Source organism: Stegodyphus dumicola, chromosome 10, assembly GCF_044657685.1.
Source record: "Stegodyphus dumicola isolate Sdum_Otavi_A_Nest chromosome 10, ASM4465768v1".
Taxonomy (NCBI): Eukaryota; Metazoa; Arthropoda; class Arachnida; order Araneae; family Eresidae; genus Stegodyphus; species Stegodyphus dumicola.
The window spans coordinates 182,978,995-183,968,400 of NC_140777.1; the positions used below are offsets into that span (position 1 = coordinate 182,978,995).

Consider the following 989,406-nt stretch of genomic DNA (forward strand, 5'->3'; position numbering starts at 1 on the left):
TAATGTATTTTTGCCTTGCCGCGAAGTGAAAACTGAATTAATTGAATGAGAAATACTCAATCGTCTGCGAAAAACTTTTCTTTTATTTGTTTTGTTTGTTTAATTTCTTTTATACATCGTTTTAGATTTATTATAGTATTTGAAAAGAACGTGTGGCAACGATTAGATATTTCTTGAGGTGATATAAATTTTGTGCATTCTGAGTTATAAAATGAATGAAATGTAAAGCTGCTAAGTGAAGCTCGCGCCCAGAGTGTCGCTTTGGTAAACAAATATAGTGAATTTTAAAGGGTGCATTTATTCTTATGTGGTTTATGCGCTATCGACGTAGATTGAATTCAATCCAAAAAGTTTAAATAAAATGCAAGAAAAAATGCATATAATATAATATTCCTTTCAAGGAAGTCATGCGGTGACACATCATATTTTTTTATTTATATTCTAAGAAGCATCGGTCGCTTTAAGAGGTTGTTGTCTTAGGAATGTAATACCTTTAAAAATGTTCTTTGCATTTCACAAATATAATCTACATTTTTAGCGTTATTTCCTTCTAATGAAACATAACATAAAATTTATTGAAAAGCTAGTTTGTAATAGATTGAATGAACAAGTCCGATAAAAAATTAATAAAATTTATTCTTATCAAAAGAAACATAACAAAACGCTGGTGTTTTTCTCAGAGGTATTCGTACAAATGTTCACAATATGAGGCACTAATAATCAGTAGAAGGCAAATGCGTTAAATAGAAAGTAATACAACTAGTAGCTATACTTTAAACTACTAAAAACACTTTAAAATGCAACGCTGTACAAAGAGAAAGCTAAAATTGCATTAACAGTAACTAAGCAGCTGTTTCTCTCCGGCTTTTTAAAGCTTTCAATCGGTCGCGAGAGCGTTCTGGTAATTTCTTTGCTTCTCGAGATTTCTAGGAACCAACAAGAGGATGGAATTACGGTTGCAGCTAACACAGTAGCCAATTACATTTATTCGATTTCAGTACAAATAAAAGAGATATCCATTTGTTTCAACGTTAAATGCACGTGCTCTTGTATTTTTCCTTTTTCGACGTAGCTTTCTCTTAAAATTTATCATGCCCTGCATTACACGGGAAAATAAAACAGTTTTAATTATAATTCTATTAACAATATATAACTAAATACAAAATTCGGACAAGCTTCAATACAACTCACCTTCAAAATTTGGGGAATTTTTTGGGCGCCAAATACCATGTTTTGAAAAATGGTTATCAAGTTTTCCGACGAAACTGCGTTTTTCACCAGAAATTATGGGTACTAGAAATAAATTTACGACTATTATACACGATTTTAAAAGGGGAAAAAATCTGAAAGATTTCAGATTTTAAATTACGTCCGAAGGAGAGTTTTTTTAACATTGTCTGTGTTAAATTTATTTATTAAATGTCACGTTCTTCACACTGAAACCATAAAATTCAGTTCAACAGCAGTATCGCAAAATAGTTTTAAAATGAGCCTATCTTTAGAATTTCCGATACACAGTCTCGTGCGCTGGAGATAAAAAGGTTTTTTTCTATACAACGATGCCGTGGCTCGCTTTCAAATCCTGCAGTTTGTTCATCAAAAATTCGTCAAAGTTTTACAAAACGTGAAATCGACCGTAAAACAAATTCCAAATTTCAAATTTGGGTTTCCACATGCACATATTCGTAAGAGGTTTACGTCATTCAAAATTCGATGGCTCTACGTACCGTTGTCTTATCTCAATGCGAGAAACATACGTGCATTTACGCAGATTTTTCCTTATTTAGTTTCTTCAAATATAATGCAGGTCTCTAGCATTGGGTGGCAACAGTTTGAAAAGTGAAAGGGACATTTATAGTGAACCAACGCAAAATCGTAAAACGAAAACAATAGTCCTTCAGAGACAAAGCCCCTTTGGACTAATAATTAAAATTGTTGTATTACCTCGTGCAATGCAAGGCGAGACAAATTTTAAGAGAAGGCTGTGCCGGAAAAGTAAGAATACAGCGTCACGTGCATTTACCTTTGAGCAAATGAATATCTCGATAATTTGTATTGAAATTGAATAAATGTAATTGACCAGTATTAACTGGAAATCTTAGCTGTAACCGTAATTCCAGAAATTTACTATTGTTTACATTGCGTTTGCCGAATAACATGGGTTACCACATCCTATCATTTATCGCTATGCTTGGCGATGTTTTTTGGTGAAAAATCTGGGTGGGCTGTACTAAAGGATAATCCCAAATTCGTAACATTATACAAACAGTAAGTAAATTTATGAGTGCTGCTGCATTTTAATATTAATTCCGTTTATATTTTTCTTCCCTTAGAGTGGTCATGGACTTGGTTTCAGTATTGCTGGCGGAGTGGACAATCCTCACATTGGTGATGATCCCAGCATCTACATCACCAAACTTATAGCAGGGGGCGCTGCGGCAGCGGACGGAAGACTACAGTAAGTTATCGCTTGCATCTTCTTTTTCTTGCATGATTCAATGCTCTGTAAATTAAATAATTTTCCATCTAACACCAAAACATCTGAAAAGAAATTGTCTAAGATTTGGACAAATTTGTTTGGAAACTGTATTTTGATTTAAGGAGTTGTTTATGTTTATATTTTGAAGGTAATTTTTCTCTAAGATTTTCTTCTCAATTCTGTTGACAGTTATGGAATCTAAAAAGCTCTTTTAGAGGAAAAGTTTAAAAATTCAGAAATCCTCCCCCATCGAACAGAAAAGATATTACTTACTATTTTGTTTAAGTAAACTACTTTATTTTTAGTTTAAAATATTTTTATTCTATTTTCTATTAATTTAAAAACAAAACGTTACGTAACATTTTATTTTCGAACACCGTAATAAACACTCTTAAGTTTACCTGGAAAGGCAATTCGCTAGTTGTAAAGCACAAAAAATTAGCAAGCAGAAGTTGATATTCAAATCATCATGGCGGTTGGTTTTAAAAAAAATGTGCTGCTAACATTCTTGGTACCATGGACAGACTTACTTTATTTATTAAAGTAAAGTAAAGTAAAACGTTAGTCTGTAAGTCTGTCCAAGGTGCCAAGCCTTCGCTACGCGGCCAGCCTTCGACTAGCTTTTAAATGTACAGCAAAAATTTCTAAAGGGAACACCAAACATTAAATTTAAGAACTGCACAGAATTTTACTTTGCAGAACAAGTTTATAAAAAAATAGAAATTTTTTAGCAACTTGGGTTTATTTAAAAAAAAAAAAAAAAAGAATTAAAATTACAATAAAAAATCTGAAAAGTTTCAGATTTTAAATTTTTAAATTACGTCCAAAGACGCCTTTATTAACGTTTTGTGTGTTACCTTTATTTATTAAATATTGTTACGAAATGTACAGGCGTGGTAAGATAGCTTCCCCGCAAAGCAATTTAGGGTTGCCATAAAATGGCAAGGAAGGCAGGGTTGCCACATTTGGCGAGAAATCGCCCATTGTGACATTTGGCGACAAAATTGGCAATATGCCATGGACGGATGGAGAACCTTCTGGAACGAATTCTTACCGGTTTAGCGCAGAATGTTCTCGAACAAAAACCGAAAGCTATATAAACCCTGCTGGTCCGCAGTCAGTTAGTGTGCGCCTCATCTGAGAACTGATAGTCAGTCATTGAGCGAGTGTCTCGAAGTCTAGCGCCGAGTTGGTCGTCGAGTGCATCGTCGTGTTTTGTCGTAGACTGTGCTGAGTCGAGAGCTATACTATTGTGTATCGTCGAGTGCATCGCGTGTAGAGTCTCGAGAGTACGTGGAGTTCTGAGAACGAACAAGCAGAATCGGGAGCTGTACTCGGGTGCTTTGCAGTGAAGCTGTCTCCACCGTTATTGCCTGACAGCGTGAAAGCTGTGTCGCTGAATGTGTCAGCGTGTTTATAACAGTTCGACGACCGTAAAAGTGATTTTGGAGCTATCTGATTAATATTGGTAAATAAAGTGTGTTTCGATACTTCATCAAGTGTCGTCGTCATTCACTCAAAATCTACGAATCCGTACGAAAGTGAAGGAATTAAAAAACGCAACAACTGGTGTCAGAAGAAAAGAAAATAACGTAACAATATCATGTTCTTCGCACTTGTAGAGTTCCTCACTGGGTAATTCTAAGTTACTGTTGGAAGTGAAGAATCTTAAGAACTGAGAAGCGAATAATCGCTTGAATTCGTGTGACAGGAAACAACAAGATAGAAGGGTAAAATAACCCTTTATTATTCCAACTAAAGTTGAACAAAACTCCGTCTTGGAGTGTACAATAAAGCCGACACTTGGGCTTGAACTTAAAAGACTAGGAATAATACTAACCTAATCTTAACTAAAGAGATAGAGCCGAAGCTAGCAAGATTCTAACCGAGTTGGCCCTTTAACGTTAATAGACTGCGAAGCTATGAAGGACCTAATGTACGGCCGAGCGTGACAATAGCTTACGAGAGAGTAGCCTAAAAAGGCGGACGCGTGCAGCCAGAATACCTGGTATCTCTCTCTAAGACCGAAAAACTTCGCGGTTAAATACCGCTCTTTCTCATTATGTATTCAGATGTGATTCTGGCCGGAAGTGGTAAGTTGAAGTTAAGAATCGATAGGAAAGGAAATGTAACTGTTAATAAAATTAACATAATCCTTACACACATAAACCATCAAATTCAGTTCAACAGCAATATCGCAAAATAATTTTTAAATGAGCGTATCTTTAGAATTGCCAATACGCAGTCTCGCACGTTGGAGATAAAAATGTTTTTTCTGTACAACATCGTCATGGCTCGCTTTGAAGTTCTTGAGTTTGTTAATCAACAATTCGTTTTACAAAATATGAAATCAATAATAAAACAAATTCCAAATTCCAAATTTGGGCTTCCAGATGCCCATATTCGCAGAAGGATTACGATCATCAAAATTGGATGGCTTTATCCCAATGCGAGAAGCATACATACATTGATGCAGATTCTTCATTATTTAATTTCTTTAAATATAATATAGGGCGATAATATTTGGTGCCAACAATTTAAAAAGCGAAACAACGCTTGTAGTGAATCCACGCAAAATGCCAAAACGAAATGAATGGTCCTTCTTCACAAATTGTCCTTATGGACTAAAAAAAACATAAATTTCAATAAAAATGTATTTTATATAAAAACAAAATTACAATGAAATAAGTAATAGCCCATATTATAAATCAATTATCCTAATAAATAAATTAAACAAAAACTGTTGTCTTCTCTGGATAAACGTATATTATCCAAGAGAAAATTTAAATTTAAAAACTGCACAGAGTTATCTCCCTCATTTTTCCCAGTGGCAACGGTGCCAATATCAGCAACTATGGCCGCCTGCCATAGTTGCTGACATAACAAGAGAGAATGATCGATTTGATGCAATTTCATCAAAAAACATAAAGAAACAATCTGATTCGAATTTTGAAAAAACGCTTTGAAGTGCAGTGGCTCTTGTTTAGATGCACCTATGCACCAAATTTCGTTGCCCTGGGTCTGTTAGCTTACGCGCAGCACGAGCAAAAGACACACACATAGACAGACACTTCCTTTTATATACATATAAATTTCAAACTTTATTTATTGTTCATGTCGCTTTCGAAGTAAACAATAAATAAATTGCGTGCTTCAATAAATCCGTCGCAGAAAAAAAAAGATCGATATCCAATCTTAAAATTTTTGTGAAAATTTTCTTCCATGTAGAATTCAGACGTGTGTTTTTAAAAGTTAATTCTCTTACGCCTGAAAAGACATACATATCTGTTTTTCGTTTTGATGCGCGTATCACTAATAATGTAACTATTATTGCTCTTTTTTTCTCTAAAAATGCTCGTATTACATTGTTCTCTTGAGAATGATTATAATTTGCATTTAATGGTGGAAGGATACAGGCAAGAATTTTTGTGAATTTCCTCACAATCTTAAATACTTATCGTTTTTCTATCAAAACAGACAAATGTTAAAGACGATTTCCACCTCAGTGTACCTGTTATGTATCTGTAAAAAGTAAGCATTCCTTATTAAATATACTCTAAATTTATTTACTGTAAATTAAAGTAATATATTTTATTTGAAAAATTCAGAAGTTATTGAGGTTAATACACTCTACATTGCATTATCATATTAGCAGTATTTTTTATTTTAAATCATTTTATTTCTTTTCTGGTTATATACAATTGAAGATAATTAAATACTAAGTACAACAGAATTTGTTATTCATTCAGTATTAGCATACACTCGATATATGCAGAGTTCCAATGGCGAATTGTACTTTCTTCACAGTTTAGATTTCAGACAGAAATCTAAAATTATGATAGATGCGCCGAAACTCGAACCTGGACCCCTCAATACGCGCCTTTAACACTGCTGATGGGCCATAGTTTTCTTTTAACAAAATCAAATTTTTTATTAACAAAATTTTTAAAAAATGAAATAAATTTTAAATTGCTCTTGCTAAATATTTATCGAAGCATACATAAGCAATAATAATATCGCGCAAGAAGAAATTCAATGTACATTCGAAATTCAATTAAATAATGTACACTCGAAATTCAAGAATTCAAAATACTTAAATAATGTATATTCGAAATTCAAGAACTCGAAATACTTAATTTATACTCGAAATACTTAAATAATCTGGTCTCGAAATACTTAAATAATGTACACTCGAAATTCAAGAACGCGAAATACTTAAATAATGTACACTCGAAATTCAAGAACTTGAAATACTTAAATTATTTATACTCGAAATACTTAAATAATGAATACTCGAAATACTTAAATAAATATATGCTAGAAATACTAAAATAATATATAATCGAAATTTAAATAAATGATAATCTTTGAAGCAAATTCGTACTTCAAATGTCTTCGTGGGCATAAAATTGCTCCGAGGGCAGCATGCAACCTGCGGATCGCTTGAGACCACTGCTTTGTAGAATACAATAAATTAAAATACTTATAACAATCTTCATACTCTTCTAAAGCTAATGTTATTATAAGGATAACGAAACTTTTCATTCACGAGATCTAAAAAAAAAATTTTTTTTTTTTAAATGAGTTCCTAAATAAACATCGGTACCGAGCTTCCCCTCTCTTAGACCACCACCTCCACTAAAAACCAAAATCATTTGGAACTGTGGTTTTATAGAAGGTCCACTTCATTGTGCTGCATTACAGAGGGAAATTCCTGCTTGTAAAGAGAGAGACAGCGGGAAAAAAACACCTTAATTGCTGGGGCTGGTATCTCTTTTAAATTGCTTTCCGATAATTTAAACTAGTTCTGAAACAAATAAATTCGTTTTTTCGTCTCTAAATTATCTTCGTGAAGAACTCGAATTAAACTCAACTCAGAAAGAAGTCACCTAATAGAGAAAACAATGTAACGAGTTTTCTCGTGCGTTAAAGTGATTTAGACAGACAGACAGACCATTTTATCCAAAGAGGGAGAAATAATCCCAAAAATAGATGTCGAAAGCCGGAAACTTTTCTAATGCTTTCATCATCATCCATTCTCCTGCCCGACATATAATCATTAAGCATTTAAGTGGCCTTCTTCTTTTTCCCTCGAACGATCGAACAAAAACAGGACTCATCCATGAACAAAAGCATCGCCAAAGTCTTTTGAAAAGCGTTAGGAAAGAAACGGGGTCATTCTTCCCTACTCTGCTGATTTCAATCGCCTGCAGTGGAAAAGATTTATGGAACGGTTAGAGCTATGGTCGATGAAGTCATTGGAAAAATCAGAGGGAAAAAAACACAAAAAGAATTCCAAGTAGCTACTCTTTCTCGACGACACGCTGATCGATATAATTTATTTTTCCATTCCAAAAATGCCCTTTTGGAAAATTCGATTACTTCAAAAAATTGTTGAGATCAGCATGAGCTGCTGCTTCTTCCTAACTTCAACCGTCAAGGTTAAAGAGTTTATCGTTTCAAGGTTAAAGAGTTACCGTTTCAAGGTTAAAGAGTTTATCGAAACGCTGGAGGAGCTTTTATCCTCTTTTTCCTCCCATATTCTACACGAAAATTTTATTTGTTGTTTTTAAAGAATTGTTTTCACTTTAATTTTATTTCTATTGAAATTGAGTTTCGGGACAAATTTTTATATTAGTTCAAAAGGCGTTAGCCTAGAAGATATATTAATTTCGTTTTGGCATTTTGCGTGGAAAACTTTAAATGTCCGTTTCACTTTCAAACTGTTGCCACCAATATTAGAGCCCTCTGCTATATTTAAAGAAATTAAATAATGAAGAATCTGCATAAATGTATGTATGTTTCTCGCACTGTGATAAAACAACGGTCCCTAGAGCCATCAAAATTTAACTAACGTAATCTTCCGTAGAATATGGGCATGTGGAAGCCCTAATTTCATTTTGAAATTTGTTTTATTATCGATTTCAGATTTTGTAACACTTCAAGGAATTTTTGATTGAAAAACTAAACGATTTCAAAGCGAGCTATGGCAACACTGTACAAAAAAAAAATTATCTCCAGCGCGCGAGATTCTGTATCGGAAATTCTAAAGCTATGTTCATTTTCAAATTAATTTGCAATATTGCTGTTGAACTGAATTTTATAGTTTAAGTTCGTATACCATGATGTTTTATAAATAAAGGTAACACACAAAATGTTAAAAAAACGCCCCTTTGGAGGTAATTTAAAATCTGAAACCTTTCTGATTTTGTTCTTATTTTTAATTTAATTTATTTATTTATTATTCTTTTACTTTAGAGCTGCAGTAAGTGAACTTTGTTACACTGTGTCGGAAAAGTCCTTAGCATTTGTTTTCTCAACTGTTGGCGGTAGACATAAATTTCCGTTTGCAAAATTTATGTGGTGCAAAGATTCATGTTTCCGTGTTTTTAAATTTAAAGTATTAGTTTGGTACAAAATACAAAATCTGAGTTCCTGCACGTTTTCTAGTCCTTATAATAGGATATATTTTGTACCCGTCATAGAAAATAAGCCCAAAAGGTTTGGCCCCAAGTTACGAATATTGACCGAGATATTTGATTTAACAATTTGCAAAAGTTGACGCAATTTTCAGTTTTAATAGAGGGTTTGATTAATAAATAAATCAGAATCTTTCGACGTTGATATTTTTTAGATTCAATAATTCTAAGTTTTCAAAGTGTAAAAAATAGGTCATTTATATATTCTCAGGGAGCTTTATTACTTAAGAACCGTAGTCTGATAGTCGTTAAAATTCATTAAAGTGCAAATGATTTTCATTTTAATGTATGCAAATAATATTCTGAGTTGGCTACGCACCATTAAACATCAGAAACCTTTTTTCTGAACGATATTTTATTTTTAGTTACGGGCATATTCCGACATTTTTGTCCTCAATTTGTGTACAGCCCCCGATTATTATTCCCGATTTTAATATGAACTATTTATCTTATACAATTTTTAGCTTTATTTTATATAGCGAATACACAATTTTCTTAAAAATAAGTATAGGAACTTCAGGAACGAGTAAAAAATTTGGTTTCACACATTATACATTTTTTTAATTTAAAAATCCGAAAACATAAATGTTAAGGCTGCATAAAATATTTTTATGTATGGAAGTGTAGGTTTACGACCGAAATAAAAAAAAAAAGTTTCGATGAGAACTATTTTGGACACGGATATAAACAAATTTTGTGAATACACAAAAAAGAATTTAAATAAATAAATAAATAAGTAAAATTCTGACGCAATTAGTGAATAAATATGTTATTTTTTTATTAATATAATGAACTAGTTTTTAAACCCAAGATCAATATTTGTGTTATTAAAAAATTACAATTCGAAGTGTTCTGAACGATTAATAGAGAAAACACGTTATCGATAGCTGTTGGCATTTATGATAAAACTCCCACAAAGACACCTCCCGATATTTTAATGATGCTTTAAAGAAATAGTTCTAAAATACATAGCCAACTCCAGGTAAGGAATTAAAGTTTAAAAAATTTCGTTATATTTATAAGCTATTTTCTCCTTTCTTTTAACATTCCTTCGTGGTATAAAGGCAGGCGCGTATTGGAGAAGTCTAGGTTCGACTCCCGGCGAGGACATTGCACATTTTTCACGTCTTCTGCTTCAAAATAACCTAATGACGCTACACATTTACTGTTAAAATTAACTCTTAAGTACATGGTTATTTATTATAAACTTTTCTTAAAGAAATTTAATTTTGAAATTCTGTATGTATTCTTAAATTTAATTGTTACATATTGTTGACTATTAACAGTTATATATTTTCTCTCGGAAAATTAAATTGATTGCTATGCACGTGTTTAGAATTAATTACCGTGTTTCTTCTTAATTTCCTCCGCCACCCATAGTTAAGGAGGGAGGCTGAAGGGTAACATATGGCATTAATAAGGTAAATTATAAACATTTTAGTTATGATACATCTTGAATTAAAATGTAGAATATTGAAGTATTACATGCGATAATTTGTAATTATAAAATTACTTTATATATGCGCAATATATAATAAAATATAATGACTACGCTAAGAAATAATTGGCAACCTTAAAATTGGCTATTCTAAATTTGGTGTTCTTCCCCTAAATTCATCTGTTCTCCCAAATTCGAGATCTTTCTACGTTACATAACGCTGCTTGAAAAGAAGAACAAAACCTAAAGTTAACCAATCACAGCTGAGCTGTACTTACGCACCTACTTAGCATAAATACTGCTTCGCAAACAATTACGTTATTCCTTTTCCTAACTTCTGCCATGAAAATATTTCTACTCCTTTGCTATATCCTCCTTTGTTCTTTATCTAAGATGACGTAACGTGTATATAAAAACTATTGTAATTGCTTACGATCAAAAAGGGTATATTCTTATAAAGAAATTATTTTGATAGGCCTAAAAATAAAGATGGTGATACGCAGAAATTAGTTTTGTCAACGTCGTTTTTCCTACCTTTTCTTCTCAGCCATCACGACTGCACCTTAAAATATCACACACACATACATATATATGATACGTTATTAACTTAAAGGAACTATCATCTTAATTCATCTCTTTAATCTCAGTATTTGAATTAAAACTCAACTACAATTTTGGCCTTAACTAAAATTGCCAGTTTGATATCATTATTACTTGAGTAAAAGATGAAACACCTTCGCAATTCATAATTATTGTTAATTGAACGGGTTCTTTTTGTTCCCCTTGAAAAGTCAATTTCCGATCAATGATGATAATTACTTGGCTTATTGATTTTCATATTAAAAATTTTAATTTCTATTTTCATAATTCAAATTCAACTTCCTTTAAAAATGTTTTCGGGACTAAATTTTCATACATGTGGGGTACTTCATTTCGATACATTCTACTAAATTTATATTAGAAGGTAATATAATCAATTTTTCTTTAGTAAATAAATTATTATTATCTCACTTTGCAGCTATTGCGCAAGTATTAGGAAATTGATTTCGATTTCAATGAATTTCAGTTCATCAATTCAATATTTGATATATATACATATGCAAGCCTTATGTTTATGTATGTATGTATTTCGAACAATTTCGTGCCTGAAACTTCGTTACAAAAGCAAAATTTAATGCATGTTCTTTGTTCAGTTACACACGCCGTTTTGAGATATTACCGAAACAAAATTTATGTATTTGGTAAAAATGAATTTATTTGTAAATGATAAAAGTAATGTGGATTATTGACAAAAATTAAGGAAAGCAGTAACAACTCGCAAAGTCTCTTTGGAACATGCGAATTAGAGTTTTAAAAGGACTCTTGAAGAATTATCTTGTAGCCTTGTGAAACAAAACAGAAATCGGAAGAATGGTGCATTTTATTCAAACCCAAAATTAACAAATGACCCAACTTGGGTTACAATGAGCTAAGCACTTTTGGCTTAACAGATATACGTAACGAACAACGATTTGCCTAACGGCTCCTAGAATACTTTAACGCGCAGAATGGGCTCTGGTCTGTAATAAACCGGCGAGACAAAGCCGAATGGCTAGAACACTCAGCGCCGCTAACGCAAGGTCGCTGACAATCGCAGCACAACGTGCGCTGAAATAGGCAAACACTCTCTAAAACTATCTTCAGAACCTCTTACCTAAATAGCACTTCATTCTACCTGAATCTGATTAAATTCTGAGTATCTCATTTACATTTTGGCATGAAAAGAGGATAATAGGAAACTTCTAGCTTAAAATGTACTATTAATTAAATAAATAAACCTCACAAAAACTTTGCAAGCTTTTTCTTGCACACATGTGTATGTTTCAAATCAATTATTCCCACTGCATTTCGATCGCAGCTGTAAACGGGTATTTGATGCAGGCATTGAGGTATCGCTTAAAACAGCAAACGTTTTTATCAGTTAATCAATCGCGACAAAAAACAGGGAAGTTTAAAAAAAATTGTATTGCTCATTGCTAATAATGCGTGAATAACTAAATAATCTGCCTGAATTGCATTATTTACAGCTGCAATTTATAAAGATTTTTTTTTAATTTATTAAAGTAGTTGTAGTTATAATAGCCTTAAAAATGATAATGAATTGAAAATCACATCTCTGAGCAATATATTTCCTGTTACTTTAATTTAATGTAATTTGTTTTATTATATTGTTTTATTCTATATGCTTCAATGTAATGTAATTTGCACCTAATTGATAAGAAAGTTATGGTAAGTTTGTAGAAACATTAGGTTATTTTGAAGCAGGAGATGTGACAAATGTGCAATGCCCTCGCCAGAACTCGAACCGGGACATCTCGAATACGCGCCGAGTGTGCTACCGTTACACCACGAAGACATGCAGAAGGGAGGAAAAAATACTTTATGTACTCCCCCCTTTTAAAGAGCAATTGAGGATTAGGGGGTCCAGTCGCGAAGAAAGAGAAGGAAGAAAGGGAAATTCTTCTTTGAAGGGAGAAAATACTGTTGCGTTATTTTTCTTTACTGACTACTATACACGCTAACACTATCAGCAACACAGCCTCTAGGTTATCAGGCTATCACGGTGGAGACAGCTTCCTTCAAAGCACCCGAGCTCTCGACTCTACTTGGTCGTTCTCGGAACTCCACGTACTCTCGAGACTCTCCACGCTACAACTCGCGATGCACTTTACGACACACGAGCACAGCTCCCGACTCTTCGATTCAGTCGTTTCCGGAGCTCAACACGCTCTCTCAACGATGCACTAACCGCGATACACTAGCATACCCCTTCGGTGCACTCGACGACCCATTCGGCACTCGCCGGTCGGCTGTCAACTCGATCATCGTCTCCGCACAGACTAACTAGATGAGACACTCTACGAGGCACACACACTCAATGATTGACTATCAGCTCGCTAGACGAGGCACACTCTCTGAGACACACTCGCTCAATGACTCACTATCAGCTCGCTAGAGGAGGCACACACACTGACTGCGGACCAGCAGGTTGATATAGCTTTCGGCTTGTGTTCGAGAACATTCTGGGATAAACCGGTAAGAATTCGTTCCAGAAGGTTTTCCATCCGTCCGTGGTATATCACCAATTTCGTCGCCAAATGGGCGATTTCTCGCCAAATGTGACAATTCCGCCTTCCCTAGCCATTTTATGGCAACCCTAAAACTGCTTTGCGAGGAAGCCATCTTACCGCGCCTTGACATTTCATAACAATACCTTGTATGCTTTCCCTTTTATAGGGCGACTAGGGATTGGGGATCCAAATCCTGGTAGTGAAGAATCATCATCCACCACCTTTTAGTTCGGGAGCCACTGTAGAGACATGAAGTTATTTTGAAGCAGGGTTTGTGAAAAATGAGCAATGCTATCACCAGGACTCTAAGCTAGATCTCTCTATTACGCGCCAAGTGTGCTACCGTTACACCACGAAGGAATGCGGAAAGAAGGGAGAAAATACATTAAAAGTTTCGGTTTTTACAAGGCACTTTTCCAGATATTTCTGAATGTAAAGGAAGCTTTTAAAATGTCACGATATTTTTAATTAAAATAATTAGTCCGAAGGGGCTTTGTCCATGAAGGACTATTGTTTTCGTTTTGTGATTTTGCGTCGAATTACTTTTCAAACTGTTGCCACCTAAGATTAGTGTCCTGCATTATATTTGAAGAAATTAAATAATGAAAAATCTGCATAAATGTATGTATAATTCTCGCATTGTGATAAAACAGCGGTACCTAGAGCCATGGAATTTTGAATGAAGTAATCATCCTGCGAATATGGTCATCTGAAAGTCCCAATTTGAAATTTGGAATTTGTTTTATGATCGATTTCATATTTTGTAAAACTTCAGCGAATATTTGATTAACAAACGAAGCGATTTAAAAGCGAGCAATGGTAACAATTCTACGGGGAGAGGGAAACTTTTTTATCTCCAGCGTGCAAGACTGTGTATCGGAAATTCTAAAGATACGCTCAATTTAAAATTATTTTGAGATATTGCTATTCAACTGAATTTTATGGTTTAAGTGCAAAGAACATAAAATTCAATAAATAAAGGAAACCCACAAAATGCTAAAAAAAAAATCGCTCCTTTGGACGTAATTTAAAATCTGAAAGCTTTTAGATTTTTTTTTTTTTTTTTTTTTTCAATTTTCTATTAATTTTTATTTTATATGTTTTTATTATTATAGAGACATTATTTAATGTGTGTTAACTTTGTGGTAATTTTTCTTTTTTTCCAGAGTCAATGATATCATCGTCAAAGTGAATGACACAAATGTGGTGGATGTTCCTCATTGCGTCGCGGTGGATGCCTTAAAAAGAGCTGGGAACAACGTTAGACTGGTAAATATTATATTGAACTTCCCAGTAATTTATTTTAAACCCGAAAATGAAGAGATGATATGTTTTATGTACATTAAACAAATAAACGTCTTTGCTCTTCAATATGGTGTCCAACTTTAAAATTAAATAATATTGGTCAAATTTTCTTCTACGAGACACATATTATTTAATATTTTATTTTTACCTTTTTGTACGAAGTAAAGGAAGCATTGTTATCACGAAAAATTCCGGGTATCATATTTCAACGGAAATATCCATTTTTACCGCTATCGAATTCAATTAAACGATGTTTTTGCGTGACTTCTGTACTAAGGACAGAATAAAGGACTTTTTTCCACCAAACAAATTATGAAATTGCCTTATAATGTACTCAGAAAAGATTATTTCGTGGCGTCTGTACGTACATGCGTATGTATCTCGCATAACTGAAAAAGGAATAGCCTTAGAACGTTGAAAATTTATATATATGACTGCTTAACATGTAGTTGTGCACTTCCCTTTTAGGTTGCCATTGACCGCACCAAAAGTACACATATATATATATATGTAAAGAAACTGTGGTTGGATGACATGACATGAAAGATTTGATTATGAATGCGGCACAAACTTGCATTAAAATTTTCGGTGAAACAGGACTTTTCTCACAATTCACTGTGAACACAGAATAACAAACCCATGTAGATTTCTTCATAATTAGAACTGGTCGAAGAATGTAATGACACACAGTTTCGTAGATACTTGAAGCTCAGAGCGTCCATCCATTCTGAAGAATAAGTAATCGAGCCGGATTAAATTCAGTTTATTTATTTTAATTCACTTGTGGCTGGAATTCACTTGGCACTCTACTCGTGTGCCTATTAAAGAACATTTTCAATTTTGATATTATTCCCATAAAAACGAAAGTAGCAGCACACACATAATTGCAAAAAGACGTCTGGCCAAGAGGAAAGCACAAGCAAAAGCGACGCATTATTTCATAGAAAGAAGGGAGGGAGTCAGATTTTAGTTTTGGTTTCCAATTTGGTGATTGGTCAAGAGGCCTCTGCATTAAGGGCTGCGTAAGATTGCATGATTAATTTGAATGACGCAGTTTAGACAACGCTATTTTTAGGACAGATAGATGAAGTCCCCCCCCCTCAAAAAAATATATAGAAAATAAAAGAGGTTATAGTGAATTAAATTTAGAAGTTTGCTTTGATATTTTTTATCTTACACATATATGTACAAAACAATGTTTTTAAGATGAAATATGATGCCTGAAACTTTTCGCGATTACAGTACTTCCTTTTTACTTCGTATAAGGAAGCAAAAAAGGAAAGGAAAATAGGTTGCTATAAATTAAGAAATTCGCCAAGTGAATTATTTCTTGGTGCAGACTGAAAAAAAAATTCTCTAAGATATAAATTTGATCTGTGAGATCGCATAAATTAACGAGTATTAGAGAAAAAACTTAAACGGCATTCTGGGGTATTTTAATTTTTGAATTTAATAGTTGAAATTACTTTGTTTTCTGCGTACCTCTATATTTCTCTTGTGTGCCACCAGTGGTACGGTTAAGAATCGCTGACCTAATGTATTGCAATAAACTTAAATGATTCTTCGTTTTGTCTGCCGCAGCTCGTGAAGAGGATTCGTGTCCCACAGCCGCAGCGGATTCTGGAAATAGAGCTTCTGAAGGGGAACAAAGGACTTGGCTTCAGCATCGCAGGAGGAGTGGGTAATCAACACGTACCTGGAGATGATGGCATCTACATTACGAAAGTGATGGAAGGTGGCGCAGCCTACGTCGACGGCAGGTTGCAAGTGGGCGACAAACTCCTGGCAGTAAGTTGTACGATACTGACATTCCTTGCTGTTCCTATCTCTCGGTTTGCATATTTTACAGACGCTTCCTCGAAGATTCCGGCAACAAAGATGACTCAGAGTACATGGTAATATATTTCTTGTCACAGAATGGATTAAGAAGTCAGGTAATGTATTGTGGTATTGTCAACACAACAACTATTGTCTTTAAGCCGTAACATAGAAAGTACACTGCGCCAAAAAAAAAAAAAAAAAAAAAAAAAAAAAAAAAAAAAAAAAAGTGACAGTTCTACAGCGAGCAATGGCAACGGTTATGTGACAGCGAACAATGGCAACGGTTATGTGACAGCGAACAGTGGCAACGTTGTACAGAAAAAGCATTTTTATGTCCAGCGCGCGAGACTGTGTATCAGAAATTCTAAAAATACGCTCGTTTTAAAATTAATTTGCGATTTTGCTCTTGAACGGAATTTTATGGTTTTAGTGCGAAGAACATGATATTTAATAAATAAAGGAAACACACAAAATGTTAAAAAAATGCTCCTTTGGATGTAATTTAAAATCTGAAAACTTTCAGAATTTTTTTTCTTTTTAATTCTTTCTTGATTAGTAGATGTTGCTACGCTCGTTTTACTCTTGACCCTGTCCATTTATATATATCAAAATAGACCATTTGGCCTATTTTGTTTACTCAGAACACGTTGTTTCGCTATGAATACACTTTTTCCTTCTGAAAAACGATTTATGTCAACCGGTTCAGAAATTCATAGGCGTTTTGTATGAAATCTATGCCAATTTATTTTACCTTCTAAGAATTGATGTGCTTTATGTAATTCTGCAGAGATTTTTATCACTACTAGGTGTGACGCTGTTTATGTTTAATAAAAGCAAAATAAAAAACGACACATTAGTAAACATACTATTTCTTTCTACATTCGTTTTGAAATTTAATGAAGAAACCAGTTAAATTTAAATGTTTATTTGTGCTATTGATGTTTATTTTTCCAATAGTGGGCTCTAGTCTAAGACGGCATTGGCTACTCCTAAGGCCAGAAGTGGTGGCCATTTTACTGTGGAGGCACCTAAATAGGCAGCCACCGTTACCTCCTATGAAGGAATAGACAATTTAACATCCATGCCTTCTCCAGAATTCAAATCCGGAGCCCTCGTATCGCAGTCAGGTTCTTCTATTCCCCATTCTATTGTGCCGATTGACGAAATTCAACTTGCTTGTTTCATGTCTCGAAAGCGCGACTTAAGATGTGTATAAGATGTGTACATGTAGCATTGTTCTAATATAGGTATTTTGACACAAAATCCGACTTTTTCTAAAATGACAAGCCAATGTTTATCCATATTCTATTTTGTATTGTGTTTCATACTTACTTCTGTAAGCCCCATGTGATACTACGTGGTACATGGGGAACTTATTGTGTTTCTTTAATTGAAAAAAAAAATGTTTATCCATATTTCGATTCTACGACTCAAATTATGCCAGACTGCCAAGTTTTTTAAAAACGAGTAGTTTTTAAAAAAATTAGCTGTGAAACTTTTAGCTCCTCGGTGTTAATAGAATTTTATATACGTATATTTATTAATCTCTCTTTTTTTATTAAACTTACTCGATTCCTTCTTCCAGAATTCGAAATTTAGGCTTAATCCAAATATAATTCGCGCATTTTTTATGATTTATTTTTAAAATTTGTAATTTTAAATATTTTTATGAATTTTTCGAAAATATTTTTGTATTATAAGCTGTAAAGTCTTAAACATCATATTAAAGTAGATGTATTTCTAGGAATACCTGCAAACAATTAGAGCATTTTGTTCAACATTTCTTACGATACATGTGAATTTACATATTGGCACAATCTAAAATTTAGCATATTTTATATAAGCGATAAAAACGCCAAATATAGTTTGCGCACTGTAATAAAATTATTTGAAATGATATACGATGACGTGTTTTCCACTCGTTTACAATGAAAAAAAAAAAAGAAAAGAAAATAGTTCGCTATAAATTAAGAAGTTCGCCAAGTGAATTGCTCTTGAAGCAAACTGAAAAAAAAAATTGCGCCAAGATAAATATATGAATTTCTCCGTAAATCTCACACCAAATTTTACCAAATTTAATATTTAGGCATAATTTGAGTCGTAGAATCGAAATATGGAAAAACTCGCCATATCATTTCAGAAGAAGTCGACTTTGTGTCAAAATATCTATGTTATAACAATGCTATATATAAATCTAATATATATATACTAAGTCGCGCTTTCGAGACATGAAAACCGCAAGTTGAATTTCGTCAATGGGCCCAGTAGAAAGGGAGATTAAAAAAAAAAAAAAAATGTTCTTTCCCCCCCCCCCCGCTGTGTACATTTCTTTCTCTGTGATAAATGTATATTTATACCAGATTGACGTGTTATACATTTTTGCCACAAATACATAAGTATATATTAAGGGGTCTAGGACTTTTCGCCGTCGCCTTTTACAGTGGCCGTTTTGGCGTCAAGACAAATCTTTCTTTACATGACTGTATTTTAGCTTGCCGTATTATACTCGTATTAAATTTATTTAGTTTAATAATTCTGTTTACCTTGGTAAGGTTGCTTTTAATATGTATAGTTATTGACAAGTATGATGTATAAAGAAATTACATATAGTTATTTGAAAATTTTGTCAGTATCAAAGAGAACTAAGGCTAAACTTCTGATATAACAGAACTTATATTATCGATTTCAAAATTATGCGGGTACAATATTTACATGATTCGTCAAAATTTCTTGGAATTTTAATCGAGTCGTTCAAAGAAATCACTCATCCAAGCAGGAAATTCACATTTTTATCAAATCTGAATGCAAAACGGAATTACTTTGGAATCTTGTCAGCACTTTACTCTTTTAAAATTAATATGTCCTGTGTAACGATGTATTTGTATAAAACTGTACACAAAAACATTTCATATATTATTTTGTATAAAATGTTCATTAAATTAAATTAAATTGTTAAACTAAACAGAGTTATTAATTTAAATCAACTGGATATAATACGGCAAGATATAATACAGTCGTGTAAAGAAAAATATGTCTTGACGGCGAAGGGACCCGAGGGCGAAATGGCCACGTAGAATAGTTCCATTACCTATATTGAGGGCCGTGCTGCCTGGGTGTACATATTTTGACAACTTACTTCGCAATGGCTCCCAGAAGTTTCATTATGCGATGCATCTTTATATCAAAAATCCGTCATAATTAGGATATATACCTCATATATAAAGGAGAAAAGAAGCGCATGCATTCTTTATGCATTCAACGCTTTTAAAACTTCAGCGCGCAATACTTGTGACAAATAATTCACTTCAGTCGGAGTTTTGTCTTCGATGTGGTTGCTCTTTAAACATTACAACGTAGTTACTTGAAGCGCCCTGAACAGAAAATGCAATAATATATTATTCCTTCCTCAGTACTTAATTTGTTCTCCCTGCTACAGTTACTCTCACGTACGTTACTTAATCGTTTTGTCTTCTCCACCCTCGAATCTTGACAGCAATTTCTGACAAATGCAAGTTTTAATATATCAGTTATGTGTTCCCAGGAATCCTCGCGGCCCCCAACTTTAGGCATGTTAATTGAACAGGGAAGACCCGCCGTAAGCTAGATGCGATACATTAGCGAAGAATATGATATTGAATGTAGATGAGGATCCATTTATTATAACTCTGTTCCTGCCATTGAAATATTTGTTATGGTTCATTCGCGTTCATAAGCCTCCGGATGATGTTACATAAGTAATTAAAAGTGGAAACTGTGCGTTTGAAATTAGAGTTTCTGGATTTACATTAGCTTTGCAAAATGCAAAATATTTAAATGACATTAATATATTTCTAAATCTCTCTCTCTCTCTCTCTCTATATATATATATATATAAAGAATAATGTCTGTTTGGGTGTTTGTTTGTTCGCTATTAACTCTGTCACTACTAAAGCTATCGTCACCAAACTTACTATTATTCTTTTGTGGGCCTTGGAAAAGATCGACGTAAACTATTTTTTTGAAAAAAAGTAGCTAAAATATCGGAGATATGAGTTAAGAACCCTGAAAACGCTAATTTTCGCCCTCATTTTCCCGAGTGGCAACAGTTTCGCACGCTGGAGATAAAAATCTTTCTTTCTTTCGAGAAGTGTTGCCACTGCTCGCTTTCAAATCCTAGAGTTTGTTGATAAGTAATTTATAAATTTCATAATGAAATAAAAATAGCATTGCCAAATATTAAATACATTATTCAGATTCCAGAATTTCGTGGGAAGCCATTTAGACTATTCCCATCTTCGTACGACTTTAATTAGCCGAAATACTATTTAAAAACTCGGAAAGCGCTAATTTTCGCTCTCATGTTTTCGAGCGGCAACAGTCTGGCTCGTTGGAAATAAAAATTCTGCTTTATTTAGAGAAGTGTTGCCACTGCTCCCTTTCAAATCGTAGAGTTTTTTAATCAAAATTTTTTAATTTTACAAAACCTATATATGTAAAGAAGAATTTCTGTTTGTGTGTTTGTTCGCGTTATTGATTTCTGATGACTTTTTTGCCACATTTAATCGACAAAAATTGAATTTAGGTAAAATGTTAGATGGAACTTTTACGACCATTTGATTAGAAAGACGAAAACTATTCAAAACTGTGTGCCATTGTTGCTGATATAATGAGAGAAAATGAGTTTATTTCTCTCTATCAAAATTTTTATGTCTCTTCCATATCACATTACACTGAAAAATGTATGACTATGAATCGTATTTTCTGCATCATTATTAGAGAAGGCTTATGGAGTCATTTTTCAGATTTATTCTATTTTAAGATTGATTAGCTTTAGATTTCTTCTATTTCACATATGTTCTATCTTACTTGTTCTAATTCTATTTATCTTTCTTCTATTTTAGTTATATTTTTATGTAACTTCGAAAATTTATTTTAATCTGTGCTCATTAAATTGAAGTATTTTTTAATCCATTTTTTAATAGGTAGGTGATGTCAATTTGGAGCACGTGACCCACGAGGAGGCTGTGGCGACGCTGAAAGCCACTTCAGATCGCGTGGTACTGACTGTCGCCAAGTCGCGGTGTCCGCCAGAATTTTTCGCCAATCACTCCGCCTCGTCGCCCTTATCTTACATAGAGGATGCTTCTTCACCCAGTAATTTACCATAATTTTCTTTCTATAACCACAACTGTATTTAGCATCCATTTCTGTGTAGTTTTTTAAGCCCACGTCGACCTATTAAAGTTTTCTATGCTAGTCTATAACTTTTTAAAGGAGAATATACTCGTGGATTTCGTCTAGCAAAAGCTGGATTCGAGAATTAGCTACGACAGCAGCACAATCTAGCACTCTACATGAAGCTACATGCTAACAGACAAATATATATATGTATATATATGAAAATTTTGGACTATTGATAAACTTGTGCTGCTAAAATTTAGTATTTGCGGATTTTGCGAAATTTTTGCGATTTCCATCATTTCCTTGTGCTACTCCTTGCGACTTCAAAGATTTGTTTTAATGTGTCGTAAAATGCTTACATATTAAGATAATATATCAATTAAAAATAATTTACATAAAAAACCTGTTTATTTAGGCTTAAAAACGAGATGCGGGTAGGGGAAAGAGGGAAAAAGTCGGAAAGAAAGAAAAAAAACTGATTCGAGATCTCTCTCACCTCCCCCCCCTTCATCATGCGGGTTTTTTGTTTTTAAGTCAGTTCACCTTTCCAGTTCTATGATGGAAACGAATCGAACAAAAGAACTTGCAGATTGGGCACCCATACAGAAAAAGAAATGAAAGTCATTCTCCTGATTATAATATTGCTAAGAACTAAGCAATGGAAATGACTTAAAAAGGCTTTCCTAATCATAATCTGAAATAAGCCCACCAGGCTGAAGGGAAAACTCGCTGAAAAACATTCCTCAATTAAAATTTTCCCAATTAAGCAAAATAACAATGAGTTAAACAAATTAACTCCCAACTCAAAAAAATTAGTACAAAAGCGCTAACAATCTAAACGCGAGGAATCTCTTAAGAACGGATATGCACAAATTAATTTAAAAGTAGAACCTAAATTCAGTGAGAATTAATAAAAAAAGAAATGGATATATAAGCAATTGAAAATGAGCAATATAGTTTTAAATTTTTTCCATTTATATCATCAAGCTACATCATTATCAAGTTAAGATACGTAATTAAAACGAATAAGAATCGAATACAGTCTGTAGCTTACAGTAAATGTGTGATGACGTCAGAAGTCATGTGAGCATGCATAACTATGACGTCACAGAAATCACGTGATTTCTGACGTCATTTTCGATGTTTTGCTATTTTAGTTGAAAATTTTCTGGCAGCATTGGCCAGGACTCCTATTCCGAATCATACTGTTCAACAGTATTGCCAGAAAATTTTCAACTAAAGTAGCAAAAGAAGACTAACAAATTGGCAAATGACGTCAGAGATCACGTGATTTTTTGTGACTTCATAGTTACGCTTGCTCATATGACCTCTGACGTCATCACAAATTTCGGTAAGATAAAATACAGACTGCATTCGATCCTTAATCGTTTTAATTATGTATCTTAGCTTTAACGAAAATTATATTGCCGATTTTCAATTGTTTAAATATCCATTCCTTTTGTAATTAATTCTCATTTAATTTAGATTTCGGTTTTTAAATTAATTTGTAAGATACTTCTCACGTTTAGATAGTTAGTGCTTTTGCACTAAATTTTTTGAGATGGCAGTTACTTTTTTTAATCCAGTGAGTTTTCCATTCTGAGTAGTGGACTAATTTCAGATTCTGATTACTTAAGACAGCCTCGTTTCTTCTTTCACTGCTGAATTTATTTGTGTTGTTATTTGGGTAAATTCAGTTGCTTTGATTTATAAGTCATTTCTATTCCTTAGTTCTTAGCTATAATAATCAGGAGGTTGAACTTTATTCCTTTCTCTGTTTGGGTACCCAATATATGGCGCGCAAGTTCTTTTGTTCGATTTGTTATCACCATAGAACTGAGAGAAGGGACTGTCTTAAAAACAAAATTGGTAGAGCAATAAAATCATGATAATATTAAGGTACACTGCACACAAAAAATATGGGACAGTTCTATATCTCCCGTTCTACTGGGCCGATTGACAAAATACAGCTTGCGTTTTTATGTCTCGAAAGCGCGACTTAGGATATGTATTAGATTTATGTATAGCACTGTTCGTATATAGGTATTTTGACATAAAATCAGACATTTCCTGAAACTGCATGCCAATTTTTTTTCCATATTTCGGTTCAACGAGTCAAATTACGTCAAACTGTCAAGTTTTGTAAAAATCGCACGAGTAGTTATTAAAAAATTCGCTCTCAAAATTTTAGCTCCTCAATGTTAATGCAATTTCGTATGTATTCATTAATATCTCTTTTCTTATTAAACGTATTTGATTCCTTCTTGCACAGTTCGAGATTTAGGTTCGTTCCAAATAAAATTCACCCATTTTTTAAGATTTATTTTTAAAATTTGTACTTTAAAATAATTTTTCTAAATTTTTCGAAAAATATTTTGAATTATAACCTATAAAATTTTTACAATCATCTTAAAGTAGATGTATTTTTAAGTTATACCTGCAAAAAATTAGAGCTTCTTATTCAAAATTTCCGAAGATATACGTGAATTTATATACTGACGCATTTGGAAATTTGGCATGAAAGCGATAAAACCTCAAATGTGGTTTAGACACTTTGCTAAAATTATTTGAAAGTAAGAACGATGTGACTTTTTTCTCGCTCATCTGCAATGTAAAAAGATAGGAAAGAGGTGGTTTTTTTTTTCCGTCTCGGCATAATGGAAGGGTAAGAAAAATAGGTTGCCATATATTTAAAAGCTCGCCAAGGGAAGTATTCTTGGCGCAAACTAAAAAAATTGCGCAAAAATATTTTTTAAATTTGTCCGTAAATTTTACACCCAAATTTGGCAAAATTTAACATCTAGGCATAATTTGAGTCGTAGAATTGAAATGTGGGAAAAAATGGTATGTTATATCAGAAAAAGTCCGATTTTGTGTCGAAATACCTGTGTTAGAACAATGCTATATATAAATCTAATATATATCCTAAGTCGCGCTTTCCAGACATGAAAAATGTAATCTGAATTTTATCAATCGGCCCAGTAGAAGGGAAAGATGGAACTGACCTTCCCCCCTCCCCGCAGTGTACATAATTCTGTGTTTTACAAAGCATTTTACGATATATTAAAAAAATCTTTGAAGTCGCAAAAAGTAGCATAAGGAAATGGTGGAGATCGCAAAAATTTCGCAACGTCGCAAATACTAAAATTTTAGTAGCACAAGTTTATCAAATGTCGCAAATTTGCGAAAAATCGCAGGATCTGGCAACACTGCTGTTCACTTCCACTCCTGTCGAATTAATTTCCACTTTTTCGTTGCCCTGCATTTGATTTGTCGTCGATGAAATTCGGTCACTGACCTATAACTGTTTTAATTCTTATTTTAAAACTTATCTCTGTTATTGAATTATTACTAAATGTTTACTTATGGATATTTTATTATTAAATGTTTACAGTTTGGTTTTGAACAAACCGAGAGTAGTTGAATTTATTAATGTTATTTAAAATCGAAACTACTTCTTCCATTTTGGCGCCATTCGAACATCGGAACATAAACACATACGGTTTAAATTTCCCTTTTGTTTTATTGTTGTTGTTACGAACCATAGCAATGCTCAGAAAACATTCATCCTGGCCAGAAGTCAAATATCCCTGTCATTGGGAAGAACTTTGAGCACCACACCGTATATGTGACAACCCGACAATACCTTTTGCCCGACAGCCCTTTTATTTTAACCTTTACTGCTTGCCAGTATAAACCAAATAGATGCATAAACCCCTGGACTGAGCGAGAACGTGACAAAATAACGTATAAAGAAAAGCATCCATATAAGCTAACTGTTATTAAAAAACTAAATGTCACAAACGTACAGTGCAAATTAAAATAAAGAACGCATTTATTATGAACACATACAGCAAACTCAAACATTTTGAACTGAGCAGTAGATTTTATTTCAGACTGTACTGTCTGGTGTGTTTTGCAATCATCCAAAGTATCCACTCTGTATATTTGGATATATATTTATTGTTACGAAACGTCCAGCTGCAGTAAGTAAGCTTCCACGCAAGACGGGTTTAGGGTTGCCATAAAATTGAAAAGGAATACAGGGTTTCCAGATTCACCCATTTGGCGACAAAATTGGCGATATGTCATAGACGGATGGAGAATCTTCTAGAACCAATTCTTACTGGTTTGAACCACAGTGTTCTCGGAGGCAGCCCAAAGGTATATAAACTCTGCCTGCACGCGGAGTATTAGTCAGTGAACAGTCACTGTCTCGTCTGACAAACCGATCGTCAGTCTAGTTTCGAGAGCGTCTCTTAGTGTATCGGGAGTTAGTGCATCGTCGAGTTTTATCTTAGAGTACGTTGAGCTCCGAGAACGACCGAACCGAGTTGGGAGCTATACCTTAGTGCTTCGCCGTTATAACCCGATAGCCTGAAGGTTCTATTGCTGATGATTTTAACACGTTTTTTGTAGTTTTTTGATGACTTTCAACGTATTTTGGAGCTGTCCTGAACAATACTGGCCAAAATATTGAGTTTCGATACTTCATCAAGTGTCGTCGTTATTCATTCCAAAGCCACGAACCCTAACGTACGGGAAAAGAAAAACGTAACAAGATATAAATTTATATATATATATATATGTAAATATACTCACTCTATTACTCGGCTTCTTGAGCTGAATTTTTAGTCTTATATGTAGGTAAATTGTGCATTTTTTGCTTTAAAAAATGATTGAAATATGGCTTGAACTATTTTGTTCTTATCTTCTGGTTAAGGTTTTTATGCCTTTAGTTAACCAGCATGCAATGTTTGTAGAATTATCAACAATTTAAAAGTTGTTCAAGTGCGGCGAATCTTAATTATTTTTTACCATAGCAGCCACATTTATTTACCTTTGAAACTTGGTAAAATAGTGAATGACGTTTTCTGCACTTTCAGAGTCTTTTTGCCCAGTGGGAAACTTTCAATTTTGTGCACCGAAAAATCTGCGTTCTTGCCCGCTGGCCGAATTGCTTGTTTTTGAGAAGAAACTGCAATTTTAACTGTAAAATCTATTTTAGACCAAAGGGGCAATTTACCCAGAAGAACTATTAATTTCGTTTTGGCATTTTGCGTGGAAAACTATAATAGGCGAATCACTTTTGAAATTGCTGGGCACCCAAAATTATCGCCCTGTATTATATTTGAAGAAATTAAATAATGAATCTGCATGAATGTATGTATATTTCTTGCATTGTGATAAAACAACGGTACCTAGAGCCATCTAAGTTTGAATAACGTAATCTTCTAATGAATATTATCATTTGGAAGCCCAAATTTGGAATTTGAAATTTATTATCGATTTCAAATTCACGAACCCATACAGAAATGCAACAATATATATTTGGATAGATAAAGCTGCGTAAAGAAATAGATTTTTACAATTAAAGTGGTTATGAATGAATAACTAAATTAACAGTTTTATCTTGAAATTTATGTTCCCTCAAAGATCGATTTTATAAATTGATTTTGTTGTTTACAGCATGCTTAACTTCGGAAAGGCAGTATAGTTTTAAAAAAGACATTTTTTAATTATTTGTATATCCATTTTATTTAAGCAATATTATATTTTTATTATCTCATCTAATATATTTGTTTCTATTCCACTAAAAGCATGCTATCTTTGCAATTTAGCAACGTATCGATTTAGAAATCATTTGGAAATTTTCATGTATTTTGATTTATATTGTAATTTTGGCACTGAAGAAATATTAAGATAATTTCAAAATGCGTTTATTTACGCAGAATCGTTTTTCCTTTTCAGTTTTTTTTCCATTTCATGTGAAATAATGTAATGCATAATTTTTTTAAAATTTATTTTCAGCTTTATTAGTTCCTTAGATTTGTCACAGAAAAAGAACATGTAGCTACTGCTGTCGAAATTCACACATTTCTGAATAGCTCTGTTTTTCTACGATACGTTTAAGATATGCAGTTATCCATTTTCTCAACAACTAAATCCAAAAGTGTTTTTAAAATACTTTTGGATTTATTTTTTATTTTTTTTTCGGGGGGGGGATACTAAAACGTGTAACATTCCTTTTTACTAAAGGAAGCATTGTAATCACGAAAATTCCAGGTACTATATACACCGAAAATATCCATTTTGACCGCTATCGAATGCAATTTAAAGATGGTTTTGTGTGGCATCTGTACGTAAGAACAGTTTAAAGGAATGTTTTCCCCCAAAAAAAATATATAAAACTGATTTAAAATGTATTCAGAAGAGATTTTTTCGTGGCGTCTGTACGTACATATGTACGTGCGTATGTATGTATCTATCTCGCGTAACTCAAAAACGAGTAGCCTCAGAACGTTGACATTTTGTATATAGGACAGATATAGGATGTAGTTTTCCAGCTCCCTTTTTGGTGCCACTCGGCGCACCAAAATTATATATATATATATATATATATATATATACGTATACCCACTCTGTTGCTCAGCCCCGTGAGCTCAGTTTTTTTTTTATTCTTATATATTGGTAAATTGTTCGTTTTTTGCTTTAAAAATTGTTGAATTATGTTGTTTCTTATCTTCCGGTTACGGTTTTTATGCCTTTAGTTAACATGCATGCAGTATTTGTAGAATTATCAGCAATTTAAAAGTTGTTTAAGTGCGACTAAGCCTAATTTTTGCTTACCATAGCAGCCATATTTGTTTACATTTGAAATTCAGCAGAATAGTGGATTTGTTACGAATCTAAAGAAACTAAGCTTCGCCACAACAACTGTTCCTTTTTTATTTATCTAATTTCTTTTATATATCTTATTAGATGTATTATAGTATTTGAATACAATATGTAGCAACGATTATATAATTCTTCAAATGATATAGCTTTTGCGCATTCTGAGTTATAAAATGAATGAGATGCAACGCTGTTAAGTGAACCTAGCGCCAGAGTGTCGCTGTTGTAAATAAATATAGTGAATTTTAAAGAGTCCACTTATTTTATTGTAGTTTATGCGCTATCGACGAAGTTAATTTAATTCAATTCAAAACGTTTAAATGAAATGCAGGAAAAAATTGCGTATAATTTAATATTACGTGCAAGGGAGTCATGTGGTGTACACATCATATTTATATATATATATAATAATTGAATCCTTCTTCTTAAATTGCATCAGACTCAGTTTAAAATTAATTTTAATGGCTTTAAACAATGCTTTTTTCTGACATTCAGAAACTTCATTGAAAATGTTTTATGTGGTAGCGAAGAGTGTATTAGAAATACCTCGAAGCGTATGAAACAAGCGCAACTTAAATTAATTCTGGGAAGAATTTGAGCTCTTATTCGAAGAACTGATTGAAACGACTCCCCAAAGCTCAAGGAAGATTAATGAAATATCTTGAATGAAGCCCGAGGATTAATAGCCGGCCTTTTAAATTAAATCTGCTTTGTAATTCATTTTAAGGTATCGCATCGATTCAAATACGTTTTCGTCGATGAAATAAACATCAGAAATGAAAACACATTCAGTAAAATTTCGGAGAGCTTTTCATGTGATCGTATTCGAATTTAAAATGTAAATCCTTCTCGAGTTACTTTCATTTGTTTAATTCGTTCCATTTAAATTTCGAAAGTTCTTTCGAGGTTTCTCAAGGAACTTCCTTCCGTTTGAATTCTCTTCACGTAGGGTTCATGACACAGACGTTGTTTTCGAATTCTAAATTGATCTAATTAAATTAGTTAACTAGGGAAATAATTAAAATTTTTCTTCATTTATTACATATTACATGTCTTTTTTTTTTTTTTTTCAGTCCAAAGGGGCTTTGTCCCTAAAGGACTATCGTTTTCGTTTTGCGATTTTGCACTGAAAACTTTAAGAGGCTGTATCACTTTTCAAATCGTTGCCACCGAATACTATCGCCCTGTATTATATTGAAAAAATTAAATAATGAAAAATGTGCATAAATGTATGTATGTTTCTCTCACTGTGATGAAACAACGGTACCTAGAGCCATCCAATTTTGAATGACGTAATCCAACTGCGAATATGGGAATCTGGAAGCCCAAATTTGAAATTTGGAATTTGCTTTATGATCGATTTCATATTTTGTGAACCTTTAACGAATTTTTGTTCACAAACTCAAGGATTTCAAAGCGAGCCGAGGCGACGTTGTACAGAAAAAAACATTTTTATCTCCAGTGCGCGACACTGTGTATCGGAAATTCTAGAGATAGGCCCAATTTAAAATTATTTTGCGACATTGCTGTTGAACTGAATTTTATGTTTTAAGTGCAAAGAACATGATATTTAATAATATTACACACAAAATGTTAACAGCCCTTTGGACGTAATTTAAAATCGTTTCTTTTTTTTTTTTTTAATCCAAAGGAACTTTGTCCCTGAAGGACTATTGTTTTCGTTTTGCGATTTTACGTTGAATCACTATAAACGGCGAAGCACTTTTCAAACTGTTGCCACCCAATGTTAGAGTCCTGCATTACATTTTAAGAAATTAAATAATGAAAAATCTGCATAAATGTATGTATGTTGCATTATGATAAAACAACGGTGCATAGAGCCATCGAATTTTGAATGACGTAATCCTCCCAAGAATATGGGAATGTGGAAGACCAGATTTGAAATTTGGAATTTGTTTTATTATCGATTTCATATTTTGTAAAACTTTGACAATTTTTTGAGTAACAAACTCAAGGTTTTCAAAGCGAGCGATGGCAACACTCTACGGGAGATAAAAAAACCTTTTTATATCTAGCGCGCGGAACTGTGTATCGGAAATTCTAAACATATGCTCATTTTAAAATTATTTTGCGACATTGCTCTTGAAACAAATTTTATGATTTAAGCGCAACAAACATGATATTTAATAAATAAATGTTACACACAAAATGTTAAATAAACTGCCCTCTGGACGTAATTTAAAAGCTGAAAGTTTTCAGATTTTAATTGTTTGTTTTTGGAATAAATTTACCAACAAACCTATTTAACGACATTTTTGCAACAATTTACTTAGCATGTAGGGATGTATATTTATTTTGAATAACCAGTTAAGTTTACGTTTATACTTTCTTTCCTATAAGACTTCATTTCCCTAATTGTCAATGCCATAATATGTTAATTTGGTAGTGCGCGTGAAGGAATGCAAATTCTACCTTGAGGAGAAAAGGTTTTAATACCGAGTTCTAGAAGGGAAAGTTAGAGAGAGTGGGCAAACCGCTGAACGTTTGTAGCGTGAGCTTCTGGTTCTGCATTTATTGCTAACCCTTTGGCCGTCCTCTCCTGTCCGCGAAAGTTTCCCCCCAGCGGCTGTCTGTTTTTCGTAGCGTGTAATGTTGTTTTAGCCCACCAGCGGCCGAGTTGTATAAACGCTGAACATTGGTAGTTCGGTCCGAGGTTCGAATCCCGCGAACGGGCTGGCTGCATGGGTGTTTTCGTGGTTTTCCTCATGTGTAACGTGTATACGAGCCAGTTTCACTTAGAAAGCCCTCCACGAAGGCATCCCTTCCCTTAGGCAGATAGCCCTAGTGTGCTTTGCCGTAATCTCAATAAACCAATCCAAACCTGTAATGTGGTTTTCTCTGTACATCGTAACTTTTCATACATGACTTTCGTAGCGGATGAATGTCAATGAATATTAAGTAAAATCATAAGGAAATAAAGCATAATGACGAAATAATAATTTCTCTGCTTATTTCTAACAGCAGGATAATTTGATAACATCTGATCCAGGCGGTCCACTCCTCCCATTTTGTTGTTGTAATCTTTTACAATTATTGGGCTTTTTTTACAGTTCTTTTCCGTGTTCCAACATCAATCATCGAGTTGTCATGGATTGTACTCATCAAACGTATATCCTTCTTGTTTTTCCAATTCACCACCTCATTTTTTCTCTTTTTCCACTGAGTAGACGTTAAAGCCATCGCTCACTGTCTTGTATCTTATGTAAAATAGCGCGAATTTTCATAAAACCCGGGGCAAATTCAGTTAGAAATAGAATGACTGATTAGTGCTACCCTCTAGGAGGTATTAGGACAAACAAAAAACTGAAACAAGTAAACTTTAGAAAGCGTTTTAAACGGTTAAAAGTTGTAGAAAAACGTTTGAGGCGCGTTACGCCGCCCTGCGGAAGTTTCACTTGAACGCGCTAGACGCGTTACGGACGATGAAGAGGTTAAAGTGGCTAACAGCTGTAACATTGCTGCCACTAGACTTCGACGCGGTTTTTTTGGTAACAGGATTATCTGTGCCCTGGCGAGAAATTCTTCTATTTTGTTAATAGTATCTTTGAATTTTAAGTTTAGTTCTTGTTAGTTGAGTTACCGCTCTAGCGATCCATAATTTGTCAGTGTCAAGTAGACGTATTGTGAATTTTAAGAGTTATAATAAAGGGTTCTTTTAACCCTTCTGATGTCTCGTTTCTGCACATACTTCAGCTGTCACACCAAAAACTAACAAGTGGATATTACAAGCAAATGAAATAAACGCTCACTAAGACCACTGAGAGTTTCAGATTGTTTTGGCCTTCTCTTAGAGAAGATATATTCACTACCAACATTTATTTATGTTGTCAAATGCTCAGTTTTAGAGTCGGTCGTCTGCAAGAGGCGTTTATCTCAAGAAGATTCTCTGTGTTTATTTCATGGCAATTCATTTGTCCACGATCTTGCCGAAGAAACAAATCGAAATGCTATTGCAAATTTTATGCTAAGTTTTTAACAATTAATTTTTAGTTAAAGCCACATTCCTGTCGCTTCTAATTTCAGCTTACAAATTTCTTGCGAGAACGTGTTTCCAGAATCGCGGTTAAATGCAAATGAAAGAGTAGCAAGTATTTAAAGTTGAAGTTCTACTGACTTCGTTAGAGAACCAGAGATACTGACCAGCGCGCGTTCGAATTTTAGGCTACACTCTCTCTAAGCTTTTTCTACGCTCGGCCGTATTTCAGGCCCTTGATAGCTTCGCCGTTTAGTTAACGTCAAGGGACCAACTCCTGTAGAATTGTGATAGCTTCGGCTATATCTCTTTGTATCTCAGGCCCTTGATAACTTCACCGTTTAGTTATCGTCAAGGGGCCAACTCCTGTAGAATTGTGATAGCTTCGGCTATATCTCTTCGTATTTCAGGCTCTTGATAGCTTTGCCGTTTAGTTAGCGTCAAGGGGCCAACTCCTGTAGAATTGTGATAGCTTTGGCTCTATCTCTTTAGCTAAGTTTTATTCCTTAGCATTCTTGAGTTCAAGCCCAAGTAGAGACTTTTCTGTACGTCCTGAGAGAGGACCGTTTGTTAAATTTATTCTGAATAATAAAGGGCAACTAACCCTTCTCGAGTCTGCTCTCTGTCTACTGAACTAAAGCGATTATTCTCTAACCAGATCTCAAGGTTCCACATATTTAGCTGTAAATTATAGGTTGGAACATTACATTATAATATAAAGTTTAGAAAACTTATCAAAATTCAACCTAAGCTGAAACCCTGACAGCAGCTGTCGTAAAAGTCAACTAGTATTTCTAAGCACACAAACTAAACACATTTCTAAGGACTAGAACTAGTATTTCTAAGCACATAAATAAATGCAGATTCTGAACTTCAACTCTCTAAACTAACCACCTGAACTAAAGACTAAAATTTGTGAAGACGGAACTGTGAATGACCATCTTAGTTTACGTCCACTATATATCTTAGATTTGTTGCCAAGTTTTTTAATGTGCTTTTCTAGTTTGATAAATTACAGAGAACCATCTCTTGGCAAATAGCACCCATAGATGATTTTCTCTGAAAGTGTCTATTATTTATGAGAGTATAAATTATAATTTAATATTGAACTCTGCGTTTCTTAGATGACCACTTTCGCTGAAAGCCAAAATCCTCTAAATCTATAAATGTATGTGTTAAAGAGGGTTCGTTGTATCTATTCCAGTCATGCAGGAAATCTAAAATCAGTTTGGAAGAATAAATCTTTTTTAAAAAAATTTATGCTTCTGGTAATAGTCTTGCATTCTACGAGTTTGTGGATTTGGAGTGATTAATGACAACTCTTGATGAAGAATGAAAACACAATTTATTTAGCCAGTATTACTCAGGACAGCTCCAAAAAAACGTTTACAGTCGTCGAAAAGCTACGACTAACACGCTGAAACAATCAACAGTGCGGCTATCAGGTTATAACGGGGAAGACAGCTTCACAGCAAAGCACTACAGTACAGCTCCCGACTCGGTTCAGTCGTTCTCGAAACTCTCGAGACTCTCCACGCTAGAACTCGCGATGCACTCGACGATACACTTGATAGCCTCAGAGGTGCACGCTCTCGATGCACCACTTTGCGATACAGTCGATACTAGATTGCTACTCTGCCTACAGAACGGGTTTATATAGCAGCCTTACCTTCTTTTGCAATTTTTTGGCAACCCTAAACCCGCTTTGCGAGAAAGCTGTCTTACCGCAGCTGGGTTTTTCAGTAACAATATTTTAATTATTAACACAACAAATACAGAATTCCACTTTACTTTATAAGGTTTTTCTCCCGCCTTCTTAACGAGCCTTCGTGGTACAGTGGTCTGCACGCTCAGCGCGTATTCAGAAGTCTGCGGTTCGATTCCCGGCGAAGGCATTGCTAATTTTTCATCTTTCCTACTTCCAAAAAATACCTAGTGTCTCTACAGTGGCGCGCGAACTAAAATGGTGTTGGATGATGATTCTCCTCACCCAGGATTTGGCGATTGGGTCCCCTAAAAAAATCCCCAGTCGCCCTTTAAAAGGAGGAGTATATAAGGTATTTCTCCCGCCTTCTTGGCGTGCCTTCGTGGTGTGGTGGTCTGCACGCTGGGCGCGTATTCAGAGGTACGGGATTCGATTCCCGGCGAAGGTGTTGCTAATTTTTCATCTTTCCTGCTTCCAAAAGATACCTAATTTTTCTACAACTTCAGTAAAAATAAAAGTAAGGTTCTCTTCCGTTTGAGTCATATTGTTAATTTTTTTGTTTGTTTGTTTGTTTGTTATAACAAAAGGAGAAGTATTAATTGTCAGAAGTTTTTTACTGGGGCTTGAGTTTCGCTTTAAACCTGAATACTGATTTTTTTTTTTTTTTTTTTTTTTTTTTTTTTTTTTTTTTACACACATTCATTTAAAACTGCATTTTAAAGAGTAAAACTTTTTATAGTAAATTTTTCATTTCAGTTTTATTTCATTGCAAATGTAGCAATAAAATTCCTGAACCAACCGCGTGTATTGTTTCGTCAAATTTTGTAAATTTTAAAAGGGACTTTGCTAATTCCTAAAGTGTTGTTTCAAGATTTGCACTAAAGTTAGATGAACCGGAGATAAAAAAAGTTCAACATCGCACAGAGTTAAGCAACTTAACATTACACTGTTTACATTTAAGACCAGCCGTGTCCAAATTTATTAGACACTACTTTTTTCACTTTATTTATTTATTTATAAAATATGCCACGCTGCGCTTAGCTAGTATGTCACTAGCTTTTTACCGATTCAATAAAATAAGAATGCTATAGGTCGCTAAAAGTAGAAAATTACATAATCTAAAAAATACGCATCATAAAGTTAAAAAAAGGGGGGCAAAATATAACTGGCACTAGAGGGTAATGGTCTTGAAGCCCTACGGAAGCTTCAAGCTCGAAAGGTGGCGCCATCTAGTTTGCTCTTGGAGAGTTAATCCATTCGTCGTTCTGAAAAACCTGAAATTTTTTTTCAATTTTATAACAATCTATTTATGAATTATCTCTTTCACAGAAACTTGTGTGAGAATGAACTTGTGTTAACATGATAATATAAATGACAGTTGTTATTTAATACTTTTCTGGGAGCAGCATAAAAGTTACATAAAATATTAGAAACAATCTATTTGTAGAAGCAATAATCATTGGTAATGTTTTGCTTGTAGTTTATTGGCATTACATTCTTTTTCATTTACAGTGAGTATGCCAATGTCGAAGTATGGAAGTGAGACTCTGATGAATGCTGTCCTCCCCAAAGTTGCCACCGACGAAGATTTTACTAGGTAAGGCTTTTAATATTTATAAATGTTTCAATTCATTATTTAATGCATATCCTGTTGTAATTAAATAATTGTTTCGGCCTATAGGTACACCATGCCCCCCCCCCAAAAAAAAAAGACGTACCTCAAAAATTTTGTAAATATTATGGGGTCCTCGGGTGTCGCGAAAACATTTTAGTGATAAAAGGGAGATCACGACTGAAAAAAGTTTAAGAAACCCTGTTGTATATTATAAAAAGAATGCGTCGGAATGTTTTAGTTTTTTTCTTTGTGTTGTCTTATCTTTATCCATTTTCAGATACATTGTGTAAAAATATTTGGTACTTGTAAAATTATTATAATAAGGTATTTCTCCCGCCTTCTTAGTCTGCCTTCGTAGTGTAGTGGTCTGCACGCTGGGCACGTATTCCCGAGTTTCCCGACGAAGGAGTTGCTCATTTTTCATCATTCCTGCTTTAAAAATAACCCAATGTCTCTACAGTGGCTCCCAAACTAAAAGGGTGGTGGATGATGATTCTTCACACCCAGGATTTGGCGATTAAACTAAACTCACTGGCGCAACAGACCTAAAGGGCCAAAGCCTGCAGTGCTTGAAATCTGCCTTCTTGACCGTGGTCCCCGGAGTGAGCATATGCCCTGAAAAAGTGGTCAGCTTGTCGCAGGACCCCCGGTATTTAGTCTCCAAGAGAACTTGCTACTCATTTTATCGACCCACTGATTTCAAGGGATGAAAGGTTGTGTCAACCTTGCCCAGCCCGAGGATCGAACCCTGGACCTGCGGTGCTGCTGCTCAACGCGTTAGCCACTGCGCCACCGGGCTTAGGATTTGGCGATTGGCTCCCAGTTGCCCTTTGAAAGGGAAAGTACTTCTCCCGTCTTCTTAATATGCCTTCTGCATACCGAGCACATATTCCAGAGGTTCGTGGTTCGATTCCCGGCGAAGACGTTGCTCATTTTTCCTCATTCCTGCTTTAAAAATAACCTAAGAAATATCCAAACTGCTGGAATTTTTGGTGACCACTTGATGCAAGTCGCAACCCACAGTTTAAGAAACTCTGTATTAGACTAACTAAACACTTTTAGGAATTCTTTGTAAGAGTTGTCCATGTAAAACTATTAGCTGGAATGACACCACAAAAGGAATTGTTTCAATATAGTAACCCATCGAGATTAACTTTCCTAGTGTGGCAAATCTGAAAATAACTTCTATTGTAAAGGATTAACGGTTTAATATTCATTACAAAGGAACTGAGAATCAAAAACCACGCCTTTCATAAAAATCATAAAGAGCGTCTGAACAAAGAATTTCGTACAAAAGAATATTTTCCCATTGAATGTAGAAAATCGCCTTTGATTCTTATTATTTAATTTATTTCGTGGAATTATGAATGAATAATTCTCAATATAAGAAGCAAAGTTTGACGGTATTAATTTTTCATTTCATTATATTTTCTGGAGATATTTTGATAAGCTTATTTTATCCACATTTCACTTGCTTTTATTATCCTTCCTTTGGTTAATAGCTAGGAATATTTCATATTAATTTCTTTCCTTTAGAAATAAATGTTTTAAGCGGGTTTATAAGATTAATCTCCTTATGATCAATTATTAAAATAATTAACTGTAATTTAATCATTTACATACATTATTATGCCATTAAGTTAAGTTACAGTTTGATCTTCTTTATTCTTTTTATTTTTAATTTCTAAACTTTATTTAATTTCTGAACTTTTTTTTAATTTTAATTCATTACTGGAATGAATTTCCCTGAAATTTCTTTTGTTCAAGTTGAAACAAATAATACTTATTTTTCGTTTCAGTTTTCTAAAATAACATTAAAACAAGTAATATGGAAAAAAATTTAAAGTCACTTCCTACTTAGGTCAACAGAGACAAATTTTATTTGAGTTACTTTTTATTAACATTATTAACACTTTTTATTTTCTAATTTATGTAGTTGAGGGTGGTCCACAATTTCTCATTCTATCCATCTCTTGTAAAATTCATTATTGCAAGGAACCTTCCCAGATATTTAAACAAGAAGTTGAAGTTACTAGATTTTTTATTTATTATTATTATTATTATTATTATTATTAGATTAAAGATTTTCTATGCAGATATTTAAAAAAGAAGTTGAAATTACTATTTAAACTACTAATTTAAATTTTCACTAAAAATTTCTTTTCGTTCATTTCTTTTCATAATAAATGAGAAAATTTTCGCGATTACAATTTCTACTACGGCACATTAGCGGCTCAGCGGTAAAGTCACTGAACACTGGTAGCTCGGTCAAACTTTCGAATCCCGGCGAACGGGCTGGCTGCATGAGTGTTTTCGTTATACGCTCTTGGAGCCGCTGAATACTGGTACTAAAGCCGCTGAATACTGGTACTAAAGCCGCTGAATACTGGTACTTCGTCCAAATTTCGAATCCCGGCGAGCGAGCTGGCTGCATGGGTGTTTTCGCGATTTCTGCATGTTTAAGGTGTATGGAGAATGTTCAGAATGCACACGTGAATAAAGCGGGCACAGCCCGCGCAAAACCGCTGAACACTGGGAGTTCGGTCCAACTTTCGAATAACGGCGAACGGGCTGGCTGCATGGGGTTTTTTCGTGATTTTACGCATGTGTATCATATATGCAGTATCTTCTGGATGTTCTGGATGCATACGTGAAGAAAACGGGCTCAGCCCGCGCAAAACCGCTGATCACTGGTAGTTCGGTCCAACTTTTAAATACCGGCGAACGGGCTGGCTGCATAGGTGTTTTCGTGATTTGCCCCATGTGTGACGTGTATGCAGTGTCTTCTGGATGCATAAGTGAATAAAGCGGGCGCAGCCCGCGCAAAACCGCTGAACACTGGTAGTGTGGTCCAACTTTCGAATCCCGGCAAGCGGGGCTGACTGCATGGGTGTTTTATGATTTTCCACATGTGTAACGTGTAGGCAGTATCTTGTGGATGCATACGGCAATAAAGCGGGCACAGCCCGGGAAAAATCCCTGAACACTGGTAGTTCGGTCCAACTTTCGAATACCGGCGAAATTTAACATGGGAAAGCTTTTAAAAACGAACAATGATAAGCGGGCTTCAGCCCGCTCAGCTGGCAGCCTTGCCCGCTAGTATCATATATAAGTTGTTATAAAATTAATTTTTACAACACGTGAGAATTTCTAATAAATGGTCATTATCTGTAAGTCTTACAGTATGTTTAAAAAAAGTGTATATTTTTCATTCCAATAAACAGGAATCAATGAGTAGGAATCCACTTTAATATCTGAAAAAACTGTGTTAACATCCAGTGTCATCCATTACAAGTTTAAAAAAAAAATGTATTTGAACTTGAGTGGATGAATAAAAAGTTTTTTTTATTAAGATAGATATAGTGATTACTAGATATAGTGAGAGGGAGCTAATAGTAGGAATTTAATAACTAAGAGAATAAGGAATAAGAAAATTTAATTTATATGTTTTAACTGCTCAAACAATTAAATCCAATAAAATTAAACAATTGAATCCATTAAACAATTAAATTAAATCCATTACAAACAATTAAATCCATTACAATTAAATCTTTTAATTGTAAATTTAATTTAAAATTCTGCTGCTAAATTAAAAATTATAAAATATTACTGGCTTTGCTGAAGTCATCTAATTGTTCAACTTCCTAAATGACAGGCAAGACTGCTGTTTCTATCACTAAATCCTACATGAAATCCAAAGAAAGTGCAGCATGTACAACAGTCTCATTCCAGATATTTTAACAGTCCAAATAAATTACAGGAAAAAACATGAAGTGTGACAATTTATAATTGGTGCACTAATCAGCTTTTTAAGTTAGAAAAATGCAAAAAATCAGTGATGCCATGCTGGGATTTCAGCTTCGAATCTTTTGATTGTTAACCGTATTTGCTGCCAGTTACACCACGAAAACAAGCGCAGGGAAAACTTCCTTGCACTGTAATTACTGTACATAAAAAATTAGAGCAATTTGAAACCTGCACTCAAATTAAATAACCAGGCATTACAGAGAAATTTTTTTAAATGTATTTAACTAAATGTATCAATTAATAAAATCCTAATTGTATATTAATCAGTAAATTAATCAATTAATCCTAATTATATATATCAAGTTTCATAATCAACTGCTATAAGCTTTAAAAAAAGAGAAAAGAAATCCGTTAAACGACAGGAAATTCATAATTTAAATGTCCAATAAATCGTAGTATAACTTCAATAATTAATAGTCCTAACATGTCTGATATGCCGCCCAACCGGTACAGTGGTTAGCGTCGCTGACTGTCGTGCCGAAGGACCCGGGTTCGAAACCCGAAGAAAAGGCATGGATGTTTGTAAATGTATAGTGCCGGTGCGGCGAGCCGTAAGTCTGAACTGACCCGTAAGTCGGACCTGAGCTAAATCATACTGTCACCTGTAAAGTTATAGGGTAATTCTTTCCTGCCTTCTTGGTGTAGTGGTCAGCACGCTCGGCGCGTATTCGAGAGGTCTTTGTTTGGAGTCCCGCCGAGAGCACTGCTCATTTTTCATCTGCTTCGAAATAACCTAATGTCTCTATAAGGTTGATCACGTCAGACAAGTGAGCATAATTAACAACAAAATGGCCGATGTAAATATATTAAAAAATTTCTCCCGACTTCTAAGTGGTCCTTCGTGGTGTAGTGGTCTGCACGCTAGGCGCGTATGCAGAGGTCCGTGGTTCGATTCCCGGCGAAGGCGTTGCTCATTTTTCATTTATCTTGTTTCCAAAAGTTACCTAATATCTGTACAGTGGCTCCCGAACTAAACAGGTGGTGGATGATGATACTGCACACCCAGGATTTGACGATTGGGTCCCTTTAAAACCTCAGTCGCCCTTTAAAAGGGGGAGTATGTAAAGTATTTCTCCCGTTTTCTAAGCGTCCATTCGTGGTGTAGTGGTCTGCATGCTGGGAGCGTATCCAGAGGTCTGTGGTTTGATTCCAGGCGAAGATGTTGCTCATTTTTTATTTATCCTGCTTCCAAAAATTATCTAATGTCTTTATTATTATTCTTATTATAAATATCTAATGTCTCTACAAATACTAATTATTTCATTATGTATCAAAGTAATAAAAAATTGTCAACATGAAAGTAAAAAGAAAAATCTAATATTTACAATTTCGATTCTCATTTTATCACGTTTACTTGCTAAAAGCATATGATTCAAAACATAAAGGGAAATTCAGCCCCCCCCCTTTCACAAAGAGCGAACAATATTTTTATATCAATTCCAAAAGTATCCTACTTATCCAAAATTCTCATTTCCTAGTTTATGTAACTTGAAAGAAATGCTATTCAACTCTATGAGGAAAAACACATATATCCTAGCAAACATATCATTTATCTTAGCACGAGAGCTGGAAATCCCATTATAATTTTCATTTCCCATCTATTTTCTTATTCTGAGTATTTTTAGCAGTCGGAAGAAAACTGAAAACATAAAATTTATGTACTGCATCTCTTATATTAGGTCCATGTTTCTTATATTTTTATTAACTTACTTTTCATGATAGTTTTATTTCTCCCTCTTAAACCTCGAGCAACGTCGAAAAAGCAATATCATAAAAAGTTCTACAATCATTCAAAGAAGATAAAATGTTTGGGAGTTTTTTACCATTTCCTTAGAATATTTTACCTCATTTTTCTTTTCCTTCTCGAACCAGCACGCGCTCAAAATCTGCCTAAGATGGATCAGGATTTTATGTAAATATAATTTCAAATGCTTCCGCATATTGTTGGAACCCTGAAATTGATATGCTTAGCATTTGTGGAAGAAATAAATCAAATTTTTTACGGTAACGAATTCGGAAGATTCAGATATGTAAATTTTCTGATCCATCAAATTCTCCTTAAAGTATTGTGGGAGTATATGACTTTCCAAGAAAGAAGCTTTCAGTTTTGCGAGAGAACGCAATTTGGTATTCTATGGCCCGTAGGTATTTTTTCAAATGTTTGAATCTGTTTTATACACCACACAATCGAATAAAATTTTAGGATTGTTATTGTTTTGTCATCGCATTCTTTTCAAATTTGGTTGGAATGTAAGTAATATTTTGAAACGATTGACAAAAAATGTAATTTTATTCCTTAAATCGTTCAATTTACCTCTACTATTAAATAATTCAGAATCTCTATGTATGCATGGGTATATTTAACACGTGGTTATAATTAAAGTTACCTTGTTTAGATCCATTAGAGCCTGATCTGGTTGATGTATATATACAGGAAAAGAAATCTTCAATTAAAAATAAAGTTCAAATTTCGACCGACAGATGGTGCTTTGCATGCAATGTAGAAAAGACGGTTTGCATATATAAAGCGTTCTTAAAGGCCAGTCGTTAGTGCCATAAAATCATTATACACACTCTTTTAGTCCTTTGAGACAATCTGCGCCCGGTCTGGGCACACCTAAACATTTCCTTCTGTACGCACAGAAAAATTGAATGAAAAAGGATTTATAGGTTACTCTGAACCTTCTTTATTTATAGTTGATGACAGCTCAACACAAACCAGTCCATATATTTTAGCTGTGTTTAGTTTTTTAAGACCCTCATTTTTCAAAGAAATCTTCCAGATTTTTTAAGGGTATAAAATGAATTGTTTGAAAAGAAATTTCTATGTTATTTTTTGGCTGTATGCTAATCTCCTTATTCTATATTAGTTTTAAATTTTTACCGTGAAATCTTCCCTAAAATCGAAAGGCGAAGCCCAGGTGTGCCCAGACCGGGCTCACCGATAATCTAGGACAATGGAGAGTCTGTATTCTTTGTTTCTCCGCATCTCATCGGTCAATTATTAAAAAACAGAAAGTTGGGTATTTGGTTATCAATTAACAAATTGTTTGTTGGGGTGATTTTGTGAAGGTCATCAGTAATTTTATCAGTTAGCTGTTTGGTGTTTCACTAGAGCAGTTCTTTTTTTTCTCTTTCGCTTTCTTTCAAAGTTTCGCTAGCGCTACGTTCTAATAGTTTTGACTTGTAGACGTTTATTTAATTATATTTTATAGTTTATAATTTCTAATTGTTGATATAATATTAGTTTATTTTTGTCGGATTTTTAATTATTTTCCAAACGGATCGGATAGGGCTGACCATTTCTGAAGCACTGAAAGTGTGTCACGAATTGCTTTCAGATAGTGAATCTGATACGGATCCCAGCACATATGCAAAACATGCAATATTGGGTTTTGCTTTTTCAAAGGTGGTGTCACTTTCTTCGAAAAGTAGCACCATAAAAAAATAGACTAAAGTGTAAATATGAAATGTAAATAATGTAAATATCATATACGCAAGTTACTTTTTTTCACACCATTCATGCGCATGTAATCATCATATACCCAAAAAAAGAACTTTTAGGGGGTGTGGAGTAGCAGGTCGTCCCGTGGCACACCCTGGGTAATGCTAAATATGCTACGGTATTCAGAATCTAGTGTTTTTAATCGTAGGCAAAATCTCTTACTCTTTTACGCACTTCCCAGCAAAGCTCGTTTCAGCACTCTTTTCGAAGCTGTATTCAATCAGTGTGCCCGCTTCGAGCACACCCACAGAATTAAAACGATAAGTGCTATCTTCGCAAAATTTTACTTGTGTACTCCTCTAGGCCTAATTAGACTGCCTACCTTTTTTTTAAATCGAAATTCCAACTTTAAAATGTAGAGTGCGAGAAAGGATTAGAGAAGAAAGATCGAGCTTTTTCAATCAAGGTGTTTTATCATAACGACAATAATTTTGAAATTAAATTGCACTGCAAGAATACCGACTCTTGAAAGATTTATAAAAACTGTCTATGCCTAGACATACTCTTATCTTTGAAAAAGATGATTATTGAACTTGAAGACACTGGAGAGCTGCGTATGCTGTGTATGCTGCGAGGAAGAAGACAGAAACGGATTTTAGATGAAACTGTCGTCCCTCTAGCCGTGGCCAAAAATGCGTCTGGTTCCCAATATTCTTTGACAAGTGCTCGAGTAATTTCACGTCATTCGTCTCTCTTTTGGTCGACATTACGAAAGGTTTTGAAATTCATTGTAAAATGGTATTCATACAAGGTTCAAGATATGCGGAGCTGCATCTTCCAAGACGGGACAAATGCATTGCTTTAGCTAGCCTTCTTTTCGTCAGGATAGCCGTTGACAGTGCATGGCCTTGGAATATCTTCTGGTCGGAGAGTCCGAGGCCAGGACAAAGCACTGCTTTTGTTAGCCTTTTTTGGGTCAGGATAGCCGTTGACGATGTACGCCTTGGAACATTTGTGGTCGGAGAGTCTCAGGCCTGGACAAGCGCACTGCTTTTGTTAGCCTTCTTTTGGTCAGGATAGCCGTTGACAATGCACGGCCTTGGAATATCTTGTGGTCGGAGGGTCTCAGGTCTGGACAAGAGCACTGCTTGTGTTAGCCTTCTTTTGGTCAGGATAATCTTTGACAATGCATGGCCTTGGAACATTTTGTGGTCGGAGGGTCTCATTTTTCAGTACACAGAGCAGTTAATATTCAAAACTGTTGCATTTGAGGCACTGCAAGTCCTATTTTTTGTGTATGAACACTTTCTGCATCCCGATTGCATTACTGTATGATGTGATTTTACTCCTGATTTCGTCCTTTGTTCCATTTTCTTTGAGGAAAAATCTTCTCAAGGCCCTCATTACGGTACCATTACGGTACCCATTCCATTACGGTACCCATTACTGCGAACTTCTTCAGGAGCAAGGCGGTCCTGCCTTGTTGTCTTTTTGCAAGATGGTACACTACCTCTCGTTGCCGGACCGGTGAAGGCACTACTTCTTGTCCACTTTGGAGATGGTAGGTAATTTCGAGAAATTTTCCAACTGCCTGATCTTCTCTTTCTTGAAAGAAAATCTCTGTGGAGGAAACATACGAACTGTGGCTAAATTGAAAGCAAGCATAAACACGTTGCGTTGCTGCAAGTTGCTCGAGACACTCTTCAACGTATTGTTAAATGCCCTTTGAACATATCATTGACGCAAAGGAAATGTGGAAAGAACAAATTCTCTGATTTAATAAAGAAAGATTCTTATTTGTGCTTATTGTTCTTCATGCGCTTCCTTCTCGCCTAATGGTCTAAATTTGGCACTAGTATTTTTTAATGCAATTTTCTTTTCCCCCGTGATCTCTATACATATATACACAATTTTGAAGAATTAAGGTCTGCCGGAACGAGCTCTATATTGGTCTAAATAGGGCAACTTTATTTTTATTACCATCCGTGTATGTATGTATGTAGGTATGTACGTTCCTCGCAATTTAATGAATTTTTGATTAACAAACTCAGCAGTTTGAAAGGGAGCTGTGGCAACACTATTCGAATTAAAACCTTTTTATCTCCGCCACATCAGACTGTTGCCATTCTTTAAAATGTAACTTTCAGATTTAATCAACAAATTTTATTATCTCATTGTAATTTTTTTATATATACTACATTTCTATTGAAATTAATTCCAAAGGGGGCAATTTGCCCCGAAGGACTATTAATTTCGTTTTGGCATTTTGTGTTGGTTCACTATATTTGTCCGATTCACTTTTAAAATTGTTGCCACCCAATGTTAGAGTCCTGCATTATATTTGAAAAAATTAAATAATGAAGAATCTGCATAAATGGATGTATGTTCTCGCATTGTGATAAAACAACGGTACCGAGAGGTAACCAATTTTGAATGACGTCATCCTACTGCGAACAGGAGCATGTGGAAGCCCAAATTTGAAATGTAGAATTTTTTTTATGATCAATTTCATATTTTGTGAACCTTTAACGAATTTTTGGTTAGCAAGCTCAAAGATTTCAAAGCGAGCCATGGCAGCGTTGTACAGAAAAATTATTTTTATCTAAAGCGCGCGGACTGTGTATCGGAAATTCTAAAGATAACCTCATTTTAAAATTATTTTGCGGTATTGCTGTTGAACTGAATTTTATGGTTTAAGTGCTAAGAACATGATAATAAATAAATAAAGGTAACACACAAAATTCTAAAAAGAACGCCCCTTTGGACGTAATTTAGAATCTGAAAACTTTCAGATTTTTTTTTATTTTGTTATTATTATTAATATTATTATCATTATTTAATTATACTTATTCTTTAAATATCCTTAACATTAAGCTGTCTACCGGTTAGTGACAAGAAATGAATGATGGTTTATAAATAACTGAATTGTGCTCGCGAATGTAACATTACTGCCGTTATAAAAATGCCATTGGACTTGAGAGAGAAAAATGGCAGTTTCAACTCCTTGGCTTGGCGCCAAGTTCTTTATACCATTGATGACGTGGGACGTCCATTTCCCGAGGCTAGAGAATTCGCAAGGGACAGAAATGCATTTCTTTTGGGGAATTGCTTTACCGAAATCAGATTCTCCGCGTAGCTCAAAGTGCGTATGCGTGTTTCAGCTATACTGCTTTGTTTTGTGGTATAACACTGGCGGTATATGTTTATTCGCGTTATAAATGGTTTCTACATGTAATTCTACAAAACGAAACTGAATTTTTTTGATGTTTCGTAAAGTTTTCGCAAAAAAAAACCATCCTGTATCATTTCTTCTGATTCACGCAATTAAAAATTGCAAAAGCAGTATATTTTTAGAATTTCTGTTCTTTTCGCAGTTTATCATATATGAGCGTTCAGTTTTCTTAACCTTCCAGCACGCGCTCGTCGTATTTTTTACGACATCCGTTATTTTACCGTTTTGGGCACGAAGAACGACAAAGATGAGTGAATAGTGATAATAAATTTCCTAAGAAATAAAATATGAATCTTATTATTGCAAAATACAAATGATATCACATTCAAATATAAGTAATTTTTTAAGTTCTTATGTTTGTGAGATGGAAATGCAATGATGTATTTCATTATAGAACATTTTAAATTTATTATTTAATAATTATATTTTAATATTCATCAAAGTTCGCTATTGTTCTCCCATCCAAAGGTTTTCTTGTCTTCCTTTTCTTCATCATATAATTCTTGAAGAATGCGAGCAAAATCAGCTGGTTGCACATATGCTTTTGCCATGAAAACCGATATAAAATTCACAGAGCCAAATGTATTCAAATTAGAATAATACACGGCAATTAATAACAAAAAATTACAAAATATACCAGAAATTATGAAATCATAAAACTCGAAAACTCACAAAACGTACCAAACCCATGGAACTATTAAACGTCGATCACAGCAAAGCTTCAGAGGTGTGTTCGTTCATTACACATCTCGAGCGTAGACTGGAAACTGAACTCACGGTGATCCTTCGACGCACGGTGAAATTAGCATTTTATAACTTCTGCACGAATATTATAATTCGGGTGATATTTACCTCGAACTGATCTTAATCAGAACCTGTGTTTCGTTTCCAGTTCGCTATTATATTGCAATTAATTTTCATTTTCGTGCGTTGGGATCAATTATGAGCAGTTTCGTTTGACGATTTTTTTTTTTTTTTTTTTTTTTTTTTTCCCCTAGAGAGCCGCGCAAAGTGATTCTGAATAAAGGAACAACTGGGCTTGGCTTCAACATCGTCGGCGGCGAAGATGGGGAGGGCATTTTCATCTCCTTTATCTTGACGGGAGGCCCTGCAGATATCAGCGGCGAGCTGAAGAGAGGTGACCAAATTCTCTCGGTAAGTTTTTTTCAAATTTTCAAATACCTTATTCCCTTCATCTTCAGTATTATTCTTCTGGTGACTTTTAGCTAAGGAACAATTTGAATTTTTGCTTATTATTATCAAATGATTCAACATGTTCATTTGGAATTTCATTCCTCTGTTTTCAAACGATTCTTCCTTTTGTATAGATTTAACACATTCCCCCAGGCGTGTTGTAGAAGTGTAAATGATTAGCATGTCCTGCTAGCAAACTGAGAGATTTGTAGTTCCAATCCTGGAAATACATCCTTTTTTCAGAAACTTCCCAGGACAAAAATGGTAAAAAAGAGAAAATTGCAGTTATCAAGTAATGATCCTAGATGCTATGAAAGTAGTCCCCTTGGCTATCTATATACAACTGTCAACGTTTCTGGAGGTCTGAAATAATACGTAGGTTGGGGCAAAAGTTATAGCAACTATTTTTTTTTCTTGAAGATACCAGTCCGGTTGAAAAATGTGACACATACAGACGAAAGGACAAGGTCTTAATTACATGTGTGAACAATGAAAAGCACTGAAATATCGTAACACACGAATTTATTACGGTAGTATACAGGGCAATATAGCCTTCACTGTGCAAAAGAATGATAACACAATACACATTAAGTTGACATGACAAAGCTGGGTCTAAAGACCCTCAATGTAGTCCCCTGTTACTGTCCCACGATGTGGGAGGCGCTGAATACCATCAGCCTCAGCATTTGCCGCACCATGTGTGAATTGGGTCATCTGTGGACGCAATGTCCTCTCGTGTTACAAACCACCTACCACGTATTGGTTCCTTAATCTTGGGAATGAGATCAAAGTCACAGGATGAAAGGTCAAAGACAGTACGGTGGGTGCTCCAATTCTTCCCATCTCCAACGTCGGAGTAGCTGCCGTACACACTGTGCTTTATGTGGTCTTGTATTGTCGTGCAGAATTATTGCACTGTCCACAAGATCCGGACGTTTATCCCGAACGCCACATCGTACCTGTCGCACCAGGAAGTCCCTGTAGTACTGTGCAGTTACTGTTCTGCCATGAGGAACAAAGTGGCAAACAATGACACCCCTGACATCATACGCGACAATCACCATCAGTTTGACTGGGGAAGGATTCTGACGCTAGCTCATTACGCAATATCCTGTGAACGGTGCGTTTCTCGATGCCACTTGCCCTCTCTAACTCCAGTAATGGCCGTCGTTTGTCTTCATCCATGAGGTGCTCGATGACGGCACGTGCCAAGTCGGTCCGCACACTCACCGGTCGTCTCGAACGTTGCTTATCACTGGTTGAACGTTGCTTATCACTTGCTGAAACTTTCCTACCCACCGTGCTACTGTACGATATGGTAGGGCATTATTCCTAAGGGCTTCTACTAATTCACTGTGACATTCCATCGCATTTCTCCTCGGAGAACGGCTAAATGTAAGTGCGCTGCTCAACACGGATTACTTCCATCTCGCACGGCACAGATGAAAAATTAGCAACCGTCTTCTCCGAGAATCGAACCACGGACCTCTGGAATACCGGCCCAGCGTGCAGAACCACTACACCACGAAGGCACGCTAGAAAAGGGGGAGAAATACCTTATAAGTTAACCCTTCCTACTCGTGTCGTCCATTCCACATATATTTGAACATAGCTTGAGAAAACTCCCTGTTCCCATTCAGGACACCTCATATTCCCGAAACAAATTAAAAGACATCCATTAAGTTCTGACATTAAAGTCCTGACGCCCTTAGTTATCTAATACACAGCTGATAACGTTTCTGAAGGTCTTGAAAGCAAGCAGAGAAGTCTTCAGCTGCGATGCTTGCAAGCTCATTTTCACAGCCGTTCGATGTCTGCAATAATCTCGGTGAAGCTTTTTTTTTAGACCACCTTTTTCCTCACGGAAACAAGAAGAAATCACGATAATCTTTGACGCAAATGTGAGATCACGTCTGGCTCGATCTAATAGTTCAGCAGAAATTGTTAGTCTTTCCTCTTTCTGTTCATCTGTTAGTGAGTAAGGGACGATTCTTGCATTAAGTTTCCGTTTCCCTAAATCAGCGGTGCCCAACCTTGTGCTCGCCGATCGTTTTGTTTTGTATGTGCTCGCCAGCCCCATTAGGTACTACGAACAAAAAATATTTTTAAATAACCATTCTTTTATGTTTCTTAATTGTTAAAATATAGTAAGTATTTACAGTCATAAGAGATATTTTGCAAGACGTTATAAAATAATTGATTGCTGACTGATCATCTTGATAGCGAACATGGAATCTTATTGCTTCATTCCGATGTTAGATGGCTCGGCAGGGGGAAAGTACTTCAACGATTTGTAGAACTTCTTTCGCCAGTAAAGCAGTTTTGGGAATCCGGAAACGAAAGTTATAAAGAACTGGGCGATCATAATTGGTTATCCGATCTGTATTTTCTCACGGATGTAACAGCTAAACTGAAGAAGATCTCCAGGCAAAAAGAAAAAAACCCTTTTTCAATTGACTGGGACTGTAACTGCTTTTCAGATAAAGTAAAGTTTGTGGATAAATCAGACGAAAGGAACAAATTTCACCCATTTTCGTAATTTATCAAGCCATATTAATAACGACAAGGCAATTGAAACAGAGAAATACTCGGGAAACCTAAATGCGCTGAGAAATAATTTTGAACTCCGCTTCTCTGACTTCCATAAAGTTCAACCAATAGTACTATTCATCTCAAAACAATTTGCCGAAATTAATATTTAAGATGTATCACGGAAGATTGGAAATATGTTTAGCAAAAATGTTGATGTTTTGGAAATGCGCTCGCCATAGGCCAAAATGTGCACGCGAGAGGACAAAGGTTGGTCACCAATGCCCTAAATCTTTCGCGTGTCATCTTACGATACACATCACGATTCAGATTCAGTTCTAATATACGCACAGTTGCACGACAGTCTTCTTGCGGTAACTGGGCCCACCAGCGGCCGAGCGGTAAAGTCGCTGAACACTGGTAGTTCGGTCCCGGGTTCGAATCCCGCGAACGGGCTGACTGCATGGGTGTTTTCGTGGTTTTCCCCATGTGTAAAGTGTATACGAGCCAGTTTCCCTTAGAAAGTCCTCCGCGAAGGCATCCCTCCCCTTAGGCAGATAGCCCTCGAGGCTTTGCCGTAATTGAATAACCTAACCTTCTTGCGGTAACTTCTTTACGCTCTCCACGCATCGGGGGCCCACCAGCGGCCGAGCGGTAACGTCGCTGAACACTGGTAGTCCGGTCCCGGGCGCAAATGGGCTGGCTGCATGGGCGTTTTCGTGGTTTTCCCCATGTGTAAAGTGTATACGAGCCAGTTTCCCTTAGAAAGACCTCCATGAAGGCATCCTTCCCTTAAGGCAGATAGCCCTCGAGTGCTTTGCCGTAATCTAATAAACCAAACCAAACCAAACCATCCACGCATCGGTACCAGCTCTGGGATCGTCTTGCACTGAATCTTTGCCTTCGAGAAACCTTTTGTGCCACTCGAAAACACGATTTCTTGAAAGTGCCTTTTCTGCATACGCTCGCTTAATCATGTTCCACGTTTCATAAAGGAACTCCGAGTTTAACGCAGAACTTGATGTTCACTCTTTGCTCACAATCAGCATCCATTGTGTCACCTTAACGAATGGCGACAACAATCCGAACAGTTGTGTTGCTAAACACAGCCCTGCCGCCTAGTAAGTTTGCGCGGAAACATGGCCAAGGTCATATCAAGTAAGAATACACATCGAGACCCATAAAAGCATTTGTTCCTTTTTAGTACTGCAAACTCAGAAATAAAAAAATTTTCCTGGAACGTTTCTGCTGTAGTTCCAGGAAATGTAGATAAAAGGATGTAGAATAGTTCATTTTTCAAGTTTCCAGACTTCGAAAATCTTAATACAATAAATTTTTGCCGAACGTTTATATGTGGAACGCGATTACGCATACATACGTTATATCAATTTTCTCCATTTCATTTGGCAACTTTCGTATTTCATTTATATATTCTCGTCCAATTCTTCGATTAATATTCCATCTAATAATTTCACATGACTCAACATATGCCTGACCTGCTGCGAAGAATTTTCGTCTTATATCACTGCATAATCTACAGTTCTCTTTATTTATTTTAATAAGCAAGGGATATTTTAAAGAATTATATTTTAAACATATAACATTATCACATTAATATAGAAATATGGGGAGAATTTTGGCTACATAATGGGACATGGCATCTGCTTCATCCAACTCTATATAACTGCAATTCGTTAATTCTTAAATCTTCAGTACTCTGTCTTACTGTTGCCACGTATTTTTGTTAAATATTACAATCCTTTTGATCACGGTCATGTACTATTATTTATAAGTTGTTATAAAATTAATTTTTACGGAACTTGAGAATTCCTAATAAACAGTTATTATTTGTAAGTCTTATAATATATTTAATAAAATAAAAACGGGATATCTTTAGTTCCGATAAACAGGAATCCATAAGTAGGAATTGATTTTAATATGTGAAAAAATTATATTCACATCTAGTGCCATCCGCTAGAAGTTTAAAAAAAGTATTTGAACTTGAGTGGATGAATAAAAATTATTTTATTAACGACTGAAAATTTGAACAAGATATAGTGGAGTGTGAGCTAATAGTAGGAATTAACGACTTCATTATCCTTTAGTTCCTTTAGGTTTGCAGGATAATTTAATAAACTAATCCCTCTGGCGCTCCTTAGAATCATTTTAAAATACATTTTCAATCACCAAATCCTTATCGCGTTTCTTCTGTAATGGTGCTGCCACCTATTGCCCATCAGTGGAATCTTCACTACTTCTCCCGTTTTGTTCGCTTGTTCGTTAACGTCGTTTATTATATCTTGGATTTACGTTATCTGAATCTGAGTAATATAAATCTTGATCAGAGTAATTTAAATAACTCTATTTTGCCTTCTCGTGATTATTCGGAATTTATATACTTGTTCACTCGCAACGTTTCAGTAAATTTCTGGTATGAGAATACATATTTGACCCCTACTTTCCAGCGATAATTTCAAAGCACAAACAAACCTTTTGGTTGGCAGTTTGTGTATTTCGTTTAAGTAACTGAAAATAAAACGGTTTCAGATACAAAAATAAATAAATAAACTGAAAGCTTTCAGATTTTATATTACGTCCAAAGCGGTGTTTTTTAACGTTTTGTGTGTTACCTTTACTTATTAAATATCATGTTCTTCGCACTTAAAGCATAAAATTCAATTCAACAACAAAATATTTAAAAGAACATATCTTTAGCCATTCCGATACACAGTCTCGCTCGCTAGCGATAAAAATGTTTTCCCCCCTACAGTGTTGCCATTGCTCGCTTTGAAATCTTTGAGTATTTTAATTAAAAGTTCTTTAATGTTTTACAAAGTATGAAATAGATAATAAAACAAATTCCAAATTGGGAATTCCAGATGCCCATATTCGAATGGAAGACTATGTTATTCAAAATTAGATGTTTCTATTTACCTTTGTTTTTTCACAGTCCGAGAAACATGTATACATTCACGCTGATACTTCATTATTTAATTTCTTTAAATATAATGCAGGGCCGTAATATTTGGTGGCAACAATTTGAAAACCGACGCAAAATGCCAAAACGAAATTGATAGCATTTCTGAGTTAATTAAGGAACCGAGAATTAGGCCTTTGGGCTAATTAAAGAACAAATCTCATTTGTATGAGTCTATATGACTGATGACGTGTATTTAAATTGAAGAATTACTAAAAAATTGAATGTTTTATAACTGAAGGTTAATGTTTATATTACAAAAGCAATTTATTTAACATTTCGCCGACGTCATGAATGAACAGCCTCATGAAATAGCTTACTAGTGAAACAATTTTTACCCTCCTTAAGCAGACTAGTCACGATTCCAGAGGATTTCGGTAATCGGAGCAGGCGGCCATCTTAAAGATATAATTCTTTATGTTGGTTCTTAGTTAACTTCTTATAAAAAGTGATCATTCACAGAGGTGGTCGAAACGAGAGAATTTACGTAATCTTTATTTATGATCCGTTTACTTATCATATGAACTGCAAAGGGCCTTAAAGGGCAAAGGGCTTTTTAGCTGCAAAGGGCTTTTTAGCTGCAAAGGGCTGCAAAGGATCTTCGTATAACAGTTCATAATGGAAGTTACCGAAATAGCTCAGAGTTTCGTACTCAAGAGATTTCGTGAAAAAGGCGTTCATTAGTTCGTTTGAGATATTTGTCTAGAAAGTCCAACTTGAGGTCTTTATGCAGCCGGTCGTTACGCCCGTAATAGTGTGCATTAGTCATCAGACGGAGAAACTTATATTGTACAATTTGCAGTTTGCCGATGTCCTTATCCGTAACGGCAGCCCAGGCAGGTGAGGCGTAAGTTAGGATGGGCCTAGTAGTTGAAGTATAAATAAGTTTTTTCTTATTCAGGTCCAGTATGGAATTTTTTGCTATGATTGAGAAAAGCATGTTAATTACACATTCCGTACGTAGCTCACGTGGGCAGTCCAAGTCAGTTTCATTTAAAACTACTCCTAAGTATTATGCTTGCTTTACAAGCGGTACAGGCTCGTTGAACAGAAGTAGTTTATCCGTGATTGGAGTACCTCCTTTCTTTCGTCTGATTACTAGAATCTGTGATTTAGTGGCATTGATCGCAACTTTCCATCGTAGGCACCAGTTCTAGATTTTAGGAATTTCAGCTTGGAGTTTCCTGACAGCGTGGTTAATGTTAGCCGATTTTACAACCATCTGCATAACAAGTTATAGTCTGCATAACAAGCTAGCAACGATGACGAGCGATGTAGCTTGGGAAAATCCGCAACATAGAATGGGTAGAGTATCGGTCCGATCGTTCTTCCTTGTGGTACGCCAGCATGTATGGGTGTTGCTTTGGAGATAGAATTTCTGACGGAGACTTGGAAAGTACGAGTGGTCAGGAACGAATGCACCAGTAGAATAAGTTCCCTGCTGAAGTTTAGATCAATTAATTTGGAGATGAGCCCTCATGACGCGGTCAAATAACAGAATAAATATTTATCAACTCAAGTTCAAATAATTTTTTTAAAACTTTTAGTGGATGATACTTGATGTTAATACAGTTTTTTCTCTTATTAAAATTTTTGTAATTTTTTAATTAAAATTTTTTTGGATTTTAATTTTTTTTTTTTTTTTTTTTTTTTTTTTTTTTTTTTGTAATTTAAAATTTTTTTCTTTTTTGACTTAAGTAGGCGTTGACTTCAAAAAATTTATTTAATTAATTATTAATTAATTAATTTTCAGGCGTTAATAAAATAATTTTTATTTATCCACTATGTTCAAATACATTTTTTAAATTCAAATACATTTTTAAGTTCAAATACATTTTTTAAACTTGTAGTGGATGACACTTGATGTTAATACAGTTTCTACACATATTAATTTTTTTTAATATTTAGTTTAAAATTTTTTTTGTGTTTTGATTTTTTTTAAACTTTTTTTTTTTTTTTTTTGTTGACCTAAGTAGGAATTGACATAAGTAGGAATTTTTTCTTTTTATATTACTTGTTTTTACTTGCTTCGTCGTACGAAAATCGAGAGGGGAAAATTATGCCAGTAATTTAATTCTGAAGGACGCGGTTACATTAAGAATATAACAAAATAAACGGAATAAACTACTGTGACGATCGTATTATTTCTTTAGAAGAAACCTCCATTCCAGTAAGAATACATAGTAATATTAACATTGTAATTACTAATGAAATATCTTCATTTCTATTTTCGCCCACCAGCGGCCGAGCGGTAAAGTCGCTGAACACTGGTAGTTCGGTCCGAGGTTCGAATCCCGCGAACGGGCTGGCTGCATGGGCGTTTTCGTGGTTTTCCCCATGTGTAACGTGTATACGAGCCAGTTCGCTTAGAAAGACCTCCACGAAGGCATCCCTCCCCTTAGGCAGATAGCCCTCGAGGCTTTGCCATAATCACACACACACACATTTCTATTTTCTGTGTATTTTTTGCCCTCTCTTATTGTTGTCCACTGCTAATCCTTATGCCTCAAATTATTAAACGCTCCTAGAAGTGCTCTTTGTGTCGTCTGCTATAGTTTGCGAGTCGTAGCCGTCGTCAGCGTTTATATCGTCTTCGTCACTTTTCATTCTTTTTTATTTAAATGTTTTCGCTGAGCTCCCAGTTTGGCAATGTGCTCTTAAATTAACTCCCACTAACACAATTGTATTTTCAGCTTTATTATTAAGCATCACTTTCTTTGCACATACACCCTATCCAATTCAACAGCAAAATTACAAAATTTTTAAAAACACAATTTTAAAATTACTAATAGAATCTTAAAGTTGCCACACATTTTCTATTTTTAGCCATAAGAGCGTTAGCCCAGAAGGGCCATTAATTTCGTTTTGGCAGTTTTTGGCGTTTCACTATAAACGTCTGTTCACTTTTCAAATTGTTGCCACCCAATGTTACAGCCCTGTATTATATTTAAAAAATATAAAATAATAAAAAATCTGCAAAAATGTATGTATGTTTCTCGCAAAACAACGGTACCTAGAGCCATCCAATTTTGAATGACGTAATCGTGCTGCGAATATGAGCATCTGGAAGCCCGAATTTGAAATTTTGAATTCGTTTTATTATCGATTTGATATTTTCTAAAACTTTAACGAATTTTTGGTTAACAAACTCAAGGATTTCAAAGCGAGCCATAGCAACGTTGTACAGAGAAAACATTTTTATCTCCATCGCATGTGACTGCGTATCGGAAATTCTAATGATAGGCTCGATTTAAATTTATTTTGCGATATAACTATTGAACTCAATTTTATGGTTTAAGTGCAAAGAACGCGATGTTTAATAAATAAATGTAACACACAAAATGGTAAAAACACGCCCTTTGGACGTTATGTAAAATCTGAAAGTTTTTTTTTTTTTTTCTTTAAAGTCCAAAGGGGCACTTTTCCTGAAAGATTATTGTTTTCGTTTTGCGATTTTGGGTTGGTTCATTATAAATGTCCGTTTCACTTTTCAAACTGTTGCCACCGAAGTCCTGTCTGAAGTTGAGTCCTGCATTATATTTGAAGAAATTAAATAATGAAAAATTTGCATAAATATATGTATCTTTCTCGCATTGTGATAAAACAACGGTACATAAAGCCATCGAATTTTGAATGACTTAATCTTGCTACGAATATGTGCATGTGGAAGCCCAAATTTGGAATTTGTTTTATGATCGACTTGATATTTTGTAACACTTTAACGAATTTTCGGTTAACAAACTCAAGGATTTCAAAGCGAGCCATGGCTACGTTGTACATAAAAAAATATTTTTATCCGCAGCGCGCAAGTCTCTTTATCGGAAATCCTACAGATATGCTAATTTTATTAAAACTATTTTGCGAGATTGCTCTTGAACTGAATTTAATGGTTTAAGTCCGGAGAACGGGATATTTAATAAATAAATGTAACACACAAAATGGTAAAAACACGCCTCTATGGGCGTAATGTAAAATCGGAAAGCTTTCAGAATTTTTTTTTTTTTTTTTCTGAAAGACATTCTTATCCCTTCACTAAGTCCGCAACAAAATTTCACAATTTTCGTATCCCTCGTTTCGCTTGTGGGTAGCTTTGGAATACCGTTCTTTAATTAGCGACCTCCTGCATATGTTTATGATCAACTACTGTGAAAATAATGGCCACGTAGGGACTTTTCCGGACGCATTGTATTATTTTTACAAACATTAATGATTTAGAATTATTTATTGTAATTTTATTTCGTAGGTGAATGGCAATGATCTACGTCATGCTACTCATGAGCAAGCAGCAGCAGCGTTAAAAGGAGCAGGCCAGACTGTCACTATGGTCGTACAGTACAGACCAGAAGGTAAGTTCCTGTTACTCTAGTACAGTGATCATGCTTTTTGTCTGAATTGAATCTGATGCCGGTTTTGCCGATCCGAACATATTGTTTATGTAAAAATGTACAACTCTAACATGTATGCTGTAATTTATTACGGACTAGCTGCTACACGGGCAGCCTTCGTCTGGCTTTTAAATGAACCAGAAAAATGCCTGATGGGAACACCAAACATTAAATTTAAAAACTGCACAGAATTTGACTCTGCAGAACAACTTTATCAAAAACAAAAACAAAAAAAAAAAAAAAAACCCACAAAGGGGAAAAAACAGAAATTTCAATAAAAGTGTGTTATGTATAAAAAAAATTTACAACGAAATAAGCAATATCCCTTAACACAAATATTAATTATTCTAATAAATAAATCAACCAACTTCCCATTGCAAAATCTTAATTCAAATTTTATAAAGGTAGTTAAAAACTTTGTTTCCTAAAAACAAAATGCAAAACTTTTTATATAATTAAAGCTATATATATTAAAATATAATATTACAAAAATTACAACGAACGTGGGAACAATATGAATATTGGATATCATATGGCGTTTCTTGCATATGGTGCATGTAACCCTTAAACCGAGGAATGATAGTGGATTCTTTGATGCCATTCAAATTTAGGCTTTCAAACAGCTAATTATTTAAATTTTTGTTGTCTTTCGTGAACCCCTCATTTTCCCTGCACATTTCCTCGCCAGGATGCTAATTTAAAGTTAAGTGAAGTGAGTATTTACACCGATCACTCTTGGAGTTTATTCGGAGCATGTTTTCGGTAGCCAGCGTACATTTCGTTTCTGACCTTGCTGTTACGCGGTGTTGCTGATACGTCCTTTTGGCCGTTTGAATAATTATCACGCCTGGTAGGTTGCCGACTCAACCTAGCTAGCAGTAACTTAAGGAGATCCTAATTTATTTAAAACTATTTTGTTTTAAATAAGCAGTACTCTCTTTAGACTTGAATTGGTTTGTGTAACAACACTTAAGTTGTATAAGGTATTTCTCCCGCCCTCTTGACATGCCTTCGTTGGTGTGGTGGTCTGCACGCTGGGCGCGTATTCCAGAATTCCGTGGTTCAATTCCCGAGGATGGCGTTTGCTCATTTTTCATCTTTCCGGCTTCCTTCGAAATAACCTAATGGCACCCGAACTAAAAGAGATGGTGGATGATGATTCTCCTCACCCAGGATTTGGCGACTGGGTCCCCTAAAAACTCCCAGGCGCACTTTAAAAGGGAGAGTATATAAGATATTTCTCCCGCCTTCTTGGCATGCCTTCGTGGTTTGGTGGTCTGCACGCTGAGCGCGTATTCCAGAAGTTCGTGATTCGATTCCCGGCGAAGGCGTTTGCTCGTTTTTCATTTTTTCTGCTTCCAAATAATAATTGTCGGTGTTATTGTAAAGCAAGAAGTACGTGCCTTTCTGTTCATAGTTGAGAATAATAAAGGGTTGTTTTGACAATTCGGTGCTGGTATTATTTCACGCCTGAGCGAGAAGTCTCCAGGTTCATTAGTAGGATCTAGTTTAGTTTGTGTGGCCAAAGACAGTTAGATCCTGTACAGCCTCTGAGTTGTCATACGAAACTCTTTTCAGGGCTGACGCCATGATGTAAATTATGAAATTTTGCTTATAAAGGCGAAAGTAGCGAATCGTACGAGCTGGGGTTAGACTGTTGATTCGTCTTTTACGGAATCAAACGTTTTTGAGGCAGGGTGGGTGATGGAGATTGAGGATAAATGGGATCGGAGTTCTTCCGAATAAGAGTTTTGCATTCTGTTGGTCTTCAGGATGGTTGGGATATTCTTCAGAAACGTTCCTGAATGTTTTTTTTTTTCAGTTGTACATATTTTAAACAAAGGGTAGAAATAAATTCGTCGGTGATTTTCGCTATTCGTTTTTCATACTATTTTTGTGAGAAAATCTGTTTCTCTCAAACAATCGGTTATAACGAACCACCGAATAGAGCGAACGGTGCGGTGTCTTCTAGTTCGTTACTGCGATGTGACAGTACATAAAATTTGCATGTTATTTTTGTGTTAATAATATTAGGATAAAATTGCAAAAAATCAGTGTTATTTCTCTCAGACGCACCAAATTGATCAAAAAGCATCTAGAATATCAATTTTAAAAGTGATAATCTAAGTTTTGGTTTGGTTTATTTGATTACGACAGAAAACGCTAGATGTTTCTGCGCAAGGAAATAAGGGATGCTTTCGTGGAAGATTTAATGTAAATTGGCTCGTATCCACATTACACATGGACGCTAAACCAAGAAACGTTAATAACCACCAAATGCCCTTCAATAAGTCCGAAGCTGGGTTCCTTTCTCGCCCCAAAACCTAGGTAGAACTTCCAGTGTTCAGTGATTTTACCTATCTGCCGCTTGTCGGCCTGTGCTAATCTAGCAACCCCAAATCAGAAACAGTAAATTATAAAGAAGGAAAAGTACTTACGAATTTGTCGAACACAAGCAAAGGAGCATGTGCCTGCAAAAAAAAAAAAAAAAGAAAGAAAAAAAAAAAGAAAGAAAGAAAGAAAAAAAGAAAAAGAGAGAGAGAGCTTCAATTTTAATCCAATAGGCAATTAAAAAAATAACTACTAAATACCGTATTTACTCAAAAGGAGACCACTTCTAAAATAAGAACATCCTTACATTCAAGAATAAATTTTAAGGTATCAAAATAGGCAAATATTTATTCTAGCTTCCCCTTCCTTCAGATTTGCTTTAAAATAATACCGCCATTAGCTGGAGTCCAGCGACAATGTCAGCGATGTATTTTCATGCGTATCAGTTACCAATTATTGGTCTAAACAACTTTATCAAAAAAAAAAAAAAAACAGAAATTGCAATAAAATTTATTACATATGAAAAAATTACAATGAAATAAGCAATATCTCTATAACACAAATATTAATTATCCTAATAAATAAAATAATCAACTTCCCGTTGCAAAATCTTAAGAATTCAAATGGTATTGTAAATTCAGTACACCCCATGTCGGGTGAAAGAAAGACAGGTTGTCTTTTAAATTATTTATTTGATAAACTAAAATAGATTTCTTGATTAAAACATAAAAATAAACTGATCATTACAGCCCTAAATCATACAATATCCGCTAACGCAGACTGGACGCAAAAAAGCGTCCTTTTTACTGTAGTTACAGCATAAAAAAAAAAACTCTTGTTCTACAGAAACCACTGGCGTGGTTTAGAACGTAAAAGATGCGTCCTGTCACCTCAAAATCACATGAAGACTTACACAAAGATTTCACTCGTTTTGTTATATGCGAAGAGAAACATAATTAGTTCTTTGTGTCCGGAAACTCCCAGGGGGGTTTTTCTGCAGTCCTGATTTTCGCAGGTATGGTCCATTCGTCCGCGAACCAAACAGGAAGTTATAATTCAGCACCTGTGCCCGCGGGGGGGGGGCTAGTAGCTGTATCGTCACAATATAAAGGAAGTTAAGAACTTTTGTTTCCTAAACAAATCATGCAAAACTTTTTATATAATTAAAATTATATATAATTAAAACATAATATAAAAATTACAATGAAATAAGCAATCAATCTCGTATTTTCAAGTGAAAACGGTCAGCAGTCCAGTATCCAAAGCAATGAATGGAAAACTGTTGCCCAAACCACTTTTCTAAAAAAATGAAACTCTCATCGGAAAGCAAAAATCGATCAAAATTGTGCTTTGCTGATGACATAATTCAAAATATATACCTTCTTTGACTTTAGCTAATAAACAGAGAAAGAGAGAGAGAGAGAAAGGAAATTCTTTCTGTAGTGCCTCGCGAGACACATGCTCGTGGAGAATAAGAAGATTGCGATGTGCGTGTTGCGCGTAAAATTAATAATATTTTATTTCATATATTCAACAGTCAGCAGTCCAGTATACAAAGTATTGAATAAAAACCTTATTTCTAAAAGAATGAAACTATTCAAAATTATTTTTTTGATTTCATCAAAAAAAGGTAAAATTAAAAAAAATCTGATTTAAATTTCGAAAAAATCGCTTCGAGGTGCGGTTGCTCTTGTCTAGATGCCTCCTATGCACCAAATTTCGTAGCCGTAGGTCTATTAGCTTATGCGCAGCACGATCGAAAGACACACACACAGACAGGCAGACTCTTCCTTTTATATAATACGATTATGCCTACTTAGAGCTCTTAGCTGTCTCTTTTGTTCTATTACTTTCGTTACATACTTAGAAAGGCTATTACTTTCGTTATGACATTTTGCGTTGGTTCACTACAAATGTCGGTTCACTTTTTAAATTGTTCCCACCCAATATTTTCGTCCTGTGTTATATTTAAAGAAATTAAATAATGAAGAATCTGCTTAAATGTATGTATAGTTATCGCATTGTGATAAAACGATGATAGAGCCATCCAATTTTGAATAACGTATCTTCCACCAAATATGGGCATCTGAAAGCCCTAATTTGGAATTTGAAATTTGTTTTATTATCGATTCCATATGTTGTTTTTGATTAACAAACTCAACCACTTCGAAGCGAGCAATGGCAACACTATACGGAAAAAAAAAAATAATAATAACTCCAGCGCGCGGTTCAATAGTTTACTGTGTATTGGAAATTCTAAAGATATGCTCTCTGTTGAATTGAATTTTACAGTTTAACTGCGAAGAACATGGTATTTGATATATAAAGGTGAACACACTAAACGCTAAAAAAATTTACATTTGGGCGTAATGTAAAATCTGAAAAGTTTCTGTTTTTATTATTTATTATTTAGTTTTTCGTAAGTAGTTCTTTATTCTTAATTTTACTTTCTACAAAAGAAATGGGTATTTTACGAATGTTTAAACATATCACAGGGAAAACGCTTTCAAAAGCTGCCAGTACACGTATAAATCTGTGAAAAAGGCGGACAGACATCTTTTCCCTTCCTTTTGCTAGGGGTATTTCTGGAAGTATTCATCATACTTAACGATGATTGCTTAAACATGAGTATGATATAGCTGGCGTTCGGCAGAAGCACCTCACATAAGTTCAAATCCCCAAGTGCCCCCGGCTGTTTCTTTATCCTTCTTAAACGTAAGGGAGAAAAAGGAGAAGAAAGAAAAGAAATGCATCATACCGTGCAGGAGCAATAAAGAAACACATATCAGAACTCGTACTAATACAGGGGAATGCATCAAGGAAATGAAAAAATGGGATGCCACCCAATATATCAGCGAGAGCTTTCTTTGTTTGGAAAGAGAAAGCCTGATGTTAGAAGATCTAACAAAGATTCCTCGCCCAGAGCTGATTCGCATTCAGAAATGATATATTCAATGGTTTTTTTTTCTTTCATAATAATAGTAAGTTCCTAACGTGAAACAAATATCTGATAGCAGGTATCTGTCATTAGGCAGAGCAATATTACAACTGAATGTCATTGTAATCAACTATGTATCGATATCAATCTGTACGGCTGTCCAATATTATATTTACATCTACAAAAGTTCTGATTTCTCAAATATCGTTGAATAAAACTAAATGAGTTTATTTAAGATGGTACACAGCATCAAAGTGTACAAATAGAAGGTTAAAACAGATTAAACACGATACAAAATTATATTATGAAATGAATAAATTTGAAATGATATCCGACAATGTATTTATGCATGCATAAATATACATAAAGAAGAATATCTGTGTGTTTGCGTGTACACTGGTGTGCAAAAATTAAGGACGAGACGGTTTTTTCAATATAACTTTGTACAAAAGCTTTCCAAATCAACACATTTAATACCGTAAGATCCCCAATACATAAGGACATGAGTAATGTAAGCAACACTTACTAAAAGAGAAATCAGAGGGATAAAAAGAAGCTTTATTGAAAAAGTAGCATGGAGCGCAATGCGACTGAAGGCCGAAACATGCCTGTGATGGGTGTCCAGCAAGAAACATCCGGTCTTTAATAGGGGATATGATCTCCTCTGACTGCTAGGCAGGTTTCACAGCGTCTGCCGTGCTGACAATGAGGGTGTCAATGAGTTGTTGAGGCATTGCTGCCCATTCGTCTTGCAGCGCCAATCGAAGCTCCGGAATCGTTACTGGTTGTAAGGTACGAGCTGCCAAGCGTCTGCCTAGAAACTCCCATACATGCTCGATGGGATTGAGATCCGGAGATCGTGCCGGCCAATCCATACGTTCAATATCCTCACTCTCTAAGAGCTGTTCGGCATCTACTATGGGATGACATGGTGCATTGTCGTCCATGAAAAGGAACTGCGGACCCATAGCGCCTCTAAAAAGCAAACATATGGAAGAAGAATCTCGTTACAATAACGGGTCCCGTTGACTGAACCTGCGTCGAAGATGTGAAGGTCTGTACGACTACCAAGCATGATGCCTCCCCAAACGAGAACACCGCCACCTCCATACCTGTCCCTTTCAATGATGTTCGAGGGATAATTGCAGCTTCCCCGCTCTCTCCAGATGAGTATGCGATGAGAATCGCTACTCAGACTGAATCTGCTCTCATCTGTAAAGAGTACTCGTCCCCATTCATTGTCTCTCCGATTCCGGTGTTCCCGGCACCACAGGGAACACCTTCTCCGATGGGCACGCGTTAGAGGTACACACTGTACAGGGCGTCGTGCAAACAGACCACCACCGTGCAGTCTTCTGGCCACGGTAAAACGCGATATCGGTCGTCCAGTCGCCTGTGTCGTGTGCCTAGCGATTTCTCCCGCTGTCTGCCGCCTGTTTCTTCTGGCCTGTAAGGCAATATACCGGTCATCTGCGGGTGTGGTTCCTCGTGGACGACCACTACTAAGCCCCCGGATAGCTGTTAATGTAGTTTGAAATTGTCTCCAAACATATATATTATTATAAATAAATATAAAGATGGGATTATAATAATTTCATTTATGAGGTATGAACCCATTAGCTTTATTAGCTGATATTTATATATACTAAATATTTAAAAAAGAGTACACATTTATGTAGGTTAAATATACTTCTCATGCTCATTCATATAACAATAGAAAAACTAAACATGAGAAAAAAATTAAAACAAATATTCTATATATATATATATATATATATATATATATATATATATAGTAATATTCTATATATATAAGTCGTGAAACGATGCTGTGAGCAATTCCGAACTCTGCAGCCACACTTGTCACACTGCGGCCTTCCTCCAACTTCCCAATGATTCGACCTCGGGTAAAAGCATCCAGATGTCGTCTAACAGATTGATTATTCGCCATTTCTCGCTGAGGTATCAACTCGATGTGATTTTAACTGCTATACGCGTGCAATCTCTTTGCCAGAAATACTGATCTTACACCGACAACATGCTTTATACTACTCAGACAGTCCCCCATTACGTCTACCTGCATATCTGCGCATGTGCTACCGTACATCACCTTACTTAATCTCCTGATTGGTCTTTCTGTCCGCTCTGCCTCTCTTCGTTCAGCTGATATGCTAATTTTTCGACCTCGTCCTTAATTTTTGCACACCAGTGTATGTTTATTCGCGATTCACTTCGTCATCAAACTTTCTACAATTCTTTTCTTGGTCATGGGAAAGACCGACGTCTGCTTTTTTCAAAAAAAAAAAAAAAAAAAAAAAAGAGCTAATATCAGATATATTAATTAAAAACTCTGAAAACGATCATTTTCGCCCTCATTTCTCCGTGTGGCGACAGTCTCGCACTCTGGAGATAAAAATCTGCTTTATTTCGCAAGTTGTTGCCACTGCTCACTTTCAAATAGTAGAGTTTATTAATAAAAAATTTCGAAGTTTTACAACAAAATAAAAATGGCATTGCCAAACATTGAATACATTATTCCCGATTCCAAAAATTTCTTGGAAAGCCATTTCGACTATTCTCATCTTCGTACGGCTTAATTCAGCCGAGATATTAATTAAAAACTCCGAAAACGCTGATTTTTCGCACTCATTTTTCCGAGTGGTAACAGTCTCGCGCGTTGGAGATAAAAATGCTTTATTTCGGAAAGTGTTGCTACTGCTCACTTTCAGATCGTAGATTTTGCTATTCAAAAATTTGTGAGTTTTACAAAATCTATATGTATATATATAAAGAAGAATGTGTGTTTGTTCGCGTTATTGATTTCTGATCAATTATGATAAAATTCTTTTGCCTCGTTTAATCGTCTGAAATTGAATCTAAGTGAAATATTGGATGGAACTTGAGCTTTTACGACCATTTGATTTAAAAGGCGAAAATCATTCAAAACTGCGTGCCATGGTTGCTGATATAATGAGAGAGAATTCTTTTAATTTTCTATGTAAATTTTTACGTGGAGTCCATATCGCATCAGACTGCAAAATGTCTGACTAAGAATCGTACTTTTTTGCATCGTTATTAGAGAAGAATTACAGCGGTATCGTTCTGTCTGTTAGGTACGTTACTTACTATCTAACTTAACTGGCATCCGGTATTTTATTAAATGTCAGCACCATCGAAATAATTTAAAATCTAAATATCAGTATGCAAGTTTTGTAATACATACTTACGGCAATGTTAGCATTTAATAAGGATGCCCTGGCATTGCCCTAAATGTTCAATATAAGCGCCAATGCAACAAAAACATTGTATTTTAAATGATGCAATTTTATGATACATGTTAAAAAAATGTATCGTTCAAATACTCTGATGCACCGTATCTGCATAGACCTACAAGTATATTTTGCTCTCAAGATTGTAATGAAAACCTAGCTTTAGACTCTCTACAAAAAATAATGGTCGAAATTCTGATGACAAAGATGTGTAGTGGAGAGGGTGTAGGTGTTTCCTTCCCTTTCGAGAGATGATAGCCGAACCAGTTAATCACCCTCTTTGTGATACATTCGCGGAATAAGTAATCCGAGTCTTCTTTCTCAGTATGAGGCATTCATCTTAACTTTTCTTTTCTATTCCACTGCTTCTGGGCTGGTTTCCGGTGAAAGTCGTCGAGTTGTTGGCAGGATTTGGGAATGGAAGTACTTCCTCATTTATTGTGAGGAATTCTACTGCCCTTAGAGATTCGGTGATGTTTGTCCGTGAGGACTTCTCTGATGCTAAACACTAGTTTATACTCTGTGGTATTATGCACTGTATTCGATAATTAATTTAATGTGTAAGATGATGGCATGGCCAGATCTAATCTCTTTTACCATCTTAGCAGCTCTTTAATTGCTTTTAAAAAAGCCATTCGGCACTAATGTTTGGCATGATTCACAGCGGAATTTGATATATCGTCGGCACGACGCCATATTCTGAATCTATTGAGTGCCTCTTTTCTTGTTATACCTGTTTAAAAGCTTGACGCATTAGATAAAAATTCTTATGATTTTGACTTGCGCGCGTACTCGTTGTCACGCTCGCGCGAAAGTCCGAAGTTTTTTCGCAAACTTAAAAAACAAGTAATATAAAAAAAGACCTTTTTAAGTTAATTCCTACTTACTTAGGTCAACACGTTAACATAGAAATATGGCGAGAATTTTTCCCGACATAATGGGACCTTCCTTCCGCTTCATCCAACTTTATGAAACCGCAATTTTTTAATTCCGCACACTTTAAAAACCTTAAGAACTCTGTCTTACTGTTGCCGCTTATTTTTGTTAAATATTACAATCCTGTTGATCACAGTCATTTACTAGTATTTATAAGTTGTTATGAAATGAATTTTTACAGCGCGTCACAATTCTTAATAAACGGTCATTATTTGTAAGTCTTATAATATACCCCTACAAATAATAAAAGAAAGAGTCTGTGTGTATTTCGTTCGTGTTGCGCGTAAGCTAATAGACCCAGGGCTAGGAAATTTGGTACATAGGTGGATCTAGACAAGAGCCAGTGCATCTCGAAGCGATTTTTTCAAATTTCAAATCAGATTTTTTTTAATTTTATCTTTTCGATTTTATTGCATCATTTTGAATAGTTACATTCTTTTAGAAATGGAGTTTTGGCAACAGTTTTTCATTCAATGCTTTGTATACTGGACTGCTGACTTCAACATCAGATAAAATGCTGCTTTTTTTCTTTTGATTTTTGGGAACGCACAACGCAATCTTCTTATTCTGACGCGTATGTGTCTCGCGAGGCGCAACAGAAAGAATTTCCTTCCCTCCCCCATCTCTCTTTATTAGCTAATGACAAAGAGGTTTGTATATTTTGAATTATGTTATCCACAATGCACAATTTCGATGGGTTACTTCTTTCTGATGATAGTTTCATTCTGTTAGAAATGTGGTTTTGGCAACAGTTTCTCATTCTTTGTATACTGGACTGCTGACTGTTTTCTCTTGAAAATATGAGCCTTATTGCTTATGTCGTTATATTTTTTTATATTATGTTTTCATTATATATAATTTTAATTACATAAAAAGTTTTGCATGATTTTTTTAGGAAAGTTCTTAACTTCTTTTGTACCATTTGAATTAAGATTTTGCAACGGGAAGTTGGTTAACTTATTTATTAGGATAATTAATATTCATATTAAGGGATGTTGCTTATTTCATTGTAATTTTGTTATGTGTAATATATATATAGAGAGAGAGAGCACTTTAAGCCCTTTTCCGGTACATTTAAAAGCCAGACTAATTCTGGCCGCATAGCTGCTAGTATTGAATAAAAACAGCATACCTTTAGTTCCGATAAACGGGAATCAATAAGTAGGAATTGACTTTGATATGTGAAAAACTGTATTAACATCCAGTGTCATCCACTACAATTTTAAAAAAATGTATTTGAACTTGAGTGGGGGAGTAAAAAGTATTTTATTAACGATTGAAAATTTGAACAAGGTATAGGGAGAGTGAGTAGGAATTTAATAAGCTACACATTTAGGAATTCTTTTATCATGCTATTGCGTGCGTACGGGTTCGTGAGAGACTGAATGCACAAGTCCGATAAAATGTTAATAAAAATTTATTCTTATCAATAGAAATATATCAGAACGCTGAAATTTTCCTCAGAGACATTCGTATAAGTGTTCAAAATATCACGCAATATAATCCGTAGTTATACTTCAAACTACTAAAAACGTTAAACACAACGCAATGCAAAGCGCATCTAAAAAGAAAGCTAATTCAGATATCTCAGTTCACGCGGAACTAAACAACTCGCAACAACAGTAACTAAGCAAGTACTGAATAAAACGCTCCCGCCTTTTTATAGTTTTCAACCGACCGCGCGAGATATTTCTAGCAATTTCTGCTTTCCGAAATTACTGGAAAGCAATAAAAGGATGGAATTACATTTCCAGCTAACATAGTGGTCAATAACATTTATTTAATTTCAATACAAATTACCGAGATATCCATTTACTCAATATTAAATGCACGGTGCCCCTGTATTCTTACGTTACCGGCATAGCTATATCGTATTTCTCCCGCTTTCGAGGTGTGGTAATCTGCACGCTGGGCACTTATTCTAGAGGTCCGTGTTCGATTCCCAGGGAAAGCGTTGCTCCTACTTTGAAAAAATGCGTAATGTCTCTACAGTGGCGCCCGAACTAAAAGGGTGGTGGATGATGATTCTCCACACCCAGGATTTGGCGATTGGGCCCCCTGAAAACTCCAGTCGCCCTTTAAAAGGGGGAGTATAGAAGGAATTTCTTCCGCCTTCTTAGAGTGCCTTCGTGGTGTGGTGGTCTGCGCGCTGGGCGCGTATTCCAGAGGTCCGTGGTTCGATTAACATCGAAGGCGATGCTCATTTCTCATCGCTCCTGCTTTCAAAATTACCTAATGTCTCTTCATAACTTTCTCTTAAAATTTGTCTCACGCTCCATTGCTCAGGGATATGCAACAATTTTAATTATAATTCTACAAAAATTGAATATCTAAGTACAAAATTCGTAACAATGCATTTAGAACGTTACAAAATTTATGTATAACATTCAGTTGATACGAAACCCGTTTTATCATCTTGAACGGCCTGAACCCGTAATATCATCATTCCGAGAAGACAATGTTACATCTGAATGCTAATTCTGGGGTCCTCAGTCTCCCGTAATATATATTTGAAAGTTTTGTTTTTTCAACTTTTTTCTGGCCTACTGTTTGAGGGGCAGCGTTCTCGTGAACAAAGCAAATTGCTTGAAGAACCATTCTTAGCCCAAAAGAAGCTATTAATCACGAAACTGAATTTTGAGGTCTATCACTATAAATGTCTGTTTACTTTAGATGGTTGATTCACTTTTCAAGTTGTTGCCGCGGAATACCATCTCCCTGTGTTACTTTTTAAAGAAATTAAATAATGAAGAATCTGCATGTACATATGTATGTCTGTTCTTCGCATTCTGAAAAAACGTCGTTATCTAGAGCCATTTAGTTTTGAATAACGTTGTTCTCTATCCCAACACGTGCACGTGGAATTCCGAATTTCGAATTTGTTATATCATTAGCCCAAAGGAGCAGTTTTCCCAGAAGGGCTATTAATTTCGCTTTGGCATTTTGTGTCGTCTACTATAAAACGGCACTTCACTTTCCAAATTGTTGCCAACAAATATTATCACCCTGTGTTATATTTAAAGAAATTAAATAATGAAGAATCTGCATGAATGTATGTACGTTTCTCAGACTGTGAAGAAAACAACGACATCTAGAGACAACAAATTATGAATAACGTAGTCTTCCACTCGAATATGGACAACTGGAAGCGCGAATTTCTTTTATTATGTATTTTATATTTTGTAAAATTTCAACGAATTTTTGATTAACAAACGCAAAGATTTCAAAGGGAGCCATGGCAACACTGTAAGAGGAGGTGGGAAAAAACATTTTATCTTTAGCGCGCGAGACTGTCTGTCGGAAATTCTAAAGATATGCTCTTTTCAAATATTTTGCGATGTTGCTGTTGAATTGAATTTTATGGTTTGAGTGGGAAGAACATGATATTAAATAAGTTAAGGCAACACATAAAACATTAAAAAAACGCCCTTTGGATTTTTCTTTCAGATTTTTTTTTTTTTTTTTTTTATTGTATCTATATTTATATTTTTGTAAATGTCTGCCTTAAGACCTGATGATCATAATTGCCACATAAATCATAATGCCAATAAACAATATATATATCTTATAATAATAAAAGCAAGTGTAATGTGTCTGTCTGTCTGTCTGACCGAGCTCTCCAGCCAAATCTATCGCACGCAGGGACCTGGAATTTTTTATACGGAAGCACAAAGGGGCTGGCCACCAGACCTCGAAGCCCGATTTTCGATTTTTGAATTAGAAAAATTTAAAAAAAATTATTTATAATTAATTAATCACGGTTTTTTTGACTCACTGATATTATTATTTGTTTTCAAATAACGTTCGATTGTAACAATTGATTTCTTTATTCTAGCGTTAGTTTGCTGTTTTGACGATACATTAAATCGATTAATTACAATTCATTTCTTTTTTGTAGCTTGTGGGGGGGGGAAGAGAGAGAGACAGTCTACATGTCCTACACTACTATTCCTGCGCTATTCACTTATCTGCATTTTCTAAATGCACGGGCAACGCCGGGCGGGTACACCTAGTATATATATATATATATATATATATTTACATGTGATATTTTGGCAGTCGAGCACATAAGTGACGAAGCTTGCCATCAGAGTCCGGGGATTGTTTGGCTGAGTGGAATACAGCAGAAATAATGACACAGAAGGATTTCACTTTTTACTCTTCCATAACTTTATTTCAGTTTCACAGCAAATCATTTCTACTTTAGATGAAATTACATATTCAATAGTGATTTAAACTAAGTACGATTAAATTTAGACTTTCTGCGTTCAAAACTATTCTAACAAAGCAAAAATGGGTTAAGCAGCAGCGAAATGTTGTAGCGCATGAGGAGAGAAGTAATCTGATGCAAAATTGGCGCGACTTCGTTATTTATAATTTATAGAAGCGGTTATGTAATAGGCTGGAATGTTCTCGAAAGTACTGGTCTAGGGAGAAGATTCTGAATTGAAGAAAGTTAATTAAAGATTTCTTGTTCGCATAGAGCAAAGCCGTCCTATTTTTTATATTTTGCATACATATATATAAAATTGTTTGACTAATCTAATAACAGATATTTTCTTGCAAAATTCTGCTTCCCAGCTTAGAAGTTCTTAACCCTTTATTGCATACAAATAAACTAGAGAAGTTAAATGAAAATGTAACTTATTATTTCATAACCTTAGTAATAATAATAAAAAATAATTTTATCCAAATTTCGTTTTAAATAATTGCTACAGTTTGTTCACTACAGTGGACAGCATGCATATACATGCAAACAAATCTCTTCCCAACGATTTACGGTCATCGCATCTGAAATCCTTTCCTGCCTTGTTTGCAGTGATCATTACCATCTTCTAAATGGTACATCTACAACTGACATGTACATACAGATCCCCCAAAATACCTTCCTTTCGTCGACTGTGATCGAATTCATTTTGCTACGATTTTGTAACCTGTACCTAATGGATTTAAATGTCAAATGTTCTAGAAATTCCTTGCCAAACATAAACATTTCCAGTGGCGTTCTGGCTCGATAAGCAGTCCATTTGGGTTTCATTTCAACCTTTTCGGTAGATCTTTATCTACCCACTCCACAATTTTCTCAAGCTGACATTTAAAATAAAATGTCTAAAACGACTAATTATGAATAAAAAATGGCAGTCTAAGAAAATGTAAGCAATATTATATAATTGTTTACTATGAGAAATTTTATAACATAGAAACAGAAACAGCAGCCATTTCCAAATAGCAGTGCTTTACTTGGTGATGCTATACAGCCATCTAGGATCGACAGTTGAAACTTCTAATAATATAGAATGAATAAACACAGGAATGGAATCTGTTAACGCATTTACAGAAGAATAAACAAATTTAAACTTTTGTTTCTTAGAGTGGACATGATGCAACAAAGGGTTAAGTTTAACTTGAAGAGGAGAGAATATTCTACTTCCATGTTTTCTTCTAACACCCCTGCCTTTTTCGGAGGAAGGGGGGCAGATAGGGGTTAGAATGGCGGGTTTCTTTCGAGAACTAGTAGTTAGGTTTCTGAATACCCCATTAGACGGCATTAATGGAATGATAATGATGGCTAACTATTGGTATTATACTCTAGTTTAAGATGGTCCTTCTGAAAAAATACATTATAGTTAAAATGGTGAGATTAAGATGTAGGGTAATGTTAGTTGCTAGGAAATGAAGTCCAGTTTCGAAAAGAGGTTTTGGAACGCAAAGTGTTCATCACCCTAACAGCGACGCTGATTACCGAAGCAGGAAAGGCAGACGGCATTAAACAGAAGAATAAGAAAAGAACTTTTCCTTCCGTAAGCTTGTTATTCAATAGATGTCAGCAATCTAATGCCTCTTGGGAACTGATAGTAATGAAGAATTTAATTTTAGCGGCTGGTAATCAGCAGTAATTGCATGACATTCTTTAATACATTTGGAATATTTTTGTAACTCGTTTTATTAATTGCTCTTTACGTCCTTGTAGAAAGTAAACGAAGTAATGTACTCGCGAAAAATTCGGGTTGTCAGATTTCCAGGAAAATGTGCATTTTGACTGTTCCTGAATCCATTTTCACTATTATTTTGCATGATATTTTTACGTACGGACAGAATGAAAACCTCCTTATTCCAAAACGGATTGTAAAATGAATTCGCAAATGGATTTTTTTCGTGATGTTTGTATGTCCGTATGTACGTATGTATATCGCATAAGTCAAGAATGATTAGCCGTTGAGCGTTGAAATTTTGCATATTTGATTGCCATAAAATCTAGTTGTGCACCTCCCTTTTTTATATAGTGAATATGCTTTCAGATGCAGCCAACCAATGTTATCGCCATGTATTATTTTTAATTCCTTGTACGAAGTAAAGGAAGTAGTGTAATCGCAAACAATTTCGATTACATATTTTGACGAAAATATCCATTTTAACCGCTCTCGAATCCCTTAGAGCGACGTTTTTGCATAACATCTATAAGTACGTACAGAACAAAGGATTCTTTTTTTCCGAAACGGATAGTAAAATGGGTTTAAAATGGACACAGAAGAGATTTTTCGTGACGTCTGTACGCACGTATGTATCTTACATAACTTTAAAACAAGTAGCTGTAGTCGGTGGCAACAAACTGAAAAGCGAAACAATTAAATCAACGCAAAATGCCGAAACGAAATTAATAGTGCTTCTGGGCAAATAGCCTCTTTGGATTAATAAAAAATTATGTACAGTAACATAAAAAAGAACATTGTCACTAAAGTTAATAACATATTTTTTAAAGGAATAATACAGCGAGTATAAAAAAGAAGTGTATGGCACAGAAATAAAAGGTTTTTTCAACCAATAATATCAACATACCTCTAGTTTTTAAAGAAATAATCTAGCGAATATAAGAAAAATGTATAAAATATTTACAGAATTTTTTTTAAATGTATAAAATGTTTTTAATTTTTACCCGCGAATTGGTTGCCATTTTTCTATGCGTAATATATTCAATTTTTCTTTTAAATTTAGTCCGCCTCTTCTTGACTAATAAACTAAGCGATTTAAAAACGATAAACGCATTTCTTTTATTAATGATCGGCTAGGACCATGAAATGACACTACTTAAATTTAAAAGAATCATGTATTTTTAACCTTTCTTTTATAGTTACTCTTTTAAGCAGTTAGTTATTTGAAAGGTGAAACGGAACGGACAAGAGCGATTCGATTTAAAAGTGAGGTTCAAAAATAATAGTCCATGTGGTTTATGTGTGTTTAAATGCAAAGAAAGTGTTATTTAATATTAAAGTTACAAAGACAAAAAGAATCATGTAGCGAGAGTGAGTCTATAAGGTATTTTCCGCAAGCCTTCTGGTGTAACGGTATTACACTCCGCGCGTATTCGAGAGGTCCAGGTTCTAATCCCGGCAAAAGCATCGCTCATTTTTCACGTTTCGAGCATCAAAAAATCCTAACGTCCCTACACGTGTACAAGCAGTTTGGTAAACTGCGCTCTAGTTCAACGATAATATAAAAAGAATTAACTTTGTACTTTCGAGTGTGGTGTTGAAATCTGAATCCTTTCAGCATTTTTTAGCCCAAAGTGGCAATTAGTCCAGAAGGGCTATTAATTTCATTTTAGATTTTGCGTCGGTTCACTTTTCAAATTGTTGCAACAGAATATTATCGCCCTGTATTATATTTAAAGAAATTAAATAATGAAGAATCTGCATAAATGTATGTATGTCTCTCGCATTGTGATAAAACAACGGTACCTAGAGCCATCCAGTTTTGAATGTCGTAATCCTACTGCGAATCTGAGCATCTGGAAGCCCAAATTTGGAATTTTTTCCTATCGATTTTTTATTTTGTAAAGAATTTGTAAGTTTCTGTATAAGAAACTCGACAATTTCAAAGCGAGCAATGGCAAAACTGCGCGGAAAAAAATAACATTTTTATCCCCAACCGCGCAGAATTCTCAAGATAGGCTCTTTTAAAATTATTTTGGGATATTGCTGTTGAACTAAACTTCATGGTTTAATGCGAAGAACATGATATTTAATAAATAAAGTTAACATACAAATCGTTAAAATAAGGACATTTGGGCTTAATTTTCCGGCTTTCCGATTTTTTTCCCCCATTTCTTCTTGCGCGTTTTCCCAGAAGTTATAAATTTTGATGTTACAGCTCCTACTTGTCTAAGCAAAATAGCTAAATGCAATGCTCATATTTATAATTTTGCTCTAAAGTCTTATACTGCCCGAACTCTTATAATCCCAAAAATGTTCGTAAAAATATTAGGTCACTTTTTTTTTTTTTTTTTTTTTTTTTTTTAGTCCAAAGGAGCTTTGTCCCTGAAGGACTATTGTTTTCATTTTGCGATTTTGCATGGAATCACTATAAATGTACGTTACACTTTTCAAACTGTTGCCACCCAATGTTAGAATCCTGCATTATATTTGAAGAAATTAAATAATGAAAAATCTGTGTAAATGTATGTATGTTTCTTGCATTGTGATAAAACAGCGGTACATAGAGCCATCGAATTTTGAATGACGTAATCCTTATGAGAATATGTGCGTGAGCAAGCCGAAATTTGGAATTTGTTTTATTATCCATTTCATATTTTGTAAAACTTTAACGAAATTTTGAGCAACAAGCTCAACGGTTGGAAAGGGAGCAATGGCAACAATCCACGGGGGGGGGGGGGGGACCTTTTTATCTTCAGCGCCCGGAACTGTGTCCTAATAGTCATAGTCATAATACAGGGAAGACCCAATCCTCCTAGTTCCACTGGACCATATGACCATAAAGGGTCGACCCCCTCAAGACCACAAAAGGAAAGAAGAGAGAAAAAGAAGCTAATTAACTAAAAATAATTGGAGGTTACTTAACGAACTAAAAATAAGGAAGAGACATACAAACAACGAAGCACAGCACGAAACATTCAAAATCCAAAACCAAACTGTGTATCGGAAATTCTGAATATATGATCATTTTTAAATTATTTTGTGACATTCCAAATGAACTGAAATTTATGGTTTAAGTGTGAAGAACGTGATATTTAATAAAGGTAACACACAAAACGTTAAAAACGCCCCTTTGGAAATAATTCAAAAATCTGAAAGCTTTCAGATTCCCCCCCCCATAAGTTTACATTATTGCGTTCTGTTTGGAATGAAAACATTTCATGTCAATTCTCAAACGCATAAAACTCTCAAGCGCAGTGTTTACATAGATCGTTTGCCATTTTCTCTTAAATGAGCTTCGTGGGGGGAGGGGAATCTGCTGAGACAGCTAAGCAAAAATATGTAGTCTTCATCTGAAGCAGCTGTATTTTCAAGGTTTTTTCAGAAGCTATCCAACTATTCCGCAACAAAAAGTAACTAAGTTTCGAGTGCATAAATAACAAGTGAAAAAATGTGACCTAAACGTTGAACACAAATAAATGTAAAATTTGAGAAACGGAAAAAGAAAAATCTGAAAAAGTTCAGATTTTTAAGAGCCGTTGAGAAAGGTTGTTTTAAAGTTTAACATGGTTTATCAATAGAAATTATCGACATAAATGTCTGTGGTGGAACAACGAAACGCTTTGTACGACGTAAGATGAATATGCGTTTAGACTTAACATGGGAATGTCATATATTTTCTGCATATTTAACAAGTGAAAAAATATACGTCATTCTGCAAAAATATTTAATGTTTAGAATTAGATGTAATCCTTTCTTATTAATCCAATGAGGCAATTTTCCCAGAAAGACTATTAAGTTCGTTTTGGCATTTTGCGTTGATTCATAATAAGCGTTGTTTCAAATTAATGCCACCAAATATTATCACGCTGTGTTATATTTAAGGAAATTAAATAATGAAGAATCTGCATAATCCTAGAGTCCTGCATAGTCTGCATATGTAGAGTCGTCCAATTTTAAATCACGGTAATCCTTCTGCATTATATTTCAAGAAATTAAATAATGAAAAATCTGCATATATGTATGTATATTTTTCGCATTGTGATAAAACAACGGTATCTACAGCCATTCAATTTTGAATGACGTAATCCTACTGCGAATATGGGCATCTGAAATCCCAAATTTGAAATTTGTTTTATGATCGATTTCATATTTTGTAAAACTTTAACGAATTTTTGATTAAGAAACTCAAGGATTTCAAAGCGAGCCATGGCAACACTGTACAGAAAAAAAAACATTTTTTTTTTTATCTCCGACGCGCGAGACTGTGTATCGAAAATTCTAGAAATAGACTCATTTTAAAATTCTTTTGCGATATTGCTGTTGAATTGAATTTTATGGTTTAGGTGTGAAGAACATGATATTTAATAGATAAAGGTAACACAGAAAACGTTAAAAAACGCCCCTTTGGGCGTAATGTAAAATCTGAAAGCTTTCAGTTTTTTTTTTTTTTTTTTTTTTTTTTTTTTTTTTTTTTTTTTTACTAATTTTATAGTCCGAAAATTGAGAAAGTTACGTTGTACAAATAATTTAATTTCCGAAAGAAATAACGCAACAAATGAAAAGTAGTTCAGTCAGAACTACCGATAACTATCACAATATTATTTCTTTAAAAAGAAACTTGTGTCGTAGTAAGAATACTTAGAAATATTAATATTACAATATCTAATCAGACTTCTTCATTTTCACTTGAATCTCACCCGTTCTTATTATTGTCTCTGCTACTTCTTAGGCCCCAAATCATCCCTAAATAATTAGAAATGGTGAACGTGCAGCCGACTAGGCGAATATTAGGCTAAGTGTCAGTTTGTGTTTGCTTCGCTGCTTTGCGTCGGTTCGTGGATTCGGCTGACATAAATTTAAGCAGTTTAAAAGAGAAAGGTTCGGGTTACCTTCACGGTAGTTTGCATGAGTTTGTGTTTGTTAATCAAAGGGAAATTATCACTACATGGACGAACCCATTTTAAAATTTAGGGAAGCTCGCTTTTGGAAGCACTGAGAAAGGGAAAAATGAAGAAAATATTTTTTAAATCTTCATAACATGGCGCTAAAAAGGTAGCAGAGGAACTACGCCAGGAATATTGGCAGGTATGTCATGAATTAAATGCATTTTTATTTAAATCCGTTGATAAAAAAATTAAAAATAATAATAATAATGTTCTTAAGGACTGCATCTGTAGCTTTTAAATAGCTTAGTTTATTAATCAATTAGCGGAAGTACTCGAAGCCAGTTAAGTTAGATTGAGAGTAATGCATCTAACAACAGAGAGAACGATACCGCTGTAATCCTTCTCTAAGAACGATGCAAAACATACGATTCACAGTCAGACATTTTTCAATCTGATGCGATATGGAATCCGCGTAAAAAATTTCCATACAAAAATAAACTAATTCTCTCTCATTATATCAGCCACAATGGCACGCAGTTTTCAATGATTTTCGCCTTACTTATCAAATGGTCGTAAAAGCTGAAGTTCCATCCAATATTTCCCCTATATTCAATTTCAGACGATTTAATGAGGCGAAAAGTGGATCATAATTGATCAGAAATCAATAACGCGAACAAACAAATACACAAACAGACATTGTTCTTTATATGTATAGATTTCGTAAAACTTAACAAATTTTTCGTTAACAAACTCTACGATTTAAAAGCGTGCAGTTGCAACACTTTTGGAAATAAAGCATTTTTATCTCCAACGCGCGAGACAGTTACCACCCGAGATAGTGACTGCGAAAATGAGTGTTTTCAGAGTTTTTAATGAATGTCTCGACTGATTAAAGTTGTACGAAGATGGAAACAGTCGAAATGGCTTCCCACGAGTTCTTGGAATCGGGAATAATGTATTTAATGTTTGACGATGCTATTTGTATTTCATCGTAAAATTTAGAAATTTTTTATTAACAAACTCTACGATTTGAAATCGAGCAGTGGCAACACTTCTCGAAATAAAGCAGATTTTCATCTCCAGTTTGCTAGACTGTTGCCACTCGGAAAAATGAGGACGAAAATTATCGTTTTTCCGAGTTTTTAACATCTCTAATTAATATCTCTAATATGAATTAGAGTTTTTTTTTAAGTGAACGTCGACCTGTTCCAGGTCCAGAAATATTTCTAAAAGAATTTTGGAAAATTTGGTGATGATAGCTATAGTAGTGACTGAATTATTAGCGAACAAACAAACAAACTTTCTTCTTTATATATATAGATAGCAGATAGATTCAGTTTGGAAGTTTAATATATTCCACTCTGCGTATTTTGCAACAGATTGGAATGAAAAGTGGACGGTATTGGAATGAAAAGTGATTCAACGCAAAATAAAAACATTTGCCGTAGAATTCTTTTTCTATTTACTTATTGTTACCACATATAGCCATTTTTCTCATAATAATCTGAAATTTCTTTTAATAATGTTCGTTTTTATAGTTTAGTATTCGCAGAATAAACACAATTTGAAAATCACAACTAACAACTAAGGAATTAGAAAACTTTACCGCAAATACGCCAAGAGGCAGACTTATGTAGGTGCTGAATAAAAAAAGAAAACTGTGTGACAAGGTCCCTCCCCCCCCCGTTCCACTTTACCTAACAGGTAATATTTATGAAAGTCATTTTAAGCACCTTGAAAGATCGCCAAGTTCCTTGAACTTAAATGTCTCGGAAGTTCTGTCAGGTAATATGGTTTTTGGCAACTATGCATCATTCGGCTGAGTCAAAGGATTATGAGTCAGGTTTCAAATCCAGGCATCAATTTTTACTCCTTTAAAATGTCTGTAGAAAAATATTTATTGAGACGAATTAAAAATTATTTAAAGTCATGCATGTTTATTTTCCAAAGCTTTGAAAACAGTTCCATTGGAAATAGAAAGAAAACTGAGTTATTTTTGCTCTTGAATTGCAAACATTTTTATGAGCTTCAGAGTTTTATTACACATCTGACGCTTTTACAAATTCTGTTCTTGCTTCAGAATACCGAAGACTTATTTTTTGTACACTTAAGGAGACATATGGCATAAAAATTTTCAAACTTTCAAATTTTGGGCTAAAAAATAAAGTAGACTGAGACAATTCTAAAAATATGTAATTTATGCGGGTTTCGAAATTTTAAGAACGAAATCTCTCATTACAAAACGTAAACAAGCATAACCAAGTCCACTAGTTTAGAAGGGACAGATGTCTGGTGTGGCCCCAATAAACATATCAGCCGGTAAAAGTTATGTTCATAAACATTCTTTACCAGAACCTGTTTTATTAACTCTTAAAAGTGTGTTTAGAAGTCTTTCTGTAAAAAACTACTATCAAATTGCAGTCATGGAAGAACTCAAAACCCGAATGAAAGTTTTCATAATTGCACCTGGACGACACGCATACCAAAAATTGTTCAAACCGTTTCAAATTTGGAATTTGCTTTATTATCGATTTCATATTTTGTAACACTTCAACGAATTTTTAATTAACAAACTCAACGATTTCAAAGAGAGCAATGGCAACACTGTACAAAGAAAAAAAAAATTTTTTTTTTGTCTCCAACGCGCGAGACTTTGTATCGGAAAGTCTAGAAATATACTCATTTTAAAATTATTTTGCGATTTTACTGCTGAACTGAATTTTATGGTTTGAGTACGTTAAAGTGACCACACGTCCCGATTTTGGCGGGACAGTAACGCTTTTTGGAGGACTGTCCCGTGGATTTTTAATAATGTCTCGTTTTTTAGAAAACATCTGCATTTCTTATTTTAAATGTACTGTAAAAATATATATTGCCTATTATTCATTAATTATTATAGTGAATATAGTTAATATAAAGAAATAAAAAAAACATATAAAATGCATGCAAAGTAAACTAAATTAGTCGAGTTAACGAGTTAGATTTACTCGGCGGTGTTCGATCATTGTCGTTACGTCTCGTGAAGGAATATGTATTGTTAACGGATGAACAGCTAGCATTAGCTGAAGGGCTATTTGCTTTCCACACCATAAACCACAATCAAAGTTTCAGATCAATTGATTGTACGTCGCAAATGATCAAAACACTGTACGACAAAAAATTTGCACGTGCAAGGACAAAAACCGAAGCAGTTATTTGTAATTTTTTTCACTATATTCATTTTCACAATTGCAGAAAGAATTAGATAAATGCACATTTATATCCATATATTATGATGGTTCCAAGCACAAAGATTTCAAATTATTTCTCACAATTGTTAGACGTTTTGATCCAGAAACAAGAATTAAAATTAGAATATTAGATTTTGTTTCATTCCCGGGTGAAACTTTTTTTTTCCCAGTGGCAGATTGTGAACAGTTACAGTTTTGTAACAGAGTCCATTAATCTATATTAAGGCCAGAAGTGGTGGTCTCTTTATTATGGAGGTACCTAATAGGTGGGCCACCATTGCCTCCTGTGAAGGGACAGACAGTTACAACCCTGCCTTCTCCGGCATTCGAATCCAGGCCCTTCGGTATTGCAGTCGGTCTTCCCTAACAACTATACCGTCTGGGCGACTGCCGGGTGAAACTTCATAAATAATTTTTCATTCAATAAGTACTATTTTAAAAAACAATAATTTGAACAATTGCCTATTGGGAGGCAATAATTTTATTGTTGACACTATCGCAAATTTTTGTGGAAAAGCTAAAAGAGGCATCAATAACGTTTTTACGAAACTTAACAAACGTTTGAACCAAAAAATTATTCGAGTACGTTGTGCGGCGCACATTCTACACAATACTATTCAAACAGCATCTGACTTTCTTCCAGTGGATGTTGAAAATATTATTTCAAAAATTTATTCGTATTTATATATATAGATAGATATACTGTGCGGATGGATTATTGGATTGGATTATTCAATTACGGCAAAGCACTCGAGGGCTATCTGTCTTAAGGGAGGGATGCCTTCCTGGAGGACTTTCTAAGGTAACTGGCTCGTATACACGTTACACATGGGGAAAACCACGAAAACGCCCATGCAGCCGCAAAATTCGAACCTCGGACAGAACTACCAATGTTCAGCGTCTTTACCGCTCGGCCGCTGCTGGGCTTATATATTGTGCATGTCGAAAGTTTGAAGTATTTTTGTGAAAACGCGGAAATCGAATATAAAAGAATTATTGGTTACAGCAAAACACGATGGCTAGCTCTTTTACCAGCTGTAGAAAATATTTTTAAAATATGCGAGCCATTAAAATCATACTTTTTATCACAAGATAAATGTCCAAGATTATTGCAGCTGTTTTTTGAAAATGACACATCACGAATTTGTCTTCAGTTCATCCCCAACGAAGCTACATTGTTTCACAATGCTGTGAAAATTATTGAAGGGGACAAAATTTCAGTTACGGAAGTGTCAAAAGAAATCAATAATTTAAAAACAAAAATTGCGAGAAAGAATTGATAATGATTACGTTCCTTTAGTTATTCGAAAGGACATCACTAGGTTGGAAGAACAAGGTGCCAATATTAAACGACCCCATTTTCTGAAAGAAGTCAGAAATTTTTATAATAACTGCTTGGAATATCTTGAAGAACGGACAGTTCCATTCGAGGATATTAAAAACTTTCATGGGGTTACATTAAAAAAGGAGATTTTATGGGAACATGTTGCAAAATCTTTTTAATATATTAGTAAATATTTTCCTAAAAATAATATCTGCGAAAGTGATCTTTTTGATGAGATGTTATTGGTAAAATGATGCGTTACTGATGAAAAAATTAAATGTTGGTTGTCTGCAAATGTGGAAACAGACAAAAAATGGACGGAGTTATTCCTTCATTTTAAACAGAATAATATTCCTTATGAATATATTTTGAAAATTGTAGAACTCGCGCTCTCCCTTCCAGGAACAAATTTTGTCCCTTCCAGGAACAAATGCAGCAACAGAATGTGTTTTTTATAGTATCGATAAAATATGGACAACTGAAAAAAACGCAGTTAAACATTAAAACTTTAAAATCTGTATTAAGCCTAAAATATAATTTGATCAATTCATGTGAGAAATTTCACGACATTATAATAAATGATCCAAATCTATTGCAAAGTATTCACTCGAATAAAAAATATAACCGTGGGGAACAAATCATAGTTTTTTTAAATAAAATATTAAATTAATTAAAAAACATACTATTCAAATTATTGTTTTTTACAAATATTTTTATAGTTACCAATTGTTAATAACAAATATATTTTTGTATATTTATAGACAAGTATATGAATGTATATATAAAATATATTTTTTGAATTACTGGACTCCTTTCATAACTAAATTATAATTCTCATTTCATTCTATTTGTTCCGCTTTGTCTCAGTGAAAATGTGGTCATTTTAAAGTACGTAGAACATGATATTTAATAAATAAAGGTAACACACAAAACGTTAAAAAAACGTCTCTTTGAACGTTATTCAAAATCTGAAACCTTTGAGATTTTATTTATTAAAACTAGGTTTGTTAGATGCGATAATATGTTTTAATGATGAAGCACAAAGCTGCAATAAAGTAATGAAATTATTAGGAATACAACCAAGAGTTTATATGGTAAATTCTTTGCGAAACTAAATGTACTCTAAAGTGAACTTTACGTACTTTTACGTACTCTAAAGTGACACTGAGACAAAGCGGGACAAATGTAATGAAATGAGAATTATAATTTAATTATGAAAGGAGACCAATAATTCAAAAAATATATTTTATTGTATGCATTCATATACTTGTCTATAAATATACAAAAATATATTTATTAACAATTGGTAACTATGAAAATATTTGTAAAAAATATATATACAAAAATATATTTGTCATTAACAATTGGTAACTATAAAAATATTTGTAAAAAAAACAATAATTTGAATAGTATGTTTTTAATTAATTTAATATATTATTTTTAAAAAAATTATGATTTTTTTCCACGGTTATATTTTTTATCCGAGTGAATACTTTGCAATAGATTTGTGATTGGGATAGAATTCGTGAGGCCCATCTCGCTTACCAAAAGCTTTCTAAAATGGCCAGAAAGAAATATAAATTAATAAAACAAGAACAAATTAATGTAGTTCAAGATGTCAGTTCAAGATGGTTTTTGTGCAGGAAAATATTAAAATGATTATTTTTATGAATTACTAGTGCTTAATTTTTTTTTTTTTTTTTTTTTTTTTTTTACACTTTCCTGGAAACCTAGTCATCCTAGAAGGTTTAAATGGTTTAAATTAAATTTTCTGCAGTTGTTTAGCTTAACTATTTCTTTGAAACTATGCAGGATATAAAAATTTACGATCATTAGTTTTCAATATATTAAAAATTTGAAACTATTTTTTTCTATGATTTTCAAAACATTTTACTAATTTATTTTTAATATATTTTCTTTTTAAGTGAAATGCAAAATACTGCTTATTATTCTTAAATGATATGTTTTTAACCATCATGCTATATTTGAAGGAGTTTGGCGCAATAGTTTTTAAGAAAAGTGTACCATACTAGCAAACTGCCACAAAAAAGATTGGTCAAAAATAAGGGAAATTAAATAACTGATTTTTAAAAATATTAGACTTTTAATTTAAAATTTGTGTGTTTTATGTAATCTACAATCTGTCTTTTTTAAATGAAAAAAAAAAGGATCTAGGAATTTAGAGAGAATCTAGGAATCGTTTATTTTGAGAAAAGTTATTCCCTAATAACTTTTGTCTCAAAATACCTGCATTTCGCCAGTCGAGATGTCACATATCCCCTTAATGCCGTTCACTTAGACTTTAAAGTAAAGCATTATTGCTCCTAAAAGAAGATGGAGCAATGTCAGGTACTTTTAAAACGTAAATTATTTGTAAAATTCCTCATATTTATTGTGAAAAATTGATGCAAAACTATTGTTGTGATTTACTGGGGCAAAATGCGTAATGTATATCCGCGTGCGTATGTGTGAGTCAGTTAGATATAAAATACGTAACTCAAAATTACTAACTTTAATTTAGCAATAGTTCTTTTAATAATCTTCCCTAAAGAAATAATTTTAAAATCTTTAAATTCTTCACTTAGTTTACTAAATGAAATTATTATAATTCAAATTTCTAATACCATAAAATTATATTTTTTCATACCGCAATGCTACCTTTTTAAAACCTAGTTGTGTGAGAAAATGCCAGTCTGTAAAGTAAATGCGATTACGAAAAAACAGAAGGCAAAATAATTTTCTAGAACACCTTTCAAATCCTTTACCGGACTACCCGTAAAATGGCTGAACTGTGGTAGTTCGGGCAGGCGTCCACTGCCTGGCTGCATGGGCGTTTCCTGGTTTTCTCCATATGCAAATATTAGAGCCCTGTGTTATATTTAAAGAAATTAAATAACAAAGAATTTGCGTAAATGTATCTATGTTTTTCGCATTGTGATAAACCGACGGTATCTAGAGCCATCCAGTTTTGAATAACGTACGTTTCCATCAGAATCTGGTCATCTGCAAGCCCAAATTTGGAATTTGCTTTATTATCTCTTTCATATTTTGTAACACTTAAAAGAATTTTTGATTAACAAACTCAACGATTTCAAAGCGAGCAATGGCAACACTGCACCGGAGGGGGAGGGAATTTTTTTTTATCTGCAACGCACGAGAATGTTTATCGGAAATTCTAAAAATATGCTCGTTTAAAATTATTTTACGATATTGATGTTGCATTGAATTTTAGGTTTAAGTGCGAAGAACGTGATATTTAATAAATAAAGGTAACACACAAAACGTTAAAAAAAAGCCCATTTAGACGTAATGTAAAATCTGAAAACTTTCAGGTTTTTTTTTTTTTTTTTTTTTTTTTTTTTGGGTACTATTCGGTTTTGAGGGCCGTAAAAAAATTGCAACAAAAATGTATGCGCAAAAGCGCCAAATTTAGCAAACGCGCCCATTTAACAGCGCGCCAAATCTAGCGTAAGCGTTAGTTTCAGATTGCGTAAGTTTATATAGTTCTATATTTCTTAAGACGCCATTGATATACTAGTTTAATTTTTAAATCCTTTTTTGATATCCTACAGATTTAACAATTTGGGAATTGCCCATGACGAAAAGTCGGCAATAGAATTTTGGGTAAAGTCCAGATTCACCCACTGCTTGACGCGTTTTTAAGAACTGCACATACTCGGTATTCATGTGCACATCGACCTATTTTTCACTTAAAAAAAGTCCTAGAATTGCACAAAAATGGCACTGCGCACACCCTTGACTTTATCTATATACACATCCACCTATTTTCACTTAAAAAGTAAAAGAAAATTGACAAAAATCCAATTGTTTTTACCCTTGTAAAAAGGGGCAAACAAATAAGTGAGCGATTCTGCACTTTACCGAGAATATTTTCAAAGAAAAGGCATCATTCATTATAGAAAATTACGTTTGAACAACCAACGAGATGAAATTATGCTTTAGCGATAAGTCGGTAGCGAAATTATGCTTTAGCGATAGTCGGTAGCGAAATAGCGAATAATTTATCCATTCAGTTATGTTTAGCAATTTTTATATAAATATAATAATGATCTGAAATAGTTATTTACTCTTATGCTTCGATTCAGTCATATTTAGCCTTTTTCATATAAATTATAATAATAAAAAAGTATTATATGAACTTAACCTTTCATCTAAATGAAAACATCAATCTTAGATAGTTATTTACTATTATACTTCCTTTCTTGCCGCAATTATTTTTGGCAGCATTGGCATCAACAATAGTTTGGCGATTTTTTACGGCCCTCGAAACCGAATAGTACCTTTTTTTTTTTATAGTCCATAGGGGCTTTGTCCCTGAAAGACTATTGTTTTCATTTTGCGATGTTGCGTTGATTCACTAAATGTCTGTTTCACTTTTCAAACTGTTACCACCCAATGTTAGAGTCCTGCATTATATTTGAAGAAATTAAATAAAGAAAAATCCGCATAAATGTGAAAGAAACATCTCATATTGTGATAAAACAGAGCCATCGAATTTTGAATGATGCCATCCTACTGCGAATATGGCCATGTGGAAGACCAAATTTGAAATATGGAATTTGTTTTATTATCGATTTCATATTTTGCAATACTTTAACGAATTCTTTGATTAACAAACTGAAGGATTTCAAAGCGAGCCATGGCAGCGTTGTGCAGAAAAAACATTTTTATCTCCAGCGCGCGAGACTCTGTATGGAAAATCCCAAAGACATGCTCATTTTAAAATTATTTTGCGATTTTGCTGTTGAATTGAATTTTATGATTTAAGAGCGAATAACATGATATTTAATAAATAAATGTAACTCACGTTAAAAAAAATGCCCATTTAGGTGTAATGTAAAATTTGAAAGCTTTCAGATTTTTTTTTTCTCCTTCCATTTTGTTTAAACATGATTTTACTGTAAGTGAAATAATAAATTACCACTTACACGTAACCGTTGTAATGAAGCTAAAATTTGCAACTGTTATTAAATTAAATCTGGTTTAAGACGTGACATTATGCAAGCTTCATTTATGGTCTGTTCCATGGTATTACCTATTGCAGGTATTTATCACTTCCCTCCCCTTAAGTTTTAGGATCGACTTCAACCCATTCCCTACGACTGAGTGTGGGAATGCCCGGAGCGCCTCACTTTCGTCCTTTTGCGTAGGCGATGCCTATTTTCCATGTCCACCAACAGATGTCGCCACCGATCGCTCTCCGCAGTGGGCTGGAATACTATCCGGCGCGCGCGCGCGCCCTGAAAACTTGCAAGCTACCTATCATACGCCCGTGAGTTCCTTTCCTTTTGCCGTCTTCTCCGCCCCTGCAATATACCAGCGACAGGTAAGCCCTTGCTCCATATACCTGCGGTCCTCCATATAGGGCTGTCACGCAGTTGGGAAGCCGCGAACGTATCTCTATGACATGATGTTTGGGATTTTAAGGAAGGTCTCGTAGACCAAGATGCAGACACGGTATTGATTACTGCAGGGGGGAGGCAGAGACGATGGCGCTGGGGGGGGCACAGAAAATAGTTTCTTTGCTTCCGCTTCGTTCTGGAAGCCACATGACCCCGAGAGAGGTCAAGTGATTGGTTGCTTAAGAGGGTGTGGTCACTTCATTTGCTCTTCTTCTTCCGAAATTGAGTTAGTTCAGTTTTCTGCACCATTTAATTTGATTATTCAGTAATCTTACTAGTAATATTTTACAGCTGTTTCCTTTGAAAAGCATTCGTTACCAATATGGCAACAGCACTGAAGTCGCTATCACGTTTTTTTTTTTTTTTTTTAATCCTTCCCAGTTGCCATTGTCAAACGAATAGAGATCGTTTTGTTTTATTTCAAGTACTGCTAAGTGACTGCTAATATATTTGTGTTTAAAAAAAAATCTGGAAGGACGCAGATTCATAATGCATTACTTATTCATTTTTGCTGTGTACATCCTTGTGAATAATGTGTAATTTAAATGTAGTCCCCAGGAAAGAGGTGAAACAAAATTGCTTAATCTAGATAACAGATTGGAATTTTGTAACCGTAAACGAAGATTGGAAAGATAAGTAAAAGTACAAATATCCATGCAGAGATAAATTTCGCGCATTAGTAGATAAAGATCTCTTAGAAATGAAAAATTATCAAAATTTCTGGTTTCTGTATAACCGGATATATTGGCCACTTTTAAAAAGGTATCTTAGAGGGAGAGTGGTAGCGAAGAGAAGCATGATTGCAAACTTATATATTTAAGAAAATAATATGCTGTAATGTAAAATTTTTTAGCACTTGACTAACAGGAAAGGTTTTAAAATTGTGTTAAATTTTGAATATAATATACCAACAGAGGTACGTTCTAAAGCACTGCCTTATTAAAATCTCTTTTTTTATGCTTTAATTTTTTGTTTGAGTAGTAATTAATATTAGAAGACATGGTTTATCAGTTGTTGTAATAACTGACTGCTGCGGTGTGATTAAATTTTCGAAAAGCACTTTAAAACTGCAAAAAATTATACATTTTTTAATTTTTTATTTATTTATTTTAAGCCCCAAGGGGCAATTTGCCCAGAAGAGCTATTAATTTCGTTTTGGCATTTTGCGTTGATTCATTATATACGGCGAATCAGTTTTCAAACTGTTGCCACCAATAATATTGCCCTCTATTATATTTAAAGAAATTAAATAATGAAGAATCTGCATGAATGTATGTATATTTCTCAAACTGTGATAAAACAACGGTACCTAGAGCAATCCAATTTTCACCCGAATATGGGCATCTGGAAGCCCAAATTTGGAATTTGTGTTTTAATTATTTAATATTTTGTAAACCTTTAGCGAATTTTTTTATTACCAAAATCAACGATTTAAAAGCGAGGAAGGCAACACTGTATGGGGGAAAAATTTATTACCTATTTATTATTTATTTATTTATTTATTAAACTGTTTTATTATCTATTTCATATATTGTAAGGCATTTATGAATTTTTTATTAACAAACTCAACGATATCAAAGCGAGTCATGGCAACACTGTAAGGGGAAAAAAACATTTTCATCTCCAGCGCGTCGAACTGTGTATCGGAAATTCTAAGAATAAGCTTTTTAAAAATTACTTTGTGAAATTGCTGTTGAACTGAATTTTATGCTTTATGTGAGAAGAACTTGACATTTAATAAATAAATGTAACACACAAAATGTTTAATAAACGCCCCTTTGGACGTAATTTAAAATCTAAAACATTTCAGATTTTCTTTCTCCCCCCCCCCGCAAAGAACTCGATATTTAATAAATAAGGTTAACAAAGAAAACGTTAAAACACCGCCCCTTTGGACATAATAGAAAATCAGTTTTTTGGGGGAGGGTCGTTTTTTATTCAGTCTGAATTAAATCTTAATCTTTTATTTTCAAAATTCGATTTTATCTCTGTTAAATTTTCTTTTAAGCTAAGTTGTTCTGCAAAATAAGCGTTTCCATGCTTTAAAGCAATGCAATTAACTATCAATTTTTAGTGAAAAAGTTTCTTAGTAAAAGTTAGCATCTTTTTCACATGTTCTGCGAAGTTCTAACTTCAAATAATATGAAGAAAATATTTAAATACTAACCAGTAATATTTCTGTATTTTTTTCATTATTACCTGTAATTAAACTTCATAAATACCAAAACTTTTAGAGTATTAAATGGATATGCCTTATAAGATACTTCTCCCGCCTTCTTAGCATGCCTTCGTGGTGTAGTGGCCAGCACACTCGGGGCATGTTGGAGAGGTCCGATGTTAGAGTCCCGACGAGGGCACTGCACATTTTTCATGTCGCCTGCTTCGAAATAATATGTGTGTACAGTGGCCCCCGAACTAAAAAATGGTGGTGGATGATGATTCTCCGCCACCAGGATTTAGCGAATGGGTCCCCCAATCCCCAGTCGCCCTTTAAAAGGGGGAATATGTAAGGAATTTCTCCCGCCGCCCCAGTGGTGTAATGGGAACTTACAGAAAAGCCAGCCTTTACGGCTTAAATCAAAAACAAGTAATTAAAAAAAAAGAGAGAGAGATTTAAAAGTCAATTCATACAGCAAAGAAAAATTTTAAAAATACAGAAAAAAAAAGTTGTTTTTAGTTAAAAATTTTAACAGTTTTTAATATGGGGAAAAACTGTATTAACATCCAGCGTCATCCACTACAAGTTTAAAAATATGTATTTGAATTTGAGTGGATAAATAAAAAGTATTTTATTAACGGCTGAAAATTAATTAATTGATAATTAATTATATAAAAAATTTTAATTCAATTTCTACTTAGGTCAGCAAAGAAAAAAGTAAAAATACAAACACATTTTAAAAATTTGTAATATGGGAAAAAACTGTATTTAATATGGGAAAAAACAAGTGCCATCCACTCCAAGTTAAAAAGATGTATTTGAACTTGAGTGGATGAATAAAAAGTATTTCATTAAAGATTGAAAATTTGAAAAGATTGAAAGTTTGAAAAAGATATAGGGAGAGTGTGAGCTAATAGTAGGAATTCAATAAGGAATTGGACTTAACTAAATAAAATGTAATTCAAGCCAACGGCTACACAGGCAGAGAAACCCCCAAGTTGGCTTTGAACTAACATCGGCGTGGCAAACCCAATGACGAGAATAACGTAACGCCCCAAAAATACGGTTCTCAAGAGAATCAATTGGCAAACGTGGTCTTCAGCAGGTGGAACACGCTCTGATTCTACCAAGACCTTCCCGTAAATACTATCCCCTTTCTACCTCATTTGAATGCACACAAACTAGAAATTTGCATTCTGGAAAGAAAATAGAGAGCGAGAAAGACAGCAAAGGAAATTAATATAAAATAATCGGTTAGTAAAACTAAATAAATCCTTTTAAGCCTTTTCAGAATTTAACCTTATCTCGTGCAGAAGGTTCATCATGAATGTAGTACTTTACCATGTCCCAAATTTTCCGCATTTGAATTTTAGTATTTATCTTTATAATGAATACCTGAGACTCGAACTTTATTCTGTACTTTAATGACTTTTAAGAAGTATGAGTCGTTATTAGATTTTATTATTTAGCCATTCAAACCGTTCGAAATCGTACGTAATAAAACATAAGCAAACAGTCATTGAAATCATTAACAAGTTTAAATAAAAAATCTGATGTGTACACCACATGGCATCCTTGTACGGAATATTAAATTATACGCATTTTTTACTGCATTTCATTTAAACTTATTTCCTCGAATTTCATTGGAGATATACTCCTCATTCAATTAATTCAGTTCTCACTTCGCAACAAGGCAAAAATAGATTAAAACTTCAAAATATCTTTATTAAAAATTGAATAATATAGAAAAATATAAAACACCAAATACTGTTAAAAAAATTTTAAAATTTTTGCAATTAAAATTAGAGTTTTTACGCAAACAAGCAATTCGACCGGCGGGAAAGAAGGCAGAGTTTTTCGGTGCACAAAACTGAAAGTTTACTTTGGTCCCACTCTGCAAAAAGACGCTGAAGGTGCAGAAATTGACTTAATTCACGATTCTGTTAAGTTTTAAATGTAAAAAAAATATGGCTACTATGGTAAAAAATTAGGCTTAGCCTCACTTAGCTTTTAAATTGTTGAATTAAAAAAACTCGTGGAGCCGCGTAATAGAGTGGGTATATATATATTTGAATTTAAGAAACATTCTCTGTTCATATAAAGCAAATTTAATTAAAATTTGAATTATGAAATTTTAAATGCATACAAAAAATTATTAATTATTGCTGCGAACTAATTTACAATATAATTTAAATTCTGAGAACATATGTAAATTAAGTGCAAGTATCTAAAACCATAAAAAATATATATAATATTTCAAAAAAGTTAATCCTAAATTTTTTTAAAAATTTCTAAGATTAAAGTAATTTGTATCAGTGAATAACTGTTCAGCAAACAGGGACAGATCTTATCAAGGGGAAGTTGCCTCCAAACCTAACTCTTGAATTACTCAATTCGTGCTTCGTCATCCATATAGGCATGGGTATAATAATATTCAAAACCAAAAGTAAAGCCAAATGTAGTGAATTACTAACAAATTTAATGAAAGCGAATTTTGAGAAATTTATAAAATTGACTAAGAATTAAAATATTAATTAAATGTAAATTGCCAATGTAAAAAGAGTAGAAAACGAAATTAATTTAGAAACCTTTGCCTAGTTGAAAACTTCCCCGATACGAATTATGCATGTAAATCAAAAATAAACTATATACAATCTATAAAAAATACATAAATCATGCTAAAAAGGCAAGTATATATGTATATACTTTTAGTGCGGACGATTGAAACCAAAAAGGGAGGTACACAACAACATGTTACAGCAGTCCTATACGCAAAATTTAACGTTCTGAGACTACTCGCTTTTGAGTTATGCGAGATACATATATACGTACGCACGGACAGACGTCAAGAAAAAAGTTTCTTCTGAATCCAACTTAAATCATTTTGCCACCCGTTTTGAGAAAAAGACTCCTTTATTCTGTCCTTACGTATAGATGTTCTTACGTATAGATTGCAAAAGAATCGCTAAATTACATTCGATAGCTGTCAAAATGGATATTTTCGTTGAAATATGATACCCGAAAATTTTCTCGATTACAATACTTCCTTTACTTCGTACAAAGAAATAAAAAAAAAGTTAAATTAAATTCTAAATAATAAGCCGAGTAACATGCAGATAGTATGCAGAAAATAAAACAATCACTTTCTACCTCCAGGGCAATTAGTGTACACACAGTAAATAATAAAACATAATGAAGATCTGAGCAGAACTCATTCTTAAAGTAAAAGAAGCAAAATAAAGATATTTCAAGTAATATTTTAGTCAGGATTTCATAAATCATTATTGGAATATTCATTAGTAAATCGCTTCGGCTAATTGAATAAACAGCCTCGTCGTATATGGTGCCATTTTTCTAAAAGATGAAACCTTTTTTTAGTTTCAAATCAAAACAAAAGTATCATTTTCTTAAGATTAACGAAAAATCCATTACTTTCGTTCAAAATAAAAGTTTCTTGTGTTTCTTACGATGCACAGAATGTACGTCGTAACAGCGGGCGTGCAATAAAAGTAGTCAAGGGTAATGAAATTTCGTTTTGTTAGGTTTTTCGCCTTCTTCCGAATGCTGATTTGATTGTTACTGAAACGTTACTGCACGAAAACTTTATCTGTATTAAGGGTTACTACTTTTTCTTTTATATGCTTGTTTCTAGTTGCAGTTCTGAGTACTTGCTCGTGTTTCGACATAAATTGTGGAATAGTGCTTCAGTCTGTAATTGAGTAATTTGTGAATTATTAAATTCCTACTATTAGTTCACACTCTCCCTATATCTTGTTCAAATTTTCAATCGTGAATAAAATACTTTTTATTTATCCACTCAAGTTCAACTACATTTATTTTAAACTCGTAGTGGATGAAGCTGGATGTTAATACATATATTCATGTCAGTTCTTACTTATTGATTCCTGTTTATCCGAACTAGAGATAGGCTGTTTTTATTAAATAAATATATTATAAGACTTACAAGTAATGGCCGTTTATTCTCTCGCGTGCTGTAAAAATTAATTTTTTAACATTTTTTATCAACTTCATAAATTAGAAACGAAAAAACGTTAATAAAAAGTAACTAAAATAAAAATTTTCTTTGTTGACCTAAATGGGAATTGACCTTAAAAAAAAAATTATATTACTTATCTATTCGTATACTCTTCAGCTTTAGATTTCTAAATGTTAGCTTTGTTATTCAGTTGTATATTGCTGAATTTGTTCGACTTAACAGTGGTTCAAAGAATTAAAAATACATCTTACTTTTACTTGATAAATCCAACTGTCGATATGAATAACACATTATACCAAGAAGCGGAAACACGTTTTTATTTTTACGCATAATAATTAATTTAATTTAAAGTAAAACCAAAGAACAACTAACAAACAAAATCCCAAAATAAGAAATTTCATAAGCATTTTAAAAATAACTACGCAGATTTTTGCCTCGAAAATTGAGAATACACCAATGAAAAATATCTTTAACTACCACTATATTTTTTCTACGTGTCTTCAGTTTTAATCTAATGTTGCGTAATCTAATCTTAAACCTTTTTACTTTTGTGATGAAATTTGTTATATGAACTTAAAGCCACACTTTTAAATAGAAAATGCCTCCTCGAGGAGAAACCAGTATTGACGTAAAGAAATTCGTACTAAGATTATATAAAAAAAAATCTTATGTGTACACCACGTGACTTCCTTGCACAGAATATAAAATTATACGTATTTTTTCTTACATTTCATGTAAACGTATTGAATTGAATTAAATCTACTTCGTCGATAGCGCATAAACCACAATAGAATAAATGTACTCTTTAAAGTTCACCATATTTGTTTACCAGAGCGACATTCTGTCGCTTGCTTCACTTAAACCTTTGCGGCACAGTGTGTCCGGTGTGGACACACCTAAAATTTTCCTTCTGTACGCACAGAAAAATGGAATGAAAAAGGATTTATAGGTTACTATAGATTACTCTGACCCTTCTTTATTTATAGTATATGGCAGCTCAACACAAACCAGTCCATATATTTTAGCCATGTTTAGATTTTTATGACCCTCATTTTTCAAAAAAACTTCCAGATTCTTTTAGGGTATAAAAGGAATTGTTCGAAAAGAAATTTCTATGTTATTTTTTTGGCTGTATGCTAATCTCCTTATTCTATATTAGATTTAAATTTTTACCTTGAAATCTTGCCTAAAATCAAACGGCGAACCCTAGGTGTGCCCAGAGCGGACTCACCGATAATCTAAGACTACTGAGAGTCTGTATTCTTTGTTTCTCCTCATCTCATCGGTCAGTTCATTGACAACAATGCTGGTTTCAGCACTCTTTTCGAGCTCTATTCAATCAGTGTGCCCACTTTGGCCACACCCACAGAATTAAACGACAAATATCATCTTCACAAAATTTTACTAGTGCACTCCTCTAGGCCTAATTAGACTGCCTACCTTTATTTATTTATTTTTTTTTTAAATCAAAACTCCGACTTTAAAAGGTAGCGGTGCCGGAAAGGGTTAATAGCGTTACATTTTGTTCACATTATAAATCAGAATGCGTAGAAATTTATACAATTTGAAGAATTATCTAATCGTTGTCACATGTTCTATTCAAATACTATAATAAATCTAAAACTATGTATAAAAGAAATTAAATAAACAAAAAAAACACTTTTCACACACTATTCAGTATTTCTCATTCAATTAATTCAGTTCTCACTTCTCGACAAGGCAAAAATACATAAAAACTCAAAATATCTATATTAAGAATTACGAAGTAAATCTTAAACACTTATTTCCTCGAAAAAATTCCAGAAAGGATTAAGCATGATTTAATTGGCAATAATAAATGAAGGCGTTATCTTTGTTGTTGCGAAGCTAAGTTTCTCTAGATTGGCAACAAATCCACTAGTCTGCTGCTTCAAATGTAAACAATCAATGGCCGCCATGAAAAAAAAGACTTAGCGGCACTTAAACAACTTTAAAATTGTTGATAATTCTAAAATTATAAAAATATTGCATACAGATTTACTAAAGGCATAAAAACCTTAACCGGAAGATAAAAACAACATAATTCAATCATTTTTAAAGCAAAAAATGTACAATTCTTAAATATATGAGTAAAGAAACTGAGATCACTGAGCCGGGTAACAGAGTGGATATATATATATAAATATATTTGTATACGTTTGGTGCGGCCGATTGCAACCAAAATACGAGGTGCACATCTGCATGTTATAGTAGTCCTATATACAAAATTTCAACGTTCTGAGGCTACTCATTTTTGAGTTATGCGAGATACGTACGTACGTACAGACACCACAAAAATTCTCTTCAGAATTCATTTTAAATCAGTTTTATTATTTTTTTGGGGGAAAAGAGTCTTTTATTCTGTCCTTACGTACAGATGTAACGCAGAAATATCGTTCAAGTGCTTTCGAAAGCGGTCAAAATGGATATTTTCGTTGAAGTATGATGCCTGAAAATTTTCGCGATTACAATACTTCCTTTTTACTTCGAACAAGGAAGTAAAATGCAACATTTTATCTTGAAATAGCTAACATTGTTGGTAGATGTCACACGTATGTCCAGAAAATCATTGGAAAATTTAAAAGTGATGTATTGATTGAAAATGAGAGGGAAAGAGGACGGAGAGGTATTCTGAATGATGTCGACAAAAGAAAAATTTTGAAAGATATCAAGATTGATCCTAAAATAAGTGCAGGCAAACTTGCTGCAGAAATTTCTCAAATCATTGCCAGAAGTGCAAGTACTGAAATTTTGCGAAATGTAATTAGACAAGCTGGATATAAAAGTAGAGTTTCTAGAAATAAATCATTCATCCGCTTGCAATATTAGAAAAAGCGTTTGGAGTTTGCAAAACTCATCAACTGACGACGAATAACTTTTGGAGCAAAGTTATATTCATTGATGAAAGTTAAATTCAACATTTTTGGTAGTGTCGGCCGTCGCACCGTATGCAGAAAGGCCAACACCGTTTTGGCTCCAAAAGATTTACATCCTGTAATTAAACATGGTGGTGGCTCCCGCCATGGTTTGGGCTTTTATGGCTTCAGCTGGAGTTGGAAATTTGGTTTTTATAGATGGCATTATGAATCATGTGGTTTATTTATATATACTCCACAGTAATCTAAAATAAAGTGCTAAAAAGTTAGGTTTAGAGCAGGGGTTTTCAACCGGTGGTACGCAAAGAAGCATTATTAAATTCAAAAATTAAAAAACCAACATCCTGATTGAGTTATTTTCTCTAACACTCGTCAATTTATGCGATCTGAGCTTTTTTCAAGACTGCTGGTCTTAGTAGTACTTTGTAGTGGTGGTACTAAAGGTTTTCAATTTTTGTTTAGATGGTACGCTTTAGTCAAAATGTTGAGAACCGCTGGTTTAGAGGAAACATTCATATTCCAGCACAACAATTGTAGAGACATTAGGTATTTTTGGAAGCAGGCAAGATGAAAAATGAGCAAAGCCTTCGCCGGGAATCGAACCGCGTACCTCTGGAATACGAGCCCAGCGTGCAGACCACTACACCACGAAAGCACGCACAGAAGGCGGGAGAAATGCCTTATATAATGACCCCAAACACACGTCACACAACGCCAAAATGTAGTGTCTTTTTCATTGTAAACGGCAGTTACACACACCACCACAGCCCCCAGACCTCAGTATTATAGAACATCTGTGAGCCACACTCGAAACAGTGGTACAAAAACAAACAGTCAAAACCGAAGCACATTTAAAACAAGTGTTGAAAGAAGAATGGGATCAAACATCTTCAGATACGACTAAAAAGCTGGTCGAATCGGTACTACGACGTTTCGAAGAGATCATAAAAGCCAAAAGGCCATGCGACAAAATATTAACACTTTCTTTGTATGTGAGATATAACAGAAATTTCGTTGATGTATTCTTAATTTTTTGAGACAATAATCTCCATATGTTTACCTAAAATGCTTCTGAAATTTTCATTTTAGAATTTTTTGGTTGATTTTTCTTTATTTTTTTTAAATTAAACTATTTGTTATGGGTAAAAATAAAAACGTGTTTCCCCTTCTTGGTAATGTGCTATTTATATTATAAGTTAGATTTATCGAGTAAAAGTAAGGTATATTCTCAATTGTTTGAGCCACTGTATGTGTAAGAAGAAAATTACGAAAGCAGATTATTAATTTTAATTTGCAATCGCCCCTCTATTTTTCATTTTAATTTGGGTATTGCCCGTTTCTGCTCTAAAATAAGAGCTATTTATAATATATTTATCTAGTAAACTGCGTCATTTCATACTTAATCTGCATCATAAAATGTTACGTAATGTTCCAATGCAGGCACTTCTTATCTAAGCCTTGATTAAGATTTTGTTTGAGAATGGAAACCTTTTGACCCCTCCCACGCTTCCGCTGAATGCGTAGTCACTCGTTGGCATTGATTGCTCCATGCTAGGATGCTGTTGTTTATCTCTATCTGTATATATCATGCATCGTGCGGGCCAACCGGCGGCCGAGCGGTAAACACTGGTAGTTCGGTTCGAGGTTCGAATACCGCGAACAGGCTGGCTACATGGGCATTTTCGTACTTTTCCTCATGTATACAAGAGAGTTTCCCTTAGAAAGTCCTCCACGAAGGCATCATTTTTCTTAGGTGTATAGCCCTCCAGGCTTTGCTATCATCAAATAAGCCAAACCATCCATCGTATGCCTTAAGATGCAAATTTCAAAAACTCTTATGAAGATTGCGTGCATACTGCGCTCATGATAACATGTTTTCACATCTTTTTTTAATAATTTAATAAGAGTATTTATGTTTGGAAAGCTAAAAAATATAGCCTTCGATCCATTGTTTATTTTTCAGAACATTTTGAAGAAAAGAATACTTTTAATTCTGCAGACGATAATTAAACCTTATTGCAATTGAATGCCAGTCACGTTATAAGGTATTTCTCCCGCCTTCTTAGCGTGCCTTCGTAGTGTGGTGGTCTGCACGCTCGGCGCGTATTCCAGAGGTCCGCGGTTCCCGGCGAAGGCGTTGCCCATTTTTTATCTTGCCTGCTTCCAATCAACGTAATGTCTCTACAAATTGAATAATAGTATTTCTCTTCGGACAGAGCAAAAATATAGCCTTCGATCTATTGTTTATTTTTCGGCAACATTTTAAAGAAAAGAATATTTTTAATGCCGCAGACGATAATTAAACCTTATTGCAGTTGGATGCCAGTCACGTTTATATTTTAAATTCATGGAGAAAATCAAATTCGTCACGAAAATGTGTGAACACCCACTGTATATGTAAGCTGTGAAAAAAATTGCGTTCATATTTTGATGAGTTTTGATTATCTGCAAATACGATACCTAACCCATGAAACAAGCGAAGGATTCCCGTATCCGAATAACCTTCGAATATGTTTGTGCATTTATAGTTGTCGTGTGATATGTTAACTGAACAGCTAAGCACCCGATGTTGCTTTAGAATTTAAATCGAACAAATTATGACACTCCTTCCCTACCCAATACGACTTTCTTCGTATTAAAATGTCTTTCCTGTCACTGTGCAGGAAAGGAAGGGCAGGGAAAAAAAAAGGAAGATATCGCGCCAAACTTTTAAGTGGAAAGTTACATACTTAAATATAGATCCACCTTCTTTGCCTTCCCTTCTTTTTAGCTGTCTGTCTGTCACCGCTACCATAAATTATTCATATTCCCTCAGGAGAAGGATTAAGAAGTAAAAAAAAAAAAAAGGTTATGATGGCGGCGACGTTTTTAAATATGAAAAAAAAGGAAAATGTTTCTACGCTATAGGTTTCTTCTTTTTAAGATGGCGGTTATTTTTAGTGCATCTGGCAGTGATGAAGGGGGAAAGTATGAATGACCAAGAAAAAGGCGTCAGCACTATTTATGTGACACTTTGACTGAGTTTTAAAGACTTTTATCTGCTCTTCATTCGTTTTGCTAGGCTCCTTCCATGTCCACCTGTTTAACTTCCTACAAGGATGTTTTGTAAAACTGGAGTTTTTTTGTCTTCGTGGCAGCATCTGTTGCTTATTCGCCTTGCGCCCGGCTCCGCCCACAATATGGGATCGAATTGGTATTCGTTTCGTAAAATTAAATAAATTAAATGAAAAGAAAATCTGAAAGGTTTCAGATTTTAAATGACGTCCAAAGGGGTGTTTTTTTAACATTTTGTGGGTTACCTTTAGTTATAAAATATCATGTTCTTCGCACTGAAACCATAAAATTCAATTCAAGAGCAATATCGCAAAATAATTTTAAAATGAGCCTATCTTTAGAATTTCCGATACGGAATCTCGCGCGCTGAAGATAATTATTTTTTTCGTACAATATTGCCATTGCTTTCTTTGAAATCGCTGTGTTTCTTAACCAAAAATTCGTTAAAGTGTTACAAAATATGAAATCTATAACGAAACAAATTCCAAATTTCAAATTTGGGCTTCCACATGCCCATATTCGCCGTACATTACGTCATTCAAAATTGGATTACGTCATTCAAACTTGGATGGCTCTAGGTTCGGTTGTTTTATCAGAAACATATGCACACATTTATGCATATTCTTTATTATTTAATTTCTTTAAATGTAAAACAGGTCGATAATATTCGGTGGCAACATTTTGAAAAGTGAAACGGACATTCAGATTGGCCGCCAGATTCAGATCGAATTGGTATTCATTTCCTAAAATTAAAAAAATTAAATAAAAATGTATTGCCAATTCGAAATAAATTTGAATATATATAATTACAAAACAATTTTAAAAAAACATAATATAATCATGTTTTCAATTCTTTGGATAAAGCTCTCTTTGTTTAAAGGTAAAATTTTGATTTGAATTTTTCACTAAAGTATTTTATTATTTCACTTTCATTTCAAATTCCTTGGATACAGTTCTCCTGGTTTAAAGGTAAAATTTTGATTAAAATTTACTTTGTTTTTCTTTGCTTTGCAGAAGGGCCAGAATTTTCGGGTGTTCTTATAAAGTATTTTTCCCGCCTTCTTAGCATGCCTTCGTGGTGTAACGGTCGTGGCACTTGGCGCATATTCGAGAGGTCCGAGATTCGAAACCCGGCGAGGGTACTGCTCATTTCTCACGTTGCCTCAATATAACCTAATTTCTCTACAAACTGTTAAAATTAAAATACATTGAAATAATTCAGCGACTCATTCTGGACAAAGAAAAGCAAGGGTTTTTTATGGAAGAGAGATTTCGATTGATTCCAATATTCCTCCTCCTGACGAAGTGGCATTACTGAGGATTGAATTCCTCTTAAATTGTGTTCGTTTTTCTTTTGTAAGATTCCTAGGCGTTTTAAACTAAAGTTGAGGAATCTTAAGAACTGGTAAGCGAATAAATTTTGAGTTTGTGAGACAGAGAACAAAACGTAAAAAGGGTGAAATTACCCTTTATTAATTCAGTAAAGTTTTTAACTTGGGCTTGAACTCAGGAATAATAAGCAATAAAACTTAATTAATCTTAACTAAAGAGATACAGCCAAAGCTATCAAGATTCTAACAGAGTTGGCCCCTTAACGCTAATTAACGGCGAAGCTATCGAGGGCCGAGTGTACGGCCGAGTGTAATAATATCTTAAGAGAGAGAGAGTAGCCTAAAAAGGAGAACGCGCGCTAGTCAGAATCACTGGCTCTCTAACGAACTTCACGATTAAACACTTTTCCTCATTTGCATTCAAACGCGATTCTAAAAATACGTTCTGGCCGGAAGTTGTAAGCTTGAAATTAAGAAAGAATAGGAAAGTAACTTTAACTCAAAATTAACTGTTAGATAAATTAACACAATCCTTACACTTTAAATTTCTTTAATGTTTTGAATTGGGCGAGTTTTGTTTGTATGAAAAGTTTTAGTTTTTAACATTTTTAAAATTCTTTAGGCTATTAAAATTGGAATACTAGGAAGGAATGATCTGACGAATGTTAGAATCGCATAAAAGGAAGAAGTGGTTGTGATATAGAAATGATTAGTACTTCAGCACATTTAGGCGACGCAGGAGGAAGAAACGACATCTAAAGCACAGCAAAGAAAAGCTGTGGATTTCTCTTTCGGAATGTGTTTTTGTACGGTTGGAATTTGCTCAGAATATCGTGTTATGCCTCGAAAAAGAAGAAGAAATGGTTTCCAGCAAATGTCGGAATTCGATAGAAGCAGGATCGTTGCGTATCGAGAATGTGGATGACCGTTCTGTGATATCGCCCGTTGCACTGGTCGACATCCAACCACTGTCATGTGAATATGGAATCAACGTGCAGGATCTCAACGCCTTTCCATGACTAACGCCAGAGAGGACATACACGTATTGTGAGGTCAGCTTTGCAAAACCGTAGAAGCACATCATGGACCATTAGTCAGGAAATGCTCATGTTTGCACGACGCCCAGCATCCGCTTGTACGGTGCTTCCACGTTTGTAGCCGCGTGGACTATCAACAGGACGACCATTACTGCAGCTTCCCTTGACAATGTAGCATAGAGAGAGAGACGGCAACTCTGCCCCGAATGACAAAGGTGGAGTGGCATAATGTCGTGTTTTCAGACGAGTCCCGGTTCTGCGTGCAGTATTCTGATGGCCGTATATGTGTCTGGAGGCCCCGAGGAGACCATATGCCGCTTGCTTGCATTTCATACCGTCATAGGGACCCTGCACCTGGTGTGATGGTTTGGGAAGCCATTGGGTACAGGACACCCACATCTCCAGTTCGGATTGACGGTAATTTGAACACAGATCGGTACTTTTCTGACACGTCCACAGGTTGTGCCCTATCTTCGAGGCCCTGCCAAACGCCATCTTCCAACGAATATAAGGCAAGACCACATATTGCACGTCGTGTTCTGACCTTCCTCCATACACAGGCATTCGATTGTTTCCCTGGTCTGCACGGTCTGCAGATCTGTCACCCATTAAAAGCATCTGGTTATGGGTTCCTGAGAGACTGGCCTCCCACCCCTCTCCAGCTAATACGGTTGAAGTGTGGCATAGACTTGAAGCAGCATGGAATGAGTTGCCCGTTTCTCCTAATTTCCCACCCATGTAAACCCCCAAACTGCTTGTAAATTTAATCATTTTGTTTTCATGCCATACTGTTTACGTAGAATAAATATCTTTTTTGTAATTTCGTTCCTTCATGGTGCTGCAATTTTAACGGCCAGCTGTGTATATGAACCCTTTCTAAGATGGTCATCACCGATGTCATATGATTATTGATCTTCTTTGGAGATGACCACACTGTGTCAGACCAGTGCCGCTCATCCGGTACAGTCGTTAGCGTTGCTGACTGACGTGCTGTATTGCCCGGGTTCACATCCCGGAGAAGGCATGGATGTTTGTAAGTGTATAGTGACGGTGCGGCATGAGGCATTTTAAATATGCGGCGAGCCGAAAGTCTTCTCGAGAGGTTGGTGGTAGGGTAAGAGAGCTGGAAAACCCTCGGACGGAACAACAATTTTGTGGGCTTGGGCTGACTACGTCAAACAAGTTAGCAACGACAATAACAAACCATCTGATAAATTATTATAGTCGTTAACCCTTTGCGGCACAGTGTGTCCAGTCTGGACACACCTAAAAATTTCCCTATGTACGTACATAAAAATTGAAAGATAAAGGATTTATAGGTTACTCTGAACCTTCTTTATTTATAGTAGATGGCAGCTCAACACAAACCAATCCATATATTTTAGCCAAGTTTAGTTTTTTAAGACCCTCATTTTTTAAAGAAATCTTCCAGATTTTATAGGGTATTTTAGATTATTTTTGGCTGTATGCTAATCTCCTTATTCTATATTATTTTTAAATTTTTACCTTGAAATTTTGCCTAAAATCAAACGGCGAACCCTAGGTGTGCCCACACTGGGCTCACCGATAATCTAGAACAACTGAGAGTCTGTATTCTGTATTCTTTGTTTCTCCGCATCTCATCAGTCAGTTCATTGACAACAATGCTCGTTTCAGCACTCTTTTCGAAGCTCTATTCAGTGCTATCTTCACAAAATTTTACTTGTGTAGTCCTCTAGGCCTTAATTAGACTGCCTACCTTTTTTTTTTTTTTTTTTTTTTTTTTAATCAAAACTCCGACATTAAAAGGTAGCGTGCCGGAAAAGGGTTAAACAAAACCTGGAAAACGTACTGATTGTGTTAGAAAAACTCGAAATTCAAAAGGTCGTTGACACGTTTATAATTAAATTGGAAGAACTAAGCTATTAAACATTAGATTGTTGGTGTTAATGAACTAAACAACTGCTAAGGCCGTCGGTTTCAGCCACTTTTATTAGCTGCAGATGTCATTATAAGTCGGTGCACACTTCGAAAATTGCACTAATGGTACTGGAATAATGCATAGAGATAGCCTCGTGACTTTAACTGCAATTCGAGTGGTCTCGCCCATGCGCATGCATCCATTTCCGCACGTCATCATGCCAAACGTGCGGGCTAGTTGTGAAAAAACAAAACTTGTTTCATTTGTCTAATGAATATTTGGCTGAGAAAAGCAAGAACAAAAGTATACAAAATAATGAGAATACATAAGCCCGCTCGGCAGACGAGAAAGTTGGGGATATGATTAAATTTCGCTTGTTCCTTCGGGGAAATTTCTTTTTAACGTCATTCTGAAATGAGAAAATAAAAGTAAAAAACAATGACGTTAAACTTTCTGAATACATTTCTGATAATTCTGCATTATTAAATAATGAAGACTATGGGTTTGTATGCATGTTTGTTCTTCGCCTTGCAGAAAAATAGCGGCTCCAAGAACTACCCAATTTTGAGCGCATATAGTTTTCTACTAGAACACGGGCACGGAGAGGCCCAATTTTGAATTTCGAATTTGTTCTTTACTTAGTGTTTGGTACGAACTTAATCAAATTCTGATTAATAAATTCAGTATCGCAGTAGTCTCTTCTATCCACTATACCGTCTATGCGGCTTGCTGTATATATTTTAATTATTAATCTATCAGCTGGCTAAATTATATTCACTCGTCTTTTTTCCAGGGCATTTTACTTTTATATAAACAATTATTAATTAAGGAAAGAAAGTGCGTATCATTAATGATATATATTAGTTTTAATAATTTTAATGAAACTTAAATTTTTAAATACATTCAAAAATACATTTTCACACATATAAACCGAACTGTATTTATATTTTTTGAAAGATTTATTATTTTACTTCATGATTAAAATGGGCTTTTTACTTCCTTGTACGAAGTAAAGGAAGTATCGTAATCACAAAAAATTCCGGGTACCATATTTCAACGAAAATATCCATTTCAACCGCTAGCGAATGCAATTTAATGATGTTTTTGCGTGACATCTGTACCTAAGGACAGGATAAAGGACTCTTTTTCCCCTCGGCTCAATGAGCTTAGTTTTATTAATTCTTATGTGTTGCTAAATTGTGCACTTTTTGCTTTAAAATTTATTTTACTATACTGTTCTTATCTTCCGGGTAAGATTTTTATGCTTTTAGATAATTTGCATGCAATAGCTGTAGAATTATCTCCAATTTAAAAGTTGTTTCAGTACGGCTAGGCCTAATTTTTGTTTACCATACCAGCCCTATTTATTTATATTTGAAACTTAGCAGAATAGTGAATTACGTCTTTCTGCACCTTCAGTGTCTTTTTGCCGAGTGGGACAAAAAGGATACTTTTAGTTTTGTGCACCGAAAGATCTGCCTGTTTTGCCCGCTGGCCGAATGGTTTGTTTTTGCGTAGAAACTGTAATTTTAACTGTTTTAACTGTAATTGGTGTTTTATGTTTTTCTATATCTTTCAATTTTTAATGAAAATATTTTGAGTTATGTATTTTGCCTTACCGCGGAATTCGAACTGAATTAATTGAAAGAGAAATCTACCTTTTAATGACATTCGAGGAAATAAATTTAAATGAAGTGCTGGAAAAAATGCATATAATTTAATATTCCGTACAAGGAAGTTATGTGGTGTACACATCAGATTTCTTTTAAATAATCATCTATCCTCTCTTATGCTTGTTTCTCTTTCACAATTGATGTCCCGCCAATCCCGAGTGGTTAAGACCGCCGAAAACTGGTAGTTCGACCCGATATATTTTCGGACTCTCGCGAGCGGGCTGGTGCAAGTTTGATTTTCGTGGTTTTCCGCATGTGTAACGTGAATACGGGTCACTTTTCCTTCAGAAAGTCCTCAACAAAGAGATCCCTCCTGCTAGGCAGATATCCCTGGTGGCTTAGTCATATTCAAATAACATTCGAAAACGATAATCCAATTCATTATTCCTGTGATTAATGATGTCATAATGGCTCACGTGATTGCAAAAATATTAATAAATTTTCCCATCTGAATTCCAATGAAATTAATAAATAAATAAATTCTTAAATAATCTTCCAATCAAATTAAAAAATTAGAATTCCAAGAATTGCATTAAATATTATGCGCGTACGTTTTAACTCACACGCATAATTATATTGGGCAAATACTAAAGCGTTAGAAATTTAATAATAGATTGAAACATCAGTTCACAAATTTCATGCGTTTCTGAAGGTTGTTAGTCGACCGAATCTTTTCATTTGTTTCTGTAGGAATCATTGTAAAATAGATTAATTCGTTCTTGGATCACAGAGGATTGTTTGTTCTCGTGGCTCTTCCCGTTTGTAAATTGAACACAAACCAGTTTCCCTTAGAAAGGGCTCTGCGAAGGCAACACTCTCCTTAGGCAAATAGACCCGTGTATTCAAATAACCTAGCTTGTATCCATGGATATCCCTTTAAATGACTGTACAATGGTTAAAAAAATCTGATGTGCATACTAAATGATTTCATAAAATGAAAAATGCGCATAATTTAATATTCCTTGTACGGAATATTAAATTATACGTATTTTTCTTGCATTTCATTTAAACTTCTTAAATTAAATTTGCTTCGTCGATAGGGCATAAACCACAATAGAATAAATGCATTCTTTAAAATTCACTACATTTGTTTACCATGCCGATACTCTGGCGCTAGGTTTACTTAATAGCTTTCTGTTTCATTCATTTTTTAACTCAGAATGCACAAATTTATGTCATCTTAAGAATTATCGAATCGTTGCCACATGTTCTATTCAAATACTATATTAAATCTAAAACGATGTATAAAAGAAATTAAGCAAACAACAACAAAAAAACAAAAAAAAAAAAAAAAGAGAGAAAAGAAAGAAAGAAAGAAAAAGAAACAGTTTTTCACAGACGATTCAGTATTTCTCATTCAATTAATTCAGTTTTCACTTCGCGATAAGGCAAAAATACATAAAAACTTAAAATATCTGTATTGAAAATTACGAAGTAAATCTTAAACACATAGTCCCTCGAATAAATAAATTCCAGAATGGATAAAGCATGATTTAATTCGCAATGATAAAGGAATACGTTACCTTTGTTATTGAAAATGTACTTTCTCTAGATTGGCAACAAATCTACTATTATGCTTTTTCAAATGTAAACAAACATGACCGCCATGGCAAAAATAATTAGGCTTAGCGGCCAAGTTTCAAATGTAAACAAAAATAGCCACCATGGCAAAAATAATTAGGCTTAGCGGCACTTAAACAACTTTTAAATTGTTGATTATTCTAAAAATATTACATACAGATTTACTAAAGGCATAAAAACCTTAACCGGAAGATAAGAACAACATAATTCAATCAGTTTTAAAGCAAAAAATGCACAATTTACAAACATATAAGAATAAGGAATCTGAGATTACTGAGCCGAGTAACAAAGTGGATATACATATATTTATATGCTTTTGGTGCGGCCAATTGCAACTAAAAACGAAGTACACATCTACATGTTATAGCAATCCTAAATACAAAATTTCAACTTTCTGAGGCTACTCGCTTTTGAGTTATTCAAGATACGTACGTACGTATTTTACTTTAATTTTTCGCGATTACAATACTTAATTTTTACTTCGTACAAGGAAGTAAAATGCATTGTAGGAATTCGTGGGAAACATAGAAGAAATTAAACTAAATAAATTTCCAATCTGTGTGGATTTTATAGCTTTGATTTAAAAACATTTTCAGTTTTACTTGCACAACATAGACGTACGCGTTATATAAAGAAAGGAAAGAAACTGAATGTGATTAGATATAAAGGTCTTGAAAAATGGATGAAAAGGGGATAAAATCTTTAAAAATTGCTGAGAACTAATACTGAGAGCAAAGCGAGGAATTTCGGTAATGTTGCCACGAGATGCAAATTAAATTTTGTAGACGGTAAGGGAAATTAATATTCAGAAAAAGAGGCGAAAATGACGTTTTTACCGCAACGTTCTCCAAAAGAATTTTGTTGCTTCCTCTCTTCGCTTTAGAGATTGACATGTTTTTAGTATAACAACATATTTTTAACACATTTTCGGTTTATTAAGAGTTGCTGACTATGTTTTAGAGAAACGATAGGCTCTTAAAAATTATGAAATGAAGAAAGAAGGCAAAACTGAAGTGCGCGAGGTTGTAATTTTAGTGAAAGAAGCACACTGTGATTCTGGTATAGAGAAGAGTAAACTTTGAAACGTTAGAAATTAATAAGTAATTTTTTATATTAATAGAAACTCATATATAATGTGTCACTCATGCAAATGAGTTTCTCGTTTCGTTACAAATTTCTTGGAGTGACATTCAAAATTTGATGTCGAGAAAAGAAACGAAATGTGTCTGAAGCAACATTTAACGAGTTTAAAAAAGAAAACGAACGCCTCTTTGACATTTATATGTATAAAAGGACGAGTCTGTCAGTCTGCCTTGTGTGGTGTGTGTGTTTTTTTCGTTCTCGTTTGTGCTTCGCGTAAGCTAATAGACCCAGGGCTACGAAATTGAGTACATAGGGGGCGCATCTAGGCAAAAGCCAGTGCACCTTGAAACATTTTTTTTTTTTTCAAAATTCGAATGAGATACTTTTTATTGTATGATTTTTAATGAAATCGCGTCAAATCGATAATTATCTCTTATTATATCAGCAACAATGGCACGCAGCCATTGTTGCTGATATATCACTGTTGCCACTCAGAGGGTGATAATTCTGCGCAGTTTTTAAATTTAATGTTTCTCTTGGATATTTGACGTTTGTTGAGGGAAGGCAATGGGAAGCTGGTTAATTTATTTATTAGGTTAATTAATATTTGCATTAACTAAAGTTGCTTATTTCATAGTTTTTTATATGTCGTTTTATATACACTCTTTCTTTGATAAAGTTGTTCTGTGTAGTTTTCAAATTTAATGATTTTTTTTTAATAAAGTTGTTCTGTAGAGTAAAATTCCGTGCAGTTTTTGAATTTATTTATTTTGATAATGTTGTGCTGCAGAGTAAAATTCTGTGCAGTTTTTAAATTTTTTGTTTTCTTTTGATAAATTTGTCCTGCAGAGTAAAATTCTGTTCAGTTTTTAAATTAAATTTTTTAGTCCAAAGGAGCTTTTTCCCTGGATGACTATTGTTTTCGTTCTGCGATTTTGTGTTGGAACCCTATAAACGGCGTATTACTTTTCAAATCGTTGCCACCAAATACTATCGCCCCGTATTATATTTGAAGAAATTAAATAATGAAGATTCTGCATAAATGTATGTATGTTTCTCGCATTGTAATTAAACAACGTTACCTAGAGCCATCGAATTTTGAATGACGTAATCCTGGGCATATGGAAGCCCAAATTTGAAATTTGGAATTTGTTTTATGATCGATTTCGTATTTTGTAAAACTTTAACGAATTTTTGATTAACAAACTCAAGAATTTCAAAGCGACCACTGGTAACGTTGTACAGTAAAATATTTTTATTTCTAGCGCGCGGAATCTATCGGAAATTCTCAAGATACGCTCAGTTTAAAATTACTTTGCGATATTGCCGAACTGAATTTTGTGGTTTAAGTCTAAAGAACATGATATTTAATAAATAAAGGTAACGCTCAAAATGTTAAAATAACACCCCTTTGGACGTAATTTAAAATCTGAAACTTTTTTTTTGTAATAAAATTGTTCTGTATAGTAAAATTCTGTGCAGTTTTTAAATTCTTTGTCTTCTTTTCATAAATTTGTTCTGCAGAGTAAAATTCTATACAATTTTTATTTTTATTTATTTATTTTTGGTAAAGTTGTTCTGCAGAGTAAAATTCTGTACAGTTTTTAAATTTAACATTTGGTGCTTCCTTTAGGCATTTCTTCGGTAGATTTTAAAAGCCAGACGAAGGCTGGCCGGCGGCTAGTCGTAAATAAAAGTAAATAGTGTCACATGACATCCTTCCTGCCGTCTGTTCACTGACAAATTCTGATTGTGTCTTTATTAACTAAGAATTAAATAATATTTTGAAAATATAGAATAAACTAGGTAGGATGGGTGTTGCCAACGTTCTAGGAATTGAACTCTAGAACCTGCAGACAACGTTAGAGATAAGTCTTGACACGTTTCTGCAGCTATTTCGGGAAATATTGTTCAGCTCGATACAGTTGCTCTACAGGTAACGTGTATTTTTGTAGCACTGTTTTTCAAACCATGTGTTGCGTGCTTACGGGTTCGTTACGAAAAGAATGCACAAGTCCAATGAAAAATGAAAAAAATTTATTATTATCACAACAAAAATGCTTGAATCTCCTCAAATATTCGTGCAGTATTACAGTATCTCACAGTAGTTATCTTTTAACTACTCAAACGTTCAATAGAACTTAATTCAAAACAGCTAAAGAAAGCTAATCCGCGAATTCGCTACAGTCAACAAAAGCAGTTTTCTAAACAAACTCTTAAAACAGCAACAAACTAACTAAAATCACGAATTGAGAGGTTTTCCTCCTTTTATAAGATTTTAAATCGCGCGCGAGAACTTTCTGGAACTTTCTCGAAAGAGATATTTATTAAATGTTAAATGCATGCGCTCTTGTATTTTTAATTTTCCGGCTTAGCTTTCTTTTAATATTCGTCACGCGCTGCACTGCATGGGGAATAAAACAATTTAATTTATAATTCAGCTAACGTTAGCTATTTAAATACCAAATCCGTAACGCATGGAAGATGCGAAATGCAATCATTTTCTTTTTGATCGAAAATTTTCGTGGAACGTTCTGAGAGGAATATTTTGTATTATTGAAAATCTGATTACGAAAGCAATATGAAATTTTATTTATGAAATTTTTTACTTAAAAAATAAAAAACTACTAAAAATTATTTTTAAAAAATTTATTAAATTTTTTTTTTAATATCTGAAATATTTCAGATGTTATATTATGTCCAAAGAGGCTTTTCTCAACGTTTTATGTGTTACCTTTATTTATTAAATATCATGTTCTTCGCACTTAACCCATAAAATTGAATTCAGCAGCAATATCGCGAAATATTTACAAGAGCCTACGTTTAGAATTTCCGATACACAGTCTCTCGCGCTGGAGATAAAAATGTTTTTTTTTTTTTTTTTTTTTTTTTTTTTCGTACAGTGTTGCCATTGCTCGCTTTGAAATCCTTGAGATTGTTAATTAAAAATTCGTTAAAGTGTTACAAAATATAAAATCGATAATAAACCAAATTTCAAATTTCAAATTCCAAATTTGGACTTCCAGATGACTATATTCGTTAAAAGATGGCGTTATTCCAAATTGGAGGGCTCTAGGTACCATTCTTTTATCCCAGTGCGAGAAACGTACATACATTTATGGAGATTCTTCATTATTTAATTTCTTTAAATATAACACAGGCTGTAATATTCGGTGGCAACAATTTGAAAAGTCAACCCACATTTATAGTGAAAAAACGCAGATTGCCAAAACGAAATTAATAGTCATTCTGGACAAATTGCCCCCTTTGGAGTTAATTTCAATAGAAATGTAGTATATATATAAAAAATTACAATGAAATAACAATATCTCTTAATACAAATGTTAATTATCCCAATAAATAAATTAACCAATTTCCCTTTGCCTTCTCTTGAAGAACGTCCAGTGTCCAAGAGAAACATTAAATTTAAAAACTACGCAGAATTATCGCCCTCATTTTTCCGGGTGGCAACAGTGCCGATATCAGCAACAGTGATATATCAGCAACAATGGCTGCGTGTCATTGTTTCTGATATAATAAGAGAGAATTATCGATTTTATGTGCATATTTCATCAGAAATTATAACATTAAAAAAAAAACTCTTTCGAATTTTAAAAAAAATCACCTCCAGGTGCCCTGACTCTTGTCTAGATTCACCTATGTACCAAATTTCGTAGCTCTGGATCTATTAGCTTACACGCAGGACGAACGAAAGGCACATACACACAGACAGACAGACTCTTCCTTCTGTTGCTACAGATGTATTTTTAGAGGCTTTGCAGTTGGTTTCTGTATCGTCAAATTTTCCTTTATTACCGACGATTTAATTTTAGAAATATTAGAAACTCTACGTACCTTTTCAGGTATTCTCTTAGAGAACTTCTTTGCATGCACAAGTAATGACAGACAGTTTTTCTGATTGAAAATGTTCCTTATTTTGTAGTCGAAATTTTATATGCATTTTACAGCCTTTTTGAATTATGAAGTAGGAATATTTCTCCTCGGAAAGCACAGAAACAGATCGTCGAGTCCACTGCTTGGTTACGCGCGATTTTCTGAAAAAAGAATCTGTTTAAAAGTAGCAGACGGCATTTCTCATTTCAAATAAAAATCTGTTGGCCAGCAATTTTTATTCCATAAGTTTTGCTTCTTTTTAATTCTGTATCGAAATCGTTCTAAAAATGTGTAAACAGCTTATGTAGTTATACATAGCTACTGAATATTTTGTGAATGTATGGAAAAAGTAGCGATCAGAATCAGCAGACTATTTTGGTGGTTTCGAATGAAAATTCAACAAGTCCACTCTTTAAAAAGGTATTTGAATTTCAATTTTTTCCATTCACAATCTTTTCAAAGAAATCTGACGCTGCGGAGAAGTATTTTTCCAGTGAGGCGATCGATCAGAACATCATAACCGAATTTCAACTGCGATGACAGAAGTAGAGCGTACTGTGATGAGGGGAAGAGCATCTAAATTTCAACCCCTTCCTTTCTCTTTGAAAAGAATACAGACGGCGCTAATGTTCCTTGTCAACGAATATTTCAGTTGCGCGTTTTGATGGCTGCCTCGCATGATACAAAAGATTATATTATGTTAAATGGAAGCCGTCTTCGCTCAAAAAAAATTCTAGTTCCGAACTTCGAGTCTTCCAACCGCATAAAGATAGGGTTCGTAGTTTCTTTATTTTCTCTTTATCGTTTCGTATTCAAATGGACTTTTTTTCTATTTTTACGTCGTCGTGATGTCAACTGGCTGCACGGAACATCAATAAAAGGAACATTTTTCTCGTGATTTGCGGCAAATGTAAGAAGACATCGTATTCAATTTCTTTTGATACTGATAAAATTATAAACCTTATCATAATCATGCTTTTTCTTTTTCGGGGGGGGTCTAGCTGCTTGCGCGGCCAGCCGTCTAAAAAAAAGAGTAGTTACAATAAAAAAGAGCTTTATATAATAATTTTAATGAGTCCATTCATTAATTGATAATGAGATTGACGAATAATGATTAATACAGTCGACCCCGACATTAGGAACCCGGCTTATAACGATCGCCTGGATTTAACGAGCGAACCTTTTGGTCCCGTCCAATTTTCTATAAAGCTGTTCTATACTGCTGGAACGAACCCCCAGAAATATGCCAATCGGATATAACGAAATCTTCGGATATCTTCGATTGCCACCCTATTAGAGTTTTTATATTTTTTCCAAAATTTCCGAAAATTTAAACACATACACGCACCACACACACACACAAAATAAATAAATAAATAAAAAATAAGAAGAAAAAAAATTAAAAATCTGAATGTTTCCAGATTCCCAAGGGGGCTTTTTTTTTTTTTTTTTTTTTTTTTTTTTTTTTAACCGTTTTGTGTGTTACCTTTACTATTAAATATCATGTCCTTCGCACTTAAACCATAAAATTCAGTTCAACAGCAATGTCGCAAAATTATTTTAAAACGAGCCTATCTTTAGAATTTCTGATACATAGTCTCGCGCGGAGATTTTTTTTTTTTTTTTAATCCCTCTCTCAGAAATTGTTGAGTTTCTAAATCAAAACTCATAAATGCTTTACAAAATAGGAAAAAGATAACAAAACAATTTCCAGATTCCAAATTTGGCCTTCCAAATACCCATATTCGCGTGGATTCCACGTTAGTCAAAAATCGGATGGCTCTAGATACCATTGTTTTTCCCCCACAGCGCGAGAAACATACATACATTTATGGATGATCTTCATTATTAAATTTATTTAAATGTAATGTCAGGGCTCTAATATTTGGTGGCAACAATTTGAAAAGTGAACCGTCATTTATAGTGAATTGACGCAAAATTCCAAAACGAAATTAATAGCCCTTCTGAGCAAACTGCCCTTTTTGGGCTAAAAAAAAACCTTCTGAAATTTAAAACCATCCACATTTACAGTTTAAGAATCCAAATTCCGTCCGTAATGGAAAACACCATTCCATTACATCTTTTATCTTCTCCCCAAATTCTCTTATATTCTACACAAAGGCTCTGCAAGCTAAGGATGAGCCCAGTTCTAGAAAAACGCGAATAGAATTAGCATATTTTAGCGAATGGCTAAGCCAAAGAAAGGGAATGTGTTCCCTGATTACATGCAAATTCTTCAACTGAGCAATATTCAAATCTGGAAGTTGAGAAAATTAATCATTAAGATCAATGTCCGGTCAATTAATCATTAATGATCTTCAGAAAGACTGAAAAGAATTGAAAAAAAAAATGGAAACATTTAACACTATACTGGGATTTCTAAAATTATGCTACTTTTTAAAAATTTTGCGATTTTGCTATTGAATTTTAGGTAGTCTAAGTACGAACAAAGCGATGCTTAATAATAAAGGAAGAAAATATTTTTACTTTCTTGCACGAAGTAAACGAAGTATTGTAATCACAAAAAATTCCGGGTACCATATTTCAACGAAAATACCCATGCTATCAAATGCAATTGAGCGATGTTTTTGCGGGGTATATGTACGTACAGACAGAATAAAGGACAATTTTTCCCAAAACGACTTATAAAAGTGACTTAAAAATAGATTCAAAAGAAATTTTTTTTTTTTTTTTTTTTTTTTTTTTTTTTTTCGTGTTGTGTGTACGTATGTATCTCGCATAATTGAAAAACGAATAGACTCAGAACATTGAAATTTTGTATGTGGGACTGCTATAACATGTAGATGTACACCTCCCATTTTGATTGCAATTGGCCTCACCAAAAGTATATAAATATATATCTATATATCCACTCTGTTACTCGGCTAAGTGATTTCAGTTTCTTTATTCTTATATATTTGTAAATTGTCCATTTTTTGCTTTAAAAATGATGGAATTATGTTGTTCTTATCTTCCGGTTAAAGTTTTTATGCTTTTAATTAACCTGCATGTTATAGCTGTAAAATTATCAACAAGTTAGAAGTTGCTTAAGTGCGGCTAAGCCTAATTTTTCTTACCATAGCAGCCACATTTGTTTACATTTGAAACTTAACAAAATACCGAATTTTTTGCCAATCTAGAGAAACTATGCTTCGCAACAACAAAGCAATGTCTCCTTTTATTATTGAGAATTAAATCATGCTTAATCCGTTCTGGAATTATCATTTAATTTATTAAATTATCCCATATATTCACTCAGCATATAGCGTCCACAACAAATTAAATCAGTTTCTGCACATTCAGTGTCTTTTTGCAGAGCGGGACCAAAAGGAAACTTTCAGTTTTGTGCTCCGAAAAATCTGCCTTCTTGCCTACTGGACGAATTGCTTTTTGCGTAGAAACTGTAATGTTATTTGTAATTTTTTTAATTGTTTTATGTTTTTCTATATCTCTGAATATTTTGAGGTTTTATGTATTTTTGCCTTATTAATTTGTAAATAGCTAAATATGTTAAACAAAAATTTAAATTACAAAATATGCAATAAATTGAAAACAAATTCGGGCTTCGTATTGCTCGGGTTCTGATCGAAGACTACGTTCAAAATTTGGTGGCTCTGGGTATCGTCGTTTTCCCGCAATGAGTGGAACATTCAATTACATGCATACATACGTACATTCTTAATTATTTTAATTGTAGAGATTGCCTTTGTTAAATTGGCAACGACGAGAGTTTCAATTCCAGTTGTGTAGTTTGAATTCTAAAGCGTTACATCTTTAGACTAACTTTTTATTGAAGATGTTTGCCGATGCAAGGAAATATTAAAACATCTAAACAAAACTACAATACAAACGAAACACAGTCTACAGTAGAAAGGCATTTCTCTCAATCAAATGAACAATCAAGAAACTTTACCGGAACTTAGAAAAGATGATCTTAAAACCCTTGTTCGGAGAAAATGTATTGGAGAAAAACCTTTCCTCCAGTTGTAAAGGTAATGAAGAAACTTACAAGATAAGGTAATTCTCCAAAAAAGATAACTAAACTTTTCTCCGAGAGAAAAAAGTTAATGCTAGAACAGTCATTCTTGAAATAAGACATTTCTCTGAACGGAAGGATAATGGAGAAAATAATTCGAAGTAAGGATATCGTTTTCTCTACTAATGGATAATGGAAACTCAATCGTAATGTGAATGAAATAAAACACAATAAAATATGCTTTGTTTGAATATTTAATGCGGCTGTCATTTACTTCCGAAAACGACAGATCTTTTGATGTCATGTTAACAATTCTATTGTCATATCATCATTTAAGTGAAGGTTTCTAAGCGAAAGTAATGGGATATAGAAGCAGTTATCATTTCGGTCAGAAAAAATTGTTAATTCGTTAAATCGAACAATCCAATTGATTAGATTATTGGTACTTGTGGCGTTATCGCAACACCTTGGCGCAGTTTGGCGACTTTTATGGATGAAAAAGAATAATTATTTTGTACTGTTAAAAAATTGTATATCTGTATATATATATAAAGAAGAACGTCTGTTTGTTTGTTCACTAATAACTCAGTCACTACTATGGCTATCGTCACTCAACTTTCCACAATTTTTTCTGGGCCTTGGAAAAGGTCCACGTCCACATTTTTCCAAAAAAAAAAAAAAAAAAAAAAAAAAAAAAAAAAAAAAAATAGCTATAATCAGAGATATTAATTAAAAACCCTTAAAACGTTAGTTTTCTCCCTCATTTTCCGAGTGGCAACAGTCTCGCACGCTGGAGATAAAAATCTGCTGTATTTCGACAAGCGTTGCCACTGCTCATTGAAATATCGTAATGTTTGTTAACAAAAAATTCCTACGTTTTACTATAAAATAAAAATATCATTACCAAATATTAAGTACATTATTCCCTATTCCATTTCGAAAGTTCCCATTTTCGTACGACTTTAATTGGCAGAGATATTAATTAGAATCTCTGAAAACTCTAATTTTCGCACTCATTTTGCCGAGTGGCAACAGTCTGGCGCGTTGGAGATAAAAATGCTTTATTTCGAAAAGTGTTGCTACTGCTCGCTTTCAAATCGTAGTTTGTTAATCAAAAATTTGGAAGTTTCACAAATTTATATATATATGTAAGATAAAAATTTATAAATCAGAATTATAATATAACTATAAAGATTAATTCTTCCTCTCTATTCTAAAATCGTAATAACTTATCTGCATTGCGTCATTCAAATTAATCATGCGATCTTACGTAACCGTTAATACCAGATGCCTCTTGACGACCAATCACCGAATTGTAAACCAAAACTTTTCTCTTCGCGTGCTTTCATCTTTCATAACGACGCACTTCAGCTTTTGCTCTCTACTTTGTTAAGATGTAATTTCGCTGGCTTGCTTTCTATCTCAGCAATATCAAAAATGTAAATCCTCTGTGGAAAGGCACGACTAGAGTGCCAAGTGATTGTGGCCACAAATATCAATTGGAAATAAAAATGGAATTAAAACTGCCTCGACTGCCAAGTTCTTTAAATACTACGCAATCAAATTCTTCTTCAGTATGGGTCTAATCACGCATCTACAGTGTTCCGTCTTTTCCTTTGCTTTTATTATGACATATATATATATATATATATAACGAAAAATGTTTGTTTGTTTGCGTCATTGATTTCTGATCAATTATGTTCCATTTTTTTGCCACATGGAATCGACTAAAATTGAATATAGGTGAAATATTGGATGGAACTTCAGCGTTTACGACCATTTGATCAGAAAGACGAAAATCATTCAAAACTGCGTGCCATTGTTGTTGATATAATTAATTTATTTTTCTATCGAAATTTTTTATGTGGGTTCTATATCGCAACAGACTGAAAAATGTATGACTATGAATCGTATTTTTTGCATCATTATTAGAGAAGGATTACAGCGATATCGTTCTCTGTGTTGTTAGATACATTACTTTCAATCTAACTAAACTGACATCGGGTTCTTCCGCAAGTTATATAGTATATAAAATATAAAAAAGTAAGTAAGCAAGTTATATAGTATATAAATATATAAGCAAGTTATATAGTATATAAATGTGTATGCATACATATAATATATTGCAAGGGAGTTCTTGTAATAGGTTGTAAGCAATATTTTGTTGACTATTTGTATGGTGTATGTGTGTGCGTGTTTGTCTGTTTGTCCAAAAAATTCAGGAATGAAAGTCTTAAAAAGAATTTCACTCTTTTTCCCTCCATATCAAGTTTGATTAAAACTTGTCATGTTTTTTCTGAGAGATATGGAGTAATCAAAATGATCACCATGTGAAAGCTCTACTTTATTGAATTCATTTTTACTTGTACGACGTAAAGAATTATTGTAATCGCGAAAATTTTCGGGTATCATATTTCAACGAAAATATCCATTTTGACCACTATCGAATGCAACTTAACGATTTTTTTACTTAACATCTTTACGTATGGACAGAATAAAGGAATCTATCTTCCAAAACGGGTAACAGAAAGGATTTAAAATGGATTCAGAAGGGATTTTTCGTGACGTATGTATCTCACATAACTCAAAAACGAGTAGCCTCAGAACGTTGAAATTTTGTATATAGGATTGCTATAATATGCAGTTGTGCACCTCCCTTTTTTGGTTCCAATCGGCTGCACCGAAAATGAGCATATATATATATATATACACACTCTTTGTTGCTCAGTTCCTTTTTTTTTTAATTCTCATATGTTGGTAAATTGTGCATTTTGTTTGCTTCAAAAATGATTGAATTATGTTGTTCTTATCTTCCGGTTTAGGTTTTTATGCCTTTAGTTAATCTGCATGTAACAGTTGTAGAATTATCAACAATTTAAAAGTTGCTGAAATGCGGCTAAGCCTAATTATTTTAGCATAGCAGCCACATTTGGTACATTTGAATTAGCAGAATAATGAATTAAGTCAGTTTCTTTTTGCAGAATGGGACCAGAAGTAAACTTTTAGTTTTGTGCACCGAAAAATCTGCCTTCTTAGCCAAGTTGCTTGTTTTTGCGTAGAAACTTTAATTTTAATTGTAAAATTTTTTTTAATTGTTTTAACTGTATTTTTTGTTTTATATTTTTCAATTTTTAATAAAGATATTTTGAGGTTTTATGTATTTTTGCCTTGCGCGAAATGAAAACTGAATTCATCGAATGAGAAATCTATCTCTAATGAATTTCCAGGAAATAAGTTTAAATGAAATGCAGGAAAAATTGCGTATAATTTAATATTCCGTACAAGGTAGTCCTGTGGTGTGCGGATCAGCTTTTATAAAGTGGAATCATGAGTGTGTGGTTAATTATTTAGAAAATATTTAATCCTTTAATCTTCTTGAAATGCCTTGTATAATTTTCCCTTCCCTTCCCTAATGGGAGCGAAACATTCCTAATGCTGCTTAGGATAATTGATGAAATAAATAATGTAATAGTAAGTGATGAAGCTTGCAGAAATGAAACCGTAACGACTACCTTTTTCATTAAATATGCATTGTTTATCCACGCTTTGTGTTTGTCCGCTGTAAACACTTTTTCGGGTTACACCCTTGTGCAAAACGTATGATTAAAGATTCTATTCTTCCGTAACTGTTTTTGTGCCTTGCTTTTCTCTCATTATATTCAAAACCACGGAAACCTGTAAATTATTTTAAGGGTGTTAGCCCAGTAAGGCCATTAATTGCGTTTTAGCATTTTGCGTTGAAAGCTTTAAATGTCCATTTCACTTTTCAAATTGCTGCCACCCAATATTATCGGCGTTTGTTATACTTAAAGAAATTAAATGAAGAAGAATCTGCATAAATGTATATATGTTTCTCGCATTGGTATAAAACAACGGTACCTAGAGCCAATGAATTTTGGATAACGTAATCCTCCACCGAATATAGGCATCTGGAAGCTCTAATTTGGAATTTGTTTTTATTATCAATTTTATATTTTGTAACACTTTAGCGAATTTTTGATTAACAAACTCAACGATTTCAGATCGAGCAACGGCAGCAGTATACGGGGGAGAAAAACCTTTTTATTTCCAGCGCGCGAGACTGTGTTTCGGTGTTGGTGTATTTAATTATGGCAAAGCACACTAGGGCTATCTGCCTAAGGGGAGGGATGCCTTTCGTGGAGGACTTTCTAAGGGAAACTGGCTCGTATATACGTTACACATGGGGAAAACCACGAAAACACCCATGCAGCCAGCCCGTTCGCGGGATTCGAACCTCGGACCGAACTACCAGTGTTCAGCGACTTTACCGCTCGGCCGCTGGTGGGCCTGTGTTTCGGAAATTCTAAAGATAGGCTCGTTTTAAAACTCTTTTGCGATTGAACTGAATTTTATTGTTTAACTGGGAAGAACATGATATTTAATAAATAAAGGTAACACGGAAAATATTAAGAAAACACCCATTTGGGCGTAATATAAAATCTGAAAGCTTTCAAACTTTTATTTTTTGTTCACTTTTGTCAACCTTTAAATTGTAGCTAGTTTTGAATATGTTTGAAAGCATATACAATTTCGCAACATAAAATACATAAATCGGTCTACTTTTAAGAAACCTTTTGCGGTTTTGTTTTTGTTAAGATGATGATATACCACACGATTAAAGGTCTTAAGAAGCCAAAAACGTTACTAAAAAGAGAATATAGGTACTCAAGAAACGGTTTGGGGAATTCTATTGATAAAATACTCTTCGGCGCCTTTACAAGAAATGCCGTATCTCCCTCACTTCAGCAACTCTTTGGTAGCCAAATCCCTTGATCGATAATTCTATTTGAGAAATAACTTCCGTTTAAGACGGTTTCTTATGGGTCATAAGCTTTTGACAGATGTAATATGAAAATGCATTTACTTTTTTTAGCTTAAGAGCTGTTAAAAGTTGCTTTACTATAAACAAAACCTTATCCTGAAAATATGATCCAGTGTTATATACTTATGGATAATTCTATTTGAGAAATAAATTCCATTTGATATGTTTTCTTAGGGGTTTTGAACGAGATAGAATGAAAATGTATTTGTTCTGCCAGTTTAAGAGCTTTTGAGTTGGTTTTTTTTAAAGGAAAAATTAATTAATTAAAAAAAAATAATATTATTATAAATCTGAAAGCTTTCAGATTTATAATATTATTATAAATCTGAAAAAGCTTTCAGATTTTACATCACGCGCAAAGGGCCTTTTTTTTTTTTTTTAACGTTTTGTGTCTTACCTTTATTTATTTATTAAATATCATGTTCTTAAACCAAAAAATTCTGATCAACAGCAATATCGCAATTATTAAAAAATGTACTCGCTATTGAAAAAAAAAGCAATCCTCGTTATTAAAAATTAAAATAAGACGTTTGAAGCTACGAGAAAAATTGACTGGGATATTTAATTTGGTTATTTTATCAATTTCTGTTGTGATTTTCATCTTTACTTTAGTTATCGGTCAATTTATAATTATTATTCGAGAAAATAAGTTTAAATGAGGCACAGCAAAAAAAAAAAAATGTGTATAATTTAATGCGCATACAATCATACGTGTGGTGTCTACATCAGATTTTATTTTATTACTTCCTTGTACGAAGTATAAGTATTGAAATCACGAAGAATTCCGGAACCATATTTCAACGAAAATATCTATTTTGAACAGTATCGAATGCAGTTTAAGGATGTTTTTGCGTTACATTTGTACGTAAGGACAGAATAAAGGACTCTTTTTCCCCAAACGAATTATAAAACTGATTTAAAATGGATTCATAAGAGAATTTTTTGTGACGTATGTACGTACGTACGTACGTATCTTGCATAACTCAAAAACGAATAGCCTCAGAACGTTGAAATTTTGTATATAGGACTGCTATAACATGTAGAAGTGCGCATATATATATATATATATATATATATATATATATATATCCATTCTGTTAACCGGTTCAGTGATCTCAGTTTCTTCACTCTTACATGTTTGTAAGTTGTGCATTTTTTGCTTTAATAATGATTGAATAATGCTGTTCTGATCTTCTCGCTAAGGTTTGTATGCCTTTAGTAAATTTGCATACAATATTTGTGGAGTTATCAACAATTTAAAAGTTGTTTAAGTGCAGCTAAGCCTAATGAATTTTGCGATGGCGGACATGTCTGTTTACATTTTAAAGTTGCCAAATAGCGGATTTGTTGCCAATCTAGACAAAGTAAGCTTCAACAAAAATAACGCTGTCTTTTATTATTGCGAATTAAATCATATTTTATCCATTCTGGAATTTATTCGAGCAAATAAGTGTTTAAGATTTACTTCATCATTTTCAATACATACATTTTGAGTTTTTATGTATTTTTGCCTTGTCGCAAAGTGAGAACTAAATTAATTCAATGAGAAATACTGAATCGTCTGTGAAAAATTCTTTTATACATCATTTTAGATTTATTATAGTATTTGAATAGAACATGTGACAACGATTAGATAATTCTTCAACTGATATAAATTTTTACGCATTTTTTCAGCTCTTTTATTATTCGTCTGTACATACGTATGTACGTATCTCGGATAACTCAAAAGCTAATAGCCTCGCTATTAAAAATTGAAAACGTTGAAATTTTGTATATAGGACTGCTATAACATGTAGATGTGCACCTCCCTTTTAGGTTGCAATCGGCCACGCCAAAAGTATATTTATATATGTATAGCTGTATACATAATATAATTTATTTATTAAAGAAATATTGATTATATTATCTCCTAAGATTAATTTTAGTAGAATTTATTTTAGAGAATAACTCGATTTCTAACTAAGTGAATTTAAGATCATGCAACATTGTATACATAATATAGATATACATATATATATCCACTCTGTTACTCGGCTCAGTGAGCTCGGTTTTTTTTTTTTTTTTTTTTTTTTTTTTTTTATTATTATTATTATTATTCTTGTATGTTGCTTAATGTGAATTTTTGCTTTAAAAATGAGTGAATTATGTTATTAATATCTTCCGGTTAAGGTATAAAGCCTTTAGTTAATCTTCTTTCAACAGTTGTAGAATTATCAACAATTTAAAAGCTATTTAAATGCGGCTAAGCCTAATATTTTACCATAGCAGCCATATTTGTTTACATTTGTAATTTAGCAAAATAGTGAATTAAATCAGCTTCTGTATCTTCGGCGTATTTTTGCCGAGTGGGACCAAAAGTAAGCTTTCAGTTTTGTGCACCGAAAAATCTGCCTTCTTTCCTACTAGCCAAATTACTTGTTTTTGCGTACTGGCCGAATTACTTGTCTTTGCAATTTTAATTGTAAAAATTGTATTTTTAAGTGTTTGAACTGTTTGGTGTTTCAAATTTTTCTATATCTTTCAGTTTTTAATGAAGATATTTTGAGCTTTTATATATTTTTGCCTTACCGCGATGTGAGAACTGAGTTCATTGAATGAGAACTGTATCTCTAAGGAAATTAGAGGAGATAAATTTAAATGAAATGCAGGAAAAAATACGTATATTTTAATATTCCGTACAAGGAAGTCATCAGAGTTTTAAACATTGTTCTGTTATTATTCATATTATTTCTTACATTTCTAAAAGGAGATAAGTTTGTGTATGCAAAGAGGAATGCTTGACTATTGCTAAAATAATGTTTCTTCTTGCAGAGTACAATCGTTTCGAGGCCAAGATTCATGACCTGAGGGAGCAGATGCTGAGTACCTCTGGTAGTCTACGCACCTCGCAGAAGAGATCGCTTTTTGTCAGGTAACATCCCTTTGTCACATTCATTGTTCAAAGACAAACTCAATTCGGACACCTCTTCGGGCATAAGAAACAGAAATTCTCGTTTTGACAAGGAAACGCTTCTAATTAACATAAAAGGTGTGACACAAAAAACCAATAGTCATTATACTTACGGAATCAGTTCTCCGTGACATTGTCACCTTCAAAGTAGCCCCCTTCAGCATTCATTCTGCATTCGGTGGTGCCATTGCTGGTAACAGTTCTGGAACGACGTTTTTGAAAGGCCCTTCAGGAGATTCTCCGTTTTTGTCTGAACCTTTTCGGCTGACGTAAAATGGGTTGCTTTTAACCCTTTGCGGAACAGTGTGTCCGGTCTGGACACACTTAAAACTTTCCTTCTGTACTCACAGAAAAATTGAATGAAAAGGATTTATAGGTTACTCTGAACCTTCTTTATTTATAGTAGATGGCAGCCCAACACAAACCAGTCCATATATTTTAGCCATGTTGAGTTTTTTAAGGCCCTCATTTTTCAAAGAAATCTCCCAGATTTTTTTACGGTATAAAAGGAATTGTTTGAAAAGAAATTTCTATGCTATTGTTTTGGCTGTATGCTAATCTCCTTATTCTATATTATTCTTTAATTTGTACCATGAAATCTTGCCTAAAATCAAACGGCGAACCCTAGGTGTGCCCAGACCGGGCTCACCGATCATCTAGGATAACTAAGAATCTGTATTCTTAGTTTCTCCGCATCTCATCGGTCAGTTCATTGAGAAGAATGCTCGTTTCAGCACTCTTTTCGAAGCTCTGTTCAAGCAGTGTGCCCACAGAATTAAAACGATAAGTACTATCTTCACAAAATTTTACTTGTGTACTTCTCTAGGCCTAATTAGACGGCCTACCTTTTTTTTAATAAAAACTCCGACTTTAAAAGGTAGCGTGCCAGAAAGAGTTAAGTAAGATTTAGCTTTAGGACATAAACGGAAATTGGATGGATCCAAATTGTAAGGATCTTAAGTTTTACTAACGTTTATTTTATTTTAAATCTTTACTATCACTTCTTATTTTCTACTTCCGGCCAGAATTATAAGCGTTAAGGTTTTTATGCAAAGTTTGTCTGGCGAACGCCAAGTATTTAAGTTGTGGCTTTTTGCCAAGCGAGAGAGAGGAAGCAGTGAGTCGAAGCGGTCCGCTTACCTTAGAAGTTACGCAGTTGCTTTTTGCCTTCCAGGCCAGAGGTTTTAATCCTCTTGATAAATTTTAAACGTATTGTAGTGTTCACAGTTCTCTGTACTACATACGCTTCCTGTTAATATAAGGCCAATCTTCCACGTTTATTATTCTAAAGTTAAATTAGAGTTTAGTTTTATCTTTATACTTTTACGTTTTGACCCCAAGTAGCGGGTCGGTGTATTCCGAAGTACGGAAGTCATTGTAAATAGAGAAAAATAAAGGGTTTTGTATACCCTTCTTGTGTATCCTGTTTACTTCCCACAGTTTTGAACATAGCTTTAGTAAGCTCTCTGTTCCGAGTCAGGTCCTTGCATGTTCCCGAAGAAGGTAAGAAGGAACATTGAACCTGATAAAATCAGGTGAATAAGGAGGATGCCCCATCACAGTAATGTTTTTGCTCGTCAGAAACTGCTCAACAGATAGGACCGTTTGAGCGGGTGCATTGATCTGGTGCAATCCATCACTCCACAACTGTGTCCTTTTATCCTAAATTTTTCACGAAGTCTTTTTTAATACTCCAATGTAGCAGTGTTGATTAACTGTCTGACCGCTGGAACCCATTCAGTCATGATGAACGTGCTAGGCGCGTTCATCATCTTTCACACTGTCTCATTCCCCTGAAAATCGCTTATACCATTCAAACACACGTGCATAACACAAAATTTAATCTCCATAAGCCTCGGTTAACATTTGAAATGTTTCCTCTGATTTTTTAAGTTTCACAAGAAACTTGATGTTGATTCGCTGTTCGGTTTTTACATTAGATATTTTTCCGGCAGAATGCAGTTGCACGTGTTCACTCGATGACGCAGTACTCCCCACTGGCGTGGTCGGTTAAGTGAAAACTGGCCGCATGGATAGATGAGGTGTGTGACATGACGTCACCCAAACAGTTGTTGCCAAGTCCACTCTGTCCTTAAGCTACATACTTAGTCTCGTTCATTTTGTGTTACACCTCGTAAGAATTCCAGAGCATTTTTTGGGCTACGAATATGCGAGAAACTGACTGTGTCCTCGCCGGTGTCAAAGCATGACAGGATAAGACAGGAAGAAGTGGGGAGGGCATCAGAACTTCATTCAAAATGGATTTTGATTTAAGACCGTATCATACATTGGAAATATTTCGGAAGACTAACTGTTTAGTTTGACCACCCGATGACGAAGTGGCTAGCTAGCTGCACCACAGATCCTGGGTTCGATCTCCAGGCTGGGCGAGGTTGACTTAGTCTTTCATCCCTTAAGTGGGTCGATAAAATGAGTATCAAGTTAGCTTGGAGACTAAATACCGGGAGTCCTGCGACAAGCTGACCACTTGCCCAGCACATAGGCTGTTGTACTCCGGGGCCCAAAGGACAGGAAAGCAGAAAAGGGCACTGAAGGCCGTAGCCCACTAGGGCTGTTGCGCTACTGAGTTTAGTTTACATATTTTCACATATAACATATAAATGTTATTATTTTATATATAACTGTTTAGCTTACATATTCCCACGGATTACTTAAGGATCACCATGTAAAAGGGAAATTCGTTCTTCATCACAAACATGCTAACCACTAACAAAGAACTGCCATTCAAGTTTAGCACAATGTTAATTGGGGAAAAACGTACACTAAACAACTTTTTCCGAAGGGGGGGGGAATCACACACCTTTCTTCAGAAAAAAGCCTATTAAAAAGCTGTAACCTGTAGAAAGGCTATGTGAAACAGCGTGCCCCTTGCTGTACAGGTACTATATGCTTACAAACATTCGAGACTTCTCCCGGATGTATATTTCGTAAGTGCACATCTGTATAGCCACCGAGAGAGTGGCTTCTAGAATAGACCAATGGGGTTCCAGTAGTATTTCTGTCATGTCACATGACTTTTGCCGCGCTTTTAAGCAAGATGGTGGTAAATGTTTTGTTATGCAATTTCATGTGCAAAGTAATTAAAGCATTGTATATTTAAATATAAGCATAATTATATACGCAGAAGTCTTAAAATTTTTTATTGCATTCTGTATATGCATTCTATTAAGAAAAAGATATTTTACAATAACAGCTAATGCACAATTTTATTCAAAGTCAACTTTTCTAATTTGCATGCCTGCGCATTTAGTGTGTTAAATTTCGCATTAATTAATGTCCACTTACTGTCCACTCTTAACTGTATTGCCTGCGTACGGAATACTCTTTGAAGAGAGTTAATTTATCTAATTCACAACGAATATATTTAATTTATTGACATATAACTTTTAATGTTAACAATAGGTATAATCAGATCATTCACAACATATATTTTGAATCTTGCACTTTCAGAATTGAAGAAATGTGAGCATCGAGGTAAGAAAATACTAGATTCATTGTAACACTTCAAGTTATTCTCAGCCTAGAATAATAAAAAAATATGTACTTGAATTGTCTTAATCCACAGGTGTTAGTAAATGCAGAATATTCAATTCTAATTGTAGCTAGAGTTATTTTCTCGATATAAAGAGCGATAATATGCCACAAGCATTTAATCTGAATATACGTTTGGCGAAAGTGAAATTTTGCCGATTAAATAAACCTGCAAAATGAAAGCGCAGTATGATTTTCTATTAAAATGGTAGCAGAAATTATACGTCATACATTTATAACTGCGGAACAAATGCAAAATAAATAAATGAAACAAAAAATATCTGAAAAATTTCAGTTCTTATATTGCGCCCGAAAGGATGTTTTTTTTTTAATGTTTTGTGTATTACCTTTATTGATTAACTATCATGTTCTTCGCACTTAAAAGTGTTGACGATTAAATAAACTTATAAAATGAAACCACTAAGACATTTTTTAGGAAAACAATTTGTTCCCCATACATTTATAACTGCTAAACAAATGCAAAATAAAACGTAAACAACAACATGCGCTCATATGCACAGTTTCGAAAATTTAGCTTCACAAGAGCAATAGAAGCTAATTGGTCCATTTTTGAAACCTCTCCCTCAGTAGCGATACTGATGTGCACTTGTGAACTATGCGTCCCCGATTCGAATCCGGGCCCAATGGGCAGCCAGCGTCACTAATCACCATACTCATGAGGACGACCAGGAGTCAGATCAGGCGATCGTACAATCATATTGATGCAGTTGTGATTCTCGTGCCGCCCAGCCGGTACGGCGTTAAGAGACGCCACTACCACAAGGATGGACCCGGGTTGCGTTGTGGCAAACCACACATTGAGTTGATCAATGTTACCGAATTTTGCTTACTGCGCATGCTCAATAGTATACCGCTGGCGTGGGAGGAAATCCTAGCGACTAAGCATAAGCAACTCTACACAAGGCTGTTTGTTAGCCATGTTGGGATGGGGGTACCTTTTTTTTTTAAATTGCATTACTATAGAAATTTGTTGTGTGCTAATTGATGTGCTTCTGTTTCGTTTAATTTTGGCTTATTTTGTTCATAAATATTACAATTAATATCAGCTATTTGACTTTGATTCAGCAATTTGAACTGAATTTATTCCTTAATTTTATAAAGTATATACGAATGGAACGTATGGTAAATACTCAGTTGCTTTTATTCCTCAGAAGTATAATCAAAAAGCATTCAGCTAATATATCTTGTAATGTTTCCTGTTTTGTTATCTTTCTTAAACAAAAATTTGCGTAGTTTACAATCGGTAGTTACACTCTAAATAATGAAGCAACTTACATCCTAACAAGTTTTAAAACCCTGAACGGTTTACGCCCAGATAACACAATATCAACCATATACCGTATTTATCTTCTTTTAAAATAATTGTCGTTGCGCCAGATTCCATTCTGAGTATGCGCAGTAAGCGAAATTCATTTAACATTGATCAACTCAATGTGCGGTTTGCCATTACGCATCCGGGTTCGGCTCTCGAAAAAGGCATGGATGTTTGTGACTGTTATGATTGGCAGGGAAGCACTCAATCGAAAGCTCTCTCAAGCTTTTGATGGTGGAAGAGAGGGGGAGGATCCGCGAACCAGTGCCAGATTTACGCATAAGCTGCACAAGCCCCACCCCCGCTTTCTTGGAGCCACCTTCAAAGATTATACCATATCCCATATAAAAATTGACTCATATCCCTCATCTGTATCGCCCCATATCTCAAGGGCCCCACATCTCAAATAGCTCAGGACGTTGTCAAATCTAAATCCACTCCTGCCGACGAACCACATTTTTGATTCGAACACGGGGTGTTCTCCTTGAGTGGATGAATAAAAAGTATTTTATTAACGACTAAAATTTGAACAAGATAAAGGGAGAGTGTGAGCTAATAGTAGAAATTTAAAAAGCTTTTATAATTCACAAATATACATTACTGTGTATAAGGACGGTAGACTTTTATCCTAGAACTGAAGACAGCATCCATGAATTTCATTTCCTATTCACATTTACCAAACGTTAGCTACATTTATCTACGTATAGCAAATGTCTCACCTATTCACATTAATATAATATTAATTTCGTATTCACATTTACCGAACGTAGCTATATTTATCTACGTATCAGTATCAGTAGCGGGCGCAGCCCGACCCACCTAACCAAACAAGTTATATTTATCTACGTATATATACACTAAGCGAACTCTGGCAAATTCCATATTATTTCAAATGGGACAGCCTAAAGCGAGTGCGCGATTGAAAGCCAGCGCGCGAAAAGTGCAATAAAAATCAAAAAAGCAGAAAATGTTTTAAAATTTTTGCAGTACTAGTTCGATAGTTTTTAACTACCTTCTTCAGCTGCTGAGTGAAAATGAACCAAATAAAGGGTGAAGAAAGATAAGATAGAGATAAAATAAGAAGATGGACAGAAGTTAAGCTACTGGCGCGATCTATTGATGAAACAAGAATAACTAAAACAAAATTTCTTTAAGGGCTGAAAGGTAAAAGATGGACTGTTCTAGTTAATGACCCCAATTGCAATCCGTCTTTACCTTCAGCCTTTAAAAAAATTTTGTTTTAATTTTTCTTCTTTCATCAATAGATAGCGCCAGTAGCTTAACTTCTATCCAACTTTTCTCATCTTATCTCTATCCTTATCTTATCTTTCTTCACCCTTTATTTGGTTCATTTGCACTCAGCAGCTGAAGAAGGTAGTTCAAAAATTATGGAAATTAGTACTGCAAACAATTTTTTAAAATTTACGCTGATTCTTAATGCTGGACTTTGTTTTTGATTGCTGTTTAGCGTGATATTTAAACTAAATTATTTGACTGATGATTTGAATTACTTTTCAGGGCCCTCTTCGATTATGACCCGTCGAAGGACAGTGGTCTACCAAGCAGGGGCCTGCCTTTTAAGCTGGGTGACATTCTTCACGTGATCAATGCCAGTGACGACGAATGGTGGCAAGCCACTAAAATTCTCCCGGACGGAGAAGAAGAAGGAATCGGCATCGTACCATCTAAAAGAAGGTTTGTATCACTAAGTACAAAAAAAGAAAGAGCTGGGGGATCACTGGGACTAGAAACTCGGGTTGAACTACCAATGTTTAGTGACTTTTCCGCTTGATCATAAGACCTTTTGAAATTAGGCTGAACGATATATTAAAGAAAATAGAAGATACAGCACACGTAAGAACAAAAGTGGGCTGAATTAGAGTTTTACATGTTTGGTGAATGAGTTAAACTTACCTGTATGCCATTATGAAATATTAGGAATGTAGCATAAAAGCATGAGTGAAGAAGGCAATGGCAATCTAAATCATTGTAATCTAAATATATAGCATTATCAGTATCTGCTATTAATTTCAATACTGCTGAAAAAATTATAAATGAATTATATTAAAAATCACATGAACTCGTTGCATTATAAATTACAACAGTTAGAAATATTATTAGCGTGATTTAGCGACCATCTTTGTTAACAAATAATTTCACGTAATTAATTTTACAAATAAAGCCTGAAACTAGTTTAGCAAATAAGCTACATGCTGAAGATTAAGCTTTGCCAAAGTGTTAAAAACATCTTCTGTTAACTAGAGTTGTGATGCAAGAATTTTTAAAAATTATCATTTAAATATAAATTGGCATAAATACAATACAAAGTATATAAATTCTACATACATGAAAACCTGAGTACAGTGCAACAATATGTCAAAAAGGTATGGATTAAAAGGGAACTGAAAATCCCAGGATGTGAATATAAGGGAGTTTGAATTTTTTTTTTTTTTTTTTTGTTTGTTTGTTTGTTTGTTTGTTAATTATAAAAATTCTGCTGACTCTCATAATTATTAATTTATTAATTAAATGTGTATAAAAATTAAATGAATGCCAAAGTACATCAGGTGGAAAACAGAATAAAGTTTCTAGTATTAAATATGTTTCTAGTATTAAAAAGTTTCTAGTATTAAAATATGGAATTTGTAAAATAACCTTAAAATAACTTCAATGACTAAAAATGGAAAGCTTAATACGGGAATATATTGCAATAATATTAGTGTGAATTTAGAATGAATTAAGAAGTCCAATTTTTAGATTTAATAAAGAGAATTTTTTTAATTAAATTAGAACTGTTTACCTAAAATGGTAAATTTGAAAGTTAAAACCATTCTGCTATCTAAGAAGATTTGTTAATATTTATCTAGACAAGAAACTTATTTAAGGTGAGCTACAAATCCGATATTTGATAGGTTGATTATGTATCAGTTTTGTGTATGTCATTAATCTATCAATTTTACTATTAAAAACTGATATATATATATATATATATATATATATATATATCAGCGACTAAAATTTACAACTTGGGAAGTTTTTAATTCTTACAGAGAATAAAAAGGATCTGGCTCATCATTCCTTTAAACATCATAAAACTTTAAAATGAGTGTAAAAGAAATTTATTTTTACTTTAGCACACGCCAGACTTTAAATTAATATTTTTTTTGCATGCCCAATTTTTAAAATATTGATAAACGAAAATAAAGGCTTGCAGTCTCAATAGAATATCCCATTAATGCCGATAAATGACTTTTTGTAGCACCCAATCTTCTTGAGAAAAAAATAGGGGACAGGAAACGTCACGCAGTTCGTGGATAAGATAAGAGGGGGACGGTGATCTTTGATCAAATTTGGCGTAGTTCGTGCCCTACCAAATTTTTTACAGTACAATTCTTGGCGCAAATTAAAAGAAACGTGCCAAGATAAATTTTTTAAATTCTACGTAAATTTGTCACCAAAAACTACACAATTTAATATCTAGGCATGATTTGAGTCGTAGAATCGAAATATGGAAAAAAATTGTTATGTTATTTCAGGAAATTCCGATTTTGTATTAAAAAACACCTAATGTTTGAAAATGCTATATATAAATCTAATATATAGCCTAAATCGCACTTTCGAGACATGGCAAACGCAAGTTAAATTTCGGCAATCGGTCCAGTAGAATGGGAAATATAGAACTGTCTCATTTTTAGTTTGTGCAAGGTGCACAAGTAATTAAGCAAGTTCTTCATCACTTAAATTTTAGTTGATTAAAGAGTACGGATATTTTTTAAATATAAAGTGCAGACTTTCGATAAATAAAAAATAAAATTATATCTAAATTATCGTTTTTCAAATTTTTCTAGTGGTGCTAGTGCACCGTTTTTTTTTTTTTTTTTTTTTTTTTTTATATATATAAATGTTCAGTATACACACAGGCATCTTTTACCGGTTCCATTTGGTTCATCTATCACTTTTGACAGGTTTCACTTTTGCATTAAAAAAAAAATGCCGTCTTTCACACACTTGTTTGAATCATACTACGGCTTCACTTCCTCGGCTTAAAGTATTGAATAATGCAATGTATGGATTATTCTGCAGGTCTTTTTTGTTACTGTTTAGGTAACACTACTGGCATGACAGCCTGTTTGATTCAAAAAATGCGCATTTGGCTAATCTTTGGAATATGGTAACAGGTAGTTTGGCGACATTTTGGTAAGGCAATAAAGGTTACTAGCTAGGACTATAGCAGTGTACATGGATAAAGTCAAGAGTGTGCGCAATGCCATTTTTGTGCAATTCTGGGATGTTTTTTTACCGTGTATGTACAATTCTTAAAAACGCGGCAAGCAGTGGGCGATTCTGCACTTTCTCCCAATTTCGCACCTAATCTTCGTCATGATTAAGCACTTTTGTTCCATAAAAGTTCTAGCATAAGCGTAATTCGGCTAGCAGATTGTTGGGAAAAAGCCTTTACTTCGTGAAAAGAAAATGGCGTCCAAAAAAAAAAAAACTAGCAGGTTGCTGTAGCAAGGTTGGTCTCCAAATTTTCGCCAAAAAGTCGCCAGGTTACCATAATCCGAAGATTAACCGCGCATTTTTCAAACTGAGTTTGAAATGTTTTGTCAATTTTATCAGATAATAAAATGAATCCATGATTTTTCTGTTTATATCATAAAAGCCATTACGTTTCCAACCTTCGTCTGGATTTTAAATGTACCAGAAAAATGCCTAAAGGGAACACCAGACATTAAATTTAAAAACTGCGTAAAATTTACTCTGGAGAACAACTTTATCAAAAAAAAATTCAATAAAAAACTATTATATATATAAAAGAATTACAGTGAAATAAGCAATATCTTTTAACAAAAATATTAATTATCCTAATAAAAAAAATTCGGCCAAAATTCGTCCGGCTTTTAAATGTACCGGAAAAGTGCTTAAAGGGAACACCAAACGATATATATATATATATATATAACCACAAATTTGAAAGAAAATGTATTACACATAACAAAATTACAGTGAAATAAGCAACATCCCTTAATACAAATATTAATTATTCTAATAAATAAATTAACCAACTTCCCGTTGCAAAATCTTAAGCATTCAAATATTATAAAGTAAGTTAAGAACTTTGTTTCCTAAAACAATCCGCAAAACTTTTTTATAATGAAATTTATGTATAATTATAACATAATGTAAAAAATGCAATGAAATAAGCAATAAATCTCATATTTGCAAGAGAAAACAGTCAGCAGTCCACTATTCAAAGCAATGAATGAAAAACTGTTCCAAAACCACATGAATGAAACTATCATCAGAAATCAATAACCCATCAAAATTTTGGTTTGTGGACGACATAATTCTAAATATACAACCCTCTTTGCCATTAGCTAATAAAGAGAGAGAGAGAGTGCGAAAAACAGGAAATTCTTTCTGTTGTGCATCACGAGACACATGCGCGTCAGAATAAGAAGATTGCGATGTGCGTGTTGCGTGTATAATTAATAATATTTTATCTCACAATTTCAACAGTCAGCAATCCAGTACACAAAGTACTGAATGAAACACTGTCGCCAACACCACATTCCTAGAGGCATGAAACTATTCAAAATGATGCGGTTTCATCAAAAAAGATAAATTAATAAACAATGTGATTCGATTTTTGAAAAACGTCGCTTCGAGGTGCACTGGCTCTTGTCTAGACGCACCTATGTACCCAATTTCGTAGCCCTGGGTCTATTAGCTTACGCGCAGCACGAACGAAAGACACTTCACAGAGAGACTCTTTCTTTAATTATATGTAGAGATGTGTTGATTTTGATTATGTTCTTCAAGTTTTTGTAAAATGTAACCTGAAATTAGTTTCAACTTGTTTATTGAAATTACAGAGTGGAACGGAAGGAGAAAGCTAGATTAAAATCTGTGAAGTTTCAAGGAAAAAGCAGTATAAACGACGGCAAGGTGAGCATGCATTTTTATATTTTCTTGCGCATTAATATAATTTAGAAGTCAAACAACAAAAATCAGCGTTAAATTTGCAGATTTTCACAGGCCTAGCAATGACGGTTTTCTCGAACTATCATGCTCAACTACCAAAGCGCAAATGAACGAGAAAAGATAGTTCGATCCAGTAGAATGGTGTCCAAACACCAGGGTACCTGGGCAGAAGCCCTACCCCTTGCAGAATAAATTAAGACGTTTTTCGAATCTGAGTATTTTCCTCGAACGATAATATGAAGAAACTAAATTGATAAAGCTGATAGTAATTTAAGATGAAAACATTAAGCTAGGAAAATAATTTAAATTTAAGGATATAAAATCTAATAGCTGCAGGCCAGAAGGCCGTCGAGCTGGTGAGCAGGATACTTGTAAAATGCTGCAAAAATTCAGAAGTCCTTGAGAGGTAAAAAGCAAATGGAATTACTCATAGGTGGTCATCTGTAGGATTTGCTGTACGGTTGGGAGTACTCCTCTCAGTTTCTCAGCTAAGTTGACATTCCGAAGGAAGCTTAGAATTTCGGAGAAAACTTTTAGCAGTTCTTGAATATCTGGGATAACAAACCAGGGTAGAAGTCTTTCCAGGATGTTTGGCGATGTTGGAGGCTTACTTCTTTCTCAGTTTTTCGCTGTAGCTGGCTTTGCTCGCAGTCCTGGTCTGCCGAGGATCTGACTTTGTCAGCTCAGGAAAATTTTCTTGTGTGGCATCTGGGGTAGTTTGGCCTGACTTCCTTTCTCAAACTTCTCGTATGCCGCGCAACCGCGGAAGCTGCTTACATGGTCCCCTTGCCAAAAAATGCAGCAGGGCTTTTCTTCTGGTCTTTTCGAGCATGTGTTGCTCCTGTGAAGTCCTCCACACTTGACGCATCTCTCAGGATTATTGTATAGGTGCTGCGTATGTCCGAAGACCTGGCAACGAAAACATTGCACAGTACTTTTCTTTGAGTTGTACTTCTCCACACGTATGTCAAAACTGAAGACATTGTTCAGATATGGAGAATCTGGTTCCCTTCAGTATTTCTCTTTGAGTTTAACAAAAAATATGGGCAGTGTGGCTTTTGCTCCGTTTTTGCTACTCTCAAACTGCTTTACCTTGACAGCAGGAAATTTTCTATTCCTCAGAATAGAGTCTTCTTTGATAGAAGCAGGGAGTCCCTTCAGAATTACTCTTATGTTCCTTTCGCGTCGTGGTTGGTACGGGTGAAATGCAGTATTCCTGTCTTTGAGAAGTTTCATCATACTTTGGTAATCCGCATGGCTTTTCATATAGACTTGAATGGTTCTGGACTTGACACTAGATTCATAACCATCTGGGCAGTTTTTGGTAAAAAGTTCATCGATAGTCAGCCAATCAGGTGTATCGCACGGGAACACAATGGGCAGGAGCTTTTCCACTGCAGACGCTTCTCCTCTTTGGCTTGTGCTTTCTAGAGCTTCAAATCTGTTAGTCTGGGTGACTACCAGAAACTTGATGTTTCACGGAATTCCTCCGAACTTTCCATTCCTGGTCATTCATCTCTTCGTCAGGGATAATTTCGTCAGTTCTAGGCTTATTTACGCTGGATTCAGCAATCGGCTGGGCGGGCTGTTGTTCACGTGCCTGCTTCTGCTGCTGTACTTGCGCCTGCTGCTCATGGAGTATCTTCTCGACCTCACTACCAGACCATCAAAAGTCTAAAAACATGATCTATACCCTGTGTCTTAACCAGAGCCTTGATTTCTTCATCCGTAAGATTGGAGACATTGGAAATGCTCTTAACCTTCTTTCCTTTCGCTTTGCCCTTTCCTTTCCTAATACTGCTCTCGGCGACGAAATCTTCTTTCCTGAACTTTACTGGCATCGATCTAGTAGACTGGAACGATTTTTCAGATTCCCTCTCACTTAAATCATCATCGGTAACATCGGTCGGAGTCCTAAAGAAGGTAGTACATTTTAAGTTGTACTCGCAGGTACCTCCGCAGTCCAAAAGAAACACCTAAAAGTCACGATAAATCGGAGCTCATACTAAGTACGACTTTCTCCTGTCACCGCAGGAAGAGAGAATGAAAGAAGATATACTGATTAGATAAGATAAGAAAGGCTGGACTTTAAGCTACTGGCCCCATCTGTTTTTGAAACAAGAACTAAAACATAATTTCCTGAAAGCCTGAAGGCAAATATGGATTGGATTTAGGGTCGTTAACTAGAACAGAAAGATTTTTTTTTGAAAGTGAAACTAGAAAACCTAATTGCGAGTTCCATACTCAAAGACCCCATTTCGGATATGAATTTCTGGGGTATTTACAGGATTCCTTGCCACTGCGGTTTAATTTGCATTGGTCAAACTAAGAGAACCTTAAAATTTCGCGTTAAGGGACATGAGGCATATGTTATAAAAGGAAACACAGAAGTCCTCGGTTACCCAACATTGTTGGTCCAAAAATCAACCTTCCAATTTTTCTGAAGCCAAAATTATCCAAAAAACATCTTCCATTGGTGAATTAGATGGAAGACTGTCAGGAAAGAGGAACAAAAGTAAATAAATGACTATTAAAATCATTAATAAATTAAAAGTTGTCTAATTAATTAGTTAATTATTAACAAATTATGTCGATTTTTAAATTATAAATATGTAATTAATTATTTTTAATTAGTTAATTATCAAATTAGTTAATATTTATCAATCATCATTTAATTCATATTTATTATTAAATTAAATAGAAATTAATAATATATTATTCTTTTAAATAATTAAAGATTAAGATAATTAAATAATTAAAATTAAATAAAATGTAGAGATACACTAAAATTTAATGAGCGATTTTTAATATAATTTTATTGCAAAAAATAAAATTTTCGAGATCAAATTTCTACTGAAATTGTTGTTCAGTTACGTAAAAGAAGAGCCGGAGCCTTCTTATTCAGAGCTCCGCCTAGAATTATGATTTATCCTCAAAACAAAGAAGTACAGGAGCCGGACTTTAGCGCAATTTAAGTTTTACCTACTATTTTCCTACTATTAGCTCACTCTCTCCCTATATTGTGTATTATTTATTCATCCACTCAAGTTCAAATACATTTTTTTAAAACTTGCAGTGGATGACACTTGATGTTAATACAGTTTTTTCACATATTAATTTTTTTTAATTTTATTAATTTAATTTAAATTTGTTAATTTTTTGTATTTAATTTTTTTTTCTTTGTTGACCTAAGTAGGAATTGACTTAATTGAAAGTTTTTTATTTAATCAGTTCTTAATTAATTAATTTTCAATCGTTAATAAAATACTTTTTATTCAGCCACTCAAGTTCAAATCCATTTTTTTTAAGTTGTAGTGAATGACACTTGATGTTAATACAGGTTTTTTACATTTTAATTTTTTTTTAAATTTTTCTTTGTTGACCTAAGTAGGAACTGACTTTTAAAAAAATTAATTTATATTGCTTGTTATGATTTCGTTTGCCCAAGAAGGGATGTCTCAATTTTAGATAAATGATCTTGCTATCAATTTCATTAAAATTTGTAATCTTGTCATTGTGTCGTAATTTAGTACCCATTACGGAATTCCTTTTTCCTATTTCAGAATACATTAGACAGGAAGAAAAAGAATTTTTCTTTTTCTCGAAAATTCCCATTCATGAAAAGCAAAGAGAATGCTGGTGAAGACGGAAGCGATGTCGAAAGTAAGAAAAGAAAATTTTGTTTTAATTTTTAGGCTTTCAGTATAATCTTAGCTCAGTAATTTAGATTCCATATTTATCTGATTAATACATTATGCTAATGTCATTTGATTTTTGGATTCAAAACACATTTTGTGTACTTTTTAATAAAGCTGGTTTTATTATGTTGCATTTTAATTTGAGAACAAAAAGGAGGAAAGAGAAAAAGTAGTTCAGATGGATACTTTGTAGAGACATTAAGTCATTTCGAAATCAAGAGATGTGAAAAATGAGCAGTGCTCTCGCCGGTACTCGAGCCACGGACCTCTGGAAAACGCGCCGAGTGTGCTGACCACTACACCACGAAGACATGCTAAGAAGGCGGGAGAAATACTTATATACTCCCCCTTTTAAAGGGCGACTGGGGATTAGCGAACCCAATCGCCAAATCCTGGTGGTGGAGAACCGTCATCTACCACTTTTTTTTTTTATTTCGAGCGCCATTGTGAAGATATTAAGTATTTTGAAAGCAGGAGAAGTGAAAAATGATCAATGCCTTTGCCGGGACTCGAACGACGGACCTTTCGAATACACGCCGAGTGTGCTGACCATTACACCACGAAGGCATGCTAAGAAAGAGGGAGAAATACCTTATAATTTCACTTGTTACTTGTAGGCTGATTTCTGAGGCCAAAGACCTGACGATATGTTTTCACAGTTATCATCAATTCTGCTTATATTATGGATAAAAAAAAACCTTTTAAGTATTTGAAATTGTTTAGTTAAAAATTATAAACTGCAGTTACATAAATAATAATGTTCATAAATGGAACAAGCATTATGTGAAAAATGACAAAAATTAAGCAAAATTAAATTTTCCAATTTAAAAATTGCCCAAGTCTGAATCTTTGCAGTATGTAAGGTTTGCGACCAAGATTTCGACCAAGGCTACGACAAAGGTTTGCGAAAATAAAGGCCTGGTAAGGACTTTAGAGGACGTAGTATATGGACGTGGGCGTTTTTGCAAAAATTAATGCCATAGAGTATTTTACGGACAATCTATTGTAAACGTCAGTTTTAATTTCTACACCTATTGACTTTGTTTTCCATCTACGATCCTTAACATTCCTTAAAGATCCTTAAAGATCATGTTGTGTATATTCAGATTTACCACGTCATTAACCAGTTAACTGTGACTGACGAGTATACTGGTCATGGAGAAGCGGCACGATTTTGTGTATTGACGAGTATACTCGTCATGCGTATAATGAAATGGAAAGATTAGAGGAACATTTATTTAGTAAGTACTTTACATAATGACAACGTAATAGAAACAGAGAAAAGAAAAATAATAACAAAGAAACCGGAGCTAGTGATTGATTATAATAAAAAAAAAATGGGTGGGTTGGATATGAGCGATGGAATTATCATAGCGTACTCCACAGTAAGAAAACGACTCAAAAAGTACTCTAAAAAGATATTTCTCCATTTCTTAGACATTGTGTGTCTGAATGCATTCATATTATATAAAAAAATGGAACTTTATCGCGTATCAAATTTTTGCTCAAATTTATTGAAGACACTTTTGCGACGTATCCAATTGAAAGAAATAAATCGACACAAACTCGGCCAGTTAGACCTAATATAAGCCAATGAGGCGGGAATCCTGTTCCGAATTATATACCCGGAACATCGAAAAAAAAAAAAAAAAAACCTACGCGAAGGTGTTCGCATTGCTATAAACATAAGATCCGGAAGGAATCGCGTGACTGGTGTTCGATATGCAAAGTCCCATTGTGTATAGTATCCTGTTTTGCTGAATATCCCTCCACAGCAGGAATTAAAAGTTTTACTTTTATATGTATAATAATTAATTTAATTTATTGCGTTTTTATTTTAATATGTATGTCATATATACTTGTGTTAACCAAATAAGTAAATATTATTAATTTTCAATTTTATAAAATAAACCCATCTTTTTCGTCCAGTATCTTACCAGCGCAACTTTTCTGTGATTGATGAATATACTCGTCATGGCTAGAATTCTGGCGACGCAAAACGAGTACGCCACAGTTAACTGGTTAAAATGCAGCCTTAAAAGAACACCTAAATAGTTAAATACTTAAAGCAATCGAAAAGTGTTTGTCAGTCATTTTGATTGATAATGAATAAAAATTAAACAATTCCATCTGAACTACTTGTCAGTTCTGCCAAATTATTGAAATCCAGTGTAATATTTCAGCAGCCTTTATTGCTGCTTCTTTTTTTGCAGCTGTAGCTTCTTTTTTGCAAAGCGCAGATTTCCGATATGTTATAATAATTATCTACATCTAAGAGCTTAGTAATCACTGCATGGATAGCTAGCTCACCTTAACTAACTGTTACTTAAAGCATGGCTCATGCATGGATTTTGTTTTATTTTTGGCACTTGCAAACTTTAATCCCTCAGTACTTTAACGGTGTTGTAAACAAATGTTTTCTGTGGTTTTAATTAAAACTCACTCGTAAATGAATTTATATGCAAACATAAATCTTCATTGCATAGAAAAGGAAGACTCATAAAAATAAGCGCAATTTAAAATTATGTCAAAGGAAAAATTGCTTAAATATTTTTCAAAATCAATATATCCATTAAAATAATTTTTCTCCCCATTTTGCTTTAACATTTTATATACAAAACATGTGTGTATGTTTCATAATTATAGAAAATAGCTTTAAGAATGAACTTTTTTTTACAAAAAAAAAGTATTGATTGTTTTTTACTTGCTTTTTACAAATGATAGCTTTAAGAATTACAAATAGTTTTAAGAATGAACTTCCAAAACATTCATATACGTATATGTATGTTTTGTAATTAAAGAAAAGAGCTTTAAGAATGAGCTATTTTTTTAATACAAAATTTTTTTAATACAAAAGTATTGAGTATTTTACTTGCTACAAACGATAACTTTCAAAATTACAAATAGTTTTAAGAATGAACTTCCAAAACATTCATATATGTATATGTATGTTTCGTAATTAAAGAACATAGCTTTAAAAATGAGCGATTTTTTTCTTTACAAGAAACAGAGAGTATTAATGATTTCACTCGCTTACAAACGATATCTTTAAGAATTACAAGTAGTTTTAAAAAGAAATTTTCTTTACAAAACAGTGAATATATATGAATATGTTTTTGTGCAGCCATTTTCGAATTTAAGTTCATTCGAAATAAAAAGCCATGTATTTTTTTTTATGTAAATTTTATGTAAAATTTACCTTTGATTATTTTCAGAAAATTTTAATTATAGTATATTGAATATCTAAAACGTACATAAGATAATTTTAAAATTTGCTTACTATCCATATTTTTATTACGTACACTTTTCAAAATTTTCTGTGTTGTACAAAAACCTGTATTTCCCCAGAACATTATAAGGCTTGACTCCTTTCTGATAAGTTGATTCATTTAAATTTTGTTTATTTGATTTATTTATTAAAGATAACAATTCAGAAGTTTTTTCTTAATTAAGATAATTTAAATCTGTTATCTTTAACCTACAGAATTCACTCAAAGAAAAGCGGCAAAGAAATTCTAATCAAAAAACATTATTTTCGTTGTTTCAAAGAACATGCCTTTTAAACATCATCAACAACAATGAATGAAGCGTTTGAAAATGAATTCTCAGGTTCTTTCATATTTAGTATTTCGTAATCGATTACTTTAGTTTTTAATGAACAGAATTTCATATTCGGCCATGTAATTTTATGCGAATCCCATTATCTTAACGTTACTTGATGCCTAATACAAAGATAATTGTCTAAATATCAATCACAGTAATAGTGACATTGTTCTTTCAGATGGCTTGAATCTGCACTTTTGCATGCTATTTCTTTCTTTTTTATTTTATCATATTGCACATCTGTTGCAATTTTAATATCGTAGTTAAACCATTTCATGATGGCTAATCCACTATACAAGTAGAATAATCATGGCTGGGATTTTTTTTTTTTTTTTTTTTTTTTTTTAATCTAGCGAACAAGCACTGACATCTAACTGACGATCGTCTGCGTCTAGAATTTGCAGATTTATTTTGTATAATGAAATGATTTATTTGTAAAGTTTTCAAATCGAGGATACATGAATTGGTACAGCAATAAAATTATCAATACATGCCAATTCGAATAACTAGCTTAGAATGTTAACTTCGAAGTCAAACAACAAAAATCAGCATTATATTTGCAAATTTCCACAGGACTAGTTTCGATAGTTTTACCGAACCATCACCCTCAGCTGTCAAAGTGCAAATGAACGAAATAAGATAGGATAAGAATGGCTGAACAGGAGTTAAGCTACTGTCGCCATCTATTGGTGAAACAAGAAAACTAAAACATAATTTCCTTACAGGCTTGAAGGTAAAGATGGATAGGAATTAGGGTCGTTAAATACAACAGAAAGATTTTTTTAGAATGTGAAACGCCTCATGAAAATCTAATTCACCAGTTGAAGATTGTTTTAATAATTTTGGCTGGAAAAAAATTGAAAGTGTTATTTTCGGGCCAACTGAGCTGCGCAACAGGGGACTTCTATGTTTCCTTTTTTCTAACATATGCCTCATGTTCTTTAACGCGAAATTTTAAGGCTCTGTTAGTTTGACCAATGTAAATTAAACCACACTGGCGAGGAATCCTGTAAATACCCCAGGAATTCATATCCGAAATGGGGTCCTTGAGTATGGAACTTGGAATTTTATTGATAGGAGAATAAACGACACAAAAGTTAAATTTTTGTAAAATACGTGCAGTTTTATAGCTGCACTATTTATAGCTATTTGATTTAAAGAAAGGAGTGACGACAGAATTCTTATAATCTCCTAAAACAAGAGTATGCCTTTTGATGCGTTAAGATAAGAATTTTTTAACTGCTTGGTCGATAATGTTGTGTGAAAAACTCCTGTCAATAGCTACTACTTTTAAATCATTTAGTTCTTGATTAAGAGCCAGTTGGAAGGAGCAAACTTCAAGTGCACGGAAAACAAAGGAATAAAATGAAGCTAGCTTTTGTTTAGTCGGAGGATATGATTTGAAGTGTGGTGGAAGGCAAACTGATGAAGGTGTACGATAAACACTAGTACTGAAGTTGATCTTTATTACCGTCAAACAAGGTAAAAGTATCGTCTACGTAGCGAAACCATACCTCGAAGTTTAAAGTTTGAAATAAATGTGATTCATATTTATGCATGTAGATATGGATGTAGGATGAGATTAAAAAGGCTTCCCATGGCTAATCCCTCAGTACTTATTCAGTTAATCCCTGAGTACTTATTCAGTTAATCCCTGAGTACTTATTCAGTTAATCCCTCAGAACTTATTCAGTTAATCCCTCAGTACTTATTCAGTTAATCTCTCACTACTTATGCCCCACCAGCGGCCGAGCGGTAACGTCGCTGAACACTGGTAGTTCGGTCTGAGGTTCAAATCCCGCGAATGGGCTGACTGCATGGGCGTTTTCGTGGTTTTCCCCATGTGTAACGTGTATACCAGCCAGTTTTCCTTAGAAAGTCCTCCACGAAGGCATCCCTCCCTTAAGACAGATAGCCCTCGAGTGCTTTGCCTTAATCTAATAAAACCAAACTCTCACTATTTATTCAGTTAATCAATATACAATACTTATTCAGGTATATGCCCAGGCCCACCAGCGACCGAGCGGTAACGTCGCTGAACACTGGTAGTTCGGTCCGAGGTTCGAATCCCGCGAACGGGCTGGCTGCATGGGCGTTTTCGTGGTTTTTCCCATGTGTAACGTGTATACGAGCCAATTCCCCTTAGAAAGTCTTCCACGAAGGCATCCCTCCCCTTAGACAGATAGCCCTCGATGCTTTGCCATAATCACACACACACAGTTAATCCCTCAGTACTTATTCAATTAATCTCTCGGTGCTTATTTTGGGAAACAAAATGCGTTTGTTTCAAACAGGATGCAGGAGAAATGAAATTCACGAAGTCTGGTTTCTAGACATCTTAATGTACCCTCCATTGAAACATTGACGAATAATGATTTTACATCAAAAGAAACCATGAGTAAATTTGTAGGAGAAATGCTTTTAACTTTTTTTTACAAACTCTATTCAATTTTTTATAGTGTAAATGTTATTATTTAATAGAGTTGAATATCTAGGAACTGAATAAGTACTAAATAAATTTGCAAATATAACACTGATTTCTGTTGTGTGAGTTCTAAGTTAATATATGTTCGTCGTGTTATTTTAACCTAAATTAGCTTAAAATGTTTGTTCCTAAGACGAAGCTATATTGTTCCTTGAAATGTTTCAAATGTTATTTTTTTTCTTTTATTATTATGATTAACGCAAAATAATTTTTGAATTTTAGCGCTTATTAGAAAAAATGTGTGCTATTTTACGAATAATGAGGATATGTACATTTTCTGTTTCAAATATGATCACACGTTTTATATACAGGATGCACCTTAAATGTTGTGACAAACTTCTAGGAGAGGTAGAGCACATCATAAGGATTAAGAATTGCATAGGAACCTATAAAACCGGAAATGTCAGAGGTACGTGATAGCAGAGGTAGAAGTTGGGAAAGGAAACAAGAGAGTGATTCATTTGAAACATTTATTGGACATGAATACAAATGGTGTTTCGACAGTTTGAATGTTACAACAGATGCTCGAAGTTTGCACCATCAGACGCCAAACATGCCTGACACCGACGGACCATTCATTGCCGGACATGTTCAAACGCTCGGGGAGTTTCTCTGATTGTAGCAGCTGCGCAGGCGAGTCTTACCATGAGATCCATTTCAGACAAACAGGATCGTGATACACAACACTTTTGATGGCTTCTCACGAAGAGAAATCAAGGCTCGATAAATCCGGTGAGCATGGGGGTCAGGGAACGGGTCCGCCACGCCCAATCCATCAGTACGAAGAATGAGCTGTTCAGATGGCTACGAACATCCAGTCCAAAATCAGTCCAATTCTTTAATGACTCATAGTCGCACACATTTTGACGCAGACGTGCAAACAAACTATGGTGTAGTGGATGACTGTCGGGGAAACGTTCTCAATAAATGCGTGCAGAGGTTCGTCCATTACCTTCAGCCATTCCATACACTAAGTACAGGTCTGCAAACTCTCCGTTCGTATAGCCTTTCGTGCTCTTCGTATGGTGCTTACCCGGAAACACTACCAAATTGACCGACCATAGGACTTAACGAGTCTCTCTGTGTAATTATCAAGTTGGCAGATGCCGTCTAATATCTGCTATCCGTAGTTACAGCGTGGATGCATTTATAACAATTCTCCAAAATATTACAGAGCCACATATGCATACAGTTTCGCATAGACATTTTTACATATAATAAATACTATACATTTTCGATGCTAGGATGTTAAATACAGCTATTTGTTATCACTAACTTAGCAGTTAAATTTCCTGTTTCTTGGAAATTGCTAAAGATTCATTTTATTAAACAGTTTCTAGAGGTTACTTCGCAAAAGGATTAACAGAGCACATTATTAAATACAAAATTGACAGTTGCACAAGGTTAATAGATCCCGTTATGAATTAAATACCAGATTCACACTTTTATATAAACTAATAGTTACAAAAGAATCAATTAAAATCAGCACATTCAAATGACCAAAATTAAATGCACTTATTATAAAACTATAGCTACATAACATTAGAAGTTACATAATTGTTGAACAGAGAATAATAAATGTGCCTATAGGACTTGTAGAGGATAAGATCTACTTTCCTTAAAACAAAATAAAACAAACAAACAAAAAGAATAAATAAATAATTTTTTTTTTTTTTTTTTTTTTTTTTTTTTTTTTAATAAGGAAAATATATTACTGTATATTCCTTAAAATACAACAGATATGCTACTGATTACATAGACATAATATGCACAAGGGAGCTAATAACCCAATAATTAAATATAGTACAAAATAATTGCTAGTTATAAATTAGACGTAATATTAATATGTATGTATATATATATTTATTGGGAACTAGGGAATCAAACAAAATATAAAATCGCTCGAGTGAGGCAATCTTCACAAAGAACGTCTACGTAAAGAAGGAAAGGTTCCATAGACGTAATGTAAACCAGTTTGCTATTACGCCGCTGAAAAGCGGAGGGAAAATTCGCCAACGGATTTGGCAACGGAACCTGGCGGCGAGAATTTCCCCATCCGCGACGTGTACAGGAAATTGAGGAATACGTGTTAAAAAGTCAGTAGGATCCGGAGGCGTCCATTCACGTTTCTGGGCATGGGTTCCTATGCAATTCGTAGTCTTTGCGATGTGCCCTACATCCCCTAGAAATTTGTCGCAACATTTACGCTAGACCCTGTATATCTGCTATTTGAGCATCTTGCTATGTCAGTAGTGTCTTTCATTTGCACATCTAGCCAAAGTATATATATCTTTAGAGGTTACACTTCAAAACGCTTCAAGTTTGATTGCCTGATGCACATTTAGCTTCGTTTCACATACATTCTGAATTAAAGCCAAATTTTCAACCTAGTTATAAATTTTCCATTCTGTATTAGGTAAAAGATAAAAAATTGTTTTATTACTTGTTTCATTATTTGTAAAGGTGTGTGTAATGAAAAAAATAACCTATTTCAAATATTGCTTTTCATGTTTCGCCACTCCAAGGAGAAGGATCGCCAACTAAAGGTTAGTGTCCAAACTACATATCTATTTTGGCCCCGAAATTTATACCTTTTTACGTAATGTATTATTTCTCTTTTTCATGCATACGACTCTAGATTTTAAAGGATTTACTCAGTCCTCGAATATTATCTTTTATGACATTCATCCTTTTAAATAATATTACGGATATGTTCATATACCAACAAAAAGAAACTCACCAAAGATTATACGAGAGCTACGTTTTTAATTCTTCAGTTGTTGTGTTCAAACTAGCACCAGAACGTTTAGAGAATGTTCAATGCAAGTGCTCCATGAATGTATTTTAGAAACATTCGGGCGGAAATGTTCTGAACACACATATCGGGGAAAAAAAAAACATAAAGACAGCTTTATATCTCTCGTCCTACTGGACCGATTGACCAAATTCAAACTGCGTTTTTTAATGTTTCAAAATCGCGACTTAGGATGTATATATTAGATTTGTTTAAAGAATTGTTCCAGCGTAGCTATTTTGACACAAAATCGGATTTTTTCTGAACTAACATACCAGTTTGTTTTCCATATTTCGAATCTACGACTCAAAATATGCCAAAGTGCTAAGTTTTGTAAAAATCGTATAAGTAGTTTTTAAAAATTTAACTCTGAAAATTTTAGCTCCTTCATGTTAATTGAATTTGGTATATGCTTATTAATAGCTCACTTTTTTATTAAACTTATTTGATTTTTCCTTTCACATTGCGAAATTTAGGTTCATTACGAATGAAATTCGCCCATTTTTTTAATTTTTTTAATTTGTATTTTTAAATAAATTTTGTATATTTTTCAAAAAGAATTTTGAATTATGACCTATAAAATTTTTACCGTCATCTTAAAGTAGATGTATTTCTAAGCATACCTGCAAAAAATTAGAGTTTTTTTTTATTCAAAATTTCCTAAGATATACGTGAATTTACATATTGGCGCGTTTTGAAATTTGACATATTTGTTATAAGCGATAAAATTGCCAAATGTGGTTTACACACTTTGTTAAAATTATTTGAAAGCATGAACGATGACCTTTTTTTTTTCCCGCTCGTGTGCAATGGGAAAAAAAAAAAAAAAAAAAAATAGCTTGCCATGAATTGAGAAGTTCGCATTTTTTAATTTCTCCGTAAATTTCTGATCAAAAATTACAAAATTTAATATCGAGGCACAATTTCAGTCGTAGAATCGAATCGAAGTCGTAGAATAAGTCGCGCTTTCGAGACGCGGCAAACGCAAGTTAAGTTTCGACTATCGGTCCAGTAAGAACAGGAGGTATAGAACTGGCCCTCCCCCCCCCTGCAATGTACATCCTAAACAAATACATGATTTAAGCATTTCATTCATATAACATATGCTGTGAATGTTTCGAAAAGTACCACGATTGTGTATTGAAATATATGTCTTAAGAACACTGCTGTAACATGCACCACTTAGTACGTCATGTAGAATGTTAATGGTGTAACATCAGGGGCACGTTATACTGTCACAGAATGAACGACATTTTTTTTAACATTTTCTGGATGTCCTGGTGCTGCTTCTGCTGTTTTCTTTCGGGGGGAGAGGCAGGCGTCTTGCCCTTCTGATTTGTAGAAATCTATAGATACATTGGAAATTACAAACCATTGGCTTTTTGAACCATTTTATCAACTTTTCAAAGGCATAGTCAGTTGCCACGGACAGGCTTTCTTATCATAACACAACTATTCGCTCTTCTTGATAGTCCCTGCGCTATTTATGTGGTACTTTCCATGGATGGGTATCCGTCGAAAACGTTGCAGAGAAAACATCGCGGAGGAAAATATCGCAAGGAGAAACCGTCGTGGGAGAAAACATCGCAGTTCTAAAATATCGTGGTCGAAAATACAGCAGTTCAACAACTTCGCAGTTTAAAAACATCGTCATCAAAAATGTGGTAAAAAATGTCTAGAAATCATCGCATGACGATAACATCGCACACATACGTTTTCAGGTTTTGAAAGTTGTAAAGGCATGTTCCTGTAAAGATTATAGCAAGAAGGAAAGGAAGATTCATTTACTTCTATATTTCATATATTTGAACGAACTAAAAAAGGAAACTTAAATCTATAAAAATTGAAAATGAGTAAAAAATTAAGGAAACTTAAAAAGCTTAATAGAACTTTAAATTTACATAGTTAATTAATCGTTTTTTATAATCGTAATATAATATAAATTAATCATTTTTATCGATTGATAATATAAATTGGTCGATAGTCTTTATTGTATCGATAATATAAATTAATCGTTTTTTTATAAAGTTTTACTGATAATTTTTTATGAAAAAATAGTCTAAAGAGGCTTAGAAAAAGGAATACAAATGATTGCATGAGGTTACCTCTATAAAAATTGCGTAGTGAATGATCAAATTATTTTCTTTCACATTTGTTAATCTGATATTGTTTTAATGAAAATTACATATTGTTTCGCTTCCGTTTATTCTTAACACGTTGAGCGCGGCGCCGAATTTGCTGTCCTGTCCGTTCAGCCGGCAGTGAGCTAAGCCGTAAAGCTAAGCCATATTTTTGTTTAGAATGTTTCAATATATCTCATTAAAACTAAATTTGATCACATTTCATTGAAACTATATTTATTTTTTAACTTTAATACTGTCCGTCCCGCGGACCGACGCTAGCCAAACAAAAATGCTAGTGTCGGCCACACGGAAAGTTCACTGCCGCGCTCAACGTGTTAAAGTGTTGTTAACATTTTCATGTATGGCGTATAATCAATTTTTTGGTGATCGATTTGTTATTTATGACAAAAGTCATAACTGACATAATATGTCACTATGCGATTTGAAAACGCATGTATGCGATGTTATCGTCATGCAGTGATTTGTAGGTACTTTATTTTTTACCGCGGTATTTTCGAAGACGATGTTTTTAAACTGCAAAGTTTTTGTACCTCTTTATTTTCGACCACGATATTTTATAACTGCGATGTTTTCTCTTTGCGATGTTTCATCCCACGATGTTTTGTACCACGACGTTTTCTCCTTGTGTTGTTTTCTCCTCGACGTTTTCGACTGTAACCCCATGGATGTCATACAGTTGACGATGAGTTTCGGCTGCATTTTCGTCCATGAATCTCACAGTCTTACAGTTGGAGAAAACATCTTCATAATTTGATTACAACTTAATTTTAAACTATAGCTATCTTGCCTATCAATCTATTAAAAACATAAATAAATTAAATGCCGGAATATAGTGTACTGCGCATGAAATACGATTTAAGAATTCAGGGTCTTACAGTACCTTCAAAAACAGAAAGCCTTGTTGTTCCCGAAACATTTCAAATTTGTTATCTAATATTTTAAACATAATTGAAACTTTCAATAGGAAATTTCAAGGTTACGCTAATAACTTCAATTAAACGCTGTTCTTGTTATAGTAACTAATCTCACTTATCTGACCTAATCAGGAGAAACCCACGAGTTTTATCGTGGCAAGGAGTGGTGGAAGATAAATGTTTGTCGTCGGCCCGGGTCTTGAGCACCGTATAAGTAACGGTACGACTTTACCCAGTTCCACCCCGTTTTGAAGGCAAGTATCTCAGAGAACGGGTCCGTGAGTCTTCCACTCCTATGACCCTGCCATTACAATGCTTTCAACTCGCCATATATTTTAAGTGCTCCCATGCCGCACAGACGCTATACATTTACAAACATCTATGCCTTCTCCGGCATTCTCCCTTAGGTATACAGTAGGAACCTGTTAACTAGAATGTCATCGAACTTATTGACTTTGTTGTTGTTGACTAATGCTCACTTGTCTGATCTATAGTCACCACAAGCACACGAAGTTCCTCGTGGCAAAGAGCACAAGATACGCCTGTCTTTGGCAACAGCCTTGATCACCTTACAGGTGACAGTGCGATTTAGCTTAGCTCCACCCCCAGTTTTGATGTAAAGTACCGTGGGGTGAGGTCCGAGGGTCTTCCACCCCCTTTTCCCCTACCATCAACCTCTCGAGAAGACTTTCGACTCGCCGCATGTTTGGAGTGTCCCGATACCGCATGGACACTATACATTTACAAACATCCATGCATTCTCCGGGATTCGAGCCAGGGCTTTTTGGCAAGGCAATCAGCGATGCTAACCACTGTACCGGTTGGGCGGCACGCCGAACTATTAATATTTAGTGGTTTTTCTGCTCACCCACTCACCGAAAAAAAAGAGGAGAAAGACTTGATATATTGGTTCAGCAAAAACAAGGAAAGTTCTTCTAAAGGTTTTATGGTTATTATTGGATTGTCTTATAACGGAAAACTTAAAATAAGGAAAGTAAATAAAAATGTTAAAATGAATCCGGATTATTATCAGAAATATGTTTTAACACCTATTTTTAAATAAGAAACTCCATCTCTTTATCCAAACAATCTTTACTGTGCTAAGTTCCCTCGGGATAAGGCCCCAAGCCATACCTCTAACTCTAGCGCTCTATTTTTCGAAAAAATGAGAAATGAAACCGGAATTGAAGCTATTCCCTTAAACCCTTTGCGGCACCTAAAAATTTCCTTCTGTACGCACAGAAAAATTGAATGAAAGAGGATTTATAGGTTACTCTGAACCTTCTTTATTTATAGTAGATGGCAGCTCAACACAAACCAGTTCATATATTTTAGCTATGTTTAGTTTTTTAAAACCGTCATTTTTCAAAGAAATCTTCCAGATTTTTTAGGGTATAAAATAAAATTCTTTGAAAAGAAATTTCTATGTTATTTTTTGGCTATATGCTAATCTCCTTTTTCTGTATTAGTTTAAAAATTTTTACCGTGAAATCTTGCCTAAAATCGAACTGCGAACCCTAGGTGTGCCCAAACCGGGCTCACCGATCATCTAGGACAACAGAGAGTCTGCATTCTTTCTTTCTCCGAATCTCATCGGTCAGTTCATCGACAACAATGCTCGTTTCAGCACTCTTTTCGAAGCTCTATTCAATCAGTGTACCCACTTTAGGCACACCCACAGAATTAAAACGATATCTTCACAAAATTTTACTTGTGTACTCCTCTGGGCCTAATTAGACTGCCTACTTTTTTTTTCATCAAAACTTCGACTTTAAAAGGTTGCGTGTCGGAAAGGGTTAAATGCATCAAACCCAATATTTAAATTATATTTAAATGACTCTTTTTTTAGAATCGAAATTTTCAAATGTTTGAAGTAAAATTGGATTTATGGACGGCTGAAGAGTACTTTGGCACTGAGCACCACTAATGGCACTGAGGCACTTTCTAATGGCACTGAGCACCACTCCGTGGCATTAGAAGTTTGAGTTAGGAGAAATTATTCGAAAAATTGTAGTTGCTGTGCTTGGAAAGCATGTACAAAATCTTGAAACTGAGTTTGATCCATAATATAACAAAAAAAAAAAAAAAAAAAAAAAAAAAAAAAAACGAATATTGAAAGGGCTTACCTATCCGGGGAAAGCACACTAACCCGCAATCGAAACTATTCAGTTGGCGGCCCGGTAAACATAACGCGTTGCCAGATTCGTGATTCGATACACGGATGCCAGATACACTAAATGTATAGCACATCGAACATTGGCCAGAGAGTTCCGGGCACTTCTGGAAGTGGCCGGCCAAAGTCGCATATACGCTATTCATTTCCAGTACATCGGACATTGGCCACACGCCCCGGCCAATGTGCGAAATGGCCGGCCAATTCGGGAACTGGCCGAACTTCGGGCTTTGACCGTAACATATACATAAATGTATTCATTTAAAAATTTATAGATTAAAAAATTAATTATAAATTTTTAAAAAATATATACAAGCTGATGAGTTTTTTTAGCCCAAAGGAGCGTTAGTACAGAAGGGCTATTAATTTCGTTCTGGCATTTTGCGTCTATTCACTTTCTGCTTTGATTCACTTATCTAACTGTTGCCACCAAATATTTTCCCCCTGTGTTATATATAAAGAAATTAAATAATGAAGAATCCGCATAAATGTATGTATGTTTCCCGTAATGTGATAAAGCAACGGTACTTAGAGCCATCCAATTTGGAATAACGTAATCCTCCTCCGAATATGAGCATCTGGAAGCCCAAATTTGGAATTTGTTTTATTATCTACTTCATATTTTTATTGTTTTATTATCTATTTCATATTATTTATTATTATATATATATATTATTATCTATTTCATATTCATCATAAGCATATATGAGTTTTTGATTAAGAAACTCAACGCTTTCAAAGCGAACAATAGCAACATCTACGGGAAAAAAAAAAAAACATTTTTATCTCCAGCGCGCGAGATAGTGTATCGGAAAATCGAAATACATGCTCATTTTAAAATTATTTTGCGATATTGCTGCTGAATTGAATTTTATGGTTTAAGCGCGAAGAACATCATATTTAATAAATAAATGTAACACAGAAAACGTTTAAAAAACGCCCCTTTGGGCGTAATGTGAAATTTGAAAGCTTTCAGATTTTTTTTAAATTTATAATTTTATTCGCGAACAATTTTTTTATTCAGTTTAAAACCTGCAATGGCAACACATCAAGCAGCTTCCTTTTTTAATCTTAAAAGCAAATCATAGCGCTGCCAAACTTTTTTCGTTTTGTTTTGTTTTTGTTTTTGTTATTGCATTTTTGTTCGCCATTTGGTTATTTATCTAAAATTCCCACGCCCTTTTCGATGCATATCTGCAAATCGCAATTGCATGCCTTGCATTAAATTGTGAGTTTGCTACTCGAAGTAATTTCTATGCCGTCAGTTTTATGTATCGTAACTCATGCTAATTGTTCGGCATAGGGTGGTATTTGTCAAATAATACTACTGACTGTTTGTGGCAAAGTGGTTTATTTATCTTCTAACTCGGCTACATAAAAATAGAAAATAAAATAAATTTAGAAAGTTTTCGTAATTACAATTGACTACTCTCGGATTTTGCAAACCAATTTTTTTGAACAAGTATTTTGCAAACCTAAAGATAAGTTTCAAATTTGTGAACAAGCATTTTGCAAACCAAAAGATAAAGTTTCAAATTTGCGAACAAGTATTTTGAAAACCAAAAAATAAAATTTCCCAGTTGTAGTTATCCTTCACCTGGCATCTCAATCGTTTTCTTCGTTGAATTTTAAGTTGCTGAGATTAGCTCATAGTCCATTAAAAGAAAAGCAAAAAGCTGGAAAAAAGGTACGAAAATGAAATATACCTTTTAAGTATTTCTTATCAACAAAATTTGATATCATTTTTTTCCTTTTTCGCCTAAAAATAAAGTTTTATAATCCTTTCTATTGAAAAAATTATAATCTTTGTTAATAAGACTAAAATTAAAATTACGAAGAGGAGTGAAAAAGTAACCTTAATATAGCTCTCTTTCTAACAGAAAACACAGAAATAGGATAGAAAATGTTTCGTTATTTTGTAGAGACATTAGATATTTTTTGGAAGCAGATAAGAGGAAAAATATGCAATGCCTTCGCCGGGAATCGTACCACGGACTTCTGGAATACTCGCCCAGCGTGCAGACCACCACACCATGAAGGCATGCCAAGAAGGTGGGAGAAATACCTTATACGTTTTACCGTAAGTCTCCACTACGTTTAATTCAGATGTGTCAGCGTTTCAGTAATACCTAGAATCAAAATAATCAATCAAAGGGAATCGTCTTTGAATACTAAATCACATATGCTGTGTCTCTTTTATTTCATTCCTTGTATTGAACTTCCTTTGCAGAAATGATATGCAGCCATCCTTAATACAGGATCTTGATTCTCTAGTTACTGCCTTCTGCTTTTTCAACTTCTGTGACCAGAAATGGAAAAATTGCGCGAAATTTGCTCTTTGGTGTATTTTTTAAATGAGTGGCCATTTTCGAAATGTTTGCTGATCTATGCAGTGGCTCACATTTGTTTTTGGACACTTTCTAAGGTTTCTCCTAAGTTTTTAACAGTTTTTTTTAAAGCTCTTTTCCTATCCATCCCTGTTTTAGCTTACAATTTTCTACCAGAATGTGTGTTTAGAAACGCGTTTAATGCAAATGAGTAGGAGTAGTATTTAAATCGAAGTTCCACTGACTTCGAGAGAGTTGAGTTGAGTTGAGAGCAGAATCTGAACACCCGTGCGGCTTACTTAGACTATTCGGATCTGGTCCAGACTCCACACGGCCCACCAGTGGCCGAGCGGTAAAGTCGCTGAACACTGGTAGTTCGGTTCAAGGTTCGAATCCCGCGAACGGGCTGGCTGCATGGGTGTTTTCGTGGTTTTCCCCATGTGTAACGTGTATACGAGTCATTTTCCTTTAGAAAGTCCTCCACGAAGGCATCCCTCCCCTTAGGCAGATAGCCCTAGTGTGCTTTGCCATAATTAAATCCACCAACATAAAACATGCTTGCATAGTTCATACATACACATGCTTACATAGTTCATAATATATGTTTACATAGTTCATAGAACATGCTTAGATACAAGTAGTTCATAATACATAGATCCTGTTTCATAAAACCTTAGATATAGTTCATATATGCTTACATAGTTCATGATACATTGATCTTGTTTCATAATACATGTTTAAATTTTCATTGGCGATAATACATACAACATACATCTACTAAATCAGCAGGAAAACAAAAACAAACAAATAAATAAAAGAGATTGACTGGGATCTGTTTCGCACTGTGCAAGTCTGTTCCTTCGCCACTGCACAAGTCTATTGACTTCAGGTACAGGTTGAGGTTGTAGTGCAGCGGACACCCATTGTTCAACCATTGGTAATGTGGGTATAGTCCAACCTGCACTCTCTCTTTATTTGAATATTATAATTTTTTGGAAGAATTTTGACATATTTGCATTTTTTACATATGATTATAATATAGTTGTGACATACGGTGCCTTTTATACTCGAGTATATAATGGTAAATATAGAATATAATGATAAATACAGAACATAAAGGCAAATGTATAACATAAAGGTAAATATACGAGAGCATTTCGAAAAGTAAAGATACAATGGCTCGCATTCCTTAAAAAACATTTATTTAGAAAACGTGAGTTACATCTTATTAACTGGATTATCTATTATTTTTTGACATAATCACCCTCGTTATCCAAACATTTGTTAAGTCGGTGCACAAGCTTTTGTATCCCACAATCATAGAAGGTTGCCGCCTGTTGGAAAACAGCGCGCACACAATTTCCTGTACCCTAACTTGACAGTCACAACTTCATAAAGAGTTGTCATTGACACTTCCGGTGTGATCTGATGCAATTCTTTCGATTTGAGACGTCTATTCGCACGAATTGCTTCCTCTGTCCTCTGAAGAAGGGCATCGGAGATCACAGATGGCCGACCTGTTCTTTGTTCGTCATGAACATCGGTCCTACCTTCAGAGAAACGACGACACCGTTTCGTTACATTTTGTCGATTCATAATGTTCCCATAAACAGAAACAATTTCTTTGTGAATATCCGCTGGTCGCTGACCTTTTGCATGAAGAAAACGTATGACGGAGTGCACTTCGCATTGGGCGGGATTCTGAATCGGCGCAGCCGTTTTAAACACGACCTACTCCAACCAGAATCAACGTTGAAATGCCGAACGACCGCGAGGAGAAAGCTAACGGTTCAAGGTTAATACCTGTGTTGCCAACTTGTTCACCAAAACTTTTCTTTTCCTCTGGCGTACGGTGTATCTTTACTTTTCGAAATGCCCTCGTATAACATAATGGTACATTACATATAACAATACATTTACGAACATAGCATGATTATATACGTAAATGCAAAGAGCACTTTTTTGCCTGTATGTGTACGAGAGTATATACGGAGTCAGGCAGAAATTATTTTGTATATCAATTTTTTTTCCAGAATATTTTTTTATTTTATTTTATTTATTTTATTGGATGCATAGAGGTGTTGTATCGTCCTCTAGTCTTTATGTTAATTCTAGTCTGTACTTTTGTCAATTTTGTCCTTCAATATTTTGTCAAGTAGGTAGCTTTGTCAATTCTAATTTAAATTTTTTGAAAGTTCCAGTGTGTTATTTTTTGCTCATAGTCTGTTGACTTCGAGAGTGACTGTCTGTCGACTATCAGGTGCCTGCACAAGTCTATTGACTTAGAGAGAGAGAGGGAATCAGAGTTAGGGTGCGTTTGCCTTTTGGCCACGTCTCTCTAATCTTTTACTACGCTCGGCCGTATTGCGAGCCCTTGATAGCTTCACTAGCTAATTCGATGCTTAAGGGGACATTTAGTTAGATTTGTGTTAGCTTCGGCTACATCTCTTTAGTTAGTCATTAGTTAAGTTCTTATTTCTGGTACTTTTGAGTTTAAGCCCCAGTGGAGGCTTTGCTGTACGCCCTGAGAAAAGGGCCGACTGTAAGTTCTTATTTTGAGCAATAAAGGGTTATTAACCCTTCTTGGGTTCACATTTTTGTTCTTGGACTTAAGCGATTATTCGCTAGGTTCTTTCACACTTAGTTAATAGATAAAAGGAAGGAACACTAAAACTTGTGTTTCTGTTTTCTGTTTTATTTGAAAGTGCCAACTGCTAAATATTAGCGAAATGACTTTATTAGCGCAAAGGGGCTTTGTCTTGAAGGACTATTGCTTTCGTTTTGCGATTTTGCGTTGGTTCACTATAAGTGTCCGTTTCACTTTTCAAACTGTTGCCACCGAATGTTAGAGTCCTGCATTATATTTGAAGAAATTAAATAATGAAGAATCTGCATCAATGTATGTACATTTCTCGCATTTGGATAAAACAACGGTAAAAACAGCCATCGAATTTTGAATGACGTAATCCTACGGCGAATATGGGCATGTGGAAGCCCAAATTTGAAATTTGTTTTATGATCGGTTTCATATTTTGTAAAACTTTGACAAATTTTTGATGAACAAACTCCAGGATTTCAAAGAGCGAGCCATGGCAACGTTGTACAGAGAAAAAAAAAAAAAAAAAATCTGAAATGTTTCAGATTTTAAATTACGTCCAAAGGGGCGTTTTTTTAACGTTTTGAGTGTTACCTTTATTTATTAAATATCATGTTCTTTGCACTTAAACCATAAAATTCAGTTCAAGAGCAATATCGCAAAATAATGTTAAATTAAGCATATCTTTAGAATTTCCGATATACACAGTCTCGCGAGCTGGAGATAAAAGTATTTTTTTTTATATATAACGTTGCCATTTCTCGCTTTTAAAGCATTGAGTTTGTAAATCAAAAATTCGTTAAAGTTTTACAAAATATAAAATCTATAATAAAACAAATTCCAAATTTGGGATTTCAGATGCTCATATTCGCAGTAGGATTTCGTCATTCAAAATTCGATGGCTCTATGTACCATTGTTTTATCACAATGCGAGAAATAGACAATCATTTATGCAGATTTTTCATTATTTAATTTCTTCAAATATAATGCAGGACTCTAACATTTTGTGGCAACAGTTTGAAAAGTGAACCGACGTTTATGAGTCCGACGCAAAATCGCAAACCGAAAACAATAGTCCTTCAGGGACAAAGCCCCTTTGGACTAAAAAAAACATTTTTATCTCCAGCGCGGCGAGACTGTATCGCAAACGCTAAAGATAGGCTCAATTTAAAACTATTTGCGATATTGCTATTGAACTGAATTTCATGGTTTAAGTGCGAAGAACGTGGTATTTAATAAATAAAGGTAACAGACAAAATGTTAGAAAAACGCCCCTTTGGACGTAATTAAAAATCTAAAACTTACAGATTTTTTTTATTTCTTATCTTTCTTTTTTTCATGTATGAGAATTTTTTGAAAACCTGCATTTTTTCGAAAAAGTTATTCGAAACGTTTAGATAAAAAAAAAATGTGTTAATTCGAAAAGTTTTGAAAACGCTTCACGTAAGTGTTAGGACACTTTGAACGAGCAGTATATATTTAATAAAAACACGACATCTAATAATTCTTTGGATATTCTTCAGCTAAAATGATACCTTCCATGCGCTTTGCTATAGGATTTAAGTAATTTTGTTGAGTAAGAATGCTCCATTTTATTTCATTCTTCCTTGAAAATTGCAGTTAATAATAAAGTTTTTGAAGAATTTTCTGTTTTATTGTTTTCTCCAACGCACTCCATACATGTATAAGATACTTTCTCACTCCTTTCTGGTTTCGCGAACGGGCTAGCTGCATGGGCGTTTTCGTGGTTTTCCCCACGTGTAACGTGTATACGAGTCAGTTTCCCTTAGAAAGTCCTCCACGAAGTCATACCTCCCCTTAGGCAGATAGACCTAGCGTGCTTTATCATAATTAAATAAACCAAACTAAACCGACCCTCCTTTCCGGATGCATTCGTGGTTTAGCTGATAGCACACTCGGCGTGTATCGAGAGGTCCAGGGTTCGAGCCTCGGCTAGGGCATTGCGCATTTTTCACGGCTTCTTCATCAAAAACCCTAATGACGCTACATTGGCGCCCGAACTAAAAATGTGGTTGATGATTCTTCGTCACCAGGATTTGGCAACTGGGTGCCCTAATCCCCAGTCGGCCTTTAAAAGCAGAAGTATGTAAGGTATCTTCTCCCTCCTTTCTGCATGCCTCCGTGGTGTAACGGTTAGCACACTCGGCGCTTATCGCGGGGTCCAGGGTTGAAGTCCAAGCAAGGTCACTGCACATTTTTCACGTCTTCTTCATCAAAAACTCTAATGATTCAACACATGTTTGACAGGACTTAAGTCCGAAGAATATTCAGAAATTCTGATCACTTTAGAAGAGTTGCATAACAATCATGTTTGGGATCGTTATCCTGGTAGATCTTGCATTCCAAGTGTCTCTGCAAATGCTTTCAAATTTCCGTCAAGAATATATGTATATATTTGCACAGATGTATATAATTTTCTATGAAAAAGTAAATTTTCTGTCTCAGAAGCAGCGAAACGTACCCAAACCATTATCCTTCTACAGTCTCGCTTAACAATAAGCAACAGGTTTTTTCGGATTTAATTCTTCATTTGGTTTTCGCTTCACAGCCATTCGCCCGTCGGATCCAAATATGTTAAATTTTGATTCCTTTGCAAATATAGCATTTTTTTTAATACGATAAATCTTTGCTTACCATGAATTTTACAAACTACAGTCGTATTATCATTGTTTTCCTATTAATGAAGAATTCTTTTTCCTTGCTAATTGTCCACTGTATCCATGTGCCGTAATGACTCTTCGAACAGTTTTAGTGTTAAATTATCTCGCAAACCGTTCTTCTAAATCTTCTGCAAGTCTTAGAGTACTAACTTGATGTCTTGTTTGGTTTTCCCTAGGATAAATCTTCTATTCCTTCGTGCTAGCTTGGAATGGGGTCCAGATTTCAGTACATTTCGAAGATTTCCACTTTATTTTCATCATTTTAATAAACTAGAGGTAGTTGAACGCTTTGCATCGAGGATTTTTTTAATATTTTTGATACTTTTATCATGTTTAAAATCGTGAATAGTTAAATTTTGAACCGAATTTTTTGTTAATTTGTAGCATCCTGCCTTGGTTATTTCACATACGAAACTGTTATATTTGGCTAAACCAGCAATAATTTCCAAATGCAGACGATAATTCTTGTGATGTATTTTTACTTCCTTGTACGAAGGGAGCACTGTAATCGCAAAACTTTTCGGGTATAATATTTCAACGAAAATATCCATTTTGACCGCTATCGAATGCAATTTAACGGTGCTTTTGCGTGACATCTGTACGTAAGGACAGAATAAAGGACTCTTTTCCCAAAACGGGTTGAAAAAAGGATTTAAAACGGATTCAGAAGAGTTTTTTTCGTGATATCTGTACGTGTGTATGTATCTCGCATAACTGGAAAACGAGTAGATTCAGAACGTTGATATTATGTATATAGGACTGATATAACATCTAGTTGTGCACTTTCCTTTTTGGTTGCAATCGGCTACAACAAATGTATAAAATTATATATATATATCCAATTTGATGTTCGGCTCCGTGAGCTCAGTTTTTTTATTCTTATATGTAGGCAAATTGTTCATTTTTTTGCTTTAAAAATGACTGAATTGTGTTGTTCTTATCTTCCGGTTCAGGTTTTTATGCCTTTAGTTATTCTGCATGCAATAGTTTTAGAATTATAAACAATTTAAAAGGTGTTTAAGTGCGGTTTAGCCTAATTGCTAAGCCTAATTTTTTTAACCACGACAGCCATATTTGTTTACGTTTGAAGCTTAGAAGAATAGTGAATTCAGTTTCTGCACCTTCAGTGTCTTTTTACCGAATGGGACCAAAAGTAAACTCTTAGTTTGGGGCACCGAAAAATATGCCTTCCTGCCCGCTCGCCAAATTGCTGTTTTTGCGTAGTGAATCTAATTTTAATTGCAAAACTTATTTTTTTAATTGTTTAAAACTGTATTTGGTTTTTTATATTTTTCTATATTTTTCAATTTTTAATAAAGTTATTTTGAGATTGTATGTACTTTTGCTTTGCCGCGAAGTGAGAAATGAATTAAATGAATGAGAAATATATCTGTAATGACATTCGAGGAAATTAGTTTAAATGAAATGCAGGAAAAATAACGTTTAATATAATAGTCCGTACAAGAAAGTCATGTGGCTCATCACATCGTTTTTCAAAACACCTCAACAAAACTTTTGAGTGTCCGAATTATTATATGTGTTAGAGATTCACACTTTGAGATAAACTATTTTACTACAAGGAGCATTTTGATGATACTTATTTTGTAACAAACGGGGTTTAAAATGGAGAAAACAATATGTTAGAAAAGAAATTTGGAGTCTGTGTTTCAATATTTAGTACAAAATCTATACAAATAAATTTTAAAAATACTATAGAGACGTTAGGTTATTTCGAAAGCAGGAGACGTGAAAAATGAGCAGTGTCCTCCCCGGGAATCGAACCACGGACCTCTCGAATACTCGCCGAGTGTGCTGACCACTACACTACGAAGGCATGCTGAAAAAGCGGGAGAAATACCTTATATACTCCCCCTTTTGAAGGGAAACTGGTGATTAGGGATCCAGTTGCCAAATCCTGGTGGTGGAGAATCATCATCCACCACCTTTCTTAGTTCGGGCGCCGCTGTAGAGAAATTAGGTATTTGGAAGCAGGAGATGTGAAAATGAGCAATGCCCTCGCCAGGACTCGAACCTCAGACCTCTCGAATACACGCCGAGCGTGCTTACCATTACACCACGAAGGCGTGCTAAGAAGACGGAAGAAATACCTTATAATATAAGTGTCCGAAAAGGAATCAGAGCCACTATATTTTCCGCCAGGCTGGTGCGTCAAACTTGAAGGTATATAATCGTCTGTAATGCACTTCTGGATTTCTTTATCAGTATACTAAAGTTGCTTTTCATTTCATCTCATACATTTTCTTTCTTTAGAAAAAGCGCGTGTAGACTTATTATTAACCTCAATTAATTAAAATTTTGGTGGTAATTTCAAATCAAAAACTCAACTAATTAATTGGCAACAAAATACGTTTCAGTGAAAGAATCATTCTGAAATTTGTCAGTTATATTAAATGCAAACAAATACCACCTTTTCCTGTATTTTTTGATAGTGTGTAAAATAGCCTTATCCTTTCTTATAGTGTTATACCCATCACAAACGGTCTACTTTAATGTCTAAAGTCTCAGCTAGAAGATGATAGGAAGGGATTCTTATTTCTTGCCTTCTTCTTCTTCTTCTACCAAATCTCTCTACTCTTTTCTATCCTCTTTGCAACTAAACATATGGAAAAGATAAGTTTTCCTTTTTTTTTTTTTTTTTTTTTTTTTTTTTTTTTTTTTTACTGTATACTATAACACTCATTATTCTTTTAACTCTATTTGCTTTAGCGAGGTTGAACCTAACATACCTGCTTTAAATCTGTAAATAACACAATCAGTATGAAATAAAACTTATTTTTGAATTCTTTTGTCGTGCTTATTATGATTTTGTATTCATCTTTCTTGCATTGTCTTCATTTCCTTTCCTGTCTCCCTACTTGTTGCATACTTACATGTACACTGCACAAAAAAAGTGTCAGTTCTGTATCTCCCGTTCTACTCGTCCGATTGACAAACTTCAACTTGCGTTTTCATGTCTCGAAAGCGCGACTTGAGATATGTGTTAGATTTATATATACAGAGTGTTTCATAGATCATGAGACAAACTTGGAGGGGTGGTGAAGCGTACTAAAACGTGCATTTTTTTATAAAAGTGTAAGGTCTAAAGTGACGTTGCAAGTAAAGTGACGTAAAGTGCAGACCCGCACGTTGTTATGGGCTGGTGCACCGTCATGCTGGAACCCCATGCGATCAAGAACGACAGCCGGAACATCCTGCAGCAATTCCGGTAGCACCTCTTGCAGAAAATTATACGTGCAGGTAATTATACGTGCAGGTAAGAGGTAGGGGCCTATGATGGTAGTCGCTAACAATACCCACCCACACATTCACGGAGAAGCGGGTTTGGAATGCATGTGGACGTGTGCCGTGTGGATTATGAGTTGCCCACACGTGCATGTTGTGACTATTGAAGATGCCGTCCTGTGAGAAAGTTGCCTCGTCCGTGAATAGCACATCCGATGGGAATCCGCCTACGCCGCACACTGCTGCAAGAACCAATGACAGAAATGAACTCGAAGAGGGTAATCTGTCTCTTGCAAGGCTTGGACTCTCTGCAAATGGTATGGGTGCAAACTATTTTCATGCAATACTCTCCAAACGGTGGAATGACTCAGCTGCAGACGACGTGCAATAGCTCTTGTACTTGTCTGAGGTGATTCATGCACAATGTTCAAGATGGATTCTTCAATGCGAGGTTGTCGTGCACTTCTTCTTCCACTCCTAGTGCCAGAGGTGGCTTCAAATGACCCGTTTACACACAGAGACAGATGCAACCTCTCGAACATTGTGTGCTTCGGCATACGCCTGTTCGGAAACCGTTTCTGTTGCAACCGTAGCGCTGCTCTGCCGTTCCCATTAGCAGCACCATACATGAGATGCATGTAAGCTTTTTTCCTGTGCGTAAACTCACCCATCACGCTCGACATCAGAGTTGCGAATGATCCTCTGTTGCATCGGATCGTGGTTTGTCCGGCTCACTACCGCCCTCTACCGCTGCATTGCCAGCCGATCACAGCTGTACTTCCTATTACTGTTAGTGTTCCCTTTTTTGAACATTTATTGTAAATACTGTATTGCTACAAAGAAGCACTTTGCGTTGATTTTGTACATAAACGCATTTTCTTCTCGTGTCGTTTTTTTACGTTCCTGCCTTAACCCGTCACTTTAACCCTACGTTCTTATTTAAAAAAATGCATGTTTTAGTACCCTCCACCACCCCTCCAAATTTGTCCCATGATCTATGAAACACCCTGTATATAGCATTGTTCTTATACAGGTATTTTGACATAGAATTTGCCTTTTTCTGCTAAGACATGCCCATTTTTTTCCCATATTTCGATTCTATCTCAAATTATGCGAAACTGCCAAGTTTTGTCAAAATCGCACGATTCGTTTTTAAAAAATTAGCTCTCAAAATTTTAGCTCCTCAATGTTAATTGAATTTGACATGTATTTATTAATATCTTATTTTTTATTAAACGTACTTGATTCTTCCTTTCATATTTCGAAATTTAGGCTTGATGTAAATATAATTCGCCCATTTTTTATGGTTTATTTTTTAAATTAGTATTTTTAAATATTTTTATAAATTTTGCGAAAAGCATTTTGTATTATAACCTATAAAATGTTACCATCATCTTAAAGTAGATGAATGTCTAAGCGTGCCTGCAAAAAATTAGAGTTTTTTATTCAAAATTTCCTAAGATATACGTGAATTTCTATATTGCCGCATTTTGAAATTTGTTTTAGTTATTATAAGCGATAATAAGTCAAATATGCTTTACGCACTTTGTTAAATTTATTTAAAAGAATGAACCATGCTCCTTTTTCCACTCGTGTTCATTGAGAAAAAGGAAAGGAAAAAAGGTTGCTATAAATTAAGAAGTTCGCCAAATGAATTATTCTTCGCGCAAACCGAAAAAAAAAATGCCCCGAGTTAAATATTTGAATTTCTCCATAAAGTGGGAATCAAATTTTACAAAATTTAATATCTAGGCATAATTTGAGTCGCAGAATCGAAATATGGAAAGACATTATCATGTCATTTCGTAAAAAGTCCTATTTTGTGTCAAAATACCTATATTAGTACAATGCTATATATAGATCTAATATATATACTAAGTTGAGCTTTCGAGACATGAAAAACGCAATCTGAATTTCGTCAATAGGCGCAGTGCAAAGGGAGATATAGAACTGTCCCCTTATTTTCTCCGCAGTGTACATTAAACGTACAGCTTTTAACAGTTTCTGTTTTAGACAAGTGTTTGCAAATTTCTGTAATTGTATAAAAGTTGACTTTCACAAACAATTTTTAATATAATTTTGTCACATCAAAATCATTGCTTCCAGGAAAAAATTATAGAGTGACTATATATAATGAAGCTTGAGGATATTTAATTTCTAAGTAAAAAGACAGAATCAATAGGTAGACTCCAAAATCATTTTCAGTAATCAATAAATTTCATTAATTTTGTCACATCAAAATCATTGCTTCCAGGCAAAAATTATAGAGTGACTATATATAATGAAGTTTGAGGATATTTAATTTCTAAGTAAAAAGACAGAATCAATAGGTAGACTCCAAAATCATTTTAGAGTCATTTCATTTTAGCATGAGAAGTGATTTTAGAAAAGTGGGAAGTTTAGTTTTTTAAAAATACATCTGCTTAAGAATAACTAGTGATTAAAAAAAGAAAAACGAAGAGAAAAATATGATTTTAAGGAGCGAAGCTAGTGTAATTTCATAAGAATATTTAATATTTTTAATTATATATATAATAAATTAAATGCATTTTTATTTAAATCATTCAGATTAAAAAGTTATACATATAAAGAGAAACATAGTAGAAACATCTTGCGCTATACCAGGATTGAAGAAACTTAGAGCAACCAAAATTAAACTTAAATTGGAATCATAACAGGGCATTTCCCTAGCTAATTAAATTAATATAAAATTAGTGTAAATTAAATTAATGTAATTAGAAATTAATGTAAAACGTTATCTACTTTGTATGAAACCCTCAATTCAGAGCTCATCAGGGAAAATGAATTAAAGTTTACTTAAAGTCGATTAGTGCGTTTCGAATACATGTTTCGTTCTGCTGAATCATTTTAGATCAAAAACCGATAAAAGATTCAATTAAATTTTCTGTAAAAGTATTAAAATTCAAATAGAAAAAGAGAGAGTTGTATTATCTGAAACTGCTGTGCATTTAACTTGCTTAGGGGCAGATAAAAATGTTTTATTTCGAACAGGGTTGCCACAGCTATCTTTCAAATCCCTGTGTTTACTAATCAAAATTCGTTAAATTCCTACAAAATATACAGTACAATTGCTTATACAGTCAAAAGTCGTTAATCCGGACGTCCATAATCCGGAATGATCTATAATCCAGACCTCAAAGCTACAAACTTTATGCGCACGCGCATAATACGTTTACGCATGCGCGTTTAATATATAACGGATGGTATAAGCTAGGCTAAAATTATCTAATTATCTATTTCAGCTAATGTTGCAGATTGCGTTGCTCCTTAATCTTCTAATTGGATCCGGCTTATTATTTTTTTGAAGACTGTTAGAGCAATTTTATAAAATGTAAGCTTGAACTTTCGATTATGTCAAAAGGAGTTTCCAACTCTGGACCTGCCAAAGGATCTAAAAAGCGAAAGCATGTTTCGATATCCATCAAACAAAAAGTGGAATTGCTGCAAAAAATGGTTAAAGGCATGAAGAAAGTGACAGAGAGGTTAGTGAAAACGAAAAAATTTCGATTGACAAGTTAGTCGGTATTAACGGGACTTGAACAGCGTAACTTCGTAAATGAACAAGAAATTATGTCTGTTTATAGAATTAAAGAGAAAGTATTAGCACATAAAACGAAGCAACTTAAACAACTTACATTGAAAGAAATGTTTAATAAAGTAAACAAATAAATATTAAGCTTTTTTTGTGTGTAAATTTTGATACCCTTTAGGTCATAATTGCTCTTTATTTCATAAATTACGGTTTCATACTTTTAATTTTATAATTTCTGCATGCCATCTTACCAGATTTAAATTGATAATCTATAATCTGGAAAAACCCCTAATCCGGAATCGCCGAGGTCCCGAAGTGTCCGGATTAAACATTTTGTATTGTATTATAAATTGAAACCAAATTCGAAGTTCAAAATTTGAGCTTCAAGGTGCACATATCCGAGTGGGATCAAGATTTGGTGGCTCTAATTACCGTCATTTTTCCAAAATACGAGAAACGTACCATGCGCAAAAAAAAAAGGTGGAGGACAGTTTTATATCTCAAATTCTACTGGGTCGATTGACGAAATTCAGCTTGCGTTTTTCATGTCTCGAAAGCGCGATTTACGATATGTGTTAGATTTACATATAGCATAGTTCTCTAATATAGGTATTTTGATACAAAATCGGACTTTTTCCGAAGTAACATACCAATCTTTTTCCATATTTCAATTCTACGACTCAAATTAGGCCAAACTAACAAGTTTTGTAACATTCACACTTGTAGTTTTTAAAAAATTAGCTTCCAAGGTTTTAGCTCCTCAATGTTAATTGAGTTTGGTATATATTTATTAATCTCTCTTTTTTTTTTAATTAAACTTATTTGATTTTTCCTTTCACATTTCGAAATTCAGGTTCATTTCAAATAAAATTCACCAATTTTTTAAGATTTATTTTTAATTTTTTTTTTTTTTTTTGAAATAATTTCTATAAATTTTTCAAAAAAGATTTTGTATCATAATGTATACAATTTTTACCGTCATCTTAAAGTAGACGTATTTCTAAGCATGCTTGCAAAAATTTACAGTTTTTTATTCTAAATTGCCGAAGATGTACTTGAATTTATATATTGGCGCGTTTCGAAATTTGGCATATTTGTTGAAAGCGATAAAACATTTAGACACATTGCTAAAATTATTTGAAAGTTAGGAACGATGTGACTTCCCTCCACTCATGCACAACGTAAAAAGATACTTTTTTCCCGCTTCGGCATAATGGAAAGGAAAGCGAAAGTGGTTGCCATATATTAAGAAGTTCACCAAGTGAATTATTCTTTGCGTAAATTGAAAAAATTGTGCCAAGATAAATTTTTGAATTTCTCCGTAAATTTCGCGCCAAATTTTACAAAATTTAATATCTAGACATAATTTGAGTCGTAGAATCCAAATATGGGAAAACATTGGTATGCGATTTCAGAAAAAGTCCGATTTTGTGTCAAAATACCTATGTTAGGATAGTGCTATTTATAAACCTAATATATATCCTAAGTCTCGCTTTGGAGACATGAAAAATGCAATTTGAGTTTTGTCAATCGGCCCAGTAGAACGGGAAATATAGAAGTGTCCCCCTTTTATTTCGCAGTGTACATATATGCATGCATACATACAGATTCTTCATCGTTTGATAATAAAGATTATTTTAATTTCGTCAAACAGTGACTATTTTCTGCGTAAATTTATCAGAAATTTCTACTGGTCAATTTGTGCAATTTCCTGGGGAGGAGAAGTTGTTTTAAAGAGTTTTTAAGACCTTAATCCTACATTTTTAAGATAAACAGTAATAATATATGTATCATGCTCTGCGTCACTTTAATATAGAATAGAAGTAAAGGAATTCCTTTTCTTTTTATCGTTCTCAAAAGATTACGATATTTAGTTTTCGCACATATGCCATTTTCAAAATCCTTATAAACTTCGCTTCTGAAAACTTCGCTTCTGACGGTGGTAAATTGTTTCCACAATTAAATAGCTTTAATCCTTAAAAACTGTATACTTCCTGTAAACCCTTATCTCAATCAAAAATTAGCTGAAATTAGGTGATGAGCTGGTTTCTGATAGCTTGCGTCTTGTTTAAAAATACCAAGTCTTTTACCAATGTATTTAGTGAAATTTGTAAAATTTAATGTTTTGCAGTTACGAGAAAACACTGTTACGAGAAAAAACGGTCACTTTTTTTTTTTTTTTTTTTTTTTTTTTTTTTTTTTTTTTTTGCGTACGTGTGTGAATAAATCTATATTAACAGCATAACTTGGATAAAATACGGTTCACCATAACATAAATTGTGTTTAGCGTAATAAAAACATGCCCTTTAAAACTACTGAATTCTAATTTTTCATGCACTTATTGCATTATTAGTAGTATTACATGCAGTCATATTAAATTCTATGCAAATATAAAATTTGGAATTTTATATTATAACGATTAATTTTATTATAACGATTTATATCAAATTATAATGTCATATTAATACGGATGCTAACTGTATTACTGAATACGAATTAATACGGATGATTATGCGTATTAATCCGTATTAATGCGGATGATTCCATATGGCCGACACATTTCCTGGGAACTATGGCTGACAAAAAACATCCTGTATGTTTTTCATCCAAGAAATTTATTTCTAAACTGTATAATTATATCTAACATGTAATACTGGCTAGGATCTGTACCTAGGCGGTCTCGGCCACGGGGCATAAAAATTACGAACATGGTGGTTCTGGAGGCCCCGGAAGGATCACTTATTGGTCGCCCCTTGGGTCTGGCAGGTCCTAGACTAGAGCTAGGTCTAACTAGAGCTAGGTCCAGACTAGAGTTAGATCCAGACTCCAGGTGACTAGGCTGAGGGTTCTAGTAGCCCGGGCTGGCGTCCTGGGTACGCTGAGTAATGTTTCTCTGCGACGGGCAACCGAGCGACTGGTAGGTAGCAGTTAGCATCCGTATTAATACGGATACTAAATATATTACGGAATACGAATTAATACGGATGATTAAACGTATTAAACCGTATTGATATGGATGATTTCGTAAGACCTACACATTTTCTTGGAACTATGGCTGACAAAAAAATGCTGTATGTTGTGCATCCAGAACCTGGGTGACGCCCTGGGGTCTGTGTTACTCCAGGTGCGTCGGCACCGATCCCTCCAAAGTTCTAGGGACAGGGGTTGAACCTCTGGGCCTAGTTCGTCGGAGGGAGAGGAACCTTAGTGTGATTAAGTTGACGGAAAGAGGAACGCCTGGAGATTATCTATTATAAGATACACATTGTTACTGAGGATAACGAGCTTCGGATCCAGTTCACAGAAAATCCTGCTTAAAAAATGTATAGACTTATTGTTGTTTTTCAATGTGCAGTAGAAGTCTTATATGACTATTTTAATTACTTTTAAATTGCATGTGCATGTGATTTGCTACCTGATGGCGCTGCTTTTTCCTAAAAGCTTCGTAATATTAATTGTATAAAACAGTGTGAATGGTTTTTCTTTGTAAGCCTTTTATTTCGTTCAGCTATTTTGGGTTTTCTGAGTATGATTCTGTTTTTCTTTACCGCATGCAGAGCTGAATGTGTCCAACACCAGTGACCCTGAGACCAGTAGCTTACGTAAGTAGAACTATCCCTTCATAAATGTTTTTACCAATTTGTAATTTTCTGTCATTCACCAGTGTGACGCGTATTTACTGAAATTTCGGTATCGTCCAAACATGCTTCACTAAGCTATGAAACTTCTTTTCAAATATAGTGCTATTTTTCAAAAAAATTAAAGCTGTGTCTTAGTTGTGTCAATAATTATCTTTGATGTATTATTAAGTCCATTTTTATATTAATAATTTAATTTGTTATGCATTGTAATCTCTGAAAAGTAGACTCTTAATGTCCAATAGTCGCCTTGTACCACTGTAAAATTATTTTGTAGAAGATATTTTTGTAATCTTTGCCTGAAATGCGAGGATCACTCTGAAATTCTTAAGATACAGTTAAATGGTACAGATTATACTTACAAACCTTAGCATGTTCAAACTAGTTTCCTTTAACATTATTGCACTCTTGTTGGCGAATTTTTCAAACGGTAAATGCTTCAAAAAGCTTGTTTCTTGTAATCGATAAAAAATATGCTTTCATAGCTTCTTCAGTCTTATCTTCAGAATGAAAACGACGGCCAAGTAAGTTTTGTTTTAGATTAAAAAAGAGTCAATTGGCACACGCAGTAAGATGAAAAGAATATGATGGATATTTTATCACTCTGACTTGTTTTTGTTCAAGGAATTCAACCGTTATTCTTGCTAAATGAGATGTTGCATTAAAATAGCGAAGCGTGAAAACGCATCTTGAAGAATTTCCGGAAGCCATTTAGTGGTGTTAAAGTTACCTATAACTGTCTTCTAGTCCTCTAACTTGATGACATTCTGCACTTCCGAAAGAAAACAGCATACAATACTTTTTTCATTGCTTTACTTTTCTGATATGCCAGAAAGGCAAAAAACAATGTGTGTGCTTCAATGCCAATTATGATTTTAGAAATAAGTCGGTGTTCACCACCAAGAATATGGTTGTGAAGGACTGTCCACTATCAAGAAGTAGGGTTTCGTTACGATTGTGACAAGCTCCGGTTTTGGATGGTCTGTGAATATATGGGCGATCCAACGACAAACTAATTATTTTATTTTCCATTCTTCATTAATAGTTTTATGGATAGTTTCTGATTGTTACGTTCCTTCTGGATCATTTGGTAGGTGCAGCAATTATCATTAACATTTTTCGTATGGCCGACATATTTTCTGGGAACTATAGCTGACAAAGAACATCCTGTATGTTCTGCATCCAGAAATTTCATGTGGCCAACACGTTGTCTGGGAACTATAGCTAACAAAGAACATCCTGTATGTTCTGCATCCATAATGTTCCCAAAGAATGTTTCGTGTTGCCGATACATTATTTGGGAACTAGAGATGACAAAGAACGTCCTGTATGTTCTGCATCCAGAAATTTCCTGTTGCCGACACGTTGTCTGGGAACTGTAGCTGACAAAGAACACCCTGTATGTTCTGCATCCAGAAATTTTGTGTAGCCGACACATTATCTGGGAACTATAGCTAACAAAGGACATCCTGTATGTTCTGCATCCAGAACTTTCGTGTGGCCGATACATTCTCTGGGAACTATAGCTGACAAAGAACGTCCTGTATGTTTTGCATCCAGAAATTTCCTGTAGCCGACACATTGTCTGGGAACTGTAGCTGACAAAGAACATCTTGCATGTTCTGCATCCAGAAATTTCCTGTGACCGACACATTGCCTTTGAACTATAGCTGACAAAGAACATCTTGTATGTTCTGCATCCAGAAATTCCCTGTTGCCGACACATTTTCTGGGAACTATAGCTGGCAAAGAACGTCCTATATGTTCTGCACCTAGAAACCTCCTGTGGCCGACGCATTTTCTGAGAACTATAGCTGACAAAGAACATCCTGTATATTCTGCATCCAGAAATTTCGTGTGGCCGACACGTTGTCTGGGAACTATAGCTGACAAAGTACATCCTGTATGTTCTGCATCCAGGAATTTAGTATGGCCGACACATTTTATAGGAATTATAACTGACAAAGAACATCCAGGAAAACATTTCAGCCTCTACGATTCTGTAAACCATCTGAATGCAATGGCACGAAATGAAGCTGCATTTTCTTGTGCTAACTGCAGGCGTTGACGGCATTCTTTTCATTTAGCACCACATAAAAATCATAGAAAATGATACTGCGATAATGCTGTCGTATTAGCTCTATTTTTCTTTCTTTCAATATTTATACTATAACTGCTGAATTTCCATTATTACCATAAAAATTCGTTTGCGGGCATAAAGAGTTCGAAGTTACATATCTAATCAATAATGGTTTTTAGCGCTTATCGTCTGCCCTTTTCTCAAAAATTTCAGAGTTATCTGCGTATGACAAATAGCAATGCCATCTGGTGAAGAAAGTATTAAAAATGTGATACCAAGAAAGACAAAATTATTAAATACAGAGCCATTCTTCGGGATAATATGGACACCAACGAACGCTCAAAAGCTCTCCATGTAATAGACGTAAAACAAGCTAAGATATAATTAAAATACAATAACACGTCGAACAAATATTAATTTAGAAGTCAAGCAACAAAAATCAGCGTTATATTTTCAAATTTTCACAGGATTAGTTTCTATGGTTTTACCGAACCATCATCCTCAGCTGGAAAAGCGCAAATGAACGAGATAAGATCTTATTTCGTTCATTTACGCTTTTGCAGCTGAGGATGATGGTTCCGTAAAACTAGTTCGGTAAACATCGAAACTAGTCCTGTGAAAATTTTAAAATATAACACTGATTTTTGTTGTTTGACTTCTAAATTAAGTTAAGATATCAACGCCGAACTATCTAAGATGACAATATCTAAATTATTTATCTACAAGCTGCCTTGCTTGTAAAAGAAATAACTGGCTCTTTTGCACCAGTGGTCAGCTTCGTATAACTGCGTCGGTGAGGCTTGAAAAGGAATACTCAAGAAATGCGAAACTGTGAAAAAATGGTTTCACATTGCGTTTGTTCTACTTGTACAAAGTCTTTTCGTATCCTCATGTGGTTCAAAGTTTTTCACTAATCTGTGCATTAAAGATAAACAGACAGTTTTTCTTAGATTCAAGAAACAATCTTTCGGATTAAGTCTAGTATTTTCTAAACCAGAGGTTTTTTTTTTCCATTAAGCATTCATGAACACAGTGAAAAGAAAGGTACAAGATATTTTTACAAAAAATCAGACTTTTCCTGAAGTGCCATCCATATTTCGATTCTACGACTGAAATTATGCCAAACTGCCAAGTTTTGTAAAAATCGCTCCAGTAGTTTTTAAAAAATTAGCTCTCTTACTTTTAGCTCTTCCATCTTAATTGACTTTGGTATATATTTATTAATCTCTCTTTTTTTTATTAAACATATTTGATTTTTGCTTTCACATTTCGAAATTTAGGTTCAATCCAAATAAAATTCGCAGAGTTTCTATGATTTCCTTTTAAAATTTGTATTTTTAAATAATTTTGATATATTTTTGTGAAAAATCTTTTAAATTATAACCTATAAAATTTTACCATCATCTTAAAGCTATGTATTTCTAAGCATACCTGCAAAAAATTAGAGTTTTTTATTTAAAATTTCCGAAGATATACGTGAATTTACATGTTGCCGCGCTTTGAAATTTGGCACCTTTTTTTTTAACGATACTAACACCAAATTTGGTTTACTCACTTTGTTAATATGAACGATGACTTTTTCCCGCTCCTCTACAATTAAAAAAAATAAAAGGAAAATAGGTTGCTAGAAATTAAAAAGTTCGCCAAGTAAATTATTCTCTTCGCGCAATCTGAAAAAAATGCGCCAAGATAAATTTTGGGATTTCTCCGCAAATTTCGCACCGAAATTTACAGCATTTAATATTTAGGCATAATTTGAGTCGTAGAATCGAAATATGGAAAAAAAATGGCATGTCATTTAAGAAAAGTCCGATTTTGTGTCAAAATTCCTCTCTTAGAGCAATGTTATGTATATAACTAATATATATCCTAAGTCGCGTTTTTGGAGAACATGGAAAACGCAATTTGAATTTCTTCAATCGGCCCTAGTAGAACGAGAGATATAGAACTGCCCCCCTTTTTTTTCGCAGTGTACATGAATGTTTCTCTGCTAACCAAGAACAAAAGCAATTTTTCGAAACTCTCTAACGTCATTGTTCTTTATTTGGTAATACATTTCATCCCCTTCGAAATATTAGCTGATTGAGTATCGTCTTTGTTTTCCACAGTCGTAGACACCATAATACTCGGGTTACGGTATGCAGTAGCCAATTTCTGGATGAGCATGCTATCCTCATACTTTTTGGCAATCTCTTTTCTCACCTTCCTGGTGATCCTATCCATCTTCTTCGTTGCTTGAATCTTCTTATTAACTTTCCTAAAACTCATTGCTAACAAATTAAAAAATAGCATGAAATTATTTAAAATTCCGAGGTAAGACACGGATAGCTTATTGGGTAGGTTAAGTAAGTAATAAGTGCGTTCTGAATGCACAGGATCACTCATAGCATTATCTCGAAATAAGTAAATAAGTATAGTGTGAGCAGTTGTGATTCGTCAAACCCAATTCGTATCAAACCGAAGTTTTCGTGTAGAAACAGGATTTATACCAAGTTAGACGGATTTCGATGCATACCGACGTAAGTCTATGCATACCGAGTTAGCACTATACAGACGCTGTTCACACATTTTTTAGACGATGTATATTGTATTCACAAAACTAAATTACATAAAATTCTTGTGGTTTAAATGTTCTATTTGACATCCCTTATTCTGAACTATCTTTCGACACCGCAATTTCCAGGATAATAATGCCTTTTGAAGTGGCAGAACAGGTATTCAATCCCATTCCTCCCGAACAGCTTTCCAGAGTCCTGTTAGGGTTTTGGGACAACGTTTGGATAATGCAGTTTTTAAAAGTCCGAAAGCACAAAACTCCATAGGTGACACATCGGGAGATTTAGTAGGGATATCGGTGAAGGGTATGACCTTGATACCAGTTTTTTGTTCTATTTCTTTTCGGAAATTTACAGTGATTTTGATGTGTGAAAGCTAGCTTTATCCTGATGGAGTCTCACAGATGGATGGCACTGTGGGTAAAGCGATGGTATTTCATTCAGAAAAATGGGCGATAAAATATGTTCCTGATAGTATTTGAGTTAATCTTGACATTTTTTTGCACTCTCTTTATTTTTAACTTGCCATTTTAAGAAAAACCAGCAACAATCATGAATCGCTTAGAAAAAAACTTTCTTTCGATTCTTTTGCTGATTAAAGTACTTAATTTTTTTCTCCCCTTTTATCATAATAAATGGCTCTTTTTTTGTTACAATCACTTAAATACACCCATGCTTCATCTATTGTGACAATCGTTTTCCATTTTTTCTTTGGATAAGTGTTTCTCATATAGAATTCTGCAGCGTGTCCTGCGTTGAGCGATATGCTTTGGAAGAAGACGATGCACATTGCGTTTTTTCGCTTTCTTAAGATTTAAATCAACGTTTATCATTTTTTTTACAGTGAACACCGAGCATTTTAATGATTTTGCAACTGTCCTTTGACTAGGGGGATTTTTTTTTAACATTAAACAACGTACCTTTGCAATAGTCGAAGATGTCCGTTTTTTCCTTGGATACTTGTTTGGAATTTTTGCCCCACTTGAGGCTCCAATTTGACGTTTTTTTTTTTCCTTTCTTGTTGATGATATTACCTATCGACGCTTTAGATATCACAAAACCAAGACTCTCACATCATTTTTTGGATAACGGAGTATGCATATTTCTCTTCGGAAAGAGCGTAAATGTAGCCTTCGAACCACTGCTTTGTTAAATTCGCCATTTTGAATAAAAACAAAACTTTCAAGCCACAGACGGTAATTTTGACTTTTAAAAACATAGTACAATTGCAATTACTTCTTTTGCAGCAAACGATTTTTTATTACCGAATACCAAAATCGTATAAAAAATGTACGAACAGCCTCTGTACTTATCATTATAAAGAAACACTTGCGTTGATTAAATCAAGTATATTTTTCTGCTGATTAAAGTTATATTATGGCTGCTAATTAATTTAGGTTTAAAAAGACTATTTGGAATTATAAAATCACCTTAATTGAAAAATATTTTATTGATTGAGAAGCTACCACACTGGTGTACTAAATGGAACTTATTTTATACGTCAATAATTGTTAACTTTTCTTTCCAATAAGACATTTATAACTTTTATTATTTTTCATGCTTCTGTTTTGCAGTTATTTGCTTAGCAGTTTGGTTAATATTTAAATATTTACTCAGAAACAATTTTATCATTTACAATGTTTCATGTCGCGTGTATATAAAGAAAATTGCTTAACTGTTACAAATAGTATACTTGAATTTAATTTCGTAGTACCATCTGCAGATAACAAAACCAGCTTAGACATAATAACAATAAGTTAATTATACGTTTTTCACTTTACTATTACTTCAGCAGGTTAAGTAATTACTAAACCCCTGTAGGTGAATTTCATACATTTCTAATGACAGGAGTTTTTCTTTTTACGTCTACCACACTGGTGTCTGACTTCATGTTTTCCCTATTAATTCCTCAGTGATTCTAATAATAATCTGTTAAAATTGCAATTAATATCAAATATGTTATGTATAAATTTGCCATTAGTTTAATTATAATGTCTGTATGTAGTGTAAATTGAGAAAATTGTGTATTTTAACTTTCGAGCCATGAGATTTATATACATTGCGAAATATCTTATTTTGGTTTCTGAAAACTCAGTTGTTATTGCATTTACTTAGTTTGATAATTACGATTTCCAGGAGGAGCAGAAGAACCGGTGTTGTCTTATGAAGCAGTGGTACAACAAGAAAGTAAGCAATTACTTATTTATACTTATTACTTTGTAGAGACATTAGGTAATTTTTGGAAGCAGGAGACTTGAAAAATAAGCAACGCCTTCGCCTGGAATCGAAACACGGACCTCTGGAATACGCGCCCAGCGTGCAGACCACCACACCACGAAGGCATGCCAGGAAGCCGGGAGAAATACCTTAGATATTCCCCCTTTTAAAGAGCTACTGGGATTTTTAGGGGACTCAGTCACCAAATCCTGGGTGTGCAGATTCATCATCCACCACCCTTTTAGTTCGGGCGCCACTGTAGAGACATTAGGTATTTTTGGAAGCAGGCAAGACGAAGAATGAGCAGCGCCTTCGCCGGGAATCGAACCACGGACCTCTGGAATACGCGCCCAGCGAGCAAACCATCACACCACGAAGGCATGCTAGGAAAGCGGGAGAAATACCTTATAACTTGTTACAATTACTTATGACTTAAAGTAAACAGTATGTTACTTATGACTTTGTAAACAGTAGAATATTTACACCATATTTCAAATGCAATAGAATTGTATACGTTAAGCTCCAAAAATAACTCTCTGAGTAGAAATATCGTCTGTGCAGTAATATTCTTATTTTATGTTTAATGCAGTCTTATAAATTTTCAGTGTGTTGTTTACATTGTTTCTGAAATCTCTCAAATATCTGAAAGAAGAAGCTTTCTGAGAGATCACTCAGATATGTTGATATCGCGCTTTGAATGTCTCAAAATGGACTAATATCGTCTTGCCCTTGTACAAAGAAGAGGAAGTATTGTAATCAAAAAGCATTTCGGATATCATATTTCAACGGTAATGCCCATTTTGACGATTCCTGACACATTTTAACTACTTCTTTTGCGTGATGTCTGTACCTACAAAGAGAATAAGGACTCTTTTTTTTTTTTTTTTCCAAAGCGAATTGTACAATTGATTAAAAACGGATTTTTTTCTGACGTCTGTACAAATGTACATGTGTATCTTGCATAACTCAAAAAAAAAAAAAAAAAAAAAAAAAGATTAGACGTAGAGCATTGAAATTTTGTGCATGGACTTGCTTTAACACCTAGTTGTGCACCTCCCTTTTTATTGCAATTGGCAACACCAAAAGTGTACATACATCTCTCTCTCTCTCTATATATATATATAGTATATATATATATATATACTGTATGCATTAGCTTTCAAAAAAGCAAAAATTAGCTTTCAAAATTTACGAAACTTTTCAAATGTGTATAATGTGTGAAATATGTACTTTTCAAATGTGTCGAGTTTTAATCAATAAAGTTTCTCTGAATATATTTGCACAACTCTAAATATAATTCACAGAACCATAAAGACAGTCAGTCAACTTATCATATCATCATAATTGCACAGTAGAATAACACAGACGCCGAAGATTTCAAATACAGCTTTTATTCACAAATTTTTAGTTTTTCTAATGTTCTAAATGAGATATAGAAGAGCGAAAATAAGCACTTTTTATTTTAAAGTTTCGAATAATTTTTGAACGGAAATTTTTCATCTACTTTAACATTTTTTAGCTTCTAAATTTCTATAATATTTTGTGTACACTATTGCTTATGTAATTAAATTTTGTAAAAACGTAAAATCGGCTCAAGTCCTAAAACTAATTAAATGATTAAATGTATGCTATTAATTATTAAATTTTACTTACTCGAGTGGATGCTTTTAATTATTGCATGTGTACTCCCAAGATGAGAATGTGCACCCCCAATATCCATGTTGTCTTGGTCATAAGGGATTGAATGCATACAGCTCCAATAATAGGTTAATAAGATTTATTTTATCAAATGAAACACATCAGAGATTAGGAACTTTCCACAAAAATAGTCGTACAACTCCTCACAATATCACAGATCACAATCAGTAGTTACACTTCAAACTACTATGAACGTTAAACACAACTCAATACAAAGTGCAGCTAAACAGGAAGCCACCCGGAGATATCTCATTACTTTGATGCTCTCTCTGACCTTGTATACTTTTCACCCGGCCGACGAAATATTTCTAGTATTTTCTGCTTCTCGAAATCACTGGAATGAGGGCAGAATTACAGTTACAGCTACTGTACTTATCAATTACCTTTTTTCCAATTACAATACCTCTAACGGTGATACAGGGACTGCATCAAAATTTTGCCAAATGGTTGCGACGTTTAGCGGTTTCTTGCCAAATTCGGCGACAAAAATTAGTCACCAAAACCGTTACCAGCTTGGCGATGTCTCACCAACTTACCGAGATACCAAGATTTACTCAATGTTAAATAGACTTGCCTCTGTATTCCTACTTTTCCGGCATAGCTTGTCTCTTAAGATTTTTCTCGTTACATTACATAAAAAAATGCAAGTTCACATGCCATCTATGTACAAAATTCATAACAATATATATATATATATATATATATATATACACCCTTACTAAATTACCGTCCTTTATTTTCACAAACGTTGTTCGTAGTCATATACTTCCAATTATAGAAGTGTTTTAAATTGCAAAAATATTTATTTTTTGACAATTTTAAATTTGGAATAAAATTGATTTTGGACATAATAACAAAATCTGACTTTTAATGCAACCTCTCGGTATCAATACTTATATTTGGGAAAGTTTTATATTCGTTATGAAAAAATAAAATTATAAGAAGTTTAACACCCACATGACCTAAATGGACCGGGATATTTAATTTCAAAATTTGCAATTTTTGATGTCATTTTCAATTTGCCTCGTTCGAATAATTCGAGGAAATAAGTGTGTATAAAACGCAGCAGTACAATTGAATAGGTCTACAAGGAAGTCATGTGGTATCCATATCAGATTTGTTACTTGTTTATCAGAACCTGGACTGGTATTCTGTGATGCAGGAATTGCTGTGCGTTAATATAAATTTGAATCCTGCCACTAATTTTTTTTTTTACAAATTGTTTTACAGTTTCTTACACCAGACCAGTCATCATTCTTGGACCACTGAAAGACAGAATAAATGATGATCTCATATCAGAGTACCCTGAAAAATTCGGAAGCTGTGTGCCACGTAAGTCTTATTTTTATTAATTAAAATACATCGAGTAGAATAACGAAGGCCTATAAGTAAGATAAATCTAAGTTGATTAAAGATAAATCCTTAAAGACAAATCGAAGTTGTATTTTGCCAGTTTTAAAAAATATTAAGTCAATTTAATTCTCTCATACCTATTAATATTGATACGTAAGTCAAATTATCTTTATTAATTAGAATACATTGAGTATAATAATGAAGGCCTACAAATAAGATAAATCTAAGTTGAGTTAAGATGAATCCTTAAAGATAAGTCTAAGTTGAATTTTGCCAGTTTTTAAAAATACATAAGTTGGTTTAATTCTCTCATACCCATTAATATTGATACGTAAGTCAAATTATCTTTATTAATTAGAATACATCGAGTATAATAATGAAGGCCTATAAATAAGATAAATCTAAGTTAATTAAAGATAAATCTAAGCTAATTAAAGATAAATCCTTAAAGACAAATCGAAGATGAATTTTGCCAGTTTTAAAAAATATTAAGTTCAATTTAATTCTCTCATACCTATTAATATTGATACGTAAGTCAAATTATCTTTATTAATTAGAATACATTGAATATAATAATGAAGGCCTACAAATAAGATAAATCTAAGTTGATTAAAGATGAATCCTTAAAGATAAGTCTAAGCTGAATTTTGCCAGTTTTTAAAAATACCCAAGTTCGTTTAATTCTCTCATACCCATTAACAGTGAATTATAAAGAACCTTGTATTGTCAAAATTGACAGTGGAAATTGACAGTTGAGTGACAGTGATTGACAGTTGATTGGCAATGAAATTTGATTAAAGATAAATCTAAGTTGAATTTTACTAGTTTTTAAAAATACTAAGTTAGTTAAATTCTCTCATATCTATTAAATTGAATTATAAAGAACCTGATATTGTCAAAATTGACAGTTGATTGACAGTGAAAGTTGATTAAAGCTAAATCCAAGTTGAATTTTGCCAGTTTTTAAAAATACCAAGTTGGTTTAATTCTCTCATACCCATTAACTTTAAATAATAAGAACCTGATATTGTCAAAATTGACAGTGGAAATTGACAGTTGAGTAACAGTGATTGACAGTTAATTTGGCAATGAAAGTTGACTAAAGATGAATCCAAGTTGAATTTTGCCAGTTTTTAAAAATACTTAGTTAAATTCTCTCATACCCATTAACAGTGAATTATAAAGAACCTGATATTGTCAAAATTGTAAAGGCATCTGGTATTAAATGGCTAAGCCATATTTACAGGAGATGGGAGACCATCAATAGAGAAGTTATACCATCATTTCTACTTTTAGCTTTTGTACCATCCGATATAAGCAGTATTTATTTGAAATAAAATTTTACACAGTTACAATGGTTGTACAAATATACATATGACATACAGAAGCATATTATTCAGGTCTTGTGGTGTTTAAATAGGTGCCGATGTTTACGACAAAGCCCATAGCATAGTATTTAGAGAATTATTACATATGTTGAAAATTTGTGTTTACAGATTTTTCTATGTAATTTTGAAGAATAACCAGATTATATAATATAAAATATCATTATAGATTTTAAAGAATTTAGACATATATAATTTAGAAATAATTAAGCCAAATCAAAAAAGAATAAGGAGAACACTAAATATAGAATAAACATTAAATAAGTTTACAAAAATGTAAAATGTAGACTACGTATAAATATTGCAGATTATTTGGGATTATGAACAATTTAATTGGGTATGGTCCATAAAAACAACTCTCAGGTATGTACTATGATAGCATCCACCATTATTGCTGGTATCTCACAGATTTTTCTTTACCTTTCTGTATTTTTCATAGACAGTTCTGTTTTATGCTGATGGTTCATGAAGTAATGTTCCCATCATTCTACAATAAATAAACTTTTTTTTTGAGGACCCAGTTAAATTTCCCTCATCCTCTGGTTAATAAAGAATTGACTGGACTCTAATGTATAGAAGATACTTTCATTTAATGATTTTTAGTTGCTGTGAAATTTCTATGCGTAGTTCCATATATTAGCTGAAATAAGTATATGCTTCAAAAAAATTTTAACTCTGATCTCGTACACATTTTATCAAAATCAAACTAAAAATATTAACCACCAAACTTTTATATAGTATTTTATATGAACTATCCAAATGATTTGTTTAGTAGATGTACATCACTGTTCATAACAGAAGCCTCTGCATAACAGTCAGTACATTAAAGAAATCTTTAGATTTCATTGTTGTTCCTTTCCAAATGTTAATCGAGAGGAACACTGCATTTTATACATAACTTTATAGAGGCATTAGGTATTTTGGAAGCAGGAAAAATGAAAAATATGCAACTGCCTTCGCCGGAAATCGAACCGCGGACCTCTGGAATACGCGCCCAGCATGCAGACCAAAATACCTATGTTAGAATAATTGCTACATATATTAATATACATCTTAAGTCACACTTTCAAGACATAAAAAACGCAGTTTAAATTTCGTCAATTTGCCCAGTAGAACGGGAGATATAGAACTGTCTCCCCCCCCCGCAGTGTACATTATATGTGCTGTTCACATATTTTCAAAGCTCTTATGTAATATTTGCTTGTAACATTCATAGTAGTCACTTGTGTTATTCACTTATTTACGGTCCACTTTGTTAAATATCTGAAAATTAGGTGTTTTAATCTTTTATAACTTAAACTGACTCATGGTGCCGTACAAAAAACTCAAAAAAAATATAATCATCATAACATTTATATATCATATCGGACAATCGTATAGTGGTAGTACAAATTAAATTTTAGGTTCGCGTTGTGAGTAATCTATGCAAAAGGAAAAATCAATAACACCAAATTCAATTAAAGCCTCCATGTTTCTTAAAAGAAGCCTCCCGGCTCAAACAAATGGAGGGACATGATAGACCAGAGTAAATTACACACAAAATTAACAAGTGCAATTAAAACTATAAATCAAATACATTTATTAAATTCTTGAATATAATAATATTATTAGTAAATACTTGGGTAACTTGGGGGTATAAATCAAACACATTTATTAAATTCTTGAATATAATAATATTATTAGTAAATACTTGGGTAACTGATCAGTATCCCCTACCACATATTTTTACTATGAAAATATCGCATCTGTCACACAAAATTTCAGCTTACAATAATTAAAACATTTAATTAATAATTAACATTTTTTCACAAATTAAGAAGGTGTAACATATTTTAATTCTCCAAAATAACTGGTCATTCCTTTAAAATTTCTAATCACTTCTTAATATTACCAGCTAGCAATATTTAATTTATGCAATTTTTTTTTTTTTTTTTTTTTTAAACCAAAACACTTTCAGAAGCGTCCGTTGATTTCCGGAATCACAGGTGTAGTACATTAAAGACAAATTCTTCAATCAGCCAGGAACCGCCTTAAATATGTTCATTAAGTGAGAGACAATTTCCGAACAGAAAGATCTTTAGTGTCCAATCCAATCCACTGGGAAATGAGCAAAGACCATTTTTCTTTTTTCTGTCAGAACACTTTCGGAAGTGTCCATTGATTTCAGGAACAAGGAGTGCATGATACCTCCTTCTGGAACAAATCTGCATCTCATAACAAATTCCTTCAACTGGAATGTCTCAAACATGACTATTCAAGGAGTTCTCCAAAATACACGATGAAACGGCAAAACTAAATTTTTCGTAGAGCACTTTCGGCATAAACTCTAGCTGTAACAAATCTCATCTGTCTATGCTAAAGAATTCTAACTGGAAAGCCTCTAACATGACTATTCAAAGATCTCAAAATACATGATGAAACGGTGAAATTAAATTTTGCATAGAGCACTTTTTCCTTTCGAACAAATTCTCATCAGCGGAAAGCCGCGAGAAACCTCACCGCAGACCGCAGGCACAAGCCCCACCGAACTTTCCCTTTTCTGCTTTACATCTTCGCAACTTCAATCTGTCTCCAAATCCGACTCAATAGCCGGCGCTCGCGAGAGCAAGACCCGCAAGTGTCAAGCCCCCACTCTTTTCTCCTCTTCCTTTTAGCTCAAAATCAGAAATCTGAACGAACTCTAGCCTGGTGCAAGCACCAAAGTAAACTCTCCTCTATGCCCCCCCCCCGAAAATTTCATTGGCTTACAATAAATTATTAAATTTAAAATCACACCAATGACAGAATTTTACTTTATCTAAACTGAGAAAATTACACCACAACGAATCAAAAACAAGAAAATCTGATAATGAAGCCAACATCTGTACTCAGAAAAAACGTGGGAACTAAAGTGGACCCCCCCCCCAACTAACAAGCGGAAACTAATCTTTACGAGAATCCAATTACCTAAGCTTGCAACAACCCCCACTGTCTGTAGTAAACAAAATTGCAACTAAGCAAGACGATTTTCATTACAAACACGATTAGTAAAAGGCGACAACACAACAACCTACTGCCTCCACTGTTAATAAAAAGGCCATAAACTAATAAACCAGATGTTTCCTCGCAACCATCTCTCGCCTTTGTTACACTTTCTACTCAAGAATAACGAGTTAAATAAAGCTTTAACAACTTAAGAAACTCTTTTTACCGGATTAAAATATACATGAATACAAATAGAAATACCAGAATAATGATAACTTAAAACACGTATTAATATAATTAAAATTCGCAACATAACAGCTTACAATTCTATTATGTATAGTCTGCCTGATAACTGAAGGTGATGCAGAGAAGTACAAATCAGTGTGTAGAGTTGGAAATTTATGCGTCCATTCAAAAATATGTGCGATTCACTTATAACACAGAGCACCATTTAATGATTTGTTTTGTTTTGCATTTTACATTTATGACTGTAAGCAAACTGGATATTTACTCGTTAAAATTCTCCAGATACGACACGGCCGAAACGAGACTATGAGGTAGATGGAAGAGATTATCATTTTGTGGCATCCAGAGAGCAGATGGAACGAGATATCCAGAACCACTTATTCATCGAGGCTGGGCAGTACAATGATAACTTATATGGCACCAGTGTGGCTTCAGTGAGAGAGGTCGCTGAAAAGGTAAAACTAGTTTATTTTATCTGGAATCATAGACTCAAGTATTTTAGTCCTCCAGTAGATATATATATGCAGTAAAAGTTTTCTGTTTTGAAGAATTATGAGAAAAGTACGAGCTCATAATTAAAATGTTTAATGGTGCTAATTGCAACATTATTAATGAATAATGCTCATATTACAGTTTGCATATCTGCAAGCTGTTTGATAAATAAGTGAACATTGTAATTTCACAGGTTTATTTTTATTTAACATATTCTCCATGGTTGTTGATAGATACAGGACCCATACATGCCAGTTCTTTTTCTACAGAACTCTTCGAGCGGATTATAAAACTGTTAAAGAAAACATATCTTGTACTTTCATTGTCAGGTGTAAAATGTACCTTTCTATTTATCTTCATTAGGACAGAACATGAGAAAATCTCGGGGTGAAGACAATAGGTGGGATACATATCTTGTACTTTGACGTCTGGTGTAAAATGCTTCCATTTATCTTCATTAGGATGAAGCATGAGAAAATCTCGGGGTGAAGATCTAGGTGGGATAACAGAGTCCAGCTCAATTGTCAAATTTCTGACAAAGTCTATACATGGCCTTCCATTTCTCAAAAAAAAGCAATGTCCAGAAACAACATTCTGCATAGATTGTTCTCAGTCTTCATGTTAAAACGTTCAATGGATTTGCAACAGCAATTGGCATTTTTCACCAACCAATCGAGTAAATGAGATGATCAAAGAAGTCAGTCAAGTTTCCAACAAATCTGAAGCATGAATGCATCAAGTGATGAAGGAATTATTGCTGCACTTTTTAACATTTAAGGGTCAAATCTGCAAATAAAACAGATAATTAAACACTAATTCAATTAAATACTAATAATTAACAAGATAATTAATAATAAGGAAGACCGGTGTGCAGTGGCTAGTGCATCATGCAGCTGCACCACAGGTCCGGGGTTCGATCCCCAGGCTGGGCAAAGTTGACTCAGCCTTTCATCCCTTGTATGGGTCGATAAAATGAGTACAAAGTTCACTTGGGGACTAAGCACCGGGGGGTTCTGCTACAAGTTGACCACTTGCCCAGGGCATATGCTGATGTACTCTGCAGCAAAAGGTCAAGAAAGCAGATTTTGGAGCACTGTACACCGTGGCCTACTAGGGCTGTTGCGCCACTGAGTTTTTAGTTAATTAATAAGATGATTAAATGTAATTCAATATTAATGTAACATCTGCATTAATCTAGCATATCAATAAACACAAGTGGTTTTTTTTCTTAGTTCTACATCTACCAAAATCACATGCCAAGTCCACTTATCAAACAACCCTTATAAATGTCAGCTGATTCCTTTTTACAGCCATAAATGCTATAAGTAAATTATCTTAAACCCTTTAAATTTAGAACTAAATCATGTGTTTCTTCAAAGTGAAACCTCTGATTATCATATAAGGCATAAAGCAAGATAACAAAACAGAAGCTGGTGTAACCAGCATTGTGGTACTGTGCAGCAGAATTGAGGAAAGTCATATTTTTAGAATTCAGAGAAACATCGTGCCCCAAAATTTAGGGTTGGGAAAATTTTTACAATTAAGGAAAGCACCAAGCATCAGAATTTAGGACCCATATCGGCCACAAACACAGTGAGCAGCAAAAACCTAATACTGGGCCTGATACGCTTGGCACTGCAGCATTTTAAGCAAAAAATTAAATACACAACATCTCGACGTATAAAAATTACAGCACAGCACCATGGAGCTTCCACAACCATAAAGCCTGTGACACCAGCTACAAGTATGGTGAACCAATAATGGTTATTTGTTATTATTTAGCATTTATTCAGGTTTCTAAATTATGTTTCTAGCAAAGATCCTTGTTAGAAACATTCCTTGGCACAGAAGTGTTTCTAGGCAAATGTCAGTCTGTTTAAAATATAAAAGCCAAACGTTTGTTTCATGTACCCTTTTTCCCCCCTTTAGGGCAAACATTGTATTTTAGATGTAAGTGGAAATGCCATAAAGCGACTCCAGATGGCAAATTTACATCCCATAGCTATATTCATAAAGCCAAAGTCCGTAGAATCAATCATGTAAGTATACTCTTTTATTTAGTCTACTACACAGGGTTACTACAAATGATTTATTGAGGTTCAGAATGCTACATGCAAATGTAAAAATTAGCACTGTGTAATACAGGAAGTATAAACAAGTATTTTTTAAGCGGTCTTGGAAATCGTGTACTGTTGTTTGCACTGGAACATATAACAGAATGTTTAGCAAATTCCTAAAGGATCCATAAGGTCACCTGATGGACCTAGATTGCCATCTGTTCAATCATTTTATTCTGTGGTAGAAACCAGTGTCTTTGAAGTGTCCATACTCTCTCAACTGTTCGTTGTTGTTGACTAATGCTCACTTGTCTGACCTATAGTCAGCCCAAGCGAAGGAAATTCCTCGTGCCAAGGTGCACAAGATTGCGCCTGTCGTTGGCAACAGCTTTGAGCACCTTACAGGTGACGGTGCGATTTAGCTCGATTCTGCCCCCAATTTTGATGAAGAGCACCCCAGGGTGGTACAGGTCTGAGGGTCTCCTACCCCTCTTTTCCCATCACTAACCTTTCAAGAGGACTTTTAACTCGCCGCATATTTAGTGCCCCCATGCCCGCACCAGCACTATACATTTACAAACATCCATGCCTTCTCCGGGACTCGAACCCGGGCCCTTCGGCACGGCAGTCAGTGATGATAACCATTATACCAGTTGGGCGGCACTCTCTTAACTGAATATTATTAATGCTATAGTGTTTTTGTGGATTTATATCACATTGTTTTCGAAAGCTATGTTTCACAATAACAATGGATAAGCACTTTGTGTATTCTAAAACATTTTCTGTTGTAAACATTTCATTTTTTCCATGTTGCCAGGAATGTTTGTCTCAGGTAGCAATATACCTTTCCTATCATTGAGGAACAGCCTCATCTTCCTGCAATATGAAATTACCATCTTTCATTAGAGAAAATACCTACAAAGGTATCAAGATAACATGTACCTATCAGAGTGTATGTGTGAAAATGGAGAAAAGAGAGACTAAACATATTGTCTGCGAAATGGTACACCTTGGTATCCACCAAGACAATGTGAGTATGGTATCACCAAGATAGAGTGAATCTCAGTCTGGTGTCCATTAAGACACCAACTTTACACTGTCTTCAAACCGACTTTGCAGAGTAAGACAAAACATTTTGTTGCAAACTCTTCATTTTTAAAATGAAATTCATATCTGATACATGCTGAGTCACATAAAAGTTTGTAAATGCAAATATGAAAATATATTTTCTTTTATTACATGAATACCATGAATTCATGTGTGTGTCCATAACTTGGAAATCATAGGGTTTCAAAGCCTGGTGAATCATTTGTATTGACCCTGTACATTTAAACATGAATTTATGTTTATTAGAATGTTTCAATTCCCTATGAAGATAGTGCATGTAATATAATCATAAATATTTTATTTGAAAATGGAGAATCACTTTACAGAAAATAAATGAGCGAAAAATATTTATAAAATACATTGATTCAATGTCCCATCCCCTCTATGCTTAAAAAAAGATCTAGTTTTAATCATACAATTTATTTGATGCCAATACTATTTCATTTATAGTTAGTTATATTATTCTATTCTTTTATCATTTCTATTTTCCTTTTTAGATTTGGCTGTCTATCCCCTTTTTTTAATTTTGAGAACTGTTCAAATTATTGTACATTTATAATTTACATATTAAATCTATCATTTTTCAGAAGTTTTTTTAACTTGTGCAGTTTTTTTTTTAATTATATGAAATGTATTTCAGTAAACATTTTACTAATATTCTTAAATTCAAGTTTCCTGATGACTTAAAACACTATTCTTACATATTATTTAATGTCTTTACATTCAAATTTAGGTATTTTTAAGGAAAAAAATGAAAAAGTATTCCTCTATTTAAATATTTGAGTTTAAAAACACATGAAATATTTTTATCTTTCTAAAAACGCATCCTGTATTTCAGGGAGCTGAACAAAAGGATAACGGAAGAACAAGCACGTAAGACTTTTGAACGATCTGCAAAATTGGAACAAGAATTTGCCGAGTATTTCACAGGTAATTTTTCTTTAGATTAGTACTTGCATAACTTATAAGTATAAGATGACTTCATAACAATATAATCAGTTTTAACTAATAACAACTTAGTAATATCCCCTGTGTGATTCTTAAGAAAGGGAAAAATATGTCTCTGTATCAAAATGATTGTGCAATTTATATTAAATATAAAATTACTATAATTAATATATTAATAGTATAAATTATTTATATTAAAATGACTGCTTATTTTTTAAAAAATATATAATGTTTTTCTCTACTCCATCGCAATTTCAAAGCGTAAGTATATTTTATTATGTACAATACAACTATATGAATGTAGTAAGTATATATTTAACTTTTATTATATATATATATTAGATGTTATTTAATCTTTTAAATTATTTATTGCTTCATGGACTACACTAATGCATTCTTTGGTACAAGTAATGAATTTCAGGAGTGTATTTTAAGATGAAAGCACTGCCTTTTTCATGACTTTCTATCGTGCAATTCAGGTTTTATAGTACTTTAAAAAAAAAAAAAAAAAAAACTTATATTGAAATTTAATTTTCTGCATCATTGCCAGTGACCCCTTTTCATTGCAGCACCAATTCTTTTTAATGAAGTGTGTTTGCAAAGCGGGGCCTTCCTGATTTTTTCCAAATTTCTTCATGTCTTTTAGCTGGTTCTCCTCTGTCATAGCAGCAACATTTTGGCTCACTGCCTTATCCTAGAAATATTTTTTGCAGACAGATTGTGCTTCTACCTAGCTACTATTAAATGATTAGTTCTTAGGTCAAGTGCTTTTTTACCAAACGCTTAGGTCTTTCATTTTTAAAGTTTCTTGAAAGCTTCTGTAAAATCACATTTCTCTTTTTAGACCTTAAGACTGCATTTCTTCTCCAAACCTGTCTTAAAAATGAAAATAAATTTATATATAGTATTAAAATTCTATTTTATAAAAACTAACATATTTGAAACCACGCTTCTCACTTCTATCTTCTTAATCTTATACAAATTGGACAATCATTTTGTTATGGAGAGAGTACAATCAAAAAGATATCTTAGAAATAAATTATCAGAAAATATTATGCGGATTTTATCAACAGAAAAAGTGAATTATACTACTTTCCTAAAAAAAATTTCACTTTATTAATTTTGATATGTTTCATAAATTCTTATCTGAACATGTACTCTGAAAGTTGCTCACATCTGATTTCAAAAATGGATATTAATGGTACATTGGTTCAAAGAATGACACCTCAATACTGTTACAAGCAATATATCAATTGCAATTTAAGCTTTAAAAGCTAATGAAAAGTATTTTTTTTTTTTCCCTTTACCTTTCAAAACAGTTTCTTAAACCTATTATTATAGTGGTTATGAGATACGCTATAATAAAGATTTACGATAATAACATATTTGAATGTGTACATGTCAGAAAAGAAGTTATGCGTTTCCAACGGCAAAAAGTTTCTCAAAATAAGCGTATATAATTGTATGAGAACATTTTAGCATTAAGAATATCAGTTTTAAAAATAAAATCAAACTTTTTATTATGATCTTTGTACAGTACGAAGATATATAGTCAAGTTTTCTGCTAGTAAGTTAAATGCAAAAAAAGTTAACATGCAAGCTTAACCTTAATTTGACGAGATATGATCGATTAATAATTTCTTGGTACTAACTTTAAAAATTATAATTACTGCTGTTTTACTCATTACACTTTCATAATTCACTAAAGGATGATATTTTGTTTGGTAGTACCTTCCTGAGACATTTAAATAAAACATTCTCAGATAATGTGGGCTAAGGCCTTTTTTTTTCATTTATTCATTTTTTGTGTATTGGAGGGACTCGCATTTCTCTGTTTACTTCATTTAATGTAGCAACATGCTTAATTTTAGCAGAGTTGTGATGATAAATAGTGGTCAAAGGTACATACTGCTGGATTCATAGTTCAATCTAGGTTCGAACCAGGACAAATAGGCTGACTGCATGGAGACCACTTCAGAATGGTGCCGCACTTACACAAGTTGGTTGCTGCTCAAAAAGACAGAAGTCTTCAAAATGCGCCATGGTATCGGGTAGCATGCACAAACTGAATATCAGTTTCTTGCTTAAAACTGATCATCAGCCAATCTGGCATATCCATTAAGGTGTAAGTATACTTTATGCAAATCTGATTTTTGTTTCAGTTGCTAATCAATAATTAAGCAGGGGATGAAATAAATCTTCAGCACCTAGATGGAAAAAGCTGGATTAACATAAGGGTGCTGAAGTTTTTATCAATCAGGACAATTTTTCAGATTGTGCGTCTCGGTAGAGAACTCGGGTATTTCAATAAATTAAACTTCATCGAAACCAAAATGACAAACTACTGTACACATAAGGAGTGGAAAAGTGTATAGTTTTTTTTTTTTATTGTTTTTCTTCTTTTTCTTGTACTTGAATACAATTTACTAAGCTACTTTTATTAATTCAAGCAAAATCGCCATGTACATAAAATAACAAAGAAAATCAGGTAGGAAATTTAAACTATTAAATTAAATGTTTGAATAATTGACAGAATACTGAAGATTTAGTATAAGATATTTTTATTAAATATATTCATTCCAGATGAAAAAAAAAAAGAAAAGAAAAATCAAGTAATTGTACATATACTTACAGAGACATACACATGGTGCGTGGAAATTACCTCCCTATTGAAAATTATCTATAACCTTTCAATATTTAACCAGTTTTCATGAAACAAAAGCATTTTGTTCCTTACAATGTAAGAAGTGTTATGAATTACTAAAACTCCACATATGCACCACCAGTATTCACTAGTTTTTCTTTCAACATTTAGGAATGTTTGGGTCAGACTTTTGCAGATACTCCTGCAATACATGTGCAAACAATTTGTTAATCCGCTTCTCTAATGCATCAAGAGTTTTTTTGTTTAGCATAATAAACAACTTCTTAAATCCATCTCGAGAGAAAAAGAAGCCACAGGTCAGGATTCCTTGCAGGCCATTCCAGGGGGCCCACAATGTTCCAGTCAAGCACGCACGGACAGGATGTGTGAAATGAGGCGTGGCCCCCATCTTTTATAAAGATTAGGTCATTGTATTTGCCCACATGGACATAATATCACGAACATAGTCTTCAAACATAGCAAGGTACCATTTTGCATTCATTTTGTCCTGAATAACATATGAATCTACACCTTTTGGGATGCTTCTGCCACATCACACTGTAATTGTTGAGCCAAAGCATTATGTCCTTTTACACTTCACCAGCATCTTTACACTTGTTCTGTAGACACCCATACTTCGCACCAAGATGCAAGCTCAGACCCCTCGTGCAAGGTTGGACGTTATGCCATGGTCTACCACCGATACCTGCAACAGCACAAAAGAAACATAATAAATTCCTACACTGTAAGGAATAAAATGTTTTTTTTTTTTTTTTTTTTTTTTTTTTCAAGAAAAATGGTTAAGTATTAAAAAAATTATAAACAGATTTCATTAGGGAGTAAATTCATCCTCACCCTGTATATGTATATAAATCTCTTTCACTCCTTATGGGTGGTACAGTAATTTAACATTTCAGTAAAAATTTAATTTATTAAAATACCCTCATCCTTTTCCAACAAGCACAACCTGAAAATTGTTCTGATTGATGAAAACCTCGGCACCCCTATGCCAAACTGGCATTTTTCATCAAGGTGCCAAAGATTTATTTCATTCCCTGCTTGGTTAAGGGCTAATTGAAACAAAAATCAGACTTGCATAAAGGTCTTGCACCTTTATGTCTTCAGTCTGTGCATGCTCCCTTATGCTGGGGTACAGTTATGAAAATTTCTGTCTTTTTCAAATAGTAGCCGACTTTGACAAAGGTGTGGCACCATTATGAAACATGTCCCCCTCCCTTCTGGCCTGGTCCAGCCTAGTTCAATTTAGGAATTTAGCAGGCTGGGCAACAACTCTGTTAAACATGTTGTGCAATGGTATGTATATAGAAGTGGGACAACATTATCCCACTGTTGTGACTTTTCCCGTCTGGAATGTGAATATAATACACTTGTTCTTAAGAATTCTTTCCTAAAGAATCTCATGTATGCTGTCAGGTCCAAATAACCTAACCTGTGAAGATGATGCTCGTACACAGGAATGGATGAAAATGGACAACCTTAGAATGTATGCATGTGTAGGTGGAGATGTGTAATCTGAGGAAAATTATAGGTTTTTATGCGAATAAAGTATTGACCAGAAATGGATGTGTCTTTGTATTCCGTTACGTATTGTTATGAGATTGCAGCTGCAGTAAGATAGCTTCCCTGCAAGGCAGGTTTAGGGTTGCTAGAAAATGGCAAGGGAAGGCAAGGTTGCAATATTTGGAGCCCATTTGGCGACAAAATTAACGATATGCCATAGACTGATTCATACCGTTTTGGTCCAGAATGTTCTTGAAGGCAGCCCAAAAGCTATATGAACCCTACTGGTAGGCGGAGTTGTTAGAGTTCAGTTGATCATCGAGGCTGTTGAGCGTATCACTGAGTGCACCACAAGTTGTAGCGTGGAGAGTTTCGAGAATACGTCGAGTTCCGAGAACGACCGAACCAAGTCGGGAGCTGTACTTTGGCGTTTTGCCGTGAAGCTTTCTTCATCATCATAGCTTGAAGCCGGTGTTTGTCGCAGTTTTTCCACGACTGTAAACGTGTTTTTGAAGCTGTCCTGAATAATACTGGCTAATAAATTGTGCTTTCATTCTTAAAAATGTTTTCATTATTCAAAACACAATTTATTAGCCAGTATTATTCGGGACAGCTTAAAAACCACGTTTACTGTCATCCAAAAACTGCAACAAACACCGGCTTTAGGTTATAATGGTGAAGACAGCTTCGCGGCAAAGCACCGGAGTGCAGCTCCCGACTCTGTTCGGTTGTTCTCGGAACTCGATGTACTCTCAAGACTCTCCCCGCTACAACTCGTGATGAACTCGACGATAGACTCAACAGCCTCGATGATGTACACTCTCAATGACCAACTCGACACTAGACTGGCGATGGATTCAATAAACTATGAGACATTACTATTCCGCATACCAGTAGTGTTTATACAGCTTTTGGGTTGCCTTTGAGAACATTCTGGGCCAAACCAGTAAGATTTCGTTCCAGAACGTTCTCCATCCATCCACAGAATAGCACCAATTTTGTCACCAAATATGCAACCCTGCCATTTTCTGGCACCCCTAAACCCGCCTTGAGTTTATCTTAACCGCAGCTGGATGTTTCGTAACAGTATGTTTTTGTATTTTCCACACTTTTACTGAATTTAACAACTGCATTTTTCATAAATTCAGTGGTCTTGGTGCAGAAACCTCGATTTAACATGTAAATTTGTTTCATAATACCAGATGATCCAAAAATTGTGCAGGTCAAGTTTCCACAAATCACGGAAATTTTAAAAGTGACTTCTGACTGCTCTAAGTTGAAGTGCTTCGTGCGAGTGGTGTGTGGCCGCAGGATGCCTGACTGAAAAAACAAGATTTCATTTTTTCTCGTTTCTAACCAATGAACAAGATTTGTTCTATATGCCAACATCCCTATACAAGTAATACATCACTTGAAATTTCAGTGGCAGTTCATGCTGTTAAGTTCAAAAACATGAGTGTGGTGCAAGATAGAGATGAGTTTTTATCAAGCAGAAAGAATTTTTATGATTAAGTTTTATTTTCGACAGTATTCTTAGAGAAAAGTTGTTGACGCATTTAAAGAGACCTTCCCAAATATTCATGAACCTAACATGACAATAATCTGCTTCATAACCTCACTTTGTGAAGCTGGAAGTGTTCTCCTTAAGCTAGTCTCCTATCTCTTCTCAGTCAAGAATAAGATGCTTGAATCATCAACAAAGACTGTGAAAAAGATAACGCCGCAATCAGATTTATGATAAGACCTTAAATTATCAAATTTCTTCTATGATCTTGCTAGCAGTTCCGAGGCCTTTTGCGTTGAATTTTCACTATTATTTATATGATTGGATTTTATGTGTCACTATCATTTTACATGTTGTCTATGTAAACTGTTGCTGTGTTATTTTTCTTCGTATTGGTATTTTTTTTAAATATTTCATTTTTATTATTATTGTATTATTATAAGTTAGTTTATTTTCTTTTATAGGAATATTAACATAGTTTAATTATTCATATAGTTTAATTATTCATAGTATATTTTAGTATTTTTATTATAATACTATTTATTTTATACATATATTTTTTTTTCCTTTGCTCTCTCCAGGTCTAGATTTTCTTTTTATTGTTAAATTCCTTGTACTGTGAGTTTTGTATCTGTTTTCTTAATTTAAAAATACATATATATATCCCTTTCTGGAATTTTCAGTTTTCAGAAGTTTGAAGTGCATAACTTTTTAATTTAATCACCTGTTACTTTCACAAATTTTGCTCTTAAAAATTTGAATCATTAAAGACAATTAATCATTATTTTACAATATGGCATTTTGTTGTACAAGCAACATATAAAAACTTAAAATTCTGAATTTTCAAAATCATTGCTAAAATTCAGAGCTGGAACTCCCTGTAGTTAGTTTGCACACTAGTTTGTTAAATCTTTCAGAATGCCTAGCATCGGTATTTAACTAAATATCTATAAATAATGCTAAATCATAAAATTTCCTTAAGCTTGAGAAGAACTCGTCTTACACAAAAGATTTTAAAGTTAACTAACTGCATAAGAACTGGAACTGAAATTTCAAGTGATACATTACTTGTAACCCTATACAGATGTTATTCACTGAAGCAGTTTGCCGTTAATATTAATTTTAGAACTTCCATAATTCCTCAAAATTTGATGCACACGACATTTTGATTGTCTGGTATTATAAAACAAATCTGCACCTCATATCAAAGTTTCTCAAACTAATAGTACCACACACCATGGTATATTACAAGGTAACCAAAAACGTTCTTGCCATTTTGGACAGTCAGAAAGAAAAAGTCATAAAAAATGATAATCACTGCTAATCTTCAAAGTAATCACCATCAGCATCCAGTGCCTTTTACTGATGAGTGGCTAGTTATGCAATGCCACTGCGGTAAAACTCAGGCATCTTGGATGCAAAGAAGTCCGTGAGAGAGCCTTTTTGATGTCTGGCCGATTGTTGAAGGATTTCCCCACAAAGATGCTTGTCCAGGGAATGGAAAAGGCAGTAGTCTGTTGGCACGAGGTCTAGGGAGTATGGTGGATGGGGTAGCATCTCCCAACCCAGTCGCTGGATGGTGTCCCTGGTCTCCTGAGCCACATGCGGCCTCGCATTGTCATGGAGGAGGAGTACACTCTTACGATTGACCAATGCTAGATCTTTGTGCATCAGTGTCCGACAAACACGTTACAAATGCTGCAAGTACAGGCCTGCCGTGATGCTTTAGCCCACTGACAGGAGCTCATAGTGTAACAATTGGTGACTAGTCCACTAGATACAGAGCATGATCTTGCATTGGTAGAGACAAAGTCTCGCAGTGTAAGACACAAGGTTCTGTGGTAACAACCAATGTCTGAAACGCCTAGGTGTGTCATACTGGACCCACTTTTCATCACTGGTGAGTATTCGATCAAATGTGGATGCATTGCGATGCCGAGTTGTTTGCATTGGACAGTGAGTGGGGTGCCTACTTGCTCAGCTTGGCCTTTCGTATGCAGTGCAAATGGAGTCTAATCGTTTCATCAGATACCTGAAAATGTGCAGCAAGCTCACCAGGTATTTGGCTACTGTCACTCTCTGTGGCTGCTCTCAGGACCTCATCGTCCAGTGCTTGTGGCTGATTGTTGCATGGTGCATCACTATTCCCTGACCTGAACTTCTGGAACCATTGCCTAGTGGTTCATTCGTTAACGGCATCATCCCCAAATGCCTGGTAAATTCGGCAACTTGATTTTGCTGCTGACAGGCACACTTTAAAATCATACAGCAAAAAACTCTGAACAAGCACCTTTGACACATCCATTTCAATGAGTCGCTGTGCGAGTTATGTTTGAAGTACCGATGCAACGTGCTTTTATACTCCTCGTCAATGTCCAGACTCCAATCCTAAACACTTTATCACCAGGTTAGAGACTATTTTTAAGTTGGGGTTAACTCTTTCAATGTCATATCAGAAACAGCAAGAACTTTTTTTTGGTTACTTCGTACAATATTTCTGGCTGCAAAATTTTTTCGTAAGACTTGCATAAATGTTTAAAATAAATGCAAAATGAAGCCCTCTACACATATGTTGGTACATGATGGTACATATTTTTGATTCTTATTTATGTGTTACAAAATTAAAAGTTTGAGAATCCTTGCCTTATATAACATTTTAGCAGATAGTTTCAATCTAAATTTAAAATGAAGTTAATCTTATACAATTTTAAGATTTACATATCACACTCAGCAAAAACCAATCTTTAGAAAATCCAGATGAGGGATAAAAAATGATTCTTGGTACAATGAAAATAGTGCAATCCACAAAGACCTCAAAATTTGCACCATCACAGAATTTACCAAAAATGCAGCTGTTAAATAATGTAAAAACTTACTTATCAGAATACAAAGACACAACTCATTCCTCTCGGCAAGCATCCATATCCTGTCAATATTTTACTTACAAAAATCTATAATTTTCTTAAAACTTACCACATAAGTTACACTTACTCAGTAAACTGTATTTGATCTCAGATTACAAATCTCCACCTGCAGATGTGACACTCCATGGTTACCTGTTTTCATCCATTCCCACATATGAACATCTTTTGCACAGATTAGGTTATTTGGACATTACAAACTACATAAGCAAACTACATATGACCTTCATGGAAGCATTCATAAGGGAAACTAGCTTGTATTCATGTTACAAATGGAGAAAACGCAACATGCAGCCAACCTGTTTTCAAACTACGAATCCAATTGCCACTAGTCATTTCTACAGCTCTGTTAAAATTAAACACTGCTACATTAAATAAAGTAAAGAGAGACCTCAGAATCCTCGGGTACTTAAAGTAATAAAAGTGTATTATCTGAAAAATAACATTTTATTTAAATTTTCTTAAGTCTCACAAAGTACCTAATTAAACAAAATATCTTCTTTTATCAGGTTATGAAACTGTAAGCAGCATTCATGGTTATTAATTCTGCATTTTTAACTTACTAGCACAGAATGAACACTGTACCAAGTATTGTCCCGTTCTACAAAGACTATAATAAAAAAATTGATTTTATTTTTAAAAGCAGTATCTCAGTACTGAAATAATATCATAAAATTATCTAATTTATTTTGAGAAACTTTTTGAAATTGGAACTATGTAACTTAAGATCAATATTAAAAAAAAAAAAAAGTCTGGATCCTTTTCTGAATAGCACATGTATAGATTCATACATGTTGTCATTATAAATCTTTATTAGCAGAGCCTGCATCATAAGCAGTATGATAAAAAATCTCAAACCAAGATGTCCCCTTAAGAGGCTGATTGATTTAGATTACTGGTAGTTTGACCTGAATTCAATCCCAGGCAAATAGACTAGCTGCATGGTTGGTTTTCATACTTTTCTTATGAGTAATGGGGACACAAGTCAATTTCCCCTTAGAAAATCGCCCACCAGCGGCCGAGCGGTAAAGTCGCTGAACACTGGTAGTTCGGTCCGAGGTTCGAATCCCGCGAACGGGCAGGCTGCATGGGCGTTTTCGTGGTTTTCCCCATGTGTAACGTGTATACGAGCCAGTTGCCCTTAGAAAGTCCTCCACGAAGGCATCCCTCCTCTTAGGCAGATAGCCCTCGAGGCTTTGCCATACTCACACACACCTTAGAAAATCCTCCACGACGGCATCCCTGTCTTTAGGCAGATAGCCCTAGTGTGCTTTGCCATATTCAAATAACCTAACCTCAAATCAAAATATTTAAAACTAATGAACAATATTCAATTACATAATTCAGAAAAAGAGTAGAACTTTGTTTTTCCAGTTTTTATATATTTAATTTACATTTTTGAAATGAAATTTACATAACTGGGATAGATTTTTGCTATTATGTGCATATAATATGTACGTGACATATTTTTAATTTTTATTTGTGTACACATATGCAAAATGAAGGAGATTCTAAATGCCATTAGCCTAAATTATGAAACCAATTTAAAAAAAGCTAGCCTTAAGAAAATTAAATTACAGAAAGCAATTTAGTTAACAGCATGGCTCTTGCCACACACAAACCATTCATAAACAGAAAAGTGAAAGACATTTTAATGCTAAATAATAAATTTGTGTTTGTGTAATATAATGTCAGCCTTTAAGAAACATATAAATGATAAATAATACATTTGAAATCTTACCTTTCCTTTCAGAACATATCTTCAGGTGGTGGCTTTGATGATAGTCACTAGAATTTTTCACTTCCTTTTTCTATGTCTGTAAAAAAGAAACATTTTCAATTTTTTTTTTTTTTATCTTTATACTACACTGCATTAAGTAAACTCTTTTTCATGATTAATTTCTAATTTATCTGAATAATTTTAATAAGAGATTCATTCTAATGCTTCAAACCTCTTCACTACTACAAATCTATTACACAGTGTTTCCAAAAGTTACACACATAAAAAAGTCAAAAGTTGTGGAAATTGCATGATGGATATTAATGACAAATTTTTTGAGTGGATGACAAGTAATATATTACTTGAAATTTCAGTTGCAGTATGTGCTGTTAGCTTTAAAAAGTCACTTGCTTGGTATAAAAGAAAGACTAGTTTTTCACAAGTAGAAAGAATTTTTACAGTTGAATATCACTTCAAAATGCATTCTTTATGGAAAAGTAGTTGAACTGCTTAAAGAGGCCTTGTGAAGCTTTTAAGATGATTTCTGCTTTATAACTTGAGTTTGAAAAAGCGTTTATCATAAAAAATTTTAATGTTAAATAACCTCCACCTTATACGAGGGCTGCTTGTCTCTTCGGAGTTCAGATAAGCTACATAGGAATAAAATGTTGAAATCATCAACAAAGAGACTGAGGAATATGGCATTACAATCAAATTTAAATATTGCTGTGACTTATCTCACTTGTCTGTCCCAAGCGGAACAAGCCCACAAATTTTGCTGTGGCAAGGTATACAAGACTGCATCTGTCATTGGTCTTGAGCACCATATAAGTGACAGTACAGCTTAGCCTAGCTCTACCAGTTTAGCAGGAGAATCCCTCACAGATGGATCCCAACTCCTCTTCCCGTGCCACCTAACCACTCAAGAAGACTTCTGGCTCAGTGTTCATTTTGAGTACACAGATGCAACATCACTAACATGCATGCTGCACATTTACTAACATCAATACTTTCTGCGGTATTTCATCATGAGCCCAATTAAAGATAGTCTGTCTTTCATAAGAAAAGCTCTCACCAGTTAGTCTGCAGCTGTCTGTTGCCCTAGAAACAAATCTTGACCTATTTTTCATAGGGCTGTCTTGAAGACAGATGATAACTCTTTTCTCCTCAGCCAACAGTCGCCAAAAAACAAAATAACAATAAAGCAACCCTTGGTTCACCCCTATTTGAAATATACTAGCCCTGTTGCTATAGTGACCTCCACCTGCCACACACTGTAGCAGGAGCTGTTCTTCTGGTAGACAGACAGTACAACACTAACCACTATGTCCATCAGGGTGGCTAAAATTTCAATAAATGCTTCAACAGCCTTTCAGTAAAAATGCATTGAAACGTAGTGCTTAATCAAGAATTTGTTCTTGAAAAAAAAATTTTATCTCCATATTGTATCAAAGCAACATTTTTTAAAGCTAACACAATAAACTGCAACTTAAATTTTCAAGTGGTATTATTTGTAACAGTATAGGAATGTCACCTACTGAAATAACTTGCTATTAAATCCATTTTAGAATCTCTAAATTTTTTTAAATTTTCACGGTGGTGACTTTTGGATTATCTTTTATTTTGGGCCTTGCATTGTAAAATGATAACTACAGCAATAAATGGAAGAAATCTAGTCATAAAACCATTTTAATGAATGAAAATATAAATTTCTTGTACAGTATAAATAAGTCATTTTTAAAAATGTTTAATATTAATTTTAATATAATTTTTGCAGCTATCGTACAAGGAGACACACCCGAAGAAATCTACGAGAAAGTGAAAGAGGTGATCCGGGCCCAGTCCGGCCCCACCATCTGGATCGCAGCAAAAGAAAAACTCTGAACGTATATCAAAAAACTCAACTCGTCTCTCATGGTTTGTGAATACAAAATCCATTCTGTAAATTGCACAGCCAAAGAGCCCTCGTACAGAAAATTTCTGCAGCTCTTTGAAGGGATTAACCAAAAACATTACAACAGAATGTAATTCCAGTTATGCGTGGGCCTGCGCTCTGATACGACCACGGACAGCCAGAGCCCATCGAAATGTGATCCCGTCAGTCAAAAGGAATTTTGTGACCGAAAAAAGAGTTGCATTTCCCATCTGGATTATATGACTGCATTCCTTGATTCATAATTATGTTGATATCCTCCCTATTTTTGTCATCGTGAATTGCATTTTGCACCTCTTATCACAAAGTCGTTAACCAATGTTCCATTTTCGAGCATCGTTCGTTCCCTTTCATAACCTTCGAGCTTCTTTTTTGTGAAACTGAAAATAAATATTTTGTAACCGAAATATCTCTGGTAATCTGGATGTTAAATAACACAAAAGGGAAGAAAATATTCTGCGAGTCATACTTAAAAAGTGAAAAAAATTATTGCCTTATTCCCAAAGCTTCATTATAATTCTACCTCTTAAAGAAATCATTTCCACATTAACAAACACACATTAAAAATGCAAGCACAAAACCAATGTATTTTATAGTTGCTGCAATCAATAACGTTCTAAATTTTATTAGAATTGACCCTGAAACAACCAATTTATACTTAGGCCATGAAACATACTGTAAAATAACTGGTAATTTTAAAACTACTCCTTTCTTGCAAACTATTGAAAACAAGACAATGTAATTTTCAGTCAATGTAGTGACATAGCTTTAAAATGTATCCCAAGCTTACAACAATGCATTTATTACAAAAAATATTTCATGCTGTACTGAAAATTACCTTCTCCCATTTCCAGACGAGGTGTACCTATAAAACACTAAGTGTACCTATATAGTGGCATCGATATTTAAGATTCCAGACATATTTCGGATACCTCGTGCTGCGCCTGAGTATTCGAAGTACAAGATATATCTTACAGCTTATACAATTAAGGAAGCAACAGTGTAAATTTAAAAAATCTTGTCGTTACGTTCGCCGTTTTGAATATTTTCCATTTTTAATAGCCGTTAAGTCGATTTCTGTGCCAGTAGGCTAAAGTATCAGTTTGATATTCTCAATTCATTGCATGCTTGTCTGTAAATGACGTCATTTTTTTTAGCCTTATTGTGTGACGGTTGCCATCGGCTCAGAAAAATGTGCTGTGAAGCATTTCAAGATGTTTGCCACCAACTGAGGTGTTTATTGCTCATTAAACTCTTGTTTCTGTACTATATATAAAGCTTCTCTATGAAATAAATATTCTATGGAATATTTACGAAAAACTTTTGTTTCATTCATGTTTTTTCATTTCTTAGAACAAAGATGTTATCGAACGATTGTTGCAGCTGGTCTTGTATAGAAAATATAATAAAAATTCATTTCTTGAATTTGTTCAATATTCTAAATAGACTTACAGAAAGTAAAAATAACTGCAGAATTTCAGTGTTTTAGTGTCACAAATAACTACCTTGTACATAATTGATGGCCTACAGGGAAAATAGTCTGTGTGACAATACCCAGTGTCACTCTAAGTATTCTTAGATAAACATTTAAATTATGCAAAATGTTCTCTATTGTATACAACTAAATGTTAAAATTATATAAAATTCTATATTTTATATAATTAAATATTCTTAAATAAACATTTTAATATTTATCTAATAGAAATTTAATATTCTTAGATACTCTGAGTATCTTTAGATAAACATTTAAATTGTATAAAATATCCATATTTATATATATTTAAGTTATATTTAAATAAATATTCAAGTTATACATTTTTAAACTATTAATAACTAAATAGTAAAAAAATCTCAACTACATCTAATTAATTTTAAATAAAATTCTAAAGTTTAAAAATAATGAGTTTGAAATGAAACAAATTGTGCGTCTATATCACTTAAGTTTTTATATTCAACTTCATTTATTACTCACTCTAAAAATGTCTGAACTGTAATCAAATTGCAGCCATGTTCATTCTTAAATGTCAAATCCATGTGATGAATTAACTGCCCTTTATAATCCTTATCTAAAATTTTAACATTTGTAAACTATTTATTTACATTATTTATTATTTACATTCAAGTATGCTATAAACCTTACCTTTGAAATCTGCAGTCTTCTTTCATTTGTGGTTCCTGCTTCTGTAAACAATAACAGTAAAGTTTTCTGTAAACAGTAAACAGTTCTTCAATTCATGCTTTCATAGCAGAATACACTGTCTGTATTAGACTTCTATTCTATATATCAAATGTCTGAGGCACTGTTAGAACTAGAAAATAAAACACATCCTTCAAAAGTTATCACTTACATTTGGTTATGCCTTTAAGATAATCAGCCAAAGAAAACCTCATATATTTTTGCCACCTAGATTTCCGACACACACACATTAAATAATCTGCTGGCCATTAAAATTGCAACACCAGAAACAAGTGATCTGAGGAACGTCAAAATCATATCAAAGGAAGAAGTTGGGAAATGCAAATGATTGTATTTCAGTGCATATAGATGATGCAAGAGGGAGAAACGACATCCGAAGCACTGCATAAAAGAAAAGCTGTGTAGTGGATTTCTCATTTGAAAAGTGCTTTGTAAGGTTGGACTTTGCTCAGAATATCATGTTATGCCTTGAATAAGAAGAGGAAATGCTTACAAGCAAGTTTTGGAATTCGATAGCAGCAGGCTCATTGCCTATTGAGAATGTAGATTTTCGTTACGTGATATCGCCCATCGCACTGGTCGACATCCAACCACTGTCATGCGAATATGGAATCAATGGATTGCTGAGGGGTCATACTGAACGGCATGCAGGATCTCAAAGCCCTCCCATAACTAATGCTCGAGAGGACAGGCATATTGTAAGGTCAGCCCTGCAAGATGATACAACCATGTCACGGACCATTTGTCAAGAAATGGGCATGTTTGCTGCACACCCAGTATCAGCTCGTAAGGTGCATCGATGTTTGCAGCAGCATGGACTATCAGCAAGGTTACCATTACTTCGACTTCCCTTAACAATGCAGCATAGAGAGAGACGGCCACTGTGGTGCACCAAACACCAAAGCTGGATACAGAAGTGGCACATTGTCACCTTTTCATATGAGTACCGGTTCTGTGTGCAGTATTCTGATGGCTGTATACGTGTCTGGAGTATCCGAGGACACCGCACATCGCCTGCTTGCATTCAAGATCAGCATAGGGGTCCTGCACCTGGTGTGATGATTTGGGCAGCCATTGGGTACAACACATGTACATCTCTGGTTCAGGTCAACAGTAATTTGAACGCAAATGGGTACATTTCTGACATCTTACATCCAGTGGTTGTGCCCTACCTTCGAGGCCTCCAAATACCATGTTCCAACAAGATAATGCAAGACCACATGTTGTACGTCGTATTCTGATCTTCCTCAATACACAGGGTATTCGATTGCTGTCCTGGCCTACACAGTCTCCAGCTCTGTCACCCAATGAAAACATCTGGTCATGGGATGCTGAGAAACTCACCCGCCACCCCTTTCCAGCTAATATGGTTGATAAAGTGTGGCATAGACTTGAAACAGCAAGGAATAAGTTGCCCATTTCTGTCATCCAAGCTTAGTTTGACTCAACATCTCTGGCAGCTGTTTCTACTAATTTCTCACCCCTGTAAACCTCGAAAATGTTTACAAATTTAATCATTTTGTCTTCATGCCATTCTGTTTACGGACAATGAATATCTTTTTTGTATTTGCTTGCCTTCATGGTGTTACAGTTTTAATGGCCAGCAGCAAATTTTACTAGCTATTCAAATTTTTGAAAATATTTTATTGAAATTTTGATTATGAACCGACTCCTAATAAGGGGGGAAAAAAAAAACCTCTTAAGAATTCTAATATTTTCTCTCCCAATAAAGATATTTATTTTGCACATATTTCTTAAAATTCTCTCAGTGTTTTTTTCCTTGTATTCACTAAATTCGTTTACTTACAGCATTTTAATTTTCTAAATGATAATTCTGCCAAGCCTCCAAGGTTATTTTTTTTAATTAGATATACCAGAGCTCAATGAAAGTCCGTCAAGAAAGGTAAATGAAAATAATTATATAATAAATAATTAAAGTACAAGCATAAAAAGATTTTTAAAAAATTAGCAAAACTGATGCCAAATGTTTAAGCAACAAATTAAAACGTGGACCTTGTTCAGGGCTCCAGTTTAACTTAACAATTTCAGTCAAAAACTGAGAAGTACCAGACCTGGGCTAGGGTAGGCATCAAAATTCAACTTTTAGGCTTTTATTATTCTTGCTAATCTTTTGCAAGTGCTGTATTCAGAAGAATTCCATGCACATAAATAATTTTAGTTAAAAGGATAATTCATCATTTAAATATTTTAAGATACTTAACAATAATATTGTTCTAAAACACTATTCCTCATATTCAACAATAAAATTATACTTGTTAAAAAAAATGTTGGTTTCTGATTATTCGCATCTCCACAAAAAAGCCACTATAATGCGCAGATGAGGAACATGAAAAGTTATTTATGTTTCAACAGACGATGTTGCTAAAAAGAATTTAAGCGGCAAACAACAACTTAGCGCACGTGCTTAAGTATACATAGAATTGCACTTTTGAAATTCAACTAACCTTTTTTCTAATTACTACTTCTTTTTGCACTGAATATATTTGTTACTGCCATAACAAATTGTAATGCAAATACAATGTTTGCCCTTTTTTATTTTCACTGTGTTCGAGTATACATTGAAGTTTCAGCTTTTCTTATAAGATTGTGGCTGGTGCGCAATGCTGAGTTTGTGCAAATCCCTGCTTTTTCTTTTAGTGGAAACAGATCACTGTGTACACTGGGGGCAAAAAAATTACAAAAGTATTTCTTGAAAAATATAAGTGTTTTATTTTTTTTTTAAGACACATAAAAAGAAATAGGCAGCACTGGATGCATTGTTGAAATAGACAAATATACAGGATGTCTGAATCAAATGTACGATTAAAAATAATGTTTTAGTGCTACGAGGGCAATTTTGGCCACAAGTGGGAACGCAATTCATAAACACAGTGTTTTTTTCTCGCGTCTGGCACACCTGCGCTTTTGCTGAGCCGACAAAACAAAAAAAATGGCGTCACCACAAGAGAATGCACAAATTGTTCTCTGGTATGCAGAACACAAATCTGTAGATAATCCATGAAAATGTTCGTGCCCCCATAACCGCGGCTATTGCTATTTGTAACTCCGGAATTTGGCTGGAACTGGACTACCGGCTATACATTCTCAGGGCTACTAAGAGAGCTTATGTGGATTTGTACCGACTGTTTAATAAAAACTTTGTAAGTATTTGTATCTAATTTTACAGTTTTTTTATACTTTTAAACTCTCTGTTAAGTAGAGCAACCTCTCCAAATTAGGTACATTTGATTCGGACACCCTGTATTTGTCTCCAAAATCAACAATAAATTCATAACTTTTTTGTGGGGGCATGTCAAACCAGAAAGCATCAACATTTTTAAAAGCAGATATTTGCATACTCTCGTAGTTAGTCATGTGATCCAATCTGAAATATAACACAGCAAAACAGTTCTCACTACCCAAAAGGCTTTATAAGTCTCGTCGCATGAATTTCTTTCCTTCCTCCCTTCATCTAAATAGCTTACCAGAGGCTAAATAATTAGACCACTCAATGGTGATAATTTAACCCAACAGCATACATACACGCTGCATGGGTCTTTTCATGATTTTGCCCATGTGTACTATGAATATGAAACAGCTTCTTTCAGAAATATAAAAGAGCTAACAATAAAGTGCTGACAATAAAAAGTATAAACATATGAAGAAAGCAATAAAGGGTATAAATAAAGTAAAACAATAAAGAATAATCTATGTGCCCCTCCTCAGGCACACAGCTCTTTATATGTTTGAAATATTCAAATTATAAGTTGTTTCTCCTACCTTCTTAGCATGCCTCCGCGGTGTGGTGGTCTGCATGCTGGGTGCGTATTCGAGAGATCCGCGATTCGATTCCTGCCGAAGGCGGTTGCTCATTTTTCATCCTTCCTGCTTCCAAAAAAAAAAAGTACCAAATGTCTCTACAAAATGACCTAGCCTAAAAAGACCAGTGTAATGTATAATGTTTTCAAGGAATTTGAACCAGTGCTCATGTGCCAGTACGAACAATTTGAACCAGTGTACGAGGTATGTCCAAAAGTGTTTTTTTTTAAACCGATTCATACAATTACTCAGTATTCTTCAAATATACGTCCCTCCTACTTTAACATATAATGTTTTCAACACTGAATCCCACACACATTGCTTTTTCATTTATTTAGATGAATGAATGAATTATGATTTTTTTTTATTATGACCTAACTCCTAAAAAGAAAACTTAAAAACCCCAAGCTTTTTTCTGTTAATAAAGATATTTATTTATTTTGCATATATTTCTTAAAATTCTCACGGTGTATGAAAAGCGTTATCTGTTTTATTTTCTTGTATTCACTAAATTGTTCCAACGTGATTTCCACGCTTTATATGCGTCCTGGAAGTCCATCACAAGGATGTCCTTTAGTAACCTCGTCGTAAACGCCTTGGTGTTCTCCAAGGTCCCTAAATGCTGTCGTCCTTTGAGGGATTTTTTAATTTCTGATCAAAAAGTCTCTGACGGCATATTCTCCGATTTGAGAAAAAACTTTTCACGTATCGCTGCTCGAGAGTTTCTTCCATCTTGATTTCGACCGAGCACTCACACAAAGGTTCACTGAAACGGACACTGTGACTCTCTAGGAGCTCGTAGCTGACTGGCACTGGTCGCGCTGTGTTTCCCACGACTCCATCCATCCTTCCATGCAAGCGGCAACGCTGTGCAATGGATAGTTGTCGCAGAAGAAAATGGGGCACATTATTTTCAGGACAAACCTTATATTTGCTCAAGAAGAAGGTGAATGTGGCTGTTCCTTTTATTGAAAATATGAATTTCAAGTTTCAATTATTAAAGTTAACACGCATGTATTAACCCACTACTTATTTATTAAAAAAAAAGTAACTTGATAGTTTGTGTTATTTAGTCTAATATTATTTTAGTTTACTTAATTCTTCACTTACTTCATGGCAGTTTACATGAGTTTTACATAAACTGTAGATAATCTGAAAATGTTCTTCAAATGTATCCATTTTTTCAGTACTAAACTATACATCTAAAACAAGTCTCAACAGAATCTTAGTATGAGTAATATTTGAAATGAAATTTGTAACTTATCTAATTAAAAATAATTTTAAATTTTGATTTTTTTCCTCAGAAGTACTCCGAACGTCTTAATCTTTTAACTAACTCATTTGCATATATTAAGCCTTTTAGTTACACTGTTTGATCATATTCAACATTTGAAGTGAAAATTTAATTTATTTTATATTATTTTATAAAAAAAATATCCATTGTGCAGCAATCTGGAACATAAACTAAAGTAAAGCATGATCAAAATGCATCAGCAAGGGTAAATGAGATGTAATAAATATATACAACAGAAATGACAAACAGCTTAAAATTTTCTTGAGATCATTCATGAATAATTATTTTTATTGATAATTGAGGCATGTTTCATAATTGAGGCAATCTTTTTCGGTTTTTTTTTTTTTTTTTTTTTTTTTTTTTTCCAATTTAGAAGTTAATGTTGATAACAATCTAATAAATTTCAGCGTATTCGAAAGAAATACTATAGCTTTTTTAAATTTCTCATGTGATGATTACAATATTTTTTCTCTCATATTCAACTTCAAGATCAAAAATACATTCAACAGCTTTAACTAAATCTAAGCATAACAAAGACGTTTAAATTTCTGTTTTTCTAATCTCGCAGATATTTCGACTCATTTTTGTATAAGCTCGATTAGGGTTAAATGAATTTGACAGCAGGTCCGCAATTTCGTTTGGATTAAGGAAACATATATGTGTTCTCACAGATAATAAAATTGAATTTTGATTTAAAAGGCTCATCCAACTATAAAATGCAAATAGATTACTAATCATTCAAGTTTGCGAATGATATTCCAAAAAATGTCCTTAATAAGAACACTTTTATAAAATCTTAAAACCCTGTTGTGCGCACACTAAAACTTGTTCAGTGGCAACAGTAAACTAATTTTTAGTATCATGAAAATAATCACTGTTAAAACATGGGAAACAATCTATAAAAATAAAGAACTCTGATGACAAAAGAATTTGAAAATAGTCAGTGCTGACTATAAAACATAATTCCTAATCAATTTTCTGTTAATTGACAACACACTGAAGAATCACTTGGCATGGTGTGAATGAATAACAGCTAAGCGAAGCCATACTATGTCATATGTTATTTGAATATGACAAAGTCAGCATGGCTATCAGCCAATGAGCAGAGAAACCTTCATGTAAGACTTTCTTCTTGCTGCATGTTAATTTGTATTCAAATTACATATGGTGAAAATTAACCACGCAGCCAGCCCGGTAGCCTGGCTCGCACCCCCCAAATCAGGTTAAACTACCAGTATTGTAGATCCCGTAAACCACTCGCCCACTTATGAGGCTCATAGCTATACTAATATGATATATGAAGGTGAAGAGTTTTTATAACACAGAGAATCCAGAAAATTCCAGATTTTTTTATCTTTCCATAGATCCCATGGCTTCAAGTTCCTAATGAAACAACATTTGATCATATATTACCAAACGATGTTTCAGGTCCTATAACTTTATTAACAGGTGAAAATGAAAATACAATAAACAGTACATTATCTACAATTTTTACACATTCACTTATACATAAAATGCAATACCCAGTAGAAATAAATTAATAAAATAAACTGTCATAATATAATTTCATAATAAAAATTAATATTTCGTATAGCCTTACCTTTGGCACAGTGAAGTTTTTTGTACTCATTCTCATAGGATTCACTGCAAGTTCTTTCCACACACCGGAACTTTTTCACTGCAAGTTTTTTGTACATTCACCTCATTCTCATAGGATTCACTGCAAGTTCTTTCCAGTATATCTGGTATCGTCAATCAAATGTTTCCACAGCCACATCGGGTCTTTTTCCCTTGAGTTCACACTATATCAGTAGATTTTGTGCTAACTTATACATTGCAATACAATCTAGTAAACTCATAAAACTCATCATTTTTAACTGCTCAAATTTTTACAAAGTCTTCTTAAAACAATGTTAGAGAAACTTGTCCACTGATCCAACTGAATGAAAAGGAACATTCTGATACACTGTTAAAATGAAACCTAGACAAAGCCCATTAAATTTTGGAAACTTGCTTAAATTAACTTTGACCTCTATCATATCCTAAGTAATCTTTCACCAAATGTATGAAATGATCTAACAAATGCTTCTAAGAAGTTTTTTATATTGAGAGGAGTCTTGCATCATTCGTAATTCTGTTTGAATATCTTCCACGAAATCTATTTCAGATCACTGCTACCATTGCCTTTACATCATAACAATCAGCAATCTCAGAAATAAAGGGCCTTAAGTTTCACAAAATCATAGAGACAAAGCAAACCTTACTGCTTAACAACCTACGAAAGAATAATGGACCTTGCATAGTGAAAATTCTCTCCTCCTATAAAATACAAATACATCATCATCATTAGTGCAACAGTGGGATTCGCTGTTTCGCCGAGACAATGCATCCAGCCATAGTACCCTAAATATCTAATAGATAGTTTGAAGATACAAATTTCAAAGTAGTCCCTCTTGAAATACTAGATGCCCTAATTATTATTATATCTAGGAGAGTCATTCTGAAATTTTTGACATACACATAGGTTTTTAAAGGTATACTTACAAAGTTTTAAAACCGTTCAAAGTAGTCTCCTCCAGCATCAGTAATGCAAATTTGTCAAAGATTAAATGCCTCAAGCAATTCTTTTCTTGGAATCAATGAAAAAATGATTTATTGCCTCGCCCATGTCATCTTTGTCCATCCATATAAGTCCTTTTTTAGATTAAAAAATAGCCAAAAGTCACACATAGTTAAATCAGGTGAATAAGGTGGATGTTCTATCACTTTGATGTGTTTGGGTTGAAGAAACTCAACTGTCAACCTAGCTGAATGAGAAGACGCATTGGCACAGTGAAGTACGAGTCCTCTAAGATTCACTTCTTGAAGAATTTCTGGAAGACAGTTGTGTACCAGTTAGATGTGACTGCATTCACCATTGTGGGCATGATATTATCTTCAAAGATCCAAACTCGACTTTTTATTGACGTGTTGGAATGCAAAATTGGTATTTACATTTCATTCCCAATAAAGATTTTAGAAATAATGCACTAGCTACCATCTTTAAGTAATTTAAAGGTTTCTTTACTGATTTTGACACGCTTCTCTTTTTGGTGCACAGTTAAATTACGGGGAACCCAACGGCAAACTAGTTTTTCATATGCAATTCTTCATGAATAAGTTTATGTATGGTGGTGGATGCAATATTAAGTTTCTTCTGCATCATTTGGTAGGTGCAGCTATTATCATCGTTCCACAAGGCAAACACATTATCCGGGATACTGACAATGGTCTTCCGGTGTGTTCTTCGTCCTAAAGAGAGTTGCGACTTCTGTGAAATTCTGTAAACCATCTGAATACAGTAATACCAGATGAACTTTCATTTTCAAATGCTAAATGTAGACATTAAACACATTTTTCTTGATTTAATCCCACTTTAAAATCATAGAAAATCATTCCATGATAATGTTCTCGCATCAACTCTATTTTTCCATCTGTCTAAAATTTATTTTACACTAAACTACTTGCGAATGCTCAATAAAAAAACCGTCTGCTAGGGTAAAATACATTGCCCCCCCCTAAAGTTAAGGAACAACATGTTTGTGTTCAATTTGAGAATGAAGCAACATAGAAATAAGAAATTTACAGGGCATGTTCACTAAACAATTGTTTAATGAATGTGACATAGAATGTTTCTAAAGTTCAACACAAACATGAAGTATAACAAAATTGCATTCTTGGCAGAGAAATTCAGTCTTCTAGAAACAGTATATCATAGTTTTTTGAGGAAAAATGGGTGGTAACATTATAAAAATGTGTTCTAATAAGGAATGTGTCCACCCCTAGCTGCAGTACATTGGCGGTAGTGGTGTTCCCTGCTGCCAATTAAGTTGTCGGTCAGTAAAATGGGAAGCAACCACCAGGCCGGGAGTAATCCTTGTTCAAGCTCATCTAACCAACCTGGAGGAGGACTTAAGCAGCAACCTGTCTCCCAAGGTAGGCCCAAAGGTGCTCCATCAGATTCAGGTCTGGGGATTGATTGATGTGGCTACTCCATCCGCTCCATACCGTGACACTCAAGATATTCTTCAGCAACCTGAGCTTGGAGCAATCTCACATTGTCGTTCATCAGAAGAAACCCAGGACCAATATCAATGGTATATGGGCAGATATACTGATCAAGGATCTCGTCTCTATATCTCACACCGGTCAAAGTTCCTCCATGGTACACATGCAGGTGAGTGTGACCACCGAGAGAGATCCCAGCCCAAACCATTATTCTACCATCTATGTTGTTGTGCCTTTCCATGATGTGGTGAGTGTGACCACCGAGAGATCCCAGCCCAAACCATTATTCTACCATCTCTGTTGCTGTGCCTTTCCATGATGTGAGATTGGTTGTATCTGGTGCGTTGTTCCCTCCAGATCAGCTGAAGATTCAAATCACTCTCCAATGTAAACCTAGGCTCATCAGTGAAGAGAACAGAATCCCATTGTTGACTGGTCCAGGAGACGTGTTCTCTTGCCCAACATAATCAGGCACCTCTGTGTCCTTGGGTCAAGGGAATCAAGCAACTGGTTGTCTTGTATACAGACTTGTATTGTGCATCCGTCTGCATCATACTGTAGTAGCCGAGATTCTTGTTCCTGTTGGCACTAAATGTTTTGCCATGAGCTGAGGCACATGTTACTCCTCCTTCGTGGCGAAAGAGCTAAATAACGGTCTCCCGCAGGTGTTGTTGCTCTAGGTCTGCCTATAACATGTCTTTCAGACACAGAAGCCTGGGATTCAAACCAATTCTATATTCGGTAGGCCACACTATGAGAGACATTGAGACATCTAGCAGCATCAGCTTGTGACATTCCCATTTCCATCCGTCCCATCGCCTGCCACCTTAACAAATTGGGTAAATGACTTCTCCTGGATATTGTCCACGAAACTGCAATAACAACTAAAGATCAACACTTGTGAACAAAAATAACAATTTTTGCATTTTTTCTCCAACTCCTATATAAGTATTCATTTCTATAAAATAATAAAAGTTTGTTTTGCATAAATTGTTTTTGCATACATTTCCTTAAACATTGCTATTGTTTTTGCATACATTTCCTTAAACTTTGTTAATGTCATGCATATGAACTGTGAATTTAAACGTTACTCACATTTTTGTAATGGTGAGCTTTGAAAAACATGCTGTTCCTTAACTTTTGGAGTGCAGTGTAGTTCATATTTTCAAATCTAACTCTTAATTTTTCTGCCACTTATCATCTACATTTATCTAAAAAAAATCAGTGTATATGTAATATTTCAGTATATATGTACTATCTTTGATGCGTAGTTTTGATAGCAGAGTGGCAAGACAGGACGAAGATGTTGATACCAAACTAAGTTCAGCTAATTACTATCTTTATTTCATGACACATCAGAATAATACTTCATAGACAATTTATTTAATTTATTTTTTTATCATAAAGAATTACAATAATTTCTTATATACACAGATTAATGGAGCAATATTATATTACACAGATAAGCAAAGCAGCATGAGTCTTAAGGTGTGGTGTGTGGCGTATTTAATTATGGCAAAGCACACAAGGGCTATCTGCCTAAGGGGAGAGATGCCTTCGTGGAGGACTTTCTAAGGGAAACTGGCTCGTATACACATTACACATGGGGAAAATCACGAAAACACCCATGCAGCCAGCCCGTTCGCGGGATTCGAACCTCGGACCGAACTACCAGTGTTCAGCGACTTTACCGCTCAGCCGCTGGTGGGCGCTTAAAAAGGATATCTACACCTGTAACAACCAACTCTAACAATGAAGTGAATGAGGGCTGACAAAGAAAGAGACAGTGATAAAAACTATTCTTTTTACTTCTTTATACGAAGTAAAAAGGAAGTATTGTAATCATGAAAGATTTCAGGCAGCACATTTCAACAAAAATATCCATTTTGACCGCTTTCGAATGCAATTTAAAGATGTTTTTGCGTGATATCTGTACATAAGGACAGAATAAAAGACTCATTTCCTCAAAAAAAAAAATATATATATATATATAAAACAGCTTTAAAATTATTTCTGAAGAGAATTTTTCGTGGCGTCTAACGAGTGGTCTGTATGAACGCCACGAAAACTCAAAAACGAGTAGCCTCAGAACGTTGAAATTTTGTATATAGGACTGCTATAACATGTAGATATGCACCACGTATTTTGGTTGCAATCGGCCGCACCATATGTATATGTTACCCGGCTCAGTGATCTCAGTTTCTTTACTCTTATATATTTGTAAATTGTACATTTTTTGCTTTAAAATGATTCAATTATGTTGTTTTTATCTTCCGGTTAAGGTTTTCATGCCTTTAGTAAATCTGTGAGCAATATTTTTAGAACTATCAACAATTTTAAAGTTGTTTAAGTGCCGCTAAGCCTTTTTTTTTTACGGCGGCCATTGGTTGTTTACATTTGAAGCAGCAGACTAGTGGATTTGTTGCCAATCTAGAGAAACTTAGCTTCGCAACAACAAAGATAACGCCTTCATTTATTATTGCCAATTAAATCATGCTTAATCCTTTCTGGAATATCTATATTAAAATTTATAAATATCTATATTAAAATTTACTTTGTAATTTTTAATATAGATATTTTGAGTTTTTATGTATTTTTGCCTTCTCGCGAAATGAGAACTGAATTAATTGAATGAGAAATACTCAATCGTCTTTGAAAAACTGCTTCTTTTTTGTTTTATTGCTTAATTTCTTTTATACATCATTCTAGCTTTATTATAGTATTTGAATAGAACATGTGGCAACGATTAGATAATTCTTTAAATGATATAAATTTTGTTCATTCTGAGTTATAATATGAACGAAATATAATACTGTTAAGTGAATCTAGCGCCAGAGTGTCGCTATGGTAAACAAATAGAGTGAATTTTAAAGAATGCATTTATTCTATTGTGGTTTATGTGCTGTCGCCGAAGTAGATTTAATTCAATCCAATAAGTTTAAACGAAATGCAAGAAAAAATGCGTATAATTTAATATTCCGTACAAGGAAGTCATTTGGTGTACACATCAGATTTTTTATTTTCAGTCTCAGATTGGGAGCATGTCTACTTTGTCTACTTTTTAACTCTATGGTTTTTACAACTAAAGTTTTTCTGAAACCGTAACATAATTGAATAAAAAAATGCTCAATATAAACTCACTTGAAGCATTTTTCAGCAGTTTCATGTGAAAAAATTTTCAAAAACATCCTCGAGGTACAAAAGGCTGAACTATTTTAATAAAGCTACAATTTTGTTTACATTATCCATCATGATTTTGCATTTTTACATATGCAAACAAAACTCATATTTATAGAGACTGTGTATATTCTTTAAAATACAATCCTTGACCCTATGTGGAAGATGAAATAGTGAATTCTCGCTACGTCTTTACGAATAAATACTGCAGAAAAAAGGTTTAAATAACCTTTTTATTTAAAACTAAATTAAAACAGATGCATGCACAAATCACCATCACTTGTGGCTACCTAACAGAAAATAAGAATGTAACAAATTACTAGCGGGCAAGCCCGCCAGCTGAGCGGGCTGAAGCCTGCTGTTATTGGCCTTTATTCGGAAGTTCGACCGAACTACCAGTGAAGCCCCCATTCCTTCGAGAGGATTCGAAATTTGGACCGAACTACCAGTGTTCAGCTTTCTTGCGCGGGCTGCGTCCGCTTTATTCATTTATGTATCTAGAAGACACTGCATACACGATACAGATGTGTAAAATAACAAAAACACCCGTGTAAACTGCCTGCTCGGCGAGTTTCGAAAGTTGGACGAACTACCAGTGTTCAGCGGTTTTTAGCGGGCTGCGCACTCTTTATTCATGTATGCATCCAGAAGATACTGAATATACTATATACATGCGCGAAAATCACGAAAGCACCCATGCAGCCAGTCCGTTCGCCGGGATTCAAAAGCTGGACCGAACTACCAGTGTTCAGTGACTTTGACGCCCGCTTTATTCCCTTATGCATGCAGAAGACATTGCATACACATTACACATGCGTAAAATCACAAAAACACCAGTGTAGCCTGCCTGCTCGCTGGTATTCAAAAGTTGGACCGAACTACCAGTGTTCATCGGTTTTGCGGGGGCTGCGCCCGCTTTATGCACATATGTATCCAGAAGACACTGCATACACGATACACATATGGAAAATCATGAAAACACCCATGCAACCAGCCTGCTCGCCGGGACTCATAAGTTGGAGCGAACTACCAGTGTTCAGCTTCCCTGCGCGGGCTGCGCCCGCTTTATTCATTTATGCTTCTAGAAGACACTGCATACACGATACAGATGTGTAAAATCACAAAAAACACCCGTGTAACCTGCCTGCTTACCGGGATTCAAAAGTTGGATCGAACTACCAGTGTTCAGCGGTTTTGAGCGGGCTGCGCCCTCTTTATTCATGTATGCATCCAGAAGATACTGAATATACTATATACATGCAGAAAATCACGAAAGCACTCATGCAGCCAGCCCGTTCGCCGGGATTCGAAAGTTGGACCGAACTACCAGTGTTCAGTGACTTTACGGTGCCGCTAACGGGCCGTTGTAGAAAAAGAAATCGCGAAAATTTTCTAGTTTGTTATTCAAACAATGGATTCGTTATTAAAATTCCTTTATTTTTTATAAACTTCAGCATAATCACACACAAAATTGTATCAATATATATATATTAACGCGATTAATAATTCATAATTATTTATAATAAGAAAAGTTCTCATATACCGTCTCCAAGGATCACATGTTCAATTTAAAACCCAAAACGAAAAAAAAAAATGTTTAAATTTGCAGAATCCGTGCAAAGTTTCAACAAAATTGTTTCACAAGAATACAGTTAAGTTAAATTAAATTTAAATAATTCTTTTGCGTCGTTGCTGCAAGGAAAAGCTCATATTCAATTAAAATTTAATTAAGAAAATTGAATCGTAAAAAAAATTAATAATTATTATTGTTGCGAAGTAATTTACGATATCATTCAAATTCAAAAAGCATAGGTAATTTAAGTTCAAAAAGGCTATGTAAATTAAGTGGACACATCTAAAACCATGAAAAAATTAATTTATTATTCAAAACAAAAATAATAACATATTTTTAAAAAATAGCGCTTTCGGGTTTTTTTAATTAATATCTCAGCGAATTAAAGTCGTACAACTTCAAGAACGTCATCATTTAAATTTAATGTAATATAACAACTTTTACTCAATATCAATAAAAGAAATAACGTGGTAATATCATATCTCGGTAATTATCCTAACCAGAAATAAAAAAAAAAAATTGCCAAAAGCAGCTGTTTACTAAAAATGCCTACACTAACGAAATATATTCAAAATACAGTGAGGTAACATGCAATCGCGTGCTTTATTCAACTTTAGAATATAACCTTGATTTATATCTTCGGCGATTGAAGAATCCGTTGCAATCGGAAAAATGAGTGCGAAAATTAACTTTTTCACAGTTTTTAATTAATATCTCAGCTGATTAAAGTCCTACGAAGATGAGAATGGTATCAATGGATTCGCAGAATTTTTTAGAATCCGAAGATACCTGTGTTGAATTTCAACTCAGCGCCGTTCCATAGATATTTGGAAAAAAAAGGATTTGGCACGTGGCCTTTTCGCCAACACAACGCTCAAGCGAAAGCCAGCTGTTCCCCCCCCCCGTTGCTTCATGGAGGTAGGAAGTAAGAAGGAGTCCCCCTAAACAAGTTTCTCCGTACCCTGCTCTGAAGCACCGGCGATCCCTACGTGGTGACCAAAACATTGGGTCATTTACCATTGAGTTCTATGGGATTTGACGCGTTCGGGTGTAAATATTTTGTAATTACGTCGCAAATATACATATAAATGTATATATTTTCTTTTTCTACAACACTTCAGAGTCCTAAGTATGTGAAAACAACATATTTTTAAACAACATTTCATTCTGAACGGAATTAAATGCTATACTTTTCACAGGACAGTTTTCTCAGAATGGTTTAATTTGAATGAAATATTTTCACAAGTTTTCGTTAATTACATTAGAAAAAAAAAATTAAGGTAATTCAATTTTATTCGGTTAAGGTACAAAAATTAAGATCAAAGTTTATTGTATTATTAATATTAAAATTATGCATTATTTCTTTTCTATTTATAGAGCTTCTTCCTAAAATACTTTCTTAAATATGACATGATTTTTTGGCTTCTTTTAAATCGAAAAATGTAAGTCAATTTATAATTAATGCTCTATTCGGTTCATTTTAAATTAGAGAATTATTAGGAAAATAGTATTTGACTTTCTCTGAACATTTCTGAAGGGGAATAAAATAAATTTTTTTTTAAAATTTTTTTAAGTATTATTTAAAACTTGTAACTGAGTTATTATAAAATGTAAAGGGAATAATTCTTTTAATTATACTTATCAGATTTTTTTTTTACCCTTCATTTCAACAATACATATTCCAAAACTCTTTATTACGTTCTTAAGTGCGCATCTCATAGCATTTGCTTTACAATACCTTTTAACAGATTGCTTTCCAATACGAACAATTCTTGCTTAAATAGTTTTATAATGTATTTGTCAACAGGATTTCAATTTATGTTTAGAATTCAATATTAAGGTTATTATATATTTAGATAACATTTATAATCATTATAAATTAGATACATTTAATCATTAGATTTCTTCACAGTACCATCACAGTTGTTTATAAGTGAATAAATTCTTCATTTCAAATACATTTATAAATAATTTAATGAATATTTAAGTATTTTGTCAAAGGCAGATACATGCTTTTTTTGCAAGCACATGCATAAATACCCATACATATTTCCTATTTATCATTTCCGGCATGTGCAAATCTTTAATTTCTGTGCATTCACTATATTTTTCGTGTAAAGTAATTTACACTAATTTAGCATACACCCAAAAGTTTTACATAAAAAATATATATGAATATAATTTGAATGAAAATTATAAGTATTATTTTTAATACCCACTCAAAGGTCAGTTTTTCTTCAAAATTCCCCCACGATGGCATCTCTCTCTTTAGGCAGATAGCCCTTGCATGCGTTACTCTATTTAATAAAAACTTAATCTGACCTATGTGCCTAATTACAAATATTTTAACATACATAATTTTATATTTACATTTAGCCATCAAGTTTCAAACTTTTCAAATCTTCTAGAAAATAAATTTTGGCAGATCTCTTTTAGCAATTTTCTTAAAATCTATATTTTTGTAGTGTAACAGCTTAGAATTTTATAAAACAAATTCATAATCAAAATCGCTGTTGTTAGTTATTGAAAAATAACCAAGATGTGATTTTTGCGTAAATGTCAGTAAACTATACAAATTGCTATTATCCATCACACTATGAATGTTTCTTTCATTCGAGAGTGTCCCTTTTTCGATTTCTATGGAACTGTCGTGTGTCGAAATACTATCAGAATTTTGTCAAGCGAGCTTCTGAATGTAAACAAAAAACACCCCGTCTAGTGACCCAAGCTTCAAAGCAGTGCTTCACTTCTAGTGTGGAATGGCCCCTCCTCCCTTTCCTACCTCCATGCATCGCTTTCCAGAAAGTTATTTTTATCTCATCTAATTCTGAGACAGTTGCCACTCCGAAAAATGAAATAACGTTTTCCCAGTTTTTAATTAATAACTCCGCCGATTATTGTCGTACGAAGATGAGACCGGTATCGATGGATTTGTTGATTTTTTTGGAATCCGCTGATATGCGATTCGAATTTCAACACAGCGCCGTTCCCGAGATATTCGAGAAAACAGAATTTGGCACTTAGCCAATTCCCTAAAACAGGGAAAACCCCTGAAATAAAGTGCAAAACGTAGGGAAACGTAGGGGAAAATGGGTTTTTAATTAACATCTCGGCTAATTAAAGTCGCAGGAAGATGCCAATGGTCAATATGGTGAGCCACGGACATTCTGAATCCAACGGTACCTTCCGCTAAGCTCTGCACCCAGCCGTTCCGGAGGATATGATGTTACAAACACACAGACAGAGTCACACAGATTTTAATAGTATAGAAACAAATTACAAGCCATTTAAGATAATCTAGTGACTGGCTCCATAGCTTATACTAACGTTAAATCGACTGCACACAGCAAAGCCGAGCCGAGAAATATCAGTATAAAATGAAACGTGTCGAACACCGAACTAGAGAGCTAATTTTAAACTTGCAGCATAAACATGGGAACTAAGTCCACTAATACTTTTTTGAACTCTTGAAACACAGCTTTAATACAGCTTCTGAAACATGCTGAGAATTTGAATCTACATGATACAAAATTTATATTCCGGCAGGAAACTGAAATCAGGAGGAACAGGGAAATGAAACTAAAAATAATTGGTTACAATAAAATAAATTCTTACATATTTAATCTGAATTACGATCCACAGCTAATGCAAACGGGGCATTTTGAAACAATACACTCTTTTTCATTTTCCTTATATGTAGAATTCACCATGCACTTAACTAGAGCAGTAGCTTTAGTCCTTCCATGTTCAGGTTTCTGGCTATGACAGATCGGAAAACCTTGACAAGACAAAGAACTAGCACAATTAGCATATGATATTGGAAAACTGTGTTCCACCAAAAATAATATAAAAAAAACTTGCATTTTGAACTAAATAAATTTTATTTTCATGCAATTTGATGTTTTTTAGATTTCACATGCCATATTCAGTCATCATGATTGAGAGGTCATGAATACAATAAAATTTTCTGAAAACTTTGAAGCCCATAAACATGGCAACTCTTCACAGCAAATTTGTATCCTGAAGAACTTTGTCTTTTTGGAAGGAACACGGTCAGTATATTTATCAACACTTTTTAATACAAATACACGTGATGGTCACACATACATGTATTTAATAGCTTCAACAGGCAATTCAGTAAAGTCTGACATGGCTCATACAGTATGTGCATATAATGTTACAATTTGAGCTGATATGATATCCTGGTTAAGATATCAGCACAACCGTTGGAGGTGATACGATATATTAATCATGACACTGGCACTTTCATAAATATTGATCTTTCACTTTTGCTCACTTGTATGCACCAGTCATGCGATAACTTGGCATTTTCTATAGCAATTTATGTAACATTCATAATTACATAACAACGTAGGAATCGGCAATTATGGAAAACCCACAATAAATAGTTGGCATACCTAAATAATCAGTATCATATTTTAACAAAAAGACCTACTAAAGATACTTGTCTGTCTACGAGTAGAACAACCCCGCCACAGTGTCTGGTGGGTGGCGGTCGCTATAGCAACAGGGCTAGTATATTTCAAATAGGGGCTGAACCAAGGGTTGCTTTATTGTTATTTTCTTTTTGGCGACTGTTGGTTGAAGGGAAAACAGTTTATAATTTAAGTCTTCAAGACACCCCTAAGGACAATGGGTCAAGGCTCATTTCTATGGCAAGCTGCAGACTGGTATGACTAACTATTAAAAGCAGTTACTAAAGAAAAATGGGATAAATTGGAAACATTTGTACAATGAAAACATTAATTTAACCATTTGTACAATGAAAACATTAATTTAATCCTATTTTAAACTAATTTAATCCTAGTTTATTTAATTTTTAAATAAAATCAATTAATTTAATCTTACGAAATAATTAATTTAATTCATTCCAAAACACATAAAAGGCGAAGTTTTAGCTAAAAGATTTCTATGCTGCTATTCCAGCTCCAGACTAACTGGCGAAAGCTTTTTGTATGATAGACAGACTGTAATTGTACATTACTGTACACTATTCAGTAATGATAAAATCAACTTTGTTGATTGAACAATGAGTGAAACATTTTTTCAATAATTGCAATTAATTATTATTTGCCTTAATTTTATTAACATCAATCTTATATAGTATAATAGCAACAGGGCTAGCATATTTCTAGGCTAGTATTTATATTAAAATTATTATTATTCTAGGCTAGTATTTATTATTAAGTCTTCAAGACACCCCTAAGGACAATGGGTCAAGTCTCGTTTCTATGGCAACAGACAGCTGCAGACTAACTGGAGAAAGCTTTTTGTATGATAGACAGACCGTAATTGTACATTATTGTACACTATTCAGTAATGATAAAATCAACTTTGACGGCTAAACAAGAAGTGAAAATTTTTTTCAATTACTGCAATTAATTACTACTTGCCTTACTTTTATTAACATCAATTTTATATTGTGTAATAGCAAAAGGGCTAGTATATTTCAAATACGGGCGAACGTTTTCGGCGACTGTTGGCTGAGGGAAAAACAGTTTATAATTAGGCTTCAAAACACCCCTACTGACAACGGGTCAAGGCTCGTTCCTACAGCAACAGACAGCTGCAGACTAACTGGCGAGAGCTTTTCTAATGATAGACAGACTGTAACTGTACATTATTTATTGTACACTGTTATGTAACAATAAAATCAACTTTGATGCCTGTGAAAGAGTGAAACATTTTTTTCCAATTATTGCAATTAATTATTATTTGCCTTACTTTTATTAACATTAATTTTATATTGTGTATTTATTTATAAAACAAACTAATTTTTATACAACTGATACTACTGCTAAATAAAAATAATTTTTACTTGCTCATTACTTCTTTATTCCCTCTTTTTTTTAATAGTATTTTATTTCACGGAGCCTTTAGCAGATTACAAGCGAAATTATGTTTGATGAATAAACCATGAAATATTCAATTATGATGCTCTACTGATTGAATTACAACCGAAGATTAAACAAATTTAGTTGAGATTAAATACAAATGTATAATGTTATACACCTTGAAGAAACAATTTGAACTGATTTCATTTTTTAAAGTACCAAATATCTTAATTACATGGCTAACATTACTTTTCGCCATCTGATAATGGAGGTGAAGGTGGAGAGACTGGGGGAGATTCCACACGTGGTGGCATTGGGGGATTTCCTGGGACTGATGGAGGTGGATTTGGTTGTGTTGCTGGTGGAGCTGGAGGAGCTGGAGGAGGAGGAGCCGTAAATTTAGGCATTGGAGCTGGAGGAGGTGGTGGAGCAGGAGCAGGAGCACTTGTAGGTGGCGGTGGAGGACCTGGTGGACGCATCATAGGAGGTGGAGGAGGAGGCACAAAATTCATATTCATCGGTGGAGGTCTTGTTTGCATATGTTGAAACTGATTCATTGGTGGTGGAGGCATAGAAGGAAAACTAGGAGGTATACCACTTGGCAGAGGTGGTGGTGGAGGCATTCCCATTGGTCTGGGAGGAGGTGGCATCATTGGTGCAGGAGGTGGAGGAGGAGGCATATTTTGAGGTGGTGCACTTGGACGTTGAGCTGGCACTGGTCCTGGTGGAGCATTAGGTGGTGGTGGAGGAGGAAGCTTGATAACTTTGGGCTCTACTTTAAAACTAAACTGAAGAAAAAATTGTTTAGTTTCTTTGTTCCACATAACCCAAAATTTGCCTTCACTTTTATCAACTTCACGACTTGGCACCTTAAAAGCGATGGTCTCGTATGGCTCAGCAGCAAATAACAAATATTGCCAACGACGATCTGGAGGTTCAACCTTCTGCTCATAAGCAGACATGAAACGGTGCCTTGGAGCAATACCTTCACCAATTTCAGGATAATCTATCTGGAAAAGCAAGCTCTGTTGCCCTGTTTCTTTTTCTCTTTGTTTAGTAACTCTGTAACCAGGACGTCCGATCTTGGCAAATTTCTTTATGTCAACACGAGGTTTAGCAGGTGCAGGCTGTTGAGGGGATTCCTTAGCTTCTTTAGCTGCTCGTCGTGCTAGGTTAGCTTGATGTTTCTTACCTTGAGTATGTGCTAAATAACTTCCTTCATTGTTGTGAAGAGTAAGACAAAGTTTGCATTCATATGAACCTGCAGTATACAGAAAATTAATTGCAGAAGTTTTAACAAAAGACAAAAATAAAAATTAACACAAACACATACGTATAAATGCATATTTATCAATGAGACTGACACAGCACAGCATTAAAATTATCACAATAGATTCAGTTGTATAAAATATCGAAAACAACATGCCTTAGTATTCCAATATTAATTCACAATTATTCCAGTGTTGAATTTCAAGTAAGCAGTAGATGCCCCAACACCATACAGTAAATTAAATTTCATATTTCAAGCCATATAACATGAATTCTTAACAATTCAAATATATTCCTACATATTAAAATGACTGACCAAATCAAATTATTTCTACATATATTTTGTTAGAATGTTCTCAGCTGTGAACTAATATAAAATGAAATAAGCTGACTGAAATTTATTTACATAAAAATGAAAGCTCATTATACAAGAACCTAACGCTTTAATATAAACATTACATCCTTATTTATTATGTACATATCTTTGCTTCCTCATTTATCTACATTTTAAACTTCCTTTTTCCTCCCTTAATTTCCTTAATTTATCCTCCTTATATTTTTATCTTTGTGTAGAGGAATTCTAGATTAAATAAATCTAGCACAGTATAATGCAATATATCTTGGAATGAAGTTTATTTAATAACTTTAATTAATAATGAAGCTCTTTACATTTTACAATAAATAAAAATTATCTACAATTTAACATTGTAAAAGACAATTTGAATACTTATTTTTATATTATAAAAATTAAACATTCATAAAATTTAATAACTTCATCTTTTTTTTGCCGACCTAAAAATCTATGCTGTCAAAAAATAAATGTCTCTTAACTGTCAAAAATGTTATTACTTTAGTAGTGATTTTTAGCACAATATTTATATGTTCAGTATTGATGCAAGCTAGCATGTTCTATTAATAACTGTATTTACAACTGTCTCCAAATAAATATTTTAGCTTAAGTCTCCAAACTTCCATTATCTACAAATTAATGCTATGCTACTTCAGTAAGATGAAATCACAGAAATTGGAATTTTATTCTCTTTCATTAATGCAGCAGTGACCAAAATGGGTACAAGTGCACCAAAGACAGAACCTTATACTGCAAACTGTTCATAAATTTGACTTAACATGTTAAACTTTAAACATTAAAATTAAAATTATTACAAAAACAAATATAACTGAATGAACTTAATTTTCCTGTTCAATAGTGATGGTGCCTGATGCTGACTTGTCACTTCAATTTAGTCAAGTTTTGCTTATATAGTTAGTCATCTTAAGGTGAATACTAGCATCTGAATTTTTGGCCACTTGACTATTAAATTGTTCATAATTCTAAAAATACTGCATGCAGATTAACTTAAAGGAATAAAAATCCTAAATGGAACACAAGAAAAGCACAATTCAATAACTTTTCAAAGCAAAAAATGCAAAATTTACCAACATATACGAGTAAAAAAAAAAAAGCAGCTCACCGAGCTGGGTAAGAGCGCGGGTATAGTTTTGCATTTTCTTGGTATTTAAAGTTTAGGTTAGCATAATCGGGGACCACCCATTTTTTTAGTGTTGTTTAAATGACAATCTGGTTTAAAGAATATTTGTTCTGCTCTTTATTTGTATTTGCTTTTGAATTTCGGATTTGCATATAATGGTTTCAGACCAATTTGGTTTTTTTTTTTTTTTTTTTAATGGTCATTTTACATAAGTTTTATGGCTTTATTGAATAGTCAATTTGGCACAATGTTATGTTTTATTCTTTTTCTAAGTGTTTCGAAAGCGTGTTGAGAAAATTCTGGCACATTTGAGATTTGATTTTATATGAATTTTAATCTGAACCTGGAGAATGAAACATGTTTTCGAAATACATCGACATTACGAAACTTTAATTCATTTTCCCCTGATGAGTTCTGAATTGGAGTTTCAGTAAAAGGAGATTAATTTTTACATTTTTATTATCTAGTACACATTAAATCCTCAGTTTTCCATTTCTTTGTAACAGAAAAATTCCTTTCTACAGATGCCTGTCCGTAGAACAAGATTAGATCTATATTTGCAATTTTCCGTGTTTGTGTCTAGTGAAAAGACAAGAAATTAATGGGAAGATAATGACAGTGCTACCATGCTATATCTTGAATATTGACTAAAGTCTTACTCCTGTGCATCACCCACAACTGAACACAGCAAAAAGACTTCTAGGACCAAAATCAGAAAATTCAAGTAACTTTATTTTCACTGTTCTTCCAAAAATTTTCCATAAAATAAGTTTATTTTCTTATAACACTTTTCCTATAATAATAATACACTTTCATTACACATTAATACCACGAAAACATCTTTCTTTTGGTCATACTTTTCTAGAATCTTCTAGAATTGTAGATTTATAAATCTTGATTTCAAATCCTTGTAAGCCTTTCAAGGCGCAAGGTGAAAAGTGAATTTTTAAGAGGAAACTGACACATATTTGAATATCCTGAGACAATTACATCGGGGAAAAAACTCTTATGAAAAAATATATAAGAAGAAAAATGAAATTAATTTTAAAATGACTTTTTTGATTTTGCTAAGTAGCACTTCAGAAACCAAGTTTCATAGCATTTATTATCTTACTTATTTCTCAGAATCAAAAAATTCCTTAGTGGAACAAACTGAAACAACAAAATGGAAAGTATGTGACATAAAAAAATAAAAGTGTTTTATTTTAATGTGATTTAAAAAAAATAATTTAATGTGATAAAGTTAAAATTTTAATATTTTATCATCCTTTTAACGATATTTTTTAATTTTATTATGTTTTTAAAAAATTGTCGAAGAATTTGTAAATATCTGGATCAAAATTTTGTACACAAATTGATCTTGAAATGGCCAAAATTTTGATAAACTGCCAAATTTAGTATTACATAATAAACAAAATGACATCTCTAAGAGGGAAAGGATGTTTTTGATGCATAATTTTATGAACATTCTCAAAATAGAATAATTTCGAAATGTTAGTGTTTCAATCCAGGCAGGACCTCGTGCCCTATCAAGAAATAGGAAAGAATTCAAATGATATCGCATCGTAGAATCAAAACATAGAAAAAAATTGACATGTCATTTCAGAAAAAGTCCAATTTTGAGTCAAAATACCCATGTTAGAATGATGCTATATACCAGGGTTGGCCAAGCTCCTTGATAGTCCGAGCCATTTTTCAAAATTTGAAATTTTTCGTGAGCCACATGTAAAAGGTAAGCAAAAAAGGTTTTTTTTTTTTTTTTTTTTTTTTACAGAAATTATATTTATTGAAAACATATAAATAAAAGTACAAAATATGTGTAATGAATTTAACTATTAAAAACTAAACACATTTATTTTACTTCTCCTTATAATTCTTTAACACACTGACTGCCAATCACGCACTGGCACGTGACGTTTTGTTATCAGCAAAAAGCCAATCACGCGCCAGCGCGTGATGTGGGGTGATGTCTCAGCAGCCAGTCGTGCGCTGGCACTCGAAAATCCTATACTTGTTATTTATTCTCCAGTTCATTTGGCATTGCATGCAGGGCATTTCTTCTGGTATTGGCATGGAGTGAAAATTAGAAACTACGTATAAATAATCGCGGTTTCGAAACTATTGTTTTATTTTTTATTAAAAAAATAATCTTTTAGTATGAGTTATAGAGATGATAGAGCAGGGCCTTCGCACAAGTAAAAAATAAAAGTTCAATATAAAAAGGCTCTTACGGATGATGAAATAGCAAATTTGTTGGCTGAGCTATCGGATGAGTACCCGAGCGATTTTAGTTATGACAGTGACGAAGAATTCGTTCCTCCGACTGGTACCCATGATATTTCGGATTCTGATGATGATGAAGAACGAATCATGCAAGAGGCTGCATGTCAGTAGAATGATTCAACTATGGCGGAAAACATTACTTGGGAAAACGATTCAACATCAATGAAAAAATTTCCTTTCATAAAATCCGAGTGTTTGCTCCAACCTGTTTCAGGTAACAATCCTATAGATTTCTTTTGTCATTTTTTCACTGATGGTATCTTGGAAGAAATAGTTACTGAAACTTATGATTATGCTCATAAAGTACTTGTTTGCAAGGAAAAAAAAAGAAACATTCTCGCATCAATGCTTGGAAAAGCACCACAAAAGAGGAACTCTTGGTATTTGTGAGATTGATCATACATATGGGAACTATACGAAACAACCCTATACAAGATTACTAAAAAACAGATTCACTGTTTGGTTTACGTATATTTTCAGAAAATATGAGCAGGAATCGGTTTTTGATGTTACTGAGGGCATTGCACTTCGTAAAAATCCCAGATCAGAATAGAGCTTCCAAAGGATCAACCGTATAAAGTAAGAGATATGGTGAATTTGTTCAACGCGCGAGTATCTGAAATACATTACCATAGCGCATAATTAAAAAATTCTTTAATAAAAGGCTTAAATAATACTTAGGTATCACATAATTATCTTTTATTAATATTTTTAAATCATATTTCTTATAATAAGTATGTTGGCATCTGGATACAATTTACTTCCATATGGGTGGCAATAATTAGTGACTAGTTATTGCCACCCATATGGATTTAACTCTAGTGACTGGCAGTCAATGTGTTAAAATTTGGTGAATAATTGGTGACAGCACTTCTCAGTAATTTTTTGAGATGCTGGTTAGTTAATACTAATCGGTGCTTGGATTTCATGAATTTTAAAGTGGAATAAAATGATTCACATAAGAGTGTTGTTCCGAATATTGAAATAATTCGACAAGCAGCCTTTTTTAATTCAAGATACTTCGATTCTGGTACAAATTTCCAAAATTCAGTAATGGGTGTCGACTTATATTTTAATTGTACAGCTTGATATTCTTGCATCTCTATTAATTCTAACTCTCCAGATGCTTTTTGGGTCATAATTATATTGGAAATGGAAAGCTCCCCTTGAATTATTATTATGTTAATTTCAAATAGATTCAGAAAAAAATCAAGAGACGATTTAAAATATTTCAAGTCTTGGAATCTATTTTGGAATTCTGTCAGTATTTCTTCTAGCTTTTTTATATACTTGTTGAGGTTTTCTTGTTTAATATTGGAACAAATATTTTAATTGGAGGAAATAAACAAAATGTTTTATTTTTAATGTCCTTTTGAAAAGTTGTAATTTAGTTTGAAAACTAAATATGCACTGCGAGAGGTCAGATATTATTTTATCTTTCCCCTGCAATTGAAAATTCAGTGTTTGCAAATGTTCCATGACATCAGTCAAAAACATTGTCTTGTAACCACTTGTCATCCTCTAATTCTGAATAAGTTATTTCCTTTTTTTTTTTTTTAGAAATGCAGTTATTGGACCAAGCAATTCTACAAATCAATTTAATATATTGTAGCTAGATAACCATCTAACAATGGAAAAGAAATTAATGTCATTTGGAAGAAAAGAAATTAATGACCTCCTTTAATTCTTCAAGGAAATTTTTGAATTTTCGATGATTTTTTCCATTGGTGTGAATGCAATTTACAGTGTGTAACACTGTCTTTATAACATCCGGATATTTTGTAACAACATATTCAGTGAATTATGCAGTTAATCGGTATGAATTGTGGAATTGGAGAATCATCTCTTAAAAAGCCCAATAAGACCAATTTTTTTTACCCAGCACTGTCAGAGCTCCATCAGTTGCAATGCTTACAAGTTTATTAAGAGGCACATCAAAAGTTTTCATTATGGAATCTAATGCATTTTTAATATCCACACCGCGGGTTGACTCTTGAAATGCTACTAAATTTAATAATTCTTCTTTAACAACGAAATCAGGTGAAACAAAACATATGAAAACTGCCAATTGTGGGAGATCTGTGATATTTGTCGATTCGTCAAGGGCTAAGCTGAATGCAATACAGTTCTTCAAATCATTTTTTAAATTATATTCAAGAGATGTATTAACTACAGTCATGCGTTGTTCGGTTGTGTGTCTCGAGATGGGAATTTGAGAAACAACTTTGTGCTATAATGCATTATCTGGATCTAAAACTTTAAGCACATCTTCCAAGTTTTTTTTTAATAAACTCTCCCTCTCCATACGGGCATTTTGCATGAGCAATATTCCAGGCAATAACAAAACTGGCTTCAGCTTGATTGCTAAAGTCATCAAAATTGATTATTATCTTGTGTATTTAAATTTGATTTTAAAGAAGCAAGTTTATCTGATCTTAATTTGGAATTTGGTGGATACTGATTAGAAAACTGAGGATGATTGGTTTCATAATGTAGACGTAAATTGCTAGCTTTATAATTTTTGACTGTAGAATTATAAATAACACATAATGCTTTTCCGTTATTTTGAATAGAAAAGAAATTCTCCTCCCACTCATTATTAAAACTTCTATTTTCATGCTCGTATTTTCTTTTTTTATTTTCGTTCTCTGTCATCATATTTTTAAAAGAAATAAATAAAAAATTTAGAAAAATACAAGTTTTGTGTTATTAAAACAATAATACATGTTACATACTACGAAATAAATTATAGTTAACTTACCAAAAATTCCAGATTACAAATTATATCCGTAGCAAGAGTGATACAAATTCTTTCCTCCAGAGCACAATGTCAACTGTCCGTTGTAATGAAAGTTTACAAATTCAAAATCGGTCTGGAGTCGCATTCAGACATCCGCTGGACACCCTTCAATTACACATGCTTTTGAGCTGTAACTACTGTATACTGATCACTCTCAAAACCCACATTCGCTTTAAACACTACAGACCGGAATTCCAACATGCATCCATTGTGCACCCATTGTCAATCCAACACATATCCATTGTCAATCACTGAATTTGCATATTTCAATGCAATTTTGTATTCAATTGTATTTAAGTAACTTAAATAACTATAACACTAAACACTGTTGTAACATTATCTTAGTGAGCATATGTGTTCTCATTATCCTTTAAATTTTGATGACCAGTGTTAAGCAATAATTACACAGAAGATATCTAATTTTAGGCAATACAGTCAAAAGTCGTTAATCCGGACTCGTTGGAACTTCGGTGATTCCGGATTATAGATCATCAATTTAAATCTGGTAAGATGGCATGCAGAAATTACAAAATTAAAAATATGAAACCGTAATTTATGAAATAAAGAGCGATTATGATCTAACAGGTATCAAAATTTACAAAAAAAAAAAAAGAGATAATTATTTATTTGTTTACTTTCTTAAACATTTCTTTCAATGCGCGCATGCGTAAAGCATACATTACACATAGTCGAAATTAGAAAATTGCAACCAGAAAACTATTTGATGTGTATTCGTGATATTTATAATGACGAGGAATTTGACTTAATTGATATCAAAGATGGAGTACATCGAGATGAAATACTACATTTAGTAAGGAATTATAAGCTGAATTAAAAAAAAATCTGCTTTGAAGATAAGGATAGTGCTGACAGATCAACTTCCAGTTCATTGCGCGAACCCCCCCCCCCCTGCAGAGCAGCTTGAAATCGATAAACAGATTTCGGAATGGTTAAGAAACAAAGGATATGCCTTTATCCATTTTTTGCAGCAATTCCACTTTTTGTTTAATGTACTTCGAAACATACTTTCGCTTTGTAGATCCTTTACATATTAGTAAATATATATCGGAAATTCTATTTGACATAATCGAAAGTTCAAGCTTACTTTTATAAAATTGCTCTAACAGTCTGCAAAAAATAATAAGCCGGATCCAATTCAAAGATTAAGGAACAACGCAATCTGCAACATTAACAGAATTACATAATTTTAGCTTAGGTTATACCGTCCATTATACATTAAACGCGCATGCGTAAACGTATTCTGCGCATGCGCACACGCAAATCCGCAGCCGTAAAGGTCTTACGCGCACGCGTAAACGCTATGCATGCGCAAAAAGTTTGTAGCTTTGAGGTCCGGATTATGGGTGTCCGAATTAATGACTTTTGACTGTAATAACCTACAAGATATATAAATATATGACTGTTAAACAGCATATCAAACATGCTGAGGTGGCAAGGCTGAGACACTTAGCCTAAGTAAAATATCGCAAAAACACAAAATTAAATTTATTTAATATATTATACAAGGTGCGGCAAGGAAACTACCTTATTTTAAAAATGAATAACACAAATAGTATATGCAATATCAGTTTAATTTTGTTCAAAGTTATAGAGAGACATTTAAAGTTTTTTTTTTTTTTTTTTTTTTTTTTTTTTTATTACGGTTTAAAAATAATATCATTAAAGTGGCCTCCGTTCTGGTCAATGCATTGAGACAGTCGAGTTTTGAAGTTTCCTTCCACTTTTACCAACATATCAACGGGTATGTTGTCGATACCAACTTGAATATTGTTCTTGAGTTGAACCAGGGTCTTTGGATGTTAGAGATTTCAGATAGCCCCACAAAAAGAAATCACACGGGGCTAAATCAGGCGAGTGTGCTGGCCACTGACAATCACCTGGTAAGGAGATAAGGCATCCAGGGAAATGTTCTCCAAAAATACATGGTCCAATGATGCCTATTCTGAACAATGCACACCAAACAGTTACACGTTCTGCATGGAGGGGCTGCTCTCGGGAATTCGTGCCACACCATTATCGCATGCTTGGTTAATGCATACTGCAACCGGAAAGATGAAAATGAGCCTCATCACTAAAGAACTCAAGCGGCATCATGAGGCGTACTGTCAAGAACGGCTTTGCAAGAATTTTTTCGTGAAAGAAAATCACGAGGATGAAGTGTTTGCACCACTGCCAATTTATACGGATGAAAATGCAGTACGTTGAAAAGCACGACTCCACGGAGAACGTGCGCTCCTCTTTCGTCCACTCCATGATCGGCACTAAACCTACATGACATAAAACTTTAGATACCGCTCTTTTCAATAAGCGCCACCCCACCCTTCTCAGAATAAATGTCGGTAGGTATCGCGAGTTTCAAATATGGAAGTTTCCCAGCCGCACCCTGTATTATATTAAAGAAAACCAAGAAAGTAATAAAAAAGTATTTAGGATGAATTTTGAAATCACCCTGGAACATCTTAAAATTTGTAAACACAACTTTGATGTTTTGCCATGCATATAAGGAAAAAATTTTACCTAAATGGTTCTTCATAAAATATGGGTCTTTATTTAGGTCAATAGTTTCCAGAGCGAGCTGTCGAAGCCTCTCTCTCCTGTCTCGATTTGTTTCGGACCATGATGCAACACCTCCAGTACCAGTTTTACCTCCAGCACGATGTTGGAAATCCATATTTTGACTTTTAGCTCTAAAAAATTGTAATTAGTGTGATAAATGGCAACAAATAAAACATGAAAGCATGCAAAGATATAAATGATAAAAGAATTTAAGATTATTAATATTCGCAGGAATTAAAAAAACAGATTACATTAGGTTATATTTACAAAGTTGGAAAGCATAGAAGCAATGGTAAATATTAAGAATATCATTAACATATGGAGAAGGATGGGAATAATAGCTCAAGACATTTCGGTATCCTCTTTATGTTTATTACAGATCTGATGGAGATTAAGATTTTCACCAAACTAAAACACAAAAATTTTAAATTCTTTCATAAAAGAGTAGATTTATTTAAAATACTTAACTACCCCAAAAAATTTTACATACCTTAAAATTTAAACTGTACCTGAATTAACAGAAATAATGTTTAGTTCATTTGTATCACATTTATAAAAAATAAATAAAAAAATTTAAAAAAAAAACGAAATCAACATTTAATTTTGGACAAAATTAAATCATCAATTAATTCCTTTGTATCATAAAATTAGCAAAGCATTGTTTCTGGCATACATCTAGTCAAGAACTCGATTGATTTCAAAGTCAAACAGACAGAGGTCCCTCTTCATCAGGAGCAAAGAAATCTGCAAGACTTGAAAACAGTGGGTGTAACAGTCGTATTTATACCCTATTAAGGCAGTAACGCAAATGAGAAGGTAGTGCTATCTGTTGGCAAAAACAGTAAAAAAATTTAAAAATTAAGTTAATATAATTTTAAAAGCATTAGGAAGGATTGGACTTAAAGTCATTAACTAAAGAAGATAAATCTTTGTGAATAGGAAAAGCTTCAAGAAAAATCCAATTTACCAACTGAAGAACTATGAAGAAGCTTTCTGGATAATTTCTGCAGACCCAAAGTCAAAATTATGATTGAATTCCCAACTATGATTAGAAGTCGAAAACTTAATTTCGCCTATTCAGATGCAAGATTCATGTTTTTTTATACAAAACTTTAATACTCTTTTAGTTCAGCTGATATATCTCAAACAACAGTGATGTGATATGCTATAAATTTCCCAAAAATTAAAATCAGAAATAGAATCTTTAAATATCGAACTATGGGTTTTATTGATAGACGAGAAAATGACCTGAAAATTGAACTTCTCGAGAATCCATGTACTTTCATAACTGACAGAAAGATGAAATGAAAGCATGACAAGGTTAATGTTTATCACATTGTGATAAAACAACAGTACCTACACCCATCCAATTTTGAATAACATAATCTTCCACCGAATAATGGGTATCTGGAAGCCCTAATTCGGAATTTGAAATTTGGCAACACTTTAGGGATAGAGCAGTATAAGCCTTCATAAAAATATTTTTATCTCCAGTGTGGGAGACTATGTATCAGAAATTCTACAGATATGCTTTAAAATGATAAATATTTTGTGATATTGCTGTTAAATTGAATTTTATGCTTTAAATGTGAAGAACATGATATTTAATAAATAAAAGTAATACACAAAATGTTAAAAAACGCCCCTTTAGTAATGTAAAATCAAAACTTTTAGATTTTTTTTTCCGTTTTAATAAAAAAAATTTCATTTTATTTAAAACAATCTGGCCTGTGATCTGTTTTTAGATCATGCATTTGCCCTGCATGCTGTTGGAGCTATAAACCACTGACTGACATAACAACACAATGAACATATTATGTTTACACAATTCGCTATTCCCAAACACCAATACTACTTTAATAAATTTATCGTGTTATTATGGAAAAATAGGTTAGCTATTTATCATGTTATTATAGAAAAATAAGAAAGCTATTATAGAAAAATAGGTACTTACAGAAAATCCCATTGACCATTTTTGCCTATTAAGGAAAAGATGCCCAACTTAATGATTTTTTGCTAAAAATGGAAAAGTCTTCTTCAAACATGCTGGGTTGCGTGTAACCTTGATTACAAGTGTTAAGTGTAATCAAGGCCATGATTTTCGAGAAAATTAAGATATCAGAGATTTCACTAGCTGAAAATTTCGTGAAATTTGGTAAGTGAAAAATTTCTGCTTTTTTATTATTATTTGAGGGGGAAAAAAAGTATTTCGCGAGACTTATATTTTCTTACAAAAATTAAAACTTAGGGGAAAAAATTGCTTTTAGAGTATATCTCCTTAATAAAAAATGATAGAAATGTTTAATGAAAAATTAAATATAAATAAATGATAATATAATAAATTTTTAAAGAAAAATAAGAATAGAATGTTTTTTCTTGCATTTAGTAATTTTTTTTTGGGGGGGGGGTTATTTAGCGCTGTCTCTTGTGGTCGATGGGATTTTCCATTAAGTACTGAAAAATACACTGGTTATCATAAATTAAGGAAAAATGACAAAAATACTGATAACTCCCTTAAAAATAAGCCAAACCGTGTAAAATTTGAATATGTTACCAAGTAAGAGTAACTGAGTAAAACTGCAATATGCAAATTAGTGACGCAGCACTCGGAATACATAATCTGCAAGGAACATAAAAGTTCATGTTTGAAAGCAAGCCCACATATTTTACTGTGATAGTGACGTCAGAAATCTGAGATAGCCAATTCGTACCAATGACTTCCAAGCATCATTTGCCCGCAGAACTACGATGGAGAGCCATTGGGAGACTAGAGGCAGGACAAAGTCAAACAGAAGTGGCCAGATGGCTAAATATGAATCCTTCTGTGGTTCATAGACTTTGGAGAGAATTTCAAACCGCAGATTTGGCTATGACTGCTATGACAAGCGCCGATGACCGGTATTTAATATTATCTGCACGCAAGAATAGAGCCGCTACTCCAACTCTACTTAGATCCTCCCTTGCCATAGCCACCGGAAGGTTGGTGTCAATGTCAACTGTGCGTAGAAGGCTTCACGAAGGTGGTCTGCATGCGAGGTGACCAGCCATTTGCGTGTCGCTCATGTCATGCCATAGGAAGGACCGTTTGCAGTGGGCACGACATGTCCAGTGGACGACTGATCAATCGAGAGCTGTTCTCTTTACGGATGAGTCCAGGTTTACTCTAGAAAGTGACAGTAGGCGTCATTTGATATGGAGAGAACCTGGAACCCGTTATCATCCGTCAAACATCTGTGAAAGAGATTCATACGAAAGAGGCAGTGTCTGTGTTTGGGGTGGCACCTCTTCGGGTGGACGCACAGACCTCCATGTTTTTCCAAGGGGAATCACAAATGCTCAGGTTTATAGAGATGACATCCTTGAATATGATCGCCTCTAAAAGCAGTACAGCACATTCTGTGATGTGGGATGCTTTCAATTATGCTGTCCATCAGTTCCATAGGAAGCAAGAGTCATTGCTCTTGCAAAGCAGTTGCAAACGCGGCAAGGGTTTGAAGGAGCGGATTGAGAGCAGCTAGACGTCTTCCTAAAGCATCCCAAACGTGCTCTTTACCCTTTCGCTCCAAATCGTTCAGAAACTTCAAATTAATCTTACTACATTCGGCCATTCTACCGTCTAAAGAATCAAACTAACACACACCACAAAAACACTTACAAAACATCCCACGATTCAAAATTTCCCAGAATCATGCACCCGATTACGTCACAGTAGGGTTTCCATAACATTAAACTACTCAGGCTACCATAAATGAAACAGCAACTTGGCGATAAATCAAACAACAACTTCGCCATAATACCTTAAAGTCTACTCTACCCGGGTTTGTTTTTCACGGAAAGACAGGTACACATTCATCTAAACGTTAAATAAGTTAAAAATTGATTTTTAGTATAATTTTATTACTAAAAATAAAATTTTTGAGATCAATTTTCTGCTGAATTTGTTGTTCAGATACATAAAAGAAGTGTTGAAGCTTTCTTATTTAAGGCTCCAGTGGGCTATGGCACAATTTAAGCTCTGATGTGACCCTAAGTGATCTCATCTCACGTAAACTGCCATGTCTTCACTACAAAAATCTACTTCTCTCAGTAATTATCTACATTAATTTCAAGTTAAATCTTAATATGGAATGTAAGTTTAAATGCAAGAATTATTTCAATTCGCACGAACTGCTCACTCAGAAATTGCGTACAACCACAGTACTTTACTATTCTCATTAGAATTGATGAATTTAAACAGACTTTGAATTTCCTATATTTTCATCTTCGGGTGAGTGGTGCGAATGCACACTATTTGAATTAATTACCGTGAATGCCCTTACGGCATAAAATTACTATCTGGTAAAAATGCTATGCAACTGTATACCACTTTTGAAAGAAATGATCAATGATCAATCCGATGCGAAATGGTCGCAATCTATTTTGAAAATGTGGAGTAAAAGGTTACCAGCAGGAAAATTCAGTTTGGCATCAGTTGTACCCTTTTTGATGACTTAATTGCCTGCACCAGCAAAATGGAAAAAGTACCAGAAGTTCATTACAACTTTGATAATGTACAGAAATTCCAAAAGATGCTGAAAAATTTTTTAATAATTTTTGAATCTATACAGTTCAAATGAAAAAAGCTTTACATACTATATCATTTCGGATGATAAAAAATATTTTACAATTTCATACTTCAATAACAGCAGAAATGTTCATTTTTAAGTAAGGGGCATTCAGAAAATAACAAACAATATAAAATTTACATTAAAATTAGACAATTAATCCAAAATTCAGTTAATCTATATTTTAGGGTGCCCCTTGGATTATCGCCAAGTTGTTGTTTCATTTATCGCCAAATCATTATTTTATTTATGGTAATGTAAGTAGTTTAATATTATGGAAACCCTATTAAGGCGTGTTTGCAGTGAACTCTAACCGGTAATTTGCTTTAGTTATTTCATTAAAGATGTTATGATTGTAAAAATAAAGAATCTTTAAAAGCTAGTTTAATCTCACCAATTAATGATGGCATTACATTAAATAAAAATATTAATAGTTTTTCATCAATTAAAATTACATTTAACAAGTAAAAAGCCTTTTACAAATTTGACCTGAAAAATTCATTTTATTATAATTCCTAGTAATATGATACGATTGATTTCCAATCTCTATTATACTGTGATTGACCTTACAGCTAACGATTAGCGTTCTAATCAAAGTTTTGCAATAAAATCATTAAAAACAGCTTGTTTTATTTTAATTAAAAACTGATCCCATCACATGCATGTAGTTAGTATGTACTTCATATACAAATTTGTTGTATAATACAAGGTGTGGCTATTAATTTCCAGAACTGCTCTAATAACACCAGAACAGATGATGTGAAAAACATAACCTTTTAATATGTTTTGAAGTAATCCCCACCTGCCATAATATACTTCTGTGCTTGGCTGTATAAGTTGTGGAAATGACTTTTAAAGTCCTCTTTCAGAAGGCTCATCAATGTTGATGTCACGTTGCATGACAACGCCCTCCCCCACATTGCATTCCCAGTGAAGAGGTTTTTGACCAAGCATGAAGTCGCGGAGCTGTATCATCTGCCGTACTCTCCTGATTTGCCCCCCCCCCCACAGACTTTTTCTTGTTTCTCAAACTCAAAACTGTGATCAAAAGAACACGCTTTGTGGATGACAAGACATCAAGAATGTGACGTCAACATTGAAGAGCCTTCTGAAAGAGAACTTTAAAAGTTGTTTCCACAACATATACAGCCGAGCACAGAAGTGTATTACAGCAGATGGGGATTACTTCAAAACATATTAAAAGATTACGTTTTTCACATCATCTGTTCTGGTGTTATTAGAGCAGTACTGGAAATTAATAGCCACACCTTGTAAAATAGCTCACAGCAATTCATTACCTGTTTAATGAAGAAGACTTACCTACTTTCTGGAGCAAAATAACAAGTACTGCTTTCTATAGTGAAATAACACGTAAACAAAAATGTTTAGATAAAAAAATTTCAAAACAAACTTTTCACTGAAAGAATGAGAAAAACTAATACACATCACCTCAAGATTTAATTAGTTTTTTTCATATAGAAAATAAATGGCATTAGGTTTCATATTTAAATATTATTTCACAGTTACTGAAATAAGTACAATGCAACTACTTTCTGCATTTGAACCAATGCATAGAACCGACATACAGGATGGATTTACTTTCCATAATATAAATGCTTCAGTAATCAAATAATAGTCGAAATTAAAAAATTTCAAATATTTTTTTTTACTTATATGTAGTTCTAGAAAATGTGTAGTTTAGTTATTAAATATTAACATCAAACAAGAAAAAGAATGAAAACGAAAATTCATCCTTATAAATTTGGACAGTTTGAACATATTTTTCAGAGCAAGTAAGAAATAAATATGTAATTAAAGAAGAAACTGGCAAAGGAACTAACAAAGAATTATAAATATTTCAAATTCATTAGTAATAGGTGCAGAGAAAGGCGAAAGAAGTTTAAAAAACAACACAAAAACCTTCCATTAAGAATTCATTATAATTTACAATAGTTACAGTCAGTTTCCAATAATTTATATAATAAAAAACTCAATTTCTTATCAAACTTACTTTTAATAAAGTTAAAAATGACTTTATAAGATCAACACATACTTTAGAAACCTACCAACGCAAGTATAACAACTGAAAGCAGACAGACAGACAAAGTTGGCAATTGTCTTCTTTTGCACACGCTGAACATGCTAGATTGACAAATGAGGCTAAGGGTACACAACCAAGTAGAATGATTATAGATTGTTTAAAATTAGGCCAATATATTTCACTTCTTACTAGTATACTACTTATATACAACGATGCATTAGGGGTCTTTAGTTGATGAGACACTATGCATTACATTATTCACACTCCTCTTCCATATTCTCTATATAATTTATGCTTATAAATAAATTTTTATATAGTCTGGGCTTTTATTTTATTTTTAACTCACTTTTTGATCTGGTATTATAAACAAAAATTCATATCATTTGCTACGAATTTCTTTTTACTATCTCATCTATTTGCCTTTCCTTCTTATCTGATTTTTCACCTTGCGGGCATTAAGACTTAAAATAACAGGTGCAAAACAAGACACCTTTCTACATTGAATGAGGTTGTAAATAGGCGCGAAAGTTGTTTATGGTACTCGTTAACTACTTGTAGTACTGGAAATGTGTAAAAATATATTTTTTATGTGTGTGTTGAATTTTTTTTTTTTTTTATTTTGAAGCATTAGAGTAAAAATGAGCGCAAAGTCAAACAATGCTTCTGTTCCAAATGATGTTATGGACTATTTAGTTGGTCAGAATCGCCCGTACAGTGTTATTGATATTTTTAACAACATGCACAAAGACCATAGTAAAGCTGCAATCATCAAAGCTTTGGAGCAGTTGACTGCAGCTGGAAAAATTAAAGAAAAAACTTATGGTAAGCAAAAAATTTATTTTGTTGATCAAAGTGAATTACCTGTTGCTCAAGATTCTGATATAAAACAAATGGATGCACAAATCAATAATCTAGGACTTACATTAAGCGAGATTCAAAGAATGATAAAAAATGCTGAAAATCATCTTGCGACTTTGAATAAAAGTTTGACTACTGAAGAAGCTGGCGTAGAGTTGAATGCTTTACAGAAAGAAATTCCGTTACTTGAAGAAAAATTAAGTGCTCTTGAATCAAATTCTGATTGTGTCAGACCTAAAGAAAGAGAAGCATTGCATAAAGATAAAATTAAGTACTCTAAAGAATGGCAAAAAAGGAAACGTCTTGCCAATGATATGATTGATGCCATTTTAGAAGGCTACCCTAAAAGTAAAAAAGAATTGCTTGAGGAATTGAGTGTTGAGACTGATGAAGATGCAAAAGTTTCTATGGAAAAGTTTTAATTTTTCTAGTTCTTCATTTCTATACTATTTTACTGTATATTTGCAATAAAAGTATAGAGTTTATTATAAATATGTAATTTCAGTTGAACTTTAAACACTTTTTTTTAAATGTAATATATTCGTGGTAAGCTCAGTCACTAAGAATAGTGGTTGAGTGTTTTTAGATATGGAAAAAAGTGTAGAAGATTTTTCTGTTATGTTCTATAAATTCATTGAGTGTGAATTCAACTATTATCTTATGAACTGTAATGCTTAACTCTTTCGCATTGAGAGACAACCAGATCTGTTTTCATCAAACATCGAAAACACCCGTGTTTACGAATTTGTCTTGGAATGGATTTTCTTTCCCCCTGCCTAGTAAATAGCTACAACATTAACAATAACCTACTTAAGGGAAATGAATGCTGCTCTCTTCGGGGTTTTTCTGCGGTTTCATCCATTGTGTGCAGTTTCTCCTTAGGGCCGGATTGCACCTGCGACGTCAATAGCTTTCCGTATTTCTCCTTTAGTTGCTTCAAAAGAATGATTGACATGTCTCTTAAAACTCGTGAAACCAATGAGCCATACACTAACGTGGAGGGGGAAAGCACTAGATAGAAAATAAACGAGGCGTTGGGCCGGTTTGCCGTTGCCTGAATGAACGGGCGTCACGGGCGACTTCGATGCGAAAGAGTTAAAGTATCTAAGAGTGATTTATTTAGTAGTGATATACTTCATATGATAGATATTATTTCAGCAATTTTTCTGTACATATTAAGTCGCAACTTTCAGGTTTGTTGATTTAATTTATTTCAGGTATTTATACATTCTGTTGAACAATATTGTTTAAAGCATTTATTTGATTCTGTATTCGTAAACTATGTATAGAAAAGTTAAAACTAATAATGTTTTCGAATATGTATTGAAATTATATGTAAGAGTTTTAATAAATATTGATCAGACCCATGATAACAGATTTGAACACCCAAGCCAAATCTCAAAGCTGCAACATCAAAGTATTGTTTTTTTGCATTATTATATTCCCCTCCTCCTAATTTCTTATCTGAAGCAAATCTTTTATTCTTACTCTACATTAGAACTCCAATTATCTGGATCAGTTGGGGCTGAACCCCATTCAGATAATTGGATTTTTTCCGAATAAACACTTTAATTAATTACTGTATGTTGAAATGGAAAGAAAAAAAAACTATTTGGCTAATCTTTGGAATATGGTAACAGGTAGTTTGGCGACATTTTGGTAAGGCTATAAAGGTTACTAGCTAGGACTTTAGCAGTGTACATGGATAAAATCAAGAGTGTGCGCAATGCCATTTTTTTGCAATTCTGGGATGTTTTTTAAGTGAAAGTAGGTTGACGTGTACATGGATACCATGTATGTGGAATTCTTAAAAACGCGGCAAGCAGTTTGCGATTCTGCACTTTCTCCCAATTTCGCACCTAATATTCGTCATGATTAAGCACTTTTGTTCCATAAAAGTTCTAGCATAAGCGTAATTCAGCTAGCAGATTGTTGGAAAAAAATGTTGAGTAAAAAAAAAAAGCCTTTACTTTGTGAAAACAAAATGGCATCCAAACAAAAACTAGCAGGTTACTGTAGCATGGTTGGTCGCCAAAAATCGCCAAGTTACCATAATCCAAAAGATTAACCAACTATTTTTAAAGAAAGAGAGGTTTTTAAATAATTACAATGAAAAGGCAACACTTTTACGTGCATGTTATATAGCGTACTATACAGTATTTATAAGTGCTGAAAGTCTTTGCTTGCTGAACATCTCGGTCAAAAGTAAGCTGTTTAACTGTCTTATCCGTTTTCGGGCAGCCAAGACGGCCATCCGCCTGACAATGAGAAGTTGCATGTGGTCACACTCGGGCTCGCACTCCATCTACTTCAAGGCAGGCAAATGCTTTACAGTTGTTTGTCCCGTGTCTGCTTCAAAGTCGACATTAAGGTCATCTTCTTCCTCGACACTTTCTTCTCCCACACTTTCAATAAGTTCATAATCATTTAGAATTTGAAACCCAGGATCTGACAAAACGCATACCATTTGTTCTACTGTATCGTCAGCACAAACTTCGGAGCATCCAGAAATTTTCAAAAGGTTTCTTAATTCCTCAAGTAACCCGCCATCCTCATCTTCTCCTGTCTCTTCTCTTTCCTTTTCCACCTCTTCTTCAGTTGATTCGGATAATTGGAGTTGTACTTATATTACCCGTACCTGTGTTTATATTACTGCCTAATGTTTATTCTCATTCCAGTTAGACTAAGCAAATGTCATTAATTTCAAAAGACACTGTGAAACTTAAATGGCATCATTATGAACAAGTTAATGTAAATTTCTGTTTTTCATAGAAGGTGTCCCTTTTAGAAGCTAAGTTATAGTTGCCTAGTTAAATCTTTTATAATCTTCATATATGTTTAATATATTTTAATGAATTACAGTTGCCTAATTAAATCTTTTATAATCTTCATATATTTTAATAAATTACAGTTACCTAATTAAATCTTTTATAATCTTCATATATTTGATGTTGAAACTCATGAGGTATACATAGAGCTATGTAAGAAAAATATAGGATGATCAAAAAGTATGTAAACATTTACAAAATGTGTATTCCAATGAATTTATAGTATAATGCAGTCAGCTCAAAAATGCCTGATGTTACTGGGAGACACGTTTTAGCTAGTGGGTATCTATCAAATTTGATAGAAACATTCTCAGTGATCAGCGTCAAATTTGGTTCTCAAAATGTCATGACCATAATTTTTTTAATCTTTCTCATTATCCACACCTCTAGTTTCAACAATAAGTATAATTGTGTTTTGTGCATATTTTTTCAATATATATATTACTGTAGCCAACCCATGCAGATATATATCACACACCTCTGAGTACACATGGAATTCTATGCTGTATATTTTAGTGTTGTTTGGCTAAGCAGTATCCACTAGCTCTGAAAATGTAAATAACAACCATATAGACTTCTGTTTTTTCTGATGCAATTTCTTGTTTCTCATAAAATGTCTTTTATCGTTATTATTTAGGAACAGAACAGTACTTATGAGTCATAAAAGTAGCCAAACAAATGTTTTGGTAAAAATATATTTTGGGGTTATCCCTTGGTGATTTTTTGGCACTATCCCTGTTTACATCCAACATCCTCTGCAGTAAAATGGCATCCAAAATGTAATGCAATAAAACATAATTAAAACAAAAAATATATAATCTTGATAAACTGCATTTTAAATCAAACAAGGAAATAACATAAAAATGAAAATACATATTAACTAATGTATGCAGTACATAAAGGAAATATCGACCTTACCTTATTTAAAAATTTCTGTTTCTTCAATATGTGTAAGATAGCACCCAAAAACTATTTAAAATTATCTAAACTAGAATCTGTATACTGCTGTTGCCAGTTAATTCAAGAAAGTAAAAATGAAAAATATCCTCCGAACTGTCGATAGCATTTCTTTCGAAAATCCCTTCTTATTTCACCCCACATACCTTCCATAGTGTTGATGTGAGCTTTGGTTTCGAAATCCTTAAATCTCCCTGCGTAATTTACTGAGAGCTTAACAGGCCATTTAAATTTTCATTTATACGCCAGTCAATTAATGTTTTCTTTCCCAGTTGTTTCAAAGTGTACATAAACTTCAAATTAATCGTACCACCACCAGCAGGCAGTTTACAATGTAAAGCTCAAAATACGCTATGTACTTCCTAACCAAAACATCCATACCTAAGTGAGCCCTTATGATTATTTTCCCATCAGTCAAAATCATGCATTATAACCAATCATGTCATAACAGGGTTTCCATAACATTCCACTCCTCAAGTTACCATAAAAGAAGCAACTTGGTGATAATCTAAAGGGTACCCTAAAATATAGACTAATCAATGTATTTGTTAATTCACAAAGTTGCCAGTGAGTTGGTAACTTTTTGTGGAGTGTGGATAATCAGAAAGTACCCTTTTGGAGGAAAGTGTTTTGCTTACTTGCTGTATTTTTTGTAAGTGGTTCTAATCTGACCACGAAAACTCGTTTTGCAAACTTCATTCAAATCAGTTTAATAGATGTGATGATAATTTGTGTGTTGCTTTTCTTTTAAGTTCTTATAATTATATGCAATACAATATGCCTCCAAGGATAAATTGATAATAAAATTGCAGTACTAAAGAATACTGTAATAAAATTCATCTATATATCACAAATAATGAAGATAAGGTCACAATTTCCTTTAACTTGGTGACTGTCCCATAATCCACAAAATCTAATGTTTTGTGCATATTTTTTCGGTATATATACTAAAATAGCTAACCCATGATAGCCACAAAATCTAATTGCATTTTCAAAGATACAAATTTAGTCCATACTCATCCAGGCAACAGTAGAGCTTCATCATAACTTTTAGATTCACTATCCGAACTTGCATAAAAATGAGTTATTTCAAAATCATTCTCAGGTCCATTAATATCAAAATTAGAATCCAAGTCACTTTTTGACTCTGATTCCATAATGTACACAATATTAAAAAATATATTTTATCATGGAACACAAACCATGTGCATTTGAAAACCTAACTGAACTAAACATTATAAAATACATAATTGGCTAGTGCTGAGATCTAGTGTAAAATAAATTAACTATCTCTACTTACATTGAAAATAGTTTGGTACTGGCATGATATGTAAAATAAGAAATAAAAAATTTTCAGTGTACAAGAAATGGATTGTTTTTAATCTCTCTGTACATTTCTCTTGAACTACCACGATCGTGAGAAATAGAGGAAAAAACCTCGCCCGATTACTTGGACAGCAGAGAGAAGGAAGTTAATGTCGCTCAAATTGGCATACCCACTATGATGTTATGCTTGATTTGTTGATTAGCAGGCGATATTCCTGCTGGAGCATTTTGATTTCACTATGTATCATTCTTTTTTGGACACTATTGTATCCTCAGATACTGGATCGTGCAGTGCAATATGGAAAATCTCCCTGTTTGCCCTGCTCTGGAGGCATGTTCCTAACAAAGAATTTGAATTGAGTAGAAGGCTTCTACAAACTTTACAGACATTAACGCGCGTTGAAATTCTTCTGTGAATGCAGTCCAAAACTGCCAGTAACATCTCGGAAACTGTGCCATACAGAATGATTTAAAAGTGTGAATTCTTTACCTAAAATTTTTAATTCTTATTTTTTTAATGTTAGAAATATCTTTAAATTGCCAACTTTAATTTTGTTAAAAATCTATTTCATGGAATGAGAAATAAATAAATAAAAAAATCAGTACTTTTCCTTTATCCGCCCACAAATCATACTTTATTATGTTTTGGTGGCCATTTTTATTCTTGAAATTCTCTTGAGTCTCACGTTGTTTGGTCTAATCGTGCTGCTCTTTGAATTACTGTCCACTGAAAAAGATTCGAAAGAATATATTTGTGTATATTTTCAATTTCTTTGGAGAACTCCAGTGCTGGATCTCCAAAGAAATTGAAAATGATAAATTAAATCTTCATGACATGAATCTGTAGATCACTGATAAAAGGATTAGGTGGCAATGTAATGTCTGCTGAAAAAATGTCAGCATTAGTAAGGTAACTGGTTTGAAACACTTTATGTCTGTCTTCTTTACATGCACACTCAAATTTATTTATTCATTTATGGTCTTTCAATTTTGCCAAGATGAACTTGACGCGTCACATAACAGTAGTTGATTAAAACAATTGTTTATGCAAGATTATACAGAAGATATTTTGAGACAGGAGAGGGAAAAAAACAGGAGGCCATGGTCTAATTGTCGAAAGAGACAAGAGTCTGTTTTACCAAAACAAAGAACACCAGTCGTGTTTTCCCCCAGCAATTGGTTTGTGGAGGGATTTGCAGAAAGGCACAAGAAACATTTCTGGTAGCAGTACCCATCAGAGGAGCACATTGTCTTTTGTGATTCATCAAGGTAATTATTAACGATGGAACCAAAGTTTATTCAGGCTTGGAAAATGGTCAAAACTCAGGAACTTGAAGAGGCTGGCTATTCCCAACTGAAAGTTAACCACAAATATAAATTTGTAGATCCAGAAACAGGTGCTCATACGCAAATTGTCGAGTGTATATGGGGATTGGCTAAACGAAGAAATAAAATACATTGCAGTACAAGTCAACATCTCATGTCCTAACTGTCAGAATTTATTTAGAGCAAGAAGCAAGCAAGAGGAATTGTTTTGATTCCATTTATAGAGGCAGTAGGCAAACAGTTTCCACTTGAAATAAGTACTAATTGACATGAGCAACGTCCCTTGTTATAGTTAAATTTATTTTTAAATTCTCTTCTTATTAATTATTACGTGTTGTTATAATATTTATTCTTATAATTTTACGATATTGCAAGCAGATAAATGAAAAGTACCAAAAAATCACATATAATGGACGATCGAATAAAAATTCTCACTGAACATTTTAAAATTATAACTCATATTATTAAATAAATCGGAAACATTTGAAAGTATTCCAGTAGGAAGTTTTCTTATGCAATGCGGATTCACTGCCTTACTTTTAAGAACGGTTGTCTGTGCCAAATTTCTAAAAAACCAAACTTCAACAAATCCATCAGTTTTCAGCTTAATAATTGTAGCCACAAAATGCACAATCCTAAAAACCTCCTCCTGACAGAAACATAATAACATCTAGCAAAAGTAATTCCAAATTTACTCCCATCTTAAGACCTAAATCTTATTCCGAAATAGTTAAGAACACTAACCCAAGAAAAATTTTATCAAATTCTTTTGCACAATGAAAGAAGTCAAAAACATCTACGGAAGCGCTAAATTATCCTAATTAACATTTCTTATAAATAAAAACTTACTGTAATTCTACCTATGTCTTAGTTTAATTGCAATTCCGAAGCTCCACTAGCTGAGAGATAGGAACCGTTCTTTTAAAACCAAGTAAGTTTTATAGAATTCCGCAAATTTTTTGTTGTTAAAAGAAAAAAAAAAAAAAAAAAGGGATATGATTTTCTTTTGTTTTATTTAACATTTGGTAACCCAGATGTGAGAGGCAGTTCAACCTTACAGGTAACTCACCTTAAAACTAATTATATTTAGGATGTAAATGGAAGTAACGCGCCCATTGAAATTTTAATTGGGGCAGATTTCGCTGAAAAACTTTATACTGGAAATATTCATAAATTAAATTCTGGGCTAATAACGGTGGAAAATCATCTGAGCTAGGTTTTAATGTGGAAATCAAAAATTCATATTACTAAAGAATCTTTAGCAGTTGTTACACTACTAAAGCACAGTGACAATTTCACAAAACTTTAGGAGTTGGCAACTATTGACATTAGAGATCCCTATAAAAACTGTATAGCACTAAAGAAACTGAAGAAGGTGTCATAGGTTATTTTAAGAGGACAGTCACTATAACTAGGGAGATGAGGGGGAAGTTAAATTGCTATGGAAAGAGGTCGAGAATCTTCCTGATAATAAAATTACAACTGAAAAAAAGATTAAATAAATTTACATCAAAATTGATTTCAAACGGCAAATATGATGCTTACAATTCTATATTCATAGAATGGCTTGAAGGTAACATTACGGAAACGGTAAAGTCTGAAGAACTTTTAATTCACTCGTATTATTTTCCTCACCGCGGAGTGTACAATGGAATTTCAACAATAAATCTTAGATCCGTCTTCGATGCCTCGAGTAAACAATAAGGTAGCCCTTCTTTCAGGGCCGCTCCTAGGACATAAGTGCCCACGTACTTTCCTAGGATTGCCGCCCCCAAAGTTAAAGAAAAAAATACTCAGTGTATAAGGTATTCCTCTCACTTCTTAGCATGCCTTCGTGGTGTAATGGTCAGCACGCTTGGCGCGTATTCGAGAGGCCCGTGGTTCGAGTCCCGGCGAAAGTGTTGCTAATTTTTCACATCTCTTGCTACCAAAAAACCCTAATGCCTCTACACTGGCGCCCGAACTAAAAGGTGGTGGATGATGATTCTCCATCACCAGGATTTGGTGATTGGGTCCCCTTATTCCCGGTCGCCCTTTAAAAGGGGGTATATAAGGTGTCAGCCCGCTCGACCCGTTTTCGAGAGGTCCGTGGTTCGATTCCCGGTGGGGGCATCGCTCATTTTTCATCTCTTCCACTTCATAATGTCCTAAAAATCCTAATGTCTCTACAAGTGATTAATAATTTCATATCCATTAAGTACTTACACATGACAAATTTATAAAAATTACTTAGAATGAATTTAAAATATTTAGTCGTGGTATCGCCAGAGTCCGGCCGTCCCTGATTTTCGCCACCCGCGTACTTTTACGCCCTGCACCCCACTAGGAACGGCCCTGCCTTCTTTGAACGGTTGTTTAGAAAAAAGTTGAAATACCATTGCATTGATGAAGTAATTCTTAAGTTCTGAGAAAAGAAGATAAGATTAATTGCTGCCATAAAGAAAGCATTCTTGCAAATTTCCATTTGCAAAGTAGCCAGAGATTATCTCCATTTTCTCTGGTGCAGGGCTGGATTTGCGCACAAGCTGTGGCTTAGGGCCCTCACTTTCTTGGGGGGCCCAAAAAATTAAAATATGGTATAAACAGTATTAAAATAAATTATAACAGACTTATAAAGGACACCAAATCTCAAATCGCTTAGGGCCTTATCAAGTCTAAATCTGGCTCTGCTCTGGTAGGAAGATGTCAAAGATAAAAGCTACAGGTTTTCAGACATAAAAGTGTGGTTTTCGGAGTAACTGCAAACCCTTCTCGACTGACAGAGACTCTGAAAATGAAATCAGGAACTTTCTGGATTTACTCTCCGGTCCCGAAAAATATTCCTCACCAGCCAAAATGAAAACAATTATTAAATCTGTCAAGCTTGGGAACCGGCTATTACCAGTGCTTAAATTGTTTAAGATAAATTACAATTTTAGCCGGAGCGCACCGGAGCCCTAAATAAGATGAGTTCCGGTACTTCTTTTTATAAAATTGAGCCACAATTTAAAGGGAACAAAATTTAGAATTCCTAACGTTTTAGTTTAACAATAAGCAGACCTTGCAGTACTCTATTTCCCTAGAAATACGAACTCATGAGAACATGAGATGTTCAAGTAAAGTTCCTTCACTCATATGCGGAAAACTTTCTCTTTAAGAAAAGCAATAAATTTGGGGAAGTTTGTTTAGGAACGCGTAAATTTCTCGCCATGCCTTCGTATCTAGTTTATTGTTATCGATGCTTACAGTTAGCTATCCTCGCAGGAAGGAAAATTTGTGTTCTTAAATGTACGTTAAGTGACAGCGAGTACAATAAGACTGAAAATACTGAGATAAACTACTCCAGCACGTCCTATACATTGTCTTCCCACAGTATCCTCTAATGGGGAGGAATGTGTGACCAGCAACTTTACATTCATCCTTAGGAGTCAGATTCAGGACTCATTTTACCCCTGACACACATCTGCTTGATGGCTACTATTATATCAGCAGAGAGCCGCGGTCAAAAAGAACATTCTCTCTCACCGAGATTTCCCTTATTTTTTGTTTCCACTCACTCATACCCTCATACTGTTTCTCTCTGGAATTTTTATCAACTATACTTTGAATATATTTAATTTTTGTGATGATAAAAAACTCCCCACCCCCCTTTGGATCAGAGCTTAAATTGGGACGGAGCCCACTGGATCTCGGCTCTGGTGCATCTTAGTTTTTGTAATAAATCATAATTCTAGCCTTAAAGCACCGAGCACTGAATAAGAAGGCTGCGGCACTTCTTTTATGTAATTGAATAACAATTTCGGTAGAAATTTTATCTCGAAAATTTTAATTTAACAATAAAATTATAAAATCGCGTTTATAATTATAAAAATTATAATTATAAAACTATTATAAATAAAAAATTTTATTAAATTCATAATTATAAAAAATCGTTATTAAATTTCCCTTTATCTCTTTACATTTTATTTAATTTTAATTATTCAATTCAATCTTTAATTATTTCAATAAGTAATAATTTTTAAATTATTAATGAGTTTAATAGTCATTTTATTTATTTATTTACTCTTGTTCTTTGCTGAAGGTCTTCCATAGAGCTCCGGCACTTCTAATCTTAGAAATTAAGCTTTGTCCATTACTGACAGTGTGTTGAAGTGGTTATCCGATTGGATTATCAGTAAACTCACATGCATTTTAATGCTTGCTTTCAACTCTCTTTCATAAAACACGAACTTATCTTTTTGATTCAAAAGCCAGGGAAGCCTCTTGAGAATTCTTCTAGCTATAGACCCATCAGTTTTCTTTCGGTAAAATTCTATAAAAGTTAATTTACAACAGAATTTTGGAAAACCGCAACAGAATCACAGAACAGCAACACAGATTTAGAAAAGGCAGCTCAACGACTATCCAACATATGAAAATTTCATCTGAAATTCTCACAGCCTTATCAATAAAATAAGCACCGCTATCTTGATGTTAGATGCGGCCAAAGCATTTGACAGCGTCTGGCATATAGGCCTCATCTTTAAGCTTATACACATTGACTCTTGCCGGGAAATTGCACTCGTACTTAGATCCTTCCTTATTCATAGGACTTTCGCAGTCAGACAACGTGAATATGTTTTTGGTACAAGAAATATTTATGGAGGCGTCCTACAAGGGTTACATCCCCTAGGCTCGATCCTTTACACTTTATATGTTAATGACTGTACGATTGACCAAAATGACCTACTCGCTTGCTACGCAGATGATAGGCATTACTGGTCAAATAACTCTATGTTCGCAGACCAGAGAAGCTAGTTTGAGCTGGTGGTTTGGCTAGAAACATAGAAAAGAATGACATAAGCAATTACGAATCAGTTGGCGCGTTAGGTAATTGCATAAAGAGGAGAGAAGTGAGGGGCAGCACTGCATAAATGAGATATACAAGCAAATAATGTATAGATACATAGGTATAACAAATACAAAAAATACAATTGTATAGTTGTTGAGAACAGCCATTGGCCTATTACTTATTTGCTAAATCATTGTAACCATGCGAACAGATTTTAATAACGGGGTTGTATATAGACTTCTGCCTCTTATGGAATCTCTTTGCACGAAAATGTTGGGCCATATGACACGTCTCTGCGGTTTTTAGGTACACTTTTGAACAAGCGTTTTCTGTATTAAAATTCAATTTTAATCATGTACATATTAACCATTATTGTCTATGATTTTTTGCCATATTTTGGGTAGCTTCAAATTTACATCGGTGTAGATCTTTTGTGGTTTGTCGTCGAAAAACTTGGCCAGGTGATTTTCAGCCGCGCTTCGGTCGGCCAGTTCTTTACCACTATAGTGATTTCCTGTTATGTTTTACCACCAATCCTCGAATTCCATATCACAGATTATGTTCTTACTGCATTAATATAAATATTAACAAGACATAGTGCACAATAAAAATTAAGCTTTATTTAGGAACATCGCGCATACTCCCCGACAGCCTGCCTGTTTCGCTCTGCTCGCTACTCGTAAGAAACTTCTCCTCTAGGGTTGCCACACTTATCGGAGGGCGCAAGGCGCGCTCCTTATCGCCATAACCACAGAGTTTCCCCCAGTTTCTTTAATGGCTATTCAAAGGAACGACATAGGTTATGAAATTATCTCAGAGGATCCGTACTGTCGGGTATATTTAACATGATTACAAAATTAGAATATAAAATTAGAAAAGATCAAAATGCAATTCAATATATAACAAGGTATTGACATATATAATAAACATGAAATAACAAGAAATATGTTAAGATATGAATTTTAAAGAAATGTTTTAAATTGTTATGTAAGAAGCAAGTTTCTTAGGGAAGTGAACATGTCTTCCCGATCTGGTGACAGTTTGTGTATTAGAGAGTTCGTTTGCAGATTTATTCTGCTGAACTGTCTTTATATCTTTATTTGTTTTCAGTTCAGGCAAATTAGAGTCCGAAAGCAAATAGGCTGGTTTCACACGGTCCATAGACACAGTAGATTTCAGACCGTTAATATCAATTGTGAAAGTTTTGTCTGTTCTAGAAAGGACTTTATGCGGACATGTATATGGTTGGCACAGAGGTGGCTTTACTCGATCGACACGTAAGTATACATGCGTACACGACTTTAAAGTAGCACTTACGTAACATTTTTCTTGGCAATGTGCAGATGTTGCTATTGGATTCAATTGTTGCATTCTATGCCGAAGATTCGTGATAAATTGTGTGTCATACGGAGATATCTTAGATGACGTTATCATATCACTAGGCAGCTTGAGAGTTGTGCCGTACACCAATTCAGCACAAGATGACTGTAGATCTTCCTTTACTGCTGTCCGAATACCAAGCATAACAACTGGTAGTGTTTCAGTCCAGTTATTGGTCTCGTGAGCCTTGAGAGAAGATTTTAAATGTCGATGAAATCGTTCAACAATGCCGTTGGACATTGGATGATAGGCTGTTGTTGTAATTCTGTTCGTACCTAAAATGCGCGTAAATTCTGCAAAAAGTGCGGATCTCATTTGAGAACCTTGGTCTGTTGTTATGATCGATGGGCAGCCAAAACGAGATATCCAACAGTTGAAGATGGCTCTGCAAATGGTTTCCGTTTTCATATCCGGGATGGGAATGGCTTCAGGCCATCTGGAGAATCTATCTATTAGAGTCAAAAGGTACACGTTGCCTTCTGATGGAGGTACGGTCCGACGATATCCATATGGATTTCTGAAAAACGTGCATCAGGAAGAGAGAATGTGCCCAGTGGTGCTTTAGTATGCCTAGTAATTTTCGATTTTTGGCAAGATTCACAGGATTTCACCCAATTTTTGATATGACGTTTCATATCGGGCCATACATAACGAGAACAAATAAGCTTCGTAGTAGCTGCAATTCCTGGATGTGACAGATTATGCAGATGATTAAAGATGAGTCTGCGAAAGGAATTCGGAACAAATGGACGAGGAATGTCTGTTGATATGTCACAAAGAATATTACCATCAGACTATTGGCACGGTTTAAATTCCAGTTTCAAAGATGATGTGTTGTTTTTGAGAAGGTCTTGTACCTCTGGATCATGCTGTTGAACTTCCGAAAATTTTTTAAAATCCAAGAATGGAGATTTTGTTATGGAATCAATTTCGATTCTTGAAAGAGCGTCAGCAGCGACGTTTTTTGAACCTTGCACATGCCTAATATCAGTAGAGTACTGAGAAATAAAATCTAAATGTCGCAATTGTCGAGGTGAACAATTATGAGGGTTCTGTTTAAAAGCGTATATTAACGGTTTTTGATCCGTATAAATTATAAAATTTCTGCCCTCTAACATGTGTCGGAATTTCTTAATTGCAGAATAAATAGAAAATAATTCCCTATCGTACGCGGACCATTTCTGTTGACTTTTATTGAGTTTCATAGAGAAAAATGCTATAGGTTCCCATGTTTGTTGAGACAACTGCATAAGTGTGCCGCCTATTGCGACGTCTGAGGCATCTACCCAGATGCTTAGCTGGGCTCCGGGAATAGGGTGTCTCAAAAGGGTAGCCTGAGCAATGGCATTTTTGGCAGCAATAAAGGCTTGTTCAGCATTCTCGTTCCAATTTAATTGTGGGGATGAATCCTGAACACGCGAACAAGATTTCTTTTTATTCATATAGCCTTCTAACAATTTTATTAAAGGAGAAAGAATACGTGCTGTTTTAGGTATGAAACATCTGTAAAAGTTAAACATGCCTAAAAATCGGCGAAGCTGAGTGAGAGTGGTAGGTTGAGGAAAATCTAAAATACATTTGACTTTGTCAGGAAGAGGTTCAATTCCGTTTTCACTAAGGTGAAAACCTAAGAAATCAATAGACGTTTGACCAAAGGTGCATTTTGAAACATTTATGCAAAGTCCATATTCCTGAAGTTTGGAAAATAAAGCTTGCAAATGCCTGCAATGTTCCTCAGAATCTTTAGAGGCTATGAGCAAGTCATCGACGAAAGCGTAAACACCTTCTAAATCCCGCGTGACTTCATCTATAAAACGTTGAAAAGTCGCGGATGCATTGCATAAGCCGAATTGCATACGGGTACTTTCGAATAAACCGAATGGTGTGCATATGGCGGTTTTGCGGATGTCGGCTGGGTTAATTGGTATTTGATGGTATGCCTTAATCAGGTCGACATGACTAAAAATTTTAGTACGGTGCAATGCAGCAGTAAAATCGGCTAAGCATGGAATAGGGTATTTGTCTTTTATTGTTTGAGCGTTCAATGCTCGATAATCTCCTACAGGTCTCCATTTCAGACTTCCCTTTTTTGGAACCATGTGAAGTGGGGATGCATAATTGCTGCTCGAAGGTCTCAAATGCCCCAATTGCATCATAGTTTGAAATTCTTGTTTTGCTATTTTTAAGCGATCTGGAGCTAACCGACGAGGTTTTGCAACCACAGGTGGACCTTTAGTTATGATATAATGAACGGTGTTGTGTTTAACAGGTTGGTTAGGATCTGGTAATTTAGTAATTGAAGGAAATTCTTTTAAAATTTTGTGATATGGTGTATCACTAAATACAGTTTTTACTGAATAAATGCTTGCATTTTTCACGCAGCCGACGGTTTTAAACTGCGTTTTTAAATCTTTGAGACATTTGTTTCTGAGATCAAGCATCAATTCAAAGAAATGGAGAAAATCTGCTCCAAGAATGGGTGTACTAACATTTGCTATAAGAAAAGTCCATGTAAACTGTCGTCTTAATTTGAAATCCAAAGAAAGTGTTTTTTGACCATAAACATGAATAGTGGAAGAATTAGCAGCGAAAAGTGTTTGTTGGGGAGAATTCCGTTTTTGAGAATTATTTGCTGGAAGTAAGGACATGTCAGAGCCGGTATCGACCAAGAATGAAAGCTTTGTTCTACGGTCACGAACAAACAGGCGACGTGAAACTTGAGGCAAAGAATAAGTCGCCTCTATTCTTTGCTGGTTTCGTTTCCCTGCCATGAACAAGGTTTTGTACATTTGTCATCTCTACACTTTTTCCCAAAACGTCTATGACCACGAGAAAGAGAAATGCGATCAATACGTTTGTTTAATTTTTCTATTTGTTTAAATAATTTATCTTCAAGAGACTGATCGACTGTGCGAGAAACGGCACAAGTCCCTGGGGTTGGATTTGCTTCTAAAATTCTGTCGGCAACTTCTGCAGCTTTATCTACAGTTAAATTGGAAACCGCTGCCAAAATAGACTGAACAGTCGAAGGCAAACGTTGAAGGAATAATTCTAACATTAAGTTATCAGGAACATTTAAAGATTCTGCTCGACGCTTCATATTTCTAAGCAAATCGGAAGGTTTTCGAGAACCTAATTCTTCTCCAGATAATAATTGGCGAATTTCTTGCTGAGAAGATTCTCCTGAACGATTTATTAACTCAGTTTTGAGCTTTGTATATGGATCAATAGGATCTTGTTTCATAAGTAAATCCCGTACTAGTGATGCAATATCTGGAGGAAGATGAGCAACTACATAATTATATTTAGTAATGGATTCTGTGATAGGTTTGGGGGTGGCAAGAGCAAAGGTACATTCACACATAATAAACCATAAAGACGGGTCTGATCGGTTATAAACCGGAATTTGGACGGCATAAACATCAGACATTGTGCAAGGTTTTTAAGCCAAAATAAAAGCAAAAATTTAACTAAAGAAAATTAAATTAAATGATAAGTAGAAAACAGAATTATAAAATGATCTATAATTACTACTCATCTGTGATCCGGAGGACGAAAACCGATGTAATCCATTACTTCTGGTTTGGAGATCTTGAGTGATGGCTTGTAGTCAAAACCGAAAGTGCTTGAGAACTGTTCATACGATTTAACACAGTCAGGGTTACCATTATGGTGATTTCCTGTTATGTTTTACCACCAATCCTCGAATTCCATATCACAGATTATGTTCTTACTGCATTAATATAAATATTAACAAGCCATAGTGCACAATAAAAATTAAGCTTTATTTAGGAACATCGCGCATACTCCCCGACAGCCTGCCTGTTTCGCTCTGCTCGCTACTCGTAAGAAACTTCTCCTCTAGGGTTGCCACACTTATCGGAGGGCGCAAGGCGCGCTCCTTATCGCCATCACCACACCACTAAGAGAGTTTTGTCAAAACGAAACGAATGGTAGTCAGACGGTGCAAAGTCTGCGCTATACGGTGGATGCATCAAAACTTCCCAACCTAGTTGCGTCAAGTTGTTCCGAGTCATCAAAGATGTATGTAGCCTAGCATTGTCACGATGGAGCACAACTCCCTTCTGTTGGCCAATTTTGGTCTGCTCTTTCGTTGCGTTTCAGCAGGATTTACTGATGGTAATTCGGCCAATGAAATTTCTTTGCGCTAATTCATGTGGCACCCAAACATCGAGCTTCTTTTTGTAGTCTGCTTTTTTTTCAAATGATTCCAAACTGTCATGCGGTTGATGTTTAAGTACCTCCACTGTTTCCTGACAGCTAGCGTACCGGTCTTGCTCCACCAGTTGCAAAATTTCATCGAGTTTTTCAATGACTGGCCGACCAGAGCGAGGTTCATTTTTGACATCGAAATTTTTGGAACGGAATCGAACAAACCACTCCTGAGTCCTTCGTTCACTCAGAGCATTCTCACCGTACACGTCACAAATTTTTCGGCATGATTTGCAGCATTTTTACCTTTTTGATAGTAAAAAAGCATCACATAGAATATTTCTTCAGATATTTCACTTATTTTCAAAACAGTTATAACTTTTTACAGGAGCAACGAATTAGAAAAGCTGTAAGGTATTTCTCCCGTCTTCCTAGCGTGCCTTTGTGGTGTAGTGGTCAGCATACTCAGCCGGTATTTCAGAGGTCCGTGGTTCGATTCCCGGGGTGGGCGTTGCTAATTTTTCAATTTCTCTTGTTTCCAAAAAAATACCTAATGTCTCTATAGTGGCGCCCGAACTAAAAGGGTGATGGATGATGACTCTCCACACCCAGGATTTGGCGACTGGGTAGCCTAAAAACTCCCGTCGCCTTTTAAAAGGCGTACTATGTAAGGTATTTCTCCCGCCTTCCTAGCGTGCCTTCTTGGTGTAGTGGTTACTACTGAGTTGGTATTCCAGAGGTCCGTGTTTCGATTCCCGGGGAAGGCGTTGCTAATTTTTCAATCTGTCTTGCTTCCAAAAAAATAACTAATGTCTCTACAAAGTATCTTCACAAACAATGGAAACTGAATGTCACCTTTTAAGTGCGTGTCCGTTTGAGACAGTCGGGTTAGTGTTACCGGATATATAGGCATCAACCCCATCTAGTGGCAAAAAAAAAGCAGAGTGTTTTTTATGTGACCCAATAGTACTGATTCCTGAGCTGAACAATACAGTCAAAATTCGTTAATTCGGAAACCCATAATCCGGAATGATCTATAATCCGGACGTCAAAGCTAAAAACTTTCTGCGCATGTGCCAACCGCACAGGCGTTTTACGCGTGCGCGTAAGACCTTGACTACTGCGCATATGCGTGTGTGCAAGTGCAGAATACGTTTTCGCCTGCGTGTTTAATGTATAACGGACGGTGTAAACTAAAATTATCTAATTATCTATTTCAGTTAATGCTAATGGTTGCGTTGTTCCTTAATCTTTGAATTGGATCCCGCTTATTATTTTTTGCAGACTGTAAGAGCAATTTTATAAAAGTAAACTTGAACTTTCGATTATGTCAAATAGAATTTCCTTTGCTGGAACTTCCAAAGGATCTACAAAACGAAAGTATGTTTCGATGTCCAACAAACAAAAAGTGGAATTACTGCAAAAAATGGATAAAGACATGAAGAATGTGACAGAGAGTTTAGTGAAAACGAAAAAAATTCGATTGACAAGTTAGTCGGTATTCTCGGCACAGCAATTAACGGGACTTGAACAGCGGAACTTTGTAACTGAACAAGAAATTATGTCTTTTTATAGAATTAAAGAGAAAGTATTATCACATAAAATGAAGCAACTTAAACAACTTACATTGAGAGAAATGTTTAATAAAGTAAACAAACAAATATTAAGCTTTTTTTTTGTAAATTTTGATACCCTTTAGATCATAATTGTTCTTTATTTCATAAATTACGGTTTCATATTTTTAATTTTAGAATTTCTGCATGCCATCTTACGAGATTTAAACTGATGATCTATAATCCGGAAAAATCGATAATCCGAAATCGCCGAAGTCCCGACGAGTCCGGATTAACGACTTTTGACTGTATTTAGTTGCTAGTGGATCCGGGTATTAGGGAGGTACCACGGGTCATCTACGATTTGCTGCAGAACGCAGTTCTGCAACCTTTTGATATTACGTCTGCAACATACACCCAGGTTGGATACGCATAGCAATGCATGGGACTCAATATGGATTTGTAAATGAGTACTTTGTTATCTATAGATAGAACGCTATTTCGAGCAATTAAGCGGTAAAGTTTAGCTTTTACGACCTGGAAATTTCTTAGTAATAGATTTAATGTGTGGAGTTCTTGTGAGCGAATTATTGAGGATTACCCCAACATAAGGAACTTGCTTGGCCCAGGGGGTTGAGGTTCCATAGAATTTCGGATTTTACCGAATTTTCTTTTTTTCTCGTGAAGAGAATAGCCTGTATTTTATCTACATTTACTATAATTTTCCATTTATTGAACCAAGTCTCACGTTCATGGATGTGCGCTTGCAATCGTTGTATAATTGGACCAACAAACGCACTTTGGGCTAGGACCGCTGCATCGTCTGCTGCAAAGTGCCTTATTTTCACGTTTTACTTCTTACTCATAGACTCTCATCCCCACGGATGAATTTATCTAAGGACCTTTCAAGCGTGAGACCCTTTATCAGTAAAGAGGAGATTTCATATGGTAAGGTTGGGTTTTCTTCCTGCTGCACACCAACTGATTCACAAAGCATTGTAAGGTTCAATGTAAAAGAAGTAAAAGTTGCTATATATTGCTATCGTGATTCATATGATTGCTAACAAAAATGTCATTAAGTAATACTGCTATAAAATTGCTTGCTTGTAGTGCTAAAATCTACGCTAATTTCAAAAACAGCTTTGAAATGCAACACAGACCTGTACACATCTTCTATTTTTGAGTTTAACGATTGTTATTAAAATAATGTTACCTTATGGGAAACGACAGTATATACTGGTAGAGGTCTCATCGGTCCTAGACCACTCATAAAGGAATGATCAAAGACCAAGCATGTAGAGATATTAGGTTATTTCGAAGCAGGAGACGTAAAAAATGAGCAATGCCTCTCGCCGGGAATTGAACCACGGACCTCTCGAAAACGCGCTGAGCGTGCTGACCACTACACCACGAAGGCATGCTAAGAAAGCGGGAGAAATACCTTATATATACTCCCCCTTTTAAAGGGCGACTGGGGATTAGGGGACCCAGTCGCCAAATCCTGGTGGTAGAGAATCATCCTCCACCACCTGTTTTAGTTCGGGCGCCAGTGTAAGACATTAGGTTATTTCGAAGCAGGAGGCATGAAAAATGAGCAAAGCCCTCTCCCGGACGCATATTTCACAAGTGCACATCTGTGTAGCCACCGAGGGAGTGGCTTCTAGGATGGACCAATGAGCATCCAGTAATATTTCAGCAAGATGGTTGAAAATACTCTGGCAAGCAATTTTCTGTAAAAAATGATGAAAGCATCGTCGATTGCTTCTGAAACTTTTCATTGCAAAGGTATATCAAATATAGGCAATTATGAAGGCCAATTGAAGTTATATCAAATATATGCAATTATGATCAAATATAGGCAATTAGGAAAAATACAAATACATGTTGGATACTTCGCAAAAATATCGATGTGAAATATTACTTAATAAGTGGTAAATAAGATAAAGAAAAAATATATGATAAACACCTGAGCGCAAATGCAATCTTTACATAAAACTATGCCTATCAGAAACATATTTACACCAATTATATATGTAAATAGAGTAAATAGAAGTCAGCACTTTTTATTGCAGTCTATATGGGAAAAAATGTCTATAGTAATAACCAATGCAGAATTTTATTCGAAGTGAAATTTACTAATTTGCATTCGTATATATTTAGTGTGTTAAATTTCACATTTAATAACTGCTACATGTGTACTGTCTACACAAGAAATACTCATCAAGCAGAGTGAATTCATCTTATTTATAACAAGTATATTCAATTTATTCACATATAACTTTAATTTTAACAATGAATATAATCAGATCATATGTATTCTGAATCTCACACTTTAAAAATCAAAAGAATGCAAGCACTGAAATAAGAAAACACTAGATTCATTGTAACACTTTCAGTCATTCTCATCTCTCTTAAAAAATATATATACTTGAATTTTCTTAATCCACATAATATGCCGTGAACATCAATCCAAACATTAATGCGTGATAAAAATCTCGAAAGTGGAATGTCAGCGATGAATTAAACTCAGAAAATGATAGCACTACAAGATTTCTACTATTACGCCATATATTTGTAACTGGCAAACAGATGTAAATTAAAACTTAAACAACGCACACTCACATGCATGAAGATTTGGCGTCGTCACAAGAGTAATAGCAGCTCAATGGTCCATTTTCGAAACCCCTCCATCAGTGGCTGCATTGATGTGAACTTGTGAAATATGCCTCCCGGACTCTAACCACGGGCCTCTAGACTAAGCGTCGAACGTGCTGACCACTACACCACGAAGGCATGCTAAGAAAGCGGGAGAAATACGTTATAAGCATAACATGGATTTTTCATTTAAGTAATCGTTTTAAAAGAATATGCGAAAATACAAATTCTCTTCGGAATTAAGTTGACCAGTTTATAATCTCAGCTAGTGACATTTGGATATACTATTGGAGGAAAAATTCCAAACAAAAGTTAAATAACTAATATCATATGCATATAATTTTTAAAGAAAAACAAAAAGGAAAACTTTAAAATGAATGAATTTTAAAATTTATTTAAAATTCACTAATATATATATATATATATATCAAATAGTTAAATATCTGAATTACTTAAAGCTATGTCAAAAACTTAAATTAATAATTAAGTAAATTAAACCATTCTAGGAACATGCTAAAGATCCATGCCACATTGCGTCATGCCACGTGTGTGTGTGTGTGTGAATGTGCGCGGTATGGAAAATTTAATATAAAATTACGTTAAAGCTTGAAACATAAAATGTCTCACAAAAATGATCGGCCAATACGATTTTTTTAATTTTTATGTAATAGGCGAAAATTTTTGAAATAATTTTTGAAATAAGAAATATTTTTCGTTTGAATACATACTTTCTTAGCTCTCTCTATGTACTAAATAAACTTGAAAAAAAAATTAAAAACTAAATTTAAAAAATAATGTTTTAGGCTGAAATGGGGAAAAAAAATTTCCACAAAATTTATTGGACATTTTCATAATTTCTAATTAAAATTGTCTGCAATAAATAAAAAACGAAATTTTATGATAGTTTAAAGAAGCTAGGCAGAAATCTAAAAATCGTTTGCTTTTATAACTTGAATTTTCTTTTCAGAAAATAATCTTTATTTTAAAGTTTTCTTGCTATGGCTCGGTCATGAAAGGAAACATCGTTAGAATCCCGCAGATTAGTTATTCATTTGCATCAAAAGAAAGAGAAATTTATTCGAAAAATTGCCTATTTACTTAATTTAAGTAAGTCTACAGTTTTTGATAGTATTAAGCGTTATAAGAAACAGAATCGTTTTCAAAACAAAAGAAGACCTGGAAGACCATCTAAGTTATCTGATGGTATGAAACGCTTTATTAAAATGAATCCAAGACTGATATTCCTAAACTTGTTGCGGAACTTCGTGAATGGAATATGTGTAAGAAGAGTATTGCGATCTGCAGAATATCATAGGCGAGTAGAGTGTGTGTGTGTGTGTGTGTGATTATGGCAAAGCCTCGAGGGCTATCTGCCTAAAGGAAGGGATGCCTTCGTGGAGGACTTTCTAAGGGAAACTGGCTCGTATACACGTTACACATGGGAAAAACCACGAAAACGCCCATGCAGCCAGCCCGTTCGCGGGATTCGAACCTCGGATCGAACTACCAGTGTTCAGCGACTTTACCGCTCGGCCGCTGGTGGGCCCCATAGGCGAGTAGAAAGAAAAAAATTTTATGCCAGGAGAAAAAAAAAAAAAAAAAAACGAAAACTTTGAATTTTTAGCTGAGATGGACGAGTGCTGGTGTGAAGAAAACTGAAGTAAGAATTTCGGTGTGGTTTGGTTTGGTTTATTTAATTATGGCAAAGCACACTAGGGCTATCTGCCTAAGGGGGAGGGATGCCTCCGTGCTGGACTTTACTAAAGGAAACTGGCTCGTATACACATTACACATCGTAAGAATTTAGGAAGCAAAACTTAGTACCAAGCGAAGTTTGGCATATTCAACCCAAAAGTTTAATATACAAAATAGTTTTAAATTCTACCAGAACTGTGGCTGTTATATAGTAAGAGTCCAGAAGTAACTAAGGCACCACACCAATCGCCAGATCTTAATCCTATTGCGCATATTTGGCAGAATTAGAACTGAAAATTCAAAAACTGAGCATATATTCTCGGCAGTAACTGAAAGCAGTGATTCAAGAGGAGAGGCATAAAATAAGTCCAAAAATAACAAAAAACTTGTAGAGTCAAGGCCCAAAAGATAAAGGGTAATCCCACAGGATATATATTAAGAAGCAATGTAAACAATGTAAGTTTTTTTTCATTTTTGCTGTTACTAAAAGTATCCGATTATTTTTGTGAGAATATTTTTCCTCATTAAGCAAAAGATATTTATTTTTTAATTTAATTTTAATCTTTTCTAAAATGTATTTACTTAAAAAAATGTTGAATTTATATATAATCAAAATAAGGACCTTTCTTTTTGTTTTAATTAATTTTAGTTTTTATGTTCATTAAAGAATACGGCTCTAGTGTAGAATTGGGTGCCCCTTCGATTAGCGACAATTTTTTTTTTTTAATTTTGGCAATGAAATCTCACTTCTGGTTACCATGATAGTTTTAACTCTGTTTTAGCTTCCTGATTTTATTTAAATGAAAATAGATTGATGTGTACATGGACTAGACCGTCAATCTCGGAACGCCTGCTATTGTTAGCTGGGCGAGTTCAATATACACAGGTGAGAGGAATAGAAAGGAAAGGTTCCGCAATCGTTTCGAACGGAAATAATTAGATCGTGGAATGGCTTTCAGTGGGTACCAGGGGAAAAAGGTATATGCTTGCCGACTTATTCCTGAACCGCGGAAGGTGTTTCGCTGCTTATTTTTATGCTCCATTTTTATTGAACATTTTGTTTAAGGACAGATTAATTTTTATCAATTTGTGAAACAAACAAACAAAATATATATATATATATATATATATATATTTCGTAGAGAAATACGTGTTTGCAATGTAAAATTTTATGCTTATTTAAATTTGCTTAAAGGCATAACGTTTTGGCGAAATTACGTACTTTTGTTTATTCCAATGAAATTTAATATTTATTAGAATTCTTATTACGGTAAAGTAACAGAGTATTACTTTACTTTAGATATTGCAGAAAATTGTAACTGTAAAAAAAAAAAGGGCAGACAATCAGTAAGAATAATAAATAATACACTTATACTAACGAAACCCTAGCTACCCTCACAAAGCAGGAGCCCGTTCATAGTAGGCGCTCAATCCCGGAACGACTGAAATTCGGTATACTCAAAATCCCTTTTCCTTTCTTCTCTTAGCTCATCCCTACTTTCACGTACCATACCTACAAATCTTGGACTCTTCCAGCAAACAATAGAATTCGTTCTGGGATTGAGCGCCTACTGTGTACATGGACAAATTTAAGGCAGTGCGCAATGCCTAGTTTGTGCAATTCTAGGATGTTTTTTTAAGTGAAAACAGATCAATGTGTACATGGACACAGGGTCTGTGCGATTCTTTGACTTCTTATTTTGGTTTTGTGCAGCGACCATCAAGAAATTGTACTACCTTCCTGGTGGGTGCCGATCTTGGCATCAAAAAAAGAATCGCTAAAAAACAAGGGGCACCCAATTGTAAACTTTTACCAAGAATACAAAAATTTAAAGTGTCCGATCAATTTTGGGAGCCACTTTATAGAGTTCCGAAATTCGAGATATCCTGGAATACTCGATAAAGGTTATTTATTCAATTAAATGACGCTTATTAAATTTAGTCTTTTATGACAGAATTTATAAATTAACAGTAGTTAAAATTTGGTCATTGGTACACGAAAAAAATATATATATATGATTCATTCACAATTCCCTCTCAGGTTTTCAATGAAGGTTACTTCCAAATTCATTAAAAATACTACTTCAAAATACTACTATTTAATTTTTTTTTTTTTTTTTTTTTTTTTAAACTCAGAAAACACGTACTCAATCGTAACACATATTCATGCATTCACACATACACGCGCACACGCAGAAACAAAACAATTGAATTCGTATTTGAAGATGGCGGCGTGCTAACATTTAGTGTGAATGAAGTTCAGCAATATTTTTTATGTTAGTATTTTCTCCTCTTCAGCTACGGAACTGATTCGTAGGGGAAAAATACGAACAGAGTATTTAAAATTATATAATGTGAGTGTATAAAGTTTTTTTGGTATGATAATTCCCTTTAATATACCGTACTAAGCCATAATAGTTATGGTAAAATATGAATAAGAACTTATTTTGTGAGTAAAAAGCGCTGTGGATTACTCCTTATATTTATTGACAGATTTTATTAATTTATAAATTTTCAGTGTGTAGATTTAATGTGTTATTTAACCGAATAAATAATTCTTATCATGTATTTCATGATAGCTCAAGTATAAAAAATTTAAATGTCTCAGTCTTTTAAGATAATTTAAGTGTGCTAAATTGCCCGTGACATATTTATTATTATTTTTCTGTTAAGTGCAATTAAATTATTGAATACCTGTTTTCGTTCTTAAGGAAGAATAGTTAATCTTTGAAAAAAAATTTTTTTGGGGGGGATGAAAGTTCTTTGTAAAGAAAGTTTAAAATAATGTTCAATCTAACAGTAGTTTTTGTCAACACGAAAAACATTCCCTCCGTATTCGTATCTGATATGTAAATTAAGTTTTATAATGAAAATAAGATGATAAAGTAAGTGAAGTAAATTTATACAAATTTGTTTATTTACGTATAATGAAATATATTTTGTTGTGGATTTATTGCTGATATTTTAGTCATTACAGAAACGCTGTTTTTTTTTTTCTATATTCGGGATTAATTTAAATGCCTGAAAATATTCTTTCCTGTGTGATTTAAAATGAAAACAAATTCTGCACTCTTTTAATAAAATTTTGTGCATGGTATTAGTTGTCAAAATTATTTTTCTTTCATTAAGTTGTGCTGTTGCATGATTAAAAACAATGTCCCATTTTACCAAATTTACAATTTGCTTTGTAATGTGTGTTTGATGTTTCTTCATGATGTTACAGTTATCAACTAAAATTGGATATATACTGCCACAGCATACGAAACCTGTATAAAAATTTTCATAGATTTCCGAAGAAATAAATTTTGATAGCAGTTAGTTACAAAAAAGTATATTGTAGTTCAAGAAAAGGGGAAACTGCAGAATCGCCCACTGCTTGGCGTGTTTTTAAGAATTGCACATACTCAGTATCCATTAACATGTCGACCTATTTTCACTTAAAAAAGATCCCAGAATTGCACAAAAATGGCATTGCGCACACTCTTGACTTTATCCATGTACACATTGACCTATTTTCACTTAAAAAGGTCAAAGAAAATTGACAAAAATCCAATTCTTCTTACTTTTGTAAAAAGCGCCAAACAAATAAGTGGGTGATTCTGCACTTTAGCCCCAAAAAATATGGTATAAAGTGTTTAACAGTATAATTATTTAAAAAATAATATAATTATTTAAAAAATAATTATAAAATAAAAGTATTTTTAGTTTTTCTTAGCATATGATATAGAAACTTGATTTATTATAACAGTATAAAATGTTTGCACAAATAGGAAAGTATTTTGTGTAAGTCAAAAGAACATTATTAAAATTGAAACATCCTTTGAAATGCAGTCTGTCCTGTGAGTGAGTCCTTTGAAATTTATCCTTATGTGTGCTTTTTATTGTGGTATGGTTATTATTTAAGCTGTCGGTAAAAATATATGGTACTTTTCCATTTCACCGAGTCAAATATCGCCATGCAGACTTCATTGGCAACAACATACAGTATACACATAAAAAATGTTAAGAAATGTTAGTTCTAAGAATTTTTATTTTGAAGGCATAAACATTTTAATATTGTTTAAAATTTTGTAAAAAGCCACTGAATAAAGGCAATAAATTTGTAAAAAGACAATTTAAAAATTTACTATGCTTTCATTGTTCAACATCCTGATTCGCCAGTTTATATCAAGTGACCCCAAGTGGGGTCTGATGCAAACTAGGCTACAAAAATCTAATTCAGTAATTATCTACATTAATTTCAAGTTAAATTGTAATTTGAAATAAAAGTTTAAATGCAAGAATTGTTTCAATTCATACAAATAGCCAACTCAGAAATTATGTAAAACCGCAGTGCTTTTCTTCGCTAGTGCATGCTCATTAGAATTGATGAATTTAACCCTTGACTTTGCCTTTTCTATATTTTCGCCTTCGGGTGAGTGGTGTGATTGCATCCTAATTGACTTAATTACCTCGAATTGAACTATGTGGTAAAAATTCTGTGTAATTGTATGCCAGTATTGAAAGAAACAATCAATCTGATAAGAAATGGCTGCGTTTTGTTTTGAAAATGAGCCGTAAAATGTTACCAGTGAGGATTTTTCGTTTGACATCAGTTTTACCATTACTGTCGACTTTGCCTGGGCCTGCAAAATGGAAAAGTATAAAATATATTTACAGGTGCCCCTTGCCGATTTTTGGCGGTACATGGACACATACCGAGTTTGTGCAATTCTTTGACGTGTTATTTTGGCACATCGTTTGGTTTTTTACACATCAACATATTTTCACTTGAAAAAATCAGAGAGAATTGCACAAACTTGGGATTGCGCTCTCCCTTGACTTTGGCCATGTACTCATCGAGCTATTTTTCACTTAAAAACTCAAAGGAGTAGCCAACAAAAAATATATAATGTCAATAAACTACATTTAAATCAAACAATCAAATATCATAAAAAAAGGAAATTCATCTTTGCACTACACAAAGGAAATATCCACTTACCTTATTTATGAATTAACACGTCTTCAGTCAAACAAAATTCGGTGCTACTTTGGTAGACGGTTGCATGGATTTTTGGCGATTTACGTTGGCGCAATTGTTGGTGCGGTTTTAACAATCGTCAGCCATCTTGAAAAACGTTGTTTTTTAAGATGGCAGGCAAATGTAAATAAATACATTTACTACGAGTATAAAATACTAAAAAAAGGTTAAATTATTACTTTCATATAGCACAGAAGTAGAATAAAAATATCGCTATAAAAACATTGCACCAACGTTTAATTAGATAAAAATATTACGTAAATTGAATATCAAATTAAAAATCGTCATACCAGTGTTTAAAAGAATTAAAGGTACTTTTCCGTTTCGCCGGCGCAAATCTCGCCAAGCAGACTTTGTTGGCGACAACATACAGTATACACATAAAAAATGTTAATTCTAAGAATTTTTTTTTTATTTTGAAGGCATAAACATTTTAATATGGTTTAAAATTTTGTAAAAAGCCAATAAATAAAGACAATAAATTTGTAAAAAGACATTAATTTAAGAATTTACTATGATTTCATGGTTCAATATCCTGATTCGCCGGTTCGTATCACGTGACCCCAAGTGATCTCATCTCACGTAAACTACGCTACTAAAATCTAATTCGCTCAGTAATTATCTACATTAATTTCAAGTTAAATCTTAATTTGGAATACAAGTTTAAATGCAAGAATTATTTCAATTCGTACGAATAGCTTACTCAGAAATTATGTAAAACCGCAGTGCTTTACTTCGCTAGTGCATTCTCATTAGAATTGATGAATTTAACACTTGATTTCGCCTTCGGATGAGCGGTGTAATTGTGTTCTAATTGACTTAGAACCTAATTGACTTATTACCGTGAATTGTCTTAGGGGATAAAATTTAAATATCGTGTAAAAATTCTATATTATTGTATGCCAGTATTGAAAGAAACAATCTGATAAGAAATGGCTTCAACTTGTTTTGAAACTGAGGCGTAAAAGGTTACCAACAAAGATATTCCGTCTGGCATCAGTTAAACCATTATTGGCGACTATCGTTTGCGCCGTCAAAACGCAAAAGTACCGAATTAAAATATTACTTAAATTAAATAAGAACGCTTCGTGCACTAGAGCTAAAATGACAGCAATTAGTTTATTCTCCGTAAAAAAGGAAGAATGTCTAATACTTTGACCAACATGACCACAATACCATATACGACCGTGCTCAGAATTGACTCTTCTAACAATCTTCATCTGTGATCTACATTTTCGCACTTCGTTAAAAAAGCAATTAGCAAGGTTTCCTCCAAAAATTTAAAATAAATTTCCTCTGACGCTTATAACAATTTATAAATAAATCTTTAATTGGGAGAAAATAAATAATAATTTAATTGCGAGAAAATAAATAAATCTTTAATTGGGAGTTGGCCAAAATAAGGTCTCAAAGGGCAATTTTTTTTTATTCCGTTACCAATAATTCTTGGTAATTACCAATAACAACATTCATCTTCGAAACGGACGTATCCATTGTGGTGATGGCGATAAGGAGCGCGCCTTGCGCCCTCCAATAAGTGTGGCAACCCTAGAGGAGAAGCTTCTTACGAGTAGTGAGCAGAGTGAAACAGGCCAGCTGTCGGTGATTGTGCGTGAAGTTCCAAAATAAAGCTTTAATTTTTATTGTGCACTATGTCTTGTTATTATTCATATAATGCAATAAGAACATAATCTGTGATATAGAATTCGAGGATTGGAGGTAAAACATATAGGAAATCACCATAATGGTAACCCGGACTGTGTTAAATCAGTTCCGGACTGTGTATGAACAGTTCTCAAGCACTTTCGGTTTTGACTACAAGCCATCACTCAAGATCTCCAAACCAGAAGTAATGGATTACATTGGTTTTCATCCTCCGAATCACAGATAAGTAGTAATTATAGATCATTTTATAATTCTGTTTTCTACTTATCATTTAATTTCATTTTCTTTAGTTAAATTTTTGCTTTTATTTTGGCTTAAAACCTTGCACAATGTCCAATGTTCATGCCGTCCAAATTTCAGTTTATAACCGATCAGACCCATCTTTATGGTTTATTATGTGTGAAAGTACCTTTGCTCTTGCCACCGTCAAACCTATCACAGAATCCATTACTAAATATAATTATGTAGTTGCTCATATTCCTCCAGATATTGCATCACTAGTACAGAATTTACTTATGAAACCAGACCCTATTGATCCATATACAAAGCTCAAAACTGAGTTAATAAATAGATCAGGAGAATCTTCTTAGCAAGAAATTCACCAATTATTATCTGGAGAAGAATTAGGTTCTCGAAAACCTTCCGATTTGCTTAGAAATATGAAACATCGAGCAGAATCTTTAAATGTTCCTGATAACTTAATGCCAGAATTATTCCTTCAACGTTTGAATTCGACTGTTCAGTCTATTTTGGCAGCGGTTTCCAATTTAACTGTAGATAAAGCTGCAGAAATTGCCAACAGAATTTTAGAAGTAAATCCAACCCCAGGGACTTGTGCCGTTTCTCGCACAGTCGATCAGTCTCTTGAGGATAAATTATTTAAAGAAATAGAAAAATTAAACAAACGTATTGATCACATTTCTCTTTCTCGTGGTTGCTTGCCAAATCGCGGAGATCGCAATAAACAAAGAAGCAATTCGAAAAGGAGAGATTATTCTGTTTGCTGGTATCATAGACGTTTTGGGAAAAAGTGTAGAGAAGACAAATGTACACAACCTTGTTCATGGCAGGGAAACGAAACCAGCAAAGAATAGAGGCAACTTATTCTTTGCGTCAAGTTTCACGTTGTCTGTTCGTTCGTGACCGTAGAACAAACCTTTCATTCTTGGTCGATACCGGCTCTGACATGTCCTTACTTCCAGCAAATAATTCTCAAAAACAGAATTCTCCCCAAGAAACACTTTTTGCTGCTAATTCTTCCACTATTCATGTTTATGGTCAAAGAACACTTTCTTTGGATTTCAAATTAAGACGACAGTTTACATGGACTTTTCTTATAGCAAATGTTAGTACACCCATTCTTGGAGCAGATTTTCTCCATTTCTTTGAATTGATGCTTGATCTCAGAAACAAATGTCTCAAAGATTTAAAAACGCAGTTTAAAACCGTCGGCTGCGTGAAAAATTCAAGCATTTATTCAGTAAAAACTGTATTTAGTGATACACCATATCACAAAATTTTAAAAGAATTTCCTTCAATTACTAAATTACCAGATCCTAACCAACCTGTTAAACACGACACCGTTCATCATATCATAACTAAAGATCCACCTGTGCTTGCAAAACCTCGTCGGTTAGCTCCAGATCGCTTGAAAATAGCAAAACAAGAATTTCAAACTATGATGCAATTGGGGCATTTGAGACCTTCGAGCAGCAATTATGCATCCCCACTTCACATGGTTCCAAAAAAGGGCAGTCTGGAATGGAGACCTGTAGATTATCGAGCATTGACCGCTCAAACAATAAAAGACAAATACCCTATTCCATGCTTAGCCGATTTTACTGCTGCATTGCACGGTACTAAAATTTTTAGTCATGTCGACCTGATTAAGGCATACCATCAAATACCAATTAACCCAGCCGACATCCGCAAAACCGCCATATGCACACCATTCGGTTTATTCGAAAGTACCCGTATGCAATTCGGCTTATGCAATGCATCAGCGACTTTTCAACGTTTTATAGATGAAGTCACGCGGGATTTAGAAGGTGTTTACGCTTTCGTCGATGACTTGCTCATAGCCTCTAAAGATTCTGAGGAACATTGCAGGCATTTGCAAGCTTTATTTTCCAAACTTCAGGAATATGGACTTTGCATAAATGTTTCAAAATGCACCTTTGGTCAAACGTCTATTGATTTCTTAGGTTTTCACCTTAGTGAAAACGGAATTGAACCTCTTCCTGACAAAGTCAAATGTATTTTAGATTTTCCTCAACCTACCACTCTCACTCAGCTTCGCCGATTTTTAGGCATGTTTAACTTTTACAGATGTTTCATACCTAAAACAGCACGTATTCTTTCTCCTTTAATAAAATTGTTAGAAGGCTATATGAATAAAAAGAAATCTTGTTCGCGTGTTCAGGATTCATCCCCACAATTAAATTGGAACGAGAATGCTGAACAAGCCTTTATTGCTGCCAAAAATGCCATTGCTCAGGCTACCCTTTTGAGACACCCTATTCCCGGAGCCCAGCTAAGCATCTGGGTAGATGCCTCAGACGTCGCAATAGGCGGCACCCTTATGCAGTTGTCTCAACAAACATGGGAACCTATAGCATTTATCTCTATGAAACTCAATAAAAGTGAACAGAAATGGTCTGCATATGATAGGGAATTATTTGCAATTTATTCTACAATTAAGAAATTCCGACACATGTTAGAGGGCAGAAATTTTATAATTTATACGGATCAAAAACCGTTAATATACACTTTTAAACAAAACCCTCATAAATGATCACCTCGACAATTGCGCCATTTAGATTTTATTTTTCAGTACTCTACTGATATTAGGCATGTGCAAGGTTCAAAAAACGTCGTGGCTGATGCTCTTTCGAGAATCGAAATTGATTCCATAACAAAATCTCCATTTTTGGATTTAAAAAAAATTTCGGAAGCTCAACGGCATGATCCGGAGGTACAAGACCTTCTCAAAAACAACACATCATCTTTGAAACTGGAATTTAAACCGTGCCAATATTCTGATGGTAATATTCTTTGTGACATATCAACGGACATTCCTCGTCCATTTGTTCCGAATTCCTTTCGCAGACTCATCTTTAATCATCTGCACAATCTGTCATATCCAGGAATTGCAGCTACTACGAAGCTTATTTGTTCTCGTTATGTATGGCCCGATATGAAACGTCATCAAAAAGTGGGTGAAATCCTGTGAATCTTGCCAAAAATCGAAAATTACTAGGCATACTAAAGCACCATTGGGCACATTCTCTCTTCCTGATGCACGTTTTTCAGAAATCCATATGGATATCGTCGAACCGTTACCTCCATCAGAAGGCAACGTGTACCTTTTGACTCTAATAGATAGATTCTCCAGATGGCCTGAAGCCATTCCCATCCTGGATATGAAAACGGAAACCAGTTGCAGAGCCATCTTCAACTGTTGGATATCTCATTTTGGCTGCCCATCGATCATAACAACAGACCAAGGTTCTCAAATGAGATCCGCACTTTTTGCAGAATTTACGCTCATTTTAGGTACGAACAGAATCGCAACAACAGCCTATCATCCATTATCTAACGGCATCGTTGAACGATTTCATCAACATTTAAAATCTTCTCTCAAGGCTCACGAGACCAATAACTGGACTGAAACACTACCAGTTGTTATGCTTGGTATTTGGACAGCCATAAAGGAGGATCTACAGTCATCTTGTGCTGAATTGGTGTATGGCACAACTCTCAAGCTGCCTAGTGATATGATAACGTCATCTAAGATATCTCCGTATGACACACAATTTATAATGAATCTTCGGCATAGAATGCAACAATCAAATCCAATAGCAACATCTGCACCTTGCCAAGAAAAGTGTTACGTAAGTGCTACCTTGTGTACGCATGTATACTTATGTGTTGATCGAGTAAAGCCACCTCTGTGCCAACCATATACAGGTCCGCGTAAAATCCTTTCTAGAACGAACAAAACTTTCACAATTGATATTAACGGTGTGAAATCTGCTGTGTCTATAGACCGTGTGAAACCAGCCTATTTGCTTTCGGACTCTAATTTGCCTGAACTGAAAACAAATGAAGACTTACACAGTTCAGCAGAATAAATCTGCAAACGAACTCTCTAAGACACAAACTGTCACCAGATCGGGAAGGCATGTTCACTTCCCTAAGAAACTTGCTTCTTGCATAACAATTTAAAACATTTTTTTAAAATTCATATCATAACATATTTTTTGTTATTTCATGTTTATTATATGTGTCATTACCTTGTTATATATTGAACTGCATTTTGATCTTTTCTAATTTTGTAATCATGGAAAAAAAAAAAAAAATACCCGACAGTACGGATCCTCTGAGATAATTTCATAACCTATGTCGTTCCTTTGAATAGCCATTAAAGGAACTGGGGGGAAACTGTGGTGATGGCGATAAGGAGCGCGCCCTGCGATAAGTGTGGCAACCATAGAGGAGAAGCTTCTTACGAGTAGCGAGCAGAGCGAAACAGGCCAGCTGTCGGTGAGTGTGCGCGAAGTTCCAAAATAAAGCTTTAATTTTTATTGTGCACTATGTCTTGTTATTATTCATATAATGCAGTAAGTAATAATATAATCATATAATGCAGTAACATAATCTGTGATATAGAATTCGAGGATTGGAAGTAAAGCACATAGGAAATCGCTATACCATTCCATTTGAAAACTGAGGAATTCGAAGAGATGAATAATAAAATTTTAAAATGGCATGGTAATGCACAAATATTCAGTAACCAATCAGGGAGCTGATTGCATCATGCATAGAATTAAAATTATTTAAATAATCATTCATAATAAAACCATTTTTAAAAAAATACAAAATAAATTATATTTAATATTTAACCGCCATAAGTAATGTTTAAAACATTAGATTAAATTTATAGATATTAAAACTAATTACTTTTAAAGTAAGGTGACATCATTGATTACATCATCCACAACATAAAATATCATAAGCAATAAAATTTTTATTTCAAATAAAAATGCAAAATTAAATTGATTTTTAATATTTAGAAGCCATAAATAATATTTAAAACACGGAATTTATGCATAATAAAACACATTATTTTTTAAATAAAATGACGACAAAGTTTTAATTACCATAAATAACTTATCCAGCAATGGGTTTACCATAAGTCATATTGCTCGCCAAAAGAAAAATCGCCAAAATCCGTGCAACCATGTACCAAACTAGCATCCAAAATTCCTTAAGAGCATCCAAAAACTTCCTAAAATTATCTGAACTGGAATCTATATACTGTTGTTGCCACATAAATTCACAAATAAGAGTCGAAAATATCCTCCATAGCGTCTTTAATAGTGTGACAATACTCATTTCCTTCCTACAAGCAGGACACTCAATAATGGTTACTAAGGAAACCTTCATTTACACACAGTCAAGTAATGCTCTTTTCCCTTTTCTTTCCAAATTATACAGAAACTTCAAATTAATCTCGCCACATTCAGCCATTTTACTGTCTAAACCACAAAACAAGCAATGAGCCTCCTAACCAACACGTACCGCAAGACCTTACAGATCTTTTCCCATAATTGAAATTCACCGCAGTCACGCAACCAATTATGTCATAATAGGGTTTCCATAATTTTCAGCTACTCGGGGCACCATAAATGAAACAACTTCGCAATATTACAAGGGGCACCCTTAAATCTACTCTAACCAAGCTGTCTCTTCAGAAATAGCATATTCTGTGTATTTTGCCCTCTCCCAATTTTCAGTCGATAAAATTAATTAGGAAAGGGCAAAAAATAGGTGAGTAAATATGGTACTTGAAATTCTGACAGAAAATTGCAAGAGACTTTTCAGCAGTGTTTTATTTCAAATTCACTTTTGCATGAACTTTTAGTTACATTACATGAGGTACATTGATAATACATATATTGTTCATCTGATTTTAATGCATCATAATTTCTAGCTGAATATTAGGAGAGCCATCAGTAAATATTATCTTATTTAATTTTTAATTTATGCATTACCTTTTTTTCATCTTTAAAAGTCATGGAATTAATTATAAACTTTCTGACTTTGTATATCTTTTTAACTTTCTGACTCATGTGATGGTATGATATAAAAAATCTTTTTCATTATTTAATATAATAATTCTTAAAATGTATAGTATATTGGGTACTTACGTATTAACGCAACCAGGCCAAAATTCGCATAAATCGCCAAATTTGGCGACCCTACTTACGGCAACTTTACGTGTCTAGATGAAAGTTTATTTGTAAAAAGAAAAAATAACACTGGGCGTGTACTACCACAGCAATGGGTTTTCGGCGGAATTTGCCGAGAAAAGAAAGAGACTTTTTTGGTTACTGTACCTAACAGAAGCACCGTTACCCTCATGGAAAAAATTTGCGAAAATATCAAGGAAGGAAGCATCATTTGTTCGGATTGCTGGAAAGGATACAATACAAGTGAGTTCGAAAATGCTGGATTTCTGCATGGAACTGTTAATCACAAATATAACTTTGTGGATCCCAGCACGGGCGTTCACACACAACGTGTAGAGCGCATGTGGGGCTCAGCCAAATGACGCAACAAAAAACAGAGAGGAACAGCCCGTCATCATCTTGACTCATACCTTATCGAATTTATATGGTGCCAAGCTCAAGCTGTTAATGGCGAAGACGGTTTTCAATCAGTGTAAAAGCAATAGCCAAAAGATTTCCGCCGAAAAAATAATTCTGCAACTTATTCAAATTCGAAACCGGAAGGGTTTAATTGCTATTTTATATTTTAAAACAAAATAATATAAAAAACTGTATTAAAAATTATCTGTAATTAATAGATGTACATTTTCTTTCTATTCATACTTTTTTACTCAAACTTACAAATCGCGCCAACCTGGTTGCGAGAATGCGTAAGTACCGTATATTGATTCTACTTTTATATATATTTATTTGGTATAATTATGTTCAGCTTTAGGTTTGTTGCTTATTCATCTGCCAAGTTGGATATATTCAGGATGTCGCAGTTTGCAGCAACGAAAAATCCTCCTTGGGTTAGAGCAGGAGGTAAGATGGCAAATGTAATAGCAAAGTATTTTTAAGCAAAAATTGTACATTTTTCATTAGAAGGTGTTAGTAAAAATTTCTAAATTATATTCATTTGCTCTCATTTTTAGTATGGTGTTTTTTTTAAAATTTGTTCACAGAAATTTTTTTATTTTCAAGACTGATAAATATATCCACAGCTTAGTAAAATTTTATATTTCTCAAAAAAATTTGGTAAAAATATATGTACAGCTGTCCCTTTTGTGATAACTGGCGATTTTTGGCAGTACATGGACACTGAGTTTGTGCAGTTCTTATTTTGACTTTGTGTAGTTGTGATTTTTGGCCCCAAAAATCACTGCTACACAAATTCAGAATAACAAGTCAAAGAATTGCACAAACTTGGTATCCATGTACATATCGACCTATTTTCACGTAAAAAAAAAAACAAAAAACTTATTGTAACTTTATAGTAAATACTGTATATTAACTGCGTTCCAACTCCAGCAAATCTGCAACAGCCTTTAGCACCTTATAGATCAGTTCCACCCCCAATTTTGATGGAGAGCTTCCTGCGGGAGACAGGTCCAAGGGCCTCCCAGCCTCTTTCCTTACCAATGAGAGGACTTTCGGCTCGCCTCATATTTAAAGTGCCTCCATACTGCATGGACACTATACATTTAAACATGGACACTATACATTTAAACATGGACACTATACGTTAAAGCCTACTTCTTGATTTGAACCCGGGCCTTTCTGCACAGCAGCGACGATAACCACTACGTCGGTTGGGCAGCCCAGCAAATCCAAAGCTATGACACTAAGTGCATCTGATAAAGTGTATTCAACTTTTAACACTTACCAAGCATACCAATATCAGGCATTCACTTCTGTTTTTATCAGCAACTTTCTGTCTCTAAGTAAGCAGCAGTGGTGGCAACAGCCAAGCTTCTGTTACAAGTCAAATTATAATTTTACTTCGCAATTTAACTTATGCCTCTGAGCAAGTACGTGATGCAATGAGGCTTAAAAGGAAGAAGCAGTATAAAGCTAACTGTTAGTGTAGCTAACAGTCAAAAGTCGTTAATCCGGACTCGTCGGGACTTCGGTGATTCCGGATTATAGATCATCAGTTTAAATCTGGTAAGATGGCATGCAGAAATTATAAAATTAAAAATATGAAACCATAATTTATGAAATAAAGAGCAATTATGATCTAAAGGGTATCAAAATTTACAAAAAGAAAAAGCTAAATATTTATTTGTTTACTTTATTAAACATTTCATTCAATGTAAATTGTTAAATTTGCTTCGTTTCATGTGATAATACTTTCTCTTTAATTCTATTAAACAGACATAATTTCTTGTTTAGTTACAAAGTTCCGCTGTTCAAGTCCTATAATTGCTGTTTCGAGAATACCGACTAATTTGTCAATCGAAATTTTTTCGTTTTCAATAACCTCCGAGTCACTTTCTTCACTATCGGAAGCGAATTATAATGACGAGGAACTTGATTTAAATCATATCAAAGACTGAGTATATCGAGATGAAATACTACATTTAGTAAAGAATTATAAGCCAAATAAAATAAAAACATCTGCTCTGAAGATAAGGATAGTGCTGACAGATTAACTTCCAATTCATTGCGTGCCGTATCGTTTCCCTCCCCCCGCAGAGCAGCGTGAAATTGATAAACATATTTCAGAATGATTAGATAATCAAAGGATATGTGCCTTTATACATTTTTTGCAGCAATTCCACTTTCTGTTTAATGGACTTCGAAACATACTTTCGCTTTGTAGATCCTTTACGTATTAGTAAATATATATCGGAAATTCTATTTGACATAATCGGAAGTTCAAGCTTACTTTTATAAAATTGCTCTAACAGTCAGTCTGCAAAAAATATAAGCCGGATCCAATTTGAAGATTAAGGAACAACGCAATCTGCAACATTAACTGAAATAAATAATTAGATAGTTTTAGCTTATACTGTCCGTTATACATTAAACGCGCATGCGTAAACGTAATATGCGCATGCGTACATGTATATTCGCAGCCGTAAAGGTCTTACGTGCATGCGTAAACGCCTATGCGCATGCGTGAACGCCACACGTGCGCAGAAAGATTTTAGCTTTGATGTCCGGATTATAGATCATTCTGGATTATGGGTGTCCGAATTAACGACTTTTGACTGTACGAACACTTACTCTTAAAAATTTATAGGATTATTATAAGTGCAAGACATAAATGTTTCAAGAAATTTTATAGTTTAATGCTAATTACTTGAAAGAATTTGTGAAGTTTATTTATTTTTAAATTTTCTTTAAAATAAAGTTAAATATTAGATTATGTGTAATAATAATGCATCCTACTGACATATTTATTTTATGTTTACAAATTCCATAAGTGGTATCACAAAAGTGAAGTTTGGGTGTGGATAACTGCTTTAGTTTATTCAATTCTTATTTGCTTGATAGGTCCTTAATTTTCCATTGATGGCTCTTAAAATTACTTAAATTTCCAAATCGAAAAATGTGTATGAACCCTGTATGTGCGGCACTGACAAAGAGTTGTGAAGTTGGTGGTGGCAAATTTCTTGACAATTTTATTCATAAAAGGGAACAGCTATTTTCAAGATGAATAATTTTCATTAAGAATTCTGTATAAAAACAATCTATAAAATTAAAAAAGCAAGAACGTTGGTAGTAAAGCATTTACCATTTTCAGGAAGTCCCTTTTTGTGCTTTTGTTGTCTTCATAAACACAATGATCTGTTTTTACTTCGAAAACACCAGAGAATTATACAAACTTTGCATTCATATAACTGCCACTGAGCACCAGCCAAAATTAACACATGCAATATGCATATTGGGATTATCACATATCTGTGTTGTTTATGAATGCTTTTGCTTTTTGAATACTTTTTTACAAGTTTTTGGTGAGGGTGCAGATAATGTAAAAGTTATCCAAGTTTGTTTGCAATGCAAGCACTAACTGAAAAGTTTCATATTGCTATATCTTGACTTCTTCTATTTAAACATAAATTATTGTGATATTGTAAGTAAAGTGCAGCTATACCATAAGCGAATCTCATTATTTTCAGTTTTATTAAACTTTTTTATGACAGAACCTTAGCAAAGTGGCATTTGCAGAAAATTTATTTTCTGTGTAAATATCCATTGCATTGTACATGCTTATTAAGTTATAAAAATATGTTTCAGATTATAGAATAAAAAATGTAATATAGCCTTTTTAAAATTTTGATTCTTTTCAAAAATGGTGATAATTATTGTTTGACTATTCATGTTTGTAGCTACCAACTTAGTTCAACCACCACCTCCAGGTTCATCATTATTAACAGCTCAGCAGGTATCTCATGCTTCTGCTGCAGGTGCAGGGATTGCTGCTGCTGGTCCAAATCCTTTAGCTACAGCTGCAGCAGTTGTTGCAGCAGCCCAAAATCAGCAGGCACAGCAAGCTCCAGCAGTTAGTGCTTCTTACAGTACTGGTCTTGCAGCAATAACCTTGACGCAGGTAGTGTTGATTTCATTATGAGGGCATGTATTGTATGCAGAAATATATGGGTAATCATGTAATATGTAATCTACCACTTTTAGTTAGTAATTTATTAGCAGTACTAAAAGTGGTTGTTATTTTAATCATTTCTCCCCCCTTTTATTGCACGTTCAGATTTAAAAATAGCATTTTAGTCATGCCATCTGAGAAGTGTGTAACTAAAGTGGTAGATTGATTGCATATCACATGACTCCCAATATATATTTGATTCCTATATGTTTCTTTTTATTTACAGTGTCTTTTGATCGAGTCGGACTTTCTATTTAAATGCATTGAAGGCCTGGAGGTTTTATTAAGTACTACAAAGCCTTTCATTGGCATCATATATCAGTGAAAACAAATTATAGTTTTTGAATTAAATATTTTGAAAGTGATTGTTTTCAGGTATGAAAAACTAGTATTTTTATGTAATATGCATTATTTGTGCAATGCTATATGAAAAACATGTAGCAATAAATTTTGGAAATGATTGTGGAGTTCTCCCTTTTTATCTAACAAGTAAATGTGGAAGAATCTAATGGACAGCTAAGCGAATTATCGCTCGAAATATGTTTGGTGAGAAATTGTAAGCTGAAATTAGGATGGACATGAAAGTAGCTTTAACTAAAGGTAACTGTTAAAAATTTAGGATAAAGTTTACATGATAAAGTAAGAAAATAATATGGAACTTATAAAATAATATAAGCTCTGTTATATATTTAATGTAATGTATTAATCACTGCTGTTGCAAACTAATACCACATCTTGTTTTATAACTTTTATTTGAATTTTATGTAAAAAAAATTAATTTAGTACAAGAATTAAAATTTAACATAAAAAAAAAAAAAAAAAAAAAAAGAGGGCAACAAGCTATCCTTTTGGTATTTTACCACAGTAGAGAGATTGTAGGGCATCATTCTCTAGAGATATGCATTAATGCAAGGGTAAAGGTGACATACCTGTTTTTATAACCGTTACTTTTATTAGATTAGGACATTAGTGTAGCACATATACGCGGATAACAAAAATAAATATCAGATGCGAGTTGTACGATGTAATCAAAGAGTAATCGGGGGCTGTCTGGTGTCAGTCTCAAATTTACCTCCTTACTGGTTAGAAATTCAACAGATTCTCCTCCCTGCTAGGGTGGTAGCACCATTTCTTTGATCTGGCTGCTCCTTAAGAGTTGTCCGTATTTCCATAAATCTTCTAGTATTACACATAGTTTCAATATACACATAGCAGGTTTTTTAATGAAAATATGTTTCTTTCTGACCTCATTTTTCAGAAAAGTAAAATTAGCTTTTCAAATGAATATTCTGAATTTTTTTCTTTTATTAGTATATTTTTTTATTTTAGTGATCATTCTTATTTTATTAATTTCATTTCCTCCTTTGGCAGTATTTTTGAAATACCTGCTCTGCTGCTTTATTATAAATTTTTCTTAAGCTTGGGAGTAATTCGTCTAAGAATGGCTATTTTCTACAAGCATCATGCAGATTTAATTTACCTGGATTTTTTTTTAAAAATATTTTTCATCTTATTTTCAGATTTTCTTTACATTTTTAAAAGTTTTGTTTTATTGGTTGATTAATTTTTCATAAGTGCATATCTTAATCTTCAGTTTACTTTATATACTTTCTCAAGCTTAGTATTTTTCACATGTATCATTTTAACAGCTGATTTATTATTACAGTCAAAAGTCTTTAATCTGGACTCGTCGGGACTTCGATTCCGGATTATTGGTTTTTCCGGATTATAGATCATCAGTTTAAATTTGATAAGATGGCATGCAGAAATTATAAAATTAAAAATATGAAACCGTAATTTATGAAATAAAGAGCAATTATGATCTAAAGGGTATCAAAATTTACAAAAAAAAAAAAAAAAAAAAAAAGCTTAATATTTATTTGTTTACTTTATTAAACATTTCTTTCAATGTGCGCATGCGTAAAGCATACATTACACATAGTCGAAATTAGAAAATTGCAACCAGAAAACTATTTGATGTGTATTCGTGATATTTAAAATGACGAAGAATTTGACTTAAATGATATTAAAGACGGAGTACATCGAGATGAAATACTACATTTAGTAAGGAATTATAAGCCAAATAAAAAAAAATCTGCTTTGAAGATAAGGATAGTGCTGACAGATCAACTTCCAGTTCATTGCGCGACGCGACGTATCCCCCCCCCCCCCCGCCCGCAGAGCAGCGTGAAATTGATAAACAGATTTCGGAATGGTCAGAGAAACAAAGGATATGCCTTTATCCATTTTTTTTTGCAGCAATTCCACTTTTTGTTTGATGGACATCGAAACATGCTTTCTCTTTGTAGATCCTTTGGCAGCTCCAGAATCGGAAATTCTTTTTGACATAATCGAAAGTTTAAGCTTACTTTTATAAAATTGCTCTAACAGTCTGCAAAAAAATAATAAGCCAGATCCAATTAAAAGATTAAGGAACAATGCAATCTGCAACATTAACTGAAATAGGTAATTAGATAATTTTAGCTTAGCTTATACCGTCCGTTATACATTAAACGCGCATGCATATGCGCATGTATAAAGGTATTATGAGCAATGCGTTTACGCATGCGCAGAAAGTTTGTAGCTTCGAGGTCCGGATTATAGATCATTCCGTATTATGGACGTCCGGATTAAAGAGGTTTGACTGTATACAAAAAGTTTTCTTCTTTTCGGAAGGATAAATAATTGGTTGATTTGTTTTCATAACCTTTCTTTTCCACATATATAATTGACTTTTTGATTTATTATGTATATATTTTGTCATATATAAAGTCTCCACAGTTTTTTTGCAACTAGATAGTGTTGATGCCTATATATCCGGTGACACTCACCCGATTGTCTCAAACGAACATGTGCTTAAAAAGGAGACATTCAGCTTCTATTGTTTGTGAAGATAGTTTTCTAATTTGTTGCTCCTGTAAAAAGTTATATTGATATGAAAATGAGTGAAATATCTGAAGAAATATGCTACATGATGCTTTTTTAATGTAAAAACATGCAGAAAAATTTGTGAAGTGTACAGTGAGAATGCTGTGTGTAAACAAAGGACCCAGGAGTGGTTTGCTCGATTCTCTTCCAGAAATTTCGATGTCGAAGATGCGCCTTGCTCTGTTCTAGTGAAACCATCAATTCATCTCTGTACTGTGCACAACTCGACCATTTGAATGAAGCAATCCAGAAAAAGCGACCAGAATTGGCCAACAGAAAGGGAGTTGTGTTCCGTCATGACAATGCGTGGTCACACACATCTTTGATGACTCGCAACAAATTGATGGAACCTGGTTTGAAAATTTCTATGCATCCAACTGTATAGCCCGGACCTTGCACCGTCTGACTACTTTTGTTTCAGTCTTTGCAAAACTCTCTTGATGGTAAAAAATTCACTGACTGGAGAGCCTCTGCAAAATGGTCATAGATAATAATGGTCAATATGTACTTGATTAAAATTGAAACTCAATAAAGAAAATTTTTTTAAAAAATGTACCAAAAAAAATCACAGAGACTTTTTATGTGGCCCAATAGTTAATATCTAAGAAATGTTTGACATAATTTTTTTATCATTGTATCTTTTATATCTCAAAATGTTTGCTTTTTATAGATATTCATATATGGAAATTGTTTAAAAATCTATACTTGTATTCAAAATTTTTTTACGTGTGCATGTACATGCATGCACTCTCACAAAAAAGCTTGAGTTCATAAAAGCATTGAATTAAATGATGTATAGCCCATAACATATAAACACAAATTGAAAAACTGAATTCAAATTTTCATCACCTGACATGGTTATGCATCAAAAAACATGTTGGGAAACATGTTAATTTGCCATTATTCCTTCCCATGCCATCACATGTTTACTAGTTGTATTCCATAATGTTGGTGGGAATATTTCATTTCACTTTCTTCTGTGGTTGTGAATGCATTTAAAATCGAATTTCAAACTGCATCAACCTCTAACTTTAGAGAACACTGACCCGTTGTGATCGATTTCTGCCATGATCTTCTCTGCATTAATTCAAGCTGATCTTCTTTGGTTGCAGTATCAGTGTAACACATTATCTTTAACATTTTTGCATAAAGGCTTTTATCATTAACATTCTGGATGGAGTTTGTAGCAATGTGGAACTTTCAGTGGTGGGTGCAGACTGTAAACTCGGCTGTCCTAATCTGTGCATTCCTAAATGACATATTTTTCAGAATGGAGTCACATTGAGATAATTATTGGGCAAGAAGCTGAAACATGAAACCCTGGTCTGCATATATCTTGGGATTGAACTAATGGGGTTGTGGTTTCCTACATGCACAGTTAAAACATGGACCAGTTTCCTTTAAAAATAGTCTTCCATGAAGATATCCTTTCCCATGGCCAATATTAGAATACTTTGCTATTAGCAAATAATCTAATTTAATGCTAAAAAAACTTTTGATATTTTTTATCAATCTGCAAAATTAAAAATGGAATTATAATAAAACTTACCATATTTTATGCATTGTTCTTTGTATACATAGTGATTTGTTTTAGCTTAAAAATTATCTGGAAACTGTAGGAACTTGCTATCACTTCATGACTTGGCTCTGTGCACAATGTTGTTCTCTCCAGGTACACCTCGGTCTGTTTGTGCTTAGCAAAACATCAGAGAATTGCACAGATTTGGCATTGCAAATACTGTCGTTTCCCTATGAACACAGGGATCTGTTTTTGCTTGGGAGGGGGAGGAATCAGACATGCTTTCTTTTTTATCAACCACCAAACTCTGTTCTTCCATTATGGTGCCTTACAACGGGAGGGAGAAAAAAAATGCAAAAACTTATCAAAAACTAAGCAGAAAAAAGATTGTTAAATTTGAAAAGTTGAAATTTGCACTATTGTACTATATGCACATGCATGTATTGAATAGCTTGGCATTATAGAGCCTAGCGAATTCTTTTCAAGGCTGAGTGGATAGTAAAAAAATACCAATTTTTTAAAAAATATTTTTTAGCTTTTTAGAGCACTTTCATGAGTATAAAATTGTGATTTTTTTTGGTAGGAGTGTTTCTGATTTTTTAATTTCTTAACTTTATTGTAAAGCGATTCTTTATTTATTTATTTATTTTTATTTTTCAGAGTGCTTTGCAACAAGGTGCTATGTTGCAGCAGGTAAACTATATATTATGTTAAATTATTAAATTTTTTAATGCCTAAAGCAACTATGTTTAAAAATAATGATTTTGATAAAATAATTTCTAATTTCATTGGTGTGTATGTTTTAAATTTTGCAATAACGTTATGTATTTCTTTTCAAGTTATCGTTATGTTATCTGTATTTGCATATGATTATAAGAGAATAAAATTTTAGATAAATTACAACAGAATTCTTGAGAAGGTTATTCTAAATTATGAGTATTATATAATTTTCAAAATTTTATCTATTCTGATATAGAATTTTTCTAGTATTCATAAAAATAGTATTGGCAAAATACTGAAAATAATTTTCTTGTATTTTCGTTACATTTGAGTTTAGCATTTAAAAGAATGAATTAAATAAATGTATTCACTTTGAAACTGAAAATCCATTTTTATTTAAAACAAAATTTTATTCTTAAATAAATGGATGATAATCTTTTAAATGGAAAATGTATGTAATATTCTCATGTTTCATGTTGTAATTGTTAAGAAGCAATTTTATTTATTTATTTTTTCCATTTTTCAGCAAGGTATAGCTATTCCTGCATCATTAGCTGCCACAACACAAGTTGCAAATGTAAATGTAAGTTCTTAATATATATTTTATTGTCCAGAAAGTCTACCAATTGCTTTTATGGTGTGAACTATTTTGAGTGAAAATTTTTATAATAATATGGTAAGCATTTGTAATAAGTAATTAAAAAAAATGCTGAATTTTTTTTTTCTGTATCAATAAATAGTGACAATCGCTATTAATTTTAATCGTTGGGAAGGAACTGATGAGTCATGAATATGTTGCAAATGTTTGTTTTGTTCCAGTTGAAAGCTGATCATAAAACTAAGTATTGTCCACATTGTTGAACGGACAAATTCTGGAAGATTGTTAATCCTGCCCTTTTAGAACTAAACTGGTACTGAAGTTCAGATATGTGCTAATCTTTCATTCTCTTCAACTTTGTTGACGAAAGTTTATTCTTCAAAGATACAGTTTAGTGACTTGAAAATGTGGCATGTTTTTAATACAAAGCTTGCACGACAGCAATGGCAAATCTTTCATGAGAAGATTGAGGTGGTAGAAATAGAAAGTGGCCCATTGTGACAATATTCAGTTCCTTCTTTGAAAAAAGAAGCGGTGAGCATCTCTGGGAAGAGTGTATATATATATATATATATATGTTGTAATAGAAAGCAGGTGATTGAATCCGCTATGAACAGAGAGAATTTTGATGTTGTAGAATGCTAAAACGCTGATCCACAATGAATAAGAAATTTGGCAGTCAAAGTATATTTAATTCAACTTTTATTTCACTAAATATGTTGCTGCCACAATCAAGTTGGCACATTAATTGTGCGTATTCAAAAAATTTACATTTTAGATAAATTTGCTGTAAGAAAAAAGGAGTAGACAGACTGCCGTGCATCTAGGCCAAACCGTAGAAAGCAAGTATGCTATGTTCAGGGTGAAATCTTAATTCAGACTGAGTTAGTTTTGGTTCTTAATGCATTTTGATTGGATAATTAATACTGCTAAAATTACTATTGGCTGTTTTAGTTCCATTTACATCACCAGAATTATGTAAGAGTCATATGACATGGATTAATCTCTTACTATTTTTAGAATAGAGAAGGAAAATTAATTTACGTTGCTATTTTAATCTTTTACATATTCTTTATTTGTCTTACATATATGTAATATATTCAAACTCTGAAACTTAGAAGCAGTTTTAATAAATTCAGGAGCAGGAAGATCCATAATGACTAAGAAATTGGAGGTGAAGGCAGATTACATCTTCAGTTTTATTTTCAGCTCAGCAACATGTTACGGTTACACACAAGTCGACACATTAAATATGCCTGTTCCAAAAGGCTTACATTTTTGATAATTTTGTAGCAAGAAAGCAGAGCAGACAGAAAGCAGTGTAGCTGGGCAAAGTGTGGAAAGCAAGTGCAGTACGTTCAGGATGAAATCTGAAGTCAGGCTCAGTTAGTTTTGATTCTCAAAGCATTTTGCTTGGATAGTTAATATTACTGTAGAATTATTATTGGCTGGTTGAGTTTAAGTTCTATTTACATCATCATAATTACGTAAGAATCATATGACATAGAATAGTCTCGAAATGACACAGTGCAGAGAGGGTTTACTATTTTTAGAATAGAGAAATTCACGTTGCTAATTTAATCTTTTATATATTTTTTTATTTTTCTTACACACACACACACACACACACAAAAAAAAAAAAAAAAAAAAAAAAAAAAAAGATAAAAAAATGTGTAAATCAAACTTATAATTTAAATTAGCTATAGTCCTTAATTCCCCCTCTTTATCTAAAAATCGTAATAGCTTTTCTGACTAAGTGATTTCTAGATAAATATTTCTTGCATGGCTTGTGTAACACTGATTGTGTAGCTAATTCAAAACCTGAACTCAAATTTTGAGAACTGAAACCTTTCTAACCTAAACCAAAACCTTCTCTTGGTGAGCCTCCATTTTGGATAATTGCGCACTTTAGCTTCAGCTGTCTTGCTGCCAAGATGCTACTCTGCTCTCTTTGCTTTGTTGTACTACAAACTACGCCGTTACCTAAAACGTGATACTCTCTATAAAATTGTGGGATGTGTATTGTGCCTATGATCACGTGTGATAAAAAATATATGTTTGATAATTAGTTCATGTCTAGCAGTAAAAAATATATTCAATTCAGCTACGTCTGTCCGTGTCTGTCTTGCTAGTTGCCAGCAGTACTTTTTGTTGATGCAAAGTAAAGCAACTTTTGAGTAACAAATCCTGTTGAACCCAGTTAACAGGTAGATTATACAGGTGGATCTTTGTGTCAGCTGATACCTAAATGGTCAGTTCATTCAGGTTCACTCAAGCTTTGTGCTGATGTAGAAGCCTCATTTATCATGTCATCTAATGATGAAATCCAGTGAAGTATTAGTCGAGGGATAAAACAAGAGGAAATGGGACTTCCACATATCCTTCTTCAGCAGATAGATTTCACATTGATTAAGTTCGTTTCCAAAACCAAGGACATGCTGTGTGTGATTACTTAAGTTATGTGAATCTCTATGGTCTATACAAGCATGTCTGCTTTTATAGTTATCTGTTGAAAAGTTGCCAATACCAGAAAAAAAAATTATTGCCAGGTGATTTTTTTTAAAAGAGGATGGAAATTTTTTTCTTTCTATGTATGGAAAAAAAAAGGGGGTGGCTGAAACTATAAAAACTTTTTTTTGCTATCTTGATATCTCACAATGTCCCTTTTAAGTAAAAAATGTTATTCTTGTGTTTAATCGTCTAGATTTTAAATTTTAAAATTAGATTTGGTCTTATTCACAAACCTCATTTGAGGACATCTTGTAACTTAATTTCATTGTATTTTCTTTTTCTTCCCCCCTTTTAGTCTTAACTAAAACCTAGTGTACTGGAGGTTTTAAAAATCAGATAGAATATTTTGAATTTCTTTTATTCATAAGCCCAAATCTCTCTATCTATGTATAAACATATGTAACATAAACTGAAAAATCTTTTGACTAGCCTCTAAAACATTAATATTTATTTCTGAAATAGAGTGGTATGGTAGTTGAGATCGCTCGCTTACCTCAGCCTGGTGTAGCTCTCCCAACTTCTCTTGCTACGACTCAAGTTGCAACTGTTAGCTATCCTGCTCCTCGACTCTTAGCACAGACTACGCAGTACCAAGCTCCTCAACCTCATCCGCACCAATCTGCTGTTGTACAACAGGCTGCTGCAGCTGCAGCAGCAGCGGCTGTGGCACAGCAACATTCAGCACAGCAGCAGCACCAAGCATCACAGCAACAACAGTACAAACATAGAGTATTTACTGGGACAGTGACAAAGTTGCATGAGAATTTTGGTTTTGTGGATGAAGATGTTTTCTTTCAGATCAGGTAAAATATGCATTGAATTATTATACTGTTTTTATGTATAATATGAAATATATGGTAAGATTACAGATGTTTCTTGATTTTATTCATTCTTTACAGAAATGAAAAGTATCTCTTTTGATTGTTTTTCTGTTCAAATAAGAATACTCTTTTAATATTTGACTGACTAAATTCTGGCAATGAAAAGGCCAGGTGTGGTGGTCTCTTTATTATGGAGGCACCTAATAGGTGCACCACCTTTGCCTCCTATGAAGAGACAGACAGTTTTACAGCCATGCCTTCTGCGGGATTCGAACCCGTGCCCTTTAATATTGCAGTCAGGCTTCCCTAATCACTAAACCGTCTGGGCGCCTTGCTACTCTATTATGTGTGGAGCAATTTTACTTACTCTTCTGATAGTTGAAACCTTTTGGTGCTTGACATAAGGTGTTCCATGATTATTACACGGCTAGAAGTAGGAGCACAAGGAGGCAAAAATAGAAAGTGACCCATTGTGATAGTATTTAATTTCTTCTGTGGAAAAAAGAAGTTGTATTGGTTACTCTTCCAGTTTTGGCAGTTGGCCAAAGCAAACACTTTAATCCTGAAGTATCGTGCAAAATTGGCCATAAAGTTTTTGTATCCAAACAAATCTGTGCATAAGATTACAACATCAAAAACAAGAAAATCTATCTTTTTTTTGGAATATAAGTTCTTTTGTCAAATCTAAATTTTCAACGTAATCATATTTTAGCAATTTTATTGTGAATTTGCAAAATTTCAATTCATTTGTTTGTAAATTTCATGACTATTTTGTAATCATTTTAATAATGCTAATATAATATCATTAAAACAAAGATAACATATCTTTATTTTAATTAAGTTAAATTATTTATTTTTTCACCCTGTCTTGTTTTATAACCGTTTTCATTTTTATTTTTGAATGTCTTGATTCTGAAATTTATGCAAGATATAAATTTTATAAAACACGTTTTTGAATTATTTTTTGGCAAACGCAAAAAAGTTACTCCAAGTTAAATTAATTTCAGTTGTCTAATTCTCTGTTTTTTTTAATAAGTGTCCCACCCCTATAATTCTTTGAAAATTTATCATTAATTAAGGAAAAATCACAAAAAATGATGATTACTCTAAAAGTTATATATAGAATTTAATGAAACTGACTAACAATATACAACACATAGTAAGGTATAAAATACCATGGTGGTGTGGTGGTGTATTTAATTACGGCAAAGCACACTAGGGCTATCTGCCTAAGGGGAGGGATGCCTTTGTGAAGGACTTTCTAAGGGAAACTGGCTTGTATACATGTTACACTTTTGGAAAACCACGAAAACACCCATGCAGCCAGCCCGTTCGCGGGATTCGAACCTCGGACCGAACTACCAGTGTTCAGCGATTTTACCGCTCGGCTGCTGGTGGGCATAAAATAACATGAAAAGAAATTACCAGACACTTATGATCCTACAGAAATCAGCATATGTGTAAAATGAACAAAACCGATCTATCAGGGTTTGGCATAGGAAAATTACCTGAGTATGGAGTATCTTCCTTAGAAGCAATACAACGCATACAACCATGTATGATGCTGTCAGGTATGTAGTCTGTCACCAGAGCTGTGGAGTCGAAATAAGAGTCAGCAGAATTTTGGGTAAAAGAAGTCGGAGCCGACTCCAGTTTTTGTTGGACAAAATTTTTTCAATTTGAAATGAAATTAAAGTCAATTGAGAAACAAATAATGACAAACTGAGTTATTATTATTTATGGACTATATATATTAATAATATTCAGTTATTTTCCATTTGATTGACATATCAATAAATATAAGGGAGAAGGATGGATGTGATATTTTTCATTATTCATTAAACTAATTCATTTAGTTATTTCTTCAGCTCATAGAGGGCATTATTGTAACATAATTCACAACAAGTAAAAGGAGCTTATGGTTGCAAAATGCATCAGATGTTACAAATCTCATTGGTACCCATGCTACAAATCTCATTATTAAATCTAGGCTAGCAGCAAGGAAAAGGAGCAATTATTGACAGCAACATGATGGGCAAGAACATTTTTGATGATAAAGAGATTATTAGAATTAAGAACTTTTTTAGAAAATGTAGATAACCCTAATATATCACTAATAGTAAGACGGTGGAATGATCTTGCAGAATTCCACTGTCCTGTTATATATGTTGTTTCCACCGTCCTGTTCCTGTTTATATAGTCACAAAAAGTTATAATCTGAAGAATTAACAGGAGGTTTGTTTTTGCAAGAATGGAAAAATGTGATGTTTGTTCTTTTTAAAATGGGATGGTTTATTGCAGAAGGAATCATTTCCTCAAAGGAACTAGTTTGCTAGAAGTAATTCCGTTGAGAGAACAGAGAAACTAGTTTGCTAGATAATGAGATCTTGCTGCGTTCAATATATGTAGATCCAAAACACTGAATTTTCTTGGATGACAAACAAATTAAAAAGACAAAGAAAGCCATCTATGAACTTTCACTAAGAATGAAATTATTCTCAGAACAACTGGAGTATTCAAATCAAGACAGCCTCCAGACTTTGCAACTGAATCTATCATCCTCTTCCATTGATGAATTAGATTTGGGGAAATATTTTGATAATATTGAAAAGGCTAAGGCAAAGTGAATGAAAATAAAGAACCAAGAGACTTTAGCTAGGAAAAAAAAAAAAAAAAAAAACTACAAACAAGATTTCTACACAGCCCTTGAAGAAATATGATTGTTCTTGCAAGACACCTCTTTTAGAACTTGTACAAATCTATCCTGAAAAGTTAAAAGAAGTAGCCCTAACAGTAACAGCTCTTCCTCCTAATGAAGTTAGTATGGAAAGACTATTCTCAGCTCTGAAGTTTATCAAATCGGACCTATTGTCCTCAAACAAAGAAGATCTTGCGGAAGCTATGCTGTTTCTTAGAATTTACTAATGCCAGTTTTTCCATTTCATAACAGATGTTAATTAATATACGTAATCTGCTATGCCATCAATTTTTTTTTTCCTGTAGCGTTTATTACTTCTTTTGTATTTAAAAAAAATAAGCTGTAACACGTGTATATGTTTACATATATATGAGGGAGTCCGAGTCATAGTCTGTAAAATTCCAGGAGACAGAGTCTGTCATTTTTCCTACTGACTCCACAGTCCTGTCTGTCACTTCCGTAGGAATCCACTGCTATTCCAAAGCAGTTGCAAGCATGGCGAAGGTGTGCAGAGGAGGATTGAGAGCAACTATGCCTTTTCTTAAAGCATCCCAACCAAGGCTTCAGGTCTGGTGATTGAGCTGGCCATTCCATGCACTGAATTATTTGCTGCTGAGGACAATCATCAACAATATTAGCCCTGTGCGATCTAGTGTTGTCGTCCTCTAGCAGGGAATTATTACCTATTGTCCTGACATAAGGGTGCACAGAAGCGTCAAGGATGTTATCTCTGCAGGCCTGAGTATTCTTGGTTCCACGTAAAAAGATACCCAAAGAGATACCATCCCAAACAGATATTGCCTCCTCTGTATGCATCTTTTTCATATATGTTTGATAGATGATAATGGGTTCTATGTTCTCTCCAAATCACCAACCTTCCAGTGGCTGCGGCGAAGGAAAATCTAGTTGAGGGTCTATTCCTTCATATGCGCATAACAACAAATATCGGTCATCAGCCCTCATCATAGCAGTTGGCCATCCTTGGCTGAACCTTGTGGATGCCGAATTTGTGTTTAGAAATTGTTGCCTATGATCCACAGAAGGACTCGCATTTAGCCATCAGGTCACTTCTATTTGATTTTGTCCTGCCTCTAGTCTCCCAGTAGCTCCCCATCACAGTTCGTAAGGCAAATGATGCCTGGAGGTCATTGTTACAGATTGGCTATCTCAGATTTCTTATATCAGTATTACAGCGAAATGTGCAGGCTTGCTGTGAAACATGCAATTTTATGCTCCTCACAGATGACGCATTTTGATTGCAGCACCACTAATTCTCATAATGCAGTTTTACTTGGTAATACTTGTTTGACAACATATTCAAATTTTATATGAATTGGTGATACTTTTCTGTTTTGCCGGCACAAATCTCGCCAAGCAGACTTTGTTGGCGACAGCATACAATATACACATAAAAAATGTTAACAAATGTTAGTTCTAAGAATTTTTTATTTTGAAGGCATAAACATTTTAATATGGTTTAAAATTTTGTTAAAAGCCAATAAATAAAGACAATAAATTTGTAAAAAGACATTAATTTAAGAATTTACTATGCTTTAATGTTCAACATCCTGATTTGCCGGTTCATATCACGTGACCCCAAGTGATCTCATCTCACGTAAACTACTCTACAAACTTCTAATTCTCTCAGTAATTATCTACATTATCTACATTAATTTCAAGTTAAATCTTAATTTGGAATACAAGTTTAAATGCGAGAATTATTTCAATTTGTACGAATAGCTTGCTCAGAAATTATGTAAAACCTCATATTCTAACAGATGAATTTAACCCTTAATTTTGCCTTTTCTATATTTTTGCCTACGGGTGAGCGGTGTGATTGCATCCTAATTGACTTAATTATCACGAATGGTCTTAGGGCATAAAATTTGACTATATTGTAAACATTCTTTGTAATTGTATGCCAGTATTGAAAGAAACAATCAATCTGATAAGAAAAGGCTGCGACTTGTTTTGAAAATGAATCGTAAAAGGTTACCAGCGAGGATATTCTGTTTGGCATCAGTTGTACCATTATTGGCGACTTTATTGTTTGCGCCGGAAAAACGGAAAAGTACCGAATTGGCTTATTTTTGAACAGGTTATTGTGATTTTTTTCTTAGTTTTTGGCTATTTGCATTTAGCTATGTATCAGTTTCCTCGTTAAAATTCACTTTGCACTTTTTTCAGAATTTTTTTCAAAAGTACTGATTTTTATTCTTGCAAAGTTAGCATCTGATAAATGCAAACCTGCTAACTTTGCAAGAATGAAACTTATGTTTGAATTTGACTTATGTTTGAAGAAAGTGAAAACTTTAGTAATTAACTGTAATTTCAGTGACTATGCTCCCATGATAGAGTTAAACATTCTGATTAAGTATTTATATGATATTCATAAAACTTTTGTTCAAGAAAGAAGTTTGCATTTTGTGCTTGATTATTTTTTATTTCATACTTTTAGTGCTGTAAAAGGCAATGTACCAAAAGCTGGGGAAAGAGTCCTTGTTGAAGCTACATACAATCCTAACATGCCTTTCAAATGGAATGCTACTAGAATCCAAGTTCTTCCTAATCAAGTAGTGCAGGTTAGTTTTTTTGTTTCTGTTTTGTTTTGTTATATAGACACTGCATGCTAAAAAAGGTGATTATATCTGATGCTTGTCAAAATTATTTTGACATCAGGCTTTCCAAACTGTGTCATATATGGGTGTATAATCCAAAATAATTTCTACTTTTATTGAGTGTCCAGTATAAAAGAACTGTTAAAATTTTCCACTTTCATGTGTGCCCTGTCTATACCTTTAGTTCCACCACTGAGATTTTGCAGGTGGAACAAAGGCAGTGATATTACTAATATTGATAAGCAGAGGATAAATGGTAAGTCAGAGTAGAGATATAGTGGCGAATTTCTACCAAAAAAGAATTTGAGAGAATTTTAAGCACATTCGTACTGTTGTAAAGATGTTCATATCTGTTTTGATATGACCCTCCCAGATGAAAATATGCATAGTGAACCCAATAACATTTCATGAACAAATTCATGGTATGAATAGTCATTTGCAATGTAACTTTTTCGTGAGTTTGAGAACACCTGTTATTAAGCAGATCACTCTAATCCATTAAAGTACCTTTTTTGGAGCAGGGGGAGGGTAGCCAAGTCTGTGGGATTATGGCATTTAATTTGGACTAAATATTTACACATACACATATTAATGTTTTGAAAATACATGTGTGTGCTTAAGAATTAATGAAAATGAAGGATTAAAATATTAAGTTTGGAAATTCTAATCATTAAGTAGTACTACAGGTGTTATAGTGAGTTTTTTATAACAGTCGCAATCCACCAGTAGCTGAGCAGTAAGACCATCGAATACTGGTAATTCATCTTGGGTTTAGATCTCAGTAATGAGTTGGATGCATGTGAGTTTTTGTAATTTTCCTGTATGTAATGTAAATATAAACCAGTTTTCCTTGAAAAATCCTCCCTGAAGTCATCCTTACTATGAGATAGTGTTTTTATGCTTTGGCATAATTTAATAAATCCAATACAACAGTTGCAAAAAGGTAGAATGCTGCACAATTTGAGATGTCAATATATTTTCCAGCATTGGCATTTTCGTGGTTTTCCCCATATGTAACTGTATATAAGTCAGTTTTCCTTTGAAAGTGTTCCATGCCAATACAACAATTGCAAAAAGGTAGAATGCTGCAGAATTCAAGATATCAATAAAATAATACTGCTATTTTGCAGTTTTTTTTTTTTTTTTTTTTTTTGTTGGTGGGGGGTGATGAAAAGTTCAACTGTAAGACATCAAATCTCTGAAAACTGGTAGTTTGGTCAGAGGTTCAAATCCCACAAACGGGTTGACTGTATTTTCATTCACATTTTTTTGCCCATATGTAACGTGTATATGAGTCAGTTTCCTTTAGGAAGTGTTTCATGAAGGCATTTCTAAGTGGGTAGCCCTCAAATTGCATTGTCATAATTAAGTATACCATACCAAGCCATTTCTAACATACATAGTAGCAGTATTATAATTTTTACTCTAGCCGGAAAGATAGTTCTATATATATAGTGATGTTATGTTATTAACCACTTCATTATAATCATGTTATATTAGATTTACTGTATGCATTTCTGTATGCCCCCCTTTCCTACTAATTTTACTGCTTGAAAACTAGGAGTACAAAAATATGTAATGTATACTATTTCTGAAGAGAAAACACATTAGAAAGCACGCATAAATACATCGTAGTATTATTATATTATGTATTTTAAAAGACTTCTCATTTTTAGTCATTTTCTTTTTACTTGCACAAAATGCTTTCATGTTTGTGCATACATTTACATTGTTACCATAAATCAAAAGTTTCTGACCCTAGAGGGGAAAGTATACAAGGAAGAGATGAGTAACTATAGTATTTAAGAAATAACCTTATTTTCAAAAACTGTAAAAGTAACAGTTTAAAATATTGAATTTTTTCATATGTAAATGTATAGATTTATTATGGTTTTTTATTGCACAGATTAAATTGCTGTTCTTTCTCCACCCCATTGTAGTTAAATATGCAACAAGCTAACAATGGCCATCCTACTTTACAGCAAGCACCAATAGCTGCTGTTGTTGCTTCACCTGTATCTGTAGGAATAAATGTATCTCAAGGTGTAAATATGAATGCAGCCATTGCGAATATGGCAAATAATCAGAATGCTTTTTCAAATATTGCTCAAGCTGGACGGTGGCAAGTACAACAGGAAATGGCAGTTATGGAAACATTAGGTATGAATTTGATATTATTTTACCTAAATCATTAAATGACTGTGATAATTTCACTTTCTTCATGTTCATGAAGATAACTGTGGTTATGAGTGTTCATTTTCAGCTTTTACTATATACAGTACAAAGTCCATAATCCAGATGTCCATTACCTGGAATGATCTATAATCCCGACCTTACAGCCACAAACTTTACACAATGCGCGTAGAGAATGTGCATACATTACGTATGCACGCATTGAAAGAAATGATTAATAAAGTAAACACATAAATATTAAGCTTTTTTTTTTGTAAAATTTGACACCCTTTAGATCATAATTGCTCTTTATTTCATAAATTACGGTTTCATATTTTTAATTGCATAATTTCTGCATGCCATCTTACCAGATTTAAATTGATGATCTAGAATCTGGAAAAATCCCTAATCCGGAATCGCCGAAGTCCCGACGAGTCCAGATTACGGACTTTGTACTGTATACAGTGTTTGTATGGTCTTTAAAAGTTCTCTGTTTCAGTCAAGATTTGCAGATGGTTCTTAATTTTTAGTTGACATTTTCATTTTCTTTTGTGTGACTGTTATTCTTTGTGTAAATTAACATTTCAGATGAATATAGAATTATTTGTCTTGTAATGGAATGTATGTGTAATCTGTAATCGCAGATTGGTACTGTAAACAACAACGAAAAATCATCTACCTAAAACAACAATTTTGGTAAATCTGGTTGTTCGCCCAATCTATCAAAATAGATATTATCAACAAGAATACTGTCTTTAATGAAAATAGTTCTTGATCTTTGATCTTACAACCTACTCTGTCACAAACTTGACCTTCTGAAAAGTTGAAGGTTGGATTTCATGCAGGCTATGCTTTAAGTACTGTTATCAGTGAAGTCATAAATTCTTTAAGTATATGAACAAAAGGAATATAGCTCTTAAAAAGAGGAAGAGTAGTTTGAAGAAAATCTGCTATTATCAGAAGTCTCTGAATCTTAAGAGCGTGACATATTTCTGTGAAGAATTCAGCTGCTCTTGTTCCAGAACTGTTAGGAACAGATCTGGAAAAAGAACATCTAGAATATTTCCTTGGGAGAAAAAAATGAGGAGTCAAATTAAAAAAATAAATAAATAAATGTTTACTGTGGTGATGGCTATTGAGGTAATTTTTCTCTCAGATTGTAGATTCCAGTAAAATTTATAGACAATTAGATTAATTCTGCTTGTAAATTTTCTGAATACTGCCATAGTTTTTAAATCTTACATACAATATTGCTTTTTTAATGCATTGTGCAATTTGTTTTGCAAAATGACTAAAAATTCTGGTAGTTTGTAAATTTTTTCACTAGATTTGTGTGTAAAGTGCAGAAATTCAGCTTTATTTTCTTTATTTCACCCAAAACAACCTTTTTATCTGTCTGTGATATTAATTCATTTGTGTATATTATGCCAGGTTTTGGGATTTTTATTTTGGCGATTTAAAAATCAGTTTTCATGTTTTGATTTGGTGATTTGTGGATTTCGTGGGATTTTTGGAATATATGTGGTCATTGCTGACCAAAATGCAAAAATTACAGCGACTTTTCTATGCTGTGCATTAGGATGTCCAGGAATTCTGTGTTAACAAAATTTATTCATGATTAAAGACTTGAAGATCCAGGAGAATGCTAGGTAGGGGCTGCAGTGATGCAAGTTTGGCATCATTGCAGCTCCTACGTAGCATTTCAGGTTTTTCACATTATTCTTGTCCAAGAGACTAAATTCCAGCTAGGGAGAGTTCCCAAGCTTGCAAATTACAATTTTTATCATATTGATAGACAAATTGTCAGTCTCTATGAGTTGTGTTACGGGTACATTCCATATGTGTTGTTATCAATCTTAAATCTGGAAAATATGTAGAGCATGCAGAGAGTGTAATAGGCACAAGTATTCTTTAGGAAGAAGTTATTACCAACTGTGCTTCTAAACAGTGTGACATAAAGATCAGGAAACTTATCTCTGTATCTTTCAGCATTCATAATTGCACTAATAAAAATGGTTAGATCAGTGCTGCCATTCAGAATGATGGCCTGTACTATTATTCCATTACCTTTAATGATGCCTTTCATGGTTGTTTTCTTTTCAGGCTTTATTGCATATATTATATCCCAACCAGATTGTAATACATCTGAAACTACTCTCATAACAAAGATGAAGATGAATAAAACAGGGCTTCAGTTTCTGGTATTCCACACTTGATGATCTCCACGTTATTGTAGTTGGGTGCATTTCACAGCCCAAGTTTAGTGGAACATGAAACATGAATATCCTTACATACAGCCCTCTTAAATGCAGTTTAATACTCTTGGTTTATCTGCATAGTCATGTTCCTGTAACTGGAGCAAACTCTCTTGCAGTCTGGGCTGACATTATTTGTCTATTTCTTTCAAAAATCATTGTCAAATAATGGTCATAAATGGCTGATCTTGTGTGCTATGTTTTCGACTTTGATCTGTTTGTTTGCATACAATGCCAGTATTTCAGACCATTTCTTCAAAGGGTTAAAGTAAAATTGCAAGAGAGAATTCAGTTGCATGGATGATTGCTTACATTTATTCAGTTCTTTTTGCTGATAGATCCTCAAATTTTTTTCATTGATGGCATTTAAAAAGCCTTAATTTCCATTTAAAGAAATGTATACAAATCCTGTTCATGATAGTACATAAAAACAATTTTAGTTAGCTTCAAAGTATTAAAAAGCAGGCTGCTAAAACATTATTTAAAATGTTAAGTTATTTAAATCTTAAATGTTGCTTAAGTTATGGTTTAGGTTAATGTGATTTAATGTTGTGTATTAACTGCTTATGAATTAGTTTCCAGATAATTGCAGATATTAACACTGCAAATGTAGAGAATAATACAACTTAGTTTTCTTATAAATTCAGTGTGACTTTTAAAATAATTTTTATTAATTGTGTATTTTTATATTTTTTATAAATCTTGAAAAATATGCAAAATTTGACCAAATGGCATATTGTTAAAATTTTAAATTACTTGATTTCATTTACGGAGGGTAATTTGTTCCTTTTGATTTTTAAGATGTTAGTTGTCAACCAATGTTACCTTTTATAGAAAACATTTGGTTTAATATTTAACTGCAAATGTGAAGTAAAATACTCTTTTTCATAGAAATGTTTGTTTGATCATTGTGAAGATATTGGAGCTGTTACAGAGTTTCTTAAACTGTGGGTTGCGATCCCCATGGGGGCTACGGGACCTGCAGCCAGGGGTTCACCAAAAATTTTAGCAATTTTGATGTTTCTTGAACTTATTATAATAATTTTACAATTACCAAATATTTTTACACAATGTATCTGAAAATAGATAAAGATAAGACAATACAGACAAAGAAAAAACAAAAACGTTTCGATGCATTTTTTTTTTTTTTTAAAATAATATAAACTTTACTTGCCTTTGCACGTTACGCTGTCATTTCATCTGTTACTTATTTGAAATTTTCACATTGTTCTATGTCTTAAAATTAGAAATTAATGACCTAAAGCAGCAGCAGTATATTACAGTACAAGTGAAAAAATCGACGGTGTGTCAGATTTACCTCATGCTTATGGGGTCCCACAAAATTTTCGTAAATATTATGAGGTTCTGGGGTCAGGAAAAAGTCTCTGTAATAAAAAGGGGTCAAGACTGAAAAAAGTTTAAGAAGCCCTGAGCTGTTATACACATGTGCCTAACATATCTGTGACTTTTGTTTTCGTATGTTGTAGTACTATAATAGCAATTCATTTTAAATTTGTACAGAATGAACACACTGTTATTCACCTCTTTTGATCAGTATTAACAGGTTGGTGGGCTGCCCATTACGGTCGACTCAGGCAAACTCAGAGAGGTTCGCAAAAGGGGTCTCTGTGTTTGATCACTAACTCGGTGTAACAGGATGTTGATTTTCGAATACGTGAGAAATCTGAAAGTGACAGTGGAATAACAGGGTACAGTTTGCAGGATTGCAGATTTCTTAAAACAGGGAATAATACACACACACACACACAAAAAAAAAAAAAAAAAAAAAAAAAAAAAAAGTAAAATAAAATAAATAAATAAATGAGTTCGACAGAAACAACACCTGTGCTGCAAGCCGTAGTTGAAGGTCTAAGTATACTTTATCGCTGTGTTATGATCGCTCGTGTAGTGAGTTCTTGAAAAGCTGTGTTTCTCCATCATGTGACTAATTTCCGTTCTCAGCGAAGTCCATGAGACGCTGAGTGGCTCTAAACCCTGCTTTTAGTTTTTCAGCTGGAGTTTTAGCTTTCTGAATTTTTTTTTATTAAATTGATGATAGTTTCGAGGAGTTTCTGTATGCTTTCATCAAAGATCCATGTCATGGCGTCATTCATCATCTTAGGAATACTTCTGTGAGAGGATTTGAGCTTTTCACTGTAGCTTGGCTTTGAAGGAACTTCTTTCGTGTTTTTAAGTGCAGGAAAATAGATTTTTGATTTTTCCAGAGCTGGAGGTGGTGGTGCCTTCCTATATTAAAATCTTTCTTTATAAACCTTACACCTGCGATAAGACAGCCCATTATGGTCAGACCCTTAACATATGCCAGTGTCACTTGTATACAGATCTTAATAACCATGATTAAACCTGATAATGTAATCTTAATTTTTTCATACAACAGTTATTATAGAAAGCAAGTTAATAATATGGTATTTTAATTATACATTAGGAACATCAGACAGAAGTGTCATATACTTAATGCTAGCAGAACAGGCATGTATGCCAGGCGATGAATGTTGGCAGATTGAAATCGTTCACATGTTGCTCTCTGATAATTGCTGGCCATGTGACGTCATGTTTTCATGAAGCTAGATGATATTCACTGGCTTTCCAAGTCTTGTATATATGATTGCAGCTGATAATCACTGGTCGAATGATGTCATGTTTATGTGGCACTGATAAATAATTCCTGGAAATCACATTATTAAGATGCCAGCTGAAATCAGTGGCTTCTAGAACTATGCATATGTCCTTGTAGCTGGTATTGGTTGAATTATGTCATTGTTTCTGTGATACTGACAGATAACTGCTGGGGGAATAGTTACATAGAACACGAACCATTAACATGATGCCAGTTGTTATCACTGGTTTGTAAAATCATTTATGTGACATTACATGATGCCAGCTGATAAGCACTGGCTTGAAGAATCATTTATGGATGATAATGGCCAATAACTGATGGCTATGTAAAGTCACATTTGTGTGATGCTGGCTGATGAAGTCACATGCTTATAACAGCAGCTGCCTGCATTGTATAATTTATGTTTATCTGTTAAGGAACAGCTGGGAAAATTCTGTTGCATTACTTAACTACCATCAAATTTAGAAAACTCTGAGAAACTCTAGAATAAGCATTTTTTAGATATCATACTATTTTTCTGTTACATTAAGTGTGTTAATTGAAACATGTCATATATAAGTTCTGCTCGTGATCACTATTGTTGAAAAAAATCTGTGTCATTACATATTTAAATGTTCAGTTATATTCCATATATTATGAAATCATAATTTTCATAACAAGATTATATTTATTAATATCAACATCAGTATTACAAAAATTACAATAAAATATAATACAAACAGGACACTGACAAATCAAAGAAAGTATCATAATCGTAAAAACTTTTGGGTATCACATTTCAGTGAAAATATCCATTTTGATCACTCTCTCTAATCCATGTGAACAATGCTTTTGCATGACATCTGTATGTACAGATAAAGTAAAGAACTATTTGCCAAAAGAGATTGCAAAATGGATTCAGAAGAGATTTTTTTCTTGATGTTTGTATGTATGTATCTCGCATAACTTTAAAACGAGTAGCTGTAGAATGTTGAAATTTTATGTATGGGACTGCTATAACATGTAGTTGTATACCTCCCTTTTATGTTGCAATGGCTGCACCAAACATATATATATTATTCCCACTCTATAACACTGTTCAGTGAACTAGTTTTTTTTTGGTTCTTATATGTTAGTAAATTGTGTATTTTTTTTTACTTTAAAAGTGATTGAATTATGTTGTTCTTTTGTTCTACTTAAGATTTTTATGCATTTAGTTAATCTGCATGGAATTATCTACAATTTCAAACTTTAAGTGGTGTGTTAAACCTATTGAGGCCACCATTTGTTTACATTTGAAATTCTTGGTAAAATGGTAATTTAAGTCTGTTGGTACAGCTACTTCAGTGTCTATTTGTAAAGTGGTATGAAATGTTAAACTTTCAGTTTTGTGCACCGAATATTTTGCCTTCCTGCCCGCTGCCTGAATTGCTTTTTGCTCAGAAACTCTAATTTTGTTTGCAAAAATTATTTTTAAACTGTATTTGGTGTTTTAGGATTTTTCTTATTTGACAGTTTTTAATGAAGATGCTTTGAATTTAGTATTTTTGCCTTGCCACAAAGTGAGAACTGAATTGATTGAATAAGAAATATATTTCTAATGAAATTTGAGGAAATGTATTTAAATGAGGTGCAGCAAAAAATATGTATAATTTACTAGGCTGTACATGGTAGTCATGTGGTGTTCACCTTAGATATTTTATGAAAGCCTCAATGCACGTATGTTTCTTGTTATTCCCATGATTATAAACTTTTGAAAACAGTAGCTTATACATGGCTGTTAAGTCATATAAAGGACTGCTACTTTTTGCGATTATTATTTGATTTTTATAGTATGTAAAGCATTTTTGTGATTCATTGATTATCTACTGTGGAACTTGTATTTTTTTCTTCAATTTTTTATTTTATCACTGTTCATAAGCCTGATTTTAGGACAGCTTATTTTATATTCGAAACTGAAATTTATTGTTAAAAAAATAAATATTTGAAATTGGCAGTTTATACGTTCAGTTTTGAAAATTCATAATTGTTATTAACATTATATTTTGAAAGAATAAAATTAGTATTATCAAATTTTATTTCAGACCTTATGTATATAAAATGCTTTTGATATGTATTTAATTTCTGATTTTTAAAATTGTTTTAGTTTTTAAAAAGAGCAGTTTATGGGTCCAAAGATAAATTCAAGACCATTTCTTTCTGTAGTTTTTTTCTCTTATAAATGCATAAATTGCCAATTTTTTATTATATATAATTGTTTAAATATAAAATTTGCACTGCATCTATCTTCTAAGTATGTAAATTCATATTCCGAATATGCCGTAAGTTCTAAGTTTTTATGCTTAAAAATACTGCAGTGGGAACAAAAAAAAAAAAAAAAAATTCCATAAATATAGTGAATAATATTGTAATCAAAAATTCCATTCCCCCCTTCCCGTAGCCTCTTTTTTTTTTTTTAATTCAGAAAATTTGCCACTTTGAAACATACTTTATATTTGTAATAATTATATATGTACACTCTTCGCACACAAAAGAAATGGGACAGTTATATACCTCTTGTTCCACTGGGCTGATTGATGAAATTTATCTTGTGCTTTTCATACCTAAAAACTGCAGCTTAGGATATACATTAAATTTATATATAGTATTATTCTAATGTAGGTGTTTTGACACACAAATCAGACTTTTTCTGGCTTGACATAGCCTATTTTTTCCATATTTTGATTCTGTGACTCAAATTGTGCCAAAGTATTAAATATTGTAAAATTTGGTGAGAAACTTACCAAGAACTTAAAAAAGTTATCTATATAAGCCTGTTAAATAATACTATGTTTGCTGTTCATTTTATGTAGTTTTTAATTTTATGTTTGGAACATATATTGTGCATGGATATTGCTAATTTAGACACATCTTTCAAAAATTCTATCGTGACTCCAAATTTAACATATTACATTTCATGGCCCATGTTTTAACTTCAACTTTCCTAAATTTATTTGTAATAGTGGAAAAAGCATGCTGTTAATTTAACATATTAGTCATCTTATATATAATCTATTTCTTGAATATACTTAAAGATTCTTTATACTGTAGGGCAGCAAAGAATTAATATGCAGCATAACAATCAGCATCCTTGGATTCAGGAAATAGAATACGGGGAAATAATTGACAAAGGTGAGTAAGAATGTAAGATAAATATTCTGATTTTACTTAAAATCCTTTTTTCTTTGTTTCTGATTATAGTAGTATTTTAATTTTATATTTTTATTGTAATAGTTGTATATAGTATAGTACAGCACACTTTTACCCCTAAACTTCGACTTTAGTAGTTTATTGTAGGAAATCATATGAGCACAATGCTTTAGGTTAATTTTAAAGAAAATGTAGCTCTTAATTTCCAGTGTTCAGTTTTTTGCATTCCCCTGATATTAATATTTGTCTTTAATTTATTTTGTGTTATACTGCAATATAGTGAAAGTTTACTTCCTTCTGGATAATCATCTTTTGTCTGAGCATGTATTTTTCATCAACATTCGTAGAATTTTCTGTATAATTTATGTATGTTTTCAACACAGATGTAATTAAGTGTATTTTCTGCATTATATATATATATATATATATATATAATATATATATATATATATATATATATATATATGTAATGAATCATAATCAGTATTTTGCAGTCCTATGAACTTTTCCAGTGTTTCTTGAAAAAATTAGGACATTCCTTCAGTGACTTTACAGAAAAATGAGCTTGAAGATTTTTAAATTTCAACAGAATTTTTTATTTGAATTTATTATTAAAAATGATATCTACAAGATTTTTTATTTTAAAACATTATTTATATCAATTTTTATGATTTGTTTTCCACTATTGCATTTCCCTTGTTTTGCTAACTCTCTAATGCTTGTTTCTGAAAAGGCTTTTCTTTCGCCAAGCCTTTTTCTCTTTGAAGGGGGCATATGTAAGATAAAAATATGTGAATCAAAATTATAATTTAAACTAACGGCAAAACTTTAATTCTTTCTCTCTGTGCTAAAAATCGTAATAACTTCTCTGGATTGCATCATTTCTAAATCATTCTATTTTGCATGGCCTGCACAGTGCTGATGATGTAATAATTGGAAACTGAAACCAAAACTTTTCTCTTTGTAGGCTTCCATTTTGCATAACTATGCACTTCAGCTTCGCTCTCTATCCTGCTAGGATGTAATTTCACTGGTCTTGCTTCTTATGACATTAATATCACCACAAACGGAAATAAAAATTGAATTAAAACTGCCTCGACTGCCAAGTTTCTTAGGTATTATGAACTCAACGTATTAATATACTACACAATCAGAATTCTTTCTCTTCAATATGGATCTACGATCTATCCTATATAGCTGTTATGCATCAACACGGCTCCGTCTTTTCCTTGCTGTTATTATACACACACACATATATAAAGAAATATATAAATAGGCCAAAAATTAGAATTAAAAAATTAGAATATATTTTTTTAAACCCGTCCTGCATCATAGCTGCAGGATTGCAGTAGCATAAAGCATCTAAATTAATTATTAAATTGGAATAAAAGCAAGTCAATTCCTCTATAATATAAGCTCTGAAATATAAGTTCTGATCCTCTATAATATAAGTTCTGATGAGTTCTGAATTGGAGTTTCAATGAAAGAAGATTAATTTTTATTTGTATAAATTTTGTATAGTTTCCCTTTCGCATTTTTATTTTTCGACATTGTTCTACTATGAATTCTCTCTTTAATTGGATTAGTTTGATATTGTGTTAAACCTCTTATACGTCTGTGCAATATTATATTATAGAGGAATTGCCTTGCTTTTATTCCAATTTATTAATTAATTTAGTTACTTTAAATTTATATATATATATATAACTATAAATTTCATAATTACCTTAGTGTGTACATAATTATGCATATTGCCATACAGATAATATGTATAATTTATATTTCAGTAATTTTTTAAATCAACTATCCTAGAATTTATATTTTATCGCTTGTGAGTTTTGATAAAGTATTTTGTTTAGAATTAGTAATTTTTTTAAAATAAAATTTTGCCCTATACCAGGGTTTCTTAAATTGTGAGTCGCGACCCGCCAAGGGGGTCTCAGGAACTGCAACAGGGCAGTTGCCTAAAATTTTAGCAGTTTTGATATTTCTTAATTATAGTAATTTTATAGTTACCAAATATGTTTACACAATGTATCTGAAAATAGATAACGATAAGACAATACAGATAAAGAAAAAAACGAAAACGTTTTGATGTATTCTTTTTATAATATAAACGTTCATTTTGTTTGCTGTACACGTGATGAAAAAAAACGAAAACGTTTCGATGCATTCTTTTTATAATATAAATGTTCATTTTCTTTGCTGTACACGTGATGCTGTCATTTCGTCTGTTACGTATTTGAAATTTTCACATTGTTCTGTCTTAAAATTAGAAATTATAGTTAATGACCTAAAACTGCTATAGTAATATTACAGTACAAGTGAAAAAATTGACAATTTCACTCATGAGTATATCAGATTTGCACAATACTTATGGGGTCCCACAAATTTTTTTAATGTTATGGGGTCCTGGGGGTCGCGAAAAAAATCTGAATTATAAAAGGGGGTCGCGACTGAAAAAAGTTTAAGAAACCATGCCCTAAACAATTACATATTCCCCTTGTACAGTATGAATAATAGCCAATTTTCCTTTGAAATTCTTCCAGTTAGGCATCTCCTATAAAACAGACAATAGTTATATTTTGTCAGAATAAATAACCTAACTTTTACCATTTAGTGAATATTTTCCATTTTTTGAGTTCTCAATTTAAGCATGCAAGATATTAGCACCTTCATTTTATATTTCAATTATAATTTAATTTTATGTTTACTTCAGTTGGGAACTGTTTAAAAATAAAATTGGAATTATTTACTTTTGAATGGAGAATTTATAAACTGATATAATTTCATGTAGATGTCTGAAGCTTTAGCTTAAGTTTCTCTATGGAAACTTCCTAATTGTTTTGTATTTTTTAGGTCAAAGGATGTCAAACATGACACGCCGACATAATTCACCACCTCTTACTAGGCGTGAAAGAGAACGTGAAAGGGAAGCAAGAAGAGATGAAAGACGAGAAAGATATAGGGAGCGAGAGCGGTATTCTCCTCCTACTAGGAAACGTTCTCGTTCTCCACGGAGGGCTAGTCGAAGTCCCCCTAGAAGACGAACTCGTGTAGTTCCTAGATACACTGTACAAATACCAAAAATTTCATTAGACCTGTAAGTTAATATTTTAAATAATTTTTCCTTTGTAGATTGAGATACACTGCGCCAAAAAAGGGGGGGGGGACAGTTCTATATCTCCTGTTCTACTGGGGCGATTGATGAAATTCAACCGCGACCTGAGATATGTATTAGATTTATACTATATAGCATTGTAATATAGGTATTTTGACTAGGACTTTTTCTGAGATGACATGCGAATATTTTTTCATATTTCGATCCTATAGTTTGGCAAAGTTCGCACAACTAGTTTTTAAAAAATTAGCTCTCAAAATTTTAGCTCCTCAGTGTTAATTGAATTTCATATATATTTATTAATACCTCTTTTTTTATTAAACTTATTTAATTCTTCTTTTCACATTTCGAAATTTAGGTTCATTCCAAATAAAATTTTTTATGTTTTTGTTTTAAATTTATATTTTTACTTTTTCAAAAAAAATTTTGAATTATAACCTATAAAAGTTTTGCTTTCATCTTAAAAAAGATGCATTTTTAAGCACACCTGCAAAAAAAAATAGAGTTTTTTATTCAAAATTTTCTAAGATATATGCGCATTTACATTTTGGCGCATTTTGGAATTCGCTGTATTTAATAATGAAAGTGTGGTTTACGCACTTTGTTAAAATTATCTTAAAGTATGAATGATGACTTTTCCTCTACTCGTGGAGAATGAAAAAGGGAAGAAAAATAGGCTGCTATAAATTAAGAAGTTCCCCTAGTGAATTATTCTTTGCTCAGACTGGGGAAAAAAAAAAAAAAATGTGCCAAGATAAATTTTTAAATTCCTCAATAAATTTCTCATCAAGAATTACAAAATTAAATATCTGGGCATAATATGAGTTGTAAAATCAAAATATGGAAAAAAATTGATATGTTATTTCAGAAAAAGTCCGATTATGTGTCAAAATACCTATGTTAGCAATGCTATATAAAAATCTAATATGTATCCTAAGTCTTGCTTTAGAGACATGGAAAACGCAATTTGAGTTTCGTGAGTCAGCCCACTAGAACAGGAGATGTAGAACTGTCCCTCCTCCCCCTGCAGTGTACAATCCATTAAACATTTCATATTTATCTTTCAATTCAACGTGTTTATTTTTACAAATTAATTTTTATGTAATTTTTTCTCGGATAAAGTAATTTGTAATTTTAACTAAAATGCAGATTTTAAAAGTTTTCAGTGTTTTAAAAAATTAATGTATTAATGAATGGTCAGCAGTTTAAGGGCATTAAATAAGGTAAGTTTCTTCAGATGCATATTAAATTATATCTTTTTCTGTTTCACAAGGAATTTAAATGAGTATGATGTGTAAAAGATGTATACACTCTTTTGCAAAAAATTCGAAGCACCAAGAAGGACTTTTGCGATTGTGATGAAATTTAATATGCAAAAACATCTTGATCGAACATGCACATGATCAAAGTTTCAAGGCAAATAGACATGAATTGCGATCATAGCGGGCATTTCTAGTCCACAATCACAAAGTATAAGACCAGTAACAGAGGCGGAAAATTTAGCTGTTTTTGTTGCTGCCGTTGTAATTCCGTAAAGAAGCAACTAAAGATGCCATTACGATGATATCGAAGACCTTACGGACAACTAAACAACATCGAACATGGTCGCATTGTAGGGTTGCATGAAGCTGAGTGGTCGTACCGAGCAGTAGGCTGCACCTGTAGCCCACAGACACTGCTGCACAAAGACGTTGACAGCAATGGTTGCTAAAAGGAAATTGCCAATGGAATGGAGGCTCTGGAAGGCCAAAGAGCACAAATGCGAGGCAAGATAGGATGATTGTTCACCAGGCCCGAACCACTCTAACAGTATCATTGTCAACTATTCAACGCACTACAGCCACGTTTATACCTCCCTGGTCCACCATCTCGCGGCACGTCTGAGGCAGGGTTACGTTCTCAGAGGCCTTTAACCCTTTCCGACACACTACCTTTTAAAGTTTGAATTTTGATAAAAAAAAAAAAAAAAAGGTAGACAGTTTAATTAGGCCTAAAGGAGTACACAAGTAAAATTTTGTAAAGATAGCACTTATCATTTTAATTCTGTGGGTGTGCCCGAAGCGGGCGCACTGATTGAATAGAGCTTTGAAAAGAGTGCTGAAACGAGCATTGCTGGAAAGCGCATAAAAGAGTATGAGATTTTGCCTATGATTAAAAACACTATTTTAAATACCATAGCAAATTTAGCATTACCCAGGGTGTGCCACGGGAGATCTGCTACTCTACACCCCCCTAAAAAGCTCATTTTGGGTTGTATGATGATTACATTCTTATGAATGGAAAAAAAAAGTAACTTGGGAATATGATAGTTATAATGTTTACATTTCATATTTACACTTTAGTCTATTTTTTTTTTTCATCGTGGTACTTTTCGAAGAAAATGACACCACCTTTGAAAAAGCAAAAGCCAATATTGCATGATTTGCACATGTGCCGAGATCCATATCAGATTCACTATCTGAAAGCAATTAGTCTAGCACTTTGAGTGCTTTAGAAATGGTCAGCCCTCTCCGACCCATTTGGAAAATAATTAAAAATCTGAAAAAATAAATTAATATGTTTACAATTTGAAATTATAAAATAAAAATATAAATGTCTACAACTCAAAACTATTAAACGTAGCACTAAGGAAACTTCTTTGAACCAAAGCGAAAGAGGAAAAGAGAACTGCTGTAGTGAAAAACCAAACAGCTAACTGATAAAATTATCCCTGGCCTTCAGAAAATCACCCCAACAATTTCTTAATTGATAACCAAACCCTCTCCTCCCCCCAAAAAGGTGGGGGGGGGAGAAGAAAGAGAAAAACAGGAAATGAAACACAGATGTGGACCCACCTTTCTATGTTAATGAGCTGACCGATGAGCTGCAGAGAAACAGAGATACAGCTGCCTCTTAGTGACCTAGACTCGCAGTGAGCCCAGTCTGGGAATACCTCAGGTCGTCGTTCGATTTTAAGCAATATTTCAAGGTAAAAATTTAAAACTAATATAGAATAAGGAGATTAGCATACAGCCAAAAACATAACATAGAAATTTCCTTTCAAACAATTCCTTTTATACTATTTATTTAAATGAGGGTCTTAAAAAACTAAACATGGCTAAAATATATGGACTGTTGAGCTGCCATCTACTATAAATAAAGAAGGTTTAGAGTAACCTATAGTAACTTTCAAATCCTTTTTCATTCAATTTTTCTGTGCATACAGAAATAAACTTTTAGGTGTGCCCAGACCGGGCATACTGTGCCGCAAAGGGTTAAGATGTTTGCCTTTGACCCCGCAACATCGGAGTCATTTGGAGTGGTGTCGCAGCAATCATCATGGCTACCATCAGACTGGCATCGTATAGTGTTCAGCGATAAATCCTGCTTCACCCTTGAAGCAGATGACCGCTGTGTTTGTGTTTGGAGAGGACGGGGCCAACAGTTCCAATCAGCCTTTGTTTTACAAAGGCGTACAGCCATAACCCCTGGTGTGATGATGTGGGGCGCTATTTCTTATGACAGCAGGTTATCTTTAGTCATCTTCCATACATCTTTAACAGGTCAATGATATGTTAATACCATCCTGTGACCGGTTGCATTACCCTTCATGGCACGTCATCCTGGGGCCATTTTGCAACAAGATAATGCCAGGCCACATACGGCACGCATATCTCTGGATTGTCTCCGTGTGGTTGATACTCTTCCTTGGGCAGCAAGGTCACCAGACCTTTCATCAATCAAGGTTTCGGACATGGTAGCCGCCAGATATGGGCACCACAAAATATTGCTGATCTGCAGCTACAACTGATGAATGCGTGGCAGATGTGTCACAGGATGACATTAGGATTCTCTACCACTCCTTGCCTCAACGAATTCAAGCATGCATTGCGCCAGGGGTGGTTTGACCAACTACTAATTTGAACACTTGATGGGTGATTGTGAGCTGTGAACAGGTACTATGACCTTGATTTTTTACTTATTTTATTATCTGCGTATGAGCTATACACATATTCAATTTTATCAAAAACAACCACTTTATGGTGCATCGTATTTTTTGCAAAAGAGTATCTATATGAGATATATATATATATATATATGTCTTATTTTGGCAGCCGGGCACACGCATAAAGCTTGGCATTAAATGATGACACAGAAGAGGTTAGCTGTTTTGGTTTCACATGTTTATTCAATTCAAATGGTAAATCATTATTCTTTTAGATTCCTCAACATTACATATGCGATAGTAATTTAGACTCGATGCGATTAACTTTAGATTTACTGCATCATACTATTCGAACAAAGAAAGATAGAGCGGCAGCAAAAAGGTGTTACAACAGCAGGTGGAGAAAAGCAATTTGATGAAAAATGACATGAACTCTTCATTTATAGCAGTGGTTACATAACATGCCCGAATGTTCTCGAAAGTACTGCTCTGGGAGAAGATCCTGAAATTGCGGAAAGTTACTTAGAGGTTGCCTGTTCGCGTAGAGCAAAGTCATTGTATTTTTTATATTTTACATATATGTATCTATATGACCAAATATATATATATATACAAAGAAAATTAGAAGATAAATTTTAGTAAGCATGCCAAAAAGTTACCTAAAACTGTGGCTCCGAGAAAACTCCAACATAAGCATATTTAGTTACTATGAAAAGTGTGAAAGAGGAGAAAAAATATTTGAATATTTACAAGTTAAATTAATAAAAAAGCTAAATGCTAAACAAATTAGGAAATTTTAACACAGAAAAACAAATCAATTGAATGAGGTAGAATAAAGATAGTGGCTATATGCTAATAAAAAAGGTAGATTATAAAACACGGTAAAATACAAATCAATTGATCAAGGTAAAATATAAAAAATATATTAAAATTTAGAAGCAGAAAAATTTCCCTTGAAAAGCCAAAATGAACTTCGAATTGAGCTAATTAACCATTTCTGATTTCAATTAATCAATGAGTTTTCTGAAAACAGTCGTCATGATGAGGTTTATTTGTTTCATCTCATTGTACTCACTGATTGCCATTTTGTTTCATTTTCTTTTTTTTTTTTTTCTTTCATTGTAGAAATTTCATAGCAAGGATTTATATCATCATACAGCATGCTATCAAAATATTGGGAGTCCTTCCCCCCCAAAAAATAAGTATTGGTAATGTTATCTCGTTCCTCAGTGGTTTTTTCCTTGAACTGGTTACAGTTATGAAAATCAAACTTCACTTTCCCTTTAACTTTCTTTTACCAAAAATTTAATGGATATAAATTTTAATGATCATTGTTGCTGTTCCTGATCCTTTGATCAGGTTAAATATCAATAGATTAGCAGTTATTGTTCCTAGACGTTCTGATAATTTTACAAACAGTTCACCCATCAACAGGTCTGATAATTTTAAGAATTTGTAGTTTGGACATGGGACCAGTGATTTTTTTTATTTCTGGGAAACAGCTCTTGAATCTTGAAGTAATTTTATAAAGCGTTTGCTATATAAAAGATAATCATTGTTGAATTAAGCATTGAGGTAACTTGCAAAAGCTGAAGTATTAGTGTTTAAATTGTAAATTGTAATGAAGATGATTATTTTCTGTTTATGTGTTTCCTTGTATAAGTCTTGATTCTTCTTGTTGCATGTCTTTCTTTTCTTTTGTTTTCACTGTCCTTTAGGAGTGACAAAAAGTGCTGTTATTGTAATAAAATTCTAATTTGTTTGCCCAATAAATAGAAGGAGGGGGAAATCCACTATATGGATATATATTGCATTTCATGAAAGCATCTCATTTTCAGTGCTTTGATTATTCTCTTCACAGTCAAAATTCATAAGATTGGCACTATGTTAAATTGGCACTGATATATGATCAGCATGATAACTAGTTTTATTGGTTACAATCTCCACCAGCCGAAAAGTTTTAAAAATGGCACCACATGCCCAGCCCACCCTCTGAGTGTTTTCAGAGGTTCAACCTCCTCTGCAACTCCCTGGAGAGGACTGGCACTAATTGCCATACAGCTGGCTACACTGATCGTTAATTTGCTACCTGCCAGTCGCTCGGGCTGCCCGTCACAGAGAGACACCTAGCGAACCCGGGATGCTATCCCAGGGCTACTAGTGCCTCTTAGAGCTAGGACACGCCAGACCACCGGGCTAACCAATAACTTTCCAGGGCCTCCAGAACCACTAGATTCATATATTTTATACCCCCGTGACCAAGACTGCCTAGGTACAGAAACTAGCCAGTAGCTTTGCAGAGTTCTCTACGTCAACTCCCAGGGGCGTAATGGCAGACCGCACATTCAGTTGATCAATGTTAAACCAATTTCGCATACTGCATATGCCCATAAGAGAATTTGGCTCAATTAACGACTTTGATGCAGTTTTAAAAAAATCTGATGTGTACACCACATGACTTCCTTGTACGGAATATTATATTTTATGCATTTTTTCTTGCATTTCATTTAACTTATTAGATTGAATTAAACCTACTTCGCCGACAGCGCATAAACCACAATAGAATAAATGCATTCTTTAAAATTCACTTTGTTTACCATAGCGACACTCTGGCGCTAGGTTTACTTAACAGTATTATATTTCGTTCATATTATAACTCAGAATGCACAAAATTTATATCATTTAAAGAATTATCTAATCGTTGCCACATGTTCTATTCAAATACTATAACAAAGCTAGAACGATGTATAAAAGAAATTAAGGAAACAAAACGAAAAAGAAACAGTTTTCCTCAGACGATTGAATATTTCTCATTCAATTAATTCAGTTTTCACTTCGCGACAAGGCAAAAATATATAAAAACTCAAAATATCTGTATTAAAAATTACGAAGTAAATCTTAAATACTTATTTCCTCGAAAAATTTCCAGAAAGGATTAAACATGATTTAATTCGCAATAATAAATGAAGGCGTTATTTTTGTGTTGCGAAGCTTAGTGTCTCTAAATTGGCAACAAATCTACAATTCTGCTGTTTCAAATGTAAACAAATATGTCCGCCATGTTATTTAAAACTTAACTGCACTTAAACAGCTTTTAAATTGTTGATAATTGTACAAATATTGCTTCCAGAATTACAAAAGGCATAAAAACTTTAATCGGAAGATAAAAACAACATAATTCAATCATTTTTAAAGCAAAAAAATGTACAATTTACAAACATACATATAAGAGTAAAGAAACTGAGGCCACTGAGCCGGGTAACAGAGTGGATAAATATATATAAATATATTTATATACGTTTGGCACGGTGGATTGAAACCAAAATACGAGGTGCACATCTACATGTTATAGTAGTCTTATATACAAAATTTCAACGTTCTGAGGCTCCTCGTTTTTGAGTTATGCGTGATACGTACGTACGTGCGCACGCACGTATGTACATACATACGTTCGTACAGACGCCCCGAAAAATTCTCTTCAGAATTCATTTTAAAGCCGTTTTTTAGTTTTTTTTGTAGGAAAAGAGTCTTTTATTCTGTCCTTACGTATAGATATTATGCAAAAACATCGTTAAATTGCATTCGAAAGCGGTCAAAGTGGATATTTTCGTTGAAATATGCTGCCTGAAGCTTTTCGCGATTACAGTACTTCCTTTTTACTTCGTGCGAGGAAGTAAAAAGATAACTGCAGTGTATGGTTGATATTCTGTTGTCCGGGCGTAAACAGTTTGGGGTTTTAAAACTTAGTTTAAACCTTTGTTAGGTTGTAAGTTGCTTCATTAATTAGAGTGTAAATATTGATTGTAAAGTACGCAAATTTTTGTTTAAGAAGCATTACCAAAACAGGAAACATTATAAGATATATTAGCTGAATGTTTGTTGGTTATACTTCTGAGGAATAAAAGGAACTGAGTATTTACCATACAATCAATTCGTATATACTTTAAGAAATTAAGAAATAAATCCAGTTTCAATTATTGAATTAAAGGTCAAAGAAATTATTATAAATAACTGATATTAAATGTAGTGTTTATGAACAGAATAAACCAAAACAACTATATTACTATGGAAATAAGACCTACATGACAGGTTGCTTATACCCCTTTGTCACCAGTATTTCCTCCCACGCCAACGGTAGACCATTGAGCATGCACAGTAAATTCGTTAACAATGTTCAACTCAATGTGCAGTTTGCCATTACGCTCCCCCCCCTGGGGTGGTATTAACATGATAATAAAATGTTTTTTTAAAATAGTGATGTAATAATGAGTAAGGAGACTAATTCATGTTTAACATGCAGAGTTATCACTAGCATCTTTTGCAGAGTTATTATTAGCATAGTGACATAGCATGGGATGAACAATGTGTAGATTTGACACCAGCATGTATTTGATACTGCATAAAGGAGGATAACAACTAGCAACAGTACAAAATCAAGATAGAAAGATTTTGATTTAATTAAGGGTACCCACACAGAATCGATATTGATTTGGGCAGAAACTAGTTTAGATTTGCTGTGTTGATTTTGTTCTGCATTCCTCTATTCATCCTATTTGTATATTGCATATGATGTATAGCTGAATAATTTAAATCTTTATTTCCTGAAAGCTTCTTTGTGGGGCTATATTCTTAGCAGTGAGCTGATTTTTAAGCCATAATATTATCTCCATAAAGGTAATTGTAATGTAATTCAGTACTTTAAAAGAAAACTTTGCATTACATATTTTAATTTTTCTTTTTCCAATAGCAAAATGGGCAATGTTATGGAACTGCGCAAGCGATATTCTAACCTCTATATTCCATCAGACTTTTGTGCTGCCAATTTTCTGTGGCAAGAAGCATTTCCACCTCATAGACCATTTACTTTGGACCATCAGTGTACTTTTCACATTCTTGGGAAAGATGTAGAGCCATTAGTTGAAAATGATGCAGTTCTTGAGCCTTCTGATGCAGATTACTCATACAGTGCTAAAGTAAGATAATAATTTTGCAAAATTATTAATCTGTAGAATAAAAAATGTGGAGTTTCTGTTCTATAAGAATATAAATACCTTTTTAATGGTTGTGGAGTGTGTTAACTATTTACATTCATTAGATTTCTGTTCGAGTATGGAAGCCAGAGGAAAGTGAGGATTCCATTTGCTATTAACACACATACAAAATTTATTTAGATATAAAACAGTGCTTTACAACTAAAATTATCAGGAACCACCCTTTGGTATTATTAGGCTTAACACCTTCCTTCTTCCATACTAACGAAGTTATCGAATAACTCCAGAGACAGGATGCTCGAAGGAACACCTAACAGCAGGTGTTGTCAATTCATAACATCCTCCCCCCTTGAACTGAAATTTCACCAGTGAAGTCTAATTAATTATTATTATATTAAGGTTGTACAGAAATGAATGACACAAAAGCTGCCGCAGAACGGAATACAATTTATTAACAAAAAAAAAAAAAAAAAAAAAAAAAAAAAACTGATAGTACATCAGTTAGAAATAAACCTCTCCCATGTCAATACACTTCTTCCATCTGGCTGGGAGGTCCCGAAGGGCTTTGGTAAATGAGTCTGTGGGGGTGTTGGGGCACCACCTGTGGACATTTGCATGCAAATTCGGCAGAAGATTCAACATGTTTTCTGCCGAATCTTCTGCCCTGACTGTGTCCTTGATCTTGCCAAACAAGGCATAGTCCTAGGTCCACCCACTTTGCACACACATTTGTCATTTCTAAATCACCATGCACAATCACCTTCAATGTTCCTTGCACAAGCCCCATCTCTTCCTTCATATTGTTGAACGTTATGTGCCTGTTCGCCATGATCAAATCCCACATGGTTGCCATATTTCCTGCTGTATGTGAAGTCGCCGGTCATTCTGCACTGACACCTTTGGCTGTGGTCTCCACTCCACTGCTGAACTTGGCCAACCAATGGAATACAGTATGCCTTGAGGGTACTTTGTTCCCACACACCGACACCATGCGACGATGGATCTCACGACCCTGTATCTCTTCCTTCCATAGGAACCATGTTGTCCAATGCTGACTGGGATAGTCACCTTCCATCATTACTGTCCACGCTCTCGATGATGGCGAAAGGGACATGCGCTGACTTGTATCACTGAGCATTTGCCAGCGTCATCTATGCATTCTGAATAGCTCACACCCCCTTGTGTCTATTTCACTTAATTTCATTGTCACATAGTTTCATTGTGTCAATCATTTCTGTGCAATCCAAGTACAATAATTACTTATCAATTACAATAATTAATTATCAATTCTGAAATTAACATCGGTACTTGCTGCACAATGAGAATACCACGTTAATACTACAGAGTTGCCAACTCTTCCGATTAAACAGGAGACTGCCGATTTCCATCCGTTCTCCCTACACATTTTACAACATATTTTCTCCCTACTTTTTCTTATTCTTTAAACTTCTCACAATTTTATGTAGCATGGGTTAATACTTTGTTATTTGCACCGAAGAAAAAAAAGTTATTTTAGTCATATGAAAGCACGCAGTGTTTCTCTAGATTACATCTAAAAGAAAACCAAAGTCGTTTCAAAAACATCATGTTCCAGTTGTCTAGTGAGCATCGAGCGTCACTGCATGCCATCTGGCATATATTAGCCAATGAGTACAAAGCAAAATTGAAGTTATTTCATTTGCACATTGTTGATATTTATTATTATCTTGAAAGGAGATCTGAAAGGAAGGGAAAATTGAAACAATTCCAACAGCTGTGTATAATACTAAAATAAGAAAAATTTTGAAACATGTATGTACACACTAGCTATCTTTAAAGAAATATTTATCTTGAATCCTCACCCAATGGAACCCACACTTCTTGTGATTTTTAAAGAAGAAATAAATGGTGTGGTGTATTTAATTATGGCAAAGCACACTAGGGCTATCTGCCTAAGGGGAGGGATGCCTTCGTGAAGGACTTTCTAAGGGAAACTGGCTCGTATACACGTTACACATGGGGAAAACCATGAAAACGCCCATGCAGCCAGCCCGTTCGTGGGATTCGAACCTCGGACCGAACTACCAGTGTTCAGCGACCACTCGGCCACTGGTGGGCCCGAAGAAATAAATGCTTTTAGAGTTAAAAGAAAAGGTTCTATTAAAAGGTATAAAATACCTAATGTAAATTGAGATGTAGTTATTACTTCCACTGTTAAAAATAGGTTTGAGAAAAATTTATTCCTGCACCAGTGAGCAATTTAATTGCCAGTTCTCAAAATATTAATACAAGCTGTAAGCTTTAAAGCTGATACAAATTTCCCTAAAAAAAAAAAAAAAAAAAAATTCCTCAACAAGGGAAAAATGTTCTTGGATTACTGTAAGTGTATCTTGTGATGAATGAATATTTATGTTCTTGTCTTTGAAGCTTAACAACTGTTTTTCGCTTTTTTCTACAGTTCCTTTTGCCATCATTTGAAGTTCCTAAATCAGTTCTGCGAAGCAGAATTCCATTAATTTATGTTTTGCAATCAGCGATTTATGATCTGTTTAAAGACAGTTTATCAAAGTTTGTGAAAACAATCTTTTTTTTCTTTTAATTCTACGTATGGTGTTAGTTATGGTGAAATAAGAAAGCAGAAGATTTGGTAATAGGGCCTGCAACTAAAAAAGTAGTGGATGAATTTTCAGAGAAAGACAAAAATAAGTTTTATTTCCATATTAGAAGCTACTTCTGCTGAATATGTGATTACATACTGCATACATTTCCAATCAACAATAAAGTGATTTTACATGCTAAAGTTGCATATTTTTCTGCTCTAGCAAATGCATCTTTTTCTGATATAAGATAATTTTTGAATAGATTTCCAGTTTTACTTCATTTAATCATGAAAAAAGATGATATTGATGTTGTAGTTTTGCAGTTTACAATTAGAAAACTTGGGTAAAGTTATAAAACCAGCTAGGATTGATACCTATTGGAGTTTTAATGGAAAATTTAAAGGTTCTGATGGAATTTTGAAGTATAGTGAACTGTCTAGAATAGCTCAGGCGATCTTGAGAATTCATCATAGTAATGCAGAGTGCTAGAGAATTTTCAGTGCTGTTGTGAAAACAAAGACTAAATTTAAATATAAGTAATGACATATTAGAAAAAAAATTATTAGCAAAAGCAGGCCTATGAGGCAATTTCTATGAACAAAATTAAGAAGTTTCTTTCTTAATGAAAGCAAAATCTACCACTGTTCACAGCATTTGTACGAAAACTGATTAAAGTATTTTTTCGTTAAAAGATGAAAATAATAAAAATGTTTTTTACATGTAAGTATTTTTTACTCTTTGCATTTAAGAATTAGTAACTGACCTTTCAGATAGTAATTAGTAACTATTTAAACTTAATTCATTATATTAAAAAATATACTTTTATCATTTATAAATCTTTTCATCGTTGTGAAAAATCTTCTGATTTATTAAAAAATCTGATTTTTAAGTGTTGTAGGTTGGCGAGTATGATACTACAATAATGACTAACTAAACAGTAATAACTGATCATAATAACAAGGATATCATATTAAATTCTAAATGACAATTTTCAAAGTTCAAATAGTCCAATTTTCTTTAACAGCATTATAGTCTTTTTCTGAAAATTCCAGTGGATGCAAAAGTTGTATATGTCTTCTTACTATACCAGACCTATCTTGTTGTTGCATCTGGTATACATTTCCACAATTTTGCCCAAGTTCCACATATTTCTAGGCAACTTGTTTGCAATCAAGACCACATCATTTACTTTAAAGTCTCTCTCTTTTTTTTTTTTTTTTTTTTTTTTTTTTTTTTTTTTACCTTTCTTGGTGTTATACAATTTGAACATTTGAAGCTTAGCAAATATTCCCTTTTCCATCTTTTCCAGTAATGATCAACAGATTTTGTTGATAGTTGTATTGTATTATCACGTTATTTCTATTTGCATTAATATTTCCATCCAATATTACTGGGACATACCAGTGGCCAAGTTGTAAAGATCCTGGACATTGGTAGTTATGATCTAGGTTTGATTTCAAGCAACCTGCCTGGTTGCATGGGCGTTTCTCCTTGTGTAATGTGTATGAACCAGTTCCCCTTCGATCGTCTTTCACAAAGGCATGTTTTTCCTTAGGCAGATAGCCCTCATGGGCTTTGCCATAATTAAATAAACAATACCTGGTACTATTCGGTTTCGAGGGCCGTAAAAAATCGCCAAACTCTTGTTGATGCCAATGTTGCCAAAAATAATTGCGGCAAGAAAGGAAGTATAATAGTAAATAACTATCTAAGATTGATGTTTTAATTTAGATTAAAGGTTAATTTCATATAATACTTTTTTATTATTATAATTTATATGAAAAAGGCTAAACATGACTGAATGGAAGCATAAGAGTAAATAACTATTTCAGATCATTATTATAATTTATATAAAAATTGCTAAACATAACTGAATGGATAAATTATTCGCTATTTTGCTATCGACAATCGCTAAAGCATAATTTCGCTACCGACTTATAGCTAAAGCATAATTTCATCTCGTTGGTTGTTCAAACGTAATTTTCTATAATGAATGATGCCTTTTCTTTGAAAATATTCTCGGTAAAGTGCAGAATCGCTCACGTATTTGTTTGCCGCTTTTTACAAGGGTAAAATCAATTGAATTTTTGTCAATTTTCTTTTACTTTTTAAGTGAAAATAGGTCGATGTGTACATAATAAAGTCAAGGGTGTGTGCAGTGCCATTTTTGTGCAATACTAGGATTTTTTTTAAAGTGAAAATAGGTCAATGTGCATATGGATACCGAGTATGTACAATTCTTAAAAACGCGTCAAGCAGTGGGTGAATCTGGACTTTACCCAAAATTCTATTGCCGACTTTTCGTCATGGGCAATTCCCAAATTGTTAAATCCATAGGATATCAAAAAAGGATTTAAAATCAAAAAAGGATTTAAAAATTAAACTAGTATGTCAATGGCGTCTTAAGAAATATAGTACAATATAAACTTACACTATCTGAAATCAACACGTACGCTAGATTTGGCGCGCTGTTAAATGGGCGCGTTTGCTAGATTTGGCGCTTTTGCGCATACATTTTCACTGCAATTTTTTTACGGCCCTCAAAACCGAATAGTACCCAATACTTCATTTTACTGGTGTCAAAGTAATCAAACAAGCAAACATTTTCTTAAAAGTAAATGCAAAAGACTTAATGGGGCTAACTCCTGTGGATTACTGTATACATAGGTAATTGGTCTTGAATTTATCACAGCTTCCATCGCTGTTAACATATGAACCAGTTCTCAGTTCTTCAGATGAGAAAGATGCCTTTGCATTTATTTTCTTGAGGCTTGTTTTCACTGTTCTCACTTTCTCCTCTTTTAATGATAAATTTCTACTGAATTTCAACTTTCCTGAAAAATTCTCTAATGCCATTGTGGCTAATATTTTTCCATATTTCCTTCAATTCTATATTTGCTGTTTTGAAAGGTTTTTTTCAGAGTAGACTGTAGTACATAGTACATGGCGTGAAATGAATCTGAAATGCTAGTAAAAATGCTTCTGTACTTAGATAAGGAACTTGTTCTAAATGAATGGCTTGTGTTAGTTACATAGTAAAATGTAATGCTTTTCTTTATTCTGTTTTGTAAAGCAAGGATCCAGCGAAATAGATACCAATGACATCCAATGGAGGAGATTCCTGAACATGATCTGCTGGAAGTGGAGCTGTAACTTGCACTGTATGATGAACCCTATACCATCTGCATATTAAATATTTATTCAACATAGATTTAATGTTCTGTGTTCTGAGGATGCAAAATTTGCTCTGTAGTTCAGCCAGTGTGTCAGCTATTTCTGAATGTGGAACCTTATGTACATCCGTAATTAAAAGTTCTGCTTACTTGATTCCTGTAGGAATTAACCATGGGTGTTTCTCTTTCATTCCACATTTTGAAAACTATAGTCATCCCTTTATGTGTATCTATTTTATTAAGTAATTGTTTTCCTTCTTCTTCAAAATTCCTTGACTGAATAATTTTGATCCACTAAATTTCTGCTTCTAACAGCTCTAAAGCTGCTAGGGGACCTTCTTTCTTCTCACCAGTTTTTTTTTTTCCGGACATTATATATAAAGTGCTTTGTCCAGGCTGTAATTCAATAAAATCCTGACAATTTAATATATTTTTCAGTATTGTGAACTGGTTCTGCTATTAATGGGACGTTACATGCAAATTGCACTGTAGTTTTCTTCTCAGTTTGAAGTAACTGCACTCAGATTGCTTTGAGGCCATAAACAATCTGGTAATCTTAGCTATGGATAATTTTTCCACCACTAAAGATCTTTCATTAATTTTAAAACACTTTTTTCCTTTCGTGAGTATATCTGCTGAGTTATCCTCATAATGACTTCAATTTTGAGGACTGGAATAGTTCTTTATTTCAGCTACTCTGTTGGACACAAATGTTTTCCAATCCCTTGCTGTTCCTTTTATCCAGTGCAGTGTCATGGAACAGTCTGACCAAAGTAAAATATTGCACACCTTAAATTCATCTTCTGCACCATAAGCTCTAGGACTTCCATCGCAAAATATATGTAACTGCAATGCATCTCCAATGATCCTCATATTTGTTAGAAAGTATCCTTGCAACTGAAAATTCCTTCAGGAGTTCTACTTTCTGAACACCAGCTCTTCCAGTTTTCCTTTATTTCTTGGAGTAACTCTTCATCCCAATGAATTCCTCATTTTCATAATTCTTGGAAAATTTGTTTTAACCTGTGATGGTAAAGGGAGAAAGAAAACCAATTGGATCAAAGATTCTTCCCGCAGTTCTTATTACAGTATGAATAGAGACATTAGAATTCAAAACAGAGTTTAATTGGTTTTTGACATCAAATTTAAAAATGTCCTTTTGAGTATCCCATAAGATTTTCAATACCTTTGATGAAACATCTGTATTTTCTGATGTATTTTTTCAAAGTCAAAATCATTACAGGTTTTCAAGCTCTACAGAATTACTTCTTGAGCAGGAATGAAATTTCAGAAGATTAGTAATGTGTTTCTGTAGATTTTCTGAAAGCTTCTTCATTCCCCTGATTGCAAATCTTTGATCTACAGTGTTTCATTTAACATCAAACAAGTATCTGTATAAATAGTGAAATATTGTTTCAAGTAGAATTTAATTACAGCTAGACTAGAAGAGAAACACGCTAATGTGACAATCAAAATCGTAAAAAACAACCTTATATTTAGCGTAGGTATAATGAAACACTCAATCGATTTCGAGGGCAGCTAAAGGTCCCTCCTCATCAGGAGAAAGAAATACATAGAAAGAAAATAGGAATCACAGAAACACGTGGTGCTTATCAGCACTGCACGTGGTTAAAACTAGATTTTTAATCAGAGTTGCACTGGCCGCCTACTTTTACTGAGCCAGGCTGTCTGATCAAGCAAAAAGAAATAATTACAGCTGCTAAAAGAAATGGGCAGGAAATAATACAAAACAGGATTCTAGTCATTCGTACAATTTTTGGCTCAGTATCAAATACATTATCTGGTAAGTCATATCCACAGAAAACATACAATATCATAATTAGTCTCTACCACACTAATTTGAAGAAATGCTTTCTCAATATCAGCAATAAATGCAATTTGGTTAATTTGAAATTCAAGTATAAGTTTTAAGAGATTTGGATTTAAGTTTATTCCAGAATGCAAAATTAGTTTAGTGAAGGAACATGAGGAGGCTGTGAAGAGGCAGTGAAAACAAGCCTTGATTTTATTATTTTCTTATCCTTTCTGATTATAAGATAATATGGTAAGTAATATACTGGATTCTGATCTATATTGTTTTGTTCAGTTACTAATTCTATAATTCCCAGCTCATATTATCCTTCTATCACAGATTTATAGACATCGTTACAAGCATGGATCCTTACAAAACCTTCGAACCAATGAAACAAGTGTTTTCTTATCATTATTATAACTATTTTTAAAATTATCACAATTATGTTCCAACAGAGTTGTGCTTCATAATGACCTTTTTTAAAAGTTAAACTTTATTTGAAACTTCGAAGAGTTCATCAGATTTGAACACTTTTAAGGAGTCATTATGGATACCTAGGGATTCTAATTCCACAAAAGCTTTTAAATGAGACAGTATTAACTCATCCTTATCAAAACTTTTCATAAGAACAGCATTTAAAGCTCCATAGGATAATGCTTAAAGAGGAATAAGAACCACATTTAAAACTTCACTGGATGATGTTTTAAGAGGAATGTGTAACTGGACCTCAAATTGACAGTCCCATCAGCAAATCTATTAACCTCACCATCAATCATCTCTAATCATCAGCATTTAAGTGAATTTTAGAGTGTTTTCTTTATACAATACATGTACCAATTAATTATCAACAAAAATGTGTCAGAGTTGCCGTCATTAAATTAAATGTATTGTTCTTATCTAGTCAGTCAGTCAGTAAAACTTTTCTAAAGTGCATCATTCAGTTTTGTTATTTGTTTCTTGAAATAAAGATGATACATTTATTATCTAAGATGATATATTTATCATGTGTAGAAGAATTTTACCACGCCAAACTGAGCAGACAACAAAAATATGTTTTCTTGTTGGAAGTACCACATTGGCACTTACTTTTTTTGTAGAGAAAATTATTTTGCACTTTTTCTCCTGTAATGGAAAAAGATATAAATTTTAATGATATTTGTGTACGTTTTCGTATTTTTAATACAGTTAATATATTATCTTTAATGTTTGTAGGTGATGCTTATGTCTTCTCCATCTTTAAATGAAATTTTTCATAAATCTTGTGCCCTTGCTCATGATACTGATGATGTCAAAGAAACTTTTGTTCATCCTACTCGCTTAATAAGTTTTCTTGTGGGGCTGAAAGGTAAAAATGAAACTGTTGCTATAGGAGGACCGTGGTCACCGTCTTTGGATGGCCAAAATCCGGATAAAGATCCTGGAGTTCTTGTGAAGACAGCCATTCGTACTTGTAAAGCATTGACTGGAATTGATTTGAGTAGATGTAGTCAGTGGTAAGTGAATGAATCTCTGATAGATGGTAAACTGTTTATGCGTGCAATTGCTAATTACATTATATTATTTTAAAAAACTATTTGACATTTTAGTGACAAAAATAATGTGTTTGAATGCAGTTACATTCTTGGCCCATCTTGACTGCTGACAGACATGTTATTTTTCAGTATTATATTTTTGTATTAATCACTTTTGTTTTACAGCCTGCAACAATTAGCCAATTTTGTGTCACTTTTAGGACAAATTCATCCCTAAAACTATCCCAGATATGCTTGTTTTTTTCTAACACTTTTTTATCCTTTTTTTTTTAATAACAGTTTTAAATTTTATCCTGAAAATAAATTAACATTCATATATCTAAAGTATCTTTTCATTCATTTCTTTCTTAATTTCATCTTCCAGTTAAAATTTCTATGTTTTTTTTAATTGTGTAGAACATCCTTTTTGGAAACATATGCTTCAGTGTATTAGAATATGAACCATAACCTTTATATCTCCTTATTCTTTTGTCTCTAGCTAGCATATTGTTCCTACACCTTTAGTGTTTATCTGCAGTGTCAGTCATGTGTTTGTTATGTCAGTTATCATACTTCTTTGAATCTTTGTAAAATGTGTGTTGGTCTCAATTTTGGCATGATTAAATTGTCCTTTTCATTTTTTTAACATTAAACATTTCTTCATTCTGCCCTTTCTTACTACTTTTTTGGGATTGTTCGAGGTTATTATTTTTTGACCTGTAATCAATATATATTATCACTAAAATTTCTGTATACTCCCCCCCTTCTAAGGCAAATTTATTTATTTTAAATCTCATTTCTCATAAAGCATCAGATTTTGCCTACTGTTAGAATCATTGTGTCGGACAGGCACCATTCTGAACGACAGCTGCTGAGTTGGCATTTTATGTGACACTCATCAATATGCAGAATTATCCATCTAGGTAAAGGTGAGCGTGAGTAAGTTGTGCTGTGAGTTTTGAGTAAATAAGGTGTGTTCTTATAAGGTAATTATTTGCTTGCAATATAAAAGCAAAGGGTGCACATTTATATTCCTTTTGTGAAATTAATAGTTAATATTTGTTTTTCAGTCTTTGCAAAACTTGTTTATGCTTCGAAATTCAGGTATTCTAGTAAATGTGCTTAGCCATGCTTAAGAGGGGAGACTTTCTTCAAACAATGGCTTATATTTGCATGTAACAGAAAAATATTGAATTTGTATTAAACAGTTTACTGATTCCAAACTCATATGAAGATTAATACCTGAATTTTATAAGCACTGACCATGCACTTTATTGCCTGAATAAAGTAAAATTTGGCATGTTTTGTTATTATTATGCATAATCAGGATGTGGAGAAAACTAATTTTTTTAAAAAGAAAAAGTGTAAATTACGTTTATTAACTAGAAGTAGTTAATGTTTGATACTGTTATTACAACACGAGCTGACTTTTGGGAGCTAAAAGCTGCAGTTCAGCTATATTTGGTATAGATTTTGAGTAAATTTATTGATAATTGAGTGAAATAAAACTTATTTTATTGTGGAATGTGTTAATGGATTTTTAGAAATGAATTTCCTGATTGTGCTTAAATACAAAATATAGTCAGTTTTAGCAAGAAGAAAGCTGAAAGGAGTGATTTCATTTCATGGATGTGAATAACTTGAACTGATAAATGTTTTGAATTAAACATTTTCTTTCATTGCATATTTTGTTTATTTGAATGGATTGCAATGCAAATAAACTTTCAATTAAAATTCAAAATAATACAGTTTTATGTTATTTTTACTGTTCAAGTTATGTTCTGACACCTGCTCAGCTCCATGAAATGATATTTAAAGGGCACAGTTTTGCATATGAGTAATTGTTTTAAATTTGCTATACAATTATTTCAATGTAATAATATTTTTTCTTTAGCCACATTACAGATAAGTATGAATTGAATTCTAAGTATTAAGAAGTAATTTTAATGTAGAGTATTGTTTATTACCCTTTTATACCCCATGTTGGTTATTTATACTACATGTGTTTGTGAGGTAGATATTTCTAAAACTACCTAACCTTCTCACCAGAAAACGTAGATTTTTATCCTCTTAATTTGTTCATTTTGGAAAATATGCTAAATTTATTTAAATTTATTGAGCACTTTTTTTAGAAGTTTACATTTTTTATTTATATTTGTAAACTATATTTGAAGTAAATAAATAAGAACTACTTTCTAATTATTTTTAACATAAATAATAATTTACAGTAATTTAACAACTAAAATCTGCTAGATGGCAATGTTGATGTTGACAAAAGTTTTGACTTTTTTATAAATTCTTCCCTTCCAGACGGAATTCTTCATATTTATTTTTTTTTCTTTCTCCCCCCTTTTTTTATCCTGAATGTTTGAGACAGTAATTTAAATTACAAACAGGCACAGAATTTGTACTTATTTTGTCTACCTAACAATCCAGTTTGATTGAGGTACAGTGGTAATTTTAAATTACCGCTGTGACTCATTGTAAAACACATTTGATTGGATTTTCAAGGTAATTTTTTATATGGTCTTGAAACAAGTTTTGCATTCATTCAAAGAGTAAAATTTGATGAAAAAAGTGAAATAGTTGCATTTTATGATTTTTCACTTTGTAAATGTAGAACAAGGCAGCGAGAATAAGAAGATATTTTTTCTCCAAGGAATAAAATCATTGGTCTTTCTAAAACCTATGGTATTTTTTTTTTTTTTTTTTTTTTTTTTTAAGAATGGAAAAAAAGAAAGAGTTCTGTAAATTAAAAAAAAATTATCTTTGAAAAGTGCTATTAATTTTGTATTTTCTTTTTCTGAGCCTTAGTTCTACATTTTTACTATTTAATCGAAAATCAAGTCACCCTATGCTTTTATGAAAAGTAAATAACATTTGTTCCCTGTGCATTTAAAAAATATGTAGCCATGTTAAAATTTTAATACAGGTTTTCTGCAACATTAAACATTGTTTTTCTTATCTAATTTGTAGAGAAAAAAATTTTGAAACCGTGCTTTTATTTTTTTTTACTAATTGATAAGGTACTGATGATGAACATGATTTGCTTTTGAAACTTAATCTTTTATTTTTTTAAATTCATTAAGTTTTTAGCATTCAACATTGTCTTTAGGTAAGGGTTTAATTTTTCAAAAATTAGATGCTATAAGCAGATATCTGACCTTTGAAATTGCTTTAGATGTTATGGTATAGGATTTATTCATTTGCCATATTCAAGAACATGCCTAATTCTTTATTTTTTATTAGCTTGCACTTAAATTGGAAGGGAAGATAATTAGGATAAATGTCTACATATTAAAAATGCATGTGGATCAAGTGTGCCTAAATAAGGACAGCACTTAGGTTGAGATTGCCAACATTTGAAAACTTGCTTACATGTAATCATCATAAATTCTTTTTAATCTAGTAACAAAAAAGATATTTTTTTAATTACAAAAATTCAATAATGATACTAGTGCTAGTTAACTTTTGTTTTGACTTTCATACTTATATTCATTATCTTTGATTAAAACAATTGTTGGCAATCTCAGCATGGTCTAGGTGGGAGGCTATTGCCTCCGTTTTCTCTCTAGCATACATAGCTGTCGTTCTGTCTTTCTTTGACACCCTCAGGTATCGTTTTGCTGAGATCTACTACCGGCGGGGAGAATCATCGAGCCACAAAGGCCGTGGCACGCGCGTCGAAACTGTGGTTCTTTTCGTGCCAGATGTTTGGAGCTGCCTCCCCACCCGTGTAGAGTGGGATGGCATGATTGCCACTGGATGTTGCAAAAAACCGCTTCTTCAGCGGAAGCTCCCCGAAGAGACGTCGGACCCTGAAGCCCAGGCACTGATACATTATATGGTTTCTTTTCTTTTTACACTTCTTTTGCTCTGTAGAGACTATGCAACGCAGCACCAACCACCATTGACTAGCTACAATCACTGGAAATCTATAACAATGGCTTAATTTTTTTTCTTAAAAAGAAAAATTTTGTACTTATGTGAAAACGATATGCATATTAGACAACACATTTGCCAGATGTGATCAATGAAATCAGTCAGTAGCAAAGTTTAGCTAATGTTTGCTAGTTTTATCTTTCTCCTGATGAGTGATCATAGTTAAAACTGTTCTTTCTAGAAGCCAGTTGTTGATTTATCCAATGTGTGAAATGTGATTAAATTTGGTTGTAAGTTTTTTTTCTTTAAAAAATGATAGATCTTTTAATGACTTATGGCAAAAAAATTCTTTTTATGAATGACAAAAAATACCTGCATATACATAATTAGAAGCAATGACTTTGTAGTCTAGAATGCTCTTTTTTTGACCAGATCAAGAATTCAGAATGGTGTTATCGACATATTCATAACAGGTTTGAAATTTATCAGTATAAGCTAATAGTTATTGTAATAAGATTTTGCATGGTTGGATATAATTCAGATATTTGACATATTCTGTATGTCTGTAGAAATTAATTTTGTTATTGTTGCATTTATGCATAATGAATATTTATGTGTGAGTGGGTAGGAAGCAGATAGATTTTTTAACTGATGTGTGATAACATCTGTAAAAATGAACGTATTCTGCAAAGCTATTGTTTTAACGGTTTTTCATTTCTGTCACAGTGATTATTTTCCAAATATTTTGTCTTAGTTATTGACCATGTAGTGTAGATTTCTGCATTAAGTTTTTTTGTCTGTTGATTTTTTTAAAAAATTAAACCATTTGACACAAATTAAAAAAGTATTTTATTTTATCATTCTGAAAGAATTTCTCCATTGAAAGTTTCCCTCCATTGTTTGTCAATGTCAGTTAGCAATTCTGATGCTGAACAATCATTTGGTAAAGACATGTTGTTTAATGAAAAATATTTCAATGTCTATTTGTTGTTGTTGTTGCTAATGTCACTTGTCTGACCTAATAAGAATTAACCCACAAATTTAATCATGCTAAGGAGTAAAGATTATATCTGTCATTTGCATGTGTCTTGAACAATATGTAGGTTACAGTATGACTTTGCCTATTTCTGCCCCAATTTTGGAGGAGAGCATGCCTCAGGAGGTATCTCCCAACTCTTTTCCCCCTACCATCAAGCCACTCAAGAGCTTTCAGCTCACTATAATTTTAAGAGACCCGCCATTCTGCACAGACACTGTATATTTACAAACATCTATGAGTTCTCCAGGATTCGAACCCGGCCCTTCGATGGGGCAGTCAGCATTAATAACCTCTATCCTATCTAAAAAAAATAAATAAATTTCCACTTCAAACTCTCATGAATGCCTTTTAACCTTCTTTTATTTAGAATATTATTATTATTTTTTATCATGCTGAATGTTTGAAGCCATTTAAAAACAGATTTTTTGTTTGCTGGCTTCAAAATACTTTTATGATGCTTAGGAGTGTGAACTATGGCATGTTGTCAAATAGAGCATTTTTGTTAAACTAAAGAAACATGCAGTACACTGTGTTTAGTCAGTGACTAATTTCTAGAGTTGTGAAACTGCATTTTGATTGATGCAGAAGTTTTTAATTCCACGTGTCACTAACCCATTTTTGTTGATTTTCAACAAACTGAATCTATATTTTTGCATCTTTCATATGAATGATTAGGTACATGAATAAGAAAGCGTCTGTTTGTTTGCACGAAGAAGAAAGCATTTCAGCAAATATCGAACATTCATTTCTGAGAAAGAAAAAGTTTAGTAAACTGGCTTTTGTCCACTTTGATGATAAAATTTGGACCATCATCATTGTTACTTGATATTTCTTTAATGATGTTGCATAGAGTTTACTCATAGATTTATTCCCATTTGTTGTGATGCAATTTGCCAATAATAAGTTTTTTTTTTTTTTTTTTTTCTCTTTGTTTATACTTTGCTGTGGTGCTTATAATTGGCAATTTTTATTTCTTCTGACTACTGTTAGTTTGCAAGTGCATAAATCATTTGAGCTATGCTAATGAATGAACATTGATTATTTGGTCTTGGCTAAATGGGAAGTGAAAAGAAATATGTTCCACTGAAAATAATGAATATGACCATCCAGATTCTATAAATTTTAACATTTTATGAATGAATATAGATATATATATATCTATATTCATTCATAAACAAGAAACTAAAGAGCAAAATAAAAGTTGTTTGTCACATATGATATATCAGCAGTTGTGAGCTGAATTTATCAGCTGATGTCAGACATGTAAAATTGAAATTTGCACTTTTTTGGGGGGATTAGTGGCCCACAACAAGTAATTTTTTTTAAAATTGCTTATATAATCATACACAGACAATTTTTTAAGAAACTGTATGCCCCTTCCTCAAACAGATATAAAAAAATTGATACTATTTATATTGTGGAAAAATTTTGATCATGATTAATTATCTTTCTTTTTATTTAATAAAAGCTGCTAGCTACATTGTCATTTCTAAATATTTGTGAAATTTTTTGTTACTCATCCACTTTTGAATGGTCTGTGGTATTTTTTTCTATTGAATATTTGAATTGGGAAAATGTTAGGCTCCCTGTATACCGGATGCTGATGTAACAAATGTGTGCATTATCCATCTTAGTATTTGCAATTTTTTCAGATATGTAATCTGAAAGGGGCTTTTTTCAGTTCATCATCATTTTATCATAAAAGATCTTTATTAAGAAATTTATTAGTTCAATTAGATTTTCAAAGATGCAGTTAATAAATCTAAAGTTATGTCTATAAATTTCAGAGTAATTATTTGAAAAACGCAATTAAAAAATATGTGCGAAGTATTCCATGTATGTGAAAGCAATGAAAAAAGTATTTGAAGACACAAAGAAGAAGAAAAAAAAAAAAAAAAAAAAAGTGAAGCTGATGAAGTGATGAAGTTAATGTGATTGTGAATTGGGTGGAAAGGTGCTGAAGCAAGCAACTTAGAGGACCAGTTTAAAAGCTGTAGAATGATGGGAAATTGTTGTTAAATGTTTAGAATGAGAGAGTGCTGCACAGAGGGTATTCCAAGTAAAATTTTTCTCAAATGAAAGATTGTTGCACAGAAGTTACCCAATAAAGCATTTCGAAACCTAAATCAAGCAGTTACTGAAAGTAGTGTGATAGAAATCAGAGTTGCTGAAATAATGCATTTTGCGACAATTGATGAATACAGCAAGAACAGTGGATAGTAAAATTTTAAAATTAAATAACTAGAAACATGATTTGGGAAGATTTTCGATAATTGGCAGGAAATTTTTGGTCTAACCTCCCCCCCCCCATGTTATTTTTGAAAACCGATAAACTTTATGAGCCTGAACCCTCAGTTTTATATGAAAATCTTCGTACTTCTGGTTACTTATTCAGTCATTCAAATATTAGAGTTGATTTAATATATTCAGAAAATTCTATAAAAATGTTCTGTATTTGAAAATAACATTCCCTTATACATAAGACCTTTCTTACATCTTAGGAAAAATTTCAAGGAATAAAGTGGTAAGGAAATAATTATTTTGTTTTGTGAGAATTTCGGGAAAGTGAATCTTATAATAATTAACTATGAGATTTATCTAGTATTTGTTTAAATAGTATTTATAATGTATGATAATTAAACTCCTTCCTCTGTCCACAATTTTTATTTATAAAAATAGCTGCTTATAAAACCATACCAAAATTAAGAACATAAATATAAGAAAAATAGAGGGTTTTATTTTTGAATCGCTGTATAGGATGTGTGAGGTGTTCGAGAACAAAATGATAGTTTGAAGAAAACAAGTATTTGTAATAGAAAAATTAGACGTATTGCCACAGAATTTAATACAATATGTGTATTTAATACATTTGTGTAATAAAACCTTATTCAATAAAATGATCTTTGATATCACTTTGAAAACAATTGCATACCAGGATCATATTCATGTTGGCCATAATATCCACAATGGCAGTCTTTAATGACTCCTTGGTATTGTAAGGCTGCTTGTTGGTCTCCCTCTTAATGATACCCAATATGTAGTAAAGTATAATTAAATAGTAATAATAGTAAAGTATACTTAAATCTGTAGAGTCAGCCACTCCTATTATTAAAACATGTTATTTTAAATGTCCTAAAAGTATCTTGAAACTTTGCAAAAGTTGTGTCTTAAAAAAGTTTTTTTTTTTTTTTTCCCATTCCTAGCTCTGAAATCTTTAATAGCAAAAATTATCTAGAATTATTACAGTTCCAAGATTTGGTATTTTACTCTACAGACCTGCAAGTCTCCTTGTGAACTGTATCATTTCTTCTTGCAATAAAATTATAACTCTAATTATGGAGCATAAGTATTCAAATAAAAACTTTGAAAAAGGCTCTTAATTCTGTATTGATTTAGAGATTTGGGATTTATTTTTTTTTCATTGTACGATTTTGCATTTTATTTTCGCGTTTTATTGTCCATCAGGAATTTTTTTCTATTATGAGGTGTTTTGGAGATAATTATTTGTTGGAAAAGTTGCTTTTGCAAATCCAAGGAAATAGTTTCAATGGTAGATGAAATCCATATTGCTTCAAATAGAATAGTTTAACTGTGGTCACCAACAGAATTGATAAGTCATAAATTTTGAATCTTTTTAGCCTTTGGAACTGCTTGAAGTTAATAATGAATTTGTATTGCTGATATTAAAAATCATTTACACTTTTTCATAATAGCATCCATAATTCTGAGCACAAAAAAATTATGGAAGCATCCATAATTCTGAAAAAAAAATTGAGGTGTAAATTATGCTTTGTTTAATATATTCTCCTAAAATGAGTAAGCAGTAAATATCTCAGTCAACAACATATTTAATAGTGGTTGATCTAACAGATAATTTGTGATTATTATTGAGTTCTGGATGCTGATTGGATTCTGTAAATGATTTTAGTTGCACTATGATTTATTTTCTACATTTGACCATTTTATTTAATAATTTATGGTCAAATTTAGAAATTGTTTGTAAGAAAAATAAATTAATATACCTGCATTGCTATAACTTAAGAATTAATTAATATTGAAAATTTGTTTTTTCATTTAATAAAAAATGATTGATTTTATGCGATTTTCTGAAGTTTCTGATAAAGTGAAGAATATATTGCTGAATCATGTGTTTTGATTTCCTGTCGCAATTCAGGTGTATTTAAATATCAAAGAAAGAATGAAAATTTTATATTTTATATGCCTTACGTTTACTATGTAAGTTAGCAAATTTTAACTTCAATTCTTTTTCAAATGCTTATCATAATAAAAATATTACGTGTGAAACATTTGTTTTAGATAACTGAGTTTCACTTAATAATAAATTAAGATGGACTTACTTTTTTTAAACTAGAAATTATTCTATTACTATAATGTTTAATTTATAATATAATATACATACTAAACTTAAGGGAGATATTGTTTTCTTTGTGAGGTTTTGTTAGTGACATGGAATTTCCCTTTTTCATTAAATAGCCAAATATGATGATATAAAGTCAAAATAAAAATATTTGTTTAAAAATCAAATTCTAGTAATTCCAAATTTACACCAGTGATTTAATGTAGAACATACTACAATCAATGCACATCTGCTGACAATGACATAGGTGATTTTTGTAGCTGTTTGTTTTATGTAATTTTTTTTTTGGGGGGGTCTTATTACTAGTCTGAGACTTACCTGACATTTGTTCAGATCTACTGTAGGATTACCTTCAGCTACATCAAGTGCATTGTTAATAGGTTCAATGTTTAATTTATATTACTTCTATACATAATCACCTAAGAAAACGCCTGTGCGTAAATCTGAATGAAATCTTCTATACAAAGACCATTTCTAGGATTTTCTTTATTTTTCGAGGCTGATGAATTTTAAGTGGACTTCATTGAAAAATTTTTATAATATGATTCCTAGTTTACTTATGGCAATCTATATAAATAACAATAGAATACAGTGTTTATAAACAGTGAGAGCATTTTTGGTAATTTATGAGGATGTCAAAAATTGTTTTGAGCTATATCCATACCATCCGGAAATGGAAAAAAGTTTTTGCACTTGATGGTGTAAAAGTTCAGCAGCCATTGGATTAGCATGATTGAAAGAAGTGGTGCATATTTATTGAAATGACCATTAAGATATTTTGATTCAACTACATTCATTGTTTCCTTCTTGGATTTCAAGCCCACCAATGGCCAAGTGTTAAAGTTCACTGAACACTGTTAGTTTGACCTGAGTTTGATTCCAGGTGAATGGACTGATTGCATTTCTGTTTTTGTCGTTTTTATGCATGTGTAATATCGATGTGAGCCAGTTTTCATTAGAAAGTCCTCCACCAAAGTATCCCTTCCCTTACGCATATAGCCCTCACATACTTTGCTGTAGTCAAAACCAACCTTCTTGGATTACGTCTATGCGTGGCAAAAACTCTCATGTTAGCCATAAGAGAAATGTTGTCACAACATAGCAGAATTAGGATTGCGATGTCAATATTTGTTGAATGAGATAATTCCTGCACGGAAGGTTTTTAAATTGATATGATATTTAGCCCTTTGCACTCAGAGATAACTGAAAGTGGTTTGAAATAAATGCATCTAGTAGCAACTAAATTTCACCTGTATGTTACAAATGGTTAAAAATCTTACACATTTTCCTTTCAGATAGTATTGATGTGACCAGTGTCTATCCGGCTAAGTTACTGAGTGTTCCTATCATTTATAAATATCCTGTATTATGCAATACAAAGTATAGTAGTATTAATATGAGCTTGGTGAAGTCAGTTGAGAAAAATACAAGGTATTCCAGATATTTTCAAAGGAAAAATTTGTAATATTTTTCACCTAATTGTACTCTACTTTTTAAAGTATTTAACTTTTCTGATACATTTCACTCTTCATTGCCTAATTTGCACTGACTGAATTTTGTTTTTAGCATCAGATGCAAATGACCTAAGATTTCTTTTCATAAGATTTTCTTCTTTCATAAGAAGGTTGGTTTTGACTACAGCAAAGTATGTGAGGGCTATATGCCTTAGGGAAGGGATACTTTGGTGGAGGACTTTCTAATGAAAACTGGCTCACATCAATATCATATCAGCTGAGTTCTTTCTTCTTCATATTTCATCTTACAGTTCTGAAATGGCTTTTTGTTCTCACTATGCTCTTCTCTAACAAAACATTGATCATTCCCAGACTGATGATTATATACTATATATAAAACCATTTGTGTGAGCATTAAAACAAATTGTGCATTTAATTCTAAAAGTTTTATTAATGAGTTGCACATTTTTACAGTTGATCATAAGACAGTAGTTTATTTTAAGTGTTAATAAATTCAGAAATGGATGTAAAAGAAGAAAGTGGAATATATATTAACTAATTTAAAGGGAATAAATAAGAAAGTACTGTGTCTAGGACCTGCTACTAAATCAACAATATCTGATAATATTCGTAGTGCCTTCTGAAACAGATCTCTGCCTTTTTTGTTTTGTAAAATAAATAAAAAATGTATTTGTGGATTTTATTTCTGTTTTGTGTTTAAAGGAAATTCTATAACTATCTAAAGCAACTAAGTGAATTTTAATTTGAGGGTGAGAAAGGCTTGAGAATGAGATATACCTTTTAATATTGCTACTCTCTTTTTAATACAATGAAATTTGTAAATAAATGTAATAAAGTTGTTTAATGCAAAAAAGCTTTGCATTTGTTGCATTCTCAATCCTTCTTCATGTTTCTGCAGTTCCAAAGTCTTTTTAGGTATGTCAAAAATATTGCTAGCAAACAAAATTTATCAATGAACATCTGTATCTAAACTAAATTTTTGGAATAATGTTCATGGTCACGGGTTTCCTTTTTGATCGTGGCTAGTCAATTTTTGTTGATAATAAACTTTTTTCTGTTTCTTAAAAGGTGGAACATGAGAAGTTAATGGAGCTGAGTGGATATTATACTGCTGCACAAAGCAGTGTGTAGTAGTATGTGCATTTTTGTGTTTTTTTATTTTACAGGATTTCAAAGGCTGCCGTTTCTATGTAGAACAACACTATGAGAACGTGATATGGTTTGGCATTGTGTACCTTCAAAATATAATAAAAAATACTTAAATTTAATCATTTTCATTACAGAAGACATTTTAATTTTTGTTTCATTTTATTATATGTAGGATGAAGAAGATAGTGAAGCTGTTACTGAAAAGAAAGAGCCTACTCATTATTCTGAATTGGACCCTAAAACTATCAAAGTATGTATATTATTGTGAGAAAGTATTTGGTATTTGCATATTACCTCTCTAAACACAGGATCCCTTAAGAATGCATTCATTTATCCTGAATGTATGGGAGGAAATGATCACACCTGTATATTATTGTGAGAAAGTATTTGGTATTTGCATATTACCTCTCTAAACACAGGATCCCTTAAGAATGCATTCATTTATCCTGAATGTATGGGAGGAAATGATCACCCGAGCAGAAACTGAGATTTCAATTGTGATCAATTTTTCAAAAGAAAAGGATAAAGGACATGTATAATTATTTTACTTTTTTTATGAAATTTATTCGTGTGGTAAGAAATTTCATTAAAAAAGTAAATAAATACTAAAATATTTTCTTCGGAAATTAGGAAGTAGGAAAATTTCCATAGATTCCATGATTCTAAAATGAATTTCTAAAATTTTGATTCTTTATCAGACAGAAGGAGAGGGCAAAATTTATTCATTTGTATTGAAAAAAAAAATGTTTTTTAGATTTTTATTACATCACATTTATATATACAAAATTAATAGCAGCAGTGCTCTGTCGTGATCTAAATAATCCATCCAAGCCAAAGAGCTTTACTTCTGGCATTATTAATATCATTAAAAATTACAGAAAATTTCAAAAGAATAGTATGAAAAGTTAATATAGATGTCATTATCTTTCTAGGCAAGTGGAAATAGTCTTATTTCAGGGTAAATATGTTGGGAAGTAATGAGATGCTACATTTCAGTTGGCTTCTTGTGTGAATAGAACATTTATTTCTTAGAAAAAGATTTATTTTTTGCCTTAGTTTTGTGTTCAAGAATTTAGTTATAATATGATTAGCTTGAATAATAGAAATAGGTTGTTTTATGGGGCAGGGGAAATGCACTAAATTGATGAAAAGCTTTGTCCAGATTGTCGTATGTATGGAACGAGAACGGGTTCATAGACTTTGACTTGCTTTGGGAGCATAAACTAACAAATGTTAAGCAAATTATGGCTGTTTCTGAAGTGACTGCAGGGACTTGAAAAGATTTAAAACAACCTTTTTATTAAAACGGAAATTGGAACATAAGTGCACATCTTGTGCTTAATAAAATCTACCACCACTTATGGTGATGAAACTATAAAATAACAGATCAAATTTAAAATGTAGACTAGTAGTTGAAGACTACACAATTATATTTAAATCTAAGCTGGCTCAGAAAACTGCAGTATCAGTTTAAATGTCTATGGGAAATAATGCAAAGCCGAATTAATTCCAAACTTATCAGAGATGACGGAATTAAAGTAACATACTTCAGCTTAAATACTATCAACTGATTTGCGTTCTGGTGAGGAAACAGAAAGGAGAAGGTAAGAATCTAAATCATAATAATTGTTTATTTTCAAATAATAATAACTCTGCATATTTTATATCGGGACAAGCAAATAAAGAGTTGACTATCTGATTTTCTGTGTGTAAAACATGGCTATTAAGTTAAATTAGTTTCATTGAAGTTTATAAATTATATATAGTTGCATGTTCCTCCCCCCTCAAAAAAAAGATTCTCCTTTTAAGTGCCACTGAAAATGAGATTTGGAGGAGGATCTAAAAACTTAAATGTAAACTGTTTGAGAATCATTTTAAGAATTAAAATTTAATTCATTCATTTGCTTTGCTAATTAAGTACTTAATAAAACACTAATAAACACAAAGTACAGTTTTGTTCTAAATTAGGAAAGTAATCACCCCTTTAAATTTCTCAAAAGTTGCCAAATATAGGTACAGATGGCAGCAGTTTATACCATGACCTATATATACCAGGGTTCGTACTGCCCTTAAGAGTTCTTAAAGGTCCTTAGGTTTTTTTGGAATCGATTTTTGGTCCTTAAAGTCCTTAATTTTGGTCAAAATTGGCAGAAGGTTCTTAAATTTAATCATCTGAAATTTCTGTCTGTTTTTACAACTGCCATTTTGAGTGTGAATTAGCATTTTGGAGTAATATTTTTGGCGATTCACTGATATACGAGGGGTGATCCAAAAAAAAGTGTGCAAGACAAATGGGAATCAAGAGACACATCTGGCCTTCACTTTTCCACATAGTCGCCAAAACTGTTTAGGCATTTGTCAGAACGTTTGACCAACTTGTTTATCCCATCTTGGTAGTAATCAGGGCCCTGCTCATTGAGCCATTGCTCGGCAGCTGTTTTCACTGCATCGTCTGAGGTGAACCATGTTCTGGATAAGTATCGCTTCAACGCCGGAAAAATGAAATAGTCACTTGGGGCCAAATCGGAGCTGTATGGGGGTGATTCCTGACCTCCCACTTGAACCTTTGCAGCAGTTCCTGAGTCTGGCGAGCTGTATGGGGCCTGGCATTGTCATGCAGAAGAATGATGCATTTACTCAGTAATTCAGGCCGTTTGCCTCGGATGGCTTTATGCAATTTCGTTAAGGTGACACAATAACGATCGGCCTTAACGGTATGGCCACGCTCCAAATACTCGATTAGGATAGCACCAGTCGCATCCCAGAAAACGGTTGCCATCGCTTTACCGGCAGAGGGTGTGACCTTAAAATTCTTCCTCGTCAGTGATCCAGCGTGTTTCCACTCCATCGTGGCTCTTTTGGATGTGGGGGTGAAGTGATGAAGCCATGTTTCATCACCGGTAACGATGCAATCAATGAAGTGTTGGCCGTCTGAATGGTATCACTGAAGAAATGTGAGGCTGCACATCATTCGAGTGGCCTTATGCTTCGCGGACAACGCACGTGGAACTCAGCGGGCACAAACTTTGGAATATCGCAACTCGTCGGTTACGATACGCTGAACATTACCATAACTCAGGTCCAACTCTAGGGCAATCTCACGCATGGTTACTCGTCGATCCCTTTGGCTGATTTCTTCAACATGTGCCGTGTTGATATTCGTCCTTGAAGAACTTGGACGGCCGCTCGCTTCCATATTGCGGTTTTCCACATGCTCCCTGCCCACTTGATAAGAACGACACCACTTCGCTACCTGCTGTCTACTCATTGCTTTGTCCCCGTATACCTCAATGATTTGTCTGTGAATTTCGGATGTGGTCACATTCTTGGCCCATAAGAATCGAATTGCGGCTTGCACCTCTATGCGAGACCACTTTTCTAGACGTCGTACCATTACTGTCGCTCTTAAGTGTCTGCGTACTGATGCTACTTACTCGTAGAACCGCCGTAGGACAAACAGCGCCATCTATCAACCACCCTGGGTGGAAATATTCGCTCCACAATTATTACGTTTCAAATGCTTCTGCTTGTAAACTTTTTTTTTGATCAACCTTCGTATATGATTATCTTTTGAATTGGTGCATGGGTTGTAATTTGTTCCCATTTCTAATATAAATGGTGGGATACTCAAGTTTTTAAGCAAGGAGTGAAACAGAAGCATTTTGAAATTAATTTTTTCTAATGAAGAGCTGGTGATGTGAATTCTTTTATTTAAGAGTTCTAAATTTTGCGACTTATCAACATCTTCGCTATTTTAAGATCAGTTAGTATAAAAAATTTTTAATTCTGAGATCTGAGAATTTTTTGACGATTTTTTTAAAACATTGTGACATTGATAAATTTCATTAACCCGGGAAGATGCGTGTGGGGTGCTTTTGCACCCCACACTCAAAAACATTCGTTGGCAATCTCCCCCTATAATCCAAAATGCTTAGGTCCATCAGTAGCTGCCTTCAAGGTTATGTTCTCTATATGTCTCAAGAGAAACAGCAAATTCTGAGCATTTATTGTTGTTTAAATAATAGTTTGGTGTGTGCCAACACCCCGCGCGTGCTTTCGTGTTACTATTTTTCAGTGTAAGCCATGGCGTGTGCAAGTCGCTCTGTGCGGTCTTTTCCTCATTTGATGAATGATCAAGAAATGGAAAGACTTAAAAAATTATTAGAGGGGCTTTCGTCGGATGAAGATTCTATAGAAGAGGAATTAGAAGATTCAGATAATGAAGTTATATTTAGTGATCATGAGTCTGAATCAGAAGAGTGCAGATCTTCAGAAGACATTCCTTGTGATCAAACTGACTATTTTATAGGAAAGGATAAAGATTAGCTCCAATAAGAGATTAATTTGAAAATTTTGTCAAGAATTGACAGAAATTATATCATGTAGGGAAATATGCGACTTTGAACGAAAAGCTAAAACCTTTTTGAGGACAATGCTACTTTCGGCAATATATACGTAAGAAACCTGCAAGATATGGTGTAAAGATATTTGCTATGGTTGATTCTAGAAACCTTCTATGCTTTTAACATGGAAATTTACGCATGTCAGCAGCCAGATGAGCAGTACAAGAAAGTCAGCAGTTCTAGTGAAATAGCAAAGCACATCCTAGCTCCATTATACAAATCTGGAAGAAACTTTACCACAAACAATTGGTATACCAGAAAAAGACAGAAAATCAAAAACTATATGTGTGAAGTGTAAAAAACATATGTCAAGAGCACTGTAAAATAGATGCTTCATGTATATATTAAAAAATATTTAATGCTTCTTGGACCTAATTGATTTTAGTATTAATTTTATAACTCGTTGTTCATGTAATAATTTTGCATAATTTGGATTATAATTGCAGTCACAAATAAAAAACAAATATTTCTCATAGAAATCAATGATTCCTAGACATCTGGGGGGGGGGGAATAAATCTATTTGTTATTAATTTTAAAATTAGCATTACCTTAAGCTATTTTATATAATAAATGTTGCGATTAATATAGAATGCATTCTTTTACTGAATTGTAATAATATGTTTAATTTGTACGTCATTTAATTACTTGGGGTGTCTTGACACCCCATGCGTGTTCTCATGTTACATAATACAGCACGCGTCCTCCCAGGTTAAAATACTAGTAGTATATTGAAATTATATTTTAAAAATAACATTAAAATAAAACATTTTTACTTTTTGCTGTCATATTATAAAGTTTCATTTTGGCAACTTTTATTATGCAGTATTTTGGATCTGACAAATAAACAAGGTAAAATGTTATAAAGCACAATTTACGAAACTCTTCTTACTAAGACCAAAATTAGCTATGTAATTAATTTAAAATGTCTTTTTAATTTTTTCATAGTAAGGGGTTTTTCCCATGTAATTGTCTCAGAATATTCAGAATGTGCATCAGTTTTCTGTATAAAATTAATTTTACACTTTTTTTCTTTTTTCAAAATATTTCTAGCTTTTTGTTATTACAGAATTGGTAGGGATAATTTTTCGTTAGGATTTTAGACACTGCATCTTGGAAAGTTTAGAAGGATTTGAAGGCAAGATTTTATAGACCCACGATTCTAGAAGATTCCAGAAATATGTGACAAAATGAAAAATCTCTACGTAGTATTAATGGATGTCTTTTGCGGAAATGTAATGGATGTCATTTACAGAAAGTTTGCAGTGAATTTCTTACTTTTTGGAGAACGGCTGGAAGAACAATGAAAACATAATATCTGAATGTTTTAACTTCTGATACTAGAATCGTTTCTTAACATGTTTATCTTCCCTTTATTTTCTCTACTTTTCAGTAGACACAAGAATGGAAGATATCAAAAATGCTTCTAATCTTATCACATGAACAGAGAAAGGAGTTTTTTTATTAATAAAGAAATTGAAAATTGACAGTTTAAAAGATTCATCTATTGGGTTAAAACATAAGTAATGGCCCTTTTTTAATTAAAAAATTTTTATTTTAACAAAACAAAAAACAATAAATTAGAGAATAATATCTGAGTATTTGGAGTAAAATTAGTCAATGATATTTCCATAGATCCAAGATGTTGAACTATAGTCATTTGGCTACAACCCATTCGTTTGGCTTGTTCTCGAGTGGTTCAATGCACGTCTTTGTGCAGAAATTGATTCAAACACTCTTCATCAAACTCATTTGGTCATCTAGAATGACCAGCATTTTATTTTTACCGCATAGTTTTAAAGACAACATAAACAGCCATTACTTATTTTTCAACCTAATGATATGCGTTAATGCATCATACAGAATTGATGCTAGGTGTTTTCTCACCTGATGCAATCACCTGTGGATCCTAAATTCTGCTGCCTAGTGCCTTCTTAAATTTTGCTTCCAATGCCTGCTCTAAATCCTAAATGTTATGACATTTCTAGATTTTGTTTGTGTCACTAAATTCTAAAAATTCTGCCACACCAGCTCTATAGCCAGGGCTTACCATATATATTTCATAGTTATTGCGAATTTTGATAATGCTAAAGAAATAAAATTAGCAGCTTTTTCTCATTCTAAATGCATTTAGTTTTCTTAGACTAACAGAAATCCTTAATTAAATCTAAAAATTCTAAAATGAAAAGGAAACATATTGTAGAAAGAAATTGAATACATACCTGTAAAGAAAAATTATTCTTCAAAGATATGTACAGTTATTATTATGTAAATTACCTAGTTGTTTGTGATTTCATTCTTTACGATAATTTCCCATTTCTGTGTCCTCATATGATAGAGTTACTGATCCAGCTTAAATTAAAATTAAATTATATAGTCTTTGACCAATAGTCCACATTTTTAGTTTGAATTTGACTGTTCTTGTTTATTTACATGACCACAAGCTGTAATTGATTTTGTTAGCATCATGTTCTGAGTTTTTTTTTAAATAAGAGGTTGACATTGTAGTTACTTTCAGACATAGCGATAATTTGCTTTACATTTGTGGGGGGGGGGCGTTGGATTATTTAAACTTTCACCAGATCAAGTAAATCTTCATAGCTAATTGTAGAGAGGTTCACAGGTTAAGCGATAAAACATGCAGAATCTAGTGAGAACACTGGTTTGCGTATTGAGACAAAATTCTGATTGTTAGAAAATATGCTTAAAGAGAAGGAAATCGATATAAATTAGCCAAAATGTCAGGGAAGGCTTCAAATTTAAAAGATGCATAAATATTTTGTTGAGTGTTGTTGTTACAAAACACAAATATTTTGTTGAGTATTGTTGTTACAAAACATAAATGTTTTGTAGCTTTTAATGAGCATTTATCCTAATATGGTTTAAGAATCAATGTCATAAATTACATGTACAGTACAAAGTCCGTAATCCAGACGTCCATTATCCGGAATGATCTATAATCCGGACCTCAAAGACGAACTTTACACATGCACGTAGAGAATGCGCATTTTTTATGCATGCGTGCATTGAAAGAAATGTTTAATGAAGTAAACAAATAAATATTAAGCTTTTTTTTTTTTTTTTGTAAAATTTGATACCCTTTAGATTATAATTGCTTTTTATTTCATAAATTACGGTTTCATATTTTTAATAGTATAATTTCTGCATGCCATCTTACCAGATTTAAATTGATGATCTATAATCCGGAAAAAACCCTAATCCAGAATCGCCGAAGTCCCAACAAGTCTGGATTACGGACTTTGTACTGTATTTTAAACTGTTGTTGTTTTATTTAAACTGGGGTTGTATTTCATTTCTAAGATTGCATTCAGACAGCTGCGTAAATGTCACAAAGTCATAGTCAGAAGGAATAAAATGTAGGAGTTACGTTCACACTTGTGTCACACACTTAGAGAAGTTAAATTTGTGCATGCGTGGATTGTGTCTACAGCTTTCCTATTCTGTTTTTCCATTCAGGTTTCATGCATTCGCTCTGATTGGCCGTCGCTTATTCCAAGTCAGCATAAAGTTGAAAACTTCAAACTTTATGCTAAGAGCCTTAAACCAGATTTTGTGATGTAGCACAGGCTGGTTGCCTGGCAACGCAGCTCAGCTTAAACCACTTATGCCCTTTATACCGTCGTCTGAATGCAGCTTTAGAGAGGGTATAAAGGGCATAAGTGGTTTAAGCTGAGCTGCCAAGTTACATGCCAAGTCATTATATTGTTAACAAGACAATGAAAAGTTACATGTTAGGTCATTATATTGTTAACACAAGGCACAGGCTGGTTGCCTGGCAACGCAGCTCAGCTTAAACCACTTATGCCCTTTATATCGTCGTCTGAATGCAGCTTTAGAGAGGGTATAAAGGGCATAAGTGGTTTAAGCTGAGCTGCCAAGTTACATGCCAAGTCATTATATTGTTAACAAGACAATGAAAAGTTACATGTTAGGTCATTATATTGTTAACAAGACTATGAAACCCGGTGCTAGTCTTATTCACTCTTACATCAAAGCAGCTTTTAAATCCTGGATGGTTCTTGAAGATAGTTGGCATATTGAAATTTGTTTTTTCGAGTTATTTGATATGTTCATTCAGGTTTGGATCTGGCAATTTTGGCTGCCCACATCATCTGCTCAGTATTGTAACTTTGTAAACATTCCTCCATGAATTGAGTCCATTGTGAACAAATGTTGACATCCATAAAAATGAAACTGTAAGCCAACTACTTTCTCAAAAATGGCATATAGGTGTTTAAGGCCACTCCTGTGTATTTCTGAGTTGTCAGCTCTTCTATCAAACACTTTTAGGGCAGCTATCCAACATAATGCCTGCCCAAATCAGGACATCTCTGTTAAGTTCTCTTAAGATGAAGATACTTTGAGAATCTTTCTAGGCTGATTTAAGACTAATAATTGAAAAACAAATGGGGTCCAGTAAAGTTAGAGGTCAGGCTGATATAATTTAGATAATGCCAGCTTTTTTCTTCTTTTTTAAGTTTCTACATATGTTTATGTGAGGGATAAAAGCAGAATAAATTAGCAGAAAAAAATTTCGCTCGTGAAATTTTCAGTAACAGTATTCCTTTAAACTAAAGTTCCAATGGCAGCAGAAAATTCACTAGAGCTATATGGTTGTAGTAGTTCTGTGGCATTTGGTTCAAAGTGTTAAATGGGGAGGTCTTTACTGGATGTTTTGGCTGTTGAACACTCTTACCCTGGACTTCTAAATATAGATTTGCTCTCCTGAAACTGTTCCCACAAAGTGTAATTGAAACTAGTCATTACACTGAGTTTTCTTGCAGTTTGAATTTGAGATTGCTCTAAAAGTACTAAAGATACTACTTTTAAACTACTAAAGATTCTCCATGTCATTCTATCATTTCAATGTTGATGATGACTCATCTTACTGCATTTCTTATGAAATTTAATGAAATTTTTCAATAGATGTTATGATTATTGTAGAATGTGTATGATTCCTTCCTTCCCCAAAAAGGGAGTAATAGACAGGGGTGTTTGTGCTCCGGGGATCTTGAACTTCGATCCCCGGAAATTCCGGGGATCATCATTCAAAAGGAAGTAGGAATAATAATGAATTATTTATTTTGATCTGTGTAATTTTGTTTGCTTTGAAAGCAGAAAACGCAAGGTCGGAGTGTGTGGTGAAAACTTTTCCTTTCTTTCTCCAAAGGCAGTGATAATGCGTGAAAAGGGGGAAAAAAACTTTTTTGTTCTTTCCTTATTGCGAGTTATGATTCATTCCTCCGGTTCTCGGACATTCTCTTCTGGATTCTTTTCGGCAAGTAGGCGCGGCAGAAAAAAAAGGGAGAGACTTCGTTCGACCAGATGTGCGATCACGTGACTCTGGGTTCAAAGGTCTTATCTCTCCTGGCGTGGCGCCAATAAGTAGAGAAAGGGGATTTTTCGCCGTATTACCTATTTGTCATTGATTGCTTCTCAACTTTTTTTTTCTCCGCTGTGTAAAATTTTCGTTTCATTTATTGATTCATTTATTGATTTCATTTCGTTTCATTTACCAGACTACGATCAAACAAAGCACCTCACTTATTAGATATTGATGGTGACACGTCACACAGCTAATAACTGTGCAAAAAAATTTGCTTCATGTTTTGATAGATACTTAGAAGATTTGTTTGATGACATCTATTTTGATATGAAAAGCTGCAGTAAAAGAGAAATTTTTCCCAAAATGTGTGAATCCCTTGCCATTAAAAAACTTAAGCCCTTGAAGAGACCAGACCATAGGTGGGTGTACATTTTATGTGTTTTAGAAAGAATCAAAGATCTGCGGGATGCTCTTATTGCATTTTATTTTCACTACTTGGATAAAACTGATAAAGGGGATTATTTTTCTTATGTTGAAACTGTATACAATAAAAGAAATATTTCTACAGCTCAGAAAAAAATTGTTGAAGGGGTATATTCTTGCTTGCATTCCCAACAACTCACAAAGGATGCTTTAGCTCGGAAAAAAAGAATACTAAATGGGTTATTTGTTATGCAAAACAAAACTTTATTGCATATGGCATTATATTCAGCAGTATTACCAGAGTTCAACACATATATTAAATTATTTGGAAAAAAAAAAAATGCTTTATTTAATACATTCCAGTATTTATAAATTGATGGCAAAATTTTTCTCTTTTTTTTTATGAAGCCAGAAAATATAGAGTGCACATCTTATAATGATTTATTAAAGGTTGATGTCACAAATCCAGAATTCCATCTACCTAGTAAAGTAATATTTACTGGTGCAGAAGCTTCCACTCTCCTGAAGAAATTATCAAAAAATCATCCAATAGCAAAAGAATTCCAAATTTCTCTGATGAAAGCTTATACTAATACAGCACAGCATATGAAACAGAAATTACCCCTTAAAAATTCATATCTAATTAGTTTTACAGCATTAGATCCAGCGCTAAGAGGTAAAACCAGTACAATATTAGCTTTCGAAAAATTATCATCTTTTATGTCCCATATTTTTAGTGATAATGAAAAGTCAAAAGTAGAAGCTGAAATAAGGTTATACCAGAGTGATATTGATATCACCAAAGAAATGCTCTACACATCTGATGAAAGTGGAAATCAAGTCAAGTGTACAATTGATAAATATTGGTCTAAAATTTTTAATTTAAAAGATGATTTCACAAATGATTATAAGTATCCTACATTGGCTAAATTGGTCAAAGCCTGCCTTAGCTGCTTCCATAGCCCATTAGTGGAAAGTGCATTCAACTTAATGGATACACTTGTCACTGACTATAGAACCTCTCTTAAGATTGATTCCCTAGATGCAGTGCAGACTATTAAATATGATTTAATGGCTTCTAAAGAAACCTCATGTGAAAAATATGGCTCAAAAAATCCAATGACTGATCCAATTCACAAAGATCTCTTACTGAATATGAACAGAAGTTGGAAAACATATCAAGAGGACTTAAAAACATGTATTTCAGATGAGTCACCTATAAAAGTCTCTGAAAAACCTTCTACATTAGCAGAAAAGCAAACTGCTTCTACCTCTGCATGTGCAGTTCTCGAGGAAATTTCTTCAACTGTAAATGAGGAAAATAAAAGTCAACCTTCCTGCAATTATGAAGTTCACCACAAAAGAAAGACAAGCCCACAAACATCAGAAAATAAAAAAAAGCAGCAGAAATTAGATAATTTTTTTTTTAAAGAATTAATTCAGGTAATTTAAAATATTTACATAAAATGTAGTAGTTTATATGTTTATATGTTTGAAAATTTATGGTTATTAATTTTGCAAAAAAGTAATTCATTGAACTTTTATAATTAGGTCATTCAATACTTCATAATTGTAATTTTTCATTTCTCTCCCCCCCCTTCTCGAAACTCCAAAATGTCGGTTAGTAAGTCCGTAAAAGTTTCAGGGAATTTTTTGGGGTCCCACAAACACCCCTGAATAGATTACATTTTGTTCCCATTGTAGTTAGATCTTATCTATATGTGCAAGTATGTTTATGTATTTAGTACCAACATTTTTGTTTGATCATATACATTCCAGTTTTGGTTTATTATTTTTTGAGAAATTTGAAAAAAACTGATTTCCCTCTATTATTATTTTTGAATAATGCTGTACTTTTGTGTTGGTTTAAAAAAAAAAAAAAAAAGAAATCGGAAAGCATGGTAGTAAAAATAGCTTAACTTTTAAAAGCTGTTGTTAATTTTGTTGTTTTGACATCTGTTTCATATAGGTATATGACCTGAAACGGGAATTAGAAGCCAGGAATTTGAGTGTGAAAGGACTAAAATCTCAGCTAATTTCTAGGCTGGCTAGAGCATTGAAAAGTGAATCAGAAAAGGAATCTGGGGAGAAAGCTTCAGAACAAGAAGCTGAGAGTACTAGTGAAATGGAAACAGCTGATGATTTAGGTGAAGAGGATGCTAAAAAAGAGAAGGTTGTTTTTATATTTAGCAGTTTGTCTGTGGAAGCATTTTTTAAAATTTCTAAGTAAAATCGTTTATTACTACAAGAATTGAAATGTACATTAAAAAATTGCGTACATCATGAAATTGGAAGGTGGGAGATTTTTGTGATCTTCTCAAATGTGAAAAATCTGTTAATCTTCATGGTATTTATGTTTTGTTATTAAGTTTGTAGTATTAGAATACAAAATGGAACTTTTGAAGTTAATTTTTAAGCATGATAAACATTTTTAAAAATGTATATTTTTATGTTAAGTATTTATAGAAATGCTTAAGAATCTATTATGACATCTGTATTAAACTTGAAGTACTTCTGTATAACAAAATCACCTTACAACTATGCATGAATTCACACGGGTATCAAAAGATGCCTTGTCATGAATTTTATGAAAGGGGGGGGAAGTGTAAATTTCATTGAAAAAGTATACTGACTGAAATCAGTATAATAAGCCTCTATGTGACATCTTAATTTAAAAATATTAGAAGGCAACATTCCTCTTGACATTAACTGTAAAATAGTTTTAAGGGTGAAGAATTCACAAATCATATTAATCTAACAGGAAGTGTAATTTCTTACCTAATAATAACTCATTTAAAATTTCAATTGAAGGTCACTATTTGGGCAGCTATTTTGCTGGACTCTCTCACATGGGAGAGTCTGCCAATAGCTGTTCACCAGCCCTGCTGATTCTGAGCTTACTTCCTTTACTCATTTTGTGGTTTCAAATTATTATTTTTTTTTAATACAAAAATGCTTGCCACTTAAAATCTATGTAACTTCCTGAAAAGAATGAGTTGTGTGACTGAAGTAAGAAAGGATAGTAAAGATGCAGATTAAAGTAACTTGCTCATTAAACTAAATTGTCACATTGTAAAGTAAAGAAATGTTATTCTGGAATCTGAATTAAGCATTTATTCAATACTCAGTTTAATATTTTTACTGTAAAATCTTTCCAGTATATATATATTTTTTATATGACATGCTTGTTGAAGTTCTAAAATAAAACTTGTTTTGGTTTGTAAATATTATGTGTATGATTGTTTTTGGGTTTTTATAGCATTTGTATTTGTTTCAAGCTCTCTTTTGAAGATATCCGTATGAGAAATCTAAGCGCTCAAGTTATAAATTTGCTTTCAAATATCGCAGACTATTTTCTATTAGCTGGTCAAAGACATTCTCGTTGTTTTTGGATCTAGCATTTAGTTGCAAATTAGCTTATGAGTTCAGAATAGTAATCTATGCTATTGGTTAGAAAATCTGAAAAGAAAAAATCCACTGATAATTTTTAAAATCAAATCGAGTGAGCTAGGTAATGTTAAGCGCTTCTATTCTAAGCCACATATTCAAACACCAGACTCTTAGATGAAGTCGTTAATCTTACTCTCCCAGAGGTAAAAAAGGTCACAGACAATATTGAGAATTGGGTGTTTGGACAAAAATATATTGTTTTTTGCATTAAATAGTAAATGAGTCTTGTGTATTGGATTGCAAATGAATGATAATAGAATAGCACATTCCTTAAAATATATCGTTTGTTAATTGCCAAAGTAAAAAGTAATTTTTTGTCATAACTAATGATAATCATTGTTTAAAGAAATGAGAACTTTACATTTTTTAAATAAATAAATACAGTCAAAAGTCGTTAATTCGGACACCCATAATCCGGATATATTTAATAACATAATAATAATAATATAATAATAATATAATTTAATAACCCATGTAAGGAAGTTGTGGTGTCCTCATAAGATTTTTTAATAAGTATAATGTGTAAATTAGTGTGATGTTTTTTTACCCCATTTTTACTAAATATGTGGTAACAAAATTTACTCTTATAAATAGGAAGACGATAAGAAGCAAAAGGAAGAAAAGGAAAAGAGTTCTGCTGATATAAAGAATTTCCCTGATTCTCCAGCTATACTTGTTCAGCCATCTCGTACTGCAAAAAGTGGAAAATTTGACTGTGCTGTCATGTCATTATCATTACTCTTAGATTACAGACAAGAAGACAATAAAGAACATTCTTTTGAAGTAAATTGAATTCTTTCATATTTTACACATTGATTAGGGAAGTATGTTTGAATGTACTTGTATTACATAATAAATTAATTAAATTGCCATTTTTGGTTTTATGTTTAAATTGTCTTCTCCTTCATTGTAAGATAGAATTTTATTAATGTAATTTTTCATTCATTTTTAGGTATCTCTTTTTGCTGAAATTTTTAATGAAATGATGATGAGAGACTTTGGATTTTGTATTTATCGCTCACTAGTTGAAGCTCCGGAAATTAAAGATGATGATAAAGTATATCCCTTATTACTTTTAGGAGATAATAATTATGCAGAACAATATGTTTTTATATAAATCGTTTTTCGTAAATGTATGTATATGTGGCATGGGGCACTCTAAATATGCGGCAAGCCGAAATTCTTCTTAAGAGGTTGCTGGTAAGGGAAGAGGGTAAGGAGATCCTTGTATGTGTCCCCTCTGGGTGCTGTCCCTCAGAATTGGGGATGGAACTGAGCTAAAATTCGGCTGTCATCTATATTGTTCTCAAGCCTCTTGCCGACAACAGGTCATAATGTATGTTGTGGCCTTGTGCTGACTTTTGTCAGATAAATGAGATTGATAACAACAAACAATTCATAATAAATTGTACTGATATTTTTTTTGAACATTTACAGTATTACTGCAATTATTCTATTTCTCTAATATGATATATTGCAGACCTTGATACCAAATCTTTTTTGTATTTAAATGCCTAACTTCTGTTTATGTATGTGTTTGTATGTATTTGCTTTCTACATTAATATCAAAAACACATAGTAATGTTAAAAATTACTTATTGATTGTTTAAGTAAAGTTTTTTTTGAAGTTATTTAAATCTGGGTTCAAAATTTGAAATGTTTGCACATAAGTAACTAATGAAATCAAATTATAGATATTACAAATTCCTGTTGTGAATGATTGGTCTGTAAAAAGTAGGATTTTCCTGTTATGAAATCATAGTTTGTAAGCGTAATACTTCATTAGTGTCCATGTATGAAAGCAATTTGCTCAAGAGAACTGAACAACTCACAAATATGGCAATGAACTATAAAATATTGCGTAAGCATGGGATGACAAACATCTCATTCACATGATAGTGATGGACTATCATGAGATTAACGTAATTTCAGCAGTTAGAATAACATTGGATCACCACTACAGGTATGCCATTGTCAGTGTCAACTGCAATATGTTTGCTTGCATTTCTTGGGACTATATGGAGCATGTTCATGCATTCCTTAGTGCAAGATTCATGTGATGCTAATTCATTAATGCTTGTAACTTTCACGGGCTCATTTACATTGTCAGTGGTGTTCTGACTGGTAATAGATTGAATTTATTGATGAATCCTACTTCGGTTTGGAGTATAATTTGGAGTGCACATTTGACATCATAGCGGTTGTTCCAGAGTCCATTATCATACTGGACAGCCACCAAATATTATGATCGACGGTACTATTTGGTTTGATATGTGATCTTGTTTGCTCAAAATTGAACATATTATTATTAGTAACTGCAACCACAGGGAGGTTTTGGAGTCCACAGATATTTCTGCATCCAACACATTCCTAAAAGAATATTGCAACAGAACAATGCCCATCCACATGTTACTAGAAATATGTAAGACTTTTTCTCATGATGTTAAAACTTCTTCCTTGGCCTACCTGTTCACCAGACATGTCACCTGTTGAATGCTGGGATTTTATGATTGGCCAGTTTGCTCGTAATACTCACAGCAAATGCAGATGAACTTTGAGCTCATATAGAAGTAGTATGGAATGCTATTCTGATATACATTAAGATCTGATTCAATGCCACATCAAGTATGAGCCGTAATTGCAATGCATAGTGGCTTCACCAAATGCTAACTTTGGCATTTAAATACTCTTCTATTCATCTGTAAATTTATTCATCTCTTTGCTTCACTATTAGTTTTATATGAATAAATTTATTCAGTTGTGATGATTTCTTGATGGTGTTGCAGTTTTCATGAACTGTATTTAAGATAAAATAACATGCCAAACAAGTATTAATTTAGAAGCCAAACAACAAAAATTAGCGTTTATATTTGCAAAATTTCACTTTTGCACTGTGAAAATTTGCAAATATAATGCTGATTTTTGTTGTTTAACTTCTAAATTTGGACTGTATTTATTTGGGATTTGTTTTGAAAACAAAATTATTATATTTTTAATATATTTATATCTGAAGAAAATGTGAAGGAATAAGTGAAAAGCAATTTTTTTTTTGCCAGGAAGTTAATAAATCCTTTTCTAAAAATGCATTGAAATATATGTAAAAAATTTCACCTATGAAATTTTTTAAAAAATTGCTTTTGTACCCTTCAGTAAAAGAAACACTAGGTAAATCAGCAAATGTTGTTTTACAAAATCCTCATCAGTGTTGTTTTCCCTAAATTGAATTCTATAAACTATACATTCCATGCATGTGCTTTTCTACTAATAACGCAAACCGCTCTAGAATACATGCAAGAAGCTAACAACTTACAAGAAGCTGTAGAATTGAAATTTTGGATTTATTTTAAAGAAATTTATTTGGCACTGTTGTTATAATGCTGTATAAATCACTATAAGGATTATTTTTGAGAATCTGTTTATCGTAGGATAAACACGTAATATAAACAAACAGGCTATGAAATGCATGTTACTCAAAATGCATCTGAGAAGTTGTGAATAAGTAAATTCTGTAAACATATTAACCACGTAAACTGAAAATAATTAATTTTTTTAAAAAACAGGCAGCAGAATATTCACTGAAAGTAATGAACAATTTGCTAATCATGATCTGTTATTACTCTAAGAAAAGAAATACAGTCAAAAGTCGTTAATCCGGACTCGTCGGGACTTCGGCGATTCCGGATTATCGATTTTTCCGGATTATAGATCATCAATTTAAATCTGGTAAGATAACATGCAGAAATTACAAAATTAAAAATATGAAACCGTAATTTATGAAATAAAGAATAATTATGATCTAAAGGGTATCAAAATTTACAAAAAGAAAAAGCTTAATATTTATTTGTTTACTTTGTTAAACATTTCCTTCAATGTAAGTTGCTTCGTTTCATGTGATAATACTTTCTCTTTAATTCTATTAAACAGACATAATTTCTTGTTTAGTTACAAAGTTCCGCTGTTCAAGTCCTATAATTGCTGTGTTGAGAATACCGAATTTGTCAATCGAAATGTTTTCGTTTTCAATAACCTCTGTGTCACTTTCTTCACTATCGGAAGCGAATTAGAATGACGAGGAACTTGATTTAAATCATATCAAAGACGGAGTAGATCGAGATGAAATATTACACTTAGTACCGAATTATAAACCAAATAAAATAAAAACATCTGCCCTGAAGATAAGGATAGTGCTGACAGATCAACTTCCAATCCGCAGCGTGAAATTGATAAACAGATTTTGGATTTCAAAACATACTTTCGCTTTGTAGATACAAATTACATATTAGTAAATATATATCGGAAATTCTATTTGACATTATCTTTCTAATCTATCATAATCTAATAATGACGTTTCTGCCCCCCCCCCTTCTGCCGCAGAGCAGCGTGAAATTGATAAACAGATTTTGGATTTCAAAACATACTTTCGCTTTGTAGTAAATATATATCGGAAATTCTATTTGGCATAATCGAAAGTTCAAGGTTACTTTTATAAAATTGCTCTAACAGTCTGCAAAAAATAATAAGCCGGATCCAATTCGAAGATTAAGGAACAATGCAATCTGCAACATTAACTGAATTAGATAATTTTAGCTTAGTGTATAATTCCGTTACACATTAAACGCGCATGCGCACAAACATATTTGCAGCCGTAAGGGTCTTACGCGCTCTCGTAAACGCCTGTGCGCATGCGCAGAAAGTTTGTAGCTTAGAGGTCCGGATTATAGATCATTCCAGATTATGGGTGTCCGAATTAACGACTTTTGACTGTATACAGAAAGAATTAAATTATTTCAATAATGAAATAAATTAGCTATCTTCTTTAATCTTTATATATTACATATATTGTATACTTTTATTCTAAAGTGTTTTTGTATAATTATATTAGTAAAAAATTGTTATTTAATTGATGTTGATTTTCTGAAAATTCTGTGTATATCCAAAAATAAATGGAGATTACAAGCATTCACAATTTAAGTATTTGTTGATAATCAGAATTATGCAATAATTATATTGCACATAACTGAAGATTTAATGTGAAGAGATCAGATTTCATAGTAGAGTAGATCAGATTTAATGTGAATATAAACTCTACTAAATACTTAGGTGTATTTTGACCTTATCTAGCTATTTGTATGTTTATGATGCAGTTTTATTATACATTTCTGTATTAATCCACTCAGAATTGAGAAAAAGGTCGTATGTTGGTATACTATACGTAAACGTATGATTTGAGCAAAAAAATGTGATGTGTAGGTATGCTATACATAAAAGTGTCATATAACATTAATATTAGAGTTTGTCATTTATTTTACATATGTTGTTGTGTTATTTATCCTAAGACAGTTCTTAATTGCATATTTCTATTTTACTTTTTTTTATTTTAGGATAAAAAGAAATATGACAAGAAAGATGATAAAAAGGATAGAAAAGTAATTTTTACTCTGTCTTGTCTTTGATTCAAAGAGTTTTTATATTTAAGATTTTAGTAATAGGTTATAATATTTTATTAAAAAATATTAATTAAATGGTATTTTTTATTCTTCACTGCTTAGATAATAGCCTACTGCCATAATGAAAAATTAGAAAGTGTTATCTTTTATATTCTGATTATATGAAATCATTGATATTGTTAATAATTCAGAGAATAATGAATGAAGCTTAAACTTTTGTGATAATCATGAAGTATTATTTGTATTTTCTATTATTTTTAAAAGGATAATGTGAAGATCTAGTTTGGGTTCTTGCTGCTTTTAAAGTAAGATATATTATCTGTTGAGTGGGGGGAGGAATGATGGAAAAATTAAATTAAATTAAAATTTGAAATGAATCTTTAAATTTTTAAAGTTTCAAAAATAATAATAAACATATCAATTAGTTAAATTGACTGCAATATTTTTTTCCATTCTAATTGTCAGAATGCATAATCTCTTAGATTTTGACTAATATAGTTAATGTTTTTGACCAATTATACTACATTCAGGAATACTGAAAGTAGCTCACCAAGAAAGAAGAATGTACAATCGCAAAACTTTGCAAATGAGTACAGTGAAATCCAATATGCAAATGATCCAAGTTTGTTGTAAATGCACATGAACACACCTTGCAGTGCTACTGCAATCAGGAAGTGGACCTTATAAATCGGCACATAGATGAAGACTCAAAAATTCTGACTTTAGGGGGACTTTAGTAAGCAGAAAATGCGAGGTAGATGTATAAGAAGATATTTCTCACAGTTGGGGCCAGTTTGTGAGAGATCTGATCATCATCATGAAAACCTCAGGATGCTTCATGTTGCTTGTCAAGGTCAATTATTTGGAGTGTGCCATGGGAACACATTGGGAGCAAAGGACACGAGATGGTATTCACTTGTGGAGAACTGGGTCTGAAGTAACCAGGGAGACTATGGCATGAGAGGATCAAAGTATCACGTGGCAGGCACTTGTGGATCCCACAGTGACTCGTTCCATGATGTAGATGTGCCAGCCATTCTACAAACCATTTGCAGATGGCTTGCGGACGTGAATCTGCAGTTCAAGCACCCTTTTCGTGTGCTGCCTTTTAACACTGAAACATCGGCAACTCTGTCTACAATGGCGTTAAGCCAGAGGGACATAAAATGCCACTGTCAAAATGTGGTGTTTAGCGATGAGTCCCAGTTTCTTTTAGATAAGAGATGATAACTGTGTATGGGTGTGGAGGCCCTCCTGATGAACAGTACAACTCTACCAATGCTGATGCGTTACACACAGCCCACAGGCATAATGGTTTTAAGGGGGTGATAGCTTGTGATAGCTGGTCCTTTTTAATTCTGGTACATGGAACTTAAACAGAGTAGTGAGGGCATTATGCTAATGACATTCTTTGACTCTAGACCTTTTCCAAATTGTTTTCCAGGAGCAATTTTCCTGTAGGATCATGTTTGTCTGCAGACAGCTCGAGTTGCTCCAGACTTTGTATGTAATGTTTAGACTCTTCTATGGCTAGCCCACTCCCTGTCTTGTGTCCCCTATAGAGCATGTATGGAACCAGCTGAAATGCCAGATGCCATTTTGTCGCTCTGTACGTGATTTGAAGGTGGCTGTTCAAGATTTATGGGCTCATATGCTTCAGGACAACATTGAACATTTAATCAACTTAATGTTGGATTGCATTGTGGCATGTATTGCAGCAGGTGGTGATGTGCTAATGAAGTAGCATTATATTTGTGTAACTGTACACAACGTATTTGTCTTGATATTGGGATTAAATTAATCTCTCATCTGTATCCTTGTGTGTATTACATATCATATCAATCCAAGTAGCAAAGCAACGTTGTAACGACGTTGCAAACTCGTCACGGAAGTCGTCGCAAAAATGTTGCAATATGTCGTCTTTAAAACTCCCAGATGTCCGTGAAACTCCACTGTTTTGCAACCGCAAAAACGTCTTTATTACGTCTTTGCAGGTGAGGATTTTGTCGCATAGACACCGTTATTGCGTCTTTCGCAGGTGATATTTTGGTTGTGAAAGCATCGGATCATGACGTCTTAAAGACACCCAAATGTTCACAAATAGTTTTTTGCAACAGTTGTGAAAATATCATTACATATTGATTTATGCAGAAAAATAAGCAACAAATAAGCTTAATAATTAATATACGAGGGCTATCCAGAAAGTAGATTACGTTTTGGAATAAAAAAATAAACAAAGTATAGGAAACAAATTTTATTATATACAGATGAAAGCCACACTCAAATACTACTTTTCTACATAGTCACCATACAAATTAAGGCATTTATCGTAGCGATGTACGAGCTTGGAAATTCCTTCGTCGAAAAATTCGGCCGCCTGCGCCTTCAACCACTTTGTTACCTCTTCTTGCCTTCCATCTTGCACAAAACTTGTGGTAACCAAGCTTTTCGCTGATGATTTCGTGCAACAAACTTCGCGAAATTTGTGGAAAACTCAAAGAAAGTTCCATTATTGTGAAATTTCGATTTTCACGGACTTTAGCATCGACTTTTTCGAGAAGTTCGGCGGTCACTATGCTGGGTCTCCCACTTCGATCTTCGTCGTGAACATTGGTTCGGCCATTTTGAAATCTTATGACCCACTGACGCACTCCACCTTCAGTGATAATGTTGTCCCCATACACTTCACGAAGCTGCCGATAGATTTCTATCGGTTTACAGTTTTTTGCAGTCAGAAACCTTATTACTGAGCGCACCTCGCAGCTCACGGGATTTTCAATTAACGCAGACATTTCAAACCGTCACAGTATCTGAACGGAGCACAGCACGAACCTCTCACTAGCACGGCTAGATGCAGACTGAGCTGCGCAACGCTCTGACCCCAAGATGGCCGCGCTAGCCCCGCCCCTAGCGGACACAGACGGAAACGTAATCTACTTCCTGGATGGCCCTCGTATTTTCTTCTTTTTTAAAAATTTTGTATTCCTTGTACAGTCAAAAGTCATTATTCCGGACGTCCATAATCCGGAATGATCTATAATCCGGACATCAAAGCTACAAACTTTATGCGCATGCGTAAATGCATTACGCATAATATGTTGACGCATGCACATTTAATGTATAACGGACAGTATAAGCTAAGCTAAAATTATCTAATTATCTATTTCAGTTAATGTTGCAGATTGCGTTGTTCCTTAATCTTCTAATTGGATCTGGCTTATTATTTTTTGCAGACTGTTAGAGCAATTTTATAAAAATAAGCTTGAACTTTTGATTATGTCAAAAAGAATTTTTGATTCTGGAGCTGTCAAAGGATCTACAAAGCGAAAGCATGTTTCGATGTCCATCAAACAAAACGTGGAACTGCTGCAAAAAATGGATAAAGGCATATCCTTTGTTTCTCTAACCATTCCAAAATCTGTTTATCAATTTCACGCTGCTCTGCAGGGGGGGGGGGGACGTAGTGGCGCGCAATGAACTGGAAGTTGATCTGACAGCACTATCCTTATCGTCAGGGCAGATGTTTTTATTTTATTCTTCCATACTAAATGTAGTATTTCATTTCGATGTACTCCATCTTTGATACAATTTAAATCAAATTCCTCGTCATTTTAAATATCAATAATACACATCAAATAGTTTTCTGGTTGCAGTTTTCTAATTTCGACTATGCGTAATGTATGCTTTACGCCTGCGTGGGTTGAAAGAAATGTTTAATAAAGTAAACAAAATAAATATTAAACTTTTTTTTTGTAAATTTGATACCCTTTAGATCATAATTGCTCTTTATTTCATAAATTACGGTTTCATATTTTTAACTTCATAATTTCTGCACGCCATCTTGCCAGATTTAAACTGATGATCTATAATCCGGAAAAACCGATAATCTGGAATCGCCAAAGTCCCGACGAGTCTGGATTAAAGACGTTTGACTGTATTTATATAAAGTTTAAATATTTTATCATTACCTGAAAACTAGAAGATAATACAATTTTTTCTCTTTAGACTAAATATGCATAATTAATAACAGCCTTAATTATTTTCAGTACTTGAAACTGTATTTTTTAAATAACTTAATTTCTAAGTTACGGTTATTTAAGATTTCATCATTTTTTCCCTTAAGTGAGAGTAATTATGAAAGTGGTTATTATAAATGTATAACATTAATAGTAGGTTTTAAGTAATTAGACATAAGTAAAAGTAAAAATATATATGTGGGTTTAAAAAAAAAAAAAAAAAAAAAAAAGAGCATTTCTGATATCACATTTATTTCTGTTAAATCTCAGAGACATTGAAAATTGCTTGTCGTGATAAATTAAGAAGCGGTTCTGAAGGTAACATAATCAGTATTTTACCTGAACACAAGTATAAATTTATTCGCGTTTCACAGTAAAAAAATATAGCCATTAACTTCTATATCTCCAAGATATTTAAATGAAAGACAGTATAAAGTAGTTAATAAATGTGATGAAAAATATACCTAAATCTAATAACTTCTCATAGTCATATATAAATGAAATAATAACCTAACAAACAACATACGTGACAGCACTATTTAAGAAAAAACATGAACTCATAGGGTTTGAAAGTATAAAAAGCAGAAGGAAGGTAACAGAACTAAAATTTCCAATTAATAATAATAATTAAAAAAAAAGTGTTTTTTAAATAGTAAGCAATTAAAAGTGCAATAATTATGGATTGCAGTATTTACTAGTAATGCTGATGTTTCTTAACTCCATTTCTTTCGATAATATGTTAATGTATTTACTTATTTTTAGTTTCTACATTTTAGAATAGTGGTAGATTACAATGATTATTTCATGCACTTTTTATAATCAATAACTTTCCTTTTGTTACTGTACAGAAATAATGGAAATAATATAGTATATGCTAGTACATTAAAGTAAGCTCTTCGTTAAATAGCACACGTTGAAACTTTTTGTTTCTATTTATCATGAATTTGTTTGTTATCACAAGTACATAAAAAGTAAGCAAAGAAAATAGGATATACTTAAATTTAATAAAAAATAAAACCTAATTTCCAACATTCATTTATTGAGGTAATCTAATAAACTTACATAACGGTAGTATTTAAAAAATTGCGAATTACACGGTGTTTGGAAGAATAGATACCAAACGAAAAGTAATGAAACTGCAATTTGTAATTAATAAAAAATGTTTAGTGTTTTTTAATATTACACAATTAAATATCACATAATTGTAGATTACAATATTTCATAGAAATGCTAATATTTCCTTAACACTAGTTTTTCGATCATACATTTCATACACTGTTTAAAATCATTAACCTTTTCTGCATACTGTACAAAAGACAATATACTATAGAGTGTGCATTATTATTAATTTTAATAATTAATGCTTATATTATACATATATCTAATTCCTCTTAGCAGTCATATTACGTACTGGTACCAGTTCAATAATTTCTTTGTATTTTGAAAATAATGAACATACCATAACAGCTGAATTGTTGTTGCTTCTGTATTGATTGCATTTTCAGCAAAACCAGAAAGTGCCTTACTGTTGTATGTTATTTTTGGTTTTATATGAATTAATTCTGAGAGCCAACTTTTTAATATGAACACAATAATCGATTAATATGAATGATATGCGATATAGCACTTAGGACATTATAACTGAAGCACAAAGCTAATAAGTGTACCCAAATATTGTACCGATGCAACCACAGTGATTGGAGACACACTATTTCCACCAAGACACTATTTCACGAACACTATATTCCACAGACCACTATAGACCACAGAGACACTATTTCATGAACACTAGATTCATGATTAGCATTGTAGCAGTTTTGTGCTTATTTTGTGTGTGAATATCTGTTCTTGTAGAGCAGATATTCACACACAAAATAAGCACAAATTTAGCATTCTCACAATGATTTCTTCTCAATTCAGAGGCTTCCGAGCAAGAGCTCACAGCAATGGAATTTCACTTGCTGAAGGCAGTTGAAGTAAGTAGATACAGAACAATGAGAAGATTCACAATGCGTTCTTTGATTGACAGCATGTTACATTTACTTTTAATATAAGCAATATGATTTATATCAGTCATTGCTTGATTCAATTTTAAACATGCAGTCAGTCTTTTCAAACGCCTTACAGATGGCATCTTTACCAAATTACTTAAAAGAACTGCTAGAATCTGAATTAATTGCGTAGTTCCTTGTTCAAATTTGGCAGCTAGCCAAAGCGTGCAAATCTCGATATGTTCATTTATATAAACATCCAGTAAATAATGTACAGGTCTGCTTCTCCTGACTGTAGATGAGTTTTCCATCGTATATATTGGACAGCCTTGAATTCATCCTTATTTCAAAAATAAGAAATAGTCATATTTCAGTAGTGAAATAATTGGTAATGTGATTTACATTGATTTTGGAAATATGATATTTTAAAGTATATAAAATGCATAACTTAGTAACTTACTTTATAGATTAGTTTCATTTTAAAATATTTTGCTATAATATTTACAAAAAATATTTTAAGTATAAATTATTTTAACAAAATTTTAAACAATTATTTAGCACGCATGTTTAGTACTAATTAAATTTAATAAATCAAAAGTATTTATATTAAATTTACATTTCATTCGATAGGTCTACTTAGAATAATATATTTAGATGAAATGAAGTAATGAAACACTGCAAAATAAATCTTATGCGGACTTCAGATTCTTGAGAGGGCAGATTTAGTCTCTTTTTATTCTAAAAGTAATGCTGATGAACTCCCCCCCCCCCGAAAAAAAAACACACCACGTCCAAAAGCGGTCATATCATGACATTTCAGAGACGTTGAGAAATTGCCAAGATGCAATGGCAAATATTTTGAGTCTTCACAACGTTGTAAAGATGTCATAAAAGTTACCACGAGCACTTTGCAACCTCTCGGACCAGTTTGCAATGTTGTTTGCTACTTGGGATCTGATGCTTCCTTCTTGGTGTGCTATTTTCAGTAATCTTGAGTGTATATTCTTGTGTTAAAAGGTAATTTAGTTTATTGCTTTTATGCATTTGAGGAAAAAATATGATTATGCATCTTGAACTGGGTAGAAAGTATAGAAATTTATAAGAGTAAACATTTGCAAGTGTAAAATTTCTGCAGTCCTGAGTATTTTAATTATTCCTTGAATGAATTATGAGTAAAGTTTTTAAATTTTACTTTGTGCTTTTTACTTCAAAATCTGCTTCCCTTTTTAGGATGAAAAGGAAGACTTTCGACGAAAAGATGAAATGAATGAAAATGATTCTGACAAAGATGATGATGAATCTGATGATGATGATTACGATGGTGATGATAAAAGAGAAAAAGGTATTTCCTAGTCTTTTTGGCTAGCTTAAAATTTAACTAGATCTACTTAAAATGTCTGTCTTGCAATTTCTCGCAAAGACTTGAAGATGAACGCAGCAAGGGAAGGGTGTAAAAGACCCTTTTATTCAACATAATACTTTACAGATGACGTGGACTTAACTTCTTAACTTCTTACACAGTCACCAACTTCTTGTGGTGAGGAACTTAAAAAGATAATGTAACGACTAAATTCAAAGATAAAGGCTAGTGCAAGACTACACAATTCAGTTTCACCTAACAGGTTGAATATTTCAGCAGGATAATAATTCGGTGGCAAGAATGCAAAGTCAATATTAGGTTAATAGCTAGAAGTAAACAGCACTTGTGCACTCACAATAGTGAAGTCACACTTTGCCTAACCTTCTTGTTCCAATAGTTTAAATACTTCGTTTACTCATTTATCCTGGTGAAAAAACTTGAGGGGAATAAGAGATACCTGGAAAGATTCACAAATTAAAATACCTATTAGTAAAAATAAATAAAACCCTACACACCAATTTGAATGTATTAATGTTACTATTATTATTACACACTAATTTTAATGTATTAATGTTGCTAATAATATTATAAATATTTTTAAACATTTAAATTTCTTTTGATTGTATTTTTGTTTTTTCTATATTATTACAGTATTGCGCATTGTTTTACTTACTTATTTTGTGTATTTGTTGCTTTTAGGATAATGATTATAGGGTTTATTTTATATTTAATCAAATTTGTGACCACATGTTTTGCATTTGAGGGTTTATATGTTTTTTTTTTTATCTTTTATTACTAAGTGCAATAACATTTGACTTACTAAAATACTCCAAGTAGAACATGATATATGAGCTGGTGACATTTGGCAGTTTCTTGTTGACTTTCTGGAAGGTTTGGGTGAACAGTTTTTCAAAGCCCTCTGACCAATTTTTAGAGTTTACTGTGCTGTTAACTTTGAGAACGGACAATATTTCTTGTGTGCTAAGGAAAAATCCCCATTCTCCTTGAGCTATTTCCAGTTATTTGTTGTGCTGTGTGTGCTATTTATTGTGCTTATTTTTATAATATATTGTCAGTTTCTACCTACTGATTTGAAGTATTTGGGTTGCTGCTGCTCTATTGGAGTGACTCAGTTGTAGTGACTGATAACTGACTGAGTTGCATGTAAGTTAGGTTGCATATTGAACTAACTGCACATTAAATTAAAAACGTATTTATTGTAAATCTATCAGAAGTGCATTAGCTATGTAATAACAATTGATAATCAATATTGAATGCATATGGGTAGTTAATTAGAAGGTAATTTATTGTCTTTTAAATTTCTGTCTAGAATATATTGCAGACTGAATTAGTGAAAAAAATTTAGTTTTTCAGTTGTATTTCACACCCTGTGATTCATTATAGTCAAATATGATATCAGAGGAGTTGCAGAATCATTGGTCGGTCACCCTCCTAAATCAAGAAGTTTTGATGACAGAAGCATTGTCGGTGGCTAAAATCTTCTGATACTGCTCGTGAAGTTATGGCTTTAGTAATGTCAAGTAGAGACAGTACTGAGCAAGTTACTGCTTCTGTAATCATGCTCTTCTGCATGTTATCTTGTTTTCCTTAACAGTGCAAAGATAGTGACTTATGCAGGGATCCTGCACGGTAATTTATTTTCTTTGAGGTCTGCCATGTTCATTTAAAGAGATATCAATGAACCTGTAGCTTGCAACAATATTAGCTACTTGAATATCTATTTTTCCATATTTTGTAATACGTTCACTCAAAAATAAATTTATCCTTATTTGAGTATGACTTTTTAACCCCCTCTTGTTTTTAAAAATTGAGTTAAGAATTTCTTGTCTAAAGTTTAAGAGTGTAAAGAATAGTTTTGTGTAGATTAGAACTTAATTTTCTTTTGATTTTTACTTCCTTGTACGAAGTAAAGGAAGTATTGTAATCGTGAAAAATTCCGAGTCTCATATTTCAACGGAAATATCCATTTTGACTGCTATTGAATGCAATTTAACAATGTTTTTGATTGACATACGTACTTAAGGCCAGAATAAAGGACTCCCCCAGCCCAAGCAAAAATTGTAAAACTGATTTAAAATGCATTCAGAAGAAATTTTTTCGTGGCGTGTGTACGTATCCCGCATAACTCAATAATGAGTGGCCTCAGAATGTTTAAATTTTATATATAGGACTGCTATAATATATAGTTGTGCACCTCCCTTTTTGGTTGCGATCTGCTGCACCAAAAGTATATAAATATGTATACACGCCCCCTCTGTTACTTGTCTCAGTGAGCTCAGTTTTTAAATTCTTATATGTTGTTAAATGGTGCATTTTTTGCTTTAAAAATGATTGAATTATGTTGTCATTATCATCCAGTTAAGGCTTTTATGCCTTTAGTTTACCTGCATGTAATAAATGTAGATTTATCAACGATTTAAAAGTGCGGCTAAGCCTAATTTTTGTTTAACATGTCAGCCATATTTGTTTACATTTGAAACTTAGCAGAATAGTGGATTTATTGCCAATGTAGAGAAACTAAGCTTCACAACAACAAAGATTATGTCTTCTTTTTTATTATTGCGAATTAAATTATGCTTAATCCATATATCCTGTGTATTAGAAATATATCCCATATATTAGCTCAACATAGCATCCGCAACAAATTAAGTCAATCTCTATGTCTTCAGTGTCTTTTTGCCGAGTGAAACCAAAAGTAAGCTTTCAGTTTTGTGCACTGAAAAATCTGCCTTCTTGCCTGCTGGTTGAATTGCTTGTTTTTCCGTATAAACTCTAATTTTAATTATAAAAGTTGTTCTTTAAATCATTTTAACTGTATTTATGTTTTATATTATTCAATTTTTAATGAAAATATTTTGAATTTTTATGTATTTTTGCCTTGTCGCAAAGTGAGAACTGAATTAATTGAATGAGAAATATATCTAATGAAAACCAAGGAAATAAGTTTAAATGAAATGCAGGAAAAAAATGTGTATAATATAATATTATGTATAAGGAAATTATGTGTACACATCAGATTTTTTTTTTTTTTTTTTTTTTTTTTTTTTTTTTTTTTAAGATACACATCTTTGCATTTTGAATTGGGTCCTAGGCCTGTGTTGTGACATTGTAATAAAATCATGGAAAACCATTAATATTACGCATATTATTCTGTTATCAAACTGTTTGTTATTTCTTCTGTATTCTTAGTAAATAGCAGATTTTACTCTGCATGCTTGTATATTAAATAATTTTTGAAATGATACTGAATGCAATTGAGTTCATGTTTATTACATCTCTTCATTTTAGAAGCCTGTAATATTTGAATACGGTTGAAAAATGTCAGAGACTAGATTGCATATGAATTGTGTCTTGAAATCATGAAAAGTTTTCATTGAAATATTGAAAACTTGCTGAAATTCTGTCCAGAGAAATGAAACTGATTCTGCAATGCTGGTTTTGACTTCAACCCATTCACGACGGGCACCTCTGTTACCAAAGCATTGTCTTGGGACGGCACATTAACCGGATGCGTTGTCTTGTGGAGACGTGAAATTTGCACTCCTAAGCCTAACTTTGGAAAAAAATTCGTATAAATTAAATTTTTCATCCAATTGTTCCAATTTTTGGTGCATTATATCAGGTAGTTGTCAGAATTAATTTCAAATTTTTATTATTATATTTTCCTTAAAAATTTTATAAATACTCATTCTAGAATAATATAACTTTTCCCTTATCACACAAATAAATATATATGGAAAAATAGCCAAACAATCACAGATTTTATTTAACACAACACATAATTAAAACTGTCTTTCATAAAAATTCAACCTGCAAACAATGAAAAGGGAAGCAATATTTCAAAAAAGAGACCGTGTATGATATTGTATGATATTCTTTGAAACATGGGTGTTCGTACACCTTGCGTATGTCACGGGAATAGAATATCTGCTGCTATTTTACTCAGCAAATTTGACTCATTTAGCATTTGTGTATGTTCTTCTACAGTCAGATAGTCTTTTGCCATTTAAAAAAAAAAAAAAAAAACTTGCTAAGGGTCTCAATGCCCAGAAACTAAGAGTAATAAAAAAGTCTCTAATGATAGAACATCTACTCCACTGTAACCAGATAAAAAAATAAAATAAAAATAAGAAAAATTATTAAATTAAATTAAAAAGTATTCCAGAGCATTCAGAACATGTTAATTTTTTTTATATGAAATGGTAAGAGCCATTACATTATTCCATACTAACGAATTAGCATTTGCGTGTATTCTTTTAGGTTCAGATACTGCTTTTGTTTGCCACTCTGAGGATACATTCATTTCAATGCCTTAAAAATCTAAAAGTAATTAAAAAAAATTTCTAATCTTTCTAAACATCTATCTCACTATATCCCAAAAATAAAAATAAAAAGTACCTCAAAGCAGTGCATTTGTTTATAATATCAAATGCAGTTACAGAGACATTACATTGCTCAACACCCAAGAATCTTACTCTCATTCCAAAACAAAATACCAAAAATAAAATACATTGCATAGAAATGAAGGTGGTAAACATACTTCACCATAATAAACAGGATATATTTCACCATAATAAACATACAGCTACATCTAGGGGCAACAAAAATACTAATTAAATGTTCTATCTAAAAAGTCAAATGTAGTACGCCTGGCCATAGAATGAATTAAATGGCTATTCAAATATGACACACCCGGCTGTGAGATAATGTTTGCTGCTGATGCATATATGACATGCCCATACTGAATGGGTTAATGGTTGTATCATTGTTAAATGGGAAATCACTGATAAAGAATGGGGTATTTGGAAAATTTAGCTGGTGAGAAAGGAATTAACACAGCTTTACACAACTGTCTTACGTGAAGAGGGGGGATGAAATCAAGAATGATCACATGTGGAATCATAGAAAGCAAGGTCAGATGGAAATTTCCGAATTTTCAAAAGATAGGTGACACCCCCCTTCAAGAAAAAACCTTTCTTATTTGTTAATCAAGAAATTCTTGTTTTTTAAACTATTGTTGCTTAAGTCTAATTAATTTTCAGTGCATGAATTTCATAAAATGAAACATTTTTCTACTACTTCTTATTAATTACTGCAAATCATGAATATGAACTTAATCTGTTTTATGTGTTTCTGTTATATATTTTGTGACAGTCATTTAACTGATTTGCTAGCATGCTGTAAATGTGTCACTTCTGGAATTCACTTGATTTGCCTATGTGGAATAAGGGGTAGAAGAGTTTATGTGCTCTTTGTTTTATCCCATATTTTTATTTCTTATTAGTTCATAAATTTATAATAAGGTGACAAAGTAGTCTTTTGAAGCATGATCAATATTCTGGTTTTTTTTTCCCCCGATTGTATGGGAAAATATTTTTGCAGGGAATATATCGAAAAAGTTTATCTGAAACAAAAAAGATGGGGAAAGTTTTGGAGATGAAATTTCACACTGTACTAACATTTATGTAGACATATGGTTATGAACAATATGTTAATTTTAAGTATTAAAATTGTTAGAAATTTCATAATAAAAATTGCTCTAAATGCTTAAATTTAGCTGAAATTAACTTTTGAACTTAAAATGAAATTTTAATAATTTAAAAAAAGTGACATTTTTTTGGATTTAAATTTAAAAGGAAACAGTTAAGTGGTTAATAAGCAGTTTGAATTAATGTGTTTTAAAACAGTTAAGTGGTTAATGAGCAGTTTGAATTAACGTGTTTTAAAATTTGATACATTTTTGTGGGCAGTTGTAGTTAAATATCTACATCTCATAAAGTCTCGTTTTTGAAAAATGGACTTGATGGAGATCAACTTGGTTTTAATTCTCTGTGAATCTCAGATAAATAATAACATTATTGGCTGCTTTCCCCCTCTTTTTTTTTTTTTAAATGCTTTGGAAAGATTTTGTAAACCTACCATTTACACGTAAACCTTGGACATTTCTCTTAAACCTATCCATTTTTATACTGTAATAAAAAGTCCAGCTCAACACTTTCATTTTTTCAACAAACTATGCATGAGTATAGAAAATGAACACTAGTCCATACAAAAAGTCCATAGCAAAACTTGAAAAGCGGTGCATGTTCATAAAAATTGGCATCGAGGATGTATGTTTGTTATTATCTAATAATTTTGATTCTAAATGATAATTTTTAGTTTTAATATGTTTTTTAATAATTTGTCAATTTATTCTGCAATTTTTTAAATGCACATACCTGTATATGTTTGTTTAATAGAAAGAAAAAAGAAGAGAAAGAAAAGAACTCTGATGTGCACACACGACCCATATTTATTATTGTCTTTTATATATTTTGATCAAAGTCATTGTGGCTATTTATTGGAGAAAGATATTGAAGAAATACTTTACACTCTTGGTTTGATGCTAACGAGGGCTCAGGTATGTGTATTGCATTCATTCAAAATGGAAACTTTCTTTCAAAATTATTATTTGTAGTTCTTTTAGAGTTTCTAATTTAATCATATATATATATAAATGAGAAATTTAGAGTACAAAGTCCGTAATCCGGACATCCATTATCCGGAATGATATATAATCATGATCTCAAAGCCACAAACTTATGCATGCGTGGAAACGCGCATGCGTAAGTGTGAATAATAATAGTGAAGAAAGTGACAGAAAAATTATTGAAAATGAAAAAATTTCCATTGACAAGTTAGTCGGTATTCTTGACACGGCAATTATAGGACTTGAACAGGTGGAACTTTGTAACTGAACAAGAAATTATGTCTGTTTATAGAATTAAAGAGAAAGTATTTGGATAAAAACGAAGCAACTTAAACAACTTACATTGAAAGAAATGTTCAATGAAGTAAACAAATAAATATTAAGCTTTTTTTTTTTGTAAATTTTGATACCCTTTAGATCATAATTGCTCTTTATTTCATAAATTACGGTTTCATATTTTTAATTGTATAATTTATGCATGCCATCTTACCAGATTTAAATTGATGATCTATAATCCAGAATCGCCGAAGTCCCGACGAGTCCGGATTGCGGACTTTGTACTGTATAACTTATGTTTAAATGTGGTTTTAGGACATCAACCGAGAACACTTTATATTATTTCTAACTTCATTGTATTTATCTTATTTGCATGTTTGCCACCAGCTACAAGATAACTCGTTATAGATCACATTGCTTAAATCACCGAGTACGTACTCGTATTGCCGTAGCTAATGCAAACAATGTTTAGGTTTTTGGTGTACAAAAAGGGACTGAATAATACACGTGGCATAATGAAATAGATCATTCTCAAAATGTAGATGCGATAACTAAATGTTTAGAATGAAAAACCTCGTTTTAGCCCAGAGGGGCTATTAGTCACAAAAGGGCATTTTGTGTTGGCTTATCATAAATGTCGGTACTATTCGGTTTTGAGAGCCGTAAAAAAAATTGCAGCGAAAATGTATGCGCAAAAGCGGCAAATCTAGCAAACGCGCCCATTTAATAGCACGCCAAATCTAGCGTACGCGTTGATTTCAGATTGCGCAAGTTTATATAGTTCTATATTTCTTACGACGCCGTTGACATACTAGTTTGATTTTTAAATCCTTTTTTGATTTTAAATCCTTATTTGATATCCTATGGATTTAACAATTTGGGAATTGCCCATGACGAAAAGTCGGCAATAGAATTTCGGGTAAAGTGCAGAATCACCCACTGCTTGACGCGTTTTTAAGAATTGCATATACTTGGTATCCATGTGCACATCGACCTATTTTCACTTAAAAAAAAAAATCCTAGAATTGCACAAAAATGGCACTGCGCACACCCTTGACTTTATCTATGTACACATCGACCTATTTTCACTTAAAAAGTAAAAGAAAATTGACAAAAATTCAATTGTTTTTACCCTTGTAAAAAGCGGCAAGCAAATACGTGAGCGATTCTGCACTTTACCGAGAACATTTTCAAAGAAAAGGCATCATTCATTATAGAAAATTACGTTTGAACAAATAACGAGATGAAATATTATGCTTTAGCGATAAGTCGGTAGCGAAATAGTGATGCAGGCATCCATTCAGTTATGTTTAGCAATTTTTATATAAATTATAATAATGATCTGAAATAGTTATTTACTCTTATGCTTCCATTCAGACATGTTTAGCCTTTTTCATATAAATTATAATAATAATAAAGTATTATATAATATGAAATTAACCTTTCATCTAAATTAAAACATCAATCTTAGATAGTTATTTACTGTTATACTTCCTTTCTTGCCGCAGTTATTAGGGTTACCGCAATTATTTTTGGCAGCATTGGCATCAACACTAGTTTGGCGATTTTTTACGGCCTTCGAAACCGAATAGTACCTAAATGACATACCAGTTCTTAAATTGTTGCCACCAAATTATATAGCCCTATATTATATATACAGAAATTAAATAATGAAGAGTCTGCATGAATCTATGTATGTTTCTCACACTGTGAAAAAAGAATGGTACCTAGAGCCATCAAATTTTGAATAATATAATTCTCCACCTGAACATGGGCACCTAGAAGCCCAAATTTTGAATTTGTTTTATTATCTATTTCATAATTTGTATAAATTTAATAAATTTTGATTAACAAACTCAATGATTTCAAAGTGAGCAATGGCAACACTGTAGGGGGGGAACATTATTTTCCCTTCAGCGAATGAGACTATCTATCAGAAATTCTAAACTTATGCTCTTTTTAAATATTTTGTGATATTGCTATTGAATTGAATTTTATGTAGTTTAAGTGCAAAGAACATGATATTTAATAAGTAAAGGCAGCACATAAACCGTTAAAAAAAGGGCGGGTCCCCCTTTGGGCATAATATAAATCTGAATGCTTTCAGACTTGGGTTTTTAATCGATTATTTTTTTTAATTAAAAAAATTTTTTTTTCCCGTTTTCATTCTCTTGGTAAATGTTATAATGAGATAAATTGTAATGAGGCAGGTAAAAAAAATTCCAAAAATTGTTTAGTTATTGTTCCATTCTTGTTAAGAAACTAATGGGAAATAACATATCGCATGTGCGCGTGTTTTGCATAAGTCGCAGAACGTGTAGGTGTTGTTTATCTGTTTCCAAATCATTTCTCATCATCAGGGGGCAAAAATATTATTTCATGTCCCATTTCAGGTGTTGTTGCGTGAATTTATTTACTGCTATATTTAAATAACAAAACAACAGAAAATGCATGAGTGCAGGTACTCTTGGCCCATGTGACTGAGCACACAATATCAGTTGTGGCAGCACACATATTAAATATATTAATATTATACATATACTAACTGTAAATACAGTGCTTATACTAACTGTACATTTTTTTAACAGTCATTACCTTTATTTTGTGTGCGTTTAAAATAAACAGTTCCTTGTGTTTGAAAATGTGTGAACTAAAGAAAATGTGATTCATTTGCAGGTTAGAAAACTTATACAAAAAGTTTGTAAGCGGGAAATATTTCGATATCGCAAACTGACCGACAAGCCTATTGATGGTGATAAAAGTTTGAAACCTGATGGACCAAAAGTAAACATTGAAGAACTAGCCATTGGTAAGATCATTTAGAGTAATCAGTGTATACTTTTGATAATATTAAGAAGAATGTTTTTATAAAGTATGAAATTTAATTTCATTCTGTAATTTATTAAGGAATTTTTGTGTATTCTATACCTGTATCTTCTGAATGATTATTGTTATCAGAAGGTCTCATTATTTAAACAAATTATTTTCTTAAATAATATTCTGTTCTTATATAGAAAACATTCTAGTTCACTTTGCATGACAAGTCATGCTTGCTGAATTTAACGGATCTAGCTGAATTTTGATAGGCTAAGAGCATCACAGTATTTAAAACATTTAAATGCCATGTTTGTCAATAAATAGTTCCTTCTAGTTTGTGTGCATAAATTACAAAGTAATATTCAATTCTTATCTTAAATATTGAAAGTGTTATAAATGAAGCTTGCTTAAAAAGAATAATTAAAAGATAGGTGACTTGTATTAGAAAAAGGCAGATTCAAGAATTTATAAGGATAATTCAAATGAATATTTATGCATGTCCACAAGCGAATACCTCACAATGACTCTCTTTAGATGATTACCTCTAGAAATGACCAGTGTTTCTAATAATGATATTGAATGTTGCTATTGATCATGTTCTATAAAGCAACCACCTCTGCAGAACGTTAAAATTATCTGCAATGATGGGGAGTTGTGTTGGGAAGCCTTCACACATTGAAGTTGTAGCTAATAAAAACTTGCATTATCGCCAAGTAGAGAAAATTTATTATTAATTAGCATTTCTTTTTGTATTGCTTTTGTTTCAGGAAATAAAAAATGCATTCCATTATTTAAAACTGGTGAAGTAGAAAGCATAGAAGAAACTAAAGAGGAGAGTAACAAATCGTCACTTGTTAATTACCAAGGAGCACTGGTTGATGTTGGCAAACTAATGGAACAGTTAGAAAGAAGTGAAAAAGCTTGTTTGGAAGCAGATGAAAAATTAAAAGCCTTAGAAATTGACCTTCGTAAGCATAAAATTATTTATTAACAGTGTTATAAAATTATTTAAATTATTTTAAGTATTTGTGTAAAGTCCTTGTGTTGTTGTTTCAAATGGCTGGACACTTCTTAATGAATTTATCAAGAATGGGCATCGTGTAGTGGCCATTGAGTTGTCTTGAAAAACTTCCACATTTGCACTACGATGAGTAATTGATTTTACAGCCAGAAGAATGAACAAATTTGGTCCAAATTTTGATGGAGAGGATCCAAAGGTCTCACACCCTCTTCCCTTTCCGCCAAACCTCTTGAGAGGATGTTTGGCAAAGTAGTATTTTAAATGACCTAGACACTATGTATTTACAAACATCTAAGCCTTCTCTGGGATTTGAACCCAGGACAACAGTATAGGCTACCCAGAACTGACTGTACCAATCAAGGCAGCTTTTTCAATACAGTCAGCTGTTTCTGTTTCATCAATATTAGTGTGTACATCGCAAAGCAATACAATATTGTATACTGAAGTGACAAAAGTCATGGGATAGCAATATGCAACTATACAGATGGCAGTTGTATCGCGTAGAAAATGTATAAATGCGAAGTGCTTTGTCAGGGCTTTCATTTGTGTTCAAGTTATTCATGTAAAGAGGCTTTGACGTGATTATGGCCGTACGATGAGAATTAACAGACTTTGAACGCGGAATGGTAGTTGGAGCTAAATGCATAGGTCATTCCATTTCGGATATCGTTAGGGAATTCAACATTCCGAGATCCACAGTGTCAAGAGTGTGCAGAGAGTATCTAATTTCAGGCATAACATCTCACCATGGACAGCGCAGTGCTGACCACCTGCACTTAACGACCAAGACCAGCGACGTCTGCGTAGAGTTGTAAATGTTCACAGACAAGCAACACTGCGTCAAATAACCGCAGAAATCAATGTGGGACGTACGAGGGACGTGTCCGATAAGACAGTGTGGCGAAATTTGTCTTCCTTGGGTTATGGAAGCAGAAGAATGACTCGAGTGCCTTTACTGACAGCACGACATCGCCTGCAGCAACTCTCGTGGGCTCGTGAGCATATCAGTTGGTCCCTAAACGAATGGAAAACCGTGGCTTGGTCAGATGAGTCACGATTTCAGTTATTAAGAGCTGATGGTAGGGTTCGAGTGTGGCGCAGACTCCACGAAGCCATGGACCCAAGTTGTCAACAAGACTCTGTTCAAGCTGGTGCTGGTTCCATTATGGTCTGGGCTGTTTTTACATGGCATGGACTCGGTCCTCTTGTGCAACTGAACCGATCATTGACTGGAAATGGATACCTTCAGCTACTTGGAGATCACTTACAGCCATTCATGGACTTCACGTACTCAAACAATGATGGGATTTTTATGGATGATAATGCGCCTTGTCACCGAGCCACAATTGTTCTCAATTGGTTAGAAAAACATTCTGGACAATTCCAGCGAATGATCTGGCCACCTAGATCGCCCGACATGAATCCCATCGAACATTTATGGGACATCATCGAGAGGTCAGTTCATACCCAAAACCCTGCACCGTCAACACTTTCACAATTATGGACGTCTATAGAGCATGGCTCAATATTCCTGCAGGGGACTTCCAACGACTTGTGAAGTCCATGCCACGTTGAGTTGCTGCACTTCGCCGGGCAAAAGGAGGACCAACAAAATATTAGGAGGTATCCCATGACTTTTGTCACTTCAGTGTATTTTACTGTTTTACTTAACTAAGGTTGTGAATAATTATTATATGAGAGATGTTATTTTATTTATATCTTAGGATAAACATATTTTTTACCCATGAATAAATGGTTAAGCTTGAGTAATAAGGATAATGATTCAGATGACAGTGCTATAAAATCTCTGAGCTGGATTTAGTAATCAGAAAGAGGCATTTAAGATATGAAATATATATATGTCAGAAAAATAAAGAATATGTAAAATATTAAATTAGCAATGCAAATTTTCCTTCTGAATTCTAAAAATAGTAACCCCTCTCTGCACTGCATCATTTCGAGACTATTATGTGTCATATGATTCTTATGTAATTATGATGATGTAAATGGAACTAAAACTCAACCAGCCAATAGCAATTTCACAGCAATATTAACTGTCCAATCAAAATGCTTTGAAAACCAAAACTAAATCAGTTTTACTTCAGATTTCTTCGTGAACGTTACGCATTTGCTTTCCACGCTTTGGCCTAGCTAAACTGCTATCTGTCTGTCTGTCTGCTGCTAACATCACCACAAGTTGCAATTGATTTGGTTAGCATGAGAACATGCCTTTAAGTTTTTTTTAAATAAGAGGCTTATTTAAACTTTTGTAGTTACTTTCAGACATAGCGATATTTTACATCACGTCTATCAGGGGCTTTTGGACTATTTAACTTTTACCAAATCAAGTAAACTCTCATAGGTACATTTTGGAGAGGTTGAAAAGTTAGGAGATAAAGCACGCAGAAACTAGCAAGAGCATTGGTTTGCATATTGAAACAAATGTCTAATTGTTAGAAAAGAAGCTTAAAGAGAAGGAAATCGATATAAATTAGCCAAAATGTCTGGAAAGGCTTCAGATCAAAATGACGGATAAATATTTTGTTGAGTGTTGTTGTTACAAAACATATATGTTTTGTAGCTTTTAATGTGTAATTATCCTAAGAATCAATGTCATAAATTACATGTATTTTAAACTGTGAAATTTTATTAGATTTTGATTTTAACAGGGCTTTTTTAACAAATATTGTTAAAAAAATAAAATTTAATAGTGGCCATGTAAATGCATAATGACTAAGGTTATTAAACTACCTAATTTAATTATTGATAACTAACTGTTTACTCTTAAAAAGCCTTTCATTAACACTCACTGTGGTCACAAGATAAATTACAAAAATGTAAAAATTAAAGTAAAACATTCTCTTTGCATCTAGTCAGACTTAAAATAATACAAAACAACTTATCACCTCTGGTGCTTTAATGGCTTATTGGAAACATAAAGTATATTAACTGGGTTGCAATTCCTGAAACTCTACACGAAGCTACGACACTAACTGCATCAAAAAGAGCGTGACTGACTTTCAACACTTGCCAACCATGCCTACATCAGGCCTTTCAGGTTTGTTCAAATCAGCAGGTCTCTCTCTAAAGTTTATTTTATTCTCAAACTTATTAATAATTATGTTAATTAATTTATGTTTAGTAATAATGTATACTACTTAGGGATCGATTTTATTTTTAGGATGGTATTACAAAAGTGAAATTCAGGCATAGATAATATTTTAAATTGAATTTATTCAGTTTCCATTTGCTCATAGGTCCGTAATTTTTTTCATTAATGGTCCTTAAAAGTACTTAATTTCCGTCTGCAGAAATATGTACGAACCCTGTAATCCTTCACCCAAACATGTGTAACTAGAACTGAAATTTTATATTTCATATTTTGTAAAATTTTAATGAGTTGAAAACAAGCAGTGGTAACACTGTATAGAATAGAATTTTTTTTCTGCAGCATTCAAGGCTGTCTACCTGAAATTCTAAAATGCTGTTTTTAAATATTTTGTGATTTTGCTCCTGAATTGGAATTTATGGGGCACAAGTGCAAAGGACATATTTAATAAATAAAGTGGACGTACAAGATGTTATTAATAAAAAGCAATTTATAAAAAGTTTGGTAAGCTATCTTACTAATAAAACTGTTGATACAATAAACTTGAGAGGAAGGGGGGAAAAATGCTGTTAATTGTATATGGTGTAAGTGCGAAGAAAATGATGGCATGAGTGCCAGCTATCACGAAACATGCTCAAATTACAATTTTGTTGTTGGAATAGTCCAGCTATATTTATACATTGAATTTATGAATTCTTTTGTAATACCTGTCTCTAAATCTATATTAGTAATCTAATAATTTCTTTTGGCATGAATTTTGTGTTCATTTTTAGCATTTCTGATGAAATAAAATTTAGTTTTAAGCAATTCAGCCACATTAAATGAAATTATAAACTCTATTTCAAGAATTCTTGAAATCGAATTGTTTTCAATTTTGTACTAAATACAGATGTATGGTATTGTGGTATAAAAAGTGGTTATTAAAGTAAATCCAGGATAATTTTGTGTAATGCCATTACTGTGACATTTTCTACCATATTAAATCTTTTCAGTAGTTTTTAAACTATGTTTTCATTCTTATGCTCCTCAGTTTTGGTTGACATTCTGAATATTCAGGTTGAAATAGTATATAAATATATGTTTATGTGTTAATTATTTTTTCTTACAGAAAATTTGAATGAAGTGACATCCACAAAAGAAAAATTATCTCTGAGATTAACTCTTGACTTGGAAGAGCAGAAAGGGAAACTACGGTCAATGGAAGATGATCTTAAAAAGACGCGACAGATTTCGGAGAAATATCAGAAAGCATTATGTGCTGTTAGAGAGGGATTACAGTCATCAGTGAGTGTGATTGATTCTACTCTACCAAAAACCAAATCATCTAGATCTAGAAATAGTCCTGTTAATCGAAAGGAATCTGACTCTGAAAGTAGGGATTCTTTAAGTAATAAAAACAAACAAGACTCTAAATCAAGTAAAGATTGTACAAGAGAATCTAATGGAGTGACTGATAGCAATGGTGAACATTTGTCTATGGACCAAGAGAGTATTCATTCTAAAAGCAGTGATAAAGACATGATGGAAGGCGAGTAATTTTGTATTCATTTTGTATATAATTAGTCTGTATATAAAGTATTTAAATTTTTTATATGCCAAACAAAAATTTTAAATAATATTTATGCGTGATTGATACACTTATGCAGACGTGCCCTATTTATTATAAATATATCGTTTTGACTGAGATGCTTTCGAGACTAGCTGGGATTAAGTTCCTAATAAAACATGTACTTACGAAATTTGACTGTGCATTATGCAAATTTTAATTCCCCTTTCTTTATCTATAATCTTCATTTTGCATTTAATGATGCTTCCTTAAAGTCCTGTCTTGTTAGTTTCCTATTCAAATATAGTTTTTTATCTATGTTTCTTCTGTAATTCTTTCTGTTCTTTCTTTCTATAGAAATGTTCTAAGACACCAATTTTTGTTTTATTCAAATCTTAATTTTGTGATAAAAGTGAGTTCACTACACATATTTGTTTTGTTATAAATTTATTGACTAATGAATCACACACTCTTTTCTGAGACTGATGTTAAAATTCAGAACTCACAATATGCAAGAATGATACAAGTAATCTGAAATTTTTATGAATGAAATTATTTTATAAGCAGATTGGATGTAAATCATGGAACTTTTGTATTTATTTTGTAATACAGCATATTATCTCAGATTTTTTATCTAATAAATTGTTTTACTAAGTATATAATTATGTACACAAGCAGTGTGGAAATTTTTTAATGTATATTTTTTTTCTGTCTTCTAAGTTATGTACTTTTCTTTCATTTATTTCTGTGATGTATCATAATCTTACAAGAAAGCCTCAAAACCAACAATAAACTTGTAAGAAAATATAAGTATCTGTTTTTTTATTTATTTATCTTATCTACAGTATTTTCTGATCTACGGTTTTATCTCTACAGTATTTTCTGATTATCTGTACCCTAACTGAAAAGTTGTGGAAAAAGTGGTCACGAGGAAAGCTGTGTGTGGCCTAAGTAGTCATGTGCAACCTACATTGTCTTCAAATGTGTTTTTATGTGCCAACCCAGGTATGCATGTGTCTGTTTTGGTTGGTGCACAGTGCTGAAGTTGTTACGACGCTGAGTTTGCTCAGTGACCTTCTTCGAGTTGCTCCCAGGCGAGGCTGGCAGATGAAGCATGCAGGCGGAACCAATGTTGTTTTCACCACCAGTGGTGTCTGGCCAGGAGTAGGTGAGTGCTATGTTGTTCAGCCTGAGGAATGTTTGGCAGAAGTAGTGTGGCCAAGCATTGAACCTTTCCATCATTTGCCAGATCGATATCCTTCTATCTGGATCACACAGTGTAGGCTTGATGGAGACATGCCTTGCAATTCTTGAAGCAGGGAGCAGCATGGAAAGTGATGAGACGAATCACACCAGGGTTCTTCAGTGAATCATTTGTGTCTGAGAAACAAATGTCTATGGGGCTTCCATGACGAGGCATGACCGAGACAGGATGCTCCAGAGCAGTAGCAAGTGGCAAAAGTGTGGAGTGGTTGGCAGGCATCACACTAAGGCTAAAAATTAAGCAGTGGAAAATAAAAACAAAAGCCAAACTTTTGGTAAGATCAAAGCAATTAAATAAAATAAGGAAAGCTGGAGCTTTCATTGAAGCATTGGTAGAGCAGGTTAAAAAGCAAAAGTTCATAGATGCTTTCTTTGCCTTTTTAATTTGTTCGTCATCTAACAAAATTCAGTGTTTGGGATCTACATATATTTAACCCAGCAAGATCTCATTATCTAGCAAACTAGTTTCTCTTTACTTCATTGAAGAAATGATTCCTTCTGCAATAAGCCATTCCATTTTAGAAAGAATAAACATCACATTTTTCCATTCTTGCTGAAACAAGCCTCCTGTTAATTCTTTAGATTGTTCGTTGGGAGTCCGTGCTGCTATTGCTGCTTGCCTAAATTTAACAATGAGAAGCATGGGTAGCAGTGAGATTTTTAGCTATGCATCAATGAGATTTGATGCATTTTGTAGCCATGGGCTCCTTCTAGTGAATTATGCTGCAATAATGCTATGAGCTGAAGAAGTAACTAAATGAATCACTTTAATGAATAATGGCAAATATCACATCCATCCTCCTCTTTTATATTTATTAATATGTCAATCAAATGGAAAATAACTCAGTATTATTAATGTATATAGGCCATAAATAAAAATAACTCGGTTTGTTATTAAATTTTTTTTTCAATATACTTTAATTTAATTTCAAATTGAAACTGTCGAGCAAAAACTGGAGTCAGAGTGGACATGTTTTTAGCTACTGCAGCTCTGACTCCGTTTACCCCAAAATCTGCCTAACTCTGATTCCACAGCTCTGCTCCTAACAAAGACTTTTTAACTACCTACTAAATTTTGTGATAGTAGTGTTCGTATTAAGTGGTGCTTTGTTAGATTTCAACAGGGTTGCCACGCTGCCTGGAAAGGTCAGGAAATTAAAAAATTGACCAAAAATTGTCTGGGAATTTAAACATTTTACTCCAAATCTGGAAAAGTTGAAAGTTCATACGACCATTCCTCAAAAGAGCGATTTGTGCTCGTACGTTGGAAGTGGATTCTGAATTATGTACCACGTGAATGTCATTCTGGTAGCTGGCATAGAACTAGTTTTCGTAGCACGAATTGGATTATCTTCCAGAAAGGCAAAGCAAATTTCAAGTAGCCTGCAGAATCCAGAGAGCGTGATTTGCATATTCTTATGAAGAACAAGAAATCTGGGCATGTTGAATGAAAGAAAATTCTGTCTCATGGTTTAGAGAGCTTGTTTTTCTCTTGTCATCTCCAATTAAAAAATCTGGTAAGTGAAATTTTGTAATCTTAGCATTTATGAAATATTTTTTTCAAATGCATGTTGACTGGACATTCTGTCATATTTGTTTGTTAAAATAAGAATTCGTGCAATGCATTTTTAAAGTTAAAAGAAATCAATTGATGCTGTTTGAATCATACTATTAAGTACTATTAAAAAAAAATCAAATTGAACTGTAAAGCTTTTTAATATCGTTGGCAGCGTGGATGTATCATGACATTGAAATTATGCAAGAAAATGTGATACTTTCTAGGCAAGTGCCGAAATAGTTATTTGTTTTGAACTTGATTTTTAGATAATCCACATTTAAAATTTTCAAGAAACAAATGGTGGCTGAACTAATGGCCGAATTTTAGAAACAAACACATTAAATATAATAATATGTGCATCTCCTTTTTTGCTCTCTTTGTGTATTAAAAGTAAGTTATCAATCCTTCTCTTGAAATTTGCAGTTTGGTTAGCCTTCCCCCCCCCCATTCTCGTACAAAACAAAATCTTTTAAACCTTTTTTTGTCTCTTTACTAAATGCCTTATTCATCATTTACAATTAAAATAGTAATAGTCATCTAGGCTAACCATTTAATATATCTATATTTCTTAAATACCATCGATTGTTGTGATTCAACTTTTAATCTTTTTTTTTCTTTAAGTACATAAACTTTATTTTAATGCTATTTGTATCATTTGATGCATCTTCTTCTAAATTTATTTATTATTAGTTAATAATACTTTCATTCAAATTTCAGACTGTTTTCTCTGACGTACTCATTAAAATAAATCTATCAACATAACTTACCATCATGAAATTTTGTATAAATATTTTTTAATGGGTTATCTGAAAAGTCATGATGCATTTTATATGTTCTTTAACCTTGTGATGGGCATCTCACCTTTTTTTTTTATCTCTTTTTATCTCCTAGATGAAAGCTGAAAAATTCCATTTAAAATACATACAATTACACCTTTTAGTTCTCTAAATGTATAACAGATGGCAGCACTAGTATTCATTCATGGAAATAATGTAAAATAAAAATTCTTTACAGGTCTAATTTTGAAGCAGTTTTTTTTTTATTTATTTCTAATGCAATTTAAATCATCTGAACAACAACTTTTTTCATATATATTAATTAAGAATGGTTGAAATTAAACGGTGGCACCAAATATGTCCCACCGTGCATCTAGGAATTGCTACTACTAGATGGCAGCACCATTCAAATAGTTTTAAATTCAAGTGTCATGCTCATTTTTTATATGTTGATAATGCAAATTTGTATTTTTTAATAAATTTCAATAATGTTAAAACTTAAAAAAATATTTAGTATTTTTTCCAAAAGAAATGAAAATTAACTGTGTAACATGAAATGTCATTGAAAACTGAATGGATATATGAATGTGGGTTTACCATAGAAAAATATCCTAAGCAGAGGAAAGAGAGGTAAAATGTAAATAAACATGACGGCCTTCTAAATATCTTCCTTTTCAAACCTGTAACAAATAAAGTACTGGAGCGAAAAATCTCTGTTTCAAATCTATTATGAAATCATTAAAAAATATCTATCTAAAGAGTCGTACAGAGAGCTATTTTTTTTAATTTTTTAATTTTTTTGAAAAAAATATTTTTAATTTTACGAATATGATCAATATTTTCTAGATAATTATTCAAAAACGTTTTTTATATCTTGCATTTTTCATTTGGTTGCTAAAACTAGCACTTTAGATAAGCATATTAGGAGAATTTATGCTGAGGCAAAGATGCCATTTTACTGCTCTAGGTGCCCGGTGGAACAAGCAGTATCCCACGATGTGATAAATTACCTTAAAGGTTTACTTTTTTTTTTTTTTTGCATGACATAACATTGTATTAGGGGCTAGTTATCTATTTATAAAGTTATTTTTTCCAGAATTTTTTTTTTATGCACTGAACCTCAAAGGGTTAAAGGTCCTTAATTGACTGATCATTGCTCTTTATGCAGTATATAAAAAACAATGATCAGTCAGTAGTATATATCCTGTTTTATTTGTTAACTTTTTCACTTTCTTTTAATGAGCTTCATAATTCCTTATTCATAAAAGAATGTAGCTTTATTAGTGAAAACTGAACAAGATGCTGATTTATGGCCTCATCTGAATTGAATGTTTATACCACAGAAATTTTGAAGAGAGTTGAACAGGTGAACACCTGTTGTGGTGACGAGGTTTGAAGGAATAGTCCTTACATAGCCTATGTGTGTTGTAAAAGGCGACTAAAATAGGTATCCAGAATCCAGGGATAGCTGGGTACCTTGCCCTTGGGGATTTAATCAGGGGAACTGGTCCTCAAGATTGGGGTTTGGGCATGAGGCTCAGCCTCACCCCATGAAAATCCTATTGTTACAAAAAAAATTTGGAAAAGTCTGCTGTTTCACTTATGCTGTTTCATTTTTTGTAACATGTTTGTAATGTTTTGTAACCTTAGACCTAGATGCATGTTTTGTAACCTTAGACCTAGATAAAAAGAAATTGCTCCAAGTATGCTTGGATGGACCAAATGTCAATCTTAAATTCCTCAGAGATTTGAAAGAAAATTTAGCAAGTAATAATGACTGTCATTTATTAGATATTGGGTCCTGTGGTTTGCATGTCCTTTATGGCGCCTTTAGAGCTCGGCTTAGAGTTACTGACTGAAATGTAAGTGCATTGTTTAAAGGCATGCATAAAATATTTAAAGATAGTCCTGCTCATCGAGCAGATTACATTGCCATCACTAACTGTGTGACTTTTCAGCTACAATTTTGTGAAGTAAGATGGAGCAAAAACATATCTGTTGCTGAGAGAGCTATTGATATTTTTCCTCATGTGAAAAATATGTGTAGAATCATCTGTACTGCCAAAGGCTGTATCAATTGAAAGGACTGAGAAAAGCTGTTAAAGATAAGCTTCTTTTGGCAAAAATCTCTTTTTTTTAACTGTTACGGAGTTCCACATCCATTTCTAAAATAATTTCAGACAGCTGATCCTATGTGCCCTTTTTTGTACACGACTAATAGTTGAAAGAAGCCAATTTAAGTACAACTTGATCAAATAGATTTCTTTATTAGGTTTTAAGTTCTGTACGTCTAGTGAACTTTCATGTGAGAAGAGGAGAGGTTACTGCATATACTGTCTGAAAGTGAATGGATAAATCCCACAGTTAAATGTGCACTTTAAAGATTTTTTTATTCTGAAGTAACGTTGTTTGGAAAGTTAGGGAATTTCATTCTCCTTTTTGAGTGGTAACCCTCTTTCAAGATAATTAATGCTGTTAATGCAGATTCATCAGCATGCTGATTGTTGAAATGCTTGAAAAGGTTGTGGTTTAAAATTGTAGTTTGAGAATATTTTGCAATATGAAATGTATTGTGGTTTTTGTGAACCATTTTTTTTTCTTGTTGCGCAAGTCAATCCGTAAGTACATACTTGTCTTTCTATCGCCTTTTTTTTGACATATTGAGTTATTACAATTAATAAAATAATAATTTGCAGAAAATCTTCATATAATCAATAGATATAATTTATAAAGAAAATTATTCATTTCTGCATCAAACCTATTGACTCTCTCACTTAGACTCTGAGGTAGCAGAGTATTTAGTGATAAATCAAGTTTTAACCTAAAGGCTGATTCATGATGCATGTGCAGTTACTGAGCCTCGAGGACATACACATAATCTCAGAAAGAGGTTTTAGCTTGTAATGAGCTCTCAAGGTCATATACATTTCAGCATACATTGACAGCCATAGCTGAAGTTTATAGGGGTGTCATTCCAAGGTTGAGTATACCTTCACATATACTCAAAACTTTTAATACAGTAGATGAGGTTTATAGGCATGAGTGGCGTTTGATGCCGAGTTCCATGCAACAGATAATAATATATATACTCAAAGGTCTAGATCGGTTCTGCAGTATTTAAAAACAAAGCTTATCCTGTGGTATTAACCAAGCATATCCTTTGGAATCTAAGGGCCCACCAGTGGTCGAGTGGTAAAGTCGCTAAACACTGGTAGTTTGGTCCGAGGTTCGAATCCCACGAATGGGCTGGCTGCATGGGCGTTTTCGTGGTTTTCCCCATGTGTAACGTGTATATGAGCCACTTTCCCTTAGAAAATCCTCCACGAAGGCATCCCTCCCCTTAGGCAGATATACCTTGGGACTTTGCCATAATCACACATACGCACACCTTTGGAATCTAAACCTCACTGAAGTTGTATGGAACATTTCTGGCAGGTTAGGCTACAGTGCTTAACTCCATCACGAACCACATGATAGCTTTAAAGAATTTGAGAGACTTGATTTATTAGTCTACAAACACTGCATACCTTGACTAATCTTCACAGAAAATCATGTGCCATGTTAAAACTTCTGCTGTAAGACATATCTTGCATATTTTGTGCCAGATCCAACCCTCCTTTTTTTAAAAATTAAAATAATTATTTTGTGAAAATTTTTAAAAAGTACAACACAAAAAACTGTTTTTAATATAAACTTTATTATAAAGGATTTAAAGCACATAATACCATGAAATTCGTTTGTTATTCAAACTTATCAATAAAATTTCTCCATCTGGAGAACCATAATTTGTCACAGCGAGTACAAGCAACAGTGAATATTTAATCTTTGAAAAGAACCAAGCAATAAAAAAATTCCCAAATCATGGATAGTTGATTTACATTAAATTTGTATGCCTTAAGGTTATATATTTATCTGTATTTCAGACATTTAAAGCACAAGAACAAAAACAATATTTTGCATGTGCTAATTGTTTTCATAAATCTGGAGCTTCGTACCCCTCAGAAGCAGGAATTTTATTAAGTAAAGTTTATGCTTTTATTTAAAACAACTTTGGTTTTTCTTTGTCAAAATAAGCAATATTAATCTGAAATTGTTTGACAAAACTGAGAGTTAAATAATTTCATGGATCTAAAGTAAAAGGAAAATAATCTATAAATATATTTGCGTAATAGATGCATTGACAGGAACCAAAAAAGCTGAATTAAGTGTTAATACAAATGGCAGTATGTGATTGTAGAATATTTTGTGAATACAGTAAAATCCTGCTTAAAATTGAAGTGATGAGGGAAAAATAATAATGTTAATTTGGGAGGCTCAAAAATCATTTAAATTTTTTTACATCAACTTTATTGTTTCATCCTGTAGATGTAAATATGTGTTTTATAGTGAAAGTTAGTGATCTCATTTCAAAGAAATGTAACATCTCTCTGTAAAAAATGGCACTCATATGTATTGCTATGAAACTGTGGCAAGATGCATATAGGTAAGTGTTGCACGAAAAAATTCCAAAAAAGATTACTCGTATTTAATTGCGCGGGTATGTAAAATATATAAATACAAATATCGAAATACGCAGATATTGGTATACAGTTGCAGTGGTATGCATGCTTTTAAAAATCTTAGCTGTGTTTATTTATGCCTTTAATTGTCAAAATTGAGTCAGATATGTTTGAAAAGGCTCCCTCATCTGTTTGGGATTTTACTGTATTTTAGAAGTTATAACTTGCAAGATCTGTGAAGCTATTATTTTGCATTTATTTCTGATATTTAAAAAGTTCATTAATGTATTTTAACCCTCTGAGCACCATGACCAGCTTTATCCAGTCATGAGATTTTTGGTCACTTGTTATATATTAGCTTATAATTTAAGATGTTTTGCTTCTTTCTTCAATGCCATTTTGATGAATGTAAGTTTATGAAAATAGATACAATAGGTAAATAAATATACATATTATTTAGCTAATAAAGGCTCTTTAAATGCAGGTCTTCATAACAGATCCAAAAGCCCATGCCACTCAGAGGGTTAAGTGATAATTTTATTTTTTCATAACAACCTATCAAAATTTCATGAATTAAAGATTAAAGTTAATTACATTTGAAACATTTAAAGCATATTAATGAGACATCAAGCCTCCAGTTAAACTTCAGATTTTCTTTAAATTAACCACAAAATAAAAACCTTAGTAAAATTGGAATTTTCTGAAAAAGTGGAAGCAATTTTTATGTAAGTTATGTTGCATATTTTGTTAATGCTATTAACTAAGCAATTTGAATTTAAAAGAAATATTTCTTAAGAACTAATTTATTTGTATATTTTGTGTTTAAAACCTCTCTATTGTAATAGTTATCTTCCATGTAGAGGACACTATTATTTATGCTTTAATAACATTGGAATTTAATTAAAAAGAATTTGATTAAAAAAAGAAATGTTCAGATTTTAGATTAATTTTCCAAAACTGGAAATCTATACCATTAATAAAAATAGTAAAAGACATACAGGTAAGAAAACCTTTTGTAATTTAAAATATATTTTAACAATATGATTATGAACTCTGGAAATTATTTCATTAAAGTTGCATCTTATCTAAAACTTGCAACTTAAAAAGTATCAATTTATTAAGTTACAACTGTAATGAAATTCATGCATAATATATTAATTGTAATAATATACTAATTGAAAATTACTCTAAATTTTATTTGAAGTTGTAGTTATTTTTAAATCTATAAATTTTATGAATTTATTTTTAAATCTCTATAAATTTTAGCATTATTATCTATACATTTTATGCTTCATACAATGCATTATTTAAAGGTTTACTAAAATTATAAAGAAAAATTCTTTTTATTGCAAACTATGAATTGTAATGAAAATTTCTACAAAATCCATAATTGCGAACAAACTGTTATACTGATTTTTACTCTGCTTTACTTCAGTGCAGTTATTTTAATCGATTCTTTCTTCTAAATTTTACCTACTACTAGAGGACACTATTATTTTATTACATAAAGAATTCTAAGCATTGATATTGTATTGCAATTTATTAAGCATTTCACATGCTTTCAGTCTGCTACTTTTTACAATGTGTTAATGTAATTATTTATATTTCTGTAATTTCACAGCAAATTTACTTCATTCACAGTTATCTCCTGCAAAGTGTTCTTTCCAGTTCCATAGTTTCATCATAAAAAGCCAACTTTAAGTAAAAATGCGTTAATTTCGTCATAATTATAAATTACCTTAAATTAATAAATGCAACATTTGTAATAGTTATGACTGCTGATTTGAATTCATGCAATTGACTAAATTACAAAATTGTTTATGAAAAATATGCTTATTTTTGGTCACAATATGGCAGGAAAATGAAACAATTAAGTGGTTAAAACAGTTTTACATTTCATATCTTTTTTTAATAAATATGCTGTATTTAAAATCATACAGAAAATATACAAGCATGATATCTGTTATTATCCATTATTTCAGATGGTATATTAAAACATCCTTTTACTTATACTTTTTACATTCTATGCTAAAATTTTTTACTTTGAAACTTTGTAAAACTTATTTAGAACTCCTGCTTCTTTTTCATTAGCATTCAGTATGCTTAAAAAGGCTTTTCGCATTTCTGCAGACAAACACTTATTAATCCATAATAAAACAAAATATTTTAAATGATTTTGTACTTGCAAAATTGACTATATGGAAAAATGTTTTTATTAAAAAGAAGTGAATGTTTGAAAATTTAATGTGTAAATTTGAAACTAAGCTGGAAGAGAAATGTTGAGAGATTTGTTGAATAACTGAAATTAAATGTGCAATGTAGGAACAATCTATTCAATGCTATGTGTTCTCTTTCTGCTACAAATCATAATCATTGATGAAGTAGGAAACGTGAAGCTAAATTTTTCATCAAAACGTTTCTAGGGAACTCTGCAGCATTTAGAACTCTTACAAATTTTTAAGTATAAGAAAGAATCTCCACCCCCTTTTCTTTGAGTTAAGAAAAATTATTAATTTATGCAGAATTTAATCTTAAGTTCTGTCTTCGTAGTTATGTGTTGCATTTAGCAAGTTTTACAAATATTATGTAAATATTGTTATTGATATGAAACACTACAAAGTATATGAATGTGACTCTTGAATGTGACTGCGCAAAGAACTTCTAGTCTCTCGAGGTAAATTCTATGCCAAATGATTTCAGCCTGATTTCCGTTTAAGACACATGTGGGTGCCAAATATCATCCGCATCATATGCTGAAAATTTACAAAGAAATGTTGTCCAGATTAACAACATAATGTACCAGATAGACATGAAAAATATTTATATCTAAGCATAAATTTTGTGTTTATGTAGGATATGTAAGTGCTTCGATGTAAAAGAATGTGCCAACATTAACAACTTTCCATCAAAGATGGAAGTGATCCTTTCTTGAATCCAAGTTAATTAAACGGAAGCAAATGCCAACCATGTATCTTGGCTGAGATATTGGTGAGTTGGTTGGCAATGCACAATGTGGCACCTGCTTTGCAGAAATTAAGGCGGAAAACACATCAACCCGAAGGTGGTGTTGGAAGCGGCGACGAAAGCTGAGTTTTGAAGTTGTGGCTTCAGTTTTTGTGTTTCAGAGGAAAGTGTAAGGCCCATCCGTCAAGGCGCTGCAGTACAAGAGTCAGGAATTGTCGTCTCTCTCTCCTCGATTCGGCTGGTATTCTAGGCCAGGGTCGAACTGCATCAAGACGAATATCTGGTAATGAAAGAATAAGTAAAATTTTATTTTAAATGACAGATTTCTTCTTAAAACAAAATCTGTTGAAGAAGACTCATTCATGATAACATGGAAATTATAATAATACAGTAAAATAAGTTACAGTTTGTTCATCTACATGAGTTAAAACAACAAAAATCCTTATGCCAATTTCCATGACCTAAGCAGGATCTGGTTACCTAGCAAATGAAGTTTAGCTTATGCAGGTTGTGATGGAAAAGCCTTTATCTGAAGTTTCTTTAGAGTGTGCAAGAATTTTTAGAAGCTTCTTGGTAATTACTCTGTGAATTCCTCTTACCAGTAATAGAACCTTGGTTCATTGTTGCTGGTTGAGACAGCATTGGTTGAAAGCATCGATGACCTTGCTCAAGTGCACAGCAAGAGATAGTCTGATATTACAGGTGCAAGAAGAGGCTAATAGACAACTATTAATGTCCATTTCTTCTTGAATCCAACCTCCCAACCTTAAGAACTACCTACTATACCAAACAGCAACTTGCATTAACTGTTAATGGATTAAGTTCATTCAGTTCCTCCAACTGAAAAGAGTAATACTTTCAAGAATTACTGAACTATCTGCATCTGCTGTCTTGCTTGTATAAAAACCAGAATTTATTGCTGGTATTAATAGTCATTTGGAAGATGGCACTGGCAGAAATGTATGCAATACTGCTGCTGTTCTTTTCTCTTTACATGTGTCATGCCATTTTCATTCTCAAAAAAGGAAGCTTTGTAAGTGCCAATTTGTTTTTTGAGGTTTTTGTTTGAAATAAAAGCAAAAGTTGTATCTGAAAGGCAAAGCAAAGCTCTGCAATACTCTGTCCTTTCCTTAGTGTAAGACATGACTAGTTTGAGCATTTGTCTAGTTTCATTTAACCAAAATTTTCATTTCAAATTAAATTTTTTTTTGACAGTTTGTGTGTAGATTTAAAAGATGGTTTTTCCAATGATGCTAGCATGACAAAGATTTATTTTCAGAAATTTGAGAGGAAGAAATTAAACTAATGCTCTTAAACTAGCTATATTTCAAAAAGATATAAAAGTACCTTATCTGAGGGTATGAGTGGAAATTCTGTTGGTGGATTTGTTATCACATAGCGCTTGGTGGAGGCTTCAAAAGATGAACTGGTATCTCTATACCTATAGAGGCCAATGCAAAGCATTCCATAATTCTTTAGTGCTGCCACAAAAACATCACCATATTTTCCACCGTCCTAGAAAATAAATAATAATTTTATGTGGTTAGACTACAAAAATATGTTCAACAAATCCTCAGCTTTTTGCGAATATCAGTGAGAGGTTGGAGAAGTTGTTAGGATATATATCAGAGTTCAGATCAGTGGGCTCTGGATGAAAATTAAATTCCAAAATGAATAAACAAGTAGTGCCCTAGTAAGAACCCTGATCACCAGAGGAAAAAATTTAGAAATTTCTAAAATAAAGTTAAGATCTTTAGTTTTAGCAATTTCACTTCCTTTCTTACAATGATAGTATACAAAAAGGTCAGTAGACGAACCAGAGTTAGGCTCTTCCGCACGCTTGAGTTCAATGATGTCACTTCACTTATAGAAGCAGGAGAAACAAAGACACAATTACATTTACCTCCCTAAGCCAACAGCTGATTTAGAATCAGAGTATTAACCAGTGATGTCAAATGGTCAAAAATTTCTGGTTGGGAAGACCGAACTTTATGGTAACTTTCGATGTACCTGGAAACTTCGTATGCAGTTTTCCAGATGCATCAAGATATAGATTGAATATAAGAAAATCATCTGATTATCAGTTAGAATCCACTTTGTGAATTCTAGTTTTCACGTGTATTTGAGTTGTGTTTGATGTCTCAGGACATCCAAGGTTTCTCAACTAATCTTCGGATACTTCCTGTTTATTCTTTAACTACATGCTGGCAAATTTTATTTTCCATACAAGCTGTATCATGAGACCAAGGCTTTCAGTATTTATTTGGTGGCACTTCTTGCTTTATTTAAGACTTCCCTGCCAATTTGCTATGAAAATATCATAAAAGATTTGAGCAGTCTGCTGCAAGTTGCTTGAATGTGTGATACACAACAACTATGCTGGCATACTCTGACATGACTCGTTTGTATGTTAAACAAGAAAAAAAGTATTATGGCTTTTGTAATTTGTAATGTATGAATTTTGTATGTAAATAATTTTGGTGAAATTATAAAGGCAGAGGTTGCCAGATATTGAGAAATGCCATTTTAAAACCCTGCAATGGATGGCGGCAGTAATGGACTTTTTTGATGGAGGACATAAGTGGAGTTCCTTGCAATATGACCATTGATACAGAAGCCATTGTTACCATCATCTGAAGAGATCTTACTGATTAAATGAAAGATAAACTCATGTAAGATCCCACCTTGCATTACCTTTGAGACAGTGTCCAGTGATAAAATGGACATTAATGGAAAGGTTAATGCGAACATCACATTTGGAAGTGCTGCCTACCATTACATGGCACATGTGGCAAATATTACAGATTCTTGCATTTTCGGATTAGACCTTTTAAGAACCTATGGAGCGTTATCCTGGTGAATGTTGCCAGTGTAAGTGATAATGTGAATGAAAGTCATTAGGAAAGACGAAGTGGTTGTAGCATGTACTCCAGTGATCTGGGTTAAATAAATGAGTGGTCCTGCAATCTCTGTGTCTTTGGAGAGCCTGACATCAGTTATTATATCTCTCCATGGTCAGCCAATCAGCTGCCTCCTTACTGCAGAGAAAAGACAGCAAAAGAGACAGGCTGGCAGTTAAAAGCTTGCAGTTGTCTGAAGAACTTCGGTATGGTGGTTACATTCGAATTTGAGTTTGGTTTTTAGCCAGTGAGTGAAACTTCTAAAGGGCATACAAGAAAGTGACATTAGAGAGTCTTCAAGTCCTTGGGCATGTCCCATCAGCTTGGTCAGAAAGAAAGATGTTTTAAATAGATTTTGCTCTATTGCTAGTTCAATGAGGTTATGAAGAAAGACAGCTACCCTCTTCCTGGAATTGATGATATTCTGGATGCTCTTCCTGGGTACAAGTGCTTTTAGAAACTTGATTTACAGAGTATGTTGGCAAGTAGAGGTGCATCCTGATGACCGAGAAAAGACGACAATTATTGTGAGACAAGGACTTTGGCAGTTCAAGGTGATGCCGTTTTTACTGTGTAATGCGCCGGCAACATCCAAACACCTCGTGGTGACTGTTTTGAAAGGTCTTTCCTACGAAGCCTGTCTGATATACCTGGATAACATCATTGTCGGAGAGAGTTTTGAAAAAAATCTAGGAAATGTTAGAAAGGTGCTTCAGAAACTTAAAGAAGCCAATCTAAAGTTAAGTCCTGCCAAATGCAAATTATCCAGACAGGAAGTTACTTGCCTTGAATACATCATCTCTGTTGAAGGTGTGTGTATGGATCCTGAAAAAGCGTAGGCAGTTAAAAACTGGAGACGCCCCAAAACGTTCACCAGCTGAGAAGTTTCCCGGGGCTTTGCTCCTACTATAGGAAATTTTTAAAGGACTTTTCCTGTCACAAGACTTTTTCACAAACTGGCAGAAAGTAAGCAAAAGTTCTTGTGGACAAACAAATGTGAGAATGCATTAAACAAATTGAAGAAAGCTTTAACATCTGCGACTATCTTGATGTATCCTCAGCTCGACAAACCATTACCAGCTTGACAAGGATGCAAGCAATGACAGCATCAGTGCTGTTTATTCCCAAGAAATAAACGGCCAAGAAAGTGTAGTGGCTTACCGAGGCATGTGCCTGTCTAAACCAGAGAGGCATTACTGTGTCACCGGGAAAGAGCTGCTCGCCATAGTGAAAGACGTAGAACATTTCCATTATTATCTATACGGCAGAAAATTTCTGCTCTGCACGAATCATGCATCATTGGCCAGGCTTTTAAATTTCAAGAATCCTGAGGGTCAAGTAGTCAGGTGGGTACAGAGACTCCAGGAATATGACATCACTATTCATCATCGGAAGGGATCATCACATGGAAATGCTGATGCTGTCCCCCAGAAAGCTGCCGATATTGTTCAGCAATATTGTATGGCATTCGGGATTCGGAAATACAGAAGACTCTACAAATGGTGAATGTCAAGGACTTAAAAAGTGCTCTAGTGTTCACCATGAAATTTGAGGCAGCCCAGTAAGCAATTCTCAGAGATCGCCACCCAGTCAGAGCTGCTCAAGTACAAGAGCCTGTTGATCAATTGACTGCTCGTCTAAACTATTTAACTAGACAAACCAATGCCTTGAGGCGGAATAGGAGTGACATGAAACAAAAGTGCTGGAACTGTGGTACCGAAGAAACTGAAGACACCCCAGGGTACAGATATTAAGACAGGGAAACTAATTAGTGGCCATCTCATAGGCCGGAGGTTGCTATACAATAAGAAGCCTCATTTTAAAGCACTTCAGATTTCTGCCATGTGTAGCGGCAGCATGGACTCTTCATCATGGGACATATCAGCGGGATTTCCTGCAATATGACCAAGATTACCATCATCAGAAAAGATATGGCTCAAGAAATGGAAGGTAAACTTAACTGGATGCCACCCTGTGTTACTCTTGAGACTCTGTCCAGCTAGAGGATTGATATCGATGGAAAATTAAACGTTAACATCATGTTTGGAAGTGCCACCTAACACCACACAGCATACATAGCAGATATTACAGATCCTTGCATACTCATGTTGGACTTTCTAAGGAAATATAATTTTTCCTTGGACTTTAAAATTAGCGAACTGCATTCCACCTCTGATGACATAGCCCTATTCAGAATTAATGATGGAGTGAAATCTATCCACAAAATTACAGCTCAAGAAGATATCGCAATACCTGCAAGAATAGAGTTTTTACTTCCTGGATCCATAGCGGAAAACAAACATTTCCGCTGCGCCATCATGGAATATCCCAAGAACTGTAACAGTCCAAAAGGAGAATTAATAGCCTCAGCACTTGTCGACCTATCGCTGACGTTATACTGGTGAGAATTGCTAGCGTAACTGAAAAGGCAAGGATTATTAAGAAAGGTGAAGTGGTTGCAGCATGTAGCAGAGAGCATTACATTGGACTTATTGCAGAATGCGCAATTAAACAATTAAGAGAGGAAGGCTGCCGAACGTGTCATTCAAGATGTTTTCTCCCCCCTCATCTTCTGACGTCGGTCGAACCAGTTTGACGCAACATAGAATTGATGCCGGTGATCAATCAAGCAACATCCAAGACATCTACCGATTGCTAAGCAGGAAGAAGTATGATTACTTTTAAAGGACATACAAGAAAGCAATGTCATCAAGCCTTCAGGAAGTCCATGGGCATCTCCCATCGTCCTCATCAGAAAGAAAGACGGACTAGATTTTTGAGTTGACTGTCATTGGTTGAACGAGGTTATGAAGAAAGACAGCTACCCTCTTTCTGGAAGCAAGTGGTTTTCAACACTTAATTTAAAGAGTGGGTATTGGCAAGTAGAGATGGCATTTACTACCGGAGAAGGACTTTGGCAGTTCAAGGGGATGCTGTATGCATCGGCAACATCCGAACACCTCATGGAGATCGTTTTGAAATGTATTTCCTACAAAGCCTGTCTGATATACCTGGATCACATCATCATCATTGGAAAGAGTTTTGAAGAACATCTAGAAAATCTTAGAAAGGTATTTCAGAAACTAAAGGAAGCCAATCTAAAGTTGAGTCCCACTAAAAGCAAATTATTCAGACAGAAAGTGACTTACCTCGGACATGTTATTTCTGCTGAAGGTGTGTGCATGGATCCTGAAAAGGTGTCAGCTGTTAAAGACTGGAAACGTCCCAAAAATGTCCATCAGCTGAGAAGCTTGCTAGGGCTTTGTACCTATTATAGATTTTTGAAGGACTTTTCTTCCACCACAAGAGCTCTTTACAAGCTGACAGAGAGCAAGCAAAAGTTCTTGTAGACCAAAGAATGTGAGGATGTATTTAACAACTTAAAGGAAGCTTTAACATCTGCTCCATTCCTGATGTATCCTCAGCTCGACAGACCATTTATTCTCTATACGGATGCAGGCAATGAAAGTGTCGGTGCTGTTTTGGCCCAAGAAATAGACGGCCAAGAATGTGTCTGTCTAAACCAGAAAAAAATTACTGTGTCATCGGGAAAGAGTTGCTCACCATAGTTAAAGTTGTAGAATATTTCCTGCTGTAGAATTACCTCTACAGTGGAAAATTCTTCCTCTGTACAGATCGTGCATTGTTGACATGGTTCTTAAATTTCAAGAATTCAGAAGGCCAAATAACGAGATAGGTACAGGGACTCCAGGAATATATCATATCACTAATATTACATTGGAAAGGATCATCATATGAAAACACCAATGCCCTGCCTAGAAAGCTGCTGACATTGTTTCAATGTACAAGCTGTTCAATCCAGTCATACCTGAAGTTACAAATTCAACATATTCTGACTGAGACCTGTGGGGTGGCAAAGAAATCAGGAATGACCAGTTGGAAAATGGAAGTATTAAACCATGACTGACTGAGTGTTCAAATAGGAAACAGACCCAGGAGGACCTATGACAAAACAGTATTGGACCCTCTGGGACTGGATCCATATTTGAAACAGTGTCATTCACGTACCATGTTTGATTTGGATAATGGAAAGTCATTCCAATGGCAGCTGATACTGCCAAGATCCCAAATCCTTGACATCCTTAAAGAACTACATAGCAGTCCATTTTTCTGAAATGATCTCCTGTTGAAGACTTATGTAGACTGTAGAAGGCATAGAGTTCGAGAGTGCTTCAACTGAAATAAAAGCAAGGGCTAATGTGCAAAAGGGATGCTATTCTTGCAATGCCTGTGTGAGCTGGAAAGGACCTTCGAAATGCAGCCTAGTGAAGCTGCAGTGTTACAATGTAAGAATGCCTTTAGAACGCATTGCCTTTGATATCCTGGGTTTGGTTTAGTTTGCTTAGTTATGTCAAAAGAGTTGAGGGCTATGTGCCTAATGAAAGGGAGGACTTTCTAGGGAAAACTGGCTCATGGGCTCGCTTACACGTGGGGAAAACACCCATGCAGCCAGCCTGTTCATCGAGAGACAAACTATCAGTGTTTAGCGACTTTACCACTCAGCCACTGGTTGGCCTCGATATTCTGGAACTTTCATGATCAGCTGATAAAAATATATCTTCAAAAATGAAAAAAAATATATATCTTTATTGTCATTAATTATATCACCATGTTGCTTGAAGCATATGCTATCCCTGATCAAGAGGCCTTCATGGTAGCAGAGGTATGATACAGCATTGGATTTCCAGGTTGGGAGTGCCTCATCATTTACATTTCAATCAAGGAAGGAATTTTATCTTGCTTTTAAAGATCTCTGTAAACTACTCAGTGTAGACAAAATCAAAGTAATACCTTTACATCCATAGTCAGATGGCATGGTAGAGAGGTTTAATGAAACTGTACTCAATAACCTCTCACTGATACTGCTTTTCCATTGACCTAACACAGTGCTGGCTATTCCCCATCCTTCAATCATGAACTTAGTTTGCCTTGTAATCTGTTGTTTGTTCACCTTCAGGATGCACCTTTATTGCCTGAGGGGCCCAGCACACTAGTAGTTCTGCTGTTAGACTCCTGGCAAACGGGCTGGCTGCATGGATGTTTTTATGGTTTTCCCCATGTGTAACATGTATACGAGCCATTTTCCCTTAGAAGTTCCCCATGAAGGCATACCTTTGTTTAGGCAGATAGTCCTTATGTGTTTTGCCATAATCAAATAAACCAAAACCATTATCTGAAGAGTACATGCAGGAACTCTAAGCGTGGTTTGAAGCGAAGCAAAATTTTACTCGAGAGTGAGTTAACTTGAGCCGCAAAAGATGAAGACCAGTACTGAACGAGGGCTACAGGACATCGATTCAAAGGTGACAGGGTATAGTTATCAATGTAATTTTGGTGAAACTGTATGTAAATGTTGGTATCTCTTGCTTAATGTAATATGAAAGACCTCAAGAAGGCGAAGCTCAGCTGAAAGAAAAAGATTACAGGGGCAGGTCATTTAAACATTGAGATAAATGGCCGAGGGGGCGATGGTTTTGGCAACTAATTTTTGTTGCCAAATTGGGTGAGATATTGCTGAACACCACCAAAGGTGGAGATCTCTGATGCCATTTTGGTCTGATCCCCGTATAACTGTAACTGTTTCAATCCTTAAGTAACTAACTGTGAGGAATCTATGTAAATGTGTATGCTTTTTAGTAATTTCTAGAAATCAAAGGTACTGGAAATTTCTTGGCAGCGTGGAGGGTAACTATATCAGATGGTCAGAGCATCAGTTTAGAGCTGAGTTCAGAGTTTAGCTCGGACTATTGACAGGCCACTGTATGAGCTTACGTATTTCAAGCATTTTGTATTGAGTCATATTCAACATTCTTACTGTTTTGAAGTGGCACCTACTGATTTTGCTCTGTCATACTGAGAAGATCTGTACAAGTACTTTTGAGAAAAATTAAAAGTTCTATAAGTGTAAATTGTTTCTTCTTGGAAAAAATAAAATAAAAATAATCATTTGTTTCTTTCATCTGTTTCCTGTGCATTCAATCTATTACAAACCCATATAACAGAAACTTACATATGTGACACTTTCATACACGTGAATTTGATTCTTAATAATTTTTCTTCCTCTAACTTGATTATTAATGCTGAGCAAATTCATAATAACCAAAGACTTGCTTTGAACTCTCAAGCTGGCAGTAAATTAGATTAAAATCTAATAAATTAAAGAACCTTACCTTATATGTCTATGTGAATATGCACAGTATTATACATGGGAACAAAAAGTATGCTGTTTGTACTGAAAAAATTTTCACCAAAAAGTTTCTTGATGATGGTAATTGCCAAGCAGTGACAGGTAACACAGAACAAAAAGTGCAAGAAGACATCAGACAGTTGTTGTCTTGTCCATATTACATGGAAAAATGGTTGCCAGAGCCTACTTCTAATTCCCCCCCCCCCTCAATTTTGAGGGAGAGCACCCTGGGGGGAATTCAGGGGTCTTCCACTGCTCTCCTCTTCCACCAATCCGCATGAAAGGACTTTTAGCTCGCCATATATTTAGAGTACCATGCTGTACTGACAGTATACATTTACGAACATCTATATCTTCTCTGGGATTCCAACCCGAGCCCTTAGAGATCAACTGTGATTCCAACATTTGTTATTTCGGACTTAATTGTCAGACTATCAATTAACAATGAAGAAGAAATAATGGAACATCTAGGACTCTAGAAACTTGAAGGGAAAATTAGCAGATGTTTATTAAAATTATGTATGTTCAGCACTTACCACTGTTTTAATTAAGTAGTATAATTGGAAGGCGAAAATCTTATTTCGGGTTTACCCTGAAAAGGTGATTAAGGCTGTGACGTTTCTTCCTTCTGTCTAACAACTTAAGTGTGGAGAAACTTAGTGAACAGCTAAGCAAATAATCGTTTAAGTTCAGTTACAGAAACATAAATCTCAAGAAGGTTTAATTTGCTCCAAATAAACATATATAGTTGGCCCCTTTCTCAAAGCCTTCACTGGGGCTTAAATTCAGAAGTGTAAGAAATAAGAATTTAACTAAGAACTAAAGAGATTTAGCCGAAGCTAACACAAATTTAACTAGTTGGTCCCTAAATATCGAATTAGCTAGCGAAGCTTTCAAGGGCCCATAATACAGCCGACCGTAGTAACAGCTTAGAGAGACGTGGTCAAAAGGCAAACGCGCTAATCAAGAACTCTGATTCTCTCTCTTGAAGTCAGTGGACTTCGACTTAAATACTATTCATTTGCATTAAGCACGATTCTAAAAACAAATTCTGGTAGGAAATTGTAAGCTGAAATTAGGATAGATAGGAAAGGAGCTTTAACTTAAAAGTGTTTATTAAAAACTTAGGATAAACCTTACAAGGCATTGACTAAAGATATTACTTATTCAAGAAAAGGATTAATTGAAAGAAAAAAATTGTTCAAATCCACGTATTTTACACTGAAAAGTTCATAAAACTTTTACAAATTACAGTTTTACAAAATCGAATCTTATTGTGCTAAGCTAAATATGAGGCAGACTTTCCACTATCTACCGAAGTACATGAAATGTATCTTAATCTCAAACTTACGAGACTAAAGAATTTCACAGAAAATTTTTTGTATACCTTTTGTTCAGGAAAACATGTAAATAGTAGCCGAGCTTGCTTTAAATACCAAAGTCACAAAAAGAACACACACAAAACTGGAAACAGTAATTTTCGACATTAGGGAAAATATGAACTTAAAAAGCACAAATAGATATTTACCAACACAAATTGTAGGATTTCCATGCATTACTGTCTGAGAAAACATCTGAAAAATTAAAAATTGGTGATATCATGAATTGAAATGACAAACTAAATACCTTAAACGGAAGGAAGTCGAGGAACTTTTGACGAAGTTTATGAGTGAATACAGGGTTTGTTCAGGAAGTAGTAGGACTGATTTTTCCCCACCAAAAGATGACAAAGGAGGGGGATGTTACTGTGCTTGTTGGGTTGTGAAGGATCATAGCTACTTTCAAGGTGCCTTGTCATCTCCACAATGAATCATTTGTTAGATCAGTGTTGCGCAGTGAAATTTTGCATCAAACAGAGTGAGATCCATGACATGATCAAGACTGCTTATGGGAGTGAGGTCGATCAAGTGTTTTTGAATGGCACCAATTGTTTCAGGAGGGAATTTGAAGTTGATTTCGGAAGAGCAAGTTGAGGATGAGTAACAGTCAGGACGCCCTTCAATGGCAAAAAGTGACCAAAACTTAGTAAAAAAGCAAAATCTTTTGAGCTCCGTCTGCCTCGGACTCAGAAAACGAGTCGCCCTCGCCTGTCCAGCAAATCGCTTGACCATGGAGGCTTTCATTACAACAATGTGCGAGCCCAAATTGCCTTTGCTGCCATGGACCTCCCTGACTAACATGGCATCACACAGCTTCCTAGCCACTCCATAGCCCGGAAGTCGCTCCTTCAGACTTCTTCCTCTTTCACCAACTGAAAAGGGTCACGAAAGGAGGCACCACGACTCGGTCCAGGCCATTCAAGAGGCCGTAAAGAAGAAGCTGAAGAACATTCCAGTTTCTGCATTCAAGGGAGCCTTCAGTGATTCGCAGAGTCACCGAAGGCACTGTGTTGTTGCAGAAGGGACATATTTTGAAAACTATTAAATCGATGTGTAAAAACCGTAAATAATTTTAAAAAAAATTCAGTCCTACTTCTTTCCAAACAAACCCTGTATGCACTTTTTAGAAACTTTTAAAATGCAAAATATGGCATTGGAAAAAACAGAAAGTACCTGCAAGGCACTTGGATATTCCAGTGACTGTGATTAAATTTTCATCTTATTTAAAAATACTCTGGCGGATTTTTTTATTTCAATTTAATGACAAGTAAATGAAACAGACGATTTATTCAATTCCAACAGATATGAAATTTTATGTAAGTAAATTAATATATTGTATTATCATTAAGCCCTGACGCTAAAATTATGTTATTTTTAAGGGTTCTATTAACCTCGAACTATAAGCCTTTCTGTCCATCATGAGATGGGTTCTAGATATATTTAACATGGACTTAAAAGTCAACATTTTTATATAGTATACAAATAAGATGAACACTTTAGTATAACATGAACAAAATAAATATAATTTTCATTAAGTTAGTAATATAATATTTCGCCGGTGTACATCGTGTAACATCTATTATTGTGACGCTCTTTTCTTCTTCTGTAATTTCGACTCTGTGTCACATGAGAGAAAGGTGAAAACACATGTAATTCGGCTAAAGAGCACATGCATGATGTTCATGAAATCATCACACTTTCGAAAGAGATAACATTAATGGCACTGTAAACTTTGTCAGAGAATAAATAATACACTCATGACCTAAGAAATACAAATCGCTTTATATATTCCAGATTTTGTTCCCTTAAAATTAACTCATTCAATTATGAAATCAAACACAACTGTCACCCAGACGGTATAGTGGTTAGGGGAGTCTACTACGGTACCAAAGGGCCTGGGTGAGACATGGATGCTTGTAAATGTATAGTGTTGGTGCGGCATGGCTGCACTCTAAATATGTGGCGAGCCGAAAGTCTTCTCGTGTGGTTTGGTGGAAGGGGTGGGAGATCCCCGGGATGCTCTTCCTCAAAATTGGGGGTGGAAAATAAAAATGTAACACGGACAAGACAACAACAACATCAAACACAACTGGAAGGTAACTGGAAAACGATATGTGAAAGAAGATAAAAAGAGAAATACTATTAGGCTAAAGAATTCTTCAAATTCAATTTTATAATGAATATTACTTACTCCATAGCTGGCCAGTGGTCCGTCCGAGAGCGATATCTGGCCAACACGACATCGGTCTCTGTTGTTCAGGGACTCTGGAGTGCTATATCCCCCTCGAAGTCCAGCTCCTTCTGCAAGAATCAGTTCTAATTCTGGCGTGGCTCCACCCGTAATCAAGGAACGAATCAGAGTTAGGGCATTGGCGTTGAAATACGTCTGAAAAGTGAAGCATATAAAAATTTATTTTGGAAACGTTCAGATAATTCCATGTTTTGCAAAACTTCTGCGTCGAGATCTGACGCATCTAGATGTTGATTCACAATATTTTTTCTCAGCATAATTTTTCAATTCACAACAAATATTAGTCATCTGTAACTGCATCACACTATTAATGTGGACATCCCATAGCTTGTATTAAAATATAAATGACATTGCCAAAAATTAATTAAATAAAGAAGAAAGTTGGAATGTTAATACAAAAGTTGTTCCTTGGGCTTTAGAAGCATTATTAGTCCAAAGGGGCTTTGTCCCTGAAGGACTATTGTTTTCGTTTTGCGATTTTGCGTCGGACTCATAAACGTCGGTTCACTTTTCAAACTGTTGCCACAAAATGTTAGAGTCCTGCATTATATTTGAAGAAATTAAATAATGAAAAATCTGCATAAATGATTGTCTATTTCTCGCATTGTGATAAAACAATGGTACATAGAGCCATCGAATTTTGAATGACGAAATCCTACTGCGAATATGGGCATCTGAAATCCCAAATTTGGAATTTGTTTTATTATAGATTTTATATTTTGTAAAACTTTAACGAATTTTTAATTTACAAACTCAATGCTTTAAAAGCGAGAAATGGCAACGTTATATATATAAAAAAAAAAAAAAAAATACTTTTATCTCCAGCTCGCGAGACTGTGTATATCGGAAATTCTAAAGATATGCTTAATTTAACATTATTTTGCGATATTGCTCTTGAACTGAATTTTATGGTGCAAAGAACATGATATTTAATAAATAAAGGTAACACTCAAAACGTTAAAAAAACGCCCCTTTGGACGTAATTTAAAATCTGAAACATTTCAGATTTTTTTTTTTTTTTTTAAATTTGTAATGCTATTTTTATATTTTGCAGCATTTGTTTTATTAATTTTTCCCGTTCCTATGAATCAGTTCATACTTACATAATATAAAGAGATATAATGTTAGCTATTATTACAAGGTGATTAAAAATATTTGACAGAAATACAGAGAGAAAGGGGACTGAAATAAGCATATTTTGTAATAGAATAGGTGTGAAGATGATACATCCCGCTGTTGAGCGAGAAATAAAAGTATTCCATTTTTGTAAATTGTCACTCTCAGAATGGATTTTGAGCGGTATGATCGCCACAAGAACATAGAGACCCCTGACATGCATTCTGTGTATGGGCCAGCAGCTAAAATGTAGCGGATACTAAAAAAGAGGTGCAGTGAAAAATTCTCCTACGTCTATTGAGATTTCTGCCGCTACCCCTATAGACAGAATACATGCTAGTGTGCTCCGAGTCCATGTGGCAAAGCATACCGCTCGAAAACCACATGGAGAGTAACGTATTTACCACAAAACAGATTTAATCAGCAAACTAAAGAGCAGGAACCTGATTTTAAGGCAATTTTTGTAATTGCAAATATAAATGTAAAAGAAAACAAATCATTTTATGATGGAAATTATTAAAGTTATGTCCTGATATTAAAAACAAATTTGAGAATTTGAATTTACCTCGGAGAACCTCTATAAGATGATTTGAGTGCATCGATAAAAATTTTAAGTGAGCAATTATTATCGATTTCTCAGTTCATAATATGAAACTCCATAGCTGTGGACGAAAGTAATGACTAGACAAGCATTGTATAATTCTAGGCGTGGGCGCACCTCTAAATTTGAAATTAGGAAGACCTCCTTTTGGGGGGATCACTTCAAAATAATGGAGGCTATATGTTTACAAAAAGTCAACAATTTTTTTTTTTTTTTAAAAAAGAGAGACTTTTCGATATAACAAACTGGCAAGTTTCACAATCGATAGAGCACTAAGTTTGACAGGGAAAAGTGTTGGTGCATTAAAGAAAATTCAGTCAGGATAAATATTGCGAAAATTTACTGTGATTAGAATTTAATTACTGTTCATTGTATAATAAATCAACGCACATTCTGTAAACATTTGATAAAAGTTGAAACATTTCACATTTTGCAGTATTAATCTTGTAAATTTAATACAATCAGGAGACCATTAACACACAGATGATTCACAGTTTAGATGAGTTAGATTACTTAAAACATAGACAATTCGTCAATTTCCTTGCGACTTATTTACAATATCGATTATTATAAGCAGTTTTAAGAATCTTCACTATGAAATGAACACCTATAAAACATTATTCATCTCATTAAATTATTTGCTGTTAGAAACTTATTAGTCCAAAGGGGCTTTCTACCTGACGGACTATTGTTTTCGTTTTGGGATTTTGCGTCGAATCCTTCGGACTTTGTTTTACTTTTCAAACTGTTGCCACCCAATATTATCACCTGTATTATATTTGAAGAAATTAAATAATGAAGAATCTGCATAAATGTATGTTTCTTGCATTGGGTGAAAACCAACGGTACCTGAAACCATCCAATTTTGATTGACGTAATCCTACTGTGAATATGGGCACCTTGGAAGCCCACATTTGAAATTTGTTTTATTATCGATTTCATATTTTTGTAAACCTTTAACGAATTTTTGATTAACAAACTCGAGGATTTCAAAGCGAGTAATGGCAACGTTGTACAGAAAGAACATTTTTATCTCCAGGACGTGAGACTGTGTATTGGAAATTCTAAAGAAAGGCTCATTTAAAAATTATTTTGCGATCTTGCTCTTGAACTGAATTTTATAAACCATAAAGTGCGAAGAACATAATATTTAATAAATAAAGGTAACACACAAAATGTTAAACAAACGCCCCTTTGGACGTAATTTAAAATCTGAAACCTTTCACATTTTCTTTTCCTTTAATTTAGAATTCAGCTTTCTTGACGATAACAATTTATATCTAAAAATATTAATTTATTTGTGGCCATCGCCTTTTTTCCCCTTAATCCATAATGTACCTCTTTGGTGGAAAAGTTTGTCCACATGTCATCAGAAGCAGATCTCATGGGAAGGACTTATATTGTGAAAGAACTGCAGTATTTTCTTAGGATATAAACTCAAATTCGTGTTATAAAATTATTGGATCATCTCATAAATAATGCTTTCTTTATATACTTATTTCATTTTTCTAAATTAAGGTAATAATTTTTTTTTTTAAATTTAATATATGCTGTCCTTCATCCTCTGATATAATTTGATACTTTATAATAGGACATTCAAGGTTATTTTATGCTACACGTTTTGTATCGTAGCTATAGAAACAACAGCTGCGGGAAAAAAGACGACTCGCTTTACCCCCCCCCCCCCCATTTTATTTCCGTTTGATATCTCTTTTCATGAAAAGCATGCGGATGAAGGCTTGACTGGATGTATAGTCGCAAACATTGTGAAAAAGTGAATGCTGTCAGGTGACGACACAGACAGATTGCAAATGAGCGGCGGGCTGGCAATGGAATAGAACTGCATATTTTAAAGTAATAGATTTATATCGACCAATAGTTACGATGGGTTTCCACCAGAGTTTTGCAATACTTTCTCGTCAAGCGCTGCGGACCTTCCCAAAAGAAGCTTGTCTTCTAGTCTGTAGTTTTCCGCTAGGAGTTTGTTTAACACCATTCACTGTAGTTTATGCTTATTGCCCGATTCCCTATACTACATTTTTATTCCCATTAATAATTATCGATTATTTTTTAATTGAGTTCATAAAGCAAAATATGTCGAATGTGCTCTTCTGACACTTCCAATTAGCTTTGAAAAAAATAATTTTGGAAATCGAACTGCATTTTTCAAAACTTGCACTAAGAATTGAGCTACGAAAGATAAAATTATTACCAGCTTAAATATCAAATTAATGCAGGCGATTTATCCCTCCTTCTCCGACTTTTAGTTCAACTGAAACAAGTAATATAAAATAAATGTCTTTAGAGTAAATTCCTACTTATGTCAACAAAGAAACATTTTATTTTAGTTACTTTTTTTTATTAAAATGTTTTTGTTTTCTAATTTATGAAGCTGATGGTGATCTATAATTTCTCATTCTATCCATCTCTTCTAATGCATTATTGCAAGGAACCTTTCCAGCGAGTTTCGAGCAGTCCAGTTCTTCAATTACTAATGTTCCATCTAATGATTTCACACGACTCCAGGCGACATACGCTTAACCTGCTGCAAAGAGTTTTCGTCCTAGATATATTACTGCATAATCTACACTGCTGTTTATTTATTTTAATCAGCGAGGGACATTTTAAAGGGTTATGTTTTAAAACACATATTATTATCACGTATGAACATAGAAATATGAGGATAACATAGAAATATGAGGAGAATTTTCGCTACATACTGGGACATTCCATCCGCTTCATCCGACTCTGTAAAACTACAATTCTTTAATTCCATACACTTTAAAAATCTCTATAACTCTGTCTTATTGTTGCCACTTATTTTTGCTAAATATTACAGTCCCATTGATCACAGTCATGTACTATTGTTTATGAAATTAATTTTTACGCATGTGAGAATTCCAGTAAACGGTCATTATTTGTAAGTCTTATAATACAGCCTATCTTGAGTTCCGATAAACAGGAATCAACAAGTAGGAACTGACTTTAATATGTGAAAAAACTGTATTAACATCGAGTGTCATCCACTCCAAGTTTAAAAAAATGTGGTGGATGAATAAAAAGTATTTTATTAACGACTGAAAATTTGAACAAGATATAGTGAGAGTGTAAGCTAATAGTAGGAATTGGAAAAAAAAAAAAAAAAAAAAAAAATCGCATTGTTTATAGTAGGATGATCCAATATCAGGAAGTTCATATATCCCACTAACCGTATTTAGTTTGAATCTATGTGAGACAGTTTCCATAGTTTTCTCTTGGCCACCCAGATGGTATAGTGGTTAAGGGAGGGACTTTACGATAAAGAAGGGCCCAGGTTCCGAATCCTGCAGACGGCATGTTTGTAACTGTTCGTCCCCCTCCTGTGGAGCGGTGTCAAAACACCTGGGCCCTACCCCAGATAGAAAATTTGAGCTGTTCTTAATTATGCAGACCAACAGTTCACATTAAAGTGCGAAAAAATGAATAAAGAATTTAGAAGAGTTAGCAATTTGTAAAAATATGAAGAAATATACTTAATGGTTGTAAGTTGTGCATCTAGAAAAACATTCGAGCTGGTGACTTGAATATAAATAATTACAGTAGATTATAACATGGTAAAGTGCAAAACTTATGGTGACAAAATTAATTATGAAAAGATTTACAACACTGGTAAATTAAGGGGAAAACTGAGTGAGAGAATTACTACCAAAACCGAGAATATATAAATATTCCATAAATAGGGGTACATAACTTTTTTTTAAATAAAAATATGAAAGTTGAACAGTATTAATTGGCGTTATTCACGAAGATTTCCTCAAATCACTACATAGTATAAAACAAAGTCGCTTTCTCTGTCCCTATATCCCTATGTATGCTTAAATCTTTAAAACTACGCAACGGATTTTGATGCGGTTTTTTTTAATAGATAGAGTGATTGAAGATGAAGGTTTATATGTGTAATAACATCCATTAAATAGTGGAGAAATACTCTTATTTTTGAGGTTTCTAATGGGATGTCGTAAATAATTACATTTTTTCCGCTTGCATTGCAAACGCAGGCTGAACCCTACGAGATTTATCAAAATAATGTACTAAGTATTGTACACATTGAAAAGGTCTACAGATTTAAAAATTGCGGGACGTAGCGTTTGCGGCGGTACCGGCCGGCCGGGGCGGCGGGAGCGTGCCTATAAATAGCGCGTCGGAGGCCGCGGTTCTCCCTATAGCACTTTGAATTTAGCAGCGATCGGACGCGTTTATTATCGGAGCTCTCTAGCGAAGAAAATAACAATACACTTAATAAAAAAGTGCTTTTCAGCGCGACAACGTATCAGTTAGGCAATCACATTACTACGCATTCACTAATGACAAGAAAGCTGTGAACGTTGTATATAAAGACATTCTGTAATATATTAATTGTTGTAAAAATAAAATAAATAGGTAAAAATGTAAAAAGTAAATAAGTGAAAATGTAGTGTATGAATTTAGATATTCCAAAGATAGCAGGAAATCTTCATGGTATAAGGAAAGGGGAATTGTTTTACTCCAAATTTAACGCGTGCGGGCCACGGGCAGTAATGAATAAATCAAAACAACTGGATCGATTTTAATCATTTTTTCAGTGAGTGACATAGGCTATATATTTTATACCCGTGCGAAGTCGGAGCGGGTCGCTAGTAGGTTAAATACACTCATGTCCATAAATTAAGGATAATGCAAAATCAAGCAAAGAAAGAGTTAGAAGCAAAACAAATTTGACTTATTTGTAAAGCTTATTTATTAAACAAAAGGTAAAGAGCAAAAAAAAAAAAAGATACTATATGTTTGATATTATTAAAAAATTAGCGATTTTTTCTCCCTGGAGCAAATTACAAAAAAAAAAAAAAAAAAAAAAAAAAAAAATATTTACAAAAAACCAATATTACATGGTTGGTATGATTGTTAATACATTGTATGTCTCCCAGACGATGCAATACAGTCCGTACAACGCCTAGGCATGCTGAGTATCAAATTATCCATCTGACCTTGGGGGATATTACACCACTCAAAAAGCAATGCTCTCCAAAGTTTCGGTAGACATGTAGGATAGGTTGACGGGCTGCAACTCGTCGGCCAAGCATGTCCCACACGTGCTCTACTGGATTCAAGTCCGGTGAGAATGCTGGCTAGTCTATACGGTGATATCCTCCGATTGAAAGCATTCGCTTACGATGTTTGCACGGTGAGGACGGGCGTTGTCCTCCATAAACACAAATTGTGCGCCCACGGCGCCCCGAAACAAACATACATGTTGTTCCAGAATGACGTCCCGATAGATTTGGCTTGTCATGGTTCCAATTTGAACATGCAGGTCAGTTCTGGAACCCAGAATAATTCCACCCCAAACGAGCACTCCTGCACCACCGTAAGGGTGTCGTTCAATGATGTTTTCTTGGTGGTAACGGGTACCTGGAGCTCTCCATATGAAAGTCCGGCGAGAATCAGACTGCAAGCTAAACCTGGACTCGTCGGAAAACATCACACAAGCCCACTGTTGCGGTTCCACAATGCATGCTCTCTACTCCAGACTAACCGCAGGCGACAGTGAGTTGCAGTAAGTGGAACGCATCTGACAGGTCTACGAGCATATAGACAAATCTGCACTAAGCGTTTGTACACGGTCTGCCTTGGAATTGTCGTACCAGTGGCTGAAGAGAGCTGACGAGACAGGTCTGAAGCTGTGCTCTGCCTGTTTCTTTTGGTAATAACTGCCAAATACCGGTCCTTATTCGGCGTTGTAACTCTGGGGCGACCTGTGCTGTAATGTCTACTCACATTATCGTCATCTTGGAATCGTTGCCAAAGCCTGGAGATGACACTCTGGGCAATTCAAGTTCGTCTGATCCTTCCAGTTGGGTACGCCCACATTCCAGACGGACAATAATTCTACCACGTAAAAAATCATCCAAATGCGTCCTTTGTGTCATAACTATTCGGTTATTGCACTGAAATGCTTACAAAGCGCCTGCGAACAATTTTACTTCTTTGCCTGTATTCCTTACATATCACTCTCTTACACTCTCGTCATTGTGACGTACCATCGGTGTCATCTGGTTACTTCCTGAAATTTTCATATGATTCTTGAAGATGTGTGTAGGGACTTTACAGGTGATATATTTATTTTAGAGTTCGATTTCAGCGTGACTCCGAATTACCCTTAATTTATGGACATGAATGTAAAATAAACATTTTATCAATAGAATTGTTAGCTGCCTGAATTTCAGGTATTACAGCTGGGATTTTTTGGAGAATATTAGCAATGGAAAAACCTTTGAACGTGTTGTACATTTCTTTTACTAATTTAAATATATCTGAGAGAGCATTTATGCCAACTTCTTTAGTTTTATCCTGTTTTTGGCCTTTTTTCTTAACCCCAATCGTTGCATAATGTGCAGTGTTAAGACCTTGGGTGATGTTTGCATAATAAATTCCAGGAGTAACTGGGGTGGATTTCACCTTATTGACTTCCTTACTGATATTCAGAAGCGTAGCTATGGTTTTCAGCGCCCGCGGGCAACTGAAGATTGTGCGCCCTTTTCTGTGTGCCAAGAATGGAAAACATTGCATTCTAACATTTTGTGACATCAATTTTGCGCCCCCTGGATGCTGCGCCCGGGGGCAGATGATCCCCCTTGCCCCACCCTAGCCACACCACTGCTGTTATTACTAGTATTTCTAACTATTTTCGGGAACTTTGGACAACTGTCCGTCCGTTCATAGGAGGTAATGGTTGCCGCCTAAGAGTGGCCAATGTTGAAAAAAGACAAAATAGTGCCCACCGCTCGAGGGAGGGGAGGATTCTCTAGATAGTTCTTCTTTGCACGCTTCTTTACACGTACGTTAATTCGCAATCTAAGTAAGATGTTTAGGGAGATTTCTCCAAATCCAAAACATGTTTTATGAAACTATTCTCTAGAAATCTTCGAAAACTATATACACTTGAAAAACTACGTAAGTAAAACATACTAACTTACCGTACTCATGAGCGAGTCCAGAACGGACACTGCAAATGCCGTGCCGCATGCAAATGGTTGTGTTAGGTACAGCTCTGTGTCTGGATCATCGTCGTCGTCTTGGTCCAGGAACTGAACGTTCGTGTCGTTCACTGAAATGAAATGACATCTTAATATCGATCAAAATTACTTATATGAACCAAAATATGAATCGACCGATTTTACTTTGATAAAAAGTATTCACAGCGAAGTATTATATTAAATAACATTCTTCGAGTCCAAAGACAGGCTTCCATATCAAAAAAGCATATCAGAACTGATATGAATCAGTTTTGATATGATTTGAACTTCAAAACGTACTCAAATCAAAACTGATTCCAAGTTTCTCAAATGGGATCTGGGTGGTGTACCGTAGGAGAACACACGGGGAATGTTCCAGATATGTCTGATTCGTCCCCACAATTACCCCCCCTCCACACACAACCAGTTATTATCTTCCATTGGGCTGTTTCCTTTGCGTAGATTATGTTTTCTGCCGCCTGACCAGTATAGTGCTTAGCATCGCTGAATGCTGCGCCAAAGGGCCCGGGTTCGAATCCCGGAGAAGGCACGGATGTTTGTAAATGTATAGTGTCGGTGCGACATGGCGGCACTCTGAATATGCGGCGAGCCAAAAGTCCTTTCGTGTGGTTTGGGGAAAGGGGAGAGGGGTCCGTAACCCTAGGAGACGACAGGCGTAATCTAGCGCTCCTTGCCATGAGGAATTTCGTGGGCTTGGACTGAATACGTCAGACAAGTGACCATAAACAACAACAGCAACATATGTTTTCTGAGAGCTCTCCTCACCTTCTAGCAGATGATTGATTTGTAACGCTGAAAACTGAAAACCATTCTTTAGTTGGAATGAATATCACCGGAAGTTTTCAGTTTTAAAAGACGAGATGCTGTCAGTCTTGCAGAGACTGGAATGTATTTTGATTGGAAGTGATTGATAGACATAATATTATTTCTTTAAAATGTGTGAAAAAAAAATTATCATGGAAGAAACGCCATCACTGACAATGCCATTTTCTTTTGGATGCGCATTCAAAGCACATTTTGACTTATAACGGTACTTTACAGGAGACTGGCAAGCTAACAGATGCTTAGAATGTGGCGCTAGACTTAACACTGCCTCTTCTGTTTGCTCTTAATTAGGAAAATAAGATAATTTTCTTCCCTACAGGTTGTTCTCCTTCATGGGCTGAGCTGGTAGAACATTATTATTAAGTCAATTATTGTGTATACGAACTTAAATCCTTGCCTCCTGAATTTAATCCTGTTAACGAATGCATTGCTGTCAGAAAAATACTTCTACATCTCAAATTTTGGAAGAACTGTGAGGAAATTTTGCAGACACTCTGGCCTTTGTTAGAAAGTAATACGCTAAGGATCGTGTATCACTGTCAGTTTTTAAATGCTCTGAAGGATTACCATTCTTGGTATTGGCAGACTGTCATTTTAGGGTTTATAAATACAGGACTAGCGTAAATGATTCCTTCATTTTGAAAAGGCTATATTTTCAAAAGTATTACGTGTACAAACATGAAAAATATAAAAAAAGAACCATAAACTCACTAAGTTTTTTTTTTCACTATTTTACTAATTTTTCCGGATAAGTGGAACGTTGCTTCATCGTTGAATATCAACTTGGGTGGCGAAAATTTTGTCCTCCAATGCTGCATGTTGACACAAAAATCTAATCGACGGGCGTAATCCTCCGCCTTTAAAAGGTGTATAAACTTGGCGAAATTGTGGTTCTTTTCATATAGCTTTCATGTGCGTACGTGAAATACCGTATTTGCCGGCGTATAAGGACGCACCTCCTGTTTTATACACAGTTTTGAAGGATAAAACTTATTTATTGATCATTATAATGAATTTACATCATTTTAAATATAAATACAAATGGCAAAGTGATACTTTCTGCAAACACCCAATCTATCTGGGAAAGAACACCTTTTATCTTCTTCGTCCAAACCCAGACACTCATCTCCAGAGCTAAATGAAGAGTCACTTGAAACCTCAGCCTCCGAGTCTTCATACAGCAAATTGTCCTCTGTGCCATCCAGTGCATTACAAATGCCACACTTCTTAAACGATTTAACCACTGTCTGTGTTTTCACAGCATCTCGTGAAGCTTTGACCCATTCACAGACTTGCTAGGTGCTAGTCCTTCCTGACGGTGTAACCTCAAAACTTGAAGACTGCATTCAGCTGTTCCAATTCTCCTTCATAAATCCCTTAAATGGTTTATTAATGCAGACATCTAAAGGTCGAAATTGACTAGTTAGGCCTCCTGGAATTATACCCGAGTTTTTAATTCTTTAGAGTTTATTTTTAACATCTTCTGTTCTGCGAGAACGAAATTGATCCCATACTAATACGGCAGGTTTTTTTCAACAGGGCGCCTCAACCAATTTGTATCTATCCATAATTTCATTCCTCCTCCATCCAACCAGCCTTTTGCGTGAACATGTATAAATATTCCTTTAGGCAACTTTTCTTTGGGTAGTGTCTTCCTTTTAAAAATCAAAACTGAGTATCGACGTATCAGACGCAGTATCGACGTAGGAAACGAACCCCGTTTTTCAGATCTATTTTCAAAGAAAAAAAGTGCCTTTTTTACGCCGACAAATACGATACTTTTGAAAATATAGCCTTTCCAAAACGAATGAATCATTTATGAAATACCCTGTATTTCTCTTTTGTTTCGAATGCGTTATGGGAAATAAACGTGTTTGAAAAAGATTTGAATGATGCGGCAAAGATTTGTTTACAAAGCGATTCTTCAAGTTTCATTCCAGTGAACTATTTATTTAAGCTACAAAGAGTTTAAAAACCATAAAAAATTCAATAGAGTTTGTAAAAAAGGTTAAAAACATTTCTCCTAGTAATTTACTCATGGTTTCTTTTGATGTAAAATCATTATTCACCAATGTCCCAGTGGAGGGTGCATTAAGATGTCTAGAAACCAGACTTCGCGAATTTCATTTCTCTTGCATCGAAATTGATGAGCTAATTTCTCTCACTCAACTCTGTTTGAAACAAACACATTTTGTTTTCCAAAATATATATTACAAGCAAACTGAGGGATTAGCCATGGGAAGCCCCCTCATTCCCATCCTGGCTGATATCTACATGCATTATTATGAATCAAAATTGTTTGAAACTTTAAACTTCCCGGCATGGTTCCGCTACGTAGACGATACTTTTACCCTGTTTGAAGGTAATAAAGATGATTTAAATAAAGTTCTTTCAACAATGAATTCTATTGATCCTGCTATTCAGTTCACTTTTGAACTTGAGACTTGCAATTCTCTTCCGTTTCTCGACATTCTGGTCACACGTAACACATCCAACTTCAGTACTACAGTTTACCGTAAACCTTCATCGGTTTGCCTTCCACCACACTTTAAATCATGTCATCAGACTAAACAAAGGTTAGCTTCATTTTATTCCTATGTTTTCCGTGCTCTTCAAGTTTGCTCCTCCAAACTAGCCCTTCATGAAGAACTAAATTATTTAAAAGCAATAGCTATTGACAGGGGCTTTTCAGCCAACATTATTAATCAAGCAGTTAAAAAATTCTCATCTCAACACACTAAAAGCCACACTCTTATTTTAGGAGATTATAAAAATTCTGTTGTCATTCCCTTCTTTCCATCAATTAGCTATAAAGTTGCACATATTTTGCAGAAGTTTAACTTTCGGGTTGTTTATTCTCCCATCAATAAAATTCCAACTTCTATACTCAAGGACCCCATTCCGGATATGAATTCCTGGGGTATTTATAGGATTCCTTGCCAGTGTGGTTTAATTTACATTGGCCAAACTAGGAGAGCCTTAAAATTTCGCGTCAAAGAACATGAGGCATATGTTAGAAAAAAGGAAACACAGAAGTCTTCTGTTGCTCAACATTGTTGGTCCGAAAATCACACTTTCAATTTTTATGCTGCCAAAATTATTCAAAAAACATCTTCCATTGGAGAACTGGATTTTCTAGAGGCATTTCACATTCATAAAAATCTTTCTGTTTTAGTTAACGATCCTAATTCCAATCCAAATTTGCCTTCGGCTTTTAGAGAAATTATGTTTTAGTTCTGGTTTCGCCAACAGATGGCGCCACTTGCTTATTCTTGTCCAGGCTTTCTTATCTAATCATTATTTCCTATCTTGTTCATTTGTGGTTTTGCAGCTGAAGATGGTGGTTCGGTAAAACCATCGAAAACGCTGGAGATAATTTTTTCCCGAGTTGCCATGGCTCGGTTTGAAATCGTTCAGTTTGATAATCAAAAATTCGTTAAAGTCTTACAAAATATGAAACCGATAATAAAACAAATTCCAAGGCTTCCAGATGCCCATATTTGGGTGGATACGTATGTTATCCAAAGTTTGATGGCTCTAGGTACCGTCGTTTTATCACAATGCGAGAAACATACATACATTTATGCAGATTTCCTCATTATTTAATTTCTTTAAATATAATATAACACAGGGCTGTAATGTTTGGTGGCTACAATTTGAAAAGTGAATCAACGCAAAATACCAAAACGAAATTAATAGTCTTTCTGGGCAAATAGCCCCTTCGGATTAACAAACCAACAAAGATACGACTCATGATCCTATGACCATGAAACTTTAGCATTCACACTATACCCGACATGAAAGTAATAGCTGTTAATTATAATAAATCAAAATAATAAATAACTAAGAAACACATATACACACATCTTAAAGCTGAAACTTTATTTCGTGAACAAAAAAAGAATAAAACACTAAACATAAATGGCCACTTTTCTCCCTATCTTTATTAATAAAATCCATAAGAGCCTGAGCAAATTCAATTGAAAAATAATATGACAAATAACTAATTTATAATCTTTGTACTTATTTCTTAAAAATTCTGCAAATTGGCTCAATGTAGTGCCCGTTATCGCCAAAAACACCATAGTATATAGTTTACCTTAATTTATAATTTAATCCTTTCAAGGTATGCCGAGTCCTTGCCATGCCAGAATTAGATTTAGCTCAGTATCCTTACATTTCATTCACACAGACTATGAGAAGTTTAAGCCGATCACGTTCCCCCGGCGGAGTCAGATTTAACGCATACAGTACACTTACAATACACCCCATCTGAAGAAAAAACCCTGCCCATTTGCACAGATTGAAACCTACTGCGTACTTCAAGGAAGAGAAGTGTTCAAAACTTGGGAAAGACGCCTAGAGTGAAAAATTCCCGTCTTTTAGACAGAGCTTCTTGCGCTAAAAGCAGCAATCAAGATGAACACATTTCACAGAGCTGAAAAGATAACTATATTTAGCGCCTCAGCCTCAAGCTTGGAAAAATTCGAGTGCAAAGAAGTTAGAGTCCAACAGTACATAACATACAAAAAATTCTTTTTAAATTTTAACGTTTCCATCAAATGACAGACCCAGTCTGGTCTGGGTTTCCGTACATGTGAAATTAGCTGGGAACGAAGTAGCAGACGTAACGTTAAATCTGCAGCTAACGATCCTAATCGACTCGAAAACCCATCCAGCATGGCACAGTCATATTTGAAGAGAATTACGCTAAATTATCTAGCACAGGAGTGGCGAAAAAGATAGAACTGTGAAAATACAGGAAGTTCCTAAAAGCGGTTCTTCCCAAAAGTTTCATGGGTTACAAAGACACATAGTGGGCACAGATCCAATCGTACACGGGCCATGAACCCTTTCCCTATTGCCATTATAGATTTAGAAAACGAGAGAGACTAATATGAATGTGTAGAGGTAGGTGACCCAAAACAGTGCCTTTTCAACACAAAGAATGAGCATCTACAATCCATAGCGGTGCCTACTGGCCGCTGTGGGGCGAGAATACATGTGAAAATAAGCAGGCCGAACGTCAGACTGAGAACATTTTTGGATTGTGCAGTAAAATATTAACCCTTTGCACTGACTCTCGGTCACCACTTGATTTGATGGTGATTCTCCATCACCACTAGGTTTAATGCGATAATTCGGGCGGTAATGATATTTATTTAAGTTTGGTTTGGGCAATACCGCTTCATGACTGTATTCAACAATACATGCGTATAAAATAACTGCCAATTCTTACTCTTAAATAAGTTTTTTTTTCTTTCCTTTTTTTTAAAAAAAGGAAAGGTTTATACATGCGTTTTCGACGTTAGTTCGAATTCGACAGTCGCGGCAACAGCAGTATTATTTTGAAAGTTACGGAGCCCACTGAGCATGGAATATGATAAAGAAATCACTTTAAGTGAAGATGAACTCCATTTTTCGTTGACGAAGAATGAAATTACGTATATGCATAAACTACTTGATGACAAAGAGAAGGTAAGCAGTGACGAAGATAGCGATGAAGTAAAAAGTGAAGTAAGGCGAAAAGTCGGTGTAATCGAACAGTGAAAATGAAAGCGACAGTGATTCAGCAGGAGAAAGAGAAAATTCAGAATGGAGAACGTGCACAGAAACGGAAGAAATGCTGCAAAGATATTATGTTTGTATTCTTTCAATTATGTGTGAAACAACTTTAAATTAGCTGTAAGAAATTCACGAAATATGTGGAAAATCGTCTCGAGTTGCTGACTTGCCCAAGCGAAAAAGAGCCTCGAGTTTCGGACTCGAGACTCTCTTTTGCTTGGGCGAGTCAACAACTCGAGACTCGGTGCTCGAGTGTTACCACATCTTCAATATTAGTTGCAATAACTCAATGTATCATCACAAAGGTACCAGGAACATCAGTCTAGCATCATCACTTTCTGAGTCAGAAATGTGTTGAGTTACAAACTATTGGGATAAAGCACAAGTTAATCGATTCGTAATGCAGTATAGAAAAAGAACATTGTAAGTATAGCTACAATGCGAAAAAAGGGGGGGGTACAGTTCTATATCTCCCGTTCTACAGGGCAGATTGACGAAATTCAAATTGGGTTTATCATATCTCGAAAGCGAGACTTAGGATATGTATTAGATTTATATAAAGCATTGCTCTAAGATAGGTATTTTGACACAAAATCGGACTTTTTTCTGAAACGACATGCCAATTTTTTCCAAATTTCGATTCTACGACTCAAAATTATGACAAACTGCCATGTCTTCGCTACAAAAATCTAATTCTCTTAGTAATTATCTACATTAATTTCACGCTAAATCTTAATTTGGAATGCAAGTTTAAATGCAAGAATTATTTCAATTCGTACGAATAGCTCACTCGGAAATTATTTAAAACCGTAGTGCTTCACTTCGCTGAATTTAACCCTTGACTTTGCCTTTTCTATAGTTTCGCCTTCGGCTAAGCGGTATGATTGCATCCTAATTGACTTAATTACCGCAAGTGGTCTTAGGGCATAAAATTGAACTATCTGATAAAAATTCTATGTAACTGTATGCCAGTATTGAAAGGAACAATCAATCTGTTAAGAAATGGTTGCGATTTGTTTTCAAAATGATGCGTAAAAGGTTACCAGCGAGGATATTCCAATTGGCATCATTTGTGCCTTTATCGGCGAAACGGAAAAGTACCCATAAAACTGACGGATTTTACACAGTACTGGGATATTTTTTTAAAAAAATGTTCATTAAAGAAGGAAACGTAAAATAAACTTTGTATTCGATTCAGGGACCCCCTCTGATGTGGGGGCCCGGAACAACTGCCCCGTATGCCCCTGCTTTAGTCAGGCTCTGATTGTATACGCGTGAGGTTGTGCACGTTATAATTTTCGTATGTATATTAAACATTTGCTAATTTGGATAGCTTGATTTACGCTTTGGTACCAAGCTAGGTCTATTCTCACGATGGCGTGTTCAAGCAAAAAGGAAAAAAAAGCTTATTACTTTTATTCGGAATGGGAAACTGATTACTTCTTTACTCAAGTAAAGGACAAATGTGTGTGTTTATTGTGCTATGCAAGTGTATCAGCTAGTAAGAAAGTTAGTGAATTCGAAAGACGTTTCCAAGATTTCAAATGTTTGTCAAATCGCCTTTTATAGAGATTAATGAAGTGCTCTCCTCTTGTGTTATGAGGCATTTTGATTTTCAAGAAGATAATGCTGCAATAGAGTTAAAACTGATTGATTTTCAAGAAGATAATGCTGTAATAGAGTTAGAACTGATTGATTTTCAAGAAGATAATGCTGCAATAGAGTTAGAACTGATTGATTTTCAAGAAGATAATGCTGCAATAGAGTTAGAACTGATTGATTTTCAAGATGACATATCTGTAAAATTTCTGAAAAATATTTGGCCCCATGTTCCTAAAGAAAAATACCCAATTTTGGTCCAGCTTTGTCTCCAAGTGAAGGCAATATTCAGCTTTACATATTTGTGTGAGATTTCTTTTTTCAGTATGAAACTAATTAAAAATCAGTACAGATATAGATTCACTGATGAGCACTTAGACAATTATGTTCAAGTGGGAGCCATTATCTATTCTCCCAGCACTAGAAAACTTGTTAATGACAGAAAAAAGAAGAGTTTTATACTTCTCATTAAAGTTTAATAAGTCTGATAAAAAATTCTATCATAGCATTTGTTATTTATTAGTAACTACAATTCCATTCTGATGTACCATTCAATTTCAGTTTCTTTTTGTCATATATAGTTTAATTAAAATTGATTTCATATTTCTAGAAATGTAAGTTTATAGGAAATAAACACATGTAAGATTTTTTTTTTATGAAATTGCTAGTTGTTTCGGCTGGTAGCTCATAGTAGGATTTAAAAATGGTACCGTAGCTTAGAAGCTTCATAAGTTTGGCTACCACTGTAGTAAATCAAAAGGTTTATATTTTTCTGAGAGCATAACACCACTGAAGAGTAACAGAGAATTAAAAAACGGCTTACCGAGTTCTGTAATAAGAGGAACGTTTGTGCCATACACGGAGCCTCTTCGCTGCAAGACAATTGGACTTCCTAATGGAGACATTCCCTCTCGACCGGCTTCATCTAGAAAGATTGATTTTTATTGTAAATACAAGATATTGGGTAAGTAAAAGTCACATATTATACAAGCAGAAAAAAGTTGCCAGCGTTTACCCATGTGTTTAAAATGATTTTTGGTGTATTAGCACTTTAAAAGACTGGCAAGTTATAGTTTAACAAAGTTAGAGAGTTAGAGAGTTAAAGTTTTAACAGTTATAGTTACAGTTTTATAAACTATAACTCACAAGTTGTAGTTTAACAAAGACATATTTGTCTTTGAATTATTAATGCTTTTAATTAGTACTTCTTTATTATTATGACCCTCATTTTTTAAACTCTAAAATGGCGTCACCATTATTGCCAAGTTTAAGTATAAAAATAGCGAGCGAGAAACAATTCAGTTTCTTCCAGGACCGGATTTATATTTAAGGAGATTCTAAGCTATTTGAGATACGGGGCTCTTATCAGGTATAGGAGTGAATTTTTACTTCCTTGTACGAAGTAAAAAGGAAGTATTGTAATCACGAAAAGTTTCAGGCATCATATTTCAACACAAATATCCATTTTCACAGCTATCGAATGCAATGCAGCTATCGAACGATGTTTTTGCCTGATATCTGTACGTAAGGAAAGAATAAAGGGCTCTTTTTCCCCCAAAAAATTATAAAACTAATTTAAAATGAATTCTGAAGAGAATTTTTCATGGAGTCTGTGCGTACGTACGTACGTACGTATGTATCTCGCATAACTCAAAAACGAGTATCCTCAGAACGTTGAAATTTTGTATATGGGACTGCTATAACACGTAGATGTGCACCTCGTATTTTGGTTACAATCGGCCGCACCAAACGTATATAAATATATTTACATATATATATCAACTCTGTTACCCGGCTGAGTGATTTCAGTTTCTTTATTCTTATATGTTTGTAAATTGTGCATTTTTTGGTCTAAAAATGATTGAATAATGCTGCTCATATCTTCCGATTAAGGTTTTTATGCCTTTAGTAAATCTCTATGCAATATTTTTAGAATTATCCATAATTTGAAAGTTGTTTAAGTGCCGCTAAGCCTAATAATGTTTGCCATTGGCGGAATTGCTTGTTTACATTTGAAACAGCAGAATAGTGGATTTGTTGCCAATCTAGAGAAAGTAAGCTTCGCAATAACAAAGATAACGCATTCTTTTATTATTGCGAATTAAATCATACTTAATCCATTCTGGAATTTATTCGAGAAAATAAGTGTTTAAGATTTGCTTCGTAATTTTCAATACAGACATTTTGAGTTTTTATGTATTTTTGCCTTGTCGCGAAGTGAGAAATACTCAATCGTCTGTGAAACATTTTTTTTTCATATTTTTTAAAACTTTTATACGAATTTTTGAGTAACGAACTCAACGATTTAAAAGCGAACAATGGCAACACTACGGGGCAAAAACGATCTTTTTATCTCCAGCGCGCGGAACTGTGTCTCGGAAATTCTAAAGATATGCTCATTTTAAAATTATTTTGCGACATTGCTATTGAACTGAATTCTATGCTTTAAGTGCAAAGAACATGATATTTAAAAATAAAGGTAACATACAAAACGTTAAAAAGAATGCCCCTTTGGACGTAATTTAAAATCTGAAACCTTTCAGATTTTTTCTTTCTTTCTTTTTTTGTTGTTGTTCTTTGCTTAATTTCTTTTATACATCGTTTTAGATTTATTATGGGATTTGAATAGAACATGTGGCAATGATTAGATAATTATGGGACTGCTATAACACGTAGATGTGCACCTCGTATTTTGGTTACAATCGGCCGCACCAAACGTATATAAATATATTTACATATATATATCAACTCTGTTACCCGGCTGAGTGATTTCAGTTTCTTTATTCTTATATGTTTGTAAATTGTGCATTTTTTGCTCTAAAAATGATTGAATAATGCTGCTCATATCTTCCGATTAAGGTTTTTCCGATTTCAATTTTGTGCATTCTGAGTTACAAAATGAATGAAATGCAACGTTGTTAAGTGAACTTAGGGCCAGAGTGTCGCTATCGTAAGCAAATATAGTGAATTTTAAAGAGTGCATTAATTCTATTGTGGTTTATGCGCTCTCGACGAAGTAGATTTAATTCAATCCAATAAGTTTAAATGAAATGCAAGAAAAAATGCGTATAATTTAATATTCCGTACAAGGAAGTTATGTGGTGCACACATCAGATTTTTTTTATATGGGATATGGTACAAGTTTTGGGGATGGGGGCGCTAAGCTACAGCTTGTGCAGCTTATACGCATATACGGCACTGGTTCGTTCTCAGTATAACCAGCCAAATATCCAATATTCTGGAAGAATCTTAACAAACATTTCTTGGCTGATATGCTTTACCTGAATATGTCATCAGAAAGATGTTGTTGTCCTAAGGATTTTCACCACATGAACAATGGAAGGTTATCTTAAAACCGTGTAACTCGTTCATTTTTACTTCGCCACATGGCGTAGTACCAGAGTTTTTCAGCAATTTTATCTGATTGGCTATCGTTGAATCAACGAAACGAAATTTATGGTCTCTAACCTGGTTCTTCCAGTTTTCTTTCACATGCTCGAGAACATTCTGAATAAATTGTCGATCCCATTTGGTTGTTGCTTTTCTACACTGGTTATCGTACATTTAAAAAAAATCACATATATATATGTATAAAATGTATAAAATGAACAAATCGAAGGTGTCAGTTTGCTATAGAAAAAGTACCTTCAATATGGAATATGATCGCCTCTAGAAGCAGTACAGCACATACAGCGACGTGGGATGCTTTCAATTATGCGGTCTATCAGTTCCACAGGAAGCGAGAGTCATTGCTCTTGCAAAGCAGTTGCAAGCGCGGCAAGGGTCTGAGGGGGCGGATTGAGAGCAGCTAGACGTCTTCCTAAAGCATCCCAAACGTGCTTGATAGGATTCAAGTCCGGCGATCGAGCTGGCCACTCCATGCGCATAACTGTTTCCTGTTGAGGATAATCATCTACGATGCGAGCCCTGTGTGGTCTTGCATTGTCGTCCTGTAACATGAAAGCATCACCTATTGCCCCGGCATATGGACGCACATAAGCATCAAGGATGTCATCTCTATAAACCTGAGTATTTACGGTTTCCCTTGGAAAGACATGGAGGTCTGTGCGTCCACCCGAAAAGATGCCACCCCAAACACAGACACTGCCTCTTCCGTATGCATCTCTTTCACGGATGTTTGACGGATGATAACGGGTTCCAGGTTCTCTCCATATCAAATGACGCCTGCTATCGCTTTCTAGAGTAAACCTGGACTCATCCGTAAAGAGAACAGCCCTCCATTGATCAGGCGTCCACTGGACATGTTGTCGTGCCCACTGCAAACGGTCCCTCCTATGGCGTGACGTGAGCGGCACGCAAATGGTTGGTCGCCTCGCAATACTGACCACCTTCGTGAAGCCTTCTACGCACAGTTGACTGACCTTCCGGTGGCTACGGTAAGGACGGATCTAAGTAGAGTCGGAGTAGCGGTTCTATTCCTGCGTGCACATAATGTCAAATATCGGTCATCGGCGCTCGTCGTAGCAGTTGGCCGTCCGTTGCTAAATCACCTAGATGCCGAATCTGCGGTTTGAAATTGCCTCCTAAGTCTATGAACCACAGAAGGAAGGACTCACATTTAGCCATCCGACCACTTGTGTTTGACTTTGTCCTGCCTCTAGTCTCCCAATGGCTCTCCATCGTAGTTCTGCCGGCAAATGATGCTTGGAGGTCATTGGTACGCATTGGCAACCTCAGATTTCTGATGTCACTATCACAGTGAAATATGTGGGCTTGCTCTCAAACATGGACTTTTATGCTCCTTGTAGATTTCGTATTCCGAGTGCAGCGTCACTAATTTGTATATTGTAGTTTTACTCAGCTACTGTTACTTGGTAACATATTCAAATTTTACACGGTTTGGCTTATTTTTAAGGGAGTTATCGGTATTTTTGTGATTTTTCCTTAATTTATGATAGCCAGTGTGTTTGAAATCTGAGCGAGAAAGAATTCAGTTTCTTTTTGATATAACCCTCAAAATATCCAGTATTCTGGAAGAGACCCTACGGGTTCGGTTTTTTCCACCTACAAAACGATTTTCGTTTATACCAACAATTTTTTCAGCGCCATCTATTCGCTTATTGGGTTGTCAGAATACAATTTCTCTCATAAAACTTCCACTAAACTAAAGTAACTACTATTCTAAAGCCTGGGTTGTTTCTTTTACCACTTAATTGACGTCACTTCATCTGCCCAATAGTATTGCAAACAATATTCTGAAACTACTGCACCTGTTGCCAGAATGTAGGCTTTCCCTTCATTTACAACTTTTTAAGTTGCACATCTAAATGCTTTTGAGCCTTTGCGAAAAGTTCTCCAATGAAAAGTCCAAAAGGGCTATTTGTCTCGAAACACAATTTTGCGTTTTTCACATTTCATTCGAGTTCCATTTGGAAAAACCTAAGATATTATTTTTTATATTTAATCTGTATGTTATTAATTAACAAACTAAACTATTTAAAAGCAATAGATGTAGTTCTGAAGATTATTATTATTATATTTTAATTAGACTAATTTAAATAAAAATGCATGTCATACATGATATATCTGATTTAAAATATTAAATATTTGTATAGAATAATATTATATATATTTCCCTTTTCAAAGCACACAGAAGATACATAACGTTACCACGTTAGTCTAAACGCATATTTATCTAATATCCTATAAAATGTTTCGCTGTTCCACCTAGACCATCTCTATTGATAATCTCTACGGATAAATCATATTAAACTTTTAAAGAGCCCTTTTGAGCGATCGTTAATATGCGAAACCTTCAGATTTTTTTATTTTTTTTTATTTAGGGCAGATTTATATCAGATATAATAAATATAAATTTATTATATCTGATTAGTATTTTCAAAGATATCTAAAAAATATGGGGCATGGGTCTTTTCTTCCTACGCTACATACGTACACCTACAAAACAGAGAAGTCCTAACGCAACATTGTTATGAAACAATTCTAAAATTTTTAATTAGATAAATTATGATTTAAATGCATTTTTTAACATCAATCGTGTAAAAAGTACACAATAATATTCTCAAGAACTGCATGTACTGCTTTTAAATAATTCAGTAATTGTAAATATGCAATTTTAGCCCAAAGGGGGCAATTTGTCCATAAGGTCTATTAATTCGTTTTGCCTTTTTGCGTTGATTCACTATAAACAGCGAATGACGTTTTAAATTGTTGCCACCCAATATTAGAGCCCTGTAATATATTTAAAGAAATTAAATAATGAAGAATCTGAAAAAAATGTATGTATGTTTCTCGCACTGTGATAAAAGAACGGTACCTAGAGCCATCCAATTTTGAATAACGTACGTCTCCGCCCGAATGTGGGCACCCGGAAGTCCAAATTTGGAATTTATAATTTGTTTTAGTCTCTGTGTCATATTTTGTAAAGCATTTATGAGGTTTTGATTAAGAAACTCAACGATTTCAAAGCTAGCAATGGCAACACTGTACGGAGAAAAAAATTATCTCCAGCACGCGAGACTGTGCATCAGAAATTCTCTCATGCTCTTTTAAAATTATTTTGTAACATTGCTGTTGAGTTGAATTTTTTGGTTTAAGTGCGAAGAACATGATATTTAATAAATAAAGGTAACACACAAAACGTTATATAATACGCCTTTGGGCGTAATATAAAATTTGAAAACTTTAAAAAAAAATTATTTATTTGTTTCCTGGCGTAACACACTGAAATCAATCAGCTGATGATTTTTAAACTAGTAAAGAGAAGCCCATAACTTCGCTTAATTTTTTTATCACTTCGCTTTTTGCAGACTCGGCATAATTTTCGCTCACCGACTTTGATCCAGTTTCCTTTTGAAGCACTCACTCAGTTCTCAATAATTTCGCATGAAAACTCTCGCTTCCTCTACTATCTACTAATGCTTCTTTTCTTTCGAAACAGTTTCGATAATGCCCTGAAATCAACATGTATTGGAGGATATCGTTCACTTATTTACTTGTGAACTCGAGGATACCGTTCCTCTGAGGTTAGCTACATCGTACCGGTTTCTGTGATGTTGCAGTTTTTGCGAAGATAAAGATGAAGCCAATTCACTCTTTAGTCATGGCCCGATAAGAATTGCTTAGATGATGACAGACGCGAATATCACAACTGGTTTGATGGTTAAAACATAATTTTTATTTTGCACAGGAACAATTATTCAGAAACAGATTTTCGCTTAAAACTGAAACAACGTCAGGGGTGCTAAACGTGTCCAATTTATAGTGAGTGAGTCTAAATTGTTTTCTACGAGTCAGTCTAAATTGAGTCCACTAGTCAGTCTAAATTAAGAATAAGAGGGGTGATAGTAAGCATCCAGACGAGCAATGATTACCATGGAACATATGTTAGCACTCCTCTCTGAGAGGCAGAAAAGAGTAAAATTAGAATTCCAACATGATCTCATAACAGCGAATGAACGATTCCAAGAGTTGTACAAAAAGTCACAGCAAGTGTTCAAAGTGGCGGCCACGCGTGTTGTTGCACAGTTCACACCGGCGAATGAATGAATGGCGCATTCTCTCGAAGATTCCTGGTGTTGCATTGATTTTGTCTATGGAAACAACGATTCTCGCTACAACATTTTCAGGTGAGTCAACAGGAGTCTCGTACACTAAAGATTTCATGTGCTCCAAAAAGAAAATGTCCAGTGGGTTGATGTCCGGTGAGCAAGAAGGACTGGCAGGTCGGATCCCCGATGCGGGGTATTCTGCCTCTCAGAGTGGAATGCGAAACATGGTAATTAATTGCATGGTAATTATTGCTCATCTGGATGCGCACTATCACTTCTATTATTCTGTAGAAACAATTGAGACTTACTAGGATCTATATCTAGGCAGTTTTAGACACGGAGATATAAAATTTTATGAACCTAGTGATTCTGCAGGTCCCCGTAAGGTCATTTATTGGCCTGACGGTGGTCTGACGAGTCCGAGAGTGGTGTGGCTCTAGTAACCCGGGGGAGTAGCGTCCTAGGGTTCCCTGGGTAATGTTCCACTGCGACGAGCAGCCCGAGCGACTGGCAGGTAGCAAATCTGACGATTAGTGCCAGTGTCTCCAAGGTGCTGGGAAGGGGTTTGGACCCACGGAGTTGTTCTGAGGGCGCAATGGCTATGTAGTGCCGGCACCTCGCATGGCGGAGCACGTCGAGAGAACTAGTCACCCTGTATTATACCCGGTGGTATATAAGCATTCTGCACCGCGTCAGGCACATAGGAAAAAATCCCTCCTCGTGATTGGGTATGGCTCCCGAGGACATCATTTCCTCTACGCTTAGGATTGCCTTGACTTTGCTTGGACTCGAGGGTATACCTCCATAGGTTTATTTATATTTTGATAGCAATACCAGAAAGATTATTATGTGCGTTGTATTTTTGTTGCTGTGAGATTACACTTCTTACAACACCTAATTGTGGCGAATTTAACATAAAAAATTTAGTAATTTTTTTCTTCGAAAGAAAAAGTATTATTTCTTCTTGTGCTAACTCGGCAAATGTGTATTAAGTTATTTAATAAATGTATTCTTAATTTAAAACACTTCATATTAAAGGTGTTGTTAGCATTACTTCATGTTCATTATATACCCATTTTTTGCAGTTGCAATCTCCGAAAACATGATTCAAGTTAGTTTTCGGAAGTAGCAAAAACGACGTTGGGAGCTAACATAGTACACAGTAAATTCTAAATATTTATAATCAGTCTGAAAAAGTAAAATTTACTTTTGAAGTTAGACTAATATAGATTTAGAACAGAGAAATATATATACGTATTCAAAACTTAAAAATATTACTTTCTGAATATTGCCAATTTTTTAATGTGTAACATCTTTTGTACCTTTGCATAAAATTAGTGTTTATCAGAGAAGGAAATTTCTTCTCTTATCACTGGCTAGACTTGTGTCTAGACAGCTTCGGCCTGCAGAGCAAATAATCAGTCTTCACATATATTAAAACCATAGGCTTGGCAGAGATCGTACTGGTAATTCTTGTCTGGGACCTTGGCCGTTTAGACGTTACATGGCTGATGGTGTTGGCCGTCTGATGAGAGAGATTGGCTTCTCTCGGTCGGTGTGGAGGGACATATGATCTAGGGATTTATTATATGCGTCCTTGTTTGTAGTACCGCGAGAGGGAGTGGTGATCCCGCTCGTGGGAATCGTATCTGAGTCAGAGTAGTCGGAGTTAAGATCGGCCGCCCTGTGGATCTCTTCGTGATAATCGCCCGTCGGTCTCTTCTCCGTTAAATTAAATTATGAGAGAAGTTTTTCCTCTTCAGCAACCGGGAGGGGTGGCGCTCTCTCGGACTGGTCCTGGAATATCAGTTCTAAAAACCTTGAAAGGGAGGACCTAGGACAGGGGCTGTGTTCTGGTGTTTATATTATGCTACCCGGTGCAGTATTGGCTTGATTTATATCATGACAGCGCATTCTGGGGGAAAATCATTTTAAGCTTGGCGGTCCCAGAACCCTGAGGGAAGACCGTTTATATGGATTGACCAATGAGGGAAACGGTATAGGCCACTGGGCTGGTGGTATCGGTAGCGGGCGTGACTTTGCCTCTGGCTCCGCATTCTGTATAAAACCACGGTATTGGTAGCGGTGCGCTGCCACAGACAATCCGTTGTCATCACAGGTATTCTATGTAAAACCCTCAGCCTGGTGGACTGCCCGTGTAGTACTGGCGGGGGGTACTTTGACGACCCGTCAGATCTCCAAGCTTTATAGTTCCTCGGCCATGGTGAAACCTGATAACCGGGAGTAGTGAACCCGCAGGCCCAAAGGTAGCCGTGGTCGTTGAGAGACTTTTCAAAATCTGGCACCGCGGACTGGGAGCCCGAGGTGGTAACATAGGTCCTTCTGCCTCTCAAGGAACTTTGACTGGCAGATCCATCTCTTCTCAGCTTGGGCTAGTCCGTGCAATGCCAAAGGCGGGGCACGTATACAATCAACTCACTCTGTATATGCAGTTTACATTTTAAACAACGGAGAAAGAAAGAGAAGCTAGCGACGTGGTTTTTCCAAGCAGAAGCAGGCGATAAAAAGTGATACGTTGATATGGATGTTTTCAGGTAGGCTTTCTTCTGCAACAGCAGTATTTTCCTACTCTCCTGAACGAATTCTAAGATGTTCCTGGTGATAAAAATGCCTGAGGGAAGTTTTGCAGCAAGATAATATGCTGAACAAAAGCAATGCGTTCTCACCTCGGTCGTATTTATAGCCGGAAAATCTTTGTCTTAATCCAAAAGTTTATATTGCAGGGAAAGAGTGACGTAACATGCTGCAGTGACGAAAAATGGAGCGAAGCGTATCTTTCAAGCGGGGATGTGTTTAATTAAAATTTATGAATCTGAAGTTCTGTTGTCAATTGGCTTCAACTAATTTTAATAATTTCGTTTCATATTTTATATTTTACATATCCCCCTTCAAAGAGAAAAAGGCTTGGAGAGAAAAAACCCTCAGAGATGAGAAATGAATGCAACACAACAATATTTGGGAGGGGGGGAAAGACCATGGAGGGACCCAGAAGAACATCTTTCAGTGCCATCGAGAATACGTACAAAAGAATAATGCTTTGGGTATCATATGATTCTAAAGAAACTGCAAACTAAGAATTTGTGCCACCCAATTAGGTAATAAATTTGGATAAATACTATTCTTAAATGGCAGTTTTAAAGCAAAAATCGAAGCAAAGCGCTCAGAACTGATTCATTTTCGAGGTGTTCCCATCCAACATCGCAAAGCTCGACCCTACATTTTGATGAATGCCAGGAAAAAACCTAATTATTACAGTTGAAAAAACCTACTCAGCTTCTGTTACCGCTCATTAATTACACCTTGCCCTATCGGATTTTTATCTCCTCAGGCCACTTCAAAATTTTCTGAATGGCTTGGAGATAATGGCAAAAGAGCATTAAACAGTACTTCGATCACATTTTTACGAACAAAAACCTAATAGAGGGAATTTTGCATCTGCCAGAGAGATGGCAAAAAGTCATAGAACACAACATTACTTATGTCAATTAATGGAATTTGCTTATGTTTTTGGTACTGGGACCTTTGCATTTATCATCCAAAAATCGCAAAACTTTTCGGATGCCCCGATATTTAATTTTTCTTTCAAACTGAATCTATCCTATTAAAAACTAGGTTATTTAAAAGTGTGAGACGAATATCTACGAATATTAATTGCTATGAAACGGACGCATTAACATGCATGCACTTTTATAGCTAACATTGCATGCACTTTTACAGCTACCCACTAGCGGAAGTACCTGATGCCAGTTAAGCTAGATTGAGAGTAATGTGTCTAACAACAAATAGAACAATACAACTGTATTCCTTAGCTAATAACGATGCAAAAAATGCGATTCATAGTCAGAGATTTCTCAGTTTGATGCGAAATGGAACCCACATAAAAAATTCCCGTAGAAAAATAAACTAGTTCTCTCTCATTATATCAGCAACAGTGGTACACAGTTTTGAATGATTTTCGTCTTTCTAAACAAATGGTCGTAAAAGCTCAATTTTCACCCAATATTTCACCTACTATATTCACATAAATGTGGCAAAAAATTCATAATAATGGATCAGAAATTAATAACGCGAAAAAATACAATCACAAATACAAATTTTTGATCGACAGATTCTATGATTTGAAAGTGAACAGTAGTTACACTTTTCGACATAAAGTCGATTATATCAGCAACAGTGGCACGCAGTTTTTAATGATTTTCGTCTTTCTAATCAAATGGTCGCAAAAGCTCAAGTTCCATCCAATATTTCACCTAGATTCAATTTTAGTCGATTAAATGTGGTAAAAAATTTAACATAATTGATCAGAAATCAATCCGCGAGCAAACAAACATTCTTTATATAGAGAGATTTCGTAAAACTTACAAATTTTTGATTAACAGACGCTACGATTTGGAAGCGAGCAATAGCAATACTTCTCCAACGCGCGAGACTGCTATCACCCGCAAAAATGAGTGTTTTCAGAGTTTTTTAATTAATATCTCAGCTGATTAAAGTCGTTCCAAGATGGGAATAGTCGAAATGGTTTCCCAGGAATTTTTGGAATCGGGAATAATGTATTTAATGTTCGGCAACGCTATTTTTATTTCATTGCAAAACTGTAACAACTGTTTATTAACAAACTGTACGATCTGAAAGCGAGCAGTGGCGTCACCATCGAGATAGATAAGGCCTGCGCTCTGAAACGAAACTGGCTTGTGACGTCACGGTTAAGGGACCCTCAGCAAACTTTTTGTTGGCTTTTATAAGTTGTAATTTTTTATTCATTATGTTTTAAGAATTGAATTTATGTTTACTTTTGGCATCTGAAGCATCATCCCTTGTAATAATTACTAACACTAGTAATATAAAAATTGTCAGCAAAATTTATGATTATTTATTTTAATTGGAAACTAATTTTATATGAAATAACTGTCCTAAGGGGTTAAAAGCATAACACTTATTTCATTACATAATATGTAGAGTATCAAATGCAGAGTAAATTGATTCTTGACAGAGTACTGTGTTCTTAAATTTAAATATCAATGTTTTTTGCAAATCATTAAATATCATTTTATCATGATGAAACTTAAATGCATATGTTTAGCTAATATAGCTTCTGTTCACTTTTATATATGTTATTATCATGCAATCAGTTTGTTTAAAATTTGTTATGCAACATAAATCTTTCTGAGAATGACAGAAAAGTTTCTAAAGTAATGTATGTAAGATTCATATTAATGTAATTAAATTGCAAAACTGCAAAATGAAATTTTAAAAATGTACAGTTATTGAATAAGCAGTAGTAATTGAATTCATATGTAGATATACTTGTTTTCATTGTATTTCAATTCAATGCAATTTTAAAAACAATTTTTTAAATTATCTTTTAAATTACAATCTTTAATTTGAGTATGTGGCACCACCAAAAGCTATGTAAGTTAAGTTAAAAAAATTGCTTACATTATACAGAAAAGTTTTGAACATAATGTTAAGATTTATATTTTCTTTTCATGTGGATATTAATAGAAAAAATATTTTCAGAACAGAGGTAACGCTTATAGTTAAATAGGTATGATGTAAATATTTGCAAGAAATTTCAGTTTCTAAAAGTTTTTTAAGTATTTCGTATATTTTAAAAATATTTTCAAAAAAATTGTGTATAACTTTATTTAAAAAACTTTTTTCCTGTCTTAGTTGGAATTTTAATATTGACAGTCTTCAGAGCTATATAATAAACATTATCTCAATTTAACTACAGATTCTGTCGAATAATTATGTAGCATTAAGAGGAAAACATTAACTGTAATACAGATTAACATACAATATGTAAGTAAGAAATAATTTTAAGACTAGACTATTTAGTAATTTATTACATTCAGAAAAATTTTCTGACTGATATAAGGCATTTAAATGTTAGTCTAAATATTAAGTAGTCTCTTGCATTCGTTTGATGTTTTATAATCCTGCTACATTAATATGATAAATATAAAAAATATGCAATAATTATAGAATGAGAGGTAACATGTGTTCACACTGGCAAACATTTTGTTAAAGTAGTGGGTGAAACAAAAAATTTTGATGCGGTGATGAGAATCAACGAGAGACACAAAAAAAGTGCAGAAAAATCAAAGTAAAAATTTTAGCTACTTGAATTTTAAAAAGAATTTTTCTTCAAAGAAATGATTTGTTTTTAAAAGCACCACACCATTCTCAAATAATTTTGTTTTGAAAATAAATACCAACAAAAGAAAATGAAAATATTTCATATTCGTATAAGCTTTGTAAAACATTATATTGCCACTTGTAATTTTGTTTTAGACTGATTTTATAGTATGAGATACCGATTTCATAGAATAGGTTTAGAAAAACGGGTGTTTAGCAAGGAAGCTAAACTGCGCGAAGACCGGTCCCCTAGCAGTGACGTAGTAACTCAGCGCGCAGGCCTTATCTATCTCGATGGTGACGGCAGTGGCAACACTTCTCGAAATACAGCAGATTTTTATCTCCAGCGTGCGAGACTGTTGTCACTTGGGAAAAATGAGGGCGGCTTTCAGAGTTTTTAATTAATACCTCTGGTTTTAGCTATTCTTTTTTTTTTTTTTTTTTTTTTTTTTTTTTTTTTGAAAAAAGTGAACGTCGATCTTTTTCGGGACCCAGAAAAGAATGGTAGAAAGTTTGGTGACGATAGCTATAGTAGTGACTGAGTTAATCGCGAACAAACACACAAACAGAGATTCTTCTTTATGTTGTAAGGTTTATCTTAAGTTTTCAACAGTTATCTTTAGTTAAAGCTGTAGAGACATTAGGATATTTTTTGGAGGCCGGAGAGATTGAAAAATGAGCAATCGCCTTCGCCGGGAATCGAACCACGGACCTCTGGAATACTGGTCCAGTGCGCAGAACCACTGCACCCCAAAGGCACGCTAGGAAAGCGGGAGAAAATGTCGCTTTTAATTTCAGCCTACAATTTCCTGCCAGAGTGTGTTTTTAGAATCACGGTTAATGCAAATGAAGGAAGAGCGGTACTTATGTCGAAGTTCCACTGCGTTAGAGAGCCAGAGATATTGACTAGCGCGCGTTTGCCTTTTGGCTACACTCGCTCTAAGCTATTACTACGCTCGGCCGTATTTCAGGCTCTCATTTAACATTCGCCGTTTAGTTAACATTTAGGGGTCAATTCCTTTAGAATTTTGATAGCTTCCACTATATCTTTTTAGTTAGGCATTAGTTAATTCTCTTGAGTTCAAGAACAAGTGGAGGCTTTTTGTACGCTCTAAGACAAGAGCCGTCTGTAAATTCTTATTTTGAGAAACAAAGGGCAATTAACCCTTCTTGAGTTTACGTTTCTGTTTCCTGAGTTAAAGCGATTACTCGCGTACCAGTTCTCGAGGGTCCACACACATGGCTAAAGGTTGCAGCCTTATAATATATATAGATTTAGTATGTGAAAATCTGGCTTTGTGGTAAATTTTGACTGCAGTTTAGAACCAGACATTTAGGTGGCAGCCAAATAGTAATTATGTAAGTGGAATAATCTTTGACGGCGTTCTTCGTTCCGCATTAAGTGTACACCGTTTAAATGATGTAACTCTAGAACAATCCAGAACTCGACTGCAAGAGAATGACAGAAAACAGAACTTACGATGCGTGAGGACTCCAATGGTGTCGTCGAAGGTCATCGCTTTGATGTTAAGCGAGGCAAGTATGGCTTCCTTGTCCGCCAAGGTGGGGTCTTCGGAACTTGGAATCTTCGCTGACAGAATGACGCACATGTCACATAAATTGATATTCACAGCCCGCAGGTCAGCTCGGCTGAGCGGTGAACCCTATAAAATCGATATTTCATTACTATCTTCCGATAACTGTGAGAGAACACTCAGAAACGGATGTTTCCAGAGGTGCAGTGATTATTATCTAACGACCAGCGTTATGCCGATAATTGGAAACTCCCAGAAAATAATTAAATTTCTCCGCTTAACACGTACGCGATTTTAAGGAGTATTAGTAATAATATTGATTGTTATAACTGGATTTAAATTATTTGTTGTACTTCCCGATACGAAATCAGCTATAAGCAAATGAGTGCGACAAGAAATAATAGCAGAAATTAATTTCTTAGTGATGGAAAGTTCTCTGATTAAATTTTAAAAAAATCCGATGCGGGCACAACATCACTTCTTTGTACGGAATATTAAATTATACACACTTTTCCTGCGTTTCATTTAAACATATTAAATTAACAGTTAACGAATTTTGAATTAAATCTACTTCGTGGATAGCGCATAAACCGTAATAGAATAAATGCGTTCTTTAAAATTCACTATATTTATTTACTATAGCGACACTTCGGCGCTACGTTCTCTTAACAGCGTTACATCTCATTCATTTTGTAACTCAGAGTGCAGAAAAATTATACCATCTGAAGAATTACCACAGTTCTTTTCATTCAGCGCCGATTACTTCATGCGCATGCGGTACCCATTACTTCAATTCTCAATTGGCAGCAAGGCAAAAACACAGAAAAATTCAAAATATTTTCATTAACATTTGAAAGCTATAGAAAAACATAAAACACAAAGTACAGTTAAAACAATTGAAAAAACAATTTTTACAATTAAAATTACCGTTTCTAAGCAAAAACAAGCTAATAACTTAAATGATAGTTCCAGAGTGAATTATGCATAATTTAACTCGCAATAATAAAAGAAGACGTTACTTTGTTGTTGTGAAACTTAGTTTCTCTAGACTGGCAAGAAATCCACTATTCTGCCAAGTTTCAAATGTAAACAAACATGGCTACCATGGTAATCAAAAATTAGGCTGACTTAAAAAGCTTTTAATTGGTGATAATTCCACAATTATTGCATGCAGGTTAAGTAAAGGCATAAAAATCTTAACCAGAACAACACAATTGAATCATTTTTAAAGAAAAAATGCACAATTTACAAACATAAAAGAATAAAGAAACTGAGCTCACAGAGCCGATATATAGTAACAGAGCGGATATATAGTATATGTATTTATGTACTTTTGATGTAGCCGATTGCAACCAAAATGGGATGTGCACATCTACATGTTATAACATGTATACAAATACAAAACAAAATTTCAACAATTCCTATATACAAAATTTCAACGTTCTGAGGCTACTCGTCTTTGAGTTATGCGAGATACGTAGGTATGTACAGACATCACGAAAAAATTTCTTCTGAATCCATTTTAAATCAATTTTATAATTTTTGGGGGAAAACAGTCCTTTATTCTGTTCTTACGTACAGATGTCAAGCAAAAACATCGTTAAATTGCATTCGATAGCGGTCAAAATGGATATTTTCGTTGAAATATGATATCCGAAATTTTTCGTGATTAGAATACTTCCTTTTTACTTCGTTCAAGAAAGTAAAAAGAAACAATTTTTACAATTAAAATGACAGTTTCTACGCAAAATCAAGCAATTCAGACAGTGGACAAGAAGGCAGATTTTTCGGTGCGCAAAACTGAAAGTTTACGTTTGGCCCCACTCGGCGAAAAGACACTGAAGGTGCAGAAACGTACTTAATTCACTATTCAGCTAAGTTTCAAATGTAAACAAATGTGGCTGCTATGGTAAAAATATTAGGCTTAGCCGCAATTAAACAATTTTTAAATTGTTGATAATTCTAGAACTATTGCATGCAGATTAACTAAAGGCATAAAAACCTTAACCGGAACATAATGACAAATTCAATCATTTTTAAAGCAAAAAATACTCAATTTACAAACATATAAGAAAAAAAAGAGGAGCTCACCGAGCCGAGTAAGAATGTGGGTACATATATATATATACAATTTTGGTGCGGCCGATTGCAACCAAAAAGGAAGCTGCATCCTAAGAAGAAGGGTGCCTTCGTAGAGAACTTTCTAAGGAAAGCTGGTTCGTATCTATGTTAAACATGGGTATTACCTCGGAAACGCCCGTTCGCCCGGAACCGAATCCAGGTCGAATTACCAACGTGCAGCGCCTTTACCGCTCGGTTGCTTGTGAGTGCATTTATGATGAAAGTCAACAGCTAGGGTTGCTAAGCAAACATCTCGATATTTTTGAAAGTGAAAAATGAAGAGAAAAAATGACTTTATCAGAAATTATTGAAAAAATAAATTATATCAGTACTGAGAGATTCTGGTATTAAGGTAGTGACATAAAAATAGTAATTTAATCGGAGATTAGGGTAGTGACTAAATCGTTTGCTACAAAAGGTTCCTTACATCCCACCTCTCTTACTTCGGAAGAGGATAGCACATTTTAAAGTTCTTTTTAAACAATAGTTAAGCAAATGCGTAAAGAATATCCACCGCTTTAAAAAAAAAGGCTTTATGTGAGACTATTGTACAAGGAAATAAACTATATGATTCGTAAATGTTATTCGCAGCTTCAGCGATTTCTTCAACTTTCCAAAAAATGGGCAAAGATTTAAAGGAACGGAACTACGTTGCTGTTGTTGTCATATCCACATTTCGTGGAAAAATGATTGCCAGAGAGATGTTAGACTTCTATTTAGAGGTTGGAATTCTCCCGGGGTAGAGTGGTCAGCGGAGTCTCCCAACCCTCTTTCTTTCCCCGAAACCACATGAGAGGACTTTCGGCTCGTTGCAAAGTGCTCCCATGCCCCACGAACACTGTACATTTACATACAAACATCTATCTCTTCTTCCGGATTCGAACCCGGGCCCTTCGGTACCGCACTAGGCCCCCCTACCCATTATACCTTCCGGGCGACGAACGGAACTGCGTAATGAAAAGGCAAGTATTTTCAAACTGTTAGTTTGATTTTGAAAAGAATTTGTAGAGACATTAGGATTTTTTTGAAAGCATGAGAGATGAAAAATGAGCAATGCCCTCGCCGGAACTCGAACCACGCGCCTCTGGAATACGCGTCGAGCGTGCAGACCACTACACCATGAAGACATGCTAAGAAGGCGGGAGAAATACCTTATAAATTAACAAGTATCACCTAATTAAAGCCGCCTAACCGGTATAGTGTTTAGCGTCGCTGACTACCGTGCCGAAGTCCCCGAGTTCGAATCCCGAAGACCTATCCTTCCCGGAATGCCGTCCATCAAAATTGGGGGGGGGTGGAACTGAGCTGTCACCTGTAAGGTGCTCAACTAGTGGCATATCTAGCGCTCCGTGTCACGAGGAATTTCGCGGGCTTCGGCCCATGTTACTGTCAGAAATTGAGCATAAGTGACAATGAGAATCCTAATTAAATGAGTTATTAATTATTTAATTATAACACAATTATTAATAAAGTCCAATGGAAGAGAGAGACTAAAAGGGGTTCTCAAAAATTACTGGCATCCATTTGCTTCAGTTTGTGACGATCTGCAGAATACGAAACGTAGAATAAATTTGACAACGAAAATCCTACGAAGGTAAAAGATGTGAATTATTTTTCGTTTGTACTTCCACGGCAGTGACTTTTTATTCGGTTATAGCTGAAAAGGTTTTTTTAAATAAAAATTATTTTATAACTTTTTGATTTTGATGCTTTTATTTTACTTTATTAGATTTTATTCTTATTAACTATATAATTTAGTCAATTACAAAGTAATCAACGTTTGGATTTTGTATTTTAATTTACTTAAAAGAAATGGAGAGAAGTTTTCGGAAATTTGTTATGTCCCCCCTCGCGCAGAATTGGATCTATTTTAAACTTAGAAATATTTAATGGGAAAACTATAAAACAACTATATTTAGGAAATACGTTTTTTTTATCATTTAAGTTTTCCTAATGTAGTTGTATTTTCCCATTTATATTTTCTCGATTCGATATATAAATCGATTAACGTGTCTAAATTTAAGAAGCTGTTAATTTTCTTTCGAAGAAAAACGTTATCGATTTTAACAGATAAACTCGATGTTATCAAGAAAATTATTATGAATGTTCGGAATATAGTTGTCTTTTTAACTCTTTAAGAGCAGAGAAATAAATAATTTCAATGGCAAGGATATTCATGTAATGCACTTAAAAGTATGAACTTATTTACCACAAATTATGGACCCTCATCAATAAAGTAAAAGATACTAACACTAAGTATTGATATCTTGGGCAAATTCTGCAACATCTTCCATTCTCTGCGGAGGTAATCCACGTTTCCGACAATTACTACGTGCTTCAGCTCATGGTAGTGGAAATTGCTGGCTCGCAAAGGCATCACGAGATTCCGAAGGCCAATCAGAGGTGAGTCCTTGTCGGCGAATAGGCACAGAACCACGTGACCGTTAAGAACAGTCATAGCAGCTTGATTACGATCCTGTGGAAAAGAAAAGAATAAAAATAGACATTACGTTTTACTGACGAACCTGGAAAGAAAAATTAATGTTCTTCCTCCCTCCCCCCCTCCCGAAAAAAAAAAGAAAGAAAGAACAAAAAGAGAAACAGTGAAGAAACTTAAGGTCGCAGACCGGGAGTCGTAGTTTTTAAAAAGTATCGAAATTGACGCTAAAAAGAGTATTTTCAACGTAAGATATTCAAAACGTAATAGAATTAGATCTGGGAGAACTTAGGTCATCAACAGAAGAAAAATGCTTCTGCGAGTTATATATGAAGGTGAGTTCTATATGTTTTTCAGACTCATTGAAATTACAGTACAACTCTATCCGACTCCATTATTACAGTACTCGACATTACAGTACAACTCTATCCGACTCTGATCCGAACTCCGACTATTCGAATCGTTTTCAGAATTTTACAGAAGAAGGAAAAAGTAAAAAGGGAAAAAGAAGGTTAAGAAAGGAAAGGGAAGAACATGAGGATGACGTGTCACTTGAGGAATTAAGAAACATCCTATTGAAAATTCCTGAATACTCAGATGATGTGTGATTCGTCAGACCCTGGGTTTCGAATTCTAAATGATGATGAACTTATTGAAAGTGCGAGAGAAGAAATTGTCGAGGAAGAAGATGACCTTAATGTCAAAGTTGAAGCAGAGACGGGGCCATCAGCTGGTGAAGCGTTTGCCGGCCTCGAAACTGCATTGAAGTGGATGGAACGTCAGCCCGAGTGTGACCCCATGCAATTTCTCATTATCAAGCAGATGCGCAACTTGGCTGCCCGAAAACGGATGAAGACAGTCAAACAGGTTGCTTTGACCAAGCTGCAGTACTTGTACTGTACAGTACGCTATATAACATATACGTAAAAGTGTTGCCTCTCCATTTTAATTAATTAAAACTCTTTTTCTTTAAAAATAGTTTTTTCTCTCCCATTTTCAACATACAGTACATATAATAATTAATTACAGTATACGTAGACCCTTTCTTCGGGAAAAATCCAATTACCCGAATTTTTGATTATTCGCATAGGGTCCGGTCACAGTTGATTCGGATAATTGGAGTTCTGTATTGGGAAGAATTTTTTAAAAAAAATTCTAATTGAAGGATTTGGTTTTTTTTTTTTTTTTTTTTTTTATTGCATCTCTGTTCCCATAACAAAAGGTTTAAAAACGTTTTCGTACAAGAATTCATGGAATTAACTGGAATTAACGATAGCAAGCTATGTCATCCCAGTTGATAACAGCACACCCAATGCTAGGGTAATCTACAACTCCGACTTTTACACTTTTAAATTCACTGAATTGCATTATCAAATAATTGGTATTCGAAATATCTGAAAAGAGAACTACTGACCAGAATACAGTCTTCGATAGAACGTGCCGGACACCAGTGAAACATGCCCGTCGAGTCGTATTTCATTTCTGTTCTCTCGAAGTCAAAATCTTTGCCTTGGTCTTCAGCCATCATGCCGAAAGGTCGTTCTGTAACACTTCCGGAACTACTTCTTCCTGTCGGCCTAAAATCATTCAGGAAGGTTAATCTAAGGAAACCATTCATTTCTTGCATTTTTTACCTTACGAAACTTTAAATTCTTTTAATTAATGTCAGATTTTATAGTGCATCGAGATATTAGAATATCGGTTAATAATAACTTTATATCATTATTTTTTATTTGCATAAAAAGTAAGACCTTGATCTTTTTATTCCAAAGGGGCAATTTGCCCAGTAGGACTATTAATTTCGTTTTGGCATTTTGCGTTGATTCACTTTTCAAATTGTTGCCACCGAATATTATCTCCCTATATTATATTTAAAGAAATTAAACAATGAAAAATCTGCATAAATGTGTGTATGTTTCTCCCACTGTGATAAAACAACGGTACCTAAAGCCATCCAATTTCGAATGACGTAATCTCTCACAGAATATGGGCATCTGGAAGCCAAATTTAGAATTTGGAGTTTGTTCCATTATCGATTTCATGTTTTGAAAACTTTAACAAATTTTTATGAACAAACTCAAGGATTCTGAAGCGAGCAATAGCAACGTTGTACAGATTTTTTTTTAGCGCATGAGACTGCACCGGAAATTCTAAAGGTACTCTAATTTTAAAATTGTTTTGTGATATGGCTGTTGAACTGAATTTTATGGTTTAAATGCGAAGAACATGATATTTAATAAGGTAACACACAAAACGTTAAGAAAACTCCCCTTTGGATGTAATTTAAAACCTGAAACCTTTCAAATTTTATTATTATTAAAATTAATTTTATTTTTTACTTTTATTTTTGTTAGCAAGACATTTTGCTGCAAGATTTTCAACATTAATAAAAAAAAAAGCTTTATTTTCTTTTAAGAAAATGTTAGAAAGCAGCTTGAATTAAATTGTATATTTTTGAAGATTTTGGCAATTATCCCACAAAATCAAATAGTGGTTAAAAATAAAAATATTGCTTCATCAAATTCTTAAAGCATTATGAAAGAACTGGAGTTAGGGTAATGTAAAAATTGTGTGAAAACGTTTCAGCAAAAATGTATTTTTTAAAATAACAATTTAAAAAATATAACTAATTTCAAAAATACACAATTTTTAAATTCTGCTTTAGTATTTTATGATATGCTAATGAATTTCCTAAGCAGGCTTGCAGCTAAAACCTTAAAGGTATTTTAGTTATATACTTAATATATTTTTTAAAAATAATGCAAATATTTTCGTGCACAAGTTTTGGTACAAGTATTTTGTTATTGTCTTTATCTTGCGGATAATTTTGCATTTATTTCACAAACAATCTTTGTATATTTATTTAGTGTAAGTAAACACAAACACAATTCATATGTTCTAGAAACGGAGAGACTGTTCACGAAATTAAAATCGGCTAGGGCATTCCACATTTTTCTCGTCCCCTGCTTCAAAACATCCAATGAATCTACAGTGGCGCCCGAACTAAAGAACAGGTGGTGGATGATGATTCTTCACCACCAATTCCAATTTCGCAATTGGATCCCCTAATACCCAGCCGCCTTTTAAAAGGGGGAGTATATAAGGTATTTTTCCTACTTCCAGCATGCTTTGGTGCTGTAACGGTAGCACACTCGACGCGTATTCTAGGAGTCCAGGTTCGAGTCCTGGCAAGGGCATTTCTCATTTTTCACGTCTCCAGCATAAAAAAAGTCTAATAATCGGACAAATCAAATTAATTTAGTATGCGTTTGAGAAAATAGATACTACGTATTAATAAATTAGTAAATCAAATGACACGACTATGGCGTCTAACACAACCGCCAAAAAATGTTGCATTAATAATACTGTCAACTGATATTTCTCCACAACTTCGTGGAAGTGATGAACCGGATGTGATACAAAGAACTATAAAAGAATCATCACTATAAGAGAATTAAAATTTATAAGCAGTTTGTTTCAAGCTGAGATGAACTTTTGCAGCTTCTTAAAATTAGTTTAAGCAGAGAAGAAAATAGCAATAAATTTTTAGCCGCTAAATTCATTACTTCTATTATTTTAAAAAAATAAAATATGAAAGTTTCAGATTTTACATTACGCGCAAAGGGGCGTTTCTTTAACGTTTTGTGTGTTACTTTTATTTATTAAATATCATGTTCTTTGCACTTAAACCATAAAATTTAATTCAACGGCAATATCGCAAATTTCGTAGTGTTGCCATTACTAGCTTCGAAATCGTAGAGTTTATTTATAAAAAATCGTTAAAGTATTACAAAATATGAAATCGATAAAAAGAAAATTTCAAATTCCTAATTTGGGCTTCCAAATACCCATATTCGGTAGAAAATTATGTTATTCAAAATTGGATGGCTCTAGGTACCGTCGTTTTATCTCAGTACCGGAAACATACATACATTCATGCAGATTCTTCATTATTTAATTTGTTTAAATATCACACAGGGCGATAATATTTAGTGGCAACAATTTGAAGAGTGAGCCGATATTTAAAGCGAACCAAAGCAAAATGCCAAAACGAAATTAATATTCTTTCAGAGGAAATTGCTCCTTCGGACTAACAATAAGTGTTATTAAAACATTGAAAGCATTGTTGTTTTTATGCTGCAAAAATTTGGATCGGAATTCTTTTAATTATTGCACTTGTTTAACTTTAGCTAATAATTTCTTTAGAAAAAATAATAGCGTAACTACTGCTGTATAATTTTCAGCCGCAAATAATATTTCATATTTTAAGTCGTAAAAATTATCATTCTGATCAAATATTTTTCCTTTTCTACTCACACTTCTGAAATGCTTCAATATATTTCAATAGTCATACTTCATTGCTTCTGAAATTTATTTTTATTTTTGATTACCAGGAATGCGAAATGATATTCTTCATTGATCTCTTGCATGGAATTCAAACAGCGGACGCATTTATACGTAAATTTTTGTGAACAAAGTGGCAACAGGGCTGCTTAGCAGCACAGATAGACTAATGTGGCGACTAACAGGTTGCTACATCATTCATTAACGATACTTTACATTTTCCTAGTCATTAAACTTAATTTCTAAACTAAAAAAAATCTTTAAATTAATTCTAAGCCATCTGTCATTAATAATCGATTTTATCATTAATAATTGATACAAATATCCTAATTTAAATAAATTATTCTAAATTAAATTATTATTTTATATTAAATAAAAATATTATTTTATATTAAATAAAAATATTATTTTATATTAAATTTAAATATTATTAGCCCAAAGGGCGTTACCCCAGAAGGGCTATTAATTTCGTTTTGGCATTTTGGCGTTCATTCTCTCTAAATATCGGTTTACTTCTCAAATTGTTTATACCCAATATGATCGCCCCGTGTTAAAGAAATTAAATAATGAAGAATCTGCATGAATATATCTATATTTCTCGCATAGTCATAAAACAACGGTACCTAGAGCCATCCAATTTTGAATAACGTAATCCTCCACCGAATAGGGCATCTGGAAGCCCTAATTTGGAATTTGCTTTAGCATCGATTTCATATTTTGTAAAACTTTAACGAATTTTTGATTGACAAACTCAACAATTTCAAAGCGAGAGATGGCAACACTGTACGAGGGGGTAAGCATATTTATCTCCAGCGCGCGAGACTAGGTATGAGAAATTCTAAAGATAAGCTCATTTTAAAATTATTTTGCGATGTTACCGTTGAACTGAATTTTATAGTTTAAGTGCGAAGAATATGCTATTGAATAAATAAAGGTAACACACAAAACGTTATAAAAACGACCCTTTGGGCGTAATGTAAAATCTGAAAGCTTTTAGATTAAAAAAAATATTAAATTTATATATTAAATTTAAATAACTAAATAAATTATTTGTATAGATTATTGATGATAACGAATTCGATATGCGAAGTCTTTAGAATTACTTCTTTATCTGAAATGATGCCGTGATTTAATTAAAAGCATACAGCTTCCTAATTATTACCGGAAGTTAATCAATGAATTGAAAATTAATTATCCGCAATCTTAAACATCTAATTTTGAGGCTTATTCATACACTTCCTTTGGAAGTTTTCTTCTTCTAGGAAGTACCACATTTGAATAGCCAGGTAGCTTTGCAGATGCCAATAGAATGCTGTCAACAAAGAACCATTCTTTCGATCAATACAGATATTCCTGGCCTTGCATCATTCGCGGTTTGCCAGAAATAATCACGAAATGTTTCAAAGTATATGGATGGAGATGAACAGAGTGGAAAATTTTACTTATTCGTTATAGTTAATTTCGTTTCGGCTCCGTTAACTTCAATATATTATGTGTTAAAAATTTGAACGTAAAAAACTGACATTTTAAGTTCTGGATAATAATTTTGCACATCCTGGTGCATTTTCTGGATAATAATTTTACGCATTTTAGTGCATAGCTGGGTAATTTTAGATAAATTAGTCTAAAAATATCGATCCTAAATTTACCAGAAAAATAATATCTTAGAGACTGCTGGCAAAATGCTGATGATCGATTGCAAGATGCATTAAAATTCTTGCAAGACACATGTTAAGACACAATATCACGCCGAACAATTTGCGTTTTTGCAGCTAAGGATGATGTTTCGGTAAAACCATCGAAACTAGCCCTGTGAAAATTTGAAAATATAACGCTGATTTTTGTTGTTTGTCTTCTGAATTAAGACACATGTTAGCCCAAAACGACTATTATGATATCGATACAGGATTTTGAGTTGATAGTTTTCGCGTTAAATGTCGTTCATTGTAAATATGCTGCTTCACTTTTCATTCGAGTCTGCTGACAAATGCGGGAGTTTCGTCATCAAATCGCATTCCGCACAGGTAACTTATGTTACATAGGAGCTACGTATAGTTCAGATTAACGAAGTACGTACATTGAGAAAAAAAAGGGGGTCAGTTCTATATCTCCCGTTCCACTGGGCCGATTGACGAAATTCAAATTGCGTTTTCCATGTCTCGAAAGCGTGACTTAGGATATACACTAGATTTATTTATAGCATCAATATAACATAGGTATTTTGACGCAAAATAGAACTTTTAATGAAATAACATATTAATTTTTTCCATATTTCGATTCTACGATTTAAATTATGCCTAGATATTAAATTTTTGGTGAGAAATTTATGAAGAAATTTAAAAAGTTATCTTGGCGCATTTTTTCAGTTAGCGACGAGAATAATTCGCTTTGCGAAATTCTTAATTTATAGTTACCTATTTTCCTTTCCTCTTTTTCATTGTACACGAGCGGAAAAAAGGTCATCTTTCATACTTTCAAAGAATTTTTATCAAAGTGCATAAACCACATTTGGCGTTATGATCGCTTATAACAAATATGCCAAATTTCAAAATGCTCCAATATGTAAATTCACGTATACCTTAGAAATTTTGAATAAAAAAACTCTTAATTTTTTTGCAGGTATGCTTAGATATACTTTAAGATGATAATAAAATTTCTATAGGTTGTAATTCAAAATTTTTTTCGAAAAATTTATAAAAATTATTTAAAAATACAAATTTTAAAAATAAATCATAAAAAATGGCCGAATTTTCTTTGGAATGAACCTAAACTTGGAAATGCGAAAGGAAGAATCAAGTAAGTTTAATTAAAAAAAAGAGATATTAATAAATATATGTCAAATTAAATTAACAACGCGGAGCTAAAATTTTGGGAACTAAATTTTTAAAAACTACTAGCGCGATTTTTAGAAAACTTCGCAGTTTGGCATAATTTGAGTCGTAGAATCGAAGTATGGAAACAAATTGGCATGTCATTTATGAAGAAGTCCAATTTTGTGTCAAAATACCTAAATTAGAACAATGCTGTATATAAGTCTAATACATTTCCTAATACACGCTTTCGAGACAGGAAAAACGCAGTTTGAATTTCGTCAATCGACTTAGTAGAACGGGAGATATAGAACTGCCCCGCCTTTTTTTTCGCAGTGTACGTTATTGGGAAAAATGTGATGGTAAATAAAATTTTAAAATATCATCTGTAGAATCATTAGGATTTTTTGGAGCGGGAGATGTGAAAAACGTGCAATGCCCTCGGAAGGATTCGAACCCTGGACCTCTCGAATATGCATCGAGTGTGCTTCCAATTACAGCACGAAGGTACCTGGAAAGGAGGGAGAAACTACTTTATACATCTATTATTCTACTACTTGATTAAAATACTTAACTTCTTAAGTACTAATTAATGTCATCATAACTGTGAATTTCAATTCCACTTTAAGGGGGCTGTATAGCTTAGAAACCACGATTTTGTTTCTTTTTCTTACGCTCGATGAAAGTCTTATTTCTTATGTTTCCAAAACTGTTTGAACTTCCTATGTTCGTTTAAACCGGAGTTACGATACTTTATTTGACACCTTGTCCTGGAAAAGCATACCGGAAGTGCACAAGACGTAAATAATTAAAAAGCCGAAGTGGGTGTGTCAGAGTTTTTTACTTTTATTTTCGGGGCTTAAAACTTTATTTAATTGCATTTTAAAGATAAAAAAAAGTATTTTTTTTTATCTTTAAAAAAGTATTTTTTTAAAGTATTTTTTTTTATGATGCCCCCCCCCCCAAAAAAAAAAAAAAAAAAAAAAAAAAAAACGTTTATAGCATATTTTCACGCTGTGTGTTATGAATTCACTAACGCATTTTCGCTCGTGTTTTGATTCTGTGTTTACATTGCTGATAAGCGTTTTTTTAAATTTACTGAGTTTATTACTTTATTTATTAATTTTATAGGTATAGATAGATATTGGTACAGATTATGTATAGATATGGTAAATTAGGTATAGATATTGGTTATTACACTGCAAACGAATATGAAAGGTTTGATGTTAACGTACCGACAATGTAAAACATTCCCTAATTTGGCTTTAAAAAGAAGAGAAAATTTTTAAAAGCTGCGAGAAAGCAAAAAAAATGTAAATTCTGAAAAACAAGTGGGGATTTGTAATATATTAGGGAAATTTTAAGTTTACAAACTGATTAAAAGTAGGTAATCGAGTGTTTGAATTCTTTAAATGCGTTTATCTCGTTTTTCATTTTTTATATTTTAATACTAACAAGAATAAGTACGTATATCTTTCAAAATTAAGATTGAAATCTTATGCAATTTGGTATACATGTTTAAAATATTTCATGTAAGGAGACAGACTATTTACTAATTGGTAAATGCATTTTTTATAAAGTTATTATGTGTTAAACATGAGTTTTAGTGAGAAAATATGCTTTTTCTTTGTTTTATTACACATTCTAGCTTAAAATGTTTTTTAATTACTTCCCAGCTTTAAAATAATAGTCTACCTCCTTGACAATATCATTATGATGGGTTTGCAGTTTACAAAGTAAGAAAATATATTACATATTTTTAACACAGTGTTTCTACTTTATTGTAAATATTGCTGTTTTTTTTTCTTACTTTACTACAAAAATACAAAATGAATGGTCATTAAATAACTCAGCTTCTTCATTTTTTTAATCATTAATTATTTTAAAGCCAAAATTAAATGCACAAACTTAAAAATTAAAAAAAAAGTGTTCGAAGGTATACAGCCCCCTTAAAATCGGCCAGTAATATTTCAACCAAAAAGAAATTCGAAACAGTTTATATACTACTTATATGAAATAATCTTAATACCCTATCCGCAGATAGTATGTTTGATTTACTTGATTATAGCAAACCACACTAGGGATATCTGCTTAAAGGGGAGGTATGGCTAGCTTCGTGGTGGGCTTTCTAAGGTAAACTGGCTCGTATACACGTTAGACACGGGGAAAACTACGAAAACGTCCTTGCAGTCAGCCGGTTCGCCTAGAAGCGAAAGCAGGTCGGAACTACCAGTGTTCAACGATTTTACCGCTCGGTCGCTTGTGGGCCTCTTATAGTATTATAAGAGGCTCAGAAGCGACCGACCTTGAATTTTTATTGCAAAATTCAAGCAGTGAGGTATAAATGAAAAATTTTTTTAATGTAAAATTGGACATATAAGGCAAATATGGTTTTTTGACGACGATTTTATGTAAAAAAACATTGTAGGCAACGACGGAACGTGTTTATCTATATATATTAAGAAAAGAAGGAAAATTAAAACTCCAGGAAAAACCTAAATTTAGAGATTCAATATTTTATCCTATTTCACGTAATTTTTGCAACGCTGTATTACACATTGCTACCATAAAGACTAATATATTTAATTAATCTTATTAAATATGATTTACTTTTTAGAGTTCTTAATTAAACAGTGCTAGTTTTATTTTTTAAAAATAATTAATGCACCTGGCAAGTTTGACAACGCAGCCTAATTTTCGTCATTTGTATACGTGAAATGGTGGTGTATGGTGTGGTGGTGTATTTAATTATGGCAAAGCACACTAGGGCTATCTGCCTAAGGGGAGAGATGCCTTTCGTGGAGGACTTTCTAAGGGAAACTGGCTCGTATACACGTTACACATGGGAAAACCACGAAAACGCCCATGCAGCCAGCCCGTTCGCGGGATTCGAACCTCGGACCGAACTACCAGTGTTCAGCGTCTTTACCGCTCGGCCGCGGGTGGGCGTATACGTGAAATGAAATTTAGATTTAAAAGTAAGCTATTCTTACAATACGTTTCCCTAAGAACGTTTTGTAGAGATTCGTTGTATTAAAATACACGAAGAAATGTAATTAAATATAGCAATATATATATATATATATATGCATATACACTAAAATCTTTCTTGGATTACAGTCTCTTATCTAGAATTCTGTTGTTGATTTCTAAAAATGATTGCAATTAATATGAATTATTTGCATTAATATGCAAAATTTGTTTGCGTTATGGCCATATTTCTCGTTTGCTATTTATTTATCACATTCTCTGCGCATCATAGCTGCAATTAAAAATACTTTACGGCTACAAGTTACAGTATGGCATCAGTTTAATTCAGCAAAATTAAAAGCACTAAAATTAAAATTACACATACAAAAGAAGAATATTTGCATAATTGACTTACCTAGGTTATTTGAAGTTCTGTAAATATACATGCATTTATACATAAGCAATATATTTGCTACGTACACTTTGTACCAAAGCAAAAAGGTGGTCTATATCTCCCGTTTTACTGAACCGATAGAAGAAATTTAGCTTGCGTTTTTCATGTCTCGAAAGCGAGACTTGGATTTATACATAGCTTTCTTCTGACACAGGTATTCTCGCTCAAAATCGGACTTTTCTGAAACAACATACCTATTTTTTCCCCATATTTCGATTCTACGATTCAAATTATGCCGAAGTACCACGTTTTGTAAAAATCGCACAAGTAGGTTTTAAAAATAAGCTGTCAAAATTTTAGTTACTCAGTGTTAATTGAATTTGGTATATATTTATTAATATCAATTTTTTTACTTTATTCCTTCTTTCACAGTTCGAAATTTAGATTCAAACCAAATAAATTCTAGTTTATTTTTTAAATTTGTATTTTTTAGTAGTTTTTACAAAATTTTCGAAAAAAATGTTTGAATTATAATCTATAAATGTTTCATCACCATCTTAAAGTCGCTGTATTTCGAAGCATACCTACAAAAATCAGAGTTTTTTATTCAAAATTTCCCAATACGTACCTGAATTTATATAGTGGAGCTTTTTGAAATATGCGTATTCGTTATAAATGATAAAGCACTTTGTTAAAACTATTTGAAAGAATGAACAATCCAGGTTTTGCAGAATGAAAGGAAAGGAAAATAAGTTACCATAAATTAAGAAATTCGCTAAGTGATTCATTCTCGGCGCAAACTGAAAAAAGTACACCAAGATAAATTTTTGAATTTCTCGGGAACTTTCTCACAAAATGTTACCAATTTAGGCATAATTTGAATCGTAGAATCGAAATCTGAAGAAAAAAAATTAAGCATGCGATTTCAGAAAAAGCTCAATTTTGTGTCAAAATACCTATGTTAAAATGATAGTATATATAAATTTAAAATATATATCCTAAGTCGCTTTCCTGACATGAAAAACGCAAGTTAAATTTTGTCAATCGGTGCAGTAGAACGGAAGACACAAGACTGCCATTTTTTTGTGTGCACAGTGTATCTAATGTATACTCAATTCTTAAGGAAAAATGAATTACCATTCAAATACTCACTGAAAAAATTACCTGGTTTATCCTTATTCGTGTAAAATACCAAGAAAATATATAATAACTTCAATCCTCAAGATATTCATACTTTTTAACAGAATATGTTTCTGACATAAAATATAACAGATATTTTTTAACGACAAAAACACTAGGACGTAAATTACCTTGTACTAGTATGCATATTTCCTCATATATTAATTTATAAACATTGTTCGTCGTTATTAGAGACGAAACTTAAACATACCATTAATATTTCTAATGAATATAAATGAGTTTCAGTAATATCAGTGACATTTATGAAAGTTTAAAACTACATATTTAAATCTGAATCTTCATAAAAAGCGTTATGCAGTTCGTTTAGGAATCTTCATCGTTAATGATAATTCCTGAACTTATTCTTTTTAACATATATCTTGCAATTATTATAATAATTTTGTTTGCTTAGCTAGGCTACATACGTTAAGAAGTCTAATACATTACAAAATGTTTAACTAATTTGATGCGTGAAATATTTATTATACACCAAACTAAATCAGGGATTCCCAAACGAAATATCGCAATCCTCTGGGCGTGGGTCTCTGAAACATTTTCAGATTTTATGCTTTGTACGAATAATTAGGAAATTAGAGTTTACAGGTAACATCGATTTATAAATAACATTACTGATTTTTTACGGTACTTGTATATGATAATCTTAAAATGTCTTAATATGTTCACTAATTTTATATTAATTTAGAGTCGGTTACTTTTTAACAACATCTTGTTAGAGTCGGTTAATTTTTTAACGAAAATCTTGATGTTAATAAATATTTTGCAAATATTAACAAATTTCGTCTTTACGCAAGAAGATAAATATCAGATATACAAGGTGTATCGTAAATGTTGCGACAAACTTCTAGCGAAGATAGAACACATTATAAGGATTAAGAACTGCATAGGAACCTATACCCGGAAATGTTAGGGGTAAGTGGCAGCAGGGTAGAAGATGGGAAGGAAACAAGACATTGATTCATTTTAAACACTTACTGGACACGAATACAAATGGTGTTTCTACAGCTTGAATGTTACAACAGATGCTCGAAGTTTGCACCAACAGATGCCGAACATGCCTGACACCGAAGGACCATGGATTGCCGAACATGTTCAAACACACAGGGAGTTTCTTTGATTGTACCAGCTTTGCAGGCGAGTCTTGCCACGAGATCCATTTCAGACACAACAGGATCATGATACACGACACTTTTGATGGCTTATTACAAAAAGAAATCAAGGCTCGATAAATCCGGTGAACGTGGGGGCCAGGCAACCGGCCCACCACGCCCAAACCATCGATGCGGGAATGATCTGTTTAAATGGCTACGAACATCCAATCCAAAATGAGGAGGATCATGTTGGATCACATGCTGCGCCTCACATTTGGTGGAACATCATCAAGCAAATCGGGAAGAACCTGATCTAGAAAGATCAAAGAATTCACGGCATTCAAATGGTCCGTCGGTGTCAGACATGTTTGGCTTCAGATGGTGCAAACTTCGAGCATCTGTTGTAACATTCAAGCTGTCGTACACCATTTGTATTCATGTCCAATAAATGTTTCAAATTAATCACTCTTGCTTCTTTTCCCATCTTCTACCTCTGCTACCACTTACCCCTGAGATTACCGGGCACCCCCACGGGTTCCTATGCATTTCTTAATCCTTATGATGTGTTCTACCTCCCCTAGAAGTTTGTCGCAAAATTTACGGTACACCATGTATATCTAGAGTATATATATATATATATATATAGAGAGAGAGAGAGAGAGAGAGAGAGAGAGTTATTAGATAAAAAGGATCGCTAGTTGAAAACGTTTGAGAATCTCTTAACTAAACTAAATATTATAACATATGCATAATGAAACACATTTCTTAAAGACTACTAAAGCGCTAGTAATTCCTAGAAAGCTAATAAAAAAAGAAACCTTTCATTTCTCGAACACATGCAGCTACAAGCTCTATCATCAAGCTTAAAATGATCAGGCAGAGCATACAGGCATTTTGTACCAAAATCTGTAGGTTTAATTTACGAATATTTGTCTCTTTATTGCTCTTACAGGAAATCTTTCTACCAAAAACAAATGAACCAGAATCTGAGCGCCGCCTGAGATAACTACTGACCTGACTTTGTTGTAAAACTCTTACAGTGTCATCTGACTTTGTTGTAAAAGTCTTACAGTGTTGTAAAAGTCTTACAGTCATCCTAGCAAAAAGGATTATTTCTTCCATATAAAAACATAAAAATATTACAAGGGCATATAATTCCTGTGTATAATTTAACATATCATGTTACATAGATGTGTTAAATACAGACTTTGTATTGTACAAGTTACATGAGATAGTAGTTGGATATAATCATGACAGTTATGTGCACATTTATACATTATCTGAATTCATATTTACAATACATTTACTGAGACAATCAAAGTAAACTTGTAATTCAGAGTCTGCAAAATCCAGTTGAACCAGAATCTGCAAAATCCGTATACAGTGCTTTAAATTTACGAATTATTTACTTTAGGGTGACAGAAAAAAAGAACATAATTTCATTAAAAGAAGTACGTAATAATAATAACTGGTATGTACTGGAGTAACATAGAAATGCGATTTTATTGTTTGCGACAATATCTGTAATCGAAATGCGTAAATATATAGGTACCCACACGTGTATGTATACACACACGTTATATATCTCTCTGCCTGCGTTTATAGATAGATAGATAGATTTAAGTTTGCTCATACCTGAAAATCTACACTTCTGTGCAAAAATTAAGGACGAAGTCGAAAAATTAGCATATCAGCTGAACGAAGAGGCAAAGCGAACAGAAAGACCAATCAGGAGATTAAGTAAGGTGATGTACGGTAGCACATGCGCAGATATGCAGGTAGACGTAATGGGGGAGTGTCTGAGTAGTATAAAGCATGTTGTCGGTGTAAGATCAGTATTTCTGGCAAAGAGATTGCACGCCGTATAGCAGTTAAAATCACACCGAGTTGCTGCCTCAGCGAGAAATGGCGAATAATCAATCTGTTAGACGACATCTGGATGCTTTTACCCGAGGTTAAATCATTGGGAAGTTGGAGGAAGGCCGCAGTGTGACAAGTGTGGCTACAGAGTTCGGAATTGCTCACAGCATCGTTTCACGACTTTGGAGACAATTTCAAACTACAGGAACAGCTATCCGGGGTTTAGTAGTGGCCGTCCACGAGGAACCACTCCCGCAGATGACCGGTATATTGCCTTACAGGCCAGAAGAACCAGGCGGCAGACAGCGGGAGAAATCGCTAGACACACGACACAGGCGACTGGACGACTAACGCCTGCCCATCGGAGAAGGCGTTCTCTGTGGTGCCGGGAACACCGGAATTGAAGAGACGATGAATGGGGACGAGTACTCTTTACAGAGGAGAGCAGATTCAGTCTGAGTAGCGATTCTCATCACATACTCATCTGGAGAGAGCGGAGAAGCCGCAATCATCCCTCGAACATCATTGAAAGGGACAGGTATGGAGGTGGCGGTGTTCTCGTTTGGGGAGGCATCATGCTTGGTAGTCGTACAGACCTTCACATCTTCGACGCAGGTTCAGTCAACGGGACCCGTTATTGTAACGAGATTCTTCTTCCATACGTGCGTCTTTTTAGAGGCGCTATGGGTCCGCAGTTCCTTTTCATGGACGACAATGCACCATGTCATCGCACAGTAGCTGCGAACAGCTCTTAGAGAGTGAGGATATTGAACGTATGGATTGGCCGGCAGGATCTCCGGATCTCAATCCCATCGAGCATGTATGGGATTTTCTAGGCAGACGCTTGGCAGCTCGTACCTCACCACCAGTAACGATTCCGGAGCTTCAATTGGCGCTGCAAGACGAATGGGCAGCAATGTCTCAACAACTCATTGACACCCTCATTCTCAGCATGAGCAGACGCTGTGAAACCTGCCTAGCAGTCAGGGGAGATCATATCCCCTATTAAAGACCGGATGTTTCTTGCTGGACATCCATCACAGGGATGTTTCGGCCTTCAGTCGCATTGCCCTCCATGCTACTTTTTCAATAAAGCTTCTTTTTATCCCTCTGATTTCTCTTTTAGTAAGTGTTGCTTACATTACTCATGTCCTGACGTATTGGGGATCTTACGGTATTAAATGTGTTGATTTGGAAAGCTTTTCTACAAAGTTATATTGAAAAAACCGTCTCGTCCTTAATTTTTGCACACCAATGTATATTAATTATTTTATCTTATTGTAGCTTTATGTGTATTAAAAAATTAGCAATGTTTTATAATTTGCATTCCGTGTTCCGTTTTTCTCTCATTGTGTTACATATGTATTTCAGATTATTAATTTTATTACTATTGTAGTTATTACAACTGCTTTTGAATTTCCCTTTTTAAATTTAGAATAATTTTTGTATTATTTTCTCTCTGTATAATTTCAGTTCTTGTTTTCGGTATTTATACACGCTTCTGGCTAATGGGAAGTCTGAAATAGTTTAAAATACACTCTAAGACCAAAAATAAAAAGGAGCGCACCAAGAATGAGTAATGTAAAGTGGATACAAATTGATATGCATACAGGTTTCGACGGAAGATGAAAATTTAATGTTTGGCTGCTAATGAACATACATGTGGCGCTGCAACACATCTTAAATGTGTAACTGGCAGGATATTAAAGAGGAAAAATTTCGTTTCCAGGTCATGCATGCCTTGCGAATTTCATTCTGTGTACTCAAGTAGCCGTGACATTAACTATGCCTCGCATACAAGTGCGCAAACAATATGCACAGATGCCAGCAATGGGGAGAAGACTCGTAGTTGAGCTCAAAGAAGCCGGTTGGTCTAATTGGTGAATCGTTCGACATTCGGATAGGAGCGATGCCACTATTACACGATGTTTTCAGGAATGAGTGAACCATGGCCGAGCATAACGTCAAGAAGGATGCGGTCATTCTAGATAGACGACAGTATGTGTGGACAGATCAATCGTTAGAGCGGCTCACAGAGCCCCAGACTCATGATTATTATGGATCCTACGCGCAACTATTGCTTCAGTGACCGAAAGTTCAATTGGTGCTTTAGTGATAGCAAGGACTATTAACAGGTCTCAGAGAAAGAGGGCTGAAGTTATGGGGCCTTTGCGCCAACTAAAATTGAACTCTGTACACCAACAAGCCCGTTTGCATTGATGTCGGGCACATACGATAGGTAGATGACTGATCATAAGTCTAGCTATTTGTGAAAAAGGAAATGTTTACATATGGTAGCCAGCAGTTTAAAACAATTTTCATGTTGTAGCAATTAATAAATTGTTTTTTGCATCCCGTAATCAAATTGAAAAAAAATTGCACAAAATTATTGGCTGTCCGGAAATATTTCAAAGTGTGAAAATGGTTTTTAATGGCCCGAAAATGTTATATATGCTTAAGGACTCTTGAAGATGTTAATGAAGACTAAAGTTTGATCAGAATTGAGAGTTGCTTTTCAGTAACTGTTTAAAGAATAAGAATTCTTTGTAGAAAAATTTTGAAAAACATTAAACGAGTGTCTCTCAAACCACCAACAATTAAATTGAGAACCATTTGTGTCACATTCAGAGACGTCTTGTACTAGAGAAGTTAGAAAGGAAAAGGTTTCCTGTAAGTGCAAATAAGAGCTTTGTGTTATAAGTTTTAGCATTTCCCCAACTTGACGGGGCAACTTTACGAGCAGCTACATTTGTCAATTTTATTTTGCTCACTATACTAACTCGCGTGCAAGCACGTGCGCAACTAGTAGGGAGGGTTGAAGATGCAAGGACAAGGGAAGAGGCAGGCAAAATGGAATGTTCATGAGCGCTGAAACTGTTTTTGCGAATGGAAAATTCACGTGGTTCAGAATACTTCACCAAATTTCGAGAGCTTTCAACTAATATATGACAGAAAGATCTTGGAAATATTTTATCCGTATAAACCAAATGAAAGGGAAATTTTGAATATTAATTTTTGCTTCTTTGTGGCTTGTACATATACTGAAAAAAAATGGGGGGGGGCCTTCCGTTCTAATTGGGCCGATTGACGAAATTCGAATTGAGTTTTTCATGTCTCGAAAGTGTGACTTAGGCTATAGGTATTTTGGCACATAACATAGGTATTTTGACACGAAATCGGATTTTTATGATATGACATGACAATGTTTTTCGATATTTCGATTCTACGATTCATATTATGCCTAAATATTAAATTTTGTAAAATTTGGTGCAAACGGTATGGAGAAATTCAAAAATTTATCTTGGAGAATTTTTTTTCAGTTTGTGCCAAGAATAATTCACTTGGCGAACTACTTAATTTACAGCAACCTATTTGCCTTTCCTTTTCTTCATTGTACACGAGTCATCCTTCATATTTTCAAGTAATTTTAACAAAGTGTGTAAACCACTTTTTGCGTTGTTATCGCTTTTAACAAATATGCCAAATTTCAAATTGTACAAATTAAATTTATGTAAATTCATGTATATTTTAGAAAGTTTTGTATGAAAACCTCTAATTTTTTGCAGGTGTCTCTAGAAATACATCTACTTTAAGATGTTGGTAAAAATTTTATAGGTTATAATTCAAATTGTTTTTCGAAAAATTGATAAAAATAATTTAAAAATAGAAGTTTTAAAAATAAATCATAAAAAATGGGCGAATTTTATTTGGAATGAATCTAAATTTCGAAATGTGAAAGGAAGAATCAAATACGTTTAATAAAAAAAGAGATATTACCAAATTCAATTAACATGGAGGAGCTAAAATTGCAAGAACTAATTTTTTAAAAAACTACTCGCGCGAGTTTTACAAAACTTGGCAGTTTAGCGTACTTTGAGTCGTAGAATCGAAATGTGGAAAAAAAATTGCATGTCTTTTCAGAAAGGGTCTGATTTTGTGTCACAATACCTATATTAGAACAATGTTATATATAAATCTAATATATATCTTAAGTTGCGCTTTCGAGACATGAAAAACGCAATTTGAATTTCGTCAATCGGCCCAATAGAACGTGAGATATAGAACTGTCTCTTTGTTTCCCCGCAGTGTACGTTTCTCTAATATAAAGAGAATTCCTGACGTAATTTCAAATTTTATTGCGTAGTTTCAATTGAATATTCTATTTGTTTATTTAAATTTATCAAGAATGATGTTTTGCTGCTACAAAATTCTAAAAAATAATTGGTAGATATTTTTACATTTTAGTTATGCGAGACAACATCATTTGTATTTATTATTGCATAACATCATTTGCATTTTAATTTTTAAATAAACTAATTCCCTAATACTCAGAGGTATTATGTTTCCCATTCATATTCCATGTTTCTTTAATTTCCCGCTTGTTACTTTTAGCAAATTGTTAACTCAGGAAACAGTGTAACAGACTTTCAAAACCCAACTGAATCTAGTTTATGGATGAGTTCAGATAACTGTAATTCAAACACATTGCTATTACTTTAATTCATCCGTTCTTCTAAATGAAATAACATTTTCAGTTAGTATGTGTGCTTTAATTAATTTCACTGAAATAATATTTTTTACGATTTCAAGAAAGTAATATAATATATCTCTATTTAAATATATTAATGTTTCTTTAGAAACCAACGTTATATAAATTTTGGGAACTTAAGATTAGTTTAATGGCATAAGCCGAAAAAGGATGTGCTCAATATATGCTTATTTTATTAAGCTGACACTGAAAAATGATTCGCAGGAAACACAGCATTTATAGTGCTCTTCTTATACATTTAGATTGTAACATTTAGATATTTCAAACATTCTGGAGATTGTACAAGATTCAACTAGAATTTTTTCCCCGCCTTGCAAAATGCTGAAGATCCGTATCGTGTTTGCATTATCTTGGAGGGTAGATATTCTAGTTTCCTTTTTTTTTCCAAGTGGCAGGCTCTTACCTAGGCTCGCATCGGCCACTCCTAAGGCCAGATGTGGTGGTCTCTTTATTATGGAGGCACCTAATAGATGGGCCACCTTTGCATGCTATGAAGGGACACACAATTATATCCATGCCTTCTCCGGGATTCGAACCCGGGGCCTTCGGTATCGTAGTCCGGCATCCTTAATCACTGTACCGTCTGGGAGGCAATATCCCAGTTTCTGGGAGACGAAAATCTTAGCAAATTTTTATTCGTGGAGACAAATGAAGGCTCCTATGATATTAGACTAGCCCATTTAATGTTTTAGGTGCTTCAGAAATTTCCTACATAATCTCACGGCTCTTTGAAAAGAATTAAGGATTCTCGAAATCCTTGACAAGATCTTTTTGAACTACAGGTTGGATACGTAAGATAATGATTCTGATTCTTATATGGTATTAGAATTTCAGTCAGTCTTTTTATTATGGAGATTAATGAAGGCATCTACGAGATTAGAATTGAGAGTCCATTTAAGATATCAGAATCGACGTAAGAGGCCAGTTTAAGTTACACAAAAAATTTTACATTTTTCTGCTATTGTGAGACAAAATGTAGATCATAGGTTTGATAATGTGCCGGATATTAGTTGAAGTGTACTTTTTTGACAAAAGATTATGTATGCTCTTTCTCATAGACGCAATTTGAAGCAGTGCATTTTAGAATTTTTTTTTTTCCCAAAAGCGGGCACAAGTCATCATAGATATTGGCCACTACTAAGGCCAAAAACGGTAGTCACTTTATTATGAAGGCACCTAATTGGTCCACCTTTGCCTCCTATGGAGGGACAGACAACCTTCCCTTCTACAGGATTCGAACGGAATCCTGTAGAACGGAATCTCTTTGGTCAGCTCCTCTAACCACTATACTGTCTGGGCGGCGACATTTTAGAATGTATTTGAAGCATTTGAAAATAAAGAGATTCAGCCTGAAACCCTATTTTTTCCTTTTTACCTGTACATTCCTATTAATTAAGAACTCTCATGCTATTATTACGCGAAGAAGAGGAATATAACTTTAGCATATGATGGGAAAGCATGACTCTTATGATAAAAGCTTCTAATCTCAAACGCTCCATTCAGGATAGATTTTAGACTATTTCGGGTTAAATTTTTAGATTAAGCTTGCGAGATTTATTCTTTACGTACCAGTACATTTACAAAAGTGGATGACTGAACCAAGAACTTTTAAAAAAGGAAAACCAGTTGTAAAGTATATTTTAAATTTATAGAAGTTATTTTACTTTCAATGTGCTTTCCTAACGATTCTTGTTTCCAATTACAACTCCCTACCAGAACGAGTTTTTAGAATCCCGTTGAATGCAAATGAGTTAGAAATAGTATTTAAAAGAGTTTACCTTATATTGCTAGAGAGCGCTAGGAATCCTGAGTAGTGCATGTTTGTTTACGGGCTAAATCTCCCTTGAAGCTGTTACGCTCGGCCGTATTATTTCGCTATATTCGCAGTCAGTTTAAATTAAGGGTTAACTACGTTAGATAATTGGGTTAACTTCGGCTAAGTCTCTTAGTGAGTTCTAATTTAATTCTTATTTCTTGTTCTGAGTTCAAGCGCGAGTGGAGGTTTTGTTGTAATCCCGAGAAAGGGGTCAACCGTTCATCTTATTTTGAGTGAAATAAAGGGTATTTAACCCTTATTGAGTCTACGACTTTTGTTATTTGAACTCCGCGATAAATCGCTTAAACAGTTCACTAGGTTCCTCGACGTTCACTTAGTAGAATGAGAGTGAGGAAATCTACACATTTAACAGTTGTTTGCTGCAGAAATTTACTTCAATAACAAATGCATTCATATTGAACCTGCAAACAGGTTGGAGGAAAAATAAACTGCGAAATAAATGGTGCCGACCCCTAAAAAATTGTAAAAATCGAGATGTTATGAGAGATTTGTGTCCTAATTCCTTTTTGACGATTATCATTGGATCTTATCCTTGTTGAACTATTTTTGTTCGTTTGTTTCAGAAGGACGTTAGGCCTACGTAAACCAATGGAGGATACGAAATGTTGCATTTCTCTTATTGCAGCTTTGATATACTTCAGATGGATGGACATGGGCTGTCGACTTGACATTGCACGTATTACTAAAGTACACGTACACCATCCTTTCATGGAACTAAATGAGGTTCTTTATGTTTGTACGATTCTGGGATCCGAATTTATAGATCGAGATTAACTTAAGTTGGTTTACTTATTTATTAGGATAATTAATATTTTTGTTAGGAGATATTGCTTATTTCATTGTAATTCTTTTATATATATAATAGATTTTTATTGAAATTTCTGTTTTTTCTCTTTTTTTTTTTTTTTTTTTTGATAAAGTTGTTCTGCAGAGTAAAATTTAATGCAGTTTTTAAATTTAATGTTTGGTGTTCCATTTAGACATTTTCCCGGTACATTTAAAAGCCAAACGAAGGCTGGCCGCATAGCTGCTAGTTTGAAAGATAAATTAAAGCATTTTCATTTCACACATCGGAATTTCAAAGTATTAGAGATGAATTTCAGATTAAAATGATAGCTCATGTTTATTATGTATGCGCAGTTTTGCATGCTTGTTTATAAGCGACACGACTGCTGGATATTTCCAACAGAAGCTTCATTTGATTGCAACGAGCCATTTTCAGCGCAAGGGTAAAGGAAGAATGGGTAATTAAGCTAAGGAGGGTAAAAAAAAAAAAAAATCCAGGAAATCATCGAGAGGATAGAAAGAGAGTGAACCGTGATAGAGTGAAGAAACAGGAAAAGGGCGTACATGAGTTTCTTGACTTCGTAGGCAAGAGTCGGAGTTGGTATGACTGCTCGTGAGACAGCTTGCGTGGGCGTGATGCCTGCACTGAAGAACACACAGTCAGTGCTAGTGCTACTGGCACACAAACATACAAACACACACACGGTCATTTACACATACTCCTAATCTATTCTAACTACACAATGATCTAACTGCTCTAAACATCGACTACTCACTACAAATATCAAATATCACTACAAATATCAAAATACTAAGTATGAGTAAGAGCTATCTAAGAAAAAACTGCAGTAAAACATATCGCATACAGAAGAGATATTTTGATATAATATTTGGTAATTTTCTAATTTTGGTAAAAGAATTAAATAGCTTACCTTTTCAGTTACCTATTTTATCGTTATGTTTTTATTTTAAAAATGAATTAACTAGTGAGAAAGAATTATGGATATAAAACAGGCAAATCGACATCCTTGTATTCGGCGTAAATTTTGTAAAAACCCAATCGATTTCAAGGGCAAAAGGGGCCCTCCTTCATCAGGAGCAAAAAATTCTGAATCGAATGTCGATCATATACCCTACAGGCGACAAGTGGAAGAGCCGATAGCTCCATCTGTTGGTAGAAATAGTAACGAAAAATGAAGGGTTAATTTAGTAGAAAGCTGGTTTTATTAGGGAATTGGATTTTCTTGAAGCTCAATCACTTCAATTCCAATCCAGTCTTGCCTAATGCCTTTAAAATTCTACTAACTTAAACATTCATTTTTCGTTACTATTTCTGCTGACAAATGGCGTTATCGGCTCTTCCACTTGTCGCACGTAGGGTATAAATATGATAGACATTCGCTTTTGCAGAATTTTTGCTCCTGATGAAGGGGGACCCGTTTTGCCCTCGAAATTGATTGGGAGTTACAAAATCTACGCCGAATACAAGGTTGTCGATTTGCCTGTTTTATTTTCCACATCGGCGCGTTTCTCTTGCTTCTTGACAGATTATGACAGATTATGATTATTATTAGGTTTTAATGCAGAAACTGAAAATTCCAGCTAAATAATGTTACAACTATATGCAATTTCCGTATCATTGTGATACAAATGAAAACGATTGTTACAGTAATTTATTTAAACTTCATCTACATCGTAACCGTTGTACATAAATTAAGACTTGGAATTTTGAATATGAGATTTAAAGCCTTATTAAATGCTATGAAGTTCTAAGCCTGGGGTCCTCAAACGTTTTGTTCCTAACAGCACATTCTAGAATATCTGCTGGACGGCGGACACCATTTACTTTTTCAAGGTGAATTTATCGTTGGATAGAGTAGAATTTATAGTTGGATAGAATAGAATTTATAGTTGGATACAGTAGCATTTATACTTGGAAAGAGTAGAATTTATAGTTGGATAGATTAGTATTTCATATTTCGCTTTGTGCTGATATCTGTGTTGGAAGCAGTATCTATTTCATTAAAAATGAGAAAACTTTCAGATAGAATATTATTAAAATTTAAAACATTTTTATTGTGACCTCACGGCGGCAGGCACACGTTAAACGATCAGCGGGCATAGGGTTCTAAGCAGTATCATAATAATTTCTTAAATTTAGAGAAAACATATTTTATATTAAAATAATACATTTATAATAAAATTTAAGAAAATTTTTTGGATTTAATTTTAATTAATGTTTATTGAAGGTTTAGTAAAAAAATTCATCCGATATTTGACAGCTGGTTTACTATAAAAGGTTAATGTAAAATGATAAATATAAAACTATACATAAATGGCGAGAAAAGATAAGAAAATCTCAGCCTTTTAAGAAGTTGTCTTTTAAAAACTTATAAATGAGTATACGTTTAATAAAAGAAAATTAACTGCTATTTTTACTGCAAACACACTTTGCAATGAAAGGCTAAGAACCCAAAGAAAGTAATAGGTTAATATGAAACATCCCTATTTGAAAAAGAGGAGTTATACAGAACAGACGCATACAATTCAAGAATTTAGATCAGCGGTTCTCAACTTTTGACTAACGCATACCATCTAAACAAAAATTGAAAAAATTTAGTACCACTAGTACATTTTACAATGATTAATTTTCAATTTCTCAATAGTAATATTAAAAAAAAATATATATTTTGCCATTTGCACAACCTGTGTATTAAATATGCACACATGCGTATTAAATATGCATACATGTGTATTAAATATGCATACATGTGTATTAAATATGCACAACTGTTTGTATTAAATATGCATACATGTGTATTAAATATGCACAACTGTTTGTATTAAATATGCACACATAAAATACTCGATAAAAAATTGATTACCATTTTAATTATCAAAATATAAGTTATGAAACTTTAATTCTAAAATTTATTGTGAAATTGGGACTTTTTCACGAAAAATAAATTTCTTTATGTCTGGTCCTATTTAAATTAGCTTTAACCGTAAATTAGGATCCAATTTCAATTTTGTTCTGTATTTTATTTTGTTTCTCAAATATAACTTGGAAGAAAATTCTTACTCACACAAATAGGTTGTGCAAAAAAGGAATAAAAATTTAATAGCTTTGCTTGTAATTAACTTAAATCATTTTTTTTTCGGTTCAGCCAAAAATTAACAAGTGTGTTATTTTTGAAATCTTCAGTTAGAGTTCGATTGAAAGGAAATTTCTATCAGTTTTTCTTTTTTTTTCCCACGAGATTCTTGAATTAATTAGTTAAAAATGCCTTGTTTCTTTGCGTACCACCTATTTTTCTATTGCGTACCACCGGTTGAGAAACGCGGTTTTGGACCATTGCTTAGAATTAGTGTCCTGCTTATTTGAATTTTGGTCACTAGTACGAAAGCTGCATCTGTTGGGAAAGACACAGTGTGTTTATTTGGATGGCGAAATCGGTTCTTCAATTTTCACTCAACAGAGCTCAAAGTTCCGAAATAAGTATGGAGGATCCATTGGATATTTAAAGTGTCAGATTTAAAACAGCTGCGATTGTAAAAGTCATTGCGACCATAAACCGTTTAAATGAAGATATTACAGGTGATATGCACAATGACTGAATGCAGCCTTCAGAAATCATCTCCTTGTGCCCCAAATGACAACATATTCCTCAGCATAGTAGTTAAAACTTTGAAATCAAAGTCTCCATTTACACGGAACATCGTGTAAATCTTGAAGCTTGGGGCAGTATCGGAGTTGGATGAACGTTTCAAAGATTTGATATTTTTCTGCAGATTCCACGATGAGTTAAAGCAGGAAATGATAATCTAAAGAGCGCTTTACTCTCGGCGATGAGTCTCTTATCAGACATCAGGGCAAGCATCTGTTAAGAACCGTTTTATTATTTCAAATTGTAATGTTTAACTTTTAGAATTTGGCAAGGCAACTAGTCTGTCAGACATATCAAAAAGAAAATGTTTGCAAATCAAATTATTAGGTAAGTTGTTCTAAAAGCATCTCATTTTTACGGCTGTACTTAAACTTCTGTAAATAAATATATTTAAGTTATTGGATTACGTTAATGTTGTATGTTGATCTTCAATAGCATCTGTTACTATCAAAGAATCACTGTGCTGTTGGGTGTTGTATCAGAAGATCGGAAAGCAGCTCCTAAATAATTGCTCAGATGCCAACGAGCTATACGATTTTTTCTTTTAATTCGGCTTTCTAGCAAACATTTATGATTTTTCCCTAATGGTATACTCTCTCAATAGAGTATACTTTCTGAAGAGTTACATGAAAGCAACCTTTGACAAAAAGATTGCTGAGGATGCTAGTAAGTTTACTGAATATAACTCTTTCTTGACTTTTCCTTTTTCGAAGTAAACTCTCTCAATAAAATATACTTGTTACTACACAGTTACAACTTCTTCAGAATAACAGACTGGTAAGAATTCTACCAAGTTTACCGGACGCATAATTCACAAGTGCACATTACTATCGCCACTGAGGGAGGGTTTCAGAAATGGACCAATGAGCTTCTATTACTCTTGTAACGCTGAATGTTTGAAACTGTGCACATGAACGCATATTATTGTTAACATTTGATTAGTCCAGAGGGACTTTGTCCTTGAGGGACTATTGTTTCCGTTTTGCGATTTTGCGGCGAATCACTTTGAACATCTGTTTCACTTTTCAAACTATTGCCACTAAATATTGTCGCCCTGCATTATATTTGAAGAAATTAAATAATGAAGAATCTGCAAAAATGTATGTATGTGTTCTTGCATTGTGATAAAACAACGGTATCTAGAGCCATCCAATTTGGAATTTGTTTTATTATCGATTTCATATTTTGTAAAACTTAAAAGAATTTTTTGATTAACAAACTCAAGTATTTGGAAGAGAGCCATGGCAACGTTGTACAGAAAAAAAAAAAAAAAACTTTTTTATCTCCAGCGCGAGACTGTGTATCGGAAATTCTAAAGACAGGCTCAATTTAAAATTATTTTGCAATAATGCTCTTGAACTGAATTTTATAATTTAAGTGCGAAGAACATGATATTTAATAAATAAAGGTAACACACAAAATGTAATAAAAGCGCCCCTTTGGACGTAATTTAAAATGTGAAACCTTTCAGATTTTCTTTTTTGGGGGGGGGGCATTTGTTTCGATGTTATAAATGTATGGTGTATACATGCTGCTATCATTTTTGTAGAACATATCGTAGTGCTTTCATATTATGAGTTTATTTAATCCTCAAAATTTCACTTTTGCGAAACTTACCACGCACTGATATTCGGATTAATGTTCGTGGCATAGTATCGCTTTTTATACTACCAAGAAAATAACTCAAGCTACAATTAGCCTCGAACATTATACATTTAGTAATACTCGTGGATTATGAGAATTTAACAGTTTAATTTTTTGATTGAGATGAGAATACCTGGAAGTGTTACAATTAATCTAGTATTTTCTTATCACAAAGCTTGCTTTTCTTTGATTTTGAAAGTGTAGGATTCAGAATATATTGTGAAAGATCTGGATCAGATTATACCTATTGTTAATATTGAAATATATATATGAATAAATTAAGTATGCTCGTTGGGAATAAGATAAATTCATTCTGTTTGAAGAGTGTTTTCTGGTGCAGGAAATACATTTAAGCGCGAACAATTATTAATGTGAAATTTAACATACTAAATGTGTAGGAATGCAAATTAGGAAAGTTCACTTCGAATAAAACTCTGCACAAACTGTTCTAGAATATCTTTTTCATATGGACTGGAGTAAAAATTGCTGAGACTTTTAATAGTTACAAATACTATAATTAGGCTTATATTGGATATAACTTCGCACTGAAAATTTTTTCAAGAAGTGCACAATAATTTAGTTACTTCTTACATGAAATTGCGTGGCAAAACATTTTCAACCATCTTGCTTAATTCTTTGAAGGGCGGTGGTTACCTAGAGCAACCACTTTTTCTATTGAACTTCTCGCTCGTATGAGTGGTTTTTCAAGACTGACTGTTTTTGAACGCTATTAGCGAATACGATAGTGGTTAGGAGTCCAAATTTGGTGATTCAAGAGTGAAAAATCCAGTTATTCCAATCAAGAAACATAAGCCAGTAGTTGATGCAGCAATACGTCTTCAAGAAAATAAGCATCAGCCATCGAAGACAACGTCACGACGATGTACACTCTGCAGCACCAAGGAAAAGCCTGTAAGAAAAGTGTGGGAATGCAGCACATGCAAAGTTGCACTCTGCCTGAAAAAGAAAAACTGTTTCCATAAGCATTATAGAGACTGATTTGCAGGGATGTGTACTGTATGCGGTGGTCACTGACACTAACCACCAGAGGGGGCCATTTTTTTCACGCGTCTTGGACAAAATATGTGTAATTGTCGCAAATAATTTCATTGTAACACCTGATATAGCAAATAAAACAAGAGTTTTGTTGAAATTGCCTTTTCCTGCTCCTCAAAGAGACCGTAAAATGACAGAAATATTTCTGGAAGCCCATTGGTTCATTCTAGAAGCCACTCCCTCGGTGTCGATACAGATGTGCACTTGCGAAATATGCTTACCGGACATAACTCTTTCTTGACATTTTTTCAGTCCATCTTCTCTTAACGTTAAAACTTTGAGGATAAGGGTAACGGATGCTTTAATGATCATGACTGAATTAATATGTAAATATTTATACTCTGTGTTAATATGATAATAAAAGTCAAGAACCTATCAGATATTTTTTAGGAACTAAAAAAGCATAATGTACAAGGTATTCACTATGTGAAAGAGCGACTACTGGAAATGAGAGGAAAAAGGTCTAAATCAATTAATCAAATCAATTTAATTTCTACTTATGAGGCATAATATTTATCAGTTTAATAATATAATATCAAGAACAATTTATTTAAGATCTGCAAATAATTTTTCACTTTGATTTCACCTTGTTTTTTAAAAGAGCTACAGTTACCTGCTATGCCTGTTCTTCCTGGCAGACGTAATAGAAGACATGGAATTCACTTTCCCAGGGCTCTTTTGGCGGCTACCATTTCGAGGCAGGACAGCAGCAGTAGAAGTCGCTGAAAAGAGACACACACATACGCTATTTTGCACATGTGTACTCTGTAATAAAAACTAGTAATTTAGGAAAATATATTAGTGACTTTTTAATTTTATATTATTAAGTGATATTAATATCATTTAGAAAATGAGCATGAAATCTTTATCTTTTATTATTATCAATCATTTTTATGAATGAATGCTTCAAAATATCAGTTTTATTTAGGTTTTACAATCCAATCACAAGAAACTGTTAGAATATTTAGACTCGTCCATTAGAGAGATGAGAAATCGTGTAGTATGCAATCTGCCGCTTTTAGTTAGTTAATTATTTCTTAGATGGCGCTACTAATACTTTATTTTTAAATTTGAACGTCTGGGAAAAATATGTCAAAATAACAACCAATTTTAGTGCTGTCATCGACAATATTAATGACTGGTTAAAAGCAGTCGATCGCGTACTACATGATTACCAATGGAGGGAAGAAATCATATGTAGCAAAGACCTAAATTGTAAAGAATGCAGTTTTATTAGATTCCTTATTGAAGCTATGGATTTAATGCTTCTCCCAACAGTTAGAGACATTACACATTCTTTTGTCGTTCCCAGTTTATACATTCCTTTATAATATGCATCTTAAAAAACGGAGTAATGTAATAGAAACAAAAGGATGAAGACTTCGTCGCAGGGATCATATCCCTTTGATATCTTCTCGTTAACAGCGGAGTAAAGTAAGAAATTGATTATGTTAAAATGTTTGAATTCTGAATTAAAGTATTTTCTATGCTTGAAATTGCGTTTCGAATGAAAGAGTAGTCTATCTTACTGATGATAAGCACTAAAAAGAAGTTATGATAATTTGAGAATGAATGTAATTTAAAAGTTAGGCTCTCCAGACAATACTAAGTTAATTTTCACTAGCGTTAGCACCTCAGGCTGAGATTTGATTGTATGGTGTCTGTCTAGGTCTAGTTGGTTTAATTCTAACAAGTAAATGTTGAGTAGTCGGTAAGTGTTGCACTCATTTTACATAAAGCACGCTCGCATTTTACGGTACGCAATGCTGGAGAGCCAGGGGGAGTTTCAATGTTATTTAGAAAGATTGAATTGAGTAAATGTAGAAAAGGTTGAACCGTTAAAATATATATATTAAAAGTGTGGCAAATGTAAGAAGTATGTAAGCACGTACTAAACATCCTGGAAGGAGACAGAAAAAGAATTCCTAAAGAGAGAAGATATTGTAATTATGTGCCACATTTCTCCATCTGTAAAAAACCTTTAAATTTAGTTAAGATATAAATTAAGATTGTAAAGTTGAACTCGCATGTAGATTTAGAATTTAGCTATCTTATCCAGGCCTTTAAAGCATTGTTATGCGATAGTTAAATTCTGGCGAGGGAAATTGTAGGATTTTTCTTAATTTGAGTAACAAACTTATTTTAAGTTTTCCTGTTCTCAACTTCTCAAATTTCCCCTCGCTTTCTCTCGCCAGGATGTAAATTTAAAGTTAAGTGAAGTGCTATTTAAACGTGTGATTATCTCAGTTTATTCACAGCGTATTTCGCTAGCCTAGCGCACGTTTCGTTGTTATTTCGGGGTCATTCTAGTAAGCCTCTTGGCCTTATCGGTTTAGTATCATGCCGGTTAGATTTCTGTTGAGTCCATCTCATAGGAGTAATTTTGAAGTGCGTTCTTGGTCTCGTTTATTTTTTTAGATTTTTGATTTGTATTCTAGTCTATGTTTAGTTATCGCCGCAAGTGAACTGTGTTTTGTAACGCACGAAGTCCGTGCTTTCTGTTAATTTAGTTTGAGTTAATAAAGGGTTATTTTGCACCTTTCTTCTGTGCTGGTATTTAATTCACGCCTGTGCGAGAATTCGCCAGGTTCATTGTAGGATCTAAGTTAGTGCATGTGGACAAGTAGAGATAGATCTTACAAAGTAAACGTTTTTTGTGAACCGAAAAATCTGCCTTTTGTTCGCTGACCAAATTGCTTGCTTTTGCGTAGAAACTCTAGTTATAATTGTAAAAAGTTGCAAGGATTGTGTTAATTTTATTAACAGTTAAATTTTTGAGTTAAAACTTCTTTCCTGTCAAATTCTTAACTTCTACTTACTACTTCCGGCGAGGACGTAGTTTTGGAATTACGTCTGAACACATAATGAGGAGGAGCGGTATTTAATCGCGAAGTTCTACTGAGTTAGAGAGAATCAGAATTTCTGATTAGCGCGCGTCCGCCTTGTTGGCTACTCTCTCTCTCAAAGCTGTTATTACGCTCTGCCGTACTCAGTCCCTTGATAGCTTCGCAGTCAATTAGCGTTAAGGGGCCAACTCGGTTAGAATCTGGATAGCTTCGGCTATATCTCTTTAGTTTAGATTAGTTTTAGTTGACTTCTTAGCTTCTTAACTTCAAGCCCAAGTGTCGGTTTTTATTGTAGACTCCAAGACGGAGTTTTGTTAAACCTTATCTGAATAATAAAGGGTTATTTACCCTTCCATCGTGTTGTTTCTTGTTGCACGAACTCAAGCGATTATTCGCTTAACTATTCTTAAGATTCTTCACGTTCAACAGCGACTTAGCCTTTACAAAGTGGAGACCTCTACAAAGTGTTTTCTTAATTGCATTTGGTGTTTTATGTTTTTATATTTTTTTAAATTTTAATGAAGATATTTTGTGGTTTTATGTATATTCGCCTTGCCGCGAAATAAGAACTGAATTAATTGGATGAGAAATATATCTCTAATGAATTTCGAGGAAACAAGTTTAAATGAAATGCAGCAAAAACTGCGTATGATTTAATATTCCGCTCAGGAAAGTCATGTGATTAGTCATTAGATGTTTTATTTAAGCATTTGGAGTGACTAGTTGAAAACGATCGAAATTAAATTTAACAGTTGGTAAACTTGCAAACTTTTCTAGCATCGCAGAAGATCTAATAAACTGCCAAAGACAAACACCGAGAAATTTCTGAATTTGGCACAAGACTAAATGGATTTTGCAGCATTTATCTCCATTGAAAATTTCGGCGTCATATTATTATACACTGAAAAATTTATATGATAGAACTGACACAAAAATATCATCACAAAAATATCAGTAAAACTATGCTAAAGAAGAAAACTGTAGAAATTCCCAAACGAAATTGTGACATTGATAAAATGAAGTGAGAATTTATCCCGATTTTTCATCTCACGATCACAGATTCCAAGAAAATCAACCCAGATCGATTTTACATTGGATGCGCACGCGTCGTTTAAAGAGTCAAAAAATAAGTCTAAACCCTTCCGGCATTTCGAAGAAGACGAGGTTGGAGTCCCATTCTTTACTTCCGGAAATGACGTCACCGACGAAACTCGAAAGATAAGAGGATGGGTGGGAAACCACCGTGCTCTCTCTCACGACTGAGGGGAAAAAAAAAAAAAAAAAAAGAGTAGCAATAGTAAAAATAATCTTCTATTTTAGCCTCAAAAAAGTCATTCGAGAGAAGACATCAGCAAGAAGATGACGGAAAAATTCTCCTTTTATTTATTCCTCTAGGAACAGAAAGAGGATGAAACTCTGGATGTTATTTCATCCTACCCCCCATAAGAGCACACAATAAGATTCAATCATGTATTTTCTCAACGAGGAGTTAAATAACTGAATATAAAAATTTTGAAAATACTGAATATAAAAATAAAATTTAAAAAAAAAAAAAAAAATCCGAAAGGTTTCAGAGTTTAAATTACGTCCAAAGGGGCGTTTTTTAACGTTTTGTGTGTTACCTTTATTTATTAAGTATCATGTTCTTGGCACTTAAACCATAAAATTCATCATAATGTCGCAAAATAATTTCAAAATGAACTTATCTTTATGATTTCCGTTACAGTCTGGCGCACTGGAGATAAAAAATGTTTTCCCCCCGTAGTGTTGACATTGCTCGCTTTTAAATCCTCCAGTTTGTTAATCAAAAATTGGTTAAGTTTTAGAAAATATGAAATCAATAATAAAACAAATTCCAAATTTTAAATTTGGGCTTCCACATGCCCCTGTTCGCAGTAGGATTACGTCATTCAAAATTGGATGGTTCTAGATACCGTAGTTTTATCACAATGCGAGAAATATACATACGTTTATGCAGATTCTTCATTATTTAATTTCTTCAAATATAATAAAGGGAGATAGTATATGGTGGCAACGATTTGAAAAGTGATACAGCCTTTTAAAGTTTTCAACGCAAAATCGCAAAACGAAAACAGTAGTCCTTCAGGGACAAAGCCCCTTTAGATTAATAAATGTTAGAAATAGAGCAAATGCTGATTTAATTTTAGGTAAATGCTCCCTTTTGATCCTTCGTACGTTTATACAAAAGCGTAAACAGGACCTGCATCACCGTTTCTGAGAATTTCATCCGGCATATAATCCCTTTCCTTTTCTGATGCTGGAGATAGTGATGTATATTATCTCTCTATTCAAACTTACGAGTCAAGTCTTTTGGGCTTATGAACTTCTTATGGGTCTTATAAGAAACACACTAACCCAAATTGGTTTTGTCCTTCTTCTAACGTATTCTCGGATGTCCCTATCACCATATCCGGAGGAGTAGGGACGACATGCAGAAATTTAACAATGATTGGTTATTGCAGTGTATATAATTGTCAATAAAAAAATTGGTTGTAGAGCCTCATTTCTCAAATTAGAATTTTTAGATATTCTTATTTTTGACACTGAGATTGATTTTTTAAAAATTTTGCATATTTATTAAGCATAATTAACTTTCCAAATAGTTATAAAACTGTTGCATGCATTCAGACCTCGATTTTTTTTAGCTCTTCCTATGCTGCAAGGAAATTCGTAACTACTTTTAGAAAATAATATTTTAAATCTGAACTAATAGAAAATTTCAAGCAATTTTCTCTTCCAATTTTTATGCTTTTTATTGGTGTAAATAAGTAAAAAATATTAAAATACCTAAAAATGAATTTTTGATTGCTTAAAATTCTAAATTGTGCTGCTTTTTTTAAAGTTATAGGTTAATATTATAGCATAATTTTTACAAAAGAATTTTATTTCAATTATATTTCATAATACATAATAGTGATAAACACTTTTAACACCTTAATAATTTTTACACATTTATTATAATGTAACTGCAGTAATTAATTGTGCTAGTATTTTATAGTTATTAATTTAAATTTATTTGTAGTTATACATAAGATTTTTTTAATTTACTGTGAATTTAATTTATTAGCTCAAAGGGCTGGTAGCCCAGAAAAGCTATTAGTTTCGAAACGGCATTTTGCGCTGTTTCGCTATAAATGACCGTTTCACTTTGCAAATTGCTGCTACCCAATATTATCGCCCTTTATTATATTTAAAGAAATTAAATAATGAAGAATCTTCATGAATACATGTTATGTTTCTCGCACTGTGAATAAACGACGATATCTAGAGCCATCAAATTTTGAATAAGTAATACTCAACGCGAACGTGGCATCTAGACGGCCGAATTTCGAATTTGTTTTAATTCATTTCATACTTTGTAAAACTTTAACGAATTTTTGATTAACACAATCAACAAGTTAAAGCGAACAGAAGTAAAGCGAGCAATGGCAACACTATACGAAAAATAACATTTTTATCTCCAGCGAGGAAATTTTAAAGATATGCTGTTTTCAAATATTTTGTGATATTGCTGTTGATTTGAATTTTATGTCGTTTACGTGCGAAGAACGTGATATTCAATAAATAAAGTAACACAAAAAACGTTAAAAAAAGTCCCTTTGGGGGTAATATTAAATCTGAGTGAATCTAAATTTTATTTTATCTTTTTTTTTTTCATTACGCTCAGAAAAGTTTATGCTTCAAATTTTATGAATTATTAAAATAAATAATCATCTTATGATCATCTTGTAATGTTAATAATTAATGATCATATAATCAAACAAATGACCGTCTTATAATGTTATTAGAATTTTAAAAACCACTGCCTGAAAATGCTCAAAAAATTTAAAAAAAAAAAAAAAAAAAAAAAAAAAAAAAAAAAAAAAAAAAACAGATCTTTTTTAATTTTACCTTTTTTGTTTCAAAGCATCAAGTACTATCAATCTAATTTAATTTTACTTTATTTGTACCCAAAAGTAAGTTCATAAATTGTGTATTTAGAATTTTTATCGTTTTACCAAAGTAAAGATGTTTATACTAGAATTACGGGTGAAAAAAGTCCGCGAAATGCAGTAAAAAGTGCTTTAAAGAGATATACTAAATCTTATTTGAAAAAATCGTGACTCTCATAACCTCATCACTCATGCAACGTATCACATTTAATAATTAAAAATAGTTATGTGCTACAAACGCCATAGGTTTCAGTGTTAAAGTAAACCAGATCGTCCCTGGGTGACGCGCCCCGCCCACTGGGTTACTCTATATCCCTTATAAGGTCCATAAGTCAAGAACGTTGACATCCCCTCCCCGTTGATTGACCTTGGTCAAGTAGAGCAACGGCAACAATAAGCATAGTCCCTACCATCCTTGGGGACATAGAAATTAGTAAAACACACACGCAACCAATATTCACGATCGAATTAACCAATTAAATTGTAATGTTATTCAACAGCCCAATAAATCCAAACTTTAATGAAATAAAGTAAACTTTGAGCAGACCTTGACAACGACAATAACACGCGTAGTCCCTACCGTCCTTGGAGACCTATAAATTAGTAAAACACACACGCAAACACGTATGAGGATCGAATTAACCAATTAAATTATATGTTATTCAACAGTTCAATAAATACAAACTTTAATGAAATCAAATAAAAGAGTAAACATTTATTGTTCGTAGAGATAAGCGATAAGCGACGGGGGACGTGGCAACATCCCTTTACCATTATGGTTAATTGGTTTAGCGCCACGTCCGCCATAATCTAGCGTCTGGTCGAGGGAGCACATGGGAGTCTCACACGAGGCACCCAGACCCAGCGCCTGATTCACCCGGTTGGCAGTCATGCTGACCAAACGCCACCGGGAACTACTCTCATCCAAAGTGCCCGGGTGCAGCGTTTGTTGAAATTCAAAAATAAAAGCTGTACATGGCCATGCAGGGGCAGTAGGGCATATGCAGTGGTATACATACTTCTCAGTTTGCATTATTCATTAGAACGTTACATTATTCATTAGATAATAACACTATGCATTAGAACATTACTTATACATTCACATTATGCGTTAGAACATAGTTACATTATGCATTAAATTACAATATACATTAGATTTAGGATATTTACATTGTGCATTAGAACATTGCGTATACAGTCACATTATGCTTTAGAACATTACACGTGCCTTCACAGTATGCTTTGGGACGTTATTACAGTATGCGTTAGATTACATTATGCATTTGATTTAGAATATTTACATTATGCATTAGAATATTACATATACATTCCCATTATGTGTTGGGACATTATTGCAGTATGCGTTAGATTATGCATGAGAACATTATAGATACATTCACATTATGCGTTGGTACATTAGTACATTATGCATTGGATTTAGGATATTTATATTATACATTAGAACATTACATATATGTTCACTTTATGTGTTAGAACATTACATATACAGTCACATTGTACATAGCAACTAGTTTGTATGCATTATAATGTATTTTCTCCCTCCTTTCTGCCTGCCTTCGTGGTGTAACGGTTAGCACACTCGGCGCGTATTCGAGAGGTCCAGGGTACGAGTCCCGGCGATGGCACTGCTCATTTTTCACGTCTTCAACATCAAAATAATCTAATGACTACAGTTGCTCCTGTGGTGGGGGATGATTCATGACCACACACACAGACAGACAGAAACAAGTGCAAAGGGCACCAAAACATCGCCATGGGCAAAAGTGGTATCTGCACTAAACCATCTATGAAAGTGTACCTGCACCGGGCACACTAACGCCATTCTGGGGCATTTGTTTACGTTGCAACATTCATAACAGTTACATATTAATGGTGCATAATTTGCATCACAAACAAAATTGGCATAAAGTATACTTTACACGGGTGCTTTGCAGTTGCATGGATAAATACAATAAATTATTATTTTTTTCCAATGGCAGATTATGAACAATTACAAATGTAACCCTGTCCATTAATCTATGCAAGGCCGGATGTGGTGGTCTCTTTATTATGGAGGCACCTAATAGGTGGGCCACCAACGCCTTTCCTATGAAGGGACGGACAGTTACAACCATGCCTTCTCCGGGATTCGAACCCAAGCCCTTCGGCATCGCAGTCAGCTTCCCTGACCAATCAACCGACTGGGCGGCATACAATAAATTATTTACAGGTGTATATACATATTTATTTTGTGTTTGTGCTTGGAGCTTTGTTCATGGAAGGGGGTTATAGAACGTAGTTCGTTGTTTGTTTAGTTTTCTGTTATACTGTGCACAGTTTATAAGTTCATTCATAGTACAGTTCGTAGTTCAGCATACAGTTCATTTCATGGTACATAGTGTTGAGTGCGTAGTACTGATGTTATTTCACACATTATAAAGTCAGTTCATAGTTCGTAGTTTGAGTAGGTATGAGAAAGGTCATCATTGTCTCTATAAATGGTAGATCAGGATTTGGCGATTGGGTCCACTAACCCCAGTGGCCCTTTAAAAGAGGGAGTATATAAGGTATTCAAGAAGTCCAGGTTCGAGTCCCGGCGAGGGCATTGCTCATTTTTTTAGTTTTCTACTTCAAAAAATCCTAATGACTCTACCAGTTCATATCAAAGACGAAATGTACAGGCGCGGTGAGATAGCTTCCCCGCAAAGCAGTTTTAGGGTTGCCATAAAATGGCAAGGGAAGGCAGGGTTGCCGCATTCGGCGAGAAATCGCCCATCAGGCAACATTTGCGACAAAATTGGCGATATGCCATGGACGGTTGGAGAACCTTCTGGAACGAATTCTTACCGGCTTAGCCCAGAATGTTCTCGAACACAGGCCGAAAGCTATATAAACCCTGCTGGTCCGCGGTCAGCCAGTGTGTGTCTCGTCTAGCGAGTCAATACTTGCGGAGTCGATCGAGTTGACAGCCGGGCAGCGAGTGCCGAGTGGATCGTCGAGTGCACCGCAAGAGTGTCGTAGTATATCGCGGTTAGTTCATCGTCGAAAGAGAGCGTGTTGAGCTCCGGGAACGACTGAACCGAAGGGTCGGGAGCTGTGCTCGTGTTTCGTCGAGTGCATCGCGAGTTGTAGCGTGGAGAGTCTCGAGAGTAGGTGGAGTTCCGAGAACGATCAAGCAGAGTGAGGTGCTTGCAGGAAGCTGTCTCCACCGTTATTGCCTGACAGTGTGACTGTAGGGGACTGCTATAACTCCCGTTTTGGTTGGAATCGGCCGCACCAAAAGTATATATATGCCTACTCTGTTAGTCGGCACCGTGAGCTCAGTTTTTTTTTATTCTTATGTGTTGGTAAATTGTGCATTTCTGCTTTTAAAATAATTGATTTATGTTGTTCTTATCTTCCGGTTTAGGTTTTTATGTCTTTAGTTAGCATGCACGCAACAATTGTAGAATTATCAGCAATTTAAAAGGAAGTGCGGCTAAGCCTAATTTTTGCAACCACAGCAGCTATATTTGTTTACATCTAAACTTTAGCAGATTAGTAATTAAGTCATTTTCTGCACCTTCAGTGTCTTTTTGCCGAGTGAGACCAAAAGGAAACTCACTTTTGTGCAACGAAAAATCTGCCTTCCTACCCTTGGCCGAATTGCTTGTTTTTGCTTAGAAACTCCAATTTTAATTGTAAAAATTGTTTTTTAATTGTTTTAGATGCATTTCGTGTTTTATGTTTATGTACATTTTCAATTTACAATGGAGATATTTTGAAATTTTATGTATTTTTCCCATGTCGCGAAGTAAGAACTGAATTAAATGAATGAGAAATCTATCTCTAATGAAATTCGAGGAAATAAGTTTAAATGAAATGCAGCAAAAAATGCGTATAATTTAATACTCTGTACAAGGAAGTCACGTGGTGTCCACATCAGATATTTTTGTAAGTGACAGTACATTAAGTTTTAAATTCGTGCCATAAATACACAGTAATTTTTTTATTTTAACCCAGTGGTTGGCTATTCTCTTATGCAAAATTAACGTCGCAGATTTCATCTTATACTAACAGATTTCCAAACGTCATTTCAACCAAAATATAACATTCAGTAAGGATTAGTTTGAATTAGAGAGAAAAAGTACAAATATTAAAAATATGATCAGAAATTTCTACCAAATTTGCTAGACACATTCAAGCATTCAAATATTTTTTCTTTGGTTTATAATCTTTAGAAAGATCAAGAAATAGATATTTTTTGTATCTTCACCATTTCTTGCATATTATACATAAAAAAAGATAATGGAACTCATAACGAGACGTACTTTTCTTCCTAAAGAGCAGCATAGCCCAGGCGTTTCTCTTAAACCTCTCCTCTGCATCAAAAGAAAGTGAATCAGTTACTAGGACTATTTCGACATTTCAGGGCACAGGTAGAGAAAGCGACAGGCCGTGCTGCTTGGAGAAGGCGACGAACACAAAAGCTTTCGCTGCCGCACGGACAGACGGACAACATGGGTGAGCTACCGATCTCTATGACGGTTTTCTCCAGTTTTTTCACGAATAGTTCTTCAAGGCTTTTGGAAATCACACTTTAATTTACTTATTTGAAATACGTCATTTTCAAACCCAAGAAATCAGTTTATTTATAAATCCAGAAATTAATATCGGGTAATTTCATAATCTTTCTAATGGACGTTTACTTTACAGAAGCAGCAAATATTAAAATAATTAAAAAAAACGACTTAAAAACAATCTGAAAGGTTTCAGATTTTATATTACGTCCAAAATGGCGTATTTTTATCGTTTTGCTTGTTACCTTTATTTGTTAAATATTATGTTCTTCGCCCTTAAAATATAAAATTTAATTCAACAGCAATATCCAAATTTTTTAACAGAGCTTATCTTTAGAATTTCGGATACACAGTCTCGTGCGCTGGAGATAAAAATGTCTTTTTTTCGTAGTGCTGCCATTGCTCGCTTTGAAATCGTCGAGTTTCTTAATCAAAAACTCATAAATGCTTCAAAAATATGAAACAGATATTAAAAAAATTCCAAATTCGGCTTCCAGATGCCCATATTCGGGTGGACTGTACTCCACAAACTCTATTTATGTGTATAAACTAATGTATTTAAATACAAAGTTCGAAAAAAATTTTTTACCTTTAAACTGGCACGTTTTACGTACATATATTAAGCTCAGTAAATATTTCTAATGTGTATTATCAGTCAATATTGCTATGCTTCTTCAAAAATTGAAATTATTTGTGATGAGACACGAACAGAAATAGGTGGTATAATGAAAGTGATCAAGTTCCTGACTGTAACATTATTGAAGTAGTGCAGGAACCAACATTAAACTCTTTAATTAATTAAAATTCACCTAAATTAATTTAAAATGCTACTTATATATGAGAACAAATGGCTAAAAGAAGAGAAAAAATGATATACGCTGCCGAGTGATTTTAAATAAAATGTTTTATGCCTGATCAAATTTCAAATTTTGCTTTTTTTAAAAATGAATAAAAGTAAAAATTAATATTATTAATATTATTAACATTGATTAAAAGTGTTAAATATATATTAAAATTAATTCATACGTTAACATTCTTTTGAAAGGTGTTTTAAAAAACAAAAACAGGTAAAGAAAATTCCACTTGCATTTTATGATTTTTTTTGCAATATTTCTAGCCAGATACGGTTTTAAACAAAAGCTTGTAATTTACGTTTATATTAACCAGTTGAACAGTGCTAGGTTTTATTTTTTATATATATACTGAAATTTAGTAATAAACATTCATTCTTTAAACATTCTTTAAACTACGCTTTCTTAGTTTGCATTTTTTCAATATATCCTTTTACTTAAAGTCCTAAAACTTGTACAGATATGAACTAAACTATTTAATATTTTTACTGCTTATTTAAAATTATATATTTAATAGAAACGAGGATGAGTAGTGAAAAGAATCGATCACATTTTCTGTTTAATCTTTACATAAAAATGTGCTTTTTATGTTTTTTTCAGAAAATAATTCATTAAGGGCAAATAAATCCTTAAAATTATTCAGAAAATTCTAATAAATATAATAAAAACATTTGGGGCAAAAACATTGAAAATTATGAGAGAGGAAAGAATTTCTGATTGTTAAATTTAAACTAGCAAAAAAAAAAAAAAAAAAAAAAAAAAAAAAAAAAAAATTTTGTTTCAGCTTGTCATTTTCAGCCGCACCAAAAGTATGTAAAAATATATATATATATATATGTACCCACTCTCTTACTCGGCTCAGTAAGCTCAGTATTTTTATTCTTACATATTGGTAAATTGTGCATTTTTGCTTTAAAAATGATTAAATTATGTTGTCCTTATCTTCCGGTAAAGGTTCTTATGCCTTTAGTTACTATACATGCAATAGTTGTTGAACTATCAACAATTTAAAAATAAGTGCGGCTAAGCCTAATTTTTACAACTACAGCAGCCATATTTGTTTACATTTAAATTACCTTCAGTGTGTTTTTGCGAGTGGGACCAAAAGGAAACTTTCAGTTTTGGGCACCGAAAAATCTGCCTTCTTGCCGGCTGGCCGAATTGTTTGTTGAATTTTTTTTTCAGCTTAAAATCATTTTTTCTTATAAAACCACTTAATATTATTCATAAAGAGATGACAGTTCTTAAATAAAAAAATCATTCAAAAGGTACCGAGTCCCCTTAAAACTCTAGAAAGAATCATGAAGACAATCAAATGTTTTCAAAAGCCTTGAAATCTATTCATGAAATACATTAATGCATTTGCATTAAAGAAAATGAAATATGAAGCAGATACCGATTTTTTATAGTAAAATTCCTTTCGCTTTACATCATCAGTTTGATTAATTTTGAGAACGATTAAATTAAATCCTCGGATTCAAGTCACAGAGATCAGTCGAAGAGTGAGTGAAGGCAGCTTCGAAGTGTGAGATGTGAACTTAAAGGATTAAGCACAAAAACACAAGCTTCTGTGCAATATATATATATATATATATATACCATAGGAACCTCCATGCAAGAGTGGCACCATCTGTGTTTTTCAAATGTTTAGAAATGCATGCAACTAACCTCTTCCTGAAATATTTGAATTCTTCAACTAATTTAAATAAAATTAAAAGGCTTAAAATAATTTTTAACTAATTATGCACGTTAAAATATACAGAATTAAAGAGTCATTTTAAAATTAGAAACAAACACAGATAATTCTTAACTTCCCCTTCTGAAATCTGCAACAGATTCCACTTTTGCATACAGGTGTACATAGTTAAGCAATAACAATATCTATTTATACATTGACAAATATATAAATTGCAATAAAGCTGAATTTTGTTTATTTGACTATACATAATTTTAAATTTAAGATAAAATTCTTAATTTAAATATCCTTTTTATGGTTTTGGAAACATTAAATTAACATATAAAGTCATTCTAAAATGTAACTCATATTAAAAACTACCACAAAATTATCAAAACATTGTATCACAAAGTATAGTTTTCATATATTGTTATATAAGAGCATAAACTTTAAAATTCAAATATTATTTTTTTTAAATAACAGTTTGAAATCTTAATATTATGTTTCTCAGATAATAATATTTATCGATAAATATATTTTAGAATAGGGCACTATTTTGATGAACAAAGAAATTCGATGTAGTCTTTTTATTATAATTTAATATTAAAATATTTTTTATGAAGCAATAATTTGGGCATAAAGTGAATGGAAACACATGTTAATATAACAACTGAATGTTTTAGAAAATAAATAGAATGAAGGAAAATATAAGCATTACTTACGATTTTTGCACTTGCATTTTTTAATTTGTTTTTCATCTTTTACATCTTCATGACAGTTCTTACAATAGTACCAAACTCTGCAATAATGTATAAAAAACGAGACTTAAAAGAATAGATTGAAATTTTAATAATGCATTAAATGAATAGAAATAATCGGGAAAATAAATAAAATGAAATAACAAGGGAAAAAAAAGATCTAAAAGCTTTCTGATTTTATATTACGCCCAAAGTGCAATATCGCAAAATAATTTAAAAAGAGCATATCTTTAGAATTTCCGATACACAGTCTCGCGCACGGGAGATAAAAATGTTTTCTTTCTCCGCACAGTGTAGTCTTCGCTCGTTTTGAAATCGCTGAGTTTCTTAATCAAAACTCATAAATATTTTACAAAATATGAAACAGATAATAAAACAATTTACAAACTCCAAAGGTCCATATTCGGGTGGAAACGTACGTTATTCAGAATTGGATGGCTCTAGGTACCGTTGTTTTATCACATTGCGAGACACATACATACATTTATGCAGATTCTTCATCATTTAATTTTTTTAACTACAATATAGGGCGATAATATTTGGTGGCAAGTTTGGAAAGTGATTCAGACTTTAAAAGGTTTCGACGCAAAATGTCAAAACGAAGTTAATAGCCATTCTGGGCAAAACATTATTGAAAGCTTTAAAAGTAATAAAACTTGCTTTAATAACAAACATCGTTCAGGAATAAAGAAAAATTAGAGGTTTTAAATAAAGGCTTATCTCAAAGACTAAAGGACCTGAAAATGAAAATGATCGTATAATTTATTAAGTACAATAATCTCGAAAACGGCATTTTGCGTTGAATCACTATAAACGGTATATCATTTTTCAAATTTAAAAAGACTGAAAAAAATTAGAAAGCTCTATGCCAACACTTAAATATTGCATCAGGAATTCTAAACATATGCTGCTTTAAAATTGTTTTGTAATTTTGCTGTTTGAAAGTGCTGTAAGTGCGGAGAAAATGATGGTTAAGAATGTGGGATGTCGCCTTTTCCGACCAACAGATGGCGCTGCACGCGTTCGAAGGGAAATTGCGAAGAAAAGGCAGACGAGGCCGCCATGTCAAAAAATGTGTCGAGATTCGAGCCCCTGACCGTACTATCAGCGTTCAGCGATTTAACCACTCGGCCAGAAGTAAGTAGAAATAGTGATTTAGATAGCAAACAATGAGTGCGTAAAACCATCCAAATATGTATCCCAATTATTCTCATCCTTTGAATTTTGCTTAACTTTTTCGCTTGACATCCAAGTAAGGAAATAAATAATGATAGCGACCCTATCAACTCTAATAAGCTAATCAACAAATGGATTCAAAGATCGTTTCCAACAATTTCCTAACTTCCTAATCTAAGGTATCTCATACAAAAAATCGTCTCATACAAAAAAGAATACTTCGATAAGTGACACTCAGATTGAATGTTTTCTTTCAGTTTTAGAACATTAGAATGGATAATGTGCTTTCTGTTTGCAAGAGGTATTAAAATAAATGCTTATGTTGTGTAGCATGTCAGACATTTTATTAGGATTAAATGTTTTTATCAAAGGTAGCGAGCAAGACGGGTCACCGAAGAAAGCAAGAAAGCACACGATGAAAGTTATCAGAATTCATTTTCAAACAGTTCCCAATACTAATTTTTTATTCACTGTCCGAAGTGATTGCTTTAAAAGAAATAAATTAAATGATTTTGATACTGTTACGAATTTTGCATATATGTATATAGATAATTTTAGTGAAATTATATACAAAATAGTATGTATAATGTTCACATGAAATGCTTGAAAAAGACGAAGTTCTGCCGGAAAAATAAGAGCATTGGATAAATGCCTATATCACTAAATTGGCGAGATATCGCCAAAATAATGACGGTTTAGGCAATTAATTTTTGTCGCCGAATTTGGCAAAAAATCTGAAAAAGTCGCCAAATTTGGCGACATTTAGATGTGGTTTCTGTATTACTGTAAGTGGTATTGTAATCGAATAACTGTAATCGATACCTATATGTAACCGTAAACGTATCCGGTTCTCACATGCCTTCCAATAATTTCGAGAAGTGCAAGGTACCAGAGATTTTTCGGCGGCAGGGGGAAAACTATATAGCAGCGGAGAGAGCATCAGCTTTTCAGTTGTTAGTCCGGAACGACTTAGGAACACTGAGATATCTGAATGAGGTTCGCATTTTTGATGCGATTTGCATTATGTTGTGTTTAACGTTTTTAGTAGTTTGGAGTGTGACTACTGATTGTACTATGTGACGCTTAAAAGAGCTGTACGACTATTTCTGTGGAAGGTACTTTTCCGTTTCCCCGGCGCAGGCGATAAAGTCGCCAATAATGGTACAGCTGATGCCAAACGGAATATCCTCGCTGGTAACCTTTTACGCCTCATTTTCAAAACAAGAAGAATTTCTTATCAGATTAATTCGTTCTTTCACTACTATCATACAATTACATAGAATTTTTACCAGATAGTACAATTTTATGCCCTAAGTCCATTCGCGGTAATTAAGTCAATTAGAATGCAATCACACCGCTCACCCGAAGGCGAAAATACAGAAAAAGGCAAAATTAAGGGTTAAATTCATCCGTTAGAATATGAGGTTTTACATAATTTCTGAGTAAGCTATTCGTACGAATTGAAATAATTCTTGCATTAAAACTTGCATTCCAATTTATGATTTAACTTGACAATAATGTAGATAATTAATGAGAGAATTAGATTTTTGTAGCGAAGTTTACGTGAGACGAGTTCACTTGGGGTCACGTGATATGAACCGGCGAATTAGCCTGTTGAACCACGAAAGCATAATAAATTCTTAAATTATTGTCCTTTTACAAATTTATTGGCTTTGTACAAAATTTTAAACGATATTAAATTGTTTATGCCTTCAAAATAAAAAATTCTTTGAACTAACATTTGATAGCATTTTTTATGTGTATACTGTATATTGTCGCCAATAAAATCTGCTTGGCAAGATTTGCGCCGGCGAAACGGAAAAGTACCCTGTGGAAAGTTCCAGAACTGTAAAGTGCTTCTTTTGGTAAAAACTATTAAAAGTTATCTGTTCTGTGCGCATTTAATCTATTACAAACCCGTACGCAGGCAACAATAAATGAATTCTGGTAACTTTTAAACTTACGCAGTACGAATCTTTCACAAAGCTAATTTCTAATAGTTAACATTTTTTTAAGCTGATATAAGTTTTGTAGACTATATTTTCGAATATTTGAAATTTTTCTTTTCAAAAGAAAAAAGAAAGAGATTCCGATTTTTTGAAGTGCATTTTCAAATTATGGATTACAGGTGAGACTGCCAATTAGAACAGAGTCTTACCTCTTGACTTCGTCAGCAGACTGAGCGATGAAAAACCCTTGCGTATCTGGTGTGAGCTTGACTTGGCTTTTCGGGTTGATAGAGATCTTGGAATCCAGACCATCATCGTGGGTGATTTCGATAGCCAATAACAACAGCTTTAACTTCACAAAACACAGCCTAAAAACAAGAACAAAACAAACAAATAAACAAACAAAACTGAAATGCTTTCAGATATTAAATAACGTCTAAAGGGACGTTTTTTTTAACATTGCGTGTGTTACATTTATTTATTAAACATCATGTTCTTCGCACTTAAACCATAAAATTTAGTTCAACAGCAATATCGAAAAAGAGTTTTAAAATGAACCTATCTTTAGAATTTCCGATACACAGTCTCGCGCGCTGGAGATAAAAATGTTTTTTCTGTGCAACATTACCACCGCTCGCTTTGAAATCCTTCAGTTCTTAATCAAAAATTCGTTAAAATTTTACAAAATAAAAAATCGATCATAAAACAAATTCCAAATTTCATATTTGGTCTTGCACATGCCCATATTCGTAAGAGGATTACGTCATTCAAAATTGGATGGCTCTATGTACCGTTGTTTTATCACAATGCGAGAAACAGACATACATTTACGCAGATTCTTCATTATTTAATTTCTTCAAATATAATGCAGGACTCTAACATTGGATGGCAACAGTTTGAAAAGTGAAACGGACATTGATAGTCAACCAACGTAAAATCGCAAAACGAAAACAATAGTACTTCATGGACAAAGCCCCTTTGGACTATAGAAAAGGGACAGTTCTATATCTCCCGTTCTACTGGGCCAATTGACGAAATTCAAAATGCATTTTTCATGCCTCTAAAGCGCAACTTTCGAGATTTATATATAGCATTGTTCTAATATAGGTATTTTGATACAAAATCGGACATTTTTTGAAATAACATGCCAATTTTTTCCATATTTCGATTGTACGATTCAGATGATGCCAAACTGCCAAGTTTTGTAAAAATCGCACACGTAGATTTAAAAAAATTAGCTCTCAAAGTTCTAACTTCTGAATGCTAATTGAATTTGGTATATATTTATTAATCTCTCTTTTTTATTAAGTTTAATTGATTCTTCCCTTCACATTTCGAAATTTAGGTTCATTCCAAATAAAATTCGCCCATTTTTATGATTGTTTTAAAAATTTGTATTTTAAAATAATTTTTACAAATTAAAATTTTTTCCATCATCTAAGCATACCTGAAAAAATAGTTTTTTATTCACAATTTTCTTATGTACGTGAATTAACATTTTGGCGCGTATTGAAATTTGACGTATTTATTATAAGCGATAATAACGAAAATCTGGTTTATGCACTTTTTAAAATGATTTGAAAGTATGAAGGATGACTTTTTTTCCTCGCTCGTGCACAAAAAAAAAAAAAAAAAAAAAAAAGGTAATCGAAAACACGTTGCCATAAATTAAGAATTTCGCCATAATTAATAAATTAAGAAATAAATTAAGAAATAAATTAAGAATAAATTAAGAAATTAAGAATTTATTCTTGGCGCAAACTGAAAAAATTGAGCCACGATAAATTTTAAAATTTCTCGGCAAATTTCGCACCAAAAATTACAGAATTTAATATCTAGGCACAATTTGAGTCGTAGAGTCGAAACATGGAAAAAAATGGGTATGTTAATTCAGAAAAAGTCCGATTTTGGTCAAAATACCTATGTTAGAACAATGATACATATAAATCTAATATATATCATAAGTCGCGCTTTTGATAAATGGAAAACGCAATTTGAATTTTGTCAATCGACCCAGTTGAAAGGGAGACATAAAATTGTCCTAATCCCCCTCCCCCGCAGTGTAAATTTCTGAAATGTACAAATGTACATTAAAAAATCTAGTACAAATAAGTGGTACGAATAACTCTTCTCTAATTAAAACAGATGGTCCATTGTTTTTGAAAGGGCGTTATAAAACTTCATCTGTAGAAAAACTCAATTGCGCAAGTCCTTATGTTCCATCATAAGCGACATCTGTTGAGAAAAATAATTTAACTTGGGAGGGGAGGGAGGAGAAGACAATCGCATAATTAATGGTTTAAAAATAGATGCGGAACAAACACAAGATAATGATCATTAGCTAAAATCTGAGCTACGTTAAGATCCGGACATTAATCATGGCGTAAGAGGTCATTAGCTAAATTGGATTACTAGCAATAATAATGTACTTCGAAATATATTTTACCATTTTTATTATTTCCTGAAAGAATTATATCTTTATTTTTATAGAATTATATCTATCTATCTTTTTAGTCCAAAGGGACTTTGTCCCTGAGGGACTATTGTTTTCGTTTTGCGATTTTACGTCGAATCACTCTGAATGTCCGTTTCACTTTTCAGACTGTTGCCACCCAATATTATCGCCCTGTATTATATTTGAAGAAATTAAATGATGAAGAATCTGCATAAATGTATGTATATTTCGCGCATTGTGATAAAACAACGGCACCTAGAGCTATCAAATTTTGAATGACATAATTCTACTGCAAATATGGGCATGTGGAAGCCCAAATTTGAAATTTGGAATTCGTTTTATTAACGATTTCATATTTTGTAAAACTTTAACGAATTTTTTATTAACAAACTGAAGGATTTAAAAGCAAGCCATGGTAACGTTGTACAGGAAAGACATTTTTATCTCCTGTTAGCGAGATTCTGTATCGGGAATTCTAAAGATACGCTCAATGTAAAATTATTTTGCGATATTGCTTTTGAACTCAATTTTATGAGTTAAGTGCGAAGAACATGATATTTAATAAACAAAGGTAACACACAAAATGTTAAATAAACGCCCCTTTCGACGTAATTTAAAATCTGAAAACTTTCAGATTTTTTTTTTTAAAATAAAATATTATATTCTTATTCTTTCCAACTTGTAATGTTATTTGCCTTACATATACGAAAAATAGTTGCCCTTTAAGGAATATTTAAAGCGGTCACCATATTAGGATTCTAAAGTAATAATCATGAGAAAAACGTACATCATTAAAAGCTCATGAGAGTATTAATTATTTGTTTCCATCTGTCTGCTTATTGAGTCTAAAACTTTAAATAAAATGTTCATGATATCCTTAAACAAGTTAAAAAGAACAGATAATATTTCAGGTAAATAGAAATTAGCTGTCTTCAGGTATGGATAGCGTGCAATTAAGTCTATTCACAAACTAGAATTTCAGGTTCTATTCGAAAGCCAAAGTGCTCTTCCTAGAACTGTCTGTGGAAGAGTGATCATATTCTTATATTCATGACCACATGGCCACCCTGGCCCACAGATTCTTTAAAAACATTCCTATGGTATCTAATCCCACTATACCTATGCGTAATTATAATTTCAAAATAAGGGGGGAGTACAGAAAAAGACCACTTGCTGTTTTGAGGCATTTAAACTAAATACATCCCCCCCCAAAAAAAAACACTTCTTAACAACCTGTTATTCCATGTTTTTGTAACTGCAACATGTATGTTTCATCTCTTATATTTGTATTTTATTCTCTGCATATATGTCATACCCTATCTTTCATTTGTTATCGTGTACATCGTCTCGTCCTACAAGCAATGCACAAATTGCCTGAGCCGAGGAAGAGTGATAGCTCTAAGAAAAGGCAGAAACTTATAACTTGATGGAACGTAACTTAAAAAGAATGATTTAAACATTATATGGCATCATTTAAATTTCTAACCAATTATTTTATGTTATAGTGTTATTTAATATGCTATACTATCTCCACGTCGCCCAACCAGTAGTTTATTAGTAGTTAGCGTCGCTGACTGCCGTCCCAAGAGCCCGCGTTCGAATCCCGGAGAAGGCATGGATATTTGTAAATGTATAATGTCGGTGTGGCATGGCGGCACTCTAAATATGCGGCGAGCCGAAAAGTTTTCTGGTGTGCTTTGGTGGAAGGGGAGAGGAGTGGGAAACTCTCGGACTCGTCCCCTCCCGGGGTGCTCTCCATGAAAATTGGGGGCGGAACCGAGCTAAATAGCACTGTCACCTGTTATGTGCTCAAGGCTGTTGCCAACGGCAATTGTATTTTAGCGCTCCTTGCCACGAGGAATTTCGTGGGCTTGGGCTGACTACGTCAGACAAGTGAGCATAAGCGACAACAACACTATCTCCACAATTTCTGTTTCTCTGCCAGAATGTAAGTTTCCAGCAAATGGTATTCAAATTAGGTAGAGATAAAGAAGTAATATTTAAAGGAAGGCTTCAGAGGGTGAAAAGATAGTGTGTTCTGCCTGCCTGAAGGCCACGCTGCTTTTACTGTACTCCGAATAATAAACATCTTTTCTCACCCTGTTCGTGTCTTTCCTTCTTTTCTTTTTGTGCCGTCACTACCGCGCCAAGAGAGCGTTTCCGACCATGCATTGCTATGCTATTTTCCATCGTCTAGGTGTTGAAAGTTTGTAACCGCTGTAATTGTATCCGAGCATCTACTAGTATTATCACATAACTTGGCACTGTATAGCTTAATATACATTTATTACGCACCGAATAATCATGTACCTAATGTGTGTGTATCCAATAGCTATTGTGTACCCAAAATGTCTGTATATATGTATATGAATTTATGTTCTGTATATATGATAAAATAACTATGCATCTGCACATTTTATCCTGCAGCACGGCACCGTATCGAAAAATTCAAACTAGGGTCTCACTCTAAAATAAATTGCACCAATTATCTATTCAGCATTGTATTAAGTACCTATTGTTAATGTATGTTACAGTAGTACCTAAGTACCTAACGCTTGGTTACCCACATAAACCACACACGCTTGGTTGTGTGCCTAATACACGTGTATTAATATATTTGTACATAGGTTAGAAAACAGCAGAAATAAAACAGTAGCAAGACACTGTACCACACAGTACTAGTCTAGGGTCTAACATTTAATTCACTGTACTAATTACTTATTCTAGCGTAACACTGTGGACCTAATGTTTCAGTATGTACATGTCTTGTGTATCTAATGATAATGTTTCAAAGGATCATAGTGTACCCAACATATGAGTACAAACGTTATGTACATATGCTACGGTATCCATGCTTTTGCATACACCTTGTAACATGGTATTATCTAGTGTCTGTCTTGTGTATCTAATGATAATGTTTCAAAGGATCATAGTGTACCCAACATATGAGTACAAACGTTATGTACATATGCTACGGTATCCATGCTTTTGCATACACCTTGTAACATGTTATTATCTAGTGTCTAACATTAATTAGCTTTAACAATGTATTAAGTACCAAATTTGTATGTATGCTTACGTATATTTATGTCTTAGTGTATTAACACATTGACTACGTATGGTTATCTAGATAAAGGTGGACGTGGCGCTATACCGATTAACCGTATTGGTAGAAGGGTGGTGCCCACGTCCTCCGTCGCATGTCGCATGTGCTGAAACACCTACAATTTGTAAAACGCACAAGAAGGCGGAATAGCCTTTAGATTTATTCCAAGCATCAAAGAGAAGAACAATAGCATTTACCCTTACATAAATTGGTATATTACTGGACATGGCCCCTTCCCCACATATTAATTATGAAAGAAACATATTTGAAAGTGACACATGTGTATATGGAGATAGAGGCGATCTAGAGCGCTACATTTTTTATTGTCCCATAACAGAGAAACTACACCTTGAAAAACCAACTTACAACTTGGATCCATTTTTAAGCTATGCAACAGCAAATGTACACCTTCGAATAAAAATTAAAAAAAATCGAGTTCTTAGCAGCGAAAGGACAAGAGTTATGCGCCCCCGTGTAACATAATCCCTCCCAGTTTATCTCACAACTAGTTACGCAATAAATAGCGAAAGGTACGATAGCGCAAATCTTTCACAGAACTTTGTATCTCATAATTAAGTACTTGCTCAGTCATAAAATATATTAAAAATTCAAATTAATGTCATTGCACTGCAGCATGTATATTCACAACAGTGATATGTTAAATAGATTTAATATGGTAATAATTTTTATAATATGGACTTTTGCAAACTATGTGATTGCAACAAAAGTAATGCAAACACGAACTCTATGCAAAAATATGCCGTATGTGAAAAGAATTCCTTGCAATAAATGTAAGCATCACGGAACTGATTGAAAGAACTGTAGAACTTCAACCCGCAAAATACTGATTCAAACTTAGAAACATGTGAAAACAACCGTAACCTATATGATTTAACAATATGCAACAAACGTGTAACTACCATGTAATGCCAGTTGTATATAGTGTCCGCGATGTAGCTTGAGCCGGGCATCTTCTGTTCAAGCTAGACTATTCGGGAAAGTTAGTAGGAAGGCACAATACTTGGATCACCTGCTGTATCTGGTGTCCCCCTACTTGTACCTGTACCTGTACCTGTGCGGAAATACCCTGCATGTAAATAGATAAGTTAATGCTTACGTACCTGAGAACCTTCTCAGATATTTAATGAATACATCTGAGTGTTTTTCAGTTCAGTCGGAACTTAACTAGAAAATTGAAAAATACTGAAGAAGGATTGTGTCTTCACTATTTTTAAATTTTCTAGCGACATTGAGCTCCATTTGCAGCCGCAAATGATACGAGATTTGGTATTTTGAGGTATAACTGATTAGCAATACAGTGGAACCTCAATATACGAGCACCTCTATATACGAGAAATTGGAGATATGAAGAAAGTATGAGCGAAAGATTTGTCCCTAAATACTAGCACTGATTCGAGTAACGAGCAATGAGCCAGGCTGTTGGTATGCGTGGCGCCATTTCCCGATTCGGCTCGAATCGGGGAATTCGCTCGTCATATCACTCAGTGTTCTTTGATCTACGTCTTTGTGCGCTTGTGAGTTAATTGCTTATTACATTTAACGTGAAAATAATTATTTCACGATACCTTTCAGGAAGATTCTTGCCTCAGATAGTTCTGCAGAGAAAAATAAGGAAGCGATGGCCGTTGAAATTAAGATGAAAAATGGCGAATACTTAAGGCATTTTGACATCGGCGATCTGCACTATCTGAAGCAGAAGGAAGAAATTAAGAAACTTGATACATCAAACCCCAGTAGAATCCTTTGCCTACACGCAAGGAGTTACCGTTACTTCCATGCACTGTCCAACTCCTAGAATTTGTTGAGAAGCTGCTGTTGGTGCGGATTAACGAAAAGCAGTTAAGGTCGGTGTCGGAAGCTATCATAAAGGTAAACTACGGCTATGTTATTTACCAGTGTTATTTATAAGAAAAATTGATTTTTTATGTTGATATTTTTGGGGGAGCGAAACGGATTAACTGGATTTCCATTATTTTCAATGGGGAATTTTGTTTCTAGATACGAGAAGTTCGCTATACGAGCTCAATGCTGGAACGAATTAAATCGTATCTCGAGGTTCCACTGCAATATCAGAAATTTTGTCATTATCATTAATTTAATATACTAATTTCAGTTCATTAAATTTGTATGCTCATTATTTATTGATTTATTAATTGTGATTATTCTTATTTGATTTTATGGCTCACTTCAATATACACTCATGTCCATAAATTAAGGATAATTCGGAGTCACGCGGAAATCGAACTCTAAAATAAATATATCACCTGTAAAATCACTACACACATCTTCAAGAATCATACGCAAATTTCAGGAAGTAACCATATGACACCGATGGTACGTCACAATGACGAGAGTGTAAGAGAGTGATATATAAGGAATACAGGCAAAGAAGTAAAATTGTTCGCAGGCGCTTTATAAGCATTTCAGTGCAATAACCGAATAGTTATGACACAAAGGACGCATTTGATTGATTTTTTACGTGGTAGAATTATCGTCCGTCTGGAATGTGGGCGTACCCAACTGGAAGTATCAGACGAACTTGGAATTGCCCAGAGTGTCATCTCCAGGCTTTGGCAACGATTCCAAGATGATGGTAATGTGAGTACACGTTACAGCACAGGTCGCCCCAGAGTTACAACGTCGAATGATGACCGGTATTTGGCAGTTACTGCCAAAAGAAACAGGCGGAGCACAGCCTCAGATCTGTCTCGTCAGCTCTCTTCAGCCACTGGTACGACAATTTCAAGGTAGACCGCGTACAGACGCTTAGGGCAAATTGGTCTATATGCTCGTAGACCTGTCAGATGCGTTCCACTTACAGCAACTCACTGTCGCCTGCGGTTAGCCTGGAGTAGAGAGCATGCATTGTGGACACCGCAACAGGGGGCTTGTGTGATGGTTTCCGACGAGTCCAGGTTTAGCTTGCAATCTGATTCTCGCCGTACTTTCATATGGAGAGCTCCAGGTACCCGTTACCACCAAGAAAACATCATTGAACGACACTTACGGTGGTGCAGGAGTGCTCGTTTGGGGTGGAATTATTCTGGGTTCCAGAAGTGACCTGCATGTTCAAATTTGAACAAGCAAGAACACTGAAAAGCCAAATCTATCGGGACGTCATTCTGGAACAACATGTACGTTTGTTTCGGGGCGCCATGGGCGCACAATTTGTGCTTATGGATGACAACGCCCGTCCTCACCGTGCAAACATCGTAAGCGAAGGCCTCCAATCGGAGGATATCACCCGTATGGGCTGGCCAGCATTCTCACCGGATTTGAATCCAGTAGAGCACGTGTAGGACATGCTTGGGCGACGAGTTGCAGCCCGTCAACCTCCTCCTACATGTCTACGGGAACTTCGGAGAGCATTGCTTTTTGAGTGGTGTAATATCTACCAAGATCAGATCGATAGTTTGATACTCAGCATGCCTAGGCGTTGTACGGACTGTATTGCATCGTCTGCTAGACATACAATGTATTAACAATCATACCAACTATGTAATATTGTTTTTTTGTAAATAGTTTTCTTTTGTAATTTGCTCCAGGGAGAAAAAATCGCTAATTTTTTTAATAATATCAAACATATAGCATCTTTTTTTGCTCTTTACCTTTTGTTTAATAAATAAGCTCTACGAATAAGTCAAATTTGTTTTGCTTCTAAGTCTTCCTTTGCCTGATTTTGCATTATCCTTAATTTATGGACATGAGTGTAGACGGCTGCGGCACGCGAGTTTCTAAAAGGCAAATTGGTATTGCAATCGTGTGAGTATCTTCTGAAATAGAGCAGTGGTTTTTCAACTGAATATTTCACCACGCGATAGTTCGTGAAAAATGGGAAAAAGAATTCACTTTCCGGAGTTCCATAAAATATTTAATACGTATTCACATTCTTTCTAAATTCAATCAGTCCGGTTCTGAAATTTTCCTGTACATTTAATTATTTTGGGAATCAAGTTAAACAACGAATTTTCCGTCTCGATTACAAGGAGGTAATAGTTTCTCGAAACAATAGAATTGGATTCCCATGACTGTAAGGATAATGTGCAGCTAGGAAATTCGATTCTGGCAATTCCGAGTTTACAAATTACGTTTCTTCAGTTTAAAAACTGCTCAGTTAAAGTCAAACTAAGAAAAGAAATAATGTTAAAATACTTTCAGAATGCATACTTACTCAGCTGCCTGAGGAAAGCTCATGCCCACAAAAGACGATGACAGTGTCTCCGTATACATTTCCATGCCCGTACCACACAAATAATCATTTTGCCACGCGGGGGTATCCGGACTCTGAAACAAGCAATGGAGGATATTATTTGAAACAGCTGATGCATTCCATAAAATTGTATAATAAATCAAGTACACTGCGAAAAAAATGGGACAGTTCTATATCTCCTGTTCTACTAGGCTTACTGACGAAATTAAAATTGCGTGTCTCCTGTCTCGGAAACACGACTTAGGATATATATATTAGATTTATATATAGCATTATTCTAACATTGGTGTTTTGACACAAAATCGGACATTGATATATTTCTGAAATAATATATCAATATTTTTCATATTTCGATTCTTCGATTCAACTTATGCCTAGATTAAATTTTGTAACTTTTGGTGAGAAGCATTTTTGCCCTGCCGAAATTTCCTCACGAAAATTTAATACTGTTGCGTTTTTCTTTTCTTCTGACACCAATTGTTACGCTATTTTCTTCCTTCACGTTCGCACGGGGTTCGTGTGGATTTGGAGTGTGTAACGACAACACTTGATGAAGTATCGAAACACACTTTATTTGCCAGTATTGTCAGGACAGCTCCAAAACACGGTTTACAATCGTCGATGAACTACTATAAACACGCTGACACGATCAGCGACACAGTCTTCAGGTTATCAGGCTATCACGGTGGAGACAGCTTCACTGCAAAGCATCAGAGTACAGCTCCCGACTCGGCTCGGTCGTTCTCGGAACTCCACGTACTCTCGAGACTCTACACGCTACAACTCGCGATGCACTCGACGATACACAGAACACGGCTTCCGAATCTTCGGTTCAGTCGTTCCAGGAGCTCAACACGCTCTCTCGACGATGCACTAACCGCGATGCATTAAGAGACTCCTTCGGTGAACTCGACGAAACACTCGGCACTCGCTGCCTGGCTGTCAACTTGGGATCGACTTCGCAGGGATTGACTCGCTAGACGAGACACCAACACGATACTAACTATCTCGCACTTCAGACGAAGCACTCTGACTCGCCCTCTCGAAGAGGCACACCCTCTGAGACACACTAACTGACTGCGGACCAGCAAGGTTTACATAGCTTTCGGCTTGTGTTCGAGAACATTCTGGGCTAAACCGGTAAGAATTCGTTCCAGAAGGTTCTCCATCCGTCCATTGTATAGCGCCAATTTTATCGCCAAATGTCACCAAATGAGGGATTTCTTGCCAAATGTGGCAATTTTGCCTTCTCTTGCCATTTTATGGCAACCCTAAAACTGCTTTGAAGGGAAGCCATCTTACCGCGCCTGTACATTTCGTAACAATACTTTACTTCATTATGATTAGTACCATAATGAGCCTATTAATCTGTAAAATCATTCCTATCCGCTTTCTACTTTAGAGTTATATTTATGTATAATAAAAATATAAAAAATACCAAAAAATTATAAAATTAAAAAATACAAAAAAGTTTAAAACCAAAAACTTCCAAAAAAAATCCAAACTTGATTTTTCCTACCCCTAAACTTTCTCAAGCTAATGTGGCTTCCTCTAGCGTGCATCATGATAATTTATGCATTTTTCCTATTTCTGATCACTACTTAGATATTTTTCTGATGTGGAGACACATGGTTTTGAACAATAGGGTCTCCGTAATTTATAATTATTGGCATTTTTGGGGAGAAATTTAAAAATTTATCTTGGCGAATTTTTTTAGTTTCTGCCAAAAATAATTCACTTGGCGGAATTCTTAACTTATACCAATGTACTTCAATTTTTTTCATTGATGCGCGAGAGGAAAAATGATCCATCTTTCATTCTTTCAAATAATTTTAACAAAGCGCATAAACCACATTTTCGTTAATATCACTTATATTAAAGACGCCAAATTTAAAACGCGCCAAAACGTAAATTCACGTATTTTGAATAAAAAAACTCGAATATTTTGCTGACATGCTTAGAAATACATCTACCTTTAGATGATGTTAAAATTTTTATTGGTTATAATACAAAAATTTTATAAACATATTTAAAAATACATATTTTTTAAAAATAAATAATAAAAAATGTGCCATTTGTATTTGGATTAAGCCTCAATTTCGAATTCCGGAAGAAGGAATCAAGTATAATAAAAAAGAGAACTTAATAAATATATACCAAATTCAATTAACATTGAGGAGCTAAAATTTTGAGAGCTAATTTCTAAATTTGAGTCGTAAAATCGAAATATGGAAAACCGATTCGCATGTCATTTCAGAAAAAGTCTGATTTTTGTGTCAAAATACCCATATTAAAACAATACTATATATAAATCTAATCGATATACTAAGTCGCGCTTTCGAGACATGAAAAACGCCAGTTGAATTTCGTCAATCGGCCCAGTAAAACGGAAGATATCTGTCCCCCCTTCTTTTTTTTCAGTGTACATATTCATTCCACTAAATTATAGATCATTCAGTTTTAATTTAATCACCGTCTTATATGTAACTGTTAGTGGATAAAAACTTCGGCCTGTTTGAATTTATTTCTTACGTTTCTTTTAAAACCATTTGGCGTAAATTCGCAAAATGAAACCTGTATTGGCAAATCGAATTTTAATCCCTCAATTGCTATTAAAAATGGGATTGAATTTTGTTATAACTTTCAATAATTGCAGAATTTCGTTCACATTTCATGAAAACGATTTTCTACTTAAAGTTTATCATTAAAATTATGATACAAAGACTCGCATTTTCACTGGTATGCTACTTTTTTGTTTTGACTGGAATACAGAGTAACAAATTTGTTTTGAAAATAGCTCCTAAAAGTGAGAGATCGCTCGAAAAGTATGTAAATATATCCGTGGAAAAATATTCTTATCAACAAGTTAGCAAGTGCCTTAAAAATCGAGGCTATTGCATTTGAAATATAGATATTTTTAATCAAATAACTATTTTTAGTCCAAAGGGCGCAATTTGCCCTGAAGGACTATAATTTTCGTTTTGACATTTTGCGTTAGTTCAGGATTAATGTCCGATTTGCTTTTCATATCGTTGCCACCAAATATTATCTCCCTGTATTATATTTAAAGAAATTAAATAATGAAGAATCTGCATGAATGTATGTATGTTTCTCGCATTGAGATAAAACAACGGTACCTAGAGCCATCCAATTTAGAATAACGTACGTTTCCACCAGAATATGGGCAGTTTCAAGCCCAAATTTGGAATTTGTTTTAGTATCTATTTCATATTTTGTAAAACTTTAACGAATTTTTGATTAACAAACTCAATGATTTAAAAGCGAGCAATGGCAACACTCTACGGGGTGGGGAATCTGTGTATGGGAAATTATAAGGATATGTTCATATTAAAATTATTTTGCGATATTGCTGTTGAACTGAATTTTATGGTTTAAGTGTAAAGAACATGATATTTAATAAATAAACGTAATACACAAAACGTTAAAAAAAACTTCCCTTTGGACGTAATTTAAAATCTGAAAAACCTTTTTCAGATTTTTTCCTTTGAATATATTAAATTTGAAAGAGAAGAAACGTCCAGATGAAATAAAAATGAAAAAAATATGATGTGGAAACCACATGACTTCCTTGTACGGAATATTTAATTACAGGCATTTTTTGCTGTATTTCATTTAAACTCATTTCCTCGAATTTCATTAGAAACAGATTTCTCATTCAATTAACTCAGTTCTCACTTCGCGGCAAAGAAAAAATACATAGACCTCCAAATATCTTAATAAAAATTTGAAATATATAGAGCATCAATTACAGTTAAATTTTAAAAAATTATAGTTAGAGTTTCTAAGCAAAACAAGCAATTTGGCCATTGGGCAAAGAGGCAGATTTTTCGGTGCACAAAACTGAAAGTTTACTTTTGACCTCACTCGGCAAAAAGACACTGAAGGTGCGGAAACCGATTTAATTTACTATTCTGCTAAGTTTCAAATGTAAACAAATATGGCTGCTATCACCAAAAAACAATTGGTTTAGCCGCACTTAAACAACTATTAAACTGTTGATAATTCTGCAATTATTGCATGCAGATTAACTAAAGGCATGAAAACCTTAACCGGAAGCTAAGAACAATATATTTCACTCATTTTTAAAGCGAAAAATGTACAATTTACCAACATATAAGACTAAAAAAGAACTGAGCTGATCAAGCCGAGTAACAGTGTGGTACATATATATATAAACGTTTGGTACGGCCGATTGCAACCAAACCAGGAGGTGCACAATTACATGTTATAGTAATCCTATATACAAAATTTCAACATTCTGAGGCTACTCGGTTTTGAGTTATGTGAGATACATACGTACATGCATCAGGGAAAAAACCTCTTCTAAATCCATTTTAAATGAATTTTATAATCTCCCGTTTTGGGGAAAAACAGTTCTTCTTCTGTCTTTACGTACAGATGTCAGGCAAAAACATCGTTAAATTGCTTTCGATAGCGGGGAAAATGGATAGTTTTTTCGTTATGGTAAGCGGAATGTTTCTTTGAAATATGGTAAGCGAATTTTTCGTGATTGCAATGCTTCCTTTGTACAAGGAAGTAAAAATAAATAAAATTAAGGAATAAAAAATAATGCTGTTACCTAACAAGAGCAATTACTTTATATTAAAAATTATAGTAAATTTTCTTTTCTCCACTATTGTGAAAGAATGCCGTTAATAAGTCAGTGACTATTCAAAATCACCGCCTAAAATGATAGTGCTCAAGATGAGAACGACGTTTCGTAACTTAGTGAAGCATAATACTGAAGTATTCAAAAGGAAAATCTTAGTAAAGGAGGTATCGCCACAGCGCGCATTGCCGAATCAAGCGAACATAATCTTATAGCTCCCAAGAAGAACATTTTCCAGTAATTTATATTCAAAGGCGGACAGTATGCCATAAAAAAAGGATGGTAACTGATGCAATAAAGCCTGAAGATACTTTTAGGCAAACGGGGAAAAATGCATATCAGCTCATACTTTACTCCTTTTTAAAAAGAGACTGTCACCATCTTTAATAATCTTGCCATGGAAATCTTTTTTTTTTTTTTTTTCATGCGAAAAGAAGCCGAAGCACAAAAGATACTACGCGTAATCAATAGAATATATTGTCGCAAGCTTTACGTTTCTAGTCACTTTTTGAAGATATAACTTAAAAAACATCATGTTCTCTAAAAGGAGATGCGTTATTTTATATAAATCCTCGTTTCTCGGGTATTGATTAACAAGCAATGCATACGAGCGCTTTGTTTTGTCTTTTTACCCTCTAAGGTGTCTTTTACTTGTTTTCCACGATGTTGGGAATTTAGTTTCAACAATTTTTAAATACGATATTAACGCGTGTGTTTTATCCCTCAACTTCTGAAATTTTGAAAAACTGTTTAAGTATTCTTCCCCCTCAAAGCGTTCAAAAAGCGAGCTTCTCTGACCTTTCAAAAAGGATTCTTCCAAGTAGAGATTTCTTGTGTCTTACCTCACTTGTCTGACAGTAACATCAAAACAAGTTCAAAAAATACCTCTGGTAAGTACCTCTGGTTACAAACATCCATGCCTTTTTCTGGATTCGTACCCGGATTCTTCGGCGAGGTAGTCAACGATACTAACCATTTGGGAGGCAGTAATTTATTTCTTCTTGCTAATTGATTTGCTCCTGAATTTTAGGTGCACCATCTTTGACCATCTAGGGATTGTAGAGTCATTAGGTTATTTCGAAGCAGGAGACATGAAAAATGAGCAGTGTCCTCCCCGGGAATTGAGCCACGGACCTGTCGATACGTGCTGAGTGTGCTGACCACTACACCAAGAAGACATGCTAAGAAGGCGAGAGAAATACCTTATATACTTCCCCTTTTAAAGGGCGACTGGGGATTAAGGGATCCAATCGCCAAATTCTGGTGGTGGAGAATCATCATCCACCACCTTTTTTTAGTTCGGGCTCCACTGTAGAGACATTAGGTTATTTAAAAGGAGAAGACATGAAAAATGTGTAGTGCCCTTTCCGGGACTCAAACCACGGGCCACCTCTCGATATGCGCCGGGTGTGCTGATCATTACACCACGAAGGCATTCTAGAAAGGCGGGAAGCTTGACGATTTAAATATCTGGAATGACACAGATACAGTACGTGTTGAAGGCATTCGGAGTTTACGGCTCTCTTTACCGTCCTCATGTTTTTAGCATCGTCTCTTCCCCACTCGAGTGACCTCTTAAGTTGTACGCTTCTCCGCCAAGGGGATACGAGACTTGAGGTCGACGGAGTTTTACGTCCGATACGACCAAGTAGAAGCAATCTCCTTCGGCAAGTCTCATTCGACCCTGAGACAGGCGAGGTCTCGGGTATCACCCGATCCTCGAGGGGTTCTATTTGCGTTCAAAAGTTAAGTTAAAGAAATACGGGGAAGCGTTCGATTTACGGGAAGACCCCCTAGAAGCCGACCGAAGTCGCGAGCTTCCCGTCGCTCTTCCTTCAGAGGGTCCCACCAACTACGGCGGAACTCATTAAACCTAGCATCGTACCCGAACGTGCGACACCTCCCTATTGTCGTCATGGTGCGACCACGAAATATAATACTATGTACCTCGATTGTAGGTACGAGACCACTTGGGATTTCAAAATATTTCAATTCAAAGCTTTTCTGTACTTCCACGCCGCTCAGTGGAGCGCAGCATAGGGAAGGAAGGCGAACCTCCCTCCCCGACGTTCACCAATGTTTTTTGCCAGACGAATCCGACCATCGGTAAAGAATCGGAGAATCACGCTTTATGACTCACCAAACACTCATTCACTTTTAGGGGTTATAATTCATTTACGCTAAACATATGCGACATCTGAGATATGCATTTTCCAACATTATTGCTTTCGCATTATTGCTTCATGACATCTCCAGCTTATGACATGACTGACTCTACGACTTGTTTATGCGTAAGGCTCATTCCTCGCTTATCACGAGAAATTTCTTTCTCTGTTAAGAACTATTCAATGATATGCCAGGAAAGATATGAATTTCCACACGTCACTACACACAGAATGTGGCTTTCTCAGGCTAAGAGCCTGTTGAACGTCTCTCGCACCTGAGACTTACGCTAAACTTATAATCGTTTGACCATGTCTTATTACTGAATTGTGTTTTGAACACACAATTTTTTAAGGCTGTTCATTGTCTTAAAAAATAGTCTTCGGAGATAGAAGACGTTATATGTTGATTAATTAACGTTTCTCTAATATAATGACATCTAAAGGTGGGCCACGTAACTTTTTGAATTTGAATCGATTATGAAAAAAACTAATGAATATTTTTCAAAATTAGAAGTTTATTATTATTATAAAGACGGGATATTTTTATTTAAGAATGAAACACAACATTATTCAAATGACTGCCACGGCTGGCTTGACAGTACCCCCATCCGATCGACCAAATGTTTCAGTAAATTATGGTTTGTTTGGGCTCCAGTCGCATGAATGGCAATTTCGATTTCGTGTTTGAAGGCATCAATCGGCTGTGGGTGGTTAGCGTAATACTTAAGGGTTCCTCACACACACACACACACACACACAAAAAAAAAAAAAAAAAAAAAAAAAAAAAGTTACTTAAAAAAAGAAAATATGGAAGGTTTCAGATTTTAAATTACGTACAAAGGGGGCGTTTTTCTAACATTTTGTTTGTTACCTTTATTTATTAAATATCACGTTCTTCGCACTTAAATCATAAAATTCTGTTCAAGAGCAATATCGCAAAATAGTTTTAAATTGAGTATATCTTTAGAATTTCCGATACAGAGTCTCGCGCGCTGGAGATAAAAATGTTTTTTGTGTACAATGTTGCCATTGCTCGCTTTGAAATTCTCGAGTTTTTTAATCAAAAATTCGTTAAAGTTTTAAAAAATATGAAATTGATCATAAAACAAATTCCAAATTTGGCCTTCCACATGCCCATATTTGTAGTAGGATTACGTTATTCAAAACTCGATGGCTCTATGTACCGTTGTTTTACAACATTATTTAATCATTATTTAATTTCTTCAAATATAATGCTGGACTCTAACATTGGGTGGCAATAGTTTGAAAAGTGAGACGGATATTTATAGAGAATTAACGCAAAATCGCAAAACGAAAACAATAGATCTTCAAGGCAAAGCCTCTTTGGATTTAAAAAAAAAAATCCAACTGGGTAAAAGTGGATTTTGTTCCGGCTACATCATTGGCCCATTTTTCTTCGAAAATGAACAAGGAGCCGCCTTTACCGTTATCGTGCCATGCTAAACGAATTTTTGTTTCCAAAAATTGAAGAGGGTGACATGAGTCACATATGGTTTGGCCACTTGTCAGACAGCCAACGTAACCATCGATCTTTAGCGCACTGTTTTTGGAAATCGAATAATCAGCCGAAACGTTGATGTCAATTGGCCGCCTCGGAGCTGTGATTTGACTTCGTTAGATTTTTTTCGTGGGGAACCCTTAAGGCTAAATATTACGCTAACCATCCAGAGACGACTGATTTTGCCATTTATGCGATTGGAGCTCAAAGAATAGAAAATGTTCTGAAAAATTGGGTTGATCGGATGGGGTACTGTTAAGCCGGCCGTGGCAGTTATTTGAACGATGTGTTTCATTCTTAAATAAAAATGTCCAATCTTTCTAATAAACTCATAATTTTGAAATAATATTCATTAGTAGTTTTTTTAATAACCGATTTAATTTCCAAAAGTTAGATGGCTCACCCTTTATTTATTAACTTGACCTAAAAAAGGAGATTAAGATATTTTTCATAAATTTTAAATGAATCGATAATAATAATAAAGAAAAAACTTAAATTTACTCTGATGCGTACCGTTTTGTACGATCTCATTGCGAAGAGATTGGCGACCATAGTCGAAAACCCTGGAGCCAAACAACTTTGTGCAATGAAACCCAGTTTCAGTTCGGCTAAGCATATCACATCGTCTCCATTTTTCCAGTTCCAGCTCGGGATATTCAGAAGATAAGCCTATAAAATAAAGAATATCAAATGATATACATCTGAATTTTCAACCATATTTATAATATTTTCTAGTTTACTATAAAATAATTGAACTGATATTTATGGTAAATGCACAAAATTGTTACCACACTGGTCTTTTTGGGCAGTTTTTACGAAATACTGTTTTTACTATTGTAAACTATGGCTTTAATTGGAAAGATCAATCCAAACATATAAAACAACTCAAGCATCACACAAGAACAACGATAAATGATAAAAAGGAACAAAACTTTAAAGTAAGATTCAGAATAAATAAACATAGGAACAAAAGTTACAAATTTAAACAAAACTAAGGAAACTTACGAGAAGTAGTCTTCACAAGGAGTTCATCAAATTTCTGGCATTCCAGTATAGCTTATTTATCTCACTACGTTTCTGAGACTCTTTATCTAGTTCTGAGCATCTCTGCATTCATGATGTCCGAATTGCAAATTTGGCATATACTAGATGGAAGGATGCCAATTTTATTAAGTTGATGTGCCATGCAATCGTGGTTTGTTTGGTCTGAAGTTTGCCACAGCCTCTTTACGGCGTTTTTGATAAAACCTTTTCCATGTGTCTTGAATGCTAGCCCAGATTTGCTTGTTGATTCTGCGGCCTGCTCAGATTTAAGAGTATCCATTAATTTCTCAAAAATATGCCTTTTAAGTGACTCTGGAGGAAGCGGTTTACTGTCTTGTGGCTCAACTGTTTCCTCTCTTGGCTAATGCGTCTGCCTTTTCATGTGAAGGGATCCATTGAAAAACGATTGTTTTGCTGTGTTTATAAAGAAAGTTAAAGGTTTGTCTTATTTCCGAGATAATCTGGGCATCTGTGTCATGATTTATAACTACAGTCTGCATGGCTGCTTTGAAATTGACTAGAACAGCGGTCGTCAACCCTTAGAACTTCATGTACCACTACGCATATAATTTTATATTTGACGGACCACCAATACGAATTAAATAAAGTAAATACATTTATACAATAATGATCAGCAAACTACACATATTTAGTTCACATTGAAAATCTACATTAAATGTACAAAAATCGTGTATAGAAAGTTTCCCATTTCCATATCAAAGAACTTCGCGAAAAGCAAGAACAAATCGGCAAACGCAAAGCAATATCCATAAACTGATAGTGTTATGCCACCAGTTTTAAATTATTGTAAACTAATAATCATCGCTTACTCAGAAATTGCGCCATCGATAAACAGTTAGACAAAATAAAAACGGAAACTTCCAGTGATGCAATTATAAAGAAGAAATGCAGATGGCTCTCATAAAAATCCATCATGTTGCCTATTCACAAGGAGAAAAACTGTGTTATTAGCAATTACAATAGCATATGTTTGTAACTCAAAAGAAAAGAGAATTCCAGTTCGCGCTAATATCGATAACAGTAGCATATCCATGGATTACAACTCTCACTTTCAAATGTCGCAAGATACACCTGCAAAAGTAGCTAAAAAGTCGCTAAATTCAGAAGGAATTTCGTTAAAAGTAGTAGCTAAAATTAAAAAATAAAAGTATAATCCATATTCTATAATAGATTTTGTTAGTCGTCATTTTTTAAACTGAATCTTCCTAAAAATATAAATAATGTCCCAATTTTTCTGCGGACCATCGAAAAGTTTTCACGGACCACCGGTTGGCGATCGATGGACTAGAATAACTGCTTTAGAGAAACAACCGATCTTTATCTTGAGGTTTTCCAGAGCCAGTGAGATTGCAAGGATCTGTGCGATCAAATTCTTTAAATTCGTTATGAAGTGTCCCACATTGGGAAAAAAATTTACTGTATACACCAGCCCCAGTATTGTCTTGTATTTTAGAGCCATCAATGTATACTCAAATTCATTTAGGTGCAGAATATTGTTCATATAAAATACATGATGTGTTTGATTTTAATTTTGCATCAGGAATGTTTTTCTTTCCCAATTCATAAATATCTAGCTAGTATTTGATATCAATATATTCAAGGGGATTAACCATGACCTTGTTACAATTTTATGGTTTGTTTTCATCTATTTCTTGTAATAATTTCTCATAAGCCTCTATGGAAGACGAACACTTGTTATATTTAAATTACATTTGAGAATACGCAATTTAAACTTCTATTTAACCGCGTGAGAATAAATGAAAATAAATCTTAGTCTACCTAGAATATATCTCTGGATGAACAATTACCACGGAGCTTTTAGGACCACTACAATGTTTACTTGACTATTGGTGGATGCTTTCTAGAAAATTCAATGACAAATATCAACTCCCATGTTAAGTAAATTAAAGTAATATATTCTTTGAACTAAAATTTTAAAACTATAAACGAAAAATAGTCGAAGAGAAGCTGGGAGGTTCCCTTTAATGTGTGTTTAATGACTGATAATGTGTTATTATTGAATGAGACAATAAACATACGATTTTTCGGTTTACGACGGACTGTTGTAAAAATTAAACTAATTTAGCTAAATTATACATATATTTATCGTAAATTAAAATAAATCTAGTCTTTTTTCTGCCCTATGTCAATAATTTCCGATGACAAAATTTATTTAAGTACAAAAATTTCAAATAATAACAGAAACATCACAAAATAAAAAACGAAGAAAATTTTGAAGGAGTTTAGATTTTTAACCATTAGTCAAATGGGTTTGGTTTATTTGTTGTTGTTGCTTATGTTCACTTGTCTGACGTAGTCAGCCCAAGCCCACGAAATTCCTCGTGGCAAGGAGCGCTAGAATACGCCTGCCGTTGGCAACAGCCTTGAGCACCACTCAGGTGACAGTAAGATTTAGCTCAGTTCCGCCCCCAATTTTGATGAAGAGCACCCCTGGGTACGAGGACTTAGAGGACTAAGGGATGGGTACGAGGATCTCCGACTCCTCTCTTCTTCCATAAAACACACGAGAGGACTTTCGGCTCGCCGCATATTTAGAGTGCCGAACCGACACTATACATTTAAAAACATCCATGCCTCTTCCGGGATTGAACCCGGTCCCTTTGGTACGGCAGTCAGCGACGCTAACCGCTATACCGGTTGGGCGGCTTGGCTTATTTAATTACGGCAAAGCATGATAGGGATATCAGCCTAAGGGAAGGGACGCCTTAGTGGAGGACTTTCTAAGGCAAGCTGGCTCGTAGACACGTTACACAGGGGAAAACTACGAAAGCTCCCATGAAGCCAACCCGTTCGCTTGGAATCGAACCCAGGTCGGAACTAGTTTCAGCGATTTTACCACTCGGCCGTTGGTGGGCCCTCATGATACATAAGTATGATTTTTAATGCAAAATTCAAACAGTGGGGAATAAATGTTTTAATGTAAAATCGGGCATATAAGACAAATATGGTTTAGGGATGACGATTTTATGTAAAAATCATTGTAGGTGACGACTGAAAGTGTGTATCTATATATATTATCAAGAATCAGTCAGGTTACCCGTCACATACAAAGCTTAACAACAAAGCAGTATGTTGCTAAGCTGATCCATAGAGATAAATCACGCTGTTTGTTTGACATTTTGCTAAGCTGATCCATAGAGATAAATCACGCTGTTTGTTTGACATTTTGCTAAGCTGATCCATAGAGATAAATCACGCTGTTTGTTTGACATTTTGCTAAGCTGATCCATAGAGATAAATCACGCTGTTTGTTTGACATTTTGCTAAGCTGATCCATAGAGATAAATCACGCTGTTTGTTTGACATTTTGCTAAGCTGATCCATAGAGATAAATCACGCTGTTTGTTTGACATTTTGCTAAGCTGATCCATAGAGATAAATCACGCTGTTTGTTTGACATTTTGCTAAGCTGATCCATAGAGATAAATCACGCTGTTTGTTTGACATTTTGCTAAGCTGATCCATAGAGATAAATCACGCTGTTTGTTTGACATTTTGCTAAGCTGATCCATAGAGATAAATCACGCTGTTTGTTTGACATTTTGCTAAGCTGATCCATAGAGATAAATCACGCTGTTTGTTTGACATTTTGCTAAGCTGATCCATAGAGATAAATCACGCTGTTTGTTTGACATTTTGCTAAGCTGATCCATAGAGATAAATCACGCTGTTTGTTTGACATTTTGCCTTCGACGGGATATTACAAGTGCCTTAATTTTATGTTCCAAGATTTCAAATTTGATGACTTCATTTTTAGTGCATATTTTACAAAGTTTGCGTGTATCATCAGCGCCTGCTGCAAGTTATACGCTGAAATAAGTAAACAAGTTGTAAGGTTTATCTTAAATTTTTAACAGTTGTCTTAAAGTTAAAAGCTACTTTCCTATCCCTTCTAATTTCAGCTTACAAATTCCCTGCCAGAGTTTGTTTTTGGAATCGTGGTTAAATGAAAATCAATTAAGAACAGTACTTAAGTCGAAGTTCTACTGACTTCGTGAGACAGCCAGAGATTCTGACTAGCTCGCGTTTGCCTTTTGGCTACACTCTCTCTAAGCTATTACTACGCTCGTCGTATTTAGAGTCTCAGTTAATATTCGCCGTTTAGTTAACTAAGACTCTAAATTTAAGCGTGTCTCCACTTGTCAGGATAGGTGAACTATCGAAACACACGTTTATGGAGTAGCGACAACCAGCACGCAGCCGTCGAGAAACCCTTTCATTCACAAAAGATGGGTGTGTTTTGTGCATTACCACAGCGGCGCATCATCGGGCCAATTGTTTTGCATTATTGTCACAAGAAGTGTACCAGGCACTTTTTCATGAATTTGTGAACCATTTGGATGATGAGGAACTAACACTTAGCTTACCAGCAAGATAGGAAAACATGCCTAGCGTCTGTAGTTAATATGGACGCGGTGAAATCTCTGTTCCAAACTTGATCTCCTTTCAATTTGTCGTATGGAGTCGTCTTAAAGGTAATGCGTACAAGCACAAACCACGCACACCGACAACGTCCGTCGTGAAATCCAAAGAGTGACGCTCTGGCAACCACATACGCGAACATGCAGCGCCATGCTTAACTGTATGTACGGATAGTGGGAGATCACTTCCAGCACCTCTTCTAACGCACTTTCATTTCTCAAAAATAAAGGTATGTTATAAGGTATTTCGCCCGCCTTCCTGGCATGCCTTCGTGGTGTGGTGGTCTGCACGCTGGTTGTGTATTCCAGAGGTCCGCGGTTCGATTCCAGGCGGACGCGTTTACTCATTTTTCATCATTCCTGCTATCAGGTTCAATGTTCCGTCTTACTTTCTTTGGGAACATGCACAGACCTGACTCGGAACAGGGAGCTTACTAAAGCTATGTTCAATAACTGTGGGAAGTAGACAAGATACACAGGAAGGGTATACGAAACCCTTTATTTTTCACTCTTTACAGTAATTTCCGTACTTCGGAACACAGAGACCAACTACTTGTGGTCTGAACGTAAGAATATAAAAATATAACTAAACTCTAACTTAAATTTGGAATAATCAACAAGGGCCTACGTGTAAGATTGGCCGGATATTAACAGGAAGTCGTATGTAGTACAGAGAACTGTTAACACTACAATACGTTTAAAATTATCACGAGGATTAAACCTCTGGCCTGGAAGGCAAACAGCAACCGAGTAAAACTTCTAAGGCAAGTGGCCTGCTTCGACTAACTCCTTCCTCTCTCTCGCTTGGCAAAAAGCCACAACTTAAGTACTTGGCGTTCGCCAGACAAATTTTGCATAAATAAGTTAACGCTTTTAATTCTGGCCGGAAGTAGAAAATAAAAAGTGATAGTAAAGATTTAAAATAAAAATAAACGTTAGTAAAACTTAAGATCCTTACACTGCTTCCAAAAAATACCTAATGTCTCTACAGTGGCGCCCGAACTAAAAGGGTGGTGGATGATGATTCTTCCCACCCAAAATTTGTCGATTGGGTCCCCCCCAAACCCCAGTCCGTCCTTTCATAAGGGGGAGGATGTAAGGTATTTCTCTCCCCTTCCTTGGCATGCCTTCGTGGTGTGGTGGTCTGGACACTGGGCGCGTATTCCAGATGTCCGCGGTTCTGTTCCCGGAGAAAGCCTTTACTCATTTTTCATCTCTTTACTCTTTTCCAATTAACCTAATGTCTCTAAATGTAATGTAAAAATTTGGTTTCGTTTTCTTTTATTATAAAATTTTTATCACACTTTCCCCGACCTCTTTTGATCGAGATATCTTGTATAATTATTTTAATCCTATTAAAATGTAAGTACTAGAAACTAGAATGGATGTGGAGAGCTAACATTTCTCTTCCAGCCGAACACTTCAAAAGTCTCCGGATTTCAATAAAATTTTCTATTTTGAATGTTCTGGTAAAACTGATGTAATAGCCATTAAAAAGTAAAAGAGAGAGAAGGAGAGACATATGATCGAAAAGCGATTGCCTGTCTGCTTAAGCTAATGTATTTTAAACATACAATGATTTCCCAAATATAGTAATTGATTTCTAAAACAGTTCTAAGCAGGAGCAAGTGCACGGAAAACAAGTAATATATATAAAAAAAATTAAGTCAATTCCTACTTAGGTCAACAAAGAAAATTTGAAAATACAACAACAACAAAATTAAAATGCAAAAAAAAAAAAATTAATTAAAAATTCAAATTTTTTAACATGTGAAAAAATATTAACATTAAGTGTTATCCACTAAAAATTAAAAAAAAATGTATTTGAACGAGACTCGATGAATAAAAAGTATTTTATTAACGATTGAAAATTAATTAATTAATAATTCATTAAATAAAAAAAATTTAAAGTCAATTTCTACTTAGGTCAACAAAGAAAAATTTCAAGTTAAAAATTAAAATTTTTTAATATGTGAAAAAACAGTATTAACATCAAAGTGTCATACACTGCAAGTTAAAAAATGTATTTGAACTTAAGTGGATGAATAAAAAGTATTTTATTAACGATTGAAAATTTGAACAAGATGTAAGGAGAGTGTGAGTTAATAGTAGGAATTTAAAAAGAGAAATTAATTGTTTTTCCTTTCGAAATTCTTTGTATTGTAAAGTTTTCTTACCTGAGTGCGCTTCTTTTTAAAAGTGTAACAGAGCTTAAAAATGTTTAATATAATGATATTCATAATTCACAGTCGGAAAACAAATTCTAGTAGAACAAATAACAGAAAATTTCTGACAAAAATATAATCAAAAGATTTAACTTGATATTTTATGCCTTTCCTTCCTACCTCATTTTTTTATTGATGCGCATTTTAGGAGGAAAATATAAACATTTATTCCTCGGTTGTATGCTGCGGAAAAACAAGAAAAGGACGCTTGCCCTTCTCATGTCTCGAAAGCTCAACTTAGGATATGTATTAGATTTATATATAGTAGCATTGATCTAATATAGGTATTTTAACAAAAAATCAGATTTTTTCTGAAATGACATGCCAATGTTTTCGCATATTTCGATTCTACAACTCAAATTATTCCAAACTGACAAGTTTTGTAAAATTTGCAAGAGTAGTTTTTAAAAAATTAGCTCTCAAATGTTTAGCTCCTCAATCTTAATTGAATTTAGTACATATTTATTATCATCTCTTTTCTTTGTTAAATGGCCCACCAGCGGCCGAGCGGTAAAGTCGCTGAACACTGGTAGTTCGGTCCGAGGTTCGAATCCCGCGAACGGGCTGGCTGCATGGGCGTTTTCGTGGTTTTCCCCGTGTGTAACGTGTATACGAGCCAGTTTCCCTTAGAAAGTTCTCCACGAAGGCATTCCTCCTCTTAGGCAGATACCCCTCGAGGCTTTGCCATAATCACACACACATTTCTTTGTTAAATTTATTTGATTATTCCCTTCACATTTTGAAATTTAGGTTCATTACAAATAAAATTCAGCCATTTTTTATGATTTATTTTAAAATATTTTTTTTTATATTTAAAGTCATACATCTTAAAGTAGATGTATTTCTAAGCCTACCTACAAAAAATTAGAATTTTTTATTCAAAATTTCCAAAGATATACGTGAATTTATATATTGTTGCGTTTTAAAATTTGGCATATATGTTGAAAGCGATAACAAGATAAAATGTGGTATAGACATTTTGTTAAAATTATTTGAAAGTAGGAACGATGTCACTTTTTTCCCGCTCATATACAATGTAAAAAGGGAAAGGAAAATAGGTTGCCATATGTTAAGAAGTTCGTCAAGTGAATTATTCGTGGAGCAAACTGAAAAAAATGGGCCAAGATTCATTTTTGAATTTCTCCGTAAATTTCGCACCAAATTTGACAAAATTTAATATTTAGGCATAATTTGAGTCGTAGAATGGAAATACGGAAAACAAATTCGCATGTCGTTTCAGAAAAAGCCCGGATTTTGTATCAAAATGCCTATATTGGAACATTGCTATATGTAAATCTAATATATATCCTAAATGTTCGTTTTCGAGACATGAAAAACGCAGTTTGAATTTCGTCAATCCGCCCAGTAGAACGGGAGATACAGAAACTGCGCCATTTATTTATTTATTTTTCTGCAGTGTACATCTGAGTTCTTTGCTTCTAAAAAAACAGGGATTACAGCTCGATCATTGTGAATAAAGCATCATCTCTGCTTAGATAGTTTTGTATAAAGACTTTTGTGTTGGGCTGAAAGCCTTCATGCAGAAAAATATTGTTAGCCAGAAAAGTTATTAATTTCGTTTTGGCATTTCGCGTTGAAAACTTTAAATGTTGGTACACTTTTCAAACTGTTGCCACCAAATGTTACAGCCCTGCATTATATTTAAAGAAATTAAATAATGAAGAACCTTCATAAATGTATGCATGTTTCTCGCATTGGGATAAAACGACGGTACCTAGAGCCATCCAATTTTGAATAACGTACCTTTGCATCCGAATATGGGCATCTGGAAGCCCAAATTTGGAATTTGGTTTATTATCAATTTCATATTTTGTAACACTTTAACGAATTTATGACTAACAAACTGAACGATTTCAAAGCGAGCGATGGCAACACTGTACGGAAAAAAAAATTATCTCCAGCGCGCGAGACTGTGTATCGGAAATTCTAAAGACATGCTCATTTAAAAATATTTTGCAATATTGCACTTGAACTGAATTTTACGGTTTCCCGAATTCCCGGAAGATACGAACAACATAATTCAATCATTTTTAAAGCAACAAATGTGCAATTTACCAATATATAAGAATAAAAAAACTAAGCTCACTAAGCCGAGTAAGAGGGTGGGTGTATATATATATATATATATATATACCTTAATTACAACCAGAAAGGGAGGTGCACAACCACATGTTATAACAGTCCTAGTCCTATACAGAAAATTTCAACGTTCTGAAGCGACTCGTTTTTGAGTCATACGAGATACATGCAAACCATACACACATACTTATGTACAAGACTCCACGAAAAACATCTCTTCTGAATCCATTTTAAATCAATTTTATAATTCGTTTTGGGGAAATAGAGTCCCTTATTCTGTCTTTACGTACAGATGTCACGCTGAAACATCGTTAAATTGCATTCGATAGTGGTTAAAACGGATATTTTCGTTGAAATATAATATCGAAATTTTTCGCGATTATAATCGCGAAAAATTTCGATATTATATTAAGTATCTTTTTACTTCGTACAAGGAAGTAAAACGGAAATTCAGTTATTTTACATAGCCCAGTCGAAACAAGGTATACTGAAACTTGGGTTATTTTGTGCAAGCAGAATCATTTGTAAATAATAAAAAAAAAGTTCTCGTCTTAGTAAATTGAATACTTAAAACAACCGTTTAGTGTGGAAACCAACACATATCATATATTCATGTGGCCAATATTTTTTACAAACAAACAACTCAATTACAAAACCGTAAAAACAAAAATAGTCATGTTTTTCCCCTAAAATGTTCAGCATCAAAAATGACACAGAAAGGAAAGAAAATGAGAAATTTCCTGCTATTTTACGTCGTTCATTGTGCATTGTTCACATACGAAGAAGAACATAAAACATTTATTTCCGAAAGCGAATTTTGTTATTGTATCATTAGGTTTTAAATTGAGGCTATCATCCAAAATATATACAAAAAATATATTCAAAGAGAACCAAAATGCAAACTAATTTCGTTTGTGCTGATACTGTGAAGTACACTGTCTTTTGTAGCAGCATTACATATGCCCCGTGTAATTTACATGTGCAGGGCGCAAAAAAAAAAAAAAAAAAAAAAAAAAAAAAGGGGGGGGGACCGCTCTATTCTTCCCGTTCTACTGGGTCGATTTATTTTCCCATATTTCGATTCTACGACTCAAATTATACCTAAATATTAAATTTTGTAATTTTTGGTGAAAAATTTAAAAATTTATCTTGGCATATTTTTTGAGTTGCGCCAAGAATAATTGACGGAATTCTTAATTTATAGAAACCTACTTACTTTCCTTTTTTTCATCGATGCACGAGGGAAAGAAGGTCCATCGTTCAGTCTTTCAAATAATTTTAACAGAATGCGTAAACCACATTTTCGTTATTATCGCTTATATTAAAAAGACCAAATTTCAAAAGGCGCCAAAATTAAATTCACATACATATCTTACGAAATTTTGAATAAAAAAACTATTTTTTTGCCGAAATATTTAGAAATACATCTACTTTAAGATGGCGTTAAAAATTTTATAGGTTATGATAAAGTATTTTTTTGAAAATTCATAAAAAATATTTAAAAATAAATGATAAAAAATGTGCGAATTATATTTGGATTAAACCTAAATTTCGAGTTCTGGAAGAAGGAATCAAGTAAGTTTAATACAAAAAGAGATATTAATAAATATATATCAAATTCAATTAATTGAGGAGCTAAAATTTTGAAAGCTAATTTTTTAAGACCTACTGGTGCAATTTCTACAAAACCTGGCTGCTTGGCATAATTTGAGTCATAGTACCAAAATATGACCCCCCCCCAAAAAAAAATTGGCATGTCATTTTAGAAAACATCCGATTTTGTGTCAAAATACCTATATTAGAACAATGATATTTATAAATCTAATACATATCCTAAGTTGCGCTTTTGAGACATGAAAAACGCAATTTCAATTTCATCAATCGACCCATATAGAACTGTTCCATTTATTTTTTGCTCAGCGTATATCCATATCACATGTATAAAAAAATTAGGTGAGGTAATATACGGGCTTAATTTGATGATTGCTGCATAACCCTAATAAAGTAGGTCTTACATAAGGTTTCAGCCAATAATAATGACAGAATTTCAAAAGCAAAACTTTTAGCAACCAATAAGAAACGAAGATGAGCTTTATATTGAACCAGGGATTTAAACTGGAATCTAGTACGTATTTCTTTCTCTTTTCATGCTTGTTTCAAGCATACTGTAAAAATGCGAAAATCTGTTAATGAATGATACCTTTTGCTCCAATTTTTTTTTTCCAATGGCAGATTTTGAACAATCACAAATGTAACCCAGTCCATTAATCTATACAAGGCCGGATGTTGTGGTCTCTTTATTATGGAGGCACCTACTAGGTGGGCCAGCATCGCTTTTCCTATGAAGGGACGGACAGTTACAACCATGCCTTCTCCGGAATTCGAACGCAGGCCCTTCGGCATCGCAGTCAGCTTCCCTGACCACTTTACCGACTGAGCGGCCCTTTTGCTCCAATTTAACTGAGTTTAAATCAGAAAACTGCTTTATCAACAAATAATAATAAAAAAAAAAAGCATTCAACCAGATATGCCTGCTTCAACATGCAATACATCATCAACATTTAAATTATTGCATATTATAGAGTACTTAGGTTATTTTTAAAGCAGAAGAAATAAAAAGTGAGCAATGCCCTTGTCGGGACTCGAACCTGGACCTCTCGAATATGCGCCGAGTGTGTTACCGTTACACCGCGAAGGCATACAGAAAGGAGGGAGAAAATACCTTATATACTCCCCCTTTTAAAGGGCGACTGGGGATTAAGGAACCCAATCGCCAAATCCTGGTGGTGAAAAATCATTATCCACCACCTTTTAGTTCAGGTGCTACTGAAGAGACAATAGGTTATTTTGTAGCAGAAGTACGTGAAAAATGAGCAATGCCCACGCCGAGACTCGAACCTGGACCTCTCTTATACGCGCCGAGTGTGCTATCATTACACCAAGAAGGCATGCTTAAAGAAGGAAGAAACTACGCGTTAGGTGAAAGAATGGATATTAACAAAAGACCTTAGGAATAGCGAGATGGACTTTATAAAACTGGTTTACATTGGAAATGAAGCAAAAAACATAGCAAAAGAGGTCATGGAAAAATAAAAAACCTGATCGCAATTGGAACAGACCAATAACAAGAAACACCCATTATGGCTGCTGCTTCATGTTGTGTTGTCCTTTATATTTTCCTTCGTGGCCGGTCTAGAAAAGCCATAGGGCATGCTTGGGCTTGCCAGAAGGTTGGACTGCGCCATACTAACCTACCTACCTTATAAACTTGTAAGAATTATGTTAATTTTATTAACAGTTAAATTTTAATTTTAAGTTCCTTTACCGTCAAATTATTAACTTCAACTTACTACTTACGGCCAGAACGTAATTTTGGAATCTTTCTGAATACTTAATGGGGAGGAGCGGTATTTATACCACGAAGTTACTTACAGAGTCAGAGAGAATCAGAGTTTCTGATTTACGCGCGTCTGCCTTTTGGCCACTCTCTCTTAAAGCTGTTATTACGCTCGGCCGTCCTCAGGCCCTTGTTAAGCTACGTAGTCAAATAAAATTAAGGGGCCAACTCGAGTAGAATCTTGATAGCTTCGGCTATATTTATTTAGTTTTAGTTTAATTCTTAGTCTCTTAAGTTCAAGCCCGAGTGTCGGCTTTGATGGTACACTCCAAGGCGGAGTTTTGTTAAATCTTATTGAAATAATAAAAGGTTAGTTACACTTCCATCTTGTTGTTTCTTGTCACACGAACTTAAGCGATTATTCGCTAACTAGATCTTAATATTCGCCACGTTCTACATTAACTGAGAATTACACCAGTGAAAATCTTACAAACTAAAAGAACGATTCTGGGTATACTTTTCTTTGGGACACTTTCTACGTTTAGCACAGTTTCGAACCATTAAATTACTTTGCAAAAGCGACCATACAGTAATATTGTTAAAAATAGCAATTTTTCTCCGAAAATCAGTAGTCAACCACATATACTTTACCTCTAAAATCTCCAGAGTTGCATAAAGTTATCTGAAGGATTTACACACAAACAATTGAGTTCAAACAGCACGCGTTTTCTGCGAATATTGATGCAAAAAGTTCTCACCTTGTTGTGGTATTGCATGAGCTGTATGATAACCCGTATGTCGTCCGAGAAGTTCTTAATGGATATTACCCGCATGATGTTGGCTGCGTCTTCCGCATCTGGATCCTGACAGTATTTGTTCGCTAGCACCAAGCAGGCGTCCGCTTGTTGTACCTGTTGCCAATAAGGAAAAAGAGAATTAAGAAATTAAGTTATTGCACCGTGCAAGACAATTCCTTTATACTTTATAGTATTACTCTTAACGTCTGTTTTGCATCTTCTACCGTGGATTAGTTAAACTGTGAAGTTAACTGTTATTTTAAAGCCAGAAGTATTGGCTTCTGAAAGCACGAGTTGGTGCCATCTGCTAAACTTTATTTGGATTAATAAAAGGATCCTATACACTCTTTCCCTGTCTCTATGGTACTCACAAGACATAAAGATAATTCGCCACTTGCCGTTTTAGAGTTTTGATCTAGTGTACGCTCCTTAAGAACAAGCTCTATAACATGATACGATTAGATAAGTAGCCATATTTCTGTTTCTTTCTGTACGTGAACGTATGTAAATAAACTGCAATAACGTGCTAATCTATACTGTAATCTAAGAAACTACTTACCATATAATTTTCAACAGGTAATTCCAAATTTAACATAATTTTTATTTGAAAAAAATTTAATAACTGATTGTTTAATTTAGAAGTAAAAAAAAAAAAAAAATCAGCGTTATGTTTGCCAATTTGCGATGGCAAATTGCTTCGATGGTTTTACTAAACCATCATCCTCAACTTCCAAAGTGCAAATGAATGAAATAAGATTCATGTTGAAAAGACAAGAGGACTGGACAAGAGTTAAGCTGCTGGTGCCATCTGTTGATGAAACAAGAAAATAAATTTTTTCAAAAAATTCTGAAGGATGGATTGGAATTGGGTCGTTAACTAGAACAGAAAGATTTTCTTGAATATGAAACGCGTCTAGATAATCTAATTTACCAATGGACGTTTTCACCAATGGACTTGATTTTGTTGTTTGACTTAAGAAAAAAAAATGTGTGGAGAGAAAGATAATATATGTTCGGCGTGAGAGAAAGTTAATATATGCATGAAAGTTAATATATGTATGAAAGTTAATATATGTATGAAAGTTAATATATGTACTTAAATTAATATTTGTTCGGCGTGTTATTTTAACCTGAGCTGTTTGTTTCTTAAAATGTTTTCAACAGCGATAAACCAGTTCAGTTGAAATTTTAATAAAATTTCAGGTTTTATTGTTCACGTTTGAAAACATTTAATGCCACTTAATATCTGTATCGAAAGAGAAAATTAAGAATTTCATTCATTCAATTTATGTATTATTATTTTTGTATTCTTTAACGCCCATTAAAAACTCCAGAAACTCCTATTTATCCTCTTAACATCAGATTAGTATCTTTGCGATTACGAAGCAAGTCTCTGCATTCTTTCAAAACTCGAAAACAAATTGAAGATCATTAATAGACCATACAACTGCAACACGCGTTCCATGATAGAAAATCGAGTACCATAAGCAACAAAAAAAGTCCAAATAAAACGAGTCTGCCAAAGAAATTTAATTATAAAAATAAATATACTAGTCTCCGCTGCGGTTGGGAGCTTCCAAATGGCGCAGATGAGGCGTTGTCATAGCAACCATTGGAACAGAACGCTAAAACTTAATTATGGCTCATGGAACAAATCAAATAAATGAAAGCGTCGCCATTTCGCTGAAAGGAGGAAAAAAGGATCTATATCGACAAAGTTCAACTTTTATTAAAAAGGGAACTGGAACATGCAAAACTGTGGGTGGGCATTTATTGAGATTTTCTGTTCATTTGCGAACAGAAGAATTCTTGTTTAAGAAATATTTAATAAAATCTTAAATCTTATTTAGAAGCTCTGTGTGTTCTGCTCCGTAATGAGAAATATTTAGTTTTGGGTGTTAGCTTCATTTGTAGCCGTTGCCCTAGTTCTGCCAAATGCGAGCATTCATACTGACAAAAGAAAGCAGAAATAATTAGAGTCGCAGTAAATCAAATCTTTGTTCCATAATTTTCGCAAATTGAATGCATAAGCTTGTAAACACGGTCACTAATTTCTTATTTCATACGAATGGAAATAATAAGCGATAAATATTAAGAGAAATGCATGCATCTCAAGCATAGGTAATGTTATATTTCTAGAGCCAATTCGATTCGTCTGTCCATATGAAAGGCCGAATAACATAAAAATGCACTTGGTATGAATAACAGTATATGGTATTTCTCTCGCCTTCTTAGCATGCCCTGATGGCATAGTGATCAGCACGCTCGGCACGTATTCGAGAGGTCCGTGGTTCGAGTCCCGGCGAGAACACTGCTCCTTTTTCACGTCTTCTGCTCCTAAAATGACCTAATATCTCTACAGTGGCGCCCGAACTAAAAAAGGTGGTGAATGATGATTCTCCGTCACTAGGATTCGGCGAGAGCACTCTAATCCCCTGTTTCCCTTTAAAAGGGAGAGTATATAAAGTATTTCTCCCGCCTTCTTAGCTTGTCTTCGTGGTGTAGTGGTCCGAACGCTCGGCGCGTATTCGAAAGGTCGATGTTTCGAATCCTGGCGAGGGCACTGCTCCTTACTCATGTCTTCTTCTCCCAAAATAACCTAATGTCTCTACAATGTTATAGTTCTAAAGCCGACAGTCGATCGTCAGTCTATATGAAAAGTAGAATAACATAAAAATGCACTTTGTATGGATAACGAAAGTGCGGAAAAGATTAATGATTTAGTACGAATTATCGTTCCACCTAAACAGTTAGCACCCTACATTAAAAATTATTGTTTTTCATTCATAAATAATTTTAACATGTATTTTCTCGAGGGTCATGAAAAAAGAAAATTGGATTAGAAATACATTTCGTTGAAATGTATCTGAAATTTTATTTCGCGAAGGAAAAGAAAAATTGATGGAAATTTGCTGTGATCGAACCCTAATCAAAGATATAAAAAATAACACACTTGTTAACTTTTGGCTAACCCCAAAAAAGAATATTAAGGCATCTCAAATAAAGGTATTAAATTTTGTATTGTCTTTGTTCACACAAACTATTTGTGTGAACAAAGATTTTTTTCCAAGTTATACTTTAAAATTAATACAGAACAAAATAAAAAGTGGATCCTAATTTACGGTTAAAACTAAGTGAAATAAGACTAGACATATAAAGAAATTAATCTCTCTTTAAACAGGCCCAAACTTCACATTAAATTTTAGAAATAAAGTATTATAACTTAAATCTTGGTAATCAAAATGGTAACCAATTTTTAATCGAATATTTTTTATCTGTGCATATTTAATACAAATAGCCAATAGGCTGTCCAAATGGCAATATATATATATATGAAAAGGTTGAGAAGCGCTGATTTAGATTTTTTAAAAGGTCAAGATTTAAAGGCTAAAAACGTGGCTCCGCTTGTAGGGTTTATATTTATTTTAACTAAAATTTATTTTAAGTTATCTTTCCTGTCTAGCCTTTACTTTCCCCTAGAATTGACAATGCTAGAGTATGTAAATTGTAGTAGCGCGCAGTATATTCAAATTTTAGCAGAAGTAAGTTGAGTTTAAATAGGAAGGAAACGAGATTGTAGGTGTGCTTCTTGAATCGCGAACGTGAAGGTCGCTCGGTAGAATTTAAGAACCGCGCGTGTCGGCCTGTGTGCCTATTTTAGCAGATTTTGCTGGATCTTTCAACTGCTTAATCAGTAAGCTCGCTGAATCTCAGCGGTAATGTTAGGACACGGTTAGGTTAGTTTAAGATCTCAGAGCCTAGTGGATAGTAATCTCGCTATTTATTATTCATTCAGTCATTATTTTTCATTTCTACATTCTGTTTCAGTTAAACCGCCTGGTTGGCTTAGTTTGTGAGCGTCAAGTGGACGCAGCTGTTGTTTTAAAAGTTGAATAAAAAGGGCTTTAAACCCTTCTTACGTGTCTGTGTAAATTCACACTTAGTAGCAGTCACTACCACAGTTGCTGACAAGTTGGGGCCACAAAAGATATTACACGCTACCCTACTACCGTCCATACGGTCATTTGCGACTAGGAGGATCGAGTCGCATATAAGCATTCTTTACCGCACCACGCGCACAGGGAAACATTCATCCCCGTGATTGGATACGGCTTTCGATGACATCATTTTCTCTACGCTTAGGAATGCCTTGTCTTTGCTTGGGCTCGAAAATACACCTCCATACCGTTTATTTACATTTTGATAGCAGTACCGAAAAGATTATTATCGTTAATGACGTGCGTTGAATTTTTATTGCGGATTACTCTTATTACGGCACTGTAGTGTGATGTATTTAATATAAAAAATATAGTGCTTTTTCTTTTTCATAGAGAATAAAATAGGTATCGCTAACTCCGTCAATGTGTATTAATATTATGCGTGGAGGTTTTTAATAAATGCATTCTTAATTTAAAAGCCTTCACATTAAAGGTTTTGTGATTATTAATTTATTGATTCATGTTCATTCAATATAGATTCTTTGCAGATGCAATCTCCGAAAGCAAGAGGCAAGTCAGTTTTTACAAACAGCAAAAACGTTGGGAGCTAACGTAATACACAGTAAATTCACGATATTTGTAGTCAGTCTGAAAAAGTAAAATTTATTTTTGAAGTTAGACTACTATAGATTTGGAACACAGAAATAGAGATACTTATGCATAAATTGAATATTTCCCATAAACCTGTGCTTTATGAATACTGCCCATTTTTAATGTATAGTATATTTGTACCTTTGCATAAAAATAGTGTTTATCAGAGAAGAAAGTTTTTTATATACGTGTATTCAGCGAATATACTGAATGAGTTTTTTTCTTTCATTTAAGGCAACGGAATATTGGAAGTGTGAAAGACGTGGACATTAACATGGAAATAACATATACAGCTGCAAAGGAAATATTTTCTGCAAAGTGATAGGAACAGAATGCAACACAATTTCAATCATAATATACTTACTAGCGCATATGCCTTCATAGTTGAGTCGAGATCGTCGTGTAATCTAACTTATAATCGTCGTGTAATCTTTGCACTAAATTTATGAACTCAGTTATTTATATAATCTAAGCATTTGAGATTGCTACTGATGTTAACAGCATCTTTGAAGGAATTTATAATTTTATTATTCCATAAACAAGATGTCATCCGCATGTCAATTCTTACATCTGGCATTATTATTCAAAGAGTACAAATGATAATGTTCATGACTCCGTATCACTCATGCCCGTCATTCAAGGAAACTAAAACTGTAAAAATTCCGCCTAAACGTCATTACACCAAGAGAAAATGATGTCATCGGAAAGTATGTCCAATCACAAGTACGGATTTTCCCTATGCGCGTGGTGCGGTACAGAATACTTATATGCGATCGAGTCACCTCTTCACTGGTACCCGAAAACTAACAATTTAATTTCGATTAATAGTAAACTCAGCAGCTGGCGGCAACAACCCGAAAGATAAAGAAGATTTTTTTTAGAGTTTAGCAAAAGAGTTTTTCCACGGCAGACAGAGACTTGCATCTCATCTCTCCTTAAACTTCATGTTATTAAATTCACTTGATCTGCATTTTCTGATGGAGTGAACGAAACGGTAGAAGTGCAGGACAGATCCAACATAAGAAATAACATGATAATGAAAATAAACCTTACACGTGCATAGGCAGTATAAGAGCTAAGTTACCTAATATTAAACAGTGACGTCCTTTACTTACAAATGTGGGAGAAACTTTGCTTTGGAGCAAGACGTCGACGTCAGGACGTTAGTCGATCTTGATCGAAAAGAGCAAACCTTGTTGTATAGTAACCTGGGCTTAAAGATGGCTATCTGATCTACCTCGATGCGGAGAGTTACAAGTTTACAGTTACCACAAGTTTTGTTCTTGACCGGAAGTTTATGAACGTGTGACGTCACTGACTCACAGTCTGCTCCTTTATATCTTCATTTGTTCGCTTTCCATAAGTTAAGTGATGTCATTCACCATCGAGCATAGGAAAGAGCATAACCATTTTCGTCCACTGAGCTTGCCTCAACGAAGATCAGACTAAAGCGATGCGAAGTGTTTGTTATATAGCCTAATACAATATTAAATAAAATATTAAAAGATTTTTTAATCTAAAAGCTATTTCTATTAGCTTGATTCGCACTAAAATGTATAAAATAAAATTATTACATGACTTCTTGTCAAAAACTGCACTTGCTGGATGAATTGTCGGCTTACGAGAATTAAACATTTTTGCACTCTGAATACAGAAGGTGTGTGTGTGAATTTAATTATGGCAAAACGTTCTAGGGCTATCTGCCTAAGGGGAGGGGTGCCTTCGCGGAGGACTTTCTAAGAGAAACCTGAATACAGAAGGAACGTCTAAAAAGACAAATTTTGTATTCATACAAAATATTCTTTTTTTAATATAAAAATAAAGAAACATGAATATCTCATTTAAAACATGTTTACGACGGAAAGTACAGTCCAACTTCAATTATCCGAAATTCGACTATCCGAATCGCTGATTATCCGAATTGCTGCAAAATGTTTCAGAATCAACTGAAGAAGACAATTTCTTTCTCTTCTTCAGGAGAAAAAGGAAAAATAAGCTCAAAAAGAAAGGAAAGAGACAGGAGAAGATAAGGATGACCTGTCACTCGAAGAATTAAGAAACATTCTTTTAAAAATTCCTCGATGATGAGAAAATAGTGCTGAGAATACAGCAGAATGGACGATGTATTATTCGTCAGATCCTGGGTTTCAAATTCTAAATGATGATTAACTTATTGAAAATGTGAGAGAAGAAAATGTGGAAGAAGACGACCTTAATGTCGAAGCTGACGCACCCACGGAACCATCAATTAGTGAAGCGTTTGTCGGCTTTCAAGTGGATGGAGCGTCAGCCCGAGTGTGACCCCATGCAACTTTTCATTGTCAAGCGGATGCGCGACTTGGCTGCCCGAAAACGGATGAAGACGGTCAAAGAGCTTATTTTGACAGAGATGTTCAGCAAACAATGACTTTCAGCACTTATACATACTGTACAGTACGTTATATAACATGTACATAAAAGAGTTGTCTTTTCATTTTAATTAATTAAAACCTCTTTTTCTTTAAAAATAGTTTTTTATCCCGTTTTGAACATACAGTAATTAATTAAATTGTACGTAAACCTTTTCTTCGGAAAAAATGCAATTATCCGAATTTTTCATTATCCGAATGAGGTCCGGTTCCCATTGATTCGGATAAGTGCAGTTCTACTGTATATGTTTACCATCAGCGTTAAAAAAATAGAGGCCGGAAAAGGACTTTTGTGCACACGATGTATAATTATACTTTTCTTTTTTGCTATAGAAATTTATTAAATTAAATGGGTAAGTTTTTTCAAATGGGTAAGTTGGAGTTACTTTACTCACCCCATTTAAATGAAATAAGCTTTCGAGTTTCCGATTCCGTAGTAGACTAACGGAAAAGAAGGTGGAAACGTCTAAGTTTCACGTTGCAGCTGTTCGTTTTCCCTTTCCCATGCTTTTAGAGCAAAGACCACTCCCATTCGTCATACTGAACTTAAAATACTGTATAAGCCGTGCTTCCACACACCATTCTTACCATCTACCTTCCTTTGCGCATGTGCAAATAAACTTGGGGTACACCAGAGGCTTTCAGATTGCGCTCTCTCTACGGAACCGTGGAGTTCCATAAAACTCCGCTAGGCACAAAAATCTTGAAACATATGTGGATCCCAAATGTAAACATACTGTAGAGGCTCTAATATTTTTTTGATTAAACATAAAGATACAACTGTGATATCAAAGAGGGCATTTCTCCCTATATATATATTCATATAAGGCATTTCTCCCGCCTTTTTAGCATGCCTTCGTGGTGGAATAGGCAGCACGCTCGGCGCGTATTCGAGAGGTTCGAGGTTAGAGTCCCGGCAAGGCGTTGCTCATTTTTCATGTCTCCTGCTTCGAAATAACCTAATGTCTCTACAAATCAAACCATTGAACGAAACGAAACCTACAAATCACCTACAAATCAAACCATCGTTAGCTAAACGTGCTAACCACTTAACAGCGAAAGCTTGAACAAATAAACGTGATAATTCTTTATATTCTCCCCCGATAGAAACTGATCAGACCACCGCTTCCGGCGTTAGCAATAGTGAACACTTATAAAGGTCTACAGCCAGCCATTGAAAAAATTATAAATTTTAAATATCTTACTTTAGCAATGTTATGAATGTTGTCTATATATATTATCTACATAATCTTAATAATTTCATCAATATAATCTTATATAGAAACTTATATAGATTAAATTATGCAGATTCTTAAATTCGTGAACTTGTATAGCTTTATTAGCCCAGAGGAGCTATTAATTTCAAAATGTCATTTTGCGTCGATTCACTTTTGAAACTCTTGCCACCAAATATTACCGCCATTGTATTATATTTAAAGAAACTAAATAATGAAAAATCTGGATGAATGTTTCTGGCATTTTGAATAAATAACGGTATCTAGAGCCATAAAATTTTAAATAAAGTAGTCCTCTAACCGACCATGGACATTTGAAAGGCGAATTTTGAATTCCGAATTAGTTTTACTATTTACTTATAATTTTGTAAATCTTAATAAATTTTTTATGAACAACCTCATCGATTTCAAAGGAGGCAATGGCAACACTGTACGGGGGGGGGGGATTATTTCCAGCGCGGCGACACTGTGTTTCGGAAATTCTAAAGATATGCTCTTTTTTCAATATTTTGTTGTATTGTTTTTGAATTGCATTTTCCGTGTTTTAAGTCCGAAGAACATGATATTTAATAAATGAAGAACATGATATTTAATAAATGAAGGAAACAAATGTTAAAATACGCCATTTTGGGCGTATATAAAATCTGAAAGCTTTCAGATTTTTTGAGCCCAAAAGAGCTATTAATTTCGTTTTGGCATTTTGCGTCGATTCCCTGTAAATGTCCGTATCACTTTTTAAACTGTTGCCACCAAATAGTATCGCCCTGCATTATATTTAAAGCAATTAAATAATGAAATCTGCATAAATGTATGCATATTTCTCGCATTGTGATCAAACAACGGTACCTAGAGCCATCCAATTTTGAATAATGTAATCTTCCACAGAATATGGGCATCTGAAAGCCCGAATTTAGAATTTGTTTTATTATACATTTCATATTTTGTAACACTTTAGCGAGTTTTTCATTAAAAAAACTCAAGGATTTCAAAGCTAGCCATGGCAATACTGTACGAAAAAAAAACATTTTTATGTCCAGCGCACGAGACTATATGGGAAATTCTAAAGATATGCCCATTCTAAAATTATTTTGCGACATTGCTGTGAAATTAAATTTAATGTTTTAAATGCGAAAATCTGATATTTAATAAATAAAAGTAGCACACAAAACGTTGAAAAAAGTCCCGTTTACATTGGTAAAATCTGAAAGCTTCAACTGTTCTATAAAATTAAGCGCAAACTCTTAGAATAATAATAGCAGTTTGGATAAACGAAAATCGTCTGCCGGTCAGTAAGTTTTCCTGTGCTATGAAAGACATATAAATCTGAAAAATTATGTTGCATCTCTTTAATAGAATGGAAATAAAAATCAAACTTATTAAATAACTTATTTATAAGAACCCATTTCTTATTTCCTTTTCTTTTACTCTACTCTACCTGAAAATCTCTACTTTCATCTAATATTATTTTAACAGTTTCTTTGATGCTAAAGTAGAAATATAATGTGAAATAAGTATGGTACATACTAAGCAAAAGAAAACAAGAAAAAATAGCATGAAATCGTTATTTGGATTTCGTTGCATGAAAGCAATCACGATTAAAAGCACACATTTAAAAGGAAAACAAAAAGTTTTCTCAACTATGTTGAGACATGACTACCTCTATGACATGACTACAGTTGACTATAAGTTGACATGACTACCTCTATGACGTAATAGTAAATGGTGATTATTATAGGAAATAAATGTTAACTCTAAACATTAAACGGGCATTGTGTACGCGCAGTTTTAAACTGAATTCGATATTAAAAACTCAGCAGAATGAAGAGATTAACAATAACTTCCAAAATATTGGGCCATTTAAAAACTCTCCGTGCTTTTGGATACATTTTTGAAGAAACGTTTTCTTTATTGAAAATCAGTTTTAATCAAGTAGATATTGACGATTTATATCTATGAGCTTTTGTCATTTTTCGGCTAGCTTCATAATTCGATGGGTGTAGAACTTCTGTGATTTATTGTCGAAAAACTTAGGAGAGTGATTTTCAGCGGCTTTCTTCGGTCGGCCAATTTTTTACCATCAAGAGAGTTTGGCAGAGACCGAAGAAAATGGTAGTCAGACGGTGCAAGGTTCGGGCTATATGGCGGATGCACGAGAACTTCCCAACCAAGTTCCATCAATTTGTTCTAAGTCATCAAAGATGTATGTGGTCGCGCATTGTCATAATGTAACACAACTTCCTTTCTTTTGGCCAATTCTGGTCGCTGTTTCTGCATTGCTTCGTTCAAACGATCGAGTTGTGCACAGTACAGGACCGAATGGATGGTTGCACCAGGTTGCAATTTATGCGGCACCCAATCACTGAGCTTCTTTTTGTAACCTGCTCTTTTCAAATGATTCCAAACTGTCATGAGGTTGATGTTTAGTGCCTCTGCTATTTCCTGGCGGTTTACGTGCCGGTCGTGCTCCACCAGTTGCAAAATTCCATCGACGTTTTTAGTGACTGGCCGAGCGAGGTGCATCTTTGATATCGAAATTTCCCGAACGGAATCGAGCAAACCATTCCTGTGTCCTTCGCTCAATCACAGCATTCTCGTCATACACTTCATAGCTTTTTACCTTTTTTACAGTAAAAAAGCATCACATAACGTATTTCATTAGATAAGTATTTTCGCAAACAATGGAAGCTGAATGTGACCTTTTAAGTGCGGTTTTGCTCGCGACAATCGGGTGAATGTTGCCGGATATATAGGCATCAACACCATCTAGCGGCAAAAAAATGCGGAGACTTTTTATATGACCCAATATATGGAAAACTAACAAAAGCAACAAATTTTGCACTTCATTCGGCTTTAATTTCAACGAAAGTCAAAGGATTTCAAGCAACAGCATAGCCATTACTCTTCTGAAACGAAATTTTTCTATTTCAAAACCTTTTTGCAATAAAATCGTCGGAAGTATACTTTCCACAGAGAAAAATGGAACAGTTCTATATCTCCCGTTCTACTGGACCGATTGCCGAAATTTAACTTGAGTTTCCCATGTTTCGAAAGCGCGACTTAGGATATATGTTAAATTTATATATAGCATTGTTCTACCATAGGTATTTTGGTGCAAAATTAGATTTTTACTGAAATTAACATACCAATTTTTTTGCAATATTTCGATTCTACGACTCAAATTATGACAGAGTGCGAAGTTCTGTAAAAATCGCACGAGTACTTTGTAGAGTTCCTCACTTTGTAATACTAAGTTACTGTTGGAAGTGAAGAATCTTAAGAACTGATAAGCAAATAATCACTTGAGTTCGTGTGACAGGAAACAACAAGATAGAAGGGTAAACTAGCCCTTTATTATTCCAACTAAAGTTTAACAAAAATTCCTCTTGGAGTGTACACTAAAGCCGTCACTTGTGCTTTGAACTTAAGAAACTAAGAATAATACTAAACTAATATAAACTAAAGAGGTTATAAGGTATTTCTCTCGCCTTCTTAGCGTGTCTTCGGGGTGTAGTGGTTCTGCACGCTGGACCGGTATTCCAGAGGTCCGTGGTTCGATTCCCGGCAAAGGCGATTGCTAATTTTTCATCTCTCCGATTTTTCCAATGAACCTAATGTCTCTACAAAGTATAGCCGAAGCTATCAAAATTCTAATCGAGTTGGCCCCTTAACGTTAATAGACTGCGAAGCTTTCAAGGGCCTAAAGTACGGCCGAGCGTCATAATAGCTTACGAGAGAGTAGCCTAAAAAGGCGGACGCGTGCAGCCAGAATACCTGGTATCTCTCTTCCTAAGAACGAAGAACTTCGCGGTTAAATACCGCTCTTCCTCATTATATATTCAGACGGGATTCTAAAACTACGTTCTGGCCGGAAGTGTAAGTTGAAGTTATGAATCGACAGGAAAGGAACTTTAACTCAAAATTTATCTGTTAATAAAATTAACATAATTCTTACAACTTTTTGAAAAATTAGCTCTCAAAATTTTAGCTCCTCCATGTTAATTGAATTTAGTATATCTCTTTTTGTATTAAACGTATTTGATTTATATTGAAACTTATTGTCTAGTTCATTCCCAAAAAAAATTCGCCCATTTTTATGATTTATTTTTTAAATTTATATTTTTAAAAAATGGCAACCGGAAAGGGCTCTATAGAGGTCTGAGTTGTCTCTTGAACTTGCTGAATTTAGTATTTCGAAAAGTTTTTTTTTTTTTCCGGATCATTACTGTTTTTCTGTACTTTCTGGATATTCATAGTATGTAACAGACAAATATGCCAAACGATGCATAATTTAAAAGAAAGAAAAAATTTGAAGGATTTAGATTTTAACATTGCACCAGAAGGTTTGTTAAGGTTTCTTTCTTGCTGTCGTTGAGTTCGCTGTTAACCTACTTGCTTCTGGACTAACTCCTGTTGATACAATTACTTTTTTTAATATTTAAATTGTTTTTATTAAGCATCCCTTTCTTAAAATTCAACAACAAAATCAGAAAATGGTTAAAAACAGCTTATCTTTAGCTAATCTTTCAAAAAGTTGTAAGGATTATATTAATTTTATTAACAGTTAAATTTTGAGTTAAAGTTCCTTTGCTGTCGATTCTTAACTTCAACTTACACTTCTGGCCAGAACGTAGGTTTAGAATCACGTCTGAATACATAATGAGGAAGAGTGGTATTTAACCGCTTTCCTCATTATACGATACGCTCTTCTTGATACAGTCTATTGGGAATTCTAAAGATAAGTTAAGTGTTGCCATAATTTTTTAAACCTAGAAAAAATGTTACGCTAGAACCTCTTGGGGCGAATCACTTTTCTTTTCTGTTTCCTTTTTCAAATAACTAGCCGCTAGCACGTCTAGCCATCAAAAGTAACTACCATAAAAAGGAAAATGTGTATATATATAACGATTTTAATGAATCCATCTAGTGTCATTTCAAGGAATCAGTGGAAATTATTTAAAGAGATATAAAAATTGCGTTTCCTGTTTTTAAATCGCTTAGTTTCTTAATCAATAACAGGCAGATTCAATTCAAAAGCAAAATTAAATACATAACGCTTCTCCCAATGGCAACACGCTGGCGTGGGGAAGTTAGAAATAATTTATATCGGACACCTTTAGAATTTCCGATAATATATAAAATGTTGCCGTACACATTTCAATATCCATTGTATTAATTCTTCAAAATACATGGCGATCACACAGGGTGGCAATACTCTATACTTGTGTTGCCATATCGTTTTTTATGCTAGCTATATCATTTGTAGAGATATTAGGTTATTTTGAAGGAGGAGACATGAAAAAAGTGCAATATCCTCGCCGGGACTCGAATCTTGGACCTTCCGAATACGCGCCGGGCATGCTAACCACTACACGACGAAGGCATGCTAAGAAGGTGGGAGAAATACCTTATAGACTCCTCGTTTTAGGGGGCGACTGAGGATTAGGGGCCCAATCGCCAATTCTTGGTGATGGAGAATCGTCATCTACCCTCCTTTTTTAGTTCTGGCGCCACTGTAAACACAATACGTTTTTTCGAAGCAGTAGACATGAAAAATGTACAATACCCTCGTCGGGACTCGAACCCTGGACCTCTCGAATTCGCGCCGAGTGTGCTGACCATTACATCACGAAGGCATGCTAAGAAGGTGGAAAGATTCCTCCTTTTAAAGGGCAACTGGAGGATTAGGGAATCAAGACGCCAAATCCTGGTGATAGAGAATGATCATCCACCATTCGTTTTAGTTCGGGCGCCAGTGTAAAGACATTAAGAGTTTTTTGAAGCAGGAGTCATGAAAAATGTGCAGTACCCTCGCCGGGACTCGAACCTCGGACCTCTCGAATACGCGCCGAGCGTGATGACTATTACACCATGAAGGAATGTAAGAATACGGGAGAAATACCTTATAATTTTTCTAAAAATAATATATGGTGACAACATTTGGTGACAATATTTGAAAAGTGCTACAGACAAAAAAGTGAGGTTTGAGACTAGCACCTATGGGTCTAAAAATGTTTGTAACTCACTGTTGGAGCTTTTTGATTTCAAATGTAGTATACCTACTCAACGTGAACTTTATAATGCTTATCAGTTTTTTAAAGCTCTTTTACATTGGAGTAGCTATCAGTGATTAAATATTAATTGAAGGATTCTAAACCGGATCGATTGAAGATTCGTGTTCATGCCTATTTTAAGATTTTATTAAATTCATTTATTTGGGAAACAAAACATCATTTCGACAAGCAATAACCTATCAAAATTCGAGGACAGTTTACTTATCTGAAATATCGGAGAAAAAGCCGCAGGGAAAATTTTCCATTGCTTTTATAAATAAAATTACGATCCTCACTCGAAATAACTTCCCCTCATTTGCTGAGCTTGCAGCCAGGAAAAGAAAACAGCTTGGTATAAGTAAAAATAAAATATTTCTTCTCTGAAAATATGAGTGGAATTTAAGTAATAATTGATTTAGTACTCTTCTAAAAGCAGTAAGGTTGAAATCGAAAGTGCCATGGAAAAATTTGTTTTCTATACTAATAAAGTAAAATAATAATAATAAAAAATGGCAATTTCAGTGTTTCATCTGATTAAAAACAAAGATGACTTTGAAAAAGAAAATGATTATTTCGAGGAGGTAACTTTTAAGTTTACCTCCTCAAAATTAAGTTTATTATTAAGATTTTCGAAGCAGAAACCATGAAAAATTAAATGTGATTTACACAGATTGGAATTGCGGATTTTAGAATAGATAGCTGATGTGAAATCAGCTATGACCCGATAACACGGATATAGGAATGCTCTAATTCCTTGGATTCTCTCCCACTTAATGAGCAACTGGAAAGAATCAGTCCAGATCGACTAAATCCAGGTGAAGAAGAATTATTGTTCGACATATTTTACTTCCGACGCGCCTTGGCAGATTATTAGACGAAAACGCCAGACGAATTCGCGTCTTCGCCAGGCTGCAAGTCATGGATCTGGACACTGGATGTCCACACCATTATACGAAGGTTGCTATTTATATTTCTGGCCTTGGAATTAGTAAGAGTTGCCGTGCGACCGAGGATGAATCCAATCGAAAGTTCGATCACTTTTGACCATAACTTCTTCAGAATGTTTTGCCAGATTGGCGTTGTAGAGATATTAGGTATTTTTTGGAAGCAGGAAAGATGAAAAATCAGCAAACGCCTTCTCCTAGAATCGAACCACGGACCTCTGGAATACGCGCCCAGCGTGCTGACTACTACACTACGAAGGCATGCCATAAAGGCTGGAGAAATACCTTATATACTCCTTCTTATAAAGGGCGACTAGGTTTTTTTAAGGGACCCAATCGCCAAATCCTGGGTATTGAGAATCATCATCCACGACCCTTTTAGTTCGGGCGCTACTGTAGAGATATTAGGTATTTTATGGAAGCAGGAGAAGTGAAAAATGAGCAACGCCTTCGCTGGAAATCGAGTCACGGATCTCTGGAATACGTGCCCGGCGTGCTGACCACTGCACTACGAAGGCATGCTAAGAAGGCGGGGGAAATACTTTATAATTTTTCATAACCTTAGACGCGGATTATTAAGACAAGAGTGCTTTGATGAACATAAATCTTCACACAGCGATAAAGCACCATCCTACAGAACTGTAAAAAACTGCTATAACGAATTCAATCTTGGTCGACGTTCGCTCCAGGACGAAGTCCGTGAAGATCGTCCAAAATCGGTTGCTGTGCCAGACAAAGCAAGACTGTCATGTGACATATCGTGAGATTGAGGCATCTTTGGGCATTAGTATGACAAGTATAAATAAGATATTACATGAACATTTGGCCGTAAAAAAGATTTCTTCTCGTTGGATCACGCATAATATGACAAACGCTCAAAAGAATGCTCTTGTTGACAAGTGCAAGGAAATGTTGGAAAAGTACGTTTAAGGAGTATTGAAGACTGTGTATAACATCTACACAGATGAAGAATCATGGATCTATGCATATGAACCGGAAACAAAACAGCAGTCGACTGTATGGGTCTCCCAGGACGAGCCCAAATCCAGCAAAAGGTTCTTTGTTTGAATCGTTTTGAGGTTTGAATCGTTTTAAGGTTTATGTTAATTTATCTAACAGTTAATTTTTAGATAAAATTTCCTTTCCTGGCTTTCCTTAATTTCAGCTTACAACTTCCGGCCGCAACGTATTTTCAAAATTGTGGTTGAAAGCAAATGAGGAGAAGTATTTAACTGTGAAGTTCTACTGACTTCGTTAGAGAGCCAGTGATTCTGACTAGCGCGCGTTCGCCTTTTTAGGCTACTCTCTCTCTCTCTCTTAAGCTCTTATTACACTCGGCCGTACTTTAGGCCCTTGATAGCTTCGCCCTTAGTTAGCGTTAAGAGACCAACTCTGTTAGAATTTTGAAGGCTTCGGCTATATCTTTTTAGTTAAGATTTGTTAAATTTTATTTCTTAGTTTTCTGAGTTCAAGCCCGAGTGGAGACTTCACAGAATTTTGATAGCTTCGGCTTTATCTTTTAGTGAAGTTTTATTTCTTAGTTTTCTGAGTTCAAGCCCGAGTGTAAACTCCAAGAGAGGAATCATCTGTTAAACTTTATTTGGAATAATAAAGGGTATTTAACCCTTCTCGAGTTCTGTTCTCTTGTCTACTGAACTAAAGCGATTATTCGCTTACCTGTTCTTAAGGTTCCTCAACTTTAACAGCAAATTAAAAGACAGGAATCTTTCATGTTGTTCACGGAAGAAGGACATCGAAGCATATGGTCGCCTGTTTCTTCGGCATTACCTGTCACACGGCGACAGTAGCGTTACAGCAAGGCAGCACGGTCAGTTCCGAATGGTACACGATCATTTGTTTGCCAGAAGTAATCGAAGGAATTCGAAACAAGCAAAAGAAGAGGGTAATTATTCTTCATTACGACAATGCCTCAAACAAAGGACGGGCCAGAACATCGAATTAATGGTTCATCCGCCGTACAGCCCTGATTTGGCACCTAGTGACCTTATTCCTCCCCGTAAATTAAAAATAAGTTACTTGGTCAGCGATTTGCGACACCCGAGGAAGCGGTTGCTGCATTCAAAGCGCATGTTTTGGAGTTACCTGAAAGGGAGTGGATAAAGTGCGTCGATAATTGGTTCAAATGCATGCTAAAGTACATTGATCTTCATGGGGAGTATTTTGACAAATAATGAAAACAATTTCAATCATAAACATTTGTTTTTTCATTATTAAGCCAGAAATATAAATAGGAACCCTCGTATAATCGGATGCGCATGTTGAACGAAACAATACCATATTGAATTTCTTGCAGTTAATGTCATTCCTTTCAAACGATTCCATACTAAGCAAAGACACATTGTTCTTAAAATTCATAATATTACTAATCTATTGTCTGCAGTGGGGAAAGTTATTTACCATCCCGCTTCAAAATATGAATATAATAGCAATATATTTACTTCTTAAAAAAATTCATCATTTTATTTAAAAGGTCACATATAGCTTTTCACTTTGTTGTACGAAGTAAAGGAAGTATTGTAATCACGAAAAATTCCGGGTACCATATTTCAACGATAATTATCCATTTTGACCGCTTTCGAAAGCAATTTAACGGTGTTTTTGCGTGACATCTGTACGTATGGACAGAACAAATGACTCTTTCCCCCCAAAAAATTATAAAATTGATATAAAATGGATTCAAAAGAGATTTTTTCGCACCGTCTGTACGTGCGTATCGTTTGTATATACGTACGTGCGTACGTATATATAAACATACACTCACTCTGTTACTCGGCTCCGTGAGTTCAGTTTTTTTTATTCTTATATCTTGGAAATTGTGTATTTTTGCTTTTAAAACGATTGAATTATGTTGTTCGTATCTTACGGTTAAGGTTTTTATGCCCTTAGTTAACTTGCATGCAATAGTTGTAGAGTTATAAAAAATTTAAAAGTTGTTTAAGCGCGGCTAAGCCTAATTGTTTTAGCATAGCTGCCATTTTTGTTTACACTTGAAACTTAGCAGAAGAGTGAATTTGTTGCCAGTATCGTTTTAGATTTATTATAGTATTCGAATAGAACATGTGGCAACGATTCGATAATTCTTCAGATGATTTAATTTTTGCGCATTCTGAGTTATAAAATGACTGAGATGTAACGCTGTTAAGTGAACCTGGCGCCAGAGTATAGCTATGGTAAATAAATATATTGAATTTTAAAGAGTGGATTTCTTCCATTGCAGTTTATGCACTATCGACGAAGTACATTTAATTCAATTCAAGAAGTTTAAATGAAATGCAGGAAAAAATGCGTTTAATTTAATATTCAGTGTAAGGAAGTCATGTGGTGTACACGTCAGATTTTTTATTTTAAGCATAAGATATTTCGTGCATAATGACATTGCATTTGTAGAATCCCCATCAGATGAAAATGCTGAAGGAAAGTCATAATAAGATTATAAAAACGTGGTAATGAAAGAAAGCAGAATTAATACAATGCGGAAATTTTTAGAATTCTCTAAAAATACTGACTTTGAACTATTTACGTCAATTTGCTTTATAGATTGTTGCTCATTTTCAAAACGATTTATTAACGGATTATTTTAAGTAGTATATTATAGTTAACTACATTTCTGTCATGTATCTGAATGGATAACATTATTTAAACTTTTATAAAACTTATATTTTTTTATTTAAAATCTTAGAATTAAAACCAAACATTGCTACAGTTAGAGTTTTTTTAATGTGTTTTCCGCACCATTACCATTGCATTCATTTTTTTTCGCTAATATTTGTTATAAATAAAAAAATCTTTTGATCTGGAAAATTTTTTATCGCGAATTTTCGCTTCCTGCGAAATTCAGGATAGGAAAGTTAAGACTGTAGTAATCTAAATTAGACTGAAAGGGGTTGCCATTTTCAACGAAGAAATTTAGTGATAAAAGTAAACAGCCAGTAACCATTCTGCCATAGTATCAACTCATTCTGATAGCCGAAGGGCTATTAATTTCGTTTTGGCATTTTGTGTCGGTTAACTATAAATGGGGCTTCCCTTTTCAAATTCTTGCCAACAAATATTACAGCCCTGCACTATATTTGAAGATATTAAACAATGAAGAATCTGGATGCATGTTTCTCGCATTGTGATAAAACAACGGTTTCTAGACACATCACATTTTGAATAACGTAGTCCTCTACTCGAATATGGGCATCGGGATTTTATTATCTGTTTCATATTATGTAAAACTTTAACGAATTTTGGATTAACAAACTCAACGATTTTAAAGCTAGCAAAAAAATTATCTCCAGCGCACGAGACTGTGTATCGAAAATTTTAAAAATGCAATCTTTTAAAATCATTAGCCCATTAGCCCAAAGGGCGTTAGCCTAGAAGGGTTGCTAATTTTATTTTGGTATTTAGAGTCGATGCACTTCCTGCATTGATTCACTTTTCAAAGTGTTGCCATCAACTATTACAGCCCTGTGTTAAATTTAAAGAAATTAAATAATGAAGAATCTACATGAATGTCCGTATTTTTCTGGCATTGTAATAAAACAACGGTACCTAGAGCCATCCAGTTTTGAATAGCGCAATCTCCAGGGAATATGGGCATCTAGAAGCTCTAATTAGGAATTTATAATTAATTTTATTATCTATTTCATATTTGGTCAGACATTAAAGAATTTTGGATTACGAAACGCAACGATTTCAAAGTGAACAACAACACCGTACCCCCCCCCCAAAAAAAAAAATATCTCCAGCGCGTGAGACTGTGTATCGGAAATTCTAAAGATGTGATCATTTTAAAATTATTTTGAGATATTGCCGTTGGATTAAAGAGTGAGGAACATGATATTCAGCATTACTTACTGCTAACACACACACACACACACACACACACACACACACACAAAAAAAAAAAAAAAAAAAAAAAAAAAAAAAAAACGCCCCTTTGGGCGTATTATAAAATCCGAAAGATTTAAAATTTTGTTTCTTTTCTTTTTTTATATACTAACCTCAAATGATAGTTGGAAATAAAACAGTCGAAGTTAGCTCACATCAGAGCGAGAAGTATTGCATTAGAGCGAATGCCAAGTTAGCGAAGATTATGTTTCCGGAAATAGCTATGGCTTAGAACTTAATCTCTGAAGGCATTTGTTCGAGTAAAAGCTGCTTAACATCCTTAGAACTTGCGTCTAATTCAACTGTGAAAGTTAAAAAGCTTGATGAGAAGCTGTTTCATTCTTACCTGCATAGGTAGGAGCAATCTGATAATACAGATTATAAATCTTCACACAGAGAAAGCTTGTTCATTAGTGCGTGTATCCTGGGATACAATGATGTAGCGTGCTAGTATTAAATAAGGCAGCAATGTTTATGCTGATTGAATCTCTAGCTAGACAATAAGATCTTTGGGATACCGTCAAGGAGCGTATTGCAGGATTTCACTCCTTAATTAATTTAATTCTACGAAAGTTATGAGGAAAGTTATCGCCCCGTCTCGGAAATAACTACATAAGGTATTTCTCCCGCCTTCTTAGCATGCCTTCGTGGTGTAGTGGTCAGCACACTCGGCACGTATTCGAGTCCAGGCGAGGGCACTGCTCATTTTCCACCTTTCCTGCTTCAAAAAATCCTGACACTACAGTGGCGCCCTGAATAGAAAAAGGTGGTGGATTATGATTCTCCACCACCAGGATTTCGCGATGGGGGCCCCTAATTACCAGTAGCCCTTTAAAAGGGGTTGTATATAACGTATTTCTCCCGCTTTCTTAGCATGCCTTCGTGATGTAGTGGGTAGCACACTCGCCGCGTATTCGAGAGGTCCAGGGTTCGAGTCTCAGCGAGGGCATTGCACATTTTTTTGTCTCCTGCTTCGAAATAACCTAATGTCTCTACAACTACATATACAGGAGAAGGTCAAGCAGCCTTTTTATTTAAAAATTCAACCTAAAAAGATGCACGGCTTGCGTTCTCGATTTCAACTTGCTGGATGTCAGATAACATAAATGGGAACTAAAATTTCAGAGGAAATTTGATACTGGATATATATAATGCAAAACCCTAACACGGCTGGACCAATTCTAACTAAATAAGCAAGCTATTCGGCAAGTAAAAACGCTAACTCCTTAACGGATGCACAGTTTGTGTTCACAATTTCAGTTTGCTGGATTTCAAATAACATAAATGTGAACTAGAAGGCAATTTCATATAACGTCATTATGATAATAAACTCAAAGACAATTTGATACTTGAGATATATAATGCAAAATCATGAAACATAGCTATACAAAATCTAACTAAATAAGCAAGCTATTTGGCAAGCAAGAAGGCTAACTCCGGATCACATAAGACCATTATCAGACACGAAAGCTATGCGCGACTACGCGTCGAATGGAACATTTTGGGATATCTGACTGGTTAATTAAATTCTTTGGGAAAAATCAGCTGGAAGCGGAAACTTTCGCCTGAATCGCAAAATGTTCTAAAGCATATAGATGGGACATCGGTTTCAGCGACACTGTTTCGGTTAAGAAGTTATAATAATAATGATATAATTACATGTCAAGGACCATTTTTTAGGTACTGCACGGTTCACGCACTGAAGAGCTCCTTTTTGGCGGGAAGTCACGATCTCGCAAGGCTCAGAAGTTATTGAACGTTCATGTATACAGCGCACTCAAGCACAGGATGGCGGATTAAAAACATTCTTCTTATATACTACGAAGAATATGGAGCTTGTGAAGCTGGAGAAAGACTGATCGTTATATCTGCCACCTGCCAGACGATACCGACTTTCTTGTGGGCCCCGGAATTAGCGGGTTTGTAGCTTTGCCCGATTCCCACAGACTACAGAAATTCGAGGTTCATATATTTCAGTCCCCCAGAGCCGAGACTATCAGAGTTACAAATCTCAGCCAGTACGATTAAACGATCTCGGGGAGATATCCAGTAGTAAGAGAAGGACAATCCCATTTCGCGTCTAAGTTTCTTCTAGACTTTCACGTCGCTAGATCTGATAACGGCAACCGGTGTATTAGTTAGAGTCGCTGACTGCCGTGCCGAAGGGCCAGGGTTCGAATCCCGCAGAAGGCATGGATATTTGTAAATATAGTGTCTGTGCGGCATAGTATTAAAATATATTATAGCAGACTTATAAAGAGTTCCATATCTCAAATAGCTTAGGACCTTATCAAGTCTAAATCTGGTTTTGGGCATGGCGGTGCTCTAACTATACAGCGGGCCGAAAGTCCTCTAGTGTGGTTTGGTGGAAGGGGAGAGAGGTGGGAGACCCTCCGACCCCCCAGGTTGCTCTTCATCAAAATTGGGGGGGAACTGAGCTAAATCTCACTGTCACCTGTCAGGTGCTCAAGGCTGTTGCCAACGGCAGATGTATCTTGCACTCCTTGCCACGAGGAATTTCATGGGCTTGCGCTGATGTTACTGTCAGACAAGTGAGCATAAGTGACAACAACATAATTTGTTAAATAATGGTAGTATATAACAAGAAAACTGATTAGAACCTAAAGTACCTATAAAGTTCCTCCCCCCTCCAATGGTCAGACGAAATATCGTTCTGTCCAATTCATTGATTTTCTGACAATTCTATGTCCATCATTAAAAGGATATAGCACAACCGAAGAGTCAAAATTTGTCAAAAATGCTATTTAAATTTATAATTAGAAAATGTAAAGACTTTTAAAGTTCAATTAAGCCAATCAGAAGCTCGTATACAGGCTTTTGATTGGCCAAATTTGTTCGTCGTAATTGCGAAAATTTAGCCGAATTTCGCAGTAGAAACCCACGGATTTACGAAATATATATTTTTGTGTTCATACCATAGATTAATGAAGAGGGTAACATAAAACTGACGGATTTTACGGTGTACCGATATTTTGTTTTAAAAAAAGTTCATTAAAGAAGGAAACGTAAAATAAACTTTCTGTTCGATTTGAGGGGCTCCTCTTTGATGTGGGCAACTGCCCCTTTTTCCTTTGCCTTAGTCAAGCTCTGCTTGCCACTAGGAATTTCTTGGGCATGGGCTTACTATAGGTCAGGGAGCATTAGCAACAATAACAACATAGCTAATAACGCCATAAGTCACACATTCGGGAGAGTAATAATATTAAAATAATGTCCGAAAATAAAATCAATTATGACCACTCTGTATTTCAGGAACGTAAGTACTATTCGAAGACTGTTTATATATGCATAAAGCTTCAATCTAGCACTAGTCAGTCCATGAAAATAAATCACTCTATAAAGGGGGGAAATTAAGCTAATACGCTAAACGCGAACGCACATCAAAATACTTTTATCAGATCAGAAATTTATTACTTAATTCGTATAAAAGAGGGGAACACTATTATTGCTTTTATGGTAAATGTTTATGACTACAGTATAAAAACTTTCAATCATTTTCCAATTTCCTTTTTTAAGAGTTTGAATAAATGAGGTGGAGTATAAAATAATGAGCAGATAATAAATGGTAAATAAAAGCTGCATTTTTATGGAAAGCTTAAATAAACTTTTTTTTGTTGTAGAGTTACGTAGCTTAGTGATTAATTTTGTTCCGGTTTGTATTATCCTTTTTATTTTATAGACTTAAAATAAATTACATGATTTCCTTCCATAAAATTTGAATTTCCTATACACAGAAGAAACTTAATCAGTATTAATAGTGAAAAAAGTAGTTAATTTTTAAGGGTTTCTTACGCCGTAAGTTATTTATAGGCTTAGCAAGATGAGTTTAAATTCCTGTTCAGTAGCAATTCCATAAAACGAAACTGTTTCATGGAATTGCTACTGAACGAGTGACACAATTACAGTTGAAAAACTAAAGGAAATTTTATCCGTTGTTAGGGGCCCACCAGCGGCCGAGCGGTAAAGTCGCTGAACACTGGCAAGTTCGGTCCAAGATTCGAATCCCGCGAACGGGCTGACTGCATGGGCGTTTTCGTGGTTTTCCCCATGTGTAACGTGTATATGAGGCAGTTCCTTTAGAAAGTCCTCCACGAAGGCATCCCTCCCCTTAAGCAGATAGCCCTCGAGGCTTTGCCATAATCACACACACACTTATCTGTTGTTACAAAAATCTCAAAAACATAAATGTATCAGAAGCACGAAGCGCACCAATCTAAAGCAAGAAAGTAATTTATAGGCGGTTATATCATGATAGGTGAATACGGTCTACGAAAATTTGTACTATTTTTAAATAGATTACGTTTTTATTCTGTTGTTGTTACTGTGCTCACTTGTCTGACAGTAACATCAGCCCAAGCCCTCGAAATTCCTCGTGGAGGAATTTCGAGGAGGAGTTTACGCCTGTCGTTGGCAAGGAGCGCAATTTTACGCCTGTCGTTGGCAACAGCCCTGAACACCTTGTAGAGACATTAGGTATTTTTGGAAGCAGGCAAGATGAAAAATGAGCAACGCCTTCGCCGGGACTCGAACCACGGACATCTGGAATAAACGCCCAGCGTAAAGAGGAAAGACGGATAATTTCTGCCGAACTATTGGATAGAGCCAGACGTGATCACACATTTGTGTCAACGATTATTGTGATTTTTTCTTGTTTCCTTGTGTGAAAAGGTGACTGAGAAGAAAGCTTCATCAAGATTACTGCAGACATCCAACGGGCTATGACAAATGAGCTTGCCAGCATCGCAGTTGAAGATTTACCCGCTTGCTTCCAAGACCTCCAGAAAAGTTGGCAGCTGTGTGTAGATAGCCAAGGAGACTACTTTGATAGCACCTAGGATCATTACTTGGTAAAAGGAATTTTCTGTTTTTACGACCTATGTCCTGGAAATTTTCTGACAAAGGGTGTATATGCTACATTTAATTCTGGTTTATCTTCCTGTTTCTCCAAGTAACAATACTCTGTTACCGAAAACATGCCACAGCAAGGGGTCAAGTTTACTAAATTTATATTTTAAACAAAAAGGATCATTTTCGGAAAAAGTGAAGAAGCTGATTACGCAAAGCTAGTGATCTAGACTGGACAGAAACCGCTAAAGACCATTTGTTAACTACGTGGTCTTAAGACTTTCAATCAAATATGCTCTCAAGGTATGAGACCCGCTGAGCAGGTCCGTTTCCTGATCATTACTTTAGGCAACTGTGGCGAGTACCGTTGTATGTATTATCGCCAATAGTGACGGTCTTTGCAAGCGACGTGTTGACGGCAAACCTATCCCAACTAACAAAGGAAAACGTTTCTTCTGCGTAGGGTATAACAACTTCAGATCTCTATATATAGACCACCGTCCAACCGGTATCGTGGTGAGCGTCGCTAACTACCGTGCCGAAGGATCCGGGCTCGAATCCCGAAGAAGGCATGGCTGTTTGTAAATGTATAGTGTCGGCGTGGTACGGCGACGCTAAATATTCGGCGAGCCGAAAGTCCTCTCGTGTGGTTTGGGGGGAGGAGAGAGGGGTGGGAGACTCTCGGACCCGTCCTCCCAGGGTGCTCTCCAACAAAATTGGGAACAGAACTCAACTATGCTAACGACAGGTGTATCTTGCGCTCCTTGTCACGAGGAATTTCGTGGGCTTGAGCTGACTGTAGGTCAGTCAAGTGAGCATTAGTCAACAACAACAACATATATAAGACCACAGAATATTACCAACTAATGCTCATGGGGCTACTTCTGCACAAAATTCGATATGTCGAACTCTATATATTTTGATGCTTTTATCCAGTCTTAGCACAGTAGTTCTCCATATTACTACCGTGCCAATTATTTTCTAAAAATTCAAACTGCGGTTGTTGCTTGACTTTAAGTATTATTATTTGTAGGGATTTATATTTATTTTAAATGACCAATTTTATTTAATTTATTATTCTTTCTTATTAGCATTCATTCCCCTAATTGTTAATGCCGAAATATTTAAATTTGGTAGCGCGCGTGAAAGAATGCAAATTCTACTTCGAATAAAGAGTTTAAAAACCGAGGTTCGGTAGGAAAGAGAGAGAGAGTTAGGCAATTGCCGTCACCTCTGCTGCTTAAGCGTTTAGCTCACAGAGTTATGGCTGGTTCGCGTGGCTTAACTGCCTTTACCTGCTGCCACTAGTTTTCGACGGGGGTTTAATATACAGGAATTATTCTGAGCCCTGTAGTTTAGTTCGATGACTTGTACATATCTTCAAATCTTTAATTATTTCATTGATTTCAATTACCGTCCAAGCAGAGGCGTAGTCTGTTAGCGTCGAGTTGACGCATTGTAAATTTTAAAGAGTTAATAAAGGATACTTTTAACTCTTCTTCTGTGCAGTTACTATTTTTACAGTTCTCACATAGAAGTTAATCAAGTGGACTGTACATATTATTTACGTGTTCCGCCACGGAAGGTAGGGATGCCTTCGTGGAGGACCTTTCTTAGGGAAACTGGTGAATTAACACGTTACACATGGGAAAAACCAGGAAAACGCTCATGCAACCAGACCGTTCGTGGGATTCGAACCTCGGACAGAACTACCAGTGTTCAGGGACTTTATCGCTAGGCCGCCGATGGGGCGAGGTTGTTGTTTAACGCTAACTTTTTTTTTATCGTATTGAATATGAAGCAAAAACCATCTGGAAATTCTTATGCTTATGACTAAATATCTAGTTACACTTATTAGTTAACTATAAAGCCATGATGATATAAAAGCATTTACCTTGACTCTCTGCAAATCCACGGGATTCATGACGGTTCCTTGAAAAAATTCGACTGTCGTGAAATGCCTCTTGAAGAGACCCTCCAACTCTAAATCAGGAGGTTTCCTATAAAAAATTAAATTTGTGAAATATGTGATAAATTATAAGCATAAATAATTGACTGATTTTATAATTTTGATATAAGATATACAGGGTGTCAAGTAAATGTTGCGACAAACTCTTCGGGGAGATAGGGCACATCATAAGGATTAAGAATTGCATAGGAATCCATGCCCGGAAATGTCAGGCGTAAGTGGTAGCAGAGGTAGAAGATGGGAAAAAGAAACAAGAGTGATTAATTTGAAACATTTATCGGATATGAATACAAATGGTGTACGGCAGCTTGAATGTTACAACAGATGCTCGAAGTTTGCAGCATGAGACGCCGAACATGCCTGACATCGACGGACCATCGATTGCCAGACATGTTCAAACACCACGGGGGTTTCTTTGATTGTAGCAGCTGCGCAGACGAGTCTTGCCACGAGATCCATTTCAGACACAACAGGGTCGTGAAACACGACACTTTTAATGGCTTCCCACAAAAAGAAATCAAGACTGGATAAATCCGGTGAGCATGGGGGCCAGAGAAATGGTCTACTACGCCCAATACATCGATGCGTGAATGATCTGTTCAAATGGCTACGAACATCCAGTCCAAAATGAGTCTACTTCTTAATGACCCGTAGTCGCTCAGATTTTGACGCAGACGTGCAAACAAACTGTGGTGTGGTTGATGGTCTGTCGGAGAAGCTTTCTCGATAAATGCATGCAGCGGCTCGTCCATTACCTTCAGCTATTCCATTCATTAAGTACATGTCTGCAAGCTCTCCATTCGTATATCGTTCCATGCTCTTCGTATGGTGCCTACCGCTCGAATGAGGCAATCCTAACTTTCCACTAGCACTCTCCTGTACAGCTCCCCTCGCGGGGTACAAGGACGTTTCTGGGCATAGGTTCCTTTGCAATTCGTTACCCTTATAATGTGCCCTACCTTCCCCGGAAGTTTGTCGCAACATTTAAGGGACACCCTGTATAGAATTTTGAAATCATTTTTCAAGATCTTATTATACTCAATAATTTTCAAAAAAGACGGCTTGTGTCTTGAAGACCGATAAATTATACACAGAAGGGATACATCAGACAAGTGTTAATTGTTAATTAAACAATTTTTAAAAAACTCTTCAATATTTGGATACGTGTTCTGAAAACAAGCTTTTTAAATAAGTTGTTTTTCACTTTTACAGAGTTTTTAACTAGCAGAAGTACAGACTGAGAAAACTTGGATCGATTTTTAGAAAACTCGTTTCGAATGTTTAGATAACATGTCCAGGTACACTTTTCCAACATATCTTTGAACTTAGGGAATATATTTTTAGTATATACTTTTTCTTAACACGTTTTTTTCTAAACGCATAAAACACGCTTTGATGAAAAGAATACTTTTATGGACAGACGTAAGTAAAGTGTAGCTTTGTAGGTATATTTATCTTTTTGCTTCATTTCGACAAACTCAATGATTCTTTCATTTTGCATCCTTTACCAGTTTGGCGTTTGCACAAGAAAGATCACAAAAACTATTAAAGTATTTACTTGGAATCCGTGTCCGTTATTAATAAATTAGAGATACATTAGACTCCGCTAAATATGATCATCAATATCAAATTAGACTCCTCTGAATATGATATCGATGATGTTCGGATATTGTTATCGAATTGCTGAAGGTCCCGCCCACTTGTATGCAAAGCCATAGAAAAGACAGTTAATACGAGGTGTGACAAAAAAAAAAAAAAAAAGAGACTAAGTGTGTAGCTTGAAAAAATAGTGGCAACAACTGTTTGGATGACGTCATCCCACACACCTCCTCTATCCATGCGGCCAGTTTCGATTTAACCGATCAGACCAGTTGGGAGCACTGCATCATTGAGTGAACATGTGCAACTGCATTCTGCCGGAAAAAATGTCTAATGTAAAAGCAGACCGGCAAATCAACATCAAGTTTCTTGTGAAACTTAAGAAATCAGCCACGGAAACATTTCAAATGTTAACTGAGGCTTTCAAATGTTATGGAGATGCAACTTTGTCTCGTGCACGGGTGTTTGAACGGCATAAGCGGTATTCAGGGAGAAAGGACAAAGCGCGCATGTCAAAATCAAAATTCAAGGCAATGTTAATTGTGTTTTTCGATTTTAACCCTAGAATGCTACCCCTTGAAAAACTGAATGGTGAATGGCAACCATTCGTCTCCGAGACGAAGTATGCGTAAGAGTGCTTAAAGCGTATTTTAAAAGCTAATTAGAATAAAAGTATACCACCTTCAGGTGATTTCATGACTCTCGAACTTTAAGTAGGCAAGAAAACATAATTTATTTATTTTCAAAGCAGTCTTTACACGTATTAGCGTGACGTTCTCCGCACATTGCTCTGCAACATGTTTGACAAAAGTTGCGCGTCATTCTGTGCAAATTGTGCAGGCAAAATGCACAAATTTTTCTTTTTTTACCGTTTGGTTGTTTAGGAGTTGAATGTTCAAATCTAATTTCAACAGTTCCGTTATAATGGTTCCTGTTGATCGAGACAAAGTTGGTATGTTGATACGTTTCTTCCTCCATGGAGCGATAAGATCTTCACTTAGCTTTATTGCGAACTTTTTCTCGATAATACCTTTGCAGATTTTCGAGCCATACTAAACTGATATTAATCATGCCATAAAACACGCACAGAGGCCATCGGTGCGTTTTTCTACTACACGACATATTGCTGCACATCTGTTCTAATGTGTTTACGGCCCCTTTTGTGAAATTATAAAATTCTATTAATTCCGGTTTATTACTTTCTTGATTTACATTTAATTTTTCATGAAATGCTGACAGAAGAATAACACACTTATTTGGTTTTGTTTTATATAGGACAGAAGAGTTTTCGCTTTGTCAAAATAATACATTTAAGTTCCAACACTTCGAAAACGCAACTGTAAGAGTTCTGCAGGAAATTTTTAGTTTCATTCTCTTTTTTAGCTTCATAGTTCAACTTCATATTTTCATTTTCCCCCTAAGGTTTATTTTTCAAGAATTGTTTCTTCTTCTTTTTTATTGTTAAGTGGTAATTCCTCATTTTCATCTTTGTCGCTATCTGCCAATTCATGATTTTCAATGTTAGTAAAATCTTTTTCTGATTCATCTTGCGAAATAGAATTTTCTTAATCACTTAGTTCTTTTAACAGATTCCGGATAGCGCGCACTTGAAGATGGGTTGCCTTGAAGTTGTCCAAGCGTTTTCTCCGCGAAAACGCTTGGACACCTTCAAGGCAACCCATCTTCAAGTGCGCACGTTACAGCTAACCATTTCTCTGTGAGACGAAATATTGTTCTAAAAATGCCACTTGCGGAAATATTTCTCGAAGAAGGAATGTTCTTATCTGTAGTAGCCATGGTCATATAAAGGTACTGAGTAGCCCGTCCTATTTCCTGTTTCAGGGGAGGCAGGTCAAAGTTATTTGTAATGGGCTTCGTCTAGGAGACGAATGGGTAGCATTCTAGGGTTAATGAAATTGTAATGATTGAGTGGGTTTCCAGCGGTTAGACTGTTAATCAACACTACTACATTGAACTACTGAAAAGATTTCGTGAAAAAATAGGAAAGAAAGTCCACAGTTGTGGAGTGAAGGATGGCTGTTGCACCAGGGCAGTGCACCCGCTCACACGCAATATCTGTCGAGCAGTGGTATTTCATACCACGATGTTTTAGAACTGCGATGTTTTACTCTTTGCTTTCTTTTGTACCACGAAGTTTTCGCCTTGCGTTGTTTTCTCCGCGACGTTTTCGTTTGCGATGTTTTCGACGGACGGCGCCAGATTATGATCCCAAATATATTGCGGGCGCAAGAGCCATTTTATGCATCCAGTTCTGGAATTAGCGAAGATCTCTAATACGCCAAAATTTGCAACTTTTGTTTTATTCATGTACTCGATCACCTCTGAAAATTTTGTGTTGGCCGGCGCGATATCCTTATTTGTGAGCATGTTGATTATTTTGTATTTTAAAGGAGAAAAACTGTACGTACCTATGAAGGAAAACGACTTCAACATCGACGTCTTCCCTGTCCTCGTGAAGGAAGTCTTTCAAGAAGTAGGACACAGAGTCATAGTTGATGTGCCCGCACACCACGATGTGTCTGAAATACATTTAGAGACACTGAACACACTGGGATAGAGTAGAAAAAATTATCCAGATCCTAGTATGTAATATTTAAGACAAACCATTAATTGATTGCATTTTAGTATAATAGAATACGGAGTTTAAATTACATTAATTAAATTTTATTAAAAAATAATTAATTCATTTTAAATTTTACATTAAATCTCGGTTTTAGGATTTAAAGCTTATTTTCCTTTATGTATGAGTTTTGTTTTCACGATCATTCTGATATAGTGATCCAATTCATGAGATGATTAATGAACGGTTGGGGGGATGACGAAAATTCTTTTGCTAAATAAATCTCAATGGATGTTTATTTTTAAGAAAATTTCTCTGTTGAAATTAGAAAGAAAAGAACTGCTGTATTCAAAAATAGCCGGTAATAAATATTTAAGTAGCAGGAATTCTGAATTATAACACATTGTGAATTTAGTGGAAAGAAAACAGTTTAACTTTCTGTTTTTCTCCCTTAGTTAATAAGGGAGAAAAACAAAAAAATTAGTTTTTGGAAATTATATTAAACAAATAACTGCTCTTCACAATAAACTGAGCATTATACATTTCTGATGCATTTAATCTATTTTTGAAGCTTTTTCATACTTAATTTTGCTTCTTCAGTACCAGTTGCCAGATCGTTGCCCTAAAGCAGGGTATATTAAACTGTGGGTCGCGACTCCTTGCAGCAGGGGGTGGCCAAAACTTTTAGCAGTTTTGATATCTCTAACTTATTATAATAATCTTACAATTACCAAATAATTTTACACAATGTATCTGAAAATAGATAAAGATAAGACAATAAAGACAAAAAAAAATTTTTTTTTGACGGGTTCTTTTTATAATGCAGGGTGCGGCAGAGAAACTACCTTATTTTTAAAATGAATAACGCAAATAGTATAAGCAATATCAGTTTAATTTTTTTCCCTAGTTATAGAGAGACACTTAAAGTTTTTTTTTTTTTTCGGTTTAAAAATAATATCATTAAGGTGGCCTCCGTTCCGGTCAATGCATTGAGATAGTAGAGTTTTGAAGTTTGTTTCCACTTTTGCCAGCATATCAACGGATATGTTGTCGATAGCAGCTGGAATATTGTTCTTCAGTTGAGCCAGGATCTTTGGACGTTAGAGATTTCAGATAGCTCCACAATGTATGTGTGTGCGTGTGATTATGGCAAAGCCTCGAGGGCTATCTGCCTAAGGGAAGGAATGCCTTCGTGGAGGACGTTTTAAGGGAAACTGTACACACGGGGAAAACTACGAAAACGCCCAAATAGCGCCACAAAAAGAAATCACACGGGGCGGAATCAGGCGAGTGCGCTGGCCACTGACAATCGCCCCGTAAGAAGATAAGGAGTCCAGGGAAATATTCTCCAAAAAATCATGGTGCAATGATGCCTATTCTGGACAATGACAGCAAATAGTCACACGTTCTGTATGGAAGGGCTGCTCATGAAATTCTCGGGGATTCGTGACACTCCATTATCGGTTGGTTTGATTTATTTAATTATGGGAGAGCACACTAGGGCTCTCTGCCTAAGGGGAGGGACGTCTTCGTGGAGGACGTTCTAAGGGAAACTGACTCGTATACACGTTACACATGGGGAAAACCACGAAAACGCCCATGCAGACAGCCCGTTCGCGGGATTCGAACCTCGGACCGAACTACCAGTGTTTAGCGACTTTACCGCTCGGCCGCTGGTGGGCGCCTCCATTATCGCATATTTTGCTTAATACATGCTGCAACCGGAAAGATGAAAATGAGCCTCATCGCGAAAGAACACGAGGGCATCACGAGGCGTGTTGTTAAGAACGGCTTTGCATGCAATTTTTCGTGAAAGAAAATCGCGTGGATTAAGTTTTTGCACCACTGCCAATTTATATGGATGAAAATGCAGTACGTTGAAAAGTACGACTCCACGGAGAACGCGCGTTCCTCTCTCTTCCACTACATGATCGGTACTAAACCTACATGATATAAAACTTCAGATACCGCTCTTTTCAATGAGCGCCACCCCACCCTTCTCGGAATAAATGTCGTTCGATGGCGCGCGTTTCAAATAAGGAAGCTTTCCTGCAGCACCCTGTATAAACGTTCATTTCCTTTGCTTTGCACGTGAGGCTGTCATTTCGTCTGTTACTTATTTAAAACTTTCACATTGTTCTATGTCTTAAAATTAGATATTGAAGTTAATGACCTAAAACTACAGTAGTATATTACAGTACAAGTGAAAACACTGGCAGTTTCACTGACGCATGGGTCGGATTTGTGCAATACTTATGGGGTTCCACAACATTTTTATAAATATTATGGAGTCCTGGGGGTCACGAAAAAATCTCACTGATAAAAAGGTATCGCGACTGAAAACAATTTAAGAAACCCTCCTCTAAGCCTCATTTCGTTTAAAAATTGGCATTGCTGCAGAGAATATGAAGCTAGAAAACTTCATATTCTGTATCAGGGACGGAGTACATGATTGTAGTGTCGCTGAGGAAGGGGGGACTTAAAAATATGCGTCTCCCAAAATTCTCTCAAGAATTAGTAGTAAGATAAGAGTGGCACAGGAGGTCATAGGTTGCACTGTCTTGTGGTTCCTATATTTTCGATCAAATCACTGAAACTAAGCAAACGTTATAATGTGCAAGATATACAGGGTGTCCCATTGGAAAAAGGCGTCGGGAAAAGTGTGATAAAAATCTTATAACTGAAGGAAATGAAACCAAATTTTCACAATATATGCCTGTAAGGTTTCTCGTAAGTTTTTAACAGTTATTTTGAATTAAAGCTATAAGGTATTCCTCTCGCCTTCTTAGCGAGCCTTCGTGGTGTAGTGGTCTGCACGCTCAGCACGTAATTGAGAGTTACGTGGTTCGATTTCCGGCGAAGGGGTTGCATATTTTTCCTCTTGCCTGCCTCCCAAAAATTACCTAATGTCTCTACAGTGGTGCCCGAACTAAAAAGGATGTTGGATGATGATTCTCCTCACCCAGGATTTGGCAATTGGGTCCCCTAAAACCCAGTCGCTCTTTAAAAGGGGGGAGTACATAAGGTATTTCTCCCGCCTTCTTATCGAGCCTTCCTGGTGTAGTGGTCTCCACGCTCAGTGCGTAATTGAGAGGTACGTGGTTCAATTCCCGGCGAAGACGTTGCATATTTTTCATCTTGCCTTCTTCAAAAAATACCTGATGCCTCTACAAAGCTACTTTCCTCTCTATCCTGATTTCAGCTGTTTCCTACCAGAATGTGTTTTTAGAATCGCGTTTGCTGCAAATGAGTAAGAGTAGTATTAAAGACGAAGTTTTACTGACTTCCAAAGAGACTTTCTGACTACCACGCGTTTGCCTTTTGAGTACGTCTCTCTAAGCTGTTACTACGCTCGGTCGTGTTACAGACCCTTGATAGCTTCGCTAGCTTATTCGATATTTAGGGGCCAGCTACGTAGAATCTTGATAGCTTCGGCTATATCTCTTTAGTTAAGCATTAGTTAAGCTTATTTCTTACTATTTTAAGTTCAAGCCCAAATGGAGGCTTTACTGTACACCCTGATAAAGGGGCCATCTGTTAACTCTTACTTTGAGCAATAAATAGTAATTAACCCTTCTCAAGTTTCTGTTACTGAACTAAAGCGATTATTCGCTTAGCTGTTCACGAGGTTCCTCCATATTGAGTTGTTAGATAAAAGGGTGGAATTCCGCATGCTTTTATGTTTGAGAAATGAAAATGCATTAGAAGAGGTGCTGGACGTGGCCTCCTCCCACCTGTGTACGCAGTTGAACACGGTGTTTCATTTTCGAGTATGTTGCTCCCAGATTATACGTGGTAGAGTGATGAAGCGTGTCTCCACTTGTTAGGATAGGTGAACTAACGAAACACACGTTTAATGCAGTAGTGACAACCAGCATGCCGCCGACGAGGAACCCTTTTATTCACAGAAGATGGGTGTGTTTTGTGCATTACCACAGCGGCGCATCATTGGGCCGATTGTTTTACATTATTGTCACCAGTGAAGTGTACCAGGCACTTCTTCATGAATTTGTGAACGATTTGGGTGATCAGGAGCTGACACTTGGCTTACTAGCAAGATGTCACAACATGCCACACATCTGTAGCGAATATGAACGCGGTAGAATCTCTTTTCCAAACTTGATTCCCCTTGAGCTTTTTCTATGGGGTCGCCTTAACTCTTTGAAGGGCGGTGGTTACCTACAGTAACCACCTTTTCTAGTGAATGTCTTACTGACTCGTCAGTGGTAATCAAGACTGACCATTTGTGAAGTTCCCTTGTAGCTCACTAGATGGCAATCAAGAAATATAAGCCAGTCGTTGATGCAGCAATTCAAGAAAATAAGCATCAGCCTTCGAAGACAACATCACGACGATGCAGCACCAAGAAAAAGACTGTAAGAACAGTGCGGGAATGCAGCACATGCAAAGTTGCATTCACATTGGAAAAAAAAAACAACTGTTTCCAAGACTACCATAGAGACTGATTTGCAGGGATGTGTTCTGTGGGCGATGGTCACTGACCCTCACCGCCAGAAGGGGTCATTTTGTTCACGCGTCTTGTACAAAATTGTCGCAAATAATTTCATCGTAACAACTGATATAGTAAATGAAACAAGAGCGTTGCTGGAAAAGTTAATTGCCTTTTCTTGCCCCTCAAAGTGTTAAAGGTAACAAGCACAAAACACGCACATCGACGATTTGGTTCAGAACGTCCGTCGTAAAATCCAAGGACTGACGTCCAATACTCTGGTAGCAACATACGCGAACATGCAGAGTCATGTTTAACTGTGTCTACAGGTAGAGAGAGATCAGCACCTCTTGCAATGCACTTTCATTTTTCAAACATAAATGTAAGTCTTGTAAAAACTTGGTTTCGTTTCCTTTTATTATAAGATTTTTATCACACTTTTTCCCGGGGCCTCTTTCGAGTGAAACACCCTATACTTTAGGTTTGTGATTAACGAAAATGAGTAGCCTTTTGATCTAAGTCCTGGATATAAGATTAGTGACAAGAGAGTGTTGATCTCTAGATGTTGAGTAAAAACTGTGCAAAGAATTTTCTGCTATTTAATCAATTATTATGATTTAAAACTTTACTATAATTTTCCTTTTCGTAGTCCTCAACAGAATGCTAATTTGTTGTTCAAGGGTAAAAACAATTGAATTTTTGTCAATTTTTTTTTACTTTATAAGTGAAAATAGGTCGATGTGTACATAGATAAAGTCAAGGGTGTGCGCAGTGCCATTTTTGTGCAATTCTAGGATTTTTTTAAAGTGAAAATAGGTCGATGTGCACATGGATACCGAGTATGTGCAATTCTTAAAAACGCGTCAAGCAGTGGGTGATTCTGCACTTTACCCAAAATTCTATTGCCGACTTTTCGTCATGGGCAATTCCCAAATTGTTAAATCCATAGGATATCAAAAAAGGATTTAAAATCAAAAAAGGATTTAAAAATTAAACTAGTATGTCAATGACGTCTTAAGAAATATAAAACTATATAAACTTACGCAATCTGAAATCAACGCGTACGCTATATTTGGCACGCTGTTAAATGGGCGCGTTTGCTAGATTTGGCGCTGTTGCGCATACATTTTCGCTGCAATTTTTTTACGGCGCTCAAAACCGAATAGTACCAAAGAAACAATCAATCTGATACGACTTGTTTTGAAACTGAGGCGTAAAAGGCTACCAGCGAGGGTATTCCGTTTGAAATCCGTTGTACCATTATTGGCGACTTTATCGCCTGCGTCGGCAAAACGGAAAAGTACCGTAGTACTTTTCAACGACTCTAAAAGTGTTTTTGGAGCTGTCCTGACTAATACTGGCTAATGAATTGTGTTTTGATTCTTCATCAAATGTTTTGGTTAATCGCTCCAAATCCACGAAATCGTAAAAAGCGCAGCATGTCTAAACATTCACTGGAACATCAGTTCTTTGATACGAAAACTTGATGATTGAAAAATAACACTCCTCCATTTACTCAGATGAATAGCTGATAATAATCTTTTCTACAGATAGAATATTACTATGAGTCTACTGGCAGTTTCCTACCTAAATTGATAATGAGAAAAATTCTTAAACAAAAATAAAAGAACAGTAAAAATATTATTTGTAAAAAAAAAATAAATAAATAAATAAATAAATAAAGCAGATCAACAATGAATCACGTTCAAAAACCTCGGCGCTGCTTAAAATGCGCATAAAGCAGAAACCAAAATAAACCGTTTATCCCTACGATGGAAATATTTCGCTTTTATCGAATGACCTTGACAATGTCATTCTCAAGTTCTTTATTTTGCTCTTTCTATTCCCTTCTTCTTCGTTCTTTGCTTTTTAAACTAAGCTTATCATTCTGGATCATTCTATTCTTCGATGCTTCGGGCGTGTTTGTGCTTGGAATATCGGTGGTGAGCTTTAAACTTCAAAAACTTCTTGTATATTTAAGAGTTCTAAATAAAAGAAAACGATAAAGAATAGCGCAATGATTGCAATTTCCTACTGCCAGTTTCAGCTGTGAAATTTGGCATCCGAATAAAAAATGAAACTTTCTGCAACAACGTTTATGTTTATTATTTTGTTAAAGATGAAAGAGAAAGAGTATTGATGGTAAATTTTGACATCTTTTGTAATTAAAGAGGAAATGGATTATGAATTTAGAAAAGGACAAAAAAAAAAAAAAAAAAAAAAAAAGAATTTTTTTTTTTATATCAGCCAGCGATTTTGTGATAAGAAACTGAGTAAATTTATTCGATTAAAATACATTCGCAGAAGATGATATTCTCTTTTTTACTTAAGAAGATGAAAGCAATTTAAAAGCAAACTTCTTAAATTTTATGGTATTATGTTATTTACTCAGTCGTCATAAGAGAGAATGCGGTATCAAAATCATTTATAATAACGTAATTTCTCTCTCAATAAAATATTTTCGCTTAAACCTAAACACGTGAGTAATAATTATTAAAAAATAAGAAATTAATTTGAAGTGAAAACAGAATATTTCAAATTCAGGAATAGAAAAAGGTTAAAACATAAAAAATTACTGTAGTACTTAATTTAGATTACGAAAATGTAAATAATATTTTAAAGTTTTACTGACAGTTGAGCTTAATTCAAGCGACCTCTTTAGTTCATTTCACATGTGTTCGCTTAGGCTAGAAGATAATGCATTGTAACAGCAAGCGAAGCAGAGCCTAAAATCTTGAAACTCTTCTACAGGATCATTGATTTCATGTTGGCATTTTGCGTTGAAAATGTTAAACGTCTGAAATCAGTTTCTAAATTGTTGCCACCAAATATTAGAGCACTGTATTATATTTAAAGAAATTAAATAATGAAAAATCTGCATAAATGTATGTATGTTTCTAGCATTGACGAAATTCAAACTGCATTTTCCTTGTCTCGAAAGAGTGACTTAGGGTATATATTAGATTTACATATAGAGTAATTCGAATATAGGTATTTTGATACAAAATGAAACTTTCTGCATCAACGTTATGTTTATTATTTCTGAAACAAAATACCAATGTTTTAAGTTACCAAAAAAATTTAAATAAATTTACCATGATAATTAAATTTGGTATATATTTATTAATTTCTCTTCTTTTTTATTAAACTTATTTGATACTTCCTTTCATATATCAAAAACGTCAAAAATTAGAGTTTTTTTATTCAGAATTTCTTAAGATATACATGAATTTACATGTTGGCGCGTTTTGAAATTTAGCATATTTGTTATAAGTGATAATAACGCCAAACGTGGTTTAGGCACTTTGTTAAAATTATTTGAAAGTAGGAACGATGACCTTTATTCCCCCTTGCGTACTATGAAAGAAAGGAAAGGAAAATAGGTTGCTATAAATTAAGAAGTTCGGCATGTGAATTACTCTTGTCGCAAACTCAAAAAATGCACCAAAATGAATTTTTAAATTTCTCGTAAAAAATTACAAAATTTAATACCTAAGCATAATTTGAGTCGTAAAATCGAAATGTGGAAAAAAATTGCGATGTCATTTCAGAAAATGTCCGATTTTGTGTCAAATTACCTATGCTAGAATGATGCTAAATATAAATCAAAAATATATCCTAAGTCGCGCGTTCGAGACATGGAAAACGCAGCACAGCAAACGAACAATCGGTGCAGTAGAACGGGAGGTATAGGAATTGTCCCATTATTTTGTTCAAGAAGTACATTGGCGTGTTTGGTTCTAAGTTACTTATACTACTTTGCAAAATTCAACGTCTTTGGAGTTCATAAAGTCTTGAATTGCCTGATAGATTAATTAATGAGTCATTTATATAGAGGACAAATACAATGAACATGGATTCCTTTCAGTGTATTTACTATAGAATAACCAGAGTTTGAATGCACTGACCAAGACATACGTATTTTTAAAACTTAAAACACTTTTCGCTTTCAGGATTCAGGGAAGCCATTTGCTTAAAAAATATTTTAAAATAAAATGTGTAAAATATTGAAATTTCTTTAATAAACTGAAAAACTTAGATGGACATATATAGGTATCCATTATATTGTGGAAAGTGAACTCTTATTTCATCGCTTTCAAAAAGAATACACTTATCTGCGCATCGAAGAAGTCTGTGATTTTATAAAAATTAGATTACTTAACAATTAAATGTGGAAAAAGTTTACTTACTTGCATCCTGTTTACCTGAAAAGCAATTGGTTGAAGAAGCAAAATGAAGTAAATGAAATTATTTTTATAATTCAAAAGCATTTCTATTTATTTTTTAAGCATTCCTGTTTATTGAGATATCTGATAAAGAAAGATTTTTAACTTTTACATACAAATCACATAACAATGCTTAAGTTATTCCAATCACAGAATCACAACTAACATTTAAGGGTAGAACTTTAAGATCGCATTAACCAATAAAATGTTTAGAAATGGTATAAATCAAATTGATTTGCTTTATAGATTGTTAAAATTAACTTTTAAGTACATTCTCGAAAATCTTAACCTTTTTGGGCCTGTTGAGTGGCGTTTGCCACCTTAATATGTAGAGATCTATTTTATCGGCAGTAGAGATTGTTTTACTGTTGATGAGATAGGAGAGATCGCAGATGAGACCAGTCGAAAAAAAAAACCATGCGGACACATTCCAGATGAGACCTTAGTTGGTCTCAATGGCCGATGGACCTCAGGTAGTCTCAATATACCAAAGAGATGGCAGATGGGGCTTGTCTTATGGTGGACTTTAGGTGGTTTCATCTGTCGGAGAGATGGTGGAGACCTAAAGTCTCATCTTCCATCTCTCTGGCAGATTTGAGACCACATAAGGTCCATTGTGAGACCTAAGGACAGGATCTGTCTCATGGTGGACCTTAGGTAGACTCAATCTGCCGGAGAGATGGTAGATGAGACTTGTCTCATGGTGGACCTTAGGTGGTCTCATCTGCTGGAGAGACAATGGAGACTTAAGGTCTCATCTGCCATCTCTCCGGCAGATTTGAGACCACCTAAGGGCCACTATGAGACCTAGGGACCAACTGAGGTTCACCATGAGACTTGAGGACCAACTAAGGTCCACCGGCAGATAAGACCACCTAAGGTCCATCCTTCCACTCATCTGGATTATGTTCGCATGTGTTTTCCCCCTCGTCTTGTGAATATTAATTTGAATGTTTTTTGTGGAAGGATTTGTTAATAGGAACAACCTTGATTAGGAACTTGTTAATATTGTTGCAAGAGAGTTCTTCTCACTCCCACAAACAATATTTTGTAGACTATTTTTCAATTGAGCGTCTCAAAAAATGTGTAGCTGAAAGGGTTAAAGTAGAAAATATCTACACATTACAAGTAATATAGTTTTATACCATTTCGTTTACGGAAAATAAAACTTCTCCTAACTCTTTTTTCATTTTCTTCAACACATTTCTTCATTTATTTCACGTACTGCAGTTTTGCTTATTACTTTATGATTACAACATTTGACTAATACAGAAATACACAACATATTATACATGATATGAAAGAAAACACGAATATGTTAATATCGAAAACATTTACACAGAGCAAAGAGCAAAAGCAAAATGGCAGTCATAAGTAAGCTGCGCAATAGAAGTCTAAGCAGCTAAATGTGCGGTTGCAGTTTGCAAATGCATTACACCAAATTATAAATATTAATTTGTTTACTTGGCATTTTACAGCATAACAGCATGCCTGCCTGCTGGTAAGCACTCGGTCAAGTATTAATGACTAAAATAATCTGTTTAACAACAAAAATGGGGAATAAGTAGAAAAAATAAATTAACCTGTTAGATTAGTTAATAAGATAAGATGATAGATAATAAGCAACGTACTCAGTAGTTTTCGTGTAGGTTAACAAGAAATATTAAACAAGGCAAGGCATGTATTATTAAATTACAATCAGAAAATGAAAAATCGATTAATAAAGGGATGGACAAGGGAAATTATCGTTTGGTGTTTTTCAGAATCAATAAAAAGGAGGGTTTTTCAGGTCAGGGTATTTACTTTCGGGACTAATGGATATCTCCACCGGATAAAAATCCTAAACAAAATGGAAGCCTTCACTGCAACTGTCTTTGTAGCTCGAGATTGAATTAACCACTTAAGAATTATTGCGTCCAATAAGCTAGATCGTTATTGATACTAAAGTTTTGGCTTTGTTTGGATAGCTGCGTGTTATTTCCTACCTATGAAACTTAAATAATTTTATATACTACTTTAGGCTCAGTCTCATTTTTCCTATTTATTTTCAAAAAAGATGCGAGTTATGAATGAAGCTTTGTTTAAAAAAAAATTGTGTATTTTCCCGCCTTTTGGATGGAGTTCTGCTTTGCTTAAGACTTTCCAAAATTCCTGCGCGGAAAGAAAGATTAAATTGTGGTGGGTGGCAGCCGGTAGCGCGTCTGACTCCATGAATTATACAAGCGCCTGTCCCCTGTTCTTATTGGCCACCTCAAGTTCTTATTGGACACGACTTGTGATGCCATGACGAACAGAATTCTCTGCGGCATTTTTACGCAAGCGCTAAAACGGGCGAAGCGATAGGTGACGATAGAATAATTTGCCATATTTGCAAAAAAATTACAAAAATGAAAAGCAGCTTCAGAAACATACTGTTAATATACATGGTATTAGGAAAAAAAAAAGGTACAATTAGATGTGCAGTCGATAACTGTTTAGCAATATTTTTTGTTATTAGATGAATATCGAAGTCATTTGGAAAGAAACACTTTTCATAAGATATAAAAGTTAAGAAACAAAACAATAATGCATAAAAAAGGCATGATGACTCTAACTGACAAAGTCAAAGAAACGATGTTATAAGTTCTTTAGAAATATCTCATCACTTTATCTAATTTTTACCATAAATGAAGAGAAAGTAATGCCTAGAATTAGAAAGTAAAAAATTAATCTGACTACGAACAATTTTGATTCCAAACAATCTCTGTTTAACAAACAATTAATAAATGAAGGGAAGGTTATTTAGTTAACAAACGGTTCATTTTTATGAAGAAATAACTAGCTTTTACATTTATATCGCTTTTAAAAACACTTTTGTTTTGTAAAATAAACCGCTAGTTCATGAAAACTGCGGCAGACGAGGTTATTCTACACAGTAAGACTTAAGTGCTATTTGTTGACGTTGCTGAAGAAGCAAATCTTTTAATGCCTCCTGCTATATGAAATTATACAATGTATTTCCTAAATATCAGTATAGCGCTACGAATTGCACTGAATACAGATGCTAAGCCAAACGGTATTTACGCATCATAAAGTTTTATCTATTCCAATTAACATTTAAGAATTTAAATAAAAAGTGGCGACATATTTTCTACAGGACATAACCAAAGCCAAAGTAATATAAGTTCCCCTTGACATAACTCAAAAGAAAAATGTAATGGAATCTTTTCAGCCTGACGTCATAAACGGCAACCAATAAGAACAGGGGTGGTGGCTAGGGCCAGGCGCTTGTATGAATGATTAGTGCATAGGTGTGAGGTTGCAAAATACGTACTGCATTTTTGAATTCAAAACATATTTATTACAATTACAAGAAGCTCTACATAATGAGGCCTTCTGGCACAGTGGCTAGCGCATCCCGCAGCAACACCACAGGTCCGGGGTTTGATTTCTAGGCTGGGCAAGGTCGACTCAGCCTTTCATCCCTTGATTTCCATCTCTTGGGTCGATAAAATGAATGCCAAGTTAGCTTGGGGACTAAACACTGGGGGTCCTGCGACAAGCTGACCACTTGATCAGGGCATGTGCTTACGCATCCTGGGGAGCAAGGCCAAGAAAGCAGATTTTCGGGCACTGAAGGCCTTGGCCCGTTAGGGCTGTTACGTCACTGAGTTTTTAGTTTCTTTACATATATATAATTCATGGATAGCATCTAGGCGAGAGTTCAAGAACATTTTGGCGTGTTGTTCCAATGGAAAAAACCGGCAGACTGGATTAGCCACGTCTTCCTAATTTTTTTTATATTTTATATCCTGTGATTCGTTATATCTGGACCGATATCAGAGATTATTGGTTCAACAAAATCATTGGTTCAAACAAGATCATTGGTTCGTCATTGATTCGTCAGCCCAAGATCATTGGTTCATTGGTCATCAACCCTTCTGAACAACATCATTGATCCGTCAAACAAGATCATTGGTTGGTCAGCCCTTCTGAAATCGAGAGGCTTTGACAACAGACACAGTGCAGAACGCTAAAATCTCTTGACACTGGTCGTGAAGTTATGTCTCTTGCACTGTCAACTGGAGCGAATCATTGCGTCCGCGATGTCAGACCATCTTGTCGGGCACATCATAAAAGCTTGAAAACAGTGATTTGAGGCGACTATATGCACGATTTTCTCATCTCTGTGTGGTCCGCCGCAAAATAAAATTTCTGCAAACAGAATAAATACTTTGTATCTTATTTAAAATTGAAGCACTGGAAAAAAATTTCCATGTAATGAAAAACTTAAAATATCTCGTAACAGTTTAAATTCGAAAATATATTTTGTGCTGAAAACTTAATTCCGAAGCATTTAATGTTCGATACAATTTTTCAAAAAACAAACAAACCAACAAAAACTGTTATCGAATTATTAAAGCTCTCATATTGAATTGCTGAGCATAATGTTTATGAGAAACAGATATCAGATTTCACGAAATATTCGGCTTAGGTATTTCGATCAAAATAACAATTTTTTTTTTTTTTTCAGAGGAAAATGTGTTAAGATAACTAAAATAACTGTTTACTAGATATTCTATTAAACTCCAAGTTTTGGATTTATTTCCTTTAAATTGAATGTATTTATTTGTTTCAAGAATTGTTTGTTGAACACCAAAAATGTACACTGCAGGGAAAAAAAAGAAAGAAAGAAAGAAAAAAGGGACAGTTCTATATCTTCCGTTCTACTGGGTTGATTCACGGAATTCAACTTGCGTTTGTCATGTCTCGAAAGCGCGACTTAGGATATCTATTAGATTTATATAGATAGCCTTGGTTTAGTATAGGTATTTTGACACGAAATCGGATATTTTCTGAAATAACATGCCAATGGTTTTCCATATTTCGATTCTACGACTCAAATTATGCTAAATTGCCAAATTCGCATGAGTAGTTTTTAAAAAATGAGCTCTCAAAATTTTAGTTCCTCGATGTTAATTGAATTTGATATATACGAGTAATTACTAATATCTCTTTTTAATGAAACTTATTAGGTTTCCTTTTACCAGAATTTGAAATTTATATTCATTTCAAATAAAATTCACCCATTTTTTATGATTCATTTTTAAAATTTGTATTTTTAAGCAATTTTTATAAAATCTTCGAAAAACATTTTGAATTATAATCTATAAAATTTTTGCCATCATCTTAAAGTAGATGTATTTCTAAGCATACCTACAAAAAAAATTAGAGTTTTTTATACAAAATTTCTTAGAATATACGTGAATTAACATACTGGCGCGTTCTTAAATGTGGCATATTTGTTAGAAGCGATTATAACGCCAAATGTGGTTTATGCACTTTGTTAAAATTATTTGAAATAATGAGCGATGACTTTTTTCCGCTCGTGTACAATGAAAAAAAGGAAAGGAGAATAGGTTGCTATAAATTAAGAAGTTCGCCAAGTGAATTATTCTTGGCTCAAATTGAAAAACGAATACGCCAAGATAAATGTTTAAATTTCTTTCTAAATTTCGCACCACATTTTACAAAAGTTAATAGTTAGGCATAATTTGAGTCGTAGACTCGAAATATGGAAAAAATTGGCATGTCATTTTAGAAAAAGTCCGATTTTATATCAAAATACTTATATTAGAATAATGCTATATATAACTCTAATATATATCCTAAGTCGCGCTTTATAGATATGAAAAACTCAATTTGAATTTCGTCAATCGGCTCAGTGGAACCGGAGATATATAGAACGTTTTTTGTGCAGTTTACCCCAAATTGTTAATATAATTTTAAGATACTGATTTCACAGCTTGGGATAACAAAAACACTGTTCCATAAATTTACTTTCATGTACTCTGAGTGAGTAAATGTAGGTTTGAGACAGAGCCAAAAGTGTACATTCTAACATATATCAGCAAATATACCGAAAAGCATAACTACTTGGTAAGTTATATTTTGAATTACAGTTTAACTCCAATTATCCGAACTCCGACTATCCGAATCCTTGATTTCCGAATCGCTTTCAGAGTTTAGGAAAAAAATTAAGACAGAAATGTTGTATTGGACAATCAAAGATTTCAGACATTAAAAGGAACAAACCTACACTTTTCAATATCGTGTCAGTGCTTGAAAACGAAGATGGAAGTTCTTCAAGCAAATCAATTCAGCAACCAGCAAAAATTTAGAAGATGTTGTTTTCAAGTGGTTTTTGAGCAAAGTTCTATGAGAAACCCAATTTCGGGTCCCACTCTTTGTGAAAAAGCCAAGATCTTAGATCAGAAGCTTGGTTGTTCATCCTTTAAAGCAGGGTTTCTTAAACGTTTTCAGTCATCTTTTTATCACTGAGAATTTTTCGCGATCCCCAGGACCCCCATAATATTTACAAAAATTTTGTGGGGCTCTCATAAGTATTGCGCAAATCCGACACACGCATGAGTGAAAGTGTCCATTTTTTCACTTGTACTGTAATATACCATTGCAGTTTCAGGTCATTAACTTTAATTTCTAATTTTAAGACGTAGAACAATGTGAAAATTTTAAATAAGTAACAGACGAAATGACAGCGTCACGTGCAAAGCAAGTAAAATGAACATTTCTATTATAAAAAGAATGCGTCGAAATGTTTTCGTTTTTTTCTCTGTCTGTATTGTCTATTTTCACATAAATTGTGTAAAAATATCTGGTAATAATAAAATTATTACAATAAATTAAAGAAATATCAAAACTCTTAAAATTTTTGGCGACCCCCTGCTGCAGGTCCCGCGACCCATTGTTTAGGAAAACCTGCTTAAAAGCAAGTAACGGCTAGCTAAGAATTTTAAGTGCAGCCACGGTGTCTGTCAAACAGCTTAGTTTGAATGAGATATTCAACAAGCAATAATTTTCAGCACTTATAAGTACTGTACACGCACTTGTAAGCGCCCTATCCAACATGTACGTAAAAGTTTTGCCTTTTCACTTTAATTACTTAAATCCCTTTTTTACCTCCTTGTACGAAGTAAAAAGAAAGTTTCGTAATCGCGAAATGTTTCAGGCAGCATATTTCAACAAAAATATCCATTTTGACATCTATCGAATGCAATTTAACGATGTTTTTGTGTGATATCTGTACGTAAGGACAGAATAAAATACTCTTTTCCTCCAAAAAAAATTACAAAACTGCTTTAAAAGGAATTCGGAACAGAATTTTTCGTGGCGTCTGTACAAATGTATGTACGTATGTACGTACGTACGTATCTCGCATAACTCAAAAACGAGTAGCCTCAGAACTTTGAAATTTTCTATATAGGACTGCTATAATATGTAGATGTGCACCTCGTATTTTGGTTGCAATCGGCCGCACCATACGTATATATATATATATATATATATATCCACTCTGTTACCCGGCTCAGTGATCTCAGTTTCTTTACTCTTATATGTTTGTAAGTTGTACATTTTTTGATTTAAAAAAGGTTGAATTATGTTGTTTTTATCTTCCGGTTAAGGTTTTTATACCTTTAGTAAATCTGTGTGCAATATTTTTAGAATTATCAACAATTTTAATGTTGTTTAAGTGCCGCTAAACCTTTTCTTTGACGGCGGCCATTGGTTGTTTACATTTGAAACAGCAGACTAGTGGATTTGTTGCCAGTCTAGAGAAACTTAGCTTTGCAACAACAAAAATAACGCCTGCATTTATTATTGCGAATTAAATCGTTCTTAATCCTTTCGGGAATTTTTTCGAGGAAATATGTTTTTAAGATTTACTTCGTAATTTTTAATACAGATATTTTGAATTTTTATGTATTTTTGCCTTGTCGCGAAGTGAGAACTGAATTAATTGAATGAGAAATACTCAATCGTCTGTGAGAAACTATTTCTTTTTTGGTTTGTTTGCTTAATTTCTTTTATACATCGTTCTAGCTTTATTTCAGTATTTGAATAGAAAATGTGGCAACGATTCGATAATTCTTCAAATGATTCGATAATTGTGCATTCTGAGTTATAATATGAACGAAATACAGTATTGTTAAGTGAACCTAGCGATCAGTGTCGCTATGGTAAACAAATAGAATGCATTTTAAAAAATGCATTTATTCTATTGTGGTTTATACGCTGTCGGCGAAGTAGATTTAATTGAGTCCAATAAGTTTAAATGAAATGCAAGAAAAAATGCGTATAATTTAATATTCCGTACAAGGAATTTTTCTTTAAATTAGTTTTTTCTCTCATTTTCAACATGAGGTACATACAGTAATTAATCACAGTGCACCTAGACTCTTTCTTCGGAAAAAATCCAATTTTCCGAATTTTTGATTATCTGAATAGGGTCAGGTCCCAGCTGTTTCGGATAATTGGAGTTCTACTGTATTATTAAAGGTTACATTTAAAAGAATGATTCCTCAAATACACGTGATTAATTAGCCTTATTTTAACCATCGATTCAAATGTGAAAGAACTGGGCAGTTCCGTTAGGCAAACTTCCATTTTGCTTTCACAGATCGGGGAACCTCCATCCGGTGGATTGATTAGTTGAGGGGACTGAGAGGTTTGTAGGGCTTGAGGGAAGATATATTTTTACCTCTTGCCTCTTTCTTTTCTGAGGACTCCTCCGTATTTGGACGGGCGTCCGATCAGCTCAGTGATCTCTGGTATCCAGCTGGCGAACACAGCCTATGCGCCCGCGAAAATAGACACACAGACAGAAACAGCGGAGATAAGCAAAGGTGAAAAAGTAAAAGAAGAATAGAACAGAAGAGCTTGGGAAAAGAGGAACGTCAGCATTGACAGAATCTCAAAATGAAAATTTCCAACCATCCTGATTTCTGACCATACTCCCGCCAACCCGATTTTTAACATATTTTCCCCCGACTTTCTTTTATTCTTAAAGTTTCTCACGATTTTTGTGTAGTTTGCCTTCGTTAATTTGTCCGAGTGATTTTTGGCGTCAGAAAGCGCTTGTTTTTTTTCTAGACGCATATAAAAATGACCGAAGTCAAGACACAATAACACGTCGAACAAATACTAATTCAGAAGTCAAAGAACAAAAATCAGCGTTATATTTTCAAATTTTCACAGGACTAGTTTCGATGGTTTTACCGAACCACCATCCTCAGCTGCAAAAACGCAAATCAACGAGATAGGATATAATTATTACACAAGATAAGAAAGCCTGGACAAGAATAAGCAACTGGTGACATCTGTTGGTGAAAGCAGAACTAAAACACAATTTCTTTAAAGGCCGAAAGCAAAGATGGATTGGAATTAGGATCGTTAACTAGAACAGAAAGATTTTTTTGAATGGGAAACGCCTCTAGAAAATCCAGTTCTCCAATGGAAGATGTTTTTTTTTTGAATAATTTTGGCAGCAGAAAAATTGAAAGTGTGATTTTCGGATCAATAATGTTGGGCAACAATGTTTTTGTTGTTTGACTTCTGAATTAGTATGACCGAAGTCGTTTCATCCCTGAGATATGGCGCGTTTCTGCTTTGTGTATGAGAGTCCGAAAACGTCGCCAATGAGAATCAAGCGTCTTGCAGGTCATCTGGCATACATTCATCTAGCTCATCTGGTCAATGAGCACAAAGCTAGATATCGGTGGTTTATCTCGTTCATCTCGCCAGTGGTAGCACTGGTTTAAACGGGAGGATTCCTAGAAAAAAAAGCTCCGTCTGAAGCGAAGTCCCGCCTAGCTATGGAAACGATGTTGCGGCTACGCGGGATTTATTCAAAGTTCACTGAAAATGTCTCGGTTGGACCTCGGTTACGGGTAGAGACAACCAATCAAACGAAAGTTCTACTTCTGAAGCATCACGTGATCCCAATCTGAGCGATAATCGATTAGTGTGTGGCGTTCAAGTGTATGTAGTAATTGAAAATGGTAACCTAGCTGCGTAGGTTTCCTGGAATTGTGCGGGTTCTGAGAATCGTCCCTTTCGACGTCAAGTCCCGCGTCTCCAAAGCATAATGTGATTGAGGTTTTTAAGTTACACGTACTTCCGTGAAACAGTTTAAGAAACTGCGATCTTTTGCGCTAGTTGTGTCTGGGAAAAAAGGAAAAATGCTCACGTACTTTTCAAAAATCGAACACAGACGACTTTCCTTCTAATATTTCGTCAAGGAAATGTGATATTGCAATCTGCATCGTTTGCCATCGCAATACTTGGATTTCGCACGGTGGAAAAACCGATTAAACATGTGCGTACACAAAGATTTGTGTACTGGAAACGTGGTTGTATTGGAACTGGTACGTGAGTTGTACTGAAAAAAAAAAAATTAAAATTTTCTTTGGAAACAAAGGACAAAAAGTTATTAATATATATATATATACCTAATTATAGCATGCCTGTTTTCTGCCTTTTTACTGGAGCCCAACCTGCCTCTGAATGCATCGAATCATGCTGCAGATTTTTTCGAAAAGTATTTCCCGGCAGTAAATAATCAAGTGCAAGAACAGAAAATGTTTAAAGTTAAAAACTATAAAAAGTTTTTAAACGTGTTTATTGTCAGATATTAATTAGTTACTATTTAAAGTTAATATATCATTAAAAAGTAAATTCTTCTTTCTACGAATTTTTATTATTTAAAAAGGTCATTTTTTTATTGAAAAATTCCCTTGATTTTTTAAAAATAAATCTCCTGATTTTTGAGTGTCGTAGGTTGGCAGGTATGATTTATTTAACAACGCTAGCTTTAGAAAACCTACCGTCAATTAAGCTATCTAAATATAGAAAAAATAATTCTGCGACTACATTTTCAAACGAATTTAACCCTGTCAATATTATTTTACGTGTTTATTGAGATGCATTCATATATACTCCCTTAGCTGTGCTAAGATAAATATTTTAAATGTATATACGGCATCTTAATGGCTATAATGTTAATTAACACCTTTCAGCAGAACAGATAGAACTCTAAAGCATTTTCAAAAACGAAGCTCAAATAAAATTTTTCATTTGTTTCTAAATTATTTTTAACATTTAATAAATTATAGCCATAATAATTATTATCAAAATTACTACATCAGATTTTACATGTTGTTATACATTTATTTATTAGTCCAAAGGGGCAATTTGCCCTGGACTATTAATTTCGTTTTGGCATTTTGCATTGAAAACTATAAACGGCAAATAACTTTTCAAATTACTGCCATCCAATATTATCGCCTTGTACTATATTTAAAGAGATTAAATAATGAAGAATCTGCATAAATGTATGTATGTTTCTCGCCTTATGATAAAACAGCGGTACCTAGAGCCATCCAAATTTGAATAACATAATTTTTCATAGAATATGGGCATGTGGAAGTCCCAATTTGAATTTGAAATTTGTTTTAGTATCGATTTCATATTTTGTAACACTTCAACGAATTTTTGATTAACAAACACAACGATTTCAAAGTGAGCCATGACAACACTGTACGAAAAAAAAAACATTCGCGAGTTCAAGAGCATTCTGGCGTATTGTTCCGATGGAAAAAAGCAACAGAATGAATTAGGCAGGCCTCCTTAATTTTTCATTTGTATTTTATATCCTTCGATTCATTGTATCTGGAACGATATCAGAGGAAAAGCAAGATCATTGGTTCGTTACCCCTCCCTCTGAAATCGAGAGGCTTTGACGACAGACAGAGTGCAGAATGCTAAATTCTCTTGACACTGGTCGTGAAGTTATGTCTCTTAAACTGTCAACTGGAACAAATTATTGTAAGTTTTAAAATATGCCCAAGAAATCAAGGCAATATATTAAAAGTACATAAATTCGGGTATAAAGTACCAGAGGAATTTTGATTAAAAATCAAATCCGGGCCGGTCAGGAAAGCTTTTTTTTGCCATGCAGAATGATATCTTTTTTGAAGTATATGGTTTTTGGACAAAGAAGTTTGGATTTCTTTGACTAGAAACAATTTCTTATCATGAAATAACCAATTTACTCGACAGATATTTCATTTTGTATTCCGCTCATTATGTCTTATCGAGATGACTTTACGTGGTTAAGGCTTTCCAGAAATTCAAGCTATCCGAAACAAAACAGCGACCAGTCCATGGCAAATACCATTGGATGCGTGAAACAGATGCTTTCAAAGAATGTCACAAGGCCTGAAATAAATGAAGAGTGTTCGGATAAACTTTACTTTGAAATTAGAAAATCGCTATTTACCTTTCAAATAAACTACCCTGAAAGTATTCTGATGAACTTTTCGAACAGCTATGCGAAACAAAGCTCAGCTGTACGAAACAAAGCTGCGACCAATCCACGGCAGATATCATTAGATGCGTTAAACCGATGTTTCCAAAGAATATCATGATGATGAAATAAATGAGTGTGTCCAGGCAAATTTTACTTTGAAAGTAGAAAAGTACTATTTACCTTTCAAGTAAACTATCTTGAAAGTACTTTGACGAACGTTTCGAACATCTATACGAAGCAAGGCTGCTACCAGTTCACGGCAGATACCAATGAATGAGTAAAACCGATGTTTCCAAAGAATGTTCCACTTTTTACCTTTCAAGTAAACTACACTGAAAGTATTTTGGCGAGTTTTTCGAACATAGAAGTATTTTCCAAAGCCAGAGAATTCGGTGTGACAGTAATTAGAATATAAAAAATGTTCTTCGATGCTGCGGTAGAAACATTTATTATTTATAATCTTATTTGTGAGACATTTTAATAAAATTTTACTCCTGAATGCTACACTATGGCAGATTTAATAAAACAAATTGAAAGTAATCAATCTATTTCTCGCTGAAGTTTTAGAAGAAAATGATAACTTTTATTTTCTAGACAATAATGAAGAGGGTCTTAAGACCTAGATTTAGTCTGTCGTCAACTTTTATTTGTCTACAAAAGATTGTCTTTTATTTTTATTTTTAAATATTTTTATTTTTAATACGCTGTCAAATAATTGTCCAGGAAATCCAAACTTGCTGCTAAAAGATTATTATATTCCCTCAGCACCGTCTTCTTTCAACTTCGTTGAAGTCGCTGCCCCTGCCAATTTTTATTTATGTACTTGCAAAGATGCTATTTATAATATTCTATTTTTAAGGTACTGAAAAGATGTGTCAGGGGAATTCCTGTTTTCTACCGAACTTTCCATATTCGCGCTCTGCTAGAGAAAAATCTTGTTTCCTCCGGAAATCACTTATGTCTTTATACTTTCCTAGTCTTAAGGATTTTAGAAGATTTATCCTGGAAAATTTCTACTTTTTTCAAACTTCTCGCTCTTTTTTATACTTTTGTTGTTAAGAAGTTCCTTCTCAACCTGATCCATTTTGACTCAACGTATCTTTCCAGGTTCTTTCAACTTAATTCATTTAACATTGCTTATAAAGTTTTTACCGTTCTTTAGATGTCCCCAAAAAGGGTCTTACTTTCTATGTAACGTAATAACTCATATGACTAAAATTAATTAGAAATAAAATTTATCAGCTAGCAATAAATTCAAATGGAAAACTATTAGTAAAACCGCTGCATAAACTCAAAAACAGAACTCTTAGGAAAAGTTACACGAGGTTCGTAATCATTAGGTACAGATCTGACAATCTTCATGCACTCAATGGCAGAATCTCGAGAGCTTAGTAACTGTACTCAGTTATTGCCATTTATACTGCAGGGATTCAAACGCAAACAATAATCATTTATTATTATGACTATGTGGAAGAATACACAACTTACACGTGCATCATTTTTTAATGTCCCATGACGTGCAATAACGGCATTCCCTCGTATTTACACCCGAGGGATTCAAATGAAAACACTAATCGTTTGTTATATGACTATGTGGGAGTACACAAAACTTACACGTGCATCATTTTTCGATGTCCCATGACGTGCAATACCGGCATTCCGTCGCATTTACACCAGAGGGATTCAATATGACCATGTGGAAGTACGCAAAAGACCTGCATCATTTATCGACATGCAATACTAGCATTTCGACGCTTTGGGAAGATTGATTCGGTTGTTACTGTACAGAATTCTGCACTGCGGTTTCCATCCCTTACGAAACTGTTTCCCATCCATCGCCTCTTTAGCCACCAGAACGCATGAAATTTTTGATGTTCAATGTTTAGTGATTATGTTGAATGTCCGATATTTCATATCTTGGACTATTGCAGTTGTTCATACGGCACTATTTAGCCGAGCAATGTCTTACTGTTATATTGTCATGCGAAGGTGGTTTTGGAATAGATCCTGCATAAGAAGTGCTGGTCACGGTTACTCTTTTTGATGTAACGGTCTTAAATTACCGCACTTATTCCAGAAGAGAGTTTGAGTATAAGTAAACATGCTGGTAAAATGAGATTCCTCAAAGAAGTGATGCCACTTTTAGCCGACTTAAAACTTCCTACACCGCTCGCACATTAAGCAAGGAATTTCTCTTAAGCAAGAAGGTTAAGCAAGGAATTGTTCTTAATTTGTTCTATAGTCTTCAATGAAATAGATACGTGAAACAGCACTAGTTTCCAAGACATAATGAGATTTATTTGATGTAGTAACATAACAAATATCAGGTAATTAAAGAGACATATCTTGTTCAAAATATCTCCATTTAAAAAAAAAAAAAAAAAAAGACATATATATTTCTTAGAAAAATAACATTGGATGTTTTTAAAATAAAAGTGCTCATGTTACACTTGACCTAGTAATTATTAACTTTTTAAATTATTTTAAAACGCATTTCTCACTTCTATCGTACGGCTGCAACACCATTATACAAACACTATTATGCAACACTACTATAAATTGCGCTTAAAGCCTGTTTGGTATGCATAAGCAAATGCAGGAAAACACATTTTTAGGATTCATTATGGTATAATCTTTTTTTCCAAGCTTTTTCGTGTGACCTATTTATTATTACCTGCTAAATGCATCTTGCTTACAGTGTTATCATTGTTTCTATTAAATTCATTAAGTTCCAGTTAAGACATTACCTGTTTGAAATCTATTTTAAGACTCCTGATCAGTTCTTAAAAATTTGAACCTATTCTGTCCTTTCTTATTAGTCCAAAGGTTCTTATTGTTCTTGCAGGACTATTGTTTTCGCTTTGCGATTTTGTGTCGAATCACTCTGAATGTCCGTTTCACTTTTCAAACTGTTGCCACCCAATATTATATTTGAAAAAATTAAATAGTGAAGAATCTGCATCAATATATGTATGTTTCTCGCATTGTGATAAAACAACGGTACCTAGAGCCATCCAATTTTGAATGACATAATCCGACTGCAAATATGGGCATCTGGAAGCCCAAATTTGAAATTTGAGAATTTGTTTTATTATCGATTTCATATTTTGTAAAACTTAAACGCATCTCTGATTAACAAATTCAAGGATTTCAAAGCGAGCCGTGACAACGTTATACAGAAAAAACACTTTTATTTCCAGCGCGCGAGACTGTGTATCGGAAATTTTAAAGATAGGGTGAAATTAAAATTATTTTGCTATATTGCTCTTGAACTGAATTTGATGGTTTAAGTTCGAAGAACATGATATTTAATAAATAAAGGTAACACACAAAATTTTAAAAAACGCGCATTTGGACGGAATTTGAAACCGGAAACCTTTGAGATGATCTTTTCGTATATTGTAAAAATAAATTTCAAATTAAATTAAAAGTTTAGTCTAAATAACAAACTTGCGGAATTGAGCTGTACAATCTTATCGCCAAGAATTAAAGTATCATATATCTTACCTTTTTTTCGAGCTGATTTTTCTACATGGAATCGAACCCGTTACCGCCAGCAAATTGCATCGAAATATCTCTACCTTTTATAGAAGTACTTTCTTTTAAAGTGTTATTTACATACAGTCATACAATATTCCCATGTATTTAATAATTCTGGGCTTTCAACCTATTCTCGTTTAAAGTGCGTTACTTGATACGTAAACGTGCGATTTCACGATTCATTTTACAACGTGCTGCTGAAATGCTGACGATCCTCTTTCTCTAGCAGAAGCAAGAATTAAAAACATACTGAGGAATGAGCAATTTGAAGCAAAACATATTCAGGAAGTGACATCATAATACTGACAGAATTACATAATTAGTTGAGTACAACATGATTATCAATCTGAAAAGTAGAAACAAAAAGCAATAAATAAAGAAAGCAAACTGCCAGCAGCAACAGCAGCAGCAGCCTGAGCTATGAAACAACATTCAAGGTTCGATCAAGACGGGCAAGGGAACCATACAAAAACGAAGGCCCAGACATCTTGCAAACAAATTGCCACTTTGCGGAGTATAATTCTAGCTTTTGCTAGTTGCATTTATTATGTATTGTAATCACGAAAAATTCCGGGGACAACATTTCAACGCAAATATCCAATTTGACTGCAATCGAATGCAATTAAACGATGCTTTTCCGTGACATCTCAACTTAAGGACAGGATAAAGGGCTCTTTCCCCCCCAAAAAAAATTGTAAAACTAATTTAAAATGAATTCTAAAGATAATTTTTCGTGGCGTCTGTGTATACGTACGTGCATGCGTATGTATCTCGCATAACACAAAAACGAGTAGCCTCAGAGCGTTGGAATTTTGTATGCTATAACATGTAGATGTGCACCTCGTATTTTGGTTGCAATTGGACGCACCAAAAGTATATATATATATATATATATATATATATATATCAAAAGTATATAAATATATGCATATATATACATACACATCCACTCTCTTACGCGGCTCAGTGATCTCAGTTTTATTTTTCTTATATGTTTGTAAATTGTGCATTTTTTTGCTTTAAAAATGATTGAATTATGTTGTTCTTATCTTCCGGTTAAGGTTTTTATGCCTTTAGTAAATCTGTATGCAATATTTTTAGAATGATCAACAACTTAAAAGTTGTTTAAGTGCCGTTAAGCTTAACAATTTTTTTCATGGCGGCCATTGCTTGTTTACATTTGAAACAGCAGAATAATAGATTTGTTGCCATTCTAGAGAAAGTAAGCTTCGCAATAACAAAGATAACGCCTTCTTTTATTATTGCAAATTAAATCATGCTTAATCCATTCTGTAATTTATTCGAGGAAATAAGTGTTTAATATTTACTTCATAATTTTCAATACAAACATCTCGAGTTTTAATGTATTTTTGCCTTGTTGCGAAGTGAGAACTGAATTAATTGAATGAGAAATACTGAATCCGTGTGTGAAAAAACTGTTTCTTTTTTTTTTTTTTTTTTTTTGTTGTTGTTGTTGTTCTTTGCTTAATTTATTTTATACATCGTTTTAGATTTATTATAGTATTTGAACAGAACATGTGGCAGCGATTAGATAATTCTTAAGATGATATAAATTTTGTGCATTCTGAGTTAAAAAATGAACGAAATCTAACGTTGTTAAGTGAACCTGGGTCGCTGTGGTAAACAAATACAGTGAATTTTAAAGAGTGCATTTATTCTATTGTGGTTTATGCGCTATTGACGAAGTAGATTTAATTCAATCCAATAAGTTTAAATGAAATGCAAGAAAAAATGGGTATAATTTAATATTCCGTACAAGGAAGTCATGTGGTGCACACATCAGATTTTTATTCTTCTGTGTTGTAAATTGTGCACTTTTTGCTTTAAAAATGGTTGAATAAGTAGTCCCGGGTAAGGTTTTTATGGCCTTACGTAATCTGCATACCATAGTTGTAGTATTATCAACAATTCAAATCTTGTTTAAGTGCGGCCAAGTTTATTTTATCACAGCAGGCTTATTTGTTTACATTTGAAGCATTACTTAGCATTACTTTAAAGCATTACTCACAGTTACTTAGCAGAATAGTGGATTAAGTCTTTCTGCCCCTTCAGTGTCTTTTTGCCGAATGGGACCAAAAGGAAACTTATAGTTTTATGCACTGAAAAACTTGCCTTCTTGCGCGCTGGCCTAATTGCTTGTTTCTGCGTAGAAATTATAATTTTTATTGTAAAAATTGTTTTTTATATGCGTATAATTTAATATTCCTTACAAGTCCTGTGGTGTACACATCAGCGTTTTTCGAAATGATACAACACAGCTAAGACAAGACAATGATAAAAATGTTGATTATCGAGAAAAGTAAGTCTGAGTGAATGAACGTAAAGAAAGAAGTTTTTACATACCGCGTAAAGCCTGTTTGGTATGTGTAACCAAATGGAGCAATACACATTTTTATGACTCATTACGGTATAATCATTTTTCCCAAGTTTCTTGGTGTGATCTCTTTATTATTACTTGGCTAAATCTATCTTGCTTATAATGTTATCATTGCTTCTATTAGATTTGCTTAAGGTTTAGTTAAGACATTATCTTTTTCGTATGTATTTTAATTTTGCTAATCAGTTTTTTCTTTAATTTGAACCTATTGTGTTCCTTCTTGAAAAAATAGTTAGGTATTTATAATGGTGGTTATGTAAAATATGGAAGACCCGGTGACGCAGAAGCTAGCTCGTTGCGCAGCAGCACCACAGTTCCGGGGTTCGATCCCCGAACTGGGCAAGTTCGACTCAACTTTTCATTCCTTTAATGGGTTAATAAAATGAGTACCAAGTTCGCTTGGGAATTAAACAGCGGTGGTGCAGCGACAAACTAACCTCTTGTCCAGGCGAGATGCACAAGCACCCCGAAGTCCACGGTTTAGAAAGCACATATCAGTAAGCTGCTCGCCATGGCTCTCTAAGGGCTGTTTGGGCCGCCAAGTTTAGTTTTTTTGATTCAGCCTTTCGACCGTTGTGTGGGTCGATAAAATGAGGACCAAATTCGCTTGGTGAGTAAACACAACAACATTAGGAGCACTCCCCGTTCCGTGAACTTAATCCCACTACAGGTCCGCCCCCCACTTTGGGGCACATCGTAGAGGTTCAACCTCCACAATTACCCCTCCAGAGGAGCGGCGCATCACCTGGAAATACATGGATCTTCAGGCAGCACTGGTTGTCAATTGCTACCGGTCAGTCGCATGGGCGAGCCCATCGCAGAAGGTTGTTGGATCCAATCGCTCAGAACATGCCCGAAGCCGGCCAATAAGTGGCCTTTCCCAGGGCCTTCAGAACCACCAAGTTCATAAATTGTATACCCTCGTGGCCGAGACTGCCTAGGTACAGATCTTAGCCAGTAGCTTCGCAGATTTCTCTACGTCGACCCCCTCGGGAGGGGGCAGGTGAGTAAACACAGATGGTCCTGCGACAAGCTGACCACTTGTCCAGCCTAAGATGCACAAGCACCCCGAAGCCGATGGTCTAGAAAGCAGATATCAAGGCCCCGGCCACGGCTCTCTAAGGGCTATTTCTGCCCCCGAGTTTAGTTTAGTATTATGTAAACTATCTAAGATAACAGTGGGCTTTCTCGACATAACTATTTAATCGCAAACTACAATAAGGCCCACGAGTAGCCTGCTTCCAACGAAAATATAACAGGATGGACACCATCTTTCTGACGCGAAATGCAGAGAAGTGGTGCATGGGAAAGCAAAATACGTTGGGACACTGCTTAATGTGACGATATCAAGTCACCACGTAGAGGAGCAAATGACAGATAACGGAAGACGCCGGCACCAGCACTTTGCTGTTCTCTTTGGTGGTTAGAAGGCATAGTAAGACGCTTCACGCTGCACCAGAACAAATACGCTTCGCTCTGTGCATGCATTCTTTGTCGACAAACATGCTTGACAAAGAATGCGAAGGGGTAATATTGAGGGGCTAAGGCCTTTCCCAAAATGCCTAGTCACCAGTATTGGATGTGGAATATCCTTTTCGTGGGTCTCTCTGTGCATGAATCCATACATATCTTTTTGATGGGCAGGAAATCGCAATTAAATTTTTCAGAAAACCCCTTGTTTTATTTACTATATCAGGTGTTACAATGAAATTATTTGTGACAATTACACATATTTTGTCCAAGACGCGGGAAAAAAAAATGACCCCTTCTGCCGGTTAGCGTCAGTGATCATCGCCCACAGAACATCCCTACAAATCAGTCTTTATGGTACTCATGGAAACAGTTTTTCATTTTCAAGCAGAGATCAACTTTGCATGGGCTGCATTCCCACGCTGCTCTTACAAGCTTTTTCTTGGTGCTGCATCGTCGTGAAGTTGTCTTAGATGGCTGATGCTTATTTTCTTGAAGACGAATTGCTGCATCAACGACTGGCTTATGTTTCTTGATTGCCATCTGATGAGTTACAAAGGAACTTCAGAAACGGTCAGTCTTGAAGACTACTCACGAGCCAGTAAGACGTTCACTAGGAAAGGTGGTTACTGTAGGTAACCACCGCCCTTCAAAGAGATATTGTTGCGTTTCTGTGGGTTTGTGGATCTGGAGTGATTGATGACAACACTTGATGAAGAATCAAAACACAATTTAGTTAGCCAATATTACTCAAGACAGTTCCCAAATCACGTTTACAGCCGTCGAAAAACAGTCAGCACCACAGCCCTCAGACTATCAGGCTAACGGTGAAGACAGCTTCATGGCAAAACACTAAAGTACACCTCACGATTAGATCGATCGTTGTTCGAGCTCAACACACGCAAGATAAAATTTGATGATGCACTGACGATAAATTCTCGCGATGCGCTAACTCTCGATACACTCTTACTCTGCGTACAGGCAGGCTGGTCTGCCTTCGAGAACATTCTGGAGTAAACAGGTACGAATTCATTCTGGAATGTTCTCCATCCCTCTATGCCATATCGCCAATCTTGTTGCTAAATGGGCGATTTCTCCATAAATCTGGTAACCCTGCTTTACCTTGCCATTTTATAGAAACCTTAAATCCGCCTTGCGGGGAAGCTATCCTACCGCAGCTGGGCATTTCGCAACAACATATGGATTCATTCATTATGTTTTCTGTCTCTCTGTGTACATCATTTGCATAATATTCCCATATATTTAACAAACATTCCTAACATTCAAGTTCTTTGATTTGAGAGTGGGTTCAGAGTATTTTAGATGAATATTGGTGGCAAAACCTGAGCTAATCAAAATACTTTTTTTGATGGAAATTATTCTCCAGATATAATAAAAGGAAGAGTCTGTCTGTCTGTCTGTGTGTGTGTCTTTCGTTCGTGCTCCGCGTAAGCTAATAGACCCAAGGCTACGAAATCTGGTTGGTAGGAGCATGTAGACAAGAGCCAGTGCACCTCGAAGCGATTTTTTCAAAATTAGAATGAGTTTTTTTTTAATTTTATATCTTTTGATGAAATCGCATAAAATCAATAATTATCTTTCATTATATCAGCAACAATGGCACGAAGCCATTGTTGCTGATATATTCACTGTTGCCATTGTTGCCGATGTGAGCACTGTTGCCACTCGGGAAAATGAGGACGATCATTCTGTGCAGTTTTTAAATTGAATGTTTCTCTTGGATACTGGACGTTTATCGAGAGAAGGCAACAGAAAGCTGGTTAATTTATTTTTTAGGATAATTAATATTTGTATTAAGGGATCTTGCTAATTTCATTGTAATTTTTGTATATGTAATAAATTTTTACAGAAATGTATGCCTTTTTTTTGGATAAAGTTGTTTCGCAGAGTAAAATTCTGTGCAGTTCTTAAATTTAATGTTTTGTGTTCTCTTTAGGTATTTTTTCGGTGCATTTAAAAGCCAGACGAAGCCTAGTATAAGGATACAGTCAAAAGAAATAGTTTACTGATAAGCGTTTGATTATAGTTTCTAAGAAATCTATAGGCTAAACTTTAGGTAGAGGTTTTCTTCAGCTATCATGATATCTAACATAATGCGTAATATATATTTACAGCAAATTAAAGGTAGAAATTTGGGGTTTTACAGTTTGCCAACTACAACTCTTAATAAATGATATTTTTACTCCAGAGGGGCTTTGTACCCGAAGGACTATTGTTTTCGTTTCGCGATTTTGCGTCGAATCACTATAAACGCCGTATCGCGCTTTTCAAATTGTTGCTACCAAATGTTAGAGTCCTGTCTTAGATTTGAAGAAATTAAATAATGAAAAATCTGCATAAATGTACGTATATTTCTCGCATTGTGATAAAACAATGGTACATAGAGTCATCGAATTTTGAATGACATAATCCTCCCACGAATATGGGCATGTGCAAGACCAAATTTGAAATATGGAATTTTACATCTTATATTTCTTTCTTTCTATCTTGATATATTTGATTTAATTTTAGCCCAATGGGGCAATTTACCAAGAAGGGTTATTAATTTCGTTTCAGCGTTTTGTGATGATTTACTATGAACGGTAAATCACTTTTTAAATTGTTTCCATTACAGTCTTGTATTACATTTAAAGAAATTAAATAATGAACAATCTGCATAAATGTATGTATGTTTCTCGCATTGTGATAAAACAATGGTAAGCCTGAATTTGGAATTTGTTTTAATATCTGTTTCATATTTTTAAAGCATTTATGAGTTTTTGTTTAACAAACTCAAGGATTTCAAAGCGAGCCAGGGCAACGTTGTACAGAAAAAACATTTTTATCTCCAGCACGTGAGACTGTGCGTCGGAAATTCTAAAGATAGGCTCTTTTTAAAATTATTTTGCGACATTGCTGTTGAACTGAATTTGATGGCTTAAGTGCCAAGAACATGATATTTAATAAATAAAGGTTTCAAACTACACGTTAAGAAAAAACCCCTTTGGACGTAAATTAAAATCTTAAACCTTTCAGATTTTTTTTATCTCTTTACATATAGCTTTTTTTTCCAATTAGAGATAAAAGAACCAGTATGAATTTAGTAAGTACTCTAGCCGTTCATAAAGTCTTGTTGAGTCGGTACGAGTAATATTTTGACAAACTAAAATTCTTGATATCTGCTGAATATAACGTAAACCCCAAATGACGTTTTAAATCTTACTAGTTTTATTTTGAACAAATAACGATGATGCCCGAAACATCGCGGGAACATGTTATGACAGTTGATGCGAACAAACACGCCACGTTCTGATAAACGATGCTTAAAATGTATGCCATAAAATCACGCTTTGTTAGATATTATTGATCGTCAAGAATATATAACATTTGTAGAGGGATTAGTGTCAAAACAGAAGGATTTTCTTATCATTTGAAGTCTTTCCTGAAATTTCTCTAAGCGTAGGGAGAATTGTTTTTAGTCGAAACAGAGAAATAAATGCGAATAATATTTAACAGTGAATCATTTTAAAAGCATCTGAAAGTTATAAGGTTTTCAATGTAGTTACAGCATTATTTCGGTGTTACTTACAAATATTCAGTACAAAGTACGCTACTTGTAGCTGTGAAATGCTAAAATTTGGATGTGATTTTTTATGTGCATAATTAAGGAAATTTCGTGATTCTTTATAAAAAGGCATTATTATTAACCCACAGCGCGTTAGCCCAGAAGGGCTGTTATTTTCGTTTTGACATTTTGCGTCGAAAACGTTAAAAGTCTGAATCACTTTTCAGATTGTAGCCACCAAATATTATCGCCCTGTATTATATTTAATTAAATAATGAAGAATTTGCATAAAGGTATGTACGGGTGAAGCCATATATTCTGGAAGCCCAAATTTGGAATTTGTTTTATTATCTACTTCATATTTTGAGTTTCTGATTAAGAAACAGAAAGATTTCAAAGCGATACTGTACGAAATTGGCAACACTGTACGGAAAAAAAAAAAAAAACATTTTTATCTTCAGCGCGCGAGACAGTGTATTGGATTTGCGATATTGCTGTTGAACTGAATTTTATGCTTTAAGTGCGAAGAACATTAAAGGAAACACACAAAACGTCGCTTTGGCCGTAATATAAAATCAGATTTTTTAAAAAATCTTTATTTTTATTACTATTATCATTATTATTATCTTGCATTTATCTGACGAATAATGTAAGATATGAAAATAGAGATGTGAGCATTTTGCATGGACCAATAGCGACATTGTAATGCTCTTATCACAGCATGAACATCGGATTCTTGATACTTTGATGCCCATTTGATCTTGGTACGTTATGCTTTTAAGTTTCACTCTGAAATGGGCCTCCAAAATGTTCACTGTATTATCAAAAATACGTAAAGGTTTTCACTTTTTTAAGGTCTAGGTTTTTTATATATAAAATTAGAAATACGAGCACAATTTAAACTTTATTCTTAGTGATATTGTTCCGCTACATCATATTGCAGTTTTCTCGATTATTAGATTTAGAGCTAAATTAAATGTTTTTAAGGGAGTATTTTCAATGTCACTTAAACTGCCAGTGTCCCTTAAACTGTTAATGCCCTGTAAACTACCTTGTATTGCAATTCTGATGTCCCTTAAACTGCCGTATGTTGCAATTTTGATGTGGCTTAAATTGCCGTGTATTGTAATTCTAATGTCTCTTAAACTGCCGTATATTGCAATTCTAATGGCTCTTAAACTACTGTATATTGCAAATCTAATGTCCCTTAAAGTGCCGTATATTGAAATTTTAATGTCCCTTAAAGTGCCGTATATTGCAATTCTAATGTCCTTTAAACTGCCGTATATTGCAGTTATAATGTCCCTTAAAGTGCTGTATATTGCAAATCTAATGTCCCTTAAAGTGCCGTATATTGAAATTTTAATGTCCCTTAAAGTGCCGTATATTGAAATTTTAATGGCCCTTAAACTGCCGTATGTTCTGATATCCCTTAAATTGCCGTGTATTGCAATTCTAATGTCTCTTAAGCTGCCGTATATTGCAATTCTAATGTCCCTTAAACTGCTGTATACCGCAATTCATTTCAGCTTACCTACTAAGCCGCAGTAGCCGAACCTAATAAAAATGAATTGGCCTTCGTTTTTGTTTCTTTGGGTGGGGAAGATGCAGGAGCTTGGAACATGCCAAGGCGAAAAGCCAGGGGGAAAGGAGGGTAGGAGTACCTTTTGCCGTGTTCTTGACGGTACTCTCCGCCATACTTGGGTCTAGTTCCTACTAAATCTATGATCTCGGGAATACAGCTGGCAAAGACGGCCTACGGCACAAACAAACACATTCTTTTCTTAGCACTCGCATCGCAAAATATACTAGTTCTGTCTGAGAGCACAATTAAATACTTAACATAGATATTCTGATAATTACTCAGGCATCAAAATTATGAAAAGTAATTAATATGGATAGTCTAAATAGTCTAACAATTACTTTGTAGTGAAAATTTTCTAAAAGAATATGACTAGTTTAGTCATTACTCAATCACCAAAATTATGCAATTATTGAGTATTTTAAATTTTAAAAAATTTGCAACAGTCTATTGGGAATTCAATTTGTGAATGGTAGAATAAGTCTGTTTTCTCCTAGAACAATTTTAATGCTTAGAACATTGTGAATAAGTTTATTTCTTAACTGAATAAAGTTCTTTTTTTTAAACATAGAAAGTATTTAAAGTGACCTTCATTTCATGGTAATACCGTAAACTATCCAGGGACGAAAAATAAATTATGGTATAAAGTACCGTTGGTCTATATTAATATATTGAAAATAAAGACAAGGATTATTTATTCTGTGAAACTTTACGACATTTGGACAGCAGTAAACTACGAAAAGGTCGCATAGTTCTAAAAACATCATGAAATGGTAATAGTAATTCTGGTCGTAAAGAAGGTAGGGAAGGATACCGTAGATTCCTTAGTGAAGATTGAAAAATGGTGACTCTTACTGTACGTAGCCCAAAGAACATAAGCTTTTCCTTTTGCGTAAAAACTTCAGAAATACATAATTTATATAATTTTTAATTCAGACTTTTAGACAAAAGTTGGGATAAAAATCAAGGAACTGAGTTCGTAATTACAAGAGTTTGGAATAAGTTGTTAATACCTAATTTAAAATGATTTGTAGTCAATCTAAAAATGATGCCATTAAAAATTTGGTAATTTTCATTGAATTAATAAAGTCAGGGTAACAATGCAATGTGAGGTCTACGGCGTTTTAGTTAGTTACATATTATTATCATAAGCGACGGCCTCCTTAGAAGGATCAGGATTAGGATTAGGACCGATTAGGATCAGGTATTGGACAGGGATGACCGATTAGGATAAATTATGTCCGCTTACTGAAATGAATTGGTTCTTTTTAATCACTCACCGCCTACTAACAATAACTTTGATGAGGAAGATCAAGATCATAGACTGAATCAACAGCGATTGGTCATAAAGAATTGAATGAACAGTGGGACCAGGAATAATTAGCGTGGTTGAAGCGAGGAGCAAAATGTATCGAAGGATCGGAAGATCCAATCAAATGCTTCCTTGAACTGATTTCTTTCAGCTGTTAAGTTTGAGATTCCCTAAAATATCCTTTCCACATAGAACTAACGACCCACCAGCTGCCAAGCGGTAAAGTGCCTGAACGCTGGTAGTTCAGTCCGTAGTACGAATCTCGGAGAACGAGCTGGCTGCATGGGCATTTTCGTGGTTTTCCGCATGTATAACGAGCATAGTAGCCAGTTTCCCTTATAAAGTCCTCCACGAAGGCATCTTTCCCGTGAGGCAAATAGACATTGAGAGCTTTGTTATAATCAAAATAAACCAAACTACTTAGAAATGTCAATATAATTCTCGATTCGAAAATTTCAAAAAGTTGGAAAATGATAAAAGTTAAAAATACTTTTACAGCAGAGGATAAAGATTTTTTTTCTCTCCTAAAATGGGAATCGAGCTTTCCTGACACACATACAAGAATAAAAAATTTAAAAATGCTGGAAAATGATAAAAGTTAGAAATACTTTCACAGCAGAGGATAAAGATTCTTTTCTCTCCTAAAATGGGAATCGAGCTTTCCTGACACATATAATTCAAGAAAAAATAATTTGAAAATGTTGGAAAATGGTAAAAACTAAACCCACTTTTACAGGAGAGGATAAAGATTCTTTTCTCTTCTAAAATGAAAATCGAACTTTCCTGATACAAATAATTCAAGAATAAGAACATTTCCAAAAGTTGGTAAATAATAAAAGTTGAAACTACTTTTACAACAGAGGATAAAGATTCTTCTCTCTCCTAAAATGGGAATCGAGCTTTCTGACACATATAATACCAAAAAAAAAAAAAAAAAAAAAAAAAAAAATGTTGGAAAATGGTAAAAACTAAACCCACGTTTACAGGAGAGGATAAAGATTCTTTTCTCTTCCAAAATGAAAATCGAACTTTCCTGATGCAAATAATTCAAGAATAAGAACATCTCCAAAAGTTGGTAAATAACAAAAGTTGAAACTACTTTTACAGCAGAGGATAAAGATTCTTCTCTCTCCTAAAATGGGAACCGAGCTTTCTGACACATATAATACCCAAAAAAAAAAAAAAAAAAATGAAAATGTTGGAAAATGGTAAAAACTAAATCCACTTTTACAGGACAGGATAAAGATTCATTTCTCTTCTAAAGTGAGAATCGAATTTTCCTGACACAATTCAAGAATAAGAAAATTTCAAAAAGTTGGGAAATGATAAAAATTAAAACCACTTTTACAGGAGAGGATAGATTCTTTTCTCTCCTAAAATTGAATTCGAACGTTTTTTATACACATAATTCAAGAATAAAAAATTTTCAAAAAGTTGGATAAAATCATAAAAATTAAAGACTTTTATAGGAGAGGATGTAGAGACATTAGTTATTCTTTGAAAGCAGGAGACATGAAAAGAGAGGAATGCTCTGGCCGGGACTCGAACCACGGTCCTCTCGAATACGTGCCGAGCCTGCTGACCACTTCACCACGAAGGCATGCTAAGAAGGCGGGAGAAATACCTTATATACTTCTCCTTTTAAAGGGAGACTAGGGTTTAGGGGACCCAGTCACCAAGTCCTGGCGGTGAAGAAGCATCATTCACCACCTTTTAGTTCGGGGGCCACTGCAGAAACATTAGTTTTAAGCAAGAGTCGTAAAAACTGAGAAGTGCCCTTGCCAGGACTCAAACCACGAAGCTCTCGTGGTTCGCGTCGAGCGTGCTAACCACTACACCAAGAAGGCATGCTAAGAACGCAGGAGAAATACCTTATAAGTATAAAGATTCTTTTCTCTCCTAAAATTGAATCGAAATTTCCAGACTATAATTCAAGAATAAAAAAAATTCAAAAAGCTGGAAAATGATAAAAATTAAAACCACTATTACAAGAGAATATAAAGATTCTTTTCTCTCCTAAAATGGGAATGGAGTTTTCCTCACACTTCCAGCAACAGATCTCAGTGGGTGAACTCTAAAAGAGCTTCCCCCCTTTTTCGCAAATCAGGCGTTTGCTCCTTCAGTAAAGTAAATCAGTTCGTGACATAGAATCCTAAACCACGAAAAAAAAAACATTCTCAGTCTTGCAGACGGAGTAGGCGAATGAATCGTGCTTTCGTTGCTAAAGACCCTGCAAAGTACGCGGAGTACTACATCGCAAATTATCTCGCATAAGGGTCCTTGCTGCTTTTGCTTGTAAAATTGGAAAAAAGTTAAATGAAACGGAAGTAAAAATTCAATAGATTATTAAATTAATTCAAGAAATAATTTTTATTGATGTAATATTAGAATATTAATTCTTTTGTACGTCTGTAATGAAGTTTTAAAGAAATCTCGCTATTTTTGAAATAACAACCAACTTTAAGAGCCAAAACTTACAGAATAACTGAAAAACATTTTAAGCGCGTATATCGTCTGCACGGATTTTCTTTGAGTGCGGTTTCTTTACATTTCTTAGTGAAATTATGTTGGTAGCGTAGCAACGCAAATATGTTACAGTATGTATTTATTCTCATATTTAAAAATGGGATTTTAGTGGCGCCATCTAAGAAATCAATAACTAACTAAAAGTGGTAGATCGCATATTACATCGTTTATTAAAATTCTCACATTCATGATGTTAACCAAATTTGTAAATAATATGTGCAGTTACGGAACTATCAAAATTCTTCAAATAAAATTTTTAAATTACTAAATTAATCAAACAAATTTTGTTGACTCTGGAAATAATATATAACATTTATTTGCCTGTAAAGGCTAATCAGGTTGTAGTTAATAAAAGAAAAACCCAAAGTTAACATTATTACATAACGTTATTATATTTTAATATAGTTAATATAACATTCACAGCAGGGAAATACATTAGTGTCAAAATCAAAATCTATCAAAAGAACACAGATATTTTAAGCGCTTAATGTAATATCACATTTGGGGTCGGAAATGTACATTTTACATTTGCACCCGGGACCACTAGGGAAGCAAAAATTCCTTCAAAGTTTGCTCGGTTAAACACCAAACATGCGGGAAAAATGATTTAATATTTTCCCGTGTTTAACATTATATCAAGGAAATATTTACTGTGTAAATTATGAGCATATTCTTAAAAAAAAAAAAATGATTTCAAAACATTTTCCATCGCTCTCACATTCAATTTAAATTCATCATTTCAAATAGAAGACTCAAATCAAATCAAAATTAAATAGATATAACTTCCAAACAACAATACGAAAAAGTTAGGGATTTCAGTAGAAATCAAAGCTCAAATCAAATCCAACTCATCAAATCAAATCAAATTCAATCAAATCAAATCAAATTCAAGAGTCAAATCAAATCAAAATCAAATAGATATAATTTCCAAACAACAATACTTTAGTTAATGATTTCAGTACCCTTGGCGACTAATTTGTATTTATTACGCTCCGAAAAGAAAATTAAATTCTAGAAAAGATCGAAAAGATTAAAAAAAAAAAAAAATAATTTTAATTCTCAACTGGAGGTTTTTGAAACGAAAAAAATATTAAGATTATGTGAAGGAAACTGATAAGAAGCACTATGCATTATTTTACTGACTTGTCATTATAAGTGTCCTGTTTGTGCGAAGGAAATGCGTATGGTCGAATATAAAGATCTTTCAGATGGTTTTGAATGGGGTTGTCGCAAGAAATGTTCATGCAAGAAACGCCACAGACAGTCCGGCACTACAGAGTATATTTTTGACTCTTATTTTTGTGAATTTATGTGGTGATGGCAGAATGCATGTTCTAGTTGAGATAATTTAAGTTTTTCGATGCTGTTAAGGAATTATGTGTGTCACAGACTGAAGACACAAAAATTGCTAAATATAATAGATCAATATTTCCTTTTTGTAGTGAGTAGATGAGATAATATGTATTTCCTTTTTATGCTATTTCATCGAGTGATTTAAAATGCAGTTTATTGAGCTTCGATAGGCTACAGATTTTGTTCAGTTTTGGTGATGAGTAACTTTGTTTTAAGATTATATGATGTCATCATTATCCTGATTTTTTAAGTGAAAATAGATCGAAGTGTACATGGACAAAGTCAAGCGTGTGCACAATGCCGAGTTTGTGCAACTGTCTGATTTCTTTTAAGTGAAAATAAATTAGTGTGTACACGGACACTGAGTTTGGGCAATTCTTTGATTTGTTAACTTGGTTTTGTGTAGCGGCCATCTTAAAATTGCGCCTTGCTGGCCAATTGCCAAAAATCGTCAATTTTCGCCAAGGGGCACCCTGAAATATATTTTTACCATTATGCCTCCTGTTCAATCTTCAAGCAGAAGCATATTCTTAGGAATAATATTTTTCGAACACTACCAGAGGAGAAAAAATGAACTTCCTTTATAATTCTTAGCTAGAGCTTTTAATGTAAGTACTTCAGAATGACTCTGAATTTCGTAATGAATCCAAGCTACATAATTTAATTACTGTAAAAAGAGTTCTTTATTATTGTTTTTTTTTAAATTTCGTCTCTTTCATAATTTGTCTACTTATTTGTAGTGAAGATTACGAATTAAAATCATTTCATCTGATACATTTTAATTGATGAAATAAATACAGAGTATTTATATTTTCAATATTAGTTAAAGTATCAATTTTACTGAACAGATTTACAACTAAAAGACTGTTTAAAGTTACTTAATATTGAAAATATGAATAATACATTAATATTAAAACAAAAAGAAACATGGTTATGAAATATATACAAGGAATTATCTGTAATAAATAATGAATCTTTTTTGAGTAATGTAAAAAATAACACAATGTCAGCCATCTCAGACAGAACCAGTGTATTGTTAGTTGCTTTTGGATTCTCTCATTCTGCAATAAATTTACTACATCGATTAGACAAAGGAAAGAAACACATGACATCTACATTTTCATTCTAATTAGTTAACATTTTGCACACTATTTTAAGAAATATTCTACAGGTAGAAAATCATGGAATCTCTATGTTAGTGCTATGCTAGCATTTCTTGTTAACTATGTTACTGCAGTTCAAAGGTTACAGCGAATATAAGCTAAAATATTTTAGGACGTATTAGCCCAAGCTTCATAGTCAATAGTTTTAATTTTAGATAAACTAAACTGCAAGGTCTACAAAGTCTAGAAAGGTTACTTCAAGAGGTATGTTATTAAAATATTACATTCTTTTCCTTATCTAAATACAGTTACTTATGCACTAAGTTATATGTGAAAGTACTATGTTAATATGTGACAAATATAAAAATACATAAAAAGGCTTTACATAGTTATGGCTGCAGTACTTTTCAGCTTTTGAATGAGGCACTAAAATTTGTACTTTTGATTACGACATTTACCGCTATTGTGTTGCCAAATTACGTAAGGAAATTTCTTTCATTGACGTAGTATTTTATGCTACTCGGTAGACGGTGAAGTTACACAATGCCATTATATTAGGCACTGAATTTTTGTGGTATTGAATTAGAGATAGTGATGTTTTAGCGTTATTGGGTTAAACATAATACTACGTCTGTACTGTAAACATACACTGAAATGTGTGCTTTTGAATAACGACAATATATGGACATTCTTCTTTCCCCAACTTAATGACACTAAGAGTCCGCTTAGCACAGTGATGGCGAACCTATGGCACGCGTGCCACAGTCGGCACGCAGAGCGTCATCAGCCGGCACGCGACTAAACTATTACATTGTTTGGGCTGATCATATTACTTGTTACATGGCAAAGAATACGTCAAATTTGAAGCAGCTAATGTTTGCTAAACGAATTCAAATTTATTACAGACTGCCGATGAGTGTTAATATTTTCATTGTTAAATAGATTTTCTATGCTCCAAGTCTTGAACACTCACAAATGACTCCAGAAAAAAAAAAGGCAAAATTAAACATTGATAGTGGAAGATAATTTTAAGAGACTTGGACAGAATCATTTGGAGTGATTGAACACAGTAGGAAAGCATTATGCATTCTGTGCCCGAAAAGTGCTGCGTGTCGCACATCTAGTGTCAGACGGCACTTTAACACCAACCGCAAGATTGTTGCCGAATTTGATGAAGCTGAAAGGAAGACGTTTATTGAAGAGAAATGGAGGAATCATAATTACCAGAAAGTTGGCTTTTGCAATTATCTTTTAAAAACAAATCATCTAACAACGATCAGCTTTAAAATTTCACTGTACCGGGTAAAACATGGTAGACCGTTGGGGATTTAATCAAAAAGATTTCCAGCAGGCGGCTCCAGAAAGGTTCGCCACCACTGCCCTAGAATGAACATGAGTTAAGTTCTAGGAGGTGTTGGTTCAACCCCTGCCTTCGCACCTTGGAGAGATGGACAGATCGGTGTTGTGACACCAGCCGTTGTCTATGATTTGCTACCTGACAGTCACTTGGGCTGTTCGTGGCAGAGGGACATTACCCAGCGTATCCGGAACACCACTCCAGGAAGAACCCTGGACGCCAGCTCAGGCTACTAGACCCCTCAGCTCTAAGACCTGCCAGATCAACGGCCGGACCAATAAGTGACCTTTCCAGGGCCTCCAGACCCACAATCTTCGTAATTTGTACACCCCTGTGGACGAGACTGTCTAGGTACAGATCCTAGCCAGTAGATTCGCAGAGTTCTCTACGTCAGCCTCCCCCGAGGGGGTTGCTTTTGAATATGAAATATCCCCAGTTTGGTGCTATTAAAGAAGCTGTTCCGATTTCGTCTATAAATACAATACTTTTGAGATAATGAATAAATAATAATTCCAGATTTCTTGCGCTAATAAATTCTAGATAAATATTTATGCCACTGAATTGAAGACTACCATATTTCTGCGCTGTTGAGTTAGACATTATAGCACTTTTGTGCTACTAAATTAGATATCATATAAAACTGTGCTTGATGAAAATGAAACACTAATTTACATGACATTTCTAACATTAAGCGTGTAGAGATATTAGGTAATTTTTGGAAGCAAGAGAGATGAGAAATGAGCAATGCCCTGGTCGGGACTCGAACCACGGACCTCTCGAAATACGCGCCGAGAGTGCTGAATAGTACACCACGAAGGCATGCTAAGAAAGCGGGAGAAATACCTCATATACTCCTCCTTATAAAGGGCGACTGTGTATTAATGGACCCTCGCCAAATTCTGGTGGCGGATAATCATCATTCACCGCCTTTTTTTTAGTTCGGGTGCCACTGCATAGACATTAGGTATTTTTTGGAAGCAAGAAAGATGAAAAATGAGCAATGCCCTCGTCGGAACTCCAACTACCGACCACTCGAAATACGCACTGAGCGTGCTGACCACTAGAGTAGCATGCTAAGAAGGCGGGAGAAATACCTGATAGAGAGGGATTTACACCTTTTTGCCCTCGAAATCGATTGAGATATCTTGGCTAAACCCATGCCAGTTAGCAAAGTCACAGTTGTGGCTTCATTTGTGGCTTTGCTAATTTTACATTTGTAGTATGTTTGAAAATAAATGCTGTTTAGCAATGCAACTACTTTTCTGCTGGTTTCAACGTCTTTCCTGTTAGGCCCCCCGAAGTATTCTAATGTGGCTAACAATATCATTTTTGAAAGAACTTCAAAGGAACAGTCACGTGGGTTTATAAAATACAGTACAATTATTAGTCCAAAGGGGATTTTGTCCCTGAGGGACTATTGTTTTCGTTTTGCGATTTTGCGTCGAATCACTCTGAATGACCGTTTTACATTTCAAAATGTTGCAACTTAATATTATTGCCCTGTATTATATCTGAAAAAATTAAATAATGAAGAATCCGCATAAATGTAGGTATGTTTCTCGCATTGTGATAAAACAACGCTATCTAGAGCCATCCAGTTTTGAATAACGTACGTTTGTAGCCGAATATGGGCATCTGGAAGTCCAAATTTGGAATTTGTTTTATTATCTATTTCATAAGAGTATTTTGTAAAACTTTAACGAATTTTGATTAACAAACTCAACGATTTACAAGTGAAAAATGGCAACACTGTACGGGGAAAAACATTTTGATCTGCAGCGTGCGACACTGTGTATCGTAATTTCTAAAGATAGGCTCCATTTAAAACTATTTTGCTCTTGAACTGAATTTTTTGATTTAAGTCCGAAGAACATGATATTTAATAAAGAAAGGCAACACACAAAATGTTAAAAAAAATCCCTTTTGGTCGTATTTTAAAATCTGAAACTTTTAGATTTTCTTTTATTATTATTATTTAAGTAACATAAAAACGTTAAATTTAGTTAATTTGGACTTAAAAAATAAAGGACATTCCGATAAGAATGATATGATTTTGAAACGCAATATAAACGTTTAAAATTTAATTTCTGTCACTAATTTGTATTTGTGTTTAGTATACTCTAACAATTCCTCATTCCTAAATTCCTACGCTAATTTCAGGCAAAAATTTATCTTTTCCAATAACGCTCATTTCTGTTTGGTTGGATATGCTAAATTGCTGTTTTTTTGGTGTGAAAACAATCCATAAAAGATTCACAAGAGGCCCTTTGTATTCGGAAAAGTCATTGTATGGTGTAATGTATGGTATAGTGACATCATCGGACCTTTTTAGCCCAAAGCGACAATTTTCCCGGGACTATTAATTTCGTTTTGGGAATTTGCGTTGATTCACTAAAAACAGCGAATAACTTTTTAAATTGTTGCCACCAAATAATATCGCCCTGTGTTATATTTAAAGTTAACTAATGAAGAATTTGCACAAATGTATGTATGTTTTTCGCAATGTGATAAAACAACGGTACCAAGAGCAATCCAGTTTTGAATAACGTAATCTTCCATCCGAATATAGGCATCTGGAAGCCCGAATTTGGAATCTATTTCATATTTATTAAAGCATTTATGAGTTTTTGATTAAGAAACTCAAGGATTTGAAAGCAAGCAATTGCGACAGTGTACGGAAAAAAAAGTATCGCCAGAGACTGTGTATCGGAAATTTTAAAGATATGCTCTTTTAAATATTTTGCGATATTGTCGTTGAATTCAATTTTATGGTTTAAGTGCGAAGAACATGATATTTAATAAATAATGGTAACACACAAAACATAAAACGAAACACCACTTTTGGCGTAAATTTAAGTTTATATTTTGGTTATAGTTAATTTTATAGTAAAATTTTTAATTTTATAGTTCTATCATTCATCTCGGAACATCGTTTATTTAGTTGTTATTTGGAATTTCATAAATTCGAGAAGTATGAAAAACATTTTCAATTTTCTGTTGCAGTGTGTTTTCTCAATTAAGCATTTTTGAAACGTGAACGGTGGTTCATGGTTCAGGGACAACTGCGGTTGTTAATTGTAGTTGTTAAACAAAAGTAAAGCTATAAGTATCAGTTCAACCGATTTTTCATTGATTGTTTTTGGTTGTTAATCAAGTTCTTTAGAAACCTGCAGAGTTATTTTTTAAAAAATAAATATATCTATGAGTATTTAACAAAATTGCATTAAACAAACCTACCAAAAAATTAAAGTTACAAATGTGAAATTAAAATAAATATTTTCTGGGAATAATACTCATTTCAAAATTAAGAATACTGAAATTATACCAGCGCTGTAACATGCAATTTACAATTTTAATTGAACACCCACATTTTATAGCTTTTTTACAAATAAGTGTGAAATAAAGAATATATCAGTTGAAACGAGCGTATAAACGTTAAAGCTAAATATAATAGAAAGTTATAAATTTTAAATAAAATATTCAAGAATTTAATGTTTTAAATTTAAAAAAATTAAATTTATTTTTCAAATTTAATAAAATAAGAATGTTTAAATTTTTTGTACATTTAATAATTTAATTCATTAGGATATAAAGTATTTCTCCCGCCTTCATAGTGTAGTGGTCTGCACGCTGGTCGCGTATTCCAGAAGTCCGTGGTTCGATTCCCGGCGAAGGCGTTTCGCATTTTTCACTTCTTCCTGCTTCTAAAAAATACCTAATGTCTCTACGGTGGCGCCCGAACTAAAAGGGTAGTGGATGATGATTCTCCACACTCAGGATTTGGCGATCGGGTCCCCTAAAAACCCAAGTCGCCCTTTAAAATGGGGAGTATATAAAGTATTTTTCCCGCCTTCTTAGCATGTGATTCGTAGTGTAGTATACACTGGGCGCATAATCCAGAGGTGCGTGGCTCGATTCCCGGCGAGGGCGTTACTCATTTTTCATTATTTCTGCTTTAAAAAAATAATAACCTAATGACTTTACAAGGATAGTTTAAAAACATGTTTTAAAACCAACGAGCGTAAGTAAGCGTTAGCAATATTTTGATGGATAACAAACTTTAAAACACTAAATAATTATTTGACTTTTAATAATGGACCAACACCCAATAAATAATCATTAACATTTTACAGAAAAGTCATATTTTTCAAGTTCAATAAATAAGAGTGAACGTATTTGAGAACAATTCGAGAGAATTGAAAAATAATTTTATTTTATGTTTCTTTCTTTTAAATTTTTGATTCGTGATATTGATCTAAAATTACGTCAACACTTTCTGAAAATTTTCATATTCCGCAGTTAAAATAGTCATGGATGCAAAAGTTTTCTCTTTCGAAAACAGAATAAAATCTTACGTTTTCGCCTTCTTATTTAACTACAGAAAGCAAAAATTGAATAATACATGAAGAGGTCCCAGGTGTAGTTGGGAAAAGTCAGCTAAAAATCAAAACCTGTGTACATGGGAGCTTTATTCCCTCAACGATATCAGCAAGAATATTTTTACCTAATTGAATTCACAGAAAGGTGCAAAAAATTCACAGAAGAACGTGAAAGGTAAAACTTTTTTTTTGGGGGGGGGGCACTTAGTAGCCCAAAAGGTTTTATTAATTTCGTTTTGGCATTTTGCCTCGAAAACGTACGTTTCACTTTTCAAATTGTTGCCACCAAACATTATCGCCCTGTGTTATATTTAAAGAAATTAAATAATGAAGATGCTTCATAAATGTATGTATGTTTCTAGCTTTGCGATAAAACAGCAGTATCCAATTTTGAATTAACGTTCGTCTCCACCCGAATATGGGCATCTAGAAGCCCCAATGTGGAACTGGTTTTTTATTATGGATTTCATATTTTGTAAAGCATTTATGAGTTTTTAATTAAGAAACTTAACGGTTTCAAAGCGATGGCAACACTGTACGGGAAAAAAAAAAAAGAATTTTTATCTCCTCCGCGCGAGACTGTGTATCGGAAATTCTAAAGATATGGTCTTTTCAAATTATTTTGCGATATTGCTGTTGAATTGAATTTTATAGTTTAAGTGCGAACAACATGATGTTTAATAAATAAAAGTGACACACATACACAAAAAAAGCCCCTTCGGGCGTTATATAAAATCTGAAAACTTTCCGATATTTTTTTTTTGTATATTTATTTGCATTTTATTTACAATTTTTTGTATATTTATTTGTATTTTATTTACAATTTTTCGTATTTTGTTTTTGGATTTCATTTACAAAATAAGAAATTAATGAAGTCTAAACTTTATATAAAATAATATATAATTTTAGTTGTGAATTTTACTTTCCCCCCCTTCGTTGCTCAGAAATACGTCTTTATTTTTAAATTTGACGGTATGGAATTAGAAGCCTCGTCAATTTAAAACTTCTTCAAATAATTCGTAATATCTTTCTAACCACATTCTGCTTAAATAATAATTTTAGTTTGAAGGTTTCAGTACTGCAGCTATAACTAAGAAAGCCAAGAAATATTAAAAGCATTTAAATCTAAAAATCAAAAATATACAAATAAACGGCATATCATCTACAAACACAAAATATTATAAATGCACAAAAAGATTTAAATACAGTAGTCTGCCATATACCATCTGCAGATATGTTTCTCAAACAGGAGGTAAAAAAGAATATTACTATTACACATGTAAATGATAATTTACAAAAACATGACATTGAAAATAGGTGAAAGTTCACACCAATCCTTAATAAAACATTTTTATAGAGGCCGATATAACTCTATAGACATTAATATAGATCTTAACATGCAATCCTTCATATAAATGCTTCTCTATTAAATTCTATAAAACATTTATTAAGCTTTTACAGGTAAGAGTTATATAGAAGCGTTGCTTTATAAAATCAAATCAAAATTTTAGAAACCTGTAACAGGAAGTAATTCTATAAAAATCTGCAAAATTGTCAATTGTATTTAAATCAAATTTTCAGTTTCTGATGCATTATATGGGATATACAAGAAGGAAAAATAAACGCTTTTTATTCATAAGTTCTGAACGGAATTTGTTTTCTTCAACATTTTTGCCCAAAGTTTTGTACGGAATTGCTTATATAATAAGAAAATATTGTGAAAGTATAAATTCAGTTTAAGTCATAAAATTATTTAACAAAATTATTTGGCAAACGTATATGCCCTTGATAAGAGAAATGGTTTCTTAATATTGATTATTTAAAGTGTGTTTACTTTCACTGTAATATTTCTCGAAATCAAAAAAATAATATATATTATATATACACTCTTTTGCAAAAATATCGAAGCACCAAGAAGGACTTTTGCTATCGTGACGAAATTTGATATGCAAAAATATCTTGATCGAACATGCAAATAATCAAAGTTTCAAGGCAAATGAACAGGAATCTAGTGCGCAATTCGCCAAGTATAAAAATAGTAACAGAGGCGGAAAATTTATATTTATTTGTTGCTGCCATTGTAACTCCGTAAGCAAGTAAAGATGCCATTACGACGATATCGAAGACCTTACAGACGACTAAACAAACGTGGTGGCATTGTAGGTTTGCGTGAAGCTGGGTCGTCGTACCGAGCAATAGGCCGCCACCTGCTGCGTACAGACAATTCTATGCAAAGATGTTGGCAGCAATGTTTGCTACAAGGAAATTGCCGACCAAATGAAAGCTCTGGAAGGCCATGGAGCACAAATACGAGGCAAGATAGGATGATTGTTCGCCAGGCCCGAACCGCCCCAACGGTATCATTGTCGACTATTCAACGCTCTACAGCCACGTCTGTACCTCCCGTGGTACCGTCCACCATCTCACGGCGCTTCTCTGATGCGGGGTTACGTTCTCAGAGGCCTTTAAGACGTTTGCCTTTGATCCCACAACATCGGCGGAGTCGTCTGGAGTGGTGTCGCAGCCGATCATCATGGTTCTATCAGACTGGCATGGTATAGTGCTCAACGATGTATCCTGCTTCACTCTTGAAGCTGATGACCACCGTGTTCGTGTCTGGAGAGGACGGGGCCAGCGATCCAAATCAGCCTTTGTCTTACAAAGGCAATCACTGGTGTGATGGTGTGGGGCGCTATTTCTTATGACAGCAGGTCATCTTTAGTCTTTCTCCGTACATCTTTAACAGCTCGACGATATGTTGATACCATCCTGCGGCCGGTTGCATTACCTTTCATGGCACGCCATCCTGGGGCAATTTTTCAACAATACCGCTCGCATATCTCTGGACAGTCTCCGTGCGGTTGATACTCTTCCTTGACCAGCAAGGTCACCAGACCTTTCACCAATCGAAGATGTCTGGGACATGGTAGGCCGCCAGATTGGGGCATCACAAAATATCGCAGATATGAAGCGACAACTGATGAATGCCTGGCAGAATGTGTCACAGGATGACATTAGGAACCTCTACCACTCCTTGCCTCCCCGAATTCCAGCATGCATTGCCGCCAGAGGCGGTTCGACCAACTATTAATTTGAACACTCAGTGGGTGATTGTGAGCCGTGAACAGGTACTATGACCTTAATTTTTTAATTGTCTTATTATTTGTGTATGAGCTATACACATATTTAATTTAATCAAAAACAAACACTTCCTTCGTGGTGCTTCGATTTTTTTTGCAAAGAAGTGTATATAATTGTTTTACACATAGAATGTATATAATAGTTTTGATTATAATTATTAACATTATTTATGAAGGACCCAACTCAGTTCTGGAAGTCTTTATACTCCTCTTTCCTCCACATCCTAGATCGTTCAAAATTTAGGTTAAAGAATTGGTAAGGAATTTTATGCTAATTAATCAGTTACTTAAAATTTCAGCTTTTGCTATTACTTCTCCTTTCCAGATTCATCAACAGACGGCAAATGAACTGAGATTTTCAGATTTTAAGCAAGAACATGTTTCTGGCATCGAGTGAGAACAATAGTTGTTAGTTTTCTGCCACCTGTGATAGTTGTAATCGCGTTGAGTTGCTCCGACATTTTGATTCTGACACTCTGATGGAGTAGTGAGCTAGCTTCCAGTAATATTTAAGTGTGTAATACTCGACTGTGTTCAAGTTTGATTTAAATTTGACTGGCCTGTTAAGTTGCGTCATGACGAGTTGTGGCTTATATTGTAGCACAAGAGGGGGCCTTTTGTGTTTTAAATTCTGTTTAAATAAAAAGGTGATTTTTAACCTTGTTTCAGACATAGCTATATTTTGCTTCATGTCTGTTAGGGTAACAGAGCATGTTAAATCCTAGAAATTCTATTAAAAATAAAAGTTTAATTTATTCTTTTTAATTCCAAAAGAAAGTTTTGTTGATTTTGTTATAATTTTAAACAATCGAAAGCTTCTCCACAAATTTTATGGGAAATTAAAACAAGGAAAGTCATTTAGAATTTTTTTTTAGAATCATAGACCATTTTTCAATAAACTATCTGATATTTTCAGTACAACTCTTTCAATTGATTCAAGATTCTGTATAGAAGACCTTTAGAAACTCTGCATAAATTTTTATAGAATCTTGTCCAAATCTCTTAAACTTATACCTCTATATAAAACTCTATAGAAACTATGTCTAAATTTTTAAAAATTACTATTGAAAAATCACTGAAATAGTTTAGAGAAAAACGGGTCTAGTTCTAAAGAATTCTAGAAACGTTTTAACACTGGATTTTATTACAGAATTCTAAAGAAATTTTCTTAAGAGGTATGTGTACAAAGTTACAGGATTAAGTTTTCTTAAGTATCCCCTGCAAACGCGTCAGACTACTGGGAGCAACACACTTTTGCCATAGACGGGAAAAACAACAAAGTTTTTCAAACGAATAATAACTGAAGATGGAGTGTAATGATCCTGAGGCAAAATGGCAACCATCTGGTTCGGTTTGTGGAACATAGTTTTGCCATAGACGGGAAAAACAGCAAAGTTTTTCAAGCAAATTGTGACTGGAGATGAAGCGCGATGATCCTGAGACAAAATGGCAATCATCTTAGTTTGGTTGTGCAATATTAGTTTTGCCAGAAACGGGAAAAACTGCAAAGGGTTGTTTCAAACAAATCGTGACTGGAGATGAAGTGTAATGATCCTGAGACAAAATGGCAGTCATCTAGTTCGGTTTGTCCAATATAGTTTTGCGATAGATGGTAAAAACAGCAAAGTGTTTCAAGAAATTGTGACCGAAGATGGAGCGTAAATATCCGGATACAAAATGGCAGTCATCTAGTTCGGTTTGTGCAATATAGTTTTGCCATACACGGGAAAAACAACAAAGTGTTTCAAACGAATCGGTGACTGGAGGTGGAGCATTATGATCCGAGACAAAATGGTAATCATCTACTTAGGTTTGTGAAGAATCACCGCAACCACAGAAGCTTCATTTTCAGAAATCTCGGGTAAAGCCTTTTTTTGAGTGGAAAGGGAGAATTTACAAGAAACTTCTTGCCACGGTGCACACTCTATATTTTATAATGACGTAATTGATAGACTTCTGAAGATAATCGATTAGTTAATGTTTGCTGCAGTACAATGCGTCTTTACGCAGTTTCATTCAGTTTCTAACGAATAGAACTGCATTTAGTCCAACGAATGGAACTGCGTAAAGATGCATATTAGTCACCATTCTCCTCCTTTATACCAGATTTGGCACTCCTTTATACAGACCATTTTCCGTTGTCTATTCTTTTTCCTCTGTTTTAAAGTTTTAAAGTAAATTCTGTTATAAAACAGAATTTTGAGGGCTAATAGGATCGTTGGCTCAATACAGCGAGCATCTTAAATATTTAAACTGCCTTTACAGTTCAATGATCAAAGGATAATCTACAGATTTGTCAAAAGGATATACTACAGCTTTGACCAAAGGATAACCTACAGATTTGACCAAAGGATAATCTATAGCTTTGACAAAAATATAATCTACAGCTTTGACCAAAGGATAATCTACAGATGAAATGATTTTCAGTTGAACTGAAGAGTTTGCAAAACTTTTATTACCGTATTTATCGTAATTTCAGTAATATATAATATCGGAATAATGACAAAGAAATGAAAATATCATTTAAAATCATCGGGGTTTTAAGTTGTAATAAACTTCAATCATTATAAAATTTTCATTAATTTATTAATAACAAGAGTTTAATATCTGATTGTATACAACGTGCATCCTCTGTTATGAAACTGCAAGAACTAGCGTCACGTTTAAAAGAATACTCTTAGATGTATTAAAACTGGAATGGAAGATATTTGAGCTAGAAACAGGACTATCCTATTAAACAATTTTATCAAATAGACTGATGAAATGATTTCAACTAAATTCAGAAATCAGTTTATAGGATCTATCTCTCTTTGCCTACATAAACTAAACTAGACACTACTAATGAACCTGGTGACTTCTCACGCAAGCGTGAAATATTACCAGCACAGAAGAAGGGCGAAAATATCCCTTTATTATTTTCCACTACTTTTACTATAACAACGACAACTTGCGGTGGAACTTAAGCGTTGTTACATAAATCAAATCAAGTATAAAAATAATAGTGCTGGATAGTGCTCTATAAGTACATGCTTGAAATTTTTTGTGTAACTAAAGTATACCTATCTCATTGTACTCAAACTGAGCTTTTGAAATATTTTAAATTTTAGAGTAATTTATAGAATATTATATTAGCCACAGTAAAATTAAACACTTTTCTCACAAAAAATAAGTGTGAATTTATTTTTCTTAGTTTATCACAAAAAGCAACATTTCAATAAATATTGAGAAACATGATAAATAGACCATAAAAATTTCACATACCTGTGAGCAGTAGTTCCTGAGAAAAGGCACACTGCGGGGAAAAAAGGGGACACAGTTCTATATACCCCGTTCTATTGGGCCGATTGACGAAATTCAACTTGCCTTTTTAAAGTCTCGAAAGCGCGACTTTGGATATATATTAGATTTATATACAGCTTTGTTCTAATATAGGTATTTTTACATAAAATCGGACTTTTTCTGAAAGGACATGCCAATTTTTTCCCCCATATTTCGATTCTACGATTCAAATTATGGCAAACTGCCGTGTGTTATAAAAATCGCACTTGTAAGTTTTTGAAAATTTAGCTCTCAAAATTTTAGGTCCTCAGTGTAAATTGAATTTGATATATATATCTTTCTTTATTCAACTATTTTTTTATTCATAAACAATGGGTCAATTATTTGGAATGAACCTAAATTTCGAACTGTGTAAGAAGGAATAAAAGAAGTTTCTGAAAAGAGAAATATTAATAAAGGCATATCCTTTCAGATAAAGTCCTATTTTGTGTCAAAATACCTATAGTTGAAGAATGCTATATATAAATCTAATGCATATCCTAAGTCGAGCTTTCGAGACATGTGAAACGCAATTTGAATTTCGACAATCGGCCCAGTAGAACGGGTAGAACTGTTAATTTTTTTTTCTAATTTTCACAGAGATTAAAGTATGATATTTTTTAGAAAGCTAAAAGTTGTAGAGAATTTAGAAATGCAAAAATCCCAAATCACAATTTTTTGAAGATTTTTGGCTTTTAACACCCCTTAAACACCCACTTAAATTTAAATTAGCATCCTTTCGAGGAAATGCGAGGTGAAGTTGAGCAGTTCAGGAAAGATAACAAAATTTTAATAATTGGTTATTTGAACTAAGGGAAGCCCTGCAAGTTTTCAAAAACTATACTTACTATACAATTATACTACTTAGAAAGTTATACCCCTTTCAATCGTCAGCAGTAGGAAACGATACGCACATAAAGTTTAATTTGACTTCTAGGAAAAGTTCCTGTTACAGTGCAACATATCTGCTTTGGTAATAGGCAAGACGTAAGTAAGAAGCATAAAGAAAGGATCTCACCAGCCCGACGAGAATAAAAAAGACGATGAACCCTCTACCTAGAGTCGTTTGGCAGTAGATATCACCGTAGCCAACCGTGGACATGGTGACAATCAGGAAGTAAACACACTCCCAATATGTCAGCTCGTGAGGATTGGAAAAGTGTAAGGGATCACCTGAATTTTCCAGCTGTAAAAAAAGAACAAACACTACAATGAAATAAGCAAAAGGCGAAAGGATTTATGTTGTGCATGTTACTGGATGCCGTTTATATATATGGTAAACTTGGGAAATATGGGCACCGAAACACTTACTCTAGCTATATATAAAGAAAATCTGTGTTCGCTAATAACTCAGTCACTACTATAGCTATTGTCACCAAACTTTCTACAGTTCTTTTCTGTGTCATGAAAAAGTTCGACGTCCATTTTTTTTATAAGAAAAAAATCTGATGTGTACACCACATGACTTCCTTGTACGAAATATTAAATTATACGCATTTTTTCTTGCATTTCATTTAAACTTATTGGAGTGAATTAAATCTACTTCGCTGACAGCGCATAAACCACAATAGAATAAATGCATTCTTTAAAATTCACTCTAGTATTTGTTTACCATAGCGACACTCTGGCGCTAGATTCACTTAACAGTATTATATTTCGTTCATATTATAACTCATAATGCACAAAATTTATATCATTTAAAGAATAGAATTATCTAATCGTTGCCACATGTTCTATTCAAATACTATAATAAAGCTAGAATGATGTATAAAAGAAATTAAGCAAACAAAACAAAAATGAAACAGTTTTTCACAGACGATTGAGTATTTCTCATTCAATGAATTCAGTTTTCACTTCGCGACAAGGCAAAAACACAGAAAAACTCAAAATATCTATATTAAAAATTGCGAAGTAAATCTTAAACATTTATTTCCTCGAAAAAATTCCAGTAAGGATTAAGCATGATTTAATTGGCAATAATAAATGAAGGCGTCATCTTTGTTGTTGCGAAGCTAAGTTTCTCTAGACTGGCAACAAATCCACTAGTCTGCTGTTTCAAATGTAAACAATCAATGACCGCCATAAAACCGGAAGATAAAAACAACATAATTCAATCATTTTTAAAGCAAAAAATGTACAATTTACAAACATATAAGAGTAAAGAACCTGAGATCACTGAGCCGGGTAACAGAGTGGATATATTTATAAATATATTTATATACATTTGGTGCGACCGATTGAAACCAAAATACGAGGTGCACATCTGCATGTTATAGCAGTCCTACATACAAAATTTCAACATTCTGAGGCTACTCGTTTTTGAGTTATGCGAGATACGTACGTACATACGTTCGTACAGACGCGACGAAAAATTCTCTTCAGAATTCATTTTAAAGCAGTTTTATAATTTTTTTTGGAGGAAACGAGTCTTTTATTCTGTCCTTACGTACATATATCAAGCAAAAACATCGTTAAATTGCATTCGATAGCGGTCAAAATGGTTTTCGTTAAAATATGCTGCCAGAAACTTTTCGCGATTACAATACTTTCTTTTTACTTCGTACAAGGAAGTAAAATAGCTAAAATCATATATATTAATTAAAAACTCGGTAAAAACGCTAACTTTCGCCCTCATTTTTCTGAGTGGCAACAGTCTGGCACCCTGGAGATGAAGCCGAATCAATGCATTTTTACCAACGAGATATAAGTTTATTTATGCCGGTAGAATAAAATTCTGGAGTTCTGGACGCGATAAAGTTGTCAAAGGCGTTTTTGGCCTCGTCTTGGTCTCTGAAGCATTTCTTCTGCAGAATGTTATCCAGATGTTTGGAAAAGTGGTAATCGGTTGGCGAGAGGTCAGGCGAATATGGGGGAAGAGGGAGAGTCTCGTGTCCCAATTCGTCCAATTTCTGTAGTGTCAGTTGCACGACGTGCGGCCGATCATCGTCATGGAGAAGAACTGGCCGCTTTCTGTTGACCAATGCCGATCACATGCATTGCAAGTTTTGGTCCATTTCATTGATTTGCTGACAGTACGTATCTGCCGTAATCGTTTCGCCCAGATTTAAGAAGCTGTTTTGGATGAGACCGGCCTCAGACCACCAAACAGTCACCATAATTTTCTCTTGGTGAAAATTTGGCTTAGGAAAGTGTTGTGACGACGAAACTTTTGGTATCACCATTGAACTGTAGATTCATTAACACTTTTCTCACCCCATGCTTCGTTGACATTTCGAGCCGTATTGTGCTGCGCTGTGGCCTAGCTTGTACTCATAAAAGTAAATTTGCAGAAAATCCCGTTTTGAAATCTAAACAAAAACACTTAATAAATATTTTTGAAAATAGTTTTGGAACAAAATGATTATTATAGATATATAGAGCGAAAATAGAGCTTTAAAATGATATATAAACCAATGTAATTCAAAATATTTTTCTTGCTAAAAATGTAAAGATAAAGAATTGCAAAAACCTGCATTATTTTCCGGACAACCTGATATTAATTAAAAACGCTGAAAGTAATTTTCCACTCATTTTTCCGAGTAGCAACAGTCTCGTGCGTCGGAGATAAGAATGCTTTATTTCGAAAAGTGTTGCCACCGCTCGCTTTCAAATCGTCTCTCTATATAAAGAAGAATGTGTGTTTGTTCGCGTTATTGATTTCTGATCAATTATGATTAATTTTTTGCCACATTATTCGACTGAAATTGAATATAGGTGAAATATAGGATAGAACTTGAGCTTTTACGACCAGGGACATTAGATATTTTTTGGCAAACAGGCAAGATGAAAAATTAGCAAAGCCTTCGTAGGGAATCGAAAGGTGGACCTTTGGAAATATACGCTCAGCGTGCAGACCACTACACCACGAAGGCATATTAAGAAGACGGGAGAAATACTTTATATACTCCCCCCTTTTAAAGGGCGACTGGGATTTTTAGGGGACACAATGCCAAATCCTGGGTGAGGAGAATCATGATCCAACACCCTTTTAGTTAGGGCGCCACTGTAGTGAGATTAGGTAATTTTTGGAAGCAGGCAAGATGAAAAAATTAACAACGCCTTCGCCGGGAAACGAACCATGAAGTCCTGGAAATACGCGCCCAGCGTGCAGACCACCATACTGCGAATGCATGCCAAGAAAGCGGGAGAAATACCTTATACGTAATATCATTAAAAACTGCGTGCCATTATTGCTGATATAATAAGAGAGAAATAGTTTATTTTTGTACTGAAATTTTTTATGTGGGTTTCATATCACATCCCACTAAAAAAATGTCTCAATATGAATCGTATTTTTTGCATCGTTATTAAAGAAGGATAACAGCGGTATCGTTCTCTCTGTTGTTAGATACATTACTCTCAATGTAACTTAACTGGCATCGGGTACTTCCGCAGTCGTATTTTAAATGAGCAATAAGAAATCGTAAATAACATGATAATTACACCTTAGCGACACAAGTTAAAAAGATTAATCAGTTTTATATAAACAAACGAAGAAACGAAAATATTCTTGGCAATATCTAAGTTATTCAATTGTTAAGACACAATAACACGCCGAATAAATACTAATTCAGAAGTCAAACAACAAAAATCAGCGTTATACCTACAAAATTTTCACAGGACTAGTTTAGATGGTTTTACCGAACCATCATCTTCAGCTGCAAAACCGCAAATGAACAAGATAGGAAATAATGATTAGATAAGATAAGAAAGCCTGGACAAGAATAAGCAAGTGGCGCCATCTGTTGGCGAAACCAGAACTAAAACATAATTTCTCTAAAAGCCGAAGGCAAATTTGGATTGGAATTAGGATCGTTAACTAGAACAGAAAGATTTTTATGAATGTGAAATGTCTCTAGAAAATCCAGTTCTCCAATGGAAGATGTTTTTTGAATAATTTTGGCAGCAGAAAAATTGAAAGTGTGATTTTCGGACCAACAATGTTGAGCAACAGAAGACTTCTGTGTTTCCTTTTTTCTAACATATGCCTCATGTTCTTTGACGCGAAATTTTAAGGCTCTCTTAGTTTGGCCAATGTAAATTAAACCACACTGGCAAGGAATCCTATAAATACCCCAGGAATTCATATCCGGAATGGGGTCCTTGAGTATAGAAGTTAGAATTTTATTGATGGGAGAATAAACAACCCGAAAGTTAAATTTCTGCAAAATACGTGCAACTTTATAGCTAATTGATGGAAAGAAGGGAATGACAACAGAATTTTTATAATCTCCTAAAATAAGAGTGTGGCTTTTAGTGTGTTCAGATGAGAAATTATGTTTTAGTTCTGGTTTCGCCAACAGATGGCGCCACTTGCTTATTCTTGCCCAGGCTTTCTTATCTTATCTAATCATTATTTCCTATCTTGTTCATTTGCGGTTTTGCAGCTGAAGATGGTGGTTCGGTAAAACCATCGAAACTAGTCCTGTGAAAATTTTGTAGGTATAACGCTGATTTTTGTTGTTTGACTTCTGAATTATTATTCAACTGTTGTTTGCTTTCGCTAGAAAACCGCATTACCGAAATATTCTCTTTAAAACTATAGGTTGATTTACTAACAAAACATTGACGAATCTTTAGCATGAAGTGCATTAGAAACTCATTTATAAGAGATAAGGATTACATTTATGTCTTTAAACCTATTTTGAAATATTAAGAGTTTTAAATTGAACTGACAAGCTGTTTTTTAATTTCTTGTGCGAAGCATTGTAATCCCGAAAATTTTCGGGTTTCATGTTTCAGAGAAAATATCGATTTTGATCTCTATCGAATGCAATTTAACGATGTTTCTGCGTGATATCTGTATGTAACACATAGAATACAGCACTCTTTTTCCAAAAACTGATTTATGATGGAGGTTTTTTTCGTAATGTCTGTACGCACATATGTACGTATGTATGTATCTGACATAAAAATAAGTAGCATCAGAATGTTGAAATTTTGTATATAGAACTGCTATAAGATATATATATATATATATAGTTGTACACCTTCCTTTTCAGTTGCAATCTGTCGCACCAAAAGTATATAAATATATATACCCACTCTATTACTCGGTTCAATGAGCTCAATTTTTTTATACTTACATGTTGGTAAATTGGCATTTTTTGCTTTAAAAATGATTTAATTTTATCGTCTTTATTTTCCGGTTAAGGTTTGTATCCCTTTAGTTAATCTGCATGCAATAATTATAGAATTATCAACAATTTAAAAGCTGTTTAAGTGCGGATAAGTCTAATTTTTGTTTACCATAGCAGCCATATTTGTTTACATTTGAAACTTAGGAGAGTGGATTTGCTGCGAAAGTAGAGAAACTTAGCTTCGTAACAACAAAGTTAATGTCTTCTTTTATTATTTCGAATTAAATCATGATTAATCCATTTCGGTAATTAAATTAAATTTATGTATGCATCTCGCATAACTCAAAATCGAGTAGCGTCAGAACGTTGAACTTTTGTATATAGGACAGCTATAACATGTAGTTGTGCACCTCCTTCTTTTTCTTGCAATCGGCTGCATCAAACGTATATAGGGTGATTCTAAATTGTTTTTACAAATTTAGAAGGGTTTTAGTACTCATCCAGAGGAGCAGTAATTACCATAGAACATAGGGTCGCATTCCACTCGGAGACTACTAGAATTCCAATCTGAACTTACAATGGTGTTGGGAGAGCGAATGAACGAGACCAAATTTCGCACAATCAGTTTAGTGACAAACTCACAGAGAGTGCGGATAAAACCGAAAACTTGGTGTTCGAGTGTTCATTCGTGCTCAGACTTTGAGGGCAAACACTCAAATGCACATCTTTGGTTCGCAAGGTCTCAACCTCGCAAACGATTGCAACAAATTAATTATCTAATCAAAGGCTGAATACCTTGATATCAAAGTATCAATTTTTTTACCCCTTCGCAATCTTCTATACTGTCCTCCTGGATATACTGTGCTGCGCTCCTTCTACTTGAAATTGCTATCACACATCGATTTGTTTCGAAAGAACAACTGTTTGGAACAATTTTTCCGATTTGTCACAACAACCAATCACCACAGATCGCACAGGGGAAACTGGTTCTCCATTACAAATAAGTGAAATCGATATTTTACAAAATTATATAAAAAACTTGCAACAATTTTTTTTCCTTTCTGTACTATTACATTCGAACAGCTGTATCAGTTCTTTGCGATGCTCACCTTTTCCTAGAGGAAAAACACAAATATCCTTCGGATATACTTACCTAACATTTTCTAAATTATTTGAAGACTCTCTTTCCATTCCACACAAGTCAAGTTACAAACAAGTTGACTGCATTCGAAGCTGATAGCTGATTGGATTAAAATGAACAACTTGCAAATTTTTTCGAAAAGAAGGAAAAAATCGCGCGTCTTTCTTTCAATAGTAAACCAGGAAGAAACACTGTCTGAAACAGTTGCTCGTGTGAAAAAAATGCACGTGCGATATAGGCCTGAAGCACCTTTCTATTGGACATGAAGTTCTGACAACTGGAACACAGCAAGAACGTTTCATGCTAATCTCGACATACAGCAGAAGTTGGAGTTAGTTGACAATATTCAGCTGAGTCAGTCTACGAATGTCTCTACTAACTCAGCGTATGACCGGGCACGTAAAAGTAAAATCGGTAACCAACACTACTAAATACAGTACATTTTTGTTGAGCTCGTTTATTTGAAAAAAAATTAAATGAAAACTTTTTTTTTTTTTTTTTTTAAGATTTACATCTTATTTTTAGTCCAAAGGGACTTTGTCCCTGAAAGACTCTTTTTTCCTTTTGCGGTTTTGTGTTGGTACACTATAAATGTCCGTTTCACTTTTGAAACTGTTGCCACCCAATGTTAGAGTACTGCATTATATTTGAAGAAATTATACAATGAATAATCTGCATAAATGTATGTCTATTTCTCGCATTGTGATAAAACAAAGGTACGTAGAGCCATCGAATTTTGAATGACGCAATCATCCTACGAATATGGGCACGTGGAAGACGAAATTTGGAATTTATTTTATGATCGATTTCATATTTTGTAACACTTGAACCAATTTCTGAGTGGAACGATTTCAAAGCGAGTTATAGCAACACTCTACAGGGAAAAAAAACCTTTTTACCTCCAGCGCGCGGAAATGTGTATCGGAAGTTCTAAAGATATGCTCATTTTAAAATTATTTTGCGACATTGCTATTGAACTGAATTTTATGGTTTAAGTGCAAAGAACATGATAAAGGTAACACAGAAAACGTTAAAAAAACGCCCCTTTGGACGTAATTTAAAATCTGAAACCTTTCAGATTTTTTGTTATTTTTATTTTTATTTATTTATTTATTTATTTATTTATTAGATCACGAATCGGTAAATTTGTGATTAATCGCCAACAAATAGCAGCTCTTACCAACAAAACACGATTTGCCAAACCTCAAAATTCTACAATTTTATACGCTGCAAAGTATCATTCGCATTAGGAAAATAAACAGAAAAACATAAAAGCATTACCATTTTTCTAATCAGTTTCTACATGGATCACGCATAAATATAATAGTGCAATGGATCAAAAACAGACTGAACAAAATCGGACTGAATTTCCGGTAGAAAACTGAACCCATCCTCAAATTATTTTCCCGTCTATTATGTGCTGATAAATTTTCCTACAACCATGAAGCTGACAGAATTCTTCATGTGATTGGGGTGTTTCTGCCAGATGTATTTCACCTCTTTCTGGGCTGGTCGAGCAATCTCCTTTCATTTATTTCTCCAACCGCAATTTGTAAAAGCATTCTTCTCTGGTGTAATACATAAAATACACCATTTCTTCAAACTTCTTTACCACTTTTCCCAACCCTATTGATCTACGGAATCTTTTCTGCAAACCTTTTAGTTATGGATGCTGGCGCAGAGCAGTAATTGCGTTATCCTCCTGCTAGCAAAATATTTTTATTAATAGAATGCATTCCTTGTTTGTGAGAACCATTAGAAAGATTGCTAGTGGTGAGGGTATTACCATTTTCATTTCCTAGAACATGGGTTCTCAAAAGTTTTTCTGAGGGACCAGTTATTAAATATTTTTAGGTCCGGATTGCCAAGAAATAAAGGTTGTAGAGACATTACGTTATTTCGAAGCAGGAGAGATGAAAAACGATCAATGCTTTCGCCGCGAATCGAACCACAGACCTCTGGAACACGCGCCCAGTGTGCTGACCACTACACTACGAAGGAACGCTAAGAAGGCGGAGGAAATACCTTATATACTCCCCTTTTTGAAAGGTGACTGGGGTATTTTAGGGGACCCAATCGCCAAATCCTGCGTGTGGAGAACCATCATCCACTACCCTTTTAGTTCGAGCGCCACTGTAGAGACATTATATGCTATTTCGAAGAGGGAGACATGAAAAATGAGCAACGCCTTCCCCGGTAATCGAAACACGGAACTCTCGAATACTTCCCTAGCGTGCTGACCACTACACTACGAAGGCATGCTAAGAAGGCGGGAGAGATACTTTATAAGGTTACGTTACTATACATTTTTCGTAAAACGTATGAAATAACCAAAAAAAGCTGATGTCTACACCAATTTCCTTGTGCGAAATATTAAATTATACGCATTTTCTGCTGCATTTCGTTTAAACTTATTTCCTCGAATTCCATTAGAGATGTAGTTCTCATTCAATTAATTCAGTCCTCACTTCGCGGCAAGGCAAAAACACATAAAAACTCAAAATACTTTTATTAAAAATTGAAAGATAGAGAGAAACATAAAACAATTAAAAAAACAATTTTTACAATTGAAATTACAGTTTCTACTCAAAAACAAGCAATTCGCCCAGCGGGCAAAAAGGCAGATTTTCGGTGCACAAAGCTCAAAGTCTCGCTCTGGTCCCACTCGGCAAAAAGGCACTGAAGGTGCAAAAAAACTTAATTCACTATTCTGCTAAGTTTCAAATGTAAACGAATATGGCTGCTATGGTAAAAAAATTAGGCTTAGCCGCACTTAAACAACTTTTAAATTATTGATAATTCTACAATTTCTATTGCATGCAGATTAACCAAAAGCATAAAAACCGTAACCGGAAGACAAGAACAACATAATTCAATCATTTTTAAAGCAAAGAAATGCCCTATTTACCAACATATAAGAATAAAATAACTGAGCTCCCAAGCCGAGTAACAGAATGGGCATATGTAATAATAAAATTCCATAGTCAAGAATACACTTAAAATTCTAACTGTATGTTCTTTTCATTTTTAACGACGACGGTTTCTTATTTCAAAAGACGTGGAATTAAATCCACAGCCCCGTAGTCAAGTTGTTTTTCCCGCCTTTTCTACACGTGCAGTTAAAGAATGTTCTAGAAATATTTAAAGCGAACTGGAATGGCTGACGAGGCTAACGTCATTTCTTGGAAGCTCCGCCTTTCCTGAGGCTATAAAAGGACTCGCAAAGGAATATCGGGGGCTTTTCTTTAATGTAACGATTCAGTAAACTTCATACAAAAAGTTATTAGTAATTCTTTTTATTTACTCCGGATATCTGATTTTGTAACTGCTAGTTCACTTGAATAATAATAAATGGATCCTGTTTTTTTAAACTTATCGTCTGATAATTTAAGTTACGACTACATTTATGATTCTTCTCCGATCTATTTATTCCGGACTAAAGCTGGTAAATCATATATACATATATATATGGTGCGGCCGATTGTCACTAAAATGGGAGGTGCACAACTATATCCTATCCCGTATTTTGACAATTTTGATTTAAAAAACAGCCGTTTCAGCATCTTCACGACTTTTTAAAGTAGCAAATTATCAAGAATATTATAATAGCTAAAAATAATTTTTTACTTTCTAATATATTTGACTAAAACTCTGTATGTTTTGCTATCTCTTGAGATTTGATCTTTAAGATTCTTCGTAATTAACTCTTGACCTGATGAAGCTGGATAAACAACATTTAAATCAAATTAAGGTAATTGTATTTATTTCATAAAGATCTGATGATATAAAGCTGTGATATTAGATTAATGATATAAAGCTGCGATATTAGGTTGAGTTGGAAATACTATTTCCAACGTTTTTATACCATGGTCTTATATAATTACACCAAATGAGAGTTTGAAGCCATTTTCTTGGTTGAAATCGTTTGAATGGGACTCCAAAAGTATTCCTTTCCCAATTGTTAATGCGAAGCGATATTTTCGGTTGAAAGATCCTCGACAATTAAGCTTCCTAAAGCATGCAATTTACAAGAATGTTCCACCAAATTGAAACTTAAGAGAAAAGGCACTCTTTGTAATTGTTTCCGCTTAAGAAAGGAATGGAAATCCTTTAAGTGTTCTCGAAAGGGAAGAGAATTTAATGATAGTGTCGAAGTGAACTTTTGAACCAAATTCGAAGCTTTGAAACATGTCATAGAAAATACATGCAACTATTCAAAACATGAATATTAAATTCTCATTTTCAGAGTGTCTGTATTAGTATTTGATAAATTAAAAGAGAAATCTAGATTATTTCAAATATTCTCAAAATGTAACACTTTCAATGATTTAAAATTGCACAGTCCATTATTTCACGAACTGTTATAATGTTTCATGCAATGAAATGGAATTATATTTCACGAAAATAATGGTTACATATGAAATGCGCTCGTTTTCCAAGTCAGAACATTTTTGCTATTAAATGGAAAGTTATGGTATCATTATGAGACAAGCTATTAAATTATTGTACAATGTACATAAAAACACGCTTGATAATCTTTTACTTGAATGTGCTATGCTGATTGTAAGATCTATCAGATGTTTGTTTAGAAAATGGCAAACTATTGTTTATTGTTAACTAGCGAAGTACCCGATGCCAGTCTGATGCCAGTACCGATGCCAGTCAGACATTTTTCAGTCTGATGCGATATGTAACCCACATAAAAAGTTCCCGTAGAAAAATTAACTATTTCTCTCTCATTATATTTGCAATAATGGTACGCAGTTTTAAATGAGTTTCGTCTTTTTAATCGAATGGTCGTAAAAGCTCAAGTTCCACCCAATATTTCACCTATATTCAACTGTAGTCACATAAATGTGGCAAAAAGTTCATAATAATTGATCAGAAATTAATAACGCGAAAAAAACAAACAAACATTCTTTTTTATATGTATAGATTTTGGAGAAACTTAAAAATTTTTGATTGACAGATTCTACGATTTGAAAGTGAGCAGTAGTTATACTTTTCGACATAAAGCATTTTTATCTTCAACGCGCGAGACTGTTGCCACTCGGAAAAATGAGGGCAAAAATTATTGTTTTGAGAGTTTTTAATTAATATCTTGGCTGATTAAATTCACACGAAGATGGGAACAGTCGAAATGACTTCCCGCGAATTTTTGGAATTTGGAATAATGTACTAATGCTTGGCTATGCTGTTTTTATTTCAGTGTAAAACTTAGAAATTTTTATTAATAAACTCTATGATCTCTGTTTTTGTTTTCGGAAAAAGTGGACCCAGAAAAGTGTTGCAGAACGTTTGGTGAGATAGCAGTGACTGAGTTAATCGCGAACAAACAAACACGCAAACAGACATTATCTTATATATATATATATATATGCGGCTTAAGTGTTTGTCGCCGATAGTTTATTGATTGCTTGCGTAACTATAAATTGTTTTATTCCCCGCGCCGTGCAGCGCGTGACGAATATTATGAGAAAGCTAAGCCAGAAAAGTTAAAAATACAAGAGCACGTGCATTTAACATTTAATAAATACATTTAACATCTATATATAATAGAATTCGGAAATATGCAACCGGCAGCGATGAAAAAACAAATAAAATACGATACTGTGGCCACTCGATTAAATATCTTTATTACATAATTAATTATATCTTTAATATTTAAATAAATATCTTTATTATATGCGGCTTAAGTGTCTGTTTGTCGCCGATAGTTTATTGGTTGCTTGCGTAACTGTACCAGCCAAAGGGTGAAGTTGCCACGGCACAGGACTGCTGTTTTAATTGAGACGTAGACAATTTCCTGTAAAAATTGCCTTTGCAATGACCATCCATAAGTCTCAGTGCCAAGCGCTTAAGCGTGTTGGCATTTTTTGACCTGAGCCTGCATTTGGATACGGTCAACTTTATGTTCCCTGTTCAAGAGTTTGTGAAAGCTTAAGGCGAGCTTAAAAATGATGGAAAGATCTAGACAAGAAATGTTGTGTACAAAGCGATCTTTGACATGTGAATTAACATACTATTTAAATCACCTTTATTTATTGAGCTAGCGGTGGCTCTTAAGAAATGTACCGCCAATGGTTTCCTTCATGGCACTCTACTTTAAGCAATTAAGCATGTAGAAGGAGGAAACCCCGTGGGCCTGTAAGCAAACGGGCGTTCTCGCCGCCTGCCCTGGGTAATTCAGTTTGAATTAGCAGTCACCTTTCCACAAATCATTTTAATTACAATTTATAATATCTAGAACAGCGGTCATTTCGTATGACCGCCGGGATTTCTAGTTCTTTATATATAGATATAGATGTAGATGATAACTTCAGGGTATCGTGCCACATGATAGCCAATAAATCGAAATTCAAATTTTATCGTGAAGACAAAAGTAGCTTTAAAAATAACACTAAAGTGATACTGAAATCTGGGAAATAATTTAGACTGGGAATTGAAACTTACTGTGGCAACAATAAAATTAGGTTAGGAAACTCAGACTGGAATACAAACCAAGTGTATGAGACCTGCTGCAAGAAGCCAGACGCTGATGACGATGGATATGAGTTGTGCCAGCCGAATACTTGAACTTGTCTTCAACACGTTCAGGTACTGTAGAATGTCCGGCACAGACATGAGCCGCAGCGCCCTCGTGAAACGGAGGCCTAAAATGAAAATACAACGGAATATATTAACCGATGATATAACAAAAAGCAATACAATACAAAGAAAGAAAAGAAAATCTGAAAGGTTTCAGATTTTAAATTTCGTCCAAAGGGGCGCTTTTTTAACATTTTATCTGTTACTTTTATTTATTAAATGTCAAGTTCTGTTATATCAAATTTTGTTATATATAATACAGTGATTTTGATTTTTTTTTGTTTTTTGGATGAAGTTGCTCTGCAGAGTTTTAATTTTAAGTGGTCTCATACACCTTTATGATCTTCGAATATGTAACTGTTGCAAGAATTGCGATACTTTACTTATTTTAAAACCAATTACTTCCAACCAAGCTGACTACATAATACAGCTGCTTTAGGAACTAGTAACCAGAAAGTTTGTGTTGCCACAAATATTTTTATAATTTAATCCGCTTTGTGACAAAATGTTTCGTCATGTTTCCATCTTGCGCGCATGATATTTTAAAAATGGCTAATGTTACATACTTGAAATTGGATGGAATTTTTTATATGGGCTCTATTTTTTAACTGATCCAAAAATCTGGTGAATATTTTAATATTAAAAAAAATATGCACAAAAACATTACATATTTTTGTAATAAAATACATTTTGTAAACTCAATTTCCAAATGGTATATATTAAATATGGAATTAAAGTATGCAACAGAATGTTTTAAACTGTGCGCGCAAGGTGGAAACATAACGAAAAATGTTGTCACAAAGCGAATTAAATTTATCAGCACTGTTGCCACCCGGAAAAATGAGGGCGATAATTCTGTGCAGTTTTTAAATTTAATGTTTTTCTTGAATACTGGACATTTATCAAGAAAAGTGTGATAAGATTGCATCAATTTATATTTACGTTTTCAGAATTACTTCCTAAACAATTCTTGAAAGAATAATTTTTAACTAGAAGATTCTTGAAAGTATGCTGACGAATTTTCTCAGATGATTACTCAGATGATGATTGATGAAAAGTATCGTAGCATTTTAACACATTATCATATGTTGGAGTTATTAATAACTCCTTCTCTTCATTTCGCTTTTTCTGTATATTTTTCATAATTCTAATTTGTAAAATTCAAAATTTCAGAAATTCAGTGTTCAGGCTGTCGAATAAGAAAATGTTTGCAAACATTTGACTCATCAGAAACTGCGTGGAGTTATATTTATTTTATCGTAAAATTTTTATGTAATTTTTTATGTAGTTATAGTGGTGATTAAGAAGAGAGGTATAAATTATCTTTTAATAAATGTCTAATACACATCTCATGCAAACAATATACTGAAAATTCAAGATATATATGTTTTTTTGGTTTGCTGTATACATCATGGCCGTATGCAAGGGGGGTGGAATCTCAACAAAGGAAAAAAAAAAATTGGAACATATGGGGAAATTGGTCCCACGTGTTCCCTTCAGGGATTTTTCCGGTACACTGCGAAAAAAAAAAAAAAAAAAAAAAAAAAAAAAGAGGGGTCAGTTTTATATCTCCCGTTCTACTGCGCCGATTGACAAAACTCAAATTGCGTTTTGCATGTCTCGAAAGCGCAACTTATTTTATATATTTGATTTATATATAGCATAGTTCTAACATAGGTATTTTGACACAAAATCGGACTTTTTCTGAAATAATATACCAATTTTTTCCATATTTCGATTCTACGACTCAAATAATGCCTAGATACTAAATTCTGTAAAATTTGGTGCGAAATTTACGAAAAAATTCAAAAATTTATCTTGGCGACATTTTTTCAGTTTGCTCCAAGAATAATTCACTTGCCGAACTTCTTAACGTGTAGCAACCCATTTTCCTTTCCCTTCTAATATGCCTGAGCGGAAAAAAAGACACATCGGTAAAAAAGGTAGGCCTTTTTACATTGTGCAAGAGCGGGGAAAAAGTCACGTCTTTCTTGTTTTTAAATAATTTTAGCAAAAGATTCTAAAGCACATTTGATGTTTTATCACCTTCAACAAATATGCCAAATCTCAAAATGGGCCAATATATAAATTCACGAATATCTTCAAAAATTTTTAATAAAAAACTATAATTTTTTTGCATGTATGCTTAGAAATACTTTAAAATGATGGTACAATTTGTATAGATTATAATTCAAAAAACTTTTTGAAAAATTTATAAAAATTATTTAAAAATACAAATTCTAAAAAAAAAAAAAAAAAAAAATCATAAAAAGTGGGTGAATTTTATTTGGAATGAACCTGAATTTCGAAATGGGAAAAGAAGAATCAAATAAGTTTAATAAAAAAAGAGAGATTAATAAATATACACCAAACTCAATTAACGTGGAGGGGCTACAAATTTGAGAGCTAATGTTTTAAAAATTACTTTAGCGATTTTTACAAAACTTGGCAGTTTGGCATAATTTGCGTCGTAGAATCGAAATATGGAAAAAAATTGGTATGTTATTTCAGAAAAAGTCCGAGTTTGTGTCAAATTACCTATCTTAGAACAATGCTATATATAAATCTAGTACATATCCTCAGTCGCGCTTTCGAGAGATAAAAAAACGCAAGTTGAATTTTGTCAATCGGACCAGTAGAACGGGAGATATAGAACTGTCCTACATTTTTTTTGCGCAGAGTACATTTCAAAGCCAGATGAAGGATGGCGGCCTAGCGGCTAGTTAAAAATATTTAATAATGTGCAACCGATTGCCTGAAAACAGTATTTGACTGATTGGTTATTCAAAACTTACCTATCCACGTTCTTCCTAAATAAATGGATATGAAGGAGGGCGGAATGGTGAAATAATCCACGAATGAATAAGGCTCCAGCAAGAACCACAACTTGTCGCTAGCAGCAATAAACTGGAAAATAAATTAATTACTTTAGTATACAGACTGAAAAACAGTATATCTACTGCATAACAATTTGCCATCGTGCAAGGCAAATAACAATGCTAATAATCATTCGTAAAACTAAAAAGAATATATTAGGATTTTATCATAAAAATGACAGAAACACATTCATAAATAAAACAAAATTTACAAACAATGAAACAATGAATATAATGACAATTTAGTAAACAAAATTAGCCGTCATCGAATTTATGCCATAGTGAAATTTTACAAGTAGAGCACTGGAAAAATTAAAATAAAGAAAAAAAATTAATAAACAAAAAGATAAAAATCTGAAAGATTTCAGATTTTAAATGACGTCCAAAGGGACTTTTTTAACATTTTGTTTGTTACCTTTATTTATTAAATTTCACGTTCTTCGTACTTAAACCACAAAATTTAGTTCAAGAGCAATATCTCAAAATAATTTTAAATTGAGCTTATCTTTAGAATTTCCGATATACAGAGTCTCGCGCTGGAGATAAAAATGTTTTTTTTTGTACAACATTGCCATGGCTCGCTTTGAACTCCTTGAGTTTGTTAATCAAAAATTCGTTAAAATTTTACAAAATATGAAATCGATCATAAAACAAATTCCAAATTTCAAATTTGGGGTTCCTCGTGCGCATATTCGCAGTAGGATTACCTCATTCAAAATTCGATTACTCTATGTACCATTGTTTTATCACTATGGGAGAAATATACATACATTTATGCAGATTCTGCATTATTTAATTTCTTCAAATATAATGCAGAACTCTAACATTGGTGATAACAGTTTGAAAAGTGAAACGAATATTAATAGTGAACCAACGCAAAATCGCAAAATGAAACGATAGTCCTTCAGGGAAAAGCCGCTTTGGTTAATAAATAAAAAAAATCTAAAAGCTTACGAGGATTTTAAGTTTTACTAGCGTTTATTTGATTTTAAACTTTGCTATCCTCTGTTATTTCCCATTTCCGGTCAGAATAAGCGCGAAAAGGATTTTTATGTTAATGAGCTTGCAAATTGTATGGGTATTTAAGAAGTGGCTTCTAGCCAAGAGGGAGAAGAGCCTTCATGCTGCCCTGATACGCGCGTGCTTCTCAGTCAGTTCATGTCCGCCTTTAAGGTCAGAACTTAGTTCCTGCTGATATACAGAACGTATTGTATTATTTTGCATTTCGCTCATTACATACGTAGTGTTCAAAGGGCCAATCTTCGCGTTAATAGTCTCTGTACAGAATTAAGTTTAATTCTTAATTTAGTTAAGTTAGTTTATTTCTTACTGTCTACGTTTTAGACCAAAAGTGCTCATCCTTGTATGCCGAACTGCGAAAGCGGCTGTAAGCTTTGAGAAATAAAGAGTAAAGTTAATCCTTCTTATCTTTGTTGCATCTTATGCGCATACACAGGCATAGTTTGAGTAAGCTCCCTGTTCCTACTCAGCACTCCAGTAATGTTTGTTTTCCAAGGCAATAGGAAGGAATAGCAGTCCGTACAGTGGAACCCGAACTGGAGCGTTTTTTTTTTTAACGTTTTGTGTGTTACTTTTAGTTATTAAACATTTTAGTTATTAAACGCACTAAAGAATAACTTATTTATGGAAAATAAATAAGTTATTCTTTAGTGATACCTTTAGTGATTCTTTAGCGATTCTTTAGTGATACCTAAAACGTGTTTCGTTTTATGTAATTTAGCATAATATTAGCAGTTATTTACTGTTCTTTTTTCACACAAATACCGATTTTCTTGTAATATCATGCAGTTGTAAGCACAAAGTTTGTGTTTCTAAGTATAATTCTGGTAATTATCAGTTGGCAATAATTTTTTAAACCTGCTTAGTTCACATCCATTCACATTATCCGTCTGAAATAACGTTCTACCAAGTATGGAATTTACGAACTGTGTTTATAACTGGTGCTTTTTATTCAAGACCTTTATTTAAACATGAATTGGTTGATATTTGTTGAGGAATATTGGTGCTTACGGAAAATCCCGTTGACCACAAAAGACGGCGCCAATCGCACCAAACAAACAAACAACAAAAATAAATAAATAAATAAATAAATAAATACAAGAAAAACTATTCTTACTTTTCTTTCAAATTCATTATATTATAATTTATTTATATTTAATTTTTCATTAAAAATTTCCATTATTTTTTTATTAAGGAGATATACTGTAAAAGCAATTATTTTCGCTAGGTTTTAATATTTCGCGAGAAAATATAAATCTGGCGAAATACTTTCTTTTTCGCCAGCGTCTCTTCTGTAGTAGGCAGGTCACAAATTTTAATCATTTTTTTTTCGAAAATGCGTGTGTAAAGACATTAGGTATATTTCTTGAAAACAGGAGAAGTGAAAAATGAGCAAGCTTTGGCTGGGAATCGAACCACGGATCTCTGGAATACGCGCCCAGGGTGCAGACCACAACACCACGAAAGCAGGCCAAGAAGGCGGGATAAATACCTTATATAACCCCCTTTTTAAAGAGCGATTGGGGTTTTAGGGAACCCAATCCTGGGTGTGGAGACTCATCATCCGCTAGCCTTTTAGTTCGAGCGCCACTGTAGAGACATTAGGTTATTTCGAAGCAGGAGTGATGGAAAAAGAGCAACGCCTTGGTCGGGAATCCAACCGCGGGCATCTGAAATGCACGCCGAGGGTGCAGACCACCGCACCACGAAGGCATGTCAAGAAGGCGTTATAAATACCTTATAACCTTTTTAAAACTTTCTTAGGCATTTAAATAAAATTAAAAGTTTTATACTACTTACGCGTATAAAAAAGTAGACCATAAAAAATATATTGAGTGCTAAGTCAATCTGCTGCGTAGTATTTTCGGACCACGAATGACATGTCTCCACTTTGTCCCTGGAAAAAAAAGAGGAATTAGTCATTGTATGTTTTATTAAAAAATGTTTGTCCCTGAAAAAAAAAAAAAAAAAACAGGAATTAGTCATTGTACCATTTATTAAGAAATGTTTGTTCCTGAAAAAAAAAAAAAAACAGAAATTAGTTGTTGTATCATTTATTAAAAAATGCCGTAAAGATAATGCATAAAATAACATTAAGAAGCTGAGATTTTATAATACAAAAGGTGGCTACTGAAATGAATTAATGGCCGTGTACATGAAACTAAACAGTTTATAAAGTATACCCTAATTTTATAACAGTTATTTTCAAGTTTATGAAACTCTCCTATCTCCTCTAGGTTCGCTTTACAATTCCTTACCAGAATCTCGTTAAATGCAAATGAGAATTAGGAAGCATTCAAGTCACTAAGTTCCACTGACTTCGAGAGAGAGAGTTAGAATTCCTGAAAAGCGTGCTAAGTTAAGCCCAAGTGGAAGCTTTGTTGTATGCCCTGAGAAAGGGGCCGTCTATACATCTTTATTTAGAGCAAATAATGGGTAACTAACCTTTCTTGAATTTGCGTTTCTGCTCTTGGAACTTAAGCGATTATTCGCTTAGTTGTTCACCAAGTTATTCAACGCATAGTTTAGTAGAATAAAAAGGAGGAACACTACAAGTTTAAAAGTCTTGAAAATTTGTTGTTGCTAATCTCACTTATCTGACTTAATCAGAACAAGACCACGAATTTTATCATGGCAAGAATTGCGTCTGTCCAGGCATGAGCTTTGAGCTGCATATAGTGACAGTACGACTTTCTCCCCTTTCGCTCCCTTTTAGAGAAGAGCACCCAGGGGTCGGATCCAAGGATATCCAAGCTCGTCATGTATTCTGTGAATGCCGCCCCTGTCCCACAGAAATTATAAATTTACACACATCCCTGCCTTCTCTGGGATTCGAATCCGGGCCTTTCAATACTGAAGTCAGCATAACTAACCATTATCCCGTCTTAGCATGGGTAAATTTGTAAATCTAATATTATTAAATATCCATTGGTAATTATTTGTATAAAAAAACACTAAACTTAGTGGCGCAAACAGCCTTAATGGGCCAAGGCCTGCAGTGCTCTGAAATCTGCTTTCTTCACCGTGGGCCCCGGGGTGCGTAAGCATATGCCCTGAACAAATGGTCCTCTTGTCGCAGGACTCCCAGTGTTTAGTTCCCAAGCGAACTTGGTATTCATTTTATCGACCCGAGGGATGGAAATCAAGGGATGAAAGGCTGAGTCGACCTTGACCAGCCTGGGGTTCGAACCCCGGACCTGTGGTGCTGCTACGCGATGCGCTAGCTACTGTGCCACCGTTCCTCAACTATTTGAAAGATAACGGAAAAATTCCCGCCCAACCGGTATAGTGGGCAGCGTCGCTGACTATCGTGCCGAATGGCCCGGGTTCAATACCGGAGAAGGCATGGATATTTGCAAATGTATAGTGTCGGTGAGGCATGGCGGCACTCTAAATATGCGGCGAGCCGAAATTCCTCTCGTGTGGTCTGGTGGAAGGAAAGAGCGGTGGGAGACTGTCGGTCGTATTGTTTACGGGTGCTGTACAACAAAATTGGGGGCGAAGCAGAGTTAATTAGCACTGTCACCTGCAAAGTGTTCAGTGCCGTTGCCAACGGCAGACGTAATCTAGCGCTCCTTGCTACGAGGAATTTCGTGATCTTGGGCTGATGTTACTCTCAGACAAGTGAGCATAAGTAACAACAACAAAAATAAGAATTTTAAACAGGTACCACATATGACAAAAATAACAACAGCCATGACGTGTTTTTGTCATATGCGTCAATTAATTAAACATAGTTAAATAAAACCGATTAACACACCTTGCACACACACAAAAAAAAGGCGTGGGGGGGACAATTTCATATCTACTACTGGACCGTTCTACTGAACCGACTGTCGAAATTTAACTCGAGTTTTCCATGTCTCGAAAGTGCGACTTAGGATATAAATTACATTTAAAGGAAGATAATTAAAAAACAGTCAAAGTCTTTAATCCGGATGTCCATAACCCAGAATGATCTATAATTCGGACCTCAAAGCTACAAACTTTCTGCGCATGCGTAAACGCATTAATGCGTTTACGCATGCGCATAATACGTTTACGCATGCACATAGGCGTTTACGCATGGGACTAATACGTTTACGCATGCACGTTTAGTGTATAACGGACGGTATAAGCTAAGCTAAAAGTATCTAATTATCTATTTCAGTTAATGTTGCAGATTGCGTTGTTCCTTAATCTTCGAATTGGATCCGGCTTATTATTTTTTGCAGACTGTTAGAGCAATTTTATAAAAGTAAGCTTGAACTTTCGATTATGTACAAAAGAATTTCCGATTCTGGAGCTGCCAAAGGATCTACAAAGCGAAAGCATGTTTCGATGTCCATCAAAAAAAAAGTGGAATTGCTGCTAAAAAGGGATAAAGGCATATCCTTTGTTTCTCTAGCCATTCCGAGATCTGTTTATCAATTTCACGCTGCTCTGCGGGGGGGGGGGGAACGTAGCGGCGCGCAATGAACTGGAAGTTGATCTGTCAGCACTATCCTTATCGTCAGGGCAGATGTTTTTATTTTATTCGGCTTATAATTCCTTACTAAACGTAGTATTTCATCTCGATGTACTCCGTCTTTGATATGATTTAAATCAAATTCCTCGTCATTATAAATATCACGAATACACATCAAATAGTTTTCTGGTTACAATTTTCTAATTTCGACTATGCGTAATGTATGCTTCACGCATGCGCTCGTTGAAAGAAATGTTTAATAAAGTAAACAAATAAATATTAAACTCTTTCTTTTTGTAAATTTTGATACCCTTTAGATCATAATTGCTCTTTATTTCATAAATTACGGTTTCATATTTTTAATTTTATAATTTCTGCATGCCATCTTACCAGATTTAAATTGATGATCTATAATCCGGAAAATTCGATAATCCGGAATCGCCGAAGTCCCGACGAGTCCGGATTAAAGACTTTTGACTGTATAACAGCCCCCCCCTAATTTGTACACCGGGCAAAAGAAAAAAAATGGGGCAGTTCTATATTTTCCGTTCTACTGCACCGGTTGATGAAATTCAAATTGCGTTTTTCATGTCTCGAAAGCGCAACTTAGGATATATATTAGATTTATATGTAGCATTATTCTATATATTCTAACATATTCGACACAAAATTGGACTTTTTTATCCAGTTAACTGTGATTGACGAGTATACTCGTTATGGAGAAGAGACGCGATTTTGTGTATTGACGAGTATACTCGTCATGCGTATATTATATTAATGAAATGGAAGGATAAGAGGGAGGTTTATTTAGTAAGTACTGCACATAATGACAACGTAATAGAGAAAGAGAAAACGAAAATAATAACAAAGAAACCGGAGGTAGTGATCGATTATAATAAAAAAATGGGTGGAGTAGAAATGAGCGATGGAATTATCATAGCGTACTCCACAGCAAGAAAACGACTCAAAAAGTAATACAAAAAGATATTTCCCCATTTCTTAAACATTATGTATCTGAATGCATTCATATTATAGAAAAAAATTGGAACATTATCGCGTATAAATTTTTTGCTCAAATTTATTGAAGACACCTTTGCGACGCATCCAATTGAAAGAAATAAATCGACACAAACTCGGCCATTTAGACCTAATATAAGCCAATTAAGTGGGAATCATGTTCCCGATTATATACACAGAACATCGGGAAAAAAAAAAAAAAAAAAAAAAAAAAAACCACCCTTCGCGAAGGTGTTTGCATTACTGCATATGTAAGATCAGGAAGGAATTGCGTGACTGGTGTTCGATTTGCAAAGTTCCATTGTGTATAGTACCCTGTTTCGCTGAACATGACTTCACAGCAGGAATTTAAATTCTTACTTTTATAGGTATAATATTTCATTTAATGTATTGCGTTTTTAGTTTAATATGTATGTAATATATGCTTATGTTAACGAAATAAGTAAATATTAGTAATACAATTTTCAATTTTATAAAATAAACCCATCTTTTTCATCCAATATCTTACCAGCGCAGCTTACACTGTGATTGACCAATATACTCGTCATGGCTCGATTCTGGCGACAGAAAGCGGTGCACACTCTTAAACGAGAGCGCCACATTTAACTGGTTAAAATAACATATTTCGATTCTACTACTCAAATTATGCCTAGATATTAAATTTTGTTATTTTTTGTGAGACATTTATAGATAAATTTAAAAATTTAGTTTGGCGCATTTTTTTCTGTTTGCGCCCAGAATAATTCACTCGGCTAACTTCTTAATTTAGAGCAACCTATTTTCCTTTCATTTCCTTTATTGTATATAAGCGGAAAAAAGGTCATCGTTCATGTTTGCGAATAATTTTAACAAAGTTCGTGAATCACATATGGTGTTATTATCGCTTATAACGAATAAGCCAAATTTCAAAACGCACCAGTATGACTGATCGAACTTTCTGTACCGACATTAGAGGATTAACAGAGCTTAGTGGAGCAATTAAATTAAAGAAACGTTGAAATCTAAAACACGGCCTAAATCAGGCACATATAAGCAGCAGAACAATCACCATACTATCTGAAATAACTTTAAACAGAATTAACAACTAAAATGTGAACTTAAAGTTTAGAAGATAGTGGGATTTACCAGTTACACCAACAAATAACACATTATTACATACTTTATAAAGCAAAATATAACACATGTTACATGCATCGAAATAAAAACGTTACTTACATATACAAAGAAATAAAATAACAGACTATTATTAACATTTTAGTTTTTCTTAAAACAGAGAGGATACATATTTTATGAAGTTTGACAATTTCAATTTAGTCACTGTATTTCGACATACATCATTTAAAGTATTAAAACGCACCAATATATAAATTCACCAATATGTAATTCTTAGGAAATTCTGAATAAAAAACTCTCTGACTAAAATTGACGCTAAACTAAACTTTTTTGAACGTATGCTTAGACATGCATTTACTTTAAGATGATGATAAAAATTTTATACATTTAAAATGTTTTAAGAAAAGTTTATAAAAATTATTTAAAAGTACAAATTTTAAAAACAGATCATAAAATAATGAGCGAATTTTATTTGGAATGAACCTGAATTTCGAATCCTGGAAGAAGGAATCAAGTAAGCTTAATAAAAAGAGACATTAATAAATAGATACCAAATTCAACTAACAAAAACAAGTTAAAATTTTGAGAGCCAATTTTTTAAAAATTATTCGTGCGATTTTTACAAAACTTGGCAAATTACAAAATTTGAGTAGTAGAATCGAAATGTGGTAAAACATTGATATGTTGAAAAAGTCCGATTTTGTATCATAATAGCTATTTTAGAACAATGCTAAATATAAATCTAATATATATATCCTAAGTCGCGCTTTGGCGACATGGAAAACGCAAGTTAAATTTCGACAATCGGTCCAGTAGAACGGGAGATATAGAACTGTCCCATTTTCTTGGTGGAAGGCGTACCATTATGACAGAGATTTGAAAGAGCAGTAGCATACATTAAATCAATAAATTAATCCTGACACAACTCTTCTTTCTTTCTTTTTTTTATTCGATCATTTCTCCTGGATATTCTTTTTTCCGTTCGAATGTTCTTTGTCTACGTTTCGGAAAAGACTAATTTTAACGATTTCTGAATTTTTCTTTAACTTATTTTTTTCTTCCTTCTTATTTTTTTTCTAAATCTCACCCTTTACACTCCCCCCCCCTTATAAACTTTTTCCAATTATCTCTCCTTCGTGTATGTACAGCCGCATTTATTTGCATCTTTCACGATTAATTATCTGCTAATTTTATTTTAAACTCGAAAATAAAATTCTTTTCCTAGATCTGAAAACAAATTTTGATTTCCATTAAAAGTTCGTTTTACTTCCTTGTACGAATTAAAGGAAGTTTTATAATCAGGAAAAATTCCTGATACCATATTTCAACGAAAATATCCATTTTGACCGCTATCGAAGGCAATTTAACGATGCTTTTGCGTGACATCTGTACGTATGGAGAGAATAAAGGATTCTTTCCCCCCAAAAAAAACTTATAAAACTGATTTAAAATGGATTCAAAAGAGATTTTTTCCGTGGCATCTGTACGTACGTATGTGGGCATGTTTGTATGTATCTCGCATACTCAAAAACGAGTAATCTCAGAACGTGGAAATTTTGTATATAGGACAGCTAAAGGATGTAGTAGTGCACTTCCCTTTTTGGTGGCAATCGGGCGCACTAAAAGTAAATAAATAAATATATATATACACAAACTCTGTTACTCGGCTCGTGAACTCAGTGTTTCTATATGTTGGTAAATTGTGCATTTTTTTTTCCTTTAAAAATGATTGAATTATGTTGTTCTTCTCTTCCGGTTAAGGTTTTTATGCTTTTAGATAACCTTCATGCAATATTTGTAGAATTATCAACAATTTAAAAGTTGACTAAATGCGGCTAAGCCTAATTTTTTTACTATAGTAGCCATAGTTGTTTACATTTAAAACTTGGCAGAATAACGGATTTGTTGCCTATCTAGGGAAACTAAGTTTCGGAACAACTGTTTCTTTTTTATTTGTCTAATTTCTTTTATACATCGTTTTAGATTTATTATAGTATTTGAATAGAACCTGCGCCGACGATTAGATAATTCTTCATGTGATATAAATTTGAGCCTTCTGAGTTATAAAATGAATAAGATGTAACGCTGTTAAGTGAACCCAGCGTCAGTGGTCGCTACGGTAAACAAATGTAGTGACTTTTAAAGAGTGTAATTATTATATTGTGGTTTATGCGCTGTCGACGAAGTATATTTAACTCAATTCAACAATTTTAAATGAAATGCAGGAAAAATACGTATAATTTTATATTCCGTGCAAGGATGTCGTGTAGTGTACACATCAAATTTTTTAATTTCCATATAAGAAAGTGTGCCTTTTGTAAAATTTCCTATCATTAACAGTTACTCAACTCTTGTTCTACTCTATTCCTTTATTTCATGCATCACACCGAAGACCTGAGTACTTCTGTTTTCTGACTTTATTGTCTTTTTAAGTTTCCTATAATACCATCATTGTTTTATAATCCTATAAGGTATTTCTCCCGCCTTCTTGGCATGTCTTCGCGTAGTGGTCTGCACGCTGGGCCCGTATTCCAGAGGTCTGTGGTTCGATTCCCTGCGAAGGCGTTGCTCATTTTCATCTCTCCTGCTTTAAAAATTACCTACTCTCTAGAATATCATCAAATGTCTTTTGGGTTACCGTAGTATTTTTTATCAATTTTTCTAAATTCCTGTTTTTTCACACTATGCTCAAAACTTTACTCACAGTTTACTAGACACTACCCTCACAATTAATTAATTTTCTTTTTATTCACAAACCTTTTTTATTTCGACACTTATAAAAGAAATTTTAATTTTTTCTAATTTTACAGAAAATGTTTTTTCACGTTGCATTTTAGTTCTTAAAAGTGTTTAAATTATTTTGATATTTAAGACTAGAATTTATTCCGGTCCTTTAACTTAATCCATTAGTTAAAGTGAAGCGAAGTCACCTGAATTAAGATCACGATGGTTTTGTGTTTCTAATCTAGGCAATTCGTTGTTTTCTTCTTTTCCAATTATTTACTTTTATTACTATATTTTTACTTCTTTGTACGAAGTAAAGAAGGTATTCTAATGGGGAAAATTTTCGGTTATCATATTTTAACGAAAATATCCATTATGACCGCTATCGAATGCAATTTAACTATGTTTTTGCGTGACATCTGTAAGTAAGGACAGAATAAAGACTCTTTGTCCCAAAACGGGTTGCCAAAGAGGATTTAAAATGGATTTAGAAGAGGTTTTTTCGTGATGTCTGTACGTATGTACGCATGCATCTCGCATAACTCAAAAACGAGTAGTCTCAGAACGTGGATATTTTGTCTTGAATGCTGAAATTCACTGCTATAACATGTAGTTGTGCACCTCCCTGTTTAGTCGCAATCGGCCGCACCAAAAGTATATAAACATATGCAAGAAAATAAAGAATATGTAACAGATTAAATTAGCAGCGAAAATTAGTTCCCTTGTGTATTCTAAAACAGTAACTATTATTTGCACTGCGTCATTTCGAGAAAAATCTATGTCATATGACTCTTACATAATTCTGATCATTTAAATGGAACTATAACGTCAAGCAGCCAATAATAATTTTACAGATATATTAGCTATCCAATCAAAATTCTTTGAGAACCAAAACCAATTCAGTCTGAATTAAGATTTCATCCTAAACATAATGCACTTGCTTTCTACGCTTTGGCTGGACTGCAGTCTTTCTGCTACTTCTTTCTTACTGCAAATTTATCTAAAACGTAAGCTTTTTCGAATAGGCAAATTTAATGTGCCAACTTGTTTGTGGCCGCAACATGATGTTAAAATAAAAAAAATGAAGATTTAATCTGCCTTCGCCTCCAATTTCCTATTCATTATCGATCAACACTCAAAATTTCTAGTAGTTATTGTTCCTAAGTTTGTTTTTATCATATGTATATATATATATATATATATACCCACTTTATTACTAGGCTCCGTGACCTCAGTTTTTTTTATTCTTATATGTTGGTAAATTGCGCATTTTTTTGCTTTAAAAATCGATTGAATTGTGCAATCTTTTGAAAAATGATTTTCGTTAGACTTTTAAATTTTATTTACTTACTTTTAGTGGCACTTTTTATAAGGCAAAAAAAAATTAGTACAAACATTTTAAAGAGAACCTTTTCATTTATAATAGTTTTAAAACCAAACAAAACTGCCCATAAACTGAAATATTTAAATGAAGCATTTAAAAGGTCATTCACATGAAACGTGAAGGGCGTTGCTTAGAAACATTTGTTTAAATGCTAGCGTTGCCTAGTATTTTGGGATTACGGTTACAGTCATTTGTCTTGCACTAAATGTTGCTAGATACCAAAAGTAACATTGAGTAGAAATTTTATTTCATTTGCTCACTAGAATAAATAAATGTATAGCGGTTTCGATTATCCTACATAAAAGACAATATTTGATTAATTCAAGTGTCATACATTGAAACCTAAATATTTCCATATTATATATGTCGAGACTGACAATTTTCGTTGAGTGTTAACAAGCAGGTAACAGTGTTTCACAGACGATTAAGTATTTCTCATTTAATGGTGGTGTATTTAATTATGGCAAAGCACACTAGGGCTATCTGCCTAAGAGGAGGGATGCCTTTCGTGGAGGACTTTCTAAGGGAAACTGGCTCGTATACACGTTACACATGGGGAAAACCACGAAAACACCCATGCAGCCAGCCCGTTCGCGGGATTCGAACCTCGGACCGAACTACCAGTGTTCAGCGACTTTACCGCTCGGCCGCTGGTGGGCCATATTTCTCATTTAATGAATTCAGTTCTCAGTTCGCGACAAGGCAAAAATACATAAAAACTCAAAATATCTATATTAAAAATTACGAAGTAAATCTTAAACACTTATTTCCTCGAAAACATTCCAGAAAGGATTAAGCACGATTTAATTCGCAATAATAAATGAAGGCGCTATCTTGGTTGTTGCGAAGCTTAGTCTCTCTAGATTGGAAACAAATCTATTATTCTGCTGTTTCAAACGTAAGCAAACATGTAGACCATGTTATTTAAATATTAAGCTTAACCGCACCTAAAAGGCTTTTAAATTGTTGATAATTTCTACAAACATTGCTTGCAGATTTCCTAAAGGATAAAAACTTTAACCGGAAGATAAGAACAACATAATTCAATCATTTTTAAAGCAAAAAATGTACAATTTACAAACATATAAGAGTCAAGAAACTGAGATCAGTGAGCCGGGTATGACTGAGTGGATATATACGTTTGGTGCGGCCGATTGCAACAAAAATACGAGGTGCACATTTACATGTTATACCACTCCTATATACAAAATTTCAACTTTCTCAGGCTACTCATTTTTGAATTATGCGAGATAAATACATACGTACGTACGCAGAGACCCCACGAAAAATTCTCTTAAGAATTCATTTTAAAGCAGTTTTATAATTTTTTTGGAGGAAAAGAGTCTTTTATTCTGTCCTTATGCACAGATGTCACGCAAAAACATCCTTAAATTCCATACGACAGAGATCAAAACGGATATTTTCGTTGAAATATGCTGCCTGAAACTTTTCGCGATTACTATACTTCCTTTTTACTTCGTACAGGGAAGTAAAAATATAATTGAGAACTGCATTTTATACTTTTAAATCTCTTAGTTTGTCAGAACTGCAGTTCCTGCTAATTCTGAATGGGAGCAGGTAGCTTACCTGAATGGGAGCAGGACACGAATTAAATTTTTATCAAAATCATTGGCATATGCAAAGAAAACATAGGGAAGATTTAGGTAAGTTATTACCAAATATATATGTTTTTGTACCGTAAAATACGGGAATACCTCCTTAAATTTCTATCAGATACATTACGTTTATGTACAATAATAAATTAAGAAGATTTACGTAAATTTGTACTAAACATATACGCATATGCGAAACAAAAAATTGGAGAAATTTAGGTATATGCTATAAATACATCTAAATGTTTCCGAAAAATATACGTAAATCCCTGAAATTTACGAATATTATACGTGAAAGTTACGAATGAATTGCAATCTTTCGCATAAATATATCTAAACTTTACGCAAAACGTAAAAACGCAAATTATAACGTAAAAATATACGTTAAATATGTAATATTTGTTTCCTGGATACTTTTTATGATATTTTTGCGTTCAACATGAACGTTTTTTATACGAAGGGACATTCGTAAATTTCAAGTATTTTTCTCGTGCAATTTACGAATGTATATGCTGCCTGGGTACGCTCCTGCGTATGTAGAAGATACGACAGAGATGAGAAGGGTTAAAACTACTCTTTATTCTCATAGCGTACAGCCATTTCCCCTCTTCGGGATACAAAGACAAGCACTTTTGGTCTCAAAATGTAGAAAATAAGAACTAAACTAAATAAGAACCAAACTTAGATGCTTTACAGAGAGTAGTAACGCAAAGATTGGCCCTTTACGTATGTAGGGAGTAGAATGCAAGAAACTACAATAAGTCTTCAAATATCAGCGAGAACTATTCTCTGGCCTTAAAGACAGACATGAACTGACTGAAAAGCACGCGCGTGGTAAGGCAGCGAGAAGTTTCTCCCTCTCTTTTGGCTAAAAGCCATTTCTTAAATACTTACACAGTTTACAAGCTCATTTGCATAAACAAATCTAATCGCTCTTATTTTAGCCGGAAATGGAAAATAAAAGAGTTTTAAAATAAAATAAATGTTAGTAAAGCTTAAAATCCTTACTTGTTAATCAAATTTTATTTCGGTGGACGTAGGCTCAGGCCTGGGTACGAAAACAGTGTACCTGGGAATTGTTCTAAGCCTATGTAACTTCACGTATAGAATTCGGATTAGATAAGAATATACCATACGTTTTCGGAGGTAACTCAGTCCTTGAGGTGATATGGCAGAGAGGCAATTGGTCAGGAAGTCACGTGATGGCAAGAATTTAAGAGATTGGTGAAGAGTATGAAGTTAGGAAGCAACATGTTAATCAGTCAAAATGATCCAAGACGCAAAAACATCGTTAAATTGCATTCGATGGCTGTCAAAATGTATATTTTCGTTGAAATTCGAATACCCAAAATTTCTCGCGATTGCAATACTTTACTTCGTAAAAGGAAATAAAAATGAAATCGGCTGCAAGTAAGAAATAGCAGAGATCTGAACATGTTATTAACAAAAATAGAGCCGGTTACTGATAAAATGACTCAACCAATAATTAGCCAAATTTGATTTTATCATTTAAATTATTAAGGTTTTAAGGTATTTCTCCCTCCTTCTTCGCATGCCTTCATGGTGTGTTGGTCTGCAAGCTGGGCGCGTATTCCAGGGGTCAGCGGTTCGATTCTCGGCGAAGGCGTTTCTCATTTTTCATCTTGCCTGCTTCCAAAAAATACCTAATGTCTCTATAATGTTATAATGTTATGTATAAGTTATGACATTATTATCATTAGACTGTTTTTGTCAAAGTAAATACAAGTTTTGCACATGTGTTCTCTAGTATGATAAGGAATATAATTTGCGCAAGTGCAAGGACAGTTTGAAATAAGAAGAAAGGAACATTTCACATTTATAACGTAAAAACTTTACGGCTTACCACATTTACGAAGAGCTGTCCCAACTTTCCCGTTTGAACTCATCACCTTGAACATCGATCAGAGCTACGGTTACAGCAACAAACACATATCAGCGAGAACTATCATATTCTATTCAACTGCTTACAGATGAATTAGATGTAAAGAGCATGTTCCACTTCGGAAATGTTTCACCAGAGTCAACGTGTCATGAAGTCTTCACCTTTCAGACGGATTAATTTTGCTTGGAGGAATTCAATGTTTCTGAAGCGTTGCAAATGCATCTCGACTAGGCATGTGTAATTTTAAATTAGTCAACCGGTTCAGCAGAGCTCTGATATACAAATGCGTAAATAACACGTTGGTATTTATCCAAATGCCATGCATATTTCAGAAACTTTGTATAAGCTTTTAATCATTTATTCACATTTATGTCGCAGGAATATATAATTCAAATTATGGATTTATAGTTATAAAGCCCGGTTTTTCTTATCATTCAGATCAACTCTCACTTTGGGACAAATTAATACAGATTTAAATTAGTTTTGAAGCTGGCAAAGGATGCTAGTTGGTTACGATTTTGTATTTTTGAGCGAAAGTGACTGCCGAAAAAGAATGAAAATTAAATCGCTACTAGAGCTTTTTGTAACAATTCGATCCCTTGTAGAGACTTTAGGTTATTTCGAAGCTGAAGAGACGTGAAAAATGACCAATGCCCTCGCCAGGACTCGAACCACGGATCTCTCGAATACGCGCCGAGCGTGCTGACCACTACACGACGAAGGCATGCTAAGGCGGCGAGAAAAATACCTCACATAGTCCCTGTTTCAAAGGGTCACTGGGGATTAGGGGAGCCAATCGCCAAATACTGGTGGTGGAGAATCATCAACCACCACTTTTTTAATTCGGGCGCCACGGTAGGCGTTAGGTTATTTCGAAGCTGAAGAGACGTGAAAAATGAGCAATGCCCTCGCTGGGACTCGAACCACAGACCTCTCGAATCGATCGTGCTGACCACTACACCATGAAAGAATATCGAGAAGGCGGGAGAAATACCTTATAGCGTATTGTCAGTTTTACTCCCTCCTTAAACTATACACATGGCTAAAGGAGGTAATTCGAATAAGTCCGAAAAAGCACAAATTAGTGTCCCCACAACATGTTTTTACTAATTTTACAGTAATGTCTCTGAGTGACAAAATTTACGTCCACGACAATTCTGTCAAACTTCAACAAAAAAATTATTTACTTGAAATCCTTAACAGTTTCACAGTAATCATCGTAATATATTGTTGCTTATAAAAGCCATAATATACTGCTTCAATTGAAGAGCACTGTTTACTGACATTTAAATATCGCGAAGATATATATGGAGATTAACAGGAATTTAAATTGCTTACACCACAGAAATACCATATAGGAAAATTAAACTATGGTGTTCGTTGCAAATTGTTTATTTTAAATAAATAACAAACACTAACAATTTTATATTAAAAACACTTAAATTAGGTTTTATTCAACTGGCGAATAAAACGAAATTTGCAATGGAAATGGAATGGAACTAACCTTTGGGTATGTTGACATAAATTCAGTAACATCAATTTTTACATTCAATAAAGAAGTGTTTATTGAACATGTCTTGTAAATTTCTATGTTGCTTCATTCTGAAATTAGACTTAAAAAACATGCTGTTCTTTAGCTTTTCAAGGGCAGACGCGCTTTAATGTGCAGTTTTAACCTTTTTCCTCCCGACGTCAAGAAAGTGAAGTTCCGTATCCTTGAAGTGCTGATCATCTCTGTGTACTCGATCGCATTTACATTAAACACGTAAAAACAATTCTCTGTTTTTTTGTTAAAATATATGAATTATTGCATATTTTATTTAATGCTATTTCCTGTAATATTGTATCATTCTATATCAGTACCGTTCGTAATGCACACAGAACAGATGGACAAATATCCTCGCACAGCTGTTCTCAGTGTGAGCACCCTTAATCAGTAGTTGCCTGCCGTCATATATAATTTTCCCCGACCGGCTAGAAGTTTCCAGCACCTTCCAGTTCTCGAAATTGCTGGAAGCCATACACAGCTACAGTTACAGTTACACAGGAATCGGACTAGTTACAATTACACAGGGATCGAACCAAAATGTCGCAAAAAGGTCGCCAAGCTTGGGGATTTTAGGTAAATTCTCGCCAAATTTCCCGATAAAAATTAGTCACTAAAACTAGCCATTTACCTCATTGTTAAATGGGCTTACTACTCTATCCCCATTTTTCTGGTTGTGCTTCGAATTCTAAAGCTTTTATATATCACATTATACAAGAGATACACCAGCGCATCAGGAAAGCATTTCCGACCATGCGTTCCTATGTGATTCCGAATCATCGGGTGAACCCTAGCCCTGCTAGAAGTTCTGAAACGTGGTACTGAGACATCCTGCATATGTGTACAGAGACTTTAATGAGTTCAGCTAGGAGAATTTCACGAGTTCTCCTAGTAATTAAGGGTGTCAGAAACCCCTATGCCGAAAATGATAAATTGGCCATTCTCGATGTACCTTTTCTCAAAAATCTGCTGTAGATACACGGTTGACATTTTTTGTGAAATTAAAGTATACCTATCTGATTAAACTGAAATAAGCTTTTGAAACATTTTGAATTTTAGAGTAATTTACAGAATATTTTGTTAGGCATAGTAAAATTTAGCACTTTTCTCACACAAAAATTAAAAAAATTCTTTTTTTCTTAGTATATCACAAAAAGCTCATTTCCGTAAATATTAGGAAACCTAATAAATAAGCCATAAAACTTTTAGATACCTGTGAGCAGTAGTTCCTGAGAAAAGGTACATCGAGTATAAAAAAATCACGTTTGGAGAAAAACCCGTTTTTGTGTAAAACTCCTCATTGATCAAAGCATTCCATAACAAATTAAAACTATATTTTTTACAGTTCTAATTTCCATAGAGATTATAAACAGTATTTTTAGAAAGATAAAAGTGCAGAGAATTTGAAAATGCAAAAATCCGAAATCATTATTTTTTGAAGATGTTTGGGTTCCAACACCCCTTAAGAATAAGGTATTGTTACGGATTTTGCATTTATTTAGCTATTTTTAGTAGAATTAATTAAAATTGTTTTATATTCCCGTGCAATGCAGCACGAGACTTATTTGAAGAGAAAGTTGCGCCGGAAAATTAAAATACAGGAGGGGATTTAACATTTTTAATAAATAGATGTCTCGTAATTGTACTCTTTTGCTAGCCAGAAAAATCGAGAAAATACCAGAATGTAGAAGAAGCGTATAAAAGCTGGAGGAAAACATCTCAATTCACTTGTTGCTCAGTTGTTTACTTAGTTCTTGTTATTGATTGTAACGAATTCGCGGTGAAATCGGTTTAGCTTTATCTGTTTTTAATTGAGTTCTATTTATACATTAGTAGTTCAAAACACATCTACTGTGAGACATTGCTATATTGCGCGAATATCTCTGAGGAAATTTCAGTATTTTTTATAATTTCTTTTGATAAGAATAAATTTTATTAACTTTTTATCGGCTTCATTCAATCCATTACGAACCCGTGCGAACGCAATAGTATGAAGAAATGATTTTATCGCTTTCAGTTTATTCATCAATAACACGGAGATAAAATTTGAAAGAAAAATTTAATATCTTAAGCTTTTTTGAATGGCAGCACACCGTTTCGTGGAAAATAACAGTATTTCATTTCATCAAAAGCAACACATTTCTTTTAAAATGCTCACTGTTCATCAAAATTTAAGAGACAAATAGTTTACGCACTGCCAAAGGGCAACATATTGCTTTTAAACCTTCGGGTTTGTTAATTAAAATATTGTTAACTCTTTGTTGCATCATGTCCACTCTAGTAGACAAAAGTTTAAATTTGTTTATTCTTCTGTAAATGCCTAAACAGATTCCATTCCTAGGCTGTATAGCATCACTAAGTAAAGCATTGCTATTTGGAAAACGGCTGCTACTTCTGTTTGCTATCTGGAAAACGGCTATTTCCAAGTTAGTACAATTTCTCATAGTAAACATTAGTATATAATATTGCTTACATTTTCTTATACTGCTATTTTTTATGCATAATTAGCAAATTCTTATCTTCGCTGGATGTGGTCGCCATATAGAGGACATTTTCAATATCTACGTTATTTATATTCTGAAATATTGGGTCCTTTCAGATGTGGTCATCTTGTAGAGTCATTAGGTTATCTTCAAGCTGGACACATGAAAAATGAGCAATGGCCTCGCCGGGACTCGAACCTGGAACTTTTGAATACGGGCCGAGTCTGCTATTATTACACCGCGATATTTCCTCTTCCAAAGGGCGACTGGGGATTAGGGGAAATCAATCGCCAAATCCACGTGGTGAAGAATCATCGTTCACCACCTCTTAGTTCGGGCGCCACTGTAGAATCATTAGGTTATTTTGAAGCAGGAGACATGAATAATGATCATTGGCCTCGCTGGGGCTCGAACCTGGATCTCTCCAATACGCGCCGAGTTTGCTAGAGTTAGACCCCGAGGCATGCAGAAAGGAGGAACAAGATACCTTATCATCTTAAGGTAATAATATCCATACATATATTTCATGCAAGATGAATTACAAAATAAAAATGTAAGGTATTTTTCCAGCCTTCTGAGCATGCCTTTGTGGTGTAATGGTCAGCACACTCGGCGCGTATTCGAGAGGTCCGAGGTTCGAGTCCCGGCGAGAACATTGTTCATTTTTCACGTCTTTCCGAATCCAAATACGTAATGTCTCTACAGTGGCCAGTATTTGGCGATTGGTCCACTAAAAAGTGGTGGGTGATAATTCTCCACCACCAGGATTCGGCGACTGGGTCCCCTAATCCCCAGTCGCCTGTTAAAAGGAGAGTATATAAGGTATTTATCCCGCCTTCTTAGCATGCCTTCGTGGTGTAATGCTCAGCACACTTGACGCGTATTCGAGAGGTCCAAGGTTCGAGTCTCTGGACCTTTTCGAGTTCCTGGTTCGAGTCCCTGGAGTCTTCGAGGACACTGCTCATTTTTCATGTCTCCTGCTTCGAAATAGCCTAATGCCTCTATCATCGAAAATTTTCTGCACATAAAATTACCCATTTCCATTTTTCTAATGAAAATCAGCTTATAATTGTTTATCCGATTAACAAAGTAAGTATTATCCGTAATAATTCCGTCTGTATAATTTCCGAGTGATACAGAACTACTATCAACTTCCTATAAGAGTTACAACTAAGTAAGTTGCTGTAAAGTAATTGCATTTAATGGAGGTAAACACAAGCTTCTTCAAGCAGAGCACTTAACTGAAAGAGTAAAGTAATTTGACCCTGATATATTTTGACTCAGTTTATGTAAGCCAATTATGGCTCCACCGCTCCGAAAGGAAACAGAATTATGAAACAATGTTGCCTTAAAGGCGGCGAGACACTTCTTCATCTTATTCCACCTCACCACTAATCTTCCAGTTCTCCATCCTATTCCCATCATATCACATGTCACTAATAAGCACGGAACGATAAGCGTGATTAGCGAAGACGTCATCACGTCTCGCTTCTTGTCCCTTCTGGTTATGAGTCTTAGAAAAATAAACGCCATATCAATTCATATGGGTTTTGTGGACACCACGCACAGAATAAAAATGCCCTTTTCCGCCTTATTGAAGGAAAAGAAAACTAGAAATGCCAATGGAAGTAGCATATCAAGATTGTATGTTGTCGCTTAGAAAATTGCAATTGCAAAAAATTGCATACGATGTTGAAAGCATATTTCGGTTCACAGAAAGATTTGTTTGCATTACTCGATAAACAATCGTGTTAACTTGCACAGTTATAAGCTATTTCTCTCGTCTTCTTAGCGTGCTTTCCTGGTGTGGTGGTCTGCACGCTACGCACGTTTTCCAGAGGTCCGTGGTTCGATTCCCGGCGAAGGGGTTGCTCACTTTTTACTTCTGCTGCTTTAAAAAAAATACTTAAGTGGCGCCCGAACTAAAAGGGTGGTGGATGATGACTCTTCACACCCAGGATTTGGCGATTGGGTCCACTAAAATCGCACTCGCCCTTTAGAAGGGGGAGTATATCCCGCCTTCTTAGCATGCCTTCGTGGGGTGGTTGTCTGCACGCTGGGCGCGTATTCCAGAGGTCCGTGGTTCGATTAACGGCGAAGGCGTTGCTTATTTTTCCATCTATCATACTTCGAAATAATCTAATGTTTCTATAGAATCATTAGAATTTTCAATGTCATGAAACTGAAGAAATGAGCAATGTCCTCACCGGGACTCGAAACCTGGACCTCTTCAATATGCACCGAGTAAACCGTTACACCACGAAGACATGCAGAAAGGAAAAAGAAAATACCTTATATCGATAGAACCTTATATACTCCCCCTTTTAAAGTGCGGCGAGGGATGAGGGGACCCACTCGCAAAATCTTGGTGGTGAAGAATTATCATCCATCTTTTAGTTCGGGCGCCACTGTAGGGCCATTAGATTTTTTCAATGTTATGAAACTGAAGAAATGCCCTCATAAGGACTCGAATCCTGGACCTCTCGAATACGCGCCGAATGTGCTAACCGTCACACCACGGAGCCATGCAGAAAGGAAGGAAAAAATACCTTATATCGATCGAACCTTATAGATTAATCTAAAGAAACTAAGTATAAAACAATTTATATTTTCTTAAATTACATGAGAAATTGGTTTGGATATTCCTTTTCCTTGTTATATACTTCATAAGTGTCGTCCAGACGGAAAAGTGGTTATCGACGCGGACCGCCCCACAAAAGGAAGCTTTTCCGAATCTCGGAGAAAGCATGGACGTTTGTAAATGTATAGTATCTGTGCGGCATGGGGTCACTCAAAATATGCGGGAAGCTAAAAAGGTCTCTTGAGTAGCTCCGATAGGCGAAGAGGGGCGGAAGACACTCGGAACCGCCCCCACAGGGTACTTGATGAAACTAAATGTTTACTCTAGAATATGGTAAAAATAAAAAAAAAAAAAAATAAAAAAAAAAAACTTTAAATTATAAAATTTGTATAATAATTATTCATCTTTTAATGTTTCAATACGACTCGTCAGAGGGTAGTAATAAATTCAACTATTTTAAATGCTTGAATTCATTACTACCATCTGACGCTAAACAATTAAAGAGAACTGGAAACACGTTTTTTTCCCTTTCGAAGGAGTTGACAAAGTGGCACGTGAAAATCCGAGTGTCTGCGCTATTTTTTTAGTGGAGTGACCCATTCGACCCGCTTCTACCATTTAGCCAAGAGCAAATGTGCTTAGATCCGCACCAGCTGTGTTCACACGACAGTATAAAGGGCATAAGTGGTTTAAGTCGAGTGGCGTTGCCAGGAAACCAGTCTGTGCTACGTCACAAAATGTGGTTTAGGACTCTTGGCATAAAGTTGGAAGTTTTCAACTTTATGTCGACTTATGATAAACGTCGACCCATCAGAGTGAACGCGCGAAACCTGAATAGGAAAACAGAACGGCCACATCCACGCATGCGCAAATTAGCTTCTGTAAGTGGATGCGGCTTAGACCCTGTGTCGCGGTTGAGACGGAATTCCCGCATTTTATTCCCTATGACTATGTGACATTTACATTCGCCAAATGAACGCAGCCTTATAATCATTTTACTTTTGACTATTACTGATACTGTAAGCAGTACTTCTGCTTACATCATTGGCAAGTCACTTGCAGACTTGCGGACGGTTCGAAATTTGCATAACGTCAGCTATTCCTAATACATTTGCTCTTGAGTGTATTATTTTTACCGCTGAAACTAGTTGTAAAAAAATCTACAGAAATTATTAACTTAAACAGTTTTAAAGAATATAATTTTTTAAGAGGAAACATGCGAGGATAAACACCTAAATGCTTTTGTTTTTATAAACAAAAGGAAGCATGGGAAAAACAAGTAATATAAAAAGAAAAAATTAAAGTCAATTCCTACGTAGGCCAACAAAGAAAAATGTTATTAATTATTTAAAATTTATTATTAATTTTTTTTAATTTAAAGTTTTATTTTAGTTACTTTTTATTAACATTATTAATATTTTTTCGTTTCTAATTGATGAAGCTGATGGTGGTCTATAATTTCTCATTCTATCCATCTTTTATAGTACTTCATTACTGCATAGTACCTTTCCAGTGAGTTTCGAGCTGTCCTGTTCATCCATTAATATTCCATCTAACGATTTCACAGGACTCGAGGCGACCTATGCTTGACCTGCTGCGAAGAGGTTTTGGCTTAGATTACTGCATAAGGTACAGTGCTATTTATTTATTTTGAAAAGCAAGGGACATTTTAAAGGGCTATATTTTAAACATGTATCATTATCACGTTAACACAGAAATATGAGAAGAACTTTCGCTACATAATGGGACTTTCCATCCGCTTCATCCGACTCTGTAAAACTACAATTCTTTAATTCCGTACACTTTAAAAATCTTGAGAGCTCTGTCTTACTGTTGCCACTTATTTTTGTTAGATTTTACAATCCCATTGATCACAGTCATGTACTATTGCTTATGAAATTAATTTTTACGCACGTGAGAATTTCTAATAAACGGTCATTATTTGTAAGTCTTATAGTATATTTATTGAATAAAAACAGCGGATCTTGAGTTCCGATAAACAGGAATCAATAAGTAGGAACTGACTTTAATATGTGAAAAAACTGCATTAACATCGAGTGTCATCCACTCCAAGTTAAAAAAAAAATGTATTTGAACTTGAGTGGACGAATAAAAAGTATTTTATTAACGAGTGAAAATTTGAACAAGATATAAGGAGAGTGTGAGCTAATAATAGTGGAAATTTAAAAAAGAAAAGTTAGCAGTCTTGCTGATACAATTATTATTAAATTAACAAAGTAATGCAAAACTTACCTGGACGCATCTATGAAATAAATTATTAAAGAAGCTATACTGAGAAGAAACACCAGCACCACCTAAAAAAACAATATCCAGAATTACTACACATGAAGACAACCATTTAACACATGTAAAGCAATACAGATTAAAATACCGTTTTTGAAAATAATAATCGAGCTTTGACAGAGAAATTACTTGTTTGAATACAGTAAATCGAACGTACGGGTTTTTCATTTGAATTCTTGTTGCACGAAAACTTATAAGGTTCTTCCCTCGTCTTCTTGGCATGCCTTCGTGGTGGGGTGGTCTGCACACTGGTCGCGTATTCCAGAGCCCTGCGGTTCAGTTCCCGGCGAAGGCGTTGCATATTTTTCATCACTCTTGCTTTAAAATAAATAACCTAATGTCTCTACAGTGGCGCCCGAACTAAAAGGGTTGGGGATGACGATTCCCCACACCCAAGATTTGGCGATTGGGTCCCCTAAAAATCCCCAGTCTCCCTTTAAAAAGGGGGAGTATATAAGGTATTTCTCCCGCCTTCTTAACATGCCTTCGTGGTGTAGTGGTGTGCACGCTTGGCTCGTATTTCCAGAGGTCCACCGTTCGATTCCCGGCGAAGGCGTTGCCAATTTTACATCTCTCTTGCTTAAAGTACTTAATGTCTTTACAAACTGACTTACGAAACTAAATAAAGAATATTATAATGTATTGTTTCCTCCGCACGGCTTCGTAATAGGTTGAATGCACAAGTACGATAATAAGTTAATAAAATTATTCTTATCACAAGAAATACAATGTCGCCCAGATGGTATAGTGGTTAGGGAAACCTACCACGGCACCTAAGGGCCTGGATTCGAAACCCGGAGAAGACATAGATGTTTGTAAATGTATAGTGTCGGAGCGGCATGGCGGCACTCTAAATATGCGGCGAGCCGAAAGTCCTCTCGTGTCGATTGGTGAAAGGGGAGAGAGGTGCGAGGCCCCCGATACCCCTGGGGTGCTATCCCTCAAAATGAATTAGTTCTTTTTCCACGATTCCTCTTTCGCGTTTTTCAAAATTCTTCCTGTTCCCGTGAAATCGGCGACTACAGTCCCCCATCCCCACTGCTCTTGAGGAGATGTCACAATGAGCCATTAAGAAGAGCTGGATTAGACTGAAGAAGATTGTCATTAGATCGAAGACATCTCTTAGTTTAGGCTCCTCTCGAAATCTTTAATTTCATTTTATTTGGAATTCTGGTACAATGTTAGCTGTTATTTTCACATCTTATATTAATCAGTATGGACATTTTAGACATTTAAATGGAAATAAAAGGAAAAAAAAAAAAAAAAAAAAAAAAAAAACCTTTAGCCCTTTATAAAGGTTATCAACATCGAATTCGGAATGGAACTAAGGAAAATGTAGGTATTTGTATTTGCATAAGTGAAAGAATTAAAAGCTGCAAAGGCGCAATTAAGACCAAAGCAGAAGTCGTTTTAGAAGAAAAAACGTCATTTTAGAATAACGTTTTAGAACGAATATTTATTCTGAAAGGTTTTATTATAACTCACCTTTATGCAGAATTTTGGAAGAATATTTTTTTTTTTTTTTTTTTTTTTTTTATATTAGGAAACGATCTTTTAGTTCATTGCAAAAAAATCATCGCAGAGTCTGAACATCGAGAGTCTCTTCTCTTTTAAATGCAGTATTAGCTTCATTTATACAAGTATCTGAGATTGTAAATATTTTTCAATTATTTCTTTTAAAAATTCTTTTTTAAAAATCTAAAATTTTTTTTGCTTTCGAGAGAGACCAATGTCCAGTCAGCCCCCCCCCCCCCACACTGTGTAGCCTCTTTGAGAAGGAGGTAATGAAAATTGATGATTTCGCGGAAACAGGAACATTTTTGACAACCGAGAAAACATCTATGTCTGTATTGTTTTATCTTTATCTATTTTCAGATACATTGTGCAGAAATATTTGGTAATTGTAAAATTATTATAATAAGTTTAAAGTAAATACCCTGAAGATTGGAGACGGAAAATAGAAGTTTAACCTCTTTTCGGAGTAGGCTCTGGCCACCACTGTTCCATGTAATATGAACAAAACAAGAGCAAGAAATATAACAAAACGCTAGAATTTTCCTCAGAGATGTTCCTACAAGTGTTCACGATATCAGGCAGTAATAATCAGTACAATGCAAACACGTTAAATAGAACGTAATACAACCCGTAACTATACTTTAAACTAGAGTTTCTTAAACCTTTTTCAGTCGCGACCCCTTTTTATCGCTGAAATTTTTTAGCGACCCCCAGGACCCAATAATATTTACAAAAATTTTCTGGGACCCCATAAGTATTGCGCAAATCTGACACATTCGCGAGAGAAACTGTTGAATTTTCCCTTGTACTGTAATATAGTATTGCAGTTTTCGGTCATTAACTTTAATTTCTAAATTTAAGACATAAAACAATGTGAAAATTTTAAATAAGTAACGACGAAATGACAGCGTCACGTGCAAAACAAGGAAAATGAACGTTTATATTGTAAAAAGAATGCGTCGAAATGTTTTCAATTTTTTCTATGTCTGTATTGTTTTATCTTTATCTATTTTCAGATACATTGTGCAGAAATATTTGGTAATTGTAAAATTATTATAATAAGTTAAAGAAATATCAAAACTGATAAAATTTTTGGCGACCCCTTGCTGCAGGTTTCGCAACCCCCTCGGGGGTCACGACCCACAGTTTAAGAAACTCTGTTGTTAAAATAGAACGCAGTTCAAAGAGAAAGCTACAGTTCGCGCGGAACTAAAACAAATCACAATAACAGTAGTTAAGTAACTGAGCTGAGATATTATCTCTTTGGCTTTTTATAGCTTTTAATCGGTGGCGAGTTCTGGTAATTTCTTTACTTCTCGAGATTTCTGGAAACCAACAAGAGGATGGAATTACAGTTACAGCTAACACAGTAGTCAATCACATTTATTTAATTTCAATACAATTTAAAGAGATATCAATTTATTCAATGTTAAATGCTCGTGCTCTTATATTTTTACTTTTTCTGCGTAGCTTTCTCTTAAAATTTATCAGCCGTTGCACTATATGGAGAAATAAAACAATTTAATTTATAATTCTACTAAAACTACCTAACTGAATATAAAATTCGTAACAGTATTAAGAAATGACATTTTATTAGACGAGAAATCACAAGTAATTCACAATTTGATATGAAAGCCTATCATCCTCTTCCATGTTAAATAAGCCGAGAATTTTTTTTTTTTTTATTTCTTTGTTCTGTTAGCTTATAAGGTATTTCTCCCGCCTTCTTAGCATGCCTTCGTAAGTGTAGTGATCTGCACGCTGGACGCGTATTCCAGAGATCCGTGTTTCGATTCCCGGCTAATTCCTTGCTGATTTTTCATCTCTCCGGCTTTCAAAAAGTCCTAATGACTCTACAGTGGCGCCCGAACTAAAAGGGTCGTGGATGGAGATCCTCCACACCCAGGATTTGGCGACTGTGTCCCCAAAAATGCCAGTCACCCTTTAAAAGGGGGCAGTATATAAGGTATTTCTCCCGCCTTCTTGGTGTGCCTTCGTGGTGTAGTGGTCTGCACGCTCGGCGCGTATTGCAGAGGTCCGCGGTTCGATTCTCGGAGAAGGCGTTGCTCATCTTTCATGCTTCCAAAAAATCCTAATGTCTCCACAAGCTTTTCTCTTCCTTAATCCTGGCACCTCTTCAGTCGATGTAGTAAGATTAAAAACCTATTCAGCAAAAGTGGTGACTTCATTTTTAGTTTCGATCCAATTTTCGTATCATACTGTTAAAGGAATCCTTAAGTTTTTTAAAGAACTAATTTAAATGGTAAAAATCTATTTCAATAAAAGCTTTACTGTCCAGAAAACTGGGCAGATGTCGAATACTGGAAAATTCCGATTTGGTTTGGTTTAGGTGATTAGGGCAAAACATCGAAGGCTTTTAGGATTTTCTAAGGGAAACTGGCTTGTATGCACGTTATACTTGGCAAAAACAACGAAAGCGCTCATGCAGCCAGCTCGTCCGCGGAATTCGTACCTCAGGCCGAATTACCAGTGTTCAGCGACTTTTCCGCTTGGCCGCTGGTGGGCCTTGAAAATTCTGGATACTTGAGCATATAAAAAACGCAATTCACGGAGGAGATGGCAAACGAATAGAAGAAATTACCAGTCAAAAATTGTAAAACCAGTCATCTTATATATTATAAACTTATAGAGAGTGCGTCAGAAAAATGTATACACACTTTGAACTCTCACAGAAAATTTATTTTCGAACCTACCAAGGTGATATTTCTCTGAATAGTAAGGCTAAAGTCCAATTTCAAAAATAAGTTCAAACTTAATGTTCTAAATGATGTTTAAAGTAAATATTCAAACGGTAATCTTCAGCATCGATATAGTGCTGAGTACGAGTCAGGACGACTGATTCCGTACTTTGCATCAAAATGTCCAATGGGATTTTGAGGAATGAGATTTCTTATTCACCTTAGGATGAAATTCAAGCGATGTGCACTTAATATATCGTTATATATACATACGATACATAAAGTGAATCAATGCAAAATCATGTTTTGAGACTCGTATGTCGCTTGGGCTAAAAAAATATAGCAAAAGAATTATTTTAAGTGGGCTCATACACCTTAAACCCCTTATGATCTTCAAATATGTGACTGTTGCAAGAATTGGAATATTTTATTTATTTTAAAAGCAATTACGTCCAACGTTTTACAGCTGACTACATAATATGGCTGCTTTGGAAACTAGTAACCAGAAAGTTCGTGTTGCCACAAATATTTTTGTAATTTAATCCGCTTTGTGACAAAATTTTCCTAATTTTTCAACACTGCGCGCATGATATTATTAAAAAGGCTAAAGGTACACACTTGAAATTGGATGGAATTCTTTATATGGGCACTATTTTCTAACTGAACCAAAAATCTGATAAATATTTTATTATTAAAAAATTGTATGGACGAAACCATTACCGAATTTTTAAATAAAATACGTATTATAAACTCAACTCCAAATAAAATATAAATTTAACAGGAAATTCTTAGAATTTTTGGTTCAAAGTAGTTTCCAAATGTTATAAAAGCTATTTATTAAATATGGAATTAAGTTATGCGACAGAATGTTTTAAACTGTGCGCGCAAGGTGGAAACATGACGAAATATTTTTACATAAAGCGGATTAAATTATAAAAATATTTGTGGCAACACAAACTTTCTGATGACTATTTCAGAAAACAGCTATATTATGTAATCAGATGTAAGGTGTACGAGTCCCTTTAAAACCAATAAAAAAATCTGAAAGCTTTCTTTAACGTTTTGTGTGTTACCTTTATTTATTAAATATCATGTTCATCGCACTAAAGAATAACTTATTTATGGAAACAAATAACAAATAAAAATTTTCAAAGAAACACAAATAGCTAAAATACTTTGCTTCTTTGCTATTTTTCTCTTACGTACCACCTATTTTTCTCTTACGTACCACCGGTTGAGAACCCCTGTTATATGTATTTGGAGAAAAGGGGGACAAGTAAGTTTCTTCTCCGTGAAACTAAAATATTCTAATTTAATACTTTAAATTCTTGTTGAATATTTATCAAACCTATTTATTATGATTACGCATTAACGCTACACAGAAAAAAGATCGGATACATCATTTAACCAAGGAAGCGTAAAACCTTCGCCTTGAAAAGCATGAATCTTTTAAGATAACGAGAATAAATCAATCTTTCATTATCAATCATTGTTGTCTCTTTAAAATGTTTTCTTTAACATTCGTTCCGCTAAAATTCCAGAAGATATCTTGAGTTGAAAATTAGACTTCTTTGAAGTTTTTCACGCTTGCCAAATCTACCAGTGTTAGGTATTATTTTATTTCTAATCTTAGTTTTCCCAAAAGTATTAAAAACCGTATTTCATAATATGTTCTAATTTTGTAATTATTGTTCGCATCTTTTGTTCAACAAATATCGCCTATATATTCGGAATATTTTTATTGTCTGAAGAAGAATGACCTATGTCAGGCCGCGCAAAAATTTCATTCAATTTTTTTGTCAAATTAACGGCAATTTAAGAGGCCTTGTAGAGACATTAGGTTATTTTTAAAGCAGGAGTTCTGAAAAAATGAGCAACGCTATCGCCGCAAATCGAACCACGGACCTCCGGAATACGCGCCCAGCGTGCAGACCACTAGACTACAAAGGCATGCTAAGAAGGCGGGAGAAATAACTTATAGCCTAAAATTTGCCTAAGTTTGAACTTTAAAATGACATGCATCACATCAATGCAAAATTTTGTTTATTGAATGTCATTCATCAGGTATAGCAGTAAGAATCATTCTTTCCTCGAACCTAATATGGTAACGCTTTTTCAAGGTCAAATTTTTCTGTTTCCAACGATGGAGATAGTGGCGTCACCATGTCGCACATTTCAATAAAGTTGGATCTTTCGCAAAACTGGAGAATCACACATGCAGCGCATTCGTACCGCACGAATGGGAAACCAGGCTTTACGAGTCAAGGACTTCGACGTCACTACGCCGGTTGACCTTGGCTGACAAGAGCAAACTTTGTAGTATAGCAATCTTGCTACTGACGTGGAGACAGCGAGAAACTACTAAAGTGAAACTGAAGCAGTTTTGAAACTAGATGGATGTTTAGTGAAAATGAAAGCAGAAAAAGAAAATGAAAATTCGGATTGGCTCCCGTATTCGCATGGTTGCCCTGAAACTCAAGCGCTCAGGATCAAGCTCCAGCCAATGAACTAGCCTCCCCATTAGGACTCACTGGATTGGACCGTAAAAATCACGCGACCACTGCGTTTTCTCTGGAAACACCTGCCACCACGAATTCTCTGCCTGCTGACATCGCCACGAAGTGTACTCTTCACGGTAACTCATGCTTACCCTCTTCTCCATCGTCATCACTCCTTCCGCCCCCGCGGATTTTCACTCCTATAGGCATACCGAAATCAAGTGCCGTTTTACAGCAGTATTTTCGACTGATCTAGTAACATCGCGCTTGGTGCAATAATTCAATATTGGTATTCAAAAGCAGGAAAAGTGTTTTTATAACTAGCATAGTTGCGAGAATGATATTTATATAATGTTACAATTTTTTAAAAACATTATAAACACTACATGAACGATGGGAGACATTGCTCCTGTTTGTCAAACTGTAGGGATTATTTTGTCCCCCTCCCTCATGTGTGTTCTCGGGGGAGTAGTTGGCCATTTGATTTTTCATATTTCTCGCCTCATTTTAGAATCAAAAGAACTCTGCAACATATTTTAGTTAAACTAAAATTTTTACTTATTTTATAAAGACTATTTTAGTTATTATTAAGTTATTTTAGTTAAACTAAAATTTTTACTTATTTTATAAAGACTATTTTAGTTATTATTAAGTTATTTTAGTTATTATTAAGACTATTTTAGTTAGACTGCCTTCGTGGTGTAATGGTCAGCCCGCTCGGCGCGTATTCGAGAGGTCCGTGCTTCGAGTCCCGGCGAGGTCATTGCTCATTTTTCGTCTTTCCTGCTTCAAAATAACCTAATGTCTCTACAGTGGCTCCCGAACTAAAAATAAATGGTGGATGATGATTCTACACAACCAGGATTTGGTGAGTGGTTCCCCTAATCTCCAGTCGCCCTTTCAAAGGGGGAGTATATAAGGTATTTCTCCCGCCTTCTTAGCATGCCTTCGTGGTGTAGTGGTCAGCACGTTCGGCGAATATTCGAGAGGTCCGTGTTTCGAGTCTCGGCGAGGGCATCGCTCATTTTTCATCTTTCCTGTTTCGAAATAACCTATAAATAATAATGTCTCTACAAAAAGACGTGCTTTTATAAAGAAAAGAAGAAAATTCCGCTTATTTTTACCTCTCACTAGCTGTGTACATCGGCCAGATTATGTTCTCGATCCCGAAACTCGATTTTTCAGTGAATAAGTACAAATTATGATGAACCAGTGGCAGTACAAAGAGCATTGTTTACTTATACTTAAATAAAAATAATTTTTACAATTAAAATTCCAGTTTCTACGCAAAAACAAGCAATTCGGCCAGCAGGCAAGAAGCTAGATTTGAGCATAAATGAAAGTTTGCTTTTGTTTCCGCTCGACAAAAAGGCACTGAAAGGCACAAACTCACTGTTCTGCTAAGTTTCAAATGTAAACAAAAATGGCTGCTATGGTAAAAAAAATTAAGCTTAGCCGCACTTAAACAACTTTTAAATTATCGATAATTCAATAAATATTGCATGCAGATTAACTAATGGCATAGAAACCTTAACCGGAAGATAACAGCAGATGTCCTGGCCATGTCAGCTATTTTATTTTAGCTATTTAAGACCTGATTAATGCAAGAGTTTTCTCCGAAAAATTGGTGGATTAAATAGAAACAAATAATAATAATAATAATAATAATAATAATAATAATAATAATCTGAGAGGTTTCAGATTTTAAGTTACGTCCAAAGGGGAATTTATTCAACATTTTGTCTGTTACCTTTATTTATTATATATCACGTTCTTCGCGCTTAAACCATAAAATTCGGTCTAAGAGCAGTATAGCAAAATAGTTTTAAATTGAGCATACCTTTAGAATTTCCGATACGCAGTCACGCGCGCTGGACAGAAAACATGTTTTTTCTGTACAACGTTGCTATGGGTTGCTTCGAAATCCTTGAGTTTGTTAATCAAAAATTCGCTAAAATTTTACAAAATATGAAAGCGATCATAAAACAAATTCCAAATTTCGGCTTCCAGATGCCCCTATTCGCAGTAGGATGACGTCATTCAAAATTCGAGGGCTCTATGTTCCGTTGTTTTATCACAACGCGAGAAATATACATATATTTATGCAGATTTTCATTATTTAATTTGTTTAAATATAATGGAGGACTCTAACATTGGGTGGCAACAGTTTGAAAAGTGAAACGGTCATTTATAGTGAAGCAACGCAAAATCACAAAAAGAAAACAATAGTCCTTCAGGAACAAAATCCCTTCGGACTAAAAATAACGTGATTTAATTTTGCAATTAATACTGCAGGCTAATAAAGAAAAGGAAATTTAATTCCTAGTTAAATGTGATGTTTTAATAATAAACAACGCTTGCACAAGTCTTCACTAATAATATTTATTTTTAATTTAGTCTGTATTGAGATCAGAGTGGCAACAACATTTTTCATCGTTCTCTCAGAAATGATTAATTAATCGCTAATCGAGATCTTACGATACTGATACCGTCACCTCTGCTTCTTTATGCACTTTCGGACATTCATTGTATTTTCGACGAGTAATTAATCTTTGTCTTTCGGAAAGCATCTGTTTATATTTTAACAGCTGTTAAATACTTTTAACTCGCATAGCAGGTTATTTTCGACATCTTTGGTCCACTTTCTGTTAGATAAGCAATATTTTAATTATATTATTATGGATTTTGTATTCAGATAGCTAATTTTAGTATAATGGTAATTAAAATTGCTGTATTTCCCCGTGAAATGCAGCGCGAGACAAATTTTAAGAGAAAGCCATGCCGGAAAAGTAAAAATACAGGAGTATATGCATTTAATATTGAATGAATGTAATTGAGCACTATGATAGCTGAAACCGTAATTCCATCCTCTTATTGCTTTCCAGAAATCTCGAGAAGCAGAAAATGCTAGAAATATCTCGCGCAGCCGGTTGAAAACTATTTAAAGCCGTAGAGAGACATCTCAGGTCAGTTTACTCCTGATAAGATGCTGGACTGTAACGCTGCGAAAGATACAGTAGAACTGCAATTATCCGAACCAAATGGGACCGGACCCATTCGGATAATTGGATTTTTTCCGAAGAAAGGGTTTACGCCTACATTAATTAATTACTGTACGTACTGTATGCTGAAAATGGGAGAAAAAATATTTAAAAAAAAAAAAAAAAAGGTTTTAATTAATTAAAATGAAAAGGCAACACTTTTACGTACATGTTGTGTAGCGTACTGTACAGTACGTACAAGTGCCGAAAGTCATTGCTTGCTGAAGTGACGCATTCGACATTAAGGTCATCTTCTTCCTCGAAACTTTCTTCTCTCACGCTTTCAATAAGTTCATCATCATTTGAGCCCAGGATCTGACGAATTTGAAGCCCAGGGTTTGACGAATCGCACACCATCCATTCTGCTGTATCCTCAGCACTAACTTCTCAACATCCAAGAATTTTCAAAAGAATGTTTGTTAATTCCTCAAGTGACATGTCATCTTCATCTTCTCCTGTCTCCTTTTTGTGAGCTTCTTTTTGCTTTTTCTCCTTTTCTTTCTCTTCTTCAGCTGATTCTGAAAAATTCTGGAATTCTGAAAGTGATTCGGATAACCAGCGATTCGGATAATTGGAGTTGTACTGTGTATTTTGTGTTAAGTTAGATAAGGTCGGCGGAATTTTCAGTAGATTACTGATGTTTTCTGAGCTCTTTAAAAAGAGGAATTCGCAATTAGAAAAATTACACTTGCATTGTACTTTATTGATAATGGCTAGAAAATCTGTAACTCTCTTTTCAGGTTTTTCAGAACGATGAATCGACTAACACTTCCAGGGCACGATAGATGGCGCCACCTACAGCTTCAAGATCCTCTAGTGCCAGTCATGTTTTGCCCCCCCCCTCTTTCTTCAACTTCATAATGTGTAATTTTTAGGCCATGTAATTTTCTACTTTTAGCGCCCTTGTGCATCTGTATTTTATTGAGCCAGCAAAAGCTAGTTTGATTATAACATTTTTTTATTTACATAGTAATTAGATATCCCCCCTGGGGGTCGACGTAGATAACTCTGGGAAGATACTGGCTAGGATCTGTACCAAGGCAGTCTCGGCCACAGGGCGGGGTGTACAAATAACGAACCTGGTGGTTTTAAAGGCCCCCTAAAGATAGCTTATAGTCGGCCTGAGGGTCTACCTCCATGCCTAGAGCTTAAGGTTCTAGTAGCCCGGGGTGGTGGCGTCCCAGATAGCTCCCTGGGGATGGCGACTCGGGTTTGCTGGGTAAAATGTCCTTGGGTGAAGGGCAGCCCATGAGATTGGTAGGTGGCATATTTTGACTACCAGTGTCGCCATATGGCGATGGCGTCAATCCTCTCCAAGGTGCGAGGATAGGGGTTGAAACCTTGGGCCTGGTTCTGCGGTTTGATTGGCTGCGTAGTTTCAGTGCTTGTGTCTGGCGGAATGTGTATGCCCCAAAAAATAGTTCTTAGATATGAAGACAAAATATTTCACGTAAATTTGAACCAAAAGCTGAATTTATGAGCTTTCTAAACATTCTTTCAATTACAGAGTACAACATTCTTTCAATTAATCAATAATGGTGTAGGAATTTTTTTCTTAAAAAAAGTGGTGAATAATTAATTTGATTTAAAATACGTCTAGAATTTTCAGCACATACATAAATAATAAAATACATTTTATAAAAAACCTCAATGTTTAAACTTTTTAGAGTTATAAGTATGGTTATTATCATTTTCTCTCTGGTTCTCTCTGTTTTCTCTGTTTCGTTAAAAATATGCTTCATTTTTGATTTAGGGGTATTTTTTATAATTTGATATTAACCTGATTCGCTTAGACTTATTTCTTACTATCAGCATACGCGCCCAGCCTTCGTCTGTCTTTTAAATTTACTGGAAAAATGCTTAAAGAGAACACCAAACGTTAAATTTAAAAAATGCGCAGAATTTTACTCTGCAGAACAACTTTATCCAGAGAACAAAAAATAAAAATAAAATTAAAAAAAAAAGTATTACCTATAACAAAGTTACAATAAAATAAGCAATATTTCTTAATAGAAATATTAATTATCCTGATAAATAAATAAACGGACTTCCCGTTGCAAAATCTTAAGAATTCAAATGGTATAAAGGAAGTTCAGAACTTTGTTTCCTAAAAAAACCATGCAAAAATTTTTATATAATTAAAATGATATATAATTAAAACATAATATAAAAATATTACAACGAAATAAGCAATAAATCGCATATTTTCCAGGGAAAAACAGTCAGGAGTCCAGTATCCAAAGCAATGAATGAAAAACGGTTGCCAAAAGCACCTTTCGAAAAGAAAGAAACTATCATCAGAAAAATATAACCAATCAAAATTACGCTTTGTGGACGACATAATTGAAAATACATAAACCTCTTTGCCATTAGCTAATAAAGAGAGAGGGGGGGGAGGAAATTCTTTCTGCTGTGCCTCGCGAGACACATGCGCGTCAGAATAAGAAGATTGCGATGTGCGCATTGCGTGTCCAAAAGTCAAAAATTAAAAAGCAGCATTTTATCTCGTATTGTCAGCAGTCCAGTATACAAAGCATTGAATGAAAAACTGTTGCCAAAACCACTTTTCTAAAAGAATGAAAGTATTCAAAATGATACGATAAAAACCGAAAAGATAAAATAAAAAACAATCTGATTCGAATTTTGAAAAACTCGCTTCGAGGTGCACTGGCTCTTGTCTAGATGCACCTATGTACCAAATTTCATAGCCCTTGGGTCTATTAGCTTACGCGCAAAAAAGCACAAACGAAACGAACACACTGTTTCTTTTATTATATGTAGAGACATTGTTCTTATACCGAAATCTTATAACATTCTTTCCGCATTTCATTCTCTTTCCTTTATACAAATTTACGTAAACACTTAGAAAAAGTACAAAAACAATACATTGTCACGAAATAATTATACGAAGTAAGTTCAATATATTTTGCTATTTTTTTTTTTTTTTTTCAATAAAAGAAAAATCGCAAGGAAAACTTTTCTCTTTTGTTATCAGGTAAAAAAAAAAAAAAAAAAGGTATAATGTATCGTGTAGGGTTTGATCACGTGATTTTCGTTACCACAGCAACAGAGAATGTTTCTTGTTTTTTACTGTTGTGTACAAATTCATTTAAAAATTCATATATCAGAAAATGCATTCAAGATGTGTTGACGTTTGTCGGAAAACTATGGTTTTCCATCAAACCTGAATAGTGTCTGGTATCATGCATATATGGTCGATAACTTACAAGGACCCTGAATTTTTTAATGCTGCATATACGAGATGGAACAGTCATCTCTTCTCTATAAATACATTGGCGCCGTTTCCAAAATGTATTTTCTTATTTAGTTATTTCTTATACTTATTTATTAATTTTACCCATGAATGTATTGCAAATGTTTTACATTCATTTTAGGATGTCTTCGTTGCAAAATATTTTGGATTCCTTTTTTCTGTAAAATCCAAATTAAAAATAAATAAAATCTAAATTTCTGTAAATCTAAATCTTTGCCATTTTGTGCGGCAGACCATATTTTTTCCGAATCTTACAATTAGCTAAACTTCTTATCTAAAACTTCTTATATTTTTCCATTTTGATAAAGATATTTTGAGGTGTTTTTTCCTTGCCCCTTTCCAACTGCATTGAAAAATGTCTCCATTGAAATTCGAGGAAATAATTTAAATGAAATGAATAAAAAAGTGAGTAAAATTTAACATTCCATGCAAGAGAGTCCTTTGATGTAGACATCAGATTATCTTCTCTTTCTCAGTCGCGAATAAGGAGAATGTGAAACGAAGACTGAAGTTTTATCTTCGGAAGGCCGTTTAATACGCAGCTCTGTTTCAAAATGAAGGAATCTTAAGCTCTCATGTAAGCCATCAAATTGTAAGTTTGATGCTTAATGGTAATTATTTGACATCAAACTCTAAGTTTACATACATTGGTTTTGATGATAATTATTAGCAATCAAATTGTAAGTTTACAAATTTTTCATATCCCTCTTTATTAATAATAACTGAGATATATTTCCGTAGCACTTACGTAAGGTTATATAGCTCCCCTGAGAGCTCCCTACGTAAGGTTATATAGCTACCCTTTTATCTAAGAACTAAATATGGAGGAACTTAATGAATATCTAAGAAAATAATAGTTTTAGTTCAGGAACAGAGACGTAAACTCAAGAAGGGTTAATTACCCTTTATTTCTCAAAATTAGAATTTACTAATCGAATTAGAATTTACTTACTTTCTTAGAGTATACAGAAAAACCTCCACTTAGGCCTGAATTCAAAAGTACTAAGAGATAAAACTTAAAAGATATAGCCGAAGCTATCAAATTATGAGTAGATAGCCCCAGAATATCGAATAAGCCAGCGAAGATATCAAGGGCCTGTAATACGGCCAAGCGTAGTAAGTAAGGGTTTAGAGCCAAAAGGCAAACGCCCAATAGTCAGAAAATCTAAGGCTCTCTCTCGAACATTGACTTAACTACTACTCTTACTCATTTGCATTAAACACATTTCTGGAAACACATTCTGGTAGGAAATTGTAATCTGAAATAAGGAAGGACAGGAAAGTAGCATTAACTAAAATTAATTGTTAGAAATTTAGGATAAACCTTACACACCTATTGCCAAAATAAAAAAAAAAAGCGATTTCTTTGCGACGTAAAATTTAAATTTTGGATCGTCTTTTATTTGGACGAGGCGTTATACCTTTAAGAAACATTTTGCTGTACATGAAGATACCGTAAGAACTAAGAAAAACGAAACTGTAATTAAGAAGTCGGTATGTCCAGAAACAAAATTAAGTGTTAATTCATCATCATATGCAAGAGGGAAAAAATAGGGAACGATTCTGGTAATACGGGTAAAAAATAAATCACAAGAAAGAGTAGCAATGGATAGAAATGCTATCAAGCGGACAGCACTAAGGATTTATAGACAGACTAAAGAAAAAGGAACGAAAACACTCGATTTCAATATATATGCATATAAATGTATATATTTTCTTTTTATACAATACTTCAGAGTCCTAATGTATATGGAAAGAATACATTTTTAAACAACATTTCATTATGAACGGAATTAAATGCTATACTTTTCAGTGCTCAGAATGGTTTAATTTGAAATATTTTCACAAGTTTTTGTTAACTACATTAGAAAAAAAAATTAAGGTAATTCAATTTGATTCGGTTAAGGATTACAAAACTTAAGATCAAAGTTTATTGTATTATTAAAATTGTGCATTATTTCTTTTCTATTTATAGAGCTTCTTCCTAAAATACTTTTTCAAATATGACATGATTTTTTACCTTCTGAGGCATCTTTTAAATCTAAAACTATAAGTCAATTTATAATGAATGCTCTATTCGGTCCGTTTCAAATTAGAGTACCTTTTCATTTAATAGCGAAATACGTAAATAGTGCTTAATTTTGTCTGAATATTTCTGAAAGGGAATAAAGTAAGGATTATTTGTTAAAAATTATTTAAAATTTGTAACTGACTTATTATAAAATATAAGGGGAATAATTCTTTTAATTATACTTATTACAATTTTTACCCTTAATTTCAACAATACATATTCCAAAACTCTTCTTTATTACTTTCTTAAATACGCATCTCATAGAAATTGCTTTACAATACCTTTTAACAGATTGCTTTCCAGTACTAGCAATTCTTGTTTAAATAGTTTTAGAACGTATTTGTCAACAGGGTGTCAATTTATGTTTACAATTCAATGTTGAGGTTATTATATATTTAGATAATATTTATAATCATTATAAATTTAGATACATTTAATAATGAGATTTCTTCACAGTAACTTTCACAGTTATTTATGAATGAATAAATCCTTCATTTCAAATACATTTATAAATAATTTAATAAATATTTGCGTATTTTGTTAAAGGCAGATACATGCTTTTGGGAAGCACATACATAAATACCCATACATATTTCATATTTTTCATTTCCGGCATGTGGAAATCTTTAATTTCTGTGCATTCACTATATTTTTCGAGTAAAGTAATTTACACTAATTTTAAAAAGTACATGTTACAATAATATGTGGATGTGAAAAAAATTTATTTTATTTAAAACATTTTGGCATCTGGAACATAAAATAAAAGTAGCGAATACTGTATTAATATCGAAAAATGTATACAATTTTAAAGGTACGGTGAGGTATTTTTTATTCTTTAAGCATAACATTTTTGCTAAAACCTATATTTTTATAGTTCAACAGCTTAGAATGTTATAAAACATTAGCAAAATCGCTATTGTTAATTATCGAAAAATAACCAAGATGTGATTTTTGCGTAAATGTCGCTAAACTATACAAATTGCTATTATCCTTCATACTAGGAATGTTTCTTTTATGCGAAATTGTCCCGTTTTTCGATTTGTATGGAACTGTCGAGTGTCGAAATAGTAGCGAGCTTCTGAATGTAAACAAAAAACACCCCATCTGGCGACCGAAGTTTCGCAGCAGTGCTTCACTTCGAATGCCGATTTGGCCACTCCTTCCTTTCTTACCTCCATGGTCTGACCGGCCAAGGTTTCGCTAAAAAGTCCAAATTTCCCAAAACTACTATGAGAAAAAAATATTTTCATGATTTTAATGTAAAAATTATGCTGGCATTTTATACCTGGATTTGTGTACTTTTAATATATTGCCTTAATTCCTTAGACATAATTTAATATGCACGTATATATACGTTCTTACAGATATCATAACAAATATTCTAGGCCGTATATATACGACCTTGCCGGTTAGAGGGTTAAATTAAACTAGACGGCAAATATCAATAGGAACGCATAATACGACCCAGCATAACAGCTTCATGAGTGAACAGAACAGAAGAAAAACACGCGCTACTTTGAACTCCCTGGCACTCTCTATCGAAGTTAGTTAAACCTTCCTTAAATACTTCTAACTCATTTGCATTCAATGGGATTCTAAAAACTCCTTCCGGTAATGAGTTGTAAGTAGAAACAAGAATTGTTAGGAAAAGGTTTCAAAATTAAAATAACTATTATAAAATTAACATATACTTTGCACAGCATTGTTGCAGTATTACAATTTGCTAAAGTGGTGGATGATAACTATTTGATAGCATAACTGAACTTTTTAAATATTTGGAAAAACTCCGCTAAAGAATTTCTAAAGCCAGAATAGCAAACATACTTCCTGTATAGAGGGGTTCAGATGAGTTAGGTCTATCAGTTTATAAAATCTGCTAGTCCTGCCATTGGCAGATTTTAAATGGTCTAGGTTCAATACTGTAAAGCCTACAGTTTTGTTCTTTTTAATATCTATATAAAAACAAATAACCATTTTGGGAATTCCTTGGGTTAAATACGTTTCCAGTAAAGGATCAGATCACATCCAGACAAGGACAAATCATTATATATCTTCAAAATGATCCATTAAAGCACAGAATACGAAGCGAAAATTTTAAAACTTTTATCTCTCTTTCTTCTTTTTATATGCATTTTCAATAGAGAAAAACCATTAAAAACATTTGCTTTAGAAAGCAGAGGTACCATCAATCTATGTTATGAAATTTTCTCCCCATTACCTAATGGTTCTTAACGCAACTTTCTTTTAGCGACCGACTTCCTGCGCAACTATTACTCTGAAATTTTTGGAAATGTGAAGAAAACTTTAGCTAATCTCTTTGAATAGCTTTCAGGAAGAAGCTTAATGAACTATTATCTCACGAATTTCTCTCGTTTCAAATACTTAAGACAGTTTATTTCTTCATTCGTTCAAACTCCAGAATTTCTAATCAGAGCGCTGAAAGTGCAGTAAGTGGTACTTTAGTCGCTTTGGTTACCACTCGTTTAACGCAAAGCTGTTCGGTTCTAATTTAACAGGTTCGGACACCATTTCTAAAAGATATCTGAGAAAGGGTTCCTTTGATTGTGATATGCAGCGCCAAGAAATATTTTCAAAATGCTGACAAAAATTTTGAATTGCGGGTACAGAAATTTTAAATCCAGTCTTGAAATTGGCCACTGCAAAAGCTAGACTGGTGTAATCAAATCTTTAGATCAAATCTTTAGATACCATTTTTAAATAGGATTTACAGCTGAATAAGAGAGCATGAAACTAAAATAAATAAATGAAATTATCTGAAAATTTCCAGATATCATATTACGCCCAAAGGGGCTTTTCTTTAACGTGTGTTGCTTTATTAAATATCATGTTCTTCGCACTTAAACCATAAAATTCAACAGCAATATCTCAAAATAATTTAAAGTGAGATTATCTTTAGAATTTCCGACGCACAGTCTCGGGCGCTAGAGATAAAAATGTTTATTTTTTCTGTACAGTGATGCCATTCCTCGCTTTGAGTTTGTTAATCAAAAATTCTTTAATGTTTTACAAAATATCAAATAGATAATAAGGAGAACCGGGTATCCAAATGCCCATATTCGGGTGGAAGATTGCGTCATTCAAAATTGGATGGCTCTGGGTACCGTTGTTTTATCACAATGCGAGAAACATACCTTTAGGCAGATTCTTCATTATTTCACTTCTTCAAATATAACACAGGGCTCCAATATTTCGTGGCAACAATTTGAAAAATGATACAGTCTTTGAAACGTGATACAACCTTTTAGGCAAATTCGTAGCCCTTATGGGCTACGAATGATATGCTGCTGATTATGCTACAGAAATTACTGCAGATTAAAGAAACCAAATAACATTTAATCCAAAAATATATGGGGGGACGTGATAACTACTTCACATTTTCCCCTATTTAAATGAAGACTAGAAACAGGAACAGACAAAATCGGCCAAATCCTAGTGAAGCGAATTATCATCCACGACATCATTCTAGTTTAGATGGCATAGTAGGGATCTGATGTGAGTTTTGATAATAGTATAGAGACATTAGGTTGTTTCGAAGCAGGAGATATGAAAAATGTGCAGTGCCCTCGCTGGGACTCTAACCTTGGACCTTTCGAATACGCGCCGAGTGTGCTGACCACTACACCACGAAAGCATGCTAAGAAGGCAGGAGAAATACCTTATATAATACCCCCTTTTAAAGGCGGCTGGGGGGTTAGGGGACCCAATCGCCGAATCCTGGTGGTGCAGAATCCTCATTCACCAATTTGTTTTTAGCTTGGGCGCCACTGGAGATACATTAGGATTTTTGAAGCAGGAGACATGAAAAATGTGCATTGCCCTCGCTAGGACTTGAACCAAGGACATCTCGAATACGCGCCGAGTGTGCTGACCCCTACACCACGAAGGCATGCGAAGAAAGCGGGAGAAATATTTTATAATAGTAGACATGAAAATATGTCGCCTTAGCTGGGATTTGAACCATGATTCGTCCAACTGCTAGTTACACTTGCTAACCTAACCAGTTACTCTACGACAGCTTGCTTAAAAGAATGCATTCATTTCTCATAGCATCAGTTTTTAATTCCTCTTGGTTTGAGATTTAGTTGATTACGGAAAAGTACACTAGGGCTGTTGATTATGGAAAGGGGAAGAATGCCTTTGTGGAAAGCTTTCCATGGGAAACTGGCTCATATACACGTTACACATGCGGAAAGCCATTAAAACGCCCATGCGGCTATCCCGCTTGCCTGGAATCGAACCCAGGGCAAAGCTACCAATGACCAGGGATTTTACCGCTTGGCAGCTGGTGGGCGATTTCTTTAGGATTTCAAATTTTTTTAGCCCAGAAGGGCTATTAATTTCTGATTCACTATAAATGTCGGTTCAATTTTCAAATTGTTGGCACCAAATATTATTACCCTGTGCTATATTTAAATTAATTAATAGTGAAGAATCTGCATAAATGTATGTTTTTTCTCGCATTGTGATAACACAACGATAACTAGAGCCATCCAATTTTAAATAACTTAATCTTCCACCGACTATGATCATCTGGAAGCCGTAATTTGGAATTTGTTTTATCTATTTCATATTTTGTAACATTTTTCAATAATCAACCACCAATTTTCAATAACGTAACGTTTCCACCCGAATATGGGCATCTGAAAGCCCAAACGTGAAATATGGAATTTATTTTATTATCGATCTCATATTTTGTGAAACTTTAACGAATTTTTGATTATCAAACTCAACGATTTCAAACGGAACTTTATGGTTTAAGTGCATAGAATATGATATTTAATAAATAAAAATAAAGCACAGAACGTTAAAAAAAAACGCCTCTTTGGGCGTAATATACAGTGTTGGCCAAAATTGTGGACACTTTTGGAAATTTTTATGTTTTTGAACTTTGTATGCTTATAGGAAACGTTACGTTTCACAAAATGCAAACTTGTATATATCATTGTAAAGAGAATTTACTACTGAATTCAATACAAAACACAAAATTCAATTATTTGCAATACAAAAAAAGTTAAACGATAATAGTTATCGATATACATTAGATAGTGATGATTGCAGTGAGTTATCACTACTTAGTAGGGCACCCTTTATTTTTGATTACAGCTTCACATCGACGTTTCATTGAGCTGACAAGAGTTTTAAGCTCTTCTTTCGTTATTACATGATGCCAGGAAACAATTCTAGCCTCAATTAGTTCCCTTTTATTTGATGGGCGCCTCATTCGAACAAGCGTTTTCAAACGGTGCCACAAATTTTCGATAGGATTGAGGTCAGGACTGTTTCCTGACCATGGCAACAATTTAATGCTCTTTGTACGAAACCACTCTTTCGATATTTTGGCCGTGTGGCAAGGAGCAGAATCCTGCTGAAAAATAAACGAAGCATTGTTGGGAAAGAGATCTCTGATGGAAGGTAGAAATTCTAGAATAGTGTGTCAATGTATTTTCTGGCATTCAGTGTCCCATCGATGACATGAGGACGGCCAATACCATCTGCTGACATGCATGACCAAATCATAACACTAACTGGGTTCTTCACAGTTGCTTGAATGCAGTCAGGATGTAGCTCTTCTCCTATTCTACGTCTTACATATTTTCGCCCATCACTACCGAATAACGATATCTTAGTTTCATCACTCCATATAACTTGTGACCACTGATCATCTGTCCAATTAATGTGTTCCTTTGCCCACTGTAGTCTTTTTTTTCGTTGCTGAATATTAAGATAAGGCTTTTTTCGTGAAATTCTACCTCTCAGTCCAACATCTGTTAATCTTCTCCTGATTGTTCTTGAACTGACAGAAACACCAACATCACTTCTGTGATCACTTCTGATGGTCGCTGATGACATTTTTCTATCTTGGAGATAGTCTTTTTATTGTTCTGTCATCAATAGATGTGGTGCACCTTTTTCGGCCTTTTCCTTCTTTGTTTTTTATTGAATTTGTCTCCTGATATCGTAAACAAAACTTTCGGACACCAGATGTAGTCACTGAACCACCCACCTGTCTTCCAATTTCAGCATAGGAAAGACCACTTTCTCGTAACACAATAATATTACATCTCTTTCTAGGTGTCCAATCTACTCTTTTATTTGATGTCATTGCTTCTTGACTAAATATTAAAATTTTTTACAAAAAATTTCTACTTGTAATTGCAGTGTATAAGAAACAGGTCCTCCTTCTACAGAACAAAGCAAAATAATGAATTGTTTCAAGTGTAAACATGATGTCAGCTTCTACTGGCAGTTACTAGCATTTGATTGGTTCTCAGAACAAAGAACAGTGATTGGGCAGGAAAGCTAGACATTACAAACCACTTTATAACTGTGCTTTTTATTTATATTAAAGTACATATAACTTTTTTGTATTGCAAATAATTGAATTTTGTGTTATAAAATCTGAAAGCTTTCAGTTTTTTTTATATTACATTTTTTTTTAATTCCTACTATTAGCTCACACTCTTGTTAAAATTTTCTATCGTTAATAAAATAGTTTTTATTCATCCACTTAAGTTCAAGTACATTTTTAAACCTGTAGTGGATGACAGTTGATGTTAATGCAGTTTTTCACATACTAATATATATATATATATTTCACATACTAGTGTTTTCACATAATTTTTCTAATTTTTCATTAAAAAAATTTTTTTTTGTCTTTTTAACACTAAAAGGACTGAAACTTAGTATATACCTATATTGCCCCCCCCCAAAAAAAAGCAGTCAAAATGCCTGCGTTGTGAAAGAATAACTAATGTCTAAAGAAATTTGTTTAAAATAAATTTAAATATTTTTATATTTTTACTATTAGTAAGTATTAACAATAAAAAAATTTACTTCCCTTGTAAAAAAAAAGTATGCATTATTTGTACATTTTTAGCAAATGAAAGTGGAAATCTTTTTATGTGTACATATTCCGCAAACATACTTTTGACGTATTTAACATATATTATTTCTTTTGTTATTGTTATTTGTTTTGTTACGTACTTGACAGATTTTTCGTTTGTTAGAATATGTTGTATTTGATGATGTTGCAATTGATCTTTGTGGGTTTTCATGTTCTGATGAATTTTTCCGAAAACTTCATAATTGATGCCATTTGACTAGTTTAATTTATACCGCTGAAAGGAAATAGCTCAGTATTAGTTAACAGGCGACAAATAAAGTCTCTCCTCAAAACGTAATTCGTCTGACCTAGTCGAGCGCCCTCGCCATCTGACTTAATGATACTGAAGCAAAAGATCGATGGTTTCCAACAACAAAGGAAGATAATTTTCTTCTTAGCCCCCTTTTTTTTTCGGAAGTTGTTGTCCGGAGGCTGCTTATCGGATCGTGAGGGGCATGATGAGAATGAAAGGGATCTAATTGATGTGTGGAATAACATCTTACCTGCCACCCTTACCTCCTCCCACTATAATCTTGTGGTGAAGCAATCTCTAGAGTGATTCTTGCGAATAAATAGCGATGAGTCTCTCGTCAGGAGCTACGTCACTTCCAGTTTCGTAGCAGTAAGCGCAGTTTTCGGTGAACTGGGGTTCTTAGGGGACCCAATCGCTAAATTCTGGGTGGGGAGAATCATCCACCACTACCCTTTCAGTTCGGGCTCCACTGTAGAGACATTAGGTTAATTGGAAGCGTGAAAGATGAAAAATATGCAGCGCCTTCGCCGGGAATCGAACCATGGACGTCTGGAACACGCGCCCAGCGTGCAGACCACCCCACAACGAAGGCACACTAAGAAGGTGGGAGAACTACCTTATATACTCTCCCGTTTAAAGGGTGAGTGGGGTTTTTAGGAGACCCAATCTCCAAATTCTGGGTGGGGAGAATGCTCCACCACCATCCTTTCAGTTAAGACGCCACTGTAGAGACATTAGGTTAATTGGAAGCAGGAAAGATGAAAAATATGCAAAGCCTTCGCCGAAAATCAAACCAAGGACCTCTGGAATACGCGCCCAGTGTGCAGACCACCACACCACGAAGGCATGGCAAGAAGGCGGGAGAAATACCTTATAGCTGAACAGCGATATTTCGGTACGTGGTTCGAATCCCGCGAATGGGCGCTTTCCTGGCTTTCCCCATGTTTAACGTGTATACAAGACAGTTTCCCTTAGAACGTTCTCCACGAAGGCATCTTGCCCTTAGGCAGATAGCCCTCGAGTGCTTTGTCGTAATCAAATAATCCAAATCAAACTAAAGTGATACATGACAATTCTTTCGTAGCCAAACGATATATATTGATATGGATTAATTAGCTTAAAATTTCGTGAAACTGAGAACAATTATAAAAGAGGAATATAAATTAATAAATAAAGGTACAGTGGAAGGTTTAAGATTTAAAACTAGGTTCAAAGGGGCGTTTATTAAAATTTTTTTCTGTGTTACCTTTATTTATTAAATAATATGTTCTTTGCACTTAAACCATAAAATTCAGTTCAAGAGCAATATCGAAAATAATTTTAAAGCCAGCATATCTTTAGAATTTCCGATACACAGTCTCGTGCGCTGCAGATAAAAATGGTTTTTCTGTACAAATTTGTCATGGCTTGCTTTGAAATCCTTGACTTTGTTAATCAAAAATTGGTTAAAGATGTACAAAATCTGAAATCGATTATAAAACAAATTTCAAATTTAAATGAGGGCCTCCAGATTCTCATATTCGAACGGAGGACTACGCTATTCAATTGGATGCCTCTATGTACCATTGGTTTTTCACAGTGCGAGAAACATGCGTACATTCATGCAGGTTCTTTATTATTTAATTTCTTTAAATATAATGCAGGGCTCTAATATTCAGTGGAAACAATTTGAAAAGTGAACTGACATTTACAGTAAACCGACGCAAAATGCCAAAACGAAATTAATAGCTCTTTGGGCTAATAAATACCGTCAACTTACTTCTGTTTATGAAGTGTTTTCTTAGAGGATGTTATCACTTTCAAAAATGATATTTCTTAATAAGTCAATTAAAGCGTATAACTGCATTTAACCAAATGACATTAGCAATTAAATGAAGTAATACATTATAGTGGCTCTTTAAATATACATTTTGTTTGGCTCTACCCTATTGGAAAGCAGAACAAAATGCATTTTGAAAAATTACCTCAAGTATCGCAGACATCTCTCTCACACACGCAAATCGAATGCCCGATACTTTTGAAAATGCCATTTAGATTACTGTACTTGCTTCCCTTTCGCACGCAAACGTTCAGCAAATTTGGTTTCAAATATAATTGCATTTATTAGATAGGTACAGTAGGTTTGGCACTGGAATTGCGATCTTTATCAAAATATAATCCGTGGCCATTACAGATTATTGATTACGTTAGAAAGTTGTAAAAAATATTCGACTCATAATTAGGTATGTATTAAGCATAGTTGATTGAACTGTTGTCGGTTATATCTTGTAAATTAATCTAATAATTTTTGCATGGTTTCTGTTAAGCCAAGAAATAATGCAAAAGTCCCTCATTGTAAGGTTAAAATAACATAATTTTTCCCATTTTTCATGAGTATTCTGCAGTAATACTAACTAAGCGGTCAGCCTTGGTCTCGCTTTTAAATGTACGAAACACCAAACATGAAATTTAAAAACTTTACACTATTTTTTCTAAGAACAACAGCTTTATATATAATAAATAAATAAATAAATAAATAAATAAATAAATAAAAAAGAAAAAAAAAAAAGAAAAACCTGAAAGGTTTCAGATTTTAAATTACGTCCAAAGGGGCGTTTTTTAACATTTTGGCTGTTACCTTTATTTATTAAATATCACGTTGTTCGCACTGAAACCATAAAACTCAATTCAACAGCAAATATCGCAAAATAGTTTTAAATGGAGCCTGTCTTTAGAATTTCGGATACAGAGCCTTGCGCGCTGGAGATAAAAATGATTTTTTCTGTACAACGTTGACATGGCTCGCTTTGAAATCTTTGAGTTTGTTAATAAAAAATTTGTTGATAATAAAACAAATGCCAAATTTCGAATTTGGGCTTCCACATGCCCATATTCGCAGTAAGATGGCGTCATTCAAAATTGGATGGCTCTAGGTACCGTTGTTTTATCACAATGCGAGAAAGATACATACATTTATGCAGATTTTTCTTTATTTAATTTCTTCAAATATAATGCAGGACTATTAACATTCGGTGGCAACAGTTTCAAAAGTGAAACGGACATTTATAGTGAACCAAAGCAAAATCGCAAAACGAAAACAATAGCCCCTTTGGACTAAAATATAAGCACAGATTTCAATAAATATGTATTACATGTAAAAATATTACAATGAAATAAGCAATATCCCTTAATATAAATATTAATTATCCTAATAAATAAGTTAATCAATTTCCTGTTGCCTTCCCTCGGCAAACGTCCCGTGTCCAAGAGAAACATTAAATTTAAAAACTGCACAGAATGATCGGTCTCAGAGTAGCAACAGTGCAGATATCGGCAACAATGGCAACAGTGACATATCAGCAACAATGGCTGTGTACCATTGTTGCTGATATAATGAGGAAGAATGCGATTTGATGCGATTCCATCAAAAAACATAAAATAAAAAACTCTCATTCGAATTTTCAAAAAATCACTTCGAGGTGCACTGCGTCTTGTCTAGATGCACCGGTGTAGCAAATTTCGTAGCCCTGGGTCTATTAGCTTACGCGCAGCACGAACGAAAAGTCACACACAGACTCCTCCTTTTATATATATAGATTTCCAATGAAAACTTAAAGATTATGCTAATTTACACGAATGTTGAAAACGTAGTCTCACGCTTTTCTGCTGAAATAAATCTTAAGCATCCTAGTATTGTACTTCACTTAGACCATACAGGGAACTGCGCACAAACACCGTTTGTGCACTGCTCTCTATTTTCAGATTCCAATTGTGCTTTCATATTGGGAGATATTTTCAGCTAATTCTACAAGCTTATGTTTTGGAAAACTTCATTTTGTCATTTCCAACATTCTGTTATTTCCAACATTTCGGTGTATAACAGATACGCGCATTTAATGAAATTTAGTTCGAGCGATTTTAGAATCAAGTTCAGTTCAGAATAGGCCGCTTAGCTGGTACAGTAGTTAGGGGAGTAAACCGCTGAGTTGGCTTCCGACACAGGTATAGATATATCCATGCAGAATTGGGTACCAACTCAGCAGGAGTCAACCACTAGCTGCCAGGCCTCTGCCCTGGGCAGTCCCGGCTGAGCAGACGACATTTATAAAATGCAAAAAAGAAATATACATGTGCATACAAGGCACTTGTACAATAAAAATATATGTATGTACATATAAATACCAACTCAGATACAGATACACACTTACATACATATATATTTCGAAACAAATAAAAGTATACATACTCTCACTCATATTCATATATACATCTATACAAAAAAAAATATATATATATACGTTATCATGATAGTTAAAGTTTACAAGAAGCATGCCATTGAGGTACGCGTGATCCTTAGTATAAATTAGGTACCATAAATAAAAGATATAAACATGTACAGATACATTACAGCATTCAGATACAGTACGAACTTTATGTACGAGAACCTGGCACAGCATAAATACAAAATTACATATTGAACATACATATCACATACTCTGTTGCTGACATATTGAACTAGCTTATATAGACTCTGATTCAGAAGTCAAACAACAAAAATCAGCGTTAATTCACAAAATTTTCACAGGACTAGTTTCGATGGTTTTACCGAACCATCATCTTCAGCTGCAAAACCGCAAATTTGCGGTTTGCAGCTCATTTGCGGTTTTGCAGCTGAAGATGACGGTTCGGTAAAACCATCGAAACTAGTCCTGTGAAAATTTTGTGAATTAACGCTGATTTTTGTTGTTTGACTTCTGAATCAGTATTTATTCGGCGTGTTATTGTGTCTTAGCTTATATAGACTTTTATGACTACTATCTTCCAGCGTCAGAAGAGGAATTGCTAGTACTGTAGTCAATTATTGTTTTCAGTTTCCGCTGGGCAACTCTGTACCTTTGTAGATTCTGGAACCAATTTGGCCAGAATCTGGCTCCTGGTTGCTTGAGGCTCTTAAGTGCTGTGTGTGGGCAGGAGAAAACAAAATGATCTGGATGACCCTCCTCCCCCCATTCACAGCTACCATTCTCTCAAGTCAAAGCGGCAGAGGTATGAAGGGAAGGGCCCATGACCAGTGAGGAAATACGTCATGCAATTGCTATTAGTTTGGATTGTTGTCTTGACCTTGGGAATGAGATTAGCTCATTCCTCGGAATTTTAAACAGGGTCCAGTTACCGGTGTTCAGCGGTTTTGCCTGTTCTTCCAATGGCTACATAAGAAATAGGAGCGGGCAATTTTCACCGGTCCAACAGCGGCCGAGCGGTAATAACCCATGAACACTTGTAGTTCGGTCCGGGGTTCGAGTCCTGGCGAATGTGCTGCATAGGCGTTTTCGTGGTTTTCCCAATGTGTAACACCTGCCAACAGCGGCCATATTTGCAGCAGTAGGTCGCATTTTCGTCGCTCCTCGTGTTTCGTCTTTAGCAGCGGAAGTTTTTATTTTCAGGTGCTGAAACAAGTTTTATTATTTAGTCCACATCAGTAGGAATACGTAGACACTAATGTTTTGGTTCTACGACCAACGGTTCATTAATTCAGTTTAACATCCAACGGGACTGAACCTTAAATTGTTTTTGAGCGACCGCCGGAAGTCGAAGAATATTGAATTTTATATCGCTGGAAAGAGGACCTTACAAGGAGTATTTACAGACCAGTTTCAAGACAATTGGTTAATTATACCGCTAGTAATTAATTTTTAAAGTAAGTGATTCTGCAGCCACGAGGTGTCCGTGACCCTTGACCTTTTCAAGCGATCCAACGACCACCTGCAGTCCAGCGACCCCCCGGCGTCGGCGACTTCCTTTCTATCAACAAAGGGGAAAGAAGACCAACAAAGGGGACTGTGTTTTAATTCGTCGTTTCGCTAATTAGGCAACTAACTGAAGTAGCTCTTCGGAACCTTCAGTTTTGGACTCCTCATGTGACAGGGATTACAGGGATATAAATTTCAAATTTTTTGGACGACTACAACCCGAGTTTTCATTTTTTGTGACTATTTTAGACAGGATTTTCACCTTCGCGCGACTGTGTTTACCTGATTTATGTCCATCTCTTGGATTACACAGTGACAATATTTGAACGATTTCTGCAGAAACTCATTATACAGAAGAAGAGCAGAGAAAATAGCGGCCAAGTGTCAATTCGCTTACCGCGGCTGCTAAAAGATAGTACAGAGAAGGTTAGCAACCAAGGTAAACGACACTAGTACAAAAGTAGAATATATGGTCGACAGTGGAAGTCTGGAAACAGCTTATCTGCTAATACCGCCACCGGACCTGGAGCTGTGTCATCTAACCAAGTTTCCTAATTACTACAAGCCCGTGTCATGAGTACACAAATTAGTGTTCTTCAACTGTGACTTCAATCAGTGCTCTTCAATAGTTTCAAATAGTGTTAATTAGTGCTTATCAATTGGAATTCCTCATTAATGATTTCAAATGGAGTTCTTCATTAGTGATTTCAATTAGAGTTCTTCATTAGTGATTTCAATTGGAGTTCTTCATTAGTGATTACAATCGGAGTTCTTCATTAGTGATTTCAATTAGTGTTCTTCAATAGTTTCTGACAGTGCTAAATAGCATCCCTCACTAGTGATTTCAGATTAACGTTCTTCAATAGATTCTACCAGTTCTAATTAGTGTTCCTCACTAATGATTTCAATCTTCACAGTGTAATAGTGTTAAAGTGTGTGTTTCCCTCTGACTTACCTGGATTAATGCCTTTATGAATGCTACAAATGAAATACTGCAGCCAAGGTAGGCATTTTGTTATTAATTAATCCATTACTTGATTGGCACGCTCTTGTCACTTTTTACCCAATTACCATATGTGTCAATTGGTTCTGATATACTAAATTACCCTTAACTGAGTTGTTTGAATAATTACAGTGTTAATTGGATTACTCTTAAAGTGCTATTTAATTAAATTCGCAACTGTGCCTTATTCCTATCGCCGCGATATTCGGACAGTGATTGGTTATCTTAATTAGATTTACTGATATATACCATTACTGTTAATTGGATGTCTTAATTATTGTGTTTGCCTCTAACCACTGTGCTGAACGGAAATTGATTGGTCTTCCTAATTAAATTTACTAGATTATCTAGACAAGCAGCAAATTGTGTTAATTAATTACATTATTTAAGTACCAATCTCTAACTACCTGGCTAAAAGGGTGTTTATTGTTCAAATTGAATGTCATGGAATGCCTTAACTATGTTTAATTAACTTCAATGTCAAATTCCTGTGCTAATTAAGTGATTGCTATGTTAATTTGATGTTTACACCAAATTGCTAATTAGACTTTCCGCGCTGACTGTTAATATGAAGTGCTAATTGGGATATTTTTTGCAACTTAATTACTCACTGTGCTGATTGTACATAATTATATAAGTGCAACAACCCAATTGCCGTGCAGGGTCTACTTGATGGGTAAATTAGACATACTGTAGAACCATTCATTTATTGTTTACAAGGACTGATTAGATATTTTAATTGTGATAACGAGTAATTGATCTTAATTGTGATAATTGCTATTGATATTATAATTATGATAATAGGCACTGACTAGATATTTAAATTGCTGTGTCGTCCCCTTTTTATTTACTGTGCATTATGAAATCTCATGTTACAGAATTAGTGTATCTAACTGTTTTATCTAGCTGATCCTATCTGATATTCAGTAAGTTAATAAGTTGCTGTTATCCTTAACACATACTGAAATCTGTCACATCCCTCTGATAATAGAGACATTCTGTCACTACTAAACAGAGCAGTAACATTGTATGATTGTATTATTTGTAATTTAATGTTAGCGCATTCAACTTCCTTCTACAGTTCACAGTGCGCTTTGTACTCAACAGAACCAGTGCTCTCTAGATCTGTTATTTATATCTTAAATAGATTTAGCGTAATTTTTAACTGTAACCTGAACTTTCATTTTATACCAGTACTTAGCACTGACCTGTCTCACAGTACTGTCTACTGCTATCTAACTGACAATCAGTACACAATGAACTGGTCTATGTATTGATTTACTTCCTATAGTTATAATCTACTGATAAGCAGTTCTCTCTAACATCGTTCTAACTGGCAAGTGGCACTGTTAATTCTAGTGCTTTACGCATCATCATTAAATTCATTCTCAACATATCATGTCACGACATACAGTACTTTCAGCTGACAGTGACATAGCACAAAAGTTACAAAAGAGTGAATTAGACCCCTCAGTGCTTCTTGATTCACACGTTGCGTACGAAGAAAAGGTGGGCATACTTTGTGAGAACATAAGAAGAGTTTCAACCACATATCGTGGAAACAAATACCTCCTCCCAACAGATCTAAGGGAGCAGCTGCTAGGATCACTTGCAGCTCTACAAAAATTATCTCTCGCAGGCCCTGATAATATAATCAAGGCTGATAAAGCTGAAATAGGAGTTAACACATCAACCCTCCTGTGTTGTGAGATTGCCCATACGCATTCACAACAACATCCGGCTCACGATCAACAGAGTTGCAACGAGCAACCAAGAGTGCCTTCGCTCCCGCCACCTTTTCAACCACAGACTTTTGCGGAAGTATTACGTAATTCTAGTAAGCCAAGTCTGATAATTCAGCCTAAGTATAATAAACACCCAGGAGAGTTACGTCGTGAACTTCAGGAGAAGATTCCTCTGAGTAAAATTCCTGTTACTGTCAGTAAAATACAGCAGGCTCGACAAGGAGGTATAGAAGTTTTCTGTAACACGCAAGACGACATAAATAAATTACAGGAGCATATACAAAAAGCAGATGTACAAGCTGATGTCAAACGAAGAGAAAAGCGACACCCCAGATGCGCCATACACAATGTCTCTGAGCAGATCAGGCCTGAAGAACTCATTGCCGAGCTTAGTGCTACTGCAGGAGTCTCCGCAAATCTTTACAAACCGCTTTTCCGGCTCAAAGAACGACGCCCCAACAGAGTGCAATGGGTCATCGAGTGTACTCCCACTGGATTTGCAGCAGCACTCAAACTTCGAAAAATCTACACGGACTGGCAAGCACATACAATTACAGAATTCCTTGGAATTAAAAGATGCTTTAAGTGTCAACAATTCGGTCATCTCCAAGATAAGTGCCAAAGTAAGAAGACATTCTGCACCTACTGCGCAAGACTACACAATGTTAAGGACTGCAAAGCAGAAATGCCAGCCTGTATTAACTGCGGCGACTCAAATAAACGGTTTGGTACTAACTTCGATTATCAACACCCCAGCCTACGATTCAAACTGTCCCTGCTACCAACGAACAGCATTTAAATTTAGACTTAGTACAGAATACTAACCCCATCCCAGAGTGTAACATCCCTAGCCACCTGACAACAGAAAGCAATAGTCCAGAATCCCAACAGCACATAAATGTCTCGCATTTCCAAAGAGAACAGCCTTTAAAATGTATACAAATCAACTTACAACATGCCCGATCTGCCACTACGCACTTAGTTACCTTTGCTACCAATTTAGCAGCTGATCTTCTGTTTATACAGGAACCTTAACACATCGAAGTGGGAAAGCGATAGGCTTCCCATTAAAGTGGACAGTTTATCAAAATATTGATCCATCTTCTCCACCACGTGCGATAATAGTTTCTTGTAATCCGGCTTGGGCACCTACTATCATTTCCACTCAACGAGATAGTGTTTCCATACTATTAGAGTTGCGAAACTTTACTGCAGTATTAGTTTCACAGTATTCTCCGCCATCCGCAGATATCAGTACCTCGTTGCAACACTCCCAAGATCTTTTGCAAAGATTCAAGACTTCAAACATCTTGCTGGCGGGAGATTACAATGCCCATAATACAGGATGGGGTTATGCACAGACGGACTCCAGAGGTCAACTTATGGAAGACTTTATTTCTGCCAACAATCTGGTTTTACACAATACTGCTGATGCGCCACCAACATTTGATCGCATATATGCACGTTCATTTACCAGAGCTTAATAGACAAGCCTATTGTAAATTTATAATTAAACAAAAATATCTTGTGGAAAAAATAACAAAAATCATGGACAAACTATCTGCGCTAGGCACCGATCTTTGCCAAATAGCTTAGTAACACTGACTATGTTCATGTAATTATGTGCTTGAAAAAAACACCTGCAAGTGAATACACTATCAATCAATTGTCTATTTGCGTGAATATAATAATAAAAGTCATGCACATACCTTCTGCCTTAGGCTTGATCAGTGCCAAACTGTTCAAAATTGCTGAATATGTACTTACATGCTTGAGAATACATTTGAGAATTACTGCATAACTATGTGTAATATTTATCAGAATTACTAGCAGTAGCACTGAATTAGTATTGTAATGTATAATAATTGTATAATTGATAATGTAATTAGTATTGTAATGTATAATAATTGTATAATTGGTAATGTAATTAGTATTGTAATGTATAATAATTGTATAATTGATAATGTAATTAGTATTGTAATGTATAATAATTGTATAATTGGTAATGTAATTAGTATTGTAATGTATAATAATTGTATAATTGGTAATGTTTCTATTATTCATCGTAACATGCACTGTAAAGTTTATGTGTGTACTGCATAATTAGTATTATAATGTATTGAAATTGCATAATTAGTACTCTAATGTATAATTGGTAATGTATGAATTGTATAAATCAGTATCGTAATATATAGTGCATGCTGCAAAATTAGTTTTTAAATGCATTATAATTGAATCATTAGTATCGTAACGTATTGTAAAAGTAGCATGTTAAAAAAGCCCCTGTATGGCCATGTACTTATATTTTTCTCAGATATCAACAAACACTGGAACCCGGGCAGTTGGACGGCAGCGAACCCCATTGGCGGCTCTGGATAATGGCGGACGTGGTGCTTTACTGATTAACCATTAAGGTAAAGGGACAGTGCCCACGTCCTCCGTCACTTATCACTTATCACTCCCAATGTGTAACGTAGATACCACCCAGTTAATGAAGATCTCCAAGGAGCATCCCTCCTTTTCCGTGTAGTGCCTAAGACGGAGCAAGTAATAAAAACACTTTAGACCATTGACGGAAATAAGTTAATGGACAGTTTACCGGAGGATGAATCTGAGTAGCAAAGTGTCACTTCATCATATTATTCAGGTTAGAAGGAACTTCAAATAAGTACTTAGGGAGAAATTCACTATATGCGATAAGACAAGGAGAATATATATATAGAGAGAACTGTATTTAAAATTATAAGGTAGTTCTCCCGCCTTCTTAGCATGCCTTATTGGTGTAGTGGTGAACACATTCGGCGCCTATTCAACAGGTCCGTGGTTCGATTTCCGGCGAGGTCATTGCTCATTTTTCCTCTTTCCTGCTTCAAAATAACCTAATGTCTCTACAGTGGCACCCGAACTAAAAAAAGGTGGTGGATGATCGATTCTACACAACCAGGATTTGGTGACTGAGTCCCCTAATCTCCAGTTGCTCTTTAAAAGAGTGAGTATATAAGCTATTTCTCCCGCCTTCTTAGCATGCCTTCGTGGTATAGCGGTCAGCACACTCGGCGCCTATTCGACAGGTCCGTGGTTCAAATCCCGGCGAGGGCATCGCTCATTTTCACATATTCCTGCTTCAAAATAACCTAATGTCTGTACAAAATGATGGAGCAATTTAAAACTTTTTACACGTTCCTTTTTAGTCCAAAAGGGCCTTTCTCCCTGAAGGAGTATTGTTTTCGTTTTGCTATTTTGCGTTTTCATTATAAATGTTCGTTTCATTTTTCAAACTGTTGCCACCTAATATTAGAGTCCTGCATTATATTTGAAGAAATTAAATAATGAAAAATCTGCATAAATGTATGTATATTTCTCGCATTGTGATAAAACAACGGCACCTAGAGCCACCGAATTTTGAATGACGTAATCCTCCTACAAATATGGGACCAAATTTGAAATTTGGAATTTGTTTTATTATCAATTTCGTATTTTGTAAAACTTTAACGAATTTTTGATTAACAAACTCAAGGATTTCAAAGCGAGCCATGGCAACGTTGTACAGAAAAAACATTTTTATCTCCGTTGCACGAGTCTCTGTATTAAAATTATCGCCAGAGCATGAGACTGCGTATCGGAAATTTTAAAGATATGCTCTTTTAAATATTTTGCGATATTGCTGTTGAATTCAATTTTATGGTTTAAGTGCGAAGAACATGATATTTAATAAATAATGGTAACACACAAAATGTTAAAAAAAAAGCCCCTTTGAATGTAATTTAAAATCTGAAATCTTTCAGATTTTTTTTCTAATAATGTGCTGGTTTGTGTTCTCGATTTTTTCGCGCATTTTATTTACTTACTTTGCCATCAAATAATGGCTTTGCGCTTTAATAAAACCCGCGGATGTCACTAGTTTTACATGCGCGAAAACTTGTTGCCAAGTATTTTATCGCAGGGCGGAAAGAATGCTCCATAAATCTCATTCAATTATTCTTGCAATTAATTTACATTAATTTCTTCTCGCGTGCAGCTCCATATTTTCTCAAAGCAGGGTCGTTATAGAGCATTCCTAGAACCGAAGACAGAAAAAATAATACTAAATTATCACGCTCCGTTGGCAACATTCACCGCGATCAAAAAGTAGCTAGTGCCGACAGTTTGCCTTCCATGGGTCGTTCGTTTTATTGAAAGGTCTCACGAGGGAAACACCAAGTTACAAACAAAAGGGTAATGCATTTCAGAAGACAAGGACCATTAATCAGCAAATAAATTTCCTTTAGCTTGAATGAAAAGTTGTCCTAAGCAGTTAATAGAACAGCTATCTGCGAAACTTAGTTGGAAATAAAAAGCCACAAAACTCGATCTTATTCTTTTCTTCTCCGCCTTTTTTACTTTTTAGGAATAAGATTTGTCGAGAAAGATATGTGGTTGGGTGTTTTTTAAATGGTTTTGTTCTGTCTGAACAAATAAAGACAGCAGATGTCACGTGGTTGGTTAAAAAGTGCATTTTGAATGACGGGTTACGTGGGATTAATTTTCTTATTTGAAGCATTGCTGTTGATTTTTTAAACGAATCGATAATTGTTTTCATTAGTTCATAAAACTGTGACGCAGTTTCTTATATTTTACTTATCATAATATTTACCTATTTCTTTTTAGTTGCAGAATAAAGTAAATACTAGCATCCATGTATAAGATGGAAGAGGTGTCTAAGTTCTGTGAAAAACGTAAGGAAAGCAAGATTTATATCTAATTTAAGATGACCTTCGCATTTATAGGTGATTTAAACTTTATAGGTTATTTTGAAGCAGAAGAGATTAAAAATGAGCGACGTCACCGCCGAGAATCGAACCCCAGACCTCTGGAATACGCATCCAGCGTGCTGACCGCTACAGTACGAAGGCATGCTAAGAAGGCTGGAAAAATAACTTATATACTACCCCTTTTGAAGGGCGACTGGGGTTTTTAGGAGACACAATCGCCAAATCCTGGGTATGGAGAATCATCATCCACATCTCTTTTTAGTTCGGGCGCCAGTGTAGAGTCATTAGGTTATTTCGAATCAGGAGAGATGAAAAATGAGCAATGCCCTGGCCGGGAATCGAACCACGGACCTCTGGAATACGCACCCAGCGTGCTGACCACTACACTACGAATTCATGCTAAGAATGCGGGAGAAATACCTTATAGGGTATGTATTACAGTATGAATTTCTGATTTACAGGTGACCTAAAATTTGTATTTGCGGTCAACTGTCGGTGCACAAGACCTGAAGTTTAACAAAACCGGAAGTGCACAAAACCGGAAGTTACTGAATCTATTGTGACGCTCTGTTGAGTTAATATATGAGATAATTTCATAACTTAAATGATAATTCCAGAATGGCTTAAGCATGATTTAATTCGCAATAATGAAAGAAGACGTTATCTTTGTTGTTGCGAAGATTAGTTTCTCAAGACTGGCAACAAATCCATTATTCTGCTAAGTTTCAAATGTAAACAAATATGGCTGCTGTGGTAAAAAAAAATTAGGCTTAGCCACATTTAAACAACTTCTGAATTGTTGATAATTCTGCAATTATTGCATACAGGTTAAGTAAAGGCATAAAAACCTTAACCGGAAGATAAGAACAGCATAATTCAATCGTTTTTAAAGCAAAAAATGCACAATTTACCAACATATACGAATAAAAAACTGAGTTCACGGAGCCAAGTAACCGAGTGGGTTTCCTTTAAAACACAGTTTTCGGAATTAAACTTCCTACACATGGGTTCCTTCTTTTTGATACATTCTACTAAATTTATATTAGGAGATAGTATAATCAATATTTTTTAGTAAACAAATTATGTTTATATGTATATATTTATGTACTTTGGTGCGGCCGATTACGACCAAAAAGGGATGTGCACAACTAAATTTGTATATAGCTGTCCTATATACAAAATTTCAACGTTTTGAGGCTACTCGTTTTTGAGTTATGCAAGATATATACCTACATATGTACGTACAGATGCCACGAAAAAATCTTCTGAATCCATTTTAATACAGTTTTATAATTCGTTTTGGGGGGGAAAGGCCCTTTATTCTGTCCTTACGTACAGATTTCAGGCAAAAACATCGTTAAATTACATTCGATAGTAGTCAAAATGGATTTTTTCGTTGAAATATGGTACTCGGAATTTTTCGTGATTGCAATACTTCCTTTACTCCTTAATAAATAAAAACAAAAGTAAATACAGGGCAGTCATTTTTTTATGAAAGTTTAGCAAGTCTATTTCACTGTCTATAGTTAACATTCCATTCGGTATATAAATTGAAAGAATAGAAATCTATAAATAAAGTATCTAACTCTTGAATATTTGGAGCACAGCTGATGAGAAGGTCTTCCACATATGCAAACATACAATAATAATGTGAATCCTTTCATTGTGATCCTCTACCAAAGATGACTATTTTTGAAAATACACCTGCATTTCTTAGAAGCGAAGCTACTGAAATTGAGATAACCTCTTCATAAAAGATCATAATGCTCTGGAACTACAGGCGGCCATCCTTAGAGGCATAGCAGTGTTTGGCACATTACAACCACAACCTGTAAGAATATGGTGTAGTTGTTTTCATGCTTATTTGCTACGTTTCATAACTACTTAAAACTGTTTCCATGTAAAGATCAGGAAGAAAGGTATAATCAATAGATAAATTTACACAATGTTAAACTTATATTTACTTAATACATAATGAGACCTCTCCGACATGAACACCAATGTTCCAGACTTTGTTCTTTCTCTGCAGATAGTCACCTTCAGTGTTGATGGTTATTTAGGTGGTAATCTACACTGCTCTTCAAAATTTAAGGAACAGCATGTTTTTTATGTCTAATTTGAGAATGAAGCAACATAGAAACCAGAAATTTAGAGGACACGTTCACTAAACGGTTCTTTAATGCGACATAGAACGTTTCTAAAGTTCAACATAAACACGAATTACAACAAAACATTTCACTCTTGGCAGAGAAATTCAGTGTTGGACAAACAGTATATCACAGTTTCTTTGAGGAAAAATAGAATGCTAACATTACAAAAATGAGTTCTAATAAGGAATGTGTCCTTCCTTACCTGCAATACATCGGCGGCAGCGAAGTTCCATGCTGTCAATTGAGTTGTCGGTCTGCAAAACAGGAAGCAAAGACCATATACGGAGTAAATCCTTGTTCGAACTCATCTAACGACCTTGGAGGATGACGTAAAGAAGCAATTTGTCTCCCAAGGTGCTCTCCAAAGATGCTCTAGATTCAGGTCAGGGGATTAAGCTGGCGATTCCACCTGCTTCATAACGTGACCCTCAAGTTATTCTTCAGCAACCCGAGCTAGGTGCAGTCGCGCATTGTCGTCCATAAGAAGAAATCCAGGAACAATAGCAGCAACATATGGATTGACATATTGATCAAGGATCTCGTCTCGATATCTCAGGGCGGTCAAAGTTCCTCCATGGAACACATGCAGGCCAGTGTGACCACCGAGAGAGATCTCAGCCAAACCATTATTCTACCACCTCTGTAAGTGTGTCTTTCCACAATGTGGGATTGGTTGTATCTGGTGCGTTGTTCCGTCCAGATCAGCTGACGACCTGAACCACTCTCCAACGTAAGCCTGGACTCGTCTGTGAAGAAAACAGACGCCCATTGTTGACTGGTCCAGGAGACGCGTTTTCTTGCCTAACCTAAACGGGCACCTCAGTCAACTGGTCGTCTTACATACGGACCTGTATTGTGCAGGTGTCTGCGCCCTATAGTAGCTGGGATGCTTGTTCCTGTTGCCATGAACCGAGACACAGTAATGCCACTCCTCCTTGCCGTCGGAAGCTCTAAATAATAGTCTCCGACAGGTGTTATAACTCTAGATCTGCCTCGAACACGTCTTCTAGACTCAGAATCATCGGATTCAAACTGATTACGTAGATGGTGGACCACACTTTATGAGAGACATTGAGAAGTCTAGCAACATCATCTTGTGACATCTTCATTTCCATCCATCCGGTCGCCCGCCACCTCAACGAATCGGGCAAACTACTTCTCGTGGACACGATCGACTGTCCTGGATTTTGTGAACGAAAATACTAATAACAATTGAAGATCAACTGTCTTGAACAAAACTTACAATTTTTATTTTTTTTTCCCAACCCCTGTATAAATATTCCTTTGTATAACCAAAATAAAAGTGGTAGCTATTGTTTTTGCACATAATTTCTGAAACTTCGTTACTATCATGCATAGAAACTGTGAATTTAAGTGTTACTGACATTTCTGTAATGGCGAGCCTCCAAAAACATGGTGTTCCTTAACTTTTGGAGGACAGTGTATTTTAGTATCTTGCAGGATATAATGAATAATATTTTTCAAAGTAAAATACATTGAACCTTTTTTGTCCCGCTTTACACTGTAGAGACATTAGGTATTTTTTGGAACCAAGAGTCCAGAAAAATGAGCACCGCCTTCGCCGGGAAACGAACCACTGACCTCTGGAATACGCGTCCAGCGTGCAGACCACTGCACTACGAAGGCATGCTAAGAAGGCTGGAAAAATAACTTATATACTACCCCTTTTAAAGGGTGACTGCGGTTTTTAGGAGACACAATCGCCAAATTCTGGGTGTGGAGAATCATCCTCCACCACCTTTTAGTTCGGGCGCCAGTGTAGAGTCATACTTTTTTTTAAAGCAGAAGACTTGAAAAATGAGCAACGGCCTCTCTAGGAATCGAACCGCGGACCTCTGAAACCTCCCAGCGTGTAGAGCACTACACTACGAAGGCATGCTAAGAAAGGCGGGAGAAATAACTTATAGTATTACTTGAGACGGGGCTACATGTATTTTTTTTTTTTTTTTTTTTTTTTTTTTTTTAATGTAAGCAATACTTGAATGCAAGTACAGATAATGTTGATCTTATATCCACATATCGAATACCATTTCGCATCAAATTTGAAAATCTTGTTTTATATCTTATATCAGCAAATAAAAAAAGTGTTATCGAATATATAATATGAGAATAAAATACCTCGGGGTGATGGGAATTTCATCCTCAGACTATTCCGATAACAAATCAATACAGCCCGCACGCGCTGCAATGAATATTTTAAAATGCATAAGGCCCAAAGCAAACAAAAACAACAAACGCAGCTGAATGTTTACGGTCGCCGTACCTCTGAAATAAATAAACCAGACTTTGCTTTCACTTTAAAGCGAGCTCCGGCTCCGATCCTATCGAACATTGTAAAATTTTAAAGGTCAAAGATAGCTAGGCCGGGTTTATTGAATCAAGATGGAAACAAAGCCAAGCACTAAGTAATGCTCTTTCTGCAGTTAACGTCAAATAAAAGTATTCCAGGCACTCGCCATTTTCGAGAAACAAATTTAGTGGCGCTGCAATGAAATTACAACTTCAGAGAGATAAAGACAGAGAAAAGTATCCTCCAGGATATGAAGTAAAAAAAAAAATTAGCCAACAAAGAACAACAAAGAAAGCTCTTCTTCTTTCACTTTATTTGAGAATACCCTCAAAGCATTTTTCTAATAAAATATGAGTTAGTTTACTTTATAGATTCAGAGAACATTTTTCTGTTAAAATTATTACGTTCATTAAATGACGAGAGAAAATCTTGAGAGATTTTGTAGGCAGCAGTGAAGATGAGGAAAAAGAATTTATGCAAAATTAGATTTAAAGCTGAGGATTCCAAACATGCAAATGGTTTTTTTATATCGATAGCTGTGAACATACCTGGCAAGATTTGTTTTCATTTTTTAACATTCCCTGTGAACTGGTTTTTCTCAAACTGTTTAGCTGTGATGGCAGATAATATAAATTCTAATTTAAATTTGTATATTCAGTATAATTTTGTACATTATACAACATTTTCAAATAAATTTAAGTTTTTTTTTTTTTTTTTTTTTTTTTTTAATTTTTAGCCCAAAGGGCGTTGGCTCAGAAGGGCTATTAATTTCGTTTTGGCATTTTGCATTGAAAACTTTAAATGCCTGTTTCACTTTTCAGATTGTTGCCACCAAATATTATCGCTAAGTGTTATATTTAAAGAAATTACGTAATGAAGAATCTGCATGAATGTATGAATGTGTCTCGCATTTTGATAAAACAACGGTACCTAGAGCCATCCAATTTTGAATAACGTAATCCTTCTTCGAATATGGGCATCTGGAAGTCCAAATTTTTAATTTGGAATTCGTTTTATTATCGATTTCATACTTCGTCACAATTTAACGAATTTTTTATTAAGAACTCGACGATTTCAAAGCGAGCGATGGCAACACTATACGAAAATAAATAAATAAATAAATAAATAAACGCTTTTATCTCTAGCGCGCGAGTCTGTGTATCGAAAATTTTAAAGATATGCTCATTTTAAAAATTACTTTGCAATATTGCTGTTGAACTGAATTTTATGGTTTAAGTGCGAAGAACATGATATTTAATAAATAAAGGTAACACACAAAACGTTAAAAAAACGCCCTTTTGGGCGTAGTGTTAAATCTGAAAGCTATCAGATTTTTTAGATCTCTTTTATTATGCTTATTATTTTTTGAAATTAATACTGTTTACTCTGCATTCAATTGATTTTGAGCAGCTGCAGGGTAGAAACTCAATGAATCTACAAAGTTTTGAATTGATATTTTAACAATTCTAGAAACCAAAGAAACGACAGCACTTTTCAGCTTGTGGAGTTCGACAGTAGCCGAGCGATAAAGTAGCTGAACACTGGTAACTCGACCTGAATTCAATTCAAAGCGAACGCGGTAACTATATGGGCATTTTCGTAATCTTTGCCCATGTATAACATAGATATGGGACAGTTTCTCTAAGAAAGTGCTCCACGAAGGCGTCTCTCTCCTTAGACAGACAGCTTTTGCGTTTTATACCCTAATGAAATAAACCAAATCAAACTTTTCGGCATGCCAAGGTCATAATAGTTCACAGGTAACAGGCAGCACTTTGTAGAAGAATACGTCGAAAAGGTATACATGTAAAATGTTGTAATGTTTTCATTTTATTTTTAGGGAATGCTATATAACTTGATGTTTGGTGCAATTATATTTTTGGAAAGCAGTTCGGATAAAAAAAAATTGTATTTCCCTAGTAATAACTAGATGTAAAATATTTTCCGATAGTCTGATAAGTAACACTTTTCTCACTCGCACGGTTTATGTGTTAATTTATCCATTTTTATGCTTTGGATGTATAATTTCACTTCTCCTTTCCAATAGCCCTCCCTAGAATGAGCAAGAACATTTAAGCTGGTGTTCTCGAAAATTTTAAAGATAAATCGTCTGCAGTTTGTACTTTCTTTCCCTAGCTTTGCTAAGTTAGTATTCCGACGTTAGCCATTTTGCTAGCCGAAGTTAAACTGCACAATTAAAAATTTGAACCAAGGCTTACTTAGGTTGATTACTGTGGTCTCCAGCTGTAAATCTATCTTAATCTGTAAATTCAACTTTCTATTCTTTAATACCAGCAAATTCGCAACTCGAAATAAGTTTGATTTATGCTTACAAGTTGGCTTAGTTTTAAATAAAAACGATTATTTTAAAACTTTCTTCGGAGTTTATAATACTTTCACAGACACAGCGATAGCTCGTTTGTCAGTCTAACATGATTTTAAGGACTTTTAAGTTGGATTTATAAGGGATAACATCCTATACACTTTCTTATTATTTCCTTGTAGGCATAAGGTATTTCTCCTGCCTTCTTAGCATGCCTTCGTGGAGGACTTTCTAAGGGAAACTGGCTCGTATACACGTTAAACATGGGGAAAAACACGAAAGCACCCATGCAGCCAGCCCGTTCGCGGAATTCAAACCTCGGACTGAATTACCAGTATTCAGCGACGTTACCGCTCGGCTGCTGGTGGGCCCAGAAGAATATCAGAAATAGTACGTACATTGCGAAAAAAAAAGGGGGGCAGTTCTATATCTTACGTTCTACTAGGCCGATTTACGAAATTCATAGTGCGTTTTTTATGTCTCGAAAGTGCGACTTAATATATATATTAGATTTATATAGAACATTGTTCTGCTATAGGTATTTTGAAACAAAATTGGACTATTTCTAAAATGACATGCGAGTTCTTTTCACATATTTTGATTCTACGATTAAAAGTATGCCTAAATATTCAATTTTGCAAAATTTAGTGCGAAATATATGGAGAAATTTAAAACTTTATCTTGGCACAATTTTTTCGTTTTGCGCCAAGAATAATTCACTTGGCGAAATTCTTAATTTATAGCAAACTATTTTCCTTTTCTTTTTCCCATAGCACACGAGGGGGGTAGTCATCGTTTATACTTTCAAATAACTTACAGAGTGCGTAAACCACATTTGGCTTAATTTTCGCTTATAACAAATATGCAAAATTTTAAAACACGCCAATATGTAAATTCACGTATATCCCAGGATATTTTAAATAAAAAATTCTAATATTTTGCAGGTATGCTTAGACATATATTTTATTTAAGATGATGGTGAAAGTTTGTTTTCAAAAAATTTATTTTAAAAATACAAATTTTTAAAATAAATCATGAAAATGAGTGAATTTTATCTGTAAGGATCCCAAATTTCGAATTCTGGAAGAAAGAACAAAGTAAGTTTAATAAAAAAAAGAGCTATTAATAAATATATATCAAATTCAATTAACATTGAGGAGCTAAAATTTTGAGAGGTAATTTTTTAAGAACTACTCGTGCGATTTTTACAAATCTTTGTAGTTCGGCGTAATTTGAGTCGTAGAATCAAAATATGGAAAAACATTGGCACATCATTTCAGAAAAAGTCCGATTTTTGTGTCAAAAGACATACATTAGAACAGTGCTATATGTAAATTTAATCCATATCCTAAGTAGGGCTTTCGAGACGTGAAAATTGCAATTTGAATTTCGTCAATAGGCCCAGTGAATGGGAGATAGAGAACTCCTCCCCCCTTTTTTTTTGAGCAGTGTTCATAGTATGAAAAATATAGCATAATGGCATATATATTTGCATAGCATTTTCTCATTAGTTGGTACTAGCATTAGGCATTAAATTTCTAATGTATCTTAAATTGTTTCTTTCGGAATATTTAAACGCGTTTGTGATGGAAGATAATATTTCATTTCTATTTCAATGCCGTCATGTGACACATTCACCAATACTTTTGGAATAAATGAAACTTAAGAAGGTTTTGAAATTAACCATTATGCAACCTATCAACATCCGTGCACATGCAAATGTCATTTTGCTTCATTAATTGCTTCACAATTTACAGTTTCCATCCTTAACTACAAGTTACTGTCTCGTGCATTTATGCTAATGTTGGCATGTTGCGAGCTATTTGTTTCTGCCGTGTCAAGATACGGTTCTTTATGTGGAAATTGTGTAGTTTTTCTTTCTTTTTTACAGATTAAATACGCAATGATATTTCGCTACAGTTTGAGAAATATATAATAGAAATAAGCACATGACATAACCATTTTTTATTATTCACAGAGTTTTACTTCAAACATTCAAATACACACAAATATAATGCAGAAATCAAACGGCACAGGTAGACACTTACCTAGATAATTTAGGAAATGGAGATTTGTTCATGTTAGATGGCGAAGAGAATAATCAAACTTCGGATTTGGAAGTAAATAGTTCTGCGAATTTTAGGTAGTGTGGCAGCATGATTGTTGTTACTAATGCTTGCTGACTTGCCTCGTTAGTCATTTGTCTGACCTATAGTCAGCCCAAGCCCACGAAATTCCTCGTGGCAAGGACAGCAAGTTTAGGCATGTCGTTGGCAACAGCTTTGAACGCCTTACAGGTGACAGTGCGATGTAGCTCACTTCCTCTCCCAGTTTTGATGGAGAGCATCCCGGGGGACGGGACCTAGGGTCTCCCACCCATTTTGCCTTTAACCTCTTTTTCCTTCTCCACCCCTTTTTCCTTCTCTCGCGAGGAATTTCGCCTCCCCTCATATTTAGAGTACCCCCATGCCGCACGGACACTACACATTTACAAACATCCATTCCTTGTGCGGGATTTAAACCCGGGCCCTTCGGTACGGCAGTCAGCGACGCTAACCGCTATACCGGTCGGTAGGCACAATGATTTGTTATCAATATGATTAATTCAATGAATTTATATGATTAATCAGTTCATCAATATGGTAATAATAATCATTAGTAATTTTGTGTCCGGTTTTTAACTTTCCTTTATACTCTATGCAGATACTAATACTAAATTACAATTCTCAAGAGATTTTTAGCAAAATTTACGGAAGTAAACGGATAGAAATAAAAGAATTTTTAAGATGGGTCTTGATATTATTTTGACGTAGATATTAAATGAATCTCTATCTGTTCCGAGGGCAATCAGACGTACTTTGCTATTCATCAGCAAAAATGAATGTACCACCGTTTATTGGTTACTTTTTTTATTTTTATTTGACTACGATAAAGCACTCGAGTGCTATCTTCGTGGAGGACTTTATAAGGGAAAATGGTTTATATACACCTTACCCACGGCGAAAAGCACCAAAACGGTGATGCAGCCTGCTGGTACCCCGGGATATGAACTCCGGAGCGAACTACCAGTGTTCAGGGACTTTACCGCTTTGTTGAGGAGAGTAGTATTTCGCAGAACCGAAGTCAGAATTCTCATTAAGTTTTCAATAATGTCTGGTGCTGCCCATTCGGGACAGTGGTTAGCGACGCTCGCAGCTTTCCGAGGGGCACGGGTTAGAATCCCACAGAAAGCATCGATGTTTTGTAAATGTATAGTGTTCGTGCGGCATGGAGGCCCTCTAAATACGCGGCGAGACGAAAGTCCTCCCGAGAGGTAGTTGATAGGGTATGAGAGGTGGGAGATCCTCGGACTCGTCCCCATCAAAATTGGGTTATAAACTCAACAAAGTCGTACTTTTACTTGCTAATGCTCAAGGTGAAGGTACAACAGGAGGTGTTGCCAAAGGCAGGTGCAGTCTTGCCCTCCTTGCCATGGTGAATTCGATTAGCTTTTCCACATGCTACTGCCAGATAAGTGAGATAAGCAACGATAACAAAGTTTATTAATTAACTTTGAATCTTTTTTTAAAGAATTTTTAATTAACAAACTCAAGGATTTCAAAACGAGCGATAACAACGTTGTACACAAAAAACATTTTTATCTCCAGCGTGCGACACTGTGTATCGGAAATTCTAAAGATATGCTCAATTTAAAATTATTTTGAGATATTGCTGTTGAATTGAATTTTGTGGTCTATGTGCCAAGAACATGATATTTAGTCCATAAAGTTAGCACACAAAATGTTAAAAAAAACCCTTTGGATGCAATTTAAAATCTGAAACCTTTTAGAATTTTTTTTAAAATCGTATAATTTTTTTACACTACTAGAGGTTGCAGTAATTCTAATAAATTAATGATCACGTTATCAATTACAGAAACTGGCAAATGTTTTTATTTTGCGCGTTTGCAAAGCTTCACAAATATTTAATACTGCAACATATTAACGCAACATTCTATACATGACTGAAAAAATGCAAAGAAATTGGATTTCTAACGACTGTAATCTGGACTGTAGTCTGGCACATACGAATTTCATTAGCAAAATATCACCGATGATAAATCATGCAAAAGGGTTTCACAGATTAACTGCATAACAGAAGAATTCGATAACCTTAGTTTTAAGTCTCTTTCCCAGAATAATTAGAATCCATTGTTTACGTTCGCAGGTGACTCGTTTTAGTTACTGTTTGTAACCATAGAGATATCGTGACAACGAATATGTTTGAGATCTGCCCGGAGTTCTCCGAAATGTGGTATTCCTGTTTAGAAAAACAACTGCAAAATTTCGTTGTCTAAAATGAGAAATAACAGTGCGTGTGGATTCTTCCGAAGACTGTCATTCGCTATGTTGATTGTTTTCGAAAACATTTGGTTTCTGACAGTGATAAAACTGCTGTTGTTGTTTCCAAAAGAGAAGTGTCACAAAATTCTGTATCGAACAGCGTCAAATAAAAGACACTATAGACTAAACCATCACCTTTTGCTTCAGCCAATTCATAATTTCTTTTTTAAATGGCGAATAATTACAATACGTTTCTTGTCGGTGGTATCTATCATTTATATTTCACATTTACGTTAAAATTCATTAAAAGAAATGTTACGTTTTAAGAAATCGACGGCCCATTTTCAAATTTTGCTTACGTGGGGTGTCCCAGAAGAAAAGAAAGAAAATTAAAGATAAATTATGTTTAAAGTTTAATTTGAGCATTGCATTGCATAAAGATGACTATAAATATATTTCTACAGTTCATAATATATTTTAAAAAAATCAATAGAAATCTTTTAGCTATAAATCTTAAAATGTGTGACCGTAGGCAAAAAGGTGTCCCTTTCAAGTTTCATGTTATTCAACCTCTTTGTTTTGTAACCTAATTTATTTTTTTAAATAAAGAATTTTAATTATTTTAAATATGAACTATTAGTGTGTTATATGCATGATAAAAATTAATTACGGAATTTTTTTTCTTTAAAAAATCAATACAAAAATAATTTGTCTTCCACTTCATGTCCAGTCCGTTACCTTGAAATTATTTTACCCAAAATTAGTTTGTAAATCTGTCTAAAAGAGGCAGTAAGTATTCAGTCACATAGATAAACTAGTCAAGCTAAATTTGACTACTTTGAATACGTACTGCCCCCCCCTTTATTCATATTTACAAACTAATTGGGGGTAAAATAAGATCTTAACATGAAGTGGAAGACAAATTATTACTTAGCCCATAGGGCGTTAGTCCGGAAGGGCTATTAATTTCGTTTTGGCATTTTGCTTTGGAAACTTTAAAAGTTTGTATCACTTTTAAATTGTTGCCACCAATTTTTATCGCCCTGTATTATATTTAAAGAAATTAAATAATGAAGAATCTGCATAAATGTATATATGTTTCTCGAAATGTGATAAAACATCGGTACCTAGAGCCATTCAGTTTTGAATAATGTACGTATTCACCCAAATATGAGCATCTGGAAGCCGGAATTTGAAATTTTTTTTATTATCTATTTCATATTTTGTAAAGCATTTATGAGTTTTTGATAAAGAAACTCAACGATTTCAAGGCGAGCAGTGGCAACACTGTACAGAAAAAAAAATTACCTTCAGCGCTTGGGACTGTATATCGGAAATTCTAAAGACATACTCTTTTCAAATTACTTTTCGATATTGCTGTTGAATTGAATTTCATAATTTAAGTGCGAAGAACATTGATATTTATCAAATAAAAGTAACACACAAAACGATAAAAAAGGCCTATTTGAGCGCAATATAAAATCTGAAAGCTTTCAGATTTTTTTAAAATTTTTATATTGATTTGCAAAATTTTTATCTGAAAATTTTCAGTTCATTTTTTTATATTTTAAATTGTAGAAATATATTTACAGTTGTTTTATGCAATGCATTTCTCAAATTACACTTTAAATATTAATTTATCGTGAATTTTCTTTTTCTTCTGGGACAGCATATATAAGCAAAATTTTAAAATGAATCGAATGCAACTTCTCAGTCATTTATTAAAATTTATTTGATCGTACTGATTATTCCGTTGCATATCAGTATAAAAGTTATGAATTCAGTTATAGTCTGATGGGGTTTAAACTTTGTTTTGCAGGTTTTGATTTGCATTAAAGGTTTCGGTTTGGTTTATTTGATTACGCCTAAGCACTCGAAAGCTATCTTCCTGAAGGGAGGAATGCCTTCGTGGAGGACGTTCTAAGGGAAACTGACTCGTATAAGCATTACACTCGGAGAAAACCATGAAAAACGCCCATGCACCGAACTCGTTCCCCGGGATTCGAGCCCTGGACCGAATTACCAGTGTTCAGCGACTTTACCAATCGGCCGCTGGTAGGCATCGATTGTATAAAAGACAACAGCAAAGTGCTATTAGGACACAACATGCCTATTCGAGGTAGAAGTAAAACAATGAAATATACTGGCAGAAGACATTTTGAATGAGCAAACATAACTGAAGAATAAAGGACGAAAATGTTAATACAATTAAGAAAACGTGTCCATTTAAATAATTTAAGAATAATCATATTATGTCAAATAAGTAAAAATCAATCAGTTACGAAATTTCAGTTTCAATTTCAGGGTAAAAAACGCAGACGATGAGAAAGCAAATGAAATACAAATTTCAGCTCTGTCCGGTTACTAGAATAACAAAATGAAATATAAATCGAAATATGGTAAATAAAATATAAATTTAAAAAAAAAATAAAAATCCGAAATATTTCAGATATTATATTACGCCAAAAAGGGGCGATTTTTAACGTTTCGGGAGGTACTTTATTAAATATCATACCCGGAGGTCCTGTGGTGTACACATCAGATGTTTTAGCTTTATTAAGTTATAAATGTTAGTTATGATTTATTTATTGTTGCTATAGATTTACTTAATGACTTTGCAATTGATATCTGCCATGAAAATTCCGTAAACAGAACTATTTAATATATTATTACTATTAAACTATATGACAAATTATTTTTTTCCTTTCCGTATATTAATTTTCTTATCCTTTTAAATAAAAGTTTATTGTGCAAAAAAAATCCTTTTTTTATTGCGTTTTACTTATTTTGAATATGACTGATTTAAATAAAAATTTATTAGTACCATGAGATGTATAATTAGAAATCTCGAATATTTACATTAGGTGAATTCATTAGAACCTTTATATAGTGTTTTTAATAATAGAAAGCAAAATTAATTGGTTAAAGTTCTACTTATTTTTTTACTTAATAATGTCATCCTATGTGAGACTATATTCTATGGCCTCGCATCTAAATATTCTATGCCTTCGACACTTTTATTATTGAATTTATACATTTCACTCCATATTTGTTTCTTATATGTTTCTCATACTTCATGTAAAATTGTATGTACCGCTGACAGCACGACGGTTTCCCTGCAAGGATGAAAAACTCTCCGTAAGGTAATGGACCATAAGCATGTGAATGCGAAAGGAAAAACCTCGAGGGAAACAGAGAACGACCTGGATATGACAATAAAGTACATTATGGAGGGGAAGTCGTAAAATATGAGTTTTATGATTTGCTTTACGTTCGCTGGCAAAGCTCAATGGCAGACCTTTAAAACATCTAGCGGATAAACGCCAGAAAATATGTTCGATCAATATCTGGAAGTGCCTGTAGCTGTATAAACATCGTATCTTTGATAGCCTCATCTCAATAGTACTTGCCTTTCTTTCTTGCATAAAAGTAATACAGAAATTTTTCATTCGAAACTGGGACATACGTTAACGACGCAAAGATGTAACCAAACATTACTGCATAACCCATTATATGACGTATGTGTACACACGAACAAATTAATCTTATAAGGTATTTCTCCCGCCTTCTTAGCATGCCTTCTTGCTGTAGGGGTCAGCACGCTCGGCGCGTATTCGAGAGGTCCATGGTTCGAGTGCCGGCAAGGGCATTGCACATTTCTTCAATTTCCTGATTTAGAATAGTTCTAAATGCGTTAACAGTGGCGCCCGAACTAAAACTGGTGGTGGATGATGATCCTCCACCACCAAGATTTGGCGATTGGGTCCTCTTATCCCCAGTCACCCTTTAAAAGAGAGAATATATAAGGTATTTCTCGCGTCTTCTTAGCATATCTTCGCCGTGTAATGGTCAGCACGCTCGGCGCGTATTCGAAAGGTCCGTGGTTCTGTTCCCGGTGATGACACTGCTCATTTTTCATCTGACCAGCTTCTAAAAATCGCAATGTGAAGCGGTGACCGAACAAAAAGGGTTTGTGGATGATGATACTCCACCACCAGGATTTGGGAATTGGGTCCACTAATCCCCAGTCTCCCTTTAAAGGGGGAGTATTTAGCATGCCTTCCTGGTGTAGTGGTCAGCACGCTCGCCGAGTATTCGAGAGGTTCGTGGTTCGACTCCCGGCGGGAGCATTGCTCATTTTTCATGGCCTCCTGCTTCGAAATAACTTTATGTCTCTACAACCTATTAGGGCTCTAGATATTTGTTTCCTGTCAGTCCCCTCCACCCTGGGTGTTATGTAATTTTTACGAGAGCATTCTGACAAAATAATATTTGATAGGTATATAATAATAATAATTAACAAAAATAGTAAGCTTTTCAAAAATCTTTAATGCAGTTTAAATTGTTAGTATAATTATAAACATACGTTTGATTACGTATTAATACAATAAATAGAATTGGAACTTTTTGTTTGTATGTCATAAATTAAGAGAAAGAAATTTATTCTGTTAAATGTAGAAACCATAGCCTTGGAAAAATGATTATGAAATTAACAAAAAAATTCTTTTTTTCTGGCTTTCAGTTCTGCAAATTTATCAATTATTTTTTCGTAATTAATTTGTTCTAGAAACTCCAGCCACCTTTAAAAGGGGTAGTATATGAGGTATTTCTCCCACCTTCTTGGCATGACTTCGTGATGTAGTGGCTTGCATACTGGACGCGTATTGCAGAGGTCCGAGGTTCGATCCCCGGAGAAGGCGTTGCATATTTTTCATGTTTCCTGCTTCCAAAGTACCTAATGTCTGTACTGGGTAATCTGATTAGAAATTGCAGTTTTTTAAATCGGAATAGGAGTTTAGTAGATATCAGTGGTGTTCTGGGGATAAATACTGTATATCCTTTGTCATTTCCAGTCATAATTTCGGCTTCGATCATATTATTCGATAGCTGTTTGACGACTATCTTTGTTCCCTTATATACTTTGGTGAGTTGATATTTCTGAGTAGTGTCATTGGAGATCCAGTTTTCAGTCGAAGGCAGTGTAATGGCAATCCTGGTGCTTGCAAAGTGTTTAAAAGTTCTGTAGGGAAGTTAACATTTCCTTCAACGTTTACCGTCGTGTCAGTCGATTTGTATATCCTCTCTTACACTTTACACACTTCATTTTCGATTTGTACTCAGTCAGTGTACCATTTTGACTACTCACACTTCACTTTTTGTTTTTATTCACTCACTGCACTTCATTGATAAGAAAAGGACGTTCGAACCCACGACGGATCTTGCTTGATATACCCTACCAATGGGTAGCCCCACCCATACAAAAAAAAAAAAAAAAAAAAAAAAAAAAAAAAAAAAAAAACTTCGAATGGCCCACAGTGTTCTAGAACATTCTACAACATTCAAGAGTGTCCTGGAATGTTCCACAATAATATGGTATGTTCCCGAACGTTCCAGACTATTCATTGTTCCATGATATTCTGGAATGTTGTGAAACGCTCTCGAATGTTCTGAACTGTTCTAGAAATTTGTAGAGGGCAAAACTTTCAGCCCTTATATCTTCAAAAACACATCCTTCAGGTGGAAACGGGAACCTTCTTCATGGAGGGGGCATAGAGGGCTGCTACACTATATAACTCGCTTGATCGTACCGGGACTCGATTCTGAGTTTTAGCCGCACGCCCATTGTATACTGACTTTTATAATATATATATTGATTACTTCCGAAAATGGCGGTTCCGACTACAGTCAATCCATACAATTGGATGAAATTTTTTTGTCCCCGTCCCCCAATGTATTAGTACCAGTAGTGGCAACACCTTCTAGAACTATCGAGAACAGGGGGTGCTGGCCCGACCCGCCTAAACCAAACAAGTTGGTCTTATGATCATGGCAGATATTAGTAAAAAATAATATTAGTAAAATAGACCAAATAGTGATGGCAGTAAAAAGCAAAAAATCATACACTGATTCCCACTGCCCGGCGCTGACCGTTAATAATTTTCATCACAGATTTACATAATTGTACGAAACCTTTATAGCATAAAAAGGGATTTTCAAAATCAATATTTTTATTGTTTCTTAAACTATTAAAGTAGGAACAGACCTCGAGGAAATGCTTAGCATCACCAAACAGACCACACAGTTTACATTTGTCGTCGTTCTGTATCTTAAAACTTAGCGAAGTATTTAGGGAAACGCCCATGTCCGGTCAGAAACCAGTTAATTTCAATATCATTGAAGATAATAGTATTTTTCTTAGTCAATTCTAAGTGTTTCAGATAACGACTTTTCCTCTCAGAAGTATTCCATTGTAACTGCCATTGCTTAAAATAATACGAATAAATAGCTTCGGTTGCTATTTGTTTTGAACCCTGAACGTAGGGCGTCCCCGAAACACTCCCTAAGGCAGCCCCTTTTGCGAACACATCCGCTCTCTCATTACCGTATATTCCGCCAAACTTAATATTAAAGGTTAAGGATAGTTTTTGGTTAAGATCTTTAATATCGATAGTCAGACCATCATTATTTTCTGCCTTATAAATGTATTCCAATAAACGAATAAAGTGCAAGTTATACTGTACTGTACATATCTAACAATTGATTTCTTTTCAAGTAAACGTAACATCAGTACTATAATAGGTACTTGAATGACTATATCATATATTTAAATGTTATTAATAACATATATAGTATTATTATAAATCTGAGTATATATATTAAATCACTGAATACTTGTATCGTATCTTTATACTTCAGTAACTGCATATAATTATTGCTTTGGTACATGGTCTAAAAAAGCAATATAATATCACTGTATTGCATCATTACATTATGTATAATATTCAGTGTGCAAGATAAAACTGTACAGTACATAATTTATGATTAACTGCTTTCAAGTAACATGTAGCAACATTGCTGTAATGATTAATTAATGGTGCAATTTAAATGTTTATGTCACTTGGCTAGTGAGGTTTATTAATATAAATGGCATTTTTATTAATTTGAGAAATAATATTGAAATTTTGAATAATTATATAGATTTTTGTTCTAATAAGCGCATAGAATTGTTGTATTGAATCATTGCATTTGAATAATCGTATAGAATCATAGTATTGAATTATTCATGAGTAATCGTACGGTATCATTGTATTGAATTATTTATTCGTATAGTATTTCCAACGTGCAAGTAAAATTGTACTGTACATATCTTATTATTGAATTGCTCGCTAGTAATATGTAACATCATTTCAGTAATAAGCACCTATATAAAAAAATTATTATTTTGATGTCAACATGGCAGATATGATTAATAATATAAATAGTATTATCATCAATTTAAGTAATAGTATTGAATCATTGTATATTTATAGTGAATCATTATTTTAATAATTGCATATAATCATTGTTTTGAATCATTGCATTTTAGACATTGTATAGAATTAATGTTTTTATAGTGTATTTATAGTCTAAGTGCAATTATTCATTTAGCTGTATTAATATACAATTTTAATATAATAACTGCATCTTTAGTAGTAAGCTGTAATATAAAAGTTAACAATAACATTCAGAATAATTAGAGACTTATGTGAGATCTAAGCATTTTTATACTTCTCCACTATAAATTTAAGTTGGCAATGTAGGAAATATAAGCATTTGTATGTTTACTGAGTTTAAATGTTGAATTTTGCATTAATCAATTCATGTTGACAACGTCGTTACTTATCAATCGCAACAGTATAATATAATCTTTATGTATGATATATCTTCTTTATGTATTGAATTGTAAACTTTGTATGTAACTTGTTAAAATTATTTGCTATGGTATTGAATTTAATCTTATGTGTCATTTGTTAAAGTTATGTTCATAACTCATAAGTGCTGTATTCACATAGATGTAACCATTTTTAATATCAATGTTTTGTAGCTAATCAATGTGCTCTCTGAGTGGATCTCGTGTGGCCCTAACATGAGTCAGCTTTAGATAAGGGTGGGCGTGGCGCTAAACCAATTTACCATAATGGTAAAGGGGTGGTGCCCACGTTCTCCATCACTAAACTAAACTAAACTAAACTAAATGCATTCCAATGTATCGAGCCCCCAATGTATCGCAACTTGAGTTACAAGAAGAATTTTCAAAATAAAGAGCTGATTACTTATCAATATTAACTTTTAACACTAGTTATTTTAAGCAGCTGGGCATTTGCAACTTGATGCATTCGTTAGAGGTGGCTAATGCCAATCAGTTATTGAGCCCTCTTATTACCGATGGCGTTGCCAAATGTGCACCACTAGAACGACCGATTTTACACCCAACAGAACCGGGCAATTTCCGTCCCTATTCTCTTTCCTCCCTTGTCCTACCACCAAACCTTCTCAGGACGCTTTGAACTTGTCACATTTTGGGTGTCCTCGTACCTCATAGACACTATACACTCACAAACATCTAAACTTTCTCAAGGATTTGAAACCGGTTGCAGCGATAAGAGGTGCAGCAAGCATGGCTAACCACTGTAACTTCAAGCCAGCAGTTCCCAACCTCTGATACGCATCATACCGTTGGAGATTCGCGATTTTTTAGCCAGAGGTACGAGACAATGTTGTCAGTAATGGTGAGAAACAATAAAGTGTATTAAACCCTCTGACCGGCAAGGGTTTTCGCTAAGACAGTACAAATTTTCCAAAAGTACTATGAAAAAAAAATATTTTCTTGATTTTAATGTAAAACTTCTGGTATATTATACTTGGATTTGTGTACTTATAATATATTGCCTTAAATTCTTTGACATATTTTAGTATGTACGTATATATATGTTCTCACAGATATCCCAATAAATGTTCTGGGCCGTACCTTTCAGAATGTTTAAAGCTGTCGTTTAAATAAAAGTAATTGAGGGGATTTCTGGTAAGAAAAAGCTTGTTGTAGACATCGGCTTTTCGGTCATAGGGCTTTTAAATCCATTCACAGCTGCGTAATATGTTTAAGCTGTAGCCAATTATAGATGATAAATTGACGTATGCGTACATGCGAAATCGTCGACGGAATGTGAGTTCGTATTTGCTGCGCTGGAGTTGGTCGGATCTAATACAAAGTGAAGTAGTCTAAATATAAAGTGAAAAACTTTACAACATTTAGGGAAAATTCAGTTTTTAACTGAAATTCGATTCGATCTGATCCACCTGCTTAACAAATTTGTTAATCATAGGCTCTAAAAGAAAACTGTCAGAGCAAACAGAAAACAAGGCATACCCCATTTCTCTGCTGAGTAGAGCATAAAGGAAATATAGGAAAAATAAATGAATTTTTCTAATAGCAAACGAGCTCTTTTCCCCGCATTTGTATACATTTCATTCTGCACGGCAACAGGTGGTACTTCATGGCGGTGAATGATATAGGTTTCCATGGTAACGAAGGTACAGACAGCAACAGCTGTGAATTGGGTGTGTACATACTCCTTTCCGGCGGGTAATGTGCATGGAACTCTTATTATCGCTTGTTCAGAAAGTAAGATTAGAAGGAAAATGATAGGAACTGTAACAAATAAATTGAATGCAAACAACAAAAAGAGTCCTTATATCTTAATATATTTTACGTTCGGATGAAATTTAGATAGGTTGTCTCATTTTATTAAGTAAGCTATGAAATTTAACGCTGATGTCGTTTCGCACTTTTTATTGCTAGAATATGTTACAGTTCACCCGTCAGAGGCTATTAAAATGCGTTCTGATAAAAGTTAAAAATCTGATGTGTACACCACATGCCTTCCTTGCAGGGAATATTAAATTATACGCATTTTCTGCTGCATTTCATTTAAACTTATTTTCTCGAATTCCATTATAGCTCTCATTCAGTTAATTCGGTTCTCATGCTGCGGCAAGGCAAAAACACGTAAAACCTCAAAACATCTTCAACAAAAATAAAAAATATAGAAACATATAAAACATCAAATACAATTAAAATCATTGAAGTTTTTACAATTCAAATTAGATTATTTTCGCAAAGACAAGCCATTCGGATAGCGGCCAATAAGGCAGATTTTCACAAAGCCGACAGTTTACCTTTGGGCCCAGTTGGCAAAAAGGCACTGAAGTTGCAGAAAGACATAATTCAGTATTCTGCTAAGTTTGAAATGCAATCACACATTACTGCTATGGTAAAAAAAGAAATTTAAGCTTACCGCACTTAAACAACTTTTAAATTGTTGATAATTCTACAAATACTGTATGCAGATACTAAAGGTATAAAACCCTTGACTGGATGATAAGAACAAAGTAATTCAATCATATTAGAGCAAAAAATGCACAATTTACCAATATAAGAATAAAAAAAACTGAGCTCACTGAGCACTGAGTCGAGTAACACAGTGGATATATATATATATACTTTTGGAGTGGCCAATTGCAATCAAGAAGGGAGGTGCACAACTGCTTGTTATAGCAGTCCTATAAGCAAACTTTCAACGTTCTGAGGCTATTCGTTTTTGAGTTATGTGAGAAAGTACGTACGTACAGACGTCAAGAAAAAAAAAATATGTTTTGAATCCATTTTAAAATCCTTTTTGCAACCCGTTTTCGGAAAAAGAGTCCTTTATTCTGTTCTTACGTACGGATGTAACGCAAAAACATCGTTAAATTGTATTCGATAGCTGTCAAAATGGATATTTTCGTTATTTTCGTTGAAATATGATACCCGAAAATTTTCGCTGTTACAATACATCCTTTACTTCGTACAAGGAATAAAAACAAGGCCTTCCTATAAATGGACAGAGATTTAGTAAATAAGGATACATAAGATATTTCTATAACTGTGAATGTGAACTGTGAATGGGTTAACTTTATTGTTATTTTTCCGTGCGGGAAGGATTTTTCTGGTTAAAACTCTTCCTTTCGCCACATTTGACTAAACAGAGTATCATAACTTTGACCTTACTATGACCTTTGTATCATCATGTTCTTGTGACTTATCTCAGTTGACTGACCGTAATACCAGAATAAGTCTACGAAATTATATTTTGGCCTGAAGGGGAGAAGCGCGTTTGTTATTGACATAGGCCTCAAGTATCTTCTAGATGAGAGTTCGATATTTCTTGAGTTCGATTTTCTTCTAGATGAGAGTTTGACCCGACGCAGTTTAAAAACAGAATCCTCCTTGAGTTGGATCCGAAGCTCTCCGACCTCTTTTTCTCTACTACCAAACCACTAGACAAGAGTTTTAGTTTGCCGCATAATTTAAGGATCACATTAATTAAAAAATCTCACAATTTCCTCAACAAAGAAATTATTTTTCATAAAGTGTCCTGTACCAGCTTTTTCGTTATATGATTATGTATGTTAATGACGTTACTGATAGTCTATAATCTCATTTACACATCCGTACTTTATAGTAATCTTATTTACACTTGTAAGGTTTATCCTAAGTTTTTAAGTTGCCTTTAGTTAAAGCTACTTTCAGCTTACAATTTCCTACCAGAATGTGGTTTTAGAATCGCGGTTAATGCAAATGAGGTAGAGTGGTAATTACGTCGAAGTTCAACTCACTTCGTTAGAGAGCCAGAGATTCTAGCTATCTCGCGTTTGCCTTGTAGCTACACTCTCAAAGTTATTCGCTTAGCTGTTCATTAGGTTCTTCCACATTTAGTTGTGAGATAAAAGGGTCGAACCCCGCAAATTTAACCATAAATAGGGTGTTTATAAAGTTCTGGACCCATTTTGATGTTTAATAACTCATAATGAAGATATAAACAAACTTATGGCATTTATTGATGGAATGACTTATATATTTTCCTTTTCAGGTTTGAATATCTTTACTTTTGTAAATATCGTCTGCGCGTGTGGTTAATTTCAGATAATTTCATTTTCCAGTCTAAATATCTGTACTTTTCTAAATATCGTCTGCTTATTAATTGCATTTTTCTCTCTTTTAATGTGCCATAATGTGCTCATATGGGGATCTGAGAAACCCCACGAATACCGTGAGGCACAAAGGGATCCCCAAAGGTTAATTTGTGGTGTGGACTAATGTACGACCGAGTCATCGGGCCTTTCTTTTTTTTTACGGAAAAGACGGTCTCATCAGTCGTATACTTAGACATGTTGGAAAACTTCGTATTTCCACACCTAGAAGAGCTTCAGCCACATGTCTTTTTGCAACAAGATGATGCACCACCTCATTGGGGTACCATCGTTCGTAGTTCTTTGAATGACAATTTTACAGGAAGATGCATTGGGCAAGGAGGTCCAATTCCTTGGCCACCCCGATCACCTGATATAACACCGTTGGACTTTTTCCTTTGGGGATTTGTAAAGAAAAACGTTTACAGGAGGAGAGTGTCGAACATGGATGACCTAAAAGCCAGAATGACAACCGCAATAGCCTCTGTGGATGCCGACATGCTTGCCGGTACCTGGCGTGAAAGTGAATATCGACTTGATATTCTCCGTGCGACGAAGGGGGCACACGTGGAAGTTCATTGACAAGGGACATGAACCTTTTTGAGTCTGTCTAACCATTTATGTTATTAATTTTAATATATCTTTATTATTTTATGAGTAATTAAACGTCAAAATGGGCCCGGGACTTTATAAACAACCTGTATTGTTGCGTGCGTACGGTTTCGTAATGGATTGAATACACAAGTCGATATAAAGTTAATACAATTTACTCCTATCCCAAGAAATAAAACAAAATGCTGAAATTTCCCCAAAGACATTCGTACAATATCACAGTTTCTCACAGTAGTTATATTTTGAAATACTAAAATATAAACAGAACTCAGTGAAAAAACATAGAGGAAGCTAATGCGATCTCACAGCGAATTCGCTACAATCAATAACATCACTAAGTAAACAACTGAACTGAGATGTTTTGATCCGGCTCTTATAAGCTTTTAAATCATGCACGAGAACATTCTGGTATTTTCTCGATAGCAAAAGGCTACAATTACGAGATATCTATTTATGAAATGCTAAACACGCGTGCTCCTGTATTTTTACTTTTTCGGCGTAGCTTTCTCTTACAACTTGTCTCTAAAGCAGTACGGGGAAATGAAATAATTTAATAGGAAGTCTACTAAAAATAGCAAACTAAATACAAACACCGTAACAATATGTTTACAGATTTAAATCATAATTCACTTTAAAAATTATTACTTTCCGATATGTATTGGTAAGTTTCATTTCATTCGAATTTAGTTCTTCATGACGAATGAAAGTTACCTTCTTTTTTTTCGAAAACGTTCCAACATGGATTTTGTACACCAAGTCACTTCATTAGATGACGAGATGACGAACGACAATCAAAATTCCAAGGACCACATAAACAGTGCGTCTGGGAAGTCTGGCGCGCACTTAATGAAGAAAGTAAGAGTTAAAAATTCGAAATGGCTTTTTGGCAACGGTAGCAAACTTTATGATGGTTAGGAATTTTAGCCTATTTTTCAAGAGCAGTTAGAGCACATTTCTTCTAAAATTCGTCGCGATTGATTTCAATAATTTTTAACAAAAGTGGTGTAACGTTCTCTTTCTCTGAAGAACACTTGGTACCCACCCTCAAAGGAGGGACCAAGAACCCTCTTCTCGCTTCGGCCGGAAGAGGAGGCGCCTTCCCCCCCCCCGGTCACAGAAGGGAGTAAGAAGAGATTAAGATGGGAAAGAGAAAAGAGCGGACGCAGGTTTGCGCGCTCTACTATACTGAAAATGTATTTTAAAGTTTTTCTCAAATGTAACCTGTATATATAGTTGGATATATAAATAAATATTTGGCCTAGAATAGGTGTTGTTTATTTGACGAAGTTACACAACTATGGTATAGTGCAGCGACCCTTAGAGCTTCACGGACTACATATATAATTTTATATTTCGCGGTCACTAACATGAATAAAAAAAAAAAAACCCTTAAAGCAGACCTTAAAAACAACATATTAATACGAAAAAACAATATTCAACTTTCCAATAAATATAATTCTAATTTTCATTTTTTAATATAATTTTCGGAACATCTGGTGTTCAGCAGCATGCCTTTATGGAAATTCAGGCTACGCCCCTGATTATGAGTAACAATTGAATCACTGTTAACATCTCACTGATACACCTATTTTGTATTTTGAAAAATTACACAAAAAGTACAAAAATCTTACATTCGTGTATAGAAAGCTTCACATTCCTTATTACTGAAAACGAACTTCACGAAAAGCAAGAACAAACCGGCAAAGCAATATCAATAAACTGAAAGTTTTATGCCACCAATTTTTAATTATTGTAAACTTAATAATCATCGCTTACTCAGCAGTGGCGCCATCGATCAACAGTTAGACAAAACAAAAACGAAAACTTCCAGCGATGCAATTATAAACAAGAATGCATATGGTCTTTATAACAAGAATCCATGAATTTGCCTAGTGACACTGAGAAAAACTGTGTTATTAACGACTACAATAGTATATGTAATTCAAAAGGAAAGAGAATTCCAGTACGCGCTATTATTGATAACAGCAGCATATTCATGGATGCCAACTCTCACTTTCAAATGTCGCTAGATACACACGCAAAAGTAACTAAAATGTCGCTAAATTCAGAAGGAATATCGCTAAAAGTAGCAGATAAAATTTTTTAAAAAGTACACTGCTGGCCACTCAAATTGCAACACCAAGAAAGACAAGAGCCACAACAAAATTTATTTAGTAAATAACATGTTGACCAAGTATCAAATGATTAAATTTATAGACTTCTGTGAAGCGTTGTTCTTTCCAGAATCAGTAGCCAGAGTAGCCGCACCATTGTTGGAGATCACCGCTGCCACACTCCTCGGCATTGATTCAAAGAGACTTTGGATGTGTTCTTGGGGTACAGCAGACCAAGCAGCTTCCACACGTTGCCAAAGTTGATCTGGTGTGGCAGCTTGGGATGTAATCTGGGTCAATCGTTTAGCAAATATAGACCACATGTTTTCTTTCGGTGAAAGATCCGGACAGCGAGCCGACCAGGGAAGCAATTCAATCTGGCGATTGACGAAGAACCCTTGGACAATGCGTGCTATGTGTGGTCGCGCATTATATTGTTGAAATATGACTGTGGGCAAGCCCTGAAGGTAAAGGAAGGACAACTGGCTCCAACACCTCGGAGATGTAGCGCTGGCCGTTTAAAGTATCGGCAATGCGTATTAGAGGAGTGCGAGAGTGATATACAATACTGCCCCATACCATAATACCCGGTGCAGGACCAGTGTGGCGGTGCATAACGCAGCTGTTCACCATCCCCTCCTCACGGTGTCTCCGGACTCAAATCCGACCATCGTGGTGTTGCAGACAGAAACGTGACTCGTCAGTCAAGACAATTTCATTCCATCCTACCGTCCACATCCATCTTTCATCGCATATTGGCGGCGGGGATGTCTGTGGTTCTGCGTCAAGGGTAGACGAAGCAATGGACGCCTTGCGAACAGACCACTCTGCTGTAAACAGCGTCGAATGGTATGCGCAGATACTGGATGATGCGTTACAGACTGAATGTGCTGTGCTATGGTTCGAGATATGACTCTGAGCCATCCGTCACTGCCATGCGCACAATGTTCCTGTCATCACGTGAAGTGGTGCAGTGAGGTGGTGCGATGGAACACGTCGGTCAGTTGTACCGTCATGCATCCAACGGTCACATATATGAATTACAGTTGTTTGGTTTCGTCCAACACGACTACGGATTTCTCTGAAAGATAATGCACACTCTCGGTAGGCCACTATCCTTCCTCTGTCGAACTCGGATACTCGATCAAACGATGATTTCTGTTTACTACAAAGCATAAATAATCGTGTTTTTGAAGAAAACCGAAAAAAAAAAAAAAAAAAAAAAACCCACAATTGTCGAACTTGAAATCGTCGAAAACTCGAAGCCTTAAATAGCGCTTTGAAGTGGCGCCACAGGCGCGCGAGATGTGCGTCTGCGCTGAAATTCTAATCATTTGCATATCTCACCACCGCTAATGCATGTTGTAAATTTCATATTATTTGCATGCTTCCTTCAGGGTGTTGCATTTACGGTGGCCAGCAGTGTATTAAGAATTAAGAATTGGAGGCTCTCTTCAGCCCACCTGGACACGAGTGCCCCCATAGCTCAAAAGAAGGGGCCCCGTATCTCCATAAACGAGGGCAGCCACCCCCAAACAACAAACAAAAATACTAAATCAAAAATAAATAAGCACTTCTAACACAAATTTGCAGTCTAACAAACAAACAAAAAAAAAAAAAAAAATCCATAAACACAAATTCACAACATAGAACACCACAGATATCTAAAACCCATATAAAATACAAAATTCAATTTTAACAGAAGATTCTTACTAGCGCCCTATTTTCATTCATAAACTTCATTAGAGCAATAGAATATGATTTAAAAACTTTAAAAATTAATGACGCTTACATTAAAATCAGTAAAGCTATGTAAAATCAGTAAAGCAGTATGTTAAAATTCTGTCTAATACGGGTTGTTAAACTACAATCAACCACGAAATGCCTAGCATCACCATCAACCTGACAACTATTACAAAATTTATTTTCCTGCGGATTAAATCGGTTCAAATAGAACGGAAACCTACCATGTCCAATTAAAACCTGATTAACATCAATATTGTTCATACATTTCATTTTATTTGTGATTTTAATTAGTTCCATAAATCCTTTGTTTTTAGGTGAAGAGAACCACTGTACTTTCCATTCGTTAACGTAAAATTTTTTCATTCTTCGAATTGCAATTCTCTTCGAACCTGTTACTTCAATATTTATTGCACTGACATTTGATTTAATACATCCTTTCAATATAGATTTGGTTTTGTTTTTCGATAAATATAATCCAACTGTTGATGTGTTTGATATTTATACAAATGGTTCTGGGTTCGGAGGGTGCGTAGGAGCTGCCTTTGTTGTTTTTTACTATGGAACTGAGGTGGATTATAGAATGTTTAAGTTGAACATATATAATTCAGTTTTCCAGGCAGAAAGTGAAGCATTCCAACAAGCCTTATTATGGATTAAAAGTACCTTGTTTATACCCACGTCCGTAAATATTTACACTGACTGCCTATCATTTCTCCATGCGCTCTCCCGCCCAGACAATTTCAATCCATTAATTGTAGAAATTAAGAGTCATTTAGAAATTTTGAGTTCATTTTTAAATATTAAGTTACATTGGGCTAAAGCCCATATAGGCTTTATTCGTAATGAGAGGGCCGACAGCCTGGCCAAGCAGGAGGCCAGCAGTGTATTATCCATAATCCATAATAGGTTTTGTTAATCGTCCTTTTTTAAACTGAATTTTCCTAAAAATATGAATAATGCCCCAATTTTTCTGCGGACCATCAAAACGTTTTTATGGACTACCAGTGGTCAGTGGACCACCGGTTAGAAACTGCTGGTATAGTGGTTATTGGTGCGGTTAAGAATTATCCTTATTTGAGAAAAATAATGTTTTAGAAAATAATAACATTTTAGATGCTAATATCCGCTTCCGTCTGTGTTAATAATAACATTTTAGAGTTTAAAGTATTTAGCAATCATCCAGTATGTCTAAAGTTATCACTAAGTCTAAAATAACAACTGAAACTTATTGACTTTTATGTTGTTGTTGCTTATGCTGTGCTCACTTGTCTGATGTAGTCAGCCCAAGCCCACGAAATACCTTGTGGTAAGGAGCGCTTGATTACGCCTGTCGTTGGCAACAGCCTTGAGCACGTAACAGGTGACAGTGCTATTTGGCTCAGTTCCGCTCCCCCACCCAATTTTGATGGAGAGCACCCCGGCTCCGAGGGTCTTCCACCCGTCTTCCCTTCCGCCAAACCACACGAGAGGACTTTCGGCTCGCCGCATATTTACAGTGCCTTCATGCCTCTCTGATATTATACATTTACAAACATCCATGCCTTCTCCGGGACTCGAACCCGGGCTCTTTGGCACGGCAGTCAGCGACGCTTATCAACCACTACACCGGTTGGGCCGCAGGAAGGGTGTTAAAGACCCGTTAGTGACCCCTATGCAGCTGCTACTTTTTTTTTAAATTCGCAATAAATATTCCTGGCAACAAATATTCTTCAGAAGACTAACAAGATGTATAATTTCGTAAATGATCGCTTTTCACATTCTTCTTCATTCCACCAAAGTTTAAACCTTTGGGTACACTTTTATTTGAAACTATTTTGCACTTGGGGCATATCTTATTTTATTGGCAAGTGAGAACAGTAGATTTTACCACAAGGTTTACCAAACTACTGAAATTATTTGTTCTGTTGCAACAGATACACATTACTTTGAAACAAACCAAAATGAACTAGCTAAATATTGTCTCAGTTTCAATGACGTCATGGGCGTCTTTGCCCAAAAAAATGCATGATGTACTGATACGTCAAATACAGCCGAAGGGTTAAAATAAATTTCTAATTTTTACCTTTATTTGAAGAGAATCTGAGATATCAAGATGTAGATGTTACCCAGCCCACTTTTATCTCTAGTCTACGATCTTTTACCAGTTACCTTATAAGGTATTTCTCCCGCCTTCTTAGCGCGCTTTCGTGGTGCGGTGGTCTGCACACTGGGCGCGTATTCCAGAGGTCCGTGGTTCGATTCCCGGCGAAGGCGTTGCTCATTTTTTACAAATCCTGCTTTCTAAAATGTCCTAATGTTTCTACAACGTTAAAAGACACGAACACAGTTTTACATGAACATTATCATAATTTAATGGCAACTTACGTACACCCGAACGATCTGTGTATCCACAAAAAGCTATTTCTCAATGCCATAAAAGTTTATTAAAGTCGCATTTGATTTTCAAATCGATTTTTCATTTTTAAACCTAAATGCCAAAAACTTAATCAAAAATAATCACCATTTCGCGAAAAGAAAGGAAAATCTGACATCATTTCTATAAAATAACTAAAACAAAATTTACTCATCATATTCCATTTTAGAACTAGGGTTCTCGAAAACGACTGTTCCATTCTATATAAAGAACGCAAGGGGTGGGTGTTCAAACTCCAACCTCTGCTGACAGTTTGCAGAAGGACTTCCATTCAAAAGACATAATGAGCCGTTTAGAATGGAGAAGAGATTGAAAGAATAATAATAAAAATAAGATAAAAAAAGATGGAACGAACGTGCTTTATCTTCAGTGGCGTCAAAAATCTGCTTTCGACGAACATTTTGCTTTATGGAGAAAAGAGGAAGAAATCAGTCGGTGGAGAATTATCTCAGTTCTTATTCACCTGATTCCTCTCGACATTTGTGCAAAACGCAGAATTCTTTGCTTCTGGGAAGGGGAAGAGAGAGGTGGTAATTTTAAGGTTTGCGTGACCCAAAATATTAAGGGGGGATCACAGTCTGTAATCACAACCTTAGCATTTAAAAGGCTACCAGAAAAGAAAATCGTATTGCTGGCGATGCAATTATAAGATGGTGGCAACCTTATCTTGGGTCGAATTCCCACAATTATTAAATTCCTACTGTTAGCTCACACTGTCCCTATATCTATCCCTATCTAATTTTCAATAGTTAAAAAAATACTTTTTATTCATTCACTCAAGTTCAAATATTTAAATTCATGTTCAAATATTCAAATATTTAAATAATAATAAAAAAATTTTTAACTTGTAGTGGACTTGACACTGGATGTTAGTACAGTTTTTTTCACATATTAAAATTTTTTAAAATTTTTAATTAAATTTTTTTTGTATTTAAATTTTTTTTTAGTATTGTTAAAATTTTTTTTGTTGATCTAAGTAGGAATTGACTTAAATTTTTTTATATAATTAATTATTAATTAATTAATTTTCAATCGTAAGTAAAATACTTTTTATTCATCTACTCAAGTTCAAATACATTTTTTTAAACTTGTAGAGGATGACACTTGATGTTACTACAGTTTTTTCACATATTTAATATATATAATCATATAATATATAAAAATTTTTTGTATTATTAAAATTTTTCTTTGTTGACTTAAGTAGGACTTTAATTTTTTTATATTACTAATTTTTTATGATTATCAGAGATTTTGGGAATACAGTAGAGTCCCGTGAATTCGACTCCCGATGTCTTGACATTCCGCATAACTCAACAACTTTTTAGGAACTTTATTAAGATATCTCTAGGCCAAAAAGAGCAAATATTGGGTCATACAAAAAGTCTCCGCGGTTTTTTGCCACTACATGGTGTTGATGCCCACCCGAATGTCTCACACGAACATGTGCTTAAAAGGTAACATTCAGCTTCCATTGTTTGTGAAGATAGTTTTCTAATTCGTTGCTTGTGTAAAACGTTACATTGATTTGGAAATGAGTGAAATAGCTGAAAAAATACGCTATGTGATGCTTTTTTAGTATAAAAAAGGTAAAAACGCCGCAAAAACATGTCGAAAAATTTGTGAAGCGTACGGTGAGAATCTGTGAATGAACGAAGCACCCAGAAGTGGTTTGCTCGATTCCGTTCTGGAAGTTTCGATGTCAAATATGCACCTCGCTCTTGTCTGCCAGTCACTGAAAAAGTAGATGAAATTTTGAAACTCGTGGAGCAAGACTGGCGCAAGCTGTGAGGAAATATCGTATCTGTCTCGAATGGAAATGACTCTCTTGATATTCAAGAGTGCCCAAGATGCATGTAACATAGCAATGAAAGCTAGGTAGACTTGTGCACTATCATTTCATATAATTCTCTTCCTTTTGTGTGAAGTACAAATGTCATCATAAAAGTCATACCAGTTAACTGAGTGATCTGCATTAGTCATTTGCGTGCAGTTCATTAGTCATTACGGTACTTTGGTATGAAGTATTCTGTGGTAACAGTTCTTTAACTCTTGCTTTTTTTTGCTTGCTTAAGATTAATATATTTTGTCATTCAGATTTTTATAGGTCTCTTATTAATAAATATAAAGAAATGGGAAATAAACCATAGAAAAAACTTATTTGGGGAGATCTTAGTTAAGTTAAGGAAAATGAGCAAAAATTAATATCACACCTTTGTTGACTTCTTTCCATTTTTGCATTTCTTAGTTGCGAATTTTAGATTAGCTATGTGGTTCCTAATTTTAACTTCAGGTTTATTACAGTTTCTTTTTTTCTATTGTTTGAATTCTTAGTTTTTTTCATTCCGAAAGCTCGGCGACGTTACAATAGTCTACCTTTCTTAATTTAGTAGGTAATGCCGAGAAAAATGTAATGTAATATCAAAGCACTTAGACATATGCTATATTTTCTTCTTAAAATTTTATGACCCTTCTATAATCCTCATATACAAGATGTGTCTGAAACGAAGAGCGAATGGTGTCCTTGACTGTTGCTTGGTATTCCGATCGTACTGGTAGCACAAGGTCTCGTCTCCTGTAATAATGGCCCACCAGCGGCCGAGCGGTAAAGTCGCTGAACACTGGTAGTTCGATCCGAGGTTCGAATCCCGCAAAAGGGCTGGCTGCATGGGCGTTTTCGTGGTTTTACCCATGTGTAACGTGTATACGAGCCAGTTTCCCTTAGAAAGTCCTCCACGAAGGCATCCCTCCTCTTAGGCAGATAGCCCTCGAGGTTTTGCCATAATCACACGCACACACACACCTGTAATAATGGTTTCAAAAAATTGCATCGTAAGTTTCGTGAGTTACCTTATTAAATATTCTTACGAAATGTCAAGGCGCGGTAATATGGCTTCCTCGCAAAACAGTTTTAGGGTTGCCATAAAATGGCAAAGGAAGGCAGGGTTACCATATTTGGCGAAAAATCGTCCATTTGGCGACAAAATTGGCGATATGCCACGGACGGATGAAGAACCTTCTAGAACGAAATCTTACCGATTTAGCCCAGAATGTTCTCGAACACAAGCCGAAAGCTATATAAACCCTGCTGGTCCGCAGTCAGTTAGTATCGAGTGTGTGCCTCGTCGAGAGGGCGAGTCAGCGTGTGCGCCTCGTCTGGCGAGCTGATAGTCAGTCACTGAGAGAGTGCCTCGTCGAGAGAGCGAGTGTGTTATGTTAGGGCGCAGCCCGGTCCACCTTGCAAAACAAAGTTTGCCCTATGACCCTATACAGTCTACGCCAGGACAAAAATCACCACACAACTATACAAATACACGAATCACACAATGCCAGTGGCTTCTTTATTGTTGTTAATAATCTTAATAATCTTATGCGCTATTCCTCTTGCCCTAAGTAAACCATTTTTCATAAAATCTATGTTCGCTCCATCAATGCATCGGGTTAACTTACATTCTGTAATAAATTGGACATTGTCTCCTAATTTTGTACATACTTTACATAAATCATTATCTTGAACATGGAATCTTTTCAGATAAAAGGGAAATCTCCCATGACCTGTCATTAACTGATTCAAGTCAATGTCATTGTTAATATTCATATTTTCCTTAGGAACAAAAATCTTCATGAACATATTATTTTTAGCAGAGTTTTCCCACTGAGTCCTGCAGATGTATGTGCATTCGTGCTCTATTTTTCATTCGTTATAAATTCATTTCTGCAGGCCATTAAAATTGCAACGCCAGGAAGGAATGATCTGACGAACGTCAAAATCACATGAAAGGAAGTTCTGATATGCAAATGATTAGTATTTCAGGGCATTTAGACAACGCAGGAGGGAGAAATGCCATCTGAAACAGGTTCCCCATCTGAAACGTCATCTGTATCTCTTTATACAATAAAAAAAAAGTTGTATTGTATTGATTTCTCATTCGAAAAGTGCTTCGTAAGGTCGCCGTTTGCTCAGAAAATCGTGTTATGCCTCGAATAAGAATAGGATATGCTTACTAGCACGTTTCGAAATTCGATAGAGGCAGCATCGTTGCCTATCAAAAGTGTAGATTATCGTTCCGTGATTTATTATCTTACTATCGCCCGTTGCACTGCTCGACATCCAACCACTGTCATGCGAATACGGAATCAATGGATTGCTGGGGGTCATACTGAGGCATGTAAGATCTCAACGCCCTCCCATGACAAACGCCAGAGAGGACAGATATACTGTGAGGTCAGACCTGCACAACCGTACGACAACATCACGGACCATTAGTCAGAAAATGGGCATATTTGCAACACATCCAGTATCAGCTCGTACGGTGCGCCGACGTTTGCAGCAGCGTAGACTATCAGCAGGATGGCTATTATTTCGGGTTCCCTTGACAATGCAACACAGAGAAAGACAGCGGCTCTGCTACGCCAAACAACAAAACTGGGTACAGTTTTGGCACAAAGTCGCCTTTTCAAATTAGTTCCGTCTCTGCGTGCTGCATTCTGGTGACCGTATACGTGTCTGGAGTGTCCGAGGAGACCGCACTTCGCCTGCTCGCATTCGATATCGGTATAGTGGCCTGCATGTGGTGTGATGGTTTGGGCAGCCATTGGGTACACGACACGAACATCTCTGGTTCGTATCGACAGTAACGCAGATGGACACATTACTGACATCTTACGTCTAGTGTTTGTGCCCTATCTTCGACGTTCTCAAACGCCATGCAAACAAGATAATGCAAGACCACGTGTTGCACGTAGTGTTCTGACCTTCCTCGATACACAGGGTATTCGAACTGTTGCCTTAACCTGCACGGTCTCATATCTGTTCCCCATTCTAAACATCAGGTCATGGGTTACTGAGCGACTGGTCCGCCACCCCTGCAGCTAATACGGTTTATGAAGTGCGGCATAGACTCGAAGCAACATAGAATGAGTTGCCCATTTCTGCCATCCATACCAGTTCCGACACCAGTTTGACTCTATGCCTAATGGGGAAGGGCCGTTTTAGGTGCCAGGGTGTGGCAGCTGTTTCTATTGATTTCGCACCCCTGTAAACTCCCAAAATGCTTACAAATTTAATCATTTCGACATTCGACTGTTTACGTGCAATAAATATCTTTAAATATTTGCTTTCCTTCATGATGTTGCAATGACGGCCAGCAGTTTACCATACTCACTTTTGAAACAGCTTGCTTTTCTGCGACTTTCTTTCAAGTAAAAGTGTGGTCTTCCGTTTTATCAGTAATTGGGCAGAGGGAAAATAGTGAAGCGATTTTGTCCATGATAGTGAACGTGTTTAGAGGCTAGATATTTTGAAGACATGAGATGAAAGATAAGACTAGTTTCATTGAACACTGAAAGATAAAGGGAACTTACCACGTTTATTTGAACTAAAATTAATCAGAATATTTACAAGAAATCTTAGCTATACTTCTTACTATTTCAAGCGCACCTTATCATTCTACTATATTTGAAAATTTAAAAAATAAAGCCATTAGAAATCTGCTTATGAAATACGAATACACAGGTTAAAAGAGATGAAATATCAAATATAATGACATGAAAGATAAATCACAGTGTTTGTAAGAAAAATAATACCCGAGAAATGGGAAAACATCAGAAACATCAAATAAAAATAAAATAGTTTTTCTGGAAAGGCAAAGCCTTTGCTTTTATTTATATCCATAAAAGAATATGCAACTCAGAAATGAAATAAAATTCATGAAAAACCATGTCTCAAGAAAGGAAAATAAGATTATCATTTCCAAGTCCTATGAAAAAGCAGCAGATGGTATAAAGCATGAAAAATCATTTAAAGAACATTAACTAAAAGAAACACAACAAATACTTACTTAGAATAAAATGAATGCAATGTCGTTAGCGGGATGAAAATGCTTTCTAGTCACAAGTTAAGGAATTAAGTTAATTCAGTAATAATACAGTTCACAAACAGGAAGTTTAAAGATCCGACTCAAAAAATGTAAACATGATTAGGAATTGGTAAAAGGTACTAAGAAAAAGGTTTCTAAAAATCAGCCTAAAGGTTCACATAATAGTGAACTAAAACACGAGGAATATTATTTATCATATAGCGTAATGGGAATAAAATATTAACTAATTCTTTATACAAAATTTATCTACAACTTTGTTTTAATAATTATCTTTATAGAATTCTTCTCCAGTTTTATCTAACGAATAATAACTGCATAGGGGGATACTTTTACAAAGATAATGGCTTATATAGGGTGGGCCATCTAACTTTTGGAATTTAAACTGGATAAAATTCATAAAAATTAATAAATATTTTTTTTCTCAAAATTATGAGTTGAGTAGAAAGATTGAACATTTTCATTTAAGAATGAAACACGACATAATTCAAATGACTGCCGCGACTGGCTTGACAGTACCCCGTCCGATCAACCCAATTTTCAGCACATTTTCGATTTCAATTGTTTGGGCTCCAATCGCATGAATAGCAACTTCGATTTCGTGTTTCAAGGCATCAATCGTCACTGGGTGGTTAAAGTCAAACTTATCCTTAAGGGTTCCCCCCTACAAAAATAAAATTATGAAATTTTGTTACATTATAGAGCCATTACGTTATTTTGAAGCAGGAGACAAGATAAATGAGCAATGCCTTCGCCCGGACTCGAACTTGGACCTCTCGAATAAGCTCCGAGTGTGCTACCGTTACAACACGAATGCATGCAGGAATGAGGGAAAAACTACCTTATATACGCCGCCTTTTAAAGGGTGATTGAAGATTAGGGGACTCAGTCGCCAGATCCTGGTGGTAAAGAATCATCATCCATCATTTTTTATTTCGGGCGCCAATGCAGAGAAATTAGGTCATTTTGGAAGCAGGAGATGTAAAAAATGCGCAATGCCCTCGCCAGAACTCGAACCTGGACCTCTCGAATAAACGCTGTGCTACGGCTACATCAAGAAGGCATGGTCAGAAAGGTGGGAGAAAATACCTTATATACACCCCCTTTTAAAGAACGATTGGGGATTAGGGGATTCAGTCGTCCAATCCTGGTGGTGAAGAATCATCATCCACCACCTTTTAGTTGGGGGGGGGCAATGTAGAGTCATTAGGTTTTTCTAAAGCAGGAGACATGAAAAATGAGCAGTTCCTTCGCCGGGACTCGAACCCCGGACTTCTTGAATAAGCGCCGAGTGTATTACAGCTCGAACATTGTTACAGCACGAAGACATGCTGGAAGGAAGCAGAAAGTACCTTATAAAATAAATAAAAATATAAACTTCTTTAATTTTTGAACTGGATTTTCTTGCAGCTTTTCGTCTTCATAAAGATGTATTCCAATCTAGTCCTTTTAGAGTTCTATTAACTCAATTTTTCAACTTCGTTACTATTTTCGCTAACAGATGGCATTACTTTCTCTTTCTCTTTACTGCCGTAGGGTATAAATATGACGTTATGCTGGCTGCATTCTAGTCTTGCAAATTTCTCTACTCCTGATGAAGAGGGTCCTCTATTTGTATGCTCTCGAAATCGATAACCAGTTAAACGAGACTTAAATGAGGAGTAAAAATGGGTAAAATTTAGACATTAATATTTTTAACACAAATAACTTCTTTCATTTTCATTTACTTATAACTACGCCTATAAAATATTATAATAACCGTCAAGAATTCAAGTTACCCTGGTTCAAGAAACACTAATTCAAATCACCAAGGTAAAAGAACATTACGAATCAGGTTTTTAAACTTCCAGGTTTATTCACGTCTAACACGCATTCAACTGGTGCTGCCAGATCCAAGAACAAGAAGTATACATCATGAAAGATTTACGCCCTCTTTGGCGATTAAAATATATTTCCACATAAAATTTCTTACAAAGCCTAAATTTTAGCGTCTACAACTAACCATACTAACATATACCGTAAGTTGTGTATGCTATTGTGTCCCAAGGCAATATTATTAATATACTTTCTCTGTGGTGGAAGTATTCAGATAGGAGGTAAGTAAAACACCGCTTACCTGAATCATTGGATACGTCAGTTGTTTGTTTCCGGATTATGTAAAGTATTCCAGAAAACTGCTCATACAACGTAAAACATCAAGGGTTCAGGATCAGCATTTTCTATTATACAAATATTTAATCTGTGCACAAGTTTTAGAGAAAGGTTATAACAAAGAAGCTCTGGTGGTGTATTTAATTATGGCAAAGCACACTAAGGCTATCTGCCTAAAGGGGGGATGTTTTCGTGGAGGACTTTCTAAGGGAAACTGGCTCGTATACACGTTACACATGGAGAAAACCACTAAAATGCCCATGCAGACTAACCGTTCGCGGGATTCGAACCTCGGACCGAACTACCAGTGTTCAGCGACTTTACCGCTCGGCCGCTGGTGGGCCCAAAGAAGCTCTGGAAAATAGTGGAAGAGGAATGAAAATCAACACCCCTGGAATGTTTACGAAAAGTTCTTCTATCATGGAAAACCACGCAGATTTAAAGTAAAAAAAAAGAAGGCTATCAAATCGAACATAAACAAATATAATGCATACTCCACATGATTTCCTTGTACGGAATATTAAATTATACGTAATGTTTCCTGCCTTTCATTTAAACTTATTTCCTCGAATTTTATTAGAAATATATTTCTCATTCAACTAATTCAGTTCTCACTTTGCGGCAAGGCAAAAATACATAAAAACTCAAAAAGTCTTCATTAAAAATTGAAAGATATATAAAAACACAAATACTGTTAAAACAATTTTAAAAAAAATATTTTTAACAATTAAAATTACAGTTTCTTCGTAAAAACAAGCAATTCGCGGCAGGCAAGAAAGCAGACTTTTCGGTGCAAAAAAGTTTCCTTTTCGCCTCACTCGGCAAAAAGACACCAAAGATTCAAAGAATTTAATTCCTTATTCTGATAAGTTTCAAATGTAAAACAAATATGGCTGCTATAGTAAGAAAAATTAGTTTAGAGCCGCACTTAAACAACTTTTAAATTGTTGATAACTCTACAACGATTGCATGCAGATGAACTAAAGTCGTAAAAACCTTAACTGGAAGATACGAACAACATAATTCAATCGTTTTTTAAAACAAAAAATACGCAATTTGTCAATATATAAGAATGAAAAAGAATTGAGCTCACCGAGCCAAGTAACAGAGTGGGTATATACTATATATTCTTTTGGTGCGGCCGATTGCAACCAAATTGGAAGGTGCACAACTGCATGTTATACCAGTCCCCTATACAAAGTTTTAACGTTCTGAGGCTACTTATTTTTGAGTTACGTGAGACACGTACAGAGATACGTTACATGCGTACAGGCGCCACGAAAAAAGTATCTTCTGAATCTATATTAAATCAGTTTTAGAATTCCTTAGGGGAAAAAGAGGCCTTTATTCTATCCTTACGTACAGATGCCACGCAAAAAGACCGTTAAATGGCATTCGATAGCGGTCAAAATGGATATTATTGCCGAAATATGATACCGGAATGTTTCGTGTTTACAATACTTCCTTTACTTCGCACAACGAAGGAAAAATACTATTTATATTATAAATATTATTTAAGCCAAAAATTGATTACCTAGCCAAGTAGTGTTAGCTAGAAATGGCTTAGTTTTTATCAAAAGATTACTTGGATAATTCGTATAATTGTTAAAGAAGCGAAGATAAAATAATAATTTTTATTAAAATTATTCGTTACATTTATAAATGTTTGTTGCACAAATATCCAAAAATTAGAATTTGGATTTTTGAATGGAGGAAGCGCTTTAAATTGCATGGTTTTGGTTTGGTTTGGTTTATTAGATTACGGCAAAGCACTCGAGGGCTATCTGCCTTAAGGGAGGGATGCCTTCGTGGAGGACTTTTTAAGGGAACTGGCTTGTATACATGTTACACATGGGGAAAACCACGAAAACACCCATGCAGCCAGCCCGTTCGCGGGATTCGAACCTCGGACCGAACTACAAGTGTTCAGCGACGTTACCGCTCGGTCGCTGATGGGCTTAAATTGCCTGGGAGACTGGTGTCTGCGGGCAATGATTTGCTGACCCCGCTCTAAATAGTACTGACTTGGCTAACGGTTTGTAACAATAATTTTTGCATCGTTCCGCAATAGACTTTTTTAGATAAGATTCCAATAATCCTAATTTTCGTTCATTCGCTTCGGTCATTGAGGAATTGACTATTATTTGGGAAAAAAAAAAAAAAAAAAAAAAAAGATAAAGAAAAAAAATCTGAAAGCTTTCAAATTTTATACTAAATTATATACTTTATTTTTGTGTGTTAGCTTTATTTATTAAATATCATGTTCATTGCATTTAAATCACATAAAATACAATTCAAAAGCAATATCACAAAATATTTAAAAGCAGCAAAACGGCATATCTTTAGGATTTCGGATACACATTCGCGCGTGCTGGAGAAAAAAATGTCTTTTTGTGCACCAATGTTGCCATTGCTAACTTTGAAATAGTTGAGTTCCTTTATTAAAAATTCGTTAAAAAGCTTTACAAAATTTGAAACAGATAATAAAACAAATTCGAAATTCAAAATTTCCGCTTCCAGATGCCCATATTCGAGTGGAAGACCAAGTTATTCAACACTGGATGGCTCTAGATAGTGTGGATTTTTCACAATGCGAGAAAAATTCCTGCATTCATGCAGATTATTAATTAATTAGTTTCATAAATAATACACATGGTGGCGATAATATTTGATGAGAACAGTTTAAAAAGCGAATCGACGCAATTATTTTGAAATTAATAGCCCTTCTGGGCTAATGTCCTTTAGGTTGAAAAGATAAAGAAAAAGAAAGAAAACTTTATAATCTTTTTTTTTTTTTTTTTTTTTTTTTTTTGGTAAGTAGCAGATTTCTGTTGTTCTACTACAGAGATTCAGTCACACAAACACACATAATACAACAAATACAACAAATGGTGTATCTACACTAAAAGATTGCTGACGGATTCCAAACACATTTTCCGAATCGCTGACCTGAAACAATCAAAGTGAGTTGCTTGGCATGTCCGAAATAATAAACTCATGAGTCATTCTATTATTAACAGCTGGAGAGGGAGATAAAATACGAAAGGAATCACACACACTTTTATCAGAAAATAATTTTATCTATGATCAGGGTTAAAAAATTTCGATCTTACTTAATAACTTTTGTATGATTTAAATAAAAATTAGATACAAAACGGAGGAATTACCCAGGGAGAAAATATCTTGAGTGCGTATTATATTAAACAATGGATTTTTTAGCCCGAAGAACGTTAGCCCAGATGATCTACTAATTTCGTTTTGGCATTTTGTGTCTATTCACTATAAACGGCGAATCACCTTTCAAACTGTTGCCACCAAATATTATCGCCATGAATAATATTTAAAGAAATTAAATAATGGCTAATCTGCATAAATGTGTATTTCTCGCTTTGGGATAAAACAACGCTTCCTAGAAGCCGTCCAATTTTGAATAACACAATCCTCCACCGAATATGGAAGCCCTAATTTGGAATTTGTTTCATCATCTATTTCATACTTTGTAACACTTTAACGAATCTTTGATTGACAAACTTAATGATTTCGAAGCGAGCAATGGCAACACTGTACAGGGGAAAAAACGTTTTTATCTCCAGCGCGCGAAACTGTATATCGGAAATTCTAAAGATATGCTAATTTAAAAATTATTTTGTAATATTGCCGCTGAATTGAATTTTATGGTTTAAGTGCGAAGAACATGAAATTTCATACACAAAGGTAACACACAAAACGTTAAAAAAAGTCTGTTTGGGTGTAATGTAAAATCTGAAAGCTATCAGAATTTTTTTTTATTAGTTTTCTTTAATATTTTATCTCTATAAGACCTGACCTTCATTTACTTTTTGTTTGCCTTAGTTATATTCAAAACTATTATTTTAGAAAATTATAACCTCTGAATATACTGTTATGATTTCTTTTTTGCAGGGGTTTTAAACAACCTAATTTTGTTAATAATTATGAGATTTATTTTCTCGCTTTACTCTGTACTTCTCTTAATACAGATTGGGCACTATTAACTACGAACATGTGCTTGTGCACATCACCCTGAAATAAAGTTTGGTTGTCTTGAAGGAAGGCCTGTGTTTGGACTCGGATGTTCGTTACCTTTTTAGGGTGCAACACTTATCTTTGCCTTTAAACTGGCGGTGCTTGTGAATAATGTCATTTAAATTAATGTTACAATACTACGGGAACTAGAGTGGCATAGGAAAAAAATTATATTTAACCCAATAAAAAAAGAAAATTTGAGAGGTTAGAGAATTTAAATTACGTCCAAAGGGGCGATTTTTTAACATTTCGTGTGTTAACGTTATTTATTAAATATCACGTTCTTCGCACCTAAACCATAAAATTCAGTTCAAGAGCAATATCGCAAAATAATTTAAAATCGAGCTTATCTTAAGAATTTCTGATACACAGTCTCGCGCGCTGGAGATAAAAATGTTTTTTTTTTTCGTACAGCGTTGTCATGGTTTGCTTTCCAATCCTTGAGTTTGTTAATCAAGAATTCGAAAATTTTACGAAATGTGAAATCGATAATAAAATGAATTCCAAATTTCAAATTTCGGCTTCCAGATGTCTCTATTCGCACAAATATTACGCCGTTTAAAATGTGATGGCTTTAGGTACCGTTGTTTTATTACAATTCGAGAAACATACATACATTTATGCAGATTCTTCATTATTTAATTTCTGCAAATATAATACAAGGCGAAATTATTGAGTGGCTGCATTCTTAAGTGAAACGGACATTCAGAATGATACGACTCAAAATCGAAACGGAAACAATAGTCCCTCAGGGACAAAGCCCCTTTGGACTAAAAATGTGTTTAGAATAGAAGAAGGAAAATGCAATAGTAAAGGGTTCCAAAACGAAATTAATAGACCTTTTGGGCTAACGCTCTTTGGGGCTATAATTTCGTGAACTAAGAGTTTTAAGAAAATCAGTGAGAAGAATGAACAAACGAAGAAAATGGTTTGGAACATGGCGGTGGAAAACCGGGACTGTTCACATATTTGGAGATGTCAAGCGTATCCGTGATCTACTGCTGTACACCGTATGCCCAAGACCTGTATCTGTGGTTGTTAAAAACCAAAGATACTATTAAATCGGCTTAAGTTGCGATTACCAAACAAGAACACAGGTATTGAACATGTTGAAAATTTCTTGTGATCTGTTCGTATTGACATTGTTTAATACTAAAACACAAATGCAGTGCATGAAATATATGTCCTATACCCACTGCTTTTGTATTTTAGTATTAAACGGTGTCATAATAAGAACAGTAAGATTTTTTTATAGTAAAGGATAAATTATTTCCCCTTTCTATCATACAAGAAAAGTTTTGTTTGATATACGTCCACGGGTTGTAGAGTTATTAGTTTATTTTGAAGTAGGAGATGTAGAAGATGTGCAGTGCGCTCACTGGGGCTCTGATCCTGGACCTCTCGAATAGGCGCCGAGTTTGCTTCCAGATACACAACGAAGGCACGCGGAAAGGAAAGAGAAAATGTCTTATATATTCGCCCTTTTAAAGGGCAACTGGGGATTAGGGGACCGAATCGCCAAATACTGGTGGTGACGAATTATTGTCCACAACCTTTTGTTCGGGCGCTAGTTCTAGAAGCGTTAGATTTTTTTTAAGCAGTAGACGTGAAAAATGTACATAAAATGCCCTCGCCGGGACGCGAGCCAGGCTCTCTCTCGAATACGCGTCGAGTGTTCTTCCAATTACACTACGAAGGCATACGAAAAGGGGAGAGAAAAGGGTCTGCCTGGCCTGTTATGACCATAAGACCAATGTAAGACCATTTCTAGTACCTTTTAAGGGTCTGTAACGGATTAGCAATATTAACTCTTTGAAAACCGAAGCCTATATGTTAAAATACTACCGAACCGCCCGAAATGGTTTTCGAGAGTCACAACAATTTCCTCCCCTTCCCTTCCCACCCATTAACCCGAAAAGAAGAGTGAAAATTTCAAATGACACCCTTTCTACTTCTAACAAATAATGATCGGAATTTACTACAATCTACATTAGAATTTCGGCCGCTTAGGGCGGTTGCGGTCGTTTGAATGGAAGGCCGTCTGGGGCGTTATGGTCTTCAAAGAGTTAAGTACCAGTGTACTTTGCGTTTAACCTTTAACTACTGTGACTTAAACTGTCGCATAACTACTGTGAGCGGTCTCTCAGACCGCTTCTGCTAAAAGCAGAATAAGATATTGTTTTATTTTTCTTATTTGAAAAAATATGTTATTTATTTTCATATATTTAACTTTTTCATGAAGATATAAAGTAATTTTTATACTTAAATCAGTTCATTAAAATAAAATATATACTATGATAATAATTCCTTCGCTTACGTATCTGGATGAAAGAAGTAAATTTTAAAATTCAACTTTTTTATTTTACATTAAAATTTGCGATAAGAATGTTTTAATAAGAACATAAGAAATTAATTTTTATTTTAAAAATTTTAATTCGAGCTGCATTTTATACATTCTTTTCTACTGCATTGTAGACACACTGGTTCTTTGCACGCTACATTTGTAAGCTGTTTTCCATTTTTTGCATGGTGGACAAATATAGCACATTCTTTTTTTATTTAATTTATCGTCTTCGATCGCAATGTTTCGTTTATCATCATTTATTCCAAAAACTCTTCTTATTGTAAGTTTGAGTTTTTTAGGTAAAAATGATGAAGCTATCCTCCGTTTTATATGAGACTGCACCAACTGAATTGCTAATGAAATTTTTTCATTTCATTTTCGGAGCCAATGGGATAAGATTGAAATAATACGAATGCATTTATTGCACAGATATCCAAGTTTCTGAAGAATATTGCCATAGGCCAACGTCGGGTTCGACGAGCAGTTGAATAGATTGAATGAAGAATAATATTGTGACTACGAGTTCGAACACCCTTGTTGGGCTCTTGAATAGGCCATTTGAATTCCTTTTTCCCAATAAAAAATCTCTTGTAGAAGGAGAACATGGATTTTCATTTTCATCCGTAGATATTTCTGAATTTGTGTCGTGGTCGCTCTCAATAATTTCATGATGGGAACTTTCATTCAGAGAATTGTAAAGTAGACCAATTTCGAACTATTTATTTAATTTGGTCTTGGGTAAGATATATAGAACGTTTCCTGCGCGCATTTGAAGCCATTTCAAGATATTTATAAGAAAGCGAAATATGTAACAACAATAAAAAGTGAACTTTGTCGGCCGAAATTGGAATCGTATCTGCTGTGATCGGTCCCACAGACCGCTGAGGGAAGAAAATTTTAAAAAATAAAAGAAGAAATAGAGCTAGCCAAATGCAACTTGGTATGTGACCTTGGACAACTGGTTTAGGAAGGTACTAAGAATGGCAATACTCATTAATTATTCTAAGGGGTGGAAGCATTTAATGGAAAATCTGGTGTGAACCTTTAACTGATGAATAAAACGATATTATAATTTCTACACAAAAATAAAACTTACCAGATAGGTGGAAAACTTGAAAAATACGAAGGACTTACCTAAAAAGAAAAAAAACAAAGCAAGTGTTAATTATATGCAAATATACATTTAAATGAGGGGAAACACTTAAATAATAGTGTTAACAGTAGAAGAACCTGGCAGTAACACATCGAATGATATTCAATGAGGTTTTATTAAGAGAAATTAAAACATAAAAAAATGATATTCTTTTATACATTCCAATATGTTGTAGGGATTTATATTTATTTTAAACAACCATTTTTATTTAATTTGTTATTCTTTCCTAAAAACCTTCATTCCCCTAATTGTCAGTGCCAGAATATTTAAATTTGGTAGCGCGCGTGAAGGAATGCCAATTCTATGTTGAAGAAAGAGTTTACAAACCGAGTTTCGGTAGGAAGGAGAAAGGGTTAGGCTATCTGCCGTCACCTCTGCTGCTTAAGCATCTGCTCTAAGAGTTATTGCTCGTTCGCGAGGCTTAACTCCATTTACCTGCTGCCACTAGTTTTCGAGAAATTATTCTGAGTCCTGTAGTTAAGTTCGACGACCTGTACATATCTTAAATTTTTAGTTAATTCTTTTTGATTTCAGTTACCACCCAAGCAGAGGCGTAGTTTTTGAACGTCGAGTTGACGCATTGTAAATTTTAAAGGGTTAAGAAAGGGTACTTTTAACTCTTCTTCTGTGCAGTTAATACTCTTATAGTTCTCGCACAGGCGTTATCCTGTTGGACTCTAGAATGTAAGAACCGACATTTTGAACACTTCGTCATTTATTAACTGGAAACTGCTAAAATGTCCAAGTGCATCAATGCAGTCAGAGATTTCAGTAGATGAGGATTCGTGGAAGCTGTACAGAGTAACGAAAATTTTGTAGAGACATTAGGTAGACATTTTGTAGACATCGAAGCAGGGGGCATGAAAAAAGAGCAATGCCTCGAACCACATACCTCTCGAATACGCGTCGAGCTTGCTCACCACTATACCACGAAGGCATGCTAAGAAGGCGGAAGAATTATCTTATAATTTAAACAAATAACAGAATAATGAATGAAAAATGAAAACGTTTAATTATAACTTTTTTCTAAACAGTTCAAATAAATGATTACCGGATTATTTACAGTTCATTTTCAATAGCTGCCGAATGGAGAAGAACATTATTCATTGGTAGTTCGACCTGGATAAATACCTCGGAGAATAAGTTGGCTGCATGACCCTTTCCATGATGTTTCTCTTGCGCAATGTGAAAAACGAGTTAACTTCCCTTATAAAGCTCTCCCCAAAAACATTTCTCACAATTAGTCAAATAACCTCCTGTGCTTTGCTATAATCTACTAAACATTCAGAGGCAGAATTATTAGGCATTGTGAGAAATAAAAGAATGGTACCTGAAGACACTATGCACATATTACAGTATAAAAAGCTTTCCAGAATAATTAATGAAAGTACCAATAGAAGTGATCACATTCAGATCTCGAGATACGACTCATTTTCCGGTTGAAACAGGTTTTTACATATATTACGAGAGAAGGATTGCTAAGAGTTAAAAAAATTTCCATAAATGTAACAAGAGTGCCGCCATTTTTATGCAAGTTAACGATAATTCACTGGGATCTTCACAACGGGTGTCCTCAGCATTTTGATGAAGGTTATGTTTTTCAAAGTATGAACTGAAGATATCATTGTGTCTTGGAGGAAATTAACCAATTCCCAAAATGTCCCGGCATGTCTGTGCAAGTCGACGACAACTCACACATCTTCACATGGGCATCCCCAGCATCTTGATGAAGGTTATATTCTTCAAAGTGTAAGCTGAAGACACTATTGTGTTTTGGAGAAGGCTCCGGCATGTCTTTGCAAGTCGATGACTACTCATACTTCTTCACATGGGCATCCCCAGCATCTTGATGAAGGTTGTATTCTTCAAGGTATAAACTCAAGATACCATTGTATTATGGAGAATTTCTAAAAAGTCCCGGCATGTCTGTTCAAGTCGATGAGTACTCAAAAGATCTTCAGATGAGCATCCCCAGCATCTTGACGAAGATTGAATTCTTCATGTCATAAACTGAACTTTCTAAATGTCCCAGGCATCCTTTGTGTCAGTTCAAGGCCAGTTCTTAAAAGATGCCGGCATCTTTATGAAAGTCCACAACTTTTTCGGAGATAACTCATGCGTGTCTACAGCAGCTTGACCAAGGCTACATTCTTCATGCTATAACCTGCACTTCATAAAGGTTTCGCAAACCCCTTTTGTCTTAAAGAACAATGGTCAGCTTGCAAAAGGTCTCTAAACTTTCATGCAAGTCGACGACTAATCACTTTGATCTTCACATAATTGTTCCAGGCACCTTGATGAAGGTTGAATTTTTCATTGTATAAGTTGAAATTCATAAAGGCCTCGGGTGCTCATTGTGCCTTGGAGAACAATCCAGCTCGAAAAGACTGCCCGCATCTTTATGCAGGAATAGAGATCTTCACATGGGCGTCCTCATCACTTTCATGATGGTTGAATTTTTCATAGCATAACCTGAATTTCATAAAAGTTTTGGGTAGCATTCGTGCTTGGGGAACAATGCCCAATCAGGAAAACAAGCTGCATGTTGCGGCACCTTTATGCAAGTTGGTTTCGCAGATCAGATAAACCTCATTCGGCCTCGTGTCTTGGAGAACAAAGGCCAACTAGTGAAACGTGCAGGAACCTTTATGCACGTTGGTTTCGTAGGATCAGACGAACCTCATTCGGCCTCGTGTCTTGGAGAACAATGGTCAACTAGTGAAACGTGCAGGAACCTTTATGCAAGTTGGCTTCGTAGGTCAGACGAACCTCATTCGGCCTCCTGTCTTGGAGAACAAATGCCAACTAGTGAAACGTGCAGGAACCTTTATGGAAGCTGGTTTCCTAGATCAGACGAACCTCATTCGGCCTCGTGTCTTGGAGAACAATGGCCAACTAGCGAAACGTGCCGGCACTTTTATGCAAGTTGGCCTGGCAGATAAAACGAACCTCATTCGGCCTCGTGTCTTGGAGAACAATGGCCAACTAGCGAAACGTGCCGGCACTTTTATGCAAGTTGGCCTGGCAGATAAAACGAACCTCAGTCGCCCCAGTCTCATATAATAAGCTTTACTTTTCTCAGGTTATTTATTACAAGGGAAGAGAAAATAACGAAAATACATGCATTTTTAGGCAAACAAATGCAAATTTTGAATAAAACTCTATTTCGATTAGAGGAAAGCGCCTTTCCTTCAAAAGAATTTTTGCAAGAATTTCTTTTACTTTTGAACAAGAGGATCCTGTCTCTGATCAAAACAAAAGAGTTTTGCTACTGAAGAAGAGGAACCTATGTGTGATCACTAAAAACACACAGAGTTTTATTTAAAATCTACGCCAAACAAAAATTATTTTTTCTGGAGCAAATTACACAATGGCGTCTCTCTCTTGCATTTGAAAATACGTGTAATTCCAAAAGCAATAAACAAAGATTCGTGATTTTAGTTGGAAAATAAACGCGACTACAAATATACTTAAATACTTACGCTCAAATTGATAGCACTGAATATTAACCCAAACGTCAGGCATAAGTCATCTAATTTAAACCACAAACATCAAGAGACAAGCACGATTTTATTAGGTTCGTAATTTAAACATATATTAACCCTTTGCAACTAGCACTTACAGATATTTAAACAAAAGTCTTACAGATTACACTGGCGGCCGAGTGGAAAAGTCGCTGAACACTGGTAGTTTAGTTTGGAGTTCGAAACCCGGCGAACGGGCTGGTTGCATGGCCATTTTCGTGGTTTTTTTCCCTGTGTAACGTGTATAAGAGCCAGGTTCCCTTTGAAAGTGCTCCACGAAGGCAACCCTTAGGCAGATAGACCTTGAATGCTTTGCCATAATTAAATAAACCAAATATGTCGCTTACGAGCAGCACATTAAGGTTTAATGGTAAACGTTTCTGATAGGCAACAACGCCTTACAGCATTACTTGTTACAGCAAATAACAGGAAATCTATATTATAACGGTTTTTGTATTTATTTAGCTATTTTAGTAGAGTTAAAATTGTTTTATATCCTTGTGCAATGCAGCACAAGACTTATTTAAAGAGAAAGGTTACGCCGGAAAATTTAAAATACACGGGCAATTGCATTTAACATTTAATAAATAGATAACTGTAATTGTACCCTTTTGCTTTCCAGAAACCCCGAGAAAATAAATAGTGCATCATCAAAAAGCTTATAAAAGCCGAAGCTAAACATCTCAATTCAGTTGTTTTACTTAGCTGTTGTTGTTGATTGTAGCAAATTCGCGGCGAGATCCGATTAGCTTTCTCTCCTTTGAATTGTGTTCTAATTAAGGTTTTAGTAGTTTAAAATATAACTACTGTGTGATAGTGTGATACTGTATTAATATCTCTGAGAAAATTTCAGCATTTTGTTTAATTTCTTGGGATAAGAATAAATTTTTATTAACTTTTTATCGACCTGTGCATTCAATCCATTACCAAACCAACGCAACAATATGTATAAAAGAAAGAGTCTATATGTGTGTCTGTGCCTTTCGTTCGCGCTATGCTTAAGGTAATAGACCCGGGGTCACGAAATTTGGTACATAGGTGCAACTAGACTAAAAGCCAGTATTTTTCTATCGATCGATGTCCGATAAAAGAGTGCTATTTCTCATAATGCACAATAATAATAAATAAATAAAAAATCTGTAACCTATCCCTTCACATACATTTAATGATATCAAATACATCATGAATTAAGTGCATTTTTTATTCACACATGATTATCTTTTACACTTAGAATAATAGATTGAGATTAATCGTGATAATTAATATACGTTAACAACATAGACATGCATACATTTTCTCGTTTCACTTTCGAGTATGTTCGATATCTTTAAATATTAGAAATAATTTAAGAATGTGTAGCTTTCGTAAATAGCATAAAACCTCTTGCGAACATAATTTCATATCATTTAGAATAGTGTATAAATTCAAGAAGCAGACGAAACCATTCTTCCGAAAAAAAAAAGAATCTAAAAGGTTTCAGATTTTAAATTACATCAAAAAGGGGGCGTTTTTTTAACGTTTTATTGTTACCTTTATTTATTCAATATCACGTTCTCTGCACTTAAACCATAAAATTCAGTTCAATAGCAGTGTCGCAAAATAATTTTAAAATGAGCCTATCTTTAGAATTTCCGATACGCAGTTTCGCGCGATGGAGATAAAAGCGTTTTTTTTTTCCGCCTAGAGTGTTGCCATTGTTCGCTTTGAAATCCTCGAGTTTGTTAATCAAAAATTCCTTAAAGTTTTACAAAATATGAAATCTATATAAAACCAATTCCAAATTTCAAATTTGGTCTTCCACATGCCCATATTCATAGGAGGATTACGTCATTCAAAATTCGATGGCTCTAGGTACCGTCGTTTTATTACAATGTGAGAAATATACATACATTTATGCAGATTTTTCATTATTTAATTTCTTCAAATATGATGCAGGACTCTAACATTGGGTGGCAACAGTTTGAAAAGTGAAACGGACATTTATAGTCAATCAACGCAAAATCGCAAAACGGAAACAATAGTCCTTGAGGGACAAAGCCCCTTTGGACTAAGAAAAGATAAAAATCTAAAATTCCAGATATTAAATTACATCCAAAGGTCGTTTTTAAACGGTATGCGTGTCAAACTTTATTTATTAAATATCATGTTCTATGCACTCAAACCATAAAACTGAGTTCAACAGCAATATCACAAAATAATTTTAAAATGTGTATATCTCTAGATTTTCCGATACAGAGCCTCTCGCGGTGGAGACAAAAATATTTTTTTTTCCCTGGAGGCTGGAGAATCATTATCCATCACAATTTTAGATCGAGCGCCACTGTAGAGACATTAGGATTTTTTGGAAGCAAGAGAGATTGAAAAATTAGCAACACCTTCGCCGGGAATCGAACCACGGACCTCTGGAATACGCAGCCAGCGTGCCGACCACCACACCACAAAGGCATATTAGGAATGCGGGAAAAATACCTTATACAGTGCTGCCACTGCTCGCTTTAAAATCTTTTAGTTTATCAATCAAAAATTCGTTGAGGTGTCACAAAATACAAAATAGATAATAGAACAAATTTCAAATTCAAATTAGGGCTTCCACATGCCCATATTCTATGGAAGATTACTTTATTCAAAATTGGATGGCTCTAAGTACCTTTGTTTTATCCCAATGCGAGAAACATACATACATTCACGCAAATTCTTATTATTTAATTTTTTTTTAAATTCTTCATTATTCGGTGGCAACAATTTGAAAAGTGAAGCAACGCTTGTCGTTGCCAAAACGAAATTAATTCTGGACAAACTGCCCCTTTCGACTAAAAATCAATATTAAACTAATTTTTAAAGAGGAAATAAGAGTTTAAACCAGGGATGTCAAACTCATAGGTACACTTGGGCCAAACAAACAAGGTTTAACTTTAGGCGGGCCGCAAAAAAAAAAAAAAAAAAAAAAAAAAAAAAAAAAAAAATCAATATTCATAGAAACATACATTTATTTCGAATAATACAATAATAAATATATATATATATATTTATATAGGAAAGAACAAGAAAAATTTAATGTTTACGTCCTGATACTTGACATCTCTTCTCTGCTATTATCTTTCCTATTTCGGGAGAAATTTTGTTTGCAGTGATAACTTTCAACGCTGACCCAAGGTGAGCATCATTAATACGGTTTCTAATAGGAGACTTATTACCTTTCATGACTGAAAATAACTGCTCGCACCGATAAGTGCTACCAAACATGGAAATAATTTCATATGCGAATTTTCGAGTATTTTCAAACGTAGCTGGTAAATATTTGTAAAATTCAGGCATATGGCTCCATTGCATATACTTATTGAGAAAATCGAAGAAAAAAAATTGTCTTCGAGGGAACTAAAATCATTAAACCTCGTTTCAAATTCAGTTGTTAAATTTGCAATTTTTTCTGCGTATTTTTGGATACAAACAAGTATCATCTAAACTTGATTTGTTCATGCTGCACGTCGGGAAGTGCGTCAAATCTTCACTTTTAAGTTGTTTTTCCCAAAGAACTAGTTGACATTTGAATGCTTTAATTATGTCAAACATGTTCATAATGATATGATCTTTTCCTTGTAACGATAAATTTAAATCGGTTAAGTGTTTGGTTATATCAACGAAGAAAGATAAATCTTGTATCCATATTGGATCGTAAAACAAACTTACGTCTTGATTTTTCGTTTTTAAAAACTGAATATTTCTTCTTTCATATCCCAGAATTGTTTGAGAATCTTGGAGCAAGATAACCAACGTACCTCGGTATAGTAGGACAAATCCGAATATTCACTATCTAACTCACTTAAGAAAGCAGTGAATTGACGCTGATTTAAACCTCGAGATCTTATAAAATTTATAAAATTTTTTATATATGACAAAACATTCTCCATATTTATTACTTTCGTGCATAGAACTTCTTGATGTATAATACAATGCATATGATGAATGTTTGAACCGTAAATTTCACTAAGTTTTTTCCTTAGTAATGCTACGAAGCTCTTGTTTTTCCCGGTCATTGATGGAGCGCCATCTGTAGCTACAGAATTTAATTTTGCCAAAGGTAGATTGTATTTCTGCAGAAGTCCAAAAACACAAGTAAATATATCTTCTCCTGTGGTATGACAGTTAGACACACCGAATTCCGACGTGGAAAGACGTCACTTTTTCGCGCTCCTGGTTTTTTGTGATTTTTCGCCATAAATATTGCAGTGCAAGAAGTAAATTTTATCTTAAAACGTGCGTGAATCCTTCCTCTATCTATGGATAGATCGTTCTAGTGTGTGCGACTTGTGGTGTTTCTGAAAAAAGTGTTTTTGTGAGTGTAACAAAAGAATTCGGGCTGCTACAATTCTGCGGGAGTTTTGTGTACATCAGTAGCCGTCTTCCCTACGGAAGGGTCCCGCCTAGCCAACACGTGGTCTTCCTTGTAGGCCTCAGTTTTGGACGGAAATTTTTCTAAGTCCTGAAATTCATCAATTCTTTTGAAAAATCATATAGTCGAGTTCTATGGCACCTAGAAACGCCTGGTCTTCAGACAAAAGGTATGTTTCTTAAGATCTGCCTCTTAAACTGAATAACTATTGTCTAAGTGCATTATTTCTTGATTTAGTATCTTAGGCCTAAAAATTTTTTTTTAATAATTCGGTATTAATATGACTCTGACTGTATTCTCGCTATTTCATTTAATATTGTCGGAAACGCAACAGGGTCGGACCTCCGGGTTTGGACACTAATGTTAATGTAGACATACTGCTTCATAGTTACACTTCATTTGACGTCTTAACTTTTTCAACTGTCGGATTTAGACTCGACGTCGAATAACTTTTTGATGCAATTTTCCCTATTTTGACGGTCATGTTATTTGTGTTTTACTCGTGCTAATTATTGATCTTATCTGCATTTTTCTGTCATATTACTTACTTTTGACGGTTTTAATATTGTTGTATAATATATATATCAGTTTATGGCAGTTTTTAATTATTTTAACTTGAAATGCATTATGTATCTATGTTTAATTAAGATCATTATCTTTGCTTTCTGTTAACTCACTGCATACCTTTATATTGTATTAAGTGTATTTTGAACATGTCTCGCCCTTCTGCACTTACCACCGAGGTAGATTCCAATATTTCCTCTAGTGACTTCTGAACTGCTTCACTCAGATATTCCGTATTCTGAAAAAGTCACCCTGTTGACAGACGATATTCGTCGAGTCGCCACCACCTACCGTGGAAACAAACATTTACTTCCAACGAATTTACGTGCGCAATTACTTGCCTCACTAGAGATTCTGCATAAGTTTGCCCTACAAGGTCCTAATTATATTCCTCGACCTGATACGCAGGACAGTGGTGTTAATACTTCTACCTTCCTATGTTGTGAACTTTCACACGAACATCCTTCGCATCACTCTGATCAACTGTCTGTGCAATACCCTGCTCCATTGCCACTACCTACTCCACTTCCTGGCCCTTTTACATACGCTGCTGCCCTACAACAACCTGCAGCCTCCAGCTCCACTCTTTTGGTTTACCCTAAAGAGCAGGCCACAAGTCAACAGCTAAAGGCTCAGTTGACCAAAGAATTTCCATTGCCCTCTTTAGGTGTTCAGGTCACAAATATCAAGCCTATTCAAAAGGGCGTTTAACGGTCACCTGTTCTACTGAAAAAGATCGTGATAAACTCTCTGCTGCGCTTAGCTCTGATAAGGCTTCTAACTTCATCAACGTTCGACAACCAAAACGCCGGAAACCTTTAATTGCAGTTAACAATATTCCTGTTGATTACTCTAAGGAGGACGTGGAAGCAGCTTTTGAAACAGAGTTTGGCACTGATGGACAAAACATCAGATTCCTATATCGCCTCAAGCAACGAAAGCACGTTAAATGGATCGCGGAATGTCATCCGTCCGCCTTCTCCAAGATCATGCGCAAGCCCAAGCTCTACATTGGTTGGTTCGGACATACTATATCCGAGTACTTTGCCATCAAACGTTGCTTCGTTTGTCAAAGATTCGGACACTTACAATCCGAATGTCGCAGCAAGCAGTTCTGCTCATACTGCGCAGGCAACCACGATGTCAAAGACTGCACTGCAGAACAACCAAGTTGCATTAACTGTCTTGACTTCAACTACACCAGACGCACAGATGTCCCAACGGAACATCCTGCCTATGCAAACCAATGTCCCTGCTACCAGTCTCACATTGCCCGCCTTCGCAACCTCACAACCTACCACCAATAGTTCTAGTATCAACCTAAGTCGTAGACATCCTATTGACAATATCAATTGCCTGCAGATAAATCTTCAAAAAGCACAAGTGGCAATGTCGCAAGTCTCTCAGTTCACTGTAGACAATGATATTCACTTGTTATTTATTCAAGAACCTTACACGCGCAATGGCAAAATAGTCGGTCTACCACTTTCGTGGACTGTTTATCAACCTGAAGACGAAATTGCACCTCCAAGAGCAGCTATTGTGAATTGCAACCCTAACTGGTCCCCCTCTATCATCTCCACTTCTCGTGATCATGCGGCGATTTTATTGGATTTTGAGAATTATGCATTTGTATTTATTTCAATATATTCTAGTCCTAATGATGATCTTCAGTTTACCATAGATCAACTAAATACTATTCTCCCTTCTTTGGGTTCCAAATATTTAATTATTAGTGGGGATTTTAACGCTCATAATACCAGTTGGGGTTATGCAACTACAACACCCAAAGGTCGTCTTTTAGAAGACTACATGTCCTCACGAAATCTTGTTCTCCTCAATACTTCCGATATGATTCCCACTTTTGATCGGTTGTTCGCCAAAGGATGGCCGGATTTGACATTGGCGTCACTAGCCACTGAACATCTGGTACAGAACTGGCAGGTCCGGGAGGAAGAAAGCCTCTCGGATCATAAATATATTACTTTCCAACTTCATGAGCAAACCACTGTACCTATCATCCAGCGTTACAATTTACGTAGAAAAGTTAATCTTTTGGTAAACGGATTTTTCGAAATTTACAAACCCTTAAACCTCAGCTAGCAATGGTTGACACTGTTGAATCGTTGGAAAAATTTACGGATACTTTAATTCATAGTCTTCAAACTACCTGCCAAGAAATGCTTCCACAGAGAACTACTAAAAAATTACATACTCTTCATTGGTGGACTAATGATCTACGCATTCAGCAGAAAAAATGCCGGGCTCTTCGTCGCCGTCTTAAGCAAGAACGTTGCCGTGGCCAAGATACTAACACATTGGTTCTGTATCAACGCGAAAGAGCAAAGTATAAACGATTAATTATGCAATCTAAGCTAAATTCCTGGCGAAATTACTGCATATCTAATAATGAAACATATGGTCTACATCACAAAATTGCGCTGGATAAATTATTTAAACCTATTCAAATTCCTGTTAGACCTATGCATTTATCCAGTTCTCATTCCACAGATCAGGCCATTCAAAGTATTTTAAATACCGTTTTTCCAGCAGATACACCAACTGATGATTCTCCACATCATGCTTCAATTCGCAATATTTCATCCATCCCATCTACAGCTGACGATCCTCCATTTGCTCTCAGTGAACTCCGCACCATCTTACGTGCCTTGCCCAAGAAACGTGCTCTAGGACCAGATGGGTTAGATTATTCTATTATCAAAGTTTCTATCCAAGCAGATGCCTATTTCTTCCTTGATTATTTCAACAAACTACTATTATATGGTCTATTTCCCCATGCGTTCAAAATTGGTCAAGTTATTTTATTCTTGAAGAAAAATAAAGACCCTCTACAATCTTCTTCATATCGTCCCATCTGTCTACTGTCTGCTTTGGGCAAGGTATATGAGCGTCTTCTCATGAGTCGTTTGAAATTTCACCTGCACCATACGGGCTTTCTTAGTGATAAGCAATTTGGATTTCGACCACAACGCTCAACACTCCATGCTCTGTCCGGTATCTCTGAGGCTTTACAGCGTAATCGTAATGGCGGCTACCACAGCGCTTTTATTAGCATCGATCTTCGAAACGCATTCGACACGCTGTGGTGGCCTGCCATCCGGAAGGCCTTATTGGACTCCGCCTGCCCAAGGAATCTTTTTCTAGTCCTCAAGAACTACCTATCTAATCGTCATCTCATCTATGTTCATAATGCTGGAATTATTCAAAAACCTCAAGATCGTGGCTGTCCTCAGGGCTCTTGCGCTGGTCCGGACCTTTGGAACCTGACTTTTAACAGCGTTCTGAAGGCGGACTGGCCAGAGCATACTGAAATTTATGCCTATGCAGATGATGCAGCATTTATTATAAAAGGCAGAACACGGGAAGAACTGCAACGAAATGTGAACGAAACATGCGATCAATATTATCGCTTGTGCACTAAATTAAAATTATCTATATCTGAAGAAAAATCACGTGCTCTTTTAATTCCGAAAAAAGGAGGTTCTCTTGTTCGACGGCCGACTTTTCTAATTAATGGCAAAAGAATTAAAATTGAATCTCAACTAAAGTACCTTGGCCTTCTCTTCGACGAAAAGCTAAAATGGATCCCACATATTCTTCACCTTAAAACGCGAGCTCTTACCATTGCTAAACGCCTTCGTCAAATGCAAGGATCTACCTGGGGTTTAAATCCGTTTATTTTGAAAATTCTATACCAGACCGTCATAGAAAAAATTATTACCTATGCTGCAGCGGTCTGGGTTGAACCAATGCAAGCACGCAAGGTAGGCCTTCTGCAGTCTATTCAACGTCCTTTTGCCCTTGCCATGACAAGGGCATATTGTACTACTTCTAATCACGCTTTATGTGTACTCGCTGGCCTCATTCCTTTGCATCTTAAAGCATTGAAAGAATCTACAATCACTAAAGTCAAACAACTTCAGCAAGCCGTCTATTTGGATGATATTCTTCATTCGCCGGTTCCTTTTGATACCCCAGCGCATCCACTTACTATATATCCATCAACCTTTCGGAAAGGTTTATCAGTCTTCTTGAAAGGAGAATGTCAACCTCCAGCAACCACCATTAATATCTTCACAGATGGATCAAAACTTGATAATTCTACAGGCTGTGCTTACGTTATTTATGCGGATAACCTCCCCATCTTTCATTGGAAGGGCCATATGCATTCCAATAACAGTGTTTTTCAAGCAGAATGCTTGGCCCTTCAACAAGCTATTGCTTATGCCACAACGTTACAAGCGTCTTCTGTCAATATTTTTACAGATAGCCTGTCAGCCCTCTTCGCACTTCTTAATCCTCGCCATTCCTCTTCTCTTATACATAGCATACAACAACTTTTGCATGATCATGACTACCCGTCCATACATTTAGTCTGGACTAAAGGCCATTCTGGCAATGCCGGTAACGAACTTGCAGATTTTCTTGCAAAAGAGGCTGCAGCCAATTTTCAAGCTGAATCAGTACAAATAAAATGGCCATATTCCTACCTAAAACATGCAATCTTCTTACAAACTGTGTCCAAGTGGCAGGCTGAATGGGACTCTGCTACGACGGGCAGAAGAACTTATTACCATCTTTCTTACGTAGATCCGGCTCGTCAGATTACCAATCCTCACCTTACAAGATTCATCTCTGGCCATGGGCCGTTCCCTGTCTACTTTCACAGACACCGTACAACAAATACAGACTTATGCGTCTGTGGGGAGACGGGAACTCCCGAACATTATCTTACTTCGTGTGAACTCACTCGTGCTCATCATATTAAGATGCCATTAACTAATGTACAGGCATTTGCCAAATTTATGGTGAAACAACCTCACCTGGTCAAAAAGATATCTTCCATAATGTCTCTTCTTTTCGACTATGGTGTTGATCTATGCCAAACTGCATAAACTTTATGTTTTCAAGGTATAGCAGTGGTATTAAATTGTTCATTTGTATATGATTCTCCCTTTCACATGCTTTCTTTAAAGGTATCGATTGTAATGTATTAAGAATTTCTTTGACACAATTTTATTGTAACTTCACCATGCCCTTATATCATTGATTATGTTTGATTGTATTTATAATCTTGCTGCCAACATTATATCAGCATATTTTGTATATATTCCCTATACTTATCACTAAACAATTGGCATGAACTTATTGAATTGCTTCAACAAAAGACCTGTAAGTCTTTGTTTAGGTAATTGTAGTATGGGAATTAAGTTATACGTATGCACTTATAGTCCTTGACATTTAATGTATGGTACGTATATTGTATAGTATATCCTTCATAATATTCAATGCATGGTATTAATGTATGGCTTTAATATTGTATTACATATATCTCTGGCCTTTTTATGCACAACTTATGGGTATTAAGTTTATATGTGTGCATTCCCAGTGTTGGGTATTTAATGTATGGTATGAATACTGATTGTTATTTACTTTATTGCATGAATGTTGCATTATACATATTTCTTTGTTTGCACTTCTGGTATCTACATTGCAACGTATTCAATCGCAGTATGGGGATTAAGTTATATGTATGTACTCCCAGTCCTCGGCATTTAATGTATGGTATGTATATTGTATAGTATATCCTTCATGGTATTCAATGTATGGTATTAATATTGTATTGCATATATTTCTGGCATTTTTATGTACAACTTATGAGTATTAAGTATATATGTGTGCATTCCCAGCATTGGGTATTTAATGTATTGCATGAACACTGATTGTTATTTACTATCTAGTATGAATCTTTTCTTATACATATTTCTTTGTTTGCACTTCTTGTATCTACATTGTAACCATTCCGTCGCAGTATGGGGATTAAGTTATTTTTTGCACACATAGTCCTCGACATTTAATGTATGGTTTGTATATTGTTTCGTATATCCCTCATGATATTCAATGTATGGCATTAATATTGTGTTACACATATTTCTGGCATTTTTATGCAAAACTTATTGGTGTTAAGCTTATATGTGTGCATTCTTAGTGTTGGCATTTAATGTAAGGTTTGCACACTGATTGTTATTTACTGTATGGTATGAATATTGTATTATATATATATATATATATATATATATAATTTCTTTGTTTACACCTCTTGTCTCTATATTGTAATGGTATGGGGAATAAGTTATAGGTACGCACTCATAGTCCTAGGCATTTAATGTAGGGTATACATATTGTATAGTGTATACTTCAGGATATTCAATATATAATATTATTATTGTCTTATATATCTTTTTGGTTTTTTTTAATGCACAATTTTTGGGTATTAAGTTTATATGTGTGCATTCCCAGTCTTGGGTATTTAAAGTCTCGTATGACTATCGTACTGTGTACACTTATTATTATTTAAAGTATGGTATGAATATTATATTATATATATTTCTGGTATCCTTCTGATTTCGTATTATATATTTTTCTATATATTTCTTATTGTTATTTTTATGCATAATGTATTTAACTGCAGTCTATGTATTCTTTTATATGTATCAACCAGGAAAACAAACACCTCCGATCTTTTCGCATATATATATTTATGTGTATCACAATGTTTCTCTGCAATGTACTTATTAATATAATAGGTATATTCCCTGTATGCGTATTGTCTACATATGTATACTCCTATTATTTTTGTGTATTTTATTGATAATGCATACATATCTGTATATTCATCGTTCTGGTACTTACCTACTTAAGTGTTGTATTTGTTCATCGCATATTCACTGCAAGTACTTATTGTATTGGTCCCACCTGCAATACTATCTGTATCTGCACTAAATATATATGCTTTAAATCTCTGTGTAAATAATAGTATATATATATATTGCTTATTGTAAAAGACAAAATATATTACATCAACATCGTCTTGTACTTACAATTTTAAATATATCCTCACTATGTTTATACATTGAAACTATTGTTTTAGTACACACATTACCTGCATTGTATTTTTAATTTATTATTTCTATTGCACTGTTGGAGTTGAAAGTATACCGTCGATATATACCATCTATATTGTACTTATAGTAATGTGTATGTTTTATATATTGCACTTGAACAAAACCGGCTACCCACTTGGAATGTTAATTTCCAACCTTTAATGTCCTTGGTACTTCAATACTTGTAATGCTATTTGTAACGTTCATGCCTTCTTGGTGCCGTTCCCCCATGTTAAAACCTTTATGTTATTATAATTCTTCTTGTATTCCATATTTATTTATAATTCCATATTTATTGTATTTAATTATTATCATATAGTTACTTACTATTTCAACCATTTCTTATTATATCTGGCTAACTTAAGCATATTTAATATTATCTCATATAGTATTTATGTTTATTATTTCTTTTGTCATTATTAACCCTTGTTTAGACATGTAATTTTTATTTGATTTTTAATAAATTCCCAGTGGCTCTTTGGGTAGTGAACGGCACGGGTGCCTGGATCCGACGTTGGGCTTCGGCGCCGGGGGCTCTCATGTGTAGATCTCCTCTTTTTGGTGTTGTCTCTAGACAGGGGTGGACGCGGTGCTATACCGATTAACCTAATGGTAAAGGGACAGTGCCCGCGTCCTCCGTCACTTGTCACTTGTGGTATGACAGTCAGAAAGGCAAAATTGCTAAGTAGTGCACAGCGACCATTTGTCCTGGCCATAACGAAGACCTACAGGACAACGTCGACTGCGGCCGCTTCGGTATTAGCAGGGCTTATGCCGCTCCCAATCAGAGCGCAGCAAGAAGCCTCAATTGCAAAGGTGACGCAACTCCAACACCCATGCACATATGGGGATACATGCTATCTGCCAGAAGTCTACGAAACACGCAGGTCCAAACTAAGCACACATCCGTCGGAATATGGACTGGGCATAAGGACTTTCCACTCACCAGCGTTAACCCCGCGCTTAGACGGACCAGGGGCCGTGCTTTATACAGACGGGTCAAAAATTGATAACGCTGTAGGCAGTGCCTATATAGCCTATATAAATGGAAACAAAGCAAAGGAATGGAAGGGCCGTCTGGGCGCACAGAACTCAGTGTTCCAAGCGGAAGTAGTTGCCCTCACAAAGGCAGTGAAATGGGCAATTGACACACGGCAGAGTCGAGCTACGATATTTATTGACAGCCTGTCAAGAATTTATGCTATCAACAACCGTCTCCAGCGCTCCGCACTAATCTCGCACCTGCAAGAAGTCCTCCGTCTACAAGAAAAGTCAATGAGAATCCAAATTTCCTGGGTGAAGGCGCACGCCGGAATCCAGGGAAATGAAGCAGCGGACGCTCTTGCCAAGAAGGCTGCTCAAAATGAGGAAACGGAGCAGATTCAGGTGTCCCTGCCCCGGGCGTGCCTAAAGAGGCAAATAGAGGAGTCCGCCATTGGAAACTGGCAGAATGAATGGGACCAAATCCCGCAAGGCCGCAGAGCATATGAGTTCCTGCCCAAGGTAGAGGTGGACCGGCTCATCTCAGCGCCCTACCTCACGCGATATATAACAGGCCACGGCCCCTTTCCGACGTACTTTGCAGAAAGGGGTCTAGCAACAACTGATATGTGTGTTTGTGACAACGTGGGCTCACCAGACCATTATGTCACGGAGTGCCCCTTAACAGCAGAATGGCACATCAAATTCCCACCCACCAATGTTCTGCCTTTCAAACGCCTTCTCGTAAAACATCGAGGCACGCGGCAAAAGCTTAAAAGCATAATGGACAAACTAGAAAACATGGGCATAGACCTCTGCAGGCCGGAATAGGGCACATGCAATAAACACAATTGGCATAAAAGCGTCTTACAACTGTGAAGTCTCTAGATGGTTGCATGGCCAGGGTAATACCCGAGTAGTCATAGAAAGCCGTCCGGGTGCCCTGTCCTGCTGTCACCTGTGGTAGTACCATAATGTAAGACTTCAGTGCTGATGCATTTGTGTGTAACAAGTTAAAAAATGAAAGGAAATGTATTAATAAGAGAATTCACCTTAGTAATTCAACTAAATATAATAATATGCACAAAAAAATTCTTCAATTAGTTCCTTAAAATGATGTTTATTTTAATTCGATGTAACTAGATATACTAATGTTAATAGTATGTAACTAGATATACTAATGTCTATCCAACTTTTGTTAATAGGTTAATTTCTTTGCAATAATTGTATACTATGTCTTTGTAATTGTATATTCAATACGTAAGTCTAATATTAATGTAAAATTACTATGTAAATGTCTTGGTAGGCTAGCATCCGATGCGGGCCAACTAAAATCCCAGCGGGGTACAGTAGTGCGGCGGAGCAACACCTGTAAAAGTCACTGACGAAGTTCTGGTGCTCCGTCCACTTTTCCCTGTCCCTGTGGTAGTACCAGGCATCGGTATTAGTTCCAGTAATTCCTTAAAAATGTTAAAATTCTTGTCACAAGAACGAAGAAACACTGCTAATTGAGCTTTGCCACTAACGTCCGTGCTCTCGTCACAGGCAATGGAGAACTTTCGAAACTAGATGATTTTGCTTTGATCTGATCACTTAAATTCGCGGCTAAATCAGTAACTCTTTCCGCAACTGTATTTCGAGACAATGAAATTGATTGAAAAGCCTTCACATTTCCAGGACAAACAATTTGTCCAGCTTTCATTAGGCATTCCTTGATGAAATCACCGTCAGTAAAAGGCTTCGAATGTTTAGCTATCAACTCGGACAAGACGTAGCTTGCATGTACCGCCGCTTCACTTTCTTGCAATACTTTACTAAACATGGACTGTTGCTTTTTCACTCCTAACTTGAGCTCTTTCAACTTTTCTTCTCTCATTAATCCTTCGTAATTGTTATATTTCGATTTGTGTTGTTCATAATGACATTTAATATTATATAACTTTGGTACATTAATAGTATTATTACATATCAAGCAGATTATTCTATCTTTTATTTCACAGCAAAAATATTCTAATTCCCATTTTACTTGGAATATTCTATGTTCGTCAGCGATTTTTCGTTTAATTTTACTACCACTTGGTTTTGATATAGACATACTGAATACAAAGGGCTGGAATAAACACGGTTAACGTTAAAAAGTCAACAAAAATTTATTCTTTCCACAAGAGATAAATCAAAATGCTGAAATATTTCTTCAAAAATATTCTAACAATATCACAAAATGTGAAACGTTTAGCAAAAACAGAGAAACTAATTCTGTCTCACAGCGAAATCGCTACAAATCAATCACAGCATTAAGTAAACAAACAGTTCGCTAGAACTACAGCTACTACTGAGATGAGTTGTTTGTTCTCGGCTTTTATAAGCTTTATAATTAATTTCTCTAATATACTGGAAACATCTATAAATATCTGGATTTTTGTGGATGGCAACAGCAATTACGAGATATTTATTTATTAGGTATTAAATGCACGCGCTGTTCTATTTTTAACTTTTCAACGCAGCTGTCTTTTAAAAAATCGTCTGCGTTTCTAAGGCAACATGAAGCAAATCTAATTACAATTCTAAATAAAAAAAACTAAATAATTAAATAACTATGAAATCCGTAACAATATGAATTAAGTAATAATTAATAATAAAGCAAAGTGCATGCACATACATGCACCAATATATCGTACAAAACTATGATTGGAAAACTGAGACCATGAGTTCGGCCACATTCGGCTATCGGAGGATGCGTACAAGTTCTGAATGTACGTGTCCTCCATAAGCCGAAGGTAGCTGAACGCAAGCTACTCACACGCATTTGTCATTTAAGTAGTGTGTGTGTCAGCTCGCTGTAAGTAATCTAGCAACACTGAATAAATTATCGTTAATTACTTAGCAGTAAACATTTCATTTTTTTCTTCGTCGATATGTTATTTTATTATTATATATTATTATTTGCCGATATATTGGCCGGGCAGCAAAAATATTTGTTGTGGGCCGCGAGTTTGACATCCTTGGTTTAAACAATATATTGCAATATATCGTAAAAAAACCTCTCCCTTTCTTAAATGAAACAAAACTGTCACATGAAATTCCACCCCAAATCAGAATATACTGCTTTAAAAGGCAAGGTGACACTTTGGGGTTACAAGTTCTTCAAAAGCACCGTCGTCATTCTATCGATTTTTTTCTCCTACAAGGTGAAACTTTTAAAATATCACTCTTCTCTTAAAACGTCTGGGCTATTATGTAACAGAAATTACACCTAGAAGCGAGAAAGAGAGAAAAAAAATGGCAATCGAAAGTTGAAAATGGCTCGGTAGCACATCCATCAAACGTTGCCGGCATTTCGGAGGTTCGAAATGCTGGTCACGTTTACGAGCTGCAGACGACATCAGAGAAAATGGTATCGAAAAGAGGATGAGAGACTTTGAGTAATGGTTTATTCAGAATATTTCCCGAATTTTGGAATTTTACTCAGCCGAAAATGATAGGAATTTGAATCCTCCTCACGGAAGATTTCCTTGGAAATGAATCAGAGAAAGAAGTTTGAACACTGTCCCAATAATAACGCGCTTGAAGGAACTTGTATCGGTTATTCGTATAAAATATTTTCATTTTAGTTCTAACCTAAAAGCAATATTTTCACTAAGACAGGATAAATTAATTAACAAAGGCTTTGCTCTCTTCTGCAAGACAAATTTCCTCTCTCCTAATTTCGAAATACTTCGCCGTGCACAGAAAAACTAGTCAACAAATTCTACTACGTATAGTCAAAATGTCGTTGAAATAGAACTTCTGTACCACAAACAGCTAGAACAGGGCATAGTTTCAGGGAAGGAGAATGTGATCAGGTTTTCATTTAGCTGTTAAATATTTACTTACAGTATATGAACATAAAAAAACTGCTTAAAGGCTTAGTAATTCATCAACAGTTTCTGCAATTTTTGTTGTTTAATTTATAGAACATATTAAAAACAATCTAAATCTATTATCTCTCTCTCTCTCTATATATATATATATACATATTTCGAGTCAAAAAGTATTTTCCCCACCTTCTTAGCAAGCCTTCGTACTGTAGTGGGCAGTGTGCTCGGCATGTATTCGAGAGGTCCATGGTTCGAGACCCGGCAAAGGCGTTGCTCATTTTTCACGTCTTCTGCTTCCAAACGAGCCTAATGACTCAGTGGCGCTCGAACTAAAAGGTGGTGGGTGTGAGTGAGAGATTATGGCAGTCTCAAGGGCTATCTGCCTTAGGGGAGAGATTTTCATTTTAGTTCTAACTTTCTAAGGACTTTCTAAGGGAAACTGGCTCGTATACACGTTACACACTAATAGGTGGTGGATGATGATTCCCCACACCGCGATTTCGCGATAGGGTCCCGTAATCCCCAGTCGCCCTTTAAACAGGAGAGTATATAAGGTATTTCTCCCGCCTTCTTAACATGCCTTCGTAGTGTAGTTGGTGGTCAGCACGCTCGATGCGTAACGAAGTAAAGCCTAAACGAAGACGGCGCCATTTAACGTGTTTCGTAAGAAATGATACCGGAAACGTAATAACGGTGACGTTACCCTAAGATGTGTCACGTGAGCTGAAAACTGAAACTGCTTAGAAATATTAATATTTAACTTGTAAAAATCTGCTATAAATTTGTTTAGCATATAGGACTTCCACTGATAACGGGAACGCAACACTGCGACGTGAACCTCGTGATGCATGTCGTGAGCTCAGCATTCTAATATAAACGATATTAATCGATAGTGAGTTTTCGAAATTTTGGGTAGGCAGTGACCTTTCTCTTGTTTTGAATGTCAAATGTGCCAAATTTAATCAAGATCGAATAAAAACTGCATACGTATTTTGCACGTAAGAGCAAAATTAATAATGCAGATTTGTATAAATTACACACAAACAAATTACTTTATATAAAGATATACTTTTATCATACATCCATAGTGTGCATCATAATACACATAATTTGCCCAAAGAACGTTAGCCCAGGAGGGTTATTAGTTTCATTTTGGCATTTTGCGTCGAAAACTTTAAATGCCCGTTTCACTTTTCAAATTGTTGCCACCAAATATTGTTTCCCTGTGTTATATTTAAAGAAATAATGCAGAATCTGCATAAATGTATGTTTCTCGCATTGTGATGAAGCAACGGTACCTAGAGCCATCCAATTTTGAATAACGTAATCATTCATCGAATATGGGCTGGAAGCCCTAATTTGTAATTTCTTTTATTACCTATTTCATATTTTGTAAAGCATTTATGAGTTTTGATTAAGAAACTCAACGATTTCAAAGCGAGAAATAGCTACACTGTACGAAAAAAAAAATTATCTCCAGCGCGCTAGACTGTATATCGGAATTTCTAAAGATTTTGCTTATTTTAAAATTTTTTGCGATACTAACGTTAAAAATTAACAATTGTGCGTAATATAAAATCTGAACGCTTTCAGAGATTTTTATTTCAAAGGAGCTTTGTTCCTGAAGGACTACTGTTTTCGTTTTGCGATTTTGAGTCGATTCACTACACGTCGATTCACACGGCGAATCACTTTTCAAACCGCTGCGTTGGTTCGCCATAAATATCCTTTCACTTTTCAAACTGTTGCCACTAAATGTTAGAGCCCTGCATTATATTTGAAGAAATTAAATGATGAAAAATTTGCATCAATGTATGTATATTTCTCGCATTATGATGAAACAACGGTGCATAGAGCCATCGAATTTCGAATGACGCAATCGTATTGAGAATATAGGCATGTTCCAAATTTGAAATTTGGAATTTTTTTTATGATCCATCCTATATTTTGTAACACTTTAACGAATTTCTGATTAATAAACTCAAGCGATTTCAGAGCGAGCCATGGTTACGTTGTACAGAAAAAAAAAAAAAAAAATATCTCCAGCGCGCGAGACTGTGTATCGGAAATTCGAAAGATATGCTCAATTTAAAAATATTTTGCGATATTGCTCTTGAACTGAATTTTATGGTTTAAGTACAAAGAACGTGATATTAAATATATGTAAAGGTAACAGACAAATGTTAAAAAACGTCCCTTTGGACGTAATTTAAAATCTGAATCCTTTCATAATTTTTTTTTTTTTTTTTTTTTTGTTCATTTTTTGCCTTTAAAAGTTTAGGTAAAACTCTTAACATAACTGCATTTCACATAACATGAATTTTATGCTGATAATAATTACACATTTCAATAACACGAAGTAGTATCTTTAATTTATAATGCAACACATCTTTCAGTGCAAGCACGCATTTTAATCTAACGAAGTTCTTTCCATCGCATAAATTTAATACATGATCAGCGAAATAATTTCCTGTGTACAAGTTTATAAATATTCGATGTCAGGCACAGAATTAAGCATTAAACACAGAGGAGCTAAAAGTCGATATTCTTGATTTATCGTTTGACACGGTTGCAGTGAAGAAGGAGTGCGTAAAAAGAAAAAGAAAACCGCTTTTACGACATCACCATCAACATCTTGCAGATTGCGGATTTCGGTTCTAAGAAAAGGGGAAGTTGCTATGAGCGCAGAGAGAGAACTGGGCACTTTGCCAATAAACCCACGTGCTTACCTTCCTAGCGAGGATTAAAAAAAACGTACATTGGAATTTTTTTGGCTTTTTTACGGTGGGAACTTTTCGACAGCAAAAATCAATACTTATATCTTTATTTTGACAGTAGGGGAAATAAAAATAATCTACATTGCTTCCTCATTACACCGCAAAGAGTGGAGATGGAAATAAATCCCCCTTAGAAGCCCACACTCCTTCCAATGAAAAATTGAAGGAAGTGTAAGTTATTCGCATCTTGTACTTAATAACGACCATCGAAAATTATTTATTTTTCATATGAGGCAACTCTCTAATAATTATAAAAATAACCAAGAACAAAATTATAATACAGAGTGCTCAAACACACTGTACATAATGTAAGCAGTAGTTATGGGAATATATGAATCAAAATCACATTGAGTAAATATATTTCCTCAATATTAATGCTTCATATGTTTTTTAAAATTTATGTATTAGCCGCTATGCGGACAGCCTTCGTCTGGCTTTTAAATGTACTGGGAAAATGCCTAAAGGGAACGCGAAATATTAAATGTAAAACTGCACAACTCTGCAGAACAACTTTATAAGAAAAACACAAATTTCAACAAAAATGTATTATATATATAAAAAAAATTACAATGAAATAAGCAATATCCCTTAATACAAATATTAATTAGCCTAATAAATACATAAATTAACCAACTTCTCGTTGCAAAATCTTAAGAATTCAAATGGTATAATGGAAGTTAAAAACTTTGCTTCCTACAAAAAATCATGCAAAACTTTTTATATAAGTAAAATTTAAAACACAATATAAAAAAATTACAATGAAGTAAGCAATAAATGTCATATTTTCAAGAGAAAACAGTCAGCAATCCAGTATCCAGAGCAATGAATAAAAAACTGTTGCCAAAGCCACATTTCTAAAAGAATGAATCGGAAAGCAATAACCGATCTAAATTGTGCTTTGTGGATAACCTAATTCAAAATATACAAACCTCTTTGCCATTAGCTAATAAAGAGCGAGATAAAAAAAAAAAGGAAATTCTTTCTGTTGTACCTCACGAGACACATGCGCGTCAGAAAAAGAAGATTGCGATATGCATGTCCAAAAATCAAAAGAAAATAAGCAAGATTTTATCTAACATTTTCAACAGTCAGCAGTCCAGTATACAAAGTATTGAATGAAAAACTGTTGCCAAAAACAAAAGAATAAAACTGTTCAAAATGATACAATTTCATCCAAAAAATATTTAAAAAATCTCATTCAAATTTTGAAAAAAATCGCTTCGAGGTGCACTGGCTCTTGTGTAGATGCACCTGTGTTACTAAATTTCGTAGCATTTATCATCCAAGCGACTTGTCGTGTGTTGCCACGAGCGGAACATAAAATCTTTAATTTATCTTCTTCGCGGCTTCATTTCAAGTTTTTAGAGCTTTGTCATTCTGTAAACCATAAGGCCATCAATTTGTGTTAGTGTATTTGAGAGAGTATTTGGTTGCAAAGGGTATCCGTGACTTTATTTTGATTTTATGTCATCCCGATCTAGCCAAATGAGTTTCGTTTTTGGGAAGAACATAAATTAACTACTACAGATAGTATTTACACATTTGTATAACCATGTCGATAAAGAATTAAAAAACAAAGGTTTTCGAATAAATATTTCTGGCAACAGATTATTTGAAAGGAGAAATGTCGTCTGCTACTTTTATTTATCTCGCATGTAAACAAACTGTGGATTGGAGGTTACACTTTTGTGCTTTCCAAAGAGAAATATTCCTGTTCCACAATTGAAAAACGTTCTGAAATGCCCAGTAGGAAAATTTCTTAAAGAAGCAACATTATTAACCGGAAAGGGATAAACCGTCAGTTTTTACTTTTCCAAAGAAATATGAATCCTGTTGAATACCCGAAAAAGGTACGTGCTGTTTCTAATGTTTACAAAATTAAAACGTTAGTAACAACAGGAAATCCGCCATTTGCAAAGGCTTCTAGGAAATGATCATTCAATTGAAACTGAATTAATTATGTAGTAAATGGCGGTGCAACTGTAACTGTAACTAAATTATGTTAACCATAACGCGCCACCTGGATATGAGAGCGACGATGAATGCAGATGTATAGCGATGTGATGATTTTTCCTTTTAGTACTATTAATTTCGTTTTAGCATTTTGTATTGAAAACGTTAAATGTCGGTTCACTTTTCAAACTGTTGCCACCCAATATTAGAGCCCTGTGTTATATTTAAAGAAATTAAATAATGAAGAATCTGCATAAGTGATAAATCTTCTCACAATGGGATAAAACAACGGTACCTAAAACATCCAATTATGAATAACGTAATCCACCACGTAATATGGGCATCTGGAAGCCCAAATTTGGAATTTGTTTTATTATCGATTTCATATTTTGTAACACTTTGACGAATTTGTGATTAACAAACACAACGAATTAAAAACGAGCAGTGTTAAAAAAAGTAAATAAAAAATAAAAAAAATAATAAAAAAATAAAATAATAAAATAAATAAAATAAAATAAATAAATAAATAAATAAAAACATATTCATCTCCAGCGCGCGAGACTGTATGGGAAATTTTAAAGATATGCTCATTTTAAAATTATTTTCCAATACAGCTGTTGAATTGAATTTTATGATTTAAGTGCGAAGAACGTTTAATAAACAAAGGTAACAAACAAAAGGTTAGAAAAAGGTCCCTTTGGTCGTAATATAAAATCTGAAAGCTTTCAGAATTGTTTTTTCTTTTGTTTTTTAATCTAATTTTCTTTCATCTAAATAAATCGCAGTTTAGTAATAACTCGACGGGTGTTTTATGCCATTGGTGATGTTTTCCCCATACTCTTCAAATACATCTCGAGCAATAATAAATAGAATAATAAACCAAGAGTTACAGCTTAAAATGTCTAAAAAACGTAAATTTCAACAGGTTTTGCCTAAGCATGTGACTTAAACGCTAAACAATTTGTAGAACCCTGTGTAAAAACTACCAGAAAGTAAACGGAAATGCATTCTGACCCTGGATAAAGCATGGGTTTTACCTAAATAGACCACAAGAAAAAAAAGATCAATTTACTATCGAAAACGAAGAGGAGTACAAACCTGGTTCCCACGAGGTAAAGGAAAGTCTGAAATAGCTTTATTTTTGATGTTCTTACTCTAAATATCTGTAGATGGAAAGAAAAAAAACCTGAGCTGGCCCGATTTTTGTTGCCCCCTTCTAGAAAGCCTGAAGTGGGAAAGGCTGAAATGGAACATCACAATTTTTTATCACATAGAAAAGCCCAATACTGCTCGAAACTTTCCCCTTTTTCAAAAATTACCGTAAATGATGCCGCTAAGCAACTAAGTGCAGTTTACATAAAAGATGCTTCTATTAGTTGCTGCAATGGAACTTTACATAATTGCAAAATTTTCTGACATACTAGACACATTTTTATTTCATACATGGAATAGCATTCAAAACAGTCAGCTGATCGAAAGCGCAAATCGAAGACAAAAATTAGCTGGAGTTTAAAATTACACTAATAGTTTAAATAGTTTCAAATGACACTTAAATTAATAAAAAAAAATTACGACTGAAATTTTTAGGTAAAACACTTAAAATGTACACTGCGAGAAAAATGGGACAGTTTTATATCTTCAGTTCAACTAGGCTGATTGACGAATTTCAACTTGCATTTTTCCTGTCTCCAAAGCGCGACTTAGGATACGTATTAGATTTATATATAGCATTGTTCTAATATAGGTATTTTGACACAAAATCGTACTTTTTCCGAAATGCCAATTGTTTTCCGTATTTAGATACTACTATTCAAATTGTGCCAAACTTCCAAGTTTTATAAAAATCGCAAAAGTAGTTTTGAAAAAATGAGCTCTCAAAATTTTAGCTCATCTATGTTAATTGTATTTGACATATATTTATTAATATATCTTTCTTTAATTAAACTTACTCGATTCCTTCTTCCAGAATTCGAAATTTAGGTTCATTCCAAATACAATTCGCCATTTTTTATGATTTATTTTTTAAATTTCTATTTTTAAATATTCTCTATAAATTTTTCAAAAATTGTTTTGTAATATAAACCTATAAAATTTTTAATATCATCTTGAAGTGGACGTATCGTAAGTAGACTGACTATACGTGCAAAAAATTACGAGTTTTTTATTCAAAATTTCCTAAGATATACGTGAATTTACATTTTGGCGCGTTTTGAAATTTGGCGTAATTAATATAAGCGATAATAACGAAAATGGGGTTTACGCATTTCGTTAAAATTATTTGAAAATATGAAAGAACACTTTTTTCCGCTGGTCCACAATAAATAAAACGAAAGAAAGACACGTTGCTATAAATTAAGAAGTTCGCCAAGTGAATTATTCTTGGCGCAAACTGAAACAAAATGCGCCAAGATAAATTTTTATATTTCTCGCGAAAAGTTACAAAGTTTAATATCTAGGCATAAGTTGAGTCGTAGAAACGAAATATAGAAAAAAATTAGTATGTCATTTCAGAAAAAGTCCGATTTTGCGTCAAAATGCCTGCATTAGAACAATGCTATATATAAATCTAATATATATATTCTAAGTCGCGCTCTTGAGAAATGAAAAAGACAGTTTGAATTTCGTCAATCGGCCCAGTAGAACGAAAGATATAAAACTGCCCCATTTCCCCGCCCCACACCGCAGTTTATATCAGACTTCACTTTAAAATTACAAAACTGAAATAAGAGAAAATGACGCTCCTAGAAAGGCATGTAATTAAAAATGAAGTGGAGTAAACTATTCCGTACAAAATTTAACAGAAAAAGTACATAACACGTCCTGTTAAATATGAAGAGCACGAGATTCTCAACTAGTAATAAATTAAAGCTTAGAATAGGATTAGTCACTGTTCAAGACTGCAACTAGGATTAGAACCATCAAAATGGATTTGATTATTCTGGCTGTCTCTTACAGATGTTGTGTTGCATATTTATGTTTCTCGATTATCGAATGCGTAAAATTAGTTCAAGCGAAACGGATTCTTTAATAGAAAGGTTTTATATTTTAATAACGGAGTTAAACATTAACTTTTATTATGAATTTTCAAAGCAAATTGCTTTTGGAATGATTATTATTGCTTTTGGAATGAAGCCCAAATTTCCTTTATTTTCTTAATTTGTTCGCAATAAATGGTATTGAATGCGTGACATACTTTCGATAACAATCTAAATCTAAAGACACACGAACGAAAAAATAAATTCATCATCCAGTTAAATATCTAGGTTTACCTTTAAGACACAATAACACGCCGAACAAATACTAATTCAAAAGTCAAACAACAAAAATCAGCGTTATATTTTCAAATTTTCACAGGACTAGTTTCGATGGTTTTACCGAACCTTCACCCTCACTGCAAAAACTCAAATGAACGAGACAGAATATAATGATTAGATAAGATAAGAATGCCTGAACAGGAGATAAACTAGTGGCGCCATCTGTTGATGAAACGAAGAATTAAACATAATTTCTTCAAAGGCCGAAGGCAAAGATGGATTGGAATTGGGATCATTAACTGGAACAGAAAGATTTCTTTGAATGTGAAATGGCTCTAGAAAATCCAGTTCTCTAATGCAAGATGTCTTTTGAATAATTTTAGCAACAGAAAAATTGAAACAGTGATTTTTCGGACCAACAATGTTGGGCAACAGAAGACTTCTGTGTTTCATTTTTTCTAACCTTTTTAACTTTCGGGTGGTTTATTCCCGCATCAATAAAGTTCCGAGTTCCATACTCAAGGACGCCATTCCGGATATGAATTCCTGGGGTATTTATAGGATTCCTTGCCAGTGTGGTTTAATTTACATTGGCCAAACTAAGACAGCCTTAAAATTTCGCGTCAAGCAACATGAGGCATATGTTAGAAAAAAGGAAACACAGAAGTCTACTGTTGCCCAACATTGTTGGTCCGAAAATCACATTTTCAATTTCTCTCCTGCCAAAAATATTCAAAAAACATCTTCCATTGGAGAACTGGGTTTTCTAGAGGCATTTCACATTCCAAAAAATCTTTCTGTTCTAGTTAACGATCCTAATTCAATTCCATCTTTGCCTTCGGCCTTTGAAGAAATTATATTTAATTCTTGGTTTCATCAACAGATGGCGCCACTAGCTTATTTTCTGTCCAGGCTTTCTTATCTTGTCTGATCATTATATTCCATCTCGTTCACTTGCGCTTTTGCAGCTGAGGATGGTGGTTCGGTAAAACCATCGAAACTAGTCCTGTGAAAATTTGAAAATAGAACTCTGATTTTTGTTGTTTTTGACTTCTAAATTAGGTTTACGTTTGTTATCTATGTAAAAAATTTACATTATAAACTTTAATTAATTAGACAAAACAAAATAATTAGCTAATAAATGTCGCTCTTTATTCAAACAAAATGAATGTGTTTAATTTTTAATGTGCCGCTATGATTAGCCTCGATTGGCGTGCTGAAGGGCCGGGGTTCAAATCCCGGGACAAGGCAGTACAGTGTCCCTTGCAGCATGGAAGCACTCTAAATATGCGGCGAGGCGAAAGTCCTCTCGAGAAGTTGATGGTAAGGGAAGAGAATGTGGAAGACCCTCGGACTCGTACCCCTCACTGGTGGTGCTCTGCATCAAAATTGAGGGCGAAACTGAACTAAATCGCACTGTCATCTGTAGGTGCTCAAGGCTATTTCCAACGACTGCCATCTGGAGCTCCTAGCCTCGAGGAATTTCGTGGGCTTGGGCTGACACTAGGTCAGACAACAATTCGTGAACAACAACAATTTTTAGTCCAAAGGGAAAATTTGCCCAGAAGAGCTATTAATTTCATTTTGGCTTTGCGTTGATTCACTCATAAACGGCGAATCACTTTGCAAATTGTTGCCACCTAATATTATCGCCCTACGTTATATTTAAAGAAATTACATAATGAAGAATCTAAATGAATGCATGAATGTTTCTCGCATTGTGATAAAACAACGGTACCTAGAGCCATCCAGTTTTGAATAACGTACGTCTCCACCCAAATATGGGCATCTGGAAGCCGAATTTGGAATTTGTTTTATTATCGATTTCATATCTTGTAAAGCATTCATGAGTTTTCATTAAGAAACCCAACGATTTCAAAGCGACCCATGGCAACACTGTTCGGGGGAGAGAAAATTTATCTCCAGCGCGTGAGACTACGTATCGGAAATTTTAAAGATATGCTCTTTTAAATATTTTGAGATATTGCTGTTGGCCTGATTTTTAATGGCTTAAGTGCGAAGAACGTGATATTGAATAAATAAAGATGATGCAGCGTTGAAAAACGCCCCTTTTTGGCGTATTATAAAATCTGAATGCTTTCAAATTAAAAATTCAGATTAAAATAAACAAAAGCATCAAAATAAATAAATAAATAAAAATCTAAAAGCTTTCATATTTTTATTTAATTATTTTTTTTTATGCTTTTATTTATTTTACCAAAATGCTTTGATAAAGTAGTTATTGATTGTGTCTCTTATGCATTATCAAACATTGCAATGGGACATTTATTCTTTAGTTCACATATACTATGACATATAGGGCTCGCACTTCACATTTGTTATTCGAAATTTTTTACACAGTATGTTATTCCAAAGTTATGTAATTAAGTTTTTCATTATTTGTACTTTCCATCAACTTTTTAGGCAAAATGAAAGTTAATAGTGTAAATAGGACAGTAGCTAAAACTGTAAAAACTGTAAATGCTATTAAGATTTTACAATCGCACTTCGCCAGTATAAGTTTTCAATGTGTGACCCATTTTATGGCAAATAAAATGACGCTTGGACGACATAATTCCATCCATAAATCACCGATGCAGCATAATTCCTGCTGCGATCAGTAATGCAACGGGCAGTGATCTTTAATTGCTTTCCATTCATATGAAAGGTCGGTAAAGGCTGCGTGTACTCGGAAGCTGCAAGGGAAACTGCAGATGATGCAGTATAAAAAAATACTGAAATTAGATAAATTTTATTTACTTTAAAAACGTTTCCAATAATTCATGTGTATTATTTACCATGATGAATACTGTAATTTAATTTAACAGCTTATAAAGTATTTCCCCCCGCCTTCCTTGCATGCCTTCGTGATGTAGTGTTCTGCACGCAGGGCGCGTATTTCACAGTTCCGTGGTTCGAGTCCTGGCGAAGACGTTGCTCATTTTTCATTTCCTCTGCTTCAAAAACAATGTAATATCTCTACAGTGGCTCCCGAACTAAAAGAGTGATTCTTGATGATGATTCTTCCCACCCAGGATTTGGAGACTGGATCCCCTAAAAATCCCAGTCGCCCTTTAAAAGGAGGAGTATATAAGGTATTTCTCCCGCCTTCGTAGCATGCCTCAGTGGTGTAATTTCAGTGGTGTAATTTAAGGTATTTCTCCCGCCTTCGTAGCATGCCTCAGTGGCTGGGCGTTTTCCAGAGTTCTGCGGTTCTGTTCCCGGTGAAGGCGGTTGCTCATTTTTCATCTCTGCGACTTTTCCAATTAACCTAATGTCTCTAAATGTCATGTAAAAATTTGGTTTCGTTTTCATTTATTATAAGATTTTTATCACACTTTCCCCGGGCTTCTTTTGATCGAGACATCTTGTATTATTATTTTAATCCTATTAAAATGTAAATACTAGAAACTAGAATGGATGTGGAGAGCGCCAATGCTGAAAAGATAAATCTTCTTCGAATTAGTATGTTCAGATACCACAAAATTTTAAGAACAAAAGATTTTAAAGATTATATATATATATATATATAAAAGAGAAGAAAATCTGAAAGTTTCCAGATTTTCATTTCGTCTGTTACCTTTATTTATTAAATATCACATTCTTCGCACTTCAAAAATAAAATTCAGTTCAAGAGGAATATGGTAAAATAGTTTTAAATTAAAGCGTATCTTTAGAATTTCCGATTGCGCGCTTGAGATAAAAATGTTCTTTCTGCACAACGTTGCCATGACTCGTTTTCTTAACATTTTGTCTGTTACCATTATTTATTAAATATCACGTTCTTTGCACTTAAACCATAAAATTTAGTTCAATAGCAATGTCACAAAATAATTTTAAACTGAGCCTATCTTTAGAATTTCCGATACAGAGACTCGCGCCTGAAGATGAAAATGTTTTTTTCTGTACAACGTTTGCCGTAGCTCGCTTTGAAATCCTTGAGTTTGTTACTCAAAAATTCGTTAAAGTTTTACAAAATATGAAATCGATAATAAAACAAATTCCAAATTTGAAATTTGGGCTTCTACATGCCCATATTCGCTGTAGGATTACGTCATTCAAAATTCGATGGCTCTAGGTACCGTTGTTTTATCCCAGTGCGAGAAATATATATACATTGATGCAGATTTTTCATTATTTAATTTCTTTAAATAAAATGCAGGACTCTAACGTTTGGTAGCAACAGTTTGAAAAGTTAAACGGGCATTTATAGTGAACCAATTCAAAATCGCAAAGTGAAAACAATAGTCCTTCAGGGACAAAGCTCCTTTGGACTAAAAACAAAAGGTTTAGATGTCTCTTATCACAAACCAGCACAAAATGTAGTATGGGCAAACATTCCACGAGGTATCGAAATTAGCTAGAACTTGGATCATTTAAGGCAATTTGAAGAAATGTTAGCAGAGATATTTCACGAATCTTGTTTTAGCAACGAAAGAGCCTTAAGGACCATTGGATTGGAAGTTCTTTTTGAATTCTTGTACCATGAAGAAGAAAAAGGATGACGTACCCATCATGAACAGTACTGCTGTCTTTTGTTTTCGTTATCAAAACCTGGCTAATAGAAACAATAGAAAAAGTCGGTTACAAAATCTGCCGATCAGGATCATGTTTTTGACATCATTCTTCATGATTGCAGGTAAAAAAAGTATCTGAGGTGTACACCACATGAATTCCTTGCACGGAATATTAAATTATGCGCATTTTATCCTGCATTTCATTTAAACTTATTGAATTGAATTAAATCTAAAATGTATATGACATTACATTTACAGATGTAGTTAAATATTACAGGGTACTTTAAGTATAAAAAAGGTACGCACAGATACTGTATACTTACAGCCATCCATGGCTTCACTAGGACACGTACCAGGCCCCGGACAGTCAGCATCGCTACTCACTGGTTTTTCTCGAGGACAGTAAACAGCTGCATTTTGTTATAGGATTTGAAGAACCATTTAAAATCTATTTAGGAAGATATAGTTTACAGACTTTCTTAAAGCTAAAAAATGCAACTATGATATCTCCAAGGTACTAAAGACGATATTGCCAACCAGTTCTATATCATGATTTTGAATGGTTTATAAAACTCTGTATAAAATACAATTGAAAGTAATGGACTAAAAAAAATGAGAAACTGAAAGCTTTCAGATTTTACGTTACGAGGCGTTTTTAGCCCAAAGGAACATGAAGCTCGATGGAACATTAAAAACTCAAAGGAACATCAAGGCCGATGTAAGAAAGCCCAAAGGAACATCAAGCCCAATGGAACATTAAAAAAGACCAAAGGAACATGAAGAAGCTAGCGAATTAAATTATTCTTGGGGAAAACTAAATTTCGCCAAGAAACATTTTTAAATTTCTCTGTATATTTCTCACCAAAAATTACAAAATTTAATATCTATGCATAATTTGAGTCGTAGAATCGAAATATGGAAACAAATTTGTATGTTATTTCAGAAAAAGTCCGATTTTGTGACAAAATACCTATGTTAGAACAAAGCTATATATAAATCTAATATATACCCCAAATCGCAATTTGAATTTCATCAATCGGCCCAGTAGAACGGGGAACATAGAATTGCCCCTTTTTTTAGCAGTTTACGTCTACTTTGGCATTAAGGAACGGTTATATATATCTTAAATCCTTTATTTCATTCACTATTAAAATTCACTGCTTAGTCTAAATAACTATGGAATCATTCCAATAATACTCATTTCAAACATTTTAAATAAACGAAAACGCAGTTACAACGAAACAAGATTTCGGAAAGATTATTAGTCCAAAGAGGCTTCGTCATTGAAGGACTATTGTTTTCGTTTAGCGATTTTGCGTTGGTTCACTGTAAATGTCCGTTTCACGTTTTAAACTGTTGCCACCCAATGTTAGAGTCCTGCATTATGTTCAAAGAAATTGAATAATTATAAATGCATGTAAATTTCTCGCATTGTGATAAAACAACGGTACATAGAGTTATCGAATTTTGAATGACGTAATCCTACGGCGAATATGGGCAAATATGAAATTTTGAATTTGCTTTATGATCGATTTCGTATTTTGTAAAACTTTAGCAAATTTTTGATTAACAAACTCAAGGATTTCAAAGCGAGCCATGGCAACGTTGTACAGAAGAAACATTTTCATCTCCAGGCGCGAGTCTCTGTATCGGAAATTCTAAAGATATGCTCAGTTTAAAATTATTTTGCGACATAACTATTGAACTAAATTTTATTGTTTAAGTGCAAAGAACGTAATATTTAATAAATAATGGTAACAGACAAAATGTTAAGAAAACGCCCCTTTAGACGTAATTTAAAATCTGAAACCTTTCAGATTTTTTTTTTTTTTTTAATTTTTTTCTGTAGTTATTTCCTTACTTAGAGATTGTTATTAAATTCACATGTTTATCTTGGAGTTGAAGTGATTGAAGCTTTTCATATTGCGCTCGAACTCTCTAGAGCTATTTTCGATGCTATGTCTTTGCATGAGCTTTAAGTGAAACTATATTTCATTTCCGTTATATCGACAGGAGATGCTAGTCACGTACGGATTTAGTCTAAGTTGCCTTCTTAAGTGTATTTCTGAAATATGAGCGTACTTTATCATGCTGCATGTGAAAAGAGAGTATTAATATTTTGCTCTTCTGCGTCGTTTCAAAGAAATTTTTAAAACGGCTTACATGGATTTTAGAAATTCCAGAGGCAAAAATGTTTCTTAAATTCTTTCTTTTCGATTTCTAAATTCCACTTTAAATAATTCTTGTAAAAATACAAAAATATTTGCGGAATATATAATTTCGGAATTTACAGCACAGTCAAACTAATCCGTAAGTGTCTGTCGGTATTTTCGAAATGTTTAAAGGGATTGATGATTAAACAAGATAACCATGAAAGCGTGCAGAAAAGAAGAAGAAAATATCTTATATACTCCCCATTTTAAAAGAGAATATCAGGTATTTCTCCCTTCCTTCTTAGCATGCCTTAGTAGTCTAGTGGTCAGCACGCTAGTCGCGTACTCCAGAGGCCCGTGGTTCGATTCCCGGCAAAGGCATTGCTCATTTTTCACTTCTCCTGTTTCCAAAAATATAGCTAATGTCTCTGCAGTGTCGCCAGAACAAAAAGAGTAGTGGATGATGATTCTCCACCATCCAAGATTTAGCGATTAGTTCCCCTAAAACACCAGTAGCTCTTTAAAAGGGGGGAGTATATAAAGTATTTCTCCCGCCTTCGTCGTGTAGTGGTCAGCACACTGAGCGCGTTATTCCAGAGGTCCGTGGTCTGATTCCGGCGAAGGCGTTGTTCATTTTTCATCTCTCTTGCTTTAAAAAAATACCCAATGTCTCTAGAAGAGTATTAATATTTTATTCTTCTGCGTCGTAAACGAATGTCGTCTTCTACCTCTGTTATTAACAATGCTTTATTTTTCAACAGAAATAGAAATTCCTACTTTTGTTTGTTATACTTTAAGTCATGATAAAGCTCTTGTGAAGTTTTAAATTTTCCCAGACTCATTTATTTTTGCTATGTTCCTGCATAATTAACATATTAAAGGTATTTTATGATAAAGACATAGTTTGACTAAAAATAACCGTGTTTTTTTTAACCAGCCAATGATAAAACTAAATATTTAATTATATTCCTTTTCTCTTTTAGGCTTCAACGAACGAGAATGTTTTAGATTACAAAGAAAGAAAACAACTGCAGCAAACGGTATTTCAACATCGATCGCTGGCATCCAATTAATTTCCGATAATTAAATATCGAACGCAGAATTGGGTCTGCAGTCAGTGTAAATCTGCATCAACCCCTGCGCCAGAGTGACGATTGTTCGGTCGCCAAATTTAAGGAACGGCGATTGTAATTCTATTTATTAACGGATTCTTTTGACCAGTTTTGAGTGTAAAGGCAGTTATTGTCCAAAAGAAGGAAGAGTTGTGTGTTCGGTAGAAACAGATAAATCCCAACAAAAGAGGTGTTTCAAATGAATAGCAGAAATGGATGATTATATTATTATATTTAAGGAAATTAAATAATGAAGAATCTGCATAAATGTATATAGGTTCTTACACTGTGATACAACAACGGTACCTAAACGCATCCAATTTTGAATAACGTAATCCTCCACCCGAACTTTAGCACCTGGACGCCCAAATTTCGATTTTGTTTTATTACTTGCTTCATACTTTGTAAAACATTGATGAATGTTTGATTAATAAACTCAAACATTTCAAAACGAACACCGTACAGAAAGTAACACTTTTATCTCCAGCACGCGAAACTGTCTATCGAAAATTCTAAAGATATGCTGTTTTTAAGTATTTAGTGATATTCCTGTTGAACTGAATTTTATGTGGTTTAAGTAAGAAAAACATGATATTTAATAAATACAGATAACACACAAAAGGTTAAAAACGCCCCTTTGGGTGTATAAAAATAAATTTTAATAACTTTTAATAAAATATATATTAAAAAATATTATTAATTTTAAATAATAATAATATATATTTCATTATTATTTAAAATAATAATAAAATATATATTAATAATAGTATTAATATATATTTTATTATTTTTAAATCATTATTTAAAGTGTTAATTTAATTAATTTTCGTTCTAGATATCTTAAAAATTCATAATTGCTAAGAACATTTACTTACGACCAAATAGCAACGGGAAAATGAGAAATTATGCGAAGGATAAAAATTATTGAGCTAAATAATTTTGATTAAAACTGATACAGCATTCGTTAGTAAAGATTTAAATAAAACTCAGCATAAAACTCCACAAATTTTTGCATATTAAAGGAACAAAATATTTATTTTAAATTACCTTTATTTCAATCACATTATTCTATTAGTATGTAGAGACATTAGGTTATTTGGAGGCAGGAAAGATAAAAAATATGCAAGTCCTTCGCCGGGAATCGAGCCACGGACCTCTCAATTACGCGCTGAGCGCGCAGACCACTACATCACGAAGACACGCTAAGAAGGTGGGAGAAATACCTTATATACTCTCCCTTTTAAAAGGCGACTGGTGTTTTTTAGGGAAGCCAATCGCCAAATCCTCGGTGAGGAGAATCATCATCCAATACCCTTTTTAGTTCGAGCGCCACTGTAAACCCATTAGGTTATTTGGAGGCAGGGAGATGGAAAATATGCAACGCCTGCGCCAGGAATCGAACCACGGACCTCTCAATTACGCGCGGGACGTGCAGACCACTACGCCGCGAAAGCTCGCTATGAAGGCGGGAGAAATACCTTATAAGTATACTTATAATATTTTGAAATTATTATGCAACAATTATCTATTATTAATTAAGACACAATAACACGCCGAATAAATACTAATTCAGAAGTCAAACAACAAAAATCAGCGTTACATTTACAAAATTTTCACAGGACTAGTTTCGATGGTTTACCAAACCATCATCCTCAGCTGCAAAACCGCAAATGAACAAGATAGGAAATAATGATTAGATAAGATAAGAAAGCCTGGACAAGAATAAGCAAGTGGCGCCATCTGTTGGTGAAACCAGAATTAAAACATAATTAAACATTTAAAGAAATTATTCTTGTCCAGGCTTTCTTATCTAATCATTATTTCCTATCTTGTTCATTTGCGGTTTTGCAGCTGAGGATGGTGGTTCGGTAAAACCATCGAAACTAGTCCTGTGAAAATTTTGTAAATATAACGCTGATTTTTGTTGGTTGACTTCCGAATTAGTATCTATTATTAGTCTAAAAGGCGTTAGCGCAGAATTGCTATTAATTTCGTTTTGGCATTTTGCCTCGGTTCCTTATAAATGTCGGTTTACTTTTCAAATTGTTGCCACCTAATTTTAGAGCCCTGTATTATACTTAAGGAAATTAAGTAATGAAGAATCTGCATAAATGTGTGCATGTTTTTCGCACTGTGATAAAAGAACGGTACCTAGAACCATCGAGTTTTAAATAACGTACATTTCCACCCGAATACGGGCATCTAGAAGCCCAAATTTGAAATTTAGAATTTGTTTTATTATCTATTTCATATTTTGTAAAACTTTGACGCAAATTTTTGACTTCAAAGCGAGGAATTGCAACATTGCACAGAAGGGAAAAAAAAATTATCTCCAGCACGCGAGACTGCGTATCGGAAACTCTAAAGATAGATTTATTTTAAAATTATTTCGCAATATTGCCGTTGAACTGAATTTTATGATTTAAGGGCGAAGAACATGATATTTAATAATTAAAATAACATAAAAAACGTAAAAGAAACCCTCCTTGGCGCGTAATGTAAAATCTGAAAGCTTTCAGATTTTTATTATTATTATACTAATTAGTAAATTTCATTTTACTTTTGAATTAAAAGGTTCTCATGGTTTTTGGAAAATTAAACCTTCCTTATTGTTTTTGGATCAGTAACTGTGTTCAAAGTAAAAAATAAACATAACACGAATTAAAAAAAAATATTTTTCACACTCATTTAATTACAATTTCATGCACAATTAACTTATTTGGAGATTATTATTAAAACTGTGAATAAAAAAACTTTCAAAAGCAACCTCTATCTCGAATAAGACATACATTTTTTATAATGTGCGATGAAGGAAAATTACTAAAAATGAATGTACTCATTCACTAAAAATGAATGTACTTCATTCTTTTATCACAGTGCGAAAAACATGCACACATTTATGCAGATTCTTCATTACTTGATTTCCTTAAGTATAATACAGGGCTCTAAAATTAGGTGGCAACAATTTGAAAAGTAAACTTAGAAGCAATTTTTTCTACACACAATACCGAAACTTCCTTCCACTAAGCATTTTATTTCTTTAATCCAGTCAGTTGTAATAGGTTAATCTATAAGGACATCGAGAAAGTGAAATTGGGAAATCTCACTTTCGAATGAAATGAAAAACTTTAATTGAATTTCCTGCAATTGGTTACAAAAAAAAAAAAAAAAAAAAAAAAAAAAAATGGCGTTCAAGATCGGAAATAAGTATTCCAATAATAAAACCAACGTATTCGGGTAATGCAGCATTTTAAGAGAAAGACGAAATTATAACCTCCATTTATTTACTTTCCAGTTCACTTTCATGAAACAATGGAAGTCATAAAATTTTCTTCATATTTTAATTAACCTATGATGCAGATAATATTTTTATTAGGATAGAATCGTGTAATAAGAATTAACAATGAGCAGTTTATTGAAACAGCTGTATGTTTTTCTTCTTAATGTTGCCAAATATTGATGAAATCTTCCTTTATGAATATCATGACCATCTTTAACGTCAAAACAATGACCATTACTTTTAAAGATAATTTTAAAATGATAATTATTCGTATCGAATGCTCAGTATATTTTCATTCAAATTTAATTATAATTTCCGTATGAATTATGACTAATTAAGGGGAGATTTCTTTAAAACAGTGAACGAAAAGCATTGTGGGAATCTATTTAATTTGCTTTACACATACAGTAAAACTCCAATTATCTGAATCAATTGGGACCGGACCCCATTCGGAAAATAAAAAATCGGATAATTGGTCTTTTTCCGAAGAAAGGGATTACGTGCATTTTAATTAATTACTGTATGTACTGTATGTTGAAAAATGGAAGAAAACACTAAGAGGTTTTAATTAATTAAAATGAAAAAGCAACACTTTTAGGTTAAAAAAAAAAAAAAAAGAGAGAGAGAGAGAGAGAGAGAGAAAGAAAAGATAGTTTATATGTCCCGTTCTACTGGGCCAACTGACGAAATTCATATTGCGTTTTCATGTCTCGAAAGCGTGACGTTTAGGATATATATTAGAGTTATATACAGCAATCATACTAACATAGGTATTTTGACACAAAATCAGACTTTTTCTGAATTGAAATGCCATTTTTTTCCAAATTCCGATTCTACGATTCAAATTATGCCAAAATATTAAAGTTTGTAAAATTTGGTGCCAAATTTTACCGGGAAATTCAAAAATTTATCTTAGCATATTTTTTTTTCAGTTCACTTGGCGAATTCTTAATTTATAGCAACCTACTTTTCTTTCCTTCCTTTCATTGTAAAAGAGCGAGAAGAAAGTCATTGTTCATACTTTTCAAATAACTTTAACAAATAAAGTGTGTATTATCATTTGGCGTTATTATCGCTTCCCCCCAAAAAAGATGCCAAATTTCAAAACCCTCCAATATGTAAATTCATGTACATCTTAGAAAATTTTGAACAAAAAAAAAAACTCTTTTTTTTTCCAGGTGTGCCTAGAAATCTCTTCACGCTACAACTCGCGATGCATTCGATGACACACGAGCATAGCTCCCGACTCTTCGGTTCAGTCGTTCACGGAGCTCAACACGCTCTCTCGACGATGCACTAACCGCGATACACTAAGAGACTTCTTCGGTGCGCTCAACGACCCACTCGGCATTCGCTGCCCGGCTGTCAACTCGATCGATTCCGCCCGGACTGACTCGCTAGACGAGACACACACTCGATACTAACTCTCTCGCACTCTATGCGAGGCACACACTCTCGCCCTCTCGACGAAGCATACTCAATAACTGACTGCGGACCAACAGGGTTTATATAGCTTTCGGCTTGTGTTCGAGAACATTCTGGGCTAAACCAGTAAGAACTCGTTCCAGAAGGTTCTCCATCCGTCCATTGTATATCGCAAATTTTGTCCCCAAATGGGCGATTTCTCGCCAAGTACGGCAACCCTGCCTTCCCTAGCCATTTTATGGCAACCCTAAACTGCTTTGCGGGGAAGCCATCTTACCGCGCCTGTATATTTCGTAACAATATAAATCGACGCCGATTACTGAATTTAGGAAATTTGCACGAGAATCGAAGTATCCTGAATTAAAAAAGGCTACTTGTCGAATTATTTCAATATTCGGAACAACGTACTTATGTGAATCATTTTATACAGCCATTAGATTTTTCTTGAAATAGGTGAAGAAAAAAATGAGCGATGCCTTCGCTGGGACTCGAACTTGGACCTCTCGAAATCCCGCTCTCCGACTGTGCTACTCTTACTCCAAGAAAGGGAAAGGAGGGAGAAATTTACCTGCCCCCTTTTAAAGGGCGACTGGAAATTAGGGAAGCCAATCGCCGAATTCTGGTGGTGACCTTTTTTAGATCGGATAACACTCGTGCACTATCAGGAAGGGCAGTGTTGCATAATGGGTGCATTGCATAACTAGTATTGTAATGTATAACAATTGTATAATTGGTAATGTTTCTATTATTCAAGGTATGAATTGTATAAATCAGTATCGAAATATATAGTGCCCTGCTGCAAAATTAGTTTTTAAATGTATTATAATTGAATCATTAGTAACGTAACGTATTCTCAAAGTAGCATGTTACAAAAGCCCCTGTATGGCCATGTACTTATATTTTTCTCAGATATCAACAAACACTGTGACCCGGGCAGTTGGACGGCCTCGAAGTAGCATGTTACAAAAGCCCCTGTATGGCCATGTACTTATATTTTTCTCAGATATCAACAAACACTGTGACCCGGGCAGTTGGACGGCCTCGAAGTAGCATGTTACAAAAGCCCCTGTATGGCCATGTACTTATATTTTTCTCAGATATCAACAAACACTGTGACCCGGGCAGTTGGACGGCCTCGAAGTAGCATGTTACAAAAGCCCCTGTATGGCCATGTACTTATATTTTTCTCAGATATCAACAAACACTGTGACCCGGGCAGTTGGACGGCCTCGAAGTAGCATGTTACAAAAGCCCCTGTATGGCCATGTACTTATATTTTTCTCAGATATCAACAAACACTGTGACCCGGGCAGTTGGACGGCCTCGAAGTAGCATGTTACAAAAGCCCCTGTATGGCCATGTACTTATATTTTTCTCAGATATCAACAAACACTGGGACCCGGGCAGTTGGACGGCCTCGAACCCCATCGGCGGCTCTGGATAATGGCGGACGTGGTGCTGTACTGATTAACCATTAAGGTAAAGGGACAGTGCCCACGTCCTCCGTCACTTATCACTTATCGGGTGACACTGTAGTCATTAGATTTTTTTAAAAAACAGGAGAAGAGAAAAATAAGCAATGCCCTCACCGGGACTCGGACCTGAATCTCTCGAATACCTGCTACCGTTATTAAACAAAGGCATGCGGAAAGGAGGGACTCGAACGAACTTATAAGGGAGGGACTTGTAACTCGAATGAAATGTTGTTGTATTATTAATTAATTTAGTTCCTACTCATATCAAAATAGTTTAATAAGATCAAAACTGATAATAATGAAATTGTTTTATTATTATTTGACAATAATTTAATTAATTATAATTATTAGATAATAATTAAATGAGTTAATTTATTTAGTATTCATGTCAGAATTGTTTAATAACTTGTTAAGAGTAATTTTCACAGTTAAAACTATTCTTAAAAAATAAAGTATTAGAAACTCAGTGAATAAAACACCAGAAATTAGCACAAGGAACATATACAAAACAATTTCTCCCAAACCGAAGTCGTGATGGCATTCCTATCTGAGGATAACTCAGCAGGCTTTGAAACAGAAAGAAAATGACGTCTATACTACCATCTCCACTTCAGGAAAATAATACCCAAGTTGCCACCTAAACATTTACAAATGTGACTGGTATTTTCCTTCTCATTAAGCCCTTATTCAGGCCTTCATTTCTGTCGCAGTAATCCCACCAAAATTCCTTTCGTCATCCTTCTTCTCAGAGAACTCCTAAATAGGATATTTTATCCTTTAATCTTACATTCTCTTAGGGAAGATTTAATGTGGCAAGACTTTGTTTTATCCCTGCAGCTTCCTTTCATTTAGTCGTCACAAGTAGGTCTTGTTCTCTGCGACGAAAACCGTATGCTTCTTTATCGTTTACGTAGCTATTTCTTTTTGCAATTACGTACCTTGGAATTACGTTTGAAATTACAAATTCCATAAAAGTTCTTACTCGGCGTTTATTTCCGTAGACATATACTTCCAATTACAAAAAGTCGCGTGTGTACACCACATGACTTCCTTGTACGGAATATTAAATTATACGCAATTTTCCGTGCATTTCATATAAACATATTTCCTGGAATTTCATTAGCGATAGATTTCTCATTCAATTTATTCAGTTCCCTTTTCGCGGCAAGACAAAAATACATAAAAACACAAAATATCCTTATTAAAAATTGAAAAAGGTAAAACACGAAATACAGTTTTTTTTTTTTTTTTTTTTTTTTTTTAATTTGAAAGGTTTCAGATTTTCGATTGCGTCGAAAAGAGCGTTTTTTTTGAACATTTTGTGCATTACATTTATTTATTAAATATCACGTTCTTCCCACTTAAACCATAAAACTCAGTTCAACAGCAGTATCGCAAAATAGTTTTAAAATGATATCTTTACAATTTCTGATACAGAGACTCGCGCGGTAGAGATAAAAATGTTTTTCTGTACATCGTTACCATGGCTCGCTTTCAAATCCTCGACTGTGTTAATCAAAAATTCGTTAACGTTTTACAAAATAGGAAATCGGTCATAAAAAAATTCCAAATTTCAAATTGGGGCTTCCACATGCCCATATTCGCAGTAGGATCACGTCATTCAAAATTGGATGGCTCTAGGTACCGTTGTTTTATCCCAATGCGAGAAATATACATACATTTAATGCAGATTTTTCGTTATTTAATTTCTTCCAATATAATGCAGGACACTAACATTGGGTGGCAACAGTTTGAAAAGTGAAACCGACATTTATAGTGAACCAACGTAAAATCGCAAAACGAAAACAATAGTCCTTCAGGAACAAAGCCCCTTTGAACTAAAAAAAAAATATAATTAAAATTACATTTTCTAAGCAAAAATAAGCAATTCGGCCAAGGGATGAGGCAGATTTTTCCTTGCACAAAACTGATAGTTTCCTTTTGTTCCCACTCTGCCCAAAAGACACTGAACGTGCAAAAAGACTTCTGCTAAGTGTCGAATGTAAACAAATATGGCTGCTAAGGTTAAAAAAATTAGGCTCATCTGTACTTAAACAATTTCGGAGATGATCGGGAAATTTCGCAAAGTTACAAAGCTTGGCCTCCTCGTAATCCGGACTTGAATCCCTGGGGCTGCCGAAAGATTGTGTCTATGGAGGAAAGACAGGGAATATGGCTGAAGTGAAAGCAAGCGGAACACGTTATGCAGCTGCAAGTGGATCGAGAAACCGTCGCGATACTGTTGAACTCGCTATAGCACACTTTGCATGTGTGGCTGACACAAATGGAATGCACATTGAACAAATGCTATGATTAAATCAAATTTTGTCGTTCCAATTTCAGTTCTTTGTTTTTCGCAGTTTTCTTTCTCTATGATCCATATAACGTATATGCGAAGTTTCAATGAAATATGCTTACCAGAACGGGCTATGCGTAGATCTAAATAGGATGACTTTAATTATACAACCCTGTATATTATAAACCCTTATGAAAGGTTGTAAATGATTATGATCCTAGAATTTGTGAAACAGCATTTATAAATATACATAGCTAATTTTGTCAAGAAGGTCGCCGTTACAAAACAATGTAATTAAAAATGTACATTTCGAAAAAAAAAAAAAAAAGACAGTTTTAGAGCTTCCGTTCTACTTGTAAATCTCGTTTTTCCCATCTCTACAAGTATCGATTCGGGATATATATTAGATTTATATATAGCAATGTTCTAATATAGGCATTGTGACACAAAATCGGACATTTTCTGAAATCACATGCCAATCTTTTTCCAGATTTCGATTCTAGACTCAAATTATGTCTAAATATTAAATTTTGTAAAATTTGTTGCGAAAATTACGGAGAAATTCAAAAATTTATCTTGGCGCAATTTTTTCAGTTTGCGCCAAGTTTCAGTTTGCCAATTGGTGAATTTCTTTATTTATAGCAACCTATTTTCCTTTCCTATTTTTCATTGCAAACGAGCGGAAAATAATCATCGTTCATTGTTTCATATAATTTTAACAAAGTGCGTAAACCATATTTCGCGTTATTACCGCTTATGAAAAATATGCCAAATTTCAAAACGCACCAATATGTAAATTCACGCATCTCCTAGAAATTTCGAATAAAAAACTAAAAAATTTTAAATAATTTTTCTTAGGTATGCTTAGAAATACATCTACTTTAAGAGATGGTAAAAAAAACTTTATAATTTATAATTTATTTTCGAAAAATTTATAAAAATTATTTAAAAATACAAATTTTAAAAGTAAATCATGAAATATGAGCGAATTTTATTTGAAATGAACCTAAATTTAGAATTCTGGAAGAAGGAATCAAGTAAGTTTAAGACAAAAAGATGTATTAATAAATAGATATATCAAATTCGATTAACATGGAGGACATAAAATTTTGACAGCTAAATTTTTAAAAAATTACCCTCTCGATTTTTACGAAATTTGGCAGTTTGGCATAATTTGAGTCGTAGAATAGAAATATGGAAAACAATTGGTATGTCATTTCAGAAGAAATCGGATTTTGTGTGACAATATCTATATTAGAATACCGCTATATATAAATCTAATACATATCGTAAGTCACGCTTTCGAGACATGAAAAACGCAAGTTGAATTCCGTCAATCGACCCAGTAGCACGGGAGATATGGAATTGTTGTTTATTTTCGCAGTGTACATTACTATTTTTAGATTAGAAAAGGGAAATCACCAAATTAAAAAAAAAATAAATAAATAAATGAATGCAATTCTATTAAAAATATAAAAACTTGAAAGGTTTCAGATTTTAAATTACGTCCAAAAGGGCGTTTTCTTAAAGTTTTGCGTGTTACATTTATTTATTAAATATCAAGTTCTTTGCACTTAAATTATAAAATTCAGTTCAATAGCAATGTCGCAAAATAATTTTAGAGTGAGCTTATGTTTAGAATTTCCGATACACAGTTCCGTGCGCTGGAGATAAAAACGTTTTTTTTACCCCGTAGAGTGTTGCCATGGCTCGCTTGTAAATCGTTCAGTTTGTTAATCAAAAATTCGTTACGTTTTACAAAATATGAAATGGATAATAAAACAAATTCCAAATTTCAAGTTTGGTCTTTCACATCCCCATATTCGTAGGAAGATTATGTCATTCAAAATTCGATGGCTCTATATACCGTTGTTTTATCACAATGCGAGAAATATAGATATATTTATGCAGATTCTTCATTATTTAATTTCTTGAAATATAACGCAGGACTCTAACATTTTGGTGGCAAATAACGGTGGTAAATAACATTGTGTGGCAACACTTTGAAAAGTGATTCGCCGTTTATAATGATTCAACGCAAAATCGCAAAACGAAACCAACGGTCCTTCAGTGACAAAGCCCCTTTGGACTAAAAACGTATATATACATATTATACTCTTTCTGTCATATCAGATCATTTTCGAAGTTTCAGAAATATTATTTCAATTTTATATCATAAATAGATTGAATTTTTAAAATCTGGTACTATTATTAACGTTAGTAAAATGTTCAGCTTTAACTTTGTGTCTGATTGCCTTTTTGGTGGTATCCTATCAAGCTACAAATCATCAATCTGAATCAAACCATGCATGGCTGATTTGCTAATTTGTGATTCATTAATTTCAGTCACGCTACTCTAACTAAACTAAACTAAATCTCGGGCCAATTAATCATCGAAACAGAATGAGTTCCACATTTCTGATCATTCACTCATTAAATCCAATGCCATTAATCTCTGTCTCGGGTGGTAGAGAAGCCATCGAAACCACAGCGTACTAACCGGTTTGGACCAGTCTGGTGTGTAGAGGTCCTTTCTCTAATTGAAATAAACTCTGCTTTTCCGGGCTAGCGAATGCTCCAGGGTAAAGGCGAGAAAGTGGAAGTTTTCTTGAAGCCGATACCAAGGGAGAAGAGGAAACGAAGGATAGGAAGAAGGTTGTCAGGATCAATACCGAGAAGGAAGTACACAAAGTTGTTTGCAAAGTTTACTGTTGAAGGAGTTTCTGCGGTGTAGGGAATTTGTGTTAGCACTTGCTGACAGTGTTTTTCTTCCAGTAGATCTATATGAATGGTTGTTGCGATAAAGGCTTTTGACCCCATAAGCAAATATACACCGAAGTATTTACCAGAGGTGTAAAAAATACAGTAGAACTCCAATTATCCGAATCAAATGGGACCAGACCCTATTCGGATAATCAAAAATTCGAGTAATTGGATTTCTCTCAAAGAAAGGGTTTACGCACATCTTTAATTAAATGTTGTGTAGAGTCATTAGGTTATTTTTAAAGCAGGAAAGTGAAAAATGAGCAAAGCCTTCGCCGGGAATTGAAGACGACCCTCTGGAATATGCGCTCGGCGTGCAGACCACTACACTACGAAGGCATGCTAAAAAGGCGGGAGAAATACTTTATATACTCCTCCTTATAAAGGGCGATTGGGTTTTTTTAGGGGACCCCATCGCCAAAACCTGGGTGTGAAGAATCATCCTCCACCATCCTTTTAGTTCGGGCGCCACTTGTAGAGACATTAGAATTCTTTAAAAGAAGGAGTGATGAAAAACGACAAACGCCCTCTCCGGGAATCGAACCGCAGACCTCTGGAATTCGCACTCAGCGTGGAGACACTACAAAGGCATGCTAAAAAGAAGGTGGGAGAAATACATTATAAGTGTATGGTATATATGTTGAAAATGGGAGGAAAAACTATTTTTAAGGGGTATCAGCAACCCCTATACCGACAATGTTAAATTGGCCATTTTTGATGTGCCTTTTCTCAAAATCTGCTTTAAATACAAGCTTGAAATTTTTTTGTGTTATTAACGTATATCTATCGGCTTATACTGAAATGAACTTTTGAATTTTAGAGTAATTTACAGAGTATTTTGTTAGGCATAGTAAAATTTAGCATTTTTCTCACACAAAAAATTTTTAAAAATTTTTCCCTTAGTTTATCATAAAAGGCTCATTTGAGTAAATATTAGGAAACCTAATAAATAAGCCATAAAAATGTTAGATACATGTGAGTACTAATTCCCAATAAAAGGTACATCCAGTATTAAAAAATCACGTTTGGAGAAAAACGCGTTTTTATGTAAAAATCCTCATTTATGAAAGCATTCGATTACAAATTAAAACTATATTTTTTTCAGTTCTAATTATCATAGAGATTAAAAAACGGCATTTTTAGAAAGATAAAAGTGTAGCGAATTTGAAAATGGAAAAATCCGAAATAACCATTTTTTTGAAGATTTTTGGGTCCAATACCCCTTAAACAAAAGGAGATTTTAATTAATTAAAATGAAAAGGCAGCACTTTCGCGTACATGTCAAAGTAACGTACAATACTTATAAGTGCTGAACGTCATTGCTTACTAAATATCTCGGTCAAAGTAAGCTGTCTGATGGACACCGTGCCTGCACTTAAATTTCTTAGCCAGCCGTTACTTGCTTTAAAGCTGCAGTTCTCAACCTTTTGAGTAACACGTACCATCTAAACAAAAATTGAAAAACTTTAGTTCCACGACTACAAAGTACTACTACCACCAGCACTCGTGAACAAAGCTCAGATCGCATAAATTTATGAGTGTGAGAGAAAAAACTCAATCGGTTTGTTTGGGTTTTAATTTTCGAATTAAATAGTTAAAAATACTTTGCTTCTCTTGCGTACCACCGGTTGAGAACCCCTGCTTTGAAAGAGAAATAACGAAGTTTCTGATATGAGATCTTAGCTTTTCACAAAAAATCGGACCCGAAATTGGGTTTCCCACAGAACGTTGTTGCAAAAACCACTTGAAAATGACATCTTCTAATTATTATTATTATTATTATTATTATTATTATTTCTGCAGTGATTTTCTTGGAAAACTTGTACAGACATTAGGTATTTTTTGGAAGCAGGCAAGATGAAAAATACGCAACGCCTCAATTAAGCGCTCAGCGTGCAGACTACTACACCACGGAGGCTCGCTAAGAACGCGGGAGAAATATCTTATAAACTTCCATCTTCGTTTTCAAGCAGTGACGCGAAGTGTAAAAATGTAGGTTTACTCGTTTTAATGTCTGAAATTGTTGATTGTCCAACACTAATTTTCAGTCCTAATTTTTTACCTAAATTCTGAAAGTGATTCGGATAATCGGAGATTCGGAGAGTCGGTGTTCGGATAATTGGAGTTGTACTGTAATTTTATTGTCGTTCCCTCAGTGATTAACAGACATTTCTTAATATTTCTACCGAATTTTAAATAAAGTAAACATTAGTTAAAAAAAAATGTTGGATCGTGGAACTACGGTACTACAAACAAACCATCATAAATATAAAGAATTGTTATCAATATATTATAAAAAAAATGCGAAATATTTACAAGCTGATAGCAAAAAGCATAACAGTCGAAATAAAATTATTTCCTACAGAATTAGCTAGTGTCATTAATTTTCTGAATGTAGCTAGCGACTGCTAAAGGCTGTTGACTGCTGCGACTGCCGCTGTTGACTTTAAATTGGAGAATTTCAATCCTCATCTTTAATTGATTGCGTTTGTTTGTTTATGTGATTACGGCAAAGCCTCGAGGGCTATCTGCCTAATGGGAGGGATGACTTCGTGGAGAACTTCCTAATGGAATGGCTCGTATATACGTTACACATGGGAAGACCCATTGAATCAGCCCGTTTGCGGAAGTCGAACCTGAAACGAACTACCAGTTTTCAGGGACTTTACCGCTCAGCCGCTGGCAGGCTCATCTTTAATTGGTCAGGCAGAATAAGATATTTTGGAATGAACACTAATGGATAAAGCATCTAACAGACCTTGTTAATTAGATTGCCACGTGAAAATCAGCATTCAGTGATGTTTTAAGTGATGAAATATTCAACATGGAGCTTTGGTTACGAAGAATATCAATTTGGGAAAAGAGAGGCTTTCTAAAAGCCATGTGTACTGTAAGATTTTATATAAACCGAAATAACGTAAAACAAAGAAATAATTATCATTTATTTTGTAGAGACATTAGGATATTTTTTTTGGAAGTAGGCAAGATGAAAAATGAGCAACCGCCTTCACCGGGAATCGAGCCGCGGACCTCTGGAATATCAGCCCAGTGTGCAGAACCACTGCATCACGAAGGCACGCTAGGAAAGCGGGAGAATAACCTTATAATTTGTTTAAGGGAAACATCTAAATGTTCACGAGCTCAAAATTTAATCTACACAAAACAAACAATACATAAAACCAAAACAAACAATATAAAATTTGTTTTAAAAAAATCAATTCCTTCTTAGGTCAACAAAGAAAAATTTTAAAAATACAAAAAAATTAAAAGTAGAAAAAAATTAAATTAATATAAAAAAACTGGTTCTAGGAGAAAAAAAACCACAGGAGAAAGCCCACAGGAAAAATGCTCACAGGTATAAATGCTCACAGGAAAAATAGCCACACAGAAATATGCCCACATAAAAAACAGCTCACATGGAAAAATGCTCACTTAGACATATGACCACACGGAAAAAAGCTCACATGGAAATAAGCCCTTGATAAATGAAAAACGTAGAAATATCCTTACATTAATCAATCAATAATTGATCGATTTGAACATAGTACATATACTTAATTTTTAAAAGAAAAATTATTTGATCATTTGAAAAAAATTATTGGACAAATGCTCACATAAACCTTTTCAGAGACGGTATATAAAAGAATAAAATCTATAGTAAAATTTTTCATATACTATAACATTTTATAATACTGCTGTACGACATTTTTATTCCTGTAACTGCCAATAGTTAATTTTTATTTTTTTTACTCAATTTTTGCATTATTTTGATATGTATCTATAGAAATTAGTATTTGAATGTAGTTATCGAAGCGCTGAATCATTATGATGCAGCCTTCGAAAAATCTCCTAAAACCAAAAATTGTTACGAAAGCTTTCATAAGGTACTAAATTAATTATTTAATTGTAACCATCCCAGTATGTGGTTTTTATTTGACGGACTCAAAAAAGATTTAGCTTATAAACGTTTATTATTAGCTATTGTAAATACAAGGCGTACTGAAGTAAAAAAAAAAAAAGAATATATATATATATATATATATATGAAAACTTACATTTGGTAATCGCTAATCATGTAAAAAACTATGATGAAATCGATGATAAAATTAAATATTTACATATATTAGCTTATACTCAGTATTTATATTCCATGTGTTATGTACTTATAACTTTTTGAAATATATGTTTATGATGTATATATAAGGTAGTTTACGTAAAAATAATTATTTATGTTTGCTTATTCTTCTAAATGTTTATATTATAAAATGTGTAACTTATATTTACTATTATTTTATTTTTTAACAATTAAAATTGTAATAATTTTTCACTGTATATTCTGTTTCATTTTTCTTCCTTCTTTCTCTCCTTTTCCTAATTCAAAACGGCCCATTTGTTAATCTCATATAGCAACTGAATCTATACAGTTTTTGATATACATATATATATACATACTATAGATGTTTTGGTAATTTAAATAATTTTTCTTTGAATAATTCAAGTAGTTGTACGATGTTCAAATCGATTAATTATTGATTGATTAATCTATGGATACTTTTACGTACTTTATTTATCAATGTACTTATTTCCATGTGACCATATATCTATGTGAGCTTTTTTCCGTGTGAGCATATTTCTAAGTGAGCATTTTTCCATGTGAGCTTTTTTCTTTGTGGGTATATTTTTATGTGAGCTTCTTTCCTGTGAGCATTATTCTGTGAGCATTTTTCCTGTGGGCATTTTTCCGGTCATCGAAAAAACTGTATTAGCATTAAGTGTCATCCACTAAAAGTTTAAAAAATGTATTTGAACTTGAGTGGATGAATAAAAAGTATTTTATTAACAATTGAAAATTAATTAATTAAATAAAAAAATTGTAAAGTCAATTCCTACTTAGGTCAACAAAGAAAATTTTAAAAATACAAAAAAAAAAAAATTAAAGTTTTTAATTAAAAATTAAAAATTAAAAAAATTAATTAAAAAATTTTTAAAGTGAGAAAAAATTAAAAATCTTTAATATGTGAAAAACTTGTATTAACATCAAGTGTCATCCACTTCAATTTTAAAAAAAATATATTTGAACTTGAGTGGATGAATAAAAAGCATTTTATTAACGATTGAAAATTTGAACAACATACTTAGGGCATTTAGTGTGAGCAACATATAGGGAACGTGTGAAAGACAGGGAATAGTAGGAAGAATTTAAAAAACAAACGCCAACATCTGCTGATACTGTCGAACACCTCCCCAGCTTTTAGAATTTTTGAGCTCATCGTGGCTCAGATGTCGGATTCGGAAACTGAAGACCAGTTTGTCGGAACTCGAACCCCAGCCCAAACTACCAACGCTCAACGGCTTATACCACTCGGCTTCTGCTGGGCCTTGTATTAGTATGTTAAAGCAAAATTAAAATTACTTCTTTGGGTGATAATAAGCTTAGATAAACTTTCCCCAATTCGCCAAAAAGGACGATAAGTTGTGTTCTCTTGGGATTCAATGAAAACTGCCTCATTCTCGCAGCACGGAAATAAAGCAGTTGAAAAGCTTTTGTTATGAAATCACAATCTCCTAAAAAAGTGAGAGAAGAAAAGGGGAAACCATCATCATTAACAATGCGCCTTTTATAAGTATTAACGATCTAGTTTTTAAACGCAGAAAGACCATTTTTAATTCATTTCAGTGAAGAATGGTTGTATTCGCTTTGAACCAAAGGGAACAAAAAAAAAAAAAAAAAAAACTTTTCAATAGCGTTAAGTAGAAAAGTAAGGGCTCTTTCATTAGCGAAAATAGCTTAGCATTCAAATCGTAAAAAAATAAAAAATAAAAAATAAAAATAAAAATAAAAAATAAAAAAATTAGAAAAAAAAGTAAATTTGTAAATAAGAGTAAAATGGGACAAAACAAAGACTAAATTTGAGTTACTGTATTCGTCATTTAATAAAGTATATGGTCATTGTCATTAATATAAACTTCTAATAGCAATTACCGAAACTGTCATTACGTATAACTGCACAAAATAATGCACGGGCTTCTACAGATGATAATAGTGTGATTGGTGTTATTAAAAAAAAGAATTAATTTAATTATATCTCTTTTTCTTTGAGTATATTGCATTCAGCTGAGCTTGCAATACTGTTTTTTGCTTCTTTATACGAAGTAAAGGAAGTATTGTAATCACGAAACATTCCGGGTACCATATTTTAACGAAATTGATTGCAATTTAACGATGTTTTTGAGTGACATCCATGCGTAAGGACAGAACAAAAGACTCTTTTTTTTTTTCGGAAAAGGATTATAAAACTGATTTAAAATGGATTCAAAAGAGGTTTTTTTGTGGCGTCTGTACGTACGTACATATGTATGTACGTATCTCGTATAACGCCAAAACGAGTAGCCTCGGAGCGTTGAAGTTTTGTATATAGGACTGCTATAATATGTAGTTGCGCACCTCTCTTTTTGGCTGCAATTAGCCACACCAAATATATATAAATATGTGTGTAAGAAAAATAATGAATGTGTAAAAGATTAAATTAGCAACGTAAATTAAACTTCTCAATTCTAAAAATAGTAACCTCTCTCTGCACTGCGTCATTTCTATGTTAATTCATGTCATAGGACTCTTACATAATTATGGTGATGTAAATGGAATTAAAACTTCAGATAGCCAATAGTAATTTTACAGAAATATTAACTTTCCACTCAAAATGCATTGAGAACCAAAACTAACTCGGATTGAATTAAGATTTCACCCTGAACATAACACACTTGCTTTATACGCTTTGACCTGGCTGGACTGCTATTTGTTTGCTCATCATTATTTCCAAGTTTGTTTTTATTATATATATATATATTTTAAATTTAAAAAATTTTGCCGCTCAATGCGCAAAATTCTTGACCACTAAGGCCTCTTTAATTCATGTTGTTTTGCTACTTCCGTATTTATATATATACATACAGGGTGTACCGTAAATGTTGCGACAAACTTCTAGGGGAAGTAGGGCACATCCTAAGGATTAAGAATAGCATAGGAACCTATGCCCGGAAATATGACATTTCCGGGGGGAGTGGTATCAGTGGTAGAAGATGGGAAAGAAAACACGAATGATTAATTTGAAACGTTTATTGGACATGAATACAAATAGTGTACGATAGCTTGGCTGTTACAACAGACCCTGTATATATATATATATATAATTAAAGTAAAGAGAACAAACGTTAAAAGACCTATGTGGTCAAAAACTTTGCGCATTGAGCTGCAAAATTTAGAAAAAAAGTTAAAAGAAAATTTCTAGTTACGCCAAAAAGTCGCTTAGATACTGTGGTTCCGTGAAAATATTAACATAAGTAAAATAAAGTGCTATGAAATGTGTAATAAATATTAAATAAACAATATAAACACTTGAATATTTACAAATAAAATTTAAAACTAATTGTAAGCAATATGCTAATCAAAGTAAGGCATATTTTAAACGTTAGAATTAAAGTGTGACAAATGACTTGAGCTAAAATACATAAACAAAAAAGCGGTAAACGGTAGATTAGCCCAATTCGAATTTCATTATGGCTCTTCAGGGAAAATTATTTTTTATGATTTTCGAATCCAGCTAACTCCTTATCGCGTTTCGCCGAAACAGACAATTAAAACTGTGTACGAAACACTTTTTATAAATTAATTGAAAAAACTTCGCCATAAACTTTAGTCTCAGTTCTCTGTTCCAATTTCCGTCGCATCCGATATATACAAACTGTGTTACTCGACTCAGTGAGCTCAGTTTTTTAATCTTATATGTTGGTAAATTGTACATTTTTTTGCTTTAAAAATGATTAAGTTATACTGTTCTTATCTTCGGGTTAAGGTTTTTATGCCTTTAGTTAATGCGCATGCAATAGTTATAGAACTATCAGAACTATCAATTAACAATTTCTTTTCCTGCTTCATGTTAAGTTTACATTTAAATACCTTTAAGAGAATGTTCATTATTTTACTGAAGTCTAGAAATACTTTGCACCGGCTCAGTTTGAACCCGATATTCATACAATACGTGTGCCTCAGAGCTATCTAAAATATTTAAGGTTATACGGAAACATTTAAATAACATCTTAGATTGAAAGTTTTTGTTGAATTCCTATTCTTCAGCCGAAATGACTAAACTGCTTATTTGAAAACTCATCTAGCATTTGTAACTGTAATTTATAATATTTGAAAACCCATCTAGCATTGCCAAGACGAAGTTCGGTGGTTAGGTGCGACGAAAACAGCCATCGAATTGAAAGCGTGAGATACACTGATGTAAAGTTTACGCAAAGTAACGGATAACCAAATGTAAGTGGTTTTCGTGACTTGACTCAGAGTGAGTTAAAGACTGACATGGACTTTTTTTTTTTTTTTTTTTTTATTTTTATTTTTACTACAAAAATAAGTCTTTTTAATTTCATTCTTGACGTGTAATGGTCTGTTCCAAAAACAAAAAAAAACAAAAAAAAAAAAAAAATAAATAAACACGACGGGTAAGCGAAAACAATATAAAACATTTATTTTAACTCTAAAATTTAAAACAGTGTAACGTATTTATTTAAATTAACTAGTTATTTTATGTTACATATCTTTACTGTCATTTTTCCCGCCTTCTGGCACTTTCAGTTCGAAAAACGAAAGGGAAACGATTTTTGCAATTTATTTCACGTGTAATTGAATGAGGTAGGAAAAGATAGTATTTAGAGGAACGTTTAGCTGTTTAGACCAGGGATTCCCAACTCTATACCCGCGGTCACCATGGCGCCCGCCGATCGTTTAACGCATGCCCGTCACTGAGCGATCACAATAAAAATGTTTTAGTTTTTGATAAATTTCTATATGAAAATTTTCACCTTTTTAATGAAATAGAAATTGCTTCCAACACAGATACCAGCACAAACCGAAATGCAAACCAAACTTTTTTTCTTATGTGCATGTATTTTTAACTCTATCCAACTATAAATTCACCTTTGAAAAGTAAATGGTGACCGCCGTCCAACAAATATTCTTGAATGTGCTTTTAGGGACAAAACGTACATTAGAATCCCTACACAGTGTACACTCTACCTAAAAGAGTGAGACTTCAGAACAGGAAAAGAATTAAATTGAATTAGGGGGAGGGAAGTCTGAAAGCTTTCAGATTTTACATTACGCCCTAAGAAGGCGTTTTTTTAACGTTCTGTGTGTTCCCTTTATTTATTAAATATCATGTTCTTCGCACTTAAACCATAAAATCCAGTAGAAGAGCAATATCGCAAAATATTTAAAAACAGCAATCTTTAGAATTTCCGATACACAGTCTCGCGCGCTGGAGATAAAGATTTTTTTTATTTTTTTATTTTTTTTTTTTACGTGCAGTTTTACCATTGCTCGCTTTGAAATCATTGATTTTGTTAATCAAAATTTCGTTAAAAGGTTTACAAAATATGAAATGGATTATAAAACAAATTCCAAATTCGGGCTCCCAGATGCCCACATTTGGGTGAAGACGTACGTTATTCAACTTTGGATGTCTCTAGGCACCGTCGTTTTATCACAATGCGAGAAACATACAAACATTTATGCAGATTCTTCATTATTTAATTTCTTTAACTATAATACAAGGCTCTAATATTGGTGGCAACAGTTTGAAATGTGAACCGACATTTAAAGTTTTCAACGCAAAATGCCAAAACGAAATTAATAGCCCCTGGGCTAACGCCCTTTTGGGCTAATAAATATGTTACGTTTCAAAATACATCATTTTGATATCCCCAGGAAATTATTTCTTTAAGATTTCTTATGAACATGATCTTTGAAATCCATCTCATCAAACATAAAAACATTAAAACTAGTTCAGAGCTTGAGAAAATCTCTGCGTGAATGGAAGTGCTGTTTCTGTGCCAGCAGTAGTGTAAAAAACGGAAACGTAATGGATCTCTGGCTTCTTTCCAGCAATTCGGCAGCAGCTTGGTTTTTAAGCCCACTTAATATAGCGAATAAAGATAAAAAAAAGAAATCCAGAACTTGAAGAACGGATGTCTGGAATGAAAAGTCATTGCTCTTCGGCACAAAATTCAAGTGCAACAGATTTCCTAATCTCTTTCAGAAGCGTAATAGAATTCCTGTATTACGGATTTAACCTATCCGGAAATGATTTAACCCCAAGAACTTCCATTTTTTTTAATGAATCAAAATTGGCGAGTTCTTAATGAATTCTCATAATTTAAATTTATTCATTTTTCTGATTAATTAAAGCATTTAATTAGGTAAAATTTACGATATTGCCAATTTTACTGTTTTATGTCAATACGAAATTTGTGACAAATTGTTAAAGAGTTTTATTTTAAAAACAAAAAACGGTATTTACAAAATTATTGAAATATTACGTAATATTCGTATTTAACATAAGTACAGCTTTCTTTCTATAAAGGTTTCTTTTTGTTAGCTTAGAAAAGCAATTTGCCCAAAAGGGATATTAATTTCATTTTGGCATTTTGCGTTGATTCATTTTTAAACCTTGGATGTTACTGTAATGTGTCTGGAACTTTGAGAACTGCTAAGCGAATAATTGCTTTAGTTTAAAATGATAGAAGCGTAAACTTATGAAGGGTTGAGTACCCAAGTAAAGTTTAACAAATGACTCCTTTCTTGGAGTTTACAATAAAGCCTCCACTCGGGCTTGAACTCAGGAAACTAAGAAATAAGACTGAACTAAGCCTAACTAAAAACGATATAGCCGAAGCTATCACGATTCTAACAGAGTTGGCCCCTTAACGCTAACTAACGGTGAAGCTATCAAGGGCCTAAAATACGTACGAGCGTAATAATAGCTTGTGAGAGAGTATCGCCAATCGTATCGTATTCCGATCGAGTATCTTATTCTGATCAGCCCGCGACAGAATCTCAGGCTCTCTAACGAAGTCAGTAGAACTTTACAGTTAAATACTTCTTCTCCTCATTTGCATTCAAACGCGATTCTGAAAATACGTTTTGGCCGTAAGTTATAAGCTGAAATTAAGGCAAGACAGGAATGTTGCTTTAACTCAAAATTAACTGTTAGATAAATTAAGATAAACCGTACAGATTATAAACGGCAAATCACTTTTTAAATTGTTGCCTGTAAATATAACAGCCCTGTATTATATTTAAAGAAATTAAATAATAAAGAATTTGTATGAATGTATGTATGTTTCTTGCACTGTGATAAAACGACAGTATCTAGAGCCATCCAATTTTAAATAACGTAATCCTCCACTGAATGTGGGCATCTGGAAGCCCTAATTTTGTATTTGTTTTATGATCTATTTCCCATTTTGTAAAGCATTTATGGTTTCTTATTAACAAACTCAACGATTTCAAAGCGAGGAATGAAAATGTACGAAATGAAAAATATTTTTATCTCCAGCGCGCGAGACTTTGTATGGAAAATTCTAAAGATATGCTCTTTTTAAACTATTTTGTGATATTGCCATTAAATTGAATTTTAAGATTTAAATGCGAAGAACATGATATTGTTTAAAAAAAAGAAGCCTCTTTGGGCGTAATATAAAATCTGAAAACTTTTCAAAATTTTTTTTCTACTGCTTCATTCCAAGAATTAAAATATACAAATAAAATAAGGTTATATGTTTAAACATAGGCCTTACGTAATTAAAAATTAATTTTATTATTTTACTTTGTGGAACTAGAGGTGCGTTGTTTGATTAGGTAATTCAATTCTGTTGCTTAATTTTTTTTACAGAGAGTATTTTGTATGTAGCTTTATACTTTAACTGCGCTGCATTCGATAATATAAAGTGCAATAAATGGAAAAATCAAATTATGTTATTTGCATTACAGTAAATGTATAAATGGATTTAAAACGATGACATCAGTATATGAATTTGCACAGCCGGCTGTATCATGGCCTTGAAGAGAAATCAGTTTCGGAAGGTCACGTGATCGAGATAGTCGATTTCTTTCTCTTTACCATAATCCCGGATTTTACCGAAAAGAGTAGTTTGTCTTAAAATAAATATCAGTAAAATTAATAAACGTGAGTAGGTCGTATGATTAACATTAAATTTTTCATAGTGCAATATTTTTACAGACGGTAAAAATGCATATCTTCAATAATTTTTTAAACAATTTGTACTTCGTTTATGTAACTAAAAATATCATTGAGAATCACCTCATGCGAACTTTATTTATGTAATTTTGATAAAAATGAAATTCATTTATGTAATCTGAATCAAATTTATTGCCAAAATAATATAAAATCCACATAAGGGGGGAATTCAATAGATTTATGGATGCAAATTTTAGATTTTCATACTAGTAAAATAAATATTAAGGGAAGAATTATTTTGTAAAACTCTATGCCGCTGTAACAGCTTTAAATAGTATTAAAATCTTGTAGTTTAAATAATTTAAATAGATGAACATTAAGTTATTTCTGAATGGCAATATTTGAAACCAGACTCGAGTGCCTCGTGCGACTCTCGCACGAAGAATGTAATTTATTTTTAAATGATAGAATGTGTTTTCTCTTCTTGTTTGTATGTCGCCATTTTTTTGAGTGTTAAATAAAAGTTATTGCTGTGTTCCATCATTGGAGTTGCTTCATTTCGCCAAAGAAGTATCACAGTCATAATTATTTTGGAGGCACTGACCGAGATCGAATAATCGTGCGTATTTTTATTTTATTAGTTCATCACTGAACATAATATTAGTGATACCAGATTATTACTTAATGTTTATATAGAATTGCTTTATTAGTTCATCACTGAACGCAATATTAGTGATACCAGATTATTACTTCCTGTTAATAATAAATTGTCTTATTTTATTACCGCATTTGATATTATATTTAATATTCATTTTAGTTGTGCAGACGGTAGATATATATATTGCTCTATGTTATTATTCTTATTTTAATCACAATTAATGTGGTAGAGAGAATGAACTTCATATAATTTAAATATTTCATTTTTGAGGTATACGTACTTAACAAAGTGCATTTAGTTTCGTGATTCCTGACTGCATTAATTAATTAAAGTAATTGAATTGAGATATTTTGAGGAAATATAAAGAAAACAGTGTTCGTTAATTTTAAACATAGAAACAATGTCTTACTTAGGAAGAGCTCGTAAGGAAGATTTGCAAAATCTCGCGGCTGAACTGGGAGTTCATGTGACTGCAGATTTGAAAATAGTCGATTTAAAACAGAAAATTGTTGAAAGTAGAGATTATGATGAAGTATTCGTCAAAGGAGTCTTAGACACAATAATAGAAGAACGGAAAGTGAGGGAGGAAAGGGAAGAACGGAAAGAGAGGGAGGAAAGAGAAGAACGGAAAGAGAGGGAGGAAAGGGAAAGAGAAGAACGGAAAGAGAGGGAGGAAAGGGAAAGAGAAGAACGTAGGAGACAGGAAGAAGCGGAAGAGCGGAGAAGGAAAGAACAGTATGAATTAGAGAGATTAAGACTTGAAGCAGAGACAAAGTCTCAAAATACCGGACAGATCCGGCCGAAAACGGAGCTGCGTCACCTTATGCAGAAATTCGATGACAAGAAAGGAGATATCAGTCTATATTTGCTATTGTTTGAAAGGCAAGCAGAATGGGCTAAAATTGATAAAGAAGAATTTGTATCTCATTTACTAGGACTACTTCCTTACGAAGTAACCCAGTTAATAGCTAGAGAACCCTCCGATAAAGCTAAAGACTATGAACACGTGAAGAATTTATTGTTAAGACGGTTTAAACTAAGTCCGGAAAAGTTTAGGCAGAAATTTATGAAACATCAAAAGAGTACCGAATCCACATGGGTGGATTTTAATTATGAAATAGAAAATTATTGCAAAGAATATGTGACTGGTCTAGGAGTTAAGACTTTTGATCAGTTGCTAGATTTGATGGTGATTGACCAACTTAAGCGTCGAGTTCCTCCTGAAATTCGAGATCATTTTCTTGATGAGTGGGTAGAGATGATTTCATCTAAAAAATTAGCTGAAAAACTTGATGCCTATGAAAACGTTTGCGGAAGCTTTAAAAAAAAAGCCTGTAGTGGATAGGCAGAAAGAAAGATACAATGCACTAACTCAAGGTAAATTGAGTTCAGATAATAAAAATAAAACTGAAAACAAAATGTCCTCAGGATTTAATACGCAAAGCTTGTTTCATAGACCTAGAAGTCCACGTGCAGATGATAAATATGAAAAACGAAAGACGCCACAATGCTATCAGTGTGGGTCCTATCAACATTTAAGGCCCCAATGTCCAAAACTTAAGAATAGTACTGAATCTCCTGCTAATCTTAACAGAATTAGTGCAAAACCAGAGGATAAATTTCTATTACCTTATACTAGTATGGGTTACGTAAATGGTCATAAAATTCCTATATTAAGGGATTCAGGTGCTAGTATTGATATAGTTTGTCGCAAATACATCACGCCGGAAATGCTGACAGGTGAAAATGTGTGGGTGCAACAGCCATTAGACTTGAATCCAACCTGTTTACCATTGGCTGAGATCGAACTAAATTGCGATCTTGGGCGAGTAATAACTAAGGCTGCCATTATTAGAAATGAACTCGACAAAGGAAGGTATTTATTAGGCAATCGAACTTTTGCACTGTTGAATAAACAAAGAAAGGAACCTGATAGTCATCCTTATCAGGTTAATGCCGTCTCTACTAGATCTCAAAGGAAAAGAAAAATAGCTGAAGAGAAGATCTTGGAACCGATGAAGGAAGAAAATAAAGCATCCAGAGATGTCTTTGAAGAAGTAAAATCACCGGAATTAAACGTGGAAGATGTTCACGAAAAACTGGAAAACGATAAAGAAATTAATATTGGGAATCATTTTGCAATGCAGCGTTATCATCATCTTTCGGCTTTTGATTTAATATCAAAGCCGCTACTAATAGACGAAGAAAACAATTGTCGAAAGCAAATGACAAATGAATATTATCCAAAAGGCAGAGATGAACTGAGGAAATGCTTTGCTGTGAATTATAGCCGAGGAACTGGTCCACCATGGAAAAAATCTAGGCGCCGTCAACAAAAAAAGGAAATATACAATGGTCTGAAATATGTGACAGAGCTTTTAAAAATTTAAAAGAGTTGCTATGCAAGAAACCAATTCTGTATGCTCCCGATTTTGATAAAAGGTTTATTATACAAACCGATGCCTCAGACAATGGCATGGGTATAGTACTATGCCAATTAGATGATGAACAACGTGAACATCCTATCTTGTATATAAGCAAAAAATTTACTAAATTTGAAAAGAATTATTGTACTACTGAAAAGGAGTGCGCTGCTATCATCTACGCTATCAAGAAACTGCATTTTTATCTGGATGGTCAGCAAGAATTCTTGATTCAAACTGATCATAATCCTTTGGTCTGGCTACAATCCAACGCCAAATGTAACTCTAGATTGATGCGCTGGGCACTCTCATTACAACCTTATAATTTTGAGGTTATTCATCGCAAAGGATCTTTGCACAAGAACGTAGATGTTCTGAGTAGAATTAAGTAATGTAACTCTTAGTGTATGTAACCACGTTTAGAATTAATTCTATTGTTTAATGTATGCTCAACTAATATGTTTGAACGTTCTCCATTTCTTTCTTTTTAAATGTGGTGTAAAAGTATTGTTTAAAACTTAAAATTTTTTGGCCTGAAATTTAGAAATTTATAAGAGAAATAACCTTTGCTCTTTAAGCAAATGAGCAAGCCGAGCTTATTAAACTGTCAAATTTTACAGAACTTTTCCCTTCGGAAAAAGTCTCTCCGTTGGGGGAGAGGTTGTAACAGCTTTAAATAGTATTAAAATCTTGTAGTTTAAATAATTTAAATAGATGAACATTAAGTTATTTCTGAATGGCAATATTTGAAACCAGACTCGAGTGCCTCGTGCGACTCTCGCACGAAGAATGTAATTTATTTTTAAATGATAGAATGTGTTTTCTCTTCTTGTTTGTATGTCGCCATTTTTTTGAGTGTTAAATAAAAGTTATTGCTGTGTTCCATCATTGGAGTTGCTTCATTTCGCCAAAGAAGTATCATACCGCTACCATCGCATAAGCTATATAAATTTTTAGAAGTCAAATACCCATAGTCATCTCTCTTCACTCCATTCACTAATAAAATCTGCATATCTCAATTTTATCGAAACAGGAAAATGAATTAAAATTCCTTAAATGCTAGAAAATTTGAATATAAAGATGAAATTACATGCACGTTATACTATAAATAAATCTTTCAAGATAATTTCAAAGAGCTAAATGCTAATTGCATTCATAAGAAAGGATAGCCATCTATTTGTACCAGTTCTAATTTTATGTTGAATCACTTTTTCCAAACCATCCAAGAGATAAGTGATTAGGCTTGGTTTTTTTTAAAGTGATTTTCCCAAATTACAGGCCTATACCACTATTAAAAATAAATTCATAAAACTTGGAGCTGTACCATATACATGCATGCTACATATTATACATAATCTATGTAGAAACAAAGCATAAATCAAAATAAACAATTGAGTTATTAACTGAAATTAATTAAATTTTTTAACATTTTTATATGAACATTTTATATTAATTTTGTCATTTTTATATTTTGTATAATTATTTAACATTATTTTACAAGTTATCAAACATATTTTCTAACCGAGTTTGTAGTCATTCCACAAGTGCAAGAATCTGTTAAATTAAAGTAACTGTATAGTGTACTAACCGTATGCAAGATAACTTATATAAAATATCCATTTGCTTTCCTGAAATAAGAAATGCGTTTTCCATGTTTTTAAGAATTTCACCCAATAAGAAATATACAATTGAAGATTTTAATAGAGTAACTTCAGATGGAAAATTTTTAATTTCCCCCTTATCTAATTCTTTAAGAAAACCAAAAATATCATCTGTTGTATCTACTGAATGAGCCCTTTGCAACAAGTCTTGGCAAATATTGCATTTTATCACCCTTAATTTTTTCATAGCATCATAACCTGAAACATAAACTAGCACTGCTAAAATATCAGAAAAAAATAGTTTCTAAAAAAATCATTAATAAGTAAATTTGAATAATCAATTAATATTCGCAAAAGTAAAGATAGAATCCTTATCATAATCTGGTAAAAGAGACATTCATATTTGATGATGAAATTATAAAACGAAGCTTCTTCTCATTTTCTAATAATTGTAGGTCATTTATTTAATAATCTGAACCTGACATTTGCCGATACATTTCAAAACGTGATTCAGGAGCATCAGTTTGAAATTTTCCTAACAATATGTATTCAGCTTCATACTTTTGAAACAAACATGGATTCAATTGAATGAATGCATCTATAGTTGTTATTAATGCCTGAAATGTTTGTGGTGATAAAGTTTATTTTATTGGGACAGAATGTCAAATTTGCCATTAGAAAGAAATAATCAAAATAAGGAATTCCTAATGTACTATTCTAAACAAATATTCAAAACAACACTACGCGAAACGTCCAAACTAATGTATTCGATGTTATGTTAAAACGAAATTACTTGAATAGGATTGAGAACAGCTACAAATTTTCCCAAATAAATCTAAAAATTAAAAAAGTATAAAACGATGTATAGATAAAAATATTATTTACCTTAGCGTAAGTGATTTAAAATCACTTAATAGCAAAATATACATCTAAAAATCCGCGACCACGGATTCACAACCATACACCACTACAACAACACATCGACCATCTCGATCACGTGACTTTTGCGCTTCAAGGCCATTAAAGAGTTGGCTGTGATGAATTTGTCGAATGCCAATCAGGCTCCATGTAGTCCGCAAATTTGGAGTTTTATTACTTGCACACTGCGAAGAAAAATTGGACAGTTCTATATCTCCTGTTCTACTGGGCCGATTGACGAAATTCAACCTGCGTTTTTCATGTCTCGAAAGCGCGACTTAGAATATGTATTAGGTTTATATATAGCATTGTTCTAATATAAGTATTTTGACGAAATATCTGACTTTTTCTGAAGTGTTATGCCAATTTGTTTTTCATATTTCGGTTCAAGGACTCAAATTGTGCCAAACTGCCAAGTTTCGTAAAAATCGAGAGCGTATTTTTTTAAAAAATTAGCTCTCTAAATTTTAACTCCTCTATGTTAATTGAATTTGATATATATTTATTAATATCTCTTTTTTTATTAAACGTACTTGATTCTTTCTTCCAGAAATCGAAATTTAGGTTCAATCCAAATAAAATTCGCCCATTTTTTATGATTTATTTCTAAAATTGGTATTTTTTAAATAATTTTTATAAATGTATCGAAAAAAATTTGAATTATAACCTATAACATTGTTATCATCATCTTAAGGTAGATGTATTTTTAAGCGTACCTGCAAAAAATTAAGAGTTTTTTATTCAACATTTCCTAAGATATACGTGAATATTTATATTGGCACGTTTTGAAATTTGGCATTTTTGTTATACGCGATAATAACGTCAAATGTGGTTTATGCACTTCGTTAGAACTATTTGAAATAATGAATGATGACCTTTTTTCCGTTCGATTACAATGATAAAAGGAAAGGAAAATAGGTTGTTATAAATTAAAAAGTTCGCCAAATGAATTATCCTTGGCGCAAACTGGAAGAAAAATACGCAAAGATAAAATTTTGAATTTCTCCATAAATGTCGCGCCAAATTTTACAAAATTTAATATTTACGCACAATTTGAGTCGTAGCATCGATAGAAATATGAAAAAAAAAATTGTCATTTCAGAAAAAGTCCGATTTTGTGTCAAAATACCTACATTAGAACAATGCTATGAATAAATCTAATAAATAATATATATAAATCTAATATATGCTATATATAAATCTAATAATCCTATGTCGCGCTTTCGAGTCACGAAAAACGTAATTGGAATTTCGTCAATCGGCCCAGTAGAACAATAAAACTGTCCCATTTTTTCCCCGCTGTGTACATTTATATTTGAGCACTAAATATATTGGAGTACTGTATGTTTTACTATATGCGTATTAACACCTTAGTGCTTGCACTAAAACGGAATTTTTAATCGATCCATTTGCAGAGACGGTAGGTATTTGTTTGGAAGAAGGCAAGATGAAAAATGAGCAACGCCTTCGCCGGGAATCGAACCACGGACCTCTGGAATACGCGCCCAACGTGCAGACCTCCACACCATGAAGGCATGCCAAGAAGGCGAGAGAAATACCTTATACATTAAATGGATCCTTTGCAAAGTCATTAAAATGGCATTTCTATAAATTTGCATCAGTATAGAATTGCATATTCACATTTATGAGGTGACGTAAGAACTGTGAATATAACTGCCATATAGGTTACGTACAAACGAATAAAATTACATATAAACGTAATCGTTTTAGCTTCGAAACTCGATCAAAGTTCACGACTGTAATGATGAAAAATGTCTCCAGACTTCCTTGTTTAATAATTGCTCTTCTCTACCAGCCTTTCATCCAGAATGGTATCTCTCGATGGGCCATGCCAAAAGGTGTCCTTCCACCTGTTCCGACGGCCGCCTGGAGAACACATTTTTCAACGACCTCTACACATCGATTAGCATCGATTTCTACCGCTTTTCTCCTCCACCCCTTGTTCTCTTCGTCCTCCTTCCGAGTGTTGCTTCTCCATCCGACGATCGCGGTGAAGAGACCCGATTTTGCTTTTGTATTTGTCTTCGGGCATGCTGCGCAATGCACCTGTGTTCCCCCCTCCGACGTCCTCCTCCTCCATTCTTGAAAACTTTTTTTTTCGTTAAATCCTTAGAGGACGTGTGTTGTCCTTGTCGTCAGCAAAAGGCAATACATCACTATCTCGTTACATGATTGTCTTTCCCCCCTTTTCTTTATCTATATACTTTCGTAACTACATTTATGCATGGGTAGGGATGTTTGCTCAAGACATATGATGTTGATTCGGGTGGGTTAAGAAATACGGAAGCTGAGATGATGTACGTTCAAAGATAAGTTTAAAGGACATAAAATAATAACCACATAAACCACCACAGAATGTCATTTACGAACTATAAATGATTTTTTATTAAGTTCTTACTGTTAGCTCGCACTCTCCCTATACCTTGTTCAAATTTTCAGTCGTTAAAAAAATACGTTTTAGTCATCCATTCAAGTTCAAATACATTTTTTTTTAACTTGTAGTGGATGACACTGGATGTTAATACAGTTTTTTCACGTATTAAAGTCAATTTATACTTATTAATTCCTGTTTATCGGAACTAAAGATAGGCTGTTTTTATTAAATATACAGGGTGTTTCTAAAGTCCCGGACTCATTTTGATGTTTAATAACTCATAATTTAATAACTCATAACTCATGAAGATATAAAGAAACTTATGGCATTTATTGATGGAATAACATATAATTTCCTTTTCAGGCTTGAATGTCTTTACTTTTGTAAATATTGTCTGCGCGTGTGGTTAATTTCAGATAATGTCATGTTCCAGTCTAAATAGCTGTACTTTTCTAAATATTGTCTGCTTATTAATTGCATTTTTCTCTCTTTTGTTTTTGACAACTATTGCAATGTTATGGACTTTTTCCTTTGGGGATTTGTAAAGGACAACGTTTACAGGAGGAGAGTGTCGAACATGGATGACCTAAAAGCCAGAATGACAACCGCAATAGCCTCTGTGGATGCCGACATGCTTGCCGGTACCTGGCGTCAAATTGAATATCGACTTGATATTCTCCATGCGACGAAGGGGGCACACGTGGAAGTTCATTGACAAAGGACATGAACCTTTTTGAGTATGTGTAACCATTTATGTTATTAATTTTAATCTATCTTTATTATTTCATAATTTATTAAACATCAAAATGGGTCCGTGACTTTATAAACACCCTATATTATAAGACATACAAATAATGACCGTTTATTAGGAATTCTCACGTGCTATAAAATTAATTTTATAACAACTTATAAATAATAGTACGTGACTGTCATAAGTGGGATTGTAATAGTTAAAAAAAATAAATGGCAACAGAAAGACACAGCTCTAAAGATTTTTAAAGTGTACGGAATTAAAGAATTGTAGTTTTAAGAGTTGGATGAAGCGGATGGAATGTCCCGTTATGTAGTCAAAATTCTCCCCGTATTTCTGTGTTAACATGATAATAATACATAGGCTTAAAATATAACGCTTTAAAATGTCCCTTGCTTGTTAAAACAAATAAATAACACTGTAGATTATGCATATATCTAAAACGAAAACTCTTCGCCGCCAGTCAAGAATATGTCGCCTTGAGTCGTGTGAAATCATAAGATGGAATATTAATGGAAGAACTGGACTGCTCGAAACTCACTGAAAAGTTTCCTTGCAATAATGAAGCGTTACAAGAGATGGATAGAATGAGAAATTAGACCACCAGCAGCTTCATCAATTAGAAACTGTATGTACTCGCATACATACCTCTTCCTCCTTCGTATGTATTCTTCTTTTGAAATTGCTGCGTCACTTTTCGCTTAAGCTTTCCTCCTGGGATGACGCTTTGCTGCTGCTCCATGAATATGTGCTGAGAAACAAAAATGTAGGTTGCATAAGACGCTCGTCTCTATGTGAACCAAATACTGCGAATTCCGAATTGCTTTTCTCAATAATAAAATTATCTTGAATCCGGTCATGTGTACCTATTGAATTCCTCTTCTGTTGTGATCATCTTCATTTAAATTTCAGTAATTTTTCGAATTGGGGTATTGCTTGTTTGAAAAGTTTTGGTTTTTAACATTTTTTAAATCCTTTGTAACATTTAATAGATTATTTGATATTTATTAATTACGAATTTCAGTTTATGTTCTTTGCGAAAAATTAGTTCTAAATGTCTTACTTTATGCTTTTACTGATAATTTTTCAGCAGCGTAATGCGCAAAAATACTAGGCATGTTTACATTTTATTTTTTTTAAAAATCTTTTGTAATTAAAAAATATATATAAAGATATACTTTCCCTTTAGAGAGAGATAAAGAGGAAGAATGTTTAAATTTTGTTTTTTAAAAAATTGTTTTGTAATTAAGGAATATATATATAAAGATAAATTTATTCTTTAGAGACAGAATGATAATAATAACCAGTGTTGCCAGATCGTGCGCGTTTTCGCAAATTTGCGACTTTTGACAAACTTGTGCAACTAAAATTTTAGTATTTGCGATTTTGCGAAATTTTTGCGACAGCCGTCACCAATTTTTGCGACAGCAGCACCACCGTTTATGCAACTTCAGAGATTTTTTTAATATATCGTAAAATGTTTTTATGTTAAAATAATGTTAATCAAATAAAAATAATTTATATAAAAAAAGTAGTTTAGGCTTAAATAGAAGTTGGCATCTGGCAATGCAGAGTCTGACGCCGGTGTACCGAGAAGCGGGTAGGAGAAAAGGAAAAAGTGGAAAAGAAAAAAAAAAAAAAAATGCTTCAGGGGCTAATCACCTCCTCTCTGGCCCCCAGTGCGTTTGGTGTTTAAGTCAGCGCCCCCCCCCCAGTTCTGTGGTGATAACGAATCAAACAAAAGAACTTGCAGCTTGCGCGCCGTTTATTAAGTACCCAAACACAGAAACAAATGAAATTCATTCTTCTGGTTTAGAACATTGCTAAGAACTATGCAATGGAAATGTATTAAAAATCAAAGCGATGCCATTTTTCTAAATAACGACGTAAATAAATTTAACAGTGAAAGGACAAGGCTTTCATACGTAATCAGTATCTGAAAAAAATCGACCACGCAGAACAGAAATCTCACTAAAAGCATTCCTCAATTACAATGTTCATAATTTAAAAAAAAGAAGAGGAAATAAAAAAAAATTAATTGCCAACTCAAAAAATTTAGTACAAAAGCGCTGACAGTCTACGTGAGGAATTTCTAAAAATGGATATGCACAAATTATTTTTTTAAAAAAACCTAAATGAAACGAGAATTAATTTAAAAAAAGAAATGCATATTTAAACAATTGAAAATGAGAAAATGCAGCTTTAAAATTTTCGTTAAAGCTAAGATACATAATAAAAAAGACTAGGAATCGAATGCCATAACTTACGGAACCAAAAAACTGTAAATTTGTGACGGCGTCAGATGTCATGATAGCATGCGTAACTATGATGTCATAAAAAATCACGTGATCTCTGACGCCCTTTGCGATTTTTGCGACTTTTTGAGTCCTGTTTTGCGACTTTAGTTGAAACATTTCTGGCAACACTGATAACAACTCGAAGATTCTTGGTTCAGAATTCGGTAGTGGGTAGTTAATTCCGTAACTACCCACTACCGAATTTGTTAGTTTGAAATTTGGTAAGTTTGAAAAAAACCAGATGATTTTAACAGTGCCCGAACCAAAAATGTGTTTAATCGAAATACCAGGATTTAAGTCTCCCTTGTCCTCTTTTAAACGAGGGGTGAATGTAAAGAATTACTGCATTTTCTCCTGTGTACTCTTACGATGTAAAAATGCTTAGCACGCCCGTCAAGAATTAAAAGATGCGTGGTTCCAATCCCAGCAGTCACAAAATTGATTTTCACACTTCATATTAAACACCCTGCACGTCTGCGAATGGCAACCTAATTCTACAAGTTTATTTTTCGTAAAAAGCAAAATTTCTTCATACTTAGAAATTTAAACTCATAACCAAATGTGTTAATTTTATTAGCATTTTATTAAAAAAATAATGCGTTTTATTATGCATAACTTCCGTGTTTTAAATATTATTTATGGCTTCTAAATATTAAAAATCAATTTAATTTTACATTTTTATTTGAAATAAAAATTTTGTTTATAATATTTTATATAATTTTATGTTGTGGATGATGTAATCAATGACGTCATCTTACTTAAAAAGTAATTGGTTTTATTAATATCTATAAATTTAATCTAATGTTTTAAACATTATTTTTGGCTGTTAAATATTAAAATACAATTTAATTTTGAATTTGTTTTAAAAATGATTTTATTATGAATAATTATTTAAATAATTTTAATTCTATGCGTGATGTAATCAGCTCCCTGATTGATTACTGAATATTTGTGCAGTACCGCGCCATTTTAAAATTTTATTATTCATGTCTTCGAATTCGTCAGATTTCAAATGAAATGGATATCTCCGTTTCGAAGATGAATGTTAAACAGCGTTTTTCAAGATGGACATTCTAACATTTCAAGACATTCCTCTAACCTCTACGAGCACTAACTAAGAATACTAGCTTTACTAATGTAAATTAATTCACGGAGGAAGTATTATACTGTGAGCCTTTTAGCGTAAAATTCCAATTAGAATGCCAGAGGCGGAAATTTATAAGCCTACAAAATACCCGAAGTTAAAATTATCGACAAAAGTACCGTGTGCAAATATTTAAAGCGTTGAGAATAGCCCACTTTTCGACGTTAAACTTTTCTACCTAGAAAGCGAAAGTTTATTCAAAGAACGGAAATGAATTAATGAATTTGGGGATCGATTCCCAAATTCCGCCTGCTTAAACTGATTGTTTACTGCAAAGTGAATAAATGTTACAAGTAAACATATTCACTAAAGAAAATTTATGTATGTTAAAGGATTGTTTCAGATTGTCTCTGCGGAGGAATTTCTGCTGGACTTTCTGAATGTGAAAATTCCCAAAACGTCGCAACACGTTGCGAGCTCTTCCACCGATCGCGTGCAAACATTTCTTTACTTTGTTAATGAAATTTAACCATTTTCCTTTACACATACTTAATAAGCGATATTCATAAAATTAGTTAAATAATTCTATTTTTTGGATTTTATACAATAATTCATTTATTTTTAAAGTAATTTGCCTTAAACTAATTGTTAAAGTAATTTTCAAAAATAATAATAATACGTCCCTGCCTATTACTTATTTTTACTAGATGTTTTGAGCTACTTTAATTTTTTTTCTTAAATTTCCTGTTTTGAGAATTAAGTAATTAAAATTAATGTTCGAAAAATGAAAAAAAATTGAAAGGTTTCAGATTTTAATTTACGTTCAAAGGGGCGTTTTTTTTAACGTTTTGTGTGTTACCTTTATTTAATAAATATCATGTTCTTTGCACTTAAACCATAAAGTTCAGTTCAATAGCAATATCGCAAAATAATTTTAAAATGAGCCTATCTTTAGAATTTCCGATACAGAGACTCGCGCGCTGGAGATAAAAATGTTTGCGAGGGGGTCGTTTTAGATAGCGTCATAGAAGAGTCCTGTATAGTGTAACAAGTGTTTATTAACATGTTTTAAGTTACACACTGACATTACATTTAACTTTACACTCATTATTCCTTTGTAAGTATCATTATATCATGATTCATTAGAACAAATTTGAACACCTTATGAATTCAATATTTAATAGTTCCTATAGTAATTTTAATTTGTTTAGTTCCCCTTTTGATACTAAAAATATAAAAACACGAAAAATGAATACCATGCGTATTCTTAAAGTATTTCAATACCATGCTTATTCTTCTTATGTACGGTGTATACACAAAATACAATATACAGTCTCTTATTCAAGATAACAAAATTCTCTGAACAAAATGGAGGAACCGTTCCTTAAGTGTAGCCGATTCCCGGAAACGAAATCCCATGAAAATGGTACAGTTCATTGCTGAATTAAAACTGATATATTACGAAGGACCCAGGAAAACACGATTCACTTAACAAAATGGCGGAGCTCTTTCTTAAAAATCTGCTGATATTTGTTTGCTGGAACACTTTGTTGTGATTTAAAATGTTTCAAATCTTGCAGCTTATAGGGTAGATAATTAACATCCTTTAGCTTCTTTCTTCAACTATTCGCTATTCTTTTATGAACTGTATGTAGAGACATTAGGTTATTTCAAAGCAGGAGACATGAAAAATGAGCAATACCCTCGCCGGAACTCGAACCTCGGACCTTTCGAATTCTCGCCGAGTGTGCGGACCATTACACCACGAAGGCGTGCTAAGAAGGCATGAGAAATACGTTATATACTTCCCTTTTTAAAAGTGGTATTAGGGTACCCAATCCTAAAATACTTATGGGGCAGAATTATCACTCAAAAACTTTAGTTCGGGCACCACTGTAGATACATGAGGTTATTTCGAACCAGGAGACATGAAAAATGTGCAATGCCTTCTCCGGGATTCGAACCTCAGACCTCTCGAGTACGCGCCGAGCGTGCCGACCATTACACCACGAAATCATGTTAAAAAGACGGGAGAAATGCCTTATATACTCCCCCTTTTAAAGTCCGACTGTGGATTAGGAGACCCAATCGCCAACTCAAAGAGTGGAGAATCATGATCCACCATATCTTTTAGTTTGGATGCCACGCTACTACCAATATTTGGTTATTTCGAAGCAGGAGACATGAAAAATGAGCAATGCCCTCGCAAGGACTCTAACCTCTCGTGCCGCGTGTGCTGACACATTACACCACGGTCAGCGCCGCGTGTGCTGACCATTACATCACGAAGGCATGCTAAGAAGGCGAGAGAAATACCTTATAAACTAAATATGTTTATAAGTATGTAACAGGGCCATGGTGGACGTGGCGCTACACCAATTAACCATATGGTAAAGGGGTGGTGCCCACGTCCTCCGTCGAGTGTAACAGGGCCATATATAATTATAACTAATAATTTTTTACATGCTGTTTTTTCTTGGAGAAAAATATATCGATATTAACATCACTCATTTTATATTTTCGTTCCATGTGATCTGAAATCTTATAAGGTATTTCTCACGCCTTCCTAGCGTGCCTTCGTGGTGTAGTGGTTCTGCACACTGGGCCGGTATTCCAGAGGTCAGCGGTTCGATTCCGGGCGAAGGCGACTGCTAATTTTTCATCTCTCCGGCTTTACCAATTAACCTAATGTCTCTATAATCTAATCGAGGAAATTTCAAGCTAATATCAGATATTTGTTGTATGAAATAAATAATAATACCATTCACATCAGGTGCTTGTTTAAAAAAATTAAGTGTCATTCGCTGTCTAATTCAACACCATGTAATAAATATTACGTCTAAAAAGAATGATTTATCAGCAGTAGCAATTTTAAATTAGCTTTAAATCTACGTCCACTCGAAGAACGTTTATTCACATAAACTTCCTAATTTGAGAGAAATGACTGAATAAAAATTCCATCCAAAAAGATTCGAAAAATTGCTTTAACAGTCGCTTAACATCGTTGAGTTTTATGACATTTTTACAACACATCTAAGCCGTTAAGATATTACAAGGCTGGTTATGTCGAGTTGTTGAAGACTTTTTCATTATTCTCATCTTCATGGCAAGCAGCCGACGTGATTTCAGCTGTTGCTGAATGATGATGGGCTATTATCCAGTAATGCCTGTAAGAATGATGGCTATTATCCAAAAATGTAGTTCTTGAATGGGAATCATTATTAATTTAGATGTATGTCTCTTCTAACGTAGAAAGATTGCGTCTAAATTATTCTTATCGGACTTTATTTAAAGCAACGTATAAGAAATATTTCATTTAAGAATATCTTATATCCTTTATGATTAGTGCTCATATCAAAAGATTTAGATAGAATATTGCAGGCAAACCTAACAAAAAAAAATCTGATGTGTACACCACATGACTTCCTTGTACGGAATATTAAATTATAGGCAATATTTGCTGCATTTCACTTAAACTTATTTCCTCGAATTTCATTGGAGGTATTTCTCATTCAATTAATTCTGTTCTCAGTTCGCGGCAAGGCAAAAATACATAAACATCAAAATATCTTCATTCAAACTTGAAAAATATAGAAGAGAACTAAAACACCAAATACAGTTAAAAAAAAAAAAAAAAAAAAAAAAAAAGCGCAATTAAAATTTGAGTTTTTACCCAAAAATAAGGAATTCGGCTAACCGGCAAGAGGGCAGATGTTTCGGTGTACAAAAGTAAAACGTTCCTTTTGATCCCACTGGTCAAAAAAACACTGAAGGTGCAGAAAGATTAATTCACTATTATGCCAAGTTTCAAATGTAAACAAATATGGCTGCTACCATAAATAAAAATTAAAGTTTAAGAGCACTTAAACAACTTTTAAATGATTGTTAATTCTACAACTACTGCATACAGATGAAAACCTTAACCGGCCAAAGCCGGCTTAAGGCAAAAAACCCCTTAACCAGAAGGTGAGAACAACATAATTCAATCATTTTTTAAGCAAAATATGCGCAATTTACCAACATATAAAAACTAAAATAACTTAGCTCACTGAGCCGAGTAACGGAGTGAATATGTATATTTATTAATATACCTTTGGTGCAGCCGATTGCCACCAAAAAGGGAGGTGCACAACTACATATTATAGCAGCCCCATATACAAAATTTCAAAGTTCTGAGTCTACTCGTTTTTGAGTTATACGAGATACATAAATACATAGGTCCATATGCACAGACGCCCCGAAACAATCGCTTCTGAATTCATTTTAAATAAGTTTCATAATTCGTTTGGGGGGAAAAGGAGTCTTTTATTCTCTCCTTCCGTACAGATGTTACGCAAAAACATCGTTGAATTGCATTTGACAGCTGTCAAAACGGATAATGTTCGTTGAAATATGATACTCGGAATGTTTCGTCATTAAAATATTTTCTATACTTCGTACAACCAAGCAATTAAAATAGAATTTAATTTCATTTACGGAACTTGTATATAAAAGTACCTCAGGGTTCTTGGAATTTAATACTGCAGCTATGAGTGTTTATCTAATATTCTTGTTCTTTTGTGTCAGATACGAGCTTTATTTTTACTTCTTTGTACGAAGTAAAAAGAAAGTATTGTAATCGCGAAAAGTTTCAGGCAGCATATTTCAACGAAAATATCCATTTTGACCGCTATCGAATGCAATTTAACGATGTTTTTGAGTGATATCTGTATGTAAGGACAGAATAAAAGACTCTTTTCCTCCCCCCCCCCAAAAAAAATATAAAACTACTTTAAAATGAATTCTGAAGAGAATTTTTCATGGCGTCTGTACGAACGTACGTACGTACGTACATATCTCGCATAACTCAAAAACGAGTAGCCTCAGAACGTTGAAATTTTGTATATAGGACTGCTATAATACGTAGATGTGCATCTCGTATTTTGGTTGCAATCGGGCGCACCAAACGTATATAAATATATTTATATATATATCCACTCTGTTACCCGGCTCAGTGATCTCAGTTTCTTGACTCTTATATGTTTGTAAATTGTACAATTTTTCCTTGTACAATGTAAAAATGATTGAATCTCCCGGTTAAGGTTTTTTTATGCCTTTAATAAATCTGTATGCAATAATTTTAGAATTATCGACAATTTTAAAGTTGTTTAAGTGCCGCTAAGCCTAATAATGCTTTTGATGGCGGCCACTGCTTGTTTACATTTGAAACAGTAGAAAAGTGGATTTGTTGCCAATCTAGAGAAACTTAGCTTCGCAACAACAAAATAAAGCCTTCACTTATTATTGCGAAATAAATCATGCTTAATCCTTTCTGGATTTTTTTCGAGGAAATAAGTGTTTAAGATTTACTTCGTAATTTTTAATACAGATATTTTGACTTTTTATGTATTTTTGCTTTGTCGCGAAGTGAGAACTGAATTAATTGAATGAGAAGTACTCAATCGTCTGTGAAAAACTGCTTCTTTTTCGTTTTGTTTGCTTAATTTCTTTTATACATCGTTCTAGCTTTATTATAGGATTTGAATAGAACATGTGGCAACAATTAGATAATTGTTTAAATGATATGCATTTTGTGCATGTTATAATATGAACGAAATATAATACTGTTAAGTGAACCTAGAGCCAAAAGTGTCGCTATGTTAAACAAATAGAGTGAATTTTGAAGAATGCATTTATTCTATTGTGGTTTATGCGCTGTCGGCGAAGTAGATTTAATTCAATCCAATAAGTGTAAATGAAATGCAAGGAAAAATGCGTATAATTTAATATTCCGTACAAGGAAGTCATGTGGTGCACACATCAGATTTTTTTAATGTTTGATTCTACATTTGCACTTCCAAATCCTAAAATACATTAAGAGCTTTGTGGGGAAAAAGCACCCAAGAGATATTCAACCCTGAGTTCTGTAAATGCAAAATTAAATATTTTTAAGGGTCTCATTCAGGAAAGCTCAAGTAGTAAAATTTTAACGCCTTAAAAAGTTAGCATTTTCATAGGATCAGCTAAAATGAATTAAAAACGCTGTTTCACCCAGTTTCATTAATCACCAAAACAAGCAATTTTTGTTTTGAAGTTTCTTCCTAAATTTGACCCAAATCCTTTAATAATAATCGATGGAAAGTTTTTATTTAATCAACTATTTATTTTTTGTTAAATTTTCCTATGCTTTCTATTTTTTCCATTACATTCCCCAGCAGGAAAATTAGGTTAAGCAGGAATTACAGTGATTATTACAGGATTGACAGCGCTAGCTCTCTTTTGACTGAATGATTCATAAGCACCTTGAAGACAATCTATCGCTAAGCGCTGTCTTGTTGAATATTCGTCGGTAAACTAATTTAACTAGTGAAAGAAGGTGTTAAATAATTTGCTTGACCGAACTTTTCTTTTTCAGAAGCAAGCGAGTTTCGGCTGAAGCTTAGAGGCAAAAAGCTTTATTTTCTTTTTGTTTCTTAAATATTTCATATTAACTAGAAACCTCGCAAGTGATGGCGAACAGGTTTTTTTTTTTTTTTTTTTTTTTTTTTTTTTTTTTTTTAAGTCTAAAGGAGTAATTTCCTCTTAATTTCGTTTGGGCATTTTGTATAGATTCACTTTTCAAAGTGATGCCACCAAATATTACAGTTCTGTCTTTCATTTAAATAAATTAAATCATGAAAAATCTGCATAAATGTATGTATATTTCTCATATTATGACGGTACCCAGAGCCCTCCAATTTTGAATAACGTAATCTTCCAGCAAATATGGGCATCTGGAAGCCCTAATTTTGGATTTGTTTTATTATCTATTTCATATTTTGTAACACTTTAACGAATTTTTGATCAAGAAACTCAACGATTTCAAAGCGAGCAATGGCAACACTGTACGGAAAAAAAATTATCTCCAGCGCGAGAGACAGTGTATCGGAAATTCTAAAGGTATGTCGTTTTTAAATATTTTGCGATATTGCTGCTGAACTGAAATTTATGGTTTATGTTTGAAGAACATGATTTTTAATAAATGAAGGTAACACACAAAACGTTAAAAAGCGCCTTTTTGGGTGTAATACAAAATCTGAAAAATTTCAGATACTTTTTTAAAATTTGGCATTAATTAACGTTCAGGAGGTGGATTTAGGTATTTTGTCACGTCGTTAATTTATTTGTCTGAGCAAAATAAAATTAAGTAGCCATCCATAAATTCGTTCTCAAATATTTGCGCTAATTGTGTTCATAAATGTGTGAAATTATTGCAAAATTAATTTACAAGGTTGTTCTTGATATGGTAAAAGTTAAATAGCCCAAACCCTAACAAACATAACGTTTTGTTATGAATTTTGAATTTAGTTGGTTATTTGAGTAGAATTGTAATTTAAATTGTTTTATTTCCCGTGACGAATCGTAAGGAAAAGCTACGCCGGAAAAGTAAAAATACCAGAGCACGTACATTTAACATTTAATAAAATTTTATCTCTGTAACTGATATTTAATTTGAATAAATATAATTGACTACCAAGTTAACTGTAACCGTAATGCTACCCTTTTTGCTTTCGAGAAATTGCTAGAGCTCTCTCGTGCGGACGATTTAAAAGGCTATAAAAGCCAGAGAGAGAACATCTCAGTTCAGTTGTTTTAGTGAGATGGTGTTTTTTACTTAGCTGCTATAAATTTTGATCTGCTTAGCTTTCTCTGCGCTTTGGATTGTGTTCTATTTAACGTTTTGGTACTTTAAAATGTAACTACTGATTATATTGCGTGATGTTGTGATATTATGCGAATATCTTTGAGGAAAAATCTTGTGTTTTGTTATTTAATGTGATAAGATAACACATTTTGTTAACTTTTTATCGTACTTGTGCACCGAACCCGTACGCATGCATCAGTATTATCGTTAGATCTGAAATTGCTACAGAGACTTAAAAAGGTGTAATTAAATCTTTTTGTTTAAACAGAATTTAAAACATCAATGCACGTCCTTGTGCTTACAAAATCCGCCACAACTCGTGGTGCTGCAGGTAAAGGAACAGCAAACTGCAGTTTAAAAGATAGGCTAGTAGCCAAAGGTTACAAAATTAAATGTTAATCTAAGCTTGCTCGATAACCGTAACGGAGTAACAAATTCAAATGTCAGCAGTGATAACTCAAAGCCGTTGCAAACTTATCAAGAGTTGGCAGGAACTAACGTAACGCGCTCGCGATAGTCAGAAACACGATCTGATTTCACAACCCCCAAACTTCAGCTTAAACACTATCTAACTGATTTGCATTCTGGTAAGGAAACGAAAAGGAGAAATTATGGTCAGGGCTGAAATTATAAATAACTCGTTAGTTTGAAATAATAACCTTATACATTTTACTGACTTGAAATTTGGATCATACCTAAAATTTGATTATATATTTTTACAGATTCTCCTCATTCCCAAGACAGAAATAATTTTCACAAAATCCCTTACTGCGATTTCGAAAGCTTTGTAATTGGATATATTGTACAGATATTAGGTTATTTCGAAGCAGGAGGCATAATAAATGAGCAATGCCCTGCCGGGACTCGAACCTCGTACCTCTTGAGTACGCTCCAAGTATGCTGACCATTATACCACAAAGGCATGCTAGAAGGCGAAAGAAATACCTTTTATACGCCCCTTTTAAAGGTCGACTGGAGATTAGGAGACCCAATCGCCAAATCCTGGCGGTGGACAATCATCATCATCCACCACCCTTTTTAGTTCGGGCGCCGCTGTAGGGAAATTAAGTTTTTTTGACGCAAGATACGTGAAAAATTAGCAATGTCCTCGCCGGGACTCGAACCTCGTACCTCTCGAATACGCGCCGAGTGTGCTAGGCACTACACCACGAAGGCATGCTAAGAAGGCGGGAGAAATATCTTATAGTATGTATCTCCCTCTCTTTATCTCTCTCTATATATATACATAGATATCTTATCTGTCTAGCTATCTATATCTATATATATAGATATCTTATCTGTCTAGCTATCTATATCTATATATATAGATAAGATAAAATAAAGATTGTAGCCGTTTTCACGAATACCTGGTAGGGTTCCTTAGGTTACTCTCGCCCCATGTGATTTTTATCACCCAATAGAAGTTGCTGTTGAAAAATTAAATAAATTTATGCATAGGAAAATTGTTCGAATAGAAAAAAAAAGAGATTGTTTCAATCGTATTTTTTCTTTTTCTTTTCTTTTTTTTTTTTTTTTTACAAATAAAATATCAATTTAAAACATGACACGGAATATCCATTACCGAATGTCAGCGAAGAAATTTTATTAGTGAGATCACTCGTCTAATTGCAAAAACTCATCTTCATAGGAAATGTTGAAAAAAGAAAGTGTTCAAAACAAATTCAGCACTAGCAGTGTTATTTAAAAAGAAACTCAGATCTTCCCAAGATCAATGTAAATAAATTAATCGGACATGACATCTCATTTAACTTTCCTAGAGAATCAACAAAAATGCAACACAGTGAATTATGCTTCCTCCGCATACTACCATACCTCATGATTATTTTCCCATTATGATCAACGATTTTATCAATTTTCAAAGGCAAGACATCAATTTATCACTCTAATCTTTACCTGTCGAAAGACAGAAACGTTCTGTGTCATTATAAATGATCATTTGCCTTTCCCATCTACATTAATAAAACAACCAAGAACTTCGTAAAACGAGACAATTTTAAGAATACTCTTACAATGGATCAAATATATATATATATATATATATACTGAAACTTTTATGTTTCTTTCAAGCACTTTTAATGCTAAGACCATAGAATTTATAAGTTATTACTATATGTGTTTATAAAAGTCTATATGTGACTTTTATTTTGCAATCGTTGATCGTAGATGCATAGAGTACAACTCTAATTATCTGAACTCGGGCTATCCAAATCGCTAGTTATCCTAATCGCTTTCAGAATTTATAAAACAAGTAATCTAATTTTTTTTTATTCGAATTCTACTTATGAGAATTTTCGCTGCATAATGGTACATTCCATCCGCTTCACCCAAAACTCTATAAAACTTATAAGTCTTTCCTTCCATACACTTTAAAAATCTTTATAACACTGTTTTACTGTTGCCACTTATTTTTGTTAAATATTACAGTCCCATTGTGATATTACATATCACAGTTATGTAATATTATTTATAAGTTTTTATAAAATTAATTTTTACAGCATGGGAAAATTCCTAATAAACGGTCATTATTTATAACTCTTATAAAAAAGCTCTCTACATATAATAAAAGAAAGAGTCTGTGCGTCTTTTGTTCGTGCTGCGCGTAAGCTAATAGACCCAAGGCTACGAAATTTGGTATACAGGTGCATCTAGACAACAGCCAATGCATCTCGATGCGATTTTTCCAAAATTTGGATCAGACTTTTTTTATTTTATGTTTTCGATTTTATCGCATCATTTTGAATAATTTCATTCTTTTACAAATGGGTTTTGGCAGCAGTTTTTCATTCAATTCTCTACTGGACTGTCGACTGTTGAAAATCAGCACTGTTGCCACTCGGAAAAATGAGGGCGATCGTTCTGTGCAGTTTTTAAATTGAATGTTTCTCTGGGCTACAGGATGTTCTCGAAGAGAAGGCAACGGGAAGCTAGTAAATTTATTTATTAGGATAATTAATATATGCATCAAGGTATATTGCTTATTTCATTGTAATTTTGTTATAAGTAATACATTTTTTTTATGAAGTTGTTCTGCAGAGTAAAATTCTGCGCAATTTTTTAATTTAACATTTGGTGTTCCCTTCAGGCATTTTTCCGGTAAGTTTAAAAGCCAGACGAAGGTTGGCAACGTAGTTGCTATTTTAGAATAAAACCAGGCTATCTTTAGTTCCCATAAACAGGTATAAATAAGTAGAAATTGATTTTAATATGTGAAAAAATTGCATTAACATCCAGTGTTGCCCACTGCAAGTTAAAAAAAAATGTATTTGAACTTGAGTGGATGAATAAAAAGTATTTTATTAACGATTGAAAATTTGAACAAGATATAGGGAAAATGTGAACTAATAGTAGGAACTTAAAAAAATTATGGCAGAAACGTAGTGTTGATTAATCAACGATTGCAAACATTAAAAGGAGCAAACCTACACTTTTACACTTCGAGCCACAGCTAGTAAACGAAGCTGGAAGTTCAAGAAACTCATTGCAGCAACCAACAAAAGTTTAAAAGATGTCCTTTTTAAGCGGTTTTTGCAGGAATGTTCTATGGGAAATCTAGTTTTGAGTCCGATTCTTTGTGAAAACGCTAATATCTTAGCTCAGAAGCTTGGTTGTTTATCCTTTAACTCTTTGCGGCACAGTGTGTCCGGTTTGGACACACCCAAAAATTTCCTTCTGTATGCACAAAAAAATTGAATGAAAAAGGATTTATAGGTTGTAGGGTTTATATTTATTTTAACTAACATTTATTTTAAGTTTAAACTATCTTTCCTGTCAAGCCTTACTTTCACCTGGAACTGCCAATGCCAGAATATGTAAATTTGAGTACAACGCGCAAGGATTCAAATTATCAGCGGAAGTATTATGATTTAAATAGAAGGAAACGAGTTCGGTGAGAGAGTTATTCTTACTTAGCGAGCGCGGAGGTAGTTATCGAGAATTGAAGAACCCCGCGTTGCGGCCTATGTGCTTGGCGGGAAGTAGTTGCAATTGTTCCAGTGAGCTTCAAGTCTGCTGAATTAGCAGCCGTATTGTAAAACGCGGTGAGTTAGTTATTTTAGAGAGCCTCGTAGTTAGAATCTTGTCTTTACTTTCTTTTTCAGGTTATTATTTTTATTTTGACTGCCTAGTGGGCACAGTCTGTAAGCGTCAAGAGGACGCCATTGTAATTTATTACGTTGAATAAAAATGGACTTAAACCCTTTAGAAGACTCTGTGGTTTATACAAGCTTTCACAGTCACCTCTTGGTTGCGTGCAAGTTAGAGGCGCGCAACGTTATATTGGCGCCCGAACACTTATCGAACTGAAATGGCCGAAAACTGGATGGAAGCCGCTGGACAACACCAAGAAATGACAACACAGTTAGAAAGATTTGGATACCTGGTCCAGACTTTGAGAGCATCAATCAAGCCAAACGTCTATTTCGACGGAAAAAATTCGGTGTCCGTATTTTTAGAAGGTATAGAAAACCACTTTCAGCTCTATCCTGTGCCTGAAAGACAAAAAGTTGCTATCGCCACATCAGCACTAAGAGGACAGGCCGCGCTATGGTGGAAAAATATAGGCAAATTTCTTCTAGGTGAATTTGGAAGCCCGACGTATACATTTGAAAATTTCAAAAAATCGTTAGTAAAGGCCTTCCCCATAGTGAAAGATCGCGCACGGCTGGAAGCCGAGCTATATAGTTTCTATCAACGGGATACAGCACAATTGACGGACTTTATTTTACGAAAAATCAAACTAACGGATAGGTTGTATGGGAAAAAACCCGATGCGGAGATAATTGAAATAATATTACCAAGATTGTTACCCGCTGTCCAAGACTACTTTGAAATTAGAAACCCAACCACATTGCAGGAACTTTTCAAATTGGCGGTGAAATTTCAAAATCGCAGAATAGCGGAAAGAGCGAGAGGGGAAACATATTCTCAAAGTACCAGAAGGAAGGAGGAAACCAGAAATGGAAATCGCTCATATGGGGGAAAGAACTATCAAGCTAACGCATCGAAACTCGAAGGTCAAGGCCCAAAAAGAAAATTTGAAAATAAGCATCCGCGTACCCAGAAGACACAGATTGAAAGGAAAGCTTTAAACGACTAGAGGGGCCTGTGAAAGGGAGGGTCCAGACCCCGGAAGTTTTAGAAAAACCCTCAAATAGACATCTAAATACAGTCATCGTAAAAAACTCACAGCTACCAATTATACAAGTCCTGGTTGACGATGTACCAGTAGAAGCCCTCATCGATACAGGGGCAGAAGGAAATTTCATGAGTGAAAAGTTCTTCAAAAAGAATTTTTATAGGATACGACTCTTTAAAACCAGAAATACGGAATTTATAGCGGCGCAAGGAAAAACATGTCACTGCATCGAGAAAGTATCATTAAACTTACAGGTAAAAGCGGAAAATCTCAAAGTATTAATTTTTGTGGTGAAACACCTGCAACACTCTCTTATTTTAGGTATGGACTTTTTAAGGGCCGCGAGGGCCAAATTAAATTTTCAAGATAGTTCCGTGGTGTTGGAGATGGACCAGAGGGTGGTGGAACCGGTGGAGACACCTGAATTGGACCTTAGCCATTTGAATGACCAGGAAAGTAAAGCAATACAGCAAGTGGTGAGTAATTTTTCTCATTTGTTTTCAGAAAAACCGGGAAACTGTCAGATCGTGACTCACAAGATTCAATTAAATGCCGAAAAACCTTGTAGGACTAAACCGTATCGCTATGATAAACAAAAAGACTTAATCATCGAAGAACATATTCAGGAGATGTTAAAGAATAAAATAATAACACCCATAAATAGTGAATACGCGAGTCCAGTCGTACTATGTAGGAAAAAGAACGAGTTTCCTCCTTCGGATAAAAGGGCTTGGAGGTTTGCTATCGATTATAGAAAACTAAATATCATAACTAAATTTCCAGTTTACCCTTTGCCGGTTATAGACGAGATCATTAGACAGATCAAATCGACGAGATATATGTCTACTTTGGACCTAACGTCTGGCTACTATCAAATAGCTATGAGACCCGAAGATATACATAAAACAGCGTTTATAACAAAATCGGGCACTTATGCATTTTTACGCATGCCTTTTGGGTTGTGTGGGGCCCCATCAACATTCCAGAGAGCTATGGACATTGTTCTAAAGCCTGTCCTAGGAAAATCAACTTTGATTTATTTAGATGATATAATTATAACGAGTAGTACGTTGGAAAAACACATTAATGACCTCGAACAAGTTTTTAAGTTATTAAAAGAGGCCGGTCTTAAAATTAACGCCTCAAAATGCAAGTTCGCAACTAAAGAACTTAAATATCTCGGTTATAAAATTTCGCAAAAGGGTATAGAAACGCAAGATTCAAAAATAAAAGCTATTAAGAATTTTCCACCGCCCAACACCGCCAAGAAACTTTCGTCTTTCCTTGGACTATGTTCTTACTATCGATCTTTCATAAAAGATTTCGCTAATATTGTTGAACCACTCTTAGTAATCAAAAGAAAAAAGAGTAAATTTACGTGGACAGCTGAAGCTAACACAGCTTTTGAAAGATTAAAAGAAGCGCTTATTAATGCCCCTGTTTTAAAATTCCCTGAGGGGGATGAAAACCTGGAAATTGCGGCAGATGCATCAGACTATGCGGTGGGTGCGGTTCTTATGCAAAATAACCATCCGCTGGCATTTTTTAGTAAAACATTGAATCAAACACAAAGGAATTATACAGCTACAGAAAGAGAAACATTAGCCGTATTAATGGCTGTACACAAATTTCGAGTTTAATTCGGCAAATCGCCAGTAATAGTCTTTTCGGATCATGCGGCTGTTGGTAGACTTTACTCGGGAAAAAACCTAACGCCCAGGTTAATAAGATGGGCTTTAAAACTCCAAGAATATAATATCACAATAAAATATAAACCGGGTAAGGAAAACAATGTAGCTGACGCACTTTCTCGTATAAAACTGGACGATGAAGGTAATGAAATTAAATGCGCTGTGTTGACTTCAAAAATTTTAGATTCTAGAGATACGGTTATTACTGAACTGAAAGCTGATCCTGAATTTGGAAATATCTATGCTTATTGGAAAGACCCCGAAAGCTTTGAGCATACAGATATCGATGCGATAAGAAATAGAGCAAAAAACTATGAAATAATAGATAATTTATTATTCTATACGAAAACAACAAACGAAAATCTTGAGTATAAGCCAGTCATCCCAGCCTCGCTTCGATTAAGCATTTTGAAGGAGTTGCACGAAAAAAAAACAGCGGGCCACCTCGGGGTCAGAAAGACTTTAAAAAGGGTACGCGAGGCGGTATATTTCCCGCAATTATACAAAATAGTAACGGCGTATGTCAGGTCCTGCAATCAATGTCAGTTAATAAATGATATTAATTACAGCCCGGCCGGGTACTTAAATAGCATTCGCGCTACATTTCCGAATGAAATTTTAGGCATAGATCTCCTTGGTCCCTTCCCCCAGAGCGAGTTAAATAAAAATCGTTTTCTTTTAGTAATAGTAGATCATTTTTCAAAATGGATAGAAATTGTTCCACTTAAACGCGCGTCAGCCAAAACAGTCGCAGATGCATTCTTACACAGATACATTTTAAAATACGGTGCACCGATAAAAGTCATTAGCGATAACGGAAAACAATTCATTAGTCAAATATTTGAAAACATATGCAATGGACTTGATATACGCCATATCAAAATGGTTCCGTATAGACCACAGGCTAACATAGCAGAAAGAGTTAATAAAAACATTGTAAAAATAATTCGCAGTTACGTTAGCACACATCACAAGCGCTGGGATGGCTACATAAATGAATTAGCTTATGCTTTAAGAACGGCACATCATGATACTACGGGAAAAACTCCAGCAGAATTATTTTTAGGCAGAAAGTTAATTACGCCTTTAGATAAATTATTCTTTGTGCAACAAAGAGAGCAGGAATTTAGACAAAAGGATGTGCAAAAGCTAATTGATCAGGCGCTTAAAACCTCGGATACGGCAAGAAATAGACAGAAGTTATATTATGATAGAAAACGCCGTGAAGCAGATTTTAAAGTTGGGGATAAAGTATTGAAACGGAAATTTTCTTTATCAAGTGCCCCAGACAATTTTATGGCAAAGCTAGCTCCAAAGTTTGAAGGCCCCTATGTAATTCAGGAAATCAAAGGAGTAGTCTTATATCTTAAAAACGAGAGAGGGGAAATCTGTAAACCAAGTCCCGACCAGGTGAAAAAATACTATAATCCAAATGATTTTGAAATCCTTAAAAGTTTCTTGCAGGACTCAAGTCTAAACGAAATAGAAGGGCCAGAGACTGCAACAACTATTCCACCACCCAAGAAACGGAGAACTGAAGAGAGACCTAGCACTTCTACAACCCGGACGTCGGTATCAAAAAGAAAAAAGGATTTTCAAACTCCGGCGTTTAAGAAAAACAAAAATACAGATGAACCGGGTAAAGAAACCGTGGTAAAAACGAAAACACCACCTACAAAAGATGGCAGGAGAAATTACACATCAAGGAGAACGCGCACACGGCCACAGAGTCAGGTGCCAGCAAGGCCGCCGTTCCGGAAACTGAAACGCCAACAGGAGGCACAGAAGTACGAGGAACAGAAGAAATTCAAGGACTCCAGACCGGAGGACGTCAAGACCAGCCGTCCCAGGCAGAAACGCAAAGGCCAACAACCAGACGATTACTCCGTCAAGAGGCCAGCATGTAGAGGACGCAAAAGAAAGAGCAACGGGGACGACACTCGGAGATCAATAAGGAGAAGATTGACATCCATGACACCTCTAACTTGGGATCAATTTTGTCAAAAACGGATGACGGAGTTTCAAGCATCGAAAACTCAAAGATAAGTTAAAACCTTCTATAAATTTTTTTTTCTCTTTTGTTCCGAAATGTTATGCATAAGTACGAAGTTCTATGTTTTGACGAAAGTCAATATGTCTCGGTTGAGACTTAGTTTTGTTTTACTTTATTTAGCTAAGACAAAAGTATTATTTTCTTTAAGTGTAAAAGCTAAAAACAAGCATTTTCTGTTGGTCGAAAGACTAATTCTGTTATGTTAAAGCCAAAATTTGGCCGGAGATAAAAATAACTTCGTATTCTTGTACTAATAAGAATTTTAGTTTCAGTGCCGCCAGTTTGGCGAAGAATGAGTAAAGTAAAAATTTATTTTCTCTTATTCATTTTATGGTAAATTGTAAAAAGCATATGTATTAAACTTTTGTAAATGTATGTAAATACTTGCATGTTATGTAAAAGTAGAATTTAGTCTAGAAGCATAAAATTTTAGATGCTAAAAGTGAATGCTTAAAAGCAATGAAGTCAAAATTTAAGTATTAAACTGTAAAGTCATGCTTTAGAGCGAAAGCCTGCATGTTTAAAGATGAATGAGGGGGAAGTTAGAATGAATGTGTTTTGTAGGGTTCTCCACCTACATTTGAATTTTTAAGAATATTAAAGTAGCTCATTGAGTTGTAGAATGTCGAGTAAGGTGTGTCTATTTGGTTGTTGAATTCTAACAAATCATGGTGGTTAGGGGAAGTGTTGTAAGACTAAAACACGAATATTCCCGTTTGACACCACACATGGTGGAGAGCCAGGGTAAAGTTAAATTAATGCTTGAAAAATTGAATGAATGTGAAGTGAGCAATAACTAAGAAAAACGAATCGTTTAAAAACAAAAATTTATTGTGTCAAGAAAGTGTAAATTATAATGTATGTAGAAAGATACTGATACTTATTCCTTCCAGATGCTGGAAGGAAAGACCACGATTGATTGATGAAGTCCAGGAAAAGTTGCTTTGTAACGACTAACAGAATTTTAATATATAATTGTTACATAAGATTTTTTTGTGTAAACGAGGCTTTCGCCAGTTAGTTCAGAATTAGATAAACTTACAACAGGTCGTTTGTAGGACCTGCTTCCAAGTTTTCCAAATTCTGGCAGCGGCAAATGTAGGGTTTATATTTATTTTAACTAACTTTTATTTTAAGTTTAAACTATCTTTCCTGTCAAGCCTTACTTTCCCCTGGAACTGCCAATGCCAGAATATGTAAATTTGAGTAGAACGCGCAAGGATTCAAATTATCAGCGGAAGTATTATGATTTAAATAGAAGGAAACGACTTCGTTGAGAGAGTTATTCTTACTTAGCGAGCGCGGAGGTAGTTATCGAGAATTGAAGAACCCCGCGTTGCGGCCTATGTGCTCGGCGGGAAGTAGTTGCAATTGTTCCAGTGAGCTTCAAGTCTGCTGAATTAGCAGCCGTATTGTAAAACGCGGTGAGTTAGTTATTTTAGAGAGCCTCGTAGTTAGAATCTTGTCTTTACTTTCTTTTTCAGGTTATTATTTTTATTTTGACTGCCTAGTGGGCACAGTCTGTAAGCGTCAAGAGGACGCCATTGTAATTTATTACGTTGAATAAAAAGGGACTTAAACCCTTTATAAGACTCTGTGGTTTATACAAGCTTTCACAGTCACCTCTTGGTTGCGTGCAAGTTAGAGGCGCGCAACGTTATAAGGTTACTATAGGTTACTCTGAACCTTTTTTTATTTATAGTAGATGGCAGCTGAACACAAACCTGTCCATATATTTTAGCCATGTTTAGTCTTTTAAGACCCTCATTTTTCAAAGAAATCTTCCAGATGATTTTAAGGTACAAAAGGAATTGTTTGAAAAGAAATGTCTATGTTATTTTTTGGCTGTATGCTAATATCGTTATTCTATATTAGTTTTAAATTTTTACCTTGAAATCTTGCCTAAAATCAAACGGCGAACCCTAGGTGTGCCCAGAATGGGCTCACCGATCATCTAGGACAACTGAGAGTCTGTGTTCTTTGTTTCTCCGCATCTCATCGGTCAGTTCCTTGACAACAGTGCTAGTTTCAGCACTCTTTTCAAAGCTCTATTCAATCAGTGTGCCACTTTGGGCAATACTCCTCTAGGCCTAATTAGACTGCCTACTTTTTTTTTTTTTTTTTTTTTTTTTTTTTTTTTTTTTTTTTAATCAAAACTCCGACTTTAAGAGGTAGCGTGCCGGAAAGGGTTAAAGCAGAGTTTCTTGAACTATCGATAGCGACCCCTACGCGGGTCCCGGGACCTGCAGCAAGGGCGTCGCCAAACATTTTAGCACTTTTGATATTTCTTTAACATATTATAATAATTTTACAGTTACCAAATATTTTTAGACCATGTATCTGAAAATAGATAAAGATAAGACAATACAAACAAAGAAAAAATGGAAAAGTTTCGACGCATTCCTTTTATCATATAAACGTTCATTCGACTTGCTATGCACGTGACGCTGTCATTCCGTCTGTTACTTATTTAAAATTTTCACATTCTGTCTTAAAACAATTAGAAATTAATGACCTAATACTGCAATAGTATATTACAGTACAAAAGAAAAAATGACAGTTTCCCTCACGCGTGTGTCGGATTTGCGCAATACTTATGGGGTCCGTCAAAATTTTTGTAAATACTATATTATGGGTTCCTCGGGGTGGTAAAAAAATCTCAGTGATAAAAAGGGGTCGCAACTGAAAAACGTTTAAGAAGTTTTTAAAGCAAGTAACTGCTGGCTAAGAAATTTTAAGTGCAGGTACGGTGTCCGTCACACAGCTTATTTTGACCGAGAATTTCAGCAAGTAATGACTTTCAGCACTAAGTACTGTACAGTATGTAAAAGTGTTGCCTTTCCATTTTAATAAATGAAAACCTCTTTTTCTTTAAAAATAGTTTTTTCTCCCATTTTCAGCATACAGTGCTTAACAGTAATTAATTACAATATACTATGTAGACCCTTTCTTTGGAAAAAATCAAATTATCCGAATTTTTGATTATCCGAATCAATTAGGACCGGACCTATTCCGATAATCAAAAATTCGACCAACTACAGTGGAATTCCAATTATCCGAATCAATTGAAACCGGGTCTTAGTCGGATAATCAAAAATTCGGATAGTTGGATTTTTTCCGAAGGAAGGGTCTACGTACACTTTTTTCGGAAAAAAATCTTATTATACGAATAGGGTTTGGTTCCAATTGATTCGGATAATTGAAGTTCTACTGTATTTGGTTACAAATACAGAACTTCAAATAATGTCCATAATAATAATGTAAGTTTGAATGTAATGTAAATTTGAATAATGTCAATAATGTAAATTTCAAATAATGTAAATTTGAATGTTATAGAGCTTCAAATAATGTCCAAATACAGTAGAACCAAATAATGTCCAAATAACAGTAGAACATTATTTTAATGATTCAAAAATGCATGTTAGGGTACTTTTTGAAGTCAAAAAATCAGTTTTATCAAAATTAAGAAATCTAAATTTTTTATAGCATCTTGGACCATAGGTTACTTAAAGTTATTAGGTATTTTATGTTAATTAACCAGTTTTACTCTTTCTTTCCGTTGGCACTCACCAGGATATCAAATAAGGTTAGTATTTAAGGCGAAGGCTTTGATGGTTTTAGATGCAGAACATTTGGCAGCGACGCTTGCAGCTTAATTTAATATCACCCAGCTGTTTTAGTGTCCCGGCAATAGCCTTTTGTTAGCTGATGCTAAGTCGGGCCATTAAAGTTAAGTGAGCCGCCCAACCATTACAGTGGTTGGCGTCGCTGAATGCCGTGTCGAAGAGCTCGGGTTGGCATCCCGGAAAAAGCATGGAAGTTTGTATATGTATAGTGCCCGTCGCAGTAGGAAGCAATCGGAAGGTTCGAATCCAAATATGAAATAAAAATCATAACGACTACAGACTCAGTCCATGTTTTCATGGAGAAACCATAATCAATCAAGGACTCAATGAGACCTAGGACTAATAAAGGACTCAATGAGACGAAAAGAACTTTGAAATGATTTGAATGACAGGACTCGATTGTCATATATTGTGGCCCACTGTTAAGGCTGTGTTGTGGTTTTTATCGTTTTTTAAATCACTGATTTAAAAATTAAAATTATGTATTATGACATTATTTAAGCAAAATTTTTATACCTTATAACAGCGGTGCCCAACCTTGTGCTCGCCGATCGTTTTGTATGTGTTTACCAGCCCAATTAAGTACTATGAACAAAAAATATTTTTTAAATAACCATTCATTTATATTTCTTAATTGTTAAAAATGGTAAGCATTTATAGTCATACAATAATTGATTGCTGACCGATGAACTTCATAGCGAACATGGAATCTTATTGTTTCATTCCGATGTTAGATGCCTCAGCAGGGGAAAAGTACTTCAACGATTTGTAGAACTTATTTCGCCAGTAAAGCAGTTTTTGGAATCCGGAAACGAAAGTTATAAGGAATTGGACGATCATAATTGGTTATTCCATGTGTATTTTCTCACGGATATAATAGCTAAATTGAACACACTGAACGAAGATCTCCAGGGAAAAGAAAAAAACCTTTTTTTCAATTGACTGGGACTGTAACTGCTTAAAGTAAAGTTTGTGGATAAATCAGATAAAAGAAACAAATTTCACAAGTTTTCAGAATTTGTCAAGCCATATTAATAACGACAAGGCAAATAAAACAGAGAAATATTCGCGAAACCTAAATGCACTGAAAAATAATTTTGAAATCCGTTTCTCTGATTTCCATAAAGTTCGACCAATATTATTATTCATCTCAAACCCATTTGCCGAAATTAATATTTCATGTCTCCAGCTTCAAAAAACCTAATGACTCCACAGTGGCGCCCGAACTAAAAGGTGGTGGATAATAACTCTTCATTACCAGGATTTGGCGATTGGATCCCCTAATTACCAGTCGCCCTTTTAAAAGGGGAGTATATAATGTATTTTCTATTTCCTTCCGGTATGCCTTCGTGGTGTAACGGTTAACACACTCGGTGCGTATTCGAGAGGTCCAGATTTGAGTTCCGGCAAGGGCATCGCCCATTTTTCACGTCTGCTTTTTCAGAAATTCTACAACCTAACCAGTTAATTTCGTTTTTTATGAAGTATTTTAAAATATAAATGGAAGAAAAAAAGAAAGAATACTTCCAACTCTTCGAATGATTTAGAGATCAATAATATATATATAAGCTTTTTCACACAAAACTTTTTATTTGCCGGAACAGTACCAAAAACATTTAACCTTCACGCTTGTCTGAAATGTCATTTCTATGCGACTAAACTACACACTTACACACTTACACGTGCCCAAAATCAACCACATACATAAATGGAAGCAAATACTTTTTCTTTATTCCCCCAAGAAGAAAACGCCGATATTCGAACTTCTGAGAGAGAAGGGGAGAAAAAGCCGAAGTATAAAAAACAACACAACTTCTTTCTTATTTCTCCCAATACAAAGGTTTGCCGCTTTGGGAAGTGAACCGGTGGCCAGAAATCGTTCGCTATCGGCAAGCCCTACTTTTGCAAGAAATCGAACGAATATATGAGAAGAACATCAGCTGACGACGGACAAAGGTCAAGGTGGAGCCAGTGAGAATATTAAAGTTCCAGGAATCATCTCGTCGGGCACGAAACTCATCTTGCGAGTTAAGATAGTTCTTCTGCTTCCCGAGATGGCATAAAGATAAGAATATAGTTAGGGGAAATAGGCGTGAAAACAATTATTTATACGCGTATTTTACTAGTGCATATGGGCATAAACAGAATGAGGAAGTAGTATGTGCAAACGTTTGTTGAGGCTAGATGTGAGAATCGTTAATCTAATAAACGAAGGAAGGTCTGAAATATAAATTCTTACTATTAGAAAACACGTGGTAAAATAAGAAGAGCTCTAAATGTATAAGACGGTCCAAAGTTCTATAACGCACTGGAAAGTTAATTATAAAAATAAATAAGTAAAAAGAAAAATAAGTAGTTAAATCTGAAAGGTTGCAGATTTTAAATTAAGTCCAAAGGGGCGTTTTTTTTAACATTTTGTGTGTTACATTTATTTATTAAATATCACGTTCTTCGCCCTTAAACCATAAAATTCAGTTTAGAGCAATATCGCAAAATAGTTTTAAATTAAGCCTATCTTTAGAATTTCTGATACAGAGACTCGCGCGCTGGAGATAAAAATGTTTTTTCTGTACAACGTTGCCATCGCTCGCTTTGAAATCCTCGAGTTTGTTAATCAAAAATTCGTTTATGTTTTACAAAATATAAAATCGATCATAAAACAAATTCCAAATTTCAAATTTGGCCTTCCACATGCCCACATTCGCAGTAATTACGCCATTGACAATTAGATGGCTCTATGTAGCGTTGTTCTCATTATTTAATTTCCTCACATATAATGCAGGACTTTAATATTTAGTGGCAACAGTTTCAAAAGTGATTCGCCGTTTACAGTGATTCAACGCAAAATCGCAAAACGAAAACAATAGTCTTTCAGAGACAAAGCTGCTTTGGACTAAAAACAATTTATAAATTATTTCGAAGTTCCTGAGAGGTATAAAATTACAGAACATTATAAAAAGTAAAATATGAAGGCATTCAGAGTTTACATAATGCCCATGAGGGAGTTTTTTTTAACATTTTGTGTGTTACCTTTATTTGTTAAATATCATGCTCTTCGCACTTAAACCATAAAATTCAATTCAACAAAAATATAGCAAAATATTTTTAAAAGGAATATGTGTTTATAATTTTCGATACACAGTCATGGGATGTGGCTCTGTCTTATTGAAGCCGCTAGTCCCTCAAATCAAAGTCCTTCAAATTTAACTACAATTTTTTTTCATCAACAATCGGTATCGCTCAAAAGTTTCGCTTTGATGTTTTCTTGTAGTCAAAATGCACGTACAGTCTTACTTTCACTTGAAAAAGAAGGCCTCGGAAATGTAACTTTCTTTTAAGTTGTCTTGCACTGCGCGCCCTGACTTCTCGCATTCTGCATTCTATGACGTACCCTGTAATCTCATAGTGCTGATATTTTCGTATACATCCCCTTTCTACTGAGTTGGATTTTCAATGAACTCATCTCAAAAAGCTATTTTAAAAACTTTCATGGTTGTATACAGAAAAATGAATTCGTTGCGTAAGATTCACATACTAGTGTTGTAGAAACATTAGGTTATTTCGAAGCAGGAGAGATGAAAAATGAGCAATGCAATGAACGTTTTAAATTCAAACGCCCCTGTAGAGACATTAGGTATTTTTTGAAGCAGGAGAGATGAAAAATGAGCACAGCCTTTCCCGGGACTCGAACCACGGATAGCCGAACGTGCTGACCACTACACCACGAAGGTATGCTAAAAAGGCGCGAGACATACCTTATATACCTCCCCTTTTAAAGGGCGACTGGGGATTAGGGGACCCATTCGGCAAAACGTGGTGGTGGAGAATCATCATCCACCATTTTTTTTTAATTCGAACGCCACTATAGAGGCATTAGGCTGTTTGGAAGAAGGAGACATGAAAAATGAGCAATGCCATCGATGGAATTCGAACCACGGACCTCTCGATTATGCTCCAAGCGTGCTGACCACTACACCACGAATGTATCTTAAGAAGGCGGGATAAATACATTATAATGTATTATATGAGGGACAATTTCTTTGCTTTTGACGGAAATGAGCAATTATCGAATTAGCACATGCTCAGTAAAAAGTACATTTGCATACCAATATCAAAATATCTGTTAACGTTTTTCTCACTTCTAAAAGTTTGAAGACTTCGGTTTGAGATTATTTAGCTTATGAGTTTCAGAAAAAAAAGTGTTTGCTATTAACGGAAGACTTGGAGGAATTCGAGCATTTCAAATCGATTAAAGCGTCGAAGCAAAATTCCTCCGTAGGGAAATCTAACATTAATTCCCTCAAAATGAAGTAATTAGATAGAAATAAGTCTAAATGTTTCCAAATATCTTCGTACTTAATAAGGCAGGGATTTTCTGAGCGAAAGCCCCATGGGAGCATTACCTAATTAATATGTACAAAATGTACAGGTCTGTATCGCTTTGCTTATTTCATAATAATTTCATCTGTCGTTTTACTTATTTATATTTATTTGTGAAAATTTTTAGTCCAAAGGGGCTTTGTCCCCAAAGGACTATTGCTTTCGTTTTGAGATTTTGCGTTGAAAACTTTAAAATGCTGTATCACGTTTCAAATCATTGCCACCCAGTACTATTATATTTGAAGAAATTAAATAATGAAGAACCTGCATAAATGTGTGTATATTTCTCGCATTCTGATAAAACAACGTTACCTAGAGCCATCCCATTTTGAAAGACGTAATCCTACTGCGAATATGGGCATCTGAAAGCCCAAATTTGTAATTTGTTTTATAATCGATTTCATATTTTGTAAAACTTGTACGAATTTTTGATTAACAAACTCAACGATTTAAAAGCGAGCAATGGCTGGTTAATTTAAATATATACCTCACAAGTTAACAAACAAGATATGTATATTTAATTTGATCCAATCATATTGCAATCATATTGCAGACAAATCTGTCGGTAAGAAAACAATACTGTGGCAAACCGTAACCACATAAATAACTATCGGAAAGGGGAGAAATTTAAAATTTTCTTTTTATTTCGAAGTATCGTCATAAAAATTATGCTTCAACAAAACCTTCTCATTTCAAAGCAATTTTATTTATTTATTTATTTATTTTAATTTGAAAGAGTTCAGATTTTAACCGTTGGGCAAAAGGTTCGTTTGGTTTGCTTCACGTAATTTCGGCAACGCCACGTGGCCCAGCTACCTAAGGGGAAGGATGCCTTCGTGGAGAACTTTGTAAGAGAAACTGATTCTTATACACGTTACACATGGGGAAAACCACGAAAGCGCCCATGCAGCCAGCCCGATTGCGGGATTCGAACCTCGGACTGAACTGCCAGTGTTCAACGACTTTATCGCTCGACCGCTGGTGGGCCTCGTGAAAAAGGACTCTTTTAAAGTTTAATACAGATTTTCAGTAGATATCGATAGAAAAGGTCCAGGTGAAATAGCGAAACATTTCATAGGGTATCAGATGAGTATGTGCTTAGACTAACATGGAAACGTTATATAGCTTCCGTGTATTAAAAAAGTGAAAAAGTACGTAATGTAATTCTACAAAAATGTTTTGTTCCTAATCAGATATATCGTGAATTAAATGCATTTTTATTTAAATCAATCAAATTTAAAAAAAAATTAACACACAAAACGCAAAAAATCTGAAATACCAAGTTCTTCGCACTTAAAACGCATAAAATTCAATTCAATAGCAATATCACAAAATATTTAGAAACAGCAAAACAGCCTATTTTTAGAACTTCCGATACACAGTCTCGCGCGCTAGAGATAAAAATGTTTTTCCGTACAGTATTGCCAATGCTCGCTTTGAAATCGTTCAGTATGTTAATCAAAAATTCTTTAAAGTTTAACAAAATGTTAAATAGGTAATAAAACAAATTTGAAATTCAAAATTCGGGCTTTCAAGTGCCCATGTTCGGTTGGAGGGCTACGTTATTCAGAATTGGATGACTCTAAGTACCGTTGTTTCTTCACAGTGCAAGAAACATTCTTACAGATTCTTCATTACTTAGTTTCGGTAAATATGCGCATACATTTCTATATAATTTGATGGCAACAATTGGAAAAATGAATGGATGCAAAATGCCGTTTTGAAATTAATAGCCCTTCTGAGCTAAAAATTTAAAATATAATATTCTTAAAGAATATTTTTGTATGCTGCTTTTAAATAGTTAAGTTTCTTAATTTATAACAGACAGGTTAAATGCTGAATAACAACAAACTCGGACTGAAAAACCGCATTAAATATAAACAACACAGAATCATTCTTTCGTAACTAATATCTAAACGGAAGAAATATCAGAACCGAAAGCATAATTCGCAAGTGCACATCAGTATCGCAACTGAGGGAGAAGTTTCAAAAATGGACCAATGAGCTTCTATTTCCCTAGTGACTCTGAATCTTTGAAACTGCATATGAACGCATGTTGTTGTTTACGTTCTATTTTGCCTTTGTTCCGGAGTTATAATGTATGGCGTATAAATGCTGCTATCATTTTAGTAGAAAATCTCGTAGTACTTTTAATTTGTAAGTTCATTTAATCGTCAACATTTCTCTTTTGGGAAACCTATCACGCATTCATATTCGGATTAATGTTCGTGGCAAATTATCGATCTTTATACTATCAAGAAAATAACTCAAGCTACAGTTAGCCTCGAATACGATTCCAGAATTCAAGTTATAAGGTATTTCTCCCGCCTTCTAGGCGTGCCTTCGTGGTGTGGTGGTCTGCACGCTGGGGGCGTATTCCTGAGGTCCACGGTTCGATTTCCGGCGAAGGCGATGCATATTTTTCCTCTTTCCTGCTTCCGAAATGCCTAATATCTCTACAAAGTATATATTTTTTTCCAGCTTAGAATAACTAGAAGTATTACAATGAATCTAGTAATTTTTCTTATCTCAATGTAATATTCATTTCTTTGAATTTGAAAGTACAAGAATTAAGTTATATATTGCGAATGATCAGATATAGCTATAATTAACATTAAAAGTTATGTTCAAATAAATTGAATACATTCGTTATGAATAAGATACATTTATTCTGCTTGAAGGATAATTCAATATATTTAAAAATGAACAGACTTTCATGTTAAATTTAACTCACAAAATATGTAGAAATGCAAATTAAGAAAGTTCACTTTAAATAAAACTGCGCTTTGCCTATTATTATAGAATATTTTTTCCATATAGACTGCAATAAAAAATGCTAAGACTTACATATATGATTATGCTTATATTTGAAATAACTTCGCACTGAAGATTTTCAAAGGAAATCCACGATGCATTAATTATTTTCTACAGGAAACTATGTAGCAAAACCATTCTAAAAAATGTCGCTTAAAACGCGGCAAAGGTCATGATAAATGATATAAATATTACTGGAATCCCATTGGTCCATTATAGAAGCCACTGCCTCAATGGCGATACAGATGTACACTTACGAAAGATGTGAACCTAGTTCGTGATTTTGAGCCGGCTAATTATTATAATACAGATAAGGAGCATCTAAATTTGATATTAGTAAATTAATCTAGAATTTTAAGTTCTACGTACCAAACACACAAAATAAAATACATCACAAACATCACAAAATAAAATACAAAAATTACTCGTATTTAGAGAGCATTTAAAGTTTCATATAACACATAATATTTAGAATAAATTAGAGAGTGAGATTTGAATTTTCCACAGGCATTGTCCTCAGACAAAGAAACGCCAACAATATATAAACTATAAAAAGTTATAAAGATATTAAATATTAACTAAAGTAAATTTGGCTAGCAACTGATCAAATTTATCGACATTCTCTTTGAGCCTTTGAATATTCTCCTCTCTTTACAACAGTGTCTAACTTTATTATATGAACTTAAATACTTTGCTTGATGATAATGGCAACAACGATTTCACCAAACGATCGCCAGAAGCCAAGTGAAAAAGATTCTTAATGTCATAGAACAGACATTTTGTCCTTAAAGAGTTCAATAAAAAGAATTAACGCTTCAATAGTGTTTAAATGTTAGGAAAAAAAGAAAAAAAATGCTTAAATAATTAATTAGTTTTGTATTTACGATTAACCATTTTTGCATTTCCGAAAGTTACGACCTACATAAGCACTTACGGAAAGAAACGAAAGGCATTAATTACTTTAACGCCGAGCGCAAATTGATTTTGGACATTCTTTCCGCCTTAGAAGACAGGAACTCAAAAGCAAAAATATGAAAAACTTTCACACACAGCAGGAGTTTTCTTCCCAAAGATTACGAGAGTACAGTTTTCTTTCACGGCTGAGGAAGGTGTTCCACGGGCTAATTGTTCTTAGATTATCCCAGCAATATGTAAAAGTTGTAGGAAATCAGTGTCGAAGAAGAAAATTTTGAAATTGAATTTTAACAAAAATTCTTTAACCTGGCAATTTAATCCGCATTGCCAGGTTTTCTGTTGCGAGTATTGGTTATTGAGAAAGGAACGGTGTTTTTTTTTTTTTTTTTCAGATATATGTTCTTGTTTTTTAAAATTTATTTGAAAATGATGCATGTGCATAATATTCATCCATAAACTTTCTAAAGTATACTTTAATTTTATTAGTCCAAAGGGGCAATTTGTGCAGAAGGACTATTAATTTCGTTTTTGCATTTTGCGTCTATTCACGACCAGCGTTGTTTCACTTTTCAAATTGTTGCCACCCAATATTGTCGCCCTGTATTATATTTAAAGAAATTAAATACTGAAGAATCTGCATGAATGTATGTATTTTTCTGGCATTGTGATGAAACAACGGTACCTAGAGCCATTCAATTTTGAATGACGTAATCCTACTGCGAACATGGATATCTGGATGTTTAAAACCAAAACAATTTTTGAAAAAGAAATACGTTTCAAGTCTCAGTCGATGAAAGTATTGACACAACTGTTTACACTCTTCTCCTTTATTTTCTTTTCAAAATTTCTAGTTCTGAACTCCCAGTCTCCAATTTTCAAAACAAACAAAAAATGGAAGCTAGAAAAAATCCTAATCTCTCAAATACCGCGATAATAAAAACCAACCGCAACAACAACTAAATGCTTCTTAAAAAATACTGCTTCCACGACAATTTAATAAGCGCTTCCTAAAATACCTTCTACGTGACCTAAACCATAAAATCTGTCCTCTTTGACATAAAACTCCACAAATGAACAAGAAAAGTTGCAACAAGAATCAACAAAAGCGTAACAGCGAAATAAGCCGAAGTTAAGGTTAGAAAAGATTCTTATCTTTTTATTGCATCTGCTGCTATTTTGCTTGTTTAAAGACGAGAACTTCACTTTCGTAAACATGCGTTTCCGTAAAGAAAACAGAAATGAGATTCGGACTTATTTATTTGTTAAACGGCCTTGAAGAGTTTTTTACATTACTTGCAACGCTACGGGTAAACTCACCGAATGTATCATATTTATCGGCATCTCATGTGGGACACAGATAGTCAAATGGGTAAAAATATTACGACATAAATTTAATCTCTCTCTATATAAAGTCGTTCGCTAATAACTCAGTCAGTACTATAGCTATCGTCACGAAATTTCCTACAAATATTTTCTAGGTACTGGAAAAGGTCGACGTCCTCTTTTTTAATAAAAATATGTAGCTAAAATCAGGGACGTTGATTAAAATCTCAAAAAAGAATAATTTTCACATTCATTTTCCCGAGTGGCAACAGTCTCGCAAGCTCCAGATAAAAATCTGCTTTATTTCGAAAGTTGTTTCCACTGCTCGCTTTCAAGTCCTAGAATTTGTTAATAAAAAATTAATAAAGTTTTACGATGAAACAAAGGTAGCATTGCCAAACATGAAATAAAATATTCCCAATTCCAAAAATTCGTTGGAATTCATTTCGACTATTCCCATCTTCGTCGACTTTAATCAGCCGAAATATTAATAAAAAAACTCGGAAAGCGTTCATTTTTGAACTAATTTTTCCGAGTGGCAACAGTCTTGCGCGTTGGAGATAAAAATGCTTTATTTCGAAAAGTGTTGCTACTGCTCGCTTTCAAATCGTAGAGTTTGTTAAACAAAAATTTGTAAATTTTACAAAATATATACATATAAAGAAGAATTTGTTTGTTTGTTTATTCGCGTTATTAATTTCTGATCAATTATGATAAATTTTTTGCCACATTGAACGGACAAAAATTGAATATAGGTGAAATATTGGATGGAACTTGAGTTTTTACGACCATTTGATTAGAAAGACGGAAATCATTCAAAACTCTGTGCTATTGTTTCTGATATAATGAGAGAGAATTAGTTTATTTTTTTATGGAAAATTTATATGTGGGTTCCATATCGCGTCAGAGTGAAAGATGTATGACTATGAATGGTATTTTTTGCATCGTTATTAGAGAAGGATTCTGTTGTTAGATACATTACTGTCAATCTAAATTAACTGGCATCTAGTACTTCCGCTAGTTATTAATAAAAACAGAACCAACTCCCAAGCAGCATTTCAATCCATTTTTTTTTTGAAAAATTATTTTCGTTTTGTCTCATAGGATATTAATATTATTACGTTATTTTCTTCCTTTACGTTCGTACGAGGTTCGTAGATTTGGAGTGAATAACGACGACACTTGATGAAGTATCGAAACACACTTTATTTACCAATATTAATCAGATAGCTCCAAAATCACAATAAAGTCATCGAAGAACTAACTCTTCGGTTCAGTCGTTCCCGGAGCTCAACACGCTCTCTCGACGATGCACTAACCGCGATACACTAACGGACTTCCTCGGTGCACTCGACGACGCACTCGGCACTAGTTGCCCGGCTGTCAACTCGATGGACTGCGCACGGACTGACTCGCTAGACGAGACACACTCTCAATACTACTGCGAACCAGCAAGTTTTATACAGTTTTCGGCTTGTGTTCGAGAACATTCTGGGCACAAACCGGTAAGAATTCGTTCCAGAAGGTTCTCCATCCGTCCATGGCATATCGCGAATTTTGTAGCGAAATGGGCGATTTCTCGCCAAATGTGGCACCCTGCCTTCCTTTGCCATTTTATGGCAACCCTAAAACTGCTTTGCGGGGAAGCCATCTTACCGCGCCTGCACATTTCGTAACTATATATATTATATTTTTGTATTTGTCCAATAATGCTGCAGAATTAGAGAGCATATTATTTGTACGCTTAGGTAGAGGGACAGACCATACTTCAAATATGTGATTTAGATTTATACTGTTGAAAAATAACATCAGTATTGTTGATCGATGTATATAACTGATCGTTAAAGCTATTTCAAACTATGCAACTCGATGGAGATGGTATGGCTTCAGTTCTGCGATTTCGTAACAGTTCAAAATGAACTATAACTTACATAGTATATCACCACATATAGAGCCAAACCTGTGTCGGTTGCAGACGTATTTTCCTTTTCAGTTTGGGCGTCAATTTGAGTTCATTTTCTGCCATTTAGTGTAACGTTAGCATTACAAGTAATCGTTTTTTCATAACCAGTCACAATGCTCTTGAGGACGCTTCATTTCTTGTGCACAGAGAATTAATTACACTGCGCAAAAAGTATTAATGTTACGATTCTATATCTCCCGTTCTACTGGGCAGATTTACAAAATTCAAATTGTGATTTCCCTATCTGGAAAGCGCGGCTTAGTATTTATATTAGATTTATATGTAGCATTATTCTAATATAGGTATTTCGACACAAAATCGGGCCTTTTTCTGAAACGACATGCCTATTTTTTTTATTTTTTTCATATTTCAATTCTGCGACTCAAATTATGCCTAGATATTAAATTTTGTCAGGTTTGGTGCGAAATTTACGGGGCGCTTTTTTTTCAGTTCGCGTCAAGAATAATTCACTCGGCGAATTTCTTAATTTATGGTGGCCTATTTTCTTTTCCCTTTCACTGTGCACATTCGGGGAAAATATGACACATCGTTCATTCTTTCAAGTAATTATATCAAAGTGGTAAACAGCATTTGGCGTTATTATCCCTCATGGCAAATATGCAAAATTTTAAAACGTGATAATATGTAAATTCACGTGTATTTTAGAAAATTTTGAATGAAAAAACTCTAATTAGGTATGCTTAGAGATACATTTACTTTAAGATGATGGTAAAACTTTTACAGGCTATAATTCAAAATAGTTTCGAAATATTTAAAAAATATTTAAAAATACAAATTTAAAAAATAAAAAAATAAATTATGAAAAATACTCCAGTTGTATTTTGAATTCTGAAAGAAGGAATCAAGTAAGTTTAATAAAAAATATTAATAAATATATATCAAATTCAATTGACATTGAGGAGATAAAATTTCCAAAGCTAATTTTTTAAAAACTACTTTTGCGAATTCTACAAAATTTGGCAGTTTGGTATAATTTGAATCGTAGAATCGAAATACGGAAAAATATTGGCACCTTCTTTTCAGAAAACTCCGATTTGTGTCAAAATATCTGTTTCAGAACAATGCTACATATAAATCTAGTGCACATTCTAAGTTGTGCTTTCGAGAGAATGGGAGATATAGAACTTTTTTTTTTTTTTTTTTTTTTTTGCCAAAAGGGCGTTAGCCTAGAAGGCCTCTTAATTACGTTTTGGCATTTTGCTTTGAAAATCTCGGTTCACTTTTTAAACAGTTGCCACCCAATATTAGAGCACTTCATTATATTTAAAGAAATTAAATAATGAAGAATTTGCATAAATGTATGTATGCTTCTCGCATTGTGATAAAACGACGGTATCTAAAGCCATCAAATTTTGGTATGTTTCCACCCGAATATGGGCATCTGGAAAGCCGAATTTGGAATTTTACCTCTTATATTTATTTTCATCTTCATATATTTTATTTAATTTTAGCCATATGGGGCAATTTGCCCAGAAGGGCTATTAATTTCGTTTCGCCGTTTTGTGTTGATTTACTATGAAAGGTAAATCCCATTTTAAATTGTTTCCATCAAATATTAGAGTCCTGTATTACATTAAAAAAATTAAATAATGAACAATACGGCATAAATGTATCTACGTTTCACGCATTGTCAGAAAACAACGGTACCTAGAGCCATTCAATTTTAAATAACGTATGTCTCCACCAAATATGGACATCTGGAAGCCCAAATTTGGAATATGTTTTATTATCCATTTCATATTCTGTAAAGCATTTATGAATTTTTGAGTAAAAAACTCAAAGATTTCGAAGCGACCGATGGCAACACTGTACGAAAAAGAAAAAGGCATTTTTATATCCAGCGCACGAGACTGTGTATCGGAAATTCTAAAGATAAAAGATCTCTTTTAAATATTTTGTGACATTGCTGCTGAAATGAATTTTATGGCTTAAATGCGAAGAACATGATATTTAATAAATAAAGGTAACTCACAAAACGTTAAAAAATGCCCCTTTGGGCGTAATATAAAATCTGAAAGCTTAAAATGTTTTTTTACATATATAAATTTTAATTTCATTTCCCAAGCGCAAAAGAAGTTATTACATGCATCATATTTTAAAACGGAATGACAGAAAAAAAAGGCCAGCTATTAAAATTTTAACGAAAAAGCTTAGTTGAGAATGGATGTTGAATGCTGCATTTCTTGGTGCAGGAAAATTTTTAAAGTACTTTCAACGCAATCTTATAAGAGTTTATTGAAATGTCTCGGTACTCTTATTCGAGTTTGAGAATAATCAATATTTTTGAGAGCTGGTGTCGTGGAATTGACAGCAAGCGACAGAAAGTAACTGGAGAAATATCACTGGAAAAATCATTAATAGCACTTTCTATGGCGAAAGTTCTTAAATTAAAATTGCCGAAAGTATAAAAATATATGTCAGAAAAGAGCAGTCAAACTAGGCTAGATCCATCATAACGCGAAAATCCAGACTTCTTGTCTGGGTGGCAAGTACATGTAAGGAACCTCGAACTTCAAAAAAAAAAAAAAAAAAAAAAAAAAAAAAAAAAGCGAAAATAAGAGAAAAAGAAATGAAAGATCATTCCCAGCCAAGTTGGCAGTGGATGAGAGCTTTATATTTAAACACGCGACCGCTCTGTGAGAAGTTACAGTCGGCGTACGACAACGGTTGCTTAATTTAAAAACGAAGATTCTAGTTGATTTTTTGATGCCTGCTTTCAGTGTTCTAAACCTACGTTGTAACATATACCTATCACTTTATGACCAATCTTACTTTCGCACTTACTGAAGATGAACGTTACAAGCGCTGTTCCTTAACACAGCCATCGGTGTGAAAATATGCTGTTGCGCTGAGGAAATGGAAAGTTGTCCCGGATTAAGTGTAGGAAATCAACTCAAAATTTACCTTCTGGTGTCATTAACCTTATAATAATAAATTCTGTGTGATGTTGATAATAATACATTTAACATTTAATAAAAATATATTTTTAAAAAAATCTGAAAGGTTTCAGATTTTACATTACGTTCAAAAGGTCGTTTTTTAAAGTTTCGTGTTACCTTTATTTATTATCATGTTCAACCTTTATAATGTTTATTTATCATGTTCAACGTACTCAAACCATAAAATTTAGTTCAACAACAATATTCCAAAGTAATTTTAAAATGAGCTTATCTTTCGAATTTCCGACACACAGCCTGGTGCGCTGGAGATAATTTTTTTTTTTTTTTTTTTTTTTTTTTTTTTTACAGTGTTGCAATGGCTCACTTTGAAATCGTTGAATTTATTAATCAAAAATTCTTTGAAGTATTACAAAATATGAAATCGATAGTAAAATAAATAAGGGCTTCCAGATGTCCATATTTCATGGAAGATTACATTATTCAAATTTTGTTGGCTCTAGGTACCGTTGTTTTACCACAATGTGAGAAACATACATAGATTTATGCAGATTCTTCGTTATTTAATTTCTTCAAATATAAAACAGGGCGATAATATTGGGTGGCAACGATTTGAAAAGTGAAACAACGCTTATCATTAATCGCCGCAAAATGCCAAAACGAAATTAATAGTTCTGGACAAATTGCCTTTTTGGATTAACAAATCTGAAAGCTTTCAGATTTTATATTACGACCAAAGGGGAGTTTTTTTACGTTTTTCTGTGTTACCTTTATTTATTAAATATCACTTTCTTCGTACTTAAACCATAAAATTCAACTCAATAGCAGTATCACAAAATATTTAAAAGAGCATATCTTTAGAATTTCCAATACACAGTCTCTCGCGCTGGAGATAAAAATGTTTTCTTTTCTTTTATCGTACAGTTTTGCTATTGCTCGCTTTGAGATCATTGAGTTTGGTAATCAAAAATTCGTTAAGGTTTAACAAAACATAAAATCGATTATAAAACAAATTCTAAATTCCAAATTTGGGCTTCCAGATGCCCCTTTTCGGGTCCAGAAGTGCGTTATTCAAAATTGAATGTGTCTAGGTACCGTTGTTTTTTTACAGTGCAAGAAATATACATACATTTACGCTGTAATACTTAGTGGCAACAATTTGAAAAGTGAACCGACATTTATAGTGTGCCCACTCAAAATGCCAAAACGAAATGAATATCCTTTCTGGGCGAATTGCTCCTTTGCGGTAATAATAAAAATACCCTTTTTTTCTGCTTCATCTGTTTCTGGACCACAGTTCGTCCTTTGTCTAAAATGGTGTAAACTGTGCAAGCTGTGAGGTGCACAGCGCACTTATAAATGACGTGTGAATCTTTTTTATGTGTATTAAGGACTTTATGACATCTCGTGTATCCATGAAGCTGTTTTGCTAATCTCCAGATATCTACAGAACTTGTATTGATACTTACTCCTCTTGTCTAAGATGGATGTAGAGGAACCTACTGAACTATAGTGTCTCAAAAAAGTGATGGGACACTTGTTCTTTACAAAAGGAAACTGCAATAAAATAAATTTAAAAAAACATGTAAATTTTTTTCTGGGTGTGTTTCATACTTAAATTTAGTAACAATTATTACATAACATGCATTTTCTCAAAATATTAAAATATTAATTTAATAAAAATACAATTGTTTAGAACGGAGCAGAAAATGGCTCACTTAAGTGATGGGACACTACGTACTATGCAACAAAAATCGTCTGAAGTAAGCAATAAAAATATCTTATGGGGTATTTATTTTTACTCAAAAGCAATTGCCAATAATTTATAAAATCGTCTGCAGTATTTCTGTCCAGTTTGTTTTGGAATTTTTGTGTTTTTTAGCTCTGTGCAGCCATGAATGCTAAACGAAAAGAAACTTTGCCTGGAATTCGAAAATTAGCAATTAATTTGCATATTGAACGTGGAAATTCTATTAGAGAAACTACTGAAACAGTTAACTTGAGTCATTCAACAGTTTTCAATATCATTAAACTATATAAAAAGAATCATATGATTCAGGATAAAAGAAGACCTGGCCGACCATCAAAGCTATCCAATGGAATAAAGCGAATTATCGTTCGAAATATTAAAAAAAATCCAAGAATGAGTGCTCCTAAAGTTGCTGCTGATTTGCAAGCATTATATGGAGTAATTGTTAATTCTGAGACTATTAGAAGAGTAATTCAATCTACTGGATATCACGGTAGAGCAGCCAGGAAAAAATTCTTCGTAAGTGAAAAGAATAGAAAACTCGGACTGGCTTTCGCAAAATCCAACATAAATAAGAATTCTGATTACTGGAATGAAGTTATATTTGCTGATGAGAGTAAATTTAATATATTTGGTTCTGACGGTAGAATCTTGGTGTGGAGAAAACCCAGGGAAGAATTTCGCAAACAGAACTTGGTGCCAACAGTAAAACATGGTGGAGGAGGAGTTATGGTATGGGGGTGTACGTCGTCCGCTGGAGTTGGTAATCTTGTTTTTATTGACAGTATAATGGATCAGTACAAGCATATTGACATTTTAAATCAAAATTTGAAATCTTAAGCACGAAAATTGAACCTTCATAACGATTTTAAATTCTACCAGGACAATGACCCCAAGCACAGTGCTTTGAACGTTAGACTCTGGCTGCTGTATAACTGTCCTGAAATAATAAAAACACCCCCACAATCTCCACAATTAAATCCCATAGAGAATATTTGGCAAGAATTGGAATCAAGAATTCGCAAACACACCATTTCTTCAAAACAACAATTAAAATCGGTGCTTCAAGAAGAATGGGGTAAAATCACTCCAGAAATCAAAAAAAAAAAAAAAAAATTGTCGAATCCATCCCAAGAAGATTAAATCATGTTTTAAAAGTAAAAGGAAATCCAACAAAATATTAAAACCTTTTAAAAAGTAAGATTTTTGGATAAATATTTGATGGAAAAGTAAGTGTCCCATCACTTAAGTGAGCCATTTTCTGCTCCGTTCTAAACAATTGTATTTTTATTAAATTAATATTTTAATATTTTGAGAAAATGTATGTTATGTAATAATTGTTACTAAATTTAAGTATGAAACACACCCACAAAAAATTTTACATGTTTTTAAAATTTATTTTATTGCAGTTTCCTTTTGTAAAGCACAAGTGTCCCATCACTTTTTTGAGACACTGTAGCAACTTCAGTTCAGAACAACTAAAGGTTAAACTACCCTTTATTTCACTCGAATAAGAATAACAGTCGACCCGTTCTCGGGCTCACAGGATGCCTCTACTCGGGCTTTAATTCAGAATAAAAAATAAACTAAACTATAATTAACTAAAGGAGACTTAGCCGAAGGTAAAGTAAACCCCAGTATCTAACGTAGTTGGTCCTTAAATTAAACTAGCCGGCGAAGTTCAACAGGCACGTAATAATACGGCCGAGCGTAGCAGCTTCAAGAGTGACTTATCCCGAAGGCAAACACATGCTACTAAGGATTCCTAGCACTCTGTATGGAAGTTAGTTGAACCTTCTTTAAATACTTCTTCTAACTCATTTGCATTGAATGTGTTAAGTTAGAATACAGCGTCACCTATTGGATGTTCACTTCCTACGTCTGGATTCGGCCATGCGACATGCGAGAGCATGTACTGGAACTGAATATAGTTAGTTACTGTAAACAAATTAGTTCCCCCCGGGGGGTTGACGTAGAGAAATCTGCGAAGCTACTGGCTAGGATCTGTACCTAGGCAGCCTCGGCCACACGGGGGGTATAAAATTTATGAACTTGGTGGTTCTGAAGGTCCTGGGAAAGATCACCTATTGGCCGGCCTCAGGGTCTGGCACGTCCTAGCGCGGCGTGGTACTAGTAGCCCGGATGGGGGTAACACCCCCGTATTTGCTGGGTAATGTCCCGGTGCCACCAGTGCCTTCCGGGAATGATTCTTATGTTTTTATTTGATTGGAAATTTTACTTGTAATCCATCACCGTCAAGGCCTTCGTTTTGAGCCTTTAGAGCTTCCAGAAGCTCTTCTTTGGTGATATCCTTTGGGTGATATCCAGGATATCACCATTTTATTTTGGGGGATCGTTTTAGTGGTCTCACAATTTGGAGTTCCTCCTTTAATTCTGGGGCGGAACTGATTTCTTTTTCTAGTATTTCTAAGTCATTTTCTTTATTAGTTTCAATTAATAGTCCTCCATTAGAAACCTGTTTAACTCTTTTAACTCCTATGTGGAGTTTTGATGGATCAATGGATTTCAATACTTTTTTCTTAAGCGATTCAGATTTATCCCCTTTCTTTGTGGGATAAAGGATGGTTACAAACTGTTTTTCTGGTCTTTTTCTTGATCTAGATCTATCTCGTATAGGGCGTTTTAAATGTCCGCATATGAGTCCTTTTCTTTTTCTCTTTATTTTCCGAGGCTTGCATTTGACCTTCTAAGTGAGCCATCTCGACACATTGCTTCGTTAGTAAATTGAACATCAGTTGGAACTGATGCCTAATATCTGCGGCCACATTTCTATTTAGTCCACTGGCCTTATTTTTGAGTATCGTTTCAAGGTTGGCTACATAAGCCTGACCTTCTTTAAGAATATCTTTTGAGTCCATGATTATAGATTGATGAATAAAATTGTACAAATATTACAAAGTTCGAATGCTAGGGTGGCTACTATCAGTGCCTTCAAGGCGATTTCCTGGGCGGTGCGCCTCTCTCTCTCTGAGGGGAAAGAGTGGAGGTTGAACATCCGAGCCTGGTCCTGAGGAGTGGCGGGAAATGCAGTGTGATTAAGTTCACGGAGCAGGAAAGCCAAGATTGTTGTTGTTGTTGTAAACAAATTAGTTAGTTCTTTAGTATAGAGTCCTAACTAGTTCAGAAACATAGTACAGGATACGATTCTAAAAACCTCCTTCTGGTAGGGAGTTGTAAGTGGAAAGAAGAAATGATAGAAAAGGTCTTCTAAATTAAAATAACTGTTATATAATTAAAATATACCTTACAAACTTATATAATATATATTTTGTCTCACACTTCTGTATACCTTCGTAGTATAATGGTTAGCGCACTCGGCGCGGGTTCGGGAGGTCCGGGTTCGAATCCCTACGAGAGCATTCTCACTTTTCACATCTCCTGCGTCAAAATAATCTAATGACTCTACATCTCAACTAAAAGGTAGTGAATGTTCACGATCAGGATTTGGCGATTGGGTTCCCTAATCCCCAATCGCCCTTTAAAAGAGGATTTTCTCCCTCCTTCCAGCATGCCTTCATGATGTAATGGGGAGCACACTCGGCGCGTAATCGTGAGTTCCCCGATTCGAGTCCCGGCGAGAGCACTGCACATTTCTTCAGTTTTCTGACATAAAAAAATTGTAATGACTCTACAATGGCGGCCGACGTAAAAGGTGGTAAATGATGATTCTTCACCACCAGGATTTGGCAAATGGGTCCCCTAATCCCAAGTCGCCCTTCATTTTCTCCCGCCTTTGTGCATGTCTTCGTGGTATAACGGTTAGCACACTCGGCGCTTATTTGAGAGGTGCAGGTTCGAGTGCCGGAGGAAGCATTGCACATTTTTCACATCTTCTGCTTCAAAAATAACCTAATGTCTCTACAGTGCATTACAGCATTTATTGATGGAATGCTTTTAGATGTCATTTGTTGCTCATCTTATTTTTTTAAATGAATTATTGAATGCATTTTTATCAGTTGAAAACATGTTGCAGTGATATCGTACTTATTTTGTATTAGACTAGAGTAAAAAATGTGTTTTGAAATATTATGAGGCGTTTTGAGAGATTCTGAAGTGTCACAGGTGGTATTTTCATTCCCGTTGTTTAACGATGTGAAAACATCGAAAAGACAACAAATCCAGAGACATATTTATGTCTCTGGATTTGTTGCTTTCACTTCGCGCAATGATAATAATATAACCTCCGAATCTTCCTCATACCAGTATGTTTTCAACCTTGTATGATTAATAATGATATTTTCTTTGTTAAACCAGGTTTGGAAAAGAAATAAAGTACCCTTGAAAAAATTTATATTCAATGAGAGAAATATAAAGGGAAACCAAAATTGACAAATATTTCAGTAATCACGCTGATAAAAATCTTAAATCACTATTCAGTAGTGGTTCAATATATTCTCAGTCAGAAGCTCACTGAACAAATATTAGAAAAAATTCACTTTTTTTGAACGAAATTCAAAGTTGCTTTAAAGTAATAATTGTGTCTTTTAAATGTTTCTGGAAAGAATATTTTGCTTTCACTAAAATTGCATCTACAATAATATATAGTTTTAGAAGTTGTTGAAAATCTGATTACTTGAAAATAAAATCCGATTCATTAATTAATTACTGAAATTTAATGACTTCGTTTTAGTTGGTTAAATCATTCTGAAACAGTTCGATTAATATTCATTTTCTTTGTCATAAAGTTAGCACCAGACACTTTTTAAGGCAAAACAGATTATGAGTTTAAATTAGACGCCTAATTTAATGAAAAGAATAGTTTTAGTAGTTACGTTTTTCTGCTTCAAAAAATTTATTATGTTTGTTGGTGAAAATGTTAAAATTCTGAAGTAGCTAAAATTTCTGAAACATAAAAAGAGAATTTATCGGCCATAAAAAGAGAATTAAACGGCGATAAAAGAACAAGTTTCATTTCAAACACGCAATCAAAAGTTATTGTTTTCTTTCCCCAAAAGTAAACGTCTGTTTTAGTATATTAACGGCACGTTGTATAAAGAGATCACTGAAATACTCATATATTATTCGAAGACAGAATTTTTTATTTATTAGTATTTTTTTCTATTCTTTGACTGAGAATCGAGAATTAGCTTACGACGAAACTTTCATTTTGCAATTAAAATAAATATTCTTTAAAAGAAACAACTTTTGCATAGCAGGGAAAAACGAGAGTCACAATACCAATTAAAATTTTAGAGTTAAATGTGTTTACTTTATAGAAAGCAAAACAGATGCATTTTAAATTTTCGAAAGAATGACATACGATCATTTAATCCTGAGATGTTCTAATGTATTTTTGACTTAAATTAAAAAAAAGCATCATGCATTTAAAGTTGACATAAATAATATTTAGCTGCTCTGCATTATTATTTCCAACTATTATGAAAGAAAACATCATCATTTCCCGAAGCAAGGGTGTTTGGAAAATTGGAAACGATTAAATAAACACCACTGAGGTAAGTACCACACACTACTTCGGATTACATCCAGACAGTTCACATTTTATCCGATTATTGTCATTCAACACTAATTGAACTTCCAGCATACTTCATTCTTTTCACTTCTTAATTGTTTACTTAATAAATAAACGCTTAATTAGCAGTTTCCACGAAAATAAAAATACTTTTACATATCATTATAAAGAGCAATTCAGCAATTATAAATGGTAGATTGCAAATACAGTAAAACGATTGAATTATTCAGTATGGGATAAAAGTTCAAGTTGCACTGAAAACCTGAATGATAAAAACTTGGTTGAAATTCTATAATAGTTCAATTATAACTCGCTATAATGGTATCAATCGATACGTAACGATTCATAGGAAGTTTTAAATTAAACTAAGGTTATTTCATGTATTACAAGAATGATGATTAATTTGAAAATAGCACAGTAAGACTGAGTATTAAAAAGGAAAATTATTTACAATCAGTTTCATTTTAGAAAAGCGATTTAAGTAACTAAACATTATTGCCTTCTTCGGCTACAATTATAGCTGCGAAATTGCTATTGTGATTGAAAGCGGAATACAGAATAAGGTTGAAATAACTCTTTAATCTGTATATACACTGGTTATCATAAATTAAGGAAAAATCACAAAAATAGCGATAACTCCCTCAAAACTAAGCCAAACCGTGTAAAATTTGAATATGTTGCCAAGTAAGAGTAGCTGAGTAAAACTGCGATATGCAAATTAGTGGCGCTGCTTTCGGAATACGTCATCTGCGAGGAGCATAAAAGTCCATGTTTGAGAGCAAGCCCACATATTTCACTGTGACTGTGACAGTGTATAAAGAATAAAGTCTGTGTGTGTATTTGTTCGCTAATACCTCAGTCGCAACTACAGCTATCGTCACCAAACTTTCTACAGTTCCTTTCTGCGTCCTGGAAAAGGTCGACGCCCACTTTTTCAAAAAAAAAAAAAAAAAGAAAGAAAGAAAGAAAAAGTAGCTAAAATCAAAGGTATTTATTAAAAACTCGGAAAAAAACGATCATTTTCGCCCTCATTTTTCCGAGTAGCGACAATCTCGCAAGCTGGAGATGAAAATTTGCTGTATTTGGAAAGTTGTTGCCACTTCTTGCATTGAAAATCTAGAATTTGTTAATAAAAAATTTCTAAACTTTACGATGGAATAAAAATAGTATCGCCAAACATTAAATACATTATTCCTGATTCCAAAAATTCGTGGGAACCCATTTCGACTTTCCCATCTTTATACGACTTTAATCAGCCTAAATATTAATTAAGAAAACTTCGAAAGCACTCATTTTCGCTCACATTTTTCCGAGTGGGAACAGTCTCGCGTGTTGCAGGAAAAAATGCTTTATTTTGAAACGTTTTGCAACTGCTCGCTTTCAAATCGTAGAGTTTGCTATTCAAAATTTTATAGTTTTGAGCATTGGGTTATGAAAAGAAAAGTTTTACAAAATCTATACATATAAAGAAGAACGTGTATTTGTTTGTTCGCATTATTGATTTCTGATCAATTATGATCTATTTTTTGCCACGCGACTAAAATTGAATCTAGGTGAAATATTGGATGGAAATCGAGCTTTTACAACCAGTTGATTAGAAAGACGAAAATCATTGAAAACTGCGTGCCATTGTTGCTGATATAATGAGAGAGTTAGCTTATTATTCTATAGAAATTTTTTATGTCTGTTCCATATAGCATCAGACTGAAAAATGTATGGCTATGAATCGTATTTTCTGCATCTTTATTAGAGAAAGATTACAGCGGTATCGTTCTTTCTGTTGTTAGATGCATTACTCTCAATCTAACTTAACGGGCATCGGTACTTCCTCTAGTCTTAATATAAATAACGGGCAAAATTGCGCTATAGACGAAACTTTCACCACTTATGGATCTTCAAATTAACATAACAGACATTAGAATAAAGAAACATAACAATTAAACGTCCATAACGTTGTCTAAGGCTACACATTAAATGAACCAGAAATAAGCTAATTCAGCTATTTTACCGGCACGTATTTAAAACAAAGGCTAAAAAAAAGCCGGAAAGTTACTTTTAAGCAGAGCTGGGGAAAATACTAACAGCAAGACACGATTTCCAGAACGTCTAATCTAAAGATACTATGGTACTTCGGTGAGTGTAATGGCACTCATCGCGCGAAACGTTTAAAACGCTGTATCACTTTTCAAACTGTTGCCACAAAATATTATCTCTCTGTTTTATATTTGAAGAATAAATATATGTATGTTTCTCGCATTGTGATAAAACAACGGTACCTGTAGCGAATAGTTTATCCAACAGATGGCAGTATCTGCCAAGCTCCTTTGGTAATTGTCATTGCGCATGCTCAAGCGGAGTGTAAAAAGAAGTATGTTATTAGGAGAATGAGCTTTCGTTAATAATGTTGCTGCGCGTTTTCGCTGTGTAAATAAAAGTATATTTTTATATCATGGATGTTCTTTACTCTCTAATGCGAAGCACTAGGTTAGTGCACGAATCTCTTCTGATTCAGAAACCATTTTCAAACCGTGGATCACCACAACAAAAAGTGGCGTCCGTGACAGGACGCATTAGTTAGGTAAAGGACACTTTTGATGGTTTAACAGCAGAAATGGAAGCCTTGAAAGTAAGAAGAATACCACTGCGTGCAGCCTTCACGAAAGCATATAATAGCCTACATGGACATTTGAATGAGTCAGAATTGAACAGTGATGTTCTATTATCGTCCCTGGAAATTCTGGAAGATAAAGGAATTCGACTACAACAGTTGGATGAAGAAATATTGGATCTCCTATCAAAATCGAAAGAAGTCTCGCAAGAAGAATATACTAAAGAATTTGAGTCATGTGAGACTTACAAGGAGAAATTAATAGCAGCCAGGATGAAAGTGAAGCAAATCACTGTGAAACTAGAGAAAAATTTGCTGACTCATGCATCGGTAAATGAAACCAGAACTGTTGATTCAAGAACAACGGCAACGAATTTGAAGCTTCCGAAAATAAATTTGATTGAATTTACAGGTGATCCACGACAATGGTTGAATTTCTGGAATACCTTTAGTAAGATACACGAAGATCCAGTGCTAGATGATCATTTGAAATTCGTATATCTGATCCAGGCTACTGCTGCCAAATCGAAAGCACGGGAAATAGTGCAGAGTTTCCCGACAACTAAAGAAAATTATCCGAAAGTCATCGAACATTTAAAGAACCGTTTTGGACGTGAAGATATTCTTATACAAGTGTACGTTCGGGATTTATTGAATCTTGTGTTGATAAATAATAATGCAACCAAAAAGGACTTTGCGCTATCATCGTTGTACGACAGTTTAGAAACAAAACTGCGTGCTCTGGAATCTCTCGGTGTGACTGAAGATAAATACGCTAGTGTTATTTTTCCGTTAGTTGAATCTTGCCTGCCCCCTGACATCTTACGCGTGTGGGAGAGGGAACGGGAGAGCTCGTCACAACAAGGTAAGAGCGATCTTGAATCTATTCTTCTGTTTTTGAAAAATGAAGTGATATCTGAAGAGAGAATTAAATTAGCGCGTTTTTCTTTTGATAAAAGTAGAAAATCTAAAAGTTACATTAATGATGAGTCTAATATTCCTACTTGTAATGATTTGTATACAGGAGACAAATTTAAAGAAAATGCTCCTATTAAGAAAGTTGAGGAATCGTGTTTATTTTGTGATAAGCCACATTTAACAGAAAAATGTTTTAAAGCTAGTACGCTTACATATCAGGATAAAAAAGATTTAATATTTAAGAAGGGTTTATGTCTATTATGCTTGAAGAAAAATCATATTTCTCGTAACTGTAAGTCCAAGGTTAAGTGTTTAATTTGCCAGAAAAGGCATTTGGCAGTAATGTGTCAACAAGTTCCTTCTCAATTGAAAGAGACTAAACAAGTAGAGCCTGTGGCGAAAAATGAGGTCAATGTTTTGGCTAGCAGATCCGCGAGCTCCGATGTGTTACTACAAACATTAATCGTAAGGGTAAAAAATGGCAACAGGGAAAGGATAGTCAGAGGGATTATAGATACGGGTTGCGAGAGAAGTTATTTAACGAAAGATATTACAGATTCTTTGAAATGTAACAGTGTTGGTGAAGTGAAATTAGTTCATAAATTATTCGGAGGTGTAGAAACAAAAGAAAAATTGCATTCTAAATATATAGTTAATTTGAGTAGCCTTGATAATAAATATGTATGTAGTGTGAATTGTTTAAGTGAATCTGTTATCTGTTCTGATGTTAAGAAAATACCTAAAGGTCCTTGGTTGAAAGAACTTCGTAAATTAAATATTCAAGTGTCAGATGTAGAGGGTAATGCTCTCGAAAACGAAAGTGACATTAAATTGTTGATAGGTTCTGATATTGCTGGAAAATTATTCACCAAAATATTAAATGTTTACAAAGTGGTCCGGTCGCGATGGAAACAAGTTTGGGATGGATTTTAATGGGTAAAATTCCAGCGAAGGAATCTTCGGGTATAAATGATTCTCTTGCATGTGTTTCTTTATTGCTAAACGAAAGATCAGCAGAAAACTTGTGGAAGTTAGACGTTATTGGTATAAATGACCCAGTTGAGTCTAAAAAGAAAGCTGAAATTCATGAGGAGACCATGCAATATTTTGAGGAAAATTTGATTTTGGATTCAGACGGGAGATATGAAACTGCATTACCTTGGGTACTGGACCCCTCTCGCTTGTCTAATAATAAAACGTTGGCAGAAAAACGCCTGACTAATACGCGAAGGAAATTATTAGATTCGAATCAAATTAAAGTTTATCAGGAAGTATTTAAAACTTGGTTGAAGGAATGAATTATTGAAGAGGTAAATGAAGGCGAAGTAGATAGAGAGCACTATTTGCCTCATAGGCCGGTTTTTAAAGAATCTAGTGAAACTACGCGAGTAAAGCCAGTTTTTGATGCTTCGGCACACGCCAAAGGAGAACTTTCCTTAAATGATTGTCTTGAGAAAGGTCCCAACCTAATAGAAATAATTCCAACATTGTTGAATTGTTTTCGGAAATATCCTCTTGCAGTAATTTCAGACATTGAGAAAGCTTTCTTGCAGATTGGTATAAGAGAGAAGGATAGAGATTATTTGCGTTTCTTTTGGAAAGGTGCAGAAGAAGAGAATACTAAAATTTACAGACATTGTCGCGTGGTTTTTGGGCTTAACTGTAGTCCATTTTTGTTAGCCGCTACGTTGAACTATCATTTAAATCGTGCCCCAGATCAGTTTGCAGTTACAGCCAACATTTTGAAGGAGTCCTTCTATGTTGATAATTGCCTGACTAGTTTTAAGAATGTTGAAGAATTGAATAGATTTGTACTAGAATCGAGAATGTTATTGTCACTGGGAAAGTTTAATCTTAGAGGATGGCAGTCGAATTGTGAAACCGAAATAATTCCCAACTCTAAATTAGATACATTCGTTTGCGTTTTAGGGTTAAACTGGGATTTGAAGGATGATACTCTTTCCTGTAAAATTGAGTCACTAAAGAAAGAGGAGATTGTCGCGAGTAAACGAACACTCCTTTCTTGCGCGCATAAGTTATTTGACCCAGTAGGCTTCCTTTCTCCCGTTACCCTGTTCCCAAAGGTGATATTGCAAGAGTGTTGGAAATTACGATTAAATTGGGATCAAAAATTGCCAGAACATTTAGAAAAGAAGTCCATACAATGGGTAAAGGAAATGAAACTGCTGTCTGATGTCAAAATTCCTAGATGGCTTAATATTGACAGATCGGTTAACGAAGATGTAAGTCTTCATGTTTTCAGCGATGCCAGCACGCATGTCTATGCTACCTGTATTTTCCTAAGAGTGAAGACCGAAAATAAGATTTATTTAAATTTTGTGCAAGCACGCACTAGAGTTAAGCCTTAAAAGAGTATATCCATTCCTCGTTTGGAATTATTATCCTGCTTAATCGGAGCACGCTTGGGACGTATGGTCTTTTCAGATTTGTACATGCCAAATTTAAGAACATTCTTCTGGACTGACTCAACAACCGCTTTGTGCTGGATCCAGCGAGACGTATGGTGGGGAACTTTCGTTTGGAATCGTGTCCAAGAAATCAGAACACTTACAAAAATAGAAGATTGGCATTACATCCCTTCGGAGCTGAATGCCGCCGATCTCCCTTCTAGAGGCTGTTCAGTTAAACATTTTTTGCTGTCGAAATGGTGGGAGGGCCCATCATGGCTGTTAGAACCAGAATCGTCATGGTCAAGAGGCACCGATTTGCCGGACGAAGAGATCATAAATTCAGAAAGGCGTAAATCAGTATTGACAACTCTTAACAAAGATTCTAAACCTGACAATTGGTATTACAGGTACTTTTCATCCATAAAGAAAATTGTACGCATGTTAGGTTGGATTCTTAGGTTTTACTTTAAATTACGAAGAATTACAAACGGAACCTCCAAAATTTTGTCAGTTTCGGAAATTGAAAGAGCTGAGATAACTCTTATGTTATTGGTTCAAAGAGAATCATTTAAGAGTGTGAACGATGATAAAATTAAAGACCTCAGACCTATAGTTGATCGTGATGGTTTGATCAGAGCTAAAATCAATATTTCTTATCGCGACGATACTGATGACTTTAAGTTTCCTGTCATTTTGCCATCTGATCATGCAGTAGTAAACTTACTAATAATGAATGCACATAATGAGCTGCTGCATGCTGGTACTTCTATGGTGATGTCTCATTTGCGGGAAAAGTATTGGATCCTCAAAACTCGTAAGACAGTACGAAACTGCATTAGAAAATGTGTTAAATGTCAAAGATTTAAATCCAAAAGTTGTGATGTAACTCCAGGAATTTTGCCGAAAGATATAGTACGTGATGCAAATGTTTTTGAGATGGTGGGTGTCGATCTGGCAGGACTCCTCTGCCTTAAAGATAGTCGAAAAGCTTATATTGTTCTTTACACATGTGCGGTCTATAGGGCCATTCATCTGGAGTCAGTAACATCCTTGACAACTGAAGCTTTTTTCCATTCATTGAGACGTTTCATTTCTCGTCGCGGAAGACCATCTATAATATACTCAGACAATGGCAGTAATTTTAAAGGAGCGGAGAGCCTTCTTCATACAATTGATTGGGAGAGTCTGCGATCAAAAGCCGCTGAGCAAAGAATTCAGTGGAAATTTATTCCTCCTTCCGCACCTTGGTGGGGCGGTTGGTGGGAACGTATAGTTCAAATGGTGAAACAGATTCTGAGAAAAGTTCTAGGTCGCGCTGCCCTGGATTACGAGGAGTTGCTTACAGTACTATGCGACTGTGAGAGAGTAATCAATACTAGGCCACTTACCTACGTGTCGGAAGACGTTGAAGATTCATCCCTATTAACTCCAGAAATGTTCCTGCGAGAGATTTCCAAATCAGGAGTACCTGATATCGATACAGTGGATAAAGAAAAACTGAGTAAACGAGCTAAGTATCTACAAAAGGTGAGAGAACAACTTAGAGCAAGATTCCGTGTGGAATATCTAGGACAGTTACGTCAGCAGTCCATTAAAAACTCTATAGCTAAACCTCTCCAGGTGGGTGAAATTGTTCTACTTGAAGATAACAACAAAAAACGTGCTTTTTGGAACCTGGCGCGTGTCATAAAGCTGCTACCTGGTCGTGATGGACAAATAAGACTTGCTGTCATAAAAACGGAGACTTCTGAGTTTCTGAGACCAGTGCAAAGACTGTACAGACTTGAGCTGGATAACCCAGTCCAAAAGGATATGACTGAAAATATTCCTATGACTACCACCAGTGGTAGAACTGTGAAACCAGTGATACGTCTGTGAAATGTTTTGTACTTGTTTGAATACTTTGTAATGATTTGATTTATTTTTATTTTTCTAGGTTTAGTATTATCTGTTAATATGTCTAGAAAATTATGGAATGCTGCATCTCCAGGTAAATTTGTATTTCAATTTAATTAGAACATCTTGGTAGGCATAATTTTATACTTCAATGTTGTATACTGTACTATTATGCATATATTATACTTAACAGATGTGTGAATTACCTCCAAGTAAATTCAGGTGGGAGGAATATGTAGCGAATAGTTTATCCAACAGATGGCAGTATCTGCCAAACTCCTTTGGTAATTGTCATTGCGCATGCTCAAGCGGAGTGTAAAAAGAAGTATGTTATTAGGAGAATGAGCTTTCGTAAATAATGTTGCTGCGCGTTTTCGCTGTGTAAATAAAAGTATATTTTTATATCATGGATGTTCTTTACTCTCTAATGCGAAGCACTAGGTTAGTGCACGAATCTCTTCTGATTCAGAAACCATTTTCTAACCGTGGATCACCACAACAGTACCTAGAGCTACTCAATTTTGAATGACGTTATCCTACTGCGAATAGGGGCATCTGAAAGCACAAATTTAAAATTTGGAAAATTATCGATTTCATATTTTGTAAAACTTTCACGAATTTTTGATTAACAAACTCAAGGGTTTCAAAGCGAGCGATGGCAACTTTGCACAAAAAAATGCATTTTTTATCTCTAGTGCGTGAGACTGTGTATCGGAAATTGTAAAGGCAGGTTCAATTTAAAATTATTTTGCGATATTGCTCTTGAACTGGATTTTATGGCTTAAGTGCGAAGAACGTGATATTTAATAAATAAGGGTAACAGACAATATGTTAAAAAGTCGCCCCTTTGGACGTAAGTTAAAATCTGAAACCTTTCAGATTTTTATCTTTTTTTTATATATTTAGTTGTTATATATTATTATATATTATAATGTAAACATTTATTTTGTTATGTTTCTTTATTTAAGGGGTATCAACAACCCCTATACCGATAATGTTAAATTGGCCATTTTCGATGTACCTTTTCTCAAAATCTGCTGTAGATACAAGCTTGAAATTTTTTCTGTAATTAAAGTATACCTATCTGATTATACTGAAATGAGCTTTTGAAACATTTTGAATTTTAGAGTAATTTACAGAATATTTTGTTAGGCATAGTAAAATTTAGCACTTTTCTCACAAAAAAAATTTTTTAATTTTTTTTTCCTTAGCTTATCACAAAAAGTTCATTTCAGGAAACCTTAGGAAACCTCATAAAAAAGCGATAAGAATTTTAGATACTTGAGAGCAGTAATTGGTGATAAAAGGTACATCAAGTATAAAAAAATGACGTTTGGTGAAAAACGCGTTTTTATGAGAAAATCCTCATTAATCAAAGCAGTTGATAAGAAATTAAAACTAAATTTTTTACAGTTCTAATTTTTATATAGGTTAAAGAATGATATTTTCTGAAAGATAAAAGTGTAGAGAATTTGAAAATGCAAAAATCCGAAATCACAATTTTCTGAAGATTTTTGGGTTCTAACACCCCTTAAAGTTTGTTTGTTATTCGATTGGCTTGCCCCCTCATAGCCATATGAAAAGCTTCTCCCTCAGGGTGGGCTGGTGCTTAGAACTAACTAACCGTACTGTGTCGATAGTTAAAATTGTATAAATTTAATTCACCCGTTTTTTAAAGCATAACTGTCGCATTCGTTAATTTCTAAATTCCAATATCTTCATAAAATAAAATTGCGAAACCTATACCGGAGCAGTTTTTAGACATTTGATAAAAAGGTGACTGTTGTGACTTCAGCGATATCAATCCTTCAGAAGAAATAGAATTTCAAAAAGCTGCAAAAAAAGAACGAAAAAATGCTGCTTATTCGAAATTTTTGATCTAAAAATACAATTTGGGCTGCTTGCCCTGCGGAAGATACGCACTTTTTCTCATTAACCTTGGAAGATTTGATGACGAGATTTTCTCCATATCTAAGCAGAGCATTTTGTTCTTCTGACATTTACGAAAGAGCGTAATAAATCTGCTCTTGATAAAGACGAGCTGAGATGAGTTTTCCATTAATAATCTTTTCGTATGCATTTTTAACAGTTGTTGTTGCGAGAGGAATTTTACTTTCATTAGCATATTATAATTCATCAAAAAATGTACAAATTCATAAGAAAAATATATACAGGGTGTATCAGTACAGAGGTGACAAACGTCCAGGAGAAATAGTGTACATTTAGATGATGGGAAATCACGTAGCAATGCGCGATTCCGCAGTTCGTTTCCTGGCGCGGTAGTGACGACACAAAAGTCAAGAAAGAAAGGACACGAACCTGTGAGAAAACATGTTTATTATTCGGAGTACAGCAAAAGCAAACAAAAACCAACATAAAGAGACATCGATCGTCATCAAAGAAGGTGTTCGACATTACGACCCGGACCATGATGCAGAAACCGCGCATCATGCATCTTCCACGCGATCTTCCATTCGTGATGCAGATCTTCCATGTGCCGGAGAAGTGAGGCCTGAATCGCAGTCCTGGGTCGTAATTTCGAACACCTTCTTTAATGGCGATCGTTGTTTGTTTTGTTCTTATTTGTTGGTTTCTGCTGTACTAAACATAATAAAACATGTTTTGTCTCACTGTGTCCTTCCTATTTTTACGTTTTGTGTCGTCACTACCGCACCAGGAAAGCGTTTCTGACCACGCATTGCTATGTGATCTTCCATCGTCTAGGTGTACTCTATCTGCTGAAAGTTTGTCACCGCTGTACTGATACACCAATGCAATGTCCAATTAAGGCAATATCAATGCATAACTTTAATGCTCAATCTAATCCAATAAAGGAAATGCACATTTTATCTTATGTATGTATTAATGTAATGTATGCATGCATGTACTATTATTGTATAATCTATAAAGATGTATATAGTTATAAGTTGTACAATTTGCACTGGTATATGTCTGTAGAATTTAGAAAATTTTTATTATTGTAAGTACTAACATATCCAGTGCACCTATTAATGTATCGAATGCACTTTTTATGTAACGTATGTTTTAATATAATGTATTGTGCACCAGTATTATTTATGTATATAGTTATAAGCTGCATAATGTGCTGGTACAGCTTTGCAATATGTCTGTAGAGTTTAGCAGATTTTATTATAGTATGTATTAATATATCGATTATATATATATTATAGTATGTATTAATATATGTATTAATAGTGCACGATATTATACATATATATTAATATATGTATAATATCGTGCACTATTAATGTATAATGTATTATGTAATTATATTGATATATCGAATGCACCTTTTATGTTATCTGTGTATTAATGTATTGTATGCATGTAATATTAACGTATAATATATATAGCTATAGGTTATATAATGCGCATTGATACCACTCTGCAATGCCTGTAGAGTTCAGGAAATTTTATTATTATACGTAACGATTTACTGTTCCTGCTTCGACTATTATAATAGTGCAATATTAATGTATAATGTAAAACGATGTATTACTATTGTGGTAATTCAACATAGTAATAGCACTTATTGATGTAAGTATCTTTATATTGTTTAATAAGCATTGTTATTGTAGAAATCCGCAATACCCCTGTTTTCCTCCATTTGCCCCTGTTTGCAATATTCTTTTTCTGGACAGTTACGGGATTCGAACGATACCCGAATAGTCAGTGAAAGTCGCCCATTTGTCCGGACCCTGCTTTCACCTGTATTGATACACCTTGTAGACTAAAACAAAATTAAAAATTATTTTTAGGAAAAGCAGAAGTTATTAAAATTCGTATAATTTCCTATCTGTAATAATGAAAGTGTCTGCATTGTATAGAGACGTTTAAAATTGTGAACGAAACAACCTTACATTAGGGGATGACGGGCCTACACCACCAGCTTATTGGATACGACAGAACAGAACGACGAAGAAATTACAAAGAATATGAACGGGCGTTAATCGCATAAGAAAGTGCCAATCTGGCATATGTTTTCATGTTCTGTTTGCTTGTGGTGTATGGTCTAGTTCTTTAAATTTAAAATTTCAAAGTAAAAAAAAATCCAATAACCATGCCTAACTTTCATATCAATGCTTTTTACATTTTCCCTTGAAGACATAGTTTTCATCCTAAATCATTTTTCTTTTTCTAATGGTACGAAGCACCTAGCGCACACTAGTCTTTATTAAAAAAAAAGTTCGTTTTCTTATGACTATCGTTTAATGTAGAACATCTGATTCGCCACCCGGCCCTTGATTGTGGTGCGCTGATAGTGGTTACTTCCTTCTGCGGGATGGTATTATCCTGTTCGTTGTCCTACAGGACAGATTAGGTCAGGAGTCGTCTCGTCGGGTAGAGTTATATCTAGTACAACTGGTGGAGGGTGGTTGTTACTCCCTTGAAGTTGGAAAGGATGGATCTCCGGAACCGACCACCTAGGGCGAGGAGACTCGAGGTTAAATGTGGACTTTCTGAGAGTGGGTGCGGTGACGCGCTACCTTATAGCCTCTCCTGTCGCAGTCCAACATCGGCCTCCTCGGGGCCCCTGCCGGTAACTAGGTTCACCTGGGTTAATGATGTTGGTCACCATCCCTGGGGTTCGACTGGGTGGAATTTCCGGACCGACCATTCATGGGAGGAGACCCGGGATTCTTCCAGACAACTTGTTAGACCTATGTCTAGGCAGCCTCAAACTCTGGGATAGATAAACAGTTTTACCCGATGAGACGGCTCCTGACCTAAGCTGTCCTGTAAGACAACGAACAGGATAATACCAGGATAGATAAACAGCCTTCTTAGGACTAGAGCTTCCGATAACTTGGGGGTAGGTTAGGGCGACCAGCTGGTACCAGCGACCTTGCTATACCAGCGACCTTGCTGGTAATGTCGTGTCCGTTCCCTCGGTTGGTGTGGAGCGAAATGGTGGAGTTGACAAGACCGAGTCCCTGCAGGTTGGGCCCCCGCAGCACTAGTGACGGAGACCGACAAGGTACATGAGATGACAAGGTAGACAATGTGGCCGAAATTTAATCGATCCCGATGGAGTGGTGCCCGGAGGCAAAGGTGTCTTAGCGTTGTTACATTTTGATTAAGCGTTGATTGGTCTATCCTAAGTTATGTATTAAGCCGGGCTAGGGCTGCGGGGATCACCCCGCTCGGACGAGGTGAAGATCCAGGATAGGATCCGAGTGTCTGGGCCATGTATCTAGTACAATTTTTCCCAAAGGTCAAAATGAGGGCAACTCCCGGCGTTCTGCCTATCACCTGTACCTAGACAGAGTCGACTTCTGGGGTAAATAAATCAGCGACTACAACGATCGCGTATTCGGTGGAAGGTTCAGGCTCGGGAGAGACCGTACTAGTGGTGTTTCATCTTGGTTGTGGGGACGATACATGGCTGGATATCGAAGGTTGTCCTTGCGGGTTTGGATCCTCATTAGCCAGAATAGGCCACGATGTGCATTTTTTTTTACTTTGTTGGTAGATGGTAGCTGTTCACCTTTGCAAAACATATTGCCAGACTGCGTGAATCTTATTAGTCCCTCTGGGTTGACCGGGTGTTACGCTTCTTTGCATTGCCTCTATGTTATGTCTATGCTACGCTATATTATGTCACCATTTAATGCCCACCTGTCTTGTAGGTCATGCCACATTATGTATTTACGTTGTAGCTATGTCATTATGCCATGTTATGCTATTTTGCAATACTATGCTATGTTTTATCAATGCTCAACTATGTTATGTCGCTATACTATGTCCACTTGTCATGTAGGTTACGTTACGTTGTGTATTTAATGTTGTTAATGAGCTATGTCAGTATGTTATGTGCTATTTAATGTCTATGTCATGTCACGTCTATGTTGAGCTATGGTCTGGGAGCTCCTCCTCACTAGTGCACTGTATCTAGAACAAGTTACTATAGAACAGTGATAGCCAAACTGCCGATCGCGAGCTACTAGTAGCTTGTGGGGACATTTTGGGCAGATCGCTTTAATGCTCCAGTTGGCCTACCTTGATTCCTCCACCGAGCTGTCGCTGATGACAACTTCCCGCGCAACTGCCATTGTGAGCCTCGTCTCATAGTTGATTGTATATGTAAGAGGCTGTGCACGTTATGTTCGTTGTAATCCTATAAATCAACCAAATTCATAGGCGATCACAAACACAGCAATCCTAGATAGCCTTCTGTAGAAACATTTGTAGAGTCATTACGTTAATTGGAAGCATAAAAAATGAAAAATATGAGATCGCCTTCGCCGGGAATCAAACCACGGACCTCTGGAATACCGACCCAGCGTGCTACCGTTACACCACGAAGGCGCGCTAGGAAAGTGGGAGAAATACCTTATATACTCCCCTTTTTAAAGGGAGGCTAGGGTTCTAGGGGACCTAGTCGCCAATTCCTGGGTGTGGAGAATCATCATCCACAACCCTTTTTAGTTCGGGTGCCACTTGTAGAGACATTAGGTATATTTTTGGATGCAGAAATGATGAAAAATATGCAACATCCTTCGCCGGGAAAGGAACCACTGACCTCTGGAATACCGGCCCAGCGTGCTACCGTTACACCATGAAGGCACGCTAGGGAAGTGGGAGAAATACCTTATACATTTATACACGTCTTGTGCGGTTATCACACATAAAAGCAAGTATGTTGCGTAGTTCAATAACAATCTTTTAATAACTGATTTAGTAGGGGGTGTCATAATCTTTTCTAAGATTACTAAACGTAATTTCTGTTTATTATTAAACCATAATGAATTAAAGATGGATATAAAACTTTAAATGATGACCCTTAGATGGACCAGTTCACACATTTAATAAATAATCGGTCATTTTATATGGTCTTCTAACAATAATATTTCAAATTAGTAAATCATTCTAAATGTTTTAAATAGTTTCAAATCAAACATTTCATATATTTACCTGAAACTTGCATCTGCAGCTTTGAGTACTAATTTACTTAGTCAATTTATCCATGTTGTTTATGAATAACAACAAATTTAGGAAAATGTTACAAAATTGAAATCGCTCTTTTTGTTCATTCGTCTTGTTTCAAATAAAACTTGTAGACACATTATGTTATTTCGAAGCAAGATACATGAAAAATGAGCAATGCCATCGCCGAGACTCCAACCACGGAACTCTTGAACACGCTTCGAGCGTGCTGACCACTACACCACGAAGGCACGCCAAGAAGGCTGGAAAAGTACGTTATATACTCCCCCATTTGAATTGCGACTGGGGTTTTAGGGGACCTAATCGCCAAATCCTGGTTGTATAGAATTGTCATTCACTACCTTTTAGGTCGGGCGCCACTGTAGAGTCATTAGGTTATTCCGCAGCAGGAAATGTGAAAAATGAGTAATGCCCTCGCCGGAACTCGAACCACGGACTCTCGAATACGCGTCGAGCGTGCTGACCACTATACCACAAAATTATGCTAAGAAGGCGGGAGAAATACCTCATTAACATTTAATTAGAATTTGCAAGTAATTCTTTTACGTTTTGGGAAATATTTCATCTATCAATTTGACACGTAAAGATATGCAATCATTTTTATTAATTAAAGTATAATTGTATTTCGGGTTTTCATCCACAAAAGCTAGGAAAGAAAAGCAAAAACTAAAAAAAAAAAAAAAATAAATAAATAAAATAAAATAAAAAAAAAATAATAAAAAAAACCAAAAAAAAAAAAACAAAAAAAACTATGAACTGAAGCCTTCAGATCCAAAATATTGGTACAGTTTTTTTAATATGCCCTGGCGCCAGGAGTGGCCGAGAAGTTACGATCGCTGCATGCTGGTTGTTCGATATCGTTGGAATCGATTACAGCCAAAAAAGGATGGTCACAGAGTTGGTTTTTGTGGTTTGTCCTATGTGAAACTTGAAAACTTGAATATGAGATGTTTTCCCTCAGACGGTTATGGAGACATTAGGTTATATCGAAGCAAGGAAACGGGAAAAATGTGCAATGCCCTCGCCGGAACTCCAACCTCGGACCTCTCGAATACGCGCCGAATGTGCTGTCCATTACACCACTAAGACATGCAGAAAGGATGGAGAGAATACCTTACATACTCACCCTTTTAAAGGGGGACTGGAGATTAGGGTATACAATCGCCAAATCCTGGTGGTGGGTAATTATCATCCACCACTTTTTTTTAGTTCGGGCGCCACTTGTAGGCTCATTAGGTTATTTTAAAATAGGAGTGCATGAAAAATGAGCAGTGTCCTCGCCGGGACTCGGGCCCGAGTGTTCTGGCCATTACACCACGAAGGCATGCAGAAAGGAGGAAGAGAATCCCTTATAAGGTCCTTCACGAATGCATCCCTCCTCTTTCCCAGACAGCCTTCGTGGCTTTTCGTATTTATGTAATATGACCTTAAAACCCTCTTTTTTTATTTTAAGCGATTTTGAAAATGAAAGTAAACATCTAGGATGTATATTTAAGAAGCTAAATCTTGTTTCCACCTTTTTCGAATATCTGTGTAATAACCCAAATGAAATTACATTCAATATTTCTTTCGAACGAAATGCTTAAAAGCCCATTTAATCTTATTTCTCTCTCCAGACAGGTGATGACAATCTTTACGGCTTTACATATAATCCGAAAGTCTCCGAAAGATCAGTTTAGACAACTTCTAAGTGGCCAAAGTCATGGACAGACAAACATATTAAAAGAACTGGATAACTTAGCGGACAGGAGCTGCGGTGAATGCTAAAAGGCGTTTCGAAAGGAAATGGAAAAAGTCGAAGGAAGAACAACAGAGAAAACTAAAAGACGCATGTCACGTTTCCGAATCAATCTTGGAGTGAGGGATAAGAAGGGGAATGGCGAATGTGATTGGTCCGGAAGTTTATGTAAGCCGGAGTTGGATAATTCTTGCTTTGTTCCGGGAATGTGTCTGGGGTTAACTATAAGTAGATAACATCCAACAACTTGGCAGTTCCGAAGAAATCATTGTCTCTTGATGGAAATGTTTAAGCTATCTCAGTCAGGGGGAAAAAATGAAATCCTTGGAAGATGTATACATTTTTTATAAAACAAAACATTATGTTATTCTTATCTTCTACACTTTAAATAATCTGCATGCAATAGTTGTAGAATTATCAACAATTTAAAAGTTGTTTAAGCCCGGCTTTGTGACGAACAACCTTCTAAGGTATTTGTGCTGCCTTCTTGGCATGTCTTCGTGGTATGGTGGTCTGCACGCTAAGCGCGTATTCCAGAGGTCAGTGGTTCGATTCCTGGAGAAAGCGTTGCTCATCTATCCCTTCTCCTGCTTCCAAAAAACACATAATGTTTTTACAGTGGCGCCCGAACTAACAGAAGGGTGTTGGATGATGATTCTTCACCACCAGGACTGGGTTCCCTAAACCGCAGTCTCCTTTTAAAAGGAGAAGTACATAAATTATTTCCCCAGCCTTCTTGACATGCCTTCGTGGTGTGGAAGTCTGCACGCTAGGCGCGGATTCCAGAGGTCCGTGGTTCGATTCCCGGTGAAGGCGTTGCTCATTTTTCATCTTTCCTGCTTTCAGTTATCCTAATGTCTCTACAATGCTATTCTTATCTTCCGGTTAAGTTTGTTTTGCATTTAGTTAATCTCCATGCAATAGTTGTAGAATGATCAACAATTTAAAATATTTTTAAGCCCGCCTTTGTGACAAATAAACGTTTGTGATGTTTATGCTTTTATAAATATCGCAAAGGTTTATTTTTCACGCAAAAGTAAAACTCCTAGCAGTATGTTGTACACAATAATCTCTTGCCGACACTGATCTGAGGATATCGATTTCCCGTACGCGTGTAATCTTAATCGTTTCCAGTTAATTCGTTCAACGCTAGAATTTCAATTCTACGGTTGAACTTTCATTCATCAATACTATTTACTTGCTATCATCTGTTTTACTCAGAGACTATCAACAAATTTAGATGACTTTCATCGACTGCAAATAGATATAAAGAAATCAGACAAACTATAAACATAATAGAACGAAGGATTACGAACGGGGAAGACAGGCACCTCACCTTGAAGGCGAAGGATGTGTAGGTATGGAAGAAGGAGAAGTTGTAAGGTTTTTCCTCGGCCTCCTTAGCATGCCTACCTGGTGTAATGGTCAGCACTCTCGACGCGTATTTGACAGGTCCGCGGTTCGAGTCCCGTCGAGGAAAGTGCTCATTTTTCATGTGTCTTGCTTCGAAATAACCTCATGTGTCAACAGTCGCGCATCAACTAGCCCAGGATTTGGCGAATGGGTTCCCTAATCCCCAATCGGAATTTAAAACGGGAAATATATAAGGTATTTCCCATGCCTTCTTAACATGCTTTCGTGGTGTAATGCTCAGCACGCTCGTCGCGTATTCGAGAGGTCCGTGGTTCGAAACCCGGCGAGAGCACTGGGCATTTTTCCTGTCTCCTATTTCGAAATAAACAAGTGTCTCTCTACAATGACGCTCGAACTATAAAAAGGTGGTAGATGATGATTCTCCACCACTAGGATTTGGCGATAGGGCCCCCTAACCACCTTCGCCTTTTAAAAGAGGAGTATATAAGGTATTTCCCCTTCCTTATTAACATGCCTTCGTGGTGTGGTGGTCTGCACGCTGGGCGCATATTCGAGTGTCCCGAGTACCGGCGAGGGCATTGCTCATTTATCATCTCACCTGCTTTCAAAAAATACCTAATATAGCGAAAATATTAATCTCAAAATGACGCACGAAGAACTACATTATTTCGTAAAATCGTGTTACAGCGAAAATAGCAGATAATGAGCAAAGTCTTAGAGCGTCTGTAACTTACAAGAAATTAAACGAATTATTAAAAAATTTCTGATTCTGTAATGGGGTTTGAAGCAAATGAAGCAAAAAGAGGACATTATATGACAGACAATGAAAAACTATTCCCTCCTTACCAAGAAACATTTAAAAAATTGTATCAGTCCATAATTCCAAATTAAAATGTGGTTTGCGTAATTTGTTAAAAATTATTTGAAATTATGAACTATAGCTAAATAAATCAAGAAAATAACTATTTCCTTAACCAATTCTTTAAATAACCTGGACATCCATTATGTGAGAAATTCATATCTTTGAATACTTCTAAAATGTCGACATACTTCTACTGCTTATGTGTAGAGTTATTAGGCTCATAGAAATAAGAAAGAAGAAAACTCTGCCACGACTCAAATTCTGTACCGGGAGAGCTTACCAATTACACCAAAAAGACTCGCGGTAAGGAAGGAGGAATCTTTATATTTTCTCCCACATGAAGACCAATTTTAAAGGAGGCTATCCAATCATTAAATACTAGTTGTGACGATTTATCATTCGCTGCTTTTTAGTTCGGGTGCCACTTGTCGATTCATCGGAATTTGTTCGAAGCAAGAAACATGAAAAATATATGCAATGCCTGGACTTGAACTTCGGATCTTCCGACGCCTAGCAGAACCGGTTTTACAACTACACCACCACCGCATGTGGAAGGAGGGTGAAAAAAACTTACCTATGTTTATCATTTGATGGTAAAAACATATTGATATAACTGTTATTACATTTCTTATGATGTAAGAATGAGAAAAACATCTTTATGTTTATAGACTATTTCGGTATATCAGTTGTTACTGGTACTTAATTCTCATTTTTCTTTTCCTTTTTAGCCCAAAGAGGCAATTTGCCCAGAAGAGGTATTAAATTTCGTTTCGGCATTTTGAATCCTTTCACTATAAATGTTGGTTCACTTTTCAAATTGTTGCCACCAAAACTTATCGCACCGCACTATACTTAAAAAAATTAATTAATGAAGAATCTTCATAAATGTATATATGTTTCTCGCATTGTGATAAAACGACGGTACCTAAAGGCATCCAATTTTGAATAACGTACGTCTCCACCTTTGTTTTATTATCTCCACCTCAATATGGGCATCTGGAAGCCCAAATGTGGAATTTGTTTTATTATCTATTTCATATTTTGTAAAGTAATTATGAGTTTCTGATTTAGAAACTCAAGGATTTTAAACCGAGCAATGGCAACATTTTATAGGGGAAAAAAAATTATCTCCAGCGCGGGAGACAGTGTATCGGAAATTCTAAAGATATACTGTTTTTAATTTAATTTGTGATATTGCTGTTGAACTGAATTTTCCAGCTTAGTGCGATGAATGTGATATTTAATAAGCAATTAAGTTTGTTACTGTAATTATCTTTTTTTTTTTTTTTATCTAATTCTAATCAGAAAAAACATCGAATCAGAAACATACATTTTTATTATCAATCAGGTTTACTGAAGACAGAATTACTCGAAAAAGAATTAACTTGGTTTCCTGTTAAAAAGATTTCTACAGCGCAAACGCAGACATGATGAGCACCCCATAACTAGCAATACGATACAAACAACATCCGCCTATGCTATTGTGTATTTACAGCGCCCGGATGGCGCCAAGGAGATGGGGTTGTTTGTTTACGTCGCCAAGGAGACGCACTCGGTAAAAAAGGACAGAAACTGTCTTCCACTTTGTCATGGAAATTAATTCCTTTCGTTCAGCAGAATTGTAATCAATCTTCCAGCTGGAGATGAACACTGAACAGCGCATATGGACCACATCAATTAAAGGCATTTTTAATGAGAAATATTCTCATTCAGAATATCCTTAAATAAACAAACAATAGATAATTAACCTGATCATAGTTCTGCAAAATTTTTATCTGACAATTCCTAAGCTACATTTTCTAAAACGTCTACTTACATGTCTCGAACAGCTTTCAGATCCCTTATTTCTGGCAACAGTAAGATGACTTAATATATATATATATATAAAGAAGAAAGTATGTGTGTGTGTGTGTTTGTTCGCAAATAACTTAGTCACTACTAAACCAAATTTCCTATAAGTCATTTCTGGGTCCTGGAAAAGGTCGACGTCCACATTTTTCCAAAATCAAAGTAGCTAAAATCAGAGGTGTTAATTAAAAAGTGTGAAAAACGAACATTTTCGCCCTCATTTTTCAGAGTGGCAACAGTCTGGCAAGCTGCAGATGAAAATCTGCTGTACTCCGAATGTTGTTGCCACTACTCGCTTTCAAATCCTAGAGTGTTAATAAAAAATTTCAAAGTTTTACAATGAAATGCAAAACAGCATTGCCAAACATTAAATACATTATTCCAGATTCCAAAAATTCGTGGGAAGCCAATTCGACTGTTCTCATCTTCGTACGACTTTAATCAGAAGAGATATTAATTAAAAGATCTGGAAACCCTCATTTTCGCACCCATTTTTCCGAGTGGCAACAGTCTCACGCGTTGGAAATAAAAATGCTTTACTTCGAAAAGTGCTGCTACTACTCGCTTTCAAAACCGTAGATATATTTATCAAATATTTGTTAATTTAAAAAAATCCTATAAGTCTATACATATAAAGAAGAATGTCTGCTTGTTTGTTCGCGTTATTGATTTCTGATCCGTTATGATCAATTGGTTTGCCACATTTGATCAACTAAAATTGAATATATATGAAATATTGGATGAAACGTGAACTTTTACGACCATTTGATTAGAAAGACGAAAATCATTCAAAACTGCGTATTCTTGTTGCGGATATAATGAGAGAGTTACCTTATTATTCGATGGAAATTTTTTTATGTGGGTTCTATATTGCATCAGACTGAAAACTGTATGACCATGAATCGCATTTTTTGCATCGTTATTAGAGAAGGATTACAGCGGTATCGTTCTGTCTGTTGTTAGATACATTACTTTCAATCTAACTTTACTGGCATCGGGTACTTCCGCTAGTTATAGACATTTATTTGACTGATTAATTGTTACAGATATTTATTTGGTTTCTTGGTTACGGCAAAGCACGCGAGAACTATCTGCCTAAGGCAGAGATCGGAAACCTGCGGCTCGCGAGCTGCATGCGGCTCTTTTTATGTAAATTTGCGGCTCTCAAGTTCCAAGTTCCTCAAATAATATTTCCTGAAACGAAATACTATATACTATAATATTGAAACGAAAATTTTAGTGGCTATTTAAAAACTGGGAAATTTTGTAAATTGTAAACTTTGGCTCTTCCATTTCAGTAGTTTGCCGACACCTGGCCTAAGGGAAGGGATACTTTCATGGAGGACTTTCTAAACGAAACTGTCTGGTGTCCACTTTACACACTATAGTATTTATTTGCATGCACACTTACATATATTTTTGGAATATTTCGTCCGAAATGTATACTTTCAAGTAAACCTTAAAAATAAGATTCAAGTGGACATTTTCATACGCTTGCTTTAATAATGCGTAGGAATGTTAATTAAAAATTTTAGTTTAATTAAATTGTAATTATAAGATCTGGTTTTATTTACTTTTATATTTCAACTCAATCTTGCCTGAAAGGTTGCCTTGTATGTTTGTAACTTTATGCGCAATTAAATAGATGCAATTGAATTTTATGATTTAAGTGCAGGAACATAATATTTAATAAATAAACATAACACACGAACCGTTAAAAAGAGCCTCTTTGGGAGAAATATAAAATCTGAAAGCTTACAGATTTTTAAAGTTTCTTTTTTTTTTATCTTGCCTGGGTAACTTCTGAATGACAGTGCAAAAGATACGTCATAACAAAAGAATTCCGCGATTTGGCTATTTCATCCTCTTGACAAAGGCACAGAAAAGGATTTGCTTCGGTGAATATTCATCTCTGCGCTGAGAGTTAAAATAAAAGGAACGTGCTTCGGAATAATCGATCGTGATGAAGTGTTTCAAGTTTCTGTCATCGGAGAACGAAAAATATCCTTTTCCTGATTAGTCTGGTGAAGTGCGCTGGAGATGTAAGAAAATTTATTCTTCTTCCGTTAAAAATTGCTGACACAGAAGCCACCCATATTCACCTAGATTGCTAATTTTATGAAAACGTGAATAAATGATGTTTCGTATGTTAAAGCTTATCGAAAACATGTTTACTTGCGATGCTAAATGCAATGCTACTGAAAAGGAAACATTATCTTCGGAAAAAATTAATTTTATTCACTAAGCGAGTAAGTAGCTGAATTAAAGCTATAAAAATATAGAAACGTTATTTTTAAAGCACTTAATAAGAGTGCGATGCAAATGAAAAAAGTAATCATTAATAGCAACTTGCTTTTAGACAACCGGCTTTGTTGAAAGAATTTAATCGTAAAATTTTCATCAGTTTTTTTTACTCCAAAGGTGCAATTGCCTAGAAGGTAATTTCATTCTGACATTTTGCGTCGATTTAAGATAGCGTTGTTACACTTTTCAAATTGTTGCCACCCAATATTAGAGCCTTGTATTATATTTAATGAAATTAAATAATGAAGAATCTGCATGAATGCATGAATGTTTCTCGCATTGAGATAAAACAACGGTACCTAGAGTCATCCAATTTTGAATATTGGACGTTTGCTCCCGAATATGGGCATCTGGAAGCCCAAATTTGGAATTTGTTTTATTATCGATTTCATATTTTGTAAAACTTGAACGCCGTTTTGATTAAGAAACTCGACGATTTGAAAGCCAGCAATGGCAACACTGTAAGAAAAAAACTTTTTTCTCTCCAGAGCGCGAGACTGTGTATCGGAAATTCTAAACTAGGCTCATTTTTCAATTATTTTGCGATATTGCTGCTGAACTGAATTTTATGGTTTAAGGAAGAAGAACAAGATATTTAATAAATAAAGGTAAGACACAAAAAGTTAAAAAAACGCCGCAGGCGTAATGCAAAATCCGAAAGATTTCAGACGTTTTATTTAATTTTTATTTTTTATTTTCCATTTTTTTTTAATGAAACCACTTCTGAATAGCATTACGGAAAATAAGAAATTAAGTAAGCAAGAGCCTTGATAAAATAATTTTACAATTTTATTATTTTCTAATGAAAATAAATTTGATGCGTCAAAGACATACAAAACTGTATCCTAAAATATATATTATAGTATTCTATGAAACCTTGGGGAAAATAGAAATAACATATTTAGTAAGTACATGGGAATTTCTCACGTCTACAAAGTTTGTTTGCTTGTTTAATTATCGCAAGAGTTATTTGCTTAAATTGAGGAATATCTTTGCGAAGGAAGCTTTAAGGGAAACTAATTCATAATTAATATTTTATCTAATGGAAATTTTCATCGTGAAAAATTATGTTTTTTATATATAAAAAAAGATCTCATTGCAGAGTCATGAATACGCGCCGATTGTGCTAACCGTTACACTACAGAGACATGGTGGAAGAAGGAAGAAAATACCTTATATACTCCCCCTTTTAAAGGGCGATTAGGAGTTAGGGGAACACAGTCGTCAAATCTTGGTGTTGAAGAATCATCATCCATCTTTTTTTAGTTCGGGCGCCACTATAGCGTCATTAGGTTATTTTGAAGCAGAAGATGTAAAAAACGAGCAATGTTCTCGCCGAACCGGATCCTAGACCTCTCAACTACGCGTCGAATGTGTTAAACGTTACAACACGAAGGCATGCTAGAAGGAGGGAGAAAATAATTTTATATTAGGGGTGTTTTTATAGGAAACAGCATGAAACGACCATGCAAAATCTCATTCATCAGAATTTGAATTCAGATCGAATTACCAGTGCTTGGTGGTCTTATCCACTTAGTTATCGGTGGGTCCACATCTTTAAATAACTATATCTGGAATAAAAGGACCTGCCATTATAAAATTTTAAAATGGCTCAGAAATGTACGATAAGAACGTTTGTGCTGCATTAGCTTAAAATTATATACCAAACTGAATGAACGTTCGTACACTTTTTTCCTTATATTGATACCTGGCCCCACCAGAATGGTTAAGAGCTGGTAGCTAATCCTGGTCTGAATTTGAGTCCGGGAGAACGAGCCGGATGAATGATTGTCTTTGTAACTTGAATACGGTCAACTTGTCTTCAGAAAGTCCTCCATGAATGCATCCCTTTTCTTTTTTCCTTAGACAGATATCTCTTGCGGCCCTGCCATATTCAAGTAAACTAACCTATATATATATATGTATTCCAACGGCAAATTGGGAACAATTACAAATGTTACCAGTCCAACTTAACTTAGATTGGTACCTGTTTTTTAAGTTTTTCCGCTTGATGAACTATAAATTCATTATAATATCTTAAACGGAAATATATAAACTTATCTATTACTCAGTTGTCTCTAGGTGAATATCCTTTCAAAATTATTGTTCCAAGCGCTAGTAAATTCCACACCAGTTTACTAAGTTTATCGTTTTTTACCATTTTAGGCATCTTTCCCTCAAATGATCAAGTAAAATTTTGTGACTAACTTTTAAAAGATTCCATGTTTAAGAATGTAGAATTGCTATAATATAAAAAAATTAATTTATTAATCTCTCTTTCCCTTTCTTTAAGCAGAAAATGTTCGAGATAAAAATTAATAAATTCGCTTATCCCCCAAAACTTAATATATAAAGTAAGGCCACGTTTGATTCAATTTCGAAAGCGTCATCGATAAATCTAACAACTCGATATTTCCAGACGCTATAGTATCAAAAAGTATAAAATGGTCGTAAAGAAAGAAGTAACGTAATTAAAAAATAAATTAAAACTCTGCAACTGCAACTGAGTGTATCACTTTGCTCACTCCCAGAAAGAAAAAAAAAAATTCATTCTTGAAACCAATTCTGATTCCACTTTTCAATAAGTTCTCGCCAATTCCCGTGGGATAACGATGTGTTTCCATGGCAACCAGCAAAACATGCAATTCCCCCAGTTCCAATAACTTGATATCGTTTAATTATTGCCGAGGCAGCTTTCACCTTCTCAACGAGATTTGCCGAGTTAAATACTTTGACAGAAGTATGGGAGTCAGCAGATATGAACGGATAACATTTTTTCACTCGGTCGGTTTTTTATGCCTATGTGGCTGCAAAATTTTCCTTACGTACAGGGTGGCTATAACTAAAGTGACCCTGCTTAAGACCCCTGTAAAACCCATCCTGTCTATCGGATTTTGATGAAACTTTGTGTATATGTTATATCGGCTGTGGGGAAAAGATTTCTACAATAAAAAGTAGTTCAAATTTTGACCATTAGATGGCAATTTTCAAAATTTCCTTATGCAAATTATTCAGTCAAACCTATAATTAGTCAAACCTGTAAACAGACTTGCGGTCAGAGCCAAAAAAATCATTCTGTGTGCCTTTGGCATCGTTAATCATGCCCTTAGAGAAGAAAGATCAAGCTCTACTGCTCTTGTGTCTCTGGTTTATCAGAACGGCAGCAATAGCTTAGCTGCATTGCGTGAATATCGTTGTTTAAAGAGATTACGAAAAGGGACTTGTCGAAGATTGTTTTGAAGAAGATGAGACTGGAGCTTGGGTGTGCTGCCAGGAAGAGGGCAGAAACCGGTTGCGAATAAAACTGTCTCTTTTGCAATAGGTCTTTTGCCTAGAACAATACAATCATATAAGAACACTGAAACCGGCACTGCTGCTTTTGCTAAATCCTTTGTATTATGACTTCCTTGATGTGCGGTTGGATCTGGAAATGAAAGTAGATAAGAAGGAAATAAGTTCACAGCAAATAATAGCTATAGTTTTGGAAGCAAATGAGCAATGTTTCCCAGCTGAGGAATGGATGCATGTATACACGGATGGCTCTCTGACCAATAGGATCCAGGGGGCTGGAACTGGAGTTTTTAGGAAGCTTTTCAAGTTTCTATATACCTATAGGGGCTTACTCCACGCACTTTGATGGGGAACTGAAAGCCATTCATGTGGCTCTCCAACAATTATCATCGAGACAGAGCTCGTTTAGAAGGGCTATTTTACTGTCTGATTCAACTTCAGCAATACAGACCATCTCCTCTTACCAAGAGCGTAAGAACATATGCGTTCAACAGTGTCAGGAAGTCATAAAAGAACTTTCCCACAAGATACCTTTTCAACGGGTACCTTCACACTGCGGTGTTTATGGTAATTAGATGGCTGAAATTCTTGCGAAAAAGGGGACTACGGTTCTCCAAAAACCAAAAATGAGTGCAAGCCTGCATTCTATTAAGCTTCTGACATCGCTAATATATCAAAAGAACGTTTAGAGATTGTGGTGATAAACCTAGATGTGTTCTTTCAACAGACCCAGTTTTCGTTCCTGACCACCCGAGAACAATCGCGGTTGTATCTTTTAGGCTATTGACGGAGCATGACTGTCTACAGAATAATTCAGTTCGCATTGGATTAGCTGATTCGCTGTTGTGTGTTTTATGTAATAGTGGACGGCTAATGACGGCGGAACATTTGGACGAGTGTGAAGCACTGACAAATTTTTCTTGTAGATTTCAGCACTATTGGCAAGCAAGTAGGAGTTTAATGGCCTAACGGTCAATGTAACTGGCATTTTGACAAATAAAAAAATGAAACTGTCGTAGAAGTCGCAACTGCTGTGGTTGGGAAAGGGCTTCCAGTTCCCGCTGTTCTTGAGTAAGTGCTGGACCGGTGTTATGTGAGTTGCGATTCCTTGGTCGACAGTACAACTTCTGAGGTCCATTTTAAAGTGGTATTCGTATAAGATCCACTTGGTGCAAATGCTGCAACCTCAAGACCACGAAACACGCTCTGAATTTGCTTGTCGATTTTTGGAGAGAATGGATATGTTGATGATGTCCACTATTACATAAAATTCTATGGTTCTTGGTAAATTCTATGGTCAGATGAGGCGCACTTTTCTTTAGATAGAGCTGTAAATAATCAAAATTTCCGCATTCACCTCCTAATATCCTGCCGCAACAGCCACTGCATTTTGATTATGTGACTGCATGGTGTGGATTTACAAAGAACAGCTTGGCAAGAATAGTGTAATATCCATAGCTTTTCTCGATGGATGGCTCCCTCGTTCATCCGACGTAAATCCTTGTGATTTCTGTTTATGGAGGAGGAATTAGGACTTCACTTGAGTTGAAAGCCAGAATTACACTCGTGCAGACCACCACACCACGAAGGCATGCCAAGAAGGCGGGAGAACTACCTTATATACCCCCTTTTCAAGGGCGATTGGGGTTATTAGGGAACCCAATCGCCAAATCCTGGATGAGAAGAATCATCATCCACAACCCTTTTAGTTCGGGCGCCACAGTAGAGACATTAGGTATTTTTTGGAAGCAGGAAAGATGAAAAATTAATAACCGCCTTCGCCGGGAATCGAACCATGGACATCTGAAATACCGGCTCAGTATGCTGACCACTACAGCACGAAGGCACGCTAGGAAGGGAGAAATACCTTATCATAGTATAAAAATTTATTATGTATATAATGTTTAAGTAAAGTTTGTTACTAGTTTATAACATTATAGTATAACAATAGTACTTTGTAATGCTAGTGCTATAAATAAAATTAAGTGTTCATAAATGTCTATAATATATGAATTGGGGAATTACACATGAACTATGCATATAAGGTTGTTAATATTAATAGTAATTAAATGAAACTGACGCAACCGTGCCTACATATCGCTGCGTCATTATGAGTTCGTCATAGATTGAATGCGCAGCAATTGCGATGGGAGGCAAATTAAATATATTTTATCAAAAGAAATATTTCAGAGTTCTTGAACTTTCCGCAAAAATAGTCGCACAACTCCTCACGGTATCACCAGAGTTCAATCAGTAGTTAACGGTATCACCAGTAGTTCAATCAGTTATCAAAGACTACAAACTACTAAAAACTTTTAACAGAGCACAATGCAAAGCGCATCTAAAGAGCGAAGCTAACCCGGAGCTATCTCAGCGTTCCGAACTCAAGCTAAAATGACAGCCAACAACTGACAACAGATGCTCTGTCTCGATCTTCTACAGTGTTCACCCGGCCGCCGAGATATTTCTTGTACTTACAGCCTCTCGAAATTACTAGAAGGCATATGAGAGCCGAATACGGTTACAGTTATTTAGAATATCAATTACAGTTATTCAGTTACAATATCCATTATATGTAGACAGACAGAAACATGTATAGGGTGCACTAAAACATCACCATGGGCAAAAGTGGTTTCGCCTCACTGCACTAATCATCTATGGAAGGGCACCCTCACGAGGCACGCCAACGCCATGCTCGGGCATTTTACATTGCAGCATTCATAATAGTTACATATTAATGGTGCATAATTTGCACTACAGACAATATTGACATAAAGTATACTTTACACGGGTACTTTGCGGTTGCATGGGTAAATACAAAAAATAGAATGAATAAATACAATAAGTTTATTTAAACATATATACACATATTTCTTTTGTGTTTAGGTTTGGAGATTTGTTGGTGGAAGTGATTATAGTACGTGTATAAGGTATTTCTTCCACTTTCCTAGCATGCCTTAGTGGTGTGGTGGTCTGCAAGCTGGGCCGGTATTCCAGAGATCCGTGGTTCGATTCTCGGCGAAGAATGTTTCAAACTCTCTTGCTTCCAAAAATTATCTAATGTCTCTGAAAGTGTTTCGTTGTTTGTTTGGTTTTCTCTTACACGGTTCGCAGTTTATATGTTCATTCATTGTACATTTCATAGTTATGCACACAGTTCATTTCATGGAACATAATGTTGAGTGCGTAGTACTGGTGTACCTTTCACACATTACACAGTATGAAGTAGTTCATCGTTTGAGTAGGTATGAGAAAAGTCACGATTGTCTCAATAGATGGAGATATTTAAGTGTGTTTTCTAAAGGCACTCCTGCATAGTGTGAATGTGGAAATTTTGAATAGAGATGTCTTATTCTCTAAAAGAATTTGACTAAGTTAGTGATTTCGTGTAAGTATTCGACGTTGTTGCAAACATTTTGATTCTAAGGAGTTGAGTATGTGTGGTATTAAGTATTATTCTTTTGGAGATATTGGAGTGCGAATGGATGAGTTTTACAGTAGGGAAATAAAAATCCCCTCCTTTTTCGTAAATTTTAATATTTTTAAAGTTGATAATATGCAAATCTAGGTAATTAATATCTCCTTGTTGAAAGTTAGCTTCAATGAGTTTCAAACATGCAGGATAAATGCAATCGTATTCTATTTGATCGAAGTTGTTGATTAATATAATCCATCTATCTGTAAATGTTTGCTTAATATGAACGTTGCACTTGAGATAACGGTTGTTGGAAATGAAATTCCTCGATGAAAAGGTACAAATTACAAATCGTTAGTCTAGTGCTTGTTCCCATAGGAATTCCGTTGATTTGTTTAAAAAAAAAGCGTTTAAATGCAATGTAGTTGGTTTGAAAAGAATATTTTTTAAATATAGTTGCCATTCTTCTTTGGAAATAACAGTAATAATTTGTGGAAATAAATCTAGTAGAGTTAGAAGACTTCTTGTAAAGGAAGAGCCAAGTATAGATTCTCAAAGTCATCACAGAAAATATTTTCAATGTTTAAAGTGCAAGTGCTTCTAGTATTGGTTATTACTTGTTACCTAATTGAAATTGTGGTCTTTCATCTGTGAATATTTAATAAAGTAAAGACCTTTTTTAAGTATTTTAGTAAATCGGTAGTCTATTTCTTTCATGTGATTTCTGGTCCTTAAATTTTCTTAGCTATAAATCGAAATTTGACTGGCGGCTTTTTAAATTTAGGCAATGCATAACAGTTAAAAAATCTGTCGTAAAATTTATTCATAGTTATTTTAAGTATTCGATTAACTGCAGTGAAATGTCTTTGCAGGATATTCACCGTAGTTTTAACTTTATGATAGGTAACTGCGCTATGGAGCTCTTATTTAATCGGATTAAAGTAGAAAGCCTTTCAAATAATAGTAAAGTTGTTACTGGCTCTATTTTCGTAATGGTGAAAAGATCCTTTAAAATTCAAATAGTGGATATTCTTATTGTTGCATTTTCTGAACTTAAAGAATTATTTTGGGTTTTATGCTAGGGATAATACAGGTCCAGTCCTTGGCAATGTAAGAATTCAATAATATTGTTGATGTTTTGGAAGACTTTACGGCGCTTAATGATGAATCTCCTAAATTCTATTCCAGTATCGGTGGGCTAATTAATATGATGGGCTGACGTTAGCGGACACTGAGACATGTCATGTTCAGGCATGTAAATGTTTCACCGCATATGCATCTATCCGAAGTCAAATGTCGCCACGTTTGGCGACTTTTTGCGATTTCCTACCAAATTCTATGACAAAAATTAGTCGCGAAAACTACTGCTAGCTTGCGACATCTCGCCAGATTAACGAGATAGCCATTTAATCACTGTTAAATATATTTGCCCCTGTATTGTTATTTTTCCAGTAGAGCATCGTCTCTCTAGATTTTCATATACCAGGGGTTCTCAACCGGTGGTAAGCGTGCCACTGGTGGTACGCAAAGAACCAAAGTATATTTAACTATTAAATACCCTAGCATCCTGCATTAAATACTCCAACCCCCCGCCAACATTTCATATTTTGTAACACTTTAAACGAATTTTTGATTAACAAACTCAATGATTTCAAAGCGAGCAATGGCAATACTGTTCGGGGGAAAAAAAAAATTCAGTCTTCAGCGCGCGAGAGTGTGTATCGGAAATACTAAGGCTATGCTATTTTAAATACTTTGTGATATTATTATTGAATTGAATTTTATGGTTTAAGTGCGAAGAACACGATATTTAATAAAAGGTGACACACAAAAATTTAAAAAAACTCCCATTTCGGTGTAGTATAAAATCTGAAAGCTTTCACATTTTTTTAAATATTTATATTCAGAAATTGAAAAATAATCATTGTAAAATGGGTGGTGGTACTAAATTTTTCAATTTCTGTCTAGATGGTACGTGTTAGTCAAAAGGTTGAGAACCGCTGCATTACACAGAGAAATACAGTTTCACATATAGTTACACTCAAATTATTTATCTGCGTACAAAAATCGTGTAACAATACTTTTGTCCTAAGGCGAAAAGGTAAAGGCGCGCCTCTATATCCTGTACTTTTTTGGGGGGGAAGGGAGGAGAAAAAGAAATATACATGTTTATTTAAACGTATCGTAATCTTAGCAAAATTAATTTCTTAAAATTTAATAATGATAATTTTAATATTTTAATAATATTTAATAATAATTTATTAATTTCCTTAAATTTAATAATTCCCAAACAGGAATTTTTACATTATTTAAAACATTTTTTCAATTAAAAGCAAATGTGTACGACCAACAGTTACGTAATAAAGGCCAAATAAGAACTTTTGTCGTAGAACGTAGAATATATATTCATGCAACAGTACAAATAAACTATATGTGTGCAATTTTATATTCGTTTAAAAGCAACTATTTAAAATTATAATACAATAATTCTTGCGATAACTTTATATATTCTGAAAATGAAGCTTTATATAATGATTTACAGTTTTGAAATGAAAAGCACTAAAAATATCCTCGAGACGAAACAATATTTTAAATTAAGGATCCTTGTAAATCATAAAAGTATATCATTGATTGTCATTTAAAGCTGATAGAATCAAAGTTTAATTATTCAAATTTATTTGATTACCCACTCCTCTATACAAATTTAAAATGACGTTAAATATCGGAGATATTGAAAATAAATATCTCTATCAATTTTTATATTATTTTTATATTATTATATATATATTTTATATATAATTTTTATATTATTATTTTATATTTTATATTAATTTAGTCACTCTGTTACTCGGCTCCGTGAGCTGTTTCTTTTTTTATTCTTATATATATATATTGCTTTAAAAATGATTGAATTATGTTGTTCTTACCTTCCAGTTAAGGGTTTTATGACTTTAGCTAACCTGCATACAATACTTGTAGAATTAGCAACAATTTAAAAGTTGTTTAAGTGCGGCTAAGTCTAATTTTTTACCATAGGAGCCACATATGTTTACATTTGAGACTAAGCAGAATAGTGGATTTGCTGCCAATCTAAAGAAACTAAGTTTCGGACTAAGAACTGTTTTTTTTTTTTGTTTGTTTGTTTGTATAATTTCTTTTAAACATCGTTTTAGATTTATTATAGTATTTGAATGGAACATGTGGCAACGATTAGATAATTCTTCAGATGATATAATTTTTTCATATTCTGAGTTATAAAATGAATGAGATGCAATGTTGTTAAGAGAACCTACCACCATAATGTCCCTGTGGTTTACAAATAGAGTGGATTTTAAAGAGTGCATTTATTCTATTGTGGCTTATGCACTATCGACGAAGAAGATTTAATTCAATTCAATAGGTTTAAATTAAATGCAGGAAAAATGTGTGTAATATAATATTCCGTGAAAGGAAGTGATGTGGTTTACACATCAGATTTTTATATTAAGGGAACCAACGAGTGTGAAAATGAAGATCGGAAAAGGACTTTTGAGGACACGGCGTATATATAGGGTATAACAAAAAAAAAAAAAAAAAGAAAAAAAGAAAAAGAAAAAGAAATGCCTACGGCTGTAACGTATCATAGAATTTTCCAAAACAAACAACTTTCGCAATACAATGCTGTGTACAGATCGCGTAATGACAAACTGCACATTCAGTCGATCAATGTTAAACGAATTTCGTATACTGCGCATGCCCAGAAGAGAATTTGGCGTCATTACGACTATGGTACGATTTTAAAAGAAGATAAATACGGTGTATGGTTGATATTCTGTTATCTGGGCGTAAACAGTTCGGGATTTTAAAACTTCTTGGGTTGTACAATTATTTATTGCTTAGAGGGTAACTATCGATTGTAAACTACTCAAATTTTCGTTAATTTTCGTTCGTACAAAACAGGAAACATTACACGATATATTAGCTGAATCTTTATTGAATATACTTGTGAGGAATAAACGCAATTGCGTATGGTAAATAACTATATGTTCCAATTGTCCAACTTTAACAAATTAAAGAATAAATCCAGTTTAAATTACTGAATTAAAGTCAAGGAAATTATAAATAACTGATATTAAATATAACGCTTATGAACGAAATAAACCAAAATGAAATGAAACAGAATCAAATGCATTAAGCACAAATAAATTTCGGTAGTATTGTAATTGTAAATAGTCGTTAAGACCTACACGATGAACAGGCTTGTGTAATGGTTGCTTATGTTTAGTCGCCAGTATTTCCTGCCACGCCAACGGTATACCACTGAGCATGCGCAGTAAACGAAATTGGTTAACATTGATCAACTCAATATGCGGTTTGCCAGTACGCGTACAGATCCATTTTTCCACTATCTACCAATAGCTGCTTTAGTTATTGTTCCTTTAACCGTTGTGATAATTTAGTCAATTTGATTTCAGATTTCTTTGAAGAATATAATTAATACAAATACTGAAAGATAGTAAAGTAGCAGAGTTTCGGAAAAATAATTAAAGAACAAAATTCCTTCATAACTGCGCCATTTACTGCGCATTTAGGGAAAAAAAGATATATCATAATAAATGTTGATACTACATACATTAAAACAACTCTTATTACAACTTCACGTGATAACAACTTGACGAATAAATGCCAACGAGACATTAATTTAAATTAAGCGTATCTCTAAATAACAGAACACCAGCTATGCATAGAACAGCTTTCTCCATCTAACTGAAGTCGAGCCCTTTGGAGGGCATAGTTAATAAGACGTATAATTCCCAAGACAGAAAATATAGTTAAGAGTTTCAGGTAATTTACCACCCACAGTGTCATTCATCATGTTAAAACAAAAATTTGACCCGCGAAATAATTACGTGCTTTTAGCAAAAGCTGAGGAAATATTTACATATTACGAATTCTATTCTTTATTAAAAAATGGCTGTAATTTGCTGTCGTAATAAGATTATAAAATCTTAGTATGAACACGTACAACGCGAAGTCAGAATTTTGATTGTAATTTTTTATTTATTTCCCATTGTGTGCGAACTTGGAAAACGTTTCTTGAAACTCGGCGTTATATAAAAGCTTTGTATTGCAACGCGGTAAAGTACAAGATATTTATATTCCAGACTTCAAATTTAATCACAAAAATCGATGATATAAAAGAAGTATTTTTCTATTCGGCTAAAGGCGAAATGTATGTCTTTCGAAATTAATTAACAGATTCAACGATCTAAAAAAAGATGTGTTGCCACTGCCGAATAAAAATATTTTTTTCTTCCACGTCAGGGTTCAGTCGTTTAAATCGGTAGTTTCAGTTGTTCATTCGTTCAGTCTAATCGTTATGTCGTTTAAATCGCTTAATTTGTTAATTAATATCAGAACAATTTAAAAGAAAAATTAACCTTAAATAATTAAAAAATAGAAAATCTGAAAGGATTCAGATTTTAAATTACATAAAAAGGATTTTTTTTAACATTTTGTGTGTTACCTTTATTTAATCAATCAATTTAATTAATATTAATTATGTTCTTCGCACTTAATTCACAAAATTCAGTTCAAGAGCAAATATCACAAAATAATTTAAAATTAAGCCTATCTTTAGAATTTCCGATACACAGTCTCGATTTGAAATCCTTGAGTTTGTTAATCAAAAATTCGTTAAAGTTTTACAAAATATGAAATTCATCATAAAACAAATTTCAAATTTGAGTTTCCAGATGCCCATATTTGCAGTAGGATTACGTCATTCAAAATTCGATGGCTCTAGGTACCGTTCTTTTATCACAATGCGAGAAACATACATACATTTATGCAGATCTTTAAATATTTAATTTCTTCAAATATAATACAGGGCGATAATATTGGGTGGCAAAAGTTTGAAGAATGAAACGGTCATTCAGAGTGATTCCATGCAAAATCGCAAAACGAAAACAATAGTCCCTCAGGGACAAAACTCTTTGGACTAGTTAAACATCGTACGATTTGTTTAATGACTACACACTGCCACGTGGAAAATAAAAATATTTTAATACAGTCAGTGGCAACACATTTAAGTCACCGAGTTCTTTCATTAAATTTAAAATTGAAACATAAATGTCTTACGTTTTGCATGGCGGTAACACAAAGTTTTGCCGATGACCAATCATTTGCACATATAATAAAAGAAAGAGTCTGTGTGCATTTCGTTCGGGCTGCATGTAAGCTAATAGACCCAAGGATACAAATTATGTACATAGGTGCATCTAAATAAGAGCCAGTGCACTTCGAAGCGATTTTTTCGAAATTCGAATCGGATTGTTTCTGTTTTATGTTTCCGATTTTATCGGATCATTTTGAATAATTTCATTTTTTTAGAATTTTGGTTTTGGCAACAGTTTTTGATTTAATGCTTTGTATACTGGAATGCTGACTGTTGAAGATAGGGGATAAAATGCTGCTTTTTTTCTTTTGGTTTTTAAACGCGCAACATCGCAATCTTCTTATTCTGACGCGCATGACTCTGGCGAGGCACAACAGAAATAATTTCCTTTTTTTTCTTCCCTCTCTCTCTTTACTAGCTAATGACAAAGATGTTTGTATATTTTGAATTATGCCATCCACAAAGCACAATTTTGATGGATTATTGCTTTCTGATGATAGTTTCATTCTTTTAGAAATTTAGTTTTGACAACAGTTTTTCATTCATTACCTTGGATGCTGGACTGCTGACAGTTTTTTCTTGAAAAATGTGAGATTAATTGCTTTTTTAATTGTAACTTTTTATATTATGTTTTAATTATATATAATTTTAATTATATAAAAGGTTGTGCATGATTTTGTTTAGGAAACAACGTTTTCAACTTCCTTTATAGCATTTGAATTCTTAAGATTTTGCAACGGGAAGTTGGTTTATTTATTTATTAGAATAATTAATATTTGCATTAAGGGATATTGCTTATTTAGTTGTAATTTTGTTATATGTAATACAGTTTTCTAAAAATTCGTGTTTTTTTTTTTTTTTTTTTTGATAATATTGTTCTGCAGAGTAAACTTTTGCGCAATTTTTAAATTTAACGTTTGGTGTTTTCTTTAGGCATTTTTCCGGTACATTTAAAAGCCAGACGAGGGCTGGCCGCGTAGCCGCTTGTATATTATAAATAAAGAGCAAATTATGAAGATAAGCATACAAGCCTCAAAGCAAGAAAAATTATACTTACCAGTATTCGTCCAGTGGTGGTTTGTCCTGATATCAGTTCTCCTGCCCAGTCTTTGGCTTCAGTCATAAAGCCAATTTCTGTAACATCCGGGCCATTATTATCACCTTGCTTATTGGCCGGTACCTTTGATTTCGAAACTTCCTGGCCAGACGCAGAGGTTTTCTTTCTACAGCAAATAAATGCAAATGCCCTCCAAAGCAAAACGGCGAAAAGGGCGACAAGGAAAGTAACACCACTCGATACCAGGAAACACCAATATTTGCGATCTTTTAAGCAATCTTCGTCACTAATTGCTTTCATTGTCGTTACAGTTTCATTTTCAGCCATTTTGTACCGCAGATGTGATTGATTTATTCCGAAGCGAACACCTCACAAAACAGGTCCTTCGGTGTTTTTAGTCTTTATTTTAATGAAGTCCATCTTACAAGCGCAGCTGAATTACAGATGTTGATTTTTTAAGGATCTTGAAGCTGATTTAAAATATTCAGTAATTTATTCATAGATGAACAACTGAAGAGATCTTTACCGTTCGCACCGTTCTTTAAAAGAATTCGAAACCATATTTAGAACTTCTCTATCTAAATTCCAAATTTAGTGATGCTTTCTGAGATTTCCTCAATTGCAACTAAAAAACGCAATTGCTACTAGCCGAAAAAATAAATTCCAGTATACTAGCAAGCTTCAAAAGTTCTACTCAAAAAACGAACACTACCATATCTATCTAATACACTACGATTAGAATATTTGATATGGTTTTCTTTAATACTGAGATATTTGTATAGTATTTTCTCTACTCTTTTATGTAAGTTTATTTACAAGTACATTAACTACTAGACATGCACGTGTCAGCAAAAATAATGCTTTATATTTTTAAATGATATGATGTTTCGATATTCGCATTTTTCTTTACTTAAACTGCGAAAGATTTCACCTAATATACTCTTCTACGTAACAAAATATTATTGTTAATTCATTCTGTATTCTTGATTTCCAAAATAATTTTAATTCATCATTTTTGTATATAATTTTACATTTTCAAATCTAAATTTTGATATGCTTTGGAATCACTTTGCGATATCTAATTCACTAAAGGTATCAAATTTCTGATTTTAATTTCTTTAATAATCTCTGTATCAAATTAAACATAAATCTTTCAATTTCTACCAACACTAATAATTTTCGCTCTCACGTAAACATGCAGTTGGTCATTTTAACAAGCACAACATCGCAAGTAACATTGATATTCTTTTACTTATTTAACGCTATTCACATTTTTTACAGGAAATCAACATAATTATGCAGGAAATTCTTTTCATTTAAGGCACTGTGAATCAGTTAAATCCTCCATAAAATTCGATGTATGAAGCTTTAAAACAGGAATGAAAGGAGTTCCAGCTCGAATATAATTTTCAGTTATATTCTAATTTTGTCCATCGAAACCTCCATGAGAATGTAGCTATATAATTGCTCTTCTTTTCCCCTCGTAATACGAATATTGTTTCAGACATCTGAAAAAGAAATGAAAAGTAATTACAGTTGAAAAAATAAATAATGGCGAATACATAACGAATAAATATACAACAGACACGAACAACATGACAAAGTATAAGATAACCAAACCAACAACCTTGAATTTACCCTTGAGCTTGAAATGTTTTTTTTTAAATGAAATAAGACATACAAAAAGAACGCATTTAGTCTACATGTACTTTATAGTATACTAAGTACGTATTTAGTCTAAATGTACACTGCGTAAAAAAAAGGGGGGGGACTGTTCTTCCGTTCTACAGAGCCGTTTGACGAAATTCAAATTGCGTTTTTCATGTCTCGAAAGCGCGACTTAAGATATGTATTAGATTTATATATAACTTTGTTCTAATATAAGGTATTTTGAAACAAAATCGGACATTTTCTGAAATGATATGCCAATTTTTTCCGTACTTCGATTCTACGACTCAGATTATGCCAAACTGCCTAGTTTTGTCAAAATCGCACGAATAGTTTTTAAAAAATTAGCTCTCAAAATTTTAGCTCCTCAGTGTTAATTGAATTTGATATATAATTATCAATAGCTCTTTTTTATTAAACATAATTGATTTCCTACTTCCAGAATTCGAAATTCAGGTTTATTCCAAATAAAATCCCCCCCCCTTTTGTGATTAATTTTAAAATTTGTATTTTAAGTAATTTTTATTAATTTTTCGAAAAACATTTAATGTATAACCTATAAACCTTTTACCATTATCTTAAAGTAGATTTATTTCCAAGTATACCTGCAAAAAATTAGAGTTTTTTAATTCAAAATTTCCTAGGATATACGTGAATTTACATTTTGGTGTGTTTTGAAATTTGGTATATTTGTTATAAGCGATAATAACGCCAAATGTGGTATATGCACTTTATTAAAATTATTTGAAAGTATGAACGATGACCTTTTCTCTGCTAGTATACGATTAAAAAAATGAAAGGAAAATAGGTTGCTATAAATTGAGAAGTTCGCCAAATGAATTATTCTTGGCGCAAACTGAAAAAAATGAGCCAAGATAAATTTTAAAATTTCTCCATAAATGTCGCACAAATTTTACAAAATTTAATATTTAGACATAATTTGAGTCGTAGAATCGAAATATTGAAAAACATTGGCATGTCATTTCAGAAAAAGTCAGATTTTGTGCCAAAATACTTATGGTAGAACAGTGCTATATACAAATATATCTAAGTTGGGCTTTTGAAATATGAAAAACTCAATTTGAATTTCGTGAGATGCAGAACTGTACCTTTTTTATCCGCAGTATACTGTACAGTATACTATTTAACTAAGAAAACATCAAATTGTTAGATGTTTTATGTTTTCTAAAATTCACTCGGGATGTATTACCAGTGGAACCATATAGTCTGAATATTTGAAAGTTAGCGTGATGTAATAAGGCGAACATAACGAACCTTTAAAATCAGTTTTACATACATTGACTAATGGCTTAATGAATAGCGTAAAGCAATTGTAATAAAAGCGTAAGTGACTATAAATTTACAAGAAAAATTAACGTACAAAAAAAATTAAGATTTTATTGTGTGCGATATTTATAAATACTGACGTAAATGCTATGGTAAATAGCACTGATTTCGAAATTATGAACTAGATTCTGGAAACTCCGACGTTTAGTAAAACAATTTAGGGAGTGTATCACTTTGTGAAAGAGTTCTTCAGTCATTATACTCAAACTGCGATGTATGCTTCTGATAGCGTTTATTAAAGTTTCACTTTTCGCTACTGATACAGGCTTCCGATTTAAGGTAATTGCGAAAATTGCCAAACGGAATTAGTACCTGGTCAGTGGAAGGATTCAACCTCTCCATCAGCACGCTCCAGCTGCCAGCGGCATTTAAATTCCAACTTCAAGAATGACAGAATCACAGCAGTTTGAGGTATATATAATCATCTGTGCCAATGGCTACGAATACATTCATTAATTGTATACATTAGACATAATAGCATAATAAAAGACATATTGTATCGACACAAGATTCACATCAACTTCAACCATCTTTGCAAAGAGTATATAATGTGAAGGCGTAATAGGAATAAATGGCAGGTGGGATCTCTTTAAAATAATAACAAGATGATATAATAGTTTAAGTACAGGAAAAATAGTTTACTCTATTTCAACATGACGAAAGGCACTGTGCTATTTACAGTTTATAGATAATTCATATTGTTACGTTTTTTTATTCTTCTGACAGCAGTTGTTGCGTTATTTTCTTCATTCACGTTCGTACGGGGTTTGTAGATTTGGAGTGACTAACGATGACAAACACGCTGGAGCAATCAGCGACACAGCCTTCACACTGTCAGGCAATAACGGTGGAGACAGCTTCACCGCAAAGCACCCGACTCTGCTTGGTCGTTCTCGGAACTCCACGTACTCTCGAGACTCTCCACGCTACAACTCGTGATGCACTGGACGACACAACTGTGCACTGGACGACACACGAGCACAGCTCCCGACTCTTCGGTTCAGTCGTTCCCGGAGCTCAACACGCTCTCTAGACGATGCACTAACCGCGATATACGAAGACACTCTTTCGATGCACTCGACGACCCACTCGGCACTCGCTGCCCGGCTGTCAACTCGATCGACTGCTCAGGGATTGACTCGCTAGACGAGACACCAACTCGATACTAATTAACTCTGAAATCTGTACATTTTATTGCGTACCAGCAGGGTTTATATAGCTTTTGACTGGTGTTCGAGAACATTCTGGTCTAAACCGGTAAGAATTCGTTCCAGAAGGTTCTCCATCCGTCCATGGTATATCGCCAAACGGGCGATTTCTCATCAAATTTCGCAACCTTGCTTTCCTTTGCCATTTTACGGCAACTCTAAACTGCTTTGCGGGAAAGCCATCTTACCGCGCCTGTACATTTCGTAACACTATTTAGTATACAAGATATGTACATTAACAAAAATAAGTAAATAACAAATCATTAACAAAAATTAAAATAAAAAATTAAAATAAAAAACATTAACAAAAATCAGTAAATAATAAAAATAAGTAAATAGTAGCAAAAATAAGTATTTAAACAGTACGAAAATGAAATTTCAATAGAGATGCAACAAGTACAATACAGTAAGGACATAACAGAACGTACCTAGGCAAAGATAGATCACAAATATGACAGTGATTTACGAATTGCCGTCACAGTCTATATTGATTTGCTTACTGGGGTAGCAAAATAAGAACGATATATTGTCTTGTCAGAATCACCAAGGGATACAAAGCTATATACTATACTATCAAGAACATCAGAGAATACTAAACAATCTTTAATTGCATTTGATTTAACTGGTCAGACTTATAAATGTGCTTACCTAGTTACTACAGACATTTATCGTGCAGTAAAACATGGTAAGATTAAGTGTGCGAGAGTGGCACCTAATAGGTGGGCCACCATCACCTTTCCTATGAAGGGGCGGACAGCTACAACCATGCCGGGATTCGAACCCAGGCCCTTCGGCATCGTAGTCAGCCTGGGCGGCGGATACGTATTAAATCTGTATATAGAATTTTTCTAATATAGGTATTTGGACACAAAATCCGACTTTTTCTGAAAGGACATGCTGTTTGTTTTCCATATTTCGATTTTAAACAACTCAAATTAGACCAAATTGCCAAGTTCTGCTAAAGTCACTTGAGCAGATTTTAAAATTTGAGCTCTCAAAATTTTAGGTCCTCAATGTTAATTGAATTTGATATATATTTATTAATATCGCTTTTCTTTATTAACCTTACTTGATTCTTTCTTTCATATTTCGAAATTTAGGTTGATTCCAAATATAATTCGCCAATGCTTTATGATTTATTTTTAAACTTGTATTGTAGAGTCATTAGGTTAATTGGAAGCAGAAAAGATGAAGAATATGCAACCGCCTTCTCCGGGAATCGAACCACAGACCTCTGGAATACCGGATCAGCGTGCTACCGTTACACCACGAAGGCACGCTAGGAAAGCGGGAGGAATACCTTATAGTATATTTAAATAATTTTTAAAAATTTTTCGAAAAACATTTTGAACTATAACTTATAACCTTTTAACCAATATCTTAATCTAGATGTATTTCTAAACATATCTGCAAAAACTCAGACTATTTATTCAAAATTTCCGAAGGTATACGAGAATTTACATTTGGCACGTTTTGAGATTTGGGGGATTAATATAGGCGATAATAACGAAAATGTGGTATACGCACTTGTTTAAAATTATTTGAAAGTATGAACGTTGACTTTATTTTTCCCGCACGTGCACAAAGAAAAAAAAGCAAAGGAAAATTAGGTTGCTATAAATTAAGAAGTTCGTCAAGTGTATCATTCTTAGCGCAAACTGAAAACAATGCGCCAAGATAAATTTTTAATTTTCCCCATAAATGTCTCACCAAAATTTACAAAATTTAATACGTACTCATAATTTGAGTCGTACAATCGAAATATGGAACACAATTGGTATGTTATTTTAGAAAAAGTCCTATTTTGTGTCCAAATACTTTTGTTAGAACAATAGTATATATAAATATAATATATATCGTAAGTCGCGCCTTAGATACATGGAAAACACAGTTTAAATATCGTTAATCGGCCCAGTAGAACGGGAGATATAGAAATGTCCCATTTTCTTCGCTGTGTTTATTTTAATTTTATAACAGTTATTTTAATTTCAAAATCCTCTTCATATAAATTTTTTCCCCATTTAACTGCCTACCGGAATGAATTTAAAAAATATTCCGGAATAGTAGAATGGAAGATATAGAACTCTCCCCTTTTTTAGTTCAAAGGGGCTTTTTCCTGAAGGACTATTGTTTCGTTTTGCGATTTTGCGTTGAATCACTATAAATGTGCGTTTCACTTTTCAAACTGTTGCCACCCAATGTTAGAGTCCTGCATTATATTTGAAGAAATTGAATAATGAAAAATGTGCATAAATGTACGTCTATTTCTGGCATTGTGATAAAACAACGGTACCTAGAGCCATCGAATTTTGAATGACGTAATCCTATTGCGAATATGGGCATCTGAAATTTAAATTTGAAATTTGGAATTTGTTTTATGATCGATTTCATATTTGTAAACCTTTATCGAATTTTTTAATAACAAACTCAACGATTTGAAAGCGAGCCATAGCAACAATCTACGAGGAGGGGCACCTTTTTATCTCCACCGCGCGGAACTGGGTATAGGAAATTCTAAAGATAGGCTCATTTTAAAATTATTTTGCGACATTGCTATTGAACTAAAATTTATGGTTTAAGTGCGGAGAACATGATATTTAACAAATAAAGTTAACACACAAAACGTTAAAAAACGCTTCTTTGGACGTAATTTAAAATCTGAAACCTTTCGTTTTTTTTAAAGGGGGCGCATTGTAATTTAAAAGCTTTTAATGAAGCTCAATAAAGTAAACAGAGAAGCAGCACTAATCATATTTATAGATTGCCATCATACTTATTTCTTATCTCTATAAACAAACAAGTTTGGCTAAGTTTAAATTTACTAAGCAGTTTTTCAAATCGCGTGATGCCTCTGGCACGCCGTCGTATATCTTGGCATGGGAAACAAACGATGTGCCAGATAAGTTAAGAGTACCCTTCAAACCTGAGACTTAAGCTTTTGCATCATTAATTGCACTTACTTGGTGTTCCAGGGCATATGTATCAGACTTTGTCAAGTAATTAAACATTTCAAAACAAACTAGCCGCTAAGCAGCCAACGTTCGTCTGGCTTTTAAATGTACTGGTAAACTGCCTAAAGGGAATACCCAAACGTTAAATTTAAAAACTGTACAGAATTTTACTCTGCAAAACAACTTTATAAAAAAATTCTATTAAAAAATATGAAAGGCTTCACATTTTAAATTATATCCAAAGGGACGTTTTTTTAACATTTTGTGTGTTACCTTTATTTATTAACTACTACTAACATGTTCCTGGTACTTAAACCTAAAAATTCAGTTCAACGCAGTATCGCAAAATAATTTTAAAGCGGTAAAGGCCCTGAACACTGGCAGTTCGGTCCGAGTTTTGAATCCCGCAAAGAGACTAGCTGCATGGACGTTTTCGTAGTTTTCTCCATGTGTAACGAATTAATAGAGCCAGTTTCCTCTAGAACGTCCACCACGAAGGCATCCCTCCCTTCCGTGTCGTGCTTTAGGGAGGAACGATAATAATATGTTTCTTCTACTAATCTACAGAAATTGTGTACCAAGCAATCTTATTCAAGATTTCGCCTCCTAAGGTATTCCGAACTGGTCGAAATCTTTCTACTACCATAAACACCTACGCGTCAAACTGAAGGGCAAGCGGATAATTTAAAACATTCATAATTCCTCACATAACGCTTCCGATGCCAGCAAAAGAGCTGATCCCAATCATTTTTTTAGTCATAAGTATTCAGGACTTATGACTAAAAAAAAATCAGAAAGAAACGGCAGGCACACATTTTGAGCCACTCATGATTCCTCAAGAAGCCTTTTCAATGACTGTGATAGCGATAGTCAACGTCATTCTGCATTACGGGATTTTGGAGTGACCATTCATGACTACGGACGTGGCTGTTTCCATGGTCATTCAAGCCAACATCTACTTATGAGCAACAGCAAAAAAAAAAAAAAAAAAAATGATGGGTACCCAACATGACTTCAAGGAATATTAAATTATGCGTAATCTTTGCTGCATTTCATTTAAACGTATTTCCTCTAATTTTATTAGAGACAGATTTCTCATTCAATTAGTTCAGTTCTCACTTCGCGACAAGACAAAAATACATAAAAGCTCTAAATATCTATATTAAAAACTGAAAAATATAAAACACAAAATACAGTTAAAGAAATTAAAAAAAAATTTTTACAATTAAAATTACACTTTCTACGTAAAAGCAAGCAATTTGGCCAGCGGGCAAAAAGGCAGATTTTTTTGCTGCACAAAACTGAACGTTTACTTTTGGTCTCACTCGGCAAAAAGACACTGAAGGCGTAGAAACTGACTTAATTTATTGTGGACGCTATGCCGAGTCAATATAGCGGATCATTTAATATCTTAAATGATAATTCCAGAATGGATTAACCATAATTTAGTTGCCAATAATAAAAGAAGACTTTACTTTGTTGTCGCGAAGCTTAGTTTCTCTAGATTGGCAACAAATCCACTATTCTGCTAAGCTTCTAATGTAAACAAGTATGGCTGCTATTATAAAAAATTAGGCTTAGCCGCACTTACACAACATTAGATTGTTGATAAGTCTGCAACTATTGCATGCAGATTCACTAAAGGCATAAAAACCTTAACGGGAGGATAAGAACAACATAAGTCAATGATTTTTAAAGCAAAAAATATTCAATAGCAACAGGGTATATGTATATGTATATGTAATTATGTAATTTTGGTGCAGCCGATAGCAACCGAAAAGAGAGGTGCACAACTACATTCTATAGCAGTCCTACGTTCTGAGGCTATACGTTTTTGAGTAATGCAAGATATATACATACGTACGAACGCACGTACATACGTCACGAAAAAATCTCTTCTGAATACTTTTTTGCAACCCGTTTTGGGAAAACGAGGCTCTTAATCTGTCCTTACGTTCAGATGTCACGCAAAAACATAATTAAATTGCATTCGATAGCGGTCAAAATGTATATTTATTTTGAAATATGATATACTTTCTTTACTTCGCAGAAGGAAATAAAAAGGCCTACAAATTAACCTAATTGTAATTAATTACCTAAATTTTACATTTCAAACGATAGAAAACATTTTCTATTTTTTAACTGCTGCTAAATTTCTTATTGAATTTAAAAGCTAAATCAAAAAAACTTTTGCGAAATGTGATATTATTTTAGGCATCGAGATCCTTTTTTTGCAAACGTTACGCATGGTTATATTTCCTTTCTCACTCTAACATTTTTCTTCCAAACTTATAATAGCCTTTTTTATTTCAAGTATTATCTGTTCTAAAAACAAGTTTAGAATTAGTTAGGAATAAATTACAAATGGAAATTTTTATGTATTTTTGAGAGACAATGTGAAACGATCTATATCGGCCGAGACAAATTTATTCGTAGTGTTCTATCCCAAAGACAATTTTTATTAAAGGCGTAACTATACACTTATAAAGTATTTCTCTCGCCTTCTCAGCATGCTTTCGTGGTGTAATGGTCAGTATACTCGGCGAGTAATGGTCAGTATACGAGAGGTCCGAGGTTCGAGTCCCGGCTAGGGCATTGCTTATTTTTCTTGTTTCCTGCGTCAAAAAACCCTAATAAATCTACGGTGGCACCCAAAGTAAGAAAGGTGATGGATAAAGATTCCCCACCACCACGATTTGGTGCTTGGTTCTCCTAATCCCCATTCGCCCTTTAAAAGGGTAAGTTTATAAGGTATTTCTTCCGTCTTCTTAGCATGGCTTCGTGATCTAATGGCCAGCACACTCGGCGCGTGTTCAAGAAGTCCGAGGTTTGAATTCTGGCGACGGCACTTCATTTTTCATGTCTCCCGGATAAAAATATCCGGTATCTACACTAGCGGTTCTCAACCTTTTGACTGACGTGTACCATCTAAACAAAAATTGAAAACCTCTAGTACCATCACTAGAAAGTACTACTACCACCACCACGCTTGAATAAAACTCAAAACGCATAAATTTAGGAGTGTTAGAGAAAAAATTCAATCAAGATGTTCGGGCTTTTATTTTTGAATTTAATAGTTAAAAATACTTTGCTTCTTTGCGTACCACCTGTTTTTCTCTTGCGTACCACCGGTTGAAAACCCCTGCTCCAGGATACACTCTTACGGAGAAAAGTAATGGATATCCCAGCGGTTTTCGAAAAATGGCTGCAGAAAAAGAAATTAAATTTTCATTTCATTTTTCTTTAATTTTTTAAAAGTTAATTTTAAATAAATAATCATGTGAACGAAAAGTGACAATTGAGAAGATAAAAATAAAACAAAATTGGCTTCCATTCATATAAAATACAAATAGGTCTTGCATGTGAAATTTAATCTCAAGATTGGACTATTTTTCAGCAGAATATTATATGTAGTATAAGGTATTTTCTCCCTTTTTTTCAATGAGGCTTCGCGGTGTAATTCGAAGCATATTCGACTCGCATTTGCAAAGTATAGAGTTCCAATCCCGAGGAAGGCAATACCCATTTTTTACGTCTCTAGCATATTTAAAATAAATGCTTTCAGACTTTTTGTTGCATCCAAAGTGGCGTTTTATTAACGTTTTGTGTACTAACTTCATTTATTAAATATCATGGTTTTCAAACTTAAACAATAAAATTGAATACAACAGCAATATCGCAAAATATTTAAGAGAACAAACATAGTCTCGCTCGCTGGAGGAAACGGAGTCTCGCTCGCTGGAGATAAAAATGTTCCTTTTTGCCGTGCAATGTTGCCATTGCTGTCTTTGAAATCGTTGAATTTCTTAATCAAAAACTCATAAATGCTTTTCGAAATATGAAATAGATAATAAAACAAATTCCAAAATCCAAATTTGGGCTTCCGGGAAAATCCACATTCGGGTGGAGACGTACGTTATTCAAAATTAGATGACTCTAGGTACCGTTGTTTTATCCCAATGCGTAAAACATACATACATTCATGCAGATTATTCATTATTTAATTTCAGTTGAATTAGTTAATCACAATTTGGAAAGGGAACCGACATTTTAACGCAAAATACGAAAACGAAATTAATAGTCCTTCTGGGAAAATTGACCCTTTGGACTGATAAAATACAAACGTTTCATGAAATCGAATCGTAAGTTTGTGCAAAATATAATATCTATTAAAATTTTTAAAGGAAAATGTTAAATTACTCACCTAGACGAAAACACCAGAAATGAACGTAGAGCGCGTTTTTACGTAAAGTGCATGGGAGGAAACAATGCTCTCTTCTTAAACTGACATTCTAAAAGCAAGCTTTATATTTCCTGCAATTGACGAAAACAACTTCTGCCAAACCACGGAATGGAATGAGTTGGTACAAACGCTTGGCCACGACTGTTACCATTTAGCGCATACAAAAATAATGGCCCTCAAAGTAAACTCGAATTTATTATACAATTTGTTGCGTAAGTAATGCTTTTGCGTGACATAAATGTCAGAAAAGAAATTTTTCATTTTCGTTCGTATACACTGCTCAGCAAATTTTTAGCACGCAACTATACGCATGAAAATACAATTAGAGGATCAAAATTAATAAAGTAATGAGCATCTCATCCCATATTGCAATGTGGTAATAAAAACACAAAAATGTTTAGGAACTAAAGTATTATAATTAATACGTTCACGGTTGCTCACGAAAATACGATGAAGTATGGATAGTTACATACTTCATAACAACTTTTCCTAACAGCTATATAGCTATTAAATAAATATACTTTAACGAGCGAGTGAATAGTAGCTAAAACTAACTTTCACTTTCACTTCGCGACCGCGCTTGGCATGAGTAAAAAATTCTCAAAAAATTTATTGTTTAATTTTTTACATACATTTATTAAAATTCTTTCCTGCGAATTTAATGTTCCACTCAAATTCATAAAGTTCGTTCTTTAAAAAGGTATATTTTTGTCTTTTCCTGCGAATTTAATGTTCCACTCAATTTAAATTTGCAATCTATAAATTTTACAGGATGAACTTTTATTTTCTAGTTTATATACACTGGTGTGCAAAAATTAAGGACGAGAGGTTTTTTCAATATAACTTTGTACAAAAGCTTTCCAAATCAACACATTTAATACCGTAAGATCCCCAATACGTAAGGACATGAGTAATGTAAGCAACACTTACTAAAAGAGAAATCAGAGGGATAAAAAGAAGCTTTATTGAAAAAGTAGCATGGAGCGCAATGCGACTGAAGACCGAAACATCCCTGTGATGGGTGTCCAGCAAGAAACATCCGGTCTTTAATAGGGGATATGATCTCCCTGACTACTAGGCAGGTTTCACAGCGTCTGCCCATGCTGAGAATGAGGGTGTCAATGAGTTGTTGAGGCATGGCTGCCCATTCGTCTTCCAGCGCCAATCGAAGCTCCGGAATCGTTACTGGTGGTAAGGTACGAGCTGCCAAGCGTCTGCCTAGAAAATCCCACACATGCTCGATGGGATTGAGATCCGGAGATCGTGCCGGCCAATCCATACGTTCAATATCCTCACTCTCTAAGAGCTGTTCGGCATCTACTGTGCGATGACATGGTGCATTGTCGTCCATGAAAAGGAACTGCGGACCCATAGCGCCTCTAAAAAGAAGCACATATGGAAGAAGAATCTCGTTACGATAACGGGTCCCGTTGACTGAACCTGCGTCGAAGATGTGAAGGTCTGTACGACTACCAAGCATGATGCCTCCCCAAACGAGAACACCGCCACCTCCATACCTGTCCCTTTCAATGATGTTCGAGGGATGATTGCGGCTTACCCGCTCTCTCCAGATGAGTATGCGATGAGAATCGCTACTCAGACTGAATCTGCTCTCATCTGTAAAGAGTACTCGTCCCCATTCATTGTCTCTCCAATTCCGGTGTTCCCGGCACCACAGAGAACGCCTTCTCCGATGGGCAGGCGTTAGAGGTACACACCGTACAGGGCGTCGTGCAAACAGACCACCACCGTGCAGTCTTCTGGCCACTGTAAAACGCGATATCGGTCGTCCAGTCGCCTGTGTCGTGTGTCTAGCGATTTCTCCCGCTGTCTGCCGCCTGTTTCTTCTGGCCTGTAAGGCAATATACCGGTCATCTGCGGGTGTGGTTCCTCCTGGACGACCACTACTAAACCCCCGGATAGCTGTTCCTGTAGTTTGAAATTGTCTCCAAAGTCGTGAAACGATGCTGTGAGCAATTCCGAACTCTGCAGCCACACTTGTCACACTGCGGCCTTCCTCCAACTTCCCAATGATTCGACCTCGGGTAAAAGCATCCAGATGTCGTCTAACAGATTGATTATTCGCCATTTATCGCTGAGGCAGCAACTCGGTGTGATTTTAACTGCTATACGGCGTTCAATCTCTTTGCCAGAAATACTGATCTTACACCGACAACATGCTTTATACTACTCAGACACTCCCCCATTACGTCTACCTGCATATCTGCGCATGTGCTACCGTACATCACCTTACTTAATCTTCTGACTGAACGTTCTGTCCGCTCTGCCTCTTCGTTCAGCTGATATGCTAATTTTCCGACTTCGTCCTTAATTTTTGCACACCATTGTATGCTTCTGTTCTGTGCTATAATCTTCTAAATTATATGGCCTCCTAATTTGCATAGTTAGAGAACGGTTAAATTATAACACAATTTAGATTACAGAGGGTGTTCACATATTTTGTAATGATTTTAATTTTCTCCGCGAATTTAAATATTAATTTTAAAATAAAAAAGTCACTAGCATCAAATTCTAATAAGGTTTAATTATTATCTGCAGCATTAAAAATATCCTTTTCTTTAAAATATCGCTGGAAAACAAAGAATGGATCTAAGGCTATATTTTTGCGCTGTTCGAAGAGAAAGACTCTTATTCGATTACTAAAAAAAGATTCCAAATGCATGATTTTAATATTTCTACGCGTAAAATAAGTGACATCTTGATTTAAAATCTAATCAAAAATAAAATAAAGAAATAAGAAAATCTGAAATATATTAGATTTTAAATGACGTCCAAAGGGAACTTATTTTAACATTTTGTCTGTTACCTTTACTTATTAAATATCACGTTCTTTGCACTTAAAACATAAAATTCAGTTCAAGAGCAATATCGCAAAATAGTTTTGAATTGAGCATATCTTTAGAATTTCCGATACTTACTCTCTCGTGATGGAGATAAAAATTTATTTTCTGTACAACGTTGCCATGGCTCGCTTTGAAATCCTCGAGTCTAGTAATTAGAAATTCGTTAACGTTTTACAAAATATGAAATCGATCATAAACCAAATTCCAGATTTCAAATTTGGACTTCCACATGCCCATATTCGCAGTAGGATGACGTCATTCAAAATTTGATGGGTCTATGTACCGTTGTTATATCACAATGCGAAAAATATACATACATTTATGCAGATTTTTCGTTATTTACTTTCTTCAAATATAATGCAGGACTCTAACATTCTGTGGCAACAGTTTGAAAAGTGAAACGGACATTTATAGTGAACCAAAGCAAAATCGAAAATCGAAAACAATAGTCCTTCAGGAACAAAACCCCTTTGGACTTAAAAAACATGATGTTCATCGTCTAACACCAAAACATGTTTCTAGGGGTAAGACTATGTGCAGATTGCTGTACAAAAATTATTTGGCAGGTGAAAAATGGAAATATATAGCTATAACGGATGAGGCTTGGTTATACTTAATCGCAATAGAAACAGATCGATTTGCTACCGAAAAAGAGGAGAAAAAGACATAATATTTTGGTTCAAAGAAAACAAGGAAACTTTTTCTAAAGGTTTTATGCATATTACTGGATCCACTTATAACGGAAAACTTAAAATAAGGAAAGTAGGAAAAACTGTCAAAATTAATTCGGATTACTATCAGAAATATGTTTTAACACCTATTTTTAAAAAGGCCAAAAATGCATAAAGAGGGTTTTTAAACAAGAAATTTTAAAAAGAGACATCTTTTAAAGACGTATAAGGTATTTCTCCCGCCTTCTTAGCGTGCCTTCGTGGTGTAGTGGTTTGCACGCTGGGCGCATATTCCAGAAGTCCGTGGTTCGCTTCCCGGCGAAGGCGTTGCTCATTTATCATCTCTCCTGCTTCCAAAACAACCTAATGTCTCTACAACCTTAACTCTAAAATTTAGTATGAAATGTGAGCTTGTTTAAGAGAGATCCATTCCTTTATGTCTGCTCTTATTTAACTTAACTTTAACGGTAAATTAGGATCCACTTTTAATTTTGTTCTGTATTTCGTTTTCAAATAAAACGTGGAAGAATATAATTGTTCGCACAAATAAGGTCTGAAAAAAGGCAATTTAATAGCTTTATGCGAAATGACTAATGTCTTTTCTGGGGGGTTCACCCAGAAGATAACAAGCGTGTTATTTTTTGAATCTTCTGTTAACAGTTCGATGACAGAAAATTTCTATCAATTTGTCTTTTTCTCCACGAGATTTTTGAATTTAATAGTTTAAAATATTTTGTTTAATTCCGTACCACCGGTTCAGAATCGCTGCCTTATAATAACCATGTCGCTGGGCCTGGGCTAGCGTAAGGTATCTTGAATCGATGAGTTGAACGAAAGATATAGATAAGTGATAAGTGACGGAGGACGTGGGCACTGCCCCTTTACCTTAATGGTTAATCAGTGCAGCACCACGTCCGCCATTATCCAGAGCCGCCGATGTGGTTCGATGCCGTCCAACTGCCTCGGTCCGAGTGCTTATAGTCCAAAGAGGCTTTGTACCTGAAGGACTATTGTTTTCGTTTTGCGATTTTGCGTCCGATCCCCATAAACGGTGTATCACTTTTTGAATCGTTACCATGAAATACTATCGCTCTGCATTATATTTGAAGAAATTAAATAATGAAGAATCTGCATAAATGCATGTATGTTTCTGGGATTGCGATAAAACAATGATACCTAGAGCCATCCAGTTTTGAATTACTTAATCCTACAGCAAACATTGGCATCTGGAACCGCAAATTTGGAATTTCTTTTATGATCGATTTCATATTTTGTAAAACTTTAACGAATTTTTGGTTAACAAACTCCAGGACTTTCAAGCGAGCCATGGCAACGTTCTACTGAAAAAAACATTTTTATCTTCAACGCGCGAGTCTTTGTATCGGAAATTCTAAAGACACGCTCATTAAAAAATTATTTTGCGACATTGCTGTTGAACTGAATTGTTAGTAAGAAGAACGTGATATTTAATAAATAAAGGTAACACACAAAACGTAAAAAAAAAACGCCCCTTTGAACGTAATTTAAAATCTGAAAAACCTTTCAGATATTTTTTATTCGCGCAGTGTACAGGTTCGGTTTCTAGGTCAAAATCCGAACCGGTTTTAGAGTTGCGATGTTGATCCGGTTTCCGCAGGAAAGCTATTGATCTTACGTAATTTCGAACATGTGATAAGTTATTATCGAAGTAACGTCGATAAGCATATTGCACCTCCGCAATGTTGTTAACTATTAGTTCCAAAGGTTAATTCGAGTTTATTCATTACAATCAGTTCACATCTATATGCACTTCATCTTTGAAACTACGGGCTAGATATGGACAATTTAAATCGCCACCATAAGACCGTATCTCGAAATCAAAGAAATATATTTTGCTTCTTGTGCATTTGTAACAGTTTCTTCCGAATTGGCGCTCAAATCTACGATGTCTTGGTACATCAGTGTTTGTAAAATATTGCTTTGAGAATTAAGCTACGGAATTTTTTTTTTCTTTCACAGCTTCTCATATAAAGATATTCAAGTGCCATTAAATGTGTACTTCGAAATAAGAGTTAGAAACGTTAAGAGTCCTTTAAACAAGTATCATTGCAAAAAGAGAATTAAATTTAAGTGCTCTTGAAGATAAAGAATCGGGAAAAGTCTCGTAAGATATTACACTTATACAATGAACTGTTTCTGAAAACAAAATACGGTACAAGAAAAAAAAAGAATTTATTTAAAAAAATCCTAATAAATAAACAACAAATTTAAAATTTATAGAAAATCTTTCTTTCGATAGTTTCCGTACTCAACTTTTTCTCTGCGCAATCGAACGATTTCATTATCGGAGCTCTACATCTCAATTATGAAGCTCTATATTATGAAATAAAATTTTAATTTAATTTCCTTCAATTAAAGAGACCACAATTTACCTCATTTTCATTTCCTTCTACGAAGTAAAATGCTCCACCATAGAACACCCGGTACCATACACACCGGTTCCAAAGAAAATATCCATTTTGACAGCTATTGAATGCAATTTAAGGATGCTTTTGCGTGACATCTGTACGTAAGGACAAAATAAAGGACTCTTTTTCCCAAAATGGCCCACCAGCGGCCGAGCGTGTAAAGTCGCTGAACACTGGTAGTTCGGTCCGAGGTTCGAGTCCCGCGAACGGGCTGGCTGCATGGGCGTTTTCGTGGTTTTCCCCATGTGTAACGTGTATACGAGCCAGTTTCCCTTAGAAAGTCCTCCACGAAGGCATCCCTCCCCTTAGGCAGATAGCCCTAGTGTGCTTTGCCATAATTAAATACATCACCACCATCATTTTCCCAAAATGAATTAAAACTGATTTAAAATGGATTCAGAAGCTATTTTTATGGTGTCTGTATGTGCGTATATAAGTATGTATCTCTCGTAACTCAAAACTCAATTGTCTCAGAACGTTGAAATTTTGTATATAAGACCACTATAACATACAGTTGTGAACCTCCTTTTTTAGTTGCAATCGGCCGCACTAAATGTATATATATATATATATATATATATATATATTAATTGCGTAGAAGGAACCCGATACTTTTAACAGCTTGCAGTAGTCACGGCCAAAGATAGATATTTTGATGCACTGCAGCTTGAAATCTACATAGTTAGATAGATGGATGCATAAACCAGTAACCAGAGGTGGCCGTTTCGAAACACTACTTTATTCCATAATTCACATTAGATCATTTTCGTAGACAGGGTATTTTTTAATCATTACGATACAATAATTTCTATATACACAGATAAATATATACGATAATTTCTATATACACAGGTAAATATATACGATACGATAATACGATAATTTCTATTTACACAGGTAAAAAGAATACGACGTCATTTTTGGCAGTTGGGTATAGCAGCACGCATATGTTAGCAGTGGCGGAAGCTAGAAAAACAGATGACGTAATTACTTGGGAGTGGTATTTATACCTAGTAGATGCAGAAAGTACTCTAAGCTGTGATTGATTAATTTTAGGTTGTTATTGTAACATGGAAAGATCTCGAATTTGGGAGAAAAGATAATTTAGGGTGAGGACAGAACACCAAATGTGATATAGTTAATTTTGACGTCGCAAATTACTTCTTAAAGCAGCCATTGTATTTTGTTGTATCTTACATACATACATACATATATATATATATATATATATATATATATATATATATATATATATATCCCATTTTGATACTCGCCTCCGTAAGCTCAGTTTTTCTATTCTCTAATTTAGGGTGAGGACAGAACACCAAATGTGATATAGTTAATTTTGACGTCGCAAATTACTTCTTAAAGCAGCCATTGTATTTTGTTGTATCTTACATACATACATACATATATATATATATATATATATATATATATATATATATATATATATATATATATATATATATCCCATTTTGATACTCGCCTCCGTAAGCTCAGTTTTTCTATTCTTATATGTAGGTAACTTGTGCATTTTTTGCTTTAAAAATGATTCAATTATGTTGTTTTATCTTCCGGTTAAGGTTTTCCTGCCTTAAGTTAATTTGCATGCAATAGTTGTAGAATTATCAAAGTTAATTTAAAAGTTGTTTAAGTGCAATTAAGCTTAATTTTTTTTAACATAGCAGCCATATTTGTTTACATTTGAACGTAGCAGAATAGTGAGTTAAGTCTTTCTGCACCTTCACGGCCTCTTTGCCAAGTGGGACCAAACGTAAACTTTTAGTTTTGTGCACCGAAAAATCTGTCTTCTTGCCGGCTACCCGAATTGCTTGTTTTTGAGTAGAGACTCTAATTTTAATTGTAAACATTGTTTTTTAAATTGTTTAATTATATTTGGTGTTTTAAGATTTTCTGTATCTTTCAACTTTCAAGGAAAATATTTTTTTTTTTATCTATTTTGCCTTGCCGCGAAGTGAGAACTAAATTAACTGAATGAGAAATATATCTCTAATGAAATTCGAGGAAATGAGTTTAAATCAAATGCAGGAAAAAATGTAGTACAATTTAATATTCCATACGGGGAAACCATGTGAATATACAATTTAGTAGATTAAATGTAGCAAAAAAATCGATCATAACTGATCAAAAATCAATAACGCGAACAAACATACAAACAGACATTCTTCTTTATATAATATAGATTTTGTAAAATTTACAAATTTTTGATTAACAAACTTTGAGATTTGAGAACGAACAGTACAACACTTTTCTAAATAAAACATTCTTATCTCCAAAGCGGGAGACTGTTGGCACTAGGGAAAATGAGCGCGAAAATGAGTGTTTTCATGGGTTTTTTAATTAACATCTCGACTGATTAAAGTAGTACGAAGACGAGAGCAGCCGAAGTGACTTTCTATGAACTTTTGGAATGGGGAATAATGTACCTAATGTTTAGCGATGCTATTTTCATTCCATTGTAAAGCTTAGAAATTTTTTATTAACAAACTCTACGATTTGAAAGCGAGCAGGGGCAACGCTTCTCGAAATAAACCAGACTTTTATCTTCGGCGTGCGAAACTTGCCGCGAAATTTAGAAAATTAGTGTTCGCAGAGTTTTTAATATATTTGATTTTATCTATTTTTATCGGACAAAAGCGAACGTCGACCTTTCTTAAGATCCAGAAAAGACTGGTAGAAAGTTTATTAATCATAGCTATATTAGTGACTGAGTTAATCGCGAACTAACACACAAACATTCATCTTTATATATTGTATGCATTATGTTAATTTTATTAACAGTTAAATTTTGAGTTAATGTTGCTTTCCTGTCAAATTCTTAACTTCCACTTACTACTTCCGGCCAGAACGTAGCTTTAGAATCATGTCTGAATACATAATGAGGAAGAGCGGTATTGAACCGCGAGTGTTCTTTGGTCTTAGCGAGAAAGAATCAGAGTTTCCGGTTTGCGCGCGTCTGCCTTTTGGCCACTCTCTCTCTCAAAGCTGTTATTACGCTCCGCCGTACTCAGGCCCTTGATAGTCATCTGGTGTTTAAGAGGCCATTAGAAACTTGATAGTCATTAGAAACTTGATAGCTTCGGCTATATTTCTTTAGTTAATCTTAGTTTTAGTTTAATTCTTAGTCTCTTAATTTCAAGTCCAAGTGTCCGCGTTGATGGTACAGTCCCAGACGGAGATTTGTTAAAACTTATTGGAATAATAAAGGGTTAGTTACCCTTCTATCTTGCTGTTGCTTGTCACACGAACTTAAGCAATCATTGGCTAACTAGTTCTTAAGATTGGTCACTTTCTACAGTAACTGATATTTACACAGTGAAAATCTTACAATATAAAGCTGATTTCTTCCTTACTATGTGATATAGCTTTATATCACTAAAGAATTAATTATCAGTTTTATTAAAATTTACTTAAATATATGGGATCTTGATCATCCAGACCTATTGCAGGTGCACGTTCGGCACGCTACGCCCAATCAATTCTTTAATCATCGCTTTAAAGCTTCATCGACACCAGGAAGTTAGTATTGTACCGTTGGGAATACTTGATCTGAACGCTTAGAATAATTTGAACTTGGCTTGTATTCCGAGAGGACAAACAAAAATTGTTTCCATATACGTTCCCGCGATTTTACTCCTTAAATGCATCCCTTCCATGAGCGAACAATCATCGTGACTTTTCTCGTAATTAATTTACTAAACACTAGAACAGTTTTAGAAGGGCTCTAAGGTATAGTTTAATTTTATAACAGTTATTTCCATTTAGTTAACCTTTCTTACCTTGCCTCGTTTAAAATTAGAGCTCCCTACCGGAATGAAATTTTAGAATCGCGTTGAATGCGAATGAGTAAGAAATGGTATTAAAGGAAAATTCAACCTACTTCGAGAGAGAGAGAGTTATAGGAATCTTGAGTAGCGCGCGTTTGCCTTTGGGCTAAGTCCCTCTAAACTGTTGTTACGCTCGGCCGTTATTACGTGACTTTTGATAGACGCTGGCTAGTGTTTATTACTACTTTAGAACGTAGTAACGTATGCCAACTACCTTAAAATTGTGTTAGCTTTAACTAAATCTCTTAGTTAGATATACTTATGCAAAGGGGCAGTTTACCCTGAAGGACTATTAATGTTGCCACCAAATATTATCTCCCTGTAGTATATATGAAGAACAAATATATGTATGTTTCTCGCATAGTGATAAAACAACGGTACCTAGAGCTATCCAATTGTGAATGACGTAATCCTACTGCGAACAGGGACATCTGGAAGCCCATATTTGGAATTTGTTTTATTATTGATTTCCTATTTTGTAAAACTTTCACGAATTTTTGATTAGCAGACTCAAAGATTTCAAAGCGAGCCATGTCAACGTTGTTCAGAAAAAACATTTTTATCTCCAGCGCGTTAGACTGTGTATCGGAAATTCTAAAGACAGGCTCAATTTAAAATTATTTTGCGATACTGAACTGAATTTGATGGTCAAAGTGCGAAGAACATGATATTTAATAAATAAAGGTAACAGACAAAATGCTAAAAAATACGCCCAAAGGTAATTTAAAATCTGAAACTTTTCAGATTTTTAAAAAAAAATTTTCATATTTTGATAATAAAACTTTACATTTTGTTAAAAACTTTTTGGTTCGTCAGGTGTTATTAGTTCTTATGAGTTCAAGCCCGAGTACAGGCTCTGTTGTAAGCCCGGTGTAAGGGACCGAATATTCATCTTAATTTGTTTGAATAAAGGGTAATTAACCCTTCTTGAGTTTACGATTTGTATTCTTTGAACTAAGCGATAATTATCCTAACAGTTTACTAGGTTCCTCGACAGTTAATTTAGTAGAATCAAAGTGGAGGAACTCTACCAACTTGTTAAACCTTCGCTGTGCCTTGGTACACAACTTTCCCGAGTACACATCTTTACTGCCCTGCCATACTGGTTATATGTTATACATACTGCATAACATATATTGCACATATTTTAAATATAATGAGAAAATTTTAATTATTTTAATTTAATTAATTTATTTTAAATATACACTTAATTTAGCAGAAGCAAAGTGAGGGTATCAAGTTATAATTCCCAGTTGAAACTGTAAATTAACTCCACCGAAAACAGAAAAATAAAAACAAGTATCTAAACTTATTGGAAGAAACTGCATATTAGGCTAATGACAAGGCTTCTGTTATCGATCAAGGAATAAAGAAAAATTCTATGATACTCAAAGTCACTGTCTAAGCATTTGAATCAATAACTCATGCGTTCTTCATAAGCACCGGAAACACGCCATCCTAATCAAGCATTTCCATTTCTGAATGTGCATTGTCACAAATGTCAATCGATAATGAACCTTCTTTCCACGTAATTTAGATCTGGATGTGTAATATTATTTTGTTCACCAACTTAAATCTTCATTCCAAGTGTGTTTAGAGTAATAAGTATCGATTTGCTTAAAAGTGGGCTTACGTTCAAACAAAATGAAAGACAGGAGGGAATATATTTTTATACGGAAGACTGAATCTTGAAGAATTGTAGGTATGAAGATTTTGTCTATTGATTTCTTAATTCGTCCTTAACGTAATCGCATTATAAATGACGAATAAGAATTTCCAGAAATTAAAATTCCAAGTTGTTAAGCTAAACCTTTAGGATTCTAACTTACATAAACTAAACAACTAAATCACAGATGACAACGACATTATTAGTCCAAAGGCTTAATTTGCTCTGAAGGACTATTAATTTCCTTTTGGCATTTTGCGTTGAAAACTATAAACGGTGAATCATTTTTCAAATTGTTGCCACCCAATATTAGAGCACTGTATTACATTTAAAAAAATTAAAAAATGAAGAATCTGCATGAATCCATGTAGGGTTTTTGCATTATGATAAAACAACTGTACCCAGTGCCATCCAAATTTGAATAACGTAATCATCCAAATACGAGTAATATGGGCATGTGGAAGCTCTAATTTCAATTTGAAATTTGTTTTATTAAAGACATCATATTTTGTAAACCTATATCGAATTTTTGATTAACAAACGCAACGATTTCAAAGTGAGCAATGGCAACACCGCAAGGGAAAAAAAAATTATCACCAGCTCCGCGAGACGGTGTATCGGAAACTCTAAAGCTTTGCTTATTTAAAAATTATTTTGCGATATTGCTGTTGAATGGAATTTTAAGGTTTAAGTTCAAAGAACATGATATTTAGTAACTAAAGGCAACACACAAAACGTTAAAGAAACGCCCCTTCGGGCGTAATGTAAAATCTGAAAGCTTTCGTTTTTTTTAGTACATTTTGTATGTCAAAGTTGACTAACTAAATGCAAAACGCGCTTGATTAAAAATTCCTGTACATCTTTCTTCTCATCATATATTATATGTATACAGAGAAAGTAACCCTACAGTAAACGAAATCTCCCAAAACCTTGCAAGGAAATACACGTTCTGTGCACCCAGAAAAGCGAGAAATCTGCGGTTATGAACAATATTTAGGCATTATATACAATGACAATTATCACATTGTTTAGAATTCTTATATAATCTACGTGATACCGGAATATTAAATCTGTTATTGTATGTGATATCACAATTTTAAGTAATACCGATAATATACATGTTAATTCAAGTCTGATAACAGGAGACTTTTTATAACAATTATTCTTTCAAAATAAAAATTATGAATGCCCCAGTGCACTCCATCCTCAAAATCTTCCCCTTTAATTAAATAATTATAAAATATAAAAATAATAAAATCTGAAAGCTTTTATATTTTATATTACGCCCAAAGGGGCGTTTTTTTCAACGTTTTACGTGTTATCTTTAAATATCATGTTCTTCGCACTTAAACCATAAAATTAAATTCCAACAGCAATATCGCAAAATAATTTTAAAATGAGCATGTTTTTAAGAATTCCCGATACACAGTCTAGCGAAAAATGATTTTTAGTCCAAAGGGGCTTTGTCCCTAAAGGACTATTGTTTTCGTTTTGCGATTTTGCGTTGATTCACTATAAATGTCCGTTTCACTTTCCAGACTGTTGCCACCCAATGTTAGAGTCCTCCATTATGTTTGAAGAAATTAAATAACGAAACATCTGCACAAATGTATGTATATTTCTCGCATTGTGACAAAACAACGGTACATAGAGCCATCGAAATTTGAATGACGTCATCCTACTGAGAATATTGGCATGTGGAAGCCCAAATTTGAAATTTGGAATTTGTTTTATGATCGATTTCATATTTTCTAAATCTTTAAAGAATTTTTTATTAACAAACTCAAGGATTTCAAAGCGAGCCATGGCAACGGTGTACAGAAAAAAGCATTTTTATCATCAGCGCGCGAGTCTCTGTATCGGAAATTCTAAAGCTATGCTTATTTTAAAACTATTTTGAGATATTGCTGTTGAACCGAATTTTATCGTTTAAGTGCAAAGAACGTGATATTTAATAAATAAAGGTAACACACAAAATTAAAAAAATACTCCTTTGGATGTAATTTAAAATCTGACACATTTCAGATTTTTTTTGTTATTATTTATTCAAATTTTTATTTATTTTTATTTTTATTTATTTTTGTATTATTATTATTTTTAATGAAGTTCTGCCATTCCTCGCTTTAAAATCGCTGAGTTTGTTAATCGAAAATTCTTCAATGTCTGACAAAATATAATAATAAAACAAGTTACGAATTAGGGCTTCCAGATGCCCACATTCGCTGGAGGATTATGTTATTCAAAATTAAATGGCTCTAGATACCATTGTTTTATCACAATGCGAAAAATATACATACAATTTTGCAGATTCTTCATTATTTAATTTCTTTAAATATAACATAGAGAGAAAATATTTGGTAAGAACAGTTTGAAAAGGGAATCAATGCAGAAAGTGAATCGACGCAAAATGCCAAAACGAAATTAATAGCCTTTTTGGGCTAACGCCTTTCGGGCTAATAATTATAATGCAATAATATAATTGCGCAAGACGTTTCATTTGTTTTAATAATACGTTTCAAGAAGTTTCATTTGTTCAATAATTCAATTGCGCAAGACACAGTATCTTTGAAGAGTTAAATGTTTGACTATAAACTTTCTTTAATATCCAGTATGAAAAGTTCAGATAATGATAACGGATAATATACTTACACAAATACATTTTAATTCCCCTTACATTTAAAATTTACAATAGAATAGAGTTTTTAAAGATAATTTGAGGAAACATTTAATGTAAATAAACGGGCAAGATAAATAAATGCAATGTAAGTTATGTATTTCATTCAGAACAATGTCAATTAATCAGTTTCTGACCTAAAACCCGAAACGCTTTTAATAAAGACACCTGACTGAATATCAAGGCAATCTGTTAATTGTATATAGAAATGAAATGAAATGAAATGCAGATACTGAGATTATGATATACTGAGCAAACGTTAACGCATTCTAATACAGGTCTTAGAAAATACTCTTTTTCATTTATCCACATAAACTACCTAATATTACTTTACATAAATATTATTTTGAATTACGTATATATATTTACGTAGTAAACTGAATTGCTAATGAAATTAGGATTGGAAAATAAAAAATAAATGAACAATTAGTAAGCTTAATTAATTTACATTAACAATACTTCATTATCAACAATTAAACGTGAAATTGAGACTCATGCACTTGCTTTTACGAAAGAACATTATATTTGTAAACAGTATTCATAAGTATGTAATAGTAAACAAATTAATTTCACTGACATATTTTATTCGATCCTCATAAACATAACACAGCTAAAAGATTTAACAAATCAGTTTTGCCGAAATATGGCAATCATTAAGCATATTATAAAAACACTAATAAATTCAAGAAATAAAACAAACGCTTAAACGCTAGTGCAAAGTTCAAAATTTATTTTCACATATTATTAAATAATGCATGTGAATTACCGTCAAAAATATTTTAACAGTTAAAATATTTTATGCGCGATTTTGACTCGGTAAGAGTTAAATGTGATTTATATATTAACATATGTGATAAACACTGAAATAGAAATTAATCAAGTTTAACAAAATATGAACACTAAATTTTATGCTGTGTAAAATAATATTAGCAATAATATTCTATGTGTTGCTACCAAAATTTCTCTCAAATTTATATAAAACGTAGCTCATGAAAACATTAGAAACCGCTACAGCGCTTTTTATATTTATGCTCGCTTTCATTTAAAAAAAAAATTTGGTTTCTAACATTTCATTTTTTAATCATAAGCTTTAATTCTATTTCAATGAAATAGCCTCCCAAATTCTGGGATACGATATCACAAAAATCTGGGTGCAGCATTAAGAAACCTTTCTTGATTACGAAACATTTCTAATTACACATCTTTCTTTATAATTCAATTTGCTAGAATTTATAACATCATGTTTACTGTAATTATTAGTTTAATAGAATTTGTAACATTCTGATTATATAATATCTAATTTTTTATAACACCAATTCATCACAAAATTTTACGTATAATTCACTCAGTCTCCCGATAAATTCCTCTCATAAAGAATGAAAGGATTGGATTGGATTGGATTATTCAATTATGGCAAAGCACACGAGGGCTATCTGCCTAAAGGGAGGGATGCCTTCGTGGAGGACTTTCTAAGGGAAACTGGCTCGTATACACGTTACACATGGGGAAAACCACGAAAACGCCCATGCAGCCAGCCCGTTCGCTGGATTCGAACCTCGGACCGAACTACCAGTGTTCAGCGGCTTTACCGCTCGGCCGCTGGTGGGCTAAAGAATGAAAGGAGATACAAGAATTATCCTTTATCTTTAAAGGTAAACTCACGGGTAAAAAATTAACAGTGTTAACCCTTCAGACCAACTTTTATTTGGTAAGTAAATTTTCATTTCTAGCTACTAAATTAAAATTTAAAATATCTGAAAGCTTTAAGATTTTACATTACGCCCAAAGGAGCGTTTCTTTAACGTTTTGTGTATTACCTTTATTTATTCAATATCTGTTCTTTGCTCTCACTTAAACCATAAAATTCAATTCAACGGAAATATCGCAAAATAATTTCAAAATGAGCAAAGCTTTAGAATTGCCGATACACAGTCTCGCGCGCTGGAGATCAAAATGATTTTTTTCGTACAGTGTTGCCATTGCTCACTTTGAAATCGTTGACTTTGTTAATCAAAAATTCGTTAAAGTGTTACAAAATATGAAATCGATAACAAAACAAAAATTCAAATTCCAAATTTGGGATTCCAAATGACCAAATTCGGTAGAAGATTAGGTTATTCAAAAATGCATGGCTGTAGGTACCCTTGTTTTATCACAATGCGAGAAACATACACACATTTACGGAAATTCTTCATTATTTAATTTCTTTAAATATAACACAGAGCGATAATATTCGGTGGCAACAATTTGAAAAAGTGAACCGACATTTATAGTGAATCAATGCAAAGGCCAAAACGAAATTAATAATGGGCAAATTGCCCGTTTGGTCTAATAATGCATGAAACATAAATGCTAACAAATGCAGTGATTAAATATGATTTAAAACTGAAGCAAATGCTGAAAATAGTCCACTGCGGAATTTTTAGATCTGCTTTTACAGTTTTAATGACAGAAATGGATATATTCAACCATTTGTTTTCCGTTCGTAGTATTATTGAATAGTCGTACTATCTATCCATAAAAGCTGTACACATGGGAAGATTCACAATTGTTCTTTCGTATTATGTAAATAAGTTTCCTACTTACGACACAAGGCTCGAAATCACATAATTTTAACAAAAATACACCGATTTTCAGAAATCTATCAGGCCAGGTTTCTCTACATAAATTATTTTCGTGAAATAAATCTTGCTTACCTGCTGCGACCCCTCCGATTACTTGTCCCCTTTCAAAACTCACATTCCTGACAGCCCGGTTGACAGTTAAGGTCGTTGCCACTACCATAGCACGTCTCGGCACATGGTTATGTGCCCTCAGAACGCAGATCGAACATCAGTAGCATCGCCAGGTGCTGTAGAATCACACTGGTCGAACAGTCGGTAGGTTGAAGGGAAAGTTTAGATCAAACCCTCTGGGGTGTTTAGGAGGATGAAACTCTCTAGGAGGAATGCGCGTGATGAGGGAACTTGGAAATAGTTGTCACCGGGGGAGAGAGCGAGGAGTGAGCGACCGGCTCACTTTGCGCACAGTCACCAACTATGGGGTGTTCTAGCTTACGAGTTTCGCTTTGCATAGGGTTGCTGCGTTTTATCGGTATGCAACGCGGTCGATTTGGCGAGGTAGTTGCGATGCTGGGAGATAATTTCCGTCGCCAAACGTTTCAATGAATAAGCACATTTCCGTGGAGTGCGTTTTTAATTTAAAAATTAACTAATAAGACCCTGAGCAGAATAAAGCAAAATCATCCTTCTCATCTATATTTAAACAAAAAATGGAAGTAATAAAACGTTTATTCTGGGAGAACACATGCTTATTTTATGCAAAATTTACGCAGTGAAATTTTTATGAAAGAATTAACGCAATTAAATTTTCCCTAACCTTTCTCTATTTAGCCAAAATTTAGAATTTTTTAAATCCGGCTTATTTCAATTATTTCAATGATTATCCTGATTTCTTGATCATTTATAAAGGAGGATCAGAAGATTTTTAGTAAAACTAAAACATTTAAGTAAGATTTTCAACTAAAATTTAACTGCATTAAAAAAAGTCTTGTAAATAAATAAAATACCTAATACAGAAGAACCATATAACAAATTCTAAAAAGCATTTCTGTGGCATTTCTTAAGGAGATCTCGTACCTAAAATCTCATGAAATTACCGATTTTCCAGTTTTAAAATATATGTATACTTTAACATTTTTGCTAATCTGAGAAATAATTCTGAAACGATCTGATGATAATAGAGTAATACAAAGGTTTTTAAAAGGTTTGGGGGGTTCCTCACGTTCTTTAGTCAAAGATGAACGTCGAGGAAGTTAGTGAATTGTGTAGTGACTTATTGCTGAGTTCAAACAACTAAATAGTAGACTCGAGAAAGGTTAAATTTACCCTTTATTTCAATCAAATAAGAATAACAATAGGCCTCTTTCTCGGGCTTACAACAAAGCCACTACTAGGGCTTTAACTCAAAATGAGAAATAACAAACTAAATCTTATATATATGCGGCTTAAGTGTTTGTCGCCGATAGTCCTTTGCTTGCTTGCGTAACTGTAAATTGTTTTATTCCCCGTGCAGTGCAGCGCGTGACGAATATTAGGAGAAAGCTAAGACGGAAAAATAAGAAATACAAGAGCACGTTAATAAATAAATTTAACATCTATAAATGATAGAATTCAGAAATATGCAACCGGCAACGATCAAAAAACAAATAAAATGAAATAAATAAGTATCTTTATTATATGCTGTTTAAGTGTCTGTTTGTCGCCGAAAGTTTATTGGTTGCTTGCGTAACTGTACTAGCCAATAGGCTGAAGGTGCCATGGCACACGGTTGCCGTTTCAATTGAGACATAGAAAATTTCTTGTAAAACTTGCCTTTGCTATGACCATCCATAAGTCTCAGCGCCAAACGCTTAAGCGTGTTGGCATTTTTTGACCTGAGTCTGCATTTGGACACGGTCAACTTTATGTTGCCTGTTCAAGAGTTCGTGAAAAAACGAACGCAAAATTAAAAATAATGGATGGTCCTCTGTAAGGCGAGCTTAAAAATGATGTAAAGATCTACACAAAAAATGTTGTGTACTTTGACATGGGAATTAATATATTATTTAGTCACCTTTATTTATTGAGCTAGCGATAGCTCTTAAGAAATGAAACCGCCGATAGGTTCCTTCATAGCACTCTAAGCAATTAAGCAAGAACTTAACTTATTAACGTCTTCTATAAATGCCTTAAAACAGCATACCGAACAGCGGGAATATTTTGAAGCTGATGATGATTCGGAACACTGTTCTCGCGAGCTCAGACTTTGCCGACTGGCAACAGAGCAGTTATATTCTTCTTCGCGTTAGAGCATTAGATGACAGCGGGCTAATGTCCGGCTTCTCCCTTAGAATGGGATTATAACATTCTTTCTGTAGAGCTAGCATAGAATCGCGAATCAATGTTCAAATTTGTAACTCTGTATATATATTTATATATAACAAATGTTTGCGTTCCGTTTCAGCAGAGTATTTAGAATCAGAGATATTAAGCTCTGGATTTAACTAGAACATTAATGCGTAAGTATGCCAATCCTGCAAGGTGAGCTGGAAATTTCTAACCTCCACTTTACAACGAGCAGCTCCTAAATCTATATGTATCATAAAGAAGAATATCTATGTGTAGGTTTGTTCGCGATTAATTCAGCCACTGCTATAGTTACCGTCACCAAACTTTCTGCAATTCTTTTCGGGGTCCTGGGAAAGGTCCACGTCTCCTTGGTTTCCAAAACAAAATTGCTAAAAATCAGAAATATTAATTGAAATCTCTGAAAACACTTATTTTCGCCCTAATTTTTTTCGAGTGGCAACAGTCTTGCAAGCTTTCGAGGAGTGTTGCCACTGATGTCTTTCAAATCGTAGAGTTTGATAATAAAAATTTTCTAAGTTTTACGATGAAATAAAAATAGCACTCCCAAACACTAAATACATTATTCCCGATTCCCAAATTTCGTGGGAAGCCGTTTCTACTGTTCCCATCTTCGTACGACTTTAATAAGCCGAGATGTTAATTAAGAATTCTGAAAACACTCATTTTCGCACTCGTGTTTTCCAGTGGTAACAGTCTGACACGTTGGACATAAAAATGCTTTATTTCGAAAAGTGTTACTACTGCTCGCTTTCAAATCGTAGAGTTTGTTAATCAAAAATTTGTAATTTTTACAAAATCTATGTATATATGAAGACGAATGTCTGTTTGTGTGTTTTATTGATTTCTGATCAAATTTTTGCCACATTTAATCGAATAAAATTGAATCTAAGTGAAATATTGGATGGAACTTGAGCTTTTACGACCATTTGATTAGAAAGACGAAAATCATTCAAAACTGCGTGCCATTGTTGCCGATATAATGAGAGAGAATTATCTTATTTTCCTATAGAAATTTTTTATGTGGGTTTCATATCGTATCAGAGTGAAAAATGTATGATTGTAAATCGTATTTTTTGCATCGTTATTAGAGAAGGATCACTTTCTGTTGTTAGGTACACTACTCTCAATTTAACTTAACTGCCATCGCGTATTTCCGGTAGTGTTTGGGTGTTTTAAGGAAATTTCAAAAAGTACAAATCGTTTGTTTTCTTGTTTCACGAAATGATTAGTTTCTTCTGTCGAGTAATTATCACTTTATTTTTACTTTGTGTAATAAACCATTATTGGCTATTAAAACGTAAAATTATTTCTGTTTTTAAAATGATTACATGTATTAACTTCATAAAAACTTCATTAAACTTATTAGGATAAGAAGAGAGCTATTGACAAATGTTTTACAATCGTAATTTTTATTCTGAAATGATTGTTGTTGGTTAAACCAAAGTTGTCTGTGACGGCTCTTGCAAAATTCATACAAGTTAGGTTTAGTTAACTAAGTTTTCAGTTATTTAGAGCAGAGTGTCTTAAACTGTGGGTCGCCAAAAATTTTAGCAATTTTGAAATTTATTTAACCTATTATAATAGTTTTACAATTACGAAACAGATTTACATAATGTATCTGAATATAGAAAGATAAGATTCATTGAATACAGAAAAAGAAAAAACGAAAGGGTTTAGAAGCATTTTTTTTATAATAGAAACGTTAATTTTTTTTAATTAATGACCTAAAACTGCAATGGTATATTACAGTACAATTAAAGAAACTGGCAGTTTTCACTCACCGTGTGTCAGATTTGCGCGATGCTAATGGGGTTCCACAAAATTCTCATAAATATTAGGTTGATCCCACACCTAAACGTTTAAGAAACCCTGATTTAGAGCATTTGTAAACTCTATGTCTCTTTAGGAACGTAAAGTTTTAAAGGAACTATTGAAGAATTATCTTCTAGCTTCGTGAAACAAACAGAAATCATAAAAAGGGTGTATAAGACCTTTTTATTCGAGCATAAAGTTAACCAAATGACCCAGCTTTGGTTACAACCAGAGAAGCACTTGTGGCTTCACAAAAATACGTTAACTAATAATCATTTCAAGGTATGGTAGATTAGCCTAACGGCTCACAGAATGCGTTAACGTCCAGGAAAGGCTCTGGTTTGTAGTAAACTGGCGAGATAAAGCGAAATGGCTAGAACACTCAATGCCACTAAAGCAAGTCACAAATAATCACAGCACAACGTAGCCTGGAATAGGCAGACGCGCTCTAAAACTAACTTCCGAAACTCTTGCTTAACCCTTTCCGGCATGCTACTTTTTAAAGTTGAAGTTTTGATAAAAAGAAAAAGCTAGGCAGTCTAATTAGGCCTAGAGGAGTACACAACTAAAATTTTGTGAAGATAGCACTTATCTTTTAATTCTGTGGGTGTGCCCACACACTCGTTGAATACAGCTTCGAAAAGAGTACTGAAACGAGCATTGTTGTCAATGAACTGACCAGTGAGATGCGGAGAAACAAAGAATACAGACTCTCCAGTTGTCTTGATTATCGGTGAGCCGGGTCTGGGCACACCTAGGGTTCGCCGTTTGATTTCAGGCAAGATTTCAAGATAAGAATTTAAAACTAATATAGAATAAGGATATTAGCACACTGTAAAAAAATCTGTAAGGTTACTAAGAAAACTCATGGAAACTGGTATGCCATGAGTTATTTGAGTAACAGAAACAGGTGTATTCTTTGTAACTTTACAAGAATTTTGCCTGTAATGGTTACAGATCTTTTTCTTGTAATATCACAGCATATAGTTATGTAAGTAGAACATATTTTTCTCATGTAAATTCCCAAACGATATATCTGTAATGGTTACAGATTATTTGCGTGTAATATTACAGCAAATAATTATGTAAAAAGAACATGTTTTTCTCATGTAAAATCCCAAACGATATATCTGTAACCGTTACAGATTATTTGCTTGTGTTATTACAGCAAGTTATTATGTGAGTAGAAGATACTTTTCTTACGTAAAATTCCAATGGTTGTATCTGTAAAGATTTCAGATTATTTCCGTCTAATATCCCATTAAGTAATTATGTAATATGTTTTGAGTAAAAGAATTATATCTGTATGTATGTGTATATGTATATATATATTCATACAGATATTATTATACAGATATATGCAAGTAAAGCATAATAGTTTGGTTTTTTAAATTAGCCAATTTGACCTCAGAATAGCATTAATTTAAAAGATGTGTTTTCAACAGCATTTAATGTTCTTTTTCAAAACGTAACATTATTCTGTTGCAGAGTATTTTTGTTTTATGACGAGAAACTTATGTCCGATATTATTGAAAGGCTTTTCATATTATCACTTCAATTTGAAAATTCAAATTGGCATGCTACTCCTTACATTAAATCACATGTATATCCTTTACATTATAAGTTATTTCTCCAACCTTCTTGGCGTGCCTTCATGGTGTAGTAGTTCTGCAAAATGGGCCGGTATTCTAGAGGTCCGCGTTTCGATTCCCGGGGAAGGTGTTGCATATTTTTCATCTCTCCGGCTTTTCCAAAAAATCCTAATGTCTCTATAACATAAAATAATGGAAAGGCATCTGGAATTGATATTTTTCCTGTAAAATAGCTGGAAAAAACAGTATGTTTTATTTGCATGTTTTAGTGTCAATTAATAAGATATGTTCTAGAACTTCCTTTCTAGTAATTTTAGCTAAAATAGACACATGTTGCTTTAGATTTAACTTATATGAATAAAGTGTTGCATGATGATATAATCATATTATGTATTACAGTAAAAGACATTTTGTGAAATATTTCTATGAAGAACTCAGAACAGCTGTTCTTTATGTTTCAAAAATATTATATTCTCTCCTAAATATCATTTTTTAGAAAAAAAAATGATATTTTCAGTAAATCAAAGAATTCAACATAGCAAAGAACTTCATTTTATTACTACGAGGAATTCGAAATTTTGTTCATACGCTTGAATTACAATGTCCAACTAATCTTTTTATTCTTATCTGTTTGTCAACAGTCTGCTATTGTTTGAAATAATAGATGGTAAATGCTTAACTTTTTTACCTTACCTTCAAATAATTTCCTTTTAATTAATAGATAGAAGTCTTCCATTAAAACCTAACATCACGCTTTTTGAATAAGCATAAAACTTCACCAACTGACCTTATTTTTAAAGCCTCGCTTCCATTAAAATTCTTAATACAATCATTCCTTTAATAATTTTTTTTAAAATTAATACTTCAGTTTAGCTTCCTTTATATCTTCATGTACATTCACTGTTCTTATTATATATTATTTTTTATATTATTTTTATATTGTCTTTGATTTGTTTTTACAAAGTTTGCATTATTTATCTTATTTTGTAATCTTCTATGTTTATTTCAACTTTACTTTGAATTCGATTTCATAATGACAATTACCAATGTTTAATTTTTACAAATAATATAGAACTCAAATGCATAAACATGAAGGTGTCGGGGACGGTTACTCGAGTTATTTCGGATTTCTCTACAGAAATTGCTTTTTACTGCAAATTGAATTGACTAAAATGCTTCATAAGAATAAGTTCTTTGTGTATCAGCATTGGTTCGTAATGCCTTCTATTCGCGGAAATATTTGGCCTGACTAGAAGTGCCGGTTTGGCTTTAACTTATAACTCGAGTAAAGACGAAACACTTTCGTATTTACGTATTTTTATCAATTATTGTTCATTGAACGGGATTTGGTTTGCTCCCCTTGAAAAGTCAACTAATTTCCGATCAATGACAATGATTACATGTTTTTAATTTTTCCTTTTACAATTGAAATTTTATTCTTCATGATGATTTAACTCCAGTCCACGTTAAAACATTATTAACATTTTGCTTTCAAATTACTTCAAAACATCTTTCAAAATATAACTTACCAGTATGGATTCACTCTTTTAAAATAATTCTACTTTAATTAAACTTAGGAGATAATATAATCAATTAATCAATATTGTTTAGGAAATAAATTATTATTAACTAACTTTGCAGCAATTGCGCAAGTAGTATTAACTTGTTTTCGCACTAAATGAATTTAAGTTCATATAACATTTTATATATATATTACAGCATGTTAATTAAGAAAGTTTATTGAATTTATAATTTTATTGTGAAACACTATGAAGCAAATAATATGCTAATTAAAATACAGAAGTAAAAATAATTTTTACTTAATTCATAAATTTATATAAAACCTGAAAAAAGAAATAATTAAAAAATAACACAATATAACATTTCATAAAAATTCGTTTCGACTAACAACCTAAGGTTGTTGGAAAAAATTATAAAACTGCTTTAAAATTAATTCTGAAGAGAATTTTTCGTGGCGCCTGCACGAACGTATGTACGTACGTATCTCGCATAACTCAAAAACGGGTAGCCTCAGAACGTTGAAATTTTGTATATAGAACTGCTATAACATGTAGATGTGCAACCATGTAGATGTGTTGGTTGCAATCGGCCGCACCAAACGTATATAAATATATTTATATATATATCCACTCTGTTACCCGGCTCAGTGATCTCAGTTTCTTTACTCTTATATGTTTGTAAATTGTACATTTTTTGCTTTAAAAATGATTGTATTATGTTGTTTTTATCTTCCGGTTAAGGTTTTAATGCCTTTAGTAAATCTGTATGCGTCACTTTAGAGTGATTAGAATTATTTCGAGGCCGGAGAGATGAAAAATGAGCAAACGCCTTCCCCGGGCTTTGAACCACGAACCTGTGGAATACGCGCCCAGCGTGCAGACCACTACACCTCGATGGCATGCCAAGAAGGCTGGAGAAGTACCTTATAACGTAGTAAATTAGTAGTCTAAAATCGTTATTCTCTCTGTTCTATCTGGAATATGGGCTGGAAGGGGGGAGTTTTCCCTTATAAGTTGACAATTTAAAAGAAAATGCCAAATAAAGAATTCCATCATCTACTAAATTAGATGAAAAAACTGGCTGCTTTTTTATGTGTAATGTGATTAGAAATCTATCTGCATTATTGCGCTCAGAAAAATGAAGCTTATTTGAGTGTTTTTTACCAGCAGCCAAGGCCAATAAACAATACTAAAAATTGGATACTTACTCAAAATCTTGAAAAAGGACTGGATTACGTTATTGCAACTTTCTGAAAATTTAACGTGTCTATCAATTATTTTACCTTAAAAAATTCCCCACAGAAGCATCCCTTCCCTTAGTAGATAGACTTAATGCAGTTCTTCGTTGCTTATGCTCACTGGTCTGAGGTATAGTCAGCCCAAGTCCACAAAATTCCTCGTAGCAAGGAGCGCTTGATTACGCCTGCCGTTGGCAACAGCATTGAGCACCGTTCAGGTGACAGTAGCTCAGCTCTGCCGTCAAATTTTGATGAAGAGCACCCCGCAGGGGGACGGGTCCGAGGGTCTCCAACCCGTTTCCTTTTTCACCAAACCACACGAGAGGACTTTCGGCTCGCCGCATATTTGGTGTGCTGCCATGCCGCACCGTCACCATACATTTACAAACATCCTTCTCCGGGATTCGAACCCGGACCCTTCGGCACGGCAGTTAGCGACTCTAGCCACTATACTGATTGGGATGCTCGTGCGCTGTGTTTCGATGAATCAAAAAAATCTTCTATCAGAAACCTGGTAAAGTTTTCGAGAGTACTCTAACAATCAATCTAGTTACAAACTAAGCAACCTAAGGTTGTGGGTAACTAAGATTGTGGGGATATTCTATACTGTATCTTTGATTAAAAGGAAATCAAGAAGTATAGCAGTTCTACCTGAATCTTCTTAAAGTCCTAAGAGTATTGGGTAAAACTGCTACCCACTAGAGGCTGAGTTTTTAAAACTGCTGCAAGTTGGGAGTTTGACAAGGGTTCGATTCCAAGCGAACGGGTTGGCTACTCAGTGGCTTTGTCCACGTGTAAAGCAAATACAAATTAGTTTCAATTAGAAATTCCTTCACGAAGATATCCACTCTAGGCTGATCTCTCTCGAATGCTTTGCCATTTTCAGATAACTTATATGTTTTTGATATGTGATGACGGCGAAGCCCTCGAAAGCTATCTGTCAAAGGAGAGAGATGCATCCGTGGAGACTTTCTAAGGAAAACTGACTCGTGTACAAGTAACACATGGGGAAAACCATGAAAACGCCCATGCAGCCAGCCCGTTAGTGGGATTCGAACCTCGGACAGAACTACCAGTGCTCTGCGTCTCTACCGCTGGTGTGCCATTTTCAGATAACTATCCGCCAGAATTATGACACTGTAACAGAAACTGCAAAAACTTTTCTATTTCCGCAGAAATGACGTAAATCTTTAAAAATGATAAGTGTTATTGCAATAAAAATGACAAACATCAAGCTGTTCGTCTTCATATAATAAATTTCGAATCAGCATGCTGAGTGTTCTTAGTATGAAAATAACAGGAAAAACGTTTTTCATAGTTTTATAGTTTTTACTGTGTGATTTCAAACGAAAATTTCAATCCCGCTGAACGGATTTTCTTATTCCTTTAATTTAAAACGTAGTTAAAAGTCAGTAGGGATTTATCATGCTCATTTTTGTATTCATCTTTGAACGAAGTAAACGGGAAGTATTGTAATCGCGAAAAATCAACGAAAATATGCATTTTGACTGCTATGGAATGCTATTTAAAGATATTTTTGCGTGACATCTGTACGTAAAATTATAAAACTGATTCAAAATGAATTCTGAAGAGAACTTTTCATGGCGTCTGTGCGTACGTCCATATCTCGCATAAGTCAAAAACGAGTAGCCTCAGAACCTATTTTGACTGCAATCGGCCGCACCAAAAGCATATTAAATATATATATATATATATATATATTGTTACGAAATGTACAGGGGTGGTAAGATAGCTTCCCCGCAAAGCAGTTTTAGGGTTGCCACATTTGGCGACAAAATTGGCGATATACCATGGCCGGATAGAGAACCTTCTCGAACGAGTTCATACTGGTTTAGCCCAGAATGTTCTCGAACACAAGCCGAAAGCTATATAAACCCTGCTGGTCCGCAGTCAATTAGTGCGTCTCAGAGAGTGTGCCTCGTCTAGCGAGCCGTGCGGAATCCATCGAGTTGACAGCCGGGAAACGAGTGCTGAGTGGGTCGTCGAGTGCACCGAAGAAGTGTCTTAGTGTATCGCGGTTAGTACATCGTCGAGAGAGCGTGTTGAGCCGGGGGCTCTGTTCGTGTGTCGTCGAGTGCATAGCGAGTTGTAGCGTGCAGAGTCTCGAGAGTACGTGGAGTTCCGAGAACGACCAAATATAGTCGGGAGCTGTACTCTGGTGCTTTGCAGGAAGCTGTCTCCACCGTTATTGCCTGACAGCGTGAAGGCTGTGACGCTGATTGTTCCAGCGTGTTTATAGTAGCTCATCGACGACTGTAAAACGTGTTTGGAGCTGTCGTGACAATACTGACTAATAAAGTGTGTTTCGATACTTCATTAAGTGTCGTCGTTATTCACTCCAAATCTACGAACCCCGTACGAACGTTAAGGGAGGATATAACGTAACAATTGGTGTCAGAGAAGAGAAAAACGTAATAATGTATACTAATTCCACTATGTTACTCTGTTCAGTGAGCTCAGTTTCTTTATTCTTATTATGTTGGTAAGTTGTGCATTTCATGCTTTAAAAATGATTGAATTAAATTGTTCCTATTTCCGGTTAAGGTTTTTACGCCTTTAGTAAATCTGCATGCAATATTTTTAGCATGGTTTAAATGGTTGATAATTATCAATCATTTAAATGTTGTTTAAAGTGCGGCTAAGATCAATTATTTTTACCATAGCCGTAATATTGGATTACTTTTGAAACTTAGCAAAATAGTGGATTTGTTGCCAATCTAGACAAAGTAAGCTTCGCAACGACAGAGATAACGGCTTCTTTTATTATTGCGAATTAAATCATGCTTAATCCATTCTGGAATTCGTTCGAAGAAATAAGTGTTTAATTTTTACTTCGTAATTTTGAATATAGATATTTTGCGTTTTTATGTATTTTTGCCTTGTCGCAAAGTGAGAACTGAATTAATTGAATGAGAAATGCTGTATCATCTGTGAAAAACTGTTTCTTTTTTGTTTTGTTTTGTTTGTCTAATTTCTTTTATACTTGAATCTTTTTCTTTTATAGTACTTGAATAGAACATGTGGCAATGGTTAGATAATTCTTTAGATGATAAAAATTTTGTGCATTCTGAGTTACAAAATGAATGAAATGTAACGCTGTTAAGTGAAACTAGCGCCACAGTGTTCGCGTAAACAAATATAATGAATTTAAAAAGTGCACTTATTCTATTGTGGTTTATGTGGTATCGGCGAAGTAGATTTAATTCAATCCAATAAGTTTCAATGACATACAAGAAACAATGCGTGTAATTTAATATTATGTACAAGGAAGTCATGAGGTGAACACATCAGGTTTTTTAAATGCCGCTCAGATTCACATCGGTTATGATCCCAAGATGAAACCACAACAAACACATTAAAAAAGCAAAGATTTTTACGACTTAAGCCTACAAATAGCAAAAAACCAAAGCATCTCATCTTTCGTGGTTACCTTCGCATATGATATAAACTTCCCGCTGCTAGTTTTGACAGCCGAGCCACATTCTGAAATTTATCTCCCAAATTAGGCGAATTTAATTCAACCGATAACGTGCCAAATTATGGTAGCTGTGGTTTAGGTTCTGTGTCAAATCCTTCCAGAAAGCTCAGAATGCGCATGGGCGGCGCTTATTTATTGGAAAGGTAAAGGGGGAGAAACTATCGCTAAGTCGACTCCGGAGGGAGGATCTCGGAGCAAAGAGTGACTCTCGAACTTTTAGTACACTTAGTTTAAGGAAGCCAATTACGAAGTGACGTGGTTGCTCAGCAGGGAGCTGAAAGCTTTCGCTATGAAACAAGAGATTGGCTGAATAAGTTTCCTCCGACGTGGACTTTTACTGAAATATTTTAGCTATGATCCACCTAATAGTATTTTCTGTACTTTAACAAATACGTATCCTTTAATTCTGAGGCATTGTCTTTAGTAAGAAATAACATTAATGCCAATGGACCATTAAACGTAAAATATATAATGAAGTTATAAATACAGTTTGTAATTAAGTATTTAAAATCTTCAGTTATTAAACGTTTTATAATAATTAAAAATTTAAAAATAAATTACGTCCGAAGGGGCGTTTTTTTAACGTTTTGTGCATTGCCTTTAAAAGCTATTTCTCCCGCCTTCCTAGCATGCTTTCGTGGTGTGGTGGTCTGCACGCTGGGCGTGTATTCTAGAGGTGCGAGGTTCGATTCCCAGCGAAGGTATCGCTCATTTTTCATCTCTCCGGCTCGAACTAACCTATTGGTAAAGTTTTTTTTTTTTTTTTTTTTTCCCAGTACAGTGTTGCCATTGCTCTCTTTGAAATCATTTAGGTTTTTAATCAAAATCTCGTTGAAGTGTTGCCAAATCTGAAATCGATCATAAAACAAATTCCAAATTTCAATTTTGGGCTTTCAGATGCCCATATTCGCAGTAGGATAACGTCATTCAAAATTGGTGGATCTAGGTACCTTTGTTTTATCACAGTGCGAAACACATACATACATTTATGCAGATTCTTCATTATTTTTAATTTTTTCAAATACAGAGTGATATTATTTGGTGACAACGATTTGACAAGTGATATGCGGCTTATAGAGTTCCGACGAGAAATCGCAAAACAAAAACAATAGTCTTTCAGGGACAAAGCGCCTTTGGACTAAAACATGATAAATAAAAAATATAAATAAATAAATAAATAAATAACCTAAAAGCTTTTAGATTTTACATTACGCTCAAAAGGAAGTTTTTTTTCATAGCAGTTCTATATACCAGTCCTGTGATAGCAGGGGCCCACCAGCGGCCGAGCGGTAAAGTCGCTGAACACTAGTAGTTCGGTTCGAGGTTCGAATCTCGCGAACAGGCTGGCTGCGTGGGCGTTTTCGTGGATTTCCCCATGTGTAACGTGTATACGAGCCAGTTTCCCTTAGAAAGTCCTCCACGAATGCATCCCTCCCCTTAGGCAAATAGCCCTCGTGTGCTTTGCCATAATTAAATACACCAACACCTGTGATAGCAATCCTATATGCCAAATTTCAACTTTCTGAAGCTACTCGTTTTTGAGTTATGCGAGATACATACGTACGCACGTACGTACGTACAGATGCCACGAAAGAATCTCTTCTGAATCTATTTAAAATCGGTTTTATAATGCGCTTTGTAGAAAAGTGTCCTTTATTCTGTTCTTTCGTTCAGATGTCACGCAAAAACATCGTTAAATTGCATTCGATAGTGGTCAAAATGGATATTTTTGTTCAAATATGGTACCCAGAATTTTTCGTAATTATAATAATTCCTTTGCTTCGTAAAAGGAAATGAAAAACTGCACACATAATCATAGAATTCATAAAGGAAGAGTTTATGGAGATTATATAGAATAACCGTATGGTTCAGAATTTTTGTAAGTCAATCATGGACTTTGCTTGGTAGATCTGCCAGGTACGAGTAGATATTTTGTAGACTTTTGTTCTCCTACAGAATGTTAAGTGGGTTACGGATGTCCATGCTAATGGTAATGACGTTGCCTATTAGCATGGACATAAGTAACATCGCAATCTGTTTGGATGTACTTTACAGCTCAAAAGCAATACTAATACTATTGAAGAAGTCAGATGCATCTCAAAGGATCTCCCGGAAAACAGTACTTAAATACTTATTTTTTCCTTTTTTTTTTTTTTTTTTTTTTTTTTTTGGCAAGGGGGGTAGGTTAAGCAAATGTAATCATGTGATTTTGCCTAAGCCAGAGTAAAGGTGTTGGGGACTCTTCTCCTCATGCAGAATGTTAAGTAGGTCGCGTTGATATTATAGCCTTCCACCCAGTTTTGAATAACGTAATCCTACTGCGCATCTCATCTGAAATCTCAAATTTGAAATTTGGAATTTGTTTTATTATAGATTTCCTATTTTGTAAAACTTTAACGATTTAAAACTCAGCGATTTAAAAGCGAGCAATGGCAACATTCTACGGGAAAAAAAAGACCTTTTTATCTCCATCGCGGGGAACTGTGTATTGGAAGATAAAGATATGCTCATTTTAAAATTATTTTGCAATATTGCTTTTAAACTAAATTTTATGGTTTAAAATGCAAAGAACGTGATATTTAATGAATAAAGGTAACCCGCAAAACGTTAAAAAAACGTTCCTGTGGACGTAATGTAAAATCTGAAACCTTTCAGATTTTTGTTTAATTTAAATTATTTTCGTAAAATATTTCATTAAAAATTTAAGAATTTAAATATCAGTCCCTATTATCCCCCATTGCTGTACTTGCATATACAGTTGTAAACCACCTCCACTGCGGGAAACAATTCTAAATTATGCGCGCATGTTGTAAACGATCGCGCGTATTACATTCGTACAATAAAGTAATAAATAATATTTACAACAACAAGGGGAAAATTCAAGCGATTCTTTTCCATAAGTTTTTACAGTGTTCTTATAAAATTAATGCACGTTTAAGAACAAGACTTTCACTGCACGAATTAACGTTACCACTTAAGTTATCAATCACATCTATAATATTTAAATAATTTCTTCTCGAAGATAAGGCTTGTGTAATTTCACAAGTTTGACTGCTAATAGTGATTCTAAATCGCAACCTTAAAAGACTCTACATAGTAGCAAGAAAGGAATAAATAAAAAAAGAAATCTGAAGGGTAATACATTCAGGATACACTCAGACCCTCCTGGCCACGAAGTGGCCTCCTGGTCAAAAGAAAAAGTGAACCCAAAATTGTCATAAAAACAGTTTGCGTTAGTAATGCTACACTGAACGGCGAAGATGGACGTCTGAATGGCATGACATGGTGTTTTCACACGAATCATGTTCTGCTTACCAGGGATAAATAGAAGGGCTAGCTCATTTCTTTGTTCGACTCCTCGCCGACGCGAGCCTAATGGGGGGACGTAACAGGCAATAATCTGACGTCACTGTGATGCCACCTGTCCTGATTTCCCGCGTTTAAAACAGTAGTTTCATTGAGCTGCGAGACGATTTTCTAGAGGTTACATATCCCAAAGTAATTTTAATAATATATATATCTGTTTTCTAATAATGTATATATTTAAAATAATTTATATATATGTAATTTTAGTCAGTTTTTATTTTAAATTCTATATTGTAAAGTATCGTTTACGTAATATGGCTTTTTGCGCTGCAGTAACGTGACCTAGCACTTACAGAAGTATGAAAGGATGAGATATTTTATTTCATGGGACCAAAGGATCCAAATGAGAGTTTGCTTTTAACGAAAGAATGGATACACAAATGTCAAAGAGAAGATTCTATTAATGTGAAGAGCGGAAAAATCTGCAGCGAACATTTTCTATGCAGTATTTATGAAGATGATATGAAAAATCGCTTGTTTGGATAGCCACAAAAAGAAACTGCTGAAATGGAATGCTGTGCCGAAGGTAAATCGTGATCACAATAATAAATCGAAATTGATGATGACAATAATAAATCAAATTTTAATGATTTTGAAATAAAACTCACAAATGAAAATGTAGATCATCCTGAATGTTTAAGGATAAACAAGAATGCATTGATAATTTGAAGAACAAAATAATATCCTTAGAAAATTGTATTAAAATATTGAAAAATAGAGAAAAGAAAAATTTTAGAATGTTTGTTCAGCGACAAAGAGGGTGGACGACATCTAGACAGAAATTGGTATCAGAAATTAAAATCTCAAATAGCGAAATTTCGGGGGGGGGGGAAGCACAAATCGGAGAATTTGGAAAAATGTCTAAAGCCTATTTTTATAAAGACGCAGATTAATGCATTACTGAAATATAAGAAAAAAATCAGGTGGACTAGTGAAAATATTTCACGTTGCATCGTCATAAGAGCTATGTCATCTTAAAGCTATGATTTTTGGAAAGAAAAAAAATTAAGAAAAAAATTGGAATATCTTTACCTAGTATTATCAAATTAAAGAAATGGTGTTTATTTTGTTTTATAGTGTTTTCTAAATTTTAGTGTAGTCCAAGAATTCAAAGTAATGTTCTTACTGTAAAGAAGGAAAGAGGCGAATATTTGTATTCTGTAGAAAAAATATGCGTTCTCAGTTTCGACGAAATGCATACAGATTGAAAACTCTGCTATGACTCTAAACTGGACTAAGTTGGTTCTTTTCAAAATGTGCAGTTTGTTTTAATCAGAGGTCTCATTTCACGCTCTGCCTCAAATTACTGAGAAACCGCGTTTTAGATAGAGGATTTGTTTTAGAAGATGTAACTGTTTTAAATTTTGATATTATTAAAGAGGTTTTAAATAGAGATTGAGAAGAAATTAAATTGTGTCACAAACTAAAACCAAATTATTTAATGGTCAAGGGAAACGAGAGACAAAAAGTCGCTCCAGAGAAAACATTATTTTCAAAAAGTACCGCAAAAGGTATACTCTACCGCACAGGAAATCAGAAAGCATCTGACTTCTATGAGTTAATCGATAATATCTTCGGTATTATGAATAGTACCAACAAGAATAACAAGTATTTAACAAACTAATTTTGTTAAGTACTTGTTAAAGTTATTCTTATTGTATCCTTTGTAACTAATTATTGATTAGATTTTGTGCTAGATTAGCATTCTAGACAAAACATAATAGTATAAAACATCAAAGTAATTAGCATAAAAAGACCTGCTTCCTTTACTCACACTTTTGAAAAATTAAATAACTGTTTCAGGTACTCTGAATAAAGCTATTTTGTCAAAATTAAGGTAACAATTTTATATACATTTATTTAATTGTAATATAGATATAAGTATAAATTACAAAATTATTTAAAAAATATCTATTATATTGAATCGGAAGAGAATTATAACAATGTAAAGTTTACAATTAGGCAAAAAATCAAACGTAGGTTAGCAGAAATGTTGCCATATATATGATATATGTTTAAATCTATGTCAATGTAAAGTTGTTTTTTGAGTAAATTTAAATAGCTGCTATTATAGTTATCTTAGAAGCAGTATAAAAATTCTCTCAGTTAGCATGCAAATAAAGAAATGATTAGAAATAAACGTGCATTAAATAAAAAAAAAATAAATAAAAAAAAACCACGGAACTTTATGTTAAAAGAGTAGCACATTTTATCTATTATTTTAAAATTGAGTAAGCATTATTAAATTTTTTAATGGTTCAGTCTAAAATGCATAAAGCAGTAACATTGCTTCTTCCAAATTATAGCTATCTTTCACACACAGCTCATTTTAAACGCTGGTTCAAAAACGCTAATTTCCAAGCTGTGAATTATATTGGCGCGCTCAATGTCATCATGGCTACGTCATCACTTCTCACTTTCTGCTTCAGGGGGAAAAGCTCTATGAGCTAGCCCTTCTCTTCTAAGTCCTGTCTGCTTACAGTACCACTTCGCTTCACGCTCTGTAAAGGTAATAAATGCTTTCCTGGTTGTATAATGTTGAATAAAGTAAGCTTTAATGTGTTCTGCATTACTGAATGAACAATAATATAACACCAGTGTTATGGTGAAGGTGATACTGGATATTACTCTTGTACTGTCCTAAGAATGCATCGATACAATTATCAGTTTAATGCTGCATCTCTGAGGTTTTGTAGTTTATTCTTGCTTGCGGCCACATTTCAACAGAACGATGCGCGATCACATGCTTCATGCAATGTTCAAGCTTTTTTTTTTCACCATAATGCATTTTTACCCTGGCCTACTCATTCTTCAGATCTATCGCTCATCGAACATATGAGGTCAATGATTGGATAACGCCTAACCCGGCATGCCTCACCCACAGTGGTATGCCAGATAAACTCTGGCTATGTGCGGAGGCAGCATGGGCTGCCATTCAACAACAACACAAAAAATCTGAAGGGTATCAGATTTTAAATTACTTCCAAAGGGGCGTTTTTGTAACGTTTTGGGTGTTACATTTATTTATTAAATACTAGCAGCTTCACTGCCAGCCTTCATCTGGTTTTTAAATGTACCGGGAAAATGGCTGAAGGGAACACCAAACTTTAAATTTAAAACTGCTTAGACTTTTGCTCTGCAGAACAACTTCATAAAAAAGTTATTACGTATAACAAAATTACAATGAAATAAGCAATATCCCTTAATACAAATATTAGTTATCCTAATAAATAAATTAACCAACTTCCCTTTGCAAAATCTTAAGAACTCAAATGGTGTAAAGGAGGTTAAGAACTTTGTTTCCTAAAAACAATCACTTAAAACTTTTCAATATCTTAAAGACAAAGAAATGAGCAATAAATAACATGAAATACAAAAAACAAAAAATTCTGAAAAAGCAAAGTATAATGAATGATATTTTATCTTATATTTTCTGAAGAAAAAAAGGTGCTACTTTGGTAGACGGTTGCACGGATTTTGACGACTTTTTGGCGATTTTTCTTTTGGCGAGTAATACGACTTATGGTAAACCCATTGCTGAATAAGTTATTTATGGTAACCGGTACTTTGTTGTCATTTTATTTAAAAAATAATGCGTTTTATTATGCATAAATTCTGTGTTTTAAATATTATTTATGGCTTCTACAGTGTCTCACAAAAATGATGGGACACTTGTGCTTTACAAAAGGAAACTGTAGTAAAATAAATTAAAAAACATGTAAAATTATTTTGTGGGTGTGTTTCATACTTTAATTTAGTAACAATTATTACATACCATACAGTTTGTCAAAATATTAATTTAATAAAAATACAATCGTTTAGAACGGAGCAAAAAATAGCTTACATAAGTGATGGGACACTTACTTTTCCATCAAATATTTATCCAAAAATTTTACTTTTTAAAAGGTTTTAATATTTTGTTGGATTTCCTTTTACTTTTAAAACATGATTTAATCTTCTTGGGATGGATTCGACTAACTTTTTTTTGTGATTTCTGGAGTGATTTTACACCATTCTTCTTGAAGCACCGATTTTAATTGTTGTTTTGAAGAAATGGTGTGTTTGCGAAATCTTGATTCCAATTCTTGCCAAATATTCTCTATGAGATTTAAGTCTGGAGATTGTGGTGGTGTTTTTATTATTTCAGGACAGTTATACAGCAGCCAGAATCTAACGTTCAAAGCAGCGTGCTTGGGTCATTGTCCTGGTAGAATTTAAAATCGTTATGAAGGTTCAATTTTCGTGCTGAAGATTTCATATTTTGATTTAAAATGTCAATATACTTGTACTGATCCATTATACTGTCAATAAAAACAAGATTACCAACTCCAGCGGACAACATACACCCCCGTACCATAACTCCTCCTCCACCATGTTTTACTGTTGGCACCAATTTCTGTTTGCGAAATTCTTCCCTGGGTTTTCTCCACACCAAGATTCTACCGTCAGAACCAAATATATTAAATTTACTCTCATCAGCAAATATAACTTCATTCCAGTAATCAGAATTCTTATTTATGTTAGATTTTGCGAAAGCCAGTCTGAGTTTTCTATTTTTTTCACTTACAAAGAATTTTTTGCTGGCTGCTCTACCGTGATATCTAGTAGATCGAATTACTCTTCTAATAGTCTCAGGATTAACAATTACTCCATATAATGCTTGTAAATCAGCAGCAACTTTAGGAGCACTCATTCTTGGATTTGTTTTTTAATATTTCGAACGATAATTCGCTTTATTCCATTAGATAGCTTTGATGGTCGGCCAGGTCTTCTTTTATCCTGAATCATACGATTCCTTTTATATCGTTTAATGATACTGAAAACTGTTGAATGATTCAAGTTAACTGTTTCAGCAGTTTCTCTAATAGATTTTCCACGTTCAATATGCAAATTAATAACTAATTTTCGAATTTCAGGCAAAGTTTCTTTTCATTTAGCATTCATGGCTGCACAGAGCTAAAAACACAAAAATTCCAAAACAAACTGGAGAGAAATACTACAGACGATTTTATAAATTATTACCAATTGCTTTTGAGTAAAAATAAAAACCCGAAAAAATATTTTTATTGCTTACTTCAGACGATTTTTGTTGTTTAGTACGTAGTAGTATCTCATGGTGTCCCATCACTTAGGTGAGCCATTTTTTTCTCCGTTCTAAAAATTTGTATTTTTATTAAATTAATAGTTTAATATTTTAAGAAAATGTATGTTATGTAATAATTGTTACTAAATTTAAGTATGAAACACACCCACAACAAATGTTTACATGTTTTTTTAATTTATTTTATTACAATTTCCTTTTGTAAAGCACAAGTGTTCCATCACTTTTGTAAGACACTGTAAACATTAAAAATCAATTTAATTTTGCATTTTTATTTGAAATAAAATTTTTATTTTTTCTGATATTTTATGAAATTTTATGTTGTGGATGATGTAATCAATGACGTCACCTTACTTTGAAAGTAATTGGTTTTAATATCTATAAATTTATTCTAATGTTTTAAACATTATTTATGGCTGTTAAATATTAAAATACAATTTAATTTTGCATTTTTTGAAAAATGATTTTATTATGTACGATTATTTAAATAATTTTAATTCTAGGCGTGATGTAATCAGCTCTCTGATTGGTTATAGAATATTTGTGCATTACCGCGCCATTTTAAAATTTAATTCATATCTTCGAATTCCTTTAAAAATGTCTCTTTCAAAGACGAATGTTGTTATTGGTATGTACCAAGAATTATTGGTATCGTAATCAAATAATTGTCCTTTGAGACCTTATTTTGGCCAGCCTGGCTTTCCTAATCAAAGATTTATTTATAAATTCTTACAAGGGTCAGAGGAAATTTATTTTAAATTTTTGAAGGAAACCTCGCTAATTGCTTCTTCAATGAAGTGCGAAAATTTAGATCACGGATGAAGATCTTTAGAACAGCCGATTCTGAGGACGGCCGTATATGGTATTGTGGTCATGTTGGAAGAAATAACCGCTGTAAATGTAAGAAAAGTATTAGACATTCTTCCTTTTTTACCGACAATAAACTAATTGCTGTCAGTTTAGCTCTAGTGTACGAAGCGTTCTTATTTACTTATTTTAAAGTATTTAAGTAATATTTTAATTCTTTTAAACGTTGGTATGATGGTTTTTAATTCGATATTCAATTTATTTACGTAATATTTTAATCCAATTAAACGTTGGCACAATGTTTGTATAGCGGTATTTTTATTCTATTTCTGTGCTATATGAAAGTAATAATTTAACCTCTTTTAGTATTTTATACTCGTAGTAAATGTATTTATTTATATTTGCCTGCCATCTTAACAAACAACGTTTTCAACAAAAAATTAATCCATTATTTGAAGAAATAAATAAGCCTAAATAGATTGTAATATCAATGAACATTTTTAATGACAGAAATTAACTTAAACATAGTTGCGTACAGCAGAGCAAAAAAGGCGAAGAAGTAAGAATGATATACATATACATACATACGTAATAAACAGTTACGTCATCATTCATCACCGCGCGGATAAACGCGAACGGCGCATGCGTCAGGAGAAGCTCTCTTAAGCTAAACGTCGTATTATAATTTATGATACAACAATCCCCCTTTCGACGTTTGGCGGCTGAAAAAAAAATAAACATTAATCATTTACAGTTATTCCAATTAATTTACAGCACTTAGAATGTTTCGAAGCAGTCAATGTTTTTGTCAGTACATCAGCAGGCATTTTCTCTGTTGGCACATATTTAACGTCTATTTCATTTCTTTCATAAATTTCACGAATGAAATGATGTCTAATATCTATGTGTTTAGTGCGTGAGTGATAAACAGCATTTTTCATAAGCTTCTGTGCACCTTGATTATCACAATATATAATGGTTGGATAATCAGCAGTAAAATTTAATTCTTTAAGGAAACGACGTAAATAAACTGCTTCTTTGGCACTTTCTGAAAGACTGATGTACTCTGCTTCAGTACTTGATAATGCAACAGTTTGTTGCTTTCGTGATTCCCATGTTATCGGATTTCCAGCCAGCTTGAATAGGTAACCTGTATACGATTTTCTAGTATTAACATCAGACGCCCAGTCGGCATCGGTATATCCTATAAGTGCTTTTCCAGTCTTTCGAAATTTTAAACAATAATTTTTAGTTCCTTTTAAGTATCGAAGAACGCGCTTTGCAGCCAACCAGTGTAATTTTCCAGGATTGTTATTAAATTGGCTCAGGTGACTGACGGCATATGTAATATCCGGCCTAGTAAACACAGAAAGATACATAAGCGAACCAATTAGACGGCGATAAGGTACATTGTTCATTTCTTCCTTTTCAGTTTCAGAAGGACACATTTCTTTACTTAATTTTACACTAGGATCTAAAGGAGTTGCTACTGGTTTTGCATCTTGCATATTAAACCTTCGTAGAATATTATCAACATATTTCTGCTGAGATAAACTAATAGAATTATTATTTACATCTTGATTAAATTCTATTCCAAGACAATAATGAAGTTTGCCTAAATCTTTAACATGAAATTCTTTAGAAAGATAACCTTTAAGTTCAGCATATAAATCACAGCTATTTGTTGCTATTATTAAGTCATCAACATATAAAATTAGAATTAACTCACCTTGAGATGTTTTCATCCTGTATACACACTTATCTGATTGTAATGGTTGTAATCCAAAGTTTTTGAGTTTTTTGTCTAATTTTTCATACCACTGTCTTCCACTTTGTTTCAAACCATAAAGAGACTTTTGCAAAGCATAAACATAATCAGGATTATTTTGGTCTTCAAAACCTTTAGCTTGTTCCATGAAAATTTCTTCTTTTAAATCACCGTTAACATAAGCCATAACAAAATCTAAATGATATAACATGAGGTCTTGTTCAGCACTGTATGCAATCACAGTTCTTATAGAACTTGCTCTGGCTACCGGAGCAAAGGTTTCATTAAAATCAATTCCAGGTTCCTGTGCAAATCCTCTAGCAACCAATCGAGCTTTTCTCTTTTGAACTGTTCCATCTGCATTATATTTCGTTCTAAGAACCCAGCGACATCCTATTACCTTTTTGTTGTGTGGTCGCTTTACTAATTTCCATGCACCATTTTTAACAAGTGCTTCATACTCACTTTGCATAGCCTTATGCCATTCTTCAGCATAACTTCCATTTAATGCTTCTTCTAATGTCGGATTTGTATCTTCTTCAGCAATTTGTGCTTCTTCCTTTTCTATGTTTATATTGTGGTACTCCTTTTTTTGGTCTTCCTGGCTTCCCAGTCTTGACTTTCTTTGGACGACCTGGCCCCCTTTTAATCTGCATTTCAGGTAGTGCTTCGGAATCAGAATCTTCATTATCAGATGATTCAGCAGATGCTTCTGCCATATTTGAGGGGTCTTCTGTTATTTCATCAGCCGATATTTGATTTACATTCAGAGGTTCTTCCTTCTTTTTATCAGGAATATTTTCGAGAAATAAATCTTCTAAATCTTTATCATAATTAGTACAGTTTTCAAATTCATCAATGAATCTAACATCTCGGCTTATAACGATTTTTCTGGAATTTTTATTCCACAGCCTATATGCTTTCGATTCATTTGAGTATCCTACAAATATATGTTCTTCTGATCGAGGATCGAATTTCCCTTTAGACCTTTTATTAAGTACAAAACATTTCTGTCCGAATACTTACTTTGAAGTGAGATACAGTTGGCTTGATGCCAAAAAATAATTCATAAGGTGTTTTGTTTACTCCCAAGCTTCGATTCGGGCAACGATTACGAATATAAACAGCACAGTTCAAGGCTTCAGCCCAAAAGGATTGGGGAAGATTACTTTGTAGTAACAAACATCTGGCCATTTCAGTTAAAGTGCGGTTCATGCGTTCAGCTCTCGAATTCTGTTGAGGAGTCATTGGTGCAGAGAATTCTCGTTTAATCCCGCATTCTTGAATATATTTATTAAATTCTTCTCCGCGATATTCGAGACCGTTATCAGTCCGAAGGATTTTTATTTTCTTTCCTAGACGATTTTCGACCGCAGCTTTGTATTTAATGAATGCATTTTTCACTTCATCTTTAGTTTTAAGAAAACTGACTTCGACATAACGCGATTTGTCGTCTATGAAAGTAACAAAATAACGCGAACCAGCATGGGATGAGACTCTCATAGGTCCACACAAATCTGAGTGAATCAAGTTCAGTAATTCATTACTTTGAAATTTTGATTCTTTTTGAAAAGGTTGCACAGTTTGTTTACCTCGGATACAGACTTTGCAGTCTTTTAGAGATTCAGTGTTATTAAAATTTAAATTTCTAACCATATTATCAGACTTAAGTCTTTTCAAATCAGACTCATTTAAATGACCTAATTTAAGATGCCACTTTACAAAATCACTTACCTGTGCTATTGCAGCTGTTTCTGTGCTTGGATGTATATAATAAAGATCACCATGACGAATAGCCTGCACTAGTATAGATCCATTTGGTTCTATTATTCTAGCATGTCGTTCTGTAAAAATCACTGAACGATTATTTGCAGTAGCTTTAGATGTTGACAGCAAATTACATTTTAATTCCGGAACACATAACACATTTTTGAGCGTAAGTTTAATTGTCTTATTTCCGTTAGGTACTGTTATAAGGACAGTTCCAATTCCTGTAATTTTTGCTGTTTTGTCAACTGCTAACTTTATGGTTGAATTCGTTCGAGGGTGAAATTCTGAAAATAACCTTCTGTCATTGCACATGTGAGATGTACAGCCACTATCTAAGCACCATGAGGAGGTCTTCTGATAAGCATTGTTTACTGCTAAACTAATCTGCTCTTCATAATTAGAAGCCATCATAGAACCTTGATTTCCCTTATTTGATTGCGCATATTTTCTATCAGCTATTTTCTTTCTGCATTCAGATGCCTTGTGCCCAATTTTCGAGCAGTAATTACACTTCAAGTTTCGAAAATTTATTTCAGCTGGAAAATTTTTGTTTGAATTTACCTTCCATTTTTCATTTTTCTTCTGTTCTTGATTTCTTCTTTTATAATCAGTATAGTATGCATTCTGTGAATCTTGAGATGTTTTCCCTTTTCTTGCTTCCCATTCTTCTAACATTTTGATTTTCAAAGATTCGGGACTAGGTAACTGATCTCTTGATTCGATGGCACATCTAAAATTTTCAAAATTTTCTGGAATACTATAGAGCAGAAGAATCGATAATAAATCATCAGCTATGTCAATTTCCATTTGTTTAAGCTTATCAAATATTTCGAAGAAATTATTCAAATGTTCAGACATCGTTTCGCTTTCCGCCATTTTTCTAAATAAAAGCTGTTTTAATAATGTAGCCTTCTTCGCAGGTCCTTTCGATTCATATACGGCTTTGAGTTTATTCCACACAGCATTTGATGTCACACAATGCTTTATATGACACAGTTCACTAGGATTAATAGCAAGAATTATATCTGCGCGAGCTTTTTGATCAGCTTGGAGCCATTTCTTTTCGTCTTCGGTTCCTTCAGCAGGTTTTAGCACTTTACCGGTTACATAATCCCAATGGTCGTTCTTAATCAATACTGCTTCTATTTGTAATTTCCAACTGTCAAAATTATCTTTTCCGAGCTTTTCTATAGTAGTCAAATGCGACATAATGTAATACAGTCTCTCACAGCCAAGAAAACAAGATTGAGCGCTATAAAAATAGGCTTAACTGAACGCTGATCAGTTCTTACCGTTGATTAGACGTAACAGTTCTTGCACTGAATTAGGCTTAAGAGTTCAATGCTCGAAAACTTCAAAATGTTCATTTTAAAATAAGTATTTTGCTAATTAGGCACAGTTGAAACGTTCCTGGGCCCATAACCATTGAAGAAATAAATAAGCCTAAATAGATTGTAATATCAATGAACATTTTTAATGACAGAAATTAACTTAAACATAGTTGCGTACAGCAGAGCAAAAAAGGCGAAGAAGTAAGAACAGTTACGTCATCATTCATCACCGCGCGGATAAACGCGAACGGCGCATGCGTCAGGAGAAGCTCTCTTAAGCTAAACGTCGTATTATAATTTATGATACAACATTATTTTTAACGATATTTATTTTTTTTTAAAGTTTCGAATACTTTACTATGCGGAAAATAACGTAAAAACGGGGTTTTTCAAGATGGCTGACGATTGTAAAAACCGCGCCAACAATTGCTCCAAAGTAAATCGCCAAAAATCCGTGCAACCGTCTACCAAAGTAGCACCGAAAAAAATTACAATGAAATAACTTATATCCCTTAATGCAAATATTAATCATCCTAATAAAAAAAATTAACCAACTTTCCGTTGAAGAAACAAAATCATGCAAAACTTTTCAATATCTTACAAATAGTGAAATAAGCAAAAAATAACCTGAAAGAAACTCAAAAAACAAAAAATTTCGCACAGAATTTTACTCTGCAGAACAAATTTATCAAAATAATCAATAAAAATGTATTATATATATAAAAAAATGACAATGAAATATGCCAATCTTTTAAAAATAGTGACATAAGAAATACGATGAAAAATTGCTGCCAAAACCATATTTCTAGAAGAATGAAACTATTCAAAATGATGGGATTTCATCAAATATCTATCAACAACAATAAGACAGGAAAATTGTTACCAAAATCAAATTTTTAAAAAAATGTGAGATGTGAGAAGTGTACTCGGAAGCTTCATTTAAATTTAAAAAAAATATACAAAATATTATAATTTTTCCAAAATCCTTTTTGTAAAAGCAGTCGCAAGGATGAAAGTTTAACGTGTCCAAAAATCAAAGAAAAATAAACTGTACATTTTTAAAAATGAACTTTTTTTAGAAAAAAAATCCCGTTGAAAAGGTGTTAAGCTCACTTTGTTAAATAAATTCGTATTGAATCGATTTATTGAAACACGAAATTTATTTTAATTTTGTAAAATAGCTAAATGCCTACGTTTCATGACGATGTGAAAATGGAGTGTCTAGAGTGAAATCTCGCTTTCCTATGGCCCATTATGTCTCAAAATGACGCGATTTCGTCACAAAACATAAAATAAAATTCTAATTCGAACTAAAATTGTAAAAAATCGCTTCGAGGTGCACTGGCTCTTGTCTAGATGCACCTATGTACCAAATTTCATAGCCGTGGGTCTATTAGCTTACGCGCAAGCGCGAACTGAAGACACACACCGACTCTTCCTTTTATTATATGTAGAGAAGAGATCACGTTCTTCGCACTTCAGTTCAACAGCAACGTCGCAATTGAGATTAAATTGAGCCTATCTTTAGATTTTCCGATACGCAGTTCCGCGCGCTGCAAATAAAATTATTTTTCTGTACAACATTGCTATCGCTCGCTTTGAAATCCTTGAATTTGTTAATCAAAAATTCGTTAACGTTTTACCAAATAAGAAATTGATAATCAAACAAATTCCAACTTTCAAATTAATTTGGACTTCCAGGGGCACATATTCGCAGGAGGATTACGTCATTCAAAATTGGATGGCTCTTCGTACCGCTGTTTTATCACAGTGAGAGAAACATTCAAACATTTATACAGATTCTTCATTATTTAATTTCTTTAAATATAATGTAGGACTCTAACATTTGGTAGCAACAGTCTGAAAAGTGAAACGCACATTCAGAGTGATTGGACGCAAAATCGTAAATAGTCCCTCAGGGACAAAGTGCCTTTGGACTAAAAATAATTGGAAAGGATATGAAAATTCGAATGTTTATATCACATGGCGAGTTAAGGACAGGAGAACTGTCTGTTTGCATTATGTTACTCCCACCGCAACAGCTGACAGCAACGTTACACAGTGTGTCCTCAAATTGTAAGTCAGGGTCCTAAAAACTATATTCAGTTAAGTAATGGATACAAGACGTTATCTAGTGGTCTTTAAAACATTCTAGAACACTGGCACAAATGTTTGACGGCCAAGGGTGAGGGAGAAAAGGCCCTGGCACGCCTGCGTGCCGGCTGGGAAATGAATGTATTTATTGCTGGGAAAAAAAGGGGGGAGAGTTCTATATGTCTCGTTCTGTACTGGGCCAATGTCGAAACTCAAATTGCGTTTTTCATGTCTCGAAAGCGCGACTTAGGATATGCATTAGATATATATATATATATAGCATTGTTCTACTAATAGGTATAGGTATTTTGACAGAAAATCGGACTTTTTCTGAAATAACATACCAATTTTTTCCTCCATATTTCGAATGTACGACTGAAATTATGCCAAACTGATAAGTTTTGCAAAACTCGCACGAGTAGCTTTTAAACAATTAACTCTCAAAATTTTAGCTTCTCAGTGTTAATTGAATTTGATATAGTATATTTAATAATATCTCTTTTTTTATTAAACTTATTTGATTCTTCCTTTCGCATTTCGAGATTTAGGTCCATTCCAAATCAAATTCGTATAATTTTCACGATTTACTTTTAAAATGTGTGTTTTAAAATAATTTTTATAAATTTTTCGAAAAACATTTTGTATGTAAATGTTTAACATCATTTTAAAGTAGATGCATTTCTAAGTATACCTGTAAAAAATTTCAGCTTCATATTCAAAATTTCCGAATATATACGTGAATTTATATATGGGCGCGTTGTGAAATTTGGCATATTTGTTTAAAGCGAAAATAACAGCAAATGCACTTTGTTAAAATTATTTGAAAGAAGGAAGAATGTGACTTTTCCTCCGGTCGTGCACAATGTAAGAACGATGTGAATGTTTTCCATCTTCTACATAATGGAGAATAAAGGAAAAGAGGTTGTCATTTATTAAGAAGGTAGGCAAGTAAATTATTCTTGGCGCAAACTGGAAAAAAATATGCCAAAATAAATTTTTAAATTTCTCATCAAAAGTTACAAAATTTATTATATAGGCATAATTTGAGTCGTAGAATCGAAATATGGAAAAACAATCATACGTTATTTCAGAAAAGGTCCGATTTTGAGTCAGAATATCTACGTTAGAATAATGTTACCTATAAATCTAATATCCTAAGCCGCGCTTTCGAGATATGAAAAGCGCAATTTGAATTTCGTCAATCGGCTCAGTAGAACGGAAGATACAGAATTGTTCCTTTTTTTTTTTTTTTTTTTTTTTTTTTTTTGCAGTGTACGCGTAACAATCGGCACGAAAGCGTTAAAGAGCGACTAGGGAGAGGCACGAATCACAGTCGACCATATCAATATGACGACAAATTATCGTCCACCACATTTTAGTTTATTAAGCACCACTGTAGAAACATTTGTAATGTTTGTAGCGGTAATCTTGAAAAATCGACTATCGTCGGGATTCGAATCTCGGATTTTCCAGCTGCTAGCTGGATGTAGTATGCATTTAATTCGCGAGAACACGCAATCGAAAATGCAATAACTCCTTTGTAATGTTTAACAGATGTAGTTTTTAACAGTTGAGTTAAAGCTACTTTCCTGCCCCTTCTATTTTCAGCTTACAATTTTTCTGCCAGAGTGTATTTTTAAAATCGCGGTTAATGCAAATAAAGGAGGAGCGATAGTTAAGTTGAAGTTCCACTGATTTCATTAGAGAGCCAAAGATTCTGTCTAGCGCGCGTTTGCCTTTTGGCTACACTCTCTCTAAGCTATTACTACGTTCTTCGTATTTCAGGGGGCCACCAGCGGCCGAGCGGTAAAGTCGCTGAACGCCGGTAGTTCGGTCCGAGGTTCGAATCCCGCGAACGGGCTGGCTGCATGGGTGTTTTCGTGGTTTTCCCCATGTCTAACGTGTATACGAGCCAATTTTCCCTTAGAAAGCCCTCCACGAAGGCATCCCTCTCCTTAGGCAGATAACCCTAGTGTGCTTTGCCATAATTAAATACACTACCAACACCGCATTTCAGGCCCTTGATAGCTTGATTTTAAATTAAATAATAATTTAGGGGCCCTTTGGAAATCTGTTAACATTTGGAATGCGCGATTTTCACTTGCAAGATCCAACGAATCCACGTCAGGGTTTACTTTTGTAGCAGATTACGTAAATAGCTGAAATCGTCTGAAAGAATGCATTCTGCTGTAACTTCAGCTTAATGGCAACAGATAACCAGAAAATTGCCTAACACGAAAGATAACGATTTGTCATCCCCGTAATTATCTTCTCGTCGGGAAGAATCTTTTATTTTGTTTCCATTTTCTCCCATTTGCTGAAGAATGATCAAGCCTCCGTACTAACTATTTATAGCGTATAGAATAATAACTGTCACCGCAACTGGTGATGCTAATTGTCAAGCAAACTAAATTAACGATGCTTAGTAAGTACCGAACAGTCATTAAATTCGCTGCAACCGCATTATAAATGTTTGTGTTTATCTTCCCCTAAAGCGGGTAAAATTGACTCTCATCAGCGAGATACTCCAAATGTGAGGTGCATGGCTATGAATTTTGTTTTAGGTCATTTAAAGCCAACCTCTGAAAGGAAATGCTTCGATTTTTGATCACATCGATCATCTCTGTTGAGAAACATCTCTAAGTGGGTGACAGTTTCCTGATAGTTCATCGGTTTTGTAATTATTCTTATATTATATTTAACTCTGAGATGAGGTTTTATTTAAATATTTTCCAAAAAAACTGAGATATACACAAAATGATTCCAAAATGAGCTTATACACAAAGGTGGAATACTGCACCATAGTTTTTATCAAACTCATTAAGTAAACACTGCCTTAGATTCACCATCTCACTAACTTAGCATCGTGAGATACCTCTATTCGCATGTGTCGATCTTTCAAGACATGAAAAATGCAATTTGAATTTCGCCAATCGACCCAGTAGAACTGGAGATATAGAACTGTCACTTTCGTTTTCGCAGTTTACATGTGCGTATCAAAATATGGTTATAAAATAGATTATATAATACCATGTAGAAAGAAAATTGCTACAATGCTTTTTCTGCTGATTTGCAAAATATGGGTAGCCGAAGTAAAACACGTTCACTTGTGGAGATTCCTACATGAAGATTTATTATTGGAATTTTTAGATATACTAGATACGATAATGTCTTTGAAATAAAAATCAAGAGGCATACTCAAAAACTTTCAAAAGAAAATTGTTCTTTCACTGAAGTTACCTGCTTCTTCCACATCAAAACAAAACAATTACCCGCCGATATATATGTAAGATAAAACAATATGTAAATCTTAGTGCTCATCTCCTTATGGCAATCCTGCAATAGTCTTTTAACTCTTCTTTATAATTTTGTTATTTCACTTTTCCATCCTAAAAAGTCTGAAGTGTACACCACACGATTTCCTTATACGGAATATTAAATTATACGCAATTTTTCTTGCATTTTATTTAAACTTATTGCTTTGAATTAAATCTAGTTCGTCGATAACACATAAACCACAATAGAATAAATGCACTCTTTAAAATTCACGATTTTTTTTAGCATAGCGGCACTCTGGCGCTAGAGTCACTTAACAGCGTTATATTTCATTCATTTTATAACTCAGAATGCACAAAATGTATATCATCTGAAGGATTATCTAATCAATGCCACACGTTCTATTCAAATACTATAATAAATCTAAAACGATGCATAAAAGAAATTAAACAAACAACAACAACACAAAAGAAACAGTTTTTCAAAGACGATTTCAGTATTTTTCATTCAATTAATTCAGTTCTCACTTCGCGCAAAAATACATAAAAATTCAAACTATCTGTATTAAAAATTACGAATTAAATCTTAGACACTTATTTCCTGGAATAAATTCCAGAACGGATTAAGCATGATTTAATTCGCAATAATAAAAAAGGGCGTTATCTTTGTTGTTGCGAAGTTTAGTTTCTTTAGATTGGCAACAAATGCACTAATCTACTAAGTTTCAAGTCTCAGCAAATATGGCCGCTACGGCAAAAATAATTAGGCTTAGCCGCACTTAAACAACTTTTAAATTGCTGATAATTTTACGGATATTGCATGCAGATTTACTAAAGGTATAAAAACCTTAACCGAAAGATAACAACAACGTAGATCAATCACTTTTAAAGCAAAAAAAATGCACAATTTAAAAATGCATAAGAATAAAAAAACTGAGATCACTGAGCCGAGTAACAGTGTGGATATATGTATGTATTTATATAGCTTTGGTGCGGTCGATTGCAACCAAAACAGGAGGTGCACGACACCACGGCTGAGGAGGTAACTACAGCATTTGAGCAGCTTATTCCTCAAGAGTCCCGAGATATTGCTTTCCCTAGAAGACCTCTGCCCAGGACAGACGGTTACAGTAACTGGTTGGTAGAAATCGCCTCGGAACATTTTGTCAGAATTCTGAACTGCAAGAGGATATTCATAGGCCTTAATTCTTGCTCTTTCAAAAAATACTTCCAGGTTCAGCGCTGTTATAACTGCCGAGAATTCGGGCACTTGGGAAGAAACTGCAAGTCAACTCCAAATTGTGCAAGGTGCAGCAAAGGACATCTCACAAAAGAGTGTACAACGGACACAGAAAGTTGTGTTAACTGTCAAAATTCTAACCAGGCAAACGGAACTTCTCACGACTTCCATCACCCAGCCAACTTTTCGAAATGTCCTTGTTACCGAGAAGAATTGGAACGTCTCAGCTTGAACAGAACCCTCCCAATGTAAATTCGCATAGTTTGACTCAAGAATTAAGTAAAATAAGCTTTTTACAATGCAATCTCCAAAGAGCACGCGCCGCGACACTCAGTGTGGCACAGATATTAACAAAGTCTTCAATCTCCATTTCTCTACTACAAGAACCGTACACCTCGAATGGCATCATTCCGGGTTTACCATCAACGCACATTGTTTTTCTCTCCAAATCTAACTTGGCGGCAACAGTCTGCAATGGACCTATGGCTCCGTTGTTGATAGATCAGACAGAGAATACGGTAACAATCATGCTGGAGGACAAAAATAATAAGTACGTAGTAACCAATGCTTATTTCCCCCCCCCCAGTCTCCCAATAGAGGGGCTGTTACAGGAAATAGACCCAGCAATCTTGAGGCTCACAAAATACTCTATCGTGGCTGGGGACTTCAATGCAACCAGTCCACAATGGGGAGCTGACAGAGAGGATAATAGAGCACGAGCTGTCATAGAATTTGCCACAGCGCACAGGCTTACAGTTGTAAACACACTGGATTCCTCTCCTACCTTTAGAACATCTAGAGCAGTAGGTTGGCCAGATGTAACTTTAGCATCCTCCCCAATTGTACAGTATATGAACAACTGGGATGTTTCTGACCTCCCTTCTTTTAGTGACCATCAGATAATCCAGTATGAACTGGTAAATTCAGTGTCTTTCGAAACAAAACAAAGATTTAAGACTTGCTTTGGGGGACACAAGAAATTTCTAGAAAAGCTCAGGCCGTATGTCGTAATTAACCAAGAAAATTTAAATAATTGTACCACACCAGTCCAACTAGATGAGGCGTATGATACTCTAGTAAAGAATATCACTCAGGCAGCAAGTGCTTCCTACAAAAGGAAAGCCATTCAAGTTGACAAACCATTGTCCTGGTGGAATCCCAGTCTCACAGCTCATAGAAGCAAAGTACGGGCCTTGAGAAGGCTGGCACAGGCAGAACAAGAAGAAGAAGTAAGATCCGTAAAAATGTTAAAGTACAGGAAAGAACGTGCTCTCTACAAAAAGCGCATACAGAAAGCGAAAACTGAATCTTGGAAAAAACATTGTTCCAATCTAAAAGAGACTTATTGCCCAGTGCAAAAAATCGCAACAGATAGAGTCTTTCGCCCAACTCAGCTGGTCGCAAAACTGGCACCAAGTGCCTCTAGCATATCAGATGTCCTCCTGTCAGTGCTCACCACTATCTTTCCCAAGGATGATGTAAGGGATGACTTTGATGAACATGGGCAAACAAGATATATATTTCGAAACTTTCTTTGGACCAGCAAAAAGCATGACCATCAGCTCCCTTCCATTCAGGAAATTACTAGAATAGTCAAAGGCCTCGTAAACAAGAAAGCTCCGGGACCGGATGGCATCGATAATATTATGATCAAATATATTCATCATGAGTTCCCTCAACTTTTTCTTTCGTTATGTAGGGCTTGTTGGAAAATAGGACACTTTCCTAGGGCCATGAAGTGGGCAGAAGTAGCATTGTTCCACAAGCAAGGTAAAGATCCATCGGATCCGGGAGCATATAGACCAGTTAGTCTTCTCCCTTCCATTAGCAAGGTACTAGAGAAGGTCATCTTAGCGCGGCTCAACTACTTTCTTAAGATTAAAAATTACATCAACAAAAATCAGTTTGGTTTCTGTGAGGGGAAGTCTACGGAGGGGGCACTTAAGAACCTTCTGGAGAATATCGAAGCCAGCAGGAACAATGACAGATACACAATAGTAGTGGGAATGGATATCAAAGGGGCATTCGATTCGTTATGGTGGCCAGACGTAATTAAATGCCTGGATAATGCACAAATCCCTTTTGAAATTATCAAGCTCTTGCGAAGTTATCTGCAAGATAGAGGAGTACAGGTTACTACGAATAAAGGGGTTATCAATTACCAACTGCAAAGAGGATGCCCCCAAGGTTCCTGCTTGGGACCCACGTTATGGAATTTGGTGGCTAACACAGCCTTTACTCTGTTTGATAATAATCCAAATGTGAATATACAAGCCTTCGCAGATGATTTTCTTCTAGTCATTACTAGCAGGAAAGACGTGGTACAAAAGGCGCAAAAGGCAGTCGACGACTTTGCAGCCTGGGCCAAGAGTCACAAACTGATCATCTCTGCAACGAAGACCCAATTGCTCTACATAGGTAGGAAAGGTATTCCTAAAAGAAACCCGTCCATTAAAATGAACGGTATACCGATCAAATGCGTGCCCAATCTGAAGTACTTGGGACTGACTTTTAATAATAAATTATCTTGGGTTCCACACCTGAAGGAGGTGAAACAGAAAATAAACAGCCTTACAAATAACATGCTCAAAACAGCAAGAATACAGTGGGGAACGCCAGCCAATATTCTGAGAAGTTGGTATCGTACTATATCCGAGAGGATTATCTTGTATGGTGCAGCAATTTGGGGGGAAAATAGCTCCTCACATATGAGTAAACTATTGCTCACAATACAAAGAATGCAATTATTACTGATATGCAGAGGATACAGAACCACTTCTACAGCAGCACTTCAAGTGCTTGCTGGTATACCACCATTAGACTTACAAGCAGAACGGGAATCCCTATTGGCAAGAGTGCTGAGACTGGATGAGAATGCAACATTATGGAATCAGAACTATTATCACACAGACTATGAAAAGCACAAACCAGTTCTTTTAGGGCACCCCGCAGACATAGACTTGTCCGATAGCATCCAACTTGTGTACGCATCTTCAAAAAAGAACAGCTTCAGCCTCTACACGGATGGATCCAAAACAGAGCGAGGCGCCGGTAGTGCATTTTGCGCTTTACAAGGGGAGACTATTATTAAAACATGGAAAAGAAGACTAGATATTAGAAATACAGTCTTTCAGACAGAGGTTGCAGCGCTAAAAGCAGCAATTAAATTTGCAGTTTATTCACTTAGATTCAGAGCAACAATCTTCAGTGACTCGGCCTCTAGCCTGGCAGCGATTAGAGGAAATAAAAGCAGGAGCTCTTATGTACAAGAGCTAAAAAAAAAAAAAAAAAAAAATTCTTTTGCATTGCCCTTTCTCCTTACGTCCACACTTGGTCTGGGTCCCAGCTCATGTGGGCATCACAGGCAATGAAAAGGCAGATGAGCTTGCCAAATCGGTAGCTAATGATAAAAGCCTGAGAGAATATCCTGTGAAACTCCCAACCTCTTATCTCAAGAGAAGTACTCTTGAAAATTTATTATGCCAGTGGCAGGAAAGGTGGGACTCAGCACCCACGGGTAGAAGGACCTACTCTTTTTTTCCAAAAGTGGGAACTGTAGCAAAAGTCACGAACGGTGCACAGACCCACTTTTTTTCTGGACATGGACCATTCCCTACCTATTTAAAGAAGTTCCACTTAAGCGGAACAGAATTCTGTGAATGTGGAGAGGTAGGTGATCCAGATCACTATCTCTTCCATTGTGCATCCACCAAACCTTATCACCTGAGGAGACCAAGTGATTTATTTTGGCCACAATGGGCAGAAACAATCTGCAAGAATAATATTGCTAAACGCAAATTGAATGAGGTATTAAAGTACTGTGCACAGAGTCATGCAGGCATAAACAGAGCGAACACTTCAGAATAATTGACAATTACTGCACACATCTGTACCTTGTACGCTCACAATTAAAGGATCATCTTAGGGTAAAGACTTCCTTGTGAATGACATAACATTAGCTTTATTACCATTGCAGAACCTTGAACTGTTCAATGTTTGTGTGATTTAACCACATTGGTGCATAAATTCTTAATTTTTCATTGTACACATCTTTGTGACTTTTAGATTACACTACAATTAATAAGTCTCATAACTGAAAGAATCATTAAAACGTATTGTAAAAATTACTAGTTATATAACTGTATCATTGTTGAATTGTTTCTATTCCATCATTGGCAGAATTATATTTATTTATTTACTCAGCATAGATGGAGGCATAACCCATTGTTACCCCCCCCCCAAAAAAAAAGGAAAGGAAAAAAAATATCCTTTTTTTTTTTTTTTTTTTTTTTTTAAGAGTACAGAATATAAGTTGGATTATGCTTTATGCTTGAAATATCAATGTTTAAATCATGTTGTTGGTAGTTCCACTGTATTTGCTAACTAGGAATGGTTTTGAAAAGTGTATTGTAACCTAACCTTAGCATTTTTCATTTATAGTATTATCTTTGGGTACCTGCATCAATAATGAATAACAGTGTATGGTTTGATTAACATTGTATATTATTTCTTAATTTTGTAATTATATGGCTAACTAGTACAGTGTGAATTGTAATCAAGATATAGAGCTACTGTATTTACAGTAATTGTTCAGTATATCTGTATAAGTAGTAGTATGAGGTTATGCGACTTTAATGCTTATATATTTTGTAAATTTTGTACATATATATATTAGAATCACAATGTATTGTACCCATTGTAAAATGCAATTCTAGCCGAGTTTGTACTTTTGTAGCTTATAGTACTAGAGTGCAAAGTTTTGTAGGCATTGTATTGTACTCGAAATTTTGCGATAGAAAAATTATTTAATTTTATCGTATTATATTTATAACCAGGTTTACTATGTCTTGCATTTATATAGGATATTCTATGTCTTGCATTAATATATTCTTCTATGTCTTGCATTTATATATGATATTGTTACAATGTATAGTACTCAGTGTAAAATGTATTGTGGTCTAGTGAAAAACATTGAAGTAGTATTGTAGTGTAAAGGAAGTATAGCAACATTGCCCATGTCAAAGTAGTGTAGTATAGTTAGCAGCGTAGTAGTTAAAATAGAACTTGAGTTAACAACCAGGCAGTTATAGATACTAAAAACCTATGTAAAATAATGAGTGATTATGAAAACTAAGATTTTGAAATAATAAATGCTGTCGAATCAGCGAGTCATGATTAGACAGCATCTGCCAAGTGGAAACAAATACCGTAAGGCTTACTATAGTTAAGGGCGGCAGTCCACTTGAGCAGCGTTCAGCAGTTCTATATACAAAATTTCAACGTACTGAGGATACTCGTTTTTGAGTTATGTAAGATACATGCATACATACGTACGTATGTACCCACAGACACCACAAAAAAATTTTCTTCAGAATTCATTTTAAATCAGTTTTATAATTTTTGGAGGGAAATGAGTCCTATATTCTTTTCTTATGTACAGATGTCACACAAAAACATCCTTTAATTGCACTGGACGGTCAAAAAAATCAAAAAATGGCACTGGGTGGTCAAAATGGATATTTAGTTGAAATGGGATACCCGGAATTTTTCGAGATTACAATACTTCCTTTACTTCGTACAAGGAAGTAAAAATCGTCGCATAAATAATATTTAAGGAACTGAAAGTACAGCATTTTGTAAATAGACTATTTTTCTGATCATAAGAGTAATTTCTTCATGCAATCCCACCACTGCCCAAGAGGATCAGATCATTGAACAGCAGTACTGCGCTCTGGGTTCAAATCTCGGACAACGGGCTTGCTGTGCGTCATTGGTGGTTTTTCCAAGGAGCATTCTTGAATACGAGACCAGCTCCTGTTACATAATGCTTTTCAGCTGGCATTGCAATGGGAACTACTGCTCAGTTTGAAGCGTTTGGTTAGGCGATCGTCTTTGTTAATTTTGAGCACTAAGGAACTCAAAAGAATTTTTCTTCTGCATAGGGTGATGCTATTCATCATCCGCGAGTATGACAAGTGGGCAATTTTCTAAGCAGGTAGTGACAATTGGTAAAAGGGATTAAAAAAGAAAAAAAAATTAACCACAGTATGAAAAGCAAAAAAATTATCTTTGGAAAAAAAAAAAAAAAAAAAAAACAGAAAAATATCTTTGAGTTTTGTACGACGGTGAAGTGGTTAAGTAGTAGCCGTTGTACATTCCGCTATAGTTCTTTAACTTAATTTAACTTCATGAGAATAACACTGATAAGAGAACTACACAATTCCTGGAATTTTCTTCATTGCTCAACAGCAAAATCCAACCAAATTATCCACACAGCTTATTGAGTTACTGAATGGTTTTCTAGAAGCCTTTTAAAAATTCAGTTGGATTCTTCAGATGGTGAAATGAATTTCCTTTACATGTATTACGTTATCAGTGAGTTCAAATTCAAAACGCAGGCCTTTATGTTTTACCGGATATTTCAAATTCAAAATTTATCTTTAACTCCGTAACAAAACTTGTTAGTTATAACAATAACGTTCGGCTCTTACACAGCATTTATTGCTTTGATTTAAGGGACCCTTTGCATTACTTTTTACTTCCTTGTACGAAGTAAAAAGGAAGTATTGTAATCACGAAAAATTTTAAGTACCATATTTCAAAGAAAATATCTACTCTGACGTATGGAAAGAATAAAAGACTCATTTTCTCCAAAACAATTATAAAACTAATTTAAAATGGATTCAAAACAGAATGTTTCGTTGTATCTGTACGTACGTGCATATGTATGAATGTATCTCGCATAACTGAAAAACAAGTAGCTTCAGAAAGTTGAAATATTGTATATAGGACAGCTATAGGATGTAGTTTATATACATATACATATACCCTCTCTGTTACTCGGCTCAATGAGCTCAGTTTTTACTTCCTTGTACGAAGTAAAAAGGAAGTATTGCAATCGCGAAAAGTTTCAGGCAGCATGTTTCAACGAAAATATCCGTTTCGACCGCTATCGAATGCAATGTAACGACGTTTTTGCGTGATATCTGTACGGAAGGACAGAATAAAAGACTCTTTTCCTCCAAAAAAATTATAAAATTGCTTTAAAAGGAATTCTGAAGAGAATTTTTCGTGGCGTCTGTACGAACGTATGTACGTACGTATCTCGCATAACTCGAAAACGAGTAGCCTCAGAAAGTTGAAATTTTGTATATAGGACTGCTATAACATGGAGATGTACATCTCGTATTTTGGTTGAGATCCGCCGCACCAAACGTATATAAATATATTTATATACATATCCACTCTGTTACCCGGCTCAGGGATCTCAGTTTCTTTACGCTTATATGTTTGTAAATTGTACATTTTTTGCTTTAAAAATGATTGAATTGTTTTTTTCTTATCTTCCGGTTAAGGTTTTTATGCCTTTAGTAAATCTATATGCAATATGTTTAGAATTATCAACAATTTTAAATTGTTTAAGTGCCGCTAAGCCTAATATTTTTTTTTTTTCATGGCCATTGCTTGTTTACATTTGAAACAGCAGGATAGGGGATTTGTTGCCAATCTAGAGAAACTTAGCTTCGCAACAACAATGATAACGCCTTCATGTATTATTGAGAATTAAATCATGCTTAATCCTTCCTGGAATTTTTTCCAGGAAATAAGTGTTTAAGATTTACTTCTTAATTTCTAATACATATATATATATTTTTTTATGTATTTTTTCCTTGTCGCGAAGTGAGAACTGAATTAATTTAATGAGAAATACTCAAGCGTCTGTGAAAAATTGTTTCTTTTTTGTTTAGTTCGCTTAATTTCTTTTAAACATCGTTCTAGCTTTATTATAGTATTTGAATAGAACATGTGGCAACGATTAGATAATTTTTAAATGATATAAATTTTGTGCATTCTGAGTTATAATATGAACGAAATATAATACTGTTAAGTGAACCTAGCTCCAGAGGTCGCTATGGTGAACAAATAAAGTGAATTTTAAACAATGCGTGTATTCTATTGTGGTTTATGCGCTGTCGGCGAAGTACATTTAATTGAATCCAATAAGTTTAAACGAAATGCAAGAAAAAATGCGTTTAATTTAATATTCCGTACAAGGAAGTCATGTGGTGTACACATCAGATTTTGTTTTACTATAGCAGCCACATTTATTTACATTTGAAACTATGGTAAATAAATATAGTGAATTTTAAAGGGTGCATTTATACCATTGTGGTTTATGCGCTATCGGCGAAGTAGATTTAATTCAAGTGAATAAGTTTAAATGAAGTGCAGGAAGAAATGCGTCTAATTTATTTTTTCGTACAAGGAACTTATGTTGCGTACACATCAGATTTTTTTTTTCCAAATAATTAAAGTATCTCCTAGGTACCCAAAGAAAGTAAACAGCAAATTATTTTAACTTAACATACACAAAATGGGAAAAGTCTGATAAAAGTATCAAAGCGATTTTAAATATGAGTTACAAGAACCATCCAATAAAGATAAATAACAATGCTCCTTTTAGGATCAGAAGACATCTGCCATCCGGAGTTAGTTTATTTTTTCTTTCCTGTCCTTTCCTGCAGCTTTTATTTCATTTTATTTTCAGTTTGACAGCAATGATGGAGAGTTGGAAGCAAGCAGTAAAGTCCCAAGTTGATCTGTCTTCAAATAAAGTCACACTGAAATACCCACATTATAATGAAATGAGAAAACTTAATTTTTTATTGTATTTAATAATTTTTAACACTCTGCTTATATGTGGACATTATAGGTTAGTTTTATATACAGGCTGTTTATAAAATCTCGGACCCATTTTTGATGTTTAATTTAATAACTCATAAAATAATAAAGGTAGATTAAAATTAATAACATAAATGGTTAGATGGACTCAAAAAGTTTCATGATTCTTGACAATGAGCTTCCACGTGGGCCCCCTTCGTCACACGGAGAATATCAAGTCAATATTCAATTTCACGCCAGGTACCGGCAAGCATGTCAGCATCCGCAGAGGCTATTGCGGTTGTAATTCTGGCTTTTAGGTCATCCATGTTCGACACTCTCCTCCTGTAAACGCCGTCCTTTACAATTCCCCAAAGGAAAAAGTCCAGCGGCGTTATATCAGGTGACCAAGGAATTGGACCTCCTCGCCCAATCCATCTTCCTGTGAAATGGTCATTCAAAGACTACGAACGATGGTACCCCAATGAGGTGGTGCACCATCTTGTTGCAAAAAGACATGTGGCTGAAGCTCTTCTAGTTGTGGAAATGCGAAGTTTTACAACATGTCTAAGTATACGATTGATAAGACCGTCTTTTCTGTAAAAAAGAAAGGCCCAATGACTCGGTCGTGCATTAGTCCACACCACACATTAATCTTTGGAGAATCTCTTTGTGCCTCACGGTATTTTTAAAGTGTTGCCACACAATATTATTGCCCTGTATAATATTTAAAGACATTAAATAATAAAGTATCTGCATGAATGTATGCATGTTTCTCGCACTGGGAATAAAATAACGGTACCTAGAACCTTGAAAATTTGAATAACGTTATCTTCCATAAAATATGGGCATGTGGAAGCATGTGGAATTTGAATTTAAAATTTGTTTTATTATCCATTTCAGATTTTCTAACACCTCAACAAATTTTTGGTTAAAAATCTCAATGATTTCAAAGCGAGCGATGGCAACACTGTACAAAAAAAAAAAAAAAAAAAAAAAAAAAAAAACATTTTTATCTCCAGCGCGTGAGACTCTATATCGGATATTCTAAAGATAGCTCATTTTAAAATTGTAGAAACATTAGGAGTTTTGGGGGGAAAGCAGGAAAGATGAAAAATGAGCAAAGCTTTCGCCGGCGGACCATGGACTAAATTTTAGAATTAAGGTTGTAAACATATAAGGTTGTTTTGGAAGCAGGAAAGATGAAAAATGAGCAACGCCTTGGCCGGGAATTGAACCACGGACCTCTGGAATACGCGCTAAGATTTCAGACCACTACACTACGAAGGCATGCTAAGAAGACGGGAGAAATACTTTATATATTCCCCCTTTTAAAGGGCGGCTGGGGTTTTAGGGGACCCAATGGCCAAATATTGGTTGTGGAGAATCATCATCCAACACCTTTTTAGTTCGGACGCCACTGTAGAGACATTAGGTTATTTGGAAGCAGGAAAGATGAAAAATATGCAACGCCTTCGCCGGGAATCGAACAAAGGACCTCTAGAATACGCGCCCAGCGTGCAGACTACTGCACTACGAAGGCATGCAAAGAAGGCGGGAGAAATACCTTATAAAACTATTTTGCAATGTTGCTGTTGAACTGCATTCTATGGTTTGAGTGAGTAAAAAATATTTAATAAATAAAGCTAACACAAAATTGTTAAAAAAAACGCCCCTTTGGACGTAATTTAAAATTTAAAACCTTTCAGATATTTTAAGACATAAGTTTAAATACCTTATTGGTATTACTTCAGTATTATTAACTGCTTTAATCCTCCAGCGTTAAAATTTCTTATTATACTATTCAATCTTCTTAATCCTAGCCAATTTATAAAAGAAAATTCTTCTAACCATTGATAGTGAAAAACCCCATGGATAAAGAACTGATTGCATATGGTTCTTTTTCGCATGATCGAGGGTAAGATGATGATTGAAATGTGCTGCTTTGGCGAGAAAATGGAAAACGCGATATTATTTCCTTGGAGACGAATAATGGGCTGAGGTTTTTCTCCTCGTTTCCCTGTGAAAGATCTGTCCAGATGGATTCCTGGTTTTAGCTTTCATTTCTTTCTGTCGAAGAATAGGAACTCTTTTTCTTAAAGATATAATAGAAGCTAGAAAGAAAAGTCATTTCAAACTTCCAGTACCGAAGAGGAAAATCTAGTTTTTTAACTTTGCTCTTCTTCTAGTCCTGTTTCGAAACTGGATAATGGCATGAAAGTAAAATTTTGGTTCTCTCGCTGAATGCCAAATTGAATTTCGGTGTAGACCTCTAGCTGTAACCGTCTACTCACCTTTCTGAGACAATGCGATGAGAATGCGAAAGCTTCTATCGTCAGAAGTAAAAAATGGAGACTTTTTTTGGAATGAAACGGACAATTCTAGAGCTTTCCCTTTTTTCTTTCGTTTTTTGGTCCGAAGGGCTTTGACCCTCAAAGACTGTTGTTTTCGTTTTGCGATTTTGCGTTGGTTCACTATAAATGTCCGTTTCACTTTTTAAACTGTTGCCACCCAATGCTACAGTACTGCATTATATCTGAAGAAATTAAATAAAGAAAAATCTTCGTAAATGTATGTATGTTTCTTGCACTGTGATAAAACAACGGTGTATAGAGCCATCCGATTTTAAATGACGTAATCCTACTCCGAATATGGGCATGTGAAAGCCCAGATTTGAAATTTGGAATTTGTTTTATTATCCATTTCATATTTTGTAAATCTTTTAGAAATGTTTAATTAAAAAACTCAAGGATTTCAAAGCGAGCCATGGCAACGTTGTACAGAAAAAAACATTTTTATTTCCAGCGTGCGAGACTCTGTATCGGAAATTCTAAACATATACTCGATTAATTTAAAACTATTTTGCGATATTGCTGTTGAACTGAATTTTATGGTTTAGGTGCGAAGAACGTGATATTTAATAGACAAAGGTAGCAGACAAAATTTTTAAAAAAGGCCCTTTGGACGTAATTTAAAATCTGAAAAAGCTTTCAGATTTTTTCGGCCGGGGGTGGTTGGGGAGAGAAGAGAAAATCTGGAAAGCACAAAATAAACACTATCTTTTTTGGCATTTGAATCATATCGCTGAAAGAGTTTTACATGTACTAAAGGTGCAAAAAAACTATGTACCGAGTAGCTTTGAAAACATTAGCTCTCAAACTTTTAGCTCCTCAGTGTTAATTGAATTTGGTATATATGTATTAATCTTTCTTTTTTAATAAACTTATATTATTTTTCCTTTCACATTTCGAAATGTAGGTTCATTCCAAATAACATTCGCCAATTTTTTATGGTTAATTTTTAAAATTTGTATTTTAAAATAATTTTTATAAATTTTTCGAAAAAAAATTTTGAATTTATTTTTGCTGTCATCTTAAAGAATATGTTCTAAGTGTAAGTGAAAAACATAGTTTTTTATTTAAAATTTTCTACGACATACGTGAATTTACATTTTGAAGCGATTTGAAATTTGGCGTATAAGCGATAATACCTAAAATGTGGTTTACGCGCTTTGTTAAATTACTTCCTTGTCCGCTCGTGGACAAGGAGGAAAAGGAAAGGAAAATGGGTTATTATAAATTAAGAAGTTCGCCAAGTGAATTATTTTTGGCGCAAAATTATTTTGGTGGGACATATATATGTCCCGCAAGTAGTTGTTGTTGTTTACACATTGCTTGTTGTTTTACTTGTTGTCGTGTCCATATTACATGGAACAATGGTTGCCAATGAGCCTACTCATTAGAGGTGTTGGACTATTTTCCACCTCCCAATTTTGAGGGAGAGAACTCCGAGGGGGGATTCGGGGTCTCCCACCGCTCTCCTCTCTCACCAATCCACGCGAATTAGTTCTGTTTCCGCGATTCTTCTGTCCGCGTTTTTCAAAATTCTTTCTGTTCCAGCGAAATCGGAAAGAACACAGCTCCTCAGGAGATGTCACATGAGCCATTAAGGACAGCTGGGCAGTTTCTTTGTTAGTCTTCGTTAGATTGAAGATGTGTCTTCGTTTAGGCTCCTCTCGAAATCTTTAATTTCATTCTATTTGGAATTCTGCTATAATATTAGCTGTAACTTTCACATCGTATATTAATCAATATGGATGTTTTAGACATTATTGGAACTAAAAAGAAAAAAAAAATCCTTTAGCCCTTTATAAAGGTTATCAGTATCGAATTCAGAATAAAAATAAGGAAAATCTAGTTTAGAATAGAAGAGAAACACGCCAATGGGACAATCAAAATCGTTATAACAACCTTGCATTTGGCGTACATATATTAAAAGCCCTCGAAATCGATTGAGTATTTTAATATATTTACGCTAAATACAAGGTTGTTATTGCGATTTTGAAAATGTAGTTTATTGGATTTGTACAACTGAATGAATTAAAAGCTGCAAAAGTGCAATTAAGACCAAAGAAGTCGTCGTTTTAGAAGAAAGAACGCAGTTTCATAACGAATATTTATTCTGAAAGATTTTGTTATAGCTCACCTTCATGCAGAACTTTGGAAGAATATTGTTTTTTACTTTAGGATACAATCTTTTAATTCATTGCCAAAATCATCGCAGAGTTTGAACATCTCTCTCTCTCTTTCTCTTCTTTTAAATACAGTAATCGCTTCATTCATGCAAGGATCTGAAATCGTAAATATTTTTCGATTATTTCTTTTAAATATTATTCTTTTTAAATCTAAAAATTCTTTGCTTTTCTACATTTCGGGAGAGGCCAAGGTCCACTCGGCTTCCCCACTATGTAACCCCTTTAGGAAGGTGGTAATGAAGGTTGATGATTTCTCCAAAATAGGAACGTTTTTCACAACCGCAGAAACAGGAATAGCGGATAAAGGAAGACACCAATCCACACGAGAGGACTTTGGGCTCCCCGCATATTTAGTGTGCCGCCATGCCGCACCGACATTATACATTTACAAACATCTAGGTCATCTCCGGGATTCGAACCCGGGCCCTTTGGTACCGCAGTAGACTCATTTCACTCATACGGGAATAGAAGGAAATGAGAGAGCAGATGTTGTCGCAAAGGAAGCAGCGGATTCATCCACTTTGCGAGATTTTCCGACCCTTAGGCCAGTCTCGGACCTAAAGAGCCGAACATTCCATCAGCTCCTAAGAATATGGCAAGAACGTTGGGATCAAGCCACAGGAAGACGTGTTTACAATCTCCTCCCCAAGGTCAAGACAACAATCCAAACTAATAGCAATTACATGACATATTTGAATATGTCATGAAGGGAACATATGAAGGGAAAGGTCCATGGCTCACTGGCCATGGACCTTTCCCTTCATACCTCTGCCACTTTGGCTTAAGAGAGAATGGTAATTGTGAATATCGGGAGAAAGGTCATCCAGACCCTTTTGTGTTCTCCTGCCCAAACACAGCACTTAACATCCTCAAGCAACCAGGAGCCAGATCCTGGCCAAATTGGTTCCAGAATCTACAAAGTAACAGAGTTGCCCAACGGAAACTGAAAACAATAACTGACTACTGTACTAGCAATTACTCTTCTGACGGTGGAAGATGGTAGTCATAAAAGTCTATATAAGCTAGTTCAATCTGTCAGCAACAGAGTATGTGATATGTATGTTCAATATGTCATTTTGTTTTTATGCTGTGCCAGATTTTCGTACACAAAGTTCGTACTGTATCTGAATGCTGTAATATATCTGTGCATACTAATTCAGAAGTCAAACAACAAAAATCAGCGTTAATTTACAAAATTTTCACAGGACTAGTTTCGATGGTTTTACCGAACCATCATCTTCAGCTGCAAAACCGCAAATGAACAAGATAGGAAATAATGTTTAGATAAGATAAGAAAGCCTGGACAAGAATAAGCAAGTGGCGCCATGTGTTGGCGAAACCAGAACTAAAACATAATTTCTCTAAAAACCGAAGGCAAATTTGGATTGGAATTAGGATCGTTAACTAGAACAGAAAGATTTTTATGAATGTGAAATGCCTCTAGAAAATCCAGTTCTCCAATGGAAGATGTTTTTTGAATAATTTTGGCAGCAGAAAAATTCAAAGTGTGATTTTCGGACCAACAATGTTGAGCAACAGAAGACTTCTGTGTTTCCTTTTTTCTAACATATGCCTCATGTTCTTTGACGCGAAATTTTAAGGCACTCTTAGTTTGGCCAATGTAAATTAAACCGCACTGGCAAGGAATCCTATAAATACCCCAGGAATTCATATCCGGAATGGGGTCCTTGAGTATAGAAGTTGGAATTTTATTGATGGGAGAGTAAACAACCCGAAAGTTAAATTTCTGCAAAATATGTGCAACTTTATAGCTAATTGATGGAAAGAAGGGAATGACAACAGAATTTTTATAATCTCCTAAAACAAGAGTGTGGCTTTTAGTGTGTTGAGATGAGAATTTTTTAACTGCTTGATTAATAATGTTGGGTGAAAAGCCCCTGTCAATAGCTATTGCTTTTAAATAATTTAGTTCTTCATCAAGGGCTAGTTTGGAGGAGCAAACTTGAAGAGCACGGAAAAACATAGGAATAAAATGAAGCTAACTTTTCTTTAGTCGGATGACATGATTTAAAGTGTGGTGGAGGGCAAACCGATGAAGGTTTACGGTAAACTAAACTGTAGTACTGAAGTTGGATGTGTTACGTGTGACCAGAATGTCGAGAAACGGAAGAGAATTGCAAGTCTCAAGTTCAAAAGTGAACTGAATAGCAGGATCAATAGAATTCATTGTTGAAAGAACTCTATTTAAATCATCTTTATTACCTTCAAACAGGGTAAAAGTATCGTCTACGTAGCGGAACCATGCCGGGAAGTTTAGAGTTTCAAACAATTTTGATTCATAATAATGCATGTAGATATCAGCCAGGATTGGACTGAGGGGGCTTCCCATGGCTAATCCCTCAGTTTGCTTGTAATATTTATTTTGGAAAACAAAATGTGTTTGTTTCAAACAGAGTTGAGTGAGAGAAATTAGCTCATCAATTTCGATGCAAGAGAAATGAAATTCGCGAAGTCTGGTTTCTAGACATCTTAATGCACCCTCCACTGGGACATTGGTGAATAATGATTTTACATCAAAAGAAACCATGAGTAAATTACGAGGAGAAATGTTTTTAATCTTTTTTACAAACTCTATTGAATTTTTTATGGTGTAAATGTTATTGTCTAATAGAGTGGAAAATCTAGAAACTAAATATTTAGCTAATGGATACGAGGCAGTACCTAAATTTGATACAATAGGGCGGAAAGGAATACCACTTTTATGAATTTTGGGAAGAGCATATAATCTGGCACAATTCGCAATAGATGGGATAAGCGAATGTTTTAAGTTGCTTGAAATGATTTGCGAAGATTTGATCGCAGTTTTTATTTTGCATAAGTCCGAAGGTGAAGGATCTTTAGGGATCGGATTATATGGTCCTTCGTTTAAGAGTTTAGTGACACCATCGATGTAAGTGTTCTTATCCATGACGACTATCTGGCCACCTTTGTCGGCCTTTGAAATGACAATATCCGGGTTAGAATGAATATCGCGCATTGTAGCTCTTTCTCTCGCAGTTAGATTTGGTTTCAAAGGTTTATTATTGAATTTCACATTATGAGCGATAAGATGCCTAATCATTTCTTTCTGTGAATCTGAAACTTTACTGAACTTGAAAGCTTTTTCGATAGGAGCCAAAATCTTTGGAATCGAGGGTTTACAGGTTTGTGAGAAGTTAAAATTATATTTTAGAATTCTCTCTTGTTCTTCTGAAAGACTAATATTAGAAATATTAACTATTGGCTTGATGTTTACAATGGGAAGATTTTTTGAACTACTTGAACTGGAAGACTGTAAAAGAAGTTTTTCGAATTTAACTGCAAGGGTGTTTTTATGACGGTTAACTGCATTCTCCGTTCTAGACCAAGACTTTTGTTCAAGGGCAGTGAATTTTGGATATGTTTTAGCGAGTTCCAGATGAAGCTTATAGACTTCATGTTCAATTTTGGACAATTGTTTACGTGTATCCCTTATCACGGACCGAACGAAGTAAGGCAAGTTTGCAATTTAACAGAATTCTTGAAACGCGACTCGAAGGTTTTTGATTAGATTTGATTTGAATAAAATTGGGGATCAATTTTTTACATTTACATTTAAGTAAAAAGTCAAGATGATTCAGGAATTTTTGCCGTTTCAGGCGTAATTTAGTGAAACGATTAACGGATGAAGGCATGATAAACAATGCAGAAAATCAAACTAAATTAACTGAGCAATAATAAAGTACACACAAAATAGCAGAAAAATCCCTCACTGAAATGAATAGAAAACAAAATGTTTGTAAGCAAAATGCATGAAATCAGACAAGCAAAGCACAATATCCAAATGTACAAAACATAAACATAACTTGAAAATTGCAAAAATGTACTCACCGAAACTCCTACAATCACAAAATGGCGGCCACACCACGTGCAAAAAAGAAATCAAAATGTAAGCCTGTTTGGGGCTTCTATAATTAAGACACAATAACACGCCGAATAAATACTAATTCAGAAGTCAAACAACAAAAATCAGCGTTAATTTACAAAATTTTCACAGGACTAGTTTCGATGATTTTACCAAACCATCATCTTCAGCTGCAAAACCGCAAATGAACAAGATAGGAAATAATGTTTAGATAAGATAAGAAAGCCTGGACAAGAATAAGCAAGTGGCGCCATCTGTTGGCGAAACCAGAACTAAAACATAATTTCTCTAAAAGCCGAAGGCAAATTTGGATTGGAATTAGGATCGTTAACTAGAACAGAAAGATTTTTACGAATGTGAAATGCCTCTAGAAAATCCAGTTCTCCAATGGAAGATGTTTTTTGAATAATTTTGGCAGCAGAAAAATTCAAAGTGTGATTTTCGGACCAACAATGTTGAGCAACAGAAGACTTCTGTGTTTCCTTTTTTCTAACATATGCCTCATGTTCTTTGACGCGAAATTTTAAGGCTCTCTTAGTTTGGCCAATGTAAATTAAACCGCACTGGCAAGGAATCCTATAAATACCCCAGGAATTCATACCCGGAATGGGGTCCTTGAGTATAGAAGTTGGAATTTTATTGATGGGAGAGTAAACAACCCGAAAGTTAAATTTCTGCAAAATATGTGCAACTTTATAGCTAATTGATGGAAAGAAGGGAATGACAACAGAATTTTTATAATCTCCTAAAATAAGAGTGTGGCTTTTAGTGTGTTGAGATGAGAATTTTTTAACTGCTTGATTAATAATGTTGGGTGAAAAAAATAATGTTGGGTGAATTCTATTGATCCTGCTATTCAGTTCACTTTTGAACTTGAGACTTGCAATTCTCTTCCGTTTCTCGACATTCTGGTCACACGTAACACATCCAACTTCAGTACTACAGTTTACCGTAAACCTTCATCGGTTTGCCTTCCACCACACTTTAAATCATGTCATCCGACTAAACAAAAGTTAGCTTCATTTTATTCCTATGTTTTCCGTGCTCTTCAAGTTTGCTCCTCCAAACTAGCCCTTGATGAAGAACTAAATTATTTAAAAGCAATAGCTATTGACAGGGGCTTTTCACCCAACATTATTAATCATGCAGTTAAAAAATTCTCATCTCAACACACTAAAAGCCACACTCTTATTTTAGGAGATTATAAAAATTCTGTTGTCATTCCCTTCTTTCCATCAATTAGCTATAAAGTTGCACATATTTTGCAGAAGTTTAACTTTCGGGTTGTTTACTCTCCCATCAATAAAATTCCAACTTCTATACTCAAGGACCCCATTCCTGATATGCGCCACTTGCTTATTCTTGTCCAGGCTTTCTTATCTTATCTAAACATTATTTCCTATCTTGTTCATTTGCGGTTTTGCAGCTGAAGATGATGGTTCGGTAAAACTATCGAAACTAGTCCTGTGAAAATTTTGTAAATTAACGCTGATTTTTGTTGTTTGACTTCTGAATTAGTATTTATTCGGCGTGTTATTGTGTCTTAATTATAGAAGCCCCAAACAGGCTTACATTTTGCTTTCTTTTTTGCACGTGGTGTGGCCGCCATTTTGTGATTGTAGGAGTTTCGGTGAGTACATTTTTGCAATTTTCAAGTTATGTTTATGTTTTGTACATTTGGATATTGTGCTTTGCTTGTCTGATTTCATGCATTTTGCTTACAAACATTTTGTTTTCTATTCATTTCAGTGAGGGATTTTTCTGCTATTTTGTGTGTACTTTATTATTGCTCAGTTAATTTAGTTTGATTTTCTGCATTGTTTATCATGCCTTCATCCGTTAATCGTTTCACTAAATTACGCCTGAAACGGCAAAAATTCCTGAATCATCTTGACTTTTTACTTAAATGTAAATGTAAAAAATTGATGCCCAATTTTATTCAAATCAAATCTAATCAAAAACCTTCGAGTCGCGTTTCAAGAATTCTGTTAAATTGCAAACTTGCCTTACTTCGGTCCGTGATAAGGGATACACGTCAACAATTGTCCAAAATTGAACATGAACTCTATAAGCTTCATCTGGAACTCGCTAAAACATATCCAAAATTCACTGCCCTTGAACAAAAGTCTTGGTCTAGAACGGAGAATGCAGTTAACCGTCATAAAAACACCCTTTCAGTTAAATTCGAAAAACTTCTTTTACAGTCTTCCAGTTCAAGTAGTTCAAAAAATCTTCCCATTGTAAACATCAAGCCAATAGTTAATATTTCTAATATTAGTCTTTCAGAAGAACAAGAGAGAATTCTAAAATATAATTTTAACTTCTCACAAACCTGTAAACCCTCGATTCCAAAGATTTTGGCTCCTATCGAAAAAGCTTTCAAGTTCAGTAAAGTTTCAGATTCACAGAAAGAAATGATTAGGCATCTTATCGCTCATAATGTGAAATTCAATAATAAACCTTTGAAACCAAATCTAACTGCGAGAGAAAGAGCTACAATGCGCGATATTCATTCTAACCCGGATATTGTCGTTTCAAAGGCCGACAAAGGTGGCCAGATAGTCGTCATGGATAAGAACACTTACATCGATGGTGTCACTAAACTCTTAAACGAAGGACCATATAATCCGATACTAAAGATCCTTCACCTTCGGACTTATCCAAAATAAAAACTGCGATCAAATCTTCGCAAATCATTTCAAGCAACTTAAAACATTCGCTTATCCCATCTGTTGCGAATTGTGCCAGATTATATGCTCTTCCCAAAATTCATAATAGTGGTATTCCTTTCCGCCCTATTGTATCAAATTTAGGTACTGCCTCGTATCCATTAGCTAAATATTTAGTTTCTAGATTTTCCACTCTATTAGACAATAACTTTTACACCATAAAAATTTCAATAGAGTTTGTAAAAAAGGTTAAAAACATTTCTCCTCGTAATTTACTCATGGTTTCTTTTGATGTAAAATCATTATTCACCAATGTCCCAGTGGAGGGTGCATTAAGATGTCTAGAAACCAGACTTCGCAAATTTCATTTCTCTTGCATCGAAATTGATGAGCTAATTTCTCTCACTCAACTCTGTTTGAAACAAACACATTTTGTTTTCCAAAATAAATATTACAAGCAAACTGAGGGATTAGCCATGGGAAGCCCCCTCAGTCCAATCCTGGCTGATATCTACATGCATTATTATGAATCAAAATTGTTTGAAACTCTAAACTTCCCGGCATGGTTCCGCTACGTAGACGATACTTTTACCCTGTTTGAAGGTAATAAAGATGATTTAAATAGAGTTCTTTCAACAATGAATTCTATTGATCCTGCTATTCAGTTCACTTTTGAACTTGAGACTTGCAATTCTCTTCCGTTTCTCGACATTCTGGTCACACGTAACACATCCAACTTCAGTACTACAGTTTAGTTTACCGTAAACCTTCATCGGTTTGCCCTCCACCACACTTTAAATCATGTCATCCGACTAAACAAAAGTTAGCTTCATTTTATTCCTATGTTTTCCGTGCTCTTCAAGTTTGCTCCTCCAAACTAGCCCTTGATGAAGAACTAAATTATTTAAAAGCAATAGCTATTGACAGGGGCTTTTCATCCAACATTATTAATCAAGCAGTTAAAAAATTCTCATCTCAACACACTAAAAGCCACACTCTTATTTTAGGAGATTATAAAAATTCTGTTGTCATTCCCTTCTTTCCATCAATTAGCTATAAAGTTGCCCATATTTTGCAGAAATTTAACTTTCGGGTTGTTTACTCTCCCATCAATAAAATTCCAACTTCTATACTCAAGGACCCCATTCCGCATATGAATTCCTGGGGTATTTATAGGATTCCTTGCCAGTGCGGTTTAATTTACATTGGCCAAACTAAGAGAGCCTTAAAATTTCGCGTCAAAGAACATGAGGCATATGTTAGAAAAAAGGAAACACAGAAGTCTTCTGTTGCTCAACATTGTTGGTCCGAAAATCACACTTTGAATTTTTCTGCTGCCAAAATTATTCAAAAAACATCTTCCATTGGAGAACTGGATTTTCTAGAGGCATTTCACATTCATAAAAATCTTTCTGTTCTAGTTAACGATCCTAATTCCAATCCAAATTTGCCTTCGGCTTTTAGAGAAATTATGTTTTAGTTCTGGTTTCGCCAACAGATGGCGCCACTTGCTTATTCTTGTCCAGGCTTTCTTATCTTATCTAAACATTATTTCCTATCTTGTTCATTTGCGGTTTTGCAGCTGAAGATGATGGTTTGGTAAAACCATCGAAACTAGTCCTGTGAAAATTTTGTAAATTAACGCTGATTTTTGTTGTTTGACTTCTGAATTAGTATTTATTCGGCGTGTTATTGTGTCTTAATTATATCTGTGCATATTTATATTTCTTATTTATGGTACCTGATTTATACTAGGGATCACGCGTACCTCAAGGGCATGCTTCATGTAAACTTTAACTATCATGATAACGCATATATATAGATTTATATATGAATATAAGTGAGAGTATGTATACTTTTATTTGTTTCGGAATATATATGTATGTAAGTGTGTATATATCTGTATGAGCTGGTATCTATATTGTATATACAATATATTTTTATTGTAGTCTTCTTGAAGTGCCTTGTATGCACATGTATATTTCTTTGTACATTGTTGTAATCTTCTTCAAGTGCCTTGTATGCACATGCATATTTCTTTTCTGCATTTTATAAATATCGTCTGCTCAGCCGCGGATGCCCAGGACTGCGGCCTGGCAGCTAGTGGTTGACTCCCGCCGAGTTGGTTACCAATTCTGCATGGATATATCCATACCTGGGTCGGAAGCCAACTCAGAGGTTTACCTCCCTTAGCCGCTATACCGTCTGAGCGACTCCCGTTAGTAGTCAAAGGTTTGTATGGACGCCATTGCAGGGATTCGAACTTTAGATTATACAACTGCAAGTACGACATACTGCCAGTTACACTCGAAGGCAAAGGAGTAGTAAGAAAAAAAATTATTTCCAGAAACTGGCAAAACGATTCTTTTTGTTCGGAAGCAAGTCTGCATGTAGTTATTCGTTTTGTCATCTTAAATGCAATCGTAATTTGCGTAAAAGATCTTGTCAATTGTCTATTGTATTTAAAATCTGAATTGACTGAACGAAAGTTCTTCAAGAATTAATTTGCAGTCGAAGAAGCCAGTCAAGTTAAATCGAATGTAATTCACAATATCAGCAGAGCTAACTTAAGGTATTATTTTCGGTGAATGATCACTCGCTATGAAGTACAGCAAGTTAATCTTTGCTTGTAAGCTATTGCAGAAAACAAAAATTTCAAAGTAGAATAACAGCAACATAAACTGTCAAATGCTCTATGATAAACTTTAAAGCTAATTATTAGTCAAACTAATTTGTATTCCGAAGGAAGCCGAAACTGAAAAAGAACTCATTAACCAGAATAAAACCTTAGAGACTCTTACTCAATACGTTTTTATTTGATTTTAGGAAAAAAAATTAAACATTTAAGAATTATGTACCTGAAATATTAGGTTTTATGTATAAATACTTAATAAATATTGTTAAAAAAGTTTTTCTTACGCTCATATTGTTTAAAATAAATCTGTATTCTTTATAATAGTTTTCTTCAGATTTATAGTTTAAACTTTAAAAATGTCTCAGAAGAAATATTAATTTCAAAACGGCATTCTGCGTCGATTCACTTTTTCAACTGTTGCCATCAAATATTGTCGCCATGTATCATATTTAAAGAAACTAAAACTAATGAAGAAGCTGCATGAATGTTTCTCGCATTGTGAAGAAACAACGGTACCTAGTACCATCCAATTTTGAATACCGTAATTTTCGAATCCTCCAACCAAACATGAGCACTTGGAAGCCCAAATTTTGAATTTCGAATTTGTTTTATTAGTTATTTTAAATTTTCTCAAACTTTAACGAATTTTTGATTAACCAACTCAACGATTTCAAAGCAAGCAATGGCAACACTGTACGAAAAAAAAAAAAAAATTTTATCTAAAGCGCGCGAAATTGTGTATCAGAAATTCTAAAGATATGATATTTTGTGATAGAGCTGAAGAATTAAATTTTATGTGTTTGAAGTGCGAAGACCATGATATTTAATATATAAGGGTAAACCAGAAAACATTTAAAAAAAATCTGATGTGTACATCACATGACTTCCTTGTACGGAATATTAAATTATACGCATTTTTTCTTCCATTTTATTTAAACTTATTAGATTGAATTAAACCTACTTCGCCGACAGCGCATAAACCACAATAGAATAAATGCATTCTTTAAAATTCACTTTGTTTACCATAGCGACACTCTGGCGCTAGGTTTACTTAACAATATTATATTTCATTCATATTATAACGCAGAATGCACAAAATGTATATCATTTAAAGAATTATCGAATCGTTGCCACATGTTCTATTCAAATACTATAATAAAGCTAGTACTATGTATAAAAGAAATTAAGCAAACAAAACAAAAAAGAAACAGTTTTTGACAGACGATTGAGTATTTCTCATTTAATTAATTCAGTTCTCACTTCGCGAGAAGGCAGAAATACATAAAAACTCAAAATATCTATATTAAAATTTACGAAGTAAATCTCAAACGCTTATTTCATCGAAAAAATTCCAGAAACAATTAAGCATGATTTAATTGGCAATAATAAATGAATGCGTTATCTTTGTTGTTGCGAAGCTAAGTTTCTCTAGATTGGCAACAAATCCACTAGTCTCCTGTTTCAAATGTAAACATCAATGGCTGCCATTAAAAACGGGCTTAGCGGCAATTAAACAACTTTAAAATTGCTGATAATTCTAAAATTATTGCACACAGATTTACTAAAGGCATAAAATCCTTGACCGGAAGATAAAAACAACATAATTCAATTATTTTTAAAGCAAAAATTGTACAATTTACAAACATATAAGAGTAAAGAAACAGAGATCTGAGTGACTGAGCCGGGTAATAGAGTGGATATATATATAAATATATTTATATATGTTTGGTGCGGCCGATTGTAACCAAAATACGAGGTGCACATCTACGTGTTATAGCAGTCCTATATACAAAATTTCAAAGTTCTGAGGCTACTCGTTTTTGAGTTATGCGAGATACATACATACGCACGAACGTACGCACGTACGTACATACGTTCGTACAGACGCCACGAAAAATTCTCTTCAGAATTAATTTTAAAGCAGTTTTATAATTTTTTTGAAGGAAAAGAGTATTTTATTCTGTCCTTACGTACAGATATCACGCAAAAACATCTTTAAATTACATTCGATAGCAGTCAAAATGGATATTTTCGTTGAAATATGCTGCCTGAAACTTTTCGCGATTACAATACTTCCTTTTTACTTCGTACAAGGAAGTAAAAACGCTCTTTTGGGCGTAATATAAAATTTGAAAGCTTTCAGAATTTTTTATACGTATCGATATCATTTCGATGTATTATTTTTTAAATTTTAGAAATTTTAGAATCGAAATAGTCATAAAAATTTCAAGTTTCGGATTCATATTTAAAATTAAAAAAAAAAAACTATAATTCGTTCCCCTTCTCCTTCTAAATTTAATATTTAGTCTGTCTCCATTTTAAGAGACATTTCTTTCTTAGCAGAAATTCTATTTCTTTTTCTATTCTTTGCTGTCAACGGTTTGAATTGATTTCGGAAACACCTGCGTAACCAAGTTATTCAGTTATCACGACGGGTCGTTCCTTTTTATGTTACTTATCAAAACCTTTCTGCAGTTGCCACCACTCAATCATTTTATTTTGTAAACTCGTTAACGTCGCGTATTTTTGTCATATCTTGCCAGAAGCCCTCACCGCATGTTTCAGCCCCTTTTGCAGTTGTTGAAACAGTAATTTCTTTCATATTGTGTGTGTATATATTTTTAATATACTTCTTTTTATGCATGTGTTAAATAAATTATATAGATTAAGCTCTTTTGAAATCTTATAAAATATATTTAACGCTGCATCACAATAAATAGATAACAGCAAAATCTTTATAAGTATCAAATCGTAGAGAAACACTTTGATGTAAAATTTAGAAGTTGGCAAAGGCATTTCGCGAACATTTTAAATGGAAATCGGAATAATTAAATTTAAAAAAATAGAAGAGACATATGTGAACCATATTATAATTAACAGAAGAATTTACAACTCGCAAATTTACCTCTCTTTTCAATCAGTTTAATCTGGCGAATAAGCAAATTTATGTACATTAAACCACTAGTGAAAACAAAAAGAAAACTTTGCACGTGACGAAAGAGTAAATATTATAAGTCACTAGGAATCTAAGTTATAGAGGTCATCAAAGAACGATAATAATCAGAAAAAAGTCTAAAAGGTTTGAGATTTTAAATTACTTCCAAAGGGACTTTTTTTTTTTTAAGTTTTGTGCGTTACCTTTATTTATTAAATATCAATTTCTACGCACTCAAATTATAAAACTCAGTTTAACAGCAATATCGCAAATTAATTTTAAAATGAGCATATCTTTAAAATTTTCGATACAGAGTGTCGCACGCTGGAGATATTTTTTTTTTATCGTATAGTGTTGCCATGACTCGCTGTGAAATCATTTAGGTTGTTAATCAAAAATTCTTTGAAGTGATACAAAATAGGAAATCGATAATAAAACAAATTTCAAATTCAAATTAGGGCTTCCACATGCCCATATGCTATGGAAGATTACGTCAGTCAAATTTTGATGGCTCTAGGTACCGTTGTTTTATCCTAATTCGAGAAGCATACATACATTGATGCATATTTTTCATTATTTAATTTCTTTAAATAGCCCACCAGCGGCCGAGCGGTAAAGTCGCTGAACACTGGTAGTTCGGTCCGAGGTTCGAATCCCGCAAACGGGCTGGCTGCATGGGTGTTTTCGTAGTTTTCCCCATGTGTAACGTGTATACGAGCCAGTTTCCCTTAGAAAGTCCTCCACGAAGGCATCCCTCCCCTTAGGCAGATAGCCCTAGTGTGCTTTGCCATAATTAAATACACCACACCATTTCTTTAAATATAAGACAGCATGATATGGTGGCAACGATTTGAAAAGTTATACAGACTTTTAAAGTTTCCAACACAAAATGCCAAAATGAAATTAATAGTCCTTCAGGGCAAATCGTCCCTTTGGACTAAAATTTATACAATTGACTAAATCCAATTCTGTGTTAGCTGTAACCGTATAAGCTATTTCTCCCGCTTTCTTGGCGTGCCTTCGTGGTGTAATGGTCTGTATGCTGGGCGCGTTCTCCAGAGCTCCGTGGAGTTGTCCATATTGTTGCGTGCGTACGCGTTCGTAGTAAATTGAATGCAGAAGTCCGATGAAAAATAAATAAAATTTATTCTTATCACAGCAAATAAAAACAAAATGCTTAAAATTCCTGTGAGATATTCGTACAATATCGCACAGTGGTTATCTTTTAAACTACTAAAACGTTCAACAGAACTTAATTCAAAACAGAGAAAGCTAATCCGATTTCAGCGCGAATTCGCTACAGTAAACAACAGCAGTTATCAAAACAACAACTGAACTGAGATGTTTGCGTCGGCTTCTTATAAGCTTTTTAAATGTGCACGAGGATATTCTGGTATTTTCTCGATATTAAAAGAGTATAATTACGGACGTCTATTTATTATAAGCGCGTGCTTCTGTATAAAACAATTTTAATTATTTCTATTTAAAATAGCTAAATCGACTCCAAAACCGTAATAATATGCATAATTTAATAAGCCTGCACAGAGATACGGAAAGTATATGAACTTCCAGAAATCACAACATGAGAGTTCGTCAACTCTTACGTATAAATTCTGGGGATATATCAGGAGGGTCTGCGATATTCCTATGCGAAAGGTAATGAACCCTTTTGCTGCAAAATTCAAATTCATTTTTGAGAATTTATGTTACTATGACGACCTTTCATTTATGATGCTAATGATTCAAGCAAAACTAGAAGAAGAGCTACTAGACAGCTAGCCAAAACGATAACTGGACAGTTTAATTTGTCCGAGTGATTAAAGCGTTTACGTGCTATGCCTGTGAAACTTGTGTATCTTCTTTCATAGCGCACTTTGTGCACTACCATAACAGAGAGGAAAGAATAAGGAAGAAAAAGTCGTCTATTGCGTGTTTAGAAACGTTATTGCAGACCTTGGAAACGGAACTATGATCAGTCGTTGACCACAGTCATGCCTGTTTTTATAAAATGTCTTTTTGTGTTCTCAGTTTTAATAGAGTGTCCCTAACATTCCCACCTGTATCGCCCAAAGTGTAGTGTATTCCCTTACCTTGAGATTATATTACCCAAAATTACTTTATAAATCTGTCTAAAAAAAGGCATTATATATTCAGTGACATCTAACTAGTCAAGTTTATCTAGTTTATCTAAACTAGTCAAGCTCAGTTTGATTAGCAGATTTACAAACTAATCGGGGGTAGAATAATCTCAAGGTAACGGACCTGACAGGAAGTGGAAGACGAATTATTGATTTGCTAAATTTTCAATTCATTTTTTTTACGTTTTATACTAGCATAAGTACCCGGTGTCAGTTAAGTTAAGATAGAGAGTAAAGCATCTAACAAGAGAAAGAACGAGAATAATGCATTACAGAGAAAGCTGTAATCCTTCTGTAACAACATTGCAAAAAGTACGATTCATAGTCATACATTTTTTTACTCTGGTGCGATGTGGAACCCACATAAAAAATTTCGATACAAAAATAAGCTAATTCTCTCTCATTATATCAAGAACAATGGCACGCAGTTTTGAATAATTTTCGTCTTTCTAATCAAATGGTCGTTAAAGCTCAAGTTCCACCCAATATTTCCCCTAGATTCAATTTTGGTCGAATAAATGTGACAAAAAATGGATCATAATTGATCAGAAATCAGTAACGCGAAAAAAACCAACACACAAACACACAGTCTTCTTTATATGTGTAAATTTTATAAACACTCAACAATTTTTTGATTAACAAACTCTACGATTTGAAAGAGAACAGTGCAACACTTTTCGAAATAAAGCATTTTTATCTCCAACGCCCGAGACTGTTGCCACTCGGAAAAATGAGTGCCAAAATTAGCACTTTCAGAATTTTTAATTAGTACTTCGGGTGATTAAAGTCTTACGAAGATGAAAATAGTCGAAACGGCTTTCCATGAATTTTTGGAATAGGGAATAATGTATGACAATGCTATATTTACTTCATCATAAAACTTAGAAATATTTTATTAACAAACGCTAGGATTTGAAAGCGAGTAGTGGCAACAATTTTCGAAGTAAAGAAGATTTTCATCTCCAGCTTGCGAGACTGTTGCCACTCGGAAAAATGAGGGCGAAAATCATCGTTTTTTTTTTTTTTTTTTTTTTTTTTTTTTTTTTTTTTTTTAGTTTTTAATTAATACCTTTGATTTTAGCTACTTTTTTTTTTTTTTTTTTTTTTTTTTTGAAAAAAAAGTGGACGTCGACCGTTTACAGGACCCAGAAAAGAATTATAGAAAGCTTGGCGAAGATAACTATAGTAGTGACTGAGTTATTAGAGGACAAACAAAGAGACTTTCTTCTTTATATATATAGATAGGTTGTAGAACTGTATTTATAGTCATTTTATGCAATGAATTGCTCATTTTAAACTTTAAATATTAATTTATCTCGAATTTTCTTTCTTTTTTTCTGGCACAGCATATGCAAGTAAAATTTGAAAATGGGCCATTTGGTATAGAACCCTGAAATTTAAAGTTTCAAAGCGGTAATCGCAAAAACGATAGGCATTTTCTAAACATTTCTTCAGGGTACCTACCTAACCATGAATCGTATTTAACTACCTGGAGTTGCTTCATTTGCCTTCGAGACACGTTAGGAATGCGTGTTTCTCACCAGAATAGTTTAACAGAATCTTAATTTTAAATGCAGGACATGAACTCTGTTGGTATCCACAACAAAGGCGGAAGACATTCTCAATACAAAGTGAATATATTAAGCTCTAACCGAAATAATTTAAAGGTTAATTGCGTGAATACTTTATTCAAAGCCCACGCAGCTTTGAGAAAAGAAAAAACACACACACAATGAGATTACGGGACTCAAGAACAATAAATTCTTGTTGTCTGTCTAACAACAAGTATCTCCTCTAAGACTCCTGAAATTGAACATTTACAAGGGAATTCAAAACGATTGCTCAACTATATAAATCATGAACTTTTTATCGAGCCTCTCACCTCTTTATATTGTTGCGTGCTTACGGGTTCGTAATAAATTGAATGGACAAGTCTGAGGAAAAGTTAATAAAATTTATTCTTATCACAAAAAATAAAATTAAATGATGAAATGTTTCCTCACAGATATTCGTACAGTATCGCAATCAATATCACACAGTAGTCATATTTTAAACTACTAAAACGTTAAATAGAACGCAATTTAAACGCAGAGAAACCTAACCCGATCTCACCGCGAATTCGCTACAGCCAGCAACAGAAAATAAGTAAACTGAACTGAGATGTTCTGCTTCGTCTTTTATAAGCTTTTTAATCATGTACGAGAACATTCTGGTACTTTCCATTCTCGAGGTTTCTAGGAAGCAAAAGCAAATACGAGATATTTATTTATTAAATGTGAATTTTTACTTTTCCGGCGCAGCTTTTTCTCAAAATAAGTCTCGTTCTGCATTGCAAGGGGAAATGAAACAATTTTAATTCTAATTCCAATAAAATGGCAGACTAAATACAAAAACCGTAACATTGCCTTCTTACCAAGGAATGCACGTCCCGGACAGTACAATCCCTGAACAGGAAGCCAAACTTACAAGTAAGGCATCAATGCAATAACAAACATTACATTACAATAAAAAACAACTAAACAATAATTGCAGCAAGTAACTTAAAACAAATCAAATACAAATTTAGAACAAAAATGACCATGGTCTTATACTCTTTACAATTATATGCAATACGTACTATGGCCATAATAAGAAGCTATCTATCGTAATAAACGACTTTAGGCTTAGAGTTCGATGACTTATGGATCCCAACGACTACGTTTTTGCGATCCATATCGTCATCGAACAGTACGTGTGTGGTCCATCCGCCATTCGTTTCCATCGAGTCAAATTCCACAACCACACATTGTCTCCTTTGTTGAATCGATGTCCAGTAACTCTCGTGTCGTATCGGGTCTTCACCTTTTCCTTCGCCGAGTTGACTCCCTCCCTCTTGCATCGCTTCAAATCGCTCCTGGAGATCTTGAATGTATTCTTCAGGCGATGAACGTGCATCCGGTTTGAGATCAAATAGAAGATCACGAGGCAGACAAAGGTCACGACCGAAGAGCATCTGAGATGGAGAATAGCTGGTAGTCTTACGTATCTCTTCGACCCTAGTAGGATTTCGAAAACTTTCTGAGCAGGGTCTTTCAGACAAGGCGTCGGTATTTCCAGATGAGGATCCCTTCTGATGATGGATAGTTATGTCCTTTGATTTTGAAAACACTATCTTATTTCAAAGAAAAATTATATTTCCCTTAAAAGTCCAGTCCAGGTATGCAAGGATCTGTAATATCTGCCACATATGCCGTGTGATAGTAGGCGGCACTTCATCCACACGTGCTGTTCACGTTTAACTTCCCAGATATGCCGCTTTCATCATCAGACGCAGTCTGGAGGGTAAACAAGGATGGCGTCCAAATGAGTTCATCTTTAAACTGTTGAGCTAAATCTTTCCGAATAATGGTAATATTAGCTCCTGTGTCAATAATCACATTGAAAGGACCTCCATCGATATGCCCATTGATAGATAGTCTATCATTGCTGCCACTCACTGCAGCAATCTTGAGCGATTTAAACTAGGACTTTTTATTTTCTGGCAACCTCCGCCCTGCGAGAAGGTCACTAATTAGCTTCCTGCTTCGTTTCTGGGAAACGGTCTTATTTTCCGTACCCTGGAGTATTCTGCAGTTCCTTCGTATGTGGCCTTCAGATCCGCAGTTCCAGCGCTTTGACTCCTTGTCATTTTTTTCTGTCTCATGGCATTTGATTGTCTGTTTAAATCTTCTGTCTTCTTTTCCGTGCTTTATGGTGTTCGGCAGTTCCTTCGTATATGGCCTTCAGCACTACAATTCCAACATTTTAGGATTGGTTTCTTTTCATTCCTATTCCGTCTCAAGGCACTGACATGTCTGGTCACATCATCTGTTTTATTTTCCGTGCCCTGGGGTGTTCTGCAATGCCATCGTACGTGGCCTTCAGAACCACATATCCAATACTTTAGAGCCAGTTTGTTCTCACTCCTACTCCGTATCACAGCACTGACTTGTCTTGTTAAATCATCTAAACGAGCCATCAATTGATCCACTAGCTCGTGGACTCGCACAGCTCTGACTGGGTAGCGATCTCTACGGGTTGTTTGCTGGCTGCTTCGAATTTCGTGGCGTACACTAAAGCGCATTTTACGTCTTTGACATAGCCATTTGCAGAGCTTTCTGTATTTCAGGATCCAGGATGCTATCGGTAAAGTACTGAAGGGACAGGATTTCCCTAGTTTCTCTCGGTCACTCCGTAAAGGCGAGGTGGGACAGCCTTTCAACGTCTGTGGCAAGTTCCTGTAGCGTTTCCATGGGCTTCTGTTGACGTGACTTTAATTGAAGCTTGCTGTAGTCTTTTAAACACTTCTCCCAGCGAAAGCGCAGCTCCAGCGCTCAGGACAGAGCTTCGAAATCTAGCCTTTTGTTTCCGGGAAGAATCTGAAGAATATCCGCAGCGTCTGCTTTTAAAGAAGCGGCGAGGTGACAGGCCTTAGATTAGGAATCCCATCCACTCGCTTCCGTCGCTACAGAAAAAGTGCAGAAATTAAAAATCCTCAGAACTATTTCCTGCTGCTCTTTAATGTTCCAACTTATTTGGCAACGGCAGCAGAAACCCTGTCATCAATTTGTTGTTGGACGGCAGAAACTCTTCCTTCTATTCGTATCTCCACAGCAGAAAGTCTTTCTTCTATTTGATCTTTTACAGAAGAAACTCTATAATCGATTTGTTGTTCTACGTCCTAAACTTTCTTCTATTTGTTCTTTGACAGAAGAAACTTTTTCTTCAGTTTGCCCAACTTTATTTTCAACCGCGTCTATTCTGCCTTCCATAGCCTTAAATTTATGCGCCATTATGCAGGTAATTTCTCTTTTCATCTATTCTTGTCCTACTTCCATCTTTCTTGAACCGCTTCATCTCTTCTAGCCCGCTTTCATCTCCTCTTAAACGCCGCAAAGACTGCTATCAGCTGTCCTAACTGCTCTACCATCGCTCTTGTAATTGGCATTCAACCCTCACTCCTGACACCAAAAGTGTACGTATGAGTTCGTAATAGATTGAATGCACAAGTCTGATGAAAAGTTAATAAAATTTATTCTTATCCCAAGAAATAAAACAAAATGCTGAATTTTTTCCTCACAGATATTAGTACAATGCCAAAATATCACACAGTAGTTATATTTTAAACTACTAAAACGTTACATAGAACACAATTAAAACGGAAAGAAAGCTAATCCGATATCACCGCGAATTCGCTACGATCAACAACAAAAAAATAAGTAAAGAACTGAACCGAGATGTTTTGCTCCGGCTTTTGTAAGCTTTTTAATCATGTACGAGAACATTCTGGCACTTTCCATTCTCGAGGTTTCTGGATAGCATAAGCAAAACACGAGATATCTATTTATTAAATGCGCGTGCTCCTGAATTTTTACTTTTCCGGCGTAGCTTTCTCTCAAAATAAGTCTCGTGCTGCATTGCACGGGGAAATGAAACAATTTTAATTATAATTCTACTAAAAATAGCAAACTAAATACAATAACCGTAACAATGCGAAATTTAAAAGTTTACACTAGAAGAAACCACTAAGAAAATTTCACTTGTAGAGAATAATTGGTTTCTTTGAACAAGGAAAGGTTAACGATACTCACGGATTTCTATTTGCTTGTTTAATGTGTTAACCACTAAATCATTTCTCAGACCTATCTAGTGGAAATGAATAAGAAACTTGGAATATCTTTCGTTGTTTTAATAGCCGGTGTAACTTTGACATTATTTCAATAACATTAATCCTTTAGTTCATGTTCTTACCCATAGATGGCAGCACTAACTGAATTGCGGAACTCGGACTTTAATTAAAAGTATTTTTGTAATTAACTTGTATATCTTTTTGTTCGTATAAACGAGTGTAATAAAGCATTTTTTAAGTGTGGTAAGGTTTTCTAACTTCCTAGTTTATAATAACGACTGTACATAGCCTTAATACTGAAATAAATTTCTATATTTTATACAAGCTATTTTACAAACTTTTTAGGCAGTGAGTCGTATTGGCGATTTTCAAAGAAACTTCGAAGGCCAAGACCTAGTTCAGGACTTCCCAAAGTGTCCACCGGGTCCCGCAAGGCGCTTCTGCCCTTGCTGCACGGCGAAACACGCTCGGCCATATTTTTTTATCAATTACACTTTTAATAATCTTTTTCATGAATTTAATTTTACATTTTAAAATAGTAGTTCTTCAAGCTTATCTCAATATTTAGATTAGATAATTGCTCATCTAATTCCATTTTAATTATATTTTTATTTCTCCTTTTAATTTAATTCTTGAACTTAATTTAAGCTTTTAAAGTGCCATTTTATTCTATCACTTGGTTTTTTTTCAATTATCAACAATTCTAGGCTGTTCCGTCAGATTTGTACTCAATTATTCTCGCACATTTTTTGCACCTTTTACTTTCTGTCACGGAGGTTCGAATCCCGCGAACGGGCTGGCTGCATGCGTGTTTTCTTGGTTTTACCCATGTGTAACGTGTATACGAGCCAGTTCCCTTAGCAAGTCCTGCACGAAGGCATCCCTTCCTTTAGGCATATAGCCCTCGAGGCTTTGCCGTAATTAAATGACCTAACCTACTTTCTGTCACGAGATTGCTATATTTGGCTTGTCAGCAGTGGCGTCTGTTGGCGTTTCTTTTTTTCGTTCGCGACCAAACAGTGAAAGGGTGAATTTGGTCATACAATCTTATACGTATATGAAAAAAAAAAAAAAAAAAAAGTTGTGATGTCCACCAAATATTACAATAAATAGACGACCCTTACTGGTATTTCACAAAATGAAAATATTTTATTAAAGAAATTAACCGATAGTAACGATCGTTCAAGTTTCAGTTGCAAGACGTCGGCAAAGGGCAAGAGGGAACAAGTAACATTAAAAAAATAATAATAATAATAAAGTCATAAATAATAATACTTAAGTCAACAAAGAAAAAATTTTTAAATACAATTTTTTTAAAAAAATAATATGTGGAAAAACTGTATTGCCATCAAATGTCATCCACTACAAGTTTTAAAAATGTATTTGAACTTAAGTAGATGAAAAAAAAAGTATTTTATTAACGATTGAAAATTTGAACATGATATAGGGACAGTTTGAGCTAATAGCAGGAATTTAAAAAAGGAGCGAAAATATCGTAAGGTACTTTGATTTTGATTTTACTTCAGTAGAAGTGAACAACAATGAAAGATGACAGATGTGTTGCCTGATAAAAAAAATCTTTCAATCCAAAGTATGCCGGCAAAATATAAAGGCGGGAAAATCAACTGAAAAAAATATCTGAAAGCCTTCAGATTTTACATTATGCCCAAAAGGGCATTTTTTTAACGTGTTGTGTGTTAAAATTATTTATTAAATATCATGTTCTTCGCACTTAAACAAATTAAACTCAATTCAGTACCAATATCGCAAAATTGTTTTAAAAGTGCATATCTTTAGGATTTCCGATACGCAGTCTCGCCGCGCTGGAGATAATTTTTTCTTTTTCTTTTTTTTTTTTTTTTTTTTTTTTTTTTTCGTACAGTGTTGCCGTTCCTCGCTTTCAAATCGTTGAGTTTGCTAATCAAAATTCTTTATTGTCTGATAAAATATAAAATTAATAATAAAACAAATTCCAAATTCGGATTTCCAGATGCCCATATTCGATGGAGGATTACGTTACTCAAAATTGGATGGCTGGTACTCAAAATTGGTACCGTTGTTTTATCACTATGCTAGAGACATATCTACATTTGTGCAGATTCTTCATTATTTAATACCTTGGCTCTAATATTTGGTGACAACGATTTCAAAAGTGATTTGCCGATTATAGTGAATAAACCCAAAATGCTAAAGCGAAAATAATAGCTTTTCTGGGCCCCTTTGGGTTAATAAAATTGAATAAATGTTAGTTAATTATAATTAAAAAATGTAACAATACCTCGAAATATTCTAATTTATAAAAATGGTCCCTACTTCGAGAAGTTTTAGAAGCACTGGCCTAAACTAATAACTGTTATTAAAACTGTTGATAATAATAAAAGTAACTTTTTTAATTTAATGTCGCCTTTCACGTTTGAGCCTATTCCATTTCTTTGATGGTTTGGTTTATTGGGATTACGGAAAAGCACACTAGCGCTATCTGTCTAAGAGGAAGGACGCCTTCGTGAAGGACTTTCTAAGGAAAGCTGGCTCGCATACTCCTTACACATGAGGAAAGCCACGAAGCCACCCATGTAGCCGGCCCGTTCGGGGGATTGGAATCTTGGACCGAACTACCAGTGTTCAGCGGTTTTACCGCTCGGCCGCTGGTGGGCCCTTCATTTCATAGAAACAAACAGTGAAACTTCGTTAGCAAATACAAATGGTAAGCATTCGCCGTGTTTGAGATTTAAAATTTGTACTTAGGCTCGAACAGCAAGCTCAGTGTAAAAGGTATATAACATTTTTTTTTTTTTTTTTTTTTTTTTTTAAATAGTAAATGTGAATAGAGTTTTAAAGACAAAAATATTCAAGAAACAAAACATACGAAACTGAGATTCTGAGGTTGTAGACACAGACATCTTTTCAAAGCTTTTAAATCGGTTGATAAGTGATAAATCTGCAAAGTTGCAATATTTTACAAGAGAAAGGCAAATATTTCTTCACATTTCTGGATGATACATTAATCGAGCACGAACGAATCTTCGCTGGCGAAGATGTTCTTTTGAATAAATAAGAGTATTAACAAAAGAACTACTTGAAATTTCCTAATATTATTTGCATTGGAATGCATTGTAAGCAAGCGGCATGGCGTCATTGGTGAAGGAGACGGGAAAGCAAACAGATTAAAAAAAGAAAAAGAAAGGAAAGATATCTTTTTTAGGATAAGCAAGGAAAATAAAATCAACGTCTCTAGGAGCTTCTGAGTAGGTATTTGTTTGCACATTTGAATAAAGATATAAAACACTATTACTTGACAAGCGAAAAAACTTTGCCTCCTTCACAAAGTTCAATATACCTCGTTTTCTAATATATATTTAATTATAGTAGTTCTTTCGAAAGCTCCAATATTGTTCATAATTGTCAAGTTGAAATAAATTTTTCGAAATATTTCTCTCTCGTACAAAAACAAATGATTAGTTTTTAAATGTTTCGCCATTTTCGAGTTTAAAAGCAATTTATTGTGGACTGATCCTCTTGAACTGAGTATACCGTTTTTAGCCCGGAAGGAATTTCGTTTTGGCATTTTGCGTCCAAAAATTTATATGCCCGTTTCATTTTTCAGATTGTTGCTACCGAATATTATCGCCCTGTATTATATCTAAACAAATTAAATAATGAAGAATCTGCATAAATGTATGTATGTTTCTCGCATTGAGATAAAACAACAGTACCTAGAGCCGTCCAATTTTTGAATAACGTAATCCTCCATCCGAAGCCCGAATTTGGAATTTGTTTTATTATCGATTTCATAGTTTATAAAACTTTAACGAATTTTTGATTAAGAAAAGCAAAAATTTCAAAGAGAGCAATGGCAACACTATACGGAAAAAAACATTTTTATCTCCTGCGTGCGAGACTGTGTATCGGAAATTCTAAAGGATACGCTCATTTTAAAATTATTTTGCGATATTGCTGTAGAACTAAATTTTATGGTTTAAGTGCGAAAAACATAATATTTAATAAATAAAAGTAACGCATAAAACGTTAAAAAAAGGCCTAACATCAGAAAGATTTTAGATTATTTTTTCTACTTTCGTTTTCTTTCTTATACTTTGTTATCTTTTTATAGGAAGGAAAATGAACCGGTTGTTTATTGACGAACAGTGGAAAACTACTATCACAAATCCTTGCTGCATACGACGCAAACGAGCGGCCCAGCGGTAAAGTCGTTGAATACTGGTGGTTTGGTCCGGGCTCGAATCCCGGCGAAAGGGCTGATTGCAAGGGCATTTTCGTATTTTTTCCAATATGTAACGTGTATGCGAGCCAATTTCCCTTAGAAAGTCCACCATGAAGGCATCCCTTTCCTTAAGGAGATAACCTTCGAGTTCTTTGTCATAATCAAATAAACCAAAGATCACTGTTTGCAGAATTTACAAAAAGGAAAAGGGAAGTTACCTACAGCAGGTGTTTACACATTTTTAAAAAAGATTTCGATAAAGATAAAAAAAAATGTTTTGAAATAAAAATTTCTGCTAATAGCTATTGTTTAAGACGAAAAATATTATCAGCTACTTTTAAATTTATTCTGGTTTCAAAATGTCACATTTAAATAAGCTGAAACGTATGTTTTAGTCTTTCCGAAGCGAAATATTCCTATTCAATAATTCAAAAATGTTATGAAATGCATGGATGCGAAATTTCATAAGCACAAAATAAATAACATTATTAATTAGAGAAACCGTTGGTCTATACTTCTATATGCAAAAAAGACGCCACACGAATACCCGAAAAGGTACGCAGTGTTTCTAATGTTCCTAAAGCTCAATCCGTTGGTAACAACAGAAAATCCCCTGATGCAGAAGTCAGTTGCAAAACCGTTAAATACATCTGTAGCAATAATAAACAAAACAACAGCAAAAAAAAACTAACAAATAGACATAAAAAATCTGAATCTGGTTTCAGATTTTAAATTAAGTCCAAAAGGGCTTTTTTTTTAACATTTTGCGCGTTATCTTTATTTATTAAATATCATGTTCTTCACACTTAAAAACCATAAAATTCAGTTCAACGACAATATCGCAAAATAATTTTAAAATGAGCGCATCTTTAGAATTTCCGATACACATTCTCGCGCGCTGGAAATAAAAATTGTTTTTCTTTCCCGTGCAATGTTGCCATTGCTTGCTTTGAAATCTTTTAGTTTGTTAGTCAAAAAAGATTCTTTGAATATTACAAAGTATGAAATCGATAATGAAACAAATTTCAAATTCAAATTAGGGCTTCCACATGCCCATATTCTATGGAAGATAACGTTATTCGAAATTGGATGGCTCTAGGTACCGCTGTTTTATCACATTGCGAGAAACATACATACATTGATGCAGATTCTTCATTATTTTATTTCTTTGAATATAATACAGGACGATAATATTGGGTGGCGACAAATTGAAAAGTGAAACAAAGCTTATCGTGAATCGACGCAAAATGCCAAAACGAAATCAACAATCCTTCTGGGCAGTTGCCCCTTTGGACGAATAATAAACCAAGATTTGAGGGTTAAAATATCTAAAAGGCATAATGTTCGCCAGTATTTTCAGATGGATGTGGTGGTAAAAATTTACAATTAGGTTGCCCTTGCTTTTTTTTTTCGGGGGGGGGGAGAACGCCATTATCGGCGCTAGGAAAGCACACTTTCAAGATGGCCGATACACAAAACCAAAATAAGAAGTTAAAGAATTGCAGAAAGATTTGGTGTCAATATACTCATCTATTTTGACATAAAAAACATCAGAGAATTCCACAAACTCAGTATTGCGCACTGCCTAGACTTCATTGCCGATGTGCCTTTCCATGTACACATCGATCTATTTTCACTTAATCAGGAAGCTAAAGAAGTTAAAACTATCATGGTAACCAGAAATGAGGTTTCATCGCCAAAACTGAATAAAATTTGTCTCCAATCGAAGTGGCACCCAATTCTACACTAAGGCGGATGTGATTAATGTAAGATAATTTGTAGAGCCCTCTGTATCAAACTATTCTATGATATAAATAGAAGGAGATAAATGGAAGCACATTGTGGTCTTTAATGAAGCATAAAGTCACCTAAATGACTGCGGAAAAAAAAAAAAAAAAAAAAAAAAGGGTCTATTTATTACAGAAAACCAAGAGAAAATCTATACAAATTTCTTTCGACAAATGCAAATCAAGTTGCAGTAAAGGGTTTCTGATTGTTGCTGGATTCTCTTATAATGAATGGGAAATTAAAAATAAGAAGAATGGACAAAATATCAAAATCAACTTAACGTACTATTACGAGAAAGTTTTACGACCGATATTTAAAGAATCTCCATTTCTTTATCTCCAATGACTTTCAAAGAGTAAAACTTAATCAGGGTGAAGCAACAAGTGAACTTCGTAAAGTACCACTGCATTTCTTGAAAACAATTGGGCAGATTGTAAAGGTATTTCATATATAGTGACTCAAACATATGAGAATTACTAAGACCTTAATTTTACTTGATAAATCTAACTTTCAATATACATAACACATTACCAAGAAGCGAAAATATGTTTTTATTCCTACACATAAACAATTGATTTAATTTAAAGTAAAAAAAAAAGCAATATAAAAATTAATTTAAAGTCAATTCTTACATAGGTCAACAAGGAAAATTTTTTAAATGAAAAATAAAATTTTTTAAACTGAAGATTTAAAATGTTTTTAATATGTGAAAAAACCGCATTAACATCAAGTGTCATCCAATACAATTTTAAAAAAGTATATTTGAACTTGAGTGGATGAATAAAATGTATTTTATGAACCATTGAAAATCAATAATTAATTAAATAAATAAATAAATTTAAAGTGAATTCCTACTTAAGTGAAAAAAAATTTTAAAATGTTTAATAATATGTGAAGAAACTGTATTAACATTAAGTGTCATCCACTAAAAGTTTAAAAAAATCTGATGTGTACACCACATGACTTCCTTGTACGGAATATTAAATTATACGCATTTTTCTTGCATTTCATTTAACTTATTAGATTGAATTAAACCTACTTCGCCGACAGCGCATAAACCACAATAGAATAAATGCATTCTTTAAAATTCACTTTGTTTACCATAGCGACACTCTGGCGCTAGGTTTACTTAACAGTATTATATTTCGTTCATATTATAACTCAGAATGCACAAAATTTATATCATTTCAAGAATTATCGAATCGTTGCCACATGTTCTATTCAAATACTATAACAAAGCTAGAACGATGTATTAAGCAAACAAATGATGAAATTAAGCAAACAAAACGAAAAAGAAACAGTTTTTCACAGACGAATGAGTATTTCTCATTCAATTAATTCAGTTTTCACTTCGCGACAAGGCAAAAATACATAAAAACTCAAAACATCTGTATTAAAAACTACGAAGTAAATCTTAAATACTTATTTCCTCGAAAAAATTCCAGAAAGGATTAAGCATGATTTAATTCGCAATAATAAATGAAGGCGTTATTTTTGTGTTGCGAAGTTTAGTCTCTCTAGATTGGCAACAAATCTACAATTCTGCTGTCCCAAACGTAAACAAATATGTCCTCCACGTTATTTAAAACTTAACCGCACTTAAACAGCTTTTAAATTGTTGATAATTGTACAAATATTGCTTCCAGAATTACGAAAGGCATAAAACCTTTAACCGGAAGATAAAAACAACATAATTCAATCATTTTTAAAGCAAAAAATGTACAATTTACAAACATATAAGATTCAAGAAACTGAGATCACTGAGCCGGGTAACAGAGTGGATATATTTATAAATACATTTATATACGTTTGGCGCGGCCGATTGAAACCAAAATACGAGGTGCACATCTACATGTTATAGTATTCTTATATACAAAATTTCAACGTTCTGAGGCTACTCGTTTTTGAGTTATGCGAAATACGTACGTACGCAAGTACGTACATACGTTCGTACAGACGCCACAAAAAATTCTCTTCAGAATTCATTTTAAAGCAGTCTTTTAGTTTTTTTTGGTTTGGTTTGGTTTGGTTTATTTAATTATGGCAAAGCACACTAGGGCTATCTGCCTAAGGGGGGGATGCCTTCGTGGAGGGCTTTCTAAGGGAAACAAACTGGCTCGTATACACGTTACACATGGGGAAAACCACGAAAACGCCCATGCAGCCAGCCTGTTCGCGGGATTCGAACCTCGAACCGAACTACCAGTGTTCAGCGACTTTACCGCTCGGCCGCTGGTGGGCCTTAGTTTTTTTTGGAGGAAAAGAGTCTTTTATTCTGTCCTTACGTACAGATATCACGCAAAAACGTCGTTAAATTGCATTCGAAAGCGGTCAAAGTGGATATTTTCGTTGGAATATGCTGCCTGAAGCTTTTTGCGATTACAATACTTCCTTTTTACTTCGTACAAGGAAGTAAAAATGTATTTAAATTTGAGTGGAGGAATAAAAAGTATTTTAATAACGATTAAAAATTAATTAATTAATAGTCAATTAAATAAAAAAATTAAAGTGAAATCCTACTTAGGTTAACAAAAAAAAAATTAAAAATACAAAATATTTTTTTTTTTTTTAATTAAAAACTTCAATATGTAAAAAAAACTGTATTAACATCGTGTCATCCACGAGAAGTTTAAAAAAATGTGGTGGATGAACAAATAGTAGTTTATCAACGATTGAAAATTTGAACGAGATATAGGGAGATATGAGCTAATAATAAGAATTTAACAAAGAACAATCGACGAAAATATACCAAAAGAAAAATTTCAGAAGCATTTTAAATAAATAAATGCAGATTTTTGCCTCCAAACTTTGAGAGTACACCATGAAAAATATGTTTAATATGAAGCTTGATATATGAACTTAAAACCACACTTTTAAGTAGAAAATGGCTCCTCGAGGAGAAACCAGTAATGACGTTAGGAAATTCACACTAAGATTTTGGAGAAAAGGAAATTCCTATTGTAAAATAGCTAAAATTGTAGGTAGACGTCACACGTGTGACCAGAAAATCAATGAAAAAGTTTTAAAGTAATGAATTGTTTGAAAATAGAAGTAGAAAAGGAAGGAAAGGTATTCTAAGCGATGTCGCCAAAAGGAAAAGTTTGAAAGATATCAAGACTGATCCAAGTAAGTGTAGTCAAATATGCTACAGAAACTTCTCAAATCATTGGCAGAAGTGTAAGGCTGAAACTCTGTGACATGTAATTAGACAAGCTGGGTGTAAAAGTAGATTTGTTATAAAGAAACATTGATCGGCTTGCAAAATCAGAAAAATCATTTGAAGTTTGCAAAAACTTATCAGTAAACTTATCAACATTAAAAACTTATCATCATTTCCGGCAGAGATGTCCATTGCACCGTATGGGGAAAGCCCAATACCGCTTTGGATGGAAAAAATTTCTGTCTTACAGTTAAACATGGTGGTGGTTTCGTCATGGTTTGGGGTGTGAACCCTTTCCGGCGCGCTACCTTTTAAAGTTGGAGTTTTGAAAAAAAAAAAAAAAAAAAAAAAAAAAAGAGGTAGGCAGTCTAATTAGGCCCAAAGGAGTACACAAGTAAAATTTTGTGAAGATAGCACTTATCGTTTTAATTCTGTGGGTGTGCCCAAAGTGGCACACTGATAGAATAGAGCTTCGAAAAGAGTGCTGAAACGAGCCTTGTCAATGAACTGACCGATGAGAGGTTGAGAAACAAAGAATACACTCTCAGTTGTCCAAGATGATCGGTGAGCCCTGTCTGGGAACACCTAGGGTTCGCCGTTTGATTTTAGGCAAGATTTCAAGGTAAAAATTTAAAACTAATATAGAATAAGGAGATTAGCATACAGCCAAAAAATAACATAAAAATTGCTTTTCAAACAATTCCTTTAAACCCTAAAAAAAATCTGGAAGATTTCTTTGAAAAATGAGGGTCTTAAAAAACTAAACATGGCTAAAATATATGGACTGGTTTGTGTTGAGCTGCCATCTACTATAAATACAGAAGGTTCAAAGTAACCTATAGTAAGCTCTAAATCCTTTTTCATTCAATATTTCTGTGCGTACAGAAGGAAATTTTTAGGTGTGTCCAGACCAGACACACTGTGCCGCAAAGTGTTAATAAGACTTTAATTGAACTGTGGCAGAAAATTTAGTTTTTATAGATGACATTATGAATCATATAGTTTACTTGGATATGCTCCACAATAATCTAAAAGAAAGTGCTAAAACGTTAGGTTTAGATCAATATTTAATATTCCAGCAAGACAATAATTCCAAACACACGGCATGCAACGTGATTATGCACTGTCGTTTTTATTGTAAACAGCAGTTACATAGACTATCACAGTCTTCAAACATCAACGTCATAAAAAATCAGCGGTCCAAAAACAAAAAATTAAAAACAAAACGCATTAAAACAAGTGCTGCAAGAAGAATGGGATAAAATATTTTCAGGTATAAACGTTGGTGCACCACGACGTTTGGAAGATATCATAAAAACCAAAGGGCATACAACAAAACATTGGTATTTTTCTGTATCGTTTTATATGTACTTTTTTAAGTCCAAAGGGACTTTGTCCCTGAAGGACTCTTGTTTTCGTTTTGCGATTTCGCATTGTTTCACTATAAATGTCTAATGTACCTTTCACTTTTCAAACTGTTGCCACCTAAAGTTAGAGTCCTGCATTATATTTCAAAAAATTAAATAATGAAAAATCTGCATAAATGTAGGTATATTTCTCGAATTGTGATAAAACAACGGTACCTAGAGCCATCGAATTTGAATGAGGTAATCCTACTGCGAATATGGGCATGTGGAAGCCCCAATTTGGGATTTGTTTTATGATCAATTTCCTATTGTGTAAAACTTTAACGAATTTTTGATTAACAAACTCGAGGATTTCAAAGCGAGCTATGGCGACGTTGTACAAAAAAAAAAAAAAAAAAAAAAAATTATCTCCAGTGCGAGAGACTGTATCGAAAATTCTAAAGATATGCTCAATTCAAAAATTATTTTGAGATATTGCTTTGGAACTGAATCTTATTGTTTAAGTGCGAAGAGCGTGCTATTTAATAAATAAGTGTAGCACACAAAATGTTAAAAAAACGTCCCTTTTGGACGGAATTTAAAATCTGAAACCTTTCAGATTTTGTTAATTTTTTTTGTATGATGTCACAAAAATTTCATTGGTGTGTTCTTAATTTTTGAGACAAAACTCTGAAGACGTTTATTTAAAATGCTTCTGAATTCTTTCATTTTAGAACTTTTTGGTTGATTATTGTTTTTATTACTTTAAATTTAACCATTTGTTATGTGTAAAAATAAAAACGTGTTTGCTCTTCTTGGTAATGTGTCATTTATATTGAAAAATGGATTTATCAAGTAAACGTAAGGATTCTCAATTGTTTGAGCCACTGGAGAAAATTTCAATGTGTTCCTGCGAAGTCTCCTGAAACTTCACTTATGCACTAATGTGCCTTTATTATCTTGAAAAGAGCACTTTTTAAACGCAAACCCACCGCAATTTATGGATTCTGCGAAGTAATGGAAGAAGAATGGAAATCAATCTCCCTAAAAATTTTACGACAAACTCTACTGCAGTAGTAAACTCTATTTATCCGAACCTTATTCGGATAATCAAAAATTCGAGTAACTGAATGTGTGTGTGTGATTATGGCAAAGCCTCGAGGGCTATCTGCCTAAAGGGAGGGATGCCTTCGTGGAGGACTTTCTAAGGGAAAATGGCTCGTATACATGTTACACATGGGGAAAACCACGAAAACGCCCATGCAGCCAACCCGTTCGTGGGATTTGAACCTCGGACCGAACTACCAGTGTTCAGCGACTTTACCGCTCGGACGCTGATGGGCGGTAATTGAATGTTTTCCGAAGAAAGAATCTACGTACTCTTTAATTAATTACTATGTGTACTGTATGTAGAAAATGGGAGAAAAAAGGTCATTTATTTTAATTAATTCATTTTAATTATTTTAATTAATTAAAATGAAAAGGCCACACTTCTACGTACATATAGCGTACCGTACAGTACTAACAAGTGCTGAAAGTCATTGCTTGCTGAACATCTCGGTCAAAGTAATCTGTCTGATGGACACCGTCCAGGCGCCTAAAATTTCTTAGCCAGCCGTTACTTGCTTTAAAAGATGTACAACCAAGCTTCTGAGCTAAGATCTTAACTTTTTCACAAAGAATCGGACCCGAAATTGGGTTTCCCCATAGAACGTTGCCGCAAAAACCGCTTGAAAATGACATCTTCTAAATTTTTATTTATCGCTACATTAAATTTCTTGAAATTCCAGCTTCATTTTCAAGTAGTGACACGAAGTTTAAAAGTGCAGGTTTGCTCATTTTAATGTCTGAAACCGATGATTGTTCAACACTACGTTTCCGTCTTAATTTTTTTCTAAAATTCTGAAAGCGATTCGGATGGTCGGAATTCAAATAATTGGAGTTGCATTATATTACGATGAAGATTTATAGTTCAGAGAAGGACCGTCAGATCGAGCATTTAATAAAATACTTTTTATATTTTGAATATTAATTAAAACGACTCCGAAATCATTCTAGCCCACCAGCGGCCGAGCGGTAAAGTCGCTGAACACTGGTAGTTCGATCCGAGGTTCGAATCCCGCGAACGGGCTGGCTGCATGTGTTTCTTCGTGGTTTTCCCCATGTGTAAATTGTATACAAGCCAGTTTCCCTTAGAAAGTCCTCCACGAAGGCATCCCTCTCCTTAGGCAGATAGCCCTCGAAGCTTCGCCATAATTAAATAACCTAATCTAACCGAATCGAAATCATTCTAAAATATTTAAACACCCTCTGTACATCGGTACACAGTTTAATCGTAATTTAGTTCGGGATCTGTAAGTATTTTAATAGATAATAAATCCATTGCTAGGTATCGTAGAGCGAATTCGCCATTTTGTGACTCATGTTATATGATCGACAGTACAGAACATGCCATTTTTCACTGCAGAAAGTACGATAATGCCAGAAACATTATGCTCAAGAAGATGAAAATTAGCAATATTGACCTCTTAGCTGATCTTTTAAATCATTGTAATCAGAAACCTTGGAGATATTATTTTTTAGGCAAATTTGTCATCAAATACCTCCTAAAGGACTCATAAGTATTAAATATTATTATTAAGTATTAAATATTAAGGTTTGATTTTTCGGACCGACGTTCCCCCCTGAATTGTAGGGAAGGGGCCCTCGTGGTTTAACTGTAAATAACATCATATTTGAGCTAGAGCATAAGGGAAGCCAAACTTCAAGAAGAAGAAGGAGAATCCATTGCTATTCAGACGTTAACTGTATGATACCATGCAAATTATCTTGTAAATATCAACTAAAAATCAGTGCTGGCAAGAAGCTTAGTTTTCTCATTACTAATGATGTTATTCTTCTGTTATTTTTTGTCTTCTTTGATTTTGAATATTGATTTAATTTACTTAACCAAATAAATTTATTCTCCAGATTCATATGTTTGAAAATGAGTGTAATAGTATTGTTAATAGTATTTTTCTATAATTTATAAAATGAGTTACTAGTCTTTTGTGTTTATTTTGATTCGCTGTGAGCTTATGCATAATTTTCAGTTTTCTTTATACGTTGCCCCGTTTATTATTTGGTAAATCAAAAAATGAATGCTACATTTATACCCTTGTTTCAAACACAAAAATGGTTACGTCCATGAAAATCTTACATCAAAACTTCCAAGGTACTTCCGCGTTATCTCGTCGGGCATAAAACTGTCGCCAAGCAGCTCGATTTGGCGCTAATTATGTGTGTGTGTGATTATGGCAAAGCCTCGAGGGCTATCTGCCTAAGAGGAGGGATGCCTTCGTGGAGGACTTTCTAAGGGAACTGGCTCGTATACACGTTACACATGGGGAAAACCACGAAAACGCTCATGCAGCCAGCCCGTTCGCGGGATTCGAACCTCGGACCGAACTACCAGTGTTCAGCGATTTTACCGCTCGGCCGCTGGTGGGCACTGGCGCTAATTATGAAAGCGTGCAGACGCAACATCTTTGCTTTAGTTTCATGCGAACATTCTTTTACTGAAATCGTGTAGAATCACATTTGTGTCCTACATTCGGGTTTATTTACGGCTGTTCAAGGGAATTAACACCTGTTGAATAGGGGAAAAGAATCGCTGGATATGGCCTCCAAAATAGTACTAAATTGGAATAATCACCTGCAGGAAGTGTGTATTCATAGCGCTCTAATCACAGCTCCTGTAAAATAGGAGAGTTTAGCACAATAATAGAAATAGACGAAAACATTTTTTGGTAAAATGAAGAGCGAAGCAGATCAAATACTTATGCACTGGTGGCTATTTAATGGATTGTACAGAGAGAGGAACCATTATTTTATTGTAAGAGTTTCAATCAGAAGTGCACCTCATATCTATATATGTAAAGAAGAATGTGTGTTTGCTTGTTTGTTTGTTTGCGATTAACTCAGTAATAATTCTAGCTGTCGTCACCAAACATTCTATAGTTCTTTTGTGGGTCGACGTTTGCGTTTTTTCAAAAAAAAAAAAAAAAAAAAAAAAAAAAAAAAAAAAGCTAAAATGAGAAATATGAATTAAAAGCTCTGAAACGCTAATTTTCGACCTCATTTTTCCGTGTGGCAACAGTCTTGCACGCTGGAGATCGGATCGGAGATAAAAACCTGCTTTATTTCGAGAAGTGTTGCCACTACTCGCTTTCAAATCATAGAGTTTGTTAAGAAAAAATTTCAGAGTTTTACCATGAAATAAAAATAGCATTTCCAAACATTAAATACATTATTTCCGATTCCCAAATTTCGTGGGAAGCCATTTCGACTGTTCCCACCTTCGTACGACTTTAATAAGCCGAGATATTAATAAAAAACTCTGAAAACACTCATTTTTGCACTCATGTTTCCCAGCGGCAGTCTGATACGTTGGAGATAAAAATGCTTTATTTCGAAAAGTGTTTGTACTGTTGGCTTTCAAATCGTAGAGTTTGTTAATCAAAAATTTAAGTTTTAATCTATAAATTAACAAAATCTATATATAGTGAGAGAGAGAGAGAGAGAAGAATGCCTGTCTGTGTGTGTGTTTTTTTTTCCTTTATTGGTTTTTGATCAATTATGATAAATGTTTTGCCACATTTAATCGACTAAAATTGAATATAGGTGAAATATTGGCTGGAACTTGACCTTTTGCGACCATTGGATTAGAAAGACGAAAATCATTAAAAACTACGTGCCTTTATTGCTGATATAATGAGAGAGAATTAGTTTATTTTTCTATCAAATTTTTTATGTGGGTCCCATATCGCATAAGATTGCAAAATGTATGATTATGAATCGCATTTTTTGCATCGTTAACTGGCATCGGGTAATTCCGTTAATACAAAATAATTATGCCGATATCGTACCTTTTTTATGTCGATATAAAGATATCAGGACAAAATAGATGTTTCTCAAATGCGAAGCTTAATTTGAGATACTGATTCCGAAACTTTCCATAGCCCAATTCCAACGAAATCTAATGTTATGTTATTGAAAAAACTTTAGTTCTTATTAGTTATAAAACCAACCAATGGCAGAGAGGTTGAAGTCGCTGAACATGACGTTTACTGAGATTCGAACCTGGGTATTCTAACTAGGTTCGAATCTCGGCAAGCATCCTTATTGCATGAGAGTTTTCGTGGTCCCCCTCCATGTGTAAAGTCGATGCAAGCCAGTTTTCCCTAAAACGTCTGCCATGAAGGCAACTCTTATCATATACAGAGAACTCTCATTTGCTTTACCTGAATCAATTAACTTTCATGAAACAACAAAGTACAAAATCTGCTCTGATAAATAAATAAATGATAATTTAAATTACTTTTCGTAAATGAAGTATTTTCAACAAGCAGAATTTAAAGAAGAATATCTAAAAAATACATATACAACTCCCAGATCAATAAAAGTTTTCCCAGAGGCTTGCTTGTTTCGTACAAAATTTAGAATTTTAGATCTGAAGAAGTAGATGGAAAGTTTTCAGAGTGATACAATTTAAATTCCATCATTCATTACATCATTTAATCATTACTAAAATGTAGTTTTTACTTCATTGTTATTTTTTTAATTTGAGATCAGTACTATATTTTGTTGTTATAACTGATTCTAATTAGAAATTTCTAAATTTTGTATGAAACCACTTACTATATTAACAGTGCTTTTCCTGCATATATAGACAATTATTTTTATGTATAAATAATTTATTTCTCACAAATGTGTCTGTTCAAATTGCATTTTTTGTTCGCTTCCTTTTTGAAAAGGCTTTATAGATTTAAAAAATCTGACGTGTACACCACATGACTTCCCTGTACGGAATACCAAATTATACGCATTTTTCTCTGCATTTTATTTAAACTTATTTCCTGGAATTTCACTAGAGATAGAATTCTCATTCAATTAATTTAGTTCTTATTTAGCGACAAGGCAAAAATACATAAAACCTTAAAATATCTTCATTAAAAATTGAAATGTATAGGAAAACATAAAACACCAAACACAGTTAGAACAATTAAAAAAAAAAAAATTTTAGAATTAAAATTACAGTTTCTGCGCAAACACAAGCCGTTCGACTAGTAAGCAAAAAAGGCAGATTTTTCGGTGCACAAAACTAAAAGTTACCTCTTGGTCCCACTCGGCAAAAAGACACTAAAAGTGCAGAAAGATTAATTCACTATTCTGGCAAGTTTCAAATGTAAACAAATATGGCTGCTACCGTAAAAAAAAAAAAAAAAAAAAAAAAAAAATTGGGCTTACGCACTTAAACAGTTTAAAAATCGTTGATAGTTCTACAATGATTACATGCTGATTAACTAAAAGCATAAAAAACCTTAACCGGAATATAAGAACAACAAAACTCAATTATTTTTAAAGCAAAAAATGCGCAATTTACCAATATATAAGAATAAAAAAGAACTGAGCTCACTGAGCCGAGTACCAGATATGTATATATATATATATATATATATATATATATAATTACAAAATAATTTTTTTTTAAAACAAAACACACATATTCCTAGTTATTTAGCGCTTATAGTATTTTAGTAGTTTTACAAATTTTAGGAATGGAACTAACATCACAAAGAGAAGGGTTAATTTATTAATTATGAATTTCATTTTCTGGTCTTTGTGAAATATCAGTTCTAAATTTCTTACTTACATATACATAAATATATTTTACATATATATTTCACATATATTTTAATTATACACTTATCACAGAAATCAGGTAAGAAACTTTACTTACAATGGCTATTTTCCTCCAGTGGAAATTTCGTAAAGAAGAGATTCAAAGCAATTGTTCGAAGCAATAGCAGTTTTCTCGCTAAAGTGTTTAATTCCCTGTCGCATTTTAATTACCTGGAAAACACTTACTGCAATTTCTACTATTAACAGCAAATCACAGAAGTACATAATTTAAAACGGAGTTCACTTAACAAATAACACGATATAAAAATTGTTGGAACTTACAATGTAGCAAAAAGAAAGCAGACGATTGTTAAAGCTAAAGAATTTTTATGTGCATCGTTGCCAGATTTTAGTTTATTCTGTAAATACAGCTTTCAGTAACATATTGTAACAGTTAATGTATTATAAATGTTGTTGGGTAAAATTTGAATGAATCATCCGTTTTTATATTATTTAATGTACCGTTTCCAAATATATTTTTGGAATGAAAGCATGCTGATACATTACGGAAAGCGGATTTAATTGTCAATTTTACCGAAGTATTTGAAAAAAGGCGGTAAATTTACAATGCCTATAATAAATGACATTATGTTTGTTATTATTTTTCACAAGAAGCTTAGAATAAATAGAGTAAGCCGTCTCCGTATGTTCCGTGCGCTATTTGCAAAGCCTACCACTTTTTGAATTTCTGACGTCACGGAAATATCGACTAGTTTCACCTGGCATACAGAAGTCGGGGTACGCCAAATACACAATTACGGCGTGCTTGTGAACGAATTATAGTGTGTGCTCTTGTTTATGGAGGTTTTCTTAATTTCTTATGACAGGTAATTTACACGAAATCTTAAATGAATGGATATTGTTTATAGAAATATGCTAAATTACTAGATATTATGACATTAAATGTCTTTGTAACTGTGTTAATACATTCTGTTTGATAAAGGTTAAAAACTGCTTTTATTTATTTGTTACACATGACAATATTTTCTGAATTATTCTGCATAATTATCAGAATTCTTACTTCTTAAGAATTTCCATAAATGCTTGTGCAATATTTGTAACTTGATTTTCATGGAGAAAGGAAAAATAGCGCATGATCTTAGCATAAGCATTTTATTATTTTCCAATTTTTGTATTTTAGCAGTATACAAATTGCATTGAATGGATTATGTGTGTCTATTTCCGATGATGTTAACATAAATGTGTTGAATTGATGAGCATATAAGAAATATACTTTACGGTAGAGCAACATTCTAAAACTTTCGAGATAACAGTTTGACATACACATAGAACAAACTTCGCCAAATACAAAAGTTTTACGTCTTAAGATATATATTTTTGCAAACACTTTTTATTATTTGAATAAAATCTGTTTCATAATTTAATTTACATTGCACCATTTTAATGTTTATATTATGAATTTTATAGTTTTTTTAATGAAGATTCCATAGTCGCAAATTCAGAGATCAGAAGAAAACTTTTCATTTCATATTTGATTTTCTTTTAAAGTTTATTAATTATTTTATATGTATATATGTATTTCTCCCGCGAAAAGGTATATATGCGCAATAAGTGTACACAAATGTGTATACGATCTATATTTCTGGGGGGGGGGCGGAGATTTCCCATTTCCATACATGCTTGTTAACTATACACGATACACTAATTTCACTTCATTTTTGTTCAGAATTCTTCTGATCTATACTAAAACTAACTGAAATGTTATATATATAAATTTATTCTGGAAAAAAAAAAAAAAAAAAAAAAAAAAAAAAAAAAAAAAAAAAACCGAATTTCTGTACATAATTGTTCTGCTGTTCCAATGGGGCCACAAACGGCTGAGCAGTTAAGTCACTGAACACTGAACATAGCTCAACCTGGGTTCGATTCCAAGCAAACATGGGCGTCTCCATGGTTTTTATGCGCATAACCTCGATACGAATCAGTTTTCCTTAGAAATTTTTCCACGAAGACATCTCTTCTCTTGGGCAGATATCCTTCGTGTGCTTGCTATAATAAAATAAATCAAACTAAGCTTGCTATTTTAGTAAAAGTTTTGATCACACTTTCAATCAACAGATTTTGCAAAACATTTTAGCATCTTTCGTTTTACATGAATAACATCGATACGCATCTATTTCCCTTAGAAAGTTCTCCACAAAGGCATCACTTCTCTTGGACAGATAACCTTCGTCTGCTTGCCATAATCAAATTAATTAAATTAAATCTGCTTTTTATTTTAGTAAAAGTTTTGATCACAATTTCAGTTAATAGACATTGTTAAAACATTTTAGCACCTATTTTTCGTTTTGTGCCCTTATTTCACAGGTAAAGCATTTTCGTGGAATTAAAATACTTAAAAACAAAACGGAAAAAATGTATTGGATGTGTAATTGAATCAAAAAACAAATACGCGCATCCGCAAAACTTACGGGTTGTTTGTTCTGCTAACAGGACATTTAAAAGCATTTTAGTATGTATTTTTCGTCTCTGTGACAAAAGTAAATTTTTCAATTCTGCTGAAAATAATAAGAATATGGAAGAATTTTAGAGGAAACATAATTCATTTAGTATAGAATCAAACTGGAAAAAATTTCTACTCGAATTTCCTACACGTGAAATTCCTACTTCGCGTGTAAACTGTCCATTAGTTTTAGTATGGAAATCTTTGGAAATACTCGTAGTTTAAGAACAGAATATAATGTACTTTCAGAAAAAGTTCTAAATTTTTATGAAGCGCAGGAGCTTAAATTGTGCCTGAACCCACTGTACCCCGGATCGGTACTTCTCAGGTTTCGACATAAAAATTATAATTTCAGCCGGAGCGCACCGGAGCCCCAAATAAAAGGGCCCTGGCACTTTCCTTTACGTAAATGAACCAAAATATTAGCAGACAAATTTTGTTTTAATAGTAAACATGCCTTAAAAATAATTTCTAAACTTCTGAATGCAGGCTTGTGTTTCCCCTCGCACTCAAGCCTTGCACAGAGGTCAGACTTTTCTAAAATCTAATTTATTACGTCTTGAAAGCATGTTTAGACTACCTGTCTGTAAGTATGAAGAACCCCTTCGAGCGTTCATAAAGGAAAGAAGTTTTAATTATTTTACGGCTAGTAGTCTCGTAGTTCCTTCTTCGTAGTCATTTTGGCTTTTTTACATAATTTATTAACTTCTGATAAGTAGTTTTGGTTATTCGAAACGAATCTGAAGTGTATCTCATACTTTGGCTGTTTATCATTTGGCATTCTGTAAAATGCCTAGGAAATGTATGAAATATGAATCGTTTCATGCATTGTCGGCTAGTTTTAGGCATTCAATAGAATGCTGGATTTCAAACTTTGCCGGTAACATATAAACAAATTTACTAAGTTTTTTTTAAGTTAATGAGCAACTTTTCAGAACTTAAATATGGTATTTAATCAATAAGTTACTCCATACTAGCATAACTCGCTTGAATTTGCAAATATTCTTATCAAATTTTATTATATTGCTAGTTGATGCGTAAGCATATAATGTGTTATATTATTCGAGAGAACGTCACTATTTTATCTCATTTCAAAATCCCTAGTACCTCTCTAAGAAGTCGTTGAAGCCAACGCACTTTCCCTTCGACTGCTTAGCGCATGCGCAAGAATTCTA

At 34.3% G+C, this 989,406-nt stretch overlaps 5 protein-coding genes across 18 annotated transcripts in view; 3 read left to right on the forward strand and 2 right to left on the reverse strand.

Moving 5' to 3' along the window:
- LOC118193858 (disks large homolog 1-like) overlaps window positions 1–203,480 on the forward strand; it is an 816,267-nt gene extending 612,787 nt beyond the window's left edge. For 6 of the 9 annotated variants that reach the window (XM_085825973.1, XM_085825972.1, XM_085825975.1 and 3 more), the window contains 19 exons: window positions 2,334–2,458; window positions 14,673–14,775; window positions 16,393–16,599; window positions 21,594–21,765; window positions 35,679–35,763; window positions 47,264–47,420; window positions 57,209–57,311; window positions 123,853–123,952; window positions 130,395–130,571; window positions 134,753–134,825; window positions 138,425–138,524; window positions 147,173–147,193; window positions 170,630–170,674; window positions 177,482–177,532; window positions 180,491–180,592; window positions 185,491–185,663; window positions 187,630–187,739; window positions 189,703–189,794; window positions 201,900–203,480. In XM_085825973.1, the coding sequence (XP_085682099.1) occupies window positions 2,334–2,458; window positions 14,673–14,775; window positions 16,393–16,599; window positions 21,594–21,765; window positions 35,679–35,763; window positions 47,264–47,420; window positions 57,209–57,311; window positions 123,853–123,952; window positions 130,395–130,571; window positions 134,753–134,825; window positions 138,425–138,524; window positions 147,173–147,193; window positions 170,630–170,674; window positions 177,482–177,532; window positions 180,491–180,592; window positions 185,491–185,663; window positions 187,630–187,739; window positions 189,703–189,794; window positions 201,900–202,006 (2,103 nt within the window). In that variant the 3' untranslated portion in view covers window positions 202,007–203,480. The remainder of the gene's footprint in view (window positions 1–2,333; window positions 2,459–14,672; window positions 14,776–16,392; window positions 16,600–21,593; window positions 21,766–35,678; window positions 35,764–47,263; window positions 47,421–57,208; window positions 57,312–123,852; window positions 123,953–130,394; window positions 130,572–134,752; window positions 134,826–138,424; window positions 138,525–147,172; window positions 147,194–170,629; window positions 170,675–177,481; window positions 177,533–180,490; window positions 180,593–185,490; window positions 185,664–187,629; window positions 187,740–189,702; window positions 189,795–201,899) is intronic. The other 3 variants (XM_085825976.1, XM_085825974.1, XM_085825977.1) reach the window with 3 other exon arrangements.
- Window positions 203,481–222,024: 18,544 nt separating this feature from the next.
- On the reverse strand, window positions 222,025–241,304 carry LOC118179976 (splicing factor 3A subunit 2-like). 3 transcript variants are annotated; one of them, XM_035349143.2, is made up of 3 exons: window positions 241,107–241,304; window positions 234,398–234,567; window positions 222,025–225,278 (listed from the first exon to the last, which is right to left on the reverse strand). In XM_035349143.2, exons 2-3 carry the CDS (start codon window positions 234,549–234,551, stop codon window positions 224,263–224,265), a joined length of 1,170 nt encoding a protein of 389 aa, XP_035205034.2. In that variant the 5' UTR covers window positions 234,552–234,567; window positions 241,107–241,304; the 3' UTR covers window positions 222,025–224,262. The 3 variants fall into 3 exon arrangements, with proteins under 3 accessions (XP_035205034.2, XP_035205029.2, XP_035205024.2); XM_035349138.2 differs by having other exon boundaries at window positions 241,094–241,304; XM_035349133.2 differs by having other exon boundaries at window positions 241,052–241,301.
- A 247-nt stretch (window positions 241,305–241,551) lies between these two features.
- LOC118180006 (homologous-pairing protein 2 homolog) lies at window positions 241,552–243,312 on the forward strand. The gene has a single exon (XM_035349163.2). It carries the CDS (start codon window positions 241,720–241,722, stop codon window positions 242,359–242,361), a length of 642 nt encoding a protein of 213 aa, XP_035205054.1. The 5' UTR covers window positions 241,552–241,719; the 3' UTR covers window positions 242,362–243,312.
- A 23,530-nt stretch (window positions 243,313–266,842) lies between these two features.
- On the forward strand, window positions 266,843–382,175 carry LOC118179963 (cell division cycle and apoptosis regulator protein 1-like). 3 transcript variants are annotated; one of them, XM_085825982.1, is made up of 24 exons: window positions 266,862–266,996; window positions 275,748–275,872; window positions 278,330–278,424; window positions 281,718–281,938; window positions 287,097–287,129; window positions 287,683–287,739; window positions 290,728–291,068; window positions 296,243–296,366; window positions 298,343–298,562; window positions 306,537–306,617; window positions 309,495–309,738; window positions 318,429–318,654; window positions 327,450–327,730; window positions 331,364–331,595; window positions 339,844–339,921; window positions 351,812–352,015; window positions 353,887–354,075; window positions 354,245–354,349; window positions 358,674–358,718; window positions 365,977–366,088; window positions 372,367–372,527; window positions 375,549–375,681; window positions 376,457–376,657; window positions 380,928–382,175. In XM_085825982.1, exons 3-24 carry the CDS (start codon window positions 278,376–278,378, stop codon window positions 381,353–381,355), a joined length of 3,765 nt encoding a protein of 1,254 aa, XP_085682108.1. In that variant the 5' UTR covers window positions 266,862–266,996; window positions 275,748–275,872; window positions 278,330–278,375; the 3' UTR covers window positions 381,356–382,175. The 3 variants fall into 3 exon arrangements, with proteins under 3 accessions (XP_035205014.1, XP_035205018.1, XP_085682108.1); XM_035349123.2 differs by lacking the exon at window positions 275,748–275,872 and having other exon boundaries at window positions 266,843–266,996; XM_035349127.2 differs by lacking the exon at window positions 275,748–275,872 and having other exon boundaries at window positions 266,843–266,996; window positions 331,364–331,577.
- Window positions 382,176–388,640: 6,465 nt separating this feature from the next.
- Window positions 388,641–903,116, reverse strand: slo (calcium-activated potassium channel slo). Of its 2 annotated transcripts, XM_085825983.1 has the most exons (26): window positions 902,779–903,116; window positions 874,493–876,000; window positions 643,530–643,591; window positions 622,266–622,362; window positions 619,365–619,476; window positions 616,483–616,634; window positions 603,779–603,946; window positions 584,355–584,446; window positions 550,742–550,852; window positions 546,639–546,744; window positions 519,715–519,867; window positions 506,301–506,456; window positions 497,435–497,547; window positions 487,891–488,049; window positions 484,521–484,597; window positions 481,024–481,074; window positions 470,528–470,636; window positions 464,111–464,191; window positions 443,123–443,285; window positions 441,523–441,747; window positions 437,096–437,279; window positions 422,745–422,846; window positions 413,873–414,003; window positions 405,104–405,298; window positions 393,773–393,940; window positions 388,641–392,705 (listed from the first exon to the last, which is right to left on the reverse strand). In XM_085825983.1, exons 2-26 carry the CDS (start codon window positions 874,817–874,819, stop codon window positions 392,631–392,633), a joined length of 3,369 nt encoding a protein of 1,122 aa, XP_085682109.1. In that variant the 5' UTR covers window positions 874,820–876,000; window positions 902,779–903,116; the 3' UTR covers window positions 388,641–392,630. The 2 variants fall into 2 exon arrangements, with proteins under 2 accessions (XP_085682109.1, XP_085682110.1); XM_085825984.1 differs by lacking the exons at window positions 464,111–464,191; window positions 584,355–584,446 and adding an exon at window positions 568,109–568,200.
- Between the last annotated feature and the right edge of the window lie 86,290 nt (window positions 903,117–989,406).

Bases quoted from the DNA above. Each gene is read 5' to 3' on its own strand.
- LOC118179976 (XM_035349143.2), bottom strand. From the start codon at position 234,551: ATGGATTTCCAACATCGTGCTGGAGGTAAAACTGGTACTGGAGGTGTT. The intron at 225,279-234,397 runs GTAAAATTTTTT...TGTATACTGCAG, and splicing joins TTTTATGAAGAACCATTTAG to GTTCATATGAATGCAAACTT.
- LOC118180006 (XM_035349163.2), top strand. From the start codon at position 241,720: ATGAGCGCAAAGTCAAACAATGCTTCTGTTCCAAATGATGTTATGGAC.
- LOC118179963 (XM_035349123.2), top strand. From the start codon at position 278,376: ATGTCGCAGTTTGCAGCAACGAAAAATCCTCCTTGGGTTAGAGCAGGA. The intron at 318,655-327,449 runs GTAAGATAATAA...TAATGTTTGTAG, and splicing joins ATTACTCATACAGTGCTAAA to GTGATGCTTATGTCTTCTCC. The intron at 375,682-376,456 runs GTAAGATCATTT...CTTTTGTTTCAG, and splicing joins CATTGAAGAACTAGCCATTG to GAAATAAAAAATGCATTCCA.
- slo (XM_085825983.1), bottom strand. From the start codon at position 874,819: ATGGCTGAAAATGAAACTGTAACGACAATGAAAGCAATTAGTGACGAA. The intron at 497,548-506,300 runs GTACGCATCAGA...TGCTTGTTTCAG, and splicing joins CAATGAGATCGTACAAAACG to AGTCCGGATACCCCCGCGTG. The intron at 441,748-443,122 runs GTCAGTAGTTCT...TCTTTTCCACAG, and splicing joins CTATCGAAGACTGTATTCTG to GATCGTAATCAAGCTGCTAT.